The sequence below is a fragment of the Phyllobates terribilis genome, unplaced genomic scaffold (genome assembly GCF_046119375.1).
Source record: "Phyllobates terribilis strain yellow unplaced genomic scaffold, ASM4611937v1 Scaffold_5__5_contigs__length_657084704, whole genome shotgun sequence".
NCBI classification, from domain to species: Eukaryota; Metazoa; Chordata; class Amphibia; order Anura; family Dendrobatidae; genus Phyllobates; species Phyllobates terribilis.
The window spans coordinates 433601727-434755159 of record NW_027362765.1 but is presented as its reverse complement, the minus strand read 5'-3'; the positions used below and the strand labels follow the sequence as shown (position 1 = coordinate 434755159).

General features: G+C 45.3%; 10 protein-coding genes across 10 annotated transcripts; all 10 read right to left on the bottom strand.

The window, feature by feature from the left end:
• Positions 1-132364: 132364 nt before the first annotated feature.
• On the bottom strand, positions 132365-177894 carry LOC141271613 (scavenger receptor cysteine-rich domain-containing protein DMBT1-like). The gene is made up of 5 exons (XM_073681657.1): positions 177789-177894; positions 158825-159142; positions 156913-157224; positions 138068-138385; positions 132365-132729 (listed from the first exon to the last, which is right to left on the bottom strand). Exons 1-5 carry the CDS (start codon positions 177892-177894, stop codon positions 132365-132367), a joined length of 1419 nt encoding a protein of 472 aa, XP_073537758.1.
• Positions 177895-204819: 26925 nt separating this feature from the next.
• LOC141271612 (scavenger receptor cysteine-rich domain-containing protein DMBT1-like) lies at positions 204820-281025 on the bottom strand. Its single transcript, XM_073681656.1, has 8 exons — positions 280998-281025; positions 280634-280951; positions 261395-261706; positions 259690-260007; positions 216576-216893; positions 206142-206459; positions 205082-205317; positions 204820-204948 (listed from the first exon to the last, which is right to left on the bottom strand). Exons 1-8 carry the CDS (start codon positions 281023-281025, stop codon positions 204820-204822), a joined length of 1977 nt encoding a protein of 658 aa, XP_073537757.1.
• Positions 281026-284349: 3324 nt separating this feature from the next.
• On the bottom strand, positions 284350-363157 carry LOC141271611 (scavenger receptor cysteine-rich domain-containing protein DMBT1-like). Its single transcript, XM_073681655.1, has 4 exons — positions 362848-363157; positions 341693-341701; positions 284555-284790; positions 284350-284421 (listed from the first exon to the last, which is right to left on the bottom strand). The coding sequence occupies exons 1-4, from the start codon at positions 363155-363157 to the stop codon at positions 284350-284352; spliced, it is 627 nt and encodes a 208-aa protein (XP_073537756.1).
• Positions 363158-387375: 24218 nt separating this feature from the next.
• On the bottom strand, positions 387376-417657 carry LOC141271610 (scavenger receptor cysteine-rich domain-containing protein DMBT1-like). The gene is made up of 5 exons (XM_073681654.1): positions 417630-417657; positions 416742-417059; positions 412468-412779; positions 410730-411047; positions 387376-387755 (listed from the first exon to the last, which is right to left on the bottom strand). Exons 1-5 carry the CDS (start codon positions 417655-417657, stop codon positions 387376-387378), a joined length of 1356 nt encoding a protein of 451 aa, XP_073537755.1.
• Positions 417658-418354: 697 nt separating this feature from the next.
• On the bottom strand, positions 418355-471438 carry LOC141271609 (scavenger receptor cysteine-rich domain-containing protein DMBT1-like). The gene is made up of 3 exons (XM_073681653.1): positions 471107-471438; positions 418479-418777; positions 418355-418416 (listed from the first exon to the last, which is right to left on the bottom strand). The coding sequence occupies exons 1-3, from the start codon at positions 471436-471438 to the stop codon at positions 418355-418357; spliced, it is 693 nt and encodes a 230-aa protein (XP_073537754.1).
• A 4141-nt stretch (positions 471439-475579) lies between these two features.
• LOC141271608 (scavenger receptor cysteine-rich domain-containing protein DMBT1-like) lies at positions 475580-686067 on the bottom strand. The gene is made up of 20 exons (XM_073681652.1): positions 686040-686067; positions 685150-685467; positions 680877-681194; positions 679296-679607; positions 671195-671512; positions 659518-659537; positions 655996-656025; positions 649470-649503; positions 627079-627390; positions 611283-611594; positions 610808-610880; positions 574474-574648; positions 565219-565329; positions 565010-565172; positions 564493-564651; positions 550159-550490; positions 548435-548744; positions 534017-534328; positions 532279-532596; positions 475580-475959 (listed from the first exon to the last, which is right to left on the bottom strand). The coding sequence occupies exons 1-20, from the start codon at positions 686065-686067 to the stop codon at positions 475580-475582; spliced, it is 4335 nt and encodes a 1444-aa protein (XP_073537753.1).
• A 695-nt stretch (positions 686068-686762) lies between these two features.
• On the bottom strand, positions 686763-778810 carry LOC141271607 (scavenger receptor cysteine-rich domain-containing protein DMBT1-like). The gene is made up of 6 exons (XM_073681651.1): positions 778501-778810; positions 764952-765263; positions 764836-764889; positions 763207-763524; positions 686887-687204; positions 686763-686824 (listed from the first exon to the last, which is right to left on the bottom strand). Exons 1-6 carry the CDS (start codon positions 778808-778810, stop codon positions 686763-686765), a joined length of 1374 nt encoding a protein of 457 aa, XP_073537752.1.
• A 3912-nt stretch (positions 778811-782722) lies between these two features.
• On the bottom strand, positions 782723-994870 carry LOC141271606 (scavenger receptor cysteine-rich domain-containing protein DMBT1-like). The gene is made up of 9 exons (XM_073681649.1): positions 994777-994870; positions 987720-988037; positions 986031-986342; positions 982940-983257; positions 803161-803478; positions 802023-802340; positions 786322-786330; positions 782842-783153; positions 782723-782784 (listed from the first exon to the last, which is right to left on the bottom strand). Exons 1-9 carry the CDS (start codon positions 994868-994870, stop codon positions 782723-782725), a joined length of 2061 nt encoding a protein of 686 aa, XP_073537750.1.
• A 10755-nt stretch (positions 994871-1005625) lies between these two features.
• LOC141271605 (scavenger receptor cysteine-rich domain-containing protein DMBT1-like) lies at positions 1005626-1049731 on the bottom strand. Its single transcript, XM_073681648.1, has 9 exons — positions 1049725-1049731; positions 1047337-1047654; positions 1040658-1040969; positions 1038933-1039250; positions 1035738-1036069; positions 1018864-1019173; positions 1008555-1008830; positions 1007124-1007146; positions 1005626-1005727 (listed from the first exon to the last, which is right to left on the bottom strand). The coding sequence occupies exons 1-9, from the start codon at positions 1049729-1049731 to the stop codon at positions 1005626-1005628; spliced, it is 1998 nt and encodes a 665-aa protein (XP_073537749.1).
• Positions 1049732-1063271: 13540 nt separating this feature from the next.
• Positions 1063272-1152477, bottom strand: LOC141271604 (scavenger receptor cysteine-rich domain-containing protein DMBT1-like). Its single transcript, XM_073681647.1, has 15 exons — positions 1152453-1152477; positions 1151430-1151747; positions 1125566-1125883; positions 1122493-1122824; positions 1120777-1121086; positions 1117620-1117715; positions 1117087-1117404; positions 1115355-1115666; positions 1090241-1090558; positions 1088501-1088847; positions 1086297-1086313; positions 1070119-1070156; positions 1065110-1065421; positions 1063400-1063717; positions 1063272-1063342 (listed from the first exon to the last, which is right to left on the bottom strand). Exons 1-15 carry the CDS (start codon positions 1152475-1152477, stop codon positions 1063272-1063274), a joined length of 3450 nt encoding a protein of 1149 aa, XP_073537748.1.
• Between the last annotated feature and the right edge of the window lie 956 nt (positions 1152478-1153433).

Sequence of the window (1153433 nt, the reverse complement as noted above, 5' to 3'; positions counted from 1 at the left end):
ACTGAACTAAGATGGTGCCCACCTTTTATACTCCCTTCTCAATGCACCCAGGAACTGCTTCCTCCCTGCTTCTGCACTACAGGGTTCCCCTTCCTCAGTGTTCCCTCCCCCACTCCAGCCAGGGACAGGGACTGTTGTGCCCATCTCAGGGGCATATTGGTCGCCCTGCACCACGGCAATGTGGTGTAATGCATGCAGGTGACGGGTCCTGATCCACACTCCATCCTTACCTGAGAGTGAGATATCACACCTCTGGGTGAGGTGCAATACCTCTGTAGCAACTGAGCCCTCAGGGTGCAACAGTTCCATTTATCTTCAGCCTAGGTGACGTATTGCGATACAGGGCCGTGATTTTGCCTATAAAAAGGTCCCCTAGACCCCTAACCCAAACTTTTTAAGAGAATAATATATGGCGTGCCAGGAGACTCTATGGAATACTTTCTCAGCATCCAACGAGAGTATCTAATTACAAATTTTTAACTGCATCTAGCCCAGGAAATACTTTGTGCCTAGTAGCAGTGTCTGCTAGTCAGCGGATTATCCCGGCTGTTAAGCAAGCTACACCACCTGTAGTTTGGACACTTCATTTTTTCAAAGGAAATGCTTTGGGACCACGGGATACTCAGTGAAGAGCATCAGGAGGCACACCAAGGCATAGGGGCTGGGACTGGCAGTAGGATGCCTTGTGGTGGACAGCCGAGCTCGATCCTTATAAAAGCTTTTTAACTGCAGCAGCTTTAGTGGACGCTACTGGAGCTGGAATTACGCGGCTGCTGGCATGAGACTTGCCCTCCAATAGATCCTTGTAAATGGATTTAAAGTGTATTCATTCAAATTAGAGAGACAATTTAAATTAAAAAGCTTAGAGCTGCCTCCACCACAGGGGGGCTCGCTCGACCCACCAGCGGACAGGCACCAGTATTGGGAGAGGGGGGCTGGCCGTCAGGGTCCACCGCGGCTCTGGCACAAACTTGGCGACACGGAGGTGGCACGGGCAGGAGCGGACTGGCCGTGTCGGCTTCTCACTTTTTGGATTTTAGAAGGGCATGACATGCCTATATCTGTGTCTCCCCCTCCTTTTACTCCTCCACCTCTTTTCTTTTCGCATGACTATATGTACTTGTCACTTTTCCATATGTTAGTTATGTCTCCTGAGCAGTTTGTCAGCTTTTGGACACCTTTGAAGGTGTTTTCTATGTGTTTCTATGTGTTTTTGTTTGCCTGCCATTGGTTTTAATGGTGTTCGAAGGTGTTCGACGACCAGTTCGAACTCGAACACTACGGGGGTGGCTCAACACTACTCCCAAGAGAAATTGACATTTTTCACATTAGAAACATGCACCGCCGGTCAGTTTACGCTAAGTTAAAGGAAAACCCGCAGTGGTCAGGAGATTTCTATAAATCCCATCCACTTTGCTGGAATTGTAAGATGCTGTGTTTTTTATGCATCAAAATGCGAAGCGTCAAAACCTCACCAGAAACTCATCATGGGCACACAGCCTTAGTAAAAATGGATCAAAATGGAACAAAAGAGGATGCATAACAAAAACCAAAGTGTACATCTGTTTTTGCTTCATTTGTAATAGATCCAATTTTTTTTTAACTCTAGATCCGTTACAAACGGATGACACCTGGACAAGAGAACAGAGCCTGGATAGGAATATCGTACATTGTAAGGAGCTCCAATTCTGTAGACATGGGTGGCTGATAAGATCAAGTGCTAAATAGCAATAAAGTAAAAAAATAGTAGAATATTAGCTCTTGTAAAACATTTTATCTAGGTCCTCAATTTACTGTTAATATGTGATCTAAAGAGGTGTCCATGCAAGTGAAGGAAGTCATTATTACAGACAAAAGAAAGGAAAACAAATGCAACAGACACCAAATAAATACTTTAGGAGTGGCCAAATTATCAATTCAGCACATTCTTAAGAAGAAATACACCTACAATTTCCACAACACCAAGAGGCCTGTAATGAAAAATTGACCTTAAAATAGAAAGAAATGAGAAATAAATGTATATAAATATATATTTACCATATTTATTGCTGGTAAAGGTAGAGTAGTAAGTTGCATAGAATTCTAATCTTGATGATCTATCAGACGTTGAATATACAATGCTCATGCTGTTTGAAGAGGAGATGAAATCCAAAGATCTTGTACTGCAGAGATCTCCAAGTAAAGGTGATCCAAGAGGAGTTCCATCATATACTGACAAAGTCGATAGCCGGCAGGACCAAATAGTCATAATTCTGGTCACAAGAATTCCAGTAATACAGTATCAGTTTAAAAAATCCATTATTGAATTTTTCCATGCATTAAAAGAAACCTAACAGGAGATTCATGCTGCCCAAAACATGGTCATAATGATCTATGCTACTGCAGCAGTGTATGTATTACTCTGAAATGCAGTGTTTCAGAGAAAAGCTCATTTGAATATGCATCTGGGAACTATGCTAACTGGGACTATGCATTTCAGATGACTAGTAAAAGACAAGTCCATGATGACTTCTTACTGTCCTGTTCCCGGTAGACTGAGAGTTCTCTCCCTATATGTGTAAATGTAGGGGACATACCTCTATGACTGGTCATTCGAGATGCATTGCCCTCACTTGCACTTCAGGTTCTCTTTAAGCATTTAGTCAATACTTGTACATGTTTAAAATGATTATTTCACATTTACCAATTCCTTGAGAATAAAAAAGACAAGAACAACCACCAACCACAGAGTTTCTAATCTTCCACCACACCAGAGTCCCAAAATATGAAAAATATTTAAATGAAATGACTAGTGGTTGTCACAAGCCTTGGTTACAGTAGTTCCCAATCATGTCAGTGATCCACATATTGATAGCAATCTTTCCACTGACAGTTGGGAACAGTTTTAGTACTTTTCTTCACGGCCAGACTTGAATCATTCTAATTTTGTGTGGGGTGTAAAGTATTTTAAGAATAAAAATTGTATCAATATAAAAATGAAAGATTATTTTTTGTCTTATACTCACTCGAATATTTTGAAGTTGAGATGAATTCTATAATTGTTTGGCACACTAATGTACCAAACGCAGGAATCAGATGCTGAAGAAATATTTGATTCAAAAGAAATGTTCCCGTATAAATTGGTCAAAATGTCCCCGCATTTGACTGCAGATAGTAAATGAAAAAGAGATTGCTTTTGACAAAATGTGCAATGTAAATAAGCAATATCTTCTATAGCAAAATAAACTATACATCTGGAATACTATATATAAAACAGACATAATTTTTAAGTTCAATGAAAAGATGGCTGCTTCATTTCCCGTGAATATAATGAGTTCTGTATAGGAAGCCAAAATTGTCTCATGACGTCTAAAGGCTTATGCAATTGAATTGTATTAATTGTGCAAAATTACAAATGCTCATATGCATCATATGAGATCAATAGCTGTTTTTTTTGGAAAGCACACAGACCCACAGTGTTTCACTGATCCAATCACACATTCATTTTTGAAAACAGATATGTGTTGTTGGGCTATGATATTCAGAAAGTGTCCTATTCTCATCTGTTTGCAGATCAGACTAGGCAATTAAAGTCTTTATATAAGGCCACGGCCCGACAATCAGTATTTGGTCAGTATTCGGTCAGTATTTTTTCTCAGGAGTGGGAGCCAAAACCGGGAGTGGGTGATAAATGCAGAATTGATGCACTTGTTTCTATTATACCTTTTCTCTGATAGTTCCTCTCCTGGTTTTGGCTCCTGAGTAAAAATACTGACCTAATACTGACCAAATACTTATAGTGGTGCTGTGGCCTTAAACTGATGAAACACTGAAGACGTCCTTTGCACTTCAGAGTTCCATCCAAGTTTCATCCATTTTTAACTGATCCATTGATAAGAGTCAATGGGTAAAAGAAAGTTCAGACAGTCTTAAGCCACGTTCAGACATTCAGTATTTGATCATCATTTGAAAGCCAAAATCAGGAGTAGAAATGTCAGCGGAAAATATAATAGAAATGCGTCACCACTTCTGCATCTTTCACCCACCTTAGGTTTTGGCTTACAAATACTGATGTGAAATGCTGACCAAATACTGAATGTGTGAACATGACATATCTGATTAAGTGGAAAAAAAACTATTAGAAAAGAAAAGGAAGCAACAAAGATGCAACAAGGATGACACCTAAGAAAACAATTGTTCCATTTCTCTCCGTTTATAATACTTAGGCTATGTGCCCACGATGTAGAAATGCTCAGGATTTTTTCCTGAGCGTTTCTGCATCTCCCTGACAGACAAAAATGCATGCGGATTGTACATGCGGATTATACATGCGTTTTTCTTCCAGGGACATGCGGAAATGAAGCGTTCTTCACTTGCATTTCCACATGCGGGTGTCAAGCGCTTTCCAAGCGATTTTAAAATCACTTGGAAAGTGCTTGACAACTTGGTCACACTATATAAATCTATGCAAACGGCATGGATTTATATAGTGTGACCCAAGAGAATGGTAAAAAATAAAAAATAAATATATACTTACCTTCCGATGGCTCCTGCAGTCTTGCTGCGCTCCTGTGCTGGCTACTGGCAGATCGCGGTGCCTTGTACTGAAGGACCTACCGTCACATGATGGTGACATCACCACAGGTCCTACAGTCCTTCGCGATCTGCCGGCAAGCACAGAGAAGGAGTCAGGGGGCCGTCGGAAGGTGAATATAATCTTTATTTTTTATTTTAGTCTTTTTTTTACAGGTTCTCTGGTACCTGGGTGTGGAGGAGAGTCTCCTGTCCTCCACACCCAGGTACCATCCGCACATTAGAATGCATGGAATGTGCATCTGCAGATGTAGTGATGCGCTTTTCATCGTTCTAATGAAAGTCAATGGCGGCGAAAATGCAGCGCTTCCGCAAAATTAATGGACATGCTGCGGATTTTTGAGCGTAGCATAAACGCTGCGGAAAAATCCGCAGCATAGGCATTGACATTGCGGCTTGTCATTGGGGACCATGGGGGATGGATTACCAAGCGTTTCCACTGCTTAAATTCTGCAGCATAAACGCTTGGAAAACGCATAGTGGGCACACAGCCTTAGGCCGGTTTCACACGTCCGTATATCTCCGGTACCGGAAAAAATGGTACCGGAGATATCCGTGTCCCATGTGTTCATGTGTCACACGTATGGCAACCGTGTGCTGCCCTTTGCCACATCAGGAGCACAGGTACCGGCGCCTGGGAATCAGCAATACAGTTAGCACTGTTCCCAAGTGCTGGTGCTGAATGCTGCCCTCATCATTGCTCCCTGCCAGCTCTGCGATCAGCACGAGCAGCGACAGTGATGAGGGTAGTAATGTCTGCTCTAGCAGTGTCCACCTGTGTAAAATAAGAATAAAATAAAAAATCCATCGAGCAGCGAGAGGCCCCGTACCACCACTGAGCTCAGGAGCGGTGTCCTGTCACTTACTGAGCGCAGCTCTGGGGCCGCTCACTGCACTGCTTCATTCTCCCTGGCTCCTCTGGTGAGCGGTCGTATGGATGACAGCAGGGGACACTCAGGACAGATGAGTATATGGATTTTTTATTTTATTCTTATTTTACACAGGTGGACACTGCTAGAGCAGACACTACTACTGTACTCTCATCACTGTCCCTGCTGGTGCTGACTGCAGCGCCTGCAGGGAACCATGATGAAGGCAATGTTCAGCACCCGGCATTTGGGAACAGCGCTAACTGTACACTGATTCCCAAGCGCCGATAAATGTCACACGAATGGCATCCATGTGCAGCACATGTTTATCGGACCCATTGACTTGAATGGGTCCGTGTGATCCGTGCCGTCGTTCAAAACCGGACATGTCTCCATGTGGATCACAAGGACACACGGTCCATGAAAACACACTGAGATGTGCACAGACTCATTCATTTGAATGGGTATGCGCGTGTCAGTGTCTCCGGTACGTGTGGAAACTGTCATCACTCGTACTGGATATAAACAGCTGTGTCAATGCACCCTAAGGGCTCATTCACACATCCGATTTTTTTGTACAAGTGTTATCCATGAAAACCTGAGATAACAATCATATTTAGGATATTTTACGGGCCTGTGCACATGCCTGTTTTTTTCCCAGGACTGAGTAGTCTCCAGAAAACATTGGAGACATGTCCAATTTTGATCCGATGGTCGGATCTAAATCTTCAATGCAAGTCTATGGGTCTGTAAAAAATCAGACCTCACTCGGATGACATTTAAGTGTGGTCCCATTTTCACTGAATATCAGAAATGAGAAGATGAAAAAACATTTTTTTTCTCTCGTACGAGAAAAACTGTTGACACTCGGCCCACACTCTGATCAAACTCTGATCAGAATAATCAGTCATTTTTTTTCGTACGTGAGAAAAATGAATGTCTGAATGAGGTCTAACTAAAACTGTGACCCTTGACTATGAGGTAGGTCTTTTCAGTATTTATATTTTTTAACAACAGATAAATATTGCAGATAAATATTGCTATAACAACTCACCCACTTTACATCCTTTCCCTTTGGGCTTTTTAGTTGTCCTCCTCTTATTCTCACAGTTTTATTAGTTTCTAATTCACAAAAGTTTACAAAAAAATGCATAAATTTCAGTATATTCATGTGTAAGTGTACCGTTTAGCAAGTGCCCTTTCCACCCTGGCCCACCTAATTACCGACTTATATCTAATGTACTTATTGGTGAATATGGTTGATAAAAACATATTTACTTACTATCACCGTTAATGTTCTGATCACCTGTAATGTCACAAACAGACAAATTAGATATCATGTAAAATGAGATATTGCATAGATTTTTATTTTGTGAATGTTAAGCATTATATTATTTGTAAAGAACTACAGAAAATATAATACAACTAAATTGATGTTTTTGCATAATTTTAAATAATATAAAATAAAAATTGAATACATAAAAAATATTTTTCAATAATTCATTATCACCTTTTTTTTCTCTTTGGAAAATAATCAATTACTAAAATAGACTAGAATCAATAGAACTTAGAACAAAATAGACATTTGTAAAGTAACAAATCACCAAAGGAAAATATACTAGAAATTCAGGCTCCTCCTTACATGAAAAGAATAAGAATTTTATTGTCTCTGGAGGCTCCTACTTGTTTTATTTATTTTACACCAAAATTATGCATGCTTTTTTAGATTCCTACCTTGCAGCTAAATCTTCACAGAACACATGTATTTTTTTTTACAGTACAGGATTATGTAATTGTTAGTGATGGGTGAGCACTAAAATGCTCGGGTGCTCGTTGCTCGGGTTGAGCACAATGGAATACTCAGGTGCTCGACTCGAGCAACGAGCAACGAGCACAATATGGGACCTCGAGCATTTTTCAGGTGGATCCCCCCGGGCGGTCGGCAGAGGGCCTGGAAAATTGCCCACATAGATGGGAACAGTGCTCAAATGGCATGGGAACAGCATGGGGAAGACCACTAGAAGCATTTCTGACTCCCAGGTCACTGTTGTCAACAATGTTGTCAGAGGTATTACGCCACTTTTACGGGCTCACAATAAAACATAAAAATGAAACCAAAATGGATTTTCCTGGGAAATATGGTAAGAAACTTCCTTTCCAATGTAATGACTTGTATACATGGCAAAATAAATAACCAAAAACAAAAATACTCCTCCACACCATAGGCTATGTTCACACGTAGCATTTTTGATGCATTTTTGCACTTTTCTATTACTTTCAACTGTGACAAATGCATTCAACAAGAAATGTCATTTTAACATTTTACAACCTTACCTGGCCATGTGGTGTGTGAGACATGATGAGACACATCCTGTTTCATTTATGAAGGAGGGACTCTGAAAGTCTCAAAGCCTATTCATAAAGGGCCAGCAGTTAGCCCTCACTATTCTTAGAGAGCCATCAGCCGGCTATGCTTTCTTGTTCCCATTACTAAAGAGTGGGTCTCCTATACTGCTATTGCGTATTGTTAGAACCTTGTTCTTAGTTTTTTTCCTTTGCTGGTCACATGACCTTGTTGGCCTATTTAATCCTGCTCCGCCCTTCTGGCTTTGCTGGACTTCATTGTTTAACTACTTTCTAGCTAGCCTGTGCCCTGTATCTAACTCTGTTAGTTTGCTTGGTCTACGGACCTCTATGTTCTATATATTTTGTTTGTTCGTCTGTCTGCTATTTCTGTTAGGAGGTGTCCCATTTTCCTCCCAGTCCTTAGTACTTGTAGGGATTCCTTCCCCACATCTATAGGTCTCCGTACAGACTAGCTTAGGACTTTAGCAGGTCTGACCGCAGGATCAGGTCGCCTGTTACATCGTAGGGATTAAGCTGAGTTCTATCGTAGGGACAGATCTCCTCTCTTTCCTTAGCTCTGGTAGCAGAACATAACAGTAAGTCCAGCCCAGCAAATGCTCTAAGGAAAGATTTTTTTTTCTGTTCCATCATGGTGTCGGTTCTGGATTTGGCTAAACACCTGCAGGGACTCTCTTTGGAGGTGACTGAGCTCCGTCAGCACGTGAGTAACTGTCCTGGAGCACATTTTTTGGAGCCTAAGGTACGTTTGCCGGATTTATTTTTTGGTGAACACCAAGAATTTTTTTCATTTTAAAATGCTTGCTTGTTGTATTTTCGTTTGAGACCCAAGTCCTCTGGGGATGATTCCCAGCGCATAGGGTTTATAATGTCACTTTTGCGCAAAGAGCCTCAGGAGTGGGCCTTTTCTTTGCAACCTAGTGATACATGCTTCAGATCAGTGGATAGTTTTTTTTCTGCTTTGAGACTATTATATGATGATCCTGACCGTGTCGCATCAGCCGAGACTGAGTTGAGACGTTTGAAACAGGGATCAGGTAATGTGGAAAAATATTGTACTCATTTCCGTCGTTGGTCTACTCAAACAGGGTGGAACGATTCTGCTCTGAAAAGTCTATTTCTTGCTGGGCTCAGTGAAAGGATTAAAGACCTGCTAATTGCTTATCCTACACCTGAAGATTTGCAACAGGCTATGCAATTAACTATATGGGTGGATAGGAGACTGCGTGCAAGGGTTAATGAGAGCAAATCCTCTGCTATGTCAGTTTCTGGTTATGAGAATGTGTGTACTAACAGTGGTGAATCGATGGAGATTGGAGCGATGGCACCTCGCTCTCAAGAAAAAGATCGCAGATTTTCTGAAGGCTTGTGTTTCTATTGCGGAAAATCTGGTCATTTGATTAAAGACTGTGAGCTTCGTATCAAGAAAGAAAAAAAAATGGTCAGTCATGCCCGTATTGCCTGTTTAAATTCCAAGGGTGTATTTTTAGCTGCTTCCACGATTGCTCAGGAAAAATGAATGGAATTTCGGGTGTTTGTTGATTGTGGGTCTACTCTGAATGTAATTGATGGGGGATTCTTGGAAAGACTCAATTTAAAACCCGAACCTTTATCATCCCCCATTGCTGTGGTCTCTGTGGATGGTTCCCCTTTGAAGAATATTACTCTCAAGGTCTGTGAATTTCCTCTCACTATTAATGGTGTTCACCATGAGAAATTGGATTTGGTAGTGTTGAATAACTTGCCTTCTCCAGTAATATTGGGATTGCCCTGGTTAAAATTTCACAATCCTGTACTGGATTGGTCTACCAGTGAAATTAAATCCTGGAGCCATAAATGTTATGACAAGTGTTGTAACGGGCGTATTGCAGCTTTGGATAGGGGAGAATTGCCTGTTCCTATTCAGGATTTTTGGAGAGTTTTTTCTGAGAAGGAATCGCAGGTTTTGCCTCCCCATAGAGACTATGATTGTTCTATTGAATTTGTCCCTGGAGCGACTCTTCCTAAAAGTCGTTTATTTAACCTTACTATTCCTGAGAGAAAGGCTTTGGAGGAATACATACAGACAAGTTTGGCCGCTGGTCACATTAGGCCCTCTAAGTCTCCTGTGGCGGTTGGATTTTTTTTTGTAAAAAAAAAGGACGGCGGTTTACGTCCTTGTCTGGATTTTCGTGAGATTAACAAAATTACTGTACGCAATCCTTACCCACTGCCATTGATTCCTGATCTGTTTAACCAGTTAATGGGGGCCAAGTGGTTCTCTAAAATTGACCTTAAGGGGGCATACAATCTGTTGCGCATGAAGGAGGGTGACGAATGGAAGACTGCTTTTAACACTCCTGTGGGTCATTTTGAGAATCTGGTTATGCCTTTTGGTCTTACTAATGCTCCTGCATTTTTTCAGAATCTTATTAATGACATCCTTAGACCTTTGATCGGCAAAAATGTGGTTGTGTATTTGGATGACATTTTGATTTATTCGCTGGATCTGGAGTCTCATTGGCGGAGCGTACGTGAGGTATTACAGTTGTTAATGGACAATTCGCTTTTTGCTAAGCTGGAGAAATGTGAGTTCGCTGTACAGAGAATTAGTTTTTTGGGCTACATTATCTCCAGCGAAGGTTTTGAGATGGACCCGGTTAAAGTTCAAGCTGTACAGGAATGGCCTAGGCCTATTGGTTTGAAATCGATACAGAGGTTTTTGGGTTTCGCCAATTATTACAGAAAATTCATAAAAAATGTTTCTAGTATTGTCAAACCTCTGTCCGATCTCACCAGGAAAGGTGCTGATGCGGTTCAGTGGTCTTCTGAGGCCATTGAAGCTTTTGTGTATCTCAAGGAGAGGTTCACCTCTGCTCCCATCCTTATGCAGCCTGATGTGACTAAGCCGTTTTTGGTTGAGGTTGATGCTTCCTCTGTGGGGGTTGGCGCAGTATTGTCTCAGGATAACGGGGATGGATTACATCCCTGTGCCTTTTTTTCAAAAAAATTTTCGGAGACTGAACTGAATTACGATATTGGTAATCGGGAATTATTGGCTATTAAACTCGCATTTGAACACTGGCGCCACTTCTTGGAAGGTGCGGAATTTCCCGTTCAGGTTCTTACGGATCATAAAAATCTGATATATCTTGATGCTGCCAAGCGCCTGAATGCCCGTCAGGCTAGGTGGGCACTGTTTTTCTCGCGGTTTAATTTCTCCGTTACTTACATCCCTGGTACTAAGAATGTTAAGGTGGATGCCTTGTCTCGCAGTTTTTCTCCCATAGTCGGTGCTGAGAAAGAGGAGAACATTTTACAAGAAGGTGTTGTGATAGCTGCTTTGGACTCCGTTTTGGAAGATGAGATTCTTAAAGCACAGGAGAATGCCCCATCTAACACTCCTCATGGGAGGTTGTTTGTGCCTGGGACCTTTAGGAGAGATTTGTTTGTTGAGTGTCACGAATCTCGGTTGGCAGGTCATCCCGGAATCTCTGAGACCAAGAGACTGGTGGGTCGCAGTTTTTGGTGGCCTGGATGGCAGAAGGAAGTCATTAAGTGGGTGCGCCAATGTACTATTTGTGCTAGATCTAAGTCCTCACATACTCCTGCTGCGGGGTTGCTTTGTCCTTTGGAGGTTCCCAGTGCTCCTTGGACACATTTGGCTATGGACTTTATAACTGACCTTCCCCCCTCTGAGGGTTTTACTGTCATCTGGGTGGTCGTGGACCGTTTTAGCAAGATGTGTCACTTGGTTCCCTTCGTCAAACTGCCCTGCGCTAAAACTCTCGCTAAGGCCTTTGTCAAGGAAATTGTCAGACTTCATGGCGTTCCTACTGACATTATTTCTGATAGAGGTCCTCAGTTCGTGGCTCGTTTTTGGCGTGCCTTTTGTGACAGGTTGGGAGTTCATTTGTCGTTCTCGTCCGGATATCATCCTGAATCTAATGGCCAGACAGAAAGGAAAAACCAGGATGTTGAGCAGTTCTTGCGTTGTTTTGTGGCAGACAATCAAGAGGGGTGGTCTGAGTTTCTGCCACTTGCTGAATTTGCTCTGAACAATCATACATCTTCTTCTGCTGGTTGTTCGCCTTTTTTTTGTTGTTCTGGGAGACATCCGTCGTTTGGGTCGTTCTCCAAGTTGGGATCTGCCGTGCCTGAGGAGGAGAATTTTTCTGGTGATTTGGAGAGAGTTTGGACGGATGTGCGTGGTAATCTTCAGGAGGCCAACAGAAAATCTAAAGACTACTTTGATAGGAAACGACAGGAGGTTTTGTTCGCTGTTGGTGACATGGTTTGGTTGTCCTCTAGGAATCTGCGGTTGAGGATTCCTTCTAAGAAATTGGGTCCCAAGTTTGTAGGGCCCTTTAAGGTGCTTCAGGTTGTCAACCAATCTGCTGTTAGGTTGGAGGTTCCTACCTCCTGGAGAATTAATCCGGTATTTCATGTCTCTCTGTTGAAAAAAGCTGTTGTATCGGATTGTGACGCCTCTGCCTCTGTTCCTCCGGTGGTGGAGGACGGGGAATATGAAATTTCTCGCATCCTTAACTCTAGACAGTATAGAGGTAGTTTGCAGTATCTTGTGGCCTGGAAAGGTTTCGGACCCGAGGATAACTCTTGGGTGAGGTCGGATGATGTTTCCGCGTCCAGACTTATCAGAGCATTTCACAGGAGATTTCCTGATAAGCCTGGTCCTAGGGGATCCGGAGGATCCTCTTAGAAGGGGGGGTACTGTTAGAACCTTGTTGTTAGTTTTTTTCCTTTGCTGGTCACATGACCTTGTTGGCCTATTTAATCCTGCTCCGTCCTTCTGGCTTTGCTGGACTTCATTGTTTAACTACTTTCTAGCTAGCCTGTGCCCTGTATCTAACTCTGTTAGTTTGCTTGGTCTACGGACCTCTATGTTCTATATATTTTGTTTGTTCGTCTGTCTGCTATTTCTGTTAGGAGGTGTCCCATTTTCCTCCCAGTCCTTAGTACTTGTAGGGATTCCTTCCCCACATCTATAGGTCTCCGTACAGACTAGCTTAGGACTTTAGCAGGTCTGATCGCAGGATCAGGTCCCCTGTTACATCGTAGGGATTAAGCTGAGTTCTATCGTAGGGACAGATCTCCTCTCTTTCCTTAGCTCTGGTAGCAGAACATATCACGTATGCAGTGAGTATCCGGCCCCAAAATTTGGACGCACCCCAATACCACTTTGAAAATTTGGATGCACCCCAATACCCCTTTGAAGAGACTTAGAGGAGGGTCTCCTGAAAACAATGTTCCCATTATTAGTAACTGGGTCTCCCATAGTGTTGGCCTATGCAGTGAATGCAAGGGCTGCCAAAAATTGGGAGGCACTTCAATGCCCCTTGGAAGAGATGTGGAGAAGGACCTCATAAAAAAATGTTCCCATTAGAAAGGAGCGGGTCTCTAATACTTGTAATGCCCATGCACAACGTGTATGGGCTGACAAACATTTACCCTTGGGGGGTATACATGAACATACTGTATAAAAATTTTTTTTATGGGCATCATAAACACCCTTTAAAAAAAATTATGTGGGTGTTGCATCGCGAATCACGGTCGCCCTGGTGATATGGTGGTGGAGGATGAGGAGAAGGAGGAGGACAAGAGCAAATAGCCAAAATCAGGAAGCGTATACCCATGTGTGAATGTGAAAAGGTGCATGGGAATACACCTCCCAAAAAAAGACACTGGATTTGAGTTTATGTTATTCTGCTATCATTCACTGGTGTTGAGAAGTCTAGTCCAATCCAGCCCTTGTTCATTTTTACAAGAATCAGCCTGTCAGCATTTTCAGTTGACAGGCGGATGCGCTTATCAGTTATAATTCCCCCAGCGGCACTAAAACCCGCTCTGATAAAACGCTAGCGGCAGGGCAGGCCAGGACCTGCAAGGCATGGAGAGCCAATTCATTCCACGTATCCAGTTTGGATACTCAATAATTATAAGGCACAGAGGAATCACGGAGGACGTTGGTACGGTTGGCAAGGTACTCCCTCAGCATCTTACCAAACTTTGCACTCCTTGTGAGAGTACCCCACGCCTCAAGGCCAGTGCGATGGGAGAGGCTGAGAAAATTCTCCCAGAACTTTGACAGTGTTCCCCTGCCTCTGCTGGATAGGAGTTGTGTCTCTCTCGCCTGTAGTTCTGGGTTGTCCAATGAACTTTGACCTTTGCCGCCAGCGTTTTCAGATGTGAATTTTTTTTATATTTCCGCAACAGGGCTTTCTGGTACTGCCCCATTTTTGTAGACCTGTCTGTCTCAGGAATAAGAGCTAGAAAGTTCTCCTTGTAGTGTGGGTCTAGAGGTGTCACCAACCAGTAATGACTGTCACCCAAAATTTTGAGAACGCGAGGGTCATGGGAGAGGCATCGTCACAAACTCAGCCATGCGTGCCAGACTGCTAACAGGCAAGACTTCTGTGTCCTCACCAAGAGGATGACTGACCATGCTCTCCTCCTCCTCCTACTCCTCTCTGTCCACAGGCCATCCAGGCTGAACAGACGGTATGACAGTTGTGCAGGTAGTACTGTCTATTTAGCTCCTGTTCTCCCTCCTTCTCCTCCTCTTCCTCATTGTCGCCCAATCCACATTGGGATGAGATGAGGCTGGGCTGTGTGTAATCACCCTGTATGGTTCCTTGCTTCATCTCATCGTGCTCAGTCTGCAATGCATCCTCTTTGATTGTGAGCAGATAGCGATTCAGAAGACAGAGAAGTGGAATGGTGACGATAATTATGGCGTCATCGCCGCTCACTTGGAGTCCTCAAAGTTTTGGATGATGGTACAGATGACTGACATCCATGTCCACTCCAGAGGTCTTATGTATGGAGTCTGACCTGAATACCGACGGCCTTGTTGATGCTGGTAGTCAACAACTGCCCTCTTCTGCTAACAATTCCTTCCCAACATCTGCAATGTAGAGTTCCAATGTGGTGTGGTCCACAGATCTGCCTGCTCTTTCAGAGCTATCCACAATTCTTCAGCATTGTGTGGTTTGTCACCTAAGCATATTAACTTCAGCACAGCCTGTTGCCGCTTGGCCGAGGCAGTGCTGCAGTGCTTCCAGCTTGTGACTGATGTGGTCATTTCTGAAGAGGAGGAGGAGGATGAGGAAGATGAGGTGCAGGAGCTGTAGACTGTGGGGAAACCCTGATTGACCTAGGGCCCGCAATCCTTGTTGTCGGGAGGACATGTTCCGTCTCAAGGTCCGACTGGGTCCCGGCTTCCACTACGTTAACCCAGTGTGCCGTCAGCGAGACGTACCCTCCCGGCCCAAAAGCATTTGTCCACGTGTCCGCAGTTAGGTGGACTTTCCTGGTAACTGTGTTGCTGAGGGCACAGCTAATGTTTTGGGACACGTGCTGTGTAATGCGGGGACAGTACACCGGGAGAAGTAGTGGCGTCTGGGGACCGAGTACCAAGAGAAGGCTGCCGCCATCAGGTTGTGGAATGCTTCCGTCTCCACTAGCCTAAAAGGCAACATTTCGAGCTCAAGAAGTCGCGAAATGTGGCAATTTAGTAGTGTGGACTGTGGGGCGTTGACGTATTTGCACTTGCGTTCCAAGGACTGGGGTATGGACAACTGAACGCTGCGCTGGGACAATGACGTAGACATGCTTCCTGATGCTGCTACTTGAGAGTGTGCAATGACAGGTGCAGGGCAGGAGGCATCTTCGCATGCACCATAGACAGGGGATTGGCTTTCATGTACAACGGCAGAAGAATCAGTGGTGCCACCCGCAGACAGTGTTCCTGGACCCTGGGGTTCAGTCCACAATGTCGGGTGCTTTGCTGCCATGTGCCTGATCATGCTGGTGGTGATCAGGCTGGTCGTTTTGCTACCCCTGCTGATGCTAGCCTGGCAGGTGGTGCAAATGGCCTTTTTTGGGGTTATCGGCAGAGTCTTTAAAAAACAACCAGACTTGGGAAGACCTAACAGTTGTACTGGCTACTTCCTTCATGTTGGTGTTACGGGGAACGGTTGCCTGCCTTCTGTCTGCGGCCACCACACTGCTACTTCCTGCCTGTTGGGGTGCTCTGCCTCTCTCCCCCTGTATGATGCTGTCCTCACTCTGCATGTCCTCCTGCCAGGTTGGGTCAGTTAGTATATCATCCACCACCTCGTCTTCCACTTCCGCACCCTGGTCCTCCTTTTGACTTTCGTGTGACCATGGATGCTCAAATATTTGGGCATCGCTACATGCAATCTCCCCTTGCCCTGCTTCAAGTGGACCGGGCGAGAGGCCTGAATCTATAAATGGAAAAGTCAACAGCTCTTCGGAGTGTGCAAGTTTGGGATCAGTTGTCTCCGGGCACTCGGCATGGTGGGAGGAAGGAGGATCAGGGTGAGAAATATGCAGTCCAGACTCACAGCTACTGAGACTTGACCATGTGGAAGACAGGGTGGTGGTGGTGGTGGCAAAGTAACTAGAAGCACATTATTTGATTTTCATTGATGATTTTGAGTGCTTTTGTTGTCAGCACATTCAACTTTGTACAGAACAAAGTATTCAATGAGAATATTTCATTCATTAAGATATAGGATGTGTTATTTGAGTGTTCCTTTTTTTTTTGAGCAGTGTATATATATATATATATATATAACATTTTAAAAATATAGAAAAGTTCAAATCACCCCTCTTTTTTCGCTGTCAAAAATAAACAAATGAAAAAAATAAATAAACACATTAGTACTGGTGTGTTTGTACTAATTCTGATCTATTAAAATATAAAATTAATGAACCTGATCAGTAAAAGCTGTGAAGAAAAGAAAAAAATCAGAACGCCAGAATTGTGTTTTTTTGGTCACCTCATCTATCTAAAAAATGTAATAAGCAACCAAAGCATCAAAGCATATGCATATGTAAAAAAAAATTTCATAAAAAAATTTTTCAGCTCACAGCACAAAAAACAAGCCCTCACTCGGTCCCATCAAGAGAAAAAAAAATGTTACGGGAAAATAGCGACACAAAGAAAACAATTTTTTTTCTTACAATATTAAAAAAATGTCATCACTTAAATAGAAAAAAAATCGATGTATGTTTGGTGTTGTTATAATTGGACTGACATGAAAAATCATTTTCCAGATAATTTTACCACAAAATGATCACCCTCCCACCTACAAAAAAAAGGCGGAATTGCATTCACCATTTCATTCCATTTGGATTTTTTTGTTTTTGTTTTTCAGCACATTATATGGTAAAATTAATGGTGTGATTCAAAACTACAACACATCTTGCAAAAAACAAGCCCTCCTACAGCTATGTCAACAGAAAAATAAAAAAAAGTTATGGCTCTTGAAAAGAAGGGAAGGAAAAAATGAAAGTGTACAAATGAAAAAGTTCCTGGTCCTTAATGGGACCAATAATCTAGTTTATAGCATGTGAAGGCATGTAAGTGCGGATATCTGCTACAGTGTCCAGTTTAGGACATGATCAGATATCAAAATCAAACATCAGAATGATGTCAGTTTGAAGCTAAATGACTTTGATAAGTGACTTTTAGAACTGTAGTAATAATAATAATAAAAAAAAAGTCACTGTTCGCTGATGGGATTTGAACCCAAAACTCTGTGTCCAGAAGCCAGTACACTAACCACTGAGCTATAAATTCAGGTAAAGACGCATAGGAGTTCTATTTGGTTATATGATTTTCAATGCAAACCTGTCTGAAACTCATTGGGACTTATGCACAGACTGCAAGCAAGCCAAATTCAAATGATATGTGATTTTGATGTGTGAGTCTGATGTGTGACATTCTTCAAACATCAAAATCAGAATCACAATAACATTTAGTCTCCCTGAGTATTTTCATGGTTGATCTCATAAGATAAGAAAAGGTATCAGCTACTATCACTTGACTGGATAGCTTTTGGTAAGGCATCAGCCTCTGAAACTACAGCATCACAGTTCAAATCCCAATAGAAGTAGGAATACTTTTTTTTTTTTAATTATGCCTATTTAGCACACAAATTACAGGGGTGTTTTACTTTTAATATCTGACATTCTGATTGTCATCCTGATGTGTTAAAAGTTTCAGACACGTTGTCTATTTGCATGGTAAATTACATAGCCAAAGTAAATTGGGAGGCACTAATTTACTACATCTCTATTTCCAAGTGATTGAACATTTGCATAATTTCTTAAAGGGGTCTAATGATAACATTTCTTTATTGTAAATTTTTCTTTCCATCCACCCAAGAACTGTCTGCAAACTCCCAATTTACTTTTGCTATGTAATTATTATTATATATCATTACCTAAATAATCAAATAATGAACCTACAGTTTAATGGTAAGACATTTGTGTCACATAGTTTTGGTTTGAAAGGATAATAATAGTAATAATAATAATACATTATTAGTAATAATAATTAGAGATGAGCGTTGTTCTACTCGAACTGTTCGCCAATCTCAAATTCGAGCTGTTTTGGGCGGTGTTCGAGCCGTTCGGCGAACACGAACAATTTGAGAAAAATTCGGCTGTTCGAGGTTATGTTCGATAACTGTTCGTGCACCAAAATCATAAATGGAATTTTTCTCAGTAATCATGAAAATTAATGTTAATACGCAGTTTGAGTGTACAGCGGGGTGGGGGGAGGGGCAGGGGATGGATCTCTGCAGGAACAATGAAGATCTCCATTTTTTTTTCTCTTTCCCGCATTTGCAGTGGGGAGGTGCAATCTGTCAGCCTATCAGCAGCGCACACACGGAGCGAAGTGCTTTTTTTCACACAAGCAAGGGCATGTGTCATTGGCAGTGTATGTCACATGTCCTTGCCCTATAAGACCAAGCCATTTTCCCCGTCGCCACCATTTTCTCACTGCTGCAGCTGCGTGTTAGACGGCACCGCTGTTGCTGTGTGCGCTATACCTTGTTAATTTCAAGCCAATTTTCGCACAAATATACAGATAGCTTGGGAGTAGGGAATAGTTGTGATTGCAGTCCTTTTAAGGACTAGGTTACAGCATTTCCTACGACTTTTATCAGGGAGGTCTGTGCTCTTAAATAGATAGGTTGTGGGAGTAAAGACTAATTGTAATTGGAGTCCTTTTCAGGACTAGGTTACATGAGTTCCTATCAGTTTTTGCCAGGCAGGTCTGTGCCAGTGCTGTGCAAGTTTTTTTCACAGCATTTGGCTGAATCTAGCAAAGCTAATCCTTTTTGGCCTATTGCAGAGTGTGTTAGTCAGTGGAGTAGCCTATCTGTGTTGCAAGATATAACACCTGTGTATAGAATACCAATTTTTTTACTGCACCTAGTGAAGTAAAATCTTTTGGGCATAGCATCATTCTATTAGTCCATCTATACTGACCTCCATCAGGTTGCAAATTGAATATAATTTTTTTCTGCATCTAGCTCTGAAAAAATATTTGGGCTTCTAGCAGGGTGTGGGACTTGTTCTATTAGTCCTTCTATACTGACCTCCAGCAGGTTGCAAATTGAATATAATTTTTTTCTGCATCTAGCTCTGAAAAAATAGTTGGGCTTCTAGCGGTGTGTGGGACTTGGTCTATTAGTCCATCTATACTGACCTCCATCAGGTTGCAAATTAAAAATAATTTTTTTCTGCATCTAGCTCTGAAAAAATATTTGGGCTTCGAGCAGTGTGTGGGACTTGGTCTATTAGTCCATCTATACTGACCTCCATCAGGTTGCAAATTAAAAATAATTTTTTTCTGCATCTAGCTCTGAAAAAATATTTGGGCTTCTAGCAGTGTGTGGGACTTGGTCTTTTAGTCCATCTATACTGACCTCCATCAGGTTGCAAATTAAAAATAATTTTTTTCTGCATCTAGCTCTGAAAAAATATTTGGGCTTCTAGCAGTGTGTTGGACTTGGTCTATTAGTCCATCTATACTGACCTCCATCAGGTTGCAAATTAAAAATAATTTTTTTCTTCATTTAGCTCTGAAAAAATATTTGGGCTTCTAGCAGTGTGTGGGAGTTGTTTTATTAGTCCTTCTATACTGACCTCCAGCAGGTTGCAAATTGAATATAATTTTTTTCTGCATCTAGCTCTGAAAAAATAGTTGGGCTTCTAGCGGTGTGTGGGACTTGGTCTATTAGTCCATCTATACTGACCTCCATCAGGTTGCAAATTAAAAATAATTTTTTTCTGCATCTAGCTCTGAAAAAATATTTGGGCTTCTAGCGGTGTGTGGGACTTGGTCTATTAGTCCATCTATACTGACCTCCATCAGGTTGCAAATTAAAAATAATTTTTTTCTGCATCTAGCTCTGAAAAAATATTTGGGCTTCTAGCGGTGTGTGGGACTTGGTCTATTAGTCCATCTATACTGACCTCCATCAGGTTGCAAATTAAAAATAATTTTTTTCTGCATCTAGCTCTGAAAAAATATTTGGGCTTCTAGCAGTGTGTGGGACTTGGTCTATTAGTCCATCTATACTGACCTCTATCAGGTTGCAAATTAAAAATAATTTTTTTCTTCATTTAGCTCTGAAAAAATATTTGGGCTTCTAGCAGTGTGTGGGACTTGTTCTATTAGTCCTTCTATACTGACCTCCAGCAGGTTGCAAATTGAATATAATTTTTTTCTGCATCTAGCTCTGAAAAAATAGTTGGGCTTCTAGCGGTGTGTGGGACTTGGTCTATTAGTCCATCTATACTGACCTCCATCAGGTTGCAAATTAAAAATAATTTTTATCTGCATCTACAGTACCTCTGAAAAAATATTTGGGCTTCTAGCAGTGTGTGGGACTATTTGTATTAGTCCATCTATACTGACCTCCATCAGGTTGCAAATTCAAAATAATTATTTTCTGCATCTAACCCAGCCAATAGTTTTGGCCTAATACCACAGTTTGGCCACTCAGCTCTGCTCGGTTACCATCCATTGTTTTTTTGTGCAAACAACTCCAGAGTTGTGAATTAGTTAACCACCAAAATGAGTGGAAAAAGGCCTGCTGCTGGTGGAAAGGGGAATAGGCGTGTTGGGAAGGGGAAAAAAGGTTGTGTCCGTGGGGTAGGTGTTAAAGCAACAGTAACATCTGCAGAAGAAAGACCATCTTCCAGCCAAACTAAAATGTCTACTTCTTTTAGCGGACAATGTGATAAGATCCCTTTCTTACGGCCACGCCAATCGCTACAAATTCCAGATGAGGCACAAAAACAGCAGGTGCTTCAACGGATATCAAGTGCTCCTTTAAGTGGGCTCTCCTCCACATCAACTTCAACATCACAAATACTCCAGTCCTCAAAGGTGTCACCCAAATCGCACTTGCTTCCTCACAGCTCCCAAATCTCCAGCTGCCCGTCTGAGTATGAGGTAGAACAGATGGTTGAGTCTGCAGAGCTGTTTACTCATACTATAGCCTGGGAATCAGAGGTCGACTCCAGCGCTTCTGTGAATCCAGACGAGGAAATGATCTGCACTGATGCCCAGAATCTTTATGAGTCAGATCCAGGACCAGACGCAGAAGGTTCTGACCATAATGTAGACCCTCATTCCCAAACTGTAACTCCTGTTGGTGGAGACAATGAGGAAGACGATGATAAGACTCAAATATCTGATTGGAGCGACAACTTTAGTTTTTTGTCAGGGCAGGAACAGGTTGGCTCTGAGGACGATGGGTGTGATAACGCACAGGGTGATGATGATGAGGTCGGAGATCCCACTTACTGTCAACCCACAGTCAGCCAAGAGATGAGGTCAGCAGAGGAGGTGGAGGAAGATGCTAGTGACGACGAGGTCAGGTTGCGCCTTCCTGGACAGAGACGTAGTACTGGAAGCACGTCAACAACTGCATCCTCAAACACAACTCTGCCTCTCACCACAAGTCGTGGTGGCTCTTCAGGTCGCATGGGTGCTAAGCCTTGCATAGCCTGGGCATTTTTTCAGATCGATAAAGATGACCCAACTCGTGTTATCTGTAACATTTGTCAGCAAAAGCTAAGTAGAGGCCAAAAAATACATAGTTTGAGTACTTCATGCATGAACCGGCACATGGACATGAAGCATAAGTTGCAGTGGGAAGCTCAGTGTGCTACAATGCGGCCTAGCCGGCCGGGCCAATCACCGTCTGCCATATCTTGTGCATCCGCGGCCTCTTCATCCTCTGTGACTGGGGGGACAGCAGTCACACCTGTTTTGGGGTGCAGACCTGCCACCTCTTTACCCGCAACAGCCAGCGTGATTGGCAGGTCATCATTTTCTTTGGAGGTGGTAACACCAGCTGGTGTTGAGCGCTGTCCGACATCGATAGCACCACCTTTGGATCAAGGCAACCTAACATGTCCGCCTGCATCTTCCTCACAGACCGGCAGTTTGCCGGGGACACCCTTATCAACCCCGTCTAAGCACAATAGCCAGCCCTCGGTCCCTCAGATGTGGACAAGTAAAAGACCATTTCCTCCTAGCCATGAGAAAGCTAAGAGGTTGAATTTCACCATCTGCAAGCTCTTGGCTACAGAAATGCTGCCTTTCCGCCTGGTGGACACAGAGGATTTTCGAGACCTTATGTCCGTCGCAGTGCCCCAGTACCAGATGCCCAGTCGGCACTACTTCTCAAAGAAAGGTGTGCCTGCGCTCCACCAGCATGTCGCACACAACATCACCGCTTCTTTGAGAAACTCTGTGTGTGACAGGGTGCATTTCACCACAGACACTTGGACGAGTAGGCATGGACAGGGGCGTTACATGTCGCTGACTGGGCACTGGGTAACTATGGCGACAGCAGGACAAGGGGCTGCTGTCCAAGTCTTGCCATCCCCACGGGTTGTGCGTTAATCCTCTTTATGTCAAAGTTCCTCCACTTCTTCTGCCTCCTCAACCTCCTCTCGGTCTTCCACCTGCACCCAAAGCCTGTCTGGTCATGCCACAAGCTTTCTAACTGCGCAGAAGGGATCCTGCACACCTCCTTACTATGCTGGCAGTAGGGCTCAACGTCATCAGGCGGTTTTTACATTCAAATGTCTGGGAAATGTGAGTCACACAGCTGAGGAGTTGTGGTCAGCTCTGGAGAACCAATTATATGAATGGTTGTCTCCACTGGACCTGAAACCAGGGAAGGCCGTGTGCGACAATGCTGCAAACCTGGGTGCGGCCCTTCGCCGGGGCAATGTCACACACGTGCCTTGTATGGCTCACGTGTTGAACCTGGTTGTCCAGCAATTTTTAGCCCACTATCCCAGACTAGATGGCCTTCTGCAGAGGGCACGGTCGCTGTGTGCTCACTTCCGCCGTTCGCATCCCGCAGCTCAGCGACTTACATCTCTACAGAAGTCGTTGGGCCTGCCACTTCACCGGCTAAAATGCGATGTGCCTACCCGGTGGAATTCAACTCTGCACATGTTGCAGCGACTGTGGCAGCACCGACAAGCCCTGGTGCAATACGTTCTGACGTATAGCCTGGGCCAACGAGATTCAGAGGTGGGGCAAATCACGCTGGAGGAGTGGTCTCAGATCAGGGACCTATGCACCCTTCTGCACAGTTTTGAAATGGCGACGAAGATGTTTAGTGCTGACGATGCCATTATCAGCATGACTATTCCGGTGATTTACATGCTGGAGCACATGTTAAACAGAATTCGGAGTCAGGTGGTGGCACAAGAGGAGGTGGAGGAAGTAGAGGAGGAGGAGTTGTATGCGGAAGGGCTAACATCTGCAAGGTCCAGACGGTCGGCAGCACCAAGGCGGCAGGCATGTGAGGGTGGGGGAGATGGTTTTACCAGGGCGCATGGTAGCAGCCAAACTAGTGAGGAAGGTGCAGGAGCCCAGGAAGAAGTGGAGGACGAACTGATGGAAGACTCATCAGATGAGGGAGACCTTGATCACATTTCTGTTGTGCGAGGTTGGGGGGAGAGGACAGAGGAAGGAAGCATGATTGTTACCTCGCCACCAACACAACAGGGACTTGGTGCTCCTGGATGCGCAACACACATGAGTGCCTTCTTGCTGCACTACCTGCAACATGACCCTCGAATTGTGAGAATTAGAAATAATCCTGACTACTGGGTTGCCACACTGTTAGATCCCCGGTACAAAAGTAAATTTGCAGAAATTATTCCTGCCATAGAAAGGGATGCACGCATGCAGGAGTATCAGCAGAGACTGTTGCAGAATCTTACATGTGCTTTTCCACAAAATACCAGTGGTGCACGTAGTGAATCTCACAGTTCCAACTTGCCAACCGTGGGACCGTCAAGTGTTCAGCACTCAAACCGTAACAGAACCACAGTATCTGCTGGTAACATCAATTTTGCGGAATCATTTCACCACTTTTTTAGCCCATCCTTTTCAAGGCCACAGGAGACAAGAAGTCTGACACATAGTCAACGCCTAGAGACGATGGTACAGGAGTATCTCCAAGTAAACATTGAAGCCACGACTGTGTCACTGGACCCTTGCTCTTTTTGGGCTTCCAATCTGGATAAATGGCCGGAGCTAGCCACTTACGCCTTGGAGATCTTGTCATGCCCCGCAGCCAGCGTTCTGTCTGAACGTGTGTTCAGCGCTGCTGGTGGTGTGCTGACAGATAAGCGCACGCGGCTCTCCACTGATAATGTAGACAGACTCACGTTCATAAAGATGAACAAATCATGGATCCGAAACGACTTTTCTACCCCTGTGTCATCCTGGGGAGAGTAAAAGCTTGATGATTGGTTAAAATCACCCTACCAACCGTTTTAAGCTTTCAAATTACTAATCATGTTTATCTGTATCTTGACTGGAAAATAATTTGGGCTTTGTAGCAGTGTGCAGCACTGATCCTATTAGGCCATCTATACTAAAGCTTCACCAGATTTAAAATTAAAAATAATTTTTAGCTGCATCTAGCCCGGAAAATAATTTTGGGGCTCCGAGATGCGCAAGGCACATAAGTGCCTTCTTGCTGCACTACCTGCAGCATGACCCTCATATTGTCAGAATTCGAAGTAATCATGACTACTGGGTTGCCACACTCTTAGATCCCCCAAACTTTTCGATCAACCTTTTCATTTTAATAAAGACCAAAAAAATGGTCATTTTTGAAATTATAAGCATTAGCAGGTTGTTAGAAACTGAAATCAAACAGTTTTCAACTCAAAACTTTATTCTAGGTGATGTTACATTTTCACATAGGACCCCTTGTTCGAAAGGAGCTTCTGAACTCTCTCGTCCATTGAATTTGTCAGGTTTTGGATGGTTTCTGCTTCAATTGTTTTGCATGAGGACAGAATACCCTCCCAGAGCTGTTGCTTAGATGTGAACTGCCTCCCGCCATCATAGACACTCCTTTTAATGATGCTCCAAAGGTTCTGAATGGGGTAGAGGTCAGGGGAGCATGGGGGTCACACCATAAGTTTGTCCCCTTTTATGCCCATATCAGCCAGAGATGCAGATGTTTTATGTGCAGCATGAGATGGTGCATTATCATGCAGAAAAATGATCTTGCTGTGAAATACACGGTTCTTCTTCTTGAACCATGGCAGGAAGTGCTGTTTGAGAAAATCCACATACATTATGGAGTTCATCTTTAGCGCCTTCAGGGATCCTAAAGGGGCCGACAATCTCTCTCCCCATGATTCCAGCCCAAAACATTACTCCACCTCCTCCTTGTTGGCGCTGTAGCCGTGTTTGCGTGGGGTGTCCATCAACCAGCCATCCTCCACTCCATCCATCTGGACCATCGAGCGCTGCACAGCACTCATCCGTGAACAAAACAGTTTTGAAATCAGTCTTCATGTAATGTTTGGCCCACTGGAGCCGTTTCTGCTTGTGTGAAGTGGATAGAGGAGGTCGACAGGATGGCGCATGCACAGCTGCAAACCTCTGAAGGACCCTGCATCTTGTTGTTCGGGGGACGTTGGAGGCACAAGCAGCTTCAAAAACTTGTCTGCAGCTATGACAAGGCTTTTTTGCCGCTGCTCTTTCAACCTGACGTAATTGCCTGTAGGAAAGAGTCCTCAATTTGCCCTTATCAGCACGCACACGTGTGTACTGTGAATCAGCTACATACTTCTTGATTGCCAAGACACTTCATCCTGATCATCGCACAATGTTGATTGTAGTCATGCCTTGACCTAAACACTCCACAATTTGTTGCTTCTCAGCAGCCGACACATCGTTTTTCTTTCCCATTTTGGCAGAAAATGTAGGCTGCTTAATAATGTGAGAGAGCCTTCTTAAGTAGTCTTGCCTTTCATTGGACACACCTGCCAAACTAATTAGCACAGGTGTCTGCAATTGCTTACAGTGATATAAAGAGCCCTGACACACATCACCATCAATGAGTTTAACTGACAAACAAACAAATTCTTCCCTTATCACTCCTAAACACTTTTTGTATAATAATTTGGAACGCAGTGTACATGTGCTTTTCCACAAAACACCAGTGGTTCACGTAGTGAATCTTACAGTTCTAACTTGCCAACCGTGGTCTGTATGGAGTTGTTCAATAAAGGGCCCAAAATTAAGATAACATAGATGGGAGAGGTCTCTATGAATAGGAATTCCTAAGTATTTGATACCCTGTGAGGGCCAGGCAAAGGGAAAGTTGGACTGGATGGAATCCTATATGGATTTGGGGAGGGAGACATCGAGGGCCTCAGACTTCGCTGCATTGATTTTAAAATTTTACCATGTAACAAAGTGATCTATTTCAGCCATAACAGCATGGATGGATATATGTGATTGAGTGATATATACTAGGACATCATCAGCAAATAGAGAGCACTTGTACTCGGTGCCTCCAACCTCAATCCACCTAATATTGGGGTTATGGCGAATTGATGAGAGCAGGTGCTCCGTCACTAGGATGTATAAGAGAGGGGACAGAGGACATCACTGCCTTGTCCCATTGGTGATTGTGAAAGGTGATGAAAATGTTCTGACGCACCCCCTGGGCCTTGGGACACCCGGAGCCGGACCCTTTTTGGTGGATGCTGGTGGCTGTAGTCTTCGTGGCGGCGACCCAGTTCCGTGGCTCAGGGCGGTCAAACCAGTGGCGGAACTATTTATGTGGTTTTCATGTTTAAATGTCCGACTACGCCACTCGTGGATTGCGGTCAGAGTGAACCGCCGCTACAGGGCAGACCACTGAGGCTGGTGTTGTGGGTGCAGCAGAGCATAGCATAACTCCCCACGGGAGGAGTATAGCCTCAGGGCAGTGTATGCGGAGGATGGGGGTGATGGTGCAGGGCAGCAGCAGTAACGACACGGAGTCAGTGATGCAGTTCAGGGCCTTTACTCACAGTTCTTATTATCCAGACCACGTCTGCAGGTAACGGCTGCCCACGTCGTACTGTGCTCACCAGTTGAGGGGCTCAGACAACTCCCAGATAACTTTGGAGCACTTCACAGGACCCCCTTTGTATGTCCTTTGTCTGGCCTTTCTTGCCAACACTTCTGTCCGGCTGCCTCGGGCCTCCTCTTGGTAAACTTGGCGCCAGTTTCCCTGACCCTATGTGGTGCCTTCCTAGCGGGTGTAGCGAGGGGCTGCGCCACATAAAATGTCAGAGCCTCCGGTTTCTTGCTGAGGGTCGTTTCCTGCCTCCACTAGTTCGGGGACCGGTCTCCCCCTTTGGCCTGACCCCTCCACGCAGGTGGATTCGGGCGTGCGGTGGCGACTCGCCCGTCCGCACCCCTGGGATCCCTTCATTCCTCGTTCCTGGAGCCTTCTCCGCTCCTCTTCCTTCCTTCTCCCTCTTCCAGGCCTGGGCCTCTGTTACTAGGCCCGCCTCCGGAGCAGAGCTCATGCAGAGCCCCTGCTCCCTGCCACTTCTGCTCAGACTTCTCTGCACTGAACTAAGATGGTGTACACCTTTTATACTCCCTTCTCAATGCACCCAGGAACTGCTTCCTCCCTGCTCCTGCACTACAGGGTTCCCCTTCCTCAGTGTTCCCTCCCCCCACTCCAGCCAGGGACAGGGACTGTCGTGCCCATCTCAGGGGCATATTGGTCGCCCTGCCCCACGGCAATGTGGTGTAATGCATGCAGGTGTCGGGTTCTGATCCACACTCCATCCTTACCTGAGAGTGAGATATCACACCTCTGGGTGAGGTGCAATACGTCTGTAGCAACCGAGCCCTCAGGGTGCTACAGTTCCATTTATCTTCAGCCTAGGTGACGTATTGCGATACAGGGCCGTGATTTTGGCTATAAAAGGGTCCCCTAGACCCCTACCCCAAGCTTTTTAAGAGAATCATATATGGCGTGCCAGGAGACTCTATGGAATGCTTTCTCAGCATCCAGCGAGAGTATCTAATTACAAATTTTTAACTGCATCTAGCCCAGGAAATACTTTGTGCCTAGTAGCAGTGTCTGCTAGTGAGCGGATTATCCCGGCTGTTAAGCAAGCTGCACGACCTGTAGTTTAGACACTTAATTTTTTCAAAGGAAATGCTTCGGGACCATGGGATACTTAGTGAAGAGCATCAGGAGGCACCCCAAGGCATAGGGGCTGGGACTGGCAGTAGGATGCCTTGCGGTGGACAGCCGAGCTCGATCCTTATAAAAGCTTTTTAACTGCAGCAGCTTTAGTGGACGCTACTGGAGCTGGAATTACCGCGGCTGCTGGCATGAGACTTGCCCTCCAATAGATCCTTGTAAATGGATTTAAAGTGTATTCATTCAAATTAGAGAGACAATTTAAATTAAAAAGCTTAGAGCTGCCTCCACCACAGGGGGGCTCGCTCGACCCACCAGCGGACAGGCACCAGTATTGGGAGAGGGGGGCTGGCCGTCAGGGTTCACCGCGGCTCTGGCACAAACCCGGCGACACGGAGGTGGCACGGGCAGGAGCGGACTGGCCGTGTCGGCTTCTCACTTTTTGGATTTTAGAAGGGCATGACATGCCTATATCTGTGTCTCTCCCTCCTTTTACTCCTCCACCTCTTTTATTTTCGCATGACTATATGTACTTGTCACTTTTCCATGTGTTAGTTATGTCTTCTGAGCAGTTTGTCAGCTTTTGGACACCTTTGAAGGTGTTTTCTATGTGTTTCTATGTGTTTTTGTTTGCCTGCCATTGGTTTTAACGGTGTTCGAAGGTGTTCGACGAACAGTTCGACGAACACACGGGTGTTCGACGAACCGAACCGAACTCGAACACTACGGGGGTGGCTCAACACTAATAATAATTAATAATAAAAAGTTGAGTGTTGGTACACTCAACCAACCCAAAAGCATATGTTCCACAGTCAGCACACTTACCATTAAGCTATACACTCATTAAACAACAATGGGCATTCTACTTGGTTATGTTATTTCCAGTGCAATCAGGACTTTCACACAGACATTGTCCAAACCAAATTCAAATGATGTATGAGATTGATGAATGAGTTTAATACGTGACTTTCTTCACACATCAGAATCAAAATCAGAAGGACTTCCAGGCACCAAGAGTAAATATATAACATATATATATACACTGCTCAATAAATGAAAGGGAACACTCAAATAACACATCCTAGATCTGAATAAATGAAATTTTCTCATTGAATACTTTGTTCTGTACAAAGTTGAATGTGCTGACAACAAAATCACACAAAAATCATCTTGCTGTGGCAAGAAGGTTTGCTGTGTCTGTCAGTGTAGTGTCCAGAGGCTGGAGGCGCTACCTGGAGACAGGCCAATACACCAGGCTGTAGGAGGGCAACAACCCAGCAGCAGGACCACTACCTCCGCCTTTGTGCAAGGAGAAACAGGAGGAGCACTGCCAGAGCCCTGCAAAATTACCTCCAGCAGGTCACAAATGTGCATGTGTCTGCACAAACGGTTAGAAACCGACTCTATTAGAGTGGTATGAGGGCCCGACTTCCACTGATGGGGGTGGTGCTCACAGCCCAACACCGTGCAGGGCGCTTGGCATTTGACACAGAACACTAGGATTGACAAATTGGAGAGCGATCTGCTGCCTGCAACATCCTTTAGCATGATCGGTTTGACAGTGGGTCAGCAATGCTGTGGGGTGGCATTTCTTTGGAGGGCCGCACAGCCCTCCATGTGCTCGCCAGAGGTAACCTGGCTGCCATTAGGTACCGAGATGAGATCCTCAGACCCCTTGTGAGAACATATGCTGGTGCGGTTGGCCCCTGGTTCCTCCTAATGCAGGACAATGCCAGACCTCATGTGGCTGGAGTGTGTCAGCAGTTCCTGGAAGATGAAGGCATTGAAGCTATGGACTGGCCCGCCCGTTCCCCATGCCTAAATCCGATTGAGCACATCTGGGACATCATGTCACGCTCCATCCACCAACGTCACGTTGCACCACAGCATGTCCAGGAGTTGGCGGATGCTTTAGTGTAGGTCTGGGAGGAGATCCCACAGGAGACCATCCGCAACCTCATCAGGAGCATGCCCAGGCATTATAGGGAGGTCATACAGACACGTGGAGGCCACACACAATACTGAGTCTCATTTTGACTTGTTTTAAGGACATTACATCAAAGTTGGATCAGCCTGTAATGTGTTTTTCCACTTTAATTTTAGGGGTGACTACAAATCCAGGCATCCATTGGTTAATACATTTGATTTCCATTGATGATTTTTGTGTGGTTTTGTTGTCAGCACATTCAACTACCTGAGCAACTTCTGTGGGTTGTAGAGTCCATCTCATGCTACCACGAGTGTGAAAGCACAACCAACATTCAAAAGTAACCAAAACATCAGCCAGAAAGCATTGGTACTAAGATGTGGTCTGTGGCCCCACCTGCAGAACCACTCCTTTATTGAGTGTCTTGATAATTGCCGATAATTTCCATCTATTGTCTATTCCATTTGCACAACAGCATGTGAAATTGATTGTCAATCAGTGTTGCTTCCTAAGTGGACAGTTTGATTTCACAGAAGTTTGATTTACTTGGAGTTATATTCTGTTGTTTAAGTGTTCCGTTTATTTTTTTTGAGCAGTGTATATGGCAGCATCATTTGAGCTTATGGCAGAATGCCTCACAGAGTGATGTTTTGAGTTCATATCCCTGGTGCAGAAAAAATAAACTTTTGTTTTTTAAATGATGCTGGCTAGCACACAAATTTCAGTGATGCTTGGCTTTGATATCTGACTTTTCTCACACATCAGAATAAGAATCACAATTACTTTTAGACACCCTGAGTATTATCATGGCTAATCTCATAAGCCAAGAAAAACCTGTAGGGACACTGAACTTTTTATTATTAATTATTACTATTATTATTATTATTATTATTATCCTTTCAAACCAAAACTATGTGACACAGATGCCTTACCATTAACTGTAGGTTCATTATTTGATTATTTAGGTAGTGATATATAATAATAATTACATAGCAAAAGTAAATTGGGAGTTTGCAGACAGTTCTTGGGTGGGTGGATGGAAAGAAAAATTTACAATAAAGACATTTTATCATTAGACCACTTTAAGAAATTATGTAAGTGTACAGTCACTTGGAAATAGAGATGTAGTAAATTAGTGCCTCCCAATTTACTTTGGCTATGAAATTTACCATGCAAATAGACAGCGTGTCTGGAACTCTTAACATGTCAGGATGACAATTAGAATGACCAATATTAAAAGTAAAACACCCCTGTAGTTTGTGTGCTTAATAGGCATAATTAAAAAAAAGTAAGTATTCCTACTTCTATTGGGATTTGAACTCTGACACTGTAGTTTCAGAGGCTGATGCCTTACCATTGAGCTATCCAGTCAAGTGATATTAACTGTTAGCTTTTGTTATCTTATGAGATAAATCATGAAAATACTCAGGGTGACTAAAAGTCATTGTGATTCTGATGTTTGAAGAAAGTCACACGTCAGACTCACACATCAAAATGAAACATCACTTGAATTTGGCTTGCTTGCAGTCTGCATAAGTCCCAATGAGTTTCAGACAGGTTTGCACTGAAAATCATATAATCAAATAGAACTCCTAGGTTTCCTCAACTGAGTTTATAGCTCAGTGGTTAGTTCACTGGCTTCTGGACACAGAATTTTGGGTTCAAGTCCCATTAGCAAACAGTGTATTTTTTATTCTTATTATTAGAGTTGTAAAAGTCACTTGTAAAAGTCACTTGTCAGGATCATTTGTCAGACATGGTATTTAGCCTCAAACTGACATCATTCTGATGTTTGATTTTGATATCTTATCATGTCCTAAAATGGACACTGTAGCAGATATCCACATTGTAATCTGCACATGGCGTTCATACTCAAAAAAGATAAATAAAAAACATGGCAAGAACTATGCTTTTTCATCAAACAGCTGAACAAAAAGAGAAATAAAATAATAAAATAAAATGCAATCAAAAAGACAAATGTAAACAAAAAATGTTATTACTGAAAACATCATCTTATCACACAAAAAACAAGCTGCCACATAGCTCCATGAAGAGAAAAATAAAAAAAGGTATAGCTCTTAGAATACAGGGATGCAAAAACTATTTTTTTCTAGAAAATTGCATGTATTGTGTAAAAGCGGTAAAACATAAAAATATGATATAAATGTGGTATTGCTGTAATTGTACTGACCGGAAGAGTAAAGATGTCTTATCAATTTTACCACACGTGGAACGGCATTAAGAAAAAAGTAAAATAAAGTTCTGAATTGCTGTTTTTTGTTCTTCTACCTCCCAGAAATATGAATAGAAAGCGATCAAAAATATTATGTGCACAAAAATCGTACCACCTAAAACATCAACTTATGGAACATAAAACAAGCCCTGACATGACTTTCGGCAGAAATACAGAAATATTATAGCTCTCAAAATAGGACTTTTTTCATAAAAAAAGAGTTTTTTACACTGTGTTCCAAATTATTATGCAAATAATATTTTCTCAGATTTTCCCAAATTACCTATATGAATTGCAGTCATTGTAATTTTCCAGTCAAGTAACTATTAGAGTACAATTGAAAGGTTTTTGTACAAACTGCCTATGATAACAGTATATTTTTAAAAAAATAAAAAACTCAAACTGCACTCAAAATGCATGTTCCAAATTATTATGCACAGCAGAGTTTTCAACCTTTTCATTTTAATAAAGAACAAAAAAATTGTCATTTTTGAAATTATAAGCATTAGCAGGTTATTACAAACTGAAATCAAACAGTTTTCAACTCAAAACTTTATTCTAGGTGATGTTACATTTGCACATAGGACCCCTTGTTCGAAAGGAGCTTCTGAACTCTCTCGTCCATTGAATTTGTCAGGTTTTGGATGGTTTCTGCTTTAATTGTTTTGCATGAGGACAGAATACCCTCCCAGAGCTGTTGCTTAGATGTCAACTGCCTCCCGCCATAATAGACACTCCTTTTGATGATGCTCCAGAGGTTCTCAATGGGGTTGAGGTCAGGGGAGCATGGGTGCCACACCATAAGTTTGTCCCCTTTTATGCCCTTAGCAGCCAGAGATGCAGACGTGTTATGTGCAGCATGAGACGGGGCATTATCATGCATGAAATGATCTCGATGGTCCAGATGTATGGAGTGGAGGATGGCTGGTTGATGGACACCCCATGCATGCACGGCTACGGCGCTAACAAGGAGAAGGTGGAGTAATGTTTTGGGCTGGAATCATGGGGAGAGAGATTGTCGGCCCTTTTAGGATCCCTGAAGGGGTAAAGATGAACTCAATAATGTATGTTGAGTTTCTCAAACAGCACTTCCTTCCATGGTTCAAGAAGAAGAACCGTGCATTCCTCAGCAAGATCATTTTCATGCATGATAATGCCCGGTCTCATGCTGCACATAACACATCTGTATCTCTGGCTGCTATGGGCATAAAAGGGGACAAACCTATGGTGTGGCACCCATGCTCCCCTGACCTCAACCACATTGAGAACCACTGGAGCATCATCAAAAGGAGTGTCTATGATGGCAGGAGGCAGTTCACATCTAAGCAACAGCTCTGGGAGGGTATTCTGTCCTCATGCAAAACAATTAAATCAGGAACCATCCAATGACTGCAATTCATATAGGTAATTTGGGAAAATCTGAGAAAATATTATTTGCATAATAATTTGGAACACAGTGTAGTGTGGGATAGCAGCTAAACTTAAAAAAACAATATCTATTTGAAATTGCTGTAAGTCCACCGATCCAAAGAATATAGTTGTCTATTCACTTATACCGCACGAGGAGCAATGTAGAAACTAAATAAAAGCAATTCTTCACCTGCTGTTGATTTGTTTATTTGGCCTCCCAAAGATCACAGTAAGGCTCGGCTCACATTTATCCTGCGCTCTACGCTGAGCGCTTACACCGGTGTTTCAATCTAACTTGTGAATCAAAAGGCAGACAATGCTTATGAAGAAAGCCTTGTCCCTTGCTGCAAGATGAGAATAAAAACTGCCTTGTTCCAGATGACTCTTTGCCTTGGAAGATAATTTTTATAACAATTTCCCCTTGTGAAAATATAAAATCTGGGGCTGAAACAATATTTTAGTGATAAAAACGTAATTATTACTTCTTCACCACAGAATGGCATAAAAAATCTGTAAAATATCTGTGGTTTCATTGTCCTCACTGCATCATTAGATGTATTCACTGAGTAGTGCAGTTGGTAAAATGGGGTCACTTCATAGCCAGATTATAATGAGGGCAATCTGGGCTACCGTCCGATGCTCCGGTGAGGCCCATGGCCAGATTTCCCTTGCTATAATGTAACATTCGCCACCATCGGCAGTGCACATCTTCATGCAGGGAGCTTTCCTGGAGCTCCACAGCCGTCAAAACAGAGCTACAGCGCAGCTCCAGGGGAGCTCTCTTCACCTACTTTTGGTTGCGCTGGCAACGTTATTTACGGACTGGCTATCAGAAGTGGAGCTGCAGAGGAAGAGATAAGTATGAACAACTTTTTTTTTCTTTAAATAAAAAGAATTAAATGGGGGTAAGGGGGAGAAAACTATGATGAATTGAGGGTGGGAGACAGTAAATGATAATGAATTGAGGGTGGGGGATGGGAGAACAAATGATGATAAATTGAGGGCGGGGGAGAGCAAATCATGATGAATTGAGGGTGGGAGAGCAAATGATGAATTGAGGGTGGGGGTAGGGTAGAGCAAATGATGATAAATTGATTGTGGGGGTAGGGGAGAACAATTGATGATGAATTGAGGGTGGGTGAGAGCAAATGATAATGAATAGAGGGTGGGTGTGGTAGAGAGAAAAAGAAAGAATATGACATAATGAATTTGGGTGGAGGGGTGTCGAGGATGCAGGAGTGTGGCTGGTAATTAATTGGGGGAAAGAGCACAGGTGCTAATTAATTTTTATATTTATTAGGTTTGGAAAAGTAGCTATTTATAGTTAGTGGGTGCACAGTAGTGGATTACAATTTATATTTGGAATGGTGGGTTGCATAATAACCTATTATATATTAATGGTGGGTGCATGTCTGTACTCATCAGTGCAGTGCAGTGCAGGGGGGATTTCTTAGTCAGGAAACAAATGTGTGCATACAGTATATGTGATCTTTTTTTATTTTCAGGGATGTGGTGATTAGTGCAGCAAACTGCAAAGACTGAGTTCCCGGCATTAGGATGTCGACATGAAGATTTAACAAGACGAAGAAGAAAAAGCCTTGAAATCAGATGAGATGTCAGCGGTGAGTTACTGGATGTAAATATTTATTCTGTATAGGGGTATGTTTACACGGAGCAACTGGTTTAACTAAACTACCACCAATCGGTAAGCCATTACTGATTGACCACAGTAAATGACAGCCTGTCTGTTTAAACAGGCTATTAAACGCGTGGTCCAAAACTAAATTTCATTTAATATCATAATATAATCTTTTTTCTAACATACTTTAATTAAAAAGTCTCTATCCCACCCTCACTACACTGTCTAACCGCTTATTTTTTTCTATTAGTTCCTCTTTGATAACTCTTCATTTGAGAATCCCAGTGCATGCTGGATACTCAAATGAAGCGTCAGTGATTGGCGCAACCTTTTCCCTCTCTCTGAAATGAAGCTTCATCTGTGATGTATGTTTCAGGGGCTGGTCTTATCCCTGCTTTACTAAACATGCACTAGTTGTCAATTCCGATGGATGCTCAGTAGATTCCTGTCACTGTGCACTGCTCTTCTCAGTGCACAGAGACAACACTCTTTCTCTGATCAGAAGTGACGTCACTTTAGGGGGTGGTGCTGGTCTATGCTCGCTGGGTTCTTTCCTTACAATGTGCACTGACTGTGCGCTTTGTTGTCAGATCGTCACATCTGATCAGAGCCGATGACAGAGCTTTTTGTCACTGTGCACTGAGAAGAAGAGGTTACAGTGACATGAATCTTCTGAACATCCATCAGAATTGACAACCGGCACATGTTCATTAGAGCATAGAATAGCTGTCACGCAAGGTGTTCGAAAGACTTAGTGCAACACAAAGGGAAAAGGGGAAGGGAGCCCAGATTCTAGGGAAAGGGGGGAGTGGAGACCTCCTAGGCTGGTCTAATGTCACCCTATCTCCCCTAATGACCGTATATTGGTTCTTCACAAATCGCCGCAAGAGTGCCTCGCCATGTCTTTCCCTGGTGTATGGCTAAGTCTAGGGAAGGGAGGAGATGAGCACTAGTCGATCCCCACTGAACACTAAAGACAACAAGGGAGGACAAAATAGGGGGAAATTGCTTAGCTTTAGGCGACTCCAACAAATGAGCATGCGTCCTCAAGCTCCAGAGAGGGAGTAGTACTGCTCTTGCTAAAGCCAACACAAGAAGTAATGAATATCGCTGGCACCTCCCTCTGATTCACAGCAGGTATTTATGCAGCCAGGACAGGGTGTTAATTAGACAGAGGAAGGTAGCCGCTGGGTCCTAGAGACAGCCTCTAAGAAGATGTCTGCAATGCAGACATCACTGATAAAGCTTCATTTTAGAGCTGGGGAAGAGGTTTCTTCGGTCACTTACACTTCATTTCAGTATCCAGCATGCACTGGGTTTCTCAAATGAAGCGTCATCAAAGAGGAAGTAGTAGAAAAAAAACAAAGCAGTTGAAGAATAATTAATTTTTAATTAAAGTATATTAGAAAAAAATTGATTACAACATTAAATATAGTTTAGGATGAAAATATAATTTAGTTTTAGACCACCCTTTTTAAATGAGGAGCACTGAGCGATCTGTTCCATATTATATAGCATCCCCTATTGTTACATATAGCGCTGTCTCTTACTACAAAGCATTTTATTTTGTTATGTATATTGCTGTCCTGTATTATATAGCGTTTCCTTTTATATATATATATAGTGCCATTCCTTATTCAATAGTATCCTCTATTGCAGTGGTTCTCAACTCCAGTCCTCAAGACCCACCAACAGATCATGTTTTCAGGATTTCCTTAGTATTGCACAGGTAATAAAATTCCATCACTTGTGCAAAACTAAGATAATCCTGAAAACCTGATCTGTTGGTGGGTCTTGAGGACTGGAGTTGAGAACCACTGCTCTATTGTGTTTAGCATAATTTGCCTGGCGCGCATAGCACCCCGCTGTCTCTGTTGTGTTACATCTGCACATGTGCATAAGTGTGTTAATCACATGACCTATCACATGATTTCTCAAAGAGGATCATGTGAAATGTCACATGATACATCGAATGCTGGGGGGGCCCAGTCCCTCAAAAATGTTCAGGGCTCTGGCTACTCTTAATCTGCCTCTGGGTCACTTATAGAGGGTTCTGCTGTTCTGGCAACTTACGGGCTCTGCCAGTGTGATATGACGCCCGCAAACCATTCCAGCAAAATTTGCATTCCAATACGGCGCTCCTTCACTTCTGAGCTTTGCACTGGGCCTGAAAAGTAGTTTTTGACCACATATAGGATACTTTTTGAACTCGGGAAAAATTGTCCTACATGGGCTATAGGAGGAAATTGCGTCCATTTCCTCCTATAGCCCATTTGAAAATTAAAAACTTGGACTAAAACACTATTTTAGTGGAAAAAAAAAAAAAATTTCATTTCCACAGCCCAATATTACACAATTCTGCGATTCATCTGTGGGTTTAAAATGTTCACTACACCCCTAGACAAATTCCTCAAGAGGTGAACTTTCTAAATAGGGGCCGCATGTAGGTGGTTTCTGCTGTTTTTGCACCATAGCGGCTCTTCAAAAGTGACATGGTGCCTTAAGTCTATTCCAGCCATATCTGCACTTGAAAAGTCAAATAGCGCTCCTTCCCTTTAAAGCCCTGCCATGTACCCAAACAGTTGCCCCCCCCATATGGGGCATCAGCATACTCAGGAGATATTGCACAAATTATATTTTTCCTTCTCTTCTGTTACCCATGTGAAAATTAATAATTTGCCATAACAACATATTTGTGGGAAAAAGAAAATTTTTTTATTTCCTTCCACATTGCTTTAATTCCTATGAATCACCTAAAGGGTTAATAAACTACTTGAATGTGGTTTTGAGAACTTTGAGGGGTGCCATTTTTAAAATGGAGTCACTTTTGGGTATTTTCTCTCACATAGGCCCAACAAAGTCACTTCAAATGTGATGTGGTCCCTAAAAAAATATTTTATAAGTTCTGTTGGAAAAATGAGAAATTGATAATAAACTTTTAACCCTTCTAACTTCCTAAAAAAAATATTATGTTTCAAAAATGATGGTGATGTAAAGTAGACATTTAGCAAATGTCCTTTATTATCTATTTTGTGTGATATAACTATCTGGTTTATGGGCATAAAAATTCAAAGCTTGAATATTGCGACATTTTCTAAATTTTAGCCAAAATTATGATATTTTCACAAATGAACACAAAAAATATTGACCTAAATTTACCACCAACATCAATTACAATGTGCAAAAAACATAAACAAATTCAGAATCACTGGGATCGATTGAAGCATTCCAGAGTTTTTACCATATAAAGTGACACTGGTCCGAATTGGAAAATTTGGCTTAGTCATGTACTATGCTTGACAATGTGTCACTGACAGGCACTCGCACATGTGTTCTTCCTTACCTTTTATTCTTATCTCTACAAATTCCGAGATATCTGACATGAGATTATCAGCTTTTTAAAACAAACGAGAGAAAGCAATCCTTAACCAATTTCAAGAAGAAGTAAGAGTGAACATATCTGAATTATGCAGGGCCTAGTAGCACCCTGCAGTCTCGGGCATTGGCTGATTTTCTCTCACTACCACAGCTCCTCTGACATCTCTTCCTGCCAGGGTAGAAAGAAATGGTAAATAGGCATGGATTGGGGTGTGGGCAGGGGCATGACCAAAAGTTGCCTTGGCGTTCATAGCGTGATCTGTCCCTTTTTCTGTTCTTCAAAAGTTGGGAGGTATGGAAAAGTTTAATAGAAACACGTGCACCACTTTCATTTTTCACCCACTCCTGGTTTTGGCTTACAAATACTGAGGTAATAAAATCACCAAATAATTAACATGGCCTAAGTGTTTAATGAGCAGGAAACTTTCACTCCACTAGGATATCCATAAAAATAAAAAATTGCTCCTTTTCAGCACCCCTTAATACATGTGTATAAATGCTCTACTTTTAATCTGATATCAATTCAAAAACATAGGTATAATGGGGAAGAGATGGGGACTGTGCTATTAGAAGAAAAGTCAAATGTGTCTTTGTTGCAAATTTTGCAGAGAAGACATGGTTAGAAGAAGTCATCAAAGCAGTCTGGGCCAGATGGAAAAGTGAAAAAAATCCATCTGGAAGACTGTCCGCTATAAGTCACTATCTATAACTATACTGTTATCTCTGCTCTATACGGCCGTAATATTGATCTTGCTATAGCGATGTTTTTTCAATTAATAGTATGGTCATCTGCCTAGGATCCCCTTTACCCATTTTAAGCAGAGTGCACCACTGTAGTTGTAAACATGGTTTCTTAGGTTAGAGGCCCATTACCCTCTACTTCAGTGTTTTGCTTCCCCTCTCAACACATGTGCTGAACTCCAAGCTATGCCTGTGCACTTAGAATCTAGAAGTTAACAGTTTGGCAACTCTCCTATTGTTCCAGAAGTCACAAGGATTGTTTGACCACCCACCCTATCACTTGGTTATACCTATAACTGTACTTCTGCAGTCAGTGCTGGAAGCAAAGCTGCTCGGAGCTGGAGAGAAGAGTCAGTGGGAGAAAAGAGTATGACTGAGCTGACTGCAGGCACATGGAGTTGACTGAGCTCTATGTTGTATGCACCTAGCCACATGCATAAGAGGAAACTGATGCTCCACCCAGTGCCCAAACTGTAGGTTGTGGAGCTGTACAGCAAGAAAGGAGAAAATTACTATTGGAATATATGGATATGTGTTCTTTGTATATGTGTGTACATATATGTGTTCGAGCACGGACCGCAAACACGTACTTTCTCAGGAAGTCCGTGTTACTGTTTGTGTTCGGCAGCCCAAACACAGGCTGTTTTCCACGCTGTCATTTGCGTGACAGCACGGGAAACAGGGGCTTTGATTGGCTGTAACAGTGTGCTGTGGGAATAGGCTGTCAGATGTCAGCTTGATCCCATAGCTGTCACTGTGACCCATGGTAAAAAGCTTACTGTAGGTTACAGGCGTCGGCTCATGAGAGACTACTACTTCCATCAGAAAAAATAATAATCCACCATAATACTTACCTGTCTGCCGTAATCCACATGATCCATAGTGTTCCACAATGATCTGGATCACTTGAAGAACAGTAATATCAGCAGATGTGACTGTTCTACCCGGCAGCCGGCTACACAATGACAGCACTGAGCTGCCATGAGAGAGGTCACGGGAATTCATAAGTTGATGAGGCCCTGTGACCTCACTTAAAGCATCAGAGCTCCTGTGACTTTTCTCATGGCAGTTCAGTGCTACACAATGTGGGAGCGATTATGCTCCTGTCAGTGTGCAGCCAGCTGCCGTGTAGAGCAGTCACATCTGCTTATGTGACTGTTCAATAAGTGATGTGGATTGTCGTGGGACACTATGGATTACGGTGGATAGGTGAGTACTATGGTGGTTTAATATTTTTTCTTTTACAGGTGACAATGACTTCGGGGATTAGGCGTTAAGGTGAGTATTAAGGTGTTTTGTTATTTTTGATTTTTACAGGGGACAAGGGCTTCAGGGATTTGGTGTTAGATGAGAATGAGTCATGTTTTTTATTTTTATTTCAATATTTATTTATTTATTTTTTTACTTTGACTGTAGAGGCGTTGGCTGATGACTACTCCCATCAGCAGTGCCTGCTCTCATTATCAGTGACAGCAGGCGTAGGCTGATGGGAGCAGTAGGCTCTCATCAGCCGATGCCTGTGAGCCGTGATAAGTTTTTTACACAGTGACAGCTGTGATATCATGCTGACATCAGACAGCGTGATCCCACAGCGCTCTGACCGGAAGAAACAATGTTACCGCCAATCAGAGAACCATGGATGTTTGGGCCCCCCATTTATATGAATGGGGTCCAGGTTAAGGTACTGTTCTGATACCCGAGCCGAACTTTTATTAGATGTTCGGCAGAATCCACCGGACCCAAACACCATGGTTCGCCCATTACTAGTTACTCGTAAGGCAATTGGATATAAATGTTTAATAGTATCTTTTATTGTTTGCAGTCAATTATGTAGTCACTGTGCTATCTGCAGTCTGATGATGGCTGTAACAGTATCGTTTGTAGAGCAACTCCTAGTATCCCTTTACTATTGTTAAGGTTATACTTAGATGTGAAGATTCATACAAATATACAGTATGCAGCAAGAGTTGACTTGACTTTACAGCTAATCACTGTACTGACCTTAGTTCTGTATTAATTTACCGATGGTGGTTCTGGTGCTCATGTACTGATGTTGGTTTTGGTGCTGTATTCATACACCAACGCTGGTTCTGGTGCAGTATTCATGTAATGATATCAGTTCAGATGCTGTACTCATGTAGTAATGATGCATCTGTTGCTACATTCACAAACTGATATTGGTTATGGTATTGTATTCTTGAGCTGATAATAGCTCTGGTGCTGTATTTATGTACTGACAATGATTCTGGTGTTATTTTTATGTACTGAAGATGGTTTTCAGGCTGTATTAATGTACTGTTATTGTTTCTGATGCTGTAGTTATGTACTAGCAATGGTTCTGTTCAGAAATTCATGTACCGCCTTTGGTTCAGGTGATGAATTTATGTACTAATGATTGTTCTGGTGCTTCATTCAAATACCAACAATGGTTCAGGTTCAATATTCATGTAATTATGTTGATTCTAGTGCTGAATTCATATATTGATGTTGGATCTGGTGCTGCATTTATGGAATGATGCTGGATCTGGTGCTACATTTATAGACCCATTTTGATTCTGGTGTTAAATTCATGAACTATTGATTGCTCTGGTGTTGCAATCATATGATGACGATGGTTCTAATTTTGTACAGATATAACAATCCTCAACTTGTCAGATGGCATGCTACATGACCCACTTGAAAGCGATCTTCCAGGTTGATAATCTTTGGGTTAAACGGTAAGAAACCAAGTTACCTACAATTTACTGAGAATCCTTTAAAAATTATTCTTACTTGCAGCATTCTATATTAAATTTAATGAAAAAATCTAAAATGAATACAAGATGAGAAGTCCTAATAAAAAAACAGTTTTAAGTGTGACCAAATGGGGAAAAGTAATAAAACTATTAGTGTTGAGTGCGCATGCTCGACGCTGCTCGGTACTCGCCTGAGCATCTCACTACTCGGGATGTTCAGCGAGCACCGAGCATTTTCGGTTACTCGGGCGGGAGTTCGGGTCTCCGCCCTGCATGTTTGGCGCTCTTTACAGAGCCAATGAACATGCAGGGATTGCCAGCCAGTCACTGTAATGCCGCAGCCATGTTGGTTGTGGGAATTACAGTGATTGGCTGGCCGCACAGCATCACCTCGAGTATTTAAAACCGTGCGCCGCCATCTTGCACACAGTCGCTCTGGATCAGACAGTGTAGGGAGATTGCTGCCGAGCTAGGGAGAGATTTATACTGCGAAATAGGTAGTGTAGGGTCTCTAAAGCCTGCAAAATCAAGCAAACAGTGCAAGGAATGGGGGAGGTACAATTGAACACGGCCCTGGGACAAGGACTTGCACAGGGATAGTTGCAAGTCTGCATCTTCTGATGCGGCAAGGATCACTTCTGATGGGCACACTTTTAGGCAGTGACCTGGGTGTCAGATATGCTTCCAGGGGTCTTCCCCATGCTGTTCCAATGTCTTTTCATCACTGTATGCATGTGTCACACAGCACATGGCCAGATAAGGTTGTAAAATGTTAAAATGACATTTCCCGGTGAATGCATTTGTCAAGGTTGAAAGCAATACAAAAGTGCAAAAATGCATAAAAAATGCTACTTGTGAACATAGCCCAAGGTGTGGAGGAGTATTTTTGTTTTTGGTTATTTATTTTACCTTATGCACAAGTCTTTACCCTGGAAAGGATGTTCCTTAACATATTTCACAGGAAAACAGTTTCAGTTTAGTTTTTGAATGATTTATTGTGAGCCTGTAAAAGTGGCTTAATACCTCTGACCACGTTGTTGACAGCAGTGACCTGGGGGTCAGAAATGCTTCCTGGGCCAATCCACATGCTGTCCCCATGTCATTTGAGCACTGTCACTATAGTTTTGGGCACTTTTTAGGCTTTCTACAGACTGCCAGGGGTGCCGCCGCAAAAATGCTCGGGTCTCCCATAGACTATCATTGGGCTCGTTGCTCGGCTCGAGCACCCGAGTATCACGGTGAGCTCGGCTCGAGTTTCGAGCACCCGAGCATTTTAGTGCTCGCTCAACACTACAAACTATTAATGGTAAAGATATGTAAAGAATGTAATAGGATTTAATGTTGTCTCCCATAAGATATTAGATGACTTGCCAGTGATAAGTTTTGTACAGGTATGATATTTTAGGGTGTGACACTGAGAATCCACATGCTCCATAAAAAAGTAATCCACTGTCCCTTTTCTTAGGGAAACATAGCTATGTATGACACCCTTGACTGAAATGATGATGTATTAAATTGCATTGTATAGATGAATGCAAATCTAATAGGGGTATAATTCGCGCTTGGGTAGTGGGTAGAGGGAAAATGGGGAGTTACCAACGTGGAGGCGTAACTAAGGACTAGTAGTAGATTGGATAAAATAAATTAAGCTTTATTTGAAAAAATAGATAAAACCAGTTAAAAGTGATAAAAGTGATAAAATCTCTGATCAGAGGTCAGTATATCTAGAGAATAGGAGTAACGTATTATTTCGATAGAAGATGGTCCTTAATGTGGTCCAGAGGTGTAAGAACCTGTGGAAAAAGGGGTAAGGGAGGTTAGTTTAGTGGGATATTGGATAAGGTCAGGATGAGATAATTGGTGACCAATGTACCTGTAGTAGGGTCCTTGTTCTTATTGGTGAATAAGTATCAGGGACTATCTGTTAGGTAGGTGCTCTTATTCCATGGTGGGAGAATCTACAGGACAAATTAAGAGGTATAAAGGATAAATTAAGGTAGAGAGATGCGTAAGGTAAGTAAATTCTCTGTACCTACTGTAATCCGGGCGGATATTAGTTTCGGGTAAGAAGAGGTCCAGAGGCCTAGGCTTCCTGGAAACCTGGTGTCCTGGGTTGTCTTTTTAGTCTACCTGTAGCGAAGGTAGAGGGTGGGTAGAAAACGATCTTTGCCCTAGTAGGGGCTATAAATAAGTAGTGGATATTTACCTGATGGTGCAGGTGTGTTCCATTAGGTCACCTGTAGCAGTCCAGGGAAGTCCGGTGGGTCTGTAACAGTGGTGACCCTGTACGTCCTGGTGGTGTGATAATTGTACCTGTAGTGAGGTGAGTCACATGGGTCAGGTGAGGCAAGATGTCAGCCAGCCAAGGTATGAGAATCCTACCAGGTATACCTTGTCAAGGAAGTTTGTAGCACGGTGGTTCCCCTAGGTCCTAGAGCCGGTCGTGGCCAGATAGGAGAAATCCTACTATGAGATATGAGAATCCTACTAGGTATGCCTTGTCAGGGAAGTTTGTAGCACGGTGGTTCCCCTAGGTCCCAGAGCCGGTCGTGACCAGATAGGAGAAAATATTGGTAGGGGTAGTCTTTAACGTATAGACCTGGTTCTAGGAGGGAAGCGGCCGGTTAGTCAATGCAGGGTAAAGCTGTGCAAAGTAGACGGAGCGGTCGCAGCATCCAGTTACTCACAGTTGGGGAAGTCTGCGTGGATCTGAGTCAGATAGTTGTCCCAGGGACGGGGGCGTCCTGTCGGCAGGTACCGTGACTGTATCCGGAGCGAGAGCGGAGTCCCGGACGGAGACTTCCGCTCCTCGCGTGATCTCGGATAGGGAGAGCGCGCGCTTCCTGCAGAAAGCACGCGAGACTAGTGTGACGCGCTGGCACGTGACACACAGGATGCAGCGGTCTCTTAGCGCTAGTGTGCTGGGATAGGGCGGGTCCTACGCGTTTCGAAAGATACGTCTTTCTTCCTCAGGGATAGTCCTACCCAGCATCAGTGCCCTTATATACTCTAGTCAGGAGTGGTCTTGATGACTGCCTGTCAGACATGTGTATGTTCTCCAAGCACACACAGGTCTGTCAGTCATTAAATGCAAACAGCTCGATGTCACTGTTTAACCCTTTGGGTTTAAGGGTGTTTAGTTGAAATATCCACTTACTTTCTGTTCTGGACATAGTTTTAATAAAATTACCAGATCTCCAGTGTGTAGGTACAATCTGGATACCTGTAATTTGAGTCCCATTTATGCATCCATTATGTTTTTCCATGTAATGCTTGGAGAGCGGGTGTTCCTTATATTTGTTTTTTATGTTCCTTAGATGTTCGTTTATTCTGACATTCATAGGTCTTTTAGTACGCCCTACATACATCTTTTGGCAAGGGCATGTCAGACCATATATTACTCCTGTACTTGTGCAGGTGATAAAGTCCTTAATGGGGTATGTTTCAGTTCCATGTCTGACAGTACTTTGTTTGCAGGTTTTAACCATTCTGCACATTTTACATTTTTTACATGGAAAAAAACCTTTAATTTTTTGTTTAAAGGGGGTATATATTTGATTGCTAACTGAAAAATTATTTGTTGTTGGTGCTAATATGTTTCTTAAATTCCGTGCCTTTTTATATATAAATTGGGGATTGACATGTATCTGATCTCCAATTATTTTGTCATCCCTGAGTATGTGCCAATGTTTCCCCACAATTTTCCTGAATAGATGGATATTGGAACAATATGGTATGATGATCGGAATGTTAAGTTGTTCCCTATCATACTGTGATTTTTTATTGGTTTTTCTGGATGGGTTCAAAAGGGTTTCCCGTGGTATTTGAGCTACAGAATCTACTGTTTCATTAAGAAATTTAGCATCATAGCCTTTCTCAAGGAACTTTCTTGTCAGTTGATCAGCCTCTTTTCTGAAATCGGGATTTGTCGAGCAATTTCTGTGTATTCGTATGTACTGGCTACGAGGTACATTGAGTAGCCAGTTAGGTAGGTGACAGCTGTCCAGTGGTATATATCCGTTTGCGTCTGTGGGTTTATAATAGGTACGTGTCCGGATATGATTTTCTTCAATATAAATATTTAAATCCAAAAAGTTAATGGTTTTGGTGCTGGTGGTAGATGTAAACTGTAGGAAGTAGTTATTGTTATTTATATCCTGTAGGAACTTTTCAAGGGAAGAATGATCACCTGACCATATGAATAATATGTCGTCAATAAATCTCCGCCACAGGACCAGGTTTGGGTGTAGGGTACCCCCCGGGTGTATGGTTAGAGATTCCCACTCCCCCACATACAAATTAGCGTAGCTGGGGGCGAACCTGGTTCCCATGGCAGTGCCCCATTGCTGGGAGTAGTAGTTCTCCTCATATGCAAAATAATTATGAGTAAGTATGAATGTCATACATTCTGTGATGAACTGGCTCTGTTCTATGGACATTTTTTGTTGTAAAAAGTGGCGGGAGGCCTCACATCCTTTTTGGTGTTGAATGTTGGTATACAAAGAGGTAATGTCTAAGGTCCCCAGGATATAGTTACTCTGCCAGGTGATAGTATTTAATATTTGTATTGCATGCTTGCTGTCCTTCAGATGAGATGGTAATACTGGTATTAGGTCTTGAAGGTGGTGGTCTACTAATCTAGAAAGATTGGCTGTAAGACATTGTATCCCTGAAATGATTGGTCTCCCTGGGGGTTCTTTTTGGTCTTTATGTATTTTGGGTAGATGGTAGAATACGGCTAGTCTAGGGTATGGAATATTCACATAGTCATATTCATTTTTAGTGAGAAAACCTGCCTCTAATCCCTTTCTGGTTAATGTTTTTAGTTCCTGTAGATAAATAGTAGTTGGGTTTGAAGGGATAATTCGATATGTGCGTGAGTCACTCAGAAGTCTAAGTGACTCTTTGTGATAGTAGTCATGGTCTAAAATAACTATGCCGCCTCCCTTATCGGCCGGGCGGATGACTATATCTTTATTTTTTTGTAGATTCTTTATGGCAGTTATTTCTGATTTAGTAAGATTGGTACTGAATTTTAAGCACTTCTTGTCACTGAGCCGGCGGATGTCGTCCGTGACATTTTTTTCAAATGTATTAATGGCCTCTGAATGTTCCTGGATAGGGTGAAAGTTTGATTTGTTTTTTAAGGAGGTATGTAAAGTTGCTGGGTTAGTTGGTGAATTGGTTAATGTAGTGGTTCTAATTTCCCCTTCTCTTTTGACAAAATATTTTTTTAGGGCTAGTTTTCTTATAAATTTCTTTATACCTATGAAGGCCTGGAATTTGTCGAATTTAGTTGAGGGTGCATATTTGAGGCCTTTTGTTAGTAGGGTGGTGTCTAAGGAACATAAAAAACAAATATAAGGAACACCCGCTCTCCAAGCATTACATGGAAAAACATAATGGATGCATAAATGGGACTCAAATTACAGGTATCCAGATTGTACCTACACACTAGAGATCTGGTAATTTTATTAAAACTATGTCCAGAACAGAAAGTAAGTGGATATTTCAACTAAACACCCTTAAACCCAAAGGGTTAAACAGTGACATCGAGCTGTTTGCATTTAATGACTGACAGACCTGTGTGTGCTTGGAGAACATACACATGTCTGACAGGCAGTCATCAAGACCACTCCTGACTAGAGTATATAAGGGCACTGATGCTGGGTAGGACTATCCCTGAGGAAGAAAGACGTATCTTTCGAAACGCGTAGGACCCGCCCTATCCCAGCACACTAGCGCTAAGAGACCGCTGCATCCTGTGTGTCACGTGCCAGCGCGTCACACTAGTCTCGCGTGCTTTCTGCAGGAAGCGCGCGCTCTCCCTATCCGAGATCACGCGAGGAGCGGAAGTCTCCGGCCGGGACTCCGCTCTCGCTCCGGATACAGTCACGGTACCTGCCGACAGGACGCCCCCGTCCCTGGGACAACTATCTGACTCAGATCCACGCAGACTTCCCCAACTGTGAGTAACTGGATGCTGCGACCGCTCCGTCTACTTTGCACAGCTTTACCCTGCATTGACTAACCGGCCGCTTCCCTCCTAGAACCAGGTCTATACGTTAAAGACTACCCCTACCAATATTTTCTCCTATCTGGTCACGACCGGCTCTGGGACCTAGGGGAACCACCGTGCTACAAACTTCCCTGACAAGGCATACCTAGTAGGATTCTCATATCTCATAGTAGGATTTCTCCTATCTGGCCACGACCGGCTCTAGGACCTAGGGGAACCACCGTGCTACAAACTTCCTTGACAAGGTATACCTGGTAGGATTCTCATACCTTGGCTGGCTGACATCTTGCCTCACCTGACCCATGTGACTCACCTCACTACAGGTACAATTATCACACCACCAGGACGTACAGGGTCACCACTGTTACAGACCCACCGGACTTCCCTGGACTGCTACAGGTGACCTAATGGAACACACCTGCACCATCAGGTAAATATCCACTACTTATTTATAGCCCCTACTAGGGCAAAGATCGTTTTCTACCCACCCTCTACCTTCGCTACAGGTAGACTAAAAAGACAACCCAGGACACCAGGTTTCCAGGAAGCCTAGGCCTCTGGACCTCTTCTTACCCGAAACTAATATCCGCCCGGATTACAGTAGGTACAGAGAATTTACTTACCTTACGCATCTCTCTACCTTAATTTATCCTTTATACCTCTTAATTTGTCCTGTAGATTCTCCCACCATGGAATAAGAGCACCTACCTAACAGATAGTCCCTGATACTTATTCACCAATAAGAACAAGGACCCTACTACAGGTACATTGGTCACCAATTATCTCATCCTGACCTTATCCAATATCCCACTAAACTAACCTCCCTTACCCCTTTTTCCACAGGTTCTTACACCTCTGGACCACATTAAGGACCATCTTCTATCGAAATAATACGTTACTCCTATTCTCTAGATATACTGACCTCTGATCAGAGATTTTATCACTTATCACTTTTAACTGGTTTTATCTATTTTTTCAAATAAAGCTTCATTTATTTTATCCAATCTACTACTAGTCCTTAGTTACGCCTCCACGTTGGTAACTCCCCTTTTTCCCTCTACCCACTACCCAAGCGCGAATTATACCCCTATTTGTATTGGTACTACCCCATTGACACATTGTGGTTTATGAATGCAAATCTGTTTGAAATATCCATAGTAATAGTTGATAACATAGGATTTTATCTATCAGACTGTACCTGAGCATACGACGCCAGCATCTTCATTGTGTCCACAGTTATGTACTGTATATGGTTGGTGTGGACAGTCCCACACGTGTTTTTCATTTCCGTTACAATGAACATCATCCAATACAATTAATCCTTGTCCTTGGCCAAATGCAGCACTGCCATTAGATGCAATAGCATTGCCACATTCTAATTGTTGGCATACAACTTGTGCATCCCCAGTATCCCAATAATCATCGCACACAGTTCCCCATGCTCCATTATAGAAGATTTCTACACGACCATCACAGCGACCAGTACCATTTACCAGTCTTAAAGCCAAATTCGAACCTAGAAAGACAAAAAAATAGGGAACATGGTGAATTTCAAAAACAATGTATAATAGTCATAAGCTTATTAGGAAGTTAGAACTTGCAGTATAGCTGTATGCCAATGTATTAAGTCTGACAATTTGTCATTGATGGGCAATCTATTAGGGAAGGCCTAGCATGAATTGCAATCATTACAGGACTTGAGTTCTAGCAGTAATTAAAACCCATCAGCACTACATAGTCATATTGCTGGGCAACTATGGGCTCTCCGAGAGATTCTCCTTCCTCTGTAAAGCCAGCTAACATCTAGGGGTTAAGAGAAAAGGAGACAAGCTACCTCCAATCTACTAGAATTTTCTTCAAAAAAGGATTCTTGTTTGCAGCATTGTTTATTAAATTTAATAAAAAAAAATTGGAAAAGCATACAAAAATGAAATGTCCTGATAGAAACAAGTTTGGATGTGATAGTATGGGGAAAGGTAACAAAAGTTATTAATGAAAAGATTTGAAAATTATTTAATGTGATCTTTGTCTATTGGATAACTTGTCAGTTAGAAGTACTATATGCGTGTGATCTGCAAGGGTCCAATGTTTGGAACCTACATCTTCCTAAGAAAATGCAGTCTTTGGTCCCTCTTCTCAAGAGAAAAAATAAATGAGTTATATATTAAATTATTTTGTAAATCTGTATTATATATCCATAAGTTATTAAATAGAAATTTTTATCCATATTGTACCTGAGCAGATGACTCCAGCATCTTCATTGTGTCCACAGTTATGTACTGTAAATGGTTGGTGTGGACAGTCCCATACGTGTTGTTCATTGCCGGTACATTGCACATCATCCAATACAATTAATCCTTGTCCTTGACCAAAAGCAGCACTGCCATTAAATGCAAGAGCTTGGCCACAATCTAGCTGCTGGCATACAACTTGTGCAGCTTTATTATCCCAATAGTCGTCACATACAGTTCCCCATGCTCCGTTATAGAGGATTTCTACACGACCATCACACTGACTGCTACCATTAGACAGCCTCAAAGCCATGTTTGTATCTAGAAATAAAATATTAGGGGAAAGGGTTGGTTCTAAATGAAATGTACTGTACACAATCTTAGGGCTCGTTCAGATGTTTACTTTTTGCATTCGAGTTCTATCTGTGTTTTTCATGGATAAAACTCGTATCTAGTACAGTTATTAGCACTGTTCACATATCCGATTTTTTTTTGCAGACCGAATGGTCCATGCAAAATCGTTGAGACATATCTGATCTTGATCCGAGTGTTAGATCAAAAAATCGGCAATGCCAGTCTGTGAAAAAATCGGGTTCTTTCCTTACAATGTGCACTGACTGTGCGCTTTGTTGTCAGATCGTCACATCTGATCAGAGCCGATGACAGAGCTTTTTGTCACTGTGCACTGAGAAGAAGAGGTTACAGTGACATGAATCTTCTGAACATCCATCAGAATTGACAACCGGCACATGTTCATTAGAGCATAGAATAGCTGTCACGCAAGGTGTTCGAAAGACTTAGTGCAACACAAAGGGAAAAGGGGAAGGGAGCCCAGATTCTAGGGAAAGGGGGGAGTGGAGACCTCCTAGGCTGGTCTAATGTCACCCTATCTCCCCTAATGACCGTATATTGGTTCTTCACAAATCGCCGCAAGAGTGCCTCGCCATGTCTTTCCCTGGTGTATGGCTAAGTCTAGGGAAGGGAGGAGATGAGCACTAGTCGATCCCCACTGAACACTAAAGACAACAAGGGAGGACAAAATAGGGGGAAATTGCTTAGCTTGAGGCGACTCCAACAAATGAGCATGCGTCCTCAAGCTCCAGAGAGGGAGTAGTACTGCTCTTGCTAAAGCCAACACAAGAAGTAATGAATATCGCTGGCACCTCCCTCTGATTCACAGCAGGTATTTATGCAGCCAGGCCAGGGTGTTAATTAGACAGAGGAAGGTAGCCGCTGGGTCCTAGAGACAGCCTCTAAGAAGATGTCTGCAATGCAGACATCACTGATAAAGCTTCATTTTAGAGCTGGGGAAGAGGTTTCTTCGGTCACTTACACTTCATTTCAGTATCCAGCATGCACTGGGTTTCTCAAATGAAGCGTCATCAAAGAGGAAGTAGTAGAAAAAAAACAAAGCAGTTGAAGAATAATTAATTTTTAATTAAAGTATATTAGAAAAAAATTGATTACAACATTAAATATAGTTTAGGATGAAAATATAATTTAGTTTTAGACCACCCTTTTTAAATGAGGAGCACTGAGCGATCTGTTCCATATTATATAGCATCCCCTATTGTTACATATAGCGCTGTCTCTTACTACAAAGCATTTTATTTTGTTATGTATATTGCTGTCCTGTATTATATAGCGTTTCCTTTTATATATATATATAGTGCCATTCCTTATTCAATAGTATCCTCTATTGCAGTGGTTCTCAACTCCAGTCCTCAAGACCCACCAACAGATCATGTTTTCAGGATTTCCTTAGTATTGCACAGGTAATAAAATTCCATCACTTGTGCAAAACTAAGATAATCCTGAAAACCTGATCTGTTGGTGGGTCTTGAGGACTGGAGTTGAGAACCACTGCTCTATTGTGTTTAGCATAATTTGCCTGGCGCGCATAGCACCCCGCTGTCTCTGTTGTGTTACATCTGCACATGTGCATAAGTGTGTTAATCACATGACCTATCACATGATTTCTCAAAGAGGATCATGTGAAATGTCACATGATACATCGAATGCTGGGGGGGCCCAGTCCCTCAAAAATGTTCAGGGCTCTGGCTACTCTTAATCTGCCTCTGGGTCACTTATAGAGGGTTCTGCTGTTCTGGCAACTTACGGGCTCTGCCAGTGTGATATGACGCCCGCAAACCATTCCAGCAAAATTTGCATTCCAATACGGCGCTCCTTCACTTCTGAGCTTTGCACTGGGCCTGAAAAGTAGTTTTTGACCACATATAGGATATTTTTTGAACTCGGGAAAAATTGTCCTACATGGGCTATAGGAGGAAATTGCGTCCATTTCCTCCTATAGCCCATTTGAAAATTAAAACTTGGACTAAAACACTATTTTAGTGGAAAAAAAAAAAAATTTCATTTCCACAGCCCAATATTACACAATTCTGTGATTCATCTGTGGGTTTAAAATGTTCACTACACCCCTAGACAAATTCCTCAAGAGGTGAACTTTCTAAATAGGGGCCGCATGTAGGTGGTTTCTGCTGTTTTTGCACCATAGCGGCTCTTCAAAAGTGACATGGTGCCTTAAGTCTATTCCAGCCATATCTGCACTTGAAAAGTCAAATAGCGCTCCTTCCCTTTAAAGCCCTGCCATGTACCCAAACAGTTGCCCCCCCCATATGGGGCATCAGCATACTCAGGAGATATTGCACAAATTATATTTTTCCTTCTCTTCTGTTACCCATGTGAAAATTAATAATTTGCCATAACAACATTTTTGTGGGAAAAAGAAAATTTTTTTATTTCCTTCCACATTGCTTTAATTCCTGTGAATCACCTAAAGGGTTAATAAACTACTTGAATGTGGTTTTGAGCACTTTGAGGGGTGCCATTTTTAAAATGGAGTCACTTTTGGGTATTTTCTCTCACATAGGCCCAACAAAGTCACTTCAAATGTGATGTGGTCCCTAAAAAAATATTTTATAAGTTCTGTTGGAAAAATGAGAAATTGCTAATAAACTTTTAACCCTTCTAACTTCCTAAAAAAAATATTATGTTTCAAAAATGATGGTGATGTAAAGTAGACATTTAGCAAATGTCCTTTATTATCTATTTTGTGTGATATAACTATCTGGTTTATGGGCATAAAAATTCAAAGCTTGAATATTGCGACATTTTCTAAATTTTAGCCAAAATTCTGATATTTTCACAAATGAACACACAAAATATTGACCTAAATTTACCACTAACATCAATTACAATGTGCAAAAAACATAAACAAATTCAGAATCACTGGGATCGATTGAAGCATTCCAGAGTTTTTACCATATAAAGTGACACTGGTCCGAATTGGAAAATTTGGCTTAGTCATGTACTATGCTTGACAATGTGTCACTGACAGGCACTCGCACATGTGTTCTTCCTTACCTTTTATTCTTATCTCTACAAATTCCGAGATATCTGACATGAGATTATCAGCTTTTTAAAACAAACGAGAGAAAGCAATCCTTAACCAATTTCAAGAAGAAGTAAGAGTGAACATATCTGAATTATGCAGGGCCTAGTAGCACCCTGCAGTCTCGGGCATTGGCTGATTTTCTCTCACTACCACAGCTCCTCTGACATCTCTTCCTGCCAGGGTAGAAAGAAATGGTAAATAGGCATGGATTGGGGTGTGGGCAGGGGCATGACCAAAAGTTGCCTTGGCGTTCATAGCGTGATCTGTCCCTTTTTCTGTTCTTCAAAAGTTGGGAGGTATGGAAAAGTTTAATAGAAACACGTGCACCACTTTCATTTTTCACCCACTCCTGGTTTTGGCTTACAAATACTGAGGTAATAAAATCACCAAATAATTAACGTGGCCTAAGTGTTTAATGAGCAGGAAACTTTCACTCCACTAGGATATCCATAAAAATAAAAAATTGCTCCTTTTCAGCACCCCTTAATACATGTGTATAAATGCTCTACTTTTAATCTGATATCAATTCAAAAACATAGGTATAATGGGGAAGAGATGGGGACTGTGCTATTAGAAGAAAAGTCAAATGTGTCTTTGTTGCAAATTTTGCAGAGAAGACATGGTTAGAAGAAGTCATCAAAGCAGTCTGGGCCAGATGGAAAAGTGAAAAAAATCCATCTGGAAGACTGTCCGCTATAAGTCACTATCTATAACTATACTGTTATCTCTGCTCTATACGGCCGTAATATTGATCTTGCTATAGCGATGTTTTTTCAATTAATAGTATGGTCATCTGCCTAGGATCCCCTTTACCCATTTTAAGCAGAGTGCACCACTGTAGTTGTAAACATGGTTTCTTAGGTTAGAGGCCCATTACCCTCTACTTCAGTGTTTTGCTTCCCCTCTCAACACATGTGCTGAACTCCAAGCTATGCCTGTGCACTTAGAATCTAGAAGTTAACAGTTTGGCAACTCTCCTATTGTTCCAGAAGTCACAAGGATTGTTTGACCACCCACCCTATCACTTGGTTATACCTATAACTGTACTTCTGCAGTCAGTGCTGGAAGCAAAGCTGCTCGGAGCTGGAGAGAAGAGTCAGTGGGAGAAAAGAGTATGACTGAGCTGACTGCAGGCACATGGAGTTGACTGAGCTCTATGTTGTATGTAGTGTTGAGCCACCCCCGTAGTGTTCGGGTTCGGTTCGGTTCGTCGAACACCGGGATGTTCGAGGAACTGTTCGTCGAACTGTTCGTCGAACACCTTAGAACACTGTCGAACACCGTTAAAACCAATGGCAGGCAAACAAAAACACATAGAAACACATAGAAAACACCTGCAAAGGTGTCCAAAAGCTGACAAACTGCTCAGAAGACACTCTCTTTAAAAAAGCCGGCCAGCAAATTCAGCAGCGGCATACACCGGTACCCGACAATTTAGACAAGAAGGAATAGAGCATCACACATAGATTAGATAGATAGAAACATGTCAGTCACACATATAAGAAGCACAGTGACAGTGTTGGTTACTGCACTTGTCATTTAGTGTAAAGGATTTATTAAAAAAAATATTAGTGTTTTCATGCACCGTCTCTTTAAAAAAGCCGGCCGGCAATTCAGCATCTGTACCCGACAATTTAGAACAGAAAGAATAGAGCTTCACACATAGATTAGATAGATAGAAACATGTCAGTCACATATATAATAAGTACAGTGATAGTGTTGCTTACTGTACTTGTCATTTAGTGTAAAGGATTTATTTAAAAAAATAATAGTGTTTTCATGCACTGTCTCTTTAAAAAAGCCGGCCGGCAATTCAGCAGCGGTACCCGACAATTTAGAACAGAAAGATAGAGCATCACACATAGATTAGATAGATAGAAACATGGGAGTCACATATATATGAAGTACAGTGATAGTGTTGGTTACTGTACTTGTCATTTAGTATTAAAATAAAGGATTTATTATTAAAAAAATTGGCGTGGGGTTCCCCTTAATTTTAGGCTCTAGCGGAGGTTAAGCAGACGGCTGGGGCAGATGTTTGAAGCCTGGGAAGGGGGTAATACCCACGGAGCTTCCCAGGCTACTAATATCAGCCCCCAGCTGAATACATAGCCTTTACTAGCTATTAAAATGGGGGACCCCCCAAAAAAAATGACGTGGGGTCCCCCCTAATTTAATAGCTAGCAAAGGCTAGGCAGACAGCTGGGGGCTGATATTAATAGCCCAGGAAGGGAGCCATGAATATTGGCCCCCTCCCAGGCTAGAAACACCAGCCGTCAGCCGCCCCAGAAATGGCGCATTCATAGGATGCGCCAATTCTGGCACTTAGCCTCGCTCTTCCACGCTGCCCTGGTGCGGTGGCAGGGGGTAATAGGGTTGGGGTTGATGTCAGCTTATAATGCCAGCTGACATCAAGCCCAGGTTAGTAATGGAGAGGCGTCTATAAGACACCCCCATTACTAACCCCATAGTCAAAGTTAAAAAAAACACAAACACCCAGAATAAAGTCCTTTAATTGAAATAAAGACACAATCCTTTATTGTTCTAAATTAAACCATACTTACCATCACGCCCATTCCAGCTGAAGCCAACGATCTCCTGCAATAAAAGAAAAATAATAAAGCAACCTCATCCTTACCTTTCCATGGTTCCCACGACAGCTTCAGCTCTGCTACATCGAGATGACAGGCTGGACCGCAGCAGAACGCTGCCATCCAGCCTGTCATCCCGCAGACACTGAGAAGCGCAGGCATGCTTGCGCTGCTCAGCGTCTCTCTGTGACGACATCCAGATGAGCCGAGTTCATGTCCAATGAACTCGGCTCACCTCATGCACGTCACTGACAGCGTGGGAAAATTCTCACGCTGAAGCGCTGATTGCAGGAGAATTTTCCCACGCTGTCAGTGACGTGCAGGAGGTGAGCTGAGTTCATTGGACATGAGCTCACCTCATGCACATCACTGACAGCGTGGGAGAATTCTCCTGCACTCAGCACTTCAGCGTGAGAATTTTCCCACGCTGTCAGTGACGTGCATGAGGTGAGCCGAGTTCATTGGACATGACCTCGGCTCATCTGGATGCCGTCACAGCGAGACAATGAGGAGCGCAAGCATGCCTGCGCTTCTCAGTGTCTGCGGGATGACAGACTGGATGGCAGCGTTCTGCTGCGGTCCAGCCAGTCATCTCGATGTAGCAGAGCTGAAGCTGTCGTGGGAACCATGGAAAGGTAAGGATGAGGTTGGTTTATTATTTTTCTTTTATTGCAGGAGATCGTTGGCTTCAGCTGGAATGGGTGTGATGGTAAGTATGGTTTAATTTAGAACAATAAAGAATTGTGTCTTTATTTCAATTAAAGGACTTTATTCTGGGTGTTGTGTTTTTTTTAAATACTTTACTAGAAATTCATGGTGGTCATGTCTAATATTGGCGTGACCCCATGAATTTCAGGCTTAGGGCCAGCTGATAATGCCAAGCTGGCCCTAACCCCTTTATTACCCAGTGAGCCACCGCACCAGGGCCCTGGATGAGTTGGGTACAGCGCCAGAAGATGGCGCTTCTATGAACGCGCCATTTTCCGGGGTGGCTGCGGACTGCAATTTGTAGCGGGGGGGGCCCAGAAAGCTTGGGCCTCCCTGCGCTGCAGATTCCAGCCCCCAGCTGCCTAGTTGTACCTGGCTGGACACAAAAATAGGGCGAAGCTCCACGTACTTTTTTTTAAATTATTTCATGAAATTCATGAAATAATTAAGAAAAAAAGGCCTTCCCTATATTGTTGTGTCCGGCCAGGTACAAATAGGCAGCTGGTGGATGGGGGCAGCCCGTTCCTGCCTGCTGTACCTGGCTGGACACAAATATAGTGCGAAGCCCCACTTCAATTTTTTTAAATTATTTCAGGAAATTCATGAAATAATTAAAAAAAAATTGACGTGGGGCTTCGCACTATATTTGTGTCCAGCCAGGTACAGCAGGCAGGAACGGGCTGCCCCCAACCACCAGCTGCCTATTTGTACCTGGCCGGACACAACAATATAGGGAAGCCCTTTTTTTCTTAATTATTTCATGAAATAATTTAAAGAAAATTGACGTGGGGCTTCGCCCTGTTTTTGTGTCCAGCCAGGTACAACTAGGCAGCTGGGGGCTGGAATCCGCAGCGCAGGGAGGCCCAAGCTTTCTGGGCCACCCCCGCTGCAAATTGCAGTCCGCAGCCACCCCGGAAAATGGCGCGTTCATAGAAGCGCCATCTTCTGGCGCTGTACCCAACTCATCCAGGGCCCTGATGCGGTGGCTCACTGGGTAATAAAGGGGTTAGGGCCAGCTTGGCATTATCAGCTGGCCCTAAGCCCGAAATTCATGGGGTCACGCCAATATTAGACATGACCACCATGAATTTCTAGTAAAGTATTTAAAAAAAACACAACACCCAGAAAAAAGTCCTTTAATTGAAATAAACACACAATTCTTTATTGTTCTAAATTAAACCATACTTACCATCACGCCCATTCCAGCTGAAGCCAATGATCTCCTGAAATAAAAGAAAAATAATAAAGCAACATCATCCTTACCTTTCCATGGTTCCCATGACAGCTTCAGCTCTGCTACATCGAGATGACAGGCTGGACCGCAGCAGAACGCTGCCATCCAGCCTGTCATCCCGCAGACACTGAGAAGCGCAGGCTTGCTTGCGCTCCACAGTGTCTCTCTGTGAGGGCATCCAGATGAGCCGAGTTAATGTCCAATGAACTCGGCTCACCTCATGCACGTCACTGAATTCTCACACTGAAGCGCTGAGTGCAGGAGAATTCTCCCACGCTGTCAGTGACGTGCAGGAGGTGAGCTGAGTTCATTGGACATGAGCTCACCTTATGCACGTCACTGACAGCGTGGGAAAATTCTCCTGCACTCAGCGCTTCAGCGTGGGAGAATTCTCACGCTGAAGCGCTGAGTGCAGGAGAATTCTCCCACGCTGTCAGTGACGTGCAGGAGGTGAGCTGAGTTCATTGGACATGAGCTCACCTTATGCACGTCACTGACAGCGTGGGAGAATTCTCCTGCACTCACCGCTTCAGCGTGAGAATTTTCCCACGCTGACAGTGACGTGCATGAGGTGAGCCGAGTTCATTGGACATGAACTCGGCTCATCTGGATGTAGTCACAGAGAGACGCTGAGCAGCGCAAGCAAGCCTGCGCTTCTCAGTGTCTGCGGGATGAGAGGCTGGATGGCAGCGTTCTGCTGCGGTCCAGCCTGTCATCTCGATGTAGCAGAGCTGAAGCTGTCGTGGGAACCATGGAAAGGTAAGGATGAGGTTGCTTTATTATTTTTCTTTTATTGCAGGAGATCGTTGGCTTCAGCTGGAATGGGCGTGACGGTAAGTATGGTTTAATTTAGAACAATAAAGGATTGTGTCTTTATTTCAATTAAAGGACTTTATTCTGGGTGTTTGTGTTTTTTTTAACTTTGACTATGGGGTTAGTAATGGGGGTGTCTTATAGACGCCTCTCCATTACTAACCTGGGCTTGATGTCAGCTGGCATTATAAGCTGACATCAACCCCAACCCTATTACCCCTGCCACCGCACCAGGGCAGCGTGGAAGAGCGAGGCTAAGTGCCAGAATTGGCGCATCCTATGAATGCGCCATTTCTGGGGCGGCTGACGGCTGGTGTTTCTAGCCTGGGAGGGGGCCAATATTCATGGCTCCCTTCCTGGGCTATTAATATCAGCCCCCAGCTGTCTGCCTAGCCTTTGCTAGCTATTAAATTAGGGGGGACCCCACATCATTTTTTTTGGGGGGTCCCCCATTTTAATAGCTAGTAAAGGCTATGTATTCAGCTGGGGGCTGATATTAGTAGCCTGGGAAGCTCCGTGGGTATTACCCCCTTCCCAGGCTTCAAACATCTGCCCCAGCCGTCTGCTTAACCTCCGCTAGAGCCTAAAATTAAGGGGAACCCCACGCCAATTTTTTTAATAATAAATCCTTTATTTTAATACTAAATGACAAGTACAGTAACCAACACTATCACTGTACTTCATATATATGTGACTGACATGTTTCTATCTATCTAATCTATGTGTGAAGCTCTATTCTGTCTGTTATAAATTGTCGGGTACCGCTGCTGAATTGCCGGCCGGCTTTTTTAAAGAGACAGTGCATGAAAACACTATTATTTTTTTTGATAAATCCTTTACGCTAAATGACAAGTACAGTAAGCAGCACTTTCACTGTACTTCGTATATATGTGGCTGACATGTTTCTATCTATCTAATCTATGTGTGAAGCTCTATTCTTTCGGTTCTAAATTGTCGGGTACCGGTGTATGCCGCTGCTAAATTGCCGGCTTTTCGTGTTTCACTGTTATCACTGTTCCCATCGATTTGGGCAATCACTGTAATGCCACAACCACCATGGCTGTGGCATTACAGTGAGTGGCAGACAATCCCTGCATGATTGGTGCTCTAAATAGCGCCAGACATGCAGGACACGCTTTTGGTGCACGAACAGTTATCGAACATAACCTCGAACAGCCGAATTTTTTGCAAATCGTTCGGGTTCGTCGAACAACTCGAACACCGCCCAAAACAGCTCGAATTTGAGATTGGCGAACAGTTCTAGTCGAACACCGCTCATCTCTAGTTGTATGCTCCTAGCCACATGCATAAGAGGAAACTGATGCTCCACCCAGTGCCCAAACTGTAGGTTGTGGAGCTGTACAGCAAGAAAGGAGAAAATTACTATTGGAATATATGGATATGTGTTCTTTGTATATGTGTGTACATATATGTGTTCGAGCACGGACCGCAAACACGTACTTTCTCAGGAAGTCCGTGTTACTGTTTGTGTTCGGCAGCCCAAACACAGGCTGTTTTCCACGCTGTCATTTGCGTGACAGCACGGGAAACAGGGGCTTTGATTGGCTGTAACAGTGTGCTGTGGGAATAGGCTGTCAGATGTCAGCTTGATCCCATAGCTGTCACTGTGACCCATGGTAAAAAGCTTACTGTAGGTTACAGGCGTCGGCTCATGAGAGACTACTACTTCCATCAGAAAAAATAATAATCCACCATAATACTTACCTGTCTGCCGTAATCCACATGATCCATAGTGTTCCACGATGATCTGGATCACTTGAAGAACAGTAATATCAGCAGATGTGACTGTTCTACCCAGCAGCCGGCTACACAATGACAGCACTGAGCTGCCATGAGAGAGGTCACGGGAATTCATAAGTTGATGAGGCCCTGTGACCTCACTTAAAGCATCAGAGCTCCTGTGACTTTTCTCATGGCAGTTCAGTGCTACACAATGCGGGAGCGATTATGCTCCTGTCAGTGTGCAGCCAGCTGCCGTGTAGAGCAGTCACATCTGCTTATGTGACTGTTCAATAAGTGATGTGGATTGTCGTGGGACACTATGGATTACGGTGGATAGGTGAGTACTATGGTGGTTTAATATTTTTTCTTTTACAGGTGACAATGACTTCGGGGATTAGGCGTTAAGGTGAGTATTATGGTGTTTTGTTATTTTTGATTTTTACAGGGGACAAGGGCTTCAGGAATTTGGTGTTAGATGAGAATGAGTCATGTTTTTTATTTTTATTTCAATATTTATTTATTTTTTTTTTTACTTTGACTGTAGAGGCGTTGGCTGATGACTACTCCCATCAGCAGTGCCTGCTCTCATTATCAGTGACAGCAGGCGTAGGCTGATGGGAGCAGTAGGCTCTCATCAGCCGATGCCTGTGAGCCGTGATAAGTTTTTTACACAGTGACAGCTGTGATATCATGCTGACATCAGACAGCGTGATCCCACAGCGCTCTGACCGGAAGAAACAATGTTACCGCCAATCAGAGAACCATGGATGTTTGGGCCCCCCATTTATATGAATGGGGTCCAGGTTAAGGTACTGTTCTGATACCTGAGCCGAACTTTTATTAGATGTTCGGCAGAATCCACCGGACCCAAACACCATGGTTCGCCCATTACTAGTTACTCGTAAGGCAATTGGATATAAATGTTTAATAGTATCTTTTATTGTTTGCAGTCAATTATGTAGTCACTGTGCTATCTGCAGTCTGATGATGGCTGTAACAGTATCGTTTGTAGAACAACTCCTAGTATCCCTTTACTATTGTTAAGGTTATACTTAGATGTGAAGGTTCATACAAATATACAGTATGCAGCAAGAGTTGACTTGACTTTACAGCTAATCACTGTACTGACCTTAGTTCTGTATTAATTTACCGATGGTGGTTCTGGTGCTCATGTACTGATGTTGGTTTTGGTGCTGTATTCATACACCAACGCTGGTTCTGGTGCAGTATTCATGTAATGATATCAGTTCAGATGCTGTACTCATGTAGTAATGATGCATCTGTTGCTACATTCACAAACTGATATTGGTTATGGTATTGTATTCTTGAGCTGATAATAGCTCTGGTGCTGTATTTATGTACTGACAATGATTCTGGTGTTATTTTTATGTACTGAAGATGGTTTTCAGGCTGTATTAATGTACTGTTATTGTTTCTGATGCTGTAGTTATGTACTAGCAATGGTTCTGTTCAGAAATTCATGTACCGCCTTTGGTTCAGGTGATGAATTTATGTACTAATGATTGTTCTGGTGCTTCATTCAAATACCAACAATGGTTCAGGTTCAATATTCATGTAATTATGTTGATTCTAGTGCTGAATTCATATATTGATGTTGGATCTGGTGCTGCATTTATGGAATGATGCTGGATCTGGTGCTACATTTATAGACCCATTTTGATTCTGGTGTTAAATTCATGAACTATTGATTGCTCTGGTGTTGCAATCATATGATGACGATGGTTCTAATTTTGTACAGATATAACAATCCTCAACTTGTCAGATGGCATGCTACATGACCCACTTGAAAGCGATCTTCCAGGTTGATAATCTTTGGGTTAAACGGTAAGAAACCAAGTTACCTACAATTTACTGAGAATCCTTTAAAAATTATTCTTACTTGCAGCATTCTATATTAAATTTAATGAAAAAATCTAAAATGAATACAAGATGAGAAGTCCTAATAAAAAAACAGTTTTAAGTGTGACCAAATGGGGAAAAGTAATAAAACTATTAGTGTTGAGTGCGCATGCTCGACGCTGCTCGGTACTCGCCTGAGCATCTCACTACTCGGGATGTTCAGCGAGCACCGAGCATTTTCGGTTACTCGGGCGGGAGTTCGGGTCTCCGCCCTGCATGTTTGGCGCTCTTTACAGAGCCAATGAACATGCAGGGATTGCCAGCCAGTCACTGTAATGCTGCAGCCATGTTGGTTGTGGGAATTACAGTGATTGGCTGGCCGCACAGCATCACCTCGAGTATTTAAAACCGTGCGCCGCCATCTTGCACACAGTCGCTCTGGATCAGACAGTGTAGGGAGATTGCTGCCGAGCTAGGGAGAGATTTATACTGCGAAATAGGTAGTGTAGGGTCTCTAAAGCCTGCAAAATCAAACAAACAGTGCAAGGAATGGGGGAGGTACAATTGAACACGGCCCTGGGACAAGGACTTGCACAGGGACAGTTGCAAGTCTGCATCTTCTGATGCGGCAAGGATCACTTCTGATGGGCACACTTTTAGGCAGTGACCTGGGTGTCAGATATGCTTCCAGGGGTCTTCCCCATGCTGTTCCAATGTCTTTTCATCACTGTATGCATGTGTCACACAGCACATGGCCAGATAAGGTTGTAAAATGTTAAAATGACATTTCCCGGTGAATGCATTTGTCAAGGTTGAAAGCAATACAAAAGTGCAAAAATGCATAAAAAATGCTACTTGTGAACATAGCCCAAGGTGTGGAGGAGTAATTTTGTTTTTGGTTATTTATTTTACCTTATGCACAAGTCTTTACCCTGGAAAGGATGTTCCTTAACATATTTCACAGGAAAACAGTTTCAGTTTAGTTTTTGAATGATTTATTGTGAGCCTGTAAAAGTGGCTTAATACCTCTGACCACGTTGTTGACAGCAGTGACCTGGGGGTCAGAAATGCTTCCTGGGCCGATCCACATGCTGTCCCCATGTCATTTGAGCACTGTCACTATAGTTTTGGGCACTTTTTAGGCTTTCTACAGACTGCCAGGGGTGCCGCCGCAAAAATGCTCGGGTCTCCCATAGACTATCATTGGGCTCGTTGCTTGGCTCGAGCACCCGAGTATCACGGTGAGCTCGGCTCGAGTTTCGAGCACCCGAGCATTTTAGTGCTCGCTCAACACTACAAACTATTAATGGTAAAGATATGTAAAGAATGTAATAGGATTTAATGTTGTCTCCCATAAGATATTAGATGACTTGCCAGTAATAAGTTTTGTACAGGTATGATATTTTAGGGTGTGACACTGAGAATCCACATGCTCCATAAAAAAGTAATCCACTGTCCCTTTTCTTAGGGAAACATAGCTATGTATGACACCCTTGACTGAAATGATGATGTATTAAATTGCATTGTATAGATGAATGCAAATCTGTTTGAAATATCCATAGTAATAGTTGATAACATAGGATTTTATCTATCAGACTGTACCTGAGCATACGACGCCAGCATCTTCATTGTGTCCACAGTTATGTACTGTATATGGTTGGTGTGGACAGTCCCACACGTGTTTTTCATTTCCGTTACAATGAACATCATCCAATACAATTAATCCTTGTCCTTGGCCAAATGCAGCACTGCCATTAGATGCAATAGCATTGCCACATTCTAATTGTTGGCATACAACTTGTGCAGCATTAATATCCCAATAATCATCGCACACAGTTCCCCATGCTCCATTATAGAAGATTTCTACACGACCATCACAGCGACCAGTACCATTTACCAGTCTTAAAGCCAAATTCGAACCTAGAAAGACAAAAAAATAGGGAACATGGTGAATTTCAAAAACAATGTATAATAGTCATAAGCTTATTAGGAAGTTAGAACTTGCAGTATAGCTGTATGCCAATGTATTAAGTCTGACAAATTGTCATTGATGGGCAATCTATTAGGGAAGGCCTAGCATGAATTGCAATCATTGCAGGACTTGAGTTCTAGCAGTAATTAAAACCCATCAGCACTACATAGTCATATTGCTGGGCAACTATGGGCTCTCCGAGAGATTCTCCTTCCTCTGTAAAGCCAGCTAACATCTAGGGGTTAAGAGAAAAGGAGACAAGCTACCTCCAATCTACTAGAATTTTCTTCAAAAAAGGATTCTTGTTTGCAGCATTGTTTATTAAATTTAATAAAAAAAAATTGGAAAAGCATACAAAAATGAAATGTCCTGATAGAAACAAGTTTGGATGTGATAGTATGGGGAAAGGTAACAAAAGTTATTAATGAAAAGATTTGAAAATTATTTAATGTGATCTTTGTCTATTGGATAACTTGTCAGTTAGAAGTACTATATGCGTGTGATCTGCAAGGGTCCAATGTTTGGAACCTACATCTTCCTAAGAAAATGCAGTCTTTGGTCCCTCTTCTCAAGAGAAAAAATAAATGAGTTATATATTAAATTATTTTGAAAATCTGTATTATATATCCATAAGTTATTAAATAGAAATTTTTATCCATATTGTACCTGAGCAGATGACTCCAGCATCTTCATTGTGTCCACAGTTATGTACTGTAAATGGTTGGTGTGGACAGTCCCATACGTGTTGTTCATTGCCGGTACATTGCACATCATCCAATACAATTAATCCTTGTCCTTGACCAAAAGCAGCACTGCCATTAAATGCAAGAGCTTGGCCACAATCTAGCTGCTGGCATACAACTTGTGCAGCTTTATTATCCCAATAGTCGTCACATACAGTTCCCCATGCTCCGTTATAGAGGATTTCTACACGACCATCACACTGACTGCTACCATTAGACAGCCTCAAAGCCATGTTTGTATCTAGAAATAAAATATTAGGGGAAAGGGTTGGTTCTAAATGAAATGTACTGTACACAATCTTAGGGCTCGTTCAGATGTTTACTTTTTGCATTCGAGTTCTATCTGTGTTTTTCATGGATAAAACTCGTATCTAGTACAGTTATTAGCACTGTTCACATATCCGATTTTTTTTTGCAGACCGAATGGTCCATGCAAAATCGTTGAGACATATCTGATCTTGATCCGAGTGTTAGATCAAAAAATCGGCAATGCCAGTCTGTGAAAAAATCGGACAGCACTTTGCTGCCATTCGAGTGCTGTCCATTTTTCTTCGACTGCTAGAAAGTGGAAAATCTGATGAAGCTTGGACCAAACTAAGATGAATCCCGAATTGCATTGTGATGAAACGCTGCACAAAATCACTGATGAAACTATGATCCTTTTTCTTAAATGTGAAAAAAATGGATGTCTGGATAAGCTCTTCCAGTGTATATTGACTGACAACGTGTCACAGATTTAGGCAGGACCTAATAGGATGATAGACATGATCCACCCTTTGGGGGAGCAATGGCTAACTGCATGTTGTGTGCATATGTGGGGAAATACAATCTACATGCAGCTCTGGCAATTACTATAAACTCTGTCTATATTGCCTGTGAGTTATTTGTTCATTGGTTTTGATGTCAATATTACCCATATGTAGTTATTTGTCACTAAGCTGCCTTTGTGACACATATATCTTTGCATCTTTTGTATTGGGTTCTAAGTAATTAACTACTTAGCACTTACTGTTTTCTGGATGTTTTCTCATGAATTATATTATTTTTAATAATTTGCATGTAAGCATTTACATAGTATTCAACTAACTTATGTACTAGTGAGGAAGCTATTAACTATAGCAACATCTTCAGCATATTTGTCACCTATGGAGCCCTGGATATATGAATTTATTATCCTGTATGAACAATAATCATGTATACTCTGCATTGTTAAATGGTTTTAATCATGTAAATAATGCTATAATAAAACGTTATTGTTATATTACATTTTGCTTGTTGCAGTCATTTTTACAGGTTTATATGGTATGATAAACAAGGGGGGCCTTGGGTCCTTTGTTAGAAGCCCATCAGCATTTCCATTGCAGTGTGAGGATGCTGATGAGCTTAAAGAGGAGATACATGATAATACAGGTAGAGAGTAATAGATTTAATAAAATCAATGGTATGTTAAAACATATTGTATAGATGGATGATATGTGTATAAACTACAGTAAATGTACTGTATATATACATATACTGTATATATATATATATATATATATATATATATATATATACAGTGCAGACCAAAAGTTTGGACACACCTTCTCATTTAAAGATTTTTCTGTATTTTCATGACTATGAAAATTGTACATTCATACTGAAGGCATCAAAACTATCAATTAACACATGTGGAATTATATACTTAACAAAAAAGTGTGAAACATCTGAAAATATGTCTTATATTCTAGGTTCTTCAAAGTAGCCACCTTTTGCTTTGATGACTGCTTTGCACACTCTTGGCATTCTCTTGATAAGCTTCAAGAGGTAGTCACCAGAAATGGTCTTCCAACAATCTTGAAGGAGTTCCCAGAGATGCTTAGCACTTGTTGGCCCTTTTGCATTAGATTCAGGTCTAGTGACTGTGGAGGCCAGGTCATCTGGCGTAGCACCCCATCACTCTCCTTCTTGGACAAACAGCCCTTACACAGCCTAGAGGTGTGTTTGGGGTCATTGTCCTGTTGAAAAATATATGATGGTCCAACTAAACGCAAACCGGATGGAATAGCATGCCGCTGCAAAATGCTGTGGTAGCCATGCTGGTTCAGTATGCCTTCAATTTTGAATAAATCCCCAACAGTGTCACTAATAAAGCACCCCCATACCATCACACCTCCTCCTCCATGCTTCATGGTGGGAACCAGGCATGTAGAGTCCATCCGTTCATCTTTTCTGCGTCGCACAAAGACACGGTGGTTGGAACCAAAGATCTCAAATTTGAACTCATCACACCAAAGCACAGATTTCCACTGGTCTAAAGTCCATTCCTTGTGTTCTTTAGCCCAAACAAGTCTCTTCTGCTTGTAGCCTGTCCTTAGCAGTGGCTTCCTAGCAGCTATTTTACCATGAAGGCCGGCTGCACAAAGTCTCCTCTTAACAGTTGTTGTAGAGATGTGTCTGCTGTTAGAACTCTGTGTGGCATTGACCTCGTCTCTAATCTGAGCTGCTGTTAACCTGCGATTTCTGAGGCTGGTGACTCGGATAAACTTATCCTCAGAAGCAGAGGTAACTCTTGGTCTTCCTTTCCTGGGGCGGTCCTCATGTGAGCCAGTTTCATTGTAGCGCTTGATGGTTTTTGCAACTGCCCTTGGGGATACTTTCAAAGTTTGACCAATTTTTCGGACTGACTGACCTTCATTCCTTAAAGTAATGATGGCCACTCATTTTTCTTTACTTAGCTGCTTTTTTCTTGCCATAATACAAATTCTAACAGTCTATTCAGTAGGACTATCAGCTGTGTATCCACATGACCTCTGCACAACACAACTCATGGTCCCAACCCCATTTATAAGGCAAGAAATCCCACTTATTAAACCTGACAGGGTACACCTGTGAAGTGAAAACCATTTCTGGTGACTACCTCTTGAAGCTCATCAAGAGAATGCCAAGAGTGTGCAAAGCAGTCATCAAAGCTAAAGGTGGCTACTTTGAAGAACCTAGATTATAAGACATATTTTCAGTTGTTTCACACTTTTTTGTTAAGTATATAATTCCACATGTGTTAATTCATAGTTTTGATACCTTCAGTGTGAATGTACAATTTTCAAAGTCATGAAAATACAGAAAAATCTTTAAATGAGAAGGTGTGTCCAAACTTTTGGTCTGTACTGTATATATATATATATATATATATATATATATATATATATATATATAGTACAGACCAAAAGTTTGGACACACCTTCTCATTTAAAGATTTTTCTGTATTTTCATGACTATGAAAATTGTTCATTTACACTGAAGGCATCAAAACTATGAATTACCACATGTGGAATTATATACTTAACAAAAAAGTGTGAAACAACTGAAAATATGTCATATTCTAGGCTCCTCAAGGTAGTCACCTTTTGCTTTGATGACTGCTTTGCACACTCTTGATATTCTCTTGATGAGTTTCAAGAGGTAGTCACTGAAAATGGTCTTCCAACAATCTTGAAGGAGTTCCCAAAGATGCTTAGCACTTGTTGGCCCTTTTGCCTTTACCCCAAACCATCTCAATTGGGTTCAGGTCTGGTGACATTGGAGGCCAGGTCATCTGGCGTAGCACCCCATCACTCTCCTTCTTGGTAAAATAGCCCTTACACAGCCTGGAGGTGTGTTTGGGGTCATTGTCCTGTTGAAAAATAAATGATGGTCCAACTAAACGCAAACCGGATGGAATAGCATGCCGCTGCAAGATACTGTGGTAGCCATGCTGGTTCAGTATGCCTTCAATTTTGTATAAATTCCCAACAGTGTCACCAGCAATGCACCCTCACACCATCACACCTCCTCCTCCTTGCTTCACGGTGGGAACCAGGCATGTAGAGTCCATCCGTTCACCTTTTCTGCGTCGCACAAAGACACGGTGGTTGGAACCAAAGATCTGAAATTTGGACTCATCAGACCAAAGCACAGATTTCCACTGGTCTAATGTCCATTCCTTGTGTTCTTTAGCCCAAACAAGTCTCTTCTGCTTGTTGCCTGTCCTTAGCAGTGGTTTCCTAGCAGCTATTTTACCATGAAGGCCTGCTGCACAAAGTCTCCTCTTAACAGTTGTTGTAGAGATGTGTCTGCTGCTAGAACTCTGTGTGGCAATGACCTGGTCTCTAATCTGAGCTGCTGTTAACTTGCGATTTCCGAGGCTGGTGATTTGGATAAACTTATTCTCAGAAGCAGAGGTGACTCTTGGTCTTCCTTTCCTGGGGCGGTCCTCATGTGAGACAGTTTCTTTGTAGCGCTTGATGGTTTTTGCAACTGCACTTGGGGACCCTTTCAAAGTTTGCGCAATTTTTCGGACTGACTGACCTTCATTTCTTAAAGTAATGATGGCCACTTGTTTTTCTTTACTTAGCTGCTTTTTTCTTGCCATAATACAAATTCTAACAGTCTATTCAGTAGGACTATCAGCTGTGTATCCACCTGACTTCTGCACAACACAACTGATGGTCCCAACCCCATTTATAATGCAAGAAATCCCACTTATTAAACCTGACAGGGCACACCTGTGACGTGAAAACCATTTCCAGTGACTACCTCTTGAAGCTCATCAAGAGAATGCCAAGAGTGTGCAAAGCAGTCATCAAAGCAAAAGGTGGCTACTTTGAAAAACCTAGAATATAAGACATATTTTCAGTTGCTTCACACTCTTTTGTTAAGTGTATAATTCCACTTGTGTTAATTCATAGTTTTGATGCATTCAGTGTGAATGTACAATTTTCAAAGTCATAAAAATACAGAAAAATCTTTAAATGAGAAGGTGTATCCAAACTTTTGGTCTTTACTGGTTATATACATACACACATTCTGATACATTAGCCAAAGGATTTAAATCATCAGACTGTACCTGAGCAGATGACGCCAGCATCTTCATTGTGTCCACAGTTATGTACTGTAAATGGTTGGTGGGGACAGTCCCATACGTGTTGTTCATTACCGGTACATTGCACATCATCCAGTACAATTAATCCTTGCCCTTGGCCAAAAGCAGCACTGCCATTAAATGCAATAGCATTGCCACAGTTCAATTGCTGGCATACAATATTGGCATCCCTAATATCCCAATAGTCATCACACACAGTTCCCCAAGCTCCATTATAGAAGATTTCTACTCGACCATTACATTGACTGCTGCCATTTACCAGCCTCAAAGCCATGTTCGAACCTGGAAAGGAAAAAAATAAGGAAATCTGTGGGTTCAAAAACAATGTAGTGTACATATTCCCAAAGGAGTATTCACATCTGGAAAATGATCTATCTCGAGAATGGGACCCAGTTGCATACTGTCTGGAATGGAGAGTCATCAATGTTTGTGCTGCACACTCCATGCATTTGTAGGGAAACAGGAGAAATGCCAAAGAATGCTTATTCAGCAATTTTCAGAGCTCCCAAATAAATGAATGAAGATAGACTCTCATATACGGTCATCTCTTCAATGACAAGTTATACAGTCAATGCATCTATCAATTAATGTGCCATAAAATGTATGAGATGGGGCAGCCTGTTAATTTTCTTTTTCTTGAAATTTCAAAAGAACTGTATTCCAATAGAACCGCATATGTAGTACTGTATTTTAAATTTTGTGAAGCACCTGGGGGTTCAAAGTGTTCACCACACATCTAGATAAATTCCTTGAGGATGTAGTTTCCAAAATGGGAGTAAATATCTCTGTTTAGGCACATCAGAGACACTCCAAACACAATATTGCATCCGCCAATGATTCCAGACAGGTTTCAGTTCAAAAGTCAAATGGCGCTCATTACTTTTCGAGCCCTGCCGTGCGAAAAAACAGCACCTTTCATCCACATATGGGGCATCGGCGTACTCAGGAGAAATCGCACAACAAATTTTATGATGCATATTCTCCTGTAACCCTTGTGAAAATGCAAAATTTCTGGCTAAAACAGTAAATTTCTGGTAAAAATATGATTCCTTGCCTTTGACAAAAAGCAGCATTGCCTTGAAATATAAGAGAATTGACAAACTGTAACTACTGGCATACAACTTGTGCATCCCTTGTATGACATTAATTATCACACCTAGTTCCTCATAATTCTTTAAAGATGATTTCTACAGAACCACTACCATTTACCAGCCTCAAAGCCACGTCCGAAGAAAAGGATAATCGGTGACTTCCAAAAACAATCTACCATACATTATCTCAAGGGCATATTCCCAAATAACACACTTATTAATTGGATATGCCATTATTATGTCACAGATTCTGGTCTCACCCCTGGGACCCTAATGGATAATTAAGCCTAATTTCTCTTGATAATTAATTTACAAAAAATAGTAAAATTGCTAAAATAAAAATATAATGAGAAACGTTAAAAGTTTGAAATGATTTTTGTTAGTTCATTACCATTGTTAGAAAATCATCAGCATTCCATTATTCAGGTGTTGATGACCTGACAAAGCAATCCTACACCCACATAAAACCACTTACCATTTAAGATTTAATAAGGAACAAACCAAAGTACCTCAAGTCCATTAAGATTTTCTTATAAAAAGCTATTTATTGTTTGAGGCGCCCTTAGTGTTAGAAAGTATGAAAATATGCTCAACTTGAACATCTATGCAAACGACATGATAGGATAACAGATGACTACATAGGATTTAATCCATTCTAATATACCTGAGCAGACGATTCCAGCATCTTCATTGTGTCCACAGTTATGTACTGTAAATGGTTGGTGTGCACAGTCCCATACGTGTAGTTCATTGCCCGTACATTGCACATCATCCAATACAATTAATCCTTGTCCTTGGCCAAATGCAGCACTGCCATTAAATGCAAGAGCTTGGCCACAATTTAACTGCCGGCATACAACTTGTGCAGCATTAATATCCCAATAATCATCACACACAGTTCCCCATGCTCCGTTATAGAGGATTTCAACACGACCGTTACATTGATCATTGCCATTTACCAGTCTTAAAGACAAGTCTGAACCTAAAAATAAATAATAAGGAAAATGGACATTTCCAAAAATAATTCACTGAAATATTGTTGAAAAAGTGTTCCCATTCTGCACAGCACAGTCTATAAATGAGTAATAAACAATAATAAGATTACACTGCTGGCCAGGGGCACTCAACTGGACCCTGCCATCTTTCCACCATATATGTATTACAGGAGTGCATTTTCTCCTCTAACCTAAAAGATCTTATTAAGAATGAAGCTGAAGATAACACTTGAAGGAGGTTAAGAATTTATGATATGGAGAAAGTTTATAGGTGAAAACTAAATTATATAAAGCTTCAGAACAAGAATCTGGCACAAGGGTAATTAAATAGTCCAACAAGATACCAAGAGAAGGAAAATCAGAGACAGGACTTAAAAAGATTGTCCACAACTTTGATTACCCATTCTCTTTCTCCGTGTTTTCCCCTTATAAAATAATAATATCTTTGCTCACCTCCGGTGTGGTTGTGAGGTTCCAGCCACAGCTCTAACTTTGTATTGAAGTTTTATTTGTCCAAAGAAGGGAGAGCGAAGTGGCCACTGATTTGCTGATTGTGTCTGAGCTGTGTGTGTCTGAGCCTGTGTGTGTCTGGGTGGAAGTCCAGACACACACAGGCTCACTATCTCGAGTGTAAGTATTACTATGTGACTATCTTGAATTTGTCTTCTTTGAATGAATATGCACTTCCCATACAAATCTACACTGTTAAGAAGGTTTCATTTATACCTTTCACTTTGTGTGCTAATTTATTGTTTGTATAAGCTTGGATGTTGACAATTGAGTTGATATTTACTACAATCTATTGTTTGCTAACTTTGCAAGACATGGACGCAGGGTCATTAAAAAATGGATGTTTGCTAAATATGTTGCTTGACTACTATGTGTGCCCTAAGGCTGGATGACCCACAAAACAGAGAACAAACTATGTAGATCGATTAAATGCTCAAACAATAAGAGCTAAACTCATCCCACCACCTACTTGACATATGGATAATGAACTGAGCCACATATGTGCTTATAGAAAGGGATTTCTATCATTCTGGAAGAAGAATCAGAGTGACTTGCCAGAGCAACAGCTAGTACGACTTGGCTCCATCAAGAGGGACACAGATTTTACTTTCTACAGGATGTCAGCTTAGTGGAGCACAGTCCCAGCTGGAAGAACACTGATCTGCTCCATTGAATATCACTGAACCTATGGATATGTTTGGGAAACATGGGATTGTGACCCTTGGTCACCTGACCCCCAAGGATACGTTTGGAGAATCCAGGTTGGGACCATCCGGTCAAATGGCTCCATGGAGACGTTTGGAGTAGTTGGGACCATCCGGTCACCTGGCCACATGGCTTAATGGACTGTCAGCATCCTAAGCTTGTCATCTTGGTTATTTTACTGGGACTGTTCTACATGTTCTTGTCTATTTGGTGGTTCAATGAACTATTGCCACAATGTTTTACCCTCACTCTGTATTGTCTGAGTAGTACTATGCCCATGAGAAAAGGATAGCAAGCGTTCACTGGGCTGAGCGCCCACTGACCCCCTTGTCTCCTCAGACATTATTATAATTATGGCTATAGACACCCCTTATATTTATGATTGAGTTAAAAATCAGTTTAAATAAAATATTAAATGGTGGATGACTTATTGAATGTAATAATGACAGATGTTTATAATGTTATAAAGGGAGAACGCAGGAATCATTATCAGCAATATAAGGAACACACTAAAGATCAAATTAATGTCATGTCCCCAAAAAGATTCACATTCTTGGTGAATGAAGAGGCAAATAAAATACATTTGCCCAAAAGGAAAAAAAGGATGGGCAAATACAGAGCATAGATGTAAATATATATCATGACAATGGATAGAATGCAAAATCCCAACCCTCGATAGAAAGGAAAGTTGTTAGAGAAAAATTGGAAAGGGAACCAAGACAACGTCCCAGCTCCAATAAATTAAACGATAAATTAAATGGGAGGTAACAGGTATTTTTAGCCTAAGTAAAACAGTTCTGAATAAGGCATCAGATCTTTGGCCCCCGATGGTAACCCATTTGACCGTCGCTCAATCTCGCCTTCCAGGTGCACTACCAATGAGTGGTTAGTAGAGATGAGTAAGCATGTTGCCAAACTGCTCGGCGCTCGTCCGAGCCTCTCACTGCTCGACATGTTCAGCGCTCGCCGAGTATTTCCGGGGTTGCTCGGCGGGAGCTCGGGTCTCCTCCCAGATATTTAAAACTATGGTTTGTCCATCACACGGATCACATATACTTTTTCAGAAAATACTGCATTCCTGGCCTCCATTAAAAATTAGTTCAGTGTGTCAGTGAGGCAATTGACACCAGATTGCTGTTCAAAATATTTACCTACAGGCCAGGTATTTAAAACTGCGTTTTCTCCGTCACACGGATAACACATACGTTTTCAGAAAATACTGCCATTACTGACCTCCATTAAAAATTTGTTTCAGTTTGTCAGTGAAGCAATTGACACCATATTGCTGTTCAAAATAGTTACCTACAGGCTAGGTATTTAAAACTGTGTTTTCTCCGTCACACGGATCACATATACGTTTTTAGAAAAACTGCCATTTCTGGCCTCCATTAATAAATTTGTTTCAGTGTATCAGTGAAGCAATTGACATCAGATTGCTGTTCAAAATAGTTACCTACAGGCCAGGTATTTAAAACTGTGTTTTCTCTGTAACACGGATCACATATATGCTTTCAGAAAATAATGCCATTTCTGGCCTCCATTAATTTTTTTTTTCAGTGTGTCAACAAAGTTTTTGACACCGGTTTGCTGTTCAAACTACTTACCTACAGGCCAGGTATTTAAAACTGTGTTTTCTTTGTCACACGGATCACATATACCTTTTCAGAAAATACTGCTATTTCTGGCCTCCAGTAAATTTTTTTTTCAGTGTGTCAGTAAAGTTTTTGACACTGGTTTGCTGTTCAAAATAGTTACCTACAGGCCAGGTATTTAAAACTGTGTTTTCTCCGTCACACGGATCACAAATATGTTTTCAGAAAATACTGTCAATTCTGGCCTCCATTAAAAATTTGTTTCAGTGTGTCAGTGAAGCAATTGACACCAGATTGCTGTTCAAAATAGTTACCTACAGGCTAGGTATTTAAAACTGTGTTTTCTTGGTCACACGGATCACATATATGCTTTCAGAAAATACTGCCATTTCTGGCCTCCATTAAATTTTTTTTTCAGTGTGTCAGCAAAGTTTTTGACACTGGTATGCTCTTCAAAATAGTTACCTACAGGCCAGGTATTTCAAACTGTGTTTTCTCTGTCACACGGATCACATATACGTTCGCTCCAAATTCAGTCATTTGTTGTGAGCATGGAAGATATTGTCCTCCATTTAAAATGGGCAAGGCAAGTGGCAAGGGACAGAGAACTGGACATGTTGGTGATGATGGTGCATGCAGAGGCCAAGGCCGTGGGCAAGCTGAATTTGTGCCACAACAAACACCTACATTTTCTCACTCGACCTTCCTGTCCCAATTAATAGGGGACCGCAGAACACCACTATTGAACACAGAGCAGTGTGAAAAGGTTATTGGTTGGATAGCAGATAATGCTTCCAGTCACTTAGCCACCACCACACACCTTGTCTTCCACACTGTCAAGTCTCAGTAGCAGTGAGTCTAGACCGTATATTCCTCACCCTGAACCTCATTCCTCCCACCATGCCTAGTGCCCAGTGACAATTGGTCCCACTCTTGGACACTCCGAAGGGCTGTTCACTTTTCCATTTATAGATTCAGGCCTCTCGCCCAGTCTACTTGAAGCGGGGCAAGAGGAGATCGCATGTAGCAATGCCCAAATATTTGAGCAGCCACGGTCACATGAAAGCGATGGTGGGTCAGTGTCACGAGATGTGGACGATGATGAGACACCATTGCCAGAGAGTCAGGAGGAGGACCAGAGTGCGGAAGTGGAAGATGAGGTGGTGGATGATATAGTAACTGTCTCAAACTGGCAGGAGGACATGCAGAGTGAGGAAAGCAGCACACAGGGGGAGGGAGGCAGAGCACCCCAACAGGCAGGAAGAAGCAGTGTGGTGGCTGCAGAAAGAAGGCAGGCAAGTTGTTTTTTAAAGACTCTGCAGATAAAACCAAAAAGAACATTTGCACCACCTGCCACTCCAGCATCAGCAGGGGTTGCAAAACGAGCCGCCTGACCACCAACAGCATAATCAGGCACATGGCAGCAAAGCACCCAACTTTGTTGGCTGAACTCCAGGGTCCAGGAACCGTGTCTGCAGGTGGCACCATTTCTTCTTCCGCTGTTGTGCATGCAAGCCAATGCCCTTTCCATTGAGCATGTGAAGATGCCTCCTGACCTGCACCTGTCATTGCACACTCTCAAGTAGCAACATCAGGAAGCACGTCCTCCTGAAGCCAAGGATTGTGGGCCCTACATCAATCAGGGTTCCCTCCACAGTCTAGAGCTCCTGCACCTCATCCTCCTCAGCCTCCTCCTCCTCTTCAGCCTCCATCTCCCAAATGACCACATCAGTCACCAGCTGGAAGCACTGCAGCACTGCCTCGACCAAGCGCCAGTCTGTGCTGAAGCTAATATGGTTAGGTGACAAACCGCTCAAAAATGAAGAGTTATGGACAGCTCTGAAAGAGCCGGCAGATCTGTTGCTCACACTGCTGAACCTACTGCCAGGCATGGTCATGTGTGACAATGGCTGGAACCTGTCGGCGGCTTTGAGGCGAGTCGAGCTCACACACGTACCATGCCTGGCCCATGTGCTTAACCTAGTGGTTCAGCGGTTTCTTAAATCCTACCCGGTGCTGCCGGATCTCCTTGTGAAAGTACGCCGCCTGTGTGCCCATTTTAGAAAGTCACCTACATCTTCCGCCGCCCTTGCCGTGTATCAGCAGCGTTTGCAGCTTCCCGCTCACAGACTGATATGTGATGTACCCACGTGTTGGAACTTTACATTGCAGATGTTGGGATGGATTTGTGAGCAGAAGAGGGCAATTGTTGAGTACCAGCATCAACAAGGCCATCGGTATTCAATTCAGACTCCACACAAGACCTCAGGAGTGGACATGGATGTCAGACATATGTACCATCCTCCAAAACTTTGAGACCTCCTCCAAGATGGTGAGCGGCAATGACGCCATAATTAGTGTCACTATCCCACTTCTTTGTCTTCTGAAATGCTCTCTGCTCACAATCAAAGAGGATACATTGCAGGCGGAGCACGATGAGAAGGAGCAATGAACCATACAGGGTGAATACACACAGGCCAGCCTCATCTCATCCCAACGTGGATTGGGTGACAATGAGGAAGAGGAGGTGGAGGAGGAAGAACAGGAGCTAGTTTCATGCGCTATAGATGGTACTACCTGCACAACTGTCACACCGTCTCTTCAGTGTGGATAGCCAGAGAACAGCGAGGAGGAGGAGGAGAGCATGGTCAGTCATCCTCTTGGTGAGGACACGGAAGTCTTGCCAGTTAGCAGTCTGACACGCATGGCTGAGTTTATGTTATGCTGCCTTTCCCATGACCCTCGCGTTCTCAAAATTTTGGGTGACAGTCATTACTGGTTGATGACACTTCTAGACCCATGCTACAAGAAGAACTTTATATCTCTTATTTCTGAGGCAGGCAGGTCTACAAAAATGGGGCAGTACCAGAAGAAGGCCATTGTTGCGGAACTATTAAAAAAATTCCCATCTGAAAACGCTGGCAGCAGAGATCACACTTCGTTGGACAAACAAGGAGTGCAGGCAAGAGAAACACAAATGCAATCCAGCAGAGGCAGGGGAACACTGTCAAAGTTCTGGGACAGTTTTCTTAGACCCTCTCATCGCACAGGCAATGATGTGTGGGGTACTCTCACAAGGAGTGCAAAGTTTAGGAAGATGCTGATAGAGTACCTTGCTGACCGTACCAGACACTGTATTTGAGTTTATATTAAGCTGCTATCATTCGGTGGTGTAGAGAAATCTGGCCCAATCCAGCCTTTGTTCATTTTTATAAGAGTCAGCCTGTCAGCATTTTCAGTTGACAGGCAAATGCGTCAATTGGTTATGATTCCACCGGCGGCACTAAAATCCCGCTCTGACAAAACGCTAGTGGCAGGGCAGGCAAGGACCTCCAAGGTGTAGAGAGCCAGTTCATGCCACATGTCCAGCTTGGATACCCAATAATTATAAGGCACAGAGGAATCACGTAGGATGTTGGTATGGTCAGCAAGGTACTACCTCACCATCTTCCGAAACTTTTCCCTCCTTGGGAGAGTACCCCGCGCCTCAGGGCCTGTGTGATGGGAGGGTCTAAGAAAACTGTCCCAGAACTTTGACAGTGTTCCCCTGACTCTGCTGGATAGCATTTGTGTCTCTCTCGCCTGTACTCCTTGGTTGTTCAATGAACTGTGACCTCTGCCACCAACGTTTTCAGATGTGAATTTTTTTAATAATTCCGCAACAAGGGCCATCTCGTATGGCACCATTTTATTAGGCCTGTCCTCCAAGGGAATAAAAAGACAGAAAGTTCTCCTTGTAGCTTGGGTCTAGAAGTGTCACTAACTAGTAATGACTGTCACCCAAAATTTGGACAACGCGAGGGTCACGGGAAAGGCAGCGTAACATAAACTCAGCCATTAGTGCCAGACTGCAAAGAGGCAAGACTTCCATGTCCTCACCAAGAGGATGACTGACCCTGCTCTCCTCCTCATCCTCCTCCTCCCTGTCCTCAGGCCATCCACGCTGAACAAACGGTATGACAGTTGTGCAGGTAGTAACGTCTATAGCGCAGGAAACTAGCTCCTGTTCTTCCTCCTCCTCCTCTTCCTCATTGTCACTCAATCCACGCTGAGATGAGATGAAGCTGGGCTGTGTGTAATCACCCTGTATGGATGCTCTATCTCATCGTGCTCCGCCTGCAATGCATCTTCTTTAATTGCAAGCAGAGAGCGTTTCAGAAGACTGTGAAGAGGGATGGTGATGCTAATTATGGCGTCATCGCCACTCACCATCTTGGTGGAGTCCTCAAAGTTTTGGAGGATGGTATAAATGTCTGACATCCATGTCAACTCCTGAGGTTTTATGTGTGGAGTCTGACCTGAATACTGATGGCCTTATTGATGCTGGTAGTCAACAACTGCCCTCTTCTGCTCACAAATCCTTCCCAACATCTGCAATGTAGAGTTCCAATGCGTGGAGACATTGCAGATCAGTCAGTAAGGTTGAAGGTGAAAATGCTGTTGAAGCACAGCAATGGCGGCGGAGGCTGTAGCTGACTTTCTAAAATGGTCACACAGGCAGCATACTTTGACAAGCAGATCCGACAGATTCGGGTAGGTTTTGAGAAATTGTTGAACCACTGGGTTAAGCACAAGGGCCAGGCATGGTACGTGTGTGAGCTCGCCTCGCCTCAGAGCCACCACCAGATTCTGGCCATTGTCACACATGACCATGCCTGGCAGTAGGGTCAGCAATGTCAGCCACAGATCTGCCTGCTCTACAACTCTTCAGAGTTGTGTGGTTTGTCACCTGAGCATATTAGCTTCTGCACAGCCTGTTGCCGCTTGACCGAGGCAGTGCTCCACTGCTTCCAGCTTGCGACTGATGTGGTCATTTTGGAGATGGATGCTTAAGAGGAGAAGGAGGAGGTACAGGAGCTGCAGAATGTGGGGGCAACCCTGACTGACCCAGAGCCCGCAATCCTCGGTGTCGGGAGAACGTGTTCCATCCCAAGGTCCAACTGGGTCCTGGCTTCCACTATGTTAACCCAGTGTGCCGTCAGCGAGATGTACCATCCCTGCCCACAAGCACTTGTCCACGTGTCCGTGGTTAGGTGGACTTTCCCAGTAACTGCGTTGTTGTGGGCATGTGTAATATTGTGGGACACGTGCTCCTGTAATGCGGGGACAGAGCACTGGGAGAAATAGTGACAGCTGGGGATTGAGTACCAAGCGACGGCTGCCGCCATCAGGTTGCGAAAAGCTTACATCTCCACGAGCCTAAAAGGCAACATTTCGAGCACAAGCATTCATAAAATGTGTGAATTTAGTAGTGTGGCCTGTAGTGTGTTGGCTGCGTATTTGCGATTGCGTTCTAAGAACTGGGGTAGGGACAACTGAACGCTGTGCTGGGACAAGGACGTGCTTGCTTATGGTGCTACTTGAGAGTGTGCAACGACAGGTGCATTACGGAAGACATCTTGGTATGCGCCATGGATAGGGGACTGGCATGCACGCACAACAGCTGCAGAAGCAGTGGTGTCACCCTAAGACACTGTTGCTGGACCCTGGGGTTCAGCCCACTTAGACGGGTGCTTTGCTGCCATGTGCCTGATCATGCTGGTGGTGGTCAGGCTGCTAGTTTTGCCACCCATGCTGATGCTGGTCTGGCATCTGGTGCAAATGGCCTTTTTGGAGTTATCTGCAGAGTCTTTAAAAAATAACCAGACTCGGGAAGACCTAACAGTTGTATTGGCAACTTACGTCATGTTGGCGTTACGAGGAACGCTTTCCCGCCTTGTGTCTGCGGCCACCCCACTGCTTCTTCCTGCCTGTTGTGGTGCTACGCCTCCCTCCCCTTGTGTGCTGCTGTCCTCGCTCTGTGTGTCCCCCTGCCAGGTTGGATCAGTTACTATATCATCCACCACCTCGTCTTCCACTTCCGCACCCTGGTCCTCCTCCTGACTTTCTGGCAATTGTGTCTAATCATCATCATTTACCTCTTACGACAGTAATACATTTACCACCGTCGCCTTCATGTGACCATGGCTGCTCCAATATTTGAAGCTAAACCCATTCTCCTCTTGACTCGCTTGAAGCTGGCTGGGATAGAGACCCAAATCTACAAATGGAAAAGTGAACATCTCTTCTGAGTATCCAAGCGTGGGATCAGTTGTCTCCGGGCACTTGGCATGGTGGGAGAAAGGCGGGTCAAGGTGAGGAACATACGGTCCAGACTCACCATTACTGTGACTTGACCATGTTCAAGACAGGGTGGAGGTGGTGTTGGCCAAGAGACTGGAAGCATTATCTACTATCCAACCAATAAACTTATCACACTGCTCTGTGTTCAATAATGGTGCTCTGTGGTCCCCTAGTAACTGGGACAGGAAAGTCGAGCGACAAGATGTGGGTGGCACAATTTCACCTGGCCCACAGCCACGTCCTCTGCATGCTCCATCACCATCACGTCCACTTCCCCATCCCTTGCTACGCACCTTGCCCATTTTAAATGGAGGACAATATTTTCCACGTTCACAAGAAATGGCTGATTTTGGAACGCAGTTATATGTGATACAGTACAGACCAAAAGTTTGGACACACCTCATTTAAAGATTTTTCTGTATTTTCATGACTATGAAAATTGTACATTCACACTGAAGGCATCAAAACTATGAATTAACACATGTGGAATTATAAACATAACAATAAAGTGTGAAACAACTGAAAATATGTCTTATATTCTAGGTTCTTCAAAGTAGCCACCTTTTGCTTTGATGACTGCTTTGCACACTCTTGGCATTCTCTTGATGAGCTTCAAGAGGTAGATTGTTTGAGGCAGTGTTAGAAAGTATGATAATATGCTCAACTTGAACATTTATGCAAACAACATGATAGGATAACAGATGACTACATAGGATTTAATCCATTCAAATATACCTGAGCAGACGACTCCAGCATCTTCATTGTGTCCACAGTTATGTACTGTAAATGGTTGATGTGGACAGTCCCATACGTGTTGTTCATTACCGGTACATTGCACATCATCTAGTACAATTAATCCTTGTCCTTGGCCAAATGCAGCACTTCCATTAAATGCAAGAGCTTGGCCACAATTTAACTGCTGGCATGCAACTTGTGCAGCATTAATATCCCAATAATCATCACACACAGTTCCCCATGCTCCGTTATAGAGGATTTCAACACGACCGTTACATTGACCATTGCCATTTACCAGTCTTAAAGACATGTTTAAACCTGAAAAAAAAAGGAGAATGGTCATTTCCAAAATCAATTTACTGTGGAAGTTTCCACTGTTTAGGCACATCAGGGGCTCTCCAAATGCCACATGGCATCAACCAACGATTTCAGCCAATTTTGAGTTCAAAACGTCAAATAACTCTATTTCCCTTCTGAGCCCTGGTGTGCGAACAAACATTACTTTTTTTTCCATATATGGGGTATCAGTGTACTCAAGAGAAATTTTACAAAAAGTTTTATCCCAATAATCATCACACACAGTTCCCCACGCTCCGTTATAGAGTATTTCAACACGACCATTACATTGACCATTGCCATTTAATAACAAGTCTGAACCTAAAAAAATGCTTCACTGCTGGCCAGGGGCACTGAACTGTATGACTGTGGTCTGGAATCAGGATACCAGCAGTCTGGACCCTGCCATCCTTCCACCATAGATGTATTACTGGAGTGCATTTTCTCCTTTAACGTAAAAGAGCATATTAAGAATGAAGCTGAAAATAACACTTAAAGGAGGTTAAGAATTTATTAAATGGAGAAAGTCTAAAAGTGGAAACAAAATTATGCAAAGCTTTAGAATCAGACTCTGGTACAAGTCTAATTAAGGAGTACAACAGTCTACCAAGAGAAGGAAAATCAGAGACAGGACTTAAATAGGTTATCCCATACTACGATAACCCATTCTCATTCACCATGTTTTCCCTTTATAAAATATCTAGCAACTGAACCCGTTCTACGCCTGGGTGGCGAGAATTTTAATTGGCATATGGTATCCCTTCTTGGATGGTACCCCTCATCCCTATCCTGATATGCATGCCACCCCATCCCTCACCCTCGTATGCATGGTACCCCTCATCCCTATCCTGGTATGCATGGCCCCTCATCCGAATTCTAGTATGCATGGTCCCTCCACATCACTATCCTGGTATGCATGGTACCCGTCATCCCTATCCAAGTATGCATGGCACCCCTCATCCCCAATCCTGGTATGCATGGCACCCCTCATCCCCAATCCTGGTATGCATGGCACCCCTCATCCCCAATCCTGGTATGCATGGCACCCCTCATCCCAACTCTGGTACGCATAGCATACCTCAGACTCAATCATGGTACGCATGGCATACCTCATCCCCAATCCTAGTATGCATGGCATATCTCATAGCCAATACTGGTGTACATGGCACCCCTCATCCCCAATCCTGGCATGCAAGGCACCCCTTATCCCCAAATCCCCAATCCTGGTATGCATGGCACTCCTCACCCCGAATACTGGTATGCATGGCCTCCCTTATTCCCAATACTGGTATGCATGTCACCCCTCATCCCCGATTCTGGTATGCATGGCACCCCATCTCTCATCCTGGAATGCATGGCCCCCTCATTCCATATCTGGTATACATTGCACCCCTCATCCCAATCCTGGTATGCATGGCCCCCCATCCCAAATTTGGTATACATGGCACCCCTCATACCAATCCTGGTATATGTGGCACCCATCATCCCCCAATCCTGGTATGTATGGTACCCAATCCCTCATCCTGGTATGCATGGCTTACTCATCCCCAAATCCTGGTATGCATGGCCCCCGATCCATCATCCTGGTATGCATGGCTTTCTCATCCCCAATCCTGGTATGCAGAGAACTCCTCATCCCCCAATCCTGGTATGCATTGCACCACATTCCTCATCCAGGTATGTATGGTGCCCCTCATCCCTATCCGGGTATGTATGGTACCCCTCATCCTGGTATGAATGGCACCCCATCCCCCATCCTAGTATGCATGGTACCCCGCATCCCTATCCTGATATGTATGGTACCCATTATCCCAATTCTGGTATGTATGGCACCCATCATCCCCCAATCCTGGTATGTATGGGCTCCTCATCCCCCAATACTAGTATGCATGGCACCACATTCCTCATTCTGGTATGCATGGTACCCCTCATCACTATTCTGGTATGTATGGTACCCCTCATACCTATCCTGGTATGTATGGTAGCCCTCTTCCTGGTATGCATGGCACCCCATCCCTCATCCTGGTATGCATGGAACCTCCATCCCTATTCTGGTATGTATGGAACCCCTCATCCTGGTATACATGACACCTCTCATCCCAATTCTGGTATGTATGGCACCCCTCATCCCCCAATCCTGGTATGTATGGCCTCCTCATCCCCCAATCCTGGTATGCATGGCACCCCATCCCTCATTTTGGTATGCATGGTACCCCTCATCACTATTCTGGTATGTATGGTACCCCTCATCCGTATCCTGGTATGTATGGTACCCCATGCCTCATCCTGGTATCCATGGCTCTCTCATCCCCAATCCTGGTATGCATGGCACCACATCCCTTATCCTGGAATGCATGGCACCACATCCCTTATCCTGGTTGGCATGTTACCACTCATTCCTATTCTGGTATGCATGGTACCCCTCATCCTGGTTTGCATGGAACCCCATCCCTCATCCTGGTACGCATGGTATCCTGCATTCCTATCCTGGCATACATGGTACCCCTCATCCCTATTCAGGTATGCATGATACCCCTCATCCCCAATGCTGGTATGCATTGCACCCCTCACCCCCCAATCCTGGCATGTATGATCCCCTCACCCCCGAATTCTGTAATGCATGTTCCCCCTTCATTCCTATCCTTGTATGCATGGTCCCCTCACCCCCCAATACTGGTATGTGTGGTACCCCTCATCCACATCCTGGTACCCCATTCCTCATTTTGGTATGCATGGTCCCCTCACCCCCCAATCCTGGTATGCATTGTCCCCCCCTCAACCCCCAATCCTGGTATGCATGGTCCCTTCACCCACCAATCCAGGTATGCATGGTAACTCCTCATCCCTATCCTTGTATGTACGGCACTACGGCACCCCTCAACCCCCAATCCTGGAATGCATGGCATCCCTCACCCCCCAATTCGGGTATGCATGGTCCCCTCACCCCCCAATCCTGGTATGCATGGTCCCCTCACCCCCAATTCCGGTATGCATGGTCCTCTCACCCCCCAATCCTGGTATGCAAGGCAACCCTCATCCCCCTAATCCTGGTATGCATGGTACCACCTCATCCCCCAACCCTGGTATGCATGGCACCCCTCAAACCCCAATCCTGGTATGTATGGGTCCCTCATCCCTCAATCCTGGTTTGTATGGTACCCCTCACCCCCAATCCTGGTATGCATGGTCCCCTCACCCCCAATCCTGGTATGCATGGCACCCCTCATCCCCCAATCCTGGTATGCATGGAACCCCCTCATCCTTATCCTGGTATGCTTGGCCCCCTCACCCCCCCAATCCTGGTATGTATGGTTCCCCCTCACCCTCAATCCTGGTATGTATGGTACCCCTCATCCCCAATGCTGGTATACATGGCAGCCCTCACCCCCTAATCCTGGTATGCATGGTACCCCTCACCCCCCAATCCTGGTATGCATGGCACCCCTCTTCCCCCAAAACTGGTATGTATGGGCCCCTGACCCCCCAATCCTGGTATGTATTGCACACCTCACCACCAATCCTGGTATGCATGGTCCCATCACCCCCCAATTGCTGGTATGCATGGCACCCCTTATCTCCCAATCATGGTATGCATGGTACCCGCTCATCCCCAATCCTGGTATGCATGGCACCCCTAAACCCCCAATCATGGTATGCATGGCCCCCTCAACCCCAATCCAGGTATGCATTGCACCCCTCATCCCCCTAACCTGGTATGCATAGCCCCCTCATCCCCCAATCCTGGTATGTGTGGCCTCATCATCACCCAAACCTGGTATGTGTGGCCTCCTCATCACCCAATCCTGGTATGCGTGGCAGCCCCTCATCCCTATGACACAACATACACACAAAAAAATAAACACTTATATTCACCTTTTTCCTTGTGTTCCAGCGCTGTGTCCCGTTCTGCCGGAGGCTGGGGGAGGAGTGTGGTGCCGTAGTAAGCGCGTGCCCAAACCGCGCCATTTTGCTGAAGATACACTGCAAATGTGTTTTCATTAAAATGGCGCTGGATAGTGCTTTGTGCATGCGCCAAATCAAACGCCTCACTCCTGCTCCGGTCTCAGACAAGAAGAGAGGTGCCGCGGCAATGCTGCTCCCGGTCAGGTAAGTAAGTATGGCGCCAGAGATCGAGGTATGCATTCAGTGTCTACGCATACCAGGATCTCCAGCGCCAAACACTCCTCTTACCTGCAACGTCTCCATGTCTCCTTCTGTCTGGAGCCAGACTGTGCGTCACGCATGCGGAGTCTATAAAGGCTACAGACAGAGGGACGCATGTCTGGTTGCATTATAGATACCATCTATACTCACCCCCCGTGCAGGCTTCCAGGTTCCAGAGGTTCCTCTGGATTTTTGATTTGTCCAAAGAAGGAAAAGAAAAGTGGTCACTGATTGGCCGATTGTGTCTGGGCTGTGTGTGTCTAAGCCTGTGTAGGTCTGGGTGGTAGCCCAAAAACACACAGGCTCACTATCTAAAGATTGCAAGTACTACTATGTGACTATCTTGAATGTGACTACTTTGAATGAATATGCACTTCCCATACAAATCTGCAATGTTAATGGCTACAATATGTAATGGTTCTGGATAATATACGTATCTACTCCATTGAACAACATTGAACCCATGGATATGTTTGGGGAAGCTAGGATTGTGACTCTCCAGTCACCTAACCCCCAGGGATACATTTTTAGAATCCAGATTGGGACCATTCGGTCACCTGGCTCCGTGGAGCTGTTCGGAGTAGCTAGGTTGGGCACCATTCTGTCGCCTGGACAGGTTCCTCAATGGACTGTCAGCTTCCTAAGCTTGTCATTACCTCCACTCTGCTGGTGCCCACCAAAAGCATGGTGCCACTGGTGGGGTTATCAGTACTGGATGCCTTGGAGTCGCAGCGTCTCTAATCCCGGTAAGTCAGCAGAAAGTGAGACTGTGTAATTTTGCACTGTCATACAAAATATTAAGAATATCTCTTCCCCAAGTCTCTTTTCCCCCCTTCCTTATCGACCATCTGTCAGAGTAAAAGAAGCTCTCCATGCAAATCATAGCACACACGAGAGAGGTGGCAAACTCACTTGTCCATTCAAATTAACATACTAATGTATTTCCTAGTGGCAGAGGCCTGTGATTAATATACAGCTCCCAGCATGCAGCTCCCAGCTTAAAAAAGAATTCTCTCTCACTCCCAGGGCATCCCCATTTGGTCAACAGAAATCTGCAGTCTTACCGGCACCGACACAAAATATAGAATATCGGAAGTTCTATACTTACGATAATAATGGGACACAATTTTAGCAGCAGGGTCAGCTAAGGAATAATATGCATATTTTTCCAGATCTGTGAGCCCTTCCGGTGAGCCATAATGCAAAAGTACAACAATAAAAGACAGCAGCTGTGCCATGTGTGGTATCTAAAGAAAGGTAAATTCGTTATAAAAAAATATGGTTTCTCTTGTGAGCTTCAGCGATCAACCAGCGAAGAGGTATCCCAGAAGTTAGGGTTTTTTTAAAAAAAATGAAGGGTGTAGCCTACCATGTGAAGTCATCACAGGGGCATGTGTGGGCAGATCCCCCCTTCGGCATTAAAGACTCAGCTGAAGATGGGTCCATGCTCATGCCGGAAGTTACATATTATGTAGCACAGGTCCCGTTCGATAACGGTCCACTGGAGCGCCTTCCCTCCTGCTAAACTGAATCTTCTCTGTGATCGGTCTAGTAAGCCTTCTATTAATCATTTTTATTTTGGTGTAACTGTATATTCTGTACTGTATTGTCTCCATTTGTTAAACCTTTGTATATTTTTCATAAACATTGCTTCCCTTTTGGACTAAATATAAAATTGAATAGTTCTGTTTGTATTGCTCTGTAATCAGTCCTTCCCCCAAAGCCATACGCTACCAGAAAGCAGGCGTCCGATCAGGCCTGTATTGATTTTCAAATCTAACCTTATGGCAGTGCATAATCGTAGTTGGGCTATCGTGAAGCTTGCAGTGACCATACTGGGGCATATACACATAATCCATGGGTTGGAATCCAGAGGCGTGTACGCCATAAGCTCACTGGACGCTTGCCGATAGCTACGTAGTGAATAATAGGGATCGTGTGCGTGTGAATCCCTGTGAGTCTCTGACATGCACCATCTTGGGTATTTTGCTGGGAATGTTCTCTGTTATTGTATGTTTGGTGGCCCAATAAAGTATTGCCACACTGTTTCACCTTCACCCTGTGTTGTCTGAGTAGTATTATGCCCGCGGGAAAAGGAGTCCGCACCAGGGGGATAAGCCCTGGTGCGGACGAAAGCACCCACTGACCCGCTTGTCTCCTCATACATTATTTTATTTATGGCTATAGACACCACTTCTTTTGATGATGGAGTTAAACAATGAGTTTAAAAGTGTGGGTAGTGAATGATTTATTCAATGTAATAATGATAGATGCTTATCATGTTATAAAGGTAGAACACAGGAATCATTATGAGCAATATAAGGGACACACTAAAGATCAATATAATGTAAGTTACCAAAAAATTCACATGAAATTTGTATAGAGGAGAATAAAATTAATTTGCCCAAAAGGAATTAAAAACCAAAGACAAGCAAAATACCCAAGTAACTAGAAGTAAATGGATAAATTGCACAGTGCAAAAATAATGATAAATAATAAAGAGTGTTTAGTTAACATAATTTTGATCAAAATAATGTAAAAGCTATCCCGCCACGTCACGGCAACCCTTATGGGACAGTCCTAACTCTAATATTAAAACCTTTCCATTTGTCAAGAGACATGCATATGGATAAGGGCTGAGAGACTGACCGCCTAGTAGAAGCATAGACCTGAGGCAGAATGAGCCTTTCAGCTCAGACAAAGGGCGGCGACACCCTTATATGTACTAAAGCACACAGGGTATTTTGCTTGTCTTTGGTTTTTCTTTGTTTAGTGGCCTTGGGTGAACATGCATTTACATTTTGCATGCACATCAATTTATGTTTCAGTTCAGACTTCTAGATTTTTTCAAAACGAATTAAAGGATAGCTTAGATGTAAATATTGTGGTTCGGATTAAACTTCCTGCTGGTTTAATCTGTAGCATAAACTCCAGCAACGTCCCATAAAATAAACAGACCCTCTCGGGGTTAAAGGGAAAACAAAAGATAAGGTATTACAGAGTCCGATATCAAGCGAGGCTCTGCTCGCTCCGGGTAGTACGATAAAGTCACAGCAAACACCAGTCTCTGGCTTCACCCAAACACAGCCTGGAGACTTCACACACAACTCAGAGAAAAAAAAACTGACTGAACATTTAAACCCAGCTCAGCAACACCCTGAGGGGAGGTAGAGGAATGGCCTCCCACTCTCTTTGCCATTTCCATAAAGCCACACACTTTAAGAGAGTTATCCCCCAGCATATAATATGCTGGCAGAAATTTATTAGGTTTTAGTTCACACAGGACAGCAACCTGAGTGACACATACCTCCCCTCACAAATCATACCAGTGACTCTGTCACAATATAACTCATTGCAATGGATATAATGCAAAATCCCAACACTCATTACAAAAGAAAGTTGGTTGAGGAAAATTGGAAAGGAAACCAAGACAAAGGCCAAGCCCCAATACATTAAATGGGAGGTAACAGGTATTTTAATCTGAATATAACTGTTCTAAATAAGGCATCAGATGCCCGACACCTCATGGCACCCTATTTGACCAAAGCTCAAGATTACCTTGTAGGTGCACTTCAGATGGGTGGTTAGGACATCGCACCTCATAAGATGTCTGCTGTAAATACAACTTGACAGCAATATTTTACAGGTCAACAGCCGCATCTAGAGCTGAGGTGGGCCTGCATCAAATTCAGGGGGCCGACATATGATATACCAGTGTTTCATATGTCACTAAGGATTTAGATGAATTGATAAACCCTCACATGAGCAGCCACCTCTTCAATGACAGTAGTCTGGCCATCTTTTCAAGTGGGTCTTATTGGTGGGACCTGATTGTGGCAGAGCATGTTTGTACATGAGATTTACTTATGCTTTGACAAGTATGCAAAAAAATATTTATAGTTAAGTATAAGAAAAATATATAGTAGAATTTTTAAAAAGAATACAAGAAGCGTTAAAGGTTAAAATGTACTTCATAAGGTTGCTGCCAGTGTTGGGATGTTGGAGACCTCACAAGGAATCCTCTTCAAATATAAAACCAATTATCATCTAGGGATTAATGGGGCAGGAATCAAGGTGACTCCAATCCACTAAGATTCTCTTAAAAAGGCAATTACTTATTTACAGCACCCTTAGTGGTAGAAAACATGAAAATATGATCTGCCTGAACATTATTATTTATTATTATAGCGCCATTAATTTCATGGTGCTTTACATGTTTACAAGGGGTAAACATAGCAAGCAACAAGTACAATAATTTGAACAAAAACGAGTCGGCGACTGGTACAGGAGGAGAGAGGACAATGACCGCAAGGGCTCACAATCTACAACATCTATTCAAAACACATGATAACAAATGACTGAATAAGATTTCATCGATCCAACTATACCTGAGCAGACGACTCCAGCATCTTCATTGTGTCCACAGTTATGTGCTGTAAATGGTTGGTGTGGACAGTCCCATACGTGTTGTTCATTACTGGTACATTGCACATCATCCAATACAATTAATTCTTGTCCTTGTCCGAATGCAGCACTGCCATTATGTAATGCACACGCCCGGACTGACTGGCATGTGCGTGTTTAGTGGTTCCACTGTACCATGAACCGGAGAGTGCCTGGAGGGGCGTAACTAAGTATCTGCCCGATCCGACCAAGGTCGCACGACGGCATATGACGCCAGTGCACCATGGAGGAACCGAGCAGAGGGACCAGGGACTCCAGGTCAGACTCCGGACACGGCTGTTGACCCACACCGGGGAATACAGGAACATGCAGACTAGAGCGCAGGCTGGGTAGGGTCCAGTACAGACTGGGAGACGAGTTCAGAGACGCAGATGCGGTAAACTAACAGAGTAAATCGAAACCGCAGGTGCGGTAGACAAGGCTGAGCAGAGCAAAACTGCAGACGCGGTAGACAAGGCTGAGCAGCGCGAAACCGCAGACGCGGTAGGCAAGGCTGAGCAGAGCGAAACCGCAGATGCGGTGGACAAGGCTGAGCAGAGCGAAACCGCAGACGCGGTGGACAAGGCTGAGCAGAGCGAAACCGCAGACGTGGTGGACAAGACTGAGCAGAGCGAAACCGCAGACGCGGTGGACAAGGCTGAGCAGAGCGAAATCGCAGACGCGGTGGACAAGGCTGAGCAGAGCGAAACCGCAGACGCGGTGGACAAGGCTGAGCAGAGCGAAACCACAGACGCGGTGGACAATACTGAGCAGAGCGAAACCGCAGACGCGGTGGACAAGGCTGAGCAGAGCAAAACCGCAGATGCGGCGGACAAGGCTGAGCAGAGTGAAACCGCAGACGCGGCGGACAAGGCTGAGAAGAGCGAAACCGCAGACGCGGTGGACAAGGCTGAGCAGAGCGAAACCGCAGACGCGGCGGACAAGGCTGAGCAGAGCGAAACCGCAGACGCGGTGGACAAGGCTGAGCAGAGCGAAACCGCAGACGCGGTGGACAAGGCTGAGAAGAGCGAAACCGCAGACGCGGTGGACAAGGCTGAGAGGAGCGAAACCGCATACGCGGTGGACAAGGCTGAGCAGAGCGAAACCGCAGACGAGGTGGACAAGGCTGAGAAGAGCGAAACTGCAGATGCGGTGGACAAGGCTGAGAAGAGCGAAACCGCAGACGCGGTGGACAAGGCTGAGCAGAGCGAAACCGCAGATGCGGTGGACAAGGCTGAGCAGAGCGAAACCGCAGACGCGGTGGACAAGGCTGAGATAAATCGCAGAAGAGGTAAACAAAGACAAAGCAAAAGGGATAGGGCTCTGTTCACACGGAACAGATTGGAAAAGAAAAGCAGAACCAGATACACACAAGGTACTTACAAAGAAGTAGCGAAAGGACTCCAACTCACAAACGGAAGTACAATGACAACGAGTAGAAGTTAGGTGCAGGTTCAGACTCTACAGAAAAAGGGAGCAAACGGACATAAAGACAAAACAGGTAAGAAGCTAGGAGACAGTTCAGACAAGAACAGTTACTGCAACAAAATGCAGGAACGAGCCTAGGTAAAGCCAAGCGCTGGTTCAGACACTGCAGAAAAAGGGAACAAATGGACATAAAGACAAAACAGGTAGGAAGCTAGGAGACAGTTCATGCAGGAACTGTAATGCAACAAATACAGGAGCGAGTCTGGGTATGCTGCCCCCAGAGGGCGAGACAAACAGGCTAGGAGCGTGTTCAGACAGGCCTGGAAATACAGCCTCCAGGAAGGCAGAGAGACAGTTGGCTAGAGTGCACAGACAGCACACAGTACATACACGGGAACTGATACCGTAAGGCAGGAAACATTGACAGGTCCTGGTATGTCAGCGACCAGAAGCCAACTGACAGAATAAGATGCTCAGGCTTGGATTCCAAGGAGGAGCTGGTTTAAATACCAGGTGACAGACAGCAATAGGCTGAGGACGCATTAGGTGTGTGTCTGCAGCAGCTACAAGAATCAGGAAGTTCGGCGGGCGTCGCCCTAAACAGCAAGAGCAAAGCAAAGCTGACAACATGGAAAGAAGCCAGAGTGGCAGTCTGGACTGGATATCAAGTGCGCGCTCTTGCACAGTGGGAGATGGACGACTATACAAGGACGCCACCAGGTATGTTACACATTAAATGCAAGCGCTTGGCCACAATTTAACTGCCGGCATCCAACTTGTGCAGCATTAATATCCCAATAATCATCACACACAGTTCCCCATGCTCCATTATAGAGGATTTCAACACGACCGTTACATTGATCATTGCCATTTACCAGTCTTAAAGACATGTCTAAACCTGAAAAAAAAAGGAGAATGGTCATTTCAAAAATCAATTTACTGTGGAAGTTTCCACTGTTTAGGCACACCAGGGGCTCTCCAAATGCCACATGGCATCAACCAACGATTTCATCCAATTTTGAGTTCAAAACGTCAAATAACTCTCTTTCCCTTCCGAGCCCTGGCGTGCGACCAAACAGTACTTTTTTTTCCATATATGGGTTAGCAGTGTACTCAAGAGAAATTGTACAAAAAGTTTTATGGTGTAATTTATCTTGACACCCCTCATCCCAACCCTGTTACGCATGGCACTCCTCATCCCCAATCTTGATATGCATGACACCCCTCATCCCCAATCTTGGTATGCATGACACCCCTCATCCCCAATACTGGTATGCATGGCACCCCTCATCCCCAATCCTGGTATGCATGGCACTCCTCATCCCCCAATACTGGTATATATGGCCCCCCCTCATCCCCAATCCTGGTATACATGGCACCCCATCTCTCATCCTGGTTTGCATGGCCCCCTCATTCCAAATCTGTTATACATTGCACCCATCATCCCACTTCTGGTATGCATGCCCCCCCATCCCAAATTTTGTTTACATGGCACCCCTCATCCCCCAATCCTGGTATGTATGGTACCCAATCCCTCATCCTGGTATGCATGGCTTCCTTATCCCCAAATCCTGGTATGCATGGCCCCCGATCCATCATCCTGGTATGCATGGCTTTCTCATCCCCAATCCTGGTATGCATAGCACCCCATCCCCCATCCTAGTATGCATGGTACCCCGCATCCCTGTCCTGATATGTATGGTACACCTCATACTGGTATACATGGCACCCCTCATCCCAATTCTATTAGGTATGGCACCCCTCATCCCCCAATCCTGGTATGTATTGCTTCCTCATCCCCCAATCCTGGTATGTATGGCACCACATCCCTCATCCTGGTATGCATGGTACCCCTCATCACTATTCTGGTATGTATGGTACCACTCTTCCTGGTATGCTTGGCACCCCATCCCTCATCCTGGTATGCATGGAACCCTGCATCCCTATTCTGGTATGTATTGAACCCCTCACCCTGGTATACATGACACCCCTCATCCCAATTCTGGTATGTATGGCACCCCTTATCCCCCAATCCTGGTATGTAAGGCCTCCTCATCCCCCAATCCTGGTATGCATGGCACCCCATCCCTCATCTTGGTATGCATGGTACCCCTCATCACAATTCTGGTATGTATGGTACCCCTCATCCCTATCCTGGTATGTATGGTACCCCATCCCTCATCCTGGTATGCATGGCTCCTTCATCCCCAATCCTGGTATGCATGGCACCACATCCCTTATCCTGGAATGCATGGCACCCCATCCCTTATCCTGGTCTGCATGGTACCCCTCATCCTGGTATGCATGGTATCCCATCCCTCATCCTGGTTTGCATGGTACCCTGCATTCCTATCCTGGTATACATGGTACCCCTCATCACTATTCTGGTATGCATGATACCTCTCATCCCCATTGCTGCTGTGCATGGCACCACTCACCCCCCAATCCTGGCATGCATGATCCTCTCACCCCCCAATTCTGGTATGCATGGCACCCTTCATCTTCCAATCATGATATGCATGGTACCCGCTCATCCCCAATCCTGGTATGCATGGCACCCCTAACCCCCCAATCATGGTATGCTTGGCCCCCTCAACCTCAAATCCTGGTATGCATGGCAACCCTCATTCCCCAATCCTGGTATGCATGGAACCCCCTCATCCTTATCCTGGTATGCATGGTCCCCTCATCCCCAATCCTGGTATGTATGGTACCCCCTCTCCCTCCAATCCTGGTATGTATGGTACTCCTCATCCCCATTGCTGGTATGCATGGCACCCCTCACCCCACAATCCTGGTATGCATGGTCCCCTCACCCCCCAATCCTGGTATGCATGGTACCCCTCACTCCCTAATCCTGGTATGCATGGTACCTTCTCACCCCCCTATCCTGGATGCATGGCACCCCTCTTCCCCCAAAACTGGTATGCATGGTCCCCTCACCCCCAATCCTGGTATGCATTGAACCCCCTCATCCTTATCCTGGTATGCATGGCCCCTCACCCCCCAATCCTGGTAAGTATGGTACCCCCTCACCCTCCAATCCTGGTATGTATGGTACTCCTCATCCCCAATGCTGGTATGCATGGCACCCCTCACCTCATAATCCTGGTATGCATGGACCCCTCACCCCCCAATCCTGGTATGCATGGTACCCTCACCCCCCAATCCTGGTATGTATGGTACCCCCTCACCCCCCAATCCTGGTATGTATGGTACCCCCTCACCCTCCAATCCTGGTATGTATGGTACTCCTCATCCCCAATGCTGGTATGCATGGCACCCCTCACCCCATAATCCTGGTATGCATGGTCCCCTCACCCCCCAATCTTGGTATGCATGGTACCCCTCACTCCCTAATCCTGGTATGCATGGTCCCCTCACCCCCCAATCCTGGTATGCATGGTACCCCTCACTCCCTAATCCTGGTATGCATGGTACCCCTAACCCCCCAATCATGGTATGCTTGGCCCCTCAACCCCAATCCAGGTATGCATGGCACCCCTCATTCCCCTATCCTGGTATGTATGGCCCCCTCATCCCCCAATCCTGGTATGTGTGGCTTTCTCATCACCCAATCCTGGTATGCGTGGCAGCCCCTCCTCCCTATCACACTGCACACATACAAACAAATAAACACTTATACTCACCATTTTTCCTTGTGTTAAAGCGCTGTGTCCCGTTCTGCAGAAGGATGGGGGAGGAGTGTGGCACCGGAGTACGAGCGTGCCCGTACCGCGCCGTCCGGCGCCATTTTTCTGAAGATACACTGCAAATGTGTTTTCAGTAAAATGGCGCTGGATAGCGCTATGTGCATGCGCCAAACCAAACGCCTCACATCTGCTCCAGTCTCCGACAAGAAGAGAGGTGCCCCGGCAATGCTCCTCCTGGTCAGGTAAGTATGTAAGTATGGTGCCAGAGATCGCGGTATGCGTTCAGTGTCTACACATACCAGGATCTCCGGCGCCAAACACTCCTCTTACCTGTAACGGCTCCATGCCTTCTTCTTTCTGGAGTCAGACTGTGCGTCATGGATGCGCAGTCTATAAAGGCTTCAGACAGAGGGATGCATCTCTGGTTGTATTATAGATACCATCTATACTCACCTCCCGGGCAGGTTTCCAGGTTCCAAAGGTTCCTCTGGATTTTTGATTTGTCCAAAGAAGGAAAAGCAAAGTGGGCAATGATTGGCTGATTGTGTCTTGGCTGTGTGTGTCTAAGCCTGTGTAGGTCTGGATGGTAGCCCGAAACCACACAGGCTCACTATCTAAAGATTGCAAGTACTACTATGTGACTATCTTGAATGTGATTACTTTGAATGAATATGCATTTTTCATACAAATCTGCAATGTTAATGGCTATAATTAGTGTTGAGCGAACATGCTCGACACTGCTCGGTACTTGCCCGAGCATCACACTACTCGGGATGTTCGGCGAGCACCGAGCATTTCTGGGTTACTCGGGAGGGAGCTCGGGTCTCTGCCCTGCATGTTTGGCGCTCTTTACAGAGCCAATGAACATGCAGGGATTGCCAGCCAGTCACTGTAATGCTGCAACCATGTTGGTTGTGGGCATTACAGTGATTGGCTGGCCGCACAGTGTCACCTCGAGTATTTAAAACCAGGCGCCGCCATCTTGGACACAGTCGCTCAGGATTAGACAGTGTAGGGACAGCGCTGCTGATTTAGGGCGAGATATAAACTGCAAAATAGTTAGTGTAGGGTCTGTAAAGGCTGCCAGAACAAACAAACAGTCCTTTTCAGGACTAATATCCATCCCAGATACCAGGCAGGCAGGCTGTATAGGAGACACAGTGGTTATACCAGCAAATGCTGCATTACAGTCCTGTGTGCTCCTGTTGCTGAAATTGCTGGACTTAGCACCAGGTGTCGGGGGCCAGGAAAAATCCTTTTTTTGTCATCCAAATCCTCCTTTTTTTTCCTCCTTCACACTGTACAAATACCCGTCTTATTATCCTTTTGGTGTGTCCCCCACCCAAAAAAAAAGCATGTCTCTGATTTTACAGACACAAATATAACTGTTGTAAATAGTCTGGTGTAGGCTAGAGAAACAGAAGTGTTGTTTTGCACTTCCACGGTTCAAACCTCTGTATTATCCATTTTGGGCCATTTGTATTAAAAAAAAAAAACAGTTTGAGTGTGTCGCTCACTGTTCAGCCGCAAATCTATATTTTTAAAAAAGTCTGGTATACCCCAGTAAACAATAACTGTGGTTTTGCCATCCCACGGTAAAAAATCTCTATTATTCAGGCTTTGGTATATTTTCCGTAAAGAAAAACAGTAGTGTCTCCTGACTGTTGTGACACAAAAATATATCTGTTGAAAATAGTCTTGTGTAGGCCCGACATCCCAGTGTGGTTTCGCAGTTCCACGGGTCCAATCGCTGTACTATCCAGTTTTGGGCCTTTGGTATCTAAAAAAAAAGCAGTTTGAGTGTGTCGCTCACTGTTCAGCCGCAAATATCTCTATTTAAAAAAGTGTGGTATACCCCAGTAAACAATAACTGTGGCTTTGCCATCCCACGGTAAAAAATCTCTATTATTCAGGTTTTGGTATATTTTCCGTAAAGAAAAACAGTAGTGTCTCCTGACTGTTGTGACACAAAAATATATCTGTTGAAAATAGTCTTGTGTAGGCCCGACATCCCAGTGTGGTTTCGCAGTTCCACGGGTCCAATCACTGTACTATCCAGTTTTGGGCCTTTGGTATCTAAAAAAAAAGCAGTTTGAGTGTGTCGCTCACTGTTCAGCCGCAAATATCTCTATTTAAAAAAGTGTGGTATACCCAAGTAGACAATAACTGTGGTTTTGCCATCCCATGGTAAAAAATCTCTATTATTCAGCTTTTGGTAGTTTTTTCCGTAAAGAAAAACAATAGTGTCTCCTGACTTTTGTGACACAAAAATATATCAGTTGAAAATAGTCTTGTGTAGGCCCGACATCCCAGTGTGGTTTCGCAGTTCCACGGGTCAAATCGCTGTACTATCCAGTTTTGGGCCTTTGGTATCTAAAAAAAAAGCAGTTTGAGTGTGTCGCTCACTGTTCAGCCACAAATATCTCTATTTAAAAAAGTGTGGTATACCCCAGTAAACAATAACTGTGGTTTTGCCATCCCATGGTAAAAAATCTCTATTATTCAGCTTTTGGTAGTTTTTTCCGTAAAGAAAAACAATAGTGTCTCCTGACTGTTGTGACACAAAAATATATCAGTTGAAAATAGTCTTGTGTAGGCCCGACATCCCAGTGTGGTTTCGCATTTCCACGGGTCAAATCGCTGTACTATCCAGTTTTGGGCCTTTGGTATCTAAAAAAAAAGCAGTTTGAGTGTGTAGCTCACTGTTCAGCCGCAAATATCTCTATTTAAAAAAGTGTGGTATACCCCAGTAAACAATAACTGTGGTTTTCCTCTTCCACGGTTCTAATCTACTCTTTATTACCCTTTTTCCATTGATAGTGCAAGTGTAAGCTATTTTACTTCATTTACAATGGGCAAGGCGCGTGGCAAGGGACGTGGAAGTGGACGTTCTGGTGATGGTTCATGCAGAGGACGGGGCCGTGGCTAAGGTGAAAATGTGCCACAACCAACAGCCACATCTTCTCGCTCCCACTTCTTGACCGAATTACTAGGGAAGCACAGAACAACACCACTATTGAGAACTGATCAGTGTGAACAGGTTATTAATTGGATAGCAGATAATACTTCCAGTTACCTGGGCACCCCCACCTCCGGTCTGTCTTCCACACGGTCAACTCTTAGTAGCCGTGAGTCTCGACCGCATACTCCTCCTCACCCTGATGCTCCTTCCTCCCACCATGCCGAGTGTCGTCAGACAGCAAGTGATCCCACACTTGGACACTCTGAAGAGCTGTTCACTGGTTCATTTCCATACTTGGGCCCCTCGCCTCATATGCTTGAAGTGGTGGAAGAGGAGATCCCTTGTTGCGATGCCCAAATATTTGAACAGCCATGGCCACAGGAAGTCGACGTTGGCAATCTGTCACAAGAGGTGGACGATGACGCGACACAATTGCCAGGAAGTGAGGAGGAGGATCGTGGTGCGCAAGTGGAAGAGGAGGAGGTGGTGGATGATCTAGTAACTGACCCAACGTGGAAGGAGGACATGCAGAGTGAGGCCAGGAGCACACAGGGGGATGGAGGCAGGGTACCCCAACAGGCAGGAAGAAGCAGTGTGGAGGCCGCAGATAGAAGGCAGGCAACCATTCCCCGTAACACCAACATGAGGGACGTTGCCAGTACAAGCGGTAGGTCATTCAGAGTCTGGAATTTTTTTAAAGACTCTGCTGATAACCCCAAAAAGGCCATATGTTCTACCTGCCATGCCAGCATCAGCAGGGGTGACAAAACTACCAGCCTGACCACCACCAGCATGATCAGGCACATGGCAGCAAAGCACCCGACTTTGTGGGGCGAAACCCAGGGTCCACGACCAGTGTCAGTGGGTGTCACCACTGCTTCTTCCACTGTTGTGCGTGCAATAGAACCCCCTGTTGTGTGTGCAAGGCAATCCCCTGTCGAAACTGCATGTAAAGATGCCCCCTCCTCTCAGTCTTCACTTGTTATGGCAGTTTCTCAAGAAACAGCATCAACGTCCACGTCCACGTCCCACCGCAGCGTTCAATTGTCCATATCCCAGACCTTTGAACGAAAGCAGAAATTCGCAGCTAACGCCCCACAGGCCACAGTCCTAAATTCGCACATTTCACGACTGCTTGCGTCGGAAATGCTGCCTTTTTAGGTGGTGGAGTCAGAATCCTTCCGCAATCTTATGGCGGTGGCCGTCCCTCGGTACTCGGTCCCCAGCCGACACTATTTTGCCGGGTGTGCCATCCCCGCACTACACAGGCACGTGTCCCAAAGCATCTGCCGTGCCCTCAACTAAGCAGTTACTGGGAGAGTCCACCTGACAACGGACACGTGGACAAGTGCTTGTGGCCAGGGACGGTACATCTCTCTGACGGCACACTGGGTAAACATAGTGGAAGCCGGGACCCAGTCGGACCTTGGGACGGAACACATCCTCCCCTCACCGAGGATTGCGGGCCCTATGTCAGTCAGAGTTGCCCCCACCATGTACAGCTCCTGCGCATCCTCCTCCTCCTCCTCATGTTCAGCCTCCATCTCAGATATCACCACATCAGTAACAAGCTGGAAGCATTGCAGTACTGCCTCCACCAAGCGGCAACAGGCTATGCTGAAACTCATAAGCTTAGGTGATAAACCTCACACTGCTTGTGAATTGTGGACAGCTGTGAAAGAGCAGGCAGATCTGTGGCTGAGACCGCTGAACCTACATCCCAGCATGGTCGTGTGTGACAATGGCCATTACCTGGTGGCGAGGTGAGATCACACACGTACCATGCCTGGCTCATGTGCTTAATCTCGTGGTTCAGCGGTTTCTTAAATTGTACCCCAAGTTGCCAGATCTGCTCGTGAAAGTACGCCGCCTGTCAGCTCATTTTCGCAAGTCGGCTACAGCTTCCGCCGCCCTTGCTGTGTTGCAGCAGCGTTTGCAGCTTCCGGCACACCGACTGGTGTGTGATGTCCCCACACGTTGGAACTCTACCCTCCACATGTTGCAAAGGATTTGTGAGCAGAAGAGAGCAGTTGTGGAGTACCAGCTGCAACAAGGCCGTCGATATTCAGGTCAGACTCCACTCATAAGACCTCAGGAGTGGACCTGGATGTCTGACATATGTACAATCCTGACAAATTTTGAGAAGGCCACCAAGATGGTGAGTTGCGATGACGCCATCATTAGTGTCGGCATCCCACTTGTCTGTCTTTTGCAACGCTCTCTGCAGAGAATTAAAGAGGAGACATTGCAGCCAGAGTATGATGAGATGGATCAAGAAGCCGTAGCGGGCGATTACACACAGCCCAGCCTCATCTCATAACAACGTGCATTGGGGGACAATGAGGGAGAGGAGGAGGAGGAGGAGGAGGAGGAGGAAGAACAGGAGCGGCTATCATGCGTTGTAGACGGTAGTACCTGTACAAGTGTCATACCGTGGGTTCAGCGTGGGTGGCCTGAGGACAGGGGGGAGGAGGAAGAGGAGGAGGAGGAGGAGGAGAGCATGGTCAGTCGTCATCTTGGTGAGGACACGGAAATCTTGCCCGTTACCAATCTGGCACGCAGGGCTGACTTTATGTTACGCTGCCTTAACCGTGACCCTGGCGTTGTCAAAATGTTGGGTGACAGTTATTACTGGTTGGTGACACTTGTAGACCCCCGCTACAAGGAGAACTTTCACTCTCTTATTCCTGAGGTGGAGAGGTCTACAAAAATGGGGCAGTACCATAAGGCCCTTGCTGCAGAACTCTTAAAAAAATTCCCATCTGAACACGCTAGCGGCAGAAGTCACAGTTCGTTGCCCAACCAAGGCGTACAGGCGAAAGAGATGCAACTCCAATCCAGCAGAGGCAGGGGAACACTGTCAACGTTCTGGGACAGTTTTCTGTCACCCGCCCAGCTTACAGGCCCTGAGGCGCGGGGTACTCTCACAAGGAGTGGAAAGTTTCAAAATATGGCGAGGGAGTACCTTGCCGACCGTACCAGCGTCCTCCGTGATTCCTCTGTGCCTTTTAATTATTGGGTATCCAAGCTGGACACTTGGAATGAACTCGCTCTGTACGCCTTGGAGGTCCTGGCCTGCCCTGCCACTAGCGTGTTATCGGAGCGTGTTTTTAGTGCCGCTGGGGGAATTATAACTGATAAGCGCACTCGCCTGTCAACTGACAATGCTGACAAGCTGACCCTTATCAAAATGAACAAGGGCTGGATTGGGCCAGACTTCTCATCACCACCAAATGACAGCAGAGTAACATAAAGTCAAATCCACTGTGTTATATCGGGAGATGTATTCACATGCACCGCTTCACACCCACACATGTGTATACGCTTCCTCGTTTCGGCTGTTTAATCTTCTTCTCCTTATCCTCAGCCTCCACCACCACTATACCACCAGGGTGCCAGAATTGCAAGTTCCTCCGTCCTTATTTTTGGCAGCTTTTTCTTGCAAGGCATAAGCACATACTATGGGACACCCACTCCCCAATAATGGGACTTATGTTTGTAATATGCTGTACTGCATGGCTCTTGTAAGGGGCATTGCAAGTTGCTCCGTCCTAATTTTTGGCAGCTTTTGCTTGCAAGACATAAGCAAATACTATGGGAGACCCACTCCCAAATAATGGGACTTATGTTTGTAATATGCTGTACTGCATGGCTCTTGTAAGGGGCATTGCAAGTTGCTACGTCCTAATTTTTGGCAGCTTTTGCTTGCAAGGCATAAGCAAATACTATGGGAGACCGACTCCCCAATAATGGGACTTATGATTGTAATATGCTGTACTGCATGGCTCTTGTAAGGGGCATTGTAAGTTGCTCCGTCCTAATTTTTGGCAGCTTTTGCTTGCAAGGCATAAGCAAATACTATGGGAGACCCACTCCCCAATAATGGGACTTATGTTTGTAATATGCTGTACTGCATGGCTCTTGTAAGGGGCATTGCAAGTTGCTCCGTCCTAATTTTTGGCAGCTTTTGCTTGCAAGGCATAAGCAAATACTATTGGAGACCCACTCCCCAATAATGGGACTTATGTTTGTAATATGCTGTACTGCATGGCTCTTGTAAGGGGCATTGCAAGTTGCTCCGTCCTAATTTTTGGCAGCTTTTGCTTGCAAGGCATAAGCAAATACTATGGGAGACCCACTCCCCAATAATGGGACTTATGTTTGTAATATGCTGTACTGCATGTGACGCGCCCCCTGGGCCGTGCGTACACGTGTGTGGGATACCCGGTGCCGGGACTCTGGGGTCTGTAGTCTCCGTGGCGGTGACCCGGTCCCGTGTCTCAGGCTGGTCAAACCAGTGGCAGTCTTTCTTAGGTTTTGAGGTTAATTGTCCGACTGCGCCACCCGTGGATTGCGGTCAGGGAGTACCACCGCTGCGAGGCAGACCGCTGAGGCTGGTGTTGTGTGCGCAGCAGAGAATGGGATAACTCCCCACGGGAGGAGTATAGCCTCAAGGCAGTGAGTGTGGATGATGGGGGTGATGGTGCACGAGTGCAGCAGGAATGACTCAGAGTCTTTGCAGTGCAGTTCAGGGTCTTTACTGATGATTATAAGGTAGAACCTCCCGGGAGTACTGGCTAGCATAAGAGGCCTGGTCAGTCTGTGAGCAAGCAGGAGTTCCCCTGGCCAGGTGGAGTTGTAGGCCTCCCCGTCTGTCTGTACTCTTCCTGGCTACCTTGCTGTAAGCGGGTAGAAGTAGCCCACGTCCCTGAGTGTACCGTGTAGTTCTCACCCGTATGGCTGGTGACTTGGGGCCTTCTGTTAGCCTCCGCTCCACGACGGCGGTGCTGGTCCCTTGCTTGTGACTGAGCTTCCGGGCTTCTATGGCCAGAGGACCTGAAATCCCCTGCCGGCTGGTTTCTGCTGCTGGATATATAAGTCCTCACAGCCTCGGACTCCTGTGTCTGGTTCCTATTGTCTTCTGCCAGGGCGAGCTCTGCTCAGCTTCCAGCCCCTGGTCTTTAGCTCCTAGCTCCTACAGAGCTCCTTGCTGTTACTTTCCCTTGCTCTCACTCTGACTCTGACTGTTCTCTGTTCTTTGACTCACTCAACCCCGCCCCAGATCCAGTTTATAAGGGCAGAATTCTCCCCTCCCAGGACTGGGGCAGGAGGATGTTGCATGTTTAAGGGATCCTGACCAAGAAACCTCCCACTTGCTCTCCGACGTAATATCTCTATTACTGTGGTGACCAGACCCCTGGGGTGCCACACATGGCTCTTGTAAGGGGCATTGCAGTTCCTCATAATTTTTGGAAAGCCTTCCATTCACTGCTAAGGCCAACAGTGCACAGGAGACCCAGTTGCTATAAATGGAAAAAAAGGTTTAGTTAACGCCCTCTGACCTCCATGTCATTTCCAAGGGGCATTGAAGTGCCTCGAAATTTTTGGTAGGCATTGCACTCACTGTATGCCCTATAACTGTGTAGCCGAACCGCTCCTTTTGTTACAGAAACATGTCCTACAAGACATATCTGGTTGACTGACCTGATATTGATGTGAATGGTCCCTGTTCCTCCTGCTCTTTCTCCTTTGCCATTACCTCATCCATCATTTATCACCGGAAGCTTTGTTTTAACGGGAGTCATAGAACTTGGATAGTAGCAGGAAAACATCCAGCAATCCTCGGAGGAGGTAGGATATGCGCCAAAACGCTGACCACCTCAGGCCTAGCCGCTACATCATACATGCGCTTGCATTACAACAAAACAAAGCAGATGCTAACTTCTATCATCCTCATCATGCTCCTCACCTTGGCACTCTCAACTCCCCTGATGGAGAAGCCAGGGCCCACCGGAGGAGTCTGATAGTCCGGTGGGCTCGGCCAATGCTGCCCTAAAGCAGGCCAGGCTAAGAAAAGTGTGGGAAAGGTTACCGGGACAAATAGGGGTGGCTGGGGACCGAGTATGGACACCCGGCCACCCCCTGGAGGCTGGGGAGCAAGCGGGGACACCTGGCCACCAGGCGGCTGGGGACTGAGTATGGATACCAGGCCGCCGACACAGCCATGGCGTGGTGGCCAGATTCCGCCTCCACATGCCTAAAAGGCCCAATTTAAAGTGCAAGCAAGCAAGCAGTATGGTATTGCAGCCTGGGGGTGGGTGGGTGGCAGGCTGCATACTTGCGCTTGTATTGCAAGGAATAGGGGAGGTACAATTGAACACTGCCCTGGGACTAGAACTTGCATGGGGATAGTTTCAAGTCTGCATCTTCTGATGCGGCAAGGATCACTTATGATGGGCACACATTTAGACAGTGACCTGGGAGTCAGAGATGCTTCCAGGGGTCTTCCCCATGCTGTTCCCATGTCTTTTCAGCACTTTATGCATGTGTCACACAGCACATGGCCAGATAAGGTTGTAAAATGATAAAATGACATTTCCCGGTGAATGCATTTGTCATAGTTGAAAGCAATACAAAAGTGCAAAAACGCATAAAAAATGCTACTTGTGAACATAGCCGAAGGTGTGGAGGAGTATTTTTGCTTTTGGTCATTTATTTTAACTTATACACAAGTCTTTTCCCTGGAAAGGATGTTCCTTAACATATTTCACAGGAAAAAAGTTTCACTTTCGTTTTTGAGCGTTTTATTGTGAGCCCGTAAAAGTGGCTTAAAACCTCTGACCACGTTGTTGACAGCAGTGACCTGGGGGTCAGAAATGCGTCCTGGGGCGATCCCCATGCTGTCCCCATGTCATTTGAGCACTGTCACTATCATTTTGGGCACTTGTTAGGCTTTTAAAAGACTGCCGGGGGTGCCACCGCAAAAATGCTCGAGTCTCCCATAGACTAACATTGGGCTCGTTGCTCGGGTCGAGCACCCGAGTATCAAGGCGAGCTCGGCCCGAGCTTCGAGTACCCGAGCATTTTAGTGCTCGCTCAACACTAGCTATAATATGAAATGGTTCTGGATAATATACGTAGAACCTATTGAAAAGACACTTGCACTTTTTTATTTATTGATTTATGGGTTTCCACCGCAGTCAATCCACTATGATAACCTATGCACTTTGCCTATATTTGAGAGTGCATTTTTTTGTTCTGCAAGATCTATCATGTCTATGTGCTACTTTGTGTGATACCTCTACCTGTAATCTTTTTTGTTTTATATGTATGAATTATTAAAACCAATAATTGTAATAATTCTAATATGTGTGCCTTCCTGTACAGGGATTTATTATCCTGGATAGTGTTTTTCTAGTATTGTTCTAAAGGTTTCATTTAAACCTTGGACTTAATGTGCTAATTTATTGTTTATATAACCCTGCATTTTGACAGGCAACTTGTTAATTTTGCAAGCCAGGGACGCAGGGTCAGTGAACAATGGATGTTTGCTAATTTTTTTGATTGCCCATTGTGTGAACCCTGTGGCTTGTTGACCCACAAAACAGAGAAGGACAAACTATGTAGATCAATTAAATTCTCAAACAATGAGAGTTAAACTCATCCCACCTCCCCCCTGATCTGTGGATGATGCCCTGAGCCACAGATGTGGGTATAAAAAAAGGATTTATATAGTTCAGAAAAAATAATCAGAGTGAATTGCCAGAGCAACAACTAGGAGAACATGACTCCATTAAGAGAGACATAGAGACCACAGCCCCAGCAGGAATAACACATGTCTACTCCATTGAACAACACTGAACCCATGGATATGTTTGGGGAAGATAGGATTGTGACTCTCCAGTCACCTAACCTTCAGGGATACATTTGTAGAATCCAGGTCGGGACCATTCGGTCACTTGTCTCCGTGGAGCTGTTCGGAGTAGCTAGGTTGGGCACCATCCTGGCGCCTGGACAGGTTCCTCAATGGACTGTCAGCTTCCTAAGCATGTCATTACCTCCACTCTGTGGGTGCCCACCAAAAGTATGGTGCCACTGGTTGGGGTTGTCAGTTCTCGATGCCTTGGAGTTGCAGCTGCTCTAATCCCGGTAAGTCAGCAGAAAGTGAGACTGTGCAATTTTGCACTGTCATAGAAAATATTAAGAATATCTCTTCCCCAAGTCTCTTTTCCCCCTTTCCTTATCGACCATCTGTCAGAGTAAAAGAAGCTCTCGATGCAAATCACAGCACACACGAGAGAGGTGGCAAACTCACTTGTCCATTCAAATTAACATACTAATGTATTTCCTAGTGGCAGAGGCCGGTGATTAATATACAGCTCCCAGCATGCAGCTCCCAGCTTCAAAAAGAATTCTCTCCCACTCCCAGGGCATCCTCATTTGGTCAACAGAAATCTGCAGACTTACTAGAACCGAAATGAAATATAGAATATCGGAAGTTCTATACTTACGATAATAATGGAACACATCATTTTAGCAGCAGGGTCAGCTAAGGGACAAAACGCATATTTTTTCCAGATCTGTGAGCCCTTCCGATAAGCCATAATGCAAAAGTACAACAATAACAGACTGCAGCTGTGCCATGTGTGGTCTCTAAAGAAAGGTAAACTCGTAATAAAAATATGGTATCTCTTGCGAGCTTCAGCGATCAACCAGCGAAGAGTTATCCCAGAAGTTAGAGATTTTTAAAAAAAAATGAAGGGTGTAGCTCACCCATGTGAAGTCATCACAGGGGCGTGTGTGGGCAGATTCCCCCTTCGGAATTAAAGACTCAGCTGAAGATGGATCCATACTCATGCTGGAAGTTACATATTATGTAGCACAGGTCCCGTTCGATAACGGTCCACTGGAGCGCCTTCCCTCCAGCTAAACTGAATCGTCTCTGCGATCAGTCTAGTAAGCCTTCTAATAATTCTTTTTTATTTTCGTGTAACTGTATATTCTGTACTTTATTGTCTCCATTTGTAAAACCTTTGTACATTTTTCATAAACACTGCTTCCCTTTTGGACTAAATATAAAATTTAATAGTTCTGTTTGTATTGCCCTGTAATCAGTCCCTCCCCCGAAGCCATACGCTACCAGAAAGCAGGCGTCCGATCAGGCCTGTATTGTTTTTCAAATCTAATCATATGGCAGTGCATAATCGTAGTTGAGCTATCGTGAAGCTGGCAGTGACCATACTGGGGCATATACACATATTCCATGCATTGGAATCCGGAGGTGTGTACGCCATAAGCTCACTGGTCGCTTGCCGATAGCTACGTAGTGAATAATAGGGATCGTGTGCGTATGAATCCCTGTGAGTCTCTGACATGCACCATCTTGGGTATTTTGCAGGGAATGTTCTATGTTATTGTATGTTTGGTGGCCGAATAAAGTATTGCCACACTGTTTTACCTTCACCCTGTGTTGTCTGAGTAGTATTAGGTCTGCGGCAAAAGGAGTCCGCACCAGTGGCATTAGCCCTGGTGCGGATGAAAGCAGCCACTGACCCCCTTGTCTCCTCATACATTATTTTATTTATGGCTATAGACACCCTTTCTTTTGATGATGGAGTTAAACAATAAGTTTAAAAGTGTGGGTAGTGGATGATTTATTCAATGTAATAATGATAGATGCTTATCATGTTATAAAGGTAGAACACAAGAATCATTATCAACAATATAAGGGACACACTAAAGATCAATATAATGTAACGCCACCAAAAAAATTCACAAAAGAGAATAAAATAAATTTGCCCAAAAGGTATTAAAGGATAGCCTAGATGTAAATATTGTGGTTCGGGTTAAACTTCCTGCTGGTTTAATCTGTAGCATAAACTTCAGCAATGTCCCATAAATTAAATAGACCCTCTCGGGGTTAACGGGAAAACAAAAGATAAGGTATTACAGAGTCCGATATCAAGCGAGGCTCGGCTCGCTCCGTTTAGTACGATAAAGTCCCAGCAAACACCAGTCCTCCGGTGTTGCTCTCTGGCTTCACCCAAACACAGCCTGGAGCCTTCACTCTCCAGGCCACACACAACTCAGAGAAAAAAAAACTGACTGAACATTTAAACCTAGCTCAGCAACACCCTGAGGGTAGGTAGAGGAATGGCCTCCCTCTCTCTTTGCCATTCCCATAAAGCCACACACTTTAAGAGAGTTATCCCCCAGCATATAATATGCTGGCAGAAATTTATTAGGTTTTAGTTCACACAGGACAGCAACCTGAGTGACACATACCTCCCCTCACATTTCATACCAGTGACTCTGTCACAATATAACTCATGGCAATGGATATAAAGGAAAATCCCAACACTCATTACAAAAGAAAGTTGGTTGAGGAAAATTGGAAAGGAAACCAAGACAAAGGCCCAGCCCCAATACATTAAATGGGAGGTTACAGGTATTTTTAGTCTGAATATAACTGTTCTAAATAAGCCATCAGATGCCCGACACCTCATGGCACTCTATTTGACCCCCGCTTAAGATCACCTTGTAGGTGCACTACAGATGTGTGGTTAGGACAACGCACCTCATAAGATGTCTGCTGTAAATACCACTTGACAGCAATATTTTACAGGTCAACAGCCGCATCAAGAGCTGAGGTGGGACTGCATCAAATTCAGGGAGCCGACATATGATATACCAGTGTTTCATATGTCTCTAAGGGTTTAGATGAATTGATAAACCCTCATATGAGCAGCCACCTCTTCAATGACAGTAATCTGGCCATCTTTTCAAGTGGGTCTTATTGGTGGGACCTGATTGTGGCAGAGCATTTTTGTACATGAGATTTACTTGTGCTTTGACAAGTATGCAAAAAAATATTTATAGTTAAGTATAAGAAAAATATATAGTAGAATTTTTAAAAAGAATACAAGAAGCGTTAAAAGGTTAAAATGTGCTTCATAAGGGTGCTGCCAGTGTTGGGATGTTGGTGACCTCACAAAGGAATCCTCTTCAAATAAAAAAACAATTATCATCTAGGGGTTAATGGGGCAGGAATCAAGGTGACTCCAATCCACTAAGATTCTCTTAAAAAAGGCAATTTCTTGTTTGCAGCACCCTTAGTGGTAGAAAACATGAAAATATGATCTGCCTGAGCATTATTATTTATTATTATAGAGCCATTAATTTCATGGTGCTATACATGTTTAAAAGGGGTATACATTAGTGTTGAGCGAGCATGCTCGACACTGCTCGGTACTCGCCCGAGCATCTCACTACTCGGGATGTTCGACGAGCACCGAGCATTTCCGGGTTACTCAGGCAGGAGCTCGAGTCCCCGCCCTACACGTTTGGCATTCTTTACAGATCCAATGAACATGCAGGGATTGCCAGCCAGTCACTGTAATGCCGCAGCTATGTTGTTTGAGGGCAAGACAGTGATTGGCTGGCCGCACAGAGTCACCTCGAGTATTTAAAACCGGGCGCCGCCATCTTGGACACAGTCGCTCCGGATCAGGCAGTGCAGGGTCAGTGCTGTTGAGCTAGGGAGAGATATATACTGCGAAATAGTTAGTGTAGGGTCTCTAAAGCCTGCCAAATCAAACAAACAGTCCTTCTCAGGACTAATATCCATCCCAGATATCAGGCAGGCAGGTAGGCTGTATAGGAAACGCAGTAGTTATACCAACAAACACTGCATTACAGTCCTGTGTGCGGCTCCTGCTGGTCAAATTGCTAGATTTATCCCCAGGTCTCAGGGGCCAGAAAAAATCCTTTTTTTTCATCTAAATCCTGTTTTTTTTTTTCCTCAGTCAGACTGTACAAATACCCGTCTTATTAACCTTTTGGTATTTCCCCCCTCCCAAAAAAATATTGAGTGTCTCGCTGACTGTTCAGACACCAATATATCTGTTTAAAAGAGTCTGGTGTAGGCCAGAGAACTAGAACTGTGTTTTTCCTCTTCCACAGTTCAAATCTGGGTGTTATCAACCTGCTTGCCTTTTTTCCATTAAAAAAACAGTTTGAGTGTGTCGCTGACTGTTCAGACACAAATATACCTATTTTAACAAGTCTCGTATACACCAGGAAATTATAACTGTGGTTTTGCAGTTCCATGGTTCAAATCTCTGTATTATCCACGTTTTGGTCTTTTTTGCATAAAAAAAAACATTTTCAGTGTCTCGCTGACTGTTCAGACCCCAATATATCTGTTTAAAAGACTCTGGTGTAGGCCAGAGAACTAGAACTGTGGTTTTCCTCTTCCACAGTTCAAATCTCCTTTTTATTACCCTTTTGCCATTGATAGTGCGAGTGTAAGCTATTTTACTTCATTTACAATGGCAAGGCGCGTGGCAAGGAATGTGGAACTGGACGTTCTGGTGATGGTGCATGCAGAGGATGGGGCCGTGGCCAAGGTGAAAATGTGCCACAACCAACAGCCACATCTTCTCGCTCCCAGTTCTTGACCGAATAACTAGGGAAGCACAGAACAGCACCACTATTGCGAACTGATCAGTGTGAACAGGTTATTAATTGGATAGCAGATAATACTTCCAGTCACCTGGGCACCACCACCTCCGGTCTGTCGTCCACATGGTCAAGTGTTAGTAGCCGTGAGTCTCGACTGCATACTGCTCCTCACCCATGATGCTCCTTCCTCCCACTATGCCGAGTGTCGTCAGACAGCAACTGATCCCACAGTTGGACACTCTGAAGAGCTGTTCACTGGTCCATTTCCATATTTGTGCCCCTCGCATGCTCCGCTTGAAGTGGTTGAAGAGGAGATCCCATGTAGCAATGGCCAAATATTTGAACAGCCACGGCCACAGGTAGGCGACGCTGGCAATTTTTTACAAGAGGTGGACGATGACGAGACACAATTGCCACGTAGTGAGGAGGAGGACCGTGGTGCGGAAGTGGAAGAGTAGGAGGTGGTGGATGATCTAGTAACTGACCCAACCTGGCAGGAGGACACGCAGAGCAAGGCCAGAAGCACACAGGGGGAGGGAGGCAGAGTACCCCAACAGGCAGGAAGAAGCAGTGTGGTGGCCGTAGACAGAAGGCGGGCAACCGTTCCCCGTAACACCAACACGAGGTACGTTGCAAGTACATCCGGTAGGTCTTCCAGAGTCTGGAATTTTTTTAAAGACTCTGCTGATAACCCCAAAATGGCCATTTGTACCACCTGCTAGGCCAGCATCAGCAGGGGTGACAAAACTACCATCCTGACCACCACAAGCATGATCAGGCACATGGAAGCAAAGCACCCGACTTTGTGGGGCGAACCCCAGGGTCCACGACTAGTGTCAGCGGGTGTCACCACTGCTTCTTCCGCTGTTGTGCGTGTAAGAGTACACCTTGTTGTGCGTGCAAGGCTATCTCCTGTCCATACTGCCCCCTCCTCTCAGCCTTCACTTGTTATGGCAGTTTCTCAATAAACAGCATCAACGTTCATGTCCACGTCCCACCGCAGCGTTTAACTGTCCATATCCCAGACCTTTGAACAAAAGTGCAAATTCCCAGCCAACGCCCGATTGGCCACAGTCCTAAATTCACACATTTCACGACTGCTTGCATTGGAAATGCACTATTTTGCCCGGTGTGCCATCCCCGCACTACACAAGCACGTGGCCCAAAACATCTGCCGTGCCCTCAGCAACACAGTTACTGGGAGAGTCCACCTGACAACAGACACGTAGAGGAGTGCTTGTGGCCAGGGATGATACATCTCCCTGATGGCACACTGGGTAAACATAGTGGAACCCGGGACCCAGTCAGACCTTGGGACGAAACACATCCTCCCCACACCAAGGATTGCGGGCCCTCTGTCAGTCAGAGTTGCCCCCATGTGTGACAATTCCTGAGGTGGCGAGGTCTACAAAAATGGGGCAGTACCAGAAGACCCTTGCTGCAGAACTGATAAAAAATTGCCATCTGAAAACGCTAGCGGCAGAGATCTCAGTTCGTTGCCCAACCAAGGCGTACAGGCGAGAGAGAAGCAAATTCAATCCAGCAGAGGCAGGGGAACACTGTCAACGTTCTGGGACAGTTTTCTGAGACCCGCACAGCTTACAGGCCCTGAGGCGCGCGATACTCTCACAAGGAGTGGAAAGTTTCAAAAGATGGTGAGGGAGTACTTTGCCAACCGCACCATCGTCCTCTGTGATTCCTCTGTGCCTTTTAATTATTGGGTATCCAAGCTGGACACTTGGAATGAACTCGCTCTGTATGCCTTGGAGGTCCTAGCCTGCCCTGCCGCTAGCGTGTTATCGGAGCGTGTTTTTAGTGCCGCTGGGGGAATTATAACTGATAAACGCATACGCCTGTCAACTGACAATGCTGACAAGCTGACCCTTATCAAAATGAGCAAGGGCTGGATTGGGCCAGACTTCTCATCACCACCAAATGACAGCAGAGTAATATAAAGTAAAATCCACTGTGTTGTTTCGGGAGGTGCATTCCCATGCATCCCTTCACACCCACACATGGGTATACAGTTCCTCATTTCGGCTGTTTTTTGCTCTTCTCCTTATCCTCAGCCTCCACCACCACTATACCACCAGGGTGACAGTGGTCCATGTTGCCAGCATTGCAAGTTCCTCCGTCCTTATTTTTGGCAGCTTTCGCTTGGAAGGCATAGGCAAAGACTATGGGAGACCCACTCCCCAATAATGGGAATAATGTTTTTAATATGCTGTACGGCATGTCTCTTGTCAGGGGCATTAAAATCGTCTTGTTAAGCTACTGCGACCTCCACCACTCTTCCAAGGGGCATTGATATTGTCTTTTTATTCCACTGCGATCTGCACCACTCTTCCAAGGGGCATTAAAACCGTCTTGTTAAGCTACTGCGACATCCACCACTCTTCCAAGGGGCATTGATATTGTCTTTTTATTCCACTGCGACCTCCACCACTCTTCCAAGGGACATTAAAACTGTCTTGTTAAGCTACTGTGACCTCCACGTCTCTTCCAAGGCGCATTAAAACCGTCTTGTTAAGCTACTGCGACCCCCACCACTCTTCCAAGGTGCATTAAAACTATCTTGTTAAGCCACTGTGACATCCACGTCTCTTCCAAGGGGCATTAAAACCATCTTGTAAAGCTTCTGCGACCTCCACCACTCTTCCAAGGGGCATTGATATTGTCTTTTTATTCCACTGTGATCTCCACCATTCTTCCAAGGGGCATTAAAACTGTCTTGTTAAGCTACTGTGACCTCCATGTCTCTTTCAAGGGGCATTAAAACCTTCTTGTTAAGCTACTGCGACCTCCATTACTCTTCCAAAGGCCATTAAAACCGACTTTTTAAGCTACTGCGACCTCCACCACTCTTCCAAGGGGCATTAAAACCATCTTGTTAAGCCACTGTGACCTCCACGTCTCTTCCAAGGGGCATTAAAACCATTTTGTCAAGCTACTGTGACCTCCACGTCTCTTCCAATGGGCATTGATTTGTCTTTATATTCCACATCTATCTCCACCACTCTTCCAAGGGGCCATAAAACCATCTTGTTAAGCTACTGTGACCTCCAGGTCTCTTCCAAGGGGCATTAAAACCATCTTGTTAAGCTACTGCGACCTCCACCACTCTTCCAAGGGGCATTGATATTGTCTTTTTATTCCACTGTGACCTCCACCACTCTTCCAAGGGGCATTAAAGCTGTCTTGTTAAGCTACTGTTACCCCCACGTCTCTTCCAAGGGGCATTAAAACCATATTGTGAAGCTACTGCGACCTCCACAACTCTTCCAAGGGGCATTGATATTGTCTTTTTATTCCACTGCAATCTCCACCACTCTTCCAAGGGGCATTAAAACCACCATCTTGTTAAGCTACTGCGACATCCACGTCTCTTCCAAGGGGCATTAAAACCATCTTGTTAAGCTACTGCGACCTCCATTACTCTTCCAAGGGGCATTGATTTCTTTTTATTCCACTGCGACCTCCACCACTCTTCCAAGGGGCATTAAAACCATCTTGTTAAGTTACTGTGACCACTCTTCCAAGGGGCATTAAAACCATCCAAGGGGCATTAAAACCATCTTGTTAAGCCACTGTGACCTCCACGTCTATTCCAAGGGGCATTAAAACCATTTTGTCAAGCTACTGTGACCTCCACGTCTCTTCCAATGGGCATTGATTTGTCTTTTTTTTCCACATCTATCTCCACCACTCTTCCAAGGGGCCATAAAACCATCTTGTTAAGCTACTGTGACCTCCACGTCTCTTCCAAGGGGCATTAAAACCATCTTGTTAAGCTACTGCGACCTCCACCACTCTTCCAAGGGGCATTGATATTGTCTTTTAATTCCACTGTGACCTCCACCACTCTTCCAAGGAGCATTAAAACTGTCTAGTTAAGCTACTGTTACTCCCACGTCTCTTCCAAGGGGCATTAAAACCGTCTTGTGAAGCTACTGCGACCTCCACAACTCTTCCAAGGGGCATTGATATTGTCTTTTTATTCCACTGCAATCTCCACCACTCTTCCAAGGGGCATTAAAACCATCTTGTTAAGCTACTGTGACCTCCACGTGTCTTCCAAGGGGCATTAAAACCGTCTTGTTATACTACTGCGACCTCCACCACTCTTCCAACGGGCAGTGATATTGTCCTTTTATTCCACTGTGACCTCCACCACTCTTGCAAGGGGCATTAAAACCGTCTTGTTAAGCTACTGTTACCTCCACGTCTCTTCCAAGGGGCATTAAAAGCGTCTTGTTAAGCTGCTGCGATCTCCACCACTCTTCCAATGGGCATTAAAACCATCTTGCTAAGCTACTGTGACCTCCACGTCTCTTCCAAGGGGAATTTAAACCGTCTTGTTAAGCTACTGCGACCTCCACCACTCTTCCAAGGGGCATTTATATTGTCTTTTTATTCCTCTGTAACCTTCACCACTCTTCCAAGGGGCATTAAAACCATCTTGTTAAGCTACTGCGACCTCCACAACTCTTCCAAGGGGCATTGATATTGTCTTTTTATTCCACTGTGACCTCCACCACTCTTCAATGGGGCATTAAAATTGTCTTGTTAAGCTACTGTGACCTCCACGTCTCTTCCAAGGCGCATTAAAACCATCTTGTTAAGCTACTGCGACCTCCACCACTCTTCCAAGGGGCATTAAAACCGTCTTGTTAAGCTACTGCAACCTCCACCACTCTCCCAAGGGGCATTAAAACCGTCTTGTTAAGCTACTGTGACCTCCACGTTTCTTCCAAGGGGCATTAAAACCGTCTTGTTAAGCTACTGTGACCTCCACGTCACTTCCACGGGGCATTGTTATTGTCTTTTTATTCCACTGCGATCTCCACCACTCTTCCAAGGGGCATTAAAACCGTCTTGTTAAGCTACTGCGACCTCCACCACTCTTCCAAGGGGCATTGATATTGTCTTTTTATTCCACTGCGACCTCCACCACTCTATCAAGGGGCATTAAAACTGTCTTGTTAAGCTACTGCGACCTCCACCACTCTTCCAAGGGGCATTGATATTGTCTTTTTATTCCACTGCGACCTCCACCACTCTTCCAAGGGACATTAAAACTGTCTTGTTAAGCTACTGTGACCTCCACGTCTCTTCCAAGGCGCATTAAAACTATCTTGTTAAGCTAGTGCGACCTCCACCACTCTTCCAAGGTGCATTAAAACTCTCTTGTTAAGCTACTGTGACCTCCACATCTCTTCCAAGGGGCATTAAAACCATCTTGTTAAGCTACTGCGACCTCCACCACTCTTCCAAGGGGCATTGATATTGTCTTTTTATTCCACTGTGACCTCCACCACTCTTCCATGGGGCATTAAAATCGTCTTGATAAGCTACTGTGACCTCCATGTCTCTTCCAAGGTGCATTAAAACCGTCTTGTTAAGCTACTGCAACCTCTACCACTCTCCCAAGGGGCATTAAAACCATCTTGTTAAGCTACTGTGACCTCCACGTTTCTTCCAAGGGGCATTAAAACCGTCTTGTTAAGCTACTGCGACCTCCACCACTCTTCCAAGGGGCATTGATATTGTCTTTTTATTCCACTGTGACCTCCACCACTCTTCCAAGCGGAATTAAAACCATCTTGTTAAGCTACTGTTACCCCCATGTCTCTTCCAAGGGTCATTAAAACCGTCTTGTGAAGCTACTGCGACCTCCACAACTCTTCCAAGGGGCATTGATATTGTCTTTTTATTCCACTGCGACCTCCACCACTCTTCCAAGGGGCATTAAAACCATCTTGTTAAGCTACTGTGACTTCCACGTCTCTTCCAAGGGGCATTAAAACCGTCTTGTTAAGCTACTGCGACCTCCATTACTTTTCCAAGGGGCATTGATTTGTCTTTTTATTCCACTGCGACCTCCACCACTCTTCCAAGGGGCATTAAAACCATCTTGTTAAGCTACTGCGACCTCCATTACACTTCCAAGGGGCATTGGTTTGTCTTTTTATTCCACTGCGACCTCCACCACTCTTCCAAGGGGCATTAAAATCATCTTGTTAAGCTACTGTGACCTCCACGTGTCTTCCAAGTGGCATTAAAACCGTCTTGTTATGCTACTGCGACCTCCACCACTCTTCCAACGGGCAGTGATATTGTCTTTTTATTCCACTGTGACCTCCACCACTCTTGCAAGGGGCATTAAAACCGTCTTGTTAAGCTACTGTTACCTCCATGTCTCTTCCAAGGGGCATTAAAAGCATCTTGTTAAGCTACTGCGATCTCCTCCACTCTTCCAATGGGCATTAAAACCATCTTGCTAAGCTACTGTGACCTCCACGTCTCTTCCAAGGGGAATTTAAACCGTCTTGTTAAGCTACTGCGACCTCCACCACTCTTCCAAGGGGCATTGATATTGTCTTTTTATTCCACTGTAACCTTCACCACTCTTCCAAGGGGCATTAAAACCATATTGTTAAGCTACTGTGACCTCCACGTCTCTTCCAAGGGGAATTAAAAGCATCTTGTTAAACCACTCTGAACTTCACAGCTCTTCCAAGGGGCATTGAAATGTTGTTTTTCATTAACTCTAACCTCCACGACTCTTCCAATGGGCATTGTATTTCCTCCTAATTCTAGTGAGCTTTTGCTTTTCAATGCATAGGCAAACACTAAGGGAGACCCACTCCCCAATAATGGGTAGAAGGTTTTTAGTACACTGTAATCCATGTCTGTTTCAAGGGGCATTGCAGTTCCTCATAATTTTTGGAAAGCCTTCCATTCACTGCTTAGGCCAACAGTGTACAGGAGAACCAGTTGCTATAAATGGAAAAAATGGTTTAGTTAAGGCCCACTGACCTCCATGTCACTTCCAAGGGGCATTGGAGTGCCTCGAAATTTTTGGTGAGCATTGCACTCACTGTATGCCCTATAACTGTGTAGCCGAACTGCACCTTTTGGTACAGAAACATATCCTACAAGACATGTGTGGTTGACTGGCCTGATATTGATGTGAATGGTCCCTGTTCCTCTTGCTCTTTCTCCTTTGCCCCCACCTCATCCATCATTCATCACCTGAACCTTGTTTTAACGGGAGCCATAGAACTGGGATAGTAGCAGGAAATCATCCAGCAATCCTCGAAGGAGGTAGGATATGCGCCAAAACGCCGACCACCTCAGGCCTAGCCGCTACTACATACATGTGCTTGCATTCCAAGGAACAGAAAGCTAAGGAGATGGATGGCCTCATGATCATGAATAATTTACTCGTCGTGTAGGAGGTCGACCACAGCTGCTATCTACCCTCCGAACTTTGCGTTGAAGCCTGATTGACCCAGGACCCGAAATTCTCTATGTCTGGAGGACTTGTTGCATCCTAGTGTCCAACTGTGTCCCGGCTTCCACAATATTAACCCAGTGTGAAGGCGTCAGTGAGATGGACCATCCCTGGCCACATTCACTTGTCCACGTGTTTGTGGTTAGGCTGTCTTTCAAATAGGGGCAGCTGGGGACCGATTATGGACACGCGGCGGCTGGGGACCAAGCGTGAACACCCGGCTGCTGGGCGGCTGGGGACTGAGTATGGATACCAGGCCGCCGATGCAGCCATGACGTGGTGGCCAGATTCCGCCTCCACATGCCTAAAAGGCCCAATTTCAAGTGCAAGCAAGCAAGAAGTATGGTATTGCAGACTTGGGAATTGGGGAGGTACAATTGAACACTGCCCTGGGACAAGGACTTGCACGGGGAAAGTTGCAAGTCTGCATCTTCTGATGCGGCAAGGATCACTTCTGATGGGCACACTTTTAGGCAGTGACCTGGGTGTCAGAGATGCTTCCAGGGGTCTCCCCCATGCTGTTCCCATGTCTTTTCAGCACTGTATGCATGTGTCACACAGCACATGGCCAGATGAGGTTGTAAAATGTTAAAATGACATTTCCCGGTGAATGCATTTGTCAAGTAGAGATGAGCGTTGTTCGACTCGAACTGTTCGCCAATCTCAAATTCGAGCTGTTTTGGGCGGTGTTCGAGCCGTTCGGCGAACACGAACGATTTGAGAAAAATTCGGCTGTTCGAGGTTATGTTCGATAACTGTTCGTGCACCAAAATCATAACGGGATTTTTTCTCAGTAATGATGAAAATTAATGTTAATACGCAGTTTGAGTGTACAGCGGGGCGGGGGGAGGGGCAGGGGATGGATCTCTGCAGGAATAATGAAGATCTCCATTTTTTTTTCTCTTTCCCGCATTTACAGTGGGGAGGTGCAATCTGTCAGCCTATCAGCAGCGCACACACGGAGCGAAGTGCTTTTTTTCACACAAGCAAGGGCATGTGTCATTGGCAGTGTATGTCACATGTGCTTGCCCTATAAGACCAAGCCATTTTCCCCGTCGCCACCATTTTCTCACTGCTGCAGCTGCGTGTTAGACGGCACCGTTGTTGCTGTGTGCGCTATACCTTGTTAATTTCAAGCCAATTTTCGCACAAATCTACAGATAGCTTGGGAGTAGGGAATAGTTGTGATTGCAGTCCTTTTAAGGACTAGGTTACAGCATTTCCTACAACTTTTATCAGGCAGGTCTGTGCTCTTAAATAGATAGGTTGTGGGAGTAAAGACTAATTGTAATTGCAGTCCTTTTCAGGACTAGGTTACCTCAGTTCCTATCAGTTTTTGTCAGGCAGGTCTGTGCCAGTGCTGTGCAAGTTTTTTTCACAGCATTTGGCAGAATCTAGCAAAGCTAATCCTTTTTGGCCTATTGCAGAGTGTGTTAGTCAGTGGAGTAGCCTATCTGTGTTGCAAGATATACCATCTGTGTATAGAATACCAATTTTTTTACTGCACCTAGTGAAGTAAAATCTTTTGGGCATAGCATCATTCTATTAGTCCATCTATACTGACCTCCATCAGGTTGCAAATTGAATATAATTTTTTTCTGCATCTAGCTCTGAAAAAATATTTGGGCTTCTAGCAGTGTGTGGGACTTGTTCTATTAGTCCATCTATACTGACCTCCATCAGGTTGCAAACTGAATATAATTTTTTTCTGCATCTAGCTCTGAAAAAATATTTGGCCTTCTAGCAGTGTGTGGGACTTGTTCTATTAGTACATCTATACTGACCTCCATCACGTTGCAAATTCAAAATAATTTTTGGTCTGCATCTAGCTCTGAAAAAATATTTGGTCTTCTAGCAGTGTGTGGGACTTGGTCTATTAGTCCATCTATACTGACCCCCATCAGGTTGCAAATTAAAAATATTTTTTTGTCTGCATCTAGCTCTGAAAAAATATTTGGCCTTCTAGCAGTGTGTGGGACTTTCTCTATTAGTCCGTCTATACTGACCTCCATCAGGTTGCAAACTGAATATATTTTTTTTCTGCATCTACCTCTGAAAAAATATTTGGGCTTCTAGCTGTGTGTGGGACTTGTTATATTAGTCCATCTATACTGACCTCCATCAGGTTGCAAACTGAATATAATTTTTTTCTGCATCTACCTTTGAAAAAATATTTGGGCTTCTAGCTGTGTGTGGGACTTGTTCTATTAGTCCATCTATACTGACCTCCATCAGGTTGCAAACTGAATAAAAAATTTTTCTGCATCTTGCTGTGAAAAAATATTTGGCCTTCTAGCAGTGTGTGGGACTTTCTATATTAGTCCATCTATACTGACCTCCATCAGGTTGCAAATTAAAAATAATTTTTATCTGCATCTACCTCTGAAAAAATATTTGGGCTTCTAGCTGTGTGTGGGACTTGTTCTATTAGTCCATCTATACTGACCTCCATCAGATTGCAAACTGAATATAAATTTTTTCGGCATCTAGCTCTGAAAAAATATTTGGCCTTCTAGTAGTGTGTGGAACTTTCTCTATTAGTCCATCTATACTGACCTCCATCAGGTTGCAAGTTAAAAATAATTTTTATCTGCATCTAGTTCTGAAAAAATATTTGGCCTTCTAGCAGTGTGTGGGACTTTCTCTATTAGTCCATCTATACTGACCTCCATCAGGTTGCAAATTAAAAATAATTTTTATCTGCATCTAGCTCTGAAAAAATATTTGGCCTTCTAGCAGTGTGTGGGACTTTCTCTATTAGTCCATCTATACTGACCTCCATCAGGTTGCAAACTGAATATATATTTTTTCTGCGTCTACCTCTGAAAAAATATTTGGGCTTCTAGCTGTGTGTGGAACTTGTTCTATTAGTCCATCTATACTGACCTCCATCAGGTTGCAAATTGAATATAATTTTTTTCTGCATCTAACCCAGCCAATAGTTTTGGCCTAATACCACAGTTTGGCCACTCAGCTCTGCTCGGTTCCCATCCATTGTTTTTTTGTGCAAACAACTCCAGAGTTGTGAATTAGTTAACCACCAAAATGAGTGGAAAAAGGCCTGCTGCTGGTGGAAAGGGAAATAGGCGTGTTGGGAAGGGGAAAAAAGGTTGTGTCCGTGGGGTAGCTGTTAAAGCAACAGTAACATCTGCAGAAGAAAGACCATCTTCCAGCCAAACTAAAATGTCTACTTCTTTTAGCGGACAATGTGATAAGATCCCTTTCTTACGGCCACGCCAATCCCTACAAATTCCAGATGAGGCACAAAAACAGCAGGTGCTTCAACGGATATCAAGTGTTCCTTTAAGTGGGCTCTCCTCCACATCAACTTCAACATCACAAATACTCCAGTCCTCAAAGGTGTCACCCCAATCGCACTTGCTTCCTCACAGCTCCCAAATCTCCAGCTGCCCGTCTGAGTATGAGGTAGAACAGATGGTTGAGTCTGCAGAGCTGTTTACTCATACTATAGCCTGGGAATCAGAGGTCAACTCCAGCGCTTCTGTGAATCCACACGAGGAAATGATCTGCACTGATGCCCAGAATCTTTATGAGTCGGATCCAGGACCAGACTCAGAAGGTTCTGACCATAATGTAGACCCTCATTCCCAAACTGTAACTCCTGTTGGTGGAGACAATGAGGGAGATGATGATGAGACTCAAATACCTGATTGGAGCGACAACTTTAGTTTTTTGTCAGGGCAGGAACAGGTTGGCTCTGAGGACGACGGGTGTGATAACGCACAGGGAGATGATGATGAGGTTGGAGATCCCACTTACTGTCAACCCACAGTCAGCCAAGAGATGAGGTCAGCAGAGGACGTGGAGGCGGACGCTAGTGACGACGAGGTCAGGTTGCGCCTTCCACGTCCTCTGCTGACCTCAGGCTGGACAGACATCTGTCTGAGATGATCTAGTGAATCCTGCTTTGAGCAGGGGGTTGGACCAGATGACCCAGGAGGTCCCTTCCAACTCTACCATTCTATGATTCTATGATTCTATGATTCCTGGACAGAGACATAGTACTGGAAGCACGTCAACAACTGCATCCTCAAACACAACTCTGCCTCTCACCACAAGTCGTTGTGGCTCTTCAGGTCGCATGGGTGCTAAGCCTTGCATAGCCTGGGCATTTTTTCAGATCGATAAAGATGACCAAACTCGTGTTATCTGTAACATTTGTAAGCAAAAGCTAAGTAGAGGCCAAAAAATACATAGTTTGAGTACTTCATGCATGAACCGGCACATGGACATGAAGCATAAGTTGCAGTGGGAAGCTCACTGTGCTACAATGCGGCCTAGCCCGCCGGGCCAACCACCGTCTGCCATATCTTGTGCATCCGCGGCCTCTTCATCCTCTGTGACTGGGGGGACAGCAGTCACACCTGTTTTGGGGCGCAGACCTGCCACCTCTTTACCCGCAACAGCCAGCGTGATTGGCAGGTCATCATTTTCTTTGGAGGTGGTAACACCAGCTGGTGTTGAGCGCTGTCCGACATCGATAGCACAACCTTTGGATCAAGGCAACCTAACATGTCCGCCTGCATCTTCCTCACAGACCGGCAGTTTGCCGGGGACACCCTTATCAACCCCGTCTAAGCACAATAGCCAGCCCTCGGTCCCTCAGATGTGGACAAGTAAAAGACCATTTCCTCCTAGCCATGAGAAAGCTAAGAGGTTGAATTTCACTATCTGCAAGCTCTTGGCTACAGAAATGCTGCCTTTCCGCCTGGTGGACACAGAGGATTTTCAAGACCTTATGTCCGTCGCAGTGCCCCAGTACCAGATGCCCAGTCGGCACTACTTCTCAAAGAAAGGTGTGCCTGCGCTCCACCAGCATGTCGCTCACAACATCACCGCTTCTTTGAGAAACTCTGTGTGTGACAGGGTGCACTTCACCACAGACACTTGGACGAGTAGACATGGACAGGGGCGTTACATGTCGCTGACTGGGCACTGGGTAGCTATGGTGACAGCAGGACAAGGGGCTGCTGTCCAAGTCTTGCCGTCCCCACGAGTTGTGCGTCAAACCTCTTTATCTCAAAGTTCCTCCACTGCTTCTGCCTCCTCAACCTCCTCTCGGTCCTCCACCTGCACCCAAAGCCTGTCTGGTCATGCCACAAGCTTTCTAACTGCGGAGAAGGGATCCTGCACACCTCCTTACTATGCTGGCATTAGGGCTCAGCGTCATCAGGCGGTTTTTACTTTGAAATGTCTGGGAAATGTGAGTCACACAGCTGAGGAGTTGTGGTCAGCTCTGGAGAACCAATTTCATGAATGGTTGTCTCCACTGGACCTGAAACCATGGAAGGCCGTGTGCGACAATGCTGCAAACCTGGGTGCGGCCCTTCGCCGGGGCAATGTCACACACGTGCCTTGTATGGCTCACGTGTTGAACCTGGTTGTCCAGCAATTTTTAGCCCACTATCCCGGACTAGATGGCCTTCTGCAGAGGGCACGGTCGCTGTGTGCTCACTTCCGCCGTTCGCATCCCGTAGCTCAGCGACTTACATCTCTACAGAAGTCGTTGGGCCTGCCACTTCACCGGCTAAAATGCGATGTGCCTACCCGGTGGAATTCAACTCTGCACATGTTGCAGCGACTGTGGCAGCACCGACAAGCCCTGGTGCAATACGTTCTGACATATAGCCTGGGCCAACGAGATCCAGAGGTGGGGCAAATCACGCTGGAGGAGTGGTCTCAGATTAGGGACCTATGCACCCTTCTGCACAGTTTTGAAATGGCGACGAAGATGTTTAGTGCTGACGATGCCATTATCAGCTTGACTATTCTGGTGATTTACATGCTGGAGCACATGTTAAACAGAATTCGGAGTGAGGTGGTGGCACAAGAGGAGGTGGAGGAAGTAGAGGAGGAGGAGTTGTATGCGGAAGGGCTAACATCTGCAAGGTCGAGACGGTAGGCAGCACCAAGGCGGCAGGCATGTGAGGGTGGGGGAGATGGCTTTACCAGGGCGCATGGTAGCAGCCAAACTAGTGAGGAAGGTGCAGGAGCCCAGGAAGAAGTGGAGGACGAACTGATGGAAGACTCATCAGATGAGGGAGACCTTGATCACATTTCTGTTGTGCGAGGTTGGGGGGAGAGGACAGAGGAAGGAAGCATGATTGTTACCTCGCCACCAACACAACAGGGACTTGGTGCTCCTGGTTGCGCAACACACGAGTGCCTTCTTGCTGCACTACCTGCAACATGACCCTCGAATTGTGAGAATTAGAAATAATCCTGACTACTGGGTTGCCACACTGTTAGATCCCCGGTACAAAAGTAAATTTGCAGAAATTATTCCTGCCACAGAAAGGGATGCATGCATGCAGGAGTATCAGCAGAGACTGTTGCAGAATCTTACATGTGCTTTTCCACAAAACACCAGTGGTGCACGTAGTGAATCTCACAGTTCCAACTTGCCAACAGTGGGACAGTCAAGTGTTCAGCACTCAAACCGTAACAGAACCACAGTATCTGCTGGTAACATCAATTTTGCGGAATCATTTCACCACTTTTTTAGCCCATCCTTTGCAAGGCCACAGGAGACAAGAAATCTGACACATAGTCAACGCCTAGAGACGATGGTACAGGAGTATCTCCAAGTAATCATTGAAGCCATGACTGTGTCACTGGACCCTTGCTCTTTTTGGGCTTCCAATCTGGATAAATGGCCGGAGCTAGCCACTTACGCCTTGGAGATCTTGTCATGCCCCGCAGCCAGCGTTCTGTCCGAACGTGTGCTCAGCGCTGCTGGTGGTGTGCTCTCCACTGATAATGTAGACAGACTCACGTTCATAAAGATGAACAAATCATGGATCTGTATCTTGGCTGGAAAATAATTTGGGCTTTGTAGCAGTGTGCAGCACTGATTCTATTAGGCCATCTATAATAAGCTCCACCAGATTTAAAATTACTAATCATGTTTATCTGTATCTTGGCTGGAAAATAATTTGGGCTTTGTAGCAGTGTGCAATACTGATTCTATTAGGCCATCTATACTAAGCTCCACCAGATTTAAAATTACTAATCATGTTTATCTGTACCTTGGCTGGAAAATAATTTGGGCTTTGTAGCAGTGTGCAGCACTGATTCTATTAGGCCATCTATACTAAGCTCCACCAGATTTAAATTTAATAATAATTTTTAGCTGCATCTAGCCCTGAAAATAATTTTGGGGCTCCGAGATGCGCAAGACACATAAGTGCCTTCTTGCTGCACTACCTGCAACATGACCCTCATATTGTCAGAATTCGAAGTAATCCTGACTACTGGGTTGCCACACTCTTAGATCCCCCAAACTTTTCGATCAACCTTTTCATTTTAATAAAGAAAAAAAAAAATTGTCATTTTTGAAATTATAAGCATTAGCAGGTTATTAGAAACTGAAATCTAACAGTTTTCAACTCAAAACTTTATTCTAGGTGATGTTACATTTTCACATAGGACCCCTTGTTCGAAAGGAGCTTCTGAACTCTCTCGTCCATTGAATTTGTCAGGTTTTGAATGGTATCTGCTTCAATTATTTTGCATGAGGACAGAATACCCTCCCAGAGCTGTTGCTTAGATGTAAACTGCCTCCCGCCATCATAGACACTCCTTTTGATGATGCTCCAGAGGTTCTGAATGGGGTAGAGGTCAGGGGAGCATGGGGGTCACACCATAAGTTTGTCCCCTTTTATGCCCATATCAGCCAGAGATGCAGATGTTTTATGTGCAGCATGAGATGGTGCATTATCATGCAGAAAAATGATCTTGCTGTGGAATACACGGTTCTTCTTCTTGAACCATGGCAGGAAGTGCTGTTTGAGAAACTCCACATACATTATGGAGTTCATCTTTACCCCTTCAGGGATCCTAAAGGGGCTGATAATCTCTCTCCCCATGATTCCAGCCCAAAACATTACTCCACCTCCTCCTTGTTGGCGCTGTAGCCGTGTTTGCGTGGGGTGTCCATCAACCAGCCATCCTCCACTCCATCCATCTGGACCATCGAGCGTTGCATGGCACTCATCCGTGAGCAAAACAGTTTGGAAATCAGTCTTCATGTAATGTTTGGCCCACTGGAGCCGTTTCTGCTTGTGTGAAGTGGATAGAGGAGGTCGACAGGATGGCGTATGCACAGCTGCAAACCTCTGAAGGACCCGGCATCTTGTTGTTCGGGGGACGTTGGAGGCACCAGCAGCTTCAAAAACTTGTCTGCTGCTATGACAAGGCTTTTTTGCCGCTGCTCTTTTAACCTGACGTAATTGCCTGTAGGAAAGAGTCCTCAATTTGCCCTTATCAGCACGCACATGTGTGTACTGTGAATCAGCTACATACTTCTTGATTGCCAAGACACTTCATCCTGATCATCGCACAATGTTGATTGTAGTCATGCCTTGACCTAAACACTCCACAATTTGTTGCTTCTCAGCAGCCGGCTCATCCTTTTTCTTTCCCATTTTGGCAGAAAATGTAGGCTGCTTAATAATGTGGGACAGCCTTCTTAAGTAGTCTTGCCTTTCATTGGACACACCTGCCAAACTAATTAGCACAGGTGTCTGCAATTGCTTACAGTGATATAAAGAGCCCTGACACACATCACCATCAATGAGTTTAACTGACAAACAAACAAATTCTTCCCTTATCACTCCTAAACACTTTTTGCATAATAATTTGGAACACAGTGTACATGTGCTTTTCCACAAAACACCAGTGGTTCACGTAGTGAATCTTACCGTTCTAACTTGCCAACCGTGGTCTGTATGGAGTTGTTCAATAAAGGGCCCAAAATTAAGATAACATAGATGGGAGAGGTCTCTATGAATAGGAATTCCTAAGTATTTGATACCCTGTGAGGGCCAGGCAAAGGGAAAGTTGGACTGGATGGAATCCTGTATGGATTTGGGGAGGGAGACATCGAGGGCCTCAGACTTCGCTGCATTGATTTTAAAATTTGACCATGTAACAAAGTGATCTATTTCAGCCATAACAGCATGGATGGATATATGTGATTGAGTGATATATACTAGGACATCATCAGCAAATAGATAGCACTTGTACTCGGTGACTCCCACCTCAATCCACCTAATATTGGGGTTATGGCGAATTGATGAGAGCAGGTGCTCCATCACTAGGATGTGTAAGAGAGGGGACAGAGGACATTCATGCCTTGTCCCATTGGTGATTGTGAAAGGTGATGAAAATGTTCTGATGCACCCCCTGGGCCTTGGGACACCCGGAGCCAGACCCTTTTTGGTGGATGCTGGTGGTTGTAATCTCCGTGGCGGCGACCCGGTTCCGTGGCTCAGGGCGGTCAAACCAGCGGCGGAACTATTTATGTGGTTTTGATGTTTAAATATCCGACTACGCCACCCGTGAATTGCGGTCAGAGTGAACCGCCGCTGCAGGGCAGACCGCTGAGGCTGGTGTTGTGGGTGCAGCAGAGCATAGCATAACTCCCCACGGGAGGAGTATAGCCTCAGGGCAGTGTATGCGGAGGATGGGGGTGATGGTGCAGGGCAGCAGCAGTAACGACACGGAGTCAGTGATGCAGTCCAGGGCCTTTACTCACAGTTCTTATTATCCAGACCACATCTGCAGGTAACGGCTGCCCACTTCGTACTGTGCTCACCAGGTGAGGGGCTCAGACAACTCCCAGATAACTTTGGAGCGCTTCACAGGACCCCCTTTGTGTGTCCTTTGTCTGGCCTTTCTTACCAACCCTTCTGTCCGGCTGCCTCGGGCCTCCTCTTGGTAAACTTGGCGCCAGTTTCCCTGACCCTATGTGGTGCCTTCCTAGCGGGTGTAGCGAGGGGCTGCGCCACATAAAATGTCACAGCCTCTGGTTTCTAGCTGAGGGTCGTTTCCTGCCTCCACTAGTTTCGGGGACCGGTCTCCCCCTTTGGCCTGACCCCTCCACGCAGGTGGATTCGGGCATGCGGTGGCGACTCGCCCGTCCGCACCCCTGGGATCCCTTCATTCCTCGTTCCTGGAGCCTTCTCCACTCCTCTTCCTTCCTTCTCCCTCTTCCAGGCCTGGGCCTCTGTTACTAGGCCCGCCTCCGGAGCAGAGCTCATGCAGAGCCCCTGCTCCCTGTCACTTCTGCTCAGACTTCTCTGCACTGAACTAAGATGGTGCCCACCTTTTACACTCCCTTCTCAATGCACCCAGTAACTGCTTCCTCCCTGCTCCTGCACTACAGGGTTCCCCTTCCTCAATGTTCCCTCCCCCCACTCCAGCCAGGGACAGGGACTGTCGTGCCCATCTCAGGGGCATATTGGTCGCCCTGCCCCACGGCAATGTGGTGTAATGCATGCAGGTGTTGGGTCCTGATCCACACTCCATCCTTACCTGAGAGTGAGATATCACACCTCTGGGTGAGGTGCAATACCTCTGTAGCAAACGAGCCCTCAGGGTGCTACAGTTCCATTTATCTTCAGCCTAGGTGACGTATTGCGATACAGGGCCGTGATTTTGGCTATAAAAGGGTCCCCTAGACCCCTACCCCAAGCTTTTTAAGAGAATTATATATGGCGTGCCAGGAGACTCTATGGAATGCTTTCTCAGCATCCAACGAGAGTATCTAATTACAAATTTTTACAGTCATATGAAAAAGTTTGGGCACCCCTATTAATCTTAAGCTTAATGTTTTATAAAAATTGGTGTTTTTGCAACAGCTATTTCAGTTTGATATATGTAATAACTCTTGGACACAGTAATGTTTCTGCCTTGAAATGAGGTTTATTGTGCTAACAGAAAATGTGCAATCTGCATTCAAACAAAATTTGACCTGTGCATAAGTATGGGCACCCTTATCATTTTCTTGTTTTAAATACTCCTGCCTACTTTTTACTGACTTACTAAAGCACTTTTTTTGGTTTTGTAACCTCATTGAGCTTTGAACTTTATAGCCAGGTGTATGCAATCATGAGAAAAGCTACTTAAAGTGGCCACTTGCAAGTTGTTCTCCTGTTTGAATCTCCTCTGAAGAGTGGCATCATGGGCTCCTCAAAACAACTGTCAAATGATCTGAAAACAAAGATTATTCAACATAGTTGTTCAGGGGAAGGATACAAAAAGCTGTCTCAGAGATTTAACCTGTCAGTTTCCACTGTGAGGAACATAGTAAGGAAATGGAAGAACATAGGGACAGTTCTTGTTAAGGCCAGAAGTGTCAGGACAAGAAAAACATCAGAAAGGCAGAGAAGAAGAATGGTGAGATCAGTCAAGGACAATCCTCAGACCACCTCCAGAGAGCTGCAGCATCAACTTGCTGCAGATGGTGTCACTGTGCATCGATCAACTATACAGCGCACTTTGCACAAGGAGAAGCTGTATGGGAGAGTGATGCGAAAGAAGCCGTTTCTGCAAGTACGCACAAACAGAGTCGGCTGAGGTATGCAAAAGCACATTTGAAGAAGCCTATTTCTTTTTGGAAGAAGGTCCTGTGGACTGATGAAACCAAGATTGAGTTGTTTGGTCATACAAAAAGGCGATATGCATGGTGGCAAAAAAACACAGCATTCCAAGAAAAACACTTGCTACCCACAGTAAAATTTGGTGGAGGTTCCATCATGCTTTGGGGCTGTGTGGTCAATGCCGGCACTGGGAATCTTGTTAAAGTTGAGGGACGCATGGATTCCACTCAGTATCAGCAGATTCTTGGCAATAGTGTTCAAGAATCAGTGATAAAGTTGAAATTACGCAGTGGATGGAGCTTTCAGCAAGACAATGATCCAAAACACCGCTCCAAATCTACTCAGGCATTCATGCAGAGGAACAATTACAATGTTCTGGAATGGCCATCCCAGTCCCCAGACCTGAATATCATTGAACATCTGTGGGATCATTTGAAGAGGCTGTCCATGCTCGGCGACCATCAAACTTAACTGAACTGGAATTGTTTTGTAAAGAGGAATGGTCAAAAATACCTTCATCCAGGATCCAGGAACTCATTAAAAGCTACAGGAAGCGACTAGAGGCTGTTATTTTTGCAAAAGGAGGATCTACTAAATATTAATGTCACTTTTCTGGTGAGGTGCCCATACTTATGCACCTGTCAAATTTTCTTTGAATGCAGATTGCACATTTTCTGTTAGTACAATAAACCTCATTTCAAGGCAGAAACATTACTGTATCCAACAGTTATTACATATATCAAACTGAAATAGCTGTTGCAAAAACACCAATTTTTATAAAACATTAAGATTAAGATTAATAGGGGTGCCCAAACTTTTTCATATGACTGTAACTGCATCTAGCCCAGGAAATACTTTGTGCCTAGTAGCAGTGTCTGCTAGTCAGCGGATTATCCCGGCTGTTAAGCAAGCTACACCACCTGTAGTTTGGACACTTAATTTTTTCAAAGGAAATGCTTCGGGACCACGGGATACTCAGTGAAGAGCATCAGGAGGCACCCCAAGGCATAGGGGCTGGGACTGGCAGTAGGATGCCTTGCGGTGGACAACCGAGCTCAATCCTTATAAAAGCTTTTTAACTGCAGCAGCTTTAGTGGACGCTACTGGAGCTGGAATTACGCGGCTGCTGGCATAAATTGCCCTCCAATAGATCCTTGTAAATGGATTTAAAGTGTATTCATTCAAATTAGAGAGACAATTTAAATTAAAAAGCTTAGAGCTGCCTCCACCACAGGGGGGCTCGCTCGACCCACCAGCGGACAGGCACCAGTATTGGGAGAGGGGGGCTGGCCATCAGGGTTCACCGCGGCTCTGGCACAAACCCGGCGACACGGAGGTGGCACGGGCAGGAGCGGACTGGCTGTGTCGGCTTCTCACTTTTTGGATTTTAGAAGGGAATGACATGCCTATATCTGTGTCTCCCCCTCCTTTTACTCCTCCACCTCTTTTCTTTTCGCATGACTGTATGTACTTGTCACTTTTCCATGTGTTAGTTGTGTCTTCTGAGCAGTTTGTCAGCTTTTGGACACCTTTGAAGTTGTTTTCTATGTGTTTCTATGTGTTTTTGTTTGCCTGCCATTGGTTTTAACGGTGTTCGACGAACAGTTCGGCGAACACACAGGTGTTCGACGAACCGAACCGAACTCGAACACTACGGGGGTGGCTCAACACTATTGTCAAGGTTGAAAGCAATACAAAAGTGCAAAAACGCATAAAAATGCTACTTGTGAACATAGCCCAAGGTGTGGAGGAGTATTTTTGTTTTTGTTTATTTATTTGACCTTATACACAAGTCTTTACCCTGTAAAGGATGTTCCTTAACATATTTCACAGGAAAAACGTTTCAGTTTCGTTTTTGAACGTTTTATTGTGAGCTCGTAAAAGTGGCTTAATACCTCTGACCACGTTGTTGACAGCAGTGACCTGGGGGTCAGAAATGCTTCCTGGGGCGATCCCCAAGCTGTCCCCATGTCATTTGAGCACTGTCACTATTGTTTTGGGCACTTTTTACGCTTTCTACCGACTGCCGGGCTTGCCGCTGCAAAAATGCTCTGGTCTCCCAAAGACTAACATTGGGCTCGTTGCACAAGTCGAGCACGGTGAGCTCGGCCTGAGCTTTGAGCACCCGAGCATTTTAGTGCTCGCTCAACACTAGTATACATAGGAAGCAACAAGTACAGTAATTTGAACAAAAAACAGTCAGCAACTGGTACAGGAGGAGAGAGGACAATGACCGCAACGGCTCACATCTACAACATCTATACAAAACAAATGAATAAATAAGTTTTCATCCAATAGACTATACCTGAACAGACAACACCAGCATCTTCATTGTGTCCACAGTTATGTGCTGTAAATGGTTGGTGTGGACAGTCCCATACGTGTTGTTCATTACCGGTACATTGCACATCATCCAGGACAATTAATCCTTGTCCTTGTCCAAATGCAGCACTGCCATTAAATGCAAGAGCTTGGCCACAATTTAACTGGCGGCATACAACTTGTGCAGCATTAATATCCCAATAATCATCGCACACAGTTCCCCATGCTCCATTAGAGAGTATTTCAACACGGCCATTACATTGACCATTGCCATTTACCAGTCTTAAAGACATGTCTGAACCTAAAAAATGATAAGGAAAATTTTTATTTCCAAAAATAATTTACTGAAATAGTATTCCCATTCTGCACGGGACATTATATAAATGTGTAATAAACAATGATAAGGCTACACTGCTGGCAAGGAGCAGTCAAATGGGCAACTGCGGTCTGAATTCGGGATGCCAGAAGTCTGGACCCTGCCATCCTTCCACCATAGATGTATTACAGGAGTGCATTTTCTCCTTTAACCTAAAATAGCATATTAAGAATGAAGCTAAAGATAACACTTGAAGGAGGTTAAGAATTTATTAAATGGAGAAAGTCTATAAGTGGAAACAAAATTATGTAAAGCTTTAGAACCAGACTCTGGTAGCAGTGTAATTAAAGAGTACAACGCTATACCAAGAGAAGGAAGATCAGAGACAGGACTTAAAAAGTTTGTCCACTACTACGATAACCCATTCTCATTCACCGTGTTTTTCCCTTGATGAAATAATAACATCTATATTCACCTCTCGTGCAGGCTTGAGGTTCCAATCACAGCTCTAATTTCCTCTATATATTTGATTTGTCAAAAGATGGGAGAGCAAAGTGGTCACTGATTGGCCAATTGTGTCTGACCTGTGAGTGTCTGAGCCTGTGTGTCTTGGTGGTAGCTCAGACACACACAGGTTCACATTCTCAAGACTGCAAGTACTACTATGTGACTATCTTGATTGTGACTACTTTGAATGAATATGCCCTTCCATACAAATCTACAATGTTAAATGCTACAATAAGTAATGGATCTGGATAATATAGGTAGAACCTATTTAAAAGGCACTTGCACTTTATTTATTTATTGGTTTATAGGTTTCCACCGCAGTCTATGCACTTAATGCACAGTCTATGCACATAATAACCTATGCACTTTGCCTATAATTGAGAGTGCATTTTTTGTTCAGCAACACCTGTGATGTCTGTGTGCTACTTCGTGTGATACCTCTGCTTGCATTTATTTTTGTTACATATATATGAATTAATAATAAAGCCAAAAATATTAATAAATCTAATATGTGTGCATTCTTGTACAGGGATTTATTATCCTGGGTAGTGTTCTTCTAGTATTGTTAAAAAGGTTTCATTTAAATCTTTGACTTAGTGTGCTAATTTATTGTTTATATAATCCTGCATATTGACACTTGAGTTGATATTTACTGCAATTTATTGTCTGCTAACATTGCAAGCCAGGGACTCAGGGTCAGTGAACAATGGTTGTTTGGTAAATTTTTTGATTGACCATTGTGTGGACCATGTGGCTTGTTGACCCACAAAACAGAGAAGGATGAACTATGTAGATCAATTAATTGCTCAAACAATGAGAGTTAAACTCATCCCACCTCCCCACTGACCTGTGGATGATGACCTGAGCCATGAATGTGTGCATATAAAAGGATTTCTATAGTTCTGAAAAAATAATCAGCGTGAATTGCCAGAGCAACAACTAACACATTATGGCTCCTTAAAAGGAACATAGATTTGACTTTCTACAGGATGCCAGCTAAGGGGACCACGGCCCCACAAGGGATAACACAGATTGACTCCATTGAAAAACATTAAACCAATGGATATGTTTGGGGAAGCTAGGATTGTGACCCTTCAGTCATCTGACCTCCAGGGATACATTTGGAGAATCCAGGTTTGGACCATCCGGTCACCTAGCAACGTTCCTCAATGGACTGTCAGCTTCCTAAGCTTGTCATTACCTCCTCTCTGTGGGTGCCCACCAAAAGCGTGGTGCCACTGGTGGGGGTAATCAGTCCAGGAAACCTTGGAGTCACAGCTGCTATAATCCTGGTGAGTCAGCGGAAAGTAAGACTCTGTAATTTTACACCATCTTGGGTATTTTGCTGGGAATGTTCTATATGTTATTATCTGTTTGGTGGCTCAATAAAGTATTGCCACACTGTTTTACCTTCACCCTATGTTGTCTGAGTAGTATTATGCCCACGGGAAAAGGAGTCCGCACCAGTGGGGTGAGCCCTGGTGTGGACGAAAGCACCCACTGACCCCCCTTATCTCCACAGACATTATTATAATTATGGCTATAGACACCCCTTCTTTTGATGACGGAGTTAAACAATGAGTTTAAAAATGTGTATAGTGGATGATTTATTCAATGTAATAATGACAGATGTTTATCATGTTATAAAGGGAGAAAACAGGAATCATTGTCAGCAGTATTATCACACTAAAGATCAATATCATGTCACATCTCCAAAAAATTCACATTTTTGGTGACTGAAGAGCTGAATAAAATAGATTTGCCCAAAAGGAAATAAAAGATGCCCAAATACAAAGCATAGATGTAAATATTGTGGTAAAGCAACTTGCACGGCTCTCCAGAGGCAGACACAGGACACATGGGTTAAACTTCCTGCTGGTTTATTCTGTAGCATAAACTCCAGCAGTGTCCCATAAAAATAAACAGACCTTCTCGGGGTTAACGGGAAAACAAAAGATAAGGTATTACAGAGTCCGATATCAAGCGAGGCTCGGCCCGCTCTGGGTAGCACAATAAAATCCCAGCAAACACCAGACCTCCGGTGTTGATCTCTGGCTTCACCCAAACACAGCCTGGAGACTTCACTCTCCAGGCCACACACTACTCAGAGAAAAAAAAACTGACTGAACATTTAAACCTTGCTCAGCCAAACCCTGAGGGAAGGTAGGGGAATGGCCTTCAACCCTCTTTGCCATTCCCATAAAAACCACACCCTTTAAGAGAGTTAACCCCCAGGACATAATAACATGCTGGTAGAAATGTATTAGGTTTTAGTTCACACAGGAGAGCAACCTAAGTGATACATATCTCCCCTCGTATATCATACCAGTGACTCTGTCACAATATATACAGTTGTGCTCCAAAGTTTGCATTCTCTGGTAGAATTTTTGCTTTCTTGGCCTTGTTTCAGAGAATATGAATGATAACAAAAAAACTTTTTCTCCACTCATGGTTATTGGTTGGATGAAGCGATTTATTGTCAAACTACTGTGTTTTCTCTTTTTAAATCTTAATGACAACCAAAAACATCCAAATGAGCCTCATCAAAAGTTCACATACCCCAGTTCTTAATACCGTGTTTTGCCCCTTCTAACATCAATGACAGCTTGAAGTCTTTTGTTGTAGTTGTAGATGAGGTTCTTTATTTTCTCAGATGGTAAAGCTTCCCATTCTTCTTGGTAAAAAGCCCCCCATTTCCTGTAAATTCCTGGGCTGTCTAGCATGACCTGCGAGCTTGAGATCTCCCCAGAGTTGCTCAATTATATTGAAGTCAGGGGACTGAGATGGCCACTCCAGAGCCTTCACTTTGTTCTGCTGTAGCCAATGACAGATTGATTTGGCCTTGTGTTTTGGATCATTGTCATGTTGGAACGTCCAAGTACGTCCAGTCGCAGATTTCGGGCTGATAAGTTAAAATTTGCCTCCAGTATTTGCTGATAACATGCTGCATTCATCTTTCCTTCAACCTTTACCAAGTTTCCTGTGCCTTTGTAGCTCACACATCCCCAAACATCAGCGATCCTCCTCTATGCTTTACAGTAAGAATGGTGTTCCTTTCATCATAGGCCTTGTTGACCTCTCTCCAAATGTAATGTTTATGGTTATGGCCAAAAAGTTCAATTTTGGTCTCATCACTCCACATTTCCCTGTTCCAGAAGTTTTGAGGCTTGTCTCTTTGCTGTTTGGCATATTGTAGGTTAAAAACTTTGTGGCATTTGAGCAGTAAGGGCTTTCTTCTGTGGACTCGACCATGCAGCTCATTTTTCTTCAAGTACCTCCTTATTGTGCATCTTGAAACAGCTACACTGCTAGTTTTCAGAGAGTCCTGAATTTCAGCTGATGTTATTTGTGGGTTTTTCTTTGCATCCCGAAAAATTTTCCTGGCAGTTGTGGCCCAAAATCTTTGTTGGTCTACCTGACCGTGGTTTGGTTTTTACGGAGCCCCTTATTTTCCATTTTGTAATCACAGTTTGAATGCTGCTGACTGGCATTATCAAATCCTTGGATATCTTTTTGTATCCCTTTCTTGTGTTATACAGTTCAACTACCTTTTCCCGTAGATCCGTTAACAAATCTTTTGCTTTCCCGAAGATTCACAATCCAGAAATGTTAGTGGCTGGATTAAAGTTGCAAGGGTCTGTCTGGATCCCAGAAACTCACTCAGCTTTTATGCACACACACTAATTACAAGCAAACAGGTCACAGGTGAGGATGTTACCTTTAGTAGCCATTCAAACCCATTTTTGTCAAATTCTGAGCATGTTATCAGGCGAAAATCACCAGGGTATGTGAACTTTTGATCAGGGTTATTTAGATGTTTTTGGTTGTCATTAAGATTTAAAAAGAATACACAGTTGTTTGACAATAAATGGCTTCATCCAACCAATAACCATGAGTGGAGAAATTTTTTTTTTCATCATCCATATTCTCTGAAACAAGGCCAAGAAAGCAAATATTCTAAGGGGGAAATGTAAGCTTTTGAGCACAACTGTATCATGGCAATGGATATAATGCAAAATCCCAACACTCGTTAGAAAAGAAAGTTGGTTGAGGAAAATTGGAAAGGAAACCAAGGCAAAGTCCCAGCCCCAATACATTAAATGGGAGGCAACAGGTATTTTTAGCCTGAGTATAACTGTTCTAAATAAGGCATCAGATACCCAGCACCACATGGCAACCTATTTTTCCCCCGCTCAAGATTGCCTTGTGGGTGCACTACTGATGGGTGAATAGGACAACGCGCCCCATAAGATGTCTGCTGTAAATACCACTTGACAGCAATATTTTACAGGTTATCAGCCATATCAACAGTTGAGCTGGGCCTGCATCAAATTCAGGGGGCCAACATATGACATAACAGTATGTCATATGTCACTAAGGATTAAGATGAATTGAAAAACCCTCACATGAGCAGCCACCTCTTCAATGACAGTAGTCTGGCCCTCTTTTCAAAATAGAAGTGGGTTATTGGTGGGTATGCAAAAGAAAGTATCAAAAAAATATATATAGTTGAATTTTTAAAATGAATACAAGAAGTTTTTAAAGGTTAAAATGTGCTTTATAAGGTTGCTGTCAGTGTTGGGAATGTTGGTGACCTCACAAAGGAATCCTCTTCAAATATAAAACAAATTAGCATCTAGGGATTAATGGGGCAGGAATCAAGGTGACTCCAATCCACTAAGATTCTCTTAAAAAGGCAATTTCTTGTTTGCAGCACCCTTAGTGGTAGAAAACATGAAAATATGATCAGCATGAACATCTATGCAAAACACATGTTAACAAATGACTAAATAAGATTTCATCCATCCGACTATACCTGAGCAGACGACACCAGCATCTTCATTGTGTCCACAGTTATGTACTGTAAATGGTTGGTGTGGACAGTCCCATACGTGTTGTTCATTACCGGTACATTGCACATCATCCAATACAATTAATCCTTGTCCATGGCCAAATGCAGCACTGCCATTAAATGCAAGAGCTTGGCCACAATTTAACTGTCGGCATACAACTTGTGCAGCATGAAAATCCCAATAATCATCACACACAGTTCCCCACGCTCCATTATAGAGGATTTCAACACGACCATTACATTGACCATTGCCATTTACCAGTCTTAAAAACATGTCTGAACCTAAAAAATGATAAGGAAAATGGTAATTTCCAAAAATAATTCAGTGAAATATTGTCAAAAAAGTATTCCCATTCTGCACGGGACATTCTATAAATGTGTAATAAACAATAAAAAGGCTACACTGCTGGCCAGGGGCACTCAACTGGACAACTACGGTCTGAATTCGGGATGCCAGCATTCTGGACCCTGCCATCCTTCCACTATAGATATGACGCGCCCCTGGGCCTGTGTCGCGCTGCGTTGCGCACGCGGGAGCTTACCCGGAGCCGGATCTCTTGAGGGTTGTAGTCTCGTGGCGGCGACCCGGTCCGCGCCCAGGGAGTCAAACTGAGCGGCGATGTACTAGCAGTAGATGGTTGGTGACTACGCCACCCGTTGAATGCAGCTATGGAGCTGCCGCTGCAGGGCAGACCGCTGAGGCCGGTGGAAGGATGGTGCAGCGTGGATGGTATAACCCCCAACGGGAGGGGTATGGCCTCAGGGCAGCCGACGTGGATGATGGGGGTAGCAGGAACCACTCAGAGACGGTGCGGTGTAGTTCAGGGTCTTTACTGGTGACAAAGATAGACCCTCCCGGAGTACTTGCTAGTGATAGGGGCCTGGTCAGTCATTGAGCAGATGGGATCTCCCCTGGCCAGGCGGAGTTGTAGGCCTTCCCAACTAACTGTACTCTTCTGGCTACCTTGCTAGAGGCGGGTATAAGTAGCCCACGTCCCTGAGTGTACCGTGTGGTGCTCACCCGTATGGCCGGTGACTCGGGGCCTTCTAATGGCTTCCGCTCCACGATGGCGGTGCTGGTCCCACGCGTGTCACCGTGCCTTCCGGCTTCTGGGCCAGAGGACCTGAAATCCTCTGCCGGACGGTTTCTGCTGCTGGGTAGGATGTAGTCCCCACAGCCTCGGACTCCGGGTCCGGTAAGAAATCTTCTCAGTCAGGGCGAGCTCTGTAGCTGCCAGCCCCTGACTCGTTGTAACACTGCTCCCCACAGAGCTCCTGATGTTTCTTGCTATGCTGCTTCTCTTCTCTACTCTTGTTCTGTCTTCTTTCTCCCTAACTCTGCCTCAGCCCCGGGTTTATATAGGGGAAGTCCTTCCCCTCCCAAGACTGGGCAGGAGGTGTGGCATGCACAGGATCCCTGACCAAAGGACCTCCCACCTGCTCTCAGACGTAATATCTCTATCACTGTGGCAACCAGACCCCTGGGGTGTCACATTCCCCCCTAGTGAAATTTAGTACTCCGGGACTAAACATATTTTTTTAGAAAAACATAACAAGGTATAACAATAACAATACAATAAGAAAAACACATAAGATGGTTACGGCGTGTCCGCAACCGGGTGCAGTTTTGAAAAGCAAGGTGTCCATTTCACCAAAACAGGGAGACGTAACCAGGTAGGGGCCTGTCCTGCCCCGAGTCCTTAACAGTCTTTAGTCCATCCTGGGTTACGCTCCAACTATGTACAAGGATTCCCGGTAAATCCACCAAGGACTCCTAAAAGAACTAGAAAAACAAGATTATACACAAGCAACTATAAACAAGTAAACATTATAAGATAGCTTAAACATTTAGATCCTCCAACGTGCGGGTAGCTGGCCTCTAGTGGCCCTAGTGGACCTACGGAGCTGACTGTCTGGCCCTGAACTACAGGGTGTAGGAGCTGCCAAGGGTAAACTGGGCAGCTGTCCATGGGCCCTCTGGCTCACTAGGGGTATGGCATGCTCACTATAAGCAGAGGGTTGATTTTCCGGGTCTGCTTGTGTAGAGTCTTCTGCCTCCTGGACCGGCTGTTCTTCCAGCTCTACCGGTTGCTCCGTAGGTTCTTGGGATGATGGTTGGAGGAAGGTGAGTACGGGTACCACAACTGCACCATTGACTTGAGTCCAAGACCGAGGGAAGTCCCCGAGCACGGTACTAACCATATCTTCCCTTTCCTCTACGGGTCGATGGTCTTCTTGTTCCTCTTCAGGGTTCCTCAGTTGTTCGGGACACTTCTTCAGGTGGTCCCGGGATACAATGGCTGTGGTTTCCCCTCCGTCTTTACTGATGGTACAGACCTTCGGGTTTTCGTGGCTTGAGGGCAGTACGGTGTACGGGTCCTTCTCCCACTGGTCGTCCAACTTGTGGAGCCGTCTCTTCCTCTTCAAGACCTGCTCTCCGGGTACCAGGGGAACAGCGGGAGCATACTGGTTGTAAGTTTTCTCTTGTCTTTCCCTAGCCTGACAGAGACTTCGCTCCACGCTCTCCTGTACTCTCCGGTACTGCTGCTGCCTCTCTGTGTCCCAGTCTGTTTCTGGTGAAGTGTCCTCGGGTGTCAGGACTCCCATTTCCAGGTCAACAGGTAACTTACCAGGTCTTGCCCTCATTAGGTAAGCCGGGGTACAGTTGGTGGAACCTACCGGGATGTGGTTGTATAGGTCCACCAGATCGGGCAACTTTTCAGGCCACAGACTGCGTTCTTCCAGGGGCAATGTTTTTAGAAGATCCATTACCACCTGGTTCATTTTTTCACAAAGTCCATTAGTCTGCGGATGGTAGGGTGTCGTCCTTATCTTCCGGCAGCCATACAGATTGCAGAATTCCTGGAAGACCTCCGCTTCAAAGGCAGGTCCCTGGTCCGTCAGCACTTGGTCCGGGTACCCGTGTGGACGGCAAAAGTGCTGCTGGAAGGCTCTAGCTGCTGTTTGAGCCGTTAAGTCCTTGACGGGGACGACAACCAGAAACCGGGAGTAATGATCCACGATGGTTAACGCGTAGACGTAGCCACTTCTGCTTGGGGTCAGTTTTACATGATCCAAGGCTACCAGTTCCAACGGCTGCCGGGTGACGATGGACTGCAGGGGAGTCTTCTGGCTGGCGCGGTCCTTCCTTCTCAGGTTGCACGGGCCACAGTCTCTGCACCACTTCTCAATGGTTCCCCTCATGCCTACCCAGTGGAATCGCTCGCGCAGCAGGAACTCCAGCTTCTTCCACCCGAAGTGTCCAGCTCCGTCGTGGTATGCCTCCATCACCATGGCTGCGTCTCTTCGTGGCACCACTACTTGCCAGAGTAATTCATGCGTCCGGGAGTTAACCATTCTGCGGCACAACTTCCCTTTGTAAAGGAACAGTCGACTCTTCTCTGCCCATAGTTGTTTGGCTTCCTCCGGAGCGTCTGGTTCAAGGCGAGCCTCCGGCCGAGTCAGCATCTCCTTCACCAGTCGGACGGCAGGGTCGCTGTCTTGCGTTTCCGCCCAGTTGTAGTGAGGTAAGGGGTTCAACGTAGCAGCCTGCTTACTCCTTACCCGGTGGGAATACTGGATAGTCCCATGACGGTGGAACGCAGGGAGTTCAATTTCTTCCAGTCCCTCCGGATCTTCTCCTTCGTCCGGCAGGTTGGGCATCCTGGACAGGGCGTCCGCGTTAGTATTGGAGCGCCCTGCCCGGTATTTGATTATGAACTCGTAGTTGGACAGACGGGCCATCCACCTCTGCTCCAGGGCACCGAGTCTTGCCGTGTCCAGGTGTGTCAACGGGTTGTTATCCGTGTACACGGTGAACCGGGAAGAAGCAAGGTAATGCTTAAAGCGCTCAGTGACTGCCCATACCACGGCCAGGAACTCTAGCTTAAATGAGCTATAATTCTCGGGGTTCCTTTCGGTGGGTCGCAGTTTTCGGCTGGCGTAGGCGATTACTTGTTCTTTCCCCTGCTGGATCTGGGACAGTACGGCTCCTAGCCCGATGTTACTGGCGTCGGTGTAGAGGATGAAGGGCTGGCTATAATCCGGGTACGCCAAGATTTCATCCCCCGTGAGGGCCATCTTCAGCTGGCGGAAGGACTCTTCTTCTAGCTCTTCCCATTTGAAGGGCGGCTTCTGGTTCTTGGCCTTCCGGGACTGGCCTATCAGGAGGTCCTGCATAGGCGCTGCCTTTTTGGTGAAACCGGGAATAAACCTTCGGTAGTAGCCTACCAACCCGAGGAACTGCCGCACTTCTTTTACGCTGGAGGGGCTTGGCCATCCCTTAATTGCGGTGATCTTATCGGGGTCGGGAGCCACTCCGTCAGCGCTCACCACGTGTCCCAGGTACTGCACCTTTGGTTTCAGGAGGTGACACTTGGAGGGTTTCACCTTTAGGCCGTAACTCGCCAGAGCTTCGAACACCTCCGCCAGGTGTTTCAGGTGGTCCTCATAAGTTTTGGAGTATACGATGACATCGTCCAGGTACAACAGGACCGTCTCGAAGTTTCTGTGGCCCAGACAGCACTCCATTAATCGTTGGAAGGTTCCTGGGGCGTTGCAGAGTCCGAACGGCATGCAGGTGAACTCACTAAGTCCCATCGGGGTGGTGAATGCGGTCTTCTCCCGGTCCGCCTCTGCTACAGGAACCTGCCAGTACCCGCTAGTGAGATCCAAGGTAGAGAAGAAGTTAGCAGATCTTAAAGCAGCCAATGACTCCTCTATCCTTGGTAAGGGGTACGCATCCTTGTGTGTGATACGGTTGATTTTCCGGTAATCTACACACATCCTCATGGTGTTGTCTTTCTTTTTGACTAAAACTAGCGGGGCTGCCCAGGGGCTACAGCTATCCCGGATTACCCCAGCCTCCTTCATGTCTCTAAGCATCCCCTTGGCGTGTTGGTAATGTGCAGGGGGTACAGGTCGATACCTCTCTTTTATGGGAGGATGATCTCCCGTGGGGATGCGGTGTTCTACCCCCTTGACTCGCCCGAAGTCTAACGGGTGTTTACTAAACACTCTCTCATACTCTTGAACCACCCGGTAGACTCCCTGTTTCTGGTGGGAGGGAGTGGAGTCAGTTCCCAAGTGTAGTTGCTGACACCAATCCTCCATTACTTTCTTAGAGCCGTTACCTTCCTCCGGGTGAGATGGAGGCAAGGGTTCCACAGACTGTATAGAGTTTTGGTTGATGGTATATAATTTTGCTAGCGTGGCATACCGGGGCAGGTACACTTCCCTCTCCCCGATATTGATTATGCGAACGGGCACCCTCCCATGGCGTACATTGACCACCCCCCGTGCTGTCAAAATGGTGGGCCTACTGTCTGAGTAAACTGGTTCTACCATTGCCTGGTAATCTCTGCCTCTCAGACCAATAGCTGCCCGGCACCAAATCATCATTTCGCTTTTTGGGGGCATGGCAATAGGGAAAGGGTCACACATTCTTACGCTACCAATCTCACCGCCGGAGAGTTCCACCTGTTGCCGTCGCATCAGTGCCCGGATCTCTTTCTGGAGCACTCGCTGCTCGCCGGAGCTGGCGTTCTTGGCAACCTGCTGTAGAAGGAAAATCACCTCTGCAAGACAATTCTCAATTACATTAGTTCCTAGAGTTATTTTTGGGTGGCTCTCATGTTTGTCAATGTCTACAATGATCAGTCCCTGTGCTGCCAGTTCGACTCTACCGATTTTGATGGTCACCTCTTTAAATCCGATCTGTGGCACGGGCTGGCCATTGCTGGCGATGATACTCAAGTCGTCGTCAGGGTAGCGGGTAATATCCGAGTCATTCCAGTACTGCTTAAAGAGCACGTACGGGATAGTGGTGACCTGTGACCCGGTGTCCAGTAGGGCACTCATGGGAATGCCATCCAGTACCACAGGCAAGACTGGACGTCCTCCCACATATCTGTCGCGCCAGTTCGATGGGCCTGGTGATCTTTTTCCTGGGGGTTGGCCCTCTACCCCAGGTTGTGCCCGTTTAAAGAACAGTACCTTTCCATATGTCCGGGTTGATTGCAGCGGCGGCAGATGGGTCGTCCGTCCTCGCTGTATCGGTCACTGGGTCTTCCTCTGGCCGGTGGGGTCCTCCTTGGTCGACGCCACGGGATGTCCTCCGGTCCGGATGCCAGCTGGATCTTCCCTGGGGTGGAAACCTGTAAAGACTGCACAGTTCGGGTTAGCGCAGCAACGCTCTTAGCTAGCTCTTGGACCTGATGGCGTAGGTCTGGAGCCGGGTCATTGTCCAAAGCCTGCGCATCAGCTCCCACAGGCCCTGCCGACAAGGGCGCCGCCTCCTGGTGGTAAGTGATAGCTGGGCGCCTGTGGGTCACAACGCCACCCGGTGCCGGTTCTCGGAGCACCCGGATGGCTCTGTCCTTGAACTGTGCAAAGTCCAGATGGGGATCCTGTAAGGCCATTGCCCGCAACTGGGTTCGGTAGGCATTGCAATATAAACCCTCTATAAATTGTTCAGTCAACAGCCTGTCCTCGTTTCCCACCCCATCAGGGTCGGTCTGCTTTATGGCCCTCAGGGCCTCTTGTAGGTTTAGTGCATAGTCCCTTATACTCTCATGCGCTCGCTGCTTGCACCCGTAGAATCTAAGCTTAATCTCGGCTGAGGTGCGGGTATCAAAGGTGTCCCTCAGCCGGGTTAGTATCCCTGCGACAGTCTTCCTCCCAGGTGGCCAGGATTTTACTTCCCTTTTGGCTGCCCCGGTTAGTTGGGCCACCAGGATGCTCACTTTTTGCTCTTCTGTGAGGGGGTACACCTGGAAGAGGCTATCCAGCTTTTCTCTAAAGTCATGCAGGGTATGTGACTCCCCTGAGTACTGGGGTAGCCAAGCTGCTCCCGGGATATAGGGCATGGTGAAGGGCATAACTGCAGCAGCGGTGGCGCTGGCGGGGGTTGAGGCAGTGAAGCTCTCCTCCGTATCCGACATCTTCCTCCCCCCTAGTGGACCGTGGCCTACCTTGCGATGATCCTGTTCCGTAGGCCACGGCTCCGCAGTGGATCGTCAGGGTTGAGGACCTTCCGTCGCGCTCCGGTGACGTCGGCGTCTGCTGGGCTCCTTCCAGGACCTTACGCAACGTCCGGACGTGAGGCGGGGCTTCAGTTCTCGCGCGCTTTCGGAGTCCACGCCCCTCTTCTTCCCGCGCGGCGTCCTCAAGATGGCGTCCAATGGCGGGAAAACTCCACGGATGGCGGGAAGAAGGTCGAAGATGGCGCCGGATGGCGGGAAAACTTCGCGGATGGCGGGAAGAAGGTAGAAGATGGCGCCGGATGGCGGGAAACCTCCACGGATAGCGGGAATCTTCACCACTGGTAAGTTTGAACAGTCTTTGCTTTTCAGGCACGCAGTACCCGGTGGTTGCGGGCACGAAATCCTGCCGACTACGCCAAAGTTGACACGCCCCTGGGCCTGTGTCGCGCTGCGTTGCGCACGCGGGAGCTTACCCGGAGCCGGATCTCTTGAGGGTTGTAGTCTCGTGGCGGCGACCCGGTCCACGCCCAGGGAGTCAAACTGAGCGGCGATGTACTAGCAGTAGATGGTTGGTGACTACGCCACCCGTTGAATGCAGCTATGGAGCTGCCGCTGCAGGGCAGACCGCTGAGGCCGGTGGAAGGATGGTGCAGCGTGGATGGTATAACCCCCAACGGGAGGGGTATGGCCTCAGGGCAGCCGACGTGGATGATGGGGGTAGCAGGAACCACTCAGAGACGGTGCGGTGTAGTTCAGGGTCTTTACTGGTGACAAAGATAGACCCTCCCGGAGTACTTGCTAGTGATAGGGGCCTGGTCAGTCCTTGAGCAGATGGGATCTCCCCTGGCCAGGCGGAGTTGTAGGCCTTCCCAACTAACTGTACTCTTCTGGCTACCTTGCTAGAGGCGGGTATAAGTAGCCCACGTCCCTGAGTGTACCGTGTGGTGCTCACCCGTATGGCCGGTGACTCGGGGCCTTCTAATGGCTTCCGCTCCACGATGGCGGTGCTGGTCCCACGCGTGTCACCGTGCCTTCCGGCTTCTGGGCCAGAGGACCTGAAATCCTCTGCCGGACGGTTTCTGCTGCTGGGTAGGATGTAGTCCCCACAGCCTCGGACTCCGGGTCCGGTAAGAAATCTTCTCAGTCAGGGCGAGCTCTGTAGCTGCCAGCCCCTGACTCGTTGTAACACTGCTCCCCACAGAGCTCCTGATGTTTCTTGCTATGCTGCTTCTCTTCTCTACTCTTGTTCTGTCTTCTTTCTCCCTAACTCTGCCTCAGCCCCGGGTTTATATAGGGGAAGTCCTTCCCCTCCCAAGACTGGGCAGGAGGTGTGGCATGCACAGGATCCCTGACCAAAGGACCTCCCACCTGCTCTCAGACGTAATATCTCTATCACTGTGGCAACCAGACCCCTGGGGTGTCACAGATGTATTACAGGAGTACATTTTCTCCTTTAACCTAAAAGAGCATATGAAGAATGAAGCTGAACATAGCACTTGAAAGAGGTTAAGAATTTATTAAATAGAGAAAGTCTATAAGTGGAAAAAAAAATATGTAAGTAAAGCTTTAGAACCAGACTCTGGTACTAGTGTAATTAAGGAGAACAACACTATACCAAGAGAAGGAAAATCAGAGACAGGAGTTAAATAGGTTGTCCACTACTACGATAACCCATTCTCATTCACCGTGTTTTCCCCTTATAAAATAATACCGTCTATACTCACCTCCAGTGTGGGCTTGAGGTTCCAGCCACAGCTCTAACTTCCTCTAGATATTTGATTTGTCCAAAGAAGGTACAGCAAAGTGGTCACTGATTGGCTGACTGTATCTGGACTGTGTGTGTCTAAGCCTGTGTGTGTCTGAGCTGTGTGTGTCTGGGTGGAAGCTCGGAAACACACAGGCTCACTATCTCAAGACTGCAAGTGACTATCTTGAATGTTACTATTTTGAATGAATATGCACTTCCCATACAAATCTGCAATGTTAATGGCTACAATAAGTAATGGCTCTGGATAATATAGGTAGAATCTATTAAAAAGGTACTTGTACTTTTTTATTATTTATTGATTTCTAGGATTCCACCGCAGTCTATCCTCTATAATAACCTATGCACTTTGACAATATTTGAGAGTGCATTTTTTGTTCTGCAAGACCTGTGATGTCTATGTAATACTTTGTGTGATACCTCTACTTGTAATCTTTTATGTTTTATATGTATGAATTATTAAAGCCAAAAATTTTAATAATTCTAATATGTGTGCCTTCCTGTACAGGGTTTTGTTATCTTGGGTAGTGTTATTCTAGCATTGTTAAAAATGCTTAATTTAAACCTTTGGCTTAGTGTGCTAATTTATTGTTCATATAAGCCTGCATATTGACACTTGAGTTGATATTTACTGCAACTTATTTTCTGCTAACTCGGCAAGCCAGGGACGCAGGGTGAGTTAACAATGGATGTTTGCTAAATTTTTTCATTGACCCTGTGGCTTGTAGACCCACAAAAGAGAGAAGGACAAACTATGTAGATTGATTAAATGCTCAAACAATGAGAGTTAAACTCATCCCACCTCCCCCCTGATTTGTGGATAATGACCTGAGCCACAGATGTGGGTATAAAAAAGGAATTCTATAGTTCTGAAAAAATAATCAGCGTGAATTGCCAGAGCAACAACTAGGACAACAAGGCTCTATTAAGAGGGACATAGATTTGTCTTTCTACAGGATGTCATCTTAGGGGACTACGGCCCCAGCAGGAAAAACACATATCTACTCCATTGAATAACACTGAACCCATGGATTTGTTTTAGGAAGATAGGATTGTGACCCTCCATTCACTTGACACCCAGGGATACATTTGGAGAATTTAGGTTGGGACCATTCGGTCACCTGGCTCTGTGGGGACATTCGGAGTAGCTAGGTTGGGCACCATCCTGTCGCCTAGCCACATTCATCAATCGACTGTCAGCTTCCTAAGCTTGTCATTACTTCCACTCTGTGGGTGCTCGCCAAAAGTGTGGTGCCACTGGTGGGAGTTGTCAGTTCTGAAGCCCCGGAGTCGCTGCTGCTCTAATCCTGGTGAGTGAGCGGAAAGTGAGACTGTGTAATTTTGCACTGTCATAAAAAATATTAAGAATATCTCTCCCCCAATCCCCTCTTCCCCCATCCCTTATTGACCATCTGTCAGAGTTAAAGAAGCTCTTCATGCAAATCACAGTACACACCGGTGAGGTGGCAAACTCACCTGTCCATTCAAATTAACATACAAATATATTTCCTTGTGGCACAGGTCTGTGATAAATATACACCTAGATGAGGAGGATGCAGCTCCCAGCTTCAAAAAGAATTCTCTCTCACTCCCAGGGTATCCCCATTCGGTCAACAGAAATCTGCAGTCTCACCGGCACAGACACGAAGTATGGAATATCGGAAGTCCTAAACTTCCGATAATAATGGGACACATATTTTTTTTCCGGCAGGGTCAGCTAAGGAACAATAGGCATAATTTTCTGGACCTGTGAATCTTTCCAGTGAACCATAATGCAAAAGTACAACAATAACAGACCACAGCTATGCTATGTATGATCTCTAGTGATGAGCGAGCATGCTCGCTACTGCTCGGTCCTCGCCCGAGTAACTCACTTCCGGGGTTGCTAGGCGGGAGCTCTGGTCTCTTCCCTGCATGTTTGGCGCTCTTTACAGAGCCAATGAACATGCAGGGATTGCCTGCCACTCACTGTAATGCTGTAGCCATGTTGGTTGTTATCAGGTCTATATCTGACCTGGAGCTGCCATGCTTGACACAGTCACTCCAGAATCAGAATGTGTAGGGAGAGGTGCTGCTGAGCTAGGAAGAGATTTGCTTGTTTGCAGTAAGTGTAGGTGTACCAAACTACATTAGAGACACATATCCATCTCAACAAACAGTCCTTCTGAGGACTAATCCATCTTCAGATATATCAGGCTGGCAGTGTATATAGGCAGAGAGGTAGGGTATAGAGTAGACTACAGTGCACATAGCACAAGAAGCTCCATTCCAGTTTTGTATTCAGCTGCTGTTAGATATTTCTAGAAATAGGTCCAGGTCTCAGGGGCCAGGAATAATTTTTTTTTGCATCTTAATCCTCATTATTTGCTTAAAAAGCAATCCAGAGAACACCGTTGTTCTGCGCCATTTGCTTGTTGGCACTGCAGAATACAGCCAGGTCCTTTCTATATTACAGCGCTAAAAATCCAGCTATTTAAAACTGTGGTTTGTCCGTCACATGGATCACATATAATTGCGCTGAAAATACTGCCATTTCTGGCATCCATTAAAAGTTTGTTTCAGTGTGTCAGTGAAGCAATTGACACCAGTTTGCTGTTCAAAATAGTTAGCTACAGGCCAGCATATTAAAACCGTGTTTTCTCCATCACATGGATTACATATACATTTTCAGAAAATACTGTCATTTCTGGCCTCCATTAAAAATTTGTTTCAGTGTGTCAGTGAAGCAATTGACACCAGTTTGCTGTTCAAAATAGTTACATACAGGCCACGTATTCAAAACTGTGTTTTCTCCGTCACACGGATCACATATACGTTTTCAGAAAATTCTGCCATTTCTGGCCTCCATTAAATTCTTTTGTCAGTGTGTCAGCCAAATTTTTGACACCGGTTTGCTGTTCAAAATAGTTACCTACAGGCCAGGTATTTAAAACTGTGTTTTCTCTGTCACACGGATAACATATAACTTCGCTCCAAATTCAGCCAATTTTAGTGAGCGTAGAAGATATTGTCCCACATTTAAAATGGGCAAGGTGCGTGGCAAGGGACAGCGTACTGGACATGATGGTGATGGTGCATACAGAGGCCGAGGTCGTGGGCAAGCTGAAATTGTGCCACAACAAACACCCACATCTTCTCACCCGACCTTCCTGTCCCAATTCCTAGGGAACCGCAGCACACCACTATTGAACCCAGAGCAGTGTCAAAAGGTTGTTGGTTGGATAGCGGATAATGCTTCCTGTCACTTTGACACCACCACCACCCTGTCTTCAACACGGTCAAGTCTCAGTAGCCGTGATTCTGGACTGCATATTCCTCACCCTGATCCTCCTCCAGGTCCACTTAAAGCGGTGCAAGAGGAGATCGCATGTAGCGATGCCCAAATATTGAGCAGCCACGGTCACACGAAGGGGGCGGTGGGAAAGTGTCACAAGAGGTGGATGATGATGAGACACAATTGCCAGAAAGTCAGGAGGAGGACCAGGGTGAGGAAGTGGAAGATGAGGTGATGGAGGAGGCAGGAGGACATGCAGAGCGAGGACGCAGCACAAAGGGGGAGGGAGGCAGAGCACACCAACAGGCAGGAAGAAGCAGTGTGGTGACCGCAGACAGAAGGCAGGTAACTGTTTCCCGTAACAACAACACGAAGGAAGTTGCCAGTACAACTGTTAGGTCTTCCTGAGTCTGGTTGTTTTTTAAAGACTCTGCCGATAACTCCAAGAGGGCCATTTGCACCACCTGCCAGGCCAGCATCAGCAGGGGTGGCAAAACCACCAGCCTGACCACCACCAGCATGATCAGGCACATGGCAGCAAAGCACCCGACTTCGTGGGCCAAACCCCAGGGTACAGGAACAGTGTCTGTGGGTTGCACCACTTCTTCTTCCGCTGTTGTGCATGAAAGCCAATCCCCTGTCCATGGTGCATCGAAGATGCTTCCTGCCCTGCACCTGTCGTTGCACACTCTCAAGTAGCAGCATCAGGAAGCACGTCCACGTACTTGTCCCAGTGCAGCGTTCAGTTGTCCATACCCTAGTCCTTGGAACGCAAGCGCAAATACGCAGCCAACGCCCCACAGGCCACACTACTAAATTCCCACATTTCGCGACTGCTTGTGCTCGAAATGTTGCCTTTTAGGCTCATGCAGATGGAAGCATTCCGCAACCTGATGGCGGCGGCCATCCCTCGGTACTCGGTCCCCAGCCGCCACTATTTCTCCCGATGTGTTGTCGGTGAATTACACAAGCCTGTGTCCCAAAACGTTAGCTGTACCCTCAACAACGCAGTTACCGGAAAAGTCCACCTAACTACGGACACGTGGACAAGTGCTTGTGGGCAGGGACGGTAAATCTCACTGACAGAACACTGGGTTAACATAGTGGAAGCCAGGACCCAGTCGGACCTTGGAACGGAACACGTCCCCCCGACGCCAAGGATTGCGGGCCCTAGGTCAATCAGGGTTGCCCTCACAGTCTACAGCTCCTCAGCCTCCTCCTCCTCTTCAGCATCCATCTCCGAAATGACCACATCACTCACATGCAGGAAGCACTGCAGTACTGCCTCGGCCAAGCGGAAACAGGCTGTGCTGAAGCTAATATGCTTAGGTGACAAACCGTACAATGCTGAAGAGTTGTGGACAGCTCTGAAAGAGAAGCCAGATCTGTTGCTCACACCGCTGAACCTACAGCCAGGCATGGTCGTGTGTGACAATGGCCGGAACCAGGTGGCGGCTCTGAGGCGAGGCAAGCTCACACACGTACCATGCCTGGCCCATGTGCTTAACCTTGTGGTTCAGTCTCAAATCCTACCCGGAGCTGCCGGATCAGCTTGTTAAAGTATGCCGCCTGTGTGCCCATTTTAGAAAGTCACCTACAGTTCCGCCGCACTTGCCTGTTTCAGCAGTGTTTGCAGATTCCTGTTCACAGACTTTTGTGAGCTATCCCCACGCATTAGAACTCTACACTGCAGATGTTGGGAAGGATTTGTGAGCAGAAGAGGGCAGTTGTTGAGTACCAGCATCAACAAGGGTATCGGTATTCAGTTCAGACTCCACACATAAGACCTCAGGAGTGGACATGGATGTCAGACATATGTAACATCCTACAAAACTTTGAGGACTCCACCAAGATGGTGAGCGGCGACGACGCCATAATAAACATCACCATCCCGCTTCTCTGTCTTCTGAAACGCTCTCTGTTCACAATCAAAGAGGATGCATTGCAGGTAGAACACAATGAGATGGAGCAAGGAACCATACAGGGTGATTACACACAGCCCAGCCTCATCTCATCCCAACGTGGATTGGGTGACAATGAGGAAGAAGAGGAGGAGGAAGAACAGGAGCTAGTTTCATGCACTATAGACGGTACTACCTGCACAACTGTCATACCGTCTGTTAAGTGTGGATGGCTGAGGACAGAGAGGAGGAGGAGGAGGCAAGCATGGTCACTCGTCCTCTTGGTGAGGACATGGAAGTCTTGATTGTTAGCCATCTGGCACGCATGGCTGAGTTTATGTTACGCTGCCTTTTCCATGACCCTCGCGTTCTTAAAATTAAGGGTGACAATCATTACTGGTTGGTGACACTTCTAGACCCACGCTACAAGGAGAACTTTATATCTCTTATTTCTGAGGAGGACAGGTCTGCAAAAATGGGACAGTACCAGAAAGCCCCTGTTGCGGAACTATTAAAAAAAATGGCCATCTGAAAATGCTGGCGACGGAGGTCATAGTTCGTTGGACAACCAAGGACTACAGGCGAGAGAGACACAACTCCAATCCAGCAGAGGCAGAGGAACACTGTCAAAGTTCTGGGAGAATTTTCTCAGCCCCTCCCATCACACAAGCCCTGAGGCGCGGTGTACTCTCACAAGGAGTGCAAAGTTTTGGAAGATGCTGAGGGAGTACCTTGCCGACAGTACCAATGTCCTCCATGATTCCTCTGTGCCTTATAATTATTGGGTATCCACGCTGGATACGTGGAATGAACTGGCTCTCTATGCCTTGGAGGTCCTGGCCTTCCCCGCCTCCAGCGTTTTATCAGAGCGGGTTTTTAGTGCCGCTGGTGGAATTATAACTGATAATCGCATCCGCCTGTCAACTGAAAATGCTGACAGGCTGACGCTTTCAAAAATGAACAAGGGCTGGATTGGACCAGACTTCTCAACACCACTGAATGATAGCAGCGTAACATAGACTCAAATTCAGTGTCTTTTCTTGGGAGGTGTATTCCCATGCACCTTTTCACACCCACACATGGGTATATGCTTCCTGATTTTGGCTATTTGCTCTTGTCCTCCTCCTTCTCCTCATCCTCCACCACCATATCACCAGGGTGACCGTGGTCCGTGTTGCAACACCCACATGATTTTTTTAAAGGGTGTTTATGATGCCCGTAAAAAAAATTTTATACAGTATGTTCATGTATACCCCCCAGCCAGGGGTAAATGTTTGTCAGCCCATACACTTAGTGCATGGGCATTACAAGTATAGGAGACCCGCTACTTTCTAAAAGGGAACATTTTTTATGAGGCCCTCCTCCACGTCTCTTCCAAGGGGCATTGGAGTGCCTCCCAATTTTTGGCAGCCCTTGCATTCATTGCATAAGCAAACACATTAGGAGACCCACTTCCTAATAATGGGAAAAAAAATTTTTCAGGAGGCCCTCCTCTACGTCTCTTCCCAGGGTCATTGGAGTGCCTCCAAATTTTTGGCAATCCTTGCATTCACTGCATAGGCAAACATAATGGGAGACCCACTTTCTAATAATGGGAACATTGTTTTCACGAGGCTTTCCTCTACATCTCTTCCAAGGGGCAATGGAGTGCCTCCAAATTTTTGGTAACCCTTGCATTCACTGTATAGGCAAACATAATGGGTGACCCACTTCCTAATAATGGGAACATTGTCTTCAGCAGGCCCTCTGACCACCATGTCTCTTCCAAGGGGCATTGAAGTGCCTCCAAATTTTTGGCAACCCTTGCATTCACTGCATAGGCAAACACAATGAGAGACCTACCTCCTAATAATGGGAACATTGTTTTCAGAAGGCCCTACTTTAAGTCTCTTTCAAAGGGGTATTAGGGTGTGTCCAAATTTTCGAAGTGGTATTAGGGTGCATCCAAATTTTGGGCAGCCCTGCCACTCACTGCATACGCTATAACAGTATAGGAGACCCACTCTTTAGTAATGGGAACAATAAAACATAGCCAGCTGATGGCTCTCTAAGAATAGTGAGGGCCGACTGCTGGCCCTTTAAGAATAGTAAAGGCCGCCTGATCTCCTTAATAGGCTTTGTGACTTTCAGAGTCCCACCTTCATAAATGAAACACGATGTGTCTGGTGATATCTCACACACCACATGGCCGGATAAGGTTGTAAAATGTTAAAATGACATTTCCTGGTGAATGCATTTGTTACGGTTGAAAGCAATGCAAAAGGGAAAAAACGCATCAAAACCGCTACATGTGAACATAGCCCAAGGTGTGGAGGAGTAGTTTTGGTTTTGGTTATTTATTTTGCTTAATATAATAGTCATTACCCTGGAAAGGATTTTCCCTAACATATTTCCCAGGAAAATCCATTTTCGTTTGGTTTTTGTATGTTTTATTGTGAGTCCGTAAAAGTGGCGTAATACCTCTGACAATGTTGTTGATAGCAGTGACCTGGGAGTCAGAAATGCTTCCAGGGGTCTTCCCCATGCTGTTCCCATGTCATTTGAGCACTGTTCCCATCGATTTGGGCAATTTTTAGGCCCTCTGCAGACCGCCGGGGTGGAGCCGCCTGAAAAATGCCTGAGTTTCCCATAGACTTACATTGGGCTCGTTGCTCTGGTCGAGCACCCAAGTATTCCTATGTGCTTGACCCGAGCATCGAGCACCCAAGCATTTTAGTACTCGCCCATCACTAGTGATCTCTAAAGAAAGGTAAATTCGTAATAAAAAATATGGTATATCTTGCTAGCTTCTGAGATCAACCAGCGAGGAATTATCCCAGAAGTTAGGGTTTTTAAAAATATGAAGGGTGGAGCCCCGCCCACGTGAGGTCATCAGAGGGGGTGTGTGGTCAGTTCCCCCCTTCGGCATGAAACACCCTGCTGAAGATAGGTACATACTCATGCCCGAAACTACATATTTGGTAGCACGGATCCCATTCGATAAGGGTCCATTGGAGCACCTTCCCTACAGCTAAACTGAATCGTCTCTGCGAACGGTATAGCAAGTCTTTTATTAATCTTTTTTATTTTGGTGTAACTGTATATTCTGTACTGTATTGTCTTCATTTGTAAAACATTTGTGTATTTTTCATAAACACTGCTTCCCTTTTGGATTAAATATAAAATGTAATAGTTCTGTTTCTTTTGCTCTGTAATTGTTCCCTCCCCAAAGCCATACGCTACCAGAAAGCAGGCGTCCGATCAGACCTGTATTGTTTTTCAAATCTGATCGGTGGTGGCAGTGCATAATCGTAGTCAGGCTATCGTGAATCTGTCAGTGACCGTACGGGGGCATATACACATATTTCATGCATTGGAATCCAGAGGTATGAACTCCATATGCTCACTGGTCGCTTGCCGATAGCTACATAGTGAGTAATTTGGATTGTGTGCGCGCAGATCCCTGTGAATCACTGACATGCACCATCTTGGGTATTTTGATGGGAATATTCTATATGTTATTGTCTGTTTGGTGGCCCAATAAAGTGTTGCAATACTGTTTTACCTTTACCTTGTGTTGTCTGAGCAGTATTATGCCCACGGGAAAAGGAGTCCGCACCAGTGGGAAGAGCCCTGGTGCGGACGAAAGCACCCACTGACCCACTTGTCACCATACACATTATTAAAATTATGGCTTCAGACACCCCTTCTTTTGATAACAGAGTTAAACAATGAGTTTAAAAGTGTGGATAGTGGATGATTTATTCAATGTAATAATGACAGATATTTATCATGCCATAAAGGGAGAACACAGGAATCTTTATCAGCAGTATAAGGTACACACAAAAGATCAATTTAATGTCACTTAACCAAAAAATTCTCATTTTTGGTGACTGAAGAGGTGAAATAAAATAAATTTCTCCAAAAGGAAAAAAAGATTGACCAAATTCGAAGCATAGATGTAAATATATATCATGGTAATGGATATATAATGTAAAATTCCAACACTCGATAGAACAGAAAGTTGGTTGAGGAAAATTGGAAAGGAAACCATGACAAAGTCCCAACCCCAATACATTAAATGGGAAGTAACAGGCAATTTTAGCCTGAGTATAACTGTTCTAAATAAGGCATCAGATACCCGGCACCACATGGCAACCTATTTGACCCCCGATCAAGATCACCTTGTGGGTGCACTACTGATGGGTGATTAAGACAAAGCACCCCATTAGATGTCTGTTTTAAATACCACTTGACAGCAATATTTTACATATTAACAGCCACATCAAGAGCTGAGCTGGGCCTGCCTCAAATTCAGGGGGCCGACATATGACATACCAATACGTCATATGTCACTAAGGATTTAGATTAATTGATAAACCCTCACATGAGCTGCCACTTCTTCAATGACAGTAGTCTGGCCATCTTTTCAAAATAGAAGTAGGTCTTATTGGTCGGACCTGATTGTGGCAGAACATGTTTGTGCATGAGTTTTACTTATGCTTTGACAAGTAAGCAAAAAAATATTTACACGAAGGCATTAAAAAATATATACAGTAGAATATTTAAAATGAATACAAGAAGCGTTATAAGGTTAAAATGTGCTTTATAAGGTTGCTGGCACGAACAAGTCGGAACCCCGAACACGAATTTGAAATGTTGAACAAATTCGCTGAACACTGGTGTTGATGACGTAACAAAGGAGTTCTACTCCCACATAAAGCCATTTAGGGTTCAATAAGGAAGGAACCAAAGTACGTCAGTCCATTAAGATTTTCTTAAGAAAAGCTATTTATAGTTTGCAGCACCCTTAGTGGTAGAAAACATGAAAATATGATCTGCATGAACATCTATCCAAAACACATGATAACAAATGACTAAATAAGTTTTCATCCATCCAACTATACCTGAGCAGACGACGCCAGCATCTTCATTGTGTCCACAGTCATGTACTGTAAATGGTTGGTGTGGACAGTCCCATACGTGTAGTTCATTGCCGGTACATTGCACATCATCCAATACAATTAATCCTGGTCCTTGGCCAAATGCAGCACTGCCATTAAATGCAAGAGCTTGGCCACAATTTAACTGCCGGCATACAACTTGTGCAGCATTAATATCCCAATAATCATCGCACACAGTTCCCCATGCTCCATTATAGAGGATTTCAACACGACCGTTACATTGACCATTGCCATTTACCAGTCTTAAAGACATGTCTGAACCTAAAAAAAAAGGAGAATGGTCATTTCCAAAATCAATTTACTGTGGAAGTTTTCACTATTTAGGCACATCAGGGGCTCTCCAAATGCGACAAGGCATCAAACAACGATTTCAGCAAATTCTGAGTTCCAAACGTCAAATAACTTTCCTTCCCTTCCGAGCGCTGGCGTGCGAAGAAACAGTAGCTATTTTCCACATATGAGGTATCGGTGTACTCAGGAGAAATTGCACAAAAAATGGTGTAATTTATCTTGTTACCCTTGTGAAATAAAAAAAATTGGGTCTAAAACCACATTTTTGTGGGAAAAGTTAGATTTTTTTATTGGCACGGCTCAGTGTTATAAAATTCTATGAAGCACCTGGGGGTTCAAAGTGTTCACCACACATCTAGATAAATTCCTTGAGAGGTGTAGTTTTCAAAATGGGGGAGAAATATCTCTGTTTAGGCACATCAGGGGCTCTCCAAACGCAATATTGCATCCGCTAATGATTCCAGACAATTTTGAGTTCCAAAAGACAAATGGCGCTCCTTCCCTTTTAGGGGTTGGCCCTGCGACCAAACAGTACCTTTCCACAATATATCGGGTATTGGTTTACTCAGGAGAAATTGCTCAACATATTTTTTGATGGATTTTCTCTTGTTACCCTTGTGAAAATGCAAAATTTGGGGGCTAAAATAGAAATTTTGTTGTAAAAATATGACTCCTTGCTCTTGGCAAAAAGCAACATCGCCTTGAAATATAAGAGCATTGCCAAATTAACTACTTGCATACAACTTGTGCATCCCTAGTATGACAGTAATTATCACACCTAGTTCCTCGTGATTTATTAAAGAGGATTTCTACAGAACCACTACCATTTACCAGCCTCAAAACCACGTCCATAGAAAAACAATCACTGACTTCCAAAATCAATCTATCGTACATTATCTCAAGGGCATATTCCCAACTAGCACAGTTATTAGTTGGATACGTCATTATTTTGTCACAGATGCAGGTCCCCACTTGGGACCCTAATCTATCTGGATAAATAATCCTAATCTCTCTTGATAATTAATTTAGAGAAAATAGTAAAATTGCTAAAATAAAAATATAATGAGAAGCGTTGAAAGTTTAAAAAGTTCTTTGTTGGATCATTACCACTGTTGAAAAACCATCAGGATTCCATTATTGGGGTGTTGATTAGTGTTGAGCGAATTTGTTCGGCATTTCAAATTCATGTTAGGGGATCCGACTTGTTTTCGCCAAAAAATCGGCTCTGCTCATGAACATCCCTGATTTGCCAGGCTGTCACGCAGAGCGAGCCGATTTTTGGCACGAACAAGGGGGAAACATGAACACGAATTTGAAATGCCGAACAAATTCGCTCAAAACTAATGTTGACCTAACAAAGGAATTCTACTCCCACATAAAGCCATTTAGGGTTCAATAAGGAAGGAACAAAGTACCTCAGTCCATTAAGATTTTCTTAAGAAAAACTATTTTTTGTTTGCAGAATCCTTAGTGGTAGAAAACATGAAAATATGATCTGCATGAACATCTATGCAAAACACATGATAACAAATGACTAAATAAGTTTTCATCCATCCGACTATACCTGAGCAGACGACGCCAGCATCTTCATTGTGTCCACAGTTATGTGCTGTAAAAGGTTGGTGTGGACAGTCCCATACGTGTAGTTCATTACCGGTACATTGCACATCATCCAGTACAATTAATCCTTGTCCTTGTCCAAATGCAGCACTGCCATTAAATGCAAGAGCTTGGCCACAATTTAACTGCCGGCATACAACTTGGGCAGCATTAATATCCCAATAATCATCGCACACAGTTCCCCACGCTCCGTTATAGAGGATTTCAACACGACCGTTACATTGACTATTGCCATTTACCAGTCTTAAAGACATGTCTGAACCTAAAAAAAATGATAAGGAAAATGTTAATTTCTAAAAATAATTCACTGATATATTATCAAAAAAGTATTCCCATTCTGCATGGAACATTATATAAATGTGTAATAAACAATGGTAAGGCTACACTGCTGGCCAGGGGCACTCAACTGGACAACTGAGGTCTGAAGGATAGGATTAGAGATGAGCGTTGTTCTACTCGAACTGTTCGCCAATCTCAAATTCGAGCTGTTTTGGGCGGTGTTCGAGCCGTTCGGCGAACACGAACGATTTGAGAAAAATTCGGCTGTTCGAGGTTATGTTCGATAACTGTTCGTGCACCAAAATCATAACTGGATTTTTTCTCAGTAATGATGAAAATTAATGTTAATATGCAGTTTGAGTGTACAGCGGGGCGGGGGGAGGGGCAGGGGATGGATCTCTGCAGGAATAATGAAGATCTCCATTTTTTTTTCTCTTTCCCGCATTTGCAGTGGGGAGATGCAGTCTGTCAGCCTATCAGCAGCGCACACACGGAGCGAACTGCTGTTTTTCACACAAGCAAGGGTATGTGTCATTGGCAGTGTATGTCACATGTCCTTGCCCTATAAGACCAAGCCATTTTCCCCGTCGCCACCATTTTCTCACTGCTGCAGCTGCGTGTTAGACGGCACCGCTGTTGCTGTGTGCGCTATACCTTGTTAATTTCAAGCCAATTTTCGCACAAATCTACAGATAGCTTGGGAGTAGGGAATAGTTGTGATTGCAGTCCTTTTAAGGACTAGGTTACAGCATTTCCTACGACTTTTATCAGGCAGGTCTGTGCTCTTAAATAGATAGATTGTGGGAGTAAAGACTAATTGTAATTGCAGTCCTTTTCAGGACTAGGTTACATCAGTTCCTATCAGTTTTTGCCAGGCAGGTCTGTGCCAGTGCTGTGCAAGTTTTTTTCACAGCATTTGGCTGAATCTAGCAAAGCTAATCCTTTTTGGCCTATTGCAGAGTGTGTTAGTTAGTGGAGTAGCCTATCTGTATTGCAAGATATACCACCTGTGTATAGAATACCAATTTTTTTACTGCACCTAGTGAAGTAAAATCTTTTGGGCATAGCATCATTCTATTAGTCCATCTATACTGACCTCCATCAGGTTGCAAATTGAATATAATTTTTTTCTGCATCTAGCTCTGAAAAAATATTTGGGCTTCAAGCAGTGTGTGGGACTTGTTCTATTAGTCCATCTATACTGACCTCCATCAGGTTGCAAACTGAATATAATTTTTTTCTGCATCTAGCTCTGAAAAAATATTTGGCCTTCTAGCAGTGTGTGGGACTTTCTCTATTAGTCCATCTATACTGACCTCCATCAGGTTGAAAATTAAAAATAATTTTTATCTGCATCTAGATCTGAAAAAATATTTGGCCTTCTAGCAGTGTGTGGGACTTTCTCTATTAGTCCATCTATACTGACCTCCATCAGGTTGCAAATTAAAAATAATTTTTATCTGCATCTACCTCTGAAAAAATATTTGGGCTTCTAGCTGTGTGTGGGACTTGTTCTATTAGTCCATCTATACTGACCTCCATCAGGTTGCAAACTGAATATAATTTTTTTCTGCATCTAGCTCTGAAAAAATATTTGGCCTTCTAGCAGTGTGTGGGACTTTCTCTATTAGTCCATCTATACTGACCTCCATCAGGTTGCAAACTGAATATATTTTTTTTCTGCATCTACTTCTGAAAAAATATTGGGCTTCTAGCTGTGTGTGGGACTTGTTCTATTAATCCATCTATACAGACCTCCATCAGGTTGCAAACTGAATATATTTTTTTTCTGCATCTACCTCTGAAAAAATATTGGGCTTCTAGCTGTGTGTGGGACTTGTTCTATTAATCCATCTATACAGACCTCCATCAGGTTGCAAACTGAATATAATTTTTTTCTGCATCTAGCTCTGAAAAAATAGTTGGCCTTCCAGCAGTGTGTGGGACTTTCTCTATTAGTCCATCTATACTGACCTCTATTAGGTTGCAAATTAAAAATAATTTTTATCTGCATCTAGCTCTGAAAAAATATTTGGCCTTCTAGCAGTGTGTGGGACTTTCTCTATTAGTCCATCTATACTGATCTCCATCAGGTTGCAAATTAAAAATAATTTTTATCTGCATCTACCTCTGAAAAAATATTTGGGCTTCTAGCTGTGTGTGGGACTTGTTCTATTAGTCCATCTATACTGACCTCCATCAGGTTGCGAACTGAATATAATTTTTTTCTGCATCTAGCTCTGAAAAAATATTTGGCCTTCTAGTAGTGTGTGGGACTTTCTCTATTAGTCCATCTATACTGACCTCCATCAGGTTGCAAATTAAAAATAATTTTTATCTGCATCTAGCTCTGAAAAAATATTTGGCCTTCTAGCAGTGTGTGGGACTTTTTCTATTAGTCCATCTATACTGACCTCCATCAGGTTGCAAATTAAAAATAATTTTTATCTGCATCTACCTCTGAAAAAATATTTGGGCTTCTAGCTGTGTGTGGGACTTGTTCTATTAGTCCATCTATACTGACCTCCATCAGGTTGCAAACTGAATATAATTTTTTTCTGCATCTAGCTCTGAAAAAATATTTGGTCTTCTAGCAGTGTGTGGGACTTTCTCTATTAGTCCATCTATACTGACCTCCATCAGGTTGCAAATTAAAAATAATTTTTATCTGCATCTAGCTCTGAAAAAATATTTGGCCTTCTAGCAGTGTGTGGGACTTTCTCTATTAATCCATCTATACAGACCTCCATCAGGTTGCAAACTGAATATAATTTTTTTCTGCATCTACCTCTGAAAAAATATTTGGGCTTCTAGCTGTGTGTGGAAATTGTTCTATTAGTCCGCCTATACTGACCTCCATCAGGTTGCAAATTCAAAATAATTTTTTGTCTGCATCTAGCTCTGAAAAAATATTTGGCCTTCTAGCAGTGTGTGGGACTTTCTCTATTAGTCCATCTATACTGACCTCCATCAGGTTGCAAACTGAATATATTTTTTTTCTGCATCTACCTCTGAAACAATATTTGGGCTTCTAGCTGTGTGTGGGACTTGTTCTATTAGTCCATCTATACTGACCTCCATCAGGTTGCAAATCGAATATAATTTTTTTCTCCATCTAACCCAGCCAATAGTTTTGGCCTAATACCACAGTTTGGCCACTCAGCTCTGCTCAGTTCCCATCCATTGTTTTTTTGTGCAAACAACTCCAGAGTTGTGAATTATTTAACCACCAAAATGAGTGGAAAAAGGCCTGCTGCTGGTGGAAAGGGGAATAGGCGTGTTGGGAAGGGGAAAAAAGGTTGTGTCCGTGGGGTAGGTGTTAAAGCAACAGTAACATCTGCAGAAGAAAGACCATCTTCCAGCCAAACTAAAATGTCTACTTCTTTTAGCGGACAATGTGATAAGATCCCTTTCTTACGGCCACACCAATCGCTACAAGTTCCAGATGAGGCACAAAAACAGCAGGTGCTTCAACGGATATCAAGTGCTCCTTTAAGTGGGCTCTCCTCCACATCAACTTCAACATCACAAATACTCCAGTCCTCAAAGGTGTCACCCCAATCGCACTTGCTTCCTCACAGCTCCCAAATCTCCAGCTGCCCGTCTGAGTATGAGGTAGAACAGATGGTTGAGTCTGCAGAGCTGTTTACTCATACTATAGCCTGGGAATCAGAGGTCGACTCCAGCGCTTCTGTGAATCCAGACGAGGAAATGATCTGCACTGATGCCCAGAATCTTTATGAGTCGGATCCAGGACCAGACGCAGAAGGTTCTGACCATAATGTAGACCCTCATTTCCAAACTGTAACTCCTGTTGGTGGAGACAATGAGGAAGACGATGATGAGACTCAAATACCTGATTGGAGCGACAACTTTAGTTTTTTGTCAGGGCAGGAACAGGTTGGCTCTGAGGACGACGGGTGTGATAACGCACAGGGTGATGATGATGAGGTTGGAGATCCCACTTACTCTCAACCCACAGTCAGCCAAGAGATGAGGTCAGCAGAGGAGGTGGAGGAAGATGCTAGTGACGACGAGGTCAGGTTGCGCCTTCCTGGACAGAGACGTAGTACTGGAAGCACGTCAACAACTGCATCCTCAAACACAACTCTGCCTCTCACCACAAATCGTGGTGGCTCTTCAGGTTGCATGGGTGCTAAGCCTTGCATAGCCTTGGGCATTTTTTCAGATCGATAAAGATGACCCAACTCGTGTTATCTGTAACATTTGTCAGCAAAAGCTAAGTAGAGGCCAAAAAATACATAGTTTGAGTACTTCATGCATGAACCGGCACATGGACATGAAGCATAAGTTGCAGTGGGAAGCTCAGTGTGCTACAATGCGGCCTAGCTGGCCGGGCCAACCACAGTCTGCCATATCTTGTGCATCCGCGGCCTCTTCATCTTCTGTGACTGGGGGGACAGCAGTCACACCTGTTTTGGGGCGCAGACCTGCCACCTCTTTACCCGCAACAGCCAGCGTGATTGGCAGGTCATCATTTTCTTTGGAGGTGGTAACACCAGCTGGTGTTGAGCGCTGTCCGACATCGATAGCACCACCTTTGGATCAAGGCAACCTAACATGTCCGCCTGCATCTTCCTCACAGACCGGCAGTTTGCCGGGGACACCCTTATCAACCCCGTCTAAGCACAATAGCCAGCCTTCGGTCCCTCAGATGTGGACAAGTAAAAGACCATTTCCTCCTAGCCATGAGAAAGCTAAGAGGTTGAATTTCACCATCTGCAAGCTCTTGGCTACAGAAATGCTGCCTTTCCGCCTGGTGGACACAGAGGATTTTCGAGACCTTATGTCCGTCGCAGTGCCCCAGTACCAGATGCCCAGTCAGCACTACTTCTCAAAGAAAGGTGTGCCTGCGCTCCACCAGCATGTCACACACAACATCACCGCTTCTTTGAGAAACTCTGTGTGTGACAGGGTGCATTTCACCACAGACACTTGGACGAGTAGGCATGGACAGGGGCGTTACATGTCGCTGACTGGGCACTGGGTAACTATGGTGACAGCAGGACAAGGGGCTGCTGTCCAAGTCTTGCGGTCCCCACGAGTTGTGCGTCAATCCTCTTTATGTCAAAGTTCCTCCACTGCTTCTGCCTCCTCAACCTCCTCTCGGTCTTCCACCTGCACCCAAAGCCTGTCTGGTCATGCCACAAGCTTTCTAACTGCGCAGAAGGGATCCTGCACACCTCCTTACTATGTTGGCAGTAGGGCTTAACGTCATCAGGCGGTTTTTACTTTGAATTGTCTGGGAAATGTGAGTCACACAGCTGAGGAGTTGTGGTCAGCTCTGGAGAACCAATTTCATGAATGGTTGTCTCCACTGGACCTGAAACCAGGGAAGGCGTGTGCGACAATGCTGCAAACCTGGGTGCGGCCCTTCGCCGGGGCAATGTCACACACGTGCCTTGTATGGCTCACGTGTTGAACCTGGTTGTCCAGCAATTTTTAGCCCACTATCCCAGACTAGATGGCCTTCTGCAGAGGGCACGGTCGCTGTGTGCTCACTTCCGCCGTTCGCATCCCGCAGCTCAGCGACTTACATCTCTACAGAAGTCATTGGGCCTGCCACTTTACTGGCTAAAATGCGATGTGCCTACCCGGTGGAATTCAACTCTGCACATGTTGCAGCGACTGTGGCAGCACCGACAAGCCCTGGTGCAATACGTTCTGACGTATAGCCTGGGCCAACAAGATCCAGAGGTGGGGCAAATCACGCTGGAGGAGTGGTCTCAGATCAGGGACCTATGCACCCTTCTGCACAGTTTTGAAATGGCGACGAAGATGTTTAGTGCTGACGATGCCATTATCAGCATGACTATTCCGGTGATTTACATGCTGGAGCACATGTTAAACAGAATTCGGAGTCAGGTGATGGCACAAGAGGAGGTGGAGGAAGTAGAGGAGGAGGAGTTGTATGCGGAAGGGCTAACATCTGCAAGGTCCAGACGGTCGGCAGCACCAAGGCGGCAGGCATGTGAGGGTGGGGGAGATGGTTTTACCAGGGCGCATGGTAGCAGCCAAACTAGTGAGGAAGTTGCAGGAGCCCAGGAAGAAGTGGAGGACAAACTGATGGAAGACTCATCAGATGAGGGAGACCTTGATCACATTTCTGTTGTGCGAGGTTGGGGGGAGAGGACAGAGGAAGGAAGCATGATTGTTACCTCGCCACCAACACAACAGGGACTTGGTGCTCCTGGATGCGCAACACACATGAGTGCCTTCTTGCTGCACTACCTGCAACATGACCCTCGAATTGTGAGAATTAGAAATAATCCTGACTACTGGGTTGCCACACTGTTAGATCCCCGGTACAAAAGTAAATTTGCCGAAATTATTCCTGCCATAGAAAGGGATGCACGCATGCAGGAGTATCAGCAGAGACTGTTGCAGAATCTTACATGTGCTTTTCCACAAAACACCAGTGGTGCACGTAGTGAATCTCACAGTTCCAACTTGCCAACCGTGGGACCGTCAAGTGTTCAGCACTCAAACCGTAACAGAACCACAGTATCTGCTGGTAACATCAATTTTGCGGAATCATTTCACCACTTTTTTAGCCCATCCTTTGCAAGGCCACAGGAGACAAGAAGTCTGACACATAGTCAACGCCTAGAGACGATGGTACAGGAGTATCTCCAAGTAAACATTGAAGCCATGAATGTGTCACTGGACCCTTGCTCTTTTTGGGCTTCCAATCTGGATAAATGGCCGGAGCTAGCCACTTACGCCTTGGAGATCTTGTCATGCCCCGCAGCCAGCGTTCTGTCTGAACGTGTGTTCAGCGCTGCTGGTGGTGTGCTGACAGATAAGCGCACGCGGCTCTCCACTGATAATGTAGACAGACTCACGTTCATAAAGATGAAGAAATCATGGATCCGAAACGACTTTTCTACCCCTGTGTCATCCTGGGGAGAGTAAAAGCTTGATGATTGGTTAAAATCACCCTACCAACCGTTTTAAGCTTTCAAATTACTAATCATGTTTATCTGTATCTTGGCTGGAAAATAATTTGGGCTTTGTAGCAGTGTGCAGCACTGATTCTATTAGGCCATCTATAATAAGCTCCACCAGATTTAAAATTACTAATCATGTTTATCTGTATCTTGGCTGGAAAATAATTTGGGCTTTGTAGCAGTGTGCAGCACTGATCCTATTAGGCCATCTATACTAAGCTCCACCAGATTTAAAATTAATAATAATTTTTAGCTGCATCTAGCCCGGAAAATAATTTTGGGGCTCCGAGATGCGCAAGACACATAAGTGCCTTCTTGCTGCACTACCTGAAACATGACCCTCATATTGTCAGAATTCGAAGTAATCATGACTACTGGGTTGCCACACTCTTAGATCCCCCAAACTTTTCGATCAACCTTTTCATTTTAATAAAGACCAAAAAAATGGTCATTTTTGAAATTATAAGCATTAGCAGGTTATTAGAAACTGAAATCAAACAGTTTTCAACTCAAAACTTTATTCTAGGTGATGTTACATTTTCACATAGGACCCCTTGTTCGAAAGGAGCTTCTGAACTCTCTCGTCCATTGAATTTGTCAGGTTTTGGATGGTTTCTGCTTCAATTGTTTTGCATGAGGACAGAATACCCTCCCAGAGGTGTTGCTTAGATGTGAACTGCCTCCCGCCATCATAGACACTCCTTTTGATGATGCTCCAGAGGTTCTGAATGGGGTTGAGGTCAGGGGAGCATGGGGGTCACACCATAAGTTTGTCCCCTTTTATGCCCATATCAGCCAGAGATGCAGATGTTTTATGTGCAGCATGAGATGGTGCATTATCATGCAAAAAAATGATCTTGCTGTGAAATACACGGTTCTTCTTCTTGAACCATGGCAGGAAGTGCTGTTTGACAAAATCCACATACATTATGGAGTTCATCTTTAGCGTCTTCAGGGATCCTAAAGGGGCCGACAATCTCTCTCCCCATGATTCCAGCCCAAAACATTACTCCACCTCCTCCTTGTTGGCGCTGTAGCCGTGTTTGCGTGGGGTGTCCATCAACCAGCCATCCTCCACTCCATCCATCTGGACCATCGAGCTCTGCACGGCACTCATCCGTGAACAAAACAGTTTTGAAATCAGTCTTCATGTAATGTTTAGCCCACTGGAGCCGTTTCTGCTTGTGTGAAGTAGATAGAGGAGGTCGACAGGATGGCGTATGCACAGCTGCAAACCTCTGAAGGACCCTGCATCTTGTTGTTCGGGGGACGTTGGAGGCACCAGCAGCTTCAAAAACTTGTCTGCTGCTATGACAAGGCTTTTTTGCCGCTGCTCTTTTAACCTGACGTAATTGCCTGTAGGAAAGAGTCCTCAATTTGCCCTTATCAGCACGCACACGTGTGTACTGTGAATCAGCTACATACTTCTTGATTGCCAAGACACTTCATCCTGATCATCGCACAATGTTGATTGTAGTCATGCCTTGACCTAAACACTCCACAATTTGTTGCTTCTCAGCAGCCGACACATCCTTTTTCTTTCCCATTTTGGCAAAAAATGTAGGCTGCTTAATAATGTGAGACAGCCTTCTTAAGTAGTCTTGCCTTTCATTGGACACACCTGCCAAACTAATTAGCACAGGTGTCTGCAATTGCTTACAGTGATATAAAGAGCCCTGACACAAATCACCATCAATGAGTTTAACTGACAAACAAACAAATTCTTCCCTTACCACTCCTAAACACTTTTTGCATAATAATTTGGAACACAGTGTACATGTGCTTTTCCACAAAACACCAGTGGTTCACGTAGTGAATCTTACAGTTCTAACTTGCCAACCGTGGTCTGTATGGAGTTGTTCAATAAAGGGCCCAAAATTAAGATAACATAGATGGGAGAGGTCTCTATGAATAGGAATTCCTAAGTATTTGATACCCTGTGAGGGCCAGGCAAAGGGAAAGTTGGACTGGATGGAATCCTATATGGATTTGGGGAGGGAGACATCGAGGGCCTCAGACTTCGCTGCATTGATTTTAAAATTTGACCATGTAACAAAGTGATCTATTTCAGCCATAACAGCATGGATGGATATATGTGATTGAGTGATATATACTAGGACATCATCAGCAAATAGAGAGCACTTGTACTCCGTGCCTCCCACCTCAATCCACCTAATATTGGGGTTATGGCGAATTGATGAGAGCAGGTGCTCCGTCACTAGGATGTATAAGAGAGGGGACAGAGGATATCCCTGCCTTGTCCCATTGGTGATTGTGAAAGGTGATGAAAATGTTCTGATGCACCCCCTGGGCCTTGGGACACCCGGAGCCGGACCCTTTTTGGTGGATGCTGGTGGTTGTAGTCTTCGTGGCGGCGACCCGGTTCCGTGGCTCAGGTGGTCAAACCAGTGGCGGAACTATTTATGTGGTTTTGATGTTTAAATGTCCGACTACGCCACCCGTGGATTGCGGTCAGAGTGAACCGCCGCTGCAGGGCAGACCGCTGAGGCTGGTGTTGTGGGTGCAGCATAGCGTAGCATAACTCCCCACGGGAGGAGTATAGCCTCAGGGCAGTGTATGCGGAGGATGGGGGTGATGGTGCAGGGCAGCAGCAGTAACGACACGGAGTCAGTGATGCAGTCCAGGGCCTTTACTCACAGTTCTTATTATCCAGACCATGTCTGCAGGTAACGGCTGCCCACGTCGTACTGTGAGGGGCTCAGACAACTCCCAGATAACTTTGGAGCGCTTCACAGGACCCCCTTTGTGTGTCCTTTGTCTGGCCTTTCTTACCAACCCTTCTGTCCGGCTGCCTCGGGCCTCCTCTTGGTAAACTTGGCACCAGTTTCCCTGACCCTATGTGGTGCCTTCCTAGCGGGTGTAGCGAGGGGCTGCGCCACATAAAATGTCACAGCCTCCGGTTTCTAGCTGAGGGTCATTTCCTGCCTCCACTAGTTTCGGGGACCGGTCTCCCCCTTTGGCCTGACCCCTCCACGCAGGTGGATTCGGGCGTGCGGTGGCGACTCGCCCGTCCGCACTCCTGGGATCCCTTCATTCCTCGTTCCTGGAGCCTTCTCCGCTCCTCTTCCTTCCTTCTCCCTCTTCCAGGCCTGGGCCTCTGTTACTAGGCCCGCCTCCGGAGCAGAGCTCATGCAGAGCCCCTGCTCCCTGCCACTTCTGCTCAGACTTCTCTGCACTGAACTAAGATGGTGCCCACCTTTTATACTCCCTTCTCAATGCACCCAGGAACTGCTTCCTCCCTGCTCCTGCACTACAGGGTTCCCCTTCCTCAGTGTTCCCTCCCCCCACTCCAGCCAGGGACAGGGACTGTCGTGCCCATCTCAGAGGCATATTGGTCGCCCTGCCCCACGGCAATGTGGTGTAATGCATGCAGGTGTCGGGTCCTGATCCACACTCCATCCTTACCTGAGAGTGAGATATCACACCTCTGGGTGAGGTGCAATACCTCTGTAGCAATCGAGCCCTCAGGGTGCTACAGTTCCATTTATCTTCAGCCTAGGTGACGTATTGTGATACAGGGCCATGATTTTGGCTATAAAAGGGTCCCCTAGACCCCTACCCCAAGCTTTTTAAGAGAATCATATATGGTGTGCCAGGAGACTCTATGGAATGCTTTCTCAGCATCCAACGAGAGTATCTAATTACAAATTTTTAACTGCATCTAGCCCAGGAAATACTTTGTGCCTAGTAGCAGTGTCTGCTAGTCAGCGGATTATCCCGGCTGTTAAGCAAGCTACACCACCTGTAGTTTGGACACTTAATTTTTTCAAAGGAAATGCTTCGGGACCACGGGATACTCAGTGAAGAGCATCAGGAGGCACCCCAAGGCATAGGGGCTGGGACTGGCAGTAGGATGCCTTGCGGTGGACAGCCGAGCTCGATCCTTATGAAAGCTTTTTAACTGCAGCAGCTTTAGTGGACGCTACTGGAGCTGGAATTACGCGGCTGCTGGCATGAGACTTGCCCTCCAATAGATCCTTGTAAATGGATTTATAGTGTATTCATTCAAATTAGAGAGACAATTTAAATTAAAAAGCTTACAGCTGCCTCCACCACAGGGGGGCTCGCTCGACCCACCAGCGGACAGGCACCAGTATTGGGAGAGGGGGGCTGGCCGTCAGGGTTCACCGCGGCTCTGGCACAAACCCGGCGACACGGAGGTGGCACGGGCAGGAGCGGACTGAACGTGTCGGCTTCTCACTTTTTGGATTTTAGAAGGGCATGACATGCCTATATTTGTGTCTCCCTCTCCTTTTACTCCTCCACCTCTTTTCTTTTCGCATGACTATATGTACTTGTCACTTTTCCATGTGTTAGTTGGGTCTTCTGAGCAGTTTGTCAGCTTTTGGACACCTTTGAAGGTGTTTTCTATGTGTTTCTATGTGTTTTTGTTTGCCTGCCATTGGTTTTAACGTGTTTGAAGGTGTTCGACGAACAGTTCGACGAACAGTTCGGCGAACACATTCGCATATACAGTGTCTTCAATAAAATGGCACCGTAGTGTGGTATGCAGGCGCCACCCATCCCTCCTTCAGACAGAAGGACGCGTCAAGCATATATAAGATGTACTGAGAATACAGAGGGGTGTACTCACTTATGCTGAACGCTGTATATAGAATCATAGAATGGTAGAGTTGGAGGGGACCTCCTGGGTCATCTGGTCCAAACCCCTACTCAAAGCAGGATTCACTAAATCATCTCAGACAGATGTCTGTCCAGCCTCTGTTTGATGACGTCCATTGAAGGGGAACTCACCACCTCTCGTGGCAGCCTGTTCCACTCATTAATCACCCTAACTGTCAAAAAGTTTTTTCTAATATCTAATCTGTGTCTCCTCCCATTTAGTTTCATCCCATTGCTTCTAGTCTTTCCTTGTGCAAATGAGAATAAAGATGATCCTTCTACAATGTGACAGCCCTTGACATATTTGTAGACAGCAATTAAGTCTCCTCTCAGTCTTCTTTTTTGCAAGCTAAACATTCCCAAATCCTGCAACCGTTCCTCATAGGACAGGGTTTGCAGACCAGTCACCATTCTGGTCGCTCTTCTCTGAACTTGCTCCAGTTTGTCTATGTCTTTTTTAAAATGTGGTGCCCAAAACTGTACACAGTATTCCAGATGAGGTCTGACCAAAGAGGAGTAAAGACCGATAATGACTTCACGTGATCTAGACTATATGCTTCTGTTAATACATCCCAGAATTGTATTTGCCTTTTTTGCTGCTGCATCACACTGTTGACTCATGTTCAGTCTATGATCTATTAGTATACCCAAGTCTTTTTCACATGTACTGTTGCTTAGCTCTATTCCTCCCATTCTGTATATGCTTTTTTCATTTTTATTGCCCAGATGTAGTACTTTGCATTTTTCCCTGTTAAAAATCATTCTGTTGGTTGCTGCCCACTGCTCCAGTTTATTTAGGTCTTTTTGAATCCTCTCTCTCTCTTCTCTAGTATTAGCTATCCCTCCTAGCTTTGTGTCATCAGCAAATTTAATCAGTTTACCCTCAATTCCTTCATCTAAATCATTGATAAAGATGTTGAACAATACAGGTCCCAGGACGGAGCCCTGTGGTACCCCACTTGAGACAGTCATCCAGCTGGATGTGAAGCCATTTACAACCACCCTTTGAGTCCAATCACTAAGCCAGTTATGAATCCACCTAACAGTTGCCTGGTCCATTGCATACTTGGTCATTTTTTCAATAAGGATGGTGTGAGATACTTTGTCAAATGCTTTGCTGAAGTCAAGATATAATATATCTACAGCATTTCCCTGATCCACCCAGTCAGTGATTCTGTCATAGAAGGAAATTAAGTTAGTCTGACATGACTTGTTAGTTACAAACCCATGCTGACTCTGGTTAATCACTTCATTCTTATCCAGGTACTTACATACATGTTGTTTAATAATTTGTTCAAAGATCTTTCCTGGTATAGAAGTCAGACTCACCGGCCTATAGTTCCCTGGGTCCACCTTCTTCCCCTTTTTGAAGATAGGAACAACATTTGCTCTTCTCCAGTCTTCTGGGACTTCTCCTGTTCTCCAAGAATTTTCAAAGATTATGGAGAGTGGTTCTAAAATTTCTTCTACGATTTCCTTCAGTACTCTGGGGTGTAATTCATCTGGACCTGGAGACTTGAACTCATTTATGTTAGCTAAATATTCCCTCACAATCTTTCTGTTTACAGATAACTTGGATTCTTCTATTCCTTTAAAAGGACAGTGAAGATCAGTTGATGTTACATTTTCTTTCTGAGAGAAAACAGATGCAAAATAGGAATTAAAAAGTTTGGCCTTCTCAACATCCTCTCTTACCATTTCTCCATTTTCATCCTGTAAAAATCCTAAAGCATCTTTGACTTTTCTTTTACTTTTGACATACCCCCAAAATCCTTTTTTATTGCTTTTGACATCTCTTGCAAGCCTTAATTCATTGTCAGCTTTAGCTAACCTGATACGTGCCCTGTAGGATCTGCAGACTGCATTATAATCTTCTTTAGATATGCCTCCCTCTTTCCATTTAATAAACATTTCTTTCTTTCTTTTTAGCATGTGTTTAAGTTCTGTGTTCATCCATTCTGATTTCCTTAAATGCTTCCCATTCTTCCTACTTTTCGGGATTGTTAACGATTGTGCTTTGAGAATCTCATTTTTAAAAATTTCCCATCCTTCCTGGACATTTTTGTCCTTAAGGACATCCAGCCATTGGATCCCTCCTATTCTCTTTCTGAGTCTCTTAAAATCTGCCTTTCTAAAATCTAACCTTGAAGTTTGAGTCTTCACATGTCTTCCTCCTCTAGTTATCCAAAATTCTATAATAGCATGATCGCTGCCTCCTAGGGTCCCAGCCACCTTTACCTCCTCAACCATTTCCTCCCTGTTTATTAAGATTAGATCCAAAGTAGCAGATCCCCTTGTTTTCTCCCCTACCTTTTGGAAGATAAAGTTGTCAGCAAGAGAGGATAAGAATTTTCTTGACCTGTTAGTTTTACTTGAGAGAGATTCCCAACAAATGTCTGGATAGTTGAAATCTCCCATGACCACTACGTCATATTTTTTGGAGAACTTGGTCATTTGATGCATAAAGAGTTCATCCATATCTTCAGCTTGCCCAGGTGGCCTGTAGTGAATGCCTACAATGGTGTCCTTTCCGTTGTTCTCTCCTTGTATTCTTACCCAAACAGTTTCCACAGAACTCCCAGTCTCTGAAGCTTCAATCTCTGTGCAGATATACGCTTTTCTAACATACAATGCGACACCTCCTCCTCGTTTATCAAGTCTGTTTCTTGCAAATAAGTTGTATCCTTTTAGCCTTTTATTCCAATCATGTGTATCGTCCCACCAAGTTTCAGTGATTCCAATGACATCATATTCCTTTTCCTGCATTAGTAGTTCCAATTCTCCTTGTTTGTTGCCCATGCTTTGTGCATTTGTATAAAAACATTTTAGTTTGTGATTGGTTTCTCTTCCTCCCATATTTTTATTATTTAAATTGTTTTGTCTTTGTTCTTCCTTTCCACTTCCAGTAGCAGAGATCTCAATAGTATTTGTCAGCTGTATGGCTTTTTCTGGCCTTTTGCTTCCCTTCCCACATTGTTCTAGTTTAAAGCTCTCCTGATGAGTGTAGCAAGGCGACTTCCAAATACATGTTTTCCAGTCTTCGTAAGGTGCACCCCATCTCTAGCAAGTAGTCCATCGTATAGGTAATTCATTCCGTGATCCAGAAATCCAAATCCTTGTTGACGGCACCATCGACGTAGCCAGTTGTTCACCTGTAGAATCTTATTCCACCTCATTGTTCCATGGTCATCCACTGGGAGGATGGATGAGAAGACCACCTGCGCTCCCAATTCTTTCACTTTCTTGCCTAAGTCTTCAAAGTCTCTGCAGATGGTTTCCAGGTCCTTTCTTGCGGTGTCATTTGTCCCCACATGTATTAGCAGGAATGGGTAGTGATCTGTAGGTCTGAAGAGTCTTGATATCCTGTCAGACACATCTTTAATTTTTGCTCCTGGAAGACAGCACATTTCTCTTGAGGTTATGTCTGGTCTGCAGATAGCGGCCTCTGTTCCTCTTAACAGGGAATCCCCCATGACCACCACTCTCCGTTTTTTCTTATAACATACTGAGAATACAGAGGGGTGTACTCACGCTGATCGGTGTACTCATGTTGAGCACTGTATGTATAACGTACTGAGAATACAGCGGGTGTACTCACTTATGCTGATCGCTGTATGTATAACGTACTGACAATACATTGGGGTGTACTCACTTATGCTGAGCGCTGTATGTATAACGTACTGAGAATACATTGGGCTGTACTCACGATGAGCGCTGTAGATGTAATGTATAGAGAATACAGAGTGGTGTGCTCACTTATGCTGAGCGCTGTATATATAATATACTGAGAATACAGGGGGTGTACTTACTTACGCTGACTGCTGTATTTTTAACGTACTGAGAATACATGGGGGTATACTCACTTACGCTGAGTGCTGTAGATGTAACTTACTCAGAATACAGAGGGGTGTAATCACTTACGCTGAGCGCTGTAGATGTAATGTACAGCGAATACTGGGGGTGTACTCACTTACACTGAGCGCTGTATTTATAACATACTAAGAATACAGGGAGGTGTACTCATTTAAGCTAAGCACTGTATGTATAATGTACTGAGAATACAGGGGGTGTACTCACTTACGCTGAGCGCTATATATATAATTTACTGAGAACACAGGGGTGAACACTGTATATATAACGTACTGAGAATACTGTACTGAGGGGTGTACTCACTTACGCTGAGCAGTGTATATATAACATACTGTTAATGCAGGGGTGCACTCACGCTGAGTGCTGTATATATAATGCACTGATAATATGGGGTTGTACTCACGCTGAGTGCTGTATACATAACGTACTGAGAATAGAGGGGGTGTGCTCACTTATGCTGAGTGCTGCATGTATAACGCACTGAGAATACAGGTGAGTTTACTCGCTTACGCTGAGCATTGTATATATAACATACTCAGAATACAGGGGGTGTGCTCACTTATGCTGAGCGTTGTATATATAACATACTGAGAATACTGGGGGCTGTTAAGGAGCTGAAACTCCTAAACCCTTGATCCAATTTTAATGTGGATACCCTCAAATGAAAGCTGAAAGACTGAACTTCAACTGCATCTGAATTGCTTTGTTTAAAATTCATTGTGGTAATGTCTAGAACCAAAATTAGAAAAATGTTGTCTCTGTCCAAATATATATGGACCTAACTGTATACTCACCTCCCGTGTGGGCTTGAGATTCCAGCCACAGCTCTAACTTCCTCTAGATATTTGATTTGTCTAAAGAAGGGAGAGCGAAGTGGTCACTGATTGGCCAATTGTGTCTGAGCTGTGTGTGTCTGAGCCTGTGTGTGTCTGGGTGGTAGACCAGACACACACAGACTCACTATCGCAAGACTGCAAGTACTACTATGTGACTATCTTGAATGTGACTACTTTGAATGAATATGCACTTCCCATATAAATCTACAATGTTAATCGCTACAATAAGTAATAACTCTGGATAATAAAGGTAGAACCTATTAAAAAGGCACTTGCACTTTATTTACTTTTTGATTTATAGGTTTCCACTGCAGTCTATCCACTATAATAACCTATGCACTTTGCCTATATTTGAGAGTGCATTTCTTGTTCAGCAAGACCTGCGATGTCTGTGTGCTACTTTGTGTGATAACTTTGCTGGTATTCTTTTTTGTTTTATATATATGAATTAATAATAAAGCAAAAAATTTAAGAATTCTAATATGTGTGCCTTCTTGTACAGGGATTTATTTCTTGGGAAGTGTTTTTCTAGTACTGTTAAAAAGGTTTAATTTAAACCTTTGACTTAGAGTGCTAATTTGTTGTTTGTACAAACCTGCATATTGACACTTGAGTTGATATTTATTGCAACTTATTGTCTGCTAACTTTGCAAGCCAGGGAGGCTAGGTCAGTGAACAATGGATATTTGCAAAATTTTTTGATTCACCATTGTGTGGACCCTGTGGATTGTTGACCCACAAAACAGAGAAGGATGAACTATGTAGATCGATTAAATGCTTACACAATGAGGGTTAAACTCATCACACCTCCCCCTGACCTGTGGATGATGACCCAAGCCACAGACGTGGGTATAAAAAAGGATTTCTATAGTTCTGAAAAAATAATCAGAGTAACTTGCGAGAGCAACATCTAGGTCAACATGGCTCCATTAAGAGGGACACAGATTTGACTTTATACAGGATGTCAGCTTAGGGGACCACGGCCCCAGCCGGAATAACACAAATCTACTTCATTGAATGACACTGAACCCATAGATATGTTTGGGGAAGCCTAGGATTGTTATCCTCCAGTCACATGACCCCCAGGGATACATTTGGAGAATCCAGGTTAGGACCATCCGGTCACCTGGTTACGTTCCTCAATGGACTGTCAGCTTCCTAAGCTTGCATTACCTCCTCTCTGTGGGTACCCGCCCAAAGTGTGGTGCCACTGGTGGGGGTAGTCAGCCCTGGAAGCCCCGGAGTCACAGCTGCTCTAATCCGGTGAGGAAGTGGAAAATGAGACTGTAATTTTGTACCATATTAGGTATTTTGATGGGAATATTCTATATCTTATTGTCTGTTTGGTGGCTCAACAAAGTATTCCCACACTGTTTTGCCTTCACCTTCTGTTGTCTGAGTAGTATTATGCCCACATAAAAAGGAGTCAGCATCAGTGGGATGAACCCTGGTGCGGACGAAAGCACCCACTGAACCCTTTGCCTTACAAAGCTAAAGACAGAGATCTTAGCACGCCTGGGAGTGAATATGGCAGTGAGAGCCCAACGAGTCTACCACTGGGCGTATGCCACCAACAAACCCCCTCGCTCGCTAATGTTTGACCTACTGCATCTCATTCAGAAGTGGTTACAGCTAGAGTCCTTCACTATGGCCCAGACGGTTGAGCGGGTTGTGATTGATAGATTTGTGCACTCCCTTCCCAAGCCAGTACAGACTTGGGTTGCCCAGGGCGATCTCCAGAACGCAGATGACTTCATTGGCCTGGTAGAGAGGTACCAGGTGGTTGATAAATCCCTCGAGAAACAATAAATAGTCACTTTTCCATACTGGGATACCCAAAAGGGGGCAGGTTCATCACGGAAGGGGTCAAGAGCCAGCACTGGGAGGGTGTCCCACTCCCACTGAAGGTGCCACAAGGACTGTTGCTAAAGATCTAGTCTGTTGGTGGTGTCACAACCCTAGATACGTAGCCACCAGGTGTCATAAGTCCCCGAGCCCATGAACTGCAGCCTAGGCAGATGGATCTCCTATTATGCTTATCCCACCTGCAGAGTGGACTGTCGACCAGGCGAGGGGCCTCAGGCATGTGCCATGTACGTTAATGGTGTGATGGTGCTTGAACTGTTGGATGCAGGGAGTCTAGTGACCCTTATCAGTGCCAACCTTCCCCACCAACTGATCTCTGCCAAGACTGTGGGCGTTCGCTGCATACATGGGGATGCCAAGGAATACCCTATGGTCACAGTGACACTGGGAACAGACTGTTGTGCCCTATCCCATGAGGTCGAGGTGGTTAAGGGCCTGATACATCCCGTCATATTGGGGCGCGATTTCCCGTTGTTCTGGGACTTGCGGGGGGAAGGAACCAGACTGAGTCGCTTGGACAAATTCCAGGTCCCTAAGGAAATACCCATGTCGACATCTGAAGGGGATGAGTTCCGATTGTGTGTCCTTGTCGGTGACGAGGACAAGAGTGTAACCAAGGATGCCAACCTCCCTGAGTTAGAGGCGACAGGAGAGAACTTTGGGTCTGCTAAAGTTCGGGACTTGATCTTGAAGGGGGCATGGGACAATGTTACTATCTGTAATGGGGGTGCTCAAGAGCCGGAGGCAGACATCAGTTACCCACGCTTCGCAGTTCAGGGGGAGTTATTTTATCGGGTTACCAAACGAATGGGTGATGAAATAGTGGAGCAGCTATTAGTTGCAGGGCCATATCGACAGATGGTATTAGATATGGCCCATTCACATGGTCTGGGGGGGCACCTGGAGGCCGAGAAAACTCAGAAGAGGATATTGAGGAGGTTTTACTGGTCAGGGTATTACCGGGAGATTCTGAACTATTGTAGATCCTGCCCCACCTGCCAGATAACCGCGTCCTCCTCCCACTTCCGTAGTCCTTTAATCCCCCTACATGTGATAGAAATCCCCTATTGCCATGGACCTAGTGGGGCCCTTAGTCAAATCGACCAGGGCCACCAATACATCCTTGTGGTCATAGACTATGCGACCCATTAACCGGAAGCGGCACCAATGAGGAACTCGTCGAGTAGGAGCCCGGGAACTTGTACATATATTTGCGAGGACCAAACTGCCGATGGAGATCCAGCAGACCAAGGAACCCCGTTCATGAGCAAGGTAATGAAGGAACTGTTGTAGTATCGGCGTCTCTGCCCCCTGATAGGCAGAGACGCCGTACCACTTATCGCCGCACTCCTGCCTCTGTTGCTGCCGGCACGCGCAGCTTCCCGGGCACTGTGCGCGCGTGCTCCCTCCCTCTTAAAGGGGCCGCGCGCATCGTCCTAAGGAGTCCCCGGCCAATGGCCGGAGGACCTCTCATATACAAGGCACCTCTTCCAAAATGGAGGTGCCCATGCAAGTTTGTAGCTTTGTGTGTTATACTCTGCTTCAGCCCTCAGGTTCCGCTGCTAGCCTGACTACCAGTCCAGCCCGCCAGCCTGACTTCCAGTCCAGCCCGCCAGCCTGGCTACAAGTCCAGCACGCCAGCCGGACTACAAGTCCAGTCCGCCAGCCTGACTACAAGTCCAGTCCGCCAGCCTGACTACAAGTCCAGTCCGTCAGCTTGTCAACTCTCCAGCCCAACAGTCTGCCTACAGTCCAGTCCACCAATCTGTACTATGAGCTCTGCCCGCCTGCTTACCTGGAAGCACCTGCCCATTTCCTGCCGTGCCAGCCAGCCCGCTTACCTAGAAGCACCTGCCTGTTACCTGCTGTGCCTACCAGCCAGCCTACCTTGAGTCTCCTGCTTGTTACCTGCGCGCCTACCTGTCAGCCTACCTGGAGGCTCCTGCTTGTTACCTGCCGTGTCTGCCAATCCGTCTGCCCGGATCACCCGTCAGCCTGCCTGCCGTGCTCATCTGCTGTACCGGTCAGTCCCTGCCTTCTGACCCGTGGGAGTCACATGCTCTCATGCAAGGTTGGTCCCAGAGTAGCACCTGGTCCCTCTGCTCGGTCCTTCCCTGGTCACGGAGTCGATTGAGCCACTGTACAACCTTGGTCGGTCAGAGTTGATAACTAGTTACACCCCTCTGGTCCCTCCTTGCACCGCAGAACAGAGGTTCCACCACCCGGATCCGTAACAACTGTGTAAAGTCCTTCAGATTACCCAGCTGAGAACCTCCGTTTACCATCTGCAGACAGACGGCCTGGTGGAGCGCTTTAATAAAACTTTAAAAGCAATGCTCAAAAAGGTAGCAGAGAAGGACGGTCATGACTGGGACTACCTGCTACCATTTCTGCTCTTCGAGGTAAGAGAGGTCCCACATGCCTCTTCAGGTTTCTACCAATTTGAGCTATTGTACGGACGACATCTGCAAGGGCTGCAGGATATTGCCAAGGAAACCTTGGATGCCAAGGTTATGTCCCACTGGAGCATAATGGAACATGTTGCCCAGATGCAGGAGAGGATGGCGAAAGTGATGCATATCGTAAAGGCTCATCTCCTCCAAGCACAAGAGGCCCAGGCAAAAGTCTAAAACCGGTCAGCAAGGCTGAGACAGTTCCAGCCTGGGGAACGCGTACTAGAGCTTATTTCCACCGTACAGAGTAAGTTCCTGGCCAAGTGGCAAGGCCTGTATGAGGTGATGGAGAAACTCAGCGAAGTGAACTACAAAGTTCACCAGCCTGGTCGAAGAAAGTGACATCAAGTGTACCATGTGAACTTGATCAAGCTGTGGTGATATCGGGAAATGCTGGGGGCTTCTAGTTTGGGAGCCAGTCCAAAATCCAAAGTTGAGGACGTCATGATTAGAGATGAGCGGTGTTCGACTCGAACTGTTCGCCAATCTCAAATTCGAGCTGTTTTGAGCGGTGCTCGAGCCGTTCGACGAACACTAACGATTTGAAAAGAATCCGGCTGTTCGAGGTTATGTTCGATAACTGTTCGTGCACCAAAATCTTAACTGGATTTTTTCACAGTAATGCTGATAATCAATGTTAATACGCAGTTTGAGTGTACAGCTGGGCTGGGGGAGGGGCAGGGGATGGATCTCTGCAGAAATAATGAAGATCTCCATTTTTTTTCTCTTTCCCGCATTTACAATGGGGAGGAGCAATCTGTCAGCCTATCAGCAGCGCACACACGGAGAGAACTGCTTTTTTTCACATAAGCAAGGGCATGTGTCATTAACTGTGTATGTCACATGTCGTTGCCCTATAAGACCCAGCCATTTTCCCCGTCGCCACCATTTACTCACTGCTGCAGCTGCGTGTTAGACGGCACCGCTGTTGCTGTGTGCGCTATACTTTCAGTGTTAATTTCAAGCCAATTTTCTCAGAAATATACAGATAGCTTGGGAGTAGGGAATAGTTGTGATTGCAGTCCTTTTGAGGACTAGGTTACATCATTTCCTACGACTTTTAGCAGTCAGGTCTGTGCTCTTAAATAGATAGGTTGGGAGTAGGGACTAATTGTAATTGCAGTCCTTTTGAGGACTAGGTTACAGCATTTCCTAGGACTTTTTGCCAGGCAGGTCTGTGCCAGTGCTGTGGAAGTGTTTTTCACAGCATTTAGCTAAATCTAGCTAAGCAAATCCTTTTTGGCCTCTTTCAGTGTGTGTTAGTCAGTGGAGTAGCGTATCTGTGTTGCAAGCTACACCACCTGTGTATAGAATACAAATTTTTTTACTGCACCTAGATTAGTAAAACCTTTTGGGCATAGCATCATTCTATAAGGCCATCTATACTAAGCTCCACCAGCTTGCAAATTAGTAATAATTTTTATCTGCATCTAGCTCGGAAAATAATTTTGGGCTTGTAGCAGTGTGTGGGACTTATTCTTAGTCCATCTATACTAAGCTCCACCAGCTTGAAAATTACAAATAATTTTTAGCTGCATTGAGCTCTGAAAATAATTCTGGGCTTGTAGCAGTGTGTGAGATTTATTCTTAGTCCATCAATTTGTAAGCTCCTCCAGCATGCAAATTACAAATAATTTTTATCTGCATCTAGCTTGGAAAATAATTTTGGGCTTGTAGCAGTGTGTGGGACTTATTCTTAGTCCATCTATACTAAGCTCCACCAGCTTGCAAATTACATAAATTTTTATCTGCATCTAGCTCGGAAAATAATTTTGGGCTTGTAGCAGTGTGTGGGACTTATTCTTAGTCCATCTATATTAAGCTCCACCAGCTTGCAAATTACAAATAATTTTTAGCTGCATCTTGTCTGGAAAATAATTTTGGGCATAGTAGCAGTGTGTGGTACTCATTATATTAGGCCATCTATACCAAGCTCCACCAGCTTTGAAATTAATAATAATTTTTAGCTGCATCTTGCCTGGAAAATAATTTTGGGCATGGTAGCAGTGTGTGGTACTCATTGTATTAGGCCATCTATACCAAGCTCCACCAGTTTTTAAATTAATAATAATTTTTAGCTGCATCTTGCCTGTAAAATAATTTTGGGCATATTAGCAGTGTGTGGTACTCATTCTATTAGGCCATCCATACTAAGCTCCACCAGCTTTCAAATTACTAATAATTTGTAGCTGCATCTTGCCTAGAAAATAATTTTGGGCATAGTAGCAGTGTGTGGTACTCATTGTATTAGGCCATGTATACCAAGCTCCTCCAGCTTTGAAATTAATAATAATTTTTAGCTGCATCTTGCCTGTAAAATAATTTTGGGCATATTAGCCGTGCGTGGTACTCATTCTATTAGGCCATCAATACTAAGCTCCACCAGCTTTCAAATTACTAATAATTTTTACCTGCATCTAGCTCGGAAAATAATTTTGGGCTTGTAGCAGTGTGTGCGACTTATTCTTATTCCATCTATGCTAAGCTCCACCAGCTTGCAAATTACAAATAATTTTTCGCTGCATCTTGTCTGGAAAATAATTTTGGGCATAGTAGAAGGGTGTGGTACTCATTGTATTAGGCCATCTATACCAAGCTCCACCAGCTTTCAAATTAATAATAATTTTTAGCTGCATCTAGCCCGGAAAATAATTAATAATTAAGTGGCATCAATTGCTCCAGAGATGCTTAAAACGGTTGGTGAGGTGATTTTACCAAATCCTCAAGCTTTTAGTCTCCCCAGGATGACACAGGGGTAGACAAGTCCTTGCGGATCCATGATTTGTTCATCTTTATGAACGTGAGTCTGTCTACATTCTTAGTGGACAGCTGCGTGCGCTTATCTGTCAGCACACCACCAGCAGCGCTGAACACACATTCAGAGAGAACGCTGGCTGCAGGGCATGAGAAGATCTCCAAGGCGTGAGTGGCAAGCTGCGGACATTTTTCCAGATTGGAATCCCAAAATGAGCAAGGGTCCAGTGACACAGTCATGGCTTCGATGTTCACTTGGAGAAACTCCTGTATCATCCTCTCTAGGCGTTGACTATGTGTCAGACTTCTTGTCTCCTGTGGCCATGCAAAGGATGGGCTAAAAAAGTGGTGAAACGATTCCACAAAATTGCTGTTACCAGCAGATACTGCGTTACTGTTACGGTTTGAGTGATGAAGACTCGATAGGCCCACGGTTTGCAAGTTAGAACTGTGAGATTCACTATGTGCACCACTGGTGTTTTGTGGAAAAGCACATGTAAGATTCTGCAACAGCCTCTGCTGATACTCCTGCATGTGTGAATCCCTTTCTATGGCAGGAATTATTTCAGCAAATTTACTTTTGTACCGGGGATCTAAGAGTGTGGCAACCCAGTTGCCGGGATTACTTCGAATTATGACAATCCAAGGGTCATGTTGCAGGTAGTGCAGCAAGAAGGCACTCATGTGTCTTGCGCATCCAGGAGGACCAAGTCCTTGTTGTGTTGGTAGCGAGGTAAGAATCATGCTTCTTTCCTCTGCCCTCTACCCCCAACCTCACATAACAGAAATGTGATCAAGGTCTCCCTCATCTGATGAGTCTTACATGCCCATCGCCAGTTCGTCCTCCACTTCTTCCTCGGCTCCTGCACCTTCCTCAACAGTTTGGCTGCTATCATGCGCCCTGGTTAATCCCTCTCCCCCACCCTCCCATGCCTGCTGCCTTGGTGCTGCCGACCGTCTGGACCTTGGAGATGTTATCCCTTCTGCATACGACTCCTCCTCTACTTCCTCCACCTCCTCTTGTCTTACCACCTGACTCTGAATTCTGTTTAATGTGTGCTCCAGCATGTAAATCACCGGAATAGTCATGCTGATAATGGCATCGTCAGCACTAAACATCTTCGTCGCCATTTCAAAACTGTGCAGAAGGGTTCAGTCTCCACAGAGGTACTTGATCTCACCCAGAGGTGTGGTATCTCACCCTCAGGTAAGGAAGGAGTATGGCTTGGGACCCTAACACCTGCATCCAACACATACCCGCAGTGGGGGTAGGGCGAGATTGCTCCTAAGGGAGAGCACAGTCCCAGGTCCCTTGCTCGTGGGAGGGAGGGTGTGGGTGGAGAAAGCAGCTTAGGAGAGCACATGACAGGGAGAGTATAAATAGGAAGCCATCTTAGAAAGAGCAAGCCAGTCAGAGGAGGAGAAGTGACAGGAGCAGAGGCTCTGCATGAGCTCTGCTCCGGAGGCGGGCCTAGCCTGGGAGGCCCAGGAATGAAGGAGAGAAGAGAGGAGTGGGAGCAGGAAGGCTCCAGGAACCAAAGGGACCCTAGAGGTACGGGCCATGCAGAAGGCCACCCGTACGCCCACTGCTACCAGGAGGTAGAGGGGTCAGGCCAGATAAGGCGAACCGGTCCCTCAACTAGCGGAAAAACAGCAAGGTTCAATTAGAAACCGGAGGCTGCAGCATTTCATGTACTGCAGGCCAAAGTCCACACCAGTCTCAATAAGAAGGTAGCGACATAGGAGCCAGGGGACGGAACACACGTCGCCCGCCAAGGCCCGAGGATACCGGATAGAAGTGTCACTGGGTGTGAGGTGCAAGGAGAAGGCCAGAGAAAGGACACACAGAAGGGGGTCCTGCTAAGTACTCCAGAGCTATCTGGGGGTGGACTGAGCCCCTCACTGAGTACGCATAGCACGAAGGGGGAGATTGCTCTGGTACCTGTAATCTGGACTGCAACAACTGTGAGTAAAGATCTTGGGACTGCATCACACGGACTCTGTGTTCATTACTGACTCCCTGCACTACAACCACCATCATCCACCCACACTGCCCTGAAGCTACACTCACCATTGCTGCAAAACCACCAGCTTCAGAAGACTGTTCCGCAGCGGTGGCCCCTTTGGCCGCACTCCACAGGTGGCGAAGTTGGACATTATTAAACCCATATATACAAATTACCCTTGGATTGACCGCCCGGGGTCACGGACCGGGTCACCGCCACAGTGACTACAACCCCCAGTGTCTACCGGCCCGACTCCGGGTACCCCACGGCCCAGGGGGCGCGTCAACTTCATAGGTTCCTGATCTGAGACCACTCCTGCAGCGTGATTTGCCCCACCTCTGGATCTCGTTTTCCCAGGCTATACGTCAGAACGTATTGCACCAGGGCTTGTCGCTGAAACATGTGCAGAGTTGAATTCCACCGTGTCGGCACATCGCATTTCAGCCGGTGAACTGGCAGGCCGAACGACTTCTGTAGAGATGTAAGTCGCTGACCTGCAGGATGTAAATGGCGGAAGTGAGCACACAGCGACCGTGCCCTCTGCAGAAGGCCATCTAGTCCGGGAAAGTGGGCTACAAATTACAGGACAACCAGGTTCAACACGTGAGCCTATGAGTGCAGGTGGAGGACCGAGAGGAGGTTGAGGCAGAAGCAGTGGAGTAACTTCTAGATAAAGAGGAATGACGTACAACTCGTGGGGACGGCAAGACTTGGACAGCAGCCCCTTGTCCTGCTGTCACCATAGTTACCCAGTGCCCAATCAGCGACATGTAACGCCCCTGTCCATGCCTACTCGTCCAAGTGTCTGTGTTGAAATGCACCCTGTCACACACAGAGTTTCTCAAAGAAGTGGTGATGTTGTGTGAGACATGCTGGTGTAGTGCAAGCACACCTTTCTTTGAGAAGTAGTGCCGACTGAGCATCTGGTACTGGGGCACTGCGACGGATATAAGGTCTAGTGTTGAGCCACCCCCGTAGTGTTCGAGTTCGGTTCGTCGAACACCCGTGTGTTCGCCGAACTGTTCGTCGAACTGTTCGTCGAACACCTTCGAACACCGTTAAAACCAATGGCAGGCAAACAAAAACACATAGAAACACATAGAAAACACCTTCAAAGGTGTCCAAAAGCTGACAAACTGCTCAGAAGACATAACTAACACATGGAAAAGTGACAAGTACATATAGTCATGTGAAAATAAAAGAGGTGGAGGAGTAAAAGGAGGGGGAGACACAGATATAGGCATGTCATGCCCTTCTAAAATCCAAAAAGTGAGAAGCCGACACGGCCAGTCCGTTCCTGCCCGTGCCACCTACGTGTCGCCGGGTTTGTGCCAGAGCCACGCTGACGGCCAGCCCCCCTCTCCTAATACTGGTGCCTGTCCACTGGTGGGTCGAGCCCCCCGCGGTGGGGGGGGAGTAACATCTGCAGAAGAAAGACCATCTTCCAGCCAAACTAACATGTCGACTTCTTTTCGTGGACAATGTGATACGATCCCTTTGTTACGGACACGCCCATCGCTACAAATTCCAGATGAGGCACAAAAACAGCAGGTGCTTCAGCGGATATCAAGTGCTCCTTCAAGTGGGCTCTCCTCCACCTCAACTTCAACATCACAAATACTCCAGTCCTCAGAGGTGTCACCCCAATCGCACTTGCTTCCTCACAGCTCCCAAGTCTCCAGCTGCCCGTCTGAGTATGGGGTAACACAGATGGTTGAGTCTGCACAGCTGTTTACTCATACTATAGCCTGGGAAAAGGAGGTCTGCTCCAGAGCTTCTGTTAATCCAGACGAGGAAATGATCTGCACTGATGCCCAGAATCTTTATAAGTCGGATCCAGGACCAGATGAAGAAGGTTCTGAGCATAATGTAGACCCTCGTTCCCAAACTGTAACTCCTGTTGGTGGAGACAATGATGAAGACGATGATGAGACTCAAATACCTGATTGGAGCGACAACTTGACTTTTCGGTCAGGGCAGGAAGAGGTTGGCTTTGAGGACGACGGGTGTGATAACACACAGGGTGATGATGACAAGGTTGGAGGTCCCACTTACTGTCAACCCACAGTCAGCCAGTCGATGAGGTCACCCGGGCCTTTGCCTGGCCTTTGGGATGTCGCGGTGGTCGGCTCCCTGGCCCGTACCCTGGGGTCACTCTTTAAAAGGGTGGATAATTGTTAATTTTATAAGAGTTTGTGACACCACCTGTGGTATCTGGTGAGAAGCACCAGCGCTGCAGCAGTCCACTGAGGCCCGTGATAAGGCAGCTCGATGGTATATCTCCCCACAGGTGGAGCTAGGTCTCAGGGCAGCGTATGCAGGGGGAATGCAGGACAGGCGAGACCCAGCTGGGTCAGAGCAAGAACGGAAACGGACACGGTAGTCACTTCAGTACCTTTTACTGGAGGAAATTCAGGCACATCCTGGAGCACTGTAGGGTGAAGGGTGCATATCAGGATCCTCCCCAATGAGCGGGTGTAGGGCCTCCTGTTTCTTGCCTCTGTGCAGTAAGTTTCTGACCTGCCTGGAGCTAGGCCTAACTTTGTCTCTGTCCTGCGCTGGCTGACCTTGTGGTAGGGCCTTCTCTTGAAGTTCACGCTCCCAGTATGCGGGGCCTAAGCGTCTCCTGGCTCTGTTACGTATCAGCACCTTAGCGATCCTGGGACTTGTAGTTCTCCAGGGATTCCGGTTATGCCTTACTGGGTCATAGAGATCCCGGTAAGCTCGGATCCGGTGTCCGGTAAATGCTTCGGGGTGAGCTGGTTAAGCTCCTCTGCCCCTTATGTACTAACTCGCCACTCGCCTTCGGCCTACTCGGGCCCTCAATAGGCTATACACACTAACGGCAGCTTGCCGCGCTTCACCGATCTTATGACGCCGGCACACCTTAAGCTCTATCTGGGCTCCCTGAATCTAGCTAGCAGGAGCGTCGTGCTCCACTGCTGAACTATTAACCGAGTTCTCTAGACTAGACTGAGCTCCACTGCAGACTGACCTCTCTTAGGCTTCTCTACTGCAGGAACTCTTCAGAGGAACTGAACTGCCTAGCTCCACCTTCCCTATTTATATCCCTAACGGGCTCCCTCTGCTGGTCTGAGGTGGAAGGTGGAGATGTGTGAATGTTTATGGGGGCCTCTTGTGGAGGATTCCATCAATACACTCTTCTAGGATCTGTGATACCAAGCGCAGCGGGGCGTCACAGATGCTATTGACGACAAGGTTAGGTTGCGCCTTCCTGGACAGAGACGGAGTACTGGAAGCACGTCAACAACTGCATCCTCAACCACAACTCTGCCTCTGACCACAAGTCGTAGTGGCTCTTCAGGTCGCATGGGCTCTAAGCCTTGCATAGCCTGGGCATTTATTCAGATCGATAAGGATGACCCAACTCGTGTTATCTGTAATATTTGTCACCAAAAGCTAAGTAGAGGCCAAAAAATCCATAGTTTGAGTACTTCATGCATGTACCGTCACATGGATATGAAGCATAAGTTGCAGTGGGAAGCTCACTGTGCTACAATGCGGCCTAGCAGGCTGGGCCAACCACCGTCTGCCCCATCTTGTGCATCCGCGGCCTCTTCATCCTCTGTGACTGAGGGGACAGCAGTCACACATGTTTTTGGACGCAGACCTGCCACCTCTTTACCTGCAACAGCCAGTGTGATTGGCAGGTCGTCAGTTCATTGGGAAGTGGAAACACCTGCTGGTGTTGAGAGCTCTCTGACATCGAGAGCACCACCTTTGGATCAAGGCAACCTAACATGTCCGCCTGCATCTTCCTCACAGACCGGCAGTTTGCCAGGGACACCCTACTCAACCCCGTCAAAGCACAACAGCCAGCCCTCGATCCCTCAGATGTGGACAAGTAAAAGACCATTTCCTCCTAGCCATGAGAAAGCTAAGAGGTTGAATTTCACCATCTGCAAGCTGTTGGCTACAGAAATGCTGCCTTTCCGCCTGGAGGACACAGTGGATTTTTGAGACCTTATGTCCGTCGCAGTGCCCCAGTACCAGATGCCCAGTCGGCACTACTTCTCAAAGAAAGGTGTGCCTGCGCTCCACCAGCATGTCGCACACAACATCACCGCTTCTTTGAGGAACTCTGTGTGTGACAGGGTGCATTTCACCACAGACACTTGGACGAGTAGGCATGGACAGGGGCGTTACATGTCGCTGACAGGGCACTGGGTAACTATGGTGACAGCAGGACAAGGGGCTGCTGTCCAAGTCTTGCCGTCCCCGCGAGTTGTACGTCAATCTTCTTTATCTAGAAGTTCCTCCACTGCTTCTGCCTCCTCAACCTCCTCTCGATCCTCCACCTGCACCCAAAGCCTGTCTGGTAATGCCACCTGCTTTCTAACTGCGCACCTCCTTACTATGCTGGCAGCAGGGCTCAACGGCATCAGTGTTTACTTTGAAATGTCTGGGAAATGTGAGTCACACAGCTGAGGACTTGTGGTCAGCTCTGGAAACCCAGTTTCATGAATGGTTGTCTCCACTGGACCTGCAACCAGGGAAGGCCGTGTGCGACAATGCTGCAAACCTGGGTGCGGCCCTTCGCCGGGGCAATGTTACACACGTGCCTTGTATGGCTCACGTGTTGAACCTGGTTGTCCATAAATTTTTAGCCCACTATCCCGGACTAGATGGCCTTCTGCAGAGGGCACGGTCGCTGTGTGCTCACTTCCGCCGTTCGCATCCCGCAGCTCGACTTACATCTCTACAGAAGTCGTTGGGCCTGCCAGTTCACCGGCTGAAATGCGATGTGCCGACACGGTGGAATTCAACTCTGCACATGTTGCAGCGACTGTGGCAGCACCGACAAGCCCTGGTGCAATAGTTTCTGACGTATAGCCTGGGCCAACGAGATCCAGAGGTGGGGCAAATCACACAGCAGGAGTGGTCTCAGATCAGGGACCTATGAAGTTGACGCGCCCCATGGGCCGTGGGGTACCCGGAGCCGGGCCGGTAGACGCTGGGGGTTGTAGTCACTGTGGCGGTGACCCGGTCCGTGACCCAGGGCGGTCAATCCAACGGTAATTTGTATATATGGATTTTATAATGTCCGACTACGCCACCTGTGGAGTGCGGCCAAAGGGGCCGCCTTTGCGGAACAGTCCTCTGAAGCTGGTGGTTTTGCTGCAATGGTATTATTACTCACCACAGGAAGAGTGTAGCTTCAGGGCAGTGTGGGTGGATGATGGTGGTTGTAGTGCAGGGAGTCAGTAATGAACACAGAGTCCGTGTGATGCAGTCCCAAGATCTTTACTCACAGTTGTTGCAGTCCAGATTACAGGTACCAGAGCTATCTCACCCGTCGTGCTGTGCGTACTCAGTGAGGGGCTCAGTCCACCCCCAGATAGCTCCGGAGTACTTAGCAGGACCCCCTTCTGTGTGTCCTTTCTCTGGCCTTCTCCCTGCACCTCACACCCAGTGACACTTCTATCCGGTATCCTCGGTCCTTGGCGGGCGACTTGTGTTCCGTCCCCTGGGTCCTATGTGGCTATCTTCTTAGTGAGACTGGTGTGGACTTTTGCCTGCAGTACATGAAATGCTGCAGCCTCCGGTTTCTAGTTGAGCCTTGCTGTTTCTCCTCTAGTTGAGGGACCGGTTCCCCTTATCTGGCCTGACCCCTCTACCTCCTGGTAGCAGCGGGAGTACAGGTGGCCTTCTGCACGGCCCGTAGCCCTAGGGTCCCTTCGGTTCCTGGAGCCTTCCTGCTCCCACTCCTCTCTTCTCTCCTTCAGTCCTGGGCCTCCCAGGCTAGGCCAGCCTCCGGAGCAGAGCTCATGCCGAGCCTCTGCTCCTGTCACTTTTCCTCCTCTGACTGGCTTGCTCTTTCTAAGATGGCTTCCTATTTATACTCTCCCTGTCATGTGCTCCCCTAAGCTGCTCCCCTAAGCACCCACTACATAGGATCCTCCCACCAGCTAGGGACCTGGGACTGTGCTCTCCCTTAGGAGCAATCTCGCCCTAACCCCACTGCGGGTATGTGTTGGATGCAGGTGTTAGGGTCCCGAGCCATACGCCTTCCTTACCTGAGGGTGAGATACCACACCTCTGGGTGAGATGCAGTAACTCTGTGGTGACTGCACCCTCAGGGGCGCCACACACCGTTCTGCACAGTTTTGAAATGGCGACGAAGATGTTTAGTGCTGACGACGATGCCATTATCAGCATAACTATTCCGGTGATTTACATGCTGGAGCACACATTAAACAGAATTCAGAGTCAGGTGGTCGGACAAGAGGAGGTGGAGGAAGTAGAGTAGGAGTCGTATGCAGAAGGGATAACATCTCCAAGGTCCAGACGGTTGGCAGCACCAAGGAGGCAGGCAAGGGAGGGTGGGGGAGAGGGATTAAACAGGGCGCATGGTAGCAGCCAAACTGTTGAGGAAGGTGCAGGAGCCGAGGAAGAAGTGGAGGATGAACTGGCGATGGGCATGGAAGACTCATCAGATGAGGGAGACCTTGATCACATTTCTGTTGTGCGAGGTTGGGGGGAGAGGGCAGAGGAAAGATTCATGATTCTTACCTCGCTACCAACACAACAAGGACTTTGTCCTCCTGGATGCGCAAGACACATGAGTGCCGTCTTGCTGCACTACCTGCAACATGACCCTCAGATTGCAGAATTCGAAGTAATCTCGACTACTGGGTTGCCACACTCTTAGATCCCCGGTACAAAAGTAAATTTGCCGAAATAATTCCTGCCATAAAAAGGGATTGACGCATGCAGGAGTATCTGCAGACGCTGTTGCAGAATCTTACATGTGCTTTTCCACAAAACACCAGTGGTGCACGAAGTGAATCTCACAGTTCTAACTTGCCAACCGCGGGACTGTCGAGTCTTCATCACTCAAACCGTAACAGTAACACAGTATCTGCTGGTAACAGCAATTTTGTGAAATCGTTTCACCACTTTTTTAGACCATCCTTTGCAAGGCCACAGGAGACAAGAAGTCTGACACATAGTCAATGCCTAGAGAGGATGGTGCAGGAGTATCTCCAAGTGAACATCGAAGCCATGACTGTATCACTGGACCCTTGCTCATTTTGGTATTCCAATCTAGAAAAATGGCCGGAGCTCGCCACTCACGCCTTGGAGATCTTGTCATGCCCTGCAGCCAGTGTTCTCTCTGAACGTGTGTTCAGCGCTGCTGATGGTGTGCTGACAGATAAGCGCATGCGGCTGTCCACTGAGAATGTAGACAGACTCACGTTCATAAAGATGAACAAATCATGGATTCGCAAGGACTTTTCTAATCCTGTGTTATCCTTGGGAGGCTAAAAGCTTGAGGATTTGGTAATATCACCTCACCAACCGTTTTAAGCAACTGTGGGGCAATTGATGCCACTTAACCCTAGAACGCATGACCATAAAAATCTACACTTTCATATACCTGGGGCCTTTTAGGCCCGTGTGCAAATAACATTGAATAACTCAAACTCAAATGACAAACAACTATATACATGAAGAATACCTAGAGTTTCAAAATTCTAACTAAAGTAATCTTGCAGAAAATAGAAAACAATTAACAGGGCGGGACTGCGAGGCCCCAGGTATGCGTTCTAATGTTAAGTGGTGTCTGTGCCACAATTCTGGGAAAAAATGGAAACTCTTTTTGGAGTCCCCTTGCTGTGTCTTACGTGACGTTGGCATCGTCAATTCCAGGTGGGTTGGGTCGCTCCCCCCCCCTTTTAACTGTAAGAAACTACATACACTATGGCTTGGGGTAACACAGATGATTGAGTCTGAAGAGCTGTTTACTCAGAGGTCTGCTCCAAATCTTCAGTGTCTGCTAGTCATCGTAGAATTTTTAACTGCATCTAGCCTAGGCAATACTTTGGGCGTAGTAGCCCAGCTGCGAAGCAAGCTGCACCGCCTGTGTATCTAATAAGAATTTTTAAATGCATCTAGCCTAGGCAGACTGTGGGGACCCCCAACCAAACCCAGACGCTCAGCCCCCCTACCGCCCCCCTTTCCTTGACAATACAATAATGTAACTCTTACAGCTGGATGGGTGAGGATCGGTCACAGCTTTATTAACTCTTTATACTCATTCCATTAGAAAGACATTTTATTTCTAAAATAATTCAGCTTGTTGCAGCATGCCCTGGGTCTCCACTCCGGCAACTTGGCCAACAAGTGTAACTCTCCAACATGTCCTTTCTATTTCCAGGCCACGGAGGATCCTGCGTACTCGTATGCAGGACTCTGACCCCCACCCATCACTCTTAACGCTTGTTCCACTCCGTCCTGGAGTCCTGACAGGAATATGTCCAGTCCAATATCCATTAAGTGAACACCGTCGGGCCGTATGAGGCCTGCTTTATCTCCTTCCAGTTGTCGGTGTCGTACCACTACACCGCCTCTGTCTCTTCTAAATTTTGCCATCCGAATATTTATTACCCGCCTTGTCCGTTCGATGGCCGTGATGTCTCGCGCACCTTGCCATACCGCTATCGGCACAATCTCTGACCATACTATAGCTAGTTTTGTGAAAAATTCTCTGAAGCGCTCAGTGTCTAGTTTAATTATTGCCATTAGTTATGCGCTCTTGTGATGACCTAGGTTGTTTCCCCCGGCCTGTATAACTAAGATGACCAGACATCTTGCCTCTCTCCCTACCTTGATTACCTCCATTAGTACCTGTGGCCATAGCAGGCCTCTAATACCTCTCCAGTTGAAATATGTGTTATGAAACTCTAATTTCCTCCCGCCTGGGCGGACTTTCGCCCTCTAATCTGCCCAATATATATACGAGTGGCCTTTCACCCACACTGTTGGCTTAGCGTCACCTGTAAAAGAAACAAACCACGTTAGGATAACAAGTCCGGTTTTATGTATCTTGCCAAACACGTGGATCACCATCTCTCTATCCTCTGAACTTCCGTTTCTGACAGTCCTGCTCTTGCTGCTTCTGTGGCCGCACCTATGCGGAATGAGTGTGTCCCGTAATCTTTGGGGTGGTTCCCTGCCGATGTTATGCATTTATTAAATATAGCTTGAAACTGGTATCTTGATAATGGCGTCCCATCAATGTGTGATAGGAACAAATTACTTTGTGATCTGATGGTTAGATATGGTTTTACTATTGTTACCCGACTCAGTGTACCGTTTGTGGGTTGTAGAAGTACCCAAGTGCCCCTGCCCGCTGGAACCATTTTCGATTTGTGTATGCGTAGACGTATTGCATTATTGCCTATGACTACGTCCTGGTGTAATAAGCCTCCACTGGTGCTAATTTTGGATTGAGGGACTAATTCGCTTATGCATAGCGCCGCGAAGAAGGCGATCACAAATGCAGTAGACAGTAGTGTTGCTTCAAATTGTGAGAGTCATGTTAATGGTGTTAGGGATATGATGTGAGAAATCAGTTTTAGTGACACGGGACGGGACGTCTACACTCCTGACTTGGCTGACCCCTTTTCCACCCTTTTATGGATTGTCTGATGATGAATCTTTGTCACATCTCCCCAATTCAGTAGTTGGAAGTGAAATGCTACTCCGGTCAGACACCGCTGAGCTGACTCCCCTGATATGCCCCCATTAGCTGGTGGAGAAATTCTATGGTGACTTGTGATCTGGCTTGTTCACATTGGTCAACCCGTCTGCCTGCTACTAGTCGTGTCCACTCTTCCCATGCCTTACCGTATGCTTGCCACGTCGACGGGGCAACTGACGCTCTGATTAATGGCATCAACTATTCGCCACTAGATCCCATAGGGAAGGTGGGCAACTGTTGTCCCGATGGGTGGGCATTGTGGAAGAGCTCTGTGAAAATCTGCCAATTGAATTGTTATAAAGCGTTAGCAGCAGCTTTAGACCCCTCAGCATAATGGCTAGCGCGGACCCATACATTGTGTTTTAGGCACAGGAATGCTAGCCTGGGTAGTAGGCCTAGCACTGGGAGAGACGATGATGCCATCTTATTAATGCAGTGCACTAAGCTGGTGTTTTTTGTTATGAAGCGTATATTTTTGTAAGCCAGGAGCGCGCCCCATATTTCTATTGCTACCACTATTGGGAAGAAAAATTATTTTCAGGGCTAGATGCAGCGAAAAATTATTATTAATTGAAAAGCTGATGGAGCTTGGTATAGATGGCCTAATACAATGAGACCCACACACTGCTAGAAGGCCAAATATTTTTTCAGAGTTAGATGCAGAAAAAAATTATATTCAGTTTGCAACCTGATGGAGGTCAGTATAGATGGACTAATAGAACAAGTCCCACACACTGCTAGAAGGCCAAATATTTTTTCAGAGTTAGATGCAGACAAAAAATTATTTTGAATTTGCAACCTGATGGAGGTCAGTATAGATGACTAATAGAACAAGTCCCACACACTGCTAGAAGGCCAAATATTTTTTCAGAGGTAGATGCAGAAAAAAATTATATTCAGTTTGCAACCTGATGGAGGTCTGTATAGATGGATTAATAGAACAAGTCCCACACACAGCTAGAAGCCCAATATTTTTTCAGAGGTAGATGCAGAAAAAAATATATTCAGTTTGCAACCTGATGGAGGTCTGTATAGATGGATTAATAGAACAAGTCCCACACACAGCTAGAAGCCCAATATTTTTTCAGAGGTAGATGCAGAAAAAAATATATTCAGTTTGCAACCTTATGGAGGTCAGTATAGATGGACTAATAGAACAAGTCCCACACACAGCTAGAAGCCCAAATATTTTTTCAGAGGTAGATGCAGAAAAAAATTATATTCAGTTTGCAACCTGATGGAGGTCAGTATAGATGGACTAAAAGAACAAGTCCCACACACTGCTAGAAGGCCAAATATTTTTTCAGAGGTAGATGCAGACAAAAAATTATTTTGAATTTGCAACCTGATGGAGGTCAGTATAGATGGACTAATAGAACAAGTCCCACACACTGCTAGAAGGCCAAACATTTTTTCAGAGCTAGATGCAGAAAAATATTATATTCAATTTGCAACCTGATGGATTTCAGTATAGATGGACTAATAGAACAAGTCCCACACACAGCTAGAATGCCAAATATTTTTTCAGAGGTAGATGCAGAAAAAAATTATATTCAGTTTGCAACCTTATGGAGGTCAGTATAGATGGACTAATTGAACAAGTCCCACACACAGCTAGAAGCCCAAATATTTTTTCAGAGGTAGATGCAGAAAAAAATTATATTCAGTTTGCAACCTGATGGAGGTCAGTATAGATGGACTAATAGAACAAGTCCCACACACTGCTAGAAGGGAAAATATTTTTTCAGAGGTAGATGCAGACAAAAAATTATTTTGAATTTGCAACCTGATGGAGGTCAGTATAGATAGACTAATAGAACAAGTCCCACACACTGCTAGAAGGCCAAACATTTTTTCAGAGCTAGATGCAGAAAAATATTATATTCAATTTGCAACCTGATGGAGGTCAGTATAGATGGACTAATAAAACAAGTCCCACACACAGCTAGAAGGACAAATATTTTTTCAGAGGTAGATGCAGAAAAATATTATATTCAGTTTGCAACCTTATGGAGGTCAGTATAGATTGACTAATAGAACAAGTCCCACACACAGCTAGAAGCCCAAATATTTTTTCAGAGGTAGATGCAGAAAAAAATTATATTCAGTTTGCAACCTGATGGAGGTCAGTATAGATGGACTAATAGAACAAGTCCCACACACAGCTAGAAGCCCAAATATTTTTTCAGAGGTAGATGCAGAAAAAAATTATATTCAGTTTGCAACCTGATGGAGGTCTGTATAGATGGATTAATAGAACAAGTCCCACACACAGCTAGAAGCCCAATATTTTTTCAGAGGTAGATGCAGAAAAAAATATATTCGGTTTGCAACCTGATGGAGGTCTGTATAGATGGATTAATAGAACAAGTCCCACACACAGCTAGAAGCCCAATATTTTTTCAGAGGTAGATGCAGAAAAAAATATATTCAGTTTGCAACCTGATGGAGGTCTGTATAGATGGATTAATAGAACAAGTCCCACACACAGCTAGAAGCCCAATATTTTTTCAGAGGTAGATGCAGAAAAAAATATATTCAGTTTGCAACCTGATGGAGGTCAGTATAGATGGACTAATAGAACAAGTCCCACACACAGCTAGATGCCCAAATATTTTTTCAGAGGTAGATGCAGAAAAAAATTATATTCAGTTTGCAACCTGATGGAGGTCTGTATAGATGGATTAATAGAACAAGTCCCACACACAGCTAGAAGCCCAATATTTTTTCAGAGGTAGATGCAGAAAAAAATATATTCGGTTTGCAACCTGATGGAGGTCTGTATAGATGGATTAATAGAACAAGTCCCACACACAGCTAGAAGCCCAATATTTTTTCAGAGGTAGATGCAGAAAAAAATATATTCAGTTTGCAACCTGATGGAGGTCTGTATAGATGGATTAATAGAACAAGTCCCACACACAGCTAGAAGCCCAATATTTTTTCAGAGGTAGATGCAGAAAAAAATATATTCAGTTTGCAACCTGATGGAGGTCAGTATAGATGGACTAATACAACAAGTCCCACACACAGCTAGAAGCCCAATAATTTTTCAGAGGTAGATGCAGAAAAAAATATATTCAGTTTGCAACCTGATGGAGGTCTGTATAGATGGATTAATAGAACAAGTCCCACACACAGCTAGAAGCCCAATATTTTTTCAGAGGTAGATGCAGAAAAAAATATATTCAGTTTGCAACCTGATGGAGGTCTGTATAGATGGATTAATAGAACAAGTCCCACACACAGCTAGAAGCCCAATATTTTTTCAGAGGTAGATGCAGAAAAAAATATATTCAGTTTGCAACCTGATGGAGGTCTGTATAGATGGATTAATAGAACAAGTCCCACACAAAGCTAGAAGCCCAATATTTTTTCAGAGCTAGATGCAGAAAAAAATTATATTCAATTTGCAACCTGATGGAGGTCAGTATAGATGGACTAATAGAATGATGCTATGCCCAAAAGATTTTACTTCACTAGGTGCAGTAAAAAAATTGGTATTCTATACACAGGTGGTATATCTTGCAACACAGATAGGCTACTCCACTGACTAACACACTCTGCAATAGGCCAAAAAGGATTAGCTTTGCTAGATTCAGCCAAATGCTGTGAAAAAAACTTGCACAGCACTGGCACAGACCTGCCTGGCAAAAACTGATAGGAACTGATGTAACCTAGTCCTGAAAAGAACTCCAATTACAATTAGTCTTTACTCCCACAATCTATCTATTTAAGAGCACAGACCTGCCTGATAAAAGTCGTAGGAAATGCTGTAACCTAGTCCTTAAAAGGACTGCAATCACAACTATTCCCTACTCCCAAGCTATCTGTAGATTTGTGCGAAAATTGGCTTGAAATTAACAAGGTATAGCGCACACAGCAACAGCGGTGCCGTCTAACACGCAGCTGCAGCAGTGAGAAAATGGTGGCGACGGGGAAAATGGCTTGGTCTTATAGGGCAAGGACATGTGACATACACTGCCAATGACACATGCCCTTGCTTGTGTGAAAAAAAGCACTTCGCTCCGTGTGTGCGCTGCTGATAGGCTGACAGATTGCACCTCCCTACTGCAAATGCGGGAAAGAGAAAAAAAAATGGAGATCTTCATTGTTCCTGCAGAGATCCATCTCCTGCCCCTCCCCCCACCCCGCTGTACACTAAAACTGCGTATTAACATTAATTTTCATCATTACTGAGAAAAAATCCAGTTATGATTTTGGTGCACGAACAGTTATCGAACATAACCTCGAACAGCCGAATTTTTCTCAAATTGTTCGTGTTCGCCGAACGGCTCGAACACCGCCCAAAACAGCTCGAATTTGAGATTGGCGAACAGTTCGAGTAGAACAACGCTCATCTCTAATAAGGTCTCAAAAATCCTCTGTGTTCACCTGGCGGAAAGGCAGCATTTTTGTAGCCAACAGCTTGCAGATGGTGAAATTCAACCTCTTAGCTTTCTCATGGCTAGGAGGAAATGGTCTTTTACTTGTTAACATCTGAGGGTCCGAGGGCTGGCTGTTGTGCTTAGACGGGGTTGAGTAGGGTGTCCATGGCAAACTGACGTTCTGTAAGGAAGATGCAGGCGGAAAAGTTAGGTTGCCTTGATCCAAAGGTGGTGCTCTCGATGTCGGAGAGTGCTCAACCCCAGCTGGTGTTTCCACTTCCAAATGAAATGAATGACCTGCCAACCACACTGGCTGTTGAGGGTAAAGAGGTGGCAGGTCAGCATCCAAAAACATGTGTGACTGCTGTCTCCCCAGTCACAGAGGATGAAGAGGCCGCAGATGCACAAGATGGGGCAGACGGTGGTTGGCCCGGCCCGCTAGGCCGCATTATAGCACAGTGAGCTTCCCACTGCAACTTATGCTTCATATCCATGTGACGGTTCATTCATGAAGAACGCAAACTATGGATTTTTTGGCCTCTACTTAGCTTTGGGTGACAAATATTACAGATAACACGAGTTGGGTCATCCTTATCGATCTGAAAAATGCCCAGGCTATGCAAGGCTTAGAGCCCATGCGACCTGAAGAGCAACTACGACTTGTGGTCAGAGGCAGAGTTGTGGTTGAGGATGCAGTTGTTGACGTGCTTCCAGTACTCCGTCTCTGTCTAGGAAGGCGCAAACTAACCTCGTCGTCAAGAGCATCTGTGATGCCCAGCTGCGCTTGGTATCACAGATCCTAGAAGAGTGCATTGATGGAATTGAATCCTCCACAAGAGGCCACCATAAAGATTCACACATCTCCACCTTCCACCTCAGACCAGCAGAGGGATTCCGTTAGGGATATAAAAAGGGAAGGTGGAGCTAGGCAGTTCAGTTCCTCTGAAGAGTTCCTGCAGTAGAAAAGCCTAAGAGAGGTCAGTCTGCAGTGGAGCTCAGTCTAGTCTAGAGAACTCAGTTAATAGTTCAGCAGTGGAGCACGAGGCTCCTGCTAGTTAGATTCAGGGAGCCCAGTTAGAGCTTAAGGTGTGCCGGCGCCATAAGATCGGTGTAGCGCAGCAAGCTGCCGTTAGTGTGTATAGCCTAGTGAGGGCCCGAGTAGGCCGAAGGCGAGTGGAGAGTAAGTACATAGTGGGCAGAGGAGCTTAACCAGCTCACCCCGAAGCATTTACCGGACACCGGATCTGAGCTTACCGGGATCTCTAAGACCCAGTAAGGCATAACCGGAATCCCTGGAGAACTACAAGTCCCAGGATCGCTAAGGTGCTGATGCGTAACAGAGCCAGGAGACGCTTAGGCCCCGCATACTGGGAGCGTGAACTCCAAGACAAGGCACTACCACAAGGTCAGCCAGCGCAGGACAGAGACAAAGTTAGGCCTAGCTCCAGGCAGGTCAGAAACTTACTACACAGAGGCAAGAAACAGGAGGCCCTACACCCGCTCATTGGGGAGGATCCTGATATGTACCCTTCACCCTACAGTGCTCCGGGATGTGCCTGAATTTCCACCAGTAAAAGGTACTGAAGTGTCCATTCCCGTTCTTGTTCTGACCCAGCTGGGTCTCACCTGTCCTGCATTCCCCCTGCATACGCTGCCCTGAGGCCTAGCTCCACATGTGGGGAACTATACCATCGAGCTGCCTTATCACCGGCCTCAGTGGACTGCTGCAGCGCTGGTGCTTCTCACCAGATACCACAGGTGGCGTCACGAACTCTTATAAAATTACCAATTATCCACCCTTTTAAAGAGTGACCCCAGGGTACGAGCCCGGGAGGCGACCACTGCGACATCCCAAAGGCCAGGCAAAGGCCCGGGTACCGAGTCATCCCCATCCCCTGGGCTAGTCACATCCTCCTCCACCTCCTCTGCTGACCTCATCGACTGGCTGACTGTGGGTTGACAGTAAGTGGGATCTCCAACCTCGTCATCATCACCCTGTGTGTTCTCACACCCGTCGTCCTCAGAGCCAACCTCTTCCTGCCCTGACCGAAAAGTCAAGTTGTCGCTCCAAATCAGGTATTTGAGTCTCATCATCGTCTTCATTATTGTCTCCAACAACAGGAGTTACAGTTTGGGAACGAGGGTCTACATTATGGTCAGAACCTTCTTCATCTGGTCCTGGATCCGACTCATAAAGATTCTGGGCATCAGTGCAGATCTTTTCCTCGTCTGGATTAACAGAAGCTCTGGAGCAGACCTCCGTTTCCCAGGCTATAGTATGAGTTAACAGCTGTGCAGACTCAACCATCTGTGTTACCCCATACTCAGACGGGCAGCTGGAGACTTGGGAGCTGTGAGGAAGCAAGGGCGATTGGGGTGACACCTCTGAGGACTGGAGTATTTGTGATGTTGAAGTTGAGGTGGAGGAGAACCCTCTTGCAGGAGCACTTGATATCCGTTGAAGCACCAGCTGTTTTTGTGCCTCATCTGGAATTTGTACCGATGGGCATGTCCGTAAGAATGGGATCGTATCACATTGTCCACGAAAACAAGTAGACATCTCAGTTTGGCTGGAAGATGGTCTTTCTTCTGCAGATGTTACTCCCCCCCCACCGCGAGGGGGCTCGACCCACCAGTGGACAGGCACCAGTATTGGGAGAGGGGGGCTGGCCGTCAGGTTCCACCGCGGCTCTGGCACAAACCCGGCGACACGGAGGTCGCACGGGCAGGAACGGACTGGCCGTGTCGGCTTTGCACTCCAGCATGGTCCCTCTGCCTGCTCACGCCCGTAACCTCAAAGGGATGCGAAAGCGGCTTTTCTTCCCAGGGCTGTTTCCCGCCCAGCAGGAACATGGGGGAGCTCAGGTCGGCCTTCCACTGTACTCCCTTACCTCCCTCACCCTCTTTCCTTCTTCCGTTCTCTATCTAACCCCTCGGCTCTGTGGTGCCCGCTCTCCCTCCAGCTCTCTCCTTCTCACAGGTGGACTACCGCGTGTATTCACACTGTGGAGAATCTTTTGGGTCCAGGCATAAGAAGTTGTCGAGGTAATGGATAATATGTGCCCCCTTAGAAACGTCCATTACAACTCATTCGAGGAAGCAACTAAACGCCTCAAATAGTGAGCAGGATCTGGAGCACCCCATAGGCAAACAGTGATCTATATAGTATGCTCCTTCCCAGAAGCAGCCCAATAGGTGGACACTATTCGGAGGCACAGGTAGTAAGTAACCGGAACGCCACATCAATGTCTGTTTTGGCCATTAGGGTGACCCTTCCCAACTTCTTGATCCGCCTGATTGCCTTGTCAAAAGATGTACAGTATATACTACTGTACTTGGTTCTGCGTCGAACCTGCCCCTTGGATATGACAAATGGTGGATTAGTCCAAATGTATTGGGTTCCGTTTTTGGCACAACTCACAACGGGGACACCACTACGTCTTGTAAGGAAAGTGTTCTGAATGGAACCGCCATTCTACCTAAAGATATTTATTTTTTTAATTTTCTTGTCACGCCGTCTGGGTGTTGGTAGGCTGATTTTAGATTTTTACTCCAGCCTTTCTTGAATTTAGAAGAGCATGACATGCCTATATCTGTGTCTCCCCCTCCTTTTACTCCTCCACCTCTTTTCTTTTCGCATGACTATATGTACTTGTTACTTTTCCATGTGTTAGTTGTGTCTTCTGAGCAGTTTGTCAGCTTTTGGACACCTTTGAAGTGTTTTCTATGCGTTTTCTATGTGTTTCTATGTGTTTTTGTTTGCCTGCCATTGGTTTTAACGGTGTTCGAAGGTGTTCGACGAACAGTTCGACTAACAGTTCGACGAACATACGGGTGTTTGACGTACCGAATTCGAACACTACGGGGGTGGCTCAACTCTAGTCATGATAGCAGAGGAGGAGGCCAAGTACTTAGTCTACGTCGTTGGGAGAGGCGAAATTCAGCCACAGGTCAATAAGATCCAGCCAATTCAGAACTGGAAGCAACAGTTCTCCAAGAAGCAGTTGAGAACATTTTTTGGAATCGTGGGCTATTACAGGTGGTTTATCCCAAATTTTGCTATGTTTGCCGCACCACTGACGAACCTTCTAAAAGGCACAAAATCAATGATGGCGAAATGGTTGAAACTGAGATGGCATTGCAACAGCGGAAGCTGGCACTCCGCAAGCAGCCGGTACTGGTTGCAACAGACTTTGCTAAAGAGATTGTGCTCCAGACAGATGCCTCAGAAGTTGGCCTAGGAGCCATGCTATCACAGGAGAGAAATGGGGAAGAGCATCCCATCCTGTATGAGACGGAAACTCTCATCCTGTGAGAAAAATTATGCCATTGTGGAGAATGAATGCTTAGCCATAAAATGGGCCATATACACGCTAAGATATTACCTACTTGGCCGAAAGTTTAAATTGGTGTCAGACCATGCCCCTTTGAGATGGTTGAGGGAAAAGAAGGGTAAGAATGCCCAAGTAACTGGATGGTTCTTAGGTCTCCAAGACTTTAATATTCACGTAGAGCATAGACCCGGGAAGTTACACGCTAAGGCTGATGCCCTGTCCAGAATTCCCTGCTTGTTGTCTGAAGGTGCTCAAACCCCTGGCTTTGGGCAGAGGGGGGGAATATGTGATAGAGTCACTGGTATGATATGCGAGGGGAGTTATGTGTCACTCAGGATGCTCTCCTGTGTGAACTGAGACCTACTGAATTTCTACCAGCATGTTATATGCTGGGGTTTACCTCTTTTAAAGGGTATGGTTATATGGGAATGACGTAGAGATGGGAGGGAAGTCATTCCCCATAACTCCACCTCAGGGTGTGGCTGAGCAAGCTTTAAATGTTCAGTCCTTTTATTTTTTCTCTGTGTTGTGTTTGGAGTGGCAAGGTCTCCAGACTGGACACCCCATAGCTCAGGAAGGAGCTGAAGGCTGGACATAACCTGTGTGAGTGAACCGCGCACACACATATGGACTGTGCTATCGTTTATCTTTTGTTGTGTTGTTTTGCAAGTAAGGCCGTGTTTATTTTTGCTGGAATTGCAGGGCTTTATGCCATATAATAAAGTCTGAAGAGAAAACCAGGTTCCTGAGTCTACTTCCGGAAGTGGCCGAGTGATTCGACCTACCACACATGTTATAAAGGGAGAACACAGGAATCATTATCAGCAGTATTAGGAACACACTAAAACTCAATATAAGTCTCAAAAAATTTACATTTTTGGTGACTGAAGAGGTGAATAAAATAAATTTGCCCAAAAGGAAATAAAGGGTGCCCAAATACAGAGCATAGACGTAATATATATCATGGCAATGGATATAATGCAAAATCCCAACACTAGATAGAAAAGAAAGTTGGTTGAGGAAAATTGGAAAGGAAACCAGGAAAAAGTCCCAGCCCCAATGCATTAAATAGGAGATAACAGGTATTTTTAGCCTGAGTAAAACTTTTCTAAATAAGGCATCAGATACCCGGCACCACATGGCAACGTATTTGTCACCCCGCTCAAGATCGCCTTGCGGGTGCACTACTGATGGGTGGTTAGGACAACGCGCCCCATAAGATGTCTGCTGTAAAGACCAATTGACAGCAATATTTTACAGGTTAACAGTTGCATCAAGAGCGGAGCTGGACCTGCATCCAATTCAGGGGGCCGACATATGACATACCACTACATAATATGACACTAAGGATTTAGATGAATTGGTAAACCCTCACATGAGCAGCCACTTATTCAAAGACAGTAGTCTAGCCCTCTTTTTGAAAAAGAAATGGGTTTTATTGGTGGGACCTGATTGTGGCAGAGCATGTTTGTATATGAGATTTAGCTGTGTTTTGACAATTATGCAAAAAAATATTTATAGGAAAGTATTTAAAAAATATATATACAACCCCTAGCAAAAATTATGGAATCACCGGGCTTGGAGGATGTTCATTCAGTTGTTTAATGTTGTTGAAAAAAAGCAGATCACAGACATGGCACAATGCTAAAGTAATTTCAAATGACAACTTTAGGGTTTTAAGAAACTCTAAAAGAAAACAAGATTAATGTGATTCTATAATTTTTTCCCTCTACTTGGTCTGAAAAAAATTACCCTTACTGAGCACCACATTTTTAATCTTGATTTCTTTTAGTGTTTCTTAAAGCCCTAAAGTTGCCATTTGAAATGACTTTAGTTTTGTGCCATGTCTGTGATCTGCTTTTTTTCAACAACATTAATAAAATAAATGAACTTCCTCCGAGCCCGGTGATTCCATAATTTTTGCCAGGGGTTGTAGTAGATTAAAAGGTTACAATGTGCTTTATAAGGTTGCTGCCAGCATTGGGATGTTGGTGACCTCACAAAGGAATCCTCTTCAAATATAAAACCAATTAGCATCTAGGGGTTAATGGGCAGGAATCAAGGTGACTCCAATCCACTAAGATTCTCTTAATAAGGCAAATTCTTGTTTGCAGCACCATTAGTGGTAGAAAACATGAAAATATGATCTGCATGAACATCTATGCAAAACACATGATAACAAATGACTGAATAAATTTTCATCCATCCGACTATACCTGAGCAGACAACTCCAGCATCTTCATTGTGTCCACAGTTATGTACTGTAAATGGTTGGTGTGGACAGTCCCATACGTGTTGTTCATTACCGGTACATTGCACATCATCCAATACAATTAATCCTTGTCCTTGGCCAAATGCAGCACTGACATTAAATGCAAGAGCTTGGCCACAATTTAACTGCTGGCATACAACTTGTGCAGCATTAATATCCCAATAATCATCGCACACAGTTCCCCACGCTCCACTATAGAAGATTTCAACACGACCGTTACATTGACCATTGCCATTTACTAGTCTTAAAGACATGTCTAAACCTGAAAAAAAAGAATGGTCATTTCCAAAATCAATTTACTGTGGAAGTTACTACTGTTTAGGCACATCAGGGGCTCTCCAAACGCGACAAGGCATCAACCAACGATTTCAGAAAATTTTGAGTTCCAAACATCAAATAACTCTCCTTCCCTTCTGAGCCATGACGTGTGACCAAACAGTAATTTTTTTGCACACATGGAGTATCAGTGTACTCAGGAGAAATTGTACAAAAATTTTTATGGAATAATTTATCTTGTTTCACTTGTAAAATAAAAAAATTTGGAGCTAAAACCACATTTTTGTCAGAAAAGTTTGATTTTTTTATTGTCATGGCTCAACGTTATAAAATTCTGTGAAGCACCTGGGGGTTCAAAGTGTTTACCACATATCTAGATAAATTCCTTGAGGGGTGTCGTTTCCAAAAAGGGGGGAATAGATAATTAATCCTAATCTCTCATGATAGTTAATTTAGAAAAAATAGTAACATTTCTAAAATATAATGAGAAGCGTTGAAAGTTGAAAAGGTTCTTTGTTAGATCATTGCTACTGTTGAAAAACCATCAGGATTCCTTTATTGGGGTGTTGATGACCTCACAAAGAAATTCTTCTCCCACATAAAACCACTTACTATTTAAGATTTAATAAGGAAGGAACCAAAGTACCTTAGTCCATTAAGATTTTCTTATAAAAAAAAAGCTATTTATTGTTGGAGGCACCCTTAGTGTTAGAAAGTATGATAATAAGCTCAACTTGAACATTTATGCAAACAACATGATAGGATAACAGATGACTACATAGAATTTAATCCATTCAAATATACCTGAGCAGACGACTCCAGCATCTTCATTGTGTCCACAGTTATGTACTGTAAATGGTTGGTGTGGACAGTCCCATATGTGTAGTTCATTACCAGTACATTGCACATCATCCAATACAATTAATCCTTGTCCTTGGCCAAATGCAGCACTGCCATTAAATGCAAGAGCTTGGCCACAATTTAACTGTCGGCATACAACTTGTGCAGCATTAATATCCCAATAATCATCACACACAGTTCCCCATGCTCCGTTATAGAGGATTTCAACACGGCCATTACATTGACCATTTCCATTTACCAGTCTTAAAGACATGTCTGAACCTAAAAAAATGATAAGGAAAATGGTAATTTCTAAAAATAATTCACTTAAATATTGTCAAAAAAGTATTTCCATTTTGCACAGGACATTCTATAAATGTGTAATAAACAATGATAAGGCTACACTGCTGGCCAGGGGCACTCAACTGGACATCTGCGGTCTGAATTGGGATGCCAGCAGTCTGGCCCCTGCCATCCTTCAACCATAGATGTGTTACAGGAGTACATTTTCTCCTTTAACCTAAAAGAGCATATGAAGAATGAACCTGAAGATAACACTTGAAGGAGGTTAAGAATTTATTAAATGGAGAACGTCTATAAGTGGAAACAAAATTAAGTAAAGCTTTCGAATCAGACTCTGGTACCAGTGTAATTAAAGAGTACAACACTATACCAAGAGAAGGAAAATCAGAGACAGAACCTAAATAGGTTGTCCACTACTATGATAACCTATTCTCATTCATAGTGTTTTCCCCTTATAAAATTACTAGCAACTGAATCCGTTCTACGCCCGGATGGCGAGCATTTTTAATTTTATTAATGGCGCCAGAGTCAGCACGTGCGCATACTGCACTATTCTACACCATTTTTTTATAGACATTGTCTATACTCACCTCCCTTGTGGGCCTGAGGTTCCAGCCACAGATCTAACTTCCTCTAGATATTTGATTTGTGCAATGAAGGGAGAGCAAATTGGTCACTGATTGGCCGATTGTGTCTGAGCTGTGTGTGTCTGGGTGGTAGCTCGGAAACACACAGGCTCACTCTCTCAAGATTGCAAGTACTACTATGTGACTATCTTGAATGTGACTACTTTGAATGAATATGTTCTTCCCATACAAATCTATGTTAATGGCTGCAATAAGTAATGGTTCTGGATAATATAGGTAGAACCTATTAAAAAGGCGCTTGCACTTTATTCATGTTTTGTTTTTTAGGTTTCAACCACAGTCTATCCACTATAATAACCTATGAACTTTGCCTATAATTGAGAGTGCATTTTTTGTTCAGCAACATCTGTGAGGTCTGTGTGCTACTTTGTGTCATGCCTCTGCTTGTATTCTATTTTGTTTCATATATATGAATTAATACTAAAAAAATGTAAATAATTTGAAGATGTTTGCCTTCCTGTACAGAGTTTTATTATCCTGGGTAGTGTTTTTATAGTATTATTAAAAAGGTTTTATTTAAATCTTTGACTTAGTGTGCTAATTTATTGTTTATATAATCCTGCATATTGACACTTGAGTTGATATTTACTGCAACTTATTGTCTGCTAACTTTGGAAGACAGGGACGCAGAGTCAGTGAACAATGGGTGTTTGCTAAATCTTTTGATTGACCATTGTGTGGACCCTGTGGCATGTTGACATACAAAACAAAGAAATACAAACTATGTAGATTGATTAAATACTCAAGCAATGAGAGTTAAACTCATCCCACCTCCCACCTGACCTGTGGATGATGACCTGAACCACAGATGTGGGTATAAAAAAGGATTTCTATATTTCTGAAAAAATAATCAGCGTCAATTGCCAGGGCAACAACTAGGACAGCATGGCTCAATTAAGAGGGACATAGATTTGACTTTTTACAGGATGTTAGCTAAGGGGACCACGGCCCCAGCAGGATCTACTCCATAGAATAACACTTAACCTATGGATATGTTTGGGGAAGCTAGGATTGTGACCCACCAGACACCTGTCTCCCAGGGGTACATTTGGAGAATCCAGGTTGGGACCATTCAGTCACCTGGCTACGTGGAGATGTTCGGAGAAGGTAGGTTGGGACCATCCGGTCGTCTGGCCACATTCTTCAATGGACTGTCAGCTTCCTAAACTTGTCATTACCTACTCTTTGTGGGTGCCCGCCAAAAGTGTGGTGACTAGTGTTGAGCATTCCGATACTGAAATATCGGGTATCGGCCCATATTTGCTGTATCGGAATTCCGATACTTAGTTCCGATACTTTTAGAATATCGGATACCGGAATCGGAAGTTCCCATAATGCAATGAGCAAGTTTCATTTTATTCTGCCAATGAGGATCCTAAGAAGTGTGGGCACATCCTGTTAGGCATGTAGGCATGTTAACTAATGGCATGGCTGTGATTGGCTGCTGAAATGATGTCATGATGCACTATAAAAGCTGCCGCCGCCATTTTGAGCTCACTCTGCTGTGAATTCAGTTAGGGATAGGACGCTGCTGTTCTGAGGGACAGTTTTAGCTACCTATTTGCTCTATTCTGCTTTACCCAAGCTACTTTATAAACTGCTGTGCCTTGCAGCGCTAGTGCACAGTTCACTGTGCTGTTCACGGCTGTCTGCAAGGTCTCTGTGTGTGAGTGCAGCTCATGCTGTAGTGTGTGCTTCAGCCACGTCTGGTTGCAGTGCGCTCAGCGTGCATCACTGCCTCATACATTGTGCTTTTTTGCTAATTGATCATTTTTCCTGATTTCTCCTATTAGTGTGGTGGTTCCATAAGTATCCAGCTAGATTGGTTCCAAACACACTATATAGGAGTAGATAGAGAAGCTTTATTTTGCCTTGCAGCGCTAGTGCACAGTGCTCTGCATCTGCACTGTTCACGGCTGTCTGCAAGGTCTCTGTGTGTGAGTGCAGCTCACGCTGTAGTGTGTGCTTCAGCCACACCTGGTTGTAGTGCGCTCAGCGTGCGTCACTGCCTCATACATTGTCCTTTTTTGCTAATTGATCATTTTTCCTGATTTCTCCTATTAGTGTGGTGGTTCCATCCGTATCCAGCTAGATTGGTTCCAAACACACTATATAGGAGTAAATAGAGAAGTTTTATTTTGCCTTGCAGCACTAGTGCACAGTGCTCAGCATCTGCACTGTTCACGGCTGTCTGCAAGGTCTCTGTGTGTGAGTGCAGCTCACGCTGTAGTGTGTGCTTCAGCCATGTCTGGTTGTAGTGCGCTCAGCATGCGTCACTGCCTCATACTTTGTCCTTTTTTGCTAATTGATCATTTTTCCTGATTTCTCCTATTAGTGTGGTGTTTCCATCTGTATCCAGCTAGATTTGTTCCAAACACACTATATTGGAGAAGATAGAGAAGCCTTTCTGCAGCCTTGTGCCCTGCAGCCCCAGCCAGATTAGTATTAGCCTATTTTTTGTTGCCTCATCTATTGCATTGTAGGTTACCTTCCTGCATTATAATAGCTACAAAAAGTTTGTGATACTATCGGTATTTCATCTTTGGGCACATCCAGTGTCTTTTTGTGACAAAAAAAACCTAAATAAAGTTCACCAAATACTCCACTTTACAGTTGTGTAGGCCACATTAGCTCATATTAAATTCTAGTCCACACTTTATAAAATTAGTGTTTCTTATACCTGTTAGCAGCTGTTCAGGAATAAGCACACAAAGCCCTTAGTACTTTTCTGCCTATCTTTATCAGTCTACCAAGATGAAGAAGGCAGGGAGTAAGGCATGTGGTCGTGGAGTTTCTGCAGGGAGAGGACGTGAGGATTCTGTGCCTGCAGGGAGAGGACGTGGGGATTCTGTGCCTGCTGTGGGCACAAGTGACTCAGCATCCCCCAGTTTTACCAGGGAACAGCCCTTTATGCGCAGCTTTGTAGGAGCTAGCCGTACCCCACTGCTGCGGGAGGACCAAATTGAAGCCGCTGTCGGATGGATGGCAGCTAACGCATCGACTTCAATTAGTTCCAGATCCTCTCAGGTCCTGAGCACTGAAGAGCACCCATCTGTCTCTTCACCACCTGCCAAATTGCCCAGGCAGTCAGAGAGCCCTGGACAGGAGCCATCTCTACTTCTGTTCGCTGAATCTCTTGGCTTGGAAAGAGGGGGCCAGCCAAGCAGAATTCGAGAATTTGAAGAAGAGGTAGTATGCAGTGATGCGCAACAGTTTTGTCTCTCTGAATCTGAAGAGGCGGGAGGGCCAGTGCCTATTGTCAGCAGCACACATCAGTACGCATCTGATGATGAGACTCTGGTGCCACTTTCTGGTGCGTACTGTGCTGTCGAGACTACCCAGGAGAAGCAGTTGTTTGAAGAGGGTGGTGTAGATGATGAGGTCCTTGACCCATCATGGCGTGAGGGACAGGAAGGTGGTGGGAGCAGCTCTGAGGAAGAGATTCCCCGAACGGCCCAAAAAGGAGGGAGAGTGAGGGGGCAGACTTGGTTGCCTGTCGCCTCCACTTCGGCACCCATTAGGAGCATGGCTCTTCCAAAACCGAAAGCGGGCTCTCCAAAGTGCAGTGCCTGGTCCTTTTTTGACACAGTTGCAGATGACATTTGCTTTGTCAAATGCAAGCTGTGTAATCAGAAGGTGAAAAGAGGGAAAAGTGTCAGCAACCTCAATACCACAAATATGTTTAAACATGTGCGGACAAAGCACGTGGTGGAGTTACAAAGACACACTGAAGACCTAGGCCAACCTACAGCGCCACCTACCACCTCTTCAGCTCGTGTTGTAGCCTCTTCCTCCAGCTCACACACAGCTGGTTCGGCTTCCTCACAGGATCGCCATGGAAGAACCTCTGTCACTGTTGTACAGAGACACAGTGCCATTCCACCCACAGCACCACGTTCCCTGTCATCCTCACACTCCCAGGCCAGTCTACAGCCATCGTTAGCACAGGCATGGGAGAAAAGGCACCCATACTCGGCAAACCACCCCCGAGCACAGGCTCTGCATGCTGGCATTGCAAAACTACTGGCCCCTGAAATGCTCTCATTCAGGGTGGTGGAGACTGACACCTTCCGTAACTTGATGGCATTGGCAGTCCCACAATACAACGTGCCAAGCTGCTTTTATTTCAGCAGGCAAGCCGTCCCTGCCCTGCAACAGCATGTGGAGGGAAAATTAAACATGCGCTACAAAACACCGTCAGTAGCAAGGTCCACCTGACCACCGATGCGTGGACCAGTAAGCATGGACAGGGACGATACCTTTCTCTCACTGCCCATTGGGTAAATGTTGTGGAGCTGGGTACAGATCTTGAGAGTGGCGCTCAACATGTCCTGCCAACTCCAAGGATTGCAGAAATCCAGTCTGTACACATTGACTCCTCCTCATACTCCAGTTCCTCTGAATCAGCGCTGCAGGAGCCGTCACTGTCTACCTCCACATCGACCCGTGAACAGTTACCTGTTATGATGACCGATATGAGCACAGCCGTGGCCAAAGTTCAACAAGCCGTATTAAAATTAATTTCTTTGGGGAATCGAAGTCACACAGTGCAGGAGCTCTGGAATGCCATCAAGCAGCAGAGCGACATGTGGTTTGTGCCAGCGAATCTCCAGCCAGGCATGGTTGTGTGTGACAATGGCCGAAATCTGGTGGCAGCTCTGTGCCTAGGCAACCTCACTCACATCCCATGTCTGGCACATGTGCTCAACTTGGTTGTGCAGAGTTTTTTGAGGGACTATCTGGATCTTGATGCACTGCTGCACAAGGTCCACATAGAGTGCGCTCACTTGCGGCGTTCCAGCATCGCAAGATCGCGCATTGCAGCTCTGCAGCGCCGATTACGTCTTCCAGAACATCGCATCATATGTGACCTACCCACCAGGTGGAATTCAACGTTACATATGTTGGAGAGGCTGTGTGAGCAGCAGGCAGCAGTAATGGAGTGCCAGCTGCAGCAGGCGCAAACAAGTTGCAGTGTGCGCCGTTCACACTTCACCACCACTGAGTGGGCCTCTATGAAGGACACTTGCCACGTTTTGCGTGCCTTCGATTATTCCACGTGGATGGCGAGTGCAGATGATGCACTAGTCAGCATGACTATCCCCCTTATCTGCCTGCTTGAAAAAACACTGCAAGCACTAAGGGAGGAGGTTTTGGAAGAGGTGGAGGAAGAGGAGTCACAAATGCCATCTGCTTCTGTACAGTCTGCGCAACGTGGTTCCTCACAAAGGCCTAGGCAGGGGACACTTTGTGAGGAGGATGAGGAGGAGTCAATGGAGGAGGAAGACATCTGTCCAGAGGAGGGAGGTACACAATGCTCTAGTAGTCAGTATCTAGAGCGAGGGTGGGGTGATGCAGAGCAGGCAGAGATCACACCTCAAGCAGGGGATAGCGTTTCTTGGCCAGTTGGCAGTCTGCAGCACATGGTTGATTTCATGCTGCAGTGTCTGAGAAACGACCGCCGCATCGCCCACATTCTCAACACGGCTGATTATTGGGTGTCCACCCTCCTAGATCCTCGCTACTGGGACAACTTACCAAGCCTCATAACACCGTTGAACTGGGAGCGTAAAATGCGGGAGTACCAAGACGCAGTGGTGCATTCCATCAGGTTCTCCATTCCACCCGAGAGCAGTGCTGCTAGTGCTTTACAAAGCATCTCAGTGCGTCGAGGCAGTGGAGGAAGCTCTGCACAAAGAGGGAGCAGAAGCATGGCCTCAGCACAAGGCAAGACCAGTATGGCCCAAATGTGGCAAAGTTTTGTGTCCCCGCCACAAATGTCTACACCATCACAAACAGCTCCAGTCAGCAGGAGGCAACGTTTCCGTCAGATGGTGACAGACTACATGTCTTGCCCTCTGAGTGCACTCCCAGACGGCTCTTCCCCTTTCAAGTTTTGAGTCTCTAAGCTGGATACATGGAGAGAGCTTAGCCAGTATGCATTGGAGGTTCTGGCTTGCCCTGCTGCTAGTGTATTATCGGAACGCGTCTTTAGTGCCGCAGGTGGTGTACTAACAGACCGTCGCATGCGACTATCCTCCGATAACATTGACGGCTTACTTTTCTTAAAATGAACAAGGCCTGGATCTCGCATGAATTTGCCAGTCCTCTTCCAGAATAAATAATTGGTTGGCAACAGTTTCCAGGACTCCTGTTGTGTTCATGTTTCTATCACCTTAACTGTAATCCTGGGCTCCAACACCGCCAGTTGCTGCTCAGAAGTGCCGTCTGCACAGTCAACGCTTGGTTCAGTGTTATTGGGGTTCAGTAACGTCAGCTTATCCCCTGATGTGTGTCCGGCAAATTCTCCTGCTCTGTCCACATCCACTCTACTACTAATTTAAAACTTGCTCCAATTACACCTCTGGCTCTTCTCTGTTTTCAGTATTATCCTTGAGCTCCAACACCGCCAGTTGCTGCTCAGAAGTGCTGTCTGCACAGTCAACACTTGGTCCAGTGTAATTGGGGTTCAGTAACGTCCGCTGATCCCCAGCTGTGTGTTCGGCAATATCTCCTGCTCTGTCCACATCCACTCTACTACAGATTTAAAACTTGCTCCAAATACACCTCTGGCTCCTCTCTGTTTTCAGTATTATCCCTGAGCTCCAATACCACCAGTTGCTGCTAAGGAGTGCTGTCTGCACAGTCAACACTTGGTCCAGTGTCCAGTGTTATTGGGGTTCAGTAACGTCAGCTGATCCCCAGCTGTGTGTCCGGCAAATTCTCCTGCTCTGTCCACATTCTCACTACTACTACAGATTTAAAACTTGCTCCAATTACACCTCTGGCTCCACTCTATTTTCAGGATTATCCCTGAGCTCCAACACCACCAGTTGCCGCTCAGAAGTGTCGTCTGCACAGTCAACACTTGCTGCCGTGTTATTGGGGTTCAGTAACGTCAGCTGATCCCCAGCTGTGTGTCCAGCAAATTCTCCTGCTCTGTCCACATTCTCACTACTACTACAGATTTAAAACTTGCTCCAATTACACCTCTGGCTCCACTCTTTTTTCAGTATTTACCCTGGGTTACAGCCCCGCCAGCTGTTTCCCGGCAGTGTCTTTGGCATGGGTACTACCTCCTGCCCAGCCTGGTTCCAGCACGCCAGTTGCTTCCGGGTAGTGTCAACGTCACTTTGCCTCCAATACGTTGTCCTGTCGTGTTGCAGTCAGATTAGCCGACTCTATGGTGCCTGCAGTTTAGGTGACTCCTATGTGGGCTGCGGGATCTGGCAATGAAGGCTGGTTCCATAGTGCCAAAAGGACAAGCACCCCTTGTAGGACTGTGGGTTTTGGTAACTCAGGCCGGCTCGCGGCTTTGCAACTTTTTTTGTCATGTGTACCTTCTGCTACCCATCCGGGTTCCAGTACCATCAGCTGGTTCTCGGCAGTGCCTTTGGCTTAGGTGCCTCCTTCTCGGTATCCAAGCTCCACTAACGTCTGCTGGTCCTTGGTAGTGCTTTCTGGCACAGGTACCTCCTGCTTAGTAACCGGGTTCCAGTACCATCAGCTGGTCCTCGGTATTTCCATTGGCTCTTGTACCTTCTGCTACCCATCTGGGTTCCAGTACCGTCAGCTGGTCCTCGGTAATTCCATTTGCTCTTGTACCTTCTGCTACCCATCCAGGTTCCAGTACCGTCAGCTGGCTCTCGGCAGTGCCTTTGGCTTAGGTGCCTACTTCTTGGTATCCAAGTTCCACCAACGTCTGCTGGTCCTTGGTAGTGCTTTCTGGCACAGGTACCTCCTGCTTAGTAACCGGGGTCCAGTACCGTCAGCTGGTCCTCGGTAGTTCCATTGGCTCTAGTACCTTCTGCTACCCATCCGGGTTTCAGTACCGTCAGCTGGTTCTCGGCAGTTCCTCAGCCTTCTTGTACCTTCTGCTACATTTCCGAGCTCAAGCTTTTTGAAATGGTTTTTGGTAATCACGCTGGATCTCCCTGACGACGACCCTGAAGACGAGGACCGTGAAGGCCACCCCGAAGAAGACGAGGACCCCGAAGATGACAACCCTGAAGACGAGGACCCTGAAGACGACCCCAAAGAAGACGAGGACCCCGAAGACGACGACCCTGAAGACGAGGACCCTGAAGACCACCCCGAAGAGGACCCCGAAGACGAGGACCCCGAAGATGACAACCCTGAAGACGAGGACCCTGAAGACCACCCCAAAGAAGACGAGGACCCCGAAGACGACGACCCTGAAGACGAGGACCCTGAAGACCTCCCCGAAGAAGACGAGGACCCCGAAGTCGACGACCCTGAAGACCACCCCGAAGAAGACCAAAAAGATGACCCTGAAGAAGATGACCAAGAGGACAAAGAACAAGAAGACAACCACCAAGATACAGAAGAACAAGAGACAGAAAACCAAGCAGCAGAAGAACAAGAAGCTGCAGAACAAAAAGCAGAACATCATTAAGCATAAGACTAAAAATCAGAGCAAAAGATATTATCTAAATTATAAGCAGAAGAAGACTAAGCAGTGTATGGTGGTGAGTCCGTTCCTCCTCGTGGTGCCCCTGGAAAAGACCTGCTGCTGCAGGCCAAACTGAACGCGGACAAATCCTGTTGTAAATCTTTTGCAACAGGCAAAACAAAAGGTGCAATCTTCAAACTTTTATAGATAACAGCTACAGGAATGCCTGTCACAAAAAAGAATATGATGAAGAAGAAGAATATGAAGAAGATGAAGAAGTAGAATATGAAGAAGAAGAATAGTTGAATAAGAAGAATTTGAAGAATGTAAAAAAAAAGAATAATACGAAGAAGGTGAACAAGAAGAAGATGAAGAAGGTGAACAAGAAGTTGATTAAAAAGATGCTGATGCTGAGGATGATGAAGGAGAAAGTGTGGGAGAAGTAAAAAAGAAGGTGAAGAGCATGGAAGTAGTGAAACATAAATATCTGATAAAATATAAAAAAACTTAACATAGTCAATATTTTTGTAACTCAGAACGTCTTTAAAAAATATTAATTCCTGCAATTCCATTTGATTGGGCTAAACCTCTATGCCTTTATTGTCTTCCCCACCTCCCCCAATACATTCTACATTATTCTTAGTTGACTTGCATTGGTTTCCGGTATCGGAATCGGCGATATCCGATATTTTTTGGGTATCGGTTGGATCCAATCCGATCCGATATTTCCCGATATCGGAAGGTATCGCTCAAAACTAGTGGTGACTCTGGTGTGGGTAGTCAGCCCTGGAAGCCTCGGAATCGCAGCTGCTCTAATCCCGGTGAGTCAGTGGAAAGTGAGACTCTGTAATTTTGCACCATCTTGGGTATTTTGCTGGGAATGTTCTATATGTTATTGTCTGTTTGGTGGCTCTATAAAGTATTGCCACACTGTTTTGCTTTCACCCTGTGTTGTGTTGCTCAACTTGAACATCTATGCAAACAACATGATAGGATAACAGATGACTACATAGGATTTAATCCATTCAAATATACCTGAGCAGATGACTCCAGCATCTTCATTGTGTCCACAGTTATGTACTGTAAATGGTTGGTGTGGACAGTCCCATACGTGTAGTTCATTACCAGTACATTGCACATCATCCAATACAATTAATCCTGGTCCATGGCCAAATGCAGCACTGCCATTAAATGCAAGAGCTTGGCCACAATTTAACTGCAGGCATACAACTTGTGCAGCATTAATATCCCAATAATCATCACACACAGTTCCCCATGCTCCATTATAGAGTATTTCAACACGGCCGTTACATTGTCCATTGCCATTTACCAATCTTAAAGACATGTCTGTACCTAAAAAAATGATAAAGAAAATGTTCATTTACAAAAATAATTCACTGAAATATTGTCAAAAAAGTATTCCCATTCTGCATGGAACATTATATAAATGTGTAATAAACAATGATAAGGCTACACTGCTGGCCAGGGGCACTGAACTGGACAACTGCGGTCTGAATTTTGAAGCCAGCAGTCTGGACCCTGCCATCCTTCCACCATAGATGTATTACAGGAGTACATTTTCTCCTTTAACCTAAAAGAGCATATTAAGAATGAAGCTGAAGATAACACTTGAAGGAGGTTAAGAATTTATTAAATGGAGAAAGTCTAAAAGTGGAAACAAAATTATGCAAAGCTTTAGAACCAGACTCTGGTATCAGTGTAATTATGGAGTACAACACTATACCAAGAGAAGGAAAATCAGAAACAGGACTTAAAAAGGTTGTCCACTACTACGATAACCCATACTGATTCACCATGTTTTCCCCTTATCAAATAATACCATGTATACTCACCTCCCATGTGGGCTTGAGGTTCCAGCCACAGCTCTAATTTCCTCTGGATGTTTGATTTGTCCAAAGAAGGAAGAGCAAAGTGGTCACTGATTGGCCGATTGTATCTGGGCTGTGTGTATCTAAGCCTGTGTGTGTCTGGGTGGTGGCTCAGACACACACAGGCTCACTATCTAAAGACTGCAAGTACTACTATGTGACTATCTTGAATGTGGCTACTTTGAATGAATATGCACTTCCCATACAAATTTGCAATGTTAATGGCTACAATAAGTAATGGCTCTGGATAATATAGGTAGAACCTATTAAAAAGGCACGTGTATTTTTTTTATTTATTGATTTATAGGTTTCTACCGCAGTCTTTCCACTATGATAACCCATGCACTTTGCTTATATGTTAGAGTGCATTTTTTTGTTCTGCAAAATCTATGATGTCTATATGCTACTTTGTGTGATACCTTTACTTGTAGGCTGCGTGCAGATTTAATACGTTTCCGCGGCTGCATTTCCGCATCGAAAATGCATTAAAAACTCATGCTAAGTTGTCTGCCATGTTTCCCAATGATAATCCGCATGTGCTGTGCACATGCTGCGGAAATTTCTGCTGCGGATGATCATTGCGGAAAAATCTGCAGCACGTCCACTAATTTGGCCAAATTGCCGCCATTGACTTGCAGTGAACCGCATAACATCCTCATGCAAACAAGTATGCATGTGGATGTTATGCGATTCAATGTGCAGATGGTACCCAGGTCTGGAGAAGAGGAGACTCTCCTCCAGACCCAGGTACCATAGTACCTGTAGATAAAAAATAATTAAAATAAAAAAACATTATACTCACCTTCTGATGGCCCCCTGTCTCCTTAGTGATGCATCCTGGCTCCCCGGTGGTTCGCGATGGTGTAAAAGGACCTTCCATGACATCATTTAGTCATGTGCTGGTCACGTGACCGCTGACGTCGGCGGACGCGTGACCTGTCACATGACTAAACGATGTCACGGCAGGTCCTTTTACAGTATCACGAGCCGCCGGGTAGCCAGGACGCATCGCTGAGGAGACAGGGGGCCATCAGAAGGTGAGCATAATGTTTTTTTTTTTTTTTACATTTTAATTCTTTTTATTTTACTATCGATGCTGCATTTAAAGTAGCAGATGGTTAACACAATACAAATCCATGCCGGTTACATGGATTTATATTTTGTGACCAAGATGTCAAGCACTTTTCCAAGTGATGCTCAAAATCGCTTGACAAAACGCGTGCGGAAATGCATGTTAAAAACGCTTGATAAATGCTTCTACCTGGCAGAAAAAAATGCATGTAAAATCTGCATGTGTTTTTTCTGCCAGGGAGATGCATAATCACTCAGGAAAAATGCAGAGCATTTCCGCATATTGACACTTGAGTTGATATTTACCGCAACTTACTGTCTGCTAACTTTGCAAGTCAGGGATGCAGGGTCAGTGAGCAATGCATGTTTTTGATTGACCATTGTGTGGACCCTGTGGCTTGTTGACCCACAAAACAGAGAAGGACAAACTATGTAGATTGATTAAATTCTCAAACAATGAGAGTGAAACTCATTCCACCTCCCCCCTGATCTGTGGATGATGACCTGAGACACAGATGTGGGTATAAAAAAGGATTTATATAGTTCTGAAAAAATAATCAGAGTGAACTGCCAGAGTAACAAGTAGGACAACATGACTCCATTAAGAGGGACATAGATTTGACTTTCTACAGGATGTCTGCTTAGGGGACCATGGCCCCAGCAGGAATAGCACATATCTACTCCATTGAATAATATTGAACCTCCAGTCACCAGACCCCAGGGATACATTTGGAGAATCCAGGTTGGGATAATTCGGTCACCTGGCTCAGTGAAGACGTTCAGAGTAGCTAGGTTGGGCATCATACTGTCGCCTGGCCACATTCCTGAATGGACTGTTAGCTTCCTAAGCTTGTCATTACCTCCTCTCTGTGGGTGCCCGCCAAAAGGGTGGTGCCACTGGTGGGGGTTGTCAGTTTGGGAAACCTCAGAGTCGCAGCTGCTTTAATCCAGGTGAGTCAGCGGAAAGAGAGACTTTGCAATTTTACACTGTCATAGAAAATATTAAGAATATCCCTCCCCCAAGCCCCTCTTCACCCCTCCCTTACCGCCCATCTGTCAGAGTAAAAGAAGCTCTCCATGCAAATCAAAGCACACACGAGAGAGGTGGCAAACTCACTTGTCCATTCAAATTAACATACAAATGTATTTCCTAGTAGCACAAGCCTGTGATAAATATACACCCAGGTGAGGAGGATGCAGCTCCCAGCTTCAAAAAGAATTCCCTCTCACTCCCAGAGCATCCCCATTTGGTCAGCAGAAATCTGCAGTCTCACCGGCACCGACACGAAATATAGAATATCGGAAGTTCTATACTTCTGATAATATTGGGACACATTTTTAGCAGCGTGGTCAGCTAAGGAACAATACGCATATTTTTTCCGAATCTGTGAACCCTTCCGGTGAGCCATAATGCAAAAGTACAAAAACAACAGACCGAAGCCATGCAATGTGTGGTCTCTAAAGAAAGGTAAACTCGTAATAAAAAATATGATATCTCTTGCGAGCTTCAGTGATCCACCAGCAAGGAGTTAGGGTTTTTAATAAAAACATGAAGGGTGGAGCCTCACCTATGTGAGGTCATCACAGGGGCGTGTTTGGGCAGGTACCCCCTTCGGCATTAAAGACTCAGCTGAAGATGGGTCCATACTCATGCTGGAAGTTAAATATTTTGTAGCACACGTCCCGTTCGATAACGGTCCATTGGAGAGCTTTCCCTCCAGCTAAACTGAATCGTCTCTGAGATCTGTCTAGTAAGTCTTCTATTAATCCTTTTTATTTTGGTGTAACTATATAGTCTGTACTGTATTGTCTCCATTTGTAAAACCTTTGTACATTTTTCATAAACACTGCTTCCCTTTTGGATTAAATATAAAATTTAATAGTTTTATTTGTTTTGCTCTGTAATCATTCCTCCCCCAAAGCCATATGCTACCAGTAAGAACGGCGTCCGATCAGGCCTGTATTGTTATTCAAATCTGATCATGGTGGCAGTGCATAATCATAGTCGGGCTATTGTGACCATATGGGGGCATATACACATATTCAATGTATTGGAATCCGGAGATGTGTACGCCATAAACTCACTGGTAACTTGCCGATAGCTATTTAATGAGTAATCGGAATCATGTGCTTGCGTATCCCTGTGAATCTCTGGCATGCACCATCTTGGGTATTTTGCTGGGAATGTTCTATGTTATTGTATGTTTGGTAGCCCAATAAAGTATTGCCACACTGTTTTACCTTCACCCTCTGTTGTATGAGTAGTAATATGCCCACGGGAAAAGGAGTCCGCACCAGTGGGATGAGCCCTGGTACGGACGAAAGCACCCACTGCCCCCTATCTCCACAGATATTATTATATTTATGGCTATAGACATCCCTTCTTTTGATGATGGAGTTAAACAACGAGTTTAAAAGTGTGGGTTGTGGATGATTTATTCAATGTAATAATGACAGTTGTTTATCATGTTATAAAGGGAGAACACAGGAATCATTATCAGCAATACAAGGAACACACTAAAGATTAATATAATGTCACGTCCCCAAAAAATTCAGATTTTTGATGAATGAAAAGGTGAATAAAATAAATTTGCCCAAAAAAGAATTAAAGTATAGCATAGATGTAAATATTGTGGTAAAGCGACTTGCAGGGCCCTCCAGAGGCAGACACACGACACACAGTTAGGGTTAAACTTCCTGCTGGTTTATTCTGTAGCATAAACTCCAGCAGTGTCCCATAAAAATAAACAGACCCTCACGGGGTTAACGGGATAACAAAAGATAAGTTATAACAGAGTCCGATATCAATCGAGGCTCGGCCTGCTCCGGGTAACTCGATAAAGTCCCAGCAAACACCAGTCCTCCGGTGTTGCTCTCTGGCTTTTCCCAGACATAGCCTGGAGACTTCACTCTCCAGGCCACACACTACTCAGAGAAAAAAAAACTGACTTAACAATTAAACCTTGCTGAGTCACACCCTGAGGGGAGTTAGGGGAATGGCCTCCCACCCTTTTTGCCATTCCCATAAAACCACAATCTTTAAGAGCGTTAACCCCCAGCATATAACATGCTGACAGAACTTGATTAGGTTTTAGTTCACTCAGGACAGCAACCTGAGTGTCACATACCTCCCCTCGTATATCCAACAAGTGAGTTTGTCACATATTTCCCCGAGTAGTTCTTCTCGCAGGAAGAAAGTTTCCGTATCAGGTAGAGAATGGGATCTTCATCCCCATTTATCTCTTGAGAGAGTATGGCTCCTAGACCAACCTCTGAAGCGTCTGTCTGGACCACAAACTCTTTCTTAAAGTCTGGTGCGACCAGGACTGGATGTTTACACAGTACTAGCTTCAACTGTTGGAACGTTGTCTGTTTCCTCCGCCCATTTCACCATCGTGGATCTGCTGCCTTTTAGGAGATCGATCAGAGGCGCGGCCATCATGGCAAAATTCGGGGTAAACCACTGACAAGATCCCAGCATTCCCAGGAATGCTCTTACTTGCTTCTTGGAGAGCGGTTGCGGCCAGGTCTGGATTGCCTCAACATTATTGACTTGCGACTTTTTTTTCGCCTCTCCCGATGACATAGCCCAAGTACTTGGCCTCCTCTTTCACAACGGCACATTTTCTCGGATTTATAGTTAATCCCGCCTTTCTCAGCGCATCCAGAACAGCCTGCAGTTTAGGTAGATGACTAGCTTAGTCTGGGCTAAAGACTACAACGTTTTACATCTTATGTGGAGCTAGGATCCGATCCATAGCCCTCTGGAAGGAGGCTGGGGACCCCTGTAGTCCGAACGGCACCTGAGTGTATTGAAAGCACCCATCAGGTGTCGAGAAAGCTGTCTTCTCTGTCCATCTGGGACATGGGGATCTGCCAGTAGCCCTTCATCAGGTCAGAGAGGGGATGTACCTTGCTGATCCAAGCCTCTCGATAAGTTCGTCGACGCAGGGTATCGGGTACGCGTCACACTTGGACACCTCATTCAGCCGGCAATAATCATTACAAAACCTTCACTCTCCATTGGGTTTTGACAGGAGGTCGATTGGGCTCGACAATCCACTCTTTGACTCAACTATCACTCCGAGGTGTAGCATCCTCTTCACTTTGTCGGAGATCACCTCCCGGTGTGCTTCCAGAATCCGGTATGGCTTAAGATTCACTCTTACATGTGACTCTGAGAACAACTTCCGATTTCACTGTAGCAGTTCTCCACACTGTTGCTTCTTGGCCAGCAATAGTGTTTCTGCTATAGTGACTTATTCCACTTTGCCTTAAGGAGCGGCTCCCAGGCATGGATTTTCCAAAGGTTCCCGGTCCCACCACGGCTTGATCAAGTTCACATGGTATACTTGGTGCGTTTTTTTTCGGCCTGGCTGGTGGATTTTATAATTAACTTCGCTGACTTTCTCCACCACCTCATATGAACCTTGCCATTTGGCCAAGAACTTGCTCTCGACTGTAGGGATTAGCTGCAAAATACGGTCCTCGGGCTGAAACTGCCTCAGCCTCGCCAATCGATTATAGATCCTTGCCTGGGCTTCCTGTGCCTGGAGGAGACTTCACGATCGGCATCTCTTTCGCTATTCTTTCCTGCATCTGGGCGACACGTTCAACGATGCTCTGGTGTGGCGTAACCTCAGCTTCCCAGGTTTCCTTAGCGATATCCAGCTCTCGTGGATGTTGTCCATACAGGAGCTCAATTAGAGAAAACCTGTTAGAGGCTTATGGAATCTCACTTACAGAGAAGAGCAGGAAGGACAGTAGGTAGTCCCACTCATGTCCATGCTTCTCTACGACTTTCTTGAGCATCGCTTTCAGAGTCTTGTTAAAGCACTCTACTAAGTCGTCTGTCAGCGGATGGTAAACGGAGCTTCGCAGTTGGGTAATCTTGAGGACCTTGCACAGCTCCTTCATTAACTTGCTCATGAATGGGGTCCCTTGGTCCATTAGGATTTCCTTCGGCAGACCGGTCCAGGCAAATATATGGACAAGCTCCCTGGCTATGCATTTACTTGATGAACTTCTTAGCGGTACTGCTTCTGGATATTGGGTCGCAAAGTCCATGATCACCAGAATGTATTGGTGGCCTTGTGCTGGCTTGAATAAGGGCCCTACTATGTCCTTAGTAATCCTCTCAAAGGGTATCACTATCACTGGCAGTGGAACTAATGGACTCTGGAAGTAGGAAGAGGGAGTGGTTATTTGGCAGGTTGGGCATTTTTTGATAACACCCAGGCCAATAAAACCTTAAAATCCTCTCCTGAGATTTCTCGACCCCTAGATATCCCCCAAGAACATGTGCATGGGCCATATCCAGTACCCTCCGTCTGTATGGCCCCGGCACTAACATCTGGTCCACTGTCTCACCGTCCCTTAGTTTAGCCACCCAAGGTTCTTGACAAATATTAAGGATAATTATCTCTCCCAACTAGTGCAGGAACCAACGAGAGGGAAGGCCGTGTTGGACTTAATATTGACTAATAGGCCTGATAGAATAACTGAGGTACAAATAGGGGGGCACCTATGTAATAGCGATCATAATATTATCGACTTCAAAATGCCCTTCAGTAGGGTTATCAATAAGGGAACAACAAAAACATTAAACTTTAGGAGGGCGAAGTTTGATCAGCTGATAGAAAACCTTCAACTTATTGACTGGGACAAAGTACTTAATCAAAGGAATACGAATAGTAAATGGGAAACCTTCAAAAGAATTCTGAATACTCAGTGCGAGAGGTATATACCGTATGGGAATAAAAGGGCCAGAAATAAGAGGAAACCAATATGGTTGAACAAGAACGCAAAAGGGGCATTAAATAGCAAAAAAGAGGCATTCAAGAGATTAAAACAGGAAAACAGTAAGGAGGCACTAATGTGTTACAAGGAAAAAACGAGAACCTGTAAAAAACAAATAAAAATAGCGAAGGAAGAAACAGAGAAACGTATTGCTAGGGAAAATAGATCAAATCCCAAACTGTTCTTTACGTATATAAATAGTAAAAGGATTAAATCGGATAATATTGGACCGATAAAAAGTGAGGAAGGCAAAATCATAGAGAAATATGTGGATAAAGCTAATCTATTAAATAATTTTTTTTCAACAACTTTCACAAAGGAAATAGAACTAACAGGAGAAATGAGAAGTGACAAGCTTAATTCTCCACTAAGTATGACAAATCTAACCCAAGTTGAGGTACAGAAACGCCTCAGTAACATTAAAATAAACAAATCACCAGGACCTGATGGCATACACCCACGGGTACTAAGGGAACTAAGTAATGTGATAGACAGACCGTTATATCTTATATTTAAGGACTCTGTTGAGACTGGGTCTGTGCCACTTGATTGGCGACAGGCGAATGTAGTGCCAATATTCAAAAAGGGAGCGAAAAGTGACGCCGGAAACTATCGGCCGGTGAGTCTGACGTCCGTTGTGGGCAAAATTTTTGAAAGCTTCATTAAAGAGGCAATTACGGAGCATCTTGATGCTAATAATCTTTTAATCCCGAACCAACATGGATTCATGAGGAATCGCTCCTGCCAAACAAACCTGATTGACTTCTATGAGGAGGTTAGCTCTCGAGTAGATCAGGGGGAACCAGTGGATGTCGTGTATCTTGACTTCTCAAAAGCGTTCGATAGCGTGCCACATAATAGGTTGGTATACAAAATGAGAATGATGGGGCTGGGGGAAAATGTCTGCAAGTGGGTAGCTAACTGGCTAAAGGATAGAAGGCAGAGGGTGGTTATAAATGGAATATACTCAGATTGGGTAAGCGTCACTAGTGGGGTACCACAGGGGTCCGTACTAGGCCCAATGTTATTTAACATCTTTATTAACGACATAGTCAACGGGATAAATAGTAAAATATCAATATTTGCAGATGACACAAAGTTATGTAAAACAATACAAAAGAGGACAGTGCAGACCTACAGAGGGATTTGGATAAGCTGGGTAGGTGGAGCATTAAATGGCAAATGAGGTTTAACGAGGAGAAATGTAAGGTCATACATATGGGAAGGAAAAATGGAAGTCACCAGTACTCACTGAATGAGAAATCATTGGGGAATTCAGAGATGGAGAAGGACTTGGGCATCTTGATTGATAGCAAACTAAATTGGAGTGCCCAAAGTCAGGCCGCTGCTGTAAGGGCAAACAGGGTAATGGGATGTATCAGAAGAGGTATAGCTGCAAAGGATGAGAACATTGTTCTTCCACTGTACAAAGCACTGGTCAGACCACACTTGGAATACTGTGCTCAGTTATGGGGGCCCCAATATATAGAAAGGATATAAATGAGCTTGAAAAGGTACAAAGGAGGGCAACAAAATTAATAAAGGGAATGGAGGGACTGCAATACCCAGAGAGGTTGGCAAAACTAGGATTATTCAGCCTGGAAAAGAGAAGGTTGAGGGGGGACATAATAAATGTGTACAAATATGTTAGGGGACAGTATAGAGATCTTGCCCGGGATTTGTTCAAAAGGAGGGATATTACGGTAACAAGAGGGCATTCACTAAGACTGGAAGAGAAAAGGTTTCAGCACCAGCATAGGAAGGGGTTCTTTACGGTAAGAGCAGTGAGAATATGGAATTCACTGAGTGAGGAGACAGTAATGTCAGATTCACTACACCAGTTCAAGCGGGGACTGGATGCATTTCTAGATACCAGGCAGATTTCAGCATATACTTAAAAATAAAATAAAATAGTAGGTTGATACAGGGATTTATTCTGACTGCTGGTTTCAGAGTCGGGAGGGAATTTTTCCTCAGGTGAAGATTGGCTAAATCATTTGGGGTTTTTGCCCTCCTCTGGATCAACTTTAGCAATTACAGAACTAACAGGTCGAACTTGATGGACGCAAGTCTTTATTCGGCTTTACAAACTATGTTACTATGTTACTATGATATAGCAATTCCCCTTGAACTGCAAAGTGAGGGACCCTGGCATAGACTCTTGGCTCTTGGGCAACCCCATTACATACAGAAACCTGGTCAAATGCCCCTTTTAGGGTCAGGTGGTCAGGTTCCAAACTTAAGCAGTCCTAAAGCTCTCTCCGGACACATTTAACTCAGGGAGGTCGGCCTCCGCAGTAGTGTTGAGCCACCCCCGTAGTGTTCAAGTTCGGTTCGGTTCGTCGAACACCCGTGTGTTCGCCGAACTGTTCGTCGAACACCTTCGAACACCGTTAAAACCAATGGCAGGCAAACAAAAACACATAGAAACACATAGAAAACACCTTTAAAGGTGTCCAAAAGCTGACAAACTGCTCAGAAGACACAACTAACACATGGAAAAGTGACAAGTACATATAGTCATGCGAAAAGAAAAGAGGTGGAGGAGTAAAAGGAGGGGAAGACACAGATATAGGCATGTCATGCCCTTCTAAAATCCAAAAAGTGAGAAGCCGACACGTTCAGTCCGCTCCTGCCCGTGCCACCTCCGTGTCGCCGGGTTTGTGCCAGAGCCGCGGTGAACCCTGACGGCCAGCCCCCCTCTCCCAATACTGGTGCCTGTCCGCTGGTGGGTCGAGCGAGCCCCCCTGTGGTGGAGGCAGCTCTAAGCTTTTTAATTTAAATTGTCTCTCTAATTTGAATGAATACACTTTAAATCCATTTACAAGGATCTATTGGAGGGCAAGTCTCATGCCAGCAGCCGCGTAATTCCAGCTCCAGTAGCGTCCACTAAAGCTGCTGCAGTTAAAAAGCTTTTATAAGGATCGAGCTCGGCTGTCCACCGCAAGGCATCCTACTGCCAGTCCCAGCCCCTATGCCTTGGGGTGCCTCCTGATGCTCTTCACTGAGTATCCCGTGGTCCCGAAGCATTTCCTTTGAAAAAATTAAGTGTCCAAACTACAGGTGGTGTAGCTTGCTTAACAGCCGGGATAATCCACTGACTAGCAGACACTGCTACTAGGCACAAAGTATTTCCTGGGCTAGATGCAGTTAAAAATTTGTAATTAGATACTCTCGTTGGATGCTGAGAAAGCATTCCATAGAGTCTCCTGGCACGACATATATGATTCTCTTAAAAAGCTTGGGGTAGGGGTCTAGGGGACCCTTTTATAGCCAAAATCACGGCCCTGTATCACAATACGTCACCTAGGCTGAAGATAAATGGAACTATAGCGCCCTGAGGGCTCGGTTGCTACAGAGGTATTGCACCTCACCCAGAGGTGTGATATCTCACTCTCAGGTAAGGATGGAGTGTGGATTAGGACCCGACACCTGCATGCATTACACCACATTGCCGTGGAGCAGGGCGACCAATATGCCTCTGAGATGGGCACGACAGTCCCTGTCCCTGGCTGGAGTGGGGGGAGGGAACACTGAGGAAGGGGAACCCTGTAGTGCAGGAGCAGGGAGGAAGCAGTTCCTGGGTGCATTGAGAAGGGAGTATAAAAGGTGGGCACCATCTTAGTTCAGTGCAGAGAAGTCTGAGCAGAAGTGGCAGGGAGTAGGGGCTCTGCATGAGCTCTGCTCCGGAGGCAGACCTAGTAACAGAGGCCCAGGCCTGGAAGAGGGAGAAGGAAGGAAGAGGAGCGGAGAAGGCTCCAGGAATGAGGAATGAAGGGATCACAGGGGTGCGGACGGGCGAGTCGCCACCGCACGCCCGAATCCACCTGCGTGGAGGGTCAGGCCAAAGGGGGAGACCGGTCCCCGAAACTAGTGGAGGCAGGAAACGACCCTCAGCTAGAAACCGGAGGCTGTGACTTTTTATGTGGCGCAGCCCCTCGCTACACCCGCTAGGAAGGCACCACATAGGGTCAGGGAAACTGGCGCCAAGTTTACCAAGAGGAGGCCCGAGGCAGCCGGACAATAGGGTTGGTAAGAAAGGCCAGACAAAGGACACAAAAAGGGGGTCCTGTGAAGCGCTCCAAAGTTATCTGGGAGTTGTCTGAGCCCCTCACCTGGTGAGCACAGTACGACGTGGGCAGCCGTTACCTGCAGACGTGTTCTGGATAATAAGAACTGTGAGTAAAGGCCCTGGACTGCATCACTGACTCCGTGTCGTTACTGCTGCTGCCCTGCACCATCACCCCCATCCTCCGCTACACTGCCCTGAGGCTATACTCCTCCCGTGGGGAGTTATGCTACGCTCTGCTGCAACCACAACACCAGCCTCAGCGGTCTGCCTGCAGCGGCGGTTCACTCTGACCGCAATCCACGGGTGGAGTAGTCGGACATTTAAACATCAAAACCACATAAATAGTTCCGCCACTGGTTTGACCACCCTGAGCCACGGAACCGGGTCGCCGCCACGAAGACTACAACCACCAGCATCCACCAAAAAGGGTCCGGCTCCGGGTGTCCCAAGGCCCAGGGGGTGCGTCAGAACATTTTCATCACCTTTCACAATCACCAATGGGACAAGGCAGTGATGTCCTCTGTCCCCTCTCTTATACATCCTAGTGACGGAGCACCTGCTCTCATCAATTCGCCATAACCCCAATATTAGGTGGATTGAGGTGTGAGGCACCAAGTACAAGTGCTCTCTATTTGCTGATGATGTCCTTGTATATATCACTCAATCACATATATCCATCCATGCTGTTATGGCTAAAATAGATCACTTTGTTACATGGTCAAATTTTAAAATCAATGCAGCGAAGTCTGAGGCCCTCGATGTCTCCCTCCCCAAATCCATATAGGATTCCATCCAGTCCAACTTTCCCATTGTCTGGCCCTCACAGGGTATCAAATACTTAGGAATTCCTATTCATAGAGACCTCTCCCATCTATGTTATCTTAATTTTGGGCCCTTTATTGAACAACTCCATACAGACCACGGTTGGCAAGTTAGAACTGTAAGATTCACTACGTGAACCACTGGTGTTTTGTGGAAAAGCACATGTACACTGTGTTCCAAATTATTATGCAAAAAGTGTTTAGGAGTGATAAGGGAAGAATTTGTTTGCTTGTCAGTTAAACTCATTGATGGTGATGTGTGTCAGGGCTCTTTATATCACTGTAAGCAATTGCAGACACCTGTGCTAATTAGTTTGGCAGGTGTGTCCAATGAAAGGCAAGACTACTTAAGAAGGCTGTCTCACATTATTAAGCAGCCTACATTTTCTGCCAAAATGGGAAAGAAAAAGGATGTGTCGGCTGCTGAGAAGCAACAAATTGTGGAGTGTTTAGGTCAAGGCATGACTACAATCAACATTGTGCGATGATCAGGATGAAGTGTCTTGGCAATCAAGAAGTATGTAGCTGATTCACAGTACACACGTGTGCGTGCTGATAAGGGCAAATTGAGGACTCTTTCCTAAAGGCAATTACGTCAGGTTAAAAGAGCAGCGGCAAAAAAGCCTTGTCATAGCAGCAGACAAGTTTTTCAAGCTGCTGGTGCCTCCAACGTCCCCCGAACAACAAGATGCAGGGTCCTTCAGAGGTTTGCAGCTGTGCATACGCCATCCTGTCGACCTCCTCTATCCACTTCACACAAGCAGAAACGGCTCCAGTGGGCCAAACATTACATGAAGACTGATTTCAAAACTGTTTTGTTCACGGATGAGTGCCGTGCAGCGCTCGATGGTCCAGATGGATGGAGTGGAGGATGGCTGGTTGATGGACACCCCACGCAAACACGGCTACAGCGCCAACAAGGAGGAGGTGGAGTAATGTTTTGGGCTGGAATCATGGGGAGAGAGATTGTCGGCCCCTTTAGGATCCCTGAAGGCGCTAAAGATGAACTCCATAATGTATGTGGATTTTCTCAAACAGCACTTTCTGCCATGGTTCAAGAAGAAGAACCGTGTATTTCACAGCAAGATCATTTTTTTGCATGATAATGCACCATCTCATGCTGCACATAAAACATCTGCATCTCTGGCTGATATGGGCATAAAAGGGGACAAACTTATGGTGTGACCCCCATGCTCCCCTGACCTCTACCCCATTCAGAACCTCTGGAGCATCATCAAAAGGAGTGTCTATGATGGCGGGAGGCAGTTCACATCTAAGCAACAGCTCTGGGAGGGTATTCTGTCCTCATGCAAAACAATTGAAGCAGAAACCATCCAAAACCTGACAAATTCAATGGACGAGAGAGTTCAGAAGCTCCTTTCGAACAAGGGGTCCTATGTGAAAATGTAACATCACCTAGAATAAAGTTTTGAGTTGAAAACTGTTTGATTTCAGTTTCTAATAACCTGCTAATGCTTATAATTTCAAAAATGACCAATTTTTTGGTCTTTATTAAAATGAAAAAGTTGATCGAAAAGTTTGGGGGATCTAAGAGTGTGGCAACCCAGTAGTCATGATTACTTCGAATTCTGACAATATGAGGGTCATGTTGCAGGTAGTGCAGCAAGAAGGCACTTATGCGTCTTGCGCATCTCGGAGCCCCAAAATTATTTTCCGGGCTAGATGCAGCTAAAAATTATTATTAATTTTAAATCTGGTGGAGCTTAGTATAGATGGCCTAATAGGATCAGTGCTGCACACTGCTACAAAGCCCAAATTATTTTCCAGTCAAGATACAGATAAACATGATTAGTAATTTTAAATCTGGTGGAGCTTATTATAGATGGCCTAATAGAATCAGTGCTGCACACTGCTACAAAGCCCAAATTATTTTCCAGCCAAGATACAGATAAACATGATTAGTAATTTGAAAGCTTAAAACGGTTGGTAGGGTGATTTTAACCAATCATCAAGCTTTTACTCTCCCCAGGATGACACAGGGGTAGAAAAGTCATTTCGGATCCATGATTTGTTCATCTTTATGAACGTTAGTCTGTCTACATTATCAGTGGAGAGCCGCGTGCGCTTATCTGTCAGCACACCACCAGCAGCGCTGAACACACGTTCAGACAGAACGCTGGCTGCGGGGCATGACAAGATCTCCAAGGCGTAAGTGGCTAGCTCCGGCCATTTATCCAGATTGGAAGCCCAAAAAGAGCAAGGGTCCAGTGACACAGTCATGGCTTCAATGTTTACTTGGAGATACTCCTGTACCATCGTCTCTAGGCGTTGACTATGTGTCAGACTTCTTGTCTCCTGTGGCCTTGCAAAGGATGGGCTAAAAAAGTGGTGAAATGATTCCGCAAAATTGATGTTACCAGCAGATACTGTGGTTCTGTTACGGTTTGAGTGCTGAACACTTGACGGTCCCACGGTTGGCAAGTTGGAACTGTGAGATTCACTACGTGCACCACTGGTGTTTTGTGGAAAAGCACATGTAAGATTCTGCAACAATCTCTGCTGATACTCCTGCATGCGTGCATCCCTTTCTATGGCAGGAATAATTTCTGCAAATTTACTTTTGTACCGGGGATCTAACAGTGTGGCAACCCAGTAGTCAGGATTATTTCTAATTCTCACAATTCGAGGGTCATGTTGCAGGTAGTGCAGCAAGAAGGCACTCATGTGTGTTGCGCATCCAGGAGCACCAAATCCCTGTTGTGTTGGTGGCGAGGTAACAATCATGCTTCCTACCTCTGTCCTCTCCCCCCAACCTCGCACAACAGAAATGTGATCAAGGTCTCCCTCATCTGATGAGTCTTCCATCAGTTCGTCCTCCACTTCTTCCTGGGCTCCTGCACCTTCCTCACTAGTTTGGCTGCTACCATGCACCCTGGTAAAACCATCTCCCCCACCCTCACATGCCTGCTGCCTTAGTGCTGCCGACCATCTGGACCTTGCAGATGTTAGCTCTTCCGCATACAACTCCTCCTCCTCTACTTCCTCCACCTCCTCTTGTGCCACCACCTGACTCCGAATTCTGTTTAACATGTGCTCCAGCATGTAAATCACCGGAATAGTCATGCTGATAATGGCATCGTCAGCACTAAACATCTTCGTCGCCATTTCAAAACTGTGCAGAAGGGTGCATAGGTCCCTGATCTGAGACCACTCCTCCAGCGTGATTTGCCCCACCTCTGGATCTCGTTGGCCCAGGCTATACGTCAGAACGTATTGCACCAGGGCTTGTCGGTGCTGCCACAGTCGCTGCAACATGTGCAGAGTTGAATTCCACCGGGTAGGCACATCGCATTTTAGCCGGTGAAGTGGCAGGCCCAACGACTTCTGTAGAGATGTAAGTCGCTGAGCTGTGGGATGCGAACGGCGGAAGTGAGCACACAGCGACCGTGCCCTCTGCAGAAGGCCATCTAGTCTGGGATAGTGGGCTAAAAATTGCTGGACAACCAGGTTCAACACGTGAGCCATACAAGGCACGTGTGTGACATTGCCCCGGCGAAGGGCCGCACCCAGGTTTGCAGCATTGTCTCACACGGCCTTCCCTAGTTTCAGGTCCAGTGGAGACAACCATTCATGAAATTGGTTCTCCAGAGCTGACCACAACTCCTCAGCTGTGTGACTCACATTTCCCAGACATTTCAAAGTAAAAACCGCCTGATGACGTTGAGCCCTACTGCCAGCATAGTAAGGAGGTGTGCAGGATCCCTTCTGCGCAGTTAGAAAGCTTGTGGCATGACCAGACAGGCTTTGGCTGCAGGTGGAAGACCGAGAGGAGGTTGAGGAGGCAGAAGCTGTGGAGGAACTTTGACATTAATAGGATTGACGCACAACTCGTGGGGACGGCAAGACTTGGACAGCAGCCCCTTGTCCTGCTGTAACCATAGTTACCCAGTGCCCAGTCAGCGACATGTAACGCCCCTGTCCATGCCTACTCGTCCAAGTGTCTGTGGTGAAATGCACCCTGTCACACACAGAGTTTCTCAAAGAAGCGGTGATGTTGTGTGCGACATGCTGGTGGAGCGCAGGCACACCTTTCTTTGAGAAGTAGTGCCGACTGGGCATCTGGTACTGGGGCACTGCGACGGACATAAGGTCTCGAAAATCCTCTGTGTCCACCAGGCGGAAAGGCAGCATTTCTGTAGCCAAGAGCTTGCAGATGGTGAAATTCAACCTCTTAGCTTTCTCATGGCTAGGAGGAAATGGTCTTTTACTTGTCCACATCTGAGGGACCGAGGGCTGGCTATTGTGCTTAGACGGGGTTGATAAGGGTGTCCCCGGCAAACTGCCGGTCTGTGAGGAAGATGCAGGCGGACATGTTAGGTTGCCTTGATCCAAAGGTGGTGCTATCGATGTCGGACAGCGCTCAACACCAGCTGGTGTTACCACCTCCAAAGAAAATGATGACCTGCCAATCATGCTGGCTGTTGCGGGTAAAGAGGTGGCAGGTCTGCACACCAAAACAGGTGTGACTGCTGTCCCCCCAGTCACAGAGGATGAAGAGGCCGCGGATGCACAAGATATGTCAGACGGCGGTTGGCCCGGCCGGCTAGGCCGCATTGTAGCACACTGAGCTTCCCACTGCAACTTATGCTTCATGTCCATGTGCCGGTTCATGCATGAAGTACTCAAACTATGTATTTTTTGGCCTCTACTTAGCTTTTGCTGACAAATGTTACAGATAACACGAGTTGGGTCATCTTTATCGATCTGAAAAAATGCCCAGGCTATGCAAGGCTTAGCACCCATGCGACCTGAAGAGCCACCACGACTTGTGGTGAGAGGCAGAGTTGTGTTTGAGGATGCAGTTGTTGACGTGCTTCCAGTACTACGTCTCTGTCCAGGAAGGCGCAACCTGACCTCATCGTCACTAGCATCTTCCTCCACCTCCTCTGCTGACCTCATCTCTTGGCTGACTGTGGGTTGACAGTAAGTGGGATCTCCAACCACATCATCATCACCCTGTGTGTTCTCAAACCCGTCGTCCTCAGAGCCAACCTGTTCCTGCCCTGACAAAAAACTAAAGTTGTCGCTCCAATCAGGTATTTGAGTCTCATCATCGTCTTCCTCATTGTCTCCACCAACAGGAGTTACAGTTTGGGAATGAGGGTCTACATTATGGTCAGAACATTCTGCGTCTGGTCCTGGATCCGACTCATAAAGATTCTGGGCATCAGTGCAGATCATTTCCTCGTCTGGATTCACAGAAGCGCTGGAGTCTACCTCTGATTCCCAGGCTATAGTATGAGTAAACAGCTCTGCAGACTCAACCATCTGTTCTACCTCATACTCAGACGGGCAGCTGGAGATTTGGGAGCTGTGAGGAAGCAAGTGCGATTGGGGTGACACCTTTGAGGACTGGAGTATTTGTGATGTTGAAGTTGATGTGGAGGAGAGCCCACTTAAAGGAGCACTTGATATCCGTTGAAGCACCTGCTGTTTTTGTGCCTCATCTGGAATTTGTAGCGATTGGCGTGGCCGTAAGAAAGGGATCTTTTCACATTGTCCGCTAAAAGAAGTAGACATTTTAGTTTGGCTGGAAGATGGTCTTTCTTCTGCAGATGTTACTGTTGCTTTAACACCTACCCCACGGACACAACCTTTTTTCCCCTTCCCAACACGCCTATTCCCCTTTCCACCAGCAGCAGGCCTTTTTCCACTCATTTTGGTGGTTAACTAATTCACAACTCTGGAGTTGTTTGCACAAAAAAACAATGGATGGGAACCGAGCAGAGCTGAGTGGCCAAACTGTGGTATTAGGCCAAAACTATTGGCTGGGTTAGATGCAGAAAAAAATTATATTCAATTTGCAACCTGATGGAGGTCAGTATAGATAAACTAATAGAACAAGTCCCACACACAGCTAGAAGCCCAAATACTTTTTCAGAGGTAGATGCAGAAAAAAATTGTATTCAGTTTGCAACCTGATGGAGGTCAGTATAGATGGACTAATAGAACAAGTCCTACACACAGCTAGAAGCCCAAATATTTTTTCAGAGGTAGATGCAGAAAAAAAATAAATTCAGTTTGCAACCTGATGGAGGTCAGTATAGATGGACTAATAGAGAAAGTCCCACACACTGCTAGAAGGCCAAATATTTTTTCAGAGCTAGATGCAGACAAAAAATTATTTTGAATTTGCAACCTGATGGAGGTCAGTATAGATGGACTAATAGAGAAAGTCCCACACACTGCTAGAAGGCCAAATATTTTTTCAGAGCTAGATGCAGATAAAAATTATTTTTAATTTGCAACCTGATGGAGGTCAGTATAGATGGACTAATAGAGAAAGTCCCACACACTGCTAGAAGGCAAAATATTTTTTCAGAGCTAGATGCAGAAAAAAATTATATTCAGTTTGCAACCTGATGGAGGTCAGTATAGATGGACTAATAGAACAAGTCCCACACACAGCTAGAAGCCCAAATATTTTTTCAGAGGTAGATGCAGATAAAAATTATTTTTAATTTGCAACCTGATGGAGGTCAGTATAGATGGACTAATAGAGAAAGTCCCACACACTGCTAGAAGGCCAAATATTTTTTCAGAGCTAGATGCAGACAAGAAATTATTTTGAATTTGCAGGGTGATGGAGGTCAGTATAGATGGACTAATAGAACAAGTCCCACACACTGATAGAAGGCCAAATATTTTTTCAGAGCTAGATGCAGAAAAAAATTATATTCAGTTTGCAACCTGATGGAGGTCAGTATAGATGGACTAATAGAACAAGTCCCACACACTGCTAGAAGCCCAAATATTTTTTCAGAGCTAGATGCAGAAAAAAATTATATTCAATTTGCAACCTGATGGAGGTCAGTATAGATGGACTAATAGAATGATGCTATGCCCAAAAGATTTTACTTCACTAGGTGCAGTAAAAAAATTGGTATTCTATACACAGGTGGTATATCTTGCAACACAGATAGGCTACTCCACTGACTAACACACTCTGCAATAGGCCAAAAAGGATTAGCTTTGCTAGATTCAGCCAAATGCTGTGAAAAAAACTTGCACAGCACTGGCACAGACCTGCCTGGCAAAAACTGATAGGAACTGATGTAACCTAGTCCTGAAAAGGACTGCAATTACAATTAGTCTTTACTCCCACAATCTATCTATTTAAGAGCACAGACCTGCCTGATAAAAGTCGTAGGAAATGCTGTAACCTAGTCCTTAAAAGGACTGCAATCACAACTATTCCCTACTCCCAAGCTATCTGTAGATTTGTGCGAAAATTGGCTTGAAATTAACAAGGTATAGCGCACACAGCAACAGCGGTGCCGTCTAACACGCAGCTGCAGCAGTGAGAAAATGGTGGCGACGGGGAAAATGGCTTGGTCTTATAGGGCAAGGACATGTGACATACACTGCCAATGACACATGCCCTGGCTTGTGTGAAAAAAAGCACTTTGCTCCGTGTGTGCGCTGCTGATAGGCTGACAGATTGCACCTCCCCACTGTAAATGCGGGAAAGAGAAAAAAAAATGGAGATCTTCATTATTCCTGCAGAGATCCATCCCCTGCCCCTCCCCCCACCCCGCTGTACACTCAAACTGCGTATTAACATTAATTTTCATCATTACAGAGTAAAAATCCAGTTATGATTTTGGTGCACGAACAGTTATCGAACATAACCTCGAACAGCCGAATTTTTCTCAAATCATTCGTGTTCGCCGAACGGCTCGAACACCGCCCAAAACAGCTCGAATTTGAGATTGGCGAACAGTCCGAGTAGAACAACGCTCATCTCTACTCCGCAGTCACTGTCTCGCCATCATCGCCGGCAAGGACGCACAGTGGGAAATCATCCACTTTATACTTCGTCTGGGGTTCTTCTTCAGAGACCTGGCATTTGCTCACGTGGCTGAGTCCGATTCCCTACCCTCACAATCTAAAAATAAAGAAAAATCATGACCCAATTTGATGGGAAGTATCAGGTCCTTAATAGTGTTGAGCGAACATGCTCGACACTGCTCGGTACTCGCCCGAGCATCACGCTACTCGGGATGTTCGGCGAGCTCCGAGCATTTCCGGGTTACTCGGGCGGGAGCTCGGGTCTCTGCCCTGCATGTTTGGCGCTCTTTACAGAGCCAATGAACATGCAGGGATTGCCAGCCAGTCACTGTAATGCCGCAGCCATGTTGTTTGTGGGCATTACAGTGATTGGCTGGCCGCACAGCGTCACCTCGAGTATTTAAAACCGGGCGCCGCCATCTTGGACACAGTCGCTCCGGATCAGACAGTGTAGGGACAACGCTGCTGATTTAGGGAGAGATATATCCTGCAAAATAGTTAGTGTAGGGTTTGTAACGGCTGCCAGATCAAACAAACAGTCCTTCTCAGGACTAATATCCATCCCAGGTATATCAGGCAGGCTGTATAGGAGACGCAGTGGTTATACCAGCAAACGCTGCATTACAGTCCTGTGTGCTGCTCCTATTGCTGAAATTGCTGGACTTAGCTCCAGGTCCCGGGGGCCAGGAAAAATCCTTTTTTTTATCTAAATCCTCTTTTTTTTTTCCTCCTTCACAATGTACAAATACCCATCTTATTAACCTTTTGGTGCCCCCCCCCCCCCCCAAAAAAAAAAAGTGTGCCTCTGATTTTTCAGACACAAATATATCTGTTGAAAATAGTCTGGTGTAGGCCAGAGAAATAGAAGTGTGGTTTTGCAGTTCTATGGGCCATTTGTATCTAAAAAAAACAGTTTGAGTGTGTCGCTCACTGTTAAGCCGCAAATATATATATATTTTAAAAAGCCTGGTATACACCAGTAAATTATTACTGTGGTTTTGATGTTCCACGGTAAAACATCTCTATTATCCTGTTTTTGGCATTTTTTGCTGTATAAAAATCATAATAGTGTCTCCCTGATTTTTCAGACACAAGTATATCTGTTGAAAATAGTCTGGTGTAGGCCAGAGAGACAGAAGTGTGCTTTTGCTGTTCCATGGTAAAAAATCTCTATTATCCTGCTTTTTGCATTTTTTGCTGTAAAAAAAAAAAAAAAAAAAAAAATAGTGTCTCCCTGATTTTTCAGACACAAATATATCTGTTGAAAATAGTCTGGTGTAGGCCCGAGAAATACAAGTGTGGTTTTGCAGTTCCACAGTACAAACCTCTGTATTATCCACTTTTGGGCCATTTGTATCTAAAAAAAACAGTTTGAGTGTGTCGCTCACTGTTCAGCCGCAAATATATATATATTTTAAAAAGCCTGGTATACACCAGTAAATTATAACTGTGGTTTTGCTGTTCCACGGTAAAAAATCTCTATTATTCAGGTTTTGGTAGTTTTTTTCCGTAAAGAAAAACAGTAGTGTCTCCTGACTGTTGTGACACAAAAATATATCTGTTGAAAATAGTCTTGTGTAGGCCCGACATCCCAGTGTGGTTTCGCAGTTCCACGGGTCAAATCGCTGTACTATCCAGTTTTGGGCCTTTGGTATCTAAAAAAAAGCAGTTTGAGTGTGTCGCTCACTGTTCAGCCGCAAATATCTCTATTTAAAAAAGTGTGGTATACCCCAGTTAACAATAACTGTGGTTTTCCTCTTCCACGGTTCTAATCTACTCTTTATTACCCTTTTTCCATTGATCGTGCAAGTGTAAGCTATTTTACTTAATTTACAATGGGCAAGGTGCGTGGCAAGGGACGTGGAAGTGGACGTTCTGGTGATGGTTCGTGCAGAGGACGGGGCCGTGGCCAAGGTGAAAATGTGCCACAACCAACAGCCACATCTTCTCGCTCCCACTTCTTGACCGAATTACTAGGGAAGCATAGAACAACACCAGTATTGAGAACTGATCAGTGTGAACAGGTTATTAATTGGATAGCAGACAATACTTCCAGTTACCTGGGCACCACCACCTCCGGTCTGTCTTCCACACGGTCAACTCTTATTAGCCGTGAGTCTGGACCGCATACTCCTCCTCACCCTGATGCTCCTTCCTCCCACCATGCCGAGTGTCGTCAGACAGCAAGTGATCCCACACTTGGACACTCTGAAGAGCTGTTCACTGGTCCATTTCCATATTTGGGCCTCTTGCCTGATACGCTTGAAGTGGTGGAAGAGGAGATCCCATGTTGCGATGCCCAAATATTTGAACAGCCACGGCCACAGGAAGTCTACATTGGCAATCTGTCACAAGAGGTGGACGATGACGAGACACAATTGCCAGGAAGTGAGGAGGAGGATCGTGGTGTGCAAGTGGAAGAGGAGGAGGTGGTGGATGATCTAGTAACTGACCCAACGTGGAAGGAGGACATGCAGAGTGAGGCCAGCAGCACACAGGGGGAGGGAGGCAGAGTACCCCAACAGGCAGGAAGAAGCAGTGTGGTGGCCGCAGACAGAAGGCAGGCAACCGTTCCCCGTAACACCAACACGAGGGACATTGCCAGTACAAGCGGTAGGTCTTCCAGAGTCTGTAATTTTTTTAAAGACTCTGCTGATAACCCCAAAAAGGTCATATGTTCCACCTGCCATGCCAGCATCAGCAGGGGTGACAAAACTACCAGCCTGACCACCACCAGCATGATCAGGCACATGGCAGCAAAGCACCCGACTTTGTGGGGCGAAAACCAGGGTCCACGACCAGTGTCAGCGGGTGTCACCACTGCTTCTTCCACTGTTGTGCGTGCAATAGAACCCCCTGTTGTGTGTGCAAGGCAATCCCCTGTCCATACTGCATGTAAAGATGCCCCCTCCTCTCAGTCTTCACTTGTTATGGCAGTTTCTCAAGAAACAGCATCAACGTCCACGTCCACATCCCACCGCAGCGCTCAATTGTCCATATCCCAGACCTTTGAATGAAAGCGGAAATTCGCAGCTAACGCCCCACAGGCCACAGTCCTAAATTCGCACATTTCACAACTGCTTGCATTGGAAATGCTGCCTTTTAGGCTGGTGGAGACAGAATCCTTCCGCAATCTTATGGCGGTGGCCGTCCCTCAGTACTCGGTCCCCAGCGACACTATTTTGCCCGGTGGGCCATCCCCGCACTACACAAGCACGTGTCCCAAAGCATCTCCCGTGCCCTCAACAACGCAGTTACTGGGAGAGTCCACCTGACAACGGACACGTGGACAAGTGCTTGTGGCCAGGGACGGTACATCTCTCTGACGGCACACTGGGTAAACATAGTGGAAGCCGGGACCCAGTCGGACCTTGGGATGGAACACATCCTCCCCACACCGAGGACTGCGGGCCCTATGTCAGTCAGAGTTGCCCCCACAGTGTACAGCTCCTGCGCATCCTCCTCCTCCTCCTCCTCATGTTCAGCCTCCATCTCAGGTATCACCACATCAGTTACAAGCTGGAAGCATTGCAGTACTGCCTCCGCCAAGCACCAACAGGCTGTGCTGAAACTCATAAGCTTAGGTGATAAACCTCACACTGCTTGTGAGTTGTGGACAGCTGTGAAAGAGCAGACAGATCTGTGGCTGAGACCGCTGAACCTACATCCCGGCATGGTCGTGTGTGACAATGGCCGTAACCTGGTGGCGGCTCTGAGGTGAGGTGAGATCACACACGTACCATGCCTGGCTCATGTGCTTAACCTCGTGGTTCAGCGGTTTCTTAAATCGTACCCCGAGTTGCCAGATCTGCTCGTGAAAGTACGCCGCCTGTCAGCTCATTTTCGCAAGTCGGCTACAGCTTCCGCCGCCCTTGCTGTGTTGCAGCAGCGATTGCAGCTTCCGGCACACCGACTGGTGTGTGATGTCCCTACACGTTGGAACTCTACCCTCCACATGTTGCAAAGGATTTGTGAGCAGAAGAGAGCAGTTGTGGAGTACCAGCTGCAACAAGGCTGTCGATATTCAGGTCAGACTCCACACATAAGACCTCAGGAGTGGACCTGGATGTCTGACATATGTACCATCCTGACAAACTTTGAGGAGGCCACCAAGATGGTGAGTGGCGATGACGCCATCATTAGTGTCAGTATCCCACTTGTCTGTCTTTTGCAACGCTCTCTGCAGAGAATTAAAGAGGAGGCATTGCAGCCAGAGTATGATGAGATGGATCAAGAAGCAGTAGCGGGTGATTACACACAGCCCAGCCTCATCTCATCCCAACGTGCATTGGGGGACAATAAGGGAGAGGAGGAGGAGGAGGAGGAGGCAGTACAGGAGCTGCTATCATGCGTTGTAGACGGTAGTACCTGTACAAGTGTCATACCGTCGGTTCAGCGTGGGTGGCCTGAGGACAGGGGGGAGGAGGAAGAGGAGGAGGAGGAGGAGAGCATGGTCAGTCTTCATCTTGGTGAGGACACGGAAATCTTGCCCGTTACCAGTCTGGCACGCATGGCTGACTTTATGTTACACTGCCTTAACCGTGACCCTGGCGTTGTCAAAATGTTGGGTGACAGTCATTACTGGTTGGTGACACTTGTAGACCCCCGCTACAAGGAGAACTTTCACTCTCTTATTCCTGAGGTGGAGAGGTCTACAAAAATGGGGCAATACCAGAAGGCCCTTGCTGCAGAACTCTTAAAAAAATTCCCATCTGAACACGCTAGCGGCAGAGGTCACAGTTGGTTGCCCAACCAAGGCGTACAGGCGAGAGAGATGCAACTCCAATCCAGCAGAGGCAGGGGAACACTGTCAACGTTCTGGGACAGTTTTCTGACACCTGCCCAGCTTACAGGCCCAGAGGCGTGGGGTACTCTCACAAGGAGTGGAAAGTTTCAAAAGATGGTAGAGTACCTTGCCGATCGTACCAGCGTCCTCCGTGATTCCTCTGTTCCTTTTAATTATTGGGTATCCAAGCTGGACACTTGGAATGAACTCGCTCTGTACGCCTTGGAGGTCCTGGCCTGCCCTGCCGCTAGCGTGTTATCGGAGTGTGTTTTTAGTGCCGCTGGGGGAATTATAACTGATAAGCGCACTCGCCTGTCAACTGACAATGCTGACAAGCTGACCCTTATCAAAATGAACAAGGGCTGGATTGGGCCAGACTTCTCATCACCACCAAATGACAGCAGAGTAACATAAAGTCAAATCCACTGTGTTATTTCGGGAGGTGTATTCACATGCACCGCTTCACACCCACACATGGGTATACGCTTCCTCGTTTCGGCTGTTTAATCTTCTTCTCCTTATCCTCAGCCTCCACCACCACTATACCACCAGGGTGCCAGCATTGCAAGTTCCTCCGTCCTAATTTTTGGCAGCTTTTGCTGGGAAAGCATAAGCAAATACCATGGGACACCCACTCCTCAATAATGGGACTTATGTTTGTAATATGCTGTACTGCATGGCTCTTGTAAGGGGCATTGCAAGTTGCTCCGTCCTAATTTTTGGCAGCTTTTGCTGGGAAGGCATAAGCAAATACTATGGGAGACCCACTCTCCAATAATGGGACTTATGTTTGTAATATGCTGTACTGCATGGCTCTTGTAAGGGGCATTGCAAGTTGCTCCGTCCTAATTTTTGGCAGCTTTTGCTGGGAAAGCATAAGCAAATGCTATGGGAGACCCACTCCCCAATAATGGGACTTATGTTTGTAATATGCTGTACTGCATGGCTCTTGTAAGGGGCATTGCAAGTTGCTCCGTCCTAATTTTTGGCAGCTTTTGCTTGCAAGGCATAAGCAAATACTATGGGACACCCACTCCCCAATAATGGCACTTATGTTTGTAATATGCTGTACTGCATGTGACGCGCCCCCTGGGCCGTGTGTACACGTGTGTGGGATACCCGGTGCTGGGTCTCTGGGGTCTGTAGTCTCCGTGGCGGTGACCCGGTCCCGTGGCTCAGGCTGGTCAAACCAGTGGCAATCTTTCTTAGGTTTTGAGGTTAATTGTCCGACTGCGCCACCCGTGGATTGCGGTCAGGGAGTACCACCGCTGCGAGGCAGACCGCTGAGGCTGGTGTTGTGTGCGCAGCATAAAATGGGATAACTCCCCTCGGGAGGAGTATAGCCTCAAGGCAGTGAGTGTGGATGATGGGGGTGATGGTGCACGAGTGCAGCAGGAATGACTCAGAGTCTTTGCAGTGCAGTTCAGGGTCTTTACTGATGATTATAAGGTAGACCCTCCCGGGAGTACTGGCTAGCATAAGAGGTCTGGTCAGTCTGTGAGCAAGCAGGAGTTCCCCTGGTCAGGTGGAGTTGTAGGCCTCCCCGTCTGTCTGCACTCTTCCTGGCTACCTTGCTGTAAGCGGGTAGAAGTAGCCCACGTCCCTGAGTGTACCGTGTAGTGCTCACCCGTATGGCTGGTGACTTGGGGCCTTCTGTTATCCTCCGCTCCACGACAGCGGTGCTGGTCCCTTGCTTGTGACTGAGCCTCCGGGCTTCTATGGCCAGAGGACCTGAAATCCCCTGCCGGCTGGTTTCTGCTGCTGGATATATAAGTCCTCACAGCTTCGGACTCCTGTGTCCGGATCCTATTGTCTTCTGCCAGGGTGAGCTCTGCTCAGCTTCCAGCCCCTGGTCTTTAGCTCCTAGCTCCTACAGAGCTCCTTGCTGTTACTTTCCCTTGCTCTCACTCTGACTCTGACTGTTCTCTGTTCTCTGACTCACTCAACCCCACCCCAGATCCAGTTTATAAGGGCAGAATTCTCTTCTCCCAGGACTGGGGCAGGAGGATGTTGCATGTTTAAGGGATCCTGACCAGGAAACCTCCCACTTGCTCTCCGACGTAATCTCTATTACTGTGGTGACCAGACCCCTGGGGTGCCACACATGGCTCTTGTAAGGGGCATTGCAGTACCTCATAATTTTTGGAAAGCATTCCATTCAGTGCTTAGGCCAACAGTGCACAGGAGACCCAGTTGCTATAAATGGAAAAAAAGGTTTAGTTAACGCCCTCTGACCTCCATGTCATTTCCAAGGGGCATTGGAGTGCCTCGAAATTTTTGGTAGGCATTGCACTCACTGTATGCACTATAACTGTGTAGCCGAACCGCTCCTTTTGTTACAGAAACATATCCTACAAGACATATCTGGTTGACTGGCCTGATATTGATGTGAATGGTCCCTGTTCCTCCTGCTCTTTCTCCTTTGCCACTACCTCATCCATCATTTATCACCTGAAGCTTTGTTTTAACGGGAGTCATAGAACTTGGATAGTAGCAGGAAAACATCCAGCAATCCTCGGAGGAGGTAGGATATGCGCCAAAACGCTGACCTCCTCAGGCCTAGCCGCTACTACATACATGCGCTTGCATTACAACAAAACAAAGCAGATGCTAACTTCTATCATCCTCATCATGCTCATCACCTTGGCACTCTCAACTCCCCTGATGGAGAAGCCAGGGCCCACCGGAGGAGTCTGATAGTCCGGTGGGCTCGGCCAATGCTGCCCTAAAGCAGGCCAGGCTAAGAAAAGTGTGGGAAAGGTTACCGGTACAAATAGGGGTGGCTGGGGACCGAGTATGGACACCCGGCCACCCCCTGGAGGCTGGGGAGCAAGCGGGGACACCAGGCCACCAGGCGGCTGGGGACTGAGTATGGATACCAGGCCGCCGACAAAGCCATGGCGTGGTGGCCAGATTCCGCCTCCACATGCCTAAAAGGCCCAATTTAAAGTGCAAGCAAGCAAGCAGTATGGTATTGCAGCCTGGGGGTGGGTGGGTGGCAGGCTGCATACTTGCGCTTGCATTGCAAGGAATGGGAGAGGTACAATTGAACACTGCCCTGGGACAAGGACTTGAATGGGGATAGTTGCAAGTCTGCAACGACAGGTGCAAGGTGGGAGGCATCTTCGCATGTACCATGAACAGGGGTTTGGCATGCACACACTACAGCGGAATAGGCTCTCCTTCCCACTAAATGCACTGGGGAGGGCACAGGTTATGTTTTGGTATACGCGCTTAATCTTATGTATAAGGCACACCAGGACAAATAGGGGCGGCTGGGGACTGAGTATGGATACCTCGCTGTCGAAGCAGCCATGAGGTATTGGCCAGCTTCGGCCTCCTCTAAACTAAAAGGCCCCATTTCAAGTGCAAGCTAGCAGTATGAATTGCAGTCTGGGGGTGGGTGGGTGGCAGGCTGCACACTTACACTTGCATTAAAAGTAAACATAGCAGATGCTAACTTCTGTCATCATCATCATGCTCCTCACCTTGGCACTCTCAACTCCACCGATGGAGAAGTCAGGGCCCACCGGAGGAGTCTAGTTCTCTGGTGGGCTCGTCCAATGCTGCCTAAAGCAGGCCGGACTAAGAAAAGTGTGTGGGGGATGTTCCAAGGAGAAATGGGGGCGGCTGGGGACCGTTTATGGACACCTCACTGCCCCCAGGCGGCTGGGGACCGTGTGGACACTCGGCCGCGGGGCGGCTGGGGACTGAGTATGGACACCCGGTCTCCGGGCGGCTGGGGACTGAGTATGGATTCCAGGCCGCCAACACAGCCATGACGTGGTGGCCAGATTCCGCCTCCACATGCCTAAAAGGCCCAATTTCAAGTTCAAGCATGCAAGCAGTATGGTATTGCAGCCTGGGGGTGGGTGGGTGGCAGGCTGCATACTTGCGCTTGTATTGCAAGGAATGGGGGAGGTACAATTGAACACTGCCCTGGGACTAGAACTTGCATGGGGATAGTTGCAAGTCTGCATCTTCTGATGCGGCAAGGATCACTTATGATGGGCACACTTTTAGACAGTGACCTGGGAGTCAGAGATGCTTCCAGGGGTCTTCCCCATGCTGTTCCCATGTCTTTTCAGCACTTTATGCATGTGTCACACAGCACATGGCCAAATAAGGTAGTAAAATGTTAAAATGACATTTCCCGGTGAATGCATTTGTCATAGTTGAAAGCAATACAAAAGTGCAAAAATGCATAAAAAATGCTACTTGTGAACATAGCCGAAGGTGTGGAGGAGTATTTTTGTTTTTGGTCATTTATTTTAACTTATACACAAGTCTTTTCCCTGGAAAGGATGTTCCTTAACATATTTCACAGGAAAAAAGTTTCACTTTCGTTTTATTGTGAGCCTGTAAAAGTGGCTTAATACCTCTGACCACGTTGTTGACAGCAGTGACCTGGGGGTTATAAATGCTTCCTGGGGCGATCCCCATGCTGTCCCAATGTCATTTGAGCACTGTCACTATCGTTTTGGGCACTTGTTAGGCTTTTAAAAGACTGCCGGGGGTGCCACCGCAAAAATGCTCGAGTCTCCCATAGACTAACATTGGGCTCGTTGCTCGGGTCGAGCACCCGAGTATCACGGTGAGTTCGGCCCGAGCTTCGAGCACCCGAGCATTTTAGTGCTCGCTCAACACTAGTCCTTAACCACCCAGACCTCGTGGGACTGAACACCAGAGTCTGTTCCCTCTGTCACTGTGGCCACAGTATAGTCCTTGGCGTCATCATGGATGCGTCAATCGCCCACAATTTTGGAAGGGATGAACTGGTAGGGAAGGGTAGCTCTGATTAAGGTTGCCAGACTCCCAGAGTCCAACAGTCCAAGCATCTTTACTCCATTAAAGGACACGGCACACGCTTGTGGCCCATCGCTGAGTCGACAGTCTACACTGCAGGCTGGATAGGATAAGCATAATAGGAGACCATTGTGTCGAGGCTGCAGTCTATGGGCTCAGGGGGCATATGACACCTTGCGGCTACGTGACCAGGGTTTTGACACCGCCAACAGACTATCTCTTTAACAACAGTCCTTGTGGACCTTCAGTAGGAGTGGGACACCCCCCAGTGGTGGATCTAGACCACGTCCGTTGTGAACCCGCCCCCTTTTGGTTATCCCAGTAAAGAGAAGTGACTATATCGGGTTTCCCGGGGGATTTCTCAATCACCTGGTACCCCTCTACCAAGCCGATGAAGTCATCGGCATTCTGGGGATGTCCCTGGGCAACCCAAGTCTGTAGTGCACGAACCTATCAATCACCACCCGCTCGACCATCTGGACTGGAGTGGAAGATTCTGGCTGCAACCACTTCTGAATGAGATGCAGTAGGTCAAACATCTGCGAGCGAGGGGTTTGTCGCTGTAATACCTCCAGTGGTGGACTCGTTGGGCTCTCACTGCTATATTCACTCCCAGGCGTGCCAATATCTCTATCTTTAGCTTAGCGAATTCCATGGCATCCTGCAGTGACAAGTCTTAATATGCCTTTTGGGGTTCACTCTACAAATATGGTGCCAGAACCTCTGCCCACTGTTCTGGTGGAAGTCTCTACCGATTTGCCATTCTCTCAAAGACTGTCAGAAATGCTTCTATATCCTCTCCAGGAGTCATCTTCTGCATGGTCCATCTTATCGCCTTCCTGATGTGGGAGTCATCAGTGGGCCCTGGGGGTGGGGAGGTTGCCCTGCCCTGGATGGCGTCCGCCAGAAGCTGTATCTGCTGTTGCTGTTCCTGCTTGTGCTGCAGCTGCTCCTTTTGCTGCAACTGGATCTGTTGCAGCAACAGTTTGGTCGTCTCCTGGTGCTGCTGCTGCATGCTCTGCTGCATGCTCTGCTGGCTCTCCAAGTGCTGTGCATCTGTTGTTGGCTCTGCACCAGGTGCTTAATGAGCTTCTCCATGCTGCCGGACTTCTCTGGCAGGCTGGCAGCCTTCACCCAGGACATCCACTGGTCTCTGTGGCAGGTACACATGTTCTCACACCAACTGTGGTAAAGCGACTTGCACGGCTCTCCAGAGGCAGACACAGAACACATGGTTTGGATTAAACTTCTGGCTAGTTTATTCTGTAGCATAAACTCCAGTAGTGTCCCATAAAAATAAACAGACCCTCTCGGGGTTAACAGGAAAACAAAAGATAAGGTATAACAGAGTCTGATATCAAACGAGGCTCGGCCGCTCTGGGTAGCATGATAAAGTCCCTGCAAACACTAGTCCTCCGGTGTTGCTCTCTGGCTTCACCCAAACAAAGCCTAGAAACTTCACTCTCCATGCCACTACTCAGAGAAAAAAAAACTGACTGAACATTTAAACAGAGCTCAGCAACACCCTGACGGTAGGTAGGGGAATGGTGTCCCACCCTCTATAGCATCGGCGTCTCTGCCTCCATCCTGGCAGAGACGCCGTTCCCCTCACCGCCACGGTTCTGGTCTGGCGTCTTCCTGCTCCCTCGTCACTGCGGCACGCACCGCGTGCAGCTTCCCGGGCACTGTGTTTATGGCACACGCGCGCACTCCCTCACTCTTAAAGGGGCCGCGCGTGCAATCCTAAAAGGTCTCCGGCCAATGGCCGGAGGACTTCCCCTGTATATGGCACCTCCTCCAAAATGGAGGTGCATGTGCAAGGTTGTTGTTCCGTGTGCTAACACTTGTTTCATCACTCAGGTCCCACTGCCTGTCATTCCTGCCCGCCAGTCTGTCTAACAGTCCAGCCCGCCAGTCTGTCTATAGTTCTGCCAGCCAGCCAGCCAGTTACCTGCCGTGCCCGCCAGCCTGTCTACCTGGAGCACCTGCCAGTTACCTGCCGTGCCCACCAACATTCCTACCTGGTGCACCTGCTAAGTAACCTGTCGTGCCTGCCTGCTTGCCTACCCGGAGAGCCTGTCTGGCTATCAGCCTTACCTGCCTGCTTATCTACCCAGACAACCCGCTAGCCTGCCTGCCGTGCTCATCCGCAGTACCAGTCAGCTCCTGTCATCTGACCCGTGGAAGTCGCCTGCTCTCACACAAGGTGGGTCCTAGACTGGCACCTGGTTCACCTGCCTGGTCCCTCCCTGGTTCACGGAGTCGACTAAGCCACCGTGTGACCTGGGTCAGGCTGAGTAGGCACTAAGCACTGAAGCACAGAGGTTCCACCACCTGGACCCATAACAGTTTGTACAGGCCATGGAACCCAGTGGCCCCCAGGCTCCTTCGCTCTCTGACCTGTACCAGGAGGTCTCAAGTCAGAGATCCCAACAGGCAACTATCCTGTCCTATCTGCGGACCGTCAACTCCCGCCTGGACACGCTGTCCACCCTGTCTGTGTCCGTCTCTAGCTGAGTGGCACTCGCTCCGGTGGCACCTCAACCCAGTGGCACTGTGGCACTCGGCTTTGGACCCTGGCTCTCTGCGCCTCTACGTTTTGGTGGTGACCCCGTCTTATGTCGGGGCTTCATAAAACACCTGGCACACCAGTTCACCTCTGACAGGGCCAAGGTGGCATTCATCATGTCTCACCTCATTGGGGAGGCATTGGCATGACTAAACCCTATGTGGGACAGAGGGGATCCCCTGGTGTCCGATCTTCTGGCTTTACTCGGTGCCTTCCGAAAGGTCTTTGATGAGCCCGGACGAAAATCCTCTACTGCCTCCGCCAATGGAGTCTCACTGTGGGCCAATATGCCATACGTTTCCGAACTCTCGCATCTGAACTTACCTGGAACAATGAGGCTCTGGTGTCCACCTTTTGCGAGGGTATTTCCGGACGGATCAAGGATGAGCTAGCCGGTCGTGACAACCCTTCCACTCTTGACGACTTGGTGTCATTAGCTACCCGGATTGACATCCGTTTTCTGGAACGTACTAAGGAGGCAACCTGGGAGAGAAGATTTCCGCGTCTTGCTCCAACATTCCAAACGCCAGCCTCGCAACCAGCAATTCCCTGGGCGTGTTCACCTGAGCCTATGCAAATTGACCAAACCAAGATGGTCAAGTCTCGCCTGGAGACGCGCCGAGCCGAGGGGAGTTGCTGCGAGTGGCAGTATAGAGCATCCGATCCGTTCCTGCCCAGTGAGGCCAGGAAACTCCACTGTCTAGGACCGTTCGGAGAGGTCGTCCTAGGCAAGAGTAAATCCTCTCCGTCCCTGACTCTGTTCGTTTCTATTTCCAGTGGTGAGACCCGCTTCTTTGAGACTGCCCATCTGGATTCCGGAGCCGCTGGGAATCTCATTCAACAGGCTGTTGTGAAGCGGTACCAGATTCCCACCGTATATCTGGCTGAACCACTGGTGGTTGCCTCCGTGGATGGGAGGCTTCTTCCTGAGACCATCTTGCTCATTACAGAGCCTGTAACCCTTCTGGTGGGAATGCTGCACTCGGAGAAGATCTCCTTTTATATGCTTTCCGGTCTCTCTCACCCCCTCTTGCTTGGTCTACCCTGGTTACAAAGACATAAGCCTGTCCTGAATTGGAGATCTGGTGAAGTGCTCTTTTGGGGAGAGGAATGCCTTGAGTCCTGTCTGGTTCCGGTTCGTCCTGTTTGACCCCCGTCTACTCCAGCTAATCTACCTGGTCTGCCTGAACCCAACTCGTCCTATGCGGACGTCTTTGACAAAAAGGAAGCGGAGATACTACCACCTCATAGGCCTTATGATTGCCCCATCGACCTGGTACCTGGTGCTTCTCCTCCCGGCGAGCGAATCTACCCCTTGTCACTGGCTGAGACCCGGGCCATGTCTGAGTATATAGAACAGAATCTTGCTGGGGAATTTATCCAGAAATCCACCTCTCCGGCTGGAGCAGGATTCTTCTTCGTCAAGAAGAAAGATGGCTCTCTACGTCCCTGTATTGATCACAGAGGCCTTAACCAGATTACCATCAAAAATAAGTACCCCCTGCCTCTCATCTCAGAGCTGTTTGACTGCCTTAAAGGTGCGAATAACTTCTCCAAGCTCGATTTTCTTTGGGCGTACAATTAGGTCGGATCCACCAGGGAGACGAGTGGAAGACGGAATTCAACACCTGGGACGGTCGCTACGAATACTGCGTGATGCCCTTTGGTCTCTGTAATGCTACAGCCATCTTCCAGGAGCTGGTTAATGACATCTTCCTTGATCTCCTGTATTCTTGTGTGGTGCTGTACCTGGACGATATCTTGGTTTTCTCTCCGGATCTGCCCTCACACCGGAGGGATGTTCGTCAGGTTCTGCTAAGGCTCCGGAAGAATTGTCTATACGCTAAATTCGAGAAATGCCTCTTTGAGCAGACCTCCCCACCGTTCCTGGGCTATACTATCTCCGAGACTGGTCTGTGGATGGATCCCGAGAAGTTGTCTGCCGTCTTAAAGTGACCCCGACTGGAGGGGTTGAAGGCGATTCAGCGATTCCTGGGCTTCACAAACTATTACCGCCTCTTTATTCCTCATTTCTCCTCCCAGACTGATCCCATCTCCGCACTCACCCGTAAAGGAGCAAATCCCAGGGAATGGACTTAAGAAGTGGAGAAGGCCTTTGTCTCCCTTAAACAGGCCTTCTCTTCCGCTCCTGTGCTGCACCGTCCGGATTGCAACAAGCAGTTCATCCTGGAGGTTGATGCATCTTCCTCTGGAGCTGGAGCGGTGCTCACCCAGAAATCCTCGTCCGGGAGAATGGTAACCTGCAGCTTCTTCTCCAAGCTTTTCTCCTCGTCCAAGCGCAGCTACTCCATAGGAGATCATGAGCTGCTGGCCATCAAATTAGCGCTGGAGGAATGGCGCTACGTGCTGGAGGGGGCTCTGCACCCGGTAGTCATCTACACTGACCACAAAAACCTCGCTTATTTGCAGAACGCCCAAAGACTAAACCCACGTTATGCCAGGTAGTCTCTATTCTTTGCCCGATTCTGCTTCACTCTGCATTACCGCCCCGGCGAACAAGAACATTAAAGCTGACGCTCTATCCCGCTCATTCCTGTCTTAGGTTGAGACCATCAGGTCGCCTGGCTACGCTCCTCAATGGACTGTTAGCTTCCTAAGCTTGTCATTACCTCCTCTCTGTGGGTGCCCGCCAAAAGCATGGTGCCACTGGTAGGGGTAGTCAGCCCTGGAAGCCTCGGAGTTGCAGCTGCTCTAATCCTGGGGAGTCATCCTATAGTGAGACTCTGTATTTTACACCATCTTTGGTATTTTGCTGGGAATGTTCTATATGTCATTGTCTGTTTGGTGGCTGAATAAAGTATTGTCACACTGTTTTACCTTCACCCTCTGTTGTCTGAGTAGAATTATGCCCACGGGAAAATGAGTCCTCACTAGTGTGACGAAAGCACCTGTGGCGCCCCTGAGGGTTCGACTGCCACAGGGGTACTGCATCTCTTTAATGAGGTGTGGTATCTCCCCTTCGAGGTAAGGATGGTGCAGCTGTCAGGACCCCACCTCTGCATCCAACACTACACCTCTCCCACCTGGAGGGGGGCTTATATGCTGCCCCAGCCGGGATAAGTGGAGACGGGGGAACCAAAAGTAAGGGGGAACCTAGTAGTGGGTAAGGGTGGAGGACGTACATTTAGGTTACACTTAATAATTCATATTTAATAAACGGCCATCTTGGGCTTATGGTCTTTTGATTGTGATCTTCATCGCTGAACGTGGCATTGTGTGTGAACCTGCAGTTGATGGGGACACGGTCCTCGTACTCTAACCTTGAGTCGAGGAGCAGGCAAGAGTTAACGGTTGTCTCTACCCGGTCAAGGTAGCTACCCAAGAAGGCCTGGAGCAGAGGAGTATAGCTCCACCGCAAAAGGATCCCAGGGGGGATGCAGACGGAGCAGCATACACCACCTGTCCTCGCTATTCTGGCCTAGTCAGAGGGATTCCTGCTGCAAGAGGGGTACCGGCCCCCGATATCTGACTTTGTTACTCTATGTCTCAGTCGGAGAAGCCCGGAGGCTTAATGGATCCCACCGGGTAACGGAGCGGAGTCGCCACCCGTACCCTTGTTCTGTGCATAGTCCAGAGGGAGACCCGGCCTTTCAACACACACGGATAGGAGTGGACTTAGTTTGAAGTCTAGGAAAACTCTGGTGCGGGGTCCTGGCTAAAGCACCTGAATTACTCAGAAGTTGTCGGACCCCCTATCCTGGTGGCCGCAGAACCCCGTGAGGAGCAGGGAGAAGCCTTGCAGCTGCATGCTCTACCGTGAGTAAAAACCCTGGAAGTCTATCCCTATGGCCTCCGGTCTCTTTATTTCAGCACCGCACCGCACCAGAACTTCACACAACTACTCCCTCCATCCGCCTTTCTGCCCTGAGGCCCTGCTCCGCCTGTGGGGAGTAGCACCATCTACAGCTGCCACTACATTCCGCCTCAGAGGACTGCTGCAGCACTTGTGGCCATCACCAGACACCACAGGTGGCCTAGTCGATAATAACCACTCAACCCTGAAAGCCCATTACACCCTTTTTAAATGTGACGGCCCTGGGCATGGAACGGGTCCAATCCACGACTGCTTCCCCAACATTTGACCCGACTCCGAGTACCCCATCTCCCAGGGAGGGCTGTGAGCGTCACACACCCCCTGACCCCCTTGTCTCCACAGACATTATTATAATTATGGCTATAGACACCCCTTCTTTTTATGACGGAGTTAAACAAAGAGTTTAAAAGTGTGGATTGTGGATGATTTATTCAATGTAATAATGACAGATGTTTATCATGTTATAAAGGGAGAAAACAGGAATCATTATCAGCAGTATAAGGAACACACTAAAGTTAAATATAATGTCACGTCTCCAAAAAAATCACATTCATGGTGACTGAAGAGGTGAATAAAAAAAATTTGCCCAAAAAGAAACAAAGGATGCCCAAATACAAAGCATAAATGTAAACATTGTGGTAAAGCGACTTGCACGGCTCTCCAGAGGCAGACACACGACACACGGTTCGGGTGAAACCTCCTGCTGGTTTATTCTGTTGCATAAATTCCAGCAGTGTCCTACAAAAATAAACAGACCCTCTCGAGGTTAGCGGGAAAACAAAAGATAAGGTATAACAGAGTCTGATATCAAGCAAGGCTCAGCCCACTTCGGGTTGCACAATAAAGTCACAGCAAACGCCAATCCTCCGGTGTTGCTCTCTGGCTTCACCCAAACACAGCCTGGAGGCTTCATTTTCCAGGCCACACTCTACTCAGAGAAAAAAAACTGACTGAGCATTTAAACCTTGCTGAGCCACACCTTGAGGGGGGGTAGGTGAATGACCTCCCACCCTCTTTGCCATTCCCATATAACCACATCCTTTAAGAGAGTTAACCCCCAGCATATAACACGCTGGCAGAAATTTATTAGGTTTTAGTTCACACAGGAGAGCAACTTGAGTGACACATACCTCCCTTCGTATATTATACCAGAAATGCTGTCACATTTTCCCCCTTTGCCGAAAGCCGGGGGTTTAAGCACTTTCCAATACCAGGTAGGGAATCCTAGAGAGGGCATTCGTGTTCCAGTGTAACTTCCAGGGCCTATGCTTCACGTGAATGTTGAAGTCCTGAAGACCTAGGAACAATCTGGTTATGCTGGCATTTTTACCCCTCTTTTCTATTAATCATCCAAAAGGGGCATGGTCTGACACCAACTTAAACTTCCCGCCTAGTAGGTAATATCTTAGAGTATCTACGTCGCACTTTATGGCTAAACACTCTTTATCCACTATTGCATAGTTCTTCTCGAAGGACGAAAGTTTACAGCTCAGGGAGAGAATGGGATCTTCTTCCTCATTTATCTCTTGAGAGTACGGCTCCTAGACCAACCTCTGGTGCGACAAGGACTGGCTGCTTACACAGTGCTAGCTTTAACTGTTGGAACGCTGTCTCTGTTTCCTCTGTCCATTTTACCATCGTCGATCTGGTGCCTTTTAGGAGATCTTTCAGCGCGCCGAAAGATGGCATGGCAAAATTTGGGATAACCTTCCGGCAATATCCCACCAATCGTCTTACTTGCTTCTTGGAGAGCGGTTGCGGTCAGGTCTAGATTGCCTCCTCTTTATTGACTAGAGACTTTATTTCGCCTCTACTGACGACATAGCCCAAGTATTTGGTCTCCTTTTTCACAATGGCACATTTTCTCGGATTTATAGTATGTTCCGCCTTTCTCATTGCATTCAGAATGGCCTGCAGTTTAGGTAGATGACTAGATTAGTCTGGGCTAAAAACTACAAGGTTTAACATCTTATGTGGAGCTAAGATCCGAGCCATAGCCCTCTGGAAGGTGGCTGGGGCCCCTTGTAGTCTGAACGGCACCAGGCATCAGGTGTCGATAAAGCGGTCTTCTCTGTCCGTCTGGGACATGGGGATCTGCCAGTAGGCATTCATCAGGTCAGAGTGGTAATGTACCTTGCCGATCCAAGCCTCTCGATAAGTTTGTCAACGCGGGGCATTGGGTACGTGTCACACTTGGACACCTCATTCAGCCGGCGATAATAATTACAAACCTTCACTCTCCATTGGGTTTTGGCAGGAGGACGATTGGGCTTGACCACCCACTCTTGGACTAAACTCTTAACCCGAGGTCTAGCATCCTCTTCACCTCGACGGAGATCACCTCCCGGCGTGCTTCCAGAATCCGATATGGCTTCAGATTCACTCTTACATGTGGCTCTGTCAGCACGTCATGCTCTACCACCTGAGTATGCCCCGGCATCTCTGAGAACAGCTCCCAATTTTGCTGTAGTAGAAATCGACACTGTTGCTTCTGGGCCAGCAGTATAGTTTCTGCTATAGTGACTTATTCCACTTTGCCTTCAGAAACGGCTCCCAGGCAAGGATTTTCCACAGGTTCCTGGTCCCGCCACAGCTTGATCAAATTCACATGGTATACTTGGTGCATTTATTTTTTCGGCCAGGCTTGTGGACTTTATAATTCACTTCACTGACTTTCTCCACCACCTCATACGGAACTTGCCATTTGGCCAGGGACTTGCTCTCGACTGTAGGGATTAGCGGCAAAACCATTAGAGGCTTATGGAATCTCCCATACAGAGAAGAGCAGGAAGGACAGTAGGCAGTCCCACTCATGTCCATCCTTCTCTATGGCTTTCTTGAACATCGCTTTCAGAGTCTTGTTAAAGCGCTCTACTCAGCCATCTGTCTGCAGATGGTAAGCGGAGTTTCGCAGTTGGGTAATCTTGAGAACCTTGCAAATCTCCTTCATTAACTTGCTCATGAATGTGGTCCCTTGGTCGATAAGGATTTCCTTCGGCAGACTGGTCCTGACAAATATATGGACCAGCTCCCTGACTATGCATTTACTTGATGAACTTCTTAGCGGTACCGCTTCAGGATATCGGGTTGCATAGTCCACCATCCAAAGAATGTATTTGTGGCCTTGTGCTGACTTGAATAAGGGACCTACTAGGTCCATAGCAATCCTCTCAAAGCGTATCTCTATCACTGGCAGTGGAACTAATGAACTATGGAAGTGGGAAGAGGGAGCAGTTATTTGGCAGGTTGGGCAGGACCCACAATAGTTGTGAATTTTTCGGTAACACCCAGGGCAATAACACCTTAAAATCCTCTACTGAGTTTTCTCGACCCCTAGGTGTGCCCCCAGAACATGTGAATGGGCCATATACAGTACCTTCAGTCTGTATGGCCCTGGCACTAACAGCTGTTCCACTGATTCACTGCCCCTTAGTTTAGCCACGTGGGGGAACCTGGTATCGGCCCTCGGCTCTTTGGCAACCCTATTACATACAGTAACCTGGTCAAATGACCCTTTTAAGGTCAGGTGGTCAAATCCCGATCTTGAACAGTCCCAAAGCTCTCTACGGACACATTTAAATCAGGAAGGTCAGCCTCCTCAGTCACTGTCAGTGGGAAATCATCCACTTGATACTTCATCGGGAGTTCTTCTCCAGGGACCAGGCATTTATCCACGCTGCTAAGTCCGGTTCCCTTCCCCCACAGGTTCCAAAATAAAGAAAAATCAAGGCCCAGTTTGATGGGATGTATCAGGTCCTTAACCACCCCGACCTCAAGGAACTGGACACCAGAGTTGGTCCCCACTGTCACTGTGGCCATAGTATAGTCCTGGGCATCCTCATGGATGCACCTAATGCCCACAGTTTTGGAAGGGATCAATTGGTAGGGAAGGGTAGCTCTGATTAAGGTTGCCAGACTCCCAGAGTAGAACAGTCCAAGCACCTTTACTCCATTAACGGACACGGCACACGCTTGTGGCCCATCGCTGGGTTGACAGTCCGCACTGCAGGCTGGATAAGCATAATAGGAGACCCTTCTGTTGAGGCTGCAGTCCATGGGCTCAGGGGACATTTGACACCTGGTGGCTACGTGACCAGGGTTTTGACACTGCCAACAGACTATCTCTTTAACAACAGTCCTTGTGGCACCTTCAGTGGGAGTGGGACACCCCCTGGTGGTGGATCTAGACCACTTCCGTTGTGAAACAGCCCACTTTTGGTTATCCCAGTAAAGAGAAGTGACTATATTCGGTTTCCAGAGGGAATACTCAACCACCTGGTACCGCTCTACCAAGCCGATGAAGTCATCTGCGTTCTGGGCTGCGCAACGCAAGTCTGTACCGACTTGGGAAGGGAGTGCACAAACCTATCAATCACCACCCGCTTGACCATCTGGGCAGGAGTGGAAGATTCTGTCTGCAACCACTTCTGAACGAGATGCAGTAGGTCAAGCATCTGCGAGCGAGGGGTTTGTTGCTGGCATACGTCCAGTGTTGGACTCGTTGGGCTCTCACTGCCATATTCACTCCCAGGCATACAAAGATCTCTTTCTTTAGCTTGGCGAATTCCTTGGCATCCTGCAGTGCCAAGTCGTAATATGCCTTTTGGGGTTCACCCGACAAATTTGGCGGCAGAACCTCAGCCCACTGTTCTGATGGAAGTCTCTCCCGATTTGCCACCCTCTCAAAAACTGTCAGAAATGCTTCTACATCATCCCCAGGGCTCATCTTCTGCATGGTCTGTCTTACAGCCTTCCTGACGTGGGAGTCATCAGTGGGCCCTGGGGGTAGGGAGGTTGCCCTGCCCTGTATGGTGTCTGCCAGTAGCTGTATCTGATGTTGCTGCTCCTGCTGGTGCTGCTGCTGTTCCTTTGCTGCAACTGGATCTGTTGCAGCAAGAGTTTGGTTGTCTCCTGGTTCTGCTGCTGCATTTTCTGCTGCATGCTCTGCTCTCTCTGCAAGTGCTGTTAGCGCATCTGTTGTTGGCTCTGCACAAGGTGCTTAATGAGCTCCTTCATACTGCCAGATTTTTCTGACTGGCTGCTGGACTTCTCTGGCGCGCTGGCGGCCTTCACCCAGGACATCCACCGGTCTCTGTGGCAGGTACACATGTTCCTGGAATCTTGCACGCACTCTCACACCAACTGTCGTAAATTGAGCTGCAAGGCTTTCCAGAGGCAGACACAGAACACACGGTTCGGGTTAAACTTCCTGCTGGTATAATCTGTAGCATAAACTCCAGTAGTGTCCCATAAAAATTAACTGACCCTCTCGGGGTTAACGGGAAAACAAAAGATAAGGTATAACAGAGTCCGATATCAAGCGAGGCTCGGCCCACTCCGGATAGCATGATAAAGTCCCAGCAAACTCCAGTCCTCTGGTGTAGCTCACTGTCTTCACCCAAATAAAGCCTGGAAACTTCACTCTCCATGCAACTACTCAGAGAAAAAAAAACTGACTGAACATTTAAACCCAGCTCAGCAACATCCTGAGAGGAGGTAGGGGAATGGCCTCCCCCCCTTTTTGCTATTCCCATAAAAGCACACCCTTTAAGAAACTTAACCCCCAGCATATAACATGCTGGCAGAAATTTATTGGGTTTTAGTTCACACAGGACAGCAACCTGAGTGACTCATACCTCCCCTCGCATATCATACCAGTGACTCTGTCACAATATAAATCATGGCAATGGATACAAAGCAAAATCCCAACACTCTTTAGAAAATAAAGTTGGTTAAGGAAAATTGGAAAGGAATACAAGACAAAGTCCCAGCCCAAATACATTAAATTGGAGGTAACAGGTATTTTTAGCCTGAGTATAACTGTTCTAAAAAAGGCATCAGATGCCCGACACCACATAGCATACAATTTGACCCCCCACTCAAAATCGCCTTGTAGGTGCACTACTGATGGGTGATTAGGACAATGCACCCCATAAGATGTCAGCTGTACATACCACTTGACAGCAATATTTTACAGGTTAACTGCCGCATCAAGAGCTGAGATGGGCCTGCATCAAATTCAGGGGGCCGACATATGACATACGAGTGTGTCATATGTCACTAAGGATTTAGATGAATTGACAAACCCTCACATGAGCAGTCACCTCTTCAATGACAGTAGTCTGGCCATCTTTTCAAGTGGGTCTTATTGGTGGGACCTGATTGTGGCAGAGCATATTTGTATATGAGATTTACTTGTGCTTTGACAAGTATGCAAAAAAAATATTTACAAGAAAGTATAAGAAAAATATGTAGTAGAATTTTTAAACGAATACAAGAAGCGTTAAAAGGTTATAATGTGCTTCATAAGGAATCCTCTTCAAATATAAAACTAATTAGCATCTAGGAGTTAATGGTGCAGGAATCAAGGTGACTCCTATCCACTAAGATTCTTTTAAAAAGGCAATTTCTTGATTGCAGCCCCCTTAGTGGTAGAAAACATGAAAATATAATCTGCCTGAACATTATTATTATTATTTATTATTATAGCGCCATTAATTCCATGGTGCTTTACATGTTTAAAAGGGGTATTCATAGCAAACACCAAGTACAATAATTTGAACAAAAACGAGGCGGCGACTGGTACAGGAGGAGAGAGGACAATGACCGCAAGGGCTCACAATCTACAACATCTATTCAAAACACATGATAACAAATGACTAAATAAGTTTTCATCCATCCGACTTTACCTGAGCAGACGACGCCAGCATCTTCATTGTGTCCACAATTATGTACTGTAAATGGTTGGTGTGGACAGTCCCATACGTGTTGTTCATTACCGGTACATTGCACATCATCCAATACAATTAATCCTTGCCCTTGGCCAAATTCAGCACTACCATTAAATGCAAGAGCTTGGCCACAATTTAACTGTCGGCATACAACTTGTGCAGCATTAATATCCCAATAATCATCACACACAGTTCCCCATGCTCCATTATAGAGGATTTCAACACGACCGTTACATTGACCATTGCCATTTACCAGTCTTAAAGACATGTCTAAACCTAAAAAAAAAAGGAGAATGGTGATTTCCAAAATCAATTTACTGTGGACGTTGACAATGTTTAGGCACATCAGTGGCTCTCCAAACACGACAAGGCATCAACCAACGATTTCAGCCAATTTTGAGTTCGAACCGTCGAATAACTCTCCATCCCTTCCGAGCCCTGGCGTGCAACCAAATAGTACTTTTTTTCCACATATGGGGTATCAGTGTACTCAGACGAAATTGTACAAAATTTTTTATGATGTAATTTAACATGTTTCACTTATAAAATAAAACAATTTGTGGCTAAAACCACATTTTAGTCTGAAAAGTTTGATTTTTTTATTGTCACGGCTCAACATTATAAAATTATGTGAAGCACCTGGGGGTCAAAGTTTTCACCACACATCTAAATAAATTCCTTGAGGGGTGTAGTTTCCAAATTGGGAGGAAATTCCTCTGTTTAGGCACCTCAGTGGCTCTCCAAACGTGATATTGCATTCGCTAATGATTCCAGACAAATTTGAGTTCCAAAAGTCAAATGGCGCTCCTTCCCTTTCGTGGTCTTCCGTGAGACCAAACAGTACCTTTCCATCAGCAGAAATTGCACTACATATTTTTTGATGCATATTCTCCTTTTACCTTTGTGAAAATGCAAAATTTGGGGCTAAAACAAAAATTTTGTGGTAAAAATATGACTCCTTGCTCTTGTCAAAAAACAGCATTGCCTTAATACATAAGAGCATTGCCAAACTCTAACCACTGGCATAAAACTTGTGCATCCCTTGTATGACAGTAATTATCACACTTAGTTCCTCATGATTCATTAAAGAGGATTTCTACAGAACCACTACCATTTACCAGCCTCAAAACCACGTCCAAAGATAAAGATAGTCAGTGACTTCCAAAAACAATCTGCCATACATTATCTCAAGGGTGTATTCCCAACTAACACATTTATTAATTGGATATGCTATTATTATGTCACAGATTCAGGTCCCACCCCTGGGACACTAATCTATCTGGATAATTAATCATAATATATTTTGATAATTAAATTAGAAAAAATATTACAATTTCTAAAATAAAATTATAATGAGAAGCGTTGAAAGTTAAAATGTTCTTTGTTAGATCATTGCTACTGTTGAAAAATCACCAGGATTCCATTATTGGGGTGTTGATGACCTCACAAAGGAATTCTACTCCCACATAAAACCACTTACTATTTAGGAATTAATAAGGAAGGAACCAATGTACCGCATTAAGATGTTCTTATGAAAAGCTAGTTATTGTTTGAGGCATCCTTAGTGTTAGAAAGTATGAAAATATGTTCAATTTGAACATCTATGCAAACAACATGATAGGATAACAGATGACTACATAGGATTTAATGCATTCAAATATACCTGAGCAGACGACGCCAGCATCTTCATTGTGTCCACAGTTATGTACTGTAAATGGTTGGTGTGGACAGTCCCATACGTGTAGTTCATTACCGGTACATTGCACATCATCCAATACAATTAATCCTTGTCCTTGGCCAAATGCAGCACTGCCATTAAATGCAAGCGCTTGGCCACAATTTAACTGCCGGCATACAACTTGTGCAGCATTAATATCCCAATAATCATCACACACAGTTCCCCATGCTCCGTTATAGAGGATTTCAACACGGCCATTACATTGACCATTGCCATTTACCAGTCTTAAAGACATGTCTGATCCTAAAAAAATAATAAAGAAAATGGTCATTTACAAAAATAATTCACTGATATATTGTCAAAAAAATACTCCTATTCTGCACGAGACATTATATAAATGTGTAATAAACAATGGTAAGATTATACTGCTGGCCAGGGGCACTCAACTGGTGTGAATCGGGATGCCAGCAGTCTGGACACTGCCATCCTTCCACCATAGATGTATTACAGGAGTACATTTTCTCCTTTAACCTAAAAGAGCATATTAAGAATGAAGCTGAAGATAACGCTTGAAGGAGGTTAAGCATTTATTAAATGGAGAAAGTCTATAAGTGGAAACAAAATTATGTAAAGTTTTAAAACCAGACTCTGGTACCAGTGTAATTAAAGAGTACAACACTATACCAAGAGAAGGAAGATCAGAGAAGGACTTAAAAAGGTTGTCCACTACTATGATAACCCATACTCATTCTCCGTGTTTTCCCATTATAAAATAATAACATCTATATTCACCTCTCGTGCAGTCTTGCTGATCCAGCCACAGGTCTAACTTCATCTAGATGTTTGATTTGTGCAAAGAAGGGAGAGCGAAGTGGTCACTGATTGGCTGATTGTGTCTGGGTCGTGTGTGTCTAAGGCTATGTGCTCAAATAGCGTTTTTGTGGCGTTTTTACGGCCGCAAAAACGCTGTGAAAATGCTTGTAAAACCGTCTGCCATGCAAAGCAATGTGAATTCAGATGTGCTGTGCACATAATGCGCTAATTAGTGCGCCGAATTCGCATTGCGCTGCAAAATGCAGCATGACTATTTCTACCCCGATTACGCAGCAAATTCGATGCCATTGAGGAACATTGAAACGCAGCAAACCCGCAGGTATATGTGGATTTGCTGCGTTTTAATTCAATTCAATGGCCGTGAATTTGCGGGGTAATCACGGTGCCTGTGGTACCCAGGATGAAGAGGAGACTGCAACTCCTCCTCATCCCGGCTACCACGCGCTGAAAAAAAGAAGTTAAAAATAAAAAAAACCTGTATACTCACCTCTTCGGTCTTCTTCCGGCCGCGTCCTCTCTTCTTGGCGTCCCGCAGTGTACTGGCAGGACCTGCAGTGACGTCAATTAGTCAGCTGATGGTCACGTGACCATCAGCTGACTTAATGACGTCACCGTAGGTCCTGCCAGTACACCGCGGGACGCCGAGGAGAGAGGATCGAGGGCCGTAACTTAAACCAGGGCAGCCGGAGGGGGGGCCCCAAACTTATGGTAAAATATTGTACTTTAATACTTTAATTTCTCATAAAATACCCAGCTCCTATATTCCTGTCAGACAATGTCACCCGGAGGACAGGAGAGACTATCATTTCAATAATTTCCAGGAGCTCTGCCAGCTGTCTATGAATGGAAACCTGCACTGGCCTGGAGAGTCTCATAGCACAAGATTTGTAACAATATGTTAGTCTAGAGATCACAGAGAGCTGGCAAGGCACAGTGCACACTGACTGTAACAAACTCAGCATTATTGAGAGGAGACAGTCTCAGCAGACACAAATATCTCTGTGACAAACTGTGAGAAGCCCTGCTATTTAATAAACATATACAGTTATTTAAAAATTGTGCAACATTTGGAATTATTCACCTTATTAATTTTCCAAACATATTCACTGAATATTTAACTTCTAAAACTTGCATCATAAACAACAAAATCTATTAAAGGTCTTGCGGAACGTGGTGAAGCCTGTGTGTTGTATACAACAATGCGTAGCAGGCTTCACCATGTTCCGCACAACCTCTAGTGATTGAAATGTTGAGGGGCCCCACTATGAAGTTTTGCCCCGGGGCCCTGAAGTTTATAGTTACGGCACTGAGAGGATCGCCGCCGGGAGGAGACTGGAGAGGTTAGCATTAAGTTTTTTTTTATTTTTAACTTTTTAGTTCATTTTTTTTAACTATAGATGCAGCATTTAAAGCATCTAAGTTGGTCACACAATATAAATCCATGCCAGTTGCATGGATTTATATTGTGTGACCAACTTGTCAAGCACTTTTCCAAGTGATGCTCAAAATCCCTTGGAAAAGTGCTTGACAAAACGCACGTGAAAACGCATGTAAAAACGCTGAAAAAACGCTTCCCTCTGGCAGAAAAAACGCATGTAAATCTGCATGCGTTTTTTTCTGCCAGAGAGAGGCAAAAACGCACTGCAGCAAGACTGCAAGTACTATGTGACTATCTTGAATGTGACTACTTTGAATGAATATGCACTTCTCATACAAATCTACAATGTTAATGGCTACAATAAGTAATGGCTCTGGATAATATAGGTAGAACCGATTAAAAAGGCACTTGCACTATATTTATTTATTGATTTCTAGGTTTCCACCGCAGTCTATCCGCTATAATAACCTATGCACTTTGCCTATATTTGAGAGTGCTTTTCTTGTTCAGCAAGACCTGTGATGTCTGTGTGCTACTTTGTGTGACACCTCTGCTTGTATTCTTTTTTGTTTTATATACAGTACAGACCAAAAGTTTGGACACACCTTCTCATTTAAAGATTTTTCTGTATTTTCATGACTATGAAAATTGTACATTCACACTGAAGGCATCAAAACTATGAATTAACACATGTGGAATTATATACTTAACAAAAAAGTGTGAAACAACTGAAAATATGTCTTATATTCTAGGTTCTTCAAAGTAGCCACCTTTTGCTTTGATGACTGCTTTGCACACTCTTGGCATTCTCTTGATGAGCTTCAAGAGGTAGTCACCGGAAAAGGTCTTACAACAATCTTGAAGGAGTTCCCAGAGATGCTTAGCAGTTGTTGGCCCTTTTGCCTTCACTCTGCGGTCCAGCTCACACCAAACCATCTCGATTGGGTTCAGGTCTGGTGACTGTGGAGGCCAGGTCATCTGGCGTAGCCCTCCATCACTCTCCTTCTTGGTCAAATGGCCCTTACACAGCCTGGAGGTGTGTTTGGGGTCATTGTCCTGTTGAAAAATAAATGATGGTCCAACTAAACGCAAATCAGATGGAATAGCATGCCGCTGCAAGATGCTGTGGTAGCCATGCTGGTTCAGTATGCCTTCAATTTTGAATAAATCCCCAACAGTGTCACCAGCAAAGCACCCCCACACCATCACACCTCCTCCTCCATGCCTCACGGTGGGAACCAGCCATGTAGAGTCCATCCGTTCACCTTTTCTGTGTCGCACAAAGACACGGTGGTTGGAACCAAAGATCTCAAATTTGGACTCATCAGACCAAAGCACAGATTTCCACGGGTCTAATGTCCATTCTTTGTGTTCTTTAGCCCAAACAAGTCTCTTCTGCTTGTTGCCTGTCCATAGTAGTGGTTTCCTAGCAGCTATTTTACCATGAAGGCCTACTGCACAAAGTCTCCTCTTAACAGTTGTTGTAGAGATGTGTCTGCTGCTAGATCTCTGTGTTGTATTGACCTGGTCTCTAATCTGAGCTGCTGTTAACCTGCGATTTCTGAGGCTGGTGACTCGGATAAACTTATCCTCAGAAGCAGAGGTGACTATTGGTCTTCCTTTCCTGGGGCGATCCTCATGGGAGCCAGTTTCTTTGTAGCGCTTGATGGTTTTTGCAACTGCACTTGGGGACACTTTCAAATTTTGCCCAATTTTTCAGACTGACTGACCTTCATTTCATAAAGTAATGATGGCCATTCATTTTTCTTTACTTAGCTGCTTTTTTCTTGCCATAATACAAATTCTAACAGTCTATTTAGTAGGACTATCAGCTGTGTATCCACCAGACTTCTGCACAACACAACTGATGGTCCCAACCCCATTTATAAGGCAAGAAATCACACTTATTAAACCTGACAGGGCACACCTGTGAAGTAAAAACCATTTCCGGTGACTACCTCTTGAAGCTCATCAAGAGAATGCCAAGAGTGTGCAAAGCAGTCATCAAAGCAAAAGGTGGCTACTTTGAAGACCCTAGAATATAAGACATATTTTCAGTTGTTTCACACTTTTTTGTTAAGTATATAATTCCACATGGGTTATTTCATAGTTTTGATGCCTTCAGTGTGAATGTACAATTTTTATAGTCATGAAAATACAGAAAAATCTTTAAATGAGAAGGTGTGTCCAAACTTTTGGTCTGTACCGTATATGAATAATAAAGCCAAAAATTTTAATACCATATTTTTCGGTCTATAAGACGCACTTTTTCCCTCAAAAATTTTGGGGGAAAATGGGGGGTGAGTCTTATAGTCCGAATGTTGGGGGGAGGGGTATATATATATGCAGTGTGGGGGGAGCGGTAGAGGAGCGGGGCACAAGTTGCAGCAGCCGCTGGCTGCACCCTACACTGTCCCTGCTGCTAAAGAAAAAAAATATTCACTGCTCCACTGAATATTCATGCTCCTTAATAGTGGCACACAGTGTATCCCCATTGCGGCTCCTGCTGCTGCCAGGCAATTGCGTGTGCCTGCTGTTAAAGAGCATAAATACCCCCCTCCATGGGCGTGGGGAGGGGGTGAATATTCATGCCCTTTAATAGCGGGCACACGTGATCGCCTGGCAGCAGCAGGAGCCACGCTGCGGCTACACTGTATGCTGGCTATTAAGGAGCATGAAGTCACTGCTTCCTGTGCACACAGTCCCGGAGTGGGGAGCAGTGATTTCAGGCAGCTGATCTCTCCTTGTGAGCCACGCATGGCAGTTGTGCCATGCGCTGCTCACATGGAGAGATCAGTGCCGGCAGACATGACGCAGCGCTGGTGGAGAGAGGAGAAAGGTAAGTAAGAGTGTTTCTTTATGTGCAGCGTGATGGGGATTAGGGGCACCATGCATACCAGGATAAGGATGAGGGGGGCATATATACAAGGATAAGGATGAGGGGGCCATACATACCAGGATAAGGATGAGGGGGCCATACATATCAGTTTACGTATGAGGGGGCCATGCACATGAGGATAAGGATGAGGGGTGCCATGCATACCAGGATAAGGGTGAGGGGGATCATACATACCAGTATACGGATGTGGGGGCCATACATACCAGGATAATGATGAGGGGGCCATGCATACCAGGATAAGGATGAGGGATGTCATGCATACTAGGATAGGGATTAGGGGTGCCATGCATACCAGGATAGGGATTAGGGGTGCCATGCATTCCAGGATAGGGATTAGGGGTGCCATACATACCAGGACAGGGATGAGGGGTGCCATGCATACCAGGAAAGGGATGAGGGTTGCCATGCATATCAGTATAGGGATGAGGGGTGCCATGCATACCAGTAAAGTGATGGGGGGTGCCATGCATATCAGGATAGGGATGAGGGGTGCCATGCATACCAGGACAGGGATGATTGATGCCATGCATACCAGGATGGAGATTGCTGTGCCATGCATACCAGGATAGGGATGATGGGTGCCATACATACCAGGACAAGGATGAGGGGTGCCATGCATACCAGGATGGGGATTGCTGAGCCATGCATACCAGGATAGGGAAACCTAGGTGCGTTTAAAGGTCCGGTGCGTCTTATAGTCTGAAAAATACAGTAATTTTAATGTGTGCCTTCCTGTACAGGGATTTATTATCCTAGTTAGTGTTTTTCTAGTATTGTTCAAAAGATTTCATTTAAACCTTTGACTTAGAGTGCTACTTTATTGTTTATATAAGCCTGTATATTGACACTGATTGATATTTACATTTTTCAATTCATATATATTCAGCTCTGGCTCCGGATAGCACATGTGCTGGGTCACGCGTGCAACAGACTTTAAGTGCAATAGCTTAAAGTGCTTTTAATAAGCAGTTATACAATGGCAGTTGGACATGGCAGAAGACAGGTAAGGTGCATAAGATATTCATACAAACATGCTGCTTCTTGGTCATTTGCATTGCATTATGCATTCTGCTTCTAACTTGTTTTAACCTCTGTTTTCTCACATCTCGCCCGCCCTTTAACACATTCTGTGTACTCTCTCCAAATCAAGCCCTCCCTTCTCCCCTCTCCCATGCATAACTCTGAGGCTCTAGTGACATTTCTCACCCACTCCAAACCATCCACTACCTCCATACAGCACTCAAAACGTTAATACAAATCATTGCATCACCTGCTCTTTCTCTTTTTTCTCCTTCTCCTAGTTGCTGGCGACATCTCCCCCAATCCTGGGGCTCCCTCCACTAGCATACACCACTCTACTCCAGCTGCCTATAGAAACCCTGCTAATCTTATTAACATTCTATGCATGCCCTCGCATATTGCTTTCCACTGTGTTCTCTGGAACGCATGGTCTGTGTGTAACAAACTAATTTACATTCACGATTTTTTTATCTTAAATTCCCTTAGCCTTCTGGCTATTACTGAAACCTGGATCTAGCATTCAGACACCACCGCAGCTGCTGCTCTCTCATTTGGTGTGCTGAAATTTTCACATACTTCCAGACCTGAGAATAGACATGGTGGAGGTGTTGGTTTGCTACTTTCACCACAATGTGCTTTCCAGGTCATCCACCCAGTTCCCTCACTTATGTTTCCTTCCCTTGAAGTGCACACCATCAGACTCTTCAAACCCTTCACCCTGCGAGTGGCTGTTGTGTATCGCCCTCCAGGCTCCTCCCGTCAGTTCCTGGATCACCTTGCCACCTGGCTTCCTAACTTTCTATCCTGTGACATCCCCACCATCATCAAGGGAGACTTTAACATCTCAATCGATGATCCCCTCTCCCAATCTGCCTCTCATCTACTTTCTCTAACCTCTTCATTCGGTCTCTCACAATTTACTAATACTCCTACGCATGAAGACGGGAATACTCTGGACCTGGTCTTCTCCCATCTCTGCTCGCTTCATGACTTTACTAACTCCCCTCTCCTGCTCTCGGACCACAACCTTCTTTCCTTCTCTGTCAAGAACTTTCTCCTCACCCGGGACACCCCCATTTACCTCACTTATAGGAATACACGTACCATTAATACCCAGCAGCTTATGGACAATCTCCACACATCTTTAGCACTCATCTCCTCCCTCAACTGTCCGGACTTAGCATTGTCAAACTACAATAATACACTGAAGAGCGCCCTAGATGAAGCAGCACCTTCTGCACGCAGAAAGACCCGACACAGACAACGGCTGCCTTGGCACACAATGCAAACACACTTTCTTCAGTGTTGCTCAAGGTGTGCTGAGCGTCAGTGGAGACAATCTCTTTTAGCAGAGGACTTCATCCACTATAAATTCATGCTCAAAACCTACAACTCTGACCTTCATCTAGCCAAACAATCCTACTTCACCACTCTCATCACTTCACTGTCCAACAATCCAAAATTACTTTTTGAAACCTTAAACTCCCTCCTGAAACCTAAAGCACAGTCCCCCACCACCAACCTGGCCACTTATTTCCTAGAAAAAATGAACCACATCCATCAGGACATCTCAGCCCAATCTCCTCAGGGCCTAGATCCCCTTCCCTGCCGCACTTCAAGCTCACTAGCCATCTTTGAGCCTGTTACAGAAGAAGAAGTTACCCAGCTCCTCATTTCTTCTCGTCCTACAACCTGCAAATGTGACCCCATTCCTTCACATCTCCTGCAGTCACTCTCACCGGTGGTCACCACTCACCTGACTAAAATATTTAACCTCTCTCTTTCTTCAGGTATCTCCTCATTTAAACATGCTATCATAACACCTTAACTTAAAAAGCCATCCCTGGACCAGAACTGCACTGCTAACTACAGACCTGTCTCTAACCTTCCGTTCATCTCCAAACTCCTGGATCTGTGTCCCCCCCCCATTTCCTTGTAGAATGTAAGCTTGGGAGCAGGGACCTCACTCCTAATGTAACGGTTTAAACTGTCTTAAATTTTATTGAATTTATTGTCTGTATATGCCCCCGCTTAATTGTAAAGTGCTACGGAATATGTTGGCGCTATATAAATAAAAATTATTAGGATTATTATTATTATTAACTTATTGTCTGCTAACTTTGCAAGCCAGGGAGGCAGGGTCAGTGAACAATGCATGTTTGCTAAATTTTTTGATTGACTATTGTGTGGACCCTATGGCTTGTTGACACACAAAACAGAGTAGGATGAACTATGTAGACTGATTAAATGCTCAAATAATGAGAGTTAAACACATCCCACCTCCCCCTGACCTGTGGATGATGACCTAAGCCACAGATGTGGGTATAAAAAAGGATTTCTATAGTTCTGAAAAAATAATCAGAGTGAATTGCCAGAGAAAAAACTAGGACTACATAGCTCCATTAGGAGGGATACAGTTTTGACTTTCTTCAGGATGTCAGCTCAGGGGACCATGGCCCCAGCAGGCATAACACAGATCTACTCCATTGAATAACACTGAAACCATGGATATGTTTGGGGAAGCTAGGATTGTCACCCTCCAGTCACCTGACCCCAAGGGATAAGTTTGGAGAATACAGGTTGGGACCATCCAGTCACCTGGCCACGTTCCTCAATGGACTGTCATCTTCCTAAGCTTGTCATTACCTCCTCTCTGTAGGTGACCGCCAAAAGCGTGTTGCCATTATTGGGGGTAGTCAGCCCTGGAAGCCTCGGATTCGCAGCTGCTCTAATCCCGGTGAGTCAATGGAAAGTGAGACTCTGTAATTTTCCACCATTTTGGTTATTTTGCTTTTTATGTTCTATGTTGTCTGTTTGGTAGCTCAATAAAGTAATGCCTCACTGTTTTACCTTCACCCTGTGTTGTCTGAGTAGTATTATGCCCACGGGAAAAGTAATCAGCACCAGTGGGATGAGCCCTGGTGCGGACAAAAGCACCCACTGACCCCCTTATCTCCACAGAAATTAATATAATTATGGCTATAGACACCAGTGTTGAGCGAACATGCTCGACACTGCTCGGTACTCACCCGAGCATCATGCTACTCGGGATGTTCGGCGAGCACCGAGCATTTCCGGGTTACTCGGGCGGGAGCTCGGGTCTCCGCCCTGCATGTTTGGCGCTCTTTACAGAGCCAATGAACATGCAGGGATTGCCAGCCAGTCACTGCAATGCCGCAGCCATGTTGGTTGTGGGCATTACAGTGATTGGCTGGCTTCACAGGGTCACCTTGAGTATTTAAAACCGGGTGCCGCCATCTTGGACACAGAAGGCTTGGATCAGACAGTGTAGGGACAGTGCTGCTGATTTAGGGAGAGATATATACTGCAAAATAGTTAGTGTAGGGTCTGTAAAGGCTGCCAGATCAAACAGACAGTCCTTTTCAGGACTAATATCCATCCCAGATATCAGGCAGGCAGGCAGGCAGGCTGTATAGGAGACGCAGTGGTTATACCAGCAAACACTGCACTACAGTCCTGTGTGCTCCTGTTGCTGAAATTGCTGGACTTAGCTCCAGGTCTCGGGGGCCAGGAAAAACCCTTTTTTTTCATCTAAATCCTCTTTTTTTCCTCCTTCACACTGTACAAATACCCGTCTTATTAACCTTTTGGTGTCCCCACCCCCCCAAAAAAAAAAAAAAAAGTGGGTCTGTGACAGTTCAAACACAAATATATCTGTTTAAAATAGTCTGGTGTAGGCCAGAGAAACAGAAATGTGGTTTTGCAGTTCCACGGTTCAAACCTCTGTATTATCCACTTTTGGGCCATTTGTATCTAAAAAAAAAACAGCTTGAGTGTGACGCTCACTGTTCAGCTGCAAATATATATATTTAAAAAAGTCTGGTATATACCAGTAAATTATAACTGTGGGATTGCTGTTCCACGGTAAAAAATCTCTATTATCCTGCTTTTGGCATCTTTTGCCATAAAAAAAAAATGTAATAGTGTCTCCCTGATTGTTCAGACACAAATATATCTGTTGAAAATAGTCTGGTTTAGGCCAGAGAAACAGAAGTGTGGTTTTGCAGTTCCATGGTTCAAACCTCTGTATTATTCACTTTTGGGCCATTTGTATCTAAAAAAAAACAGTTTGAGTGTGTCGCTCACTGTTCAGCCGCAAATATATATATATATTTAAAAAAGTCTGGTATACACCAGTAAATTATAACTGGGGTTTTGCTGTTCCACGGTAAAAAATCTCTGTATTATCCAGCTTTTGGCATTTTTTGCCGTAAAAAAAAAGCTGTAATAGTGTCTCCCTGATTGTTCAGACACAAATATATCTGTTTAAAATTGTCTGGTGTAGGCCAGAGAAACAGAAGTGTGGTTTTGTAGTTCCACGGTTCAAACCTCTGTATTATCCACTTTTGGGCCATTTGTATCTAAAAAAAAAAACAGTTTGAGTGTATCGCTCACTGTTCAGCCACAAATATATATATTTAAAAAAGTCTGGTATACACCAGTAAATTATAACTGTGGTTTTGCTGTTCCACGGTAAAAAATCTCTATTATCCTGCTTTTGGCATTTTTTGCCCTAGAAAAAAAACTGTTATAGTGTCTCCCTGATTGTTCAGACACAAATATATCTGTTGAAAATAGTCTGGTGTAGGCCCGAGAAATAGAACTGTGGTTTTGCAGTTCCACGGGTCAAATCTCAGTATTATCCTGCTTTTGGCATTTCTTGCCATAAAGAAAACAGTAATAGTGTCTCCTGATTGTTCAGACACCAATATATCTATTTAAAAGAGTCTGGTATACCCCAGTAAACAATAACTGTGGTTTTGCTATTCCACGGTAAAAAATCTCTATTATTTAGCTTTTGGTATTTTTTCCATAAAGCAATACAGTAATAGTTTCTCCCTGATTGTTCAGATTGTTTAAAAGAGTCGGGTGTAGGCCATAGAAATAGAACTGTGGTTTTGCACTTCCATGGTTCTAATCTACTTTTTATTACCCTTTTTCCATTGATAGTGCGAGTGTAAGCTATTTTACTTCCTTTACAATGGGCAAGGCGCGTGGCAAGGGACGTGGAACTGGACATTCTGGTGATGGTGCGTGTAGAGGACGGGGCCGTGGCCAAGGTGAAAATGTGCCACAACCAACAGCCACATCTTCTCGCTCCCACTTCTTGCCTGAATTACTAGGGAAGCATAGAACAACACCAGTATTGCGAACTGATCAGTGTGAACAGGTTATTAATTGGATAGCAGATAATACTTCCAGTTACCTGGGCACCACCACCTTCGGTCTGTCTTCCACACGGTCAAATCTTAGTAGCCGTGAGTCTCGACCGCATACTCCTCCACACCCTGATGATCCTTCCTCCCGCCATGCAGAGTGTCGTGAGACAGCAACTGATCCCACACTTGGACACTCTGAAGAGCTCTTCACTGGTCAATTTCCAGATTTATGCCCCTCGCCTGCTCCGCTTGAAGTGGTGGAAGAGGAGATCCCATGTAGAGATGCCCAAATATTTGAACAGCCATGGCCACAGGACGTCGATGCTGACAATTTGTCACAAGAGGTGGACGATGACGAGACACAATTGCCAGGAAGTGAGGAGGAGGATCGTGGTGCGCAAGTGGAAGAGGAGGACGTGGTGGATGATCTAGTAACTGACCCAACGTGGCAGGAGGACATGCAGAGCGAGGTCAGCAGCACACAGGGTGAGGGAGGCAGAGTACCCCAACAGGCAGGAAGAAGCAGTGTGGTGGCCGCACACAGAAGGCAGGCAACAGTTTCCCGTAACACCAACATGAGGGATGTTGTCAGTATAACCAGAAGGTCTTCCAGAGTATCAAATTTTTTTTAAAGATTCTGCTGATAACTCCAAAAAGGCCATTTGTACCACCTGCCATGCCAGCATCAGCAGGGGTGACAAAACTACCAGCCTGACCACCACCAGCATGATCAGGCACATGGCAGCAAAGCACCCGACTTTGTGGGGCGAACCCCAGGGTCCACGACCAGCGTCAGCGAGTGTCACCACTGCTTCTTACACTGTTGTGCATGCAATAGAACCCACTGTTGTGTGTGTAAGGCAATCCCCTGTCCATACTGCATGCAAAGATGCCCCATCCTCTCAGTCTTCTCTTGTTATGGCAGTTTCTCAAGAAACAGCATTAACGTCCACGTCCACGTCCCACCGCTGCGTTCAACTGTCCATATCCCAGAACTTTGAATGAAAGCGGAAATTCGCAGCTAACGACCCACAGGCCACAGTCCTAAATTCGCACATTTCACGACTGCTTGCATTGGAAATGCTGCCTTTTAGGCTGGTGGAGACGGAATCCCTCCGCAACCTTATTGCGGTGGCCGTCCCTCGGTCCTCGGTCCCTAGCCGACACTATTTTGCCCGGTGTGCCATCCCCGCACTACACAGCAAGTGTCTCAAAACATCTACCGTGCCCTCAACAACGCAGTTACTAGGAGAGTCCACCTGAAAACGGACACATGGACAAGTGCTTGTGGCCCGGGATGGTACATCTCCCTGATGGCACATTGGATAAACATAGTGGAAGCCGGGACCCAGTCGGACCTTGGGACGGAACACATCCTCCCCACACCGAGGATTGCAGGCCCTATGTCAGTCAGAGTTGCCCCCACAGTGTACAGCTCCTGTTCATCATCCTCCTCCTCCTCATGTTCAGCCTCCATCTCAGATATCACCACATCAGTTACAAGCTGGAAGCACTGCAGTACTGGCTCCGCCAAGCACCAACAGGCTGTGCTGAAACTCATAAGCTTAGGTGAGAAACCTCACACTGCTTGTGAGTTGTGGACAGCTGTGAAAGAGCAGGCAGATCTGTGGCTGACACCGCTGAACCTACATCCAGGCATAGTCGTGTGTGACAATGGCCGTAACCTGGTGGCGGCTCTGAGGCGAGGCGAGATCACACACGTACCATGCCTGGCTCATGTGCTTAACCTCGTGGTTCAGCGGTTTCTTAGATCGTACCCCAAGTTGCCATATCTGCTCGTGAAAGTACGCCGCCAGTCAGCTCATTTTCGCAAGTCGGCTACAGCTTCCGCCGCCCTTGCTGTGTTGCAGCAGCGTTTGCAGCTTTCATCACATTGACTGGTGTGTGATTTCCCCACACAATGGAACTCTACCCTCCACATGTTGCAAAGGATTTGTGAGCAGAAGAGAGCAGTTGTGGACTACCAGCTGCAACAAGGCCGTCGATATTCTGGTCAGACTCCACACAAGACCTCAGGAGTGGACCTGGATGACTGACATATGTACCATCTTGATAAACTTTGAGGAGTCCACCAAGATGGTGGGAGGCAATGGCGCCATCACTAGCATCAGCATTCCACTTGTCTGTCTTTTGCAACGCTCTCTGCAGAGAATTAAAGATGAGGCATTGCAGCTAGAGTATAATGAAATGGATCAAGAAGCCGTAGCGGTCGATTACACACAGCCCAGCCTCATCTCATCCCAACGTGCATTGAGGGACAATGAGAGAGAGGAGGAGGAGGAGGAAGAACAGGAGCTTGTATCATGTGCTGAAGACGGTAGTACCTGTACAACTGTCATACCGTCGGTTCAGCGTGGGTGGCCGGAGGACAGGGGGGAGGAGAAGGAGGAGGAGAGCATGGTGAGTCGTCATCATGGTGAGGACACGGAAGTCTTGCCCGTTACCAGTCTGGCATGCATGGCTGACTTTATGTTACGCTGCTTTAACCGTGACCCTAGCGTTGTCAAAATGTTGGGTGACAGTCAATACTGGTTGGTGACACTTTTAGACCCCCACTACAAGGAGAACTTTCACTCTTTTATTCCTGAGGTGGAGAGGTCTTCAAAAATGGGGCAGTACCAGAAGGCCCTTGCTGCAGAACTGTAAAAAAAATTCCCATCTAAACACGCTAGCGGCAGAGGTCACAGTTCGTTGCCCAACCAAGGCATACATGTGAGAGAGACGCAACTCCAATCGAGCAGAGGCAGGGGAAAACTGTCAACGTTCTGGAACAGTTTTCTCAGACCCTCCCTTCGGACAGACCCTGAGGCGTGGGGTACTCTCACAAGGAGTGGAAAGTTTCAAAAGATGGTGAGGGAGTACCTTGCCGATCGTACCAGCGGCTGCCGTGATTCCTCTGTGCCTTTTAACTATTGGGTATCCAAGCTGGACACTAGGAATGAACTCGCTCTGTACGCCTTGGAGGTCCTAGCCTGCCCTGCCGCTAGCGTGTTATCGGAGCGTGTTTTTAGTGCCGCTGGGGGAATTATAACTGATAAACGCATACGCCTGTCAACTGACAATGCTGACAAGCTGACCCTTATCAAAATGAACAAGGGCTGGATTGGGCCAGACTTCTCATCACCACCAAATGACAGCAGAGTAATATAAAGTAAAATCCACTGTGTTGTTTCGGGAGGTGCATTCCCATGCACCCCTTCACACCCACACATGGGTATACACTTCCTCATTTCGGCTGTTTTTTGCTCTTCTCCTTATCCTCAGCCTCCACCACCACTATACCACCAGGGTGACCGTGGTCCATGTTGCCATTATTGAAAGTTCCTCCGTCCTTATTTTTGTCATCTTTTGCTTGGAAGGCATAGGCAAAGACTATGGGAGACCCACTCCCCAATAATGGGAATAATCTTTGTAATATGCTGTACTGCATGGCTCTTGTAAGAGGCATTAAAACCATCTTGTTAAGCTACTGGGACCTCCACGTCTCTTCCAAGGGGCATTAACACCGTCTTGTTAAGAAAATGGGACCTCCACGTCTCTTCCGAGGGGCATTAAAACCGTCTTGTTAAGCTACCGGGACCTCCACGTCTTTTCCGAGGGGCATTAAAACCATCTTGTTAAGCTACTGGGACCTCCACGTCTCTTCCGAGTGGAGATAAAACCGTCTTGCTAAGCTACTGGGACCGCCACGTCTCTTCTGAGGGGCATTAAAACCGTCTTGTTAAGCTACTGTGACCTCCACCACTTTTCCAAGTGGCATTAAAACCGTCTTGTTAAGCAACTGGGACCTCCACGTCTCTTACGAGGGGCATTAAAACCATCTTGTTAAGCTACTGTGACCTCCACCACTTTTCTAAGGGGCATTAAAACCGTCTTGTTAAGCTACTGGGACCTCCACGTCTCTTCAGAGGGGCATTAAAACCATCTTGTCAAGATCCTGGGACCTCCACGTCTCTTCCAATTGTCATTAAAACTGTCTTGTTAAGCTACTGGGACATCCACTTCTCTTCCAAGGGGCATTAAAACCGTCTTGTTAAGCTACTGGGACCTCCACGTCTCTTCCGAGGGGCATTAAAACCATCTTGTTAAGCTACTGGGACCTCCACGTCTCTTCTTATTGGCATTAAAACCGTCTTGTTAAGCTACTGCGACCTCCACGTCTCTTCCGAGGGGCATTAAAACCGTCTTGTTAAGCTACTGTGACCTCCACCACTTTTCCAAGAGGCATTAAAACCATCTTGTTAAGATCCTGGGACCTCCACGTCTCTTCCAATTGTCATTAAAACCGTCTTGTTTAGCTACTGGGACCTCCACGTCTCTTCCAAGGGGCATTAAAACCGTCTTGTTAAGCTACTGTGACCTCCACAACTTTTCTAAGGGGCATTAAAACCGTCTTGTTAAGCTACTGGGACATCCACTTCACTTCCGAGGGGCATTAAAACCGTCTTGTTAAGCTACTGTGACCTTCACCACTTTTCCAAGGGGCATTAAAACCGTCTTGTTAAGTATCTGGGACCTCCACGTCTCTTCCGAGGGGCAATAAAAGCGTCTTGTTAAACCACTCTGAACTCCACAGCTCTTCCAAGGGGCATTGAAATGTTGTTTTTAATTAACTCTAACCTCCACGACTCTTCGAACGGGCATTGCATTTCCTCCTAATTTTTGGCAGCTTTTGCTTGGAGGGCATAGGCAAAGACTATGGGAGACCCACTCCCGAATGATAAGAATAATGTTTGAAACATGCTGTACTTTATGGCTCTTGTAAGGGGCATTAAAACTGTCTTGTTAAGCTACTGGGACCTCCACGTCTCTTCCAAGGGGCATTAAAACCATCTTGTTAAGCTACTGTGACCTCCACGTCTCTTCCGAGGTGCATTAAAACCGTCTTGTTAAGCTACTGCAACCTCCACGTCTCTTCCGAGGGGCATTAAAACCGTCTTGTTAAGCTACTGGGACCTCCACATCTCTTCTGAGGGGCATTAAAACTGTCTTGTTAAGCTACTGCGACCTCCACGACTCTTCCAACGGGCATTGCATTTCCTCCTAATTTTAGTCAGCTTTTGCTTTTCAATGCATAGGCGAACACTAAGGGAGACCCACTCCCCAATAATGGGTAGAAGGTTTTTAGTACACTGTAATCCACGTCTGTTTCAAGCGGCATTGCAGTTCCTCATAATTTTTGGAAAGCCTTCCATTCACTGCTTAGGCCAACAGTGTACAGGAGACCCAGTTGCTATAAATGGAAAAAATGGTTTAGTAAAGGCCCTCTGACCTCCATGTCACTTCCAAGGGGCATTGGAGTGCCTCTAAATTTTTGGTAGGCATTGCACTTACTGTATGCCCTATAACTGTGTAGCCGAACCGCTCCTTTTGATACAGAAACTTATCCTATAAGACATGTGTGGTTGACTGGCCTGATATTGATGTGAATGGTCCCTGTTCCTCCTGCTCTTTCTCCTTTGCCACCACCTCATCCATCACTTATCACATGAAGCTTTGTTTTAACGGGAGTCATAGAACTGGGATAGTAGCAAGAAAACATCCAGCAATCCTCGGAGGAGGTAGAATATGTGCCAAAACGCTGACCACCTCAGGCCAAGCCGCTACTACATACATGCGCTTTCATTTCAAGAAAAAAAAGCAGATGCTAACTGCTATCATCATCATCATGCTCCTCACCTTTACACTCTCAACTCCCTTGATGGAGAAGCCAGGGCCCACCGGAGGAGTCTGGTTCTCTGGTGGGCTCGTCCAATGCTGCCCTAAAGCAGGCCAGGCTAAGAAAAGTGTGGGGAAGGTTACTGGGACAAATAGTGGCGGCTGGTGACTGACTATCGAGACCTCGCTGCCGAAGTAGCCATGAGGTAGTGGCCAGCTTCAGCCTCCTCCTAATTAAAAGACCCCATTTCAAGTGAAAGCTAGCAGAATGGTATTGCAGCCTGGGGGCGGGTGGGTGGCAGGCTGCATATTTGCGCTTGCATTGCAAGGAATGGGGGAGGTACAATTGAACACTGCCCTGGGACAAGAACTTGCACGGGGATAGTTGCAAGTCTGCATCTTCTGATGCGGCAAGGATCACTTCTGATGGGCATACTTTTAGGCAGTGACCTGGGTGTCAGAGATGCTTCCAGGGGTCTTCCCTATGCTATTCCCATGTCTTTTCAGCACTGTATGCATGTGTCACACAGCACATGGCCAGTTAAGATTGTAAAATGTTAATATGACATTTCCCGGTGAATGCATTTGTCACGGTTGAAAGCAATACAAAAGTGCAAAAACGCATAAAAAATGCTACTTGTGAACATAGCCCAAGGTGTGGAGGAGTATTTTTTATGGGATATTTATTTTACCTTATACACAAGTCTTTACCCTGGAAAGGAACTTCCTCAACATATTGCACAGGAAAGCATTTTCAGTTTTGTTTTTGAACGTTTTATTGTGAGTCCATGAAAGTGGCTTCATACCTCTGACCACGTTGTTAACAGCAGTGACCTGGGGGTCAGAAATGCTTCCTGGGGCGATCCCCATGATGTCCCCATGTCATTTGAGCACCGTCACTATCGTTTTGGGCACTTGTTAGGCTTTTAAAAGACTGCCGGGGGTGCCGCCGCAAAAATTCTCGGGTCTCCCATAGACTAACATTGGACTCGTTGCTCGGGTCGAGCACCCGAGTATCACTGCGAGCTCGGCCCGAGCTTCGAGCACCTGAGCATTTTAGTGCTCGCTCAACCCTAATAGACACCCCTTCTTTTGATGATGGTGTTAAATAATGAGTTTAAAAGTGTGGATAGTGGATGAATTATTCAATATAATAATGACAGATGTTTATCATGTTATAAAGGGAGAAAACAGGAATCATCACCACTATAAGGAACACACTAAAGATCAATATAATGTCACGTCCCCAAAAAGTTCACATTTTTCGTGACTGAAGAGGTGTATAAAATACATTTTCCTAAAAGGAAATAAAGGATGCCCAAATACAAAGCATAGATGTAAATATATGTCATGGCAATGGATATAATGCAAAATCCCAACACTCGTCAGAAAAGAAAGACGGTTGAGGAAAATTGGAAAGTAAAACCAATACAAAGTCCCAGTCCCAATACATCAAATGGGAGGTAACAGGTATTTTAGCCTAAGTATAACTGTTCTAAATTAGGCATCAGATGTCCGGCACCACATGGCAATCTATTTGATCCCCACTCAAGATCGCCTTGTGGGTGCACTACTGATGGGTGGTTAGGACAACGCACCCCATAAGATGTCTGCTGTAAATACAACTTGACAGCAATATTTTACAGGTTAACAGCAGCATCAAGAGCTTAGCTGGGCCTGCCTCAAATTCCGAGGGCCGACATATGACAAACCAGTAAGTCACATGTCACTAAGGATTTAGATGAATTGGTAAACCCTCACATGAGCAACCACCTCTTCAATTACAGTAGTCTGGCCCTCTTTTCAAAATAGAAGTGGGTCTTATTGGTGGGACCTGATTGTGGCACAGCATGTTTGTACATGAGAATTACTTGTGCTTTGACAAGTATGCAAAAAATATTTACAGGAAAGTATTAAAAAAATATATAGTAGAATTTTTAAAATGAATACAAGAAGCATTGAAAGGTTAGAATGTGCTTTATAAAGTTGCTGCCAGTGTTGGGATGTTGGTGACCTCACAAAGGAATCCTCTTCAAATATAAAACCAATTATCATCTAGGGGTTAATGGGGCAGGAATCAAGGTGACTCCAATCCACTAAGATTCTCTTAGAAAGGCAATTTCTTGTTTGCAGCACCCTTAGTGGTAAAAAAACATTAAAATATGATCTGCATGAACATCTAGGCAAAACACGATAACAAATGACTAAATAAGATTTCATCCATTCGACTATACCTGAGCAGACGACGCCAGCATCTTCATTGTGTCCACAGTTATGTACTGTAAATGGTTGGTGTGGACAGTCCCATACATGTTGTTCATTGCCGGTACATTGCACATCATCCAATACAATTAATCCTTGTCCTTGGCCAAATGCAGCACTGCCATTAAATGCAAGCGCTTGGCCACAATTTAACTGCTGGCATACAACTTGTGCAGCATTAATATCCCAATAATCATCACACACAGTTCCCCATGCTCCGTTATAGAGGATTTCTACACGACCGTTACATTGACCATTGCCATTTACCAGTCTTAAAGACATGTCTAAACCTAAAAAAAAAAGAAAGTAGAATGGTCATTTCCAAAATCAATTTACTGTGGAATTTTCCACTGTTTAGGCGCATGAGGGGCTCTCCAAACGCGACATGGCATCAACCAACGATTTCAGCAAATTCTGAGTTCCAAAAGTCAAATAACTCTCCTTCCCTTTCGAGCCCTGGCGTGCGAAGAAACAGTACCTATTTTCCACATATGAGGTATCAGTGTACTCAGGAGAAATTGCACAAAAAATGTAATGGTGTAATTTATCTTGTTACCCTTGTAAAATAAAAAAAATTGGGGCTAAAACCACATTTTTGCGTTAAAAGTTAGATTTTTTTATTGCCACTGCTCAATGTTATAAAATTCTATGAAGCACCTGGGGGTTCAAAGTGTTCACCACACATCTAGATAAATTCCTTGAGAAATTTAGTTTTCAAAATAGGGAAGAAATATCTCTGTGTAGGCATATCAGGGGTTTCCAAATGCAATATTGTATCCGCTAATTATTACAGATAATTTTGAGTTCCAAAAGTCAAATGGCGCTCTTTCCCTTTTAGGAGTCGGCCGTGCGACCAACAGTAACCTTTTCACCATATATGAGATATCGGCGTACTCAGGAGAAATTGCACAACATATTTTTTGATGCATATTCTCCTATTTCCCTTGTGAAAATGCAAACTTTGTTGGCTAAAACAGAAATTTTTTTGTAAAAATATGACTCGTTGCTCTTGGCAAAAATCAGCATTGGTTTGAAATATAACAGCATTGTCAAACTAACTACTGGCATACAACTTGTGCATCCCTTGTATTACATTAATTATCACACCTAGTTCCTCGTGATTCATTAAAGAGGATTTTTACAGAACCACTACCTTTTATCAGCCTTAAAACCAAGGCCAAAGCAAAAGATAATCAGTTACTTGCAAAAACAATCTACTGTACATTATCTCAAGGGCATTAACCCAACTAACACAGTTATTAGTTGGATACGACATTATTATGTCACAGATGCTGGTCCCACACCTGTGACCCTAATCTATCTGGATAATTAATCCTAATCTCTCTTGATAATTAATTTAGAGAAAATAGTAAAATTGCTAAAATCTATAATATTACCGGGGATGCGTCCCTCTGTCTGAAGCCTCGATAGACTACGCAAGCGCGACGCACTGTCTGGCTCAAGACAGAAGCATGGATCCAGCCGTTACAGGTAAGAGGTGTGTATGGCGCAGGAGATCGCGGTATGCGTAGACACTGAATGCATACCGCGATCTCCGGCACCATACTTACATACTTACCTGACCAGAAGGAGCGTTGCCGTGGTGCCTCTCTTCACCGGAGACCGGGGCAGGAGTGAGGCGTCGGATCGGCACATGTGCAAAGCACTATCCGACCCCATTTTACTTAAGACACATTTGCAGGGTCTTCAGCAAAAATGCCTCCGGCAGAACAGGACGCAGCAGCGCTGGAGCACAGAGAACAAAGGTGAGTATAAGTGTTTATTTTTTTGGATGTGTGTACAACATGAAAGGGATGCGGGGGCTACACATACCAGGATTGGTATGAGGGGACAACACATTCCAGGATTATGGGGTGAGGAGTACCACACATACCAGGATTGGGGTGAGGGGTACCACACATACCAGGATTGGGGGGGTGAGGGGTACCACACATACCAGGATTGGGGGGATGAGGGGTACCACACATACCAGGATTGGGGGGATGAGGGGTACGACACATAACAGGATTAGGGGGATGAGGGGGTGCCACGCATACCAGGATTGGGGGTGAGGGGTGCCACGCATACCGTGATTGGGTGTGAGTGGTGCCACGCATACCGGGATTGGGTATGAGGGGTGCCATGCATACCGGGATTGGGGATGAGGGGTGCCATGCATACCGGGATTGGGGATGAGGGGTGCCATGCATACCGGGATTTGGATGAGGGGGGCCATGCATACCAGGATGAGGGATACCATACATATCAGGATAGGGATGAGGGATGGGGTACATGCATACCAGGATAGGGATGAGGGATGGGGTGCCATGCATACCAGGATTGGGGTTGAGGGGTGCTATGCATACCAGGATAGGGATGAGGGGTGCCATGCATACCAGGATTGGGGATGAGGGGTGCCATGCATACCAGGATTGGGGATGAGGGGTGCCATGCATACCGGGATTGGGGATGAGGGGTGCCATGCATACCGGGATTGGGGATGAGGGGTGCAATGCATACCGGGATTGGGGATGAGGGGTGCCATGCATACCGGGATTGGGAATGAGCGGTGCCATGCATACTGGGATTCGGATGAGGGAGGCCATGCATACCAGGATAAGGGATACCATACATACCAGGATAGGGATGAGGGATGGGGTACCATGCATACCAGGATAGGGATGAGGGATGGGGTACCATGCATACCAGGATTGGGGTTGAGGGGTGCCATGCATACCAGGATTGGGGGGTGAGGGGTGCCATGCATACCGGGATTGTGGTTGAGGGGTGCCATGCATACCAGATTTGAGGTTGAGGGGTACCATGCATAGCAGGATAGGGATGAGGGGTGCCATGCATACCAGGATTGGGGATGAGGAGTGCCATGCATACCGGGATTGGGGATGAGGGGTGGCATGCTTACCGGGATTGGGGATGAGGGGTGTCATGCATGCCTGGATTGGGGATGAGGGGTGCCAGGCATACCGGGATTGGGGATGAGGGGGTGCCATGCATACTGGGATTGGGGATGAGGGGTGCCATACATACTGGGATTGGGGCTGAGGGGTTCCATGCATACCAGGAAGGGGATGAGGGGTGCCATGCATACCAGGATTGGGAATGAGGGGTGCCATGCATACTGGGATTGGGGATTAGTGGTGCCAGGCATACCAGGAAAGGATGGTGGGGACAGGATGGGGGCAGCGCAAATACCAGGAGGGGGGCAGCACATACCAGCATGGAAGACCATATACCAATAAAAATGCTTGCCACCCGGGCATAGAACGGGTTCAATAGCTAGTAAAAATATAATGAGAAGTGTTGAAAGTTTAAAATGTTCTTTGGTAGATTATTATCACTGTTGAAAAACCATCAGGATTTTATTATTTGGGTGTTGATTAGTGTTGAGCGAATTTGTTTGGCATTTCAAATTCATTTTTGTGTTCGGGGTTCCAACTTCTTCACACTAAAAAATCATCTCCACCCATGAACATCCCTGACTTGCCACGCTGTCACGCAGCGCGAGCCGATTTTTGGCACGAACAACGCGGAACCCCGAACACAAATTTGAAAAGCCGAACAAATTTGCTCAACACTAGTGACCTAACAAAGGAATTCTAATCCCTCATAAAGCCATTTAGAGTTCAATAAGGAAGGAACCAAAGTACTTCAGTCCATTAAGATTTTCTTAAGAAAAGCTATTTATTGTTTGCAGAACCCTTAGTGGTAGAAAACATGAAAATATGATCGGCATGAACATCTATGCAGAACACATGACAACAAATGACTAAATAAGTTTTCATCCATCCAACTATACCTGAGCAGACGACGCCAGCATCTTCATTGTGTCCACAGTTATGTACTGTAAATGGTTGGTGTGGACAGTCCCATACGTGTATTTCATTACCGGTACATTGCACATCATCCAATACAATTAATCCTTGTCCTTGTCCAAATGCAGCACTGCCATTAAATGCAAGAGCTTGGCCACAATTTAACTGCCGGCATACAACTTGTGCAGCATTAATATCCCAATAATCATCACACACAGTTCCCCATGCTCCGTTATAGAGGATTTCAACACGCCCGTTACATTGACCATTGCCATTTACCAGTCTTAAAGATATTTCTGAACCTAAAAAAATGATAAGGAAAATGGTAATTTCCAAAAATAATTCACTGAAATATTATTAAAAAAAATATTCCCATTCAGCATGGGACGTTGTATAAATGTGTAATAACCAATGAAAAGGCTACACTGCCATCCTTCCACCATAGATGTATTACAGGAGTGCATTTTATCCTTTAACCTAAAATAATATATTAAGAATGAAGCTGAAGATAACACTTGAAGGAGGTTAAGAATTTATTAAATGGAGAACGTCTATAAGTGCAAACAAAATTAAGTAAAGCTTTAAAATCAGACTCTGGTACCAGTGTAACTAAAGAGTACAACACTATACCAAGAGAATGACATCAAATGCAGGACTTCTAAAGGTTGTCCACTACTACGATAACCCATTGTCATTAACCGTGTTTTCCCCATATAAAATTACTAGGAATTGAACCCGTTCTACACCCGGGTGGCAAGCATTTTTAATTTTATTAATGGCGCCGGAGTCAGCACGTGCGCATACCGCGTTATCCTGCACCATTTTTTTTATAGACATTGTCTGCGAATTCGCATATACAGTGTCTTCAATAAAATGGCACCGTAGTGTGGTATGCACACGTTCTGACTCAGACTCCTCACTATGCATGCGCCACCCATCCCTCCTTCAGACAGAAGGACCCGTCAAGCATGTATAAGATGTACTGAGAATACAGTGGGTGTACTCACTTATGCTGAACGCTGTATATACAACATACTGAGAATACAGAGGGATGTGCTCACGTTCATCGCTGTACTCATGATGAGCACTGTATGTATAACGTACTGAGAATACAGGGGGTGTACTCACTTACGCTGAGCGCTGTATGTATAATGTACTGAGAATACATGGGGTGTACTCATGATGAGCGCTGTAGGTATAACATACTGAGAATACATTGGGTGGTACTCCCGATGAGCGCTTTAGATGTAATGTACTGAGAATACACAGGGGTGTACTCACTTACGTTGAGTGCTGTAGATGTAACTTACTCAGAATACAGAGGGGTGTAATCACTTACGCTGAGCGCTGTAGATGTAATGTACAGCGAATACTGGGGGTGTACTCACTTATGCTGAGCGCTGTATTTATAACGTACTGAGAATACAGGGGGGTGTACTCATTTAAGCTGAGAGCTGTATGTATAACGTACTGAGAATACAGGGAGAGTACTCACGCTGAGCGCTGTATATATAGTGTACTGAGAGTACAGGGGATGTATTCAATTACGCTGAACGCTGTATATATAACGTACTGAGAATACAGAGGGATGTACTCATGCTAAGCTCTGTATGTATAATGTACTGAGAATACAGAGGGGTGCACTCATGCGGAACGCTGTAAATATAATGTACTGAGAATACAGGGGGGTGTACTCACTTATGTTGAGCGCTGTATATATAATGCACTGATAATATGGGGTTGTACTCACTTATACTGAACGCTGTATACATAACGTACTGAGAATACAGGGGGTGTACTCACTTATGCAGAGCGCTGCATGTACTGTATAACGCACTGAGAATACAGGCGGGTTTACTCGCTTACGCTGAGCGCTGTATATATAACATACTGAGAATACAGGGGGTTTGTGCTCACTTACGCTGAGCACTTTATATATAACGTACTGAGAATACTGGCGGGTGTACTCACTTATGCTGAGCAGTGTATATATAACATACTGAGAATACAGGGGGGGTGTAGTCACGCTGAGAGCTGTATATATAACATACTGAGAATACAGGGGTGCACTCACTTACGCTGAGCGAAGTATGTATAACATACTGAAAATACAGAGGAGTGTACTCACTTATGCTGACTGCTGTATATATAGTGCACTGATAATACAGGTGGGTGTACTCACTTATGCTGACTGCTGTATATATAATGTACTGATAATACAGGGGTGTACTCAAGAAATTGTCTCTCTCTTTCTCTCTCTCTTGTCCTGGACATATTGTCATCATGGCTAGTGATGAGCGAGCATGCTCGCTACTGCTCGGTGCTCGCCCGAGCATCTCACTGCTCGAGATGCTCGGAGCTCGCCGAGTATTTCCGGGTTGCTCGAGCGGGAACTCGGGTCCCCTCCCTGCATGTTTGGCGCTCTTTAGAGAGCCAATGAACATGCAGGGATTGCCTGCCATGCATGGTAATGCTGTAGCCATGTTGGTTGTGGGCATTACATTGATTGGCTGACCGCACAGAGTCATCAGGTCTATATCAGACCTTGCGCCGCCATGCTCGTCACAGTCACTCCGGATCAGACAATGTAGGGAGAGCTGCTGCTGTGTCAGGGAGAGATTTGATCGTGTATTAGGTAGTGTAGGGAGAAAAACCGTACATTACACATATCCATCTTAACAAACAGTCCTTCTGAGGACTAATCCATCTGCAGAGATATCAGGCAGGCAGGGTGTATAGACAGGCAGTGTATATAGCAGACTGCAGTGCAGACAGCACAAGAGGCTCCATTCCAATTCTGCCTTCTGCTGCTGTTAGATATTTCTATACAAAGGCCCAGGTCTCAGGGGCCAGGAATACTTTTCTTTGGATCTTAATCCTCATTATTTGCTTAAAAAGCAATCCAGAGAACACCATTTTTCTGCACCATTTGCTTGTTTTTGGAGAGGTGCTGCTGCGTCAGGGACAGATTTGCTTGTGTATTAGGTAGTGTAGGGAGAAAAACCGTACATTACACATATTCATCTTAACAAACAGTCCTTCTGAGGACTAATCCATCTGCAGATATAACAGGCAGGCAGGGTGTATAGACAGTCAGTGTATATAGCAGACTGCAGTGCATATAGCACAAAAGGCTCCATTCCAATTCTGCCTTCTGCTGCTGTTAGATATTTCTATACAAAGGCCCAGGTCTCAGGTGCCAGGAATACTTTTCTTTGGATCTTAATCATCATTAGGAGGCTGTGCTGAAGCTAATGTGCTTAGGTGAAAAACCGCACAATGCTGAAGAGTTGTGGACAGCTCTGAAAGAGCAGGCAGATCTGTGGCTCACACCGCTGAACCTACAGCCAGGCATGGTCATGTGTGACAATGGCCGGAACCTGGAGGCAGCACTGAGGCGAGGCGAGAAGTGTTGAGCCACCCCCGTAGTGTTCGAGTTCGGTTCGGTTCGTCGAACACCCGTATGTTCGCCGAACTGTTCGTCGAACACCTTCGAACACCGTTAAAACCAATGGCAGGCAAACAAAAACACATAGAAACACATAGAAAGCACAATCAAAGGTGTCCAAAAGCTGACAAACTGCTCAGAAGACACAACTAACACGTGGAAAAGTGACAAGTACATATAGTCATGCGAAAAGAAAAGAGGTGGAGGAGTAAAAGGAGGGGGAGACACAGATATAGGCATGTCATGCCCTTCTAAAACCAAAAAAGTGCGAAGCCGCCACGGCCAGTCCGTTCCTGCCCGTGCGACCTCCGTGTCGCCGGGTTTGTGCCAGAGCCGTGGTGGACCCTGACGGCCAGCCCCCCTCTCCCAATACTGGTGCCTGTCCGCTGGTGGGTCGAGCCCCCCCGCGGTGGGGGGGGGGGAGAAGCATCTGCAGAAGAAAGACCATCTTCCAGCCAAACTAAGATGTATAATTGTTTTCGTGGACAATGTGATACGATCCCTTTCTTACGGACATGCCCATCGCTACAAATTCCAGATGATCCACAAAAACAGCAGGTGCTTCAACGGATATCAAGTACTCCTTCAAGTGGGCTCTCCTCCACCTCAACTTCAACATCACAAATACTCCAGTCCTCAGAGGTGTCACCCCAATCGCACTTGCTTCCTCACAGCTCCCAAGTCTCCAGCTGCCCGTCTGAGTATGGGGTAACACAGATGGTTGAGTCTGCACAGCTGTTTACTCATACTATAGCCTGGGAAACGGAGGTCTGCTCCAGAGATTCTGTTAATCCAGACGAGGAAATGATCTGCACTGATGCCCAGAATCTTTATAAGTCAGATCCAGGACCAGATGAAGAAGGTTCTGAGCATACTGTAGACCCTAGCTCCCAAACTGTAACTCCTGTTGGTGGAGACAATGATGAAGACGATGATGAGACTCAAATACCTGATTGGAGGGACAACTTGACTTTTCGGTAAGGGCAGGAAGAGGTTGGCTCTGAGGACGACGGGTGTGAGAACACACAGGGTGATGATGACGAGGTTGGAGATCCCACTTACTGTCATCCCACAGTCAACCAGTCGATGAGGTCAGCAGAGGAGGTGGAGGAGGATGTGACTAGCCCAGGGGATGGGGATGACTCGGTACCTGGGCCTTTGCCTGGCCTTGGGGATGTCGCGGTGGTCAGCACCCTGGCCTGAACCCTGGGGTCACTCTTTAAAAGGGTGGATAATTGTTAATTTTATAAGAGTTCGTGACGCCACCTGTGGTATCTGGTGAGAAGCACCAGCGCTGCAGCAGTCCACTGAGGCCGGTGATAAGGCAGCTCAATGGTATAGCTCCCCACAGTTGGAGCTAGGCCTCAGAAAAGCGTATGCAGGGGGAATGCAGGACAGGCAAGACCCAGCTGGGTCAGAGCAAGAACGGGAACGGACACGGTAGTCACTTCAGTACCTTTTACTGGTGGAAATTCAGGCACATCCCGGAGCACTGTATGGTGAAGGGTGCATATCAGGATCCTCTCCAATGAGCGGGTGTAGGGCCTCCTGTTTCTTGCCTCTGCGTAGTAAGTTTCTGACCTGCCTGGAGCTAGGCCTAACTTTGTCTCTGTCCTGCGCTGGCTGACCTTATGGTAGGGCCTTGACTTGGAGATCACACTCCCAGTATGCGGGGCCTAAGCGTCTCCTGGCTCTGTTACGTATCAGCACCTTAGCGATCCTGGGACTTGTAGTTCTCCAGAGATTCCGGTTATGCCTTACTGGGTCATAGAGATCCCGGTAAGCTCGGATCCGGTGTCCGGTAAATGCTTCGGGGTGAGCTGGTTAAGCTCCTCTGCCCCTTATGTACTAACTCTCCACTCGCCTTCGGCCTACTCAGGCCCTCACTAGGCTATACACACTAACGGAAGCTTGCCGTGCTTCACCGATCTTATGGCACCGGCACACCTTAAGCTGTAACTGGGCTCCCTGAATCTAGCTAACAGGAGCCTCGTGCTCCACGGCTGAACTATTAACTGTGTTCTCTAGACTAGACTGAGCTCCACTGCAGACTGACCTCTCTTAGGCTTCTCTACTGCAGGAACTCTTCAGAGGAACTGAACTGCCTAGCTCCACCTTCCCTATTTATATCCCTAACGGGCTCCCTCTGCTGGTCTGAGGTGGAAGGTGGAGATGTGTGAATGTTTATGGGGGCCTCTTGTGGAGGATTCCATCAATGCACTTTTCTAGGATCTGTGATACCAAGTGCAGCGGGGCATCAGAGATGCTATTGACGACGAGGTTAGGTTGCGCCTTCCTGGACAGAGACGGAGTACTGGAAGCACGTCAACAACTGCATCCTCAACCACAACTCTGCCTCTGACCACAAGTCTTAGTGGCTCTTCAGGTCTAATGGGCTCTAAGCCTTGCATAGCCTGGGCATTTTTTCAGATCGATAAGGATGACCCAACTCGTGTTATCTGTAATATTTGTCACCAAAAGCTAAGTAGAGGCCAAAAAATCCATAGTTTGAGTACTTCATGCATGAACCGTCACATGGATATGAAGCATAAGTTGCAGTGGGAAGCTCACGCTTGCTACAATGCGGCCTAGCGGGCCGGGCCAACCACAGTCTGCCCCATCTTGTGCATCTGTGGCCTCTTCATCCTCTGTAACTGGGGGGACAGCAGTCACACATGTTTTTGGACGCAGACCTGCCACCTCTTTACCCGCAACAGCCAGTTTGATTGGCAGGTCGTCAGTTCATTTGGAAGTGGAAACACTTGCTGGTGTTGAGCGCTCTCTGACATCGAGAGTAGTGTTGAGCCACCCCCGTAGTGTTCGAGTTCGGTTCGGTTCGTCGAACACCCGTGTGTTCGTCGAACTGTTCGTCGAACACCTTCGAACACCGTTAAAACCAATGGCAGGCAAACAAAAACACATAGAAACACATAGAAAACACCTTCAAAGGTGTCTAAAAGCTGACAAACTGCTCAGAACACATAACTAACACATGGAAAAGTGACAAGTACATATAGTCATGCGAAAATAAAAGAGGTGGAGGAGTAAAAGGAGGGGGAGACACAGATATAGGCATGTCATGCCCTTCTAAAATCCAAAAAGTGAGAAGCCGACACGGCCAGTCCGCTCCTGCCCGTGCCACCTCCGTGTCGCCGGGTTTGTGCCAGAGCCGCGATGAACCCTGACGGCCAGCCCCCCTCTCCCAATACTGGTGCCTGTCCGCTGGTGGGTCGAGCGAGCCCCCCTGTGGTGGAGGCAGCTCTAAGCTTTTTAATTTAAATTGTCTCTCTAATTTGAATGAATACACTTTAAATCCATTTACAAGGATCTATTGGAGGGCAAGTCTCATGCCAGCAGCCGCGGTAATTCCAGCTCCAGTAGCGTCCACTAAAGCTGCTGCAGTTAAAAAGCTTTTATAAGGATCGAGCTCGGCTGTCCACCGCAAGGCATCCTACTGCCAGTCCCAGCCCCTATGCCTTGGGGTGCCTCCTGATGCTCTTCACTAAGTATCCCATGGTCCCGAAGCATTTCCTTTGAAAAAATTAAGTGTCTAAACTACAGGTGGTGCAGCTTGCTTAACAGCCGGGATAATCCGCTCACTAGCAGACACTGCTACTAGGCACAAAGTATTTCCTGGGCTAGATGCAGTTAAAAATTTGTAATTAGATACTCTCGTTGGATGCTGAGAAAGCATTCCATAGAGTCTCCTGGCACGCCATATATGATTCTCTTAAAAAGCTTGGGGTAGGGGTCTAGGGGACCCTTTTATAGCCAAAATCACGGCCCTGTATCGCAATACGTCACCTAGGCTGAAGATAAATGGAACTGTAGCACCCTGAGGGCTCGGTTGCTACAGACGTATTGCACCTCACCCAGAGGTGTGATATCTCACTCTCAGGTAAGGATGGAGTGTGGATCAGGACCCGACACCTGCATGCATTATACCACATTGCCGTGGGGCAGGGCGACCAATATGCCCCTGAGATGGGCACGACAGTCCCTGTCCCTGGCTGGAGTGGGGGGAGGGAACACTGAGGAAGGGGAACCCTGTAGTGCAGGAGCAGGGAGGAAGCAGTTCCTGGGTGCATTGAGAAGGGAGTATAAAAGGTGGGCACCATCTTAGTTCAGTGCAGAGAAGTCTGAGCAGAAGTGGCAGGGAGCAGGGGCTCTGCATGAGCTCTGCTCCGGAGGCGGGCCTAGTAACAGAGGCCCAGGCCTGGAAGAGGGAGAAGGAAGGAAGAGGAGCAGAGAAGGCTCCAGGAATGAGGAATGAAGGGATCCCATGGGTGCGGACGGGCGAGTCGCCACCGCACGCCCGAATCCACCTACGTGGAGGGGTCAGGCCAAAGGGGGAGACCGGTCCCCGAACTAGTGGAGGCAGGAAACGACCCTCAGCTAGAAACCGGAGGCTCTGACATTTTATGTGGCGCAGCCCCTCGCTACACCCGCTAGGAAGGCACCACATAGGGTCAGGGAAACTGGCGCCAAGTTTACCAAGAGGAGGCCCGAGGCAGCCGGACAGAAGTGTTGGTAAGAAAGGCCAGACAAAGGACACACAAAGGGGGTCCTGTGAAGTGCTCCAAAGTTATCTGGGAGTTGTCTGAGCCCCTCACCTGGTGAGCACAGTACGACGTGGGCAGCCGTTACCTGCAGACGTGGTCTGGATAATAAGAACTGTGAGTAAAGGCCCTGAACTGCATCACTGACTCCGTGTCGTTACTGCTGCTGCCCTGCACCATCACCCCCATCCTCCGCATACACTGCCCTGAGGCTATACTCCTCCCGTGGGGAGTTATGCTACGCTCTGCTGCACCCACAACACCAGCCTCAGTGGTCTGCCCTGTAGCGGCGGTTCACTCTGACCGCAATCCACGGGTGGCGTAGTCGGACGTTTAAACATGAAAACCACATAAATAGTTCCGCCACTGGTTTGACCGCCCTGAGCAACGGAACTGGGTCGCCGCCACGAAGACTACAACCACCAGCATCCACCAAAAAGGGTCCGGCTCCGGGTGTCCCAAGGCCCAGGGGGTGCGTCAGAACATTTTCATCACCTTTCACAATCACCAATGGGACAAGGCAGTGATGTCCTCTGTCCCCTCTCTTATACATCCTAGTGACGGAGCACCTGCTCTCATCAATTCGCCATAACCCCAATATTAGGTGGATTGAGGTGGGAGGCACCGAGTACAAGTGCTCTCTATTTGCTGATGATGTCCTAGTATATATCACTCAATCACATATATCCATCCATGCTGTTATGGCTGAAATAGATCACTTTGTTACATGGTAAAATTTTAAAATCAATGCAGCGAAGTCTGAGGCCCTCGATGTCTCCCTCCCCAAATCCATATAGGATTCCATCCAGTCTAACTTTCCCTTTGCCTGGCCCTCACAGGGTATCAAATACTTAGGAATTCCTATTCATAGAGACCTCTCCCATCTATGTTATCTTAATTTTGGGCCCTTTATTGAACAACTCCATACAGACCACGGTTGGCAAGTTAGAACTGTAAGATTTACTACGTGAACCACTGGTGTTTTGTGGAAAAGCACATGTACACTGCGTTCCAAATTATTATACAAAAAGTGTTTAGGAGTGATAAGGGAAGAATTTGTTTGTTTGTCAGTTAAACTCATTGATGGTGATGTGTGTCAGGGCTCTTTATATCACTGTAAGCAATTGCAGACACCTGTGCTAATTAGTTTGGCAGGTGTGTCCAATGAAAGGCAAGACTACTTAAGAAGGCTCTCTCACATTATTAAGCAGCCTACATTTTCTGCCAAAATGGGAAAGAAAAAGGATGTGTCGGCTGCTGAGAAGCAACAAATTGTGGAGTGTTTAGGTCAAGGCATGACTACAATCAACATTGTGCGATGATCAGGATGAAGTGTCTTGGCAATCAAGAAGTATGTAGCTGATTCACAGTACACACGTGTGCGTGCTGATAAGGGCAAATTGAGGACTCTTTCCTACAGGCAATTACGTCAGGTTGAAAGAGCAGCGGCAAAAAAGCCTTGTCATAGCAGCAGACAAGTTTTTGAAGCTGCTTGTGCCTCCAACGTCCCCCGAACAACAAGATGCAGGGTCCTTCACAGGTTTGCAGCTGTGCATGCGCCATCCTGTCGACCTCCTCTATCCACTTCACACAAGCAGAAACGGCTCCAGTGGGCCAAACATTACATGAAGACTGATTTCAAAACTGTTTTGTTCACGGATGAGTGCCGTGCAGCGCTCGATGGTCCAGATGGATGGAGTGGAGGATGGCTGGTTGATGGACACCCCACGCAAACACGGCTACAGCGCCAACAAGGAGGAGGTGGAGTAATGTTTTGGGCTGGAATCATGGGGAGAGAGATTGTCGGCCCCTTTAGGATCCCTGAAGGCGCTAAAGATGAACTCCATAATGTATGTGGATTTTCTCAAACAGCACTTCCTGCCATGGTTCAAGAAGAAGAACCGTGTATTTCACAGCAAGATCATTTTTCTGCATGATAATGCACCATCTCATGCTGCACATAAAACATCTGCATCTCTGGCTGATATGGGCATAAAAGGGGACAAACTTATGGTGTGACCCCCATGCTCCCTTGACCTCTACCCCATTCAGGACCTTTGGAGCATCATTAAAAGGAGTGTCTATGATGGCGGGAGGCAGTTCACATCTAAGCAACAGCTCTGGGAGGGTATTCTGTCCTCATGCAAAACAATTGAAGCAGAAACCATCCAAAACCTGACAAATTCAATGGACGAGAGAGTTCAGAAGCTCCTTTCGAACAAGGGGTCCTATGTGAAAATGTAACATCACCTAGAATAAAGTTTTGAGTTGAAAACTGTTTGATTTCAGTTTCTAACAACCTGCTAATGCTTATAATTTCAAAAATGACCATTTTTTTGGTCTTTATTAAAATGAAAAGGTTGATCGAAAAGTTTGGGGGATCTAAGAGTGTGGCAACCCAGTAGTCATGATTACTTCGAATTCTGACAATATGAGGGTCATGCTGCAGGTAGTGCAGCAAGAAGGCACTTATGTGCCTTGCGCATCTCGGAGCCCCAAAATTATTTTCCGGGCTAGATGCAGCTAAAAATTATTTTTAATTTTAAATCTGGTGAAGCTTTAGTATAGATGGCCTAATAGGATCAGTGCTGCACACTGCTACAAAGCCCAAATTGTTTTCCAGTCAAGATACAGATAAACATGATTAGTAATTTGAAAGCTTAAAACGGTTGGTAGGGTGATTTTAACCAATCATCAAGCTTTTACTCTCCCCAGGATGACACAGGGGTAGAAAAGTCGTTTCGGATCCATGATTTGTTCATCTTTATGAACGTGAGTCTGTCTACATTATCAGTGTAGAGCCGCGTGCGCTTATCTGTCAGCACACCACCAGCAGCGCTGAACACACGTTCAGACAGAACGCTGGCTGCGGGGCATGACAAGATCTCCAAGGCGTAAGTGGCTAGCTCCGGCCATTTATCCAGATTGGAAGCCCAAAAAGAGCAAGGGTCCAGTGACACAGTCGTGGCTTCAATGTTTACTTGGAGATAATCCTGTACCATCGTCTCTAGGCGTTGACTATGTGTCAGACTTCTTGTCTCCTGTGGCCTTGCAAAGGATGGGCTAAAAAAGTGGTGAAATGATTCCGCAAAATTGATTTTACCAGCAGATACTGTGGTTCTGTTACGGTTTGAGTGCTGAACACTTGACGGTCCCACGGTTGGCAAGTTGGAACTGTGAGATTCACTACGTGCACCACTGGTATTTTGTGGAAAAGCACATGTAAGATTCTGCAACAGTCTCTGCTGATACTCCTGCATGCGTGCATCCCTTTCTATGGCAGGAATAATTTCGGCAAATTTACTTTTGTACCGGGGATCTAACAGTGTGGCAACCCAGTAGTCAGGATTATTTCTAATTCTCACAATTCGAGGGTCATGTTGCAGGTAGTGCAGCAAGAAGGCACTCATGTGTGTTGCGCATCCAGGAGCACCAAGTCCCTGTTGTGTTGGTGGCGAGGTAACAATCATGCTTCCTTCCTCTGTCCTCTCCCCCCAACCTCGCACAACAGAAATGTGATCAAGGTCTCCCTCATCTGATGAGTCTTCCATCAGTTCGTCCTCCACTTCTTCCTGGGCTCCTGCACCTTCCTCACTAGTTTGGCTGCTACCATGCGCCCTGGTAAAATCATCTCCCCCACCCTCACATGCCTGCCGCCTTGGTGCTGCCGACCGTCTGGACCTTGCAGATGTTAGCCCTTCCGCATACAACTCCTCCTCCTCTACTTCCTCCACCTCCTCTTGTGCCACCACCTGACTCCGAATTCTGTTTAACATGTGCTCCAGCATGTAAATCACCGGAATAGTCATGCTGATAATGGCATCGTCAGCACTAAACATCTTCGTCGCCATTTCAAAACTGTGCAGAAGGGTGCATAGGTCCCTGATCTGAGACCACTCCTCCAGCGTGATTTGCCCCACCTCTGAATCTCGTTGGCCCAGGCTATACGTCAGAACGTATTGCACCAGGGCTTGTCGGTGCTGCCACAGTCGCTGCAACATGTGCAGAGTTGAATTCCACCGGGTAGGCACATCGCATTTTAGCCGGTGAAGTGGCAGGCCCAACGACTTCTGTAGAGATGTAAGTCGCTGAGCTGCGGGATGCGAACAGCGGAAGTGAGCACACAGCGACCGTGCCCTCTGCAGAAGGCCATCTAGTCTGGGATAGTGGGCTAAAAATTGCTGGACAACCAGGTTCAACACGTGAGCCATACAAGGCACGTGTGTGACATTGCCCCGGTGAAGGGCCGCACCCAGGTTTGCAGCATTGTCGCACACGGCCTTCCCTGGTTTCAGGTCCAGTGGAGACAACCATTCATGAAATTGGTTTTCCAGAGCTGACCACAACTCCTCAGCTGTGTGACTCACATTTCCCAGACATTTCAATGTAAAAACCGCCTGATGACGTTGAGCCCTACTGCCAGCATAGTAAGGAGGTGTGCAGGATCCCTTCTGCGCAGTTAGAAAGCTTGTGGCATGACCAGACAGGCTTTGGGTGCAGGTGGAAGACCGAGAGGAGGTTGAGGAGGCAGAAGCAGTGGAGGAACTTTGACATAAAGAGGATTGACGCACAACTCGTGGGGACGGCAAGACTTGGACAGCAGCCCCTTGTCCTGCTGTCACCATAGTTACCCAGTGCCCAGTCAGCGACATGTAACGCCCCTGTCCATGCCTACTCGTCCAAGTGTCTGTGGTGAAATGCACCCTGTCACACACAGAGTTTCTCACAGCCAGCGTGATTGGCAGGTCATCATTTTCTTTGGAGGTGGTAACACCAGCTGGTGTTGAGCGCTGTCCGACTTCGATAGCACCACCTTTGGATCAAGGCAACCTAACATGTCCGCCTGCATCTTCCTCACAGACCGGCAGTTTGCCCGGGACACCCTACTGAACCCCGTCTAAGCACAACAGTCAGCCCTCGGTCCCTCAGATGTGGACAAGTAAAAGACCATTTCCTCCAAGCCATGAGAAAGCTAAGAGGTTGAATTTCACCATCTGTAAGCTCTTGGCTACAGAAATGCTGCCTTTCCGCCTGGTGGACACAGAGGATTTTCGATACCTTATGTCCGTCGCAGTGCCCCAGTACCAGATGCCCATTCGGCAATACTTCTCAAAGAAAGGTGTGCCTGCGCTCCACCAGCATGTCACACACAACATCACAGCTTCTTTGAGAAACTCTGTGTGTGACAGGGTGCATTTCACCACAGACACTTGGATGAGTAGGCATGGACAGGGGCGTTACATGTCGCTGACTGGGCACTGGGTAACTATGGTGACAGCAGGACAAGGGGCTGCTGTCCAAGTCTTGCCGTCCCCACGAGTTGTGCGTCAATCCTCTTTATCTCGAAGTTCCTCCACTGCTTCTGCCTCCTCAACCTCCTCTCGGTCCTCCACCTGCATCCAAAGCCTGTCTGGTAATGCCACCTGCTTTCTAACTGCACAGAAGGAATCCTGCACACCTCCTTACTATGCTGGCAGCAGGGCTCAACGGCATCAGTGTTTCCTTTGAAATGTCTGGGAAATGTGAGTCACACAGCTGAGGAGTTGTGGTCAGCTCTGGAGACCCAGTTTCATGAATGGTTGTCTCCACTGGACCTGCAACCAGGGAAGGCCGTGTGCGACAATGCTGCAAACCTGGGTGCGGCCCTACGCCGGGGCAATGTCACACACGTGCCTTGTATGGCTCACGTGTTGAACCTGGTTGTCCAGCAATTTTTAGCCCACTATTCCGGACTAGATGGCATTCTGCAGAGGGCACGGTCGCTTTGTGCTCACTTCCGCCGTTCGCATCCCGCAGCTCAACGACTTACATCTCTACAGAAGTCGTTGGGCCTGCCTGCCAGTTCAACGGCTGAAATGCGATGTGCCGACACGGTGGAATTCAACTCTGCACATGTTGCAGCGACTGTGGCAGCACCGACAAGCTCTGGTGCAATAAGTATAGCCTGGGCCAACGAGATCCAGAGGTGAGGCAAATCACGCTGCAGGAGTGGGGTACCCGGAGCCGGGCCGGTAGACGCTGGGGGTTGTAGTCACTATGGCGGTGACCCGGTCCGTGACCCAGGGCGGTCAATCCAAGGGTAATTTGTATATATGGGTTTAATAATGTCCGACTACACCACCTGTGGTGTGCGGCCAAAGGGGCCGCCGCTGCAGAACAGTCCTCTGAAGCTGGTGGTTTTGCAGCAATGGTATGATTACTCCCCACAGGAAGAGTGTAGCTTCAGGGCAGTGTGGGTGGATGATGATGGTTGCAGTGCAGGGAGTCAGTAATGAACACAGAGTCCGTGTGATGCAGTCCCAAGATCTTTACTCACAGTTGTTGCAGTCCAGATTACAGGTACCAGAGCAATCTCCCCCGTCGTGCTGTGCGTACTCAGTGAGGGGCTCAGTCCACCCCCAGATAGCTCCGGAGTACTTAGCAGGACCCCCTTCTGTGTGACCTTTCTCTGGCCTTCTCCCTGCACCTCACACCCAGTGACACTTCTATCCGGTATCCTCGGGCCATTGTGGGCGACGTGTGTTCCGTCCCATGGGTCCTATGTGGCTACCTTCTTAGTGAGACTGGTGTGGACATTGGCCTGCAGTACATGAAATGCTGCAGCCTCCGGTTTCTAGTTGAGCCTTGCTGTTTCTCTGCTAGTTGAGGGACCGGTTCCCCTTATCAGGTCTGACCCCTCTACCTCCTGGTAGCAGCGGGCGTACGGGTGGCCTTCTGCACGGCCCGTACCCCTAGGGTCCCTTTGGTTCCTGGAGCCTTCCTGCTCCCACTCCTCTCTTCTCTCCTTCAGTCCTTGGCCTCCCAGGCTAGGCCCGCCTCAGGAGCAGGGCTCATGCAGAGACTCTGCTCCTGTCACTTCTCCTCCTCTGACTGGCTTGCTCTTTCTAAGATGGCTTCCTATTTATACTCTCCCTGTCATGTGCTCCCCTAAGCTGCTCCCCTAAGCACCCACTACATAGGACCCTCCCGCCAGCTAGGGACCTGGGACTGTGCTCTCCCTTAGGAGCAATCTCGCCCTACCCCCACTGCGGGTATGTGTTGGATGCAGGTGTTAGGGTCCCGAGCCATACTCCTTCCTTACCTGAGGGTGAGATACCACACCTCTGGGTGAGATGCAGTAACTCTGTGGCGACTGAACCCTCAGGGGCGCCACACACCCTTCAGCACAGTTTTGAAATGGCGACGAAGATGTTTAGTGCTGACGACGATGCCATTATCAGCATTACTATTCTGGTGGTTTACATGCTGGAGCACACGTTAAACAGAATTTAGAGTCAGGTGGTGGGACAAGAGGAGGTGGAGGAAGTAGAAGAGTCGTCGTATGCGGAAGGGATAACATCTCCAAGGTCCAGACAGTCGGCAGCACCAAGGCGGCAGGCATGGGAGGGTGGGGGAGAGGGATTAACCAAGGCGCATGGTAGCAGCCAAACTGTTGAGGAAGGTGCAGGAGCAGAGGATGAAGTGGAGGACGAACTGGCGATGGGCATGGAAGACTCATTAGATGAGGGAGACCTTGATAACATTTCTGTTGTGCGAGGTTGGGGGGAGAGGGCAGAGGAAGGAAGCATGATTCTTACCTCGCTACCTACACAACAAGGACTTGGTCCTCCTGCATGCGCAACACACATGAATGCCTTCTTGCTGCACTACCTGCAACATGACCCTCGGATTGTCAGAATTCGAAGTAATCCCGACTACTCGGTTGCCACACTCTTAGATCCCCGGTACAAAAGTAAATTTGCCGAAATAATTCCTGCCATAGAAAGGGATTCACGCATGCAGGAGTATCTGCAGACGCTGTTGCAGAATCTTACTTGTGCTTTTCCACAAAACACCAGTGGTGCACGTAGTGAATCTCACAGTTCTAACTTGCAAACCGTGTGACTGTGGAGTCTTCATCACTCAAACCGTAACAGTAACACAGTTTCTGCTGGTAACAGCAATTTTGTGAGATCGTTTCACCACTTTTTTAGACCATCCTTTGCAAGGCCACAGGAGACAAGAAGTCTGACGCATAGTCAACGCCTAGAGAGGATGGTACAGGAGTATCTCCAAGTAAACATTGAAGCCATGACTGTGTCACTGGACCCTTGCTCATTTAGGGATTCCAATCTGGAAAAATGGCCGGAGCTCGCCACTCACGCCTTGGAGATCTTGTCATGCCCTGCAGCCAGCGTTCTCTCTGAACGTGTGTTCAGCGCTGCTGGTGGTGTGCTGACAGATAAGCGCACGCGGCTGTCCACTGAGAATATAGACAGACTCACGTTCATAAAGATGAACAAATCATGGATTCGCAAGGACTTTTCTACCCCTGTGTCATCCTGGGAAGACTAAAAGCTTGAGGATTTGGGAAAATCACCTCACCAACCGTTTTAAGCAACTGTGGGGCAATTGATGCCACTTAACTCTAGAACGCATGACCATAAAAATCTACACTTTCACATACCTGGGGCCTTTTAGGCCCGTGTGCAAATAACATGGAATAACTCAAATGACAAACAACTATATACATGAAGAATACCTAGAGTTTCAAAATTCTAACTAAAGTAATCTTGCAGAAAATAGAAAACAATTAACAGGGCGGGCCTGCGAGGCCCCAGGTATGCGTTCTAGGGTTAAGTGGTGTCTGTGCCCTAATTTAGGGAAAAAATGGAGACTCTTTTCGGAGTTCCCTTGCTGTGTCTTAAGTGACGTTGGCATCGTCAATTTCAGGTGGGTTGGGTCGCTCCCCCCCCCCCCCCCTTTTAACTGTAAGAAACTATATACACTATGGCTTGGGGTAACACAGATGGTTGAGTCTGAAGAGCTGTTTACTCAGAGGTCTGCTCCAAAGCTTCAGTGTCTGCTAGTCAGCGTAGAATTTTTAACTGCATCTAGCCTAGGCAATACTTTGGGCGTAGTAGCCCAGCTGCGAAGCAAGCTGCGCCGCCTGTGTATCTAATAAGAATTTTTAAATGCATCTAGCCTAGGCAGACTGTGGGGACCCCCAACCAAACCCAGACGCTCATACCCCCTACCGCCCCCCTTTCCTTGACAATACAATAATGTAACTCTTACAACTGGATGGGTGAGGATCGGTCACAGCTTTATTAACTCTTTATACTCTCCAACATGTCCTTTCTATTTCCAGGACACGGAGGATCCTGCTTACTCGTATGCAGGACTCCGATCCCCATCCATCACTCTTAACGCTTGTTCCACTCCATCCTGGAGTCCTGACAAGAATATGTCCAGTCCAATATCCATTAAGTGAACACCGTCGGGCCGTATGAGGCCTGCTTTATCTCCTTCCAATTGTCGGTGTCATATCACTTCACCGCCTCTGTCTCTTCTAAATTTTGCGATCCGAATATTTATTAGCCGCCTTGTCCGTTCGATGGCCGTGATGTCTCGCGCACCTTGCCATACCGCTATCGGCACAATCTCTGACCATACTATAGTTAGTTTTGTGACAAATTCTCTGAAGCGCTCAGTGTCTAGCTTCATTATTGCCATTAGTTATGCGCTCTTGTGATGACCTAGGTTGGTTCCCCGGCCTGTATAACTAAGATGACCAGACCTCTTGCCTCTCTCCCTACTTTGATTACCTTTATTAGTACCTGTGGCCATAGCAGGCCTCTAATACCTCTCCAGTTGAAATAGGTGTTATGAAACTCTAATTTCCTCCCGACTGGGCGGACTTTCGCCCTTTTTTCTGCCCAATATATATACGAGTGGCCTATCACCCACACTGTTGGCTTAGCGTCACCTGTAAAAGAAACAAACCACATTAGGATAACAAGTCCGGTCTTATGTATCTCGCCAAACACGTGGATCGCCATCTCCCTATCCTCTGAACTTCCGTTTCTGACAGTCCTGCTCTTGCTGCTTCCGTGGCCGCACCTATGCGGAATGAGTGTGTCCCGTAATCTTTGGGGTGGTTCACTGCCGATGTTATGCAGTTATTAAATATAGCTTGGAACTGGTATCTTGATAATGGCGTTCCATCCATCAATGTGTAATAGGAAGAAATCAATTTGTGATCTGATGGTTATATATGTTTTTACTATTGTCACCCGACTCAGTGTACCGTTTGTGGGTTGTAGAAGTACAAAAGTGCCCCTGCCCGCTGGAACCGTTTTCGATTGGCGTATGCGTAGACGTATTGCATTATTGGCTATGACTATGTCCTGGTGTAATAAGCCTCCACTGGTGGTAATTTTGGATTGAGGGACTAATTCGCTTATGCATAGCGCCCCGAAGAAGGCGATCGCAAATGCAGTAGACAGTAGTGTTGCTTCAAATTGTGAGTGTCATGTTAATGGTGTTAGGAATATGATGTGAGAAATCAGTTTTAGTGACACGGGACGGGACGTCTACACTCCTGACTTGGCTGACCCCTTTTCCACCCTTTTATGGATTGTCTGATGATCAATCTTTGTCACATCTCCCCAATTCAGTAGTTGGAAGTGAAATGCTACTCCGGTCAGACACCGCTGCGCTGACGCCCCTGATATGCCCCTCATCATTAGCTGTTGGAGAAATTCTATGGTGACTTGTGATCTGGCTTGTTCACATTGGTCAACCCGTCTGCCTGCTACTAGTCGAGTCCACTCTTCCCATGCCTTACCGTATGCTTGCCACATCGACGGGGCAACTGACGCTCTGATTAATGGCATCAACTATTCGCCACTAGATCCCATAGGGAGGGTGGGCAACTGTTGCCCAATGGGTGGGCGTTGGGGAAGAGCTCTGTGAAAATCTGCCAATTGAATTGTGATAAAGAGCTAGCAGCAGCTTTAGACCCCTCAGAATCGTGGCTAGCGCCGACCCATACATTGTGTTTTAGGCACAGGAATGCTAGCCGGCGTAGTAGGCCTTGCACTGGGAGAGACGATGATGCCATCTTATTAATGCAGTGCGCTAGGCTTTTGTTTTTGTTATGAAGGGTATATTTTTGTTAGCCAGGCGCGCGCCCCATATTTCTATTGCTACCACTATTGGGAAGAAAAATTATTTTCAGGGCTAGATGCAGCTAAAAATTATTATTAATTTCAAAGCTGGTGGATCTTGGTATAGATGGCCTAATACAATGAGTACCACACACCGCTACAAGCCGAAATATTTTTTCAGAGCTAGATGCAGAAAAAAATTATATTGAATTTGCAACCTGATGGAAGTTAGTATAGATGGACTAATAGAACAAGTCCCGCACACTGCTACAAGCTGAAATATTTTTTCAGAGCTAGATGCAGAAAAAATTTATATTGAATTTGCAACCTGATGGAGGTCAGTATAGATGGACTAATAAAACAAGTCCCACACACTGCTACAGGCTGAAATATTTTTTCAGAGCTAGATGCAGAAAAAAATTATATTGAATTTGCAACCTGATGGAGGTTAGTATAGATGGACTAATAGAACAAGTCCCACACACTGCTAGAAGCCTAAATATTTTTCAGAGCTAGATGCAGAAAAAAATTATATTGAATTTGCAACCTGATGGAGGTCAGTATAGATGGACTAATAGAACAAGTCCCACACACTGCTACAAGTTGAAATATTTTTTCAGAGCTAGATGTAAAAAAAATTATATTGAATTTGCAACCTGATGGAGGTTAGTATAGATGGACGAATAGAACAAGTCCCACACACTGCTAGAAGCCTAAATATTTTTTCAGAGCTAGATGCAGAAAAAAATTATATTGAATTTGCAACCTGAGGAGGTCAGTATAGATGGACTAATAGAACAAGTCCCACACACTGTTACAAGTTGTAATATTTTTTCAGAGCTAGATGTAGAAAAAAATTATATTGAATTTGCAACCTGATGTAGGTTAGTATAGATGGACAAATAGAACAAGTCCCACATACTGCTGGAAGCTGTAACATACCTGGCGGCGTCCTTGCATAGTGGTCCATTTCCCACTGTGCAGGAGCGCGCACTTGATCTCCTGTCCGGAATGTCTCTCTGGCTTCCCTCCATGCTGTCTGTTTGTGTCTGTCTCTGCTGCTTAAGGGCGGCGCCCGATCACTTCCTGCTTTTTGTACCTGCTGTGGGTCACACCCCTTGTGCGTCCTCAGCCTATTGCTGTCTGACACTTGGTATATAGCTCAGCAGCTCCCTTCTATCCCTGCCTGAGCATAGTCTTTTCCTTCAGTGTGTGCTTGCACTCTGAAGGTGCCAGGTCCCGTCTTTGTTTCCTTGTCTGCCTTTCCTGGAGGCTGTATTTCCAGGCCTGTCTGAACTTAGTCCTGTATGTCTCCTGCTTTGCGGTATTAGTTCCCGTGTCTGAACTAAGTCCTGTATGTCTCCTGCTTTTTGTATCAGTTCCCGTGTCTGAACTGAGTCCTGTATGTCTCCTGCTTTGCGGTATTAGTTCCCGTGTCTGAACTAAGTCCTGTATGTCTCCTGCTTTGCGGTATTAGTTCCCGTGTCTGAACTGAGTCCTTTCTGTGTTCTTTTGTCTGTCCTGTCTGAACACGCTCCTTGCCTGTTCGTTCCGCCTCTCTGGGGGCCGTATTCCCAGACCCGCTCCTGTATCCCGCTGCAGTGTCGGTCTCCGCCGTACACTCAGTTCCAGTCTGAACACTCTCCTGTCCTTTACCTGTTTTGCCTCTATGTCCGTTCCCTTCCTTTTTCTGCAGAATCTGAACTCGTACCTAACTCCTGCTTGTTTTCTCTGCAAGTACTGTGTGAGTATCTGGCTCTGTCTTTCCCTTCCTGTCTGTTCCGTGTGAACAGAGCCCTGTCCTCCCTGCTCAGCCTTGTCTGCACTCTAGCAGTGCTTGCCTGTAACCCTCTGCCTGTATTGTTCCTGAGTCCCGGTGTGTACTGGGTCCTATCCCGCCTGTGTTCCTACCTGCTAGTGCCTTCCTGTCTGCACTCTAGCTGTGCTTGCCTTTACCCCCCTGCCTGCATACCCGCCTGCCTGCATACCAGTCGTGCCTGCCTATACCCACCAGTCTGTGTGCCAGCCTACCAGCCTGTTCCTGTATTCCCCTGTGTGGGTCAACAGCCGTGTCCGGGGTCTGTCCTGGAGTAGCACCTGGTCCCTCTGCTCGGTTCCTCCTTGGTGCACTGGCGTCGTATGCCGTCGTGCGACCCTGGTCGGATCGGGTGAATACTTAGTCACGCCCCTCCAGGCATTCACTCTCCGGCACGGTCCAGTGGAATCACTACCAATCCCACGCACACGCCGCTTAGCCCGGGCGTGTGCATAACAGCATGCTCAGGCCATGGTTCCCGTTGAGCCCCACGGCCTTCGCTCTTTGAGAAGTTTTTCCAGCGAATACATGCATTAAAATAAAATAAATAAATTTTTTTCCCCCTTTAGCTGAGTTCCAGGCGAGTTACGCACCCGTCCAGATGGATCTATCAGCCCTCGTTCCTGCGGATCCGCCACGTTACTATGGGGATCCAAGACAGTGTCGTGCATTTGTGGAGCAATGCATGCTACACTTTAAGGCCTACCCTCTCTACTTTCCTTCCGATTGGGCTAAAGTGGCCTTTATGATGTCTTACCTGGCGGGTGATGCCTTGGAATGGATCAACCCCCTATATGAAACACAGGATCCGATCCTCCGGGACCTAATGGCCTTCCTGGTGGCCTTTCTAATGGTCTTCGATGATCCTAACCCGGAGGCTCCTGCTGAAGCTTCACCTCCCAATATCCCGGAGCAGCCCCGATGGGTAATGTGTGTGGGTAGCGCAATAGTCCTCCAGCCCAATGAGACTACTGCCCACCCAGAATCCTCACAGGGTGACTACGCTTTCCGGAATACTTCTCTCAACCTCAAGAGGCAGTCCAGACGTGCTAGACGTAGAGGCAAGCCGTCACGCCAGGGTCTGTCCTCCCTGAGACCTCCTGACCCCAACCTTGAAGTCCCTACTGAAGCTTCATCTCCCTGTATCCCGGAGAAACCCCAATGGGTAATGTGCGTGGGTAGTGCACCAGTTCTCCTGCCCGAAGAGACTTCTGCCCATCCAGACTCCACACAGGAGAACTTCCTGCACCCGGCATCAGATGCTTCTCTCTCTTTAACCGGTGTGCATGTCCAAGGATGCTCCAAAGCTGTGGTTACCTCTGAGTCTGTGCACCTCTACTACCTGGCGGAGGATCCCCTGTTGCCTCCTGAATCCTCCGGGATACCACTCGATGACAAATGGAGAGAGACTTCTCTACACCCGGTACTCAATACTTTGTCCGCTTCGTCCTGTGAGCCTGACAATGGGTACCCCAAAGTGGTAGTTACCTCCGAGTCTCTACACCCCTCCGACCAGGCGGAGGATCTCCAGTTGTCTCCTGAACCCTTCGGGGTGCTACCTGGTAACGAAAGGACAGAGACTCTCCTATACTCTGTACCTGATACCTCGCTCGCTTCGTCCAGTGAGTCCAACCTAGTGTACTCCGAAGCAGAAGTTACTCCCGAGTCTCTACACCCCTCCGACCAGGCGGAGGACCTCCAGTTGTGTTCAGAACCCTTCGGGGTGCCACCTGGTGGTGAATGGACAGAGACTTTCCTATACTCGGTACCCGATACCTCGCCTGCTTCCTCCAGTGAGTCCAACCTAGTGTACTCCGAAGCAGAGGTTACTCCCGAGTCTCTACACCCCTCCGACCAGGCGGAGGACCTCCAGTTGTGTTCAGAACCCTTCGGGGTGCCACCTGGTGGTGAATGGACAGAGACTTTCCTATATTCGGTACCCGATACCTCGCCTGCTTCCTCCAGTGAGTCCGACCTAGTGTACTCTGAAGCAGTTGTTTTCTCTGAGCCTCTGCACTCCTCTGACCCGGCGGAGGACCTCCAGTTGTTTCCTGAATCCTCCGGGGTACCACCAGATAACAAAGAGACAGTGACTTTTCCTCATTATGTACCTGATAACCCGTCTATTTTTTCCTGTGAGCTTGACAAGATGTACCTCGAAGCAGAGATTACCCTCAAGTCTCTGTCCCCCTCCAACCCAGTGAACGACTGGTCCTCGAATTCCCTGCGGAAGATTCTGGCAGGTCTGAAGAAGAGGGGGCGTAAGGGGGGAGGTACTGTAACATACCTGGCGGCGTCCTTGCATAGTGGTCCATTTCCCACTGTGCAGGAGCGCGCACTTGATCTCCTGTCCGGAATGTCTCTCTGGCTTCCCTCCATGCTGTCTGTTTGTGTCTGTCTCTGCTGCTTAAGGGCGGCGCCCGATCACTTCCTGCTTTTTGTACCTGCTGTGGGTCACACCCCTTGTGCGTCCTCAGCCTATTGCTGTCTGACACTTGGTATATAGCTCAGCAGCTCCCTTCTATCCCTGCCTGAGCATAGTCTTTTCCTTCAGTGTGTGCTTGCACTCTGAAGGTGCCAGGTCCCGTCTTTGTTTCCTTGTCTGCCTTTCCTGGAGGCTGTATTTCCAGGCCTGTCTGAACTTAGTCCTGTATGTCTCCTGCTTTGCGGTATTAGTTCCCGTGTCTGAACTAAGTCCTGTATGTCTCCTGCTTTTTGTATCAGTTCCCGTGTCTGAACTGAGTCCTGTATGTCTCCTGCTTTGCGGTATTAGTTCCCGTGTCTGAACTAAGTCCTGTATGTCTCCTGCTTTGCGGTATTAGTTCCCGTGTCTGAACTGAGTCCTTTCTGTGTTCTTTTGTCTGTCCTGTCTGAACACGCTCCTTGCCTGTTCGTTCCGCCTCTCTGGGGGCCGTATTCCCAGACCCGCTCCTGTATCCCGCTGCAGTGTCGGTCTCCGCCGTACACTCAGTTCCAGTCTGAACACTCTCCTGTCCTTTACCTGTTTTGCCTCTATGTCCGTTCCCTTCCTTTTTCTGCAGAATCTGAACTCGTACCTAACTCCTGCTTGTTTTCTCTGCAAGTACTGTGTGAGTATCTGGCTCTGTCTTTCCCTTCCTGTCTGTTCCGTGTGAACAGAGCCCTGTCCTCCCTGCTCAGCCTTGTCTGCACTCTAGCAGTGCTTGCCTGTAACCCTCTGCCTGTATTGTTCCTGAGTCCCGGTGTGTACTGGGTCCTATCCCGCCTATGTTCCTACCTGCTAGTGCCTTCCTGTCTGCACTCTAGCTGTGCTTGCCTTTACCCCCCTGCCTGCATACCCGCCTGCCTGCATACCAGTCGTGCCTGCCTATACCCACCAGTCTGTGTGCCAGCCTACCAGCCTGTTCCTGTATTCCCCTGTGTGGGTCAACAGCCGTGTCCGGGGTCTGTCCTGGAGTAGCACCTGGTCCCTCTGCTCGGTTCCTCCTTGGTGCACTGGCGTCGTATGCCGTCGTGCGACCCTGGTCGGATCGGGTGAATACTTAGTCACGCCCCTCCAGGCATTCACTCTCCGGCACGGTCCAGTGGAATCACTACCAATCCCACGCACACGCCGCTTAGCCCGGGCGTGTGCATAACAGAAGCCTAAATGATTTTTCAGAGCTAGATGCAGAAAAAAATTATATTGAATTTGCAACCTGATGGAGGATAGTATAGATGGATTAATAGAACAAGTCCCACACACTGCTACAAGCTGAAATATTTTTTCAGAGCTAGATGCAGAAAAAAATTATATTGAATTTGCAATGTGATGGAGGTCAGTATAGATGGACTAGTAGAACAATTCCCACACACTGCTAGAAGCCCAAATATTTTTTCAGAGCTAGATGCAGAAAAAAATTATATTGAATTTGCAACCTGATGGGAGGCTAGTATAGATGGACTAATAGAACAAGTCCCACACACTGCTACTAGCTGAAATATTTTTTCAGAGCTAGATGCAGAAAAAAATTATATTGAATTATCAAACTGATGGAGGTCAGTATAGATGGACTAATATAAAAAGTCCCACACACTGCTAGAAGCCTAAATATTTTTTCAGAGCTAGATGCAGAAAAAAATTATATTGAATTTTCAACTTGATGGAGTTCTGTATAGATGGACTAATAGAACAAGTCCCACACACTGCTACAAGCTGAAATATTTTTTCAGATCTAGATGCAGAAAAAAATTATATTGAATTTGCAACCTGATGGAGGTCAGTATAGATGGACTAATAGAACAAGTCCCACACACTGCTAGAAGCCTAAATATTTTTTCAGCGCTAGATGCAGAAAAAAATTATATTGAATTTTCAACCTGATGGAGGTCAGTATAGATGGACTAATATAAAAAGTCCCACACACTGCTTGAAGCCTAAATATTTTTTCAGAGCTACATGCAGAAAAAAATGATATTGAATTTTCAACTTGATGGAGTTCTGTATAGATGGACTAATAGAACAAGTCCCACACACTGCTACAAGCTGAAATATTTTTTCAGAGCTAGATGCAGAAAAAAATTATATTGAATTTGCAACCTGATGGAGGTCAGTATAGATGGACTAATAGAACAAGTCCCACACACTGCTACAAGCTGAAATATTTTTTCAGAGCTAGATGCAGAAAAAAATTATATTGAATTTGCAACCTGATGGAGGTTAGTATAGATGGACTAATAGAACAAGTCCCACACACTGCTAGAAGCCTAAATATTTTTTCAGAGCTAGATGCAGAAAAAAATTATATTGAATTTGCAACCTGATGGAGGTTAGTATAGATGGACTAATAGAACAAGTCCCACACACTGCTACAAGCTGTAATATTTTTTCAGAGCTAGATGCAGAAAAAAATTATATTGAATTTGCAACCTGATGGAGGTCAGTATAGATGGACTAATAGAACAAGTCCCACACACTGCTACAAGCTGTAATATTTTTTCAGAGCTAGATGCAGAAAAAAATTATATTGAATTTGCAACCTGATGGAGGTTAGTATAGATGGACTAACAGAACAAGTCCCACACACTGCTAGAAGCCTAAATATTTTTTCGGAGCTAGATGCAGAAAAAAATTATATTGAATTTGCAACCTGATGGAGGTAAGTATAGATGGACTAATAGAATGATGCTATGCCCAAAAGGTTTTACTTCACTAGGTGCAGTAAAAAAATTTGTATTCTATACACAGGTGGTGTAGCTTGCAACACAAATAGGCTACTCCACTGACTAACACACTCTGCAATATGCCAAAAAGGATTTGCTTTGCTAGATTTAGCCAAATGCTGTGAAAAAAACTTGCCCAGCACTGGCACAGAGCTGCCTGGCAAAAAGTGATAGGAACTGATGTAACCTAGCCCTGAAAAGGACTTCAATTACAATTAGTCTTTACTCCCAACCTATCTATTTAAGAGTACAGACCTGCCTGATAAAAGTCATATGAAATGATGTAACCTAGTCCTTAAAAGAACTTCAATCACAACTATTCCCTATTCCCAAGCTATCTGTAGATTTGTGCGAAAATTGGCTTGAAATTAAAAAAGTATAGTGCACACAGTAACAGCGGTGCCGTCTAACACGCAGCTGCATCAGTGAGAAAATGGTGGTGACGGGGAAAATGGCTGGGTCTTATAGGGCAAGGACATGTGACATACACTGCCAATGACACATGCCCTTGCTTGTGTGAAAAAAAGCACTTCGCTCGTGTGTGCGCTGCTGATAGGCTGACAGACTGCACCTCCCCACTGTAAATGTGGGAAAGAGAAAAAAAAATGGAGATCTTCATTATTCCTGCAGAGATCCATCCTCTGCCCCTCCCCCCGCCCCGCTGTACACTCAAACTGCGTATTAACATTAATTTTCAGCATTACTGAGAAAAAATCCAGTTATGATTTTGGTGCACAAACAGTTATCGAACATAACCTCGAACAGCCGAATTTTTTTCATATCATTCGTGTTCGCCTAACAGCTCGAATACCACCCAAAACAGCTCGAATTTGAGATTGGCGAACAGTTCGAGTCGAACACTGCTCATCTCTAGAGGCGAGCTCACATAGGTACCATGCCTGGCCCATGTGCTTAACCTCGTGGTTCAGCGGTTTCTCAAATCCTACCCGGAGCTGCCGGATCAGCTTGTTAAAGTACGCCGCCTGTGTGGCCATTTTAGAAAGTCAGCTACAGCTTCCACCACCCTTGCAGTGTTTCAACAGCGTTTGCAGCTTCAGGCTCACAGACTGGTGTGTGAGGTCCCCACGCGTTGGAACTCTACACTGCAGATGTTGGGAAGGATTTGTGAGCAGAAGAGGGCAGTTGTTGAGTACCAGCATCAACAAGGCAGTCGGTATTCAGTTCAGACTCCACACATAAGACCTCAGGAGTGGACATGAATGTCAGACATATGTACAATCCTCCAAAACTTTGATGACTCCACCAAGATGGTGAGCGGCGATGACGCCATAATTAGTGTAACCATCCCACTTCTCTGTCTTCTCAAACACTCTCTGCTCACAATCAAAGAGGATGCATTGCAGGCGGAGCACGATGAGATGGAGCCATGCTTCATCTCATTCCAACATGGATTGGGTGACAATGTGGAAGAGGAGGAGGAGGAGGAAGGACAGGAGCTAGTTTCAAGCACTATAGATGGTACTACCTGCACAGCTGTCATACCGTCTGTTCAGCGTGGATGGCCAGAGGACAGAGAGGAGGAGGAGGAGAGCATGGTCAGTCATCCTCTTGGTGAGGACACGGAAGTCTTGCCTGTTAGTAATCTGGCACGCATGGCTGAGTTTATGTTACGCTGCCTTTCCCATGACCCTCGCGTTCTCAAAATTTTAGGTGACAGTCATTACTGGTTGGTGACACTTCTAGACCCATGCTACAAGGAGAAATTTATATCTCTAATTTCTGAGGCGTATAGGTCTACAAAAATGGGGCAGTACTAGAAGGCCCTTGTTGTGGAACTATTAAAAAAATTCCCATCTGGAAACGCTGGCGGCAGAGGGCACACTTCATTGGACAACCAAGGAGTATAGGCGAGAGAGACAGCTTCAATCCAGCAGAGGCAGGGGAACACTGTCAAAGTTCTGCGAGAGTTTTCTCAGACCCTCCCATCGCACAGGCCCAGAGGCGCAGGGTACTCTCACAAGGAGTGCAAAGTTTGGGAAGATGCTGAGAGAGTACCTTGCCGACCGTACCAACGTCCTCCGTGATTCCTCTGTGCCTTATAATTATTGGGTATCCAAGCTGGATACGTGGAATGAACTGACTCTCTATGCCTTGGAGGTCCTGGCCTGACCTGCTGCCAGCGTTTTATCAGAGCGTGTTTTTAGTCCCGCGGGAGGAATTATAACTGATAAGAGCATCCGCCTGTCAGCTGACAGGCTGACTCTTATAAAAATGAACAAGGGATTGGGCCAGACTTCTCAACACCACCGAATGATAGCAGCATAACATAAACTCAAATCCAGTGTCTTTTCTTGGGAGGTGTATTCCCATGCACCTTTTCACACCCACACATGGGTATACGCTTCCTGTTTTTGTCTATTTGCCCTTGTCCTCCTCCGTCTCCTCATCCTCCACCACCATATCACCAGGGTGACCGTGGTCTGTGATTCAACACCCACATAATTTTTTTAAAGGGTGTTTATGATGCCCGTAAAATTTTTTTTATATGCAGTATGTTCATGTATACCCCCCAGGGGTAAATGTTTGTCAGCCCATACACTTAGTGCATGGGCATTACAAGTATAGGAGGCCCGCTCCTTTCTAATGGGAACATTTTTTTATGAGGCCCTCCTCCACGTCTCTTCCAAGGGGCATTGAAGTGCCTCCAAATTTTTGGCTGCCCTTGCATTCACTGCATAGGCCAACACTATGGGAGACTCTCTCCTTTCTAATGGAAATTTGTCATTTCTGTTTCCCTGCCCTGTGTGTCTTTAAATTCTTAGTGGGGTTTTTCCTAAAATTGGTCAGCCGTTGGACTCATTGCATACCCTATAACTGTATAGCAGACCCTCTCCTTTCTAATGGGAACATGTCGTACCTTGTTACTGCGGCCCTGCTCCATGTGTCTTTAAATTCTTAGTGGTGTTTTTCCTAAAATTGGTCAGCCGTTGGACTCACTGCATACCCTATAACTGTATAGCAGACCCTCTGCTTTCTAATGGGAACATGTCGTACCTTGTTACTGTGGCCCTGCTCCGTGTGTCTTTAAATTCTTAGTGGGGTTTTTCCTAAAATTGGTCAGATTTTGGACTTACTGCATACCCTATAACTGTATAGCAGACCCTCTCCTTTCTAATGGGAACATGTCATACCTTGTTACTGTGGCCCTGCTCCGTGTGTCTTTAAATTCTTAGTGGGGTTTTTCCTAAAATTGGTCAGCCGTTGGACTCACTGCATACCCTATAACTGTATAGCAGACCCTCTTCTTTCTAATGGGAACATGTCATACGTTGTTACTGTGGCCCTGCTCTATGTGTCTTTAAATTCTTAGTGGGGTTTTTCCTAAAATTGGTCTGCTGTTGTACTCACTGCATACCCTATAACTGTTAGAACCCTCCTGTTTGTTTTTTCTATCTTGTGGTTTGCGGTCACGTGACCATCTGCCTTTATATTCAAGCTCCGCCCTTCTGGCTGTGCTGTACTTCAGTGTTTTACTGTTTCTCTAGCCTGGTGCTTCTGTGCCTTTCTCTGTCAAGTTCGCTTGGTCCTCTGGGACCTCTAGTACTTTTTGTCAGTTTGTCTTTTTGTGTTCTGCAACAACTTCTGTTTAGGAGGTGTCCCATTTTTGTCCCAGTCCTTAGTTCTTTTAGGGACCCCTCCCTTTATTCTATAGGTCTTCCCTCAGACTAGCCGAGGACTAAGGCGGGTCTGTTCACTAGGAACAGGCAGCCCGCTGCATCGTAGGGATTCAGCTTAGTCTTACTCTAGGGACAGCTTTCCCCTATCTTTCCTTAGTACATGTTGCAGATTATAACAGTAAGTCCAGCCCCAAAAAACTAAAAGGAAAGAAATTCGGGGATCAGTATGGTTTCCGTCCAGGATTTGGCTCAACGCCTACAGAGATTGTCTCTAGAGGTGGCCGATCTTCAGCAACATGTGAGTAGCTGTCCTGGAGCGCATTTTGTCGAACCCAAGGTAGGACTGCCTGATTTTTTTTATGGTAAACCGCAAGATTTTTTTTTCCTTTAAAAATGCTTGTTTGTTATATTTTCGTTTGAGACCAAGGTCCTCTGGGAATGAATCACAGCGCATTACTTTTATTATGTCACTTTTGCACATTGAACCGCAGGAGTGTGCCTTTTCTCTCCAGCCTAATGATCCGTGTTTAAGGTCTGTTGAACAATTTTTTTTCTGCTATGGGCCTATTATATGACGATCCTGATCGAATCTCATCTGCTGAATCAGAACTTAGACGTTTGAATCAGGGGTCAGATGATGTGGAAAATTATTGCACACACTTCAGGAGATGGGCTTCAGAAGTTAAGTGGAATTATCCAGCGCTGAGATGTTTATTTCTTGCTGGTCTGATTGAAAGGGTTAAGGATTTGCTAATTGCATTCCCTGCACCTGAAACTCTGCAGGAAGCTATGCAGTTAGCTGTTCGTATTGACAGGAGACTGAGGTGCAGGCTGAATGAGGTAAAGACTCCGGTAATGTCAGAAAATCTGCTCTGACGGCGGGGAACCGATGGAGGTTAGGGGAATGTGTAGCGTCGGCGTCCCTGCCTCCTGCTAGGCAGGGACGCTGTTCCCCTCACCTCTCTGCTCCGTGCCCGGCGGCTTCCTCCCGCTCTGCTTGCAGCGCCCGCTCTCCCCCGGTCACTGTGCTTAGGGCGCACGCGCGCGCACTCCCCCTCTCTTAAAGGGGCCGCGCGCGTCGCCCTAAGGAGTCCCCGGCCAATGGCCGGAGGATCCCTCCATATATAAGGCACCTCCTCCAAAATGGAGGTGCCCGAGCAATGTTGTTGCACTGTTCACTACTCTGCTTCAGCCCTCAGGTCCCGTTTCCAGTTACCTGCCAGTTTCCTGCCAGTTTCCTGTCTGATTCCTGCCTGTTATCCGCTTACCCATTTGCTAGCCTGAGGACCGACGGTCTGCCTTCCGACTCCTGTCAGTCTGTCTATGGACCAGCTAACCCGCTCACCTGGGAGTGCTCATCTGCTACCTGCCTCTTAGCCTACCAGGAGGGTCCGCCGTCACGTGCTGTGACCACCTGCCAGTCCAGAGACTCTTGCCCGCTCACCTGGGAGCGCTCATCTGCTACCTGCCTGTTAGCCTACCTGGAGGCTCCGCCGTCACGTGCTGTGACCACCTGTCAGTCCAGAGACTCTTGCCCGCTCACCTGGGAGCGCTCATCTGCTACCTGCCTGTTAGCCTACCTGGAGGCTCCGCCGTCACGTGCCGTGACCACCTGCCAGTCCAGAGACTCTTGCCCGCTCACCTGGGAGCGCTCATCTGCTACCTGCCTGTTAGCCTACCTGGAGGCTCCGCCGTCACATGCTGTGACCACCTGCTTATCCAGAGACTCTCGCCTGCTCACCTGGGAGCACTCATCTGCCATCTGCCTGCTAGCCTACCTGGAGGCTAAACCGTCACAGGTCGTACCTGCTCGTTTACCCAGAGACTGTCCCGGTCACTTGCTGTGACCTCCTGCCCGTTTACCCAGAGACTGTCCCGGTCACTTGCCGTGACCTCCTGCCCGTTTACCCAGAGACTGTCCCGGTCACTTGCTGTGACCTCCTGCCCGTTTACCCAGAGACTGTCCCGGTCACTTGCCGTGACCTCCTGCCCATTTACCCAGAGACTGTCCCGGTCACCTGCTGTGACTGCCTGCCTGTCTTCCCTGGTCGCCACCCGCTTCCTTACAAGGACCGCCCCCTTGTATAAGCTGCTCAGAGGTTCCGCCTCCCAGACCCGTTACAGTTTGCTTGGGCAATGGAACCCGGTGGCACCCAAGCTCCCTCGCTCTCGGACCTTTGTCATGAACTGTCCCAACAGAGGTCCCAACAGGAGTCCATCCTGGGTCACCTGCGGAATGTCAATACTCGCCTGGACACTTTGACTGCCCCACCAGCAACCACCGCTAGTGTCATGACTCGCAGCCCGGCTGCTCCGCTGCCCACCAATACCATAGTATCCTGCTCTGGAATCCGGCTTTCTGCACCTCCTCGCTTCGGAGGCGACTCCGCTCAAGCTCGGGGCTTCATTAACCAGTGCACCCTGCACTTTGAACACCAGTCCCACCAGTTTAATTCCGACCGGGCCAAAGTAGCCTTCATCATGTCCCATCTCACGGGAGAGGCACTGGCTTGGCTAAATCCTCTATGGGAGAGAGGAGACCCTCTGGTGTCCGACCTGCCAGCCTTTCTCACGGCTTTCCGGAAGGTCTTCGACGAACCCGGACGGAAGACCTCATCCGCCTCATCTCTGCTACGCCTCCGTCAAGGGAGTCTCACCGTGGGCCAATATGCCATACGGTTCCGTACCCTTGCTTCGGAGCTGGCCTGGGATAACGACGCCCTGGTGTCCGTCTTCTGGGAGGGTCTGTCCGGCCGTATTAAAGATGAACTCGCCGGTCGGGACATTCCTACCACTCTCGACGACTTGATTACACTTGCCACCCGGATTGACATCCGGTTCCAGGAGCGCGCTAGGGAGGTCACCCGTGAGAGGGGGATTCCACGTCTAGTCCCTCCCTTCCAGAGACCCGTCACTCCCTCTGTTACTCCCCAGGCACACTCACCTGAGCCTATGCAGGTCGACCAGACCAAGATGGTCAAGACCCGTCAAGACTTACGTCGTGCCGAGGGGAGCTGTTTCTACTGTGGCAGTAAGGAGCACCGGATCCGTTCCTGCCCTGAGAGGTCGGGAAACGCCTGTGTCTAGGATCGCTCAGAGAGGTCGCCCTAGACAAAAGTAAACCCTCTCCATCCCTGATGCTGTCTGTTTCTATCTTCTGCGGAGAGAACCGCTATTTTGAACTGGCTCAACTTGACTCTGGAGCTGATGGAAATCTCATCTCTCAATCCCTGGTAGAAAAATACCACATTCCCACCAAACCTCTGGCCGTACCTTTATCTGTAGCCTCCGTGGATGGGGGTCTCTTACCACATCCCATCCAACTCATCACCGAATCTCTGACTCTACAGGTGGGAATGCTGCATTCTGAGAGCATCTCCTTTCATGTTCTGCCTGGACTCTCTCACGCACTATTGCTTGGCCTGCCTTGGCTCCAGAAACATGCACCCGTGCTTGACTGGCAGACCGGAGAGGTCCTTCACTGGGGACAGGACTGCCATAAGACTTGTCTAGTTCCCGTTCGTCCTGCCCATCCTTCTCCTACCCCAGCCAATCTGCCCGGTCTTCCGGTTCCCTATTGGTCTTATGCGGATGTCTTCAATAAAAAAGAGGCAGAGACTTTACCTCCTCATAGACCATACGACTGCCCAATCGACCTGATGCCCGGCTCTACTCCTCCCCGTGGGCGAATCTACCCTTTGTCCGCTGCTGAAACCCGGTCCATGTCTGAATATATTGAGGAGAATCTGGCCCGGGGATTTATCCGGAAATCTACCTCCCCGGCGGGAGCAGGCTTCTTCTTTGTCAAAAAGAAGGATGGCTCACTCCGTCCATGTATAGACTATAGAGGCCTAAACCAGATTACTGTGAAGAATAAATACCCCCTTCCGCTTATTCCTGAATTATTTGACCATCTGAGGGGGCTAGAATCTTCACCAAACTGGATCTCCGTGGGACGTATAACCTGGTCCGTATCCGTCAGGGGGATGAGTGGAAGACTGCATTCAATACCCAGGACGGCCACTATGAGTACCTTGTGATGCCCTTCGGTCTCTGTAACGCTCCTGCCGTCCTTCAAGAGTTGGTCAATGACATCTTCCGTGATCTTCTCTACTCCTGCGTGGTGGTGTACCTGGACGATATCTTGGTCTTCTCTCCGAATCTTCCTACTCACCGGAGGGACGTTTGTCAGGTCCTGCTCAGGCTCAGGCAGAACCACCTCTACGCTAAATATGAGAAGTGCATCTTTGAGCAGACCTCTCTTCCATTTCTGGGCTACATAATCTCTCAGACCGGCATACAAATGGATCCTGAGAAACTGTCTGCCATCCAGAAGTGGCCCCGACCAGAGGGGTTGAAGGCTATTCAGCGGTTCCTGGGCTTCGCCAACTATTACCGCCTGTTCATACCGCACTTCTCTTCCCGGACCGCCCCTATCTCTGCTCTCACCCGTAAAGGTACGAACCCCAGAGAATGGCCGCCCGAAGCAGAGGAGGCATTTCTTTCCTTAAAACAGGCCTTCCTCTTCGCCTCGGTGCTGCATCGTCCGGACGGCAACAAACAATTCTTCCTAGAAGTAGTGTTGAGCCACCCCCGTAGTGTTCGAGTTCGGTTCGGTTCGTCGAACACCGGTGTGTTTGCCGAACTGTTCGTCGAACTGTTCGTCGAACACCTTCGAACACCGTTAAAACCAATGGCAGGCAAACAAAAACACATAGAAACACATAGAAAACACCTTCAAAGGTGTCCAAAAGCTGACAAACTGCTCAGAAGACATAACTAACACATGGAAAAGTGACAAGTACATATAGTCATGCGAAAATAAAAGAGGTGGAGGAGTAAAAGGAGGGGGAGACACAGATATAGGCATGTCATGCCCTTCTAAAATCCAAAAAGTGAGAAGCCGACACGGCCAGTCCGCTCCTGCCCGTGCCACCTCCGTGTCGCCGGGTTTGTGCCAGAGCCGCGGTGAACCCTGACGGCCAGCCCCCCTCTCCCAATACTGGTGCCTGTCCGCTGGTGGGTCGAGCGAGCTCCCCTGTGGTGGAGGCAGCTCTAAGCTTTTTAATTTAAATTGTCTCTCTAATTTGAATGAATACACTTTAAATCCATTTACAAGGATCTATTGGAGGGCAAGTCTCATGCCAGCAGCCGCGGTAATTCCAGCTCCAGTAGCGTCCACTAAAGCTGCTGCAGTTAAAAATCTTTTATAAGGATCGAGCTCGGCTGTCCACCGCAAGGCATCCTACTGCCAGCCCCAGCCCCTATGCCTTGGGGTGCCTCCTGATGCTCTTCACTAAGTATCCCATGGTCCCGAAGCATTTCCTTTGAAAAAATTAAGTGTCTAAACTACAGGTGGTGCAGCTTGCTTAACAGCCGGGATAATCCGCTCACTAGCAGACACTGCTACTAGGCACAAAGTATTTCCTGGGCTAGATGCAGTTAAAAATTTGTAATTAGATACTCTCGTTGGATGCTGAGAAAGCATTCCATAGAGTCTCCTGGCACGCCATATATGATTCTCTTAAAAAGCTTGGGGTAGGGGTCTAGGGGACCCTTTTATAGCCAAAATCACGGCCCTGTATCGCAATACGTCACCTAGGCTGAAGATAAATGGAACTGTAGCACCCTGAGGGCTCGGTTGCTACAGACGTATTGCACCTCACCCAGAGGTGTGATATCTCACTCTCAGGTAAGGATGGAGTGTGGATCAGGACCCGACACCTGCATGCATTACACCACATTGCCGTGGGGCAGGGCGACCAATATGCCCCTGAGATGGGCACGACAGTCCCTGTCCCTGGCTGGAGTGGGGGGAGGGAACACTGAGGAAGGGGAACCCTGTAGTGCAGGAGCAGGGAGGAAGCAGTTCCTGGGTGCATTGAGAAGGGAGTATAAAAGGTGGGCACCATCTTAGTTCAGTGCAGAGAAGTCTGAGCAGAAGTGGCAGGGAGCAGGGGCTCTGCATGAGCTCTGCTCCGGAGGCGGGCCTAGTAACAGAGGCCCAGGCCTGGAAGAGGGAGAAGGAAGGAAGAGGAGCGGAGAAGGCTCCAGGAACGAGGAATGAAGGGATCCCAGGGGTGCGGACGGGCGAGTCGCCACCGCACGCCCGAATCCACCTGCGTGGAGGGGTCAGGCCAAAGGGGGAGACCGGTCCCCGAACTAGTGGAGGCAGGAAACGACCCTCAGCTAGAAACCGGAGGCTCTGACATTTTATGTGGCGCAGCCCCTCGCTACACCCGCTAGGAAGGCACCACATAGGGTCAGGGAAACTGGCGCCAAGTTTACCAAGAGGAGGCCCGAGGCAGCCGGACAGAAGTGTTGGTAAGAAAGGCCAGACAAAGGACACACAAAGGGGGTCCTGTGAAGTGCTCCAAAGTTATCTGGGAGTTGTCTGAGCCCCTCACCTGGTGAGCACAGTACGACGTGGGCAGCCGTTACCTGCAGACGTGGTCTGAATAATAAGAACTATGAGTAAAGGCCCTGAACTGCATCACTGACTCCGTGTCGTTACTGCTGCTGCCCTGCACCATCACCCCCATCCTCCGCATACACTGCCCTGAGGCTATACTCCTCCCGTGGGGAGTTATGCTACGCTCTGCTGCACCCACAACACCAGCCTCAGTGGTCTGCCCTGTAGCGGCGGTTCACTCTGACCGCAATCCACGGGTGGCGTAGTCGGACATTTAAACATGAAAACCACATAAATAGTTCCGCCACTGGTTTGACCACCCTGAGCCACGGAACTGGGTCGCCGCCATGAAGACTACAACCACCAGCATCCACCAAAAAGGGTCCGGCTCCGGGTGTCCCAAGGCCCAGGGGGTGCGTCAGAACATTTTCATCACCTTTCACAATCACCAATGGGACAAGGCAGTGATGTCCTCTGTCCCCTCTCTTATACATCCTAGTGACGGAGCACCTGCTCTCATCAATTCACCATAACCCCAATATTAGGTGGATTGAGGTGGGAGGCACCGAGTACAAGTGCTCTCTATTTGCTGATGATGTCCTAGTATATATCACTCAATCACATATATCCATCCATGCTGTTATGGCTGAAATAGATCACTTTGTTACATGGTAAAATTTTAAAATCAATGCAGCGAAGTCTGAGGCCCTCGATGTCTCCCTCCCCAAATCCATATAGGATTCCATCCAGTCCAACTTTCCCTTTGCCTGGCCCTCACAGGGTATCAAATACTTAGGAATTCCTATTCATAGAGACCTTTCCCATCTATGTTATCTTAATTTTGGGCCCTTTATTGAACAACTCCATACAGACCACGGTTGGCAAGTTAGAACTGTAAGATTCACTACGTGAACCACTGGTGTTTTGTGGAAAAGCACATGTACACTGCGTTCCAAATTATTATACAAAAAGTGTTTAGGAGTGATAAGGGAAGAATTTGTTTGTTTGTCAGTTAAACTCATTGATGGTGATGTGTGTCAGGGCTCTTTATATCACTGTAAGCAATTGCAGACACCTGTGCTAATTAGTTTGGCAGGTGTGTCCAATGAAAGGCAAGACTACTTAAGAAGGCTCTCTCACATTATTAAGCAGCCTACATTTTCTGCCAAAATGGGAAAGAAAAAGGATGTGTCGGCTGCTGAGAAGCAACAAATTGTGGAGTGTTTAGGTCAAGGCATGACTACAATCAACATTGTGCGATGATCAGGATGAAGTGTCTTGGCAATCAAGAAGTATGTAGCTGATTCACAGTACACACGTGTGCATGCTGATAAGGGCAAATTGAGGACTCTTTCCTACAGGCAATTACGTCAGGTTGAAAGAGCAGCGGCAAAAAAGCCTTGTCATAGCAGCAAACAAGTTTTTGAAGCTGCTTGTGCCTCCAACGTCCCCCGAACAACAAGATGCAGGGTCCTTCAGAGGTTTGCAGCTGTGCATGCGCCATCCTGTCGACCTCCTCTATCCACTTCACACAAGCAGAAACGGCTCCAGTGGGCCAAACATTACATGAAGACTGATTTCAAAACTGTTTTGTTCACGGATGAGTGCCGTGCAGCGCTCGATGGTCCAGATGGATGGAGTGGAGGATGGCTGGTTGATGGACACCCCACGCAAACACGGCTACAGCGCCAACAAGGAGGAGGTGGAGTAAGGTTTTGGGCTGGAATCATGGGGAGAGAGATTGTCGGCCCCTTTAGGATCCCTGAAGGCGCTAAAGATGAACTCCATAATGTATGTGGATTTTCTCAAACAGCACTTCCTGCCATGGTACAAGAAGAAGAACCGTGTATTTCACAGCAAGATCATTTTTCTGCATGATAATGCACCATCTCATGCTGCACATAAAACATCTGCATCTCTGGCTGATATGGGCATAAAAAGGGACAAACTTATGGTGTGACCCCCATGCTCCCCTGACCTCTACCCCATTCAGAACCTTTGGAGCACCATTAAAAGGAGTGTCTATGATGGCGGGAGGCAGTTCACATCTAAGCAACAGGTCTGGGAGGGTATTCTGTCCTCATGCAAAACAATTGAAGCAGAAACCATCCAAAACCTGACAAATTCAATGGACGAGAGAGTTCAGAAGCTCCTTTCGAACAAGGGGTCCTATGTGAAAATGTAACATCACCTAGAATAAAGTTTTGAGTTGAAAACTGTTTGATTTCAGTTTCTAACAACCTGCTAATGCTTATAATTGCAAAAATGACCATTTTTTTGGTCTTTATTAAAATGAAAAGGTTGATCGAAAAGTTTGGGGGATCTAAGAGTGTGGCAACCCAGTAGTCATGATTACTTCGAATTCTGACAATATGAGGGTCATGCTGCAGGTAGTGAAGCAAGAAGGCACTTATGTGCCTTGCGCATCTCGGAGCCCCAAAATTATTTTCCGGGCTAGATGCAGCTAAAAATTATTTTTAATTTTAAATCTGGTGAAGCTTTAGTATAGATGGCCTAATAGGATCAGTGCTGCACACTGCTACAAAGCCCAAATTATTTTCCAGTCAAGATACAGATAAACATGATTAGTAATTTGAAAGCTTAAAACGGTTGGTAGGGTGATTTTAACCAATCATCAAGCTTTTACTCTCCCCAGGATGACACAGGGGTAGAAAAGTCGTTTCGGATCCATGATTTGTTCATCTTTATGAACGTGAGTCTGTCTACATTATCAGTGGAGAGCCGCGTGCGCTTATCTGTCAGCACACCACCAGCAGCGCTGAACACACGTTCAGACAGAACGCTGGCTGCGGGGCATGACAAGATCTCCAAGGCGTAAGTGGCTAGCTCCGGCCATTTATCCAGATTGGAAGCCCAAAAAGAGCAAGGGTCCAGTGACACAGTCGTGGCTTCAATGTTTACTTGGAGATACTCCTGTACCATCGTCTCTAGGCGTTGACTATGTGTCAGACTTCTTGTCTCCTGTGGCCTTGCAAAGGATGGGCTAAAAAAGTGGTGAAATGATTCCGCAAAATTGATGTTACCAGCAGATACTGTGGTTCAGTTACGGTTTGAGTGCTGAACACTTGACGGTCCCACGGTTGGCAAGTTGGAACTGTGAGATTCACTACGTGCACCACTGGTATTTTGTGGAAAAGCACATGTAAGATTCTGCAACAGTCTCTGCTGATACTCCTGCATGCGTGCATCCCTTTCTATGGCAGGAATAATTTCTGCAAATTTACTTTTGTACCGGGGATCTAACATTGTGGCAACCCAGTAGTCAGGATTATTTCTAATTCTCACAATTCGAGGGTCATGTTGCAGGTAGTGCAGCAAGAAGGCACTCATGTGTGTTGCGCATCCAGGAGCACCAAGTCCCTGTTGTGTTGGTGGCGAGGTAACAATCATGCTTCCTTCCTCTGTCCTCTCCCCCCAACCTCGCACAACAGAAATGTGATCAAGGTCTCCCTCATCTGATGAGTCTTCCATCAGTTCGTCCTCCACTTCTTCCTGGGCTCCTGCACCTTCCTCACTAGTTTGGCTGCTACCATGCGCCCTGGTAAAACCATCTCCCCCACCCTCACATGCCTGCCGCCTTGGTGCTGCCGACCGTCTGGACCTTGCAGATGTTAGCCCTTCCGCATACAACTCCTCCTCCTCTACTTCCTCCACCTCCTCTTGTGCCACCACCTGACTCCGAATTCTGTTTAACATGTGCTCCAGCATGTAAATCACCGGAATAGTCATGCTGATAATGGCATCGTCAGCAGTAAACATCTTCGTCGCCATTTCAAAACTGTGCAGAAGGGTGCATAGGTCCCTGATCTGAGACCACTCCTCCAGCGTGATTTGCCCCACCTCTGAATCTCGTTGGCCCAGGCTATACGTCAGAACGTATTGCACCAGGGCTTGTCGGTGCTGCCACAGTCGCTGCAACATGTGCAGAGTTGAATTCCACCGGGTAGGCACATCGCATTTTAGCCGGTGAAGTGGCAGGCCCAACGACTTCTGTAGAGATGTAAGTCGCTGAGCTGCGGGATGCGAACGGCGGAAGTGAGCACACAGCGACCGTGCCCTCTGCAGAAGGCCATCTAGTCTGGGATAGTGGGCTAAAAATTGCTGGACAACCAGGTTCAACACGTGAGCCATACAAGGCACGTGTGTGACATTGCCCCGGCGAAGGGCCGCACCCAGGTTTGCAGCATTGTCGCACACGGCCTTCCCTGGTTTCAGGTCCAGTGGAGACAACCATTCATGAAATTGGTTCTCCAGAGCTGACCACAACTCCTCAGCTGTGTGACTCACATTTCCCAGACATTTCAATGTAAAAACCGCCTGATGACGTTGAGCCCTACTGCCAGCATAGTAAGGAGGTGTGCAGGATCCCTTCTGCGCAGTTAGAAAGCTTGTGGCAATACCAGACAGGCTTTGCGTGCAGGTGGAAGACCGAGAGGAGGTTGAGGAGGCAGAAGCAGTGGAGGAACTTTGACATAAAGAGGATTGACGCACAACTCGTGGGGACGGCAAGACTTGGACAGCAGCCCCTTGTCCTGCTGTCACCATAGTTACCCAGTGCCCAGTCAGCGACATGTAACGCCCCTGTCCATGCCTACTCGTCCAAGTGTCTGTGGTGAAATGCACCCTGTCACACACAGAGTTTCTCAAAGAAGCTGTGATGTTGTGTGCGACATGCTGGTGGAGCGCAGGCACACCTTTCTTTGAGAAGTAGTGCCGACTGGGCATCTGGTACTGGGGCACTGCGACGGACATAAGGTCTCGAAAATCCTCTGTGTCCACCAGGCGGAAAGGCAGCATTTCTGTAGCCAAGAGCTTGCAGATGGTGAAATTCAACCTCTTAGCTTTCTCATGGCTAGGAGGAAATGGTCTTTAACTTGTCCACATCTGAGGGACCGAGGGCTGGCTATTGTGCTTAGACGGGGTTGATAAGGGTGTCCCCGGCAAACTGCCGGTCTGTGAGGAAGATGCAGGCGGACATGTTAGGTTGCCTTGATCCAAAGGTGGTGCTATTGATGTCGGACAGCGCTCAACACCAGCTGGTGTTACCACCTCCAAAGAAAATGATGACCTGCCAATCACGCTGGCTGTTGCGGGTAAAGAGGTGGCAGGTCTGCGCCCCAAAACAGGTGTGACTGCTGTCCCCCCAGTCACAGAGGATGAAGAGGCCGCGGATGCACAAGATATGGCAGACGGTGATTGGCCCGGCCGGCTAGGCCGCATTGTAGCACACTGAGCTTCCCACTGCAACTTATGCTTCATGTCCATGTGCCGGTTCATGCATGAAGTACTCAAACTATGTATTTTTTGGCCTCTACTTAGCTTTTGCTGACAAATGTTACAGATAACACGAGTTGGGTCATCTTTATCGATCTGAAAAAATGCCCAGGCTATGCAAGGCTTAGCACCCATGCGACCTGAAGAGCCACCACGACTTGTGGTGAGAGGCAGAGTTGTGTTTGAGGATGCAGTTGTTGACGTGCTTCCAGTACTACGTCTCTGTCCAGGTAGGCGCAACCTGACCTCGTCGTCACTAGCATCTTCCTCCACCTCCTCTGCTGACCTCATCTCTTGGCTGACTGTGGGTTGACAGTAAGTGGGATCTCCGACCTCATCATCATCACCCTGTGCGTTATCACACCCGTCGTCCTCAGAGCCAACCTGTTCCTGCCCTGACAAAAAACTAAAGTTGTCGCTCCAATCAGGTATTTGAGTCTTATCATCGTCTTCCTCATTGTCTCCACCAACAGGAGTTACAGTTTGGGAATGAGGGTCTTCATTATGGTCAGAACCTTCTGCGTCTGGTCCTGGATCCGACTCATAAAGATTCTGGGCATCAGTGCAGATCATTTCCTCGTCTGGATTCACAGAAGCGCTGGAGTCGACCTCTGATTCCCAGGCTATAGTATGAGTAAACAGCTCTGCAGACTCAACCATCTGTTCTACCTCATACTCAGACGGGCAGCTGGAGATTTGGGAGCTGTGAGGAAGCAAGTGCGATTTGGGTGACACCTTTGAGGACTGGAGTATTTGTGATGTTGAAGTTGATGTGGAGGAGAGCCCACTTAAAGGAGCACTTGATATCCGTTGAAGCACCTGCTGTTTTTGTGCCTCATCTGGAATTTGTAGCGATTGGCGTGGCCGTAAGAAAGGGATCTTATCACATTGTCCGCTAAAAGAAGTAGACATTTTAGTTTGGCTGGAAGATGGTCTTTCTTCTGCAGATGTTACTGTTGCTTTAACACCTACCCCACGGACACAACCTTTTTTCCCCTTCCCAACACGCCTATTCCCCTTTCCACCAGCAGCAGGCCTTTTTCCACTCATTTTGGTGGTTAACTAATTCACAACTCTGGAGTTGTTTGCACAAAAAAACAATGGATGGTAACCGAGCAGAGCTGAGTGGCCAAACTGTGGTATTAGGCCAAAACTATTGGCTGGGTTAGATGCAGAAAAAAATTATTTTGAATTTGCAACCTGATGGAGGTCAGTATAGATGGACTAATACAAATAGTCCCACACACTGCTAGAAGCCCAAATATTTTTTCAGAGGTACTGTAGATGCAGATAAAAATTATTTTTAATTTGCAACCTGATGGAGGTCAGTATAGATGGACTAATAGACCCAGTCCCACACACCACTAGAAGCCCAACTATTTTTTCAGAGCTAGATGCAGAAAAAAATTATATTCAATTTGCAACCTGCTGGAGGTCAGTATAGAAGGACTAATAGAACAAGTCCCACACACTGCTAGAAGCCCAAATATTTTTTCAGAGCTAAATGAAGAAAAAAATTATTTTTAATTTGCAACCTGATGGAGGTCAGTATAGATGGACTAATAGACCAAGTCCCACACACTGCTAGAAGCCCAAATATTTTTTCAGAGCTAGATGCAGAAAAAAATTATTTTTAATTTGCAACCTGATGGAGGTCAGTATAGATGGACTAATAGACCCAGTCCCACACACCGCTAGAAGCCCAACTATTTTTTCAGAGCTAGATGCAGAAAAAAATTATATTCAATTTGCAACCTGCTGGAGGTCAGTATAGAAGGACTAATAGAACAAGTCCCACACACTGCTAGAAGCCCAAATATTTTTTCAGAGCTAAATGAAGAAAAAAATTATTTTTAATTTGCAACCTGATGGAGGTCAGTATAGATGGACTAATAGACCAAGTCCCACACAATGCTAGAAGCCCAAATATTTTTTCAGAGCTAGATGCAGAAAAAAATTATTTTTAATTTGCAACCTGATGGAGGTCAGTATAGATGGACTAATAGACCAAGTCCCACACACCGCTAGAAGCCCAAATATTTTTTCAGAGCTAGATGCAAAAAAAAATATTTTTAATTTGCAACCTGATGGAGGTCAGTATAGATGGACTAATAGACCAAGTCCCACACACTGCTAGAAGCCCAAATATTTTTTCAGAGCTAGATGCAGAAAAAAATTATTTTTAATTTGCAACCTGATGGAGGTCAGTATAGATGGACTAAAAGACCAAGTCCCACACACCGCTAGAAGCCCAAATATTTTTTCAGAGCTAGATGCAGAAAAAAATTATTTTTAATTTGCAACCTGATGGAGGTCAGTATAGATGGACTAATAGACCAAGTCCCACACACTGCTAGAAGCCCAAATATTTTTTCAGAGCTAGATGCAGAAAAAAATTATTTTTAATTTGCAACCTGATGGAGGTCAGTATAGATGGACTAATAGACCAAGTCCCACACACCGCTAGAAGCCCAACTATTTTTTCAGAGCTAGATGCAGAAAAAAATTATATTCAATTTGCAACCTGCTGGAGGTCAGTATAGAAGGACTAATAGAACAAGTCCCACACACTGCTAGAAGCCCAAATATTTTTTCAGAGCTAAATGAAGAAAAAAATTATTTTTAATTTGCAACCTGATGGAGGTCAGTATAGATGGACTAATAGACCAGGTCCCACACACTGCTAGAAGCCCAAATATTTTTTCAGAGCTAGATGCAGAAAAAAATTATTTTTAATTTGCAACCTGATGGAGGTCAGTATAGATGGACTAATAGACCAAGTCCCACACACTGCTAGAAGCCCAAATATTTTTTCAGAGCTAGATGCAGAAAAAAATTATTTTTAATTTGCAACCTGATGGAGGTCAGTATAGATGGACTAATAGACCAAGTCCCACACACCGCTAGAAGCCCAACTATTTTTTCAGAGCTAGATGCAGAAAAAAATTATATTCAATTTGCAACCTGCTGGAGGTCAGTATAGAAGGACTAATAGAACAAGTCCCACACACTGATAGAAGCCCAAATATTTTTTCAGAGCTAAATGAAGAAAAAAATTATTTTTAATTTGCAACCTGATGGAGGTCAGTATAGATGGACTAATAGACCAAGTCCCACACACTGCTAGAAGCCCAAATATTTTTTCAGAGCTAGATGCAGAAAAAAATTATATTCAGTTTGCAACCTGATGGAGGTCAGTATAGATGGACTAATAGAATGATGCTATGCCCAAAAGATTTTACTTCACTAGGTGCAGTAAAAAAATTGGTATTCTATACACAGGTGGTATATCTTGCAACACAGATAGGCTACTCCACTGACTAACACACTCTGCAATAGGCCAAAAAGGATTAGCTTTGCTAGATTCAGCCAAATGCTGTGAAAAAAACTTGCACAGCACTGGCACAGACCTGCCTGGCAAAAACTGATAGGAACTCATGTAACCTAGTCCTGAAAAGGACTCCAATTACAATTAGTCTTTACTCCCACAACCTATCTATTTAAGAGCACAGACCTCCCTGATAAAAGTCGTAGGAAATGCTGTAACCTAGTCCTTAAAAGGACTGCAATCACAACTATTCCCTACTCCCAAGCTATCTGTATATTTGTGCGAAAATTGGCTTGAAATTAACAAGGTATAGCGCACACAGCAACAGCGGTGTCGTCTAACACGCAGCTGCAGCAGTGAGAAAATGGTGGCGACGGGGAAAATGGCTTGGTCTTATAGGGCAAGGACATGTGACATACACTGCCAATGACACATGCCCTTGCTTGTGTGAAAAAAAGCACTTCGCTCCGTGTGTGCGCTGCTGATAGGCTGACAGATTGCACCTCCCCACTGCAAATGCGGGAAAGAGAAAAAAAAATGGAGATCTTCATTGTTCCTGCAGAGATCCATCCCCTGCCCCTCCCCCCACCCCGCTGTACACTCAAACTGCGTATTAACATTAATTTTCATCATTACTGAGAAAAAATCCAGTTATGATTTTGGTGGACGAACAGTTATCGAACATAACCTCGAACAGCCGAATTTTTCTCAAATTGTTCGTGTTCGCCGAACGGCTCGAACACCGCCCAAAACAGCTCGAATTTGAGATTGGCGAACAGTTCGAGTAGAACAACGCTCATCTCTACCTAGAAGTTGACGCCTCCTCCTCCGGAGCTGGGGCGGTACTTACCCAAAAATCTTCTTACCGAAGAAAGGTAACCTGCGGCTTTTTCTCCAAACTTTTCTCCTCTTCTGAGCGCAATTATTCTATAGGAGACCGAGAATTGTTGGCCATTAAGATGGCACTGGAGGAGTGGCGTTACCTGCTCGAGGGGGCTCTCCACCCGGTAATAATTTACACTGACCACAAGAACTTGGCATATCTCCAGAGCGCCCAGAGACTTAACCCGCGCCAAGCCCGGTGGTCTTTGTTTTTTGCCCGCTTTGATTTCATTCTTCATTTTCGTCCGGCTGACAAAAACATCAAAGCTGACGCCCTGTCCCGATCCTTTCTGGTGTCTGATCTTGAGGAGGAGCCTAAACACATCATCGATCCCGCCAGAGTAATGCAGGTAGCCCCCGTGGGCCTAAATCGTCTCCCTCCCGGTAAGACGTTCGTAACGGAGTCCGATCGGGAGAAGATTCTACACTGGGGTCACTCGTCTAAGCTAGCTGGGCACGTCGGTCAGAAAAAGACCCTCCAGCTTATTACCCGGCACTACTGGTGGCCTACCCTGCACAAGGATGTAATTGGCTTTGTTTCTGCCTGTGTGTCCTGCGCCCGCAACAAAGTTCCGAGACACCTGCCTGCCGGCCGCCTTCTTCCTCTGCCTGTGCCTGCTGCCCCGTGGCAACATATATCTATGGACTTCATAACAGATCTCCCCGTCTCTGCCGGTTGTACGGTCATTTGGGTGGTCGCTGACCGCTTTTCCAAAATGGCTCATTTTATTCCCCTGCCAGGCCTCCCGTCTGCACCCGAGCTAGCTAAAGACTTTATCCGCCACATCTTCCGTCTCCATGGTCTGCCTCTCCACATCATGTCGGATTGTGGGGTTCAGTTCACCTCACGCTTCTGGAGAGCCACATGTAAACTGCTCGACGTCACCCTGGACTTCTCCTCCGCGTACCACCCACAGTCCAATGGTCAAGTGGAGCGGATCAATCAGAATTTGACCAGTTACCTCCGGCACTTAGTTAATGCCCACCATTCAGACTGGGTGGATCTCCTACCATGGGCCGAGTTCTCTTGCAACAATCACGAGAGTGAATCTTCTTCTAAATCCCCGTTTTTTGTAGTCTTCGGTCAGCATCCTCGGATCCCTTTTCCTGTCTTCACCTCTGTGGACAACCCGGCCGCGGAATCTCTCGTTAGCAAATTTTCCTCCATTTGGGAGAGTACCCGATCCGCACTCCTTCAGTCGTCCGAGCGGATGAAGAGACACGCCGCCAAAAAACGCCTGGATTCCCCACAATTTCATCCCGGAGATAAAGTCTGGCTCTCATCCAAATATATCCGGCTCAAGATTCCTTCCTATAAGTTAGGGCCTCGGTTCATCGGCCCACTGGAGGTTATCAAACAGATCAACCCGGTGGCCTATAAATTGAAACTCCCGGCCAACTTACGGATCCCTAACTCCTTTCATGTATCTCTTCTCAAACCCGTGGTACTTAACTCCTTTTCCAAGTCTACAGGTACGCCTCCTGCTCCGGTTTCTGCTGAAGACGAGTTTGAGGTAGAGAACATTCAGGACACCAAAAGGGTAAGAGGAAAGACATTTTTTCTAGTGGATTGGAAGGGGTTTGGTCCTGAGGAGAGAACATGGGAGCCCCGGGAGAACATCCATGCCCCTCTCATCCTTGCTAAATTTCTGTCTGGCCTAAAAAAGGGGGGGCCTAAAGGGGGGGTAGTGTAGCGTCGGCGTCCCTGCCTCCTGCTAGGCAGGGACGCTGTTCCCCTCACCTCTCTGCTCCGTGCCCGGCGGCTTCCTCCCGCTCTGCTTGCAGCGCCCGCTCTCCCCTGGTCACTGTGCTTAGGGCGCGCGCGCGCTCCCCCTCTCTTAGAGGGGCCACGCGCGTTGCCCTAAGGAGTCCCCGGCCAATGGCCGGAGGATCCCTCCATATATAAGGCACCTCCTCCAAAATGGAGGTGCCCGAGCAATGTTGTTGCACTGTTCACTACTCTGCTTCAGCCCTCAGGTCCCGTTTCCAGTTACCTGCCAGTTTCCTGCCAGTTTGCTGTCTGATTCCTGCCTGTTATCCGCTTACCCATTTGCTAGCCTGAGGTCCGACGGTCTGCCTTCCGACTCCTGTCAGTCTGTCTATGGACCAGCTAACCCGCTCACCTGGGAGCGCTCATCTGCTACCTGCCTGTTAGCCTACCTGGAGGCTCCGCCGTCACGTGCTGTGACCACCTGCCAGTACAGAGACTCTTGCCCGCTCACCTGGGAGCGCTCATCTGCTACCTGCCTGTTAGCCTACCTGGAGGCTCCGCCGTCACGTGCTGTGACCACCTGCCAGTCCAGAGACTCTTGCCCGCTCACCTGGGAGCGCTCATCTGCTACCTGCCTGTTAGCCTACCTGGAGGCTCCGCCGTCACATGCTGTGACCACCTGCTTATCCAGAGACTCTCGCCTGCTCACCTGGGAGCACTCATCTGCCATCTGCCTGCTAGCCTACCTGGAGGCTCAGCCGTCACAGGTCGTACCTGCCCGTTTACCCAGAGACTGTCCCGGTCACTTGCTGTGACCTCCTGCCCGTTTACCCAGAGACTGTCCCGGTCACTTGCCGTGACCTCCTGCCCGTTCACCCAGAGACTGTCCCGGTCACTTGCTGTGACCTCCTGCCCGTTTACCCAGAGACTGTCCCGGTCACTTGCCGTGACCTCCTGCCCGTTTACCCAGAGACTGTCCCGGTCACCTGCTGTGACTGCCTGCCTGTCTTCCCTGGTCGCCACCCGCTTCCTTACAAGGACCGCCCCCTTGTATAAGTTGCTCAGAGGTTCCGCCTCCCAGACCCATTACAGAATGTCACTCCGCACTCAGGAAAGAGACCGGAGATTCGCCGAGGAATTGTGTCTTTATTGTGGTAAAGCTGACCATTTGATTAAGTATTGTGATTTAAGTAAAGAAAAAAAAAAGGTCAGTTACGCCCGTATAGCCTGTTTACGCTCTGCAGGAGTGTTTCTTTCTGGGAATACTACTCTGCAGAGAGATTTGATTGAATTTCAGGTATTTGTGGATTGTGGTTCAACATTTAATGTGATTGATAAATGGTTTTTGGAAAACCTTAATTTGAAATCAAAACCTTTGTCATCACCTATTTCTGTGGTTGCAATTGATAGCACTCCTTTGAAATGTATTACTCACAAGGTTGTTGCACTTCCTCTCACTATCAATGGAGTTCACCAAGAAATTTTGGACTTGTTTTTTTTGGATAATTTGCCCTCTCCAGCTGTTCTGGGATTGATTTGGTTAAGACTGCACAATCCTTTATTGGACTGGTCTACTAATGTAATTAAGTCTTGGAGTCCGAAGTGCTATGATAAATGTTGTAATGGTCGCATTGCGGCTGTGGAAAAAGGTGAATTACTGGTACCTATTCAAGATTTTGGAGTGTTTTTCGGAGGAGGAGTCGCAAGTTTTACCTCCTCATAGGGATTATGATTGCGCCATTGAGTTTGCTCCGGGTGCTACTCTTCCCAAAAGTCGCTTGTTTAATCTGACTATCCCTGAAAGAGAGGCCTTGGAGGAGTACATATAGACTAGCCTGGCTGCTGGTCACATTAGACCTTCTAAGTCGCCTGTGGCAGTTGGATTCTTCTTTGTTAAAAAAAAGGACGACAGTTTACGTCTATGTCTGGATTTTCGTGAAATTAATAAGATTACCGTACGCAATTCCTACCCATTACCATTAATTCCTGACTTGTTTAACCAGCTAGTGGGAGCCAAGTGGTTCTCCAAAATTGATCTCCAAGGGGCATACAATTAGTGTGAAGGAGGGTGATGAACGGAAAACTGCTTTTAACACTCCAGTAGGTCATTTTGATAATCTGGTGATGCCTTTTGGTCTTACCAATGCAACGGCATTTTTTCAAAACCTAATTAATGACATCCTGAGACCTTTGAATGGTAAAAATGTGGTTGTGTATTTGGATGACATTTTGATTTATTCACCTGATCTAGAGTCCCATTGGCAGAGTGTACGTGAAGTTTTGCAGTTATTGAGTGATAATTCACTCTTTGCTAAGCTGGAGAAATGTGAGTTCGCTGTGCAGAAAATTAGTTTTTTGGGCTACATTGTCTCCAGCAAGGGCTTTGAGATGGACCCTGTGAAGGTTCAAGCTGTGCAGGAATGGCCTAGGCCTATTGGTTTGAAATCTATACAGAGATTTTTGGGTTTTGCCAATTATTACAGGAAATTCATTAAGAATTTTTCTGTAATTGTTAAACCTCTAACCGATCTCACCAGGAAAGGTGCTAATACGGCCAAGTGGACAACTGAGGCCATTGAAGCGTTCGAGTATCTCAAAGAGAGGTTCTGTTCTGCCCCTATCCTTATGCAGCCTGATGAGACCAAGGCTTTTTGGTCGAGGTCAATGCTTCATCGGTGGGGGTCAGAGCAGTTTTGTCTCAGAAGAACAAAGGTGGAGTACATCCTTGTGCCTTCTTTTTGAAAATTTTTTCGGAAACCAAACTGAATTATGATGTTGGAAATCGGGAGTTGCTGGCTATTAAACTTGCGTTTGAACATTGGCATCAATTTTTGGAAGGCGCTAGATTTCCTATTCAGGTTTTCACAGATCATAAGAATTTGATCTATCTGGATGCTGCCAAGCGCTTGAATGCCCGTCAAGCTAGGTGGGCACTTTTTTTTTCTCGGTTTCATTTTTCTGTAACCTATATCCCTGGTACTAAGAATGTTAAAGCCGATGCTTTATCTCGCAGCTTCTCTCCTATGGTAGGTGCCGAGGAGGAGGAGAGCATTTTACAGAAAGGAGTTGTGGTGGTGGCTTTGGACTCTGTTTTGGAGAATGGGATTCTGAAAGCTCAAGATGATGCTCCATCTAACACTCCCCATGGGAGGTTGTTCGTGCCTAGAGACTTTAGGAGAGATTTGTTTGTTGAGTGACATGAGTCTCGGTTGGCAGGTCATCCAGGAATTTCGGAGACTAAGAGACTTATCAGTCGCAGTTTTTGGTGGCCTGGATGGCAGAAGGAAGTCATCAAGTGGGTGCGTCAGTGTACTGTGTGTGCTAGGTCAAAGGCTTCACATACTCCTGCTGCGTGGTTGCTTTGCCCTCTGGAGGTTCCTAGTGTGCCTTGGACGCATCTCACTATGGATTTTATTACTGATCTTCCTGTGTCCGAGGGTTTTACTGTCATCTGGGTTGTTGTGGACCGGTTTAGTAAGATGTGTCATTTGGGTTCATTCATTAAGTTGCCCGGCGCCAAGACACTCGCTAAGGCGTTTGTTAAGGAGATTGTCAAGCTCCATGGCGATCTCACGGATATTGTTTCTGATAGAGGACCTCAGTTTGTGGCTCGCTTTTGGCGTGCTTTTTGTGACAAGTTGGGAGTCCATTTGTCACTTTCGTCTGGTTATCATCCTGAGTAATGGACAGACTGAAAGAAAGAACCAGGATGTTGAACAGTTTTTGCGTTGTTTTGTGGCGGACAACCAAGAGGTGTGGTCTGAGTTTCTGCCTCTCGCAGAATTTGCTCTTAACAATCATACATCCTCCTCTGCTGGGTGTTCTCCTTTTTTTTTTAGTTGTACTGGGAGACATCCGTCTTTTGGTTCGTTCTGTAAACTGGGGTCGGCGGTGCCGGAGGAGGAGAATTTTTCCGGTGATTTGGAGAGAGTTTGGACTAATGTACGTTGTAACCTTCAAGAGGCTAACAAAAAGTCCAAGAAGTATTTTGACAGGAAACGTAAAGAGGTTTTGTTTACTGTGGGTGACTTGGTTTGGTTGTCCTCGAAGGACCTGCGGTTGAGGATTCCCTCTAAAAACCTGGGTCCTAAGTTTGTGGGTCCATTTAAAGTGCTTCAGGTTGTTAACCCATCTGCTGTTAGGTTGGATGTCCCTACTTCCTGGAAGATTAATCCTGTGTTTCATGTTTCCTTGTTGAAAAAGGCTGAAGTATCTGATAGGGACGCCACTGTCACAGTTCCCCCTGTTGTGGAAGACGGCGAATATGAAATTTCTCATATCTTGAATTCTAGATGGCATAGAGAGAGATTACATTATCTTGTCTCCTGGAAGGCTTTCGGTCCCGAAGACAACTCCTGGGTAAGGACGGAAGATGTCTTTGCTCCTAGGCTTGTTAAAGCTTTCCACAGGAGGTTTCCGGATAGGCCTGGGACTGTTAGAACCCTCCTGTTTGTTTTTTCTATCTTGTGGTTTGCGATCACATGACCATCTGCCTTTATATTCAAGCTCCGCCCTTCTGTCTGTGCTGGACTTCAGTGTTTTACTGTTTCTCTAGCCTGGTGTTTCTGTGCTTTTCTCTGTCAAGTTTGCTTGGTCCTCTGGGACCTCTAGTACTTTTTGTCAGTTTGTCTTTTTGTGTTCTGCAACAACTTCTGTTTAGGAGGTGTCCCATTTTTGTCCCAGTCCTTAGTTCTTTTAGGGACCCCTCCCTTAATTCTATAGGTCTTCGTTCGACTAGCCGAGGACTAAGGCGGGTCTGTTCACTAGGAACAGGCATCCCGCTACATCGTAGGGATTCAGCTTTGTCTTACTGTAGGGACAGCTTTCCCCTATCTTTCCTTAGTACATGTTGCAGATCATAACAATACATGTTGCAGACCTTCTACTTTCTAATGGGAACATGTGGTACCTTGCTACTGTGGCCCTGCTCTATGTGGCTTTAAATTTTTAGTGGTGTTTTTCCTAAAATTGGTAAGCCGTTGCACTCATTGCATACCCTATAACTGTATAGCCGACCCTCTCCTTTCTAATGGGAACATATCATAACTTGTTACTGTGGCCCTACTCTATGTGTCTTTATATTCTTAGTGGGGTTTTTCCCAAATTTTTGCTGCCTTTGCAGTCACAGCATGGGCATTACCACTATAGGAGACCCGCTCCTTTATAATGGGAACATTTTTTTTTGTGAGACCCTCCTCTATGTCTCTTCAAAGGGGTATTGGGCTGCGTCCAAATTTTTGGCAGCCCTTGCAGTCACTGGACACGCAATAACAGTATAGGAGACCCACTTGTTAATAATGGGAACAACAAAGCATAGCCGGCTGATGGCTCTCTAACAATTGCTACGGCCGACTGCTGGCCTTTTAAGAACAGTAAGGGCCGTCTGATGTCTCTGTAAAAATAGGCTTTAAGACTTTCAGAGTCACTTCATAATAAATAAAAAAGGATGTGTCTGATGATGTGTCACACACCACATTGCCAGATAAGGTTGTAAAATGTTAAAATGACATTTCCCGGTGAATGCATTTGTCTTAAAAAATAACGTAAAAAAACAAAACAATAGGATATTTCTTTAGTATAAAAAACAGCATCACCAATTTAACCTTAATGTAATCACATTGTTCAGCTCATGCATCTCCTGTGCTTGTGCCCACCAGAGGATTTGATTCTGAGGGCTAACCTTTCTCACACGCTCAAGAGCCCCATAGCAGCTGCAAAGTTAGCGCTATCATGAACTCTTCTGAGGTAGAAGCCAAGGCACACCAGAGGATTCTCTGGTGGGACCGTCCAACCCTGCCGAGAAGCAGTCCTGGCTAAGAAAAGTGTGTGGGAAGGTTCCCGGACACTCTATGGCTGCTTTTTTTTACTGAGGAGGAAACACACGCAAACACGGGGAGAAAATACAAAGTCCTTGCTGGGATTTGAACCCATGATCCCAGCTCTGCAAGGCTTCAGTGCTAACCACTGATCCAATGTGCTGCCGTTCACCCTCTAATATCTAACAGGCTGGAGAAACTTGCACCTACTGCCACTCTATCTTCAGCTTCTTTGTGAGAAAATGTATTTGGGCAGCCACTCTGTCTACCATATAAAATTCCTGAGAAGGAAATTAGGGATGGCTTCGCCACTGGAACTGGGGGCAGTGTTAATACCATGGCGTCGTACCATAGTTTGCTGGAAATATTCCAGGCTGGTAGGAGGCAAGCAAATTCCTACAGAAAAGTACCAGCAGTAATGTTCAGGCCACATTTCAAGTGCAAGCAGCTTTAGAGGACTTCCTGGGAGAAATGACATGCAGGGTAGATACGGTTTCCCTCTATCCCAGTTCTTTCACCGAGCTAAATACATCTCTCAGCAAAAAAAGTTGTAGACTGGCTCCATACCGTCCCTGGCCACATTCACCTGTCCACGTGTTTGTGGTTAGGCGGTCATTCCCAGTAAGTGCACTGGGGAGGGCAAGGGTAATGTTGTGTGACCCGTGCTTGTGGAAGGCGGAGGCGATACCGGGAAATATAGTGGCGGCTGGGGACCGAGTATGGACACCTGGTCGCCGCTGGCATGAGCTTAAAAGGCCATATTTCAAGTGCAAAGAGCTGCCCAGAAATCTGGCAGTTTAGTGTTGTGGCCTGTGGGTGGGTGGGTGGCTGGCTGCATACTTGCACTTGCATTCCAAGTAACAGAAAACTAAGCAGATGGTGGCCTCTATCATCATCATGGCCTCCCCTCAGCACTATGAACTTTCCTGAAGGAGAAGCCAGGGCCCACCGGAGGAGTCTCCGGTTCTCTGGTGAGCCCTTCCAACCCTGCAGAAAAGCAGCCCTTACGAAGAAAAGTGTGGGGGAAGGTTCACAGACACTCCTCCTTTTTTAATGTGGATTGGCCATGCTTATGCATGTTATTTCTCAAAAAGCATTACAGATCAGGCCATTGTCCAACTCTGTATTCAAGAAATTAAATGCGCAAAGAAAGATGTGTGTGTGACAAAGCACCACCGACAAGTGCAAGTTGATCTTAGACGCGCTGCTATTGCTTCTGCAACAAGCTCAATTACAGGATTTCCTGGGAGAAATGACACGCAGGGCAGATGCGGTTTCCCTCTATGCCAGTCCTTTCACCGAGCTAAATACAACCCTTAGCAAAAAAAGTTGTGGACTGGCTCCATACGGTCCCTGGACACATTCACTTGTCCACATGATTGTGGTTAGGTGGTCCATCCCAGTAAGTGCACTGGGGAGGGCAAGGGTAATGTTGTGGGATCCGTGCTTGTGAAAGGTGGAGGCGATACCGGGAAATATAGTGGCGGCTGGGGACCGAGTATGGACACCTGGCCGCTGCCGGCATGAGGTTGTGAAAAGCTTCCGCCTCCACGAGCCTAAAAGGCCACATTTCAAGTGCAAGCAGCTGTCAAAAATTTGGCAGTATAGTATTGCAGCCTGTGGGTGGGTGGCTGCCTGCATACTTGCGCTTGCATTCCAAGGAATGGGGTAGGGACAACTGAACGCTGCAGTGGGACAAGGACGTGTTTGGCGATTGTTGCAAGTCTGCAACAACAGGTGCATGGCGGGAGGCATCTTCGCATGCGCCAAGGATCACTTATGATGTGCACACTTTTAGGCAGTGACCTGGGAGTCAGAGATGCTTCCAGAGGTCTTCCCCATGCTTTTCCCATGTTTTTTCACCATGTATGCATGTGTCTGATGATGAGACACACACCACATGGCCAGATAAGGTTGTAAAATGTTAAAATGACATTTCCTGGTGAATGCATTTGTCTTGGTTGAAAGCAATTCAAAAGTGCAAAAATGCATCAAAATTGCTAGCTGTGAACATAGCCCAAGTTGTGGAGGAGTATTTTTATTTTTGGTTATTTATTTTGCCTTATATACAAGTCATAACCCTGGACAGGATGCTCCTTAACATATTTCATAGAAAAATACATTTTGGTTTCGTTTTTGTATGTTTTACTGTGAGTCCGTAAAAGTGGCGTAATACTCTGACCACGTTGCTGACAGCAGTGATCTGGGAGTCAGAGATGCTTTCAGTGGTCTTCCCCATGCTGTTCCCATGTCATTTGAGCACTGTTACCATCGATTTGGGCAATTTTTAGGCCCTCTGCAGACCGCCAGGGGAGCCGCCTGAAAACTGCTCGAGTTTCCCATAGACTTACATTGGGCTCGTTGCTCGGGTCGAGCACCGGAGTATTCCAATTTGCTCGACCCGAGCAATGAGTACCCGAGCATTTTAGTGCTCGCTCATCACTAATCATGGTGCCACACTGAGCATGCTCAGTCTATAGATGCTTCAGACAGAAGGACACATCCCTGGTTATTTTATAAATACCATTTATACTTACCTCCAGAGCAGGCTTAAGATTCCAGCCACATCTCTAACTTCCTTAAGATATTTGATTTGTCCAAAGAAGGGAGAGCAAAGTGGTCACTGATTGGCCAATTGTGTTTGAGCTGTGTGTGTCTGAGCCTGTGTGTCTCTGGGTGGTAGACCAGACACACACAGACTCACTATCTCAAGATTGCAAGTACTACTATGTGACTATCTTGAATGTGACTACTTTGAATGAATATGCACTTCCCATGCAAATCTACAATATTAATGGCTACAATAAGTAATGGCTCTGGATAATATAGGTAGAACCTATTAAAAAGGCACTTGCACTTTATTTATTTATTGATTTCTAGGTTTCCACTGCAGTCTATCCGCTATAATAACCTATGCACTTTACCTATATTTGAGAGTGTATTTCTTGTTCAGCAAGACCTGTGATGTCTGTGTGCTACTTTTTGGTGATACCTTTGCTGGTATTGTTTTTTGCTTTATATATATGAATTAATAATAAAGCAAAAAATTTTTAGAATTCTAATACGTGTGCATTCCTGTACAGGGATTTCTTTCCTGGGTAGTGTTTTTCTAGTACTGTTAAAACGGTTTAATTTAAACCTTTGACTTAGAGTGCTAATTTATTGTTTATATAAACCTGCATATTGACACTTGAGTTGATATTTATTGCAACTTACTGTCTGCAAACTTTGCAAGCGAGGGAGGCAAGGTCAGTGAACAATGGATGTTTGCAAAATTTTTTGATTGACCATTGTGTGGACCCTGTGGATTGTTGACCCACAAAACAGAGAAGGATGAATTATGTAGATCGATTAAATGCTTAAACAATGAGGGTTAAACTCATCCCACCTCCCCCTTACCTGTGGATGATGACCTAAGCCACAGATGTGGGTATAAAAAAGGAATTCTATAGTTCGGAAAAAATATTCAGAGTAACTTGCCAGAGCAACAACTAGGACAACATGGCTCCATTAAGAGGGACACAGATTTGACTTTCTACAGGATGTAAGCTTAGGGGATCATGGCCCCAGGAGGAGTTACAAAAATCTACTCCATTGAATAACACTGAACCCAGAGATATGTTTGGGGAAGATTAGGATTGTTATCTCGTCACCTGACCCCCAGGGATATGTTTGGAGAATCCAGGTTGGGACCATCCGGTCACCTGGTCACATTCCTCAATTGACTGTCAGCTTCCTAAGCTTGCATTACCTCCTCTCTGTGGGTACCTGCCCAAAGTGTGGTGCCACTGGTGGGGGTAGTAAGCCCTGGAAGCCCCAGAATCGCAGCTGCTCCATTCCCGGTGAGTCAGTGGAAAGTGAGACTGTAATTTTGTACCATATTGGGTATTTTGATGGGAATATTCTATATCTTATTGTCTGTTTGGTGGCTCAACAAAGTATTCCCACACTGTTTTGCCTTCCCCTTCTGTTGTCAGAGTAGTATTATGCCCACAGAAAAAGAAGTCAGCACCAGTGGGATGAACCCTGGTGCGGACGAAAGCACCCACTGAACCCTTTGTATCACCAAGCTAAAGACAGAGATCTTAGCACGAGTGGGAGTGAATATGCCGGTGAGAGCCCAACGAGTCTACCACTGGGTGTATGCCAGCGACAAACCCCCTCGCTCGCAGATGTTTGACCTACTGCATCTCATTCAGAAGTGGTTACAGCTAGAGTCCTTCACTATGGCCCAGACGGTTGAGCGGGTTGTGATTGATAGATTTGTGCACTCCCTTCCCAAGACAGTACAGACTTGGGTTGCCCAGGGTGATCTCCAGAATGCAGATGACTTTATCGGCCTGGTAGAGAGGTACCAGGTGGTTGAGAAATCCCTCGGGAAACCATAAATAGTCACTTCTCTATACTGGGATACCCAAAAGGGGGCAGGTTCATCCCAGAAGGGGTCAAGAGCCACCACTAGGGGGGCCTCCCACTCCCACTGAAGGTACCTCAAGGACTGTTGCTAAAGATCTAGTCTGTTGGTGGTGTCACAACCCTGGACACGTAGCGACCAGGAGTCATATGTCACCCGAGCTTATGAACTGCAGCCTAGGCAGATGGGACTCCTATTATGCTTATCCCAGCTGCAGTGTGGACTGTTGACCCGGCGAGGGGCCGCAGGCATGTGCCTTGTCCGTTAGTGTTCTGATGATGCTTTGACTATTGGATTCAAGGAGTCTAGTGACCCTAATCAGTGCCAACCTTCCCCACCAGCTGATCTCTGCCAAGACTGTGGGCGTTCGCTGCATACATGGGGACTCCAAGGAATACCCTATGGTCACAGTAAAAGTGGAAACAAACTGTGATGCCCAATCCCATGAGGTCGGGGTGGCTAAGGACCTGATACATCCCATCATATTGGGGCGCGATTTCCCATTGTTCTGGGACTTGTGGGGAGGAGGAACCGGACTGAGTCGCTTGGACAAAATTCCAGGACCCTAAGAAAATACCCACATCGACATCTGAAGGGGATTAGTCCCCATTGTGTGTCCTTGCCGGCGATGAGGATGAGACTGTAACCAAGGGGGCCAACCTCCCTGAGTTAGAGGCGACAGGAGAGAACTTTGGGTCTGCTAAAGTTCGGGACTTGATCTTGAAGGGGGCATGGGACAATGTTACTGTTTGGAATGGGGGTGCTCAAGAGCCAGGGGCAGACACCAGGTACCCACACTTCGCAGTTCAGAGGGAGTTATTGCATCGGGTGACCAAACGAATGGGTGGTGAAATAGTGGAACAGCTATTAGTTGTAGGGCCATATCGACAGAGGGTATTAGATATTGCCCATTCACATGGTCTGGGGGGGCACCTGAGGGCCAAGAAAACTCAGGAGAGGATATTGAGGAATTTTTACTGGCCAGGGTATTACCAGGAGATCCTGAACTATTGTAGATCCTGCCCTCCACCTGCCAGATAACCGCGTCCTCCTCCCACTTCCGTAATCCTTTAATCCCCCTACCTGTGATAGAAATCCCCTATTGCCATGGACCTGGTGGGGCCCTTAGTCAAATCGACCCGGGGACACCAATACATCCTTGTGGCCATGGACTATGCGACCCGGTACCCGGAAGCAGTACCACTGAGGAACTCGTCGAGTAAGAGCATCACCAGGGAATTCGAACATATATTTGCCAGGAACGGACTGCCGATGGAGATCCTAACAGATCAAGGAACCCTGTTCATGAGCAAGGTAATGAAGTAACTGTGTAAACTCCTTCAGAGTACCCAGCTGCGAACCTCCGTTTACCATTCGTAGACAGACGGCCTGGTGGAGCGCTTTAATAAAACCTTAAAATCAATGCTCAAAAAGGTAGTAGAGAAGGACGGTCATGACAGGGACTACTTGCTACTATTCCTGCTCTTCTCGGTAAGAGAGGTCCCACATGCCTCTACAGGTTTCTACCAATTTGAGCTATTGTATGGACAACATCCGCGAGGGCTGCTGGATATTGCCAAGGAAACATTGGAAGATGCAGGAGAGGATGGCGAAAGTGATGCCTATCGTGAAGGCTCATCTCCTCCAAGCACAAGAGGCCCAGGCAAAATATAACCGGTCAGCAAGGCTGAGACAGTTCCAGCCTGGGGATCGCGTACTAGTGCTTATTCCCACCATACAGAGCAAGTTCCTGGCCAAGTGGCAATACCTGTATGAGGTGATGGAGAAACTCAGAGAAGTGAACTACAAAGTTCACCAGCCTGGCCGAAGAAAGCGGCACCAAGTGTACCATGTGAACTTGCTCAAGCCGTGGCAAGATCAGAAAATGCTTGGGGCTTCTTGTTTGGGAGCCAGTCCAAAATCCAAAGATGATGACGTCATGATAGCAGATGCTCTATCGCCGGCACAGAAGCAACAATGTAGAGAGCTGCTGCAAAGGAATCGTGACCTGTTCTCGGACCTGCCAGGGCGTATGGAGGTGGTCGAGCATGACGTGCTGATGGAAGCGCATGTTAGGGTGAACCTCAAACCCTATAGGATTCCTGAAGTCCGCCGTGAGGTAATCTCAGCTGAGGTGAAGGAAGAGGATGCCGGACCTCAGTGTGATAGAGGAATAGAAGAGGGTATGGTCGAGTCCCATCTTTCTTGTACGAAAGCCCAACGGGGAGTGGAGATTTTGTAACGACTACCGTAGGATAAATGAGGTTTCCAAGTGTGATGCACACCCGATGCCCCGGGTCGATAAACTCATCGAGAGGCTTTGACATGCGAGATATATTGCCACCCTGACAGAGGGCTACTGGCAGATCCCCATATCCCAGAGGGCCAAGGAGAAAACAGCTTTCTCAACACCTGATGGGTGCTTCCAGTACTTCTGAATGCCTTTCGGACTGCAGGGAGCACCTGCCACCTTCCAGAGGGCCATGACTCGGATCCTCAGCACACATAAGAAGTATGCTGTATCCTACCTTGATAACATTGTCATCTTTAGTAGTGTTGAGCCAGCCCCGTAGTGTTCGAGTTCGGTTCGGTTCGTCGAACACCCGCATGTTCGACGAACTGTTCGTCGAACTGTTTGTCGAACTGTTCGTCGAACACTTTCGAACACCATTTAAACCAATGGCAGGCAAACAAAAACATATAGCAACACATAGAAAACAAGTACATATAGTCATGTGAAAAGAAAAGAGGTGGAGGAGTAAAAGGAGGGGGAGACACAGATATAGGCATGTCATGCCATTCTAAAACCAAAAAAGTGCGAAGCTGACACGGCCAGTCCGTTCATGCCCGTGCCACCTCCGTGTCGCCGGGTTTGTGCCAGAGCTTCGGTGGACCCTGATGGCCAGCCCCCATCTCACAATTCTGGTGCCTGTCCGCTGGTGGGTCGAGCGCCCCCGCGGTGGGGGGGAAGTAACATCTGCAGAAGAAAGACCATCCTCCAGCCAAACTAAGATGTCTACTTCTTTTCGTGGACAATGTGATACGATCTCTTTCTTACGCACACGCCCATCGCTACAAATTCCAGATGAGGCACAAAAACAGCAGGTGCTTCAACGGATATCAAGTGCTCCTTCAAGTGGGCTCTCCTCCACCTCAACTTCAACATCACAAATACTCCAGTCCTCAGAGGTTTCGCCCCAATCGCACTTGCTTCCTCACAGCTCCCAAGTCTACAGCTGCCCATCTGAGTATGGGGTAACACAGATGGTTGAGTCTGCACAGCTGTTTACTCATACTATAGCCTGGGAAACGGAGGTCTGCTCCAGAGCTTCTGTTAATCCAGACGAGGAAATGATCTGCACTGATGCCCAGAATCTTTATAAGTCGGATCCAGGACCAGATGAAGAAGGTTCTGTGCATAATCTAGACCCTCGTTCCCAAACTGTAACTCCTGTTGGTGGAGACAATGATGAAGACGATGATGAGACTCAAATACCTGATTGGAGCGACAACTTGACTTTTCGGTCAGGGCAGGAAGAGGTTGGCTCTGAGGACGACGGGTGTGAGAACACACAGGGTGATAATGACGAGGTTGGAGATCCCACTTACTGTCAACCCACAGTCAGCCAGTCGATGAGGTCAGCAGAGGAGGTGGAAGAGGATGTGACTAACCCAGGGGATGGGGATGACTCGGTACAAGGGCCTTTGCCTGGCCTTGGGGATGTCGCGGTGGTCGGCTCCCGGGCCCGTACCCTGGGGTCACTCTTTAAAAGGGTGGATAATTGTTAATTTTATAAGAGTTTGTGACGCCACCTGTGGTATCTGGTGAGAAACACCAGCGCTGCAGCAGTCCACTGAGGCCGGTGATAAGGCAGCTCGAAGGTATAGCTCCCCACAGGTGGAGCTAGGCCTCAGGGCAGCGTATGCAGGGGGAATGCAGGACAGGCGAGACCCAGCTTGGTCAGAGCAAGAATGGGAACGGACACGGTAGTCACTTCAGTACCTTTTACTGGTGGAAATTCAGGCACATCCCGGAGCACTGTAGAGTGAAGGGTGCATATCAGGATCCTCCCCAATGAGCGGGTGTAGGGCCTCCTGTTTCTTGCCTCTGCGTAGTAAGTTTCTGACCTGCCTGGAGCTAGGCCTAACTTTGTCTCTGTCCTGCGCTGGCTGACCTTGTGGTAGGGCCTTGTCTTGGAGTTCACGCTCCCAGTATGCGGAGCCTAAGCGTCTCATGGCTCTGTTTCGTATCAGCACCTTAGCGATCCTGGGACTTGTAGTTCTCCAGGGATTCCTGCTCTGCCTTACTGGGTCATAGAGATCACGGTAAGCTCGGATCCGGTGTCCGGTAAATGCTTCGAGGTGAGCTGGTTAAGCTCCTCTGCCCCTTATGTACTAACTCGCCACTTGCCTTCAGCCTACTCGGGCCCTCACTAGGCTATACACACTAATGGCAGCTTGCCGCGCTTCACCGATCTTATGGCGCCGGAACACCTTAAGCTCTAACTGGGCTCCCTGAATCTAGCTAGCAGGAGCCTCGTGCTCCACGGCTGAACTATTAACTGAGTTCTCTAGACTAGACTGAGCTCCACTGCAGACTGACCTCTCTTAGGCTTCTCTACTGCAGGAACTCTTCAGAGAAACTGAACTGCCTAGCTCCACCTTCCCTATTTATATCCCTAACGGGCTCCCTCTGCTGATCTAAGGTGGAAGGTGGAGATGTGTGAATGTTTATGGGGGCCTCTTGTGGAGGACTCCATTAATGCACTCTTCTAGGATCTGTGATACCAAGCGCAGCGGGGCGTCACAGATGCTATTGACGACGAGGTTAGGTTGTGCCTTCCTGGACAGAGACGGAGTTCTGGAAGCACGTCAACAGCTGCATCCTCAACCACAACTCTACCTCTGACCACAACTCGTAGTGGCTCTTCAGGTCGCATGGGCTCTAAGCCTTACATAGCCTGGGCATTTTTTCAGATCGATAAGGATGACCCAACTCGTGTTATCTGTAATATTTGTCACCAAAAGCTAAGTAGAGGCCAAAAAATCCATAGTTTGAGTATTTCATGCATGAACCGTCACATGGATATGTAGCATAAGTTGCAGTGGGAAGCTCACTGTGCTACAATGTGGCCTAGCGGGCCGGGCCAACCACCGTCTGCCCCATCTTGTGCATCCGCGGCCTCTTCATCCTCTGTGACTGGGGGGACAGCAGTCACATGTTTTTGGACGCAGACCTCCCACCTCTTTACCCGCAACAGCCAGTGTGATTGGCAGGTCGTCATTTCATTTGGAAGTGGAAACACCTGCTGGTGTTGAGCGCTCTCCGACATCGAGAGCACCACCTTTGGATCAAGGCAACCTAACATGTCCGCCTGCATCTTCCTCACAGACCGGCAGTTTGCCGGGGACACCCTACTCAACCCCGTCTAAGCACAACAGCCAGCCCTCAGATATGGACAAGTAAAAGACCATTTCCTCCTAGCCATGACAAAGCTAAGAGGTTGAATTTCACCATCTGCAAGCTGTCGGCTACAGAAATGCTGCCTTTCCGCCTGGTGGACACAGAGGATTTTCGAGACCTTATGTCTGTCGCAGTGCCCCAGCACCAGATGCCCAGTCGGCACTACTTCTCCAAGAAATGTCTGCCTGCGCTCCACCAGCATGTCGCACACAACATCACCGCTTCTTTGAGAAACTCTGTGTGTGACAGGGTGCATTTCACCACAGACACTTGGATGAGTAGGCATGGACAGGGGCGTTACATTTCGCTGACTGGGCACTGGGTAACTATGGTGACAGCAGGACAAGGGGCTGCTGTCCAAGTCTTACTGTCCCCACGAGTTGTGCGTCAATCCTCCTCATGCGAAGTTCCTCCACTGCTTCTGCCTTCTCAACCTCCTCTCGGTCCTCCACCTGCACCCAAAGCCTGTCTGGTAATGCCACCTGCTTTCTAACTGAGCAGAAGGAATCCTGCACACCTCCTTACTATGCTGGCAGCAGGGCTCAACGGCATCAGTGTTTACTTTGAAATGTCTGGGAAATGTGAGTCACACAGCTGAGGAGTTGTGGTCAGCTCTGGAGACCCAATTTCATGAATGGTTGTCTCCACTGGACCTGCAACCAGGGAAGGCCGTGTACGACAATGCTGCAAACCTGGGTGCGGCCCTTCGCCGGGGCAATGTCACACACATGCCTTGAATCTGGTTGTCCATCAATTTTTAGCCCACTATCCCGGACTAGATGGCCTTCTGCAGAGGGCACGGTCGCTGTGTGCTCACTTCCGCCGTTCGCATCCCACAGCTCAACGACTTACATATCTACAGAAGTCGTTGGGCCTGCCAGTTCACCGGCTGAAATGCGATGTGCCGACACGGTGGAATTCAACTCTGCACATGTTGCAGCGACTGTGGTAGCACCGACAAGCCCTGGTGCAATACGTTCTGACGTATAGCCTGGGCAAACGAGATCCAGAGGTGGGGCAAATCACGCTGCAGGAGTGGTCTCAGATCAGGGACTTATGAAGTTGATGCGCCCCCTTGGCCGTGGGGTACCCGGAGCTGGGCTGGTAGACGCTGGGGGTTGTACTCACTGTGGCGGTGAACCGGTCCGTGACCCAGGACGGTCAATCCAAGGGTAATTTGTATATATGGGTTTAATAATGTCCGAATACGCCACCTGTGGTGTGCGGCCAAATGGGCCGCCGCTGCGGAACAGTCCTCTGAAGCTGGTGGTTTTGCAGCAATGGTAATATTACTCCCCACAGGAAGAGTGTAGCTTCAGGGCAGTGTGGGGGGATGATAGTGGTTGTAGTGCAGGGAGTCAGTAATGAACACAGTGTCCGTGTGATGCAGTCCCAAAATTTTTACTCACAGTTGTTGCAGTCCAGATTACAGGTACCAGAGCAATCTCCCCCGTCGTGTAGTGCGTACTCAGTGAGGGGCTCAGTCCACCCCCAGATAGCTCCGGAGTACTTAGCAGGACCCCTTTCTGTGTGTCCTTTCTCTGTTCTTCTCCCTGCACCTCACACCCAGTGACACTTCTATCCGGTATCCTCGGGCCATGGCGGGCGACGTGTGTTCCGTCCCCTGGGTCCTATGTGGCTACCTTCTTAGTGAGACTGGTGTGGACTTTGGCCTGCAGTACATGAAATGCTGCAGCCTCCAGTTTCTAGTTGAGCCTTGCTGATTCTCCGCTAGTTGAGGGACCGGTTCCCCTTATCTTGACTGACCCCTCTACCTCCTGGTAGCAGCGGGCGTACGGGTGGCCTTCTGCATGGCCCGTACCCCTAGGGTCTCTTCGGTTCCTGGAGCCTTCCTGCTCCCACTCCTCTCTTCTCTCCTTCAGTCCTGGGCCTCCCAGGCTAGGCCCACCTCCGGAGCAGAGCTTATGCAGAGCCTCTGCTCCTGTCACTTCTCCTCCTCTGACTGGCTTGCTCTTTCTAAGATGGCTTCCTATTTATACTCTCCCTGTCATGTGCTCCCCTAAGCACTCACTACATAGTACCCTCCCGCCAGCTAGGGACCTGGGACTGTTCTCTCCCTTAGGAGCAATCTCGCCCTACCCCCCCCCACTGCGGGTATGTGTTGGATGCAGGTGTTAGGGTCCCGAGTCATACTCCTTCCTTACCTGAGGGTGAGATACCACACCTCTGAGTGAGAGGCAGTAACTCTGTGGCGACTGAACCCTCAGGGGCGCCACACTCCCTTCAGCACAGTTTTGAAATGGCGACGAAGATGTTTAGTGCTGACGACGATGCCATTATCAGCATGACTATTCCGGTAATTTACATGCTGGAGCACAAATTTAACAGAATTCAGAGTCAGGTGGTGGGACAAGAGGAGGTGGAGGAAGTAGAGGAGGAGTCGTATGCGGAAGGGATAACATCTCCAAGGTCCAGACGGTCGGCAGCACCAAGGCGGCAGGCATGGGAGGGTGGGGGAGAGGGATTAACCAAGGCGCATGGTAGCAGCCAAACTGTTGAGGAAGGTGCAGGAGCAGAGGAAGAAGTGGAGGACGAACTGGCGATGGGCATGGAAGACTCATTAGATGAGGGAGACCTTGATCACATTTCTGTTGTGCGAGGTTGGGGGGAGAGGGCAGAGGAAGGAAGCATAATTCTTACCTCGCTACCAACACAACAAGGACTTGGTCCTCCTGGATGCGCAAGACACTTGAGTGCCTTCTTGCTGCACTACCTGCAACATGACCCTCGGATTGTCAGAATTCGAAGTAATCCCAACTACTGGGTTGCCACACTCTTAGATCCCCGGTACAAAAGTAAATTTGCCGAAATAATTCCTGCCATAGAAAGGGAATCACGCATGCAGGAGTATCTGCAAATGCTGTTGCAGAATCTTACATGTGCTTTTCCACAAAACACCAATGGTGCACGTAGTGAATCTCACAGTTCTAACTTGCCAACCGTGGGACTGTCGAGTCTTCATCACTCAAACCGTAACACAGTATCTGCTGGTAACAGCAATTTTGTAGAATGGTTTCACCACTTTTTTAGACCATCCTTTGCAAGGCCACAGGAGACAAGAAGTCTGACACATAGTCAACGCCTAGAGAGGATGGTACAGGAGTATCTCCAAGTGAACATCGAAGCCATGACTGTGTCACTGGACCCTTGCTCATTTTGGGATTCCGATCTGGAAAAATGGCCGGAGCTCGCCACTCACGCCTTGGAGATCTTGTCATACCCTGTTTACTCAGAGGTCTGCTCCAAAGCTTCAGTGTCTGCTAGTCAGCGTAGAATTTTTAACTGCATCTAGCCTAGGAAATACTTTGGGCGTAGAAGCCCAGCTGCGAAGCAAGCTGCACCGCCTGTGTATCTAATAACAATTTTTAAATGCATCTAGCCTAGGCAGACTGTGGGGACCCCCAACCAAACCCAGATGCTCAGCCCCCCTACCGCCCCCCTTTCCTTGACAATACAATAATGTAACTCTTACAACTGGATGGGTTCACAGCTTCATTAACTCTTTATACTCATTCCATTAGAAAGGCATTTTATTTCTAAAATAATTCAGCTTGTTGCAGCATGCCCTGGGTCTCCTTTCTATTTCCAGGCCACGGAGGACCTTGCGTACTCGTATGCAGGACTCTGACCCCCACCCATCACTCTTAACGCTTGTTCCACTCCGTCCTGGAGTCCTGACAGGAATATGTCCAGTCCAATATCCATTAAGTGAACACCGCCGGGCCGTATGAGGCCTGCTTTATCTCCTTCCAGTTGTCGGTATCATATCACTACACCGCCTCTGTCTCTTCTAAATTTTGCCATCCAAATATTTATTACCCACCTTGTCCGTTCGATGGCCGTGATGTCTCGCACACCTTGCCATACCGCTATCGGCACAATCTCTGACCATACTATAGTTAGTGTTGCGAAAAATTCTCTGAAGCGCCCAGTGTCTAGTTTCATTATTGCCATTAGTTATGTGCTCTTGTGATGACTTAGGTTGTTTCCCCCGGCCTGTATAACTCAGATGACTAGACCTCTTGCCTCTCTCCCTACTTTGATTACCTTTATTAGTACCTGTGGCCATAGCAGGCCTCTAATACCTCTCCAGTTGAAATAGGTGTTATGAAACTCTAATTTCCTCCCGCCTGGGCGGACTTTCGCCCTTTAATCTGCCCAATATATATACGAGTGGCCTTTCACCCACACTGTTGGCTTAGCGTCACCTGTAAAAGAAACAAACCACGTTAGGATAACAAGTCCGGATCGCCATCTCCCTATCCTCTGAACTTCCGTTTCTGACAGTTCTGCTCTTGCTGCTTCCGTGGCAGCACCTATGCGGATTGAGTGTGTCCCGTAATCTTTGGGGTGGTTCACTGCCAATGTTATGCATTTATTAAATATAGCTTGGAACTGGTATCTTGATAATGGCGTTCCATCAATGTGTGATAGGAAGAAATTACTTTGTGATCTGATGGTTATATATGTTTTTACTATTGTTACCCGACTCACTGTACCGTTTGTGGGTTGTAGAAGTACCCAAGTGCCCTTGCCCGCTGGAACCGTTTTCGACTGGCGTATGAGTAGACGTATTGCATTATTGGCTATGACTACGTCCTGGTGTAATAAGCCTCCACTGGTGGTAATTTTGGATTGAGGGACTAATTTGCTTATGCATAGCGCCACGAAGAAGGCGATAGCAAATGCAGTAGACAGTAGTGTTGCTTCAAATTGTGAGTGTCATGTTAATGGTGTTAGGGATATGATGTGAGAAATCAGTTTTAGCGACACGGGACCGGACGTCTACACTCCTGACTTGGCTGACCTCTTTTCCACCCTACTCTGGTCAGACACCGCTGCGCTGACGCCCCTGATATGCCCCTTATCATTAGCTGGTGGAGAAATTCTATGGTGACTTGTGATCTGGCTTGTTCACATTGGTCAACCCGTCTGCCTGCTACTAGTCGTGTCCACTCTTCCCATGCCTTACCGTATGCTTGCCACGTCGACGGGGCAACTGACGCTCTGATTAATGGCATCAACTATTCGCCAAAAGATCCCATAGGGAGGGTGGGAAACTGTTGACCGATGGGTGGGCATTGGGGAAGAGCTCTGTGAAAATCTGCCAATTGAATTGTGATAAAGCGTTAGCAGCAGCTTTAGACCCCAAAGCATCATGGCTAGCGCGGACCCATGCATTGTGTTTTAGGCACAGGAATGCTTGCCGGCGTAGTAGACCTAGCACTGGGAGAGAGGATGATGCCATCTTATTAATGCAGTGCGCTAGGCTGGTGTTTTTTGTTATGAAGCGTATATTTTTGTTAGCCAGGCACGCGCCCCATATTTCTATTGCTACCACTATTGGGAAGAAAAATTATTTTCAGGGCTAGATGGAGCTAAAAATTATTATTAATTTCAAAGCTGGTGGAGCTTGGTATAGATGGCCTAATACAATGAGTACTGCACACTGCTACAAGCCCAAATATTTATTCAGAGCTAGAAGCAGATAAAAATTACTTTTAATTTGCAACCTGGTGGAGCTTAGTATAGATGGACTAATAGACCAAGTCCCACACACTGCTACAAGCTCAAATATTTTTTCAGAGCTAGATGCAGATAAAAATTATTTTTAATTTGCAACCTGGTGGAGGTTAGTATAGATGAACTAATAAACCAAGTCCCACACACTGCTACAAGCCCAAATATTTTTAAAGAGCTAGATGCAGATAAAAATTATTTTTAATTTGCAACCTGGAGGAGGTTAGTATAGATGGACTAATAGAACAAGTCCCACACACTGCTACAAGCCGAAATATTTTTTCAGAGCTAGATAAAGAAAAAAATTATATGGAATTTGCAACCAGGTGGTGGTTAGTATAGATGGACTAATAGAACAAGTCCCACACACTGCTACAAGCCGAAATATTTTTTCAGAGATAGATGCAGAAAACAATTATACTGAATTTGCAATCTGGTGGAGGTTAGTATAGATGGACTAATAGAACAAGTCCCACACACTGCTACAAGCCCAAATATTTTTTCAGAGCTAGATGCAGATAAAAATTATATTGAATTTGCAACCTGGTGGAGGTTTGTATAGATGGACTAATAGAACAAGTCTCAGACACTGCTACAAGCCGAAATATTTTTTCAGAGCTAGATGCAGAAAAAAATTATATTGAATTTGCAACCTTGTGGAGGTTAGTATAGATGGACTAATAGAATAAGTTCCGCACACTGCTACAAGCCGAAATATTTTTTCAGAGCTAGATGCAGATAAAAAAGATATTGAATTTTCAACCTGGTGGAGGTTAGTACAGATGGACTAATAGAACAAGTCTCACACACTGCTACAAGCCGAAATATTTTTTCAGAGCTAGATGCAGAAAAAAATTATATTGAATTTGCAACCTGGTGGAGGTTAGTATAGATGGACTAATAGAACAAGTCCCACACACCGCTACAAGCCGAAGCCCAAATATTTTCTCAGAGCTAGATGCAGATAAAAATTATATTGAATATGCAACCTGGTGGAGGCTAGTATAGATGGACTAATAGATCAAGTCCCACACACTGTTACAAGCCGAAATATTTTTTCAGAGCTAGATGCAGATAAAAATTATATTGAATTTGCAACCTGGTGGAGGTTAGTATAGATGGACTAATAGAATGATGCTATGCCCAAAAGGTTTTACTTCACTAGGTGCAGTAAAAAAATTGGTATTCTATTCACAGGTGGTGTAGCTTGCAACACAGATAGGCTACTCCACTGACTAACACACTCTGCAATAGGCCAAAAAGGATTAGCTTTGCTAGATTTAGCCAAATGCTGTGAAAAAAACTTGCACAGCACTCAAACAAACCTGCCTGGCAAAAAGTGATAGGAACTGATGTAACCTAGCCCTCAAAAGGACTGCAATTACAATTAGTCTTTACTCCCAACCTATCTATTTAAGAGCACAGACCTGCCTGATAAAAGTGATAGGAACTGATGTAACCTAGCCCTGAAAAGGACTGCAATTACAATTAGTCTTTACTCCCAACCTATCTATTTAAGAGCACAGACCTGCCTGATAAAAGTCGTAGGAAATCATGTAACCTAGTCCTTAAAAGGATTGCAATCACAACTATTCCCTACTCCCAAGCTATCTTTAGATTTGTGCGAAAATTGGCTTGAAATTAACAAAGTATAGCGCACACAACAACAGCGGTGCCGTCTAACATGCCGCTGCAGCAGTGAGAAAATGGTTGCGACGGGGAAAATGGCTGGGTCTTATAGGGCAAGTACATGTGACATACACTGCCAATGACACATGCCCTTGCTTGTGTGAAAAAGCCTTAGTTACTTACCGGTAACGGGATTTTTCGGAGCCCATGACAGCACCACGTGAGAGAGAGGATCTGCCCATCAAGGACAGGAAACCTACAGGTTAAAAAGGGCGGCCCTCTCTTTCCGCCTCAGTTTAGTTAACAGAGCATGAGAGTACCGCCAAGGTTAGTTATAACAAAACATAATCACATTAAGTACATTACTTTTCATCAATTTCCCACAAGGGTGCACAAAAAGAAATCAAATCTACAGGAGTGCACAACACCAGTGAAGGGAGGGAATATACGGGTGCTGTCATGGGCTCACAAAAATCCCGTTACCGGTAAGTAACTAAGGCTTTATTCGGTCATCCATGACAGCACCATGTGAGAGAATTACAGAGACGAAGGAAATTAGGGAGGGACCACAGCTTGAAGCACCCTTCTCCCGAAAGTGAGATCTGCAGAGCCACCCAGATCCAATCAATAGTGCCTATAGAAAGTAGAGGGAGAAGACCAAGTGGCAGCCTTACAAATCTCCTCAATGGAAAGCCCTGTCTTCTCCGCCCAGGAGGTTGACACCGCTCTGGTAGAATGCGCCCTCAATCCCTCCGGTATCTCTTTATCCCCTGAGGAGTATGCGAGGGAAATGGCCTCCTTGATCCATCTAGCGATTGTAGCCTTTGAGGCCTTACAACCCTTCCTAGCCCCCTGATAGCAAATAAATAGGGACTTATCCTTTCTAAAGCCATGTGATACTTCTAAGTACCTTAGTACGCACCTCCTAACGTCTAAAGTGTGAAGTCTCTCCTCTTTTTGATTTTTGGGCGGAAAGAAAAAAGTTGGGAGAACTATTTTCTGGGTTCTATGGAATCGAGTGGCCACTTTAGGAAGAAAGGCTGGATCAGGTTTTAATATAATCCTATCGTCCAGAATTTGCGTGAATGGAGAGCATATTGAAAGGGCCTGTATGTCACTGACTCTCCTGGCTGAAGTTAGGGCTACTAACAGGACCGTCTTTAGGAAAATAATTTTGGGGGAGACTAAATCTAGTGGCTCAAAAGGAGGACTGGTCAAGGCATCTAAGACATAATTCAAATCCCAGGGAGACATCTTTGCTTTGGTAATGGGTCTACACCTAAAGGAAGCTTTTATAAAACGGCCTATCCAATAGTTATCTGCAATATTGGAAGAAAATAAAGCTCCCAACGCCGACACCTGTACTTTCAAGGTACTGGTAGTGAGACCTAATTCTAAGCCTCGCTGCAGAAATTCCAGAATTTTCCCAATAGGGGGCCCCTCCTCCACCTTAACTTCTGCAAAGGACAGAAACTTCCTCCAGGTCCTGGCATAAATACGGGTGGTAACAGGTTTTCTGCTAGCCAGGAGAGTATTCACTACATTTGTGGGGAATCCTTTGTTGGTCAATAACACCCTCTCAAATTCCACGCCGTCAAGTGTAGACTCGGGGTTGGAGGATGGGAAAGTGGCCCTTGAGTGAGGAGGTCCGGAATCTCCGGAAGAACCCAGGGTTCTGATATGGACATCTTCCGGAGACAAGGGAACCACGGTCTTTTGGGCCAAAAGGGACATACGAGTATCACTCTGGCCCGGTCTGCCCTGATCTTTTTTATCACCGCTGGGAGCAGGATCATGGGAGGGAAGGCATATACCAGAGGAAACCTCCAGGGAACCATAAAGGCGTCCACTGCCAGGGGTCCTTCTCTGGGGTCTAAGGAAAAAAATTTTTCCACTTTCCGATTGGCTCTTGTTGCGAATAAGTCCACAGACGGAAGGCCCCACATCTCTACGATTCTGGAGAATATTTGTGTATTTAGGGACCACTCTCCTTCTTTTACAGAAGTACGGCTGAGGAAATCCGCTGTGATGTTTTCCTTGCCTTTTAGATGAATAGACGAAAGAGAGAGACAGTGATCTTCAGCTTTCAGCAGAAGTGCGTTCGCTACCCTCATCAAGTTTCTTGAGCGGGTTCCCCCTTGGTGGTTTATGTAAGCTACCGTGACTTGATTGTCCGAGAGTACACGGACATGCAGGTCCTGAAAATATATAAGGAACTCGTTGAACGCATGCTGCACCGCCAGAAGCTCCTTAACATTTGATGACAACTGTTGCTCACTGCTTGACCAGGTTCCCTGCACTAATTTCCCTTCAAAGTGAGCTCCCCAACCTGTAGCACTTGCATCAGTGGACAAGACTGCAGTTGGACTACATTCCCAGGGAACCCCTTTAGCAAGATTGTCTTGTCGTAACCACCAACGAAGGGACCATATGGCACGAGGACCTAGCGTAAACTTATGGTCTAGATGCCCCTCTAAAGCTGCGTTATTGTACAACACATCCCACTGAAAGGCTCTTGAATGCAATTGTGACCAACGAACCACAGGAAAAGTGGAGGTGAAGGTTCCCAATAGTGACATGGCCTTACGGAATGACATAGAAGGTTTACGTATACATTGTTCTACCAACTCCCGGATTCTATCAATTTTCTCTTCTGGAAGACAACATAGCTGTTTCCTGGAATCTATTATGACCCCCAGATATTGTTGTACCTTGAGTGGAGATAGTCTAGATTTTTCTAAATTTAGAAACCACCCCAAACTCTTTAAGACCGACATGATCTCCTGCAGGTGGGTCTCGCATTGAACCAACGAATTCCCCACTATCAGGAGATCATCCAGGTAAGGGATAATTAGAATGTCCCTTTCTCTTATATGGGCCATAACTTCCGCCATTACTTTAGTAAAAACCCGTGGGGCTATAGCTAAACCGAAGGGGAGTGCAGTGTATTGGAAGTGTTTAACCACCCCATCTATTTCAATGGCCAGCCTCAAGTATTTCTTGTAATCACTATGAATTGGGATATGGCAATACGCATCTTTGAGATCGAGCACGACCATATAGCAGTGGGGAAAAAGTAACTTTATTACGGATTTTAAAGACTCCATTTTAAAGGTGTGTATTTTAAGGAAATTATTCAGGGATTTCAGATTTATAATTGTCCTGAAACTTCCATCCGGTTTCGGAATCAAGAAGAGCGGGGAGTAGAAACCAAGACCCTTTTCAGCTTCCGGAACCTCAATCAGGACGTGCTTTCTTATTAGGGTTTGTACTTCCGAAACGAGGGCAGCTTGGCGTTCTGGGGAAGAACTGGAGGGAACAACCATGAACCTTTTGTGAGGCAATGCTTTAAATTGAAACTTAAGACCATACTTAATCAGGCTCAAAATCCAATTACTATGAGAAATCTGTTCCCAAGCTGGGACAAAAAATGACAATCTCCCTCCCACCTGGGTTGATTGTGTATCCCCTGGCTTCTGCTCAATTTTTGGAGACGGACCAAAAGAGTAGACCTCTACCTTTTCGACCTCTTTCATCAGACTTGTCTTGCTCCCTGAAATATCTCTTCCGGAAAAATTTCCTCTTCCGGAATGATCTCTTAAAGGAGGGTAGAGGAACTGATGGAAACCCCTTCTTAGGGTCCCCCGCTTTCTCCAATAAGTCGTCCATGGTCTGACCAAAGAGGTATTCCCCTTCACACGGGATTGTACACAGTCTGGACTTAATCTGTAAATCCCCTGGCCAGCTTTTAATCCACAAGGCTCGCCTAGCCGCATTTGACAGTGCTGCTGACTTTGCTGCCAACCTCACCGAGTCCACAGATGCATCAGCAAGAAAAGCTGCCGCCCCCTGAACCAGTGGAAGGGAAGAAATAATGTCTTTCCTAGAAGTCCCATCCTTCAACTGACTGTCTAGCTGTTCAAGCCACACCATCAGGGCTCTGGACGTACAGGTAGCTGCTACTGTTGGTCTCAGTGCTCCCGCAGCTGTCTCCCATGCCCCTTTCAGGAAAGTATCAGCCCGTCTGTCTAGGGGGTCTCTCAATGCACCCATATCATCGAATGGGAGGGAAGTTCTTTTCGCTGCTTTAGTAACAGCAACATCCAGCTTGGGTGCTTTTAACCAGGAGGAACACATAGCATCCTCAAACGGATATTTCCTTTTAAAGGATGGAGGAACACTACCCTTCTTGTCAGGCTTTCTCCACTCCTTATCAATGAGGTCTTTCACCCTTGAATTTACTGGAAAGACCCTTCTCTTCTTTAGCCCCAGACCACCAAACATAACATCCTCAGCTGACTTCTCTACCCTCGAGTCCACTATCCCCATTGTAGATCGGACGGCTTTTACTAGGGCATCGACCTCCTTCATGGGGAAGCACTATCTGTCTGGCTCACTATCAGAGGAAGAGAAGGCGGAGGAGGAAGCGACCGATAGCTCAGAGACTGAACCCGGCTGGGTTTCTTGAGGAATATGCCCAGACTCTGAACCTTGCAATGCTTTGCCTATTTCTTCCCTTATTAAAGTTCTTAGGCCTAGGGAAAAATCTGGGGTCTCCTCCGAAATCATTTTGCTGATACAAAGCTGACACAACCTTTTGCTATAAGAATCAGGGAGTGGAGAGCTGCATAAGGCACACTCTCTGTGCTTGGACTTCGAGGAACATTTCTTGCTCTAAAAGAAAGTCATAGATAGAAAAAAGGAGGAAACATTAGTAGAACTTTCACGAAGATTCCACTCACCCCACAGAACCTTCGGTACCGTAGAAGCAGAAGAATCCAGCATGCATGGCGAGGAATCACGCCGCATCGGACCGTCCTTCCTGCTCTTAGTGGTAGCTCTTCTAGTTGCACGACCAGACCCTAGCCGGGAATGACGCTGCGCCACTAGTTGTGAGGGCTCCCCAGAGGGCTGCTACTGCAGCAGATGTTGTTGCCTAGGTGACAGCTCCTGTGAATCTTCCATAGCTTACAATGTAAGAATGGGCTGGGAAGCACCTCTGTATGTTACCAGACCCTTTATATACTGGCCATACCGGTACCATGTGTGGGTGTGTGTTTCCTTTTTTTTTTTTTTTAACCTAGGAGGGCGTTACCTGCTCCTTGGTCTTCCTCCCCAGGTCCAGGTGGGATCCAGGTGGGCTACTCGCCGCCAGGTCCTCAATCCCACGCCCCGCCCCTTCCGGTGACGTCACAGGGCTTCCTGCCCGGCGCACAGGAAGTCGCGTCAGAAGGTCGCGCCCGTCACGTGCGACGCCAGCGCGACCTGGATCTCCTGCAAGCGGTAGCGAGGGGGGGGAGGAAGCCCGCTAGCGGCCCCACACCTGGCGGACATCTACCTCCCATGAGGCGATGTCGCGCCTGCCGCAACGCTCACGGAGGCGCCCCCATGAGCCCTGCCGTGGCGTCTCCAGAGGTAAGCCTGCAAGGTCCCCCATCATGGACAGGAAACCTAAACTGAGGCGGAAAGAGAGGGCCGCCCTTTTTAACCTGTAGGTTTCCTGTCCTTGATGGGCGGATCCTCTCTCTCACGTGGTGCTGTCATGGACGACCGAATAAAAAGCAGTTCGCTCCGTGTGTGCGCTGCTGATAGGCTGACAAATTGCACCTCCCCACTGTAAATGCGGAAAAGAGAAAAAAAAATGCAGAGATCCATCCCCTGCCCCTCCCCCCGCCCCGCTGTACACTCAAACTGCGTATTAACATTACTTTCAGCATTACTGAGAAAAAATCCAGTTATGATTTTGGTGCACCAACAGTTATCGAACATAACCTCGAACAGCCGAATTTTTTTTGAATCGTTCGTGTTCGCCGAGCGGCTCGAACACCGCCCAAAACAGCTCGAATTTGTGATTGGCGAACAGTTCGATTCGAACACCGCTCATCTCTAATCTTTAGCCCAGACTGGGCTAGTCATCTTCCAAAAGGTACAGGCAATTCTAGATGCTCTAAGGAAGGCAGGATTTACGATAAATCCGAGAAAATGTGCCACTGGGAAGGAGGAGGCCAAGTACTTAGTCTACGTCGTTGGGAGAGGCGAAATTAAGCCACAGGTCAATAAGATCGAGGCAATTCAGAACTGGCCACAACCACTCTGCAAGAAGCAGGTGAAAACGTTTCTTGGAATCGTGGGCTATTACAGGTGGTTTATTCCAAATTTTGCTATGATTGCCGCACAACTGACGGACCTTCTAAAAGGCACAAAATCAATGATGGCGAAATGGACGGTTTAAACTGAGATGGCGTTCCAACAGCTGAAGCTGGCACTCTGCAAGCAACCGGTACTGGTTGCAACAGACTTTGCTAAAGAGTTTGTGCTCCAGACAGATGCCTCAGAAGTTGGTATAGGAGCCGTGCTGTCACAGGAGAGAAATGAGGAAGAGCATCCCATCCTGTATGAGCTGGAAGCTCTCGTCCTGTGAGAAAAATGATTCCATTGTGGAGAATGAATGCTTAGCCATAAAATGGGCCATAGACACGCTAAGATATTACCTACTTGGCCGAAAGTTTAAATTGGTGTCAGACCATGCCCCTTTGAGATGGTTGAGGGAAAAGAAGGGTAAAAATGCCTGAGTAACTGGTTGGTTCTAAGTTCTCCAAGACTTTAATTTTCACGTAGAGCATAGACCCGGGAAGTTACACGCTAATTCTGATGCCCTGTCCAGAATTCCCTGCTTGGTGTCTGAAGGTGCCCAAACCCCCGGCTTTGGGCAGAGGGGGGGAATATGTGATAGAGTCACTGGTATTATATGCGAGGGGAGGTATGTGCCAATCAGGATGCTCTCCTGCGTGAACTGAGACCTACTGAATTTCTACCAGCATGTTATATGCTGGGGTTTACCTCTTTTCAAGGGTATGGTTTTATGGGAATGATGTAGAGATGGGAGGGAAGTCATTCCCCATACCTCCACCTCAGGGTGTGGCTGAGCAAGCTTTAAATTTTCAGTCCTGTTTTTTTTTCTCTGTGTTGTGTTTGGAGAGGCAAGGTCTCCAGACTGGACACCCATAGCTCAGGAAGGAGTTGAAGGCAGGACATAACCTGTGTGGGTGAACCGCTCACACACATATGGACTGTGCTATCGTTTATCTTTTGTTTTGTTGTTTTGCAAGTAAGGCCGTGTTTATTGTTGCTGGAGTTGCAGGGCTTTATACCATATAATAAAGCCTGCAGAGAAAACCAGGTTCCTGAGTCTACTTCCGGAATCGGCCGAGCGAGTCGAGCTACCACACGTTATAAAGGGAGAACACAGGAATCATTATCAGCAGTATAAGGAACACAATAAAACTCAATATAAGTCTCAAAAAAATTTACATTTTTGGTGACTGAAGAGGTGAATAAAATAAATTTGCCCAAAAGGAAATAAAGGATGCCCAAATACAAAGCATAGATGTAAATATATATCATGGCAATGGATATAATATAAAATCCCAACACTCGATATAAAAGAAAGTTGGTTGAGGAAAATTGTAAAGGAAACAGGAAAAAGTCCCAGCCCCAATATATTAAATGGGAGGTAGCAGGTATTTTTAGCCTGAGTAAAACTGTACTAAATAAGGCATCAGATACCCGGCACTACATGGCAAATCTATTTCATCCCCGCTCAAGATCGCCTTGCGGGTGCACTACTGATGGATGGTTAGGACAACGCTCCCCATAAGATGTCTGCTGTAAATACCAATTGACAGCAATATTTTACAGGTTAACAGCCGCATCAAGAGCTGAGCTGGACCTGCATCCAATTCAGGGGGCCGACATATGACATACCAGTACATCATATGACACTAAGGATTTAGATGAATTGGTAAACCCTCACGTGAGCAGCCACTTGTTCAATGACAGTAGTCTAGCCCTTTTTTTGAAACAGAAATGGGTTTTATTGGTGGGACCTGATTGTGACAGAGCATGTTTGTACATGAGATTTACTTGTGCTTTGACAAGTATGCAAAAAAATATTAACAGGAAAGTATTAAAAAATATATATAGTAGAATATTAAAAATGAATACAAGAAGTGTTAAAAGGTTAAAATGTGCTTTATAAGGTTGCTGCCAGGGTTGGGATGTTGGTGACCTCACAAAGGAATCCTCTTCAAATATAAAACCAATTAGTATCTAGGGGTTAATGGGGCAGAAATCAAGGTGACTCCAATCCACTAAGATTCTCTTAATAGGGCAAATTCTTGTTTGTAGCACCATTAGTGGTAGAAAACATGACATATGATCTGCATAAACATATCTGCAAAACACATCTTAACAAATGACTGAATACGTTTTCATCCGTCCGACTATACCTGAGCAGACGACGCCAGCATCTTCATTGTGTCCACAGTTATGTACTGTGAATGGTTGGTGTGGACAATCCCATACGTGTTGTTCATTACCGGTACATTGCACATCATCCAATACAATTAATCCTTGTCCTTGTCCAAATGCAGCACTGCCATTAAATGCAAGAGCTTGGCCACAATTTAACTGCCGGCATACAACTTGTGCAGCACTAATATCCCAATAATCATCACACACAGTTCCCCATGCTCCATTATAGAGGATTTCAACACGACCATTACATTGACCATTGCCATTTACCAGTCTTAAAGACATGCCTAAACCTAAAAAAAAAGGAGAATGGTAATTCCACTGTTTAGGCAGATCAGGGGCTCTCCAAACGAGACAAGGCATTAACCAACGATTTCAGCAAATTTTGAGTTCCAAACATCAAATAACTCTCTTTCCCTTCTGAGCCATGGTGTGTGACCAAACAGTACTTTTTTTTCACATATGAAGTATCAGTATACTCAGGAGAAATTGTACAATAATTTTTATGGATTAATTTATCTTATTTCACTTGTAAAATAAAAAAAATTGGGGCTAAAACCACATTTTTGTCAGAAAAGTTAGATTTTTTTATTGTCACAGCTCAACGTTATAAAATTCTGTGAAGCACCTAGGGGGTCAATGTGTTCACCACATATTTAGCTAAATTCCTTGAGGGGTGTAGTTTCCAAAATCGGGGGAATGTATAATTAATCCTAATCTCTCATGATAGTTAATTTAGAAAAAATAGTAAAATTTCAAAAATATAATGAGAAGAGTTGAAAGTTGAAAAGGTTCTTTGTTAGATCATTGCTACTGTTGAAAAACAATCAGGATTCTATTATTGGGGTGTTGATGACCTCACAAAGAAATTCTACTCGCACATATTACCACTAGTGTTGAGCCACCCCCGTAGTGTTCGGGTTCGGTTCGGTTCGTCGAACACCGGGATGTTCGAGGAACTGTTCGTCGAACACCTTTGAAAACCGTCGAACACCGTTAAAACCAATGGCAGGCAAACAAAAACACATAGAAAACACCTATAAAGGTGTCCAAAAGCTGACAAACTGCTCAGAAGATGGTCTCTTTAAAAAAGCCGGCCGGCAATTCAGCAGCGGCATACACCGGTACCCGACATTTTAGACAAGAAGGAATAGAGCATCACACATAGATTAGATAGATAGAAACATGTCAGTCACACATATAAGAAGCACAGTGACAGTGTTGCTTACTGTACTTGTCATTTAGTGTAAAGGATTTATTTAAAAAAATAATAGTGTTTTCGTGCACCGTCTCTTTAAAAAAGCCGGCCGGCAATTCAGCAGCGGTACCCGACAATTTATAACAGAAAGAATAGAGCATCACACATAGATAGATATAAACATGCCAATCACATATATAATAAGTACAGTGACAGTGTTGGTTACTGTACTTGTCATTTAGTGTAAAGGATTTATTTAAAAAAATAATAGTGTTTTCATGCACCGTCTCTTTAAGAAAGCCGGCCGGCAATTCAGCCTCGGTACCCGACAATTTAGAACAGAAAGATAGAACATCACACATAGATTAGATAGATAGAAACATGTCAGTCACATATATAAGAAGTACAGTGATAGTGTTGATCACTGTACTTGTCATTTAGTGTTAAAATAAAGGATTTATTAAAAAAAAAATTGGCGTGGGGTTCCCCGTAATTTTAGTCTCTAGCGGGAGGTTAAGCAGACGGCTGGGGCAGATGTTTGAAGCCTGGGAGGGGGGTAATACCCATGGAGCTTCCCAGGCTACTAATATCAGCCCCCAGCTGAATACCTAGCCTTTTCTAGCTATTAAAATGCGGGACCCCCCCAAAAAAATGACGTGGGGTCCCCCCTATTTAAATAGCTAGCAAAGGCTAAGCAGACAGCTGGGGGCTGATATTAATAGCCCAGGAAGGGTGCCATGAATATTGGCCCCCTCCCAGGCTAGAAACACCAGCCGTCAGCTCACCCAGAAATGGCGCATCCGTAGGATGCGCCAAATCTGGCACTTAGCCTCACTCTTCCCACTGCCCTGTAGCGGTGGCAGTGGGGTAATAGGGCTGGGGTTGATGTCAGCTTATAATGTCAGCTGACATCAAGCCCAGGTTAGTAATGGAGAGGCGTCTATAAGACACCCCCATTACTAACCCCATAGTCAAAGTTAAAAGAAAACACAGACACCCAGAATAAAGTCCTTTAATTGAAATAAACACACAATTCTTTATTGTTCTAAATTAAACCCTACTTACCATCACACCCATTCCAGCTGAAGCCAACGATCTCCTGCAATAAAAGTAAAATAATAAACCAACATCATCCTTACCTTTCCATGGTTCCCACGACAGCTTCAGCTCTGCTACATCGAGATGACAGGCTGGACCGCAGCAGAACGCTGCCATCCAGCCTGTCATCCCGCAGACACTGAGAAGCGCAGGCTTGCTTGCGCTCCTCAGTGTCTGGCTGTGACGGCATAAAGATGAGCCGAGGTCATGTCCAATGAGCTCGGCTCACCTCATGCACGTCACTGACAGCGTGGGAGAATTCTCACGCTGAAGCGCTGAGTGCAGGAGAATTTTCCCACGCTGTCAGTGACGTGCATGAGGCTGATATTTAAATTTGGCGCACAAATCGGTGATTGGTCGCGGGCAGCGTCCGCGACCAATCAGCACAGCAGTGTTTAACTTTGGCGGCAAGATCAGTGATTGGTCGCGGTCAAGATGGCGACCAATCACCGATTTGTGCGGCACATTTAAATAGCGGCCATGACCAATTGGATGTCAGCGCCGCTCCCCGGTCCTCCCTTCACGCCCTAGCCGCATGGATGTCAGCGGCGCTGCCTGTGCAGATACTTCCGCTGCGAGAACCCGGGACATGAGCGGGCGCTCGGAGCAGAAGTATCCCGACCCGCAGCGCCGCTCCCCGGTCCTCCCTTCACACCCTAGCCGCTGATGTCCCCACAGTATCCGCATGGTGTTACAAAGATCCGGACATTTGTGTTAAAAATCGCTGATTGGTCGCAGGCGCTGCCCGCGACCAATCACCGATTTCGGCGCCAAATTTAAATATCGGCCGCGACCAATCACCCATCTTGGCTCCACATTTAAACACCGCTGTACTGATTGGTCGCGGACGCTATTTAAATGTGGCGCCAAAATCGGTGATTGGTCGCGCCCAGCGTCGGCGACCAATCAGCACAGCGGTGTTTAAATGTGGAGCCAAGATCGGTGATTGGTTGCGGCCGATATTTAAATTTGGCGCCCAAATCGGTGATTGGTCGCGGGCAGCGCCAGCGACCAATCAGCGATTTTTAACACAAATGTCCGGATCTTTGTAACACCATGCGGATACTGTGGGGAGATCAGCGGCTAGGGTGTCAAGGGATGACCGGGGAGCGGAGCTGCGGGTCGGGATACATCTGCTGCGAGCAGTCGCTCATCTCCTGGCTTCTCGCAGCGGAAGTATCCGACCAGGCAGCGGCGCTCCCCGGTCCTCACCAATATGATTCGCTGATTGGTCGCGCTCTCCTCACGCGACCAATCAGTGATCTTGGCGCTAAAGTTAAACACCGCTCTGCTGATTGGTCGCGGAAACTGCCCGCGACTAGTGTTGAGCCACCCCCGTAGTGTTCGAGTTCGGTTCGGTTCGTCGAACACCCGTGTGTTCGCCGAACTGTTCGTCGAACACCTTCGAACACCGTTAAAACCAATGGCAGGCAAACAAAAACACATAGAAACACATAGAAAACACCTTCAAAGGTGTCCAAAAGCTGACAAACTGATCAGAAGACACAACTAACACATGGAAAAGTGACAAGTACATATAGTCATGCGAAAATAAAAGAGGTGGAGGAGTAAAAGGAGGGGGAGACACAGATATAGGCATGTCATGCCCTTCTAAAATCCAAAAAGTGAGAAGCCGACACGGCCAGTCCGCTCCTGCCCGTGCCACCTCCGTGTCGCCGGGTTTGTGCCAGAGCCGCGGTGAACCCTGATGGCTAGCCCCCCTCTCCCAATACTGGTGCCTGTCCGCTGGTGGGTCGAGCGAGCCCCCCTGTGGTGGAGGCAGCTCTAAGCTTTTTAATTTAAATTGTCTCTCTAATTTGAATGAATACACTTTAAATCCATTTACAAGGATCTATTGGAGGGCAAGTCTCATGCCAGCAGCCGCGTAATTCCAGCTCCAGTAGCGTCCACTAAAGCTGCTGCAGTTAAAAAGCTTTTATAAGGATCGAGCTCGGCTGTACACCGCAAGGCATCCTACTGCCAGTCCCAGCCCCTATGCCTTGGGGTGCCTCCTGATGCTCTTCACTGAGTATCCCGTGGTCCCGAAGCATTTCCTTTGAAAAAATGAAGTGTCCAAACTACAGGTGGTGTAGCTTGCTTAACAGCCGGGATAATCCGCTGACTAGCAGACCCTGCTACTAGGCACAAAGTATTTCCTGGGCTATATGCAGTTAAAAATTTGTAATTAGATACTCTCGTTGGATGCTGAGAAAGCATTCCATAGAGTCTCCTGGCACGCCATATATGATTCTCTTAAAAAGCTTGGGGTAGGGGTCTAGGGGACCCTTTTATAGCCAAAATCACGGCCCTGTATCGCAATACGTCACCTAGGCTGAAGATAAATGGAACTGTAGCACCCTGAGGGCTCGGTTGCTACAGAGGTATTGCACCTCACCCAGAGGTATGATATCTCACTCTCAGGTAAGGATGTAGTGTGGATCAGGACCCGACACCTGCATGCATTACACCACATTGCCGTGGGGCAGGGCGACCAATATGCCCCTGAGATGGGCACGACAGTCCCTGTCCCTGGCTGGAGTGGGGGGAGGGAACACTGAGGAAGGGGAACCCTGTAGTGCAGGAGCAGGGAGGAAGCAGTTCCTGGGTGCATTGAGAAGGGAGTATAAAAGGTGGGCACCATCTTAGTTCAGTGCAGAGAAGTCTGAGCAGAAGTGGCAGGGAGCAGGGGCTCTGCATGAGCTCTGCTCCGGAGGCGGGCCTAGTAACAGAGGCCCAGGCCTGGAAGAGGGAGAAGGAAGGAAGAGGAGCGGAGAAAGGTCCAGGAACGAGGACCGAAGGGATCTCAGGGGTGCGGACAGGCGAGTCGCCACCGCACGCCAGAATCCACCTGCGTGGAGGGGTCAGGCCAAATGGGGAGACCGGTCCCCGAAACTAGTGGAGGCAGGAAACGACCCTCAGCTAGAAACAGGAGGCTGTGACATTTTATGTGGCGCAGCCCCTCGCTACACCCGCTAGGAAGGCACCACATAGGGTCAGGGAAACTGGCGCCAAGTTTACCAAGAGGAGGCCCGAGGCAGCCGGACAGAAGGGTTGGTAAGAAAGGCCAGACAAAGGACACACAAAGGGGGTCCTGTGAAGCGCTCCAAAGTTATCTGGGAGTTGTCTGAGCCCCTCACCTGGTGAGCACAGTACGACGTGGGCAGCCGTTACCTGCAGACGTGGTCTGGATAATAAGAACTGTGAGTAAAGGCCCTGGACTGCATCACTGACTCCGTGTCATTAATGCTGCTGCCCTGCACCATCACCCCCATCCTCCGCATACACTGCCCTGAGGCTATACTCCTCCCGTGGGGAGTTATGCTACGCTCTGCTGCACCCAAAACACCAGCCTCAGCGGTCTGCCCTGGAGCGGCGGTTCACTCTGACCGCAATCCACGGGTGGCGTAGTCGGACATTTAAACATCAAAACCACATAAATAGTTCCGCCACTGGTTTGACCGCCCTCAGCCACGGAACCGGGTTGCTGCCACGGAGACTACAACCACCAGCATCCACCAAAAAGGGTCCGGCTCCGGGTGTCCCAAGGCCCAGGGGGCGCGTCAGAACATTTTCATCACCTTTCACAATCACCAATGGGACAAGGCAGGGATGTTCTCTATCCCCTCTCTTATACATCCTAGTGACGGAGCACCTGCTCTCATCAATTCGCCATAACCCCAATATTAGGTGGATTGAGGTGGGAGGCACCGAGTACAAGTGCTCTCTATTTGCTGATGATGTCCTAGTATATATCACTCAATCACATATATCCATCCATGCTGTTATGGCTGAAATAGATCACTTTGTTACATGGTCAAATTTTAAAATCAATGCAGCGAAGTCTGAGGCCCTCGATGTCTCCCTCCCCAAATCCATATAGGATTCCATCCAGTCCAACTTTCCCTTTGCCTGGCCCTCACAGGGTATCAAATACTTAGGAATTCCTATTCATAGAGTCCTCTCCCATTTATGTTATCTTAATTTTGGGCCCTTTATTGAACAACTCCATACAGACCACGGTTGGCAAGTTAGAACTGTAAGATTCACTACGTGAACCACTGGTGTTTTGTGGAAAAGCACATGTACACTGTGTTCCAAATTATTATGCAAAAAGTGTTTAGGAGTGATAAGGGAAGAATTTGTTTGTTTGTCAGTTAAACTCATTGATGGTGATGTGTGTCAGGGCTCTTTATATCACTGTAAGCAATTGCAGACACCAGTGCTAATTAGTTTGTCAGGTGTGTCCAATGAAAGGCAAGACTACTTAAGAAGGCTCTCTCACATTATTCAGCAGCCTACATTTTCTGCCAAAATGGGAAAGAAAAAGGATGTGTCGGCTGCTGAGGAGCAACAAATTGTGGAGTGTTTAGGTCAAGGCATGACTACAATCAACATTGTGCGATGATCAGGATGAAGTGTCTTGGCAATCAAGAAGTATGTAGCTGATTCACAGTACACACGTGTGCGTGCTGATAAGGGCAAATTGAGGACTCTTTCCTACAGGCAATTACGTCAGGTTGAAAGAGCAGCGGCAAAAAAGCCTTGTCATAGCAGCAGACAAGTTTTTGAAGCTGCTTGTGCCTCCAACGTCCCCCGAACAACAAGATGCAGGGTCCTTCAGAGGTTTGCAGCTGTGCATACGCCATCCTGTCGACCTCCTCTATCCACTTCACACAAGCAGAAGCGGCTCCAGTGGGCCAAACATTACATGAAGACTGATTTCAAAACTGTTTTGTTCACGGATGAGTGCCGTGCAGCGCTCGATGGTCCAGATGGATGGAGTGGAGGATGGCTGGTTGATGGACACCCCACGCAAACACGGCTACAGCGCCAACAAGGAGGAGGTGGAGTAATGTTTTGGGCTGGAATCATGGGGAGAGAGATTGTCGGCCCCTTTAGGATCCCTGAAGGCGCTAAAGATGAACTCCATAATGTATGTGGATTTTCTCAAACAGCACTTCCTGCCATGGTTCAAGAAGAAGAACCGTGTATTTCACAGCAAGATCATTTTTCTGCATGATAATGCACCATCTCATGCTGCACATAAAACATCTGCATCTCTGGCTGATATGGGCATAAAAGGGGACAAACTTATGGTGTGACCCCCATGCTCCCCTGACCTCTACCCCATTCAGAACCTTTGGAGCATCATTAAAAGGAGTGTCTATGATGGCGGGAGGCAGTTCACATCTAAGCAACAGCTCTGGGAGGGTATTCTGTCCTCATGCAAAACAATTGAAGCAGAAACCATCCAAAACCTGACAAATTCAATGGACGAGAGAGTTCAGAAGCTCCTTTCGAACAAGGGGTCCTATGTGAAACTGTAACATCACCTAGAATAAAGTTTTGAGTTGAAAACTGTTTGATTTCAGTTTCTAACAACCTGCTAATGCTTATAATTTGAAAAATGACCATTTTTTTGGTCTTTATTAAAATGAAAAGGTTGATCGAAAAGTTTGGGGGATCTAAGAGTGTGGCAACCCAGTAGTCATGATTACTTCGAATTCTGACAATATGAGGGTCATGCTGCAGGTAGTGCAGCAAGAAGGCACTTATGTGTCTTGCGCATCTCGGAGCCCCAAAATTATTTTCCGGGCTAGATGCAGCTAAAAATTATTATTAATTTTAAATCTGGTGAAGCTTTAGTATAGATGGCCTAATAGGGTCAGTGCTGCACACTGCTACAAAGCCCAAATTATTTTCCAGCCAAGATACAGATAAACATGAATAGTAATTTGAAAGCTTAAAATGGTTGGTAGGGTGATTTTAACCAATCATCAAGCTTTTACTCTCCCCAGGATGACACAGGGGTAGAAAAGTCGTTTCGGATCCATGATTTGTTCATCTTTATGAACGTGAGTCTGTCTACATTATCAGTGGAGAGCCGCGCGCGCTTATCTGTCAGCACACCACCAGCAGCGCTGAACACACGTTCAGACAGAACGCTGGCTGCGGGGCATGACAAGATCTCCAAGGCGTAAGTGGCTAGCTCCGGCCATTTATCCAGATTGGAAGCCCAAAAAGAGCAAGGGTCCAGTGACACAGTCATGGCTTCAATGTTTACTTGGAGATACTCCTGTACCATCGTCTCTAGGCGTTGACTATGTGTCAGACTTCTTGTCTCCTGTGGCCTTGCAAAGGATGGGCTAAAAAAGTGGTGAAATGATTCCGCAAAATTGATGTTACCAGCAGATACTGTGGTTCTGTTACGGTTTGAGGGCTGAACACTTGACGGTCCCACGGTTGGCAAGTTGGAACTGTGAGATTCACTACGTGCACCACTGGTATTTTGTGGAAAAGCACATGTAAGATTCTGCAACAGTCTCTGCTGATACTCCTGCATGCGTGCATCCCTTTCTATGGCAGGAATAATTTCTGCAAATTTACTTTTGTACCGGGATCTAACAGTGTGGCAACCCAGTAGTCAGGATTATTTCTAATTCTCACAATTCGAGGGTCATGTTGCAGGTAGTGCAGCAAGAAGGCACTCATGTGTGTTGCGCATCCAGGAGCACCAAGTCCCTGTTGTGTTGGTGGCGAGGTAACAATCATGCTTCCTTCCTCTGTCCTCTCCCCCCAACCTCGCACAACAGAAATGTGATCAAGGTCTCCCTCATCTGATGAGTCTTCCATCAGTTCATCCTCCACTTCTTCCTGGGCTCCTGCACCTTCCTCATTAGTTTGGCTGCTACCATGCGCCCTGGTAAAACCATCTCCCCCACCCTCACATGCCTGCCGCCTTGGTGCTGCCGACCGTCTGGACCTTGCAGATGTTAGCCCTTCCGCATACAACTCCTCCTCCTCTACTTCCTCCACCTCCTCTTGTGCCACCACCTGACTCCGAATTCTGTTTAACATGTGCTCCAGCATGTATATCACCGGAATAGTCATGCTGATAATGGCATCGTCAGCACTAAACATCTTCGTCACCATTTCAAAACTGTGCAGAAGGGTGCATAGGTCCCTGATCTGAGACCACTCCTCCAGCGTGATTTGCCCCACCTCTGGATCTCGTTGGCCCAGGCTATACGTCAGAACGTATTGCACCAGGGCTTGTCGGTGCTACCACAGTCGCTGCAACATGTGCAGAGTTGAATTCCACTGGGTAGGCACATCGCATTTTAGCCGGTGAAGTGGCAAGCCCAACGACTTCTGTAGAGATGTAAGTCGCTGAGCTGCGGGATGCGAACGGCGAAAGTGAGCACACAGCGACCGTGCCCTCTGCAGAAGGCCATCTAGTCTGGCATAGTGGGCTAAAAATTGCTGGACAACCAGGTTCAACACGTGAGCCATACAAGGCACGTGTGTGACATTGCCCCGGCGAAGGGCCGCACCCAGGTTTGCAGCATTGTCGCACATGGCCTTCCCTTGTTTCAGGTCCAGTGGAGACAACCATTCATGAAATTGGTTCTCCAGAGCTGACCACAACTCCTCAGCTGTGTGACTCAGATTTCCCAGACATTTCAATGTAAAAACCGCCTGATGACGTTGAGCCCTACTGCCAGCATAGTAAGGAGGTGTGCAGGATCCCTTCTGCGCAGTTAGAAATCTTGTGGCATGACCAGACAGGCTTTGGGTGCAGGTGGAAGACCGAGAGGAGGTTGAGGAGGCAGAAGCAGTGGAGGAACTTTGACATAAAGAGGATTGACGCACAACTCGTGGGGACGGCAAGACTTGGACAGCAGCCCCTTGTCCTGCTATCACCATAGTTACCCAGTGCCCAGTCAGCGACATGTAACGCCCCTGTCCATGCCTACTCGTCCAAGTGTCTGTGGTGAAATGCACCCTGTCACACACAGAGTTTCTCAAAGAAGCGGTGATGTTGTGTGCGACATGCTGGTGGAGCGCAGGCACACCTTTCTTTGAGAAGTAGTGCCGACTGGGCATCTGGTACTGGGGCACTGCGACGGACATAAGGTCTCGAAAATCCTCTGTGTCCACCAGGCGGAAAGGCAGCATTTCTGTAGCCAAGAACTTGCAGATGGTGAAATTCAACCTCTTAGCTTTCTCATGGCTAGGAGGAAATGGTCTTTTACTTGTCCACATCTGAGGGACCGAGGGCTGGCTATTGTGCTTAGACGGGGTTGATAAGGGTGTCCCCGGCAAACTGCCGGTCTGTGAGGAAGATGCAGGCGGACATGTTAGGTTGCCTTGATCCAAAGGTGGTGCTATCGATGTCGGACAGCGCTCAACACCAGCTGGTGTTACCACCTCCAAAGAAAATGATGACCTGCCAATCACGCTGGCTGTTGCGGGTAAAGAGGTGGCAGGTCTGCGCCCCAAAACAGGTGTGACTGCTGTCCCCCCAGTCACAGAGGATGAAGAGGCCGCGGATGCACAAGATATGGCAGACGGTGGTTGGCCCGGCCGGCTAGGCCGCATTGTAGCACACCGAGCTTCCCACTGCAACTTATGCTTCATGTCCATGTGTCGGTTCATGCATGAAGTACTCAAACTATGTATTTTTTGGCCTCTACTTAGCTTTTGCTGACAAATGTTACAGATAACACGAGTTGGGTCATCTTTATCGATCTGAAAAAATGCCCAGGCTATGCAAGGCTTAGCACCCATGCGACCTGAAGAGCCACCACGACTTGTGGTGAGAGGCAGAGTTGTGTTTGAGGATGCAGTTGTTGACGTGCTTCCAGTACTACATCTCTGTCCAGGAAGGCGCAACCTGACCTCGTCGTCACTAGCATCTTCCTCCACCTCCTCTGCTGACCTCATCTCTTGGCTGACTGTGGGTTGACAGTAAGTGGGATCTCCAACCTCATCATCATCACCCTGTGCGTTATCACACCCGTCGTCCTCAGAGCCAACCTGTTCCTGCCCTGACAAAAAACTAAAGTTGTCACTCCAATCAGATATTTGAGTCTTATCATCGTCTTCCTCATTGTCTCCACCAAACAGGAGTTACAGTTTGGGAATGAGGGTCTACATTATGGTCAGAACCTTCTGCGTCTGGTCCTGGATCCGACTCATAAAGATTCTGGGCATCAGTGCAGATCATTTCCTCGTCTGGATTCACAGAAGCGCTGGAGTCGACCTCTGATTCCCAGGCTATAGTATGAGTAAACAGCTCTGCAGACTCAACCATCTGTTCTACCTCATACTCAGACGGGCAGCTGGAGATTTGGGAGCTGTGAGGAAGCAAGTGCGATTGGGGTGACACCTTTGAGGACTGGAGTATTTGTGATGTTGAAGTTGATGTGGAGGAGAGCCCACTTAAAGGAGCACTTGATATCCGTTGAAGCACCTGCTGTTTTTGTGCCACATCTGGAATTTGTAGCGATTGGCGTGGCCGTAAGAAAGGGATCTTATCACATTGTCCGCTAAAAGAAGTAGACATTTTAGTTTGGCTGGAAGATGGTCTTTCTTCTGCAGATGTTACTGTTGCTTTAACACCTACCCCACGGACACAACCTTTTTTCCCCTTCCCAACACGCCTATTCCCCTTTCCACCAGCAGCAGGCCGTTTTCCACTCATTTTGGTGGTTAACTAATTAACAACTCTGGAGTTGTTTGCACAAAAAAACAATGGATGGGAACCGAGCAGAGCTGAGTGGCCAAACTGTGGTATTAGGCCAAAACTATTGGCTGGGTTAGATGCAGAAAAAAATTATATTCAATTTTCAACCTGATGGAGGTCAGTATAGATGGACTAATAGAGAAAGTCCCACACACTGCTAGAAGGCCAAATATTTTTTCAGAGCTAGATGCAGAAAAAAATATATTCAGTTTGCAACCTGATGGAGGTCTGTATAGATGGATTAATAGAACAAGACCCACACACAGCTAGAAGCCCAATATTTTTTCAGAGGTAGATGCAGAAAAAAATATATTCAGTTTGCAACCTGATGGAGGTCAGTATAGATGGACTAATACAACAAGTCCCACACACAGCTAGAAGCCCAATATTTTTTCAGAGGTAGATGCAGAAAAAAATATATTCAGTTTGCAACCTGATGGAGGTCAGTATAGATGGACTAATACAACAAGTCCCACACACAGCTAGAAGCCCAAATATTTTTTCAGAGGTACTGTAGATGCAGATACAAATTATTTTTAATTTGCAACCTGATGGAGGTCAGTATAGATGGACTAATACAACAAGTCCCACACACAGCTAGAAGCCCAAATATTTTTTCAGAGGTACTGTAGATGCAGATTAAAATTATTTTTAATTTGTAACCTGATGGAGGTCAGTATAGAAGGACTAATACAACAAGTCCCACACACAGCTAGAAGCCCAAATATTTTTTTCAGAGGTACTGTAGATGCAGATAAAAATTATTTTTAATTTGCAACCTGATGGAGGTCAGTATAGATAGACTAATAGAGAAAGTCCGACACACTGCTAGAAGGCCAAATATTTTTTCAGAGCTAGATGCAGAAAAAAATTATATTCAGTTTGCAACCTGATGGAGGTCAGTATAGATGGATTAATAGAACAAGACCCACACACAGCTAGAAGCCCAATATTTTTTCAGAGGTAGATGCAGAAAAAAATATATTCAGTTTGCAACCTGATGGAGGTCAGTATAGATGGATTAATAGAACAAGACCCAAACACAGCTAGAAGCCCAATATTTTTTCAGAGGTAGATGCAGAAAAAAATATATTCAGTTTGCAACCTGATGGAGGTCAGTATAGATGGACTAATACAACAAGTCCCACACACAGCTAGAAGCCCAAATATTTTTTCAGAGGTACTGAAGATGCAGATAAAAATTATTTTTAATTTGCAACTTGATGGAGGTCAGTATAGATGGACTAATACAACAAGTCCCACACACAGCTAGAAGCCCAAATATTTTTTCAGAGGTACTGTAGATGCAGATACAAATTATTTTTAATTTGCAACCTGATGGAGGTCAGTATAGATGGACTAATACAACAAGTCCCACACACAGCTAGAAGCCCAAATATTTTTTCAGAGGTAGATGCAGAAAAAAATATATTCAGTTTGCAACCTGATGGAGGTCAGTATAGATGGACTAATACAACAAGTCCCACACACAGCTAGAAGCCCAAATATTTTTTCAGAGGTATTGTAGATGCAGATACAAATTATTTTTAATTTGCAACCTGATGAAGGTCAGTATAGATGGACTAATACAACAAGTCCCACACACAGCTAGAAGCCCAAATATTTTTTCAGAAGTACTGTAGATGCAGATAAAAATTATTTTTAATTTGCAACCTGATGGAGGTCAGTATAGATGGACTAATAGAGAAAGTCCGACACACTGCTAGAAGGCCAAATATTTTTTCAGAGCTAGATGCAGAAAAAAATTATATTCAGTTTGCAACCTGATGGAGGTCAGTATAGATGGATTAATAGAACAAGACCCACACACAGCTAGAAGCCCAATATTTTTTCAGAGGTAGATGCAGAAAAAAATATATTCAGTTTGCAACCTGATGGAGGTCAGTATAGATGGACTAATACAACAAGTCCCACACACAGCTAGAAGCCCAAATATTTTTTCAGAGGTAGATGCAGAAAAAAATATATTCAGTTTGCAACCTGATGGAGGTCAGTATAGATGGACTAATACAACAAGTCCCACACACAGCTAGAAGCCCAAATATTTTTTCAGAGGTACTGTAGATGCAGAAACAAATTATTTTTAATTTGCAACCTGATGGAGGTCAGTATAGATGGACTAATAGAGAAAGTCCGACACACTGCTAGAAGGCCAAATATTTTTTCAGAGCTAGATGCAGAAAAAAATTATATTCAGTTTGCAACCTGATGGAGGTCAGTATAGATGGATTAATAGAACAAGACCCACACACAGCTAAAAGCCCAAATATTTTTTCAGAGGTAGATGCAGAAAAAAATATATTCAGTTTGCAACCTGATGGAGGTCAGTATAGATGGACTAATACAACAAGTTCCACACACAGCTAGAAGCCCAAATATTTTTTCAGAGGTACTGTAGATGCAGATAAAAATTAGTTTTAATTTGCAACCTGATGGAGGTCAGTATAGATGGACTAATAGAATGATGCTATGCCCAAAAGATTTTACTTCACTAGGTGCAGTAAAAAAATTGGTATTCTATACACAGGTGGTATATCTTGCAGCACAGATAGGCTACTCCACTGACTAACACACTCTGCAATAGGCCAAAAAGGATTAGCTTTGCTAGATTCAGCCAAATGCTGTGAAAAAAACTTGCACAGCACTGGCACAGACCTGCCTGGCAAAAACTGATAGGAACTGATGTAACCTAGTCCTGAAAAGGACTCCAATTACAATTAGTCTTTACTAGTGTTGAGCCACCCCCGTAGTGTTCGGGTTCGGTTCGGTTCGTCGAACACCGGGATGTTCGAGGAACTGTTCGTCGAACTGTTCGTCGAACACCTTAGAACACCGTCGAACACCGTTAAAACCAATGGCAGGCAAACAAAAACACATAGAAACACATAGAAAACACCTGCAAAGGTGTCCAAAAGCTGACAAACTGCTCAGAAGACACTCTGTTTAAAAAAGCCGGCCGGCAAATTCAGCAGCGGCATACACCGGTACCCGACAATTTAGACAAGAAGGAATAGAGCCTCACACATAGATTAGATAGATAGAAACATGTCAGTCACACATATAAGAAGCACAGTGACAGTGTTGGTTGCTGCATTTGTCATTTAGTGTAAAGGATTTATTAAAAAAAATATTAGTGTTTTCATGCACCGTCTCTTTAAAAAAGCCGGCCGGCAATTCAGCATCTGTACCCGACAATTTAGAACAGAAAGAATAGAGCTTCACACATAGATTAGATAGATAGAAACATGTCAGTCACATATATAATAAGTACAGTGATAGTGTTGCTTACTGTACTTGTCATTTAGTGTAAAGGATTTATTTAAAAAAATAATAGTGTTTTCATGCACTGTCTCTTTAAAAAAGCCGGCCGGCAATTCAGCAGCGGTACCCGACAATTTAGAACAGAAAGATAGAGCATCACACATAGATTAGATAGATAGAAACATGTCAGTCACATATATATGAAGTACAGTGATAGTGTTGGTTACTGTACTTGTCATTTAGTATTAAAATAAAGGATTTATTATTAAAAAAATTGGCGTGGGGTTCCCCTTAATTTTAGGCTCTAGCGGAGGTTAAGCAGACGGCTGGGGCAGATGTTTGAAGCCTGGGAAGGGGGTAATACCCACGGAGCTTCCCAGGCTACTAATATCAGCCCCCAGCTGAATACATAGCCTTTACTAGCTATTAAAATGGGGGACCCCCCCAAAAAAATGACGTGGGGTCCCCCCTAATTTAATAGCTAGCAAAGGCTAGGCAGACAGCTGAGGGCTGATATTAATAGCCCAGGAAGGGAGCCATGAATATTGGCCCCCTCCCAGGCTAGAAACACCAGCCGTCAGCCGCCCCAGAAATGGCGCATTCATAGGATGCGCCAATTCTGGCACTTAGCCTCGCTCTTCCACGCTGCCCTGGTGCGGTGGCAGGGGGTAATAGGGTTGGGGTTGATGTCAGCTTATAATGCCAGCTGACATCAAGCCCAGGTTAGTAATGGAGAGGCGTCTATAAGACACCCCCATTACTAACCCCATAGTCAAAGTTAAAAAAAACACAAACACCGAGAATAAAGTCCTTTAATTGAAATAAAGACACAATCCTTTATTGTTCTAAATTAAACCATACCTACCATCACGCCCATTCCAGCTGAAGCCAACGATCTCCTGCAATAAAAGAAAAATAATAAAGCAACCTCATCCTTACCTTTCCATGGTTCCCACGACAGCTTCAGCTCTGCTACATCGAGATGACAGGCTGGACCGCAGCAGAACGCCGCCATCCAGCCTGTTATCCCGCAGACACTGAGAAGCGCAGGCTTGCTTGCGCTGCTCAGCGTCTCTCTGTGACGACATCCAGATGAGCCGAGTTCATGTCCAATGAACTCGGCTCACCTCATGCACGTCACTGACAGCGTGGGAAAATTCTCACGCTGAAGCGCTGATTGCAGGAGAATTTTCCCACGCTGTCAGTGACGTGCAGGAGGTGAGCTGAGTTCATTGGACATGAGCTCACCTCATGCACATCACTGACAGCGTGGGAGAATTCTCCTGCACTCAGCACTTCAGCGTGAGAATTTTCCCACGCTGTCAGTGACGTGCATGAGGTGAGCCGAGTTCATTGGACATGACCTCGGCTCATCTGGATGCCGTCACAGCGAGACAGTGAGGAGCGCAAGCATGCCTGCGCTTCTCAGTGTCTGCGGGATGACAGACTGGATGGCAGCGTTCTGCTGCGGTCCAGCCAGTCATCTCGATGTAGCAGAGCTGAAGCTGTCATGGGAACCATGGAAAGGTAAGGATGAGGTTGGTTTATTATTTTTCTTTTATTGCAGGAGATCGTTGGCTTCAGCTGGAATGGGTGTGATGGTAAGTATGGTTTAATTTAGAACAATAAAGAATTGTGTCTTTATTTCAATTAAAGGACTTTATTCTGGGTGTTGTGTTTTTTTTAAATACTTTACTAGAAATTCATGGCGGTCATGTCTAATACTGGCGTGACCCCATGAATTTTGGGCTTGGGGCCAGCTGATAATACCAAGCTGGCCCTAACCCCTTTATTACCCAGTGAGCCACCGCACCAGGGCCCTGGATGAGTTGGGTACAGCGCCAGAAGATGGCGCTTCTATGAACGCGCCATTTTCCGGGGTGGCTGCGGACTGCAATTTGTAGCGGGGGGGGGCCCAGAAAGCTTGGGCCTCCCTGCGCTGCAGATTCCAGCCCCCTGCTGCCTAGTTGTACCTGGCTGGACACAAAAATAGGGCGAAGCCCCACGTACTTTTTTTTTAATTATTTCATGAATTTCATGAAATAATTAAGAAAAAAAGGCCTTCCCTATATTGTTGTGTCCGGCCAGGTACAAATAGGCAGCTGGTGGTTGGGGGCAGCCCGTTCCTGCCTGCTGTACCTGACTGGACACAAATATAGTGCGAAGCCCCACTTCAATTTTTTTAAATTATTTCAGGAAATTCATGAAATAATTTAAAAAAAATTGACGTGGGGCTTCGCACTATATTTGTGTCCAGCCAGGTACAGCAGGCAGGAACGGGCTGCCCCCAACCACCAGCTGCCTATTTGTACCTGGCCGGACACAACAATATAGGGAAGGCCTTTTTTTCTTAATTATTTCATGAAATTCATGAAATAATTAAAAAAAAAGTACATGGGGCTTCGCCCTATTTTTGTGTCCAGCCAGGTACAACTAGGCAGCTGGGGGCTGGAATCTGCAGCGCAGGGAGGCCCAAGCTTTCTGGGCCCCCCCCCCGCTACAAATTGCAGTCCGCAGCCACCCCGGAAAATGGCGCGTTCATAGAAGCGCCATCTTCTGGCGCTGTACCCAACTCATCCAGGGCCCTGGTGCGGTGGCTCACTGGGTAATAAAGTGGTTAGGGCCAGCTTGGCATTATCAGCTGGCCCTAAGCCCGAAATTCATGGGGTCACGCCAATATCAGACATGACCACCATGAATTTCTAGTAAAGTATTTAAAAAAAAACACAACACCCAGAAAAAAGTCCTTTAATTGAAATAAACACACAATTCTTTATTGTTCTAAATTAAACCATACTTACCATCACGCCCATTCCAGCTGAAGCCAACGATCTCCTGAAATAAAAGAAAAATAATAAAGCAACATCATCCTTACCTTTCCATGGTTCCCATGACAGCTTCAGCTCTGCTACATCGAGATGACAGGCTGGACCGCAGCAGAACGCTGCCATCCAGCCTCTCATCCCGCAGACACTGAGAAGCGCAGGCTTGCTTGCGCTCCACAGTGTCTCTCTGTGAGGGCATCCAGATGAGCCGAGTTAATGTCCAATGAACTCGGCTCACCTCATACACGTCACTGACAGCGTGGGAAAATTCTCCTGCACTCAGCGCTTCAGCGTGGGAGAATTCTCACACTGAAGCGCTGAGTGCAGGAGAATTCTCCCACGCTGTCAGTGACGTGCAGGAGGTGAGCTGAGTTCATTGGACATGAGCTCACCTTATGCACGTCACTGACAGCGTGGGAAAATTCTCCTGCACTCAGCGCTTCAGCGTGGGAGAATTCTCACGCTGAAGGGCTGAGTGCAGGAGAATTCTCCCACGCTGTCAGTGAAGTGCAGGAGGTGAGCTGAGTTCATTGGACATGAGCTCACCTTATGCACGTCACTGACAGCGTGGGAGAATTCTCCTGCACTCACCGCTTCAGCGTGAGAATTTTCCCACGCTGTCAGTGACGTGCATGAGGTGAGCCGAGTTCATTGGACATGAACTCGGCTCATCTGGATGTCATCACAGAGAGACGCTGAACAGCGCAAGCAAGCCTGCGCTTCTCAATGTCTGCGGGATGAGAGGCTGGATGGCAGCGTTCTGCTGCGGTCCAGCCTGTCATCTCGATGTAGCAGAGCTGAAGCTGTCGTGGGAACCATGGAAAGGTAAGGATGAGGTTGCTTTATTATTTTTCTTTTATTGCAGGAGATCGTTGGCTTCAGCTGGAATGGGCGTGACAGTAAGTATGGTTTAATTTAGAACAATAAAGGATTGTGTCTTTATTTCAATTAAAGGACTTTATTCTGGGTGTTTGTGTTTTTTTTAACTTTGACTATGGGGTTAGTAATGGGGGTGTCTTATAGACGCCTCTCCATTACTAACCTGGGCTTGATGTCAGCTGGCATTATAAGCTGACATCAACCCCAACCCTATTACCCCCTGCCACCGCACCAGGGCAGCGTGGAAGAGCGAGGCTAAGTGCCAGAATTGGCGCATCCTATGAATGCGCCATTTCTGGGGCGGCTGACGGCTGGTGTTTCTAGCCTGGGAGGGGGCCAATATTCATGGCTCCCTTCCTGGGCTATTAATATCAGCCCCCAGCTGTCTGCCTAGCCTTTGCTAGCTATTAAATTAGGGGGGACCCCACGTCATTTTTTTTGGGGTGTCCCCCATTTTAATAGCTAGTAAAGGCTATGTATTCAGCTGGGGGCTGATATTAGTAGCCTGGGAAGCTCCGTGGGTATTACCCCCTTCCCAGGCTTCAAACATCTGCCCCAGCCGTCTGCTTAACCTCCGCTAGAGCCTAAAATTAAGGGGAACCCCACGCCAATTTTTTTAATAATAAATCCTTTATTTTAATACTAAATGACAAGTACAGTAACCAACACTATCACTGTACTTCATATATATGTGACTGACATGTTTCTATCTATCTAATCTATGTGTGAAGCTCTATTCTGTCTGTTATAAATTGTCGGGTACCGCTGCTGAATTGCCAGCCGGCTTTTTTAAAGAGACAGTGCATGAAAACACTATTATTTTTTTTGATAAATCCTTTACGCTAAATGACAAGTACAGTAAGCAACACTGTCACTGTACTTCGTATATATGTGGCTGACATGTTTCTATCTATCTAATCTATGTGTGAAGCTCTATTCTGTCTGTTATAAATTGTCGGGTACCGCTGTTGATTTGCCGGCCGGCTTTTTTAAAGAGACGGTGCATGAAAACACTATTATTTTTTTTGATAAATCCTTTACGCTAAATGACAAGTACAGTAAGCAACACTTTCACTGTACTTCGTATATATGTGGCTGACATGTTTCTATCTATCTAATCTATGTGTGATGCCCTATTCTTTCGGTTCTAAATTGTCGGGTACAGGTGTATGCCGCTGCTGAATTGCCGGCTTTTCATGTTTCACTGTTGGCACTGTTCCCATCGATTTGGGCAACCACTGTAATGCCACAACCACCATGGCTGTGGCATTACAGTGAGTGGCAGACAATCCCTGCATGATTGGTGCTTTAAATAGCGCCAGACATGCAGGACACGCTTTTGGTGCACGAACAGTTATCGAACATAACCTCGAACAGCCGAATTTTTTGCAAATCGTTCGGGTTCGTGGAACAACTCGAACACCGCCCAAAACAGCTCGAATTTGAGATTGGCGAACAGTTCTAGTCGAACACCGCTCATCTCTAGTCTTTACTCCCACAACCTATCTATTAAGAGCACAGACCTCCCTGATAAAAGTCGTAGGAAATGCTGTAACCTAGTCCTTAAAAGGACTGCAATCACAACTATTCCCTACTCCCAAGCTATCTGTAGATTTGTGCGAAAATTGGCTTGAAATTAACAAGGTATAGCGCACACAGCAACAGCGGTGCCGTCTAACACGCAGCTGCAGCAGTGAGAAAATGGTGGCGACGGGGAAAATGGCTTGGTCTTATAGGGCAAGGACATGTGACATACACTGCCAATGACACATGCCCTTGCTTGTGTGAAAAAAAGCACTTCGCTCCGTGTGTGCGCTGCTGATAGGCTGACAGATTGCACCTCCCCACTGCAAATGCGGGAAAGAGAAAAAAAAATGGAGATCTTCATTGTTCCTGCAGAGATCCATCCCCTGCCCCTCCCCCCACCCCGCTGTACACTCAAACTGCGTATTAACATTAATTTTCATCATTACTGAGAAAAAATCCAGTTATGATTTTGGTGCACGAACAGTTATCGAACATAACCTCGAACAGCCGAATTTTTATCAAATTGTTCGTGTTCGCCGAACGGCTCGAACACCGCCCAAAACAGCTCGAATTTGAGATTGGCGAACAGTTCGAGTAGAACAACGCTCATCTCTACCCGCGACCAATCACCGATTTGGGCGCCACATTTAAATAGCGGCCGCGACCAATCAGTGAGATTGGCGCCAAATTTAAACAACGCTCTGCTGATTGGTCGCGGACTCCAGCCGCGACCAATCAGCGAGATTGGCGCCAAATTTAAACCCCGCTCTGCTAATTGGTCGCGGATGCCGGCCGCGACTAATCAGCATTATTGGCGCCAAATTTAAACACCGCTCTGCTGATTGATCGCGGTCGCCGTCCGCAACCAATCAGCAGTATTGGCGCCAAATTTAAACCCTGCTCAGCTGATTGGTCACGGTTGCCGGCCGCGACCAATCAGCATTATTGGCGCCAAATTTAAACCCCGCTCTGCTGATTGGTCGCGACCGCTGGCCGCGACTAATCAACATTGTTGCCGCCAAATTTAAACACCGCCCTGTTGAATGGTCGCGGTCGTGACCAATCACCGTTATTGGCGCCAAATTTAAACACCGCTTTGCTGATTGGTCGCAACCGCAACCAATCAGCATTATTGGCGCAAAATTTAAACACCGCTTTGCTAAATGGTCACGACCGCGACCAATCAGCATTATTGGTGCAAAATTTAAACCCCGCTCTGCTGATTAGTCGCAACCGCCGGCCGTGACCAATCAGCGATATAGTCGCCAAATTTCAACACCGCTTTGCTGATTGGTCGCGGTTGCTGGCAGCGACCAGTCAGCGATTTTGGCGCCAAATTTAAACACCGCTCTGCTGATTGCGCCGGGTCTGCCGCATACATATTCTAGAATACCCGATGCGTTAGAATTGGGCCACCATCTAGTTTCATGAAATAATTTAAAAAAATATTGACGTGGGGCTTCGCACTATATTTGTGTCCAGCCAGGTACAGCAGGCAGGAACGGGCTGCCCCCAACCACCAGCTGCCTATTTGTACCTGGTTGGACACAACAATATAGGGAAGCCCTTTTTTTCTTAATTATTTCATGAATTTCATGAAATAAATTTAAAAAAAAAATACGTGGGGCTTCGCCCTATTTTTGTGTCCAGCCAGGTACAACTAGGCAGCTGGGGGCTGGAATCTGCAGCGCAGGGAGGACCAAGCTTTCTGGGTCCCCCCCGCTGCAAATTGCAGTCCGCAGCCACCCCGGAAAATGGCGCGTTCATAGAAGCGCCATCTTCTGGCGCTGTACCCAACTCATCCAGGGCCCTGGTGCGGTGGCTCACTGGGTAATAAAGGGGTTAGGGCCAGCTTGGCATTATCAGCTGGCCCTAAGCCCGAAATTCATGGGGTCACGCCAATATTAGACATGACCGCCATGAATTTCTAGTAAAGTATTTAAAAAAAACACAACACCCAGAATAAAGTCCTTTAATTGAAATAAACACACAATTCTTTATTGTTCTAAATTAAACCATACTTACCGTCACGCCCATTCCAGCTGAAGCCAATGTCTTCTGCAATCAAAGTAAAATAATATAGCAACCTCATCCTTACCTTTCCATGGTTCCCACGACAGCTTCAGCTCTGCTACATCGAGATGACAGGCTGGACCGCAGCAGAACGCTGCCATCCAGCCTGTCATCCCGCAGACACTGAGAAGGGCAGGCATGCTTGCGCTCCTCAGTGTCTCGCTGTGACGGCATAAAGATGAGACGAGTTCATGTCCAATGATCTCAGCTCACCTCATGCACGTCACTGACAACGTGGGAAAATTCTCCTGCACTCAGCGCTACAGCGTGAGAATTCTCCCACGCTGTCAGTGACGTGAATGAGGTGAGCTGAGATCATTGGACATGAATGAGCTCACCTCATGCACGTCACTGACAGCGTGGGAAAATTCTCACGCTGTAGCGCTGAGTGCAGGAGAATTCTCCCACGCTGTCAATGACGTGCATGAGGTGAGCTGAGTTCATTGGACACGAACTCATCTCATTTTTATGCCGTCACAGCGAGACACTGAGGAGTGCAAGCATGCCTGCGCTTCTCAGTGTTCGCGGCATGGCAAGCTGGATGGCAGAGTTCTGCTGCGGTCCAGCCTGTCATCTCGATGTAGAAGAGCTGAAGCTGTCGTGGGAACCATGGAAAGGTAAGGATGATGTTGCTTTATTATTTTACTTTTATTGCAGGAGATCGTTGGCTTCAGCTGGAATGGGCGTGGTGGTAAGTATGGTTTAATTTAGAACAATAAAGGAATGTGTCTTTATTTCAATTAAAGGAGTTTATTCTGGGTGTTTGTGTTTTCTTTTAACTTTGACTATGGGATTAGTAATGGGGGTGTCTTATAGACGCCTCTCCATTACTAACCTGGGCTTGATGTCAGCTGGCATTATAAGCTGACATCAACCCCAGCCCTATTACCCCACTGCCACCGCTTCAGGGCAGTGGGAAGAGCGAGGCTAAGTGCCAGAGTTGTCGCATCCTATGGATGCGCCATTTCTGGGGCTGCTGACGGTTGGTGTTTCTAGCCTGGGAGGGGGCCAATATTCATGGCACCCTTCCTGGGCTATTAATATCAGCCCCCAGCTGTCTGCCTAGCCTTTGCTAGCTATTAAAATAGGGGGGACCCCACGTCATTTTTTTTGGGTGGGTCCCCCATTTTAATAGCTAGTAAAGGCTAGGTATTCAGCTGGGGGCTGATATTAGTAGCCTGGGAAGCTCCATGGGTATTACCCCCCTCCCAGGCTTCAAACATCTGCCCCAGCCGTCTGCTTAACCTCCGCTAGAGCCTAAAATTATGGGGACCCCCACGCCAATTTTTTTATAAATAAATACTTTATTTTAACACTAAATGACAAGTACAGTAAGCAACACTGTCACTGTACTTCATATATATGTGACTGACATGTTTCTATCTATCTAATCTATGTGTGATTCTTTATTCCTTCTATTCTAAACTGTCAGGTACCGCTGCTGAATTGCCGGCCGGCTTTTTTAAAGAGACAGTGCATGAAAGCACTATTATTTTTTTTATTAAATCCTTTACACTAAATGACAAGTACAGTAAGCAACACTGTCACTGTACTTCATATATATGTGGCTGACTTGTTTCTATCTATCTAATCTATGTGTGATGCTCTATTCTTTCTGTTCTAAATTGTCGGGTACCGGTCTATGCCGCTGCTGAATTGCCGCTTTTCATGTTTCACTGTTGGCACTGTTCCCATCGATTTGGGCAATCACTGTAATGCCACAACCACCATGGCTGTGGCATTACAGTGAGTGGCAGGCAATCCCTGCATGATTGGTGCTCAAAATAGCGCCAGACATGCATGACACGCTTTTGGTGCACGAACAGTTATCGAACATAACCTCGAACAGCCGAATTTTTTGCAAATCGTTCGGGTTCGTCTAACAACTCGAACACCGCCCAAAACAGCTCGAATTTGAGATTGGCGAACAGTTCTAGTCGAACACCGCTCATCTCTAATAACCACTTACTATTTAAGATTTAAGGAAGCAACCAAAGTACCTTAGTCCATTAAGATTTTCTTATGAAAAGCTATTTATTGTTTGAGGCATCCTTAGTGTTAGAAAGTATGATAATATGCTCAACTTGAACAATTATGCAAGCAACATGATAGGATAACAGATGACTACATAGGATTTAATCCATTCAAATATACCTGAGCAGACGACTCCAGCATCTTCATTGTGTCCACAGTTATGTACTGTAAATGGTTGGTGTGGACAGTCCCATACGTGTAGTTCATTACCAGAACATTGCACATCATCCAATACAATTAATCCTTGTCCTTGGCCAAATGCAGCACTGCCATTAAATGCAAGAGCTTGGCCACAGTTTAACTGCTGGCATACAACTTGAGCAGCATTAATATCCCAATAATCATCGCACACAGTTCCCCACGCTCCGTTATAGAGGATTTCAACACGGCCGTTACATTGACCATTGCCATTTACCAGTCTTAAAGACATGTCTGAACCTAAAAAAATGATAAGGAAAATGATCATTTCCAAAATATAATTCACTGAAATATTGTCAAAAAAGTATTCCCATTCTGCACGAGACATTATATAAATGTGTAATAAACAATGATAAAGCTACACTGCTGGCCAGGGGCACTGAACTGGACAACTGCGTTTTGAATCAGGTTGCCAGCATTCTGGACCCTGCCATCCTTCCACCATAGATGTGTTACAGGAGTGCATTTTCTCCTTTAACCTAAAAGAGCATATTAAGAATGAAGCTGAAGATAACACTTGAAGGAGGTTAAGAATTTATTAAATAGAGAAATTCTATAAATGGAAACAAAATTATGTAAAGATTTAGAACCAGACTCTGGTACCAGTGTAATTAAAGAGTACAACGCTATACCAAGGGAAGGAAAATCAGAGACAGGACCTAAAAAGTTTGGCCACTACTATGATAACCTATTCTCATTCACCGTGTTTTCCCCTTATAAAATTACTAGCAACTGAACCCGTTCTACGCCCAGGTGGCGAGCATTTTTAATTTTATTAATGGCGCCGGAGTCAGCAGTACCGCGCTATTCTGCACCATTTTTTTTATAGACATTGTCTATACTCACCTCCCTTGTGGGCATGAGGTTCCAGCCACAGATATAACTTCCTCTAGATATTTGATTTGTGCAATGAAGGGAGAGCAAAGTGGTCAATGATTGGCCGATTGTGTCTGAGCTGTGCGTGTCTGGGTGGTAGCTCGGAAACACACAGGCTCACTCTCTCAAGACTGCAAGTAATACTATGCGACTATCTTGAATGTGAATACTTTGAATGAATATGTTCTTCCCATACAAATCTACGTTAATGGCTACAATAAGTAATGGTTCTGGCTAATATACTGTAGGTAGAACCTATTAAAAAGGCACTTGCAGTTTATTTATTTATTGATTTTTAGGTTTCAACCGCAGTCTATACATTATAATAACCTATGCACTTTGCCTATAATTGAGAGTGCATTTTTTGTACAGCAACATTTGTGAGGTCTGTGTGCTACTTTGTGTCATGCCTCTGCTTGTATTCTATTTTGTTTTATATATATGAATTAATAATAAAGCCAAAAATGTAAATAATTTTAACACTATTACTACTGGACTCGTGACCCCGCCTAGAACTACTGAAATGAGTCATTTTGACTCCTTGCTTGTTTTCGTTTATTTTTAGAGTTTCATTTGTGGTTATTTATTAATAATTATATTTTTTGTAATGTATTATTATTGTGAGATCCAACAGTAATGCTTTTGATTGTTTTTTTTCTGCTTTTCTTATTTTTCTACAGAAAATAACAATAATTATAATAGACGTTTTTCAAACATTTTTTTTTATTCAAGTGCACACATATAAACAACAACTGAAGAACAAAAAGCAGAGAAAAAGTAGGTGGAGGAGCATAAAAATGAAAATATGGCGCAGAATTCACCTTCTAAACATTTGGTGTTTCGCATTTTAGGCATTGCCTTTGATTTATGGCAGTACATTGCCCACACAAAGACTTACCACAAGTCTTACAATTTCCGACAGATCTATTTTTCTTGCACTTTTCTTTGATCTGGCAAAATTTTGTTTGAACCATCACTTCTGAGCATGTAGAAACTTGGGACGTGGAACCCTTTTCCCTATCTGTGACATAAGGACCACTCAACTCTCTCACAAGCGTTTGCAAAAATGCCTTGCGTGACATTTTTTGGTGGGTAATCTCCTTGAATATTATCCATGCATTTATACCCGCAAAGTCTAAGGCATTTTCAAATGCATGAACAGGCCATCTCCTTGTGCATGTTCGTGTGGTATATTTTCGTGCCATCTGATCCACTACATCTACTCCATATTTTGTTTCATTGTAAAACTTTACCGTTTATGGAGTTTTTTTAGCGGAATCAGACGCAACAACAACATCTGGATGGATGGAACTCAAAATGACAACATTTTTGTTGGGCTTTCCTTGATATACTGTAAGTGTAAAATTGTCTTCATTTCTAAACACTTTAGTGTTGTACAATTCCTCTTTCATGGATTTTATTTCTTTAGGCACTTCTCGCCTTATCTTGTTCAGTGTTCCCACGATGGTTGTTCCTTTGCTTTTTAGCTGTTTAGCTAATTTTACTGAAGTAAAATAATTATCGGTTGTAACATTGCGACCTTTTTTCCAAAACGGGTCCAATAACTTCATTACCACATGGTCAGCTAAACGGTCCTCAGCACGGCGTGTGTCATCTTTGCCTAGATAAGGGAAGCCATTTGCCAGATATTTGCTCCTCTTATCAACAGCTAGCCAATATTTGTGGCCATATTTATCTGGTTTGGAAGGCATGTACTGCGTGAATGGACACCTAGTTTTGCTTGGGAAAAGTTGCTCATCCACCATTATGTATGGGCCAGGTTTGTAACACGCAATACAATTTTCAATAAACCTGTCCCACACAGTAGAAAATAGAGCAAACTTGTCCGTTTGCAGTCTCTCCGATCGAGTAGATTTCTCATCAAATCTGAGAAACCTCATAATTTCAACAAAGCGGTCCCTAGACATTGTCGCTTTGCAAAACGGTATTCCCCAGTCATTACACCAAATACTGCTAATCGAGTGACGGTTCGTGCCAGATATTCCACGAGCATAGAATATCGCAATGAATGCATCTAGCTCCTCATCAGATAGAGTTTGTTCAGCATTACACAGTAATACAAGCAGGTAAAACACAAGGAAAATGTGAAAAGTTGACATGTAAATTGAACTACATCTATATGAACATCAGGGTAAATAAGACAGAGTGAAAAAATTATGCACAAAACTTTATAGCAACATTTAGTGACAAAAGGACCTCAAAATATAGTAGGGAGTCAAAATGACTCCCTTCAGTAGTTCTTGGTAAATTTTGAAAAAAACGCGCAAATTTTTCACCAAAATTATTTATTCTCACAAAATCTTTTTTCACATCATATTTGAGGAAAAGTCACCGAGTTTCAAGCCGGAATTCTGAAAAATGTAGTCACAGAAGAGAAATAAAAAACGAAAGGAGTCAAAATGACTCCATCAGTAGTTCTAGTGTTAAGATGTTTGTCTTCCTGTACAGAGATTTATTATCCTGGGTAGTGTTTTTCTAGTATTGTTAAAAAGGTTTCATTTAAACCTTTGACTTAGTGTGCTAATTTATTGTTTATATAATCCTGCATATTGACACTTGAGTTGATATTTACTGCAACTTATTGTCTGCTAACTTTGGTAGACAGGGACGCAGAGTCAGTGAACAATGGGTGTTTTCTAAATCTTTTGATTGACCATTGTGTGGACCCTGTGGCATGTTGACATACAAAACAAAGAAGAACAAACTATGTAGATTGATTAAATTCTCAAGCAATGAGAGTTAAACTCATCCCACCTACCACCTGGTAGGTTGGGACCATCCGGTCGCCTGGCCACATTCCTCAATGGACTGTCAGCTTCCTAAACTTGTCATTACCTACTCTTTGTGGGTGCCCGTCAAAAGTGTGGTACTCTGATGTGGGTAGTCAGCCCTGGAAGCCTCCTAGTAGCAGCTGCTCTAATCCCGGTGAGTCAGTGGAAAGTCAGACTCTGCATCTTTGCACAATCTTGAGTATTTTACTGGGAATGTTCTATATGTTATTGTCTGTTTGGTGGCTCTATAAAGTATTGACACACTGTTTTACTTTCACCCTGTGTTCTGAGTAGTATTATGCCTATGGGAAAAGGAGTCCGCACCAGTGGGATGAGCCCTGGTGCGAACGAATGCACCCACTGCCCCCTATCTCCACAGATATTATTATAATTATTGCTATAGACAACCCTTCTTTTGATGACAGACTTGAGCAAAGAGTTTAAAAGTGTGGATAGTGGATGATTTATTCAATGTAATAAAGACAGATGTTTCTCATGTAAAAAAAGGATATCACAGGAATCATTATCAGCATTATAAGGAACACACTAAAGATCAATATAATGTCACGTTTCCAAAAAATTCACATTTTGGTGACTAAAGAGTAGAGATGAGCGGTGTTCGACTAGAACTGTTCGCCAATCTCAAATTCGAGCTGTTTTGGGCGGTGTTCGAGTTGTTCGACGAACCCGAACGATTTGCAAAAAATTCGGCTGTTCGAGGTTATGTTCGATAACTGTTCGTGCACCAAAAGCGTGTCCTGCATGTCTGGCGCTATTTAGAGCACCAATCATGCAGGGATTGTCTGCCACTCACTGTAATGCCACAGCCATGGTGGTTGTGGCATTACAGTGATTGCCCAAATCGATGGGAACAGTGCCAACAGTGAAACATGAAAAGCCGGCAATTCAGCAGCGGCATACACCTGTACCCGACAATTTAGAACCGAAAGAATAGAGCTTCACACATAGATTAGATAGATATAAACATGTCAGCCACATATATACGAAGTACAGTGAAAGTGCTGCTTACTGTACTTGTCATTTAGCGTAAAGGATTTATCAAAAAAAATAATAGTGTTTTCATGCACCGTCTCTTTAAAAAAGCCGGCCGGCAATTCAGCAGCGGTACCCGACAATTTATAACAGACAGAATAGAGCATCATACATAGATTAGATAGATAGAAACATGTCAGCCACATATATACGAAGTACAGTGAAAGTGCTGCTTACTGTACTTGTCATTTAGCGTAAAGGATTTATCAAAAAAAATATTAGTGTTTTCGTGCACCGTCTCTTTAAAAAAGCCGGCCGGCAATTCAGCAGCGGTACCCGACAATTTATAACAGACAGAATAGAGCATCATACATAGATTAGATAGATAGAAACATGTCAGCCACATATATACGAAGTACAGTGACAGTGTTGCTTACTGTACTTGTCATTTAGCGTAAAGGATTTATCCAAAAAAATAATAGTGTTTTCATGCACCGTCTCTTTAAAAAAGCCGGCCGGCAATTCAGCAGCGGTACCCGACAATTTATAACAGACAGAATAGAGCTTCACACATAGATTAGATAGATAGAAACATGTCAGTCACATATATATGAAGTACAGTGATAGTGTTGGTTACTGTACTTGTCATTTAGTATTAAAATAAAGGATTTATTATTAAAAAAATTGGCGTGGGGTTCCCCTTAATTTTAGGCTCTAGCGGAGGTTAAGCAGACGGCTGGGGCAGATGTTTGAAGCCTGGGAAGGGGGTAATACCCACGGAGCTTCCCAGGCTACTAATATCAGCCCCCAGCTGAATACATAGCCTTTACTAGCTATTAAAATGGGGGACCCCCCCAAAAAAATGACGTGGGGTCCCCCCTAATTTAATAGCTAGCAAAGGCTAGGCAGACAGCTGGGGGCTGATATTAATAGCCCAGGAAGGGAGCCATGAATATTGGCCCCCTCCCAGGCTAGAAACACCAGCCGTCAGCCGCCCCAGAAATGGCGCATTCATAGGATGCGCCAATTCTGGCACTTAGCCTCGCTCTTCCACGCTGCCCTGGTGCGGTGGCAGGGGGTAATAGGGTTGGGGTTGATGTCAGCTTATAATGCCAGCTGACATCAAGCCCAGGTTAGTAATGGAGAGGCGTCTATAAGACACCCCCATTACTAACCCCATAGTCAAAGTTAAAAAAAACACAAACACCCAGAATAAAGTCCTTTAATTGAAATAAAGACACAATTCTTTATTGTTCTAAATTAAACCATACTTACCGTCACGCCCATTCCAGCTGAAGCCAACGATCTCCTGAAATAAAAGTAAAATAATAAAGCAACCTCATCCTTACCTTTCCATGGTTCCCACGACAGCTTCAGCTCTGCTACATCGAGATGACAGGCTGGACCGCAGCAGAACGCTGCCATCCAGCCTCTCATCCCGCAGACACTGAGAAGCGCAGGCTTGCTTGCGCTGCTCAGCGTCTCTCTGTGACGACATCCAGATGAGCCGAGTTCATGTCCAATGAACTCGGCTCACCTCATGCACGTCACTGACAGCGTGGGAAAATTCTCACGCTGAAGCGGTGAGTGCAGGAGAATTCTCCCACGCTGTCAGTGACGTGCATAAGGTGAGCTCATGTCCAATGAACTCAGCTCACCTCCTGCACGTCACTGACAGCGTGGGAGAATTCTCCTGCACTCAGCGCTTCAGCGTGAGAATTCTCGCTGAAGCGCTGAGTGCAGGAGAATTTTCCCACGCTGTCAGTGACGTGCATAAGGTGAGCTCATGTCCAATGAACTCAGCTCACCTCCTGCACGTCACTGACAGCGTGGGAGAATTCTCCTGCACTCAGCGCTTCAGTGTGAGAATTCTCCCACGCTGTCAGTGACGTGCATGAGGTGAGCCGAGTTCATTGGACATGAACTCGGCTCATCTGGATGTCGTCACAGAGAGACGCTGAGCAGCGCAAGCAAGCCTGCTCTTCTCAGTGTCTGCGGGATGAGAGGCTGGATGGCAGCGTTCTGCTGCGGTCCAGCCTGTCATCTCGATGTAGCAGAGCTGAAGCTGTCATGGGAACCATGGAAAGGTAAGGATGATGTTGCTTTATTATTTTTCTTTTATTTCAGGAGATCGTTGGCTTCAGCTGGAATGGGCGTGATGGTAAGTATGGTTTAATTTAGAACAATAAAGAATTGTGTGTTTATTTCAATTAAAGGACTTTTTTCTGAGTGCTGTGTTTTTTTTAAATACTTTACTAGAAATTCATGGTGGTCATGTCTAATATTGGCGTGACCCCATGAATTTCGGGCTTAGGGCCAGCTGATAATGCCAAGCTGGCCCTAACCCCTTTATTACCCAGTGAGCCACCGCATCAGGGCCCTGGATGAGTTGGGTACAGCGCCAGAAGATGGCGCTTCTATGAACGCGCCATTTTCCGGGGTGGCTGCGGACTGCAATTTGCAGCGGGGGTGGCCCAGAAAGCTTGGGCCTCCCTGCGCTGCGGATTCCAGCCCCCAGCTGCCTAGTTGTACCTGGCTGGACACAAAAACAGGGCGAAGCCCCACGTCAATTTTCTTTAAATTATTTCATGAAATAATTAAGAAAAAAAGGGCTTCCCTATATTGTTGTGTCCGGCCAGGTACAAATAGGCAGCTGGTGGTTGGGGGCAGCCCGTTCCTGCCTGCTGTACCTGGCTGGACACAAATATAGTGCGAAGCCCCACGTCAATTTTTTTTAAATTATTTCATGAATTTCCTGAAATAATTTAAAAAAATTGAAGTGGGGCTTCGCACTATATTTGTGTCCAGCCAGGTACAGCAGGCAGGAACGGGCTGCCCCCATCAATCAGCTGCCTATTTGTACCTGGCCGGACACAACAATATAGGGAAGCCCTTTTTTTCTTAATTATTTCATGAATTTCATGAAATAATTAAAAAAAATTGAAGTGGGGCTTCGCACTATATTTGTGTCCAGCCAGGTACAGCAGGCAGGAACGGGCTGACCCCATCCACCAGCTGCCTATTTGTACCTGGCCGGACACAACAATATAGGGAAGCCCTTTTTTTCTTAATTATTTCATGAATTTCATGAAATAATTAAAAAAAAAGTACGTGGGGCTTCGCCCTATTTTTGTGTCCAGCCAGGTACAACTAGGCAGCTGGGGGCTGGAATCTGCAGCGCAGGGAGGCCCAAGCTTTCTGGGCCCCCCCCCCCGCTACAAATTGCAGTCCGCAGCCACCCCGGAAAATGGCGCGTTCATAGAAGCGCCATCTTCTGGCGCTATACCCAACTCATCCAGGGCCCTGGTGCGGTGGCTAACTGGGTAATAAAGGGGTTAGGGCCAGCTTGGTATTATCAGCTGGCCCCAAGCCCAAAATTCATGGGGTCACGCCAGTATTAGACATGACCGCCATGAATTTCTAGTAAAGTATTTAAAAAAAACACAACACCCAGAATAAAGTCCTTTAATTGAAATAAAGACACAATTCTTTATTGTTCTAAATTAAACCATACTTACCATCACACCCATTCCAGCTGAAGCCAACGATCTCCTGCAATAAAAGAAAAATAATAAACCAACCTCATCCTTACCTTTCCATGGTTCCCACGACAGCTTCAGCTCTGCAACATCGAGATGACTGGCTGGACCGCAGCAGAACGCTGCCATCCAGTCTGTCATCCCGCAGACACTGAGAAGCGCAGGCATGCTTGCGCTCCTCAATGTCTCGCTGTGACGGCATCCAGATGAGCCGAGGTCATGTCCAATGAACTCGGCTCACCTCATGCACGTCACTGACAGCGTGGGAAAATTCTCACGCTGAAGTGCTGAGTGCAGGAGAATTCTCCCACGCTGTCAGTGATGTGCATGAGGTGAGCTCATGTCCAATGAACTCAGCTCACCTCCTGCACGTCACTGACAGCGTGGGAAAATTCTCCTGCAATCAGCGCTTCAGCGTGAGAATTTTCCCACGCTGTCAGTGACGTGCATGAGGTGAGCCGAGTTCATTGGACATGAACTCGGCTCATCTGGATGTCGTCACAGAGAGACGCTGAGCAGCGCAAGCAAGCCTGCGCTTCTCAGTGTCTGCGGGATGACAGGCTGGATGGCAGCGTTCTGCTGCGGTCCAGCCTGTCATCTCGATGTAGCAGAGCTGAAGCTGTCATGGGAACCATGGAAAGGTAAGGATGAGGTTGCTTTATTATTTTTCTTTTATTGCAGGAGATCGTTGGCTTCAGCTGGAATGGGCGTGATGGTAAGTATGGTTTAATTTAGAACAATAAAGGATTGTGTCTTTATTTCAATTAAAGGACTTTATTCTGGGTGTTTGTGTTTTTTTAACTTTGACTATGGGGTTAGTAATGGGGGTGTCTTATAGACGCCTCTCCATTACTAACCTGGGCTTGATGTCAGCTGGCATTATAAGCTGACATCAACCCCAACCCTATTACCCCCTGCCACCGCACCAGGGCAGCGTGGAAGAGCGAGGCTAAGTGCCAGAATTGGCGCATCCTATGAATGCGCCATTTCTGGGGCGGCTGACGGCTGGTGTTTCTAGCCTGGGAGGGGGCCAATATTCATGGCTCCCTTCCTGGGCTATTAATATCAGCCCCCAGCTGTCTGCCTAGCCTTTGCTAGCTATTAAATTAGGGGGGACCCCACGTCATTTTTTTGGGGGGGTCCCCCATTTTAATAGCTAGTAAAGGCTATGTATTCAGCTGGGGGCTGATATTAGTAGCCTGGGAAGCTCCGTGGGTATTACCCCCTTCCCAGGCTTCAAACATCTGCCCCAGCCGTCTGCTTAACCTCCGCTAGAGCCTAAAATTAAGGGGAACCCCACGCCAATTTTTTTAATAATAAATCCTTTATTTTAATACTAAATGACAAGTACAGTAACCAACACTATCACTGTACTTCATATATATGTGACTGACATGTTTCTATCTATCTAATCTATGTGTGATGCTCTATCTTTCTGTTCTAAATTGTCGGGTACCGCTGCTGAATTGCCGGCCGGCTTTTTTAAAGAGACAGTGCATGAAAACACTATTATTTTTTTAAATAAATCCTTTACACTAAATGACAAGTACAGTAAGCAACACTATCACTGTACTTATTATATATGTGACTGACATGTTTCTATCTATCTAATCTATGTGTGAAGCTCTATTCTTTCTGTTCTAAATTGTCGGGTACAGATGCTGAATTGCCGGCCGGCTTTTTTAAAGAGACGGTGCATGAAAACACTAATATTTTTTTTAATAAATCCTTTACACTAAATGACAAGTGCAGTAACCAACACTGTCACTGTGCTTCTTATATGTGTGACTGACATGTTTCTATCTATCTAATCTATGTGTGATGCTCTATTCCTTCTTGTCTAAATTGTCGGGTACCGGTGTATGCCGCTGCTGAATTTGCCGGCCGGCTTTTTTAAAGAGAGTGTCTTCTGAGCAGTTTGTCAGCTTTTGGACACCTTTGCAGGTGTTTTCTATGTGTTTCTATGTGTTTTTGTTTGCCTGCCATTGGTTTTAACGGTGTTTGACGGTGTTCTAAGGTGTTCGACGAACAGTTCGACAAACAGTTCCTCGAACATCCCGGTGTTCGACGAACCGAACCGAACCCGAACACTACGGGGGTGGCTCAACACTACTAAAGAGGTGAATAAAAAAAATTTGCCCAAAAGGAAATAAAGGATGCCCAAATACAAAGCATAGATGTAAATATATATCATGGCAATTGGTATAATGCAAAATCCCAACAATCGTTAGAAAAGAAAGTTGGTTGAGGAAAATTGGAAAGGAAACCATGACAAAGTCCCAGCCCCAATACATTAAATGGGAGGTAACAGGTATTTTTAGCCTGAGTATAACTGTTATAAATAAGGCATCAGATACCTGGCACCACATGGCAACCTATTTGACCCCCGCTCAAGATCGCCTTGTGAGTGCACTTCTGATGTGTGGTTAGGACAACGCGCCTTACAAGATGTCTGCTGTAAATCCCACTTGACAGCAATATTTTACAGGTTAACAGCTGCATCAGCAGTTGAGCTGGGCCTGCATCAAATTCAAGGGGCCGACATAAGACATAGCAATAAGTCATATGTCACTAAGGATTTAGATGAATTGGTAAACCCTCATATGAGCAGCCACTAGAGTTGAGCCACCCCCATAGTGTTCGAGTACGGTTTGGTTCGTCGAACACTCGTATCTTTGTCGAACTGTTCGTCGAACACCGTTAAAACCAATAGCAGGCAAACAAAAACACATAGAAACACATAGAAAACACCTTCAAAGGTGTCCAAAAGCTGACAAACTGCTCAGAAGACACAACTAACACATGGAAAAGTGACAAGTACATATAGTCACTAGTGTTGAGCGAACATGCTCGACACTGCTCGGTACTCGCCCGAGCATCACGCTACTCGGGATGTTCGGCGAGCACCGAGCATTTCCGGGTTACTCGGGCAGGAGCTCGGGTCTCCGCCCTGCATGTTTGGCACTCTTTACAGAGCCAATGAACATGCAGGGATTGCCAGCCAGTCACTGTAATGCCGCAGCCATGTTGTTTGTGGGCATTACAGTGATTGGCTGGACGCACAGCGTCACCTCGAGTATTTAAAACCGGGCGCCGCCATCTTGGACACAGTCGCTCCGGATCAGACAGTGTAGGGACAGCGCTGCTGATTTAGGGAGAGATATATCCTGCAAAATAGTTAGTGTAGGGTCTGTAAAGGCTGCCAGATCAAACAAACAGTCCTTCTCAGGACTAATATCCATCCCAGGTATATCAGGCAGGCTGTATAGGAGACGCAGTGGTTATACCAGCAAAAGCTGCATTACAGTCCTGTGTGCTGCTCCTGTTGCTGAAATTGCTGGACTTAGCTCCAGGTCCCGGGGGCCAGGAAAAATCCTTTTTTTTTATCTAAATCCTCTTTTTTTTTTCCTCCTTCACAATGTACAAATACCCATCTTATTAACCCTTTGGTGCCCCCCCACCCCCCCAAAAAAAAGTGTGCCTCTGATTTTTCAGACACAAATATATCTGTTGAAAATAGTCTGGTGTAGGCCCGAGAAATACAAGTGTGGTCTTGCAGTTCCACGGTACAAACCTCTGTATTATCCACTTTTGGGCCATTTGTATCTAAAAAAAACAGTTTGAGTGTGTCGCTCACTCTTCAGCCGCAAATATATATATATTTTAAAAAGCCTGGTATACACCAGTAAATTATAACTGTGGTTTTGCTGTTCCACGGTAAAAAATCTCTATTATTCAGGCTTTGGTAGTTTTTTCCGTAAAGAAAAACAGTAGTGTCTCCTGACTGTTGTGACACAAAAATATATCTGTTGAAAACAGTCTTGTGTAGGCCCGACATCCCAGTGTGGTTTTGCAGTTCCACGGGTCAAATCGCTGTACTATCCAGTTTTGGGCCTTTGGTATCTAAAAAAAAGCAGTTTGAGTGTGTCGCTCACTGTTCAGCCGCAAATATCTCTATTTAAAAAAGTGTGGTATACCCCAGTAAACAATAACTGTGGTTTTCCTCTTCCACGGTTCTAATCTACTCTTTATTACCCTTTTTCCATTGATAGTGCAAGTGTAAGCTATTTTACTTCATTTACAATGGGCAAGGCGCGTGGCAAGGGACGTGGAAGTGGACGTTCTGGTGATGGTTCGTGCAGAGGACGGGCGCGTGGCCAAGGTGAAAATGTGCCACAACCAACAGCCACATCTTCTCGCTCCCAATTCTTGACCGAATTACTAGGGAAGCACAGAACAACACCAGTATTGAGAACTGATCAGTGTGAACAGGTAATTAATTGGATAGCAGACAATACTTCCAGTTACCTGGGCACCACCACCTCCGGTCTGTCTTCCACACGGTCAACTCTTAGTAGCCGTGAGTCTGGACCGCATACTCCTCCTCACCCTGATGCTCCTTCCCCCCACCATGCCGAGTGTCGTCAGACAGCAAGTGATCCCACACTTGGACACTCTAAAGAGCTGTTCACTGGTCCATTTCCATATTTGGGCCCCTCGTCTGATACGCTTGAAGTGGTGGAAGAGGAGATTCCATGTTGCGATGCCCAAATATTTGAACAGCCACGGCCACAGGAAGTCGACGTTGGCAATCTGTCACAAGAGGTGGACGATGACGAGACACAGTTGCCAGGAAGTGAGGAGGAGGATCGTGGTGGATGATCTAGTAACTGACCCAACGTGGAAGGAGGACATGCAGAGTGAGGCCAGCAGCACACAGGGGGAGGGAGGCAGAGTACCCCAACAGGCAGGAAGAAGCAGTGTGGTGGCCGCAGACAGAAGGCAGGCAACCGTTCCCCGTAACACCAACACGAGGGACGTTGCCAGTACAAGCGGTAGGTCTTCCAGAGTCTGGAATTTTTTTAAAGACTCTGCTGATAACCCCAAAAAGGCCATATGTTCCACCTGCCATGCCAGCATCAGCAGGGGTGACAAAACTACCAGCCTGACCACCACCAGCATTATCAGGCACATGGCACCAAAGCACCCGACTTTGTGTGGCAAAACCCAGGGTCCACGACCAGTGTCAGCGGGTGTCACCACTAGTGTTGAGCCACCCCCGTAGTGTTCGAGTTCGGTTCGGTTCGTCGAACACCCGTGTGTTCGCCGAACTGTTCGTCGAACTGTTCGTCGAACACCTTCGAACACCGTTAAAACCAATGGCAGGCAAACAAAAACACATAGAAACACATAGAAAACACCTTCAAAGGTGTCCAAAAGCTGACAAACTGCTCAGAAGACACAACTAACACATGGAAAAGTGACAAGTACATATAGTCATGCGAAAATAAAAGAGGTGGAGGAGTAAAAGGAGGGGGAGACACAGATATAGGCATGTCATGCCCTTCTAAAATCCAAAAAGTAAGAAGCCGACACGGCCAGTCCGCTCCTGCCCGTGCCACCTCCGTGTCGCCGGGTTTGTGCCAGAGCCGCGGTGAACCCTGAAGGCCAGCCCCCCTCTCCCAATACTGGTGCCTGTCCGCTGGTGGGTCGAGCGAGCCCCCCTGTGGTGGAGGCAGCTCTAAGCTTTTTAATTTAAATTGTCTCTCTAATTTGAATGAATACACTTTAAATCCATTTACAAGGATCTATTGGAGGGCAAGTCTCATGCCAGCAGCCACGTAATTCCAGCTCCAGTAGCGTCCACTAAAGCTGCTGCAGTTAAAAAGCTTTTATAAGGATCGAGCTCGGCTGTCCACCGCAAGGCATCCTACTGCCAGTCCCAGCCCCTATGCCTTGGGGTGCCTCCTGATGCTCTTCACTGAGTATCCCATGGTCCCGAAGCATTTCCTTTGAAAAAATTAAGTGTCTAAACTACAGGTGGTGTAGCTTGCTTAACAGCCGGGATAATCCGCTGACTAGCAGACACTGCTACTAGGCACAAAGTATTTCCTGGGCTAGATGCAGTTAAAAATTTGTAATTAGATACTCTCGTTGGATGCTGAGAAAGCATTCCATAGAGTCTCCTGGCACGCCATATATGATTCTCTTAAAAAGCTTGGGGTAGGGGTCTAGGGGACCCTTTTATAGCCAAAATCACGGCCCTGTATCGCAATACGTCACCTAGGCTGAAGATAAATGGAACTGTAGCACCCTGAGGGCTCGGTTGCTACAGACGTATTGCACCTCACCCAGAGGTGTGATATCTCACTCTCAGGTAAGGATGGAGTGTGGATCAGGACCCGACACCTGCATGCATTACACCACATTGCCGTGGGGCAGGGCGACCAATATGCCCCTGAGATGGGCACGACAGTCCCTGTCTCTGGCTGGAGTGGGGGGAGGGAACACTGAGGAAGGGGAACCCTGTAGTGCAGGAGCAGGGAGGAAGCAGTTCCTGGGTGCATTGAGAAGGGAGTATAAAAGGTGGGCACCATCTTAGTTCAGTGTAGAGAAGTCTGAGCAGAAGTGGCAGGGAGCAGGGGCTCTGCATGAGCTCTGCTCCGGAGGCGGGCCTAGTAACAGAGGCCCAGGCCTGGAAGAGGGAGAAGAAAGGAAGAGGAGCGGAGAAGGCTCCAGGAACGAGGAATGAAGGGATCCCAGGGGTGCGGACGGGCGAGTCGCCACTGCACGCCCGAATCCACCTGCGTGGAGGGGTCAGGCCAAAGGGGGAGACCGGTCCCCGAACTAGTGGAGGCAGGAAACGACCCTCAGCTAGAAACCGGAGGCTCTGACATTTTATGTGGCGCAGCCCCTCGCTACACCCGCTAGGAAGGCACCACATAGGGTCAGGGAAACTGGCGCCAAGTTTACCAAGAGGAGGCCCGAGGCAGCCGGACAGAAGTGTTGGTAAGAAAGGCCAGACAAAGGACACACAAAGGGGGTCCTGTGAAGTGCTCCAAAGTTATCTGGGAGTTGTCTGAGCCCCTCACCTGGTGAGCACAGTACGACGTGGGCAGCCGTTACCTGCAGACGTGGTCTGGATAATAAGAACTGTGAGTAAAGGCCCTGGACTGCATCACTGACTCCGTGTCGCTACTGCTGCTGCCCTGCACCATCACCCCCATCCTCCGCATACACTGCCCTGAGGCTATACTCCTCCCGTGGGGAGTTATGCTACGCTCTGCTGCACCCACAACACCAGCCTCAGCGGTCTGCCCTGTAGCGGCGGTTCACTCTGACCGCAATCCACGGGTGGCGTAGTCGGACATTTAAACATCAAAACCACATAAATAGTTCCGCCACTGGTTTGACCGCCCTGAGCCACGGAACCGGGTCGCCGCCACGAAGACTACAACCACCAGCATCCACCAAAAAGGGTCCGGCTCCGGGTGTCCCAAGGCCCAGGGGGTGCGTCAGAACATTTTCATCACCTTTCACAATCACCAATGGGACAAGGCAGGGATGTCCTCTGTCCCCTCTCTTATACATCCTAGTGACGGAGCACCTGCTCTCATCAATTCGCCATAACCCCAATATTAGGTGGATTGAGGTGGGAGGCACCGAGTACAAGTGCTCTCTATTTGCTGATGATGTCCTAGTATATATCACTCAATCACATATATCCATCCATGCTGTTATGGCTGAAATAGATCACTTTGTTACATGGTAAAATTTTAAAATCAATGCAGCGAAGTCTGAGGCCCTCGATGTCTCCCTCCCCAAATCCATATAGGATTCCATCCAGTCCAACTTTCCCTTTGCCTGGCCCTCACAGGGTATCAAATACTTAGGAATTCCTATTCATAGAGACCTCTCCCATCTATGTTATCTTAATTTTGGGCCCTTTATTGAACAATTCCATACAGACCACGGTTGGCAAGTTAGAACTGTAAGATTCACTACGTGAACCGCTGGTGTTTTGTGGAAAAGCACATGTACACCGCATTCCAAATTATTATGCAAAAAGTGTTTAGGAGTGATAAGGGAAGAATTTGTTTGTTTGTCAGTTAAACTCATTGATGGTGATGTGTGTCAGGGCTCTTTATATCACTGTAAGCAATTGCAGACACCTGTGCTAATTAGTTTGGCAGGTGTGTCCAATGAAAGGCAAGACTACTTAAGAAGGCTCTCTCACATTATTAAGCAGCCTACATTTTCTGCCAAAATGGGAAAGAAAAAGGATGTGTCGGCTGCTGAGAAGCAGCAAATTGTGGAGTGTTTAGGTCAAGGCATGACTACAATCAACATTGTGCGATGATCAGGATGAAGTGTCTTGGCAATCAAGAAGTATGTAGCTGATTCACAGTACACACGTGTGCATGCTGATAAGGGCAAATTGAGGACTCTTTCCTACAGGCAATTACGTCAGGTTGAAAGAGCAGCGGCAAAAAAGCCTTGTCATAGCAGCAGACAAGTTTTTGAAGCTGCTTGTGCCTCCAACGTCCCCCGAACAACAAGATGCAGGGTCCTTCAGAGGTTTGCAGCTGTGCATGCGCCATCCTGTCGACCTCCTCTATCCACTTCACACAAGCAGAAACGGCTCCAGTGGGCCAAACATTACATGAAGACTGATTTCAAAACTGTTTTGTTCACGGATGAGTGCCGTGCAGCGCTCGATGGTCCAGATGGATGGAGTGGAGGATGGCTGGTTGATGGACACCCCACGCAAACACGGCTACAGCGCCAACAAGGAGGAGGTGGAGTAATGTTTTGGGCTGGAATCATGGGGAGAGAGATTGTCGGCCCCTTTAGGATCCCTGAAGGCGCTAAAGATGAACTCCATAATGTATGTGGATTTTCTCAAACAGCACTTCCTGCCATGGTTCAAGAAGAAGAACCGTGTATTTCACAGCAAGATCATTTTTCTGCATGATAATGCACCATCTCATGCTGCACATAAAACATCTGCATCTCTGGCTGATATGGGCATAAAAGGGGACAAACTTATGGTGTGACCCCCATGCTCCCCTGACCTCTACCCCATTCAGAACCTTTGGAGCATCATTAAAAGGAGTGTCTATGATGGCGGGAGGCAGTTCACATCTAAGCAACAGCTCTGGGAGGGTATTCTGTCCTCATGCAAAACAATTGAAGCAGAAACCATCCAAAACCTGACAAATTCAATGGACGAGAGAGTTCAGAAGCTCCTTTCGAACAAGGGGTCCTATGTGAAAATGTAACATCACCTAGAATAAAGTTTTGAGTTGAAAACTGTTTGATTTCAGTTTCTAACAACCTGCTAATGCTTATAATTTCAAAAATGACCATTTTTTTGGTCTTTATTAAAATGAAAAGGTTGATCGAAAAGTTTGGGGGATCTAAGAGTGTGGCAACCCAGTAGTCATGATTACTTCGAATTCTGACAATATGAGGGTCATGCTGCAGGTAGTGCAGCAAGAAGGCACTTATGTGTCTTGCGCATCTCGGAGCCCCAAAATTATTTTCCGGGCTAGATGCAGCTAAAAATTATTTTTAATTTTAAATCTGGTGGAGCTTATTATAGATGGCCTAATAGGATCAGTGCTGCACACTGCTACAAAGCCCAAATTATTTTCCAGTCAAGATACAGATAAACATGATTAGTAATTTGAAAGCTTAAAACGTTTGGTAGGGTGATTTTAACCAATCATCAAGCTTTTACTCTCCCCAGGATGACACAGGGGTAGAAAAGTCATTTCGGATCCATGATTTGTTCATCTTTATGAACGTGAGTCTGTCTACATTATCAGTGGAGAGCCGCGTGCGCTTATCTGTCAGCACACCACCAGCAGCGCTGAACACACGTTCAGACAGAACGCTGGCTGCGGGGCATGACAAGATCTCCAAGGCGTAAGTGGCTAGCTCCGGCCATTTATCCAGATTGGAAGCCCAAAAAGAGCAAGGGTCCAGTGACACAGTCGTGGCTTCAATGTTTACTTGGAGATACTCCTGTACCATCGTCTCTAGGCGTTGACTATGTGTCAGACTTCTTGTCTCCTGTGGCCTTGCAAAGGATGGGCTAAAAAAGTGGTGAAATGATTCCGCAAAATTGATGTTACCAGCAGATACTGTGGTTCTGTTACGGTTTGAGTGCTGAACACTTGACGGTCCCACGGTTGGCAAGTTGGAACTGTGAGATTCACTACGTGCACCACTGGTATTTTGTGGAAAAGCACATGTAAGATTCTGCAACAGTCTCTGCTGATACTCCTGCATGCGTGCATCCCTTTCTATGGCAGGAATAATTTCTGCAAATTTACTTTTGTACCGGGGATCTAACAGTGTGGCAACCCAGTAGTCAGGATTATTTCTAATTCTCACAATTCGAGGGTCATGTTGCAGGTAGTGCAGCAAGAAGGCACTCATGTGTGTTGCGCATCCAGGAGCACCAAGTCCCTGTTGTGTTGGTGGCGAGGTAACAATCATGCTTCCTTCCTCTGTCCTCTCCCCCCAACCTCGCACAACAGAAATGTGATCAAGGTCTCCCTCATCTGATGAGTCTTCCATCAGTTCATCCTCCACTTCTTCCTGGTCTCCTGCACCTTCCTCACTAGTTTGGCTGCTACCATGCGCCCTGGTAAAACCATCTCCCCCACCCTCACATGCCTGCCGCCTTGGTGCTGCCGACCTCCTGGACCTTGCAGATGTTAGCCCTTCCGCATACAACTCCTCCTCCTCTACTTCCTCCACCTCCTCTTGTGCCACCACCTGACTCCGAATTCTGTTTAACATGTGCTCCAGCATGTAAATCACCGGAATAGTCATGCTGATAATGGCATCGTCAGCACTAAACATCTTCGTCGCCATTTCAAAACTGTGCAGAAGGGTGCATAGGTCCCTGATCTGAGACCACTCCCCCAGCGTGATTTGCCCCACCTCTGGATCTCGTTGGCCCAGGCTATACGTCAGAACGTATTGCACCAGGGCTTGTCGGTGCTGCCACAGTCGCTGCAACATGTGCAGAGTTGAAATCCACTGGGTAGGCACATCGCATTTTAGCCGGTGAAGTGGCAGGCCTAACGACTTCTGTAGAGATGTAAGTCGCTGAGCTGCGGGATGCGAACGGCGGAAGTGAGCACACATCGACCGTGCGCTCTGCAGAAGGCCATCTAGTCCAGGATAGTGGGCTAAAAATTGCCAGGTTCAACACGTGAGCCATACAAGGCACGTGTGTGACATTGCCCCGGCGAAGGGCCGCACCCAGGTTTGCAGCATTGTCGCACACGGCCTTCCCTGGTTTCAGGTCCAGTGGAGACAACCATTCATGAAATTGGTTCTCCAGAGCTGACCACAACTCCTCAGCTGTGTGACTCACATTTCCCAGACATTTCAAAGTAAAAACCGCCTGATGACGTTGAGCCCTGCTGCCAGCATAGTAAGGAGGTGTGCAGGATCCCTTCTGCGCAGTTAGAAAGCTTGTGGCATGACCAGACAGGCTTTGGGTGCAGGTGGAGGACCGAGAGGAGGTTGAGGAGGCAGAAGCAGTGGAGGAACTTTGACATAAAGAGGATTGACGCACAACTCGTGGGGACGGCAAGACTTGGACAGCAGCCCCTTGTCCTGCTGTCACCATAGTTACCCAGTGCCCAGTCAGCGACATGTAACGCCCCTGTCCATGCCTACTCGTCCAAGTGTCTGTGGTGAAATGCACCCTGTCACACACAGAATTTTTCAAAGAAGCGGTGATGTTGTGTGTGACATGCTGGTGGAGCGCAGGCACACCTTTCATTGACAAGTAGTGCCGACTGGGCATCTTGTACTGGGGCACTGCGACGGACATAAGGTCTCGAAAATCCTCTGTGTCCACCAGGCGGAAAGGCAGCATTTCTGTAGCCAAGAGCTTGCAGATGGTGAAATTCAACCTCTTAGCTTTCTCATGGCTAGGAGGAAATGATCTTTTACTTGTCCACATCTCAGGGACCGAGGGCTGGCTGTTGTGCTTAGACGGGGTTGAGAAGGGTGTCCCCGGCAAACTGCCGGTCTGTGAGGAAGATGCAGGCGGACATGTTAGGTTGCCTTGATCCAAAGGTGGTGCTATCGATGTCGGACAGCGCTGAACACCAGCTGGTGTTTCCACCTCCAAAGAAAATGATGACCTGCCAATCACGCTGGCTGTTGCGAGTAAAGAGGCGGCAGGTCTGCGTCCCAAAACATGTGTGACTGCTGTCCCCCCAGTCACAGAGGATGAAGAGGCCGCGGATGCACAAGATGTGGCAGAAGATGGTTGGCCCGGCCGGCTAGGCCGCATTGTAGCACAGTGAGCTTCCCACTGCAACTTATGCATCATATCCATGTGCCGGTTCATGCATGAAGTACTCAAACTATGTATTTTTTGGCCTCTACTTAGCTTTTGCTGACAAATGTTGCAGATAACACGAGTTGGGTCATCTTTATCGATCTGAAAAAATGCCCAGGCTATGCAAGGCTTAGTACCCATGCGACCTGAAGAGCCACCACGACTTGTTGTCAGAGGCAGAGTTTTGTTTGAGGATGCAGTTGTTGACGTGCTTCCAATACTACGTCTCAGTCCAGGAAGGCGTAATCTGACCTCTTCGTCACAAGCATCCTCCTCCACCTCCTCTGCTGACCTCATCGACTGGCTGACTGTGGGTTGACAGTAAGTGGGATCTCCAACCTCGTCATCATCACCCTGTGTGTTATCACACCCGTCGTCCTCAGAGCCAACCTCTTCCTGCCCTGATAAAAAACTAAAGTTGTCGCTCCAATCAGGTATTTGAGTCTCATCATTGTCTTCCTCATTGTCTCCACCAATAGGAGTTACAGTTTGGGAACTTGGGTCGACATTATGGTCAAAACCTTCTGCGTCTGTTCCTGGATCCGACTCATAAAGATTCTGGGCATCAGTGCAGATCATTTCCTTGTCTGGATTCACAGAAGCTCTTGAGCCGACCTCTGATTCCCAGGCTATAGTATGAATAAACAGCTCTGCAGACTCAACCATCTGTTCTACCACATACTAAGACGGGCAGCTGGAGACTTGGGAGCTGTGAGGAAGCAAGTGCAATTGGGGTGACACCTCTGAGGACTGGAGTATTTGTGATGTTGAAGTTGAGGTGGAGGAGAGCCCACTTAAAGGAGCACTTGATATCCGTTGAAGCACCTGCTGTTTTTGTGCCTCATCTGGAATTTGCAGCGATTGGCGTGGCCGTAAAAAGGGATCTTATCACATTGTCCGCTAAAAGAAGTAGACATCTTAGTTTGACTGGAAGATGGTCTTTCTTCTGCAGATGTTACTGTTGCTTTAACACCTACCCCACGGACACAACCTTTTTTTCCCTTCCCAACATGCCTATTCCCCTTTCCACCAGCAGCAGGCCTTTTTCCACTCATTTTGATGGTTAACTAATTCACAACTTTGGAGTTGTTTGCACAAAAAACAATGGATGGGAACCGAGCAGAGCTGAGTGGCCAAACTGTGGTATTAGCCCAATAGTATTGACTGGGTTAGATGCAGATAAAAATTATTTTGAATTTGCATCATGGTGGAGGTTAGTATAGATGGACTAATAGAACAAGTCCCCCACACTGCTACAAGCCAAAATATTTTTTCAGAGCTAGAAGCAGAAAAAAATTATATTGAATTTACAACCTGGTGGAGGTTAGTATAGATGGACTAATAGAACAAGTCCCACACACTGCTACAAGCCGAAATATTTTTTCAGAGCTAGATGCAGGAAAAAATTCTATTGAATTTGCAACCTGGTGGATGTTAGTATAGATGGACTAATAGAATGATGCTATGCCCAAAAGGTTTTACTTCACTAGGTGCAGTAAAAAAATTGGTATTCTATACACAGGTGGTGTAGCTCGCAATACAGATAGGCTACTCCACTGACTAACACACTCTGCAATAGGCCAAAAAGGATTTCCTTTGCTAGATTTAGTCAAATGCTGTGAAAAAAACTTGCACAGCACTGGCACAGACCTGCCTGGCAAAAACTGATAGGAACTGATGTAACCTAGTCCTGAAAAGGACTGCAATTACAATTAGTCTTTACTCCCAACCTATCTATTTAAGAGCACAGACCTGCCTGATAAAAGTCGTAGGAAATCATGTAACCTAGTCCTTAAAAGGATTGCAATCACAACTATTCCCTACTCCCAAGCTATCTGTAGATTTGTGCGAAAATTGGCTTGAAATTAACAAGGTATAGCGCATACAGCAACAGTGGTGCCGTCTAACACGCAGCTGCAGCAGTGAGAAAATGGTGGCGATGGGGAAAATAGCTGGGTCTTATAGGGCAAGGACTTGTGACATACACAGCCAATGACACATGCCCTTGCTTGTGTGAAAAAAGCAGTTCGCTCTGTGTGTGCGCTGCTGATAGCCTGACAGATTGCACGTCCCCACTGTAAATGCGGGAAAGAGAAAAAAATGGAGATCTTCATTATTTCTGAAGAGATCCATCCCCTGCCCCCACCCCCGCCCCACTGTACACTCAAACTGCGTATTAACATTGATTATCAGTATTACTGTGAAAAAATCCAGTTATGATTTTGGTGCACGAACAGTTATCGAACATAACCTCGAACAGCCGGATTTTTTCAAATCGTTAGTGTTCGCCGAAAGGCTCGAACACCGCCCAAAACAGCTCGAATTTGAGATTGGCGAACAGTTCAAGTCGAACACCGCTCATCTCTAGCAGCCACCTCTTCAATGACAGTAGTCTGGCCCTCTTTCCAAAATAGAAGTGGATCTTATTGGTGGGACCTGATTTTGGTAGAACATGTTTGTACATGAGATTTACTTGTGCTTTGACAAATATGCAAAAAAATATTTACAGGAAAGTATTAAAAAGTATGTATAGTAGAATATTTAAAATGTAATATAATATAATATATAATATAAGAAGCGTTAAAAGGTTAAAATGTGCTTTATAAGGTTGCTGCCAGTGTTGGGATCTTGGTGATCTCACAAAGGAATCCTCTTCAAATATAAAACCAGTTATCATCTAGGGGTTAATAGGGCAGGAATCAAGGTGACACCAATCCACTAAGATTCTCTTAAAAAGGCAATTTCTTGTTTGCAGCACCCTTAGTGGTAAAAAACATGAAAATATGATCTGTATGAACATCTATGTTAAATGCATGATAACAAATGACTAAATAAGATTTCATTCATTCAACTATACCTGAGCAGACGACGCCAGCATCTTCATTGTGTCCACAGTTATGTACTGTAAATGGTTGGTGTGGACAGTCCCATACGTGTTGTTCATTGCCGGAACATTGCACATCATCCAATACAATTAGTCCTTGTCCTTGGCCAAATGCAGCACTGCCATTAAATGCAAGAGCTTGGCCACAATTTAACTGTCGGCATACAACTTGTGCAGCATTAATATCCCAATAATCATCACACACAGTTCCCCATGCTCCGTTATAGAGGATTTCAACTCGACCGTTACAGTGACCATTGCCATTTACCAGTCTTAAAGACATGTCTAAACCTGAAATAAAAAAGGTAGAATGGTCATTTCCAAAATCAATTTTCTGTGGAAGTTTTCACTGTTTAGGCACATCAGGGGCTCTCCAAATGCGACATGGCATCAACCAACGATTTCAGCCAATTTTGAGTTCAAAACGTCAAATAACTCTCCTTCACTTCTGAGCCCTGGCGTGCGAACAAACATTATTTTTTTTTCCACATATGGGGTATCAGTGTTCACAAGAGAAATTGTAAAAAAAAGTTATATGGTGTAATTTATCTTGTTTCACTTGTAAAATAAAAAAAAATTGGGCTAAACCACATTTTTGTCGGAAAAGTTTGATTTTTTTATTGTCACGGCTCAACGTTATAAAATTCTGTGAAGCACCTGGGGGTTCAAAGTGTTCACCACACATCTAGATTAATTTCTGGAGGGGTGTAATTTCCTAAATAGGGGGAAATTCCTCTGTTTAGGTACATCAGGGGCTCTCCAAATGGGATATTACATCCGCTAAAGATTCCAGACAATTTTAAGTTCCAAAAGCCAAATAGCGCTCCTTCCCTTTCTAGCCCTGCCATGCGACCAAATAGTACCTTTCCACCATATCTGAGGTATCTACATACTCAGGAGAAATTGCACAACATATTTTTTTATGCATATTCTTCTGTTACCCTTGTAAAAATGCAAAATTTGGGGCTAAAAGAGAATTTTTTTGTAAAAATTTGACTCCTTGCTCTTGGCAAAAAGCAGCATTGTTTTGAAATATAAGAGCAGTGCCAAACTCTAACCACTGGCATACAACTTGTGCATCCCTTGTATGACAGTAATTATCATAACTAGTTCCTCATGATTCAATAAAGAGGATTTCCACAAAACCACTATCTTTTATCAGTCTCAAAACCACGTCCAAAGAAAAAGATAATCAGTGACTTCCAAAAACAATCTACCATACATTATCTCAAGGGTATATTCCCAACTAACACATTTATTAATTGGATATGTCATTATTGTATAACAGATTCAAGTCCCACCCCTGGGACCCTAATCTATCTGGATAATTAATCCTAATCTCTCTTGATAATTCATTTAGAAAAAATAATAACATTTCTAAAATAAAATTATAATGAGAAGCGTTGAAAGTTTAAAATGTTCTTTGTTAGATCATTGCTACTGTTGAAAAACCCATCAGGATTCCATTATTGGGGTGTTGATGACCTCACAAAGGAATTCTACTCCCACATAAAACCACTTACTAATTGGGATACAATATGGAAGGAACCAAAGTACCTCAGTCCATTAAGATTTTATTAAGAAAAGCTATTTATTGTATGAGGCGCCCTTAGTGTTAGAAAGTTTGAAAATATGCTCAACTTGAACATCTATGCAAACAACATGATAGGATAACAGATGACTACATAGGATTTAATCCATTCAAATATACCTGAGCAGACGACTCCAGCATCTTCATTGTGTCCACAGTTATGTACTGTAAATGGTTGGTGTGGACAGTCCCATACGTGTAGTTCATTACCAGTACATTGCACATCATCCAATACAATTAATCCTTGTCCTTGGCCAAATGCAGCACTGCCATTAAATGCAAGAGCTTGGCCACAATTTAACTGCCGGCATACAACTTCTGCAGCATTAATATCCCAATAATCATCGCACACAGTTCCCCATGCTCCATTATAAAGGATTTCAACACGGCCATTACATTGACCATTGCCATTTACCAGTCTTAAAGACATGTCTGAACCTAAAAAAATGATAAGGAATATGGTCATTTCCAAAAATAATTCACTGAAATATTGTCAAAAAAGTATTCCCATTCTGCATGAAACATTATAAAAATGTGTAATAAACAATGATAAGGCTACACTGATGGCCAGGGGCACTGAACTGGACAACTGCGGTCTGAATCGGGATGCGAGCAGTCTGGACCCTGCCATCCTTCCACCATAGATGTGTTACAGGAGTGCATTTTCTCCTTTAACTTAAAAGAGCATATTAAGAATGAAGCTGAAGATAACACTTGAAGGAGGTTAAGAATTTATTAAATGGAGAACGTCTATAAGTGGAAACAAAATTAAGTAAAGCTTTAGAATCAGACTCTGGTACCAGTGTAACTAAGGAGTACAACACTATACCAAGAGAAGGAAAATCAGAGACAGGAGTTAAAAATGTTGTCCACTACTACGATAACCCATTCTCATTCACCGTGTTTTCCCCTTATCAAATAGTACCATCTATACTCACCTCCCGTGGGGGCTTGAGGTTCCAGCCACAGCTCTAATTTCCTCTGGATATTTGATTTGTCCAAAGAAGGGAGAGCAAAGTGGTCACTGATTGGCCGATTGTATCTGGGCTGTGTGTGTCTAAGCCTGTGTGTGTCTGGGTGGTGGCTCAGACACACAGGCTCACTATCTAAAGACTGCAAGTACTACTATGTGACTATCTTGAATGTGACTACTTTGAATGAATATGCACTTCCCATACAAATCTGCAATGTTAATGGCTACAATAAGTAATGGCTCTGGATAATATAGGTAGAACTTATTAAAAAGTCACTTGTATTTTTTTTATTTATTGATTTATAGGTTTCTACCGCAGTCTATCCACTATTATAACCTATGCCCTTTGCTTATATGTTAGAGTGCATTTTTTTGTTCTGCAAAACCTATGATGTCTATGTGCTACTTTGTGTGATACCTTTACTTGTAGGCTGCGTGCACACAATGCGGATTTAATACGTTTCCACGGCTGCATTTCTGCTGCAAAAACGCATTAAAATCTCATGTTAAGTTGTCTGCCATGTTTCCCAATGATAATCAGCATGTGCTGTGCACATGCTGCAGAAATTTCCGCTGCGGATGATTATTGCGGAAAAATCCGCAGCATGTCCACTAATTTGGCAAAATCGCCGCCATTGACTTGCATTGAACCGCATAACATCTGCATGCATACAAGTATGCATGCGGATGTTATGCGATTCAATGCGCAGATGGTACCCGGGTCTGGAGAAGAGAAGACTCTCCTCCAGACCCAGGTACCATAGTACCTGTAGTTAAAAAATAATTAAAATGAAATAAAACATTATACTCACCTTCTGATGGCACCAGGTCTCCTCAGCGATGCGTCCTGGCTCCCCGGTGGTTTGCGATGGTGTAAAAGGACTTTCCATGACGTCATTTAGTCATGTACTGGTCACTCGACCGCTGACGTCGGCGGACGCGTGACCTGTCACATGACTAAATGATGTCACGGCAGGTCCATTTACACCATCAAGAGCCGCCGGGTAGCCAGGACACATCGCTGAGGAGACCGAGGGCCATCAGAAGGTGAGTATAATGTTTTTTTTGTCTTTTTTTTAACATTTTAATTCTTTTTATTTTACTATAGATGCTGCATTTAAAGAAGCAGATGGTCACAAAATATATATCCATGGCGGTTGCATGGATTTATATTGTGTGACCAAGATGTTAAGCACTTTTCCAAGTGATGCTCAAAATCACTTGGAAAAGCGCTTGACAAAACACGTGCGGAAATGCATGTTAAAAACGCTTGACAAACGCTTCTACCTGGCAGAAAAAAAATGTATGTAAAATCTGCATGCGTTTTTTCTGCCAGGGAGATGCATAAACACTCAGGAAAAATCCGGAGCATTTCTGCATATTGACACTTGAGTTGATATTTACAGGGTCTGTGAACAATGCATGTTTTTGATTGACCATTGTGTGGACCCTGTGGCTTGTTGACCCACAAAACAGAGAAGAACAAACTATGTAGATCGATTAAATTCTCAAACGATGAGAGTGAAACTCATTCCACCTCCCCCCTGATCTGTGGATGATGACCGGAGACATAGATGTGGGTATAAAAAAGGATTTCTATAGTTCTGAAAAAGTAATGAGAGTGAATTGCCAGAGCAACAAGTAGGACAACATGGCTCCATTAAGAGGGACATAGATTTGACTTTCTACAGGATGTCAGTTTTGGGGACCACAGCCCCAGCAGGAATAACACATATCTACTCCATTGAATAACATTGAACCTCCAGTCACTTGACCCCCAGGGATACATTTGGAGAATCCAGGTTGGGACAATTCGGTCACCTGGCTGAGTGGAGACGTTCAAAGTAGCTAGGTTGGGCATCATACTGTTGCCTGGCCAAGTTCCTAAATGGACTGTCAGCTTCCTAAGCTTGTCATTACCTCCACTCTGTGGGTGCCCGCCAAAAGCGTGGTGCCACTAGTGGGGGTTGTCAGTTCTGGAAGCCTCAGATTCGCAGCTGCTCTAATCCCAGTGAGTCAGTGGAAAGTGAGACTCTGTAACTTTGCACAATCTTGAGTATTTTACTGGGAATGTTCTATATGTTATTGTCTGTTTGGTGGCTCTATAAAGTATTGACACACTGTTTTACTTTCACCCTGTGTTGTCTGAGTAGTATTATGCCTATGGGAAAAGGAGTCCGCACCAGTGGGATGAGCCCTGGTGCGGAAGAATGCACCCACTGCCCCCTATCTCCACAGATATTATTTTAATTATGGCTATAGACACCCCTTCTTTTGATGACAGAGTTAAACAAAGAGTTTAAAAGTGTGGATAGTGGATGATTTATTCAATTGAATAAAGACAGATGTTTCTCTTGTTAAAAAAGGATATCACAGGAATCATTATCACCACTATAAGGAACACACTAAAGTTCAACATAATGTCACGTTTCAAAAAAATTCACATTTTTGGTGACTAAAGAGGTGAATAAAAAAAATTTGCCCAAAAGAAAATAAAGGATGCCCAAATACAAAGTATAGATGTAAATATATATCATGGCAATGGGTAAAATGCAAAATCCCAACACTCGTTAGAAAGGAAAGTTGGTTGAGGAAAATTGGAAAGGAAACCAAGACAAAGTCCCAGCCCCAATACATTAAATGGGAGGTAACAGGTATTTTTAGCCTGAGTATAACTGTTATAAATAAGGCACCAGATACCTGGCACCACATGACAACCTATTTGACACCCGCTCAAGATCGCCTTGTGAGTGCACTACTGATGTGTGGTTAGGACAACGCGCCTTACAAGATGTCTGCTGTAAATCACACTTGACAGCAATATTTTACAGGTTAACAGCCGAATTAACAGCTGAGCTGGGCCTGCATCAAATTTAAGGGGCTGACATATGACATACCAATAAGTCATATGTCAATAAGGATTTAGATGAATTGGTAAACCCTCACATGAGCAGCCACCTCTTCAATGACAGTAGTCTTGCCATCTGTTCAAAATAGAAGTGGATCTTATTGGTGGGACCTGATTGTGGTAGAACATGTTTGTACATGAGATTTACTCGTGCTTTGACAAATATGCAAAAAAATATTTACAGAAAAGTATTAAAACTATATATAGTAGAATATTTAAAATGAATACAAGAAGAGTTAAAAGATTAAAATGTGCTTTATAAGGTTGCTGCCAGTGTTGGGATTTTGGTGACCTCACAAAGGAATCCTCTTCAAATATGAAACCAATTATCATCTAGGCATTAATGGGGCAGGAATCAAGGTGACTCCAATCCACTAAGATTCTCTTAAAAAGGCAATTTCTTGTTTGCAGCACCCTTAGTGGTAAAAAACATGAAAATATGATCTGTATGAACATCTATGTTAAACGCATGATAACAAATGACTAAATAAGATTTCATTAGTTCAACTATACCTGAGCAGACGACGCCAGCATCTTCATTGTGTCCACAGTTATGTACTGTAAATGGTTGGTGTGGACAGTCCCATACGTGTTGTTCATTACCAGTACATTGCACATCATCCAATACAATTAGTCCTTGTCCTTGGCCAAATGCAGCACTGCCATTAAATGCCAGAGCTTGGCCACAATTTAATTGCCGGCATACAACTTGTGCAGCATTAATATCCCAATAATCATCACACACAGTTCCCCACGCTCCGTTATAGAGGATTTCAACACGACCGTTACATTGACCATTGCCATTTACAAGTCTAAAAGACATGTCTAAACCTGAAATAAAAAAGGTAGAATGGTCATTTCCAAAATCAATTTACTGTGGAAGTTTTCACTGTTTAGGCACATCAGGGGCTCTCCAAATGCGACATGGCATCAACCAACGATTTCAGCCAATTTTGAGTTCAAAACGTCAAATAACTCTCCTTCCCTTCTGAGCCCTGGTGTGCGAACAAACATTACTTTTTTTTCCACATATGGGGTGTCAGTGTACTCATGAGAAATTGTACAAAAAGTTATATCGTGCAATTTATCTTGTTTCACTTGTAAAATAAAAAAAAATTGGGCTAAACCACATTTTTGTCGGAAAAGTTTGATTATTTTATTGTCACGGCTCAACGTTATAAAATTCTGTGAAGCACCTGGGGGTTCAAAGTGTTCACCACACATCTGGATTAATTTCTGAGGGGTGTAATTTCCTAAATGGGGGTACATTCCACTGTTTAGGCACATCAGGGGCTCTCCAAATGTGATATTATATACGCTAAAGATTCCAGACAATTTTGAGTTCCAAAAGTCAAATAGCGCTCCTTTCCTTTCTAGACCTGCCATGCGACCAAATAGTACCTTTCCACCATATGTGAGATATCGGCATACTCCAGAGAAATTGCACAACATATTTTTTGATGCATATTCTTCTGTTACCCTTGTAAAAATGCTAAATTTGGGGCTAAAAGAGAAATTTTTTTTGTAAAAATATGACTCCTTGCTCTTGGCAAAAAGCAGCATTGCTTTGAAATATAAGAGCATTGTCAAACTCTAACTACTGGCATACAACTTGTGCATCCCTTGTTTGACAGTAATTATCAAAACTAGTTTCTCCTGATTCATTAAAGAGGATTTCTACAGGACCACTATCTTTTATCAGCCTCAAAACCACGTCCAAAGAAAAAGATAATCAGTGACTTCCAAAAACAATCTACCATACATTATCTCAAGGGTATATTCCCAACTAACACATTTATTATTTGGATATGCCATTATTAGGTAACAGATTCAAGTCCCACCCCTGGGACCTTAATCTATCAGGATAATTAATCCTAATCTCTCTTGATAATTCATTTAGAAAAAAGAAAAACATTTCTAAAATAAAATTATAATAAGAAGCGTTGAAAGTTTAAAATGTTCTTTGTTAGATCATTGCTACTGTTGAAAAACCATCAGGATTACATTATTGGGGTGTTGGTGACCTCACAAAGGAATTCTGCTCCCACATAAAACCACTTACTAATTGAGATACAATAAGGAAGGAACCAAAGTACCTCAGTCCATTAAGATTTTCTTAAGAAAAGCTATTTATTGTTTGAGGCATCCTTAGTGTTAGAAAGTATGAAGATATGCTCAACTTGAACATCTATGCAAACAACATTATAGGATAACAGATGACTACATAGGATTTAATCCATTCAAATATACCTGAGCAGACGACTCCAGCATCTTCATTGTGTCCACAGTTATGTACTGTAAATGGTTGGTGTGGACAGTCCCATACGTGTAGTTCATTACCAGTACATTGCACATCATCCAATACAATTAATCCTTGTCCTTGGCCAAATGCAGCACTGCCATTAAATGCAAGAGCTTGGCCACAATTTAACTGCCGGCATACAACTTGTGCAGCATTAATATCCCAATAATCATCGCACACAGTTCCCCACGCTCCGTTATAAAGGATTTCAACACGGCCATTACATTGACCATTGCCATTTACCAGTCTTAAAGACATGTCTGAACCTAAAAAAAGATAAGGAAAATGGTAATTTCCAAAAATAATTCACTGAAATATTGTCAAAAAAGTATTCCTATTCTGCATGGAACATTATATAAATGTGTAATAAACAATGATAAGGCTACACTGCTGGCCAGGGGCACTGAACTGGACTACTGCGGTCTGAATCAGGATGCCAGCAGTGTGGACCCTGCCATCCTTCCACCATAGATGTGTTACAGGAGTGCATTTTCTCCTTTAACCTAAAAGAGCATATTAAGAATGAAGCTGAAGATAACACTTTAAGGAGTTTAAGAATTTATTAAATGGAGAACGTCTATAAGTGGAAACAAAATTAAGTAAAGCTTTAGAATCAGACTCTGGTACCAGTGTAACTAAGGAATACAACACTATACCAAGAGAAGGAAAATCAGAGACAGGAGTTAAAAAGGTTGTCCACTACTACGATAACCCATTCTCATTCACCGTGTTTTCCCCTTATCAAATAGTACCATCTATACTCACCTCCCGTGGGGGCTTGAGGTTCCAGCCACAGCTCTAATTTCCCCTGGATGTTTGATTTGTCCAAAGAAGGGAGAGCAAAGTGGTCACTGATTGGCCGATTGTATCTGGGCTGTGTGTGTCTAAGTCTGTGTGTGTCTGGGTGGTGGCTCAGACACTCACAGGCTCACTATCTAAAGACTGCAAGTAATACTATGTGACTATCTTGAATGTGGCTACTTTGAATGAATATGCACTTCCCATACAAATCTGCAATGTTAATGGCTACAATAAGTAATGGCTCTGGATAATATAGGTAGAACTTATTAAAAAGGCACTTGTATTTCTTTCATTTATTGATTTATAGGTTTCTACCGCAGTCTATCCACTATGATAACCTATGCACTTTAATTTTATGTTAGAGTGCATTTTTTTGTTCTGCAAAACCTAAGATGTCTATGTGCTACTTTGTGTGTTACCTTTACTTGTAGGCTGCGTGCGGATTTAATACGTTTCCATGGCTGCATTTTCGCTGCAAAAACGCATTAAAAACTCATGTTAAGTTGTCTGCCATGTTTCCGCATGTGTTGTGCACATGCTGCGGAAATTTCCGCTGCGTATGATCATTGATCAAAATCCGCAGCACGTCCACTAATTTGGCAAAATCGTCGCCATTGACTTACATTGAACCGCATAACATCCGCATGCATACAAGTATGCATGCGGATGTTATGCGATTCAACGCGCAGATGGTACCCGGGTCTGGAGAAGAGAAGACTCTCCTCAAGACCCAGGTACCATAGTACCTATAGTTAAAAATAATTAAAATAAATAAAAAACATTATATTCACCTTCTGATGGCCCCAGGTCTCCTCAGCGATGCGTCCTTGCTCCCCGGTGGTTCGCGATGGTGTAAAAGGACCTTCCTTGACGTCATTTAGTCATATGCTGGTCACGCGACCGCTGACGTCAGCGGACGCGTGACCTGTCACATGACTAAATGATGTCACGGCAGGTCCTTTTACACCATCACGAGCCGCCGGGTAGCCAGGACACATCGCTGAGGTGACCGGGGGCCATCAGAAGGTGAGTATTTTTTTTTTTTTTTTAACATTTTAATTCTTTTTATTTTACTATAGATGCTGCATTTAAAGCAGCAGATGGTCACAAAATATATATCCATGCCGGTTGCATGAATTTATATTGTGTGACCAAGATGTCAAGCACTTTTCCAATTGATGCTCAAAATCGCTTGGAAAAGCGCTAGACAAAACGAGTGCGGAAATGCATGTTAAAAACACTTCACAAACGCTTCTACCTGTCAGAAAAAAAATGCATGTAAAATCTGCATGCGTTTTTTCTGCCAGGGAGATGCATAAACACTCAGGAAAAATCCGGAGCATTTCTGCATATTGACACTTGAGTTGATATTTACTGTAACTTATTGTCTGCTAACTTTGCAAGTCAAGGAAGCAGGGTCAGTGAACAATGCATGTTTTTGATTGACCATTGTGTGGACCCTGTGGCTTGTTGACCCACAAAACAGAGAAGGACAAACTATGTAGATCAATTAAATTCTCAAACAATGAGAGTGAAACTCATTCCACCTCCCTCCTGATCTGTGGATGATGACCTGAGACACAGATGTGGGTATAAAAAAGGATTTCTATAGTTCTGAAAAAATAATCAGAGTGAATTGCCAGAGCAACAAGTAGGACAACATGGCTCCATTAAGAGGGACATAGATTTGACTTTCTGCAGGATGTCAGCTCAGGGGACCATGGCCCCTGCAGGAATAACTCATATCTACTCCATTGAATAACATTGAACCTCCAGTCACTTGTCCCCCAGGGATACATTTGGAGAATCCAGGTTGGGACAATTCGGTCACCTGGCTCAGTGGAGACGTTCAAAGTAGCAAGGTTGGGCTTCATACTGTCGCCTGGCCACGTTCCTAAATGAACTGTCAGCTTCCTAAGCTTGTTGTTTCCGCCTCTCTGTGGGTGCCCGCCAAAAGCGTGGTACCACTGGTGGGGGTTGTCAATTCTGGAAGCCTCGGAGTCGCAGCTGCTCTAATCCCGGTGAGTCAGCGGAAAATGAGACTGTGTAATTTTATACTGTCATTGAAAATATTAAGAATATCTCTCCCCCAAGCCCCTCTTCCCCCCTCCCTTATCAACCATCTGTCAGAGTAAAAGAAGCTCTCCATGCAAATCACAGCACACACAGGAGAGGTGGCAAACTCACTTGTCCATTCAAATTAACATACAAATGTATTTCCTAGTAGCACAAGCCTGTGATAAATATACACCCAGGTGAGGAGGATGCAGCTCCCAGCTTCAAAAAGAATTCCCTCTCACTTCCAGAGCGTCCTCATTTGGTCAGCAGAAATCTGCAGTCTCGCCGGCACCGACACAAAATATAGAATATCGGAAGTTCTTCACTTCCGATAATATTAGGACACATATTTTTAGCAGCAGGGTCTGCTAAGGAACAATACACATATTTTTCTGGATCTGTGAACACTTCCGGTGAGCCATAATGCCAAAGTACAACAATAACAGTCCAAAGCTTTGCCATGTGTGGTTTCTGAAGAAAGGTAAACTCGTAATAAAAAATATGGTATCTCTTGCGAGCTTCAGCGATCAACCAGCAAGGAGTTATCCCAGAAGTTAGTGTTTTTAATAAAAACTTGAAGGGTGGAGCCTCACTCATGTGAGGTCATCACAGGGGCGTGTGTGGGCAGGTCCCCCCTTCGGCATTAAAGACTCAGCTGAAGATGGGCCCATACTCATTCCGTAAGTTACATATTTTGTAGCACCTTCCCTCCAGCTAAACTGAATCATCTCTGAGATCGGTCTAGTAAGTCTTGTATTAATCCTTTTTATTTTGGTGTAACTATATATTCTGTACTGCATTGTCTCCATTTGTAAAACCTTTGTACATTTTTCATAAACACTGCTTCCCTTTTGGATTAAATATAAAATTTAATAGTTTTGTTTGTTTTGCTCTGTAATCATTCCTCCCCCAAAGCCATATGCTACCAGTAATAACGGCGTCCGATCAGGCCTGTATTGTTATTCAAATCTGATCGTGTTTGCAGTGCATAATAGTAGTCGGGCTATCGTGAAGCTGGCAGTGACCGTATGGGGGCATATACACATATTCCATGCATTGGAATCTGGAGGTGTGTACGCCATAAACTCACTGGTCGCTTGCCGATAGCTATTTAGTGAGTAATCGGAATCGTGTGCTTGTGAATCCCTGTGAATCTCTGACATGCACCATCTTGGGTATTTTGCTGGGAATGTTCTATGTTATTGTATGTTTGGTGGCCCAATAAAGTATTGCCACACTGTTTTACCTTCACTCTCTGTTGTCTGAGTAGTATTATGCCAACGGGAAAAGGAGTCCGCATTAGTGGTATAAGCCCACTGACCCCCTTGTCTCCTAAGACATTATTATATTTATGGCTATAGACATCCCTTCTTTTGATGATGGAGTTAAACAATGAGTTTAAAAGTGTGAGTTGTGGATGAATTATTCAATGAAATAATGATATTACATGTTTATCATGTTATAAAGGGAGAACAGAAAAATCATTATCAGCAATATAAGGAACACACTAAAGATCATTATAATGTCACGTCCCCAAACAATTCAGATTTTTGGTGAATGAAGAGGTCAATAAAATAAATTTCCCCAAAAAAGAATTAAAGGATAGCATAGATGTAAATATTGTGGTAAAGCGACTTGCACGGCTCTCCAGAGGCAGACACACGACACACGGTTCGAGTTAAACTTCCTGCTGGTTTATTCTGTAGCATAAACTCCAGCAGTGTCCCATAAAAATAAACAGACCCTCACGGGGTTAATGGGATGACAAAAGATAAGTTATAACAGAGTCCTATATTAATCGAGGCTCGGCCTGCTCCAGGTAACTTGATAAAGTCCCAGCAAACACCAGTCCTCTGGTGTTGATCTCTGGCTTTTCCCAAACACAGCCTGGAGACCTCACTCTCCAGGCCACACACTACTCAGAGAAAAAAAAACTGACTGAACATTTAAACCTTGCTGAGCCACACCCTGAGGGGAGATAGGGGAATGGCCTCCCACCCTCTTTGCCATTCCCATAAAACCACACGCTTTAAGAGCGTTAACCCCGAGCATATAACATGCTGACAGAAATTGATTAGGTTTTAGTTCACACAGGACAGCAGCCTGAGTGACACATACCTCCTCTCGTATATCATACAAGTGAGTTTGTCACATATTTCCCCCATCTGCCCAAAGCCCGGGGTTCGGGCACTTTCCGATACCAGGCAGGAAATCCTAGAGAGGGCATCCACTTTACTGTGAAACTTCCCAGGCCTATGCTTCACGTGAAAGTTAATGTCCTGAAGACCTAGGAACCATCTAGTTACTCTGGCATCTTTTGCCTTAACCAACAAAAAGGAGCATGGTCTGACACCAACTTAAACTTCCGGCCTAGTAGGTAATACTTAGAGTATCAACGGACCACTTTATGGCTAAACACTCTTTTTCCACTATTGCGTAGTTCGTCTAGCAGGAAGAAAGTTTCCGTCTCAGGGAGAGAATGGGATCTTCTTCCTCATTTATCTTTTAAGAGAGTACGGCTCCTAGACCAACCTCTGAAGCGTCTGTCTGGACCACAAACTCTTTCTTAAAGTCTGGTGCGACCTATACTGGCTGTTTACACAGTGCTAGCTTCAACTGTTGGAACGTTGTCTGTTTCCTCCGCCCATTTCACCATCGTCGATCTGATGCCTTTTAGGAGATCCGTCAGCTGCGCGGTCATCATGGCAAAATTCGGGGTAAACCGCTGACAATATCGCACCATTCCCAGGAATGCTCTTAGTTGCTTCTTGGAGAGTGGTTGCGGCCAGGTCTGGATTGCCTCCACTTTATTGACTTGCGGCTTTATTTCGCCTCTCCCGACCACATAGCCCAAGGTATATGGTACTTGGTCTCCTCTTTCACAACGGCACATTTTCTCGGATTTATAGTAAATCCCGCTTTGTCAGTGCATTCAGAATGGCCTGCAGTTTAGGTAGATGACTAGATTAGTCTGAGCTAAAAACTACAAGGTTTAACATGTTATGTGGAGCTAAGATCCGATCCATAGCCCTCTGGAAGGTGGCTGGGGCCCCCTGTAGTCTGAACGGCACCTGAGTGTATTGAAAGCACTCATCAGGTGTCGATAAAGCTGTCTTCTCTGTCCATCTGGGACATGGGGATCTGCCAGTAGCCCTTTGTCTGGTTAGAGTGGTGATGTACCTTGCCGATCCAAGCCTCTCGATAAGTTCGTCAACGCGGTGCATCGGGTACACGTTACACTTGGACACCTCAATCAGCCGGCAATAATCATTGCAAAACCTTCACTTCCATTGGGTTTTGACAGGAGGACGATTGGGCTCGACCACCAACTCTTTGACCCAACTATCACTCCGAGGTGTAGCATCCTCTTCACCTTGTCGGAGATCACCTGCCAGCGTGCTTCCAGAATCCGGTATGGCTTCAGATTCACTCTTACATGTGACTCTGAGAACAACTTCGGATTTCACTGAAGCAGTTCTCGACACTGTTGCTTATTGGCTAGCAATAGAGTTTCTGCTATAGTGACTTATTCCACTTTGCCTTCAGGGGCGGCTCCCAGGCATTGATTTTCCACAGGTTCCCGCTCCCGCCACGGCTTGATCAAGTTCACATGGTATACTTGGTGCATTTTTTTTCGGCCAGGCTGGTGGATTTTATAATTAACTTTGCTGACTTTCTCCACCACCTCATATGGACCTTGCCATTTGGCCAAGAACTTGCTCTCGACTGTAGGGATTAGCCGCAAAATACGGCCCTCGGGCTGAAACTGCCTCAGCCTCGCCAATCGATTATAGATCCTTGCCTGGGCTTCCTGCGCCTGGAGGAGACTTCACGATTGGCATCACTTTCGCTATTCTTTCTTGCATCTGGGTGACACATTCAACGATGCTCCGGTGTGGCGTAACCTCAGCTTCCCAGGTTTCCTTAGCGATATCCAGGCCTCGTGGATGTTGTCCATACTGGAGCTCAAACGGAGAAAAAAACGTTAGAGGCTTATGGAATCTCCCTTACAGAGAAGAGCAGGAAGGACAGTAGGTAGTCCCACTCACGTCCATGCTTCTCTACAACTTTCTTGAGCATCGCTTTCAGGTTCTTGCTAAAGCGCTCTACTAAGCCGTCTGTCTGGGGATGGTAAACGGAGCTTCGCAGTTGAGTAATCTTGAGGACCCTGCACAGCTCCTTCATTACTTTGCTCATGAATGGGGTCACTTGGTCCATTAGGATTTCCTTCGGCAGACCGGTCCTGGCAAATATATGGATAAGTTCCCTGGCTATGCATTTACTTGATGAACTTCTTAGCGGTACTGCTTCTGGATACTGGGTCACATAGTGCATGATCACCAGAATGTATTGGTGGCCTTGTGCTGGCTTGAATAAGGGCCCTACTAGGTTCTTAGCAATCCTCTCAAAGGGTATCACTATCACTAACAGTGGAACTAATGGACTCTGGAAGTGGGAAGAGGGAGCGGTTATTTGGCAGGTAGGGCATTTTTTGGTAACACCCAGGCCAATAAAACCTTAAAATCGTCTCCTGAGATTTCTCGACCCCTAGGTGTCCCCCCAGAACATGTGAATGGGTAATATCCAGTACCCTCCGTCTGTATGGCCCCGGCACTAACAGCTGGTCCACTGTCTCACCGTCCCTTAGTTTAGCCACCCGATATAGAAACTCCCCTTGAACTGCAAAGTGGAGGAACCTGGTATAGACCCTCAGCTCTTGGGCAACCCCGTTACATACAGAAACCTGGTCAAATGCCCCTTTTAGGGTCAGGTGGTCAGGTCCCAAACTTAACCAGTCCTAAAGTTCTCTCCGGACTCGCTTAACTCTTGGAGGTCGGCCTCCTCAGTCAACGTCTTGCCTTCATCGCAGGCAGGGATGCACAGTGGGAAATTTTCCAATTTATACTTTATTGGGGGTTCTTCTCCAGAGACCTGGCATTTGCCCACGCTCCTGAGTAAGGTTTCCATCCCTCACAAGTCCCAAAATAAAGAAAAATCATGGCCCAGTATGATGGGATGTATCAGTCCTTAACCACCCCGACCTCGTGGGACTGGACACCAGAGTCGGTTCCCACTGTCACTGTGGCCACAGTATAGTCCTTGGCGTCCTCATGGATGCACCAGATGCCCACAGTTTCGGAAGGGATGAACTGGTGGGAAGGGTAGCTCTGATTAAGGTTGCCAGACTCCCAAAGTCCAACAGTCCAAGCACCTTTACTCCATTAATGGACACTGCAGGCTGAATAGGATAAGCATAATAGGAGACCTTTGAGTCAAAGCTGAAGTCTATGGGCTAAGGGGGCATATGACACCTGGCGGCTACGTGACCAGGGTTTTGACACCGCTAACAGACTATCTCTTTAACAACAGTCCTTGTGGCCCTTCAGTGGGAGTGGGACACCCCCCAGTGGAGGATCAAGACCACATCCGTTGTGAACCCGCTCCCTTTTGGGTATCCCAGTAAAGAGAAGTGACTATATCAGGTTTCCCGGGGGATTTCTCAATCACCTGGTACCTCTCTACCAGGCTGATGAAGTCATCTGCATTTTGGGGATCTCCCTGGGCAACATAAGTCAGCACCGACTTGGGAAGGGAGTGCACGATCCTATCAATCACCACCCGCTCGACCATCTGGACCGGAGTGGAAGATTCTGGCTGCAACCACTTCTGAATGAGATGCAGTAGGTCAAACATCTGCGAGCGAGGGGTTTGTCGCTGTCATACGTCCAGTGGTGGACTCGTTGGGCTCTCACTGCCATATTCACTCCCAGGCGTTACAAGATCTCTATCTTTAGCTTGGCGAATTCCATGGCATCCTGCAGTGCCAAGTTGTAATATGCCTTTTGGGGTTCACTTGACAAATATGGCGCCAGAACCTCTGCCCACTGTTCTGGTGGAAGTCTCTCCCGATTTGCCATTCTCACAAAGACGGTCAGAAATGCTTCTATATTATCTCCAGGTGTCATCTTCTGCATGGTCCATCTTACCGCCTTCCTGACAAGGAAATCATCAGTGTGCCCTGTGGGTGGGGAGGTTGCCCTGCCATGGATGGCGTCAGCCAGAAGTTGTATCTGCTGATGCTGCTCCTGCTGATGCTGCTGCTGCTCCTTTTGCTGCAAATTGATCTGTTGCAGGAACAGTTTGGTCATCTCCTGGTGCTGCTCCTGCATGCTCTGCTGCATGCTCTGCTGGCTCCCCAAGTGCTGCTTGTGCCTCTGTTGTTGGCTCTGCACCAGGTGCTTAATGAGTTCCTCCATGCTGCCAGACTTCTCTGGCTGGTTGCTGGACTTCTCTGGCGGGCTGGCGGCCTTCACCCAGGACATCCACTGGTCTCTGTGGCAGGTACACATGTTGCTAGAATCTTGCATGCACTCTCACACCAACTGTGGTAAAGCGACTTGCACGGCTCTCCAGAGGCAGACACAGAACACATGGTCTGAATTAAACTTCCGGCTAGTTTATTCTGCAGCATAAACTCCAGTAGTGTCCCAAAAAAGTAAACAGACCCTCTCGGGGTTAACAGGAAAACAAAAGATAAGGTGTGACAGAGTCTGATATCAAATGAGGCCCGGCCCGGCCCGCTCTGGGTAGCATGATAAAGTCCCAGCAAACACTAGTCCTCCGGTGTTGCTCTCTGGCTCTCTGGCTTCACCCAAACACCCTGTTTTTTATCATCTTTTTACTAGCACTTGCTATATTTACTGTTATTTTTTTACAACAGAGTATTTTTATACGTTTGTTTTACTGTGTTCTTGTGTTTCAGTCTTTTGGTGGTGTGAACACTGTTCTGCACACTTGTTCACTGTGTGCATGGCCCATGTGTTTGTATTCAATTCAATTGTTTCTTGCTTTTGCAAGATTAGGGAGGTTTCCATGCACATAAAATGCCGTCCTCTGCAGCGTGTCCACATGGACTTTACCTTTTAGATCTTCTCATATAGGTACCGTACACATGATCAGGTTTTAAATACATCAGATAGGGACTGCTCTGATCTGGGTTACCTTGACGTTGGTAGAGCGGCTTAGTATACATTTTTTGCAAAAAACGTGTCAACTAAATAACCTGTTTTTAATCATCTTTTTACTAGCACTTGCTATTTACTGTTACTTCCCAGGCACTATGCTTACGGCACGTGCGCGCGCTCCCTCCCTCTTAAAGGGGACGCGCGTGCCATCCTAAAAAGTCCCCGGCCAATGGCCGGAGGACTTTTCCTGTATAAGGCACCTCCTCCAAAATGGAAGTGCCTATGCAAGGTTGTTGTTCCGTGTGCTAACACTTGCTTCATCCCTCAGGTCCCTCTGTCTAACAGTCCAGCCCACCAGTATGTCTACAGTCTAGCCCGCCAGTCTGTCCATAGTTCTGCCTGCCAGCCTGCCAGTTACCTGCCATGCCCGCCAGCCTGTCTACCTGGAGCACCTGCCAGTTACCTGCCGTGCCCGCCAGCCTGCCTACCCGGAGCACCTGCCAGTTGCCTGCCGTGCCCGCCAACCTGCCTACCTGGTGCACCTGCCAAGTAACCTGTCATGCCCGCCTGCTTGCCTACCCGGAGTGCCTGTCTGGCTATCAGCCGTACCTGCCTGCTTATCTTCCAAGACCACCAGCCAGCCCGCCTGCCGTGTTCATCCGCAGTACCAGTCACCTCCTGTCGTCTGACCCGTGGGAGTCGCCTGCTCTCACACAAGGTTGGTCCCAGAGTGGCACCTGGCTCACCAGCCCGGTCCCTCCCTGGTTCACGGAGTTGACTAAGCCACCATGTGACCTGGGTCAGGCTGAGTAGGCACTTAGTTATGCCCCTCTGGTCCCTACTTGCACCGAAGCACAGAGGTTCCACCACCTGGACCCGTAACAGTTAGCACAAGCCATGGAACCCGGTGGCCCCCAGGCTCCTTCGCTCTCTGACCTGTACCAGGAGGTCTCAAGTCAGAGATCCCAACAGAAAACTATCCTGTCCTATCTGCGTACTGTCAACTCCCGCCTGAACACGCTGTCCACCCCGTCAGTGTCCATCTGTAGCTGAGCGGCACTCGCTCTGGCAGCACCTCAACCCAGTGGCGCTGTGGCACCTGGCTTTGGACCCTGGCTCTCTGTGCCTCCACGTTTCGGTGGTGACCCCGTCTTATGTCGAGGCTTCATAAATCAGTGCACTCTGCACTTTGAACTCCTGGCACACCAGTTCACCTCCAACGGGGCCAAGGTGGCATTCATCAAGTCTCATCGGGGAGGCATTGGCATGGCTAAACCCTCTGTGGGAAAGAGGGGATCCCCTGGTATCTGATCTTCTGGCTTTCCTCGCTGCCTTCCGAAAGGTCTTCGAAGAGCCCGGACGAAAATCCTCTACTGCCTCCTCACTTCTCTGTCTCCGCCAAGGGAGTCTCACTGTGGGCCAGTATGCCATATGTTTCCGAACCCTCGAATCTGAACCCTTGACGACTTGGTGTCATTAGCTACCCGGATTGAAATCGTGTTCTGGAACGTACCAAGGAGGAAACCCAGGAGGGAAGATTTCCGCGTCTCGCTCCAACATTCCAATGCCAGCCTCGCAACCTGCAATTCCCCGGGTGTGTTCGCCTGAGCCTATGCAAATTGACAAAACCAAGGTGGTCAAGTCTCGCCTGGAGAAGCGCCGAGCTGAGGGGAGTTGCTTCTACTGTGGCAGTATAGAGCATCCGATCCGTTCCTGCCCAGTGAGGCCGGGAAACTCCAGTGTCTAGGACCGCTCAGAGAGGTCGTCCTAGGCAAGAGTAAATCCTCTCCGTCCTTGACTCTGTCCATTTCTATTTCCAGTGGTGAGACCCGCTTCTTCAAGACTGCCCATCTGGATTCGGAGCCGCTGGGAATCTCATTCAACAGGCTGTTGTGGAGAGGTACCAGATTCCCACCGTACGTCTGGCTGAACCATTGGAGGTTGCCTCCGTGGATGTGAGGCTTCTTCTAGAGACCATCTTGCTCACCTGTAACCCTTCAGGTGGGAATGCTGCACTCAGAGAAGATCTCCTTTCATATTCTGTCCAGTCTCTCTCACCCCATCTTGCTTGGTCTACCCTGGTTACAAAGACATGAGCCCGTCCTGAATTGTAGATCTGGTGAAGAGCTCTGTTGGGGAGAGGAATGCCATGAGTCCTGTCTGATTCCAGTTCATACTGCTCGTCCCCCGTCTACTCCGGCTAATCTACTTGGTCTGCCGCCACCCTACTCGTCCTATGCGTACGTCTTTGACAAAAAGGAAGTGGAGACACTACCATCTCAAAGGCCTTTTGATTGCCCCATCGACCAGGTACCTGGTGCTTCTCCTCCCCACGGGTGAATCTGCCCCTTGTCGCTGGCTGAGACCCGGGCCATGTCTGAGTACATAGAAGAGAATCTTGCTGGGGGATTTATCCAGAAATCCACCTCTCCGGCTGGAGCAGGATTCTTCTTCGTCAAGAAGAAAGACGGCTCTCTACGACCTTGCATTGATTACAGAGGCCTTAACCAGATTACCATCTCATCTCAGAGCTGTTTGACTGCCTTAAAGGTGCGAATAACTTCTCCAAGCTCGATTTTCTTGGGGCGTACAATTAGGTCGGATCCACCAGGGAGACAAGTGGAAGACGGCATTCGACACCCGGGACGTTCACTACGAATATCGCGTGATGCCCTTTGGTCTCTGTAATGCTCCAGCCATCTTCCAGGAGCTGGTTAAAGACATCTTCCTTGATCTCCTGTATTCTTGCGTGGTGGTGTACCTGGACGATATCTTGGTTTTCTCTCCGGATCTGCCCTCACACAGGAGGGAGGTTCGTCAGATTCTACTAAGGCTCCGGAAGAATTGTCTAAATGCTAAATTCGAGAAATGCCTCTTTGAGCAGACCTCCCTACCGTTCCTGGGCTATATTATCTCCAAGACTAGTCTGCGGATGGATCCCGAGAAGGTATCTGCCGTCTTAAAGTGGGCCCGACCGGAGGGGTTGAAGGCAATTCAGCGATTCCTGAGCTTCGCAAACTATTACCGCCTCTTCATTCCTCTTTTCTCCTCCCGGACTGATCCCATATTCACGCTCACCCCTAAAGGAGCAAATCCCATGGAATAGACTTCCGAAGCGGAGAAGGCCTTCGTCTCCCTTAAGCAGGCCTTCTCTTCCGCTCCTCTGCTGCACCGTCCGGATTGCAAGAAGCAGTTCTTCCTGGAGGTTGATGCATCCTCCTCCGGAGCCGAAGCGGTCCTCACCCAGAAATCCTCGTCTGGGAGAATGGTAACCTGCGGCTTCTTCTCCAAGCTCTTCTGCTCGTCCGTGCACAACTACTCTATAGGAGATCATGAGCTGCTGGCCATCAAATTAGGGTTGGAGGAATGGCGCTACTTGCTGGAGGGGGCTCTGCACCCGGTGCTCATCTACACCTCGCTTATTTGCAGAATGCCCAAAGACTAAATCCGTGTCAGGCCAGGTGGTCTCTATTTTTTGCCCGATTCTGCTTCACTCTGCATTACCGCCCCGGCGAACAAGAACATTAGAGCTGACGCTCTCTCCCGCTCATTCTTGTCTTAGGTTGGGACCATCCAGTCGCCTGGCCACGTTCCTCAATGGACTGTCCGCTTCCTAATCTTGTCATTACCTCCTCTCTGTGGGTGCCCGCCAAAAGTATGGTGGTACTGGTGGGGGTAGTCAGCCCTGGAAAACTCGGAGTCGCAGCTGATCTAATTCTGGAGAGTCATCCTATAATGAGACTCTGTATTTTACACCATCTTTGGTATTTTGCTGGGAATGTTCTATATGTTATTGTCTGGTGGCTCAATAAAGTATTCTTACACTGTTTTACCTTCACCCTCTGTTGTCTTAGTAGAATTATACACATGGGAAAATGAGTCCCCACCAGTGGGACGAAAGCACCCACTGATTCCCTTGTCTCCACAGACATTATTATAATTATGGCTATAGACACCCCTTCTTTTGATGACGGAGTTAAACAAAGAGCTTAAAAGTGTGGATAGTGGATGATTTATTCAATGTAATAAAGACAGATGTTTATCATGTTATAAAGGGAGAAAACAGGAATCATTATCAGCAGTATAAGGAACACACTAAAGTTCAATATAATGTCACGTCTCCAAAAAATTCACATTTATGGTGACTGAAGATGTGAATAAAAAAAATTTGCCTAAAAAGAATTAAAGGATGCCCAAATACAAAGCATAGATGTAAATATTGTGGTAAAGCGACTTGCACGGCTCTCCAGAGGCAGACACAGGACACACGGTTCGGGTGAAACTTCCTGCTGGTTTATTCTGTTGCATAAATTCCAGCAGTGTCCCATAAAAATAAACAGACCCTCTCGGGGTTAGCGGGAAAACAAAAGATAAGGTATAACAGAGTCCGATGTCAAGCAAGGCTCAGCCCGCTTCGGGTAGCACAATAAAGTCACAGCAAATGCCAATCCTCCGGTGTTGCTCTCTGGCTTCACCCAAACACAGCCTGGAGGCTTCATTTTCCAGGCCACACTCTACTCAGAGAAAAAAAACTGACTGAGCATTTAAACCTTGCTGAGCCACACCTTGAGGGGAGGTAGGGGAATGACCTCCCACCCTCTTTGCCATTCCCATAAAACCACATCCTTTAAGAGAGTTAACCCCCAGCATATAACACGCTGGCAGAAATTTATTAGGTTTTAGTTCACACAGGAGAGCAACCTGAGTGACACATACCTCCCTTTGTATATTATACCAGAAAAGCTGTCATATTTTCCCCCTTTGCTGAAAGCCGGGGGATTCGGCACTTTCCAATACCATGTAGGGAATCCTAGAGAGGGCATTCGCGTTCCTGTATAACTTCCCGGGCCTATGCTTCACGTGAATGTTAAAGCCCTGAAGACCAAGGAACCATCTGGTTACCCTGGCATTTTTACCCCTCTTTTCTATTAATCATCTAAAAGGGGCATGGTCTGACACCAACTTAAACTTCCCGCCTAGTATGTAATATCTTAGAGTATCTACGTCCCACTTTATGTAATCTTCTTCCTCATTTATCTCTTGAGAGAGTACGGCTCCTAGACCAACCTCTGAAGTGTCTGTCTGGACCACAAACTCTTTCTTAGAGTCTGATGCGACACGGACTGGCTGCTTAAACAGTGCTAGCTTTAACTGTTGGAACGCTGTCTCTGTTTCCTCCGTCCATTTTACCATCATCGATCTGGTGCCTTTTAGTAGATCTGTCAGCGGCGCGGCCATCATGGCAAAATTCGGGATAACCCGCAGGCAATATCCCAACAATGCTCTTACTTGCTTCTTGGAGAGCGGTTGCGGCCATGGTCTGGATTGCCTCCATTTTATTAACTTGCAACTTTATTTTGCCTCTCCCGATGACATAGCCCAAGTACTTGGTCTCCTCTTTCACAACGGCACATTTTCTCGGATTTATAGTAAATCCCACCTTTCTCAGTGCATTCAGAATGGCCTGCAGTTTAGGTAGATGACTAGATTAGTCTGGGCTAAAAACTACTAGGTTTAACATCTTATGATCCGATCCTTAGCCCTCTGGAAGGTGGCTGGGGCCCCCTGTAGTCCGAACGGCACCTGAGTGTATTGAAAGCACCCATCAGGTGTCGATAAAGCTGTCTTTTCTGTCCGTCTGGGACATGGGGATCTGCCAGTAGCCCTTCGTCAGGTCAGAGTGGTGATGTACCTTGCCGATCCAAGCCTCTCGATAAGTTCATCAATGTGGCTTGACCACCCACTCTTTGACTCAACTCTCACCCCGAGGTGTAACATCCTCTTCACCTCGCAAGGAGATCACCTCCCGGCGTGCTTCCAGAATCCGATATGGCTTCAGATTCACCCTTACATGTGGCTCTGTCATCACGTCATGCTCTACCACCTGTGTATGCCCCGGCAACTCTGAGAACAACTCCCGATTTTGCTATAGTAGTTCTCGACACTGTTGATTCTGGGCCAGCAATAGAGTTTCTGCTATAGTGACTTATTCCACTTTGCCTTCAGAAGCGGCTCCCAAGCAACGATTTTCCACAGGTTCATGGTCCCGCCACAGCTTGATCAAATTCACATGGTATACTAGGCTTGTGTACTTTATAATTTACTTCTCTGACTTTCTCCTCCACCTCATACGGAACTTGCCATTTGGCCAGGAATTTGCTCTCGACTGTAGGGATTAGCCGCAAAACACAGTCCCCGGGCTGAAGCTGCCTCAGCCTCGCCAATCGATTAGAGATCATTGCCTGGGCTTCCTGCGCCTGGAGGAGACTTCACAATTGGCATCACTTTCATTATTCTTTCCTGCATCTGGGCAACATGTTCAAAGATGCTCCAGTGTGGAGTAACCTCAGCTTCCCAGTTTTCTTTAGCGATATCCAGGAGCCCTCGCGGATGTCGTCCAAGCAGGAGCTCAAACTGAGTAAAACAGTTAGAGGCTTCTGGAATCTCCCTTACTGAGAAGAGCAGGACAGTAGGTAGTCCCACTATAGTCCAGCCTACTCTATGGCTTTCTTGAACATCGCTTTCAGGGTCTTGTTAAAGCGCTCTACTCAGACGTCTGTCTGCGGATGGTAAGCGGAGCTTCGCAGTTGGGTAATCTTGAGAACCTTGCAAAGCTCCTTCATTAACTTGCTCATGAATGTGGTCCCTTGTAGAGGTGAGCGTTGTTCGACTCAAACTGTTCGCCAATCTCAAATTCGAGCTGTTTTGGGCGGTGTTCGTGCCGTTCGGCGAACACGAGCGATTTGAAAAAAATTCGGCTGTTCGAGGTTATGTTCGATAACTGTTCGTGCACCAAAATCATAACTGGATTTTTTCTCAGTAATGCTGAAAATTAATGTTAATATGCAGTTTGAGTGTACAGAGGGGCGGGGGGAGGGGCAGGGGATGGATCTCTGCAGGAATAATGAAGATCTCCATTTTTTTTTCTCTTTCCCGCATTTACAGAGGGGAGGTGCAATCTGTCAGCCTATCAGCAGCGCACACACGGAGCAAAGTGCTTTTTTTCACACAAGCAAGGGCATATGTCATTGGCAGTGTATGTCACATGTCCTTGCCCTATAAGACCAGCCATTTTCCCCATCGCCACCATTTTCTCACTGCTGCAGCTGCGTGTTAGATGGCACCGCTGTTGCTGTGTGTGCTATACCTTGTTTCCTTGTTAATTTTAAGCCAATTTTCGCACAAATCTACAGATAGCTTGAGAGTAGGGAATAGTTGTGATTGCAGTCCTTTTAAGGACTAGGTAACAGCATTTCCTACGACTTTTATCAGGCAGGTCTGTGCTCTTAAATAGATAGGTTGTGGGAGTAAAGACTAATTGTAATTGCAGTCCTTTTCAGGACTAGGTTACATCAGTTCCTATCAGTTTTTGCCAGGCAGGTCTGTGCCAGTGCTGTGCAAGTTTTTTTCACAGCATTTGGCTGAATCTAGCAAAGCTAATCCTTTTTGGCCTATTGCAGAGTGTGTTAGTCAGTGGATTAGCCTATCTGTGTTGCAAGATATACCACCTGTGTATAGAATACCAATTTTTTTACTGCACCTAGTGAAGTAAAATCTTTTGGGCATAGCATCATTCTATTAGTCCATCTATACCGAACTCCATCAGGTTGCAAATTGAATATAAATTTTTTCTGCATCTAGCTCTGAAAAAATATTTGGACTTCTAGCAGTGTGTGGGACTTGTTCTATTAGTTCATCTATACTGACCTCCATCAGGTTGCAAACTGAATATAATTTTTTTCTGCATCTAGCTCTGAAAAAATATTCGGGCTTCTAGCTGTGTGTGGGACTTGTTCTATTAGTCCATCTATACTGACCTCCATCAGGTTGCAAATTGAATATAATTTTTTTCTGCATCTAACCCAGCCAATAGTTTTGGCCTAATACCACAGTTTGGCCACTCAGCTCTGCTCGGTTCCCATCCATTGTTTTTTTGTGCAAACAACTCCAGAGTTGTGAATTAGTTAACCACCAAAATGAGTGGAAAAATGCCTGCTGCTGGTGGAAAGGGGAATAGGCGTGTTGGGAAGGGGAAAAAAGGTTGTGTCCGTGGGGTAGGTGTTAAAGCAACAGTAACATCTGCAGAAGAAAGACCATCTTCCAGCCAAACTAAAATGTCTACTTCTTTTAGCGGACAATGTGATAAGATCCCTTTCTTACGGCCACGCCAATCGCTACAAATTCCAGATGAGGCACAAAAACAGCAGGTGCTTCAACGGATATCAAGTGCTCCTTTAAGTGGGCTCTCCTCCACATCAACTTCAACATCACAAATACTCCAGTCCTCAAAGGTGTCACCCCAATCGCACTTGCTTCCTCACAGCTCCCAAATCTCCAGCTGCCCATCTGAGTATGAGGTAGAACAGATGGTTGAGTCTGCAGAGCTGTTTACTCATACTATAGCCTGGGAATCAGAGGTCGACTCCAGCGCTTCTGTGAATCCAGACGAGGAAATGATCTGCACTGATGCCCAGAATCTTTATGAGTCGGATCCAGGACCAGACGCAGAAGGTTCTGACCATAATGTAGACCCTCATTCCCAAACTGTAACTCCAGTTGGTGGAGACAATGAGGAAGACGATGATGAGACTCAAATTCCTGATTGGAGCGACAACTTTAGTTTTTTGTCAGGGCAGGAACAGGTTGGCTCTGAGGACGACGGGTGTGATAACGCACAGGGTGATGATGATGAGGTTGGAGATCCCACTTACTGTCAACCCACAGTCAGCCAAGAGATGAGGTCAGCAGAGGAGGTGGAGGAGGATGCTAGTGACGACGAGGTCAGGTTGCGCCTTCCTGGACAGAGACGTAGTACTGGAAGCACGTCAACAACTGCATCCTCAAACACAACTCTGCCTCTCACCACAAGTCGTGGTGGCTCTTCAGGTCGCATGGGTGCTAAGCCTTGCATAGCCTGGGCATTTTTTCAGATCGATAAAGATGACCCAACTCGTGTTATCTGTAACATTTGTCAGATAAAGCTAAGTAGAGGCCAAAAAATACATAGTTTGAGTACTTCATGCATGAACCGGCACATGGACATGAAGCATAAGTTGCAGTGGGAAGCTCACTGTGCTACAATGCGGCCTAGCCGGCCGGGCCAACCACCGTCTGCCATAATTGTGCATCCGTGGCCTCTTCATCATCTGTGACTGGGGGGACAGCAGTCACACATGCTTTTGGGCGCAGACCGGCCACCTCTTTACCCGCAACAGCCAGCGTGATTGGCAGGTCATCATTTTCTTTGGAGGTGGTAACACCAGCTGGTGTTGAGCGCTGTCCGACATCGATAGCACCACCTTTGGATCAAGGCAACCTAACATGTCCGCCTGCATCTTCCTCACAGACCGGCAGTTTGCCGGGGACACCCTTATCAACCCCGTCTAAGCACAATAGCCAGCCCTCGGTCCCTCAGATGTGGACAAGTAAAAGACCATTTCGTCCTAGCGATGAGAAAGCTAAGAGGTTGAATTTCACCATCTGCAAGCTCTTGGCTACAGAAATGCTGCCTTTCCGCCTGGTGGACACAGAGGATTTTCGAGACCTTATGTCCGTCGCAGTGCCCCAGTACCAGATGCCCAGTCGGCACTACTTCTCAAAGAAAGGTGTGCCTGCGCTCCACCAGCATGTCGCACACAACATCACCGCTTCTTTGAGAAACTCTGTGTGTGACAGGGTGCATTTCACCACAGACACTTGGACGAGTAGGCATGGACAGGGGCGTTACATGTCGCTGACTGGGCACTGGGTAACTATGGTGACAGCAGGACAAGGGGCTGCTGTCCAAGTCTTGCCGTCCCCACGAGATGTGCGTCAATCCTCTTTATGTCAAAGTTCCTCCACTGCTTCTGCCTCCTCAACCTCCTCTCGGTCCTCCACCTGCACTCAAAGCCTGTCTGGTCATGCCACAAGCTTTCTAACTGCGCAGAAGGGATCCTGCACACCTCCTTACTATGCTGGCAGTAGGGCTCAACGTCATCAGGCGGTTTTTACATTGAAATGTCTGGGAAATGTGAGTCACACAGCTGAGGAGTTGTGGTCAGCTCTGGAGAACCAATTTCATGAATGGTTGTCTCCACTGGACCTGAAACCAGGGAAGGCCGTGTGCAACAATGCTGCAAACCTGGGTGCGGCCCTTCGCCGGGGCAATGTCACACACGTGCCTTGTATGGCTCACGTGTTGAACCTGGTTGTCCAGCAATTTTTAGCCCACTATCCCAGACTAGATGGCCTTCTGCAGAGGGCACGGTCGCTGTGTGCTCACTTCCGCCGTTCGCATCCCGCAGCTCAGCGACTTACATCTCTACAGAAGTCGTTGGGCCTGCCACTTCACCGGCTAAAATGCGATGTACCTACCTAGTGGAATTCAACTCTGCACATGTTGCAGCGACTGTGGCAGCACCGACAAGCCCTGGTGCAATACGTTCTGACGTATAGCCTGGGCCAACGAGATCCAGAGGTGGGGCAAATCACGCTGGAGGAGTGGTCTCAGATCAGGGACCTATGCACCCTTCTGCACAGTTTTGAAATGGCGACAAAGATGTTTAATGCTGATGATGCCATTATCAGCATGACTATTCCGGTGATTTACATGCTGGAGCACATGTTAAACAGAATTCGGAGTCAGGTGGTGGCACAAGAGGAGGTGGAGGAAGTAGAGGAGGAGGAGTTGTATGCGGAAGGGCTAACATCTGCAAGGTTCAGACGGTCGGCAGCACCAAGGCGGCAGGCATGTGAGGGTGGGGGAGATGGTATTACCAGGGCGCATGGTAGCAGCCAAACTAGTGAGGAAGGTGCAGGAGCCCAGGAAGAAGTGGAGGACGAACTGATGGAAGACTCATCAGATGAGGGAGACCTTGATCACATTTCTGTTGTGCGAGGTTGGGGGGAGAGGACAGAGGAAGGAAGCATGATTGTTACCTCGCCACCAACACAACAGGGACTTGGTGCTCCTGGATGTGCAACACACATGAGTGCCTTCTTGCTGCACTACCTGCAACATGACCCTCGAATTGTGAGAATTAGAAATAATCCTGACTACTGGGTTGCCACACTGTTAGATCCCTGGTACAAAAGTAAATTTGCAGAAATTATTCCTGCCATAGAAAGGGATGCACGCATGCATGAGTATTAGCAGAGACTGTTGCAGAATCTTACATGTGCTTTTCCACAAAACACCAGTGGTGCACGGAGTGAATCTCACAGTTCCAACTTGCCAACCGTGGGACCGTCGAGTGTTCAGCACTCAAACCGTAACAGAACCACAGTATCTGCTGGTAACATCAATTTTGCGGAATCATTTCACCACTTTTTTAGCCCATCCTTTGCAAGGCCACAGGAGATAAGAAGTCTGACACATAGTAAACGCCTAGAGACGATGGTACAGGAGTATCTCCAAGTAAACATTGAAGCCATGACTGTGTCACTGGACCCTTGCTCTTTTTGGGCTTCCAATTTGGATAAATGGCCTGAGCTAGCCACTTACGCCTTGGAGATCTTGTCATGCCCCGCAGCCAGCGTTCTGTCTGAACGTGTGTTCAGCGCTGCTGGTGGTGTGCTGACAGATAAGCGCACGCGGCTCTCCACTGATAATGTAGACAGACTCACGTTCATAAAGATGAACAAATCATGGATCTGAAATGACTTTTCTACCCCTGTGTCATCCTGGGGAGAGTAAAAGCTTGATGATTGGTTAAAATCACCTCACCAACCGTTTTAAGCTTTCAAATTACTAATCATGTTTATCTGTATCTTGGCTGGAAAATAATTTGGGCTTTGTAGCAGTGTGCAGCACTGATTCTATTAGGCCAGCTATAATAAGCTCCACCAGATTTAAAATTACTAATCATGTTTATCTGTATCTTGGCTGGAAAATAATTTGGGCTTTGTAGCAGTGTGCAGTACTGATTCTATTAGGCCATCTATACTAAGCTCCACCAGATTTAAAATTACTAATCATGTTTATCTGTACCTTGGCTGGAAAATAATTTGGGCTTTGTAGCAGTGTGCAGCACTGATTCTATTAGGCCATCTATACTAAGCTCCACCAGATTTAAAATTAATAATAATTTTTAGCTGCATCTAGCCCGGAAAATAATTTTGGGGCTCCGAGATGCGCAAGACACATAAGTGCCTTCTTGCTGCACTACCTGCAACATGACCCTCATATTGTCAGAATTCGAAGTAATCCTAACTACTGGGTTGCCACACTCTTAGATCCCCCAAACTTTTCGATCAACCTTTTCATTTTAATAAAGACCAAAAAAATGGTCATTTTTGAAATTATAAGCATTAGCAGGTTATTAGAAATTGAAATCCAACAGTTTTCAACTCAAAACTTTATTCTAGGTGATGTTACATTTTCACATAGGACCCCTTGTTCGAAAGGAGCTTCTGAACTCTCTCGTCCATTGAATTTGTCAGGTTTTGGATGGTTTCTGCTTCAATTGTTTTGCATGAGGACAGAATACCCTCCCAGAGCTGTTGCTTAGATGTGAACTGCCTCCCGCCATCATAGACACTCCTTTTGATGATGCTCCAGAGGTTCTGAATGGGGTAGAGGTCAGGGGAGCATGGGGGTCACACCATAAGTTTGTCCCCTTTTATGCCCATATCAGCCAGAGATGCAGATGTTTTATGTGCAGCATGAGATGGTGCATTATCATGCATAAAAATGATCTTGCTGTGGAATACACGGTTCTTCTTCTTGAACCATGGCAGGAAGTGCTGTTTGAGAAACTCCACATACATTATGGAGTTCATTTTTCCCCCTTCAGGGATCCTAAAGGGGCCGACAATCTCTCTCCCAATGATTCCAGCCCAAAACATTACTCCACCTCCTCCTTGTTGGCGCTGTAGCCGTGTTTGCGTGGGGTGTCCATCAACCAGCCATCCTCCACTCCATCCATCTGGACCATCGAGCGTTGCACGGCACTCATCCGTGAATAAAACAGTTTGGAAATCAGTCTTCATGTAATGTTTGGCCCACTGGAGCCGTTTCTGCTTGTGTGAAGTGGATAGAGGAGGTCGACAGGATGGCGTATGCACAGCTGCAAACCTCTGAAGGACCCTGCATCTTGTTGTTCGGGGGACGTTGGAGGCACCAGCAGCTTCAAAAACTTGTCTGCTGCTATGACCAGGCTTTTTTGCCGCTGCTCTTTTAACCTGACGTAATTGCCTGTAGGAAAGAGTCCTCAATTTGCCCTTATCAGCATGCACACGTGTGTACTGTGAATCAGCTACATACTTCTTGATTGCTAAGACACGTCATCCTGATCATCGCACAATGTTGATTATAGTCATGCCTTGACCTAAACACTCCACAATTTGTTGCTTCTCAGCAGCCGACACATCCTTTTTCTTTCCCATTTTGGCAGAAAATGTAGGCTGCTTAATAATGTGGGACAGCCTTCTTAAGTAGTCTTGCCTTTCATTGGACACACCTGCCAAACTAATTAGCACAGGTGTCTGCAATTGCTTACAGTGATATAAAGAGCCCTGACACACATCACCATCAATGAGTTTAACTGACAAACAAACAAATTCTTCCCTTATCACTCCTAAACACTTTTTGCATAATAATTTGGAACACAGTGTACATGTGCTTTTCCACAAAACACCAGTGGTTCACGTAGTGAATCTTACAGTTCTAACTTGCCAACCGTGGTCTGTATGGAGTTGTTCAATAAAGGGCCCAAAATTAAGATAACATAGATGGGAGAGTTCTCTATGAATAGGAATTCCTAAGTATTTGATACCCTGTGAGGGCCAGGCAAAGGGAAAGTTGGACTGGATGGAATCCTGTATGGATTTGGGGAGGGAGACATCGAGGGCCTCAGACTTCGCTGCATTGATTTTAAAATTTGACCATGTAACAAAGTGATCTATTTCAGCCATAACAGCATGGATGGATATATGTGATTGAGTGATATATACTAGGACATCATCAGCAAATAGATAGCACTTGTACTGGGTGCCTCCCACCTCAATCCACCTAATATTGGGGTTATGGCGAATTGATGAGAGCAGGTGCTCCGTCACTAGGATGTATAAGAGAGGGAACAGAGGACATTACTGCCTTGTCCCATTGGTGATTGTGAAAGGTGATGAAAATGTTCTGATGCACCCCCTGGGCCTTGGGACACCCGGAGCCGGACCCTTTTTGGTGGATGCTGGTGGTTGTAGTCTCCGTGGCGGCGACCCGGTTCCGTGGCTCAGGGCGGTCAAACCAGTGGCGGAACTATTTATGTGGTTTTGATGTTTAAATGTCCGACTATGCCACCCGTGGATTGCGGTCAGAGTGAACCGCCGCTGCAGGGCAGACCGCTGAGGCTGGTGTTGTGGGTGCAGCAGAGCGTAGCATAACTCCCCACGGGAGGAGTATAGCCTCAGGGCAGTGTATGCGGAGGATGGTGGTGATGGTGCAGGGCAGCAGCAGTAACGACACGGAGTCAGTGATGCAGTCCAGGGCCTTTACTCACAGTTCTTATTATCCAGACCACGTCTGCAGGTAACGGCTGCCCACGTCGTACTGTGCTCACCAGGTGAGGGGCTCAGACAACTCCCAGATAACTTTGGAGCGCTTCACAGGACCCCCTTTGTGTGTTCTTTGTCTGGCCTTTCTTACCAACCCTTCTGTCCGGCTGCCTCGGGCCTCCTCTTGGTAAACTTGGCGCCAGTTTCCCTGACCCTATGTGGTGCCTTCCTAGCGGGTGTAGCGAGGGGCTGCGCCACATAAAATGTCAGAGCCTCCGGTTTCTAGCTGAGGGTCGTTTCCTGCCTCCACTAGTTCGGGGACCGGTCTCCCCCTTTGGCCTGACCCCTCCACGCAGGTGGATTCGGGCGTGCGGTGGCGACTCGCCCGTCCGCACCCCTGGGATCCCTTCATTCCTCGTTCCTGGAGCCTTCTCCGCTCCTCTTCCTTCCTTCTCCCTCTTCCAGGCCTGGGCCTCTGTTACTAGGCCCGCCTCTGGAGCAGAGCTCATGCAGAGCCCCTGCTCCCTGTCACTTCTGCTCAGACTTCTCTGCACTGAGCTAGATGGTGCCCACCTTTTATACTCCCTTCTCAATGCACCCAGGAACTGCTTCCTCCCTGCTCCTGCACTACAGGGTTCCCCTTCCTCAGTGTTCCCTCCCCCCACTCCAGCCAGGGACAGGGACTGTCGTGCCCATCTCAGGGGCATATTGGTTGCCCAGCCCCACGGCAATGTGGTGTAATGCATGCAGGAGTCGGGTCTTGATCAACACTCCATCCTTACCTGAGAGTGAGATATCACACCTCTGGGTGAGGTGCAATACCTCTGTAGCAACCGAGCCCTCAGGGTGCTACAGTTCCATTTATCTTCAGCCAAGGTGATGTATTGCGATACAGGGCCGTGATTTTGGCTATAAAATGGTCCCCTAGACCCCTACCCCAAGCTTTTTAAGAGAATCATATATGTTGTGCCAGGAGACTCTATGGAATGCTTTCTCAGCATCCAACGACAGTATCTAATTACAAATTTTTAACTGCATCTAGCCCAGGAAATACTTTGTGCCTAGTAGCAGTATCTGCTAGTCAGCGGATTATCCCGGCTGTTAAGCAAGCTACACCACCTGTAGTTTGGACACTTAATTTTTTCAAAGGAAATGCTTCGGGACCACGGGATACTCAGTGAAGAGCATCAGGAGGCACCCCAAGGCATAGGGGCTGGGACTGGCAGTAGGATGCCTTGCGGTGGACAGCCGAGCTCGATCCTTATAAAAGCTTTTTAACTGCAGCAGCTTTAGTGGACGCTACTGGAGCTGGAATTACGCGGCTGCTGGCATCAGACTTGCCCTCCAATAGATCCTTGTAAATGGATTTAAAGTGTATTCATTCAAATTAGGGAGACAATTTAAATTAAAAAGCTTAGAGCTACCTCCACCACAGGGGGGCTCGCTCGACCCACCAGCGGACAGGCACCAGTATTGGGAGAGGGGGGCTGGCCGTCAGGGTTCACCGCGGCTCTGGCACAAACCCGGCGACACGGAGGTGGCACGGGCAGGAGCGGACTGGCCGTGTCGGGTTCTCACTTTTTGGATTTTAGAAGGGCATGACATGCCTATATCTGTGTCTCCCCCTCCTTTTACTCCTCCACCTCTTTTCTTTTCGCATGACTATATGTACTTGTCACTTTTCCATGTGTTAGTTGTGTCTTCTGAGCAGTTTGTCAGCTTTTGGACACCTTTGAAGGTGTTTTCTATGTGTTTTTGTTTGCCTGCCATTGGTTTGAACGGTGTTCGAAGGTGTTCGACGAACAGTTCAGCGAACACACGGGTGTTCGACGAACCGAACCGAACTCGAACACTACGGGGGTGGCTCAACACTATTTATTAGTCCATCTATACAGACCTCCATCAGGTTGCAAATTAAAAATAAATTTTATCTGCATCTACCTCTGAAAAAATATTTGGGCTTCTAGCGGTGTGTGGGACTTGGTCTATTAGTCCATCTATACTAACCTCCATCAGGTTGCAAATTAAAAATAATTTTTATCTGCATCTACCTCTGAAAAAATATTTGGGCATCTAGCGGTGTGTGGGACTTGGTCTATTAGTCCATCTATAGTGACCTCCATCAGGTTGCAAATTAAAAATAATTTTTATCTGCATCTACCTCTGAAAAAATATTTGGGCTTCTAGCGGTTTGTGGGACTTTGTCTATTAGTCCATATATATCGACCTCCATTAGGTTGCAAATTAAAAATAAATTTTACCTGCATCTACCTCTGAAAAAATATTTGGGCTTCTAGCGGTGTGTGGGACTTGGTCTATTAGACCATATATACTGACCTCCATCAGGTTGCAAATTAAAAATAATTTTTAACTGCATCTACCTCTGAAAAAATATTTGGGCTTCTAGCGGTGTGTGGGACTTGGTCAATTAGTCCATCTATACTGACCTCCATCAGGTTGCAAATAAAAAATAATTTTTATCTGCATCTACCTCTAAAAAAAATATTTGGGCTTCTAGCAGAGTGTGTCGGACTTGGTCTATTAGTCCATCTATACTGACCTCCATCAGGTTGCAAATTCAATATAATTTTTATCTGCATCTTCCTCTGAAAAAATATTTGGGCTTCTAGCGGTGTGTGGGACTTGTTCTATTAGTCCATCTATAATGACCTCCATCAGGTTGCAAATTCAATATAATTTTTATTTGCATCTACCTCTGAAAAAATATTTGGGCTTTTAGCGGTGTGTGGGACTTGGTCTATTAGTCCATCTATACGGACTGCCATCAGGTTGCAAATTAAAAATAATTTTTATCTGCATCTACCTCTGAAAAAATATTTGGGCTTCAAGCAGTGTGTGGGACTTGGTCTATTAGTCCATCTATACTGACCTCCATCAGGTTGCAAATTAAAAATAATTTTTATCTGCAACTACCTCTGAAAAAACATTTGGGCTTCTAGCGGTGTGTGGGACTTGGTCTATTAGTCCATCTATACTGACCTCCATCAGGTTGCAAATTAAAAATAATTTTTATCTGCATCTACCTCTGAAAAAATATTTGGGCTTCTAGCGGTGTGTGGGACTTGGTCTATTAGTCCATCTATACTGACCTCCATCAGGTTGCAAATTCAATATAATTTTTTTCTGCATTTACCTCTGAAAAAATATTTGGGCTTCTAGCGGTGTGTGGGACTTGGTCTATTAGTACATCTATACTGACCTCCATCAGGTTGCAAATTAAAAATAATTTTTATCTGCATCTACCTCTAAAAAAAATATTTGGGCTTCTTGCGGTGTGTGGGACTTGGTCTATTAGTCCATCTATACTGACCTCCATCAGGTTGCAAATTCAATATAATTTTTTTCTGCATCTACCTCTGAAAAAATATTTGGGCTTCAAGCGGTGTGTGGGACTTGGTCTATTAGTCCATCTAAACTGACCTCCATCAGGTTGCAAATTAAAAATAATTTTTATCTGCATCTACCTCTGAAAAAATATTTGGGCTTCTAGCGGTGTGTGGGACTTGGTCTATTAGTCCATCTATACTGACCTCCATCAGGTTGCAAATTCAATATAATTTTTATCTGCATCTACCTCTGAAAAAATATTTGGGCTTCAAGCGGTGTGTGGGACTTGGTCTATTAGTCCATCTATACTGACCTCCATCAGGTTGCAAATTAAAATAATTTTTATCTGCATCTACCTCTGAAAAAATATTTGGGCTTCAAGCAGTGTGTGGGACTTGGTCTATTAGTCCATCTATACTGACCTCCATCAGGTTGCAAATTAAAAATAATTTTTATCTGCAACTACCTCTGAAAAAACATTTGGGCTTCTAGCGGTGTGTGGGACTTGGTCTATTAGTCCATCTATACAGACCTCCATCAGATTGCAAATTAAAAATAAATTTTATCTGCATCTACCTCTGAAAAAATATTTGGGCTTCTAGCGGTGTGTGGGACTTGGTCTATTAGTCCATCTATACTAACCTCCATCAGGTTGCAAATTAAAAATAATTTTTATCTGCATCTACCTCTGAAAAAATATTTGGGCTTCAAGCAGTGTGTGGGACTTGGTCTATTAGTCCATCTATACTGACCTCCATCAGGTTGCAAATTAAAAATATTTTTTATCTGCAACTACCTCTGAAAAAACATTTGGGCTTCTAGCGGTGTGTGGGACTTGGTCTATTAGTCCATCTATACAGACCTCCATCAGGTTGCAAATTAAAAATAAATTTTATCTGCATCTACCTCTGAAAAAATATTTGGGCTTCTAGCGGTGTGTGGGACTTGGTCTATTAGTCCATCTATACTAACCTCCATCAGGTTGCAAATTAAAAATAATATTTATCTGCATCTACCTCTGAAAAAATATTTGGGCATCTAGCGGTGTGTGGGACTTGGTCTATTAGTCCATCTATAGTGACCTCCATCAGGTTGCAAATTAAAAATAATTTTTATCTGCATCTACCTCTGAAAAAATATTTGGGCTTCTAGCGGTTTGTGGGACTTTGTCTATTAGTCCATATATATCGACCTCCATTAGGTTGCAAATTAAAAATAAATTTTACCTGCATCTACCTCTGAAAAAATATTTGGGCTTCTAGCGGTGTGTGGGACTTGGTCTATTAGACCATATATACTGACCTCCATCAGGTTGCAAATTAAAAATAATTTTTAACTGCATCTACCTCTGAAAAAATATTTGGGCTTCTAGCGGTGTGTGGGACTTGGTCAATTAGTCCATCTATACTGACCTCCATCAGGTTGCAAATAAAAAATAATTTTTATCTGCATCTACCTCTAAAAAAAATATTTGGGCTTCTAGCAGAGTGTGTCGGACTTGGTCTATTAGTCCATCTATACTGACCTCCATCAGGTTGCAAATTCAATATAATTTTTATCTGCATCTTCCTCTGAAAAAATATTTGGGCTTCTAGCGGTGTGTGGGACTTGTTCTATTAGTCCATCTATAATGACCTCCATCAGGTTGCAAATTAAAAATAATTTTTAACTGCATCTACCTCTGAAAAAATATTTGGGCTTCTAGCAGTGTGTGTCGAACTTGGTCTATCAGTCCATCTACACTGATCTCCATCAGGTTGCAAATTCAATATAATTTTTTTCTGCATCTAGCTCTGAAAAAAAATTTGGGCTTCTAGCAGTGTGTGGGACTTGGTCTATTAATCCATCTATACTGACCTCCATCAGGTTGCAAATTCAATATAATTTTTATCTGCATCTACCTCTGAAAAAATATTTGGGCTTCAAGCGGTGTGTGGGACTTGGTCTATTAGTCCATCTATACTGACCTCCATCAGGTTGCAAATTAAAATAATTTTTATCTGCATCTACCTCTGAAAAAATATTTGGGCTTCTAGCGGTGTGTGGGACTTGGTCTATTAGTCCATCTATACTGACCTCCATCAGGTTGCAAATTCAATATAATTTTTATCTGCATCTACCTCTGAAAAAATATTTGGGCTTCAAGCGGTGTGTGGGACTTGGTCTATTAGTCCATCTATACAGACCGCCATCAGGTTGCAAATTAAAAATAATTTTTATCTGCATCTACCTCTGAAAAAATATTTGGGCTTCAAGCAGTGTGTGGGACTTGGTCTATTAGTCCATCTATACTGACCTCCATCAGGTTGCAAATTAAAAATAATTTTTATCTGCAACTACCTCTGAAAAAACATTTGGGCTTCTAGCGGTGTGTGGGACTTGGTCTATTAGTCCATCTATACTGACCTCCATCAGGTTGCAAATTAAAAATAATTTTTACCTGCATCTACCTCTGAAAAAATATTTGGGCTTCTAGCGGTGTGTGAGACTTGGTCTATTAGTCCATCTATACTGACGTACATCAGGATGCAAATTAAATATAATTTTTTTCTGCATCTACCTCTGAAAAAATATTTGGCTTCTAGCAGAGTGTGTCGGACTTGGTCAATTAGTCCATCTATACTGACCTCCATTAGGTTGCAAATTCAATTTAATTTTTATCTGCATCTACCTCTGAAAAAATATTTGGGCTTCTAGCGGTGTGTGGGACTTGGTCTATTAGTCCATCTATACTGACCTCCATCAGGTTGCAAATTCAATATAATTTTTTTCTGCATTTACCTCTGCAAAAATATTTGGGCTTCTAGCGGTGTGTGGGACTTGGTCTATTAGTACATCTATACTGACCTCCATCAGGTTGCAAATTAAAAATAATTTTTATCTGCATCTACCTCTAAAAAAATATTTGGGCTTCTTGCGGTGTGTGGGACTTGGTCTATTAGTCCATCTATACTGACCTCCATCAGGTTGCAAATTCAATATAATTTTTTTCTGCATCTACCTCTGAAAAAATATTTGGGCTTCAAGCGGTGTGTGGGACTTGGTCTATTAGTCCATCTAAACTGACCTCCATCAGGTTGCAAATTAAAAATAATTTTTATCTGCATCTACCTCTGAAAAAATATTTGGGCTTCTAGCGGTGTGTGGGACTTGGTCTATTAGTCCATCTATACTGACCTCCATCAGGTTGCAAATTCAATATAATTTTTATCTGCATCTACCTCTGAAAAAATATTTGGGCTTCAAGCGGTGTGTGGGACTTGGTCTATTAGTCCATCTATACTGACCTCCATCAGGTTGCAAATTAAAATAATTTTTATCTGCATCTACCTCTGAAAATATATTTAGGCTTCTAGCGGTGTGTGGGACTTGGTCTATTAGTCCATCTATACTGACCTCCATCAGGTTGCAAATTAAAAATAATTTTTAACTGCATCTTCCTCTGAAACAATATTTGGGCTTCTAGCGGTGTGTGGGACTTCGTCTATTAGTCCATCTATACTGACCTCCATCAGGTTGCAAATTCAATATAATTTTTATCTGCATCTACCTCTAAAAAAAATATTTGGGCTTCTAGCAGAGTGTGTCGGACTTGGTCTATTAGTCCATCTATACTGACCTCCATCAGGTTGCAAATTCAATATAATTTTTATCTGCATCTTCCTCTGAAAAAATATTTGGGCTTCTAGCGGTGTGTGGGACTTGTTCTATTAGTCCATCTATAATGACCTCCATCAGGTTGCAAATTAAAAATAATTTTTAACTGCATCTACCTCTGAAAAAATATTTGGGCTTCTAGCAGTGTGTGTCGAACTTGGTCTATCAGTCCATCTACACTGATCTCCATCAGGTTGCAAATTCAATATAATTTTTTTATGCATCTAGCTCTGAAAAAAAATTTGGGCTTCTAGCAGTGTGTGGGACTTGGTCTATTAATCCATCTATACTGACCTCCATCAGGTTGCAAATTCAATATAATTTTTATCTGCATCTACCTCTGAAAAAATATTTGGGCTTCAAGCGGTGTGTGGGACTTGGTCTATTAGTCCATCTATACTGACCTCCATCAGGTTGCAAATTAAAATAATTTTTATCTGCATCTACCTCTGAAAAAATATTTGGGCTTCAAGCGGTGTGTGGGACTTGGTCTATTAGTCCATCTATACGGACCGCCATCAGGTTGCAAATTAAAAATAATTTTTATCTGCATCTACCTCTGAAAAAATATTTGGGCTTCAAGCAGTGTGTGGGACTTGGTCTATTAGTCCATCTATACTGACCTCCATCAGGTTGCAAATTAAAAATAATTTTTATCTGCAACTACCTCTGAAAAAACATTTGGGCTTCTAGCGGTGTGTGGGACTTGGTCTATTAGTCCATCTATACTGACCTCCATCAGGTTGCAAATTAAAAATAATTTTTACCTGCATCTACCTCTGAAAAAATATTTGGGCTTCTAGCGGTGTGTGAGACTTGGTCTATTAGTCCATCTATACTGACGTACATCAGGATGCAAATTAAATATAATTTTTTTCTGCATCTACCTCTGAAAAAATATTTGGCTTCTAGCAGAGTGTGTCGGACTTGGTCAATTAGTCCATCTATACTGACCTCCATTAGGTTGCAAATTCAATTTAATTTTTATCTGCATCTACCTCTTAAAAAATATTTGGGCTTCTAGCGGTGTGTGGGACTTGGTCTATTAGTCCATCTATACTGACCTCCATCAGGTTGCAAATTCAATATAATTTTTTTCTGCATTTACCTCTGAAAAAATATTTGGGCTTCTAGCGGTGTGTGGGACTTGGTCTATTAGTACATCTATACTGACCTCCATCAGGTTGCAAATTAAAAATAATTTTTATCTGCATCTACCTCTAAAAAAATATTTGGGCTTCTTGCGGTGTGTGGGACTTGGTCTATTAGTCCATCTATACTGACCTCCATCAGGTTGCAAATTCAATATAATTTTTTTCTGCATCTACCTCTGAAAAAATATTTGGGCTTCAAGCGGTGTGTGGGACTTGGTCTATTAGTCCATCTAAACTGACCTCCATCAGGTTGCAAATTAAAAATAATTTTTATCTGCATCTACCTCTGAAAAAATATTTGGGCTTCTAGCGGTGTGTGGGACTTGGTCTATTAGTCCATCTATACTGACCTCCATCAGGTTGCAAATTCAATATAATTTTTATCTGCATCTACCTCTGAAAAAATATTTGGGCTTCAAGCGGTGTGTGGGACTTGGTCTATTAGTCCATCTATACTGACCTCCATCAGGTTGCAAATTAAAATAATTTTTATCTGCATCTACCTCTGAAAATATATTTAGGCTTCTAGCGGTGTGTGGGACTTGGTCTATTAGTCCATCTATACTGACCTCCATCAGGTTGCAAATTAAAAATAATTTTTAACTGCATCTTCCTCTGAAACAATATTTGGGCTTCTAGCGGTGTGTGGGACTTCGTCTATTAGTCCATCTATACTGACCTCCATCAGGTTGCAAATTCAATATAATTTTTATCTGCATCTACCTCTGAAAAAATATTTGGGCTTCAAGCGGTGTGTGGGACTTGGTCTATTAGTCCATCTATACGGACCGCCATCAGGTTGCAAATTAAAAATAATTTTTATCTGCATCTACCTCTGAAAAAATATTTGGGCTTCAAGCAGTGTGTGGGACTTGGTCTATTAGTCCATCTATACTGACCTCCATCAGGTTGCAAATTAAAAATAATTTTTATCTGCAACTACCTCTGAAAAAACATTTGGGCTTCCAGCGGTGTGTGGGACTTGGTCTATTAGTCCATCTATACTGACCTCCATCAGGTTGCAAATTAAAAATAATTTTTATCTGCATCTACCTCTGAAAAAATATTTGGGCTTCTAGCGGTGTGTGAGACTTGGTCTATTAGTCCATCTATACTGACGTACATCAGGTTGCAAATTAAATATAATTATTTTCTGCATCTACCTCTAAAAAAATATTTGGGCTTCTATCGGTGTGTGGGACTTGATCTATTAGTAGAGATGAGCGGTGTTCGACTAGAACTGTTCGCCAATCTCAAATTCGAGCTGTTTTGGGCGCTGTTCGAGTTGTTCGACGAACCCGAACGATTTGCAAAAAATTCGGCTGTTCGAGCTTATGTTCGATAACTGTTCATGCACCAAAAGCTTGTCCTGCATGTCTGGCGCTATTTAGAGCACCAATCATGCAGGGATTGTCTGCCACTCACTGTAATGCCACAGCCATGGTGGTTGTGGCATTACAGTGATTGCGCAAATCGATGGGAACAGTGCTCACAGTGAAACATGAAAAGCCGGCAATTCAGCAGCGGCATACACCGGTATCCGACAATTTAGCACCGAAAGAATAGAGTATCACACATAGATTAGATAGATAGAAACATGTCAGTCACATATATATGAAGTACAGTGACAGTGTTGCTTACTGTACTTGTCATTTAGTGTAAAGGATTTATTAGAAAAAATAATAGTGTTTTCAAGCACTGTCTCTTTAAAAAAGCCGGCCGGCATTTCAGCATCTGTACCCGACAATTTAGAATAGAAGGAATAGAGCATCACACATAGATTAGATAGATAGAAACATGTCAGTCACATATATATGAAGTACAGTGACAGTGTTGCTTACTGTACTTGTCATTTAGTGTAAAGGATTTATTAGAAAAAATAATAGTGTTTTCAAGCACTGTCTATTTAAAAAAGCCGGCCGGCATTTCAGCATCTGTACCCGACAATTTAGAATAGAAGGAATAGAGCATCACACATAGATTAGATAGATAGAAACATGTCAGTCACATATATAAGAAGTACAGTGATAGTGTTGATTACTGTACTTGTCATTTAGTGTTAAAATAAAGGATTTATTTAAAAAAAAATTGGCGTGGGGTTCCCCGTAATTTTAGGCTCTAGCGGAGGTAAAGCAGACAGCTGGGGCAGATGTTTGAAGCCTGGGAAGGGGGTAATACCCACGGAGCTTCCCAGGCTACTAATATCAGCCCCCAGCGGAATACCTAGCCTTTACTAGCTATTAAAATGGAGGACCCCCCCCAAAAAAATGACGTGGGGTCCCCCCTATTTTAATAGCTAGCAAAGGCTAGGCAGACAGCTGGGGGCTGATATTAATAGCCCAGGAAGGGTGCCATGAATATTGGCCCCCTCCCAGGCTAGAAACACCAGCCGTCAGCCGCCCCAGAAATGGCGCATCCATAGGATGCGCCAATTCTGGCACTTAGCCTCGCTCTTCCCACTGCCCTGTAGCGGTGGCAGTGGGGTAATAGGGCTGGGGTTGATGTCAGCTTATAATGCCAGCTGACATCAAGCCCAGGTTAGTAATGGAGAGGCGTCTATAAGACACCCCCATTACTAACCCCATAGTCAAAGTTAAAAGAAAACACAAACACCCAGAATAAAGTCCTTTAATTGAAATAAAGACACAATCCTTTATTGTTCTAAATTAAACCATACTTACCATCACGCCCATTCCAGCTGAAGCCAACGATCTCCTGCAATAAAAGTAAAATAATAAAGCAACCTCATCCTTACCTTTCCATGGTTCCCAGGACAGCTTCAGCTCTGCTACATCGAGATGACAGGCTGGACCGAAGCACAACGCTGCCATCCAGCCTGTCATCCCGCGGACACTGAGAAGCGCAGGCATGCTTGCGCTTCTCAGTGTCTCGCTGTGACGGCATCCAGATGAGCCGACAATGAACTCGGCTCACCTCATGCACGTCACTGACAGCATGGGAGAATTCTCCTGCACTCAGCGCTTCAGCGTGAGAATTTTCCCACGCTGTCAGTGACGTGCATGAGGTGAGCCAAGTTCATTGAACATGAATGAACTCACCTCATGCACGTCACTGACAGCGTGGGAAAATTCTCACGCTTAAGCGCTGAGTGCAGGCGAATTTTCCCACGCTGTCAGTGACGTGCATGAGGTGAGCTCATTCATGTCCATTGAACTCAGCTGACCTCATGTACGTCACTGACAGCGTGGGAGAATTCTCACGCTGAAGCGCTGAGTGCAGGAGAATTCTTCCACGCTGTCAGTGACGTACATGAGGTGAGCTGAGTTCATTGGACATGACCTCGGCTCATCTGGATGCCGTCACAGCCTGACACTGAGGAGCGCAAGCATGCCTGCGCTTCTCAGTGTCTGCGAGATGACAGGCTGGATGGCAGCGTTCTGCTGCGGTCCAGCCTGTCATCTCGATGTAGCAGAGCTGAAGCTGTCGTGGGAACCATGGAAAGGTAAGGATGAGGTTGCTTTATTATTTTACTTTTATTGCAGGAGATTGTTGGCTTCAGCTGGAATGGGCGTGACGGTAAGTATGGTTTAATTTAGAACAATAAAGAATTGTGTGTTTATTTCAATTAAAGGACTTTTTTCTGGGTGTTGTGTTTTTTTTAAATACTTTACTAGAAATTCATAGTGGTCATGTCTAATATTGGCGTGACCCCATGAATTTCGGGCTTAGGGCCAGCTGATAATGCCAAGCTGGCCCTAACCCCTTTATTACCCAGTGAGCCACCGCACCAGGGCCCTGGATGAGTTGGGTACAGCGCCAGAAGATGGCGCTTCTATGAATGCGCCATTTTCCGGGGTGGCTGCGGACTGCAATTTGCAGCTGGGGGGACCCAGAAAGCTTGGGCCTCCCTGCGCTGCAGATTCCAGCCCCCAGCTGCCTAGTTGTACCTGGCTGGACACAAAAATAGGGCGAAGCCCCACGTATTTTTTTTTTAAATTATTTCATGAAATTCATGAAATAATTAAGAAAAAAAGGGCTTCCCTATATTGTTGTGTCCGGCCAGGTACAAATAGGCAGCTCGTGGTTGGGGGCAGCCCGTTCCTGCCTGCTGTACCTGGCTGGACACAAATATAGTGCGAAGCCCCACGTCAATTTTTTTTAAAATTATTTCATGAACCTAGATGGTGGCCCAATTCTAACGCATCGGGTATTCTAGAATATGTATGCGGCAGACCCGGCGCAATCAGCAGAGCGGTGTTTAAATTTGGCGCCAAAATCGCTGACTGGTCGCGGCCAGCAACCGCGACCAATCAGCAAAGCGGTGTTGAAATTTGGCAACTATATCACTGATTGGTCACGGCCGGCGGTCGCGACTAATCAGCAGAGCAGGGTTTAAATTTTGCGCCAATAATGCTGATAGGTTGTGGTCGCGACAAATCAGCAAAGCGGTGTTTAAATTTGGCGCCAATAATGGTGATTGATCACGACCTCGACCATTCAGCAGAGCGGTGTTTAAATTTGGCGGCAACAATGTTGATTAGTCGCGGCCGGCATAGCGACCAATCAGCAGAGCGGGGTTTAAATTTGGCGCCAATAATGCTGATTGGTCGCGACCAATCAGCAGAGCGGTGTTTAAATTTGGCGTCAAAATCGCTGATTGGTCGCGGAAGGCAACTGTGACCAATCAGCAGAGCGGGGTTTAAATTTGGCGCCAATACTGCTGATTGGTTGCGGCCGGCAACCGTGACCAATCAGCCGAGCAGGGTTTAAATTTGGCGCCAATACTACTGATTGGTCGCGGACGGCGACCGCGATCAATCAGCAGAGCGTTGTTTAAATTTGGCGCCAAGCTCGCTGATTGGTCGCGGCCGCTATTTAAATGTGGCGCCCAAATCGGTGATTGGTCGCGGGCAGCGTCCGCGACCAATCAGCAGAGCGGTGTTTAACTTTAGCGCCAAGATCACTGATTGGTCGCGTGAGGAGAGCGCGACCAAACAGCGAATCATATTGGTGAGGACCGGGGAGCGCCGCTGCCTGGTCGGATACTTCCGCTGCGAGAAGCCGGGAGATGAGCGACTGCTCGCAGCAGATGTATCCCGACCCGCAGCTCCGCTCCCCGGTCCTCCCTTGAAACCCTAGCCGCTGATCTCCCCACAGTATCCGCATGGTGTTACAAAGATCCGGACATTTGTGTTAAAAATCGCTGATTGGTCGCTGGCGCTGCCCGCGACCAATCACCGATTTGGGCGCCAAATTTAAATATCGGCCGCAACCAATCACCAATCTTGGCTCCACATTTAAACACCGCTATGCTGTGCCACATTTAAATAGCGTCCGCGACCAATCAGTACAGCGGTGTTTAAATGTGGAGCCAAGATGGGTGATTGGTCGCGGAGGATATTTAAATTTGGCGCCCAAATCGGTGATTGGTCGCGGGCAGCGCCTGCGACCAATCAGCGATTTTTAACACAAATGTCCGGACCTTTGTAACACCATGTGGATACTGTGGGGATTTCAGCGGCTAGGGTGTGAAGGGAGGACCGGGGAGCGGCGCTGACATCCAATTGGTCGCGGCCGCTATTTAAATGTGCCGCACAAATCGGTGATTGGTCGCCGTCTTGACCGCGACCAATCACTGATCTTGCCGCCAAAGTTAAACACTACTGTGCTGATTGGTCGCGGACGCTGCCAGCGACCAATCACCGATTTGTGCGCCAAATTTAAATATCAGCCTCATGCACGTCACTGACAGCGTGGGAAAATTCTCCTGCACTCAGCGCTTCAGCGTGAGAATTCTCCCACACTGTCAGTGACGTGCATGAGGTGAGCCGAGCTCATTGGACATGACCTCGGCTCATCTTTATGCCGTCACAGAGAGACACTGAGGAGCGCAAGCATGCCTGCGCTTCTCAGTGTCTGCGGGATGACAGGCTGGATGGCAGCGTTCTGCTGCGGTCCAGCCTGTCATCTCAATGTAGCAGAGCTGAAGCTGTCGTGGGAACCATGGAAAGGTAAGGATGAGGTTGCTTTATTATTTTTCTTTTATTGCAGGAGATCATTGGCTTCAGCTGGAATGGGCGTGATGGTAAGTAGAGTTTAATTTAGAACAATAAAGAATTGTGTGTTTATTTCAATTAAAGGACTTTATTCTGAGTGTTTGTGGTTTTTTGTAACTTTGACTATGGGGTTAGTAATGGGGGTGTCTTATAGACGCCTCTCCATTACTAACCTGGGCTTGATGTCAGCTGGCATTATAAGCTGACATCAACCCCAGCCCTATTACCCCTGCCACCGCATCAGGGCAGCGTGGAAGTGCGAGGCTAAGTGCCAGAATCGGCGCATCCTATGGATGCGCCATTTCTGGGGCGGCTGACGGCTGGTGTTTCTAGCCTGGGAGGGGGCCAATATTCATGGTACCCTTCCTGGGCTATTAATATCAGCCCCCAGCTGTCTGCCTAGCCTTTGCTAGCTATTAAAAAAGGGGGGACCCCACGTCATTTTTTTGGGGGGTCCTCCATTTTAATAGCTAGTAAAGGCTAGGTATTCAGCTGGGGGCTGATATTAGTAGCCTGGGAAGCTCCGTGGGTATTACCCCCTTCCCAGGCTTCAAACATTTGCCCCAGCCGTCTGCTTAACCTCCGCTAGTGCCTAAAATTAAGGGGAACCCCACGCCAATTTTTTTTTTAATAAATCCTTTATTTTAACACTAAATGACAAGTACAGTAAGCAACACAGTCACTGTACTTCTTATATATGTGACTGACATGTTTCTATCTATCTAATCTATGTGTGATGCTCTATCTTTCTGTTCTAAATTGTCGGGTACCGATGCTGAATTGCCGGCCGGCTTTTTTAAAGAGACAGTGCATGAAAACACTATTATTTTTTTAAATAAATCCTTTACACTAAATGACAAGTACAGTAACCAACACTGTCACTGTACTTATTATATATGTGATTGGCATGTTTATATCTATCTATGTGTGAAGCTCTATTCTTTCTGTTATAAATTGTCGGGTACCGCTGCTGAATTGCCGGCCGGCTTTCTTAAAGAGACGGTGCATGAAAACACTATTATTTTTTTTGATAAATCCTTTACACTAAATGACAAGTACAGTAAGCAACACTGTCACTGTACTTCATATATATGTGGCTGACATGTTTCTATCTATCTAATCTATGTGTGATGCTCTATTCCTTCTTGTCTAAATTGTCGGGTACCGGTGTATGCCGCTGCTGAATTGCCGGCCGGCTTTTTTAAAGAGAGCGTCTTCTGAGCAGTTTGTCAGCTTTTGGACACCTTTGAAGTTGTTTTCTATGTGTTTCTATGTGTTTTTGTTTGCCTGCCATTGGTTTTAACGGTGTTCGATGGTGTTCTAAGGTGTTCGACGAACCGAACCGAACCCGAACACTACGGGGGTGGCTCAACACTATCTATTAGTCTATCTATACTGACCTCCATCAGGTTGCAAATCAAAAATAATTTTTATCTACATCTACCTCTGAAAAAATATTTGGGCTTCTAGCGGTGTGTGGGACTTGGTCTATTAGTCCATCTATACTGACCTCCATCAGGTTGCAAATTCAATATAATTTTTTTCTGCATCTACCTCTGAAAAAATATTTGGGCTTCTAGCAGAGTGTGTCGGACTTGGTCTATTAGTCCATCTATACTGACCTCCATCAAGTTGCAAATTCAATATAATTTTTATCTGCATCTGCCTCTGAAAAAATATTTGGGCTTCTAGCGGTGTGTGGGACTTGGTCTATTAGTCCATCTATACTGACCTCCATCAGAGTGCAAATTAAAAATAATTTTTATCTGCATCTTCTTTTAAAAATTATTTGGGCTTCTAGCGGTGTGTGGGACTTGATCTATTAGCCCATCTATACTGACCTCCATCAGGTTGCAAATTAAAAATAATTTTTATCTGCATCTACCTCTAAAAAAATATTTGGGCTTCTAGAGGTGTGTGGGACTTGGTCTATTAGTCCATCTATACTGACCTCCATCAGGTTGCAAATTAAAAATAATTTTTATCTGCATCTACCTCTGAAAAAATATTTGGGCTTCTAGCGGTGTGTGGGACTTCGTCTGTTAGTCCATCTATACTGACCTCCATCAGGTTGCAAATTAAAAATCATTTTTATCTGCATCTAACTCTGAAAAAATATTTGGGCTTTTAGAGGTGTGTGGGACTTGGACTATTAGTCCATCTATACTGACCTCCATCAGGTTGCAAATTAAAAATAATTTTTAACTGCATCTACCTCTGAAAAAATATTTGGGCTTCTAGCGGTGTGTGGAACTTGGTCTATTAGTCCATCTATACTGACCTCCATCAGGTTGCAAATTCAATATAATTTTTTTCTGCATCTACCTCTGAAACAATATTTGGGCTTCTAGCAGAGTGTGTCGGACTTGGTCTATTAGTCCATCTATACTGACCTCCATCAGGTTGCAAATTAAAAATAATTTTTATTTGCATTTACCTCTCAAAAAATATTTCCGCATCTAGGGGTGTGTGGGACTTGGTCTATTAGTCCATCTATACTGACCTCCATCAGGTTGCAAATTAAAAATAATTTTTATTTGCATTTACCTCTCAAAAAATATTTCCGCATCTAGGGGTGTGTGGGACTTGGTCTATTAGTCCATCTATACTGACCTCCATCAGGTTGCAAATTAAAAATAATTTTTATCTGCATCTACCTCTGAAAAAATATTTGGACTTCTAGCGGTGTGTGGAACTTGGTCTATTAGTCCATCTATACTGACCTCCATCAGGTTGCAAATTAAAAATAATTTTTATCTGCATCTACCTCTAAAAAATATTTGGGCTTCTAGCGGTGTGTGGGACTTGGTCTATTAGTCCATCTATACTGACCTCCATCAGGTTGCAAATTAAAAATAATTTTTATCTACATCTACCTCTGAAAAAATATTTGGGCTTCTAGCGGTGTGTGGGACTTGGTCTATTAGTCCATCTATAATGAAGTGTTGCTTCAAATTGTGAGTGTCATGTTAACGGTGTTAGGGATATGATGTGAGAAATCAGTTTTAGCGACACGGGACCGGACGTCTACACTCCTGACTTGGCTGACCCCTTTTCCACCCTACTCTGGTCAGACACCGCTGCGGTGACGCCAGTGATATGCCCCTTATCATTAGCTGGTGGAGAAATTCTATGGTGACTTGTGATCTGGCTTGTTCACATTGGTCAACCCGTCTGCCTGCTACTAGTCGTGTCCACTCTTCCCATGCCTTACCGTATGCTTGCCACGTCGACGGGGCAACTGACGCTCTGATTAATGGCATCAACTATTCGCCAAAAGATCCCATAGGGAGGGTGGGAAACTGTTGACGGATGTGTGGGCATTGGGGAAGAGCTCTGTGAAAATCTGCCAATTGAATTGTGATAAAGCGTTAGCAGCAGCTTTAGACCCCAAAGCATCATGGCTAGCGCGGACCCATACATTGTGTTTTAGGCACAGGAATGCTTGCTGGCGTAGTAGGCCTAGCACTGGGAGAGAGGATGATGCCATCTTATTAATGCAGTGTGCTAGGCTGGTGTTTTTTGTTATGAAGCGTATATTTTTGTTAGCCAGGCACGCGCCCCATATTTCTATTGCTACCACTATTGGGAAGAAAAATTATTTTCAGGGCTAGATGGAGCTAAAAATTATTATTAATTTCAAAGCTGGTGGAGCTTGGTATAGATGGCCTAATACAATGAGTACTGCACACTGCTACAAGCCCAAATATTTATTCAGAGCTAGAAGCAGATAAAAATTACTTTAATTTGCAACCTGGTGGAGCTTAGTATAGATGGACTAATAGACCAAGTCCCACACACTGCTACAAGCCCAAATATTTTTAAAGAGCTAGATGCAGATAAAAATTATTTTTAATTTGCAACCTGGAGGAGGTTAGTATAGATGGACTAATAGAACAAGTCCCACACACTGCTACAAGCCGAAATATTTTTTCAGAGCTAGATGCAGAAAAAAATTATATTGAATTTGCAACCTAGTGGAGCTTAGTATAGATGGACTTATAGAACAAGTCCCACACACTGCTACAAGACCAAATATTTTTTCAGAGATAGATGCAGAAAAAAATTATATTGAATTTGCAACCTGGTGGAGGTTAGTATAGATGTACTAATAGAACAAGTCCCACACACTGCTACAAGCCGAAATATTTTTTCATAGCTAAATGCAGAAAAAAATGATATTGAATTTGCAACCTGGTGGAGGTTAGTATAGATGGACTAATAGAATAAGTCCCACACACTGCTTCAAGCAGAAATATTTTTTCAGAGCTAGATGCAGATAAAAATTATATTGAATTTGCAACCTGGTGGATGTTAGTATAGATGGACTAATAGAACAAGTTTCACACACTGCTAGAAGCCGAAATATTTTTTCAGAGCTAGATGCAGAAAAAAATTATATTGAATTTTCAACCTGGTGGAGGTTAGTATAGATGGACTAATAGAACAAGTCCCACACACTGCTACAAGCCGAATCACAAATATTTTTTCAGAGCTAGATGCAGATAAAAATTATATTGAATTTGCAACCTGGTGGTGGTTAGTATAGATGTACTAATAGAACATGTCTCACACACTGCTACAAGCCGAAATATCTTTTCAGAGCTAGATGCAGAAAAAAATTATATTGAATTTGCAACCTGGTGGAGGTTAGTATAGATGGACTAATAGAACAAGTCCCACACACTGCTACAAGCCGAAGCCCAAATATTTTCTCAGAGCTAGATGCAGATAAAAATTATATTGAATTTGCAACCTGGTGGAGGTTAGTATAGATGGACTAATAGATCAAGTCCCACACACTGTTACAAGCCGAAATATTTTTTCAGAGCTAGCTGCAGATAAAAATTATATTGAATTTGCAACCTGGTGGAGGTTAGTATAGATGGACTAATACAATGATGCTATGCCCAAAAGGTTTTACTTCACTAGGTGCAGTAAAAAAATTGGTATTCTATTCACAGGTGGTGTAGCTTGCAACACAGATAGGCTACTCCACTGACTAACACACTCTGCAATAGGCCAAAAAGGATTTGCTTTGCTAGATTTAGCCAAATGCTGTGAAAAAATTTGCACAGCACTAAAACAGACCTGCCTGGCAAAAAGTGATAGGAACTGATGTAACCTAGCCCTCAAAAGGACTACAATTACAATTAGTCTTTACTCCCAACCTATCTATTTAAGAGCACAGACCTGCCTGATAAAAGTCGTAGGAAATGATGTAACCTAGTCCTTAAAAGGATTGCAATCACAACTATTCCCTACTCCCAAGCTATCTTTAGATTTGTGCGAAAATTGGCTTGAAATTAACAAAAGTATAGCGCACACAACAACAGCGGTGCCGTCTAACACGCAGCTGCAGCAGTGAGAAAATGGTGGCGACGGTGAAAATGGCTGGGTCTTATAGGGCAAGGACATGTGACATACACTGCCAATGACACATGCCCTTGCTTGTGTGAAAAAGCCCTAGTTACTTACCGGTAACGGGATTTTTCGGAGCCCATGACAGCACCACGTGAGAGAGAGGATCTGCCCATCAAGGACAGGAAACCTACAGGTTAAAAAGGGCGGCCCTCTCTTTCCGCCTCAGTTTAGTTAACAGAGCATGAGAGTACCGCCAAGGTTAGTTATAACAAAACATAATCACATTAAGTACATTACTTTTCATCAATTTCCCACAAGGGTGCACAAAAAGAAATCAAATATACAGGAGTGCACAACACCAGTGAAGGGAGGGAATATACGGGTGCTGTCATGGGCTCCGAAAAATCCCGTTACCGGTAAGTAACTAAGGCTTTATTCGGTCATCCATGACAGCACCACGTGAGAGAATTACAGAGACGAAGGAAATTAGGGAGGGACCACAGCTTGAAGCACCCTTCTCCCGAAAGTGAGATCTGCAGAGCCACCCAGATCCAATCTATAGTGCCTATAGAAAGTAGAGGGAGAAGACCAAGTGGCAGCCTTACAAATCTCCTCAATGGAAAGCCCTGTCTTCTCCGCCCAGGAGGTTGACACTGCTCTGGTAGAATGCGCCCTCAATCCCTCCGGTATCTCTTTATCCCCTGAGGAGTATACGAGGGAAATGGCCTCCTTGATCCATCTAGCAATTGTAGCCTTTGAGGCCTTACAACCCTTCCTAGCCCCCTGATAGCAAATAAATAGGGACTTATCCTTTCTAAAGCCATGTGATACTTCTAAGTACCTTAGTACGCACCTCCTAACGTCTAAAGTGTGAAGTCTCTCCTCTTTTTGATTTTTGGGCGGAAAGCAAAAAGTTGGGAGAACTATTTCCTGGGTTCTATGGAATCGAGTGGCCACTTTAGGAAGAAAGGCTGGATCAGGTTTTAATATAATCCTATCGTCCAGAATTTGCGTGAATGGAGGGCATATTGAAAGGGCCTGTAGGTCACTGACTCTCCTGGCTGAAGTTAGGGCTACTAACAGGACCGTCTTTAGGAAAATAATTTTGGGGGAGACTAAATCTAGTGGCTCAAAAGGAGGACTGGTCAAGGCATCTAAGACATAATTCAAATCCCAGGGAGACATCTTTGCTTTGGTAATGGGTCTACACCTAAAGGAAGCTTTTATAAAACGGCCTATCCAATAGTTATCTGCAATATTGGAAGAAAATAAAGCTCCCAACGCCGACACCTGTACTTTCAATGTACTGGTAGTGAGACCTAATTCTAAGCCTCGCTGCAGAAATTCCAGAATTTTCCCAATAGGGGCCCCTCCTCCACCTTAACTTCTGCAAAGGACAGAAACTTCCTCCAGGTCCTGGCATAAATACGGGTGGTAACAGGTTTTCTGCTAGCCAGGAGAGTATTCACTACATTTGCGGGGAATCCTTTGTTGGTCAATAACACCCTCTCAAATTCCACGCCGTCAAATGTAGACTCGGGGTTGGAGGATGGGAAAGTGGCCCTTGAGTGAGGAGGTCCGGAATCTCCGGAAGAACCCAGGGATCTGATATGGACATCTTCCGGAGACAAGGGAACCACGGTCTTTTGGGCCAAAAGGGACATACGAGTATCACTCTGGCCCGGTCTGCCCTGATCTTTTTTATCACCGCTGGGAGCAGGATCATGGGAGGGAAGGCATATGCCAGAGGAAACCTCCAGGGAACCATAAAGGCGTCCACTGCCAGGGGTCCTTCTCTGGGGTCTAAGGAAAAAAAATTTTCCACTTTCCGATTGGCTCTTGTTGCGAATAAGTCCACAGACGGAAGGCCCCACATCTCTACGATTCTGGAGAATATTTGTGTATTTAGGGACCACTCTCCTTCTTTTACAGAAGTATGGCTGAGGAAATCCGCTGTGATGTTTTCCTTGCCTTTTAGATGAGTAGCCGAAAGAGAGAGACAGTGATCTTCGGCTTTCAGCAGAAGTGCGTTCGCTACCCTCATGAAGTTTCTTGAGCGGGTTCCCCCTTGGTGGTTTATGTAAGCTACCGTGACTTGATTGTCCGAGAGTACACGGACATGCTGGTCCTGAAAATATATAAGGAACTCGTTGAACGCATGCTGCACCGCCAGAAGCTCCTTAACATTTGATGACAACTGTTGCTCACTGCTTGACCAGGTTCCCTGCACTAATTTCCCTTCAAAGTGAGCTCCCCAACCTGTAGCACTTGCATCAGTGGACAAGACTGCAGTTGGACTACATTCCCAGGGAACCCCTTTAGCAAGATTGTCTTGTCGTAACCACCAACGAAGGGACCATATGGCACGAGGACCTAGCGTAAACTTATGGTCTAGATGCCCCTCTAAAGCTGCGTTATTGTACAACACATCCCACTGAAAGGCTCTTGAATGCAATTGTGACCAACGAACCGCAGGAAAAGTGGAGGTGAAGGTTCCCAATAGTGACATGGCCTTACGGAGTGACATAGAAGGTTTACGTATACATTGTTCTACCAACTCCCGGATTCTATCAATTTTCTCTTCTGGAAGACAACATAGCTGTTTCCTGGAATCTAATATGACCCCCAGATATTGTTGTACCTTGAGTGGAGATAGTCTAGATTTTTCTAAATATAGAAACCACCCCAAACTCTTTAAGACCGACATGGTCTCCTGCAGGTGGGTCTCGCATTGAACCAACGAATTCCCCACTATCAGGAGATCATCCAGGTAAGGGATAATTAGAATGTCCCTTTCTCTTATATGGGCCATAACTTCCGCCATTACTTTAGTAAAAACCCGTGGGGCTATAGCTAAACCGAAGGGGAGTGCAGTGTATTGGAAGTGTTTAACCAGCCCGTCTATTTCAATGGCCAGCCTCAAGTATTTCTGGTAATCACTATGAATTGGGATATGGCAATACGCATCTTTGAGATCGAGCACTACCATATAGCAGTGGGGAAAAAGTAACTTTATTACGGATTTTAAAGACTCCATTTTAAAGGTGTGTATTTTAAGGAAATTATTCAGGGATTTCAGATTTATAATTGTCCTGAAACTTCCATCCGGTTTCGGAATCAAGAAGAGCGGGGAGTAGAAACCAAGACCCTTTTCAGCTTCCGGAACCTCAATCAGGACGTGCTTTCTTATTAGGGTTTGTACTTCCGAAATGAGGGCAGCTTGGCGTTCTGGGGAAGAACTGGAGGGAACAACCATGAACCTTTTGTGAGGCAATGCTTTAAATTGAAACTTAAGACCATACTTAATCAGGCTCAAAATCCAATTACTATGAGAAATCTGTTCCCAAGCTGGGACAAAAAATGACAATCTCCCTCCCACCTGGGTTGATTGTGTATCCCCTGGCTTCTGCTCAATTTTTGGAGACGGACCAAAAAGTAGACCTCTACCTTTTCGACCTCTTTCATCAGACTTGTCTTGCTCCCTGAAATATCTCTTCCGGAAAAATTTCCTCTTCCGGAACGATCTCTTAAAGGAGGGTAGAGGAACTGATGGAAACCCCTTCTTAGGGTCCCCCACTTTCTCCAATAAGTCGTCCATGGTCTGACCAAAGAGGTATTCCCCTTCACACGGGATTGTACACAGTCTGGACTTAATCTGTAAATCCCCTGGCCAGCTTTTAATCCACAAGGCTCGCCTAGCCGCATTTGACAGTGCTGCTGACTTTGCTGCCAACCTCACCGAGTCCACAGATGCATCAGCAAGAAAAGCTGCCGCCCCCTGAACCAGTGGAAGGGAAGAAATAATGTCTTTCCTAGAAGTCCCATCCTTCAACTGACTGTCTAGCTGTTCAAGCCACACCATCAGGGCTCTGGACGTACAGGTAGCTGCTACTGTTGGTCTCAGTGCTCCCGCAGCTGTCTCCCATGCCCCTTTCAGGAAAGTATCAGCCCGTCTGTCTAGGGGGTCTCTCAATGCACCCATATCATCGAACGGGAGGGAAGTTCTTTTCGCTGCTTTAGTAAGAGCAACATCCAGCTTGGGTGCTTTTAACCAGGAGGAACACATAGCATCCTCAAACGGATATTTCCTTTTAAAGGATGGAGGAACACTACCCTTCTTGTCAGGCTTTCTCCACTCCTTATCAATGAGGTCTTTCACCCTTGAATTTACTGGAAAGACCCGTCTCTTCTTTAGCCCCAGACCACCAAACATAACATCCTCAGCTGACTTCTCTACCCTCGAGTCCACTATCCCCATTGTAGATCGGACTGCTTTTACTAGGGCATCGACCTCCTTCAGGGGGAAGCACTGTCTGTCTGGCTCACTATCAGAGGAAGAGAAGGCGGAGGAGGAAGCGACCGATAGCTCAGAGTCTGAACCCGGCTGGGTTTCTTGAGGAATATGCCCAGACTCTGAACCTTGCAATGCTTTGCCTATTTCATCCCTTATTAAAGTTCTTAGGCCTAGGGAAAAATCTGGGGTCTCCTCCGATATCATTTTGCTGATACAAAGCTGACACAACCTTTTGCTATAAGAATCAGGGAGTGGACAGCTGCATAAGGCACACTCTCTGTGCTTGGACTTCGAGGAACATTTCTTGCTCTAAAAGAAAGTCATACATAGAAAAAAGGAGGAAACATTAGTAGAACTTTCACGAAGATTCCACTCACCCCACAGAACCTTCGGTACCTTAGAAGCAGAAGAATCCAGCATGCATGGCGAGGAATCACGCCGCACCGGACCCTCCTTCCTGCTCTTAGTGGTAGCTCTTCTAGTTGCACGACCAGACCTTAGCCGGGAATGACACTGCGCCACTAGTTGTGAGGGCTCCCCAGAGGGCTGCTCCTGCAGCAGATGTTGTTGCCTAGGTGACAGCTCCTGTGAATCTTCATAGCTTACAATGTAAGAATGGGCTGGGAAGCACCTCTGTATGTTACCAGACCCTTTATATACTGGCCATACCGGTACCATATGTGGGTGTGTGTTTCCTTTTTTTTTTTTTTTTAACCCAGGAGGGCGTTACCTGCTCCTTGGTCTTCCTCCCCAGGTCCAGGTGGGATCCAGGTGGGCTACTCGCCGCCAGGTCCTCAATCCCCCGGCGTTCAGCTACTCGCGCCAAAAAAATTCAAATGAGCCGGTGACGTCACAGGGCTTCCTGCCCGGCGCACAGGAAGTCGCGTCAGAAGGTCGCGCCCGTCACGTGCGCCGCCGCCGCGACCTGGATCTCCTGCAAGCGGTAGCGAGGGGGGGGGGGGAAGCCCGCTAGCGGCCCCACACCTGGCGGACATCTACCTCCCATGAGGCGATGTCGCGCCTGCCTCAACGCTCACGGAGGCGCCCCCATGAGCCCTGCCGTGGCGTCTCCAGAGGTAAGCCTGCAAGGTCCCCCATCATGGACAGGAAACCTAAACTGAGGCGGAAAGAGAGGGCCGCCCTTTTTAACCTGTAGGTTTCCTGTCCTTGATGGGCGGATCCTCTCTCTCACGTGGTGCTGTCATGGACGACCGAATAAAAAGCAGTTCGCTCCGTGTGTGCGCTGCTGATAGGCTGACAAATTGCACCTCCCCACTGTAAATGCGGAAAAGAGAAAAAAAAATGCAGAGATCCATCCCCTGCCCCTCCCCCCGCCCGCTGTACACTCAAACTGCATATTAACATTACTTTCAGCATTACTGAGAAAAAATCCAGTTATGATTTTGGTGCACGAACAGTTATCGAACATAACCTCGAACAGCCGAATTTTTTTCGAATCGTTCGTGTTCGCCGAGCGGCTCGAACACCGCCCAAAACAGCTCGAATTTGTGATTGGCGAACAGTTCGATTCGAACACCGCTCATCTCTAATCTTTAGCCCAGACTGGGCTAGTCATCTTCCAAAGGTACAGGCAATTCTAGATGCTCTAAGGAAGGCAGGATTTACGATAAATCCGAGAAAATGTGCCACTGGGAAGGAGGAGGCCAAGTACTTAGTTTATGTCGTTGGGAGAGGCGAAATTAAGCCAAAGGTCAATAAGATCGAGGCAATTCAGAACTGGCCGCAACCGCTCTGCAAGAAGCAGGTGAAAACGTTTCTTGGAATCGTGGGCTATTACAGGTGGTTTATTCCAAATTTTGCTATGATTGCCGCACAACTGACGGACCTTCTAAAAGGCACAAAATCAATGATGGCGAAATGGACGGTTTAAACTGAGATGGCGTTCCAACAGCTGAAGCTGGCACTCTGCAAGCAACCGGTACTGGTTGCAACAGACTTTGCTAAAGAGTTTGTGCTCCAGACAGATGCCTCAGAAGTTGGTCTAGGAGCCGTGCTGTCACAGGAGAGAAATGAGGAAGAGCATCCCATCCTGTATGAGCTGGAAGCTCTCGTCCTGTGAGAAAAATAATTCCATTGTGGAGAATGAAAGCTTAGCCATAAAATGAAAGTTTAAATTGGTGTCAGACCATGCCCCTTTGAGATGGTTGAGGGAAAAGAAGGGTAAAAATGCCTGAGTAACTGGTTGGTTCTTAGGTCTCCAAGACTTTAATTTTCACGTAGAGCATAGACACGGGAAGTTACACGCTAATTCTGATGCCCTGTCCAGAATTCCCTGCTTGGTGTCTGAAGGTGCCCAAACCCCCGGCTTTGGGCAGAGGGGGGGAATATGTGATAGAGTCACTGGTATTATATGCGAGGGGAGGTATGTGTCAATCAGGATGCTCTCCTGCGTGAACTGAGACCTACTGAATTTCTACCAGCATGTTATATGCTGGGGTTTACCTCTTTTCAAGGGTATGGTTTTATGGGAATGACGTAGAGATGGGAGGCAAGTCATTCCCCATACCTCCACCTCAGGGTGTGGCTGAGCAAGCTTTAAATTTTCAGTCCTGTTTTTTTTTCTCTGTGTTGTGTTTGGAGAGGCAAGGTCTCCAGACTGGACACCCATAGCTCAGGAAGGAGTTGAAGGCAGGACATAACCTGTGTGGGTGAACCGCGCACACACATATGGACTGTGCTATCGTTTATCTTTTGTTTTGTTGTTTTGCAAGTAATGCCGTGTTTATTGTTGCTGGAGTTGCAGGGCTTTATGCCATATAATAAAGCCTGCAGAGAAAACCAGGTTCCTGAGTCTACTTCCGGAATCGGCCAAGCGAGTCGACCTACCACACGTTATAAAGGGAGAACACAGGAATCATTATCAGCAGTATAAGGAACACAATAAAACTCAATATAAGTCTCAAAAAAATTTACATTTTTGGTGACTGAAGAGGTGAATAAAATAAATTTGCCCAAAAGGAAATAAAGGATGCCCAAATACAAAGCATAGATGTAAATATATATCATGGCAATGGATATAATATAAAATCCCAACACTCGATATAAAAGAAAGTTGGTTGAGGAAAATTGTAAAGGAAACAGGAAAAAGTCCCAGCCCCAATATATTAAATGGGAGGTAGCAGGTATTTTTAGCCTGAGTAAAACTGTACTAAATAAGGCATCAGATACCCGGCACTACATGGCAAATCTATTTGATTCCCCCTCAAGATCGCCTTGCGGGTGCACTACTGATGGATGGTTAGGACAACGCTACCCATAAGATGTCTGCTGTAAATACCAATTGACAGCAATATTTTACAGGTTAACAGCCGCATCAAGAGCTGAGCTGGACCTGCATCCAATTCAGGGGGCCGACATATGACATACCAGTACATCATATGACACTAAGGATTTAGATGAATTGGTAAACCCTCACGTGAGCAGCCACTTGTTCAATGACAGTAGTCTAGCCCTTTTTTTGAAACAGAAATGGGTTTTATTGGTGGGACCTGATTGTGGCAGAGCATGTTTGTACATGAGATTTAATTGTGCTTTGACAATTATGCAAAAAAATATTGATAGTAAAGTATTTAAAAAATATATATACAACTCCTGACAAAAATTATGTAATCACGGGGCTTGAAGGATGTTCAATCAGTTGATTAATGTTGTTGAAATGAATTCCTCAGAATTGAGTGATTCCATAACTTTTTCCCTCTGCTTGGTCTGAAAAAAATTGCCCTTACTGAGTACCACATTTTTAATCTTGATTTCTTTTATTGTTTCTTAAATCACTAAAGTTGCCATATGAAATGACTTTAGTTTTGTGCCATATCTGTAATCTGCTTTTTTTCAACAACATTAATCAACTGAATGAACATCCTCCGAGCCCCATGATTCCATAATTTTTGCCAGGGGTTGTAGTAGATTAAAAGACATACTAATAAGTCATATGTCACTAAGGATTTAAATGAATTGGTAAATCCTCACATGAGCAGCCGCCTTTTCAATGACAATAGTCTGGCCCGCTTTTCAAAATAGAAGTGGATCTTATTGGTAGGACCTGATTGTGGCAGAGCATGTTTGTACATGAGATTTACTTGTGCTTTGACAAGTATGCAAAAAAATATTAACAGGAAAGTATTAAAAAATATATATAGTAGAATATTAAAAATGAATACAAGAAGTGTTAAAAGGTTAAAATGTGCTTTATAAGGTTGCTGCCAGGGTTGGGATGTTGGTGACCTCACAAAGGAATCCTCTTCAAATATAAAACCAATTAGCATCTAGGGGTTAATGGGGCAGAAATCAAGGTGACTCCAATCCACTAAGATTCTCTTAATAGGGCAAATTCTTGTTTGTAGCACCATTAGTGGTAGAAAACATGACATATGATCTGCATAAACATATCTGCAAAACACATCTTAACAAATGACTGAATACGTTTTCATCCGTCCGACTATACCTGAGCAGAGAACGCCAGCATCTTCATTGTGTCCACAGTTATGTACTGTAAATGGTTGGTGTGGACAATCCCATACGTGTTGTTCATTGCCGGTACATTGCACATCATCCAATACAATTAATCCTTGTCCTTGTCCAAATGCAGCACTGCCATTAAATGCAAGAGCTTGGCCACAATTTAACTGCCGGCATACAACTTGTGTAGCATTAATATCCCAATAATCATCACACACAGTTCCCCATGCTCCATTATAGAGGATTTCAACACGACCATTACATTGACCATTGCCATTTACCAGTCTTAAAGACATGTCTAAACCTAAAAAAAAAGGAGAATGGTAATTCCACTGTTTAGGCAGATCAGGGGCTCTCCAAACGAGACAAGGCATTAACCAACGATTTCAGCAAATTTTGAGTTCCAAACATCAAATAACTCTCTTTCCCTTCTGAGCCATGGTGTGTGACCAAACAGTACTTTTTTTTCACATATGAAGTATCAGTATACTCAGGAGAAATTGTACAATAATTTTTATGGATTAATTTATCTTATTTCACTTGTAAAATAAAAAAAATTGGGGCTAAAACCACATTTTTGTCAGAAAAGTTAGATTTTTTTATTGTCACAGCTCAACGTTATAAAATTCTGTGAAGCACCTAGGGGGTCAATGTGTTCACCACATATTTAGCTAAATTCCTTGAGGGGTGTAGTTTCCAAAATGGGTGGAATGGATAATTAATCCTAATCTCTCATGATAGTTAATTTAGAAAAAATAGTAAAATTTCAAAAATATAATGAGAAGAGTTGAAAGTTGAAAAGGTTCTTTGTTAGATCATTGCTACTGTTGAAAAACAATCAGGATTCCATTATTGGGGTGTTGATGACCTCACAAAGAAATTCTACTCGCACGTATAACCACTAGTGTTGAGCCACCCCCGTAGTGTTCGGGTTCGGTTCGATTCGTCGAACACCGGGATGTTCGAGGAACTGTTCGTCGAACTGTTCGTCGAACACCTTAGAACACCGTCGAACACCGTTAAAACCAATGGCAGGCAAACAAAAACACATAGAAACACATAGAAAACACCTATAAAGGTGTCCAAAAGCTGACAAACTGCTCAGAAGATGCTCTCTTTAAAAAAGCCGGCCGGCAATTCAGCAGCGGCATACACCGGTACCCGACAATTTAGACAAGAAGGAATAGAGCATCACACATAGATTAGATAGATAGAAACATGTCAGTCACACATATAAGAAGCACAGTGACAGTGTTGCTTACTGTACTTGTCATTTAGTGTAAAGGATTTATTTAAAAAAATAATAGTGTTTTCGTGCACCGTCTCTTTAAAAAAGCCGGCCGGCAATTCAGCAGCAGTACCCGACAGTTTATAACAGAAAGAATAGAGCATCACACATAGATAGATATAAACATGCCAATCACATATATAATAAGTACAGTGACAGTGTTGGTTACTGTACTTGTCATTTAGTGTAAAGGATTTATTTAAAAAAATAATAGTGTTTTCATGCACCGTCTCTTTAAAAAAGCCGGCCGGCAATTCAGCCTCGGTACCCGACAATTTAGAACAGAAAGATAGAGCATCACACATAGATTAGATAGATAGAAACATGTCAGTCACATATATAAGAAGTACAGTGATAGTGTTGATCACTGTACTTGTCATTTAGTGTTAAAATAAAAGATTTATTAAAAAAAAAAATTGGCGTGGGGTTCCCCGTAATTTTAGGCTCTAGCGGAGGTTAAGCAGACGGCTGGGGCAGATGTTTGAAGCCTGGGAGGGGGGTAATACCCATGGAGCTTCCCAGGCTACTAATATCAGCCACCAGCTGAATACCTAGCCTTTACTAGCTATTAAAATGGGGGACCCCCCCCAAAAAATGACGTGGGGTCCCCCCTATTTATATAGCTAGCAAAGGCTAAGCAGACAGCTGGGGGCTGATATTAATAGCCCAGGAAAGGTGCCATGAATATTGGCCCCCTCCCAGGCTAGAAACACCAGACGTCAGCCGCCCCAGAAATGGCGCATCCGTAGGATGCGCCAAATCTGGCACTTAGCCTCGCTCTTCCCACTGCCCTGTAGCGATGGCAGTGGGGTAATAGGGCTGGGGTTGATGTCAGCTTATAATGCCAGCTGACATCAAGCCCAGGTTAGTAATGGAGAGGCGTCTATAAGACACCCCCATTACTAACCCCATAATCAAAGTTAAAAGAAAACACAAACACCCAGAATAAAGTCCTTTAATTGAAATAAACACACAATTCTTTATTGTTCTAAATTAAACCCTACTTACCATCACGCCCATTCCAGCTGAAGCCAACGATCTCCTGCAATAAAAGTAAAATAATAAACCAACATCATCCTTACCTTTCCATGGTTCCCACGACAGCTTCAGCTCTGCTACATCGAGATGACAGGCTGGACCGCAGCAGAACGCTGCCATCCAGCCTGTCATCCCGCAGACACTGAGAAGGGCAGGCATGCTTGCGCTCCTCAGTGTCTCGCTGTGACGGCATAAAGATGAGACGAGTTCATGTCCAATGATCTCAGCTCACCTCATGCACGTCACTGACAGCGTGGGAAAATTCTCCTGCACTCAGCGCTACAGCGTGAGAATTCTCCCACGCTGTCAGTGACGTGCATGAGGTGAGCTGAGATCATTGGACATGAATGAGCTCACCTCATGCACGTCACTGACAGCGTGGGAAAATTCTCACGCTGTAGCGCTGAGTGCAGGAGAATTCTCCCACGCGGTCAGTGACGTGCATGAGGTGAGCTGAGTTCATTGGACATGAACTCGTCTCATCTTTATGCCGTCACAGCGAGACACTGAGGAGCGCAAGCATGCCTGCGCTTCTCAGTGTCCTCGGCATGGCAAGCTGGATGGCAGCGTTCTGCTGCGGTCCAGCCTGTCATCTCGATGTAGCAGAGCTGAAGCTGTCGTGGGAACCATGGAAAGGTAAGGATGATGTTGCTTTATTACTTTACTTTTATTGCAGGAGATCGTTGGCTTCAGCTGGAATGGGCGTGGTGGTAAGTATGGTTTAATTTAGAACAATAAAGGAATGTGTCTTTATTTCAATTAAAGGAGTTTATTCTGGGTGTTTGTGTTTTCTTTTAACTTTGACTATGGGATTAGTAATGGGGGTGTCTTATAGACGCCTCTCCATTACTAACCTGGGCTTGATGTCAGCTGGCATTATAAGCTGACATCAACCCCAGCCCTATTACCCCACTGCCACCGCTTCAGGGCAGTGGGAAGAGCGAGGCTAAGTGCCAGAGTTGTCGCATCCTATGGATGCGCCATTTCTGGGGCGGCTGACGTCTGGTGTTTCTAGCCTGGGAGGGGGCCAATGTTCATGGCACCCTTCCTGGGCTATTAATATCAGCCCCCAGCTGTCTGCCTAGCCTTTGCTAGCTATTAAAATAGGGGGGACCTCACGTCATTTTTTTGGGGGGGGTCCCCCATTTTAATAGCTAGTAAAGGCTAGGTATTCAGCTGGGGGCTGATATTACTAGCCTGGGAAGCTCCATGGGTATTACCCCCCTCCCAGGCTTCAAACATCTGCCCCAGCCGTCTATTTAACCTCCGCTAGAGCATAAAATTATGGGGTCCCCCACGCTAATTTTTTTTTAAATAAATCCTTTATTTTAACACTAAATGACAAGTACTGTAAGCAACACTGTCACTGTACTTCATATATATGTGACTGACATGTTTCTATCTATCTAATCTATGTGTGATTCTCTATTCTTTCTATTCTAAATTGTGGGGTACCGCTGCTGAATTGCCGGCCGGCTTTTTTAAAGAGACGGTGCATGAAAACACTATTGTTTTTTTTTATAAATCCTTTACACTAAATGACAAGTACAGTAAGCAACACTGTCACTGTACTTCGTATATATGTGGCTGACTTGTTTCTATCTATCTAATCTATGTGTGATGCTCTATTCTTTATGTTCTAAATTGTCGGGTACCGGTCTATGCCGCTGCTGAATTGCCGCTTTTCATGTTTCACTGTTGGCACTGTTCCCATCGATTTGGGCAATCACTGTAATGCCACAACCACCATGGCTGTGGCATTACAGTGAGTGGCAGGCAATCCCTGCATGATTGGTGCTCAAAATAGCGCCAGACATGCATGACACGCTTTTGGTGCACGAACAGTTATCGAACATAACCTCGAAATGCCGAATTTTTTGCAAATAGTTCGGGTTCGTCTAACAACTCGAACACCGCCCAAAACAGCTCGAAATTGAGATTGGCGAACAGTTCTAGTCGAACACCGCTCATCTCTAATAACCACTTACTATTTAAGATTTAAGGAAGCAACCAAAGTACCTTAGTCCATTAAGATTTTCTTATGAAAAGCTATTTATTGTTTGAGGCATCCTTAGTGTTAGAAAGTATGATAATATGCTCAACTTGAACAATTATGCAAGCAACATGATAGGATAACAGATGACTACATAGGATTTAATCCATTCAAATATACCTGAGCAGACGACTCCAGCATCTTCATTGTGTCCACAGTTATGTACTGTAAATGGTTGGTGTGGACAGTTCCATACGTGTAGTTCATTACCAGTACATTGCACATCATCCAATACAATTAATCCTTGTCCTTGGCCAAATGCAGCACTGCCATTAAATGCAAGAGCTTGGCCACAATTTAACTGCTGGCATACAACTTGAGCAGCATTAATATCCCAATAATCATCGCACACAGTTCCCCACGCTCCGTTATAGAGGATTTCAACACGGCCGTTACATTGACCATTGCCATTTACCAGTCTTAAAGACATGTCTGAACCTAAAAAAATGATACGGAAAATGATCATTTCCAAAAAATAATTCACTGAAATATTGTCAAAAAAGTATTCCCATTCTGCACGAGACATTATATAAATGTGTAATAAACAATGATAAAGCTACACTGCTGGCCAGGGGCACTGAACTGGACAACTGCGTTTTGAATCAGGTTGCCAGCATTCTGGACCCTGCCATCCTTCCACCATAGATGTGTTACAGGAGTGCATTTTCTCCTTTAACCTAAAAGAGCATATTAAGAATGAAGCTGAAGATAACACTTGAAGGAGGTTAAGAATTTATTAAATAGAGAAATTCTATAAGTGGAAACAAAATTATGTAAAGATTTAGAACCAGACTCTGGTACCAGTTTAATTAAAGAGTACAACGCTATACCAAGAGAAGGAAAATCAGAGACAGGACAAAAAAAGTTTGTCACTACTATGATAACCTATTCTCATTCACCGTGTTTTCCCCTTATAAAATTACTAGCAACTGAACCCGTTCTACGCCCAGGTGGCGAGCATTTTTAATTTTATTAATGGCGCCGGAGTCAGCAGTACCGCGCTATTCTGCACCATTTTTTTTATAGACATTGTCTATACTCACCTCCCTTGTGGGCATGAGGTTCCAGCCACAGATATAACTTCCTCTAGATATTTGATTTGTGCAATGAAGGGAGAGCAAAGTGGTCAATGATTGGCCGATTGTGTCTGAGCTGTGCGTGTCTGGGTGGTAGCTCGGAAACACACAGGCTCACTCTCTCAAGACTGCAAGTACTACTATGCGACTATCTTGAATGTGAATACTTTGAATGAATATGTTCTTCCCATACAAATCTACGTTAATGGCTACAATAAGTAATGGTTCTGGATAATATACTGTAGGTAGAACCTATTAAAAAGGCACTTGCAGTTTATTTATTTATTGATTTTTAAGTTTCAACCGCAGTCTCTCCATTATAATAACCTATGCACTTTGCCTATAATTGAGAGTGCATTTTTTGTACAGCAACATTTGTGAGGTCTGTGTGCTACTTTGTGTCATGCCTCTGCTTGTATTCTATTTTGTTTTATATATATGAATTAATAATAAAGCCAAAAATGTAAATAATTTTAAGATGTTTGTCTTCCTGTACAGAGATTTACTATCCTGGGTAGTGTTTTTCTAGTATTGTTAAAAAGGTTTCATTTAAACCTTTGACTTAGTGTGCTAATTTATTGTTTATATAATCCTGCATATTGACACTTGAGTTGATATTTACTGCAACTTATTGTCTGCTAACTTTGGTAGACAGGGACGCAGAGTCAGTGAACAATGGGTGTTTTCTAAATCTTTTGATTGACCATTGTGTGGACCCTGTGGCATGTTGACATACAAAACAAAGAAGAACAAACTATGTAGATTGATTAAATTCTCAAGCAATGAGAGTTAAACTCATCCCACCTACCACCTGGTAGGTTGGGACCATCCGGTCGCCTGGCCACATTCCTCAATGGACTGTCAGCTTCCTAAACTTGTCATTACCTACTCTTTGTGGGTGCCCGTCAAAAGTGTGGTACTCTGATGTGGGTAGTCAGCCCTGGAAACCTCCTAGTAGCAGCTGCTCTAATCCCGGTGAGTCAGTGGAAAGTCAGACTCTGCATCTTTGCACAATCTTGAGTATTTTACTGGGAATGTTCTATATGTTATTGTCTGTTTGGTGGCTCTATAAAGTATTGACACACTGTTTTACTTTCACCCTGTGTTCTGAGTAGTATTATGCCTATGGGAAAAGGAGTCCGCACCAGTGGGATGAGCCCTGGTGCGAACGAATGCACCCACTGCCCCCTATCTCCACAGATATTATTATAATTATTGCTATAGACAACCCTTCTTTTGATGACAGACTTGAGCAAAGAGTTTAAAAGTGTGGATAGTGGATGATTTATTCAATGTAATAAAGACAGATGTTTCTCATGTAAAAAAAGGATATCACAGGAATCATTATCAGCACTATAAGGAACACACTAAAGATCAATATAATGTCACGTTTCCAAAAAATTCACATTTTGGTGACTAAAGAGGTGAATAAAAAAAATTTGCCCAAAAGGAAATAAAGGATGCCCAAATACAAAGCATAGATGTAAATATATATCATGGCAATTGGTATAATGCAAAATCCAAACAATCGTTAGAAAAGAAAGTTGGTTGAGGAAAATTGGAAAGGAAACCATGACAAAGTCCCAGCCCCAATACATTAAATGGGAGGTAACAGGTATTTTTAGCCTGAGTATAACTGTTATAAATAAGGCATCAGATACCTGGCACCACATGGCAACCTATTTGACCCCCGCTCAAGATCGCCTTGTGAGTGCACTTCTGATGTGTGGTTAGGACAACGCGCCTTACAAGATGTCTGCTGTAAATCCCACTTGACAGCAATATTTTACAGGTTAACAGCTGCATCAGCAGTTGAGCTGGGCCTGCATCAAATTCAAGGGGCCGACATAAGACATAGCAATAAGTCATATGTCACTAAGGATTTAGATGAATTGGTAAACCCTCATATGAGCAGCCACTAGAGTTGAGCCACCCCCATAGTGTTCGAGTACGGTTTGGTTCGTCGAACACTCGTATCTTTGTCGAACTGTTCGTCGAACACCGTTAAAACCAATAGCAGGCAAACAAAAACACATAGAAACACATAGAAAACACCTTCAAAGGTGTCCAAAAGCTGACAAACTGCTCAGAAGACACAACTAACACATGGAAAAGTGACAAGTACATATAGTCACTAGTGTTGAGCGAACATGCTCGACACTGCTCGGTACTCGCCCGAGCATCACGCTACTCGGGATGTTCGGCGAGCACCGAGCATTTCCGGGTTACTCGGGCAGGAGCTCGGGTCTCCGCCCTGCATGTTTGGCACTCTTTACAGAGCCAATGAACATGCAGGGATTGCCAGCCAGTCACTGTAATGCCGCAGCCATGTTGTTTGTGGGCATTACAGTGATTGGCTGGACGCACAGCGTCACCTCGAGTATTTAAAACCGGGCGCCGCCATCTTGGACACAGTCGCTCCGGATCAGACAGTGTAGGGACAGCGCTGCTGATTTAGGGAGAGATATATCCTGCAAAATAGTTAGTGTAGGGTCTGTAAAGGCTGCCAGATCAAACAAACAGTCCTTCTCAGGACTAATATCCATCCCAGGTATATCAGGCAGGCTGTATAGGAGACGCAGTGGTTATACCAGCAAAAGCTGCATTACAGTCCTGTGTGCTGCTCCTGTTGCTGAAATTGCTGGACTTAGCTCCAGGTCCCGGGGGCCAGGAAAAATCCTTTTTTTTTATCTAAATCCTCTTTTTTTTTTCCTCCTTCACAATGTACAAATACCCATCTTATTAACCCTTTGGTGCCCCCCCACCCCCCCAAAAAAAAGTGTGCCTCTGATTTTTCAGACACAAATATATCTGTTGAAAATAGTCTGGTGTAGGCCCGAGAAATACAAGTGTGGTCTTGCAGTTCCACGGTACAAACCTCTGTATTATCCACTTTTGGGCCATTTGTATCTAAAAAAAACAGTTTGAGTGTGTCGCTCACTCTTCAGCCGCAAATATATATATATTTTAAAAAGCCTGGTATACACCAGTAAATTCTAACTGTGGTTTTGCTGTTCCACGGTAAAAAATCTCTATTATTCAGGCTTTGGTAGTTTTTTCCGTAAAGAAAAACAGTAGTGTCTCCTGACTGTTGTGACACAAAAAAATATCTGTTGAAAACAGTCTTGTGTAGGCCCGACATCCCAGTGTGGTTTCGCAGTTCCACGGGTCAAATCGCTGTACTATCCAGTTTTGGGCCTTTGGTATCTAAAAAAAAGCAGTTTGAGTGTGTCGCTCACTGTTCAGCCGCAAATATCTCTATTTAAAAAAGTGTGGTATACCCCAGTAAACAATAACTGTGGTTTTCCTCTTCCACGGTTCTAATCTACTCTTTATTACCCTTTTTCCATTGATAGTGCAAGTGTAAGCTATTTTACTTCATTTACAATGGGCAAGGCGCGTGGCAAGGGACGTGGAAGTGGACGTTCTGGTGATGGTTCGTGCAGAGGACGGGCGCGTGGCCAAGGTGAAAATGTGCCACAACCAACAGCCACATCTTCTCGCTCCCACTTCTTGACCGAATTACTAGGGAAGCACAGAACAACACCAGTATTGAGAACTGATCAGTGTGAACAGGTAATTAATTGGATAGCAGACAATACTTCCAGTTACCTGGGCACCACCACCTCCGGTCTGTCTTCCACACGGTCAACTCTTAGTAGCCGTGAGTCTGGACCGCATACTCCTCCTCACCCTGATGCTCCTTCCCCCCACCATGCCGAGTGTCGTCAGACAGCAAGTGATCCCACACTTGGACACTCTAAAGAGCTGTTCACTGGTCCATTTCCATATTTGGGCCCCTCGTCTGATACGCTTGAAGTGGTGGAAGAGGAGATCCCATGTTGCGATGCCCAAATATTTGAACAGCCACGGCCACAGGAAGTCGACGTTGGCAATCTGTCACAAGAGGTGGACGATGACGAGACACAGTTGCCAGGAAGTGAGGAGGAGGATCGTGGTGGATGATCTAGTAACTGATCCAACGTGGAAGGAGGACATGCAGAGTGAGGCCAGCAGCACACAGGGGGAGGGAGGCAGAGTACCCCAACAGGCAGGAAGAAGCAGTGTGGTGGCCGCAGACAGAAGGCAGGCAACCGTTCCCCGTAACACCAACACGAGGGACGTTGCCAGTACAAGCGGTAGGTCTTCCAGAGTCTGGAATTTTTTTTAAAGACTCTGCTGATAACCCCAAAAAGGCCATATGTTCCACCTGCCATGCCAGCATCAGCAGGGGTGACAAAACTACCAGCCTGACCACCACCAGCATTATCAGGCACATGGCACCAAAGCACCCGACTTTGTGGGGCAAAACCCAGGGTCCACGACCAGTGTCAGCGGGTGTCACCACTAGTGTTGAGCCACCCCCGTAGTGTTAGAGTTCGGTTCGGTTCGTCGAACACCCGTGTGTTCGCCGAACTGTTCGTCGAACTGTTCGTCGAACACCTTCGAACACCGTTAAAACCAATGGCAGGCAAACAAAAACACATAGAAACACATAGAAAACACCTTCAAAGGTGTCCAAAAGCTGACAAACTGCTCAGAAGACACAACTAACACATGGAAAAGTGACAAGTACATATAGTCATGCGAAAATAAAAGAGGTGGAGGAGTAAAAGGAGGGGGAGACACAGATATAGGCATGTCATGCCCTTCTAAAATCCAAAAAGTGAGAAGCCGACACGGCCAGTCCGCTCCTGCCCGTGCCACCTCCGTGTCGCCGGGTTTGTGCCAGAGCCGCGGTGAACCCTGATGGCCAGCCCCCCTCTCCCAATACTGGTGCCTGTCCGCTGGTGGGTCGAGCGAGCCCCCCTGTGGTGAAGGCAGCTCTAAGCTTTTTAATTTAAATTGTCTCTCTAATTTGAATGAATACACTTTAAATCCATTTACAAGGATCTATTGGAGGGCAAGTCTCATGCCAGCAGCCACGTAATTCCAGCTCCAGTAGCGTCCACTAAAGCTGCTGCAGTTAAAAAGCTTTTATAAGGATCGAGCTCGGCTGTCCACCGCAAGGCATCCTACTGCCAGTCCCAGCCCCTATGCCTTGGGGTGCCTCCTGATGCTCTTCACTGAGTATCCCATGGTCCCGAAGCATTTCCTTTGAAAAAATTAAGTGTCTAAACTACAGGTGGTGTAGCTTGCTTAACAGCCGGGATAATCCGCTGACTAGCAGACACTGCTACTAGGCACAAAGTATTTCCTGGGCTAGATGCAGTTAAAAATTTGTAATTAGATACTCTCGTTGGATGCTGAGAAAGCATTCCATAGAGTCTCCTGGCACGCCATATATGATTCTCTTAAAAAGCTTGGGGTAGGGGTCTAGGGGACCCTTTTATAGCCAAAATCACGGCCCTGTATCGCAATACGTCACCTAGGCTGAAGATAAATGGAACTGTAGCACCCTGAGGGCTCGGTTGCTACAGACGTATTGCACCTCACCCAGAGGTGTGATATCTCACTCTCAGGTAAGGATGGAGTGTGGATCAGGACCCGACACCTGCATGCATTACACCACATTGCCGTGGGGCAGGGCGACCAATATGCCCCTGAGATGGGCACGACAGTCCCTGTCCCTGGCTGGAGTGGGGGGAGGGAACACTGTGGAAGGGGAACCCTGTAGTGCAGGAGCAGGGAGGAAGCAGTTCCTGGGTGCATTGAGAAGGGAGTATAAAAGGTGGGCACCATCTTAGTTCAGTGTAGAGAAGTCTGAGCAGAAGTGGCAGGGAGCAGGGGCTCTGCATGAGCTCTGCTCCGGAGGCGGGCCTAGTAACAGAGGCCCAGGCCTGGAAGAGGGAGAAGGAAGGAAGAGGAGCGGAGAAGGCTCCAGGAACGAGGAATGAAGGGATCCCAGGGGTGCGGACGGGCGAGTCGCCACCGCACGCCCGAATCCACCTGCGTGGAGGGGTCAGGCCAAAGGGGGAGACCGGTCCCCGAACTAGTGGAGGCAGGAAACGACCCTCAGCTAGAAACCGGAGGCTCTGACATTTTATGTGGCGCAGCCCCTCGCTACACCCGCTAGGAAGGCACCACATAGGGTCAGGGAAACTGGCGCCAAGTTTACCAAGAGGAGGCCCGAGGCAGCCGGACAGAAGTGTTGGTAAGAAAGGCCAGACAAAGGACACACAAAGGGGGTCCTGTGAAGTTCTCCAAAGTTATCTGGGAGTTGTCTGAGCCCCTCACCTGGTGAGCACAGTACGACGTGGGCAGCCGTTACCTGCAGACGTGGTCTGGATAATAAGAACTGTGAGTAAAGGCCCTGGACTGCATCACTGACTCCGTGTCGTTACTGCTGCTGCCCTGCACCATCACCCCCATCCTCCGCATACACTGCCCTGAGGCTATACTCCTCCCGTGGGGAGTTATGCTACCCTCTGCTGCACCCACAACACCAGCCTCAGCGGTCTGCCCTGTAGCGGCGGTTCACTCTGACCGCAATCCACGGGTGGCGTAGTCGGACATTTAAACATCAAAACCACATAAATAGTTCCGCCACTGGTTTGACCGCCCTGAGCCACGGAACCGGGTCGCCGCCACGAAGACTACAACCACCAGCATCCACCAAAAAGGGTCCGGCTCCGGGTGTCCCAAGGCCCAGGGGGTGCGTCAGAACATTTTCATCACCTTTCACAATCACCAATCGGACAAGGCAGGGATGTCCTCTGTCCCCTCTCTTATACATCCTAGTGACGGAGCACCTGCTCTCATCAATTCGCCATAACCCCAATATTAGGTGGATTGAGGTGGGAGGCACCGAGTACAAGTGCTCTCTATTTGCTGATGATGTCCTAGTATATATCACTCAATCACATATATCCATCCATGCTGTTATGGCTGAAATAGATCACTTTGTTACATGGTAAAATTTTAAAATCAATGCAGCGAAGTCTGAGGCCCTCGATGTCTCCCTCCCCAAATCCATATAGGATTCCATCCAGTCCAACTTTCCCTTTGCCTGGCCCTCACAGGGTATCAAATACTTAGGAATTCCTATTCATAGAGACCTCTCCCATCTATGTTATCTTAATTTTGGGCCCTTTATTGAACAATTCCATACAGACCACGGTTGGCAAGTTAGAACTGTAAGATTCACTACGTGAACCGCTGGTGTTTTGTGGAAAAGCACATGTACACCGCGTTCCAAATTATTATGCAAAAAGTGTTTAGGAGTGATAAGGGAAGAATTTGTTTGTTTGTCAGTTAAACTCATTGATGGTGATGTGTGTCAGGGCTCTTTATATCACTGTAAGCAATTGCAGACACCTGTGCTAATTAGTTTGGCAGGTGTGTCCAATGAAAGGCAAGACTACTTAAGAAGGCTCTCTCACATTATTAAGCAGCCTACATTTTCTGCCAAAATGGGAAAGAAAAAGGATGTGTCGGCTGCTGAGAAGCAACAAATTGTGGAGTGTTTAGGTCAAGGCATGACTACAATCAACATTGTGCGATGATCAGGATGAAGTGTCTTGGCAATCAAGAAGTATGTAGCTGATTCACAGTACACACGTGTGCATGCTGATAAGGGCAAATTGAGGACTCTTTCCTACAGGCAATTACGTCAGGTTGAAAGAGCAGCGGCAAAAAAGCCTTGTCATAGCAGCAGACAAGTTTTTGAAGCTGCTTGTGCCTCCAACGTCCCCCGAACAACAAGATGCAGGGTCCTTCAGAGGTTTGCAGCTGTGCATGCGCCATCCTGTCGACCTCCTCTATCCACTTCACACAAGCAGAAACGGCTCCAGTGGGCCAAACATTACATGAAGACTGATTTCAAAACTGTTTTGTTCACGGATGAGTGCCGTGCAGCGCTCGATGGTCCAGATGGATGGAGTGGAGGATGGCTGGTTGATGGACACCCCACGCAAACACGGCTACAGCGCCAACAAGGAGGAGGTGGAGTAATGTTTTGGGCTGGAATCATGGGGAGAGAGATTGTCGGCCCCTTTAGGATCCCTGAAGGCGCTAAAGATGAACTCCATAATGTATGTGGATTTTATCAAACAGCACTTCCTGCCATGGTTCAAGAAGAAGAACCGTGTATTTCACAGCAAGATCATTTTTCTGCATGATAATGCACCATCTCATGCTGCACATAAAACATCTGCATCTCTGGCTGATATGGGCATAAAAGGGGACAAACTTATGGTGTGACCCCCATGCTCCCCTGACCTCTACCCCATTCAGAACCTTTGGAGCATCATTAAAAGGAGTGTCTATGATGGCGGGAGGCAGTTCACATCTAAGCAACAGCTCTGGGAGGGTATTCTGTCCTCATGCAAAACAATTGAAGCAGAAACCATCCAAAACCTGACAAATTCAATGGACGAGAGAGTTCAGAAGCTCCTTTCGAACAATGGGTCCTATGTGAAAATGTAACATCACCTAGAATAAAGTTTTGAGTTGAAAACTGTTTGATTTCAGTTTCTAACAACCTGCTAATGCTTATAATTTCAAAAATGACCATTTTTTTGGTCTTTATTAAAATGAAAAGGTTGATCGAAAAGTTTGGGGGATCTAAGAGTGTGGCAACCCAGTAGTCATGATTACTTCGAATTCTGACAATATGAGGGTCATGCTGCAGGTAATGCAGCAAGAAGGCACTTATGTGTCTTGCGCATCTCGGAGCCCCAAAATTATTTTCCGGGCTAGATGCAGCTAAAAATTATTTTTAATTTTAAATCTGGTGGAGCTTATTATAGATGGCCTAATAGGATCAGTGCTGCACACTGCTACAAAGCCCAAATTATTTTCCAGTCAAGATACAGATAAACATGATTAGTAATTTGAAAGCTTAAAACGTTTGGTAGGGTGATTTTAACCAATCATCAAGCTTTTACTCTCCCCAGGATGACACAGGGGTAGAAAAGTCGTTTCGGATCCATGATTTGTTCATCTTTATGAACGTGAGTCTGTCTACATTATCAGTGGAGAGCCGCGTGCGCCTATCTGTCAGCACACCACCAGCAGCGCTGAACACACGTTCAGACAGAACGCTGGCTGCGGGGCATGACAAGATCTCCAAGGCGTAAGTGGCTAGCTCCGGCCATTTATCCAGATTGGAAGCCCAAAAAGAGCAAGGGTCCAGTGACACAGTCGTGGCTTCAATGTTTACTTGGAGATACTCCTGTACCATCGTCTCTAGGCGTTGACTATGTGTCAGACTTCTTGTCTCCTGTGGCCTTGCAAAGGATGGGCTAAAAAAGTGGTGAAATGATTCCGCAAAATTGATGTTACCAGCAGATACTGTGGTTCTGTTACGGTTTGAGTGCTGAACACTTGACGGTCCCACGGTTGGCAAGTTGGAACTGTGAGATTCACTACGTGCACCACTGGTATTTTGTGGAAAAGCACATGTAAGATTCTGCAACAGTCTCTGCTGATACTCCTGCATGCGTGCATCCCTTTCTATGGCAGGAATAATTTCTGCAAATTTACTTTTGTACCGGGGATCTAACAGTGTGGCAACCCAGTAGTCAGGATTATTTCTAATTCTCACAATTCGAGGGTCATGTTGCAGGTAGTGCAGCAAGAAGGCACTCATGTGTGTTGCGCATCCAGGAGCACCAAGTCCCTGTTGTGTTGGTGGCGAGGTAACAATCATGCTTCCTTCCTCTGTCCTCTCCCCCCAACCTCGCACAACAGAAATGTGATCAAGGTCTCCCTCATCTGATGAGTCTTCCATCAGTTCGTCCTCCACTTCTTCCTGGGCTCCTGCACCTTCCTCACTAGTTTGGCTGCTACCATGCGCCCTGGTAAAACCATCTCCCCCACCCTCACATGCCTGCCGCCTTGGTGCTGCCGACCTCCTGGACCTTGCAGATGTTAGCCCTTCCGCATACAACTCCTCCTCCTCTACTTCCTCCACCTCCTCTTGTGCCACCACCTGACTCCGAATTCTGTTTAACATGTGCTCCAGCATGTAAATCACCGGAATAGTCATGCTGATAATGGCATCGTCAGCACTAAACATCTTCGTCGCCATTTCAAAACTGTGCAGAAGGGTGCATAGGTCCCTGATCTGAGACCACTCCTCCAGCGTGATTTGCCCCACCTCTGAATCTCGTTGGCCCAGGCTATACGTCAGAACGTATTGCACCAGGGCTTGTCGGTGCTGCCACAGTCGCTGCAACATGTGCAGAGTTGAATTCCACCGGGTAGGCACATCGCATTTTAGCCGGTGAAGTGGCAGGCCCAACGACTTCTGTAGAGATGTAAGTCGCTGAGCTGCGGAATGCGAACGGCGGAAGTGAGCACACAGCGACCGTGCCCTCTGCAGAAGACAATCTAGTCTGGGATAGTGGGCTAAAAATTGCTGGACAACCAGGTTCAACACGTGAGCCATACAAGGCACGTGTGTGACATTGCCCCGGCGAAGGGCCGCACCCAGGTTTGCAGCATTGTCGCACACGGCCTTCCCTGGTTTCAGGTCCAGTGGAGACAACCATTCATGAAATTGGTTCTCCAGAGCTGACCACAACTCCTCAGCTGTGTGACTCACATTTCCCAGACATTTCAATGTAAAAACCGCCTGATGACGTTGAGCCCTACTGCCAGCATAGTAAGGAGGTGTGCAGGATCCCTTCTGCGCAGTTAGAAAGCTTGTGGCATGACCAGACAGGCTTTGGGTGCAGGTGGAAGACCGAGAGGAGGTTGAGGAGGCAGAAGCAGTGGAGGAACTTTGACATAAAGAGGATTGACGCACAACTCGTGGGGATGGCAAGACTTGGACAGCAGCCCCTTGTCCTGCTGTCACCATAGTTACCCAGTGCCCAGTCAGCGACATGTAACGCCCCTGTCCATGCCTACTCGTCCAAGTGTCTGTGGTGAAATGCACCCTGTCACACACAGAGTTTCTCAAAGAAGCGGTGATGTTGTGTGCGACATGCTGGTGGAGCGCAGGCACACCTTTCTTTGAGAAGTAGTGCCGACTGGGCATCTGGTACTGGGGCACTGCGACGGACATAAGGTCTCGAAAATCCTCTGTGTCCACCAGGCGGAAAGGCAGCATTTCTGTAGCCAAGAGCTTGCAGATGGTGAAATTCAACCTCTTAGCTTTCTCATGGCTAGGAGGAAATGGTCTTTTACTTGTCCACATCTGAGGGACCGAGGGCTGGCTATTGTGCTTAGACGGGGTTGATAAGGGTGTCCCCGGCAAACTGCCGGTCTGTGAGGAAGATGCAGGCGGACATGTTAGGTTGCCTTCATCCAAAGGTGGTGCTATCGATGTCGGACAGCGCTCAACACCAGCTGGTGTTACCACCTCCAAAGAAAATGATGACCTGCCAATCACGCTGGATGTTGCGGGTAAAGAGGTGGCAGGTCTGCGCCCCAAAACAGGTGTGACTGCTTTCCCCCCAGTCACAGAGGATGAAGAGGCCGCGGATGCACAAGATATGGCAGACGGTGGTTGGCCCGGCCGGCTAGGCCGCATTGTAGCACACTGAGCTTCCCACTGCAACTTATGCTTCATGTCCATGTGCCGGTTCATGCATGAAGTACTCAAACTATGTATTTTTTGGCCTCTACTTAGCTTTTGCTGACAAATGTTACAGATAACACGAGTTGGGTCATCTTTATCGATCTGAAAAAATGCCCAGGCTATGCAAGGCTTAGCACCCATGCGACCTGAAGAGCCACCACGACTTGTGGTGAGAGGCAGAGTTGTGTTTGAGGATGCAGTTGTTGACGTGCTTCCAGTACTACGTCTCTGTCCAGGAAGGCGCAACCTGACCTCGTCGTCACTAGCATCTTCCTCCACCTCCTCTGCTGACCTCATCTCTTGGCTGACTGTGGGTTGACAGTAAGTGGGATCTCCGACCTCATCATCATCACCCTGTGCGTTATCACACCCGTCGTCCTCAGAGCCAACCTGTTCCTGCCCTGACAAAAAGCTAAAGTTGTCGCTCCAATCAGGTATTTGAGTCTTATCATCGTCTTCCTCATTGTCTCCACCAACAGGAGTTACAGTTTGGGAATGAGGGTCTTCATTATGGTCAGAACCTTCTGCGTCTGGTCCTGGATCCGACTCATAAAGATTCTGGGCATCAGTGCAGATCATTTCCTCGTCTGGATTCACAGAAGCGCTGGAGTCGACCTCTGATTCCCAGGCTATAGTATGAGTAAACAGCTCTGCAGACTCAACCATCTGTTCTACCTCATACTCAGACGGGCAGCTGGAGATTTGGGAGCTGTGAGGAAGCAAGTGCGATTTGGGTGACACCTTTGAGGACTGGAGTATTTGTGATGTTGAAGTTGATGTGGAGGAGAGCCCACTTAAAGGAGCACTTGATATCCGTTGAAGCACCTGCTGTTTTTGTGCCTCATCTGGAATTTGTAGCGATTGGCGTGGCCGTAAGAAAGGGATCTTATCACATTGTCCGCTAAAAGAAGTAGACATTTTAGTTTGGCTGGAAGATGGTCTTTCTTCTGCAGATGTTACTGTTGCTTTAACACCTACCCCACGGACACAACCTTTTTTCCCCTTCCCAACACGCCTATTCCCCTTTCCACCAGCAGCAGGCCTTTTTCCACTCATTTTGGTGGTTAACTAATTCACAACTCTGGAGTTGTTTGCACAAAAAAACAATGGATGGTAACCGAACAGAGCTGAGTGGCCAAACTGTGGTATTAGGCCAAAACTATTGGCTGGGTTAGATGCAGAAAAAAATTATTTTGAATTTGCAACCTGATGGAGGTCAGTATAGATGGACTAATAGAGAAAGTCTGACACACTACTAGAAGGCCAAATATTTTTTCAGAGGGAGATGCAGAAAAAAATATATTCAGTTTGCAAACTGATGGAGGTCAGTATAGATGGATTAATAGAACAAGACCCACACACAGCTAGAAGCCCAATATTTTTTCAGCGGTAGATGCAGAAAAAAATATATTCAGTTTGCAACCTGATGGAGGTCAGTATAGATGGACTAATAGAACAAGTCCCACACACTGCTAGAAGCCCAAATATTTTTTCAGAGGTACTGTAGATGCAGATAAAAATTAGTTTTAATTTGCAACCTGATGGAGGTCAGTATAGATGGACTAATAGAGAAAGTCCGACACACTACTAGAAGGCCAAATATTTTTTCAGAGCTAGATGCAGAAAAAAATTATATTCAGTTTGCAACCTGATGGAGGTCAGTATAGATGGACTAATAGAGAAAGTCCGACACACTACTAGAAGGCCAAATATTTTTTCAGAGGTAGATGCAGAAAAAAATATATTCAGTTTGCAACCTGATGGAGGTCAGTATAGATGGATTAATAGAACAAGACCCACACACAGCTAGAAGCCCAATATTTTTTCAGAGGTAGATGCAGAAAAAACTATATTCAGTTTGCAACCTGATGGAGGTCAGTATAGATGGACTAATAGAACAAGTCCCACACACTGCTAGAAGCCCAAATATTTTTTCAGAGGTACTGTAGATGCAGATAAAAATTAGTTATACTTTGCAACCTGATGGAGGTCAGTATAGATGGACTAATAGAGAAAGTCCGACACACTACTAGAAGGCCAAATATTTTTTCAGAGGTAGAGGCAGAAAAAAATATATTCAGTTTGCAACCTGATGGAGGTCAGTATAGATGGATTAATAGAACAAGACCCACACACAGCTAGAAGCCCAATATTTTTTCAGAGGTAGATGCAGAAAAAAATATATTCAGTTTGCAACCTGATGGAGGTCAGTATAGATGCACTAATAGAACAAGTCCCACACACTGCTAGAAGCCCAAATATTTTTTCAGAGGTACTGTAGATGCAGATAAAAATTAGTTTTAATTTGCAACCTGATGGAGGTCAGTATAGATGGACTAATAGAGAAAGTCCGACACACTACTAGAAGGCCAAATATTTTTTCAGAGGTAGATGCAGAAAAAAATATATTCAGTTTGCAACCTGATGGAGGTCAGTATAGATGGATTAATAGAACAAGACCCACACACAGCTAGAAGCCCAATATTTTTTCAGAGGTAGATGCAGAAAAAAATATATTCAGTTTGCAACCTGATGGAGGTCAGTATAGATGGACTAATAGAACAAGTCCCACACACTGCTAGAAGCCCAAAATTTTTTTTAGAGGTACTGTAGATGCAGATAAAAATTAGTTTTAATTTGCAACCTGATGGAGGTCAGTATAGATGGACTAATAGAGAAAGTCCGACACACTACTAGAAGGCCAAATATTTTTTCAGAGCTAGATGCAGAAAAAAATTATATTCAGTTTGCAACCTGATGGAGGTCAGTATAGATGGATTAATAGAACAAGACCCACACACAGCTAGAAGCCCAATACTTTTTCAGAGGTAGATGCAGAAAAAAATATATTCAGTTTGCAACCTGATGGAGGTCAGTATAGATGGACTAATAGAACAAGTCCCACACACTGCTAGAAGCCCTAATATTTTTTCAGAGGTACTGTAGATGCAGATAAAAATTAGTTTTAATTTGCAACCTGATGGAGGTCAGTATAGATGGACTAATAGAATGATGCTATGCCCAAAAGATTTTACTTCACTAGGTGCAGTAAAAAAATTGGTATTCTATACACAGGTGGTATATCTTGCAACACAGATAGGCTACTCCACTGACTAACACACTCTGCAATAGGCCAAAAAGGATTAGCTTTGCTAGATTCAGCCAAATGCTGTGAAAAAAACTTGCACAGCACTGGCACAGACCTGCCTGGCAAAAACTGATAGGAACTCATGTAACCTAGTCCTGAAAAGGACTGCAATTACAATTAGTCTTTACTCCCACAACCGATCTATTTAAGAGCACAGACCTCCCTGATAAAAGTCGTAGGAAATGCTGTAACCTAGTCCTTAAAAGGACTGCAATCACAACTATTCCCTACTCCCAAGCTATCTGTATATTTGTGCGAAAATTGGCTTGAAATTAACAAGGTATAGCGCACACAGCAACAGCGGTGCCGTCTAACACGCAGCTGCAGCAGTGAGAAAATGGTGGCGACGGGGAAAATGGCTTGGTCTTATAGGGCAAGGACATGTGACATACACTGCCAATGACACATGCCCTTGCTTGTGTGAAAAAAAGCACTTCGCTCCGTGTGTGCGCTGCTGATAGGCTGACAGATTGCACCTCCCCACTGTAAATGCGGGAAAGAGAAAAAAAAATGGAGATCTTCATTGTTCCTGCAGAGATCCATCCCCTGCCCCTCCCCCCACCCCGCTGTACACTCAAACTGCGTATTAACATTAATTTTCATCATTACTGAGAAAAAATCCAGTTATGATTTTGGTGCAAGAACAGTTATCGAACATAACCTCGAACAGCCGAATTTTTCTCAAATTGTTCGTGTTCGCCGAACGGCTCGAACACCGCCCAAAACAGCTAGAATTTGAGATTGGCGAACAGTTCGAGTAGAACAACGCTCATCTCTAGTCACCACTGCATCTTCCACTGTTGTGCGTGCAATAGAACCCCCTGTTGTGTATGCAAGGCAATCCCCTGTCCATACTGCATGTAAAGATGCCCCCTCCTCTCAGTCTTTACTTGTTATGGCAGTTTCTCAAGAAACAGCATCAACGTCCACGTCCACGTCCCACCGCAGCGTTCAATTGTCCATATCCCAGACCTTTGAACGAAAGCGGAAATTCGCAGCTAACGCCCCACAGGCACAGTCCTAAATTCGCACATTTCACGACTGCTTGCATTGGAAATGCTGCCTTTTAGGCTGGTGGAGACGGAATCCTTCCGCAATCTTATGGCGGTGGCCGTCCCTCGGTACTCGGTCCCCAGCCGACACTATTTTGCCCGGTGTGCCATCCCCGCACTACACAAGCACGTGTCCCAAAGCATCTGCCGTGCCCTCAACAACACAGTTACTGGGAGAGTCCACCTGACAACGGACACGTGGACAAGTGCTTGTGGCCAGGGACGGTACATCTCTCTGACGGCACACTGGGTAAACATAGTGGAAGCCGGGACCCAGTCGGACCTTGGGACGGAGCACATCCTCCCCACACCGAGGATTGCGGGCCCTATGTCAGTCAGAGTTGTCCCCGCAGTGTACAGCTCCTGCGCATCCTCCTCCTCCTCATGTTCAGCCTCCATCTCAGATATCACCACATCAGTTACAAGCTGGAAGCATTGCAGTACTGCCTCCGCCAAGCGGCAACAGACTGTGCTGAAACTCATAAGCTTAGGTGATAAACCTCACACTGCTTGTGAGTTGTGGACAGCTGTGAAAGAGCAGGCAGATCTGTGGCTGAGACCGCTGAACCTACATCCCGGCATGGTCATGTGTGACAATGGCCGTAACCTGGTGGCGGCTCTGAGGCGAGGTGAGATCACACACGTACCATGCCTGGCTCATGTGCTTAACCTCATGGTTCAGCGGTTTCTTAAATCGTACCCCGAGTTGCCAGATCTGCTCGTGAAAGTACGCCGCCTGTCAGCTCATTTTCGCAAGTCGGCTACAGCTTCCGCCGCCCTTGCTGTGTTGCAGCAGCGTTTGCAGCTTCCGGCACACCGACTGGTGTGTGATGTCCCTACACGTTGGAACTCTACCCTCCACATGTTGCAAAGGATTTGTGAGCAGAAGAGAGCAGTTGTGGAGTACCAGCTGCAACAAGGCCGTCGATATTCAGGTCAGACTCCACACATAAGACCTCAGGAGTGGACCTGGATGTCTGACATATGTACCATCCTGACAAACTTTGAGGAGGCCACCAAGATGGTGAGTGGCGATGATGCCATCATTAGTGTCAGCATCCCACTTGTCTGTCTTTTGCAACGCTCTCTGCAGAGAATTAAAGAGGAGGCATTGCAGCCAGAGTATGATGAGATGGATCAAGAAGCCGTAGCGGGCGATTACACACAGCCCAGCCTCATCTCATCCCAACGTGCATTGGGGGACAATGAGGGAGAGGAGGAGGAGGAGGAAGAACAGGAGCTGCTATCATGCGTTGTAGACGGTAGTACCTGTACAAGTGTCATACCGTCGGTTCAGCGTGGGTGGCCTGAGGACAGGGGGGAGGAGGAAGAGGAGGAGGAGGAGGAGGAGGAGGAGAGCATGGTCAGTCGTCATCTTGGTGAGGACACGGAAATCTTGCCCGTTACCAGTCTGGCACGCATGGCTGACTTTATGTTACGCTGCCTTAACCGTGACCCTCGCGTTGTCAAAATGTTGGGTGACAGTCATTACTGGTTGGTGACACTTGTAGACCCCCGCTACAAGGAGAACTTTCACTCTCTTATTCCTGAGGTGGAGAGGTCTACAAAAATGGGGCAATACCAGAAGGCCCTTGCTGCAGAACTCTTAAAAAAATTCCCATCTGAACACGCTAGCGGCAGAGGTCACAGTTCATTGCCCAACCAAGGCGTACAGGCGAGAGAGATGCAACTCCAATCCAGCAGAGGCAGGGGAACACTGTCAACGCCCTGAGGCGCGTGGTACTCTCACAAGGAGTGGAAAGTTTCAAAAGATGGTGAGGTGAGTACCTTGCCGATCGTACCAGCGTCCTCCGTGATTCCTCTGTGCCTTTTAATTATTGGGTATGCAAGCTGGACACTTGGAATGAACTCGCTCTGTACGCCTTGGAGGTCCTGGCCTGCCCTGCTGCTAGCGTGTTATCGGAGCGTGTTTTTAGTGCCGCTGGGGGAATTATAACTGATAAGCGCACTCGCCTGTCAACTGATAATGCAGACAAGCTGACCCTTATCAAAATGAACAAGGGCTGGATTGGGCCAGACTTCTCATCACCACCAAATGACAGCAGAGTAACATAAAGTCAAATCCACTGTGTTATTTCGGGAGGTGTATTCACATGCACCGCTTCACACCCACACATGGGTATACGCTTCCTCGATTCGGCTGTTTAATCTTCTTCTCCTTATCCTCAGCCTCCACCACCACTATACCACCACGGTGCCAGCATTGCAAGTTCCTCCGTCCTAATTTTTGGCAGCTTTTGCTGGGAAAGCATAAGCAAATACTATGGGAGACCCACTCCCCAATAATGGGACTTATGTTTGTAATATGCTGTACTGCATGGCTCTTGTAAGGGGCATTGCAAGTTGCTCCGTCCTAATTTTTGGCAGCTTTTGCTTGCAAGGCATAAGCAAATACTATGGGACACCCACTCCCCAATAATGGGACTTATGTTTGTAATGTGCTGTACTGCACGTGACGCGACCCCTGGGCCGTGTGTACACGTGTGTGTGATACCCGGTGCCGGGTCTCTGGGGTCTGTAGTCTCCGTGGCGGTGACCCGGTCCCGTGGCTCAGGCTGGTCAAACCAGTGGCAATCTTTCTTAGGTTTTGAGGTTAATTGTCCGACTGCGCCACCCGTGGATTGCGGTCAGGGAGTACCACCGCTGTGAGGCAGACCGCTGAGGCTGGTGTTGTGTGCGCAGCATAAAATGGGATAACTCCCCTCGGGAGGAGTATAGCCTCAGGGCAGTGAGTGTGGATGATGGGGGTGATGGTGCACGAGCGCAGCAGGAATGACTCAGAGTCTTTGCAGTGCAGTTCAGGGTCTTTACTGATGATTATAAGGTAGACCCTCCCGGGAGTACTGGCTAGCATAAGAGACCTGGTCAGTCTGTGAGCAAGCAGGAGTTCCCCTGGCCAGGTGGAGTTGTAGGCCTCCCCGTCTGTCTGCACTCTTCCTGGCTACCTTGCTGTAAGCGGGTAGAAGTAGCCCATGTCCCTGAGTGTACCGTGTAGTGCTCACCCGTATGGCTGGTGACTTGGGGCCTTCTGTTAGCCTCCACTCCACGACGGCGGTGCTGGTCCCTTGCTTGTGACTGAGCCTCTGGGCTTCTATGGCCAGAGGACCTGAAATCCCCTGCCGGCTGGTTTCTGCTGCTGGATAAATAAGTCCTCACAGCTTCGGACTCCTGAGTCCGGTTCCTATTGTCTTCTGCCAGGGCGAGCTCTGCTCAGCTTCCAGCCCCTCGTCTTTAGCTCCTAGCTCCTACAGAGCTCCTTGCTGTTACTTTCCCTTGCTCTCACTCTGACTCTGACTGTTCTCTGTTCTCTGACTCACTCAACCCCACCCCAGATCCAGTTTATAAGGGCAGAATTCTCCCCTCCCAGGACTGGGGCAGGAGGATGTTGCATGTTTAAGGGATTCTGACCAGGAAACCTCCAACTTGCTCTCCGACGTAATCTCTATTACTGTGGTGACCAGACCCCTGGGGTGCCACACATGGCTCTTGTAAGGGACATGGCAGTACCTCATAATTTTTGGAAAGCATTCCATTCACTGCTTAGGCCAACAGTGCACAGGAGACCCAGTTGCTATAAATGGAAAAAAAGGTTTAGTTAATGCCCTCTGACCTCCATGTAATTTCCAAGGGGCATTGGAGTGCCTCGAAATTTTTGATAGGCATTGCACTCACTGTATGCCCTATAACTGTGTAGCCGAACCGCTCCTTTTGTTACAGAAACATATCCTACAAGACATATCTGGTTGACTGGCCTGATATTGATATGAATGGTCCCTGTTCCTCCTGCTCTTTCTCCTTTGCCACTACCTCATCCATCATTTATCACCGGAAGCTTTGTTTTAACGGGAGTCATAGAACTTGGATAGTAGCTAGAGATGAGCGTTGTTCTACTTGAACTGTTCGCCAATCTCAAATTCGAGCTGTTTTGGGCGGTGTTCGAGCCGGTCGGCGAACACGAACAATGAGAAAAATTCGGCTGTTCGAGGTTATGTTCGATAACTGTTCGTGCACCAAAATCATAACTGGATTTTTTCTCAGTAATGATGAAAATTAATGTTAATACGCAGTTTGAGTGTACAGCGGGGCGGGGGGAGGGGCAGGGGATGGATCTCTGCAGGAACAATGAAGATCTCCATTTTTTTTTCTCTTTCCCGCATTTACAGTGGGGAGGTGCAATCTGTCAGCCTATCAGCAGCGCACACACGGAGCGAAGTGCTTTTTTTCACACAAGCAAGGGCATGTGTGATTGGCAGTGTATGTCACATGTCCTTGCCCTATAAGACCAAGCCATTTTCCCCGTCGCCACCATTTTCTCACTGCTGCAGCTGCGTGTTAGACGGCACCGCTGTTGCTGTGTGCGCTATACCTTGTTAATTTCAAGCCAATTTTCGCACAAATATACAGATAGCTTGGGAGTAGGGAATAGTTGTGATTGCAGTCCTTTTAAGGACTAGGTTACAGCATTTCCTACGACTTTTATCAGGCAGGTCTGTGCTCTTAAATAGATAGATTGTGGGAGTAAAGACTAATTGTAATTGGAGTCCTTTTCAGGACTAGGTTACATCAGTTCCTATCAGTTTTTGCCAGGCAGGTCTATGCCAGTGCTGTGCAAGTTTTTTTCACAGCATTTGGCTGAATCTAGCAAAGCTAATCCTTTTTGGCCTATTGCAGAGTGTGTTAGTCAGTGGAGTAGATTATCTGTGTTGCAAGATATACCACCTGTGTATAGAATACCAATTTTTTTACTGCACCTAGTGAAGTAAAATCTTTTGGGCATAGCATCATTCTATTAGTCCATCTATACTGACCTCCATCAGGTTGCAAATTAAAAATAATTTTTTTCTGCATCTAGCTCTGAAAAAATATTTGGGCTTCTAGCAGTGTGTGGGACTTGGTCTATTAGTCCATCTATACTGACCTCCATCAGGTTGCAAATTAAAAATAATTTTTTTCTGCATCTAGCTCTGAAAAAATATTTGGGCTTCTAGCAGTGTGTGGGACTTGGTCTATTAGTCCATCTATACTGACCTCCATCAGGTTGCAAATTAAAAATAATTTTTTTCTTCATTTATCTCTGAAAAAATATTTGGGCTTCTAGCAGCGTGTGGGACTTGTTCTATTAGTCCATCTATACTGACCTCCATCAGGTTGCAAATTAAAAATATTTTTTTTCTGCATCTAGCTCTGAAAAAATATTTGGGCTTCTAGCAGTGTGTGGGACTTGGTCTATTAGTCCATCTATACTGACCTCCATCAGGTTGCAAATTAAAAATAATTTTTTTCTGCATCTAGCTCTGAAAAAATATTTGGGCTTCTGGCAGTGTGTGGGACTTGGTCTATTAGTCCATCTATACTGACCTCCATCAGGTTGCAAATTGAATAAAAAAATTTTCTGCATCTAGCTCTGAAAAAATATTTGGGCTTCTAGCAGTGTGTGGCACTTGGTCTATTAGTCCATCTATACTGACCTCCATCAGGTTGCAAATTGAATAAAAAAAATTTCTGCATCTAGCTCTGAAAAATATTTGGGCTTCTAGCGGTGTGTGGGACTTGGTCTATTAGTCCATCTATACTGACCTCCATCAGGTTGCAAATTAAAAATAATTTTTTTCTGCATCTAGCTCTGAAAAAATATTTGGGCTTCTAGCAGTGTGTGGGACTTGGTCTATTAGTCCATCTATACTGACCTCCATCAGGTTGCAAATTAAAAATAATTTTTTTCTGCATCTAGCTCTGAAAAAATATTTGGGCTTCTAGCAGTGTGTGGGACTTGGTCTATTAGTCCATCTATACTGACCTCCATCAGGTTGCAAATTAAAAATAATTTTTTTCTTCATTTATCTCTGAAAAAATATTTGGGCTTCTAGCAGCGTGTGGGACTTGTTCTATTAGTCCATCTATACTGACCTCCATCAGGTTGCAAATTAAAAATAATTTTTTTCTGCATCTAGCTCTGAAAAAATATTTGGGCTTCTAGCAGTGTGTGGGACTTGGTCTATTAGTCCATCTATACTGACCTCCATCAGGTTGCAAATTAAAAATAATTTTTTTCTGCATCTAGCTCTGAAAAAATATTTGGGCTTCTAGCGGTGTGTGGGACTTGGTCTATTAGTCCATCTATACTGACCTCCATCAGGTTGCAAATTAAAAATAATTTTTTTCTGCATCTAGCTCTGAAAAAATATTTGGGCTTCTAGCAGTGTGTGGGACTTGGTCTATTAGTCCATCTATACTGACCTCCATCAGGTTGCAAATTAAAAATAATTTTTTTCTGCATCTAGCTCTGAAAAAATATTTGGGCTTCTAGCAGTGTGTGGGACTTGGTCTATTAGTCCATCTATACTGACCTCCATCAGGTTGCAAATTAAAAATAATTTTTTTCTTCATTTATCTCTGAAAAAATATTTGGGCTTCTAGCAGCGTGTGGGACTTGTTCTATTAGTCCATCTATACTGACCTCCATCAGGTTGCAAATTAAAAATAATTTTTTTCTGCATCTAGCCCAGCCAATAGTTTTGGCCTAATACCACAGTTTGGCCACTCAGCTCTGCTCGGTTACCATCCATTGTTTTTTTGTGCAAACAACTCCAGAGTTGTGAATTAGTTAACCACCAAAATGAGTGGAAAAAGGCCTGCTGCTGGTGGAAAGGGGAATAGGCGTGTTGGGAAGGGGAAAAAAGGTTGTGTCCGTGGGGTAGGTGCAGAAGAAAGACCATCTTCCAGCCAAACTAAAATGTCTACTTCTTTTAGCGGACAATGTGATAAGATCCCTTTCTTACGGCCACGCCAATCGCTACAAATTCCAGATGAGGCACAAAAACAGCAGGTGCTTCAACGGATATCAAGTGCTCCTTTAAGTGGGCTCTCCTCCACATCAACTTCAACATCACAAATACTCCAGTCCTCAAAGGTGTCACCCAAATCGCACTTGCTTCCTCACAGCTCCCAAATCTCCAGCTGCCCGTCTGAGTATGAGGTAGAACAGATGGTTGAGTCTGCAGAGCTGTTTACTCATACTATAGCCTGGGAATCAGAGGTCGACTCCAGCGCTTCTGTGAATCCAGACGAGGAAATGATCTGCACTGATGCCCAGAATCTTTATGAGTCGGATCCAGGACCAGACGCAGAAGGTTCTGACCATAATGTAGACCCTCATTCCCAAACTGTAACTCCTGTTGGTGGAGACAATGAGGAAGACGATGATAAGACTCAAATACCTGATTGGAGCGACAACTTTAGTTTTTTGTCAGGGCAGGAACAGGTTGGCTCTGAGGACGACGGGTGTGATAACGCACAGGGTGATGATGATGAGGTCGGAGATCCCACTTACTGTCAACCCACAGTCAGCCAAGAGATGAGGTCAGCAGAGGAGGTGGAGGAAGATGCTAGTGACGACGAGGTCAGGTTGCGCCTTCCTGGACAGAGACGTAGTACTGGAAGCACGTCAACAACTGCATCCTCAAACACAACTCTGCCTCTCACCACAAGTCGTGGTGGCTCTTCAGGTCGCATGGGTGCTAAGCCTTGCATAGCCTGGGCATTTTTTCAGATCGATAAAGATGACCCAACTCGTGTTATCTGTAACATTTGTCAGCAAAAGCTAAGTAGAGGCCAAAAAATACATAGTTTGAGTACTTCATGCATGAACCGGCACATGGACATGAAGCATAAGTTGCAGTGGGAAGCTCAGTGTGCTACAATGCGGCCTAGCCGGCCGGGCCAATCACCGTCTGCCATATCTTGTGCATCCGCGGCCTCTTCATCCTCTGTGACTGGGGGGACAGCAGTCACACCTGTTTTGGGGCGCAGACCTGCCACCTCTTTACCCGCAACAGCCAGCGTGATTGGCAGGTCATCATTTTCTTTGGAGGTGGTAACACCAGCTGGTGTTGAGCGCTGTCCGACATCGATAGCACCACCTTTGGATCAAGGCAACCTAACATGTCCGCCTGCATCTTCCTCACAGACCGGCAGTTTGCCGGGGACACCCTTATCAAACCCGTCTAAGCACAATAGCCAGCCCTCGGTCCCTCAGATGTGGACAAGTAAAAGACCATTTCCTCCTAGCCATGAGAAAGCTAAGAGGTTCAATTTCACCATCTGCAAGCTCTTGGCTACAGAAATGCTGCCTTTCCGCCTGGTGGACACAGAGGATTTTCGAGACCTTATGTCCGTCGCAGTGCCCCAGTACCAAATGCCCAGTCGGCACTACTTCTCAAAGAAAGGTGTGCCTGCGCTCCACCAGCATGTCGCACACAACATCACCGCTTCTTTGAGAAACTCTGTGTGTGACAGGGTGCATTTCACCACAGACACTTGGACGAGTAGGCATGGACAGGGGCGTTACATGTCGCTGACTGGGCACTGGGTAACTATGGTGACAGCAGGACAAGGGGCTGCTGTCCAAGTCTTGCAGTCCCCACGAGTTGTGCGTCAATCCTCTTTATGTCAAAGTTCCACCACTGCTTCTGCCTCCTCAACCTCCTCTCGGTCTTCCACCTGCACCGAAAAGCCTGTCTGGTCATGCCACAAGCTTTCTAACTGCGCAGAAGGGATCCTGCACACCTCCTTACTATGCTGGCAGTAGGGCTCAACGTCATCAGGCGGTTTTTACATTGAAATGTCTGGGAAATGTGAGTCACACAGCTGAGGAGTTGTGGTCAGCTCTGGAGAACCAATTTCATGAATGGTTGTCTCCACTGGACCTGAAACCAGGGAAGGCCGTGTGCGACAATGCTGCAAACCTGGGTGCGGCCCTTCGCCGGGGCAATGTCACACACGTGCCTTGTATGGCTCACGTGTTGAACCTGGTTGTCCAGCAATTTTTAGCCCACTATCCCAGACTAGATGGCCTTCTGCAGAGGGCACGGTCGCTGTGTGCTCACTTCCGCCGTTCGCATCCCGCAGCTCAGCGACTTACATCTCTACAGAAGTCGTTGGGCCTGCCACTTCACCGGCTAAAATGCGATGTGCCTACCCGGTGGAATTCAACTCTGCACATGTTGCAGCGACTGTGGCAGCACCGACAAGCCCTGGTGCAATACGTTCTGACGTATAGCCTGGGCCAACGAGATTCAGAGGTGGGGCAAATCACGCTGGAGGAGTGGTCTCAGATCAGGAACCTATGCACCCTTCTGCACAGTTTTGAAATGGCGACGAAGATGTTTAGTGCTGACGATGCCATTATCAGCATGACTATTCCGGTGATTTACATGCTGGAGCACATGTTAAACAGAATTCGGAGTCAGGTGGTGGCACAAGAGGAGGTGGAGGAAGTAGAGGAGGAGGAGTTGTATGCGGAAGGGCTAACATCTGCAAGGTCCAGACGGTCGGCAGCACCAAGGCGGCAGGCATGTGAGGGTGGGGGAGATGGTTTTACCAGGGCGCATGGTAGCAGCCAAACTAGTGAGGAAGGTGCAGGAGCCCAGGAAGAAGTGGAGGACGAACTGATGGAAGACTCATCAGATGAGGGAGACCTTGATCACATTTCTGTTGTGCGAGGTTGGGGGGAGAGGACAGAGGAAGGAAGCATGATTGTTACCTCGCCACCAACACAACAGGGACTTGGTGCTCCTGGATGCGCAACACACATGAGTGCCTTCTTGCTGCACTACCTGCAACATGACCCTCGAATTGTGAGAATTAGAAATAATCCTGTCTACTGGGTTGCCACACTGTTAGATCCCCGGTACAAAAGTAAATTTGCAGAAATTATTCCTGCCATAGAAAGGGATGCACGCATGCAGGAGTATCAGCAGAGACTGTTGCAGAATCTTACATGTGCTTTCCACAAAATACCAGTGGTGCACGTAGTGAATCTCACAGTTCCAACTTGCCAACCGTGGGACCGTCAAGTGTTCAGCACTCAAACCATAACAGAACCACAGTATCTGCTGGTAACATCAATTTTGCGGAATCATTTCACCACTTTTTTAGCCCATCCTTTGCAAGGCCACAGGAGACAAGAAGTCTGACACATAGTCAACGCCTAGAGACGATGGTACAGGAGTATCTCCAAGTAAACATTGAAGCCACGACTGTGTCACTGGACCCTTGCTCTTATTGGGCTTCCAATCTGGATAAATGGCCGGAGCTAGCCACTTACGCCTTGGAGATCTTGTCATGCCCCGCAGCCAGCGTTCTGTCTGAACGTGTGTTCAGCGCTGCTGGTGGTGTGCTGACAGATAAGCGCACGCGGCTCTCCACTGATAATGTAGACAGACTCACGTTCATAAAGATGAACAAATCATGGATCCGAAACGACTTTTCTACCCCTGTGTCATCCTGGGGAGAGTAAAAGCTTGATGATTGGTTAAAATCACCCTACCAACCGTTTTAAGCTTTCAAATTACTAATCATGTTTATCTGTATCTTGACTGGAAAATAATTTGGGCTTTGTAGCAGTGTGCAGCACTGATCCTATTAGGCCATCTATAATAAGCTTCACCAGATTTAAAATTAAAAATAATTTTTAGCTGCATCTAGCCCGGAAAATAATTTTGGGGCTCCGAGATGCGCAAGACACATAAGTGCCTTCTTGCTGCACTACCTGCAGCATGACCCTCATATTGTCAGAATTCGAAGTAATCATGACTACTGGGTTGCCACACTCTTAGATCCCCCAAACTTTTCGATCAACCTTTTCTTTTTAATAAAGACCAAAAAATGGTCATTTTTGAAATTATAAGCATTAGCAGGTTGTTAGAAACTGAAATCAAACAGTTTTCAACTCAAAACTTTATTCTAGGTGATGTTACATTTTCACATAGGACCCCTTGTTCGAAAGGAGCTTCTGAACTCTCTCGTCCATTGAATTTGTCAGGTTTTGGATGGTTTCTGCTTCAATTGTTTTGCATGAGGACAGAATACCCTCCCAGAGCTGTTGCTTAGATGTGAACTGCCTCCCGCCATCATAGACACTCCTTTTAATGATGCTCCAAAGGTTCTGAATGGGGTAGAGGTCAGGGGAGCATGGGGGTCACACCATAAGTTTGTCCCCTTTTATGCCCATATCAGCCAGAGATGCAGATGTTTTATGTGCAGCATGAGATGGTGCATTATCATGCAGAAAAATGATCTTGCTGTGAAATACACGGTTCTTCTTCTTGAACCATGGCAGGAAGTGCTGTTTGAGAAAATCCACATACATTATGGAGTTCATCTTTAGCGCCTTCAGGGATCCTAAAGGGGCCGACAATCTCTCTCCCCATGATTCCAGCCCCAAACATTACTCCACCTCCTCCTTGTTGGCGCTGTAGCCGTGTTTGCGTGGGGTGTCCATCAACCAGCCATCCTCCACTCCATTCATCTGGACCATCGAGCGCTGCACGGCACTCATCCGTGAACAAAACAGTTTTGAAATCAGTCTTCATGTAATGTTTGGCCCACTGGAGCCGTTTCTGCTTGTGTGAAGTGGATAGAGGAGGTCGACAGGATGGCATATGCACAGCTGCAAACCTCTGAAGGACCCTGCATCTTGTTGTTCGGGGGACGTTGGAGGCACAAGCAGCTTCAAAAACTTGTCTGCTGCTATGACAAGGCTTTTTTGCCGCTGCTGTTTCAACCTGACGTAATTGCCTGTAGGAAAGAGTCCTTAATTTGCCCTTATCAGCACGCACACGTGTGTACTGTGAATCAGCTACATACTTCTTGATTGCCAAGACACTTCATCCTGATCATCGCACAATGTTGATTGTAGTCATGCCTTGACCTAAACACTCCACAATTTGTTGCTTCTCAGCAGCCGACACATCCTTTTTCTTTCCCATTTTGGCAGAAAATGTAGGCTGCTTAATAATGTGAGAGAGCCTTCTTAAGTAGTCTTGCCTTTCATTGGACACACCTGCCAAACTAATTAGCACAGGTGTCTGCAATTGCTTACAGTGATATAAAGAGCCCTGACACACATCACCATCAATGAGTTTAACTGACAAACAAACAAATTCTTCCCTTATCACTCCTAAACACTTTTTGCATAATAATTTGGAACGCGGTGTACATGTGCTTTTCCACAAAACACCAGTGGTTCACGTAGTGAATCTTACAGTTCTAACTTGCCAACCGTGGTCTGTATGGAATTGTTCAATAAAGGGCCCAAAATTAAGATAACATAGATGGGAGAGGTCTCTATGAATAGGAATTCCTAAGTATTTTATACCCTGTGAGGGCCAGGCAAAGGGAAAGTTGGACTGGATGGAATCCTATATGGATTTAGGGAGGGAGACATCGAGGGCCTCAGACTTCGCTGCATTGATTTTAAAATTTTACCATGTAACAAAGTGATCTATTTCAGCCATAACAGCATGGATGGATATATGTGATTGAGTGATATATACTAGGACATCATCAGCAAATAGAGAGCACTTGTACTCGGTGCCTCCCACCTCAATCCACCTAATATTGGGGTTATGGCGAATTGATGAGAGCAGGTGCTCCGTCACTAGGATGTATAAGAGAGGGGACAGAGGACATCCCTGCCTTGTCCCATTGGTGATTGTGAAAGGTGATGAAAATGTTCTGACGCACCCCCTGGGCCTTGGGACACCCGGAGCCGGACCCTTTTTGGTGGATGCTGGTGGTTGTAGTCTTCGTGGCGGCGATTCGGTTCCGTGGCTCAGGGCGGTCAAACCAGTGGCGGAACTATTTATGTGGTTTTGATGTTTAAATGTCCGACTACGCCACCCGTGGATTGCGGTCAGAGTGAACCGCCGCTACAGGGCAGACCGCTAAGGCTGGTGTTGTGGGTGCAGCAGAGAGTAGCATAACTCCCCACGGGTGGAGTATAGCCTCAGGGCAGTGTATGCGGAGGATGGGGGTGATGGTGCAGGGCAGCAGCAGTAACGACACGGAGTCAGTGATGCAGTTCAGGGCCTTTACTCACAGTTCTTATTATCCAGACCACGTCTGCAGGTAACGGCTGCCCACGTCGTACTGTGCTCACCAGGTGAGGGGCTCAGACAACTCCCAGATAACTTTGGAGCGCTTCACAGGACCCCCTTTGTGTGTCCTTTGTCTGGCCTTTCTTACCAACACTTCTGTCCGGCTGCCTCGGGCCTCCTCTTGGTAAACTTGGCGCCAGTTTCCCTGACCCTATGTGGTGCCTTCCTAGCGGGTGGAGCAAGGGGCTGCGCCACATAAAATGTCAGAGCCTCCGGTTTCTAGCTGAGGGTCGTTTCCTGCCTCCACTAGTTCGGGGACCGGTCTCCCCCTTTGGCCTGACCCCTCCACGCAGGTGGATTCGGGCGTGCGGTGGCGACTCGCCCGTCCGCACCCCTGGGATCCCTTCATTCCTCGTTCCAGGAGCCTTCTCCGCTCCTCTTCCTTCCTTCTCCCTCTTGCAGGCCTGGGCCTCTGTTACTAGGCCCGCCTCCGGAGCAGAGCTCATGCAGAGCCCCTGCTCCCTGCCACTTCTGCTCAGACTTCTCTGCACTGAACTAAGATGGTGCCCACCTTTTATACTCCCTTCTCAATGCACCCAGGAACTGCTTCCTCCCTGCTCCTGCACTGCAGGGTTCCCCTTCCTCAGTGTTCCCTCCCCCCACTCCAGCCAGGGACAGGGACTGTCGTGCCCATCTCAGGGGCATATTGGTCGCCCTGCCCCACGGCAATGTGGTGTAATGCATGCAGGTGTCGGGTCCTGATCCACACTCCATCCTTATCTGAGAGTGAGATATCACACCTCTGGGTGAGGTGCAATACATCTGTAGCAACCGAGCCCTCGGTGCTACAGTTCCATTTATCTTCAGCCTAGGTGACGTATTGTGATACAGGGCCGTGATTTTGGCTATAAAAGGGTCCCCTAGACCCCTACCCCAAGCTTTTTAAGAGAATCATATATGGCGTGCCAGGAGACTCTATGGAATGCTTTCTCAGCATCCAACGAGAGTATCTACTTACAAATTTTTAACTGCATCTAGCCCAGGAAATACTTTGTGCCTAGTAGCAGTGTCTGCTAGTCAGCGGATTATCCCGGCTGTTAAGCAAGCTACACCACCTGTAGTTTGGACACTTAATTTTTTCAAAGGAAATGCTTCGGGACCACGGGATACTTAGTGAAGAGCATCAGGAGGCACCCCAAGGCATAGGGGCTGGGACTGGCACTAGGATGCCTTGCGGTGGACAGCCGAGCTCGATCCTTATAAAAGCTTTTTAACTGCAGCAGCTTTAGTGGACGCTACTGGAGCTGGAATTACGCGGCTGCTGGCATGAAACTTGCCCTCCAATAGATCCTTGTAAATGGATTTAAAGTGTATTCATTCAAATTAGAGGGACAATTTAAATTAAAAAGCTTAGAGCTGCCTCCACCACAGGGGGGCTCTCTCGACCCACCAGCGGACAGGCACCAGTATTGGGAGAGGGGGGCTGGCCGTCAGGGTTCACGGCGGCTCTGGCACAAACCCGGCGACACGGAGGTGGCACGGGCAGGAGCGGACTGGCCGTCTCGGCTTCTCACTTTTTGGATTTTAGAAGGGCATGACATGCCTATATCTGTGTCTCCCCCTCCTTTTACTCCTCCACCTCTTTTCTTTTCGCATGACTATATGTACTTGTCACTTTTCCATGTGTTAGTTGTGTCTTCTGAGCAGTTTGTCAGCTTTTGGACACCTTTGAAGGTGTTTTCTATGTGTTTCTATGTGTTTTTGTTTGCCTGCCATTGGTTTTAACGGTGTTCGAAGGTGTTCGACGAACAGTTCGACGAACAGTTCGGCGAACACACGGGTGTTCGACGAACCGAACCGAACTCGAACACTACGGGGGTGGCTCAACACTAATAGTAGCAGGAAAACATCCAGCAATCCTCGGAGGAGGTAGGATTTGCGCCAAAACGCTGACCTCCTCAGGCCTAGCCGCTACTACATACATGCGCGTGCATTACAACAAAACAAAGCAGATGCTAACTTCTATCATCCTCATCATGCTCCTCACCTTGGCACTCTCAACTCCCCTGATGGAGAAGCCAGGGCCCACTGGAGGAGTCTGATAGTCCGGTGGGCTCGGCCAATGCTGCCCTAAAGCAGGCCAGGCTAAGAAAATTGTGGGAAAGGTTACCGGTACAAATAGGGGTGGCTGGGGACCGAGTATGGACACCCGGCCACCCCCTGGAGGCTGGGGAGCAAGCGGGGACACCCGGCAACCAGGCGGCTGGGGACTGAGTATGGATACCAGGCCGCCGACACAGCCATGGCGTGGTGGCCAGATTCCGCCTCCACATGCCTAAAAGGCCCAATTTAAAGTGAAAGCAAGCAAGCAGTATGGTATTGCAGCCTGGGGGTGGGTGGGTGGCAGGCTGCATACTTGCGCTTGCATTGCAAGGAATGGGAGAGGTACAATTGAACACTGCCCTGGGACAAGGACTTGAATGGGGATAGTTGCAAGTCTGCAATGACAGGTGCAAGGTGGGAGGCATCTTCGCATGTACCATGAACAGGGGTTCGGCATGCACACACTACAGCGGAATAGGCTCTCCTTCCCACTAAATGCACTGGGGAGGGCACAGGTAATGCTTTGGTATACGCGCTTAATCTTATGTATAAGGCACACTAGGACAAATAGGGGCGGCTGGGGACTGAGTATGGATACCTCGCTGTCGAAGCAGCCATGAGGTAGTGGCCAGCTTCGGCCTCCTCTAAACTAAAAGGCCCCATTTCAAGTGCAAGCTAGCAGTATGAATTGCAGTCTGGGGGTGGGTGGGTTGCAGGCTGCACACTTACACTTGCATTAAAAGAAAACATAGCAGATGCTAAATTCTGTCATCATCATCATGCTCCTCACCTTGGCACTCTCAACTCCACCGATGGAGAAGTCATGGCCCACCGGAGGAGTCTGGTTCTCTGGTGGGCTCGTCCAATGCTGCCTAAAGCAGGCCGGGCTAAGAAAAGTGTGTGGGGGGATGTTCCAAGGAGAAATGGGGGCGGCTGGGGACAGTTTATGGACACCCGACTGTCCCCAGGCGGCTGGGGACCGTGTGGACACTCGGCCGCGGGGCGGCTGGGGACTGAGTATGGACACCCGTCCGCCGGGCGGCTGGGGACTGAGTATGAATTCCAGGCCGCCAACACAGCCATGACGTGGTGGCCAGATTCCGCCTCCACATGCCTTAAAGGCCCAATTTCAAGTTCAAGCAAGCAAGCAGTATGGTATTGCAGCCTGGGGGTGGGTGGGTGGTAGGCTGCATACTTGCGCTTGTATTGCAAGGAATGGGGGAGGTACAATTGAACACTGCCCTGGGACTAGAACTTGCATGGGGGTAGTTGCAAGTCTGCATCTTCTGATGCGGCAAGGATCACTTATGATGGGCACACTTTTAGACAGTGACCTGGGAGTCAGAGATGCTTCCAGGGGTCTTCCCCATGCTGTTCCCATGTCTTTTCAGCACTTTATGCATGTGTCACACAGCACATGGCCAGATAAGGTTGTAAAATGTTAAAATGACATTTCCCGGTGAATGCATTTGTCATAGTTGAAAGCAATACAAAAGTGCAAAAACGCATAAAAAATGCTACTTGTGAACATAGCCGAAGGTGTGGAGGAGTATTTTTGTTTATGGTCATTTATTTTAACTTATACACAAGTCTTTTCCCTGGAAAGGATGTTCCTTAACATATTTCACAGGAAAAAAGTTTCACTTTCGTTTTATTGTGAGCCTGTAAAAGTGGCTTAATACCTCTGACCACGTTGTTGACAGCAGTGACCTTGGGGTCAGAAATGCTTCCTGGGGCGATCCCCATGCTGTCCCCATGTCATTTGAGCACTGTCACTATCGTTTTGGGCACTTGTTAGGCTTTTAAAAGACTGCCGGGGGTGCCACCGCAAAAATGCTCGAGTCTCGCATAGACTAACATTGGGCTCGTTGCTCGGGTCGAGCACCCGAGTATCACGGCGAGCTCGGCCCGAGCTTCGAGCACCCGAGCATTTTAGTGCTCGCTCAACACTAATAGTCACGCGAAAAGAAAAGAGGTGGAGGAGTAAAAGGAGGGGGAGACACAGATAAGGGCATGTCATGCCCTTCTAAAACCAAAAAAGTGCGAAGCTGACACGGCCAGTCCGTTCCTGCCCATGCGACCTCCGTGTCGCCGGGTTTGTGCCAGAGCTGCGGTGGACCATGACGGCCAGCCCCCTTCTCCCAATTCTGGTGCCTGTCCGCTGGTGGGTCGAGCGAGCCCCCCTGCGGTGGAGGCAGGTCTAAGCTCTTTAATTTAAATTGTCTCTGTAATTTGAATGAGTACACTTTAAATCCATTTACAAGGATCTATTGGAGGGCAAGTCTGATGCCAGCAGCTGCGGTAATTCCTGGGTGTGTCAGTGTGTGGACTGCAGCTGAGGAGAGAGGTGGTGGACTGAAGAGCTCCTGGGCCGTGAGGCTTGTTTTTCACCTGGAAGGACCCCCCCCTCTTGGATCCAGGAGAGGGAGGGTGGTTGAGGACAGCAGTGGGGCTTGTCCCCGTCTTCCACCCCTCGGTTTATACCGGGGGTGGGAGTCCTGTTTTTGGACTTTATTTTTGAACTTTATGGTGACTTTATTTTGTACTGAGCCCCTACAATGAAAGGCAGCACCTCTAAGGCCAAAAAGGCCAAGGAAGGAAAAGCCAAAGATGTGAGAGCGATGGAGGCTAAGGCCAAGGAGGCTAAACAGGCAAAGAGGAGCGGCAGGGTACCAGCCGGGGCCGTAGCCGGGCCGCAAGTGGGACAGATCTCTCCTCCTGGGGAAGAGCCTGGTGCTTGCCGGAGTACAATGGCCGTCCATAAGGACTGGGGTGTCCAGGCTGAGGGGGAGCCAACTTCCACCTTCGGCTCTCGCCTGGACATGTACCTCAGTGAACACGGGGAAGCCATAAAGACCTTGAGGCGGCTTCGGGAGGAGCTGCGGTGTGCTCAGCTAGCAGCAAACAGCGCATCTCGTGGCCCTAGCTTGGCCCTGTCAGCTAAAGTAAAGGAGCTGAAAAGCTCAATAAAGGCCTTGCAGAAGAGGAAGCAAGAGATTCAGGCTAATGCCGGTCCCTTCCAAGAGAAACTTGACAACGATGAGAGGTTCTTGGGAATAACCACTACCACCACCACCGCCGCCAGAGGGGCGCTAGAGGGGTCTGGCCGCTCGACCCAGGCAGAGGAGGAGGAGGCTGGGGAATCTGCTATGGAGGAGGAGAAGCCGGACAGCCTGCCTGGGGGGACCTGGTAAGTGATCACCAGGTCACACATAGTGGGCAATTAGATCATCACCAAGTCGCGCTCCCATCGGATGCCAGCAGTGTGGAGGATGATGATGGGAGTAGTGACAGTGGTAGCAAGGGGGGTTGACTCATGCGCCAGATCCGGCAGCTCGAGTCCCCGGGAGTGGATTTCTCCCAGCTTACATTTGGGGAGGAGGGCTGCCTGGAAGAGGCAACTGGGAAAGGGAGGAATAAAAAAGGTTAGAATAAGATCAGAATGGAGGAAAAACTTGTCTATGTCCCCCTTCCTGGGATCCCCCGGTCCCACTATGTGCCCACTACCCACCCCGGCCTGGGTTCTGGTGTGGGCCAAGTGCAAGGGGGCGGGAAGAGAAATGTAATCACGGTGAAGGCTACCATCCATGCTGATCGTAGCATGGATGGGGGAAAGGGACCTAACATGAGGATGGTGCCGGAGGTCCGGCTGACCCGCGACCCCACCTTGGTGGGGGAGGTTGTGCTGCCGGGGTCCCTGGCAAGTGTGTCATCTACTGGGTCTGCGGGGGCCCTGGGGCCAACTAGTGAGAGCAAGGGGTCGGCCGTGATAGCCGCCGCCATCCTACCCCCGCCCGCACCCTCGGCAGTGGGGGCCGGCCAGCCGGGGCCTCCTGTGAGCCCGCTTCCACCTGGGGCTGCGGGGGCCTTGGCGCCGGTAACATCAAAGGGCGAGAGGAGTGTCGTGGCTGAGGTACAGCCGGCCGTGTCCCGGACCGCACCACCGGCGGTGGGGGCGGTGTTTCCGGGGTCCCCTGTGTGCCTGCCACAATCTGGGGCCGCAGGGGCCTCGGCGCCGACAATATGTAAGGGCGGGAGCTTAAGAGTTAAAACCGTGGCAACACAGCTGGCCGCGTCCCTGATTGCAACCCCGGCAGGGGGTGCGGTGCTGCCAGGGTCTCCTGCCAGCCTTGTACCACCTGTGGTGGCAGGGACCCCGGTGCCGGTTAAAGTAAAGGACATGTGCAGTGCAAATGAGGTGAAAATAACATCAAAAACATCCAAAGTAGTAAACATGGAAGTCCCGCCCCCAGCCACAGGGTGGGGGGGGGGTCGCACCTTCGGGGTCCCCTGTTGGCATTTTGTCACCTGGGTCGGCAGGGTCCTCGGCAGTGGCTGCTCCCTCAGGGCTCGATGTCCTGCAGCATGGAGTGCAGGAGGAATGTTCTGCTGCTGAGCTGGCTGTTGCTGCTGCATGCTCTGCTGGAAAGCTGGGTGTACCTATTTCCAGCAGTGGCTGTGAATCCCTTAAAGTGGCAGTACGCGAGAAAAATCTTAAAGCGGCAACCAGCCAGAATCTCCCAAGCAAAAGTCCAGGAAGTAACAACACCGGCAAGGGAAGAGCAGAGAAAGGGGCTGCACCTGTAAGTGGAGCAGGGAGAACGCAGGGTGTGAATAATATGGGGGGAGGGGAAAAAACGCATGGTGTGGATGAGGGTTTAGGTGGAAGTGTGATTGGAGAGAATGGGGAGTGTATAGAAATGGAGGAATGGCCAGCCCTGCCAGGGGGGGGGCAATGTGAGAGGTGATACAAGAGGGGTGAGTGGTGACAGTGGGGGGGCCGGTCCATCGCCCCCTGCAGGCAATGTTTTGAATTTTTCTGGGGCTGTGGTGGGGTCTTCCTCACCTTCAGGCTCAGGAGACGGAGATTTCTATCGCGGTCTCGTGCAGGCCCTGAGGCGTGGGGATCGGACGATCTCAGTAGAGGGGAGGGATGTGGACCTGTCTTTTTGGTTGGACAAATTCGGACAGGCCGCCTTCCAAGAGAAAAGGGGGGGAGAGACTGTATGGTCTCTCCCTACAGCCGGGCGGGGGGAGTCCAGGAGGAATGTGGTCCGTCTCCGGTGGAGGGGTGATGATGCGTGCCCATCAAGATCAAGGGTGGTGAAGCTCCTCCTGGAGATGGGTTTCAGGGCGAATGACATCTTTGCCCTGATACATCCTTTTGGCACCCCCATCTTTGATGTTAGCTTTGTTCGGCCGGAGGGCATGGAGCTTTTTTCGTCGAACTACGAGCTGGCAAAGGAGACGCCCGGTTGGTGGGGTCTCGTCGCTGAGGCGATATCCCGCCAGAATGGGCCCAAGAAGGTGACCGTGCTGACATGCAATGAGTCACTTTCAGGAGTCGACATTATGACCTGGCTCAGTAGGCATGGAGAAGTGGTGGAGGTTCCAAAAAAAATAATGGATGAGGGCATTTGGTCAGGGGGCTGGACCTTCATGATGAGGTTGAAGAGGTCCGGCGGCACTGTCACCCACATCCCTTCCTCGGCTTTCTTTGGGAGGGACAGGATCCTGGTTTTCTACCAGGGGCAGCCGAAAGTGTGCCACAGGTGCGGTGATCCCACGCACTTTAGTGCAGCATGCAGGGTGCAGAAATGCACCCTGTGTGGTGGGATAGGCCATCTCGCCGCCTCCTGTGGTACGGTTCGGTGCCACCTGTGTGATGCCGTCGGGCATCCGTTCAGTTGCTGCCCTCGTTCTTTCGCCAACGCCGTCTTTGGTCAGGCAGAGGGTGGCCGTGTTGGGGTGGATCCTGGCAGTGCACCCTCTGCTGAGCCTGGGGCTGGTGGAAGCGAGGGGGCTGAGGGGCCAGTGAAGAACAGGAAGGTCCGGGGCCCCTCTTATCATCGGAGGCAGGAGAGGCGCCTGGTTGGGGAAGGGCAGGGGGATCCCCAGGCAACTGATGTGATGACTGTCCCCCCTCCAGGGGTCTCGACCGGTGCCACTGAGGCCCTGGGGGAGGAGGCGCTGAGCGAAGAGACCAGGAGGATGGAGAGGGAGGAGGCGGCTGCGCTCTCAGATTCCTCCCAATATGAAAGTGTTGAGGAGGACGAGGTTGCGCAGCCTACAGCAAAGGGTGACAGTGAAACCCCAAAAAAAGGCGAAGGAGGAAGAGGAAGATCAATGGGAAGGGGGTTAAAAAATCTGTCTCCCCCCTGACCAGCAAGGTGCCGGCGGAAGGCTCCACGATCTCGCCTCTGATCTCTGTCTCCAACCGGTTTGGAGTCCTCGAGGACCCTGATGTTGCGGGGGTCGAGGGCAAAGAGCTGGGGGAGCCACCTGAGGGGCATGTGGGGGACGGCAAAGTCCTTCCCTCAGGGGGTATACCATCTTCCACTGGGGGAGGGACTGTCCCTGAACCTGGGGGTGAGGTAGAAAGGGGAGGGGGGGTTCTATGGATATGACAGTGTCCCTCAAACGCCGTGAGCGTGACAGCAAGGGGTCTTTGTCGGACGGTGAGGGGGGTGGAGGGAAGACGAAAGCCATCTAATTCGATCACCCAATGGCTGCACCCACCCCGTTGACGCTGGCGTCCATTAATGTTGCCAGCATAAAATCAGATGCGGCTAGATTTACGGCCTTTGATTTTCTCACCCGGTTTGAGGCTGAAATTTTATTTTTGCAGGAGACCAGACTAACGGACATGGGGGCCATTCACAAGGCAAGGAGTGAGTGGAGGTGTGGGCCCTCATACTGGTCTCTTGCAGCCGAGCCGTATAGCGGGGTGGCGGTCCTTTATAAGACCGCAGCGGTAGAATGCCAGAGGGTTATCGAAGTAGAAATGGGAAGGTGCTTGGTTTTAGACGTCTTCATGGGGGGACAGGAGCTTCGGCTCATAAACATCTACGGTCCCCAATGAAAGTGGGACCGCAAATGTCTCTTCCTGAAGATCAAGCCCTATCTTTTTACGAGTCGGCAGGTGGTCTTTGGAGGGGACTTCAACACCGTCACAAGATTACGTGACCGGGTAGGCTCCAATGGCTGGCTGGCTTATGATAGCGTGACTCTGAATAGCATAGCTAGTGATGCTCGCCTGGTGGATGTACACATCCGGCACACCCCAGGTCACAGTGGTTTCACCTATTATAGGGGTAGTTGTAGGTCTAGAATAGACAGGTTTTTTTTAAAGGAGGAGGCCGTCTCTTCAGCAGTGTCCGCTGTGGAGGTGGAATTCTCCGATCACTGTCTAATTTTCTTTTCCTTGAATGTTTCAGAAACCCCCCGGATGGGGAGAGGACTATGGAAGCTGAATTCGTCACTGCTGGAAGAAGCGGAGGTGAGACAATCCTTTGAGGATTTTCTTCAGAGCCAGGTACCGCTGTTGGATCTGTGTAGCACTAAGTCTGAGTGGTGGGAGATGTTCAAAGATCGGGTTGCGAGTTTCTTCCGCCAGCTCTCTAGCCTCAGGAGCCTGAGCAGGTACCGCCTGTACCAGAGCCTGAGGAGGAAACTCGAACAGCTTGTCTCGACTGGAGGTGACCGTGAGGAGATCTCCAGAGTGAAGTCTTTGCTCAAGAGGAGTCAGTATGATAGACACACATCTTTGGTTTTTGAGAGGGATTTCGGGAAGTACCGCTCGCCTGACCCCTACAGAAACTGTAAGATGTCAGTGAATCGTAAAGTAGTGACCGGCCTGATCGATAGTATAGGTTCCCTGAACAGATCCAAATCAGGGATCCTGGAAGTCATCAGGTCGTTCTACTCACGCCTCTTGGGAAAGACGGAACTAGATCGAGACGTGACGTCGACTTTCCTGGCCGAAGCCGTTCCTGAGCCAGGGGATGACCCCTCTCTCAGCGCTTTGACTGAGGCAATCAGGGGAGAGGAAGTGAGACTGGCCATTGATGGGCTTTTGCTCAAGAAATCGCCAGGTCCAGACGGCTTAACGTCTGAATTTTATAAGACCTTTAGGTACTCCTTGGTCCCCCTCTTGACGGAGGTGTTCAACGAGTGCCTTTCCTCGGGTGCTCTTCCCCGTTCAATGAGGAGGTCTGCCCTGATTATCCTGTCAAAGGGTAAGGACTCGTCCCGTATTGAGAACTGGCGTCAAATAGCGCTTCTCAATACGGACTGGAAGGTTCTGGCAAGGGTGCTCTTTAATCGGCTGGTGAAATTTGCGCCCCGGCTCCTTTCCGGGTCCCAGCATTGCTCTGTTCCAGGCCGCAGCACATTTAGTGCTGTACTCGGTGTCCGGGAGGCAGTGGAGTAGGGTAGGGCTGGACTCTGGAAGGGGTTTCTGCTGTCCCTAGATCAGGCAAAGGCGTTTGATCGGGTGAACCACGACTACCTCTGGTCTGTCCTTTTGAGGTACGGTCTGCCCGGGGGGTTCGTAAATTGGTTAAAGGCATTGTATGCAGGGGCTGAGACTTTCCCGCTGGTGAATGGTTGGTCTGGCCGCCCTTTTGAGGTGGAATCTGGGGTTCGCCAGGGCTGTCCGTTGAGCTCGCTGTTATACGTGTTCGCAATCGACCCCTTTTTAAGGAGGATCGAGGGTGGACCGTTGGCAGGAGTCCGGATGGACCAGGCGGCTCCAGAGGCCACCTTGAGGGCAGTGGCATATGCCAATGATGTCTCCTTGTTTGTATCCTCGAAAGAGGAGGCGGACTGGGTGATGTCTGAGGTTGACCGCTACTCGGAGGCATCTGGGTCTAAGATCAACCAGGAGTAGTGTGAGAGTCTCTGGCTGGGAGGGGGAGACCCTAGTTTTGGTCTCCCGGACACCCTCCCAGAACCTCAACCAACAGCTAAGATCTTAGGCATCAATTTTGGCCCGGGTGATTACCCCCAGCTAAATTGGGAGGGCAGGCTGAAGATTGCCGCTCAAAAGGTGGACCAGTGGAAGGGTTGGACTTTAACCCTAAGGGAGCGGGTGAACCTGATCAAGGGTTACCTTCTGCCTTTGCTGAACTATTTGGGCAGCGTCTGCATTTTGCCAGAGCCTCTTTGGACACGGGTCTACGGCCTGTTTTTTCAGATGTTATGGGGAAACAGGCTCAACCTAGTCAAAAGAGAGGTCACGTACCGTACGAGGAGACTAGGCGGGTTGGGTATGGTCAACCCGGTGGTATTCTTAGTGAATGCCTTCCTTAAAATCAACATAGCGAACCTCTGGCCAGAGAGGGCTCCTCCGTGGGTATTCTCCTGCAGGGGATGGCTTCGACCCTTCTTCCAGGAATGGGAGTCAGGAGGGCGAGTGAAGGACCTACGCACACCGCACGGGCATCTCCCGGCTTATGCTACCCTGGTTTTGAAAGTGATACGCCGGTGGAGTCTGGGAATGTGGGAGATCAGAACCATGCCGAGGAAATTCCTTGACAGGAGGGTTCTGTTGACCCATTTCCAGAAGCCTCTGGCCCTCAAGGATTGCCCAGGTCGGGATCTGGAGGTGGGGCTGAGGTTGTTAAATTCTACTCGGATCCCCTTGAAGTTTTGGGACTTGGCCTGGCGCTGCTTTCACGGGAGGCTGTATGTAAGGGGCAATTTGAAGTACAGGAATTCCGATGACCGGGGTTGCCCCCATGAGGAATGCTGCAACGTGTCTCTCATTTGAAGTGCCTTGAGGGCCAGATTAATTTTATTTTTATAGTAGTAGGGGCAGGTATTTAGGCAGTAGGGAGAGATATTCATAGGGACAGTTAGGGACAGAGGAGGGAAAGATAGTTAGGCACGAGGTGAGGTAGATAGGGCGATAGGGGCAGGGAGGGACAGATAGGGACAGGTCTTTTAAATTAGGGATAGCTTTATAGATAGTAAGGGAAAGGTAGGTTTATATTTATATTTTTCCTTGTATCAGGGAGAGTGCCTGCTTTTCCGGTGGTGGGCTGTCAACTTTCACTGGTAGCTTTTTGTTTTCAAGAAGTACTGAGGTGTATGGGGCTCGCAAGCACCGAGCCATGGCTTAAAGTGTAAGTGGTAATTGTTAGATTGTCGTCAGTCAGGTTATAATGTTGTTAAGTTGTTGAGTTATTATGCTAAGTTGTGAGGTATTCCATATAAGGCAGTAGGGTAGTAGGGTAATAAGGTGGGGTGAAGGTAAACCCCACCGAGATATCGCAAAAAAAAAAAATTATTTAAGTAGTAATATTGTCATGTGGTAGTATTAGTGTATGTCATATTTTATGCCAGTAGGAAAAAAAATAAAAATAAATAAAAATAAAAAACAAATAAATAAAAAAAAATAAAAATAAGAAAAAAAAACACAAAAAAACAACAACACATGGGTGTGTATGTAGGGTTCTAAGTTTCAGTTAGGGTTGTTTTTTTTTTCTTCTACAGTGGTTATTATGCTTATGTTGGGTATGTTATGTTGGGTGATGGACCAGGTTTTATTTTCAGGCTGTGTGTTAAGGTTGTCTGTGGTTGATCTGAAGGTATGGTAATGCGGTCCCCTTTTTCTGTTTGTCTTCCTATATGGAACATCGAGCCGGGAAGGAGGCTAATGGAAAGGGAATAAGAAAGTAGCAAGGCCAAAGGAGAGGAGCAAAAAGAGCAGGGGTGGAGCGGAGCAGAGCCGAGCCGAGCATAAACTTTAATGTGGGGACTCACGGACTCTAGGACTCTGGGACTCTCTTGGACTCTCTCAAGGACTCTTACGGACTCAATGGACTCCTGTGGCTCTGAATGGAGAACCCGCACCTAGAGTTTCATCTGGACCTAGCGGGGACTTTCATGGTATGCTTAGTATCGTTCCTTGCTTATTTTTAAGGCAGCTTAGCCTTCTTTTCAGTTTGGTTATTGTATGACATAGGGGGGGTTATAGTTTCTGGGTTTACATATTGTGTGTTATTTATTGGCGGCTTAGCCTCTCTTTTGTTATGGAAAATTGTTGGTGATATATGACATGGGGAGGGTTTGATGGAGTGTTGCGGGGGTTTTATGTTTTTGTACTTTTTCTATAAAATAAAAAAAGAGTTCCAGCTCCAGTAGCGTCCACTAAAGCTGCTGCAGTTAAAAAGCTTTTATAAGGATCGAGCTTGGCGGTCCACCACAAGGCGTTCTACCGCCAGTCCCAGCCCCTGTGACTTGGGGTGCCTCCCCAATGCTCTTCACTGAGTGTCCCGTGGGCCCGAAGCATTTCCTTTGAAAAAATTAAGTCTCCAAACTACAGGTGGTGTAGCTTGCTTAACAGGTGGGATAATCCGCTGACTAGCAGACACTGCTACTAGGCCCAAAGTATTGCCTGGGCTAGATGTAGTTAAAAATTTCTGAGGCGATATCCCGCCAGAATGGGCCCAAGAAGGTGACCGTGCTGACATGCAATGAGTCACTTTCAGGAGTCAACATTATGACTTGGCTCAGTAGGCATGGAGAAGTGGTGGAGGTTCCAAAAAAAATAATGGATGAGGGCATTTGGTCAGGGGGCTGGACCTTCATGATGAGGTTGAAGAGGTCCGGCGGCACTGTCACCCACATCCCTTCCTCGGCTTTCCTTGGGAGGGACAGGATCCTGGTTTTCTACCAGGGGCAGCCGAAAGTGTGCCACAGGTGCGGTGATCCCACGCACTTTAGTGCAGCATGCAGGGTGCAGAAATGCACCCTGTGTGGTGGGATATGCCATCTCGCCGCCTCCTGTGGTACGGTTCGGTGCCACCTGTGTGATGCCGTCGGGCATCCGTTCAGTTGCTGCCCTCGTTCTTTCGCCAACGCCGTCTTTGGTCAGGCGGAGGGTGGCCGTGTTGGGGTGGATCCTGGCAGTGCACCCTCTGCTGAGCCTGGGGCTGGTGGAAGCGAGGGGGCTGAGGGGCCAGTGAAGAACAGGAAGGTCCGGGGCCCCTCTTATCATCGGAGGCAGGAGAGGCGCCTGGTTGGGGAAGGGCAGGGGGATCCCCAGGCAACTGGTGTGATGACTGTCCCCCCTCCAGGGGTCTCGACCGGTGCCACTGAGGCCCTGGGGGAGGAGGCGCTGAGCGAAGAGACCAGGAGGATGGAGAGGGAGGAGGCGGCTCCGCTTTCAGATTCCTCCCAATATGAAAGTGTTGAGGAGGACGAGGTTGCGCAGCCTACAGCAAAGGGTGACAGTGAAACCCCAAAAAAAGGCGAAGGAGGAAGAGGAAGATCAATGGGAAGGGGGTTAAAAAATCTGTCCCCCCCCCTGACCAGCAAGGTGCCGGCGGAAGGCTCCACGATCTCCCCTCTGATCTCTGTCTCCAACCGGTTTGGAGTCCTCAAGGACCCTGATGTGGCGGGGGTCGAGGGCAAAGAGCTGGGGGAGCCACCTGAGGGGCCTGTGGGGGACAGCAAAGTCCTTCCCTCAGGGGGTATACCATCTTCCACTGGGGGAGGGACTGTCCCTGAACCTGGGGGTGAGGTAGAAAGGGGAGGGGGGGTTCTATGGATATGACAGTGTCCCTCAAACGCCGTGAGCGTGACAGCAAGGGGTCTTTGTCGGACGGTGAGGGGGGTGGAGGGAAGACGAAAGCCATCTAATTCGATCACCCAATGGCTGCACCCACCCCGTTGACGCTGGCGTCCATTAATGTTGCCAGCATAAAATCAGATGCGGCTAAATTTACGGCATTTGATTTTCTCACCCGGTTTGAGGCTGAAATTTTATTTTTGCAGGAGACCAGACTAACGGACATGGGGGCCATTCACAAGGCAAGGAGTGAGTGGAGGTGTGGGCCCTCATACTGGTCTCTTACGGCCGAGCCGTATAGCGGGGTGGCGGTCCTTTATAAGACCGCAGCGGTAGAATGCCAGAGGGTTATCGAAGTAGAAATGGGAAGGTGCTTGGTTTTAGACGTCTTCATGGGGGGACAGGAGCTTCGGCTCATAAACATCTACGGTCCCCAATGAAAGTGGGACCGCAAATGTCTCTTCCTGAAGATCAAGCCCTATCTTTTTACGAGTCGGCAGGTGGTCTTTGGAGGGGACTTCAACACCGTCACAAGATTACGTGACCGGGGAGGCTCCAATGGCTGGCTGGCTTATGATAGCGTTGGTTGGTCTGGCCGCCCTTTTGAGGTGGAAGCTGGGGTTCGCCAGGGCTGTCCGTTGAGCTCGCTGTTATACGTGTTCGCAATCGACCCCTTTTTAAGGAGGATCGAGGGTGGACCGTTGGCAGGAGTCCGGATGGACCAGGCGGCTCCAGAGGCCACCTGGAGGGCAGTGGCATATGCCAATGATGTCTCCTTGTTTGTATCCTCGAAAGAGGAGGCGGACTGGGTGATGTCTGAGGTTGACCGCTACTCGGAGGCATCTGGGTCTAAGATCAACCAGGAGTAGTGTGAGAGTCTCTGGCTGGGAGGGGGAGACCCTAGTTTTGGTCTCCCGGACACCCTCCCAGAACCTCAACCAACAGCTAAGATCTTAGGCATCAATTTTGGCCCGGGTGATTACCCCCAGCTAAATTGGGAGGGCAGGCTGAAGATTGCCGCTCAAAAGGTGGACCAGTGGAAGGGTTGGACTTTAACCCTAAGGGAGCGGGTGAACCTGATCAAGGGTTACCTTCTGCCTTTGCTGAACTATTTGGGCAGCGTCTGCATTTTGCCAGAGCCTCTTTGGACACGGGTCTACGGCCTGTTTTTTCAGATGTTATGGGGAAACAGGCTCAACCTAGTCAAAAGAGAGGTCACGTACCGTACGAGGAGACTAGGCGGGTTGGGTATGGTCAACCCGGTGGTATTCTTAGTGAATGCCTTCCTTAAAATCAACATAGCGAACCTCTGGCCAGAGAGGGCTCCTCCGTGGGTATTCTCCTGCAGGGGATGGCTTCGACCCTTCTTCCAGGAATGGGAGTCAGGAGGGCGAGTGAAGGACCTACGCACACCGCACGGGCATCTCCCGGCTTATGCTACCCTGGTTTTGAAAGTGATACGCCGGTGGAGTCTGGGAATGTGGGAGATCAGAACCATGCCGAGGAAATTCCTTGACAGGAGGGTTCTGTTGACCCATTTCCAGAAGCCTCTGGCCCTCAAGGATTGCCCAGGTCGGGATCTGGAGGTGGGGCTGAGGTTGTTAAATTCTACTCGGATCCCCTTGAAGTTTTGGAACTTGGCCTGGCGCTGCTTTCACGGGAGGCTGTATGTAAGGGGCAATTTGAAGTACAGGAATTCCGATGACCGGGGTTGCCCCCATGAGGAATGCTGCAACGTGTCTCTCATTTGAAGTGCCTTGAGGGCCAGATTAATTTTATTTTTATAGTAGTAGGGGCAGGTATTTAGGCAGTAGGGAGAGATATTCATAGGGACAGTTAGGGACAGAGGAGGGAAAGATAGTTAGGCACGAGGTGAGGTAGATAGGGCGATAGGGGCAGGGAGGGACAGATAGGGACAGGTCTTTTAAATTAGGGATAGCTTTATAGATAGTAAGGGAAAGGTAGGTTTATATTTATATTTTTCCTTGTATCAGGGAGAGTGCCTGCTTTTCCGGTGGTGGGCTGTCAACTTTCACTGGTAGCTTTTTGTTTTCAAGAAGTACTGAGGTGTATGGGGCTCGCAAGCACCGAGCCATGGCTTAAAGTGTAAGTGGTAATTGTTAGATTGTCGTCAGTCAGGTTATAATGTTGTTAAGTTGTTGAGTTATTATGCTAAGTTGTGAGGTATTCCATATAAGGCAGTAGGGTAGTAGGGTAATAAGGTGGGGTGAAGGTAAACCCCACCGAGATATCGCAAAAAAAAAAAATTATTTAAGTAGTAATATTGTCATGTGGTAGTATTAGTGTATGTCATATTTTATGCCAGTAGGAAAAAAAATAAAAATAAATAAAAATAAAAAACAAATAAATAAAAAAAAATAAAAATAAGAAAAAAAAACACAAAAAAACAACAACACATGGGTGTGTATGTAGGGTTCTAAGTTTCAGTTAGGGTTGTTTTTTTTTTCTTCTACAGTGGTTATTATGCTTATGTTGGGTATGTTATGTTGGGTGATGGACCAGGTTTTATTTTCAGGCTGTGTGTTAAGGTTGTCTGTGGTTGATCTGAAGGTATGGTAATGCGGTCCCCTTTTTCTGTTTGTCTTCCTATATGGAACATCGAGCCGGGAAGGAGGCTAATGGAAAGGGAATAAGAAAGTAGCAAGGCCAAAGGAGAGGAGCAAAAAGAGCAGGGGTGGAGCGGAGCAGAGCCGAGCCGAGCATAAACTTTAATGTGGGGACTCACGGACTCTAGGACTCTGGGACTCTCTTGGACTCTCTCAAGGACTCTTACGGACTCAATGGACTCCTGTGGCTCTGAATGGAGAACCCGCACCTAGAGTTTCATCTGGACCTAGCGGGGACTTTCATGGTATGCTTAGTATCGTTCCTTGCTTATTTTTAAGGCAGCTTAGATTTCTTTTCAGTTTGGTTATTGTATGACATAGGGGGGGTTATAGTTTCTGGGTTTACATATTGTGTGTTATTTATTGGCGGCTTAGCCTCTCTTTTGTTATGGAAAATTGTTGGTGATATATGACATGGGGAGGGTTTGATGGAGTGTTGCGGGGGTTTTATGTTTTTGTACTTTTTCTATAAAATAAAAAAAGAGTTCCAGCTCCAGTAGCGTCCACTAAAGCTGCTGCAGTTAAAAAGCTTTTATAAGGATCGAGCTTGGCGGTCCACCACAAGGCGTTCTACCGCCAGTCCCAGCCCCTGTGACTTGGGGTGCCTCCCCAATGCTCTTCACTGAGTGTCCCGTGGGCCCGAAGCATTTCCTTTGAAAAAATTAAGTCTCCAAACTACAGGTGGTGTAGCTTGCTTAACAGGTGGGATAATCCGCTGACTAGCAGACACTGCTACTAGGCCCAAAGTATTGCCTGGGCTAGATGTAGTTAAAAATTTGTAATTAGACACTCTCGTTGGATGCTGAGAAAGCATTCCAGAGAGTCTCCTGGCATGCCATATATTATTCTCTTAAAAAGCTTGGGGTAGGGGTCTAGGGGACCCTTTTATAGCCAAAATCATGGCCCTGTATCACAATCAGTCAGCTAGGCTGAAGATAAATGGAACATTTTCATCACCTTTCATAATCACCAATGGGACAAGGCAGGGATGTCCTCTGTCCCCTCTCTTATACATTCTAGAGATGGAGCACCTGCTCTCATCAATTCGCGATAACCCCAATATTAGGTGGATTGAGGTGGGAGGCACCGAGTACAAGTGCTCAGCATTTGCCGATGATGTCCTAGTATATATCACTCAATCACATATATCCATCCCTGCTGTTATGGCTGAAATAGATCACTTTGTTACATGGTCAAATTTTAAAATCAATGCAGCGAAGTCTGAGGCACTCGATGTCTCCCTCCCCAAATCCATACAGGATTCCATCCAGTCCAACTTTCCCTTTGCCTGGCCCTCACAGGGTATCAAATACTTAGGAATTCGTATTCATAGAGACCTCTCCCATCTATTTTATCTTAATTTTGGGCCCATTATTGAACAACTCCATAAAGATCTTACTTCTTGGACGGTGAAGGATTTTTCCTGGTTCGGCAGAATAAGTATACTAAAAATTAACGTCCTACCTAAACTCTTATACCTCTTCCAAACCATTCCCGCGGTAATTCACTCAAATTTTTGGAAAAGACTACGTGGTAGCTTTTAGTCTCCCCAGCATGACACAGGTGGGGCAGATGGTGGTTGTCCCGGCCCGCTAGGCCGCATTGTAGCACAGTGAGCTTCGCACTGCAACTTATGCTTCATATCCATGTGACAGTTCATGCATGAAGTGCTCAAACTATGGATTTTTTGGCTCTACTTAGCTTTTGGTGACAAATGTTACAGATAAAACGAGTTGGGTCATTCTTAGCGATCTGAAAAAATGCACAGGCTATGCAAGGTTTAGAGCCCATGTGACTCTGCTACTAGTAATACTATCAAATGATTGGCTGGGTTAGATGCAGAGCGTCTGGGTTTTGTTGGGGGTCCCCACAGTCTGCCTAGGCTAGATGTAGTTAAAAATTTTCATTAGATACACAGGCGGTGCAGCTGGCTTCGCAGCTGGGCTAATATGCCCAAAGTATTGGTAGACTCTATACTAAATAAGGAAGGATATACTGACTGTGGTGGCCCCTCTGTGGGCCGTGGCGATTGGTGGAGATTTGGTGGATGATTATAGGAGAAAGCTCCGTAATAGAGAAAGTTGGTGAATTTATACTTTAAATACACGTGTACCAGCGGGTTTAAACATCAGATGATTTGCTGTATCATTATGAGTGATCATTTATAGATTATTATTATATATATGTTCCTTTTTTCTTCTTTTCTTTTTCTTTTTGATTATTTACATTTATATGCATTGTTTCTATGCTATACGATTTTAACATAGTATGGGTGTTTACATTTCTGATTAACTCAGCCTTGAACAGGTGCATAGCAGGACATGACATATAAATACCACTTCCTTGCTGTTTTTTTACTATGCAATGATTAAGAACTCGTATATATATTGTGCAGAAAGAAGGGTGAAAGTCCACCCTGGCGGGAGGAAATTGGAGTTTCATAACACATATTTGAACTGGAGAGGTATTAGAGGCCTGCAATGGCCAAGGTACTAGTGGAGGTAATCAAGGTAGGGAGAGAGGCAAGAGGTCCGGTCATCTTAGTTATACAGGCTGGGGGAAACGACATAGCTTATCACAAGAGCGCATAACTAATGGCAATAATGAAACTAGACACTGAGCGCTTCAGGGAATTTTTCACAAAACTAACTATAGTGTGGTCAGAGATTGTGCCGAGAACGGTATGGCAAGGTGCGTGAGACATCACGTCCATTGAATGGACAAGGCAGGTAATAAATATTCGGATGGCAAAATTTATAAGAGACAGAGGCTGTGTAGTGATACGACACCGACAACAGGAAGGAGATAAAGCAGGCCTCATACGGCCCGACGGTGTTCACTTAATGGATATTGGACTGGACATATTCTTGTCAGGACTCCAGGATGGAGTGGAACAAGCATTAAGAGTGATGGATGGGGGTCAGAGTCCTGCATACAAGTAAGCAGGATCCTCCGTGGCCTGGAAATAGAAAGGACATGTTGGAGAGTTACACTTGTTGGACAACTTGCCGTTGTGGAGACTGGAGACACAGGGCATGCTGCAACAAGCTGAATTTTAGAAATAAAATGTATTTCTAATGGAATGAGTATAAACAGTTAATAAAGCTGTGACCGATCCTCACCCATCCAGTTGTAAGAGTTACATGATTGTATTGTCAATGAAAGGGGGGCATTAAGGGGCTGAGCGTCGGGGTTTGGTTAGGGGTCCCCACAGTCTGCCTAGGATATATGCATTTAAAAATCATTATTAGATACACAGGTGGTGCAGCTTGCTTCGCAGCTGGGTTACTACACTGACTAGCAGACAATGAAGCTTTGGAGCAGACCTCTGAGACCTCTTCAGACTCAACCATCTGTGTTACCCCAAGCCATAGTGTATGTAGTTTCTTACAGTTAAAAGGGGGGGGGACCCAACCCACCTCTAATTGACGATGGCAACGTCACGTAAAATAAAGCAAGGGAACTCCAAAAAGAGTCTCCATTTTTTAAAAAAATTTGTGGCACAGACACCACTTAAGTGGCATCAATTGCCCCAGAGTTGCTTAAAACGGTTGGTTAGAATGAGCACCACCCCCTGCTACTATGCCCACAATTATTTTCCAGACAAGATGCAGCTAAAAATTATTAGTAATTTGCAAGCTAGTGGAGCTTAGTATAGATGGCATAATAGAACGAGTATCGCACACTGCTACAGGCCCAAAATTATTTTCCAGACAAGATGCAGCTAAAAATGATTAGTAATTTGAAAGCTTAAAACGGTTGGTGAGGTGATTTTACAAAATCGTCAAGCTTTTATGCTCCCCAGGATGACACAGGGGTAGAAAAGTCCTTGCGGATCCATGATTTGTTCATCTTTATGCACGCGATTCTGTCTACATTCTCAGTGGACAGCCACGTGCGCTTATCTGTCAGCACACCACCAGCAGCGCTGAACACACGTTCAGAGATAACGCTGGCTGCGGGGCATGACAAGATCTCCAAGGCGTAAGTGGCGAGCTCCGGCCATTTATCCAGATAGGAAGCCCAAAAAGAGCAACGGTCCAGTGACACAGTCATGGCTTCGATGTTTACTTGGAGATACTCCTGTACCATCGTCTCTAGGCGTTGACTATGTGTCAGACTTCTTGTCTCCTGTGGCCTTGCAAAGGATGGGCTAAAAAAGCTGTGAAATGATACCGCAAAATTGCTGTTACCAGCAGATACTGTGTTTCTGTCACGGTTTGAGTGCTGAACACTCGACGGTCCCACGATTGGCAAGTTGGAACTGTGAGATTCACTACGTGCACCACTGGTGTTTTGTGGAAAAGCACATGTAAGATTCTGCAACAGTCTCTGCTGATACTCCTGCATGCGTGCATCCCTTTCTATGGCAGGAATAATTTCTGAAAATTTACTTTTGTACCGGGGATCTAACAGTGTGGCAACCCAGTAGTCAGGATTATTTCTAATTATCACAATTCGAGGGTCATGTTGCAGGTAGTGCAGCAAGCAGGCACTCATGTGTCTTCCGCATCCAGGAGCACCAGGTCCCTGTTGTGTTGGTGGCAAGATAACAATCATGCTTCCTTCCTCTGCCCTCTCCCCCCCAACCTCGCACAACAGAAATGTGATCAAGGTCTCCCTTATCTGATGAGTCTTCCATCAGTTCGTCCTCCACTTCTTCCTGGGCTCCTGCACCTTCCTCACTAGTTTGGCTGCTACCATGCGCCCTGGTAAAACCATCTCCCTCACCCTCACATGCCTGAAGATGTTAGCCCATCCGCATACAACTCCTCCTCCTCTATTTCCTCCACCTCCTCTTGTGCCACCACCTGACTCTGAATTCTGTTTAACATGTGCTCCAGCATGTAAATCACCGGAATAGTCATGCTGATAATGGCATCGTCAGCACTAAACATCTTCGTCGCCATTTCAAAACTGTGCAGAAGGGTGCATAGGTCCCTGATCTGAGACCACTCCCCCAGCGTGATTTGCCCCACCTCTGGATCTCGTTGGCCCAGGCTATACGTCAGAACGTATTGCACCAGGGCTTGTCGGTGCTGCCACAGTCACTGCAACATGTGCAGAGTTGAATTCCACCGGGTAGGCACATCGCATTTTAGCCGGTGAAGTGGCAGGCCTAACGACTTCTGTAGAGATGTAAGTCGCTGAGCTGCGGGATGCGAACGGCGGAAGTGAGCACACATCGACCGTGCCCTCTGCAGAAGGCCATCTAGTCCAGGATAGTGGGCTAAAAATTGCTGGACAACCAGGTTCAACACGTGAGCCATACAAGGCACATGTGTGACATTGCCCCGGCGAAGGGCCGCACCCAGGTTTGCAGCATTGTCGCACACGGCCTTCCCTGGTTTCAGGTCCAGTGGAGACAACCATTCATGAAACTGGTTCTCCAGAGCTGACCACAACTCCTCAGCTGCGTGACTCACATTTCCCAGACATTTCAAAGTAAAAACCGCCTGATGATGTTGAGCCCTGCTGCCAGCATAGTAAGGAGGTGTGCAGGATCCCTTCTGCGCAGTTAGAAAGCTTGTGGCATGACCAGACAGGCTTTGGGTGCAGGTGGAGGACCGAGAGGAGGTTGAGGAGGCAGAAGCAGTGGAGGAACTTTGAGATAAAGAGGATTGACGCACAACTCGTGGGGACGGCAAGACTTGGACAGCCGCCCCTTGTCCTGCTGTCACCATAGTTACCCAGTGCCCAGTCAGTGACATGTAACGCCCGTGTCCATGCCTACTCGTCCAAGTGTCTGGGGTGAAATGCACCCTGTCACACACAGAATTTTTCAAAGAAGCGGTGATGTTGTGTGCGACATGCTGGTGGAGCACAGGCACACCTTTCATTGAGAAGTAGTGCCGACTGGGCATCTTGTACTGGGGCACTGCGACGGACATAAGGTCTCGAAAATCCTCTGTGTCCACCAGGCGGAAAGGCAGCATTTCTGTAGCCAAGAGCTTGCAGATGGTGAAATTCAACCTCTTAGCTTTCTCATGGCTAGGAGGAAATGGTCTTTTACTTGTCCACATCTGAGGGACCGAAGGCTGGCTGTTGTGCTTAGACGGGGTTGAGAAGGGTGTCCCCGGCAAACTGCCGGTCTGTGAAGAAGATGCAGGCGGACATGTTAGGTTGCCTTGATCCAAAGGTGGTGCTATCGATGTCGGACAGCGCTGAACACCAGCTGGTGTTTCCACCTCCAAAGAAAATGATGACCTGCCAATCACGCTGGCTGTTGCGAGTAAAGAGGTGGCAGGTCTGCGTCCCAAAACAGGTGTGACTGCTGTCCCCCCAGTCACAGAGGATGAAGAGGCCGCGGATGCATAAGATGTGGCAGAAGGTGGTTGGCCCGGCCGGCTAGGCCGCATTGTAGCACAGTGAGCTTCCCACTGCAACTTATGCTTCATATCCATGTGCCGGTTCATGCATGAAGTACTCAAACTATGTATTTTTTGGCCTCTACTTAGCTTTTGCTGACAAATGTTACAGATAACACGAGTTGGGTCATCTTTATCGATCTGAAAAAATGCCCAGGCTATGCAAGGCTTAGTACCCATGCGACCTGAAGAGCCACCACGACTTGTTGTCAGAGGCAGAGTTTTGTTTGAGGATGCAGTTGTTGACGTGATTCCAATACTACGTCTTAGTCCAGGAAGGCGTAATCTGACCTCGTCGTCACAAGCATCCTCCTCCACCTCCTCTGCTGACCTCATCGACTGGCTGACTGTGGGTTGACAGTAAGTGGGATCTCCAACCTCGTCATCATCACCCTGTGTGTTATCACACCCGTCGTCCTCAGAGCCAACCTCTTCCTGCCCTGATAAAAAACTAAAGTTGTCGCTCCAATCAGGTATTTGAGTCTCATCATCGTCTTCCTCATTGTCTCCACCAACAGGAGTTACAGTTTGGGAACTTGGGTCGACATTATGGTCAAAACCTTCTGCGTCTGGTCCTGGATCCGACTCATAAAGATTCTGGGCATCAGTGCAGATCATTTCCTCGTCTGGATTCACAGAAGCTCTTGAGCCGACCTCTGATTCCCAGGCTATAGTATGAATAAACAGCTCTGCAGACTCAACCATCTGTTCTACCACATACTAAGACGGGCAGCTGGAGACTTGGGAGCTGTGAGGAAGCAAGTGCAATTGGGGTGACACCTCTGAGGACTGGAGTATTTGTGATGTTGAAGTTGAGGTGGAGGAGAGCCCACTTAAAGGAGCACTTGATATCCGTTGAAGCACCTGCTGTTTTTGTGCCTCATCTGGAATTTGCAGCGATTGGCGTGGCCGTAAGAAAGGGATCTTATCACATTGTCCGCTAAAAGAAGTAGACAACTTAGTTTGGCTGGAAGATGGTCTTTCTTCTGCAGATGTTACTGTTGCTTTAACACCTACCCCACGGACACAACCTTTTTTTCCCTTCCCAACATGCCTATTCCCCTTTCCACCAGCAGCAGGCCTTTTTCCACTCATTTTGATGGTTAACTAATTCATAACTCTGGAGTTGCTTGCACAAAAAACAATGGATGGGAACCGAGCAGAGCTGAGTGGCCAAACTGTGGTATTAGCCCAATAGTATTGACTGGGTTAGATGCAGATAAAAATTATTTTGAATTTGCATCATGGTGGAGGTTAGTATAGATGGACTAATAGAACAAGTCCCCCACACTGCTAAAAGCCAAAATATTTTTTCAGAGCTAGAAGCAGAAAAAAATTATATTGAATTTGCAACCTGGTGGAGGTTAGTATAGATGGACTAATAGAACAAGTCCCACACACTGCTACAAGCCGAAATATTTTTTCAGAGCTAGATGCAGAAAAAAATTCTATTGAATTTGCAACCTGGTGGATGTTAGTATAGATGGACTAATAGAATGTTGCTATGCCCAAAAGGTTTTACTTCACTAGGTGCAGTAAAAAAATTGGTATTCTATACACAGGTGGTGTAGCTCGCAATACAGATAGGCTACTCCACTGACTAACACACTCTGCAATAGGCCAAAAAGGATTTCCTTTGCTAGATTTAGTCAAATGCTGTGAAAAAAACTTGCACAGCACTGGCACAGACCTGCCTGGCAAAAACTGATAGGAACTGATGTAACCTAGTCCTGAAAAGGACTCCAATTACAATTAGTCTTTACTCCCACAACCTATCTATTTAAGAGCACAGACCTGCCTGATAAAAGTCGTAGGAAATGCTGTAACCTAGTCCTTAAAAGGACTGCAATCACAACTATTCCCTACTCCCAAGCTATCTGTATATTTGTGCGAAAATTGGCTTGAAATTAACAAGGTATAACGCACACAGCAACAGCGGTGCCGTCTAACACGCAGCTGCAGCAGTGAGAAAATGGTGGCGACGGGGAAAATGGCTTGGTCTTATAGGGCAAGGACATGTGACATACACTGCCAATGACACATGCCCTTGCTTGTGTGAAAAAAAGCACTTTGCTCCGTGTGTGCGCTGCTGATAGGCTGACAGATTGCACGTCCCCAATGTAAATGCGGGAAAGAGAAAAAAAAATGGAGATCTTCATTGTTCCTGCAGAGATCCATCCCCTGCCCCTCCCCCCACCCCGCTGTACACTCAAACTGCGTATTAACATTAATTTTCATCATTACTGAGAAAAAATCCAGTTATGATTTTGGTGCACGAACAGTTATCGAACATAACCTCGAACAGCCGAATTTTTCTCAAATTGTTCGTGTTCGCCGAACGGCTCGAACACCGCCCAAAACAGCTCGAATTTGAGATTGGCGAACAGTTCGAGTAGAACAACGCTCATCTCTAGTCTTTACTCCCGACCTATCTATTTAAGAGCACAGACCTGCCTGATAAAAGTGATAGGAACTGATGTAACCTAGCCCTGAAAAGGACTGCAATTACAATTAGTCTTTACTCCCAACCTATCTATTTAAGAGCACAAACCTGCCTGATAAAAGTCGTAGGAAATGATCTAACCTAGTCCTTAAAAGTACTGCATTCACAACTATTCCCTACTCCCAAGCTATCTGTAGATGTCTGCAAAAATTGTCTTGAAATTAACAAAGTATAGCGCACACAGCAACAGCAGTGCCGTCTAACACGCAGCTGCAGCAGTGAGAAAATGGTGGCGATGGGGAAAATAGCTGGGTCTTATAGGGCAAGGACTTGTGACATACACAGCCAATGACACATGCCCTTGCTTGTGTGAAAAAAGCAGTTCGCTCTGTGTGTGCGCTGCTGATAGCCTGACAGATTGCACGTCCCCACTGTAAATGTGGGAAAGAGAAAAAAATGGAGCTCTTCATTATTTCTGAAGAGATCCATCCCCTCCCCCCACCCCCGCTCCACTGTACACTCAAACTGCGTATTAACATTGATTATCAGTATTACTGTGAAAAAATCAAGTTATGATTTTGGTGCACGAACAGTTATCGAACATAACCTCGAACAGCCGGATTTTTTCAAATCGTTAGTGTTCGCCGAAAGGTTCGAACACCGCCCAAAACAGCTCGAATTTGAGATTGGCGAACAGTTCAAGTCGAACACCGCTCATCTCTAGCAGCCACCTCTTCAATGACAGAGGTCTGGCCCTCTTTCCAAAATAGAAGTGGATCTCATTGGTGGGACCTGATTTTGGTAGAACATGTTTGTACATGAGATTTACTTGTGCTTTGACAAATATGCAAAAAAATATTTACAGGAAAGTATTAAAAAGTATGTATAGTAGAATATTTAAAATGTAATATAATATAATATATAATATAAGAAGCGTTAAAAGGTTAAAATGTGCTTTATAAGGTTGCTGCCAGTGTTGGGATTTTGGTGATCTCACAAAGGAATCCTCTTCAAATATAAAACCAGTTATCATCTAGGGGTTAATGGGGCAGGAATCAAGGTGACACCAATCCAGTAAGATTCTCTTAAAAAGGCAATTTCTTGTTTGCAGCACCCTTAGTGGTAAAAAACATGAAAATATGATCTGTATGAACATCTATGTTAAATGCATGATAACAAATGACTAAATAAGATTTCATTCATTCAACTATACCTGAGCAGACGACGCCAGCATCTTCATTGTGTCCACAGTTATGTACTGTAAATGGTTGGTGTGGACAGTCCCATACGTGTTGTTCATTGCCGGAACATTGCACATCATCCAATACAATTAGTCCTTGTCCTTGGCCAAATGCAGCACTGCCATTAAATGCAAGAGCTTGGCCACAGTTTAACTGTCGGCATACAACTTGTGCAGCATTAATATCCCAATAATCATCACACACAGTTCCCCATGCTCCGTTATAGAGGATTTCAACTCGACCGTTACATTGACCATTGCCATTTACCAGTCTTAAAGACATGTCTAAACCTGAAATAAAAAAGGTAGAATGGTCATTTCCAAAATCAATTTTCTGTGGAAGTTTTCACTGTTTAGGCACATCAGGGGCTCTCCAAATGCGACATGGCATCAACCAACGATTTCAGCCAATTTTGAGTTCAAAACGTCAAATAACTCTCCTTCACTTCTGAGCCCTGGCGTGCGAACAAACATTATTTTTTTTTCCACATATGGGGTATCAGTGTACACAAGAGAAATTGTAAAAAAAAGTTAAATTACACCATATATCTTGTTTCACTTGTAAAATAAAAAAAAATTGGGCTAAACCACATTTTTGTCGGAAAAGTTTGATTTTTTTATTGTCACGGCTCAACGTTATAAAATTCTGTGAAGCACCTGGGGGTTCAAAGTGTTCACCACACATCTAGATTAATTTCTGGAGGGGTGTAATTTCCTAAATAGGGGGAAATTCCTCTGTTTAGGTACATCAGGGGCTCTCCAAATGGGATATTACATCCGCTAAAGATTCCAGACAATTTTAAGTTCCAAAAGCCAAATAGCGCTCCTTCCCTTTCTAGCCCTGCCATGCGACCAAATAGTACCTTTCCACCATATCTGAGGTATCTACATACTCAGGAGAAATTGCACAACATATTTTTTTATGCATATTCTTCTGTTACCCTTGTAAAAATGCAAAATTTGGAGCTAAAAGAGAATTTTTTTGTAAAAATATGACTCCTTGCTCTTGGCAAAAAGCAGCATTGTTTTGAAATATAAGAGCATTGCCAAACTCTAACCACTGGCATACAACTTGTGCATCCCTTGTATGACAGTAATTATCATAACTAGTACCTCATGATTCATTAAAGAGGATTTCCACAAAACCACTATCTTTTATCAGTCTCAAAACCACGTCCAAAGAAAAAGATAATCAGTGACTTCCAAAAACAATCTACCATACATTATCTCAAGGGTATATTCCCAACTAACACATTTATTAATTGGATATGTCATTATTGTATAACAGATTCAAGTCTCACCCCTGGGACCCTAATCTATCTGGATAATTAATGGTAATCTCTATTGATAATTCATTTAGAAAAAATAATAACATTTCTAAAATAAAATTATAATGAGAAGCGTTGAAAGTTTAAAATGTTCTTTGTTAGATCATTGCTACTGTTGAAAAACCCATCAGGATTCCATTATTGGGGTGTTGATGACCTCACAAAGGAATTCTACTCCCACATAAAACCACTTACTAATTGGGATACAATATGGAAGGAACCAAAGTACCTCAGTCCATTAAGATTTTATTAAGAAAAGCTATTTATTGTATGAGGCGCCCTTAGTGTTAGAAAGTTTGAAAATATGCTCAACTTGAACATCTATGCAAACAACATGATAGGATAACAGATGACTACATAGGATTTAATCCATTCAAATATACCTGAGCAGACGACTCCAGCATCTTCATTGTGTCCACAGTTATGTACTGTAAATGGTTGGTGTGGACAGTCCCATACGTGTAGTTCATTACCAGTACATTGCACATCATCCAATACAATTAATCCTTGTCCTTGGCCAAATGCAGCACTGCCATTAAATGCAAGAGCTTGGCCACAATTTAACTGCCGGCATACAACTTCTGCAGCATTAATATCCCAATAATCATCGCACACAGTTCCCCATGCTCCATTATAAAGGATTTCAACACGGCCATTACATTGACCATTGCCATTTACCAGTCTTAAAGACATGTCTGAACCTAAAAAAATGATAAGGAATATGGTCATTTCCAAAAATAATTCACTGAAATATTGTCAAAAAAGTATTCCCATTCTGCATGAAACATTATAAAAATGTGTAATAAACAATGATAAGGCTACACTGATGGCCAGGGGCACTGAACTGGACAACTGCGGTCTGAATCGGGATGCGAGCAGTCTGGACCCTGCCATCCTTCCACCATAGATGTGTTACAGGAGTGCATTTTCTCCTTTAACTTAAAAGAGCATATTAAGAATGAAGCTGAAGATAACACTTGAAGGAGGTTAAGAATTTATTAAATGGAGAACGTCTATAAGTGGAAACAAAATTAAGTAAAGCTTTAGAATCAGACTCTGGTACCAGTGTAACTAAGGAGTACAACACTATACCAAGAGAAGGAAAATCAGAGACAGGAGTTAAAAATGTTGTCCACTACTACGATAACCCATTCTCATTCACCGTGTTTTCCCCTTATCAAATAGTACCATCTATACTCACCTCCCGTGGGGGCTTGAGATTCCAGCCACAGCTCTAATTTCCTCTGGATATTTGATTTGTCCAAAGAAGGGAGAGCAAAGTGGTCACTGATTGGCCGATTGTATCTGGGCTGTGTGTGTCTAAGCCTGTGTGTGTCTGGGTGGTGGCTCAGACACACAGGCTCACTATCTAAAGACTGCAAGTACTACTATGTGACTATCTTGAATGTGACTACTTTGAATGAATATGCACTTCCCATACAAATCTGCAATGTTAATGGCTACAATAAATAATAACTCTGGATAATATAGGAAGAACCTATTAAAAAGGCACTTGTATTTTTTTTATTTATTGATTTATAGGTTTCTACCGCAGTCTATCCACTATGATAACCTATGTCCTTTGCTTATATGTTAGAGTGCATTTTTTTGTTCTGCAAAACCCATGATGTCTATGTGCTACTTTGTGTGATACCTTTACTTGTAGGCTGCGTCCACACAATGCGGATTTAATACGTTTCCACGGCTGCATTTCTGCTGCGAAAACGCATTAAAATCTCATGTTAAGTTGTCTGCCATGTTTCCCAATGATAATCAGCATGTGCTGTGCACATGCTGCAGAAATTTCCGCTGCGGATGATTATTGCGGAAAAATCCGCAGCATGTCCACTAATTTGGCAAAATCGCCGCCATTGACTTGCATTGAACTGCATAACATCTGCATGCATACAAGTATGCATGCGGATGTTATGCGATTCAATGCGCAGATGGTACCCAGGTCTGGAGAAGAGAAGACTCTCCTCCAGACCCAGGTACCATAGTACCTGTAGTTAAAAAATAATTAAAATGAAATAAAACATTATACTCACCTTCTGATGGCACCAGGTCTCCTCAGCGATGCGTTCTGGCTCCCCGGTGGTTTGCGATGGTGTAAAAGGACTTTCCATGACGTCATTTAGTCATGTACTGGTCACTCGACCGCTGACGTCGGCGGACGCGTGACCTGTCACATGACAAAATGATGTCACGGCAGGTCCATTTACACCATCAAGAGCCGCCGGGTAGCCAGGACACATCGCTGAGGAAATCGGGGGCCATCAGAAGGTGAGTATAATGTTTTTTTGTCTTTTTTTTTACATTTTAATTCTTTTTATTTTACTATAGATGCTGCATTTAAAGAAGCAGATGGTCACAAAATATATATCCATGGCGGTTGCATGGATTTATATTTTGTGACCAAGATGTTAAGCACTTTTCCAAGTGATGCTCAAAATCACTTGGAAAAGCTCTTGACAAAACACGTGCGGAAATGCATGTTAAAAATGCTTGACAAACGCTTCTACCTGGCAGAAAAAAAATGCATGTAAAATCTGCATGCGTTTTTTCTGCCAGGGAGATGCATAAACACTCAGGAAAAATCCGGAGCATTTCTGCATATTGACACTTGAGTTGATATTTACAGGGTCTGTGAACAATGCATGTTTTTGATTGACCATTGTGTGGACCCTGTGGCTTGTTGACCCACAAAACAGAGAAGAACAAACTATGTAGATCGATTAAATTCTCAAACGATGAGAGTGAAACTCATTCCACCTCCCCCCTGATCTGTGGATGATGACCGGAGACATAGATGTGGGTATAAAAAAGGATTTCTATAGTTCTGAAAAAGTAATCAGAGTGAATTGCCAGAGCAACAAGTAGGACAACATGGCTCCATTAAGAGGGATATAGTTTTGACTTTCTACAGGATGTCAGTTTTGGGGACCACAGCCCCAGCAGGAATAACACATATCTACTCCATTGAATAACATTGAACCTCCAGTCACTTGACCCCCAGGGATACATTTGGAGAATTCAGGTTGGGACAATTCGGTGACCTGGCTCAGTGGAGACGTTCAAAGTAGCTAGGTTGGGCATCATACTGTTGCCTGGCCAAGTTCCTAAATGGACTGTCAGCTTCCTAAGCTTGTCATTACCTCCACTCTGTGGGTGCCCGCCAAAAGCGTGGTGCCACTAGTGGGGGTTGTCAGTTCTGGAAGCCTCAGATTCGCAGCTGCTCTAATCCCAGTGAGTCAGTGGAAAGTGAGACTCTGTAACTTTGCACAATCTTGAGTATTTTACTGGGAATGTTCTATATGTTATTGTCTGTTTGGTGGCTCTATAAAGTATTGACACACTGTTTTACTTTCACCCTGTGTTGTCTGAGTAGTATTATGCCTATGGGAAAAGGAGTCCGCACCAGTGGGATGAGCCCTGGTGCGGAAGAATGCACCCACTGCCCCCTATCTCCACAGATATTATTTTAATTATGGCTATAGACACCCCTTCTTTTGATGACAGAGTTAAACAAAGAGTTTAAAAGTGTGGATAGTGGATGATTTATTCAATGTAATAAAGACAGATGTTTCTCTTGTTAAAAAAGGATATCACAGGAATCATTATCACCACTATAAGGAACACACTAAAGTTCAATATAATGTCACGTTTCCAAAAAATTCACATTTTTGGTGACTAAAGAGGTGAATAAAAAAAATTTGCCCAAAAGAAAATAAAGGATGCCCAAATACAAAGCATAGATGTAAATATATATCATGGCAATGGGTAAAATGCAAAATCCCAACACTCGTTAGAAAGGAAAGTTGGTTGAGGAAAATTGGAAAGGAAACCAAGACAAAGTCCCAGCCCCAATACATTAAATGGGAGGTAACAGGTATTTTTAGCCTGAGTATAACTGTTATAAATAAGGCACCAGATACCTGGCACCACATGACAACCTATTTGACACCCGCTCAAGATCGCCTTGTGAGTGCACTACTGATGTGTGGTTAGGACAACGCGCCTTACAAGATGTCTGCTGTAAATCACACTTGACAGCAATATTTTACAGGTTAACAGCCGAATTAACAGCTGAGCTGGGCCTGCATCAAATTTAAGGGGCCGACATAAGACATACCAATAAGTCATATGTCACTAAGGATTTAGATGAATTGGTAAATAGTGTTGAGCCACCCCCGTAGTGTTCGAGTTCGGTTCGGTTCGTCGAACACCCGTGTGTTCGCCGAACTGTTCGTCGAACTGTTCGTCGAACACCTTCGAACACCGTTAAAACCAATGGCAGGCAAACAAAAACACATAGAAACACATAGAAAACACCTTCAAAGGTGTCCAAAAGCTGACAAACTGCTCAGAAGACACAACTAACACATGGAAAAGTGACAAGTACATATAGTCATGCGAAAAGAAAAGAGGTGGAGGAGTAAAAGGAGGGGGAGACATAGATATAGGCATGTCATGCCCTTCTAAAATCCAAAAAGTGAGAAGCCGAGACGGCCAGTCCGCTCCTGCCCGTGCCACCTCCGTGTCGCCGGGTTTGTGCCAGAGCCGCGGTGAACCCTGACGGCCAGCCCCCCTCTCCCAATACTGGTGCCTGTCCGCTGGTGGGTCGAGAGAGCCCCCCTGTGGTGGAGGCAGCTCTAAGCTTTTTAATTTAAATTGTCCCTCTAATTTGAATGAATACACTTTAAATCCATTTACAAGGATCTATTGGAGGGCAAGTCTCATGCCAGCAGCCGCGTAATTCCAGCTCCAGTAGCGTCCACTAAAGCTGCTGCAGTTAAAAAGCTTTTATAAGTATCGAGCTCGGCTGTCCACCGCAAGGCATCCTAGTGCCAGTCCCAGCCCCTATGCCTTGGGGTGCCTCCTGATGCTCTTCACTAAGTATCCCGTGGTCCCGTAGCATTTCCTTTGAAAAAATTAAGTGTCCAAACTACAGGTGGTGTAGCTTGCTTAACAGCCGGGATAATCCGCTGACTAGCAGACACTGCTACTAGGCACAAAGTATTTCGTGGGCTAGATGCAGTTAAAAATTTGTAAGTAGATACTCTCGTTGGATGCTGAGAAAGCATTCCATAGAGTCTCCTGGCACGCCATATATGATTCTCTTAAAAAGCTTGGGGTAGGGGTCTAGGGCCCCTTTTATAGCCAAAATCACGGCCCTGTATCACAATACGTCACCTAGGCTGAAGATAAATGGAACTGTAGCACCGAGGGCTCGGTTGCTACAGACGTATTGCACCTCACCCAGAGGTGTGATATCTCACTCTCAGATAAGGATGGAGTGTGGATCAGGACCCGACACCTGCATGCATTACACCACATTGCCGTGGGGCAGGGCGACCAATATGCCCCTGAGATGGGCACGACAGTCCCTGTCCCTGGCTGGAGTGGGGGGAGGGAACACTGAGGAAGGGGAACCCTGCAGTGCAGGAGCAGGGAGGAAGCAGTTCCTGGGTGCATTGAGAAGGGAGTATAAAAGGTGGGCACCATCTTAGTTCAGTGCAGAGAAGTCTGAGCAGAAGTGGCAGGGAGCAGGGGCTCTGCATGAGCTCTGCTCCGGAGGCGGGCCTAGTAACAGAGGCCCAGGCCTGCAAGAGGGAGAAGGAAGGAAGAGGAGCGGAGAAGGCTCCAGGAACGAGGAATGAAGGGATCCCAGGGGTGCGGACGGGCGAGTCGCCACCGCACGCCCGAATCCACCTGCGTGGAGGGGTCAGGCCAAAGGGGGAGACCGGTCCCCGAACTAGTGGAGGCAGGAAACGACCCTCAGCTAGAAACCGGAGGCTCTGACATTTTATGTGGCGCAGCCCCTTGCTCCACCCGCTAGGAAGGCACCACATAGGGTCAGGGAAACTGGCGCCAAGTTTACCAAGAGGAGGCCCGAGGCAGCCGGACAGAAGTGTTGGTAAGAAAGGCCAGACAAAGGACACACAAAGGGGGTCCTGTGAAGCGCTCCAAAGTTATCTGGGAGTTGTCTGAGCCCCTCACCTGGTGAGCACAGTACGACGTGGGCAGCCGTTACTGCAGACGTGGTCTGGATAATAAGAACTGTGAGTAAAGGCCCTGAACTGCATCACTGACTCCGTGTCGTTACTGCTGCTGCCCTGCACCATCACCCCCATCCTCCGCATACACTGCCCTGAGGCTATACTCCTCCCGTGGGGAGTTATGCTACGCTCTGCTGCACCCACAACACCAGCCTTAGCGGTCTGCCCTGTAGCGGCGGTTCACTCTGACCGCAATCCACGGGTGGCGTAGTCGGACATTTAAACATCAAAACCACATAAATAGTTCCGCCACTGGTTTGACCGCCCTGAGCCACGGAACCGGATCGCCGCCACGAAGACTACAACCACCAGCATCCACCAAAAAGGGTCCGGCTCCGGGTGTCCCAAGGCCCAGGGGGTGCGTCAGAACATTTTCATCACCTTTCACAATCACCAATGGGACAAGGCAGGGATGTCCTCTGTCCCCTCTCTTATACATCCTAGTGACGGAGCACCTGCTCTCATCAATTCGCCATAACCCCAATATTAGGTGGATTGAGGTGGGAGGCACCGAGTACAAGTGCTCTCTATTTGCTGATGATGTCCTAGTATATATCACTCAATCACATATATCCGTCCCTGCTGTTATGGCTGAAATAGATCACTTTGTTACATGGTAAAATTTTAAAATCAATGCAGCGAAGTCTGAGGCCCTCGATGTCTCCCTCCCTAAATCCATATAGGATTCCATCCAGTCCAACTTTCCCTTTGCCTGGCCCTCACAGGGTATCAAATACTTAGGAATTCCTATTCATAGAGATCTCTCCCATCTATGTTATCTTAATTTTGGGCCCTTTATTGAACAATTCCATACAGACCACGGTTGGCAAGTTAGAACTGTAAGATTCACTACGTGAACCACTGGTGTTTTGTGGAAAAGCACATGTACACCGCGTTCCAAATTATTATGCAAAAAGTGTTTAGGAGTGATAAGGGAAGAATTTGTTTGTTTGTCAGTTAAACTCATTGATGGTGATGTGTGTCAGGGCTCTTTATATCACTGTAAGCAATTGCAGACACCTGTGCTAATTAGTTTGGCAGGTGTGTCCAATGAAAGGCAAGACTACTTAAGAAGGCTCTCTCACATTATTAAGCAGCCTACATTTTCTGCCAAAATGGGAAAGAAAAAGGATGTGTCGGCTGCTGAGAAGCAACAAATTGTGGAGTGTTTAGGTCAAGGCATGACTACAATCAACATTGTGCGATGATCAGGATGAAGTGTCTTGGCAATCAAGAAGTATGTAGCTGATTCACAGTACACACGTGTGCGTGCTGATAAGGGCAAATTGAGGACTCTTTCCTACAGGCAATTACGTCAGGTTGAAAGAGCAGCGGCAAATAAGCCTTGTCATAGCAGCAGACAAGTTTTTGAAGCTGCTTGTGCCTCCAACGTCCCCCAAACAACAAGATGCAGGGTACTTCAGAGGTTTGCAGCTGTGCATACGCCATCCTGTCGACCTCCTCTATCCACTTCACACAAGCAGAAACGGCTCCAGTGGGCCAAACATTACATGAAGACTGATTTCAAAACTGTTTTGTTCACGGATGAGTGCCGTGCAGCGCTCGATGGTCCAGATGAATGGAGTGGAGGATGGCTGGTTGATGGACACCCCACGCAAACACGGCTACAGCGCCAACAAGGAGGAGGTGGAGTAATGTTTTGGGCTGGAATCATGGGGAGAGAGATTGTCGGCCCCTTTAGGATCCCTGAAGGCGCTAAAGATGAACTCCATAATGTATGTGGATTTTCTCAAACAGCACTTCCTGCCATGGTTCAAGAAGAAGAACCGTGTATTTCACAGCAAGATCATTTTTCTGCATGATAATGCACCATCTCATGCTGCACATAAAACATCTGCATCTCTGGCTGATATGGGCATAAAAGGGGACAAACTTATGGTGTGACCCCCATGCTCCCCTGACCTCTACCCCATTCAGAACCTTTGGAGCATCATTAAAAGGAGTGTCTATGATGGCGGGAGGCAGTTCACATCTAAGCAACAGCTCTGGGAGGGTATTCTGTCCTCATGCAAAACAATTGAAGCAGAAACCATCCAAAACCTGACAAATTCAATGGACGAGAGAGTTCAGAAGCTCCTTTCGAACAAGGCGTCCTATGTGAAAATGTAACATCACCTAGAATAAAGTTTTGAGTTGAAAACTGTTTGATTTCAGTTTCTAACAACCTGCTAATGCTTATAATTTCAAAAATGACCATTTTTTTGGTCTTTATTAAAATGAAAAGGTTGATCGAAAAGTTTGGGGGATCTAAGAGTGTGGCAACCCAGTAGTCATGATTACTTCGAATTCTGACAATATGAGGGTCATGCTGCAGGTAGTGCAGCAAGAAGGCACTTATGTGTCTTGCGCATCTCGGAGCCCCAAAATTATTTTCCGGGCTAGATGCAGCTAAAAATTATTTTTAATTTTAAATCTGGTGAAGCTTATTATAGATGGCCTAATAGGATCAGTGCTGCACACTGCTACAAAGCCCAAATTATTTTCCAGTCAAGATACAGATAAACATGATTAGTAATTTGAAAGCTTAAAACGGTTGGTAGGGTGATTTTAACCAATCATCAAGCTTTTACTCTCCCCAGGATGACACAGGGGTAGAAAAGTCGTTTCGGATCCATGATTTGTTCATCTTTATGAACGTGAGTCTGTCTACATTATCAGTGGAGAGCCGCGTGCGCTTATCTGTCAGCACACCACCAGCAGCGCTGAACACACGTTCAGACAGAACGCTGGCTGCGGGGCATGACAAGATCTCCAAGGCGTAAGTGGCTAGCTCCGGCCATTTATCCAGATTGGAAGCCCAAAAAGAGCAAGGGTCCAGTGACACAGTCGTGGCTTCAATGTTTACTTGGAGATACTCCTGTACCATCGTCTCTAGGCGTTGACTATGTGTCAGACTTCTTGTCTCCTGTGGCCTTGCAAAGGATGGGCTAAAAAAGTGGTGAAATGATTCCGCAAAATTGATGTTACCAGCAGATACTGTGGTTCTGTTACGGTTTGAGTGCTGAACACTTGACGGTCCCACGGTTGGCAAGTTGGAACTGTGAGATTCACTACGTGCACCACTGGTATTTTGTGGAAAAGCACATGTAAGATTCTGCAACAGTCTCTGCTGATACTCCTGCATGCGTGCATCCCTTTCTATGGCAGGAATAATTTCTGCAAATTTACTTTTGTACTGGGGATCTAACAGTGTGGCAACCCAGTAGTCAGGATTATTTCTAATTCTCACAATTCGAGGGTCATGTTGCAGGTAGTGCAGCAAGAAGGCACTCATGTGTGTTGCGCATCCAGGAGCACCAAGTCCCTGTTGTGTTGGTGGCGAGGTAACAATCATGCTTCCTTCCTCTGTCCTCTCCCCCCAACCTCGCACAACAGAAATGTGATCAAGGTCTCCCTCATCTGATGAGTCTTCCATCAGTTCGTCCTCCACTTCTTCCTGGGCTCCTGCACCTTCCTCACTAGTTTGGCTGCTACCATGCGCCCTGGTAAAATCATCTCCCCCACCCTCACATGCCTGCCGCCCTGGTGCTGCCGACCGTCTGGACCTTGCAGATGTTAGCCCTTCCGCATACAACTCCTCCTCCTCTACTTCCTCCACCTCCTCTTGTGCCACCACCTGACTCCGAATTCTGTTTAACATGTGCTCCAGCATGTAAATCACCGGAATAGTCATGCTGATAATGGCATCGTCAGCACTAAACATCTTCGTCGCCATTTCAAAACTGTGCAGAAGGGTGCATAGGTCCCTGATCTGAGACCACTCCTCCAGCGTGATTTGCCCCACCTCTGAATCTCGTTGGCCCAGGCTATACGTCAGAACGTATTGCACCAGGGCTTGTCGGTGCTGCCACAGTCGCTGCAACATGTGCAGAGTTGAATTCCACCGGGTAGGCACATCGCATTTTAGCCGGTGAAGTGGCAGGCCCAACGACTTCTGTAGAGATGTAAGTCGCTGAGCTGCGGGATGCGAACGGCGGAAGTGAGCACACAGCGACCGTGCCCTCTGCAGAAGGCCATCTAGTCTGGGATAGTGGGCTAAAAATTGCTGGACAACCAGGTTCAACACGTGAGCCATACAAGGCACGTGTGTGACACTGCCCCGGCGAAGGGCCGCACCCAGGTTTGCAGCATTGTCGCACACGGCCTTCCCTGGTTTCAGGTCCAGTGGAGACAACCATTCATGAAATTGGTTCTCCAGAGCTGACCACAACTCCTCAGCTGTGTGACTCACATTTCCCAGACATTTCAATGTAAAAACCGCCTGATGACGTTGAGCCCTACTGCCAGCATAGTAAGGAGGTGTGCAGGATCCCTTCTGCGCAGTTAGAAAGCTTGTGGCATGACCAGACAGGCTTTGGGTGCAGGTGGAAGACCGAGAGGAGGTTGAGGAGGCAGAAGCAGTGGAGGAAAAATGACATAAAGAGGATTGACGCACAACTCGTGGGGACGGCAAGACTTGGACAGCAGCCCCTTGTCCTGCTGTCACCATAGTTACCCAGTGCCCAGTCAGCGACATGTAACGCCCCTGTCCATGCCTACTCGTCCAAGTGTCTGTGGTGAAATACACCCTGTCACACAGAGTTTCTCAATGAAGCGGTGATGTTGTGTGCGACATGCTGGTGGAGCGCAGGCACACCTTTCTTTGAGAAGTAGTGCCGACTGGGCATCTGGTACTGGGGCACTGCGACGGACATAAGGTCTCGAAAATCCTCTGTGTCCACCAGGCGGAAAGGCAGCATTTCTGTAGCCAAGAGCTTGCAGATGGTGAAATTCAACCTCTTAGCTTTCTCATGGCTAGGAGGAAATGGTCTTTTACTTGTCCACATCTGAGGGACCGAGGGCTGGCTATTGTGCTTAGACGGGGTTGATAAGGGTGTCCCCGGCAAACTGCCGGTCTGTGAGGCAGATGCAGGCGGACATGTTAGGTTGCCTTGATCCAAAGGTGGTGCTATCGATGTCGGACAGCGCTCAAGACCAGCTGGTGTTACCACCTCCAAAGAAAATGATGACCTGCCAATCACGCTGGCTGTTGCGGGTAAAGAGGTGGCAGGTCTGCGCCCCAAAACAGGTGTGACTGCTGTCCCCCCAGTCACAGAGGATGAAGAGGCCGCGGATGCACAAGATATGGCAGACGGTGGTTGGCCCGGCCGGCTAGACCGCATTGTAGCACACTGAGCTTCCCACTGCAACTTATGCTTCATGTCCATGTGCCGGTTCATGCATGAAGTACTCAAACTATGTATTTTTTGGCCTCTACTTAGCTTTTGCTGACAAATGTTACAGATAACACGAGTTGGGTCATCTTTATCGATCTGAAAAAATGCCCAGGCTATGCAAGGCTTAGCACCCATGCGACCTGAAGAGCCACCACGACTTGTGGTGAGAGGCAGAGTTGTGTTTGAGGATGCAGTTGTTGACGTGCTTCCAGTACTACGTCTCTGTCCAGGAAGGCGCAACCTGACCTCGTCGTCACTAGCATCTTCCTCCACCTCCTCTGCTGACCTCATCTCTTGGCTGACTGTGGGTTGACAGTAAGTGGGATCTCCGACCTCATCATCATCACCCTGTGCGTTATCACACCCGTCGTCCTCAGAGCCAACCTGTTCCTGCCCTGACAAAAAACTAAAGTTGTCGCTCCAATCAGGTATTTGAGTCTTATCATCGTCTTCCTCATTGTCTCCACCAACAGGAGTTACAGTTTGGGAATGAGGGTCTACATTATGGTCAGAACCTTCTGCGTCTGGTCCTGGATCCGACTCATAAAGATTCTGGGCATCAGTGCAGATCATTTCCTCGTCTGGATTCACAGAAGCGCTGGAGTCGACCTCTGATTCCCAGGCTATAGTATGAGTAAACAGCTCTGCAGACTCAACCATCTGTTCTACCTCATACTCAGACGGGCAGCTGGAGATTTGGGAGCTGTGAGGAAGCAAGTGCGATTTGGGTGACACCTTTGAGGACTGGAGTATTTGTGATGTTGAAGTTGATGTGGAGGAGAGCCCACTTAAAGGAGCACTTGATATCCGTTGAAGCACCTGCTGTTTTTGTGCCTCATCTGGAATTTGTAGCGATTGGCGTGGCCGTAAGAAAGGGATCTTATCACATTGTCCGCTAAAAGAAGTAGACATTTTAGTTTGGCTGGAAGATGGTCTTTCTTCTGCACCTACCCCACGGACACAACCTTTTTTCCCCTTTCCAACACGCCTATTCCCCTTTCCACCAGCAGCAGGCCTTTTTCCACTCATTTTGGTGGTTAACTAATTCACAACTCTGGAGTTGTTTGCACAAAAAACAATGGATGGTAACCGAGCAGAGCTGAGTGGCCAAACTGTGGTATTAGGCCAAAACTATTGGCTGGGTTAGATGCAGAAAAAAATTATTTTGAATTTGCAACCTGATGGAGGTCAGTATAGATGGACTAATAGACCAAGTCCCACACACCGCTAGAAGCCCAAATATTTTTTCAGAGCTAGATGCAGAAAATTTTTTTATTCAATTTGCAACCTGATGGAGGTCAGTATAGATGGACTAATAGACCAAGTCCCACACACTGCTAGAAGCCCAAATATTTTTTCAGAGCTAGATGCAGAAAAAAATTATTTTTAATTTGCAACCTGATGGAGGTCAGTATAGATGGACTAATAGACCAAGTCCCAAACACCGCTAGAAGCCCAAATATTTTTTCAGAGCTAGATGCAGAAAAAAATTATTTTTAATTTGCAACCTGATGGAGGTCAGTATAGATGGACTAATAGACCAAGTCCCACACACCGCTAGAAGCCCAAATATTTTTTCAGAGCTAGATGCAGAAAAAAATTATATTCAATTTGCAACCTGCTGGAGGTCAGTATAGAAGGACTAATAGAACAAGTCCCACACACTGCTAGAAGCCCAAATATTTTTTCAGAGCTAAATGAAGAAAAAAATTATTTTTAATTTGCAACCTGATGGAGGTCAGTATAGATGGACTAATAGACCAAGTCCCACACACTGCTAGAAGCCCAAATATTTTTTCAGAGCTAGATGCAGAAAAAAATTATTTTTAATTTGCAACCTGATGGAGGTCAGTATAGATGGACTAATAGACCAAGTCCCACACACCGCTAGAAGCCCAAATATTTTTTCAGAGCTAGATGCAGAAAAAAATTATATTCAATTTGCAACCTGCTGGACGTCAGTATAGAAGGACTAATAGAACAAGTCCCACACACTGCTAGAAGCCCAAATATTTTTTCAGAGCTAAATGAAGAAAAAAAATATTTTTAATTTGCAACCTGATGGAGGTCAGTATAGATGGACTAATAGACCAAGTCCCACACACTGCTAGAAGCCCAAATATTTTTTCAGAGCTAAATGAAGAAAAAAATTATTTTTAATTTGCAACCTGATGGAGGTCAGTATAGATGGACTAATAGACCAAGTCCCACACACTGCTAGAAGCCCAAATATTTTTTCAGAGCTAAATGAAGAAAAAAATTATTTTTAATTTGCAACCTGATGGAGGTCAGTATAAATGGACTAATAGAATGATGCTATGCCCAAAAGATTTTACTTCACTAGGTGCAGTAAAAAAATTGGTATTCTATACACAGGTGGTATATCTTGCAACACAGATAGGCTACTCCACTGACTAACACACTCTGCAATAGGCCAAAAAGGATTAGCTTTGCTAGATTCAGCCAAATGCTGTGAAAAAAACTTGCACAGCACTGGCACAGACCTGCCTGGCAAAAACTGATAGGAACTGATGTAACCTAGTCCTGAAAAGGACTCCAATTACAATTAGTCTTTACTCCCACAATCTATCTATTTAAGAGCACAGACCTGCCTGATAAAAGTCGTAGGAAATGCTGTAACCTAGTCCTTAAAAGGACTGCAATCACAACTATTGCCTACTCCCAAGCTATCTGTATATTTGTGCGAAAATTGGCTTTAAATTAACAAGGTATAGCGCACACAGCAACAGCGGTGCCGTCTAACACGCAGCTGCAGCAGTGAGAAAATGGTGGCAACGGGGAAAATGGCTTGGTCTTATAGGGCAAGGACATGTGACATACACTGCCAATCACACATGCCCTTGCTTGTGTGAAAAAAAGCACTTCGCTCCGTGTGTGCGCTGCTGATAGGCTGACAGATTGCACCTCCCCACTGCAAATGCGGGAAAGAGAAAAAAAAATGGAGATCTTCATTGTTCCTGCAGAGATCCATCCCCTGCCCCTCCCCCCGCCCCGCTGTACACTCAAACTGCGTATTAACATTAATTTTCATCATTACTGAGAAAAAATCCAGTTATGATTTTGGTGCACGAACAGTTATCGAACATAACCTCGAACAGCCGAATTTTTCTCAAATTGTTCGTGTTCGCCGACCGGCTCGAACACCGCCCAAAACAGCTCGAATTTGAGATTGGCGAACAGTTCGAGTAGAACAACGCTCATCTCTATTGGTAAACCCTCACATGAGCAGCCACCTCTTCAATGACAGTAGTCTGGCCCTCTGTTCAAAATAGAAGTGGATCTTATTGGTGGGACCTGATTGTGGTAGAACATGTTAGTACATGAGATTTACTCGTGCTTTGACAAATATGCAAAAAAATATTTACAGAAAAGTATTAAAAATATATATAGTAGAATATTTAAAATGAAATATGATCTGTATGAACATCTATGTTAAACGCATGATAACAAATGACTAAATAAGATTTCATTAGTTCAACTATACCTGAGCAGACGACGCCAGCATCTTCATTGTGTCCACAGTTATGTACTGTAAATGGTTGGTGTGGACAGTCCCATACGTGTTGTTCATTACCGGTACATTGCACATCATCCAATACAATTAGTCCTTGTCCTTGGCCAAATGCAGCACTGCCATTAAATGCCAGAGCTTGGCCACATTTTAATTGCCGGCATACAACTTGTGCAGCATTAATATCCCAATAATCATCACACACAGTTCCCCACGCTCCGTTATAGAGGATTTCAACACGACCGTTACATTGACCATTGCCATTTACAAGTCTTAAAGACATGTCTAAACCTGAAATAAAAAAGGTAGAATGGTCATTTCCAAAATCAATTTACTGTGGAAGTTTTCACTGTTTAGGCACATCAGGGGCTCTCCAAATGCGACATGGAATCAACCAACGATTTCAGCCAATTTTGAGTTCAAAACGTCAAATAACTCTCCTTCCCTTCTGAGCCCTGGTGTGCGAACAAACATTACTTTTTTTTCCACATATGGGGTGTCAGTGTACTCAAGAGAAATTGTACAAAAAGTTATAGGGTGTAATTTATCTTGTTTCACTTGTAAAATAAAAAAAAATTGGGCTAAACCACATTTTTGTCGGAAAAGTTTGATTCTTTTATTGTCACGGCTCAAAGTTATAAAATTCTGTGAAGCACCTGGGGGTTCAAAGTGTTCACCACACATCTGGATTAATTTCTGGAGGGGTGTAATTTCCTAAATGGGGGGACATTCCTCTGTTTAGGCACATCAGGGGATCTCCAAATGTGATATTATATCCGCTAAAGATTCCAGACAATTTTGAGTTCCAAAAGTCAAATAGCGCTCCTTTCCTTTCTAGACCTGCCATGCGACCAAATAGTACCTTTCCACCATATGTGAGATATCGGCATACGCCAGAGAAATTGCACAACATATTTTTTGATGCATATTCTTCTGTTACCCTTGTAAAAATGCTAAATTTGGGGCTAAAAGAGAATTTTTTTTTGTAAAAATATGACTCCTTGCTCTTGGCAAAAAGCAGCATTGCTTTGAAATATAAGAGCATTGTCAAACTCTAACTACTGGCATACAACTTGTGCATCCCTTGTTTGACAGTAATTATCAAAACTAGTTTCTCCTGATTCATTAAAGAGGATTTCTACAGAACCACTATCTTTTATCAGCCTCAAAACCACGTCCAAAGAAAAAGATAATCAGTGACTTCCAAAAACAATCTACCATACATTATCTCAAGGGTATATTCCCAACTAACACATTTATTATTTGGATATGCCATTATTAGGTAACAGATTCAAGTCCCACCCCTGGGACCCTAATCTATCAGGATAATTAATCCTAATCTCTCTTGATAATTCATTTAGAAAAAAGAATAACATTTCTAAAATAAAATTATAATAAGAAGCGTTGAAAGTTTAAAATGTTCTTTGTTAGATCATTGCTACTGTTGAAAAACCATCAGGATTACATTATTGGGGTGTTGATGACCTCACAAAGGAATTCTGCTCCCACATAAAACCACTTACTAATTGAGATACAATAAGGAAGGAACCAAAGTACCTCAGTCCATTAAGATTTTCTTAAGAAAAGCTATTTATTGTTTGAGGCATCCTTAGTGTTAGAAAGTATGAAGATATGCTCAACTTGAACATCTATGCAAACAACATGATAGGATAACAGATGACTACATAGGATTTAATCCATTCAAATATACCTGAGCAGACGACTCCAGCATCTTCATTGTGTCCACAGTTATGTACTGTAAATGATTGGTGTGGACAGTCCCATACGTGTAGTTCATTACCAGTACATTGCACATCATCCAATACAATTAATCCTTGTCCTTGGCCAAATGCAGCACTGCCATTAAATGCAAGAGCTTGGCCACAATTTAACTGCCGGCATACAACTTGTGCAGCATTAATATCCCAATAATCATCGCACACAGTTCCCCATGCTCCGTTATAAAGGATTTCAACACGGCCATTACATTGACCATTGCCATTTACCAGTGTTAAAGACATGTCTGAACCTAAAAAAAGATAAGGAAAATGGTAATTTCCAAAAATAATTCACTGAAATATTGTCAAAAAAGTATTCCTATTCTGCATGAAACATTATATAAATGTGTAATAAACAATGATAAGGCTACACTGCTGGCCAGGGGCACTGAACTGGACAACTGCGGTCTGAATCAGGATGCCAGCAGTGTGGACCCTGCCATCCTTCCACCATAGATGTGTTACAGGAGTGCATTTTCTCCTTTAACCTAAAAGAGCATATTAAGAATGAAGCTGAAGATACCACTTTAAGGAGTTTAAGAATTTATTAAATGGAGAACGTCTATAAGTGGAAACAAAATTAAGTAAAGCTTTAGAATCAGACTCTGGTACCAGTGTAACTAAGGAGTACAACACTATACCAAGAGAAGGAAAATCAGAGACAGGAGTTAAAAAGGTTGTTCACTACAACGATAACCCATACTCATTCACCGTGTTTTCCCCTTATCAAATAGTACCATCTATACTCACCTCCCGTGGGGGCTTGAGGTTCCAGCCACAGCTCTAATTTCCCCTGGATGATTGATTTGTCCAAAGAAGGGAGAGCAAAGTGGTCACTGATTGGCCGATTGTATCTGGGCTGTGTGTGTCTAAGCCTGTGTGTGTCTGGGTGGTGGCTCAGACACACAGGCTCACTATCTAAAGACTGCAAGTAATACTATGTGACTATCTTGAATGTGGCTACTTTGAATGAATATGCACTTCCCATACAAATCTGCAATGTTAATGGCTACAATAAGTAATGGCTCTGGATAATATAGGTAGAACTTATTAAAAAGGCACTTGTATTTCTTTTATTTATTGATTTATAGGTTTCTACCGCAGTCTATCCACTATGATAACCTATGCACTTTAATTTTATGTTAGAGTGCATTTTTTTGTTCTGCAAAACCTATGCTCTAATCCCGGTGAGTCAGCGGAAAATGAGACTGTGTAATTTTATACTGTCATTGAAAATATTAAGAATATCTCTCCCCCAAGCCCCTCTTCCCCCCTCCCTTATCAACCATCTGTCAGAGTAAAAGAAGCTCTCCATGCAAATCACAGCACACACAGGAGAGGTGGCAAACTCACTTGTCCATTCAAATTAACATACAAATGTATTTCCTAGTAGCACAAGCCTGTGATAAATATACACCCAGGTAAGGAGGATGCAGCTCCCAGCTTCAAAAAGAATTCCCTCTCACTTCCAGAGCGTCCTCATTTGGTCAGCAGAAATCTGCAGTCTCGCCGGCACCGACACAAAATATAGAATATCGGAAGTTCTTCACTTCCGATAATATTAGGACACATATTTTTAGCAGCAGGGTCTGCTAAGGAACAATACACATTTTTCCGGATCTGTGAACACTTCCGGTGAGCCATAATGCCAAAGTACAACAATAACAGTCCAAAGCTTTGCCATGTGTGGTCTCTGAAGAAAGGTAAACTCGTAATAAAAAATATGGTATCTCTTGCGAGCTTCGGCGATCAACCAGCAAGGAGTTATCCCAGAAGTTAGTGTTTTTAATAAAAACTTGAAGGGTGGAGCCTCACTCATGTGAGGTCATCACAGGGGCGTGTGTGGGCAGGTCCCCCCTTCGGCATTAAAGACTCAGCTGAAGATGGGCCCATACTCATTCCGGAAGTTACATATTTTGTAGCACCTTCCCTCCAGCTAAACTGAATCATCTCTGAGATCGGTCTAGTAAGTCTTGTATTAATCCTTTTTATTTTGGTGTAACTATATATTCTGTACTGCATTGTCTCCATTTGTAAAACCTTTGTACATTTTTCATAAACACTGCTTCCCTTTTGGATTAAATATAAAATTTAATAGTTTTGTTTGTTTTGCTCTGTAATCATTCCTCCCCCAAAGCCATATGCTACCAGTAATAACGGCGTCCGATCAGGCCTGTATTGTTATTCAAATCTGATCGTGTTTGCAGTGCATAATCGTAGTCGGGCTATCGTGAAGCTGGCAGTGACCGTATGGGGGCATATACACATATTCCATGCATTGGAATCTGGAGGTGTGTACACCATAAACTCACTGGTCGCTTGCCGATAGCTATTTAGTGAGTAATCGGAATCGTGTGCTTGTGAATCCCTGTGAATCTCTGACATGCACCATCTTGGGTATTTTGCTGGGAATGTTCTATGTTATTGTATGTTTGGTGGCCCAATAAAGTATTGCCACACTGTTTTACCTTCACTCTCTGTTGTCTGAGTAGTATTATGCCAACGGGAAAAGGAGTCCGCATTAGTGGTATAAGCCCACTGACCCCCTTGTCTCCTAAGACATTATTATATTTATGGCTATAGACTAGAGATGAGCGTTGTTCTACTCGAACTGTTCGCCAATCTCAAATTCGAGCTGTTTTGGGCGGTGTTCGAGCCGTTCGGCGAACACGAACAATTTGAGAAAAATTCGGCTGTTCGAGGTTATGTTCGATAACTGTTCGTGCACCAAAATCATAACTGGATTTTTTCTCAGTAATGATGAAAATTAATGTTAATACGCAGTTTGAGTGTACAGCGGGGTGGGGGGAGGGGCAGGGGATGGATCTCTGCAGGAACAATGAAGATCTCCATTTTTTTTTCTCTTTCCCGCATTTGCAGTGGGGAGGTGCAATCTGTGAGCCTATCAGCAGCGCACACACGGAGCGAAGTGCTTTTTTTCACACAAGCAAGGGCATGTGTCATTGGCAGTGTATGTCACATGTCCTTGCCCTATAAGACCAAGCCATTTTCCCCATCGCCACCATTTTCTCACTGCTGCAGCTGCATGTTAGACGGCACCGCTGTTGCTGTGTGCGCTATACCTTGTTAATTTCAAGCCAATTTTCGCACAAATATACAGATAGCTTGGGAGTAGGAAATAGTTGTGATTGCAGTCCTTTTAAGGACTAGGTTACAGCATTTCCTACGACTTTTATCAGGGAGGTCTGTGCTCTTAAATAGATAGGTTGTGGGAGTAAAGACTAATTGTAATTGGAGTCCTTTTCAGGACTAGGTTACATCAGTTCCTATCAGTTTTTGCCAGGCAGGTCTGTGCCAGTGCTGTGCAAGTTTTTTTCACAGCATTTGGCTGAATCTAGCAAAGCTAATCCTTTTTGGCCTATTGCAGAGTGTGTTAGTCAGTGGAGTAGCCTATCTGTGTTGCAAGATATACCACCTGTGTATAGAATACCAATTTTTTTACTGCACCTAGTGAAGTAAAATCTTTTGGGCATAGCATCATTCTATTAGTCCATCTATACTGACCTCCATCAGGTTGCAAATTAAAACTAATTTTTATCTGCATCTACAGTACCTCTGAAAAAATATTTGGGCTTCTAGCTGTGTGTGGGACTTGTTGTATTAGTCCATCTATACTGACGTCCATCAGGTTGCAAATTAAAAATAATTTTTATCTGCATCTACAGTACCTCTGAAAAAATATTTGGGCTTCTAGCTGTGTGTGGGACTTGTTGTATTAGTCCATCTATACTGACCTCCATCAGGTTGCAAACTGAATATATTTTTTTCTGCATCTACCTCTGAAAAAATATTGGGCTTCTAGCTGTGTGTGGGTCTTGTTCTATTAATCCATCTATACTGACCTCCATCAGGTTGCAAACTGAATATAATTTTTTTCTGCATCTAGCTCTGAAAAAATATTTGGCCTTCTAGCAGTGTGTCGGACTTTCTCTATTAGTCCATCTATACTGACCTCCATCAGGTTGCAAATTAAAACTAATTTTTATCTGCATCTACAGTACCTCTGAAAAAATATAGTGAATATATTTTTTTCTGCATCTAACCCAGCCAATAGTTTTGGCCTAATACCACAGTTTGGCCACTCAGCTCTGCTCGGTTACCATCCATTGTTTTTTTGTGCAAACAACTCCAGAGTTGTGAATTAGTTAACCACCAAAATGAGTGGAAAAAGGCCTGCTGCTGGTGGAAAGGGGAATAGGCGTGTTGGGAAGGGGAAAAAAGGTTGTGTCCGTGGGGTAGGTGTTAAAGCAACAGTAACATCTGCAGAAGAAAGACCATCTTCCAGCCAAACTAAAATGTCTACTTCTTTTAGCGGACAATGTAATAAGATCCCTTTCTTACGGCCACGCCAATCGCTACAAATTCCAGATGAGGCACAAAAACAGCAGGTGCTTCAACGGATATCAAGTGCTCCTTTAAGTGGGCTCTCCTCCACATCAACTTCAACATCACAAATACTCCAGTCCTCAAAGGTGTCACCCAAATCGCACTTGCTTCCTCACAGCTCCCAAATCTCCAGCTGCCCGTCTGAGTATGAGGTAGAACAGATGGTTGAGTCTGCAGAGCTGTTTACTCATACTATAGCCTGGGAATCCGAGGTCGACTCCAGCGCTTCTGTGAATCCAGACGAGGAAATGATCTGCACTGATGCCCAGAATCTTTATGAGTCGGATCCAGGACCAGACGCAGAAGGTTCTGACCATAATGTAGACCCTCATTCCCAAACTGTAACTCCTGTTGGTGGAGACAATGAGGAAGACGATGATAAGACTCAAATACCCGATTGGAGCGAAAACTTTAGTTTTTTGTCAGGGCAGGAACAGGTTGGCTCTGAGGACGACGGGTGTGATAACACACAGGGTGATGATGATGAGTTTGGAGATCCCACTTACTGTCAACCCACAGTCAGCCAAGAGATGAGGTCAGCAGAGGAGGTGGAGGAAGATGCTAGTGACGACGAGGTCAGGTTGCGCCTTCCTGGACAGAGACGTAGTACTGGAAGCACGTCAACAACTGCATCCTCAAACACAACTCTGCCTCTCACCACAAGTCGTGGTGGCTCTTCAGGTCGCATGGGTGCTAAGCCTTGCATAGCCTGGGCATTTTTTCAGATCGATAAAGATGACCCAACTCGTGTTATCTGTAACATTTGTCAGCAAAAGCTAAGTAGAGGCCAAAAAATACATAGTTTGAGTACTTCATGCATGAACCGGCACATGGACATGAAGCATAAGTTGCAGTGGGAAGCTCAGTGTGCTACAATGCGGCCTAGCCGGCCGGGCCAACCACCGTCTGCCATATCTTGTGCATCCGCGGCCTCTTCATCCTCTGTGACTGGGGGGACAGCAGTCACACCTGTTTTGGGGCGCAGACCTGCAACCTCTTTACCCGCAACAGCCAGCATGATTGGCAGGTCATCATTTTCTTTGGAGGTGGTAACAGCAGCTGGTGTTGAGCGCTGTCCGACATCGATAGCACCACCTTTGGATCAAGGCAACCTAACATGTCCGCCTGCATCTTCCTCACAGACCGGCAGTTTGCCGGGGACACCCTTATCAACCCCGTCTAAGCACAATAGCCAGCCCTCGGTCCCTCAGATGTGGACAAGTAAAAGACCATTTCCTCCTAGCCATGAGAAAGCTAAGAGGTTGAATTTCACCATCTGCAAGCTCTTGGCTACAGAAATGCTGCCTTTCCGCCTGGTGGACACAGAGGATTTTCGAGACCTTATGTCCGTCGCAGTGCCCCAGCACCAGATGCCCAGTCGGCACTACTTCTCAAAGAAAGGTGTGCCTGCGCTCCACCAGCATGTCGCACACAACATCACCGCTTCTTTGAGAAACTCTGTGTGTGACAGGGTGCATTTCACCACAGACACTTGGACGAGTAGGCATGGACAGGGGCGTTACATGTCACTGACTGGGCACTGGGTAACTATGGTGACAGCAGGACAAGGGGCTGCTGTCCAAGTCTTGCCGTTCCCACGAGTTGTGCGTCAATCCTCTTTATGTCAAAGTTCCTCCACTGCTTCTGCCTCCTCAACCTCCTCTCGGTCTTCCACCTGCACCCAAAGCCTGTCTGGTCATGCCACAAGCTTTCTAACTGCGCAGAAGGGATCCTGCACACCTCCTTACTATGCTGGCAGTAGGGCTCAACGTCATCAGGCGGTTTTTACATTGAAATGTCTGGGAAATGTGAGTCACACAGCTGAGGAGTTGTGGTCAGCTCTGGAGAACCAATTTCATGAATGGTTGTCTCCACTGGACCTGAAACCAGGGAAGGCCGTTTGCGACAATGCTGCAAACCTGGGTGCGGCCCTTCGCCGGGGCAATGTCACACACGTGCCTTGTATGGCTCACGTGTTGAACCTGGTTGTCCAGCAATTTTTAGCCCACTATCCCAGACTAGATGGCCTTCTGCAGAGGGCACGGTCGCTGTGTGCTCACTTCCGCCGTTCGCATCCCGCAGCTCAGCGACTTACATCTCTACAGAAGTCGTTGGGCCTGCCACTTCACCGGCTAAAATGCGATGTGCCTACCCGGTGGAATTCAACTCTGCACATGTTGCAGCGACTGTGGCAGCACCGACAAGCCCTGGTGCAATACGTTCTGACGTATAGCCTGGGCCAACGAGATTCAGAGGTGGGGCAAATCACGCTGGAGGAGTGGTCTCAGATCAGGGACCTATGCACCCTTCTGCACAGTTTTGAAATGGCGACGAAGATGTTTAGTGCTGACGATGTCATTATCAGCATCACTATTCCGGTGATTTACATGCTGGAGCACATGTTAAACAGAATTCGGAGTCAGGTGGTGGCACAAGAGGAGGTGGAGGAAGTAGAGGAGGAGGAGTTGTATGCGGAAGGGCTAACATCTGCAAGGTCCAGACGGTCGGCAGCACCAAGGCGGCAGGCATGGGAGGGTGGGGGAGATGGTTTTACCAGGGCGCATGGTAGCAGCCAAACTAGTGAGGAAGGTGCAGGAGCCCAGGAAGAAGTGGAGGACGAACTGATGGAAGACTCATTAGATGAGGGAGACCTTGATCACATTTCTGTTGTGCGAGGTTGGGGGGAGAGGACAGAGGAAGGAAGCATGATTGTTACCTCGCCACCAACACAACAGGGACTTGGTGCTCCTGGATGCGCAACACACATGAGTGCCTTCTTGCTGCAACATGACCCTCGAATTGTGAGAATTAGAAATAATCCTGACTACTGGGTTGCCACACTGTTAGATCCCCGGTACAAAAGTAAATTTGCAGAAATTATTCCTGCCATAGAAAGGGATGCACGCATGCAGGAGTATCAGCAGAGACTGTTGCAGAATCTTACATGTGCTTTTCCACAAAATACCAGAGGTGCACGTAGTGAATCTCACAGTTCCAACTTGCCAACCGTGGGACCGTCAAGTGTTCAGCACTCAAACCATAACAGAACCACAGTATCTGGTGGTAACATCAATTTTGCGGAATCATTTCACCACTTTTTTAGCCCATCCTTTGCAAGGCCACAGGAGACAAGAAGTCTGACACATAGTCAACTCCTAGAGACGATGGTACAGGAGTATCTCCAAGTAAACATTGAAGCCACGACTGTGTCACTGGACCCTTGCTCTTTTTGGGCTTCCAATCTGGATAAATGGCCGGAGCTAGCCACTTGCGCCTTGGAGATCTTGTCATGCCCCGCAGCCAGCGTTCTGTCTGAACGTGTGTTCAGCGCTGCTGGTGGTGTGCTGACAGATAAGCGCACGCGGCTCTCCACTGATAATGTAGACAGACTCACGTTCATAAAGATGAACAAATCATGGATCCGAAACGACTTTTCTACCCCTGTGTCATCCTGGGGAGAGTAAAAGCTTGATGATTGTTTAAAATCACCCTACCAACCGTTTTAAGCTTTCAAATTACTAATCATGTTTATCTGTATCTTGACTGGAAAATAATCTGGGCTTTGTAGCAGTGTGCAGCACTGATCCTATTAGGCCATCTATAATAAGCTCCACCAGATTTAAAATTAAAAATAATTTTTAGCTGCATCTAGCCCGGAAAATAATTTTGGGGCTCCGAGATCCGCAAGACACATAAGTGCCTTCTTGCTGCACTACCTGCAGCATGACCCTCATATTGTCAGAATTCGAAGTAATCATGACTACTGGGTTGCCACACTCTTAGATCCCCCAAACTTTTCGATCAACCTTTTCATTTTAATAAAGACCAAAAAAATGGTCATTTTTGAAATTATAAGCATTAGCAGGTTGTTAGAAACTGAAATCAAACAGTTTTCAACTCAAAACTTTATTCTAGGTGATGTTACATTTTCACATAGGACGCCTTGTTCGAAAGGAGCTTCTGAACTCTCTCGTCCATTGAATTTGTCAGGTTTTGGATGGTTTCTGCTTCAATTGTTTTGCATGAGGACAGAGTACCCTCCCCAGAGCTGTTGCTTAGATGTGAACTGCCTCCCGCCATCATAGACACTCCTTTTAATGATGCTCCAAAGGTTCTGAATGGGGTAGAGGTCAGGGGAGCATGGGGGCACACCATAAGTTTGTCCCCTTTTATGCCCATATCAGCCAGAGATGCAGATGTTTTATGTGCAGCATGAGATGGTGCATTATCATGCAGAAAAATGATCTTGCTGTGAAATACATGGTTCTTCTTCTTGAACCATGGCAGGAAGTGCTGTTTGAGAAAATCCACATACATTATGGAGTTCATCTTTAGCGCCTTCAGGGATCCTAAAGGGGCCGACAATCTCTCTCCCCATGATTCCAGCCCAAAACATTACTCCACCTCCTCCTTGTTGGCGCTGTAGCCATGTTTGCGTGGGGTGTCCATCAACCAGCCATCCTCCACTCCATCCATCTGGACCATCGAGCGCTGCACGGCACTCATCCGTGAACAAAACAGTTTTGAAATCAGTCTTCATGTAATGTTTGGCCCACTGGAGCCGTTTCTGCTTGTGTGAAGTGGATAGAGGAGGTCGACAGGATGGCATATGCACAGCTGCAAACCTCTGAAGGACCCGGCATCTTGTTGTTCGGGGGACGTTGGAGGCACAAGCAGCTTCAAAAACTTGTCTGCTGCTATGACAAGGCTTTTTTGCCGCTGCTCTTTCAACCTGACGTAATTGCCTGTAGGAAAGAGTCCTCAATTTGCCCTTATCAGCACGCACACGTGTGTACTGTGAATCAGCTACATACTTCTTGATTGCCAAGACACTTCATCCTGATCATCGCACAATGTTGATTGTAGTCATGCCTTGACCTAAACACTCCACAATTTGTTGCTTCTCAGCAGCCGACACATCCTTTTTCTTTCCCATTTTGGCAGAAAATGTAGGCTGCTGAATAATGTGAGAGAGCCTTCTTAAGTAGTCTTGCCTTTCATTGGACACACCTGCCAAACTAATTAGCACTGGTGTCTGCAATTGCTTACAGTGATATAAAGAGCCCTGACACACATCACCATCAATGAGTTTAACTGACAAACAAACAAATTCTTCCCTTATCACTCCTAAACACTTTTTGCATAATAATTTGGAACACAGTGTACATGTGCTTTTCCACAAAACACCAGTGGTTCACGTAGTGAATCTTACAGTTCTAACTTGCCAACCGTGGTCTGTATGGAGTTGTTCAATAAAGGGCCCAAAATTAAGATAACATAGATGGGAGAGGTCTCTATGAATAGGAATTCCTAAGTATTTGATACCCTGTGAGGGCCAGGCACAGGGAAAGTTGGACTGGATGGAATCCTATATGGATTTGGGGAGGGAGGCATCGAGGGCCTCAGACTTCGCTGCATTGATTTTAAAATTTGACCATGTAACAAAGTGATCTATTTCAGCCATAACAGCATGGATGGATATATGTGATTGAGTGATATATACTAGGACATCATCAGCAAATAGAGAGCACTTGTACTCGGTGCCTCCCACCTCAATCCACCTAATATTGGGGTTTTGGCGAATTGATGAGAGCAGGTGCTCCGTCACTAGGATGTATAAGAGAGGGGACAGAGAACATCCCTGCCTTGTCCCATTGGTGATTGTGAAAGGTGATGAAAATGTTCTGACGCGCCCCCTGGGCCTTGGGACACCCGGAGCCGGACCCTTTTTGGTGGATGCTGGTGGTTGTAGTCTCCGTGGCGGCAACCCGGTTCCGTGGCTCAGGGCGGTCAAACCAGTGGCGGAACTATTTATGTGGTTTTGATGTTTAAATGTCCGACTACGCCACCCGTGGATTGCGGTCAGAGTGAACCGCCGCTCCAGGGCAGACCGCTGAGGCTGGTGTTGTGGGTGCAGCAGAGCGTAGCATAACTCCCCACGGGAGGAGTATAGCCTCAGGGCAGTGTATGCGGAGGATGGGGGTGATGGTGCAGGGCAGCAGCAGTAATGACACGGAGTCAGTGATGCAGTCCAGGGCCTTTACTCACAGTTCTTATTATCCAGACCACGTCTGCAGGTAACGGCTGACCACGTCGTACTGTGCTCACCAGGTGAGGGGCTCAGACAACTCCCAGATAACTTTGGAGCACTTCACAGGACCCCCTTTGTGTGTCCTTTGTCTGGCCTTTCTTACCAACCCTTCTGTCCGGCTACCTCGGGCCTCCTCTTGGTAAACTTGGCGCCAGTTTCCCTGACCCTATGTGGTGCCTTCCTAGCGGGTGTAGCGAGGGGCTGCGCCACATAAAATGTCACAGCCTCCTGTTTCTAGCTGAGGGTCGTTTCCTGCCTCCACTAGTTTCGGGGACCGGTCTCCCCCTTTGGCCTGACCCCTCCACGCAGGTGGATTCTGGCGTGCGGTGGCGACTCGCCCGTCCGCACCCCTGAGATCCCTTCGTTCCTCGTTCCTGGAGCCTTCTCCGCTCCTCTTCCTTCCTTCTCCCTCTTCCAGGCCTGGGCCTCTGTTACTAGGCCCGCCTCCGGAGCAGAGCTCATGCAGAGCCCCTGCTCCCTGCCACTTCTGCTCAGACTTCTCTGCACTGAACTAAGATGGTGCCCACCTTTTATACTCCCTTCTCAATGCACCCAGGAACTGCTTCCTCCCTGCTCCTGCACTACAGGGTTCCCCTTCCTCAGTGTTCCCTCCCCCCACTCCAGCCAGGGACAGGGACTGTCGTGCCCATCTCAGGGGCATATTGGTCGCCCTGCCCCACGGCAATGTGGTGTAATGCATGCAGGTGTCGGGTCCTGATCCACACTACATCCTTACCTGAGAGTGAGATGTCACACCTCTGGGTGAGGTGCAATACCTCTGAAGCAATCGAGCCCTCAGGGTGCTACAGTTCCATTTATCTTCAGCCTAGGTGACGTATTGCGATACAGGGCCGTGATTTTGGCTATAAAAGGGTCCCCTAGACCCCTACCCCAAGCTTTTTAAGAGAATCATATATGGCGTGCCAGGAGACTCTAAGGAATGCTTTCTCAGCATCCAACGAGAGTATCTAATTCCAAATTTTTAACTGCATCTAGCCCAGGAAATACTTTGTGCCTAGTAGCAGGGTCTGCTAGTCAGCGGATTATCCCGGCTGTTAAGCAAGCTACACCACCTGTAGTTTGGACACTTCATTTTTTCAAAGGAAATGCTTCGGGACCACGGGATACTCAGTGAAGAGCATCAGGAGGCACCCCAAGGCATAGGGGCTGGGACTGGCAGTAGGATGCCTTGCGGTGGACAGCCGAGCTCGATCCTTATAAAAGCTTTTTAACTGCAGCAGCTTTAGTGGACGCTACTGGAGCTGGAATTACGCGGCTGCTGGCATGAGACTTGCCCTCCAATAGATCCTTGTAAATGGATTTAAAGTGTATTCATTCAAATTAGAGAGACAATTTAAATTAAAAAGCTTAGAGCTGCCTCCACCACAGGGGGGCTCGCTCGACCCACCAGCGGACAGGCACCAGTATTGGGAGAGGGGGGCTGGCTATCAGGGTTCACCGCGGCTCTGGCACAAACCCGGCGACACGGAGGTGGCACGGGCAGGAGCGGACTGGCCGTGTCGGCTTCTCACTTTTTGGATTTTAGAAGGGCATGACATGCCTATATCTGTGTCTCCCCCTCCTTTTACTCCTCCACCTCTTTTATTTTCGCATGACTATATGTACTTGTCACTTTTCCATGTGTTAGTTATGTCTTCTGAGCAGTTTGCCAGCTTTTGGACACCTTTGAAGGTGTTTTCTATGTGTTTCTATGTGTTTTTGTTTGCCTGCCATTGGTTTTAACGGTGTTCGAAGGTGTTCGACGAACAGTTCGACGAACAGTTCGGCGAACACACGGGTGTTCGACGAACCGAACCGAACTCGAACACTACGGGGGTGGCTCAACACTACTATAGACATCCCTTCTTTTGATGATGGAGTTAAGCAATGAGTTTAAAAGTGTGAGTTGTGGATGAATTATTCAATGAAATAATGATAGATGTTTATCATGTTATAAAGGGAGAACAGAAAAATCATTATCAGCAATATAAGGAACACACTAAAAGATCATTATAATGTCACGTCCCCAAACAATTCAGATTTTTGGTGAATGAAGAGGTCAATAAAGTAAATTTGCCCAAAAAAGAATTAAAGGATAGCATAGATGTAAATATTGTGGTAAAGCGACTTGCACGGCTCTCCAGAGGCAGACACACGACACACGGTTCGAGTTAAACTTCCTGCTGGTTTATTCTGTAGCATAAACTCCAGCAGTGTCCCATAAAAATAAACAGACCCTCACGGGGTTAATGGGATGACAAAAGATAAGTTATAACAGAGTCCTATATCAATCGAGGCTCGGCCTGCTCCAGGTAACTTGATAAAGTCCCAGCAAACACCAGTCCTCTGGTGTTGATCTCTGGCTTTTCCCAAACACAGCCTGGAGACCTCACTCTCCAGGCCACACACTACTCAGAGAAAAAAAAACTGACTGAACATTTAAACCTTGCTGAGCCACACCCTGAGGGGAGATAGGGGAATGGCCTCCCACCCTCTTTGCCATTCCCATAAAACCACACGCTTTAAGAGCGCTAACCCCGAGCATATAACATGCTGACAGAAATTGATTAGGTTTTAGTTCACACAGGACAGCAGCCTGAGTGACACATACCTCCTCTCGTATATCATACAAGTGAGTTTGTCACATATTTGCCCCATCTGCCCAAAGCCTGGGGTTCGGGCACTTTCCGATACCAGGCAGGAAATCCTAGAGAGGGTATCCACTTTACTGTGAAACTTCCCAGGCCTATGCTTCACGTGAAAGTTAATGTCCTGAAGACCTAGGAACCATCTAGTTACTCTGGCATCTTTTGCCTTAACCAACAAAAAGGAGCATGGTCTGACACCAACTTAAACTTCCGGCCTAGTAGGTAATACTTAGAGTATCAACGGACCACTTTATGGCTAAACACTCTTTTTCCACTATTGCGTAGTTCGTCTCGCAGGAAGAAAGTTTCCGTCTCAGGGAGAGAATGGGATCTTCTTCCTCATTTATCTTTTAAGAGAGTACGGCTCCTAGACCAACCTCTGAAGCGTCTGTCTGGACCACAAACTCTTTCTTAAAGTCTGGTGCGACCTATACTGGCTGTTTACACAGTGCTAGCTTCAACTGTTGGAACGTTGTCTGTTTCCTCCGCCCATTTCACCATCGTCGATCTGATGCCTGCGCGGTCATCATGGCAAAATTCGGGGTAAACCGCTGACAATATCGCACCATTCCCAGGAATGCTCTTACTTGCTTCTTGGAGAGTGGTTGCGGCCAGGTCTGGATTGCCTCCACTTTATTGACTTGCGGCTTGATTTCGCCTCTCCCGACCACATAGCCCAAGGTATATGGTACTTGGTCTCCTCTTTCACAACGGCACATTTTCTCGGATTTATAGTAAATTCCGCTTTGTCAGTGCATTCAGAATGGCCTGCAGTTTAGGTAGATGACTAGATTAGTCTGGGCTAAAAACTACAAGGTTTAACATGTTATGTGGAGCTAAGATCCGATCCATAGCCCTCTGGAAGGTGGCTGGGGCCCCCTGTAGTCTGAACGGCACCTGAATTTATTGAAAGCACCCACCAGGTGTCGATAAAGCTGTCTTCTCTGTCCGTCTGGGACATGGGGATCAGTAGCCCTTTGTCTGGTTAGAGTGGTGATGTACCTTGCCGATCCAAGCCTCTCGATAAGTTCGTCAACGCGGTGCATCGGGTACGCGTTACACTTGGACACCTCAATCAGCCGGCAATAATCATTGCAAAACCTTCACTTCCATTGGGTTTTGACAGAAGGACGATTGGGCTCGACCACCAACTCTTTGACCCAACTATCACTCCGAGGTGTAGCATCCTCTTCACCTTGTCGGAGATCACCTGCCAGCGTGCTTCCAGAATCCGGTATGGCTTCAGATTCACTCTTACATGTGACTCTGAGAACAACTTCGGATTTCACTGAAGCAGTTCTCGACACTGTTGCTTATTGGCTAGCAATAGAGTTTCTGCTATAGTGACTTATTCCACTTTGCCTTCAGGGGCGGCTCCCAGGCATTGATTTTCCACAGGTTCCCGCTCCCGCCACGGCTTGATCAAGTTCACATAGTATACTTGGTGCATTTTTTTTCGGCCAGGCTGGTGGATTTTATAATTAACTTCGCTGACTTTCTCCACCACCTCATATGGACCTTGCCATTTGGCCAAGAACTTGCTCTCGACTGTAGGGATTAGCCGCAAAATACGGCCCTCGGGCTGAAACTGCCTCAGCCTCGCCAATCGATTATAGATCCTTGCCTGGGCTTCCTGCGCCTGGAGGAGACTTCACGATTGGCATCACTTTCGCTATTCTTTCTTGCATCTGGGTGACACATTCAACGATGCTCCGGTGTGGCGTAACCTCAGCTTCCCAGGATTCCTTAGCGATATCCAGGCCTCGTGGATGTTGTCCATACTGGAGCTCAAACGGAGAAAAAAACGTTAGAGGCTTATGGAATCTCCCTTACAGAGAAGAGCAGGAAGGACAGTAGGTAGTCCCACTCACGTCCATGCTTCTCTACAACTTTCTTGAGCATCGCTTTCAGGTTCTTGCTAAAACGCTCTACTAAGCCGTCTGTCTGGGGATGGTAAACGGAGCTTCGCAGTTGAGTAATCTTGAGGACCCTGCACAGCTCCTTCATTACTTTGCTCATGAATGGGGTCACTTGGTCCATTAGGATTTCCTTCGGCAGACCGGTCCTGGCAAATATATGGATAAGTTCCCTGGCTATGCATTTACTTGATGAACTTCTTAGCGGTACTGCTTCTGGATACTGGGTCACATAGTGCATGATCACCAGAATGTATTGGTGGCCTTGTGCTGGCTTGAATAAGGGCCCTACTAGGTTCTTAGCAATCATATCAAAGGGTATCACTATCACTAACAGTGGAACTAATGGACTCTGGAAGTGGGAAGAGGGAGCGGTTATTTGGCAGGTAGGGCATTTTTTGGTAACACCCAGGCCAATAAAACCTTAAAATCGTCTCCTGAGATTTCTCGACCCCTAGGTGTCCCCCCAGAACATGTGAATGGGTAATATCCAGTACCCTCCGTCTGTATGGCCCCGGCACTAACAGCTGGTCCACTGTCTCACCATCCCTTAGTTTAGCCACCCGATATAGAAACTCCCCTTGAACTGCAAAGTGGAGGAACCTGGTATAGACCCTCAGCTCTTGGACAACCCCGTTACATACAGAAACCTGGTCAAATGCCCCTTTTAGGGTCAGGTGGTCAGGTCCCAAACTTAACCAGTCCTAAAGTTCTCTCCGGACTCATTTAACTCAGGGAGGTCGGCCTCCTCAGTCACCGTCTTGCCCTCATCGCAGGCAGGGACGCACAGTGGGAAATTTTCCAATTTATACTTTATTGGGGGTTCTTCTCCAGAGACCTGGCATTTGCCCACGCTCCTGAGTAAGGTTTCCATCCCTCACAAGTCCCAAAATAAAGAAAAATCATGGCCCAGTATGATGGGATGTATTAGTCCTTAACCACCCCGACCTCGTGGGACTGGACACCAGAGTCGGTTCCCACTGTCACTGTGGCCACAGTATAGTCCTTGGCGTCCTCATGGATGCACCAGATGCCCACAGTTTCGGAAGGGATGAACTGGTGGGAAGGGTAGCTCTGATTAAGGTTGCCAGACTCCCAAAGTCCAACAGTCCAAGCACCTTTACTCCATTAATGGACACTGCAGGCTGAATAGGATAAGCATAATAGGAGACCTTTGAGTCAAAGCTGAAGTCTATGGGCTAAGGGGGCATATGACACCTGGCGGCTACGTGACCAGGGTTTTGACACCGCTAACAGACTATCTCTTTAACAACAGTCCTTGTGGCCCTTCAGTGGGAGTGGGACACCCCCCAGTGGAGGATCAAGACCACATCCGTTGTGAACCCGCTCCCTTTTGGGTATCCCAGTAAAGAGAAGTGACTATATCAGGTTTCCCGGGGGATTTCTCAATCACCTGGTACCTCTCTACCAGGCTGATGAAGTCATCTGCATTCTGGGGATCTCCCTGGGCAACATAAGTCAGCACCGACTTGGGAAGGGAGTGCACGATCCTATCAATCACCACCCGCTCGACCATCTGGACCGGAGTGGAAGATTCTGGCTGCAACCACTTCTGAATGAGATGCAGTAGGTCAAACATCTGCGAGCGAGGGGTTTGTCGCTGTCATACGTCCAGTGGTGGACTCGCTGGGCTCTCACTGCCATATTCACTCCCAGGCGTTCCAAGATCTCTATCTTTAGCTTGGCGAATTCCATGGCATCCTGCAGTGCCAAGTTGTAATATGCCTTTTGGGGTTCACTTGACAAATATGGCGCCAGAACCTCTGCCCACTGTTCTGGTGGAAGTCTCTCCCGATTTGCCATTCTCACAAAGACGGTCAGAAATGCTTCTATATTATCTCCAGGTGTCATCTTCTGCATGGTCCATCTTACCGCCTTCCTGACAAGGAAATCATCAGTGTGCCCTGTGGGTGGGGAGGTTGCCCTGCCATGGATGGCGTCAGCCAGAAGTTGTATCTGCTGATGCTGCTCCTGCTGATGCTGCTGCTGCTCCTTTTGCTGCAAATTGATCTGTTGCAGGAACAGTTTGGTCATCTCCTGGTGCTGCTCCTGCATGCTCTGCTGCATGCTCTGCTGGCTCCCCAAGTGCTGCTTGTGCCTCTGTTGTTGGCTCTGCACCAGGTGCTTAATGAGTTCCTCCATGCTGCCGGACTTCTCTGGCTGGTTGCTGGACTTCTCTGGCGGGCTGGCGGCCTTCACCCAGGACATCCACTGGTCTCTGTGGCAGGTACACATGTTGCTAGAATCTTGCATGCACTCTCACACCAACTGTGGTAAAGCGACTTGCACGGCTCTCCAGAGGCAGACACAGAACACATGGTCTGAATTAAACTTCCGGCTAGTTTATTCTGCAGCATAAACTCCAGTAGTGTCCCAAAAAAGTAAACAGACCCTCTCGGGGTTAACAGGAAAACAAAAGATAAGGTGTGACAGAGTCTGATATCAAATGAGGCCCGGCCCGGCCCGGCCCGCTCTGGGTAGCATGATAAAGTCCCAGCAAACACTAGTCCTCCGGTGTTGCTCTCTGGCTCTCTGGCTTCACCCAAACACCCTGTTTTTTTATCATCTTTTTACTAGCACTTGCTATATTTACTGTTACTTTTTTACAACAGAGTATTTTTATAGGTTTTTTTACTGTGTTCTTGTGTTTCAGTCTTTTGGTGGTGTGAACACTGTTCTGCACAATTGTTCACTGTGTGCATGGCCCATGTGTTTGTATTCAATTCAATTGTTTCTTGCTTTTGCAAGATTAGGGAGGTTTCCATGCACATAAAATGCCGTCCTCTGCAGCGTGTCCACATGGACTTTACCTTTTAGATCTTCTCATATAGGTACCGTACACATGATCAGGTTTTAAATACATCAGATAGGGACTGCTCTGATCTGGGTTACCTTGACGTTGGTAGAGCGGCTTAGTATACATTTTTTGCAAAAAACGTGTCAACTAAATAACCTGTTTTTAATCATCTTTTTACTAGCACTTGCTATTTACTGTTACTTCCCAGGCACTATGCTTACGGCACGTGCGCGCGCTCCCTCCCTCTTAAAGGGGACGCGCGTGCCATCCTAAAAAGTCCCCGGCCAATGGCCGGAGGACTTTTCCTGTATAAGGCACCTCCTCCAAAATGGAAGTGCCTATGCAAGGTTGTTGTTCCGTGTGCTAACACTTGCTTCATCCCTCAGGTCCCTCTGTCTAACAGTCCAGCCCACCAGTATGTCTACAGTCTAGCCCGCCAGTCTGTCCATAGTTCTGCCCGCCAGCCTGCCAGTTACCTGCCATGCCCACCAGCCTGTCTACCTGGAGCACCTGCCAGTTACCTGCCGTGCCCGCCAGCCTGCCTACCCGGAGCACCTGCCAGTTGCCTGCCGTGCCCACCAACCTGCCTACCCGGTGCACCTGCCAAGTAACCTGTCATGCCCGCCTGCTTGCCTACCCGGAGTGCCTGTCTGGCTATCAGCCGTACCTGCCTGCTTATCTACCCAGACCACCAGCCAGCCCGCCTGCCGTGTTCATCCGCAGTACCAGTCACCTCCTGTCGTCTGACCCGTGGGAGTCGCCTGCTCTCACACAAGGTTGGTCCCAGAGTGGCACCTGGCTCACCAGCCCGGTCCCTCCCTGGTTCACGGAGTTGACTAAGCCACCATGTGACCTGGGTCAGGCTGAGTAGGCACTTAGTTATGCCCCTCTGGTCCCTACTTGCACCGAAGCACAGAGGTTCCACCACCTGGACCCGTAACAGTTAGCACAAGCCATGGAACCCGGTGGCCCCCAGGCTCCTTCGCTCTCTGACCTGTACCAGGAGGTCTCAAGTCAGAGATCCCAACAGAAAACTATCCTGTCCTATCTGCGTACTGTCAACTCCCGCCTGAACACGCTGTCCACCCCGTCAGTGTCCATCTCTAGCTGAGCGGCACTCGCTCTGGCGGCACCTCAACCCAGTGGCGCTGTGGCACCCGGCTTTGGACCCTGGCTCTCTGTGCCTCCACGTTTCGGTGGTGACCCCGTCTTATGTCGAGGCTTCATAAATCAGTGCACTCTGCACTTTGAACTCCTGGCACACCAATTCACCTCCAACGGGGCTAAGGTGGCATTCAACAAGTCTCATCGGGGAGGCATTGGCATGGCTAAACCCTCTGTGGGAAAGAGGGGATCCCCTGGTATCCGATCTTCTGGCTTTCCTCACTGCCTTTCGAAAGGTCTTCGAAGAGCCCGGACGAAAATCCTCTACTGCCTCCTCACTTCTCTGTCTCCGCCAAGGGAGTCTCACTGTGGGCCAGTATGCCATATGTTTCCAAACCCTCGAATCTGAACCCTTGACAACTTGGTGTCATTAGCTACCCGGATTGAAATAGTGTTCTGGAACGTACCAAGGAGGAAACCCAGGAGGGAAGATTTCCGCGTCTCGCTCCAACATTCCAATGCCAGCCTCGCAACCTGCAATTCCCCGGGTGTGTTCGCCTGAGCCTATGCAAATTGACCAAACCAAGGTGGTCAAGTCTCGCCTGGAGAAGCGCCGAGCCGAGGGGAGTTGCTTCTACTGTGGCAGTATAGAGCATCCGATCCGTTCCTGCCCAGTGAGGCCGGGAAACTCCAGTGTCTAGGACCGCTCAGAGAGGTCGTCCTAGGCAAGAGTAAATCCTCTCTGTCCTTGACTCTGTCCATTTCTATTTCCAGTGGTGAGACCCGCTTCTTAAAGACTGCCCATCTGGATTTCGGAGCCGCTGGGAATCTCATTCAACAGGCTGTTGTGGAGCGGTACCAGATTCCCACCGTACGTCTGGCTGAACCATTGGAGGTTGCCTCCGTGGATGTGAGGCTTCTTCTAGAGAACATCTTGCTCACCTGTAACCCTTCAGGTGGGAATGCTGCACTCAGAGAAGATCTCCTTTCATATTCTGTCCAGTCTCTCTCACCCCCTCTTGCTTGGTCTACCCTGGTTACAAAGACATGAGCCCATCCTGAATTGTAGATCTGGTGAAGAGCTCTGTTGGGGAGAGGAATGCCATGAGTCCTGTCTGATTCCAGTTCATACTGCTCGTCCCCCGTCTACTCCGGCTAATCTACTTGGTCTGCCGGCACCCTACTCGTCCTATGCGTACGTCTTTGACAAAAAGGAAGCGGAGACACTACCATCTCAAAGGCCTTATGATTGCCCCATCGACCAGGTACCTGGTGCTTCTCCTCCCCGCGGGTGAATCTGCCCCTTGTCGCTGGCTGAGACCCGGGCCATGTCTGAGTACATAGAAGAGAATCTTGCTGGGGGATTTATCCAGAAATCCACCTCTCTGGCTGGAGCAGGATTCTTCTTCGTCAAGAAGAAAGACGGCTTTCTACGTCCGTGCATTGATTACAGAGGCCTTAACCAGATTACCATCAAAAATAAGTACCCCCTGCCTCTCATCTCAGAGCTGTTTGACTGCCTTAAAGGTGCGAATAACTTCTCCAAGCTCAATTTTCTTGGGGCGTACAATTAGGTCGGATCCACCAGGGAGACGAGTGGAAGACGGCATTCGACACCCGGGACGTTCACTACGAATATCGCGTGATGCCCTTTGGTCTCTGTAATGCTCCAGCCATCTTCCAGGAGCTGGTTAAAGACATCTTCCTTGATCTCCTGTATTCTTGCGTGGTGGTGTACCTGGAGGATATCTTGGTTTTCTCTCCGGATCTGCCCTCACACCGGAGGGATGTTCGTCAGATTCTACTAAGGCTCCGGAAGAATTGTCTAAACGCTAAATTCGAGAAATGCCTCTTTGAGCAGACCTCCCTACCGTTCCTGGGCTATATTATCTCCAAGACTAGTCTGCGGATATATCCCGAGAAGGTATCTGCCGTCTTAAAGTGGGCCCGACCGGAGGGGTTGAAGGCAATTCAGCGATTCCTGAGCTTCGCAAACTATTACCGCCTCTTCATTCCTCTTTTCTCCTCCCGGACTGATCCCATATTCACGCTCACCCCTAAAGGAGCAAATCCCATGGAATAGACTTCCGAAGCGGAGAAGGCCTTCGTCTCCCTTAAGCAGGCCTTCTCTTCCGCTCCTCTGCTGCACCGTCCGGATTGCAAGAAGCAGTTCTTCCTGGAGGTTGATGCATCCTCCTCCGGAGCCGAAGCGGTCCTCACCCAGAAATCCTCGTCTGGGAGAATGGTAACCTGCGGCTTCTTCTCCAAGCTCTTCTGCTCGTCCGTGCACAACTACTCTATAGGAGATCATGAGCTGCTGGCCATCAAATTAGGGCTGGAGGAATGGCGCTACTTGCTGGAGGGGGCTCTGCACCCGATGCTCATCTACACCTTGCTTATTTGCAGAATGCCCAAAGACTAAATCCGCGTCAGGCCAGGTGGTCTCTATTTTTTGCCCGATTCTGCTTCACTCTGCATTACCGCCCCGGCGAACAAGAACATTAGAGCTGACGCTCTATCCCGCTCATTCTTGTCTTAGGTTGGGACCATCCAGTCGCCTGGCCACGTTCCTCAATGGACTGTCAGCTTCCTAATCTTGTAATTACCTCCTCTCTGTGGGTGCCCGCCAAAAGTATGGTGGTACTGGTGGGGGTAGTCAGCCCTGGAAAACTCGGAGTCGCAGCTGATCTAATTCTGGAGAGTCATCCTATAATGAGACTCTGTATTTTACACCATCTTTGGTATTTTGCTGGAAATGTTCTATATGTTATTGTCTGGTGGCTCAATAAAGTATTGTCACACTGTTTTACCTTCACTCTCTGTTGTCTTAGTAGAATTATACACATGGGAAAATGAGTCCCCACCAGTGGGACGAAAGCACCCACTGATTCCCTTGGCTCCACCGACATTATTGTAATTATGGCTATAGAAACCCCTTCTTTTGATGACGGAGTTAAACAAAGAGCTTAAAAGTGTGGATAGTGGATGATTTATTCAATGTAATAAAGACAGATGTTTATCATGTTTTAAAGGGAGAAAACAGGAATCATTATCAGCAGTATAAGGAACACACTAAAGTTCAATGTAATGTCACGTCTCCAAAAAATTCACATTTATGGTGACTGAAGATGTGAATAAAAAAAATTTGCCCAAAATGAATTAAAGGATGCCCAAATACAAAGCATAGATGTAAATATTGTGGTAAAGCGACTTGCACGGCTCTCCAGAGGCAGACACAGGACACACGGTTCGGGTGAAACTTCCTGCTGGTTTATTCTGTTGCATAAATTCCAGCAGTGTCCCATAAAAATAAACAGACCCTCTCGGGGTTAGCGGGAAAACAAAAGATAAGGTATAACAGAGTCCGATGTCAAGCAAGGCTCAGCCCGCTTCGGGTAGCACAATAAAGTCACAGCAAATGCCAATCCTCCGGTGTTGCTCTCTGGCTTCACCCAAACACAGCCTGGAGGCTTCATTTTCCAGGCCACACTCTACTCAGAGAAAAAAAACTGACTGAGCATTTAAACCTTGCTGAGCCACACCTTGAGGGGAGGTAGGGGAATGACCTCCCACCCTCTTTGCCATTCCCATAAAACCACATCCTTTAAGAGAGTTAACCCCCAGCATATAACACGCTGGCAGAAATTTATTAGGTTTTAGTTCACACAGGAGAGCAACCTGAGTGACACATACCTCCCTTTGTATATTATACCAGAAAAGCTGTCATATTTTCCCCCTTTGCTGAAAGCCGGGGGATTCGGCACTTTCCAATACCATGTAGGGAATCCTAGAGAGGGCATTCGTGTTCCTGTATAACTTCCCGGGCCTATGCTTCACGTGAATGTTAAAGTCCTGAAGACCTAGGAACCATCTGGTTACCCTGGCATTTTTACCCCTCTTTTCTATTAATCATCTAAAAGGGGCATGGTCTGACACCAACTTAAACTTCCCGCCTAGTATGTAATATCTTAGAGTATCTACGTCCCACTTTATGTAATCTTCTTCCTCATTTATCTCTTGAGAGAGTACGGCTCCTAGACCAACCTCTGAAGTGTCTGTCTGGACCACAAACTCTTTCTTAGAGTCTGATGCGACAAGGACTGGCTGCTTAAACAGTGCTAGCTTTAACTGTTGGAACGCTGTCTCTGTTTCCTCCGTCTATTTTACCATCATCGATCTGGTGCCTTTTAGGAGATCTGTCAGCGGCGCGGCCATCATGGCAAAATTCGGGATAACCCACTGGCAATATCCCAACAATGCTCTTACTTGCTTCTTGGAGAGCGGTTGCGGCCATGGTCTGGATTGCCTCCATTTTATTAACTTGCAACTTTATTTTGCCTCTCCCGATGACATAGCCCAAGTACTTGGTCTCCTCTTTCACAACGGCACATTTTCTCGGATTTATAGTAAATCCCACCTTTCTCAGTGCATTCAGAATGGCCTGCAGTTTAGGTAGATGACTAGATTAGTCTGGGCTAAAAACTACTAGGTTTAACATCTTATGATCCGAACCTTAGCCCTCTGGAAGGTGGCTGGGGCCCCCTGTAGTCCGAACGGCACCTGAGTGTATTGAAAGCACCCATCAGGTGTCGATAAAGCTGTCTTTTCTGTCCGTCTGGGACATGGGGATCTGCCAGTAGCCCTTCGTCAGGTCAGAGTGGTGATGTACCTTGCCGATCCAAGCCTCTCGATAAGTTCATCAATGTGGCTTGACCACCCACTCTTTGACTCAACTCTCACCCCGAGGTGTAACATCCTCTTCACCTCGCAAGGAGATCACCTCCCGGCGTGCTTCCAGAATCCGATATGGCTTCAGATTCACCCTTACATGTGGCTCTGTCATCACGTCATGCTCTACCACCTGTGTATGCCCCGGCAACTCTGAGAACAACTCCCGATTTTGCTATAGTAGTTCTCGACACTGTTGCTTCTGGGCCAGCAATAGAGTTTCTGCTATAGTGACTTATTCCACTTTGCCTTCAGAAGCGGCTCCCAAGCAACGATTTTCCACAGGTTCATGGTCCCGCCACAGCTTGATCAAATTCACATGGTATACTAGGCTTGTGTACTTTATAATTCACTTCTCTGACTTTCTCCTCCACCTCATACGGAACTTGCCATTTGGCCAGGAATTTGCTCTCGACTGTAGGGATTAGCCGCAAAACACAGTCCCCGGGCTGAAGCTGCCTCAGCCTCGCCAATCGATTAGAGATCATTGCCTGGGCTTCCTGCGCCTGGAGGAGACTTCACAATTGGCATCACTTTCATTATTCTTTCCTGCATCTGGGCAACATGTTCAAAGATGCTCCAGTGTGGAGTAACCTCAGCTTCCCAGTTTTCTTTAGCGATATCCAGGAGCCCTCGCGGATGTCGTCCAAGCAGGAGCTCAATCTGAGTAAAACAGTTAGAGGCTTCTGGAATCTCCCTTACCGAGAAGAGCAGGACAGTAGGTAGTCCCACTATAGTCCAGCCTACTCTATGGCTTTCTTGAACATCGCTTTCAGGGTCTTGTTAAAGCGCTCTACTCAGCCGTCTGTCTGCGGATGGTAAGCGGAGCTTCGCAGTTGGGTAATCTTGAGAACCTTGCAAAGCTCCTTCATTAACTTGCTCATGAATGTGGTCCCTTGTAGAGGTGAGCGTTGTTCGACTCGAACTGTTCGCCAATCTCAAATTCGAGCTGTTTTGGGCGGTGTTCTTGCCGTTCGGCGAACACGAGCTATTTGAAAAAAATTCGGCTGTTCGAGGTTATGTTCGATAACTGTTCGTGCACCAAAATCATAACTGGATTTTTTCTCAGTAATGCTGAAATTTAATGTTAATATGCAGTTTGAGTGTACAGAGGGGCGGGGGGAGGGGCAGGGGATGGATCTCTGCAGGAATAATGAAGATCTCCATTTTTTTTTCTCTTTCCCGCATTTACAGTGGGGAGGTGCAATCTGTCAGCCTATCAGCAGCGCACACACGGAGCAAAGTGCTTTTTTTCACACAAGCAAGTGTTATGTTCTGCTACCAAAGCTAAGGAAAGAGAGGAGATCTGTCCCTACTATAAGACTCAGCTGAATCCCTACGATGTAACAGGGAACCTGATCCTGCGATCAGACCTGCTAAAGTCCTAATCTAGTCTGTACGAAGACCTATAGATGTGGGGAGGGAATCCCTACAAGTACTAAGGACTGGGAGGAATATGGGACACCTCCTAACAGAAATAGTAGCAGACAGACGAACAAACAAAATAGATAGAACATAGAGGTCCGTAGACCAAGCAAACTAACAGAGTTAGATACAGAGCACAGGCTAGCTAGAAAGTAGATATACAATGAAGTCCAGCAAAGCCAGAAGGGCGGAGCAGGATTAAATAGGCCAACAAGGTCATGTGACCAGCAAAGGAAAAAAAACCTAACAGCAAGGTTCTAACAGCAAGGGCATATGTTATTGGCAGTGTATGTCACATGTCCTTGCCCTATAAGACCAGCCATTTTCCCCATCGCCACCATTTTCTCACTGCTGCAGCTGCGTGTTAGACGGCACCACTGTTGCTGTGTGTGCTATACCTTGTTACCTTGTTAATTTTAAGCCAATTTTCGCACAAATCTACAGATAGCTTGGGAGTTGGGAAGAGTTGTGATTGCAGTCTTTTTAAGGACTAAGTTACAGCATTTCCTACGACTTTTATCAGGCAGGTCTGTGCTCTTAAATAGATAGGTTGGGAGTAAAGACTAATTGTAATTGCAGTTCTTTTCAGGACTAAGTTACATCAGTTCCTATCAGTTTTTGCCAGGCAGGTCTGTGCCAGTGCTGTGCAAGTTTTTTTCACAGCATTTGGCTAAATCTAGCAAAGCTAATCCTTTTTGGCCTATTGCAGAGTGTGTTAGTCAGTGGAGTAGCCTATCTGTGTTGCAAGCTACAACACCTGTGTATAGAATACCAATTTTTTTACTGCACCTAGTGAAGTAAAACCTTTTGGGCATAGCATCATTCTATTAGTCCATCTATACTAATCTCCACCAGGATGCAAATTGAATATAATTTTTTTCTGCATCTACCTCTGAAAAAATATTTGGGCTTCTAGCGGTGTGTGGGACGTGGTCTATTAGTCCATCTATACTGACCTCCATCAGGTTGCAAATTCAATATAATTTTTTTCTGCATCTACCTCTGAAAAAATATTTGGGCTTCTAGCGGTGTGTTGGACTTGGTCTATTAGTAGAGATGAGCGTTGTTCGACTCGAACTGTTCGACAATCTCAAATTCGAGCTGTTTTCGGCGGTGTTCGAGCCGTTCGGCGAACACGAACGATTTGAGAAAAATTCGGCTGTTCGAGGTTATGTTCGATAACTGTTCGTGCACCAAAATCATAACTGGATTTTTTCTCAGTAATGATGAAAATTAATCTTAATACGCAGTTTGAGTGTACAGCGGGGCGGGGGGAGGGGCAGGGGATGGATCTCTGCAGGAATAATGAAGATCTCCATTTTTTTTTCTCTTTCCCGCATTTACAGTGGGGAGGTGCAATCTGTTAGCCTATCAGCAGCGCACACACGGAGCAAAGTGCTTTTTTTCACACAAGCAAGGGCATGTGTCATTGGCAGTGTATGTCACATGTCCTTGCCCTATAAGACCAAGCCATTTTCCCCGTCGCCACCATTTTCTCCCTGCTGCAGCTGCGTGTTAGACGGCACCACTGTTGCTGTGTGCGCTATACCTTGTTAATTTCAAGCCAATTTCCGCACAAATCTACAGATAGCTTGGGAGTAGGGAATAGTTGTGATTGCAGTCCTTTTAAGGACTAGGTAACAGCATTTCCTACGACTTTTATCAGGCAGGTCTGTGCTCTTAAATAGATAGGTTGTGGGAGTAAAGACTAATTGTAATTGCAGTCCCTTTCAGGACTGGGTTACATCAGTTCCTATCAGTTTTTGCCAGGCAGGTCTGTGCCAGTGCTGTGCAAGTTTTTTTCACAGCATTTGGCTGAATCTAGCAAAGCTAATCCTTTTTGGCCTATTGAAGAGTGTGTTAGTCAGTGGAGTAGCCTATCTGTGTTGCAAGATATACCACCTGTGCATAGAATACCAATTTTTTTACTGCACCTAGTGAAGTAAAATCTTTTGGGCATAGCATCATTCTATTAGTCCATCTATACTGACCTCCATCAGGTTGCAAATTGAATATAAATTTTTTCTGCATCTAGCTCTGAAAAAATATTTGGGCTTCTAGCAGTGTGTGGGACTTGTTCTATTAGTTCATCTATACTGACCTCCATCAGGTTGCAAACTGAATATAATTTTTTTCTGCATCTAGCTCTGAAAAAATATTTGGCCTTCTAGCAGTGTGTGGGACTTGTTCTATTAGTCCATCTTACTGACCTCCATCACGTTGCAAATTCAAAATAATTTTTTGTCTGCACCTAGCTCTGAAAAAATATTTGGCCTTCTAGCAGTGTGTGGGACTTTCTCTATTAGTCAATCTATACTGACCTCCATCAGGTTGCAAACTGAATACAATTTTTTTCTGCATCTACCTCTGAAAAAATATTTGGGCTTCTAGCTGTGTTTGGGACTTGTTCTATTAGTCCATCTATACTGACCTCCATCAGGTTGCAAATTGAATATAATTTTTTTCTGCATCTAACCCAGCCAATAGTTTTGGCCTAATACCACAGTTTGGCCACTCAGCTCTGCTCGGTTACCATCCATTGTTTTTTTGTGCAAACAACTCCAGAGTTGTGAATTAGTTAACCACCAAAATGAGTGGAAAAATGCCTGCTGCTGGTGGAAAGGGGAATAGGCGTGTTGGGAAGGGGAAAAAGGTTGTGTCCGTGGGGTAGGTGTTAAAGCAACAGTAACATCTGCAGAAGAAAGACCATCTTCCAGCCAAACTAAAATGTCTACTTCTTTTAGCGGACAATGTGATAAGATCCCTTTCTTACGGCCACGCCAATCGCTACAAATTCCAGATGAGACACAAAAACAGCAGGTGCTTCAACGGATATCAGGTGTTCCTTTAAGTGGGCTCTCCTCTACATCAACTTCAACATCACAAATACTCCAGTCCTCAAAGGTGTCACCCCAATCGCACTTGCTTCCTCACAGCTCCCAAATCTCCAGCTGCCCATCTGAGTATGAGGTAGAACAGATGGTTGAGTCTGCAGAGCTATTTACTCATACTATAGCCTGGGAATCAGAGGTCGACTCCAGCGCTTCTGTGAATCCAGACAAGGAAATGATCTGCACTGATGCCCAGAATCTTTATGAGTCGGATCCAGGACCAGACGCAGAAGGTTCTGACCATAATGTAGACCCTCATTCCAAAACTGTAACTCCTGTTGGTGGAGACAATGAGGAAGACGATGATGAGACTCAAATACCTGAATGGAGCGACAACTTTAGTTTTTTGTCAGGGCAGGAACAGGTTGGCTCTGAGGACGACGGGTGTGATAACGCACAGGGTGTTGATGATGAGGTTGGAGATCCCACTTACTGTCAACCCACAGTTAGCCAAGAGATGAGGTCAGCAGAGGAGGTGGAGGAGGATGCTAGTGACGACGAGGTCAGGTTGCGCCTTCCTGTACAGAGACGTAGTACTGGAAGCACGTCAACAACTGCATCCTCAAACACAACTCTGCCTCTCACCACAAGTCGTGGTGGCTCTTCAGGTTGCATGGGTGCTAAGCCTTGCATAGCCTGGGCATTTTTTCAGATCGATAAAGATGACCCAACTCGTGTTATCTGTAACATTTGTCAACAAAAGCTAAGTAGAGGCCCAAAAATACATAACATAGTTTGAGTACTTCATGCATGAACCGGCACATGGACATGAAGCATAAGTTGCAGTGGGAAGCTCACTGTGCTACAATGCGGCCTAGCCGGCCGGGCCAACCACCGTCTGCCATATCTTGTGCATCCGCGGCCTCTTCATCCTCTGTTACTGGGGGAACAGCAGTCACACCTGTTTTGGGGCGCAGACCGGCCACCTCTTTACCCGCAACAGCCAGCGTGATTGGCAGGTCATCATTTTCTTTGGAGGTGGTAACAACAGCTGGTGTTGAGCGCTGTCCGACATCGATAGCACCACTTTTGGATCAAGGCAACCTAACATGTCCGCCTGCATCTTCCTCACAGACCGGCAGTTTGCCGGGGACACCCTTATCATCCCCGTCTAAGCACAATAGCCAGCCCTCGGTCCCTCAGATGTGGACAAGTAAAAGATCATTTCCTCCTAGCCATGAGAAAGCTAAGAGGTTGAATTTCACCATCTGCAAGCTCTTGGCTACAGAAATGCTGCCTTTCCGCCTGGTGGACACAGAGGATTTTCGAGACCTTATGTCCGTCGCAGTGCCCCAGTACCAGATGCCCAGTCGGCACTACTTCTCAAAGAAAGGTGTGCCTGCGCTCCACCAGCATGTCGCACACAACATCACCGCTTCATTGAGAAACTCTGTGTGACAGGGTGCATTTCACCACAGACACTTGGACGAGTAGGCATGGACAGGGGCGTTACATGTCGCTGACTGGGCACTGGGTAACTATGGTGACAGCAGGACAAGGGGCTGCTGTCCAAGTCTTGCAGTCCCCACGAGTTGTGCGTCAATCCTCTTTATGTCAAAGTTCCTCCACTGCTTCTGCCTCCTCAACCTCCTCTCGGTCTTCCACCTGCACCCAAAGCCTGTCTGGTCATGCCACAAGCTTTCTAATTGCGCAGAAGGGATCCTGCACACCTCCTTACTATGCTGGCAGTAGGGCTCAACGTCATCAGGCGGTTTTCACTTTGAAATGTCTGGGAAATGTGAGTCACACAGCTGAGGAGTTGTGGTCAGCTCTGGAGAACCAATTTCATGAATGGTTGTCTCCACTGGACCTGAAACCAGGGAAGGCCGTGTGCGACAATGCTGCAAACCTGGGTGCGGCCCTTCGCAGGGGCAATGTCACACACGTGCCTTGTATGGCTCACGTGTTGAACCTGGTTGTCCAGCAATTTTTAGCCCACTATCCTGGACTACATGGCCTTCTGCAGAGGGCACGGTCGCTGTGTGCTCACTTCCGCCGTTCGCATCCCGCAGCTCAGCGACTTACATCTCTGCAGAAGTCGTTGGGCCTGCCACTTCACCGGCTAAAATGCGATGTGCCTACCCGGTGGAATTCAACTCTGCACATGTTGCAGCGACTGTGGCAGCACCAACAAGCCCTGGTGCAATACGTTCTGACGTATAGCCTGGGCCAACGAGATCCAGAGGTGGGGCAAATCACACTGGAGGAGTGGTCTCAGATCAGGGACCTATGCACCCTTCTGCACAGTTTTGAAATGGCGACGAAGATGTTTAATGCTGACGATGCCATTATCAGCATGACTATTCCGGTGATTTACATGCTGGAGCACATGTTAAACAGAATTCGGAGTCAGGTGGTGGCACAAGAGGAGGTGGAGGAAGTAGAGGAGGAGGAGTTGTATGCGGAAGGGCTAACATCTGCAAGGTTCAGACGGTCGGCAGCACCAAGGCGGCAGGCATGTGAGGGTGGGGGAGATGGTTTTACCAGGGCGCATGGTAGCAGCCAAACTAGTGAGGAAGGTGCAGGGAGACCTTGATCACATTTCTGTTGTGCGAGGTTGGGGGGAGAGGACAGAGGAAGGAAGCATGATTGTTACCTCGCCAATAACACAACAGGGACTTGTTGCTCCTGGATGCGCAACACACATGAGTGCCTTCTTGCTGCACTACCTGCAACATGACCCTCGAATTGTGAGAATTAGAAATAATCCTGACTACTGGGTTGCCACACTGTTAGATCCCCGGTACAAAAGTAAATTTGCCGAAATTATTCCTGCCATAGAAAGGGATGCACGCATGCAGGAGTATCAGCAGAGACTGTTGCAGAATCTTACATGTGCTTTTCCACAAAACACCAGTGGTGCACGGAGTGAATCTCACAGTTCCAACTTGCCAACCGTGGGACCGTCGAGTGTTCAGCACTCAAACCGTAACAGAACCACAGTATCTGATGGTAACATCAATTTTGCGGAATCATTTCACCACTTTTTTAGCACATCCTTTGCAAGGCCACAGGAGATAAGAAGTCTGACACATAGTCAACGCCTAGAGACGATGGTACAGGAGTATCTCCAAGTAAACATTGAAGCCATGACTGTGTCACTGGACCCTTGCTCTTTTTGGGCTTCCAATCTGGATAAATGGCCGGAGCTAGCCACTTACGCCTTGGAGATCTTGTCATGCCCCGCAGCCAGCGTTCTGTCTGAACGTGTGTTCAGCGCTGCTGGTGGTGTGCTGACAGATAAGCGCACGCGGCTCTCCACTGATAATGTAGACAGACTCACGTTCATAAAGATGAACAAATCATGGATCTGAAATGACTTTTCTACCCCTGTGTCATCCTGGGGAGAGTAAAAGCTTGATGATTGGTTAAAATCACCTCACCAACCGTTTTAAGCTTTCAAATTACTAATCATGTTTATCTGTATCTTGGCTGGAAAATAATTTGGGCTTTGTAGCAGTGTGCAGTACTGATTCTATTAGGCCATCTATACTAAGCTCCACCAGATTTAAAATTACTAATCACGTTTATCTGTACCTTGGCTGGAAAATAATTTGGGCTTTGTAGCAGTGTGCAGCACTGATTCTATTATTCCATCTATACTAAGCTCCACCAGATTTAAAATTAATAATAATTTTTAGCTGCATCTAGCCCGGAAAATAATTTTGGGACTCCGAGATGCGCAAGACACATAAGTGCCTTCTTGCTGCACTACCTGCAACATGACCCTCATATTGTCAGAATTCGAAGTAATCCTAACTACTGGGTTGCCACACTCTTAGATCCCCCAAACTTTTCGATCAACCTTTTCATTTTAATAAACACCAAAAAAATGGTCATTTTTGAAATTCTAAGCATTAGCAGGTTATTAGAAACTGAAATCAAACAGTTTAAAACTCAAAACTTTATTCTAGGTGATGTTACATTTTCACATAGGACCCCTTGTTCGAAAGGAGCTTCTGAACTCTCTCGTCCATTGAATTTGTCAGGTTTTGGATGGTTTCGGCTTCAATTATTTTGCATGAGGACAGAATACCCTCCCAGAGCTGTTGCTTAGATGTGAACTGCCTCCCGCCATCATAGACACTCCTTTTGATGATGCTCCAGAGGTTCTGAATGGGGTAGAGGTCAGGGGAGCATGGGGGTCACACCATGAGTTTGTCCCCTTTTATGCCCATATCAGCCAGAGATGCAGATGTTTTATGTGCAGCATGAGATGGTGCATTATCATGCATAAAAATTATCTTGCTGTGGAATACACGGTCCTTCTTCTTGAACCATGGCAGGAAGTGCTGTTTGAGAAACTCCACATACATTATGGAGTTCATCTTTACCCCTTCAGGGATCCTAAAGGGGCCGACAATCTCTCTCCCCATGATTCCAGCCCAAAACATTACTCCACCTCCTCCTTGTTGGCGCTGTAGCCGTGTTTGCGTGGGGTGTCCATCAACCAGCCATCCTCCACTCCATCCATCTGGACCATCGAGCGTTGCACGGCCCTCATCCATGAATAAAACAGTTTGGAAATCAGTCTTCATGTAATGTTTGGCCCACTGGAGCCGTTTCTGCTTGTGTAAAGTGGATAGAGGAGGTCGACAGGATGGCGTATGCACAGCTGCAAACCTCTGAAGGACCCTGCATCTTGTTGTTCGGGGGACGTTGGAGGCACCAGCAGCTTCAAAAACTTGTCTGCTGCTATGACCAGGCTTTTTTGCCGCTGCTCTTTTATCCTGACGTAATTGCCTGTAGGAAAGAGTCCTCAATTTGCCCTTATCAGCACGCACACGTGTGTACTGTGAATCAGCTACATACTTCTTGATTGCCAAGGCACTTCATCCTGATCATCGCACAATGTTGATTGTAGTCATGCCTTGACCTAAACACTCCACAATTTGTTGCTTCTCAGCAGCCGACACATCCTTTTTCTTTCCCATTTTGGCAGAAAATGTAGGCTGCTTAATAATGTGGGACAGCCTTCTTAAGTAGTCTTGCCTTTCATTGGACACACCTGCCAAACTAATTAGCACAGGTGTCTGCAATTGCTTACAGTGATATAAAGAGTCCTGACACACATCACCATCAATGAGTTTAACTGACAAACAAACAAATTCTTCCCTTATCACTCCTAAACACTTTTTGCATAATAATTTGGAACACAGTGTACATGTGCTTTTCCACAAAACACCAGTGGTTCACGTAGTGAATCTTACAGTTCTAACTTGCCAACCGTGGTCTGTATGGAGTTGTTCAATAAAGGGCCCAAAATTAAGATAACATAGATGGGAGAGGTCTCTATGAATAGGAATTCCTAAGTATTTGATACCCTGTGAGGGCCAGGCAAAGGGAAAGTTGGACTGGATGGAATCCTGTATGGATTTGGGGAGGGAGACATCAAGGGCCTCAGACTTCGCTGCATTGATTTTAAAATTTGACCATGTAACAAAGTGATCTATTTCAGCCATAACAGCATGGATGGATATATGTGATTGAGTGATATATACTAGGACATCATCAGCAAATAGATAGCACCTCAATCCACCTAATAATGGGGTAATGGCGAATTGATGAGAGCAGGTGCTCCGTCACTAGGATGTATAAGAGAGGGGACAGAGGACATCCCTGCCTTGTCCCATTGGTGATTGTGAAAGGTGATGAAAATGTTCTGATGCACCCCCTGGGCCTTGGGACACCCGGAGCCGGACCCTTTTTGGTGGATGCTGGTGGTTGTAGTCTCCGTGGCGGCGACCCGGTTCCGTGGCTCAGGGCGGTCAAACCAGTGGCGGAACTATTTATGTGGTTTTGATGTTTAAATGTCCGACTATGCCACCCGTGGATTGCGGTCAGAGTGAACCGCCGCTGCAGGGCAGACCGCTGAGGCTGGTGTTGTGGGTGCAGCAGAGCGTAGCATAACTCCCCACGGGAGGAGTATAGCCTCAGGGCAGTGTATGCGGAGGATGGTGGTGATGGTGCAGGGCAGCAGCAGTAACGACACGGAGTCAGTGATGCAGTCCAGGGCCTTTACTCACAGTTCTTATTATCCAGACCACGTCTGCAGGTAACGGCTGCCCACGTCGTACTGTGCTCACCAGGTGAGGGGCTCAGACAACTCCCAGATAACTTTGGAGAGCTTCACAGGACCCCCTTTGTGTGTCCTTTGTCTGGCCTTTCTTACCAACCCTTCTGTCCGGCTGCCTCGGGCCTCCTTTTGGTAAACTTGGCGCCAGTTTCCCTGACCCTATGTGGTGCCTTCCTAGCGGGTGTAGCGAGGGGCTGCGCCACATAAAATGTCACAGCCTCCGGTTTCTAGCTGAGGGTCGTTTCCTGCCTCCACTAGTTTCGGGGACCGGTCTCCCCCTTTGGCCTGACCCCTCCACGCAGGTGGATTCGGGCGTGCGGTGGCGACTCGCCCGTCCGCACCCCTGGGATCCCTTCGTTCCTTGATCCTGGAGCCTTCTCCGCTCCTCTTCCTTCCTTCTCCCTCTTCCAGGCCTGTGCCTCTGTTACTAGGCCCGCCTCTGGAGCAGAGCTCATGCAGAGCCCCTGCTCCCTGTCACTTCTGCTCAGACTTCTCTGCACTGAACTAAGATGGTGCCCACCTTTTATACTCCCTTCTCAATGCACCCAGGAACTGCTTCCTCCCTGCTCCTGCACTACAGGGTTCTCCTTCCTCAGTGTTCCCTGCCCCCACTCCAGCCAGGGACAGGGACTGTCGTGCCCATCTCAGGAGCATATTGGTTGCCCTGCCCCACGGCAATGTGGTGTAATGCATGCAGGAGTCGGGTCCTGATCCACACTCCATTCTTACCTGAGAGTGAGATATCACACCTCTGGGTGAGGTGCAATACCTCTGTAGCAACCGAGCCCTCAGGGTGCTACAGTTCCATTTATCTTCAGCCAAGGTGATGTATTGCGATACACTGCCGTGATTTTGGCTATAAAAGGGTCCCCTAGACCCCTGCCCCAAGCTTTTTAAGAGAATCATATATGGCGTGCCAGGAGACTCTATGGAATGCTTTCTCAGCATCCAACGAGAGTATCTAATTACAAATTTTTAACTGCATCTAGCCCAGGAAATACTTTGTGCCTAGTAGCAGTGTCTGCTAGTCAGCGGATTATCCCGGCTGTTAAGCAAGCTACACCACCTGTAGTTTGGACACTTAATTTTTTCAAAGGAAATGCTTTGGGACCACGGGATACTCAGTGAAGAGCATCAGGAGGCACCCCAAGGCATAGGGGCTGGGACTGGCAGTAGGATGCCTTGCGGTGGACAGCCGAGCTCGATCCTTATAAAAGCTTTTTAACTGCAGCAGCTTTAGTGGACGCTACTGGAGCTGGAATTACGCGGCTGCTGGCATGAGACTTGCCCTCCAATAGATCCTTGTAAATGGATTTAAAGTGTATTCATTCAAATTAGAGAGACAATTTAAATTAAAAAGCTTAGAGCTACCTCCACCACAGGGGGGCTCGCTCGACCCACCAGCGGACAGGCACCAGTATTGGGAGAGGGGGGCTGGCCGTCAGGGTTCACCGCGGCTCTGGCACAAACCCGGTGACACGGAGGTGGCACGGGCAGGAGCGGACTGAACGTGTCGGCTTCTCACTTTTTGGATTTTAGAAGGGCATGACATGCCTATATCTGTGTCTCCCCTCCTTTTACTCCTCCACCTCTTTTCTTTTCACATGACTATATGTACTTGTCACTTTTCCATGTGTTAGTTGTGTCTTCTGAGCAGTTTGTCAGCTTTTGGACACCTTTGAAGGTGTTTTCTATGTGTTTCTATGTGTTTTTGTTTGCCTGCCATTGGTTTTAACGGTGTTCAACGAACAGTTCGACGAACAGTTCGGCGAACACACGGGTGTTCGATGAACCGAACCGAACTCGAACACTACGGGGGTGGCTCAACACTATCTATTAGTCCATCTATACAGACCTCCATCAGGTTGCAAATTAAAAATAATTTTTATCTGCATCTACCTCTGAAAAAATATTTGGGCTTCTAGCAGTGTGTGAGACTTGGTCTATTAGTCCATCTATACTAACCTCCATCAGGTTGCAAATTCAATATAATTTTTATCTGCATCTACCTCTGAAAAAATATTTGGGCTTCTAGCAGAGTCTGTCTGACTTGGTCTATTAGTCCATCTATACTGACTTCCATCAGGTTGCAAATTAAAAATAATTTTTATCTGCATCTACCTCTGAAAAAATATTTGGGCTTCTAGCGGTGTGTGGGACTTGATCTATTAGTCGATCTATACTGACCTCCATTAGGTTGAAAATTCAATATAATTTTTTTCTGCATCTACCTCTGAAAAAATATTTGGGCTTCTAGCAGAGTGTGTCGGACTTGGTCTATTCGTCCATCTATACTGACCTCCATCAGGTTGCAATTTCAATATAATTTTTTTCTGCATCTACCTCTGAAAAAATATTTGGGCTTCTAGCAGAGTGTGTCGAACTTGGTCTATTAGTCCATCTATAATGACGTCCATCAGGTTGCAAATTCAATATAATTTTTATCTGCATCTACCTCTGAAAAAATATTTGGGCTTTTAGCGGTGTGTGGGACTTGGTCTATTAGTCAATCTATACAGACCTCCGTCAGGTTGCAAATTAAAAATAATTTTTATCTGCATTTACCTCTAAAAAAATATTTGGGCTTCTAGCGGTGTGTGGGACTTGGTCTATTAGTCCATATATACCGACCTCTATTAGGTTGCAAATTAAAAATAAATTTTACCTGCATCTTCCTCTGAAAAAATATTTGGGCTTCTAGCGGTGTGTGGGACTTGGTCTATTAGTCCATCTATACTGACCTCCATCAGGTTGCAAATTCAATATAATTTTTTTCTGCATCTACCTCTGAAAAAATATTTGGGCTTCTAGCAGAGTGTGTGGGACGTGGTCTATTAGTCTATCTATACTGACCTCCATCAGGTTGCAAATTCAATATAATTTTTAGCTGCATCTACCTCAGAAAAAATATTTGGGCTTCTAGCAGAGTGTGTCATCCTTGGTCTATTAGTCCATCTATACTGACCTCCATCAGGTTGCAAATTAAAAATAATGCTTATCTGCATCTACCTCTGAAAAAATATTTGGCCTTCTAGCAGTGTGTGTCGGACTTGGTCTATCAGTCCATCTACACTGATCTCCATCAGGTTGCAAATTCAATATAATTTTTTTCTGCATCTAGCTCTGAAAAAAAATTTGGGCTTCTAGCAGTGTGTGGGACTTGGTCTATTAGTCCATCTATACTGACCTCCATCAGGTTGCAAATTAAAAATAATTTTTATCTGCATCTTCTTTTAAAAATTATTTGGGCTTCTAGCGGTGTGTGGAACTTGATCTATTAGTCCATCTATACTGACCTCCATCAGGTTGCAAATTAAAAATAATTTTTATCTGCATCTACCTCTGAAAAAATATTTGGGCTTCTAGCGGTGTGTGGGACTTGGTCTATTAGTCCATCTATACTGACCTCCATCAGGTTGCAAATTAAAAATAAATTTTATCTGCATCTACCTCTAAAAAAATATTTGGGCTTCTAGAGGTGTGTGGGACTTGGTCTATTAGTCCATCTATACTGACCTCCATCAGGTTGCAAATTAAAAATAATTTTTATCTGCATCTACCTCTGAAAAAATATTTGGGCTTCTAGCGGTGTGTGGGACTTGATCTATTAGTCCATCTATACTGACCTCCATCAGGTTGCAAATTAAAAATCATTTTTATCTGCATCTAACTCTGAAAAAATATTTGGGCTTTTAGCGGTGTGTGGGACTTGGACTATTAGTCCATCTATACTAACCTCCATCAGGTTGCAAATGAAAAATAATTTTTATCTGCATCTACCTCTGAAAAAATATTTGGGCTTCTAGCAGTGTGTGTCGGACTTGGTCTATTAGTCCATCTATACTGACCACCATCAGGTTGCAAATTCAATATAATTTTTATCTGCATCTACTTCTGAAAAAATATTTGGGCTTCTAGCGGTGTGTGGAACTTGGTCTATTAATCCATCTATACTGACCTCCATCAGGTTGCAAATTAAAAATAATTTTTATCTGCATCTACCTCTAAAAAAATATTTGGGCTTCTAACGGTGTGTGGGACTTGGTCTATTACTCCATCTATACTGACCTCCATCAGGTTGCAAATTCAATATAATTTTTTTCTGCATCTACCTCTGAAAAAATATTTGGGCTTCTAGCAGAGTGTGTCGGACTTGGTCTATTAGTCCATCTATACTGACCTCCATCAGGTTGCAAATTCAATATAATTTTTATCTGCATCTACCTCTGAAAAAATATTTGGGCTTCAAGCGGTGTGTGGGACTTGGTCTATTAGTCCATCTATACTGACCTCCATCAGGATGCAAATTAAAAATAATTTTTATCTGCATCTACCTCTGAAAAATTATTTGGGCTTCTAGCGGTGTGTGGGACTTGGTCTATTAGTCCATCTATACTGACCTCCATCAGGATGCAAATTAAAAATAATTTTTATCTGCATCTACCTCTGAAAAAATATTTGGGCTTCTAGCAGTGTGTGAGACTTGGTCTATTAGTCCATCTATACTAACCTCCATCAGGTTGCAAATTCAATATAATTTTTATCTGCATCTACCTCTGAAAAAATATTTGGGCTTCTAGCAGAGTCTGTCGGACTTGGTCTATTAGTCCATCTATACTGACCTCCATCAGGGTGCAAATTAAAAATTTTTTTTATCTGCATCTACCTCTAAAAAAATATTTGGGCTTCTAGCGGTGTTTGGGACTTGGTCTATTAGTCCATCTATACTGACTTCCATCAGGTTGCAAATTAAAAATAATTTTTATCTGCATCTACCTCTGAAAAAATATTTGGGCTTCTAGCGGTGTGTGGGACTTGATCTATTAGTCGATCTATACTGACCTCCATTAGGTTGAAAATTCAATATAATTTTTTTCTGCATCTACCTCTGAAAAAATATTTGGGCTTCTAGCAGAGTGTGTCGGACTTGGTCTATTCGTCCATCTATACTGACCTCCATCAGGTTGCAATTTCAATATAATTTTTTTCTGCATCTACCTCTGAAAAAATATTTGGGCTTCTAGCAGAGTGTGTCGAACTTGGTCTATTAGTCCATCTATAATGACCTCCATCAGGTTGCAAATTCAATATAATTTTTATCTGCATCTACCTCTGAAAAAATATTTGGGCTTTTAGCGGTGTGTGGGACTTGGTCTATTAGTCAATCTATACAGACCTCCATCAGGTTGCAAATTAAAAATAATTTTTATCTGCATTTACCTCTAAAAAAATATTTGGGCTTCTAGCGGTGTGTGGGACTTGGTCTATTAGTCCATATATACCGACCTCTATTAGGTTGCAAATTAAAAATAAATTTTACCTGCATCTACCTCTGAAAAAATATTTGGGCTTCTAGCGGTGTGTGGGACTTGGTCTATTAGTCCATCTATACTGACCTCCATCAGGTGGCAAATTAAAAATAATTTTTATCTGCATCTACCTCTGAAAAAATATTTGGGCTTCTAGCAGTGTGTGGGACTTGGTCAATTAGTCAATCTATACTGACCTCCATCAGGTTGCAAATTCAATATAATTTTTATCTGCATCTTCCTCTGAAAAAATATTTGGGCTTCTAGCGGTGTGTGGGACTTGGTCTATTAGTCCATCTATACTGACCTCCATCAGGTTGCAAATTCAATATAACTTTTTCTGCATCTACCTCTGAAAAAATATTTGGGCTTCTAGCAGAGTGTGTGGGACGTGGTCTATTAGTCTATCTATACTGACCTCCATCAGGTTGCAAATTCAATATAATTTTTAGCTGCATCTACCTCAGAAAAAATATTTGGGCTTCTAGCAGAGTGTGTCATCCTTGGTCTATTAGTCCATCTATACTGACCTCCATCAGGTTGCAAATGAAAAATAATTTTTATCTGCATCTACCTCTGAAAAAATATTTGGGCATCTAGCGGTGTGTTGGACTTGGTCTATTAGTTCATCTATACTGACCTCCATCAGGTTGCAAATTAAAAATAATTTTTATCTGCATCTACCTTTGAAAAAATATTTGGGCTTCTAGCGGTGTGTAGGACTTGGTCTATTAGTCGATCTATACTGACCTCCATCAGTTTGCAAATTCAATATAAGTTTTTTCTGCATCTACCTCTGAAAAAATATTTGGGCTTCTACCAGAGTTTGTCGGACTTGGTCTATTAGTCCATCTATACTGACCTCCATCAGGTTGCAAATTCAATATAATTTTTATCTGCATCTACCTCTGAAAAAATATTTGGGCTTCTAGCGGTGTGTGGGACTTGGTCTATTAGTCCATCTATACTGACCTCCATCAGGATGCAAATTAAAAATAATTTTTATCTGCATCTGCCTCTAAAAAATTATTTGGGCTTCTAGCGGTGTGTGGGACTTGGTCTATTAGTACACCTATACTGACCTCCATCAGGTTGCAAATTAAAAATAATTTTTATCTGCATCTACCTCTGAAAAAATATTTGGGCTTCTAGCAGTGTGTGAGACTTGGTCTATTAGTCCATCTATACTTACCTCCATCAGGTTGCAAATTCAATATAATTTTTATTAGCATCTACCTCTGAAAAAATATTTGGGCTTCTAGCAGATTATGTCGGACTTGGTCTATTAGTCCATCTATACTGAACTCCATCAGGGTGCAAATTAAAATTTTTTTTTATCTGCATCTACCTCTAAAAAAATATTTGGGCTTCTAGCGGTGTTTGGGACTTGGTATATTAGTCCATCTATACTGACCGCCATCAGGTTGCAAATTAAAAATAATTTTTATCTGCATCTACCCTTGAAAAAATATTTGGGCTTCTAGCGGTATGGGGGACTTGGTCTATTAGTCGATCTATACTGACCTCCATTAAGTTGAAAATTCAATATAATTTTTTTCTGCATCTACCTCTGAAAAAATATTTGGGCTTCTAGCAGAGTGTGTCGGACTTGGTCTATTCGTCCATCTATACTGACCTCCATCAGGTTGCAAATTCAATATAATTTTTTTCTGCATCTACCTCTGAAAAAATATTTGGGCTTCTAGCAGAGTGTGTCGGACTTGGTCTATTAGTCCATCTATAATGACCTCCATCAGGTTGCAAATTCAATATAATTTTTATCTGCATCTACCTCTGAAAAAATATTTGGGCTTTTAGCGGTGTGTGGGACTTGGTCTATTAGTCCATCTATACTGACCTCCATCAGGTTGCAAATTAAAAATAATGCTTATCTGAATCTACCTCTGAAAAAATATTTGGCCTTCTAGCAGTGTGTGTCGGACTTGGTCTATCAGTCCATCTACACTGATCTCCATCAGGTTGCAAATTCAATATAATTTTTTTCTGCATCTAGCTCTGAAAAAAAATTTGGGCTTCTAGCAGTGTGTGGGACTTGGTCTATTAGTCCATCTATACTGACCTCCATCAGGTTGCAAATTAAAAATAATTTTTATCTGCATCTTCTTTTAAAAATTATTTGGGCTTCTAGCGGTGTGTGGGACTTGATCTATTAGTCCATCTATACTGACCTCCATCAGGTTGCAAATTAAAAATAATTTTTATCTGCATCTACCTCTGAAAAAATATTTGGGCTTCTAGCGGTGTGTGGGACTTGGTCTATTAGTCCATCTATACTGACCTCCATCAGGTTGCAAATTAAAAATAAATTTTATCTGCATCTACCTCTAAAAAAATATTTGGGCTTCTAGAGGTGTGTGGGACTTGGTCTATTAGTCCATCTATACTGACCTCCATCAGGTTGCAAATTAAAAATAATTTTTATCTGCATCTACCTCTGAAAAAATATTTGGGCTTCTAGCGGTGTGTGGGACTTGATCTATTAGTCCATCTATACTGACCTCCATCAGGTTGCAAATTAAAAATCATTTTTATCTGCATCTAACTCTGAAAAAATATTTGGGCTTTTAGCGGTGTGTGGGACATGGACTATTAGTCCATCTATACTAACCTCCATCAGGTTGCAAATGAAAAATTATTTTTATCTGCATCTACCTCTGAAAAAATATTTGGGCTTCTAGCAGTGTGTGTCGGACTTGGTCTATTAGTCCATCTATACTGACCACCATCAGGTTGCAAATTCAATATAATTTTTATCTGCATCTACTTCTGAAAAAATATTTGGGCTTCTAGCGGTGTGTGGAACTTGGTCTATTAATCCATCTATACTGACCTCCATCAGGTTGCAAATTAAAAATAATTTTTATCTGCATCTACCTCTAAAAAAATATTTGGGCTTCTAACGGTGTGTGGGACTTGGTCTATTACTCCATCTATACTGACCTCCATCAGGTTGCAAATTAAAAATAATTTTTATCTGCATCTACCTCTGAAAAAATATTTGGGCTTCTAGCGGTGTGTGGAACTTGGTCTATTAGTCCATCTATACTGACCTCCATCAGGTTGCAAATTAAAAATAATTTTTATCTGCATCTACCTCTGAAAAAATATTTGGGCTTCTAGCGGTGTGTGGGACTTCGTCTATTAGTCCATCTATACTGACCTCCATCAGGTTGCAAATTAAAAATAATTTTTATCTGCATCTACCTCTGAAAAAATATTTGGGCTTCTAGCGGTGTGTGGGACTTGGTCTATTAGTCCATCTATACTGACCTCCATCAGGTTGCAAATTCAATATAATTTTTTTCTGCATCTACCTCTGAAAAAATATTTGGGCTTCTAGCAGAGTGTGTCGGACTTGGTCTATTAGTCCATCTATACTGACCTCCATCAGGTTGCAAATTCAATATAATTTTTATCTGCATCTACCTCTGAAAAAATATTTGGGCTTCAAGCGGTGTGTGGGACTTGGTCTATTAGTCCATCTATACTGACCTCCATCAGGTTGCAAATTAAAATAATTTTTATCTGCATCTACCTCTGAAAAAATATTTGGGCTTCTAGCGGTGTGTGGGACTTGGTCTATTAGTCCATCTATACTGACCTCCATCAGGTTGCAAATTAAAAATAATTTTTACCTGCATCTTCCTCTGAAACAATATTTGGGCTTCTAGCGGTGTGTGGGACTTGGTCTATTAGTCCATCTATACTGACCTCCATCAGGTTGCAAATTAAAAATAATTTTTATCTATATCTACCTCTGAAAAAATATTTGGGCTTCTAGCGGTGTGTGGGACTTGGTCTATTAGTCCATCTATACTGACCTCCATCAGGTTGCAAATTAAAAATAATTTTTATCTATATCTACCTCTGAAAAAATATTTGGGCTTCTAGTGGTGTGTGGGACTTGGTCTATTAGTCCATCTATACTGACCTCCATCAGGTTGCAAATTAAAAATAATTTTTATCTGCATCTACCTCTGAAAAAATATTTGGGCTGCTAGCGGTGTGTGGGACTTGGTCTATTAGTCCATCTATACTGACCTCCATCAGGTTGCAAATTAAAAATAATTTTTATCTGCATCTACCTCTAAAAAATATTTGGGCTTCCAGCGGTGTGTGGGACTTGGTCTATTAGTCCATCTATACTGACCTCCATCAGGTTGCAAATTAAAAATAATTTTTATCTACATCTACCTCTGAAAAAATATTTGGGCTTCTAGCGGTGTGTGGGACTTGGTCTATTAGTCCATCTATAATGATGTGTTGCTTCAAATTGTGAGTGTCATGTTAATGGTGTTAGGGATATGATGTGAGAAATCAGTTTTAGCGACACGGGACCGGACGTCTACACTCCTGACTTGGCTGACCCCTTTTCCACCCTACTCTGGTCAGACACCGCTGCGCTGATGCCCCTGATATGCCCCTTATCATTAGCTGGTGGAGAAATTCTATGGTGACTTGTGATCTGGCTTGTTCACATTGGTCAACCCGTCTGCCTGCTACTAGTCGTGTCCACTCTTCCCATGCCTTACCGTATACTTGCCACGTCGACGGGGCAACTGACGCTCTGATTAATGGCATCAACTATTCGCCAAAAGATCCCATAGGGAAGGTGGGAAACTGTTGACCGAAGTGTGGGCATTGGGGAAGAGCTCTGTGAAAATCTGCCAATTGAATTGTGATAAAGCGTTAGCAGCAGCTTTAGACCCCAAAGCATCATGGCTAGCGCGGACCCATACATTGTGTTTTAGGCACAGGAATGCTTGCCGGCGTAGTAGGCCTAGCACTGGGAGAGAGGATGATGCCATCTTATTAATGCAGTGCGCTAGGCTGGTGTTTTTTGTTATGAAGCGTATATTTTTGTTAGCCAAGCACGCGCCCCATATTTCTATTGCTACCACTATTGGGAAGAAAAATTATTTTCAGGGCTAGATGGAGCTAAAAATTATTATTAATTTCAAAGCTGGTGGAGCTTGGTATAGATGGCCTAATACAATGAGTACTGCACACTGCTACAAGCCCAAATATTTATTCAGGGCTAGAAGCAGATAAAAATTACTTTTAATTTGGAACCTGGTGGAGCTTAGTATAGATATACTAATAGACCAAGTCCCACACACTGTTACAAGCTCAAATATTTTTTCAGAGCTAGATGCAGATAAAAAATATTTTTAATTTGCAACCTGGTGGAGGTTAGTGTAGATGAACTAATAAACCAAGTCCCACACACTGCTACAAGCCCAAATATTTTTAAAGAGCTAGATGCAGATAAAAATTAATTTTAATTTGCAACCTGGAGGAGGTTAGTATAGATGGACTAATAGAACAAGTCCCACACACTGCTACAAGCCGAAATATTTTTTCAGAGCTAGATGAAGAAAAAAATTATATGGAATTTGCAACCAGGTGGTGGTTAGTATAGATGGACTAATAGAACAAGTCCCACACACTGCTACAAGCCGAAATATTTTTTCAGAGATAGATGCAGAAAACAATTATACTGAATTTGCAATCTGGTGGAGGTTAGTATAGATGGACTAATAGAACAAGTTCCAAACACTGCTACAAGCCAAAATATTTTTTCAGAGCTAGATGCAGATAAAAATTATATTGAATTTGCAACCTGGTGGAGGATAGTATAGATGGACTAATAGAACAAGTCCCACACACTGCTACAAGCACAAATATTTTTTCAGAGCTAGATGCAGATAAAAATTATATTGAATTTGCAACCTGGTGGAGGTTTGTATAGATGGACTAATAGAACAAGTCTCAGACACTGCTACAAGCCAAAATATTTTTTCAGAGCTAGATGCAGAAAAAAATTATATTGAATTTGCAACCTTGTGGAAGTTAGTATAGATGGACTAATAGAATAAGTCCCACACACTGCTACAAGCCAAAATATTTTTTCAGAGCTAGATGCAGATAAAAAAGATATTGAATTTGCAACCTGGTGGAGGTTAGTACAGATGGACTAATAGAACAAGTCTCACACACTGCTACAAGCCGAAATATTTTTTCAGAGCTAGATGCAGAAAAAAATTATATTGAATTTGCAACCTGGTGGAGCTTAGTATAGATGGACTTATAGAACAAGTCCCACACACTGCTACAAGCCCAAATATTTTTTCAGAGATAGATGCAGAAAAAAATTATATTGAATTTGCAACCTGGTGGAGGTTAGTATAGATGGACTAATAGAACAAGTCCCACACACTGCTACAAGCCGAAATATTTTTTCAGAGCTAGATGCAGAAAAAAATGATATTGAATTTGCAACCTGGTGGAGGTTAGTATAGATGGACTAATAGAATAAGTCCCACACACTGCTACAAGCCGAAATATTTTTTCAGAGCTAGATGCAGAAAAAAATTATATTGAATTTGCAACCTGGTGGTGGTTAGTATAGATGGACTAATAGAACAAGTCCCACACACTGCTACAAGCACAAATATTTTTTCAGAGCTAGATGCAGATAAAAATTATATTGAATTTGCAACCTGGTGGAGGTTTGTATAGATGGACTAATAGAACAAGTCTCAGACACTGCTACAAGCCAAAATATTTTTTCAGAGCTAGATGCAGAAAAAAATTATATTGAATTTGCAACCTTGTGGAAGTTAGTATAGATGGACTAATAGAATAAGTCCCACACACTGCTACAAGCCGAAATATTTTTTCAGAGCTAGATGCATTAAAAAATTATATTGAATTTGCAACCTGGTGGAGGTTAGTATAGATGGACTAATAGAACAAGTCCCACACACTGCTACAAGCCGAAGCCCAAATATTTTCTCAGAGCTAGATGCAGATAAAAATTATATTGAATTTGCAACCTGGTGGAGGTTAGTATAGATGGACTAATAGAATGATGCTATGCCCAAAAGGTTTTACTTCACTAGGTGCAGTAAAAAAATTGGTATTCTATTCACAGGTGGTGTAGCTTGCAACACAGATAGGCTACTCCACTGACTAACACACTCTGCAATAGGCCAAAAGGGATTTGCTTTGCTAGATTTAGCCAAATGCTGTGAAAAAAACTTGCACAGCACTAAAACAGACCTGCCTGGCAAAAAGTGATAGGAACTGATGTAACCTAGCCCTGAAAAGGACTGCAATTACAATTAGTCTTTACTCCCAACCTATCTATTTAAGAGCACAGACCTGCCTGATAAAAGTCGTAGGAAATGATGTAACCTAGTCCTTAAAAGGATTGCAATCACAACTATTCCCTACTCCCAAGCTATCTTTAGATTTGTGCGAAAATTGGCTTGAAATTAACAAAGTATAGCGCACACAGCAACAGCGGTGCAGTCTAACACGCAGCTGCAGCAGTGAGAAAATGGTGGCGACGGGGAAAATGGCTGGGTCTTATAGGGCAAGGACATGTGACATACACTGCCAATGACACATGCCCTTGCTTGTGTGAAAAAGCCTTAGTTACTTACCGGTAACGGGATTTTTCGGAGCCCATGACAGCACCACGTGAGAGAGAGGATCCGCCCATCAAGGACAGGAAACCTACAGGTTAAAAAGGGCGGCCCTCTCTTTCCGCCTCAGTTTAGTTAACAGAGCATGAGAGTACCGCCAAGGTTAGTTATAACAAAACATAATCACATTAAGTACATTACTTTTCATCAATTTCCCACAGGGGTGCACAAAAAGAAATCAAATCTACAGGAGTGCACAACACCAGTGAAGGGAGGGAATATACGGGTGCTGTCATGGGCTCCGAAAAATACCGTTACCGGTAAGTAACTAAGGCTTTATTCGGTCATCCATGACAGCACCACGTGAGAGAATTACAGAAACGAAGGAAATTAGGGAGGGACCACAGCTTGAAACACCCTTCTCCCGAAAGTGATATCTGCAGAGCCACCCAGATCCAATCTATAGTGCCTATAGAAAGTAGAGGGAGAAGACCAAGTGGCAGCCTTACAAATCTCCTCAATGGAAAGCCCTGTCTTCTCCGCCCAGGAGGTTGACACCGCTCTGGTAGAATGCGCCCTCAATCCCTCCGGTATCTCTTTATCCCCTGAGGAGTATACGAGGGAAATGGCCTCCTTGATCCATCTAGCAATTGTAGCCTTTGAGGCCTTACAACCCTTCCTAGCCCCCTGATAGCAAATAAATAGGGACTTATCCTTTCTAAAGCCATGTGATACTTCTAAGTACCTTAGTACGCACCTCCTAACGTCTAAAGTGTGAAGTCTCTCCTCTTTTTGATTTTTGGGCGGAAAGCAAAAAGTTGGGAGAACTATTTCCTGGGTTCTATGGAATCGAGTGGCCACTTTAGGAAGAAAGGCTGGATCAGGTTTTAATATAATCCTATCGTCCAGAATTTGCGTGAATGGAGGGCATATTGAAAGGGCCTGTAGGTCACTGACTCTCCTGGCTGAAGTTAGGGCTACTAACAGGACCGTCTTTAGGAAAATAATTTTGGGGGAGACTAAATCTAGTGGCTCAAAAGGAGGACTGGTCAAGGCATCTAAGACATAATTCAAATCCCAGGGAGACATCTTTGCTTTGGTAATGGGTCTACACCTAAAGGAAGCTTTTATAAAACGGCATATCCAATAGTTATCTGCAATATTGGAAGAAAATAAAGCTCCCAACGCCGACACCTGTACTTTCAAGGTACTGGTAGTGAGACCTAATTCTAAGCCTCGCTGCAGAAATTCCAGAATTTTCCCAATAGGGGGCCCCTCCTCCACCTTAACTTCTGCAAAGGACAGAAACTTCCTCCAGGTCCTGGCATAAATACGGGCGGTAACAGGTTTTCTGCTAGCCAGGAGAGTATTCACTACATTTGTGGAGAATCCTTTGTTGGTCAATAACACCCTCTCAAATTCCACGCCGTCAAATGTAGACTCGGGGTTGGAGGATGGGAAAGTGGCCCTTGAGTGAGGAGGTCCGGAATCTCCGGAAGAACCCAGGGATCTGATATGGACATCTTCCGGAGACAAGGGAACCACGGTCTTTTGGGCCAAAAGGGACATACGAGTATCACTCTGGCCCGGTCTGCCCTGATCTTTTTTATCACCGCTGGGAGCAGGATCATGGGAGGGAAGGCATATGCCAGAGGAAACCTCCAGGGAACCATAAAGGCGTCCACTGCCAGGGGTCCTTCTCTGGGGTCTAAGGAAAAAATTTTTTCCACTTTCCGATTGGCTCTTGTTGCGAATAAGTCCACAGACGGAAGGCCCCACATCTCTACGATTCTGGAGAATATTTGTGTATTTAGGGACCACTCTCCTTCTTTTACAGAAGTATGGCTGAGGAAATCTGCTGTGATGTTTTCCTTGCCTTTTATATGAGTAGCCGAAAGAGAGAGACAGTGATCTTCGGCTTTCAGCAGAAGTGCGTTCGCTACCCTCATCAAGTTTCTTGAGCGGGTTCCCCCTTGGTGGTTTATGTAAGCTACCGTGACTTGATTGTCCGAGAGTAGAGATGAGCGGTGTTCGACTAGAACTGTTCGCCAATCTCAAATTCGAGCTGTTTTGGGCGGTGTTCGAGTTGTTCGACGAACCCGAACGATTTGCAAAAAATTCGGCTGTTCGAGGTTATGTTCGATAACTGTTCGTGCACCAAAAGCGTGTCCTGCATGTCTGGCGCTATTTAGAGCACCAATCATGCAGGGATTGTCTGCCACTCACTGTAATGCCACAGCCATGGTGGTTGTGGCATTACAGTGATTGCCCAAATCGATGGGAACAGTGCGAACAGTGAAACATGAAAAGCCGGCAATTCAGCAGCGGCATACACCTGTACCCGACAATTTAGAACCGAAAGAATAGAGCTTCACACATAGATTAGATAGATATAAACATGTCAGCCACATATATACGAAGTACAGTGAAAGTGCTGCTTACTGTACTTGTCATTTAGCGTAAAGGATTTATCAAAAAAAATAATAGTGTTTTCATGCACCGTCTCTTTAAAAAAGCCGGCCGGCAATTCAGCAGCGGTACCAGACAATTTATAACAGACAGAATAGAGCTTCACACATAGATTAGATAGATAGAAACATGTCAGTCACATATATATGAAGTACAGTGATAGTGTTGGTTACTGTACTTGTCATTTAGTATTAAAATAAAGGATTTATTATTAAAAAAATTGGCGTGGGGTTCCCCTTAATTTTAGGCTCTAGCGGAGGTTAAGCAGACGGCTGGGGCAGATGTTTGAAGCCTGGGAAGGGGGTAATACCCACGGAGCTTCCCAGGCTACTAATATCAGCCCCCAGCTGAATACATAGCCTTTACTAGCTATTAAAATGGGGGACCCCCCAAAAAAATGACGTGGGGTCCCCCCTAATTTAATAGCTAGCAAAGGCTAGGCAGACAGCTGGGGGCTGATATTAATAGCCCAGGAAGGGAGCCATGAATATTGGCCCCCTCCCAGGCTAGAAACACCAGCCGTCAGCCGCCCCAGAAATGGCGCATTCATAGGAATGCGCCAATTCTGGCACTTAGCCTCGCTCTTCCACGCTGCCCTGGTGCGGTGGCAGGGGGTAATAGGGTTGGGGTTGATGTCAGCTTATAATGCCAGCTGACATCAAGCCCAGGTTAGTAATGGAGAGGCGTCTATAAGACACCCCCATTACTAACCCCATAGTCAAAGTTAAAAAAAACACAAACACCCAGAATAAAGTCCTTTAATTGAAATAAAGACAGAATCCTTTATTGTTCTAAATTAAACCATACTTACCGTCACGCCCATTCCAGCTGAAGCCAACGATCTCCTGCAATAAAAGAAAAATAATAAAGCAACCTCATTCTTACCTTTCCATGGTTCCCACGACAGCTTCAGATCTGCTACATCGAGATGACAGGCTGGACCGCAGCAGAACGCTGCCATCCAGCCTCTCATCCCGCAGACACTGAGAAGCGCAGGCTTGCTTGCGCTGCTCAGCGTCTCTCTGTGACGACATCCAGATGAGCCGAGTTCATGTCCAATGAACTCGGCTCACCTCATGCACGTCACTGACAGCGTGGGAAAATTCTCACGCTGAAGCGGTGAGTGCAGGAGAATTCTCCCACGCTGTCAGTGACGTGCATAAGGTGAGCTCATGTCCAATGAACTCAGCTCACCTCCTGCACGTCACTGACAGCGTGGGAGAATTCTCCTGCACTCAGCGCTTCAGCGTGAGAATTCTCCCACGCTGAAGCGCTGAGTGCAGGAGAATTTTCCCACGCTGTCAGTGACGTGCATAAGGTGAGCTCATGTCCAATGAACTCAGCTCACCTCCTGCACATCACTGACAGCGTGGGAGAATTCTCCTGCACTCAGCGCTTCAGTGTGAGAATTCTCCCACGCTGAAGCGCTGAGTGCAGGAGAATTTTCCCACGCTGTCAGTGACGTGCATGAGGTGAGCCGAGTTCATTGGACATTAACTCGGCTCATCTGGATGCCCTCACAGAGAGACACTGTGGAGCGCAAGCAAGCCTGCGCTTCTCAGTGTCTGCGGGATGACAGGCTGGATGGCAGCGTTCTGCTGCGGTCCAGCCTGTCATCTCGATGTAGCAGAGCTGAAGCTGTCATGGGAACCATGGAAAGGTAAGGATGATGTTGCTTTATTATTTTTCTTTTATTTCAGGAGATTGTTGGCTTCAGCTGGAATGGGCGTGATGGTAAGTATGGTTTAATTTAGAACAATAAAGAATTGTGTGTTTATTTCAATTAAAGGACTTTTTTCTGGGTGTTGTGTTTTTTTTAAATACTTTACTAGAAATTCATGGTGGTCATGTCTAATATTGGCGTGACCCCATGAATTTCGGGCTTAGGGCCAGCTGATAATGCCAAGCTGGCCCTAACCCCTTTATTACCCAGTGAGCCACTGCATCAGGGCCCTGGATGAGTTGGGTACAGCGCCAGAAGATGGCGCTTCTATGAACGCGCCATTTTCCGGGGTGGCTGCGGACTGCAATTTGCAGCGGGGGTGGCCCAGAAAGCTTGGGCCTCCCTGCGCTGCGGATTCCAGCCCCCAGCTGCCTAGTTGTACCTGGCTGGACACAAAAACAGGGCGAAGCCCCACGTCAATTTTCTTTAAATTATTTCATGAAATAATTAAGAAAAAAAGGGCTTCCCTATATTGTTGTGTCCGGCCAGGTACAAATAGGCAGCTGGTGGTTGGGGGCAGCCCGTTCCTGCCTGCTGTACCTGGCTGGACACAAATATAGTGCGAAGCCCCACGTCAATTTTTTTTAAATTATTTCATGAATTTCCTGAAATAATTTAAAAAAATTGAAGTGGGGCTTCGCACTATATTTGTGTCCAGCCAGGTACAGCAGGCAGGAACGGGCTGCCCCCATCCACCAGCTGCCTATTTGTACCTGGCCGGACACAACAATATAGGGAAGCCCTTTTTTTCTTAATTATTTCATGAATTTCATGAAATAATTAAAAAAAATTGAAGTGGGGCTTCGCACTATATTTGTGTCCAGCCAGGTACAGCAGGCAGGAACGGGCTGCCCCCAACCACCAGCTGCCTATTTGTACCTGGCCGGACACAACAATATAGGGAAGGCCTTTTTTTCTTAATTATTTCATGAATTTCATGAAATAATTAAAAAAAAAGTACGTGGGGCTTCGCCCTATTTTTGTGTCCAGCCAGGTACAACTAGGCAGCTGGGGGCTGGAATCTGCAGCGCAGGGAGGCCCAAGCTTTCTGGGCCCCCCCCCCCGCTACAAATTGCAGTCCGCAGCCACCCCGGAAAATGGCGCGTTCATAGAAGCGCCATCTTCTGGCGCTGTACCCAACTCATCCAGGGCCCTGGTGCGGTGGCTCACTGGGTAATAAAGGGGTTAGGGCCAGCTTGGTATTATCAGCTGGCCCCAAGCCCAAAATTCATGGGGTCACGCCAGTATTAGACATGACCGCCATGAATTTCTAGTAAAGTATTTAAAAAAAACACAACACCCAGAATAAAGTCCTTTAATTGAAATAAAGACACAATTCTTTATTGTTCTAAATTAAACCATACTTACCATCACACCCATTCCAGCTGAAGCCAACGATCTCCTGCAATAAAAGAAAAATAATAAACCAACCTCATCCTTACCTTTCCATGGTTCCCACGACAGCTTCAGCTCTGCTACATCGAGATGACTGGCTGGACCGCAGCAGAACGCTGCCATCCAGTCTGTCATCCCGCAGACACTGAGAAGCGCAGGCATGCTTGCGCTCCTCACTGTCTCGCTGTGACGGCATCCAGATGAGCCGAGGTCATGTCCAATGAACTTGGCTCACCTCATGCACGTCACTGACAGCGTGGGAAAATTCTCACGCTGAAGTGCTGAGTGCAGGAGAATTCTCCCACGCTGTCAGTGATGTGCATGAGGTGAGCTCAAGTCCAATGAACTCAGCTCACCTCCTGCACGTCACTGACAGCGTGGGAAAATTCTCCTGCAATCAGCGCTTCAGCGTGAGAATTTTCCCACGCTGTCAGTGACGTGCATGAGGTGAGCCGAGTTCATTGGACATGAACTCGGCTCATCTGGATGTCGTCACAGAGAGACGCTGAGCAGCGCAAGCAAGCCTGCGCTTCTCAGTGTCTGTGGGATGACAGGCTGGATGGCAGCATTCTGCTGCGGTCCAGCCTGTCATCTCGATGTAGCAGAGCTGAAGCTGTCGTGGGAACCATGGAAAGGTAAGGATGAGGTTGCTTTATTATTTTTCTTTTATTGCAGGAGATCGTTGGCTTCAGCTGGAATGGGCGTGATGGTAAGTATGGTTTAATTTAGAACAACAAAGGATTGTGTCTTTATTTCAATTAAAGGACTTTATTCTGGGTGTTTGTGTTTTTTTTAACTTTGACTATGGGGTTAGTAATGGGGGTGTCTTATAGACGCCTCTCCATTACTAACCTGGGCTTGATGTCAGCTGGCATTATAAGCTGACATCAACCCCAACCCTATTACCCCCTGCCACCGCACCAGGGCAGCGTGGAAGAGCGAGGCTAAGTGCCAGAATTGGCGCATCCTATGAATGCGCCATTTCTGGGGCGGCTGACGGCTGGTGTTTCTAGCCTGGGAGGGGGCCAATATTCATGGCTCCCTTCCTGGGCTATTAATATCAGCCCCCAGCTGTCTGCCTAGCCTTTGCTAGCTATTAAATTAGGGGGGACCCCACGTCATTTTTTTGGGGGGGTCCCCCATTTTAATAGCTAGTAAAGGCTATGTATTCAGCTGGGGGCTGATATTAGTAGCCTGGGAAGCTCCGTGGGTATTACCCCCTTCCCAGGCTTCAAACATCTGCCCCAGCCGTCTGCTTAACCTCCGCTAGAGCCTAAAATTAAGGGGAACCCTACGCCAATTTTTTTAATAATAAATCCTTTATTTTAATACTAAATGACAAGTACAGTAACCAACACTATCACTGTACTTCATATATATGTGACTGACATGTTTCTATCTATCTAATCTATGTGTGATGCTCTATCTTTCTGTTCTAAATTGTCGGGTACCGCTGCTGAATTGCCGGCCGGCTTTTTTAAAGAGACAGTGCATGAAAACACTATTATTTTTTTAAATAAATCCTTTACACTAAATGACAAGTGCAGTAACCAACACTGTCACTGTGCTTTTTATATGTGTGACTGACATGTTTCTATCTATCTAATCTATGTGTGATGCTCTATTCCTTCTTGTCTAAATTGTCGGGTACCGGTGTATGCCGCTGCTGAATTTGCCGGCCGGCTTTTTTAAAGAGAGTGTCTTCTGAGCAGTTTGTCAGCTTTTGGACACCTTTGCAGGTGTTTTCTATGTGTTTCTATGTGTTTTTGTTTGCCTGCCATTGGTTTTAACGGTGTTCGACGGTGTTCTAAGGTGTTCGACGAACAGTTCGACGAACAGTTCCTCGAACATCCCGGTGTTCGACGAACCGAACCGAACCCGAACACTACGGGGGTGGCTCAACACTATCCGAGAGTACACGGACATGCTGGTCCTGAAAATATATAAGGAACTCGTTGAACGCATGCTGCACCGCCAGAAGCTCCTTAACATTTGATGACAACTGTTGCTCACTGCTTGACCAGGTTCCCTGCACTAATTTCCCTTCAAAGTGAGCTCCCCAACCTGTAGCACTTGCATCAGTGGACAAGACTGCAGTTGGACTACATTCCCAGGGAACCCCTTTAGCAAGATTGTCTTGTCGTAACCACCAACGAAGGGACCATATGGCACGAGGACCTAGCGTAAACTTATGGTCTAGATGCCCCTCTAAAGCTGCGTTATTGTACAACACATCCCACTGAAAGGCTCTTGAATGCAATTGTGACCAACGAACCGCAGGAAAAGTGGAGGTGAAGGTTCCCAATAGTGACATGGCCTTACGGAGTGACATAGAAGGTTTACGTATACATTGTTCTACCAACTCCCGGATTCTATCAATTTTCTCTTCTGGAAGACAACATAGCTGTTTCCTGGAATCTAATATGACCCCCAGATATTGTTGTACCTTGAGTGGAGATAGTCTAGATTTTTCTAAATTTAGAAACCACCCCAAACTCTTTAAGACCGACATGGTCTCCTGCAGGTGGGTCTCGCATTGAACCAACGAATTCCCCACTATCAGGAGATCATCCAGGTAAGGGATAATTAGAATGTCCCTTTCTCTTATATGGGCCATAACTTCCGCCATTACTATAATAAAAACCCGTGAGGGTATAGCTAAACCGAAGGGGAGTGCAGTGTATTGGAAGTGTTTAACCACCCCGTCTATTTCAATGGCCAGCCTCAAGTATTTCTGGTAATCACTATGAATTGGGATATGGCAATACGCATCTTTGAGATCGAGCACTACCATATAGCAGTGGGGAAAAAGTAACTTTATTATGGATTTTAAAGACTCCATTTTAAAGGTGTGTATTTTAAGGAAATTATTCAGGGATTTCAGATTTATAATTGTCCTGAAACTTCCATCCGGTTTCGGAATCAAGAAGAGCGGGGAGTAGAAACCAAGAACCTCAATCAGGACGTGCTTTCTTATTAGGGTTTGTACTTCCGAAACGAGGGCAGCTTGGCATTCTGGGGAAGAACTGGAGGGAACAACCATAAACCTTTTGTGAGGCAATGCTTTAAATTGAAACTTAAGACCATACTTAATCAGGCTCAAAATCCAATTACTATGAGAAATCTGTTCCCAAGCTGGGACAAAAAATGACAATCTCCCTCCCACCTGGGTTGATTGTGTATCCCCTGGCTTCTGCTCAATTTTTGGAGACGGACCAAAAAGTAGACCTCTACCTTTTCGACCTCTTTCATCAGACTTGTCTTGCTCCCTGAAATATCTCTTCCGGAAAAATTTCCTCTTCCGGAACGATCTCTTAAAGGAGGGTAGAGGAACTGATGGAAACCCCTTCTTAGGGTCCCCCGCTTTCTCCAATAAGTCGTCCATGGTCTGACCAAAGAGGTATTCCCCTTCACACGGGATTGTACACAGTCTGGACTTAATCTGTAAATCCCCTGGCCAGCTTTTAATCCACAAGGCTCGCCTAGCCGCATTTGACAGTGCTGCTGACTTTGCTGCCAACCTCACCGAGTCCACAGATGCATCAGCAAGTAAAGCTGCCGCCCCCTGAACCAGTGGAAGGGAAGAAATAATGTCTTTCCTAGAAGTCCCATCCTTCAACTGACTGTCTAGCTGTTCAAGCCACACCATCAGGGTTCTGGACGTACAGGTAGCTGCTACTGTTGGTCTCAGTGCTCCCGTAGCTGTCTCCCATGCACCTTTCAGGAAAGTATCAGCCCGTCTGTCTAGGGGGTCTCTCAATGCACCCATATCATCGAACAGGAGGGAAGTTCTTTTCGCTGCTTTAGTAACAGCAACATCCAGCTTGGGTGCTTTTAACCAGGAGGAACACATAGCATCCTCAAACGGATATTTCCTTTTAAAGGATGGAGGAACACTACCCTTCTTGTCAGGCTTTCTCCACTCCTTATCAATGAGGTCTTTCACCCTTGAATTTACTGGAAAGACCGTTCTCTTCTTTAGCCCCAGACCACCAAACATAACATCCTCAGCTGACTTCTCTACCCTCGAGTCCACTATCCCCATTGTAGATCGGACAGCTTTTACTAGGGCATCGACCTCCTTCAGGGGGAAGCACTGTCTGTCTGGCTCACTATCAGAGGAAGAGAAGGCGGAGGAGGAAGCGACCGATAGCTCAGAGTCTGAACCTGGCTGGGTTTCTTGAGGAATATGCCCAGACTCTGAACCTTGCAATGCTTTGCCTATTTCTTCCCTTATTAAAGTTCTTAGGCCTAGGGAAAAATCTGGGGTCTCCTCTGAAATAATTTTGCTGATACAAAGCTGACACAACCTTTTGCTATAAGAATCAGGGAGTGGACAGCTGCATAAGGCACACTCTCTGTGCTTGGACTTCGAGGAACATTTCTTGCTCTAAAAGAAAGTCATAGATAGAAAAAAGGAGGAAACATTAGTAGAACTTTCATGAAGATTCCACTCACCCCACAGAACCTTCGGTACCGTAGAAGCAGAAGAATCCAGCATGCATGGCGAGGAATCACGCCGCACCGGACCGTCCTTCCTGCTCTTAGTGGTAGCTCTTCTAGTTGCACGACCAGACCTTAGCCGGGAATGACGCTGCGCCACTAGTTGTGAGGGCTCCCCAGAGGGCTGCTCCTGCAGCAGATGTTGTTGCCTAGGTGACAGCTCCTGTGAATCTTCATAGCTTACAATGTAAGAATGGGCTGGGAAGCACCTCTGTATGTTACCAGACCCTTTATATACTGGCCATACCGGTACCATGTGTGGGTGTGTGTTTCCTTTTTTTTTTTTTTTTTAACCCAGGAGGGCGTTACCTGCTCCTTGGCCTTCCTCCCCAGGTCCAGGTGGGATCAAGGTGGGCTACTCGCCGCCAGGTCCTCAATCCCCCGGCGTTCAGCTGCTCGCGCCAAAAAATTCAAACGAGCCCCGCCCCTTCCGGTGACGTCACAGGGCTTCCTGCCCGGCGCACAGGAAGTCGCGTCAGAAGGTCGCGCCCGTCACGTGCGCCGCCAGTGCGACCTGGATCTCCTGCAAGCGGTAGCGAGGGGGGGGGAAGCCCGCTAGCGGCCCCACACCTGGCGGACATCTATCTCCCATGAGGCGATGTCGCGCCTGCCGCAACGCTCACGGAGGCGCCCCCATGAGCCCTGCCGTGGCGTCTCCAGAGGTAAGCCTGCAAGGTCCCCCATCATGGACAGGAAACCTAAACTGAGGCGGAAAGAGAGGGCCGCCCTTTTTAACCTGTAGGTTTCCTGTCCTTGATGGGCAGATCCTCTCTCTCACGTGGTGCTGTCATGGACGACCGAATAAAAAGCAGTTCGCTCCGTGTGTGCGCTGCTGATAGGCTGACAAATTGCACCTCCCCACTGTAAATGCGGAAAAGAGAAAAAAAAATGCAGAGATCCATCCCCTGCCCCTCCCCCCGCCCGCTGTACACTCAAACTGCGTATTAACATTACTTTCAGCATTACTGAGAAAAAATCCAGTTATGATTTTGGTGCACGAACAGTTATCGAACATAACCTCGAACAGCCGAATTTTTTTCGAATCGTTCGTGTTCGCCGAGCGGCTCGAACAACGCCCAAAACAGCTCGAATTTGTGATTGGCGAACAGTTCGATTCGAACACCGCTCATCTCTAATCTTTAGCCCAGACTGGGCTAGTCATCTTCCAAAGGTACAGGCAATTCTAGATGCTCTAAGGAAGGCAGGATTTACGATAAATCCGAGAAAATGTGCCACTGGGAAGGAGGAGGCCAAGTACTTAGTTTATGTCGTTGGGAGAGGCGAAATTAAGCCACAGGTCAATAAGATCGAGGCAATTCAGAACTGGCCACAACCACTCTGCAAGAAGCAGGTGAAAACGTTTCTTGGAATCGTGGGCTATTACAGGTGGTTTATTCCAAATTTTGCTATGATTGCCGCACAACTGACGGACCTTCTAAAAGGCACAAAATCAATGATGGCGAAATGGACGGTTTAAACTGAGATGGCGTTCCAACAGCTGAAGCTGGCACTCTGCAAGCAACCGGTACTGGTTGCAACAGACTTTGCTAAAGAGTTTGTGCTCCAGACAGATGCCTCAGAAGTTGGTCTAGGAGCCGTGCTGTCACAGGAGAGAAATGAGGAAGAGCATCCCATCCTGTATGAGCTGGAAGCTCTCGTCCTGTGAGAAAAATGATTCCATTGTGGAGAATGAATGCTTAGCCATAAAATGGGCCATAGACACGCTAAAATATTACCTACTTGGCCGAAAGTTTAAATTGGTGTCAGACCATGCCCCTTTGAGATGGTTGAGGGAAAAGAAGGGTAAAAATGCCTGAGTAACTGGTTGGTTCTTAGGTCTCCAAGACTTTAATTTTCACGTAGAGCATAGACCCGGGAAGTTACACGCTAATTCTGATGCCCTGTCCAGAATTCCCTGCTTGGTATCTGAAGGTGCCCAAACCCCCGGCTTTGGGCAGAGGGGGGGAATATGTGATAGAGTCACTGGTATTATATGCGAGGGGAGGTATGTGCCAATCAGGATGCTCTCCTGCGTGAACTGAGACCTACTTAATTTCTACCAGCATGTTATATGCTGGGGTTTACCTCTTTTCAAGGGTATGGTTTTATGGGAATGACGTAGAGATGGGAGGGAAGTCATTCCCCATACCTCCACCTCAGGGTGTGGCTGAGCAAGCTTTACATTTCAGTCCTGTTTTTTTTTCTCTGTGTTGTGTTTGGAGAGGCAAGGTCTCCAGACTGGACACCCATAGCTCAGGAAGGAGTTGAAGGCAGGACATAACCTGTGTGGGTGAACCGCGCACACACATATGGACTGTGCTATCGTTTATCTTTTGTTTTGTTGTTTTGCAAGTAAGGCCGTGTTTATTGTTGCTGGAGTTGCAGGGCTTTATGCCATATTATAAAGCCTGCAGAGAAAAACAGGTTCCTGAGTCTACTTCCGGAATCGGCCAAGCGAGTCGACCTACCACACGTTATAAAAGGAGAACACAGGAATCATTATCAGCAGTATAAGGAACACAATAAAACTCAATATAAGTCTCAAAAAAATTTACATTTTTGGTGACTGAAGAGGTGAATAAAATAAATTTGCCCAAAAGGAAATAAAGGATGCCCAAATACAAAGCATAGATGTAAATATATATCATGGCAATGGATATAATATAAAATCCCAACACTCGATATAAAAGAAAGTTGGTTGAGGAAAATTGTAAAGGAAACAGGAAAAAGTCCCAGCCCCAATATATTAAATGGGAGGTAGCAGGTATTTTTAGCCTGCGTAAAACTGTACTAAATAAGGCATCAGATACCCGGCACTACATGGCAAATCTATTTGATTCCCCCTCAAGATCGCCTTGCGGGTGCACTACTGATGGATGGTTAGGACAACGCTCCCCATAAGATGTCTGCTGTAAATACCAATTGACAGCAATATTTTACAGGTTAACAGCCGCATCAAGAGCTGAGCTGGACCTGCATCCAATTCAGGGGGCCGACATATGACATACCAGTACATCATATGACACTAAGGATTTAGATGAATTGGTAAACCCTCACGTGAGCAGCCACTTGTTCAATGACAGTAGTCTAGCCCTTTTTTTGAAACAGAAATGGGTTTTATTGGTGGGACCTGATTGTGGCAGAGCATGTTTGTACATGAGATTTAATTGTGCTTTGACAATTATGCAAAAAAATATTGATAGTAAAGTATTTAAAAAATATATATACAACTCCTGACAAAAATTATGGAATCACGGGGCTTGAAGGATGTTCATTCAGTTGATTAATGTTGTTGAAATGAATTCCTCAGAATTGAGTGATTCCATAACTTTTTCCCTCTGCTTGGTCTGAAAAAAATTGCCCTTACTGAGTACCACATTTTTAATCTTGATTTCTTTTATTGTTTCTTAAATCACTAAAGTTGCCATATGAAATGACTTTAGTTTTGTGCCATATCTGTAATCTGCTTTTTTTCAACAACATTAATCAACTGAATGAGCATCCTCCGAGCCCCATGATTCCATAATTTTTGCCAGGGGTTGTAGTAGATTAAAAGACATACTAATAAGTCATATGTCACTAAGGATTTAAATGAATTGGTAAATCCTCACATGAGCAGCCACCTTTTCAATGACAATAGTCTGGCCCGCTTTTCAAAATAGAAGTGGATCTTATTGGTAGGACCTGATTGTGGCAGAGCATGTTTGTACATGAGATTTACTTGTGCTTTGACAAGTATGCAAAAAAATATTAACAGGAAAGTATTAAAAAATATATATAGTAGAATATTAAAAATGAATACAAGAAGTGTTAAAAGGTTAAAATGTGCTTTATAAGGTTGCTGCCAGGGTTGGGATGTTGGTGACCTCACAAAGGAATCCTCTTCAAATATAAAACCAATTAGCATCTAGGGGTTAATGGGGCAGAAATCAAGGTGACTCCAATCCACTAAGATTCTCTTAATAGGGCAAATTCTTGTTTGTAGCACCATTAGTGGTAGAAAACATGACACATGATCTGCATAAACATATCTGCAAAACACATCTTAACAAATGACTGAATACGTTTTCATCCGTCCGACTATACCTGAGCAGACAACGCCAGCATCTTCATTGTGTCCACAGTTATGTACTGTAAATGGTTGGTGTGGACAATCCCATACGTGTTGTTCATTACCGGTACATTGCACATCATCCAATACAATTAATCCTTGTCCTTGTCCAAATGCAGCACTGCCATTAAATGCAAGAGCTTGGCCACAATTTAACTGCCGGCATACAACTTGTGCAGCATTAATATCCCAATAATCATCACACACAGTTCCCCATGCTCCATTATAGAGGATTTCAACACGACCATTACATTGACCATTGCCATTTACCAGTCTTAAAGACATGTCTAAACCTAAAAAAAAAGGAGAATGGTAATTCCACTGTTTAGGCAGATCAGGGGCTCTCCAAACGAGACAAGGCATTAACCAACGATTTCAGCAAATTTTGAGTTCCAAACATCAAATAACTCTCTTTCCCTTCTGAGCCATGGTGTGTGACCAAACAGTACTTTTTTTTCACATATGAAGTATCAGTATACTCAGGAGAAATTGTACAATAATTTTTATGGATTAATTTATCTTATTTCACTTGTAAAATAAAAAAAATTGGGGCTAAAACCACATTTTTGTCAGAAAAGTTAGATTTTTTTATTGTCACAGCTCAACGTTATAAAATTCTGTGAAGCACCTAGGGGGTCAATGTGTTCACCACATATTTAGCTAAATTCCTTGAGGGGTGTAGTTTCCAAAATGGGGGGAATGGATAATTAATCCTAATCTCTCATGATAGTTAATTTAGAAAAAATAGTAAAATTTCAAAAATATAATGAGAAGAGTTGAAAGTTGAAAAGATTCTTTGTTAGATCATTGCTACTGTTGAAAAACAATCAGGATTCCATTATTGGGGTGTTGATGACCTCACAAAGAAATTCTACTCGCACGTAAAACCACTAGTGTTGAGCCACCCCCGTAGTGTTCGGGTTCGGTTCGGTTCGTCAAACACCGGGATGTTCGAGGAACTGTTCGTTGAACAGTTCGTCGAACACCTTAGAACACCGTCGAACACCGTTAAAACCAATGGCAGGCAAACAAAAACACATAGCAACACATAGAAAACACCTATAAAGGTGTCCAAAAGCTGACAAACTGCTCAGAAGATGCTCTCTTTAAAAAAGCCGGCCGGCAATTCAGCAGCGGCATACACCGGTACCCGACAATTTAGACAAGAAGGAATAGAGCATCACACATAGATTAGATAGATAGAAACATGTCAGTCACACATATAAGAAGCACAGTGACAGTGTTGCTTACTGTACTTGTCATTTAGTGTAAAGGATTTATTTAAAAAAATAATAGTGTTTTCGTGCACCGTCTCTTTAAAAAGCCGGCCGGCAATTCAGCAGTGGTACCCGACAGTTTATAACAGAAAGAATAGAGCATCACACATAGATAGATATAAAAATGCCAATCACATATATAATAAGTACAGTGACAGTGTTGGTTACTGTACTTGTCATTTAGTGTAAAGGATTTATTTAAAAAATAATAGTGTTTTCATGCACCGTCTCTTTAAAAAAGCCGGCCGGCAATTCAGCCTCGGTACCCGACAATTTAGAACAGAAAGATAGAGCATCACACATAGATTAGATAGATAGAAACATGTCAGTCACATATATAAGAAGTACAGTGATACTGTTGATCACTGTACTTGTCATTTAGTGTTAAAATAAAGGATTTATTAAAAAAAATATTGGCGTGGGGTTCCCCGCAATTTTAGTCTCTAGCGGAGGTTAAGCAGACGGCTGGGGCAGATGTTTGAAGCCTGGGAGGGGGGTAATACCCATGGAGCTTCCCAGGCTACTAATATCAGCCCCCAGCTGAATACCTAGCCTTTACTAGCTATTAAAATGGGGGACCCCCCAAAAAAATGACGTGGGGTCCCCCCTATTTAAATAGCTAGCAAAGGCTAAGCAGACAGCTGGGGGCTGATATTAATAGCCCAGGAAGGGTGCCATGAATATTGGCCCCCTCCCAGGCTAGAAACACCAGCCGTCAGCTGACCCAGAAATGGCGCATCCATAGGATGCGCCAAATCTGGCACTTAGCCTCGCTCTTCCCACTGCCCTGTAGCGGTGGCAGTGGGGTAATAGGGCTGGGGTTGATGTCAGCTTATAATGCCAGCTGACTAGTGTTGAGCCACCCCCGTAGTGTTCGAGTTCGGTTCGGTTCGTCGATCACCCGTGTGTTCGCCAAACTGTTCGTCAAACTGTTCGTCGAACACCTTCGAACACCGTTAAAACCAATGGAAGGCAAACAAAAACACATAGAAACACATAGAAAACACCTTCAAAGGTGTCCAAAAGCTGACAAACTGCTCAGAAGACATAACTAACACATGGAAAAGTGACAAGTACATATAGTCATGCGAAAAGAAAAGAGGTGGAGGAGTAAAAGGAGGGGGAGACACAGATATAGGCATGTCATGCCCTTCTAAAATCCAAAAAGTGAGAAGCCGACACGGCCAGTCCGTTCCTGCCCGTGCCACCTCCGTGTCGCCGGGTTTGTGCCAGAGCCGCGGTGGACCCTGACGGCCAGCCCCCCTCTCCTAATACTGGTGCCTGTCCGCTGGTGGGTCGAGCCCCCCGCGGTGGGGGGGGAGTAACATCTGCAGAAGAAAGACCATCTTCCAGTCAAACTAACATGTCGACTTCTTTTCGTGGACAATGTGATACGATCCCTTTGTTACGGACACGCCCATCGCTACAAATTCCAGATGAGGCACAAAAACAGCAGGTGCTTCAGCGGATATCAAGTGCTCCTTCAAGTGGGCTCTCCTCCACCTCAACTTCAACATCACAAATACTCCAGTCCTCAGAGGTGTCACCCCAATCGCACTTGCTTCCTCACAGCTCCCAAGTCTCCAGCTGCCCGTCTGAGTATGGGGTAACACAGATGGTTGAGTCTGCACAGCTGTTTACTCGTAAAATAGCCTGGGAAACGGAGGTCTGCTCCAGAGCTTCTGTTAATCCAGACGAGGAAATGATCTGCACTGATGCCCAGAATCTTTATAAGTCGGATCCAGGACCAGATGAAGAAGGTTCTGAGCATAATGTAGACCCTCATTCCCAAACTGTAACTCCTGTTGGTGGAGACAATGATGAAGACGATGATGAGACTCAAATACCTGATTGGAGCGACAACTTGACTTTTCGGTCAGGGCAGGAAGAGGTTGGCTTTGAGGACGACGGGTGTGATAACACACAGGGTGATGATGACAAGGTTGGAGATCCCACTTACTGTCAACCCACAGTCAGCCAGTCGATGAGGTCACCCGGGCCTTTGCCTGGCCTTTGGGATGTTGCGGTGGTCGGCTCCCTGGCCCGTACCCTGGGGTCACTCTTTAAAAGGGTGGATAATTGTTAATTTTATAAGAGTTTGTGACACCACCTGTGGTATCTGGTGAGAAGCACCAGCGCTGCAGCAGTCCACTGAGGCCCGTGATAAGGCAGCTCGATGGTATAGCTCCCCACAGGTGGAGCTAGGTCTCAGGGCAGCGTATGCAGGGGGAATGCAGGACAGGCGAGACCCAGCTGGGTCAGAGCAAGAACGGAAACGGACACGGTAGTCACTTCAGTACCTTTTACTGGAGGAAATTCAGGCACATCCTGGAGCACTGTAGGGTGAAGGGTGCATATCAGGATCCTCCCCAATGAGCGGGTGTAGGGCCTCCTGTTTCTTGCCTCTGCGCAGTAAGTTTCTGACCTGCCTGGAGCTAGGCCTAACTTTGTCTCTGTCCTGCGCTGGCTGACCTTGTGGTAGGGCCTTCTCTTGAAGTTCACGCTCCCAGTATGCGGGGCCTAAGCGTCTCCTGGCTCTGTTACGTATCAGCACCTTAGCGATCCTGGGACTTGTAGTTCTCCAGGGATTCCGGTTAAGCCTTACTGGGTCATAGAGATCCCTGTAAGCTCGCATCCGATGTCCGGTAAATGCTTCGGGGTGAGCTGGTTAAGCTCCTCTGCCCCTTATGTACTAACTCGCCACTCGCCTTCGGCCTACTCGGGCCCTCAATAGGCTATACACACTAACGGCAGCTTGCCGCGCTTCACCGATCTTATGACGCTGGCACACCTTAAGCTCTATCTGGGCTCCCTGAATCTAGCTAGCAGGAGCCTCGTGCTCCACTGCTGAACTATTAACTGAGTTCTCTAGACTAGACTGAGCTCCACTGCAGACTGACCTCTCTTAGGCTTCTCTACTGCAGGAACTCTTCAGAGGAACTGAACTGCCTAGCTCCACCTTCCCTATTTATATCCCTAACGGGCTCCCTCTGCTGGTCTGAGGTGGAAGGTGGAGATGTGTGAATGTTTATGGGGGCCTCTTGTGGAGGATTCCATCAATACACTCTTCTAGGATCTGTGATACCAAGCGCAGCGGGGCGTCACAGATGCTATTGACGACGAGGTTAGGTTGCGCCTTCCTGGACAGAGACGGAGTACTGGAAGCACATCAACAACTGCATCCTCAACCACAACTCCGCCTCTGACCACAAGTCGTAGTGGCTCTTCAGGTCCCATGGGCTCTAAGCCTTGCATAGCCTGGGCATTTATTCAGATCGATAAGGATGACCCAACTCGTGTTATCTGTAATATTTGTCACCAAAAGCTAAGTAGAGGCCAAAAAATCCATAGTTTGAGTACTTCATGCATATACCGTCACATGGATATGAAGCATTAGTTGCAGTGGGAAGCTCACTGTCCTACAATGCGGCCTAGCAGGCTGGGCCAACCACCGTCTGCCCCATCTTGTGCATCCGCGGCCTCTTCATCCTCTGTGACTGGGGGGACAGCAGTCACACATGTTTTTGGACGCAGACCTGCCACCTCTTTACCTGCAACAGCCAGTGTGATTGGCAGGTCGTCAGTTCATTGGGAAGTGGAAACACCTGCTGGTGTTGACAGCTCTCTGACATCGAGAGCACCACCTTTGGATCAAGGCAACCTAACATGTCCGCCTGCTTCTTCCTCACAGACCGGCAGTTTGCCAAGGACACCCTACTCAACCCCGTCAAAGCACAACAGCCAGCCCTCGGTCCCTCAGATGTGGACAAGTAAAAGACCATTTCCTCCTAGCCATGAGAAAGCTAAGAGGTTGAATTTCACCATCTGCAAGCTGTTGGCTACAGAAATGCTGCCTTTCCGCCTGGAGGACACAGTGGATTTTTGAGACCTTATGTCCGTCGCAGTGCCCCAGTACCAGATGCCCAGTCGGCACTACTTCTCAAAGAAAGGTGTGCCTGCGCTCCACCAGCATGTCGCACACAACATCACCGCTTCTTTGAGAAACTCTGTGTGTGACAGGGTGCATTTCACCACAGACACTTGGACGAGTAGGCATGGACAGGGGCGTTACATGTCGCTGACAGGGCACTGGGTAACTATGGTGACAGCAGGACAAGGGGCTGCTGTCCAAGTCTTGCCGTCCCCACGAGTTGTACGTCAGTCCTCTTTATCTAGAAGTTCCTCCACTGCTTCTGCCTCCTCAACCTCCTCTCGGTCCTCCACCTGCACCCAAAGTCTGTCTGGTAATGCCACCTGCTTTCTAACTGTGCACCTCCTTACTATGCTGGCAGCAGGGCTCAACGGCATCAGTGTTTACTTTGAAATGTCTGGGAAATGTGAGTCACACAGCTGAGGACTTGTGGTCAGCTCTGGAGACCCAGTTTCATGAATGGTTGTCTCCACTGGACCTGCAACCAGGGAAGGCCGTGTGCGACAATGCTGCAAACCTGGGTGCGGCCCTTCGCCGGGGCAATGTTACACACGTGCCTTGTATGGCTCACGTGTTGAACCTGGTTGTCCATAAATTTTTAGCCCACTATCCCGGACTAGATGGCCTTCTGCAGAGGGCACGGTCGCTGTGTGCTCACTTCCGCCATTCGCATCCCGCAGCTCAACGACTTACATCTCTACAGAAGTCGTTGGGCCTGCCAGTTCACCGGCTGAAATGCGATGTGCCGACACGGTGGAATCAACTCTGCACATGTTGCAGCGACTGTGGCAGCACCGACAAGCCCTGGTGCAATAGTTTCTGACGTATAGCCTGGGCCAACGAGATCCAGAGGTGGGGCAAATCACACAGCAGGAGTGGTCTCAGATCAGGGACCTATGAAGTTGACGCGCCCCCTGGGCCGTGGGGTACCCGGAGCCGGGCCGGTAGACGCTGGGGGTTGTAGTCACTGTGGCGGTGACCCGGTCCGTGACCCAGGGCGGTCAATCCAACGGTAATTTGTATATATGGATTTTATAATGTCCGACTACGCCACCTGTGGAGTGCGGCCAACGGGGCCGTCGCTGCGGAACAGTCCTCTGAAGCTGGTGGTTTTGCTGCAATGGTATTATTACTCACCACAGGAAGAGTGTAGCTTCAGGGCAGTGTGGGTGGATGATGGTGGTTGTAGTGCAGGGAGTTAGTAATGAACACAGAGTCCGTGTGATGCAGTCCCAAGATCTTTACTCACAGTTGTTGCAGTCCAGATTACAGGTACCAGAGCTATCTCACCCGTCGTGCTGTGCGTACTCAGTGAGGGGCTCAGTCCACCCCCAGATAGCTCCGGAGTACTTAGCAGGACCCCCTTCTGTGTGTCCTTTCTCTGGCCTTCTCCCTGCACCTCACACCCAGTGACACTTCTATCCGGTATCCTCGGGCCTTGGCGGGCGACTTGTGTTCCGTCCCCTGGGTCCTATGTGGCTACCTTCTTAGTGAGACTGGTGTGGACTTTTGCCTGCAGTACATGAAATGCTGCAGCCTCCGGTTTCTAGTTGAGCCTTGCTGTTTCTCCTCTAGTTGAGGGACCGGTTCCCCTTATCTGGCCTGACCCCTCTACCTCCTGGTAGCAGCGGGAGCACAGGTGGCCTTCTGCACGGCCCGTAGCCCTAGGGTCCCTTCGGTTCCTGGAGCCTTCCTGCTCCCACTCCTCTCTTCTCTCCTTCAGTCCTGGGCCTCCCAGGCTAGGCCCACCTCCGGAGCAGAGCTCATGCCGAGCCTCTGCTCCTGTCACTTTTCCTCCTCTGACTGGCTTGCTCTTTCTAAGATGGCTTCCTATTTATACTCTCCCTGTCATGTGCTCCCCTAAGCTGCTCCCCTAAGCACCCACTACATAGGATCCTCCCACCAGCTAGGGACCTGGGACTGTGCTCTCCCTTAGGAGCAATCTCGCCCTAACCCCACTGCGGGTATGTGTTGGATGCAGGTGTTAGGGTCCCGAGCCATACGCCTTCCTTACCTGAGGGTGAGATACCACACCTCTGGGTGAGATGCAGTAACTCTGTGGTGACTGCACCCTCAGGGGCGCCACACACCTTTCTGCACAGTTTTGAAATGGCGACGAAGATGTTTAGTGCTGACGACGATGCCATTATCAGCATAACTATTCAGGTGATTTACATGCTGGAGCACACATTAAACAGAATTCAGAGTCAGGTGGTTGGACAAGAGGAGGTGGAGGAAGTAGAGTAGGAGTCGTATGCAGAAGGGATAACATCTCCAAGGTCCAGACGGTTGGCAGCACCAAGGAGGCAGGCATGGGAGGGTGGGGGAGAGGGATTAAACAGGGCGCATGGTAGCAGCCAAACTGTTGAGGAAGGTGCAGGAGCCGAGGAAAAAGTGGAGGATGAACTGGCGATGGGCATGGATGACTCATCAGATGAGGGAGACCTTGATCACATTTCTGTTGAGCGAGGTTGGGGGGAGAGGGCAGAGGAAAGAAGCATGATTCTTACCTCGCTACCAACACAACAAGGACTTGGTCCTCCTGGATGCGCAAGACACATGAGTGCCTTCTTGCTGCACTACCTGCAACATGACCCTCAGATTGCAGAATTCGAAGTAATCTCGACTACTGGGTTGCCACACTCTTAGATCCCCGGTACAAAAGTAAATTTGCCGAAATAATTCCTGCCATAAAAAGGGATTGACGCATGCAGGAGTATCTGCAGACGCTGTTGCAGAATCTTACATGTGCTTTTCCACAAAACACCAGTGGTGCACGAAGTGAATCTCACAGTTCTAACTTGCCAACCGCGGGACTGTCGAGTCTTCATCACTCAAACCGTAACAGTAACACAGTATCTGCTGGTAACAGCAATTTTGTGAAATCGTTTCACCACTTTTTTAAACCATCCTTTGCAAGGCCACAGGAGACAAGAAGTCTGACACATAGTCAATGCCTAGAGAGGATGGTGCAGGAGTATCTCCAAGTGAACATCGAAGCCATGACTGTGTCACTGGACCCTTGCTCATTTTGGTATTCCAATCTGGAAAAATGGCCGGAGTTCGCCACTCACGCCTTGGAGATCTTGTCATGCCCTGCAGCCAGTGTTCTCTCTGAACGTGTGTTCAGCGCTGCTGATGGTGTGCTGACAGATAAGCGCACGCGGCTGTCCACTGAGAATGTAGACAGACTCACGTTCATAAAGATGAACAAATCATGGATTCGCAAGGACTTTTCTAATCCTGTGTTATCCTTGGTAGGCTAAAAGCTTGAGGATTTGGTAATATCACCTCACCAACCGTTTTAAGCAACTGTGGGGCAATTGATGCCACTTAACCCTAGAACGCATGACCATAAAAATCTACACTTTCATATACCTGGGGCCTTTTAGGCCCGTGTGCAAATAACATTGAATAACTCAAACTCAAATGACAAACAACTATATACATGAAGAATACCTAGAGTTTCAAAATTCTAACTAAAGTAATCTTGCAGAAAATAGAAAACAATTAACAGGGCGGGACTGCGAGGCCCCAGGTATGCGTTCTAGGGTTAAGTGGTGTCTGTGCCACAATTTTGGGAAAAAATGGAAACTCTTTTTGGAGTCCCCTTGCTGTGTCTTACGTGACGTTGGCATCGTCAATTCCAGGTGGGTTGGGTCGCTCCCCCCCCCTTTTAACTGTAAGAAACTACATACACTATGGCTTGGGGTAACACACATGATTGAGTCTGAAGAGCTGTTTACTCAGAGGTCTGCTCCAAATCTTCAGTGTCTGCTAGTCAGCGTAGAATTTTTAACTGCATCTAGCCTAGGCAATACTTTGGGCGTAGTAGCCCAGCTGCGAAGCAAGCTGCACCGCCTGTGTATCTAATAAGAATTTTTAAATGCATCTAGCCTAGGCAGACTGTGGGGACCCCCAACCAAACCCAGACGCTCAGCCCCCCTACCGCCCCCCTTTCCTTGACAATACAATAATGTAACTCTTACAACTGGATGGGTGAGGATCGGTCACAGCTTTATTAACTCTTTATACTCATTCCATTAGAAAGACATTTTATTTCTAAAATAATTCAGCTTGTTGCAGCATGCCCTGGGTCTCCACTCCGGCAACTTGGCCAACAAGTGTAACTCTCCAACATGTCCTTTCTATTTCCAGGCCACGGAGGATCCTGCATACTCGTATGCAGGACTCTGACCCCCACCCATCACTCTTAATGCTTGTTCCATTCCGTCCTGGAGTCCTGACAGGAATATGTCCAGTCCAATATCTATTAAGTGAACACCGTCGGGCCGTATGAGGCCTGCTTTATCTCCTTCCAGTTGTCGGTGTCGTACCACTACACCGCCTCTGTCTCTTCTAAATTTTGCCATCCGAATATTTATTACCCGCCTTGTCCGTTCGATGGCCGTGATGTCTCGCGCACCTTGCCATACCGCTATCGGCACAATCTCTGACCATACTATAGCTAGTTTTGTGAAAAATTCTCTGAAGCGCTCAGTGTCTAGTTTCATTATTGCCATTAGTTATGCGCTCTTGTGATGACCTAGGTTGTTTCCCCCGGCCTGTATAACTAAGATGACCACACATCTTGCCTCTCTCCCTACCTTGATTACCTCCATTAGTACCTGTGGCAATAGCAGGCCTCTAATACCTCTCCAGTTGATATATGTGTTATGAAACTCTAATTTCCTCCCACCTGGGCGGACTTTCGCCCTTTAATCTGCCCAATATATATACGAGTGGCCTTTCACCCACACTGTTGGCTTAGCGTCACCTGTAAAAGAAACAAACCACGTTAGGATAACAAGTCCGGTCTTATGTATCTTGCCAAACACGTGGATCACCATCTCTCTATCCTCTGAACTTCCGTTTCTGACAGTCCTGCTCTTGCTGCTTCTGTGGCCGCGCCTATGCGGAATGAGTGTGTCCCGTAATCTTTGGGGTGGTTGCCTGCCGATGTTATGCATTTATTAAATATAGCTTGAAACTGGTATCTTGATAATGGCGTCCCATCAATGTGTGATGGGAACAAATTACTTTGTGATCTGATGGTTAGATATGGTTTTACTATTGTTACCCGAGTCAGTGTACCGTTTGTGGGTTGTAGAAGTACCCAAGTGCCCCTGCCCGCTGGAACCATTTTCGATTTGTGTATGCGTAGACGTATTGCATTATTGCCTATGACTACGTCCTGGTGTAATAAGCCTCCACTGGTGCTAATTTTGGATTGAGGGACTAATTCGCTTATGCATAGCGCCCCGAAGAAGGCGATCACAAATGCAGTAGACAGTAGTGTTGCTTCAAATTGTGAGTGTCATGTTAATGGTGTTAGGGATATAATGTGAGAAATCAGTTTTAGTGACACGGGACGGGACGTCTACACTCCTGACTTGGCTGACCCCTTTTCCACCCTTTTATGGATTGTCTGATGATGAATCTTTGTCACATCTCCCAAATTCAGTAGTTGGAAGCGAAATCCTACTCCGGTCAGACACCGCTGCGCTGACGCCCCTGATATGCCCCTCATCATTAGCTGGTGGAGAAATTCTATGGTGACTTGTGATCTGGCTTGTTCACATTGGTCAACCCGTCTGCCTGCTACTAGTCGTGTCCACTCTTCCCATGCCTTACCGTATGCTTGCCACGTCGACGGGGCAACTGACGCTCTGATTAATGGCATCAACTATTCGCCACTAGATCCCATAGGGAAGGTGGGCAACTGTTGTCCCGATGGGTGGGCATTGTGGAAGAGCTCTGTGAAAATCTGCCAATTGAATTGTTATAAAGCGTTAGCAGCAGCTTTAGACCCCTCAGCATAGTGGCTAGCGCGGACCCATACATTGTGTTTTAGGCACAGGAATGCTAGCCTGGGTAGTAGGCCTAGCACTGGGAGAGACGATGATGCCATCTTATTAATGCAGTGCGCTAAGCTGGTGTTTTTTTGTTATGAAGCGTATATTTTTGTAAGCCAGGAGCGCGCCCCATATTTCTATTGCTACCACTATTGGGAAGAAAAATTATTTTCAGGGCTAGATGCAGCGAAAAATTATTATTAATTGAAAAGCTGGTGGAGCTTGGTATAGATGGCCTAATACAATGAGACCCACACACTGCTAGAAGGCCAAATATTTTTTCAGAGGTAGATGCAGAAAAAAATTATATTCAGTTTGCAACCTTATGGAGGTCAGTATAGATGGACTAATAGAACAAGTCCCACACACAGCTAGAAGCCCAAATATTTTTTAGAGGTAGATGCAGACAAAAAATTATTTTGAATTTGCAACCTTATGGAGGTCAGTATAGATGGACTAATAGAACAAGTCCCACACACAGCTAGAAGCCCAAATATTTTTTCAGAGGTAGATGCAGAAAAAAATTATATTCAGTTTGCAACCTTATGGAGGTCAGTATAGATGGACTAATAGAACAAGTCCCACACACAGCTAGAAGGCCAAATATTTTTTCAGAGGAAGATGCAGAAAAAAATTATATTCAGTTTGCAACCTTATGGAGGTCAGTATAGATGGACTAATAGAACAAGTCCCACGCACAGCTAGAAGGCCAAATATTTTTTCAGAGGTAGATGCAGACAAAAAATTATTTTGAATTTACAACCTTATGGAGGTCAGTATAGATGGACTAATAGAACAAGTCCCACACACAGCTAGAAGCCCAATATTTTTTCAGAGGTAGATGCAGAAAAAAATATATTCAGTTTGCAACCTGATGGAGGTCTGTATAGATGGACTAATACAACAAGTCCCATACACAGCTATAAGCCCAATATTTTTTCAGAGGTAGATGCAGAAAAAAATTATATTCAGTTTGCAACCTTATGGAGGTCAGTATAGATGGACTAATAGAACAAGTCCCACACACAGCTAGAAGCCCAATATTTTTTCAGAGGTAGATGCAGAAAAAAATATATTCAGTTTGCAACCTGATGGAGGTCTGTATAGATGGACTAATACAACAAGTCCCACACACAGCTAGAAGCCCAATATTTTTTCAGAGCTAGATGCAGAAAAAAATTATATTCAATTTGCAACCTGATGGAGGTCAGTATAGATGGACTAATAGAATGATGCTATGCCCAAAAGATTTTACTTCACTAGGTGCAGTAAAAAAATTGGTATTCTATGCACAGGTGGTATATCTTGCAACACAGAAGGCTACTCCACTGACTAACACACTCTGCAATAGGCCAAAAAGGATTAGCTTTGCTAGATTCAGCCAAATGATGTGAAAAAAACTTGCACAGCACTGGCACAGACCTGCCTGGCAAAAACTGATAGGAACTGATGTAACCTAGTCCTGAAAAGGACTCCAATTACAATTAGTCTTTACTCCCACAACCTATCTATTTAAGAGCACAGACCTGCCTGATAAAAGTCGTAGGAAATGCTGTAACCTAGTCCTTAAAAGGACTGCAATCACAACTATTCCCTACTCCAAAGCTATCTGTAGATTTGTGCGAAAATTGGCTTGAAATTAACATGGTATAGCGCACACAGCAACAGCGGTGCCGTCTAACACGCAGCTGCAGCAGTGAGAAAATGGTGGCGACGGGGAAAATGACTTGGTCTTATAGGGCAAGGACATGTGACATACACTGACAATGACACATGCCCTTGCTTGTGTGAAAAAAATCACTTCGCTCCGTGTGTGCGCTGCTGATAGGCTGACAGATTGCACCTCCCCACTGCAAATGCGGGAAAGAGAAAAAAAAATGGAGATCTTCATTGTTCCTGCAGAGATCCATCCCCTGCCCCTCCCCCCACCCCGCTGTACACTCAAACTGCGTATTAACATTAATTTTCATCATTACTGAGAAAAAATCCAGTTATGATTTTGGTGCACGAACAGTTATCGAACATAACCTCGAACAGCCGAATTTTTCTCAAATTGTTCGTGTTCGCCGAACGGCTCGAACACCGCCCAAAACAGCTCGAATTTGAGATTGGCGAACAGTTCGAGTAGAACAACGCTCATCTCTACAGCTGACATCAAGCCCAGGTTAGTAATGGAGAGGCGTCTATAAGATACCCCCATTACTAACCTCATAGTCAAAGTTAAAAGAAAACAAAAACACCCAGAATAAAGTCCTTTAATTGAAATAAACACACAATTCTTTATTGTTCTAAATTAAACCCTACTTACCATCACGCCCATTCCAGCTGAAGCCAACGATCTCCTGCAATAAAAGTAAAATAATAAACCAACATCATCCTTACCTTTCCATGGTTCCCACGACAGCTTCAGCTCTGCTACATCGAGATGACAGGCTGGACCGCAGCAGAACGCTGCCATCCAGCCTGTCATCCTGCAGACACTGAGAAGGGCAGGCATGCTTGCGCTCCTCAGTGTCTCGCTGTGACGGCATAAAGATGAGACGAGTTCATGTCCAATGATCTCAGCTCACCTCATGCACGTCACTGACAGCGTGGGAAAATTCTCCTGCACTCAGCGCTACAGCGTGAGAATTCTCCCACGCTGTCAGTGACTTGCATGAGGTGAGCTGAGATCATTGGACATGAATGAGCTCACCTCATGCACGTCACTGACAGCGTGGGAAAATTCTTACGCTGTAGCGCTGAGTGCAGGAGAATTCTCCCACGCTGTCAGTGACGTGCATGAGGTGAGCTGAGTTCATTGGACATGAACTCGTCTCATCTTTATGCCGTCACAGCGAGACACTGAGGAGCGCAAGCATGCCTGCGCTTCTCAGTGTCCGCGGCATGGCAAGCTGGATGGCAGCGTTCTGCTGCGGTCCAGCCTGTCATCTCGATGTAGCAGAGCTGAAGCTGTCGTGGGAACCATGGAAAGGTAAGGATGATGTTGCTTTATTATTTTACTTTTATTGCAGGAGATCGTTGGCTTCAGCTGGAATGGGCGTGGTGGTAAGTATGGTTTAATTTAGAACAATAAAGGAATGTGTCTTTATTTCAATTAAAGGAGTTTATTCTGGGTGTTTGTGTTTTCTTTTAACTTTGACTATGGGATTAGTAATGGGGGTGTCTTATAGACGCCTCTCCATTACTAACCTGGGCTTGATGTCAGCTGGCATTATAAGCTGACATCAACCCCAGCCCTATTACCCCACTGCCACCGCTTCAGGGCAGTGGGAAGAGCGAGGCTAAGTGCCAGAGTTGTCGCATCCTATGGATGCGCCATTTCTGGGGCGGCTGACGGCTGGTGTTTCTAGCCTGGGAGGGGGCCAATATTCATGGCACCCTTCCTGGGCTACTAATATCAGCCCCCAGCTGTCCGCCTAGCCTTTGCTAGCTATTAAAATAGGGGGGACCCCACGTCATTTTTTTGGGGGGGGTCCCCCATTTTAATAGCTAGTAAAGGCTAGGTATTTAGCTGGGGGCTGATATTAGTAGCCTGGGAAGCTGCATGGGTATTACCCCCCTCCCAGGCTTCAAACATCTGCCCCAGCCGTCTGTTTAACCTCCGCTAGAGCCTAAAATTATGGGGACCCGCACGCCAATTTTTTTTTAAATAAATCCTTTATTTTAACACTAAATGACAAGTACAGTAAGCAACACTGTCACTGTACTTCATATATATGTGACTGACATGTTTCTATCTATCTAATCTATGTGTGATTCTCTATTCCTTCTATTCTAAATTGTCGGGTACCGCTGCTGAATTGCCGGCCGGCTTTTTTAAAGAGACAGTGCATGAAAACACTATTATTTTTTTTAATAAATCCTTTACACTAAATGACAAGTACAGTAAGCAACACTGTCACTGTACTTCATATATGTGACTGACATGTTTCTATCTATCTAATCTATGTGTGATTCTCTATTCTTTCTATTCTAAATTGTCGGGTACCGCTGCTGAATTGCCGACCGGCTTTTTTAAAGAGACGGTGCATGAAAACACTATTATTTTTTTTGATAAATCCTTTACACTAAATGACAAGTACAGTAAGCAACACTGTCACTGTACTTCGTATATATGTGGCTGACTTGTTTCTATCTATCTAATCTATGTGTGATGCTCTATTCTTTCTGTTCTAAATTGTCGGGTACCGGTCTATGCCGCTGCTGAATTGCCGCTTTTCATGTTTCACTGTTGGCACTGTTCCCATCGATTTGGGCAATCACTGTAATGCCACAACCACCATGGCTGTGGCATTACAGTGAGTGGCAGGCAATCCCTGCATGATTGGTGCTCAAAATAGCGCCAGACATGCATGACACGCTTTTGGTGCACGAACAGTTATGAACATAACCTCGAACAGCCGAATTTTTTGCAAATCGTTCGGGTTCGTCTAACAACTCGAACACCGCCCAAAACAGCTCGAATTTGAGATTGGCGAACAGTTCTAGTCGAACACCGCTCATCTCTAATAACCACTTACTATTTAAGATTTAAGGAAGCAACCAAAGTACCTTAGTCCATTAAGATTTTCTTATGAAAAGCTATTTATTGTTTGAGGCATCCTTAGTGTTAGAAAGTATGATAATATGCTCAACTTGAACAATTATGCAAGCAACATGATAGGATAACAGATGACTACATAGGATTTAATCCATTCAAATATACCTGAGCAGACGACTCCAGCATCTTCATTGTGTCCACAGTTATGTACTGTAAATGGTTGGTGTGGACAGTCCCATACGTGTAGTTCATTACCAGTACATTGCACATCATCCAATACAATTAATCCTTGTCCTTGGCCAAATGCAGCACTGCCATTAAATGCAAGAGCTTGGCCACAATTTAACTGTCGGCATACAACTTGAGCAGCATTAATATCCCAATAATCATCGCACACAGTTCCCCACGCTCCGTTATAGAGGATTTCAACACGGCCGTTACATTGACCATTGCCATTTACCAGTCTTAAAGACATGTCTGAACTTAAAAAAATGATAAGGAAAATGATCATTTCCAAAAAATAATTCACTGAAATATTGTCAAAAAAGTATTCCCATTCTGCACGAGACATTATATAAATGTGTAATAAACAATGATAAAGCTACACTGCTGGCCAGGGGCACTGAACTGGACAACTACGTTTTGAATCAGGTTGCCAGCATTCTGGACCCTGCCATCCTTCCACCATAGATGTGTTACAGGAGTGCATTTTCTCCTTTAACCTAAAAGAGCATATGAAGAATGAAGCTGAAGATAACACTTGAAGGAGGTTAAGAATTTATTAAATAGAGAAATTCTATAAGTGGAAACAAAATTATGTAAAGCTTTAGAATCAGACTCTGGTACCAGTGTAATTAAAGAGTACAACGCTATACCAAGAGAAGGAAAATCAGAGACAGGACCTAAAAAGTTTGTCCACTACTATGATAACCTATTCTCATTCACCGTGTTTTCCCCTTATAAAATTACTAGCAACTGAACCCGTTCTACGCCCAGGTGGCGAGCATTTTTTATTTTATTAATGGCGCCGGAGTCAGTAGTACCGCGCTATTCTGCACCATTTTTTTTATAGACATTGTCTATACTCACCTCCCTTGTGGGCATGAGGTTCCAGACACAGATATAACTTCCTCTAGATATTTGATTTGTGCAATGAAGGGAGAGCAAAGTGGTCAGTGATTGGCCGATTGTGTCTGAGCTGTGCGTGTCTGGGTGGTGGCTCGGAAACACACAGGCTCACTATCTCAAGACTGCAAGTACTACTATGCGACTATCTTGAATGTGAATACTTTGAATGAATATGTTCTTCCCATACAAATCTACGTTAATGGCTACAATAAGTAATGGTTCTGGATAATATACTGTAGGTAGAACCTATTAAAAAGGCACTTGCAGTTTATTTATTTATGGATTTTTAGGTTTCAACCGCAGTCTCTCCATTATAATAACCTATGCACTTTGCCTATAATTGAGAGTGCATTTTTTGTACAGCAACATTTGTGATGTCTGTGTGCTACTTTGTGTCATGCCTCTGCTTGTATTCTATTTTGTTTTATATATATGAATTAATAATAAAGCCAAAAATGTAAATAATTTTAAGATGTTTGTCTTCCTGTACAGGGATTTATTTCCTGGGTAGTGTTTTTCTAGTATTGTTAAAAAGGTTTCATTTAAACCTTTGACTTAGTGTGCTAATTTATTGTTTATATAATCCTGCATATTGACACTTGAGTTGATATTTACTGCAACTTATTGTCTGCTAACTTTGGTAGACAGGGACGCAGAGTCAGTGAACAATGGGTGTTTTCTAAATCTTTTGATTGACCATTGTGTGGACCCTGTGGCATGTTGACATACAAAACAAAGAAGAACAAACTATGTAGATTGATTAAATTCTCAAGCAATGAGAGTTAAACTCATCCCACCTACCACCTGGTAGGTTGGGACCATCCGGTCGCCAGGCCACATTCCTCAATGGACTGTCAGCTTCCTAAACTTGTCATTACCTACTCTTTGTGGGTGCCCGTCAAAAGTGTGGTACTCTGATGTGGGTAGTCAGCCCTGGAAGCCTCCTAGTAGCAGCTGCTCTAATCCCGGTGAGTCAGTGGAAAGTGAGACTCTGCATCTTTGCACAATCTTGAGTATTTTACTGGGAATGTTCTATATGTTATTGTCTGTTTGGTGGCTCTATAAAGTATTGACACACTGTTTTACTTTCACCCTGTGTTCTGAGTAGCATTATGCCTATGGGAAAAGGAGTCCGCACCAGTGGGATGAGCCCTGGTGCGAACGAATGCACCCACTGCCCCCTATCTCCACAGATATTATTATAATTATTGCTATAGACAACCCTTCATAGAATCATAGAATCATAGAATCATAGAATGGTAGAGTTGGAAGGGACCTCCTGGGTCATCTGGTCCAACCCCCTGCTCAAAGCAGGATTCACTAGATCATCTCAGACAGATGTCTGTCCAGCCTCTGTTTGAAGACGTCCATTGAAGGGGAACTCACCACCTCTCGTGGCAGCCTGTTCCACTCATTAATCACCCTAACTGTCAAAAAGTTTTTTCTAATATCTAATCTGTGTCTCCTCCCATTTTGTTTCATCCCATTGCTTCTAGACTTTCCTTGTGCAAATGAGAATAAAGATGATCCTTCTACAATGTGACAGCCCTTGACATATTTGTAGACAGCTATTAAGTCTCCTCTCAGTCTTCTTTTTTGCAAGCTAAACATTCCCAAATCCTGCAACCGTTCCTCATAGGACATGGTTTGCAGACCAGTCACCATTCTGGTCGCTCTTCTCTGAACTTGCTCCAGTTTGTCTATGTCTTTTTTAAAATGTGGTGCCCAAAACTGTACACAGTATTCCAGATGAGGTCTGACCAAAGAGGAGTAAAGACCGATAATGACTTCACGTGATCTAGACTGTATGCTTCTGTTAATACATCCCAGAATTGTATTTGCCTTTTTTGCTGCTGCATCACACTGTTGACTCATGTTCAGTCTATGATCTATTAGTATACCTAAGTCTTTTTCACATGTACTGTTGCTTAGCTCTATTCCTCCCATTCTGTATATGCTTTTTTCATTTTTATTGCCCAGATGTAGTACTTTGCATTTTTCCCTGTTAAAAACCATTCTGTTGGTTGCTGCCCACTGCTCCAGTTTATTTAGGTCTTTTTGAATCCTCTCTCTCTCTTCTCTAATATTAGCTATCCCTCCTAGCTTTGTGTCATCAGCAAATTTAATCAGTTTACCCTCAATTCCTTCATCTAAATCATTGATAAAGATGTTGAACAATACAGGTCCCAGGACGGAGCCCTGTGGTACCCCACTTGAGACATTCATCCAGCTGGATGTGAAGCCATTTACAACAACCCTTTGAGTCCGATCACTAAGCCAGTTATGAATCCACCTAACAGTTGCCTGGTCCATTGCATACTTGGTCATTTTTTCAATAAGGATGGTGTGAGATACTTTGTCAAATGCTTTGCTGAAGTCAAGATATAGTATATCTACAGCATTTCCCTGATCCACCCAGTCAGTGATTCTGTCATAGAAGGAAATTAAGTTAGTCTGACATGACTTGTTAGTTACAAACCCATGCTGACTCTGGTTAATCACTTCATTCTTATCCATGTACTTACATACATGTTGTTTAATAATTTGTTCAAAGATCTTTCCTGGTATAGAAGTCAGACTCACCGGCCTATAGTTCCCTGGGTCCACCTTCTTCCCCTTTTTGAAGATAGGAACAACATTTGCTCTTCTCCAGTCTTCTGGGACTTCTCCTGTTCTCCAAGAATTTTCAAAGATTATGGAGAGTGGTTCTAAAATTTCTTCTACGATCTCCTTCAGTACTCTGGGATGTAATTCATCTGGACCTGGAGACTTGAACTCATTTATGTTAGCTAAATATTCCCTCACAATCTTTCTGTTTACAGATAACTTGGATTCCTCTATTCCTTTAAAAGGACAGTGAAGATCAGTTGATGTTACATTTTCTTTCTGAGAGAAAACAGATGCAAAATAGGAATTAAAAAGTTCGGCCTTCTCAACATCCTCTCTTACCATTTCTCCATTTTCATCCTGTAAAAATCCTATAGCATCTTTGACTTTTCTTTTACTTTTGACATATCCCCAAAATCCTTTTCTATTGCTTTTGACATCTCTTGCAAGCCTTAATTCATTGTCAGCTTTAGCTAACCTGATACGTGCCCTGCAGGATCTGCAGACTGTATTATAATCTTTTTTAGATATGCCTCCCTCTTTCCATTTAATAAACATTTCTTTCTTTCTTTTTAGCATGTGTTTAACTTCTGTGTTCATCCATCCTGGTTTCCTTAAATGCTTCCCATTCTTTCTACTTTTCGGGATTGTTAACGATTGTGCTTTGAGAATCTCATTTTTAAAAATTTCCCATCCTTCCTGGACATTTTTGTCCTTAAGGACATCCAGCCATTGGATCCCTCCTATTCTCTTTCTGAGTCTCTTAAAATCTGCCTTTCTAAAATCTAACCTTGAAGTTTGAGTCTTCACATGTCTTCCTCCTCTAGTTATCCAAAATTCTATAATAGCATGGTCGCTGCCTCCTAGGGTCCCAGCCACTTTTACCTCCTCAACCATTTCCTCCCTGTTTATAAGGATTAGATCCAAAGTAGCAGATCCCCTTGTTTTCTCCCCTACCTTTGGGAAGATAAAGTTGTCAGCAAGAGAGGATAAGAATTTGCTTGACCTGTTAGTTTTACTTGAGAGAGATTCCCAACAAATGTCTGGATAGTTGAAATCTCCCATGACCACTACGTCATATTTTTTGGAGAACTTGGTCATTTGATACATAAAGAGTTCATCCATATCTTCAGCTTGCCCAGGTGGCCTGTAGTAAATGCCTACAATGGTGTCCTTTCCGTTGTTCTCTCCTTGTATTCTTACCCAAACAGTTTCCACAGAACTCCCAGTCTCTGAAGCTTCAATCTCTGTGCAGATATACGCTTTTCTAACATACAATGCAACACCTCCTCCTCGTTTATCAAGTCTGTTTCTTGCAAATAAGTTGTATCCTTTTAGCCTTTTATTCCAATCATGTGTATCGTCCCACCAAGTTTCAGTGATTCCAATTACATCATATTCCTTTTCCTGCATTAGTAGTTCCAATTCTCCTTGTTTGTTGCCCATGCTTTGTGCATTTGTATAAAAACATTTTAGTTTGAGATTGGTTTCTCCTCCTCCCATATTTTTATTATTTAAATTGTTTTGTCTTTGTTCTTCCTTTCCACTTCCAGTAGCAGAGATCTCAATAGTATTTGTCAGCTGTATGGCTTTTTCTGGCCTTTTGTTTCCCTTCCCACATTGTTCTAGTTTAAAGCTCTCCTGATGAGTGTAGCAAGGCGACTTCCAAATACATGTTTTCCAGTCTTCGTAAGGTGCACCCCATCTCTAGCAAGTAGTCCATCGTATAGGTAATTCATTCCGTGATCCAGAAATCCAAATCCTTGTTGACGGCACCATCGACGTAGCCAGTTGTTCACCTGTAGAATCTTATTCCACCTCATTGTTCCATGGCCATCCACTGGGAGGATGGATGAGAAGACCACCTGCGCTCCCAATTCTTTCACTTTCTTGCCTAAGTCTTCAAAGTCACTGCAGATGGTTTCCAGGTCCTTTCTTGCGGTGTCATTTGTCCCCACATGTATTAGCAGGAATGGGTAGTGATCTGTAGGTCTGAAGAGTCTTGATATCCTGTCAGACACATCTTTAATTTTTGCTCCTGGAAGACAGCACATTTCTCTTGAGGTTATGTCTGGTCTGCAGATAGCGGCCTCTGTTCCTCTTAACAGGGAATCCCCCATGACCACCACTCTCCGTTTTTTCTTCACAACATTCTTCTTTCTCCATCCAGGAGGATTCTGAGGGCTTACAAGGTTATTCATTGCTGGCAAAGTCTTATTTTGCTGTATTTCTTCCTGGTTCTCCTGCGTGAGAGCCTGGTACTGGTTCCTGAGCAGTATGGGTGCTGACTGCCTCTCGATCCTCCTGCTTCTGTGGGTCACATGCTTCCATTCCTCTGTTTCGTCAGGTGCAGTTCGAATTTCTTCTCTTTCTGAATCATGAAGAGATAATTCTGCTCTGTCTAAGAACTCTTCACCTTCCTTAATGACTTTCAAGGTAGTTAACCTCTCTTCTAGATTTCGCAACTTTTCCTCCAACAGGGACACAAGCTTGCATTTCTGGCATGTGAAGTTTGGCTTTTCCACTGGCAAGTCTGTGAACATGTAGCAGGATATGCAGCTCACCAAATGGCTCCTGGACTCTTCCATGTTCTTATTGTTAATGTTCTGAAAACAGTGAAAAAAGCTTAAAAAAAAGCTTCAAAATGTGCGCGCCTGTAGGCGCGCGGTTTACCGATGTCCTCTTTTCAGCTCCAACAGCCAAAATCCAGTGTTCTTTGAGCTCACGGAGACTCTTCACTTACCCCAAAATGCAGTGGGAATATGCAAATTATCTCCTCAGGACTCCTCCCCTGGTTTACCGATGTCCTCTTTTCAGCTCCAACAGCCAAAATCCAGTGTTCTTTGAGCTCGAGGAGACTCTTCACTTACCCCAAAATGCAGTGGGAATATGCAAATTATCTCCTCAGGACTAGTGTTGAGCCACCCCCGTAGTGTTCGAGTTCGGTTCGGTTCGTCGAACACCCGTGTGTTCGCCGAACTGTTCGTCGAACTGTTCGTCGAACACCTTCGAACACCGTTAAAACCAATGGCAGGCAAACAAAAACACATAGAAACACATAGAAAACACCTTCAAAGGGGTCCAAATGCTGACAAACTGCTCAGAAGACACAACTAACACATGGAAAAGTGACAAGTACATATAGTCATGCGAAAAGAAAAGAGGTGGAGGAGTAAAAGGAGGGGGAGACACAGATATAGGCATGTCATGCCCTTCTAAAATCCAAAAAGTGAGAAGCCGAGACGGCCAGTCCGCTCCTGCCCGTGCCACCTCCGTGTCGCCGGGTTTGTGCCAGAGCCGCGGTGAACCCTGACGGCCAGCCCCCCTCTCCCAATACTGGTGCCTGTCCGCTGGTGGGTCGAGAGAGCCCCCCTGTGGTGGAGGCAGCTCTAAGCTTTTTAATTTAAATTGTCCCTCTAATTTGAATGAATACACTTTAAATCCATTTACAAGGATCTATTGGAGGGCAAGTCTCATGCCAGCAGCCGCGTAATTCCAGCTCCAGTAGCGTCCACTAAAGCTGCTGCAGTTAAAAAGCTTTTATAAGGATCGAGCTCGGCTGTCCACCGCAAGGCATCCTAGTGCCAGTCCCAGCCCCTATGCCTTGGGGTGCCTCCTGATGCTCTTCACTAAGTATCCCGTGGTCCCGAAGCATTTCCTTTGAAAAAATTAAGTGTCCAAACTACAGGTGGTGTAGCTTGCTTAACAGCCGGGATAATCCGCTGACTAGCAGACACTGCTACTAGGCACAAAGTATTTCCTGGGCTAGATGCAGTTAAAAATTTGTAAGTAGATACTCTCGTTGGATGCTGAGAAAGCATTCCATAGAGTCTCCTGGCACGCCATATATGATTCTCTTAAAAAGCTTGGGGTAGGGGTCTAGGGGACCCTTTTATAGCCAAAATCACGGCCCTGTATCACAATACGTCACCTAGGCTGAAGATAAATGGAACTGTAGCACCGAGGGCTCGGTTGCTACAGACGTATTGCACCTCACCCAGAGGTGTGATATCTCACTCTCAGATAAGGATGGAGTGTGGATCAGGACCCGACACCTGCATGCATTACACCACATTGCCGTGGGGCAGGGCGACCAATATGCCCCTGAGATGGGCACGACAGTCCCTGTCCCTGGCTGGAGTGGGGGGAGGGAACACTGAGGAAGGGGAACCCTGCAGTGCAGGAGCAGGGAGGAAGCAGTTCCTGGGTGCATTGAGAAGGGAGTATAAAAGGTGGGCACCATCTTAGTTCAGTGCAGAGAAGTCTGAGCAGAAGTGGCAGGGAGCAGGGGCTCTGCATGAGCTCTGCTCCGGAGGCGGGCCTAGTAACAGAGGCCCAGGCCTGCAAAAGGGAGAAGGAAGGAAGAGGAGCGGAGAAGGCTCCAGGAACGAGGAATGAAGGGATCCCAGGGGTGCGGACGGGCGAGTCGCCACCGCACGCCCGAATCCACCTGCGTGGAGGGGTCAGGCCAAAGGGGGAGACCGGTCCCCGAACTAGTGGAGGCAGGAAACGACCCTCAGCTAGAAACCGGAGGCTCTGACATTTTATGTGGCGCAGCCCCTTGCTCCACCCGCTAGGAAGGCACCACATAGGGTCAGGGAAACTGGCGCCAAGTTTACCAAGAGGAGGCCCGAGGCAGCCGGACAGAAGTGTTGGTAAGAAAGGCCAGACAAAGGACACACAAAGGGGGTCCTGTGAAGCGCTCCAAAGTTATCTGGGAGTTGTCTGAGCCCCTCACCTGGTGAGCACAGTACGACGTGGGCAGCCGTTACCTGCAGACGTGGTCTGGATAATAAGAACTGTGAGTAAAGGCCCTGAACTGCATCACTGACTCCGTGTCGTTACTGCTGCTGCCCTGCACCATCACCCCCATCCTCCGCATACACTGCCCTGAGGCTATACTCCTCCCGTGGGGAGTTATGCTACGCTCTGCTGCACCCACAACACCAGCCTTAGCGGTCTGCCCTGTAGCGGCGGTTCACTCTGACCGCAATCCACGGGTGGCGTAGTCGGACATTTAAACATCAAAACCACATAAATAGTTCCGCCACTGGTTTGACCGCCCTGAGCCACGGAACCGGATCGCCGCCACGAACACTACAACCACCAGCATCCACCAAAAAGGGTCCGGCTCCGGGTGTCCCAAGGCCCAGGGGGTGCGTCAGAACATTTTCATCACCTTTCACAATCACCAATGGGACAAGGCAGGGATGTCCTCTGTCCCCTCTCTTATACATCCTAGTGACGGAGCACCTGCTCTCATCAATTCGCCATAACCCCAATATTAGGTGGATTGAGGTGGGAGGCACCGAGTACAAGTGCTCTCTATTTGCTGATGATGTCCTAGTATATATCACTCAATCACATATATCCATCCCTGCTGTTATGGCTGAAATAGATCACTTTGTTACATGGTAAAATTTTAAAATCAATGCAGCGAAGTCTGAGGCCCTCAATGTCTCCCTCCCTAAATCCATATAGGATTCCATCCAGTCCAACTTTCCCTTTGCCTGGCCCTCACAGGGTATCAAATACTTAGGAATTCCTATTCATAGAGACCTCTCCCATCTATGTTATCTTAATTTTGGGCCCTTTATTGAACAATTCCATACAGACCACGGTTGGCAAGTTAGAACTGTAAGATTCACTACGTGAACCACTGGTGTTTTGTGGAAAAGCACATGTACACCGCGTTCCAAATTATTATGCAAAAAGTGTTTAGGAGTGATAAGGGAAGAATTTGTTTGTTTGTCAGTTAAACTCATTGATGGTGATGTGTGTCAGGGCTCTTTATATCACTGTAAGCAATTGCAGACACCTGTGCTAATTAGTTTGGCAGGTGTGTCCAATGAAAGGCAAGACTACTTAAGAAGGCTCTCTCACATTATTAAGCAGCCTACATTTTCTGCCAAAATGGGAAAGAAAAAGGATGTGTCGGCTGCTGAGAAGCAACAAATTGTGGAGTGTTTAGGTCAAGGCATGACTACAATCAACATTGTGCGATTATCAGGATGAAGTGTCTTGGCAATCAAGAAGTATGTAGCTGATTCACAGTACACACGTGTGCGTGCTGATAAGGGCAAATTGAGGACTCTTTCCTACAGGCAATTACGTCAGGTTGAAAGAGCAGCGGCAAAAAAGCCTTGTCATAGCAGCAGACAAGTTTTTGAAGCTTCTTGTGCCTCCAACGTCCCCCGAACAACAAGATGCAGGGTCCTTCAGAGGTTTGCAGCTGTGCATACGCCATCCTGTCGACCTCCTCTATCCACTTCACACAAGCAGAAACGGCTCCAGTGGGCCAAACATTACATGGACTGATTTCAAAACTGTTTTGTTCACGGATGAGTGCCGTGCAGCGCTCGATGGTCCAGATGAATGGAGTGGAGGATGGCTGGTTGATGGACACCCCACGCAAACACGGCTACAGCGCCAACAAGGAGGAGGTGGAGTAATGTTTTGGGCTGGAATCATGGGGAGAGAGATTGTCGGCCCCTTTAGGATCCCTGAAGGCGCTAAAGATGAACTCCATAATGTATGTGGATTTTCTCAAACAGCACTTCCTGCCATGGTTCAAGAAGAAGAACCGTGTATTTCACAGCAAGATCATTTTTCTGCATGATAATGCACCATCTCATGCTGCACATAAAACATCTGCATCTCTGGCTGATATGGGCATAAAAGGGGACAAACTTATGGTGTGACCCCCATGCTCCCCTGACCTCTACCCCATTCAGAACCTTTGGAGCATCATTAAAAGGAGTGTCTATGATGGCGGGAGGCAGTTCACATCTAAGCAACAGCTCTGGGAGGGTATTCTGTCCTCATGCAAAACAATTGAAGCAGAAACCATCCAAAACCTGACAAATTCAATGGACGAGAGAGTTCAGAAGCTCCTTTCGAACAAGGGGTCCTATGTGAAAATGTAACATCACCTAGAATAAAGTTTTGAGTTGAAAACTGTTTGATTTCAGTTTCTAACAACCTGCTAATGCTTATAATTTCAAAAATGACCATTTTTTTGGTCTTTATTAAAATGAAAAGGTTGATCGAAAAGTTTGGGGGATCTAAGAGTGTGGCAACCCAGTAGTCATGATTACTTCGAATTCTGACAATATGAGGGTCATGCTGCAGGTAGTGCAGCAAGAAGGCACTTATGTGTCTTGCGCATCTCGGAGCCCCAAAATTATTTTCCGGGCTAGATGCAGCTAAAAATTATTTTTAATTTTAAATCTGGTGAAGCTTATTATAGATGGCCTAATAGGATCAGTGCTGCACACTGCTACAAAGCCCAAATTATTTTCCAGTCAAGATACAGATAAACATGATTAATAATTTGAAAGCTTAAAACGGTTGGTAGGGTGATTTTAACCAATCATCAAGCTTTTACTCTCCCCAGGATGACACAGGGGTAGAAAAGTCGTTTCGGATCCATGATTTGTTCATCTTTATGAACGTGAGTCTGTCTACATTATCAGTGGAGAGCCGCGTGCGCTTATCTGTCAGCACACCACCAGCAGCGCTGAACACACGTTCAGACAGAACGCTGGCTGCGGGGCATGACAAGATCTCCAAGGCGTAAGTGGCTAGCTCCGGCCATTTATCCAGATTGGAAGCCCAAAAAGAGCAAGGGTCCAGTGACACAGTCGTGGCTTCAATGTTTACTTGGAGATACTCCTGTACCATCGTCTCTAGGCGTTGACTATGTGTCAGACTTCTTGTCTCCTGTGGCCTTGCAAAGGATGGGCTAAAAAAGTGGTGAAATGATTCCGCAAAATTGATGTTACCAGCAGATACTGTGGTTCTGTTACGGTTTGAGTGCTGAACACTTGACGGTCCCACGGTTGGCAAGTTGGAACTGTGAGATTCACTACGTGCACCACTGGTATTTTGTGGAAAAGCACATGTAAGATTCTGCAACAGTCTCTGCTGATACTCCTGCATGCGTGCATCCCTTTCTATGGCAGGAATAATTTCTGCAAATTTACTTTTGTACCGGGGATCTAACAGTGTGGCAACCCAGTAGTCAGGATTATTTCTAATTCTCACAATTCGAGGGTCATGTTGCAGGTAGTGCAGCAAGAAGGCACTCATGTGTGTTGCGCATCCAGGAGCACCAAGTCCCTGTTGTGTTGGTGGCGAGGTAACAATCATGCTTCCTTCCTCTGTCCTCTCCCCCCAACCTCGCACAACAGAAATGTGATCAAGGTCTCCCTCATCTGATGAGTCTTCCATCAGTTCGTCCTCCACTTCTTCCTGGGCTCCTGCACCTTCCTCACTAGTTTGGCTGCTACCATGCACCCTGGTAAAATCATCTCCCCCACCCTCACATGCCTGCCGCCCTGGTGCTGCCGACCGTCTGGACCTTGCAGATGTTAGCCCTTCCGCATACAACTCCTCCTCCTCTACTTCCTCCACCTCCTCTTGTGCCACCACCTGACTCCGAATTCTGTTTAACATGTGCTCCAGCATGTAAATCACCGGAATAGTCATGCTGATAATGGCATCGTCAGCACTAAACATCTTCGTCGCCATTTCAAAACTGTGCAGAAGGGTGCATAGGTCCCTGATCTGAGACCACTCCTCCAGCGTGATTTGCCCCACCTCTGAATCTCGTTGGCCCAGGCTATACGTCAGAACGTATTGCACCAGGGCTTGTCGGTGCTGCCACAGTCGCTGCAACATGTGCAGAGTTGAATTCCACCGGGTAGGCACATGGCATTTTAGCCGGTGAAGTGGCAGGCCCAACGACTTCTGTAGAGATGTAAGTCGCTGAGCTGCGGGATGCGAACGGCGGAAGTGAGCACACAGCGACCGTGCCCTCTGCAGAAGGCCATCTAGTCTGGGATAGTGGGCTAAAAATTGCTGGACAACCAGGTTCAACACGTGAGCCATACAAGGCACGTGTGTGACATTGCCACGGCGAAGGGCCGCACCCAGGTTTGCAGCATTGTCGCACACGGCCTTCCCTGGTTTCAGGTCCAGTGGAGACAACCATTCATGAAATTGGTTCTCCAGAGCTGACCACAACTCCTCAGCTGTGTGACTCACATTTCCCAGACATTTCAATGTAAAAACCGCCTGATGACGTTGAGCCCTACTGCCAGCATAGTAAGGAGGTGTGCAGGATCCCTTCTGCGCAGTTAGAAAGCTTGTGGCATGACCAGACAGGCTTTGGGTGCAGGTGGAAGACCGAGAGGAGGTTGAGGAGGCAGAAGCAGTGGAGGAACTTTGACATAAAGAGGATTGACGCACAACTCGTGGGGACGGCAAGACTTGGACAGCAGCCCCTTGTCCTGCTGTCACCATAGTTACCCAGTGCCCAGTCAGCGACATGTAACGACCCTGTCCATGCCTACTCGTCCAAGTGTCTGTGGTGAAATGCACCCTGTCACACACAGAGTTTCTCAAAGAAGCGGTGATGTTGTGTGCGACATGCTGGTGGAGCGCAGGCACACCTTTCTTTGAGAAGTAGTGCCGACTGGGCATCTGGTACTGGGGCACTGCGACGGACATAAGGTCTCGAAAATCCTCTGTGTCCACCAGGCGGAAAGGCAGCATTTCTGTAGCCAAGAGCTTGCAGATGGTGAAATTCAACCTCTTAGCTTTCTCATGGCTAGGAGGAAATGGTCTTTTACTTGTCCACATCTGAGGGACCGAGGGCTGGCTATTGTGCTTAGACGGGGTTGATAAGGGTGTCCCCGGCAAACTGCCGGTCTGTGAGGAAGATGCAGGCGGACATGTTAGGTTGCCTTGATCCAAAGGTGGTGCTATCGATGTCGGACAGCGCTCAAGACCAGCTGGTGTTACCACCTCCAAAGAAAATGATGACCTGCCAATCACGCTGGCTGTTGCGGGTAAAGAGGTGGCAGGTCTGCGCCCCAAAACAGGTGTGACTGCTGTCCCCCCAGTCACAGAGGATGAAGAGGCCGCGGATGCACAAGATATGGCAGACGGTGGTTGGCCCGACCGGCTAGACCGCATTGTAGCACACTGAGCTTCCCACTGCAACTTATGCTTCATGTCCATGTGCCGGTTCATGCATGAAGTACTCAAACTATGTATTTTTTGGCCTCTACTTAGCTTTTGCTGACAAATGTTACAGATAACACGAGTTGGGTCATCTTTATCGATCTGAAAAAATGCCCAGGCTATGCAAGGCTTAGCACCCATGCGACCTGAAGAGCCACCACGACTTGTGGTGAGAGGCAGAGTTGTGTTTGAGGATGCAGTTGTTGACGTGCTTCCAGTACTACGTCTCTGTCCAGGAAGGCGCAACCTGACCTCTTCGTCACTAGCATCTTCCTCCACCTCCTCTGCTGACCTCATCTCTTGGCTGACTGTGGGTTGACAGTAAGTGGGATCTCCGACCTCATCATCATCACCCTGTGCGTTATCACACCCGTCGTCCTCAGAGCCAACCTGTTCCTGCCCTGACAAAAAACTAAAGTTGTCGCTCCAATCAGGTATTTGAGTCTTATCATCGTCTTCCTCATTGTCTCCACCAACAGGAGTTACAGTTTGGAATGAGGGTCTACATTATGGTCAGAACCTTCTGCGTCTGGTCCTGGATCCGACTCATAAAGATTCTGGGCATCAGTGCAGATCATTTCCTCGTCTGGATTCACAGAAGCGCTGGAGTCGACCTCTGATTCCCAGGCTATAGTATGAGTAAACAGCTCTGCAGACTCAACCATCTGTTCTACCTCATACTCAGACGGGCAGCTGGAGATTTGGGAGCTGTGAGGAAGCAAGTGCGATTTGGGTGACACCTTTGAGGACTGGAGTATTTGTGATGTTGAAGTTGATGTGGAGGAGAGCGCACTTAAAGGAGCACTTGATATCCGTTGAAGCACCTGCTGTTTTTGTGCCTCATCTGGAATTTGTAGCGATTGGCGTGGCCGTAAGAAAGGGATCTTATCACATTGTCCGCTAAAAGAAGTAGACATTTTAGTTTGGCTGGAAGATGGTCTTTCTTCTGCACCTACCCCATGGACACAACCTTTTTTCCCCTTCCCAACACGCCTATTCCCCTTTCCACCAGCAGCAGGCCTTTTTCCACTCATTTTGGTGGTTAACTAATTCACAACTCTGGAGTTGTTTGCACAAAAAAACAATGGATGGTAACCGAGCAGAGCTGAGTGGCCAAACTGTGGTATTAGGCCAAAACTATTGGCTGGGTTAGATGCAGAAAAAAATTATTTTTAATTTGCAACCTGATGGAGGTCAGTATAGATGGACTAATAGACCAAGTCCCACACACCGCTAGAAGCCCAAATATTTTTTCAGAGCTAGATGCAGAAAATTTTTTTATTCAATTTGCAACCTGATGGAGGTCAGTATAGATGGACTAATAGACCAAGTTCCACACACTGCTAGAAGCCCAAATATTTTTTTAGAGCTAGATGCAGAAAAAAATTATTTTTAATTTGCAACCTGATGGAGGTCAGTATAGATGGACTAATAGACCAAGTCCCACACACCGCTAGAAGCCCAAATATTTTTTCAGAGCTAGATGCAGAAAAAAATTATTTTTAATTTGCAACCTGATGGAGGTCAGTATAGATGGACTAATAGACCAAGTCCCACACACCGCTAGAAGCCCAAATATTTTTTCAGAGCTAGATGCAGAAAAAAATTATATTCAATTTGCAACCTGCTGGAGGTCAGTATAGAAGGACTAATAGAACAAGTCCCACACACTGCTAGAAGCCCAAATATTTTTTCAGAGCTAAATGAAGAAAAAAATTATTTTTAATTTGCAACCTGATGGAGGTCAGTATAGATAGACTAATAGACCAAGTCCCACACACTGCTAGAAGCCCAAATATTTTTTCAGAGCTAGATGCAGAAAAAAATTATTTTTAATTTGCAACCTGATGGAGGTCAGTATAGATGGACTAATAGACCAAGTCCCACACACCGCTAGAAGCCCAAATATTTTTTCAGAGTTAGATGCAGAAAAAAATTATATTCAATTTGCAACCTGCTGGACGTCAGTATAGAAGGACTAATAGAACAAGTCCCACACACTGCTAGAAGCCCAAATATTTTTTCAGAGCTAAATGAAGAAAAAAATTATTTTTAATTTGCAACCTGCTGGAGGTCAGTATAGAAGGACTAATAGAACAAGTCCCACACACTGCTAGAAGCCCAAATATTTTTTCAGAGCTAAATGAAGAAAAAAATTATTTTTAATTTGCAACCTGATGGAGGTCAGTATAGATGGACTAATATACCAAGTCCCACACACTGCTAGAAGCCCAAATATTTTTTCAGAGCTAGATGCAGAAAAAAATTATATTCAGTTTGCAACCTGATGGAGGTCAGTATAGATGGACTAATAGAATGATGCTATGCCCAAAAGATTTTACTTCACTAGGTGTAGTAAAAAAATTGGTATTCTATACACAGGTGTTATATCTTGCAACACAGATAGGCTACTCCACTGACTAACACACTCTGCAATAGGCCAAAAAGGATTAGCTTTGCTAGATTCAGCCAAATGCTGTGAAAAAAACTTGCACAGCACTGGCACAGACCTGCCTGGCAAAAACTGATAGGAACTGATGTAACCTAGTCCTGAAAAGGACTCCAATTACAATTAGTCTTTACTCCCACAATCTATCTATTTAAGAGCACAGACCTGCCTGATAAAAGTCGTAGGAAATGCTGTAACCTAGTCCTTAAAAGGACTGCAATCACAACTATTCCCTACTCCCAAGCTATCTGTATATTTGTGCGAAAATTGGCTTGAAATTAACAAGGTATAGCGCACACAGCAACAGCGGTGCCGTCTAACACGCAGCTGCAGCAGTGAGAAAATGGTGGCGACGGGGAAAATGGCTTGGTCTTATAGGGCAAGGACATGTGACATACACTGCCAATCACACATGCCCTTGCTTGTGTGAAAAAAAGCACTTCGCTCCGTGTGTGCGCTGCTGATAGGCTGACAGATTGCACCTCCCCACTGCAAATGCGGGAAAGAGAAAAAAAAATGGAGATCTTCATTGTTCCTGCAGAGATCCATCCCCTGCCCCTCCCCCCGCCCCGCTGTACACTCAAACTGCGTATTAACATTAATTTTCATCATTACTGAGAAAAAATCCAGTTATGACTTTGGTGCACGAACAGTTATCGAACATAACCTCGAACAGCCGAATTTTTCTCAAATTGTTCGTGTTCGCCGACCGGCTCGAACACCGCCCAAAACAGCTCGAATTTGAGATTGGCGAACAGTTCGAGTAGAACAACGCTCATCTCTACTCAGGACTCCTCCCCTGGTCCCCTTCTTTTGATGACAGACTTAAGCAAAGAGTTTAAAAGTGTGGATAGTGGATGATTTATTCAATGTAATAAAGACAGATGTTTCTCATGTAAAAAAAGGATATCACAGGAATCATTATCAGCACTATAAGGAACACACTAAAGATCAATATAATGTCACGTTTCCAAAAAATTCACATTTTTGGTGACTAAAGAGGTGAATAAAAAAAATTTGCCCAAAAGGAAATAAAGGATGCCCAAATACAAAGCATAGATGTAAATATATATCATGGCAATAGGTATAATGCAAAATCCCAACAATCGTTAGAAAAGAAAGTTGGTTGAGGAAAATTGGAAAGGAAACCATGACAAAGTCCCAGCCCCAATACATTAAATAGGAGGTAACAGGTATTTTTAGCCTGAGTATAACTGTTATAAATAAGGCATCCGATACCTGGCACCACATGGCAACCTATTTGACCCCCGCTCAAGATCGCCTTGTGAGTGCACTTCTGATGTGTGGTTAGGACAACGCGCCTTACAAGATGTCTGCTGTAAATCCCACTTGACAGCAATATTTTACAGGTTAACAGCTGCATCAGCAGTTGAGCTGGGGCTGCATCAAATTCAAGGGGCCGACAAAAGACATAGCAATAAGTCATATGTCACTAAGGATTTAGATGAATTGGTAAACCCTCATATGAGCAGCCACTAGAGTTGAGCCACCCCCGTAGTGTTCGAGTACGGTTTGGTCCGTCGAACACTCGTATCTTTGTCGAACTGTTCGTCGAACACCTTCGAACACCGTTAAAACCAATAGCAGGCAAACAAAAACACATAGAAACACATAGAAAACACGTTCAAAGGTGTCCAAAAGCTGACAAACTGCTCAGAAGACACAACTAACACATGGAAAAGTGACAAGTACATATAGTCACTAGTGTTGAGCGAACATGCTCGACACTGCTCGGTACTCGCCCGAGCATCACGCTACTCGGCGAGCACCGAGCATTTCCGGGTTACTCGGGCGGGAGCTCGGGTCTCCGCCCTGCATGTTTGGCGCTCTTTACAGAGCCAATGAACATGCAGGGATTGCCAGCCAGTCACTGTAATGCCGCAGCCATGTTGTTTGTGGGCATTACAGTGATTGGCTGGCCGCACAGCGTCACCTCGAGTATTTAAAACCGGGCGCCGCCATCTTGGACACAGTCGCTCCGGATCAGACAATGTAGGGACAGCGCTGCTGATTTAGGGAGAGATATATCCTGCAAAATAGTTAGTGTAGGGTCTGTAAAGGCTGCCAGATCAAACAAACAGTCCTTCTCAGGACTAATATCCATCCCAGGTATATCAGGCAGGCTGTATAGGAGATGCAGTGGTTATACCAGCAAACGCTGCATTACAGTCCTGTGTGCTGCTCCTGTTGCTGAAATTGCTGGACTTAGCTCCAGGTCCCGGGGGCCAGGAAAAATCCTTTTTTTTAATCTAAATCCTCTTTTTTTTTTCCTCCTTCACAATGTACAAATACCCATCTTATTAACCCTTTGGTGCCCCCCCCCACCCAAAAAAAAAAGTGTGCCTCTGATTTTTCAGACACAAATATATCTGTTGAAAATAGTCTGGTGTAGGCCAGAGAAATAGAAGTGGGGTTTTGCAGTTCTATGGGCCATTTGTATCTAAAAAAAAACAGTTTGAGTGTGTCGCTCACTGTTCAGCCGCAAATATATATATATTTTAAAAAGCCTGGTATACACCAGTAAATTATTACTGTGGTTTTGATGTTCCATGGTAAAACATCTCTATTATCCTGTTTTTGGCATTTTTTGCTGTATAAAAATAATAAGTGTCTCCCTGATTTTTCAGACACATGTATATCTGTTGAAAATAGTCTGGTGTAGGCCAGAGAGACAGAAGTGTGCTTTTGCTGTTCCACGGTTAAAAATCTCTATTATCCTGCTTTTTGCATTTTTTGCTGTAAAAAAAAAAATAGTGTCTCCCTGATTTTTCAGACACAAATATATCTGTTGAAAATAGTCTGGTGTAGGCCCGAGAAATACAAGTGTGGTTTTGCAGTTCCACGGTACAAACCTCTGTATTATCCACTTTTGGGCCATTTGTATCTGAAAAAAACAGTTTGAGTGTGTCGCTCACTGTTCAGCCGCAAATATATATATATATTTTAAAAAGCCTGGTATACACCAGTAAATTATTACTGTGGTTTTGATGTTCCACGGTAAAACATCTCTATTATCCTGTTTTTGGCATTTTTTGCTGTATAAAAATAATAATAGTGTCTCCCTGATTTTTCAGACACAAATATATCTGTTGAAAATAGTCTGGTGTAGGCAAGAGAGACAGAAGTGTGCTTTTGCTGTTCCACGGTTAAAAATCTCTATTATCCTGCTTTTTGCATTTTTTGCCGTAAAAAAAAAAAAAAAAAAATAGTGTCTCCCTGATTTTTCAGACACAAATATATCTGTTGAAAATAGTCTGGTGTAGGCCCGAGAAATACAAGTGTGGTTTTGCAGTTCCACGGTACAAACCTCTGTATTATCCACTTTTGGGCCATTTGTATCTAAAAAAAACAGTTTGAGTGTGTCGCTCACTGTTCAGCCGCAAATATATATATATTTTAAAAAGCCTGGTATACACCAGTAAATTATAACTGTGGTTTTGCTGTTCCACGGTAAAAAATCTCTATTATTCAGGTTTTGGTAGTTTTTTCCGTAAAGAAAAATAGTAGTGTCTCCTGACTGTTGTGACACAAAAATATATCTGTTGAAAATAGTCTTGTGTAGGCCCGACATCCCAGTGTGGCTTCGCAGTTCCACGGGTCAAATCGCTGTACTATCCAGTTTTGGGCCTTTGGTATCTAAAAAAAAGCAGTTTGAGTGTGTCGCTCACTGTTCAGCCGCAAATATCTCTATTTAAAAAAGTGTGGTATACCCCAGTAAACAATAACTGTGGTTTTCCTCTTCCACGGTTCTAATCTACTCTTTATTACCCTTTTTCCATTGATAGTGCAAGTGTAAGCTATTTTACTTCATTTACAATGGGCAAGGCGCGTGGCAAGGGACGTGGAAGTGGACGTTCTGGTGATGGTTCGTGCAGAGGACGGGCGCGTGGCCAAGGTGAAAACGTGCCACAACCAACAGCCACATCTTCTCGCTCCCACTTCTTGACCGAATTACTAGGGAAGCACAGAACAACACCAGTATTGAGAACTGATCAGTGTGAACAGGTAATTAATTGGATAGCAGACAATACTTCCAGTTACCTGAGCACCACCACCTCCGGTCTGTCTTCCACACGGTCAACTCTTAGTAGCCGTGAGTCTGGACCGCATACTCCTCCTCACCCTGATGCTCCTTCCTCCCACCATGCCGAGTGTCGTCAGACAGCAAGTGATCCCACACTTGGACACTCTGAAGAGCTGTTCACTGGTCCATTTCCATATTTGGGCCCCTCGCCTGATACGCTTGAAGTGGTGGAAGAGGAGATCCCATTTTGCGATGCCCAAATATTTGAACAGCCACGGCCACAGGAAGTCGACATTGGCAATCTGTCACAAGAGGTGGACGATGACGAGACACAATTGCCAGGAAGTGAGGAGGAGGATCGTGGTGCGCAAGTGGAAGAGGAGGAGGTGGTGGATGATCTAGTAACTGACCCAACGTGGAAGGAGGACATGCAGAGTGAGGCCAGCAGCACACAGGGGGAGGGAGGCAGAGTACCCCAACAGGCAGGAAGAAGCAGTGTGGTGGCCGCAGACAGAAGGCAGGCAACCGTTCCCCGTAACACCAACACGAGGGACTTTGCCAGTACAAGGGGTAGGTCTTCCAGAGTCTGGAATTTTTTTAAAGACTCTGCTGATAACCCCAAAAAGGCCATATGTTCCACCTGCCATGCCAGCATCAGCAGGGGTGACAAAACTACCAGCCTGACCACCACCAGCATTATCAGGCACATGGCAGCAAAGCACCCGACTTTGTGGGGCGAAACCCAGGGTCCACGACCAGTGTCAGCGGGTGTCACCACTGCATCTTCCACTGTTGTGCGTGCAATAGAACCCCCTGTTGTGTATGCAAGGCAATCCCCTGTCCATACTGCATGTAAAGATGCCCCCTCCTCTCAGTCTTTACTTGTTATGGCAGTTTCTCAAGAAACAGCATCAACATCCACGTCCACGTCCCACCGCAGCGTTCAATTGTCCATATCCCAGACCTTTGAACGAAAGCGGAAATTCGCAGCTAACGCCCCACAGGCCACAGTCCTAAATTCGCACATTTCACGACTGCTTGCATTGGAAATGCTGCCTTTTAGGCTGGTGGAGACGGAATCCTTCCGCAATCTTATGGCGGTGGCCGTCCCTCGGTACTCGGTCCCCAGCCGACACTATTTTGCCCGGTGTGCCATCCCCGCACTACACAAGCACGTGTCCCAAAGCATCTGCCGTGCCCTCAACAACACAGTTAATGGGAGAGTCCACCTGACAACGGACACGTGGACAAGTACTTGTGGCCAGGGACGGTACATCTCTCTGACGGCACACTGGGTAAACATAGTGGAAGCCGGGACCCAGTCGGACCTTGGGACGGAGCACATCCTCCCCACACCGAGGATTGCGGGCCCTATGTCAGTCAGAGTTGTCCCCGCAGTGTACAGCTCCGGCGCATCCTCCTCCTCCTCCTCCTCCTCCTCCTCATGTTCAGCCTCCATCTCAGATATCACCACATCAGTTACAAGCTGGAAGCATTGCAGTACTGCCTCCGCCAAGCGGCAACAGGCTGTGCTGAAACTCATAAGCTTAGGTGATAAACCTCACACTGCTTGTGAGTTGTGGACAGCTGTGAAAGAGCAGGCAGATCTGTGGCTGAGACCGCTGAACCTACATCCCGGCATGGTCGTGTGTGACAATGGCCGTAACCTGGTGGCGGCTCTGAGGCGAGGTGAGATCACACACGTACCATGCCTGGCTCATGTGCTTAACCTCGTGGTTCAGCGGTTTCTTAAATCGTACCCCGAGTTGCCAGATCTGCTCGTGAAAGTACGCTGCCTGTCAGCTCATTTTCGCAAGTCGGCTACAGCTTCCGCTGCCCTTGCTGTGTTGCAGCAGTGTTTGCAGCTTCCGGCACACCGACTGGTGTGTGATGTCCCTACACGTTGGAACTCTACCCTCCACATGTTGCAAAGGATTTGTGAGCAGAAGAGAGCAGTTGTGGAGTACCAGCTGCAACAAAGCCGTCGATATTCAGGTCAGACTCCACACATAAGACCTCAGGAGTGGACATGGATGTCTGACATATGTACCATCCTGACAAACTTTGAGGAGGCCACCAAGATGGTGAGTGGCGATGACGCCATCATTAGTGTCAGCATCCCACTTGTCTGTCTTTTGCAACGCTCTCTGCAGAGAATTAAAGAGGAGGCATTGCAGCCAGACTATGGTGAGATGGATCAAGAAGCCGTAGCGGGCGATTACACACAGCCCAGCCTCATCTCATCCCAACGTGCATTGGGGGACAATGAGGGAGAGGAGGAGGAGGAGGAGGAAGAACAGGAGCTGCTATCATGCGTTGTAGACGGTAGTACCTGTACAAGTGTCATACCGTCGGTTCAGCGTGGGTGGCCTGAGGACAGGGGGGAGGAGGAAGAGGAGGAGGAGGAGGAGGAGAGCATGGTCAGTCGTCATCTTGGTGAGGACACGGAAATCTTGCCCGTTACCAGTCTGGCACGCATGGCTGACTTTATGTTACGCTGCCTTAACCGTGACCCTCGCGTTGTCAAAATGTTGGGTGACAGTCATTACTGGTTGGTGACACTTGTAGACCCCCGCTACAAGGAGAACTTTCACTCTCTTATTCCTGAGGTGGAGAGGTCTACAAAAATGGGGCAATACCAGAAGGCCCTTGCTGCAGAACTCTTAAAAAAATTCCCATCTGAACACGCTAGCGGCAGAGGTCACAGTTCGTTGCCCAACCAAGGCGTACAGGCGAGAGAGATGCAACTCCAATCCAGCAGAGGCAGGGGAACACTGTCAACGCCCTGAGGCGCGGGGTACTCTCACAAGGAGTGGAACGTTTCAAAAGATGGTGAGGTGAGTACCTTGCTGATCGTACCAGCGTCCTCCGTGATTCCTCTGTGCCTTTTAATTATTGGGTATGCAAGCTGGACACTTGGAATGAACTCGCTCTGTACGCCTTGGAGGTCCTGGCCTGCCCTGCTGCTAGCGTGTTATCGGAGCGTGTTTGTAGTGCCGCTGGGGAAATTATAACTGATAAGCGCACTTGCCTGTCAACTGACAATGCTGACAAGCTGACCCTTATCAAAATGAACAAGGGCTGGATTGGGCCAGACTTCTCATCACCACCAAATGACAGCAGAGTAACATAAAGTCAAATCCACTGTGTTATTTCGGGAGGTGTATTCACATGCACCGCTTCACACCCACACATGGGTATACGCTTCCTCGATTCGGCTGTTTAATCTTCCTCTCCTTATCCTCAGCCTCCACCACCACTATACCACCAGGGTGCCAGCATTGCAAGTTCCTCCGTCCTAATTTTTGGCAGCTTTTGCAAGCAGGAGTTCCCCTGGCCAGGTGGAGTTGTAGGCCTCCCCGTCTGTCTGCACTCTTCCTGGCTACCTTGCTGTAAGCGGGTAGAAGTAGCCCACGTCCCTGAGTGTACCGTGTACTGCTCACCCGTATGGCTGGTGACTTGGGGCCTTCTGTTAGCCTCCGCTCCACGACGGCGGTGATGGTCCCTTGCTTGTGACTGAGCCTCCGGGCTTCTATGGCCAGAGGACCTGAAATCCCCTGCAGGCTGGTTTCTGCTGCTGGATATATAAGTCCTCACAGCTTCGGACTCCTGAGTCCGGTTCCTATTGTCTTCTGCCAGGGCGAGCTCTGCTCAGCTTCCAGCCCCTCGTCTTTAGCTCCTAGCTCCTACAGAGCTCCTTGCTGTTACTTTCCCTTGCTCTCACTCTGACTGTTCTCTGTTCTCTGACTCACTCAACCCCACCCCAGATCCAGTTTATAAGGGAAGAATTCTCCCCTCCCAGTACTGGGGCAGGAGGATGTTGCATGTTTAAGGGATCCTGACCAGGAAACCTCCCACTTGCTCTCCGACGTAATCTCTATTACTGTGGTTACCAGACCCCAGGGGTGCCACACATGGCTCTTGTAAGGGACATGGCAGTACCTCATAATTTTTGGAAAGCATTCCATTCACTGCTTAGGCCAACAGTGCACAGGAGACCCAGTTGCTATAAATGGAAAAAAAGGTTTAGTTAACGCCCTCTGACCTCCATGTCATTTCCAAGGGGCATTGGAGTACCTCGAAATTTTTGGTAGGCATTGCACTCACTGTATGCCCTATAACTGTGTATCCGAACCGCTCCTTTTGTTACAGAAACATATCCTACAAGACATATCTGGTTGACTGGCCTGATATTGATATGAATGGTCCCTGTTCCTCCTGCTCTTTCTCCTTTGCCACTACCTCATCCATCATTTATCACCGGAAGCTTTGCTTTAACGGGAGTCATAGAACTTGGATAGTAGCAGGAAAACATCCAGCAATCCTCGGAGGAGGTAGGATATGCGCCAAAACGCTGACCTCCTCAGGCCTAGCCGCTACTACATACATGCGCGTGCATTACAACAAAACAAAGCAGATGCTAACTTCTATCATCCTCATCATGCTCCTCACCTTGGCACTCTCAACTCCCCTGATGGAGAAGCCAGGGCCCACTGGAGGAGTCTGATAGTCCGGTGGGCTCGGCCAATGCTGCCCTAAAGCAGGCCAGGCTAAGAAAAGTGTGGGAAAGGTTACCGGTACAAATAGGGGTGGCTGGGGACCGAGTATGGACACCCGGCCACCCCCTGGAGGCTGGGGAGCAAGCGGGGACAACCGGCATTCAGGCGGCTGGGGACTGAGTATGGATACCAGGCCGCCGACACAGCCATGGCGTGGTGGCCAGATTCCGCCTCCACATGCCTAAAAGGCCCAATTTAAAGTGCAAGCAAGCAAGCAGTATGGTATTGCAGCCTGGGGGTGGGTGGGTGGCAGGCTGCATACTTGCGCTTGCATTGCAAGGAATGGGAGAGGTACAACTGAACACTGCCCTGGGACAAGGACTTGAATGGGGATAGTTGCAAGTCTGCAATGACAGGTGCAAGGTGGGAGGCATCTTCGCATGTACCATGAACAGGGGTTCGGCATGCACACACTACAGCGGAATAGGCTCTCCTTCCCACTAAATGCACTGGGGAGGGCACAGGTAATGTTTTGGTATACGCGCTTAATCTTATGTATAAGGCACACCAGGACAAATAGGGGCGGCTGGGGACTGAGTATGGATACCTCGCTGCCGAAGCAGCCATGAGGTAGTGGCCAGCTTCGGCCTCCTCTAAACTAAAAGGCCCCATTTCAAGTGCAAGCTAGCAGTATGAATTGCAGTCTGGGGGTGGGTGGGTGGCAGGCTGCACACTTACACTTGCATTAAAAGAAAACATAGCAGATGCTAAATTCTGTCATCATCATCATGCTCCTCACCTTGGCACTCTCAACTCCACCGATGGAGAAGTCAGGGCCCACCGGAGGAGTCTGGTTCTCTGGTAGGCTCGTCCAATGCTGCCTAAAGCAGGCCGGGCTAAGAAAAGTGTGTGGGGGGATGTTCCAAGGAGAAATGGGGGCGGCTGGGGACAGTTTATGGACACCCGACTGTCCCCAGGCGGCTGGGGACCGTGTGGACACTCGGCCGCGGGGCGGCTGGGGACTGAGTATGGACACCCGTCCGCCGGGCGGCTGGGGACTGAGTATGAATTCCAGGCCGCCAACACAGCCATGACGTGGTGGCCAGATTCCGCCTCCACATGCCTTAACGGCCCAATTTCAAGTTCAAGCAAGCAAGCAGTATGGTATTGCAGCCTGGGGGTGGGTGGGTGGCAGGCTGCATACTTGTGCTTGTATTGCAAGGAATGGGGGAGGTACAATTGAACACTGCCCTGGGACTAGAATTTGCATGGGGATAGTTGCAAGTCTGCATCTTCTGATGAGGCAAGGATCACTTATGATGGGCACACTTTTAGACAGTGACCTGGGAGTCAGAGATGCTTCCAGGGGTCTTCCCCATGCTGTTCCCATGTCTTTTCAGCACTTTATGCATGTGTCACACAGCACATGGCCAGATAAGGTTGTAAAATGTTAAAATTACATTTCCCGGTGAATGCATTTGTCATAGTTGAAAGCAATACAAAAGTGCAAAAACGCATAAAAAATGCTACTTGTGAACATAGCCGAAGGTGTGGAGGAGCATTTTTGTTTATGGTCATTTATTTTAACTTATACACAAGTCTTTTCCCTGGAAAGGATGTTCCTTAACATATTTCACAGGAAAAAAGTTTCACTTTCGTTTTATTGTGAGCCTGTAAAAGTGGCTTAATACCTCTGACCACGTTGTTGACAGCAGTGACCTTGGGTCAGAAACGCTTCCTGGGGCGATCCCTATGCTGTCCCCATGTAATTTGAGCACTGTCACTATCGTTTTGGGCACTTGTTAGGCTTTTAAAAGACTGCCGGGGGTGCCACCGCAAAAATGCTCGAGTCTCGCATAGACTAACATTGGGCTCGTTGCTCGGGTCGAGCACCCGAGTATCACGGCGAGCTCGGCCCGAGCTTCGAGCACCCGAGCATTTTAGTGCTCGCTCAACACTAATAGTCACGCGAAAAGAAAAGAGGTGGAGGAGTAAAAGGAGGGGGAGACACAGATAAGGGCATGTCATGCCCTTCTAAAACCAAAAAAGTGCGAAGCTGACACGGCCAGTCCGTTCCTGCCCATGCGACCTCCGTGTCGCCGGGTTTGTGCCAGAGCTGCGGTGGACCATGACGGCCAGCCTCCTTCTCCCAATGCTGGTGCCTGTCCGCTGGTGGGTCGAGCGAGCCCCCCTGCGGTGGAGGCAGGTCTAAGCTCTTTAATTTAAATTGTCTCTGTAATTTGAATGAGTACACTTTAAATCCATTTACAAGGATCTATTGGAGGGCAAGTCTGATGCCAGCAGCTGCGGGAATTCCTGGGTGTGTCAGTGTGTGGACTGCAGCTGAGGAGAGAGGTGGTGGACTGAGGAGCTCCTGGGCTGTGAGGCTTGTTTTTCACCTGGAAGGACCCCCCCCTCTTGGATCCAGGAGAGGTAGGGTGGTTGAGGACAGCAGTGGGGCTTGTCCCCGTCTCCCACCCCTCGGTTGATACCGGGGGTGGGAGTCCTGTTTTTGGACTTTATTTTTGAACTTTATGGTGACTTTATTTTGTACTGAGACCCTACAATGAAAGGCAGCACCTCTAAGGCCAAAAAGGCCAAGGAAGGAAAAGCCAAAGATGTGAGAGCGATGGAGGCTAAGGCCAAGGAGGCTAAACAGGCAAAGAGGAGCGGCAGGGTACCGGCCGGGGCCGTAGCCGGGCTGCAAGTGGGACAGATCTCTCCTCCTGGGGAAGAGTCTGGTGCTTGCCGGAGTACAATGGCCGTCCATAAGGACTGGGGTGTCCAGGCTGAGGGGGAGCCAACTTTCACCTTCGGCTCTCGCCTGGGCATGTACCTCAGTGAACACGGGGAAGCCATAAAGACCTTGAGGCGGCTTCGGGAGGAGCTGCGGTGTGCTCAGCTGGCCGCAAACAGCGCATCTCGTGGCCCTAGGTTGGCCCTGTCAGCTAAAGTAAAGGAGCTGAAAAGCTCAATAAAGGCCTTGGGGAAGATGAAGCAAGAAATTCAGGCTAATGCCGGTCCCTTCCAAGAGAAACTTGACAACGATGAGAGGTTCTTGGGAATAACCACTACCACCACCACCGCCGCCAGAGGGGCGCTAGAGGGGTCTGGCCGCTCGACCCAGGCAGAGGAGGAGGAGGCTGGGGAATCTGCTATGGAGGAGGAGAAGCCGGACAGCCTGCCTGGGGACCTGGTAAGTGATCACCAGGTCACACATAGTGGACAATTAGATCATCACCAAGTCGCGCTCCCATCGGACGCCAGCAGTGTGGAGGATGATGATGGGAGTAGTGACAGTGGTAGCGAGGGGGGTTGACTCATGCGCCAGATCCGGCAGCTCGAGTCCCCGGGAGTGGATTTCTCCCAGCTTACATTTGGGGAGGAGGGCTGCCTGGAAGAGGCAACTGGGAAGGGAAGGAATAAAAAAGGTTAGAATAAGATCAGAATGGAGGAAAAACTTGTCTATGTCCCCCTTCCTGGGATCCCCCGGTCCCAATATGTGCCCGCTTCCCACCCCGGCCTGGGTTCTGGTGTGGGCCCAGTGCAAGGGGGCGGGAAGAGAAATGTAATCACGGTGAAGGCTACCATCCATGCTGATCGTAGCATGGATGGGGGAAAGGGACCTAACATGAGGATGGTGCCGGAGGTCCGGCTGACCCGCAACCCCACCTTGGTGGGGGAGGTTGTGCTGCCGGGGTCCCTGGCAAGTGTGTCATCTACTGGGTCTGCGGGGGCTCCGGGGCCAACTAGTAAGAGCAAGGGGTCGGCCGTGATAGCCGCCACCATCCTACCCCCGCCCGCACCCTCGGCGGGGGGGGCTGGCCAGCCGGGGCCTCCTGTAAGCCCGCTTCCACCTGGGGCTGCGGGGGCCTTGGCGCCGGTAACATCAAAGGGCGAGAGGAGTGTCGTGGCTGAGGTACAGCCGGCCGTGTCCCGGACCGCACCACCGGCGGTGGGGGCGGTGTTTCCGGGGTCCCCTGTGTGCCTGCCACAATCTGGGGCCGCAGGGGCCTCGGCGCCGACAATATGTAAGGGCGGGAGCTTAAGAGTTAAAACCGTGGCAACACAGCTGGCCGCGTCCCTGATTGCAACCCCGGCAGGGGGTGCGGTGCTGCCGGGGTCTCCTGCCAGCCTTGTACCACCTGTGGTGGCAGGGACCCCGGTGCCGGTTAAAGTAAAGGACATGTGCAGTGCAAATGAGGTGAAAATAACATCAAAAACATCCCAAAAAACATCCAAAGTAGTAAACATGGAAGCCCCGCCCCCAGCCACAGGGGGGGGGGTGGTCGCACCTTCGGGGTCCCCTGTTGGCATTTTGTCACCTGGGTCGGCAGGGTCCTCGGCAGTGGCTGCTCCCTCAGGGCTCGATGTCCTGCAGCATGGAGTGCAGGAGGAATGTTCTGCTGCTGAGCTGGCTGTTGCTGCTGCATGCTCTGCTGGAAAGCTGGGTGTACCTATTTCCAGCAGTGGCTGTGAATCCCTTAAAGTGGCAGTACGCGAGAAAAATCTTAAAGCGGCAACCAGCCAGAATCTCCCAAGCAAAAGTCCAGGAAGTAACAACACCGGCAAGGGAAGAGCAGAGAAAGGGGCTGCACCTGTAAGTGGAGCAGGGAGAACGCAGGGTGTGAATAATATGGGGGGAGGGGAAAAAACGCATGGTGTGGATGAGGGTTTAGGTGGAAGTGTGATTGGAGAGAATGGGGAGTGTATAGAAATGGAGGAATGGCCAGCCCTGCCAGGGGGGGGGCAATGTGAGAGGTGATACAAGAGGGGTGAGTGGTGACAGTGGGGGGGGCGGTCCATCGCCCCCTGCAGGCAATGTTTTGAATTTTTCTGGGGCTGTGGTGGGGTCTTCCTCACCTTCAGGCTCAGGAGACGGAGATTTCCATCGCTGTCTCGTGCAGGCCCTGAGGCGTGGGGATCGGACGATCTCAGTAGAGGGGAGGGATGTGGACCTGTCCTTTTGGTTGGACAAATTCGGACAGGTGTCTTCCAAGAGAAAAGGGGGGGAGAGACTGCATGGTCTCTCCCTACACCCGGGCGGGGGGAGTCCAGGAGGAATGTGGTCCGTCTCCGGTGGAGGGGTGATGATGCGTGCCCATCAAGATCAAGGGTGGTGAAGCTCCTCCTGGAGATGGGTTTCAGGGCGAATGACATCTTTGCCCTGACACATCCTTTTGGCACCCCCATCTTTGATGTTAGCTTTGTTCGGCCGGAGGGCATGGAGCTTTTTTCGTCGAACTACGAGCTGGCAAAGGAGACGCCCGGTTGGTGGGGTCTCGTCGCTGAGGCGATATCCCGCCAGAATGGGCCCAAGAAGGTGACCGTGTTGACATGCAATGAGTCACTTTCAGGAGTCGACATTATGACCTGGCTCAGTAGGCATGGTGGAGGTTCCAAAAAAAATAATGGATGAGGGCATTTGGTCAGGGGGCTGGACCTTCATGATGAGGTTGAAGAGGTCCGGCGGCACTGTCACCCACATCCCTTCCTCGGCTTTCCTTGGGAGGGACAGGTTCCTGGTTTTCTACCAGGGGCAGCCGAAAGTGTGCCACAGGTGCGGTGATCCCACGCACTTTAGTGCAGCATGCAGGGTGCAGAAATGCACCCTGTGTGGTGGGATAGGCCATCTCGCCGCCTCCTGTGGTACGGTTCGGTGCCACCTGTGTGATGCCGTCGGGCATCCGTTCAGTTGCTGCCCTCGTTCTTTCGCCAACGCCGTCTTTGGTCAGGCGGAGGGTGGCCATGTTGGGGTGGATCCTGGCAGTGCACCCTCTGCTGAGCCTGGGGCTGGTGGCAGAGAGGGGGCTGAGGGGCCAGTGAAGAACAGGAAGGTCCAGGGCCCCTCTTATCATCGGAGGCAGGAGAGGCGCCTGGTTGGGGAAGGGCAGGGGGATCCCCAGGCAACTGGTGTGATGACTGTCCCCCCTCCAGGGGTCTCGACCGGTGCCACTGAGGACCTGGGGGAGGAGGCGCTGAGCGAAGAGACCAGGAGGATGGAGAGGGAGGAGGCGGCTGCGCTCTCAGATTCCTCCCAATATGAAAGTGTTGAGGAGGACGAGGTTGCGCAGCCTACAGCAAAGGGTGACAGTGAAACCCAAAAAAAACGGCGAAGGAGGAAGAGGAAGATCAATGTGAAAGGGGTTAAAAAATCTGCCCCCCCCCGACCAGCAAGGTGCCGGCGGAAGGCTCCACGATCTCCCCTCTGATCTCTGTCTCCAACCGGTTTGGAGTCCTCGAGGACCCTGATGTGGCGGGGGTCGAGGGCAAAGAGCTGGGGGAGCCACCTGAGGGGCCTGTGGGGGACGGCGAAGTCCTTCCCTCAGGGGGTATACCATCTTCCACTGGGGGAGGGACTGTCCCTGAACCTGGGGGTGAGGTAGAAAGGGGAGGGGGGGGTTCTATGGATATGACAGTGTCCCTCAAACGCCGTGAGCGTGACAGCAAGGGGTCTTTGCCGGACGGTGAGGGGGTTGGAGGGAAGACGAAAGCCATCTAATTCGATCACCCAATGGCTGCACCCACCCCGTTGACGCTGGCGTCCATTAATGTTGCCAGCATAAAATCAGATGCGGCTAGATTTACGGCCTTTGATTTTCTCACCCGGTTTGAGGCTGAAATTTTATTTTTGCAGGAGACCAGACTAACGGACATGGGGGCCATTCACAAGGCAAGGAGTGAGTGGAGGTGTGGGCCCTCATACTGGTCTCTTGCGGCCGAGCCGTATAGCGGGGTGGCGGTCCTTTATAAGACCGCAGCGGTAGAATGCCAGAGGTTTATCGAAGTAGAAATGGGAAGGTGCTTGGTTTTAGACGTCTTCATGGGGGGACAGGGGCTTCGGCTCATAAACATCTACGGTCCCCAATGAAAGTGGGACCGCAAAAGTCTCCTCCTGAAGATCAAGCCCTATCTTTTTACGAGTCGGCAGGTGGTCTTTGGAGGGGACTTCAACACCGTCACAAGATTACGTGACCGGGGAGGCTCCAATGGCTGGCTGGCTTATGATAGCGTGACTCTGAATAGCATAGCTAGTGATGCTCGCCTGGTGGATGTCCACATCTGGCACACCCCAGGTCACAGTGGTTTCACCTATTATAGGGGTAGTTGTAGGTCTAGAATAGACAGGTTTTTTTTAAAGGAGGAGGCCGTCTCTTCAGCAGTGTCCGCTGTGGAGGTGGAATTCTCCGATCACTGTCTAATTTTCTTTTCCTTGAATGTTTCAGAAACCCCCCGGATGGGGAGAGGACTATGGAAGTTGAATTCATCACTGCTGGAAGAAGCGGAGGTGAGACAATCCTTTGAGGATTTTCTTCAGAGCCAGGTACCGCTGTTGGATCTGTGTAGCACTAAGTCTGAGTGGTGGGAGATGTTCAAAGATCGGGTTGCGAGTTTCTTCCGCCAGCTCTCTAGCCTCAGGAGCCTGAGCAGGTACCGCCTGTACCAGAGCCTGAGGAGGAAACTCGAACAGCTTGTCTCGACTGGAGGTGACCGTGAGGAGATCTCCAGAGTGAAGTCTTTGCTCAAGAGGAGTCAGTATGATAGACACACATCTTTGGTTTTTGAGAGGGATTTCGGGAAGTACCGCTCGCCTGACCCCTACAGAAACTGTAAGATGTCAGTGAATCGTAAAGTAGTGACCGGCCTGATCGATAGTACAGGTTCCCTGAACAGATCCAAATCAGGGATCCTGGAAGTCGTCAGGTCGTTCTACTCACGCCTCTTGGGAAAGACGGAACTAGATCGAGACGTGACGTCGACTTTCCTGGCCGAAGCCGTTCCTGAGCCAGGGGATGACCCCTCTCTCAGCGCTTTGACTGAGGCAATCAGGGGAGAGGAAGTGAGACTGGCCATTGATGGGCTTCGGCTCAAGAAATCGCCAGGTCCAGACGGCTTAACGTCTGAATTTTATAAGACCTTTAGGGACTCCTTGGTCCCCCTCTTGACGGAGGTGTTCAACGAGTGCCTTTCCTCGGGTGCTCTTCCCCGTTCAATGAGGAGGTCTGCCCTGATTATCTTGTCAAAGGGTAAGGACTCATCCCGTATTGAGAACTGGCGTCCCATAGCGCTTCTCAATACGGACTGGAAGGTTCTGGCAAGGGTGCTCTTTAATCGGTTGGTGAAATTTGCGCCCCGGCTCCTTTCCGGGTCCCAGCATTGCTCTGTTCCAGGCCGCAGCACATTTAGTGCTGTACTCGGTGTCCGGGAGGCAGTGGAGCAGGGTAGGGCTGGACTCTGGAAGGGGTTTCTGCTGTCCCTAGATCAGGCAAAGGCTTTTGATCGGGTGAACCACGACTACCTCTGGTCTGTCCTTTTGAGGTACGGTCTGCCCGGGGGGTTCGTAAATTGGTTAAAGGCATTGTATGCAGGGGCTGAGACTTTCCCGCTGGTGAATGGTTGGTCTGGCCGCCCTTTTGAGGTGGAATCTGGGGTTCGCCAGGGCTGTCCGTTGAGCTCGCTGTTATACGTGTTCGCAATCGACCCCTTTTTAAGGAGGATCGAGGGTGGACCGTTGACAGGAGTCCGGATGGACCAGGCGGCTCCGGAGGCCACCTTGAGGGCAGTGGCATATGCCGATGATGTCTCCTTGTTTGTATCCTCGAAAGAGGAGGCGGACTGGGTGATGTCTGAGGTTGACCGCTACTCGGAGGCATCTGGGTCTAAGATCAACCAGGAGTAGTGTGAGAGTCTCTGGCTGGGAGGGGGAGACCCTAGTTTTGGTCTCCCGGACACCCTCCCAGAACCTCAACCAACAGCTAAGATCTTAGGCATCAATTTTGGCCCGGGTGATTACCCCCAGCTAAATTGGGAGGGCAGGCTGAAGATTGCCGCTCAAAAGGTGGACCAGTGGAAGGGTTGGACTTTAACCCTAAGGGAGCGGGTGAACCTGATCAAGGGTTACCTTCTGCCTTTGCTGAACTATTTGGGCAGCGTCTGCATTTTGCCAGAGCCTCTTTGGACACGGGTCTACGGCCTGTTTTTTCAGATGTTATGGGGAAACAGGCTCAACCTAGTCAAAAGAGAGGTCACGTACCGTACGAGGAGACTAGGCGGGTTGGGTATGGTCAACCCGGTGGTATTCTTAGTGAATGCCTTCCTTAAAATCAACATAGCGAACCTCTGGCCAGAGAGGGCTCCTCCGTGGGTATTCTCCTGCAGGGGATGGCTTCGACCCTTCTTCCAGGAATGGGAGTCAGGAGGGCGAGTGAAGGACCTACGCACACCGCACGGGCATCTCCCGGCTTATGCTACCCTGGTTTTGAAAGTGATACGCCGGTGGAGTCTGGGAATGTGGGAGATCAGAACCATGCCGAGGAAATTCCTTGACAGGAGGGTTCTGTTGACCCATTTCCAGAAGCCTCTGGCCCTCAAGGATTGCCCAGGTCGGGATCTGGAGGTGGGGCTGAGGTTGTTAAATTCTACTCGGATCCCCTTGAAGTTTTGGGACTTGGCCTGGCGCTGCTTTCACGGGAGGCTGTATGTAAGGGGCAATTTGAAGTACAGGAATTCCGATGACCGGGGTTGCCCCCGTGAGGAATGCTGCAACGTGTCTCTCATTTGAAGTGCCTTGAGGGCCAGATTAATTTTATTTTTATAGTAGTAGGGGCAGGTATTTAGGCAGTAGGGAGAGATATTCATAGGGACAGTTAGGGACAGAGGAGGGAAAGATAGTTAGGCACGAGGTGAGATAGATAGGGCGATAGGGGCAGGGAGGGACAGATAGGGACAGGTCTTTTAAATTAGGGATAGCTTTTTAGATAGTAAGGGAAAGGTAGGTTTATATTTATATTTTTCCTTGTATCAGGGAGAGTGCCTGCTTTTCCGGTGGTGGGCTTTCAACTTTCACTGGTAGCTTTTCAAGAAGTACTGAGGTGTATGGGGCTCGCAAGCACCGAGCCATGGCTTAAAGTGTAAGTGGTAATTGTTAGATTGTCGTCAGTCAGGTTATAATGTTGTTAAGTTGTTGAGTTATTATGCTAAGTTGTGAGGTATTCCATATAAGGCAGTAGGGTAGTAGGGTAATAAGGTGGGGTAAAGGTAAACCCCACCGAGATATCGCAAAAAAAAATTATTTAAGTAGTAGTATTGTCATGTGGTAGTATTAGTGTATGTCATATTTTATGCCAGTAGGAAAAAAAATAAAAATAAATAAAAAATAAAAAACAAATAAATAAAAAAAAAAAAAAACACAAAAAAACAACAACACATGGGTGTGTATGTAGGGTTCTAAGTTTCAGTTAGGGTTGTTTTTTTTTTCTTCTACAGTGGTTATTATGCTTATGTTGGGTATGTTATGTTGGGCGATGGACCAGGTTTTATTTTCAGGCTGTGTGTTAAGGTTGTCTGTGGTTGATCTGAAGGTATGGTAATGCGGTCCCCTTTTTCTGTTTGTCTTCCTATATGGAACATCGAGCCGGGAAGGAGGCGGATGGAAAGGGAATAAGAAAGTAGCAAGGCCAAAGGAGAGGAGCAAAAAGAGCAGGGGTGGAGTGGAGCAGAGCCGAGCCGAGCATAAACTTTAATGTGAGGACTCACGGACTCTAGGACTCAGGGACTCTCTTGGACTCTCTCAAGGACTCTTACGGACTCAATGGACTCCTGTGGCTCTGAATGGAGAACCCGCACCTAGACTTTCATCTGGACCTAGCGGGGACTTTCATGGTATGCTTAGTATCGTTCCTTGCTTATTTTTAAGGCAGCTTAGCCTTCTTTTCAGTTTGGTTATTGTATGACATAGGGGGGGTTATAGTTTCTGGGTTTACATATTGTGTGTTATTTATTGGCGGCTTAGCCTCTCTTTTGTTCTGGAAAATTGTTGGTGATATATGACATGGGGAGGGTTTGATGGAGTGTTGCGGGGTTTTTATGTTTTTGTACTTTTTCTATAAAATAAAAAAAGAGTTCCAGCTCCAGTAGCGTCCATTAAAGCTGCTGCAGTTAAAAAGCTTTTATAAGGATCGAGCTTGGCGGTCCACCACAAGGCGTCCTACCGCCAGTCCCAGCCCCTGTGACTTGGGGTGCCTCCCCGATGCTCTTCACTGAGTGTCCCATGGGCCCGAAGCATTTCCTTTGAAAAAATTAAGTCTCCAAACTACAGGTGGTGTAGCTTGCTTAACAGGTGGGATAATCCGCTGACTAGCAGACACTGCTACTAGGCCCAAAGTATTGCCTGGGCTAGATGTAGTTAAAAATTTGTAATTAGACACTCTCGTTGGATGCTGAGAAAGCATTCCAGAGAGTCTCCTGGCACGCCATATATTATTCTCTTAAAAAGCTTGGGGTAGGGGTCTAGGGGACCCTTTTATAGCCAAAATCATGGCCCTGTATCGCAATCCGTCAGCTAGGCTGAAGATAAATGGAACATTTTCATCACCTTTCATAATCACCAATGGGACAAGGCAGGGATGTCCTCTGTCCCCTCTCTTATACATTCTAGAGATGGAGCACCTGCTCTCATCAATTCGCGATAACCCAATATTAGGTGGATTGAGGTGGGAGGCACCGAGTACAAGTGCTCAGCATTTGCCGATGATGTCCTAGTATATATCACTCAATCACATATATCCATCCCTGCTGTTATGGCTGAAATAGATCACTTTGTTACATGGTCAAATTTTAAAATCAATGCAGCGAAGTCTGAGGCACTCGATGTCTCCCTCCCCAAATCCATACAGGATTCCATCCAGTCCAACTTTCCCTTTGCCTGGCCCTCACAGGGTATCAAATACTTAGGAATTCGTATTCATAGAGACCTCTCCCATCTATTTTATCTTAATTTTGGGCCCATTATTGAACAACTCCATAAAGATCTTACTTCTTGGACGGTGAAGGATTTTTCCTGGTTTGGCAGAATAAGTATACTAAAAATTAACGTCCTACCTAAACTCTTATACCTCTTCCAAACCATTCCCGCAGTAATTCCCTCAAATTTTTGGAAAAGACTACGCGGTAGCTTTTAGTCTCCCCAGCATGACACAGGTGGGGCAGATGGTGGTTGTCCCGGCCCGCTAGGCCGCATTGTAGCACAGTGAGCTTCGCACTGCAACTTATGCTTCATATCCATGTGACAGTTCATGCATGAAGTGCTCAAACTATGGATTTTTTGGCCTCTACTTAGCTTTTGATGACAAATGTTACAGATAAAACGAGTTGGGTCATTCTTAGCGATCTGAAAAAATGCACAGGCTATGCAAGGTTTAGAGCCCATGCGACTCTGCTACTAGTAATACTATCAAATGATTGGCTGGGTTAGATGCAGAGCAACTGGGTTTGGTTGGGGGTCCCCACAGTCTGCCTAGGCTAGATGCAGTTAAAAATTCTCACTAGATACACAGGCGGTGCAGCTGGCTTCGCAGCTGGGCTAATATGCCCAAAGTATTGGTAGACTCTATACTAAATAAGGAAGGATTTACTGACTATGGTGGCCCCTCTGTGGGCCGTGGCGATTGGTGGAGATTTGGTGGATGATTATAGGAGAAAGCTCCGTAATAGAGAAAGTTGGTGAATTTATACTTTAAATACACGTGTACCAGCGGGTTTAAACATCAGATGATTTGTTGTATCATTATGAGTGATCATTTATAGATTATTATTATATATATGTTCCTTTTTTCTTCTTTTCTTTTTCTTTTTGATTATTTACATTTATATGCATTGTTTCTATGCTATATGATTTTAACATAGTATGGGTGTTTACATTTCTGATTAACTCAACCTTGAACAGGTGCATAGCAGGACATGACATATAAATACCACTTCCCTGCTGTTTTTTTACTATGCAATGATTAAGAACTCGTATATATATTGTGCAGAAAGAAGGGTGAAAGTCCACCCTGGCGGGAGGAAATTGGAGTTTCATAACACATATTTGAACTGGAGAGGTATTAGAGGCCTGCAATGGCCAAGGTACTAGTGAAGGTAATCAAGGTAGGGAGAGAGGCAAGAGGTCCGGTCATCTTAGTTATACAGGCTGGGGGAAACGACATAGCTTATCACAAGAGCGCATAACTAATGGCAATAATGAAACTAGACACTGAGCGTTTCAGGGAATTTTTCACAAAACTAACTATAGTGTGGTCAGAGATTGTGCCGAGAACGGTATGGCAAGGTGCGTGAGACATCACGTCCATTGAATGGACAAGGCAGGTAATAAATATTCGGATGGCAAAATTTATAAGAGACAGAGGCTGTGTAGTGATACGACACCGACAACAGGAAGGAGATAAAGCAGGCCTCATACGGCCCGACGGTGTTCACTTAATGGATATTGGACTGGACATATTCTTGTCAGGACTCCAGGATGGAGTGGAACAAGCGTTAAGAGTGATGGATGGGGGTCAGAGTCCTGCATACAAGTAAGCAGGATCCTCCGTGGCCTGGAAATAGAAAGGACATGTTGGAGAGTTACACTTGTTGGCCAACTTTCCGTTGTGGAGACTGGAGACACAGGGCATGCTGCAGCAAGCTGAATTATTTTAGAAATAAAATGTATTTCTAATGGAATGAGTATAAACAGTTAATAAAGCTGTGACCGATCCTCACCCATCCAGTTGTAAGAGTTACATGATTGTATTGTCAATGAAAGGGGGGCATTAAGGGGCTGAGCGTCGGGGTTTGGTTAGGGGTCCCCACAGTCTGCGTAGGATAGATGCATTTAAAAATCATTATTAGATACACAGGTGGTGCAGCTTGCTTCGCAGCTGGGTTACTACACTGACTAGCAGACAATGAAGCTTTGGAGCAGACCTCTGAGACCTCTTCAGACTCAACCATCTGTGTTACCCCAAGCCATAGTGTATGTAGTTTCTTACAGTTAAAAGGGGGGGGGACCCAACCCACCTCTAATTGACGATGGCAACGTCACGTAAAATAAAGCAAGGGAACTCCAAAAAGAGTCTCCATTTTTTCAAAAAATTTGTGGCACAGACACCACTTAAGTGGCATCAATTGCCCCAGAGTTGCTTAAAACGGTTGGTTAGAATGAGTACCACCCCCTGCTACTATGCCCACAATTATTTTCCAGACAAGATGCAGCTAAAAATTATTAGTAATTTGCAAGCTAGTGGAGCTTAGTATAGATGGCATAATAGAACGAGTATCGCACACTGCTACAGGCCCAAAATTATTTTCCAGACAAGATGCAGCTAAAAATGATTAGTAATTTGAAAGCTTAAAACGGTTGGTGAGGTGATTTTACAAAATCGTCAAGCTTTTATGCTCCCCAGGATGACACAGGGGTAGAAAAGTCCTTGCGGATCCATGATTTGTTCATCTTTATGCACGCGATTCTGTCTACATTCTCAGTGGACAGCCACGTGCGCTTATCTGTCAGCACACCACCAGCAGCGCTGAACACACGTTCAGAGATAACGCTGGCTGCGGGGCATGACAAGATCTCCAAGGCGTAAGTGGCGAGCTCCGGCCATTTATCCAGATAGGAAGCCCAAAAAGAGCAACGGTCCAGTGACACAGTCATGGCTTCGATGTTTACTTGGAGATACTCCTGTACCATCGTCTCTAGGCGTTGACTATGTGTCAGACTTCTTGTCTCCTGTGGCCTTGCAAAGGATGGGCTAAAAAAGCTGTGAAATGATACCGCAAAATTGCTGTTACCAGCAGATACTGTGTTTCTGTCACGGTTTGAGTGCTGAACACTCGACGGTCCCACGATTGGCAAGTTGGAACTGTGAGATTCACTACGTGCACCACTGGTGTTTTGTGGAAAAGCACATGTAAGATTCTGCAACAGTCTCTGCTGATACTCCTTCATGCGTGCATCCCTTTCTATGGCAGGAATAATTTCTGCAAATTTACTTTTGTACCGGGGATCTAACAGTGTGGCAACCCAGTAGTCAGGATTATTTCTAATTCTCACAATTCGAGGGTCATGTTGCAGGAAGTGCAGCAAGCAGCCACTCATGTGTCTTGCGCATCCAGGAGCACCAGGTCCCTGTTGTGTTGGTGGCAAGGTAACAATCATGCTTCCTTCCTCTGCCCTCTCCCCCCAACCTCGCACAACAGAAATGTGATCAAGGTCTCCTTCATCTGATGAGTCTTCCATCAGTTTGTCCTCCACTTCTTCCTGGGCTCCTGCACCTTCCTCACTAGTTTGGCTGCTACCATGCGCCCTGGTAAAACCATCTCCCTCACCCTCACATGCCTGAAGATGTTAGCCCATCCACATACAATTCCTCCTCCTCTACTTCCTCCACCTCCTCTTGTGCCACCACCTGACTCCGAATTCTGTTTAACATGTGCTCCAGCATGTAAATCACCGGAATAGTCATGCTGATAATGGCATCGTCAGCACTAAACATCTTCGTCGCCATTTCAAAACTGTGCAGAAGGGTGCATAGGTCCCTGATCTGAGACCACTCCCCCAGCGTGATTTGCCCCACCTCTGGATCTCGTTGGCCCAGGCTACACGTCAGAACGTATTGCACCAGGGCTTGTCGGTGCTGCCACAGTCGCTGCAACATGTGCAAAGTTGAATTCCACCGGGTAGGCACATCGCATTTTAGCCGGTGAAGTGGCAGGCCTAACGACTTCTGTAGAGATGTAAGTCGCTGAGCTGCGGGATGCGAACGGCGGAAGTGAGCACACATCGACCGTGCCCTCTGCAGAAGGCCATCTAGTCCAGGATAGTGGGCTAAAAATTGCTGGACAACCAGGTTCAACACGTGAGCGATACAAGGCACGTGTGTGACATTGCCCTGGCGAAGGGCCGCACCCAGGTTTGCAGCATTGTCGCACACGGCCTTCCCTGGTTTTAGGTCTAGTGGAGACAACCATTCATGAAACTGGTTCTCCAGAGCTGACCACAACTCCTCAGCTGTGTGACTCACATTTTCCAGACATTTCAAAGTAAAAACCGCCTGATGATGTTGAGCCCTGCTGCCAGCATAGTAAGGAGGTGTGCAGGATCCCTTCTGCGCAGTTAGAAAGCTTGTGGCATGACCAGACAGGCTTTGGGTGCAGGTGGAGGACCGAGAGGAGGTTGAGGATGCAGAAGCAGTGGAGGAACTTTGAGATAAAGAGGATTGACGCACAACTCGTGGGGACGGCAAGTCTTGGACAGCAGCCCCTTGTCCTGCTGTCACCATAGTTACCCAGTGCCCAGTCAGTGACATGTAACGCCCCTGTCCATGCCTACTCGTCTAAGAATTTTTCAAAGAAGCGGTGATGTTGTGTGCGACATGCTGGTGGAGCGCAGGCACACCTTTCATTGAGAAGTAGTGCCGACTGGGCATCTTGTACTGGGGCACTGCGACGGACATAAGGTCTCGAAAATCCTCTGTGTCCACCAGGCGGAAAGGCAGCATTTCTGTAGCCAAGAGCTTGCAGATGGTGAAATTCAACCTCTTAGCTTTCTCATGGCTAGGAGGAAATGGTCTTTTACTTGTCCACATCTGAGGGACCGAGGGCTGGCTGTTGTGCTTAGACGGGGTTGAGAAGGGTGTCCCCGGCAAACTGCCGGTCTGTGAGGAAGATGCAGGCGGACATGTTAGGTTGCCTTGATCCAAAGGTGGTGCTATCGATGTCGGACAGCGCTGAACACCAGCTGGTGTTTCCACCTCCAAAGAAAGTGATGAACTGCCAATCACGCTGGCTGTTGCGAGTAAAGAGGTGGCAGGTCTGCGTCCCAAAACAGGTGTGACTGCTGTTCCCCCAGTCACAGAGGATGAAGAGGCCGTGGATGCACAAGATGTGGCAGAAGGTGGTTAGCCCGGCCGGCTAGGCCGCATTGTAGCACAGTGAGCTTCCCACTGCAACTTATGCTTCATATCCATGTGCCGGTTCATGCATGAAGTACTCAAACTATGTATTTTTTGGCCTCTACTTAGCTTTTGCTGACAAATGTTACAGATAACACGATTTGGGTCATCTTTATCGATCTGAAAAAATGCCCAGGCTATGCAAGGCTTAGTACCCATGCGACCTGAAGAGCCACCACGACTTGTTGTCAGAGGCAGAGTTTTGTTTGAGGATGCAGTTGTTGACGTGCTTCCAATACTACGTCTCAGTCCAGGAAGGCGTAATCTGACCTCGACGTCACAAGCATCCTCCTCCACCTCCTCTGCTGACCTCATCGACTGGCTGACTGTGGGTTGACAGTAAGTGGGATCTCCAACCTCGTCATCATCACCCTGTGTGTTATCACACCCGTCGTCCTCAGAGCCAACCTCTTCCTGCCCTGAAAAAAAACTAAAGTTGTCGCTCCAATCAGTTATTTGAGTCTCATCATCGTCTTCCTCATTGTCTCCACCAACAGGAGTTACAGTTTGGGAACTTGGGTCGACATTATGGTCAAAACCTTCTGCGTCTGGTCCTGGATCCGACTCATAAAGATTCTGGGCATCAGTGCAGATCATTTCCTCGTCTGGATTCACAGAAGCTCTTGAGCCGACCTCTGATTCCCAGGCTATAGTATGAATAAACAGCTCTGCAGACTCAACCATCTGTTCTACCACATACTAAGACGGGCAGCTGGAGACTTGGGAGCTGTGAGGAAGCAAGTGCAATTGGGGTGACACCTCTGAGGACTGGAGTATTTGTGATGTTGAAGTTGAGGTGGAGGAGAGCCCACTTAAAGGAGTACTTGATATCCGTTGAAGCACCTGCTGTTTTTGTGCCTCATCTGGAATTTGCAGCGATTGGCGTGGCCGTAAGAAAGGGATCTTATCACATTGTCCGCTAAAAGAAGTAGACATCTTAGTTTGGCTGGAAGATGGTCTTTCTTCTGCAGATGTTACTGTTGCTTTAACACCTACCCCACGGACACAACCTTTTTTTCCCTTCCCAACATGCCTATTCCCCTTTCCACCAGCAGCAGGCCTTTTTCCACTCATTTTGATGGTTAACTAATTCACAACTCTGGAGTTGTTTGCACTAAAAACAATGGATGGGAACCGAGCAGAGCTGAGTGGCCAAACTGTGGTATTAGCCCAATAGTATTGACTGGGTTAGATGCAGATAAAAATTATTTTGAATTTGCATCATGGTGGAGGTTATTATAGATGGACTAATAGAGCAAGTCCCCCACACTGCTACAAGCCGAAATATTTTTTCAGAGCTAGAAGCAGAAAAAAATTCTATTGAATTTGCAACCTGGTGGATGTTAGTATAGATGGACTAATAGAATGATGCTATGCCCAAAAGGTTTTACTTCACTAGGTGCAGTAAAAAAATTGGTATTCTATACACAGGTGGTGTAGCTCGCAACACAGATAGGCTACTCCACTGACTAACACACTCTGCAATAGGCCAAAAAGGATTTCCTTTGCTAGATTTAGTCAAATGCTGTGAAAAAAACTTGCACAGCACTTGCACAGACCTGGCTGGCAAAAAGTGATAGGAACTGATGTAACCTAGCCTTCAAAAGGACTGCAATTACAATTAGTCTTTACTCCCAACCTATCTATTTAAGAGCACAGATCTGCCTGATAAAAGTCGTAGGAAATGACGTAACCTAGTCCTTAAAAGGACTGCAATCACAACTATTCCCTACTCCCAAGCTATCTGTAGATTTCTGCAAAAATTGTCTTGAAATTAACAAAGTATAGCGCACACAGCAACAGCCGTGCCGTCTAACACGCAGCTGCAGCAGTGAGAAAATGGTGGCGATGGGGAAAATGGCTGGGTCTTATAGGGCAAGGACTTGTGACATACACAGCCAATGACACATGCCCTTGCTTGTGTGAAAAAAGCAGTTCGCTCTGTGTGTGCACTGCTGATAGCCTGACAGATTGCACGTCCCCACTGTAAATGCGGGAAAGAGAAAAAAATGGAGATCTTCATTATTTCTGAAGAGATCCATCCCCTGCCCCCACCCCCGCCCCACTGTACACTCAAACTGCGTATTAACATTGATTATCAGCATTACTGTGAAAAAATCCAGTTATGATTTTGGTGCACGAACAGTTATCGAACATAACCTCGAACAGCCGGATTTTTTTCAAATCGTTAGTGTTCGCCGAAAGGCTCGAACACGGCCCAAAACAGCTCGAATTTGAGATTGGCGAACAGTTCGAGTCGAACACCGCTCATCTCTAGCAGCCACCTCTTCAATGACAGTAGTCTTGCCCTCTTTCCAAAATAGAAGTGGATCTTATTGGTGGGACCTGATTGTGGTAGAACATGTTTGTACATGAGACTTACTTGTGCTTTGACAAATATGCAAAAAAATATTTACAGGAAAGTATTAAAAAGTATGTATAGTAGAATATTTAAAATGAATATAAGAAGCGTTAAAAGGTTAAAATGTGCTTTATAAGGTTGCTGCCAGTGTTGGGATTTTGGTGATCTCACAAAGGAATCCTCTTCAAATATAAAACCAGTTATCATCTAGGGGTTAATGGGGCAGGAATCAAGGTGACACCAATCCACTAAGATTCTCTTAAAAAGGCAATTTCTTGTTTGCAGCACCCTTAGTGGTAAAAAACATGAAAATATGATCTGTATGAACATCTATGTTAAATGCATGATAACAAATGACTAAATAAGATTTCATTCATTCAACTATACCTGAGCAGACGACGCCAGCATCTTCATTGTGTCCACAGTTATGTACTGTAAATGGTTGGTGTGGACAGTCCCATACGTGTAGTTCATTACCAGTACATTGCACATCATCCAATACAATTAATCCTTGTCCTTGGCCAAATGCAGCACTGCCATTAAATGCAAGAGCTTGGCCACAATTTAACTGCCGGCATACAACTTGTGCAGCATTAATATCCCAATAATCATCGCACACAGTTCCCCATGCTCCGTTATAAAGGATTTCAACACGGCCATTACATTGACCATTGCCATTTACCAGTCTTAAAGACATGTCTGAACCTAAAAAAATGATAAGGAATATGGTAATTTCCAAAAATAATTCACTGAAATATTGTCGAAAAAGTATTCCCATTCTGCATGGAACATTATATAAATGTGTAATAAACAATGATAAGGCTACATTGCTGGCCAGGGGCACTGAACTGGACAACTGCGGTCTGAATCGGGATGTCAGCAGTCTGGACCCTGCCATCCTTCCACCATAGATGTATTACAGGAGTGCATTTTCTCCTTTAACCTAAAAGAGCAGATTAAGAATGAAGCTGAAGATAACACTTTAAGAAGGCTAAGAATTTATTAAATAGAGAACGTCTATAAGTGGAAACAAAATTAAGTAAAGCTTTAGAATCAGACTCTGGTACCAGTGTAACTAAGGAGTACAACACTATACCAAGAGAAGGAAAATCAGAGCCAGGAGTTAAAAATGTTGTCCACTACTACGATAACCCATACTCATTCACCGTGTTTTCCCCTTATCAAATAATACCATGTATACTCGCCTCCCGTGTGGGCTTGAGGTTCCAGCCACAGCTCTAATTTCCTCTGGATATATGATTTGTCCAAAGAAGGGAGAGCAAAGTGGTCACTGATTGGCCGAATGTATCTGGGCTTTGTGTGTCTGGGTGGTGGCTCAGACACGCACAGGCTCACTATCTAAAGACTGCAAGTACTACTATGTGACTATCTTAAATGTGGCTACTTTGAATGAATATGCACTTCCCATACAAATCTGCAATGTTAATGGCTCTGAATAATATAGGTAGAACCTATTAAAAAGGCACTTGTATTTTTTTTATTTATTGAGTTATAGGTTTCTACCGCAGTCTATCCACTATGATAACCTATGCACTTTGCTTATATGTTAGAGTGCATTTTTTTGTTCTGCAAAACCTATGATGCCTATGTGCTACTTTGTGTGATACCTTTACTTGTAGGCAGCATGCCCACAATGAGGATTTAATACGTTTCCATGGCTGCATTTCCGCTGCGAAAACGCAATAAAAACTCATGTTAAGTTGTCTGCCATGTTTCTCAATGATAATCCGCATGTGCTGTGCACATGCTGCGGAAATTTCCACTGCAGATGATCATTGCGGAAAAATGCGCAGCACGTCCACTAATTTGGCAAAATCGCCGACATTGACTTGCATTGAACCGCATAACATCCGCATGCATACAAGTATGCATGCGGATGTTATGCGATTCAATGCGCAGATGGTACCCGGGTCTGGAGAAGAGAAGACTCTCCTCCAGACCCAGGTACCGTAGTACCTGTAGTTAAAAAATAATTAAAATGAAACAAAACATTATACTCACCTTCTGATGGCCCCGGGTCTCCTCAGCGATGAGTCCTGCCTCCCCGGTGGTTCGCGATGGTGTAAAAGGACCTTCCATGACGTAATTTAGTCATGTGCTGGTCACGCGACCACTGACGTCGGCGGAAGTGTGACCTGTCACATGCCATCAGAAGGTGAGTATAATGTGTTCTTTTTGTTTTTTTTAACATTTTAATTATTTTTATTTTACTATAGATGCTGCATTTAAAGCAGGTTGCATGGATTTATATTGTGAGACCAAGATGTTAAGCACTTTTCCAAGTGATGCTCAAAATCGCTTGGAAAAGCGCTTGACAACACGCGTGCGGAAATGCAAGTTAAAAAAGTGTGACAAACGCTTCTACCTGGCAGAGAAAAAACGCATGTAAAATCTGAATGCGTTTTTTCTGCCAGGGAGATGCATAAACACTCAGGAAAAATCCGGGACTTTCTGCATATTGACACTTGAGTTGATATTTACTGTAACTTATTGTCTGCTAACTTTGCAAGTCAGGGATGCAGGGTCAATGAACAATGCATGTTTTTGATTGACCATTGTGTGGACCCTGTGGCTTGTTGACCCACAAAACAGAGAAGGACAAACTATGTAGATCGATTAAATTCTCAAACAATGAGAGGGAAACTCATTCCACCTCCCCCCTGATCTGTGGATGATGACCCGTGACACAGATGTGGGTAAAAAAAAGGATTTCAATAGTTCTGAAAATATAATCAGAGTGAATTGCCAGAGCAACAAGTAGGACAACATGGTTCCATTAAGAGGGACATGGATTTGACTTTCTACAGGATGTCAGCTTAGGGGACCGCGGCCCCAGCAGGGATAACACATATCTACTCCATTGAATAACATTGAACCTCCAGTCACTTGACCCCCAGGGATACATTTGGAGAATCCAGGTGGGCACATCACTTTACCACCGACCGGGCCAAAGTGGCTTTCATCATGTCCCATCTCACTGGGGAAGCACTGGCATGGCTAAATCCCCTGCGGGAGAGAGGGGATCCCCTAGTATCCAACTTGTCAGCTTTCCTTACTGCTTTCCGGAAAGTCTTCGATGAACCGGGACGAAAGACCTCGTCAGCCTCCTCTCTGCTACGTCTCTGCCAAGGGAGTCTCACCGTAGACCAATATGCCATACGGTTCCGTACCCTCGCTTCTGAACTTGCCTGGGATAACGAGGCCCTGCTGTCCGTCTTCTGGGAGGGTCTTTCCGGTCGGATTAGCGATGAACTTGCCGGTCGAGACATCCCTACCCCCCTGGACGACCTGGTGTCACTTGCTACCCGGATTGACATCCGGATCCAGGAAAATAACAAGGAAACCACCCGTGAGAGGAAGTTTCCCCACCTTGCTCCTAACTTCCAGAGACCTGTCTCTTCTTCAGTCACTCCCCGGGCACACTCACCCGAGCCCATGCAGGTCGACCAGACCAAGTTGGTCAAATCCTGCCAGGAGTCACGCCGGCCCGAGGGGAGCTGTTTCTACTGTGGCAGCAAGGAGCACCTGATCTGTTCCTGCCCGGAGAGGCGGGGAAACGCTGGTGTCTAGGATCGCTCGGAGAGGTCATCCTAGACAAAAGTAAGTCCTCTCCCTCCCTGACTTTGTCTGTCTTTCTCTCCTGGGGAGAGGATCGGCACTTTGAAAAGGCTCACCTGGACTCTGGAGCGGCTGGGAACCTCATCTCCCAGTCCTTAGTAGAGAGATACCGTATTCCCACCAAGCCTCTCACTTAACCTTTGTCAGTTGCCTCCGTGGATGGTAAACTCCTTCCAGTACCCATCCTGCTCGTCACTGAACCCTTAACTCTGCAGGTGGGAATGCTGCACTCTGAGAAGATCTCCTTCCATGTGCTATCCGGAATCTCTCACTCCCTGTTGCTTGGTCTACCTTGGATCCAGACACATGAACCCGTATTGAACTGGCGATCCGGCGAAATACTCCGGTGGGGTCCTGACTATCAAAAGACCTGCCTGGTTCCGGTCCGCCCAGCTCGCCCTCCGCCTACTCCAGCTAATCTACCCAGTCTCCCGGCTCCATACTGGCCCTATGCGGACGTCTTCGGTAAAAAGGAAGTGGAGACGTTGCCACCCCATAGGCCATATGACTGCCCGATCGACCTGGTACCAGGCGCCACTCCTCCCCGTGGGCATATCTACCTGTTGTCTGCAGCCGAAACCCGGGCCATGTCTGAATACATTGAAGAGAATCTGGCTAGGGGATTTATCCGAAAATCCACCTCCCCGGCTGGAGCCGGATTCTTCTTTGTCAAAAAAAAAGACGGCTCGTTACGTCCCTGTATTGACTACAGAGGACTCAATCTAATCACTGTGAAAAACAAATACCACCTGCCGCTCATCTCCGAATTGTTTGACCGTCTCAAGGGCGCCAGGATCTTCTCCAAGCTGGATCTACGAGGAGCATATAACCTGGTCCGTATCCGTCAAGGAGACGAGTGGAAGACAGCATTCAATACCCGGGACGGTCACTATGAGTACCTTGTGATGCCCTTTGGTCTCTGTAATGCCCCCGCTGTCTTTCAAGAGCTGGTCAACGACATCTTCCGTGATCTCCTGTACTCCTGCGTAGTGGTTTACCTGGACGATATCTTGGTCTTCTCTCCGGATCTCTCCACACACCGGAGGGATTTTCGTCAGGTCCTCCTTAGGCTCCGGCAGAACCACCTCTATGCCAAATACGAGTAGTGTCTCTTCGACCAGACCTCCCTTCCATTCTTGGGCTATGTTATCTCCCAGACAGGTCTACAAATGGATCCAGAAAAACTCTCTTCTGTTCTAAAATGGCCCCGTACAGAAGGTTTGAAGGCGAAACAGCGATTCCTGGGCTTTGCTAATTACTATCGTCTTTTCATCCCACACTTCTCGTCCCGGACTGCTCCCATATCTGCGCTTAACCGTAAGGGGGCTAATCCCAAGGTATGGTCGCCTGAAGCCGAGGAGGCCTTCCTTTCCTTAAAGAGAGCCTTCGCCTCTGCCCCCGTCCTGCATCGTCCGGACAGTAATAAACAATTCTACCTGGAGGTTGATGCCTCCTCCTCTGGAGCCGGAGCGGTACTCACCCAAAAATCTTCTACCGGGAGATTGGCAACCTGCGGCTTTTTCTCTAAAATCTTCTCCTTGTCTGAGCGCAACTACTCCATAGGAGACCGTGAATTGCTAGCCGTCAAATAGGCGCTGGAGGAGTGGCGCTATCTGCTAGAAGGGGCTCTTTACCCGGTAATCATCTACTCGGATCACAAAAACCTGGCATATCTCCAAAATGCCCAGAGACTCAATCCTCGCCAGGCCCGGTGGTCGTTGTTTTTTGCCCGCTTCGACTTCATTCTTCATTTCCGCCCGGCGGACAAGAACGTCAAAGCTGATGCCTTGTCCCGGTCCTTCCTGTCCTCTGATCAAGAGGAGGAGCCTACGCACATCATTGACTCCTCCAAGGTGATGAATGTGGCCCCCTTGGATCTGACTCGTCTTCCACCCGGTAAGACCTTTGTAGCAGTACCAGATCAGGAGAGGGTTCTTCGCTGGGGACCTCTAAACTAGCTGGCCATGCTGGCCAAAAGAAGACCTTCCAGCTCATTGCCCGGCATTACTGGTGGCCTACCCTGCGTAAGGACGTCGTAGACTTCGTCGTGGCCTGTTCATCCTGTGCCCGTAACAAACTTCCCAGACATCTACCAGATGGCCATCTATTGCCCCTGCCAGAACCTGCTGCTCCATGGCAGCACATTGCTATGGACTTTATCACCGATCTTCATGTTTCTGCCGGTTGTATAGTCATTTGGGTGGTCGTTGACCGCTTTTCTAAAATGGCCCACTTCATTCCCCTGCCTGGTCTCCCATCTGCACCCGAGCTGGCTAAAGACTTTATCCGCCACATCATCCGTCTCCATGGCCTACCCCTCAACATCGTGTCGGATTGTGGGGTTCAGTTCACCTCACGCTTCTGGAGAGCCACATGTAAGCTGCTAGAAGTTACCCTGGATTTCTCCTCCGCTTACCACCCACAGTCCAATGGTCAAGTGGAGCGGATCAATCAGATCCTGACCAGCTACCTCCGGCACTTCGTTAATGCCCACCATTCGGATTGGGTGGATCTCCTACCATGGGCCGAGTTCTCTTATAATAAACATGAGAGCGAATACTCTTCCCAAACCCCGTTCTTTATTGTCTATGGCCAGTACCCCCGGATTCCAGTTCCTGTCTCCGCTTCTGTGGACAGCCCTGCCGCAGATTCTCTTGTCAACGAATTTTCTACTATTTGGGAGAGTACCAGGTCTGCTCTTCTTCTGTCCTCCGAGCGGATGAAGAGATATGCTGATAAGAGACGTCTGGATCCACCACAATTCCGTCCGGGAGACAAGGTTTGGCTCTCTTCCAAATATATGCGCCTCAAAGTACCCTCCTACAAGTTGGGCCCTCGGTTCATCGGACCCTTCGAAGTCCTCAGGCAAATTAACCCAGTGGCCTACAAATTAAAACTCCCGGCCACCCTACGCATTCCCAACTCCTTCCACGTATCCCTCCTCAAACCCGTTGTCCTTAACACTTTTTCCGACAATCCAGGTACTCCTCCTACTCAGGTTTCTGCTGAGGACGTCTTTGAAGTGGAGAGTATCCTGGCCACCAAGAGGGTAAGAGGGAGAACCTTTTTCTGGTGGATTGGAAGGGGTTTGGTCCTGAGGAAAGAACTTGGGAACCCAGGGAGAACATCAACGCTCCGCTTCTCCTTGAGAAATTTCTCTCTGGCCTAAAAAAGGGGGGCCTGAAGGGGGGGATACTGTAGCATCGGCGTCTCTGCCTCCTGCTAGGCAGAGACGCCATCCCTCTCACCTTCCTGTTCAGCGCGCGGCGTCCTCCAGCGCTCCTTCCCTCGCTGCTGCCGGCGCGTGCTCCTTCCCTGGCACTGTGCTTAGGGCGTGCGCGCGCTCCCCCTCTCTTAAAGGGGCTAATCGCGTCATCCTAAGGAGTCCCCGGCCAATTGCCAGAGGACTTACCATATATAAGGCACCTCCTCCAAAATGGAGGTGCCCGAGCAAAGTTGTTTGCACTGTGTCTGATCTGTGCTTCAGCCCTCAGGTCCCGCTGCTAGCCTGACTTCTCATCCTGCCTGCCAGCCTGTTATCTGCCCGTTACCTGCCGAGCCTGCCAGCCTGCTCACCTGGTGCGCTCACCTGTTACCTGCCTGTTACCTGCCTTGGCTATCTGTCCGCTCACCTGGGAGCATCCGCCTGCCCTGTCTGTCAGACCGCTCACCTGGGAGCGTCCACCAGTTACCTGCCTGTTACCAGGCTCGTCTGTCAGACCGCTCACCTGGGAGCGTCCACCAGTTACCTGCCTGTTACCTGTCTCGTCTGTCTGCCTGCTCACCTGGGAGCGTCCACCAGTTACCTGCCTGTTACACGCCTCGTCTGTCTACCCGCTCACCTGGGAGCACCTGCCTGTTTCCTGCCAGCCTGCCTGGAGACCCTGCCATCACTTGCTGTGACCACCTTCCTGGTAAACCTAAAGACTGCTACTTGCCCTGCTTTCTCGAACTGTGACCACCTGTCAGCTACCAGAGACTTCCGCCTGCTTGCAGTGTCCATCTGCCATACCGGTCAGTCCCAGCCATCTGACCCGTGGGAGCCACCTGCTCTCTTACAAGGTGGTCCCCAGAGAAGCACCTGGTCCGTCAGCCCGGATCCTCCCTGGTCACGGTGTCGTTGCTGCCGTATGACCAGGGTCGGTTCAGGTGGATACTTAGTCACGCCCCTCTGGGTCCCTCCTTGCACCTCGGCACAGAGGTTCCACCACCCGAACCCGTAACACCTTACAAGATGTCTGCTGTAAATCCCACTTGACAGCAATATTTTACAGGTCAACAGCCGCATCAACAGCTGAGCTGGGCCTGCATCAAATTCAGGGAACCGACATAAGACATACCAATAAGTCATATGTCACTAAGGATTTAGATGAATTGGTAAACCCTCACATGAGCAGCCAACTCTTCAATGACAGTAGTCTGGCTCTCTTTTCAAAATAGAAGTGGATCTTATTGGTGGGACCTGATTGTGGTAGAACATGTTTGTACATGAGATTTACTTGTGCTTTGACAAATATGCAAAAAAATATTTACAGGAAAGTATTAAAAAATATATATAGTAGAATATTTAAAATGAATACAAGAAGCGTTAAAAGGTTAAAATGTGCTTTATAATGTGGATGCCAATGTTGGGATTTTGGTGACCTCACAAACTAATCCTCTTCAAAAATAAAACCAATTAGCATCTAGGGGTTAATGGGGCAGGAATCAAGGTGACTCCAATCCACTAAGAATTTCTTGTTTGCAGCACCCTTAGTGGTAAAAAACATGAAAATATGATCTGTATGAAGATCTATGTTAAATGCATGATAGCAAATGACTAAATAAGATTTCATTCATTCAACTGTACCTGAGCAGTCGATGCCAGCATCTTCATTGTGTCCACAGTTATGTACTGTAAATGGTTGGTGTGGACAGTCCCATACGTGTTGTTCATTACCTGTACATTGCACATCATCCAGTACAATTAGTCCTTGTCCTTGGCCAAATGCAGCACTGCCATTAAATGCAAGAGCTTGGCCACAATTTAACTGCCGGCATACAACTTGTGCAGCATTAATATCCCAATAATCATCACACACAGTTCCCCATGCTCCGTTATAGAGGATTTCAACTCGACCGTTACATTGACCATTGCCATTTACCAGTCTTAAAGACATGTCTAAACCTGAAATAAAAAAAGTAGAATGGTCATTTCCAAAATCAATTTACAGTGGAAGTTTTCACTGTTTAGGCACATCAGGTGCTCTCCAAACGCGACATGGCATCAACCAACGATTTCAGCCAATTCTGAGTTCAAAACGTCAACTAACTCTCCTTCCCTTCTGAGCCCTGGCGTGCGAACAAACATTACTTTTTTTTCCACATATGGGGTATCAGTGTACGCAAGAGAAATTGTACACATCTAGATTAATTTCTTGAGGGGTGTAATTTCCTAAATGGGGGGACATTCCTTTGTTTAGGCACATCAGGGGCTCTCCAAATGTGATATTACATCCGCTAATATTCCAGACAATTTTGAGTTCCAAAAGTCACATAGCGCTCCTTCCCTTTCTAGCCCTGCCATGCGACCAAATAGTACCTTTCCACCATATCTGAGGCATCGGCATACTCAGGAGAAATTGCACAACATATTTTTTGATGCATATTCTTCTGTTACCCTTGAAAAAATGCAAAATTTGGGGCTAAAAGAGAAATTTTTTGGGTAAAAATATGACTCCTTGCTCTTGGCAAAAAGCAGCACTGCTTTGAAATATAAGAGCATTGCCAAACCCTAACTACTGGCATACAACTTGTGCATCCCTTGTTTGACAGTAATTATCATAACTAGTTCCTCATGATTCATTAAAGAGGATTTCTACAGAACCACTATTTTTTATCAGCCTCAAAACCAGGTCCAAAGAAAAAGATAATCAGTGACTTCCAAAAACAATCTACCATACATTATCTCAAGGATATATTGCCAACTAACACATTTATTAATTGGATATGCCATTATTATGTACCAGATTCAAGTCCCACCCCTGGGACCCGAATCTATCTGGATAATTAATCCTAATCTCTCTTGATAATTTATTTAGAAAAAATAATAACATTTGTAAAATAAAATTATAATGAGAAGCGTTGAAAGTTTAAAATGCTCTTTGTTAGATCATTGCTAGTGTTGAAAAACCATCAAGATTCCATTATTGGGGTGTTGATTACCTCACAAAGGAACTCTACTGTCACATAAAACCACTTACTAATTGGGATGCAATAAGGAAGGAACCAAAGTACCTCAGTCCATTAAGATTTTCTTAAGAAAAGCTATTTATTGTTTGAGGCGCTCTTAGTGTTAGAAAGTATGAAAATATGCTCAACTTGAACATCTATGCAAACAACATGATAGGATAACAGATGACTACATAGGATTTAATCCATTCAAATATACCTGAGCAGACGACTCCAGCATCTTCATTGTGTCCACAGTTATGTACTGTAAATGGTTGGTGTGGACAGTCCCATACGTGTAGTTCATTACCAGTACATTGCACATCATCCAATACAATTAATCCTTGTCCTTGGCCAAATGCAGCACTGCCATTAAATGCAAGAGCTTGGCCACAATTTAACTGCTGGCATACAACTTGTGCAGCATTAATATCCCAATAATCATCGCACACAGTTCCCCATGCTCCGTTATAAAGGATTTCAACACGGCCATTACATTGACCATTGCCATTTACCAGTCTTAAAGACATGTCTGAACCTAAAAAAATGATAAGGAAAATGGTCATTTCCAAAAATAATTCACTGAAATATTGTCAAAAAAGTATTCCCATTCTGCATGAAACATTATATAAATGTGTAATAAACAATGATAAGGCTACACTGCTGGCCAGGGGCACTGAACTGGACAACTGCGGTCTGAATCGGGATGCGAGCAGTCTGGACCCTGCCATCCTTCCACCATAGATGTGTTACAGGAGTGCATTTTCTCCTTTAACTTAAATGAGCATATTAAGAATGAAGCTGAAGAAAACACTTGAAGGAGGTTAAGAATTTATTAAATGGAGAACGTCTATAAGTGGAAACAAAATTAAGTAAAGCTTTAGAACCAGACTCTGGTACCAGTGTAACTAAGGAGTACAACACTATACCAAGAGAAGGAAAATCAGAGACAGGAGTTAAAAATGTTGTCCACTACTACGATAACCCATTCTCATTCCCCGTGTTTTCCCCCTATCAAATAGTACCATCTATACTCACCTCCCGTGGGGGCTTGAGGTTCCAGCCACAGCTCTAATTTCCTCTGGATATTTGATTTGTCCAAAGAAGGGAGAGCAAAGTGGTCACTGATTGGCCGATTGTATCTGGGCTGTGTGTGTCTAAGCCTGTGTGTGTCTGGGTGGTGGCTCAGACACACAGGCTCACTATCTAAAGACTGCAAGTACTACTATGTGACTATCTTGAATGTGACTACTTTGAATGAATATGCACTTCCCATACAAATCTGCAATGTTAATGGCTACAATAAGTAATGGCTCTGGATAATATAGGTAGAACCTATTAAAAAGGCACTTGTATTTTTTTTATTTATTGATTTATAGGTTTCTACCGCAGTCTATCCACTATGATAACCTATGCCCTTTGCTTATATGTTAGAGTGCATTTTTTTGTTCTGCAAAACCTATGATGTCTATGTGCTACTTTGTGTGATACCTTTACTTGTAGGCTGCGTGCACACAATGCGGATTTAATACGTTTCCACGGCTGCATTTCTGCTGCGAAAACTCATTAAAATCTCATGTTAAGTTGTCTGCCATGTCTCCCAATGATAATCAGCATGTGCTGTGCACATGCTGCTGAAATTTCCGCTGCCGATGATTATTGCGGAAAAATCCGCAGCATGTCCACTAATTTGGCAAAATCACCGCCATTGAGTTGCATTGAACCGCATAACATCTGCATGCATACAAGTATGCATGCGGATGTTATGCGATTCAATGCGCAGATGGTACCCGGGTCTGGAGAAGAGAAGACTCTCCTCCAGATCCAGGTACCATAGTACCTGTAGTTAAAAAATAATTGAAATGAAATAAAACATTATACTCTACTTCTGATGGCACCAAGTCTCCTCAGCGATGCGTCCTGGCTCCGCGGTGGTTTGCGATGGTGTAAAAGGACTTTCCATGACGTCATTTAGTCATGTACTGGTCACTCGACCGCTGACGTCGGCGGACGCGTGACCTGTCACATGACTAAATGATGTCACGGCAGGTCCATTTACACCATCAAGAGCCACTGGGTAGCCAGGACACATCGCTGAGGAGACCGGGGGCCATCAGAAGGTGAGTATAATGTTTTTTTGTCTTTTTTTTAACATTTTAATTCTTTTTATTTTACTATAGATGCTGCATTTAAAGAAGCAGATGGTCACAAAATATATATCCATGGCGGTTGCATGGATTTATATTGTGTGACCAAGATGTTAAGCACTTTTCCAAGTGATGCTCAAAATCGCTTGGAAAAGCGCTTGACAAAACACGTGCGGAAATGCATGTTAAAAACGCTTGACAAACGCTTCTACCTGGCAGAAAAAAAATGCATGTAAAATCTGCATGCGTTTTTTCTGCCAGGGAGATGCATAAACACTCAGGAAAAATCCGGAGCATTTCTGCATATTGACACTTGAGTTGATATTTACAGGGTCAGTGAACAATGCATGTTTTTGATTGACCATTGTGTGGACCCTGTGGCTTGTTGACCCACAAAACAGAGAAGAACAAGCTATGTAGATCGATTAAATTCTCAAACGATGAGAGTGAAACTCATTCCACCTCCCCCCTGATCTGTGGATGATGACCGGAGACATAGATGTGGGTATAAAAAAGGATTTCTATAGTTCTGAAAAAGTAATGAGAGTGAATTGCCAGAGCAACAAGTAGGACAACATGGCTCCATTAAGAGGGACATAGATTTGACTTTCTACAGGATGTCAGTTTTGGGGACCACAGCCCCAGCAGGAATAACACATATCTACTCCATTGAATAACATTGAACCTCCAGTCACTTGACCCCCAGGGATACATTTGGAGAATCCAGGTTGGGACAATTCGGTCACCTGGCTCAGTGGAGACGTTCAAAGTAGCTAGGTTGGGCATCATACTGTTGCCTGGCCAAGTTCCTAAATGGACTGTCAGCTTCCTAAGCTTGTCATTACCTCCACTCTGTGGGTGCTCGCCAAAAGCGTGGTGCCACTAGTGGGGGTTGTCAGTTCTGGAAGCCTCAGATTCGCAGCTGCTCTAATCCCAGTGAGTCAGTGGAAAGTGAGACTCTGTAACTTTGCACAATCTTGAGTATTTTACTGGGAATGTTCTATATGTTATTGTCTGTGTGGTGGCTCTATAAAGTATTGACACACTGTTTTACTTTCACCCTGTGTTGTCTGAGTAGTATTATGCCTATGGGAAAAGGAGTCCGCACCAGTGGGATGAGCCCTGGTGTGGAAGAATGCACCCACTGCCCCCTATCTCCACAGATATTATTTTAATTATGGCTATAGACACCCCTTCTTTTGATGACAGAGTTAAACAAAGAGTTTCAAAGTGTGGATAGTGGATGATTTATTCAATGTAATAAAGACAGATGTTTCTCTTGTTAAAAAAGGATATCACAGGAATCATTATCACCACTATAAGGAACACACTAAAGTTCAATATAATGTCACGTTTCCAAAAAATTCACATTTTTGGTGACTAAAGAGGTGAATAAAAAAAATTTGCCCAAAAGAAAATAAAGGATGCCCAAATACAAAGCATAGATGTAAATATATATCATGGCAATGGGTAAAATGCAAAATCCCAACACTCGTTAGAAAGGAAAGTTGGTTGAGGAAAATTGGAAAGGAAACAAAGACAAAGTCCCAGCCCCAATACATTAAATGGGAGGTAACAGGTATTTTTAGCCTGAGTATAACTGTTATAAATAAGGCACCAGATACCTGGCACCACATGACAACCTATTTGACACCCGCTCAAGATCGCCTTGTGAGTGCACTACTGATGTGTGGTTAGGACAACGCGCCTTACAAGATGTCTGCTGTAAATCACACTTGACAGCAATATTTTACAGGTTAACAGCCGAATTAACAGCTGAGCTGGGCCTGCATCAAATTCAAGGGGCCGACATAAGACATACCAATAAGTCATATGTCACTAAGGATTTAGATGAATTGGTAAACCCTCACATGAGCAGCCACCTCTTCAATGACAGTAGTCTGGCCCTCTGTTCAAAATAGAAGTGGGTCTTATTGGTGGGACCTGATTGTGGTAAAACATGTTTGTACATGAGATTTACTCGTGCTTTGACAAATATGCAAAAAAATATTTACAGAAAAGTATTAAAAATATATATAGTAGAATATTTAAAATGAATACAAGAAGAGTTAAAAGATTAAAATGTGCTTTATAAAGTTGCTGCCAGTGTTGGGATTTTGGTGACCTCACAAAGGAATCCTCTTCAAATATAAAACCAGTTATCATCTAGGGGTTAATGGGGCAGGAATCAAGGTGACTCCAATCCACTAAGATTCTCTTAAAAAGGCAATTTCTTGTTTGCAGCACCCTTAGTGGTAAAAAACATGAAAATATGATCTGTATGAACATCTATGTTAAACGCATGATAACAAATGACTAAATAAGATTTCATTAGTTCAACTATACCTGAGCAGACGACGCCAGCATCTTCATTGTGTTCACAGTTATGTACTGTAAATGGTTGGTGTGGACAGTCCCATACGTGTTGTTCATTACCAGAACATTGCACATCATCCAATACAATTAGTCCTTGTCCTTGGCCAAATGCAGCACTGCCATTAAATGCCAGAGCTTGGCCACAATTTAATTGCCGGCATACAACTTGTGCAGCATTAATATCCCAATAATCATCACATACAGTTCCCCACGCTCCGTTATAGAGGATTTCAACACGACCGTTACATTGACCATTGCCATTTACCAGTCTTAAAGACATGTCTAAACCTGAAATAAAAAAGGTAGAATGGTCATTTCCAAAATCAATTTACTGTGGAAGTTTTCACTGTTTAGGCACATCAGGGGCACTCCAAATGCGACATGGCATCAACCAACGATTTCAGCCAATTTTGAGTTCAAAACGTCAAATAACTCTCCTTCCCTTCTGAGCCCTGGTGTGCGAACAAACATTACTTTTTTTTCCACATATGGGGTGTCAGTGTACTCAAGAGAAATTGTACAAAAAGTTATATGGTGTAATTTATCTTGTTTCACTTGTAAAATAAAAAAAAAATTGGGCTAAACCACATTTTTGTCGGAAAAGTTTGATTCTTTTATTGTCACGGCTCAACGTTATAAAATTCTGTGAAGCACCTGGGGGTTCAAAGTGTTCACCACACATCTAGATTAATATCTGGAGGGGTGTAATTTCCTAAATGGGGGGACATTCCTCTGTTTAGGCACATCAGGGGCTCTCCAAATGTGATATTATATCCGCTAAAGATTCCAGACAATTTTGAGTTCCAAAAGTCAAATAGCGCTCCTTTCCTTTCTAGACCTGCCATGCGACCAAATAGTACCTTTCCACCATATGTGAGATATCGGCATACTCCAGAGAAATTGCACAACATATTTTTTGATGCATATTCTTCTGTTACTCTTGTAAAAATGCTAAATTTGGGGTTAAAAGAGAAATTTTTTTTGTAAAAATATGACTCCTTGCTCTTGGCAAAAAGCAGCATTGCTTTGAAATATAAGAGCATTGTCAAACTCTAACTACTGGCATACAACTTGCATCCCTTGTTTGACAGTAATTATCAAAACTAGTTTCTCCTGATTCATTAAAGAGGATTTCTACAGGACCACTATCTTTTATCAGCCTCAAAACCACGTCCAAAGAAAAAGATAATCAGTGACTTCCAAATACAATCTACCATGCATTATCTCAAGGGTATATTCCCAACTAACACATTTATTATTTGGATATGCCATTATTAGGTAACAGATTCAAGTCCCACCCCTGGGACCTTAATCTATCAGGATAATTAATCCTAATCTCTCTTGATAATTCATTTAGAAAAAAGAATAACATTTCTAAAATAAAATTATAATAAGAAGCGTTGAAAGTTTAAAATGTTCTTTGTTAGATCATTGCTACTGTTGAAAAACCATCAGGATTACATTATTGGGGTGTTGATGACCTCACAAAGGAATTCTGCTCCCACATAAAACCACTTACTAATTGAGATACAATAAGGTAGGAACCAAAGTACCTCAGTCCATTAAGATTTTCTTAAGAAAAACTATTTATTGTTTGAGGCATCCTTAGTGTTAGAAATTATGAAGATATGCTCAACTTGAACATCTATGCAAACAACATGAAAGGATAACAGATGACTACATAGGATTTAATCCATTCAAATATACCTGAGCAGACGACTCCAGCATCTTCATTGTGTCCACAGTTATGTACTGTAAATGGTTGGTGTGGACAGTCCCATACGTGTAGTTCATTACCAGTACATTGCACATCATCCAATACAATTAATCCTTGTCCTTGGCCAAATGCAGCACTGCCATTAAATGCAAGAGCTTGGCCACAATTTAACTGCCGGCATACAACTTCTGCAGCATTAATATCCCAATAATCATCGCACACAGTTCCCCATGCTCCATTATAAAGGATTTCAACACGGCCATTACATTGACCATTGCCATTTACCAGTCTTAAAGACATGTCTGAACCTAAAAAAATGATAAGGAATATGGTCATTTCCAAAAATAATTCACTGAAATATTGTCAAAAAAGTATTCCCATTCTGCATGAAACATTATAAAAATGTGTAATAAACAATGATAAGGCTACACTGATGGCCAGGGGCACTGAACTGGACAACTGCGGTCTGAATCGGGATGCGAGCAGTCTGGACCCTGCCATCCTTCCACCATAGATGTGTTACAGGAGTGCATTTTCTCCTTTAACTTAAAAGAGCATATTAAGAATGAAGCTGAAGATAACACTTGAAGAAGGTTAAGAATTTATTAAATGGAGAACGTCTATAAGTGGAAACAAAATTAAGTAAAGCTTTAGAATCAGACTCTGGTACCAGTGTAACTAAGGAGTACAACACTATACCAAGAGAAGGAAAATCAGAGACAGGAGTTAAAAATGTTGTCCACTACTACGATAACCCATTCTCATTCCCCGTGTTTTCCCCTTATCAAATAGTACCATCTATACTCACCTCCCGTGGGGGCTTGAGGTTCCAGCCACAGCTCTAATTTCCCCTGGATGTTTGATTTGTCCAAAGAAGGGAGAGCAAAGTGGTCACTGATTGGCCGATTGTATCTGGGCTGTGTGTATCTAAGTCTGTGTGTGTCTGGGTGGTGGCTCAGACACTCACAGGCTCACTATCTAAAGACTGCAAGTAATACTATGTGACTATCTTGAATGTGGCTACTTTGAATGAATATGCACTTCCCATACAAATCTGCAATGTTAATGGCTACAATAAGTAATGGCTCTGGATAATATAGGTAGAACTTATTAAAAAGGCACTTGTATTTTTTTTATTTATTGATTTATAGGTTTCTACCGCAGTCTATCCACTATGATAACCTATGCACTTTAATTTTATGTTAAAGTGCATTTTTTTGTTCTGCAAAACCTATGATGTCTATGTGCTACTTTGTGTGTTACCTTTACTTGTAGGCTGCGTGCGGATTTAATACGTTTCCATGGCTGCATTTTCGCTGCAAAAACGCATTAAAAACTCATGTTAAGTTGTCTGCCATGTTTCCCAATGATAATCCGCATGTGTTGTGCACATGCTGCGGAAATTTCCGCTGCGGATGACCATTGATCAAAATCCGCAGCACGTCCACTAATTTGGCAAAATCGCCGCCATTGACTTGCATTGAACCGCATAACATCCGCATGCATACAAGTATGCATGCGGATGTTATGCGATTCAACGCGCAGATGGTACCCGGGTCTGGAGAAGAGAAGACTCTCCTCCAGATCCAGGTACCATAGTACCTGTAGTTAAAAATAATTAAAATAAATAAAAAACATTATATTCACCTTCTGATGGCCCCAGGTCTCCTCAGCGATGCGTCCTTGCTCCCCGGTGGTTCGCGATGGTGTAAAAGGACCTTCCTTGACGTCATTTAGTCATGTGCTGGTCACGCAACCGCTGACATCAGCGGACGCGTGACCTGTCACATGACTAAATGATGTCACGGCAGGTCTTTTTACACCATCACGAGCCGCCGGGTAGCCAGGACACATCGCTGAGGTGACCGGGGGCCATTAGAAGGTGAGTATTTTTTTTTTTTTTAACATTTTAATTCTTTTTATTTTACTATAGATGCTGCATTTAAAGCAGCAGATGGTCACAAAATATATATCCATGCCGGTTGCATGGATTTATATTGTGTGACCAAGATGTCAAGCACTTTTCCAAGTGATGCTCAAAATCGCTTGGAAAAGCGCTAGACAAAACGAGTGCGGACATGCATGTTAAAAACGCTTCACAAACGCTTCTACCTGGCAGAAAAAAAATGCATTTAAAATCTGCATGCGTTTTTTCTGCCAGGAAGATGCATAAACACTCAGCAAAAATCCGGAGCATTTCTGCATATTGACACTTGAGTTGATATTTACTGTAACTTATTGTCTGCTAACTTTGCAAGTCAAGGAAGCAGGGTCAGTGAACAATCCATGTTTTTGATTGACCATTGTGTGGACCCTGTGGCTTGTTGACCCACAAAACAGAGAAGGACAAACTATGTAGATCGATTAAATTCTCAAACAATGAGAGGGAAACTCATTCCACCTCCCTCCTGATCTGTGGATGATGACCTGAGACACAGATGTGGGTATAAAAAAGGATTTCTATAGTTCTGAAAAAATAATCAGAGTGAATTGCCAGAGCAACAAGTAGGACAACATGGCTCCATTAAGAGGGACATATATTTGACTTTCTGCAGGTTGTCAGCTCAGGGGACCATGGCCCCTGCAGGAATAACTCATATCTACTCCATTGAATAACATTGAACCTCCAGTCACTTGTCCCCCAGGGATACATTTGGAGAATCCAGGTTGGGACAATTCGGTCACCTGGCTCAGTGGAGACGTTCAAAGTAGCAAGGTTGGGCATCATTCTGTCGCCTGGCCACGTTCCTAAATGAACTGTCAGCTTCCTAAGCTTGTTGTTTCCGCCTCTCTGTGGGTGCCCGCCAAAAGCGTGGTACCAATGGTGGGGGTTGTCAATTCTGGAAGCCTCGGAGTCGCAGCTGCTCTAATCCCGGTGAGTCAGCGGAAAATGAGACTGTGTAATTTTATACTGTCTTTGAAAATATTAAGAATATCTCTCCCCCAAGCCCCTCTTCCCCGCCTCCCTTATCAACCATCTGTCAGAGTAAAAGAAGCTCTCCATGCAAATCACAGCACACACAGGAGAGGTGGCAAACTCACTTGTCCATTCAAATTAACATACAAATGTATTTCCTAGTAGCACAAGCCTGTGATAAATATACACTCAGGTGAGGAGGATGCAGCTCCCAGCTTCAAAAAGAATTCCCTCTCACTTCCAGAGCGTCCTCATTTGGTCAGCAGAAATCTGCAGTCTCGCCGGCACCGACACAAAATATAGAATATCGGAAGTTCTTCACTTCCGATAATATTAGGACACATATTTTTAGCAGCAGGGTCTGCTAAGGAACAATACACATATTTTTCCGGATCTGTGAACACTTCCGGTGAGCCATAATGCCAAAGTACAACAATAACAGTCCAAAGCTTTGCCATGTGTGGTCTCTAAAGAAAGGTAAACTCGTAATAAAAAATATGGTATCTCTTGCGAGCTTCAGCGATCAACCAGCAAGGAGTTATCCCAGAAGTTAGGGTTTTTAATAAAAACATGAAGGGTGGAGCCTCACTCATGTGAGGTCATCACAGGGGCAGGTGTGGGCAGGTCCCCCCTTCGGCATTAAAGACTCAGCTGAAGATGGGCCCATACTCATTCCGGAAGTTACATATTTTGTAGCACCTTCCCTCCAGCTAAACTGAATCATCTCTGAGATCGGTCTAGTAAGTCTTGTATTAATCCTTTTTATTTTGGTGTAACTATATATTCTGTACTGCATTGTCTCCATTTGTAAAACCTTTGTACATTTTTCATAAACACTGCTTCCCTTTTGGATTAAATATAAAATTTAATAGTTTTGTTTGTTTTGCTCTGTAATCATTCCTCCCCCAAAGCCATATGCTACCAGTAATAACGGCGTCCGATCAGGCCTGTATTGTTATTCAAATCTGATCGTGTTTGCAGTGCATAATCGTAGTCGGGCTATCGTGAAGCTGGCAGTGACCGTATGGGGGCATATACACATATTCCATGCATTGGAATCTGGAGGTGTGTACGCCATAAACTCACTGGTCGCTTGCCGATAGCTATTTAGTGAGTAATCGGAATCGTGTGCTTGCGAATCCCTGTGAATCTGACATGCACCATCTTGGGTATTTTGCTGGGAATGTTCTATGTTATTGTATGTTTGGTGGCCCAATAAAGTATTGCCACACTGTTTTACCTTCACTCTCTGTTGTCTGAGTAGTATTATGCCAACGGGAAAAGGAGTCCGCATTAGTGGTATAAGCCCACTGACCCCCTTGTCTCCTAAGACATTATTATATTTATGGCTATAGACATCCCTTCTTTTGATGATGGAGTTAAGCAATGAGTTTAAAAGTGTGAGTTGTGGATGAATTATTCAATGAAATAATGATAGATGTTTATCATGTTATAAAGGGAGAACAGAAAAATCATTATCAGCAATATAAGGAACACACTAAAGATCATTATAATGTCACGTCCCCAAACAACTCAGATTTTTGGTGAATGAAGAGGTGAATAAAATAAATTTGCCCAAAAAAGAATTAAAGGATAGCATAGATGTAAATATTGTGGTAAAGCGACTTGCACGGCTCTCCAGAGGCAGACACATGACACACGGTTCGAGTTAAACTTCCTGCTGGTTTATTCTGTAGCATAAACTCCAGCAGTGTCCCATAAAAATAAACAGACCCTCACGGGGTTAATGGGATGACAAAAGATAAGTTATAACAGAGTCCTATATCGATCGAGGCTCGGTCTGCTCCAGGTAACTTGATAAAGTCCCAGCAAACACCAGTCCTCTGGTGTTGATCTCTGGCTTTTCCCAAACACAGCCTGGAGACCTCACTCTCCAGGCCACACACTACTCAGAGAAAAAAAAACTGACTGAACATTTAAACCTTGCTGAGCCACACCCTGAGGGGAGATAGGGGAATGGCCTCCCACCCTCTTTGCCATTCCCATAAAACCACACGCTTTAAGAGCGTTAACCCCGAGCATATAACATGCTGACAGAAATTGATTAGGTTTTAGTTCACACAGGACAGCAGCCTGAGTGACACATACCTCCTCTCGTATATCATACAAGTGAGTTTGTCACATATTTCCCCCATCTGCCCAAAGCCTGGGGTTCGGGCACTTTCCGATACCAGGCAGGAAATCCTAGAGAGGGCATCCACGTTACTGTGAAACTTCCCAGGCCTATGCTTCACGTGAAAGTTAAAGTCCTGAAGACCTAGGAACCATCTAGTTACTCTGGCATCTTTTGCCTTAACCAACAAAAAGCAGCATGGTCTGACACCAACTTAAACTTCCGGCCTAGAAGGTAATACTTAGAGTATCAACGGACCACTTTATGGCTAAACACTCTTTTTCCACTATTGCGTAGTTCGTCTCGCAGGAAGAAAGTTTCCGTCTCAGGGAGAGAAGGGGATCTTCTTCCTCATTTATCTCTTGAGAGAGTACGGCTCCTAGACCAACCTCTGAAGCGTCTGTCTGGACCACAAACTCTTTCTTAAAGTCTGGTGCGACCTATACTGGCTGTTTACACAGTGCTAGCTTCAACTGTTGGAACGTTGTCTGTTTCCTCCGCCCATTTCACCATCGTCGATCTGATGCCTTTTAGGAGATCCGTCAGCTGCGCGGTCATCATGGCAAAATTCGGGGTAAACCGCTGACAATATCGCACCATTCCCAGGAATGCTCTTAGTTGCTTCTTGGAGAGTGGTTGCGGCCAGGTCTGGATTGACTCCACTTTATTGACTTGCGGCTTTATTTCGCCTCTCCCGACCACATAGCCCAAGGTATATGGTACTTGGTCTCCTCTTTCACAACGGCACATTTTCTCGGATTTATAGTAAATCCCGCTTTGTCAGTGCATTCAGAATGGCCTGCAGTTTAGGTAGATGACTAGATTAGTCTGGGCTAAAAACTACAAGGTTTAACATGTTATGTGGAGCTAAGATCCGATCCATAGCCCTCTGGAAGGTGGCTGGGGCCCCCTGTAGTCTGAACGGCACCTGAGTGTATTGAAAGCACTCATCAGGTGTCGATAAAGCTGTCTTCTCTGTCCGTCTGGGACATGGGGATCTGCCAGTAGCCCTTTGTCTGGTTAGAGTGGTGATGTACCTTGCCGATCCAAGCCTCTCGATAAGTTCGTCAACGCGGTGCATTGGGTACGCGTTACACTTGGACACCTCAATCAGCCGGCAATAATCATTGCAAAACCTTCACTTCCATTGGGTTTTGACAGGAGGACGATTGGGCTCGACCACCAACTCTTTGACCCAACTATCACTCCGAGGTGTAGCATCCTCTTCACCTTGTCGGAGATCACCTGCCAGCGTGCTTCCAGAATCCGGTATGGCTTCAGATTCACTCTTACATGTGACTCTGAGAACAACTTCGGATTTCACTGTAGCAGTTCTCGACACTGTTGCTTATTGGCTAGCAATAGAGTTTCTGCTATAGTTACTTATTCCACTTTGCCTTCAGGGGCGGCTCCCAGGCATTGATTTTCCACAGGTTCCCGCTCCCGCCACGGCTTGATCAAGTTCACATGGTATACTTGGTGCGTTTTTTTTCGGCCAGGCTGGTGGATTTTATAATTAACTTCGCTGACTTTCTCCACCACCTCATATGGACCTTGCCATTTGGCCAAGAACTTGCTCTCGACTGTAGGGATTAGCCGCAAAATACGGCCCTCGGGCTGAAACTGCCTCAGCCTCGCCAATCGATTATAGATCCTTGCCTAGGCTTCCTGCGCCTGGAGGAGACTTCACGATTGGCATCACTTTCGCTATTCTTTCTTGCATCTGGGTGACACATTCAACGATGCTCCGGTGTGGCGTAACCTCAGCTTCCCAGGTTTCCTTAGTGATATCCAGGCCTCGTGGATGTTGTCCATACTGGAGCTCAAACGGAGAAAAAAACGTTAGAGGCTTATGGAATCTCCCTTACAGAGAAGAGCAGGAAGGACAGTAGGTAGTCCCACTCACGTCCATGCTTCTCTACAACTTTCTTGAGCATCGCTTTCAGGTTCTTGCTAAAGCGCTCTACTAAGCCGTCTGTCTGGGGATGGTAAACGGAGCTTCGCAGTTGAGTAATCTTGAGGACCCTGCACAGCTCCTTCATTACTTTGCTCATGAATGGGGTCACTTGGTCCATTAGGATTTCCTTCGGCAGACCGGTCCTGGCAAATATATGGATAAGTTCCCTGGCTATGCATTTACTTGATGAACTTCTTAGCGGTACTGCTTCTGGATACTGGGTCACATAGTGCATGATCACCAGAATGTATTGGTGGCCTTGTGCTGGCTTGAATAAGGGCCCTACTAGGTTCTTAGCAATCCTCTCAAAGGGTATCACTATCACTAACAGTGGAACTAATGGACTCTGGAAGTGGGAAGAGGGAGCGGTTATTTGGCAGGTAGGGAATTTTTTGGTAACACCCAGGCCAATAAAACCTTAAAATCGTCTCCTGAGATTTCTCGACCCCTAGGTGTCCCCCCAGAACATGTGAATGGGTAATATCCAGTACCCTCCGTCTGTATGGCCCCGGCACTAACAGCTGGTCCACTGTCTCACCGTCCCTTAGTTTAGCCACCCGATATAGAAACTCCCCTTGAACTGCAAAGTGGAGGAACCTGGTATAGACCCTCAGCTCTTGGGCAACCCCGTTACATACAGAAACCTGGTCAAATGCCCCTTTTAGGATCAGGTGGTCAGGTCCCAAACTTAAGCAGTCCTAAAGTTCTCTCCGGACTCATTTAACTCAGGGAGGTCGGCCTCCTCAGTCACCGTCTTGCCCTCATCACAGGCAGGGACGCACAGTGGGAAATTTTCCACTTTATACTTTATCGGGGGTTCTTCTCCAGAGACCTGGCATTTTCCCACGCTCCTGAGTAAGGTTTCCATCCCTCACAAGTCCCAAAATAAAGAAAAATCATGGCCCAGTATGATGGGATGTATCAGTCCTTAACCACCCCGACCTCGTGGGACTGGACACCAGAGTCGGTTCCCACTGTCACTGTGGCCACAGTATAGTCCTTGGCGTCTTCATGGATGCACCAGATGCCCACAGTTTCGGAAGGGATGAACTGGTGGGAAGGGTAGCTCTGATTTAAGGTTGCCAGACTCCCAAAGTCCAACAGTCCAAGCACCTTTACTCCATTAATGGATACTGCACATGCTTACGGCCAGTCGCTGAGTCGACAGTCTACACTGCAGGCTGAATAGGATAAGCATAATAGGAGACCTTTGATTCAAAGCTGAAGTCTATGGGCTAAGGGGGCATATGACACCTGGCGGCTACGTGACCAGGGTTTTGACACCGCTAACAGACTATCTCTTTAACAACAGTCCTTGTGGCCCTTCAGTGGGAGTGGGACACCCCCCAGTGGAGGATCAAGACCACATCCGTTGTGAACCCGCTCCCTTTTGGGTATCCCAGTAAAGAGAAGTGACTATATCGGGTTTCCCGGGGGATTTCTCAATCACCTGGTACCTCTCTACCAGGCCGATGAAGTCATCTGCATTCTGGGGATCTCCCTGGGCAACCCAAGTCTGCACCGACTTGGGAAGGGAGTGCACGATCCTATCAATCACCACCCGCTCGACCATCTGGACCGGAGTGGAAGATTCTAGCTGCAACCACTTCTGAATGAGATGCAGTAGGTCAAACATCTGCGAGCGAGGGGTTTGTCGCTGTCATACGTCCAGTGGTGGACTCGTTGGGCTCTCACTGCCATATTCACTCCCAGGCGTTCCAAGATCTCTATCTTTAGCTTGGCGAATTCCATGGCATCCTGCAGTGCCAAGTTGTAATATGCCTTTTGGGGTTCACTTGACAAATATGGCGCCAGAACCTCTGCCCACTGTTCTGGTGGAAGTCTCTCCCGATTTGCCATTCTCACAAAGACTGTCAGAAATGCTTCTATATCATCTCCAGGTGTCATCTTCTGCATGGTCCATCTTACCGCCTTCCTGACAAGGAAATCATCAGTGTGCCCTGTGGGTGGGGAGGTTGCCCTGCCATGGATGGCGTCTGCCAGAAGTTGTATCTGCTGTTGCCGCTCCTGCTGATGCTGCTGCTGCTCCTTTTGCTGCAAATTGATCTGTTGCAGGAACAGTTTGGTCATCTCCTGGTGCTGATCCTGCATGCTCTGCTGCATGCTCTGCTGGCTCCCCAAGTGCTGCTTGTGCCTCTGTTGTTGGCTCTGCACCAGGTGCTTAATGAGTTCCTCCATGCTGCTGGACTTCTCTGGCTGGTTGCTGGACTTCTCTGGCGGGCTGGCGGCCTTCACCCAGGACATCCACTGGTCTCTGTGGCATGTACACATGTTGCTAGAATCTTGCATGCACTCTCACACCAACTGTGGTAAAGCGACTTGCACGGCTCTCCAGAGGCAGACACAGAACACATGGTTTGAATTAAACTTCCGGCTAGTTTATTCTGCAGCATAAACTCCAGTAGTGTCCCAAAAAAGTAAACAGACCCTCTCGGGGTTAACAGGAAAACAAAAGATAAGGTGTGACAGAGTCTGATATCAAATGAGGCCCGGCCCGGCCCGCTCTGGGTAGCATGATAAAGTCCCAGCAAACACTAGTCCTCCGGTGTTGCTCTCTGCCTCTCTGGCTTCACCCAAACACCCTGTTTTTTATCATCTTTTTACTAGCACTTGCTATATTTACGGTTACTTTTTTACAACAGAGTATTTTTATACGTTTGTTTTACTGTGTTCTTGTGTTTCAGTCTTTTGGTGGTGTGAACACTGTTCTACACACTTGTTCACTGTGTGCATGGCCCATGTGTTTGTATTCAATTCAATTGTTTCTTGCTTTTGCAAGATTAGGGAGGTTTCCATGCACATAAAATGCCGTCCTCTGCAGCGTGTCCACATGGACTTTACCTTTTAGATCTTCTCATATAGGTACCGTACACATGATCAGGTTTTAAATACATCAGATAGGGACTGCTCTGATCTGGGTTACCTTGACGTTGGTAGAGCGGCTTAGTATACATTTTTTGCAAAAAACGTGTCAACTAAATAACCTGTTTTTAATCATCTTTTTACTAGCACTTGCTATTTACTGTTACTTCCCAGGCACTATGCTTATGGCACGTGCGCGCGTTCCCTCCCTCTTAAAGGGGACGCGCGTGCCATCCTAAAAAGTCCCCGGCCAATGGCCGGAGGACTTTTCCTGTATAAGGCACCTCCTCCAAAATGGAGGTGCCTGTGCAAGGTTGTTGTTCCGTGTGCTAACACTTGCTTCATCCCTCAGGTCCCTCTGTCTAACAGTCCAGCCCACCAGTATGTCTACAGTCTAGCCCACCAGTCTGTCCATAGTTCTGCCCGCCAGCCTGCCAGTTACCTGCCATGCCCGCCAGCCTGTCTACCTGGAGCACCTGCCAGTTACCTGCCGTGCCCGCCAGCCTGCCTACCCGGAGCACCTGCCAGTTGCCTGCCGTGCCCGCCAACCTGCCTACCCGGTGCACCTGCCAAGTAACCTGTCATGCCCGCCTGCTTGCCTACCCGGAGTGCCTGTCTGGCTATCAGCCGTACCTGCCTGCTTATCTACCCAGACCACCAGCCAGCCCGCCTGCCGTGTTCATCCGCAGTACCAGTCACCTCCTGTCATCTGACCCGTGGGAGTCGCCTGCTCTCACACAAGGTTGGTCCCACAGTGGCACCTGGCTCACCTGCCCGGTCCCTCCCTGGTTCACGGAGTTGACTAAGCCACCATGTGACCTGGGTCAGGCTGAGTAGGCACTTAGTTATGCCCCTCTGGTCCCTACTTGCAGCGAAGCACAGAGGTTCCACCACCTGGACCCGTAACAGTTAGCACAAGCCATGGAACCCGGTGGCCCCCAGGCTCCTTCGCTCTCTGACCTGTACCAGGAGGTCTCAAGTCAGAGATCCCAACAGAAAACTATCCTGTCCTATCTGCGTACTGTCAACTCCCACCTGAACACGCTGTCCACCCCGTCAGTGTCCGTCTCTAGCTGAGCGGCACTCGCTCTGGCAGCACCTCAACCCAGTGGCGCTGTGGCACCTGGCTTTGGACCCTGGCTCTCTGTGCCTCCACGTTTCGGTGGTGACCCCGTCTTATGTCGAGGCTTCATAAATCAGTGCACTCTGCACTTTGAACTCCTGGCACACCAGTTCACCTCCAACGGGGCCAAGGTGGCATTCATCAAGTCTCATCGGGGAGGCATTGGCATGGCTAAACCCTCTGTGGGAAAGAGGGGATCCCCTGGCATCCGATCTTCTGGCTTTCCTCGCTGCCTTCCAAAAGGTCTTCGAAGAGCCCGGACGAAAATCCTCTACTGCCTCCTCACTTCTCTGTCTCCGCCAAGGGAGTCTCACTGTGGGCCAGTATGCCATATGTTTCCGAACCCTCGAATCTGAACCCTTGACGACTTGGTGTCATTAGCTACCCGGATTGAAATCGTGTTCTGGAACGTACCAAGGAGGAAACCCAGGAGGGAAGATTTCCGCGTCTCGATCCAACATTTAAAAGCCAGCCTCGCAACCTGCAATTCCCCGGGTGTGTTCGCCTGAGCCTATGCAAATTGACCAAACCAAGGTGGTCAAGTCTCGCCTGGAGAAGCGCCGAGCCGAGGGGAGTTGCTTCTACTGTGGCAGTATAGAGCATCCGATCCGTTCCTGCCCAGTGAGGCCGGGAAACTCCAGTGTCTAGGACCGCTCAGAGAGGTCGTCCTAGGCAAGAGTAAATCCTCTCCGTCCTTGACTCTGTCCATTTCTATTTCCAGTGGTGAGACCCGCTTCTTCAAGACTGCCCATCTGGATTTCGGAGCCGCTGGGAATCTCATTCAACAGGCTGTTGTGGAGCAGTACCAGATTCCCACCGTACGTCTTGCTGAACCATTGGAGGTTGCCTCCGTGGATGTGAGGCTTCTTCTAGAGACCATCTTGCTCACCTGTAACCCTTCAGGTGGGAATGCTGCACTCAGAGAAGATCTCCTTTCATATTCTGTCCAGTCTCTCTCACCCCCTCTTGCTTGGTCTACCCTGGTTACAAAGACATGAGCCCGTCCTGAATTGTAGATCTGGTGAAGAGCTCTGTTGGGGAGATCAATGCCATGAGTCCTGTCTGATTCCAGTTCATACTGCTTGTCCCCAGTCTACTCCGGCTAATCTACTTGGTCTGCCGGCACCCTACTCGTCCTATGCGTACGTCTTTGACAAAAAGGAAGCGGAGACACTACCATCTCAAAGGCCTTATGATTGCCCCATCGACCAGGTACCTGGTGCTTCTCCTCCCCGCGGGTGAATCTGCCCCTTGTTGCTGGCTGAGACCCGGGCCATGTCTGAGTACATAGAAGAGAATCGTGCTGGGGGATTTATCCAGAAATCCACCTCTCCGGCTGGAGCAGGATTCTTCTTCGTCAAGAAGAAAGACGGCTCTCTACGTCCGTGTATTGATTACAGAGGCCTTAACCAGATTACCATCAAAAATAAGTACCCCCTGCCTCTCATCTCAGAGCTGTTTGACTGCCTTAAAGGTGCGAATAACTTCTCCAAGCTCGATTTTCTTGGGGCGTACAATTAGGTCGGATCCACCAGGGAGACGAGTGGAAGACGTCATTCGACACCCGGGACGTTCACTACGAATATCGCGTGATGCCCTTTGGTCTCTGTAATGCTCCAGCCATCTTCCAGGAGCTGGTTAAAGACATCTTCCTTGATCTCGTGTATTCTTGCGTGGTGGTGTACCTGGACGATATCTTGGTTTTCTCTCCGGATCTGCCCTCACACCGGAGGGATGTTCGTCAGATTCTACTAAGGCTCCGGAAGAATTGTCTAAACGCTAAATTCGAGAAATGCCTCTTTGAGCAGACCTCCCTACCGTTCCTGGGCTATATTATCTCCAAGACTAGTCTGCGGATGGATCCCGAGAAGGTATCTGCCGTCTTAAAGTGGGCCCGACCGGAGGGGTTGAAGGCAATTCAGCGATTCCTGAGCTTCGCAAACTATTACCGCCTCTTCATTCCTCTTTTCTCCTCCCGGACTGATCCCATATTCGCGCTCACCCCTAAAGGAGCAAATCCCATGGAATAGACTTCCGAAGCGGAGAAGGCCTTCGTCTCCCTTAAGCAGGCCTTCTCTTCCGCTCCTCTGCTGCACCGTCCGGATTGCAAGAAGCAGTTCTTCCTGGAGGTTGATGCATCCTCCTCCGGAGTCGAAGCGGTCCTCACCCAGAAATCCTCGTCTGGGAGAATGGTAACCTGCGGCTTCTTCTCCAAGCTCTTCTGCTTGTCCATGCACAACTACTCCATAGGAGATCATGAGCTGCTGGCCATCAAATTAGGGCTGGAGGAATGGCGCTACTTGCTGGAGGGGGCTCTGCACCCGGTGCTCATCTACACCTCGCTTATTTGCAGAATGCCCAAAGACTAAATCCGCGTCAGGCCAGGTGGTCTCTATTTTTGGCCCGATTCTGCTTCACTCTGCATTACCATCCCGGCGAACAAGAACATTAGAGCTGACGCTCTATCCCGCTCATTCTTGTCTTAGGTTGGGACGATCCAGTCGCCTGGCCACGTTCCTCAATGGACTGTCAGCTTCCTAATCTTGTCATTACCTCCTCTCTGTGGGTGCCCGCCAAAAGTATGGTGGTACTGGTGGGGGTAGTCAGCCCTGGAAAACTCGGAGTCGCAGCTGATCTAATTCTGGAGAGTCATCCTATAATGAGACTCTGTATTTTACACCATCTTTGGTATTTTGCTGGGAATGTTCTATATGTTATTGTCTGGTGGCTCAATAAAGTATTGTCACACTGTTTTACCTTCACCCTCTGTTGTCTTAGTAGAATTATACACATGGGAAAATGAGTCCCCACCAGTGGAACGAAAGCACCCACTGATTCCCTTGTCTCCACAGACATTATTGTAATTATGGCTATAGACACCCCTTCTTTTGATGACGGAGTTAAACAAAGAGCTTAAAAGTGTGGATAGTGGATGATTTATTCAATGTAATAAAGACAGATGTTTATCATGTTATAAAGGGAGAAAACAGGAATCATTATCAGCAGTATAAGGAACACACTAAAGTTCAATATAATGTCACGTCTCCAAAAAATTCACATTTATGGTGACTGAAGATGTGAATAAAAAAAATTTGCCCAAAATGAATTAAAGGATGCCCAAATACAAAGCATAGATGTAAATATTGTGGTAAAGCGACTTGCACGGCTCTCCAGAGGCAGACACAGGACACACGGTTCGGGTGAAACTTCCTGCTGGTTTATTCTGTTGCATAAATTCCAGCAGTGTCCCATAAAAATAAACAGACCCTCTCGGGGTTAGCGGGAAAACAAAAGATAAGGTATAACAGAGTCCGATGTCAAGCAAGGCTCAGCCCGCTTCGGGTAGCACAATAAAGTCACAGCAAATGCCAATCCTCCGGTGTTGCTCTCTGGCTTCACCCAAACACAGCCTGGAGGCTTCATTTTCCAGGCCACACTCTACTCAGAGAAAAAAAACTGACTGAGCATTTAAACATTGCTGAGCCACACCTTGAGGGGAGGTAGGGGAATGACCTCCCACCCTCTTTGCCATTCCCATAAAACCACATCCTTTAAGAGAGTTAACCCCCAGCATATAACACGCTGGCAGAAATTTATTAGGTTTTAGTTCACACAGGAGAGCAACCTGAGTGACACATACCTCCCTTTGTATATTATACCAGAAAAGCTGTCATATTTTCCCCCTTTGCTGAAAGCCGGGGGATTCGGCACTTTCCAATACCATGTAGGGAATCCTAGAGAGGGCATTCGCGTTCCTGTATAACTTCCCGGGCCTATTCTTCACGTGAATGTTAAAGTCCTGAAGACCTAGGAACCATCTGGTTACCCTGGCATTTTTACCCCTCTTTTCTATTAATCATCTAAAAGGGGCATGGTCTGACACCAACTTAAACTTCCGGCCTAGTATGTAATATCTTAGAGTATCTGCGTCCCACTTTATGTAATCTTCTTCCTCATTTATCTCTTGAGAGAGTACGGCTCCTAGACTAACCTCTGAAGTGTCTGTCTGGACCACAAACTCTTTCTTAGAGTCTGATGCGACAAGGACTGGCTGCTTAAACAGTGCTAGCTTTAACTGTTGGAACGCTGTCTCTGTTTCCTCCATCCATTTTACCATCATCGATCTGGTGCCTTTTAGGAGATCTGTCAGCGGCGCGGCCATCATGGCAAAATTCGTGATAACCCGCTGGCAACATCCCAACAATGCTCTTACTTGCTTCTTGGAGAGCGGTTGCGGCCATGGTCTGGATTGCCTCCATTTTATTAACTTGCAACTTTATTTCGCCTCTCCCGATGACATAGCCCAAGTACTTGGTCTCCTCTTTCACAACGGCACATTTTCTCGGATTTATAGTAAATCCCACCTTTCTCAGTGCATTCAGAATGGCCTGCAGTTTAGGTAGATGACTAGATTAGTCTGGGCTAAAAACTACTAGGTTTAACATCTTATGATCCGATCCTTAGCCCTCTGGAAGGTGGCTGGGGCCCCCTGTAGTCCGAACAGCACCTGAGTGTATTGAAAGCACCCATCAGGTGTCGATAAAGCTGTCTTTTCTGTCCGTCTGGGACATGGGGATCTGCCAGTAGCCCTTCGTCAGGTCAGAGTGGTGATGTACCTTGCCGATCCAAGCCTCTCGATAAGTTCATCAACGTGGCTTGACCACCCACTCTTTGACTCAACTCTCACCCCGAGGTGTAACATCCTCTTCACCTCGCAAGGAGATCACCTCCCGGCGTGCTTCCAGAATCCGATATGGCTTCAGATTCACCCTTACATGTGGCTCTGTCATCACGTCATGCTCTACCACCTGTGTGTGCCCCGGCAACTCTGAGAACAACTCCCGATTTTGCTATAGTAGTTCTCGACACTGTTGCTTCTGGGCCAGCAATAGAGTTTCTGCTATAGTGACTTATTCCACTTTGCCTTCAGAAGCGGCTCCCAAGCAACGATTTTCCACAGGTTCCTGGTCCCGCCACAGCTTGATCAAATTCACATGGTATACTAGGCTTGTGTACTTTATAATTCACTTCTCTGACTTTCTCCTCCACCTCATACGGAACTTGCCATTTGGCCAGGAATTTGCTCTCGACTGTAGGGATTAGCCGCAAAAGACAGTCCCCGGGCTGAAGCTGCCTCAGCCTCGCCAATCGATTAGAGATCATTGCCTGGGCTTCCTGCGCCTGGAGGAGACTTCACAATTGGCATCACTTTCATTATTCTTTCCTGCATCTGGGCAACATGTTCAAAGATGCTCCAGTGTGGAGTAACCTCAGCTTCCCAGTTTTCTTTAGCGATATCCAGGAGCCCTCGCGGATGTCGTCCAAGCAGGAGCTCAAACTGAGTTAAACAGTTAGAGGCTTCTGGAATCTCCCTTACCGAGAAGAGCAGGACAGTAGGTAGTCCCACTATAGTCCAGCCTACTCTATGGCTTTCTTGAACATCGCTTTCAGGGTCTTGTTAAAGCGCTCTACTCAGCCGTCTGTCTGCGGATGGTAAGCGGAGCTTCGCAGTTGGGTAATCTTGAGAACCTTGCAAAGCTCCTTCATTAACTTGCTCATGAATGTGGTCCCTTGTAGAGGTGAGCGTTGTTCGACTCAAACTGTTCGCCAATCTCAAATTCGAGCTGTTTTGGGCGGTGTTCGTGCCTTTCGGCGAAAACGAGCGATTTGAAAAAAATTCGGCTGTTCGAGGTTATATTCGATAACTGTTCGTGCACCAAAATCATAACTGGATTTTTTCTCAGTAATGCTGAAAATTAATGTTAATATGCAGTTTGAGTGTACAGAGGGGCGGGGGGAGGGGCAAGGGATGGATCTCTGCAGGAATAATGAAGATCTCCATTTTTTTTTCTCTTTCCCGCATTTACAGTGGGGAGATGCAATCTGTCAGCCTATCAGCAGCTCACACATGGAGCAAAGTGCTTTTTTTCACACAAGCAAGGGCATATGTCATTGGCAGTGTATGTCACATGTCCTTGCCCTATAAGACCAGCCATTTTCCCCATCGCCACCATTTTCTCACTGCTGCAGCTGCGTGTTAGACGGCACCGCTGTTGCTGTGTGTGCTATACCTTGTTACCTTGTTAATTTTAAGCCAATTTTCGCACAAATCTACAGATAGCTTGGGAGTTGGGAAGAGTTGTGATTGCAGTCTTTTTAAGGACTAAGTTACAGCATTTCCTACGACTTTTATCAGGCAGGTCTGTGCTCTTAAATAGATAGGTTGGGAGTAAAGACTAATTGTAATTGCAGTTCTTTTCAGGACTAAGTTACATCAGTTCCTATCAGTTTTTGCCAGGCAGGTCTGTGCCAGTGCTGTGCAAGTTTTTTTCACAGCATTTGGCTAAATCTAGCAAAGCTAATCCTTTTTGGCCTATTGCAGAGTGTGTTAGTCAGTGGAGTAGCCTATCTGTGTTGCAAGCTATAACACCTGTGTATATAATACCAATTTTTTTACTGCACCTATTGAAGTAAAACCTTTTGGGCATAGCATCATTCTATTAGTCCATCTATACTAATCTCCACCAGGATGCAAATTGAATATAATTTTTTTCTGCATCTACCTCTGAAAAAATATTTGGGCTTCTAGCGGTGTGTGGGACGTGGTCTATTAGTCCATCTATACTGACCTCCATCAGGTTGCAAATTCAATATAATTTTTTTCTGCATCTACCTCTGAAAAAATATTTGGGCTTCTAGCAGAGTGTGTCGGACTTGGTCTATTAGTCCATCTATACTGACCTCCATCAGGTTGCAAATTCAATATAATTTTTATCTGCATCTACCTCTGAAAAAATATTTGAGCTTCTAGCAGTGTGTTGGACTTGGTCTATTAGTAGAGATGAGCGTTGTTCGACTCGAACTGTTCGACAATCTCAAATTCGAGCTGTTTTCGGCGGTGTTCGAGCCGTTCGGCGAACACGAACGATTTGAGAAAAATTCGGCTGTTCGAGGTTATGTTCAATAACTGTTCGTGCACCAAAATCATAACTGGATTTTTTCTCAGTAATGATGAAAATTAATGTTAATGCGCAGTTTGAGTGTACAGCCGGGCGGTGGGAGGGGCAGGGGATGGATCTCTGCAGGAATAATGAAGATCTCCATTTTTTTTTCTCTTTCCCGCATTTACAGTGGGGAGGTTCAATCTGTCAGCCTATCAGCAGCGCACACACGGAGCAAAGTGCTTTTTTTCACACAAGCAAGGGCATGTGTCATTGGCAGTGTATGTCACATGTCCTTGCCCTATAAGACCAAGCCATTTTCCCCGGCGCCACCATTTTCTCCCTGCTGCAGCTGCGTGTTAGACGGCACCGCTGTTGCTGTGTGTGCTATACTTTGTTAATTTCAAGCCAATTTTCGCACAAATCTACAGATAGCTTGGGAGTAGGGAATAGTTGTGATTGCAGTCCTTTTAAGGACTAGGTAACAGCATTTCCTACGACTTTTATCAGGCAGGTCTGTGCTCTTAAATAGATAGGTTGTGGGAGTAAAGACTAATTGTAATTGCAGTCCTTTTCAGGACTAGGTTACATCAGTTCCTATCAGTTTTTGCCAGGCAGGTCTGTGCCAGTGCTGTGCAAGTTTTTTTCACAGCATTTGGCTGAATCTAGCAAAGCTAATCCTTTTTGGCCTATTGCAGAGTGTGTTAGTCAGTGGAGTAGCCTATCTGTGTTGCAAGATATACCACCTGTGTATAGAATACCAATTTTTTTACTGCACCTAGTGAAGTAAAATCTTTTGCGCATAGCATCATTCTATTAGTCCATCTATACTGACCTCCATCAGGTTGCAAATTAAAAATAATTTTTTGTCTGCATCTAGCTCTGAAAAAATATTTGGCCTTCTAGCAGTGTGTGGGAATTTCTCTATTAGTCCATCTATACTGACCTCCATCAGGTTGCAAACTGAATATATATTTTTTCTGCATATACCTCTGAAAAAATATTTGGGCTTCTAGCTGTGTGTAGGACTTATTCTATTAGTCCATCTATACTGACCTCCATCAGGTTGAAAATTGAATATAATTTTTTTTCTGCATCTAACCCAGCCAATTGTTTTGGCCTAATACCACAGTTTGGCCACTCAGCTCTGCTCGGTTCACATCCATTGTTTTTTTGTGCAAATAAACTCCAGAGTTGTGAATTAGTTAACCACCAAAATGAGTGGAAAAATGCCTGCTGCTGGTGGAAAGGGGAATAGGCATGTTGGGAAGGGAAAAAAGGTTGTGTCGGTGGGGTAGGTGTTAAAGCAACAGTAACATCTGCAGAAGAAAGACCATCTTCCAGCCAAACTAAAATGTCTACTTCTTTTAGCGGACAATGTGATAAGATCCCTTTCTTACGGCCACGCCAATCGCTACAGATTCCAGATGAGGCACAAAAACAGCAGGTGTTTCAACGGATATCAAGTGTTCCTTTAAGTGGGCTCTCCTCTACATCAACTTCAACATCACAAATACTCCAGTCCTCAAAGGTGTCACCCCAATCGCACTTGCTTCCTCACAGCTCCCAAATCTCCAGCTGCCCATCTGAGTATGAGGTAGAACAGATGGTTGAGTCTGCAGAGCTGTTTACTCACACTATAGCCTGGGAATCAGAGGTCGACTCCAGTGCTTCTGTGAATCCAGACGAGGAAATGATCTGCACTGATGCCCAGAATCTTTATGAGTCGGATCCAGGACCAGACGCAGAAGGTTCTGACCATAATGTAGACCCTCATTCCCAAACTGTAACTCCTGTTGGTGGAGACAATGAGGAAGACGATGATGAGACTCAAATACCTGATTGGAGCGACAACTTTAGTTTTTTGTCAGGGCAGGAACAGGTTGGCTCTGAGGACGACGGGTGTGATAACGCACAGGGTGATGATGATGAGGTTGGAGATCCCACTTACTGTCAACCCACAGTCAGCCAAGAGATGAGGTCAGCAGAGGAGGTGGAGGAGGATGCTAGTGACGACGAGGTCAGGTTGCGCCTTCCTGGACAAAGACGTAGTAGTGGAAGCACGTCAACAACTGCATCCTCAAACACAACTCTGCCTCTCACCACAAGTCGTGGTGGCTCTTCAGGTCGCATGGGTGCTAAGCCTTGCATAGCCTGGGCATTTTTTCAGATCGATAAAGATGACCCAACTCGTGTTATCTGTAACACTTGTCAGCAAAAGCTAAGTAGAGGCCAAAAAATACATAGTTTGAGTACTTCATGCATGAACCGGCAAATGGACATGAAGCATAAGTTGCAGTGGGAAGATCACTGTGCTACAATGCGGCCTATCCGGCTGGGCCAACCACCGTCTGCCATATCTTGTGCATCCGCGGCCTCTTCATCCTCTGTGACTGGGGGGACAGCAGTCACACCTGTTTTGGGGCGCAGACCTGCCACCTCTTTACCCGCAACAGCCAGCGTGATTGGCAAGTCATCATTTTCTTTGGAGGTGGTAACAACAGCTGGTGTTGAGCGCTGTCCGACATCGATAGCACCACCTTTTGATCAAGGCAACCTAACATGTCCGCCTGCATCTTCCTCACAGACCGGCAGTTTGCCGGGGACACCCTTATCAACCCCGTCTAAGCACAATAGCCAGCCCTCGGTCCCTCAGATGTGGACAAGTAAAAGATCATTTCCTACTAGCCATGAGAAAGCTAAGAGGTTGAATTTCACCATCTGCAAGCTCTTGGCTACAGGAATGCTGCCTTTCCGCCTGGTGGACACAGAGGATTTTCGAGACCTTATGTCCGTCGCAGTGCCCCAGTACCAGATGCCCAGTCGGCACTACTTCTCAAAGAAAGGTGTGCCTGCACTCCACCAGCATGTCACACACAACATCACCGCTTCTTTGAGAAACTCTGTGTGTGACAGGGTGCATTTCACCACAGACACTTGGACGAGTAGGCATGGACAGGGGCGTTACATGTCGCTGACTGGGCACTGGGTAACTATGGTGACAGCAGGACAAGGGGCTGCTGTCCAAGTCTTGCAGTCCCCACGAGTTGTGCGTCAATCCTCTTTATCTCAAAGTTCCTCCACTGCTTCTGCCTCCCCAACCTCCTTTCGGTCCTCCACCTGCACCCAAAGCCTGTCTGGTCATGCCACAAGCTTTCTAATTGCGCAGAAGCGATCCTGCACACCTCCTTACTATGCTGGCAGTAGGGCTCAACGTCATCAGGCGGTTTTTACTTTGAAATGTCTGGGAAATGTGAGTCACACAGCTGAGGAGTTGTGGTCAGCTCTGGAGAACCAATTTCATGAATGGTTGTCTCCACTGGACCTGAAACCAGGGAAGGCCGTGTGCGACAATGCTGCAAACCTGGGTGCGGCCCTTCGCCGGGGCAATGTTACACACGTGCCTTGTATGGCTCACGTGTTGAACCTGGTTGTCCAGCAATTTTTAGCCCACTATCCCAGACTAGATGGCCTTCTGCAGAGGGCACGGTCGCTGTGTGCTCACTTCCGCCGTTTGCATCCCGCAGCTCAGCGACTTACATCTCTGCAGAAGTCGTTGGGCCTGCCACTTCACCGGCTAAAATGCGATATGCCTACCCGGTAGAATTCAACTCTGCACATGTTGCAGCAACTGTGGCAGCACCGACAAGCCCTGGTGCAATACGTTCTGACGTATAGCCTGGGCCAACGAGATCCAGAGGTGGGGCAAATCACACTGGAGGAGTGGTCTCAGATCAGGGACCTATGCACCCTTCTGCACAGTTTTGAAATTGCGAGGAAGATGTTGAATGCTGACGATGCCATTATCAACATGACTATTCCGGTGATTTACATGCTGGAGCACATGTTAAACAGAATTCGGAGTCAGGTGGTGGCACAAGAGGAGGTGGAGGAAGTAGAGGAGGAGGAGTTGTATGCGGAAGGGCTAACATCTGCAAGGTTCAGACGGTCGGCAGCACCAAGGCGGCAGGCATGTGAGGGTGGGGGAGATGGTTTTACCAGGGCGCATGGTAGCAGCCAAACTAGTGAGGAAGGTGCAGGAGCCCAGGAAGGAGTGGAGGACGAACTGATGGAAGACTCATCAGATGAGCGAGACCTTGATCACATTTCTGTTGTGCGAGGTTGGGGGGAGAGGACAGAGGAAGGAAGCATGATTGTTACCTCGCCACCAACACAACAGGGACTTGGTGCTCCTGGATGTGCAACACACATGAGTGCCTTCTTGCTGCACTACCTGCAACATGACCCTCGAATTGTGAGAATTAGAAATAATCCTGACTACTGGGTTGCCACACTGTTAGATCCCCGGTACAAAAGTAAATTTGCAGAAATTATTCTTGCCATAGAAAGGGATGCACGCATGCATGAGTATCAGCAGAGACTGTTGCAGAATCTTACATGTGCTTTTCCACAAAACACCAGTGGTGCACGGAGTGAATCTCACAGTTCCAACTTGCCAACCGTGGGACCGTCGAGTGTTCAGCACTCAAACCGTAACAGAACCACAGTATCTGCTGGTAACATCAATTTTGCGGAATCATTTCACCACTTTTTTAGCCCATCCTTTGCAAGGCCACAGGAGATAAGAAGTCTGACACATAGTCAACGCCTAGAGACGATGGTACAGGAGTATCTCCAAGTAACCATTGAAGCCATGACTGTGTCACTGGACCCTTGCTCTTTTTGGGCTTCCAATCTGTATAAATGGCCGGAGCTAGCCACTTACGCCTTGGAGATCTTGTCATGCCCCGCAGCCAGCGCTCTGTCTGAACGTGTGTTCAGCGCTGCTGGTGGTGTGCTGACAGATAAGCGCACGTGGCTCTCCACTGATAATGTAGACAGACTCACGTTCATAAAGATGAACAAATCATGAAATGACTTTTCTACCCCTGTGTCATCCTGGGGAGAGTAAAAGCTTGATGATTGGTTAAAATCACCTCACCAACCGTTTTAAGCTTTCAAATTACTAATCATGTTTATCTGTACCTTGGCTGGAAAATAATTTGGGCTTTGTAGCAGTGTGCAGCACTGATTCTATTAGGCCATCTATACTAAGCTCCACCAGATTTAAAATTAATAATAATTTTTAGCTGCATCTAGCCCGGAAAATAATTTTGGGGCTCCGAGATGCGCAAGACACATAAGTGCCTTCTTGCTGCACTACCTGCAGCATGACCCTCATATTGTCAGAATTCGAAGTAATCATGACTACTGGGTTGCCACACTCTTAGATCCCCCAAACTTTTCGATCAACCTTTTCATTTTAATAAAGACCAAAAAAATGGTCATTTTTGAAATTATAAGCATTAGCAGGTTGTTAGAAACTGAAATCAAACAGTTTTCAACTCAAAACTTTATTCTAGGTGATGTTACATTTTCACATAGGACCCCTTGTTCGAAAGGAGCTTCTGAACTCTCTCGTCCATTGAATTTGTCAGGTTTTGGATGGTTTCTGCTTCAATTGTTTTGCATGAGGACAGAATACCCTCCCAGAGCTGTTGCTTAGATGTGAACTGCCTCCCGCCATCATAGACACTCCTTTTGATGATGCTCCAGAGGTTCTGAATGGGGTAGAGGTCAGGGGAGCATGGGGGTCACACCATAAGTTTGTCCCCTTTTATGCCCATATCAGCCAGAGATGCAGATGTTTTATGTGCAGCATGAGATGGTGCATTATCATGCATAAAAATGATCTTGCTGTGGAATACACGGTTCTTCTTCTTGAACCATGGCAGGAAGTGCTGTTTGAGAAACTCCACATACATTATGGAGTTCATCTTTACCCCTTCAGGGATCCTAAAGGGGCCGACAATCTCTCTCCCCATGATTCCAGCCCAAAACATTACTCCACCTCCTCCTTGTTGGCGCTGTAGCCGTGTTTGCGTGGGGTGTCCATCAACCAGCCATCCTCCACTCCATCCATCTGGACCATTGAGCGTTGCACGGCACTCATCCGTGAATAAAACAGTTTTGAAATCAGTCTTCATGTAATGTGTGGCCCACTGGAGCCGTTTCTGCTTGTGTGAAGTGGATAGAGGAGGTCGACAGGATGGCGTATGCACAGCTGCAAACCTCTGAAGGACCCTGCATCTTGTTGTTCGGGGGACGTTGGAGGCACCAGCAGCTTCTAAAACTTGTCTGCTGCTATGACCAGGCTTTTTTGCCGCTGCTCTTTTAACCTGACGTAATTGCCTGTAGGAAAGAGTCCTCAATTTTCCCTTATCAGCACGCACATGTGTGTACTGTGAATCAGCTACATACTTCTTGATTGCCAAGACACTTCATCCTGATCATCGCACAATGTTGATTGTAGTCATGCCTTGACCTAAACACTCCACAATTTGTTGCTTCTCAGCAGCCGACACATCCTTTTTCTTTCCCATTTTGGCAGAAAATGTAGACTGCTTAATAATGTGGGACAGCCTTCTTAAGTAGTCTTGCCTTTCATTGGACACACCTGCCAAACTAATTAGCACAGGTGTCTGCAATTGCTTACAGTGATATAAAGAGCCCTGACACACATCATCATCAATGAGTTTAACTGACAAACAAACAAATTCTTCCCTTATCACTCCTAAACACTTTTTGCATAATAATTTGGAACACAGTGTACATGTGCTTTTCCACAAAACACCAGTGGTTCACGTAGTGAATCTTACAGTTCTAACTTGCCAACCGTGGTCTGTATGAAGTTGTTCAATAAAGGGCCCAAAATTAAGATAACATAGATGGGAGAGGTCTCTATGAATAGGAATTCCTAAGTATTTGATACCCTGTGAGGGCCAGGCAAAGGGAAAGTTGGACTGGATGGAATCCTGTATGGATTTGGGGAGGGAGACATCGAGGGCCTCAGACTTCGCTGCATTGATTTTAAAATTTGACCATGTAACAAAGTGATCTATTTCAGCCATAACAGCATGGATGGATATATGTGATTGAGTGATATATACTAGGACATCATCAGCAAATAGATAGCACTTGTACTCGGTGCCTCCCACCTCAATCCACCTAATATTGGGGTTATGGCGAATTGATGAGAGCAGGTGCTCCGTCACTAGGATGTATAAGAGAGGGGACAGAGGACATCCCTGCCTTGTCCCATTGGTGATTGTGAAAGGTGATGAAAATGTTCTGATGCACCCCCTGGGCCTTGGGACACCCGGAGCCGGACCCTTTTTGGTGGATGCTGGTGGTTGTAGTCTCCGTGGCGGTGACCCGGTTCCGTGGCTCAGGGCGGTCAAACCAGTGGCGGAACTATTTATGTGGTTTTGATGTTTAAATGTCCGACTATGCCACCCGTGGATTGCGGTCAGAGTGAACCGCCGCTGCAGGGCAGACCACTGAGGCTGGTGTTGTGGGTGCAGCAGAGCGTAGCATAACTCCCCACGGGAGGAGTATAGCCTCAGGGCAGTGTATGCGGAGGATGGGGGTGATGGTGCAGGGCAGCAGCAGTAACGACACGGAGTCAGTGATGCAGTCCAGGGCCTTTACTCACAGTTCTTATTATCCAGACCACGTCTGCAGGTAACGGCTGCCCACGTCGTACTGTGCTCACCAGGTGAGGGGCTCAGACAACTCCCAGATAACTTTGAAGCGCTTCACAGGACCCCCTTTGTGTGTCCTTTGTCTGGCCTTTCTTACCAACCCTTCTGTCCGGCTGCCTCGGGCCTTCTCTTGGTAAACTTGGCGCCAGTTTCCCTGACCCTATGTGGTGCCTTCCTAGCGGGTGTAGCGAGGGGCTGCGCCACATAAAATGTCACAGCCTCCGGTTTCTAGCTGAGGGTCGTTTCCTGCCTCCACTAGTTTCGGGGACCGGTCTCCCCCTTTGGCCTGACCCCTCCACGCAGGTGGATTCGGGCGTGCGGTGGCGACTCGCCCGTCCGCACCCCTGGGATCCCTTCGTTCCTTGTTCCTGGAGCCTTCTCCGCTCCTCTTCCTTCCTTCTCCCTCTTCCAGGCCTGGGCCTCTGTTACTAGGCCCGCCTCTGGAGCAGAGCTCATGCAGAGCCCCTGCTCCCTGCCACTTCTGCTCAGACTTCTCTGCACTGAACTAAGATGGTGCCCACCTTTCATACTCCCTTCTCAATGCACCCAGGAACTGCTTCCTCCCTGCTCCTGCACTACAGGGTTCCCCTTCCTCAGTGCTCCCTCCCCCCACTCCAGCCAGGGACAGGGACTGTCGTGCCCATCTCAGGGGCATATTGGTCGCTCTGCCCCACGGCAATGTGGTGTAATGCATGCAGGAGTCGGGTCCTGATCCACACTCCATCCTTACCTGAGAGTGAGATATCACACCTCTGGGTGAGGTGCAATACCTCTGTAGCAACCGAGCCCTCAGGGTGCTACAGTTCCATTTATCTTCAGCCTAGGTGACGTATTGCCATACAGGGCCGTGATTTTGGCTATAAAAGGGTCCCCTAGACCCCTACCCCAAGCTTTTTAAGAGAATCATATATGGCGTGCCAGGAGACTCTATGGAATGCTTTCTCAGCATCCAACTAGAGTATCTAATTACAAATTTTTAACTGCATCAAGCCCAGGAAATACTTTGTGCCTAGTAGCAGTATCTGCTAGTCAGCGGATTATCCCGGCTGTTAAGCAAGCTACACCACCTGTAGTTTGGACACTTAATTTTTTCAAAGGAAATGCTTCGGGACCACGGGATACTCAGTGAAGAGCATCAGGAGGCACCCCAAGGCATAGGGGCTGGGACTGGCAGTAGGATGCCTTGCGGTGGACATCCGAGCTTGATCCTTATAAAAGCTTTTTAACTGCAGCAGCTTTAGTGGACGCTACTGGAGCTGGAATTACGCGGCTGCTGGCATGAGACTTGCCCTCCAATAGATCCTTGTAAATGGATTTAAAGTGTATTCATTCAAATTAGAGAGACAATTTAAATTAAAAAGCTTAGAGCTACCTCCACCACAGGGGGGCTCGCTCGACCCACCAGCGGACAAGCACCAGTATTGGGAGAGGGGGGCTGGCCGTCAGGGTTCACCGCGGCTCTGGCACAAACCCGGCGACACGGAGGTGGCACGGGCAGGAGCGGACTGGCCGTGTCGGGTTCTCACTTTTTGGATTTTAGAAGGGCATGACATGCCTATATCTGTGTCTCCCCCTCCTTTTACTCCTCCACCTCTTTTCTTTTCGCATGACTATATGTACTTGTCACTTTTCCATGTGTTAGTTGTGTCTTCTGAGCAGTTTGTCAGCTTTTGGACACCTTTGAAGGTGTTTTCTATGTGTTTCTATGTGTTTTTGTTTGCCTGCCATTGGTTTTAACAGTGTTCGAAGGTGTTCGACGAACAGTTCGGCGAACACACGGGTGTTCGACGAACCGAACCGAACTCGAACACTACGGGGGTGGCTAAACACTATCTATTAGTCCATCTATACAGACCTCCATCCAGTTGCAAATTAAAAATAATTTTTATTAGCATCTACCTCTAAAAAAATATTTGGGCTTTTAGCGGTGTGTGGGACTTGATCTATTAGTCCATCTATACTGACCTCCATTAGGTTGCAAATTAAAAATAAATTTTATCTGCATCTACCTCTGAAAAAATATTTCGGCTTCTAGCAGTGTGTGGGACTTGGTCTATTAGTCCATCTATACTAACCTCCATCAGGTTGCAAATTAAAAATAGTTTTTATCTGCATCTACCTCTGAAAAAATATTTGGGCTTCTAGCAGAGTGTGTCGGACTTGGTCTATTAGTCCATCTATACTGACCTCCATCAGGTTGCAAATTCAATATAATTTTTATCTGCATCTACCTCTGAAAAAATATTTGAGCTTCTAGCGGTGTGTTGGACTTGGTCTATTAGCCCAGCTATACAGACCTCCATCAGGTTGCAAATTAAAAATAATTTTTATCTGCATTTACCTCTAAAAAAATATTTGGGCTTCTAGCGGTGTGTGGGACTTGGTCTATTAGTCCATATATACCGACCTCCATTAGGTTGTAAATTAAAAATAAATTTTACCTGCATCTACCGCTGAAAAAATATTTGGGCTTCTAGCGGTGTGTGGGACTTGGTCTATTAGACCATATATACTGACCTCCATCAGGTTGCAAATGAAAAATAATTTTTATCTGCATCTACCTCTGAAAAAATATTTGGGCTTCTAGCGGTGTGTGGGACTTGGTCTATTAGTCGATCTATACTGACCTCCATTAGGTTGCAAATTCAATATAATTTTTTTCTGCATCTACCTCTGAAAAAATATTTGGGCTTCTAGCAGAGTGTGTTTATCTTGGTCTATTAGTCCATCTATAATGACCTCTATCAGGTTGCAAATTCAATATAATTTTTATCTGCATCTACCTCTGAAAAAATATTTGGGCTTTTAGCGGTGTGTGGGACTTGGTCTATTAGTCCATCTATACTGACCTCCATCAGGTTGCAAATTCAATATAATTTTTTTCTGCATCTAACTCTGAAAAAAAATTTGGGCTTCTAGCAGTGTGTGGGACTTGGTCTATTAGTCCATCTATACTGACCTCCATCTGGTTGCAAATTAAAAATAATTTTTATCTGCATCTACCTCTGAAAAATATTTGGGCTTCTAGCGGTGTGTGGGACTTGGTCTATTAGTCCATCTATACTGACCTCCATCAGGTTGCAAATTAAAAATAATTTTTATCTGCATCTTCTTTTAAAAATTATTTGGGCTTCTAGCGGTGTGTGGGACTTGATCTATTAGTCCATCTATACTGACCTCCATCAGGTTGCAAATTAAAAATAATTTTTATCTGCATCTACCTCTGAAAAAATATTTGGGCTTCTAGCGGTGTGTGGGACTTGGTCTATTAGTTCATCTATACTAACCTCCATCAGGTTGCAAATTAAAAATAATTTTTATCTGCATCTTCCTCTGAAAAAATATTTGGGCTTCTAGCGGTGTGTGGGACTTCATCTATTAGTCTATCTATACTGACCTCCATCAGGTTGCAAATTAAAAATAATTTTTATCTGCATCTAACTCTGAAAAAATATTTGGGCTTTTAGCGGTGTGTGGGACTTGGACTATTAGTCCATCTATACTAACCTCCATCAGGTTGCAAATTAAAATTAATTTTTATCTGCATCTACCTCTGAAAAAATATTTGGGCTTCTAGCAGTGTGTGTCGGACTTGGTCTATTAGTCCATCTATACTGACCACCATCAGGTTGAAAATTCAATATAATTTTTATCTGCATCTACCTCTGAAAAAATATTTGGGCTTCTAGCGGTGTGTGGAACTTGGTCTATTAGTCCATCTATACTGACCTCCATCAGGTTGCAAATTTAAAATAATTTTTATCTGCATCTACCTTTAAAAAAATATTTGGGCTTCTAGCGGTGTGTGGGACTTGGTCTATTAGTCCATCTATACTGACCTCCATCAGGTTGCAAATTAAAAATAATTTTTAACTGCATCTACCTCTGAAAAAATATTTGGGCTTCTAGCGGTGTGTGGACTTAGTCTATTAGTACATCTATACTGACCTCTATCAGGTTGCAAATTCAATATAATTTTATTCTGCATCTAACTCTGAAAAAATATTTGGGCTTCTAGCGGTGTGTGGGACTTGGTCTATTAGTCCATCTAAACTGACCTCCATCAGGTTGCAAATTAAAAATAATTTTTATCTGCATCTACCTCTGAAAATTATTTGGGCTTCTAGCGGTGTGTGGGACTTGGTCTATTAGTCCATCTAAACTGACCTCCATCAGGTTGCAAATTAAAAATAATTTTTATCTGCATCTACCTCTGAAAAAATATTTGGGCTTCTAGCGGTGTGTGGGACTTCGTCTATTAGTCCATCTATACTGACCTCCATCAGGTTGCAAATTCAATATAATTTTTTTCTGCATCTACCTCTGAAAAAATATTTGGGCTTCTAGCAGAGTGTGTCGGACTTGGTCTATTAGTCCAGCTATACTGACCTCCATCAGGTTGCAAATTCAATGTAATTTTTATCTGCATCTACCTTTGAAAAAATATTTGGGCTTCTAGCGGTGTGTGGGACTTGGTCGATTAGTCCATCTATACTGACCTCCACCAGGTTGCAAATTAAAAATAATTTTTATCTGCATCTACCTCTGAAAAAATATTTGGGCTTCTAGCTGTGTGTGGGACTTGGTCTACTAGTCCATCTATACTGACCTCCATCAGGTTGCAAATTCAATATAATTTTTTTCTGCATCTACCTCTGAAAAAATATTTGGGCTTCTAGCGGTGTGTGGGACTTGGTCTATTAGTCGATCTAAACTGACCTCCACCAGGTTGCAAATTAAAAATAATTTTTATCTGCATCTACCTCTGAAAAAATATTTGGGCTTCTAGCGGTGTGTGGGACTTGGTCTATTAGTCCATCTATACTGACCTCCATCAGGTTGCAAATTCAATATAATGTTTTTCTGCCTCTGAAAAAATATTTGGGCTTCTAGCAGAGTGTGTCGGACTTGGTCTATTAGTCCATCTATACTGACCTCCATCAGGTTGCAAATTCAATATAATTTTTTTCTGCATCTACCTCTGAAAAAATATTTCGGCTTCTAGCAAAGGGTGTCGGACTTGGTCTATTAGTCCATCTATACTGACCTCCATCAGGTTGCAAATTCAATATAATTTTTATCTGCATCTACCTCTGAAAAAATATTTGGGCTTCAAGCGGTGTGTGGGACTTGGTCTATTAGTGCATCTATACTGACCTCCATCAGGTTGCAAATTAAAAATAATTTTTATCTGCATCTACCTCTGAAAAAATATTTGGGCTTCTAGCGGTGTGTGGGACTTGGTCTATTAGTCCATCTATACTGACCTCCATCAGGTTGCAAATTAAAAATAATTTTTAGCTGCATCTACCTCTGAAAAAATATTTGGGCTTCTAGCAGTGTGTGGGTCTTGGTCTATTAGTACATCTATACTGACATCCATCAGGTTGCAAATTAAAAATAATTTTTATCTGCATCTACCTCTGAAAAAATATTTGGGCTTCTAGCGGTGTGTGGGACTTGGTCTATTAGTACATCTATACTGACCTCCATCAGGTTGCAAATTCAATATAATTTTTATCTGCATCTACCTCTGAAAAAATATTTGGGCTTCAAGCGGTGTGTGGGACTTGGTCTATTAGTCCATCTATACTGACCTCCATCAGGTTGCAAATTCAATATAATTTTTATCTGCCTCTGAAAAAATATTTGGGCTTCTAGCAGAGTGTGTCGGACTTGGTCTATTAGTCCATCTATACTGACCTCCATCAGGTTGCAAATTCAATATAATTTTTTTCTGCATCTACCTCTGAAAAAATATTTGGGCTTCTAGCAGAGTGTGTCGGACTTGGTCTATTAGTCCATCTATACTGACCTCCATCAGGTTGCAAATTCAATATAATTTTTATCTGCATCTACCTCTGAAAAAATATTTGGGCTTCAAGCGGTGTGTGGGACTTGGTCTATTAGTCCATCTATACTGACCTCCATCAGGTTGCAAATTAAAAATATTTTTTATCTGCAACTACCTCTGAAAAAATATTTGGGCTTCTAGCGGTGTGTGGGACTTGGTCTATTAGTCCATCTATACTGACCTCCATCAGGTTGCAAATAAAAAATAATTTTTATCTGCATCTACCTCTGAAAAATTATTTGGGCTTCTAGCGGTGTGTGGGACTTGGTCTATTAGTCCATCTATACTAACCTCCATCAGGTTGCAAATTCAATATAATTTTTTTCTGCATATACCTCTGAAAAAATATTTGGGCTACTTGCGGTGTGGGGGACTTGGTCTATTAGTCCATCTATATTGACCTCCATCAGGTTGCAAATTCAATATAATGTTTTTCTGCATCTACCTCTGAAAAAATATTTGGGCTTCTAGCGGTGTGTGGGACTTGGTCTATTAGTCCATCTATACTGACCTCCATCAGGTTGCAAATTAAAAATAATTTTTATCTGCATCTACCTCTGAAAAAATATTTGGGCTTCTAGCAGAGTGTGTCGGACTTGGTCTATTAGTCCATCTATACTGACCTCCATCAGGTTGCAAATTCAATATAATTTTTTTCTGCATCTACCTCTGAAAAAATATTTGGGCTTCTAGCAGAATGTGTCGGACTTGGTCTATTAGTCCATCTATACTGACCTCCATCAGGTTGCAAATTCAATACAATTTTTATCTGCATCTACCTTTGAAAAAATATTTGGGCTTCAAGCGGTGTGTGGGACTTGGTCGATTAGTCCATCTATACTGACCTCCACCAGGTTGCAAATTAAAAATAATTTTTATCTGCATCTACCTCTGAAAAAATATTTGGGCTTCTAGCGGTGTGTGGGACTTGGTCTATTAGTCCATCTATACTGACCTCCATCAGTTTGCAAATTAAAATTAATTTTTATCTGCATCTACCTCTGAAAAAATATTTGGGCTTCTAGCAGACTGTCTGGAACTTGGTCTAGTTGTCCATCTATACTGACCTCCTTCAGGTAGCAAATTCAATATAATTTTTTTCTGCATCTACCTCTGAAAAAATATTTCGGCTTCTAGCAGAGTGTGTCGGACTTGGTCTATTAGTCCATCTATACTGACCTCCATCAGGTTGCAAATTCAATATAATTTTTATCTGCATCTACCTCTGAAAAAATATTTGGGCTTCAAGCGGTGTGTGGGACTTGGTCTATAAGTCCATCTATACTGACCTCCATCAGGTTGCAAATTAAAAATAATTTTTGTCTGCATCTACCTCTGAAAAAATATTTGGGCTTCTAGCGGTGTGTGGGACTTGGTCTATTAGTCCATCTATACTGACCTCCATCAGGTTGCAAATTAAAAATAATTTTTATCTGCATCTACCTCTGAAAAAATATTTGGGCTTCTAGCAGAGTGTGTCGGACTTGGTCTATTAGTCCATCTATACTGACCTCCATCAGGTTGCAAATTCAATATAATTTTTTTCTGCATCTACCTCTGAAAAAATATTTGGGCTTCTAGAAGAGTGTGTCAGACTTGGTCTATTAGTCCATCTATACTGACCTCCATCAGGTTGCAAATTAAAAATAATTTTTATCTGCCTCTGAAAAAATATTTGGGCTTCTAGCGGTGTGTGGGACTTGGTCTATTAGTCCATCTATACTGACCTCCATCAGGTTGCAAATTAAAAATAATTTTTATCTGCATCTACCTCTGAAAAAATATTTGGGCTTCTAGCGGTGTGTGGGACTTCATCTATTAGTCTATCTATACTGACCTCCATCAGGTTGCAAATTAAAAATAATTTTTATCTGCATCTAACTCTGAAAAAATATTTGGGCTTTTAGCGGTGTGTGGGACTTGGACTATTAGTCCATCTATACTAACCTCCATCAGGTTGCAAATTAAAATTAATTTTTATCTGCATCTACCTCTGAAAAAATATTTGGGCTTCTAGCAGTGTGTGTCGGACTTGGTCTATTAGTCCATCTATACTGACCACCATCAGGTTGCAAATTCAATATAATTTTATTCTGCATCTAACTCTGAAAAAATATTTGGGCTTCTAGCGGTGTGTGGGACTTGGTCTATTAGTCCATCTAAACTGACCTCCATCAGGTTGCAAATTAAAAATAATTTTTATCTGCATCTACCTCTGAAAAATTATTTGGGCTTCTAGCGGTGTGTGGGACTTGGTCTATTAGTCCATCTAAACTGACCTCCATCAGGTTGCAAATTAAAAATAATTTTTATCTGCATCTACCTCTGAAAAATTATTTGGGCTTCTAGCGGTGTGTGGGACTTGGTCTATTAGTCCATCTATACTGACCTCCATCAGGTTGCAAATTCAATATAATTTTTTTCAGCATCTACCTCTGAAAAAATATTTGGGCTTCTAGCGGTGTGTGGGACTTGGTCTATTAGTCCATCTAAACTGACCTCCATCAGGTTGCAAATTAAAAATAATTTTTATCTGCATCTACCTCTGAAAAAATATTTGGGCTTCTAGCGGTGTGTGGGACTTGGTCTATTAGTCCATCTATACTGACCTCCATCAGGTTGCAAATTCAATATAATTTTTTTCTGCATCTACCTCTGAAAAAATATTTGGGCTTCTAGCAGAGTGTGTCGGACGTCGTCTATTAGTCCATCTATACTGACCTCCATCAAGTTGCAAATTCAATATAATTTTTATCTGCATATACCTCTGAAAAAATATTTGGGCTTCAAGCGGTGTTTATGACTTGGTCTATTAGTCCATCTATACGGACCACCATCAGGTTGCAAATTAAAAATAATTTTAGCTGCATCTACCTCTGAAAAAATATTTGGGCTTCTAGCAGTGTGTGGGACTTGGTCTATTAGTCCATCTATACTGACCTCCATCAGGTTGCAAATTAAAAATATTTTTTATCTGCAACTACCTCTGAAAAAATATTTGGGCTTCTAGCGGTGTGTGGGACTTGGTCTATTAGTCCATCTATACTGACCTCCATCAGGTTGCAAATTCAATATAATTTTTTTCTGCATCTACCTCTGAAAAAATATTTGGGCTTCTAGCAGTGTGTGGGACTTGGTCTATTAGTCCATCTATACTGACCTCCATCAGGTTGCAAATTAAAAATAATTTTTATCTGCATCTACCTCTGAAAAAATATTTGGGCTTCTAGCAGTGTGTGGGACTTGGTCTATTAGTCCATCTATACTGACCTCCATCAGGTTGCAAATTAAAAATAATTTTTATCTGCATCTACCTCTGAAAAAATATTTGGGCTTCTAGCAGAGTGTGTCGGACTTGGTCTATTAGTCCATCTATACTGACCTCCATCAGGTTGCAAATTCAATATAATTTTTATCTGCATCTACCTTTGAAAAAATATTTGGGCTTCTAGCGGTGTGTGGGACTTGGTCGATTAGTCCATCTATACTGACCTCCACCAGGTTGCAAATTAAAAATAATTTTTATCTGCATCTACCTCTGAAAAAATATTTGGGCTTCTAGCGGTGTGTGGGACTTGGTCTATAAGTCCATCTATACTGACCTCCATCAGGTTGCAAATTAAAAATAATTTTTATCTGCATCTACCTCTAAAAAAATATTTGGGCTTCTAGCGGTGTGTGGGACTTGGTCTATTAGTCCATCTATACTGACCTCCATCAGTTTGCAAATTAAAAATAAATTTTATCTGCATCTACCTCTGAAAAAATATTTGGGCTTCTAGCTGTGTGTGGGACTTGGTCTACTAGTCCATCTATACTGACCTCCATCAGGTTGCAAATTCAATATAATTTTTTTCTGCATCTACCTCTGAAAAAATATTTGGGCTTCTAGCAGAGTGTGTCGGACGTCGTCTATTAGTCCATCTATACTGACCTCCATCAAGTTGCAAATTCAATATAATTTTTATCTGCATATACCTCTGAAAAAATATTTGGGCTTCAAGCGGTGTTTATGACTTGGTCTATTAGTCCATCTATACGGACCACCATCAGGTTGCAAATTAAAAATAATTTTATCTGCATCTACCTCTGAAAAAATATTTGGGCTTCTAGCAGTGTGTGGGACTTGGTCTATTAGTCCATCTATACTGACCTCCATCAGGTTGCAAATTCAATATAATTTTTTTCTGCATCTACCTCTGAAAAAATATTTGGGCTTCTAGCGGTGTGTGGGACTTGGTCTATTAGTCCATCTATACTGACCTCCATCAGGTTGCAAATTAAAAATAATTTTTATCTGCATCTACCTCTGAAAAAATATTTGGGCTTCTAGCAGAGTGTGTCGGACTTGGTCTATTAGTCCATCTATACTGACCTCCATCAGGTTGCAAATTCAATATAATTTTTTTCTGCATCTACCTCTGAAAAAATATTTGGGCTTCTAGCAGAGTGTGTCGGACTTGGTCTATTAGTCCATCTATACTGACCTCCATCAGGTTGCAAATTCAATATAATTTTTATCTGCATCTACCTTTGAAAAAATATTTGGGCTTCTAGCGGTGTGTGGGACTTGGTCGATTAGTCCATCTATACTGACCTCCACCAGGTTGCAAATTAAAAATAATTTTTATCTGCATCTACCTCTGAAAAAATATTTGGGCTTCTAGCGGTGTGTGGGACTTGGTCTATAAGTCCATCTATACTGACCTCCATCAGGTTGCAAATTAAAAATAATTTTTATCTGCATCTACCTCTAAAAAAATATTTGGGCTTCTAGCGGTGTGTGGGACTTGGTCTATTAGTCCATCTATACTGACCTCCATCAGTTTGCAAATTAAAAATAATTTTTATCTGCATCTACCTCTGAAAAAATATTTGGGCTTCTAGCTGTGTGTGGGACTTGGTCTACTAGTCCATCTATACTGACCTCCATCAGGTTGCAAATTCAATATAATTTTTTTCTGCATCTACCTCTGAAAAAATATTTGGGCTTCTAGCGGTGTGTGGGACTTGGTCTATTAGTCGATCTAAACTGACCTCCACCAGGTTGCAAATTAAAAATAATTTTTATCTGCATTTACCTCTGAAAAAATATTTGGGCTTCTAGCAGAGTGTCTGGAATTGGTCTATTTGTCCATCTATACTGACCTCCATCAGGTAGCAAATTCAATATAATTTTTATCTGCATCTACCTCTGAAAAAATATTTCGGCTTCTAGCAAAGCGTGTCGGACTTGGTCTATTAGTCCATCTATACTGACCTCCATCAGGTTGCAAATTCAATATAATTTTTATCTGCATCTACCTCTGAAAAAATATTTGGGTTTCAAGCGGTGTGTGGGACTTGGTCTATTAGTCCATCTATACTGACCTCCATCAGGTTGCAAATTAAAAATAATTTTTAGCTGCATCTACCTCTGAAAAAATATTTGGGCTTCTAGCAGTGTGTGGGACTTGGTCTATTAGTACATCTATACTGACCTCCATCAGGTTGCAAATTAAAAATAATTTTTATCTGCATCTACCTCTGAAAAAATATTTGGGCTTCTAGCGGTGTGTGGGACTTGGTCTATTAGTCCATCTATACTGACCTCCATCAGGTTGCAAATTCAATATAATTTTTATCTGCATCTACCTCTGAAAAAATATTTGGGCTTCAAGCGGTGTGTGGGACTTGGTCTATTAGTCCATCTATACTGACCTCCATCAGGTTGCAAATTCAATATAATTTTTATCTGCCTCTGAAAAAATATTTGGCCTTCTAGCAGAGTGTGTCGGACTTGGTCTATTAGTCCATCTATACTGACCTCCATCAGGTTGCAAATTAAAAATAATTTTTATCTGCCTCTGAAAAAATATTTGGGCTTCTAGCGGTGTGTGGGACTTGGTCTATTAGTCCATCTATACTGACCTCCATCAGGTTGCAAATTAAAAATAATTTTTATCTGCAACTACCTCTGAAAAAATATTTGGGCTTCTAGCAGTGTGTGTCGGACTTGGTCTATTAGTACATCTATACTGACCACCATCAGGTTGCAAATTAAAAATAATTTTTATCTGCAACTACCTCTGAAAAAATATTTGGGCTTCTAGCAGTGTGTGTCGGACTTGGTCTATTAGTCCATCTATACTGACCTCCATCAGGTTGCAAATTAAAAATAATTTTTAACTGCATCTACCTCTGAAAAAATATTTGGGCTTCTAGCGGTGTGTGGGACTTAGTCTATTAGTACATCTATACTGACCTCCATCAGGTTGCAAATTCAATATAATTTTATTCTGCATCTACCTCTGAAAAAATATTTGGGCTTCTAGCGGTGTGTGGGACTTGGTCTATTAGTTCATCTAAACTGACCTCCATCAGGTTGCAAATTAAAAATAATTTTTATCTGCATCTACCTCTGAAAAAATATTTGGGCTTCTAGCGGTGTGTGGGACTTGGTCTATTAGTCCATCTATACTGACCTCCATCAGGTTGCAAATTCAATATAATTTTTTTCTGCATCTACCTCTGAAAAAATATTTGGGCTTCTAGCAGAGTGTGTCGGACTTGGTCTATTAGTCCATCTATACTGACCTCCATCATGTTGCAAATTCAATATAATTTTTATCTGCATCTACCTCTGAAAAAATATTTGGGCTTCAAGCGGTGTATGGGACTTGGTCTATTAGTCCATCTATACGGACCGCCATCAGGTTGCAAATTAAAAATAATTTTATCTGCATCTACCTCTGAAAAAATATTTGGGCTTCTAGCAGTGTGTGGGACTTGGTCTATTAGTCCATCTATACTGACCTCCATCAGGTTGCAAATTAAAAATATTTTTTATCTGCAACTACCTCTGAAAAAATATTTGGGCTTCTAGCGGTGTGTGGGACTTGGTCTATTAGTCCATCTATACTGACCTCCATCAGGTTGCAAATTCAATATAATTTTTTTCTGCATCTACCTCTGAAAAAATATTTGGGCTTCTAGCAGTGTGTGGGACTTGGTCTATTAGTCCATCTATACTGACCTCCATCAGGTTGCAAATTAAAAATAATTTTTATCTGCATCTACCTCTGAAAAAATATTTGGGCTTCTAGCAGTGTGTGGGACTTGGTCTATTAGTCCATCTATACTGACCTCCATCAGGTTGCAAATTAAAAATAATTTTTATCTGCATCTACCTCTGAAAAAATATTTGGGCTTCTAGCAGAGTGTGTCGGACTTGGTCTATTAGTCCATCTATACTGACCTCCATCAGGTTGCAAATTCAATATAATTTTTATCTGCATCTACCTTTGAAAAAATATTTGGGCTTCTAGCGGTGTGTGGGACTTGGTCGATTAGTCCATCTATACTGACCTCCACCAGGTTGCAAATTAAAAATAATTTTTATCTGCATCTACCTCTAAAAAAATATTTGGGCTTCTAGCGGTGTGTGGGACTTGGTCTATTAGTCCATCTATACTGACCTCCATCAGTTTGCAAATTAAAAATAAATTTTATCTGCATCTACCTCTGAAAAAATATTTGGGCTTCTAGCTGTGTGTGGGACTTGGTCTACTAGTCCATCTATACTGACCTCCATCAGGTTGCAAATTCAATATAATTTTTTTCTGCATCTACCTCTGAAAAAATATTTGGGCTTCTATCAGAGTGTGTCGGACGTCGTCTATTAGTCCATCTATACTGACCTCCATCAAGTTGCAAATTCAATATAATTTTTATCTGCATATACCTCTGAAAAAATATTTGGGCTTCAAGCGGTGTTTATGACTTGGTCTATTAGTCCATCTATACGGACCACCATCAGGTTGCAAATTAAAAATAATTTTATCTGCATCTACCTCTGAAAAAATATTTGGGCTTCTAGCAGTGTGTGGGACTTGGTCTATTAGTCCATCTATACTGACCTCCATCAGGTTGCAAATTAAAAATATTTTTTATCTGCAACTACCTCTGAAAAAATATTTGGGCTTCTAGCGGTGTGTGGGACTTGGTCTATTAGTCCATCTATACTGACCACCATCAGGTTGCAAATTCAATATAATTTTTATCTGCATCTACCTGTGAAAAAATATTTGGGCTTCTAGCAGAGTGTGTCGGACTTGGTCTATTAGTCCATCTATACTGACCTCCATCAGGTTGCAAATTCAATATAATTTTTATCTGCATCTACCTTTGAAAAAATATTTGGGCTTCTAGCGGTGTGTGGGACTTGGTCGATTAGTCCATCTATACTGACCTCCACCAGGTTGCAAATTAAAAATAATTTTTATCTGCATCTACCTCTGAAAAAATATTTGGGCTTCTAGCGGTGTGTGGGACTTGGTCTATAAGTCCATCTATACTGACCTCCATCAGGTTGCAAATTAAAAATAATTTTTATCTGCATCTACCTCTAAAAAAATATTTGGGCTTCTAGCGGTGTGTGGGACTTGGTCTATTAGTCCATCTATACTGACCTCCATCAGTTTGCAAATTAAAAATAATTTTTATCTGCATCTACCTCTGAAAAAATATTTGGGCTTCTAGCTGTGTGTGGGACTTGGTCTACTAGTCCATCTATACTGACCTCCATCAGGTTGCAAATTCAATATAATTTTTTTCTGCATCTACCTCTGAAAAAATATTTGGGCTTCTAGCGGTGTGTGGGACTTGGTCTATTAGTCGATCTAAACTGACCTCCACCAGGTTGCAAATTAAAAATAATTTTTATCTGCATCTACCTCTGAAAAAATATTTGGGCTTCTAGCGGTGTGTGGGACTTGGTCTATTAGTCCATCTATACTGACCTCCATCAGGTTGCAAATTCAATATAATGTTTTTCTGCATTTACCTCTGAAAAAATATTTGGGCTTCTAGCAGAGTGTCTGGAATTGGTCTATTTGTCCATCTATACTGACCTCCATCAGGTAGCAAATTCAATATAATTTTTATCTGCATCTACCTCTGAAAAAATATTTCGGCTTCTAGCAAAGCGTGTCGGACTTGGTCTATTAGTCCATCTATACTGACCTCCATCAGGTTGCAAATTCAATATAATTTTTATCTGCATCTACCTCTGAAAAAATATTTGGGCTTCAAGCGGTGTGTGGGACTTGGTCTATTAGTCCATCTATACTGACCTCCATCAGGTTGCAAATTAAAAATAATTTTTAGCTGCATCTACCTCTGAAAAAATATTTGGGCTTCTAGCAGTGTGTGGGACTTGGTCTATTAGTACATCTATACTGACCTCCATCAGGTTGCAAATTAAAAATAATTTTTATCTGCATCTACCTCTGAAAAAATATTTGGGCTTCTAGCGGTGTGTGGGACTTGGTCTATTAGTCCATCTATACTGACCTCCATCAGGTTGCAAATTCAATATAATTTTTATCTGCATCTACCTCTGAAAAAATATTTGGGCTTCAAGCGGTGTGTGGGACTTGGTCTATTAGTCCATCTATACTGACCTCCATCAGGTTGGAAATTCAATATAATTTTTTTCTGCATCTACCTCTGAAAAAATATTTGGGCTTCTAGCAGAGTGTGTCGGACTTGGTCTATTAGTCCATCTATACTGACCTCCATCAGGTTGCAAATTAAAAATAATTTTTATCTGCCTCTGAAAAAATATTTGGGCTTCTAGCGGTGTGTGGGACTTGGTCTATTAGTCCATCTATACTGACCTCCATCAGGTTGCAAATTAAAAATAATTTTTATCTGCAACTACCTCTGAAAAAATATTTGGGCTTCTAGCAGTGTGTGTCGGACTTGGTCTATTAGTACATCTATACTGACCACCATCAGGTTGCAAATTAAAAATAATTTTTATCTGCAACTACCTCTGAAAAAATATTTGGGCTTCTAGCAGTGTGTGTCGGACTTGGTCTATTAGTCCATCTATACTGACCTCCATCAGGTTGCAAATTAAAAATAATTTTTAACTGCATCTACCTCTGAAAAAATATTTGGGCTTCTAGCGGTGTGTGGGACTTAGTCTATTAGTACATCTATACTGACCTCCATCAGGTTGCAAATTCAATATAATTTTATTCTGCATCTACCTCTGAAAAAATATTTGGGCTTCTAGCGGTGTGTGGGACTTGGTATATTAGTTCATCTAAACTGACCTCCATCAGGTTGCAAATTAAAAATAATTTTTATCTGCATCTACCTCTGAAAAAATATTTGGGCTTCTAGCGGTGTGTGGGACTTGGTCTATTAGTCCATCTATACTGACCTCCATCAGGTTGCAAATTCAATATAATTTTTTTCTTCATCTATCTCTGAAAAAATATTTGGGCTGCTAGCAGAATGTGTCTGACTTGGTCTATTAGTCCATCTATACTGACCTCCATCAGGTTGCAAATTCAATATAATTTTTATCTGCATCTACCTCTGAAAAAATATTTGGGCTTCAAGCGGTGTATGGGACTTGGTCTATTAGTCCATCTATACGGACCGCCATCAGGTTGCAAATTAAAAATAATTTTATCTGCATCTACCTCTGAAAAAATATTTGGGCTTCTAGCAGTGTGTGGGACTTGGTCTATTAGTCCATCTATACTGACCTCCATCAGGTTGCAAATTAAAAATATTTTTTATCTGCAACTACCTCTGAAAAAATATTTGGGCTTCTAGCGGTGTGTGGGACTTGGTCTATTAGTCCATCTATACTGACCTCCATCAGGTTGCAAATTAAAAATAATTTTTATCTGCATCTACCTCTGAAAAATTATTTGGGCTTCTAGCGGTGTGTGGGACTTGGTCTATTAGTCCATCTATACTGACCTCCATCAGGTTGCAAATTCAATATAATTTTTTTCTGCATATACCTCTGAAAAAATATTTGGTCTTCTAGCGGTGTGTGGGACTTGGTCTATTAGTACATCTATACTGACCTCCATCAGGTTGCAAATTAAAAATAATTTTTATCTGCATCTACCTATAAAAAAATATTTGGGCTACTTGCGGTGTGGGGGACTTGGTCTATTAGTCCATCTATACTGACCTCCATCAGGTTGCAAATTCAATATAATGTTTTTCTGCATCTACCTCTGAAAAAATATTTTGGCTTCTAGCGGTGTGTGGGACTTGGTCTATTAGTCCATCTATACTGACCTCCATCAGGTTGCAAATTAAAAATAATTTTTATCTGCATCTACCTCTGAAAAAATATTTGGGCTTCTAGCAGAGTGTGTCGGACTTGGTCTATTAGTCCATCTATACTGACCTCCATCAGGTTGCAAATTCAATATAATTTTTTTCTGCATCTTCCTCTGAAAAAATATTTGGGCTTATAGCAGAGTGTGTCGGACTTGGTCTATTAGTCCATCTATACTGACCTCCATCAGGTTGCAAATTCAATATAATTTTTATCTGCATCTACCTTTGAAAAAATATTTGGGCTTCTAGCGGTGTGTGGGACTTGGTCGATTAGTCCATCTATACTGACCTCCACCAGGTTGCAAATTAAAAATAATTTTCATCTGCATCTACCTCTGAAAAAATATTTGGGCTTCTAGCGGTGTGTGGGACTTGGTCTATTAGTCCATCTATACTGACCTCCATCAGGTTGCAAATTAAAAATAATTTTTATCTGCATCTACCTCTGAAAAAATATTTGGGCTTCTAGCGGTGTGTGGGACTTGGTCTATTAGTCCATCTATACTGACCTCCATCAGGTTGCAAATTAAAAATAATTTTTATCTGCATCTACCTCTGAAAAAATATTTGGGCTTCTAGCAGAGTGTGTCGGACTTGGTCTATTAGTCCATCTATACTGACCTCCATCAGGTTGCAAATTCAATATAATTTTTTTCTGCATCTACCTCTGAAAAAATATTTGGGCTTCTAGCAGAGTGTGTCGGACTTGGTCTATTAGTCCATCTATACTGACCTCCATCAGGTTGCAAATTAAAAATAATTTTTATCTGCCTCTGAAAAAATATTTGGGCTTCTAGCGGTGTGTGGGACTTGGTCTATTAGTCCATCTATACTGACCTCCATCAGGTTGCAAATTAAAAATAATTTTTATCTGAAACTACCTCTGAAAAAATATATGGGCTTCTAGCGGTGTGTGGGACTTGGTCTATTAGTCCATCTATACTGACCTCCATCAGGTTGCAAATTAAAAATAATTTTTATCTGCATCTACCTCTGAAAAAATATTTGGGCTTCTAGCAGAGTGTGTCGGACTTGGTCTATTAGTCCATCTATACTAACATCCATCAGGTTGCAAATTCAATATAATTTTTATCTGCATCTACCTCAGAAACAATATTTGGGCTTCTAGCGGTGTGTGGGACTTGGTCTATTAGTCCATCTATACTGACCTCCATCAGGTTGGAAATTCAATATAATTTTTTTCTGCATCTACCTCTGAAAAAATATTTGGGCTTCTAGCAGAGTGTGTCGGACTTGGTCTATTAGTCCATCTATACTGACCTCCATCAGGTTGCAAATTAAATTTTTTTTTATCTGCATCTATCTCTAAAAAAATATTTGGGCTTCTAGCGCTGTGTGGTACTTGGTCTATTAGTCCATCTATATTGACCTCCATCAGGTTGCAAATTAAAAATAATTTTTATCTGCATCTACCTCTGAAAAAATATTTGGGCTTCTAGCCGTGTGTGGGACTTGCTCTATTAGTCCATCTATACTGACCTCCATCAGGTTGCAAATTAAAAATAATTTTTATCTGCATCTACCTTTGAAAAAATATTTGGGCTTCTAGCGGTGTGTGGGACTTGGTCTATTAGTCGATCTATACTGACCTCCATCAGGTTGCAAATTCAATATAATATTTATCTGCATCTACATCTGAAAAAATATTTCGGCTTCTAGCGGTGTGTGGGACTTGGTCTATTAGTCCATCTATACTGACCTCCATCAGGTTGCAAATTCAATATAATTTTTTTCTGCATCTACCTCTGAAAAAATATTTGGGCTTCTAGCAGAGTGTGTCAGACTTGGTCTATTAGTCCATCTATACCGACCACCATCAGGTTGCAAATTAAAAATAATTTTAATCTGCCTCTGAAAAAATATTTGGGCTTCTAGCGGTGTGTGGGACTTGGTCGATTAGTCCATCTATACTGACCTCCACCAGGTTGCAAATTAAAAATAATTTTTATCTGCATCTACCTCTGAAAAAATATTTGGGCTTCTAGCGGTGTGTGGGACTTGGTCTATTAGTCCATCTATACTGACCTCCATCAGGTAGCAAATTCAATATAATTTTTTTCTGCATCTACCTCTGAAAAAATATTTCGGCTTCTAGCAGAGTGTGTCGGACTTGGTCTATTAGTCCATCTATACAGACCTCCATCAGGTTGCAAATTCAATATAATATTTTTCTGCATCTACCTCTGAAAAAATATTTGGGCTTCTAGCAGAGTGTCTGGAACTTGGTCTATTAGTCCATCTATACTGACCTCCATCAGGTAGCAAATTCAATATAATTTTTTTCTGCATCTACCTCTGAAAAAATATTTGGGCTTCTAGCAGAGTGTGTCGGACTTGGTCTATTAGTCCATCTATACTGACCTTCATCAGGTTGCAAATTAAAAATAATTTTTATCTGCCTCTGAAAAAATATTTGGGCTTCTAGCGGTGTGTCGGACTTGGTCAATTAGTCCATCTATACTGACCTCCATCAGGTTCCAAATTAAAAATAATTTTTATCTGCAACTACCTCTGAAAAAATATTTGGGCTTCTAGCGGTGTGTGGGACTTGGTCTGTTAGTCCATCTATACTGACCTCCATCAGGTTCCAAATTAAAAATAATTTTTATCTGCATCTACCTCTGAAAAATTATTTGGCTTCTAGCAAAGTGTGTCGGACTTGGTCTATTAGTCCATCTATACTGACCTCCATCAGGTTCCAAATTAAAAATAATTTTTATCTGCATCTACCTCTGAAAAATTATTTGGGCTTCTAGCAAAGTGTGTCGGACTTGGTCTATTAGTCCATCTATACTGACGTACATCAGGTTGCAAATTCAATATAATTTTTATCTGCATCTACCTCTGAAAAAATATGTGGGCTTCTAGCAGAGTGTGTCGGACTTGGTCAATTATTCCATATATACTGACCTCCATCAGGTTGCAAATTCAATATAATTTTTATCTGCATCTACCTCTGAAACAATATTTGGGCTTCTAGCGGTGTGTGGGACTTGGTCAATTAGTCCATCTATACTGACCTCCATCAGGTTGCAAATTAAAAATAATTTTTATCTGCATCTACCTCTGAAAAAATATTTGGGCTGCTAGCGGTGTGTGGGACTTGGTCTATTAGTCCATCTATACTGACCTCCATCAGGTTGCAAATTAAAAATAATTTTTATCTGCATCTACCTCTGAAAAAATATTTGGGCTACTAGCGGTGTGTGGGACTTGGTCAATTAGACGATCTATACTGACCTCCATCAGGTTGCAAATTAAAATAAATTTTTATCTGCATCTACCTCTAAAAAAATATTTGGGCTTCTAGCAGTGTGTGGGACTTGGTCTATTAGTCCATCTATACTGACCTCCATCAGGTTGCAAATTAAAAATAATTTTTATCTGCTTCTACCTTTGAAAAAATATTTGGGCTTCTAGCGGTGTGTGGGACTTGGTCTATTAGTCGATCTATACTGACCTCCATCAGGTTGCAAATTCAATATAATTTTTTTCTGCATCTACCTCTGAAAAAATATTTGGGCTTTTAGCGGTGTTTGGGACTTGGTCTATTATTCCATCTATACTGACCTCCATCAGGTTGCAAATTCAATATAATTTTTATCCGCATCTACCTCTGAAAAAATATTTGGGCTTCTAGCAGTGTGTGTCGGACTGGGTCTATTAGTCCATCTATACTGATCTCCATCAGGTTGCAAATTCAATATAATTTTTTTCTGCATCTAGCTCTGAAAAAAAATTTGGGCTTCTAGCAGTGTGTGGGACTTGCTCTATTAGTCCATCTATACTGACCTCCATCAGGTTGCAAATTAAAAATAATTTTTATCTGCATCTACCTTTGAAAAAATATTTGGGCTTCTAGCGGTGTGTGGGACTTGGTCTATTAGTCGATCTATACTGACCTCCATCAGGTTGCAAATTCAATATAATATTTATCTGCATCTACATCTGAAAATATATTTGGGCTCTAGCGGTGTGTGGGACTTGGTCTATTAGTCCATCTATACTGACCTCCATCAGGTTGCAAATTCAATATAATTTTTTTCTGCATCTACCTCTGAAAAAATATTTGGGCTTCTAGCAGAGTGTGTCAGACTTGGTCTATTAGTCCATCTATACTGACCACCATCAGGTTGCAAATTCAATATAATTTTTATCTGCATCTACCTCTGAAAAAATATTTGGGCTTCTAGCGGTGTGTGGGACTTCGTCTATTAGTCCATCTATACTGACCTCCATCAGTTTGCAAATTAAATATAATTTTTATCTGCATCTACCTCTGAAAAAATATTTCGGCTTCTAGCGGTGTGTGGGACTTGGTCTATTAGTCCATCTATACTGACCTCCATCAGGTTGCAAATTAAAAATAATTTTTATCTGCATCTACCTCTAAAAAAATATTTCGGCTTCTAGCGGTGTGTGGGACTTCGTCTATTAGTCCATCTATACTGACCTCCATCAGTTTGCAAATTAAATATAATTTTTATCTGCATCTACCTCTGAAAAAATATTTCGGCTTCTAGCGGTGTGTGGGACTTGGTCTATTAGTCGATCTAAACTGACCTCCATCAGGTTGCAAATTAAAAATAATTTTTATAGCATCTACCGCTGAAAAAATATTTGGGCTTCTAGCGGTGTGTGGGACTTGGTCTATTAGTCCATCTATACTGACCTCCATCAGGTTGCAAATTCAATATAATATTTTTCTGCATCTACCTCTGAAAAAATATTTGGGCTTCTAGAAGAGTGTCTGGAACTTGGTCTATTAGTACATCTATACTGACCTCCATCAGGTAGCAAATTCAATATAATTTTTTTCTGCATCTACCTCTGAAAAAATATTTCGGCTTCTAGCAGAGTGTGTCGGACTTGGTCTATTAGTCCATCTATACTGACCTCCATCAGGTTGCAAATTCAATATAATTTTTATCTGCATCTACCTCTGAAAAAATATTTGGGCTTCAAGCGGTGTGTGGGACTTGGTCTATTAGTCCATCTATACTGACCTCCATCAGGTTGCAAATTTAATATAATATTTTTCTGCATCTACCTCTGAAAAAATATTTGGGCTTCTGGCAGAGTTTCTGCAACTTGGTCTATTAGTCCATCTATACTGACCTCCATCAGGTAGCAAATTCAATATATTTTTTTTCTGCATCTACCTCTGAAAAAATATTTCGGCTTCTAGCAGAGTGTGTCGGACTTGGTCAATTAGTCCATATATACTGACCTCCATCAGGTTGCAAATTCAATATAATTTTTATCTGCATCTACCTCTGAAAAAATATTTGGGCTTCTAGCGGTGTGTGGGACTTGGTCAATTAGTCCATCTATACTGACCTCCATCAGGTTGCAAATTAAAAATAATTTTTATCTGCATCTACCTCTGAAAAAATATTTGGGCTGCTAGCGGTGTGTGGGACTTGGTCTATTTGTCCATCTATACTGACCTCCATCAGGTTGCAAATTAAAAATAATTTTTATCTGCATCTACCTCTGAAAAAATATTTGGGCTTCTAGCGGTGTGTGGGACTTGGTCAATTAGACCATCTATACTGACCTCCATCAGGTTGCAAATTAAAATAAATTTTTATCTGCATCTACCTCTAAAAAAACATTTGGGCTTCTAGCGGTGTGTGGGACTTGGTCTATTAGTCCTTCTATACTGACCTCCATCAGGTTGCAAATTAAAAATTATTTTTATCTGCTTCTACCTTTGAAAAAATATTTGGGCTTTTAGCGGTGTGTGGGACTTGGTCTATTAGTCCATCTATACTGACCTCCATCAGGTTGCAAATTCAATATAATTTTTTTCTGCATCTACCTCTGAAAAAATATTTGGGCTTTTAGCGGTGTTTGGGACTTGGTCTATTAGTCCATCTATACTGACCTCCATCAGGTTGCAAATTCAATATAATTTTTATCTGCATCTACCTCTGAAAAAATATTTGGGCTTCAAGCGGTGTGTGGGACTTGGTCTATTAGTCCATCTATACTCACCTCCATCAGGTTGCAAATTCAATATAATTTTTATCTGCATCTACCTCTGAAAAAATATTTGGGCTTCTGGCAGAGTTTCTGCAACTTGGTCTATTAGTCCATCTATACTGACCTCCATCAGGTAGCAAATTCAATATATTTTTTTTCTGCATCTACCTCTGAAAAAATATTTCGGCTTCTAGCAGAGTGTGTCGGACTTGGTCAATTAGTCCATATATACTGACCTCCATCAGGTTGCAAATTCAATATAATTTTTATCTGCATCTACCTCTGAAAAAATATTTGGGCTTCTAGCGGTGTGTGGGACTTGGTCAATTAGTCCATCTATACTGACCTCCATCAGGTTGCAAATTAAAAATAATTTTTATCTGCATCTACCTCTGAAAAAATATTTGGGCTGCTAGCGGTGTGTGGGACTTGGTCTATTTGTCCATCTATACTGACCTCCATCAGGTTGCAAATTAAAAATAATTTTTATCTGCATCTACCTCTGAAAAAATATTTGGGCTTCTAGCGGTGTGTGGGACTTGGTCAATTAGACCATCTATACTGACCTCCATCAGGTTGCAAATTAAAATAAATTTTTATCTGCATCTACCTCTAAAAAAACATTTGGGCTTCTAGCGGTGTGTGGGACTTGGTCTATTAGTCCTTCTATACTGACCTCCATCAGGTTGCAAATTAAAAATAATTTTTATCTGCTTCTACCTTTGAAAAAATATTTGGGCTTTTAGCGGTGTGTGGGACTTGGTCTATTAGTCCATCTATACTGACCTCCATCAGGTTGCAAATTCAATATAATTTTTTTCTGCATCTACCTCTGAAAAAATATTTGGGCTTTTAGCGGTGTTTGGGACTTGGTCTATTAGTCCATCTATACTGACCTCCATCAGGTTGCAAATTCAATATAATTTTTATCTGCATCTACCTCTGAAAAAATATTTGGGCTTCAAGCGGTGTGTGGGACTTGGTCTATTAGTCCATCTATACTCACCTCCATCAGGTTGCAAATTCAATATAATTTTTATCTGCATCTACCTCTGAAAAAATATTTGGACTTCTAGCAGAGTGTGTCGGACTTGGTCTATTAGTCCATCTATACTGACCTCCATCAGGTTGCAAATTAAAAATAATTTTTATCTGCCTCTGAAAAAATATTTGGGCTTCTAGCGGTGTGTCGGACTTGGTCAATTAGTCCATCTATACTGACCTCCATCAGGTTGCAAATTAAAAATAATTTTTATCTGCAACTACCTCTGAAAAAATATTTGGGCTTCTAGCGGTGTGTGGGACTTGGTCTGTTAGTCCATCTATACTGACCTCCATCAGGTTGCAAATTAAAAATAATTTTTATCTGCATCTACCTCTGAAAAATTATTTGGGCTTCTAGCAGAGTGTGTCGGACTTGGTCTATTAGTCCATCTATACTGACGTACATCAGGTTGCAAATTCAATATAATTTTTTTCTGCATCTACCTCTGAAAAAATATTTGGGCTTCTAGCAGAGTGTGTCGGACTTGGTCAATTCGTCCATATATACTGACCTCCATCAGGTTGCAAATTCAATATAATTTTTATCTGCATCTACCTCTGAAAAAATATTTGGGCTTCTAGCGGTGTGTGGGACTTGGTCTATTAGTCCATCTATACTGACCTCCATCAGGTTGCAAATTCAATATAATATTTTTCTGCATCTACCTCTGAAAAAATATTTGGGCTTCTAGCGGTGTGTGGGACTTGGTCAATTAGTCCACCTATACTGACCTCCATCAGGTTGCAAATTCAATATAATTTTTTTCTGCATCTACCTCTGAAAAAATATTTGGGCTTCTAGCAGAGTGTGTCAGACTTGGTCTATTAGTCCATCTATACTGACCACCATCAGGTTGCAAATTCAATATAATTTTTATCTGCATCTACCTCTGAAAAAATATTTGGGCTTCTAGCGGTGTGTGGGACTTCGTCTATTAGTCCATCTATACTGACCTCCATCAGGTTGCAAATTAAAAATAATTTTTATGTGCATCTACCTCTGAAAAAATATTTGGGCTTCTAGCGGTGTGTGGGACTTGGTCGATTAGTCCATCTATACTGACCTCCACCAGGTTGCAAATTAAAAATAATTTTTATCTGCATCTACCTCTGAAAAAATATTTGGGCTTCTAGCGGTGTGTGGGACTTGGTCTATTAGTCCATCTATACTGACCTCCATCAGGTTGCAGATTAAAAATAATTTTTATCTGCATCTACCTCTAAAAAAATATTTCGGCTTCTAGCGGTGTGTGGGACTTCGTCTATTAGTCCATCTATACTGACCTCCATCAGTTTGCAAATTAAATATAATTTTTATCTGCATCTACCTCTGAAAAAATATTTGGGCTTCTAGCGGTGTGTGGGACTTGGTCTATTAGTCGACCTAAACTGACCTCCATCAGGTTGCAAATTAAAAATAATTTTTATAGCATCTACCTCTGAAAAAATATTTGGGCTTCTAGAAGAGTGTCTGGAACTTGGTCTATTAGTCCATCTATACTGACCTCCATCAGGTAGCAAATTCAATATAATTTTTTTCTGCATCTACCTCTGAAAAAATATTTGGGCTTCAAGCGGTGTGTGGGACTTGGTCTATTAGTCCATCTATACTGACCTCCATCAGGTTGCAAATTAAAAATAATTTTTAGCTGCATCTACCTCTGAAAAAATATTTGGGCTTCTAGCGGTGTGTGGGACTTGGTCTATTAGTCCATCTATACTGACCTCCATCAGGTTGCAAATTAAAAATAATTTTTAGCTGCATCTACCTCTGAAAAAATATTTGGGCTTCTAGCGGTGTGTGGGACTTGGTCTATTAGTCCATCTATACTGACCTCCATCAGGTTGCAAATTAAAAATAATTTTTATCTGCATCTACCTCTGAAAAAATATTTGGGCTTCTAGCGGTGTGTGGGACTTGGTCTATTAGTCCATCTATACTGACCTCCATCAGGTTGCAAATTCAATATAATTTTTATCTGCATCTACCTCTGAAAAAATATTTGGGCTTCAAGCGGTGTGTGGGACTTGGTCTATTAGTCCATCTATACTCACCTCCATCAGGTTGCAAATTCAATATAATTTTTATCTGCATCTACCTCTGAAAAAATATTTGGGCTTCTAGCAGAGTGTGTCGGACTTGGTCTATTAGTCCATCTATACTGACCTCCATCAGGTTGCAAATTAAAAATAATTTTTATCTGCCTCTGAAAAAATATTTGGGCTTCTAGCGGTGTGTGGGACTTGGTCTGTTAGTCCATCTATACTGATCTCCATCAGGTTGCAAATTCAATATAATTTTTTTCTGCATCTAGCTCTGAAAAAAAATTTGGGCTTCTAGCAGTGTGTGGGACTTGGTCTATTAGTCCATCTATACTGACCTCCATCTGATTGCAAATTAAAAATAATTTTTATCTGCATCTATCTCTGAAAAATATTTGGGCTTCTAGCGGTGTGTGGGACTTGGTCTATTAGTCCATCTATACTGACCTCCATCAGGTTGCAAATTAAAAATAATTTTTATCTGCATCTTCCTCTAAAAAAATATTTGGGCTTCTAGCGGTGTGTGGGACTTGATCTATTAGTCCATCTATACTGACCTCCATCAGGTTGCAAATTATAAATAATTTTTATCTGCATCTACCTCTGAAAAAATATTTGGGCTTCTAGCGGTGTGTGGGACTTGGTCAATTAGTCCATCTATACTGACCTCCATCAGGTTGCAAATTCAATATAATTTTTATCTGCATCTACCTCTGAAAAAATATTTGGGCTTCTAGCAGAGTGTGTCGAACTTGGTCTATTAGTCCATCTATACTGACCTCCATCAGGTTGCAAATTAAACTTTTTTTTATCTGCATCTACCTATAAAAAAATATTTGGGCTTCTAGCAGTGTTTGGGACTTGGTCTATTAGTCCATCTATACTGACCTCCAACAGGTTGCAAATTAAAAATAATTTTTATCTGCATCTACCTCTGAAAAAATATTTGGGCTTCTAGCTGTGTGTGGGACTTGGTCTATTTCCCAATCTATACTGACCTCCATCAGGTTGCAAATTCAATATAATTTTTTTCTGCATCTACCTCTGAAAAATATTTGGGCTTCTAGCAGAGTGTGTGGGACTTGGTCTATTATTCCATCTATACTGACCTCCATCAGGTTGCAAATTCATTATAATTTTTTTCTGCATCTACCTCTGAAAAAATATTTGGGCTTCTAGCGGTGTGTGGGACTTGGTCTATTAGTCCATCTGTACTGACCTCCATCAGGTTGCAAATTCAATATAATTTTTATCTGCATCTACCTCTGAAAAAATATTTGGGCTTCTAGTGGTGTGTGGGACTTGGTTTATTAGTCCATCTATACTGACCTCCATCAGGATGCAAATTAAAAAGTTTTTTTATCTGCATCTACCTCTAAAAAATTATTTGGTCTTCTAGCGGTGTGTGGGACTTGGTCTATTAGTCCATCTATACTGACCTCCGTCAGGTTGCAAATTCAATATAAATTTTATCTGCATCTACCTCTGAAAAAATATTTGGGCTTCTAGCGGTGTGTGGGACTTGGTCTATTAGTCGATCTATACTGACCTCCATCAGGTTGCAAATTCAATATAATATTTATCTGCATCTACATCTGAAAATATATTTGGGCTTCTAGCGGTGTGTGGGACTTTGTCTATTAGTCCATCTATACTGACCTCCATCAGGTTGCAAATTCAATATAATTTTTTTCTGCATCTACCTCTGAAAAAATATTTGGGCTTCTAGCAGAGTGTGTCAGACTTGGTCTATTAGTCCATCTATACTGACCACCATCAGGTTGCAAATTCAATATAATTTTTATCTGCATCTACCTCTGAAAAAATATTTGGGCTTCTAGCGGTGTGTGGAACTTGGTCTATTAGTCCATCTATACTGACCTCCATCAGGTTGCAAATTAAAAATAATTTTTATCTGCATCTACCTCTGAAAAAATATTTGGGCTTCTAGCGGTGTGTGGGACTTGGTCGATTAGTCCATCTATACTGACCTCCACCAGGTTGCAAATTAAAAATAATTTTTATCTGCATCTACCTCTGAAAAAATATTTGGGCTTCTAGCGGTGTGTGGGACTTGGTCTATTAGTCCATCTATACTGACCTCCATCAGGTTGCAAATTAAAAATAATTTTTATATGCATCTACCTCTAAAAAAATATTTGGGCTTCTAGCGGTGTGTGGGACTTCGTCTATTAGTCCATCTATACTGACCTCCATCAGTTTGCAAATTAAATATAATTTTTATCTGCATCTACCTCTGAAAAAATATTTGGGCTTCTAGCTGTGTGTGGGACTTGGTCTATTAGTCCATCTATACTGACCTCCATCAGGTTGCAAATTCAATATAATTTTTATCTGCATCTACCTCTGAAAAAATATTTGGGCTTCTAGCTGTGTGTGGGACTTGCTCTATTAGTCCATCTATACTGACCTCCATCAGGTTGCAAATTTAAAAATAATTTTTATCTGCACCTACCTTTGAAAAAATATTTGGGCTTCTAGCGGTGTGTGGGACTTGGTCTATTAGTCGATCTATACTGACCTCCATCAGGTTGCAAATTCAATATAATATTTATCTGCATCTACATCTGAAAATATATTTGGGCTTCTAGCGGTGTGTGGGACTTGGTCTATTAGTCCATCTATACTGACCTCCATCAGGTTGCAAATTCAATATAATTTTTTTCTGCATCTACCTCTGAAAAAATATTTGGGCTTCTAGCAGAGTGTGTCAGACTTGGTCTATTAGTCCATCTATACTGACCTCCATCAGGTTGCAAATTCAATATAATTTTTATCTGCATCTACCTCTGAAAAAATATTTGGGCTTCTAGCGGTGTGTGGGACTTCGTCTATTAGTCCATCTATACTGACCTCCATCAGGTTGCAAATTAAAAATAATTTTTATCTGCATCTACCTCTGAAAAAATATTTGGGCTTCTAGCAGTGTGTGGGACTTGGTCGATTACTCCATCTATACTGACCTCCACCAGGTTGCAAATTAAAAATAATTTTTATCTGCATCTACCTCTGAAAAAATATTTGGGCTTCTAGCGGTGTGTGGGACTTGGTCTATTAGTCCATCTATACTGACCTCCATCAGGTTGCAAATTAAAAATAATTTTTATCTGCATCTACCTCTAAAAAAATATTTCGGCTTCTAGCGGTGTGTGGGACTTCGTCTATTAGTCCATCTATACTGACCTCCATCAGTTTGCAAATTAAATATAATTTTTATCTGCATCTACCTCTGAAAAAATTTTTGGGCTTCTAGCTGTGTGTGGGACTTGGTCTATTAGTCCATCTATACTGACCTCCATCAGGTTGCAAATTCAATATAATTTTTTTCTGCATCTACCTCTGAAAAAATATTTGGGCTTCTAGCGGTGTGTGGGACTTGGTCTATTAGTCGATCTAAACTGACCTCCATCAGGTTGCAAATTAAAAATAATTTTCATAGCATCTACCTCTGAAAAAATATTTGGGCTTCTAGCGGTGTGTGGGACTTGGTCTATTAGTCCATCTATACTGACCTCCATCAGGTTGCAAATTCAATATAATATTTTTCTGCATCTACCTCCGAAAAAATATTTGGTCTTCTAGAAGAGTGTCTGGAACTTGGTCTATTAGTCCATCTATACTGACCTCCATCAGGTTGCAAATTCAATATAATTTTTTTCTGCATCTACCTCTGAAAAAATATTTGGGCTTCTAGCGGTGTGTGGGACTTGGTCTATTAGTCGATCTAAACTGACCTCCATCAGGTTGCAAATTAAAAATAATTTTTATAGCATCTACCTCTGAAAAAATATTTGGGCTTCTAGCGGTGTTTGGGACTTGGTCTATTAGTCCATCTATACTGACCTCCATCAGGTTGCAAATTCAATATAATATTTTTCTGCATCTACCTCTAAAAAATATTTGGGCTTCTAGAAGAGTGTCTGGAACTTGGTCTATTAGTCCATCTATACTGACCTCCATCAGGTAGCAAATTCAATATAATTTTTATCTGCATCTAGCTCTGAAAAAAAATTTGGGCTTCTAGCAGTGTGTGGTACTTGCTCTATTAGTCCATCTATACTGACCTCCATCAGGTTGCAAATTAAAAATAATTTTTATCTGCATCTACATCTGAAAAAATATTTGGGCTTCTAGCGGTGTGTGGGACTTGGTCTATTAGTCCATCTATACTGACCTCCATCAGGTTGCAATTCAATATAATTTTTTTCTGCATCTACCTCTGAAAAAATATTTGGGCTTCTAGCAGAGTGTGTCAGACTTGGTCTATTAGTCCATCTATACTGACCACCATCAGGTTGCAAATTCAATATAATTTTTATCTGCATCTACCTCTGAAAAAATATTTGGGCTTCTAGCGGTGTGTGGGACTTCGTCTATTAGTCCATCTATACTGACCTCCATCAGGTTGCAAATTAAAAATAATTTTTATCTGCATCTACCTCTGAAAAAATATTTGGGCTTCTAGCGGTGTGTGGGACTTGGTCGATTAGTCCATCTATACTGACCTCCACCAGGTTGCAAATTAAAAATAATTTTTATCTGCATCTACCTCTGAAAAAATATTTGGGCTTCTAGCGGTGTGTGGGACTTGGTCTATTAGTCCATCTATACTGACCTCCATCAGGTTGCAAATTCAATATAATTTTTTTCTGCATCTACCTCTGAAAAAATATTTGGGCTTCTAGCAGAGTGTGTCAGACTTGGTCTATTAGTCCATCTATACTGACCACCATCAGGTTGCAAATTCAATATAATTTTTATCTGCATCTACCTCTGAAAAAATATTTGGGCTTCTAGCGGTGTGTGGGACTTCGTCTATTAGTCCATCTATACTGACCTCCATCAGGTTGCAAATTAAAAATAATTTTTATCTGCATCTACCTCTGAAAAAATATTTGGGCTTCTAGCGGTGTGTGGGACTTGGTCGATTAGTCCATCTATACTGACCTCCACCAGGTTGCAAATTAAAAATAATTTTTATCTGCATCTACCTCTGAAAAAATATTTGGGCTTCTAGCGGTGTGTGGGACTTGGTCTATTAGTCCATCTATACTGACCTCCATCAGGTTGCAAATTAAAAATAATTTTTATCTGCATCTACCTCTAAAAAAATATTTCGGCTTCTAGCGGTGTGTGGGACTTCGTCTATTAGTCCATCTATACTGACCTCCATCAGTTTGCAAATTAAATATAATTTTTATCTGCATCTACCTCTGAAAAAATATTTGGGCTTCTAGCTGTGTGTGGGACTTGGTCTATTAGTCCATTTATACTGACCTCCATCAGGTTGCAAATTCAATATAATTTTTTTCTGCATCTACCTCTGAAAAAATATTTGGGCTTCTAGCGGTGTGTGGGACTTGGTCTATTAGTCGATCTAAACTGACCTCCATCAGGTTGCAAATTAAAAATAATTTTTATAGCATCTACCTCTGAAAAAATATTTGGGCTTCTAGCGGTGTGTGGGACTTCGTCTATTAGTCCATCTATACTGACCTCCATCAGGTTGCAAATTCAATATAATATTTTTCTGCATCTACCTCTGAAAAAATATTTGGTCTTCTTGAAGAGTGTCTGGAACTTGGTCTATTAGTCCATCTATACTGACCTCCATCAGGTTGCAAATTCAATATAATTTTTATCTGCATCTACCTCTGAAAAAATATTTGGGCTTCAAGCGGTGTGTGGGACTTGGTCTATTAGTCCATCTATACTGACCTCCATCAGGTTGCAAATTAAAAATAATTTTTATCTGCATCTACCTCTGAAAAAATATTTGGGCTTCTAGCGGTGTGTGGGACTTGGTCTATTAGTCCATCTATACTGACCTCCATCAGGTTGCAAATTCAATATAATATTTTTCTGCATCTACCTCTGAAAAAATATTTGGGCTTCTAGCAGAGTGTCTGGAACTTGGTCTATTAGTCCATCTATACTGACCTCCATCAGGTAGCAAATTCAATATATTTTTTTTCTGCATCTACCTCTGAAAAAATATTTGGGCTTCTAGCAGAGTGTGTCGGACTTGGTCTATTAGTCCATCTATACTGACCTCCATCAGGTTGCAAATTCAATATAATTTTTATCTGCATCTACCTCTGAAAAAATATTTGGGCTTCTAGCGGTGTGTGGGACTTGGTCTATTAGTCCATCTATACTGACCTCCATCAGGTTGCAAATTAAAAATAATTTTTATCTGCATCTACCTCTGAAAAAATATTTGGGCTTCTAGCGGTGTGTGGGACTTGGTCTATTAGTCCATCTATACTGACCTCCATCAGGTTGCAAATTCAATATAATTTTTATCTGCATCTACCTCTGAAAAAATATTTGGGCTTCAAGCGGTGTGTGGGACTTGGTCTATTAGTCCATCTATACTCACCTCCATCAGGTTGCAAATTCAATATAATTTTTATCTGCATCTACCTCTGAAAAAATATTTGGGCTTCTAGCAGAGTGTGTCGGACTTGGTCTATTAGTCCATCTATACTGACCTCCATCAGGTTGCAAATTAAAAATAATTTTTATCTGCCTCTGAAAAAATATTTGGGCTTCTAGCGGTGTGTCGGACTTGGTCAATTAGTCCATCTATACTGACCTCCATCAGGTTGCAAATTAAAAATAATTTTTATCTGCTACTACCTCTGAAAAAATATTTGGGCTTCTAGCAGAGTGTGTCGGACTTGGTCTATTAGTCCATCTATACTGACGTACATCAGGTTGCAAATTCAATATAATTTTTTTCTGCATCTACCTCTGAAAAAATATTTGGGTTTCTAGCAGAGTGTGTCGGACTTGGTCAATTCGTCCATATATACTGACCTCCATCAGGTTGCAAATTCAATATAATTTTTATCTGCATCTACCTCTGAAAAAATATTTGGGCTTCTAGCGGTGTGTGGGACTTGGTCAATTAGTCCATCTATACTGACCTCCATCAGGTTGCAAATTAAAAATAATTTTTATCTGCATCTACCTCTGAAAAAATATTTGGGCTGCTAGCGGTGTGTGGGACTTGGTCTATTAGTCCATCCATACTGACCTCCATCAGGTTGCAAATTAAAAATAATTTTTATCTGCATCTACCTCTGAAAAAATATTTGGGCTTCTAGCGGTGTGTGGGACTTGGTCAATTAGACCATCTATACTGACCTCCATCAGGTTGCAAATTAAAATAAATTTTTATCTGCATCTACCTCTAAAAAAATATTTGGGCTTCTAGCGGTGTGTGGGACTTGGTCTATTAGTCCATCTATACTGACCTCCATCAGGTTGCAAATTAAAAATAATTTTTATCTGCTTCTACCTTTGAAAAAATGTTTGGGCTTCTAGCGGTGTGTGGGACTTGGTCTATTAGTCGATCTATACTGACCTCCAACAGTTTGCAAATTCAATATAATTTTTTTCTGCATCTACCTCTGAAAAAATATTTGGGCTTCTAGCAGTGTGTGTCGGACTGGGTCTATTAGTCCATCTATACTGATCTCCATCAGGTTGCAAATTCAATATAATTTTTTTCTGCATCTAGCTCTGAAAAAAAATTTGGGCTTCTAGCAGTGTGTGGGACTTGGTCTATTAGTCCATCTATACTGACCTCCATCTGATTGCAAATTAAAAATAATTTTTATCTGCATCTATCTCTGAAAAATATTTGGGCTTCTAGCGGTGTGTGGGACTTGGTCTATTAGTCCATCTATACTGACCTCCATCAGGTTGCAAATTAAAAATAATTTTTATCTGCATCTTCCTCTAAAAAAATATTTGGGCTTCTAGCGGTGTGTGGGACTTGATCTATTAGTCCATCTATACTGACCTCCATCAGGTTGCAAATTATAAATAATTTTTATCTGCATCTACCTCTGAAAAAATATTTGGGCTTCTAGCGGTGTGTGGGACTTGGTCAATTAGTTCATCTATACTGACCTCCATCAGGTTGCAAATTCAATATAATTTTTATCTGCATCTACCTCTGAAAAAATATTTGGGCTTCTAGCAGAGTGTGTCGAACTTTGTCTATTAGTCCATCTATACTGACCTCCATCAGGTTGCAAATTAAAAATTTTTTTTATCTGCATCTACCTCTAAAAAAATATTTGGGCTTCTAGCAGTGTTTGGGACTTGGTCTATTAGTCCATCTATACTGACCTCCACCAGGTTGCAAATTAAAAATAATTTTTATCTGCATCTACCTCTGAAAAAATATTTGGGCTTCTAGCTGTGTGTGGGACTTGGTCTGTTAACCAATCTATACTGACCTCCATCAGGTTGCAAATTCAATATAATTTTTTTATGCATCTACCTCTGAAAAATATTTGGGCTTCTAGCAGAGTGTGTGGGACTTGGTCTATTATTCCATCTATACTGACCTCCATCAGGTTGCAAATTCATTATAATTTTTTTCTGCATCTACCTCTGAAAAATATTTGGGCTTCTAGCGGTGTGTGGGACTTGGTCTATTAGTCCATCTATACTGACCTCCGTCAGGTTGCAAATTCAATATAATTTTTATCTGCATCTACCTCTGAAAAAATATTTGGGCTTCTAGCGGTGTGTGAGACTTGGTCTATTAGTCGATCTATACTGATCTCCATCAGGTTGCAAATTCAATATAATATTTATCTGCATCTACATCTGAAAATATATTTGGGCTTCTAGCGATGTGTGGGACTTGGTCTATTAGTCCATCTATACTGACCTCCATCAGGTTGCAAATTCAATATAATTTTTTTCTGCATCTACCTCTGAAAAAATATTTGGGCTTCTAGCGGTGTGTGGGACTTGGTCTATTAGTCCATCTATACTGACCTCCGTCAGGTTGCAAATTCAATATAATTTTTATCTGCATCTACCTCTGAAAAAATATTTGGGCTTCTAGCGGTGTGTGAGACTTGGTCTATTAGTCGATCTATACTGATCTCCATCAGGTTGCAAATTCAATATAATATTTATCTGCATCTACATCTGAAAATATATTTGGGCTTCTAGCGATGTGTGGGACTTGGTCTATTAGTCCATCTATACTGACCTCCATCAGGTTGCAAATTCAATATAATTTTTTTCTGCATCTACCTCTGAAAAAATATTTGGGCTTCTAGCAGAGTGTGTCAGACTTGGTCTATTAGTCCATCTATACTGACCACCATCAGGTTGCAAATTCAATATAATTTTTATCTGCATCTACCTCTGAAAAAATATTTGGGCTTCTAGCGGTGTGTGGAACTTCGTCTATTAGTCCATCTATACTGACCTCCATCAGGTTGCAAATTAAAAATAACTTTTATCTGCATCTACCTCTGAAAAAATATTTGGGCTTCTAGCGGTGTGTGGGACTTGGTCGATTAGTCCATCTATACTGACCTCCACCAGGTTGCAAATTAAAAATAATTTTTATCTGCATCTACCTCTGAAAAAATATTTGGGCTTCTAGCGGTGTGTGGGACTTGGTCTATTAGTCCATCTATACTGACCTCCATCAGGTTGCAAATTAAAAATAATTTTTATCTGCATCTACCTCTAAAAAAATATTTGGGCTTCTAGCGGTGTGTGGGACTTCGTCTATTAGTCCATCTATACTGACCTCCATCAGTTTTCAAATTACATATAATTTTTATCTGCATCTACCTCTGAAAAAATATTTGGGCTTCTAGCTGTGTGTGGGACTTGATCTATTAGTCCATCTATACTGACCTCCATCAGGTTGCAAATTCAATATAATTTTTTTCTGCATCTAGCTCTGAAAAAAAATTTGGGCTTCTAGCAGTGTGTGGGACTTGCTCTATTAGTCCATCTATACTGACCTTCATCAGGTTGCAAATTAAAAATAATTTTTATCTGCATCTACCTCTGAAAAAATATTTGGGCTTCTAGCGGTGTGTGGGACTTGGTCTATTAGTCTATCTATACTGACCTCCATCAGGTTGCAAATTCAATATAATTTTTATCTGCATCTACCTCTGAAAAATTATTTGGGCTTCTAGCGGTGTGTGGGACTTGGTCTATTAGTCCATCTATACTGACCTCCATCAGGTTGCAAATTAAAAATATTTGGGCTTCTAGCGGTGTGTGGGACTTGGTCTATTAGTCCATCTATACTGACCTCCTTCAGGTTGCAAATTAAAAATAATTTTTATCTGCAACTACCTCTGAAAAAATATTTGGGCTTCTAGCGGTGTGTGGGACTTGGTCTATTAGTCCATCTATACTGACCTCCATCAGGTTGCAAATTAAAAATAATTTTTAACTGCATCTACCTCTAAAAAAATATTTGGGCTTCTAGCGGTGTGTGGGACTTGGTCTATCAGTCGATCTATACTGACCTCCATCAGGTTGCAAATTCAATATAATTTTTATCTGCATTTACCTCTGAAAAAATATTTGGGCTTCTAGCAGAGTGTGTCGGACTTGGTCTATTAGTCCATCTATACTGACCACCATCAGGTTGCAAATTCAATATAATTTTTATCTGCATCTACCTCTGAAAAAATATTTGGGCTTCTAGCGGTGTGTGGGACTTCGTCTATTAGTCCATCTATACTGACCTCCATCAGGTTGCAAATTAAAAATAACTTTTATCTGCATGTACCTCTGAAAAAATATTTGGGCTTCTAGCGGTGTGTGGGTCTTGGTCTATTAGTCCATCTATAATGACCTCCATCAGGTTGCAAATTCAATATCATTTTTTTCTGCATCTTCCTCTGAAAAAATATTTGGGCTTCTAGCAGAGTGTGTGGATCTTGGTCTATTAGTCCATCTATACTGACCTCCATCAATTTGCAAATTCAATATAGTTTTTTTCTGCATCTACCTCTGAAAAAATATTTGGGCTTCTAGCAGATTGTGTCGGACTTGGTCTATTATTCCATCTATACTGACCTCCATCAGGTTGCAAATTAAAAATAATTTTTATCTGCATCTACCTCTGAAAAAATATTTGGGCTTCTAGCGGTGTGTGGGACTTGGTCTATTAGTCCATCTATACTGACCTCCATCAGGTTGTAAATTAAAAATAATTTTTATCTGCATCTACCTTTGAAAAAATATTTGGGCTTCTAGCGGTGTGTGGGACTTGGTCTATTAGTCCATCTATACTGACCTCCATCAGGTTGCAAATTCAATATAATTTTTATCTGCATCTACCTCTGAAAAATTATTTGGGCTTCAAGCGGTGTGTGGGACTTGGTCTATTAGTCCATCTATACTGACCTCCATCAGGTTGCAAATTAAAAATAATTTTTATCTGCATTTAACTCTGAAAAAATATTTGGGCTTCTAGCGGTGTGTGGGACTTGGTCTATTAGTCCATCTATACTGACCTCCTTCAGGTTGCAAATTAAAAATAATTTTTATCTGCAACTACCTCTGAAAAAATATTTGGGCTTCTAGCGGTGTGTGGGACTTGGTCTATTAGTCCATCTATACTGACCTCCATCAGGTTGCAAATTAAAAATAATTTTTAACTGCATCTACCTCTAAAAAAATATTTGGGCTTCTAGCGGTGTGTGGGACTTGGTCTATTAGTCCATCTATACTGACCTCATCAGGTTGCAAATTCAATATAATTTTTTTCTGCATCTAGCTCTGGAAAAATATTTCGGCTTGTAGCAGTGTGTGATACTCATTATATTAGGCCATCTATACCAAACTCCACCAGCTTTGAAATTAATAATAATTTTTAGCTGCATCTACCCCTAAAAATAATTTTTATTCCCAATAGTGGTAGCAATAGAAATATGGGTCGTGCGCCTGGCTAACAAAAATATACGCTTCATAACAAAAAACACCAGCCTAGCGCATTGCATTAATAAGATGGCATCATCGTCTCTCTCAGTGCTAGGCCTACTACGCCGGCTAGCATTCCTGTGCCTAAAACACAATGTATGGGTCCACGCTAGCCACTATGCTGAGGGGTGTAAAGCTGCTGCTAACGCTTTATAACAATTCATTTGGCAGATTTTCACAGAGCTCTTCCCCAACGCCCACCCATCGGGCAGCAGTTGCCCACCCTCCCTATGGGATCTAGTGGCGAATAGTTGATTCCCTTAATCAGAGCGTCAGTTGCCCTGTCTACGTGGCAAGCATACGGTAAGGCATGAGAAGAGTGGACATGACTGGTAGCAGGCAGACGGGTTGACCAATGTGAACAAGCCAGATCACAAGTCACCATAGAATTTCTCCACCAGCTAATGATGAGGGGCATATCAGAGGCATCAGCGCAGCGGTGTCTGACCGGAGTAGCATTTCACTTCCAACTACTGAATTGGGGAGATGTGACAATGATTCATCATCAGACAATCCATAAAAGGGTGGAAAAGGGGTCAGCCAAGTCAGAAGTGTAGACGTCCCGTCCCGTGTCACTAAAACTGATTTCTCACATTATATCCCTAACACCATTAACATGACACTCACAATTTGAAGCAACACTACTGTCTACTGCATTTTTGATCAGATCGCCTTCTTCGGGGCGCTATGCCTAAGCGAATTAGTCCCTCAATCCAAAATTACGACCAGTGGAGGCTTATTACACCAGGACGTAGTCATAGCCAATAATGCAATACGTCTACGCATACGCCAATCGAAAATGGTTCCAGCGGGCAAGGGCACTTGGGTACTTCTACAACCCACAAACGGTACACTGAGTCGGGTAACAATAGTAAAAACATATATAACCAACAGATCACAAAGTAATTTCTTCCTATCACACATTGATGGAACGCCATTATCAAGATACCAGTTCCAAGCTATATTTAATAAATGCATAACATCGGCAGGGAACCACCCCAAAGATTACGGGACACACTCATTCCGCATAGGCGCGGCCATGGAAGCAGCAAGAGCAGGACTGTCAGAAACGGAAGTTCAGAGGATAGGGAGATGGTGATCCACGTGTTTGGCGAGATACATAAGACCAGACTTGTTATCCTAACGTGGTTTGTTTCTTTTACAGGTGACGCTAAGCCAACAGTGTGGGTGATAGGCCACTCGTATATATATTGGGCAGAAAAAAGGGCAAAAGTCCACCCAGGCGGGAGGAAATTAGAGTTTCATAACACATATTTCAACTGGAGAGGTATTAGAGGCCTGCTATGGCCACAGGTACTAATGGAGGTAATCAAGGTAGGGAGAGAGGCAAGAGGTCTAGTCATCTTAGTTATGCAGGCCGGGGGAAACAACCTAGGTCATCACAAGAGCACATAACTAATGGCAATAATGAAACTAGACACAGAGCGCTTCAGAGAATTTTTCACAAAACTAGCAATAGTATGGTCAGAGATTGTGCCGATAGCGGTATGGCAAGGTGTGCGAGACATCACGGCTATCGAACGGACAAGGCGGGTAATAAATATTCGGATGGCAAAATTTAGAAGAGACAGAGGCGGTGTAGTGATACAACACCGACAACTGGAAGGAGATAAAGCAGGCCTCATACGGCCCGACGGTGTTCACTTAATGGATATTGAAGTGGACATATTCCTGTCAGGACTCCAGGACGGAGTGGAACAAGCGTTAAGAGTAATGGGTGGGGGTCAGAGTCCTGCATACGAGTACGCAGGTTCCTCCGTGGCCTGGAAATAGAAAGGACATGTTGGAGAGTTACACTTGTTGGCCAACTTGCCGGAGTGGAGACCCAGGGCATGCTGCAACAAGCTGAATTATTTTAGAAATAAAATGCCTTTCTAATGGAGTGAGTATAAAGAGTTAATAAAGCTGTGACCGATCCTCACCCATCCAGTTGTAAGAGTTACATTATTGTATTGTCAAGGAAAGGGGGGCGGTAGGGGGGCTGAGCGTCTGGGTTCGGTTGGGGGTCCCCACAGTCTGCCTATGCTAGATTCATTTAAAAATTCTTATTAGATACACAAGCGGTGCAGCTTGCTTTGCAGCTGGGCTACTACACCCAAAGTATTGCCTAGGCTAGATGCAGTTAAAAATTCTACGCTGACTAGCAGACACTGAAGCTTTGGAGCAGACCTCTGATTAAACTGCTCTTCACACTCAACCATCTGTGTTACCCCAAGCCATAGTCTATGTAGTTTCTTACAGTTAAAAGGGGGGGGGAGCGACCCAACCCACCTGGAATTGACGATGCCAAAGTCCCATAAGACACAGCAAGGGGACTGCAAAAAGAGTCTCCATTTTTTCCCAAAATTGTGGAACAGACACCACTTAACCCTAGAACGCATACCTGGGGCCTCGCAGGCCCGCCCTGTTAATTGTTATCTATTTTCAGCAAGATTTCTTTAGTTAGAATTTTGAAACTCTAGGTATTCTTTATGTATATAGTTGTTTGTCATTTGAGTTTGAGTTATTCCATGTTATTTACACACGGGCCTAAAAGGTCCCAGGTATGTAAAAGTGGAGATTTTTATGGTAATGCGTTCTAGGGTTAAGTGGCATCAATTGCCCCACAGTTGCTTAAAATGGTTGTTGAGGTGTTTTTACGAAATCCTCAAGCTTTTAGTCTCCCCAGGATGACACAGGGGTAGAAAAGTCCTTGCGAATCCATGATTTGTTCATCTTTATGAAAGTGAGTCTGTCTGCATTCTCAGTGGACAGCCGCGTGCGCTTATCTGTCAGCACACCACCAGCAGCGCTGAACACACGTTCAGACAGAACGCTGAATGCAGGGCATGACAAGATCTCCAAGGCGTGAGTGGCGAGCTCCGGCCATTTTTCCAGATTGGAATCCCAAAATGAGCAATGGTCCAGTGACACAGTCATCCTCTCTAGGCGTTGACTATGTGTCAGACTTCTTGTCTCCTGTGGCCTTGCAAAGGATGGTCTAAAAAAGTGGTGAAACGATTCCACAAAATTGCTGTTACCAGCAGATACTGTGTTACTGTTACGGTTTGAGTGATGAAGACTCGACAGTCCCATGGTTGGCAAGTTAAAACTGTGAGATTCACTACGTGCACCACTGGTGTTTTGTGGAAAATCACATGTAAGATTCTGCAACAGCGTCTGCAGATACTCCTGCATGCGTAAATCCCTTTTTATGGCAGGAATTATTTCGTCAAATTTACTTTTGTATTGGGGATCTAAGAGTGTGGCAACCCAGTAGTCGGGATTACTTTGAATTCTGACAATCCAAGGGTCATGTTGCAGGTAGTGCAGCAAGTAGGCACTCATGTGTCTTGCGCATCCAGGACGACCAAGTCCTTGTTGTGTTGGTAGCGAGGTAAGAATCATGCTTCCTTCCTCTGCCCTCTCCCCCCAACCTCGCACAACAGAAATGTGATCAAGGTCTCCCTCATCTGATGAGTCTTCTATGCCCATCGCCAGTTCGTCCTCCACTTCTTCCTCGGCTCCTGCACCTTCCTCAACAGTTTGGCTGCTACCATGCACCCTGGTTAATCCCTCTCCCCCACCCTCCCATGCCTGCCGCCTTGGTGCTGCTGACCGTCTGGACCTTGGAGATGTTATCCCTTCCGCATACGACTCCTCCTCTACTTCCTCCACCTCCTCTTGTGCCACCACCTGACTCTGAATTCTGTTTAATGTGTGCTCCAGCATGTAAATCACCGGAATAGTCATGCTGATAATGGCATCGTCGTTAGCACTAAACATCTTCGTCACCATTTCAAAACTGTGCAGAAGGATGTGTGGCGCCCCTGAGGGTTCATTCGCCACAGAGTTACTGTATCTCACCCAGAGGTGTGGTATCTCACCCTCAGGTAAGGAAGGCGTATGGCTTGTGACCCTAACACCTGCATCCAACACATACCCGCAGTGGGGGTAGGGCGAGATTACTCCTAAGGGAGGGCACAGTCCCAGGTCCCTAGCTGGCGGGAGGGTCCTATGTAGTGTGGGCTTAGGGGAGCAGCTTAGGGGAGCACATGACAGGGAGAGTATAAATAGGAAGCCATCTTAGAAAGAGCAACCAAGCCAGAGGAGGAAAAGTGACAGGAGCAGAGGCTCTACATGAGCTCTGCTATGGAGGCGGGCCTAGCCTGGGAGGCCCAGGACTGAAGGAGAAAAGAGAGGAGTGGGAGCAGGAAGGCTCCAGGAACCGAAGGGACCCTAGGGGTACGGGCCGTGCAGAAGGCCACCAGTACTCTCGCTGGTACCAGGAGGTAGAGGGGTCAGGCCAGATAAGGGGAACCGGGCCCTCAACTAGCGGAGAAACAGCAAGGTTTAACTAGAAACCGGAGACTGCAGCATTTCATGTACTGCAGGCCAAAGTCCACACCAGTCTCACTAAGAAGGTAGCCACATAGGACCCAGGGGACGGAACACATGTCGCCCGCCAAGGCCTGAGGATACCGGATAGAAGTGTCACTGGGTGTGAGGTGCAGGGAGAAGGCCAGAGAAAGGGCACACAGAAGGGGTCCTGCTAAGTACTCCAGAGCTATCTGGGGGTGGACTGAGCCCCTCACTGAGTACGCACAGCACGACGGGGGAGATTGCTCTGGTACCTGTAATCTGGACTGCAACAACTGTGAGTAAAGATCTTGGGACTGCATCACACGGACTCTGTGTTCATTACTGACTCCCTGCACTACAACCACCATCACCCACAAACACTGTCCTGAAGCTACACTCTTCCTGTGGTGAGTAATAATACCGTTGCTGCAAAACCACCAGCTTCAGAGGACTGTTCCGCAGCGGTGGCCCCTTTTGCCGCACTCCAGAGGTGGCGTAGTCGGACATTATAAAACCCATATATACAAATTACCCTTGGATTGACCGCCCTGGGTCACAGACCGGGTCACCGCCACAGTGACTACAATCCCCAGCGTCTACCGGCCCGGCTCCGGGTACCCCACGGCCCAGGGGGTGTGTCAACTTCATAGGTCCCTGATCTGAGACCACTCCTGCAGCGTGATTTGCCCCACCTCTGGATCTCGTTGGCCCAGGCTATACGTCAGAACGTATTGCACCAGGGCTTGTCGGTGCTGCCACAGTCGCTGCAACATGTGCAGAGTTGAATTCCACCGTGTCGGCCCATCGCATTTCAGCCGATGAACTGGCATGCCCAACAACTTCTGTAGAGATGTAAGTCGTTGAGCTGCGGGATGCGAATGGCGGAAGTGAGCACACAGCGACCGTGCCATCTGCAGAAGGCCATCTAGTCCGGGATAGTTGGCTAAAAATTGATGGACAACCAGGTTCAACACATGAGCCATACAAGGCACTTGTGTGGCATTGCCCCGGCGAAGGGCCGCACCCAGGTTTGCAGCATTGTCGCACATGGCCTTCCCTGGTTGCAGGTCCAGTGGAGACAACCATTCATGAAACTGGGTCTCCAGAGCTGACCACAACTCCTCAGCTGTGTGACTCACATTTCTCTGACATTTCCAAGTAAAAACCGCCTGATGACGTTGAGCCCTACTGCCAGCATAGTAAGGAGGTGTGCAGGATCCCTTCTGCGAGTTAGAAAGCTTGTGGCATGACCAGACAGGCTTTGGGTGCAGGTGGAGGACTGAGAGGAGGTTGAGGAGGCAGAAGCAGTGGAGGAACTTTGAGATAAAGAGGATTGACGCACAACTCGTGGGGACGGCAAGACTTGGACAGCAGCCCTTTGTCCTGCTGTCACCATAGTTACCCAGTGCCCAGTCAGCGACATGTAACGCCCCTGTCCATGCCTACTCGTCCAAGTGTCTGTGGTGAAATGCACCCTGTCACACACAGAGTTTCTCAAAGAAGCGGTGATGTTGTGTGCGACATGCTGGTGGAGCGCAGGCACACCTTTCTTTGAGAAGTAGTGCCGACTGGGCATCTGGTAATGGGGCACTGCGACTGACATAAGGTCTCGAAAATCCTCTGTGTGCACCAGGCAGAAAGGAAGCATTTCTGTAGCCAAGAGTTTGCAGATGGTGAAATTCAACCTCTAAGCTTTCTCATGGCTAGGAGGAAATGGTCTTTTACTTGTCCACATCTGAGGGACCGAGGGCTGGCTGTTGTGCTTAGACGGGGTTGAGAAGGGTGTCCCCGGCAAACTGCGGGTCTGTGAGGAAGATGCAGGCGGACATGTTAGGTTGCCTTGATCCAAAGGTGGTGCTCTCGATGTCGGAGAGCGCTCAACACCAGCAGGTGTTTCCACTTCCCAATGAACTGACGACCTGCCAAACACACTGGCTGTTGCGGGTAAAGAGGTGGCAGGTCTGCATCCAAAAACATGTGTGACTGCTGTCCCCTCAGTCACAGAGAATGAAGAGGCTGCGGATGCACAAGATGGGGCACACAGTTGTGGCCCGGCACGCTAGGCCGCATTGTAGCACAGTGAGCTTCCCACTGCAACTTATGCTTTATATCCATGTGACGATACATGCATGAAGTACTCAAACTATGGATTTTTTGGCCTCTACTTAGCTTTTGGTGACAAATGCCCAGGCTGTGCAAGGCTTAGAGCCCATGCGACCTGAAGAGCCACCACGACTTGTGGTCAGAGGCAGAGTTGTGGTTGAGGATGCAGTTGTTGATGTGCTTCCAGTACTCCGTCTCTGTCCAGGAAGGCGCAACCTAACCTCATCGTCAATAGCATCTGTGACGACCCTCTGCGCTTGGTATCACAGATCCTTGAAAAATGCATTGATGGAACCCTCCACAAGAGGCCCCCATAAACATTCACACATCTCCATCTTCCACCTCAGACCAGCAGAGGGAGCCCGTTAGGGTTATAAATAGGGAAGGTGGAGCTAGGCAGTTCAGTTCCTCTGAAAAGTTCCTGCAGTAGAGAAGCCTAAGAGAGGTCAGTCTGCGGTGGAGCTCAGTCTAGTCTAGAGAACTCAGTTAATAGTTCTGCAGTGGAGCACGAGGCTCCTGCTAGCTAGATTTAGGGAGCTCAGATAGAGTTTAAGGTGTGCCGGCGCCATTAGATCGGTGAAGGGCGGCAAGCTGCCGTTAGTGTGTATAGGCTAGTGAGGGCCCGAGTAGGCCGAAGGCGAGTGGCGAGTTAGTACATAAGGGGCAGAGGAGCTTAACCAGCTCACCCCGAAGCATTTACCGGACACCGGATCTGAGCTTACCGGGATCTCTATGACCCAGTAAGGCATAACCGGAATCCCAGGAGAACTACAAGTCGCAGGATCGCTAAGGTGCTGATACGTAACAGAGCAAGGAGACGCTTAGGCCCCACATACTGGGAGCGTGAACTCCAAGACAAGGCCCTACCACAAGGTCAGCCAGCGCAGGACAGAGACAAAGTTAGGCCTAGCTCCAGGCAGGTCAGAAACTTACTATGCAGAGGCAAGAAACAGGAGGCCCTACACCCGCTCATTGGGGAGGATCCTGATATGCACCCTTCACCCTACAGTGCTCCGGGATGTGCCTGAATTTCCACCGGTAAAAGGTACTACCGTGTCCGTTCCCGTTCTTGTTCTGACCCAGCTGGGTCTTGCCTGTCCTGCCTTCCCCCTGCATACGCTGCCCAGAGACCTAGCTCCACCTGTGGGGAGCTATAGCATCGAGCTGCCTTATCACGGAACTCAGTGGATTGCTGCAGCGCTGGTACTTCTCACCAGATACCACAGGTGGCGTCACAAACTCTTATAAAATGAACATTTATCCACCCTTTTAAAGAGTGACCCCAGGGTACGGGACCGGGAGCCGACCACCGCGACATCCCCAAGGCCAGGCAAAGGCCCGGGTACCAAGTCATCCCCATCCCCTCGGCTAGTCACATCCTCCTCCACCTCCTCTGCTGACCTCATCGACTGGCTGACTGTGGGTTGACAGTAAGTGGGATCTCCAACCTCGTCATCATCACCCTGTGTGTTCTCACACCCGTCGTCCTCAGAGCCAACCTCTTCCTGCCCTGACCGAAAAGTCAAGTTGTCGCTCCAAATCAGGTATTTGAGTCTCATCATCATCTTCCACATTGTCTCCACCAACAATAGTTACAGTTTGGGAACGAGGGTCTACATTATGCTCAGAACCTTCTTCATCTGGTCCTGGATCCGACTTATAAAGATTCTGGGCATCAGTGCAGATCATTTCCTCGTCTGGATTCACAGAAGCTCTGGAGCAGACCTCCATTTCCCAGGCTATAGTATGAGTAAACAGCTGTGCAGACTCAACCATCTGTGTTACCCCATACTCAGACGGGCAGCTGGAGACTTGGGAGCTGTGAGGAAGCAAGTGCGATTGGGGTGACACCTCTGAGGACTGGAGCATTTGTGATGTTGAAGTTGAGGTGGAGGAGAGCCCACTTGAAGGAGCACTTGATATCCGTTGAAGCACCTGCTGTTTTTGTGCCTCATCTGGAATTTGTAGCAATTGGCGTGGCTGTAAGAAAGGGAACTTATCACATTGTCCACGAAAAGAAGTCAACATCTTAGTTTGGCTGGAAGATGGTCTTTCTTCTGCAGATGTTACTCCCCCCCACCGCGGGGGGGCTTGACCCACCAGCGGACAGGAACCAGTATTGGGAGTGGGGGGGCTGGCCGTCAGGGTCCACCGCGACTCTGGCACAAACCCGGCGACACGGAGGTGGCACGGGCAGGAACGGACTGGCCGTGTCGGCTTCGCACATCTTTGCTTTTAGAAGGGCATGGCATGCCTATATCTGTGTCTCCCCCTCCTTTTAATCCTGCACCTCTTTTCTTTTCGCATGACTATATGTACTTGTCACTTTTCCATGTGTTAGTTGTGTCTTCTGAGCAGTTTGTCAGGTTTTGTTTGCCTGCCATTGGTTTTAACGGTGTTCGAAGGTGTTCGACGAACAGTTCGACGAACAGTTCGGCGAACACATGGGTGTTCGACGAACCGAACCGAACTCGAACACTACGGGGGTGGCTCAACACTAGTCCCTTGTTCCATTAGGATTTCCTTCGGCAGACCGGTCCTGAGTAATATATAGACAAGCTCCCTGGCTATGCATTTACTTGATGAACTTCTTAGCGGTACCGCTTCTGGATACCGGGTCGCATAGTCCATGATCAACAGAATGTATTGGTGGCCTTGTGCTAACTTGAATAAGGGCCCTACTAGGTCCATTGCAACCCTCTCAAAGGGTATCTGTTATGATCTGCAACAAGTACTAAGGAAAGAAAGGGGAAAGCTGTCCCTACAGTAAGACTAAGCTGAATCCCTACGAAGCATCGGGCTGCCTGTTCCTAGCGAACAGACCCGCCTTAGTCCTCGGCTAGTCTGAACGAAGACCTATAGCATTAAGGGAGGGGTCCCTAAAAGAACTAAGGACTGGGACAAAATGGGACACCTCCTAAACAGAGAAGTTGTTGCAGAACACAAAAAGACAAACTGACAAAAAGGTACTAGAGTTCCCAGAAGGACCAAGCGAACTGACAGAAGCACCTGGCTAGAGAAACAGTCAAACACTGAAGTCCAGTACAGCCAAAAGGGCAGAGCTAGAATATAAAGGCAGATGGTCACGTGACCGCAAAACACAAGATGGAAAAAACAAACAGGAGGGTTCTAACAGTATCTCTATCACTGGCAGTGGAACTAATGGACAATGGAAGTGGGAAGAGGGAGCAGTTATTTGGCAGGTTGGGCAGGACCCACAATAGTTGAGAATTTTTCAGTAACACCCAGGGCAATAAAACCTTAAAATCCTCTCCTGAGTTTACTCGACCCCTAGGCGTCCCCCCAGAACATGTGAATGGGCCATATTCAGTACCCTCAGTCTGTATGGTCCAGGCACTAACAGCTGTTCCACTGATTCACTGTCCCTTAGTTTAGCCACGTGGGGGAACCTGGTATTGGCCCTCGGCTCTTGGGCAACCCTATTACATACAGTAACCTGGTCAAATGCCCCTTTTAATGTCAGGTGGTCAGGCCCGAACTTGAGCAGTCCCAAAGTTCTCTCCGGACAAATTGAACTCTGAAAGGTCAGCCTCCTCAGTCACCATCTCGCCCTCATCGACGGCAAGGATGCACAGTGAGAAATCATCCACTTGATACTTCGTCGGGGGTTCTTCTCCAGGGACAAGGCATTTATCCTTCTGCAGAGTCAGGTTCCCTTCCCCCACAAGTTCCAAAGTAACGAAAAATCAAGGCCCAGTATGATGGGCAGTATCAGGTCCTTAACCACCCCGACCTCGTGGGACTGGACACCAGAGTCTGTTCCCACTGTCACTGTGGCCACAGTATAGTCCTGGGCGTCCTCATGGATGCACCGAATGCCCACAGTTTTGGAAGGGATCAATTAGTGGGGAAGGGTAGCTCTGATTAAGGTTGCCAGACTCCCAGAGTAGAACAGTCCAAGCACCTTTACTCCATTAACGGACACGGCACAAGCTTGCGGCACATCGCTGGGTCGACAGTCCACACTGCAGGCTGGATAAAACTTAATAGTAGACCCTTCTGTCGAGGCTGCAGTCCATGGGCTCAGGGGATATATGACACCTGGTGGCTACATGACCAGGGTTTTGACACTGCCAACAGACTATCTCTTTAACAACAGTCCTTGTGGCACTTTCAGTGGGAGTGGGACACCCCCCAGTGGTGGATCTAGACCACTTGCATTGTGAACCAGCCCCCTGTTGGTTATCCCAGTAAAGAGAAGTGACTATATCCAGTTTCCCGAGGGAATTCTCAACCACCTGGTACCCCTCTACTAGGCCGATGAAGTCATCTGCGTTCTTGGGAACGCCCTGGGCAACCCAAGTCTGTACCAACTTGGGAAGGGAGTGCACAAACCTATCAATCACCACCTGCTCGACCATCTGGGCAGGAGTGGAAGATTGAGTCTGCAACAACTTCTGAAAGAGATGCAGTAGGTCAAACATCTGCGAGCGAGGGGTTTGTCGCTGGCATACGTCCAGTGGTGGACTCGTTGGGCTCTCACTGCCATATTCACTCCCAGGCATACAAAGCTCTCTATCTTTAGCTTGGCGAATTCCTTGGCATCATGCAGTGCCAAGTTGTAATATGCCTTTTGGGGTTCACCCAACAAATGTGGCGCCAGAATCTCAGCCCACTGTTCTGGTGAAAGTCTCTCCCGATTTTCCACCCACTCAAAAACTGTCAGAAATGCTTCTACATCATCCCCATGGGTCATCTTCTGCATGATCCATCTTACCGCCTTCCTGACAAGGAAATCATCAGTGGGCCCTGGGGGTGGGTAGGTTGCTCTGCCCGGTATGGCATCTGCCAGAAGCTGTATCTGATGTTGCTGCTCCTGCTGGTGCTGCTGTGCCTTTGCTGCAACTGCATCTGTTGCAGCAACAGTTTGGTTGTCTCCTGGTGCTGCTGCTGCATGCTCTGCTCGCTCTGCAAGTGCTGTTGGCGCATCTGTTGTTGGCTCTTCACCAAGTGCTAAATGAGTGCCTCCATGCTGCCGTATTTCTCTGGCGGCCTGGCGGCCTTCACCCAAGACATCCACCGGTCTCTGTGGCAGGTACACATGTTCCTGGAATCTTGCACGCACTCTCACACCAACTGTCGTAAAGTGAGCTGCAGGGCTCTCCAGAGGCAGACACAGAACACACGGTTCGGGTTAAACTTCCTGCTGGTTTATTCTGTAGCATAAATTCAAACAAAAGATAAGGTATAACAGAGTCCGATATCAAGCGAGACGCTGCCCGCTCCGGGGAGCACGATAAAGCCCCAGCAAACAGTTCTCTGGTGTTGCTTTCTGGCTTCACCCAAACACAGCCTGGAAGAGAGTTAACCCCCAGCATATAACATACTGGCAGAAATTTATTAGGTTTTAGTTCACACAGGAGAGTAACCTGAGTGACACATACCTCCCCTTGCATATCATACCAGTGACTCTGTCACAATATAAATCATGGCAATGGATACAAAGCAAAATCCCAACACTAGTTAGAAAAGAAAGTTGGTTAAGGAAAATTGGAAAGGAATACAAGACAAAGTCCCAGCCCAAATTCATTGAATGGGAGATAACAGTTATTTTTAGCCTGAGTATAACTGTTCTAAATAAGGCATCAGATGCCCAACAGCACATAGCATACAATTTGACCCCCCGTTCAAGATCGCCTTGTAGGTGCACTACAGATGGGTGATTAGGACAATGCACCTCATAAGAAGTCTGCTGTACATACCACTTGACAGCAATAATTTACAGGTTAACTGCCGCATCAAGAGCTGAGAAAGGCCTACATCAAATTCAGGGGGCCGACATATGACATACGAGTGTGTCATATGTCACTAAGGATTTAGATGAATTGACAAACCCTCACATGAGCAGCCACCTCTTCAATGACAATAGTCTGGCCATCTTTTGAAATGGGTCTTATTGGTGGGACCTGATTGTGGCAAAGCATGTTTGTACATGAGATTTACTTGTGCTTTGACAAGTATGCAAAAAAAATATTTACAAGAAAGTATAAGAAAAATATGTAGTAGAATTTTTAAACGAATACAAGAAGCATTAAAAGGTTATAATGTGATTCATAAGGAATCCTCTTCAAATATAAAACTAATTAGCATCTAGGAGTTAATGGTGCAGGAATCAAGGTGACTCCAATCCACTAAGAATCTTTTAAAAAGGCAATTTCTTGATTTCAGCACCCATAGTGGTAGAAAACATGAAAATATGATCTGCCTGAACATTATTATTATTATTTATTATTATAGAGCCATTAATTCCATGGCACTTTACATGTTTAAAAGGGGTATTCATAGCAAGCACCCAGTACAATAATTTGAACAAAAACGAGTTGGCGACTGGTACAGGAGGAGAGAGGACAATGCTCGCAAGGGCTCAGAATCTACAACATCTATGCAAAACACATTATAACAATTGACTAAATAAGTTTTCATCCATCCGACTATACCTGAACAGACGACGCCAGCATCTTCATTGTGTCCACAGTTATGTACTGTAAATGGTTGGTGTGGACAGTCCCATACGTGTTGTTCATTACCAGTACATTGCACATCATCCAATACAATTAATCCTTGTCCTTGTCCAAATGCAGCACTGCCATTAAATGCAAGAGCTTGGCCACAATTTAACTGCCAGCATACAACTTGTGCAGCATTAATATCCCAATAATCATCACACACAGTTCCCCATGCTCCATTATAGAGGATTTCAACACGACCGTTACATTGACCATTGCCATTTACCAGTCTCAAAGACATTTCTAAACCTAAAAAAAAAGGAGAATGGTGATTTCCAAAATCAATTTACTGTGGACGTTTACAATGTTTAGGCGCATCAGGGGCTCTCCAAACGCGACAAGGCATCAATCAATGATTTCAGCCAATTTTGAGTTCCAAACGTCAAATAACTCTCCTTCCCTTCCGAGCCCTGGTGTGCAACCAAACAGTACTTTTTTTCCACATATGGGGTATCAGTGTACTCGGGAGAAATTGTACAAAAAATTTATGATGTAATTTAACTTGTTTCACTTATAAAATAAATCAATTTGGGGCTAAAATCACATTTTTGTCGGAAAAGTTAGATTTTTTTATTGTCACGGCTCAATGTTATAAAATTCTGTGAAGCACCTGGGGGTTCAAAGTGCTCACCATACATCTAGATAAATTCCTTGAAGGGTGTAGTTTCCCAATTGGGAGGAAATTTCTCTGTTTAGGCACATCAGGGGCCCTCCAAACATGATATTGCATTTGCTAATGATTCCAGACAATTTTGAGTTCCAAAAGTCAAATGGCGCTCCTTCCCTTTCAAGGTTTTCCGTGAGACCAAACAGTACCTTTCCATCATATATGAGGTATCGGCGTACTCAGGAGAAATTGCACAACATATTTTTTAATGCTTATTCTCCTTTTACCTTTGCGAAAATGCAAAATTTGGGGCTAAAACAAAAATTTTGTTGTAAAAATATGACTCCGTGCTCTTGGCAAAAAGCAGCATTTCCTTGATACATAAGAGCATTGCCAAACTCTAACCACTGGCATACAACTTGTGCATCCCTTGTATGACATTAATTATCACACCTAGTTCCTCATGGTTCATTAAAGAGGATTTCTACAGAACCACTACCTTTTACCAGCCTCAAAACCACGTCCAAAGGAAAAGTTAATCAGTGACTTCCAAAAACAATCTACCATACATTATCTCAAAGGTATATTCCCAACTAACACATTTATTAATTGGATATGCATTATTATGTCACAGATTCAGGTCCTACCCCTGGGACCCTAATCTATCTGGTTAATTAATCATAATATCTTTTGATAATTAAATTAGAAAAAATATAAAAATATTTAAATTTCTAAATTAAAATTAGAATGAGAAGCATTTAAAGTTGTTTGTTTGAATGTTCTTTGTTAGATCATTGCTACTGTTGAAAACCCATCAGGATTCCTTTATTGGGGTGTTAATGACATCACAAAGGAATTCTACTCCCACATAAAACCACTTACAATTTATTTAGGAATTAATAAGGAAGGAACCAAAGTATCTCATTAAGATTTTCATATGAAAAGCTATTTACTGTTTGAGGCATCCTTAGTGTTAGAAAGTATGAAAATATGCTCAACTTGAACATCTATGCAAACAACATAATAGGATAACAGATGACTACATAGGATTTAATCCATTCAAATATACCTGAGCAGATGACGCCAGCATCTTCATTGTGTCCACAGTTATGTACTGTAAATGGTTGGTGTGGACAGTCCCATACGTGTAGTTCATTACCAGTACATTGCACATCATCCAATACAATTAATCCTTGTCCTTGGCCAAATGCATCACTGCCATTAAATGCAAGAACTTGGCCACAATTTAACTGCCTGCATACAACTTGTGCAGCATTAATATCCCAATAATCATCGCACACAGTTCCCCATGCTCCGTTATAGAGGATTTCAACACGGCCATTACATTGACCATTGCCATTTACCAGTCTTAAAGACATGTCTGATCCTAAAAAAATATTAAAGAAAATGGTAATTTACAAAAATAATTCACTGATATATTGTCAAAAAAATACTCCTATTCTGCACGAGACATTCTATAAATGTGTAATAAACAATGATAAGATTATACTGCTGGCCAGGGAAACTGAACTAGTGTGAATCGGGATGTCAGCAGTGTGGACCCTGCCATCCTTCCACCATAGATGTATTACAGGGGTGCATTTTCTCCTTTAACCTAAAAGAGCATATTAAGAATGAAGCTGAAGATAACACTTGAATGAGGTTAAGAATTTATTAAATCGAGAAAGTCTATAAGTGGAAACAAAATTATGTAAAGTTTTAGAACCAGACTCTGGTACCAGTGTTATTAAAGAGTACAACACTATACCAAGACAAGGAAGATCAGAGAAGGACTTAAAAAAGTTGTTCACTACAACGATAACCCATACTCATTCACCGTGTTTTCCCTTTATAAAATAATAACATCTATATTCACCTCTCGTGCAATCTTGATGATCCAGCCACAGGTCTAACTTCATCTAGATGTTTGATTTGTGCAAAGAAGGGAGAGCAAAGTGGTCACTGATTGGCTGATTGTGTCTGGGTCGTGTGTATCTAAAGCTACTTGCTCACGTAGCGTTTTTGCAGCGTTTTTGCGGCGTTTTTAAGGCCGCGAAAATGCTGTGAAAAAGCTTGTAAAACCGTCTGCCATGCAAAAGCAATGTGAATTCAGATGTGCTGTGCACATGATGCGCTACTTAGTGCGCCAAATTCGCACTGCGTTGCAAAAAGCAGCATGACCATTTATATTGCGATTATGCAGCAAATTCAGGGCCATTGAGAAACATTGAAACTCATTAAACCCGCAGGTATATGTGGATTTGCTGCGTTTCAATTAAATTCAATAGCCACGAATTTGCGACGTAATCGCGGTGCGTGTGGTACCCCGGCCGCGTCCTCTCTCCTTGGCGTCCCGCGGTGTACTGGCAAGACCTGCGGTGACGTCAATTAGTTAGCTGATGGTCACGCGACCGCTGACGTCAGTGGTCAGGTGATGGTCGCGTGAGCATCAGCTGACTAAATGACGTCACCGCAGGCCCTGCCAGTACACCGCGGGACGCCGAGGAGAGAGGATCGCCGCCGGGAGGAGACTGGAGAGGTGAATATACAGGTTTTATTTATTTTTAACTTTTAATTTTTTTTTTTTAACTGTAGATGCAGCATTTAAAGCATCGAAGTTGGTCACACAATATAAATCCATGCCAGTTGCATGGATTTATATTGTGTGACCAACTTGTCAAGCACTTTTCCAAGTGATGCTCAAAATCGCTTGGAAAAGTGCTTGAAAAAACGCACGTGAAAACACAAGTAAAAACGCTGAAAAAACGCTTCTCTCTGGCAGAAAAAGCGCATGTAAATCTGCATGTGTTTTTTTCTGCCAGAGAGAGGCAAAAACGCACTGCATCAAGACTGCAAGTACTATGTGACTATCTTGAATGTGACTACTTTGAATGAATATGCACTTCCCATACAAATCTACAATATTAATGGCTACAATAAGTGATAACTCTGGATAATATAGGGAAAACCTATTAAAAAGGCACTTGCACATTATTTATTTATTATTTATTGATTTCTAGGTTTCCACTATAATAACCTATGCACTTTGCCTATATTTGAGAGTGCATGTCTTGTTCAGCAAGACCTGTGATGTCTGTGTGCTACTTTTTGTGAAACCTCTGCTTGTATTCTTTTTTGTTTTATATACCGTACAGATCAAAAGTTTGGACACACCTTCTCATTTAAAGATTTTTCTGTATTTTCATGACTATGAAAATTGTACATTCACACTGAAGGCATAAAAACTATGAATTAACATGTGGAATTATATACTTAACAAAAAAGTGTGAAACAACTGAAAATATGTCTTATGTTCTAGGTTTTTCAAAGAAGCCACCTTTTGCTTTGATGACTGCTTTGCACACTCTTGGCATTCTCTTGATGAGCTTCAAGAGGTAGTCACTGGAAATGGTCTTCAAACAATCTTGAAGGAGTTCCCAGAGAATCTTAGCACTTGTTGGCCCTTTTGCCTTCACTCTGCGGTCCAGCTCACCCCAAACCATCTCGATTGGGTTCAGGTCTGTTGACTGTGGAGGCCAGGTCATCTGGCGTAGCACCCCATCACTCTCCTTCTTTGTCAAATAGCCCTTACACAGCCTGGAGGTGTGTTTGGGGTCATTGTCCTGAAGAAAAATAAATGATGGTCCAACTAAACGCAAACTGGATGGAATAGCATGCCACTGCAAGATGCTATGGTAGCCATGCTGGTTCAGTATGTCTTCAATTTTGAATAAATCCCCAACAGTGTCACCAGCAAAGCACCCCCACACCATCACACCTCCTCCTCCATGCTTCACGGTGGGAACCAGGCATGTAGAGTCCATCCGTTCACCTTTTCTGCATCACACAAAGACACAGTGGTTGGAACCAAAGATCTCAAATTTGGACTCATCAGACCAAAGCACAGATTTCCACTGGTCTAATGTCCATTCCTTGTATTCTTTAGCCCAAACAAGTCTCTTCTGCTTGTTGCCTGTCCTTATCAGTGGTTTCCTAGCAGCTATTTTACCATGAAGGCCTGCTGCACAAAGTCTCCTCTTAACAGTTGTTGAAGAGATGTGTCTGCTGCTAGAACTCTGTGTGGCATTGACCTGGTCTCTAATCTGAGCTGCTGATAACCTGCAATTTCTGAGGCTGGTGACTCGGATAAACTTATCCTCAGAAGCAGAGGTGACTCTTGGTCTTCCTTTCCTGGGGCGGTACTCATGTGAGCCAGTTTCTTTGTAGCGCTTGATGGTTTTTGCAACTGCACTTGGGGACACTTTCAAAGTTTTCCCAATTTTTCGGACTGACTGACCTTCATTTCTTAAAGTAATGATGGCCACTCGTTTTTCTTAACTTAGCTACTTTTTTCTTGCCATAATACAAATTTTAACAGTCTATTCAGTAGGACTATCAGCTGTGTATCCACCAGACTTCTTCACAGCACAACTGATGGTCCCAACCCCATTTATATGGCAAGAAATCCCACTTATTAAACCTGACAGGGCACACCTGTGAAGTGTAAACCATTTCCGGTGACTACCTCTTGAAGCTCATCAAGAGAATGCCATGAGTGTGCAAAGCAGTCATAAAAGCAAAAGGTGGCTTCTTTGAAGAACCTAGAATATAAGACATATTTTCAGTTGTTTCACACTTTTTTGTTAAGTATATAATTCCACGTGTTAATTCATAGTTTTGATGCCTTCAGTGTGAATGTACAATTTTCATAGTCATGAAAATACAGGAAAAAATTTAAATGAGAAGGTGTGTCCAAACTTTTGGTCTGTACTATATGTGAATAATAAAACCAAAAATTTTAATACCATATTTTTCGGACTATAAGACGCACTTTTCCGTCCAAAATTTTGGAAGAAAATGGGGGGTGCGTCTTACAGTCCGAATGTTAGGCGTGGGGAGCACTGAATATTCATGCTCCTTAATAGTGGCACGCAATGTAACCCCATCGCGGCTACTGCTGCTGCCAGGCAATTGCATGTGCCTGCTGTTAAAGAGCATGAATACTCCCCTCCATGGGCGTGGGGGGTGAATATTCATGCCCTTTAATAGCGTGCACACGCGATCGCCCGGCAGCAGCAGGAGCCGTGCTGCGGCTACGCTGTATGCCGGCTATTAAGGAGCATGAAGTCACTGCTCCCCGCGCACACAGTCCCGGAGTGGGGAGCAGTGACTTCCGGCAGCTGATCTCTCCTTGTGAGTCATGCATGGCAGTGGTGCCATGCACGGCTCACATGGAGAGATCAGTGCGGGCAGACAGAACGCAGCACTGGAGTAGAGAGAAGAAAGTTGAGTAAGAGTGTATATTTCTTTATGTGCAGCGTGATGGGGATTAGGGGGACCATGCATACCAGGATAAGGATGAGGGGGCATATATACCAGGATAAGGATGAGGGGGCCATACATACCAGGATAAGTATGAGGGGGCCATACATACCAGTATACGGATGAGGGGGATCATGCATACCAATATACGGATGAGGGGACCATACATACTATGATAAGGATGAGGGGGCCATACATATCAGTATACGGATGAGGGGGCCATGCACACCAGGATAAGGATAAGGGGTGCCATTCATACCAGGATAAAGATGAGGGGGATCATGCATACCAGTATACGGATGAGGGGGCAGTACATACCAGGATAATGATGAGGGGGCCATGCATACCAGGATAAGGATGAGGGGGCCATGTATACCAGGATGAGGATGAGGGATGTCATGCATACTAGGATAGAGATTAGGGGTGCCATGCATACTAGGATAGGGATTAGGAGTGCCATACATACCAGGACAGGGATGAGGGGTGCCATGCATACTAGGATAAGGATGAGGGGATCATACATACCAGTATGCGGTTGAGGGGGCCACACATACCAGGATAATGATGAGGGGGCCATGCATAACAGGATAAGGTTGAGGGGGCCATGTATACCAGGATGAGGATGAGGGATGTCATGCATACTAGGATAGGGATTAGAGGTGCCATACATACCAGTATAGGGATGAGGGGTGCCATGCATACCAGGAAAGGGATGAGGGGTGCCATGCATATCAGGATAGGGATGAGGGGTGCCATACATACCAGGACAGGGATGAGGGGTGCCATGCATACCAGGATGGGGATTGCTGTGCCATGCATACCAGGATAGGGATGAGGGGTGCCATACATACCAGGATAAGGATGAGGGGTTCCATGCATACCAGAATGGCGGGGTGCCATGCATGCCAGGATGGAGGGTGCCATGTATATCTGGATGGAGGGGTGCCATGCATACTAGGATGAGGATGGGGGCCACGTATAATAGGAAGGGGAGGCATATATACCAGGATGGGGGATATTATCAGTACTGGGGACAATACCCCTATACCAGTGTCAGCAGCAGACCCCCCCCCCCACACTTAACACTGCATCATGACTACATTTTTTGTTTACATTTTCTTTTTCTATTTTCCTCCTCTAAAACCTAGGTGTGTGTTATGGTCCGGTGCATCTTATAGTCCTAAAAATACAGTAATTTTAATGTGTGCCTTCCTGTACAGGGATTTATTATCCTAGGTAGTGTTTTTCTAGTATTGTTAAAATGTTTCATTTAAACCTTTGACTTAGAGTGCTACTTTATTGTTTATATAAGCCTGTATATTGACACCTGAGTTGATATTTACATTTTTCAATTCATATATATTCAGCTCTGGCTCAGGATAGCACATGTGCTGGGTCACGCGTGCAACAGACTTTAAGTGCAATAGCTTAAAGTGCTTTTAATAAGCAGTTATACAATGGCAGATGGACAGGGCAGGAGACAGGTAAGGTGTATAAGATATTCATACAAACATGCTGCTTCTTGGTCTGTTGTATTGCATTATGCATTGGTCATAGCAATCTGCTTCTTACTTGTTTTAACCTCTGCTTTCTCACATCTCGCCCGCCCTTTAACACATTCTGTGTACTCTCTTCATATCAACACCTCCCTTCTCCCCTCTCCCATGCATAACTCTGAGGCTCTACTGACATTTCTCACCCACTCCCATCCACTACCTCCATACAGCGCTCAAAACGTTCATACAAATCATTGCATCACCTGCTCTTTCTCTTTTTTCTCCTTCTCCTAGTCGCTGGCGACATCTCCCCCAATCCTGGGGCTCCCTCCACTAGCATACACCACTCTCCTCCAGCTGCCTATAGAAACCCTGCTAATCTTATTAACATTCTATGCATGCTCTCGCCTATTGCTTTCCACTGTGCTCTCTGGAACGCACAGTCTGTGTGTAACAAACTAACTTACATTCACAATTTTTTTAACTCTAAGTCCCTTAACCTTCTGGCTATTACTGAAACCTGGATCCAGCATTCAGACACCACTGCAGCTGATGCTCTCTTATTTGGTGGGCTGAAATTTTCATGTGGCACCCTTGAGGGTTCAGTCGCCACAGAGGTATTGCATCTCACCCAGAGGTGTGGTATCTCACTCTCAGGTAAGGAAGGAGTATGGCTCGGGACCCTAACACCCTAACACCTGCATTCACTACACCACATTTCCGGGGGACAGGGCGAGATTGCTCCTACGGGAGAGCACAGTCCCTGATCCCTGACTGGAGTGGGGGGAACCACCTAGAGAGGGGGAACTATGTAGTGGATGGGGTGGAGGACGTAGATCCTGGGAGCACATATGTAGCAGCTATAAAAACTAGGCACCATCTTAGTCCAGTGTTCAGTCAGAGGAGGAGAAGTCAGGGAGCTGAGGCTCTGCACGAGCTCTGCTCCGGAGGCGGGCCTAGCACTGAGGCCCAAGTCTGAGAGGAGGGGGAGCAGGATGGCTCCAGGAATGAGGAGAGAAGGGACCCTAGGGGTACGGGCTGTGCAGAAGGCCACCCGTACGCCCGTTGCTACCAGGAGGTAGAGGAGTCAGGCCAGAACAGGGAACCGGATCCCTCAACTAGTAGAGACACCGCAAATGCTTAACTAGGAACCGGAGGCATCAATATTTCAAGTACTGCAGGCCACAAGTCCACACCAGTACACTAAGAAGGTAGCCACATAGGACCCTGGGGACTGAACATACATCGCCCACCAAGGCCCGAGGGTACCGGATAGAAGTGGCGCTGTGTGTGAGGTGCAGGAAGAGGCCAGAGGAAGGTACACAGAACGGGGTCCTGATAAGTGCTCTGGAAATATCTGAGAGTGGATTGAACCCCTCACTGAGTACGCACAGCACGATGGGGGAAGATTGCTTGGTACCTGTAATCTGAACTACAACAACAGTGAGTAAAGACCCTGGGACTGCACTATCTTGTCTCTGTGTTCCTTGCGGTGCCAGTACTCACAGCAATAGAACTCCCTGCACAATCACCACAATCATCCAGTCACGCTGCCCTGAAGCTACACTCTTCCTATGGGGAGTCACATCACTTTGCTGCACATACCACCAGCTTCAGCGGACTGCTCCGCAGCGGCAGTTACCAATAACCGCATTCCACAGGTGGAGTAGTCGGACATTAACATTTGTACACATAGACTACCCCCTTGGTTTGACCACCCTGGGTCACGGACTGGGTCGCCGCCATGGTGACTACAACCCCCAGCATCTACAAGGCCCGGCTCCGGGTATCCCCACGGCCCAGGGGGCGCGTCATTCATATACCGCCAGACCTGAGAATAGACATGGTGGAGGTGTTGGTTTGCTCCTTTCACCACAATGTGCTTTGCGGGTCATCCCCCCAGTTCCCTCACTTATGTTTCCTTCCTTTGAAGTGCACTCTATCAGACTCTTCAAACCCTTCTCCCTGCGAGTGTCTGTTGTGTATCACCCTCCAGTCTACTCCCGCTAGTTCCTAGATCACTTTGCCACCTGGTTTCCTCACTTTCTATCCTGTGACAACCCCACCATCATTATGGGAGACTTTAACATCCACATCAATGATCCCCTCTCCCAATCTGCCTCTCATCTACAGTACAGACCAAAAGTTTGGACAAACCTTCTCATTTAAGTATTTTTCTGTATTTTCATGACTATGAAAATTGTACATTCACACTGAAGGCATCAAAACCATGAATTAACACATGTGGAATTATATGCTTAACAAAAAAGTGTGAAACAACTGAAAATATGTCTTATATTCTAGGTTCTTCAAAGCAGTCACCTTTTGCTTTGATGACTGCTTTGCACACTCTTGGCATTCTCTTGATGAGCTTCAAGAGGTAGTCACCGGAAATGGTTTTCACTTCACAGGTGTGCCCTGTCAGGTTTAATAAGTGGGATTTCTTGTCTTATAAATGGGGTTGGGACCATCAGTTGTGTTGTGCAGAAGTCAGGTGGATACACAGCTGATAGTCCTACTGAATAGACTGTTAGAATTTGTATTATGGCAAGAAAAAAGCAGCTAAGTAAAGAAAAATGAGTGGCCATCATTACTTTAAGAAATGAAGGTCAGTCAGTCCGAAAAATTGGGCAAACTTTGAATGTGTCCCCAAGTGCAGTTGCAAAAACCATCAAGCGCTACAAAGAAACTGGCTCACATGAGGACCGCCCCAGGAAAGGAAGACCAAGAGTCACATCTGCTTCTGAGGATAAGTTTATCCGAGTCACCAGCCTCAGAAATCGCAGGTTAACAGCAGCTCAGATTAGAGACCATGTCAATACTACACAGAGTTCTAGCAGCAGACACATCTCTACAACAACTGTTAAGAGGAGACTTTGTGCAGCAGGCCTTCATGGTAAAATAGCTGCTAGGAAACCACTGATAAGGACAGGCAACAAGCAGAAGAGACTTGTTTGGGCTAAAGAACACAAGGAATGGACATAAGACCAGTGGAAATCTGTGCTTTGGTCTGATGAGTCCAAATTTGAGATCTTTGGTTCCAACCACTGTGTCTTTGTGCAATGCAAAAAAGGTGAACGGATGGACTCTGCATGCCTGGTTCCCACCGTGAAGCATGGAGGAGGAGGTATGATGGTGTGGGGGTGCTTTGCTGGTGACACTGTTGGGGATTTATTCAAAATTGAAGGCATACTGAACCAGCATGGCTACAAGAGCAACTTTCAGCGGCATGCTAATCCATCCGGTTTGCGTTTAGTTGGACCATCATTTATTTTTCAACAGGACAATGACCCCAAACACACCTCTAGGCTGTGTAAGGGCTATTTGACCAAGAAGGAGAGTGATGGGGTGCTACGCCAGATGACCTGGCCTACACAGTCACCAGACCTGAACCCAATCGAGATGGTTTGGGGTGAGCTGGACCACAGAGTGAAGGCAAAAGGGCCAACAAGTGCTAAGCATCTCTGGGAACTCCTTCAAGATTGTTGGAAGACCATTTCCGGTGACTACCTCTTGAAGCTCATCAAGAGAATGCCAAGAGTGTGCAAAGCAGTCATCCAGGCAAAAGGTGGCTACTTTGAAGAACCTAGAATATAAGACATATTTTCAGTTGTTTCATACTTTTTTGTTAAGTATATAATTCCACATGTGTTAATTCATAGTTTTGATGCCTTCAGTGTAAATGTACAATTTTCATAGTCATGAAAATACAGAAAAATCTTTAAATGAGAAGGTGTGTCCAAACTTTTGGTCTGTACTGTACTTTCTCTAACCTTTTCATTCGGTCTCTCACAATTTACTAATTCTCCTACGCACGAAGACGGGAATACTCTGAACCTGGTCTTCTCCCGTCTCTGCTCGCTGCATGACTTTACTAACTCCCCTCTCCCGCTCTAGGACCACAGCCTTCTCTCCTTCTCTGTCAAGAACAGTCTCCTCACCCGGGATATCCCCATTTACCACACTTATAGGAATACACGTACCATTAATACCCAGCAGCTTATGGACAATCTCCACACATCTTTAGCCCCCAATTCCTCCCTCACCTGTCCGGACTTAGCATTGTCACACTACAATAATACACTGAAGAGTGCCCTAGATGAAGCAGCACCTTCTACATGCAGAAAGACCCGACACAGACAATGGCAGCCCTGGCACACAATGCCGACACGCTTTCTTCAGCGTTGCTCAAGGTGTGCTGACCGTCAGTGGATAAAATCTCTTTTAGCAGAGGACTTCATCCACTATAAATTCATGCTCAAAACCTATAACTCTGCCCTTCATCTGGCCAAACAATCCTACTTCACCACTCTCATCACTTCATTGTCCAACAATCCAAAATGACTTTTTGAAACCTTAAACTCCCTCCTGAAACCTAAAGCACAGGCCCCCAGCATCAACCTCAGCGGGAAGGATCTGGCCACTTATTTCCTAGAAAAAAATCAACCACATCCATCAGGACATCTCAGCCCAATCTCTTCGGGGCCTAGATCCCCTTCCCTGCCGCACTTCAAGCTCACTAGCCATCTTTGAACCTGTTACAGAAGAAGAAGTTACCCAGCTCCTCATTTCTTCTCATTCTACAACTTGCAACAGTGACCCCATTCCTTCACATCTCCTGCAGTCTCTCTGACCGGTGGTCACCACTCACCTGACTAAAATATTTAACCTCTCTCTTTCTTTAGGTATCTTTCCCTCCTCATTTAAACATGCTATTATAACGCCTTAACTTAAAAAGCCATCCCCGGACCAGAACTGCACTGCTAACTACAGACCTGTCTCTAACCTTCCTTTCATCTCTAAACTCCTGGAACGCTTGGTCCACTCCCATCTAATCCACTATCTCTCAGATAACTCTCCACTCAACCCTCTACAATCTGGTTTCCCTCCTTACACTCCACTGAAACTGCCCTCTCTAAAGTCTCTAAAGATCTACTAACAGCTAAATCCAAAGGTCACTGCTCCCTGCTGATTCTCCTAGATCTCTCTGCCGCATTTGACACTATGGATCACCAGCTCCTCCTCACTATGCTCAGCTCTATAGGGCTCAAGGACCCAGTTCTCTCCTGGTTCTCCTCCTATCTCTCTGACCGCTCCTTCACAGTATCTTTTGCCGGCTCCTCTTCCTCTCCCTCTCATGGTCCCCTTACTGTCGGGGTCCCACAGGGCTCAGTCCTAGGCCCCCTCCTCTTCTATCTATACACTGACCCTATTGGACAAACAATCAGCAGATTTGGGCCACAGTATCATCTTTATGCTGACGACACCCAATTTTGCACCTCTTCACCTGACATCACCCCTACCCTGATACAAAATACGAAGGATTGTCAGTCTGCTGTCTCTAACATCATGTCCTCCCTCTATCTTAAACTGAATCTCTCTAAAACTCTACCTAACATCAAAATTACCTTGGAGGGTTCAACCATAACTCCCAAGCAGCACACCCGCTGCCTATGGGTCATATTCGACACTAACCTTTCCTTTACTCCCCATATCCGATCACTCACTCGCTCTTGTCACCTGCATCTTAAAAACATCTCCAGAATCAGACACTGGTTGCCCATCCGCTACATGGTCCAATATAAACTCATCGCTCTCACCCACAAAGCTCTCCACAGTTCCGCACCGCTTTATATCTCCTCTCTCATCTCTGCCTAACGCCCTACACGTGCCCTCTGTTCTACAAATGACCTAAGACTAATATCCCCCATAATCCGAACCTCGCACCTCCGTCTCCAAGACTTCTCTCGTCCTGCACCAGTTCTCTGGAATTCACTACCCCAGGCGATCCGACTGATGCTTAGCCCCCATGTCTTCAAGCGCGCTTTAAAAACACATCTCTTTAAACAAGCCTACCACCTTAATTACCCAGTAAATTAACTTTCCCCTGTTCCCTCCTTCTAAATATTATTCAGATTCAGCTCCCTACTCTTCATCTGTCTCCACACCCTCCATGCACAAGATAACTGCACTCGGTACTTGAGTATTGCACTTAAACATACTGGCTGATGACCGGATGATACAGCTTTATATGAAAATCCCTATTTATTATAATTGTCAGACCTGAAATAAAAAGCACTTTTAGCCTACTGTGTCCCCCCCCATTTCCTTGTAGAATGTAAGCTTACAAGCAGGGACCTCACTCCTAATGTAACGGTTTAAACTGTCTTAAATTGAATTGAATTTATTGTCTGTATATGCCCCTGCTTAATTTTAAAGTGCTAGGGAATATGTTGGCGCTATATAAATAAAAATTATAATGATTATTATTATTATTAATTTATTGTCTTCTAACTTTGCAAGTCAGGGAGGCAGGGTCAGTGAACAATGCATGTGTGCTTAATTTTTTGATTGACCATTGTGTGGACCCTATGGCTTGTGGATCCGCAAAACAGAGAAGGGCAAACAATGTAGACTGATTAAATGATCAAATAATGAGAGTTAAACACATCCCACCTCCCCCCTGACCTGTGGATGATGACCTAAGCCACAGATGTGGGTACAAAAAAGGATTTCTATAGTTCTGAAAAAATAATCAGAGTGAATTGCCAGAGCAACAACTGGGACAACATGGCTCCATTAAGAGGGACACAGTTTTGACTTTCTACAGGATGTCAGCTTATGGGATCATGGCCCCAGCAGGAATAACACAGATCTACTCCACTGAATAACACTGAACCCATGGATATGTTTGAGGAAGCTAGGATTGTGACCCTCCAGTCACTTGACCCCCAGGGATACGTTTGGAGAATACAGGTTGGGACCATCCAGTCACCTGGCTCCGTGAAGACATTTGGAGAAGCTAGGTTGGGACCATCAGGTCACCAGGCCACGTTCCTCAAGGACTGTCCGCTTCCTAAGCTTGTCATTACCTTCTCTCTGTAGGTGACCACCAAAAGCGTGGTGCCATTATTGGGGGTAGTCAGCCCTGGAAGCCTCTGAGTCGCAGCTGCTCTAATCCCGGTGAGTCAATGGAAAGTGAGACTCTGTAATTTTCCACCATTTTGGTTATTTTGCTTTGAATGTTCTATGTTGTCTGTTTGGTAGCTCAATAAAGTAATGCATCACTGTTTTACCTTCACCCTGTGTTGTCTGAGTAGTATTATGCCCATGGGAAAAGGAGTCAGCACCAGTGGGATTGGCCCTGGTGCGGACGAAAGCACCTACTGGCACCCTTATATCCACAGAAATTAATAAGATGTCTGCTGTAAAAACCACTTGACAGCAATATATTACAGGTCAACAGCAGCATCAAGAGCTGAGCTGGGCCTGCATCAAAAGGGGGCCGACATATGACATACCAATATGTAATATGTCACTAAGGATTTAGATGAATTGGTAAACCCTCACATGAGCAGCCACCTCTTCAATGACAGTAGTGGATCTTATTGGTGGTACCTGATTGTGGCAGAACATGTTTGCACATGAGATTTACTTGTGCTTTGACAAGTATGCAAAAAATATTTACAGGAAAGTATTAAAAAAAATATATAGTAGAATTTTTTAAATGAATACAAGAAGCATTAAAAAGTTAGAATGTGCTTTATTAAGTTGCTGCCAGTGTTGGGATGTTAGTGACCTCACAAAAGAATCCTCTTCAAATATAAAACCAATTAGCATCTAGGTGTTAATGGGGCAGGAATCAAGGTGACTCCAATCCACTAAGATTCTCTTAGAAAGGCAATTTCTTGTTTGCAGCCCCCTTAGTGGTAGAAAACATGAAAATATGATCAGCATGAACATCTATGCAAAACACATGATAACAAATGACTAAATAAGTTTTCATCCATCCGACCATACCTGAGCAGACGACGCCAGCATCTTCATTGTGTCCACAGTTATGTACTGTAAATGGTTGGTGTGGACAGTCCCATGCGTGTTGTTCATTACCGGTACATTGCACATCATCCAATACAATTAATCCTTGTCCTTGGCCAAATGCAGCACTTCCATTAAATGCAAGCGCTTGGCCACAATTTAATTGCCGGCATACAACTTGTGCAGCATTAATATCCCAATAATCATCGCACACAGTTCCCCATGCTCCGTTATAGAGGATTTCAACACGACCGTTACATTGACCATTGCCATTTACCAGTCTTAAAGACATGTCTAAACCTAAAAAAAAAAGTAGAATGGTCATTTCCAAAATCAATTTACTGTGGAATTTTCCACTGTTTAGCACATCAGGGGCTCTCCAAAAGCCACATGGCATCAACCAAAGATTTCAGCAAATTCTGAGTTCCAAACGTCAAATAACTTTCCCTCCCTTCAGAGCCCTCGTGTGCTACCAAACAGTACCTATTTTCCACATATGAGGTATCAGTGTACTCAGGAGAAATTGGTCAAAAAATGTAATGGTGTAATTTATCTTGTTACCCTTGTAAAATAAAAAAAATTGGGGCGAAACCACATTTTTGCGGGAAATGTTTGATTTTTTTATTGGCACGACTCAATGTTATAAAATTCTATGAAGCACCTGGGGGTTCAAAGTGTTCACTACACATCTAGATAAATTCCTTGAGGGGTGTAGTTTTCAAAATGGGGGAGAAATATCTCTGTTTTGGCATATCAGGGGTTTCCAAATGCAATATTGCATCCCCTAATTATTACAGATAATTTTGAGTTCCAAAAGTCAAATGGCGCTCTTTCCCTTTTAGGGGTCGGCCGTGCGACCAAACAGTAACCTTTTCACCATATTTGAGGTATCGGCGTACTCAGGAGAAATTGCACAACATATTTTTTGATGCATATTCTCCTATTTCCCTTGTGAAAATGCAAAATTTGGGGGCTAAAACAGAATTTTTTTTGTAAAAATATGACTCCTTGCTCTTTGCAAAAAACAGCATTGCTGTGAAATATAAGAGCTTTGCCAAACTAACTACTGGCATACAACTTGTGCATCCCTTGTATTACAGTAATTATCACACCTAATTCCTCGTGATTTATTAAAGAGGATTTTTACAGAACCACTACCTTTTATCAGCCTTAAAACCAAGTCCAAAGAAAAAGATAATCAGTGACTTGCAAAATCAATCATTATCTCAAGGGCATATTCCCAACTAACACAGTTATTAGTTGGATACGACATTATTATGTCACAGATGCTGGTCCCACCCCTTGGACCGTAATCTATCTTGATAATTAATCCTAATCTCTCTTGATAATTAATTTAGAGAAAATAGTAAAATTGCTAAAATCTATAATATAACCGGGGATGCGTCCCTCTGTCTGAAGACTCGATAGACTGCGCAAGCGCGACGCGCAGTCTGGCTCCAGACAGAAGAACGCATGGAGCCGTTACAGGTAAGAGGAGTGTATGGCGCCGGAGATCGCGGTATGCGTAGACACTAAATGCGTACTGCGATCACTGGCACCATACTTACATACTTACCTGACCGGAAGGAGCGTTGCCGCGGCGCCTCTCTTCGCCGGAGACAAGGGCAGGAGTGAGGCGTCGGATCGGCGCATGCGCATAGCGCTGTCCGGCGCCATTTTACTGAAGACACATTTGCAGTGTCTTCAGCAAAATGGCGCCGGACAGCGCGGTGCTCCAGCGCCGCACTCCTCCCCCAGCCTCCGGCAGAACAGGACGCTGCAGCGCTGGAGCACATAGAAGAAAGGTGAGTATAACTGTTTATGTTTTTTGGATGTGTGTACAGCATGAAAGGGATGAGGGGCTACACATACCAGAATTGGGGTGAGGGGACCACACTTTCCAGGATTGGGGGGTGAGGGGTACCACACATACCAGGATTGGGGTGATGGGTACCACACATACCATGATTGGGGGGGTTGAGGGCTACCATACATACGAGGATTGCGGGGTGAGGGGCACCACACATACCCAGATTGGGGGGTGAGGGGTACCACACATACCAGGATTGGGGGGATGAAGAGTACCACACATACCAGGATTGGGGGGGTGAGGGGTACCACACATACCAGGATTGGGGGGGTGAGGGGTACCACACATTCCAGGATTGGAGGGATGAGGACTACCACACATACCCGGATTGGGGGGTGAGGGGTACCACACATATCAGGATTGGGGGGATGAGGAGTACCACACATACCAGGATTGGGGGGGTGAGGGGTACCACACATACCAGGATTGGGGGGGGGTGAGGAGTACCACACATACCAGGATTGGAGGGATGAGGACTTCCACACATACCAGGATTGGGGGGATGAGGGGTACCACACATACCAGGATTGGGGGGATGAGGGGTACCACACAAACCAGGATTGGGGGGATGAGGGGTACCACACATACCAGGATTGAGGGGATGAGGGGTACCACGCATACCTGGATTAAGGGGATGAGGGGTACCACACATACCAGGATTGGGGGGTGAGGGGTACCAGATATACCCAGATTGGGGATGAGGGGTACCAAACATACCAGGATTGGGGATTGGGGGATGAGGGGTGCCACGCATACCAGGATTGGGGGGATGAGGGTTACCACACATACCAGGTTTGGGGAGATGAGGGGTACCACACATACCAGGATTGGGGAATGAAGGGTACCACACATACCAGGATTGGGGGGGTGAGGGGTGCCATGCAAATCAAGATTGGGGGGATGAGGGGTGCTGCACATACCGGGATTGGGGATGAGGGGTGCCACACATACCGGGATTGGGGATGAGGGGTGCCATGCATACCGGGATTGGGGATGAGGGGTGCCATGCATACCAGTATTGGGGTTGAGGGGTGTCATGCATACCAGGAATTGGGGATGAGGTGTGCCACGCATACCGGGATTGGGGATGAGGGGTGCCACGCTTACCGGGATTGGGGATGAGGGGTGCCACACATACCGGGATTGGCGATGAGGGGTGCCATACATATCGGGATTGGGGATGAGAGGTGCCATGCATACCGGGATTCGGATGAGGAGGGCCATGCATACCATGATGAGGGATACCAAACATACCAGGAAAGGGAAGAGGGATGGGGTACCATGCATACCATGATAGGGATGAGGGATGGGGTGCCATGCATACCGGGATTGGGGATGAGGGGTGCCATGCATACCGGGATTCGGATGAGGGGGGCCATGCATAGCAGGATGAGGGATACCATACATACCAGGAAAGGGATGAGGGATGGGGTACCATGCATACCAGGATAGGGATGAGGGATGGGGTGCCATGCATACCAGGATAGGGGTTAAGGGGTGCCACGCATACCGGGATTGGGGATGAGGGGTGCCACGCTTACCGGGATTGGGGATGAGGGGTGCCATGCATACCGGGATTGGGGATGAGGGGTGCCATGCATACCGGGATTGGGGATGAGGGGTACCATGCATACCGGGATTGGGGATGAGGGGTGCCATGCATACCTGGATTGTGGATGAAGGGTGCCATGCATACCAGGATTGGGTATGAGGGGTGCCATGCATACCGGGATTGGGGGTGGGGGTGCCATGCATACCAGGATGGGAATGAGGGGTGCCATGCATACCAGGATAGGATGGTGGGGACAGGATGGGGGCAGCACAAATACCAGGAGGGGGGCAGCACATACCAGCATGGGAGACCATATACCAATAAAAATGCTCGCCACTCGGGCGTAGAACAGGTTCAATAGCTTGTAAAAATATAATAATATAATGAGAAGCGTTGAAAGTTTAAAATGTTGTTTGGTAGACTTTTACCACTGTTGAAAAACCATCAGGATTCCATTATTTGGGTGTTGATTAGTGTTGAGTGAATTTGTTCAGTATTTCAAATTCATTTTTGTGTTCGGGGTTCCGATTTCTTCGCGCTAAAATATTGGCTCCACCCATGAACATACCTGACTTGCAACGCTGTCACACAGAGCGAGCCGATTTTTGGCATGAACTAGGCGGAACCCCAAACACGAACACAAATTTGAAATGCAGAACGAATTCGCTCAACACTAGTGTTGATGACCTAACAAAGGAATTCTTATCCCACATAAAGCCATTTAGGGTTCCATAAGGAAGGAACCAAAGTACCTCAGTCCATTAAGATTTTCTTAAGAAATGCTATTTATTGTTTGCAGAACCCTTAGTGGTGGAAAACATGAAACTATGATCGGCATGAACATCTATGCAGAACACATGACAACAAATGACTAAATAAGTTTTCATCCATCCAACTATACCTGAGCAGACGACGCCAGCATCTTCATTGTGTCCACAGTTATGTACTGTAAATGGTTGGTGTGGACAGTCCCATACGTGTTGTTCATTACCGGTACATTGCACATCATCTAATACAATTAATCCTTGTCCTTGGCCAAATGCAGCACTGCCATTAAATGCAAGAGCTTGGCCACAGTTTAACTGCTGGCATACAACTTGTGCAGCATTAATATCCCAATAATCATCACACACAGTTCCCCACGCTCCGTTATAGAGGATTTCAACACGACCATTACATTGATCATTGCCATTTACCAGTCTTAAAGACATGTCTGAACCTAAAAAGTGATAAGGAAAATGGTAATTTCCAAAAATAATTCACTGAAATATTGTCAAAAAAATATTCCCATTCTGCATGGGACGTTCTATTAATGTGTAATAAACAATGATAAGGCTACACTGCTGGCCAGGGGCACTGAAGTGGACAACTGTGGTCTGAATCAGGATACCAGCATTCTGGACCCTGCCATCCTACCACCATAGATATATTACAGGAGTACCTTTTATCCTTTAACCTAAAATAGCATATTAAGAATGAAGCTAAAGATAACACTTGAAGGAGGTTAAGAATTTATTAAATGGAGAAAGTCTATAAGTGGAAACAAAATTATGTAAAGCTTTAGAACCAGACTCTGGTACCAGTGTAACTAAGGATTACAACACTATACCAAGAGAAGGAAAATCAGAGACAGGACTTAAAAAGGTTGTCCACTACTACGATAACCCATTGTCGTTAACCGTGTTTTCCCCTTATAAAATTACATAGCAACCAAAACCCATTCTACGCCCGGGTGGCGAGCATTTTTATTGGCACATTTTTAATTTCATTAATGGCGCCTGAGTCAGCATGTGCGCATACCGCGCTATGTTGCACCATTTTTTTTATAGACATTGTCTGCGAATTCGTATATACAGTGTCTTCAATAAAATGGCGCTGTAGTGTGGTATATAAAAGATGTACTCAGAATACAGGGGGGTGTACTCACTTATGCTGAAAGCTGTATATATAACATACTGAGAATACAGAGGGGTGTACTCACGCTGATCGCTGTACTCATGCTGAGCGCTGTATGTATAACGTACTGAGAATACAGGGAGGGTACTTACTTATGCTGAGCACTGTATGTATAACGTATTGAGTATACATGGGGGTGTACTCACGCTGAGCGCTGTAGATGTAATGTACTGAGAATACAGAGGGGTGTACTCACTTACGCTGAGCACTGTATATATCATGTACTGAGAATACAGAGGGTGTACTCACGCTGACCACTGTATGTATAACGTACTGAGAATACATGGGGGTGTACTCACGCTGAGTGCTGTAGATGTAATATACAGCGAATACCAGGGGTGTACTCACTTATGCTAAGCACTGTATTTATAATGTACTGAGAATACAGGTGGGTGTACTCACTTACGCTGAGCACTATATATAATGTAATTAGAATACAGGGGGGTGTATTCACTTACTCTGAATGCTGTATATATAATGTACTGAGAATACAGGGGGTGTACGCACTGACACTGAGAGCTATATATATAGTGTACTGAGAATACAGGGGGGTGTACTCACTTACGCTGAGTACTGTAGATGTAACGTGCTGAGAATACTGGGGGGTGTACTCATTTACTTTGAGCGCTGTATATATAATGCACTGAAAATATAGGGTTGTAGTCACGCTGAGCACTGTATACATAACGCACTGAGAATACAGAGGGTGTACTCACTTATGCTGAGCGCTGCATGTATAACGTACTGAGAATACAGGCGAGTTTACTCGCTTACACTGAGGGTTGTATATATAACATACTGAGAATACAGGGGGGTGTAGTCACGCTGAGCGCTGTATATAAAACATACTGAGAATACAGGGATGCACTCACGCTGAGCGCTGTATGTATAACGTACTGAAAATACAGGGGGGTGTACTCACTTATGCTGACTGCTGTATATATAGTAGACCACACACACAGACTCACTATCTCAAGACTGCAAGTACTACTATGTGACTATCTTGAATGTTACTACTTTGAATGAATATGCACTTCCCATACAAATCTACAATGTTAATAAGTAATGGCTCTGGATAATATAGGTAGAACCTATTAAAAAGGCACTTGCACTTTATTTATTTATTTATTCCTAGGTTTCCACCCCAGGCTATCCACAATAATAACCTATGCACTTTGCCTATATTTGAGAGTGCATTTCTTGTTCAGCAAGACCTGTGATGTCTGTGTGCTACTTTGTGTGATACCTTTGCTGGTATTCTCTTTTGTTTCATATATATGTAGTAAAAATAAGGCAAAAAATGTTTATAATACTAATATGTGTGCCTTCCTGTACAGGGATTTATTTTCCAGGCAGTGTTTTTCAAGTATTGCTAAAAAGGTTTCATTTAAAACTTTGACTTAGAGTCCTAATTTATTGTTTATATAAGCCTGCATATTGACACTTGAGTTGATATTTATTGCAACTTATTTTCTGCTAACTTTGCAAGTCAGGGATGCAGGGTCACTGAACAATGGATGTCTGCAAAATTTTTTGATTGACCTTTGTGTGGACCCTGTGGCTTGTTGACCCACAAAACAGAGAAGGATGAACTATGTAGTTCGATTAAATGCTTAAACAATGAGGGTTAAACTCATCCCACCTCCCCCTGACATGTGGATGATGACCTAAGCCACAGATGTGGGTATAAAAAAGGATTTCTATAGTTCTAAAAAAATAATCAGAGTGACTTGCCAGAGCAACAACTAGGACAACATGGCTCCAATAAGAGGGACACAGATTTGACTTTCTACAGGATGTCAGCTTAGGGGACCACGGCCCCAGCAGGAATAACACAGATCTACTTCATTGAATAACACTGAACCCATAGATATGTTTGGGGAAGCCTAGGATTGTGATCCTCCAGTCGCCTGACCCACAGGGATACGTTTGGAGAATCCAGGTTGGGACCATCTGGTCACCTGGTCACATTCCTCAATGGACTGTCAGCTTTCTCAGCTTACTGGGTAACCGCCAAAAGTGTGGTGCCACTGGTGGGGGTAGTCAGCCCTGGAAGCCCCAGAGTCGAAACTGTTCTAATCCCGGTGAGTCAGTGGAAATTGAGTCTATATAATTTTGTACCATATTGGGTATTTTGCTGGGAATATTCTATATCTTATTGTATGTTTGGTGGCTCAACAAAGTATTGCCACACTGTTTTGCCTTCACCTTCTGTTGTCTGAGTAGTATTATGCCCACAGGAAAAGGAGTCCGCACCAGTGGGATGAACCCTGGTGCAGACGAAAGCACCCACTGAACCCTTTGTCTCGCTAAGCTAAAGACAGAGATCTTAGCACGTCTGGGAGTGAATATGGCGGTGAGAGCCCAACGAGTCTACCATTGGGCGTGTGCCAGAGACAAACCCCCTCACTCGCAGATGTTTGACCTACTGCATCTCATTCAGAAGTGGTTGCAGCTAGAGTCCTCCACTCTGGCCCAGATGGTTGAGCTGGTTGTGATTGATAGATTTGTGCACTCCCTTCCCAAGCCAGTACAGACTTGGGTTGCCCAGGGCGGTCCCCAAAACACAGGTGACTTCATCGGCCTGGTAGAGAGGTACCAGGTGGTTGAGAAATCCCTTGGGAAACCATAAATAGTCACTTCTCCATACTGGGATACCCAAAAGGGGGCAGGTTCATCATGGAAGGGGTTTAAAGTCACCACTGGGGGGCATCCCACTCCTACTGAAGGTGCCACAAGGACTTTTCCACCAGGTGTCATATGTCCCCCGAGCCCATAAACTGCAGCCTATGCAGACGGGTCTCCTATTATGCTTATCCCGGCTGCAGTGTGGACTGTCGACCCGGCGAGGGGCCGCAGGCATGTGCCATGTCCGTTAATGGCTTGATGGTGCTTGGACTGTTGCATTCAGGGAGTCTAGTGACCCTAATCAGTGCCAACCTTCCCCACCAGCTGATCTCTGCCAAGACTGTGGGCGTTCGCTGCATACATGGGGATGCCAAGGAATACTCTATGGCCACAGTGACAGTGGGAACAGACTGTGGTGCCCAATCTTATGAGGTCGGGGTGGTTAAGGACCTGATACATCCCATCATATTGGGGCGCGATTTCCCATAGTTCTGGGACTTGTCGGGGAAAGGAACCGGACTGAATCGCGTGGACAAATTCCATGTCCGTAAGGAAATACCCCCGTCAACATCTGAAGGGATGAGTTCTCATTGTGTGTCCTTGCCGGCGACGAGGATGAGACTGTGACCAAGGAGGCCAACCTCCCTGAGTTAGAGGTGACAGGAGAGAACTTTGGGTCTGCTAAAGTTCGGGACTTGATCTTGAAGGGGGCATGGAACATTGTTACTTTCTGTAATGGTGATGCTCAAGAGCCGGGGGCAGACACCAGGTACCCACACTTCGCACTTCAGGGGGAGTTATTGTATAGGGTTACCAAACCAAGGGGTGATGAAATAGTGAAGCAACTATTAGTTGCAGGGCCATACCAACAGAGGGTATTAGATATGGCCCATTCACATGGTCTGGGGGCACACCTGGAGGCCAAGAAAACTCAGAAGAGGATATTGAGGAGGTTTTGCTGGCCAAGGTATTACCGGGAGATCCTTATCTATTGTAGATCCTGCCCCACCTGCCAGATAACAGTGTCCTCCTCCCACTTCCATAGTCCTTTAATCCCCCTACCTGTGACAGAAATCCCCTTTGAGACGATTGCCATAGACCTAGTTGGGCCCTTAGTCAAATCGACCCGGGGCCACCAACACATCCTGGTGGTCATGGACTATGCGACCCGGTACCCAAAAGCGGTACAACTGAGGAACTCGTCGAGTAGGAGCATCGCCCGGGAACTTGTACATATATTTGCCAGGACCGGACTGCCGAAGGAGATCGTAACAGACCAAGGAATACCGTTCATGAGCAAGGTAATAGGGGGGAGAGACGACCTATGTCGCCTAAATAATGATAATAACGTCCATGATATACAAAGAAATCAAATTAACTTTGTTGTTTAAAATTTAGACAGATTAATGAGGAATAAAAGCATCAACAGCAATTGCCATATGAAAAAAAGCACACAGGTAAACATACAGAAACATGCATATGGTTAGCATGTGCAATATATATAGTATGACAGTATCTGTTTTACTCCACATATGCATGTATGCTTAAAGTCTCAAAAAACCCTGGTTCGCTATAGCGGGTCTTTATAAACAAACTATAATATGTAAGGTATTTGTCATATTACCTGTATAGAGAGATGAGCCCGAGGGAACCCAAACCTGTGCTCAACCAGAGCATTCCTGCTCTTCTCGGTTAGAGAGGTCCCACAAGCCTCTACAGGTTTCTACTCATTTGAGCTATTGTACGGACGACATCCGTGAGGGCTCCTGGATATTGCCACCAACTAAACCTTGGAAGCCGAGGTTACGCCCCACCGGAGCATAATAGAACATGTCGCCCAGTTGCAGGAGAGGATGGCGAAAGTGATGCCTATCATGAAGGCTCATCTCCTACAAGCAGAAGAGGCCCAGGCAAGAGTCTATAACCAGTCAGCAAGGCTGAGATAGTTCCAGCCTGGGGATCGCGTGCTGGTGCTTATTCCCACCCTTGAGAGCAAGTTCCTGGCCAAGTGTCAAGGCCTGTATGAGGTGATGGAGAAACTCAGAGAAGTGAACTACAAAGTTCACCAGCCTGGCCGAAGAAAGCCGCTCCAAGTGTACCATGTCAACTTGCTCAAACCATGACGAGATCGAGAAATGCAGGGGCATCTTGTTTGGGAGCCAGTCCGAAAGCCAAAGTCGAGGATGTCATGATAGCGGAGACTATCGTCGGCACAGAAGCAACAATGTAGTGAGCTGCTGTAAAGAACCGTGACCTGTTTTTGCAATTGCCAGGGCGTACGAAGGTGGTCGAGCATGACGTGCTGATGGAAGCGCATGTTTGGGTAAAACTCGAGGCAATTCAGAACTGGCCACAACAGCTCTCCAAGAAGCAGGTGAGAGCGTTTCTTGGAATAAATGGCTATTACAGGCGGTTTATCCCAAATTTTGTTATGATTGCCGCACCACTGATGTACCTTCTAAAAGGCACAAAATCAACGATGGCGAAATGGACGGTTAAAACCGAGATGGCGTTCCAACACATGAAGCTTGCACACTGTAAGCAGCCGGTCCTGGTTGCACCAGACTTTACAAAAGAGTTTGTGCTCCAGACAGATGCCTCAGAAGTTGGCCAAGGAGCCGTGCTGTCACAGGAGATAAATGGGGAAAAGCATCCCATCGTGTATATGAGCCTGAAGCTCTCGTCCTGTGAGAAAAATTATGCTATTGTGGAGAAAAAATGCTTAGCCATAAAATGAACCATAGACACGCTAAGATATTACCTACTTGGCCGAAAGTGTAAATTGGTGTCAGACCATGCCCCTTTGAGATGCATGTGGGAAAAGAAGGGTAAGAATGCCCGAGTAGTTAGGTGGTTCTTAGGTCTCCAAGACTTTAATTTTCACGTGGAGCATAGACTCAGGAAGTTAGACGCTAATGCTGTTGACCTGTCCAGAATTTTCTGCTTTCTGTCTGAAGGTGCCCAAACCCCCGGCTTTGGGCAGAGGGGGATATATGTGACAGAGTCACTGGTATAATATGTGAGGGGAGGTATGTGTCACTCAGGAATGCTCTCCTGTGTGAACTGAGACTTACTGAATTTTTGCCAGCGTGTTATATCCTGGGGGTTACCTCTTTTAAAGGGTGTCGTTTTATGGAAATGATGTAGAGATGGGAGGAAAGTCATTCCCCGTACCTTCACCTCAGGGTGTGGCTGAGCAAGCTTTGAATGTTCAGTCCTGTTTTTTTTTTGTGTTGTTTTTGGAGAGGCAATATCTCCAGACTGGACAGCCATAGCTCAGGAAGGAGCTGAAGGCTGGACATAACCTGTGGGGGCGAACTGCACACACATATGGACTGTGCTATTGTTTATCTTTTGCTTTTTTCTTTTTGCCAGTATGGCCGTGTTTATTCCTGCTGGAGTTGCAGGGCTTTATGCCATGTAAAAATATCCTACAGAAAAAAACAGGTTCCTGAGTCTACTTCCAGAAGCGGCTGAGCGTGTCGACCTACGATATATGTTATAAAAGGAGAACACAGGAATCATTATCAGGAGTATAAGGAACACACTAAATGTCAATATAATGTAAAGTCCCCCAAAATTTCACTTTTTTGATGACTGAAGAAATGAATAAAATAAATTTGCCCAAATGGAAATAACGGATGCCCAAATGCTAAGTATAGATGTAAATATATATTATGGCAATGGATATAATGCAAAATCCCAACACTCGATAGAAAAGAAAGTTGGTTGAGAAAAGTTGGAAAGGAAACCAGGAAAAAGTCCCAGCCCCAATACATTAAATAGGAGGTAACAGGTATTTTTAGCCTGAGTAAAACTGTTATTAATAAGGCATCATATACCCGGCACCACATGGCAACCTATTTGACCCCCGCTCAAGATCGCCATGCGGGTACACTACTGATGGGTGGTTAGGACAATGGCCCAAAGAGATGTCTGCTGTAAAATACCACTTGACAGCAATATTTTACAGGTTAACAGCCGCATCAAGAGCTGAGCTGGGCCTGCATCAAATTCAGGGGGCCGACATATGACATACCAGTACTTTATATGTTACTAAGGATTTAGATGAATTGGTAAGTAGAGATGAGCGTTGTTCTACTCGAACTGTTCGCCAATCTCAAATTCGAGCTGTTTTGGGCGGTGTTCGAGCCGTTCGGCGAACACGAACAATTTGATAAAAATTCGGCTGTTTGAGGTTATGTTCGATAACTGTTCGTGCACCAAAATCATAACTGGATTTTTTCTCAGTAATGATGAAAATTAATGTTAATACGCAGTTTGAGTGTACAGCGGGGTGGGGGGAGGGGCAGGGGATGGATCTCTGCAGGAACAATGAAGATCTCCATTTTTTTTTCTCTTTCCCGCATTTGCAGTGGGGAGGTGCAATCTGTCAGCCTATCAGCAGCGCACACACGGAGCGAAGTGCTTTTTTTCACACAAGCAAGGGCATGTGTCATTGGCAGTGTATGTCACATGTCCTTGCCCTATAAGACCAAGCCATTTTCCCCGTCGCCACCATTTTCTCACTTCTGCAGCTGCGTGTTAGACGGCACCGCTGTTGCTGTGTGCGCTATACCTTGTTAATTTCAAGCCAATTTTCGCACAAATCTACAGATAGCTTGGGAGTAGGGAATAGTTGTGATTGCAGTCCTTTTAAGGACTAGGTTACAGCATTTCCTACGACTTTTATCAGGGAGGTCTGTGCTCTTAAATAGATAGGTTGTGGGAGTAAAGACTAATTGTAATTGGAGTCCTTTTCAGGACTAGGTTACATGAGTTCCTATCAGTTTTTGCCAGGCAGGTCTGTGCCAGTGCTGTGCAAGTTTTTTTCACAGCATTTGGCTGAATCTAGCAAAGCTAATCCTTTTTGGCCTATTGCAGAGTGTGTTAGTCAGTGGAGTAGCCTATCTGTGTTGCAAGATATAACACCTGTGTATAGAATACCAATTTTTTTACTGCACCTAGTGAAGTAAAATCTTTTGGGCATAGCATCATTCTATTAGTCCATCTATACTGACCTCCATCAGGTTGCAAACTGAATATAATTTTTTTCTGCATCTAGCTCTGAAAAAATATTTGGGCTTCTAGCAGTGTGTGGGACTTGGTCTATTAGTCCATCTATACTGACCTCCATCAGGTTGCAAATTAAAAATAATTTTTTTCTTCATTTAGCTCTGAAAAAATATTTGGGCTTCTAGCAGTGTGTGGGACTTGTTCTATTAGTCATTCTATACTGACCTCCAGCAGGTTGCAAATTGAATATAATTTTTTTCTGCATCTAGCTCTGAAAAAATAGTTGGGCTTCTAGCGGTGTGTGGGACTTGGTCTATTAGTCCATCTATACTGACCTCCATCAGGTTGCAAATTAAAAATAATTTTTTTCTGCATCTAGCTCTGAAAAAATATTTGGGCTTCTAGCAGTGTGTGGGACTTGGTCTATTAGTCCATCTATACTGACCTCCATCAGGTTGCAAATTAAAAATAATTTTTTTCTGCATCTAGCTCTGAAAAAATATTTGGGCTTCTAGCAGTGTGTGGGACTTGGTCTATTAGTCCATCTATACTGACCTCCATCAGGTTGCAAATTAAAAATAATTTTTTTCTGCAACTAGCTCTGAAAAAATATTTGGGCTTCTAGCAGTGTGTGGGACTTGGTCTATTAGTCCATCTATACTGACCTCCATCAGGTTGCAAATTAAAAATAATTTTTTTCTTCATTTAGCTCTGAAAAAATATTTGGGCTTCTAGCAGTGTGTGGGACTTGTTCTATTAGTCCTTCTATACTGACCTCCAGCAGGTTGCAAATTGAATATAATTATTTTCTGCATATAGCTCTGAAAAAATAGTTGGGCTTCTAGCGGTGTGTGGGAATTGGTCTATTAGTCCATCTATACTGACCTCCATCAGGTTGCAAATTAAAAATAATTTTTTTCTGCATCTAGCTCTGAAAAAATATTTGGGCTTCTAGCAGTGTGTGGGACTTGGTCTATTAGTCCATCTATACTGACCTCCATCAGGTTGCAAATTAAAAATAATTTTTTTCTGCATCTAGCTCTGAAAAAATATTTGGGCTTCTAGCGGTGTGTGGGACTTGGTCTATTAGTCCATCTATACTGACCTCCATCAGGTTGCAAATTAAAAATAATTTTTTTCTGCATCTAGCTCTGAAAAAATATTTGGGCTTCTAGCAGTGTGTGGGACTTGGTCTATTAGTCCATCTATACTGACCTCCATCAGGTTGCAAATTAAAAATAATTTTTTTCTTTATTTAGCTCTGAAAAAATATTTGGGCTTCTAGCAGTGTGTGGGACTTGTTCTATTAGTCCTTCTATACTGACCTCCAGCAGGTTGCAAATTGAATATAATTTTTTTCTGCATCTAGCTCTGAAAAAATAGTTGGGCTTCTAGCGGTGTGTGGGACTTGGTCTATTAGTCCATCTATACTGACCTCCATCAGGTTGCAAATTAAAAATAATTTTTTTCTGCATCTAGCTCTGAAAAAATATTTGGGCTTCTAGCAGTGTGTGGGACTTGGTCTATTAGTCCATCTATACTGACCTCCATCAGGTTGCAAATTAAAAATAATTTTTATCTGCATCTACAGTACCTCTGAAAAAATATTTGGGCTTCTAGCAGTGTGTGGGACTATTTGTATTAGTCCATCTATACTGACCTCCATCAGGTTGCAAATTCAAAATAATTTTTTTCTGCATCTAACCCAGCCAATAGTTTTGGCCTAATACCACAGTTTGGCCACTCAGCTCTGCTCGGTTACCATCCATTGTTTTTTTGTGCAAACAACTCCAGAGTTGTGAATTAATTAACCACCAAAATGAGTGGAAAAAGGCCTGCTGCTGGTGGAAAGGGGAATAGGCGTGTTGGGAAGGGGAAAAAAGGTTGTGTCCGTGGGGTAGTTGTTAAAGCAACAGTAACATCTGCAGAAGAAAGACCATCTTCCAGCCAAACTAAAATGTCTACTTCTTTTAGCGGACAATGTGATAAGATCCCTTTCTTACGGCCACGCCAATCGCTACAAATTCCAGATGAGGCACAAAAACAGCAGGTGCTTCAACGGATATCAAGTGCTCCTTTAAGTGGGCTCTCCCCCACATCAACTTCAACATCACAAATACTCCAGTCCTCAAAGGTGTCACCCAAATCGCACTTGCTTCCTCACAGCTCCCAAATCTCCAGCTGCCCGTCTGAGTATGAGGTAGAACAGATGGTTGAGTCTGCAGAGCTGTTTACTCATACTATAGCCTGGGAATCAGAGGTCGACTCCAGCGCTTCTGTGAATCCAGACGAGGAAATGATCTGCACTGATGCCCAAAATCTTTATGAGTCGGATCCAGGACCAGACGCAGAAGGTTCTGACCATAATGTAGACCCTCATTCCCAAACTGTAACTCCTGTTGGTGGAGACAATGAGGAAGACGATGATAAGACTCAAATACCTGATTGGAGCGACAACTTTAGTTTTTTGTCAGGGCAGGAACAGGTTGGCTCTGAGGACGACGGGTGTGATAACGCACAGGGTGATGATGATGAGGTCGGAGATCCCACTTACTGTCAACCCACAGTCAGCCAAGAGATGAGGTCAGCAGAGGAGGTGGAGGAAGATGCTAGTGACGACGAGGTCAGGTTGCGCCTTCCTGGACAGAGACGTAGTACTGGAAGCACGTCAACAACTGCATCCTCAAACACAACTCTGCCTCTCACCACAAGTCGTGGTGGCTCTTCAGGTCGCATGGGTGCTAAGCCTTGCATAGCCTGGGCATTTTTTCAGATCGATAAAGATGACCCAATTCGTGTTATCTGTAACATTTGTCAGCAAAAGCTAAGTAGAGGCCAAAAAATACATAGTTTGAGTACTTCATGCATGAACCGGCACATGGACATGAAGCATAAGTTGCAGTGGGAAGCTCAGTGTGCTACAATGCGGCCTAGCCGGCCGGGCCAATCACCGTCTGCCATATCTTGTGCATCCGCGGCCTCTTCATCCTCTGTGACTGGGGGGACAGCAGTCACACCTGTTTTGGGGCGCAGACCTGCCACCTCTTTACCCGCAACAGCCAGCGTGATTGGCAGGTCATCATTTTCTTTGGAGGTGGTAACACCAGCTGGTGTTGAGCGCTGTCCGACATCGATAGCACCACCTTTGGATCAAGGCAACCTAACATGTCCGCCTGCATCTTCCTCACAGACCGGCAGTTTGCCGGGGACACCCTTATCAACCCCGTCTAAGCACAATAGCCAGCCCTCGGTCCCTCAGATGTGGACAAGTAAAATACCATTTCCTCCTAGCCATGAGAAAGCTAAGAGGTTGAATTTCACCATCTGCAAGCTCTTGGCTACAGAAATGCTGCCTTTCCGCCTGGTGGACACAGAGGATTTTCGAGACCTTATGTCCGTCGCAGTGCCCCAGTACCAGATGCCCAGTCGGCACTACTTCTCAAAGAAAGGTGTGCCTGCGCTCCACCAGCATGTCGCACACAACATCACCGCTTCTTTGAGAAACTCTGTGTGTGACAGGGTGCATTTCACCACAGACACTTGGACGAGTAGGCATGGACAGGGGCGTTACATGTCGCTGACTGGGCACTGGGTAACTATGGTGACAGCAGGACAAGGGGCTGCTGTCCAAGTCTTGCCGTCCCCACGAGTTGTGCGTCAATCCTCTTTATGTCAAAGTTCCTCCACTGCTTCTGCCTCCTCAACCTCCTCTCGGTCTTCCACCTGCACACAAAGCCTGTCTGGTCATGCCACAAGCTTTCTAACTGCGCAGAAGGGATCCTGCACACCTCCTTACTATGCTGGCAGTAGGGCTCAACGTCATCAGGCGGTTTTTACATTGAAATGTCTGGGAAATGTGAGTCACACAGCTGAGGAGTTGTGGTCACCTCTGGAGAACCAATTTCATGAATGGTTGTCTCCACTGGACCTGAAACCAGGGAAGGCCGTGTGCGACAATGCTGCAAACCTGGGTGCGGCCCTTCGCCGGGGCAATGTCACACACGTGCCTTGTATGGCTCACGTGTTGAACCTGGTTGTCCAGCAATTTTTAGCCCACTATCCCAGACTAGATGGCCTTCTGCAGAGGGCACAGTCGCTGTGTGCTCACATCCGCCGTTCGCATCCCGCAGCTCAGCGACTTACATCTCTACAGAAGTCGTTGGGCCTGCCACTTCACCGGCTAAAATGCCATGTGCCTACCCGGTGGAATTCAACTCTGCACATGTTGCAGCGACTGTGGCAGCACCGACAAGCCCTGGTGCAATACGTTCTGACGTATAGCCTGGGCCAACGAGATTCAGAGGTGGGGCAAATCACGCTGGAGGAGTGGTCTCAGATCAGGGACCTATGCACCCTTCTGCACAGTTTTGAAATGGCGACGAAGATGTTTAGTGCTGACGATGCCATTATCAGCATGACTATTCCGGTGATTTACATGCTGGAGCACATGTTAAACAGAATTCGGAGTCAGGTGGTGGCACAAGAGGAGGTGGAGGAAGTAGAGGAGGAGGAGTTGTATGCGGAAGGGCTAACATCTGCAAGGTCCAGACGGTCGGCAACACCAAGGCGGCAGGCATGTGAGGGTGGGGGAGATGGTTTTACCAGGGCCCATGGTAGCAGCCAAACTAGTGAGGAAGGTGCAGGAGCCCAGGAAGAAGTGGAGGACGAACTGATGGAAGACTCATCAGATGAGGGAGACCTTGATCACATTTCTGTTGTGCGAGGTTGGGGGGAGAGGACAGAGGAAGGAAGCATGATTGTTACCTCACCACCAACACAACAGGGACTTGGTGCTCCTGGATGCGCAACACACATGAGTGCCTTCTTGCTGCACTACCTGCAACATGACCCTCGAATTGTGAGAATTAGAAATAATCCTGACTACTGGGTTGCCACACTGTTAGATCCCCGGTACAAAAGTAAATTTGCAGAAATTATTCCTGCCATAGAAAGGGATGCACGCATGCAGGAGTATCAGCAGAGACTGTTGCAGAATCTTACATGTGCTTTTCCACAAAATACCAGTGGTGCACGTAGTGAATCTCACAGTTCCAACTTGCCAACCGTGGGACCGTCAAGTGTTCAGCACTCAAACCGTAACAGAACCACAGTATCTGCTGGTAACATCAATTTTGCGGAATCATTTCACCACTTTTTTAGCCCATCCTTTGCAAGGCCACAGGAGACAAGAAGTCTGACACATAGTCAACGCCTAGAGACGATGGTACAGGAGTATCTCCAAGTAAACATTGAAGCCACGACTGTGTCACTGGACCCTTGCTCTTTTTGGGCTTCCAATCTGGATAAATGGCCGGAGCTAGCCACTTACACCTTGGAGATCTTGTCATGCCCCGCAGCCAGCGTTCTGTCTGAACGTGTGTTCAGCGCTGCTGGTGGTGTGCTGACAGATAAGCGCACGCGGCTCTCCACTGATAATGTAGACAGACTCACGTTCATAAAGATGAACAAATCATGGATCCGAAACGACTTTTCTACCCCTGTGTCATCCTGGGGAGAGTAAAAGCTTGATGATTGGTTAAAATCACCCTACCAACCGTTTTAAGCTTTCAAATTACTAATCATGTTTATCTGTATCTTGACTGGAAAATAATTTGGGCTTTGTAGCAGTGTGCAGCACTGATCCTATTAGGCCATCTATACTAAAGCTTCACCAGATTTAAAATTAAAAATAATTTTTAGCTGCATCTAGCCCGGAAAATAATTTTGGGGCTCCGAGATGCGCAAGGCACATAAGTGCCTTCTTGCTGCACTACCTGCAGCATGACCCTCATATTGTCAGAATTCGAAGTAATCATGACTACTGGGTTGCCACACTCTTAGATCCCCCAAACTTTTCGATCAACCTTTTCATTTTAATAAAGACCAAAAAAATGGTCATTTTTGAAATTATAAGCATTAGCAGGTTGTTAGAAACTGAAATCAAACAGTTTTCAACTCAAAACTTTATTCTAGGTGATGTTACATTTTCACATAGGACCCCTTGTTCGAAAGGAGCTTCTGAACTCTCTCGTCCATTGAATTTGTCAGGTTTTGGATGGTTTCTGCTTCAATTGTTTTGCATGAGGACAGAATACCCTCCCAGAGCTGTTGCTTAGATGTGAACTGCCTTCCGCCATCATAGACACTCCTTTTAATGATGCTCCAAAGGTTCTGAATGGGGTAGAGGTCAGGGGAGCATGGGGGTCACACCATAAGTTTGTCCCCTTTTATGCCCATATCAGCCAGAGATGCAGATGTTTTATGTGCAGCATGAGATGGTGCATTATCATGCAGAAAAATGATCTTGCTGTGAAATACACGGTTCTTCTTCTTGAACCATGGCAGGAAGTGCTGTTTGAGAAAATCCACATACATTATGGAGTTCATCTTTAGCGCCTTCAGGGATCCTAAAGGGGCCGACAATCTCTCTCCCAATGATTCCAGCCCAAAACATTACTCCACCTCCTCCTTGTTGGCGCTGTAGCCGTGTTTGCGTGGGGTGTCCATCAACCAGCCATCCTCCACTCCATCCATCTGGACCATCGAGCGCTGCACGGCACTCATCCGTGAACAAAACAGTTTTGAAATCAGTCTTCATGTAATGTTTGGCCCACTGGAGCCGTTTCTGCTTGTGTGAAGTGGATAGAGGAGGTCGACAGGATGGCGCATGCACAGCTGCAAACCTCTGAAGGACCCTGCATCTTGTTGTTCGGGGGACATTGGAGGCACAAGCAGCTTCAAAAACTTGTCTGCTGCTATGACAAGGCTTTTTTGCCGCTGCTCTTTCAACCTGACGTAATTGCCTGTAGGAAAGAGTCCACAATTTGCCCTTATCAGCACGCACACGTGTGTACTGTGAATCAGCTACATACTTCTTGATTGCCAAGACACTTCATCCTGATCATCGCACAATGTTGATTGTAGTCATGCCTTGACCTAAACACTCCACAATTTGTTGCTTCTCAGCAGCCGACACATCCTTTTTCTTTCCCATTTTGGCAGAAAATGTAGGCTGCTTAATAATGTGAGAGAGCCTTCTTAAGTAGTCTTGCCTTTCATTGGACACACCTGCCAAACTAATTAGCACAGGTGTCTGCAATTGCTTACAGTGATATAAAGAGCCCTGACACACATCACCATCAATGAGTTTAACTGACAAACAAACAAATTCTTCCCTTATCACTCCTAAACACTTTTTGTATAATAATTTGGAACGCAGTGTACATGTGCTTTTCCACAAAACACCAGTGGTTCACGTAGTGAATCTTACAGTTCTAACTTGCCAACCGTGGTCTGTATGGAGTTGTTCAATAAAGGGCCCAAAATTAAGATAACATAGATGGGAGAGGTCTCTATGAATAGGAATTCCTAAGTATTTGATACCCTGTGAGGGCCAGGCAAAGGGAAAGTTGGACTGGATGGAATCCTATATGGATTTGGGGAGGGAGACATCGAGGGCCTCAGACTTCGCTGCATTGATTTTAAAATTTTACCATGTAACAAAGTGATCTATTTCAGCCATAACAGCATGGATGGATATATGTGATTGAGTGATATATACTAGGACATCATCAGCAAATAGAGAGCACTTGTACTCGGTGCCTCCCACCTCAATCCACCTAATATTGGGGTTATGGCGAATTGATGAGAGCAGGTGCTCCGTCACTAGGATGTATAAGAGAGGGGACAGAGGACATCACTGCCTTGTCCCATTGGTGATTGTGAAAGGTGATGAAAATGTTCTGACGCACCCCCTGGGCCTTGGGACACCCGGAGCCGGACCCTTTTTGGTGGATGCTGGTGGTTGTAGTCTTCGTGGCGGCGACCCAGTTCCATGGCTCAGGGCGGTCAAACCAGTGGCGGAACTATTTATGTGGTTTTCATGTTTAAATGTCCGACTACGCCACCCGTGGATTGCGGTCAGAGTGAACCGCCGCTACAGGGCAGACCACTGAGGCTGGTGTTGTGGGTGCAGCAGAGCGTAGCATAACTCCCCACGGGAGGAGTATAGCCTCAGGGCAGTGTATGCGGAGGATGGGGGTGATGGTGCAGGGCAGCAGCAGTAACGACACGGAGTCAGTGATGCAGTTCAGGGCCTTTACTCACAGTTCTTATTATCCAGACCACGTCTGCAGGTAACGGCTGCCCACGTCGTACTGTGCTCACCAGGTGAGGGGCTCAGACAACTCCCAGATAACTTTGGAGCACTTCACAGGACCCCCTTTGTGTGTCCTTTGTCTGGCCTTTCTTACCAACACTTCTGTCCGGCTGCCTCGGGCCTCCTCTTGGTAAACTTGGCGCCAGTTTCCCTGACCCTATGTGGTGCCTTCCTAGCGGGTGTAGCGAGGGGCTGTGCCACATAAAATGTCAGAGCCTCCTGTTTCTAGCTGAGGGTCGTTTCCTGCCTCCACTAGTTCGGGGACCGGTCTCCCCCTTTGGCCTGACCCCTCCATGCAGGTGGATTCGGGCGTGCGGTGGCGACTCGCCCGTCCGCACCCCTGGGATCCCTTCATTCCTCGTTCCTGGAGCCTTCTCCGCTCCTTTTCCTTCCTTCTCCCTCTTCCAGGCCTGGGCCTCTGTTACTAGGCCCGCCTCCGGAGCAGAGCTCATGCAGAGCCCCTGCTCCCTGCCACTTCTGCTCAGACTTCTCTGCACTGAACTAAGATGGTGCCCACCTTTCATATTCCCTTCTCAATGCACCCAGGAACTGCTTCCTCCCTGCTCCTGCACTACAGGGTTCCCCTTCCTCAGTGTTCCCTCCCCCCACTCCAGCCAGGGACAGGGACTGTCGTGCCCATCTCAGGGGCATATTGGTCGCCCTGCCCCACGGCAATGTGGTGTAATGCATGCAGGTGTCGGGTCCTGATCCACACTCCATCCTTACCTGAGAGTGAGATATCACACCTCTGGGTGAGGTGCAATATGTCTGTAGCAACCGAGCCCTCAGGGTGCTACAGTTCCATTTATCTTCAGCCTAGGTGACGTATTGCGATACAGGGCCGTGATTTTGGCTATAAAAGGGTCCCCTAGACCCCTACCCCAAGCTTTTTAAGAGAATCATATATGGCGTGCCAGGAGACTCTATGGAATGCTTTCTCAGCATCCAACGAGAGTATCTAATTACAAATTTTTAACTGCATCTAGCCCAGGAAATACTTTGTGCCTAGTAGCAGTGTCTGCTAGTGAGCGGATTATCCCGGCTGTTAAGCAAGCTGCACCACCTGTAGTTTAGACACTTAATTTTTTCAAAGGAAATGCTTCGGGACCATGGGATACTTAGTGAAGAGCATCAGGAGGCACCCCAAGGCATAGGGGCTGGGACTGGCAGTAGGATGCCTTGCGGTGGACAGCCGAGCTCGATCCTTATAAAAGCTTTTTAACTGCAGCAGCTTTAGTGGACGCTACTGGAGCTGGAATTACCGCGGCTGCTGGCATGAGACTTGCCCTCCAATAGATCCTTGTAAATGGATTTAAAGTGTATTCATTCAAATTAGAGAGACAATTTAAATTAAAAAGCTTAGAGCTGCCTCCACCACAGGGGGGCTTGCTCGACCCACCAGCGGACAGGCACCAGTATTGGGAGAGGGGGGCTGGCCGTCAGGGTTCACCGCGGCTCTGGCACAAACCCGGCAACACGGAGGTGGCACGGGCAGGAGCGGACTGGCCGTGTCGGCTTCTCACTTTTTGGATTTTAGAAGGGCATGACATGCCTATATCTGTGTCTCCCCCTCCTTTTACTCCTCCACCTCTTTTATTTTCGCATGACTATATGTACTTGTCACTTTTCCATGTGTTAGTTATGTCTTCTGAGCAGTTTGTCAGCTTTTGGACACCTTTGAAGGTGTTTTCTATGTGTTTCTATGTGTTTTTGTTTGCCTGCCATTGGTTTTAACGGTGTTCGAAGGTGTTCGACGAACAGTTCGACGAACAGTTCGGCGAACACACGGGTGTTCGACGAACCGAACCGAACTCGAACACTACGGGGGTGGCTCAACACTTTTGGTAAGCCCTCACATGAGCAGCCACTTCTTCAATGACAGTAGTCTGGCCCTCTTTTTAAAATAGTAGTGGATCTTATAGGTGAGACCTGATTGTGGCAGAACATGTTTGTACATGAGATTTACTTGTTCTTTGACAAGAATGCAAAATAATATTTATAGGAAAGTTTTTAAAAATATGTATAGTAGAATTTTTAAAATTAATACAAGAAAGGTTAAAATGTGCTTTATAAGGTTGTTGTCAGTGTTAGGATGTTGGTGACCTCAAAAAGGAATTCTCTTTAAATATAAAACCAATTACCATCTAGAAGTTAATGGGGCAGGAATCAAGGTGACTCCAATCCACTAAGATTCTCTTAATAAAGCAATTTTTTGTTTGCAGCACTCTTAGTGGTAAAAAACATAAAAATATGATCTGCATGAATATCTATGCAAAACACATGATAACAAATGACTGAATACGTTTTCATCCATCCGACTATACCTGAGCAGACGACGCCAGCATCTTCATTGTGTCCACAGTTATGTACTGTAAATGGTTGGTGTGGACAGTCCCATACGTGTTGTTCATTGCCGGTACATTGCACATCATCCAATACAATTAATCCTTGTCCTTGGCCAAATGCAGCACTGCCATTAAATGCAAGAGCTTGGCCACAATTTATCTGCCGGCATACAACTTGTGCAGCATTAAAATCCCAATAATCATCACACACAGTTCCCCATGCTCCATTATAGAGGATTTCAACACGACCGTTACATTGACCATTGCCATTTACCAGTCTTAAAGACATGTCTAAACCTAAAAAAAAAAGGAGAATGGTCATTTCCAAAATCAATTTACTGTGGAAGTTTCCACTGTTTAGGCACATCAGGGGCTCTCCAAACGTGACATGGCCTCAACAAACGATTTCAGCCAATTTTGAGTTCCAAACGTCATATAATTCTCCTTCTCTTCCGATCAATGCCGTGTGACCAAAAAGTACTTTTTTTGCACATATGGAGTATCAGTGTACAAAATTGTACAAAAATGTTATGGTTTCATTTATCTTGTTTCACTTGTAAAATAAAATAAAATTGGGGCTAAAACCACATTTTTGGCAGAAAAGTTTGTTCTTTTTAATATCACGGCTCAACGTTTTAAAATCCTGTGAAGCACCTGGGGGTTCAAAGTGTTCACCACATATCTAGATAAATTCCTTGAGGGGTGTAGTTTCCAAAGTGGGCGGAAATGGATAATTAATCCTAATCTCTCTTGATAATTAATTTAGATAAAATAATAACATTTCTAAAATAAAAACATAATGAGAAGCGTTGAAAGTTTAAAATGTTCTTTGTTAGATCATTGTTACTGTTGAAAAACCATCAGGATTCCATTATTGGGGTGTTGATGACCTCACAAAAGGAATTCTACTCCCACATAAAACCACTTACTATTTAAGAATTAATAAGGAAGGAACCAAAGTACCTCAGTCCATTAAGATTTTCTTAAGAAAAGCTATTTATTGTTTGATACACCCTTAGTATTAGAAAGTATGATAATATACTCAGCTTCAACATCTATTGAAACAACATGATAGGATAATAGATGACTACATAGGATTTAATTCATTCAAATATACCTGAGCAGACGGCTCCAGCATCTTCAATGTGTCCACAGTTATGTACTGTAAATGGTTGGTGTGGACAGTCCCATACGTGTTGTTCATTGCCAGTACATTGCACATCATCCAATACAATTAATCCTTGTCCTTGGCCAAATGCAGCACTTCCATTAAATGCAAGAGCTTGGCCACAGTTTAACTGCCGGCATACAACTTGTGCAGCATTAATATCCCAATAATCATCGCACACAGTTCCCCATGCTCCGTTATAGAGGATTTCAACACGGCCGTTACACTGACCATTGCCATTTACCAGTCTTAAAGACATGTCTGAACCTAAAAAAATGATAAGGAAAATGGTAATTTCTAAAAATAATTCACTTAAATATTGTCAAAAAAGTATTTCCATTCTGCATGGAACATTATATAAATGTGTAATAAACAATGATAAGGCTACACTGCTGGCCAGGGGCACTCAACTGGACAACTTCAGTCTGAATTGGGATGCCAGCAGTCTGGACCCTGCCATCCTTCCACCATAGATGTATTACAGGAGTGCATTTTATCCTTTAACCTAAAATAGCATATTAAGAATGAAGCTAAAGATAACACTTGAGGGAGGTTAAGAATTTATTAAATGGAAAAATTCTAAAAGTGCAAACAAAATTATGTAAAGCTTTAGAATCAGACTCTGGTACCAGGGTAACTAAAGAGTACAACACTATACCAAGAGAATGAAAATCAAATGCAGGACTTAAAAGGGTTATCCAATACTACGATAACCCATTGTCATTAACCGTGTTTTCCCCTTATAAATATAAAATTACTAGCGATTGAACCCGTTCTACACCCGGGTGGCGAGCATTTTTAATTTTATTAATGGCGCTGGAGTCAGCACGTGCGCATGCCGCCCTATCCTGAACCAATTTTTTTATAGACATTGTCTGCGAATTCGCATATACAGTGCCTTCAATAAAATGGCGCCGTAGTGTGGTATGCACATGTGCTGACTCCGCCTCCTCACTATGCAGGCGCCACCTATCCCGCCTTCAGACAGAAGGAGGCGTCAAGCATATATAAGATGTACTGAGAATACAGGGGGGTGTACTCACTTATGCTGAACGCTGTATATATAACATACTGAGAATAAAGAGGGGTGTACTCACGCTGATCACTGTACTCATGATGAGCGCTGTATGTATAACGTACTCAGAATAGATGGGGGTGTACTCACTCTGAGCGCTGTAGGTGTAACATACTGAGATTACATTGGGGGGTAGTCACGATGAGCGCTGTAGATGTAATGTGTTGAGAATACATGGGGGTGTACTCACTTACGCTGAGTGCTGTAGATGTAACTTACTCAGAATATAGAGGGGTGTAATCACTTACGCTGAGCGCTGTAGATGTAATGTACAGCGAACACTGGGGGTGTACTCACTTATGCTGAGCGCTGTATTTATAACATACTGAGAATACAGGGGGGTGTACTCATTTAAGCTGAGCGCTGAATGTATAACGTACTGAGAATACAGGGAGAGTACTCACGATGAGCGCTGTATATATAGTGTACTGAGAGTACAGGGGATGTACTCACTTACGCTGAACGCTGTATATATAACGTACTGAGAATACAGAGGGGTGTACTCATGCTAAGTTCTGTATGTATAACGTACTGAGAATACACAGGGGTGCACTCATGCTGAATAATGTTGAGCCACCCCCGTAGTGTTCGGGTTTGGTTCGGTTCGTCGAACACCGGGATGTTCGTGGAACTGTTCGTCGAACACCTTAGAACACCATCGAACACTGTTAAAACCAATGGCAGGCAAACAAAAACACATAGAAACACATAGAAAACACCTTCAAAGGTGTCCAAAAGCTGACAAACTGCTCAGAAGACACTCTCTTTAAAAAAACTGGCCGGCAATTCAGCAGCGGCATACACCGGTACCCGACAATTAAGAGCAGAAAGAATAAAGCATCACACGTAGATTAGATAGATAGAAACATGTCAGTCACATATATAAGAAGTACAGTGACAGTGTTGCTTACTGTACTTGTCATTTAAGGTTAAAGGATTTCTTAAAAAAAATAATAGTGTTTTCATGCACCGTCTCTTTAAAAAAGCCAGCCGGCAATTCAGCATCGGTACTCGACAATTTAGAACAGAAATAATAGAGCATCACACATAGATTAGATATATAGAAACATGTCAGTCACAAATATAAGAAGTACAGTGATAGTGTTGATTACTGTACTTGTCATTTAGTGTTAAAATAAAGGATTTATTAAAAAAAAAATTGGCGTGGGGTTCCCCGTAATTTTAGTCTCTAGCGGAGGTTAAGCAGACGGCTGGGGCAGATGTTTGAAGCCTGGGAAGGGGGTAATACCCACGGAGCTTCCCAGGCTACTAATATCAGCCCCTAGCTGAATACCTAGCCTTTACTAGCTATTAAAATGGGGGACCCCCAAAAAAATGACGTGGGGTCCCCCCTATTTTAAAAGCTAGCAAAGGCTAGGCAGACAGCTGGGGGCTGATATTAATAGCCCAGGAAGGGTGCCATGAATATTGGCCCCCTCCCAGGCTAGAAACACCAGCCATCAGCCGCCCCAGAAATGGCACATCCATAGGATGCGCCAATTGTGACACTTAGCCTCGCTCTTCCCACGGCCCTGTAGCGGTCGCAGTTGGGTAATAGGGCTGGGGTTGATGTCAGCTTATAATGCCAGCTGACATCAAGCCCAGGTTAGTAATGGAGAGGCGTCTATAAGACACCCCCATTAATAACCCCATAGTCAAAGTTAAAAAAAACACAAACACCCAGAATAAAGTCCTTTAATTGAAATAAACACACAATTCTTTATTGTTCTAAACTAAACCATACTTACCATCATGCCCATTCCAGCTGAAGCCAATGTCTTCTGCAATAAAAGTAGAATAATAATGCAACATTATCCTTACCTTTCCATGGTTCCCACGACAGCTTCAGCTCTGCTACATCACATGACAGGCTGGATCGCAGCCGAAAGCTGCCATCCAGCTTGCCATGCCGCAGACACTGAAAAGCACAGGCATGATTGTGCTCCTCATTGTCTCGCTGTGACGGCATAAAGATGAGCCGAGGTCATGTCCAATGAACTCAGCTCACCTCATGCATGTCACTGACAGCGTGGGAAAATTCTCCTGCGCTTGCAGTCAGCGTGAGAGAATTCTCCTGCTGAAGCGCTGAGCGCAGGTGAATTTTCACACGCTGTCAGTGACGTGCATGAGGTGAGCTCATGTCCAATGAACTCAGCTCACCTCATGCACGTCACTGACAGCGTGGGAGAATTCTCCTGCGCTCAGCGCTTGAGCAGGAGAATTCTCCCACGCTGGGATGGCATTGAGATGACAGGCTGGTTCACAGCTGAGCGCTGCCATCCAGCTTGTCATCCTTCAGAGACACGGCAGAGCGCAAGCATGCCTGCGGTCTGCAGTGTCTATGAAGGATGGCATGCTGGATGGCAGCGCTCAGCTGCAATCCAGCCTGTCATCTCAATGCCATCCCAGCATGGGAGAATTCTCCTGCTCAAGCGCTGAGCGCAGGAGAATTCTCCCACGCTGTCAGTGACGTGCATGAGGTGAGCTGAGTTCATTGGACATGACCTCTGTTCATCTGGATGCCGTCACAGTGAGACACTGAGGAGCGCAAGCATGCCTGTGCTTTTCAGTGTCTGTGGCGTGGCAAGCTGGATGGCAGCTTTCGGCTGCCATCCAGCCTGTCAAGTCAATGTAGCAGAGCTGAAGCTGTCATGGGAACCATGGAAAGGTAAGGATGAGGTTGCTTTATTATTTTACTTTTATTGCAGGAGATCGTTGGCTTCAGCTGGAATGGGCGTGATGGTAAGTTTGGTTTAATTTAGAACATTAAAAAATTGTGTGTTTATTTCAATTAAATGACTTTATTCTGGGTGTTTTGTTTTTTTAAATACTTTACTAGAAATTCATGGTGGTCATGTCTAATATTGGCGTGACCCCATGAATTTCGGGCTTAGGGCCAGCTGATAATACCAAGCTGGCCCTAACCCCTTTATTACCCAGTGAGCCACTGCACCAGGGCCCTGGATGAGTTGGGTACAGTGCCAGAAGATGGCGCTTCTAAGAACGCGCCATTTTCTGGGGTGGTTGCGGACTGCAATTTACAGCGGGGGAGGGCCAGAAAGCTTGGGTCTCCCTGTGCTGCGGATTCCAGCCCCCAGCTGCCTAGATGTATCTGGCTGGACACAAAAATAGGGCGAAGGCCCACGTATTTTTTTTTATTATTATTTCATGAAATTCATGAAATAATTTAAAAAAAAGGGCTTCCCTATATTGTTGTGTTCGGCCAGGTACAAATAGGCAGCTGGTGGTTGGGGGCAGCCTGTTCCTGCCTGCTGTACCTGGCTGGACACAAAAATATGGCGAAGGCCACGTCAACTTTTTGGTGAAAAATTCAATAAAGTTAAAAAAAAAAAACTGATTTAGGGACTGCATCTTTATTAACCCCTCCACGTGAGGGGTTAATAAAGATGAAGTCCCTAAATTGTTATTTTTTTTTATTATTTTTTAATTAACTTTTCCCAAAAATTTTGACGTGGGCTTCGCCATATTTTTGTATGCCAGCCAGGTACAGCATCCAGGAATGGGCTGGCCCAACCACCAGATGCCTATTTGTACCTGGCTGGACACAACAATATAGGTAACCCTTTTTTTTATTATTATTTCATGAAATAATAAAAAAAAAAATACGTGGGGCTTCACCCTATTTTTGTGTCCAGACAGGTACAACTAGGCAGCTGGGGGCTGGAATCCGCAGTGCAAGGAGGTCCAAGCTTTCTGGGCCCTCGCCCGCTGCAAATTGCAGTCCGCAGCCACCACAGAAAATGGCACGTTCATAGAAGCGCCTTCTTCTGGCGCTGTACCCAACTCATCCAGGGCTCTGGTGCGGTGGCTCACTGGGTGATAAAGGGGTTAGGGCCATCTTGGCATTATCAGCTGGCCCTAAGCCCGAAATTCATGGGGTCACGCCAATATTAGACATGACCGCCATGAATTTCTAGTAAAGTATTTAAAAAAACAAAACACCCAGAATAAAGTCCTTTAATTGAGATAAACACACAATTTTTTAATGTTCTAAATTGAACCATGCTTACCATCACGCCCATTCCAGCTGAAGCTAACGATCTCCTGCAATAAAAGTAAAATAATAAAGCAACCTCATCCTTACCTTTCCATGGTTCCCACGACAGCTTCAGCTCTGCTACATTGACATGACAGGCTGGATGGCAGCCGAAACCTGCCATCCAGCTTGCCACGCCACAGACACTGAGAAGCATGCTTGCGCTCCGCAGTGTCTCGCTGTTATGGTATCCAGATGAGCCGAGGTCATGTCCAATGAACTCGGCTCACCTAATGCACGTCACTGACAGCGTGGGAAAATACTCCTGCGCTCGGCGCTTGAGCAGGAGAGTTCTCCCACGCTGGGATGGCATTGAGATGACAGGCTGGATGGCAGCTGAGCGCTGCCATCCAGCATGCCATCCTTCATAGACACTGCAGAGCTGGACATGAGCTCACCTCATGCACGTCACTGACAGCGTGGGAAAATTCTCCTGCGCTCAGCACTTCAGCAGGAGAATTCTCTCACGCTGACTGCAAGCGCAGGAGAATTTTCCCACGCTGTCAGCGACGTGCATGAGGTGAGCTGAGCTCATTGGACATGACCTCGGCTCATCTTTATGTCGTCACAGGGATACACTGAGGATCACAAGCATGCCTGCGCTTCTCAGTTTCTGCGCCATGGCAAGCTGGATGGCAGCTTTCGGCTGCCATCCAGCCTGTCATGTCAATGTAGCAGAGCTGAAGCTGTCGTGGGAACCATGGAAAGGTAAGGATTAGTGTTGAGCGAGCACTAAAATGCTCGGGTGCTCGAAGCTCGGGCCGAGCTCGCCGTGATACTCTGGTGCTCGACCCGAGCAACGAGCCCAATGTTAGTCTATGGGAGACTCGAGCATTTTTGCGGTGGCTCCCCCGGCAGTCTTTTAAAAGCCTATCAAGTGCCCAAAACGATAGTGACAGTGCTCAAATGACATGGGGACAGCATGGGGATCGCCCCAGGAAGCATTTCTGACCCCCAGGTCACTGCTGTCAACAACGTGGTCAGAGGTATTAAGCCACTTTTACAGGCTCACAATACAACGTTCAAAAACGAAAGTGAAACTTTTTTTCTGTGAAATATGTTAAGGAACATCCTTTCCAGGGTAAAGACTTGTGTATAAGTTAAAATAAATGACCAAAAACAAAAATACTCCTCCACACCTTCGGCTATGTTCACAAGTAGCATTTTTTATGCGTTTTTGCACTTTTGTATTGCTTTCAACTATGACAAATGCATTCACCGTGAAATGTCATTTTAACATTTTACAACCTCATCTGGCCATGTGCTGTGTGACACATGCATAAAGTGCTGAAAAGACAAGGGAATAGCATGGGGAAGACCCCTGGAAGCATCTCTGACTCCCAGGTCACTGTCTAAAAGTGTGCCCATCATAAGTGATCCTTACCGCATCAGAAGATGCAGACTTGCAACTATCCCCATGCAAGTTCTAGTCCCAGGGCAGTGTTCAATTGTACCTCCCCCATTCCTTGCAATACAAGCTCAAGTATGCAGTCTGGCACCCACCCACCCCCAGGCTGCAATACCATACTGCTTGCTTGCTTGAACTTGAAATTGGGCCTTTAAGGCATGTGGAGGCGGAATCTGGCCACCACGTCATGGCTGTGTTGGCGGCCTGGAATCCATACTCAGTCCCCAGCCGCCCGGTGGCCGGGTGTCCATACTCGGTCCCCAGCCGCCCCGCGGCCGGGTGTCCACACATGGTCCCCAGCCACCTGGGGGCAGCCGGGTGTCCATAAACGGTCCCCAGCCGCCCCTATTTCTCCTTGGAACATCCCCCCACACACTTTTCTTAGCCCGGCCTGCTTTAAGCAGCATTGGACGAGCCCACCAGAGAAGCAGACTCCTCCGGTGGGCCCTGACTTCTCCATCGGTGGAGTTGAGAGTGCCAAGGTGAGGAGCATGATGATGATGACAGAAGTTAGCATCTGCTACGTTTTCTTTTAATGCAAGTGTAAGTGTGCAGCCTGCCACCCACCCACCCCCAGACTGCAATTTTATACTGCTAGCTTGCACTTGAAATGGGGCCTTTTAGTTTGGAGGAGGCTGAAGCTGGCCACTACCTCATGGCTGCTTCAGCAGCGAGGTATCCATACTCAGTTCCCAGCCGCCCATATTTGTCCTGGTGTGCCATATACATAAGATTAAGCGCGTATACCAAAACATTACCTGTGCCCTCCCCAGTGCATTTAGTGGGAAGGAGAGCCTATTCCGCTGTAGTGTGTGCATGCCAAACCCCTGTTCATGGTACATGCGAAGATGCCTCCCACCTTGCACCTGTCGTTGCAGACTTGCAACTATCCCCATTCAAGTCCTTGTCCCAGGGCAGTGTTCAATTGTACCTCTCCCATTCCTTGCAATGCAAGCGCAAGTATGCAGCCTGCCACCCACCCACCCCCAGGCTGCAATACCATACTGCTTGCTTGCTTGCACTTTAAATTGGGCCTTTTAGGCATGTGGAAGCGGAATCTGGCCACCACGCCATGGCTGTGTTGGCGGCCTGGTATCCATACTCAGTCCCCAGCCACCTGGTGGCCGGGTGTCCCCGCTTGCTCCCCAGCCTCCAGAGGGTGGCCGGGTGTCCATACTCGGTCCCCAGCCACTCCTATTTGTCCCGGTAACATTTCCGACACTTTTCTTAGCCTGGCCTGCTTTAGGGCAGCATTGGACGAGCCCACCAGAGAACCAGACTCCTCCGGTGGGCCCTGGCTTCTCCATCAGGGGAGTTGAGAGTGCCAAGGTGAGGAGCATGATGAGGATGATAGAAGTTAGCATCTGCTTTGTTTTGTTGTAATGCAAGCGCATGTATGTAGTAGCGGCTAGGCCTGAGGTGGTCAGCGTTTTGGCGCATATCCTACCTCCTCCGAGGATTGCTGGATGTTTTCCTGCTACTATCCAACTTCTATGACTCTCGTTAAAACAAAGCTTCAGGTGATAAATGATGGATGAGGTAGTGGCAAAGGAGAAATAGCAGGAGGAACAGGGACCATTCACATCAATATCAGGCTAGTCAACCAGATGTAACGGGTCTGGGAGGCGGAACATCTGAGCTACTATACAAGGGGGCGGTCCTTGTAAGGGAGCAGGTGGCGACCAGGGAAGACGGGCAGGAAGTCACAGCAGGTGACCGGGACAGTCTCTGAGTGAACGGGCTGGAGGTCACGGCAAGTGACCGGGGCAGTCTCTGGATGAACGGGCAGATGGCTCACGGCAAGTGACCGGGGCAGTCTCTGAATGAACGGGCAGATGGTCACGGCAAGTGACCGGGGCAGTCTCTGAATGAACGGGCAGATGGTCACAGCAAGTGACCGGGGCAGTCTCTGGGTAAAGGGTTGGTACGACCTGTGGCGGCTGATGATAGACGTGAGCTCCCAGGTGAGCAGGCGAGAGTCTCTGGATGAACGGGTGGTCACAGCATGTGACGGCGGAGCCTCCAGGAAGACCAACAGACAGGCGGCAGATGAGCGCTCCCAGGTGAGCGGGCAGAAGTCTCTGGAGATGCGGGTGGTCACAGCACGTGACGGCAAAGCCTCCAGGTAGGCTAGCAGACAGGCAGCAGATGAGCGCTCCCAGGTGAGCGGGCAGTAGTCACTGGACAGGCAGGTGGTCACAGCACGTGACGGCGGAGCCTCCAGGTAGGCTAGCAGACAGGCAGCAGATGAGCGCTCCCAGGTGAGCAGGCAAGCTGGTCCATAGACAGACTGACAGGAGTTGGAAGGCAGACCGTCGGACCTCCGGCAAGCAGGCAGGTGGCTGAAGTGCGCTCCCAGGTGAGCGGACAGGCTGGTCCTCAGACAGACTGACAGGAGTAGTAAGGCAGACCGTCGGACCTCAGACTAGCAGGCAGGTAGCAGATAATCAGGCAGGAATAAGACAGCAAGCTGGCAGGAATCTGGCAGGTATCTGGCAGGTAACTGGCAATGGGACCTGAGGGCTGAAGCAGAGTAGTGAACAGTGCAACAACATTGCTCGGGCACCTCCATTTTGGAGGAGGTGCCTTATATATGGTGAAGTCCTCCGGCCATTGGCCGGGGACTCCTTAGGACGGCGCGCGCGGCCCCTTTAAGAGGGAGGGAGAGCGCGCGCGCCCTAAGCACAGTGGCCGGGAAGGAGCGCGCGCTGCCAGCAGAGCGGGAGGAGGACGCCGGGCACGGAGCAGAGAGGTGAGGGGAACAGCGTCCCTGCCTAGCAGAGGGCAGGGACGCCGGCGCTACAGTACCCCCCCTTTAGGCCCCCCCTTTTTTAGGCCAGACAGAAATTTAGCTAGGATAAGAGGGGCATGGATGTTCTCCCGGGGCTCCCACGTTCTCTCCTCAGGACCAAACCCCTTCCAATCTACTAGAAAAAAGGTCTTTCCTCTTACCCTTTTGGTGGCAAGAATGTTCTCTACCTCAAACTCGTCTTCAGCAGAAACCGGAGCAGGAGGCGTACCTGTAGACTTGGAAAAACAGTTAAGTACCACAGGTTTGAGGAGAGATACATGGAAGGAGTTAGGGATCCGTAAGTTGGCCGGGAGTTTCAATTTATAGGCCACCGGGTTGGTCTGACTAATGACCTCCAGAGGACCGATGAACCGAGGCCCTAACTTGTAAGAAGGTATCTTGAGTCGGACATATTTAGATGAGAGCCAGACTTTATCTCCTGGATGAAATTGTGGAGGATCCAGGCGTTTTTTGTCAGCGTGTATTTTCATCCGTTCGGACGACTGAAGGAGTGCGGATCGAGTACTCTCCCAAATGGAGGAAAATTTGCTAACGAGAGATTCCGCAGCTGGGTTGTCCACAGAGGTGGAGACAGGAAAAGGAATCCGAGGATGCTGACCGAAGACTACAAAAAACGGGGATTTGGAGGAGGATTCGCTCTCGTGATTGTTATAAGAGAACTCGGCCCATGGTAGGAGATCCACCCAGTCTGAATGATGGGCATTAACGAAGTGCCGGAGGTAACTGGTCAGGTTCTGATTGATCCGCTCCACTTGACCATTGGACTGTGGGTGGTAAGCGGAAGAGAAGTCCAGGGTGACGTCTAGCAGTTTACAAGTGGCTCTCCAGAAACGTGAGGTGAACTGTACCCCACGATCCGACACGATGTGGAGGGGCAGGCCATGAAGACGGAAGATGTGGCGGATAAAGTCTTTAGCCAGCTCGGGTGCAGACGGGAGGGCTGGCAGGGGAATAAAGTGAGCCATCTTGGAAAAGCGATCAGCGACCACCCAAATGACCGTACAACCGGCGGAGACGGGGAGATCAGTTATGAAGTCCATAGCAATATGCTGCCAGGGGGCAGCAGGCACAGGAAGCGGAAGGAGGCGACCGGCTGGCAGGTGTCTCGGGACTTTGTTGCGGGCGCAGGACACACAGGCAGAAACAAAGTCTATTACGTCCTTGTGCAAGGTAGGCCACCAGTAGTGCTGGGCAATAAGCTGGAGGGTCTTTTTCTGACCGGCGTGGCCAGCTAGTTTAGACGAATGGCCCCAGTGTAGGATCTTCTTCCGATCAGGTACTGAAACAAACGTCTTACCGGGAGGGAGAGGATTTAGACTCACGGGAGCCACCTGCATTACTCTGGCGGGATCGATGATATGTTTAGGTTCTTCCTCGAGATCGGACACCAGAAAGGATCGGGACAAGGCGTCTGCTTTGACGTTTTTATCAGCCGGGCGAAAATGAAGAACAAAATCAAAGCGAGCAAAAAACAAGGACCACCGGGCTTGGCGCGGGTTAAGTCTCTGGGCATGCTGGAGGTAAGCCAAGTTCTTGTGGTCAGTGTAAATTATTACCGGGTGAAGAGCCCCCTCGAGTAGGTAACGCCACTCCTCCAACGCCAGCTTGATGGCCAATAACTCACGGTCTCCTATGGAATAGTTGCGCTCAGAAGAGGAGAAGAGTTTGGAGAAGAAGCCACAAGTTACCATTCTCCCGGAAGATGATTTTTGAGTAAGTACCGCTCCGGCTCCAGAGGAGGAGGCGTCAACCTCCAGGAAGAACTGCTTGTTGCCGTCCGGGCAATGCAGCACCGGGGCGGAAGAGAAGGCCTGTTTTAGGGAAAGAAAGGCCTCCTCTGCTTCGGGCGGCCACTCTTTGGGATTAGTACCCTTACGGGTGAGCGCGGAAATTGGGGCAGTCCGGGAAGAGAAGTGTGGTATGAAGAGGCGGTAGTAGTTAGCGAAGCCCAGGAATCGCTGAATGGCCTTCAACCCCTCCGGTCGAGGCCATTTCTCGATGGCAGACAGTTTCTCTGGATCCATTCGTAGGCCGGTCTGAGAAATAATGTAGCCCAAAAACGGAAGCGAGGTCTGCTCAAAGAGGCACTTCTCGTATTTAGCGAAGAGGTGATTCTGCCTGAGCCTGAGCAGGACCTGACGAACGTCCCTCCGGTGAGTCTGGAGATCCGGAGAGAAGACCAAGATGTCGTCCAGGTACACCACTACGCAGGAGTAGAGAAGGTCCCGGAAGATGTCATTGACCAACTCTTGAAAGACGGCAGGAGCGTTACAGAGACCAAAGGGCATTACCAGATATTCATAGTGGCCGTCCCGGGTGTTGAATGCCGTCTTCCATTCATCCCCCTGACGGATACGAACCAGGTTGTACGCCCCACGGAGGTCCAGTTTGGTGAAGATTCTAGCCCCCCTCAGACGATCAAATAACTCCGGAATGAGCGGAAGGGGGTACTTATTCTTCACCGTGATCTGGTTAAGGCCTGTATAGTCTATACAGGGACGGAGAGAGCCGTCCTTCTTTTTGACGAAAAAGAAGCCTGCTCCCGCCGGGGAGGTAGATTTCCGGATGAATCCCCTGGCCAGATTCTCCTCAATATATTCGGACATCGACCGGGTCTCAGCAGCGGATAATGGATAAATACGCCCACGGGGAGGAGTAGTACCAGGTAACAGGTCGATAGGGCAGTCGTATGGTCTATGAGGGGGTAGTGTCTCTGCTTCCTTTTTATTAAAGACATCAGCATAAGACCAATAAGGAATCGGAAGTCCAGGTAGATTAGCTGGGGTAGGAGAAGGACGGACGGGATGGACGGGAACCAGACAGGTCTTATGGCAGTCCTGTCCCCAGCGAAGGACTTCTCCGGTCTGCCAGTCAAGCACGGGTGCATGTCTCTGGAGCCAAGGTAGGCCTAGCAAGAGGGCGTGGGAGAGTCCAGGCAGAACATGAAAGGAGATACTCTCAGAATGCAGCAGTCCCACCTGTAGAGTAATGGATTCGGTGATGAGTTGGATGGGGCGTGGTAAGAGACCCCCATCCACGGCAGCAACAGACAAGGGTACAGCCAGAGGTTTGGTGGGGATGCGGTATTTCTCTACCAGGGACTGTGAAATAAGATTCCCGGCTGCTCCAGAGTCAAGTTGGGCTAGTTCGAAATAACGGTTCTCCCCGCAGACGATTGAGACTGACAAAAGCAGAGATGGAGAGGATTTATTCTTGTCTAGGTCGACCTCTCTGAGCGAACCTAGACACAGGCGTTTCCCGACCTCTCCGGGCAGGTACGGATCCGGTGCTCCTTACTGCCACAGTAGAAGCAGCTCCCCTCGGCACGGCGTAAGTCCTGACGGGTTTTGACCATCTTGGTCTGGTCGACCTGCATAGGCTCAGGAACGTGTACCTGGGTAGAGACGGAGGGAGTGACGGGTTTCTGAAAAGTAGGAGCTAGACGTGGTAACCTCCTCTCACGGGTGACCTCTTTGGCACGCTCCTGGAACCGTAGGTAAATCCGGGTGGCAAGAGTTATTAGGTCATCGAGAGTGGTAGGGATGTCCCGACCGGCAAGTTCATCTTTAATACGGCCGGACAGACCCTCCCAGAAGACGGATACCAGAGCGTCGTTATCCCAGGCCAGCTCCGAGGCAAGGGTACGGAACCGTATGGCATATTGGCCCACGGTGAGACTTCCCTGACGGAGGCGTAGCAGTGATGATGCGGATGAGGTCTTCCGTCCGGGTTCGTCAAAGACTTTCCGGAAAGCCGTGAGAAAAGCAGGCAAGTTGGACACCAGGGGGTCTCCTCTCTCCCATAGAGGATTTAGCCAGGCCAGGGCCTCCCCGGTGAGATGGGACATGATGAATGCAATTTTGGCTCGGTCGGAGTTAAACTGGTGGGACAATAGTTCAAAGTGCAGGGTGCACTGATTTATGAAGCCCCGAGCCTGGGCGGAGTCGCCTCCGAAGCGAGGAGGTGCAGAAAGCCGGGGTCCGGGGTAGGATACCATGGTATTAGTGGGCAGCGGAGCTGCCGGATTGCGAGACATGGCACTGGCGGAGGTTGCTGGTGGAGCAGTCAGAGTGTCCAGGCGAGTATTGACATTCCGCAGGTGACCCAGGATGGACTCCTGTTGGGACCTTTGACGGGACAGTTCATGACACAGGTCCGAGAGCGAGGGAGCTTGGGTGCCACCGGGTTCCATGGCCCGAGCAAACTGTAACGGGTCTGGGAGGCAGAACCTCTGAGCTACAAGGGGGCGGTCCTTGTAAGGGAGCGGGTGGCGACCAGGGAAGACGGGCAGGAAGTCACAGCAGGTGACCGGGACAGTCTCTGAGTGAACGGGCTGGAGGTCACGGCAAGTGACCGGGGCAGTCTCTGGATGAACGGGCAGATGGTCACGGCAAGTGACCGGGGCAGTCTCTGAATGAACGGGCAGATGGTCACGGCAAGTGACCGGGGCCGTCTCTGAATGAACGGGCAGATGGTCACAGCAAGTGACCGGGGCAGTCTCTGGGTAAAGGGTTGGTACGACCTGTGGCGGCTGATGATAGACGTGAGCTCCCAGGTGAGCAGGCGAGAGTCTCTGGATGAACGGGTGGTCACAGCATGTGACGGCGGAGCCTCCAGGAAGACCAATAGACAGGCGGCAGATGAGCGCTCCCAGGTGAGCGGGCAGAAGTCTCTGGAGAGGCGGGTGGTCACAGCACGTGACGGCAGAGCCTCCAGGTAGGCTAGCAGACAGGCAGCAGATGAGCGTTCCCAGGTGAGCGGGCAGGAGTCACTGGACAGGCAGGTGGTCACAGCACGTGACGGCGGAGCCTCCAGGTAGGCTAGCAGACAGGCAGCAGATGAGCGCTCCCAGGTGAGCAGGCAAGCTGGTCCATAGACAGACTGACAGGAGTTGGAAGGCAGACCGTCGGACCTCAGGCAAGCAGGCAGGTGGCTGAAGTGCGCTCCCAGGTGAGCGGACAGGCTGGTCCTCAGACAGACTGACAGGAGTAGTAAGGCAGACCGTCGGACCTCAGACTAGCAGGCAGGTAGCAGATAATCAGGCAGGAATAAGACAGCAAGCTGGCAGGAATCTGGCAGGTATCTGGCAGGTAACTGGCAACGGGACCTGAGGGCTGAAGCAGAGTAGTGAACAGTGCAACAACATTGCTCGGGCACCTCCATTTTGGAGGAGGTGCCTTATATATTGGCCGGGGACTCCTTAGGACGGCGCGCGTGGCCCCTTTAAGAGGGAGGGAGAGCGCGCGCGCGCGCCCTAAGCACAGTGGCCGGGAAGGAGCGCGCGCTGCCAGCAGAGCGGGAGGAGGACGCCGGGCACGGAGCAGAGAGGTGAGGGGAACAGCGTCCCTGCCTAGCAGAGGGCAGGGACGCCGGCGCTAAACCAGATATGTCTTGTAGGATATGTTTCTGTAACAAAAGGAGCAGTTCGGCTACACAGTTATAGGGCATACAGTGAGTGCAATGCCTACCAAAAATTTCGAGCCACTCCAATGCCCCTTGGAAATGACATGGAGGTCAGAGGGCGTTAACTAAACCTTTTTTTCCATTTATAGCAACTGGGTCTCCCGTGCACTGTTGGCCTAAGCAGTGAATGGAAGGCTTTCCAAAAATTATGAGGAACTGCAATGCCCCTTACAAGAGCCATGTGTGGCACCCCAGGGGTCTGGTCACCACAGTAATAGAGATATTACGTCGGAGAGCAAGTGGGAGGTTTCCTGGTCAGGATCCCTTAAACATGCAACATCATCCTGCCCCAATCCTGGGAGGGGAGAATTCTGCCCTTATAAACTGGATCTGGGGCGGGGTTGAGTGAGTCAGAGAACAGTCAGAGTCAGAGTGAGAGCAAGGGAAAGTAACAGCAAGGAGCTCTGTAGGAGCTAGAAGCTAAAGACCAGGGGCTGGAAGCTGAGCAGAGCACGCCCTGGCAGAAGACAATAGGAACCGGACACAGGAGTCCGAGGCTGTGAGGACTTATATATCCAGCAGCAGAAACAAGCCGGCAGGGGATTTCAGGTCCTCTGGCCATAGAAGCCCGGAGGCTCAGTCAAAAGCAAGGGACCAGCACCGCAGTCGTGGAGCGGAGGCTAACAGAAGGCCCCAAGTCACCAGCCATACGGGTGAGCACTACACGGTACATTCAGGGACGTGGGCTACTTCTACCTGCTTACAGCAAGGTAGCCAGGAAGAGTGCAGACAGACGGGGAGGCCTACAACTCCACCTGGCCAGGGGAACTCCTGCTTGCTCACAGACTGACCAGGCCTCTTATGCTAGCCAGTACTCCCGGGAGGGTCTACCTTATAATCATCAGTAAAGACCCTGAACTGCATTGCAAAGACTCTGAGTCATTCCTGCTGCGCTCGTGCACCATCACCCCCATCATCCACACTCACTGCCCTGAGGCTATACTCCTCCCGAGGGGAGGTATCCCATTCAATGCTGCGCACACAACACCAGCCTCAGCGGTCTGCCTCGCAGCGGTGGTACTCCCTGACCGCAATCCACGGGTGGCGCAGTCGGACAATTAACCTCAAAACCTAAGAAAGACTGCCAATGGTTTGACCAGCCGGAGCCACGGGACCGGGTCACCGCCACGGAGACAGCAGACCCCAGAGACCCGGCACCGGGTATCCCACACAAGTGTACACACGGCCCAGGGGGCGCGTCACATGCAGTACAGCATATTACAAACATAAGTCCCATTATTGGGGAGTGAGTGTCCCATGGTATTTGCTTATGCTTTCCCAACAAAAGCTGCCAAAAATTAGGACAGAGCAACTTGCAATGCCCCTTACAAGAGCCATGCAGTACAGCATATTACAAACATAAGTCCCATTATTGGGGAGTGGGTGTCCCATAGTATTTGCTTATGCTTTCCCAGCAAAAGCTGCCAAAAATTAGGACGGAGCAACTTGCAATGCCCCTTACAAGAGCCATGCAGTACAGCATATTACAAACATAAGTCCCATTATTGGGGAGTGAGTGTCCCATGGTATTTGCTTATGCTTTCCCAACAAAAGCTGCCAAAAATTAGGACAGAGCAACTTGCAATGCCCCTTACAAGAGCCATGCAGTACAGCATATTACAAACATAAGTCCCATTATTGGGGAGTGGGTGTCCCATAGTATTTGCTTATGCTTTCCCAGCAAAAGCTGCCAAAAATTAGGACGGAGCAACTTGCAATGCCCCTTACATGAGCCATGCAGTACAGCATATTACAAACATAAGTCCCATTATTGGGGAGTGAGTGTCCCATAGTATTTGCTTATACTTTCCCAGCAAAAGCTGCCAAAAATTAGGATGGAGCAACTTGCAATGCCCCTTACAAGAGCCATGCAGTAAAGCATATTACAAACATAAGTCCCATTATTGGGGAGTGGGTGTCCCATAGTATTTGCTTATGCTTTCCCAGCAAAAGCTGCCAAAAATTAGGACGGAGCAACTTGCAATGCCCCTTACAAGAGCAATGCAGTACAGCATATTACAAACATAAGTCCCATTATTGGGGAGTGGGTGTCCCATAGTATTTGCTTATGCTTTCCCAGCAAAAGCTGCCAAAAATTAGGACGGAGCAACTTGCAATGCCCCTTACAAGAGCCATGCAGTACAGCATATTACAAACATAAGTCCCATTATTGGGGAGTGGGTGTCCCATAGTATTTGCCTATGCTTTCCCAGCAAAAGCTGCCAAAAATTAGGACGGAGCAACTTGCACTGCCACTTACAAGAGCCATGCAGTACAGCATATTACAAACATAAGTCCCATTATTGGGGAGTGGGTGTCCCATGGTATTTGCTTATGCTTTCCCAGCAAAAGCTGCCAAAAATTAGGACGGAGCAACTTGCAATGCCCCTTACAAGAGCCATGCAGTACAGCATATTACAAACATAAGTCCCATTATTGGGGAGTGGGTGTCCCATAGTATTTGCTTATGCCTTGCAAGCAAAAGCTGCCAAAAATAAGGACGGAGGAACTTGCAATGCTGGCACCCTGGTGGTATAGTGGTGGTGGAGGCTGAGGATAAGGACAAGAAGATTAAACAGCCGAAACGAGGAAGCGTATACCCATGTGTGGGTGTGAAGCGGTGCATGTGAATACACCTCCCGAAATAACACAGTGGATTTGACTTTATGTTACTTTGCTGTCATTTGGTGGTGATGAGAAGTCTGGCCCAATCCAGCCCTTGTTCATTTTGATAAGGGTCAGCTTGTCAGAATTGTCAGTTGACAGGCGAGTGCGCTTATCAGTTATAATTCCCCCAGCGGCACTAAAAACAAGCTCCGATAACACGCTAGCGGCAGGGCAGGCCAGGACCTCCAAGGCGTACAGAGCGAGTTCATTCCAAGTGTCCAGCTTGGATACCCAATAATTAAAAGGCACAGCGGAATCACGGAGGACGCTGGTACGATCGGCAAGGTACTCCCTCGCCATCTTTTAAACTTTCCACTCCTTGTGAGAGTACCCCGCTCCTCAGGGCCTGTAAGCTGGGCGGGTGTCAGAAAACTGTCCCAGAATATAGACAGTGTTCCCCTGCCTCTGCTGGATTGGAGTTGCATCTCTCTCGCCTGTACGCCTTGGTTGGGCAACGAACTGTGACCTCTGCCGCTAGCGTGTTCAGATGGGAATTTTTTTAAGAGTTCTGCAGCAAGGGCCTTCTGGTATTGCCCCATTTTTGTAGACCTCTCCACCTCAGGAATAAGAGAGTGAAAGATCTCCTTGTAGCGGGGGTCTACAAGTGTCACCAACCAGTAATGACTGTCACCCAACATTTTGACAACGCGAGGGTCACGGTTAAGGCAGCGTAACATAAAGTCAGCCATGCATGCCAGACTGGTAACGGGCAAGATTTCCGTGTCCTCACCAAGATGACGACTGACCATGCTCTCCTCCTCCTCCTCCTCTTCCTCCTCCCCCCTGTCCTCAGGCCACCCACGCTGAACCGACGGTATGACACTTGTACAGGTACTACCGTCTACAACGCATGATAGCAGCTCCTGTTCTTCCTCCTCCTCCTCCTCCTCCTCTCCCTCATTGTCCCCCAATGCACATTGAGATGAGATGAGGCTGAGCTGTGTGTAATCGCCCGCTACGGCTTCTTGATCCATCTCATCATACTCTGGCTGCAATGCCTCCTCTTTAATTCTCTGCAGAAAGCGTTGCAAAAGACAGACAAGTGGAATGCTGACACTAATGATGACGTCATCGCCACTCACCATCTTGGTGGCCTCCTCAAAGTTTGTCAGGATGGTACATATGTCAGACATCCAGGTCCACTCCTGAGGTCTTTTGTGTGGAGTCTGACCTGAATATTGACGGACTTGTTGCAGCTGGTACTCCACAACTGCTCTCTTCTGCTCACAAATCCTTTGCAACATGTGGAGGGTAGAGTTCCAACGTGTGGGGACATCACACACCAGTCGGAGTGCCGGAAGCTGCAAACGCTGCTGCAACACAGCAAGGGCGGCGGAAGCTGTAGCCAACTTGCGAAAATGAGCTGACAGGTGGCGTACTTTCACGAGCAGATCCGGCAACTCTGGGTACGATTTAAGAAACCGCTGAACCCCGAGGTTAAGCACATGAGCCAGGCATGGTACGTGTGTGATCTCACCTCACCTCAGAGCCGCTACCAGGTTACGGCCATTGTCACACATGACCATGCCGGGATGTAGGTTCAGCGGTCTCAGCCACAGATCTGCCTGCTCTTTCACAGCTGTCAACAACTCACAAGCAGTGTGAGGTTTATCACCTAAGCTTATGAGTTTCAGCACAGCCTGTTGCCGCTTGGCGGAGGCAGTACTGCAATGCTTCCAGCTTGTAACTGATGTGGTGATATCTGAGATGGAGACTGAACATGAGGAGGAGGAGGAGGAGGAGGATGCGCAGGAGCTGTACACTGTGGGGGCAACTCTGACTGACATAGGGCCCGCAATCCTCGGTGTGGGGAGGATGTGTTCCGTCCCAAGGTCCGACTGGGTCCCGGCTTCCACTATGTTTACCCAGTGTGCTGTCAGAGATATGTACCGTCCCTAGCCACAAGCACTTGTCCACGTGTCTGTTGTCAGGTGGACTCTCCCAGTAACTGCGTTGTTGAGGGCACGGCAGATGCTTTGGGACACGTGCTTGTGTAGTGGGGGGATGGCACACCGGGCAAAATAGTGTCGGCTGGGGACCGAGTACCGAGGGACGGCCACCGCCATAAGATTGCGGAAGGATTCCATCTCCACCAGCCTAAAAGGCAGCATTTCCAATGCAAGCAGTCGTGAAATGTGCGAATTTAGGACTGTGGCCTGTGGGGCGTTAGCTGTGAATTTCCGCTTTCGTTCAAAGGTCTGGGATATGGACAATTGAACGCTGCGGTGGGACGTGGACGTTGATGCTGTTTCTTGAGAAACTGCCATAACAAGTGAAGACTGAGAGGAGGGGGCATCTTTACATGCAGTATGGACAGGGGATTGCCTTGCACACACAACAGGGGGTTCTATTGCACGCACAACAGTGGAAGAAGCAGTGGTGACACCCGCTGACACTGGTCGTGGACCCTGGGTTTCGCCCCACAAAGTCGGGTGCTTTGCTGCCATGTGCCTGATCATGTTGGTGGTGGTCAGGCTGGTAGTTTTGTCACCCTTGCTGATGCTGGCATCACAGGTGGAACACATGGCCTTTTTGGGGTTATCAGCAGAGTCTTTAAAAAAATTCCATACTCTGGAATGGGGAACGGTTACCTGCCTTCTGTCTGCGGCCACCACACTGCTTCTTCCTGCCTGTTGGGGTACTCTGCCTCCCTCCCCCTGTGTGCTGCTGGCCTCACTCTGCATGTCCTCCTTCCACGTTGGGTCAGTTACTAGATCATCCACCACCTCCTCCTCTTCCACTTGTGCACCACGATCCTCCTCCTCACTTCCTGGCAATTGTGTCTCGTCATCGTCCACCTCTTGTGACAGATTGCCAACGTAAACTTCCTGTGGCCGTGGCTGTTCAAATATTTGGGCATCGCAACATGGGATCTCCTCTTCCACCACTTCAAGCGTATCAGGCGAGGGGCCCAAATATGGAAATGGACCAGTGAACAGCTCTTCAGAGTGTCCAAGTGTGGGATCACTTGCTGTCTGACGACACTCGGCATGGTGGGAGGAAGGAGCATCAGGGTGAGGAGGAGTATGCGGTCCAGACTCACGGCTACTAAGAGTTGACCGTGTGGAAGACAGACCGGAGGTGGTGGTGCCCAAGTAACTGGAAGTATTATCTGCTCTCCAATAAATAACCTGTTCACACCGATCAGTTCTCAATACTGGTGTTGTTCTGTGCTTTACTAGTAATTCGGTCAAGAAGTGGGAGCGAGAAGATGTGGCTGTTGGTTGTGGTACATTTTCACCTTGGCCATGGCCCCGTCCTCTGCACGAACCATCACCAGAAGGTCCACTTCCACGTCCCTTGCCACGCGCCTTGCCCATTGTAAATGAAGTAAAATAGCTTACACTTGCAGTATCAATGGAAAAAGGGTAATAAGGAGGAAATTAGAACCGTGGAAGAGGAAAACCACAGTTATTGTTTACTGGGGTATACCACACTTTTTTAAATAGAGATATTTGCGGCTGAACAGTGAGCGACACACTCAAACTGCTTTTTTTTTAGATACCAAAGGCCCAAAACTGGATAGTACAGCGATTTGACCCGTGGAACTGCGAAACCACACTGGGATGTCGGGCCTACACAAGACTATTTTCAACAGATATATTTTTGTGTCACAACAGTCAGGAGACACTACTGTTTTTCTTTACGGAAAAAACTACCAAAACCTGAATAATAGAGATTTTTAACCGTGGGATGACAAAACCACAGTTATTGTTTACTGGGGTATACCACACTTTTTTAAATAGAGATATTTGTGGCTGAACAGTGAGTGACACACTCAAACTGCTTTTTTTTTTAGATACCAAAGGCCCAAAACTGGATAGTACAGCGATTTGACCCGTGGAACTGCGAAACCACACTGGGATGTCGGGCCTACACAAGACTATTTTCAACAGATATATTTTTGTGTCACAACAGTCAGGAGACACTCCTTTTTTTCTTTATGGAAAAAACTACCAAATCCTGAATAATAGAGATTTTTTATCGTGGGATGGCAAAACCACAGTTATTGTTTACTGGGTTATACCACACTTTTTTAAATAGAGATATTTGCGGCTGAACAGTGAGTGACACACTCAAACTGCTTTTTTTTTTAGATACCAAAGGCCCAAAACTAGATAGTACAGCGATTTGACCCGTGGAACTGCGAAACCACACTGGGATGTCGGGCCTACACAAGACTATTTTCAACAGATATATTTTTGTGTCACAACAGTCAGGAGACACTACTGTTTTTCTTTACGGAAAAAACTACCAAAACCTGAATAATAGAGATTTTTTACCGTGGGATGGCAAAACCACAGTTATTGTTTACTGGGGTATGCCACACTTTTTTAAATAGAGATATTTGCGGATGAACAGTGAGCGACACACTCAAACTGCTTTTTTTTTAGATACCAAAGGCCCAAAACTGGATAGTACAGCGATTTAACCCGTGGAACTGCGAAACCACACTGGGTTGTCGGACCTACACAAGACTATTTTCAACAGATATATTTTTGTGTCACAACAGTCAAGAGACACTACTGTTTTTCTTTACGGAAAAAACTACCAAAACCTGAATAATATAGATTTTTTACCGTGGGATGGCAAAACCACAGTTATTGTTTACTGGGGTATACCACACTTTTTTAAATAGAGATATTTGCGGCTGAACAGTGAGCGACACACTCAAAATGCTTTTTTTTTAGATACCAAAGGCCCAAAACTGGATAGTACAGCGATTTGAGGCGTGGAACTGCGAAACCACAATGGGATGTCGGGCCTACACAAGACTATTTTAAACAGATATATTTTTGTGTCACAACAGTCAGGAGACACTACTGTTTTTCTTTACGGAAAAAACAACCAAAACCTGAATAATAGAGATTTTTTACTGTGGGATGGCAAAAACACAGTTATTGTTTACTGGGGTATACCACACTTTTTTAAATAGAGATATTTGCGGCTGAACAGTGAGCGACACACTCAAACTGCTTTTTTTTTAGATACCAAAGGACCAAAACGGGATAGTACAGCGATTTGACCCGTGGAACTGCGAAACCACACTGGGTTGTCGGACCTACGCAAGACTATTTTCAACAGATATATTTTTGTGTCACAACAGTCAAGAGATACTACTGTTTTTCTTTACGGAAAAAACTACCAAAACCTGAATAATATAGATTTTTTACCGTGGGATGGCAAAACCACAGTTATTGTTTACTGGGGTATACCACACTTTTTTAAATAGAGATATTTGCGGCTGAACAGTGAGCGACACACTCAAAATGCTTTTTTTTTAGATACCAAAGGCCCAAAACTGGATAGTACAGCGATTTGACCCGTGGAACTGCGAAACCACAATGGGATGTCGGGCCTACACAAGACTATTTTCAACAGATATATTTTTGTATCACAACAGTCAGGAGACACTACTGTTTTTCTTTACGGAAAAAACAACCAAAACCTGAATAATAGAGATTTTTTACTGTGGGATGGCAAAAACACAGTTATTGTTTACTGGGGTATACCACACTTTTTTAAATAGAGATATTTGCGGCTGAACAGTGAGCGACACACTCAAACTGCTTTTTTTTTAGATATCAAAGGCCCAAAACTGGATAGTACATCAATTTGACCCGTGGAACTGCGAAACCACACTGAGATGTCGGGCCTACACAAGACTATTTTCAACAGATATATTTTTGTGTCACAACAGTCAGGAGACACTACTGGTTTTCTTTATGGAAAAAACTACCAAAACCTGAATAATGGAGATTTTTTACCGTGGGATGACAAAACCACAGTTATTGTTTACTGGGGTATACCACACTTTTTTAAATAGAGATATTTGTGGCTGAACAGTGAGCGACACACTCTAACTGCTTTTTTTTTAGATACCAAAGGCCCAAAACTAGATAGTACAGCGATTTGACCCATGGAACTGCGAAACCACACTGGGATGTCGGGCCTACACAAGACTATTTTCAACAGATATATTTTTGTGTCACAACAGTCAGGAGACGCTACTGTTTTTCTTTACGGAAAAAACTACCAAAACCTGAATAATAGAGATTTTTTTACCGTGGGATGGCAAAACCACAGTTATTGTTTACTGGGGTATACCACACTTTTTTAAATAGAAATATTTGCGGCTGAACAGTGAGCGACACACTCAAACTGCTTTTCTTTTAGATACCAAAGGCACAAAACTGGATAGTACAGCGATTTGATCCGTGGAACTGCGAAACCACACAGGGATGTCGGGCCTACACAAGACTATTTTCAACAGATATATTTTTGTGTCACAACAGTCAGGAGACACTCATTTTTTTCTTTACGGAAAAAACTACCAAAACCTGAATAATAGAGATTTTTTACCGTGGGATGGCAAAACCACAGTTATTGTTTACTGGGGTATACCACACTTTTTAAAAAAGAGATATTTGTGGCTGAACAGTGAGCGACACACTCAAACTGCTTTTTTTTTTAGATACCAAAGGCCCAAAACTGGATAGTACAGCAATTTGACCCGTGGAACTGCGAAACCACACTGGGATGTCAGGCCTACAAAAGACTATTTTCAACAGATATATTTTTGTGTCACAACAGTCAGGAGACACTACTGTTTTTCTTTACGGAAAAAACTACCAAAACCTGAATAATAGAGATTTTTTACCATGGGATGGCAAAACCACAGTTATTGTTTACTGGGGTATGCCACACTTTTTTAAATAGAGATATTTGCGGATGAACAGTGAGCGACACACTCAAACTGCTTTTTTTTTAGATACCAAAGGCCCAAAACTGGATAGTACAGCGATTTAACCCGTGGAACTGCGAAACCACACTGGGTTGTCGGACCTACACAAGACTATTTTCAACAGATATATTTTTGTGTCACAACAGTCAAGAGACACTAGTGTTTTTCTTTACGGAAAAAACTACCAAAACCTGAATAATATAGATTTTTTACCGTGGGATGGCAAAACCACAGTTATTGTTTACTGGGGTATACCACACTTTTTTAAATAGAGATATTTGCGGCTGAACAGTGAGCGACACACTCAAAATGCTTTTTTTTTAGATACCAAAGGCCCAAAACTGGATAGTACAGCGATTTGACCCGTGGAACTGCGAAAACACAATGGGATGTCGGGCCTACACAAGACTATTTTCAACAGATATATTTTTGTGTCACAACAGTCAGGAGACACTACTGTTTTTCTTTACGGAAAAAACAACCAAAACCTGAATAATAGAGATTTTTTACTGTGGGATTGCAAAAACACAGTTATTGTTTACTGGGGTATACCACACTTTTTTAAATAGAGATGTTTGCGGCTGAACAGTGAGCGACACACTCAAACTGCTTTTTCTTTAGATATCAAAGGTCCAAAACTGGATAGTACATCAATTTGACCCATGGAACTGCGAAACCACACTGAGATGTCGGGCCTACACAAGACTATTTTCAACAGATATATTTTTGTGTCACAACAGTCAGGAGACGCTACTGTTTTTCTTTACGGAAAAAAACTACCAAAACCTGAATAATAGATATTTTTTACCGTGGGATGACAAAACCACAGTTATTGTTTACTGGGGTTTACCATACTTTTTTAAATAGAGATATTTGTGGCTGAACAGTGAGCGACACACTCAAACTGCTTTTTTTTTAGATACCAAAGGCCCAAAACTGGATAGTACAGCGATTTGACCCGTGGAACTGCGAAACCACACTGGGATGTCGGGCCTACACAAGACTATTTTCAACAGATATATTTTTGTGTCACAACAGTCAGGAGACACTACTGGTTTTCTTTACGGAAAAAACTACCAAAACCTGAATAATAGAGATTTTTTACCGTGGGATGGCAAAACCACAGTTATTGTTTACTGGGGTATACCACACTTTTTTAAATAGAGATATTTGCAGCTGAACAGTGAGCGACACACTCAAACTGCTTTTCTTTTAGATACCAAAGGCACAAAACTGGATAGTACAGCGATTTGACCCGTGGAACTGCGAAACCACACAGGGATGTCGGGCCTACACAAGACTATTTTCAACAGATATATTTTTGTGTCACAACAGTCAGGAGACACTCCTTTTTTTCTTTACGGAAAAAACTACCAAATCCTGAATAATAGAGATTTTTTACCGTGGGATGGCAAAACCACAGTTATTGTTTACTGGAGTATACCACACTTTTTTAAATAGAGATATTTGCAGCTGAACAGTGAGCGACACACTCAAACTGCTTTTTTTTTTAGATACCAAAGGCCCAAAACTGGATAGTACAGCAATTTGACCCGTGGAACTGCGAAACCACACTGGGATGTCAGGCCTACAGAAGACTATTTTCAACAGATATATTTTTGTGTCACAACAGTCAGGAGACACTACTGTTTTTCTTTACGGAAAAAACTACCAAAACCTGAATAATATAGATTTTTTACCGTGGGATGGCAAAACCACAGTTATTGTTTACTGGGGTATACCACACTTTTTTAAATAGAGATATTTGCGGCTGAACAGTGAGCGACACACTCAAAATGCTTTTTTTTTAGATACCAAAGGCCCAAAACTGGATAGTACAGCGATTTGACCCGTGGAACTGCGAAACCACAATGGGATGTCGGGCCTACACAAGACTATTTTCAACAGATATATTTTTGTGTCACAACAGTCAGGAGACACTACTGTTTTTCTTTACGGAAAAAACAACCAAAACCTGAATAATAGAGATTTTTTACTGTGGGATTGCAAAAACACAGCTATTGTTTACTGGGGTATACCACACTTTTTTAAATAGAGATATTTGCGGCTGAACAGTGAGCGACACACACAAACTGCTTTTTTTTTTAGATATCAAAGGCCCAAAACTGGATAGTACATCAATTTGACCCGTGGAACTGCGAAACCACACTGAGATGTCGGGCCTACACAAGACTATTTTAAACAGATATATTTTTGTGTCACAACAGTCAGGAGACACTACTGTTTTTCTTTACGGAAAAAACTACCAAAACCTGAATAATAGAGATTTTTTACCGTGGGATGACAAAACCACAGTTATTGTTTACTGGGGTATACCACACTTTTTTAAATAGAGATATTTGTGGCTGAACAGTGAGCGACACACTCAAACTGCTTTTTTTTAGATACCAAAGGCCCAAAACTGGATAGTACAGCGATTTGACCCGTGGAACTGCGAAACCACACTGGGATGTCGGGCCTACACAAGACTATTTTCAACAGATATAATTTTGTGTCACAACAGTCAGGAGACACTACTGGTTTTCTTTACGGAAAAAACTACCAAAACCTGAATGATAGAGATTTTTTACCGTGGGATGGCAAAACCACAGTTATTGTTTACTGGGGTATACCACACTTTTTTAAATAGAGATATTTGCGGCTGAACAGTGAGCGACACACTCAAACTGCTTTTCTTTTAGATACCAAAGGCACAAAACTGGATAGTACAGCGATTTGACCCGTGGAACTGCGAAACCACACAGGGATGTCGGGCCTACACAAGACTATTTTCAACTGATACATTTTTGTGTCACAACAGTCAGGAGACACTCCTTTTTTTCTATACGGAAAAAACTACCAAATCCTGAATAATAGAGATTTTTTACCGTGGGATGGCAAAACCACAGTTATTGTTTACTGGAGTATACCACACATTTTTAAATAGAGATATTTGCGGCTGAACAGTGAGCGACACACTCAAACTGCTTTTTTTTTTAGATACCAAAGGCCCAAAACTGGATAATACAGCAATTTGACCCATGGAACTGCGAAACCACACTGGGATGTCAGGCCTACACAAGACTATTTTCAACAGATATATTTTTGTGTCACAACAGTCAGGAGACACTACTGGTTTTCTTTACGGAAAAAACTACCAAAACCTGAATAATAGAGATTTTTTACCGTGGGATGGCAAAACCACAGTTATTGTTTACTGGGGTATACCACACTTTTTTAAATAGAGATATTTGCGGCTGAACAGTGAGCGACACACTCAAACTGCTTTTCTTTTAGATACCAAAGGCACAAAACTGGATAGTACAGCGATTTGACCCGTGGAACTGCGAAACCACACAGGGATGTCGGGCATACACAAGACTATTTTCAACAGATATATTTTTGTGTCACAACAGTCAGGAGACACTCCTTTTTTTCTTTACGGAAAAAACTACCAAATCCTGAATAATAGAGATTTTTTACCGTGGGATGGCAAAACCACAGTTATTGTTTACTGGGGTATGCCACACTTTTTTAAATAGAGATATTTGCGGATGAACAGTGAGCGACACACTCAAACTGCTTTTTTTTTAGATACCAAAGGCCCAAAACTGGATAATACAGCGATTTGACCCGTGGAACTGCGAAACCACACTGGGTTGTCGGGCCTACACAAGACTATTTTCAACAGATATATTTTTGTGTCACAACAGTCAAGAGACACTACTGTTTTTCTTTACGGAAAAAACTACCAAAACCTGAATAATATAGATTTTTTACTGTGGGATGGCAAAACCACAGTTATTGTTTACTGGGGTATACCACACTTTTTTAAATAGAGATATTTGCGGCTGAACAGTGAGCGACACACTCAAAATGCTTTTTTTTTAGATACCAAAGGCCCAAAACTGGATAGCATAGCGATTTGACCCGTGGAACTGCAAAACCACAATGGGATGTCGGGCCTACACAAGACTATTTTCAACAGATATATTTTTGTGTCACAACAGTCAGGAGACACTACTGTTTTTCTTTACGGAAAAAACTACCAAAACCTGAATAATAGAGATTTTTTACTGTGGGATGGCAAAACCACAGTTATTGTTTACTGGGTATACCAAACTTTTTTAAATAGAGATATTTGTGGCTGAACAGTGAGCGACACACTCAAACTGCTTTTTTTTTAGATATCAAAGGCCCAAAACTGTATAGTACATCAATTTGACCCGTGGAACTGCGAAACCACACTGGGATGTCGGGCCTACACAAGACTATTTTCAACAGATATATTTTTGTGTCACAACAGTCAGGAGACACTACTGTTTTTCTTTACGGAAAAAACTACCAAAACCTGAATAATAGAGATTTTTTACCGTGGGATGACAAAACCACAGTTATTGTTTACTGGGGTATACCACACTTTTTTAAATAGAGATATTTGTGGCTGAACAGTGAGCGACACACTCAAACTGCTTTTTTTTTAGATACCAAAGGCCCAAAACTGGATAGTACAGCGATTTGACCTGTGGAACTGCGAAACCACACTGGGATGTCGGGCCTACACAAGACTATTTTCAACAGATATATTTTTGTGTCACAACAGTCAGGAGACACTCCTTTTTTTCTTTACGGAAAAAACTACCAAATCCTGAATAATAGAGATTTTTTACCGTGGGATGGCAAAACCACAGTTATTGTTTACTGGAGTATACCACACTTTTTTAAATAGAGATATTTGCAGCTGAACAGTGAGCGACACACTCAAACTGCTTTTTTTTTTAGATACCAAAGGCCCGAAACTGGATAGTACGGCAATTTGACCCGTGGAACTGCGAAACCACACTGGGATGTCAGGCATACACAAGACTATTTTCAACAGATATATTTTTGTGTCACAACAGTCAGGAGACACTACTGTTTTTCTTTACGAAAAAAACTACCAAAACCTGAATAATAGAGATTTTTTACCGTGGGATGGCAAAACCACAGTTATTATTTACTGGGGTATACAACACTTTTTTAAATAGAGATATTTGCGGCTGAACAGTGAGCGACACACTCAAAATGCTTTTTTTTTAGATACCAAAGGCCCAAAACTGGATAGTACAGCGATTTGACCCGTGGAACTGCAAAACCACAATGGGATGTCGGGCCTACACAATACTATTTTCAACAGATATATTTTTGTGTCACAACAGTCAGGAGACACTACTGTTTTTCTTTACGGAAAAAACTACCAAAACCTGAATAATAGAGATTTTTTACTGTGGGATGGCAAAACCACAGTTATTGTTTACTGGGTATACCAAACTTTTTTAAATAGAGATATTTGTGGCTGAACAGTGAGCGACACACTCAAACTGCTTTTTTTTTAGATACCAAAGGCCCAAAACTGTATAGTACATCAATTTGACCCGTTGAACTGCGAAACCACACTGGGATGTCGGGCCTACACAAGACTATTTTCAACAGATATATTTTTGTGTCACAACAGTCAGGAGACACTACTGTTTTTCTTTACGGAAAAAACTACCAAAACCTGAATAATAGAGATTTTTTACCGTGGGATGACAAAACCACAGTTATTGTTTACTGGGGTATACCACACTTTTTTAAATAGAGATATTTGTGGCTGAACAGTGAGCGACACACTCAAACTGCTTTTTTTTTAGATACCAAAGGCCCAAAACTGGATAGTACAGCGATTTGACCTGTGGAACTGCGAAACCACACTGGGATGTCGGGCCTACACAAGACTATTTTCAACAGATATATTTTTGTGTCACAACAGTCAGGAGACACTACTGGTTTTCTTTACGGAAAAAACTACCAAAACCTGAATAATAGAGATTTTTTACCGTGGGATGGCAAAACCACAGTTATTGTTTACTGGGGTATACCACACTATTTTAAATAGAGATATTTGCAGCTGAACAGTGAGCGACACACTAAAACTGCTTTTCTTTTAGATACCAAAGGCACAAAACTGGATAGTACAGCGATTTGACCCGTGGAACTGCGAAACCACACAGGAATGTCGGGCCTACACAAGACTATTTTCAACAGATATATTTTTGTGTCACAACAGTCAGGAGACACTACTGTTTTTCTTTACGGAAAAAACTACCAAAACCTGAATAACATAGATTTTTTACCGTGGGATGGCAAAACCACAGTTATTGTTTACTGGGGTATACCACACTTTTTTAAATAGAGATATTTGCGGCTGAACAGTGAACGACACACTCAAAATGCTTTTTTTTTAGATACCAAAGGCCCAAAACTGGATAGTACAGCGATTTGACCCGTGGAACTGCAAAACCACAATGGGATGTCGGGCCTACACAAGACTATTTTCAACAGATATATTTTTGTGTCACAACAGTCAGGAGACACTACTGTTTTTCTTTACGGAAAAAACTACCAAAACCTGAATAATAGAAATTTTTTACCGTGGGATGACAAAACCACAGTTATTGTTTACTGGGGTATACCACACTTTTTTAAATAGAGATATTTGCGGCTGAACAGTGAGCGACACACTCAAGTTGATTTTTTTTTAGATACCGAAGGACCAAAACTGGATAGTACAGCATTTTGACCCGTGGAACTACGAAACCACACTGGGATGTCAGGCCTACACAAGACTATTTTCAACAGATATATTTTTGTGTCACAACAGTCAGGAGACACTACTGTTTTTCTTTACGGAAAAAACTACCAAAACCTGAATAATAGAAATTTTTTACCGTGGGATGACAAAACCACAGTTATTGTTTACTGGGGTATACCACACTTTTTTAAATAGAGATATTTGCGGCTGAACAGTGAGCGACACACTCAAGCTGATTTTTTTTTAGATACCGAAGGACCAAAACTGGATAGTACAGCATTTTGACCCGTGGAACTACGAAACCACACTGGGATGTCAGGCCTACACAAGACTATTTTCAACAGATATATTTTTGTGTCACAACAGTCAGGAGACACTACTGTTTTTCTTTACGGAAAAAACTACCAAAACCTGAATAATAGAGATTTTTTACCGTGGGATGGCAAAACCACAGTTATTGTTTACTGGGGTATGCCACACTTTTTTAAATAGAGATATTTGCGGATGAACAGTGAGCGACACACTCAAACTGCTTTTTTTTTAGATACCAAAGGCCCAAAACTGGATAGTACAGCGATTTGACCCGTGGAACTGCAAAACCACAATGGGATGTCGGGCCTACACAAGACTATTTTCAACAGATATATTTTTGTGTCACAACAGTCAGGAGACACTACTGTTTTTCTTTACGGAAAAAACTACCAAAACCTGAATAATAGAGATTTTTTAGCGTGGGATGACAAAACCACAGTTATTGTTTACTGGGGTATACCACACTTTTTTAAATAGAGATATTTGTGGCTGAACAGTGAGCGACACACTCAAACTGCTTTTTTTTTAGATACCAAAGGCCCAAAACTGGATAGTACAGCGATTTGACCTGTGGAACTGCGAAACCACACTGGGATGTCGGGCCTACACAAGACTATTTTCAACAGATATATTTTTGTGTCACAACAGTCAGGAGACACTACTGGTTTTCTTTACGGAAAAAACTACCAAATCCTGAATAATAGAGATTTTTTACCGTGGGATGGCAAAACCACAGTTATTGTTTACTGGGGTATACCACACTTTTTTAAATAGAGATATTTGCGGCTGAACAGTGAGCGACACACTCAAACTGCTTTTTTTTTAGATACCAAAGGACCAAAACGGGATAGTACAGCGATTTGACCCGTGGAACTGCGAAACCACACTGGGATGTCGGGCCTACACAAGACTATTTTCAACAGATATATTTTTGTGTCACAACAGTCAGGAGACACTACTGTTTTTCTTTACGGAAAAAACTACCAAAACCTGAATAACAGATATTTTTTACCGTGGGATGGCAAAACCACAGTTATTGTTTACTGGGGTATACCACACTTTTTTAAATAGAGATATTTGCGGCTGAACAGTGAGCGACACACTCAAGCTGATTTTATTTTTAGATACCGAAGGACCAAAACTGGATAGTACAGCGATTTGACCCGTGGAACTGCGAAACCACACTGGGATGTCGGGCCTACACAAGACTATTTTCAACAGATATATTTTTGTGTCACAACAGTCAGGAGACACTACTGTTTTTCTTTACGGAAAAAACTACCAAAACCTGAATAATAGAGATTTTTTACCGTGGGATGGCAAAACCACAGTTATTGTTTACTGGGGTATACCACACTTTTTTAAATAGAGATATTTGCGGCTGAACAGTGAGCGACACACTCAAGCTGATTTTTTTTTAGATACCGAAGGACCAAAACTGGATAGTACAGCATTTTGACCCGTGGAACTACGAAACCACACTGGGATGTCAGGCCTACACAAGACTATTTTCAACAGATATATTTTTGTGTCACAACAGTCAGGAGACACTACTGTTTTTCTTTACGGAAAAAACTACCAAAACCTGAATAATAGAGATTTTTTACCGTGGGATGGCAAAACCACAGTTATTGTTTACTGGGGTATGCCACACTTTTTTAAATAGAGATATTTGCGGATGAACAGTGAGCGACACACTCAAACTGCTTTTTTTTTAGATACCAAAGGCCCAAAACTGGATAGTACAGCGATTTGACCCGTGGAACTGCAAAACCACAATGGGATGTCGGGCCTACACAAGACTATTTTCAACAGATATATTTTTGTGTCACAGCAGTCAGGAGACACTACTGTTTTTCTTTACGGAAAAAACTACCAAAACCTGAATAATAGAGATTTTTTAGCGTGGGATGACAAAACCACAGTTATTGTTTACTGGGGTATACCACACTTTTTTAAATAGAGATATTTGTGGCTGAACAGTGAGCGACACACTCAAACTGCTTTTTTTTTAGATACCAAAGGCCCAAAACTGGATAGTACAGCGATTTGACCTGTGGAACTGCGAAACCACACTGGGATGTCGGGCCTACACAAGACTATTTTCAACAGATATATTTTTGTGTCACAACAGTCAGGAGACACTACTGGTTTTCTTTACGGAAAAAACTACCAAAACCTGAATAATAGAGATTTTTTACCGTGGGATGGCAAAACCACAGTTATTGTTTACTGGGGTATACCACACTTTTTTAAATAGAGATATTTGCGGCTGAACAGTGAGCGACACACTCAAACTGCTTTTCTTTTAGATACCAAAGGCACAAAACTGGATAGTACAGCGATTTGACCCGTGGAACTGCGAAACCACACAGGGATGTCGGGCCTACACAAGACTATTTTCAACAGATATATTTTTGTGTCACAACAGTCAGGAGACACTCCTTTTTTCTTTACGGAAAAAACTACCAAATCCTGAATAATAGAGATTTTTTACCGTGGGATGGCAAAACCACAGTTATTGTTTACTGGGGTATACCACACTTTTTTAAATAGAGATATTTGCGGCTGAACAGTGAGCGACACACTCAAACTGCTTTTTTTTTAGATACCAAAGGACCAAAACGGGATAGTACAGCGATTTGACCCGTGGAACTGCGAAACCACACTGGGATGTCGGGCCTACACAAGACTATTTTCAACAGATATATTTTTGTGTCACAACAGTCAGGAGACACTACTGTTTTTCTTTACGGAAAAAACTACCAAAACCTGAATAATAGAGATTTTTTACCGTGGGATGGCAAAACCACAGTTATTGTTTACTGGGGTATACCACACTTTTTTAAATAGAGATATTTGCGGCTGAACAGTGAGCGACACGCTCAAACTGCTTTTTTTTTAGATACCAAAGGCCCAAAACTGGATAGTACAGCGATTTGACCCGTGGAACTGTGAAACCACACTGGGATGTCGGGCCTACACAAGACTATTTTCAACAGATATATTTTTGTGTCACAACAGTCAGGAGACACTACTGTTTTTCTTTACGGAAAAAACTACCAAAACCTGAATAATAGAGATTTTTTACTGTGGGATGGCAAAACCACAGTTATTGTTTACTGGGGTATACTACACTTTTTTAAATAGAGATATTTGCGGCTGAACAGTGAGCGACACACTCAAACTGCTTCTTTTTTTAGATACCAAAGGCCCAAAACTGGATAGTACAGCGATTTGACCGGTGGAACTGCGAAACCACACTGGGATGTCGGGCCTACACAAGACTATTTTCAACAGATATCTTTTTGTGTCACAACAGTCAGGAGACACTACTGGTTTTCTTTACGGAAAAAACTACCAAAACCTGAATAATAGAGATTTTTTACAGTGGGATGGCAAAACCACAGTTATTGTTTACTGGGGTATACCACACTTTTTTAAATAGAGATATTTGCGGCTGAACAGTGAGCGACACACTCAAACTGCTTTTCTTTTAGATACCAAAGGCACAAAACTGGATAGTACAGCGATTTGACCCGTGGAACTGCGAAACCACACAGGGATGTCGGGCCTACACAAGACTATTTTCAACAGATATATTTTTGTGTCACAACAGTCAGGAGACACTCCTCTTTTTCTTTACGGAAAAAACTACCAAATCCTGAATAACAGAGATTTTTTACAGTGGGATTGCAAAACCACAGTTATTGTTTACTGGGGTATACCACACTTTTTTAAATAGAGATATTTGTGGCTGAACAGTGAGCGACACACTCAAGCTGATTTTTTTTTAGATACCGAAGGACCAAAACTGGATAGTACAGCGATTTGACCGGTGGAACTGCGAAACCACACTGGGATGTCGGGCTTACACAAGACTATTTTCAACAGATATATTTTTGTGTCACAACAGTCAGGAGACACTACTGTTTTTCTTTACGGAAAAAACTACCAAAACCTGAATAATAGAGATTTTTTACCGTGGGATGGCAAAACCACAGTTATTGTTTACTGGGGTATACTACACTTTTTTAAATAGAGATATTTGCGGCTTAACAGTGAGCGACACACTCAAACTGCTTCTTTTTTTAGATACCAAAGGCCCAAAACTGGATAGTACAGCAATTTGACCGGTGGAACTGCGAAACCACACTGGGATGTCGGGCCTACACAAGACTATTTTCAACAGATATATTTTTGTGTCACAACAGTCAGGAGACACTACTGTTTTTCTTTATGGAAAAAACTACCAAAAGCTGAATAATAGAGATTTTTTACTGTGGGATGGCAAAACCACAGTTATTGTTTACTGGGGTATACTACACTTTTTTAAATAGAGATATTTGCGGCTGAACAGTGAGCGACACACTCAAACTGCTTTTTCTTTAGATACCAAAGGCCCAAAACTGGATAGTACAGCGATTTGACCCGTGGAACTGCGAAACCACACTGGGATGTCGGGCCTACACAAGACTATTTTCAACAGATATATTTTTGTGTCACAACAGTCAGGAGACACTACTGTTTTTCTTTACGGAAAAGACTACCAAAACCTGAATAATAGAGATTTTTTACCATGGGATGGCAAAACCACAGTTATTGTTTACTGGGGTATACCACACTTTTTTAAATAGAGATATTTGTGGCTGAACAGTGAGTGACACACTCAAATTGCTTTTTTTTTAGATACCAAAGGCCCAAAACTGGATAGTACAGCGATTTGACCTGTGGAACTGCGAAACCACACTGGGATGTCGGGCCTACACAAGACTATTTTCAACAGATATATTTTTGTGTCACAACAGTCAGGAGACACTACTGGTTTTCTTTACGGAAAAAACTACCAAAACCTGAATAATAGAGATTTTTTACCGTGGGATGGCAAAACCACAGTTATTGTTTACTGGGGTATACCACACTTTTTTAAATAGAGATATTTGCGGCTGAACAGTGAGCGACACACTCAAACTGCTTTTCTTTTAGATACCAAAGGCACAAACCTGGATAGTACAGCGATTTGACCCGTGGAACTGCGAAACCACACAGGGATGTCGGGCCTACACAAGACTATTTTCAACAGATATATTTTTGTGTCACAACAGTCAGGAGACACTCCTTTTTTTCTTTACGGAAAAAACTACCAAATCCTGAATAATAGAGATTTTTTACCGTGGGATGGCAAAACCACAGTTATTGTTTACTGGGGTATACCACACTTTTTTAAATAGAGATATTTGCGGCTGAACAGTGAGCGACACACTCAAACTGCTTTTTTTTTAGATACCAAAGGACCAAAACGGGATAGTACAGCGATTTGACCCGTGGAACTGCGAAACCACACTGGGATGTCGGGCCTACACAAGACTATTTTCAACAGATATATTTTTGTGTCACAACAGTCAGGAGACACTACTGTTTTTCTTCACGGAAAAAACTACCAAAACCTGAATAATAGAGATTTTTTACCGTGGGATGGCAAAACCACAGTTATTGTTTACTGGGGTATACCACACTTTTTTAAATAGAGATATTTGCGGCTGAACAGTGAGCGACACGCTCAAACTGATTTTTTTTTAGATACCAAAGGCCCAAAACTGGATAGTACAGCGATTTGACCCGTGGAACTGTGAAACCACACTGGGATGTCGGGCCTACACAAGACTATTTTCAACAGATATATTTTTGTGTCACAACAGTCAGGAGACACTACTGTTTTTCTTTACGGAAAAAACTACCAAAACCTGAATAATAGAGATTTTTTACTGTGGGATGGCAAAACCACAGTTATTGTTTACTGGGGTATACTACACTTTTTTAAATAGAGATATTTGCGGCTGAACAGTGAGCGACACACTCAAACTGCTTCTTTTTTAGATACCAAAGGCCCAAAACTGGATAGTACAGCGATTTGACCGGTGGAACTGCGAAACCACACTGGGATGTCGGGCCTACACAAGACTATTTTCAACAGATATATTTTTGTGTCACAACAGTCAGGAGACACTACTGGTTTTCTTTACGGAAAAAACTACCAAAACCTGAATAATAGAGATTTTTTACGTGGGATGGCAAAACCACAGTTATTGTTTACTGGGGTATACCACACTTTTTTAAATAGAGATATTTGCGGCTGAACAGTGAGCGACACACTCAAACTGCTTTTCTTTTAGATACCAAAGGCACAAAACTGGATAGTACAGCGATTTGACCCGTGGAACTGCGAAACCACACTGGGATGTCGGGCCTACACAAGACTATTTTCAACAGATATATTTTTGTGTCACAACAGTCAGGAGACACTCCTTTTTTTCTTTACGGAAAAAACTACCAAATCCTGAATAATAGAGATTTTTTACCGTGGGATGGCAAAACCACAGTTATTGTTTACTGGGGTATACCACACTTTTTTAAATAGAGATATTTGCGGCTGAACAGTGAGCGACACGCTCAAACTGATTTTTTTTTAGATACCAAAGGCCCAAAACTGGATAGTACAGCGATTTGACCCGTGGAACTGTGAAACCACACTGGGATGTCGGGCCTACACAAGACTATTTTCAACAGATATATTTTTGTGTCACAACAGTCAGGAGACACTACTGTTTTTCTTTACGGAAAAAACTACCAAAACCTGAATAATAGAGATTTTTTACGTGGGATGGCAAAACCACAGTTATTGTTTACTGGGGTATACCACACTTTTTTAAATAGAGATATTTGCGGCTGAACAGTGAGCGACACACTCAAACTGCTTTTCTTTTAGATACCAAAGGCACAAAACTGGATAGTACAGCGATTTGACCCGTGGAACTGCGAAACCACACTGGGATGTCGGGCCTACACAAGACTATTTTCAACAGATATATTTTTGTGTCACAACAGTCAGGAGACACTCCTTTTTTTCTTTACGGAAAAAACTACCAAATCCTGAATAATAGAGATTTTTTACCGTGGGATGGCAAAACCACAGTTATTGTTTACTGGGGTATACCACACTTTTTTAAATAGAGATATTTGCGGCTGAACAGTGAGCGACACGCTCAAACTGATTTTTTTTTAGATACCAAAGGCCCAAAACTGGATAGTACAGCGATTTGACCCGTGGAACTGTGAAACCACACTGGGATGTCGGGCCTACACAAGACTATTTTCAACAGATATATTTTTGTGTCACAACAGTCAGGAGACACTACTGTTTTTCTTTACGGAAAAAACTACCAAAACCTGAATAATAGAGATTTTTTACTGTGGGATGGCAAAACCACAGTTATTGTTTACTGGGGTATACTACACTTTTTTAAATAGAGATATTTGCGGCTGAACAGTGAGCGACACACTCAAACTGCTTCTTTTTTAGATACCAAAGGCCCAAAACTGGATAGTACAGCGATTTGACCGGTGGAACTGCGAAACCACACTGGGATGTCGGGCCTACACAAGACTATTTTCAACAGATATATTTTTGTGTCACAACAGTCAGGAGACACTACTGGTTTTCTTTACGGAAAAAACTACCAAAACCTGAATAATAGAGATTTTTTACGTGGGATGGCAAAACCACAGTTATTGTTTACTGGGGTATACCACACTTTTTTAAATAGAGATATTTGCGGCTGAACAGTGAGCGACACACTCAAACTGCTTTTCTTTTAGATACCAAAGGCACAAAACTGGATAGTACAGCGATTTGACCCGTGGAACTGCGAAACCACACTGGGATGTCGGGCCTACACAAGACTATTTTCAACAGATATATTTTTGTGTCACAACAGTCAGGAGACACTCCTTTTTTTCTTTACGGAAAAAACTACCAAATCCTGAATTATAGAGATTTTTTACCGTGGGATGGCAAAACCACAGTTATTGTTTACTGGGGTATACCACACATTTTTAAATAGAGATATTTGCGGCTGAACAGTGAGCGACACACTCAAACTGCTTTTTTTTTAGATACCAAAGGACCAAAACGGGATAGTACAGCGATTTGACCCGTGGAACTGCGAAACCACACTGGGATGTCGGGCCTACACAAGACTATTTTCAACAGATATATTTTTGTGTCACAACAGTCAGGAGACACTACTGTTTTTCTTTACAGAAAAAACTACCAAAACCTGAATAACAGAGATTTTTTACCGTGGGATTGCAAAACCACAGTTATTGTTTACTGGGGTATACCACACTTTTTTAAATAGAGATATTTGCGGCTGAACAGTGAGCGACACACTCAAACTGCTTCTTTTTTTAGATACCAAAGGCCCAAAACTGGATAGTACAGCAATTTGACCGGTGGAACTGCGAAACCACACTGGGATGTCGGGCCTACACAAGACTATTTTCAACAGATATATTTTTGTGTCACAACAGTCAGGAGACACTACTGTTTTTCTTTATGGAAAAAACTACCAAAACCTGAATAATAGAGATTTTTTACTGTGGGATGGCAAAACCACAGTTATTGTTTACTGGGGTATACTACACTTTTTTAAATAGAGATATTTGCGGCTGAACAGTGAGCGACACACTCAAACTGCTTTTTTTTTAGATACTAAAGGCCCAAAACTGGATAGTACAGCGATTTGACCCGTGGAACTGCGAAACCACACTGGGATGTCAGGCCTACACAAGACTATTTTCAACAGATATATTTTTGTGTCACAACAGTCAGGAGACACTACTGTTTTTCTTTACGGAAAAAACTACCAAAACCTGAATAATAGAGATTTTTTACCATGGGATGGCAAAACCACAGTTATTGTTTACTGGGGTATACCACACTTTTTTAAATATAGATATTTGCGGCTGAACAGTGAGTGACACACTCAAACTGCTTTTTTTTTAGTTACCAAAGGCCCAAAACTGGATAGTACAGCGATTTGACCGGTGGAACTGCGAAACCACACTGGGATGTCGGGCCTACACAAGACTATTTTCAACAGATATATTTTTGTGTCACAACAGTCAGGAGACACTACTGTTTTTCTTTACGGAAAAAACTACCAAAACCTGAATAATAGAGATTTTTTACCGTGGGATGGCAAAACCACAGTTATTGTTTACTGGGTTATACCACACTTTTTTAAATAGAGATATTTGCGGCTGAACAGTGAGCGACACGCCCAAACTGCTTTTTTTTTAGATACCAAAGGCCCAAAACTGGATAGTACAGCGATTTGACCCGTGGAACTGCGAAACCACACTGGGATGTCGGGCCTACACAAGACTATTTTCAACAGATATATTTTTGTGTCACAACAGTCAGGAGACACTACTGTTTTTCTTTACGGAAAAAACTACCAAAACCTGAATAATAGAGATTTTTTACCGTGGGATGGCAAAACCACAGTTATTGTTTACTGGGGTATACCACACTTTTTTAAATAGAGATATTTGCGGCTGAACAGTGAGCGACACACTCAAACTGCTATTTTTTTAGATACCAAAGGCCCAAAACTGGATAGTACAGCGATTTGACTCGTGGAACTGCGAAACCACACAGGGATGTCGGGCCTACACAAGACTATTTTCAACAAATATATTTTTGTGTCACAACAGTCAGGAGACACTCCTTTTTTTCTTTACGGAAAAAACTACCAAATCCTGAATAATAGAGATTTTTTACCGTGGGATGGCAAAACCACAGTTATTGTTTACTGGGGTATACCACACTTTTTTAAATAGAGATATTTGCGGCTGAACAGTGAGCGACACACTCAAACTGCTTTTTTTTTAGATACCAAAGGCCCAAAACTGGATAGTACAGCGATTTGACCCGTGGAGCTGCGAAACCACACTGGGATGTGGGGCCTACACAAGACTATTTTCAACAGATAAATTTTTGTGTCACAACAGTCAGGAGACACTACTGTTTTTCTTTACGGAAAAAAATACCAAAAGCTGAATAATAGAGATTTTTTACTGTGGGATGGCAAAACCACAGTTATTGTTTACTGGGGTATACCACACTTTTTTAAATAGAGATATTTGCGGCTGAACAGTGAGCGACACACTCAAACTGCTTTTTTTTTAGATACCAAAGGCCCAAAACTGGATAGTACAGAGATTTGACCCGTGGAACTGCGAAACCACACTGGGATGTCGGGCCTACACAAGACTATTTTCAACAGATATATTTTTGTGTCACAACAGTCAGGAGACACTACTGTTTTTCTTTACGGAAAAAAACACCAAAAACTGAATAATAGAGATTTTTTAATGTGGGATGGCAAAACCACAGTTATTGTTTACTGGGGTATACTACACTTTTTTAAATAGAGATATTTGCGGCTGAACAGTGAGCGACACACTCAAACTGCTTTTTTTTTTAGATACCAAAGGCCCAAAACTGGATAGTACAGCGATTTGACCGGTGGAACTGCGAAACCACACTGGGATGTCGGGCCTACACAAGACTATTTTCAACAGATATATTTTTGTGTCACAACAGTCAGGAGACACTACTGTTTTTCTTTACGGAAAAAACTACCAAAACCTGAATAATAGAGATTTTTTACCGTGGGATGGCAAAACCACAGTTATTGTTTACTGGGGTATACCACACTTTTTTAAATAGAGATATTTGCGGCTGAACAGTGAGCGACACACTCATACTGCTTTTTTTTTAGATACCAAAGGCCCAAAACTGGATAGTACAGCGATTTGACCCGTGGAACTGCGAAACCACACTGGGATGTCGGGCCTACACAAGACTATTTTCAACAGATATATTTTTGTGTCACAACAGTCAGGAGACACTACTGTTTTTCTTTACGGAAAAAACTACCAAAACCTGAATAATAGAGATTTTTTACCATGGGATGGCAAAACCACAGTTATTGTTTACTGGGGTATACCACACTTTTTTAAATAGAGATATTTGCGGCTGAGCAGTGAGCGACACACTCAAACTGCTATTTTTTTAGTTACTAAAGGCCCAAAACTGGATAGTACAGCGATTTGACTCGTGGTACTGCGAAACCACACAGGGATGTCGGGCCTACACAAGACTATTTTCAACAAATATATTTTTGTGTCACAACAGTCAGGAGACACTCCTTTTTTTCTTTACGGAAAAAACTACCAAATCCTGAATAATAGAGATTTTTTACCGTGGGATGGCAAAACCACAGTTATTGTTTACTGGGGTATACCACACTTTTTTAAATAGAGATATTTGCGGCTGAACAGTGAGCGACACACTCAAACTGCTTTTTTTTTAGATACCAAAGGCCCAAAACTGGATAGTACAGTGATTTGACCCGTGGAGCTGCGAAACCACACTGGGATGTCGGGCCTACAGAAGACTATTTTCAACAGATAAATTTTTGTGTCACAACAGTCAGGAGACACTACTGTTTTTCTTTACGGAAAAAAATACCAAAAGCTGAATAATAGAGATTTTTTACCGTGGGATGGCAAAACCACAGTTATTGTTTACTGGGGTATACCACACTTTTTTAAATCGAGATATTTGCGGCTGAACAGTGAGCGACACACTCAAACTGCTTTTTTTTTTAGATACCAAAGGCCCAAAACTGGATAGTACAGAGATTTGACCCGTGGAACTGCGAAACCACACTGGGATGTCGGGCCTACACAAGACTATTTTCAACAGATATATTTTTGTGTCACAACAGTCAGGAGACACTCCTTTTTTTCTTTACGGAAAAAACTACCAAATCCTGAATAATAGAGATTTTTTACCGTGGGATGGCAAAACCACAGTTATTGTTTACTGGGGTATACCACACTTTTTTAAATAGAGATATTTGCGGCTGAACAGTGAGCGACACACTCAAACTGCTTTTCTTTTAGATACCAAAGGCACAAAACTGGATAGTACAGCGATTTGACCCGTGGAACTGCGAAACCACACTGGGATGTCGGGCCTACACAAGACTATTTTCAACAGATATATTAAAGTGTCACAACAGTCAGGAGACACTCCTTTTTTTCTTTACGGAAAAAACTACCAAATCCTGAATAATAGAGATTTTTTACCGTGGGATGGCAAAACCACAGTTATTGTTTACTGGGGTATACCACACTTTTTTAAATAGAGATATTTGCGGCTGAACAGTGAGCGACACACTCAAACTGCTTTTTTTTTAGATACCAAAGGACCAAAACGGGATAGTACAGCGATTTGACCCGTGGAACTGCGAAACCACACTGGGATGTCGGGCCTACACAAGACTATTTTCAACAGATATATTTTTGTGTCACAACAGTCAGGAGACACTACTGTTTTTCTTTACGGAAAAAACTACCAAAACCTGAATAACAGAGATTTTTTACCGTGGGATTGCAAAACCACAGTTATTGTTTACTGGGGTATACCACACTTTTTTAAATAGAGATATTTGCGGCTGAACAGTGAGCGACACACTCAAACTGCTTCTTTTTTTAGATACCAAAGGCCCAAAACTGGATAGTACAGCAATTTGACCGGTGGAACTGCGAAACCACACTGGGATGTCGGGCCTACACAAGACTATTTTCAACAGATATATTTTTGTGTCACAACAGTCAGGAGACACTACTGTTTTTCTTTATGGAAAAAACTACCAAAAGCTGAATAATAGAGATTTTTTACTGTGGGATGGCAAAACCACAGTTATTGTTTACTGGGGTATACTACACTTTTTTAAATAGAGATATTTGCGGCTGAACAGTGAGCGACACACTCAAACTGCTTTTTTTTTAGATACCAAAGGCCCAAAACTGGATAGTACAGCGATTTGACCCGTGGAACTGCGAAACCACACTGGGATGTCAGGCCTACACAAGACTATTTTCAACAGATAAATTTTTGTGTCACAACAGTCAGGAGACACTACTGGTTTTCTTTACGGAAAAAACTACCAAAACCTGAATAATAGAGATTTTTTACCGTGGGATGGCAAAACCACAGTTATTGTTTACTGGGGTATACCACACTTTTTTAAATAGAGATATTTGCGGCTGAACAGTGAGCGACACGCCCAAACTTCTTTTTTTTTAGATACCAAAGGCCCAAAACTGGATAGTACAGCGATTTGACCCGTGGAACTGCGAAACCACACTGGGATGTCGGGCCTACACAAGACTATTTTCAACAGATATATTTTTGTGTCACAACAGTCAGGAGACACTACTGTTTTTCTTTACGGAAAAAACTACCAAAACCTGAATAATAGAGATTTTTTACCGTGGGATGGCAAAACCACAGTTATTGTTTACTGGGGTATACCACACTTTTTTAAATAGAGATATTTGCGGCTGAACAGTGAGCGACACACTCAAACTGCTTTTTTTTTAGATACCAAAGGCCCAAAACTGGAGAGTACAGCGATTTGACCCGTAGAACTGCGAAACCACACTGGGATGTCGGGCCTACACAAGACTATTTTCAACAGATATATTTTTGTGTCACAACAGTCAGGAGACACTACTGTTTTTCTTTACGGAAAAAACTACCAAAACCTGAATAATAGAGATTTTTTACCATGGGATGGCAAAACCACAGTTATTGTTTACTGGGGTATACCACACTTTTTTAAATAGAGATATTTGCGGCTGAACAGTGAGCGACACACTCAAACTGCTATTTTTTTAGTTAATAAAGGCCCAAAACTGGATAGTACAGCGATTTGACTCGTGGAACTGCGAAACCACACAGGGATGTCGGGCCTACACAAGACTATTTTCAACAAATATATTTTTGTGTCACAACAGTCAGGAGACACTCCTTTTTTTCTTTACGGAAAAAACTACCAAATCCTGAATAATAGAGATTTTTTACCGTGGGATGGCAAAACCACAGTTATTGTTTACTGGGGTATACCACACTTTTTTAAATAGAGATATTTGCGGCTGAACAGTGAGCGACACACTCAAACTGCTTTTTTTTTAGATACCAAAGGCCCAAAACTGGATAGTACAGCGATTTGACCCGTGGAGCTGCGAAACCACACTGGGATGTCGGGCCTACACAAGACTATTTTCAACAGATAAATTTTTGTGTCACAACAGTCAGGAGACACTACTGTTTTTCTTTACGGAAAAAAATACCAAAAGCTGAATAATAGAGATTTTTTACTGTGGGATGGCAAAACCACAGTTATTGTTTACTGGGGTATACCACACTTTTTTAAATAGAGATATTTGCGGCTGAACAGTGAGCGACACACTCAAACTGCTTTTTTTTTTAGATACCAAAGGCCCAAAACTGGATAGTACAGAGATTTGACCCGTGGAACTGCGAAACCACACTGGGATGTCGGGCCTACACAAGACTATTTTCAACAGATATATTTTTGTGTCACAACAGTCAGGAGACACTACTGTTTTTCTTTACGGAAAAAAACACCAAAAACTGAATAATAGAGATTTTTTAATGTGGGATGGCAAAACCACAGTTATTGTTTACTGGGGTATACTACACTTTTTTAAATAGAGATATTTGCGGCTGAACAGTGAGCGACACACTCAAACTGCTTTTTTTTTTAGATACCAAAGGCCCAAAACTGGATAGTACAGCGATTTGACCGGTGGAACTGCGAAACCACACTGGGATGTCGGGCCTACACAAGACTATTTTCAACAGATATATTTTTGTGTCACAACAGTCAGGAGACACTACTGTTTTTCTTTACGGAAAAAACTACCAAAACCTGAATAATAGAGATTTTTTACCGTGGGATGGCAAAACCACAGTTATTGTTTACTGGGGTATACCACACTTTTTTAAATAGAGATATTTGCGGCTGAACAGTGAGCGACACACTCATACTGCTTTTTTTTTAGATACCAAAGGCCCAAAACTGGATAGTACAGCGATTTGACCCGTGGAACTGCGAAACCACACTGGGATGTCGGGCCTACACAAGACTATTTTCAACAGATATATTTTTGTGTCACAACAGTCAGGAGACACTACTGTTTTTCTTTACGGAAAAAACTACCAAAACCTGAATAATAGAGATTTTTTACCATGGGATGGCAAAACCACAGTTATTGTTTACTGGGGTATACCACACTTTTTTAAATAGAGATATTTGCGGCTGAGCAGTGAGCGACACACTCAAACTGCTATTTTTTTAGTTACTAAAGGCCCAAAACTGGATAGTACAGCGATTTGACTCGTGGTACTGCGAAACCACACAGGGATGTCGGGCCTACACAAGACTATTTTCAACAAATATATTTTTGTGTCACAACAGTCAGGAGACACTCCTTTTTTTCTTTACGGAAAAAACTACCAAATCCTGAATAATAGAGATTTTTTACCGTGGGATGGCAAAACCACAGTTATTGTTTACTGGGGTATACCACACTTTTTTAAATAGAGATATTTGCGGCTGAACAGTGAGCGACACACTCAAACTGCTTTTTTTTTAGATACCAAAGGCCCAAAACTGGATAGTACAGTGATTTGACCCGTGGAGCTGCGAAACCACACTGGGATGTCGGGCCTACACAAGACTATTTTCAACAGATAAATTTTTGTGTCACAACAGTCAGGAGACACTACTATTTTTCTTTACGGAAAAAAATACCAAAAGCTGAATAATAGAGATTTTTTACTGTGGGATGGCAAAACCACAGTTATTGTTTACTGGGGTATACCACACTTTTTTAAATCGAGATATTTGCGGCTGAACAGTGAGCGACACACTCAAACTGCTTTTTTTTTTAGATACCAAAGGCCCAAAACTGGATAGTACAGAGATTTGACCCGTGGAACTGTGAAACCACACTGGGATGTCGGGCCTACACAAGACTATTTTCAACAGATATATTTTTGTGTCACAACAGTCAGGAGACACTACTGTTTTTCTTTACGGAAAAAACTACCAAAAACTGAATAATAGAGATTTTTTAATGTGGGATGGCAAAACCACAGTTATTGTTTACTGGGGTATACTACACTTTTTTAAATAGAGATATTTGCGGCTGAACAGTGAGCGACACACTCAAACTGCTTTTTTTTTTAGATACCAAAGGCCCAAAACTGGATAGTACAGCGATTTGACCGGTGGAACTGCGAAACCACACTGGGATGTCGGGCCTACACAAGACTATTTTCAACAGATATATTTTTGTGTCACAACAGTCAGGAGACACTACTGTTTTTCTTTACGGAAAAAACTACCAAAACCTGAATAATAGAGATTTTTTACCGTGGGATGGCAAAACCACAGTTATTGTTTACTGGGGTATACCACACTTTTTTAAATAGAGATATTTGCGGCTGAACAGTGAGCGACACACTCATACTGCTTTTTTTTTAGATACCAAAGGCCCAAAACTGGATAGTACAGCGATTTGACCAGTGGAACTGCGAAACCACACTGGGATGTCGGGCCTACACAAGACTATTTTCAACAGATATATTTTTGTGTCACAACAGTCAGGAGTAGTGTTGAGCATTCCGACACTGAAATATCGGGTATCGGCCGATATTCACTGTATCGGAATTCCGATACTTAATTCCGATACTTTTATAATATCGAATACCGGAATCGGAAGTTCCCATAATGCCTGCGCTCTGCAGTGTCTGTGAAGGATGACAAGCTGGATGGCAGCGCTCAGCTGCGATCCAGCTTGTCATCAGAATGCCATCCCAGCGTGGGAGAATTCTCCTGATTGTTTAAAAGCCGGCGGGCGGTAAAAAGCCGCCGGCTTTTAAACAATCACACAGCCCCATACTGCTTCCCCGCAGCCTCCCACCCCGATCCTCCGCTCCCCTCGCCACCTCCAATCCCAATCGTAAATTAGGACCGGGCGGGGAGCGCAGCACCAAGGAGCGAAGGACCCGGGCGGGGAAGCCGGCAGTGAAAAGACTTCACCGCCGGCTTTCCCGTTCTGTGCTGCGCTTTCCCGCCGGTTATTTCAAATGAACAGCTGAGGTATCAGGTGATGCCGATCAGCTGTTCATTTGAAGTAGCCGCGGTGCCCTCAGAGGGTTCATGTGAGTTCATGCTTGACTGCATTGCATGAACTCACATGAACTTTCCCACGGCCGCACAGGTCAGCCTCACCTCCCAGACCCGTCATGATTAGTGTGTGCGGGGTGTGTGTGTGTGCGGGGTGTGTGTGCGGGGTGTGTGTGTGCGGGGTGTGTGTGTGTGCGGGGTGTGTGTGTGCGGGGTGTGTGTGTGTGCGGGGTGTGTGTGCGGGGTGTCTGTGCGTGCAGGCAGACATAGGCCGATGTGACACTACTACTCCCATCGGCCTATGTCTGTCCCCCGTCCACTCGTGCCAGCAGGATCAGCTCGATGGGAGCAGTAGTTCCCATCAGCCTGATCCTGCTATATAAATTGCCCTACTGTGTCCCCAATAAATGTTAGATACATGTCATTGGTGGCCAGTGGTTACCTAAAAGAAATTAGTTTATACATTACCTGTCCCCGCCGATCGTCACCTAAAATAAAGTAAAAAATAAAAAACTACACCTATACTCACCTAGACACCTAATTCCCCGAAGCCATCGATCTCCTGTAATAAAATATAAAATAATAAACCACAACCTTATCCTTACCCCTCCGTAGCAGTCCACGAGTGTCCCACGAAGATCTCCAGTTCAGAGCAGCCACATAGAATGTGACCGCTCTGAACCGCTGCCGCCGCTAGAATGACGGGGCCGTAAGGGTTCACCAGAGTTAAGGCAGCGCTGCTCCGGTTAGCTGCTTTACGGCACTGCTGTATCGTGAGAAATTCCCACGGTACAGCACTGCCGTAAAGGAGGTCTCCGGAGCTGCGCTGCCTGAATGCACTCCGGTAACCTCAGTCAGTGGCTCCCGCTGCCGGGAGCGGACGTGTTCCCGGCAGCGTGAGCTTACAGCAGCCATGCACAGCTGTCACCATCTCCAGATGTGACAGCTGTGCATGGGAGATCAGCGCAGGAACGTGGACAGGTAACTATTTTTTTTTAGTAAACTAAGAATTAAATAAAATGGTGTTTTATTTCAAATAAATTATTTTTTTCTGGGTGTAGTGTGTTTTTTCTTTTTAACACTTTGTAGGTTAGTAATGGGGGTGTCTTATAGACACCCATCATTACTAACCTGGGCTTCATGGCAGCTGGCGCTGACATGAACCCCACCACTATTACCCCCTGCCACCGCACCAGGGCAGCGTGGAAGAGCGAGGCTAAGTGCCAGAATTGGCGCATCCTATGGATGCGCCATTTCTGGGGCGGCTGACGGCTGGTGTTTCTAGCCCCGGAGGGGGCCAATATTCATGGCACCCTTCCTGAGCTATTAATATCAGCCCCCAGCTGTCTGCCTAGCCTTTGCTAGCTATTAAAATAGGGGGGACCCCACGTCATTTTTTTTGGGGGGGTCCCCCATTTTAATAGCTAGTAAAGGCTAGGTATTCAGCTGGGGGCTGATATTAGTAGCCTGGGAAGCTCCGTGGGTTTTACCCCCTTCCCAGGCTTCAAACATCTGCCCCAGCCGTCTGCTTAACCTCCGCTAGAGACTAAAATTATGGGGGATCCCACGCCATTTTTTTTTAAAATAAATCCTTTATTTTAACACTAAATGACATTTGAGGACTTAATAAAGATGCAGTCCCTAAATTATTATTTATTTTTTAATAAATTTTTCCCAAAACTTTTGACGTGGGCTTCGCCATATTTTTGTATGCCAGCCAGGTACAGCATCCAGCTTCTATGAACGCGCCATTTTCCGGGGCGGCCGCGGACTGCAATTTTCAGCGGGGGGCAGAAAGCTTGGGCCTCCCTGCGCTGCAGATTCCATCCCCCAGCTGCCTAGTTGTACCTGGCTGGACACAAAAATAGGGAGAAGCCCCACGTTTTTTTTTTTTTAATTATTTCATGAAATTCATGGAATAATTAAGAAAAAAAGGGCTTCCCTATATTGTTGTGTCTGGCCAGGTACAAATAGGCAGCTGGTGGTTGGGGGCAGCCCGTTCCTGCCTGCTGTACCTGGCTGGACACAAATATAGTGTGAAGCCCCACGTCAATTTTTTTTTAATTATTTCAGGAAATTCATGAAATAATTAAAAAAAAATTATGTGGGGCTTCGCCCTATATTTGTGTCCAGTCAGGTACAGCAGGCAGGAACGGGCTGCCCCCAACCACCAGCTGCCTATTTGTACCTGGCCGGACACAACAATATAGGGAAGCCCTTTTTTTCTTAATTATTCCATGAATTTCATGAAATAATTAAAAAAAAATTGACGTGGGGCTTCGCACTATATTTGTGTCCAGCCAGGTACAGCAGGCAGGAACGGGCTGCCCCCAACCACCAGCTGCCTATTTGTACCTGGTTGGACACAACAATATAGGGAAGCCCTTTTTTTCTTAATTATTTCATGAATTTCATGAAATAATTAAAAAAAAAAAATACGTGAAGCTTCTCCCTATTTTTGTGTCCAGCCAGGTACAACTAGGCAGCTGGGGGATGGAATCTGCACCGCAGGGAGGCCCAAGCTTTCTCCCCCCCCCCCCCCGCTGAAAATTGCAGTCCGCAGCCACCCCGGAAAATGGCGCGTTCATAGAAGCTGGATGCTGTACCTGGCTGGCATACAAAAATATGGCGAAGCCCACGTCAAAAGTTTTGGGAAAAATTAATTAAAAAATAAATAATAATTTAGGGACTGCATCTTTATTAACTCCTCAAATGTCATTTAGTGTTAAAATAAAGGATTTATTTTAAAAAAAATTGACGTGGGGCTTCGCCCTATATTTGTGTCCAGCCAGGTACAGCAGGCAGGAATGGGCTGCCCCCAACCACCAGCTGCCTATTTGTACCTGGTTGGACACAACAATATAGGGAAGCCCTTTTTTTCTTAATTATTCCATGAATTTCATGAAATAATTAAAAAAAAATTGACGTGGGGCTTCGCACTATATTTGTGTCCAGCCAGGTACAGCAGGCAGGAATGGGCTGCCCCCAACCACCAGCTGCCTATTTGTACCTGGTTGGACACAACAATATAGGGAAGCCCTTTTTTTCTTAATTATTCCATGAATTTCATGAAATAATTAAAAAAAAAAATGCTTGGGGCTTCGCCCTATTTTTGTGTCCAGCCAGATACAACTATGCAGCTGGGGGCTGGAATCCGCAGCGCAGGGAGACCCAAGCTTTCTGGGCCACCCCCGCTGCAAATTGCAGTCCGCAGCCGCCCCAGAAAATGGCGCGTTCATTGAAGCGCCATCTTCTGGCGCTGTACCCAACTCATCCAGGGCCCTGGTGCGGTGGCTCACTGGGTAATAAAGGGGTTAAGGCCAGCTTGGTATTATCAGCTGGCCCTAAGCCCAAAATTCATGGGGTCACGCCAATATTAGACATGACCACCATGAATTTCTAGTAAAGTATTTAAAAAAACACAACACCCAGAAAAAAGTCCTTTAATTGAAATAAACACACAATTCTTTATTGTTCTAAATTAAACCATACTTACCATCACGCCCATTCCAGCTGAAGCCAACGATCTCCTGCAATAAAAGTAAAATAATAAAGCAACCTCATCCTTACCTTTCCATGGCTCCCACGACAGCTTCAGCTCTGCTACATCGAGATGACAGGCTGGACCGCAGCAGAACGCTGCCATCCATCCTGTCATCCCGCAGACACTGAGAAGCACAGGCATGCTTGTGCTCCTCAATGTCTGGCTGTGACGGCATAAAGATGAGCCGAGGTCATGTCCAATGAACTCAGCTCACCTCATGTACGTCACTGACAGCGTGGGAAAATTCTCCTGCACTCAGCACTTCAGCGTGAGAATTTTCCCACACTGTCAGTGACGTGCATGAGGTGAGCTGAGTTCATTGGACATGACCTCACCTCATGTATGTCACTGACAGCGTGGGAGAATTCTCACGCTGAAGCGCTGAGTGCAGGAGAACTTTCCCACGCTGTCAGTGACGTGCATGAGGTGAGCTGAGTTCATTGGACATGAACTCGGCTCATCTGGATGACGTCACAGAGAGACACTGAGGAGCGCAAGCATGCCTGCCTTCTCAGTGTCTGCGGGATGACAGGCTGGATGGCAGCTTTCTGCTGCGGTCCATCCTGTCATCTCGATGTAGCAGAGCTGGAGCTGTCCTGGGAACCATCGAAAGGTAAGGATGAGGTTGCTTTATTATTTTTCTTTTATTGCAGGAGATCGTTGGCTTCAGCTGGAATGGGCGTGATGGTAAGTATGGTTTAATTTAGAACAATAAAGAATTGTGTCTTTATTTCAATTAAAGGACTTTACTCTGGGTGTTTGTGTTTTCTTTTAACTTTGACTATGGGGTTAGTAATGGGGGTGTCTTATAGACGCCTCTCCATTACTAACCTGGGCTTGATGTCAGCTGGCATTATAAGCTGACATCAACCCCAACCCTATTACCCCCTGCCACCGCACCAGGGCAGCGTGGAAGAGCGAGGCTAAGTGCCAGAATTGGCGCATCCTATGGATGCGCCATTTCTGGGGCGGCTGACGGCTGGTGTTTCTAGCCTGGGAGGGGGCCAATATTCATGGCACCCTTCCTGGGCTATTAATATCAGCCCCCAGCTGTCTGCCTAGCCTGTGCTAGCTATTAAATTAGGGGGGACCCCACGTTATTTTTTTGGGGGGTTCCCCCATTTTAATAGCTAGTAAAGGCTAGGTATTCAGCTGGGGGCTGATATTAGTAGCCTGGGAAGCTCCGTGGGTATTACCCCCTTCCCAGGCTTCAAACATTTGCCGCAGCTGTCTGCTTAACCTCCGCTAGAGCCTAAAATTAAGGGGAACCCCACGCCAATTTTTTTTTAAATAAATCCTTTATTTTAACACTAAATGACAAGTACAGTAATCAACACTGTCACTGTACTTCATATATATGTGACTGACATGTTTCTATCTATCTAATCTATGTGTGATTCTCTATTCTTTCTGTTCTAAATTGTCGGGTACAGATGCTGAATTGCCGGCCGGCTTTCTTAAAGAGACGGTGCATGAAAACACTATTATTTTTTTAAATAAATCCTTTACACTAAGTGACAAGTACAGTAAGCAACACTGTCACTGTACTTCATATATATGTGACTGACATGTTTCTATCTATCTAATCTATGTGTGAAGCTCTATTCTTTCTGTTATAAATTGTCGGGTACCGCTGCTGAATTGCCGGCCGGCTTTTTTAAAGAGACGGTGCACGAAATCACTAATATTTTTTTTAATAAATCCTTTACACTAAATGACAAGTACAGTAAGCAACACTGTCACTGTACTTCATATATATGTGACTGACATGTTTCTATCTATCTAATCTATGTGTGATGCTCTATTCTTTCTGTTGTAAATTGTCGGGTACCGGTGTATGCCGCTGATGAATTGCCGGCTTTTCATGTCATTCTACATTATTCTTAGTTGTTTTACTTCATGTAGAATTAACCTACAAGGAAAGAAAGGGTTTATTTTCATTCCGATATTTGTGTCCCATTGACTTGCATTGGTTTCCGGTATCGGAATCGGCGATATCCGATACTTTTTGGGTATCGGCCCGATCCAATCCGATACGATATTTCCTGATATCGGAAGGTATCGCTCAACACTAGTCAGGAGACACTACTGTTTTCTTTACGGAAAAAACTACCAAAACCTGAATAATAGAGATTTTTTACCATGGGATGGCAAAACCACAGTTATTGTTTACTGGGGTATACCACACTTTTTTAAATAGAGATATTTGCGGCTGAACAGTGAGCGACACACTCAAACTGCTATTTTTTTAGTTACTAAAGGCCCAAAACTGGATAGTACAGCGATTTGACTCGTGGAACTGCGAAACCACACAGGGATGTCTGGCCTACACAAGACTATTTTCAACAAATATATTTTTGTGTCACAACAGTCAGGAGACACTCCTTTTTTTTCTTTACGGAAAAAACTACCAAATCCTGAATAATAGAGATTTTTTACCGTGGGATGGCAAAACCACAGTTATTGTTTACTGGGGTATACCACACTTTTTTAAATAGAGATATTTGCGGCTGAACAGTGAGCGACACACTCAAACTGCTTTTTTTTTAGATACCAAAGGCCCAAAACTGGATAGTACAGTGATTTGACCCGTGGAGCTGCGAAACCACACTGGGATGTCGGGCCTACACAAGACTATTTTCAACAGATAAATTTTTGTGTCACAACAGTCAGGAGACACTACTGTTTTTCTTTACGGAAAAAACTACCAAAACCTGAATAATAGAGATTTTTTACCGTGGGATGGCAAAACCACAGTTATTGTTTACTGGGTTATACCACACTTTTTTAAATAGAGATATTTGCGGCTGAACAGTGAGCGACACGCGCAAACTGCTTTTTTTTTAGATACCAAAGGCCCAAAACTGGATAGTACAGCGATTTGACCCGTGGAACTGCGAAACCACACTGGGATGTCGGGCCTACACAAGACTATTTTCAACAGATATATTTTTGTGTCACAACAGTCAGGAGACACTACTGTTTTTCTTTACGGAAAAAACTACCAAAACCTGAATAATAGAGATTTTTTACCGTGGGATGGCAAAACCACAGTTATTGTTTACTGGGGTATACCACACTTTTTTAAATAGAGATATTTGCGGCTGAACAGTGAGCGACACACTCAAACTGCTATTTTTTTAGTTACTAAAGGCACAAAACTGGATAGTACAGCGATTTGACTCGTGGAACTGCGAAACCACACAGGGATGTCCGGCCTACACAAGACTATTTTCAACAAATATATTTTTGTGTCACAACAGTCAGGAGACACTCCTTTTTTTCTTTACGGAAAAAACTACCAAATCCTGAATAATAGAGATTTTTTACCGTGGGATGGCAAAACCACAGTTATTGTTTACTGGGGTATACCACACTTTTTTAAATAGAGATATTTGCGGCTGAACAGTGAGCGACACACTCAAACTGCTTTTTTTTTAGATACCAAAGGCCCAAAACTGGATAGTACAGCGATTTGACCCGTGGAGCTGCGAAACCACACTGGGATGTCGGGCCTACACAAGACTATTTTCAACAGATAAATTTTTGTGTCACAACAGTCAGGAGACACTACTGTTTTTCTTTACGGAAAAAAATACCAAAAGCTGAATAATAGAGATTTTTTACTGTGGGATGGCAAAACCACAGTTATTGTTTACTGGGGTATACCACACTTTTTTAAATAGAGATATTTGCGGCTGAACAGTGAGCGACACACTCAAACTGCTTTTTTTTTTAGATACCAAAGGCCCAAAACTGGATAGTACAGAGGTTTGACCCGTGGAACTGCGAAACCACACTGGGATGTCGGGCCTACACAAGACTATTTTCAACAGATATATTTTTGTGTCACAACAGTCAGGAGACACTACTGTTTTTCTTTACGGAAAAAAACACCAAAAACTGAATAATAGAGATTTTTTAATGTGGGATGGCAAAACCACAGTTATTGTTTACTGGGGTATACTACACTTTTTTAAATCGAGATATTTGCGGCTGAACAGTGAGCGACACACTCAAACTGCTTTTTTTTTTAGATACCAAAGGCCCAAAACTGGATAGTACAGAGATTTGACCCGTGGAACTGCGAAACCACACTGGGATGTCGGGCCTACACAAGACTATTTTCAACAGATATATTTTTGTGTCACAACAGTCAGGAGACACTACTGTTTTTCTTTACGGAAAAAACTACCAAAAACTGAATAATAGAGATTTTTTAATGTGGGATGGCAAAACCACAGTTATTGTTTACTGGGGTATACTACACTTTTTTAAATAGAGATATTTGCGGCTGAACAGTGAGCGACACACTCAAACTGCTTTTTTTTTTAGATACCAAAGGCCCAAAACTGGATAGTACAGCGATTTGACCGGTGGAACTGCGAAACCACACTGGGATGTCGGGCCTACACAAGACTATTTTCAACAGATATATTTTTGTGTCACAACAGTCAGGAGACACTACTGTTTTTCTTTACGGAAAAAACTACCAAAACCTGAATAATAGAGATTTTTTACCGTGGGATGGCAAAACCACAGTTATTGTTTACTGGGGTATACCACACTTTTTTAAATAGAGATATTTGCGGCTGAACAGTGAGCGACACACTCATACTGCTTTTTTTTTAGATACCAAAGGCCCAAAACTGGATAGTACAGCGATTTGACCGGTGGATCTGCGAAACCACACTGGGATGTCGGGCCTACACAAGACTATTTTCAACAGATATATTTTTGTGTCACAACAGTCAGGAGACACTACTGTTTTTCTTTACGGAAAAAACTACCAAAACCTGAATAATAGAGATTTTTTACCATGGGATGGCAAAACCACAGTTATTGTTTACTGGGGTATACCACACTTTTTTAAATAGAGATATTTGCGGCTGAACAGTGAGCGACACACTCAAACTGCTATTTTTTTAGTTACTAAAGGCCCAAAACTGGATAGTACAGCGATTTGACTCGTGGAACTGCGAAACCACACAGGGATGTCTGGCCTACACAAGACTATTTTCAACAAATATATTTTTGTGTCACAACAGTCAGGAGACACTCCTTTTTTTTCTTTACGGAAAAAACTACCAAATCCTGAATAATAGAGATTTTTTACCGTGGGATGGCAAAACCACAGTTATTGTTTACTGGGGTATATCACACTTTTTTAAATAGAGATATTTGCGGCTGAACAGTGAGCGACACACTCAAACTGCTTTTTTTTTAGATACCAAAGGCCCAAAACTGGATAGTACAGTGATTTGACCCGTGGAGCTGCGAAACCACACTGGGATGTCGGGCCTACACAAGACTATTTTCAACAGATAAATTTTTGTGTCACAACAGTCAGGAGACACTACTGTTTTTCTTTACGGAAAAAAATACCAAAAGCTGAATAATAGAGATTTTTTACTGTGGGATGGCAAAACCACAGTTATTGTTTACTGGGGTATACCACACTTTTTTAAATCGAGATATTTGCGGCTGAACAGTGAGCGACACACTCAAACTGCTTTTTTTTTTAGATACCAAAGGCCCAAAACTGGATAGTACAGAGATTTGACCCGTGGAACTGCGAAACCACACTGGGATGTCGGGCCTACACAAGACTATTTTCAACAGATATATTTTTGTGTCACAACAGTCAGGAGACACTACTGTTTTTCTTTACGGAAAAAACTACCAAAAACTGAATAATAGAGATTTTTTAATGTGGGATGGCAAAACCACAGTTATTGTTTACTGGGGTATACCACACTTTTTTAAATAGAGATATTTGCGGCTGAACAGTGAGCGACACACTCAAACTGCTTTTTTTTTAGATACCAAAGGCCCAAAACTGGATAGTACAGTGATTTGACCCGTGGAGCTGCGAAACCACACTGGGATGTCGGGCCTACACAAGACTATTTTCAACAGATAAATTTTTGTGTCAAAACAGTCAGGAGACACTACTGTTTTTCTTTACGGAAAAAAATACCAAAAGCTGAATAATAGAGATTTTTTACTGTGGGATGGCAAAACCACAGTTATTGTTTACTGGGGTATACCACACTTTTTTAAATCGAGATATTTGCGGCTGAACAGTGAGCGACACACTCAAACTGCTTTTTTTTTTAGATACCAAAGGCCCAAAACTGGATAGTACAGAGATTTGACCCGTGGAACTGCGAAACCACACTGGGATGTCGGGCCTACACAAGACTATTTTCAACAGATATATTTTTGTGTCACAACAGTCAGGAGACACTACTGTTTTTCTTTACGGAAAAAACTACCAAAAACTGAATAATAGAGATTTTTTAATGTGGGATGGCAAAACCACAGTTATTGTTTACTGGGGTATACTACACTTTTTTAAATAGAGATATTTGCGGCTGAACAGTGAGCGACACACTCAAACGGCTTTTTTTTTTAGATACCAAAGGCCCAAAACTGGATAGTACAGCGATTTGACCGGTGGAACTGCGAAACCACACTGGGATGTCGGGCCTACACAAGACTATTTTCAACAGATATATTTTTGTGTCACAACAGTCAGGAGACACTACTGTTTTTCTTTACGGAAAAAACTACCAAAACCTGAATAATAGAGATTTTTTACCGTGGGATGGCAAAACCACAGTTATTGTTTACTGGGGTATACCACACTTTTTTAAATAGAGATATTTGCGGCTGAACAGTGAGCGACACACTCAAACTGCTTTTTTTTTAGATACCAAAGGCCCAAAACTGGATAGTACAGCAATTTGACCCGTGGAACTGCGAAACCACACTGGGATGTCGGGCCTACACAAGACTATTTTCAACAGATATATTTTTGTGTCACAACAGTCAGGAGACACTACTGTTTTTCTTTACGGAAAAAACTACCAAAACCTGAATAATAGAGATTTTTTACCATGGGATGGCAAAACCACAGTTATTGTTTACTGGGGTATACCACACTTTTTTAAATAGAGACATTTGCGGCTGAACAGTGAGCGACACACTCAAACTGCTATTTTTTTAGTTACTAAAGACCCAAAACTGGATAGTACAGCGATTTGACTCGTGGAACTGCGAAACCACACAGGGATGTCGGGCCTACACAAGACTATTTTCAACAAATATATTTTTGTGTCACAACAGTCAGGAGACACTCCTTTTTTTCTTTACGGAAAAAACTACCAAATCCTGAATAATAGAGATTTTTTACCGTGGGATGGCAAAACCACAGTTATTGTTTACTGGGGTATACTACACTTTTTTAAATAGAGATATTTGCGGCTGAACAGTGAGCGACACACTCAAACGGCTTTTTTTTTTAGATACCAAAGGCCCAAAACTGGATAGTACAGCGATTTGACCGGTGGAACTGCGAAACCACACTGGGATGTCGGGCCTACACAAGACTATTTTCAACAGATATATTTTTGTGTCACAACAGTCAGGAGACACTACTGTTTTTCTTTACGGAAAAAACTACCAAAACCTGAATAATAGAGATTTTTTACCGTGGGATGGCAAAACCACAGTTATTGTTTACTGGGGTATACCACACTTTTTTAAATAGAGATATTTGCGGCTGAACAGTGAGCGACACACTCAAACTGCTTTTTTTTTAGATACCAAAGGCCCAAAACTGGATAGTACAGCAATTTGACCCGTGGAACTGCGAAACCACACTGGGATGTCGGGCCTACACAAGACTATTTTCAACAGATATATTTTTGTGTCACAACAGTCAGGAGACACTACTGTTTTTCTTTACGGAAAAAACTACCAAAACCTGAATAATAGAGATTTTTTACCATGGGATGGCAAAACCACAGTTATTGTTTACTGGGGTATACCACACTTTTTTAAATAGAGACATTTGCGGCTGAACAGTGAGCGACACACTCAAACTGCTATTTTTTTAGTTACTAAAGACCCAAAACTGGATAGTACAGCGATTTGACTCGTGGAACTGCGAAACCACACAGGGATGTCGGGCCTACACAAGACTATTTTCAACAAATATATTTTTGTGTCACAACAGTCAGGAGACACTCCTTTTTTTCTTTACGGAAAAAACTACCAAATCCTGAATAATAGAGATTTTTTACCGTGGGATGGCAAAACCACAGTTATTGTTTACTGGGGTATACCACACTTTTTTAAATAGAGATATTTGCGGCTGAACAGTGAGCGACACACTCAAACTGCTTTTTTTTAGATACCAAGGGCCCAAAACTGGATAGTACAGCGATTTGACCCGTGGAGCTGCGAAACCACACTGGGATGTCGGGCCTACACAAGACTATTTTCAACAGATAAATTTTTGTGTCACAACAGTCAGGAGACACTACTGTTTTTCTTTACAGAAAAAAATACCAAAAGCTGAATAATAGAGATTTTTTACTGTGGGATGGCAAAACCACAGTTATTGTTTACTGGGGTATACCACACTTTTTTAAATCGAGATATTTGCGGCTGAACAGTGAGCGACACACTCAAACTGCTTTTTTTTTTAGATACCAAAGGCCCAAAACTGGATAGTACAGAGATTTGACCCGCGGAACTGCGAAACCACACTGGGATGTCGGGCCTACACAAGACTATTTTCAACAGATATATTTTTGTGTCACAACAGTCAGGAGACACTACTGTTTTTCTTTACGGAAAAAACTACCAAAAACTGAATAATAGAGATTTTTTAATGTGGGATGGCAAAACCACAGTTATTGTTTACTGGGGTATACTACACTTTTTTAAATAGAGATATTTGCGGCTGAACAGTGAGCGACACACTCAAACTGCTTTTTTTATTAGATACCAAAGGCCCAAAACTGGATAGTACAGCGATTTGACCAGTGGAACTGCGAAACCACACTGGGATGTCGGGCCTACACAAGACTATTTTTAACAGATATATTTTTGTGTCACAACAGTCAGGAGACACTACTGTTTTTCTTTACGTAAAAAACTACCAAAACCTGAATAATAGAGATTTTTTACCGTGGGATGGCAAAACCACAGTTATTGTTTACTGGGGTATACCACACTTTTTTAAATAGAGATATTTGCGGCTGAACAGTGAGCGACACACTCAAACTGCTTTTTTTTTAGATACCAAAGGCCCAAAACTGGATAGTACAGCGATTTGACCCGTGGAACTGCGAAACCACACTGGGATGTCGGGCCTACACAAGACTATTTTCAACAGATATATTTTTGTGTCACAACAGTCAGGAGACACTACTGTTTTTCTTTACGGAAAAAACTACCAAAACCTGAATAATAGAGATTTTTTACCATGGGATGGCAAAACCACAGTTATTGTTTACTGGGGTATACCACACTTTTTTAAATAGAGATATTTGCGGCTGAACAGTGAGCGACACACTCAAACTGCTATTTTTTTAGTTACTAAAGGCCCAAAACTGGATAGTACAGCGATTTGACTCGTGGAACTGCGAAACCAAACAGGGATGTCGGGCCTACACAAGACTATTTTCAACAAATATATTTTTGTGTCACAACAGTCAGGAGACACTCCTTTTTTTCTTTACGGAAAAAACTACCAAATCCTGAATAATAGAGATTTTTTACCGTGGGATGGCAAAACCAAAGTTATTGTTTACTGGGGTATACCACACTTTTTTAAATAGAGATATTTGCGGCTGAACAGTGAGCGACACACTCAAACTGCTTTTTTTTTAGATACCAAAGGCCCAAAACTGGATAGTACAGCGATTTGACCCGTGGAGCTGCGAAACCACACTGGGATGTCGGGCCTACACAAGACTATTTTCAACAGATAAATTTTTGTGTCACAACAGTCAGGAGACACTACTGTTTTTCTTTACGGAAAAAAATACCAAAAGCTGAATAATAGAGATTTTTTACTGTGGGATGGCAAAACCACAGTTATTGTTTACTGGGGTATACCACACTTTTTTAAATAGAGATATTTGCGGCTGAACAGTGAGCGACACACTCAAACTGCTTTTTTTTTTAGATACCAAAGGCCCAAAACTGGATAGTACAGAGGTTTGACCCGTGGAACTGCGAAACCACACTGGGATGTCGGGCCTACACAAGACTATTTTCAACAGATATATTTTTGTGTCACAACAGTCAGGAGACACTACTGTTTTTCTTTACGGAAAAAAACACCAAAAACTGAATAATAGAGATTTTTTAATGTGGGATGGCAAAACCACAGTTATTGTTTACTGGGGTATACTACACTTTTTTAAATCGAGATATTTGCGGCTGAACAGTGAGCGACACACTCAAACTGCTTTTTTTTTTAGATACCAAAGGCCCAAAACTGGATAGTACAGAGATTTGACCCGTGGAACTGCGAAACCACACTGGGATGTCGGGCCTACACAAGACTATTTTCAACAGATATATTTTTGTGTCACAACAGTCAGGAGACACTACTGTTTTTCTTTACGGAAAAAACTACCAAAAACTGAATAATAGAGATTTTTTAATGTGGGATGGCAAAACCACAGTTATTGTTTACTGGGGTATACTACACTTTTTTAAATAGAGATATTTGCGGCTGAACAGTGAGCGACACACTCAAACTGCTTTTTTTTTTAGATACCAAAGGCCCAAAACTGGATAGTACAGCGATTTGACCGGTGGAACTGCGAAACCACACTGGGATGTCGGGCCTACACAAGACTATTTTCAACAGATATATTTTTGTGTCACAACAGTCAGGAGACACTACTGTTTTTCTTTACGGAAAAAACTACCAAAACCTGAATAATAGAGATTTTTTACCGTGGGATGGCAAAACCACAGTTATTGTTTACTGGGGTATACCACACTTTTTTAAATAGAGATATTTGCGGCTGAACAGTGAGCGACACACTCATACTGCTTTTTTTTTAGATACCAAAGGCCCAAAACTGGATAGTACAGCGATTTGACCGGTGGATCTGCGAAACCACACTGGGATGTCGGGCCTACACAAGACTATTTTCAACAGATATATTTTTGTGTCACAACAGTCAGGAGACACTACTGTTTTTCTTTACGGAAAAAACTACCAAAACCTGAATAATAGAGATTTTTTACCATGGGATGGCAAAACCACAGTTATTGTTTACTGGGGTATACCACACTTTTTTAAATAGAGATATTTGCGGCTGAACAGTGAGCGACACACTCAAACTGCTATTTTTTTAGTTACTAAAGGCCCAAAACTGGATAGTACAGCGATTTGACTCGTGGAACTGCGAAACCACACAGGGATGTCTGGCCTACACAAGACTATTTTCAACAAATATATTTTTGTGTCACAACAGTCAGGAGACACTCCTTTTTTTTCTTTACGGAAAAAACTACCAAATCCTGAATAATAGAGATTTTTTACCGTGGGATGGCAAAACCACAGTTATTGTTTACTGGGGTATATCACACTTTTTTAAATAGAGATATTTGCGGCTGAACAGTGAGCGACACACTCAAACTGCTTTTTTTTTAGATACCAAAGGCCCAAAACTGGATAGTACAGTGATTTGACCCGTGGAGCTGCGAAACCACACTGGGATGTCGGGCCTACACAAGACTATTTTCAACAGATAAATTTTTGTGTCACAACAGTCAGGAGACACTACTGTTTTTCTTTACGGAAAAAAATACCAAAAGCTGAATAATAGAGATTTTTTACTGTGGGATGGCAAAACCACAGTTATTGTTTACTGGGGTATACCACACTTTTTTAAATCGAGATATTTGCGGCTGAACAGTGAGCGACACACTCAAACTGCTTTTTTTTTTAGATACCAAAGGCCCAAAACTGGATAGTACAGAGATTTGACCCGTGGAACTGCGAAACCACACTGGGATGTCGGGCCTACACAAGACTATTTTCAACAGATATATTTTTGTGTCACAACAGTCAGGAGACACTACTGTTTTTCTTTACGGAAAAAACTACCAAAAACTGAATAATAGAGATTTTTTAATGTGGGATGGCAAAACCACAGTTATTGTTTACTGGGGTATACCACACTTTTTTAAATAGAGATATTTGCGGCTGAACAGTGAGCGACACACTCAAACTGCTTTTTTTTTAGATACCAAAGGCCCAAAACTGGATAGTACAGTGATTTGACCCGTGGAGCTGCGAAACCACACTGGGATGTCGGGCCTACACAAGACTATTTTCAACAGATAAATTTTTGTGTCAAAACAGTCAGGAGACACTACTGTTTTTCTTTACGGAAAAAAATACCAAAAGCTGAATAATAGAGATTTTTTACTGTGGGATGGCAAAACCACAGTTATTGTTTACTGGGGTATACCACACTTTTTTAAATCGAGATATTTGCGGCTGAACAGTGAGCGACACACTCAAACTGCTTTTTTTTTTAGATACCAAAGGCCCAAAACTGGATAGTACAGAGATTTGACCCGTGGAACTGCGAAACCACACTGGGATGTCGGGCCTACACAAGACTATTTTCAACAGATATATTTTTGTGTCACAACAGTCAGGAGACACTACTGTTTTTCTTTACGGAAAAAACTACCAAAAACTGAATAATAGAGATTTTTTAATGTGGGATGGCAAAACCACAGTTATTGTTTACTGGGGTATACTACACTTTTTTAAATAGAGATATTTGCGGCTGAACAGTGAGCGACACACTCAAACGGCTTTTTTTTTTAGATACCAAAGGCCCAAAACTGGATAGTACAGCGATTTGACCGGTGGAACTGCGAAACCACACTGGGATGTCGGGCCTACACAAGACTATTTTCAACAGATATATTTTTGTGTCACAACAGTCAGGAGACACTACTGTTTTTCTTTACGGAAAAAACTACCAAAACCTGAATAATAGAGATTTTTTACCGTGGGATGGCAAAACCACAGTTATTGTTTACTGGGGTATACCACACTTTTTTAAATAGAGATATTTGCGGCTGAACAGTGAGCGACACACTCAAACTGCTTTTTTTTTAGATACCAAAGGCCCAAAACTGGATAGTACAGCAATTTGACCCGTGGAACTGCGAAACCACACTGGGATGTCGGGCCTACACAAGACTATTTTCAACAGATATATTTTTGTGTCACAACAGTCAGGAGACACTACTGTTTTTCTTTACGGAAAAAACTACCAAAACCTGAATAATAGAGATTTTTTACCATGGGATGGCAAAACCACAGTTATTGTTTACTGGGGTATACCACACTTTTTTAAATAGAGACATTTGCGGCTGAACAGTGAGCGACACACTCAAACTGCTATTTTTTTAGTTACTAAAGACCCAAAACTGGATAGTACAGCGATTTGACTCGTGGAACTGCGAAACCACACAGGGATGTCGGGCCTACACAAGACTATTTTCAACAAATATATTTTTGTGTCACAACAGTCAGGAGACACTCCTTTTTTTCTTTACGGAAAAAACTACCAAATCCTGAATAATAGAGATTTTTTACCGTGGGATGGCAAAACCACAGTTATTGTTTACTGGGGTATACTACACTTTTTTAAATAGAGATATTTGCGGCTGAACAGTGAGCGACACACTCAAACGGCTTTTTTTTTTAGATACCAAAGGCCCAAAACTGGATAGTACAGCGATTTGACCGGTGGAACTGCGAAACCACACTGGGATGTCGGGCCTACACAAGACTATTTTCAACAGATATATTTTTGTGTCACAACAGTCAGGAGACACTACTGTTTTTCTTTACGGAAAAAACTACCAAAACCTGAATAATAGAGATTTTTTACCGTGGGATGGCAAAACCACAGTTATTGTTTACTGGGGTATACCACACTTTTTTAAATAGAGATATTTGCGGCTGAACAGTGAGCGACACACTCAAACTGCTTTTTTTTTAGATACCAAAGGCCCAAAACTGGATAGTACAGCAATTTGACCCGTGGAACTGCGAAACCACACTGGGATGTCGGGCCTACACAAGACTATTTTCAACAGATATATTTTTGTGTCACAACAGTCAGGAGACACTACTGTTTTTCTTTACGGAAAAAACTACCAAAACCTGAATAATAGAGATTTTTTACCATGGGATGGCAAAACCACAGTTATTGTTTACTGGGGTATACCACACTTTTTTAAATAGAGACATTTGCGGCTGAACAGTGAGCGACACACTCAAACTGCTATTTTTTTAGTTACTAAAGACCCAAAACTGGATAGTACAGCGATTTGACTCGTGGAACTGCGAAACCACACAGGGATGTCGGGCCTACACAAGACTATTTTCAACAAATATATTTTTGTGTCACAACAGTCAGGAGACACTCCTTTTTTTCTTTACGGAAAAAACTACCAAATCCTGAATAATAGAGATTTTTTACCGTGGGATGGCAAAACCACAGTTATTGTTTACTGGGGTATACCACACTTTTTTAAATAGAGATATTTGCGGCTGAACAGTGAGCGACACACTCAAACTGCTTTTTTTTAGATACCAAGGGCCCAAAACTGGATAGTACAGCGATTTGACCCGTGGAGCTGCGAAACCACACTGGGATGTCGGGCCTACACAAGACTATTTTCAACAGATAAATTTTTGTGTCACAACAGTCAGGAGACACTACTGTTTTTCTTTACAGAAAAAAATACCAAAAGCTGAATAATAGAGATTTTTTACTGTGGGATGGCAAAACCACAGTTATTGTTTACTGGGGTATACCACACTTTTTTAAATCGAGATATTTGCGGCTGAACAGTGAGCGACACACTCAAACTGCTTTTTTTTTTAGATACCAAAGGCCCAAAACTGGATAGTACAGAGATTTGACCCGCGGAACTGCGAAACCACACTGGGATGTCGGGCCTACACAAGACTATTTTCAACAGATATATTTTTGTGTCACAACAGTCAGGAGACACTACTGTTTTTCTTTACGGAAAAAACTACCAAAAACTGAATAATAGAGATTTTTTAATGTGGGATGGCAAAACCACAGTTATTGTTTACTGGGGTATACTACACTTTTTTAAATAGAGATATTTGCGGCTGAACAGTGAGCGACACACTCAAACTGCTTTTTTTATTAGATACCAAAGGCCCAAAACTGGATAGTACAGCGATTTGACCAGTGGAACTGCGAAACCACACTGGGATGTCGGGCCTACACAAGACTATTTTTAACAGATATATTTTTGTGTCACAACAGTCAGGAGACACTACTGTTTTTCTTTACGTAAAAAACTACCAAAACCTGAATAATAGAGATTTTTTACCGTGGGATGGCAAAACCACAGTTATTGTTTACTGGGGTATACCACACTTTTTTAAATAGAGATATTTGCGGCTGAACAGTGAGCGACACACTCAAACTGCTTTTTTTTTAGATACCAAAGGCCCAAAACTGGATAGTACAGCGATTTGACCCGTGGAACTGCGAAACCACACTGGGATGTCGGGCCTACACAAGACTATTTTCAACAGATATATTTTTGTGTCACAACAGTCAGGAGACACTACTGTTTTTCTTTACGGAAAAAACTACCAAAACCTGAATAATAGAGATTTTTTACCATGAGATGGCAAAACCACAGTTATTGTTTACTGGGGTATACCACACTTTTTTAAATAGAGATATTTGCGGCTGAACAGTGAGCGACACACTCAAACTGCTATTTTTTTAGTTACTAAAGGCCCAAAACTGGATAGTACAGCGATTTGACTCGTGGAACTGCGAAACCAAACAGGGATGTCGGGCCTACACAAGACTATTTTCAACAAATATATTTTTGTGTCACAACAGTCAGGAGACACTCCTTTTTTTCTTTACGGAAAAAACTACCAAATCCTGAATAATAGAGATTTTTTACCGTGGGATGGCAAAACCAAAGTTATTGTTTACTGGGGTATACCACACTTTTTTAAATAGAGATATTTGCGGCTGAACAGTGAGCGACACACTCAAACTGCTTTTTTTTTAGATACCAAAGGCCCAAAACTGGATAGTACAGCGATTTGACCCGTGGAGCTGCGAAACCACACTGGGATGTCGGGCCTACACAAGACTATTTTCAACAGATAAATTTTTATGTCACAACAGTCAGGAGACACTACTGTTTTTCTTTACGGAAAAAAATACCAAAAGCTGAATAATAGAGATTTTTTACTGTGGGATGGCAAAACCACAGTTATTGTTTACTGGGGTATACCACACTTTTTTAAATAGAGATATTTGCGGCTGAACAGTGAGCGACACACTCAAACTGCTTTTTTTTTTAGATACCAAAGGCCCAAAACTGGATAGTACAGAGATTTGACCCGTGGAACTGCGAAACCACACTGGGATGTCAGGCCTACACAAGACTATTTTCAACAGATATATTTTTGTGTCACAACAGTCAGGAGACACTATTGTTTTTCTTTACGGAAAAAACTACCAAAACCTGAATAATAGAGATTTTTTACCATGGGATGGCAAAACCACAGTTATTGTTTACTGGGGTATACCACACTTTTTTAAATAGAGATATTTGAGGCTGAACAGTGAGCGACACACTTAAACTGTTTTTTTTTTTAGATACCAAAGGCCCAAAACTGTATAGTACAGCGATTTGACCCGTGGAACTGCGAAACCACACTGGGATGTCGGGCCTACACAAGACTATTTTCAACAGATATATTTTTGTGTCACAACAGTCAGGAGACACTACTGATTTTCTTTACGGAAAAAACGACCAAAACCTGAATAATAGAGATTTTTTACCGTGGGATGGCAAAACCACAGTTATTGTTTACTGGGGTATACCACACTTTTTTAAATAGAGATATTTGCGGCTGAACAGTGAGCGACACACTCAAGCTGATTTTTTTATAGATACCGAAGGACCAAAACTGGATAGTACAGCGATTTGACCGGTGGAACTGCGAGACCACACTGGGATGTCGGGCCTACACAAGACTATTTTCAACAGATATATTTTTGTGTCACAACAGTCAGGAGACACTACTGTTTTTCTTTACGGAAAAAACTACCAAAACCTGAATAATAGAGATTTTGTACCGTGGGATGGCAAAACCACAGTTATTGTTTACTGGGGTATACCACACTTTTTTAAATAGAGATATTTGCGGCTGAACAGTGAGCGACACGCTCAAACTGCTTTTTTTTTAGATACCAAAGGCCCAAAACTGTATAGTACAGCGATTTGACCCGTGGAACTGCGAAACCACACGGGGATGTCGGGCCTACACAAAACTATTTTCAACAGATATATTTTTGTGTCACAACAGTCAGGAGACACTACTGTTTTTCTTTACGGAAAAAACTACCAAAACCTGATTAATAGAGATTTTTTACCGTGGGATGGCAAAATCACAGTTATTGTTTACTGGGGTATACCACACTTTTTTAAATAGAGATATTTGCGGCTGAACAGTGAGCGACACACTCAAACTGCTTTTTTTTTAGATACCAAAGGCCCAAAACTGGATAGTACAGCGATTTGACCCGTGTAACTGCGAAACCACACTGGGATGTCGGGCCTACACAAGACTATTTTCAACAGATATATTTTTGTGTCACAACAGTCAGGAGACACTACTGTTTTTCTTTACGGAAAAAACTACCAAAACCTGAATAATAGAGATTTTTTACCGTGGGATGGCAAAACCACAGTTATTGTTTACTGGGGTATACCACACTTTTTTAAATAGAGACATTTGCGGCTGAACAGTGAGCGACACACTCAAACTGCTATTTTTTTAGTTACTAAAGACCCAAAACTGGATAGTACAGCGATTTGACTCGTGGAACTGCGAAACCACACAGGGATGTCGGGCCTACACAAGACTATTTTCAACAAATATATTTTTGTGTCACAACAGTCAGGAGACACTCCTTTTTTTCTTTACGGAAAAAACTACCAAATCCTGAATAATAGAGATTTTTTACCGTGGGATGGCAAAACCACAGTTATTGTTTACTGGGGTATACCACACTTTTTTAAATAGAGATATTTGCGGCTGAACAGTGAGCGACACACTCAAACTGCTTTTTTTTAGATACCAAAGGCCCAAAACTGGATAGTACAGCGATTTGACCCGTGGAGCTGCGAAACCACACTGGGATGTCGGGCCTACACAAGACTATTTTCAACAGATAAATTTTTGTGTCACAACAGTCAGGAGACACTACTGTTTTTCTTTACAGAAAAAAATACCAAAAGCTGAATAATAGAGATTTTTTACTGTGGGATGGCAAAACCACAGTTATTGTTTACTGGGGTATACCACACTTTTTTAAATCGAGATATTTGCGGCTGAACAGTGAGCGACACACTCAAACTGCTTTTTTTTTTAGATACCAAAGGCCCAAAACTGGATAGTACAGAGATTTGACCCGCGGAACTGCGAAACCACACTGGGATGTCGGGCCTACACAAGACTATTTTCAACAGATATATTTTTGTGTCACAACAGTCAGGAGACACTACTGTTTTTCTTTACGGAAAAAACTACCAAAAACTGAATAATAGAGATTTTTTAATGTGGGATGGCAAAACCACAGTTATTGTTTACTGGGGTATACTACACTTTTTTAAATAGAGATATTTGCGGCTGAACAGTGAGCGACACACTCAAACTGCTTTTTTTATTAGATACCAAAGGCCCAAAACTGGATAGTACAGCGATTTGACCAGTGGAACTGCGAAACCACACTGGGATGTCGGGCCTACACAAGACTATTTTTAACAGATATATTTTTGTGTCACAACAGTCAGGAGACACTACTGTTTTTCTTTACGTAAAAAACTACCAAAACCTGAATAATAGAGATTTTTTACCGTGGGATGGCAAAACCACAGTTATTGTTTACTGGGGTATACCACACTTTTTTAAATAGAGATATTTGCGGCTGAACAGTGAGCGACACACTCAAACTGCTTTTTTTTTAGATACCAAAGGCCCAAAACTGGATAGTACAGCGATTTGACCCGTGGAACTGCGAAACCACACTGGGATGTCGGGCCTACACAAGACTATTTTCAACAGATATATTTTTGTGTCACAACAGTCAGGAGACACTACTGTTTTTCTTTACGGAAAAAACTACCAAAACCTGAATAATAGAGATTTTTTACCATGGGATGGCAAAACCACAGTTATTGTTTACTGGGGTATACCACACTTTTTTAAATAGAGATATTTGCGGCTGAACAGTGAGCGACACACTCAAACTGCTATTTTTTTAGTTACTAAAGGCCCAAAACTGGATAGTACAGCGATTTGACTCGTGGAACTGCGAAACCAAACAGGGATGTCGGGCCTACACAAGACTATTTTCAACAAATATATTTTTGTGTCACAACAGTCAGGAGACACTCCTTTTTTTCTTTACGGAAAAAACTACCAAATCCTGAATAATAGAGATTTTTTACCGTGGGATGGCAAAACCACAGTTATTGTTTACTGGGGTATACCACACTTTTTTAAATAGAGATATTTGCGGCTGAACAGTGAGCGACACACTCAAACTGCTTTTTTTTTAGATACCAAAGGCCCAAAACTGGATAGTACAGCGATTTGACCCGTGGAGCTGCGAAACCACACTGGGATGTCGGGCCTACACAAGACTATTTTCAACAGATAAATTTTTATGTCACAACAGTCAGGAGACACTACTGTTTTTCTTTACGGAAAAAAATACCAAAAGCTGAATAATAGAGATTTTTTACTGTGGGATGGCAAAACCACAGTTATTGTTTACTGGGGTATACCACACTTTTTTAAATAGAGATATTTGCGGCTGAACAGTGAGCGACACACTCAAACTGCTTTTTTTTTTAGATACCAAAGGCCCAAAACTGGATAGTACAGAGATTTGACCCGTGGAACTGCGAAACCACACTGGGATGTCGGGCCTACACAAGACTATTTTCAACAGATATATTTTTGTGTCACAACAGTCAGGAGACACTATTGTTTTTCTTTACGGAAAAAACTACCAAAACCTGAATAATAGAGATTTTTTACCATGGGATGGCAAAACCACAGTTATTGTTTACTGGGGTATACCACACTTTTTTAAATAGAGATATTTGAGGCTGAACAGTGAGCGACACACTTAAACTGTTTTTTTTTTTAGATACCAAAGGCCCAAAACTGTATAGTACAGCGATTTGACCCGTGGAACTGCGAAACCACACTGGGATGTCGGGCCTACACAAGACTATTTTCAACAGATATATTTTTGTGTCACAACAGTCAGGAGACACTACTGATTTTCTTTACGGAAAAAACGACCAAAACCTGAATAATAGAGATTTTTTACCGTGGGATGGCAAAACCACAGTTATTGTTTACTGGGGTATACCACACTTTTTTAAATAGAGATATTTGCGGCTGAACAGTGAGCGACACACTCAAGCTGATTTTTTTATAGATACCGAAGGACCAAAACTGGATAGTACAGCGATTTGACCGGTGGAACTGCGAGACCACACTGGGATGTCGGGCCTACACAAGACTATTTTCAACAGATATATTTTTGTGTCACAACAGTCAGGAGACACTACTGTTTTTCTTTACGGAAAAAACTACCAAAACCTGAATAATAGAGATTTTGTACCGTGGGATGGCAAAACCACAGTTATTGTTTACTGGGGTATACCACACTTTTTTAAATAGAGATATTTGCGGCTGAACAGTGAGCGACACGCTCAAACTGCTTTTTTTTTAGATACCAAAGGCCCAAAACTGTATAGTACAGCGATTTGACCCGTGGAACTGCGAAACCACACGGGGATGTCGGGCCTACACAAAACTATTTTCAACAGATATATTTTTGTGTCACAACAGTCAGGAGACACTACTGTTTTTCTTTACGGAAAAAACTACCAAAACCTGAATAATAGAGATTTTTTACCGTGGGATGGCAAAATCACAGTTATTGTTTACTGGGGTATACCACACTTTTTTAAATAGAGATATTTGCGGCTGAACAGTGAGCGACACACTCAAACTGCTTTTTTTTTAGATACCAAAGGCCCAAAACTGGATAGTACAGCGATTTGACCCGTGGAACTGCGAAACCACACTGGGATGTCGGGCCTACACAAGACTATTTTCAACAGATATATTTTTGTGTCACAACAGTCAGGAGACACTACTGTTTTTCTTTACGGAAAAAACTACCAAAACCTGAATAATAGAGATTTTTTACCGTGGGATGGCAAAACCACAGTTATTGTTTACTGGGGTATACCACACTTTTTTAAATAGAGATATTTGCGGCTGAACAGTGAGCGACACACTCAAGCTGATTTTTTTTTAGATACCGAAGGACCAAAACTGGATAGTACAGCGATTTGACCGGTGGAACTGCGAGACCACACTGGGATGTCGGGCCTACACAAGACTATTTTCAACAGATATATTTTTGTGTCACAACAGTCAGGAGACACTACTGTTTTTCTTTACGGAAAAAACTACCAAAACCTGAATAATAGAGATTTTTTACCGTGGGATGGCAAAACCACAGTTATTGTTTACTGGGGTATACCACACTTTTTTAAATAGAGATATTTGCGGCTGAACAGTGAGCGACACGCTCAAACTGCTTTTTTTTTAGATACCAAAGGCCCAAAACTGTATAGTACAGCAATTTGACCCGTGGAACTGCGAAACCACACTTGGATGTCGGGCCTACACAAGACTATTTTCAACAGATATATTTTTGTGTCACAACAGTCAGGAGACACTACTGTTTTTCTTTACGGAAAAAACTACCAAAACCTGAATAATAGAGATTTTTTACCGTGGCATGGCAAAACCACAGTTATTGTTTACTGGGGTATACCACACTTTTTTTAAATAGAGATATTTGCGGCTGAACAGTGAGCTACACGCTCAAACTGCTTTTTTTTTAGATACCAAAGGCCCAAAACTGGATAGTACAGCGATTTGACCCGTGGAACTGCGAAACCACACTGGGATGTCGGGCCTACACAAGACTATTTTCAACAGATATATTTTTGTGTCACAACAGTCAGGAGACACTACTGTTTTTCTTTACGGAAAAAACTACCAAAAGCTGAATAATAGAGATTTTTTACTGTGGGATGGCAAAACCACAGTTATTGTTTACTGGGGTATACTACACTTTTTTAAATAGAGATATTTGCGGCTGAACAGTGAGCGACACACTCAAACTGCTTTTTTTTTAGATACCAAAGGCCCAAAACTGGATAGTACAGCGATTTGACCGGTGGAACTGCGAAACCACACTGGGATGTCGGGCCTACACAAGACTATTTTCAACAGATATATTTTTTTGTCACAACAGTCAGGAGACACTACTGTTTTTCTTTACGGAAAAAACTACCAAAACCTGAATAATAGAGATTTTTTACCGTGGGATGGCAAAACCACAGTTATTGTTTACTGGGGTATACCACACTTTTTTAAATAGAGATATTTGCGGCTGAACAGTGAGCGACACACTCAAACTGCTTTTTTTTTAGTTACTAAAGGCCCAAAACTGGATAGTACAGCGATTTGACTAGTGGAACTGCGAAACCACACAGGGATGTCGGGCGTACACAAGATTATTTTCAACAAATATATTTTTGTGTCACAACAGTCAGGAGACACTCCTTTTTTTCTTTACGGAAAAAACTACCAAATCCTGAATAATAGAGATTTTTTACCGTGGGATGGCAAAACCACAGTTATTGTTTACTGGGGTATACCACACTTTTTAAATAGAGATATTTGCGGCTGAACAGTGAGCGACACACTCAAACTGCTTTTTTTTTAGATACCAAATGCCCAAAACTGGATAGTACAGCGATTTGACCCGTGGAACTGCGAAACCACACTGGGATGTCGGGCCTACACAAGACTATTTTCAACAGATAAATTTTTATGTCACAACAGTCAGGAGACACTACTGTTTTTCTTTACGGAAAAAAATACCAAAAGCTGAATAATAGAGATTTTTTACTGTGGGATGGCAAAACCACAGTTATTGTTTACTGGGGTATACCACACTTTTTTAAATAGAGATATTTGCGGCTGAACAGTGAGCGACACACTCAAACTGCTTTTTTTTTTAGATACCAAAGGCCCAAAACTGGATAGTACAGAGATTTGACCCGTGGAACTGCGAAACCACACTGGGATGTCGGGCCTACACAAGACTATTTTCAACAGATATATTTTTGTGTCACAACAGTCAGGAGACACTATTGTTTTTCTTTACGGAAAAAACTACCAAAACCTGAATAATAGAGATTTTTTACCATGGGATGGCAAAACCACAGTTATTGTTTACTGGGGTATACCACACTTTTTTAAATAGAGATATTTGAGGCTGAACAGTGAGCGACACACTTAAACTGTTTTTTTTTTTAGATACCAAAGGCCCAAAACTGTATAGTACAGCGATTTGACCCGTGGAACTGCGAAACCACACTGGGATGTCGGGCCTACACAAGACTATTTTCAACAGATATATTTTTGTGTCACAACAGTCAGGAGACACTACTGATTTTCTTTACGGAAAAAACGACCAAAACCTGAATAATAGAGATTTTTTACCGTGGGATGGCAAAACCACAGTTATTGTTTACTGGGGTATACCACACTTTTTTAAATAGAGATATTTGCGGCTGAACAGTGAGCGACACACTCAAGCTGATTTTTTTATAGATACCGAAGGACCAAAACTGGATAGTACAGCGATTTGACCGGTGGAACTGCGAGACCACACTGGGATGTCGGGCCTACACAAGACTATTTTCAACAGATATATTTTTGTGTCACAACAGTCAGGAGACACTACTGTTTTTCTTTACGGAAAAAACTACCAAAACCTGAATAATAGAGATTTTGTACCGTGGGATGGCAAAACCACAGTTATTGTTTACTGGGGTATACCACACTTTTTTAAATAGAGATATTTGCGGCTGAACAGTGAGCGACACGCTCAAACTGCTTTTTTTTTAGATACCAAAGGCCCAAAACTGTATAGTACAGCGATTTGACCCGTGGAACTGCGAAACCACACGGGGATGTCGGGCCTACACAAAACTATTTTCAACAGATATATTTTTGTGTCACAACAGTCAGGAGACACTACTGTTTTTCTTTACGGAAAAAACTACCAAAACCTGAATAATAGAGATTTTTTACCGTGGGATGGCAAAATCACAGTTATTGTTTACTGGGGTATACCACACTTTTTTAAATAGAGATATTTGCGGCTGAACAGTGAGCGACACACTCAAACTGCTTTTTTTTTAGATACCAAAGGCCCAAAACTGGATAGTACAGCGATTTGACCCGTGGAACTGCGAAACCACACTGGGATGTCGGGCCTACACAAGACTATTTTCAACAGATATATTTTTGTGTCACAACAGTCAGGAGACACTACTGTTTTTCTTTACGGAAAAAACTACCAAAACCTGAATAATAGAGATTTTTTACCGTGGGATGGCAAAACCACAGTTATTGTTTACTGGGGTATACCACACTTTTTTAAATAGAGATATTTGCGGCTGAACAGTGAGCGACACACTCAAGCTGATTTTTTTTTAGATACCGAAGGACCAAAACTGGATAGTACAGCGATTTGACCGGTGGAACTGCGAGACCACACTGGGATGTCGGGCCTACACAAGACTATTTTCAACAGATATATTTTTGTGTCACAACAGTCAGGAGACACTACTGTTTTTCTTTACGGAAAAAACTACCAAAACCTGAATAATAGAGATTTTTTACCGTGGGATGGCAAAACCACAGTTATTGTTTACTGGGGTATACCACACTTTTTTAAATAGAGATATTTGCGGCTGAACAGTGAGCGACACGCTCAAACTGCTTTTTTTTTAGATACCAAAGGCCCAAAACTGTATAGTACAGCAATTTGACCCGTGGAACTGCGAAACCACACTTGGATGTCGGGCCTACACAAGACTATTTTCAACAGATATATTTTTGTGTCACAACAGTCAGGAGACACTACTGTTTTTCTTTACGGAAAAAACTACCAAAACCTGAATAATAGAGATTTTTTACCGTGGCATGGCAAAACCACAGTTATTGTTTACTGGGGTATACCACACTTTTTTTAAATAGAGATATTTGCGGCTGAACAGTGAGCTACACGCTCAAACTGCTTTTTTTTTAGATACCAAAGGCCCAAAACTGGATAGTACAGCGATTTGACCCGTGGAACTGCGAAACCACACTGGGATGTCGGGCCTACACAAGACTATTTTCAACAGATATATTTTTGTGTCACAACAGTCAGGAGACACTACTGTTTTTCTTTACGGAAAAAACTACCAAAAGCTGAATAATAGAGATTTTTTACTGTGGGATGGCAAAACCACAGTTATTGTTTACTGGGGTATACTACACTTTTTTAAATAGAGATATTTGCGGCTGAACAGTGAGCGACACACTCAAACTGCTTTTTTTTTAGATACCAAAGGCCCAAAACTGGATAGTACAGCGATTTGACCGGTGGAACTGCGAAACCACACTGGGATGTCGGGCCTACACAAGACTATTTTCAACAGATATATTTTTTTGTCACAACAGTCAGGAGACACTACTGTTTTTCTTTACGGAAAAAACTACCAAAACCTGAATAATAGAGATTTTTTACCGTGGGATGGCAAAACCACAGTTATTGTTTACTGGGGTATACCACACTTTTTTAAATAGAGATATTTGCGGCTGAACAGTGAGCGACACACTCAAACTGCTTTTTTTTTAGTTACTAAAGGCCCAAAACTGGATAGTACAGCGATTTGACTAGTGGAACTGCGAAACCACACAGGGATGTCGGGCGTACACAAGATTATTTTCAACAAATATATTTTTGTGTCACAACAGTCAGGAGACACTCCTTTTTTTCTTTACGGAAAAAACTACCAAATCCTGAATAATAGAGATTTTTTACCGTGGGATGGCAAAACCACAGTTATTGTTTACTGGGGTATACCACACTTTTTAAATAGAGATATTTGCGGCTGAACAGTGAGCGACACACTCAAACTGCTTTTTTTTTAGATACCAAATGCCCAAAACTGGATAGTACAGCGATTTGACCCGTGGAACTGCGAAACCACACTGGGATGTCGGGCCTACACAAGACTATTTTCAACAGATAAATTTTTATGTCACAACAGTCAGGAGACACTACTGTTTTTCTTTACGGAAAAAAATACCAAAAGCTGAATAATAGAGATTTTTTACTGTGGGATGGCAAAACCACAGTTATTGTTTACTGGGGTATACCACACTTTTTTAAATAGAGATATTTGCGGCTGAACAGTGAGCGACACACTCAAACTGCTTTTTTTTTTAGATACCAAAGGCCCAAAACTGGATAGTACAGAGATTTGACCCGTGGAACTGCGAAACCACACTGGGATGTCGGGCCTACACAAGACTATTTTCAACAGATATATTTTTGTGTCACAACAGTCAGGAGACACTATTGTTTTTCTTTACGGAAAAAACTACCAAAACCTGAATAATAGAGATTTTTTACCATGGGATGGCAAAACCACAGTTATTGTTTACTGGGGTATACCACACTTTTTTAAATAGAGATATTTGAGGCTGAACAGTGAGCGACACACTTAAACTGTTTTTTTTTTTAGATACCAAAGGCCCAAAACTGTATAGTACAGCGATTTGACCCGTGGAACTGCGAAACCACACTGGGATGTCGGGCCTACACAAGACTATTTTCAACAGATATATTTTTGTGTCACAACAGTCAGGAGACACTACTGATTTTCTTTACGGAAAAAACGACCAAAACCTGAATAATAGAGATTTTTTACCGTGGGATGGCAAAACCACAGTTATTGTTTACTGGGGTATACCACACTTTTTTAAATAGAGATATTTGCGGCTGAACAGTGAGCGACACACTCAAGCTGATTTTTTTATAGATACCGAAGGACCAAAACTGGATAGTACAGCGATTTGACCGGTGGAACTGCGAGACCACACTGGGATGTCGGGCCTACACAAGACTATTTTCAACAGATATATTTTTGTGTCACAACAGTCAGGAGACACTACTGTTTTTCTTTACGGAAAAAACTACCAAAACCTGAATAATAGAGATTTTGTACCGTGGGATGGCAAAACCACAGTTATTGTTTACTGGGGTATACCACACTTTTTTAAATAGAGATATTTGCGGCTGAACAGTGAGCGACACGCTCAAACTGCTTTTTTTTTAGATACCAAAGGCCCAAAACTGTATAGTACAGCGATTTGACCCGTGGAACTGCGAAACCACACGGGGATGTCGGGCCTACACAAAACTATTTTCAACAGATATATTTTTGTGTCACAACAGTCAGGAGACACTACTGTTTTTCTTTACGGAAAAAACTACCAAAACCTGAATAATAGAGATTTTTTACCGTGGGATGGCAAAATCACAGTTATTGTTTACTGGGGTATACCACACTTTTTTAAATAGAGATATTTGCGGCTGAACAGTGAGCGACACACTCAAACTGCTTTTTTTTTAGATACCAAAGGCCCAAAACTGGATAGTACAGCGATTTGACCCGTGGAACTGCGAAACCACACTGGGATGTCGGGCCTACACAAGACTATTTTCAACAGATATATTTTTGTGTCACAACAGTCAGGAGACACTACTGTTTTTCTTTACGGAAAAAACTACCAAAACCTGAATAATAGAGATTTTTTACCGTGGGATGGCAAAACCACAGTTATTGTTTACTGGGGTATACCACACTTTTTTAAATAGAGATATTTGCGGCTGAACAGTGAGCGACACGCTCAAACTGCTTTTTTTTTAGATACCAAAGGCCCAAAACTGTATAGTACAGCAATTTGACCCGTGGAACTGCGAAACCACACTTGGATGTCGGGCCTACACAAGACTATTTTCAACAGATATATTTTTGTGTCACAACAGTCAGGAGACACTACTGTTTTTCTTTACGGAAAAAACTACCAAAACCTGAATAATAGAGATTTTTTACCGTGGCATGGCAAAACCACAGTTATTGTTTACTGGGGTATACCACACTTTTTTTAAATAGAGATATTTGCGGCTGAACAGTGAGCTACACGCTCAAACTGCTTTTTTTTTAGATACCAAAGGCCCAAAACTGGATAGTACAGCGATTTGACCCGTGGAACTGCGAAACCACACTGGGATGTCGGGCCTACACAAGACTATTTTCAACAGATATATTTTTGTGTCACAACAGTCAGGAGACACTACTGTTTTTCTTTACGGAAAAAACTACCAAAAGCTGAATAATAGAGATTTTTTACTGTGGGATGGCAAAACCACAGTTATTGTTTACTGGGGTATACTACACTTTTTTAAATAGAGATATTTGCGGCTGAACAGTGAGCGACACACTCAAACTGCTTTTTTTTTAGATACCAAAGGCCCAAAACTGGATAGTACAGCGATTTGACCGGTGGAACTGCGAAACCACACTGGGATGTCGGGCCTACACAAGACTATTTTCAACAGATATATTTTTTTGTCACAACAGTCAGGAGACACTACTGTTTTTCTTTACGGAAAAAACTACCAAAACCTGAATAATAGAGATTTTTTACCGTGGGATGGCAAAACCACAGTTATTGTTTACTGGGGTATACCACACTTTTTTAAATAGAGATATTTGCGGCTGAACAGTGAGCGACACACTCAAACTGCTTTTTTTTTAGTTACTAAAGGCCCAAAACTGGATAGTACAGCGATTTGACTAGTGGAACTGCGAAACCACACAGGGATGTCGGGCGTACACAAGATTATTTTCAACAAATATATTTTTGTGTCACAACAGTCAGGAGACACTCCTTTTTTTCTTTACGGAAAAAACTACCAAATCCTGAATAATAGAGATTTTTTACCGTGGGATGGCAAAACCACAGTTATTGTTTACTGGGGTATACCACACTTTTTAAATAGAGATATTTGCGGCTGAACAGTGAGCGACACACTCAAACTGCTTTTTTTTTAGATACCAAATGCCCAAAACTGGATAGTACAGCGATTTGACCCGTGGAACTGCGAAACCACACTGGGATGTCGGGCCTACACAAGACTATTTTCAACAGATATATTTTTGTGTCACAACAGTCAGGAGACACTACTGTTTTTCTTTACGCAAAAAACTACCAAAACCTGAATAATAGAGATTTTTTACCGTGGGATGGCAAAACCACAGTTATTGTTTACTGGGGTATACCACACTTTTTTAAATAGAGATATTTGCGGCTGAACAGTGAGCGACACACTCAAGCTGATTTTTTTTTAGATACCGAAGGACCAAAACTGGATAGTACAGCGATTTGACCGGTGGAACTGCGAGACCACACTGGGATGTCGGGCCTACACAAGACTATTTTCAACAGATATATTTTTGTGTCACAACAGTCAGGAGACACTACTGTTTTTCTTTACGGAAAAAACTACCAAAACCTGAATAATAGAGATTTTGTACCGTGGGATGGCAAAACCACAGTTATTGTTTACTGGGGTATACCACACTTTTTTAAATAGAGATATTTACGGCTGAACAGTGAGCGACACGCTCAAACTGCTTTTTTTTTAGCTACCAAAGGCCCAAAACTGTATAGTACAGCGATTTGACCCGTGGAACTGCGAAACCACACTGGGATGTCGGGCCTACACAAAACTGTTTTCAACAGATATATTTTTGTGTCACAACAGTCAGGAGACACTACTGTTTTTCTTTACGGAAAAAACTACCAAAACCTGAATAATAGAGATTTTTTACCGTGGGATGGCAAAATCACAGTTATTGTTTACTGGGGTATACCACACTTTTGTAAATAGAGATATTTGCGGCTGAACAGTGAGCGACACACTCAAACTGCTTTTTTTTTAGATACCAAAGGCCCAAAACTGGATAGTACAGCGATTTGACCCGTGGAACTGCGAAACCACACTGGGATGTCGGGCCTACACAAGACTATTTTCAACAGATATATTTTTGTGTCACAACAGTCAGGAGACACTACTGTTTTTCTTTACCGAAAAAACTACCAAAACCTGAATAATAGAGATTTTTTACCGTGGGATGGCAAAACCACAGTTATTGTTTACTGGGGTATACCACACTTTTTTAAATAGAGATATTTGCGGCTGAACAGTGAGCGACACACTCAAGCTGATTTTTTTTTAGATACCGAAGGACCAAAACTGGATAGTACAGCGATTTGACCGGTGGAACTGCGAGACCACACTGGGATGTCGGGCCTACACAAGACTATTTTCAACAGATATATTTTTGTGTCACAACAGTCAGGAGACACTACTGTTTTTCTTTACGGAAAAAACTACCAAAACCTGAATAATAGAGATTTTGTACCGTGGGATGGCAAAACCACAGTTATTGTTTACTGGGGTATACCACACTTTTTTAAATAGAGATATTTGCGGCTGAACAGTGAGCGACACGCTCAAACTGCTTTTTTTTTAGATACCAAAGGCCCAAAACTGTATAGTACAGCGATTTGACCCGTGGCACTGCGAAACCACACTGGGATGTCGGGCCTACACAAAACTATTTTCAACAGATATATTTTTGTGTCACAACAGTCAGGAGACACTACTGTTTTTCTTTACGGAAAAAACTACCAAAACCTGAATAATAGAGATTTTTTACCGTGGGATGGCAAAATCACAGTTATTGTTTACTGGGGTATACCACACTTTTTTAAATAGAGATATTTGCGGCAGAACAGTGAGCGACACACTCAAACTGCTTTTTTTTTAGATACCAAAGGCCCAAAACTGGATAGTACAGCGATTTGACCCGTGGAATTGCGAAACCACACTGGGATGTCGGGCCTACACAAGACTATTTTCAACAGATATATTTTTGTGTCACAGCAGTCAGGAGACACTACTGTTTTTCTTCACGGAAAAAACTACCAAAACCTGAATAATAGAGATTTTTTTACTGTGGGATGGCAAAACCACAGTTATTGTTTACTGGGGTATACCACACTTTTTTAAATAGAGATATTTGCGGCTGAACAGTGAGCGACACACTCAAACTGCTTTTTTTTTTAGATACCAAAGGCCCAAAACTGTATAGTACAGCGATTTGACCCGTGGAACTGCGAAACCACACTGGGATGTCGGGCCTACACAAGACTATTTTCAACAGATATATTTTTGTGTCACAACAGTCAGGAGACACTACTGATTTTCTTTACGGAAAAAACGACCAAAACCTGAATAATAGAGATTTTTTACCGTGGGATGGCAAAACCACAGTTATTGTTTACTGGGGTATACCACACTTTTTTAAATAGAGATATTTGCGGCTGAACAGTGAGCGACACACTCAAGCTGATTTTTTTATAGATACCGAAGGACCAAAACTGGATAGTACAGCGATTTGACCGGTGGAACTGCGAGACCACACTGGGATGTCGGGCCTACACAAGACTATTTTCAACAGATATATTTTTGTGTCACAACAGTCAGGAGACACTACTGTTTTTCTTTACGGAAAAAACTACCAAAACCTGAATAATAGAGATTTTGTACCGTGGGATGGCAAAACCACAGTTATTGTTTACTGGGGTATACCACACTTTTTTAAATAGAGATATTTGCGGCTGAACAGTGAGCGACACGCTCAAACTGCTTTTTTTTTAGATACCAAAGGCCCAAAACTGTATAGTACAGCGATTTGACCCGTGGAACTGCGAAACCACACGGGGATGTCGGGCCTACACAAAACTATTTTCAACAGATATATTTTTGTGTCACAACAGTCAGGAGACACTACTGTTTTTCTTTACGGAAAAAACTACCAAAACCTGAATAATAGAGATTTTTTACCGTGGGATGGCAAAATCACAGTTATTGTTTACTGGGGTATACCACACTTTTTTAAATAGAGATATTTGCGGCTGAACAGTGAGCGACACACTCAAACTGCTTTTTTTTTAGATACCAAAGGCCCAAAACTGGATAGTACAGCGATTTGACCCGTGGAACTGCGAAACCACACTGGGATGTCGGGCCTACACAAGACTATTTTCAACAGATATATTTTTGTGTCACAACAGTCAGGAGACACTACTGTTTTTCTTTACGGAAAAAACTACCAAAACCTGAATAATAGAGATTTTTTACCGTGGGATGGCAAAACCACAGTTATTGTTTACTGGGGTATACCACACTTTTTTAAATAGAGATATTTGCGGCTGAACAGTGAGCGACACACTCAAGCTGATTTTTTTTTAGATACCGAAGGACCAAAACTGGATAGTACAGCGATTTGACCGGTGGAACTGCGAGACCACACTGGGATGTCGGGCCTACACAAGACTATTTTCAACAGATATATTTTTGTGTCACAACAGTCAGGAGACACTACTGTTTTTCTTTACGGAAAAAACTACCAAAACCTGAATAATAGAGATTTTTTACCGTGGGATGGCAAAACCACAGTTATTGTTTACTGGGGTATACCACACTTTTTTAAATAGAGATATTTGCGGCTGAACAGTGAGCGACACGCTCAAACTGCTTTTTTTTTAGATACCAAAGGCCCAAAACTGTATAGTACAGCAATTTGACCCGTGGAACTGCGAAACCACACTTGGATGTCGGGCCTACACAAGACTATTTTCAACAGATATATTTTTGTGTCACAACAGTCAGGAGACACTACTGTTTTTCTTTACGGAAAAAACTACCAAAACCTGAATAATAGAGATTTTTTACCGTGGCATGGCAAAACCACAGTTATTGTTTACTGGGGTATACCACACTTTTTTTAAATAGAGATATTTGCGGCTGAACAGTGAGCTACACGCTCAAACTGCTTTTTTTTTAGATACCAAAGGCCCAAAACTGGATAGTACAGCGATTTGACCCGTGGAACTGCGAAACCACACTGGGATGTCGGGCCTACACAAGACTATTTTCAACAGATATATTTTTGTGTCACAACAGTCAGGAGACACTACTGTTTTTCTTTACGGAAAAAACTACCAAAAGCTGAATAATAGAGATTTTTTACTGTGGGATGGCAAAACCACAGTTATTGTTTACTGGGGTATACTACACTTTTTTAAATAGAGATATTTGCGGCTGAACAGTGAGCGACACACTCAAACTGCTTTTTTTTTAGATACCAAAGGCCCAAAACTGGATAGTACAGCGATTTGACCGGTGGAACTGCGAAACCACACTGGGATGTCGGGCCTACACAAGACTATTTTCAACAGATATATTTTTTTGTCACAACAGTCAGGAGACACTACTGTTTTTCTTTACGGAAAAAACTACCAAAACCTGAATAATAGAGATTTTTTACCGTGGGATGGCAAAACCACAGTTATTGTTTACTGGGGTATACCACACTTTTTTAAATAGAGATATTTGCGGCTGAACAGTGAGCGACACACTCAAACTGCTTTTTTTTTAGTTACTAAAGGCCCAAAACTGGATAGTACAGCGATTTGACTAGTGGAACTGCGAAACCACACAGGGATGTCGGGCGTACACAAGATTATTTTCAACAAATATATTTTTGTGTCACAACAGTCAGGAGACACTCCTTTTTTTCTTTACGGAAAAAACTACCAAATCCTGAATAATAGAGATTTTTTACCGTGGGATGGCAAAACCACAGTTATTGTTTACTGGGGTATACCACACTTTTTAAATAGAGATATTTGCGGCTGAACAGTGAGCGACACACTCAAACTGCTTTTTTTTTAGATACCAAATGCCCAAAACTGGATAGTACAGCGATTTGACCTGTGGAACTGCGAAACCACACTGGGATGTCGGGCCTACACAAGACTATTTTCAACAGATATATTTTTGTGTCACAACAGTCAGGAGACACTACTGTTTTTCTTTACGCAAAAAACTACCAAAACCTGAATAATAGAGATTTTTTACCGTGGGATGGCAAAACCACAGTTATTGTTTACTGGGGTATACCACACTTTTTTAAATAGAGATATTTGCGGCTGAACAGTGAGCGACACACTCAAGCTGATTTTTTTTTAGATACCGAAGGACCAAAACTGGATAGTACAGCGATTTGACCGGTGGAACTGCGAGACCACACTGGGATGTCGGGCCTACACAAGACTATTTTCAACAGATATATTTTTGTGTCACAACAGTCAGGAGACACTACTGTTTTTCTTTACGGAAAAAACTACCAAAACCTGAATAATAGAGATTTTGTACCGTGGGATGGCAAAACCACAGTTATTGTTTACTGGGGTATACCACACTTTTTTAAATAGAGATATTTGCGGCTGAACAGTGAGCGACACGCTCAAACTGCTTTTTTTTTAGATACCAAAGGCCCAAAACTGTATAGTACAGCGATTTGACCCGTGGCACTGCGAAACCACACTGGGATGTCGGGCCTACACAAAACTATTTTCAACAGATATATTTTTGTGTCACAACAGTCAGGAGACACTACTGTTTTTCTTTACGGAAAAAACTACCAAAACCTGAATAATAGAGATTTTTTACCGTGGGATGGCAAAATCACAGTTATTGTTTACTGGGGTATACCACACTTTTTTAAATAGAGATATTTGCGGCAGAACAGTGAGCGACACACTCAAACTGCTTTTTTTTTAGATACCAAAGGCCCAAAACTGGATAGTACAGCGATTTGACCCGTGGAATTGCGAAACCACACTGGGATGTCGGGCCTACACAAGACTATTTTCAACAGATATATTTTTGTGTCACAGCAGTCAGGAGACACTACTGTTTTTCTTCACGGAAAAAACTACCAAAACCTGAATAATAGAGATTTTTTTACTGTGGGATGGCAAAACCACAGTTATTGTTTACTGGGGTATACCACACTTTTTTAAATAGAGATATTTGCGGCTGAACAGTGAGCGACACACTCAAACTGCTTTTTTTTTTAGATACCAAAGGCCCAAAACTGGATAGTACAGAGATTTGACCCGTGGAACTGCGAAACCACACTGGGATGTCGGGCCTACACAAGACTATTTTCAACAGATATATTTTTGTGTCACAACAGTGAGGAGACACTACTGTTTTTCTTTACGGAAAAAACTACCAAAACCTGAATAATAGAGATTTTTTACCGTGGGATGGCAAAACCACAGTTATTGTTTACTGGGGTATACCACACTTTTTTAAATAGAGATATTTGAGGCTGAACAGTGAGCGACACACTCAAACTGTTTTTTTTTTTAGATACCAAAGGCCCAAAACTGGATAGTACAGCGATTTGACCCGTGGAACTGCGAAACCACACTGGGATGTCGGGCCTACACAAGACTATTTTCAACAGATATATTTTTGTGTCACAACAGTCAGGAGACACTACTGTTTTTCTTTACGGAAAAAACTACCAAAACCTGAATAATAGAGATTTTTTACCGTGGGATGGCAAAATCACAGTTATTGTTTACTGGGGTATACCACACTTTTTTAAATAGAGATATTTGCGGCTGAACAGTGAGCGACACACTCAAACTGCTTTTTTTTTAGATACCAAAGGCCCAAAACTGGATAGTACAGCGATTTGACCCGTGGAACTGCGAAACCACACTGGGATGTCGGGCCTACACAAGACTATTTTCAACAGATATATTTTTGTGTCACAACAGTCAGGAGACACTACTGTTTTTCTTTACGGAAAAAACTACCAAAAGCTGAATAATAGAGATTTTTTACTGTGGGATGGCAAAACCACAGTTATTGTTTACTGGGGTATACCACACTTTTTTAAATACAGATATTTGCGGCTGAACAGTGAGCGACACACTCAAACTGCTATTTTTTTTAGATACCAAAGGCCCAAAACTGGATAGTACAGAGATTTGACCCGTGGAACTGCGAAACCACACTGGGATGTCGGGCCTACACAAGACTATTTTCAACAGATATATTTTTGTGTCACAACAGTCAGGAGACACTACTGTTTTTCTTTACGGAAAAAACTACCAAAACCTGAATAATAGAGATTTTTTACCGTGGGATGGCAAAACCACAGTTATTGTTTACTGGGGTATACCACACTTTTTTAAACAGAGATATTTGCGGCTGAACAGTGAGCGACACACTCAAACTGCTTTTTTTTTAGATACCAAATGACCAAAACTGGATAGTACAGCGATTTGACCCGTGGAGCTGCGAAACCACACTGGGATGTCGGGCCTACACAAGACTATTTTCAACAGATATATTTTTGTGTCACAACAGTCAGGAGACACTACTGTTTTTCTTTACGGAAAAAACTACCAAAACCTGAATAATAGAGATTTTTTACCGTGGGATGGCAAAACCACAGTTATTGTTTACTGGGGTATACCACACTTTTTTAAATAGAGATATTTGCGGCTGAACAGTGAGCGACACACTCAAGCTGATTTTTTTTTAGATACCGAAGGACCAAAACTGGATAGTACAGCGATTTGACCGGTGGAACTGCGAGACCACACTGGGATGTCGGGCCTACACAAGACTATTTTCAACAGATATATTTTTGTGTCACAACAGTCAGGAGACACTACTGTTTTTCTTTACGGAAAAAACTACCAATACCTGAATAATAGAGATTTTGTACCGTGGGATGGCAAAACCACAGTTATTGTTTACTGGGGTATACCACACTTTTTTCAATAGAGATATTTGCGGCTGAACAGTGAGCGACACGCTCAAACTGCTTTTTTTTTAGATACCAAAGGCCCAAAACTGTATAGTACAGCGATTTGACCCGTGGAACTGCGAAACCACACTGGGATGTCGGGCCTACACAAAACTATTTTCAACAGATATGTTTTTGTGTCACAACAGTCAGGAGACACTACTGTTTTTCTTTACGGAAAACACTACCAAAACCTGAATAATAGAGATTTTTTACCGTGGGATGGCAAAATCACAGTTATTGTTTACTGGGGTATACCACACTTTTTTAAATAGAGATATTTGCGGCTGAACAGTGAGCGACACACTCAAACTGCTTTTTTTTAGATACCAAAGGCCCAAAACTGGATAGTACAGCGATTTGACCCGTGGAACTGCGAAACCACACTGGGATGTTGGGCCTACACAAGACTATTTTCAACAGATATATTTTTGTGTCACAACAGTCAGGAGACACTACTGTTTTTCTTCACGGAAAAAACTACCAAAACCTGAATAATAGAGATTTTTTACTGTGGGATGGCAAAACCACAGTTATTGTTTACTGGGGTATACCACACTTTTTTAAATAGAGATATTTGCGGCTGAACAGTGAGCGACACACTCAAACTGCTTTTTTTTTTAGATACCAAAGGCCCAAAACTGGATAGTACAGAGATTTGACCCGTGGAACTGCGAAACCACACTGGGATGTCGGGCCTACACAAGACTATTTTCAACATATATATTTTTGTGTCACAACAGTGAGGAGACACTACTGTTTTTCTTTACGGAGAAAACTACCAAAACCTGAATAATAGAGATTTTTTACCGTGGGATGGCAAAACCACAGTTATTGTTTACTGGGGTATACCACACTTTTTTAAATAGAGATATTTGAGGCTGAACAGTGAGCGACACACTCAAACTGTTTTTTTTTTTAGATACCAAAGGCCCAAAACTGGATAGTACAGCGATTTGACCCGTGGAACTGCGAAACCACACTGGGATGTCGGGCCTACACAAGACTATTTTCAACAGATATATTTTTGTGTCACAACAGTCAGGAGACACTACTGTTTTTCTTTACGGAAAAAACTACCAAAACCTGAATAATAGAGATATTTTACCGTGGGATGGCAAAACCACAGTTATTGTTTACTGGGGTATACCACACTTTTTTAAATAGAGATATTTGCGGCTGAACAGTGAGCGACACGCTCAAACTGCTTTTTTTTTAGATACCAAAGGCCCAAAAAAGTATAGTACAGCAATTTCACCCGTGGAACTGCGAAACCACACTGGGATGTCGGGCCTACACAAGACTATTTTTAACAGATATATTTTTGGGTCACAACAGTCAGGAGACACTACTGTTTTTCTTTACGGAAAAACCTACCAAAACCTGAATAATAGAGATTTTTTACCGTGGGATGGCAAAATCACAGTTATTGTTTACTTGGGTATACCACACTTTTTTAAATAGAGATATTTGCGGCTGAACAGTGAGCGACACACTCAAACTGCTTTTTTTTTAGATACCAAAGGCCCAAAACTGGATAGTACAGCGATTTGACCCGTGGAACTGCGAAACCACACTGGGATGTCGGGCCTACACAAGACTATTTTCAACAGATATATTTTTGTGTCACAACAGTCAGGAGACACTACTGTTTTTCTTTACGGAAAAAACTACCAAAAGCTGAATAATAGAGATTTTTTACAGTGGGATGGCAAAACCACAGTTATTGTTTACTGGGGTATACCACACTTTTTTAAATACAGATATTTGCGGCTGAACAGTGAGCGACACACTCAAACTGCTATTTTTTTTAGATACCAAAGGCCCAAAACTGGATAGTACAGAGATTTGACCCGTGGAACTGCGAAACCACACTGGGATGTCGGGCCTACACAAGACTATTTTCAACAGATATATTTTTGTGTCACAACAGTCAGGAGACACTACTGTTTTTCTTTACGGAAAAAACTACCAAAACCTGAATAATAGAGATTTTTTACCGTGGGATGGCAAAACCACAGTTATTGTTTACTGGGGTATACCACACTTTTTTAAATAGAGATATTTGAGGCTGAACAGTGAGCGACACACTCAAACTGCTTTTTTTTTTAGATACCAAAGGCCCAAAACTGGATAGTACAGCGATTTGACCCGTGGAACTGCGAAACCACACTGGGATGTCGGGCCTACACAAGACTATTTTCAACAGATATATTTTTGAGTCACAACAGTCAGGAGACACTACTGTTTTTCTTTACGGAAAAAACGACCAAAACCTGAATAATAGAGATTTTTTACCGTGGTATGGCAAAACCACAGTTATTGTTTACTGGGGTATACCACACTTTTTTAAATAGAGATATTTGCGGCTGAACAGTGAGCGACACACTCAAACTGCTTTTTTTTCAGATACCAAAGGCCCAAAACTGTATAGTACAGCGATTTGACCCGTGGAACTGTGAAACCACACTGGGATGTCGAGCCTACATAAGACTATTTTTAACAGATATATTTTTGTGTCACAACAGTCAGGAGACACTACTGTTTTTCTTTACGGAAAAAACTACCAAAACCTGAATAATAGAGATTTTTTACCGTGGGATGGCAAAATCACAGTTATTGTTTACTGGGGTATACCACACTTTTTTAAATAGAGATATTTGCGGCTGAACAGTGAGCGACACACTCAAATTGCTTTTTTTTTAGATACCAAAGGCCCAAAACTGGATAGTACAGCGATTTGAGCCGTGGAACTGCGAAACCACACTGGGATGTCGGGCCTACACAAGACTATTTTCAACAGATATATTTTTGTGTCACAACAGTCAGGAGACACTACTGTTTTTCTTTACGGAAAAAACTACCAAAACCTGAATAATAGAGATTTTTTACCGTGGGATGGCAAAACCACAGTTATTGTTTACTGGGGTATACCACACATTTTTAAATAGAGATATTTGCAGCTGAACAGTGAGCGACACACTCAAACTGCTTTTTTTCAGATACCAAAGGCCCAAAACTGGATAGTACAGCGATTTGACCCGTGGAACTGCGAAACCACACTGGGATGTCGGGCCTACACAAGACTATTTTCAACAGATATATTTTTGTGTCACAACAGTCAGGAGACACTACTGGTTTTTTTTACGGAAAAAACTACCAAAAGCTGAAAAATAGAGATTTTTTACCATGGGATGGCAAAACCACAGGTATTGTTTACTGGGGTATACCACACTTTTTTAAATAGAGATATTTGTGGCTGAACAGTGAGCGACACACTCAAACTGCTTTTTTTTTAGATACCAAAGGCCCAAAACTGGATAGTACAGCGATTTGACCCGTGGAACTGCGAAACCACACTGGGATGTCGGGCCTACACAAGACTATTTTCAACAGATATATTTTTGTGTCACAACAGTCAGGAGACACTACTGTTTTTCTTTATGGAAAAAACTACCAAAACCTGAATAATAGAGATTTTTTACCGTGGGATGGCAAAACCACAGTTATTGTTTACTGGGGTATGCCACACTTTTTTAAATAGAGATATTTACGGATGAACAGTGAGCGACACACTCAAACTGCTTTTTTTTTAGATACCAAAGGCCCAAAACTGGATAGTACAGCGATTTGACCCGTGGAACTGCGAAACCACACTGGGATGTCGGGCCTACACAAGACTATTTTCAACAGATATATTTTTGTGTCACAACAGTCAGGAGACACTACTGTTTTTCTTTACGGAAAAAACTACCAAAACCTGAATAATAGAGATTTTTTACCGTGGGATGGCAAAACCACAGTTATTGTTTACTGGGGTATACCACACATTTTTAAATTGAGATATTTGCAGCTGAACAGTGAGCGACACACTCAAACTGCTTTTTTTCAGATACCAAAGGCCCAAAACTGGATAGTACAGCGATTTGACCCGTGGAACTGCGAAACCACACTGGGATGTCGGGCCTGCACAAGACTATTTTCAACAGATATATTTTTGTGTCACAACAGTCAGGAGACACTACTGGTTTTTTTTACGGAAAAAACTACGTAAAGCTGAAAAATAGAGATTTTTTACCATGGGATGGCAAAACCACAGGTATTGTTTACTGGGGTATACCACACTTTTTTAAATAGAGATATTTGTGGCTGAACAGTGAGCGACACACTCAAACTGCTTTTTTTTTAGATACCAAAGGCCCAAAACTGGATAGTACAGCGATTTGACCCGTGGAACTGCGAAACCACACTGGGATGTCGGGCCTACACAAGACTATTTTCAACAGATATATTTTTGTGTCACAACAGTCAGGAGACACTACTGTTTTTCTTTACGGAAAAAACTACCAAAACCTGAATAATAGAGATTTTTTACCGTGGGATGGCAAAACCACAGTTATTGTTTACTGGGGTATGCCACACTTTTTTAAATAGAGATATTTACGGATGAACAGTGAGCGACACACTCAAACTGCTTTTTTTTAGATACCAAAGGCCCAAAACTGGATAGTACAGCGATTTAATCCATGGAACTGCGAAACCACACTGGGATGTCGGGCCTACACAAGACTATTTTCAACAGATATATTTTTGTGTCACAACAGTCAGGAGACACTACTGTTTTTCTTTACGGAAAAAACTACCAAAACCTGAATAATAGAGATTTTTTACCGTGGGATGGCAAAACCACAGTTATTGTTTACTGGGGTATACCACACTTTTTTAAATAGAGATATTTGCGGCTGAACAGTGAGCGACACACTCAAACTGCTTTTTTTAGATACCAAAGGCCCAAAACTGGATAGTACAGCGATTTGACCCGTGGAAGTGCGAAACCACACTGGGATGTCGGGCCTACACAAGACTGTTTTCAACAGATATATTTTTGTGTCACAACAGTCAGGAGACACTACTGTTTTTTTTTACGGAAAAAACTACCAAAAGCTGAAAAATAGAGATTTTTTACCGTGGGATGGCAAAACCACAGGTATTGTTTACTGGGGTATACCACACTTTTTTAAATAGAGATATTTGCGGCTGAACAGTGAGCGACACACTCAAACTGCTTTTTTTTTTAGATACCAAAGGCCCAAAACTGGATAGTACAGCGATTTGACCCGTGGAACTGCGAAACCACACTGGGATGTCGGGCCTACACAAGACTATTTTCAACAGATATATTTTTGTGTCACAACAGTCAGGAGACACTACTGTTTTTCTTTACAGAAAAAACTACCAAAACCTGAATAATAGAGATTTTTTACCGTGGGATGGCAAAACCACAGTTATTGTTTACTGGGATATGCCACACTTTTTTAAATAGAGATATTTACGGATGAACTGTGAGCGACACACTCAAACTGCTTTTTTTTTAGATACCAAAGGCCCAAAACTGGATAGTACATCGATTTAATCCATGGAACTGCGAAACCACACTGGGATGTCGGGCCTACACAAGACTATTTTCAACAGATATATTTTTGTGTCACAACAGTCAGGAGACACTACTGTTTTTCTTTACGGAAAAAACTACCAAAACCTGAATAATAGAGATTTTTTACCGTGGGATGGCAAAACCACAGTTATTGTTTACTGGGGTATACCACACTTTTTTAAATAGAGATATTTGCGGCTGAACAGTGAGCGACACACTCAAACTGCTTTTTTTTTTAGATACCAAAGGCCCAAAACTGGATAGTACAGAGATTTGACCCGTGGAACTGCGAAACCACTCTGGGATGTCGGGCCTACACAAGACTATTTTCAACAGATATATTTTTGTGTCACAACAGTCAGGAGACACTACTGTTTTTCTTTACGGAAAAATCTACCAAAACCTGAATAATAGAGATTTTTTACCGTGGGATGGCAAAACCACAGTTATTGTTCACTGGGGTATACAACACTTTTTTAAATAGAGATATTTGAGGCTGAACAGTGAGCGACACACTCAAACTGCTTTTTTTTTTAGATACCAAAGGCCCAAAACTGGATAGTACAGCGATTTGACCCGTGGAACTGCGAAACCACACTGGGATGTCGGGCCTACACAAGACTATTTTCAACAGATATATTTTTGTGTCACAACAGTCAGGAGACACTACTGTTTTTCTATACGGAAAAAACTACCAAAACCTGAATAATAGAGACTTTTTACCGTGGGATGGCAAAACCACAGTTATTGTTTACTGGGGTATACCACACATTTTTAAATAGAGATATTTGCAGCTGAACAGTGAGCGACACACTCAAACTGCTTTTTTTTTTAGATACCAAAGGCCCAAAACTGGATAGTACAGAGATTTGACCCGTGGAACTGCGAAACCACACTGGGATGTCGGGCCTACACAAGACTATTTTCAACAGATATATTTTTTTGTCACAACAGTCAGGAGACACTACTGTTTTTCTTTACGGAAAAAACTACCAAAACCTGAATAATAGAGATTTTTTACCGTGGGATGGCAAAACCACAGTTACTGTTTACTGGGGTATACCACACTTTTTTAAATAGATATATTTGTGGCTGAACAGTGAGCGACACACTCAAACTGCTTTTTTTTTAGATACCAAAGGCCCAAATCTGGATAGTACAGCGATTTGACCCGTGGAACTACGAAACCACACTGGGATGTCGGGCCTACACAAGACTATTTTCAACAGATATATTTTTGTGTCACAACAGTCAGGAGACACTACTGTTTTTCTTTACGGAAAAAACTACCAAAACCTGAATAATAGAGATTTTTTACCGTGGGATGGCAAAACCACAGTTATTGTTTACTGGGGTATACCACACATTTTTAAATTGAGATATTTGCAGCTGAACAGTGAGCGACACACTCAAACTGCTTTTTTTCAGATACCAAAGGCCCAAAACTGGATAGTACAGCGATTTGACCCGTGGAACTGCGAAACCACACTGGGATGTCGGGCCTGCACAAGACTATTTTCAACAGATATATTTTTGTGTCACAACAGTCAGGAGACACTACTGGTTTTTTTTACGGAAAAAACTACGTAAAGCTGAAAAATAGAGATTTTTTACCATGGGATGGCAAAACCACAGGTATTGTTTACTGGGGTATACCACACTTTTTTAAATAGAGATATTTGTGGCTGAACAGTGAGCGACACACTCAAACTGCTTTTTTTTTAGATACCAAAGGCCCAAAACTGGATAGTACAGCGATTTGACCCGTGGAACTGCGAAACCACACTGGGATGTCGGGCCTACACAAGACTATTTTCAACAGATATATTTTTGTGTCACAACAGTCAGGAGACACTACTGTTTTTCTTTACGGAAAAAACTACCAAAACCTGAATAATAGAGATTTTTTACCGTGGGATGGCAAAACCACAGTTATTGTTTACTGGGGTATGCCACACTTTTTTAAATAGAGATATTTACGGATGAACAGTGAGCGACACACTCAAACTGCTTTTTTTTAGATACCAAAGGCCCAAAACTGGATAGTACAGCGATTTAATCCATGGAACTGCGAAACCACACTGGGATGTCGGGCCTACACAAGACTATTTTCAACAGATATATTTTTGTGTCACAACAGTTAGGAGACACTACTGTTTTTCTTTACGGAAAAAACTACCAAAACCTGAATAATAGAGATTTTTTACCGTGGGATGGCAAAACCACAGTTATTGTTTACTGGGGTATACCACACTTTTTTAAATAGAGATATTTGCGGCTGAACAGTGAGCGACACACTCAAACTGCTTTTTTTAGATACCAAAGGCCCAAAACTGGATAGTACAGCGATTTGACCCGTGGAAGTGCGAAACCACACTGGGATGTCGGGCCTACACAAGACTGTTTTCAACAGATATATTTTTGTGTCACAACAGTCAGGAGACACTACTGTTTTTTTTTACGGAAAAAACTACCAAAAGCTGAAAAATAGAGATTTTTTATCGTGGGATGGCAAAACCACAGGTATTGTTTACTGGGGTATACCACACTTTTTTAAATAGAGATATTTGCGGCTGAACAGTGAGCGACACACTCAAACTGCTTTTTTTTTTAGATACCAAAGGCCCAAAACTGGATAGTACAGCGATTTGACCCGTGGAACTGCGAAACCACACTGGGATGTCGGGCCTACACAAGACTATTTTCAACAGATATATTTTTGTGTCACAACAGTCAGGAGACACTACTGTTTTTCTTTACAGAAAAAACTACCAAAACCTGAATAATAGAGATTTTTTACCGTGGGATGGCAAAACCACAGTTATTGTTTACTGGGATATGCCACACTTTTTTAAATAGAGATATTTACGGATGAACTGTGAGCGACACACTCAAACTGCTTTTTTTTTAGATACCAAAGGCCCAAAACTGGATAGTACATCGATTTAATCCATGGAACTGCGAAACCACACTGGGATGTCGGGCCTACACAAGACTATTTTCAACAGATATATTTTTGTGTCACAACAGTCAGGAGACACTACTGTTTTTCTTTACGGAAAAAACTACCAAAACCTGAATAATAGAGATTTTTTACCGTGGGATGGCAAAACCACAGTTATTGTTTACTGGGGTATACCACACTTTTTTAAATAGAGATATTTGCGGCTGAACAGTGAGCGACACACTCAAACTGCTTTTTTTTTTAGATACCAAAGGCCCAAAACTGGATAGTACAGAGATTTGACCCGTGGAACTGCGAAACCACTCTGGGATGTCGGGCCTACACAAGACTATTTTCAACAGATATATTTTTGTGTCACAACAGTCAGGAGACACTACTGTTTTTCTTTACGGAAAAGTCTACCAAAACCTGAATAATAGAGATTTTTTACCGTGGGATGGCAAAACCACAGTTATTGTTCACTGGGGTATACAACACTTTTTTAAATAGAGATATTTGAGGCTGAACAGTGAGCGACACACTCAAACTGCTTTTTTTTTTAGATACCAAAGGCCCAAAACTGGATAGTACAGCGATTTGACCCGTGGAACTGCGAAACCACACTGGGATGTCGGGCCTACACAAGACTATTTTCAACAGATATATTTTTGTGTCACAACAGTCAGGAGACACTACTGTTTTTCTATACGGAAAAAACTACCAAAACCTGAATAATAGAGACTTTTTACCGTGGGATGGCAAAACCACAGTTATTGTTTACTGGGGTATACCACACATTTTTAAATAGAGATATTTGCAGCTGAACAGTGAGCGACACACTCAAACTGCTTTTTTTTTTAGATACCAAAGGCCCAAAACTGGATAGTACAGAGATTTGACCCGTGGAACTGCGAAACCACACTGGGATGTCGGGCCTACACAAGACTATTTTCAACAGATATATTTTTTTGTCACAACAGTCAGGAGACACTACTGTTTTTCTTTACGGAAAAAACTACCAAAACCTGAATAATAGAGATTTTTTACCGTGGGATGGCAAAACCACAGTTACTGTTTACTGGGGTATACCACACTTTTTTAAATAGATATATTTGTGGCTGAACAGTGAGCGACACACTCAAACTGCTTTTTTTTTAGATACCAAAGGCCCAAATCTGGATAGTACAGCGATTTGACCCGTGGAACTACGAAACCACACTGGGATGTCGGGCCTACACAAGACTATTTTCAACAGATATATTTTTGTGTCACAACAGTCAGGAGACACTACTGTTTTTCTTTACGGAAAAAACTACCAAAACCTGAATAATAAAGATTTTTTACCGTGGGATGGCAAAACCACAGTTATTGTTTACTGGGGTATACCACACTTTTTTAAATAGAGATATTTGCGACTCAACAGTGAGCGACACACTCAAACTGCTTTTTTTTAGATACCAAAGGCCCAAAACTGGATAGTACAGCGATTTGACCCGTGGAACTGCGAAACCACACTGGGATGTCGGGCCTACACAAGACTATTTTCAACAGATATATTTTTGTGTCACAACAGTCAGGAGACACTACTGTTTTTCTTTACGGAAAAAACTACCAAAAGCTGAATAATAGAGATTTTTTACTGTGGGATGGCAAAACCACAGTTATTGTTTACTGGGGTATACCACACTTTTTTAAATAGAGATATTTGCGGCTGAACAGTGAGCGACACACTCAAACTGCTTTTTTTTTAGATACCAAAGGCCCAAAACTGGATAGTACAGAGATTTGACCCGTGGAACTGCGAAACCACACTGGGATGTCGGGCCTACACAAGACTATTTTCAACAGATATATTTTTGTGTCACAACAGTCAGGAGACACTACTGTTTTTCTTTACGGAAAAAACTACCAAAACCTGAATAATAGAGATTTTTTACCGTGGGATGGCAAAACCACAGTTATTGTTTACTGGGGTATACCACACTTTTTTAAATAGAGATATTTGAGGCTGAACAGTGAGCGACACACTCAAACTGCTTTTTTTTAGATACCAAAGGCCCAAAACTGGATAGTACAGCGATTTGACCCGTGGAACTGCGAAACCACACTGGGATGTCGGGCCTACACAAGACTATTTTCAACAGATATATTTTTGTGTCACAACAGTCAGGAGACACTACTGTTTTTCTTTACGGAAAAAACTACCAAAAGCTGAATAATAGAGATTTTTTACTGTGGGATGGCAAAACCACAGTTATTGTTTACTGGGGTATACCACACTTTTTTAAATAGAGATATTTGCGGCTGAACAGTGAGCGACACACTCAAACTGCTTTTTTTTTTAGATACCAAAGGCCCAAAACTGGATAGTACAGAGATTTGACCCGTGGAACTGCGAAACCACACTGGGATGTCGGGCCTACACAAGACTATTTTCAACAGATATATTTTTGTGTCACAACAGTCAGGAGACACTACTGTTTTTCTTTACGGAAAAAACTACCAAAACCTGAATAATAGAGATTTTTTACCGTGGGATGGCAAAACCACAGTTATTGTTTACTGGGGTATACCACACTTTTTTAAATAGAGATATTTGAGGCTGAACAGTGAGCGACACACTCAAACTGCTTTTTTTTTTAGATACCAAAGGCCCAAAACTGGATAGTACAGAGATTTGACCCGTGGAACTGCGAAACCACACTGGGATGTCGAGCCTACACAAGACTATTTTCAACAGATATATTTTTTTGTCACAACAGTCAGGAGACACTACTGTTTTTCTTTACGGAAAAAACTACCAAAACCTGAATAATAGAGATTTTTTACCGTGGGATGGCAAAACCACAGTTATTGTTTACTGGGGTATACCACACTTTTTTAAATAGATATATTTGCGGCTGAACAGTGAGCGACACACTCAAACTGCTTTTTTTTTTAGATACCAAAGGCCCAAATCTGGATAGTACAGCGATTTGACCCGTGGAACTGCGAAACCACACTGGGATGTCGGGCCTACACAAGACTATTTTCAACAGATATATTTTTGTGTCACAACAGTCAGGAGACACTACTGTTTTTCTTTAGGGAAAAAACTACCAAAACCTGAATAATAAAGATTTTTTACCGTGGGATGGCAAAACCACAGTTATTGTTTACTGGGGTATACCACACTTTTTTAAATAGAGATATTTGCGGCTCAACAGTGAGCGACACACTCAAACTGCTTTTTTTTAGATACCAAAGGCCCAAAACTGGATAGTACAGCGATTTGACCCGTGGAACTGCGAAACCACACTGGGATGTCGGGCCTACACAAGACTATTTTCAACAGATATATTTTTGTGTCACAACAGTCAGGAGACACTACTGTTTTTTTTTACGGAAAAAACTACCAAAAGCTGAAAAATAGAGATTTTTTACCGTGGGATGGCAAAACCACAGGTATTGTTTACTGGGGTATACCACACTTTTTTAAATAGAGATATTTGCGGCTGAACAGTGAGCGACACACTCAAACTGCTTTTTTTTCAGATACCAAAGGCCCCAAACTGGATAGTACAGCGATTTGACCCGTGGAACTGCGAAACCACACTGGGATGTCGGGCCTACACAAGACTATTTTCAACAGATATATTTTTGTGTCACAACAGTCAGGAGACACTACTGTTTTTCTTTACGGAAAAAACTACCAAAACCTGAATAATACATATTTTTTACCGTGGGATGGCAAAACCACAGTTATTGTTTACTTGGGTATACCACACTCTTTTAAATAGAGATATTTGCGGCTGAACAGTGAACGACACACTCAAACTGCTTTTTTTTTAGATACCAAAGGCCCAAAACTGGATAGTACAGCGATTTGACCCGTGGAACTGCGAAACCACACTGGGATGTCGGGCCTACACAAGACTATTTTCAACAGATATATTTTTGTGTCACAACAGTCAGGAGACACTACTGTTTTTCTTTACGGAAAAAACTACCAAAAGATGAATAATAGAGATTTTTTACCGTGGGATGGCAAAACCACATTTATTGTTTACTGGGGTATACCACACATTTTTAAATAGAGATATTTGCAGCTGAACAGTGAGCGACACACTCAAACTGCTTTTTTTTTTAGATACCAAAGGCCCAAAACTGGATAGTACAGAGATTTGACCCGTGGAACTGCGAAACCACACTGGGATGTCGGGCCTACACAAGACTATTTTCAACAGATATATTTTTTTGTCACAACAGTCAGGAGACACTACTGTTTTTCTTTACGGAAAAAACTACCAAAACCTGAATAATAGAGATTTTTTACCGTGGGATGGCAAAACCACAGTTATTGTTTACTGGGGTATACCACACTTTTTTAAATAGATATATTTGCGGCTGAACAGTGAGCGACACACTCAAACTGCTTTTTTTTTAGATACCAAAGGCCCAAATCTGGATAGTACAGCGATTTGACCCGTGGAACTGCGAAACCACACTGGGATGTCGGGCCTACACAAGACTATTTTCAACAGATATATTTTTGTGTCACAACAGTCAGGAGACACTACTGTTTTTTTTTACGGAAAAAACTACCAAAAGCTGAAAAATAGAGATTTTTTACCGTGGGATGGCAAAACCACAGGTATTGTTTACTGGGGTATGCCACACTTTTTTAAATAGAGATATTTATGGATGAACAATGAGCGACACACTCAAACTGCTTTTTTTTTAGATACCAAAGGCCCAAAACTGGATAGTACAGCGATTTAATCCATGGAACTGCGAAACCACACTGGGATGTCGGGCCTACACAAGACTATTTTCAACATATATATTTTTGTGTCACAACAGTCAGGAGACACTACTGTTTTTCTTTACGGAAAAAATTACCAAAACCTGAATAATAGAGATTTTTTACCGTGGGATGGCAAAATCACAGTTATTGTTTACTGGGGTATACCACACTTTTTTAAATAGAGATATTTGCGGCTGAACAGTGAGCGACACACTCAAACTGCTTTTTTTTTAGATACCAAAGGCCCAAAACTGGATAGTACAGCGATTTGACCTGTGGAACTGCGAAACCACACTGGGATGTCGGGCCTACACAAGACTATTTTCAACAGATATATTTTTGTGTCACAACAGTCAGGAGACACTACTGTTTTTCTTTACGGAAAAAACTACCAAAAGCTGAATAATAGAGATTTTTTACTGTGGGATGGCAAAACCACAGTTATTGTTTACTGGGGTATACCACACTTTTTTAAATAGAGATATTTGCGGCTGAACAGTGAGCGACACACTCAAACTGCTTTTTTTTTTAGATACCAAAGGCCCAAAACTGGATAGTACAGAGATTTGACCCGTGGAACTGCGAAACCACACTGGGATGTCGGGCCTACACAAGACTATTTTCAACATATATATTTTTGTGTCACAACAGTCAGGAGACACTACTGTTTTTCTTTACGGAAAAAACTACCAAAACCTGAATAATAGAGATTTTTTACCGTGGGATGGCAAAACCACAGTTATTGTTTACTGGGGTATACCACACTTTTTTAAATAGAGATATTTGAGGCTGAACAGTGAGCGACACACTCAAACTGCTTTTTTTTTTAGATACCAAAGGCCCAAAACTGGATAGTACAGCGATTTGACCCGTGGAACTGCGAAACCACACTGGGATGTCGGGCCTACACAAGACTATTTTCAACAGATATATTTTTGTGTCACAACAGTCAGGAGACACTACTGTTTTTCTACACGGAAAAAACTACCAAACCCTGAATAATAGAGACTTTTTACTGTGGGATGGCAAAACCACAGTTATTGTTTACTGGGGTATACCACACTTTTTTAAATAGAGATATTTGCGGCTGAACAGTGAACGACACACTCAAACTGCTTTTTTTTAGATACCAAAGGCCCAAAACTGGATAGTACAGCGATTTGACCCGTGGAACTGCGAAACCACACTGGGATGTCGGGCCTACACAAGACTATTTTCAACAGATATATTTTTGTGTCACAACAGTCAGGAGACACTACTGTTTTTCTTTAGGGAAAAAACTACCAAAACCTGAATAATAGAGATTTTTTACCGTGGGATGGCAAAACCACAGTTATTGTTTACTGGGCTATACCACACTTTTTTAAATAGATATATTTGCGGCTGAACAGTGAGCGACACACTCAAACTGCTTTTTTTTTAGATACCAAAGGCCCAAATCTGGATAGTACAGCGATTTGACCCGTGGAACTGCGAAACCACACTGGGATGTCGGGCCTACACAAGACTATTTTCAACAGATATATTTTTGTGTCACAACAGTCAGGAGACACTACTGTTTTTCTTTACGGAAAAAACTACCAAAACCTGAATAATAAAGATTTTTTACCGTGGGATGGCAAAACCACAGTTATTGTTTACTGGGGTATACCAAACTTTTTTAAATAGAGATATTTGCGGCTCAACAGTGAGCGACACACTCAAACTGCTTTTTTTTAGATACCAAAGGCCCAAAACTGGATAGTACAGCGATTTGACCCGGGGAACTGCGAAACCACACTGGGATGTCGGGCCTATACAAGACTATTTTCAACAGATATATTTTTGTGTCACAACAGTCAGGAGACACTACTGGTTTTTTTTATGGAAAAAACTACCAAAAGCTGAAAAATAGAGATTTTTTACCGTGGGATGGCAAAACCACAGGTATTGTTTACTGGGGTATGCCACACTTTTTTAAATAGAGATATTTATGGATGAACAGTGAGCGACACACTCAAACTGCTTTTTTTTTAGATACCAAAGGCCCAAAACTGGATAGTACAGCGATTTAATCCATGGAACTGCGAAACCACACTGGGATGTCGGGCCTACACAAGACTATTTTCAACAGATATATTTTTGTGTCACAACAGTCAGGAGACACTACTGTTTTTCTTTACGGAAAAAACTACCAAAACCTGAATAATAGAGATTTTTTACCATGGGATGGCAAAATCACAGTTATTGTTTACTGGGGTATGCCACACTTTTTTAAATAGAGATATTTGCGGCTGAACAGTGAGCGACACACTCAAACTGCTTTTTTTTTTAGATACCAAAGGCCCAAAACTGGATAGTACAGAGATTTGACCCGTGGAACTGCGAAACCACACTGGGATGTCGGGCCTACACAAGACTATTTTCAACAGATATATTTTTGTGTCACAACAGTCAGGAGACACGACTGTTTTTCTTTACAGAAAAAACTACCAAAACCTGAATAATAGAGATTTTTTACCGTGGGATGGCAAAACCACAGTTATTGTTTACTGGGGTATACCACACTTTTTTAAATAGAGATATTTGAGGCTGAACAGTGAGCGACACACTCAAACTGCTTTTTTTGTTAGATACCAAAGGCCCAATACTGGATAGTACAGCGATTTGACCCGTGGAACTGCGAAACCACACTGGGATGTCGGGCCTACACAAGACTATTTTCAACAGATTTATTTTTGTGTCACAACAGTCAGGAGACACTACTGTTTTTCTACACGGAAAAAACTACCAAACCCTGAATAATAGAGATTTTTTACTGTGGGATGGCAAAACCACAGTTATTGTTTAGTGGGGTATACCACACTTTTTTAAATAGAGATATTTGCGGCTGAACAGTGAGCGACACACTCAAACTGCTTTTTTTTAGATACCAAAGGCCCAAAACTGGATAGTACAGCGATTTGACCCGTGGAACTGCGAAACCACACTGGGATGTCGGGCCTACACAAGACTATTTTCAACAGATATATTTTTGTGTCACAACAGTCAGGAGACACTACTGTTTTTCTTTACGGAAAAAACTACCAAAACCTGAATAATAGAGATTTTTTACCGTGGGATGGCAAAACCACAGTTATTGTTTACTGGGGTATACCACACTTTTTTAAATAGAGATATTTGAGGCTGAACAGTGAGCGACACACTCAAACTGCTTTTTTTTTTAGATACCAAAGGCCCAAAACTGGATAGTACAGCGATTTGACCCGTGGAACTGCGAAACCACACTGGGATGTCGGGCCTACACAAGACTATTTTCAACAAATATATTTTTGTGTCACAACAGTCAGGAGACAGTACTGTTTTTCTACACGGAAAAAACTACCAAAACCTGAATAATAGAGACTTTTTACCGTGGGATGGCAAAACCACAGTTATTGTTTACTGGGGTATACCACACTTTTTTAAATAGAGATATTTGCGGCTGAACAGTGAGCGACACACTCAAACTGCTTTTTTTTTAGATACCAAAGGCCCAAATCTGGATAGTACAGCGATTTGATCCGTGGAACTGCGAAACCACACTGGGATGTCGGGCCTACACAAGACTATTTTCAACAGATATATTTTTGTGTCACAACAGTCAGGAGACACTACTGTTTTTCTTTACGGAAAAAACTACCAAAACCTGAATAATAAAGATTTTTTACCGTGGGATGGCAAAACCACAGTTATTGTTTACTGGGGTATACCACACTTTTTTAAATAGAGATATTTGCGGCTCAACAGTGAGCGACACACTCAAACTCCTTTTTTTTAGATACCAAAGGCCCAAAACTGGATAGTACAGCGATTTGACCCTTGGAACTGCGAAACCACACTGGGATATCGGGCCTACACAAGACTATTTTCAACAGATATATTTTTGTGTCACAACAGTCAGGAGACACTACTGTTTTTCTTTACGGAAAAACTACCAAAACCTGAATAATAGAGATTTTTTACCGTGGGATGGCAAAACCACAGTTATTGTTTACTGGGGTATGCCACACTTTTTTAAATAGAGATATTTACGGATGAACAGTGAGCGACACACTCAAACTGCTTTTTTTTTAGATACCAAAGGCCCAAAACTGGATAGTACAGCGATTTAATCCATGGAACTGCGAAACCACACTGGGATGTCGGGCCTACACAAGACTATTTTCAACAGATATATTTTTGTGTCACAACAGTCAGGAGACACTACTGTTTTTTTTTACGGAAAAAACTACCAAAAGCTGAAAAATAGAGATTTTTTACCGTGGGATGGCAAAACCACAGGTATTGTTTACTGGGGTATACCACACTTTTTTAAATAGAGATATTTGCGGCTGAACAGTGAGCGACACACTCAAACTGCTTTTTTTTTAGATACCAAAGGCCCAAAACTGGATAGTACAACGATTTGACTCGTGGAACTGCGAAACCACACTGGGATGTCGGGCCTACACAAGACTATTTTCAACAGATATATTTTTGTGTCACAACAGTCAGGAGACACTACTGTTTTTCTTTACGGAAAAAACTACCAAAACCTGAATAATAGAGATTTTTTACCGTGGGATGGCAAAACCACAGTTATTGTTTACTGGGGTATGCCACACTTTTTTAAATAGAGATATTTACGGATGAACAGTGAGCGACACACTCAAACTGCTTTTTTTTTAGATAGCAAAGGCCCAAAACTGGATAGTACAGCGATTTGACCCGTGGAACTGCGAAACCACACTGGGATGTCGGGCCTACACAAGACTCTTTTCAACAGATATATTTTTGTGTCACAACAGTCAGGAGACACTACTGTTTTTCTTTACGGAAAAAACTATCAAAACCTGAATAATAGAGATTTTTTACCGTGGGATGGCAAAACCACAGTTATTGTTTACTGGGGTATACCACACTTTTGTAAATAGAGATATTTGCGGCTGAACAGTGAGCGACACACTCAAACTGTTTTTTTTTTTTAGATACAAATGGCGCAAAATGGATAATACAGAGGTTTGAACCGTGGAAGTGCAAAACAACACTTCTGTTTCTCTAGCCTACACCAGACTATTTTCACCAGTTATATTTGTGTCTGAAAAATCAGAGACTCGCTTTTTTTTGGGGGGGGGGGACACACCAAAAGGTTAATAAGACGGGTATTTGTACATTTTTACAGTGTGAAGGAGGAAAAAAAAGGAGGATTTAGATGAAAAAAAAAGGATTTTTCCTGGCCCTCGACAACTGGTGCTAAGTCCAGCAATTTCAGCAACAGGAGCACACAGGACTGTAATGCAGCGTTTGCTGGTATAACCACTGTGTCTCCTATACAGCCTGCCTGCCTGGTATCTGGGATGGATATTAGTCCTGAAAAGGACTGTTTGTTTGTTCTGGCAGCCTTTACAGACCCTACACTAACTATTTTGCAGTTTATATCTCTCCCTAAATCAGCAGTGCTGTCCCTACACTGTCTAATCCGGAGCAACTGTGTCCAAGATGGCGGCGCCCCGTTTTAAATACTCGAGGTGACGCTGTGCGGCCAGCCAATCACTGTAATGCCCACAATCAACATGGCTGCAGCATTACAGTGACTGGCTGGCAATCCCTGCATGTTCATTGGTTCTGTAAAGAGCGCCAAACATGCAGGGCGGAGACCCGAGCTCCCGCCCGAGTAACCCGGAAATGCTAGGTGCTCGCCGAACATCCCGAGTAGCGTGATGCTCGGGCGAGTACCGAGCAGTGTCGAGCATGTTCGCTCAACACTAGTAAGGATTATGTTGCTTTATTATTTTACTTTTATTGCAGAAGACACTGGCTTCAGCTGGAATGGGCGTGATGGTAAGTATGGTTTAATTTAGAACAATAAAGAATTGTGTGTTTATTTCAATTAAAGGACTTTATTCTGGGTGCTTGTGTTTTTTTTTAACTTTGACTATGGGGTTAGTAATGGGGGTGTCTTATAGACGCCTCTCCATTACTAACCTGGGCTTGATGTCAGCTGGCATTATAAGCTGACATCAACCACAGCCCAGGGCAGTGGGAAGAGCGAGGCTAAGTGCCAGAATTGGCGCATCCTACGGATGCGCCATTTCTGGGGCGGCTGACGGCTGGTGTTTCTAACCTGGGAGGGGGCCAATATTCATGGCACCCTTCCTGGGCTATCAATATCAGCCCCCAGCTTTCTGCCTAGCCTTTGCTAGCTATTAAAATAGGGGGTACTCCACGTCATTTTTTTGGGTGTCCCCCATTTTAATAGCTAGTAAAGGCTAGGTATTCAGCTGAGGGCTGATATTAGTAGCCTGGGAAGCTCCTTGGGTATTACCCCTTTCCCAGGCTTCAAACATCTGCCCCAGCCGTCTGCTTAACCTCCGCTAGAGACTAAAATTAAGGGGAACCCCACGCCAATTTTTTTTTTAATAAATCCTTTATTTTAACACTAAATGACAAGTACAGTAATCAACACTATCACTGTACTTCTTATATATGTGACTGACATGTTTCTATGTATCTCATCTATGTGTGATGCTCTATTCTTTCTGTTATAAATTGTTGGGTACCGCTGCTGAATTGCCGGCCGGCTTTTTTAAAGAGACGGTGCATGAAAACACTAATATTTTTTTTAATAAATCCTATAACACTAAATGACAAGTACAGTAACCAACACTGTCACTGTGCTTCTTATATATGTGACTGACATGTTTCTATCTATCTAATCTATGTGTGATGGTCTATTCTTTCTGTTCTAAATTGTCGGGTACCGGTGTATGCCACTGCTGAATTGCCGGCTTTTCATGTTTCACTGTGAGCACTGATCCCATCGATTTGGGCAACCACTGTAATGCCACAACCACCATGGCTATGTCATTACAGTGAGTGGCAGACAATCCCTGCATGATTGGTGCTCTAAATAGCGCCAGACATGCAGGACACGCTTTTGATGCACGAACAGTTATCGAACATAACCTCGAACAGCCGAATTTTTTGCAAATCGTTCGCGTTCATCGAAAGACTCGAACACCGCCTAAAACAGCTCGAATTTGAGATTGGCTTACAGTTCTAGTTGAACACTGCTCATCTCTAATGCTAAACACTGGATATATAACGAACTGAGAATACAGGGGGGTGTGCTCACTGACACTGCGCTATATATATAGTGTACTGAGAATACAGGGGGTGTACTCACTTACGCTGAGTACTGTAGATGTAACATACTGAGAATACAGGGGGGGTGTACTCACTTATGTTGAGTGCTGTATATATAATGCACTGATAATATGGGGTTGTACTCACTTACGCTGAGCGCTGTATACATAACGTAGTGAGAATACAGGGGGTGTACTCACTTATGCTGAAAACTGCATGTATAACTCACTGAGATTACAGGTGGGTTTAGTATTTCCGGGTTGCTCGGGCGGGAACTCGGGTCCCCTCCCTGCATGTTTGGCGCTCTTTAGAGAGCCAATGAACATGCAGGGATTGCCTGCCATGCACTGTAATGCCGTAGCCATGTTGGTTGTAGGCATTACAGTGATTGGCTGGCCGCACAGAGTCATCAGGTCTATATTAGACCTGGCGCCGCCATGCTCGTCACAGTCACTCCGGATCAGACAGTGTAGGGAGAGCTGCTGCTTTGTCAGGGAGAGATTTGATCGTGTATTAGGTAGTGTAGGGAGAAAAACCATACATTACACATATCCATCTTAACAAACAGTCCTTCTGAGGACTAATCCTTCTGCAGAGATATCAGGCAGGGTGTATAGACAGGCAGTGTATAAAGCAGACTGCAGTGCATATAGCACAAGAGGCTCCATTTCAATTCTGCCTTCTGCTGCTGTTAGATATATCTATACAAAGGCCCAGGTCTCAGGGACCAGGAATACTTTTCATTGGATCTTAATCCTCATTATTGGCTTAAAAAGCAATCCAGAGAACACCATTTTTTCTGCGCCATTTGCTTGATGGCATTGCAGAATACAGCCAGGTCCTTTTCATATTAGAGCGCTAGATATCCAACTATTTAAAACTGTGTTTTCTCCGTCAAACGTATCACATATACGTTGTCAGAAAATACCGCCATCTTTTGCCTCCATTAAAAATTTCCTTTAGTGTGTCATTAAAGCAATTCATCGCAGTTTGCTGTTCAAACTATTTACCTACAGGCCAGGCATTTAAAACTGTGTTTTCTTCGTCAAACGGATCACATATACGTTGTCAGAAAATCCTGCCATTTCTGGCCACCATTAAAAATTTAGTTTAGTGTGTCATTGAAGCAATTCACACCAGTTTGCTGTTCAAACTAGTTACCTATAGGCCAGGTTTTTAAAACTCTGCTTTTCCATCACACGGATCACATATACGTTGTCAGAAATTACTGCCATTTCTGGCTTCCATTAAAATTTTCCTTTAGTGTGTCATTGAAGCAATTCACCGCAGTTTGCTGTTCTAACTACTTACCTACAGGCCAGGTATTAAAAACTGTGTTTACTCCGTCAAACGGATCACATATACGTTGTCAGAAAATACTGCCATTTCTGGCCTCCATTAAAAATTTCCTTTAGTGTGTCATGGAAGCAATTCACCGCAGTTTGCTGTTCAAACTAATTACCTACAGACCAGGTATTTCAAACTCTGTTTTCTCCGTCAAACGGATCACATATACGTTGTCAGAAATTACTGCCATTTCTGGCTTCCATTAAAAATTTCCTTTAGTGTGTCATTGAAGCAATTCACCGCAGTTTGCTGTTCTAACTACTTACCTACAGGCCAGGTATTAAAAACTGTGTTTTCTCCGTCTAACGGATCACATATACGTTGTCAGAAAATACTGCCATTTCTGGCCTCCATTAAAAATTTCCTTTAGTGTGTCATTGAAGCAATTCACCGCAGTTTGCTGTTCAAACTACTTACCTACAGGCCAGGAATTAAAAACTCTGTTTTCTCTATCACTGAGATCACATATAAGTTCACTCCAAACTCAGTCATCTGTAGTGAGTGTGGAAGATACTGTCCTCCATTTAAAATTGGCAAGGCACGTGTCAAGGGACGGGGAACTGGACATGATGGTAATGGTACATGCAGAGGCTGAGGACAGGGCCGTGGGCAAGCCGAAATTGTGCCACAACAAACACCCACATCTTCTCGCCTGACCTTCCTGTCCCAATTTCTAGGGAACCGCAGCACACCACTATTGAACCCAGAGCAGTGTCAAAAGGTTGTTGGTTGAATAGCCGATAATGCTTCCAGTCACTTAGACACCACCACCACCCTGTCTTCCAGAAGGTCAAGTCTCAGTAGCCATGAGTCTGGACCGCATATTCCTCACCCTAATCCTCCTTCCTCCCACCATGCTGAGTACCCAGAGACAACTAATCCCACACTTGGACACACTGAAGAGCTGTTCACTTTTCCATTTATAGATTCGGGCATCTCGCCTGGTCCACTTGAAGCAGAGCAAGAGGAGATTGCGTGTAGCGATGTCCAAATATTTGAGCAGCCACGGTCACACGAAGGCGACGAGAGGTGGACGATGATGAGACACAATTGGCAGAAAATCAGGAGATGGCCCAGGGTGCGGAAGTGGAAGACGAGGTGGTGGATGATATAGTAACTGACCCAACCTGGCAGGAGGACATGCAGAGCGAGGACAGCACCACACAGGGGGAGGGAGGCAGATCACCACAACAAGCAGGAAGAAGCAGTGTGGTGGCCGCAGACAGGAGGCAGGCAACCGTTCCCCGTAACACCAACACGAAGGTAGTTGCCAGTACAACTCTTAGGTCTTCCCGAGTCTGGTTGTTATTTAAAGACTCTGCCAATAACCCCAAAAAGGCCATTAGCACCACCTGCCAGGCCAGCATCAGCAGGGGTGGCAAAATGACCAGCTTGACCACCACCAGCATGATCAGGCACATGGCAGCAAAGCCCACGACTTTGTGCGCCGAACCCCAGGGTCCAGGAACAGTGTCTGCGGGTGGCACCATTACTTCTTCCGCTGTTGTGCATGCAAGCCAATCCCCTGTCCATGGTGCATGCGTAGACACCTCCTGCCCTCCACCTGTCGTTGCACACACTCAAGTAGCAGCATCAGGAAGCACATCCATGTCCTTGTCCCAGCGCAGCGTTCAGTTGTCTATACCCCAGTCCTTGGAATGCAAGCGCAAATATGCAGCCAATGCTCCACAGGCCACACTACTAAATTCTCACATTTCACGACTGCTTGCGCTCGAAATGTTGCCTTTTAGGCTCATGGAGACGGAAGCATTCCGCAACCTGATGGCAGCGGCCATCCCTCGGTTCTGGGTCCCCAGCCGCCAGTATTTCCCCCGGTGTACCGTCCCCGCATTACACAAGCACGTGTCCCAAAACATTAGCCGTGCTCTCAACAACGCAGTTACCGGTAAAGTCCACCTAGCCACGGGCACGTGGACAAGTGCTTGTGGGCAGGGACGATACATCTCGCTGATAGCACACTGGGTTAACATAGTGGAAGCCAGGACTAGAGATGAGCGTTGTTCTACTCGAACTGTTCGCCAATCTCAAATTCAAGCTGTTTTGGGCGGTGCTCGAGCCGTTCGGCGAACACGAACAATTTGAGAAAAATTTGGCTGTTCGAGGTTATGTTCGATAACTGTTCGTGCACCAAAATCATAACTGGATTTTTTCTCAGTAATGATGAAAATTAATGTTAATACGCAGTTTGAGTGTACAGCGGGGTGGGGGGAGGGGCAGGGGATGGATCTCTGCAGGAACAATGAAGATCTCCATTTTTTTTTTCTCTTTCCCGCATTTACAGTGGGGAGGTACAATCTGTCAGCCTATCAGCAGCGCACACACGGAGCGAAGTGGTTTTTTTCACACAAGCAAGGGCATGTGTCATTGGCAGTGTATGTCACATGTCCTTGCCCTATAAGACCAAGCCATTTTCCCCGTCGCCACCATTTTCTCACTGCTGCAGCTGCGTGTTAGACGGCACTGCTGTTGCTGTGTGCGCTATACCTTGTTAATTTCAAGCCAATTTTCGCACAAATCTACAGATAGCTTGGGAGTAGGGAATAGTTGTGATTGCAGTCCTTTTAAGGACTAGGTTACAGCATTTCCTACGACTTTTATCAGGCAGGTCTGTGCTCTTAAATAGATAGATTGTGGGAGTAAAGACTAATTGTAATTGGAGTCCTTTTCAGGACTAGGTTACATCAGTTCCTATCAGTTTTTGCCAGGCAGGTCTGTGCCAGTGCTGTGCAAGTTTTTTTCACAGCATTTGGCTGAATCTAGCAAAGCTAATCCTTTTTGGCCTATTGCAGAGTGTGTTAGTCAGTGGAGTAGCCTATCTGTGTTGCAAGATATACCACCTGTGTATAGAATACCAATTTTTTTACTGCACCTAGTGAAGTAAAATCTTTTGGGCATAGCATCATTCTATTAGTCCATCTATACTGACCTCCATCAGGTTGCAAATTGAATATAATTTTTTTCTGCATCTAGCTCTGAAAAAATATTGGGCTTCTAGCTGTGTGTGGGACTTGTTGTATTAGTCCATCTATACTGACCTCCATCAGGTTGCAAACTGCATATATTTTTTCTTCATCTACCTCTGAAAAAATATTGGGCTTCTAGCTGTGTGTGGGACTTGTTCTATTAATCCATCTATACAGACCTCCATCAGGTTGCAAACTGAATATATTTTTTTCTGCATCTACCTCTGAAAAAATATTGGGCTTCTAGCTGTGTGTGGGACTTGTTGTATTAGTCCATCTATACTGACCTCCATCAGGTTGCAAATTGAATATAATTTTTTTCTGCATCTAGCTCTGAAAAAATATTGGGCTTCTAGCTGTGTGTGGGACTTGTTGTATTAGTCCATCTATACTGACCTCCATCAGGTTGCAAACTGCATAAATTTTTTTCTTCATCTACCTCTGAAAAAATATTGGGCTTCTAGCTGTGTGTGGGACTTGTTCTATTAATCCATCTATACAGACCTCCATCAGGTTGCAAACTGAATATATTTTTTTCTGCATCTACCTCTGAAAAAATATTGGGCTTCTAGCTGTGTGTGGGACTTGTTGTATTAGTCCATCTATACTGACCTCCATCAGGTTGCAAACTGAATATATTTTTTCTGCATCTACCTCTGAAAAAATATTGGGCTTCTAGCTGTGTGTGGGACTTGTTGTATTAGTCCATCTATACTGACCTCCATCAGGTTGCAAATTGAATATAATTTTTTTCTGCATCTAGCTCTGAAAAAATATTGGGCTTCTAGCTGTGTGTGGGACTTGTTGTATTAGTCCATCTATACTGACCTCCATCAGGTTGCAAACTGCATAAATTTTTTTCTTCATCTACCTCTGAAAAAATATTGGGCTTCTAGCTGTGTGTGGGACTTGTTCTATTAATCCATCTATACAGACCTCCATCAGGTTGCAAACTGAATATATTTTTTTCTGCATCTACCTCTGAAAAAATATTGGGCTTCTAGCTGTGTGTGGGACTTGTTGTATTAGTCCATCTATACTGACCTCCATCAGGTTGCAAACTGAATATATTTTTTCTGCATCTACCTCTGAAAAAATATTGGGCTTCTAGCTGTGTGTGGGACTTGTTCTATTAATCCATCTATACAGACCTCCATCAGGTTGCAAACTGAATATATTTTTTTCTGCATCTACCTCTGAAAAAATATTGGGCTTCTAGCTGTGTGTGGGACTTGTTGTATTAGTCCATTTATACTGACGTCCATCAGGTTGCAAACTGAATATATTTTTTTCTGCATCTACCTCTGAAAAAATATTGGGATTCTAGCTGTGTGTGGGACTTGTTCTATTAATCCATCTATACAGACCTCCATCAGGTTGCAAACTGAATATAGTTTTTTCTGCATCTACCTCTGAAAAAATATTGGGCTTCTAGCTGTGTGTGGGACTTGTTGTATTAGTCCATGTATACTGACCTCCATCAGGTTGCAAACTGAATATATTTTTTTCTGCATCTACCTCTGAAAAAATATTGGGCTTCTAGCTGTGTGTGGGACTTGTTCTATTAATCCATCTATACAGACCTCCATCAGGTTGCAAACTGAATATATTTTTTTCTGCATCTACCTCTGAAAAAATATTGGGCTTCTAGCTGTGTGTGGGACTTGTTGTATTAGTCCATCTATACTGACCTCCATCAGGTTGCAAACTGAATATATTTTTTTCTGCATCTACCTCTGAAAAAATATTGGGCTTCTAGCTGTGTGTGGGACTTGTTCTATTAATCCATCTATACAGACCTCCATCAGGTTGCAAACTGAATATATTTTTTTCTGCATCTACCTCTGAAAAAATATTTGGCCTTCTAGCAGTGTGTGGGACTTTCTCTATTAGTCCATCTCTACTGACCTCCATCAGGTTGCAAATTAAAAATAATTTTTATCTGCATCTAGCTCTGAAAAAATATTTGGCCTTCTAGCAGTGTGTGGGACATTCTCTATTAGTCCATCTATACTGACCTCCATCAGGTTTCAAATTAAAAATAATTTTTATCTGCATCTAGCTCTGAAAAAATATTTGGCCTTCTAGCAGTGTGTGGGACTTTCTCTATTAGTCCATCTATACTGACCTCCATCAGGTTGCAAATTGAATATAATTTTTTTCTGCATCTAACCCAGCCAATAGTTTTGGCCTAATACCACAGTTTGGCCACTCAGCTCTGCTCGGTTCCCATCCATTGTTTTTTTGTGCAAACAACTCCAGAGTTGTGAATTAGTTAACCACCAAAATGAGTGGAAAAAGGCCTGCTGCTGGTGGAAAGGGGAATAGGCGTGTTGGGAAGGGGAAAAAAGGTTGTGTCCGTGGGGTAGGTGTTAAAGCAACAGTAACATCTGCAGAAGAAAGACCATCTTCCAGCCAAACTAAAATGTCTACTTCTTTTAGCGGACAATGTGATAAGATCCCTTTCTTACGGCCACGCCAATCGCTACAAATTCCAGATGAGGCACAAAACAGCAGGTGCTTCAACGGATATCAAGTGCTCCTTTAAGTGGGCTCTCCTCCACATCAACTTCAACATCACAAATACTCCAGTCCTCAAAGGTGTCACCCCAATCGCACTTGCTTCCTCACAGCTCCCAAATCTCCAGCTGCCCGTCTGAGTATGAGGTAGAACAGATGGTTGAGTCTGCAGAGCTGTTTACTCATACTATAGCCTGGGAATCAGAGGTCGACTCCAGCGCTTCTGTGAATTCAGACGAGGAAATGATCTGCACTGATGCCCAGAATCTTTATGAGTCGGATCCAGGACCAGACGCAGAAGGTTTTGACCATAATGTAGACCCTCATTCCCAAACTGTAACTCCTGTTGGTGGAGACAATGAGGAAGACGATGATAAGACTCAAATACCTGATTGGAGCGACAACTTTAGTTTTTTGTCAGGGCAGGAACAGGTTGGCTCTGAGGACGACGGGTGTGATAACGCACAGGGTGATGATGATGAGGTTGGAGATCCCACTTACTGTCAACCCACAGTCAGCCAAGAGATGAGGTCAGCAGAGGAGGTGGAGGAAGATGCTAGTGACGACGAGGTCAGGTTGCGCCTTCCTGGACAGAGACGTAGTACTGGAAGCACGTCAACAACTGCATCCTCAAACACAACTCTGCCTCTCACCACAAGTCGTGGTGGCTCTTCAGGTCGCATGAGTGCTAAGCCTTGCATAGCCTGGGCATTTTTTCAGATCGATAAAGATGACCCAACTCGTGTTATCTGTAACATTTGTCAGCAAAAGCTAAGTAGAGGCCAAAAAATACATAGTTTGAGTACTTCATGCATGAACCGGCACATGGACATGAAGCATAAGTTGCAGTGGGAAGCTCAGTGTGCTACAATGCGGCCTAGCCGGCCGGGCCAACCACCGTCTGCCATATCTTGTGCATCCGTGGCCTCTTCATCCTCTGTGACTGGGGGGACAGCAGTCACACCTGTTTTGGGGCGCAGACCTGCCACCTCTTTACCCGCAACAGCCAACGTGATTGGCAGGTCATCATTTTCTTTGGAGGTAGTAACACCAGCTGGTGTTGAGCGCTGTCCGACATCGATAGCACCACCTTTGGATCAAGGCAACCTAACATGTCCGCCTGCATCTTCCTCACAGACCGGCAGTTTGCCGGGGACACCCTTATCAACCCCGTCTAAGCACAATAGCCAGCCCTCGGTCCCTCAGATGTGGACAAGTAAAAGACCATTTCCTCCTAGCCATGAGAAAGCTAAGAGGTTGAATTTCACCATCTGCAAGCTCTTGGCTACAGAAATGCTGCCTTTCCGCCTGGTGGACACAGAGGATTTTCGAGACCTTATGTCCGTCGCAGTGCCCCAGTACCAGATGCCCAGTCGGCACTACTTCTCAAAGAAAGGTGTGCCTGCGCTCCACCAGCATGTCGCACACAACATCACCGCTTCTTTGAGAAACTCTGTGTGTGACAGGGTGCATTTCACCACAGACACTTGGACGAGTAGGCATGGACAGGGGCGTTACATGTCGCTGACTGGGCACTGGGTAACTATGGTGACAGCAGGACAAGGGGCTGCTGTCCAAGTCTTGCCGTCCCCACGAGTTGTGCGTCAATCCTCTTTATGTCAAAGTTCCTCCACTGCTTCTGCCTCCTCAACCTCCTCTCGGTCTTCCACCTGCACCCAAAGCCTGTCTGGTCATGCCACAAGCTTTCTAACTGCGCAGAAGTGATCCTGCACACCTCCTTACTATGCTGGCAGTAGGGCTCAACGTCATCAGGCGGTTTTTACATTGAAATGTCTGGGAAATGTGAGTCACACAGCTGAGGAGTTGTGGTCAGCTCTGGAGAACCAATTTCATGAATGGTTGTCTCCACTGGACCTGCAACCAGGGAAGGCCATGTGCGACAATGCTGCAAACCTGGGTGCGGCCCTTCGCCGGGGCAATGTCACACACGTGCCTTGTATGGCTCACGTGTTGAACCTGGTTGTCCAGCAATTTTTAGCCCACTATCCCAGACTAGATGGCCTTCTGCAGAGGGCACGGTCGCTGTGTGCTCACTTTCGCCGTTCGCATCCCGCAGCTCAGCGACTTACATCTCTACAGAAGTCGTTGGGCCTGCCACTTCACCGGCTAAAATGCGATGTGCCTACCCGGTGGAATTCAACTCTGCACATGTTGCAGCGACTGTGGCAGCACCGACAAGCCCTGGTGCAATATGTTCTGACGTATAGCCTGGGCCAACGAGATCCAGAGGTGGGGCAAATCACGCTGGAGGAGTGGTCTCAGATCAGGGACCTATGCACCCTTCTGCACAGTTTTGAAATGGCGACGAAGATGTTTAGTGCTGACGATGCCATTATCAGCATGACTATTCCGGTGATTTACATGCTGGAGCACATGTTAAACAGAATTCGGAGTCAGGTGGTGGCACAAGAGGAGGTGGAGGAAGTAGAGGAGGAGGAGTTGTATGCGGAAGGGCTAACATCTGCAAGGTCCAGACGGTCGGCAGCACCAAGGCGGCAGGCATGTGAGGGTGGGGGAGATGGTTTTACCAGGGCGCATGGTAGCAGCCAAACTAGTGAGGAAGGTGCAGGAGCCCAGGAAGAAGTGGAGGACGAACTGATGGAAGACTCATCAGATGAGGGAGACCTTGATCACATTGTTGTGCGAGGTTGGGGGGAGAGGACAGAGGAAGGAAGCATGATTGTTACCTTGCCACCAACACAACAGAGACTTGGTGCTCCTGGATGCGCAACACACATGAGTGCCTTCTTGCTGCACTACCTGCAACATGACCCTCGAATTGTGAGAATTAGAAATAATCCTGACTACTGGGTTGCCACACTGTTAGATCCCCGGTACAAAAATAAATTTGCAGAAATTATTCCTGCCATAGAAAGGGATGCACGCATGCAGGAGTATCAGCAGAGACTGTTGCAGAATCTTACATGTGCTTTTCCACAAAATACCAGTGGTGCACGTAGTGAATCTCACAGTTCCAACTTGCCAACCGTGGGACCGTCAAGTGTTCAGCACTCAAACCGTAACAGAACCACAGTATCTGCTGGTAACATCAATTTTGCGGAATCATTTCACCACTTTTTTAGCCCATCCTTTGCAAGGCCACAGGAGACAAGAAGTCTGACACATAGTCAACGCCTAGAGACGATGGTACAGGAGTATCTCCAAGTAAACATTGAAGCCACGACTGTGTCACTGGACCCTTGCTCTTTTTGGGCTTCCAATCTGGATAAATGGCCGGAGCTAGCCACTTACGCCTTGGAGATCTTGTCATGCCCCGCAGCCAGCGTTCTGTCTGAACGTGTGTTCAGCGTTGCTGGTGGTGTGCTGACAGATAAGCGCACGCGGCTCTCCACTGATAATGTAGACAGACTCACGTTCATAAAGATGAACAAATCATGGATCCGAAACGACTTTTCTACCCCTGTGTCATCCTGGGGAGAGTAAAAGCTTGATGATTGGTTAAAATCACCCTACCAACCGTTTTAAGCTTTCAAATTACTAATCATGTTTATCTGTATCTTGGCTGGAAAATAATTTGGGCTTTGTAGCAGTGTGCAGCACTGATTCTATTAGGCCATCTATAATAAGCTCCACCAGATTTAAAATTACTAATCATGTTTGTCTGTATCTTGACAGGAAAATAATTTGGGCTTTGTAGCAGTGTGCAGCACCGATCCTATTAGGCCATCTATACTAAAGCTTCACCAGATTTAAAATTAATAATAATTTTTAGCTGCATCTAGCCCGGAAAATAATTTTGGGGCTCCGAGATGCGCAAGACACATAAGTGCCTTCTTGCTGCACTACCTGCAGCATGACCCTCATATTGTCAGAATTCGAAGTAATCATGACTACTGGGTTGCCACACTCTTAGATCCCCCAAACTTTTCGATCAACCTTTTAATTTTAATAAAGACCAAAAAAATTGTCATTTTTGAAATTATAAGCATTAGCAGGTTGTTAGAAACTGAAATCAAACAGTTTTCAACTCAAAACTTTATTCTAGGTGATGTTACATTTTCACATAGGAGCCCTTGTTCGAAAGGAGCTTCTGAACTCTCTCGTCCATTGAATTTGTCAGGTTTTGGATGGTTTCTGCTTCAATTGTTTTGCATGAGGACAGAATACCCTCCCAGAGCTGTTGCTTAGATGTGAACTGCCTCCCGCCATCATAGACACTCCTTTTAATGATGCTCCAAAGGTTCTGAATGGGGTAGAGGTCAGGGGAGCATGGGGGTCACACCATAAGTTTGTCCCCTTTTATGCCCATATCAGCCAGAGATGCAGATGTTTTATGTGCAGCATGAGATGGTGCATTATCATGCAGAAAAATGATCTTGCTGTGAAATACACAGTTCTTCTTCTTGAACCATGGCAGGAAGTGCTGTTTGAGAAAATCCACATACATTATGGAGTTCATCTTTAGCGCCTTCAGGGATCCTAAAGGGGCCGACAATCTCTCTCCCCATGATTCCAGCCCAAAACATTACTCCACCTCCTCCTTGTTGGCGCTGTAGCCGTGTTTGCGTGGGGTGTACATCAACCAGCCATCCTCCACTCCATCCAACTGGACCATCGAGCGCTGCACGGCACTCATCCGTGAACAAAACAGTTTTGAAATCTGTCTTCATGTAATGTTTGGCCCACTGGAGCCGTTTCTGCTTGTGTGAAGTGGATAGAGGAGGTCAACAGGATGGCATATGCACAGCTGCAAACCTCTGAAGGACCCTGCATCTTGTTGTTCGGGGGACGTTGGAGGCACCAGCAGCTTCAAAAACTTGTCTGCTGCTATGACAAGGCTTTTTTGCCGCTGCTCTTTCAACCTGACGTAATTGCCTGTAGGAAAGAGTCCTCAATTTGCCCTTATCAACACGCACACATGTGTACTGTGAATCAGCTACATACTTCTTGATTGCCAAGACACTTCATCCTGATCATCGCACAATGTTGATTGTAGTCATGCCTTGACCTAAACACTCCACAATTTGTTGCTTCTCAGCAGCCGACACATCCTTTTTCTTTCCCATTTTGGCAGAAAATGTAGGCTGCTTAATAATGTGAGACAGCCTTCTTAAGTAGTCTTGCCTTTCATTGGACACACCTGCCAAACTAGCACAGGTGTCTGGAATTGCTTACAGTGATATAAAGAGCCCTGACACACATCACCATCAATGAGTTTAACTGACAAACAAACAAATTCTTCCCTTATCACTCCTAAACACTTTTTGCATAATAATTTGGAACACAGTGTACATGTGCTTTTCCACAAAACACCAGTGGTTCACGTAGTGAATCTTACAGTTCTAACTTGCCAACCGTGGTCTGTATGGAGTTGTTCAATAAAGGGCCCAAAATTAAGATAACATAGATGGGAGAGGTCTCTATGAATAGGAATTCCTAAGTATTTGATACCCTGTGAGGGCCAGGCAAAGGGAAAGTTGGACTGGATGGAATCCTATATGGATTTGGGGAGGGAGACATCGAGGGCCTCAGACTTCGCTGCATTGATTTTAAAATTTGACCATGTAACAAAGTGATCTATTTCAGCCATAACAGCATGGATGGATATATGTGATTGAGTGATATATACTAGGACATCATCAGCAAATAGAGAGCACTTGTACTCGGTGCCTCCCACCTCAATCCACCTAATATTGGGGTTATGGCGAATTGATGAGAGCAGGTGCTCCGTCACTAGGATGTATAAGAGAGGGGACAGAGAACATCCCTGCCTTGTCCCATTGGTGATTGTGAAAGGTGATGAAAATGTTCTGACGCGCCCCCTGGGCCTTGGGACACCCGTAGCCGGACCCTTTTTGGTGGATGCTGGTGGTTGTAGTCTCCGTGGCGGCAACCCGGTTCCGTGACTCAGGGCGGTCAAACCAGTGGCGGAACTATTTATGTGGTTTTGATGTTTAAATGTCCGACTACGCCACCCGTGGATTGCGGTCAGAGTGAACCGGCGCTCCAGGGCAGACCGCTGAGGCTGGTGTTGTGGGTGCAGCAGAGCGTAGCATAACACCCCACGGGAGGAGTATAGCCTCAGGGCAGTGTATGCGGAGGATGGGGGTGATGGTGCAGGGCAGCAGCAGTAATGACACAGAGTCAGTGATGCAGTCCAGGGCATTTACTCACAGTTCTTATTATCCAGACCACGTCTGCAGGTAACGGCTGCCCACGTCGTACTGTGCTCACCAGGTGAGGGGCTCAGACAACTCCCAGATAACTTTGGAGTGCTTCACAGGACCCCCTTTGTGTGTCCTTTGTCTGGCCTTTCTTATCAACCCTTCTGTCCGGCTGCCTTGGGCCTCCTCTTGGTAAACTTGGCGCCAGTTTACCTGACCCTATGTGGTGCCTTCCTAGCAGGTGTAGCGAGGGGCTGCGCCACATAAAATGTCACAGCCTCCTGTTTCTAGCTGAGGGTTGTTTCCTGCCTCCACTAGTTTCGGGGACCGGTCTCCCCCTTTGGCCTGACCCCTCCACGCAGGTGGATTCGGGCGTGCGGTGGCGACTCGCCCGTCCGCACCCCTGAGATCCCTTCGTTCCTCATTCCTGGAGCCTTCTCCGCTCCTCTTCCTTCCTTCTCCCTCTTCCAGGCCTGGGCCTCTGTTACTAGGCCCGCCTCCGGAGCAGAGCTCATGCAGAGCCCCTGCTCCCTGCCACTTCTGCTCAGACTTCTCTGCACTGAACTAAGATGGTGCCCACCTTTTATACTCCCTTCTCAATGCACCCAGGAACTGCTTCCTCCCTGCTCCTGCACTACAGGGTTCCCCTTCCTCAGTGTTCCCTCCCCCCACTGCAGCCAGGGACAGGGACTGTCGTGCCCATCTCAGAGGCATATTGGTCGCCCTGCCCCACGGCAATGTGGTGTAATGCATGCAGGTGTCGGGTCCTGATCCACACTACATCCTTACCTGAGAGTGAGATATCACACCTCTGGGTGAGGTGCAATACCTCTGTAGCAACCGAGCCCTCAGGGTGCTACAGTTCCATTTATCTTCAGCCTAGGTGACGTATTGCGATACAGGGCCGTGATTTTGGCTATAAAAGGGTCCCCTAGACCCCTACCCCAAGCTTTTAAAGAGAATCATATATGGCGTGCCAGGAGACTCTATGGAATGCTTTCTCAGCATCCAACGAGAGTATCTAATTACAAATTTTTAACTGCATCTAGCCCAGGAAATACTTTGTGCCTAGTAGCAGGGTCTGCTAGTCAGCGGATTATCCCGGCTGTTAAGCAAGCTACACCACCTGTAGTTTGGACACTTCATTTTTTCAAAGGAAATGCTTCGGGACCACGGGATACTCAGTGAAGAGCATCAGGAGGCACCCCAAGGCATAGGGGCTCGGTCTGGCAGTAGGATGCCTTGTGGTGGACAGCCGAGCTCGATCCTTATAAAAGCTTTTTAACTGCAGCAGCTTTAGTGGACGCTACTGGAGCTGGAATTACACGCCTGCTGGCATGAGACTTGCCCTCCAATAGATTCTTGTAAATGGATTTAAAGTGTATTTATTCAAATTAGAGAGACAATTTAAATTAAAAAGCTTAGAGCTGCCTCCACCACAGGGGGGCTCGCTCGACCCACCAGCGGACAGGCACCAGTATTGGGAGAGGGGTGCTGGCCGTCAGGGTTCACCGCGGCTCTGGCACAAACCCGGCGACACGGAGGTGGCACGGGCAGGAGCGGACTGAACGTGTCGGCTTCTCACTTTCTGGATTTTAGAAGGGCATGACATGCCTATATCTGTGTCTCCCCCTCCTTTTACTCCTCCACCTCTTTTCTTTTCGCATGACTATATGTACTTGTCACTTTTCCATGTGTTAGTTGTGTCTTCTGAGCAGTTTTTCAGCTTTTGGACACCTTTGAAGGTGTTTTCTATGTGTTTCTATGTGTTTTTGTTTGCCTGCCATTGGTTTTAACGGTGTTCGAAGGTGTTCGACGAACAGTTCGACGAACAGTTCGGCAAACACACGGGTGTTCGACGAACCGAACCGAACTCGAACACTACGGGGGTGGCTCAACACTAGCCAGGACCCAGTCGGACCTTGGGACGGAACACGTCCCCCCAACGCCAAGGATTGCGGGCCCTATGTCAAACAGGGTTGCCCCCACGGTCTACAGCTCCTGCACCTCATCCTCCTAAGCCTCCTCCTCCTCTTCAGCCTCCATCTCCGAAATGACCACATCAGTCACAACCTGGAAGCACTGCAGCACTGCCTTGGCCAAGCGGCAACAGGCTGTGCTGAAGCTAATATGCTTAGGTGAAAAAACGCACAATGCTGAAGAGTTGTGGACAGCTCTGAAAGAACAGGCAGATCTGTGGTTCACACCGCTGAACCTACAGCAAGGCATGGTCGTGTGTGACAATGGCCGGAACCTGGTGGCGGCTCTGAGGCAAGGCGAGCTCACACTTGTACCATGCCTGGCCCTTGTGCTTAACCTCATGGTTCAGCGGTTTCTCAAATCCTACCCGGAGCTGCTGGATCTGCTTGTTAAAGTACGCCGCATGTGTGCCCATTTTAGAAAGTCAGCTGCAGCTTCCGCCGCCCTTCCAGTGTTTCAGCAGCGTTTGCAGCTTCCGGCTCACAGACTAGTGTGTGATGTCCCCACGCGTTGGAACTCTACACTGCAGATGTTGGGAAGGATTTGTGAGCAGAAGAGGGCAGTTGTTGAGTACCAGGATCAACTTGGCCGTCGGTATTCAGTTCAGACTCCACACATAAGACCTCAGGAGAGGACATGGATGTCAGACATATGTACCATCCTCCAAAACTTTGAGGACTCCACCAAGATGGTGAGCGGCGATGACGCCATAATTAGCATCACCATCCTGCTTCTCTGTCTTCTGAAACACTCTGCTCACAATCAAAGAGGATGCATTGCAGGAGGAGCACGATGAGATAGAGCAAGGAACCATACATGGTGATTACACACAGCCAAGCCTCATCTCATCCCAACTTGGATAGGGTGACAATGTGGCAGAGGAGGAGGAGGAGGAAGGACAGGAGCTAGTTTCAAGCACTATAGACTGTACTACCTGCACAGCTGTCATACCGTCTGTTCAGCGTGGATGGCCAGAGGACAGAGAGGAGGAGGAGGAGAGCATGGTCAGTCATCCTCTTGGTAAGGACACGGAAGTCTTGCCTGTTAGTAGTCTGGCACGCATGGCTGAGTTTATGCTACGCTGCCTTTCCCATGACCCTCGTGTTCTCAAAATTTTTGGGTGACAGTCATTACTGGTTGGTGACACTTCTAGACCCATGCTACAAGGAGAACTTTATATCTCTTATTCCTGAGGCAGACATGTCTACAAAAATGAGGCAGTACCAGAAAGCCCTTGTTGCTGAACTATTAAAAAATTCCCATCTGAAAACGCTGTCGGCAGAGGGCACACTTCGTTGGACAACCAAGGAGTACAGGCGAGAGAGACACAACTTCAATCCAGCAGAGGCAGGGGAACACTGTCAAAGTTCTGGGAGAGTTTTCTCAGACCCTCCCATCGCACAGGCCCTGAGGCGCAGGGTAATCTCACAAGGAGTGCAAAGTTTGGGACGATGCTGAGAGAGTACCTTGCTGACCGTACCAACGTCCTCCGTGATTCCTCTGTGCCTTATAATTATTGGGCATCCAAGCTGGATATGTGGAAAAAACTGACTCTCTATGCCTTGGAGGTCCTGGCCTGCCCTGCTGCCAGCGTTTTATCAGAGCGGGTTTTTAGTGCCGCTGGAGGAATTATAACTGATAAGAGCATCCGCCTGTCAACTGCAAATGCTGACAGGCTGACTCTTATAAAAATGAACAAGGGCTGGATTGGGCCAGACTTCTCATCACCACCGAATGATAGCAGCGTAAAATAAACTCAAATCCAGTGTCTTTTCTTGAGAGGTGTATTCCCATGCACCATTTCACACCCACACATGGGTATACGCTTCCTGATTTTGTCTACTTGCTATTGTCCTCCTCCTTCTCCTCATCATCCACCACCATATCACCAGGGTGACCCACATAATTTTTTTTAAAGGGTGTTTATGATGCTCGTAAAAAAAATTTTTTATACAGTATGTTCATGTATACCCACCAGGGGTAAATGTCTGTCAGCCCATACACTTAGTGCATGGGCATTACAAGTATAGGAGGCCCGCTCCTTTCTAATGGGAACATTTTTTATGAGGCCCTGCTCCACGTCTCTTCCAAGGGGCATTGAAGTGCCTCCAAATTTTTGTCAGCCCTTGCATTCACTGCAAAGGCTAACACTATGGGAGACTCTCTCCTTTCTAATGGGAATTTGTCGTTACTGTGGCCCTGCTCTGTGTGTCTTTAAATTCTTAGTGGGGTTTTTCCTAAAATTGGTCAGCCGTTGGTCTCACTGCATACCCTATAACTGTATAGCAGATCCTCTCCTTTCTAATGGGAACATGTCGTACCTTGTTACTGTGGCCCTGCTCCGTGTGTCTTTAAATTCTTAGTGGGGTTTTTCCTAAAATTGGTCAGACATTAGACTTACTGCATTCACTATAACTGTCCAAGCAATGTGAACTGAGGTCTAAGATGGTACACATGCAAGAAATAGGAGCATGTTCACACTAGCAAAAAGATGCAAAACCTACAAAAGACAAAAAATATCTCATACCCTACCATCATTATTTATAAATGTAAAGCAAAGTTGCATATGAAATATAGGGTACTTAGTGAACTATTTTTGATCAAAAAAAGTATACAAGCCGTCCCACAAGCGTCAAGGTGACTCTAAATTGGGACGGTCCTACACTGTCTATATTAAAAACCTTACTGTATATCAAAGTTGAAGTGATGCATATAAAAGGGTAGACAAATAGAACCTGGTCCCAATATCAGACCACCCAAGCCCGTGGTAAGCTACATATATACTGACCAGCTCAACAACGGGGATGCCACACCCCTACATCGCAGGGATTCAGCTTAATCTTACTGTAGGGACAGCTTTCCCCTACCTTTCCTTAGTACATGTTGCAGATCATAACAATAACTGTATAGCAGACCCTCTACTTTCTAATGGGAACATGTCATACCTTGTTACTGTGGCCCTGCTCTATGTGTCTTTGAATTCTTAGTGGTGTTTTTCCTAAAATTGGTCAGCCGTTGGACTCACTGCATACCCTACAACTGTATAGCAGACCCTCTCCTTTCTAATGGGAACATGTCGTAACTTGTTACTGTGGCCCTGCACTATGTGTCTTTAAATTCTTAGTGGGATTTTTCCCAAATTTTGGCAGCCCTAGCAGTCACAGCATGGGCATTACCACTATAGGAGACCTGCTCCTTTATAATGGGAACATTTTTTTTACTGAGACCCTCCTCTATGTCTCTTCAAAGGGGTTTTGGGTAGCGTCCAAATTTTTGGCAGCCCTTGCAGTCACTGGATACGCAATAACATTATAAGAGACCCACTTGTTAATAATGGGAACAACAAAGCATAGCCGGCTGATGGCTCTCTAACAATAGCTACTGCTGACTGCTGGCCTTTTAAGAATAGTAAGGGCCATCTGATGTCCCTGTAAAAATAGGCTTTAAGACTTTCAGAGTCCCTCCATGATAAATAAAAATGGATGAGTCTGATGATGTGTAACACACCACATTGCCAGAAAAGGTTGTAAAACGTTAAAATGCCATTTCCGGGGGAATGCATTTGTCTTAAAAAATAATGTAAAAAAACAAAACAATAGGATTAGTGTTGAGCGAACATGCTCGACACTGATCGGTACTTGCCTGAGCATCACGCTACTCGGGATGTTCGGCGAGCACCTAGCATTTCCGGGTTATACTGCGAAATAGTTAGTATAGGGTGTGTAAAGGCTGCCAGATCAAACAAACAGTCCTTCTCAGGACTAATATCCATCCCAGATATCAGGCAGGCAGGCTGTATAGGAGACGCAGTGGTTATACCAGCAAACGCTGCATTACAGTCATGTGTGCTCCTGTTGATGAAATTGCTGGACTTAGCTCCAGGTCCCGGGGGCCAGGAAAAATCCTTTTTTTTTCATCTAAATCCTCTTTTTTCTTTTTCCTCCTTCACACTGTACAAATACCCATCTTATTAACATTTTGGTGCCCCCCCCCCCAAAAAAAGTGTATCTGTGACAGCTCAGACACAAATATATTTTTTTAAAAGAGTTTAGTGTAGGCCAGAGAAATAGAAGTGTGGTTTTGAAGTTCCAATGTTCAAACCTCTGTGTTATCCACTTTTGGGTCATTTTTACCTAAAAAAACCAGTTTGAGTGTGTCGCTCACTGTTCAGCGGCAAATATATCTATTTAAAAAAGTCTGGTATACACCAGTAAATTATAACTATGGTTTTGCCGTTCCACTGTAAAAAATCTCTATTATCCTGCTTTTGGCATTTTTTGCCGTAAAAAAAAACTGTAATAGTGTCTCCCTGATTGTTCAGACACAAATATATTTGTTGAAAATAGTCTGGTGTAGGCCAGAGAAATAGAAGTGTGGTTTTGCAGTTCCACGGGTCAAATCTCTGTATTATCCTGCTTTTGGCATTTTTTGGCCATAAAGAAAAACAGTAATAGTGTCTCCTGATTGTTCAGACCCAAATATATCTGTTTAAAAGAGTATGGTATACACCAGTAAATTATAACTGTGGTTTTGCCGTCCCACGGTAAAAAATCTCTATTATCCAGCTTTTGGTATTTTTTCCGTGAAGAAAAAGAGTAATAGTGTCTCCTGATTGTTCAGACACCAATATATCTGTTTAAAATAGTCTGGTGTAGGCCCGAGAAATAGAACTGTGGTTTTGCAGTTCCACGGTAAAAAATCTCTATTATCCAGCTTTTGGTATTTTTTCCGTAAAGAAATACAGTAATAGTGTCTCCTGATTGTTCAGACACAAATATATCTGTTTAAAAGAGTCTGGTATACACCAGTAAATTATAACTGTGGTTTTGCCATTCCATGGTGAAAAATCTCTATTTTCCTTCTTTTGGCATTTTTTCTCGTAAAGAAAAAAAGTAATAGTGTCTCCTCATTGTTCAGACACAAATATATCTGTTTAAAAGAGTCTGGTATACACCAGTAAATTATAACTGTGGTTTTGCCATCCCACGGTAAAAAAATCTCTATAATCCAGCTTTTGGGTTTTTTTCCGTAAAGAAAACAGTAATAGTGTCTCCTGATTTTTCAGACACAAATATATCTGTTGAAAATAGTCTGGTGTAGGCCCGAGAAATAGAACTGTGGTTTTGCAGTTCCATGGGTCAAATCTTTGTATTATCCTGCTTTTAGCATTTTTTCCATAAAGAAAAACAGTAATAGTGTCTCCTGATGGTTCAGACACAAATATATCTGTTTAAAAGAATCTGGTATACACTAGTAAATTATAACTGTGGTTTTGCCGTCCCACGGTAAAAAATCTCTATTATCCAGCTTTTGGTATTTTTTCTGTAAAGAAAAACAGTAATAGTGTCTCCTGATTGTTCAGACACAAATATATCTGTTTAAAAGAGTCTGGCATACACCAGTAAATTATAACCGTGGTTTTGTCGTTCCACGGTGAAAAATCTCTATCATCCTGCGTTTGGCATTTTTTGCCGTAAAAAAAAAAATTAATAGTGTCTCCCTGATTGTTCAGACACAAATATATTTGTTGAAAATAGTCTGGTGTAGGCCAGAGAAATAGAAGTGTGGTTTTGTAGTTCCACAGTTCAAACCTCTGTATTATCCACTTTTGGGCCATTTTTACCTAAAAAAAACAGTTTGAGTGTGTCGCTCACTGTTCAGCGACAAATATATCTATTTAAAAAAGTCTGGTATACACCAGTAAATTATAAATATGGTTTTGCCATTCCACTGTAAAAAATCTCTATTATCCTGCTTTTGGCATTTTTTGCCATAAAAAAACTGTAATAGTGTCTCCCTGATTGTTCAGACACAAATATATTTGTTGAAAATAGTCTGGTGTAGGCCAGAGAAATAGAAGTGCGGTTTTGCAGTTACACAGCTCAAACCTCTGTATTATCCACTTTTGGGCCATTTTTACTTAAAAAAAAAACTGTTTGAGTGTGTCTCTCACTGTTCAGCAGCAAATATATCTATTTAAAAAGTCTGGTATACACCAGGAAATTATAACTGGTTTTGCCGTTCCACGGAGAAAAATCTCTATTATCCAGCTTTTGGCATTTTTTCCTTAAGGAAAAACAGTAACAGTGTCTCCTGATTGCTCAGACACCAATATATCTGTTTAAAAGAGTCTGGTATACACCAGTAAATTATAACTGTGGTTTTGCGGTTCCACGGAGAAAAATCTCTATTATCCTGCTTTTGGCATTTTTTGCCGTAAAGAAAAACAGTAATAGTGTCTCCTCATTGTTCAGAAACAAATATATCTGTTTAAAAGAGTCTGGTATACACCAGTAAATTATAACTGTGGTTTTGCCATCCCACGGTAAAAATATCTTTATAATCCAGCTTTTGGGTTTTTTTCCGTAAAGAAAAACAGTAATAGTGTCTCCTGATTTTTCAGACACCAATATATCTGTTGAAAATAGTCTGGTGTAGGCCCGAGAAATAGAACTGTGGTTTTGCAGTTCCATGGGTCAAATCTCTGTATTATCCTGCTTTTAGCACTTTTTGCCATAAAGAAAAACAGTAATAGTGTCTCCTGATTGTTCAGACACAAATATATCTGTTTAAAAGAGTGTGGTATACACTAGTAAATTATAACTGTGGTTTTGCCGTCCCACGGTAAAAAATCTCTATTATCCAGCTTTTGGTATTTTTTCCGTAAAGAAAAACATTAATAGTGTCTCCTGATTGTTCAGACACAAATATATCTGTTTAAAAGAGTTTGGCATACACCAGTAAATTATAACCGTGGTTTTGTCGTTCCACGGTGAAAAATCTCTATCATCCTGCGTTTGGCATTTTTTGCCGTAAAAAAAAAAATTAATAGTGTCTCCCTGATTGTTCAGACACAAATATATTTGTTGAAAATATTCTGGTGTAGGCCAGAGAAATAGAAGTGTAGTTTTGTAGTTCCACAGTTCAAACCTCTGTATTATGCACTTTTGGGCCATTTTTACCTAAAAAAAAACAGTTTGAGTGTGTCGCTCACTGTTCAGCGGCAAATATATCTATTTAAAAAAGTCTGGTATACACCAGAAAATTATAACTATGGTTTTGCCGTTCCACTGTAAAAAAAACTCTATTATCCTGCTTTTGGCATTTTTTGCCATAAAAAAAAACTGTAATAGTGTCTCCCTGATTGTTCAGACACAAATATATTTGTTGAAAATAGTCTGGTGTAGGCCAGAGAAATAGAAGTGCGATTTTGCAGTTACTCGGCTCAAACCTCTGTATTATCCACTTTTGGGCCATTTTTACTTAAAAAAAAAACTGTTTGAGTGTGTCTCTCACTGTTCAGCACCAAATATATCTATTTAAAAAAGTCTGGTATACACCAGAAAATGATAACTGGTTTTGCCGTTCCACGGAAAAAAATCTCTATTATCCAGCTTTTGGCATTTTTTCCTTAAAGAAAAACAGTAATAGTGTCTCCTGATTGTTCAGACACCAATATATCTGTTTTAAAGAGTCTGGTATACACCAGTAAATTATAACTGTGGTTTTGCGGTCCACGGTGAAAAATCTCTATTATCCTGCTTTTGGCATTTTTGCCGTAAATAAAAACAGTAATAGTGTCTCCTGATTGTTCAGACTCAAATATATCTGTTGAAAATAGTCTGGTGTAGGCCTGAGAAATAGAACTGTGGTTTTGCAGTTCCACGGGTCAAATCTCTGTATTATCCTGCTTTTGGCATTTTTTGCCGTAAAGAAAAACAGTAACAGTGTCTCCTGATTGTTCAGACACCAATATATCTGTTTAAAAGAGTCTGGTATACACCAGTAAATTATAACTGGTTTCGCCATCCCACGGTAAAAAAATCTCTATAATCCAGCTTTTGGGGTTTCTTCCGTAGAGAAAAACAGTAATAGTGTCTCCTGATTGTTCAGACACCAATATATCTGTTGAAAATAGTCTGGTGCTGGTGTAGGCCCGAGAAATAGAACTGTGGTTTTCCAGTTCCATGGGTCAAATCTCTGTATTATCCTGCTTTTAGCATTTTTTGCCGTAAAGAAAAACAGTAATAGTGTCTCCTGGTTGTTCAGACACAAATATATCTGTTTAAAAGAGTCTGGTATACACTAGTAAATTATAACTGTGGTTTTGCCGTCCCACGGTAAAAAATATCTGTTATCCAGCTTTTGGTATTTTTTCCGTAAAGAAAAACAGTAATACTGTCTCCTGATTGTTCAGACACCAATATATCTGTTTAAAATAAAGTCTGGTGTAGGCCAGAGAAATATAACTGTGGTTTTGCAGTTCCACGGTAAAAAATCTCTATTATCCAGCTTTTGGTATTTTTTCCGTAAAGAAAAACAGTAATAGTGTCTCCTGATTGTTCAGACACCAATATATCTGTTTAAAATAGTCTGGTGTAGGCCAGAGAAATAGAACTGTGGTTTTGAAGTTCCACGGTAAAAAATCTCTATTATCCAGTTTTTGGTATTTTTTCTGTAAAGAAAAACAGTAATAGTGTCTCCTGATTGTTCTGACACCAATAAATCTGTTTAAAATAGTCTGGTGTAGGCCAGAGAAATAGAACTGTGGTTTTGCAGTTCCACTGTAAAAAATCTCTATTATCCAGCTTTTGGTATTTTTTCCGTAAAGAAAAACAGTAATAGTGTCTCCTGATTTTTCAGACACCAATATATCTGTTTAAAATAAAGTCTGGTGTAGGCCAGAGAAATATAACTGTGGTTTTGCAGTTCCACGGTAAAAAATCTCTATTATCAAGCTTTTGATATTTTTTCCGTAAAGAAAAACAGTAATAGTGTCTCCTGATTGTTCAGACACAAATATATCTGTTTAAAAGAGTCTGGCATACACCAGTAAATTATAACTGTGGTTTTGCCGTTCCACGGTGAAAAATCTCTATTATCCTGCTTTTGGCATTTTTTACCGTAAAAAAAAAAATTAATAGTGTCTCCCTGATTGTTCAGACTCAAATATATTTGTTGAAAATAGTCTGGTGTAGGCCAGAGAAATAGAAGTGTGGTTTTGCAGTTCCACAGTTCAAACCTCTGTATTATCCACTTTTGGGCCATTTTTACCTTAAAAAAAACAGTTCGAGTGTGTCGCTTACTGTTCAGCTGCAAATATATCTATTTAAAATTGTCAGGTATTCCCCAGTAAACAATAACTGTGGTTTTGCCATTCCACGGTAAAAAATCTCTATTATTCAGCTTTTGGTATTTTTTCGGTAAAGAAATACAGTAATAGTTTCTCCCTGATTGTTCAGATTGTTTAAAAGAGTCGGATGTAGGCCAGAGAAATAGAACTGTGGTTTTCCACTTCCACGGTTCTAACCTACTTTTTTTTACCCTTTCTCCATTGATAGTGCGAGTGTAAGCTATTTTACTTCCTTTACAATGGGCAAGGCGCGTGGCAAGGGACGTGGAACTGGACGTTCTGGTGATGGTGCGTGCGGAGGACGGGGCCGTGGCCAAGGTGAAAATGTGCCACAACCAACAGCCACATCTTCTCGCTTCCAGTTCTTGACCGAATTACTAGGGAAGCACAGAACAACACCAGTATTGCGAACTGATCAGTGTGAACAGGTTATTAATTAGAGAGCAGATAATACTTCCAGTTACCTGGGCACCACCAACTAGAGTCTGTCTTCCACAGGGTCAAATCTTAGTAGCCATGAGTCTCGACTGCATACTCCTCCTCACCCTGATGCTCCTTCCTCCCACCATGCTGAGTGTCGTCAGACAGCAACTGATCCCACACTTGGACACTCTGAAGAGCTGTTCACTGGTCCATTTCCAGATTCGTGCCCCTCGCCTGCTCCGTTTGAAATGGTGGAAGAGGAGATCCCATGCAGCGATGCCCAAATATTTGAACAGCCACGGCCACAGGACGTCCACGCTGGCAATTTGTCACAAGAGGTGGACGATGACGAGTCACAATTGCCAGGAAGTAAGGAGGAGGATCGTGGTGTGCAAGTGAAAGAGGAAGGGGTGGTGGAAGATCTAGTAACTGACCCAACGTGGCAGGAGGAAATGCAGAGCGAGGCCAGCAGCACACAGGGTGAGGGAGGCAGAGTACTCCAACAGGCAAGAAAAAGCAGTGTGGTGGCCGCACACAAAAGGCAGGCAACAGTTCCCCATAACACCAACACGAGGGATTTTGCCAGTTCAACCTGTAGGTCTTCCAGAGTCTGGAATTTTTTTATGGACACTGCTGATAACTCCAAAAAGGCCATTTGTACCACCTGCCAGGCCAACATCAGCAGGGGTGACAAAACTACCAGCCTGACCACCACCAGCATGATCAGTCACATGGCAGCAAAGCACTCGACTTTGTGGGGGGAACCCCAGGGTTCACGACCAGTGTCAGCGGGTGTCACCACTGCTTCTTCCGTGTCCAAAAACATCTGTGTCCAAAAACATCTTCCGTGCCCTCAACAACGCAGTTACTGGGAGAGTCCACCTGACAACGGACACGTGGACAAGTGCTTGCGGCCAGGGACGGTACTTCTCCCTGACAGCACACTGGGTAAACATAGTGGAAGCCGGGACCCAGTGGGACCTTGGGACGGAACACATCCTCCCCACACCGAGGATTGCGGGTCCTATGTCAGTCAGAGTTGCCCCCACAGTGTACAGCTCCTGCGAATCATCCTCCTCCTCCTCCTCATGTTCAGCCTCCATCTCAGATATCACCACATCAGTAACAAGCTGGAAGCACTGCAGTACTGCCTCCGCCAAGCGGCAACATGCTGTGCTGAAACTCATAAGCTTAGGTGAGAAACCTCACATTGCTTGTGAGTTGTGGACAGCTGTGAAAGAGCAGGCAGATCTATGGCTGAGACCGCTGAACCTACATCCATGCATGGTCGTGTGTGACAATGGCCGTAACCTGGTGGCGGCTCTGAGGCAAGGCGAGATCACACACGTACCATGCCTGGCTCATGTGCTTAACCTCGTGGTTCAGCGGTTTCTTAAATAGTACCCCGAGTTGCCAGATCTGCTCGTCAAAGTACGCCGCCTGTCATTTTCGCAAGTCGGCTACAGCTTCTGCCGCCCTTGCTGTGTTGCAGCAGCGTTTGCAGCTTCCGGCACACCGACGGCTGTGTGATGTCCCCACATGTTGGAACTCTACCCTCCACATGTTGTTAAGGATTTGTGAGCAGAAGAGAGCAGTTGTTGAGCACCAGCTGCAACAAGGCCGTCGATATTCAGGTCAGACTCCACACATAAGACCTCAGGAGTGGACCTGGATGTCTGACATATCTACCATCCTGACAAACTTTGAGGAGGCCACCAAGATGGTGAGTGGCGATGACGCCATCATTAGTGTCAGCATCCCACTTGTCTGACTTTTGCAACGCTCTCTGCAGAGAATTAAAGAGGAGGCACTGCAGCCAGAGTATGATGAGATGGATCAAGAAGCCGTGGCGGGTGATTACACACAGCCCTGCCTCATCTCATCCCAATGTGCATTGGGGGACAATGAGGGAGAGGAGGAGGAAGAACAGGAGCTGGTATCATGCGCTGTAGATGGTAGTACCTGTACAACTGTCATACTGTCCTTTCAGCCTGAGGACAGGGGAGAAGAGGAGGAGGAGGAGGAGGAGAGCATGGTCAGTCATCATCTTGGTGAGGACATGGAAGTCTTGCCCGTTACCAGTCTGGCACGCATGGCTGACTTTATGTTACGCTGCATTAACCGTGACCCTCGTGTTGTAAAAATGTTGGGTGACAGTCATTACTCGTTGGTGACACTTTTAGACCCCCGCTACAAGAAGAACTTTCACTCTCTTATTCCTGAGGTGGAGAGGTCTACAAAAATGGGGCAGTACCAGAAGGCCCTTGCTGCAGAACTGTTAAAAAAATTCCCATCTGAACACGATAGCGGCAGAGGTCATAGTTCGTTGCCCAAGCAAGGCGTACATGTGAGAGAGACGCAACTCCTGTCCAGCAGGGGCAGGAGAACACTGTCAATGTTCTGGGACAGGTTTCTCAGACCCTCCCTTCAGACAGACCCTGAGGCGCGGGGTACTCTCACAAGGAGTGGAAAGTTTCAAAAGATGGTGAGGGAGTACCTTGCCGACCGTACCAGTGTCCTCCATGATTCCTCTGTGCCTTTTAATTATTGGGTATCCAAGCTGGACTCTTGGAATGAACTCGCTCCGTACGCCTTGGAGGTCCTGGCCTGCTCTGCCGCTAGCTCGTTATCGGAGCGTGTTTTTAGTGCCGCTTGGGGAATTATAACTAATAAGCACACTCGCCTATCAACTGACAATGCTGACAAGCTGACCCTTATCAAAATGAACAAGGGCTGGATTGGGCCAGACTTCTCATCAAGACAAAATGACAGCAGAGTAACATAAAGTCAAATCCACTGTGTTATTTCGGGAGGTGTATTCACATGCACCGCTTCACACCCACACATGGGTATACGCTTCCTCATTTCGGCTGTTTTATGTTCTTCTCCTTATCCTCAGCCTCCACCACCACTATAACACCAGGGTGACCGTGGTCCGTGTTGCCATTATTGAAAGTTCATCAGTTCTTATTTTTGTCAGCTTTTGCTTGGAAGGCATAAGCAAAGACTATGGGAGACCCACTCCCCTATAATGGGAATACTGTTTTTAAGATGCTGTACTGTATGGCTCTTGTAAGGGGCATTAAAAGCTTTTTGTTAAGCTACTGTGACCTCCACCACTTTTCCAAGGGGCATTCAAACCATCTTGTTAAGCTACTGTGACGTCCACCACTTTTCCAAGGGGCATTAAAACCGTCTTGTTATGTTACTGCGACCTCCACGCCTCTTCCGAGGGGCATTAAAACCGTCTTTTTAAGCTACTCTGACCTCCACCACTTTTCCAAGGGGCATTCAAACTATCTTGTTAAGCTACTGGGACCTCCACGTCTCTTCCGAGGGGCATTAAAAGTGTCTTGTTAAACCACTCTGAACTCCACAGCTCTTCCAAGGGGCATTGAAATGTTGTATTTAATTAACTCTAACCTCCACGACTCTTCGAACGGGCATTGCATTTCCTCCTAAGTTTTGGCAGCGTTTGCTTGAAAGGCATAAGCAAAGACTATGGGAGACCCACTCCCCAATAATGGGAATAATGTTTGTAATATGCTGTACTGCATGGCCATTGCAAGGGGCATTGCAAGTTCCTCCGTCCTAATTTTTGGCAGCTTTTGCTTGGAAGGCATAAGCAAAGACTATGGGAGACCCACTCCCCAATAATGGGAATAATGTTTGTAATATGCTGTACTGCATGGCTCTTGTAAGGGGCATTGCAAGTTTCTCTGTCCTAATTTTTGGCAGCTTTTGCTTGGAAGGCATAAGCAAAGACTATGGGAGACCCACTCCCCAATAATGGGAATAATGTTTTTAAGATGCTGTATTGTATGACTCTTGTAAGGGGCATTAAAAGCATCTTGTTAAGATACTGTGACCTCCACCACTTTTCCAAGGGGCATTCAAACTGTCTTGATAAGCTACTGTGACCTCCACCACTTTTCCAAGGGGCATTAAAACCATCTTGTTAAGCTACTGCGACCTCCACGACTCTTCCAACGGGCATTGCATTTCCTCCTAATTTTAGTCAGCTTTTGCTTTTCAATGCATAGGCGAACACTAAGGGAGACCCACTCCCCAATAATGGGTAGAAGGTTTTCAGTATGCTGTAATCCACATCTGTTTCAAGGGGCATTGCATTTCCTCATAATTTTTGGAAAGCCTTCCATTCACTGCTTAGGCCAACAGTGCACAGGAGACGCAGTTGCAATAAATGGAAAAAATGTTTAGTTAAGGCCCTCTGACCTCCATGTCACTTCCAAGGTAGGCATTGCACACACTGTATGCCCTATAACTGTGTAGCCGAACTGCTCCTTTTGGTACAGAAACATATCCTACAAGACAAATGTGGTGGACTGGCCTGATATTGATGTGAATGGTCCCTGTTCCTCCTGCTCTTTCTCGCTTGCCACCACCTCATCCATCATTTATCACCTGAAGCTTTGTTTTAACAGGAGTCATAGAACTGGGATAGTAGCAGGAAAACATCCAGCAATCCTCGGAGGAGGTAGGATGTGCGCCAAAACGCTGACCACCTCAGGCCTAGCCGCTACTACATACATGCGCTTGCATTCCAAGAAAACAAAGCAGATGCTAACTTCTATCATTATCATCATGCTCCTCACCTTGGCACTCTCAACTCCCCTGATGGAGAAGCCAGGGCCCACCGGAGGAGTCTGGTTCTCTGGGGGGCTCGTCCAATGCTGCCCTAAAGCAGGCCAGGCTAAGAAAAGTGTGTGGGAAGGTGACAGGAGAAAAAGGGGCGGCTGGGGACCGTTTATGGACACCCGGCCGCCCCCAGGCGGCTGGGACCGTGTGTGGTCACCCGGCCGCGGGGCGGCTGGGGACCGAGTGTGGAAACCCGGCCGCTGGGCAGCTGGGGACTGATTAAACACCTGAACAAGGAATGTATAAGCGGGGCCCAATTGCAAAACTAGACAACCAACAGAAGATTAGACCCCTAAAATATAACTTTTATTCGAATATGCTAAAAAGGACTCAGTAGTCACCATAACAACAAACACAAAAACAAGACAAAATGCCAGGGAACAGGGGCAGTTCCTTCGAATACGGAGGAACTGCTCCACGTGGAATGATTTCCAGTCTGAGTCATGTAAATTATCAGGGAGATTCCATGAGAGGGGGTACCCTGAACGAGTAATTAACAGGGCGTATCAGCAAGTAAAGGAAATAGATAGATCATCCCTTCTTACCCCAAGGGATAGACCTGACTCTGAATCCATTACACGCCTGATCGGTACCTATGAGGATCAGTCGAGACGAGTCATGGATATCCTTAAAAGACATTGGAGTATTTTGCAGGTCGATCCAGATGTGGCGAGCCTTGTCTCCAAAACACCCTCGGTGACGTATAGGAGAGGGAGATCAGTTAGGGATGCCGTTGTACATAGCCACTTTACTCCAAGGAAAAAAAGGGGGGATACTTGGCTACAAAACAGGTCTAATGGAACGTTTAGGTGTGGGCACTGCTCTTTCTGTAAATTTGTGACACCATCAAAGAGCTTCAAAAGTGCAGTGACAAACCGGGTGTACGACATGAGAGGTTTTGCGAACTGCAGAACGTCAGGAGTGGTATATCTCTGTACGTGTACATGTCCAATGGATTACATTGGGAAAACCAAACGTGAACTACGTGTTCGAATTGGTGAACATCTTGGAGATATAAGACACGGCAGGGACACACCACTTGCCAGGCATTTGAATTCAAAGCATGGGGGTGACGTTGAATGTATCTCATTTAGAGCATTGGAGGTTGTGGAACAATCTATCAGGAGGGGAGATTGGAATAAGAGAATTCTCCAGCGGGAAGCCCGTTGGATTTTTTGGATGGAGTCGATGGCCCCAGGGGGTCTTAATGAGCAGTTGAGCTTCTCGAGTATCATTTAATCCAGAGTAGGATATTAGGGGGCAAGAAGAAATCAGCTTTGGTGACAATCGCCCGTGAGGGCTATCACTTGTTTACGCCCACTATTACGATGGGAATTTTTTTATTTTCATCCCTATCTTAACAATAAACAAATATTTAAGGGCAGATGAGTTAGAATGTGTGAATAACACTGAGACTTACCTACAATAGAAATGGGATTTTTTCCTGCCTTCCATTATTTTTCAATGGAGACACAATAATAAATTTTACTGTATCCCTTTTATAGATTTGTGCTTTCCACAGTGGTGAATCTAATATACCATACCCTTAGTTTGACTATATGTGTACCTTTTGTTAACCATCTATGAGTTTATGATTATTTGAGGTGGTTATCTGCAGATTGGTACTGCAAAACGATTATGGGCACCTTCTGGTGCTGCTGCCAGAACCATTTATGTATGTGCTTTCATGCTGTGTGTTCCACTGACTCTGGTATGTGTTCCAGCGACCTCACTTCCGGTTTACATCACTAGGGGGCGGAACTTCCGGTTTGCGGTCCACGCAGCATGGCGTGCGTTCCAGTGACATCATTTCCGGTATGTGCTGCTGGCGGAGACAGGGGCTCACATTTCCAGACTGTGGGTGTGTGCTTTATGTACACTACTCACTTGGTGAGAGCTTAATGGCGTGCACTGGACTGCCAGGGTGAGTGACATGGTGGAAAATGGGGGCGTCTAATCACAGGTACAATTAGTGAACATTGGGAGATGAGTGTGGGTGTCTATATATGTGGGAGATGTTCCCATTTCTTCATATGCAGCACTGACTGAGCGTCTGGAGAGAAGGATTGATTGCCTCTCCAGTTCCCCTGATGAACCCTGGAGAGTACCAGGGAGAAACGCGTTGGGACGAGATATGAGGGATCATCAATGATAAGTGTTGCTCCCTGTCTATTTATATGATATCAGACTGTCTTTGCATTTGGGACATGATATAAGGGACTATCTATGATAAGTGCTAAATCCCTGTATTTTCTGACATAGGATATTAGGAATCACTAATGATTTGTGCTATTTCTTTGATATCTATGAGATGTGACATAATGCATTACCAATGATAAATGCTATTCCTTACTAAATGATATTGAGATTGTTATAATGCATTTAGAATTGGTCATTTGTTTTGCTTGTATGTGTTACAGTCTCTATCACATTCTGGCTCTGACAATTTAGAACGACATAGAGCAGGATGCACATGTGATACCGGTCTGTGGGCATTACTACTGGGGATTAGTCTCATATATAACAGAACCTGCTTTATTAGCTTTGGTTATTTAGTATATGCTGGCTTGTGTATGAATGTAATAAACCAGCTATCTTGAGACAAATTTTACCTTCTAAAAAATTCCCAGGGCTATTATTATTGTCGCAATATATAGACTTGGGTCTCCTTAAATGCATATCTATGATGAATTGTCAGCTTCTTAATCTGTACGTTCACTTTTCTCTATCTTTTATTCACGATTAAGGTTTTTTAAATATAAAGATAGAGATTTACCAGGGATATTAGGGACACCGACGTTGAGCGGGGGCGCCACGGAGCAAAAATTAGGGTGCCAACCTCCGCTGTCAGGAAGGGAGAGAATTTAGGGACAAAATAGGGACAGATAGAGCCCGTAATCCTTCCTGACTGATGTGTGACTTATCCCTGTTCCCTGGCATTTTGTCTTGTTTTTGTGTTTGTTGTTATGGTGACTACTGAGTCCTTTTTAGCATATTCGAATAAAAGTTATATTTTAGGGGTCTAATCTTCTGTTGGTTGTCTAGCAGCTGGGGACTGAGTATGGATACCAGGCCACCGAAGCAGCCATGAGGTAGTCGCCAGCTTCGGCCTCCTCCAAACTAAAAGGCCCCATTTCAAGTGCAAGCTAGCAGTTTGGCATTGCAGCCTGGGGGTGGGTGGGTGGCAGGCTGTACACTTATGCTTGCATTAAAAGAAAAAAAAGCAGATGCTATCTTCTATCATCATCTTCATGCTCCTCACCTTGGCACTCTCAACTCCCCTGATGGAGAAGCCAGGGCCCACCGGAGGAGTCTGGTTCTCTGGTGGAATCATCCAATGCTGCCCTAAAGCAGGCCAGGATAAGAAAAGTGTGTGGGAAGGTGACAGGAGAAATAGGGGCGGCTGGGGACCGTTTATGGACACCCGGCCGCCGGGCGGCTGGGGACTGAGTATGGATACCAAGCCGCCAAAGCAGCCATGAGGTAGTGGCCAGCTTCGGCCTCCTCCAAACTAAAAGGCCCCATTTCAAGTGCAATCTAGCAGTATGGCATTGCAGCCTGGGGGTGGGTGGGTGTCAGGCTGCACACTTACTCTTGCATTAAAAAAAAACAAAGCAGATGCTAACTTCTGTCATCATCATTATGCTACTCACCTTGGATCTCTCATCTCCCCTGATGGAGAAGCCAGGGCCCACCAGAGGAGTCTGGTTCTCTGGTGGGCTCATCCAATGCTGCCCTAAAGCAGGCCAGGCTAAGAAAAGTGTGTGGGAAGGTGACAGGAGAAATAGGGGCGGCTGGGGACCGTTTATGGACACCCGGCCGCCCCCTGGCAGCTGGGGACCGAGCGTGGACACCCGGCCGCCGGGCAGCTGGGGACTGAGTATGGATACCTCGCTGCCGAAGCAGCCATGAGGTATTGGCCAGCTTCGACCTCCTCCAATATAAAGGTCCCATTTCAAGTGAAAGCTAGCAGTATGGTATTGCAGCCTGCGGGTGTTGGGTGGTTGGCTGCATATTTTCGCTTGCATTGCAAGGATTGGGGGAGGTACAATTGAACACTGCCCTGGGACAAGGACTTGCACGGGGATAGTTGCAAGTCTTCATCTTCTGATGCGGCAGGGATCACTTCTGATGGGCACACTTTTAGGCAGTGACCTGGGAGTCAGAGATGCTTCCAGGGGTCTTCCCCATGCTGTTCCCATGTTTTTTCAGCACTGTATGCATGTGTCACACAGCACATGGCCAGCTAAGGTTGTAAAATGTTAAATTGACATTTCCCGGTAAATGCATTTGTCACGGTTGAAAGCCATACAAAAGTGCAAAAACGCATGAAAAATCCTACTTGTGAAGAAAGCCCACGGTGTGGAGGAGTATTTTTGTTTTTGGTTATTTATTTTACCTTATACACAAGTCTTTACCCTGGAAAGGAAATTCGTTAAAATTTTTCACAGGAAAACCGTTTTAGTTTTGTTTTTGAACGTTTTATTGTGAGCCCGTAAAAGTGGCTTAATACCTCTGACCACGTTGTTGACAGCAGTGACCTGGGGGTCAGAAATACTTCCAGGGGCGATCCCCATGCTGCCCCCAATGTCTTTGAGCACTGTCACTATCGTTTTGGGCACATTTTAGGCTTTCTACAGACTGCCGGGGGTGCCGCCGCAGAAATGCTCACGTCTCCCATAGAATAACATTGGGCTCGTTGCTCGGGTCGAGCACCCGAGTATCACGGTGAGCTCGGCCTGAGCTTCGAGCGCCTGAGCATTTTAGTGCTCGCTCAACACTAAATAGGTTCTTTCTTTAGTATAAAAAACAGCGTCACCAATTTAACCTTAATGTAATCACATTGTTCATCTCATGCACCTCCTCCTCCATCTCTGAAATGACCACATCATTCACAAGCTGACAGCACTGCAGCACTGCCTTGGCCAAGAGGCAACAGGCTGTGCTGAAGATAACATGCTTAATGATTAATTGACAAACCACCCAGCGCTGCAGAGTTGTTGAAAGCTGTAACACAGCAGCCTTATCTGTGGCTCTCACCGCTGAACATACAGCCAAGCATGGTCATGTGTGACAATGGGTGGAACCTGGTGACGGAAAAATGACAGCCGCGGTAGATATGGTTTCCCTCTATGCCAGTCCTTTCACCGAGCTAAAGAATATGGCTGTGGTGACATACAACTCCCACTGAGAAGCTGTTTTAGATTGAAAAACATTGTGCCCACCAGAGGATTTGATTCTGAGGGCTAACCTTTCTCACCTGCTCAAGAGCCACATAGCAGCTGCAAACTTAGCGCTATCATGAACTCTCCTGAGGTAGAAGCCAAGGCACACCAGAGGATTCTCTGGTGGGACCGTCCAACCCTGCCGAAAAGCAGTCCTGGCTAAGAAAAGTGTGTGGGAAGGCTCCCGGACACTCTATGGCTGCTTTTTTACTGAGGACGAAACAAACGCAAACACGGGGAGAGCATAGAAAGTCCTTGCAGATGTTGTCTTTGCTGGGATTTGAACCCAGCACTGCAAGGCTTCGGTGCTAACCACTGATCTAATGTGCTGCCGTTCACCCTCTAATATCTAACAGGCTGGAGAACCTTGCACCTACTGCCACTCTATCTTCAGCTCCCTTGTGAGAAAATGTATTTGGGCAGCCACTCAGTCTACCAAATAAAATTCCTGAGAAGGAAATTGAGGATGGCTTCGCTACTGGTACTGGGGGCAGTGCTAATACCATGGGGTCGTACCATAGTTTGCTGGAAATATCCCAGGCTTGTAGGAGGCAAGCAAATTCCCACAGAAAAGTACCAGCAGCAATGTTCAGGCCACATTTCAAGTGCAAGCAGCTTTAGAGGACTTCCTGGGAGAAATGACACGCAGGGTAGATACGGTTTCCCTCTATGGCAGTCCTTTCACCGAGCTAAATACAACTATTAGCAAAAATAGTTGTGGACTGGCTCCGTACCGTCCCTGGCAAATTCACCTGTCCACATGTTTGTGGTTAGGCGGTCCTTCCCAGTAAGTGCACTAGGGAGGGCACAGGTAATGTATTGGGACGCGTGCTTGTGTAAGGCGGAGGCAATCCTGGGAAATATAGGGGTGGCTGGGGACTAGTATGGACTCCACGAGCTTAAAAGGCCATATTTCAAGGGCAAGAGCTGCCCAGAAAACTGGCAGTTTAGTGTTGCGGCCTGTGGGTGGGTGGGTGGCTGTCTGCATACTTGCACTTGCATTCCAAGTAACAGAAAATTAAGCAGATGGTGACCTCTAACATCATCATGGCCTCACCTGGGCACTATGAACTCTCCTGAAGGAGAAGACAGGGCCCGCCGGAGGAGTCTCCGGTTCTCTGGTGAGCCCGTCCAACTCTGCCGAAAAGCAGCCCTGGCTAAGAAAAGTGTGGGAGAAGTTTCCCGGACACTCTATGGCTGCTTTTTTAATGTGGATCGGCCATGCTTATGCATGTTATTTCTCAAAACGCATTACAGATCAGGCCATTGTCCAACTCTGTATTCAAGAAATTAAATGCGCAAAGAATGATGTGTGTCAAAGCACCACTGACAAGTGCGAGTTGATGTTGGACGGGCTGCCATTGCTTCTGCAACAAGCTCAATTACAGGACTGAGTATGGTCACCAGGCCGCCGCCGGCATGAGGTTGAGAAAAGCTTCCGCCTCCACGAGACTAAAAGGCCACATTTCAAGTGCAAGCAGCTGTAAAAAATTTGACAGTATAGTATTGCAGCCTCTTGGTGGGAATGGGATAGGGACAACTGAACGCTGCAGTGGGACAAGGACGTGGACAGTGATTGTTGCAAGTCTGCAACAACAGGTGTGTGGTGGGAGGCATCTTCGCATGATCCAAGGATCACTTATGATGGGCACACTTTTAGGCAGTGACCTGGGAGCCAGAGATGCTTCCAGCCGTCTTCCCCATGCTGTTCCCATGTCTTTTCAGCACTGTATGCATGTGTCTAATGATGTGTCACACACCACATGGCCAGATAAGGTTGTAAAATGTTAAAATTACATTTCCTGGTGAACGCATTTGCCTTGGTTGAAAGCAATTCAAAAGTGCAAAAATGCATCAAAAACGCTACATGTGAACATAGCCCAAGTTGTGGAGGAGTATTTTTGTTTTTGGTTATTTATTTTGCTTTATATATAAGTCATTACCCTGGAAAGGATGTTCCTTAACATATTTCCCAGGAAAATACATTTTGGTTTAGTTTTTGTTTGTTTTACTGTGAGTCCGTAAAAGTAGCGTAATACTCTGACCACGTTGCTGACAGCAGTGATCTGGGAGTCAGAGTTGCTTCCAGGGGTCTTCCTCATGCTGTTCCCATGTCATTTGAGCACTGTTCCCATCGATTTGGGCAATTTTTAGGCCCTCTGGAGACCGCCGGGGGGAGCCGCCTGAAAAATGCTCGAGTTTCCCATAGACTTACATTGGGCTCGTTGCTCGGGTCGAGCACCCAAGTATTCCAATTTGCTTGACCCGAGCAACGAGTACCCGAGCATTTTAGTGCTCGCTCATCACTAATCGTGGCGCCACACTGAGCATGCTCAGTTTATAGATGCTTCAGACAGAAGGACACATCCCTGGTTATTTTATAAATACCATTTATACTCAACTCCCGAGCGGGCTTGAGATTCCAGCCACAGCTCTAACTTCCTCTAGATATTTGATTTGTCCTTAAGAAGGGAGAGCAAAGTGGTCACTGATTGGCAAATTGTGTCTGAGCTATGTGTGTCTGAGCCTGTGTGACTCTGAGCCTGTGTGTCTCTGGGTTGTAGACCAGACACACACAGACTCACTATTTCAAAACTGCAAGTACTACTATGTGACTATCTTGAATGTGACTACTTTGAACGAATATGCACTTCCTATGCAAATGTACAATATTAATGGCTACAATAAGTAATGGCTCTGGATAATATAGGTATAACCTATTTAAAAGGCACTTGCATATTATTTATTTATTGATTTCTAGGTTTCCAGTCTATCAGCTATAATAACCTACAGTTGAGAGTGCATTTCTTGTTCTGCAAAACCTGTGATGTCTGTGTGCTACTTTGTGTGATACCTTTGCTGGTATTCTTTTTTGTTTTATATATATGAATTAATAATAAAGCAAAAAAATTTAAGAATTCTAATATGTGTGCCTTCCTGTACAGGGATTTATTTCCTGGGCAGTGTTTTTCTAGTATTGTTAAAAAGGTTTAATTTAAACCTTTGACTTAGAGTGCCAATTTATTGTTTATATAAACCTGCATATTGACACTTGAGTTGATATTTATTGCAACTTATTGTCTGCTAACTTTGCAAGCGAGGAAGGCAGGGTCAGTGAACAATGGATGTTTGCAAAATTTTTGGATTGACCATTGTGTGGACCCTGTGGATTGTTGACCCACAAAACAGAGAAGGATGGACTATGTACATCGATTAAATGCTTAAACAATGAGGGTTAAACTCATCCCACCTCCCCCTGACCTGTGGATGATGACCTAAGCCACAAATGTGGGTATAAAAAAGGAATTCTATAGTTCGAAAAAAATAATCAGAGTAACTTGCCAGAGCAACAACTAGGACAGTATGGCTCTATTAAGAGGGACACAGATTTGACTTTCTACAGGATGTAAGTTTAGGGGACCACGGCCCCAGCAGGAATAACACAAATCTACTCCATTGAATAACACTGAACCCATAGATATGTTTGGGGAAGCCTAGGATTGTTATCCTCCAGTCACCTGACCCCCAGGGATACGTTTGGAGAATCCAGGTTGGGACCATCCGGTCACCTGATCACATTCCTCAATGGACTGTCAGCTTCCTAAGCTTGCATTGCCCCCTCTCTGTGGGTACCTGCCCAAAGTGTGGTGCCACTGGTGGGGGTAGTAAGCCCTGGAATCCCCGGAGTCGCAGCTGCTCCAATCCCGATGAGTCAGTGGAAAGTGAGACTGTAATTTTGTACCGTATTGGGTATTTTGATGGGAATATTCTATATCTTATTGTCTGTTTGGTGGCTCAACAAAGTATTCCCACACTGTTTTGCCTTCACCTACTGTTGTCTGAGTAGTATTATGCCCACAGAAAAAGGAGTCAGCACCAGTGGGATGAACCCTGGTGCAGACGAAAGCACCCACTGAACCCTTTGTCTCGCCAAGCTAAAGACAGAGATCTTAGCATGCCTGGGAGTGAATATGGCGGTGAGAGCCCAACGAGTCTACCACTGAGCATATGCCAGTGACAAACCCCCTCGCTCGCAGATGTTTGACCTGCTGCATCTTATTCAGAAGTGGTTACAACTAGAGTCCTCCACTCTGGCCCAGATCGTTGAGCGGGTTGTGATTGATAGACTTGTGCACTCCCTTCCCAAGCCAGTACAGACTTGGGTTGCCCAGGGCGATCTCCAGAACACAGATGACTTCATCGGCCTGGTTGAGAGGTACCAGGTGGTTGAGAAATCCCTCAGGAAACCATAAATAGTCACTTCTCCGTACTGGGATACCCAAAAGGGGGCAGGTTCATCATAGAAGGGGTTAAGAGCCACAACTGGGGGAGTGTCCCACTCCCACTGAAGGTGCCACAAGGACTGTTGCTAAAGATCTAGTCTGTTGGTGGTGTCACAACCCTGGACACATAGCCACCAGGTGTCATATGTCCCCCGAGCCCATGAACTGCAGCCTAGGCAGACGGGTCTCCTTATGCTTATCCCTGCTGCAGTTTTGACTGTCGACCCAGCGGGGGGCCGCAGGCATGTGCCATGTCCGTTAATGGTGTGATGGTGCTTCGACTATAAGATTCAGGGACTCTAGTGACCCTAATCAGTGCCAACCTTCCCAACCAGCTTATCTCTGCCAAGACTGTGGGCGTTCGCTGCATACATGGGGACACCAAGAAATACCCTATGGTCCCAGTGACAGTGGAAACAAACTGTGGTGCCCAATCCCATTTGGTCGGGGTGGTTACGGACCTGATACATCCCGTCATATTAGGGCGCAATTTCCGGTTATTCTAGGACTTGTGGGGGGAAGGAACCAGAATGAGTCGCTTGGACAAATTTCAGGACCCCAAGATAATACCCACATCGACATCTGAAGGGGATGAGTTCCCATTGTGTGTCCTTGCCGGCTACGAGGACGAGACTGTAACCAAGGGGGCCAACCTCCCTGAGTTAGAGGTGACAGGAGAGAACTTTGGGTCTGCTAAAGTTCGGGACTTGATCTTGAAGTGGGCATGGGACAATGTTACTGTTTGGAATGGGGGTGCTCAAGAGCCGGGGGCAGACACCAGGTACCCACACTTCGCAGTTCAGGGCGAGTTATTGTATCGGGTGATGAAATAGTGGAACAGCTATTAGTTTCAGGGCCATATAGACAGAGGGTACTAGATATGGCCCATTCACATGGTCTGGGGGGGCACCTGAGGACTGAGAAAACACAGGACAGGATATTGAGGAGGTTTTACTGGCCAGGGTATTACCAGGAGATCGTGAACTATTGTAGATAACCGCGTCCTTCTTCCACTTCCGTAGTCCTTTAATCCCCCTACCTGTGATAGAAATCCCCTATTGCCTTGGACCTAGTGGGACCCTTAGTCAAATCGACCCGGGGCCACCAATACATCCTGGTGGCCATGGACTATGCGGCCCGGTGCCCGGAAGTGGTACCACTGAGGAACTCGTCGAGTAGGAGCATCGCTCGGGAACTTGTACATATATTTACCAGGACCGGACTGCCGATGGAGATCCTAACAGACCAAGGAACCCCGTTCATGAGCAAGGTAATGAAGGAACTGTGTAAAGTCCTTCAGATTACCCAGCTGCGAACCTCCGTTTACCATTCGCAGACAGACGGCCTGGTTGAGCGCTTTAATAAAACCTTAAAAGCAATGCTCAAAAAGGTAGTAGAGAAGGACGGTCATGACTGGGACTACCTGCTACTATTCCTGCTCTTCTCAGTAAGAGAGGTCCCACATGCCTCTTCAGGTTTCTACTAATTTGAGCAATTGTACGGATGACATCCGCGAGGGCGGCTGGATATTGCCAAGGAAACTTTGGAAGCCGAGGTTACGTCCCACCGGAGCATAATAGAACATGTCGCCCAGATGCAGGAGAGAATGGCAAAAGTGATGCCTATGGTGAAGGCTCATCTCCTCCAAGCACAAGAGGCCCAGGCAAAAGTCTATAATCGGTCAGCGAGGCTGAGACAGTTCCAGCCTGGGGATCGCATACCAGTGGTTATTCCCACCATACAGAGCAAGTTCCTGGCCAAGTGGGAAGACCTGTATGACGTGATGGAGAAACTCAGAGAAGTGAACTACAAAGTTCACCAGCCTGGTCGAAGGAAGCGGCACCAAGTGTACCATGTGAACTTGCTCAAGCCATGGCGAGATCGGGAAATGCTGGGGGCTTCTTGTTTGGGAGCCAGTCCAAAATCCAAAGTTGAGGACGTCATGATAGCAGATGCTCTATCGCCGGCACAGAAGCAACAATGTAGAGAGCTGCTGCAAAGGAACCGTGACCTGTTCTCGGACCTGCCAGGGAGTATGGAGGTGGTCGAGCATGACATGCTGATGGAAGCGCATGTTAGGGTGAACCTCAAACCCTATAGGATTCCTGAAGTCCACCGTGAGGTAATCTCAGCTGAGGTGAAGAGGATGCTGGACCTCAGCGTGATAGAGGAATCGAAGAGGGTATTAGTGTTGAGCCACCCCCGTAGTGTTTGAGTTCGGTTCGGTTCGTCGAACACCCGTGTGTTCGCCGAACTGTTCGTCGAACTGTTCGTCGAACACCTTCGAACACCGTTAAAATCAATGGCAGGCAAACAAAAACACATAGAAACACATAGAAAACACCTTCAAAGGTGTCCAAAAGCTGACAAACTGCTCAGAAGACACAACTAACACATGGAAAAGTGACAAGTACATATAGTCATGCGAAAAGAAAAGAGGTGGAGGAGTAAAAGGAGGGGGAAACACAGATATAGGCATGTCATGCCCTTCTAAAATCCAAAAAGTGAGAAGCCGACACGTTCAGTTCGCTCCTGCCCGTGCCACCTCCGCGTCGCCGGGTTTGTGCCAGAGCCGCGGTGAACCCTGACGGCCAGCCCCCCTCTCCCAATACTGGTGCCTGTCCGCTGGTGGGTGGAGCGAGCCCCCCTGTGGTGGAGGCAGCTCTAAGCTTTTTAATTTAAATTGTCTCTCTAATTTGAATGAATACACTTTAAATCCATTTACAAGGATCTATTGGAGGGCAAGTCTCATGCCAGCAGCCGCGTAATTCCAGCTCCAGTAGCGTCCACTAAAGCTGCTGCAGTTAAAAAGCTTTTATAAGGATCGAGCTCGGCTGTCCACCGCAAGGCATCCTAGTGCCAGTCCCAGCCCCTATGCCTTGGGGTGCCTCCTGATGCTCTTCACTGAGTATCCCGTGGTCCCGAAGCATTTACTTTGAAAAAATTAAGTGTCCAAACTACAGGTGGTGTAGCTTGCTTAACAGCCGGGATAATCCGCTGACTAGCAGACACTGCTACTAGGCACAAAGTATTTCCTGGGCTAGATGCAGTCAAAAATTTGTAATTAGATACTCTCGTTGGATGCTGAGAAAGCATTCCATAGAGTCTCCTGGCACGCCATATATGATTCTCTTAAAAAGCTTGGGGTAGGGGTCTAGGGGACCCTTTTATAGCCAAAATCACGGCCCTGTATCGCAATACGTCACCTAGGCTGAAGATAAATAGAACTGTAGCACCCTGAGGGCTCGGTTGCTACAGAGGTATTGCACCTCACCCAGAGGTGTGATATCTCACTCTCAGGTAAGGATGTAGTGTGGATCAGGACCCGACACCTGCATGCATTACACCACATTGCCGTGGGGCAGGGCGACCAATATGCCCCTGAGATGGGCACGACAGTCCCTGTCCCTGGCTGGAGTGGGGGGAGGGAACACTGAGGAAGGGGAGCCCTGTAGTGCAGGAGCAGGGAGGAAGCAGTTCCTGGGTGCATTGAGAAGGGAGTATAAAAGGTGGACACCATCTTAGTTCAGTGCAGAGAAGTCTGAGCAGAAGTGGCAGGGAGCAGGGGCTCTGCATGAGCTCTGCTCCGGAGGCGGGCCTAGTAACAGAGGCCCAGGCCTGGAAGAGGGAGAAGGAAGGAAGAGGAGCTGAGAAGGCTCCAGGAATGAGGAACGAAGGGATCCCAGGGGTGCGGACGGGCGAGTCGCCACCGCACGCCCGAATCCACCTGCGTGGAGGGGTCAGGCCAAAGGGGGAGACCGGTCCCCGAAACTAGTGGAGGCAGGAAACGACCCTCAGCTAGAAACAGGAGGCTGTGACATTTTATGTGGCGCAGCCCCTCGCTACACCCGCTAGGAAGGCACCACATAGGGTCAGGGAAACTGGCGCCAAGTTTACCAAGAGGAGGCCCGAGGCAGCCGGACAGAAGGGTTGGTAAGAAAGGCCAGACAAAGGACACACAAAGGGGGTCCTGTGAAGCGCTCCAAAGTTATCTGGGAGTTGTCTGAGCCCCTCACCTGGTGAGCACAGTACGACGTGGGCAGCCGTTACCTGCAGACGTGGTCTGGATAATAAGAACTGTGAGTAAAGGCCCTGGACTGCATCACTGACTCCATGTCGTTACTGCTGCTGCCCTGCACCATCACCCCCATCCTCCGCATACACTGCCCTGAGGCTATACTCCTCCTGTGGGGAGTTATGCTACGCTCTGCTGCACCCACAACACCAGCCTCAGCGGTCTGCCCTGGAGCGGCGGTTCACTCTGACCGCAATCCACGGGTGGCGTAGTCGGACATTTAAACATCAAAACCACATAAATAGTTCCGCCACTGGTTTGACCGCCCTGAGCCACGGAACCGGGTCGCCGGCACGGAGACTACAACCACCAGCATCCACCAAAAAGGGTCCGGCTCCGGGTGTCCCAAGGCCCAGGGGGCGCGTCAGAACATTTTCATCACCTTTCACAATCACCAATGGGACAAGGCAGGGATGTTCTCTGTCCCCTCTCTTATACATCCTAGTGACGGAGCACCTGCTCTCATCAATTCGCCATAACCCCAATATTAGGTGGATTGAGGTGGGAGGCACCGAGTACAAGTGCTCTCTATTTGCTGATGATGTCCTAGTATATATCACTCAATCACATATATCCATCCATGCTGTTATGGCTGAAATAGATCACTTTGTTACATGGTCAAATTTTAAAATCAATGCAGCGAAGTCTGAGGCCCTCGATGTCTCCCTCCCCAAATCCATATATAGGATTCCATCCAGTCCAACTTTCCCTTTGCCTGGCCCTCACAGGGTATCAAATACTTAGGAATTCCTATTCATAGAGACCTCTCCCATCTATGTTATCTTAATTTTGGGCCCTTTATTGAACAACTCCATACAGACCACGGTTGGCAAGTTAGAGCTGTAAGATTCACTACGTGAACCACTGGTGTTTTGTGGAAAAGCACATGTACACTGTGTTCCAAATTATTATGCAAAAAGTGTTTAGGAGTGATAAGGGAAGAATTTGTTTGTTTGTCAGTTAAACTCATTGATGGTGATGTGTGTCAGGGCTCTTTATATCACTGTAAGCAATTGCAGACACCTGTGCTAATTAGTTTGGCAGGTGTGTCCAATGAAAGGCAAGACTACTTAAGAAGGCTGTCTCACATTATTAAGCAGCCTACATTTTCTGCCAAAATGGGAAAGAAAAAGGATGTGTCGGCTGCTGAGAAGCAACAAATTGTGGAGTGTTTAGGTCAAGGCATGACTACAATCAACATTGTGCGATGATCAGGATGAAGTGTCTTGGCAATCAAGAAGTATGTAGCTGATTCACAGTACACACGTGTGCGTGCTGATAAGGGCAAATTGAGGACTCTTTCCTACAGGCAATTACGTCAGGTTGAAAGAGCAGCGGCAAAAAAGCCTTGTCATAGCAGCAGACAAGTTTTTGAAGCTGCTGGTGCCTCCAACGTCCCCCGAACAACAAGATGCAGGGTCCTTCAGAGGTTTGCAGCTGTGCATACGCCATCCTGTCGACCTCCTCTATCCACTTCACACAAGCAGAAACGGCTCCAGTGGGCCAAACATTACATGAAGACTGATTTCAAAACTGTTTTGTTCACGGATGAGTGCCGTGCAGCGCTCGATGGTCCAGATGGATGGAGTGGAGGATGGCTGGTTGATGGACACCCCACGCAAACACAGCTACAGCGCCAACAAGGAGGAGGTGGAGTAATGTTTTGGGCTGGAATCATGGGGAGAGAGATTGTCGGCCCCTTTAGGATCCCTGAAGGCGCTAAAGATGAATTCCATAATGTATGTGGATTTTCTCAAACAGCACTTCCTGCCATGGTTCAAGAAGAAGAACCGTGTATTTCACAACAAGATCATTTTTTTGCATGATAATGCACCATCTAATGCTGCACATAAAACATCTGCATCTCTGGCTGATATGGGCATAAAAGGGGACAAACTTATGGTGTGACCCCCATGCTCCCCTGACCTCTACCCCATTCAGAACCTTTGGAGCATCATTAAAAGGAGTGTCTATGATGGCGGGAGGCAGTTCACATCTAAGCAACAGCTCTGAGAGGGTATTCTGTCCTCATGCAAAACAATTGAAGCAGAAACCATCCAAAACCTGACAAATTCAATGGACGAGAGAGTTCAGAAGCTCCTTTCGAACAAGGGGTCCTATGTGAAAATGTAACATCACCTAGAATAAAGTTTTGAGTTGAAAACTGTTTGATTTCAGTTTCTAACAACCTGCTAATGCTTATAATTTCAAAAATGACCATATTTTTGGTCTTTATTAAAATTAAAAGGTTGATCGAAAAGTTTGGGGGATCTAAGAGTGTGGCAACCCAGTAGTCATGATTACTTCGAATTCTGACAATATGAGTGTCATGCTGCAGGTAGTGCAGCAAGAAGGCACTTATGTGTCTTGCGCATCTTGGAGCCCCAAAATTATTTTCCGGGCTAGATGCAGCTAAAAATTATTATTAATTTTAAATCTGGTGAAGCTTTAGTATAGATGGCCTAATAGGATCAGTGCTGCACACTGCTACAAAGCCCAAATTATTTTCCAGTCAAGATACAGATAAACATGATTAGTAATTTTAAATCTGGTGGAGCTTATTATAGATGGCCTAATAGAATCAGTGCTGCACACTGCTACAAAGCCCAAATTATTTTCCAGCCAAGATACAGATAAACATGATTAGTAATTTGAAAGCTTAAAACGGTTGGTAGGGTGATTTTAACCAATCATCAAGCTTTTACTCTCCCCAGGATGACGCAGGGGTAGAAAAGTAGTTTCGGATCCATGATTTGTTCATCTTTATGAACGTGAGTCTGTCTACATTATCAGTGGAGAGCTGCGTGCGCTTATCTGTCAGCACACCACCAGCAATGCTGAACACACGTTCAGACAGAACGCTGGCTGCGGGGCATGACAAGATCTCCAAGGCGTAAGTGGCTAGCTCCGGCCATTTATCCAGATTGGAAGCCCAAAAAGAGCAAGGGTCCAGTGACACAGTCATGGCTTCAATTTTTCCTTGGAGATACTCCTGTACCATCGTCTCTAGGCGTTGACTATGTGTCAGACTTCTTGTCTCCTGTGGCCTTGCAAAGGATGGGCTAAAAAAGTGGTGAAATGATTCCGCAAAATTGATTTTACCAGCAGATACTGTGGTTCTGTTACGGTTTGAGTGCTGAACACTTGACGGTCCCACGGTTGGCAAGTTGGAACTGTGAGATTCACTACGTGCACCACTGGTATTTTGTGGAAAAGCACATGTAAGATTCTGCAACAGTCTCTGCTGATACTCCTGCATGCGTGCATACCTTTCTATGGCAGGAATAATTTCTGCAAATTTACTTTTGTACCGGGGATCTAACAGTGTGGCAACCCAGTAGTCAGGATTATTTCTAATTCTCACAATTCGAGGGTCATGTTGCAGGTAGTGCAGCAAGAAGGCACTCATGTCTGTTGCGCATCCAGGAGCACCAAGTCCCTGTTGTGTTGGTGGCGAGGTAACAATCATGCTTCCTTCCTCTGTCCTCTCCCCCAACCTCGCACAACAGAAATGTGATCAAGGTCTCCCTCATCTGATGAGTCTTCCATCAGTTCGTCCTCCACTTCTTCCTGGGCTCCTGCACCTTCCTCACTAGTTTGGCTGCTACCATGCGCCCTGGTAAAACCATCTCCCCCACCCTCACATGCCTGCCGCCTTGGTGCTGCCGACCGTCTGGACCTTGCAGATGTTAGCCCTTCCGCATACAACTCCTCCTCCTCTACTTCCTCCACCTCCTCTTGTGCCACCACCTGACTCCGAATTCTGTTTAACATGTGCTCCAGCATGTAAATCACCAGAATAGTCATGCTGATAATGGCATCGTCAGCACTAAACATCTTCGTCGCCATTTCAAAACTGTGCAGAAGGGTGCATAGGTCCCTGATCTGAGACCACTCCTCCAGCGTGATTTGCCCCACCTCTGGATCTCGTTGGCCCAGGCTATACGTCAGAACGTATTGCACCAGGGCTTATCGGTGCTGCCACAGTCGCTGTAACATGTGCAGAGTTGAATTCCACTAGGTAGGTACATCGCATTTTATCCGGTGAAGTGGCAGGCCCAACGACTTCTGTAGAGATGTAAGTCGCTGAGCTGCGGGATGCGAATGGCGGAAGTGAGCACAAAGCGACCGTGCCCTCTGCAGAAGGCCATCTAGTCCAGGATAGTGGGCTAAAAATTGCTGGACAACCAGGTTCAACACGTGAGCCATACAAGGCACGTGTGTGACATTGCCCCGGCGAAGGGCCGCACCCAGGTTTGCAGCATTGTCGCACACGGCCTTCCCTGGTTTCAGGTCCAGTGGAGACAACCATTCATGAAATTGGTTCTCCAGAGCTGACCACAACTCCTCAGCTGTGTGACTCACATTTCCCAGACATTTCAATGTAAAAACCGCCTGATGACGTTGCGCCCTACTGCCAGCATAGTAAGGAGGTGTGCAGGATCCCTTCTGCGCAGTTAGAAAGCTTGTGGCATGACCAGACAGGCTTTGGGTGCAGGTGGAAGACCGAGAGGAGGTTGAGGAGGCAGAAGCAGTGGAGGAACTTTGACATAAAGAGGATTGACGCACAACTCGTGGGGACGGCAAGACTTGGACAGCAGCCCCTTGTCCTGCTGTCACCATAGTTACCCAGTGCCCAGTCAGCGACATGTAACGCCCCTGTTCATGCCTACTCGTCCAAGTGTCTTTGGTGAAATGCACCCTGTCACACACAGAGTTTCTCAAAGAAGCGGTGATGTTGTGTGCGACATGCTGGTGGAGCGCAGGCACACCTTTCTTTGAGAAGTAGTGCCGACTGGGCATCTGGTACTGGGGCACTGCGACGGACATAAGGTCTCGAAAATCCTCTGTGTCCACCAGGCGGAAAGGCAGCATTTCTGTAGCCAAGAGCTTGCAGATGGTGAAATTCAACCTCTTAGCTTTCTCATGGCTAGGAGGAAATGGTCTTTTACTTGTCCACATCTGAGGGACCGAGGGCTGGCTATTGTGCTTAGACGGGGTTGATAAGGGTGTCCCCGGCAAACTGCCGGTCTGTGAGGAAGATGCAGGCGGACATGTTAGGTTGCCTTGATCCAAAGGTGGTGCTATCGATGTCGGACAGCGCTCAACACCAGCTGGTGTTACCACCTCCAAAGAAAATGATGACCTGTCAATCACGCTGGCTGTTGCGGGTAAAGAGGTGGCAGGTCTGCGCCCCAAAACAGGTGTGACTTCTGTCCCCCCAGTCACAGAGGATGAAGAGGCCGTGGATGCACAAGATATGGCAGACGGTGGTTGGCCCGGCCGGCTAGGCCGCATTGTAGCACACTGAGCTTCCCACTGCAACTTATGCTTCATGTCCATGTGCCGGTTCATGCATGAAGTACTCAAACTATGTATTTTTTGGCCTCTACTTAGCTTTTGCTGACAAATGTTACAGATAACACGAGTTGGGTCATCTTTATCGATCTGAAAAAATGCCCAGGCTATGCAAGGCTTAGCACCCATGCGACCTGAAGAGCCACCATGACTTGTGGTGAGAGGCAGAGTTGTGTTTGAGGATGCAGTTGTTGACGTGCTTCCAGTACTACGTCTCTGTCCAGGAAGGCGCAACCTGACCTCGTCGTCACTAGCATCTTCCTCCACCTCCTCTGCTGACCTCATATCTTGGATGACTGTGGGTTGACAGTAAGTGGGATCTCCAACCTCATCATCATCACCCTGTGCGTTATCACACCCGTCGTCCTCAGAGCCAACCTATTCCTGCCCTGACAAAAAACTAAAGTTGTCGCTCCAATCAGGTATTTGAGTCTTATCATCGTCTTCCTCATTGTCTCCACCAACAGGAGTTACAGTTTGGGAATGAGGGTCTACATTATGGTCAGAACCTTCTGCGTCTGGTCCTGGATCCGACTCATAAAGATTCTGGGCATCAGTGCAGATCATTTCCTCGTCTGGATTCACAGAAGCGCTGGAGTCGACCTCTGATTCCCAGGCTATAGTATGAGTAAACAGCTCTGCAGACTCAACCATCTGTTCTACCTCATACTCAGACGGGCAGCTGGAGATTTGGGAGCTGTGAGGAAGCAAGTGCGATTGGGGTGACACCTTTGAGGACTGGAGTATTTGTGATGTTGAAGTTGATGTGGAGGAGAGCCCACTTAAAGGAGCACTTGATATCCGTTGAAGCACCTGCTGTTTTTGTGCCTCATCTGGAATTTGTAGCGATTGGCGTGGCCGTAAGAAAGGGATCTTATCAAATTGTCCGCTAAAAGAAGTAGACATTTTAGTTTGGCTGGAAGATGGTCTTTCTTCTGCAGATGTTACTGTTGCTTTAACACCTACCCCACGGACACAACCTTTTTTCCCCTTCCCAACACGCCTATTCCCCTTTCCACCAGCAGCAGGCCTTTTTCCACTCATTTTGGTGGTTAACTAATTCACAACTCTGGAGTTGTTTGCACAAAAAAACAATGGATGGGAACCGAGCAGAGCTGAGTGGCCAAACTGTGGTATTAGGCCAAAACTATTGGCTGGGTTAGATGCAGAAAAAAATTATATTCAATTTGCAACCTAATGGAGGTCAGTATAGATGGACTAATAGAACAAGTCCCACACACAGCTACAAGCCCAATATTTTTTCAGAGGTAGATGCAGAAAAAAAATATATTCAGTTTGCAACCTGATGGAGGTCAGTATAGATGGACTAATAGAGAAAGTCCAACACACTGCTAGAAGGCCAAATATTTTTTCAGAGCTAGATGCAGACAAAAAATTATTTTGAATTTGCAACCTGATGGAGGTCAGTATAGGTGGACTAATAGAACAAGTCCCACACACTGCTAGAAGGCCAAATATTTTTTCAGAGCTAGATGCAGAAAAAAATTATATTCAGTTTGCAACCTGATGGAGGTCTGTATAGATGGATTAATAGAACAAGTCCCACACAAAGCTAGAAGCCCAAATATTTTTTCAGAGGTAGATGCAGATAAAAATTATTTTTAATTTGCAACCTGATGGAGGTCAGTATACATGGACTAATAGAGAAAGTCCCACACACTGCTAGAAGGCCACATATTTTTTCAGAGGTAGATGCAGTAAAAAATATATTCAGTTTGCAACCTGATGGAGGTCTGTATAGATGGATTAATAGAACAAGTCCCACACACAGCTAGAAGCCCAATATTTTTTCAGAGGTAGATGCAGAAAAAAATATATTCAGTTTGCAACCTGATGGAGGTCAGTATAGATGGACTAATACAACAAGTCCCACACACAGCTAGAAGCCCAATATTTTTTCAGAGGTAGATGCAGAAAAAAATATATTCAGTTTGCAACCTGATGGAGGTCTGTATAGATGGATTAATAGAACAAGTCCCACACACAGCTAGAAGCCCAATATTTTTTCAGAGGTAGATGCAGAAAAAAATATATTCAATTTGCAACCTGATGGAGGTCTGTATAGATGGATTAATAGAACAAGTCCCACACACAGCTAGAAGCCCAATATTTTTTCAGAGGTAGATGCAGAAAAAAATATATTCAGTTTGCAACCTGATGGAGGTCAGTATAGATGGACTAATACAACAAGTCCCACACACAGCTAGAAGCCCAATATTTTTTCAGAGCTAGATGCAGAAAAAAATTATATTCAATTTGCAACCTGATGGAGGTCAGTATAGATGGACTAATAGAATGATGCTATGCCCAAAAGATTTTACTTCACTAGGTGCAGTAAAAAAATTGGTATTCTATACACAGGTGGTATATCTTGCAACACAGATAGGCTACTCCACTGACTAACACACTCTGCAATAGGCCAAAAAGGATTAGCTTTGCTAGATTCAGCCAAATGCTGTGAAAAAAACTTGCACAGCACTGGCACAGACCTGCCTGGCAAAAACTGATAGGAACTGATGTAACCTAGTCCTGAAAAGGACTCCAATTACAATTAGTCTTTACTCCCACAATCTATCTATTTAAGAGCACAGACCTGCCTGATAAAAGTCGTAGGAAATGCTGTAACCTAGTCCTTAAAAGGACTGCAATCACAACTATTCCCTACTCCCAAGCTATCTGTAGATTTGTGCGAAAATTGGCTTGAAATTAACAAGGTATAGCGCACACAGCAACAGCGGTGCCGTCTAATACGCAGCTGCAGCAGTGAGAAAATGGTGGCGACGGGGAAAATGGCTTGGTCTTATAGGGCAAGGACATGTGACATACACTGCCAATGACACATGCCCTTGCTTGTGTGAAAAAAAGCACTTCGCTCCGTGTGTGCGCTGCTGATAGGCTGACAGATTGCACCTCCCCACTGTAAATGCGGGAAAGAGAAAAAAAAAATGGAGATCTTCATTGTTCCTGCAGAGATCCATCCCCTGACCCTCCCCCCACCCCGCTGTACACTCAAACTGCGTATCAACATTAATTTTCATCATTACTGAGAAAAAATCCAGTTATGATTTTGGTGCACGAACAGTTATCGAACATAACCTCGAACAGCCGAATTTTTCTCAAATTGTTCGTGTTCGCCGAACGGCTCGAACACCGCCCAAAACAGCTCGAATTTGAGATTGGCGAACAGTTCGAGTAGAACAACGCTCATCTCTAGAGGGTATGGTCGAGTCCCATCTTTCTCGTACCAAAGCCCAGCGGGGAGTAGAGATTTTGTAACGACTACCGTAGGATAAATGAGGTTTCCAAGTGTAATGCATACCCGATGCCCCGCGTCGATAAACTCATTGAGAGGCTTTGACCTGCGAGATATATTACCACCCTGACAAAGGGCTACTGGCAGATCCCCATGTCCCAGAGGGCCAAGGAGAAAACAGCATTCTCAACACCTGATGGGTGCTTCCAGTACTCCTGAATGCATTTCAGACTGCAGGGAGCACCTGCCACCTTCCAGAGGGCCTCAGCCTACCTTGATGACATTGTCATTTTTAGCCCAGACTGGGCTAGTCATCTGCCAGAGGTACAGGCAATTCTGGATGCTCTAAGGAATGCAGGATTTACGATAAATCCGAGAAAATGTGCCACTGGGAAGGAGGAGGCCAAGTACTTAGGCTACGTCATTGGGAGAGGCGAAATTCAGCCACAGGTCAATAAGATCGAGGCAATTCTGAACTGGCCGCAACCGCTCTCCAAGAAGCAGGTGAGAACGTTTCTTGGAATTGTGAGCTATTACAGGCGGTTTATCCCAAATTTTGCTTTGATTGCCGCACCACTGACCGACATTCTAAAAGGCACAAAATCAATGATGGCGAAATGAATGGTTGAAACTGAGATAGCGTTCCAACAGCTGAAGCTGGCACTCTGCATGCAGCCGGTACTGGTTGCAGCAGACTTTGCTAAAGAGTTTGTGCTCCAAACAGATGCCTCAGAAGTTGGCCTAGGAGCCGTGCTGTCACAGGAGAGAAATGAGGAAGAGCATCCCATTCTGTATGAGCTGGAAGCTTTCATCCTGTAAGAAAAATGATGCCATTGTGGAGAATGAATGCTTAGCCATAAAATGGGCCATAGACACGCTAAGATATTACCTACTTGGCCGAAAGTTTAAATTGGTATCAGACCATGCCCCTTTGAGATGGTTGAGGGAAAAGAAGGGTTAGAATTCCCGAGTAACTGGTTGGTTCTTAGGTCTCCAAGACTTTAATTTTTAAGTAAGCATAGACCCGAGAAATTACACGCTAATGCTGATGCCCTGTCCAGAATTTCCTGCTTGGTGTCTAAAGGTGCCCAAACCCCCGGCTTTGGGCAGAGGGGGGAATATGTGATAGAGTCACTGGTATGCTCTCTTGTGTGAACTGAGACCTACTGAATTTCTAGCAGCATGTTATATGCTGGGGTTTACCTCTTTTAAAGGGTATGGTTTTATGGGAATGACGTAGAGATGGGAGGGAAGTCATTCCACATACCTTCACCTCAGGGTGTGGCTGAGCAAGCTTTAAATGTTCAGTCCTGTTTTTTTTTCTCTGTGTTGTGTTTGGAGAGGCAAGGTCTCCAGACTGGACACCCATAGCTCAGGAAGGAGCTGAAGGCTGTACATAACCTGTGTGGGTGAACCGCGCACACACATATGGACTGTGCTATCGTTTATCTTTTGTTTTGCTGTTTTGCAAGTAAGGCCATGTTTAGTCTTGCTTGAGTTGCAGGGCTTTATGCCATATAATAAAGCCTGCAGAGAAAACCAGGTTCCTGAGTCTACTTCTGGAAGCGGCCGAGCAAGTCGACCTACCACACGTTATAAAGGGAGAACACAGGAATCATTATCAGCAGTATAAGGAACACATTAAAACTCAATATAAGCCTCAAAAAAATTTCAATTTTTGGTGACTGAAGAGGTGAATAAAATAAATTTGCCCAAAAGGAAATAAAGGATGCCCAAATATAAAGCATAGATGTAAATATATATCATGGCAATGGATATAATGCAAAATCCCAACACTCAATATAAAAGAAAGTTGGTTGAGGAAAATTGGAAAGGAAACCAAGACTTTTTGGAAGTGCATTGAGCTGTAGGGTGCATTGCTGGAAAAGGGGAAAAAACAAAAAAAACTAACTCTTTAAATCTCTTAGTTTGCGAGTGTGAACGAGCAGAGTGTGACCGGAGCGTAAGTGCGAACGAAAGTAAGTGTGTGACTTGTTTTTCAGTGACTTTGTATTCAGGGAGTTTGGAAGGGAGGACTTTGAACTGAATTGCTGACTGTATTTTATTAACTCTTTACTTTTCTTTTTACTTAACATTCTGTCTATTGCAATCCCCATTAGGAAATGAGCTCCATTATTGACAATGCTATCCAGTGTACATCTTGCCACATGTATGCATTCCTTGAATAGCCGGTCGGGGTTGCTTACTGCTGCGCGAGATGTGTGCACGTTGCGCACTTGGAAGCCCAGGTACTGGATCTAAATGAGCAGCTGGCAACACTGAGATCCATTGACAATATGGAAAGGAGTCTGCTGCTCACTGAGCAGCAGCTCACTGAGGTAGATGTGGGGGAGGGTGATAGTCGGGAGCTGCAGGACAGTGAGGTTGCTAGTTGGGTGACAGTTAGAAGGGGGGGTAGAGGGAAGAGTGCCAGGGAGGCTAGTCCTGATCTGGCACACCCCAATAAGTTTGCAAAGTTGGCAGATGAGGGGAGTGACGGTACAGGGGTAGCACTACTTCAGCAAGGCATTTCCCCTGAAAGCCGGAGGAGTGTCAGCTCCAAAAAAGAGGGAAATAGGAGAGCAGGGCAGGCCAGGCAGGTGCTGGTTGTGGGGGACTCAATTATTAGGGGAACATATAGGGCAATCTGTCACAAAGACAGGGATCGTCGAACAGTGTGCTGCCTAGCTGGCGCTCGAGTCCGGCACATCGCTGATCGGGTTGACAAATTACTGGGAGGGGCTGGTGAGGACCCAGCGGTCATGGTGCACATTGGCACAAATGACAAAGTTAGAGGTAGGTGGAAGGTCCTTAAAGATGATTTCAGGGAATTAGGCTGCAAGCTGAAAGCAAGGACCTCCAAGGTGGTATTCTCTGAAATACTACCGGTACCACGTGCCATGCCAGAGAGGCAACGGGAGATTAGGGAGATAAATAAGTGGCTCAAGAACTGGTGTAGGAAGGAGGGATTTGGGTTCCTGGAGAACTGGGCCGACTTCTCAGTTGGCTACAGACTCTACGCTAGGGACCGGCTGCACCTCAATGGGAAGGGTGCCGCTGTGCTGGGGGAGAAAATGGCTAGAAGGTTGGAGGAGTGTTTAAACTAGGGATTGTGGGGTAGGGTATTCATTTTATAGGTGGGGAAGATAGTGCAGATAGTGACCTGGGCACAAATAAAGAAATTGGGGGTGGGGTAAGAACAGTCAATAAAGTAAGAAGGAATAGAGGTACAGAGAGATACATAAAATGCATGTACACTAATGCCAGAAGCCTCACCAACAAAATGGAGGGATTAGAATTAATTTTGTTGGAAAATAATTATGACATGGTAGGGATATCTGAGACGTGGCTGGATGAGTGCCATGACTGGACAGTTAATTTACAGGGCTATAGTCTGTTCAGAAATGACCGTACAAACAAGCGAGGGGGGTGTGTGTGTTTATATGTAAAATCATCCTTAAAACCGTCTTGCGGGAGGATATACAGTGCCTACAAGTAGTATTCAACCCCCTGCAGATTTAGCTGGTTTGATAAGATGCAAATAAGTTAGAGCCTTCAAACTGCAAACGAGAGTAGGTTTTATGAACAGAAGCATAAATCTTACAAACCAAAAAGTTATGTTGCTCAGTTGAATTTTATTAAATTTTAAACATAAAAGTGTGGGTCAATTATTATACAACCCCTATGTTTAATATTTTGTGGAATAACCCTTGTTTGCAATTACAGCTAATAATCATCTTTTATAAGACCTGATCAGGCCGGCACAGGTCTGTGGAGTTATCTTGGCCCACTCCTCCATGCAGATCTTCTCCAAGTTATCTAGGTTCTTTGGGTGTCTCATGTGGACTTTATTCTTGAGCTCCTTCCACAAGTTTTCAATTGGGTTAAGGTCAGGAGACTGACTAGGCCACTCCAACACCTTGACTTTTTCCCTCTTGAACCAGGCCTTGGTTTTCTTGGCTGTGTGCTTTGGGTCGTTGTCTTGTTGGAAGATGAAATTACGACCCATCTTAAGATCCTTGATGGAGGAGCGGAGGTTCTTGGCCAAAATCTCCAGGTAGGCCGTGCTTTCCATCTTCCCATGGATGCGGACCAGATGGCCAGGCCCCTTGGCTGAGAAACAGCCCCACAGCATGATGCTGCCACCACCATGCTTGACTGTAGGGATGGTATTCTTGGGGTCGTATGCAGTGCCATCCAGTCTCCAAACATCACGTGTGTGGTTGGCACCAAAGATCTCGATCTTGGTCTCATCAGACCATAGAACCTTGAACCAGTCTGTCTCAGAGTCCTCCAAGCGATCATGAGCAAACTGTAGACGAGCCTTGACATGACGCTTTGAAAGTAAAGGTACCTTACGGGCTCGTCTGGAACGGAGACCATTGCGGTGGAGTACGTTACTTATGGTATTGACTGAAACCAATGTCCCCACTGCCATGAGATCTTCCCGGAGCTCCTTCCTTGTTGACCTTGGGTTAGCCTTGACTCTTCGGACAAGCCTGGCCTCGGCACAGGAGGACACTTTCAAAGGCTGTCCAGCCTGTGGAAGGCTAATAGTAGTTCAATAAGCCTTCCACTTACGGATGATGCTCCCAACAGTGGAGACAGGTAGGCCAAACTCCTTGGAAAGGGTTTTGTACCCCTTGCCAGCCTTGTGACCCTCCACGATCTTATCTCTGATGGCCTTGGAATGCTCCTTTGTCTTTCCCATGTTGACCATGTCTGAGTGCTATTCTCAAGTTTGGGGAGGGTCTTAAATAGTCAGAAAAGGCTGGCAAAAGAGATCTTTAATCCACACATGTGAAGCTCATTATTCTTGGTGCCTGAACTACTTCTTAATACTTTAGGGGGACCAAACAGAATTCTTGTGGTTTGAGGGGTTGAATAATAAATGACACTCTGAATTAACTTTTAACATTTAAAAAAAAAAAAAAACAACAAAAAAAAAATTGCTGCAGTGCATTTCCCACTTCCAGGCTGATCTACAGTACAAATGTCACAATGCCAAGTTAATTCCGCATGTGTCAACTAGCTAAATCTGCAGGGGGTTGAATACTACTTGTAGGCACTGTATGTGAATCTAATGAAAATCTAGAGTCCCTGTGGGTGGAGCTAAGGGGAGGGGGAAAAATAATAAATTACTGATAGGGGTTTGTTATAAGTCTCCAAAAATAATGGAAGTAGCGGAGAATATCCTTGTAAAGCAAATAGATGAAGCAGCGACTCAAGGAGAAGTCATTATTATGGGGTACTTCAACGACCCTGAAATACATTGGGGGACAGAAACATGTAGTTCAAGCAAAGGTAATAGGTTTTTTACAACTATGAGAGACAATAACCTTTCACAACTGATTCAGGACCCAACAAGAAGGGGGGCACTGCTAGACCTAATATTAACCAATAGGCCAGACCGTATATCAAATATACGAGTTGGGGGTCACTTGGGTAATAGTGATCACAAAATAATACGTTTTCATGTATCCTTTAATAAAATGTGTAGTAGAGGGGTTACAAGGACACTAAACTTCAGGAAGGCAAATTTCCAACGGTTGAGAGATGATCTTAGTGCAATAAACTGGGACGATATCCTGAGACATAAAGCTACACAAAGCAAATGGGAGACATTTATTAACATCCTGAATAGGACCTGTGCACAATATATACCCTTTGGGAATAAACATGCTAGAAATAGGAGGAAACCACTATGGCTAAATAGAGCTGTAAGGGGCGCAATAAGTGACAAAAAGAAAGCATTTAGAGAACTAAAGCAATTGGGTAGTGATGAGTAGAGATGAGCGGTGTTCGACTAGAACTGTTCGCCAATCTCAAATTCGAGCTGTTTTGGGCGGTGTTCGAGTTGTTCGACGAACCCGAACGATTTGCAAAAAATTCGGCTGTTCGAGGTTATGTTCGATAACGGTTCGTGCACCAAAAGCGTGTCCTGCATGTCTGGCGCTATTTAGAGCACCAATCATGCAGGGATTGTCTGCCACTCACTGTAATGCCACAGCCATGGTGGTTGTGGCATTAGAGTGATTGCCCAAATCGATGGGAACTGTGATCACAGTGAAACATGAAAAGCCGGCAATTCAGCAGCGGCGTACACCGGTACCCGACAATTTAGAACCGAAAGAATAGAGCTTCACACATAGATTAGATAGATAGAAACATGTCAGTCACATATATATGAAGTACAGTGACAGCGTTAGTTACTGTACTTGTCATTTAGTGTAAAGGATTTATTTAAAAAAATAATAGTGTTTTCATGCACTGTCTCTTTAAAAAAGCCAGCCGGCAATTCAGCAGCGGTACCCGACAATTTAGAATGGAAGGAATAGAGTATCACACATAGATTAGATAGATAGAAACATGTCAGTCACATATATAATAAGTACTGTGATAGTGTTGATTACTGTACTTGTCATTTAGTGTTAAAATAAAGGATTTATTTTAAAAAAAATTGGCGTGGGGTTCCCCTTAATTTTAGGCTCTAGCGGAGGTTAAGCAGACGGCTGGGGCAGATGTTTGAAGCCTGGGAAGGGGGTAATACCCACGGAGCTTCCCAGGCTTCTAATATCAGCCCCCAGCTGAATACCTAGCCTTTACTAGCTATTAAAATGGGGGACCCCCCAAAAAAATGACGTGGGGTCCCCCCTATTTTATTAGCTAGCAAAGGCTAGGCAGACAGCTGGGGGCTGATATTAATAGCCCAGGAAGGGTGCCATAAATATTGGCCCCCTCCCAGGCTAGAAACACCAGCCGTCAGCCGCCCCAGAAATGGCGCATCCATAGGATGCGCCAATTCTGGCACTTAGCCTCGCTCTTCCTACTGCCCTGTAGCGGTGGCAGTGGGGTAATACGGCTGGGGTTGATGTCAGCTTATAATGCCAGCTGACATCAAGCCCAGGTTAGTAATGGAGAGGCGTCTATAAGACACCCCCATTACTAACCTCGTAGTCAAAGTTAAAAAAAAACACAAACACCCAGAATAAAGTCCTTTAATTGAAATAAAGACACAATTCTTTATTGTTCTAAATTAAACCATACTTACAATCACGCCCATTCCAGCTGAAACCAACGATCCCCTGCAATAAAAGAAAAATAATAAAGCAACATAATCCTTACCTTTCCATGGTTCCCACGACAGCTTCAGCTCTGCTACATCGAGATGACAGGCTGGACCACAGCAGAAAGCTGCCATCCAGCCTGTCATCCCGCAGACACTGAGAAGCGCAGGCATGCTTGCGCTCCTCAGCGTCTCTCTGTGACGGCATCCAGATGAGCCGAGGTCATGTCCAATGAACTCGGCTCACCTCATGCACGTCACTGACAGCGTGGGAAAATTCTCACGCTGAAGTGCTGAGTGCAGGAGAATTCTCCCACACTGTCAGTGACGTGCATGAGGTGAGCTCATGTCCAATGAACTCAGCTCACCTCATGCACGTCACTGACAGCGTGGGAAAATTCTCACGCTGAAGCGCTGAGTGCAGGAGAATTTTCCCACGCTGTCAGTGACGTGCATGAGGTGAGCTGAGTTCATTGGACATGAGCTCACCTCATGCACGTCACTGACAGCGTGGGAGAATTCTCCTGCACTCAGGGCTTCAGCGTGAGAATTTTCCCACGCTGTCAGTGACGTGCATGAGGTGAGTTCATGTCCAATGATCTCAGCTTACCTCATGCACGTCACTGACAGCGTGGGAAAATTCTCCTGCACTCAGCGCTTCAGCGTGAGAATTCTCCCACGCTGAAGCGCTGAGTGCAGGAAAATTTTCCCACGCTGTCAGTGACGTGCATGAGGTGAGCCGAGTTCATTGGACATGACCTCGGCTCATCTGGATGCCGTCACAGCGAGACACTGAGGAGCGAAGCAAGCCTGCTCTTCTCAGTGTCTGCGGGTTGACAGGCTGGATGGCAGCGTTCTGCTGCGGTCCAGCCTGTCATCTCGATGTAGCAGAGCTGGAGCTGTCTTGGGAACCATCGAAAGGTAAGGATGAGGTTGCTTTATTATTTTTCTTTTATTGCAGGAGATCGTTGGCTTCAGCTGGAATGGGCGTGATGGTAAGTATGGTTTAATTTAGAACAATAAAGAATTGTGTGTTTATTTCAATTAAAGGACTTTATTCTGGGTGTTGTGTTTTCTTTTAACTTTGACCATGGGGTTAGTAATGGGGGTGTCTTATAGACGCCTCTCCATTACTAACCTGGGCTTGATGTCAGCTGGCATTATAAGCTGACATCAACCCCAGCCCTATTACCCCACTGCCACCACTACAGGGCAGTGGGAAGAGCGAGGCTAAGTGCCAGAATTGGCGCATCCTATGGATGCGCCATTTCTGGGGCGGCTGACGGCTGGTGTTTCTAGCCTGGGAGTGGGCCAATATTCATGGCACCCTTCCTGGGCTATTAATATCAGCCCCCAGCTGTCTGCCTAGCCTTTGCTAGCTATTAAATTAGGGGGGACCCCACGTCATTTTTTTTGGGGGGTCCCCCATTTTAATAGCTAGTAAAGGCTAGGTATTCAGCTGGGGGCTGATATTAGTAGCCTGGGAAGCTCCGTGGGTATTACCCCCTTCCCAGGCTTCAAACATCTGCCCCAGCCGTCTGCTTAACCTCCGCTAGAGACTAAAATTACGGGGACCCCCACGCTAATTTTTTTTTTAATAAATCCTTTATTTTAACACTAAATGACAAGTACAGTAACCAACACTATCACTGTACTTATTATGTATCTGACTGACATGTTTCTATCTATCTAATCTATGTGTGATTCTCTATTCTTTCTGTTCTAAATTGTCGAGTACAGATGCTGAATTGCCGGCCGGCTTTTTTAAAGAGACAGTGCATGAAAACACTATTATTTTTTTAAATAAATCCTTTACACTAAATGACAAGTACAGTAAGCAACACTGTCACTGTACTTATTATATATGTGACTGACATGTTTCTATCTATCTAATCTATGTGTGAAGCTCTATTCTTTCTGTTCTAAATTGTCGGGTACCGCTGCTGAATTGCCGGCCGGCTTTTTAAAAGAGACGGTGCATGAAAACACTAATATTTTTTTAAATAAATCCTTTACACTAAATGACAAGTGCAGTAACCAACACTGTCACTGTGCTTCTTATATGTGTGACTGACATGTTTCTATCTATCTAATCTATGTGTGATGCTCTATTCCTTCTTGTCTAAATTGTCGGGTACCGGTGTATGCCGCTGCTGAATTGCCGGCCGGCTTTTTTAAAGAGAGTGTCTTCTGAGCAGTTTGTCAGCTTTTGGACACCTTTGAAGGTGTTTTCTATGTGTTTTTGTTTGCCTGCCATTGGTTTTAACGGTGTTCGACGGTGTTCTAAGGTGTTCGACGAACAGTTCGACGAACAGTTCCTCGAACATCCCGGTGTTCGACGAACCGAACCGAATCCGAACACTATGGGGGTGGCTCAACACTAGTGATGAGGCATTAAATAAATATAGAAAATTAAATAAATTATGTAAAAAACAAATCAAGGCAGCAAAGATTAAGGCAGAGAGAATCATTGCCAGAGAAAGTAAAAATAACCCCAAAACAGTCTTTAACTACATAAATAGTAAAAAACTAAAAAATTATAGTGTTGGCCCCCTTAAAAATAGTCTGGGTGAAATGGTGGATGAGGATGAGGAAAAAGCCAATATGCTAAATGATTTTTTTTCAACCGTATTTACACAAGAAAATCGCATGACAGTAAACATGATTAGTGATAACAAAAATTCTCCATTAAATGTCACTTGCTTAACCCAGCAGGGAGTATGGCGGCGTCTAAAAAAAAACTAAAGTTGACAAATCCCCTGGCTCGGATGGGATACACCCGCGAGTACTGCAGGAATTAAGTAACGTCATAGATAGACCATTATTTTTAATCTTTAAAGATTCCATAATATCAGGGTCTGTACCACACGACTGGCGTATAGCAAATGTGGTGCCAATATTCAAAAAGGGGACAAAAACTGCACTTGGAAATTATAGGCCAGTAAGCTTAACCTCTACTGTGGGTAAAATCCTGGAGGGTTTCCTAAGCAATGCTATACTAGAGTATCTGAAGAAGAATAACCTCATGACCCAATATCAACATGGGTTTTACGAGGGACCGTTCCTGTCAAACTAATCTGATCAGTTTTTATGAGGAGGCAAGTTCTGGACTCGACCAAGGAAATGCAGTTGATGTTGAGTATATGGACTTTTCAAAAGCTTTTGATACGGTTCCACACAAAAGGTTGATACAAAAAATGAGAACAATAGGGATAGGGAAAAATATATGTATGTGGGTTAAGAATTGGCTCAGTGATAGGAAACAAAGGGTGGTTATTAATGGAAAACACTCAGAGTGGGTCTCGGTTAACAGTGGTGTTAGAACCCTCCTGTTAGTTTTTTTCTATTTTGTGGTCACGTGACCTGCTGCCTATTTATTCCAGCTCCGCCCTTCTGGCTTTGCTGGACTTCAGTGTTACTTTGACTCTTAATCTAGCCAGGTGCTTTGTACCTATCTCTATAGTTTGCTTGGTCCTTGGACCTCTAAGTATTTTTGTCTATTTGTCTTTTTGCTCCGCTACAACTTCTGCTAGGAGGTGTCCAATTTTGTCCCAGTCCTTAGTACTTTTAGGGACCCCTCCCTTATATCTATAGGTCTGCGTTTAGACTAGCTGAGGATGAAGGCGGGTCTGTTCACAAGGAACAGGTTGCCCGCAGCATCGTAGGGAATCAGCTTAGTCCTATTGTAGGGACAGTTTTCCAATCTTTCCTTAGTTCTTGTAGCAGCTCATAACAAGTGGGGTACCACAGGGGTCAGTATTGGGCCCCCTTCTTTTTAACATATTTATTAATGACCTTGTAGGGGGTATACAGATTAATATTTCAATATTTGCAGATGACACTAAACTCTGCAGGGTAATCAATACAGAAGAGGACAATTTTATATTACAGGAGGATCTATGTAAACTAGAAGCTTGGGCAGATAAATGGCAAATGAGCTTCAATGGGGATAAATGTAAGGTAATGCACTTGGGCAGAGGAAATAAAATGCATAATTATATGCTTAAGTGTAAAACACTGGGCAAAACTGTAACTGAAAAAGACCTGGGTGTATTGGTGGACGACAAGCTCACGTTTAGTGGCCAGTGTCAGGCAGCTGCTGCAAAGGCAAATAAAATAATGGGATGCATTAAAAGAGGCATAGATGCTCATGAGGAGAACATAATTTTACCTCTATACAAGTCATTAGTGCGACCACACTTAGAATACTGTGTACAGTTTTGGTCTCCGGTGTATAAGAAAGACATAGCTGAATTAGAGAGGGTGCAGAGAAGAGAAACCAAGGTTATTAGAGGACTGGGGGGTCTGCAATACCAAGACAGGTTATTACACTTGGGGTTATTTACAGTGGAAAAAAGAAGGCTTAGGGGTGATCTTATTACTATGTACAAGTATATGAGGGGACAGTACAAAGACCTTTCTACTGATCTTTTTACTCTGAGGCCTGAGACGGGGACAAGGGGGCATCTTCTACGTCTGGAGGAAAGAAGGTTTAATCATAATCACAGACGGGGATTCTTTACTGTAAGAGCAGTGAGACTATGGAACTCTCTGCAGCATGATGTTGTAATGAGTGATTCACTTCTAACTAGTGTTGAGCCAACCCCGTAGTGTTCGGGTTCGGTTCGGTTCGTCGAACACCGGGATGTTCGAGGAACTGTTCGTCGAACTGTTCGTCGAACACCTTAGAACACCGTCGAACACCGTTAAAACCAATGGCAGGCAAACAAAAACACATAGAAACACATAGAAAACACCTGCAAAGGTGTCCAAAAGCTGACAAACTGCTCAGAAGACACTCTGTTTAAAAAAGCCGGCCGGCAAATTCAGCAGCGGCATACACCGGTACCCGACAATTTAGACAAGAAGGAATAGAGCATCACACATAGATTAGATAGATAGAAACATGTCAGTCACACATATAAGAAGCACAGTGACAGTGTTGCTTACTGCACTTGTCATTTAGTGTAAAGGATTTATTAAAAAAAATATTAGTGTTTTCATGCACCGTCTCTTTAAAAAAGCCGGCCGGCAATTCAGCATCTGTACCCGACAATTTAGAATAGAAAGAATAGAGCTTCACACATAGATTAGATAGATAGAAACATGTGCGTCACATATATAATAAGTACAGTGATAGTGTTGCTTACTGTACTTGTCATTTAGTGTAAAGGATTTATTTAAAAAAATAATAGTGTTTTCATGCACTGTCTCTTTAAAAAAGCCGGCCGGCAATTCAGCAGCGGTACCCGACAATTTAGAACAGAAAGATAGAGCATCACACATAGATTAGATAGATAGAAACATGTCAGTCACATATATATGAAGTACAGTGATAGTGTTGGTTACTGTACTTGTCATTTAGTATTAAAATAAAGGATTTATTATTAAAAAAATTGGCGTGGGGTTCCCCTTAATTTTAGGCTCTAGCGGAGGTTAAGCAGACGGCTGGGGCAGATGTTTGAAGCCTGGGAAGGGGGTAATACCCACGGAGCTTCCCAGGCTACTAATATCAGCCCCCAGCTGAATACATAGCCTTTACTAGCTATTAAAATGGGGGACCCCCCCAAAAAAATGACGTGGGGTCCCCCCTAATTTAATAGCTAGCAAAGGCTAGGCAGACAGCTGGGGGCTGATATTAATAGCCCAGGAAGGGAGCCATGAATATTGGCCCCCTCCCAGGCTAGAAACACCAGCCGTCAGCCGCCCCAGAAATGGTGCATTCATAGGATGCGCCAATTCTGGCACTTAGCCTCGCTCTTCCACGCTGCCCTGGTGCGGTGGCAGGGGGTAATAGGGTTGGGGTTGATGTCAGCTTATAATGCCAGCTGACATCAAGCCCAGGTTAGTAATGGAGAGGTGTGTATAAGACACCCCCATTACTAACCCCATAGTCAAAGTTAAAAAAAACACAAACACCCAGAATAAAGTCCTTTAATTGAAATAAAGACACAATCCTTTATTGTTCTAAATTAAACCATACTTACCATCACGCCCATTCCAGCTGAAGCCAACGATCTCCTGCAATAAAAGAAAAATAATAAAGCAACCTCATCCTTACCTTTCCATGGTTCCCACGACAGCTTCAGCTCTGCTACATCGAGATGACAGGCTGGACCGCAGCAGAGCGCTGCCATCCAGCCTGTCATCCCGCAGACACTGAGAAGCGCAGGCTTGCTTGCGCTCCACAGTGTCTCTCTGTGAGGGCATCCAGATGAGCCGACAATGAACTCAGCTCACCTCATGCACGTCGCTGACAGCGTGGGAAAATTCTCCTGCACTCAGCGCTTCAGCGTGGGAGAATTCTCACACTGAAGCGCTGAGTGCAGGAGAATTCTCCCACGCTGTCAGTGACGTGCAGGAGGTGAGCTGAGTTCATTGGACATGAGCTCACCTTATGCACGTCACTGACAGCGTGGGAAAATTCTCCTGCACTCAGCGTTTCAGCGTGGGAGAATTCTCACGCTGAAGCGCTGAGTGCAGGAGAATTCTCCCACGCTGTCAGTGACGTGCAGGAGGTGAGCTGAGTTCATTGGACATGAGCTCACCTTATGCAAGTCACTGACAGCGTGGGAGAATTCTCCTGCACTCACCGCTTCAGCGTGAGAATTTTCCCACGCTGTCAGTGACGTACATGAGGTGAGCTGAGTTCATTGGACATGAACTCGGCTCATCTGGATGTCGTCACAGAGAGACGCTGAGCAGCGCAAGCAAGCCTGCGCTTCTCAGTGTCTGCGGGATGAGAGGCTGGATGGCAGCGTTCTGCTGCGGTCCAGCCTGTCATCTCGATGTAGCAGAGCTGAAGCTGTCGTGGGAACCATGGAAAGGTAAGGATGAGGTTGCTTTATTATTTTTCTTTTATTGCAGGAGATCGTTGGCTTCAGCTGGAATGGGCGTGACGGTAAGTATGGTTTAATTTAGAACAATAAAGGATTGTGTCTTTATTTCAATTAAAGGACTTTATTCTGGGTGTTTGTGTTTTTTTTAACTTTGACTATGGGGTTAGTAATGGGGGTGTCTTATAGACGCCTCTCCATTACTAACCTGGGCTTGATGTCAGCTGGCATTATAAGCTGACATCAACCCCAACCCTATTACCCCCTGCCACCGCACCAGGGCAGCGTGGAAGAGCGAGGCTAAGTGCCAGAATTGGCGCATCCTATGAATGCGCCATTTCTGGGGCGGCTGACGGCTGTTGTTTCTAGCCTGGGAGGGGGCCAATATTCATGGCTCCCTTCCTGGGCTATTAATATCAGCCCCCAGCTGTCTGCCTAGCCTTTGCTAGCTATTAAATTAGGGGGGACCCCACGTCATTTTTTTGGGGGGGTCCCCCATTTTAATAGCTAGTAAAGGCTATGTATTCAGCTGGGGGCTGATATTAGTAGCCTGGGAAGCTCCGTGGGTATTACCCCCTTCCCAGGCTTCAAACATCTGCCCCAGCCGTCTGCTTAACCTCCGCTAGAGCCTAAAATTAAGGGGAACCCCACGCCAATTTTTTTAATAATAAATCCTTTGTTTTAATACTAAATGACAAGTACAGTAACCAACACTATCACTGTACTTCATATATATGTGACTGACATGTTTCTATCTATCTAATCTATGTGTGAAGCTCTATTCTGTCTGTTATAAATTGTCGGGTTCCCTGCTGAATTGCCGGCCGGCTTTTTTAAAGAGACGGTGCATGAAAACACTATTATTTTTTTTGATAAATCCTTTACGCTAAATGACAAGTACAGTAAGCAGCACTGTCACTGTACTTCATATATATGTGACTGACATGTTTCTATCTATCTAATCTATGTGTGATTCTCTATTCTTTCTATTCTAAATTGTCGGGTACCGCTGCTGAATTGCCGGCCGGCTTTTTTAAAGAGACGGTGCATGAAAACACTATTATTTTTTTTGATAAATCCTTTACGCTAAATGACAAGTACAGTAAGCAGCACTTTCACTGTACTTCGTATATATGTGGCTGACATGTTTATATCTATCTAATCTATGTGTGAAGCTCTATTCTTTCGGTTCTAAATTGTCGGGTACCGGTGTATGCCGCTGCTGAATTGCCGGCTTTTCATGTTTCACTGTGAGCACTGTTCCCATCGATTTGGGCAATCACTGTAATGCCACAACCACCATGGCTGTGGCATTACAGTGAGTGGCAGACAATCCCTGCATGATTGGTGCTCTAAATAGCACCAGACATGCAGGACACGCTTTTGGTGCACGAACAGTTATCGAACATAACCTCGAACAGCCGAATTTTTTGCAAATCGTTCGGGTTCGTCGAACAACTCGAACACCGCCCAAAACAGCTCGAATTTGAGATTGGCGAACAGTTCTAGTCGAACACCGCTCACCTCTACTTCTAACATTTAAGAAGGGCATGGATGCCTTTCTTGAAAAGTATAATATTACAGGTTACATATACTAGAATCCTTGATAGGGTGTTGATCCAGGGAACTAGTCTGATTGTCGTATGGAGTCGGGAAGGTATTTTTTTTCCCCAATCTGGAGCTTAGTGTTTGCCACATGGTTTTTTTTTTGCCTTCCTCTGGATCAACATGTTAGGCTATGGGTTGAACTAGATGGACTTAGTCTTCCTTCAACCTTAAAACTATGTTACTATGTAAAGTCCCAGCCCCAATATATTAAATGGGAGGTAGTAGGTATTTTTAGCCTGAGTAAAACCGTACTAAATGAGGCATCAGATACCCGGCACCACATGGCAACCTATTTGATCCCCGCTCAAGATCGCCTTGCGGGTGCACTACTGATGGGTGGTTAGAACAACGCTCCCCATAAGATGTCTGCTGTAAATACCAATTGACAGCAATATTTTACAAGTTAACAGCCGCACCAAGAGCTGAGCTGGACATGAGATTTAGTTGTGCTTTGACAATTATGCAAAAAAATATTTATAGGAAAGTATTTAAAAAATATATATACAAACCCTGGCAAAAATTATGGAATCACCGGGCTTGAAGGATGTTCATTCAGTTGTTTAATGTTGTTGAAAAAAAGCAGATCACAGACATGGCACAAAACTAAGTCATTTCAAATGGCAACTTTAGGGCTTTCAGAAACACTAAAAGAAATCAAGATTAATAATGTGGTACTCAGTAAGGGTAATTTTTTTCAGACCAAGCAGAGGGAAAAATTATGGAATCACTCAATTTTGAGGAAAAAATTATGGAATCATGAAAAACAAACACACAAAAGAACACTCCAATACATCACCAGTATTTTGTTGCACCACCTCTGGCTTTAATAACAGCTTGCAGCCTCTGAGGCATGGAATTAATGAGTGACAAACAGTACTCTTCATCAATATGGCTCCAACTTTCTCTGATTGCTGTTGTCAGATCAGCTTTGCAGGTTGGAGCCTTGTCATGGACCATTTTCTTCATTTTCCATCAAAGATTTTAAATTGGATTGCGATCCGGAAGATTTGCAGGCCATGATATTGACCTTATGTGTCTTCTTTCAAGGAATGTTTTCACAGTTTTTGTATTATGGCAGGATGCATTATCATCTTGAAAAATGATGTCATCATCCCCAAGCATCCTTTCAATTGATGGGATAAGAAAACTGTCCAAAATATCAATGTAAACTTGGGCATATATTGAAGATGCAATGACAGCCATCTCCCCAGTGCCTTTACCTGACCTGCAGGCCCATATCATCAATGACTGTGGAAATTTACATGTTCTCTTCATACAGTCATCTTCATAAATCTCATTGGAACAGCACCAAACAAAAGTTCCAGCATCATCACCTTGCCAAATGCAGATTCGCGATTCATCACTGAATATGATTTTCATCCAGTCATCCACAGTCCACGATTGCTTTTCCTTAGCCCATTGTAACCTTTTTTTTTTCTGTTTAGGTGTTAATGATGGCTTATGTTTAGCTTTTTGGTATGTAAATCCCATTTCCTTTAGGCGGTTTCTTACAGTTCGGTCACAGACATTGACTCCAGTTTCCTTCCATTCATTCCTCATTTGTTTTTTTGCTCATTTCCTGTTTTGGAGACATATTGCTTTAAGTTTGCGGTCTTGACGCTTTGATGACTTCCTTGGTCTACCAGTATGTTTGCCTTTAACAACCTTCCCATGTTGTTTGTATTTGGTACAGATTTTAGACACAGCCGACTGTGAACAACCAACATCTTTTGCAACATTGCATGATGATTGACCTTCTTTTAAGAGTTTAATGTAACATACCTGGCGGCGTCCTTGCATAGTGGTCCATCTCCCACTGTGCAAGAGTGCGCACTTGATCTCCAGTCCAGAATGTCTTTGGCTTCCCTCCATGCTGTCTGTTTGCCTCTGTGTCTGCTGCTTAAGGGCGGCGCCCGATCACTTCCTGCTTTTTGTACCTGCTGCAGGCACACTCCTTGTGCGTCCTCAGCCTATTGCTGTCTGTCACCTGGTATTTAAACCAGCTGCTCCAATTAACCCAGGCCTGAGCATCTTGCCCTGTCAGTTGGCTTTTGTCTCTGACATGCCAGGTCCTGTCTATGTTACCTGTCTTGCAGTATCTGTTTCCATGTCTGTACTGTGTCCTATCTGTGTACCTTAACCTGCAGTCTGTACTCGTTTCTTGCCTGTTCGTTCCACCTTCCTGGAGGCTGTATTTCCAGGCCAGTCTGAACACGCTCCTTGCCTGTTCGTCCCGCCTCTCTGGGGGCCGTATTCCCAGACCCGCTCCTGTATCCCGCTGTAGTGTCGGTCTCCTCCGTACACTCAGTTCCAGTCTGAACTCTCTCCTATCTTTTACCTGTTTTTTCTCTATGTCCGTTCCTTTCCTTTTTCTGCAGAGTCTGTACTTGTACCTAACTCCAGCTCGTTGTCACTGTACTTCCGTTTGTGAGTTTGTGGTCCACTCGCTACTTCTCTGCAAGTACCCTGTGGGTATCTGGTTCTGCCTTTCCCCTCTAGTCTGTTCTGTGTAAACAGAGCCTTGTCCACCGCGTTGGCGGTTTTCGCTTTGCTCAGTTCTGTCCACCGCGTTTGCGGTTTTCGCTTTGCTCAGCTCTGTCCACCGCGTTTGCGGTTTTCGCTTTGCTCAGCTCTGTCCACCGCGTCTGCGGTTTTCGCTTTGCTCAGCTCTGTCCACCGCGTCTGCGGTTTTCGCTTTGCTCAGCTCTGTCCACCGCGTCTGCGGTTTTCGCTTTGCTCAGCTGTGTCTACCGCGTCTGCGGTTTTCGCTTTGCTCAGCTCTGTCCACCGCGTCTGCGGTTTTCGCTTTGCTCAGCTCTGTCTACCGCATCTGCGGTTTTCGCTTTGCTCAGCTCTGTCCACCGCGTCTGCGGTTTTCGCTTTGCTCAGCTCTGTCCACCGCGTCTGCGGTTTTCGCTTTGCTCAGCTCTGTCCACCGCGTCTGCGGTTTTCGCTTTGCTCAGCTCTGTCCACCGCGTCTGCGGTTTTCGCTTTGCTCAGCTCTGTCCACCGCGTCTGCGGTTTTCGCTTTGCTCAGCTCTGTCCACCGCGTCTGCGGTTTTCGCTTTGCTCAGCTCTGTCCACCGCGTCTGCGGTTTTCGCTTTGCTCAGCTCTGTCCACCGCGTCTGCGGTTTTTGCTTTGCTCAGCTCTGTCTACCGCGTCTGCGGTTTCGAATTTGTCTCCAAGTCTGTACTGGACCCTACCCAGCCTGTGCTCTAGTCTGCCTGTTCCTGTATTCCCCGGTGTGGGTCAACAGCCATGTCCAGAGTCTGACCTGGAGTAGACCCTGGTACCTCTGCTCGGTTCCTCCCTGGTGCACTGGCGTCGTATGCCGTCGTGCGACCTTGGTCGGATCGGGCAGATACTTAGTTACGCCCCTTCAGGCACTCTCCGGTTCATGGCACAGTGGAATCACTACATAAACACGCACACGCCAGTCAGTCTGGGCATGTGCATTACATTTAATAATCCTCTCCTTCGTTTCAATTGACCTCTCTCATGTTGGAGCCACGATTCATGTCAGTCCACTTGGTGCAACAGCTCTCCAAGGTGTGATTACTCCTTTTTAGATGCAGACTAACAAGCAGATCTAATTTGATGCAGGTGTTAGTTTTGGAAATGAAAATTTACAGGCTGATTCCATAATTTTTTCCACAGAATTGAGTGATTCCATAACTTTTTCCCTCTGCTTGGTCTGAAAAAAATTACCCTTACTGAATACCAAATTTTTAATCTTGACTTCTTTTAGTGTTTCTTAAATCCCTAAAGTTGCCATTTGAAATGACTTTAGTTTTGTGCCATGTCTGTAATCTGCTTTTTTTCAACAACATTAATCAACTGAATGAATAACCTCCGAGCCCGGTGGTTCCATAATTTTTGCCAGGGGTTGTAGTAGATTAAAAGGTTAAAATGTGCTTTATAAGGTTGCTGCCAGTGTTGGGATGTTGGTGACCTCACAAAGGAATCATCTTCAAATATAAAACCAATTAGCAGCTAAGGGTTAATGGGGCAGGAATCAAGGTGACTCCAATCCACTAAGATTCTCTTAATAAGGCAAATTCTTGTTTGCAGCACCCTTAGTGGTAGAAAACATGAAAATATGATTTGCATAAACATATCTGCAAAACACATGATAGCAAATGACTGAATAAGTTTTCATCCATCCGACTATACCTGAGCAGACGACGCCAGCATCTTCATTGTGTCCACAGTTATGTACTGTAAATGGTTGGTGTGGACAGTCCCATACGTGTTGTTCATTACCGGAACATTGCACATCATCCAATACAATTAATCCTTGTCCTTGGCCAAATGCAGCACTGCCATTAAATGCAAGAACTTGGCCACAATTTAACTGCCGGCATACAACTTGTGCAGCATTAATATCCCAATAATCATCGCACACAGTTCCCCATGCTCCACTATAGAGGATTTCAACACGACCGTTACATTGACCATTGCCATTAACCAGTCTTAAAGACATGTCTAAACCTAAAAAAAAAAGTAGAATGGTCATTTCCAAAATCAATTTACTGTGGAAGTTTCCACTGTTTATGCACTTCAGGGGCTCTCCAAACATGACAAGGCATTAACCAACGACTTCAGCAAATTTTCAGTTACAAACATCAAATAACTCTCCTTCCTTTCTGAGCCATGGCGTGTGACCAAACAGTACTTTTTTTCACATAGTGCTACTTTGTGACTATCTTGAATGTGACTACTGTGAATGAATATGTTCTTCCCATACAAATCTATGTTAATGGCTACAATAAGTAATGGTTCTGCATAATATAGGTAGAACCTATTAAAAAGGCACTTGCACTTTATTTATTTATTGATTTTAAGGTTTCAACCGCAGTCTATACATTATAATAACCTATGCACTTTGCCTATAATTGAGAGTGCATTTTTTGTTCAGCAACATCTGTGATGTCTGTGTGCTACTTTGTGTCATGCCTCTGCTTGTATTCTATTTTGTTTTATATATATGAATTAATAATAAAGCCAAAAATGTAAATAATTCTAATATGTGTGCCTTCCTGTACAGAGATTTATTATCCTGGGTAGTGTTTTTCTAGTATTGTTAAAAAGGTTTCATTTAAACCTTTGACTTAGTGTGTTAATTTATTGTTTATATTATTCTGCATATTGACACTTGAGTTAATATTTACTGCAACTTATTTTCTGCTAACTTTGAATGACAGGGACGCAGAGTCAGTAAACAATGGATGTTTGCTAAATCTTTGATTGACCATTGTGTGGACCCTGTGGCATGTTGACATACAAAACAAAGAAGGACAAACTATGTAGATTGATTAAATTCTCAAGCAATGAGAGTTAAACTCATCCCACCTCCCACCTGACCTGTGGATGATAACCTGAGCCACAGATGTGGGGATAAAAAAGTATTTCTATATTTCTGAAAAAATAATTAGCATGAATTGCCAGAGCAACAACTAGGATAACATGGCTCCATTAAGAGGGACAACGATTTGACTTTTTTACAGGATGTTAGCTTAGGGGACCAAGGCCCTAGCAGGAATAACACAGTTCTACTCCATTGAATAACACTGAACCTATGGATATGTTTGGGGAAGCTAGGATTGTGAACCTCCAGACACCTGTCTCCCAGGGGTACGTTTGGAGAATCCAGATTGGGACCATTCGGTCACCTGGCTACGTGGAGATGTTCGGAGATGGTAAGTTGGGACCATCCGGTCGTCTGGCCACATTCCTCAATGGACTGTCAGCTTCCTAAACTTGTCATTACCTACTCTTTGTGGGTACCCGCCAAAAGTGTGGTGACTCTGGTGTGGGTAGTCAGCCCTGGAAGCCTCGGAGTCGCAGCTGCTCTAATCCAGGTGAGTCAGTGGAAAGTGAGACTCTGTAACTTTGCACAATCTTGAGTTTTTTACTGGGAATGTTCTATATGTTATTTTCAGTTTGGTGGCTCTATGAAGTATTGCCACACTGTTTTACATTCACCCTGTGTTGTCTGAGTAGTATTATGCCTATGGGAAAAGGAGTCCGCACTAGTGGGATGAGCCCTCGTGCGGACGAAAGCACCCACTGCTCCCTATCTTCACAGATATTATTATAATTATGGCTACAGACACTCCTTCTTTTGATGACAGAGTTAAACAAAGAGTTTAAAAGTGTGGATAGTGGATGATTTATTCAATGTAATAATGACAGATGTTTATCATGTTAAAAAAGGATATCACAGGAATCAGTATCACAACTATATGGAACACAATAAAGATCAGTATAATGTCACGTTTCCAAAAAATTCACATTTTTGGTGACTAAAGAGGTGAATAAAAAAAATTTGCCCAAAAGGAAATAAAGGATGCCCAAATACAAAGCATAGATGTAAATATATATCATGGCAATGGGTATAATGCAAAATCCCAACACTCGTTTGAAAAGAAATTTGGTTGAGGAAAATTGGAAAAGAAACCAAGACAAAGTCCCAGAACCAATACATTAAATGGGAGGTAACAGGTATTTTTAGCCTGAGTTTAACTGTTATAAATAAGGCATCAGATACCCAGCACCACATGGCAACCTATTTGACCCCCGCTCAAGATCGCCTTGTGAGAGCACTACTGATGTGTGGTTAGGACAACGCGCCTTACAAGATGTCTGCTGTAAATCCCACTTGACAGCAATATTTTACAGGTTAACAGTCGCATCAAGAGCTGAGCTGGGCTGCATCAAATTCAAGGGGTCGACATAAGACATACCCATATGTCACTAAGGATTTAGATGAATTGGTAAACCCTCACATGAGAAGCCACCTCTTCAATGACAGAAGTCTTGCCCTCTTTTCAAAATAGAAGTTCATCTTATTGGTGAGACCTGATTGTGGCAGAACATGTTTGTACATGAGATTTACTTGTGCTTTGACAAATATGAAAAAAAATATTTACAGGAAAGTATTAAAAAATATATATAGTAGAATATTTAAAATGAATACAAGAAGCGTTAAAAGGTTAAAATGTGCTTTATAAGGTTGCTTCCTGTGTTGGGATTTTGGTGACCTCACAAAGGAATCATCTTCAAATATAAAACCAATTAACATCTAGGGGTTAATGGAGCAGAAATCAAGGTGACTCCAATCCACTAACATTCTCTTAAAAAGGCAATATCTTGTTTGCAGGACCCTTAGTGGTAAAAAACATGAAAATATGATCTGTATGAACATCTATGTTAAACGCATGATAACAAATGACTAAATAAGATTTCATTCATTCAACTATACCTGAGCAGACGACTCCAGCATCTTCATTGTGTCCACAGTTATGTACTGTAAATGGTTGGTGTGGACAGTCCCATAAGTGTTGTTCATTGCCGTTACATTGCACATCATCCAATACAATTAATCCTTGTCCTTGGCCAAATGCAGCACTGCCATTAAATGCAAGAGCTTGGCCACAATTTAACTGCCGGCATACAACTTGTGCAGCATTAATATCCCAATAATCATCACACACAGTTCCCCATGATCCATTATAGAGGATTTCAACTCGACCGTTACATTGACCATTGCCATTTACAAGTCTTAAAGACATGTCTAAACCTGAAAAAAAAAAAGTAGAATGGTCATTTCCAAAATAAATTTACTGTGGAAGTTTTCACTGTTTAGGCACATCAGGGGCTCGCCAAACTCGACATGGCATCAACCAACGATTTCAGCCAATTTTTGAGTTCAAAACGTCAAATAACTCTCCTTCCCTTCTGAGCCCTGGCGTGCGAACAAACAGTACTTTTTTTTTCCACATATGGGATAACAGTGTACTCAAGAGAATTTGTACAAAAAGTTATATGGTGTTATTTATCTTGTTTCACTTGTAAAATAAAAAGAAAATTGGGCTAAACCACATTTTTGTCGGAAAAGTTTGATTTCTTTATTGTCACGGCACACATCTAGATTAATTTCTTGAGGGGTGTAATTTAATAAATGGGGGGATACTCCTCTGTTTAGGCACATCAGGGGCTCTCCAAATGTGATATTACATCCGCTAAAGATTCCAGACAATTTTGAATTCCAAAAGTCAAATAGCGCTCCTTCCCTTTCTAGCCCTGCCATGCTACCAAATAGTACCTTTCCACCATATGTGAGGTATCTGCGTACTCAGGAGAAATTGCACAACATATTTTTTGATGCATATTCTTCTGTTACCCTTGTAAAAAGGCAAAATGTGAGGCTAAAACACAATTTTTTTTGCAAAAATATGACTCCTTGCTCTTGGCAAAAAGCAGCATTGCTTTAAAATATAAGAGCATTGCCAAACTAACTATTGGCATACAACTTGTGCATCCCTTGTATGACAGTAATTATCATAACTAGTTCCTCATGATTCATTAAAGAGGATTTCTACAGAACCACTATCTTTTATCAGCCTCAAAACCACGTCCAAAGAAAAAGATAATCAGTGACTTCCAAAAACAATCTACCATACATTATCTCAAGGGTATATTCCCAACTAACACATTTATTAATAGAATATGCTATTATTATGTAGTAGATTCAAGTCCCACCCCTGGGACCCTAATCTATCTGGATAATTAATCCTAATCTCTCTTGATAATTCATTTAGAAAAAATAATAACATTTCTAAAATAAAATTATAATGAGAAGCGTTGAAAGTTTAAAATGTTCTTTGTTAGATCATTGCTACTGTTGAAAAACCATCATGATTCCATTATTGGGGTGTTGATGACCTCACAAAGGAATTCTGCTCCCACATAAAACCACTTACTAATTGGGATACAATAAGGAAGGAACCAAAGTACCTCAGTCCATTAAGATTTTCTTAAGAAAAGCTATTTATTGTTTGAGGCGCCCTTAGTGTTATAAAGTATGAAAATATGCTCAACTTGAACATCCATGCAAACAACATGATAGGATAACAGATGACTACATAGCATTAAATCCATTCAAATATACCTGAGCAGATGACTCCAGCATCTTCATTGTGTCCACAGTTATGTACTGTAAATGGTTGGTGTGGACAGTCCCATACATGTTGTTCAATACCGGTACATTGCACATCATCCAATACAATTAATCCTTGTCCTTGTCCAAATGCAGCACTGCCATTAAATGCAAGCGCTTGGCCACAATTTAACTGCCGGCATACAACTTGTGCAGCATTAATATCCCAATAATCATCACACACAGTTCCCCATGCTCCATTATAAAGGATTTCAACACGACCATTACATTGACCATTGCCATTTGCCAGTCTTAAAGACATGTCTGAACCTAAAAAAATGATAAGGAAAATGGTAATTTCCAAAAATAATTCACTGAAATATTGTCAAAAAAGTATTCCCATTCTGCATGAAACATTATATAAATGTGTAATAAACAATGATAAGGCTACACTGATGGCCAGGGGCACTGAACTGGACAACTCCGGTCTGAATCGGGATGCCAGCAGTCTGGACCCTGCCATCCTTCCACCATAGATGTATTACAGCAGTACATTTTTTCCTTTAACCTAAAAGAGCATATTAAGAATGAAGCTGAAGATAACCCTTGAAGGAGGTTAAGAATTTATTAAATGGAGAAAGTCGAAAAGTGGAAACAAAATTATGTAAAGTTTTCGAATCAGACTCTGGTACCAGTGAAATTAAGGAGTACAACACTATACAAAGAGAAGGAAAATCAGAGACAGGAGTTAAAAAGGTTGTCCACTATTACGATAACCCATACTCATTCACCGTGTTTTCCCCTTATCAAATAGTACCATCTATACTCACCTCCCGTGTGGGCTTGAGGTTCCAGCCACAGCTCTAATTTCCTCTGGATATTTGATTTGTCCAAAGAAGGGAGAACAAAGTGGTCACTGATTGGCCGATTGTATCTGGGCTGTGTGTATCTAAGCCTGTGTGTGTCTGGGTGGTGGCTCAGACACACACATGCTCACTATCTAAAGACTGCAAGTACTACTATGTGACTATCTTAAATGTGACTACTTTGAATGAATATGCACTTCCCATACAAATCTGCAATGTTAATGGCTACAATAAGTAATGGCTCTGGATAATATAGGTAGAACCTATTAAAAAGGCACTTGTATTTTTTTTATTTATTGATTTATAGGTTTCTACCGCAGTCTATCCACTATGATAACCTATGCACTTTGCTTATATGTTAGAGTGCATTTTTTTTCTCTGCAAAACCTGTGATGTCTATGTGCTACTTTGTGTGATACTTTTTCTTGTAGGCTGCGTGCCCACAATGCGGATTTAAAGCGTTTCCAAGGCTGCATTTCCGCTGCGAAAACGCATTAAAAACTCATGTTAAGTTGTCTGCCATGTTTCCCAACGATAATCCGCATGTGCTATGCACATGCTGCGGAAATTTCCACTGCGGATGATCATTGCAGAAAATTCCGCAGCACATCCACTAATTTGGCAAAATCACCTCCATTGACTTGCATTGAACCGCATAACAAACGCATGCATACAAGTATGCATGCGGATGTTATGCGATTCAATGCGCAGATGGTACCCGGGTCTGGAGTAGAGGAGACTCTCCTCCAGACCCAGGTACCATAGTACCTGTAGTTAAAAAATAATTAAAATAAAAAAAAACATTATACTCACCTTCTGATGGCCCCGGGTCTCCTCAGCGATGCGTCCTGGCTCCCCTTTGGTTCACGATGGTGTAAAAGGACCTACCATGACGTCATTTAGTCATGAGCTGGTCACGCGACCGCTGAAGTGGGCAGACACGTGACCTGTCACATGACTAAATGATGTCACGGCAGGTCCTTTTACACCATCACGAGCTGCCGGATAGCCATGACGCATCGCTGAGGAGACCGGGGGCCATCAGAAGGTGAGAATAATTTTTTTGTTTTTTTTTAACATTTTAATTCTTTTTATTTTACTATCGATGCTGCATTTAAAGCAGCAGATGGTTACACAATATAAATCCATTCCTGTTTCATGTATTTTTATTGTGTCACTAAGATGTCAAGCACTTTTCCAAGTGATGCTCAAAATCGCTTGGAAAAGCACTTGACAAAACGCGTGCGGAAATGCATGTTAAAGACGCTTGACAAACTCTTCTTCCTGGCAGAAAAAAAAGCATGTAAAATCTGCATGCGTTTTTTCCTGCCAGGGAGATGCATAAACACTCAGGAAAAATCCGGAGCATTTCTGCATATTGACACTTGAGTTGATATTTACTGTAACTTGTTGTTTGCTAGCTTTGCAAGTCAGGGATGCAGGGTCAGTGAACAATGCATGTTTTTGATTGAGTATTGTGTAGACCCTGTGGCTTGTTGACCCACAAAACAGAGAAGGACAAACCATGTAGATCGATTAAACTCATTCCACCTCTCCCCTGATCTGTGGATGATGACCTGAGACACAGATGTGGGTATAAAAAATGATTTCTATAGTTCTGAAAAAATAATCAGAGTGAATTGCCAGAGCAACAAGTAGGACAACATGGCTCCATTAAGAGGGACATAGATTTGACTTTCTACAGTATGTCAGCTTAGGGGACCACGGCCCCAGGAGGAATAACACATATCTACTCCATTGAATAACATTGAACCTTCAGTCACCTGACCCCCAGGGATACATTTGGAGAATCCAGATTGGGACAATTTGGTCACCTGGCTCAGTGGAGACGTTCAGAGTAGCTCGGTTGGGCATCATACTGTCACCTGGCCACATTCCTGAATGGACTGTCAGCTTCCTAAGCTTGTCATTACCTCCTCTCTGTGGGTGCCTGCCAAAAGAGTGCTGCCATTGGTGGGGGTTGTCAGTTCTGGAAGCCTTTGGAGTCGCAGCTGCCCTAATCCCGGTGAGTCAGCAGAATGTGAGACTGTGTAATTTTATACTGTCATAGAAAATATTAAGAATATCTCTCCCCCAAGCCCCTCTTCCCCCTCCCTTATCGACCCTCTGTCAGAGTAAAAGAAGCTCTCCATGCAAATCACAGCACACACAGGAGAGGTGGCAAACTCACTTGTCCATTCAAATTAACATACAAATGTATTTTCTAGTTGCACAAGCCTGTGATAAATATACACCCAGCTGAGGAGGATGCAGCTCCCAGCTTAAAAAAGAATTCCCTTCTCACTCCCAGAGCATCCCCATTTGGTCAGCAGGAATCTGCAGTCTCGCCGGCACAGACAAGAAATATAGAATATCAGAAGTTCTATACTTCCGATAATATTGGGACACATATTTTTAGCAGCAGGGTCAGCTAAGGAACAATGCACATATTTTTCTGGATCTGTGAACCCTTCCGGTGAGCCATAATGCAAAAGTACAACAATAACAGACCCAAGCTATGCTATGTGTGGTCTCTAAAGAAAGGTAAACTGGTAATAAAAAAATATGGTATGTCTTGCGAGCTTCAGCGATTAACAAGCAAGGAGTTATCCCAGAAGTTAGGGTTTTTAATAAAAACATGAAGGGTGGAGCCTCACCCATGTGAGGTCATCACAGGGGCATGTGTGGGCAGGTCCCCCATTCGGCATTAAAGTCTCAGCTGAAGATGGGTCCATACTCATGCCGGAAGTTACATATTTTGTAGCACGCGTTCCATTCAATAACGATCCATTGGAGCGCCTTCCCTCCTGCTAAACTGAATCATCTCTGCGATCTGTCTAGTAAGTCTTCTATTAATCCTTTTTATTTTGGTGTAACTATATATTCTGTACTGTATTGTCTCCATTTGTAAAACCTTTGTACATATTTCATAAACACTGCTTCCCTTTTGGATTAAATACAAAATTTAATAGTTTTGTTTGTTTTGCTCTGTAATCATTCTCCCCCGAAGCCATACGCTACCCGTAATAACGGCATCCAATCAGGCCTGTATTGTTATTCAAATCTGATTGTGGTGGCAGTGCATAATCGTAGTCGGGCTATTGTGAAGCTGGCAGTGACCATACGGGGGCATATATACATATTCCATGCATTGGAATCCAGAGGTGTGTACGCCATAAACTCACTGATCACTTGCCAATAGCTATTTAGTGAGTAATCGGAATCATGTGCTTGTGAATCCCTGTGAATCTCTGACATGCACCATCTTGAGTATTTTGCTGGGAATGTTCTATGTTATTGTATGTTTGGTGGCCCAATAAAGTATTGCCACACTGTTTTACATTCACCCTCTGTTGTCTGAGTAGTATTTTGCCCATGGGAAAAGGAGTCCGCACCAGTGGTATAAGCCCACTGACCCCCTTGTCTCCTAAGACATTATTATATTTATGGCTATAGACATCCCTTCTTTTGATGATGGAGTTAAACAATGAGTTTAAAAGTGTGGGTTATGGATGATTTATTCAATGTAATAATGAGAGATGTTTATCATGTTATAAAGGGAGAACACAGGAATCATTATCAGCAATATAAGGAACACACTAAAGATCAATATAATGTCACGTCCCCCAAAAATTCAGATTTTTGGTGAATGAAGAGGAGAATAAAATAAATTTGCCCAAAAAAGCATTAAAGGATAGCATAGATGTAAATATTGTGGTAAAGTGACTTGCACGGCTCTCCAGAGGCAGACACAGGACACACGGTGCGGTTAAACTTCCTGCTGGTTTATTCTGTAGCATAAACTCCAGCAGTGTCCCATAAAAATAAACAGACCCTCACGGGGTTAACGGGATAACAAAAGATAAGTTATAACAGAGTCTGATATCAAGCGAGGCTCGGCCTGCTCCGGGTAACTCGATAAAGTCCCAGCAAACACCAGTCCTCCGGTGTTACTCTCTGGCTTTTCCCAAACATAGCCTGGAGACTTCACTCTCCAGGTCACACACTACTCAGAGAAAAAAAAACTGACTGGACATTTAAACCTTGCTGAGCCACACCCTGAGGGGAGATAGGGGACTGGCCTCCCACCCTCTTTGCCATTCCCATAAAACCACACCTTTTAAGAGCGTTAACCCCCAGCATATAACATGCTGACAGAAATTGATTAGGTTTTAGTTCACACAGGACAGCAACCTGAGTGACACATACCCCCTCTCGTATATCATACAAGTGAGTTTGTCAAATATTTCCCCCCTCTGCCCAAAGCCGGGGGTTTCGCACTTTCCGATACCAGGCAGGAAATCCTAGAGAGGGCATCCATGTTACTGTGAAACTTCCCGGGTCTATGCTTCACGTGAAAGTTAAAGTCCTGAAGACCTTGGAACCATCTAGTTACTCTAGCATCTTTTCCCTTAAGCATCTAAAAGGAGCATGGTCTGACCCCAACTTAAACTTCCGGCCTAGTAGGTAATACTTAGAGTATCAACGGACCACTTTATGGCTAAACACTCTTTTTCCACTATTGCGTAGTTCTTCTCGCAGGAAGAAAGTTTCCGTCTCAGGTAGAGAATGGGATCTTCTTCCCCATTTCACCATCGTCGATTTGGTGCTTTTTAGGAGATCCGTCAGCGGCGCGGCCATCATGGAAAAATTCGGGGTAAACCGATGACAATATCCCACCATTCCCAGGAATGCTCTTACTTGCTTCTTGGAGAACGGTTGCGGCCAGCTCTGGATTGCCTCCACTTTATTGACATGTGACTTTTTATTCGCCTCTCCCGACGACATAGCCCAAGTACTTGGCCTCCTCTTTCACAATGGCACATTTTCTCGGATTTATAGTAAATCCCGCCTTTCTCAGCACATCCACAACAGCCTGCAGTTTAGGTAGATGACTAGCTTAGTCTGGGCTAAAGACTTCAAGGTTTTACATCTTATGTGGAGCTAGGATCCGATCCATAGCCCTCTGGAAGGTGACTGGGGTCCCCTGTAGTCCGAACGGCACCTGAGTGTATTGAAAGCACCCATCAGGTGTCGAGAAAGCTGTCTTCTCTGTCCGTCTGGGACATGGGGATCTGCCAGTAGCCCATCGTCAGGTCAGAGAGGTGATGTACCTTGCCGATTCAAGCCTCTCAATAAGTTCATCGACGCGGGGCATCAGGTACGCGTCACACTTGGACACCTCATTCAGCCGGCAATAATCATTACAAAACTTTCACTCTCCATTGGGTTTTGACATGAGGATGATTGGGCTCAACCACTTTTACGGATCCGGGTGGTGGAACCTCTGTGCTGCGGTGCAAGGAGGGACCAGAGGGGCGTAACTAGGTATCAACTCGGACCGACCAAGGTCGTACTGTGGCTCAATCGACTCCGTGACAGGGAAGGACCGAGCAGAGGGACCAGGTGCTACTCTGGGACAGACCTTGTATGAGAGCAGGTGTCTCCCACGGGTCAGAAGGCAGGGACTGACCGGTACAGCAGATGAGCACGGCAGGCAGGCTGACTGGTGATCCGGGCAGACAGACTGGCAGGCACGGCAGGTAAGAAGCAGGAGCCTCCAGGTAGGCTGGCTGGTAGGCTCAGCAGGTAACAGGCAGGTGCTTCTAGATAAGTGGGCTAGCAGGCACGGCAGGTAACACGCAGGTGCTTCCAGGCAAGCGGGCTGGCAGGCACGGCAGGTAACGGACAGGTGCTTCCAGGTAAGCAGGCGGACAGAGCCCATAGACAGACTGGCGGACTGGACTGTAGACAAACTGTCGGGCTGGAGAGTAGACAAGCTGGCGGACTGGACTTGTAGTCAGGCTGGCGAACTGAACTTGTAGTCAGGCTGGCGGGCTGGACTGGTAGTCAGGCTGGCGGGCTGGACTGGTAGTCAGGCTAGCAGCGGGACCTGAGGGCTGAAGCAGAGTATAACACACATAGCTACAACCTTGCACGGGCACCTCCATTTTGGAGGAGGTGCCTTTTATATGAGAGGTCCTCCGGCCAATGGCCGGGGACTCCTTAGGACGGCGGCGCGCGGCCCCTTTAAGAGGGAGGGAGTGCGCACGCGCACCCTAAGCACAGTGCCCGGGAAGCTGCGCGTGCCGACAGCAACAGAGGCAGGAGCACCGGAGGACGCGGGGCAGGGAGTGCAGCGGTAAGTAGGACGGCGTCTCTGCCTGTTAGAGGACAGAGACGCCGATACTACAACCACCCACTCTTTGACTCAACTATCACTCCGAGGTGTAGCATCCTCTTCACCTTGTCGGAGATCACCTCCCAGCGTGCTTCCAGAATCCGGTATGGCTTCATATTCACTCTTACATGTGACTCTGAGAACAACTCCCAATTTCACTGTAGCAGTTCTCGACACCTTTGCTTCTTGGCCAGCAATAGAGTTTCTGCTATAGTGACTTATTCCACTTTGCCTTCAGGAGCGGCTCCCAGGCATGGATTTTCCACAGGTTCCCGGTCCCGCCACGGCTTGATCAAGTTCACATGGTATAATTGGTGCATTTTTTTCGGCCAGGCTGGTGGATTTAATAATTAACTTCGCTGACTTTCTCCAACACCTCATATGGACCTTGCCATTTGGCCAAGAACTTGCTCTCGACTGTAGGGATTAGCCGCAAAATACGGTCCTCGGGCTGAAACTGCCTCAGCCTCGCCAATCGATTATAGATCCTTGCCTGGGCTTCCTGCGCCTGGAGGAGACTTCATGATCGGAATCACTTTCGCCATTCTTTCCTGCATCTGGGCGGCACGTTCAACGATGCTCTGATGTGGCATAACCTCAACCTCCCAGGTTTCCTTAGCGATGTCCACTCCTCGTGGATGTTGTCCATACAGGAGCTCAAACAGAGAAAAAACGTTAGAGGCTTATGGAATCTCCCTTACAGAGAAGAGCAGGAAGGACAGTAGGTAGTCCCACTCATGTCCATGCTTCTCTATGACTTTCTTGAGCATCGCTTTCAGGGTCTTGTTAAAGCGCTCTAGTAAGCCGTCTGTCTGCGGATGGTAAATGAAGCTTCGCAGTTGGGTAATCTTGAGGACCTTGCACAGCTCCTTCATTACTTTGCTCATGAATGGGGTCCCTTGGTCCATTAGGATTTCCTTTGGCAGACCGGTCCTGGTAAATATATGGACAAGTTCCCTGGCTATGCATTTACTTGATGAACTTCTTAGCGGTACTGCTTCTGGATACTGCATCACATAGTCCATGGTCACCAGAATGTATTGGTGGCCTCGTGCTGGCTTGAATAAGGGCCCTACTAGGTCCTTAGCAATCCTCTCAAAGGGTATCACTATCACTGGCAGTGGAACTAATGGACTCTGGAAGTGGGAAGAGGGAGTGGTTATTTGGCAGCTTGGGCATTTTTTGGTAACACCCAGGCCAATAAAACCTTAAAATCCTCTCCTGAGATTTCTCGACCCCTAGGTGTCCCCCCAGAACATGTGAATGGGCCATATCCAGTACCCTCCGTCTTTATGGCCCCGGCACTAACAGCTGATCCACTGTCTCACCGTCCCTTACTTTAGCCACCTGATATAGCAACTCCCCTTGAACTGCAAAGTGGGGGAACCTGGTATAGACCCTCAGCTCTTGGGCAACCCCAATACATACAGAAACCTGGTGAAATGCCCCTTTTAGGGTCAAGTGGTCAGGTCCCGAACTTAAGCAGTCCTAAAGTTCTCTCCGGACACATTTGACTCAGGGAGGTCGGCCTCCTCAGTCACTGTCCCGCCCTCATCGACGGCAAGGAAGCACAGTGGGAAATCATCCACTTTGTACTTCATCGGGGGTGCTTCTCCAGAGACCTGGCGTTTGCCCACGCTGCTGAGTCCGGTTCCCTTCCCTCACAAGTCCCAAAATAAAGAAAAATCATGGTCCAGTATGATGGGATGTATCAGGTCCTTAACCACCCCGACCTCGTGGGACTGGACACCAGAGTCTGTTCCCACTGACACTTGGCCACAGTATAGTCCTTGGCATCCTCATGAATGCACCAAACGCCCACAGTTTTGAAAGGGATGAACTGGTGGGGAAGGGTAACTCTGATTAAGGTTGCCAGACTCCCAGAGTCCAACAGTCCAAGCACCTTAACTCCAATAACGGACACGGCACACGCTTGCGGCCCGTCGCTGAGTCGACAGTCTACACTGCAAGCTGGATAGGATAAGCATACTAGGAGACCCTTGTGTCGAGGCTGCAGTCTATGGGCTCAGGGGGCATATGACACCTGGCAGCTATGTGACAAGGGTTTTGACACCGCCAACAGACTATATCTTTAACAACAGTCCTTGTGGACCTTCAGTAGGAGAGGGACACCCCCCAGTGGTGGATCTAGACCACGTCCATTGTGAACCCGCCCCCTTTTGGGTATCCCAGTAAAGAGAAGTAACTATATCGGGTTTCCCATGGGATATCTCAATCACCTGGTACGTCTCAACCAGGCCGATGAAGTCATCTGCTTTCTGGCGATCTCCCTGGGCAACCCAAGTCTGTAGTGCATGAACCTATCAATCACCACCCGCTCGACCATCTAGACCGGAGTGGAAGATTCTGGCTGCAACCACTTCTGAATGAGATGCAGTAGGTCAAACATCTGCCAGCGAGGGGTTTGTCGCTGACATACGTCCAATGGTGGACTCGTTGGGCTCTCACTGCTATGTTCACTCCCAGGCATGCCAAGATCTCTATCTTTAGCTTGGCATATTCCATGGCATCCTGCGGTGCCAAGTCGCAATATGCCTTTTGGGGTTCACTCGAAAAAAATATGGCGCCAGAACCTCTGCCCTCTATTCTGGTGGAAGTCTCTCCCGATTTGCCATTCTCTCAAAGACTGTTAGAAATGCTTCTATATCATCTCCAGGAGTCATCTTCTGTATGGTCCATCTTACCGCCATCCTGATGTGGGAGTCATCAGTGGGCTCTGGGGGTGGGGAGGTTTCCCTGCCCTGGATGGCGTCCCCAGAAGCCATATCTTCTGTTGCTGCTCCTGCTGGTGCTGCTGCTGTGCCTATTGCTGCAACTGGATCTGTTGCAGCAACAGTTTGGTCATCTCCTGGTGCTGCTGCAGCATGCTCTGCTGCATGCTCTGCTGGCTCCCCAAGTGCTGCTGGTGCATCTGTTGTTGGCTCTGCACCAGGTGCTTAATGAGCTCCTCCATGCTCCTGGACTTCTCTGGCTGGCTGCTAGACTTCTCTGGCGGGCAGGCGGCCTTCACCTAGGACATCCACTGGTCTCTATGGCAGGTACACATGTTCCTGGAATCTTGCATGCACTCTCACACCAACTGTGGTAAAGCGACTTCCACGGCTCTCCAGAGGCAGACACAGAACACATGGTTTGGATTAAACTTCCGGCTAGTTTATTCTGTAGCATAAACTCCAGTAGTGTCCCATAAAAATAAACAGACCCTCTTGGGGTTAACAGGAAAACAAAAGATAAGGTAAAACAGAGTCTGATATCAAACAAGGCTCGGCCCACTTTGGGTAGCATGATAACGTCCCAGCAAACACTAGTCCTCCGGTGTTGCTCTCTGGCTTCACCCAAAGACATCCTGGAAACTTCACTCTCCAGACCACTACTCAGAGAAAAAAAGACTGACTGAACATTTAAACCTAGCTCAGCAACACCCTGATGGTAGGTAGGGGAATGGCCTCCCACCCTCTGTAGCATCGGCGTCTCTGCCTCAATCCTGGCAGAGATGCAGTTCCCCTCATCACCGGGGTCCTGGTCTGGTGTCTTCCTGCTCCCTCGTCGCTGTGGCGCGCTCCGCGTGCAGCTTCCCGGGCACTGTACTTACGGCGCGCGCTCCCTCCCTCCTAAAGGGGCCGTGCGTGCCATCCTAAAAAGTCCCCGGCCAATGGCCAGAGGACTTCCCCTGTATAAGGCACCTCCTCCAAAATGGAGGTGCCTGTGCAAGGTTGTTGTTCCGTGTGCTAATAATTGATTCATCCCTCAGGTCCCGCTGCCTGTCAGTCCTGCCTGCCAGTCTGTCTAACAGTACAGCCCACCAGTCTGTCTACAGTCCAGCCTGCCAGTCTGTCTATAGTTCAGCCCGCCAGGCTGCCAGTCGCCTGCTGTGCCCGCCAGCCTGTCTACCTGGAGCACCTGCCAGTTACCGGCCATACCCACCAGCCTGCCTACCCGGAGCACCTGCCAGTTACCTGCCGTGTCCGCCAACCTGCCTACCCGGTGCACCTGCCAAGTAACCTGTCATGCCCGCCTGCTTGCCTACCCGGAGCGCCTGTCTGGCTATAAGCCGTACCTGCCTGCTTATCTGCCCGGACCACCCGCCAGCCTGCCTGCCAAGCTCATCCGCAGTACCATTCAGCTCTTGTCATCTGACCCGTGGGAATTGCCTGCTCTCACACAAGGTCGGTCCCAGAGTGGCACCTGATTCACCTGCCCGGCCCCTCCCTGGTTCACGGAGTTGACTAAGCCACCGTGTGACCTGGGTCAGGCCGAGTAGGCACTTAGTCACGCCCCTCCGGTCCCTCCTTGCTCCGAAGCACAGAGGTTCCACCACTCGGACCCGTAACAGTTTGCACAGGCCATGAAAATCGGTGGCCCCCAAGCTCCTTCGCTCTCTGACCTGTACCAGGAGGTCTCAAGTCAGAGATCCCAACAGGAAACTATCCTGTCCTATCTGTGGACTGTCAACTCCCGCCTGGACACGCTGTCCACCCCGTCTGTGTCCGTCTCTAGCCAAGCGTCTCTCGCTCCGGCAGCACCTCAACCCAGTGGCGCTGTGGCACCCGGCTTTGGACCTGGCTCTCTGCGCCTCCATGTTTTGATGGTGACCAGGGAGGCATTTGCATGGCTAAACCCTCTGTGGGAAAGAGGGGATTCCCTGGTGTCCGATCTTCTGGCTTTCCTTGCTTCCTTCCAAAAGGTCTTCGATGAGCCCGGACGAAAATCCTCTACTGCCTCCTCACTTCTCTGTCTCCACCAAGGGAGTCTCACTGTGGGCCAGTATGCCATATGTTTCCGAACCCTCGCATCTGAACTTGCCTGGAACAATGAGGCCCTGGTGTCCACCTTTTGGGAGGGTCTTTCCGGACAGATCAAGGATGAGCTAGCGGGTCGTGACAACCCTTCCACCCTGGACGACTTGGTGTCATTAGCTTCCCGGATTGACATCCGTTTTCTGGAGCGTACTAAGGAGGCAACCTGGGAGAGAAGATTTCTGTGTCTCGCTCCAACATTCCAAAGGCCAGCCTCGCAACCAGCAATTCCCCGGGTTTGTTCGCCTGAGCCTATGCAAATTGACCAAACCAAGATGGTCAAGTCTCGCCTGGAGACACGCCGAGCCGAGGGGAGTTGCTTCCACTGTGACAGTATAGAGCATCCGATCGGTTCCTGCCTAGTGATGCAAGGAAACTCCAGTGTCTAGGAACGCTCGGAGAGGTCATCCTAGGCAAGAGTAAATCCTCTCATTCCTTGACTCTGTCTGTTTCTATTTCCAGTGGTGAGAACCACTTCTTCGAGACTGACCATCTGGATTCCGGAGCAGCTGGGAATCTCATTCAACAGGCTGTTGTGGAGCGGTACCAGATTCCCACCGTACGTCTGGCTGAACCGTTGGCGGTTGCCTCCGTGGATGGAAGGCTTCTTCCGGAGACCATCTTGCTCATCACAGAGCCTGTAACCCTTCAGGTGGGAATGCTGCACTCGGCGAAGGTCTCCTTTCATATGCTGTCCGGTCTCTCTCACCCCCTCTTGCTTGGTCTACCCTGATTAAAAAGACATGAGCCCATCCTGAATTGGAGATCTGGTGAAGTGCTCTGTTGGGGAGAGGAATGCCATGAGTCCGGTTTGGTTCCGGTTCATCCTCCTCGACCCCCTTCTACTCCTGCTAATCTACCTGGTCTGCCGGCACCCTACTCGTCCTATGCGGACGTCTTTGACAAAAAGGAAGCGGAGACACTACCACCTCATAAGTCTTATGATAGCCCCATCGACCTGGTACCTGGTGTTTCTCCTCCCCGTGAGCTAATCTACCCCTTGTCGCTGGCTGAGATCCGGGCCATGCCTGAGTACATGGAAGAGAATCTTGCTGGGGTATTTATCAGGAAATCCACCTCTCCGACTGGAGCAGGATTCTTCTTCGTCAAAAAGAAAGACGGCTCTACATCCCCGTATTGATTACAGAGGCCTTAACCAGATTACCATCAAAAATAAGTACCCACTGCCTCTCATCTCGGAGCTGTTTGACCACCTTAAAGGTGTGAATATATTCACCAAGCTCGATCTTCGTGGGGCATACAATTTTGTCCGGATCCGCCAGGGAGACGAGTGGAAGACGGCATTCAACATTCGGGATGGTCACTATGAAAACCGCGTGATGCCCTTTGGTCTCTGTAATGCTCCAGCCATTTTCCAGGCGCCGGTTAACGACATCTTCCTTGATCTCCTGGATTCTTGCGTGGTGGTGTACTTGGACGATATCTTGGTTTTATCTCCGGATCTGCCCTCACACCGGAGGGATGTTCGTCAGGTTCTGCTAAGGCTCCAGAGGAATTGCCTATATGCTAAATTCGAGCAATGCCTCTTTGAGCAGATCTCCCTACCATTCCTAGGCTATATTATCTCCGATACTGGTCTGCGGATGGATCCATAGAAGGTGTCTGCCGTCTTAAAGTGGCCCTGACCGGAGGGGTTGAAGGCGATTCAGCGATTCCTGGGCTTCGCAAATTATTACCGCCTCTTCATTCCTCATTTCTCCTCCCGGACTGATCCCATCTCCGCGCTCACCCATAAAGGAGAAAATCCCAGGGAATGGACTTCCGAAGTGGAGAAGGCCTTCGTCTCCCTTAAACAGATCTTCTCTTCCGCTCCTGTGCTGCACCATCCGGATTGCAACAAGCAGCTCTTCCTGGAGGTTGATGCATCCTCCTCCGGAGCCGGAGCGGTGCTCACCCAGAAATTCTCGTCCGGGAGAATGGCAACCTGCGGCTTCTTCTCCAAGCTCTTGTCCTCGTCCGAGCGCAACTACTCCATAGGAAATCATGAGCTGCTGGCCATCAAATTAGCGCTGGAGGAATGGCGCTACTTGCTGGAGGGGGCTCTGCACCCGGTGGTCATCTACACTGACCACATAAACCTCGCTTATTTGCAGAATGCCCAAAGACTAAATCCGCGTCAGGCCAGGTGGTCTCTATTCTTTGCCCGATTCTGATTCACTCTGCATTACTGCCCCGGCGGACAAGAACATTAAAGCTGACGCTCTATCCCACTCATTCCTGTCTTAGGTTGGGACCATCCGGTCGCCTGGCCACGTTCCTCAATGGACTGTCATCTTCCTAAGCTTGTCATTGCCTCCTCTCTGTGGGTGCCCGCCAAAAGCATGGTGCCACTGGTTGGGGTAGTCAGCCCTGGAAGCCTCGGAGTCACAGCTGCTCTAATCCTGAGGAGTCATCCTATAGTGAGAATCTGTATTTTACACCATCTTTGGTATTATGCTGGGAATTTTCTTTATGTTATTGTCTGTTTGGTGGTTCAATAAAGTATTGTCACACTGTTTTACCTTCACACTCTGTTGTCTGAGTAGAATTATTCCCACAGGAAAATGAGTCCGCACCAGTGGGACGAAAGTACCCATTGGTGCTCCACAGACATTATTATAATAATGGCTATAAACACCCCTTCTTTTGATGACGGAGTTAAACAAAGAGTTTAAAAGTGTGGATAGTGGACGATTTATTCAATGTAATAATGACAGATGTTTATCATGTTATAAAGGGAGAAAACAGGAATCATTATCAGCAGTATGAGAAACACACTAATGATCAATATAATGTCATGTCTCCAAAAAATTCACATTTATGGTGACTGAAGAGGTGAATAAAAAAATTTGCACAAAAAGAAATAAAGGTTGCCCAAATACACAGCATAGATGTAAATATTGTGGTAAAGCGACTTCCACGGCTCTCCATAGGCAGACACAGGACACACGGTTCGGGTGAAACTTCCTGCTTGTTTATTCTGTTGCATAAATTCCAGCAGTGTCAAAATAAGCAGACCCTCTCGGGGTTAGCGGGAAAACAAAAGATAAGGTATAAAAGAGTCCGATATCAAGCAAGACTCAGCCCGCTTCGGGTAGCACAATAAAGTCACAGCAAACTCCAATCCTCAGGTGTTGCTCTCTGGCTTCACCCAAACACAGCCTGGAGGCTTCATTTTCCAGGCCACAAACTACTCAGAGAAAAAAAAACAGACTGAACATTTAAACCTTGCTGAGCTACACCTTGAGGGGAGGTAGGGGAATGACCTCCCACCCTCTTTGCCATTCCCATAAAACCATATCCTTTAAGAGAGTTAACCCCCAGCATATAACACGCTGGCAGAAATGTATTAGGTTTTAGTTCACACAGGAGAGCAACCTGAGTGACACATACCTCCCTTCGTATATTATATCAGAGATGCTGTCACATTTTCCCCCTTTACCGAAAGCCGGGGGTTTGGGCACTTTCCAATACCAGGTAGGGAATCCTAGAGAGGGCATTCGCGTTCCTGTATAACTTCCCGGGCATATGCTTCACGTGAATATTAAAGTCCTGAAGACCAAGTAACCATCTGGTTACCCTGGCATTTTTAAACCTCTTTTCTATTAATCATCTAAAAGGAGCATGGTCTGACACCAACTTAAACTTCCCGCCTAGTAGGTAATATCTTAGAGTATCTACGTCCCACTTTATGGCTAAACACTCTTTTTCCACTATTGCATAGTTCTTCTCGAAGGACGAAAGTTTACAGCTCAGGGAGAGAATGGGATCTTCTTCCTCATTTATCTTTTGAGAGAGTATGGCTCCTAGACCAACCTCTGAAGGGTCTGTCTGGACCACAAACTCTTTCTTAAAGTCTGGAGCGACAAGGACTGGCTGCTTACACAGTGCTAGCTTTAACTGTTGGAACGCTGTCTCTGGTTCCTCCGTTCATTTTACCATCATCTATCTGGTGCCTTTTAGGAGATCTGTCAGCGGCGGGGCCATCATGGCAAAATTCGGGATAACCCGCCGGCAATATCCCACCAATGCTCTTACTTGCTTCTTGGAGAGCGTTTGCGGCCCGGTCTGGATTGCCTCCACTTTATTAACTTGCGACTTTATTTCTCCTCTCCCGACGACATAGCCCAAGTACTTGGTTTCCTCTTTCACAATGGTACATTTTCTCGGATTTATAGTAAATCCCGCCTTTCTCAGTGCATTCAGAATAGCATGCAGTTTAGGTAGATGACTAGATTAGTCTGGGCTAAAAACTACAAGGTTTAACATCTTATGTGGAGCTAAGATCCGATCCATAGCCCTCTGGAAGGTGGCTGGGGCCCCCTGTAGTCCGACCGGCACCTGAGTGTATTGAAAGCACCCATCAGGTGTCGATAAAGCTGTCTTCTCTGTCCGTCTGGTACATGGGGATCTACCAGGAGCCCTTCGTCTGGTCAGAGTGGTGATGTACCTTGCCGATCCAAGCCTCTCGATAAGTTCATCAACGCGGGGCATCGGGTACATGTCACACTTGGACACCTCATTCAGCCGGCGATAATCATTACAAACCTTCAGTCTCCATTGGGTTTTGGCAGGAGGACGATTGGGTTTGACCACCAACTCTTTGACTCAACTCTCACCCGGAGGTCTAGCATCCTCTTCACCTCGTCGGAGATCACCTCCCGGGGTGCTTCCAGAATCCGATATGGCTTCAGATTCACTCTTACATGTGGGCCGGCGTGGCCTTGAGTCATGGGGACTCGGTCTTGTAGCATGGGTTCTGTGATGCACCAGGCAGCCCGCCCTGCTGGTGCATTGTCGCTGCGGCGGAGGTTTTCGTGCGGCGGAGGTGTGGTCCATGCTCCTTTTTTTGCAGTGCATAGTCTTTCCCCTTTCTTGGACCAGCACTCCTCCCATTTGGCACAGGTGATTTTAATTAGCAGGAGACTGCAAAGAGGTTCTATCCTATTTTTGCTCTCATTTGAGAGCTTGAGGAAGGTGAGTCACAATGCTCCTTTCTTGTGGTGGTGGTGCAGTGTGTCGGCCATTGTTGCTGTGGTTTTGTGCTTGTGGGGCAGCGTGGCCTGGAGTCATGGGGACTCGGTCTTGCAGCATGGGTGCTGTGAGGCACCAGGCCGCCCGCCCTGCTGGTGCATTGTCGCTGCGGCGGTGGTTGGCGCACGGCTCCGCTCCAGTTCAGGTAGGAAATGTTAGGACCCACTACGAGGTTTGCCGTGACGTGGCAGTGGGCTTCATACAGTCTGATCAGAATGTTAAACTAAGAACCTCATGTTCAGTTATATATATTTTTGCCGAGAGGCATTAGATCAAATGTATGATTTTTGGAGGTGCGGTCCCTGCTCCTTTTTTTGCAGTGCATATCACTCTTACATGTGGCTCTGTCAGCACGTCATGCTCTGCCACCTGAGTATGCCCCGGCAACTCTGAGAACAACTCCCGATTTTGCTGTAGTAGTTCTCGACACTGTTGATTCTGGGCCAGCAATAGAGTTTCTGTTATAGTGACTTATTCCAATTTGCCTTCAGAAGCTGCTCCCAGGCAAGGATTTTCCACAGGTTCCTGGTCCCACCATAGCTTGATCAAATTCACATGGTATACTTGGTGCATTTTTTTTCGGTCAGGCTTATGGACTCTCGACTGTAGGGATTAGCCGCAAAACACGGTCCCCGGGCTGAAGCTGCCTAAATCTCGCCAATCGATTATAGATCCTTGCCTGGGCTTCCTGCGCCTGGAGGAGACTTCACGATCGGCATCCCTTTCTTAATTATTTCCTGCATCTGGGCAACACGTTCAACGATGCTCCGGAGTGGCGTAACCTCAGCTTCCCAGGTTTCCTTAGCGATATCCAGGAGCCCTCGCGGATGTCGTCCATGCAGGTTTCCAAACTGAGAACAACCGCTAGAGGCTTATGGAATCTCCCTTACCGAATAGAGAAGGAAGGACAGTGGGTAGTCCTACTCACGGCCATCCTGCTCTATGGCTTTCTTGAACATGGCTTTCAGGGTTTTGATAAAGCACTCTACTCAGCCGTCTGTCTGCAGATGGTAAGCGGAGCTACGCAGTTGGGTAATCTTGAGAACCTTGTAAAGCTCCTTCATTAACTTGCTCATGAATGTGGTCACTTGCTCCATTAGGATTTCCTTCGGCAGACTGGTCCTGACAAATATATGGACAAGCTCCCTTGCTATGCACTTACTTGATGAACTTCTTAGCGGTACCACTTCTGGATACCGGGTCGCACAGTCCATGATCAACAGAATGTATTGGTGGCCTTGTGCTGACTTGAATAAGGGCCCTACTAGGTCCATAGCAATCCTCTCAAAGGGTATCTCTATCACTGGCAGTGGATCTAATGAACTATGGAAGTGGGAAGAGGGAGCAGTTATTTGGCAGGTTGGGCAGGACCCACAATAGTTGAGAATTTTTCGGTAACACCCAGGGCAATAACACCTTAAAATCCTCTCCTGAGTTTTCTCGAACCCTAGGTGTCCCCCCAGAACATGTGAATGGGCCATGTCCAGTACCCTCAGTCTGTATGGCCCCGGCACTAACAGCTGTTCCACCGATTCACTGCCCCTTAGTTTAGCCACGTGGAGGAACCTGGTATCGGCCCTCGGCTCTTGGGCAACCCTATTACATACAGTAACCTGGTCAAATGACCCTTTTAAGGTCAGGTGGTCAGGTCCCGAACTTGAGCAGTCCCAAAGTTCTCTCCGGACACATTTAACTCTGGAAGGTCGGCCTCCTCAGTCACCGTCTCGCCCTCATCGACGGCAAGGACGCACAGTGGGAAATCATCCACTTGATATTTCATCGGGGGTTCTTCTCCAAGGACCAGGCATTTATCCACGCTGCAGAGTCCGGTTCCCTTCCCCCACAAGTTTCAAAATAAAGAAAAATCAAGGCCCAGTATGATGGGATGTAACAGGTCCTGAACCACACCGACCTTGTGGGACTGGACACCAGACTCTGTTCCCAGTGTCACTGTGGCAACAGTAAAGTCCTGGGCATCCTCATGGATACACTGAACACCCAGAGTTTTGGAAGGGTTCAATTGGTGGGGAAGGGTAGCTCTGATTAAGGTTGCCAGACTCCCAGAGTAGAACAGCCCAAGCACATGCAGGCTGGATAAGAATAATAGGAGACCCTTCGGTCGAGGCTGCAGTCCATGGGCTCAGGGGACATATGACACCTGGTGGCAACAAGTCCAGGGTTTTGACACCGCCAACAGACTATCTCTTTAACAACAGTCCTTGTGGCACCTTCAATGGGAGTGACACCCCCCCCAGTGATGGATCTAGACCACTTCCGTTGTGAACCAGCCCCCTTTTGGTTATCCCAGTTAAGAGAAGTGACTATATCCGGTTTCCCGAGGGAATTCTCAACCACCTGGTATCCAGACACAGACACAGAACACACGGTTCGGGTTAAAATTCCAGCTGGTTTATTCTGTAGCATAAACTCCAGTAGTGTCCCATAAAAATTAACAGACCCTCTCGGGGTTAACAGGAAAACAAAAAATAAGGTATAATCGAGTCCGATTGCCATTTACCTGTCTTAAAGACATGTCTAAACCTACAAAAAAAGGAGAATGGCGATTTCCAAAATCAATTTACTGTGGACGTTTACAATGTTTAGGCGCATCAGGGGCTCGCCAAACGCCACAAGGCATCAACCAATGATTTCAGCCAATTTTGAGTTCCAAACGTCAAATACCTCTCCTTCCCTTCCGAGCCCTGGCGTGCAACCAAACAGTACTTTTTTTCCCATATGGGGTATCAGTGTACTCAGGAAAAATTGTACAAAAATTTTTATGATGTAATTTAACATGTTTCACTTATAAAATAAAACAATTTCGGTCTAAAACCACATTTTTGTCGGAAAAGTTTGACTTTTTTAGTGTCACGAATCAACGTTATAAAATTCTGTGAAGTAGAAAGTTTTCAAAGTGTTCACCACACATCTTGATAAATTCCTTAAGGGGTGTAGTTTCAAAATTGGGAGGAAATTCCTCTGTTTAGGCACATCAGGGGCTCTCCAAATGTGATATTGCATTCGCTAATGATTCCAGATAATTTTGAATTCCAAAAGTCAAATGGTGCTCCTTCCCTTTCGAGGTCTTCCGTGAGACCAAACAGTACCTTTCCATCATATGTGAGGTATCGGCGTACTCAGGAGAAATTGCACAACATATTTTTTGATGCATATTCTCCTTTTACCTTTGTGAAAATGCAAAATTTGGGGCTAAAACAAAAATTTTGTTGTAAAAATATGACTCCTTGCTCTTGGCAAAAAGCAGCATTGCGTTGATACATAAGAGCATTGCCAAACTCTAACCACTGGCATACAACTTTTGCATCCCTTGTATGACCAGTAATTATCACACCTAGTTCCTCATGATTCATTAAAGAGGATTTCTACAGAACCACTACCATTTAACAGCCTCAAAACCATGTCCAAAGAAAAAGATAGTCAGTGACTTCCAAAAACAATCTACCATACATTATCTCAAGGGTATATTCCCAACTAACACATTTATTAATTGGATATTCTATTATTATGTCACAGATTCAGGTTCCACCCCTGGGACCCTAATCTATCTGGATAATTAATCATATATCTTTTGATAATTAAATTAGATACAATATTTACATTTCTAAAATAAAATTATAATGAGAAGCGTTGAAAGTTAAAATGTTCTTTGTTAGATCATTGCTACTGTTGAAAAACCATCAGGATTCCTTTATTGGGGTGTTAATAACCTGACAAAGGAATTCTACTCCCACATAAAACCACTTACTATTTAGGAAATAATAAGGAAAGAACCAAAGTACCTCATTAAGATTTTCTTATCAAAAGCTATTTATTGTTTGAGGCTCCCTTAGAGTTAGAAAGTATGAAAATATGCTCAACTTGAACATCTATGCAAACAACATGATAGGATAACAGATTCCTACATAGGATTTAATCCAATCAAATATACCTGAGCAGACGACGCCAGCATCTTCATTGTGTCCACAGTTATGTACTGTAAATGGTTGGTGTGGACAGTCCCATACGTGTTGTTCATTGCCGGTACATTGCACATCATCCAATACAATTAATCCTTGTCCTTGGCCAAATGCAGCACTGCCATTAAATGCAAGAGCTTGGCCACAGTTTAACTGCCGGCATACAACTTGTGCAGCATTAAGATCCCAATAATCATCGCACACAGTTCCCCATGCTCCGTTACAGAGGATTTCAACACGACTGCGGTCTGGAATCGGGATGCCAGCAGTCTGGACTCTGCCATCCTTCCACCCATATATCGGATTATAATGAGGGCAATTTGGGCTACCGCCCGGGACTCATGGCTCCGGGGGCCCCAAGGCGCTGGGAGGCCCCAAGAATTGCCCCCATTATAATCTGCAATCTCATGTGTGTTATCATTGGAGTGGGCCGGGGCCGCAGGCTGTGATGCTGAGGCCGCCCTGTCGCATGAGGTCACGCAGAGCAGGACCCAGCATAGACACCGAGGGCGCGTCTGTTCAAAAGCTGTGACTCACGCGCTGACTGGTCTGCCGAAGAGGAGCCGCTCCACCTCCCTCGCTCCCATGCCTGAGCTGAGTAGCTGAGCAAGCCGGCCTGTCCTGATCTTCTATATAGGCTGGCAGTGCTGCAGTTAGCTCCACCCCATGAGCGCCCTGATTGGTCCACACTGGACCCTGCGTCCTAGTGAGCTGCTGCAGCAGAGATTGTGCCTAGACTGTGCCTAGCCCAGACTAAACATCATCAGGCTCATATGTAAGTGCTGCTGGAGCCAATTTGTTTTTTTTATTTTTTTTATGAATTGCAACATATAATGTTACTGTGCGAGTGGTGTGGATGTGAGGGGAAAAGGGGGAGCTGATTTGGGGTAGTGGGGTGGGGGGCACTAGGGGTCTTGTGTACTGAGATTATGTGCAATCTCATGTCATAACTGCTGTCTGGGGAGGGTGGAGATAGGGAGGTAGGGGCATATTATATTTACAGTATAGAATTTATAATAAGCCCCTTCCTGATAGTATAACATGCCCCCATACAGTAACTATGGCATGAGCTGCACTGTGCCTAAAGGGGTTGTCCGGTCTAAATCTACAAGTCTGCCGTGACTCTATGTGGCTACAGACATGTGACTCCTTACATTGCACACACTGTGAGGATTCACCATTGCCCGTATCGGCGAGTATGCGATTTACATGCACTTGGCCACATTCCAACTGCGTGGCCTCATTCAATACAAGTGTATGGAGGGAGACAGGAAACACTGTAGGTGGAATGTGGCCAGGTGTTTGCATATCATATACTTGAGGTCACATGACGACCCCCTGCCCGCACTCGAGAGTCCTGACAGTGCGCTGTGCGTGCAATGTGAGGATTCACAAGTCTGCGGTCATATAGTCACTGTAGACTTGTATCTGAAGACCAGACAATCCCTCTAATTGTTTCATAATGAGCAGCTTATTATTTGTATAAAGGTATTAAAGGGGTTGTGTGGGCTTGGGATTAAAGTCTGCAGTCATTCTATGTGACTGCAGACTGGTAAATCATGACAGGGTGCGATGCAACTGCTGTCATGAGTCCCCAGCAGCACTTATGTGATCGGGCGGTCATGTGACCACACGTTTGCTATTCGCACATGTTGACTAGATACGTTTGGCTTCTCTCAATAGAAGAGAATTGAGAAAAGCCGAAAGAGCAGTCAACACATGCAAATAGCAAACGTGGTCACATGACCGGCCGATCACATAAGTGATGCTGGGGACTCATGAGCCATTATTACTATACATGTACATTGTAACTGCGCTCCTGCACTGACTAAAAACTGTCTTTAAGAGCTCTTTCACACGTCAGTATCTCCAGTATGTGTGGGGACAGATTCCACACGTACTGGAGACACTGACACACGGAGACCCATTCAAATGAATGGGTCTGTGCACATGTCAGTGTGTTTCCACAGATCGTGTGTCCGTGTGCAAAACACGCTGACATGTTCGTTCTTTGCACACCACACGGGCCACAAATCATCCCACACTGATGACATCCGTGTGTCATCCATGTCCCAAGCGCCGGGAGCTGAACACTGCCGTCATCATGGTTCCCTGCTGGCGCTGCGATCAGAATGAGCAGGGGATAATGTTGACAGTTGTATCTAGCCCCTGCTATGTCCAGCAAGTGTAAAAGTAAGAATAAAATAAAAAAAATCCTTATACTCACCTATCTGAAGTTGGAAAAATTCAGTGTCCAACGCTGCAATCCATCTGACAGGCAGGCGACCGCACACACCAAGGAGCAGAGCAGAATGACTCGCTGCAGCGAGCGGGACTCTGACCTGCCCTGAGCTCACTGAGTGACAGCACAGGTCTGGAGTCCGCTCGCTGCAGCAAGTCATTCTGCTCAGCTCCTCGTCGTATACGGTCACCTGTCGGTCAGATGGATTACAGCGTGAGACAGGTGAGTATAAGGATATTTTTATTTTATTCTTATTTTAACACTTGCTGGACACAGCGGTGGCACAATACAACTCTCAACATTGTCCTCTGCTTGTGCTGATTGCAGCGCAAGTAGGGGACAATGATGAGTGATGCCTCCAGCACCCGATGGTTGGGAACAGCACTAATTGTACCACTAATTCCCAGGCATCAGTACGTGTGATCCTGATGCGGCATATGGGCAGCACACGGTTGCCACATGTATTCCACACCGGTACACAGTGACTCGGATATCTCCAGTACTGTTTTTTCCAATACCGGTAATATCCGGACATGTGAAAGAGCCCTAATGCTGAGCAGCTGTCAGTGTCAGGGCGCAGTTACAACCAGGATCTGTCTCTCGCAGTCCTGGGTGGAACTGAGCTCCGCCAGCTGCTGTTACCTCCTTAAAGGGGTTTTCCACTACTCAAACAACCCCATTTTAGGCCTATTTCAGACGTCAGTGTGTCCAGTACGTGTGGTGACAGTTTCCACATGTACCATAGACACTGACACACGCAGACCAATTCAAATGTATGAGTCTGCGCACATATCAGTGTGTTTCCACAGACCATGTGATCCACACGCTGACATGTTTGTTTTTGGCCGGCAGCACAGATCACATGGACCCATTCAAGTCAATGATGACATCGGTGTGACACGGACCAGTGCTTGGGAATCAGCAGTACAGTTACCGCTGTTCCTAAGCGCCAGGTGCTGAAAACTGCCCTCATCAAGGTTCCATGCCGGTGCTACGATCAGCACCAGCAGCGACAATGATGAGAGCAGTATTGTCTGCTCCAGCACTGTCCATCTGTAAAAATAAGAATAAAATAAAAAATCCATTTACTCACCTTTCCTAAGTGTCCCTCACTGTAATCCATGCAACCGCTCAGCAGACGAGCTGCAGCGAGTGCTCCCGGAGCTGCACTCAGTGAGAGCAAGTGGTGTCAGGTCAGATTTGTAGAGTTATTTGCACTGCTACATGACCGGCCATTTATGATCTGAAGGGTTTGACAAGGACTCATATGTTTCTTCTTGAATTTTGTTAAGTTTTTTTTCTGGTCAGATTGTTGAAAAACACTGATGAGATATATATATATATCTACAGTACAGACCAAAAGTTTAGGCACACCTTCTCATTTAAAGATTTTTCTGTACATTCACACTGAAGGCATCAAAACTATGAATTGACACATGTGGAATTATATACTTAACAAAAAAGTGTGAAACAACTGAAAATATGTATTTTATTCTAGGTTCTTCAAAGTAGCCACCTTTTGCTTTGATGACTGTCAGGTTTAATAAGTGGGATTTCTTGCCTTATAAACGGGGTTGGGACCATCAGTTATATTGTGCAGAAGTCTGGTGGATACACAGCTGATAGTCCTACTGAATAGACTGTTAGAATTTGTATTATGGCAAGAAAAATGCAGCTAAGTAAAGAAAAACAAGTGGCCATCATTACTTTAAGAAATGAAGGTCAGTCAGTCTGAAAAATTGGGCAAACTTTGAAAGTGTCCCAAAGTGCAATTGCAAAAACCATCAAGCGCTACAAAGAAACTGGCTCACGTGAGGACCACCCCAGGAAAAGAAGACCAAGAGTCACCTCTGCTTCTGAGGATAAGTTTATCCAAGTCACCAGCCTCAGAAATTGCAGGTTAACAGCAGCTCAGATTAGAGACCAGGTCAATGCCACACAGAGTTCTAGCAGCAGACACATCTCTTCAACCACTTTTAAGAGGAGACTTTGTGCAACAGGGATTCATGGTAACATAGCTGCTGGGAAACCACTGCTAAGGACAGGCAACAAGCAGAAGAGACTTGTTTGGGCTAAAGAACACAAGGAATGGACATTAGACCAGTGGAAATCTGTGCTTTGGTCTGATGAGTCCAAATTTGAGATCTTTGGTTCCAACCACCGTGTCTTTGTGCAACACAGAAAAGGTGAACGGATGGACTCTACATGCCTGGTTCCCACCGTGAAGCATGGAGGAGGAGGTGTGATGGTGTGGGGGTGGTTTGCTGGTGACACTGTTGGGGATTTATTCAAAATTGAAGGAATACTGAACCAGCATGACTACCACAGCATCTTGCAGCGGCATGTTATTCCATCCGGTTTGCGTTTAGTTGGACCATCATTTATTTTTCAACAGGACAATGACCCCAAACACACCTCCAGGCTGTGAAAGGACTATTTGGCCAAGAAGGAGAGTGATGGGGTGCTACGCCAGATGACCTGGCCTCCATAGTCACTAGACCTGAACCCAATCGAGATGGTTTGGGGTGATCTGGACCGCAGAGTGAAGGCAAAAGGGCCAACAAGTGCTAAGCATCTCTGGGAACTCCTTCAAGATTGTTGGAAGACCATTTCCGGTGACTACCTCTTGAAGCTCATCAAGAGAATGCCAAGAGTGTGCAAAGCAGTCATCAAAGCAAAAGGTGGCTACATAGAAGAACCTAGAATATAAGACATATTTTCAGTTGTTTCAAACTTTTTTGTTAAGTACATAATTGCACATGTTTTAATTCATAGTTTTGATGCCTTCAGTGTGAATGTACAATTTTCATAGTCATGAAAATACAGAAAAATCTTTAAATGAGAAGGTGTATCTAAACTTTTGGTTTGTACTGTATATACAATGTTCATTACTAGTGTTGAGCGAGCATGCTTGACACTGCTCGGTACTCGCCCGAGCATCTAACTTTTCGGGATGTTTGGCGAGCACCGAGCATTTCAGGGTTACTCGGGTGGGAGCTCGGGTCTCCGCCCTGCACGTTTGGCGCTCTTTACAGAGCCAATGAACATGCAGGGATTGCCAGCCAGTCACTGTAATGCCGCAGCCATGTTGTTTGTGGGCATTACAGTGATTGGCTGGCCGCACAGCGTCACCTCGAGTATTTAAAACCAGGCGCCGCCATCTTGGACACAGTCGCTCCGGATTAGCCAGTGTAGGGTCAGTGCTGCTGAGATAGGGAGAGATTTATACTGCAAAATAGTTAGTGTAGGGTCTCTAAAGCCTGCCAAATCAAATGAACAGTCCTTCTCAGGACTAATATCCATCCCAGATATCAGGCAGGCAGGCAGGCTGTATAGGAGACGCAGTGGTTATACCAACAAACGCTGCATTACAGTCCTGTGTGCTCCTGCTGGTCAAATTGCTGGACTTATTCCCCGGTCTCAGGGGCCAGGAAAAATCCTTTTTTTCATTCAAATCCTGTATTATGTTTTTTTCCTCAGTCAGACTGTACAAATACGCATCTTATTAACCTTTTGGTATTCCCCCCCCCCCCACAAAAAAAAATTGAGTGTGTCTGTGACTGTTCAGACACCAATATATCTGTTTAAAAGATACTGGTGTAGGCCAGATAACTAGAACTGTGGTTTTGCAGTTCCACGTTTCATATCTCTGTATTATCCTGCTTTTGGCATATTTTCCGTAAAAAAACACAGTAATAGTGTCTCCCTGACTGTTAAGACACAAATATATCGGTTTAAAAGAGTCTGGTGTAGGCCAGATAACTAGAACTGTGGTTTTGCAGTTCCACGGTTCAAATCTCTGTATTATCCTGCTTTTGGCATTTTTTGCGTAAAAAAAACTGTAATAGTGTCTCCCTGACTGTTCAGACACAAATATATCTGTTTAAAAGAGTCTGGTGTAGGCCAGATAAATAGAACTGTGGTTTTGCAGTTCCACAGTTCAAATCTCAGTATTATCCTGCTTTTGGCATTTTTTTCCGTTAAAAAAAACAGTAATAGTGTCTCCCTGACTGTTCAGACACAAATATATCTGTTTAACCCCTTAATAACATCTGACGTACTAATACGCGTCTGTGCCCTGGGACTTAAGAGCCAGACCCGTATTAGTACGTCATCGCGATCGCGCGCGCACACAGGCTGTGCGGGCGCGATCGCCGCCGGGTGTCAGCTGATTGTCACAGCTGACACCCGGTACTATGTGCAGGGAGCGGTCCTGCACCGTTCCCAGCACATTAACCCCCGCGATGCTGCGATCGAAGTCGATCGCGGCATTGCGGGGGCAAGGGGAGGTGATCGGCGATACTCACCTCCTCTTCCGGCTTCCAGCGCAGTCTGCAAAGGCTTCCCGGGTGTTGCCATGACGACCCGATGTCGTCATGACAACATCCGGGTCAGCAGAGAGCAGGAAGATTGCTTGGACATGCGCAGTGCATCTCCAAGCAATCTTCACACTGTGCACTTCTGACAGCCTTCATGGCATAGGGATGGTGCTCCATTCCTGTGCCATGCAGGCGATCAGAAAAAAAAAAGTGAAAGTCCCAGAGTGGGACAAAGTAATAAAGTGTATAAACTGTGTGAAAGTGGAAAAAAAAAAAAAAAGTGCAAAAATATTATAAAAAAATAAAAAAATAATACACCAAAAATAAAAATATAATGTACCCATCAATAAATATTATTATAAAAAAAATTAAAAAAAAACAATAAAAGTACACATATTTGGTATTGCTGCGTCCGGAACAACCTGACCTATAAAACTGTCCCACTAGTTAACCCCTTCAGTGAACACGGTAAAAAAAAAAAAAAAAAAACGAAGCAAAAAACAATGCTTTATCACCATACCGCCAAACAAAAAGTGGAATAACACGCGATCAAAAAGACGCAAATAAATAAAAATGATACCGCTGAAAACATCATCTCGTCCCGCAAAAAACAAGCTGCCATACAGCTCCATCAGCTGAAAAATAAAAAAGTTATAGCTCTCACAATAAAGCGATACAAAAAAATATTTTTTTCTATAAAATAGCTTTTATTGTGTATAAGCGCCAAAACATAGAAAAATGATACAAATGTGGTACTGCTGTAAACGTACTGACCCGAAGAATAAAGCTACCTCATCAATTTTACCACACGCGGAACAGAATAAAAAAAAAAAACAAACAATTCCTGAATTGTTGGTTTTTGTTTATTCTGCCTCCCAAAAATCGGAATAGAAAGCGATCAAAAAATGTCACGTGCCTGAAAATGGCACCAATAACAACGTCAAGTCATCCCGCAAAAAACAAGCCGTCACATGACTGTCTGCCAAAATCTGGAAAATTATAGCTCTCAAAATATGGCGATGCAAAAACTAGATTTTACAAAAAATGCGTCTTTTAGTGTGTGACAGCTGTCAGTCATAAAAACCCCATATGATTCTGGCATTGCTGTAATCACACCGACCCGAAGAATAAAGTCGTCTAATCACTTATACCGCACAAGGAACGGCGTCAAAAATAAACTCTTGGGTTAGGATTGGGCTAGGGTTAGGGCTGGGTTTGGGGCTAGGGTTGTGCTGGGGCTAGGGTTGTGCTGGGGCTAGGGTTGTGCTTGGGTTAGGGCTGGGGTTGGGATTTTTTTCAAAAGTAAGAAAAAAAGATGACGATATGGCAACTAGTGTTGAGAGCAAGTGCTCGCTACTTGAGTTTGCATCACGTGCTCTGGTATGCATTGAGTATCGTGGGTATTTGAGTGACATGCTCGAGTCTCTGCCTCATATGCTTCGCAGCCAAAAAACTTTAAGGGGATTGCCTGCCATGCACGAGCGATCCCCGCATGTTTTTTTTTGGGTGTCTAATAACCGTGAAACATGCGGAGCAGGGACTCGAGCATGTCACTCGAGCACACGCTGTACATGGTGCATACCTGAGTACCCGATGCAAACTCAAGTAGCGAGCACTTGCGCTCAAGAATAATGACAACTTATTCAATATGATGACCTAATGTAAACAAATTCTGTGCCGTACCTCTGGGTTCAAAATGTTCACTATACACCTTAATAAAATCCTTGAGGGGTATAGTTTCCAAAATGGGGACACTTGTGGGGGAGCTCCACTGTTTAGGCACATCACGGGCTCTCCAAACGCGACATGGTGTCCGCTAACAAATTGAATGGAAAATCGGCTCAAATTGTTAGCTGACGCCATGTTGCTTTTGGAGAGCTCCTGTGTGCCCAAACATTGGAGCTCCCCCACAAGTGACCCCATTTTGGAAACTAGACCCCCCAAGGCACCTATCTAGATGCATAGTGAGCACTTGGAATCCCCAAGTGCTTCACAAATTGATTCGTAAAAATGAAAAAGTGAAAAAAAAACCACTTTTTCATTTTTATGAATCAATTTGTGAAGCACCTGGGGTTCCAAGTGCTCACTATGAATCTAGATAGGTGCCTTGGGGGGTCTAGTTTCCAAAATGGGGTCACTTGTGGGGGAGCTCCAATGTTTGGGCACGCAGGGACTCTCTAAATGCAACATGGTATCCGCTAACAAATTGAATGGAAAATAGGCTCAAATTGTTAGCGGACACCACATTGCGTTTGGAGAGCCCCTCTGTGCCCAAACTTTGGAGCTCCCCCACAAGTGACCCCATTTTGGAAACTAGACCCCCCAAGGCACCTTTCTAGATGCATAGTGAGCACTTGGAACCCCCAGGTGCTTCACAAATTGATTCGTAATAATGAAAAAGTGAAAAAAAAAACACTTTTTCATTTTTATGAATCAATTTGTGAAGCACCTGGGGTTCCAAGTGCTCACTATGAATCTAGATAGGTGCCTTGGGGGGTCTAGTTTCCAAAATGGGGTCACTTGTGGGGGAGCTCCAATGTTTGGGCACACAGGGACTCTCCAAATGCAACATGATATCCGCTAACAAATTGTCGGCTCAAATTGTTAGCGGATATCATGTTGCATTTGGAGAGTCCCTGTGTGCCCAAACATTGGAGCTTCCCCACAAGTGACCCCATTTTGGAAACTAGACCCCCCAAGGCACCTATCTAGATGAATAGTGAGCACTTGGAACCCTTAGGTGCTTCACAAATTGATTCGTAAAAATGAAAAAGTGTTTTTTTTTTCACTTTTTCATTATTACGAATCAATTTGTGAAGCACCTGGGGGTTCCAAGTGCTCACTATGCATCTAGAAAGGTGCCTTGGCGGGTCTAGTTTCCAAAATGGGGTCACTTGTGGGGGAGCTCCAAAGTTTGGGCACAGAGGGGGTCTCCAAACGCAATGTGGTGTCCGCTAACAATTTGAGCCGATTTTCCATTCAATTTGTTAGCGGATACCATGTTGCATTTAGAGAGTCCCTGTGTGCCCAAACATTGGAACTCCCCCACAAGTGACCCCATTTTGGAAACTAGACCCCCCAAGGCACCTATCTAGATGCATAGTGAGCACTTGGAACCCCAGGTGCTTCACAAATTGATTCGTAAAAATGAAAAAGTGTTTTTTTTTTCACTTTTTCATTATTACGAATCAATTTGTGAAGCACCTGGGGGTTCCAAGTGCTCACTATGCATCTAGAAAGGTGCCTTGGGGGGTCTAGTTTCCAAAATGGGGTCACTTGTGGGGGAGCTCCAAAGTTAGGGCACAGAGGGGTTCTCCAAACGCAATGTGGTGTCCGCTAACAATTTGAGCCGATTTTCCATTCAATTTGTTAGCGGATACCATGTTGCATTTAGAGAGTCCCTGTGTGCCCAAACATTGGAGCTCCCCCACAAGTGACCCCATTTTGGAAACTAGACCCCCCAAGGCACCTATCTAGATGCATAGTGAGCACTTGGAACCCCTATTATTTATTATTATAGCGCCATTAATTCCATGGTGCTTTACATGTTTAGAAGGGGTATACATAGCAAAGAACAAGTACAATAATTTGAACAAAAATGAGTTGGTGACTGGTACAGGAGGAGAGAGGACAATGACTGCAAGGGCTCACAATCTACAACATCTATACAAAACACATGATAACAAAGGACTAAATAAGTTTTCATCCATCCAACTATACCTGAGCAGATGACTCCAGCATCTTCATTGTGTCCACAGTTATGTACTGTAAATGGTTGGTGTGGACAATCCCATACGTGTCGTTCATTACCGGTACATTGCACATCATCCAATACAATTAATCCTTGTCCTTGTCCAAATGCAGCACTGCCATTAAATGCAAGAGCTTGGCCACAATTTAACTGCCGGCATACAACTTGTGCAGCATTAATATCCCAATAATCATCACACACAGTTCCCCATGCTCCGTTATAGAGGATTTCAACACGACCGTTACATTGACCATTGCCATTTACCAGTCTTAAAGACATGTCTAAACCTAAAAAAAAAGGAAAATTGTCATTTCAAAAATCTATTTACTGTGGAAGTTTCCAATGCTTAGCACATCAGGGGCTTTCCAAACGCAACAAGACATCAACCAATGATTTCAGCTAATTTTGAGTTCCAAATGTCAAATTACTCTCCTTTACTACCGAGCCCTGGCGTGCGATCAAACAGTACTTTTTTACACATATGGGGTATCAGTGTACTCGGAAGAAATAGTACAAAAATTTTCATGATGTAATTTATTCTGTTTCACTTATAAAATAAAAAAATTTGGGGCTGAAACCCCATTTTTGTCTTTAAAGGTAGATTTTTTTATTGTCACAGTTCAACGTTATAAAATTCTGTGAAGCACCTGGGGGATCAAAATGTTCACCACACATCTAGATAAATTCCTTGAGGGGTGTAGTTTCCAAAATGGGAAGAAATTCCTCTGTTTAGGCGCATGAGGGGCTCTCAAAATGCGATATTGCATTCGCTAATGATTCCAGACAATTTTGAGTTCCAAAAGTCAAATGGCGCTCCTTTTCTTTTAAGGTCTTCCGTGAGACCAAACAGTAGCTTTCCATCATATATGGGGTATCGGTGTACTCAGGAGAAATGCACAACATATTTTTTGATGCATATTCTCCTGTTACCCTTGTGAAAATGCAAAATTTGGGGCTTAAACAGAAATTTTGTTGTAAAAATATGACTCCTTGCTCTTGGCAAAAAGCAGCATTGCCTTGAAACATAAGAGCATTGCCAAACTCTAACCACTTGCATACAACTTGTACATCCCTTGTATAACAGTAATTATCACACCTAGTTCCTCATGATTCATTAAAGAAGATTTCTACAGAACCACTATCTTTTATCAGCCGCAAAACCAGGTCAAAAGAAAAAGATAATCAGTGACTTCCAAAAACAATTTACCATACATTATCTCATGGGTATACATTATCTCATGACATAATATGCATTACTATGTCACAGATTCAGGTCCCACCCCTGGGACCCTAATCTATCTGGATAATTAATCCTAATCTTGTTTGATTATTTAATTAGAAAAAATAGTAACATTTCTAAAATAAAAATATAATGAGAAGCGTTGAAAGTTTAAAATGTTCTTTGTTACATCATTGCTACTGTTCAAAGACCATCAGGATTCCTTCATTGGGGTGTTGATGACCTCACAAAGGAGTTCTACTCCCACATACAACCATTTAGGATTTAATAAGAAGGGAACTAAAGTACCTCAGTCCATTAAGATTTTCTTATGAATAGCTATTTATTGTTTCAGGCGCCCTTAGTGTTTGAAAGTATGAAAATGGGAGCATGGCCTGAAGTCCTGTCATGTAAGACGCAGAATTTCTGAGCTCTGTGTCTGTGAGGACACCCTATAAAGCGACTGATATCTCTACGAAAAGAAGCTGGTCTCGTCTGAATCCTTTTGGAGAAGATACAGATTAGTCTCTGGATCATTTTAAGACCACCCGTGTCTTTTTACACCCTGGCACAGCCGAGATATTGACTTTGAAACAGACATGACAGGCCGATGAGTGGAGCCGCAGTACAGACCCCTGCGCCATAATAAATAGCGCTCCATTTTCAGCTGCTAGTGTGGCCATCAAGTGATGGTCACTTATTTTATTTATATAAACTGCCTCTGGATCTCTATGGGTCCTTATTAAATAATCCTCACCTCCCTATATGCCGGCACACCCGAGTGGATACTGCTCTTAACAAGTAGGTACGGACGCTGCGGTCTGGGGAGAAGAGCCGCAGTACGAATCCTTGCGCCCAAAATAGTGCCCTGTTCTCGTCTATTTGCGTGGCCATCTGGCGATGGTCACGCCGAAAATTCATCTTTTTCATCCCCAGCCCGCTCCTATCTCCCCTGCAAGTGGCACACCGGTGCAATATCCCCTCCATAGAGAGCATCTGCCGGACAATCCAGGAAAGTCCCTGCTACGGATCATTGCGCGTGCCTGCGGTCTCCGTCCAGCTCTGTCATACACGCTGAGGAGCGCTACAAGTGAATACTCAACATCCCTACAGACACCAGGGATTTAATCTAAAGTATCAGATCACCCTCTTTCTTTTATTACAGAGAGGAACCCTAAAAAAACATTTCAAGATTTTGGCCAGACCTAAATATTGCGATCTAAAAAATGACAGTTTAACTGCAGCACCTCATAAGAAATCCCTCCGCAGTTTATAACTTCATAGCAACCATTTTCCTCTTGCTCCCTCATAAACAGTGGTTAATATCCTAGGTGTGTATGGACTACAAAAACATAGATAATACCTCTGCTTTCATCCACTCAATATCTACCAGATGTGGAAGCTCTGTCTCAATCAGACTTAGTAAATGAAGAAAAACCCCTCAATTTCCATGCCATACACTCTGCATTAGGTTCTCACAGTCAATAATAAACCTATCCACTATAGTTCCTTTGGTCAATATCTATCACCATTGAATTATACAAGTGACTTACTCTACTCTGTGAACCTATTATGTTCGGCACTGAATTCACCTACTAATCCATAATAAATCTCATCTGAATCCATTATAGGAGTGAGCAACAACTTTGTCTCTTCTGGTGAAGTCTCTGATCTGGGGTTTCCCCTCACCATATACAGCCCTAATCCTAACCTACACTTTATCCTCCCTATTCAGGATCTCATCATCAATTATCTTATTATACTTTTCCAAGTTTCTTTTCCATCCTCCAAAATGGACAAAAGTGGTCTCAAAACTAAATCCACAAGCTCCGTAAACATTAAATCTGCACACAACATAAAAATGGGCTCTCAGAAAGAAAATCAGAGCCTTCTTCAAAACACTAGACACACTTCTCTCTCATCTACTTCAGAGGAATCCCCTAACTCGATTAGCCCTTTGAAATCCAGATCTCCCTTAAGGAGACTAGATAACAACCCGGAGTCTTCCAGACAAAAACAATTTGGTGGACAACCAAAATCCAACATTAATAATTCTATTAAATCTGGTATAAACAAACACCATCTTTCTGCTACTGAAGACCTTCCTGTCGATGAAATGGATTTTTCTGTATCGTCAAAGAGGAAGGAACCTGATGACAGAGAAGTCAAAGACTCTACCTGTCAGGGGTATTCTGGGATTGAAGATGACGTCACCTCTCCCACTCAAAGTCCGGATAGACACCGTCGTAGCCAAAATCAATTGATTTTTTCTTCCCAATCTCCAGATAATAAACTAAAATCCTCAATCAGTTTTGAAGACATTAACTCTTCTAATAAAAACGCCTCTGAAAACTTTATGAGGGAATTGACAAAAGCTTTAAACAACAATATGGAACTAGGCTTTGAACGACAAGCAAATCTTCTCCAATCCACTCTTAATGCCATCACTCAGAGAATTGAAGCTAGTGAAATAAGAATCACTTCCGTTGAAAAAAAAACTGACCATTTGTCAAAATCCCACCAAGATTTGCATCAGGAAATTTCTAAACTTAGATCTTAGCTGTCAGATCTGGAGAATTTATGAAAACATCTCGCAAAATAATTTAACAATCTATCTCAAAGACCTATTTCATAAAACTATTCCGAGTTTTTCTGACCTAGATATGTCTATTGACAGAATCCATCCCCTACCTCATCCCCCAGGTCTTCATCCAGATTCCCCAAGAGATATCATTTTACGAATCCATTTTTTTGTCACCAAAGAGAAGATCCAAAATTTCATCAAGCAGAATAAATCTTTCCCAGATCCATTTTCCCATATTAAATTGTTTGCGGATCTATCTAAAGACACTATCTAAAGACACTATAAACGCTCGGAAATCCTTCGGTGAAGTCACCTCTTCGCTGAGATCTTTGGAGGTTCCCTACTCGTGGGGCTTTCCTACTAAGCTCCTTGTTTTTTTAAAAGGAAAGACTATACCCCTATTCACTCCAGAAGAAGGCATCAAATTTATTTCTTCATTAAAATCTGTCTCTTCAACCAGAGTGAATCGCGGAGTGAGTCTTTGGTTTTTTTTTGGGGACTTCCTCACCACCATTTACAAAACATTTTGGTATTGATAACACCTTTCATGTCATTGCTAACCTTTGAAAATCCACTATGTTTCCTCACTTGTTGAACTCTGCAATCTAGACCTAGTCTCTTTGACGTAAAATATTGATGTTAGGAGGGCGGTTGCAGACAACTTTATTATAATGAAATGCAACCGACCCCGGGGTCCGCGATGCAGCCCTGTGGACTGCTGCCGAACACTTTCTGGGTGAAAAGGAAAGCAGCCAACTTAAATGATAAACCCTTCCGTGTTACTGCACACAGGAACGGGTATAACGGTTCGCTCAATCTCCGTTTACTGCACGGGAGAGGAGCGACCGGAGAAGTAGCTGTAGCCCTGTTAACTACACAGGGACTACGCTGGCGGCGCTAGGATGCGCGTGTGACTATGCCGACGGGTACACGTGCCTCCAGCCGGCGTTCTACCGGACTGAAGGGTACTACTCCACGTGACTGACAGGCGCTAGCCGTGGATAGGACGTCTGCAGGCTGCTCGGGGTGTTAGGTGACCCCTTTGGCAAAGCCAGACTGCTAGACGAAACTACCTTCCTCTATGGAACTAGCCTGCCTCTATGGAACTAGCCTGCCTGACAGAAACTACTCGTGGAGCACAGTCTCCACACAATCGCATCACTGCTCAATGATCAGAGCGCGCCGCCATATTTGGGGGTGGGCCTTTTAAAGACTAAGCCATGCCCGCCGACGCGCCATTGGTGACGCCACCCGTGGACCAATCAGGCGGTGCCAGGTCACCGAGTCAGGTGGGTGCCAAACCACCAATCACGATCTGCCAGGTCACGGGCATGCTCAGTGCGGCAAATCCTGAACTTAGACTCCAAACGCCCTGTCTCCCTCTGCAACCTATTCTTAACATTGCTAGGTAGCAATACACAGGAGACAATCTGTAGGTCTCGTGGACCAGCTAGGCGTTGGGGCTGCCGATGACGCTGAGCAGAATCAGCCCCAGCTGGACTGAAATGGGTAACCACAGGAGGTCCTGGACCCATTTTGAATCCAGCCACAGACCGACACCTAACATTATCTCCCCCTCTAACTTCACTCTCCACTTGAAACTCATTTTCCTCCATGAGCAGGGGGGCAAAAATGTGGTCCACTTGGTCACAGAGGGGATTCACAGAACCGTGACCCCTCTGGTGTACAGGGTACCCTTTTTTAAAGCGGGGGGTCAAACCTCACAGATTCCCCGCGTACTTTATTATTACGAGCCGTGAGCCACACTCTGTCGTCCAGATAGAATACAGAAGCAGGACGACGAGAAGTGACAACCGACTCTCTATGTGTGGAGTCCGTCACGGGTAACAGATGGGGAAGACCCGCCGGACTTTGGCGGAAAGATTTATCTCCCACACAGACGGGACACGCGAGGACAAAGTCCTTAACGTCCTAGCGCCACCGGGACCACCAATAGGACCGTTGAAGGGACTTAGTGGTACGTTTGACCCCCAGATGAGCTCCGATCTTAGGGGCATGAGCTCAGGAGAGCACCATATTCTGTAGATTAGGGGAAACAAACGTCCTCCCCGATGGAACCTGGTTAGAGGACACAGCAGCCACCCTCTCTACCTGAGAGTTCCTTTTGACATAGTCTGACAAGACCCGGGTCCTGGGGACAGACAAAGAATCTGTACCGGAAGCCACAACGGTAGAGGGATCAGAGACTACCCTCCGGGTTACTGCGACCATACACTGAGATGCACAATTCTCACTACAGGAAGAAATTTCCCCTGTATTCCAGTCAATGTGTGGAGTATGACAACTTAACCAGGGGAGACCCAATAACACCTCGTCTAATCCACCGGGAATAATAAGAAATGAGATGACCTCCCGGTGGCCCTGAGGAAATGACATGGTGAGGGGAATCGACTGGTGGGTGATTTGCGCGTCCAAGAGTGAACCATTGACAACATTAATGTTCATGGGTCTTGACAGTAACTCTAAAGGGATGGCATGCCTCTGGGCAAACGTAGATGATAAAAAATTGCCATCAGCACCAGAGTCCACCCACGCCTTGGCAGTAACTGCAGATGTACCAAAGGACAATGACACATTATATAATAATTTGGAGGAAGAAGTCCCAGAATTTAATACACCTCCTCCAACGGTGGTAAGACCAACTCGTTTACCCGACTGCTTGGAACCCTTATTAACGGGGGACTCCAAGAGATGAGCAGGACGGGAACGAGAAGAGTTAGACTCAGTTCGAGATATATCCATAGCCTCAGGCTCCGGATCGGACGTCTCGGGTTTGGAAATGGGTCTAGAGAAGGATGGTGCCAACTGATATTGAGGTCTGGCAACCTCCAGCTCTAACTTGTGTTCCGCATGACGCAAGTCTATACGGTTAGCGAGAGATTTTAACCTTCGTCAGGCTGCATAATTTTACAACGTTAACAGGCTGCAGAAGTACAATTGTACCTTCATATATACCTCCACTGTGGGAAGACTTTCTCCTTTACTTGGTTTCAGAAACTAAAGTTCATTCAGCTACAAATGTTATGCTGATATCTAGTGGCCAGTGTTGTTACTGCTCACTTATGTTGCTGTCAATTAAGTTGATTCAAACAAAGCCACTTCCGGGCGAAACGCGCGTCGAGGCTGCCTTGCACTCCCAGCATTCTTTCCCACGCTGCCTTGGACTCCATAGACATGACACAAGGTAATGGAAGCTCCATATCTGGTTCTATAATTCACTGATATGTATACCCTATTGCGCAATTATTACGGTTACAGTCTATTTGACAGCATATAACCATTTTGATATTTACCTGCATGTACTTTACATACAGGATTTTTTGGTCTTATGGTAGACATGCTTTTAGCTTTCCCTAGAGCATTTGTAATCATTATTTTTTGATATGGTCAGTGTTAGGATTCTTCATCCATAGGCAGCATATTTACATCTGCCATCCATTGAATGTTGTTTTGGGGTGTTAGTCTCTTTGCTATACCAGTCACCTCATTATATTACCTTTGAGCTGTCCTCTCTCCCCCTCCCCCATTGTCCTTACTTTGTACTTTATTACTTATATTGATTGTAATTTTTATGATATTTATATATTTTCTTCAATAAAGAATAATTTTTCTAATTTCCCTTATATGTGTCTGTTTGGAGAATACTTATTTATAGACTTTATTATTATTTATTTCGGAGAAATTGTCTTTGAGCCTGGACTTGGCTTACATATATTTTGTATGAAACTTATCACTATAGGTATGATTTTTATACGAAAAATGGATAATAATTAGTATCTACATATTGTTTTACAATGTTTTACTTATATTCAGCACAAAATAAAGATGGTGGCTCTGTTACAATTTTCCTATTGGTCGAAAAAACAATCGAAGATGGAATGAAAATTCTGAAACCGTATACGGTTTACATAATGAATAAATGACATTTATAAATAATTATCACTAGAAATAATTTACTTTTTTATCTGCACTTTAGAATCGAGTTTCATTCTACTTGCCACGTGTTACTGAACTAAATTAAGAAGCCAAAATTCATCTACCAAGTCATCATGAGTGATAGTGATGCTGGATCTAGTTTCCGCCATAATCCAAGAAAACGTGTTTGCAGGTTAGTATCATTTTGTGAAAAGCCAATAATGTAGTATTGTGTAGTATTTCGGAAAATTATTTATTTTTCATTTTTTCATATTTACAGATTTACGTCTGACGAAATAATGCGAATGCTAGAAGAATCTGATTCTGAGCATGAGGAAGAACCATATGTTGCATCTGATGATGAAAACTATGTACCACAAGTGGATGTTACTGAAGAAGATTCAGACATTGAACAAGAAATGGTCATAGAGCAGGAAAAAGAATACGACTCAGACGAAAGTGTTGAGGATGAGTCTGTGCCTCAAAGTGCAGGCGACATTTGGACTGCTAAGGATAAAACTCAATGGTGTAGTGATCCACTGCCAAATGCACAAACAAAATCTCATAATGTCCTACGACAAAGAGGTGGCCCTGCAGCAATCAGCAACCTGTATGCAGCAAAAGAGCTATTCAAGTCAATCATGACTCCCGAGATGTGTGACATCATATTACGAGAAACGAATCGAAAGGCCAAGAGAGTTTGTGATGCTTACAACAACGAACTGGTACAACGTTTTCCTGATTCTTCTGAACGGCCACCACAAAAAACATTCAAGCAATTTACTGAAACGGAACTCCATGCATTTTTGGGCATACTGATTGCTGCTGGTGTGCACAGAGACAACAAAGAGAATCTCGAGGAAATGTGGAATGTTGCTGCTCTGCCTCTTATACGTGCAGCCATGTCTCGTGACCGCTTCAAGATGATACTCAGATTTATCAGATTTGACAACGAAAATACACGTGCAGAACGTGTGCAAACAGATAAAGCTGCACCAATACGGGACATCTGGACAATGCGGAACAGAAATCTGGAGAGAGCCTACAAGCCATATAATTGTATCACCATCGACGAGCAATTATTTCCATTTAGAGGCCATACTAAATTTACCCAGTATATACCTTCAAAACCAGCTAAATATGGCATAAAGATTTTCTGGGCTTGTGACTCGTCAAACGCCTACCCATTACAAGGTCAGCTCTACACTGGGAAACCAACTGATGGTCCTCGACAAGTAAACATTTGTGAACGAACAGTATTAGACCTAGTGAGCTCGTATAAAGGCTCTGGAAGAAATGTCACCACTGATAACTTCTTTACAACCATGGAACTAGCTAAGGTATTGAACTCCTGGAACATGACACTAGTTGGTACAGTGAGAAAAAACAAAAGGTTCCTACCTAGCAACATGCAGCCTGCCAAAGAAAGGCCTGTAAACTCAACAAATTTTGCCTACAATCATGATGCAACAGTCTGTTCATATGTACCAAAGAAGAACAAATCAGTCGTGCTTCTATCATCTATGCACATGACGGGAGAAGTTGAAGAGACACTAGCAGCCAAGCTAGAGATAATAAAATACTACAACAAAACAAAAGGTGGAGTTGATGTTATGGATAAAATATTGGGAGAGTACACTGTGAAACGACGTACATTACGTTGGCCTCTGGCATTTTTCTACAATATGATTGACGTCACTGTGTTAGCATCCTACATCATCTACAGAGAACACAATCCAAGCTTCAGGACAAAGGATCAACGAAGAAAGTTCCTGAAAGATCTCGCAAATCAGCTGTGTATGCCTGCAATTGAAGATCGTAGTACACACCGAATGATGATGAGAAACCATTTTCTTCGAGGTGCAGTAGAAATGGTGCTTGGACGATGCATTCTGGTAGCATCGCAAGCAGCAGCTGGCCCTCAAATACCTCATGGTAGTCGTGGACCCTCCCCTGTTGTTGGTAGTTGCTATGTCTGCCAAGACCTGAGGCGAAAACAACGTAAGACTAGAAAGTCTTGTGTGGTTTGTGTGAAACCCATTTGCGATGAACACTCGGTAGCAAAGACAAGATGAATTACTTGCGAAGAAAATCAATAAAAAAGTTTCTTACATTTTCTTTTATAATGTAAATGAACAGTTTTTTTACTTGTTTATAATAATAAAATAGCATTATCATTAAAAAAAATATTATTCTTTTTTCCTTGCATTATCTTCATTCAAAATATATGAGGGTACATTTGTACCTATGCAGCTTGTTATGGATGCAAAAATATCTTGACCCCTTTTCTCGGAAGGGGGTGGAGATATTTTATTGAAATTTGGCCAATATGTTCTGGACCAAAACTGCAGAGATGTCACAAAATTTCAGCCCTCTACGGCTTTTCCAAAAAAAGTTGTTGCAATTTTAAAACGGAATAGTTACAATTGTACCTACTCAGCCGGACGAAGGTTAACTCCTCCAGGGAGGTTGGGATTTCTCTGGTAGATAGAGCATTTTTAACATGACTAGCCAGACCCTTCCAGAACACCCGGATAAACGACCGCTCAGACCAATCCAGTTCAGCCGCTAGAGTTCTAAACTGGATGGCATAGTGGCTGGCGGTGGCCGAACCCTGAATCAATGCAAGAAGCTTAAGAACTGTATCATGCGTGACCTGAGGACCAAGGAATATACTTTTTAGGGTCTTAACGAAAAGACCCGCATTTGCTACAACCGAATCATTCCGCTCCCATAGAGGAGTAGCCCACTCCAGAGCCCTGTGGGAGAGTAATGAGATGACATAGCCCACTTTGGCTCTTTCGGAGGGGAACCGTGCTTCCATCATCTCCAAGTGAATGGAACATAAATTAATAAAACCCCTGCAAAATTTACTGTCCCCAGAAAATTTTTCCGGGAGAGCAAAACGGGGTAATGGCGCACTTGCAGTGGTTGCTGTATTCACCGCAGCCGAGTTAATAATATTGGCTGCTAAAGAAGCTGCCTGGGTAGCTACTGCAGTGATATCAGTGACCGGGACAGCCTGTTCCAGAGATTTAAGTCTGGCATCAATTCGCTATATATACTGCAGCAATTGCTGGTTGTCGGCCATGTTCGGCAAGACCCTGGCGCTCTGATACTGTTAGGAGGATAGTTGCAGACACCTTTATTATAATGGAACGCAACCGACCCCGGGGTCCGCGATGCAGCCTGGTGGACTGCTGTCGAACACTTTCCGGGTGAAAGGGAAAGCAACCAACTTAAATGATAAACCCTTCCATGTTACTGCACACAGGAACGGGTATAATGGTTCTCTCAATCTCCGTTAACTGCACGGGAGATGCGCGACTGGGGAAGTAGCTGTAGCCCTGTTAACTACACAGGGACTACACTGGCGGCGCTAGGATGCGTGTGTGACTACGCCGACGGGTACACGTGCCTCCAGCCGGCATGCTACCGGACTGAAGGGTACTACTCCACGTGACTGACAGGTGCTAGCCGTGGATAGGACGTCTGCAGGCTTCTCGGGGTGTTAGGCGACCCCTTTGGCAGAGCCAGACTGCAAGATGAAACTACCTGCCTGCATGGAACTAGCCTGCGTTTATGGAACTAGCCTGCCTGACAGAATCTACTCATGTAACACAGTCGTCCACACAATCGCATTACTGCTCAATGATCAGAGCGCGCCGCCATGTTTGTGGGCGGGCCTTTTAAAGACTAAGCCCTGCCCACCGACGCGCCATTGGTGACTCCACCCGTGGACCAATCAGGCGGTGCCAGGTCACCGAGTCAGGTGAGTGCCAAACCACCAATCACGATCCGCCAGGTCACGGGCATGCTCAGTGCGGCAAATCCTGGACTTAGACTCCAAACGCCCTGTCTCCCTCTGCAACCTATGCTGAACATTGCTAGGTACCAATACACAAGAGACAATCCGTACATCTCGTGGACCAGCTTGGTGTCGGGGCTGATGATGATGCTGAGCAGCATCAGCCCCAGCTGGGCCAAAATGGGAGACCACAGAAGGTCCTGGACACATTTCGAATCCAGCCAAAGATCAATGCCTAACAATTGAGTAGGTAAATATTTTTTGTTAGGCAGGTCTTTAATGTACTTTTAGCTATATGTTGTTTGTATTTTTCTCTATTTCCAATTACATTATATGGTTTCTGAAAAGTTATTGGGATGTCCCTCGAGGACCTCTTCACTGAACTTTCCCCCACCAAGAGGAGAGATCCCTTTGTTTGGCGGTGCTCTTTCACGAGAACTTTTTCTTCTATGTTTGTTTCCTTTTAAATATCTCAAGTAAGATTTTATAGTTCATATTTAAATAAATTTCTAATGTACACCGTGACTGCTGTGACTTACTGAGGTCTCACTCTGCGATTCAGAATGTGTTTATTCTGCTGTCTAAGACTTTTACCGTTCTTCACAGCACTTACTGCCTATATTCCATCTCTTAGTTTGACTTAATTTTGCTTGGTTCCATCATTATTTAATTAATATCCTCTTACCCACAAATACATTACACCCCATCATGAGTACCAATTTTCTCTCATACAATGTCAGAGGCCTAAACAGTCCCATGAAAAGGTTCACAATTTGGAGAGAGATCAAAAATAGTCATGCCGACATAATTTGCCTTCAAGAGACCAAATTTAGTAAATCAAGCCACCCATCTTTCCATCAAAGAGACTTTCCCCATATTTTTAAAGCTCTCAATGATAATAAAAAAGCAGGAGTTATTACAATTATAAAGAACACTATCCCTTTTCAACTTGATAGAGGAGCTAGGGGATGACTTGGGCAGATCCCACATATTAGTTTGTTACCTTAATAATTGCCCATGCACCATTGTCAATATCTATGCCCCTAACAAAAGAATTTTCAAATTCCTAGATAAACTTATTAAAAAAATTCAACTAATAAGAAAAGGCGATCTAATTTTACTCGGTGACTTTAATATAGTACCTTATTGCTTTATTGACTCCTCCTCTTCCAAAAGACAATCCTCCCCTAGTCTAAATTCCTGGTTGACAAGAAATTAGTTTTTGATGTCTTTCGATGTATCAACTCATCTTCTAGAGAATACACACATTTCTCTGATGTCCACAACTCCTCTTCTAGAATTGATTTACTGCTTACGGACACCTTCTCTATTTCCAAATTTGTAAAGGTCTCAATCCTACCAAAATCCATCTCTGATCACTCCCCAGTTTGAGGAAAAATTCAAATTGGTCCTAATCTACTAAACAAACAATTATGGAGATGTAATTCCTCCCTCCTACCTTTCCCCTCTATAAATCTGAAATTGAATCATCTATAAACAGTATTTTATTGAAAACACGTCCGATGAAGTAAGTCCGTTTCATATTTGGAACGCTCATAAAGCGTATCCTGATGAAATTATCCTCCATTCACAAGAAGAAATACAGAGAAAAAAATTCCTATTTACAAACCCAATTAAATGTTAAAATAGCCTCACAATCTAACTTAGCCGCCCCTCGCCCACCCTTCAACAAGAAATAATTACACTCATACAAGAACTCAAAAAAGAACTTTCCTCATACGATACATACGTCAAATTATGTAAATTTAAATCATGTAAATTTAAATCTTATTATTCCCTTAACAAGCCATCTAAATTCATGTCCCAGAGAATTAAACATTCCAGAATCAAACAAAGAATTGATAGAATCCTATCTTCATCAGGCAAAATTAAATATCATCCTAAAGATATTGCTGAATCATTCGCCAAATATTACTCAAACTTATATAATCTTGATTCTGACCCTTCCATTAAACCCCCAAATGAGGAATCCATTAACAACTTTCTCTCCAGTATTAATCTCCTTAAAATCAATTTATTAGACCTAGAAACTATTAATATTCCCTTCTCAACTGATGAAATTCTAGCCACAATACAAAAACTCAAATCTATGAAGTATCCTGGTCCTGACGGATTCATCAAGTATTATAAAAATTTTGGCACCCTACTTGCACCTCATCTTGCAACAGTCTTTAATTTGGCCTTGGTGCAGGGCTCCTTTCCAACAGAAATGCTGGAAGCTACAATCATTCTCATCTACAAATCTAAAGGAGATCCTGACCAGGTTAAAAATTACAGACCGATCTCTTTAATTAATTCCGACTTAAAAACATATGCAAAAATATTAGCAAAAAGATTAGAAACAATCTTACCCAAACTCATTAATAACGATCAGATAGGATTCATTGTGGGCCGTCAATCGACCGATGGTACCAGGAGACTTCTAAATATTATAAATAAAATTAATACCTTTAATTTTTCATCTATAATCCTTTCCTTAGACGCCAAAAAGGCCTTTGATAGACTAAATTGGAGATTCCTCAAACTCACCCTTGCCAAATTTAGGTTTAATAATAAAAGTTTGTCCTCTATTTTTGCACTCTATTCTTCCCCTAAGGCCAAAGTATACGCAAACAATCACCTTTCAAACCCCATTTAGATATCAAATGTCACTAGGCAGGGTTGCTCCCTATCTGCTCTATTATTTGCCCTTGCTCTCAAACCTTTAGCCCAATCTATAAGAGATAACCCTGCTATCAAGGGTATCCATACTCCTGCTCGTCACTTCAAAATCGGACTTTTTGCAGATGATTTGATTCTCTCCTTAACTGATCAAGTTACCTCTATAAAAGAACTTTTAACTACTCTAAAAGCCTTTTCTGAAGTCTCACTCTTTAAAATCAATTCTGACAAATGTCAAATTGTTCACTTTAATCTGAAAAGCTCTACCATCGACGACATCAGGAATTTATCCTCTTTCAACTGGGAAAATAAGGAAATACGTATCTGGGAATCTTCCTAACTAAAAATTTGCAATAAGATGGAGAGGGGGCGCCAATAGCGCTGTTACCAAGACAAGTAGTGGTATAAAGGAAAAAGGATGCTCACCTTGGTGAGTTGTGAAATGCAGAACTCATATGATGGTATAGTAGAGTGCTGCAGGAGACACCAAACCTCAAGGGTCCGAGTACCATAAGTTGTGGATGCAAGAAAGTGCCAATGATTCCGCGCTCCTACGGGTCAAAAGAAGGGATGCAATACCCAGTGCTTGATTAAGAGTCCATTTATTTAGTAGCTAAAATCACATGCATTTTGTGGACGTCCTGTCCACTTCATCAGTGCATAGCTTGTGCACTGATGAAGTGGACAGGACATCCACAAAGCGCATCTGATTTTAGCTTCTAAATAAATGAACTCTTAACCAAGCACTGGGTATTGCATCCCTTCTTTTAACTAAAAATTTGAAATCCTTTATTCCTACAGACATGGATAATATTTCTAAAACTATTTCTAATGACCTAATCTCTTTTAACACCTCCGAATTATCTTGGGTAGGTAGGGTAATGGTAGTCAATACCTATATACTCATTAAAATCTTCTATATCTTTAGGACTCTCACCATTATCAATCCTATGTTCTATCTCTCCAAGCTACAGAAATTACTAAACAATTTTATTTGGAATCATAAAAAAATTAGAGTAGCTTCTAAGGTTCTGTATAAAAACAAACTTCATGGTGGATTGAGTCTACCAAACCTTCACGCATACTACTTCGCTAATTTAGTTAAACAAAGTAATGGGTGGTTTAACCTTAAATTCACTCCTGCTTGGCTAGACCTAGAATTAGCTCATAACAATTACCAACCCTTGAGAAACCTTCTATTTAAACATTTGCTTAATCCAAAGTCTCATGAACCAACCCATCCCATTCTACAAGCTATCATCTTCACTTGGAAAGCATTGGCCAAACCTAGAAAAAAAATAAAAAAATCAGACCAAATCAAAACCTCTCCTTCCTGTCTGTCAATTTAATTCTTGATCAACATTCAATTCATTGGTGGAATTCAGTTGGCCTCCAAAAAATAAAAGATATTTGTAATGGCTCCAGTTTTACTCCCTTCAAGGATTTAAAAAAGAAACATAATCTTTCTGTGACTGTTTTTTTATATTATACATCTCTGAAGGATAATTAAAACACTATCTTATCTAACAAAGCTCCTCTATCTGAGGTTACATGTAACCTAATTAATGATGAGGATCACAAGGTCTTCTTGAGCACTAAATATCTTTACAATACTTTTAATGACGACATGCACAAGTGGGAAACAGATCTAAACAAAATATTCAACCCTGAACAATGGGAGAATGCAATAGATTACTCCTATTCTTCAAATATCTCTATGCTCCTTCATGAGTCTTTCTTCAAAATTTTATCCAGATGGTACCTCAGCCCTGTTAGACTCGCTCATTTTTCTAATGATGGTTCCTCTCTTTGCTGGAGAAACTGCAGCCAACCAGGCACACTTTTTCACATTTTTTGGAGCTGCCCCAAAATTAAATCACTTTGGAGCAGGCTTTTTCTCTGATAACAAATTTATTCAATAATAATTTCCCAATTACTCCTCAAATGGCCCTCCTCTCTCTAGATTTAGAAAATGTTGAACCTTTTCAAAGACAAGTTCTGATACACATCTTTCTCGTAACCAAGAATTCTATTGCCGCTCTTTGGAAGGATTCTCAACCTTATAAACTTTGTGTACTTTGAAAAAATCTCTCTCCATAGCTCATTAGAATCTAGATATGCCCTAATCAATAAATATCTTCCTAAATATCACAAAAAATGGAACTGCTGGACCTCAAAATTCCCTTGATTCTCTTCTCTTTGACATTGTTATTTGAATAATTCTCATTTTTCAATTGGTACTTTCAGGGGTAACTTAAATATTGATTATATATAGTATAAACCTAATGATAATTCTCAAACATTTTTGTTTTTGTATTTTTATCTTTAATTTTTTCACTGCAATACTGCTCTTGTTACTATCTACTTTGTAACAAATTAAGATCTCCCTTTTTCACTACCCTCCCCCTCCTTTTTCCTTGTCCATGGAAAAGAAAATAAATTTCTCACCTCCCCTCCCTCCCCTCCCCTTTCCTTCCCCTTTTTATCATTCCATTCCCTTTGTTAAATCTAAATTTAATAAAAATTATTGGAAAAGAAAGTATGAAAATATGCTCAATTTGAACACTTATACAAACAACATGATAGGATCACAGATGACTACATAGGATTTAATCCATTCAAATATACCTGAGCAGACGACTCCAGCATCTTCATTGTGTCCACAGTTATGTACTGTAAATGGTTGGTGTGGACAGTCCCATACGTGTAGTTCATTACCAGTACATTGCACATCATCCAATACAATTAATCCTTGTCCTTGGCCAAATGCAGCACTGCCATTAAATGCAAGAGCTTGGCCACAATTTAACTGCTGGCATACAACTTGTGCAGCATTAATATCCCAATAATCATCGCACACAGTTCCCCATGCTCCATTATAGAGTATTTCAACACGGCCATTGCATTGACCATTGCCATTTACCAGTCTTAAAGACATGTCTGAACCTAAAAAAATGATATGGAAAATGTTAATTTCAAAAAATAATTCCCTGAAATTTTGTCAAAAAAGTATTCCCATTCTGCATGGAAAATTATATAAATGTGTAATAAACAATGATAAGGCTACAATGCTGGCCAGGGGCACTGAACTGGACAACTGCAGTCTGAATCGGGATGCCAGCATTCTGGACCCTGCCATCCTTCCACCATTGATGTATTACAGGAGTTCATTTTCTCCTTTAACCTAAAAGAACATATTAAGTATGAAGCTGAAGATAACACTTGAAGGAGGTTAAGAATTTATTAAATGGAGAAAATCTATGAGTGGAAACAAAATGATTGCGACTGTTTGACAGCTTTAATACATGTGAGGACTGCCTGTTTTTCCAGCATTCCTCACATGTATTAAAGCTGACAAACAGTCGCAAATCATGTTCACGAACCGACGAAAACTTAAAGCCTGAGCACGCTGAAGATAATAGGTGCTCGTCCGAGCATGCTCGTAAATCTCGAGCAACGAGCATGCTCGATCATCACTAAAAATAATGTAAAGCTTTAGAACCGGAATCTGATACCAGTGTAATTAAAGAGATATATTTGAAGAATCCAGTTGGAACCATTCGATCACCTGGCTCCGTGGAGATGTTCAGAGAAGTTAGGTTGGGACCCTCCGGTCGCCTGGCCACGTTCCTCAATGAACTGTCAGCTTCCTAAGCTTGTCATTACCTCCTCTCTGTGGGTGCCCACCAAAATCGTGGTGCCACTGGTGGGGGTAGTCAGCCTTGGAATCCTCAGAGTCGCAGCTGCTCTAATCCAGGTGAGTCAGCGGAAAGTGAGACTCTGTAATTTTACACCATCTTTGGTATTTTCCAGGGAATGTGCTATATGTTATTGTCTGTTTGGTGGCTCAATAAAGTATTGTCACACTGTTTTACCTTCACCCTCTGTTGTCTGAGTAGTATTATGCCCACGAGAAAAGGAGTCCGCACCAGTGAGATGAGCCCTGGTGCGGACGAAACACCCACTGACCCCCTTGTCTCCACAGACATTATTATAATTATGGCTATAGACACCACCTCGTTTGATGATGGAGTTAAACAAAGAGTTTAAAAGTGTGGAAAGTGAATGATTTATTCAATGTAATAATGACAGATGTTTATCATGTTATAAAGGGAGAAAACAGGAATCATTATCAGCAGTATAAGGAACACACTAAAGATCAATATAAAGTCACATCTCCAAAAAAATCACATTTTTGGTGACTGAAGAGCTGAATAAAATAAATTTGCCCAAAAAGAAATAAAGGATGCCCAAATAAAAAGCATAGAGGTAAATATTGTGGTAAAGCGACTTGCACGGCTCTCCAGAGGCATACACAGGGCACACGGTTCGGGTGATACTTCCTGCTGGTTTATTCTGTTACATAAACTCCAGTAGTGTCCCAAAAAAATAAACAGACCCTCTTGGTGTTAACGGGAAAACAAAAGATAAGGTATAGCAGAGTCCGATATCAAGCAAGGCTCAGCCTGCTTCAGGAATCACGATAAAGTCTCAGCAAACACCAGTCCTTTGGTGTTGCTCTCTGGCTTCACCCAAACACAGCCTGGAAACATGCCACTACTCAGAGAAAAAAATTGTCTGAACATTTAAACCTAGCTCAGCAACACCCCGAGGGGAGGTAGGGGAATGGCCTCCCACCCTTTTTGCCATTCCTATAAAACCACACCCTTTAAGAGAGTTAACCCCAGCACATAACATGCTGGCAGAAATTTATTAGGTTTTAGTCCACACAGGACAGCAACCTGAGTGACACATACCTCCCCTCGCATATCATACCCGTGACTCTATCACAATATAAATCATGCCAATGAATATAAAGCAAAATCCCAACACTCGTTAGAAAAGAAAGTTGGTTAAGGAAAATTGGAAAAGAAAGCAAGACAAAGTCCCAGCCCCAATACATTAAATGGGGGGTAACAGGTATTTTAGCCTGAGTATAACTGTTCTAAATAAGGCATCAGATGCCCGACACCACATGGCATCCAATTTGACCCCCGCTTAAGATTGCCTTGTAGGTGGACTACTGATGGGTGGTTAGGACCACGCACCTCATAAGATGTCAGCTGTACATATCACTTGACAGCAATATTTTACAGGTTAACAGCCGCATCAAGAGCTGAGGTGGGCCTGCATCAAATTCAGGGGGACGACATATCACATACCAGTGTGTCATATGTCACTAAGGATTTCGAAGAATTGATAAACGCTCAAATGAGCAGCCACCTCTTCAATGACAGTAGTCTGGCCATCTTTTCAAGTGGGTCTTATTGGTGGGACCTGATTGTGGCAGAGCATGTTTGTACATGAGATTTACTTGTGATTTAACAAGAATGCAAAAAAAATATTTACAAGAAAGTATAAGAAAAATGTATAGTAGAATTTTAAAAATGAATACAAGAAGCGTTAAAAGGTTAAAATGTGCTTTATAAGGAATCCTCTTCAAATATAAAATTAATAACCATCTAGGGGTTAATGGGGCAGCAATCAAGGTCACTCCAATCCACTAAGATTCTTTTAAAAAGGCAATTTCTTGTTTGCAGCACTCTTAGTGGCAGAAAACATGAAAATATGATCTGTCTGAACATTAATATTATTATTTATTATTATAGCGCCATTAATTCCATGGCGCTTTACATGTTTAAAAGGGGTATACATAGCAAGCAACAAGTACAATAATTTAAACAAAAACGAGTCAGCGACTGGTACAGGAGGAAAGAGGACAATGCTCGCAAGGGCTCACAATCTACAACATCTATGCAAAACACATGATAACAAATGACTGAATAAGATTTCATCCATCCGACTATACCTGAGCAGACGACTCCAGCATCTTCATTGTGTCCACAGTTATGTACTGTAAATGGTTGGTGTGGACAGTCCCATACGTGTTGTTCATTGCCGATACATTGCACATCATCCAATACAATTAATCCTTGTCCTTGGCCAAATGCAGCACTGCCATTAAATGCAAGAGCTTGGCCACAATTTAACTGCCAGCATACAACTTGTGCAGCATTAATATCCCAATAATCATCACACACAGTTCCCCATGCTCCATTATAGAGGATTTCAACACGACCGTTACATTGACCATTGCCATTTACCAGTCTTAAAGACATGTCTAAACCTAAAAAAAAAGAGAATGGTCATTTCCAAAAATCAATTTACTGCGGAAGTTTACAATGTTTAGGCACATCAGGGGCTCTCCAAATGCGACAAGGCATCAACCAACGATTTCAGCCAATTTTGAGTTCCAAACATCAAATAACTCTCCTTCCCTCCTGAGCCCTGGCGTGAGACCAAACAGTATTTTTTTCCACATATGGGGTATCATTGTACTCAGGAGAAATTGCACAACATTTTTTTTGACGTAATTTATCTTGTTTCACTTATAAAATAAAAAATTTGGGTTTACAACCACATTTTTGTCGGAAAAGTTAGATTTTTTTATTGTCATGGCTCAACGCTATAATATTCTGTGAAGCACCTGAGGGGTCAAAGTGTTCACCACACATCTAGATAAATTTCTTCAGGGGTGTAGTTTAGAAAATGGGAGGAACTTCCTCTGTTTAGGCACATCAGGGGCTCTCCAAAAGCGATATTGCATTCGCTAATGTTTCCAGACAATTTTGAGGTCCAAAAGTCAAATGGCGCTCCTTCCCTTTCGAGGTCTTCCGTGAGACCAAACAGTAGCTTTCCATCATATTTGAGGTATTTGCGTACTCAGGAGAAATTGCACAGCATATTTTTTGATGCACATTCTCCAGTTACTCGTGTGAAAATGCAAAATTTGAGGCTAAAACAGAAATTTTGATGTAAAAATATGACTCATTGCTCTTGGCAAAAAGCAGCATTGCCTTGAAACATAAGAACATTGCCAAACTCTAACCACTGGCATACAACTTGTGCATCCCTTGTATGACAATAGTTATCACACCTAATTCCTCATGATTCAGTAAAGAGGATTTCTACAGAACCACTACCATTTACCAGCCTCAAAACCACGTCCAAAGAAAAAGATAATCAGTGAGTTCCAAAAAAAATCTACCATACATTATCTCATGGGTATATTCCCAAATAACACATTTAATTAATTGGATATGCCATTATTATGTCACAGATTCAGGTCCACCCTTGGGACCCTAATCTATCTGGATAATTAATCCTAATCTCTTTTGATAATTAAATTAGAAAAAATAGTAACATTTCTAAAATAAAAATATAATGAGAAGCGTTCAAAGTTTAAAATGTTCTTTGTTAGATCATTGCTACTGTTAAAAAACCACCAGGATTCCTTTATTGGGGTATTAATGACCTCACAAGGGAATTCTACTACCACATAAAACCATTTAGGATTTACTAAGAAAGGAACCAAAGTACCTAAGTCGATTAAAATTTTCTTATGAAAAGCTATTTATTGTTTGAGGCGTCCTTAGTGTTAGAAAGTAAGAAAATATGCTCAACTTGAACATTTATGCAAACAACATGATAGGATAACAGTTGACTACATAGGATTTAATCCATTCAAATATACCTGAGCAGACGATGCCAGCATCTTCATTGTGTCCACAGTTATGTACTGTAAATGGTTGGTGTGGACAGTCCCATACGTGTTGTTCATTGCCGGTACATTGCACATCATCCAATACAATTAATCCTTGTCCTTGGCCAAATGCAGCACTGCCATTAAATGCAAGAGCTTGGCCACAATTTAATTGCCGGCATACAACTTGTGCAGCATTAATATCCCAATAATCATCGCACACAGTTCCCCATGCTCCATTATAGAGGATTTCAACACGGCCATTACATTGACCATTGCCATTTACCAGTCTTAAAGACATGTCTGAACCTAAAAAAAATGATAAGGAAAATGGTAATTTCTAAAAATAATTCACTGAAATATTGTCAAAAAAGTATTCGTATTCTGTACGGGACATTTTATAAATGTGTAATAAACAATGATAAGGCTACACTGATAGCCTGGAGCACCCATTTGGACAGCTGCAGTCTGAATTGACATGCCAGCATTCTGGACCCTGCCATCCTTCCACCATAGATGTATTACAGGAGTGCATTTTCTCATTTTACCTAAAAGAGCATATTAAGAATGAAGCTGAAGATAACACTTGAAGGAGGTTAAGAATTTATTAAATGGAGAAAGTCTATGAGTGGAAACAAAATAATTAGTAATGGTCGAGCATGCTCGTTGGTCGAGATTTACGAGCGTGCTCGGGCGAGCACCTATTATCTTCAGCATTCTCGGGCTTTAAGTTTTCGTCGCTCCGTGAACAAGATTTGTGACTGTTGGACAGCTTTAATACATGTGAGGAATGACTGTTTTTCCAGCATTTCTCACATGTATTGAAGCTGTCAAACAGTCGCAAATCATGTTCACCGACCGACGAAAACTTAAATCCCGAGCACGCTGAAGATAATGGGTGCTCGTCATAGCATGCTCGTAATTTTCGAGCAACGTGCATACTCGATCATCACTAAAAATAATATAAAGCCTTAGAACCAGACTCTAGTACCAGTGTAATTAAAGAGATATGCTTGGAGAATCCAGGTTGGGACCATATGGTCACCTGGCTCCGTGGAGATGTTAAGAGAAGCAAGGTTGGGACCATCCGGTCACCTGGCCACATTCCTCAATGGACTGTCAGCTTACTAAGCTTGTCATTACCTCCTCTCCGTGGGTGCCCGCAAATAGTGGCATGAGCCCTGGTGCGGACGAAAGCACCCACCGACCCCCTTGTCTCCACAGACATTATTATAATTATGGCTATAGACACCCCTTCTTTTGTCGACGGAGTTAAACAAAGAGTTTAAATATGTTGATAGTGGATGATTTATTCAATGTAATAATGACAGATATTTATCATGTTATAAAGGGAGAAAACAGGAATCATTATCAGCAGTAAAGGCTAGGGGGTGCCGAAGCAAGAAATAATGATCATATGGCCCATATGTATAGAAAATGTGAAAAGACTTTATTCAAAATACTATACAGAGCATCTAGAGAGACAGAATACATGCCAAAAATACACACATTGTTTAAAACATACTTAAAAACAAGCAAGTACCCCATAGGGTGCAGGTGCCCCACCTCTCAAATCACCTTATTTACTGGTGTCATGTGATGGAGAAAGTATACTAATATATACGGGAAACATGAACAACCAATATATATAAATAATCATCCCATGCTATTCATGTTCCTACCCTTCATATATCACACATGATCACTTTTCATTATCATTACCTTGATGAGAGAAATAGAGCCTGCACCGAGCGTGATTCCCGGGAATAGGATCTTCTTCCCCATTTATCTCTTGAGAGAGTACGGCTCCTAGACCAACCTCTGAAGCGTCTGTCTGGACCACAAACTCTTTCTTTAAAGTCTGGTGCGACAAGGTCTGGCTTCTTACACAGTGCTAGATTAAACTGTTGGAACGCTGTCTCTGTTTCCTCCGTCCATTTCACCATCGTCGATCTGGTGCTTTTTAGAAGATCCATCAGCGGCGCAGCCATCATGGCAAAATTCAGGATAAACCGCCGGCAATATCCCACCATTCTCAGGGACGCTCTTACTTGCTTCTAGGAGATCGGTTGCGGCCAGGTCTGGATTGCCTCCACTTTATTGACTTGCGGCTTTATTTCGCCTCTCCTGACGACATAGCCCAAGTACTTGGTCTCCTCTTTCACAACAGCACATTTTCTCGGATTTATAGTAAATCCCGCCTTTCTCAGCGTATCCAGAACGGCCTGCAGTTTAGGTAGATGACTAGCTTAGTCTGGGCTAAAGACTACAAGGAGCTAGGATCGAATCCATAGCCCTCTGGAAGGTGGCTGGGGCCCCCTGTAGTACGAACGGCACCCGAGTGTATTAAAAGCACCTATCAAGTGTCAGGAAAGCTATTTTCTCTATCCGTCTGGGACATGGGGATCTGCCAGTAGCCCTTCGTCAGGTCAGAGAGGTGATGTACCTTGCCGATTCTAGCCTCTCAATAAGTTCGTTGACGCGAGGCATCGGGTACGCGTCAAACTTGAACTCCTCATTCAGCCGGCAGTAATCATTACAAAACCTTCACTCTCTGTTGGGTTTTGGCAGGAGGACGATTGGGCTCGACCACCCACTCTTTGACTCAACTATCACCCTGAGTTCTAGCATCCTCTTCACCTCGTTGGAGATCACCTCCCGGCGTGCTTTCAGAATCCGGTATGGCTTCAGTTCACTCTTACATGTGGCTCCATCAGCACGTCATGCTCTACTACCTGAGTATTCCCCAATAACTCTGACAACAACTCCCGATTTTGCTGTAGTAGTTGTTGACACTGTTACTGCCAGCAATGGAGTTTCTGCTATAGAGACTTATTCCACTTTGCCTTCGGGAGCGTCTCTCAGGCAAGGATTTTCCACAGGTTCCTGGTCCCACCTCGGCTTGATCCAGTTCACATGGTATACTTGGTACATTTTTTTTGGGCCAGGCTGGTGTAGTATATAATTAACTTGGCTGACTTTCTCCACCACCTCGTAAGGACCTTGCCATTTGGCCAGGAACTTGCTCTTCACTGTAGGGATTAGCTGCAAAACACGGTCCTCAGGCAGAAACTGCCTCAGCCTCGCCAATCGAGTATAGATCCTTGCCTGAGCTTCCTGTGCCTCGAGGAAACTTCACGATTGGCATCACTTTCGCTATTCTTTCATGCATCTGGGCTACATGTTCAACGATGCTCTGGTGTGCCGTAACCTCAGCTTCCCAGGTTTCCTTAGCGTTATCCAGGAGCCCTCGCGGATGTGGTCCATACAGGAGCTAAAACTAAGAAAAAGCGTTAAAGTTAAAAGCTTGTGGAATCTCCCTTACCGAGAAGAGCAGGAAGGACAATAGGTACTCACAGTCATGTCTATCCTTCTATATGACTTTCTTGAGCATCGCTTTCAGGGTCTTGTTAAAACGCTCTACTAAGCCGTCTGTCTGCAGATGGCAAGCGGAGCTTCACAGTTGGGTAATCTTGAGGACCTTGCAAAGCTCCTTCATTACCTTGCTCATGAATGGGGTCCCTTGGTCCATTAGGATTTCCTTCGGCAGACCGGTCCTGGCAAATATATGGACAAGTTCCCTGGCTATGCATTTATTTGATGAACTTCTTAGTGGAACCGCTTCTGGATACCGGGTCGCAAAGTCCATGATCACCAGAATATATTGGTGGCCTTGTGCTGGCTTGAATAAGGGCCCTACTAGGTCCATAGCAATCCTCTAATGGGTATCTCTATCACTGGCAGTGGAACTAATGGACTATGGAAGTGGGAAGAGGGAGCGGTTATTTAGCAGGTTGGGCAAGACCCACAATAGTTTAGAATTTTTTGGTAACACCCAGGCCAATAAAACCATAAAATCCTCTCCTGAGTTTTCTCGACCCCTAGGAGTCCCCCCAGAACATGTGAATGGGCCATATTCAGTACCCTCTGTTGTATGGCCCCGGCACTAACAGCTGTTCCACTGTCTCACCGTCCCTTAGTTTAGCCACGTGGTGGAACCTGGTATTGGCCCTCGGCTCTTCGGCATCCCTATTACATACAGTAATCTGGTCAAATGCCCCTTTTAAGGTTAGGTGGTCAGGTCCCGAACTTGAGCAGTCCCAAAGTTCTCTCCGGACATATATAACTGAGGGAGGTCGGCCTCCTCAGTCACCGTCTCGCCCTCATCACCAGCAAGGACTCACAATGGGAAATCATCCACTTGATACATCATCGGGGGTTCTTCTCCAGAGACCTGGCAATTGTCCACGCTGCTTAGTCCGGTTCCCTTCCCCAACAAGTCCCAAAATAAAGAAAAATCACGGCCCAGTATGATGGGATGTATAAGGTCCTTAACCACCCTGACCTCGTTTGACTGGACACCAGAGTCTGTTCCCACTGTCACTGTGGCCACGGTCTAGTCCCTAGCATCCTCATGAATGCACCGAATGCCCACAGTTTTGGAAGGGATCAACTGGTGGGGAAGGGTAGCTCCGATTAAGGTTGCCAGACTCCCAGAGTTCAACAGTCCAAGCACCTTTACTCCATAAACGGACACGGATCATGCTTGAGGCCAGTCGCTGGGTTGACAGTCCACACTGCAGGCTGAATAAACATAATAGGAGACCGTTCTGTCTAAGCTGCAGTCCATGGGCTCAGGGGACGTATGACACCTGGCGGATACGTGTCCAGGGTTTTGACACCGCCAACAGACTAAAATGCTTTAACATCATCACCAGGGGTCATCTTTTGCATGGTCCATCTTACCGCCTTCCTGATTTGGGAGTCATCAGTGGGCCCTGGGGGTGGGGAGGATGCCCTGCCCTGGATGGCGTCCACCAGAAGCTATATCTGCTGTTGCTGCTCCTGCTGGTGCTGCAGCTGCACCTTTTGCTGCAACTGGATCTGTTGCAGCAACAGATTGGTCGTCTCCTGGTGCTGCTGCTGCATTACCTGCTGCATGCTCTGCTGGCTATGCAAGTGCTGCTTGTGCATCTGCTGTTGGCTCTGCACCAGGTGCTTTATAAGCTCCTCTATGCTGCCGGACTTCTCTGGCTGGCTGCTGGACTTCTCTATCAGGCTGGCGGCCTTCAACGAGGACATCCACCGGTCTCTGTGGCAAATACACATGTTCCTGGAATCTTGCACGCACTCTCACACCAACTGTGGTAAAGTGAGTTGCAAGGCTCTCCAGAGGCAGACACAGAACACATGGTTCGGGTTAAACTTCCGGCTGGTTTATTCTGTAGTATAAACTCCATTAGTGTCCCATAAAAATAAACAGACCCTCTCGGGGTTAACAGGAAAACAAAAGATAAGGTATAACAGAGTCTGATATCAAGCGAGACTCGGCCAGTTCCGGGTAGCACGTAAAGTCCCAGTAAACACCAGTCCTATGGTGTTGCTCTCTGGCTTCATCCAAACACAGCCTGGAAACTTCACTCTCCATGCCTCTACTCAGAGAAAAAAAAACTGACTGAACATTTAAACCTAGCTCAGCAACACCCTGAGGGGAGGTAGAGGAATGGCCTCCCACCCTTTTTGCCATTCCAATAAAACCACACCCTTTAAGAGAGTTAACTCCCAGCATATAACATGCTGGCAGAAATTTATTAGGTTTTAGTTCACACAGGACAGTAACCTGAGTGACACATACCTCCCCTCGCATATCATACCAGTGACTCAGTCACAATATAAATCATGCCAATGGATATAAAGCAAAATCCCAACACTGGTTAGAAAAGAAAGTTGGTTGAGGAAACTTGGAAAGGAAACCAAGACAAAGTCCTAGCCCCAATACATTAAATGGGAGGTAACAGGTATTTTTAGCCTGAGTATAACTGTTCTAAATAAGGCATCAAATGCCGGACAGCACATGTCATCCAATTTGACCACCACTCAAGATCGCCTTTCCGGTGCACTACTGATGGGTGGTTAGGACAACGCACCTAATAAGATGTCTGCTGTACATACCACTTGACAGCAATATTTTACAGGTTAACAGCCGCATCAAGAGCTGAGGTGGGCCTGCATCAAATTCAGGGGGCTGACATATGACATACCAGTGTGTCATATGTCACTAAGGATTTAGATGAATTGATAAACCCTCACATGAGCAGCCACCTCTTCAATGACAGTAGTCTGGCCATCTTTTCAAGTGGGTCATATTGGTGTTACCTGATTGTGGCAGAGCATGTTTGTACATGAGACTTACTTGTGCTTTAACAAGTATGCAAAAAAAATATTTACAAGAAAGCATAAGAAAAATATATAGTAGAATTTTTTAAATAAATACAAGAAGCATTGAAAAATTAAAATGTGCTTCATAAGGAATCCTCTTAAAATATAAAACTAATTAGCATCTAGGCTTTAATGGGGCAGGAATCACGGTGACTCTAATCCACTAAGATTCTTGTTTGCAGCACCCTTAGTGGCAGAAAACATGAAAATATGATCTGCCTGAACATTAATATTATTATTTATTATTATAGCGCCATTAATTCCATGGCGCTTTACATGTTTAAAAGGGGTATACATAGCAAGCAACAAGTACAATAATTTAAACAAAAACGAGTCGGCGACTGGTACAGGAGGAGAGAGGACAATGTTCGCAAGGGCTCACAATCTACAACATCTATACAAAGCACATTATAACAAATGACTAAATAAGATTTCATCCATCCGACTATACCTGAGCAGACGACTCCAGCATCTTCATTGTGTCCACAGTTATGTACTGTAAATGGTTGGTGTGGACAGTCCCATACGTGTTGTTCATTACCAGTACATTGCACATCATCCAATACAATTAATCCTTGTCCTTGTCCAAATGCAGCACTGCCATTAAATGCAAGCGCTTGGCCACAATTTAACTGTCGGCATACAACTTGTGCAGCATTAATATCCCAATAATCATCGCACACAGTTCCCCATGCTCCATTATAGAGGATTTCAACACGACCGTTACATTGACCATTGCCATTTACCAGTCTTAAAGACATGTCTAAATCTAAAAAAAAAAGAAGAATGGTCATTTCCAAAAATCAATTTACTTTAGAAGTTTTCAATGTTTAGGCACATCAGGGGCTCTCCAAACACGACAAGGCATCAACCAACGATTTCAACCAATTTTGAGTTCCAAATATCAAATAACTCTCCTTCCTTTCCGAGCCCTGGCGTGCGAACAAACAGTGCTTTTTTTCCACGTATGGGGTATCAGTGTACTCAGGAGAAATTGTACAAGAATTTTTATGATGTCATTTATCTTGTTTCACTTATAAAATAAAAAAAATTGGAGCTAAAACCACATTTTTGTAGGAAAGGTTAGATTTTTTTATTGTCACGGCTCAACGTTATAAAATTATGTGAATCACCTGGGGATGATACGTGTTCACCATACATCTAGATAAATTCCTTGAGGGGTGTCATTTCCAAAATGGGAGGAAATTCCTCTGTCTACCTTCCCTCCTTCCCTTTCAAGGTCTTCCGTGAGACCAAATAGTACCTTTCCATCATATTCCATCATATACAGGGTGGGCCATTTATATGGATACACCTAAATTAAATGGGAATGGTTGGTGATATCAAGTTCTTGTTTGTTGCACATTAGTATATGCGAGGGGCAAAACTTTTCCAGATGGGTGGTGACCATGGTGGCCATTGTGAAGTTGGCCACTTTGGATCCAACTTTATTTTTTTTAATGGGAAGAGGGTCATGTGACACATAAGTTGATAATTTCATAAGAAAAACAATGGTGTGCTTGGTTTTAACGTAACTTCATTCTTTCATGAGCTTTTTACAAGTTTATGACCACTTATGAAATGTGTTCAAAGTGCCGCCCATTGTGTGGATTGTCAATGCAACCCTCTTCTCCTACTCTTGACACACTGATAGCAACACCGCAGAATAAATGCTAGCACAGGCTTCCAGCATCCGTTGTTTCAGATGCTGCACATCTTGTATCTTGATGGTATGGTGTGGTATATGGGGTACAAAGATAGTGGGACCATTCTTCACTAATGGAAACCTCAATGCCACTGGATATCTGAAATTGCGAAATGATGATGTGTTGCCCTCTTTATGCACTGAAGGTAGCACGTTCCCCAAGTTTTGCCAACAATATGGTGCACCATCACATTATGGGTGTGATGTCCGAGCATTCCTACATGAACAGTTTCCTGGAAAGTGGATTGGTCGTCATAGGCCAGTTGAATGGCCACCAAGGTCTCCTGATCTGACCCCCTTAGACTTTTATCTTTGGGGTCATCTGAAGGCAAATGTCTATGCTGTGAAGATACGAGATGTGCAGCATCTGAAACAACGGATACTGGAAGCCTGTGCTAGCAATTCTTCTGCAGTGTTGCTATCAGTGTGTCAAGAGTTGGAGAAGAGGGATGCATTCACAATCCAACACAATGGGCAGCACTTTGAACAAATTTTATAAGTGGTCATAAACTTGTAAAAAACTCATGAAAGAATGAAGTTACATTAAAACCAAGCACACCATTGTTTTTGTTATGAAATTCTCAATAAGTATGATGTGTCACATGACCCTCTTCCCATTGAAAAAAATAAAGTTGGGTTCAAAATAGCTGACTTCAAAATGGCCACCATGGTCACCACCCATTTGGAAAAGTTTTCCCCCTCCATATACTAATGTGCCACGAACAGGAAGTTGATATCACCAACCATTCCCATTTAATTTAGGCGTATCCATATAAATGGCCCACCATGTATGAGGTATCGGGGTACTCAGGAGAAATTGCACAACATATTTTTTTATGCATATTCTCCTGTTACCAACATGAAAATGCAAAATTTGAGGCTAAAACAGAAATTTTGTTGTAAAAATAAGACTCCTTGCTCTTGGCAAAAAGCAGCATTGCCTTGAAACATAAGAGCTTTGCCAAACTCTAACCACTGGCATACAACTTGTGCATCCCTTGTATGACAGTAATTATCACACCTACTTTCTCATGATTCATTAAAGAGGATTTCTACAGAAACACTACTATCTTTTATCTGCCTCAATAAAAGTCCAAAGAAAAAGATAATCAGTGACTTCCAAAAACTATTTACCATACATTATCTCGAGGGTATTTTCTCAACTAACACATTTATTAATTGGATATGCCATTATTATGTCACAGATTCAGGTCCACCCCTGGGACCCTAATCTATCTGGATAATTAATCCTAATCTCTTTTGATAATTAAATTAGAAAAAATAGTAACATTTCTAAAATAAAAATATAATGAGAAGCGTTGATAGTTTAAAATATTCTTTGTTAGATCATTGCTGCTGTTGAAAAACAATTAGGATTCCATTATTGGGGTGTTGATGACTAGTGTTGAGCCACCCCCGTAGTGTTCGAGTTCGGTTCGGTTCATTGAACACCCGTGTGTTCGCCGAACTGTTCGTCGAACTGTTCGTCGAACACCTTCGAACACCGTTAAAACCAATGGCAGGCAAACAAAAACACATAGAAACACATAGAAAACACCTTCAAAGGTGTCCAAAAGCTGACAAACTGCTCAGAAGACACAACTAACACATGGAAAAGTGACAAGTACATATAGTCATGCGAAAATAAAAGAGGTGGAGGAGTAAAAGGAGGGGGAGACACAGATATAGGCATGTCATGCCCTTCTAAAATCCAAAAAGTGAGAAGCCGACACGGCCAGTCCGCTCCTGCCCGTGCCACCTCCGTGTCGCCGGGTTTGTGCCAGAGCCGCGGTGAACCCTGATGGCCAGCCCCCCTCTCCCAATACTGGTGCCTGTCCGCTGGTGGGTCGAGCGAGCCCCCCTGTGGTGGAGGCAGCTCTAAGCTTTTTAATTTAAATTGTCTCTCTAATTTGAATGAATACACTTTAAATCCATTTACAAGGATCTATTGGAGGGCAAGTCTCATGCCAGCAGCCGCGTAATTCCAGCTCCAGTAGCGTCCACTAAAGCTGCTGCAGTTAAAAAGCTTTTATAAGGATCGAGCTCGGCTGTCCACCGCAAGGCATCCTACTGCCAGTCCCAGCCCCTATGCCTTGGGGTGCCTCCTGATGCTCTTCACTGAGTATCCCATGGTCCCGAAGCATTTCCTTTGAAAAAATTAAGTGTCTAAACTACAGGTGGTGTAGCTTGCTTAACAGCCGGGATAATCCGCTGACTAGCAGACACTGCTACTAGGCACAAAGTATTTCCTGGGCTAGATGCAGTTAAAAATTTGTAATTAGATACTCTCGTTGGATGCTGAGAAAGCATTCCATAGAGTCTCCTGGCACGCCATATATGATTCTCTTAAAAAGCTTGGGGTAGGGGTCTAGGGGACCCTTTTATAGCCAAAATCACGGCCCTGTATCGCAATACGTCACCTAGGCTGAAGATAAATGGAACTGTAGCACCCTGAGGGCTCGGTTGCTACAGACGTATTGCACCTCACCCAGAGGTGTGATATCTCACTCTCAGGTAAGGATGGAGTGTGGATCAGGACCCGACACCTGCATGCATTACACCACATTGCCGTGGGGCAGGGCGACCAATATGCCCCTGAGATGGGCACGACAGTCCCTGTCCCTGGCTGGAGTGGGGGGAGGGAACACTGAGGAAGGGGAACCCTGTAGTGCAGGAGCAGGGAGGAAGCAGTTCCTGGGTGCATTGAGAAGGGAGTATAAAAGGTGGGCACCATCTTAGTTCAGTGCAGAGAAGTCTGAGCAGAAGTGGCAGGGAGCAGGGGCTCTGCATGAGCTCTGCTCCGGAGGCGGGCCTAGTAACAGAGGCCCAGGCCTGGAAGAGGGAGAAGGAAGGAAGAGGAGCGGAGAAGGCTCCAGGAATGAGGAATGAAGGGATCCCAGGGGTGCGGACGGGTGAGTCGCCACCGCACGCCCGAATCCACCTGCGTGGAGGGGTCAGGCCAAAGGGGGATCCCCGAACTAGTGGAGGCAGGAAACGACCCTCAGCTAGAAACCGGAGGCTCTGACATTTTATGTGGCGCAGCCCCTCGCTACACCCGCTAGGAAGGCACCACATAGGGTCAGGGAAACTGTCGCCAAGTTTACCAAGAGGAGGCCCGAGGCAGCCGGACAGAAGTGTTGGTAAGAAAGGCCAGACAAAGGACACAGAAAGGGGGTCCTGTGAAGTGCTCCAAAGTTATCTGGGAGTTGTCTGAGCCCCTCACCTGGTGAGCACCGTACGACGTGGGCAGCCGATACCTGCAGACGTGGTCTGGATAATAAGAACTGTGAGTAAAGGCCCTGGACTGCATCACTGACTCCGTGTCGTTACTGCTGCTGCCCTGCACCATCACCCCCATCCTCCGCATACACTGCCCTGAGGCTATACTCCTCCCGTGGGGAGTTATGCTACGCTCTGCTGCACCCACAACACCAGCCTCAGCGGTCAGCCCTGTAGCGGCGGTTCACTCTGACCGCAATCCACGGGTGGCGTAGTCGGACATTTAAACATCAAAACCACATAAATAGTTCCGCCACTGGTTTGACCGCCCTGAGCCACGGAACCGGGTCGCCGCCACGAAGACTACAACCACCAGCATCCACCAAAAAGGGTCCGGCTCCGGGTGTCCCAAGGCCCAGGGGGTGCGTTAGAACATTTTCATCACCTTTCACAATCACCAATGGGACAAGGCAGGGATGTCCTCTGTCCCCTCTCTTATACATCCTAGTGACGGAGCACCTGCTCTCATCAATTCGCCATAACCCCAATATTAGGTGGATTGAGGTGGGAGGCACCGAGTACAAGTGCTCTCTATTTGCTGATGATGTCCTAGTATATATCACTCAATCACATATATCCATCCATGCTGTTATGGCTGAAATAGATCACTTTGTTACATGGTAAAATTTTAAAATCAATGCAGCGAAGTCTGAGGCCCTCGATATCTCCCTCCCCAAATCCATATAGGATTCCATCCAGTCCAACTTTCCCTTTGCCTGGCCCTCACAGGGTATCAAATACTTAGGAATTCCTATTCATAGAGACCTCTCCCATCTATGTTATCTTAATTTTGGGCCCTTTATTGAACAATTCCATACAGACCACGGTTGGCAAGTTAGAACTGTAAGATTCACTTCGTGAACCGCTGGTGTTTTGTGGAAAAGCACATGTACACCGCGTTCCAAATTATTATGCAAAAAGTGTTTAGGAGTGATAAGAGAAGAATTTGTTTGTTTGTCAGTTAAACTCATTGATGGTGATGTGTGTCAGGGCTCTTTATATCACTGTAAGCAATTGCAGACACCTGTGCTAATTAGTTTGGCAGGTGTGTCCAATGAAAGGCAAGACTACTTAAGAAGGCTCTCTCACATTATTAAGCAGCCTACATTTTCTGCCAAAATGGGAAAGAAAAAGGATGTGTCGGCTGCTGAGAAGCAACAAATTGTGGAGTGTTTAGGTCAAGGCATGACTACAATCAACATTGTGCGATGATCAGGATGAAGTGTCTTGGCAATCAAGAAGTATGTAGCTGATTCACAGTACACACGTGTGCGTGCTGATTAGGGCAAATTGAGGACTCTTTCCTACAGGCAATTACGTCAGGTTGAAAGAGCAGCGGCAAAAAAGCCTTGTCATAGCAGCAGACAAGTTTTTGAAGCTGCTTGTGCCTCCAACGTCCCCCGAACAACAAGATGCAGGGTCCTTCAGAGGTTTGCAGCTGTGCATACGCCATCCTGTCGACCTCCTCTATCCACTTCACACAAGCAGAAACGGCTCCAGTGGGCCAAACATTACATGAAGACTGATTTCAAAACTGTTTTGTTCACGGATGAGTGCCGTGCAGCGCTCGATGGTCCAGATGGATGGAGTGGAGGATGGCTGGTTGATGGACACCCCACGCAAACACGGCTACAGCGCCAACAAGGAGGAGGTGGAGTAATGTTTTGGGCTGGAATCATGGGGAGAGAGATTGTCGGCCCCTTTAGGATCCCTGAAGGCGCTAAAGATGAACTCCATAATGTATGTGGATTTTCTCAAACAGCACTTCCTGCCATGGTTCAAGAAGAAGAACCGTGTATTTCACAGCAAGATCATTTTTCTGCATGATAATGCACCATCTCATGCTGCACATAAAACATCTGCATCTCTGGCTGATATGGGCATAAAAGGGGACAAACTTATGGTGTGACCCCCATGCTCCCCTGACCTCTACCCCATTCAGAACCTTTGGAGCATCATTAAAAGGAGTGTCTATGATGGCGGGAGGCAGTTCACATCTAAGCAACAGCTCTGGGAGGGTATTCTGTCCTCATGCAAAACAATTGAAGCAGAAACCATCCGAAACCTGACAAATTCAATGGACGAGAGAGTTCAGAAGCTCCTTTCGAACAAGGGGTCCTATGTGAAAATGTAACATCACCTAGAATAAAGTTTTGAGTTGAAAACTGTTTGATTTCAGTTTCTAACAACCTGCTAATGCTTATAATTTCAAAAATGACCATTTTTTTGGTCTTTATTAAAATGAAAAGGTTGATCGAAAAGTTTGGGGGATCTAAGAGTGTGGCAACCCAGTAGTCATGATTACTTCGAATTCTGACAATATGAGGGTCATGCTGCAGGTAGTGCAGCAAGAAGGCACTTATGTGTCTTGCGCATCTCGGAGCCCCAAAAGTATTTTCCGGGCTAGATGCAGCTAAAAATTATTTTTAATTTTAAATCTGGTGGAGCTTATTATAGATGGCCTAATAGGATCAGTGCTGCACACTGCTACAAAGCCCAAATTATTTTCCAGTCAAGATACAGATAAACATGATTAGTAATTTGAAAGCTTAAAACGTTTGGTAGGGTGATTTTAACCAATCATCAAGCTTTTACTCTCCCCAGGATGACACAGGGGTAGAAAAGTCGTTTCGGATCCATGATTTGTTCATCTTTATGAACGTGAGTCTGTCTACATTATCAGTGGAGAGCCGCGTGCGCTTATCTGTCAGCACACCACCAGCAGCGCTGAACACACGTTCAGACAGAACGCTGGCTGCGGGGCATGACAAGATCTCCAAGGCGTAAGTGGCTAGCTCCGGCCATTTATCCAGATTGGAAGCCCAAAAAGAGCAAGGGTCCAGTGACACAGTCGTGTCTTCAATGTTTACTTGGAGATACTCCTGTACCATCGTCTCTAGGCGTTGACTATGTGTCAGACTTCTTGTCTCCTGTGGCCTTGCAAAGGATGGGCTAAAAAAGTGGTGAAATGATTCCGCAAAATTGATGTTACCAGCAGATACTGTGGTTCTGTTACGGTTTGAGTGCTGAACACTTGACGGTCCCACGGTTGGCAAGTTGGAACTGTGAGATTCACTACGTGCACCACTGGTATTTTGTGGAAAAGCACATGTAAGATTCTGCAACAGTCTCTGCTGATACTCCTGCATGCGTGCATCCCTTTCTATGGCAGGAATAATTTCTGCAAATTTACTTTTGTACCGGGGATCTAACAGTGTGGCAACCCAGTAGTCAGGATTATTTCTAATTCTCACAATTCAAGGGTCATGTTGCAGGTAGTGCAGCAAGAAGGCACTCATGTGTGTTGCGCATCCAGGAGCACCAAGTCCCTGTTGTGTTGGTGGCGAGGTAACAATCATGCTTCCTTCCTCTGTCCTCTCCCCCCAACCTCGCACAACAGAAATGTGATCAAGGTCTCCCTCATCTGATGAGTCTTCCATCAGTTCGTCCTCCACTTCTTCCTGGGCTCCTGCACCTTCCTCACTAGTTTGGCTGCTACAATGCGCCCTGGTAAAACCATCTCCCCCACCCTCACATGCCTGCCGCCTTGGTGCTGCCGACCGTCTGGACCTTGCAGATGTTAGCCCTTCCGCATACAACTCCTCCTCCTCTACTTCCTCCACCTCCTCTTGCGCCACCACCTGACTCCGAATTCTGTTTAACATGTGCTCCAGCATGTAAATCACCGGAATAGTCATGCTGATAAATGGCATCGTCAGCACTAAACATCTTCGTCGCCATTTCAAAACTGTGCAGAAGGGTGCATAGGTCCCTGATCTGAGACCACTCCTCCAGCGTGATTTGTCCCACCTCTGAATCTCGTTGGCCCAGGCTATACGTCAGAACGTATTGCACCAGGGCTTGTCGGTGCTGCCACAGTCGCTGCAACATGTGCAGAGTTGAATTCCACCGGGTAGGCACATCGCATTTTAGCCGGTGAAGTGGCAGGCCCAACGACTTCTGTAGAGATGTAAGTCGCTGAGCTGCGGGATGCGAACGGCGGAAGTGAGCACACAGCGATCGTGCCCTCTGCAGAAGGCCATCTAGTCTGGGATAGTGGGCTAAAAATTGCTGGACAACCAGGTACAACACGTGAGCCATACAAGGCACGTGTGTGACATTGCCCCGGCGAAGGGCCGCACCCAGGTTTGCAGCATTGTCGCACACGGCCTTCCCTGGTTTCAGGTCCAGTGGAGACAACCATTCATGAAATTGGTTCTCCAGAGCTGACCACAGCTCCTCAGCTGTGTGACTCACATTTCCCAGACATTTCAATGTAAAAACCGCCTGATGACGTTGAGCCCTACTGCCAGCATAGTAAGGAGGTGTGCAGGATCCCTTCTGCGCAGTTAGAAAGCTTGTGGCATGACCAGACAGGCTTTAGGTGCAGGTGGAAGACCGGGAGGAGGTTGAGGAGGCAGAAGCAGTGGAGGAACTTTGACATAAAGAGGATTGACGCACAACTCGTGGGGACGGCAAGACTTGGACAGCAGCCCCTTGTCCTGCTGTCACCATAGTTACCCAGTGCCCAGTCAGCGACATGTAACGCCCCTGTCCATGCCTACTCGTCCAAGTGTCTGTGGTGAAATGCACCCTGTCACACACAGAGTTTCTCAAAGAAGCGGTGATGTTGTGTGCGACATGCTGGTGGAGCGCAGGCACACCTTTCTTTGAGAAGTAGTGCCGACTGGGCATCTGGTACTGGGGCACTGCGACGGACATAAGGTCTCGAAACTCCTCTGTGTCCACCAGGCGGAAAGGCAGCATTTCTGTAGCCAAGAGCTTGCAGAGGTGAAATTCAACCTCTTAGCTTTCTCATGGCTAGGAGGAAATGGTCTTTTACTTGTCCACATCTGAGGGACCGAGGGCTGGCTATTGTGCTTAGACGGGGTTGATAAGGGTGTCCCCGGCAAACTGCCGGTCTGTGAGGAAGATGCAGGCGGACATGTTAGGTTGCCTTCATCCAAAGGTGGTGCTATCGATGTCGGACAGCGCTCAACACCAGCTGGTTTTACCACCTCCAAAGAAAATGATGACCTGCCAATCACGCTGGCTGTTGCGGGTAAAGAGGTGGCAGGTCTGCACCCCAAAACAGGTGTGACTGCTGTCCCCCCAGTCACAGAGGATGAAGAGGCCGCGGATGCACAAGATATGGCAGACAGTGGTTGGCCCGGCCGGCTAGGCCGCATTGTAGCACACTGAGCTTCCCACTGCAACTTATGCTTCATGTCCATGTGCCGGTTCATGCATGAAGTACTCAAACTATGTATTTTTTGGCCTCTACTTAGCTTTTGCTGACAAATGTTACAGATAACACGAGTTGGGTCATCTTTATCGATCTGAAAAAATGCCCAGGCTATGCAAGGCTTAGCACCCATGCGACCTGAAGAGCCACCACGACTTGTGGTGAGAGGCAGAGTTGTGTTTGAGGATGCAGTTGTTGACGTGCTTCCAGTACTACGTCTCTGTCCAGGAAGGCGCAACCTGACCTCGTCGTCACTAGCATCTTGCTCCACCTCCTCTGCTGACCTCATCTCTTGGCTGACTGTGGGTTGACAGTAAGTGGGATCTCCGACCTCATCATCATCACCCTGTGCGTTATCACACCCGTCGTCCTCAGAGCCAACCTGTTCCTGCCCTGACAAAAAACTAAAGTTGTCGCTCCAATCAGGTATTTGAGTCTTATCATCGTCTTCCTCATTGTCTCCACCAACAGGAGTTACAGTTTGGGAATGAGGGTCTACATTATGGTCAGAACCTTCTGTGTCTGGTCCTTGATCCGACTCATAAAGATTCTGGGCATCAGTGCAGATCATTTCCTCGTCTGGATTCACAGAAGCGCTGGAGTCGACCTCTGATTCCCAGGCTATAGTATGAGTAAACAGCTCTGCAGACTCAACCATCTGTTCTACCTCATACTCAGACGGGCAGCTGGAGATTTGGGAGCTGTGAGGAAGCAAGTGCGATTTGGGTGACACCTTTGAGGACTGGAGTATTTGTGATGTTGAAGTTGATGTGGAGGAGAGCCCACTTAAAGGAGCACTTGATATCCATTGAAGCACCTGCTGTTTTTGTGCCTCATCTGGAATTTGTAGCGATTGGCGTGGCCGTAAGAAAGGGATCTTATCACATTGTCCGCTAAAAGAAGTAGACATTTTAGTTTGGCTGGAAGATGGTCTTTCTTCTGCAGATGTTACTGTTGCTTTAACACCTACCCCACGGACACAACCTTTTTTCCCCTTCCCAACACGCCTATTCCCCTTTCCACCAGCAGCAGGCCTTTTTCCACTCATTTTGGTGGTTAACTAATTCACAACTCTGGAGTTGTTTGCACAAAAAAACAATGGATGGTAACCGAGCAGAGCTGAGTGGCCAAACTGTGGTATTAGGCCAAAACTATTGGCTGGGTTAGATGCAGAAAAAAATTATTTTGAATTTGCAACCTGATGGAGGTCAGTATAGATGGACTAATAGAGAAAGTCCGACACACTACTAGAAGGCCAAATATTTTTTCAGAGGTAGATGCAGAAAAAAATATATTCAGTTTGCAACCTGATGGAGGTCAGTATAGATGGACTAATAGAGAAAGTCCGACACACTACTAGAAGGCCAAATATTTTTTCAGAGCTAGATGCAGAAAAAAATTATATTCAGTTTGCAACCTGATGGAGGTCAGTATAGATAGATTAATAGAACAAGACCCACACACAGCTAGAAGCCCAATATTTTTTCAGAGGTACTGTAGATGCAGATAAAAATTAGTTTTAATTTGCAACCTGATGGAGGTCAGTATAGATGGACTAATAGAGAAAGTCCGACACACTACTAGAAGGCCAAATATTTTTTCAGAGCTAGATGCAGAAAAAAATTATATTCAGTTTGCAACCTGATGGAGGTCAGTATAGATGGATTAATAGAACAAGACCCACACACAGCTAGAAGCCCAATATTTTTTCAGAGGTAGATGCAGAAAAAAATACATTCAGTTTGCAACCTGATGGAGGTCAGTATAGATGGACTAATAGAACAAGTCCCACACACTGCTAGAAGCCCAAATATTTTTGCAGAGGTACTGTAGATGCAGATAAAAATTAGTTTTAATTTGCAACCTGATGGAGGTCAGTATAGATGGACTAATAGAGAAAGTCCGACACACTACTAGAAGGCCAAATATTTTTTCAGAGGTAGATGCAGAAAAAAATATATTCAGTTTGCAAGCTGATGGAGGTCAGTATAGATGGATTAATAGAACAAGACCCACACACAGCTAGAAGCCCAATATTTTTTCAGAGGTAGATGCAGAAAAAAATATATTCAGTTTGGAACCTGATGGAGGTCAGTATAGATGGACTAATAGAACAAGTCCCACACACTGCTAGAAGCCCAAATATTTTTTCAGAGGTACTGTAGATGCAGATAAAAATTAGTTTTAATTTGCAACCTAATGGAGGTCAGTATAGATGGACTAATAGAGAAAGTCCGACACACTACTAGAAGGCCAAATATTTTTTCAGAGGTAGATGCAGAAAAAAATATATTCAGTTTGCAACCTGATGGAGGTCAGTATAGATGGACTAATAGAACAAGTCCCACACACTGCTAGAAGCCCAAATATTTTTTCAGAGGTACTGTAGATGCAGATAAAAATTAGTTTTAATTTGCAACCTGATGGAGGTCAGTATAGATGGACTAATAGAGAAAGTCCGACACACTACTAGAAGGCCAAATATTTTTTCAGAGGTAGATGCAGAAAAAAATATATTCAGTTTGCAACCTGATGGAGGTCAGTATAGATGGATTAATAGAACAAGACCCACACACAGCTAGAAGCCCAATATTTTTTCAGAGGTAGATGCAGAAAAAACTATATTCAGTTTGCAACCTGATGGAGGTCAGTATAGATGGACTAATAGAACAAGTCCCACACACTGCTAGAAGCCCAAATATTTTTTCAGAGGTACTGTAGATGCAGATAAAAATTAGTTTTAATTTGCAACCTGATGGAGGTCAGTATAGATGGACTAATAGAGAAAGTCCGACACACTACTAGAAGGCCAAATATTTTTTCAGAGGTAGATGCAGAAAAAAATATATTCAGTTTGCAACCTGATGGAGGTCAGTATAGATGGACTAATAGAACAAGTCCCACACACTGCTAGAAGCCCAAATATTTTTTCAGAGGTAATGTAGATGCAGATAAAAATTAGTTTTAATTTGCAACCTGATGGAGGTCAGTATAGATAGACTAATAGAGAAAGTCCGACACACTACTAGAAGGCCAAATATTTTTTCAGAGGTAGATGCAGAAAAAAATATATTCAGTTTGCAACCTGATGGAGGTCAGTATAGATGGACTAATACAACAAGTCCCACACACAGCTAGAAGCCCAAATATTTTTTCAGAAGTACTGTAGATGCAGATAAAAATTAGTTTTAATTTGCAACCTGATGGAGGTCAGTATAGATGGACTAATAGAGAAAGTCCGACACACTACTAGAAGGCCAAATATTTTTTCAGAGGTAGATGCAGAAAAAAATATATTCAGTTTGCAACCTGATGGAGGTCAGTATAGATGGATTAATAGAACAAGACCCACACACAGCTAGAAGCCCAATATTTTTTCAGAGGTAGATGCAGAAAAAAATATATTCAGTTTGCAACCTGATGGAGGTCAGTATAGATGGACTAATACAACAAGTCGCGCACACAGCTAGAAGCCCAAATATTTTTTCAGAGGTACTGTAGATGCAGATAAAAATTATTTTTAATTTGCAACCTGATGGAGGTCAGTATAGATGGACTAATAGAGAAAGTCCGACACACTACTAGAAGGCCAAATATTTTTTCAGAGGTAGATGCAGAAAAAAATATATTCAGTTTGCAACCTGATGGAGGTCAGTATAGATGGACTAATACAACAAGTCCCACACACAGCTAGAAGCCCAAATATTTTTTCAGAGGTACTGTAGATGCAGATAAAAATTAGTTTTAATTTGCAACCTGATGAAGGTCAGTATAGATGGACTAATAGAGAAAGTCCGACACACTACTAGAAGGCCAAATATTTTTTCAGAGCTAGATGCAGAAAAAATTATATTCAGTTTGCAACCTGATGGAGGTCAGTATAGATGGATTAATAGAACAAGACCCACACACAGCTAGAAGCCCAATATTTTTTCAGAGGTAGATGCAGAAAAAAATATATTCAGTTTGCAACCTGATGGAGGTCAGTATAGATGGACTAATAGAACAAGTCCCACACACTGCTAGAAGCGCAAATATTTTTTCAGAGGTACTGTAGATGCAGATAAAAATTAGTTTTAATTTGCAACCTGATGGAGGTCAGTATAGATGGACTAAAAGAATGATGCTATGCCCAAAAGATCTTACTTCACTAGGTGCAGTAAAAAAATTGGTATTCTATACACAGGTGGTATATCTTGCAACACAGATAGGCTACTCCACTGACTAACACACTCTGCAATAGGCCAAAAAGGATTAGCTTTGCTAGATTCAGCCAAATGCTGTGAAAAAAACTTGCACAGCACTGGCACAGACCTGCCTGGCAAAAACTGATAGGAACTCATGTAACCTAGTCCTGAAAAGGACTCCAATTACAATTAGTCTTTACTCCCACAACCTATCTATTTAAGAGCACAGACCTCCCTGATAAAAGTCGTAGGAAATGCTGTAACCTAGTCCTTAAAAGGACTGCAATCACAACTATTCCCTACTCCCAAGCTATCTGTATATTTGTGCGAAAATTGGCTTGAAATTAACAAGGTATAGCGCACACAGCAACAGCGGTGCCGTCTAACACGCAGCTGCAGCAGTGAGAAAATGGTGGCGACGGGGAAAATGGCTTGGTCTTATAGGGCAAGAACATGTGACATACACTGCCAATGACACATGCCCTTGCTTGTGTGAAAAAAAGCACTTCGCTCCGTGTGTGCGCTGCTGATAGGCTGACAGATTGCACCTCCCCACTGCAAATGCGGGAAAGAGAAAAAAAAATGGAGATCTTCATTGTTCCTGCAGAGATCCATCCCCTGCCCCTCCCCCCAGCCCGCTGTACACTCAAACTGCGTATTAACATTAATTATCATCATTACTGAGAAAAAATCCAGTTATTATTTTGGTGCACGAACAGTTATCGAACATAACCTCGAACAGCCGAATTTTTCTCAAATTGTTCGTGTTCGCCGAACGGCTCGAACACCGCCCAAAACAGCTCGAATTTGAGATTGGCGAACAGTTCGAGTAGAACAACGCTCATCTCTATTGATGACCTCACAAAGGAATTCTACTCCCACATAAAACCATTTAGGTTTTAATAAGAAAGGAACCAAAGTACCTCAGTTCATTAAGATTTTCTTATGAAAAGATATTTATTGTTTGAGGCGCTCTTAGTGTTAGAAAGTATGATAATATGCTCAACTTGAACATCTATACACAACATCTTGTTGTCTTTAAAATTTAAAAAGAGAAAACACAGTAGTTTGACAATAAATGGCTTCATCCAACCAATAACCATGAGTGGAGGAAAAGTTTTTTGTTATCATTCATATTCTCAGAAACAAGGCCAAGAAAGCAAATATTCTACCGGGGTATGTAAGCTTTTGAGGACAACTGTATTATGGCAATGGATATAATGCAAAATCCAAACACTCATTAGAAAAGAAAGTTGGTTGAGGAAAATAGAAAGGAAACCAAAGCAAAGTCCCAGCCCCAATACATTAAATGGGAGGTAACAGGTATTATTAGCCTGAGTATAACTGTTCTAAATAAGGCATCAGATGCCCAGCAGCACATGGAAACCTATTTGACCTATTTGACCCCCGTTCAAGATCGCCTTGTGGGTGCACTACTGATGGGTGGTTAGGACAACGCGCACCATAAGATGTCTGCTGTAAATACCACTTGACAGCAATATTTTACAGGTTAACAGCCGTATCAACAGTTGAGCTGGGCCTGCATTAAATTCTGGGGGTCGACATATCACATACCAGTACGTCATATGTTACTAAGGATTTAGATGAATTGATAAACCCTCAAATGAGCAGCCACCTCTTCAATGACAGTAGTCTGGCCCTCTTTTCAAAATAGAAGTGGGTCTTATTGGCGAGACCTCATTGTGGCACAGCATGTTTGTATATGAGATTTACATGTGATTTGACAAGTATGGAAAAAATATTTACAAGAAATTATCAAAAAAATATATAGTAGAATTTTTAAAATAAATATAAGAAGCATTAAAAGGTTAAAATGTGCTCTATAAGGTTTCTGCCAGTGTTGGGATGTTGGTGACCTCACAAAGGAATCCTCTTCAAATATAAAATCAATTAGCATCTAGGGGTTAATGGGACAGGAATCAAGGTGACTTCAATTCACTAAGATTCTCTTAAAATGGCAATTTCTTGTTTGCAGCACCCTTAGTGGTAGAAAACATGAAAATATGTTCTGCATGAAAATCTATGCAAAACATATGATAACAAAGGACTAAATAAGATTTCATCCATCCGACTATACCTGAGCAGACGACGCCAGCATCTTCATTGTGTCCACAGTTATGTACTGTAAATGGTTGGTGTGCACAGTCCCATACGTGTTGTTCATTGCCGGTACATTGCACATCATCCAACACAATTAATCCTTGTCCTTGGCCAAATGCAGCACTGCCATTAAATGCAAGAGCTTGGCCACAATTTAACTGCCGGCATACAACTTGTGCAGCATTAATATCCCAATAATCATCACACACAGTTCCCCATGCTCCATTATAGAGGATTTCAACACGACCATTACATTCACTATTGCCATTTACCAGTCTTAAAGACATGTCTAAACCTAAAAAAAAAGAGAATGGTCATTTCCAAAATCAATTTACTTTTGAAGTTTTCAATGTTTAGGCACATCAGGGGCTCTCCAAACACGACAAGGCATTGACCAACGATTTTAGCCAATTTTGAGTTCCAAATGTCAAGTAACTCTCCTTCCCTTCCGAGCCCTGGCGTGCTACCAAACAGTACTTTTTTCCATATATGGGTTATCAGTGTACTCAGGAGAAACTGTACAAAAATTGTTATGGTGTAATTTATCTTGTTTCACTTGTAAAGTAAAAAGAATTGAGGCTAAAACCACATTTATGTCGGAAAAGTTTGATTGTTTTATTGTCATGGCTCAACGTTATAAAATTCTGTGAAGCACCTGGGGGTTCAAAGTGTTTACCACACATCTAGATAAATTCGTTGAGGGGTGAAGTTTCCAAAATGGGGGGAAATACCCCTATTTAGGCACATCAGGGGCTCTCCAAATGGGATATTCCATTCGCTTAAGATTCCAGACAATTTTGAGTTTGAAAAGTCAAATGGCGCTCCTTCCCTTTCTAGCCCTGCCATGCGACCAAATAGTACCTTTCCACCATATGTGAGGTATCGGCGTACTCAGGAGAAATTGCACAACATATTTTTTGATGCATATTCTCCTGTTACCCACGTGAAAATGCAAAATTTGGGGCTAAAACAGAAATTTTGTTGTAAAAACATGTAAAAATATGACTCCTTGCTCTTGGCAAAAAACAGCATTGCCTTGAAACGTAAGAGCATTGCCAAACTCTAACTATTAGAAAACAACTTGTGCATCCCTTGTATGACAGTGATTATCACACCTACTTTCTCATGATTCATTAAAGAGGATTTCTACAGAAACACTACTCTTTTTTTATCAGCCTCAAAAAAAGTCCAAAGGAAAAGATAATCAGTGACTTCCAAAAATAATCTATCATAAATTATCTCAAGAGCATTTTCCCAACTAACACATTTATTAATGCGATATGCCATTATTATGACAAAGATTCAAGTCCCACTCCTGGGACCCTAATCTCTCTGGATAATTAATCATAATCTCACTTGATAATTAATTTAGAAAAAATAGTAAAATTTCTAAAATAAAAATATAATGAGAAGTGTTGAAAGTTTAAAATGTTCTTTGTTAGATCATTGCTACTGTTGAAAAACCATCAGGATTCTATTATTGGGGTGTTGATGACCTGACAAAGGAATTCTACTCTCACATAAAATCACTTACTATTTGGGATTCAATAAGGAAGGAACCAAAGTACCTCAGTCCATTAAGATTTTCTTATGAAAAGCTATGAAAATATGCTCAACTTGAACATCTATACAAACAACATGATAGGATAACAGATGACTACATAGGATTTATTCCATTCAAATATACCTGAGCAGACGACTCCAGCATCTTCATTGTGTCCACAGTTATGTACTGTAAATGGTTGGTGTGGACAGTCCCATACGTGTTGTTCATTGCCAGTACATTGAACATCATCCAATACAATTAATCCTTGTCCTTGGCCAAATGCAGCACTGCCATTAAATGCAAGAGCTTGGCCACAATTTAACTGCCGGCATACAACTTGTGCAGCATTAATATCCCAATAATCATCGCACACAGTTCCCCATGCTCCATTATAGAGTATTTCAACACGGCCATTACATTGACCATTGCCATCTACCAGTCTTAAAGACATGTCTGAACCTAAAAAAATGATAAGGAAAATGGTAATTTCAAAAATAATTCACTGAAATATTGTCAAAAAATTATTCCCATTCTGCATGGAACATTCTATAAATGTGTAATAAACAATGATAAGGCTACACTGCTGGCCAGGGGCACTGAACTGGACAACTGCGGTCTGAATCGGGATGCCAGAATTCTGGACCCTGCCATCCTTCCACCATAGATGTATTACAGGAGTGCATTTTCTCCTTTAACCTAAAAGAGCATATTAAGAATGGAGCTGAAGATAACACTTGAAGGAGGTTAAGAATTTATTAAATTGAGAAAGTCTATAAGTGGAAACAAAATAATGTAAAGCTTTAGAACCAGACTCTGGTACCAGTGTAATTAAAGAGTACAACGCTATACCAAGAGAAGGAAAATCAGAGACAGGAGTTAAAAAGTTTGTCCACTACTACTTTAACCCATTCTCATTCACCGTGTTTTTCCCTTAATGAAATAATAACATGTATATTCACGTCTCGTGCAGGCTTGAGATTCCAGTCACAGCTCTAGCTTCCTCCAGATATTTGATTTGTCCAAAGAAGGGAGAGCGAAGCGATCACTGATTGAGCTACCATCAAGACACACACAGGCTCAGACACAATTGGCCAGATATACACAGGCTCACTATCTCAAGACTGCAAGTACTACTATGTGACTATATCTCTGCTTGTATTTATTTTTGTTTCATATATATGAATTAATAATAAAGCCAAAAATTGTATTAATTCTACTATGTTTGCCTTCCTGTACAGGGATTCATTATCCTGGGTATTGTTTTTCTAGTATTGTTAAATAGGTTTAATTTAACCTTTGACTTAGTGTGCTAATTTATCGTTTATATAAAACTGCATATTGACACTTGAGTTGATATTTATTGCAACTTATTGTCTGCTAACTTTGCAAGCCAGGGATGCAGGGTCAGTGAACAATGGATATTTGCAAAATTTTTTGATTGTCCATTGTGCGGACCCTGTGGCTTGATGACCCACAAAACAGAGAAGGACGAACTATGTAGATAGATTAACTGCTTAAACAATGAGATGTTTACTCATCCCACAACCCCCTTGACCTGTGGATGATGACCTGAGCCACAGATGTGATTATATAAAAGGATTTCTATAGTTCTGAAAAAATAATCAGCGTGAATTGCCAGAGTGACAACTAGGACAACATGGCTGCATTAAGAGGGAAATAGATTTAACTTTCTATAGGATTTCAGCTTAGGGCATCACGGCCCCTGCAGGAATAACACAGATCTACTCCACTGAATAACACTGAATCCATGGATATGTTTGAGGAAGCTAGGATTGTGACTCCTCAGTAGTGATGGGCGAGCACGAAAATGCTCGGGTGCTCGATGCTCGGGTCGAGCAAATTGGAATGCTCGGGTGCTCGACCCGAGCAACAAGCCGAATGTAAGTCTATGGGAAACTCAAGCATTTTTCAGGCGGCTCCCCCCGTTGGTCTGCAGAGGGCCTAAAAATTGGCCAAATCGATGGGAACAGTGCTCAAATGACATGGAAACAGCATAGGGAAGACCCCTGGAAGCATTTCTGACTCCCAGGTCACTGCTGTCAACAATGTTGTCAGAGGAATTATGCCACTTTTACGGATTCACAATAAAACATACAAAAACTAAACCAAAATGGATTTCCCTGGGAAATATGTTAAGGAACATGCTTTCCAGGGTAATGACTTCTATATAAGGCAAAATAAATAACCAAAACCAAAAATACTCCTCCACACCTTGGGCTATGTTCACACGTAGCATTTTTTATGTGTTTTTGCACTTTTGCATTGCTTTCTACCAAGCCAAATGCATTCACTGGGAAATGTAATTTTAACATTTAACATCCTTATATGGCCATGTGGTGTGTGACACATCGTCAGACACATGCATACAGTGCTGAAAAGACATGGGAACAGCATGGGGAAGACACCGGGAAGCATTTCTGACTCCCCGGTCACTGCTGTCAACAACGTTGTCAGAGGAATTACGCCACTTTTGTGGACTCACAATAAAACATACAAAAACTAAACCAAAATGGATTTTCCTGGGAAATATGTTTAGGAACATCTTTCCAGGGTAATGATTTGTACATAAGGCAAAATAAATAACCAAAACCAAAAATACTCCTCCACACCTTTGGCTATGTTCATAGCAGCGTTTTTGATGCGTTTTTGCACTTTAGTATTGCTTTCAACCAAGACTAATGCATTCACTGGGAAATGTCATTTTAACATTTTACATCTTTATATGGCCATGTGGTGTGTGACACAACATCAGACATATGTATACAGTGCTGAAAACACATGGGAACAGCATGGGGAAGACCCCTGGAAGCATCTCTGACTCCCACTTCACTGCCTAAAAGTGTGCCCATCATAAGTGATCCTTGACGCAAGCAAAGATGCCTCCCGCCATGCACCTGTCATTGCAGACTTGCAACAATCACCGTCCACGTCCTTGTCCCAGTGCAGCGCTCATTTGTCCCTACCACATTCCTTGGAGTGTAAGCTCAAGTATGCAGCCAGCCACCCACCCACAGGCTGCAATACTATACTGCCAAATTTTTGACAACTGCTTGCACTTGAAATGTGTTTTTTTGGGCCCAAGGAGGCGGAAGCTGTCCACAACCTTATGGCGGCGGCGACTGGGTATCCATACTCGGTCCTCACCTGCCACTATTTGTCCCGGTGTCGTCTCTGCCTACCACAAGCATGGGTTCTACAACATTACCCATGCCCTCCCCAGTGAACTTACTGGGAAGGACCGCCTACCCACAAACACGTGGTCAAGTGAATGAGGCCAGGGATGGTAAGGAGCCACTCGACAGCTTTTTTTGCTGAGAGTTGTATTTCACTACAGCCATATTCTTTAGCTTGGTGAAAAGACTTGGGAAACAATATCTACTCCAGCTGTCATTTCTCCAAGGAAGTCCTGTAAAGCGGCTTTCACTTGAAATTTGAGTTTTTTGCTCGTGGAGGCGGAAGCTTTTCACAACCTCATGCCAGCGGTAGCAGGGCATCCATACTCGGTCCCCAGCCACCACTATTTCTCCAGGTATCGCCTCCGCCTTCCACAAGCACGGGTCCCACAACATTACTCGTGCCCTCCCCAATGCACTTACTGGGAAGGACCACTTAACCACAAACACGTGGACAGGTGAATGTGGCCAGGGATAGTACGGAGCCAGTCCACATAAAAAATGCATCCATAGAGTGTCCGGTAACCTTCCCATTCACTTTTCTTAGCCAGGGCTGCTTCTCGTCAGGGTTGGACAGGGCCCACCAGAGAACCGGAGACTCCTTCGGTGGGCCCTGGCTTCTCCATCAGGAGAGTTCATAGTGCTGAGGTGAGGCCATGATGATGATAGAAGCCCCCATCTTTTTAGTTTTCTGTTACTTGGAATGCAAGCGCAAGTATGCAGCCAGGCACACACCCACCCACAGGTCGCAATACTAAACTGCCAGATTTCTGGGCAGCTGCTTGCACTTGAAATGTGGCTTTTTAGGCTTTTGGAGGGGGAAGCTTTTCACAACCTCATGCCGGCGGCGACTGGATGTCCATACTTGGTCCCCAGCCGCCACTATTTCTCCCGGTATCGTCTCCGCCTTCCACAACATTACCCGTGCCCTCCCCAGTGCACTTATTGGGAAGGACCGCCTAACAACAAACACATGGTCAAGTGAATGTGGCCAGGGACGGTACAGAGCCAGTCCACAGCTTTCTTTGCTGAGAGGTATATTTCACCACAGTCATATTCTTTAGCTTGGTGAAAGGACTTGGCAAATCATATCTACTCCAGCTGTCATTTCTCCCAGGAAGTCCTCTAAAGCTGCTTTCACTTGAAATGTGGCCTTTTAGGCTCGTGGAGGCGGAAGCTTTTCACAACCACATGCAGGCGGCGGCCGGGTGTCCATACTCTGTCCCCAGCAGCCACTATTTCTCCCGGTATCGTCTCTGCCTTCCACAAGCACGGGTCCCACAACATTACCCGAGCCCTCCCCAGTGCACTTCCTGGGATGGACCGCCTAACCACAAACACGTGGACAGGTGAATGTAGCCAGGGATGGTACAGAGCTAGTCCACATTAAAAATGCAGCAATAGAGTGTCCGGGAACCTTCCCACACACTTTTCTTAGCCAGGGCTGCTTCTCAGCAGGGTTGGACAGGCCCACAAGAGAATCCTCGGGTGGGCCCTGGCTTCTCCATCAGGAAAGTTCATGATAGGAGCAAACTTTGCAGCTACTATGGGCTTCTTCAATGGGGGAGAAAGGTGGGCCCTCAGAATCAAATGCTATGGTGGGCCCAATGTTTTTCAGTCTGACACTGCTTCTCAGAGACAGTTGTATTTCACCACAGAGATATTCTTTAGCTCGGTGAAAAGACTGGCATAGAGGGAAACCGTATCTACTCTGGGTATCATTTCTCCCAGGAAGTCCTCTAATGCAGCTTGTTGCAGAAGCAATAGCAGCCCGTCCAACATCAGCTCGCACGTGTCAGTGTTGCTTCGACACACAAACATCTTTCTTTGCACCTTTCATGACTACAGAGTTGGGAAATGGCCTGATCTGCAGTGCGGTTTGAGAAATAACATGCATAAGCATGTCCAATCCACATAAGAAAAGCAGCCATGGAGTGTCCAGGAACCTTTTCACACACTTTTCTTTGCCAGGGCTGCTTCTCGGCAGGGTTGGACTGGCCCACCAGAGAACCAGAGATTCCTCTGGTGGGCCCTAGCTTCTGCTTTAGGAGAGTTCATAGTGCCGAGGTGAAGCCATGATGATGATAGAGGCCACCATCTGCTTAGTTTTCTGTTACTTGGAATGCAAGCGCAAGTATACAGCCAGCCACCCACCCACAGGCCGCAAAACTAAACTGCCAGATTTCTGGGCAGCTGCTTGCACTTGAAATGTAGCCTTTTAGGCTCATGGAGGTGGAAGCTGTCCACAACCTCATGGCGGCGGCCGGGTGTCCATAATCGGTCCCCAGCAGCCACTATTTCTCCCGGTATTGTCTCCGCCTTCTACAAGCGTGAGTCCCTGAACATTTCTGCTGGTACTTTTCTGTGGGAATCTGCTTGACTCCCACAAGTCTGGAATATTTCCAGTAAACTATGGTATGGCGCCATGGTATTAGCACTGCCCCCAGTACCAGTAGCTAAGCCATCCCCAATTTACTTCTCAGGAATTTTATTTGGTAGACTGAGTGGCTGCCCAAATACATTAGTTTCTCACAAAGGAGCTGAAGATAGAGTGGCAGTAGGTGCAAGTTTCTCCAGCCTGTTAGATATCAGAGGATGAATGGCAGCACATTGGATCAGTGGTTAGCACTGAAGCCTTGCAGCGCTGGGATCCTGGGTTCAAATCCCAGCAAGGACAATATCTGCAAGGATTTTGTATGTTCTCCCTGTGTTTGTGTGGGTTTCCACCTCAGTAAAAAAGCAGTCATAGAGTGTCCGGAAACCTTCCCACACACTTTTCTTAGCCAGGACTGATTCTCAGCTGGGTTGGACGGTCCCACCAGAGAATCCTCTGGTGTGCCCTGGCTTCTACATCAGGAGCGTTCATGATAGAGCTAACTTTGCAGCTGCTATTGGGCTCTTGAGCGGGGGAGAAAGGCGAGCCCTCTGAATCAAATCCTCTGGTGGGCCAAATGTTTTTCAATCTGAAACAGCTTCTCAGTGGGAGTTGTATATCACCACAGACATATTCTTTAGCTCAGTGAAAGGACTGGCATAGAGGGAAACCGTATCTGCTCCGGCTGTCATTTCTCTGTCACCAGGTTCCGCCCATTGTCACACACGACTATGCCTGGCTGTGTGTTCAGCGGACAGAGCCACAGATCAGGCTGCTGTATTATAGCTTTCAACAACTCGGCAGCGCTGGACGGTTTGTCATCTAAGAATTAAACATGTTATCTTCAGCATAGCCTGTTGCCGCTTGGCCAAGGCAGTGCTGCAGTGCTTTCAGCTTGTGACTGATGTGGTAATTTCAGAGATGGAGGAGGAGGTGCAGGAGCTGAACAATGTGATTACATTGAGGTTATATTGGCTGACCAAATTTAAGAAAAACCCCAGTAACAATTTAAAGACACATATAGCAGGGTCACAGTAATGACATGTTTTCATTACAATGGAGCGGGTGTGCTATACAGTTATAGGGTATGCAGTGAGTCCAATGGCTGACCAAATTTAGGAAAAAACCCCACTAAGAATTTAAAGACACATAGAGCAGGGCCACAGAAACGACAAATTCCCATTAGAAAGGAGAGGGTCTCCCATAGTGTTGGCCTATGCAGTGAATGCAAGGGCTGCCAAAAATTGGGAGGCACTGCAATGCCCCTTGGAAGAGATGTAGAGGGCCTCATGAAAAAATGTTCCCATTATGAGGAAGTGGGTCTCCCATAGTGTTGTCCTATGCGGTGAATGTAAGAGCTGCCAAAAATTGGGAGGCACTCAAACGCCCCTTGGAAGAGATGTATTGGGCCTCATGAAAAATGTTCCCATTATGAGGAAGTGGGTCTCCCATAGTGTTGGCCTATGCAGTGAATGTAAGTGCTGCCAAAAATTGGGAGGCACTCCAATGCCCCTTGGACGTGCAGGAGGGCTTCATAAAAAAATGTTCCCATTAGAACGGAGCTGGTCTCCTATACTTGTAATGCCCATGCACTAAGTGTATGGGCTGAAAAACATTTTTCCCTGGGGTGTATACATGAACATACTGTATAAAATTTTTTTTTCCAGGCATCATAAACACCCTTTAAAAAACAAAATGTTGATATTGCATCACAGAACACGGTCACCCTGGTGATATTGTGGTGGAGGATGAGGATGAGGAGAAAGAGGAGGACCAGAGAAAATAGCCAAAATCAGGTAGCGTATACCCATGTGTGGGTGTGAAAAGGTGCATGGGAATTCACCTCCAAAAAAAGATACTGGATTTGAGTTTATGTTAGACTGCTATAATTTGGTGGTGTTGAGAAGTCTGGCCCAATCCAGCTCTTGTTCATTTTTATATGAGTCAGCTTGTCAGCATTTTCAGTTGACAGACGGATGCTCTTATCAGTTATAATTCCACCAGCGGCACTAAAAACCCGCTGTAATAAAACGCTAGCGGCATGGTAGGCCAGGACCTCCAAAGCTTAGAGAGCCAGTTCATTCCACGGATACCCAATAATTATAAGGCACTGAGGAATCACGGAGGACATTGGTACGGTTGGCAATGTACTCCCTTAGCATCTTCCCAAACTTTGCACTCCTTGTGAGAGTACCGTGCACCTCAAGACCTGTGCGATGGGAGGGGCTGAGAAACTTCTCCCAGAACTTTCACCGTGTTCCCCTGCCTCTGCTGGATTGGAGTTGTGTCTCTATCGTCTGTAGTCCCTGGTTGTACAACGAACTGTTTTCAGATGGGAATTTTTTTAATAGTTCCGCAACAAGGGCCTTCTGGTACTGCCCCATTTTTGTAGACCTCTCCGCCTCAGGAATAAGAAATATAAAGTTCTCCTTGTAGAGTGGGTCTAGAAGTGTCAACAACCAATAATGACTGTCACCCAAAATTTGTGAACGCGAGGGTCATGGGAAAGGCAGCGTAACATAATCTCAGCCATGGGTGCCAGACTACTAACAGTCAAGACTTCTGTGTCCTCTCCAAGAGGACGAGTGTCCATGCTCTCCTCCTCCTCCTTTCTGTCCTCTGGCCATCCACGCTGAACAGACGGTATAACAGTTGTGCAGGTAGTACTATCTATAGTGCATGAAACTAGCTCCTGTTCTTCCTCCTCCTCTTCCTCATTGTCACCCAATCCATGTTGGGTTGAGATGAGGCTGGGCTGTGTGTAATCACTCTGTTTCTTTGCTCCATCTCATCGTTCTCCGCCTGCATTGCATCCTCTTTGATTGTGAGCAGAGAGTGTTTCAGAAGACAAAGAAGCGCAATGGTGACGCTAATTATGGCCATCTTGGTGGAGTCCTCAAAGTTTGACATCCATGTCCACTCCTGAGGTCTTATGTGGGGAGTCTGAACTGAATACCGATGACATTATTGATGCTGGTACTCAACAACTGCCCTCTTCTGCTCACAAATCCTTCCCAACATCTGCAGTGTAGAGTTCTAACACGTGGGGACATCACACACCAGTCTGTGAGCCAGAAGCTGCAAATGATGCTGAAACATGGCAAGGGCGGCGGAAGCTGTAAGTGACTCTCTAAAATGGGCACACAGGCGGCGTACTTTAACAAGAAGATCCAGCAGCTCCGGGTAGGATTTGAGAAATCGCTGAACCATAAGGTAAAGCACATGGGCCAGGCATGGTATATGTGTGAGCTTGCCTCACTTCAGAGCCGCCACCAGGTTCCTGCCATTGTCACACATGACCATGCCTGGCTGTAAGTTCAGCGGTGTGAGTCACAGATCTTCAGAGCTGTCCACAACTCTTCAGCATTGTGCGCTTTGTCACCTAAGCATATTAGCTTCAAAACAGCCTGTTGTCGCTTGGCCGAGGCAGTGCTTCCAGCTTGTGACTGATGTGGTCATTTTGGAGATGGAGGCTGAAGAGAAGGAGGCTGAGGAGGATGAGGTGCAGGAGCTGTAGACTGTGGGGGCAACCCTGATAGACCTAGGGCCTGTGATCCTTGGTGTCGGGAGGACGTGTACCGTCCCAAGATCCGACTGGGTCCCGGCTTCCACTATGTTAACCCAGTGTGCCGTCTCTGAGATATACCGTCCTTGCCCACAAGCACTTGTCCACGTGTCCATGGTTAGGTGGACTTTCCCGGTAACTGTATTGTTTAGGGCATGGCTAATGTTCTGGGACACGTGCTTGTATAATGCGGAGATGGCACACCGGGAGAAATAGTGGCGGCTGGGGACCGAGTACTGAGGGATGGCCACCGCCATCAGGTTGTGGAATGCTTCCGTCTCTCCGAGGAAAAAAGGCAACATTTCTAGCGCAAGCAGTCGCGAAATGTGGGAATTTAGTAGTGTGCGTATTTGTGCTTGCGTTCCAAGGACTGGGGTATGGAAAACTGAATGCTGCACTGGGAATAGGACATGCTTTCTGATGCTGCTACTTGAGAGTGTGCAATGAAAGGTGCAGGGCAGGAGGCATCTTCACATGCACCATGGATAGGGGATTGGCTTGCATGCACAACAGCGGAAGAAGCAGTGGTTCCACCCGCAGACACTATTCCTGGACCCTGGAATTTGGCCCTCAAAGTCGGGTGCTTTGCTGCCATGTGTCTGATCATGCTGGTGGTGGTCAGGCTGGTCGTTTTGCCACCTCTGCTGATGCCTGCCTGGCAAGTGGTGCAAATGGCCTTTTTGTGGTTATCGGCAGTCTTTAAAAAACAACCAGACTCAGGAAGACCTAACAGTTGTACTGGCAACTTCCTTCATCTTGGTGTTACGGGAAATGGTTGCCTGCCTTCTGTCTGTGGCCACCACTCTGCTTCTTCCTGCCTGTTGGGGTGCTCTGCCTCGCTCCCCCTGTGTGCTGCTGTCCTCGCTCTGCATGTCCTCTTACCAAGTTGGGTCAGTTACTATGTCATCCACCACCTCGTCTTCCACTTCCGCACTCTGGTCCTCCTCCAGACTTTCTGGCATTTGTGTATCATCATCGTCCACCTCTTGTGACACTTTCCCACTGTCGCCTTTGTGTGACTGTGGCTGCTCAAATATTTGGGCATCGCTACATGCAATCTCCTCTTGCCCCGCTTCAAGTGGACCGGGAGAGTGGCCAGAATCTATAAATGGAAAGTGAACAGGTCTTCGGAGTGTCTAAGTGTGGGATCAGTTGTCTCTGGCCACTCGGCACGGTGAGAGGAAGGAGGTACATGGTGAGGAATATGCGGTCCAGACTCACAGCTACTGAGACTTGACTGTGTGGAAGACAAGGTGGTGGTGGTGGTGGCTAAGTGACTGGAAGCATTATCTGCTATCCAACCAATAACCTGCTCAATAGTGGTGTTCTGTGGTCACCTATTAATTGGTACAGGAAGGTCGAGCGAGAAGATATGGGTGTTTGTTATGGCACAATTTCAGTTTGCCCATGGTCTCGGTCTCTACATGCACCATCACTATCGCGTCCATTTCCCCGTCCCTTGCCACGTGCCTTGCCCATTTTAAATGGCGGACAATATCTTCCACGCTCACTACAAATTAATGAATTTGGAGTGAACTTATATGTGATCCGTGTGACGGACAAATCACAGTTTTAAATACCTGGCCTGTAGGTAACCATTTTGAACAGCAAACTGGTGTCAATTGCTTCACACTGAAACAAATTTTTAATGGAGGCCTGAAATGGCAGTATTTTCAGCTCAATTATATGTGATACGTGTGATGGAGAAACCACAGATTTAAATAGCTGTATTTTTAGTGCTGTAATATGGAAAGGACCTGGCTGTATTCTGCAGTGCCAACAAGCAAATGTCACAGAAAATGGTGTTCTCTGGATTGCTTTTTAAGCAAATAAAGAGGATTAAGAAAAAAATATATATATTCCTGGCCCCTGAGATCTGGGCCTATTTCTAGAAATATCTAAGAGCAGCAGCAGCAGCAGCAGTAGAAAAAATTGGAATGGAGCCTCTTGTGCTATATGCACTGCAGTCTGCTATATAACCTGCCTGCTTACCTATATATACTGCCTGCCTGATATCTCTGCAGATGGATTAGTCCTCAGAAGGACTGTTTGTTGAGATGGATATATGTCTCTAATATAGTTTGGTACACCTACACTAACTAGAAACAAGCAAATCTCTCCCTAGCACAGCAGCACCTCTCCCTACACTGTCTAATTCCAGAGTGACTGTGATGAGCACTGCGGCGCTAGCTCTGATATAGACCTGATGACGCTGTGCGACCAGCCAATCACTGAAATGCCACAACCAACATGACTGTGGCATTACAATGAGTGGCAGGCAATCCCTGCATGTTCATTGGCTCTGTAAAGAGTGCCAAACATGCAGGGAGGGGACCAGAGCCCCCGACGAGCAACCCCATAAATACTCGGCGAGCGCCGAGCATCTCAAGCAGTGAGATGCTCGGGCAAGCACCGAGCAGTTGCGAGCATGCTCGCTCATCACTACTCCTCAGTCAGCTGACCCCCAGAGATACGTTTGGAGAATCCAGGTTGGGACCATTCGGTCACCTTGCTCCGTGGAGATGTTCAGAGAAGCTAGGTTGGGACCATTCGGTCGCCTGGCCACGTTCCTCAATGGACTGTCAGCTTCCTAAGCTTGCCATTACCTCCTCTCTGTGGGCGCCCGCCAAAAGCGTGGTGCCCCTGGTAGGGGTAGTCAGCCCTGGAAGCCTCGGAGTCGCTGCTGCCCTAATACTGGTAAGTCACGCGTAAAGTGAGACTCTGTAATTTTACACCATCTTTGATATTTTGCTGGGAATGTGCTATATGTTATTGTCTGTTTGGTGGCTCAATAAAGTATTGTCACGCTGTTTTACATTCACCCTCTGTTGTGTGAGTAGTATTATGCCAATAGGAAAAGGAGTCCACACCAGTGGGATGAGCCCTGGTGCGGACGAAAGCACCCACTGACCCCCTGGTCTCCATACATTATTATAATTACGGCTATCGACACCCCTTCTTTTGATGACGGAGTTAAACAATGAGTTTAAAAGTGTGGATGGTGGATGATTTATTCAATGTAATAATGACAGATGTTTCCGATGTTATAAAGGAGGAAAACAGGAATCATTATCAGCAGTATAAGGAACACACTAAAGATCAATATAATGTCACGTCTCCAAAAAATTCACATTTTTGGTGACTGAAGAGCTGAATAAAATAAATTTGCCCAAAAGGAAATAAAGGATGCAAAATACAAAGCATAGATGTAAATATTGTAATTGTAGTAAAGCGACTTGCACGGCTCTCCAGAGACAGACACAGGACACAAGGCTTGGGTGAAACTTTCTGCTGGTTTATTCTGTTGCATAAACTTCAGCAGCGTCCCATGAAAATAAACAGACCCTCTCAGGGTTAATAGGAAAACAATAGATAAGGTATTACAAAGTCCGATATCAAGTGAGGCTCAGCCCTCTTCGGGTAGCACAATAAAATCCCAGCAAACACCAGTCCTCCTTTGTTGCTCTGTGGCTTCGCCCAAACACAGCCTGGAGACTTCACTTTCCAGGCCACACACTACTCAGAGAAAAAAAACTGACTGAACATTTAAACCTTGCTCAGCCACACCCTGAGGGGATGTAGGGGAATGGCCTCCCACTCTCTTTGCCATTCCCATAAAACCACACCCTTTAAGAGAGTTAACCCCCAGCATATAACATGCTGGTAGAAGTTTGTTAGGTTTTAGTTCACACAGGAGAGCAACCTGAGTGACACATATCTCCTCTTGTATATCATACCAGTGACTTTGTCATAATATATACAGTTGTGCTCAAAAGTTTACATACCTTGGTAGAATTTTTGCTTTCTTGGCCTTGTTTCAGAGAATATGAATGATAACAAATCAACTTTTTCTCCACTCATGTCTATTGGTTGGGTGAAGCCATTTATTGTCAAACTACTGTGTTTTCTATTTTTAAATCGTAATGACAGCCAAAAACATCCAAATGACCCTCATCAAAAGGTCACATACCCCAGTTCTTAATTCCGTGTTTTGCCCCCTTTAATATCAATGACAGCTTGAAGTCTTTTGTTGTAGGTGTGGATGAGGTTCTTTATTTTCTCAGATGGTAAAGCTGCCCATTCTTCTTGGCAAAAAGCCCCCAGTTCCTGTAAATTCCTGGGCTGCCTAGTATGAACTGCGAGCTTGAGATCTCCCCAGAGTGGCTCAATGATATTGAAGTGAGGAGACTGAGATGGCCACTCCAGAGCATTCATTTTGTTCTGCTGTAGCCAATGACAGGTCGACTTGGCCTTCTGTTTAGAATCGTTGTCATCTTGGAAAGTCCAAGTATGTCCTATGCGCAGCTTCCGGGCTGATAAGTTCAAATTTTCCTCCAGTATTTTCGGACAATGTGCTGCATTCATCTTTCCTTCAACCTTTACCAAGTTTCCTGTGCCTTTGTAGCTCACACATCCCCAAAACATCAGCGATTCACCTCCATGCTTTACAGTAAGAATGGTGTTCCTTTCATCATAGGCCTTGTTGACCTCTCTCCAAATGTAATGTTTATTGTTGTGGCCAAAAAGTTCAATTTTGGTCTCATCACTCCAAATTACCTTGTTCCAGAAGTTTTTGAGGCTTGCGCTGTTTGGCGTATTGTAAGATAGATACTTTGTGGCATTTGCGCAGTAAGGGCTTTTTTTTCTGGTGACTCGACCATGCAGTCCATTTTTCTTCAAGTGCCTCCTTATTGTGCATCTTGAAACAGCTGCACCGCTAGTTTTCAACGAGTCCTGAATTTCAGCTGCTTTTATTTGTGGGTTTTTCTTTGCATCCCGAACAATTTTCCTGGCAGTTTGGGCCAAAATCTTTGTTGGTCTACCTGACCATGGTTTGGTTTTTACAGAGCCCTTGATTTTCCATTTGTTAATCACAGTTTGAACACTGCTGACTGGCATTATCAATTCCTTAGATATCTTTTTGTATCCCTTTCCTGTGTCATACAGTTCAAATACCTTTTGTGATGAAAGCCGGCCGGTGGGTGCAGCTCTCTGGCGCCCCCTTACCTCTCAGGTCAGTCAAGGTACTGCACCTAGAGAAAGTAGTGCCAGGAAGCTGCAACCAGCGCAGGGAACACGGTAGTGTGTTATCCCTTCAACGTCACTAAACCGTAACGTCACTACACAGCACAACTCGCTAGCGCCCTCTTAGCCTCAGGTCAGTCAAGGAACTGCACCTAGGATAAGCGGTCGCCAGGGAGACTGTCCTGTAACCTACTGGGTATCGGGGCCCTCTGTAGTGAGGGCGGTATATATATCTTCCTTGGCCGCGCCAGGAATATATATATCTGAACCTCCGACCGTCACTACCAGCCTTCCCCAATCCCCAGTTGGTATGCTGCCACCAGTCCCTATTTTAGATATACGCCCAGTCCGTGAATGGGCCTATATCGGGTCAGGAACCAACCCTGGGTAGCGTTTTTGGCTTGAGCCGAGCTCACACGGACGTGCGTTCGTTATGCAGAATAAAAGGCAGGCCCACAATTACTTGAGGTAATTGATTATAATAATACACTAGATACACGATATACAACTAAATATACACAGGTATAAGGTCAGGCTAAACTATACAACAATGGAATACAACACACAGAATCACCACAGCATATCAGTTACCGGTTTCTTGATTTTCTTGTGACGCAGGGAGAGGATTCTGCGATCGCAGGCACGGTTCTTTGTTACAGGCTGAGGCCTACCACCGCATGGTCAAACTGCTCCTCCCCTTGGTGGCCTCAGCTGGTGCTCAGATGTTCAGCACACCACTCTTGGGTCAAGACTGACTTATCTCTTGTCTGTCCTGCTATCTTGCCTGCCCCGTCCCGCCCACTGCTGGTGAGGTCAGCTGGCTCAGTCTCCACCCTCAGGTCTAACTTCGATCAGAAGCCCAAATTCTAAGGAACCCAATAACTTCTTCTGGGATGGTCTCAGGATACCCACAGGGGTTCCCACGGATTCGGGCCGCCGTAACCGACCTTTTGATATCAATTATGATACCATACGGTCCTCAGGAATGGCTCAGCGCTATATCTTGGCTTCCAGAGCACGTACAAACGTCTACCGCGGAGGCTTGTGTGCGCAATGGCTCCGGGACACCGTGATATTTTTTTATTGGCCCATCCCACGCAACATGCGTGTACTTTTCATGTTTCTATATCTTATGCCTCCATGCTTGTGACAGACAAAGAAACTAGTCCTATGGGACAAATGGTCAGTTACAGATGGACGAAGCACCCCCCCCTGCTGGCTGTGTTTCCTCTCGAAGTCTTTGAAGCTCCTAGCATTCAAGTGTTAAGTAGGCTTCTTATCTTACAGGAGCCTGGATGGGGGGAAACTATCTAGTTGACGTTTTAACAGAAGGTCCCAAGGGTGGGGGCTGCTGAAGTGTGGCCATCCCTGGATATGATTTATCATTACCAAGATGGCGGCTACAGGTTCATCACACCTCCCCCTATACGAGGGCGCGAGGGGGTAGCACATTCCTGTGTTCCCCCGTGCGTCCTTCTGCACCCTCCCCTTGCCGGGATAACCCGTCAGCGTTACCGTGGTCACGGCCTCTTCTGTGGCGAATGGAGAAGTGGTACTGCTGGAGAGCGAGGCTCCAGCGTAGCAACCTGCCATTCGACCCAGAGACCGTGTGTAACCAGCTGAGGGGGTTGTGGTCCGTCTCCACGGTGAAATGGCTCCCGTACAAGTAGGGCTGCAGACGCTGCAGGGCCCATACAATTGCCAGGCATTCTTTTTCCACCGTGGAGTAAGCCACCTCCCGGGGCAGTAGCTTCCTGCTCAGGTACAAGACAGGATGTTCCTGGCCTGTCGTGTTGACCTGACTTAGCACAGCACCGAGGCCAAAGTCACTGGCGTCGGTCTGTACCACAAACGGCCGGTCGAAGTCGGCAGCTTGCAGTACAGGGGAGCTACTTAGGGCGGCCTTGAGTGCCCCGAAAGCTGTCTCGCAGGCGACTGTCCAGTCGACTGCGACGGGCAGCTTCTTCTTGGTGAGGTCCGTCAGGGGCTTGGCCAGGGTGCTATAGTGTGGGACGAACCTCCTATAGTACCCGGCGGTCCCCAAGAAGGACATCACCTGCTTTTTGGTCCTAGGAGTGGGCCAGGATGCGATGGCATCCACTTTCCCCGGTTCTGGCTTCAGAACCCCCCCGCCTACCCGGTGACCCAGGTAGAGGACCTCACTCATGCCCAGCTGGCACTTTTCCGGCTTGATGGTCAAGCCTGCCCGGTGGATCCGACCGAGCACCTGCCGCAGGTGCTCTAGGTGATCCTCCCAAGTGGGACTGAAGACTGCAATATCGTCCAAGTACGCAGCCGCGTACCCTTCAAGTCCCTCAAGCAGCGTATTGACCATCCGCTGAAAAGTGGCAGGGGCATTCTTCATGCCGAATGGCATCACTGTGGACTCGTACAGTCCAAAAGGGGTGATAAAGGCAGAGCGTTCCCTTGCCGCGGGGGTCAGAGGAATCTGCCAGTACCCCCGGCTCAGATCCATGATGGTCAGGTACTTAGCCCCGGCCATCCGATCGAGCAGGTCATCGATGCGTGGTATGGGGAACGCATCGGTGGCCGTTACAGCGTTGAGCCCCCGGTAGTCCACGCAGAACCGTGTAGTTCGGTCCTTCTTTGGTACGAGGACTACAGGCGAGGCCCACGCGCTGCTGGATGCCTGGATCACCCCCAGCTTCAGCATCTCGTCTATCTCTTGGCGCATGTTTCCCTGCACCTCGAAAGAGACCCGATATGCTGAACGCCGGATCGGCGGGTGATCGCCAGTGTCCACGTCGTGGACAGCCATCTCAGTCCTTCCGGGCAGGCTGCTGAACAGCCCCCGGAAGGGGTGCAGGGTGGTCCCCAGCTGGGACCGTTGGTCCTCCGTGAGCTGGTGGCCAACCCCCACATCCTCGATGGACCCACCCGCCTTGGCTTGGGTGAGCAGATCCAGGAGGGTTTCTACCTCTCCTTCCTCGGGAAGGTTGCACACTGGGTGGGCAGTCGCTTCCCGCTCATGATGAGCCTTCATCATGTTCACGTGGAAGGCCTTCCTCCTTCCACGGGCGTGATCCAGGGTGACCAGATAGGTGACGGCATTGAGTTTCTGGTGCACGAAGTAGGGACCTTCCCAGGCTGCCTGAAGCTTGTTCTGTGGTACGGGGACCAGTACCCACACCTTTTGACCCACCTGGTAGGTCCTCTCACAAGCATTCTGGTCGTACCACCGCTTCTGGTCGGCCTGGGCCTGGGCCATATTGTCCTGCACCAGCTTTGCCAAGGCCATCATCCTGTCCCGGTGGCGCACGACATACTCGATGACCGACACCTCGGGGGTGGCCAAATCCCCTTCCCATGCTTCCTTCACCAGAGCCAGGGGGCCCCGTACCCGTCGCCCGTACAGGAGCTCAAAGGGGGAGAACCCCGTTGAGGCCTGCGGAACCTCCCGGTAAGCAAATAGGAGGTGTGGGAGGTAACGCTCCCAGTCTCTCCCGTGGGAGTCGACCAACATCTTAAGCATCTGCTTTAAGGTGCCATTGAACCGCTCACACAGGCCATTAGTCTGTGGGTGATACGGGCTGGCCACCAGATGTTGCACCTGCATTTGCTTACAGAGGGACTCCATCAGCCGCGACATGAACTGGGTCCCTCGGTCGGTGAGCATTTCTTGGGGGAAACCCACTCTGGAGAAGATCTCCAGTAAGGCGGTAGCCACCTTGTCGGCCCGAATGGACGACAAAGCTACCGCTTCCGGGTACCGGGTGGCATAGTCCACTACCGTGAGTATGAAGCATTTCCCGGAGTGGCTGGGAGTGGACAGAGGTCCAATAAGATCCACAGCAACCCTCGAGAAAGGCTCTTCGATGATTGGCAGAGTTACCAGTGGGGCTTTGGGGCGCGGCCCCGCCTTCCCCACCCTCTGACAGGTGTCACACGAACGGCAGTAGGCACCCACCGCGGCTCCCATCCCAGGCCAGTAGAAATGCTGAGCTATCCTGGCCTTGGTTTTAGCGATCCCTAGGTGTCCGGCCATCGGAATCTCGTGTGCGATCCGCAACAATTCCGCCCTGAACGGATAGGGTACCACTAACTGTCGGTCCCTGGGCCACGCCTCCGGTGAACCCTGCTGGACCGTTACCCGGTACAGCCGTCCCTGGTCCCAGACCACCCGCTCGCAGTCTGACTCCATGGGAGGCTGTGCCGCCTGTTCCTTGAGAGCTTTCAGGCTGTCGTCTGCTTCCAACGCAGCCTGAAATTCCTGACTTGATGTGGCCAGAATCGACGAAACTGCCACATCCTCTGTCAGCCCCTCCGGGCATGTCACCTGGCCGCTGTCTGACCCGGCAGACACTTGGTCAGAAGTGGGGAAGCCGTCGGACCTCTGCAAGGCTCCTTGGGCTCCGGCGCTCCCACTCCTGGTGACAGCGGCTATGACCGCTGTGACCGTGGGTAGTGCCTGCTTCCCCTCTGTTTCTGACCAAGCCGCCCGATCAGGCAGGCTTCCTAGGCCTTAGGACATCTCGGATGTGGGGAACTCCTGCCCTGGGGTCTTACCTGGCGGCTCCTCTCTTGGGACACCCCCACCTCCCATGGCCTGTTCCTCCCCCTGCAGTGGGCCTATACTCAGCAGCCTGGATACCCCTGGGAGCCCTACACTGCCGGTAGCTGCCCCCCTCTCCATCCCTGAGCTTCCCTCTACAGAATCCTGCCCGCCCCCTCCCTCACCGGAGGACAAGAGGTCACGGCACGCCGGCTGAGCACCTCTGCGGGCATCCCCACACTCCCCACCTGCTTTCACTAACCCTGTTTGTGTTGTGTCTGTGCAGGTGTTACCCTCAGGTTTCACTCCCTCCTCCTCAGCAGGACACACACTACATACAACATGGTTGGCATTAGCAGCAGACAAATCAATACACTCTTGGGGGGCCGAACTTGGGGGTTCAGAGGGTACATACTGCGATACTAGACGCCCCAAGTCGGTCCCTAATAAAACATTTGCGGGAATATTTGGCGTTACTCCCACCTCCCGCATCCCCCTTCCGGCACCCCAGTCCAAATACACCATGGCAACGGGAAGTGCCGGCTCCACGCCTCCAACCCCGGAGACGGAAAGAGTCTTTCCTGGTACCAAGTCCTGGGGGGACACCACCTCAGGCCGTACCAGTGTTCGTTCAGCGCCCGTGTCCCGCAGTCCCATGACCGCAGAACGGCCTATGGTGACGGGTTGGATGTTGTCCAGGGACCTACCACCACCCCCTCCCACACACAAAACATTGGGCGCTCTCTGGGACTGGGATGGGGTCTTTTGGCGCTGGGGACACTCAGCCCTAAAGTGTCCTGGTTTGTTGCATAGATGACAACGTCTTACGTCTGGTCCTTGCCTGGAGAGGGCAACAGGGGGATACACCCCTTGTGTTCTAGGGGCCGGGGAAACAGGGGCATGACTGGGCTTACCCCCTCTCCAGGTGCTGCTGGCAGACTTCTTCAGCTCAGGCGCCCTGTTATTGGCATACTCGTCTGCCAGGGCGGCTGTAGCAGAAGCCCCTGTTGGTTTTCGGTCACGGAGGAACTGTCGGAGGTCCTCTGGGCAGTTCCACAAGAACTGCTCCGTGACGAACAGTTCCTGGACCTCCTGGCGGGTAGTAAGCGCTAGACCCGAGGTCCAGTGCTCTGCGGCTCTCAACAGCGCCCGCATATGATCGGTCCAGGTGTCCTTGGGGCCACGCAGCAGGCTCCGGAACTTCTGGCGGTACGACTCGGGAGTGAGGTTGTACTGCCGGATCAGGGCCCGCTTGATGCAGTTGTAGTTCTGTACCTCCCCGGCAGGTAAGTCCCCCAAGGCATCCAGGGACTTACCCCTCAAACGGGGGGTCAGGTATCTGGCCCACTGATCCCGGGCCAGATGGTGCTGAAGACAGGTCCGTTCAAATGCCACCAGAAAGGAGTCCAGGTCCCCATCCTTCTCCAGTAGAGGGAAGTCCTCAGCTCGGACTTTGGACGACTTGGTCTCCTGATGGGTTGGTTGCTCTAGCGGAAGCCCCCGCTGGGCCAGGTCCAGTTGGTGCTGGCGCTCCGCAGCTCGCTCTGCACGCTCCGCAGCCCGCTCTGCACGCTCCGCAGCCTCCCGGCGCTCCGCAGCTTCGCGCTCCTCCTCCGCTGCCTTCTCTGATGCTGCCAGGAGGGTTTTGTAGACGGCATCGCCATGAGACTGGAGACTTGCCATAGCCGCTTGTAAAAGGGCTTGTGATCTGGACAGGCTGGGCTGGGTAGGTGGTGGGCAGCCCACTGCGGGACCGTATACTGGGGACTGGCTCCCTGAGGTGCCCGGGCTGGACTCCTCCTCGCCATGAGTAACAATGTCCTCCCCTCCTGCCACACGGACCGTAGCATTAGCCTCCTGCAGGGTCTTGCTCCTGGTGCCGTCTGCCATCTTGGTAACAGACACCGCTGCAACCCTGAGTTTGCACACACCTTGTTATACTTTTAGCCTGACCGTCTAACGTTGGGCTGACCTTAAGACTCCAGCAGTGGAAGTTACCACTGGCAGTCTTTAGTGCCTGGGAGTAGGGGTCCCACAACACTATTATTCTGCAATCCCACCGCTCTGCCACCAATGTGATGAAAGCCGGCCGGTGGGTGCAGCTCTCTGGCGCCCCCTTACCTCTCAGGTCAGTCAAGGTACTGCACCTAGAGAAAGTAGTGCCAGGAAGCTGCAACCAGCGCAGGGAACACGGTAGTGTGTTATCCCTTCAATGTCACTAAACCGTAACGTCACTACACAGCACAACTCGCTAGCGCCCTCTTAGCCTCAGGTCAGTCAAGGAACTGCACCTAGGATAAGCGGTCGCCAGGGAGACTGTCCTGTAACCTACTGGGTATCGGGGCCCTCTGTAGTGAGGGCGGTATATATATCTTCCTTGGCCGCGCCAGGAATATATATATCTGAACCTCCGACCGTCACTACCAGCCTTCCCCAATCCCCAGTTGGTATGCTGCCACCAGTCCCTATTTTAGATATACGCCCAGTCCGTGAATGGGCCTATATCGGGTCAGGAACCAACCCTGGGTAGCGTTTTTGGCTTGAGCCGAGCTCACACGGACGTGCGTTCGTTATGCAGAATAAAAGGCAGGCCCACAATTACTTGAGGTAATTGATTATAATAATACACTAGATACACGATATACAACTAAATATACACAGGTATAAGGTCAGGCTAAACTATACAACAATGGAATACAACACACAGAATCACCACAGCATATCAGTTACCGGTTTCTTGATTTTCTTGTGACGCAGGGAGAGGATTCTGCGATCGCAGGCACGGTTCTTTGTTACAGGCTGAGGCCTACCACCGCATGGTCAAACTGCTCCTCCCCTTGGTGGCCTCAGCTGGTGCTCAGATGTTCAGCACACCACTCTTGGGTCAAGACTGACTTATCTCTTGTCTGTCCTGCTATCTTGCCTGCCCCGTCCCGCCCACTGCTGGTGAGGTCAGCTGGCTCAGTCTCCACCCTCAGGTCTAACTTCGATCAGAAGCCCAAATTCTAAGGAACCCAATAACTTCTTCTGGGATGGTCTCAGGATACCCACAGGGGTTCCCACGGATTCGGGCCGCCGTAACCGACCTTTTGATATCAATTATGATACCATACGGTCCTCAGGAATGGCTCAGCGCTATATCTTGGCTTCCAGAGCACGTACAAACGTCTACCGCGGAGGCTTGTGTGCGCAATGGCTCCGGGACACCGTGATATTTTTTTATTGGCCCATCCCACGCAACATGCGTGTACTTTTCATGTTTCTATATCTTATGCCTCCATGCTTGTGACAGACAAAGAAACTAGTCCTATGGGACAAATGGTCAGTTACAGATGGACGAAGCACCCCCCCCTGCTGGCTGTGTTTCCTCTCGAAGTCTTTGAAGCTCCTAGCATTCAAGTGTTAAGTAGGCTTCTTATCTTACAGGAGCCTGGATGGGGGGAAACTATCTAGTTGACGTTTTAACAGAAGGTCCCAAGGGTGGGGGCTGCTGAAGTGTGGCCATCCCTGGATATGATTTATCATTACCAAGATGGCGGCTACAGGTTCATCACACCTTTTCCCATAGATCTGTTAACAAATCTTTTGCTTTCCCCAAGACTCACAATCTAGAAACGTTAGCGATTGGATGAAAGATGCAAGAGTCTGTCTGGATCCCAGAAACTCACTCAGCTTTTATGCACACACACTGATTACTAGCAAACAGGTCACAGGTGAGGATGTTACATTTAGAAGCCATCCAAACCCATTTGTATCAAATTCTGAGCATGTTATCAGGCCAAATCACCAGAGTATGTGAACTTTTGATCAGAGTCATTTAGATGTTTTTGGTTGTCGTTAAAATTTAAAAAGAGAAAACACAGTAGTTTGACAATAAATGGCTTCATCCAATCAAAAACCATGAGTGGAGAAAAAGTTTTTTTGTTATCATTTATATTTTCTGAAACAAGGCCAAGAAAGTAAATATTCCACCAGGGTATGTAAGCTTTTGAGCTCAACTGTATCATGGCAATGGATATAATGCAAAATCCCAACACTCGTTGGAAAAAAAAGTTGGTTGAGGAAAATTGGAAAGGAAATCAAGGCAAAGTCCTAGCCCCAATACATTAAATGGGAGGTAACAGGTATTTTTAGCCTGAGTATAACTGTTCTAAATTAGGCATCAGATGCCAAGCACCACATGGCAACCTATTTGACCCCCGCTCAAGATCGCCTTGTGGGTGCACTACTGATGGGTGGTTAGGACAACGCGCCCCATAAGATGTCTGCTATAAATACCTCTTGACAGCAATATTTTACAGGTTAACAGCCATATCAACAGTTGAGCTGGGCCTGCATCAAATTAAGGGGGCCGACATATGACATACCAATACGTCATATGTCACTAAGGATTTAGATGAATTGATAAACCCTGACATGAGCAGCCACCTCTTCAATGACAGTAGTCTGGCCCTCTTTTCAAAATAGAAGTGGATGTTATTGATGGGACCTGATTGTGTCAGAGCATGCTTGTACATGAGATTTACTTGTGCTTTGACAAGTATGCAAAAAAATATTTATAAGAAAGTATTAAAAAAAGTATAGTAAAATGTTTAAAATTAATACAGGAAGCGTTAAAAGGTTACAATGTCCTTTGTAAGGTTGCTGCTAGTGTTGGCATGTTGGTGACCTCACAAAGGAATCCTCTTCAAATATAAAACCACTTAGCATCTAGGGGTTAATGGGGCAGGAATAAAGGTGACTAGAATCCACTAAGATTCTTTAAAAAAAGCAATTTCTTGTTTGCAGCACCCTTAGTGGTAGAAAACATGAAAATATGATTTGTATGAACATCTATGCAAAACACATGATAACAAATGACTGAATAAGTTTTCATCCATTCGAATATACCTGAGCAGACGATGCCAGCATCTTCATTGTGTCCACAGTTATGTACTGTAAATGGTTGGTGTGGACAGTCCCATACGTGTTGTTCATTACCGGTACATTGCACATCATCCAATACAATTAATCCTTCTCCTTGACCAAATGCAGCACTGCCGTTAAATGCAAGAGCTTGGCCACATTTTAACTGCCGGCATACAACTTGTGCAGCATTAATATCCCAATAATCATCACACACAGTTCCCCATGCTCCATTGTAGAGGAGTTCTACACGACCATTACATTGACCATTGCCATTTACCAGTCTTAAAGACATGTCTAAACCTTAAAAAAAAAAGAGAATGGACATTTCCAAAATCAATATACTGTGGAAGTTTCCATTGTTTAGGCACATCAAGGGCTCTCCAAACGCGACATGGCATCAACCAACGATTTCAGTCAATTTTGATTTCCAAACTTCAAATAACTGTCCTTCCCTTCAGATCCCTGGGATATGACCAAACAGTACCTTTCTTCCACATATGGAGTTATCAGTGTACTCAGGAGAGATTGTACAAAAATATTTATGGGGTAATTTATCTTGTTACCCATGTCAAATAAAAAAAATTGGGGCTAAAACCACATTTTTGTTGGAAAAGTTAGATATTTTTATTGTTACAGCTCAACGTTATAAAATTCTGTGAAGCACCTGGGGGCTCAAAGTGTTCACCACACATCTAGATAAATTCCTTGAGGGGTGTAGTTTCCAAAATAGGGAGAAATTCCTGTGTTTAGGCGCATGAGGGGCTCTCCAAACGTGATATTGTATCCGCTAATGATTTCAGACAATTTTGAGTTCCAAAAGTCAAATGGCGCTCCTTCCCATTCAAGGTCTTCCGTGAGACCAAACAGTACCTTTCCATAATATATGAGGTATCGGCGTACTCAGGAGAAATTGCACAACATATTTTTTGATGCATTTTCTCCTCTTACCCTTGTTAAAATAAAACATTTGGGGGCTTAAACAGAAATTTTGTTGTAAAAATATGACTCCTTGCTCTTGACAAAAAGTAGCATTGCCTTGAAAGCTAAGAGCATTGCCAAACTCTAACTACTGGCATACAACTTGTGCATCCCTAGTATGACAGTAATTATCACACCTATTTCCTCATGATTCATTAAAGAGGATTTCTACACAACCACTACCTTTTTGCAGCCTCAAAACTACGTCCAAAGAATAACATAAGTGACTTCCAAAATAAATCTACCGGAAATAATCTCAAGGGCATATTCCCAACTAACACATTTATTAATTCGATATGCCATTATTATGTCACAGATTCTGGACCCACCCCTGGGACCCTAATCTCTCTTGATAATTAATTTAGAAAAAATAGTAAAATTGCTAAAATAAAAATATAATGAGAAGTGTTGAAAGTTTAAAATGCTTTTTGTTAGATTATTGCTACTGTTGAAAAACCATCAGGATGCCATTATTGGGGTGTTGATGACCTCACAACGGAATTCTGCTCCGACATAAAACCACATACTATTTAGTATTTAATAAGGAAGGTACCAAAGTACCTCAGTCCATTAAGATTTTCCTAAAAAAAGCTATTTATTGTTGGAGGCGCCCTTAGTGTTAGAAGGTATGAAAATATGCTCAACGTGAACATCTATGCAAACAACATGATAGGATAACAGATAACTACATAGGATTTAATCCATTCAAATATACCTGAGCAGACGACTCCAGCATCTTCATTGTGTCCACAGTTATGTACTGTAAATGGTTGGTGTGGACAATCCCATATGTGTTGTTCATTGCCGATACATTGCACATCATCCAATACAATTAATCCTTGTCCTTGGCCAAATGCAGCACTGCCATTAAATGCAAGAGCTTGGCCACAATTTAACTGCCGGCATATAACTTGTGCAGCATTAATATCCCAATAATCATCGCACACAGTTCCCCATGCTCCGTTATAGAGGATTTCAACACGACCGTTACATTGACCATTGCCATTTACCAGTCTTAAGGACATGTCTGAACCTAAAAAAATGATAAGGAAAATGGTAATTTCCAAAAATAATTCACTGAAATATTGTTAAAAAAGTATTCCCATTCTGCACGGGACATTCTATAAATGTGTAATAAACAATGAAAAGGCTACACTGCTGGCCAGGGGCACTCAACTGGACAACTGCGGTCTGAATCGGGATGCCAGCAGTCTGGACCCTGCCATCCTTCCACCATAGATGTGTTACAGGAGTGCGTTTTCTCCTTTAACCTAAAAGAGCATATGAAGAATGAAGCTGAAGATAACACTTGAAGGAGGTTAAGAATTTATTAAATGGAGAAAGGCTATAAGTGGAAACAAAATTATGTAAAGCTTTAGAACCAGACTCTGGTACCAGTGTAATTAAGGAGCACAACATTATACCAAGTGAAGGAAAATCAGAGACAGGACTTAAAAAGGTTGTCCACTACTACGATAACCCATTCTCATTCACCGTGTTTTCCCCTTATAAAATAATAACATCTATACTCACCTCCCGAGCAGGCTTGAGGTTCCAGCCACAGCTCTAACTTCCTCTATATGTTTGATTTGTCCAAAGAAGGGAGAGCAAAGTGGTCACTGATTGTCCAATTGTGTTTGGGTTGTGTGTGTCTAAGCCTGTGTGTTTCTGGTGATAGGGAGCCTGTGTGCGTCTGGGCTAACACCCTGACACACACAGGCTCACTATTAGAGATGAGCGTTGTTCGACTCGAACTGTTCGCCAATCTCAAATTCGAGCTGTTTTGGGCGGTGTTCGAGCCGTTCGGCGAACACGAACGATTTGAGAAAAATTCGGCTGTTCGAGGTTATGTTCGATAACTGTTCGTGCACCAAAATCATAACTGGATTTTTTCTCAGTAATGATGAAAATTAATGTTAATACGCAGTTTGAGTGTTCAGCGGGGTGGGGGGAGGGGCAGGAGATGGATCTCTGCAGGAATAATGAAGATCTCCATTTTTTTTTCTCTTTCCCGCATTTACAGTGGGGAGGTGCAATCTGTTAGCCTATCAGCAGCGCACACACGGAGCGAAGTGCTTTTTTTCACACAAGCAAGGGCATGTGTCATTGGCAGTGTATGTCACATGTCCTTGCCCTATAAGACCAAGCCATTTTCCCCGTCGCCACCATTTTCTCACTGCTGCAGCTGCGTGTTAGACGGCACCGCTGTTGCTGTATGCGCTATAACTTGTTAATTTCAAGCCAATTTTCGCACAAATCTACAGATAGCTTGGGAGTAGGGAATAGTTGTGATTGCAGTCCTTTTAAGGACTAGGTTACAGCATTTCCTACGACTTTTATAAGGCAGGTCTGTGCTCTTAAATAGATAGATTGTGGGAGTAAAGACTAATTGTAATTGCAGTCCTTTTCAGGACTAGGTTACATCAGTTCCTATCAGTTTTTGCCAGGCAGGTCTGTGCCAGTGCTGTGCAAGTTTTTTTCACAGTATTTGGCTGAATCTAGCAAAGCTAATCCTTTTTGGCCTATTGCAGAGTGTGTTAGTCAGTGGAGTAGCCTATCTGTGTTGCAAGATATACCACCTGTGTATAGAATACCAATTTTTTTACTGCACCTAGTGAAGTAAAATCTTTTGGGCATAGCATCATTCTATTAGTCCATCTATACTAACCTCCATCAGGTTGCAAATTGAATATAATTTTTTTCTGCATCTAGCTCTGAAAAAATATTTGGGCTTCTAGCAGTGTGTGGGACTTGTTCTATTAGTCCATCTATACTAACCTCCATCAGGTTGCAAACTGAATAGAATTTTTTTCTGCATCTAGCTCTGAAAAAATATTTGGCCTTCTAGCAGTGTGTGGGACTTGTTCTATTAGTCCATGTATACTGACCTCCATCACGCTGCAAATTCAAAATAAGTTTTTGTCTGCATCTAGCTCTGAAAAAATATTTGGCCTTCTAGCAGTGTGTGGGACTTTCTCTATTAGTCCATCTATACTGACCTCCATCAGGTTGCAAATTAAAAATAATTTTTATCTGCATCTACCTCTGATAAAATATTTGGGCTTCTAGCTGTGTGTGGGACTTGTTCTATTAGTCCATCTATACTGACCTCCATAAGGTTGCAAACTGAATATAATTTTTTTCTGCATCTAGCTCTGAAAAAATATTTGGCCTTCTAGCAGTGTGTGGGACTTTCTCTATTAGTCCATCTATACTGACCTCCATCAGGTTGCAAATTAAAAATAATTTTTATCTGCATATAGCTCTGAAAAAATATTTGGCCTTCTAGCAGTGTGTGGGACTTTCTCTATTAGTCCATCTATACTGACCTCCATCAGGTTGCAAATTAAAAATAATTTTTTGTCTGCATCTAGCTCTGAAAAAATATTTGGCCTTCTAGCAGTGTGTGGGACTTTCTCTATTAGTCCATCTATACTGACCTCCATCAGGTTGCAAATTCAAAATAATTTTTTGTCTGCATCTAGCTCTGAAAAAATATTTGGCCTTCTAGCAGTGTGTGAGACTTTCTCTATTAGTCCATCTATACTGACCTCCATCAGGCTGCAAATTAAAAATAATTTTTATCTGCATCTACCTCTGAAAAAATATTTGGCCTTCTAGCTGTGTGTGGGACTTGTTCTATTAGTCCATCTATACTGACCTCCATCAGGTTGCAAACTGAATATAATTTTTTTCTGCATCTAGCTCTGAAAAATATTTGGCCTTCTAGCAGTGTGTGGGACTTTCTCTATTAGTCCATCTATACTGACCTCCATCAGGTTGCAAATTAAAAATAATTTATATCTGCATCTAGCTCTGAAAAAATATTTGGCCTTCTAGCAGTGTGTGGGACTTTCTCTATTAGTCCATCTATACTGACCTCCATCAGGTTGCAAATTAAAAATATTTTTTTGTCTGCATCTAGCTCTGAAAAAATATTTGGCCTTCTAGCAGTGTGTGGGACTTTCTCTATTAGCCCATCTATACTGACCTTCATCAGGTTGCAAACTGAATATATTTTTTTTCTGCATCTACCTGTGAAAAAATATTGGGCTTCTAGCTGTGTGTGGGACTTGTTCTTTTAATCCATCTATACAGACCTCCATCAGGTTGCAAACTGAATATAATTTTTTTCTGCATCTACCTCTGAAAAAATATTTGGGCTTCTAGCTGTGTGTGGGACTTGTTATATTAATCCATCTATACAGACCTCCATCAGGTTGCAAACTGAATATAATTTTTTTCTGCATCTACCTCTGAAAAAATATTTGGGCTTCTAGCTGTGTGTGGGACTTGTTCTATTAGTCCATCTATACTGACCTCCATCACGTTGCAAACTGAATATAATTTTTTTCTGCTTCTAGCTCTGAAAAACAATTTGTCCTTCTAGCAGTGTGTGGGAATTTCCCTATTAGTCCATCTATACTGACCTCCATCAGGTTGCAAATTAAAAATAATTTTTATCTGCATCTAGCTCTGAAAAAATATTTGGCCTTCCAGCTGTGTGTGGGACTTGTTCTATTAGTCCATCTATACTGACCTCCATCAGGTTGCAAACTGAGTATAATTTTTTTCTGCATCTAGCTCTGAAAAAATATTTGGCCTTCTAGCAGTGTGTGGGACTTTCTCTATTAGTCCATCTATACTGACCTCCATCAGGTTGCAAATTAAAAATAATTTTTTGTCTGCATCTAGCTCTGAAAAAATATTTGGCCTTCTAGCAGTGTGTGGGACTTTCTCTATTAGTCCATCTATACTGACCTCCATCAGGTTGCAAACTGAATATATTTTTTTTCTGCATCTAGCTCTGAAAAAATAATTGGGCTTCTAGCTGTGTGTAGGACTTGTTCTATTAGTCCATCTATACTGACCTCCATCAGGTTGCAAACTGAATACAATTTTTTTCTGCATCTACCTCTGAAAAAATATTTGGGCTTCTAGCTGTGTGTGGGACTTGTTCTATTAGTCCATCTATACTGACCTCCATCAGGTTGCAAATTGAATATAATTTTTTTCTGCATCTAACCCAGCCAATAGTTTTGGCCTAATACCACAGTTTGGCCACTCAGCTCTGCTCGGTTCCCATCCATTGTTTTTTTGTGCAAACAACTCCAGAGTTGTGAATTAGTTAACCACCAAAATGAGTGGAAAAAGGCCTGCTGCTGGTGGAAACGGAATAGGCATGTTGGGAAGGGGAAAAAAGGTTGTGTCGTTGGGGTAGGTGTTAAAGCAACAGTAACATGTGCAGAAGAAAGACCATCTTCCAGCCAAACTAAAATGTCTACTTCTTTTAGCGGACAATGTGATAAGATCCCTTTCTTACGGCCACGCCAATCGCTACAAATTCCAGATGAGGCACAAAAACAGCAGGTGCTTCAACGGATATCAAGTGCTCCTTTAAGTGGGCTCTCCTCCACATCAACTTCAACATCACAAATACTCCAGTCCTCAAAGGTGTCACCCCAATCGCACTTGCTTCCTCACAGCTCCCAAATCTCCAGCTGCCCGTCTGAGTATGAGGTAGAACAGATGGTTGAGTCTGCAGAGCTGTTTACTCATACTATAGCCTGGGAATCAGAGGTCGACTCCAGCGCTTCTGTGAATCCAGACGAGGAAATGATCTGCACTGATGCCCAGAATCTTTATGAGTCGGATCCAGGACCAGACGCAGAAGGTTCTGACCATAATGTAGACCCTCATTCCCAAACTGTAACTCCTGTTGGTGGAGACAATGAGGAAGACGATGATGAGACTCAAATACCTGATTGGAGCGACAACTTTAGTTTTTTGTCAGGGCAGGAACAGGTTGGCTCTGAGGACGACGGGTGTGATAACGCACAGGGTGATGATGATGAGGTTGGAGATCCCACTTACTGTCAACCCACAGTCAGCCAAGAGATGAGGTCAGAAGAGGAGGTGGAGGAAGATGCTAGTGACGACGATGTCAGGTTGCGCCTTCCTGGACAGAGACGTAGTACTGGAAGCACGTCAACAACTGCATCCTCAAACACAACTCTGCCTCTCACCACAAGTCGTGGTGGCTCTTCAGGTCGCATGGGTGCTAAGCCTTGCATAGCCTGGGCATTTTTTCAGATCGATAAAGATGACCCAACTCGTGTTATCTGTAACATTTGTCAGCAAAAGCTAAGTAGAGGCCAAAAAATACATAGTTTGAGTACTTCATGCATGAACCGGCACATGGACATGAAGCATAAGTTGCGGTGGGAAGCTCAGTGTGCTACAATGCGGCCTAGCCGGCCGGGCCAACCACCGTCTGCCATATCTTGTGCATCCGCGGCCTCTTCATCCTCTGTGACTGGGGGGACAGCAGTCACACCTGTTTTGGGGCGCAGACCTGCCACCTCTCTACCCGCAACAGCCAGCGTGATTGGCAGGTCATTATTTTCTTTGGAGGTGGTAACACCAGCTGGTGTTGAGCGCTGTCCGACATCGATAGCACCACCTTTGGATCAAGGCAACCTAACATGTCCGCCTGCATCTTCCTCACAGACCGGCAGTTTGCCGGGGACACCCTTATCAACCCCGTCTAAGCACAATAGCCAGCCCTCTGTCCCTCAGATGTGGACAAGTAAAAGACCATTTCCGCCTAGCCATGAGAAAGCTAAGAGGTTGAATTTCACCATCTGCAAGCTCTTGGCTACAGAAATGCTGCCTTTCCACCTGGTGGACACAGAGGATTTTCGAGACCTTATGTCCGTCGCAGTGCCCCAGTACCAGATGCCCAGTCGGCACTACTTCTCAAAGAAAGGTGTGCCTGCGCTCCACCAGCATGTCGCACACAACATCACCGCTTCTTTGAGAAACTCTGTGTGTGACAGGGTGCATTTCACCACAGACACTTGGACGAGTAGGCATGGACAGGGGTATTACATGTCGCTGACTGGGCACTGGGTAACTATGGTGACAGCAGGACAAGGGGCTGCTGTCCAAGTCTTGCCGTCCCCACGAGTTGTGCGTCAATCCTCTTTATGTCAAAGTTCCTCCACTGCTTCTCCCTCCTCAACCTCCTCTCGGTCTTCCACCTGCACCCAAAGCCTGTCTGGTCATGCCACAAGATTTCTAACTGTGCAGAAGGGATCCTGCACACCTCCTTACTATGCTGGCAGTAGGGCTCAATGTCATCAGGCGGTTTTTACTTTGAAATGTCTGGGAAATGTGAGTCACACAGCTGAGGAGTTGTGGTCAGCTCTGGAGAACCAATTTCATGAATGGTTGTCTCCACTGGACCTGAAACCAGGGAAGGCCGTGTGCGACAATGCTGCAAACCTGGGTGCGGCCCTTTGCCGGGGCAATGTCACACACGTGCCTTGTATGGCTCACGTGTTGAACCTGGTTGTCCAGCAATTTTTAGCCCACTATCCCAGACTAGATGGCCTTCTGCAGAGGGCACGGTCGCTGTGTGCTCACTTCTGCCGTTCGCATCCCGCAGCTCAGTGACTTACATCTCTGCAGAAGTCATTGGGCCTGCCACTTCACCGGCTAAAATGCGATGTGCCTACCCGGTGGAATTCAACTCTGCACATGTTGCAGCGACTGTGGCAGCACCGACAAGCCCTGGTGCAATACGTTCTGACGTATAGCCTGGGCCAACGAGATCCAGAGGTGGGGCAAATCACGCTGGAGGAGTGGTCTCAGATCAGGGACCTATGCACCCTTCTGCACAGTTTTTAAATGGCGACGAAGATGTTTAGTGCTGACGATGCCATTATCAGCATGACTATTCCGGTGATTTACATGCTGGAGCACATGTTAAACAGAATTCGGAGTCAGGTGGTGGCACAAGAGGAGGTGGAGGAAGTAGAGGAGGAGGAGTTGTATGCGGAAGGGCTAACATCTGCAAGGTCCAGACAGTCGGCAGCACCAAGGCGGCAGGCATGTGAGGGTGGGGGAGATGGTTTTACCAGGGCGCATGGTAGCAGCCAAACTAGTGAGGAAGGTGCAGGAGCCCAGGAAGAAGTGGAGGACGAACTGATGGAAGACTCATCAGATGAGGGAGACCTTGATCACATGTCTGTTGTGCGAGGTTGGGGGGAGAGGACAGAGGAAGGAAGCATGATTGTTACCTCGCCACCAACACAACAGGGACTTGGTGCTCCTGGATGCGCAACACACATGAGTGCCTTCTTGCTGCACTACCTGCAACATGACCCTCGAATTGTGAGAATTAGAAATAATCCTGACTACTGGGTTGCCACACTGTTAGATCCCCGGTACAAAAGTAAATTTGCAGAAATTATTCCTGCCATAGAAAGGGATGCACGCATGCAGGAGTATCAGCAGAGACTGTTGCAGAATCTTACATGTGCTTTTCCACAAAATACCAGTGGTGCACGTAGTGAATCTCACAGTTCCAACTTGCCAACCGTGGGACCGTCAAGTGTTCAGCACTCAAACCGCAACAGAACCACAGTATCTGCTGGTAACATCAATTTTGCGGAATCATTTCACCACTTTTTTAGCCCATCCTTTGCAAGGCCACAGGAGACAAGAAGTCTGACACATAGTCAACGCCTAGAGACGATGGTACAGGAGTATCTCCAAGTAAACATTGAAGCCATGACTGTGTCACTGGACCCTTGCTCTTTTTGGGCTTCCAATCTGGATAAATGGCCGGAGCTAGCCACTTACGCCTTGGAGATCTTGTCATGCCCCGCAGCCAGCGTTCTGTCTGAACGTGTGTTCAGCGCTGCTGGTGGTGTGCTGACAGATAAGCGCACGCGGCTCTCCACTGATAATGTAGACAGACTCACGTTCATAAAGATGAACAAATCATGGATCCGAAACGACTTTTCTACCCCTGTGTCATCCTGGGGAGAGTAAAAGCTTGATGATTGGTTAAAATCACCCTACCAACCATTTTAAGCTTTCAAATTACTAATCATGTTTATCTGTATCTTGGCTGGAAAATAATTTGGGCTTTGTAGCAGTGTGCAGCACTGATTCTATTAGGCCATCTATAATAAGCTCCACCAGATTTAAAATTACTAATCATGTTTATCTGTATCTTGACTGGAAAATAATTTGGGCTTTGTAGCAGTGTGCAGCACTGATCCTATTAGGCCATCTATACTAAGCTCCACCAGATTTAAAATGAATAATAATTTTTAGCTGCATCTAGCCCGGAAAATAATTTTGGGGCTCCGAGATGCGCAAGACACATAAGTGCCTTCTTGCTGCACTACCTGCAGCATGACCCTCATATTGTCAGAATTCGAAGTAATCATGACTACTGGGTTGCCACACTCTTAGATCCCCCAAACTTTTCGATCAAACTTTTCATTTTAATAAAGACCAAAAAAATGGTCATTTTTGAAATTATAAGCATTAGCAGGTTATTAGAAACTGAAATCAAACAGTTTTCAACTCAAAACTTTATTCTAGGTGATGTTACATTTTCACATAGGACCCCTTGTTCGAAAGGAGCTTCTGAACTCTCTCGTCCATTGAATTTGTCAGGTTTTGGATGGTTTCTGCTTCAATTGTTTTGCATGAGGACAGAATACCCTCCCAGAGCTGTTGCTTAGATGTGAACTGCCTCCCGCCATCATAGACACTCCTTTTGATGATGCTCCAGAGGTTCTGAATGGGGTAGAGGTCAGGGGAGCATGGGGGTCACACCATAAGTTTGTCCCCTTTTATGCCCATATCAGCCAGAGATGCAGATGTTTTATGTGCAGCATGAGATGGTGCATTATCATGCAAAAAAATGATCTTGCTGTGAAATACACGGTTCTTCTTCTTGAACCATGGCAGGAAGTGCTGTTTGAGAAAATCCACATACATTATGGAGTTCATCTTTAGCGCCTTCAGGGATCCTAAAGGGGCCGACAATCTCTCTCCCCATGATTCCAGCCCAAAACATTACTCCACCTCCTCCTTGTTGGCGCTGTAGCCGTGTTTGCGTGGGGTGTCCATCAACCACGCATGCTCCACTCCATCCATCTGGACCATCGAGCGCTGCACGGCACTCATCCGTGAACAAAACAGTTTTGAAATCAGTCTTCATGTAATGTTTGGCCCACTGGAGCCGTTTCTGCTTGTGTGAAGTGGATAGAGGAGGTCGACAGGATGGAGTATGCACAGCTGCAAACCTCTGAAGGACCCTGCATCTTGTTGTTCGGGGGACGTTGGAGGCAGCAGCAGCTTCAAAAACTTGTCTGCTGCTATGACAAGGCTTTTTTGCCGCTGCTCTTTTAACCTGACGTAATTGCCTGTAGGAAAGAGTCCTCAATTTGCCCTTATCAGCACGCACACGTGTGTACTGTGAATCAGCTACATACTTCTTGATTGCCAAGACACTTCATCCTGATCATCGCACAATGTTGATTGTAGTCATGCCTTGACCTAAACACTCCACAATTTGTTGCTTCTCAGCAGCCGACACATCCTTTTTCTTTCCCATTTTGGCAGAAAATGTAGGCTGCTTAATAATGTGAGACAGCCTTCTTAAGTAGTCTTGCCTTTCATTGGACACACCTGCCAAACTAATTAGCACAGGTGTCTGCAATTGCTTACAGTGATATAAAGAGCCCTGACACACATCACCATCAATGAGTTTAACTGACAAACAAACAATTTCTTCCCTTATCACTCCTAAACACTTTTTGCATAATAATTTGGAACACAGTGTACATGTGCTTTTCCACAAAACACCAGTGGTTCACGTAGTGAATCTTACAGTTCTAACTTGCCAACCGTGGTCTGTATGGAGTTGTTCAATAAAGGGCCCAAAATTAAGATAACATAGATGGGAAAGGTCTCTATGAATAGGAATTCCTAAGTATTTGATACCCTGTGAGGGCCAGGCAAAGGGAAAGTTGGACTGGATGGAATCCTATATGGATTTGGGGAGGGAGACATCGAGGGCCTCAGACTTCGCTGCATTGATTTTAAAATTTGACCATGTAACAAAGTGATCTATTTCAGCCATAACAGCATGGATGGATATATGTGATTGAGTGATATATACTAGGGCATCATCAGCAAATAGAGAGCACTTGTACTCGGTGCCTCCCACCTCAATCCACCTAATATTGGGGTTATGGCGAATTGATGAGAGCAGGTGTTCCGTCACTAGGATGTATAAGAGAGGGGACAGAGGACATCCCTGCCTTGTCCCATTGGTGATTGTGAAAGGTGATGAAAATGTTCTGATGCACCCCCTGGGCCTTGGGACACCCAGAGCCGGACCCTTTTTGGTGGATGCTGGTGGTTGTAGTCTTCGTGGCGGCGACCCGGTTCCGTGGCTCAGGGTGGTCAAACCAGTGGCGGAGCTATTTATGTGGTTTTGATGTTTAAATGTCCGACTACGCCACCCGTGGATTGCGGTCAGAGTGAACCGCCGCTGCAGGGCAGACCACTGAGGCTGGTGTTGTGGGTGCAGCAGAGCGTAGCATAACTCCCCACGGGAGGAGTATAGCCTCAGGGCAGTGTATGCGGAGGATGGGGGTAATGGTGCAGGGCAGCAGCAGTAACGACACGGAGTCAGTGATGCAGTCCAGGGCCTTTACTCACAGTTCTTATTATCCAGACCACGTCTGCAGGTAACGGCTGCCCACGTCGTACTGTGCTCACCAGGTGAGGGGCTCAGACAACTCCCAGATAACTTTGGAGCGCTTCACAGGACCCCCTTTGTGTGTCCTTTGTCTGGCCTTTCTTACCAACCCTTCTGTCCGGCTGCCTCGGGCCTCCTCTTGGTAAACTTGGCGCCAGTTTCCCTGACCCTATGTGGTGCCTTCCTAACGGGTGTAGCGAGGGGCTGCGCCACATAAAATGTCACAGCCTCCGGTTTCTAGCTGAGGGTCGTTTCCTGCCTCCACTAGTTTCGGGGACCGGTCTCCCCCTTTGGCCTGACCCCTCCACGCAGGTGGATTCGGGCGTGCGGTGGCGACTCGCCCATCCGCACCCCTGGGATCCCTTCATTCCTCGTTCCTGGAGCCTTCTCCGCTCCTCTTCCTTCCTTCTCCCTCTTCCAGGCCTGGGCCTCTGTTACTAGGCCCGCCTCCGAAGCAGAGCTCATGCAGAGCCCCTGCTCCCTGCCAATACTGCTCAGACTTCTCTGCACTGAACTAAGATGGTGCCCACCTTTTATACTCCCTTCTCAATACACCCAGGAACTGCTTCCTCCCTGCTCCTGCACTACAGGGTTCCCCTTCCTCAGTGTTCCCTCCCCCAACTCCAGCCAGGGACAGGGACTGTCGTGCCCATCTCAGAGGCATATTGGTCGCCATGCCCCACGGCAATGTGGTGTAATGCATGCAGGTGTCGGGTCCTGATCCACACTCCATCCTTACCTGAGAGTGAGATATCACACCTCTGGGTGAGGTGCAATACCTCTGTAGCAACCGAGCCCTCAGGGTGCTACATTTCCATTTATCTTCAGCCTAGGTGACGTATTGTGATACAGGGCTGTGATTTTGGCTATAAAAGGGTCCCCTAGACCCCTACCCCAAGCTTTTAAGAGAATCATATATGGCGTGCCAGGAGACTCTATGGAATGCTTTCTCAGCATCCAATGAGAGTATCTAATTACAAATTTTTAACTGCATCTAGCGCAGGAAATACTTTGTGCCTAGTAGCAGTGTCTGCTAGTCAGCGGATTATCCCGGCTGTTAAGCAAGCTACACCACCTGTAGTTTGGACACTTAATTTTTTCAAAGGAAATGCTTCGGGACCACGGGATACTCAGTGAACAGCATCAGGAGGCACCCCAAGGCATAGGGGCTGGGACTGGCAGTAGGATGCCTTGAGGTGGACAGCCGAGCACGATCCTTATAAAAGCTTTTTAACTGCAGCAGCTTTAGTGGACGCTACTGGAGCTGGAATTACGCGGCTGCTGGCATGAGACTTGCCCTCCAATAGATCCTTGTAAATGGATTTAAAGTGTATTCATTCAAATTAGAGAGACAATTTAAATTAAAAAGCTTAGAGCTGCCTCCACCACAGGGGGGCTCGCTCGACCCACCAGCGGACAGGCACCAGTATTGGGAGAGGGTGGCTGGCCGTCTGGGTTCACCGCGGCTCTGGCACAAACCCGGCGACACGGAGGTGGCACGGGTAGGAGCGGACTGAACGTGTCGGCTTCTCACTTTTTGGATTTTAGAAGGGCATGACATGCCTATATCTGTGTCTCCCCCTCCTTTTACTCCTCCACCTCTTATCTTTTCGCATGACTATATGTACTTGTCACTTTTCCATGTGTTAGTTGTGTCTTCTGAGCAGTTTGTCAGCTTTTGGACACCTTTGAAGGTGTTTTCTATGTGTTTCTATGTGTTTTTGTTTGCCTGCCATTGGTTTTAACGGTGTTCGAAGGTGTTCGACGAACAGTTCGACGAACAGTTCGGCGAACACATGGGTGTTCGACGAACCGAACCGAACTCGAACACTACGGGGGTGGCTCAACACTACTCACTATCTCAAGACTGCAAGTACTACTATGTGACTATCTTGAATGTGACTATTTTAAATGAATATGCACTTCCCATGCAAATCTACAATGTTAATGGCTACATTAAGTAATGGCTCTGGATAATATAGGTAGAACCTATTAAAAGGCACTTGCACTTTATTTATTTATTGATTTCTAGGTTTCCACCGCAGTCAATCCATTTTAATAACCTATGCCCTTTGCCTATATTTAAGAGTGCATTTTTTGTTCTGCAAGACCTGTGATGTCTGTGTGCTACGTTGTGTGATAGCTCTGCTTTTATTCTCTTTTGTTTTATATATATGAATTAATAATAAAGCCAAACATTTTAATAATTTTAATAATTCTAATATGTGTGCCTTCCTGTGTAGGGATTTATTTCCTGGGTAGTGTTTTTCTAGTATTGTTAAAAAGGTTTCATTTAAACCTTTGACTTAGTGTGCTAATTTATTTTTTATATAAGCCTGAATATTGACAATTGAGTTGATATTTACTGCAACTTATTTTCTGCTAACTTTGCAAGTCAGGGACGCAGGGTCAGTGAACAATGGATGTTTGCTAAATTTTTTTGATTGATCATTGTGTGAACCCTGTGGCTTATTGACCCACAAAACACAGAAGGACCAACTATGTAGATTGATTAAATGCTCTAACTATGAGAGTTAAACTCATCGCACCTCCCTCCTGACCTGTGGATGATAACCTGAGTTATAGATGTTTGCATAATAAAGGATTTCTATAGCTCTGAAAAAATAATCAGAGTGAATTGCCATAGCAAAAACTAGGACAACATGGCTCCTTTAAGAGGGACACAGATCTGACTTCTTACAGGATGTCAGCTGTGAGGACCACGGCCCCAACAGGAATAACACAGATCTACGCCACTTAATAGCACCGAGCCCATGGATATGTTTGGGGAAGCTAGGATTGTGATCCTCCAGTCAGATAAACCCAAGGCATACAATTGGAGAATTCAGCCTGGGGCCATTAGGTTACCTGGCTCCGTGGAAACGTTCGGAGAAGCTAGGTTGGGACCATCAGGTCGCCTGGCCACATTCCTCAATAGATTGTCAGCTTCCTAAGCTTGTCATCACCTCCTCTCTGTGGGTGCCCACCAAAAGCATGGTGCCACTGGTGGCGGTAGTCAGCTCTGGAAGCCCCTGTGTCGCAGCTGCTCTAATCCTGGTGAGTCAGCGGAAAGTGAGACTCTGTAATTTTGCACCATCTTCTGTAATTTGCTGGGAATGTTCTTTATGTTATTGTCTGTATGGTGGCTCAATAAAGTATTGCCACACTGTTTTACCTTCACTCTGTGTTGTCTGAGTAGTATTATACCCATGGGAAAAGGAGTCCGCACCAGTGGGATGAGCACTGGTCCGGACGAAAGCACCCACTGACCCCTTTGTCTCCACAGACATTATTATAATTAAGGCTATAAATACCTCTTCTTTTGGTGATGGAGTTAAACAATGAGTTTAAAAGTGTGGATAGTGGATGATTTATTCAATGTAATAATGACAGATGTTTATTATGTAATAAACAGGGAACAGGAATCATTATCAGCAGTATAAGGAACACACTAAAGATCAATATAATGTGACATTATCAAAAAATTCACATTTTTGGTGACTGAAGTGGTAAATAATATACATTTGCCCAAAAGGAAATAAAGGATGCCCAAATAAAAAGCACAGATGTAAATGTATCTCATGGCAATGGATATAATGCAAATACCCAACACTCGATAGAAAAGAAAATTGATTGAGGAAAATTGGAAAGGAAATCAAGAAAAAGTCCCAGCCCCAATACAGTAAATGGGAGATAACAGGTATTTTTAGCCTGAGAAAAACTGTTCTAAATAAGGCATCAGCTGCCCGGCACCACATGGCAACCCATTTGACCCCCGCTCAAAGTTGCCTTGTTTGCAGCAACCTTATTGGTAGAAAATATGAAAATATGATCTGTATGAACATCTATGCAAAACACATGATAACTAGTGTTGAGCCACCCCCGTAGTGTTCGAGTTCGGTTCGGTTCGTCGAACACCTGTGTGTTCGCCGAACTGTTCGTCGAACTGTTCGTCGAACACCTTCGAACACCGTTAAAACCAATGGCAGGCAAACAAAAACACATAGAAACATATAGAAAACACCTTCAAAGGTGTCCAAAAGCTGACAAACTGCTCAGAAGACATAACTAACACATGGAAAAGTGACAAGTACATATAGTCATGCGAAAATAAAAGAGGTGGAGGAGTTAAAGGAGGGGGAGACACAGATATAGGCATGTCATGCCCTTCTAAAATCCAAAAAGTGAGAAGCCGACACGGCCAGTCCGCTCCTGTCCGTGCCAACTCCGTGTCGCCGGGTTTGTGCCAGAGCTGCGGTGAACCCTGATGGCCAGCCCCCCTCTCCCAATACTGGTGCCTGTCCGCTGGTGGGTCGAGCGAGCCCCCCTGTGGTGGAGGCAGCTCTAAGCTTTTTAATTTAAATTGTCTCTCTAATTTGAATGAATACACTTTAAATCCATTTACAAGGATCTATTGGAGGGCAAGTCTCATGCCAGCAGCCGCGTAATTCCAGCTCCAGTAGCGTCCACTAAAGCTGCTGCAGTTAAAAAGCTTTTATAAGGATCGAGCTCGGCTGTCCACCGCAAGGCATCCTACTGCCAGTCCCAGCCCCTATGCCTTGGGGTGCCTCCTGATGCTCTTCACTGAGTATCCCATGGTCCCGAAGCATTTCCTTTGAAAAAATTAAGTGTCCAAACTACAGGTGGTGTAGCATGCTTAACAGCCGGGATAATCCGCTGACTAGCAGACACTGCTACTAGGCACAAAGTATTTCCTGGGCTAGATGCAGTTAAAAATTTGTAATTAGATACTCTCGTTGGATGCTGAGAAAGCATTCCATAGAGTCTCCTGGCACGCCATATATGATTCTCTTAAAAAGCTTGGGGTAGGGGTCTAGGGGACCCTTTTATAGCCAAAATCACGGCCCTGTATCACAATACGTCACCTAGGCTGAAGATAAATGGAACTGTAGCACCCTGAGGGCTCGGTTGCTACAGAGGAATTGCACCTCACCCAGAGGTGTGATATCTCACTCTCAGGTAAGGATGGAGTGTGGATCAGGACCCGACACCTGCATGCATTACACCACATTGCCGTGGGGCAGGGCGACCAATATGCCTCTGAGATGGGCACGACAGTCCCTGTCCCTGGCTGGAGTGGGGGGAGGGAACACTGAGGAAGGGGAACCCTGTAGTGCAGGAGCAGGGAGGAAGCAGTTCCTGGGTGCATTGAGAAGGGAGTATAAAAGGTGGGCACCATCTTAGTTCAGTGCAGAGAAGTCTGAGCAGAAGTGGCAGGGAGCAGGGGCTCTGCATGAGCTCTGCTCCGGAGGCGGGCCTAGTAACAGAGGCCCAGGCCTGGAAGAGGGAGAAGGAAGGAAGAGGAGAGGAGAAGGCTCCAGGAACGAGGAATGAAGGGATCCCAGGGGTGCGGATGGGTGAGTCGCCACCGCACGCCCGAATCCACCTGTGTGGAGGGGTCGGGCATAAGGGGGAGACCGGTCCCTGAAACTAGTGGAGGCAGGAAACGACCATCAGCCAGAAACCGGAGGCTGTGACATTTTATGTGGTGCAGCCCCTCGCTACACCCGCTAGGAAGGCACCACATAGGGTCAGGGAAACTGGCGCCAAGTTTACCAAGAGGAGGCCCAAGGCAGCCGGATAGAAGGGTTGGTAAGAAAGGCCAGACAAAGGACACACAAAGGGGGTCCTGTGAAGCGCTCCAAAGTTATCTGGGAGTTGTCTGAGCCCCTCAACTGGTGAGCACAGTACGACGTGGGCAGCCGTTACCTGCAGACGTGGTCTGGATAATAAGAACTGTGAGTAAAGGCCCTGGACTGCATCACTGACTCGTGTCGTTACTGCTGCTGCCCTGCACCATCACCCCCATCCTCCGCATACACTGCCCTGAGGCTATACTCCTCCCGTGGGGAGTTATGCTATGCTCTGCTGCACCCACAACACCAGCCTCAGCGGTCTGCCCTGCAGCGGCGGTTCACTCTGACCGCAATCCACGGGTGGCGTAGTCAGACATTTAAACATCAAAACCACATAAATAGTTCCGCCACTGGTTTGACCACCCTGAGCCACGGAACCGGGTCGCCGCCACGAAGACTACAACCACCAGCATCCACCAAAAAGGGTCCGGCTCCGGGTGTCCCAAGGCCCAGGGGGTGCATCAGAACATTTTCATCACCTTTCACAATCACCAATGGGACAAGGCAGGGATGTCCTCTGTCCCCTCTCTTATACATCCTAGTGACGGAGCACCTGCTCTCATCAATTCGCCATAACCCCAATATTAGGTGGATTGAGGTGGGAGGCACCGAGTACAAGTGCTCTCTATTTGCTAATGATGTCCTAGTATATATCACTCAATCACATATATCCATCCATGCTGTTATGGCTGAAATAGATCACTTTGTTACATGGTCAAATTTTAAAATCAATGCAGCGAAGTGTGAGGCCCTTGATGTCTCCCTCCCCAAATCCATATAGGATTCCATCCAGTCCAACTTTCCCTTTGCCTGGCCCTCACAGGGTATCAAATACTTAGGAATTCCTATTCATAGAGACCTCTCCCATCTATGTTATCTTAATTTTGGGCCCTTTATTGAACAACTCCATACAGACCACGGTTCGCACGTTAGAACTGTAAGATTCACTACGTGAACCACTGGTGTTTTGTGGAAAAGCACATGTACACTGCGTTCCAAATTATTATGCAAAAAGTGTTTAGGAATGATAAGGGAAGGATTTGTTTGTCAGTTAAACTCATTGATGGTGATGTGTGTCAGGGCTCTTTATATCACTGTAAGCAATTGCAGACACCTGTGCTAATTAGTTTGGCAGGTGTGTCCAATGAAAGGCAAGACTACTTAAGAAGTTTGTCTCACATTATTAAGCAGCCTACATTTTCTGCCAAAATGGGAAAGAAAAAGGATGTGTCGGCTGCTGAGAAGCAACAAATTGTGGAGTGTTTAGGTCAAGGCATGACTACAATCAACATTGTGTGATGATCAGGATAAAGTGTCTTGGCAATCAAGAAGTATGTAGCTGATTCACAGTACACACGTGTGCGTGCTGATAAGGGCAAATTGAGGACTCTTTCCTACAGGCAATTACGTCAGGTTGAAAGAGCAGCGGCAAAAAAGCCTTGTCATAGCAGCAGACAAGTTTTTAAAGCTGCTTGTGCCTCCAACGTCCCCCGAACAACAAGATGCAGGGTCCTTCAGAGGTTTGCAGCTGTGCATACGCCATCCTGTCGACCTCCTCTATCCACTTCACACAAGCAGAAACGGCTCCAGTTGGCCAAACATTACATGAAGATTGATTTCAAAACTGTTTTGTTCACGGATGAGTGCCGTGCAGCGCTCGATGGTCCAGATGGATGGAGTGGAGGATGGCTGGTTGATGGACACCCCACGCAAACACGGCTACAGCGCCAACAAGGAGGAGGTGGAGTAATGTTTTGGGCTGGAATCATGGGGAGAGAGATTGTCGGCCCCTTTAGGATCCCTGAAGGCGCTAAAGATGAACTCCATAATGTATGTGGATTTTCTCAAACAGCACTTCCTGCCATGGTTCAAGAAGAAGAACCGTGTATTTCACAGCAAGATCATTTTTTTGCATGATAATGCACCATCTCATGCTGCACATAAAACATCTGCATCTCTGGCTGATATGGGCATAAAAGGGGACAAACTTATGGTGTGACCCCCATGCTCCCCTGACCTCTACCCCATTCAGAACCTTTGGAGCATCATTAAAAGGAGTGTCTATGATGGCGGGAGGCAGTTCACATCTAAGCAACAGCTCTAGGAGGGTATTCTGTCCTCATGCAAAACAATTGAAGCAGAAACCATCCAAAACCTGACAAATTCAATGGACGAGAGAGTTCAGAAGCTCCTTTCGAACAAGGGGTCCTATGTGAAAATGTAACATCACCTAGAATAAAGTTTTGAGTTGAAAACTGTTTGATTTCAGTTTCTAACAACCTGCTAATGCTTATAATTTCAAAAATGACCATTTTTTTGATCTTTATTAAAATGAAAAGGTTGATCGAAAAGTTTGGGGGATCTAAGAGTGTGGCAACCCAGTAGTCATGATTACTTCGAATTCTGACAATATGAGGGTCATGCTGCAGGTAGTGCAGCAAGAAGGCACTTATGTGTCTTGCGCATCTCGGAGCCCCAAAATTATTTTCCGGGCTAGATGCAGCTAAAAATTATTATTAATTTTAAATCTGGTGAAGCTTTAGTATAGATGGCCTAATAGGATCAGTGCTGCACACTGCTACAAAGCCCAAATTATTTTCCAGTCAAGATACAGATAAACATGATTAGTAATTTTAAATCTGGTGGAGCTTATTATAGATGGCCTAATAGAATCAGTGCTGCACACTGCTACAAAGCCCAAATTATTTTACAGCCAAGATACAGATAAACATGATTAGTAATTTGAAAGCTTAAAACGGTTGGTAGGGTGATTTTAACCAATCATTAAGCTTTTACTCTCCCCAGGATGACACAGGAGTAGAAAAGTCGTTTCGGATCCATGATTTGTTCATCTTTATGAACGTGAGTCTGTCTACATTAACAATGGAGAGCCGCATGCGCTTATCTGTCAGCACACCACCAGCAGCGCTGAACACACGTTCAGACAGAACGCTGGCTGCGGGGCATGACAAGATCTCCAAGGCGTAAGTGGCTAGCTCCGGCCATTTATCCAGATTGGAAGCCCAAAAAGAGCAAGGGTCCAGTGACACAGTCGTGGCTTCAATGTTTACTTGGAGATACTCCTGTACCATCGTCTCTAGGCGTTGACTATGTGTCAGACTTCTTGTCTCCTGTGGCCTTGCAAAGGATGGGCTAAAAAAGTGGTGAAATGATTCCGCAAAATTGATGTTACCAGCAGATACTGTGGTTCTGTTACGGTTTGAGTGCTGAACACTTGACGGTCCCACGGTTGGCAAGTTGGAACTGTGAGATTCACTACGTGCACCACTGGTATTTTGTGGAAAAGCACATGTAAGATTCTGCAACAGTCTCTGCTGATACTCCTGCATGCGTGCATCCCTTTCTATGGCAGGAATAATTTCTGCAAATTTACTTTTGTACCGGGGATCTAACAGTGTGGCAACCCAGTAGTCAGGATTATTTCTAATTCTCACAATTCGAGGGTCATGTTGCAGGTAGTGCAGCAAGAAGGCACTCATGTGTGTTGCGCATCCAGGAGCACCAAGTCCCTGTTGTGTTGGTGGCGAGGTAACAATCATGCTTCCTTCCTCTGTCCTCTCCCCCCAACCTCGCACAACAGAAATGTGATCAAGGTCTCCCTCATCTGATGAGTCTTCCATCAGTTCGTCCTCCACTTCTTCCTGGGCTCCTGCACCTTCCTCACTAGTTTGGCTGCTACCATGCGCCCTGGTAAAACCATCTCCCCCACCCTCACATGCCTGCCGCCTTGGTGCTGCCGACCATCTGGACCTTGCAGATGTTAGCCCTTCCGCATACAACTCCTCCTCCTCTACTTCCTCCACCTCCTCTTGTGCCACCACCTGACTCCGAATTCTGTTTAACATGTGCTCCAGCATGTAAATCACCGGAATAGTCATGCTGATAATGGCATCGTCAGCACTAAACATCTTTGTCGCCATTTCAAAACTGTGCAGAAGGGTGCATAGGTCCCTGATCTGAGACCACTCCTAAATCGTGATTTGCGCCACCTCTGAATCTCGTTGGCCCAGGCTATACGTCAGAACGTATTGCACCAGGGCTTGTCGGTGCTGCCACAGTCGCTGCAACATGTGCAGAGTTGAATTCCACCGGGTAGGCACATCGCATTTTAGCCGGTGAAGTGGCAGGCCCAACGACTTCTGTAGAGATGTAAGTCGCTGAGCTGCGGAATGCGAACGGCGGAAGTGAGCACACAGCGACCGTGCCCTCTGCAGAAGGCCATCTAGTCTGGGATAGTGGGCTAAAAATTGCTGGACAACCAGGTTCAACACGTGAGCCATACAAGGCACGTGTGTGACATTGCCCCGGCGAAGGGCCGCACCCAGGTTTGCAGCATTGTCGCACACGGCCTTCCCTGGTTTCAGGTCCAGTGGAGACAACCATTCATGAAATTGGTTCTCCAGAGCTGACCACAACTCCTCAGCTGTGTGACTCACATTTCCCAGACATTTCAATGTAAAAACTGCCTGATGACGTTGAGCCCTACTGCCAGCACAGTAAGGAGGTGTGCAGGATCCCTTCTGCGCAGTTAGAAAGCTTGTGGCATGACCAGACAGGCTTTGGGTGCAGGTGGAAGACCGAGAGGAGGTTGAGGAGGCAGAAGCAGTGGAGGAACTTTGACATAAAGAGGATTGATGCACAACTCGTGGGGACGGCAAGACTTGGACAGCAGCCCCTTGTCCTGCTGTCACCATAGTTACCCAGTGCCCAGTCAGCGACATGTAACGCCCCTGTGCATGCCTACTCATCCAAGTGTCTGTCGTGAAATGCACCCTGTCACACACAGAGTTTGTCAAAGAAGCGGTGATGTTGTGTGCAACATGCTGGTGGAGCGCAGGCACACCTTTCTTTGAGAAGTAGTGCCGACTGGGCATCTGGTACTGGGGCACTGCGTCGGACATAAGGTCTCGAAAATCCTCTATGTCCACCAGGCGGAAAGGCAGCATTTCTGTAGCCAAGAGCTTGCAGATGGTGAAATTCAACCTCTTAGCTTTCTCATGGCTAGGAGGAAATGGTCTTTTACTTGTCCACATCTGAGGGACCGAGGGCTGGCTATTGTGCTTAGACGGGGTTGATAAGGGTGTCCCCGGCAAACTGCCGGTCTGTGAGGAAGATGCAGGCGGACATGTTAGGTTGCCTTGATCCAAAGGTGGTGCTATCGATGTCGGACAGCGCTCAACACCAGCTGGTGTTACCACCTCCAAAGAAAATGATGACCTGCCAATCACGCTGGCTGTTGCGGGTAGAGAGGTGGCAGGTCTGCGCCCCAAAACAGGTGTGACTGCTGTCCCCCCAGTCACAGAGGATGAAGAGGCCGCGGATGCACAAGATATGGCAGACGGTGGTTGGCCCGGCTGGCTAGGCCGCATTGTAGCACACTGAGCTTCCCACTGCAACTTATGCTTCATGTCCATGTGCCGGTTCATGCATGAAGTACTCAAACTATGTATTTTTTGGCCTCTACTTAGCTTTTGCTGACAAATGTTACAGATAACACGAGTTGGGTCATCTTTATCGATCTGAAAAGATGCCCAGGCTATGCAAGGCTTAGCACCCATGCGACCTGAAGAGCCACCACGACTTGTGGTGAGAGGCAGAGTTGTGTTTGAGGATGCAGTTGTTGACGTGCTTCCAGTACTACGTCTCTGTCCAGGAAGGCGCAACCTGACCTCGTCGTCACTAGCATCTTCCTCCACCTCCTCTGCTGACCTCATCTCTTGGCTGACTGTGGGTTGACAGTAAGTGGGATCTCCAACCTCACCATCATCACCCTGTGTGTTATCACACCCGTCGTCCTCAGAGCCAACCTGTTCCTGCCCTGACAAAAAACTAAAGTTGTCGCTCCAATCAGGTATTTGAGTCTTATCATCGTCTTCCTCATTGTCTCCACCAACAGGAGTTACAGTTTGGGAATGAGGGTCTACATTATGGTCAGAACAAAATTATATTCAATTTGCAACCTGATGGAGGTCTGTATAGATGGATTAATAAAACAAGTCCCACACACAGCTAGAAGCCCAATATTTTTTCAGAGGTAGATGCAGAAAAAAATATATTCAGTTTGCAAACTGATGGAGGTCAGTATAGATGGACTAATACAACAAGTCCCACACACAGCTAGAAGCCCAATATTTTTTCAGAGGTAGATGCAGAAAAAAAATATATTCAGTTTGCAACCTGATGGAGGTCTGTATAGATGGATTAATAGAAAAAGTCCCACACACAGCTAGAAGCCCAATATTTTTTCAGAGGTAGATGCAGAAAAAAATATATTCAGTTTGCAACCTGATGGAGGTCTGTATAGATGGATTAATAGAACAAGTCCCACACACAGCTAGAAGCCCAATATTTTTTCAGAGGTAGATGCAGAAAAAAATATATTCAGTTTGCAACCTGATGGAGGTCAGTATAGATGGACTAATACAACAAGTCCCACACACAGCTAGAAGCCCAATATTTTTTCAGAGGTAGATGCAGAAAAAAAATATATTCAATTTGCAACCTGATGGAGGTCTGTATAGATGGATTAATAGAACAAGTCCCACACACAGCTAGAAGCCCAATATTTTTTCATAGCTAGATGCAGAAAAAAATATATTCAGTTTGCAACCTGATGGAGGTCTGTATAGATGGATTAATAGAACAAGTCCCACACACAGCTAGAAGCCCAATATTTTTTCAGAGGTAGATGCAGAAAAAAATATGTTCAGTTTGCAACCTGATGGAGGTCTGTATAGATGGATTAATAGAACAAGTCCCACACACAGCTAGAAGCCCAATATTTTTTCAGTGCTAGATGCAGAAAAAAATATATTCAGTTTGCAACCTGATGGAGGTCTGTATAGATGGATTAATAGAACAAGTCCCACACACAGCTAGAAGCCCAATATTTTTTCAGAGGTAGATGCAGAAAAAAATATATTCAGTTTGCAACCTGATGGAGGTCAGTATAGATGGACTAACACAACAAGTCCCACACACAGCTAGAAGCCGAATATTTTTTCAGAGGTAGATGCAGAAAAAAATATATTCAGTTTGCAACCTGATGGAGGTCAGTATAGATGGACTAATACAACAAGTACCACACACAGCTAGAAGCCCAATATTTTTTCAGAGGTAGATGCAGAAAAACATATATTCAGTTTGCAACCTGATGGAGGTCTGTATAGATGGATTAATAGAACAAGTCCCACACACAGCTAGAAGCCCAATATTTTTTCAGAGGTAGATGCAGAAAAAAATATATTCAGTTTGCAACCTGATGGAGGTCTGTATAGATGGATTAATAGAACAAGTCCCACACACAGCTAGAAGCCCAATATTTTTTCAGAGGTAGATGCAGAAAAAAATATATTCAGTTTGCAACCTGATGGAGGTCTGTATAGATGGATTAATAGAACAAGTCCCACACACAGCTAGAAGCCCAATATTTTTTCAGAGGTAGATGCAGAAAAAAATATATTCAGTTTGCAACCTGATGGAGGTCTGTATAGATGGATTAATAGAACAAGTCCCACACACAGCTAGAAGCCCAATATTTTTTCAGAGCTAGATGCAGAAAAAAATTATATTCAATTTGCAACCTGATGGAGGTCAGTATAGATGGACTAATAGAATGATGCTATGCCCAAAAGATTTTACTTCACTAGGTGCAGTAAAAAAATTGGTATTCTATACACAGGTGGTATATCTTGCAACACAGATAGGCTACTCCACTGACTAACACACTCTGCAATAGGCCAAAAAGGATTAGCTTTGCTAGATTCAGCCAAATGCTTTGAAAAAAACTTGCACAGCACTGGCACAGACCTGCCTGGCAAAAACTGATAGGAACTGATGTAACCTAGTCCTGAAAAGGACTCCAATTACAATTAGTCTTTACTCCCACAATCTATCTATTTAAGAGCACAGACCTGCCTGATAAAAGTCGTAGAAAATGCTGTAACCTAGTCCTTAAAAAGACTGCAATCACAACTATTCCCTACTCCCAAGCTATCTGTAGATTTGTGCGAAAATTGGCTTGAAATTAACAAGGTATAGCGCACACAGCAACAGCGGTGCCGTCTAACACGCAGCTGCAGCAGTGAGAAAATGGTGGCGACGGGGAAAATGGCTTGGTCTTATAGGGCAAGGACATGTGACATACACTGACAATGACACATGCCCTTGCTTGTGTGAAAAAAAGCACTTCGCTCCGTTTGTGCGCTGCCGATAGGCTGACAGATTGCACCTCCCCACTGCAAATGCGGGAAAGAGAAAAATAAATGGAGATCTTCATTGTTCCTGCAGAGATCCATCCCCTGCCCCTACCCCCACCCCGCTGTACACTCAAACTGCGTATTAACATTAATTTACATCATTACTGAGAAAAAATCCAGTTATGATTTTGGTGCACGAACAGTTATCGAACATAACCTCGAACAGCCGAATTTTTCTCAAATTGTTCGTGTTCGCCGAACGGCTCGAACACCGCCCAAAACAGCTCGAATTTGAGATTGGCGAACAGTTCGAGTAGAACAACGCTCATCTCTAATGATAACTAATGACTAAATAAGATTTCATCCATCCAACTATACCTGAGCAGACGACTCCAGCATCTTCATTGTGTCCACAGTTATGTACTGTAAATGGTTGGTGTGGACAGTCCCATATGTGTTGTTCATTGCCAGTACATTGCACATCATCCAATACAATTAATCCTTGCCCTTGTCCAAATGCAGCACTGCCATTAAATGCAAGAGCTTGGCCACAATTTAACTGCCGGCATACAACTTGTGCAGCATTAATATCCCAATAATCATCACACACAGTTCCCCATGCTGCATTGTAGAGGATTTCTACACGACCACTACATTGACCATTGCCATTTACCAGTCTTAAAGACATGTCTAAACCTAAAAAAAAAGAGAATGGTCATTTCCAAATTCAATATACTGTGGACGTTTCCACTGTTTAGGCACATCAAGGGCTCTCCAAACGCGACATGGCATCAACCAACGATTTCAGCCAATTTTGAGTTCCAAACTTCAAATAACTGTCCTTCCCTTCAGAGCCCTGGCATACGACCAAACAGTACCTTTCTTCCACATATGGGGTTATCAGTGTACTCAGGAAAGATTGTACAAAAATATTTATGGTGTAATTTATCTTGTTACCCATGTCAAATAAAAAAAATTGGGGCTAAAACCACATTTTTGTGGAAAAAGTTAGATATTTAAATAGTTACAGCTCAACGTTATAAAATTCTGTGAAGAACCAGGGGGTTCAAAGTGTTCACCACACATCTAGATAAATTCCTTGAGGGGTGTAGTTTCCAAAGTGGGGAGAAATTCCTGTGTTTAGGCGCATGAGGGGCTCTCCAAACGTGATATTGCATCCGCTAATGATTTCAGACAATTTTGAGTTCCAAAAGTCAAATGGCGCTCCTTCCCATTCAAGGTCTTCCGTGAGACCAAACAGTACCTTTCCATCATATATGAGGTATCGGCGTACTCAGGAGAAATTGCACAACATATTTTTTGATGCATTTCCTCCTCTTACCCTTGTGAAAATAAAACATTTGGGGGCTTAAACAGAAATTTTGTTGTAAAAATATGACTCCTTGCTCTTGACAAAAAGTAGCATTGCCTTGAAAGCTAAGAGCATTGCCAAACTCTAACTACTGGCATACAACTTGTTCATCCCTAGTATGACAGTAATTATCACACCTAGTTCCTCATGATTCATTAAAGAGGTTTTATACAGAACCACTACCTTTTAGCAGCCTCAAAACTACGCCCAAAGAAAAAGATAAGTGACTTCCAAAATCAATCTACCGGAAATAATCTCAAGGGCATATTCCCAACTAACACATTTATTAATTGGATATGCCATTATTATGTCACAGATTCTGGACCCACCCCTGGGACCCTAATCTATCTGGATAATTAATCCTAATCTCTCTTGATAGTTAATTTAGAAAAAATAGTAAAATTGCTAAAATAAAAATATAATGAGAAGTGTTGAAAGTTTAAAATGATTTTTGTTGGATTATTGCTACTGTTGAAAAACCATCAGGATTCCATTATTGGGGTGTTGATGACCTCACAACGGAATTCTGCTCCGACATAAAACCACATACTATTTAGTATTTAATAAGGAAGGTAACAAAGTACCTCAGTCAATTAAGATTTTCTTATAAAAAGCTATTTATTGTTTGAGGCGCCCTTAGTGTTAGAAGGTATGAAAATATGCTCAACTTGAACATCTATGCAAACAACATGATAGGATAACAGATAACTACATAGGATTTAATCCATTCAAATATACCTGAGCAGACGACTCCAGCATCTTCATTGTGTCCACAGTTATGTACTGTAAATGGTTGGTGTGGACAGTCCCATATGTGTTGTTCATTGCCGATACATTGCACATCATCCAATACAATTAATCCTTGTCCTTGGCCAAATGCAGCACTGCCATTAAATGCAAGAGCTTGGCCACAATTTAACTGCCGGCATATAACTTGTGCAGCATTAATATCCCAATAATCATCGCATACAGTTCCCCATGCTCCGTTATAGAGGATTTCAACACGACCGTTACATTGACCATTGCCATTTACCAGTCTTAAGGACATGTCTGAACCTAAAAAAATGATAAGGAAAATGGTAATTTCCAAAAATAATTCACTGAAATATTGTTAAAAAAGTATTCCCATTCTGCACGGGACATTCTATAAATGTGTAATAAACAATGATAAGGCTACACTGCTGGCCAGGGGCACTCAACTGGACAACTGCGGTCTGAATCGGGATGCCAGCAGTCTGGACCCTGCCATCCTTCCACCATAGATGTGTTACAGGAGTGCGTTTTCTCCTTTAACCTAAAAGAGCATATTAAGATGAAGCTGAAGATAACACTTGAAGGAGGTTTAGAATTTATTAAATGGAGAAAGGCTATAAGTGGAAACAAAATTATGTAAAGCTTTAGAACCAGACTCTGGTACCAGTGTAATTAAGGAGTACAACATTATACCAAGTGAAGGAAAATCAGAGACAGGACTTAAAAAGGTTGTCCACTACTACGATAACCCATTCTCATTCACCGTGTTTTCCCCTTATAAAATCATAACATCTATACTCACCTCCCGAGCAGGCTTGAGGTTCCAGCCACAGCTCTAACTTCCTCTATATGTTTGATTTGTCCAAAGAAGGGGGAGCAAAGTGGTCACTGATTGTCCAATTGTGTTTGGGTTGTGTGTGTCTAAGCCTGTGTGTGTCTGGTGATAGGGAGACTGTGTGCGTCTGGGCTACCACCCTGACACACACAGGCTCACTATCTCAAGACTGCAAGTACTGCTATGTGACTGTCACGGGTGTGTTGCCACGAAGATCGTCACGAGTACACAGCCTGACTTCTCGCAGCTGACTTGTTGGTGCTTTGTGTTTTCTTGGCAGTGAAGGAGTTAATTCTCTCTCTCTCTGGGCTAGCTGAGGTCCAGCCTCGCCCAGCTGCAATCAATGCTTCGTTAGTGAGACTCCTTTATATTCCTGCAGGTCTGTTTGTGAGGTGTCGGTGAAAGCTTTTCATTCAGACTTACAGAGCGGATCTGGTGTTTGGAGTTGCTGAGATAAGTGTATTTGAAAGTGTTATTTCCCTTTCCTCGCTTTATCATTTATCTCCTTTCCCGTTGGTGTTCCCTCTGTTGTAGTTTTGTTGAAGTTGTATGCAAGGTGGTTTTGGTTTTTCCCTTGTACTGTCTCGTTCGTCTAAATACTGTGTGTGGGCATATTATTGCTGGTTCCCTATTGTTGTGATCGGGGTCCTTCTCAGGACTAGATTACTGTGGTGCAGGGATCCTCAGGAGGTAGGGGTTACGCTGGCGGCCTGGACCTCTGTACCTTTAACAGTACCTCCAGGATGAGGGATTAGTCAGGGCCCCAGCTTAGGGTCAGCTTAGGCCCCCTACCTCCAGTATTCTGTGACAGTGTGACAGTGACTATCTTGAATGTGACTATTTTGAATGAATATGCACTTCCCATACAAATCTACAATGTTAATGGCTACAATAAGTAATGGCTCTGGATAATATAAGTAGAACCTATTAAAAGGCACTTGCACTTTATTTATTTATTGATTTCTAGGTTTCCACCGCAGTCTATCCATTTTAATAACCTATGCCCTTTGCCTATATTTAAGAGTGCATTTTTTGTTCAGCAAGACCTGTGATGTCTGTGTGCTACGTTGTGTGATAGCTCTGCTTTTATTCTATTTTGTTTTATATATATGAATTAATAATAAAGCCAAACATTTTAATAATTTTAATAATTCTAATATGTGCGCCTTCCAGCGCAGGGATTTATTTCCTGGGTAGTGTTTTTCTAGTATTGTTAAAAAGGTTTCATTTAAACCTTTGACTTAGTGTGCTAATTTATTTATTTATATAAGCCTGTATATTGACAATTGAGTTGATATTTACTGCAACTTATTGTCTGCTAACTTTGCAAGTCAGGGACGCAGGGTCAGTGAACAATGGATGTTTGCTAATTTTTTTTGATTGATCATTGTGTGAACCCTGTGGCTTATTGACCCACAAAACACAGAAGGACCAACTATGTAGATTGATTAAATGCTCTAACTATGAGAGTTAAACTCATTGCACCTCCCTCCTGACCTGTGGATGATAACCTGAGCTATAGATGTTTGCATAATAAAGGATTTCTATAGCTCTGAAAAAATAATCAGAGTGAATTGCCATAGCAAAAACTAGGACAACATGGCTCCTTTAAGAGGGACACAGATCTGACTTCTTACAGGATGTCAGCTGTGAGGACCACGGCCCCAACAGGAATAACACAGATCTACGCCACTTAATAGCACCGAGCCCATGGATATGTTTGGGGAAGCTAGGATTGTGATCCTCCAGTCACATAAACCCAAGGCATACAATTGGAGAATTCAGCCTGGGGCCATTAGGTTACCTGGCTCCGTGGAGACGTTCGGAGAAGCTAGGTTGGGACCATCAGGTCGCCTGGCCACATTCCTCAATAGATTGTCAGCTTCCTAAGCTTGTCATCACCTCCTCTCTGTGGGTGCCCACCAAAAGTATGGTGCCACTGGTGGCGGTAGTCAGCTCTGGAAGCCCCTGTGTCGCAGCTGCTCTAATCCTGGTGAGTCAGCAGAAAGTGATACTTTGTAATTTTGCACCATCTTCTGTAATTTGCTGGGAATGTTCTTTATGTTATTGTCTGTATGGTGGCTCAATAAAGTATTGCCACACTGTTTTACATTCACTCTGTGTTGTCTGAGTAGCATTATGCCCATGGGAAAAGGAGTCCGCACCAGCGGGATGAGCACTGGTCCGGACGAAAGCACCCACTGACCCCTTTGTCTCCACAGACATTATTATAATTAAGGCTATAAATACCCCTACTTTTGGTGACGGAGTTAAACAATGAGTTTAAAAGTGTGGATAGTGGATGATTTATTCAATGTAATAATGACAGATGTTTATTATGTAATAAACAGAGAACACAGGAATCATTATCAGCAGTATAAGGAACACACTAAAGATCAATATAATGTCACATTATCAAAAAATTCACATTTTTGGTGACTGAAGTGGTAAATAAAATACATTTGCCCAAAAGGAAATAAAGGATGCCCAAACACAAAGCACAGATGTAAATGTATATCATGGCAATGGATATAATGCAAATACCCAACACTCGATAGAAAAGAAAGTTGATTGAGGAAAATTGGAAAGGAAATCAAGAAAAAGTCCCAGCCCCAATACAGTAAATGGGAGATAACAGGTATTTTTAGCCTGAGATAAACTGTTCTAAATAAGGCATCAGCTGCCCGGCACCACATGGCAACCCATTTGACCCCCGCTCAAAATTGCCTTGTTTGCAGCAACCTTATTGGTAGAAAATATGAAAATATGATCTGTATGAACTTCTATGCAAAACACATGATAACTAATGACTAAATAAGATTTCATCCATCCAACTATACCTGAGCAGACGACTCCAGCATCTTCATTGTGTCCACAGTTATGTACTGTAAATGGTTGGTGTGGACAGTCCCATATGTGTTGTTCATTGCCAGTACATTGCACATCATCCAATAAAATTAATCCTTGTCCTTGTCCAAATGCAGCACTGCCATTAAATGCAAGAGCTTGGCCACAATTTAACTGCCGGCATACAACTTGTGCAGCATTAATATCCCAATAATCATCACACACAGTTCCCCATGCTGCATTGTAGAGGATTTCTACACGACCATTACATTGACCATTGCCATTTACCAGTCTTAAAGACATGTCTAAACCTAAAAAAAAGAGAATGGTCATTTCCAAATTCAATATACTGTGGACGTTTCCACTGCTTAGGCACATCAAGGGCTCTCCAAACGCGACATGGCATCAACCAACGATTTCAGCCAATTTTGAGTTCCAAACTTCAAATAACTGTCCTTCCCTTCAGAGCCCTGGCATACGACCAAACAGTACCTTTCTTCCACATATGGGGTTATCAGTGTACTCAGGAGAGATTGTACAAAAATATTTATGGTGTAATTTATCTTGTTACCCATGTCAAATAAAAAAATTGGGGCTAAAACCACATTTTTGTGGGAAAAGTTAGATATTTTTATAGTTACAGCTCAACGTTATAAAATTCTGTGAAGAACCAGGGGGTTCAAAGTGTTCACCACACATCTAGATAAATTCCTTGAGGGGTGTAGTTTCCAAAATGGGGAGAAATTCCTGTGTTTAGGCGCATGAGGGGCTCTCCAAACGTGATATTGCATCCGCTAATGATTTCAGACAATTTTGAGTTCCAAAAGTCAAATGGCGCTCCTTCCCATTCAAGGTCTTCCGTGAGACCAAACAGTACCTTTCCATCATATATGAGGTATCGACGTACTCAGGAGAAATTGCACAACATATTTTTTGATGCATTTCCTCCTCTTACCCTTGTGAAAATAAAACATTTGGGAGCTTAAACAGAAATTTTGTTGTTAAAATATGACTCCTTGCTCTTGACAAAAAGTAGCATTGCCTTGAAAGCTAAGAGCATTGCCAAACTCTAACTACTGGCATACAACTTGTTCATCCCTAGTATGACAGTAATTATCACACCTAGTTCCTCATGATTCATTAAAGAGGATTTCTACAGAACCACTACCTTTTAGCAGCCTCAAAACTACGTCCAAAGAAAAAGATAAGTGACTTCCAAAATCAATCTACCGGAAATAATCTCAAGGGCATATTCCCAACTAACACATTTATTAATTGGATATGCCATTATTATGTCACAGATTCTGGACCCACCCCTGGGACCCTAATCTATCTGGATAATTAATCCTAATCTCTCTTGATAGTTAATTTAGAAAAAATAGTAAAATTGCTAAAATAAAAATATAATGAGAAGTGTTGAAAGTTTAAAATGCTTTTTGCTAGATTATTGCTACTGTTGAAAAACCATCAGGATTCCATTATTGGGGTGTTGATGACCTCACAACGGAATTCTGCTCCGACATAAAACCACATACTATTTAGTATTTAATAAGGAAGGTACCAAAGTACCTCAGTCCATTAAGATTTTCCTAAAAAAAGCTATTTATTGTTTGAGGCGCCCTTAGTGTTAGAAGGTATGAAAATATGCTCAACTTGAACATCTATGCAAACAACATGATAGGATAACAGATAACTACATAGGATTTAATCCATTCAAATATACCTGAGCAGACGACTCCAGCATCTTCATTGTGTCCACAGTTATGTACTGTAAATGGTTGGTGTGGACAGTCCCATATGTGTTGTTCATTGCCGATACATTGCACATCATCCAATGCAATTAATCCTTGTCCTTGGCCAAATGCAGCACTGCCATTAAATGCAAGACCTTGGCCACAATTTAACTGCCGGCATATAACTTGTGCAGCATTAATATCCCAATAATCATCGCACACAGTTCCCCATGCTCCGTTATAGAGGATTTCAACACGACCGTTACATTGACCATTGCCATTTACCAGTCTTAAGGACATGTCTGAACCTAAAAAAATGATAAGGAACATGGTAATTTCCAAAAATAATTCACTGAAATATTGTTAAAAAAGTATTCCCATTCTGCACGGGACATTCTATAAATGTGTAATAAACAATGATAAGGCTACACTGCTGGCCAGCGGCACTCAACTGGACAACTGCGGTCTGAATCGGGATGCCAGCAGTCTGGACCCTGCCATCCTTCCACCATAGATGTGTTACAGGAGTGCGTTTTCTCCTTTAACCTAAAAGAGCATATTAAGAATGAAGCTGAATATAACACTTGAAGGAGGTTAAGAATTTATTAAATGGAGAAAGGCTATAAGTGGTAACAAAATTATGTAAAGCTTTAGAACCAGACTCTGGTACCAGTGTAATTAAGGAGTACAACATTATACCAAGTGAAGGAAAAGCAGAGACAGGACTTAAAAAGGTTGTCCACTACTACGATAACCCATTCTCATTCACCGTGTTTTCCCCTTATAAAATATCATAACATCTATACTCACCTCCCGAGCAGGCTTGAGGTTCCAGCCACAGCTCTAACTTCCTCTATATGTTTGATTTGTCCAAAGAAGGGAGAGCAAAGTGGTCACTGATTGTCCAATTGTGTTTGGGTTGTGTGTGTCTAAGCCTGTGTGTGTCTGGTGATAGGGAGCCTGTGTGCGTCTGGGCTACCACCCTGACACACAAAGGCTCACTATCTCAAGACTGCAAGTACTACTATGTGACTATCTTGAATGTGACTATTTTGAATGAATATGCACTTCCCATACAAATCTACAATGTTAATGGCTACAATAAGTAATGGCTCTGGATAATATAGGTAGAACCAATTAAAAGGCACTTGCACTTTATTTATTTATTGATTTCTAGGTTTCCACCGCAGTCTATCCATTTTAATAACCTATGCCCTTTGCCTATATTTAAGAGTGCATTTTTTGTTCAGCAAGACCTGTGATGTCTGTGTGAAACGTTGTGTGATAGCTCTGCTTTTATTCTTTTTTGTTTTATATATATGAATTAATAATAAAGCCAAACATTTTAATAATTTTAATAATTCTAATATTTGTGCCTTCCTGTGCAGGGATTTATTTTCTGGGTAGTGTTTTTCTAGTATTGTTAAAAAGGTTTCATTTAAACCTTTGACTTAGTGTGCTAATTTATTGTTTATATAAGCCGGTATATTGACAATTGAGTTGATATTTACTGCAACTTATTGTCTGCTAACTTTGCAAGTCAGGGACGCAGGGTCAGTGAACATTGGATGTTTGCTAATTTTTTTTGATTGATCATTGTGTGAACCTTGTGGCTTATTGACCCACAAAACACAGAAGGACCAACTATGTAGATTGATTAAATGCTCTAACTATGAGAGTTAAACTCATTGCACCTCCCTCCTGACCTGTGGATGATAACCTGAGCTATAGATGTTTGCATAATAAAGGATTTCTATAGTTCTGAAAAAATAATCAGAGTGAATTGCCATAGCAAAAACTAAGACAACATGGCTCCTTTAAGAGGGACACAGATCTGACTTCTTACAGGATGTCAGCTGTGAGGACCACGGCCCCAACAGGAATAACACAGATCTACGCCACTTAATAGCACCGAGCCCATGGATATGTTTGGGGAAGCTAGGATTGTGATCCTCCAGTCACATAAACCCAAGGCATACAATTGGAGAATTCAGCCTGGGGCCATTAGGTTACCTGGCTCCGTGGAGACGTTCGGAGAAGCTAGGTTGGGACCATCAGGTCGCCTGGCCACATTCCTCAATAGACTGTCAGCTTCCTAAGCTTGTCATCACCTCCTCTCTGTGGGTGCCCACCAAAAGCATGGTGCCACTGGTGGCGGTAGTCAGCTCTGGAAGCCCCTGTGTCTCAGCTGCTCTAATCCTGGTGAGTCAGCGGAAAGTGAGACTCTGTAATTTTGCACCATCTTCTGTAATTTGCTGGGAATGTTCTTTATGTTATTGTCTGTATGGTGGCTCAATAAAGTATTGCCACACTGTTTTACATTCACCCTGTGTTGTCTGAGTAGTATTATGCCCATGGGAAAAGGAGTCCGCACCAGTGGGATGAGCACTGGTCCGGACGAAAGCACCCACTGACCCCTTTGTCTCCACAGACATTATTATAATTAAGGCTATAAATACCCCTCCTTTTGGTGACGGAGTTAAACAATGAGTTTAAAAGTGTGGATAGTGGATTATTTATTCAATGTAATAATGACAGATGTTTATTATGTAATAAACAGAGAACACAGGAATCATTATCAGCAGTATAAGGAACACACTAAAGATCAATATAATGTCACATTATCAAAAAATTCACATTTTTGGTGACTGAAGTGGTAAATAAAATACATTTGCCCAAAAGGAAATAAAGGATGCCCAAATACAAAGCACAGATGTAAATGTATATCATGGCAATGGATATAATGCAAATACCCAACACTCGATAGAAAAGAAAGTTGATTGAGGAAAATTGGAAAGGAAATCAAGAAAAAGTCCAAGCCCCAATACAGTAAATGGGAGATAACAGGTATTTTTAGCCTGAGAAAAACTGTTCTAAATAAGGCATTAGCTGCCCGGCACCACATGGCAACCCATTTGACCCCCGCTCAAGATTGCCTTGTTTGCAGCAACCTTATTGGTAGAAAATATGAAAATATGATCTGTATGAACATGTATGCAAAACACATGATAACTAATGACTAAATAAGATTTCATCCATCCAACTATACCTGAGCAGACGACTCCAGCATCTTCATTGTGTCCACAGTTATGTACTGTAAATGGTTGGTGTGGACAGTCCCATACGTGTTGTTCATTGCCAGTACATTGCACATCATCCAATACAATTAATCCTTGTCCTTGTCCAAATGCAGCACTGCCATTAAATGCAAGAGCTTGGCCACAATTTAACTGCCGGCATACAACTTGTGCAGCATTAATATCCCAATAATCATCGCACACAGTTCCCCATGCTCCGCTATAGAGGATTTCAACACGACCGTTACATTGACCATTGCCATTTACCAGTCTTAAAGACAAGTCTGAACCTAAAAAAATGATAAGGAAAATGGTAGTTTCCAAAAATAATTCACTGAAATATTGTCAAAAAAGCATTCCCATTCTGCACGGGACATTCAATAAATGTGTATTAAACAATGATAAAGCTACACTGCTGGCCAGAGGCACTCAACTTGGCAACTGCGGTCTGAATCGGGATGCCAGCAGTCTGGACCCTGCCATACTTCCACCATATATGTATTACAGGATTGCGTTTTCTCCTTTAACCTAAAAGAGCCTATTAAGAATGAAGCTGAAGATAACACTTGAAGGAAGTTAAGAATTTATTAAATGGAGAAAGTCTATAAGTGGAAACAAAATTATGTAAAGCTTTAGAACCAGACTCTGATATCAGTGTAGTTAAAGAGTAGAAAACTATATCAAGAGAAGGAAAATCAGAGACAGGAGTCAAAAAGGTTGTCCACTTCTACGATAACCCATACTCATTCACCGTGTTTTCCCCTTATAAAATAATAACATCTATACTCATCTCCGGTGCAAGCGCAGTTTCAGCTACAGCTCTTATTTCCTCCAGATGTTTGTTTTGTCCAAAGAAGAGAGAACAAAGTTGTGACTGATTGGCTGCAGAAATCATGTGACATGGATAGAGATGACACCAGCATTGCTGGAAGGGCGCACGGACCGGAGATGAGTATAGGTGTTATTATTTTAAAAGGTCGAAACATGGTAATTGAGAAAAGGCTGTCCGAGTAATGGATAACACTTTTAATACACAAGGTCAAGTGCATGAGGGCAGAGATTTTTGTAATGATGTTTACAGATATGGTTTTAGAAATACTTTTTATTAGTATGGCAATGGAAGACATCAATATAATAAAGGCTATAACACCCTTACTAAAGACGAGGAAGCTAAAAAATTAATTTTGGGCCCCAGCCCCAATAAATTAGATGTTAGGTTACAGGTATTTTTAGCCTTAGTAAAACTGTTCTAAATATGGCATCATATCCCTGGTAGTGTTAATCCACCCCCGTAGTGTTTGGGTTCGGTTCGGTTCGTCGAAAACCAGCATGTTCGCCGAATGGTTCGTCGAACGGTTCGTCGAACACCGTCGAACACTGTCGAACACCGTTAAAACCAATGGCAGGCAAACAAAAACACATAGAAACACATAGAAAACAAATAGAAAACACCTTCAAAGGTGTCCAAAAGCTGACAAACTGCTCAGAAGACACAACTAACACATGGAAAAGTGACAAGTACATATAGTCATGCGAAAAGAAAAGAGTTGGAGGAGTAAAAGGAGGAGGAGACACAGATATAGGCATGTCATGCCCTTCTAAAATCAAGAAAGGCTGGAGTAAAAATCTAAAATCAGCCTACCAACACCCAGACGTCGTGACAAGAAAATTCAAAAAAATAAATGTCTTTAGGTAGAATGGCGGTTCCATTCAGAACACTTTCCTTACAAGACGTAGTGGTATCCCCGTTGTGAGTCGTGCCAAAAACGGAACCCAATACATTCGGACTAATCCACCATTTGTCATATGCAAGGGGCAGGTCAGTAAACGACAACATCGACGCGGAACCAAGTACAGTAGTATATACTGTACCTCCTTTGACAATGCAATCAGGCGGGTCAAGAAGTTGGGAAGGGGCACCCTAATGGCCAAAATAGACATTGAGGGGCCGTTCCGGTTACTTACTACCTGTGCCTCCGAATAGTGTCCACCTATTGGGCTGCTTCTGGGAAGGAGCATACTATATAGATCGCTGTTGGCCCATGGGGTGGTCCAGATCCTGCTCACTATTTGAGGCGTTTAGTTGCTTCCTCGAATGGGTTGTCATGGATGTTTCTAAGGGGGCACATAATATCCATTACCTCGACGACTTTTTATGCCTGGGCCCAAAAGATTCGCCACAGTGTGAATACACACGGTAGTCCACCTGTGAGAAGGAGAGAGCTGGAGGGAGAGCCGGCACCACAGAGCTGAGGGATCAGATGGAGAACAGAAGAAGGAAAGAGGGCGAGGGATGTAAGGGAGTACGGTGGAAGGCTGACCTGAGCTCCCCCACGTTCCTGCTGGATGGGGAACAGCCCTGGGAAGAAAAGCCGCTTGCGCATCCCTTTGAGGTTACGAGCGCGAGAGGGCAGATGGACTACGCTGGAGTGGGTGGCCGACACTGCCAGGCCGTTCCTGCCCGTGCGACCTCCATGTTTGTGCCAGAGCCGCGGTGGACCCTGACAGCCAGCCCCCCTCTCCCAATACTGGTGCCTGTCCGCTGGTGGGTCGAGACCCCCCGCGGTGGAGGCAGGTCTAAGCTCTGTAATTTAAATTGGCTCTGTAATTTGAATGAGTACACTTTAAATCCTTTACAAGGATCTATTGGAGGGCAAGACTGCTGCCAGCAGCCACAGAAACAGGAAGAGGAAGAGGAGGAGCTTATCGTGTGCAGGAGCTGTGTGTGTTTGGAGTGTGCTCTCCAAAGAACCAGGAAGGAGGCCCGCGTCCTGCCTCTCTAGTCCCCAGGGAGAGGCAGGGATTCCCAGGAGGGGCTCATGGTGGCCCCTGCTCCTGCCCCCCGATCTGCACCAGCGGGGTGCAGGGAGCCATCTTTATCGGCTGAGGAAGGTGATAGGAGGTCGGCTAGACTTAAGAGCATGGATTCCCCAGGTCCAGCTCTCAAGGAAGGATCGCAGCCGCAGCAAGGATCCCAGCCACAGCCTGGTAAGGGGCGTGCATCTGCCCCTAAAATGACTACCAGTGTGACGGTTGGGGGGTCTGGTCGTGTGGCCTTAAAAAGTAATTGGGAACCATGGATTCTCGGGACACTGTGGAAACTTTCACATCCGCATCTCCTACATGTTTAAAATCTATGGAGAGACTGGTAGGGACATAACTCGTTTGCAAGAGGAAATCAAAATGGAAAAAGCAAAGTGGGGTGGTCGCAGCTCTGCAGGTGGGAAGAATACCCAGAGTGTAGCTGTCAGGGTGAAAGCCCTGAGGGAGAAAAGGGAGGTCTTAATAGCCCTCCAGGAGGAAATCCTGAAAAACAAAGGACCTTTTATGGAGAAGCTCCTGAATGACTGACGTTTCGCCAGCATGGGGAAACCAAGTCAGGACAGTGGTAATGAGAATGCAGCGCTTGGCGCTCAGGCTGGTGCTGCCTCACCTAGCTGTACAAGGTCTCGGGAGAGATCACCCCATGGCATGACTGTCAGTGAGGTCCCCCCTGGCAGTAGCACCCAGCACAGTCCTGCTGTCATATGTGGTTCGGCTGTGCGGCCCGGATCGGTCGTTGCGCTGGGATCTGCTCTGCAGGGCTCTGCCGCTCCTAGCGGTCTGTGTGCTCTGCAAAGCTCTGTCACACAGCATGTTTCTGCTGCAGTGCAGGACTCTGCCACTTTGCAAAAAGGGAAAAAAAAAGTGGTTTCTGTTGCTGTGCATGATTCTGGTGCGCTGGGCTCTGTTGTTCCACAGCACTCAACTGTTTAACCAGGCTCTGTTGCTCCTCCCAAATTAGCCTGCAGCATTACTGCATGCAATGAACTGAGCAGCATCAATCTTGGGTGTGTTCCACCTAGCAGCGATCAGGTTCTGCCCCCAAGAGGTTCAGTCAGTGGTGTCCAGCCAGGTAGGGAGGAGCAAGGGCTGGACTCTACCAGCAGCATGGAGGTGAGCCAAGATGGTGGCAAAACTACAGAGGTTGTTGTGGAGAGGTCAGTGAGTATGGCCTCGGCAGATGATTATTCACTGGGACCGAGGCAGGAGCCTGTTTCCATGTCGTACGCCGGTGGTGAACTTGACGTTAGTGAGGAAGATTACGAGTCAAGTGGATCTGAGGGCCTGTTAAAGGCTATCAAGCAGCAGGAATCCCCTATGGATCTGACAGGGTTTTCTCTTGGTGATGATATGCCAGCGGAGGAGGTGAAAGGAAAACCCAAGAGGAGAAACGGAAGGGAAAAAAACTCCGGTGCTGCACGAGAAATGGTGAGTTTTAAATATATAAACATGCCTGATGTGCCTGCTATTTCCTGTGTAAGCCCCACTGGGCCGCAGCCGGCTCGGTCTGTGAGTGCAGGCTGTGGGTCAGGCGGGGAGAGCAGGAAGGAGGGCGTGAGTGGTGAAGCTGCCATCTCTGCGGTTCACAGCAGGGGTGGTGGTGCAGCGGTTTTGGTAAAAATACCAGACATTGAGAGTATGGTGGAGTTTCCTGCTCTTCCCCTTGTATCTAAGCCGGTCGTCACTGGGGGTACGGGGGGAGGGGCAGAGAAGCATACTGCTGCGACAGGGGCACAGCCTGCCAAAGTGGGCGAGATGGTCATGGCCCCTGGGGCCGATGGGGTGGTTGGTATTTCTGTCACCCAGGGTAACGGAGGGCCCGTTGAAGAGGCCCTGGAGGTAAATAAAGTGATTGTGGTGGCAGCTGATAAGGAGATAGTTGTAAACAGTGTAAATACTGTAAATAGTGAGCACGCTGGGGCTCTACCTGATCCTGTTGATGTAAGTGTGGAGGGAGGTGTGGGGGGGGTGTGAGGAGGTTGTGGATGGAGGTGGTAATGGCTGATGGGGGGACGAATGGGGTGAGTGGTGAGGTGGAAGTGAGTGTGGGGGGTGCAAAAAGTGGTGTAGTTGGTGAGAATTCCACTGCCCCCCAGCAGTAAGGGTCAGGCCCCAAGGGGGTAGCTATGCTGGGGCTGTTGCGGTTGGGTTGGGTGGTGTGTCTGAGTCTTTGTCTGGGGAGCTCGGCGATGGTGACTTGCAACGGTGTCTTTTGGAGGCCCTGAAAAGGGGTGAGGAAAGCTTTATTGTGGGGAAAGGGGTGGTTGACCTGTCTTTTGGACAAAGAGGCATGGATTATCAGCCTTCCAAGATAAAGGTGCAGGGAGGGTGTGGTCTCTGCCAACTACAGAGCAGGGTTGTGCCCGTAAAAATGTGGTCCGTTTTCGGTGGGTGAGCGATGATGCGTTCCCCCCTAGGGACAAGGTGGTGGAGCTCCTCCTGAAGATGGGTTTCAAGGTGGAGAACATCTATGCCTTAATCCAACCTTTCAGCACCACCTACTTTGATGTCAGTTTCGTGAGACCAGAGGACATGGAGCTTTTCTGGTCTCAGTATGAGCTGACTCATAGTCGCCCTGAATGGCGGGGGTTCTCAGTGCAAGCGATCTCCCGTCAGAACGCGGTTAAGAAAGTGACCGTATTAACAGGTAACGAGTCACTTTCTTGTGTGGACATCATGACCTGGATAAGCAGGTTCGGGGATGTGGTCAAGATGCCGAAACGATCCAGATTTTTTTCGGGCATTTGGTCTGGGGCCTGGACCTTTATGATTAAGTTAAAAGTTTCGGGTAATACCGTTACGCACATCCCTTCCTCAACATTTTTTGGGAGGGATATGATCATGATCTTTTACCAGGGGCAGCCGAAGGTCTGCCACAAGTGCGGTAGTCCCTCACATTTTAGCGCGGGGTGCAAGGTGGTGAAGTGCGCTTTATGTGGGGGTCTTGGTCACCTTGCTGCAACTTGTGGTGACATTAGGTGTAGCCTGTGTGGGGATCTTGGTCATCCGTTCAGCCGCTGTCCACGCTGCTTTGCCAATATGGTCCTGAATCCTGTGGGTTTGGCCCATGGCAAGGGGTCCAATCCTGCTGGTGAAGGGACTAGCAGAGGTGGGAGGAGCGAGAGACCAGTGAAGAACAGAAAGCCGGGCTCCTCTAGGGTGAGGCGGCAGGAGAGACGGCAGGAGGGGCAACCAGGGGGGGGGAGTGGAGGGGTGATCACCCTGCCTCATAACCCTGGTGTTAGTAGATCTGTGGCTGAGGTCTCAGGCAGTGAGCTGGACGAGGAAGTGGAGAGACTCAATAGAGAGGAAGATGCCGAGGACTCGCGTTCCTCATGTAGTGAAGACGCGAAGGAATGGCTAGATGCAAAAAATAAAAAGCGGAACGGGAAAAAGAAGCCTAAAATCAAATCTGCGAGGGGGCCTCTGGGCTCGTCCTTGGAATGGGAACCCCTTGGGACACCAGCTGAGACCCAGACCCAGTTGCCGGAGGAGGGCTCAACCGCCCCGCCCCTGGTGGACCTCACCAACCGGTATCACGTCTTATGTGACATCTCTCCTTCCTCTTCAGATGGGGAGGAGGAGGACGTGGTGCCGGGTGAGGCAGGTGTGGTGGCAGGGACTTTAGAGGGCACCGGGCCTTCTTCACTGGGGGTGGAAAGTAATCCCTCGGGGGAGGAGGCTGCGCCGAGCTCTTTAGACAAAGGGGTGCGAAAGGAGGGGATGGATGTGTCTGTATGTTTGAAGCGAGTTGCTTCTACTGAAGAGGTTTCTGTGTCACAAGGGCGTGGGAAAAAGCTCACTGTCGAACCCAATCACCCATGATGGCGGCACTCACCCCGTTGATGCTGGCAACCATTAATGTTGCCAGCATAAAGTCAGATGGGGCTAGGTTTACAGCCTTTGATTTTCTCGATCGACTTGACACCGACATTTTATTTTTGCAGGAGACCAGGTTATCAGATCTGACATCTTTGCGTAAAGCAAGAAGGGAATGGTCGCATGGGCCTTCCTACTGGTCTCTTGCGGCTGAGCCGTATAGTGGGGTGGCGGTTCTTTTTAAAACAGCAGATGTTGAATGCCGACGGGTTATTGAGTTCGAAATGGGGAGGTGCTTGATCTTGGATGTGCTCATGAAGGGACAAGAGCTTCAACTCATAAACATCTATGGTCCACAGTCCAAATGGGATCATAAAAGTCTTTTTATGAGGATTAAACCCTTTCTGTTTTCTAGCCGGCAGGTGGTCTTTGGAGGGGACTTTAACAATGTCTCGACGCCCCAGGACAGAAGAGGTTCCAGAGACGGGCTGGCTTACGACAGCGTCGTGTTAAATAGTATAGGTAATGAGGCTCAACTGGTGGATGTTCACATCAGGAATAACCCTGGCCACATGAGGTTCACATACTTTAGAGGAAGTCAGACTAGATCTAGAATAGATAGGTTTTATTTAAAGGAGGAGGCTGTTTCCTCACCATTATTGGTGGTGGAGGTAGAATTCTCTCATCACTGTTTGATTTTGTTTTCTTTGAAAGTCACAGAGACCCCTCGGATGGGAAGAGGCGTGTGGAAGCTCAATTCGTCACTCCTTCAGGATTCAGCTGTAAGACGCTCCTTTGAGGATATTCTTCAGAGCCCGGTACCATTGTTGGGCCTTTGTAGCACTAAGTCGGAGTGGTGGGAGATATTTAAACACCGGGTAGCGAGATTCTTCCGCCAGCTCTCGAACCTCAGAAGCTTGAACAGGGAGCGCCTGTATCAGAGCCTGAGGAGGAAACTCGAGTGTCTTGTCTCGTCTGGGGGTGACCGTGAGGAGATCTCCAGAGTGAAATCCTTACTGAAGAGGTGTCAGTATGATAGGCACACATCTTTAGTTTTTGAGAGGGATTTCGGGAAATACCCCTCGCCTGATCCCTACAGAAACTGTAAGATGTCAGTGAATAGTAAGGTTGTGGTAGGTCTGAAGGATGGTACAGGTTCTCTGATGAGGTCCAGATCAGGGATCTTGGAAGTCATCAGATCTTATTACTCATATCTCTTGGGGAGGAAGGAACTGGATTATGACAGGATGTTGGCTTTTCCGTCTGAGACCCCTCGCTTGGTGTTTTGGAAGATGTGATCAAAGAAGAGGAAGTGAGACTGGCGATTGATGGGATTCGGCTCAAAAAATCGCCAGGTCCGGATGGCTTAACATCTGAGTTTTATAAGACCTTTACGGATTCCTTGGTCCCCTTGTTGACTCGGGTGTCTGTCCTCGGGTGCTTTACTGAGATCAATGAGGAGGTCTGCTTTGTTCCTTCTTTCAAAGAGTAAGGACCATCACACATTGAGAAATGGCATCCCATAGCACTTCTCAATGTGGACAGGAAGGTCCTGGCTAAGGTGCTTTTTAATAGGTTGGTGAAATTTGCGCCACGTCTCCTTTCAGAGGCCCAGCACTGCTGTATTCTGGGCCGTAGCACTTTTAGTGCAGTTCTTGGTGTCCGAGAAGCGGTGGAGCGCGGCAGGGCGGGCCTTTGGAAGGGGTTTATGCTGTCCCTGGATCAGGCTAAGGCTTATGATTGAGTTGATCATGGGTACCTCTGGTCTACTCTTCTGAGGTACGGTCTGCCAGGCGGTTTTGTGGATTGGCTAAAAACCCTTTACAGAGGGGCAGAGAGCTTTCTGCTGGTGAATGGTTGGGTTGGGCAGCCTTTTGAGGTGGGTTCCGGTGTTCGCCAAGGTTGTCCCCTTAGTCCTTTACTGTACGTGTTCGCGATTGATCCTTTTGTTAGAAGGGTGGATCGTGAATCGCTGGTGGGGATAGAGATGGGTGGCTCGGGAGCATGGGAGGCCACTCTGAAGGTAGTGGCCTACGCTGATGATGTCACTGTCTTTGTCTACTCGGAGGAGGAGGTTGGGGTGGTGATGTCAGAGGTGGAGTGCTACTCGGAAGCATCCGGGTCCAAGGTCAATCAGGATAAGTGTGAGAGTCTCTGGTTGGGAGGGGGAGACCCTGGTTTTGGTCTCCCGGACACCCTTCCGGAGCCCCAAGAGTATGCCAGAGTCTTGGGAGTTGACTTTGGCCAGGGTGATCATACCTCCAGAAACTGGGATTGTAGGCTCGCTTGTGCCTCTCGGAAAGTGGACCAATGGAAAGGTTGGTCTCTGACCCTGAGGGAAAGGGTGAACTTGTGTAAGGCCTTCCTGCTCCCTTTGTTAATTTATCTGGGTACTGTCTGCATCTTGCCAGAGCCTTTCTGGACGCGGGTTTATAGCCAGTTCTTCCATCTGTTATGGGGGAATAGATTGAACCTAGTCAAGCGAGAGGTTACTTACCGTACGAGGAGACTAAGGGGGTTGAATATGGTCAACCCTGTGGTGTTTCTAGTGAACACCTTTTTGAAAACAAACATTTCGAACCTCTGGAAAGAGAGGGCTCCTCCGTGGGTATTCTCCTGCAGGGGGTGGTTTCGGCCCTTCTTCCAAGAATGGGAGACAGGCGGGTGCGTGAAGGATCTCCGCGTACCTCATGGGTATCTCCCGGCTTATGTTACCCCGGTTTTGAAGACAATACATCGGTGGGGATTGGGGGTGTGGGAGATAAGAACTCTGTCAAGGAAACTTCTTGATGAGAGGGTCTTGTCAACACACTTCCAAAAACCTCTGGCCCTCAGGGACTGCCCAAGTGGGGATCTGGAGGTAGGGTTAAGGCTTTTAAATTCAAGTAGAATCCCCTTGAAGTTTTTGACTTGACTTGACGCTGTTTCCATGGTAAGCTATATGTGAGGGACAACCTGAAGTACAGGAATTGTCCTCGGGAGGATTGTGCAGACATGTTGGAAAGCATGGAGCACTTCCTGCTTCGGTGTCCCTTCAATATAGAGGTTTACAACCGGGTGGGTGCTTCAATGGGTTGGCCTCGACTGGCTTACCTCTCCTACCCTGAGTGGGCCTATGGGGCGTTCAGAGACCTTGGTGGTCGGGACAGAACCACTTCATTCTTAGTTAGCATAGTAGTTAGGTATTTCACATTGAATGCACGTGCCTTAGTATCGACGGGTAGCAAAATCCTCCCTTTGGGAGAAGTTTGTAGTAACATCTTAGGTGACCTGGTGAAGGTATGCTCCTTGCAGTAAGAAAGACTGGATGCACGGAGGGCCTCTCGGCTTTGGAGAGGGTTCTCCTTTGGGGTGCCTTAGTCTTGTAGTACTCCAACTCTTTTCTCCTGGTGGGGGGCTGGTTTCTTTCACAATTAGATTTTTGTTTTGTTTTGGCTTGATAAGTATTGGAGAGGGTTTTCACGCACCAAACTTGAGCAAATGGGTTTTGTAATGTGAAGTTTGTATATAATATATAATATGAGTAGTGTTGAGCGATACCTTCCAATATCGGGAATTATCGGATCGGATCGGATTGGATCGGACCGATACCCAAAAAATATCGGATATCGCCGATTCAGATACCGGAAACCAATCAAAGTCAATGGGACACAAATATCGGAATGAAAATAAACCCTTTCTTTCCTTGTAGGTTAATTCTACATGAAGGAAAACAACTAAGAATAATGTAGAATGTGTAGCGCCCCGAAGGCTCGGCCGCTACAGGGGTATTTCACCTCTGCCAGAGGTGTGGTATTCCACTCCCGGGTAAGGATGGAGTATGGACGAGTGCTCAGTTAGCTGCATACAGCACACTCACCCCATTTCCGAGGGACAGCTCAACGGTACTCCCATTAGACAGAAATGCAGGTACGACAGACCATGTCCCTGGCTGGAGTGGGGAGGGGGGAGGAATACCCGGTGATGTAGGAGCAGATAGGGGACGGTTCCTGAGCGTAGGTAGGAGCCCATTGGTTGCTGGTCACCTGGGCTCATGGCTAGAGGGAGGTATAAGAGGTGGGCACCATCTTAGGACACAGGTCAGTCTGTGCAGAGAGAGAAGACTGGGAGTAGAGGCTCTGTAGGGGCTCTACTCGAGAGTGGGCCTAGGGAGAGGCCGAGGAAGAGAGTGGAGTGGAGAGAGAGAGGAGGTGAAGGGGAGCTGTGGTTTCCTCTCAGCCCAGCTCCACGAGAAAGGAGAAGAAGAAGGAACAGGAAAGAAGAAGAGAGAGAGAGAAACAGAAGGGCTCAGGAACAAGAAGGTGGAAGGGACCCCAAGAACCCACGAGAATACAGGGTGAAAGGTCAGTCAGATTAAGGGTCCCGGATCCCAAGTTGGTGGAGGAGAACCAACCCTCAGCCAAAGACCGGAGGCTGTGACCATTTATTGGTGCAGCACCTCATCAAATCTGCTAGGAAGGCACCATAAAGGACAGCGGAGAACGGGATCCACGTTTAACGGCACAAGTCCGTGGCAGCTGGACAAAAGTGGGTCTCTGGTGAGACAGGTTAGAGGAAGGATTGAAGGGGGTCCTGAGCCATACTTCTGAGCTGCCTGGGAGTTGACCGAGCCCCACACCTGGTGGACGCTGCACGGCTTGGGTGGTCACTACCTGTACAGAAGTGACCCGGAACAAATGAACTGTGAGTAAAGACCCTGGACTGTAACTTGTTGTCTGTGTGCTCCTTTGCGCCTCCAGCACTATTGGTACCGGGACTCTCACCACCATCACTCCCACCATCCACTACACTGCCCTGGGGACGCACTCTTCCCGTGGGGAGTCACACCATCCCAGCTGCATACATCATCAGCCCCAGCGGTTTGCCTTGCAGCGGCGGTTCCTAATAACCGCAATCCACGGGTGGCGCAGTCGGACATCACTTAAAACTTACAAAGGGACTACCACAGGTCTGACCGCCCTGAGCCACAGACCGGGTCGCCACTCCAACCCCCATCGTTCCCCTATTGCCCGGATCCTAGTACCCCACGGCCCATGGGGCGAGTCAAATGTATTACATGAAAAGCGGGCAATTAAGCAGCTGCATACACCGGTACCCGACAATTTATAACAGAAAGAATAGAGCATCACACATAGATTAGATACATAGAAACATGTCAGTCACATATATAAGAAGTACAGTGATAAGAAGTACACTGACAGCGTGTTTCTAGCCTGAGAGGGGGCCAATATTCATGGCACCCTTCCTGGGCTATTAATATCAGCCCCCAGCTGTCTGCCTAGCCTTTGCTAGCTATTAAAATAGGGGTGACCGCACGTCATTTTTTTGGGGGTCCCCCATTTTAATAGCTAGTAAAGGCTAGGTATTCAGCTGGGGGCTGATATTAGTAGCCTGGGAAGCTCCGTGGGTATTACCCCCTTCCCAGACTTCAAACATCAACCTCAACCGTCTGCTTAACCTCCGCTAGAGACTAAAATTACGGGGAACCCCCACGCCAATTTTTTTTAAATAAATCCTTTATTTTAACACTAAATGACAAGTACAGTAATCAACACTGTCACTGTACTTAGAAACATGTCAGTCACATATATAATATCTATCTAATCTATGTGTGATGCTCTATTCTTTCTATTCTAATTTGTCGGGTACCGATGCTGAATTGCCGGCCGGCTTTTTTAAAGAGACGGTGCATGAAAACACTATTATTTTTATTAATAAATCCTTTAACACTAAATGTCAAGTACAGTAAGCTGAGCGCTGCCATCCAGCTTGTCATCCTTCAGAGACACTGCAGAGCGCAGGTATTATGGGAACTAACGATTCCGGTATTGGATATTCTAAAAGTATCGGAACTCAGTATCGGAACTCCGATACCGCGAATATCGGTCGATACCCGATATTTCAGTAACGGAATGCTCAACACTAAATGTGAGGTATGGTTATCTGTATATAAAATATGTGGTTATTATAGTAAAGGGGTTTAGTTAGGTAGGGTGGAGGTTTCTTTTTGGGTTAGGGGGAGGGGGGGTTGTGGGGTTTTGGTGTTCTAAGGACTGGTCTGGCCTGGCCCGGGCCCATCTGGGGAAAAACATTGGAGTCTGACCCAAGCTCGGAAAACTGTCCTTGAACTTGGCGGCCGGTGTTGGATCAGGGGTGGTGGGTTTAGGTAGTGGTTTAGGTTAGGTGGTGGTGGGAAAAAAATAAAAATTAATTCTGTATATTATTTGAGGATTTTGTTGTTAGTGGTGTTATAGGGTGTTATGTTTGGTATTGTTGGGCAGTGGAACTGGATGTGGTAGGAAGTTGTAAATAGCTTGTTGTAATAGTTTTTGTTGTATGTAGTGTGAGAGAGTGGTGGGACAGGTAGGGTACCTGTTAGGTTTTGCTGGGGTTTTTTTGCTCTGTATGAGTTTGTTTATGTTTTGTTATTTGTAATGTTTCTACTTTTCTAATAAAATAGAGTTCCAGCTCCAGTAGCGTCCACTAAAGCTGCTGCAGTTAAAAAGCTTTTATAAGGATCAAGCTTGGTGGTCCGCCGCAAGGTGTGCTACCGCCAGTCCCAGCCCCTTTGCCTTGGGGCGCCTCCCCGATGCTCTTGACTGAGTGTCCCGGGGGCCCGAAGCGTTTCCTTTGAAAAAATTAAGTGTCTAAAGCACAGGTTGTGTAGCTTGCTTAACAGCTGGGCTACTCCGCAGACTAGCAGACACTGCTACTAGGCCAAAAGTATTGCCTGGGCTAGATGCAGTTAAAAATTTGCAATTAGATCAACAAGCTGTGTTGCTTGCTTAACAGCTGGGCTACTCCGCTGACTAGCAGACACTGCTACTAGGCCCAAAGTTTTGCCTGGGCAAGATGCAGTTAAAAATTTGTAATTAGATCTACAGGCTGTGTAGCTTGCTTAACAGCTGGGCTACTCCACTGACAAGCAGACACTGCTACTAGGCCCAAAGTATTGCCTGGGCTAGATGCAGTTAAAAATTTGTAATTAGATCTACAGGCTGTGTAGCTTGCTTAACAGCTGGGCTACTCCGCTGACTAGCAGTCACTGCTACTAGGCCCAAAGTATTGTCTGGGCTAGATGCAGTTAAAACTTGTTATTAGATACAAAGGCGGTGTAGCTTGTTTCCGATGGGCTACTCGGATGACTACGAGACACTGCAACTAGCCCAAAATGATTGGCTGGGTTAGATACAGTAAAAAAATTTTATTAGATACACAGGTGGTGTAGCTTGCTTCACAGCTGGGCTACTACGCAGACTAGCAGACACTGAAGCTTTGGAGCAGACCTCTGATTCTCAAGCTATAGTATGAGTAAACAGCTCTGCAGACTCAACTATCTGTGTTACCCCAAGCCATAGTGTATGTAGTTTCTTACGGTTAAAAAGGGGGGGAGCGACCCGACCCACCTGGAATTGACGATGCCAACATCATGTAAAATACAGCAAGTGGCTCCAAAAAGAGTCTCCATTTTTTCCAAAAATTGTGGCACAGACACCACTTAACTGGCATCAATTGCCCCAGTGTTGCTTAAAATGGTTGGTGAGGTGATTTTCCCAAATCATCAAGCTTTTAGTCTCCCCAGGATGACACAGGGGTAGAAAAGTCATTGCGGATCCATGATTTGTTCATCTTTATGCACGTGAGTCTGTCTACATTCTCAGTGGACAGCCATGTGCGCTTATCTGTCAGCACATCACCAGCAGCGCTGAACACATGTTCAGAGAGAACGCTGGCTGCGGGGCACGACAAGATCTCCAAGGCGTGAGTGGCGAGCTCAGGCCATTTTTCCAGATTGGAAGCCCAAAATGAGCCAGGGTTCAGTGACACAGTCATGGCTTCGATGTTCACCTCTCTAGGTGTTTACTATTTGTCAGACTTCTTGTCTCCTGTGGTCTTGCAAAGGATGGTCTAAAAAATTTGTGAAACAATTCCACAAAATTGCTGTTACCAGCAGATACGGAGTTACTGTTACGGTTTGAGTGATGAAGACTCGACAGTCCCACGGTTGGCAAGTTAGAACTGTGAGATTCACTACGTGCACCACTGGTGTTTTGTGGAAAAGCAGATGTAAGATTCTGTAACAGCCTCTGCTGATACTCCTGCATGCGTGAATCCATTTCTATGGCAGGAATTATTTCGGCAAATTTACTTTTGTACCGGGGATCTAAGAGTGTGGCAACTGAGTAGTCGGGTTTACTTTGAATTCTGACAATCCGAGGGTCATATTGCAGGTAATGCAGCAAGAAGGCACTCATGTGTCTTGCGCATCCAGGAGGACCAAGTCCTTGTTGTGTTTGTGGCGAGGTAAGATTCATGCTTCCTTCCTCTGCCCTCTCCCCTTAACCTCGCACAACAGAAATGTGATCAAGGTCCCCCTCATCTGATGAGTCTTCCATGCCCATCGCCAGTTTGTCCTCCACTTCTTCCTCGGCTCCTCCACCTTCCTCAACAGTTTGGCTGCTACCATGCGCCCTTGTTAATCCCTCTCCCCCACCCTCCTATGCCTGCCGCCTTGGTGCTGCCAACCGTGTGGACCTTGGAGATCCGCATGCGACTCCTCCTGTACTTCCACCCCTCCTCTTGTCACACCACCTGACTCCGAATACTGTTTAAAGTGTGCTCCAGCATGTAAATGACTGGAATAGTCATGCTGATAATGGCATCGTCGGCACTAAACATCTTTGTCGCCATTTCAAAACTGTGAAGAAGGGTGCATAGGTCCCTGATCTGAGACCACTTCCGCAGCATGATTTGTCCCACCTCTGGATCTCTTTGGCCCAGGCTATACGTCATAACATATTGCACCAGGGCTCGTCGGTGCTGCCACAGTCGCTGCAACATGTGCAGAGTTGAATTCCATCATGTCGGCACATCGCATTTCAGCCGGGTGAACTGGCAGGCCCAACGACTTCTGCAGAGATGTAAGTTGTTGAGCTGTGGGATGCGAACGGCGGAAGTGAGCACACAGCGACTGTGCCCTCTGCAGAAGGCCATCTAGTCCGGGATAGTGGGCTAAAAATTGCTGAACAACCAGGTTCAACACGTGAGCCATACAAGGCACGTGTGTGACATTGCCCCGGTGAAGGGCCGAACCCTGGTTTGCAGCATTGTCGCACACTGCCTTCCCTGGCTGCAGGTTCAGTGGAGACAACCATTCATGAAACTCGGTCTCCAGAGCTGACCACAACTCCTCAGCTGTGTGACTCACATTTCCCAGACATTTCAAAGTAAGCATCACCTGATGCTGTTGAGCCCTGCTGCTAGCATAGTAAGGAGGTGTGCAGGATTCCTTCTGCGCAGTTAGAATGTAGGTGGCATTACCAGACAGGCTTTCGGTGCAGGTGGAGGAACGAGAGGAGGTTGAGGAGGCAGAAGCAGTGGAGGTACTTCTAGATAAAGAGGATTGACGCACAACTCGTGGGGACGGCAAGACTTGGACAGCAGCCCCTTGTCCTGCTGTCACCATAGTTACCCAGTGCTCTGTCAGAGACATGTAACACCCCTGTCCATGCCTACTCGTCCAAGTGTCTCTGGTGAAATGCACCCTGTCACACACAGAGTTTCTCAAGGAAGCGGTGATATTGTGTGCGACATGCTGGTGTAGCGCAGGCACACCTTTCTTTGAGAAGTAGTGGCGACTGAGCATCTGGTTCTGGGGCACTGCGATGGACATAAGGTCTCGAAAATCCTCTGTGTCCACCAGGCGGAAAGGCAGCATTTCTGTAGCCAACAGCTTGCAGATGGTGAAATTCAACCTCTTAGCTTTGTCATGGCTAGGAGGAAATGGTGTTTTACTTGTCCACATCTGAGGGACTGAGGGCTGGCTGTTGTGCTTAGACGGGGTTGAGTAAGGTGTCCCCGGCAAACTGCCGGTCTGTGAGGAAGATGCAGGTGGACACGTTATGTTGCCTTGATCCAAAGGTGGTGCTCTCGATGTCGGAGAGCGCTCAACAACAGCTGGAGACTTGGGAGCTGTGAGGAAGCAAGTGCGATTGGGGTGACACTTCTGAGGCCTGGGGTATTTGTGATGTTGAAGTTGAGGTGGAGGAGGGCCCACTTGAAGGAGCACTTGATATCCCTTGAAGCACCTGCTGTTTTTGTGCCTTATCTGGAATTTGTAGCGATGGGTGTGTCCGTAAGAAAGGGATCATATCACATTGTCCACGAAAAGAATTAGACATCTTAGTTTGACTGGAAGATGGTCTTTCTTCTGCAGATGTTACTGTTGCTTTACGACCTACCCCACGGACACAACCTTTTTTTCCCTTTCCAACACGCCTATTCCCCTTTCCACAAGCAGCAGGCCTTTTGACTCTCATTTTGGTGGTAAACTAATTGGCAACTCTGTAGTTGTTTGCACAAAAAACGATGGATGGAAACCGAGAAGAGCTGAGTGGCCAAACTGTGGTACTAACCCAAAAGGATTGGCTGGGTTAGATGCTGTGAAACAATTTTATTAGATACACAAGTGGTGTAGCTTGCTTCAGATGGGCTACTCCACTGACTACCAGACACTGCTACTAGACCCAAAAAGATTTCCTGGGTTTGATGCAGTAAAAAATTAGAATTATATACACATGCGGTGTAGCTTCCTTCACAGGTGGGCTACTCCGCTAACTACGAGACACTGCTACTATGCTTGTAGTAATATTCCTCATCACTTAGGATCCTAAAACCCTCTTTGAGATATCCATCTCTGTTTAGAATTAACCTCCCCCACCCTTATCTGTTGCCTGAAAGATTATATGAAGATTGTTCTTTAGGTGCTCCATGGCACTGCATTCTTCTTTTGTAAGATTATCCCTTTGTAATCTATTGGTCATAGACCTCAGTTCTTTCTGTAGCAAGTGATGGAATGTTTAGATGTGGCTACGTTTATAATGGTGTGGATAAAATTGGGACTTAGGTTGGACATCCACATATTGAACCGGAATATAGACATCGGACTCTATGTGTATAGAGTTTGATTGGTCCAATATATTAGGTTGTTTTTCTTTTATTAGAAAACTAGCAGCCCGAGTTCTGAAACAAATAAGTTTAGGAAGCTAGAAAAGTGTGCTCTATATAATAAAAACAAACTCAAATTACCCATAGTAACATAGTAACGTAGGTTGAATAAAGACCTTGGTCCATCAAGTTCAAATGTATTATTACCATTTTTATTATTACTGCACTATTACTATTACAAATGAATCAGTTTATATTTTTTTAAGTTTTATTTTTTGTATTACTCTTATGATTCTAATAATAGTATTAGTAAAATCCCTATCCCTAAAATTGTTGATCCATAAGATGGCAAAAACCCCAGGACACATTCAGCCAATTTGCATCATGGGGAAAAATTCCTTCTTGACCCCGAGAAAAGGCGATCAGTACAAGAACCCTGGATCACATGAACTGCTATAGGTGTAACATTTTGTGTAATTTAACTGTAACCCACAATGTTACCTGTATTGAGGAAATCATCCAGCCCTTTTTTGAAGGCTGTTATAGTGTCTGCCTTCACTACCTCTTGTGGTCGACATTCCACAGTCTGACTGCTCTGACTGTAAAGAACCCTTTCCTGTTTAGCCTTTCTTCCACCCGTAATGAGTGCCCCCTGGTCCTTAGTATGGTCTTTGGAAGGAATAAGTCATGTGCTAGTCCTTTCTACTGACCACACATATATTTATTGTGAGGCATTGACGGGATCGTATATGAGGGACGTTATATATCCCCCAGAATGTGTACAGAGATCTATTAAATCCTTTGGAGTGCATTGCAGTCACAAACTCACCTGCGGCTGCAATGTAGGAATGAAGGTGAGCATTGACCTGGTCAGGCTATCTGGCTAAGGCAGAGTAGTAAAACCCGGCAGGGCCTTCATTTCTTGGGGGAGGCTACAGGAAGGCAGTGGTGCAGCCTCCTCCTTCCAACCCGGGTTTTCCAATGGCTCTTGCCACAGGTCCTTTAAAAACCCTGCACTAAGGATTAGTGTTGTTCAGTGTGAGGACCTGTTAGAAACATAACAGGATAGATTGGCGGGCCTGTGTGTAGCTGAACCCACACCTAGGAAGGCTCTGCACCCATTAGGCTCTGAGCGGCCTGGCGGGGCCGTTGCCCACGGCAACCGTTGTTTAAGGACTCATGTTAACCCGGCTGGAAACCGGAGGACTTTTCTGTTTACCCGTGAGTTGCTGGATAAAGCTGTTTATGTTGGACTTGCTTGGGTCACAGCCTCAGTTACTGCATGGTGTGAACACCGCCGCCTTACAGCTTGGTGGAGAATGCGGGCAAACTGACTGAGGCATACCCCACCAGCAGCTGCATGACCACAATCCGGCCTGCCACCTTTCAGCCCCACCCCGTGGACAATATGGAGGAGCTGTTAAAGCAGCTGGTACTCACCCAGCAGCAGCAGCTGCAGTCTCAGAGGCAACAGCAGGAGCGGGAGCAGCAGCATAATCAGCAGCAGCAGTTACTGTACCAGCAGCAGCAAAAAACAAACGCACTGTTGCTACAACAGATTGCTGCCCTGCGGGAGACACCGATGGCACCAGCCCCGTAACGTCGAGAGGCCCGGGACAAGGTTCGCTCAGCGTTGTGGAAGATGGGACCGGAAGACAACGTGGAAGCCTTCCTGACCATTTATGAGCACACAGCAGAGCGGGAAAACTTACCTGCCGGCCAGTGGGCAGAAGTGGTGGCTCCTTTTCTGGCCAGCGATGCCCAAAAGGCTTACTTTGACCTCAGTTGGGAGGACGCCCAGGACTACCAGAGGCTCAAAGGTGAGATCCTTGCCCAACTGAGGGTCAGTAAATACGTGAGGGCTCAGCGCGTATTTTCATGGGCCTATGTGGAGACTCGACCTGCCCGGTCTCAGGCTTATGACCTTTTGCAGCTGGTAAAGAGGTGGCTACAGCCTGAGTCTTTGACTCCAGCCCAGATGGTGGAGAGGGTGGCGGTCGACCAGCTGGTAAGGACTCTGCCGGCCACTATTCAACGTTGGGTGGGGCAAGGGGACCCCGGAACCCTCGACCAGGTGGTCAGACTGATCGAGCGCTACTCGGCCACTCAGGATTTTACCCGAGACTCTGTCCCTTGCAGCTGTCACGCCGATCCCTGCCAACCCAGGAACCGGGAAAGGGGTCGCGTCCCTCTGCTGAGGACAGTCAGCACCGTACAAGTGCTGAAGGGATACCCCAGAGTGAGAGTGGCAGGAGACCGGTTCCCTCCCAAACAGTCATAAGACCTAATAGTACCTCCACCATTAGGTGCTGGTGGTGTCAGGGGCCAGGACATGTGGTTGCTAACTGCCTCCTGACTATGGAACCCATGGACTGCGGGTATAACCGCCGGGTCTCAATGTACACCCAGACCATCTGCATTGCGAGTGCCAACCCCTCGGACAGTGAACCTCAACTGTGCCAGGTACTGGTTAATGGGTACCCCACGGAGCCCCCCCTAGACTCAGGGAGCCTAGTGACTTTGGTACATGGGTCGCTGGTGGCAGGAGACAACCCCAGTTGATGGACAGTCGGGGTTGAGTGTATCCATGGGGACCTCTGAGAGTACCCAACTGCAGAGGTAGTTTTGTCCACGCCATTTGGAGACATAAAACATGTGGTGGGGGTGGTAAAAACTCTTCCCTATGGGACGGTGTTGGGAAGAGACTTGTCCCTGTTCTGGACTCTGTGGAAAAACAAAATCCACTCTCCCCCCGGTAAAATTTGTTACAGGCGCTGTACCCGATGAACCCGAGTCAGGGGTACCTGCCTTAGGGGTGTCCAACCTAGTGACAGAGTGTGACCCCGATAGGTCTCCCCTAGAGGTGCTGGCAGGAGAGGTCGAGGAGACCCCATCGATCCCCGAGATGGAAGTGTCCCGGGGCACGTTTGGGACAGCTCAGCTACAGGATCACACTCTGACTCTGGCGCGGGAAAGGGTGTTAGAGGTAAATGGCGTAGCTCAACAGCCCGCTGCAGATACTGTATTTCCATGCATGGTAGTCAATGGTGAGTTGCTCTATAGGGTAGACAAAATCAGGGACGAGGTCGTGGAACAGTTAGTGGTACCTCAGTGGTACCGTCCTCGTCGGGCGGTTCTGGAGTTGGCCCACACACACCTGCTGGGTGGACACTTAGGGGTTAAAAAGACGTAAGAGCGTATCTTGCAGCGGTGCTTTTGGCCGGGAATCTACGCAGAGTCCCAAAGTACTGTGAATCCTGCCCCGAATGTCAGTTGACCACACCCACCACAAGTTTCCGTAGCCCATTGGTATCCCTGCCAGTGATAGAGGTACCTTTTGAATGGATTGCAATGGACTTGGTAGGGCCCATTGTAAAATCCGCTCGTGGCCACCAACATATACTGGTGGTCGTCAACTATGCCACCCGGTACCCAGACGCTATACCGCTACGCCACACCTCGGCGAAACTGATTGCACAGGAGCTGTTTGCCATGTTCTGTCGCCTTGGACTACCTAAGGAGATCCTGATGGATCAAGGGACCCCTTTTATGTCCAAGGTGACAAGGGAACTGTGCAAACTGCTAAAAATTAAACAATTGTGCACCTCAGTGTACCACCCTCAAACCGAAAGGCTAGTAGAAGGGTTCAATAAAACCCTTAAGTCCATGTTAAAAAAGGTAGTTTCTAAGGATGGAAGGGATTGGGACATGTTGCTATCCTATTTGATGTTCGCCATCCGTGACGTACCCCAGGCTTCCGCAGGGTTCTCTCCCTTTGAGTTATTGTACGGCAGACACCCTAGGTGTCTGTTGGACGTAGCCAAAGAGACGTGGGAACAAGAGCCGACTCCACATAGGAGTATAATTGAACACGTAGCTAGTATGCAGGACCAGATTGCGACGGTCATGCCCATCATGAAAGAACATCTGTTAGATGCCAAGGCAGCCCAGAGGCGCACATATAATAATAGAGCCACGGTCAGGTATTTTAACAAGGGCGATTGTGTGTTAGTACTGGTACCCACGGCCGAGAGTAAGCTCATGGCCAAGTGACATGGGCCATATGAGGTTCGAGAGAAGGTGGGGGAGGTAAATTACCGGGTGTGTCAGCCCGGAAGGAGGAAACCCGAGCAGCTTTATCATGTAAACCTGTTAAAACCTTGGAAAGATCAAGAGTGTTTAGTTACTGACGTCACTTCGGGCATGCCATCAGAGAGTTCTCTACCTTCAGCCATTGCTGTGTCTGGGGGAGAGGTCAGGATAAGTGATGCTTTCCCTAAACAGCAGCGACGGGAGGCTCGTTCGCTGGTGCAGCAGAATACCGACGTGTTCTCAGACCTACCGGGTAGGACTACGGTTCTCCAACATGGCATTGTCACCGAACCTGGGTTAAGAGTGCGAATAATACTGTACCGGGTATCCGAAGCCCGGAGGCAAGCCATCATGGCTGAGGTAAAATAAATGCTCCAGTTAGGCGTCATCGAGGAATCACAGAGTGAGTGGGTTAGCACCATCGTACTGATTCCGAAACCAGACTGATCGTTACGCTTCAGTAATGATTTCCGGAAATTAAATGAAGTGTCGAAGTTTGACCTTTATCCAATGCCCAGGGTGGATGAGCAGATTGAGAGACTGGGGCAGGCCCAGTACTTAACCACGCTCGATCTCACCAAGGGTTACTGGCAGGTACCTCTCACGAAATCGGCGAAGGAAAAGACCTCCTTCATAACACCGGAGGGTCTATATCACTATGCGGTCTTACCTTTTGGGTTACATGGGGCCCCGGCTACATTCCAGAGGTTGATGGACATTGTGCTCAAGCCTCATCTGGAGTACGCGTATCTAGATGATATTACCATCTTTAGCACCGACTGGCATACGCATCTATCCCAGGTACAAGGGGTGCTGGATTCTCTCAGAGCCGCGGGGTTAACGGCAAACCCAAAAAAATGTGCGATAGGGCTAGAGGAAGCCTGATGTTTGGGATATGTGATTGGCCGAGGAGTTATCAAGCCCCAAATCAATAAAGTTGAGGCCATAAAAAACTGGCCTAAACCGTCAAGTACAAAGCAGGTGAGGGCGTTCCTTGGCACCCTTGGGTATTAGCACCGGCTTAGACCTAATTTTGCTGGGAGAATGGTGGCCCTGACTGATCTCTTGAAAGGAAAAAAATTGGTAATGGTTCGGTGGAACACTCAGGCAGAAGAAGCCTTTCAGTCCATGAAGTTGGCCCTGTGTGGACAGCCGATCCTCATCAGCCCCAACTTCAAGGAAACCTTCATTGTACAGACAGATGCCTCGGAGGTAGGCCTAGGGGCGGTATTGTCACAAAACGTGAATGGTGAAGAGCACCCAGTCACCTACTTGTGTAGAAAACTTGTCCCTTCAGAGAAAATCTTTAGCGTGGTAGAGAAAGAGTGTTTGGCTATTAAGTGGGCCTTGGAATTGCTACGTTATTAATTACTCGGGTGTCAGTTCCTCTTGGTGACGGACCACTCACCCTTCGTATGGATGAGGAATGCCAAGGAGAGCAATGCGCGAGTCACTAGGTGGTTCCTGTCACTGCAAAATTTCAGTTTCTCTGTAGAACATTGCACTGGGAAGTCACAGGCAAACGCGGATGCTCTGTCCCGGACACCCTGTATGGTGTCAAATGTTTAACCCCACAAGTTTGAACGGGGGGGGGGATACGTGAGGCAGTGACCGGGATCGTATACGCGGGATGTTATATATCCCCCAGAATGTGTACAGAGACCTATTAAATCCATCGGAGTGCATTGCAGTCACAAACTCACCTGCGGCTGCAATGCAGGAATGAAGGTGAGCATAGACCTGGTCAGGCTATCTTGCTAAGGCAGATTAGTAAAACCCGGCAGGGCCTTCATTTTTGGGGGAGGCTACAGGAAGGCAGTGGGGCGACCTCCTCCTTCCAACCCGGGTTTTCCAATGGCTCTTGCCACAGGTCCTTTAAAAATCCTGCACTAAGGATTAATGTTGTTCAGTGTGGGGACCTGTTAGAAACATAACAGGAAAGCTTGGTGGGCCTGTGTGTAGCTGAACCCACGCCTGGGAAGGCTCTGCACCCGTCAGGCTGTGAGCGGCCCGGCGCGGCCGTTGCCCCCGGCAACCGTTGATTAAGGACTCATGTTATCCCGGCTGCGAACCGGAGGATTTTTCTGTTTAACCATGAGTTGCTGATTAAAGCTGTTTATGTTGGACTTGCTTGGGTCACTGCCTCAGTTACTGCACAGTGTGAACATATGTGTAAATGAGATCCCCTCTGAGGCGTCGTTTTTCTAAGCTAAACAAGCTCAACTTTTTCAACCTCTTATCATATGAGAGGCCTTCCATCCCTCGTAATAATCTAGTTAACCGCCTTTGAAGTGACCCATGTCTATTTACTTTCAGCCTTTTTACACGATAAACAACAAATTTGCCAGAATTAATAAACTAGTAAATAGCATTACGGAAAACAAAATAAAATTTTGTTTTAAAAGATTACAGTGACGTTCGCCAATTCGAAAACTGAATTGCCCAGGACAGATTGCGTGGAAATCTCTCTGTATGCCTTACCACCTTCATCTGAACCTGTTAAAATCTCTGCCTCAAAAACATTTCTATTCAATGATGTTACAACTAATCATGTACCATTGCAGAGTCCTCGTTTTGTATTCAAATTTCTCAACAACATAATAATGCTGCCCACCTTAAGTCTAAGGCAATAGCTTGGCATGCCTGATGGGGTTAAGCTATTTAAAAATTCAATAGGAAAATGTTCTCTGTCATCGTCGTCATCTACAACAACAGAGTCATCTCTTCAAAGTCAGTTGATGTTTTTCTCGGACTCACCTCAACATTAAGCTCTTTATATAGTAAGATGTCGGTTCAAGGTTAATTTTCTGACAAAGGAATTGAGTTCCAGGAACAAATAAAAGGGGTCTGCCTTTGCTGTTGGGCAAAATTACAAACCCCTGTTTAGTAATTGGGCCTCTTCTTTACTGAGAACATGATACGATAAATTAAAGATTCTCAGTTCTTGTTCCTTTTGTGTAGATTTACAATTGGACTTTTTTGAGGAGGAACTGATTTTAATTTCTTCCCTATATCCCCTGTATCGGCTTTTCCTTTTTGTGGATAATTGGGATTTGGGGTACTTATCGGAGGAAAAAAAAAGGTCATATTAGTAAGATTCCCCTTCAGTCTAACAATGGGAACTTCAGTTAATGGTAATATTACATTATTATCCAAACAATTGGTTCTTTTAAATGGTTGAGACGTTTTAGGATCAAAAGAACGATCTCCATTGGCCCCTTGAGAGAAGTCATCATAATTTGCATTAGGTACTGAGGGATATTTTGGAGTCATTACCTCCATGTTTTTCACAGTCCCATGAATACTGTTAGATCCTCCCTTACACAGGTTATCAAATTATTTGAAGTACAGATCGTACTGTCCACTGAGGCAAGATTTTTTTTACCCAATAGACAATATTTTGCATCACTGCTTGCAGATTCATCAGCATGGTTATGCTTTTGAGAGGAATTGATATTAGTTCCTATCTCATTGAATTCACTGCATGTTACCGTAGATCTGGATGGTTCTGAGGTTTCTAAATTAATATTAGTACCCATAATATGATTATCTGCATGATTACAAGGGATCTCCGAAGACAAAATCTGGTCTAGTGTCTCAGAACGGCATTCAGGCACCTATTAAATCAGAAATATCTATAGGGCTATGTGAAGTGTTGGACACACTAATGAGGTGAAGAATTTAACTTGTGTGCCTCCTTCGATGATGTTTAAAGATCCTATTGGACCTTTAAACTTTCCACATGCATGCCTACGTTGTGTATCTTTCTCAATGGATGGGTTCTCGGAAGGGCGTATAGTTAGAGCATGCGCAGTAGCTCCTTGCATGCGCTACAGCAGTTCTAATAAGCCGGAGTGAGGTGGCTGGGCAGGGAGCTAATGCGCAGTCTCTAACTATGCTTGCTCCTGAGAACCCAGCCATTGATAACTGCTTACTAACTGCGAAGTGCGGCCAGGGAACACCATAGTGACCGTAACCTTGGATACCTGAGTGACTGCGTTACAGTGTATATGAGATAAGCAATAGAAAAAAAAAAAAAACTATAAAAATTATCTAATTGGATGCAATTAGTAATATTACACCTAGTACATATTGAAATGGGACCTTTGAGATGGGAAAACCCCTTTAAATATTGTTTTATCCATATAATTATACCTGAGCAAATGACTCCAGCATCTTCATTGTGTCCACAGTTATGTATTGTAAATGGTTGGTGTGGACAGTCCCATACGTGTTGTTCATTGCCGGTACATTGCACATCATCCAATACAATTAATCCTTGTCCTTGTCCAAATGCAGCACTGCCATTAAATGCAAGAGCTTGGCCACAATTTAACTGCCGGCATACAACTTGTGCAGCATTAATATCCCAATAATCATCACACACAGTTCCCCATGCTCCGTTATAGAGGATTTCAACACGTCCATTACATTGACCATTGCCATTTACAAGTCTTAAAGACATGTCTGAACCTAAAAAAAAATAAGTGAAATGGTCATTTCCTAAAATAATTCACTGAAAACAGACTCAAAGAAGTATTCCTAACCTGCACAGGATATTCCATAAATAAATGTGTAACAGGCAATGATAAGACTGCAAAGAAGTGTAAGAAGTGTTGGCACCCCTTCTGAGAAATATGTGCATTGATAGTAATGCTTTGACCTGTTTTACATGCGGTTTTACATACTGTATGGAGGAGCAGTTTCGATAGTCTGTGGATAAGCTTAACAGTTAGAAGACAGCCCAGGTTTAGAGGAGTAAAGTGGGCTCAAGTTAGAGAAAAACTGCTGAAGAAGAAGTAAGTGTTTATGTTGTCTAGATTATATGCCACAAGTGAGAAGTGTGTTCAGTGACAAAAGTTCTAAGGATAGCAAGTTCCAGACCAAAGTCCTACAGTAGCTGATCCCTTATACGTTAGGAGTACAGGAACTGGAGGAGTAACAAGAAGGTTCCTTTTCACCTGCAGCGAGTCCCAGCCTTAGCATAACAGAGCTGAGGGAGGCGTAATTCCCCTACGCAGCTAGGAGTGGATTTCATAAAGGTACTGTGTTTACCATTTCTGGAGGTTTAGAGATTGCTTGTAAACAACGTAAACTACATAAGGACAGAGATTTTTGTAAAGATGCTTTAGATATGGTTTTCCAAATATTTTTTAATGGTATAGCTGGTATACTCACCTCCCTGGCAGCTCGGCGTGGACATCGGCTTGCTTCTTGTCTTCCTGGTGTAATATGCGCCATACTTCTCGGTGGCGTGCCTAGTGAGGGCGCACTCCCCTGCTCTTAAAAGGGCAGCTTGCGCACATAGTAAAATGCTCCCAGTCAATGGCTGGGAGGCATTTAGTAACAGAGTACACCTGCAAAATGGCTCCCAACCAATTGCTGGGAGGCATCTTGTATAAAAGGCACCCACCCCAATAAGGAGGTACCAAGCAACACAGTGAATGATTAGTGAGTGAGGTGGTGTTCTAGTGAGTTTTGAGGTCCTCTGGTCCTGGTGTGGCCAGCGTCCTGAACCTGTAGTCCCTGGTCATAGTATCGACAGAGCCTGAACCTCATCCCCCGGTCCGTGTGCGGCCAGTTCCTGAATCAGTACCTGAGACCTGTGTGTCTGAATGTGTGCCTGTATGAGCACCCCATATATTCGGACTGCTACAAGCAGTCTCCGAATAAGCCCTGTCTGAGACTCTGTGTCAGTGAGCGTTCTGCAGAGGATCCAGAACCTATTAGTCTGAACGGAGCCCGAGTACGTGTCCACATCAGTAACTGTTTTACAGAGGATCCAGAATTTAGTAGTCTGAATGGAGCCCTAGTTCTATCCGTGTCTGCATACCTGACTGCTGGGGTCAACAGCTGCATTACCGGGGACTGCATAGGAGTGGTACCTGGTGGCTACCTGCAGCCAAGCCTGAATGCACCATCAGGAGCTCCAGTGAACACCTGGTAGTCACTTAGCTACACCCCTCTAGGTAAGTCCGGCCCCGTAGCACAGTGGGTCCGGGGACATCGTGCACAAGCTGCGTGCGTAACACACCCCTACTATAGATAGACAAAAAAAGTAGCCATTAGAAACAGAAAAAAATCTGTTTAAAATGGCAAAATGCAACTCCAAAAATATGGGATTATAAAAAGGAGAACAAAGACGTTACCATATTTTTC

What these genes read in the sequence shown, in the direction of transcription:
- LOC141271613 (XM_073681657.1), bottom strand. Translation starts at nt 177,894, where the DNA reads ATGGGTATTTCCTTAGGGACCTGGAATTTGTCCAAGCGACTCAGTCTG. An exon ending in TGCTGGCGTCGTCTGCTCAG is followed by an intron (nt 138,386 to 156,912) that starts GTATAGTTGGAT and finishes ATCATTTTTTAG; the next exon opens with GTTCAGACATGTTTTTAAGA. An exon ending in TGCTGGTGTCGTCTGCTCAG is followed by an intron (nt 132,730 to 138,067) that starts GTATAGTCGGAT and finishes ATCATTTTTTAG; the next exon opens with GTTCAGACATGTCTTTAAGA.
- LOC141271612 (XM_073681656.1), bottom strand. Translation starts at nt 281,025, where the DNA reads ATGCGCCTAAACAGTGGAAAATTCCACA. An exon ending in TGCTGGAGTCGTCTGCTCAG is followed by an intron (nt 205,318 to 206,141) that starts GTATATTTGAAT and finishes TTTCAGGTTTAG; the next exon opens with ACATGTCTTTAAGACTAGTA. An exon ending in GTACCGGTAATGAACAACAC is followed by an intron (nt 204,949 to 205,081) that starts GTATGGGACTGT and finishes TGTTTTGCATAG; the next exon opens with ATGTTCATGCAGATCATATT.
- LOC141271611 (XM_073681655.1), bottom strand. Translation starts at nt 363,157, where the DNA reads ATGTCTTTAAGACTGGTAAATGGCAATGGTCAATGTAATGGTCGTGTT. An exon ending in GTACCGGTAATGAAATACAC is followed by an intron (nt 284,422 to 284,554) that starts GTATGGGACTGT and finishes TGTTCTGCATAG; the next exon opens with ATGTTCATGCCGATCATATT.
- LOC141271610 (XM_073681654.1), bottom strand. Translation starts at nt 417,657, where the DNA reads ATGCCGATATCTCACATATGGTGGAAAG. An exon ending in ATCTCACATATGGTGGAAAG is followed by an intron (nt 417,060 to 417,629) that starts GTACTATTTGGT and finishes TTTTTATTTCAG; the next exon opens with GTTTAGACATGTCTTTTAGA. An exon ending in TGCTGGCGTCGTCTGCTCAG is followed by an intron (nt 387,756 to 410,729) that starts GTATAGTTGAAT and finishes TCATTTTTTTAG; the next exon opens with GTTCAGACATGTCTTTAAGA.
- LOC141271609 (XM_073681653.1), bottom strand. Translation starts at nt 471,438, where the DNA reads ATGTCTTTAAGACTGGTAAATGGCAATGGTCAATGTAATGGTCGTGTT. An exon ending in ATAGTCGGACGGATGAAAAC is followed by an intron (nt 418,778 to 471,106) that starts GTATTCAGTCAT and finishes CATGTCTTTAAG; the next exon opens with ACTGGTAAATGGCAATGGTC. An exon ending in TGCTGGAGTCGTCTGCTCAG is followed by an intron (nt 418,417 to 418,478) that starts GTATATTTGAAT and finishes TTGTTTGCATAG; the next exon opens with ATGTTCAAGTTGAGCATATC.
- LOC141271608 (XM_073681652.1), bottom strand. Translation starts at nt 686,067, where the DNA reads ATGCCGATATCTCACATATGGTGGAAAG. An exon ending in AACGCATGATAGCAGCTCCT is followed by an intron (nt 627,391 to 649,469) that starts GTTCTTCCTCCT and finishes TTTTAAGTTCAG; the next exon opens with ACATGTCTTTAAGACTGGTA. An exon ending in TAATGAAAGTGATGCCAATT is followed by an intron (nt 565,330 to 574,473) that starts GTGAAGTCTCCT and finishes TACCATCCCCAG; the next exon opens with ACAGACGGCTTAGTAGAGCG.
- LOC141271607 (XM_073681651.1), bottom strand. Translation starts at nt 778,810, where the DNA reads ATGTCTTTAAGACTGGTAAATGGCAATGGTCAATGTAACGGTCGTGTT. An exon ending in TGCTGGCGTCATCTGCTCAG is followed by an intron (nt 764,890 to 764,951) that starts GTATATTTGAAT and finishes TTGTTTGCATAG; the next exon opens with ATGTTCAAGTTGAGCATATT. An exon ending in CACTAAGGATGCCTCAAACA is followed by an intron (nt 763,525 to 764,835) that starts GTAAATAGCTTT and finishes CTTTTTTTTTAG; the next exon opens with GTTTAGAAATGTCTTTGAGA.
- LOC141271606 (XM_073681649.1), bottom strand. Translation starts at nt 994,870, where the DNA reads ATGAAGCCATACCGGATTCTGGAAGCACGCTGGGAGGTGATCTCCGAC. An exon ending in TGCTGGAGTCGTCTGCTCAG is followed by an intron (nt 983,258 to 986,030) that starts GTATAGTTGAAT and finishes TTTTTTTTTTAG; the next exon opens with GTTTAGACATGTCTTTAAGA. An exon ending in TGCTGGAGCCGTCTGCTCAG is followed by an intron (nt 802,341 to 803,160) that starts GTATATTTGAAT and finishes TTTTTTTTTTAG; the next exon opens with GTTTAGACATGTCTTTAAGA.
- LOC141271605 (XM_073681648.1), bottom strand. An exon ending in TGCTGGAGTCGTCTGCTCAG is followed by an intron (nt 1,040,970 to 1,047,336) that starts GTATAGTCGGAT and finishes TTTTAGGTTCAG; the next exon opens with ACATGTCTTTAAGACTGGTA. An exon ending in TAGACATGTCTTTAAGACAG is followed by an intron (nt 1,005,728 to 1,007,123) that starts GTAAATGGCAAT and finishes TATATTTGTCAG; the next exon opens with GACCAGTCTGCCGAAGGAAA.
- LOC141271604 (XM_073681647.1), bottom strand. Translation starts at nt 1,152,477, where the DNA reads ATGTCCACGCCGAGCTGCCAGGGAG. An exon ending in TGCTGGAGTCGTCTGCTCAG is followed by an intron (nt 1,088,848 to 1,090,240) that starts GTATATTTGAAT and finishes TTTTTTTTTAAG; the next exon opens with GTTTAGACATGTCTTTAAGA. An exon ending in TGCTGGCGTCGTCTGCTCAG is followed by an intron (nt 1,063,343 to 1,063,399) that starts GTATAGTCGGAT and finishes TGTTTTGCATAG; the next exon opens with ATTTTCATGCAGAACATATT.